Here is a 1,153,433-nt window from a genome sequence, read left to right as displayed (position 1 = left end):
GGTGAACAAACTATCATTCTTCCAAACACTCACGGAAAATTAAGCAGCTGAGTTGCAAACACCCATGGAACATATTGACAAAATTATTCTAACAAGTGTTTTTTCTCTTTTTTTCTTCCCCTTCCCCTCTCTGAGTGCACCCCAACACTGCTCCAATGGTTACAGATACACATTAGCAGGACGAAAATAGATGTAAAAGCTGCAGCAAGGCTGGATCTGCAGCGTGGCTCGGGGGTCTCATTGAGTCAGCAGTGAAAGCCGGTGCTCCAAGGCACATTTAAGCTGTGTCTAACTTAGTGTTTACTCTGGGGTGACTGGATTTGAGCGCTCTGTCCCTGCCCTAGAGAATTGTCTGCTGTGTGGAGACATCAGTCTTGTCTTTGAGCATGCTCGGCCGAATCAGTCGTGTGTGACGGCCTGATCTGTTTTGGTCTGGACATATTGTCAAATCCTTGTGTCCAAGTTTCACAGGAGCAGTGCCGAAAACGTCCTGGTTCCTGAGTGAAATGAGATTTATAAAGGACACAAGCCAAAAAAGTCGCTATGAACATCCAGTGACAAAAATCAAAGAATCGGAATAAAAACTGGTTTGCTCTGACTCTCAAGCTTAGTTCAGCTTCTTTAACCTGAAGCGAACAAAACCCACTAAGACCACCTTCTTTCTAACTTTTAGGCTGTTGATTCCAGGCAAAGCAGAGGTAAAACACTGGCTTTTACAATGGAAAGTCCTTTGTTTCTGTCAGCACAGAAATTTTCACAAAGAACATTTTTTATGTGATTGGAAGGAATATCTTCTAGCATGGGTCATGCCTGACAACCCCACAGCTAAATCTTATTAAAAACTGTTCAGAGACCAAAATTAGAGACTGTAATACAGAACCACTTGGATACCTGTCAGATTGATAATATCTAGATGGCCATCTAACTTGCCACCTGCTCTCCCTTCCCTTTGCAGTAATAACCTGAATAAGCTTGTGAATACTTTTTTTCCCAGTCCTGTTGGCTCATATTAGTCTCTTATATCACCGAGACCTGTATTCTCTTAAAAAAAATCAGTATTGCTTATTAGCGTTGTTCAGAGGATCAAATTACAGATGAAGCACAAGAAAGAATGAAGCAAAGTTTTCCCAGGTGCCATTATAAACATTTACATGAAAGAAACAGAGTAATCAAGATAATAACTGATCTACTTCAAGTAGCTTTTTAAGCAAATGGGTGATTTTGCAAAGGTCAATTAGCAGGACAACTCCTTCCTATTTGGTTTGACATCACAATATTCAGCTAGGAAAAGAATAAAAATATTTAAAAGCTTAACTTTTCTTCACTCTTCCTCGGAGATTTCTCAGTTTTATATTTAATCACAACCTCGCAGCAAACCAGGTAGGACAGCAGTGATTGCTAATGCTGCTTCCCAGCTTGGGGATTCTCCACTTACAATTTGCCTTCATTTGACAAAAAATTAATATCCCAGCATTTTTACCAAAACCTGCTGACACAGTAAAAGTACGACAATGTAAAGGTCAGGGTTTGGTTTGGAGTTTTTAAACACCAAAGTTAGTTCTTCCAATTTGTATCAGGCTTCAGGGTTCTTGATGAGATTCTTTGTCACACAAGTTAAAAAAGTAGAAGAAAAGAAAAGTGCAAACTATTTTTGTCTAGGCAAAATAAGAACTACAATTGCAAAATGCTATTTTCCATATTGTTTAAGTAGTATTTCGTTATTTGCCCTTCAGAGACATAGAAACATTTCAAATAATCCACTCCACAAGTTGGTCAGTGTATTGAAGAGAACACGGAGGAGAGGAAAATGCATATTTCTTATCCAACCACAGTGGATCTCCTGGTTTTACTCCTGTGGCACTACACTGGTAGCAAACCACACAGTGCTAGCACAGCAGATAAAGAAAAGAAAAAATGGAATTATCCAATTTGAAACTTCTGAAGTGTCTAGACAGACTGAAAATTGCCCCCGATTTGATTTTCCTAATTCTGTTCTGACAGAGAAGTCACCTACCTCACATAAAATAAAAAAATGTCCTCAACAAAACAAGAATCTCCCATCCAAAATGTGGACAATCTGTAAAGACAGCACTTCAGGTACACTTCCAAAAAAGTAATTTACCTTCTAAAATAAATGTAATAATAATTATATAAATAAATATGTAATAATTTATTTTAAAAACAACAAAAAAAACCCCCAGCCAGACAGCACCTCAAGAAAACATATGAGACAAATGTTATTAGAAGCTTTGGTGGCACACAAAAATAGAACTTTATATTTCAGTGCATATTTCATGCTGTACATACATTTATACCACATTGTCAGCAAAGTAACAAATACACATCATGTAATGTAGGGAAAAAGACTTTGATTTGTCACTTATGTGCTGGTTTTCTTCCTCTTTCATCCCCAGTTCAACAAAAACTTTCAAATAGCACCTGCCACTGGATGTCTTTGTGCCTCCACCCCTTGATATGGATGAGAAATCAAGATGGCACCATTTATGGAAATGTTTATATAAATATTTTATCCAAACTATGCTAGACTTAGCCTAGGACATTTCTCTTTGATATCTCCCTGGAAGGGATCCATTTCTTATTTGAAAGCATGAAAACACGATGAATTTACCAATTCTCTTGGTAGTTTCCTACTAGTCTTTGCAAAATGTGCTGTAACTCTCATTTTATTTTGGGGGGCTTCCAAGTTCCAGACATTTCATCTTGCATTGCCTTTTCCTGCTACATTAAAGAACTCTTTGGTGCCCAGTGTTGTCCCTTAAGGTAGATAAGAGGGAAATCATTTACCTTTCAATTTCTTTCAGGTGATTTAATCATGTTGAGGTCTGTATGTCCTTCACTGGCAAGATAATTTTCCTAAATTACCGTTTTTTTTCCTCCTCCTTGCCTAATATTCATTATTTCAGAATCACTGTTCTGGTTTTCTTCTCATCAGTGCCACTGACAGACATGAACATTTACCTTCTCCCTTCTTCACACCCACTCACAACGGTCAGCTCAAACTTGTTGACACCAAAGCACCCACCGAAGCTATATTTTGCAGTAAAATCTCAGAATACAGTTCCTAGTTCTGGGAACAGCATGGCCCGTTTCCCATATATACATATATTTGGATAAATTAAAATGCACTTCCAGCCACTAAGCCATCCAGATCACTTTCCACAAGTGCATTTACCCAGACCTATTTGCCATTCCATCAATTTTTGCCTTTTTTTTTCAAATGTAATCAGAACTGTTCTATTTACTTCCATATCATGGATAAAAAGAGTGATTAGTGTCAAGCTTAGTGCTAGTCCCTGGAGAACAACTCTAAAAATTCCCCCAGTTGATGATGATTCCCTAGGGACTACTTTCCAAAACGTGTAAATTAATCAGTTCTTAATCCATTTAATGTGTGCTTCACTGATACAGCACATAGCTAATATTTAATCAGAATGTCACGTACTATTAAGTCGAGTGACTTACAAACTTTCACTGCACTTCACAAATATGGCTGCATTCTCCAACGAGACTTACATCAAAAAAAATAATCCATTTGGTCGCAGTTTTTAAAATTTGTTGTTTGTTCAGTTATGATGTTGACATCAATGATATTGCTAACTTTTTTTCTGATGGAACCGTGCAACATTTTTTCCATTAATTGGCCTAATACATTTTTAGCTTGTTTTGACTGTAAAGTTTTCCAAGTTGTGCCATTTTCACTTTCTGACTATTGACACGATTGCCCTTTCTCAAAATTTTGTAATTTCACCTCAAAATGACAAAGCAATATTTATGATTGAAATCAACAGGTATGGGCCACCATGCTAGAACTCTATAAGGTTCTAGCATGACATTTATCTAGGTTTCCTAAAATTTTGCCAATTATTGCTAATTTCTTCTGAAATTAGCATCAGTACTAGAAGCCATTCAACACGTTTTTAATCATTAATAGGATGGAAAATTCACCAACAGTCTCTTGTAAGCAAATTACATGATTTAAAAAAAAAAACCAACAAACCACCAAGATAAAATGCCACAAATATTTATCAACTGTTCCTGATTTTCCTGCATCACTATTAACAGCTGCATCATCTTATCAGTGAGCCTGTAACAGCACAGCATTAAGATTTTAGAGATAAAACAAGGTTCTTGAAATTATTCCTGCGTAGAGAGTTCAAAACTTAAAGAATTTGGAAACCTCCAGGACACAGTGAAGCATCAGTTTGGTCCAGCACTGCAAGGCTTGCAGGATTCCCTTTGGTGATACAATATCTGAAGTTTATTATAGGGAAGGTTTTATACACTGTTTAACATCTGGCTGCTTTTCACTGTGTAAAGGACCTGTCTATGTTTGTAGTGGGTGCCATTACAAAAACCAGTCAATTAGTCAATATATCTCAGTTTGTCACTACACAGATTCAGTGACTATAGATTTATCAACTGCCAAATGCACAGCATGTCTTAGAGAAAGAGCAAAACTACCCGGACTCCACAATTTCCACGTGCTAAAATAACAAACTTGATTTTGCAGTGCACTGCATTTTATAGAATCACCCATTTATCTGTGAGGAAAGTGGCCAAGTCAAATCAAAAATGGGATATGTTTTCTCATTTATACAGGTGCACATACAGTCAGGAGGGCAGAGCTGGAGTACTGTGTCACACTGATTTTTTAAATACCTTGCAGGTTGAAGCGTGTGTGTGTGTTAAAGTGGAACACAAAGGAAGATAAATCTGCCTAAATTATAATTCCTTCAGTAATTTATTACACATTGCCATAGAAACTAATTTGCAAACTATTTTCAATGTGGCTCTAAAAGTATCGAAACTTAAAAGACACTCTCAATAAACATCCTAAAATGTTCTACTGTCTGTATACAAAGGGCCATTCACTTCCCTGCTCAAATATCTAAAATGCTCTAAATGGAGTCTGACCTAAATAAATCCTATTCCAGATTTGAAGATCATCATATCCATTACACAAACCCATCCAGGCACAGATAGAGTGGCGGTTGTAAATGATCAGAAAAATTAGCATAAAGGCACATGTATCTCTAATAGGTTAATAAGTACAACCAGTGGGAAGTGAAAATGGTTGTTTGTGTATAGACCACTGTGAGAATTCATCTATTTATGGGGCGAATGCACAGAGAACCGTGTGATAGTGATTTTTCCCCTCCTTAAACTTTATTATTTTAATAATTACCAAAAGATTAAGAGTTACTCTAACGGCGTAGAAGGAGTTTTCTTAAAATTGCTTGCATATGCTTTGTAAGTGATATTTTTCCAAGCCTAACACCCTCTGTTTTGTAGGTCATACGGATATCTACAGACTGTGTGGATACTGAAGGCGCTTGTCCTTCAGCCTTCTGCCTCACCACATGATTGAGCATCCATATACCTTACAACCATACACCCTGTCGAGTGTTATTCTCTTACATATCACAATTTACCTCGCTTTCTCCACTCAAACATGCAACCAAGCTGAGCAACAAGCTGCTTCAGCTGCCATGTCATTTCAGTTTTTACACATCTTCTCTTTTTATGTGTGCTCTACATCTCCGTGATGTCTCATCTCCCCGTTCCACTGCCATAGGCTACAAGTCGGGAACAAAGCTCAGGCTCAATGTCAAACAGAGTGAAAATGGGAAAATATCATAGAAGAGAAAATTAATGGGCACAAACACAGCTCTGAAACTTCCATCCTTGTGGGCTTTGCAACTTTCCATCATTTCTTGGCAAAATACGTGGGAGAAGGGAGGAATAGTATTTCTGTAGAAAATGCCTTACAGAGGTTTTTAGCTGAGGAAAATACAAGTCCAAAAATTCAAGGTGGAAGAGTTATGCTTGCATATTAAGAAATATAAATAATCCTGTGAACCGTGCAATCAGCCCCTTTAATCTGAAGAATTAATTTATTTCCACTCTCCACCATTTTCCTGCTCTCCTTCTTTTGTTGCTTGACCACCGTGGTTTGTAGAGGTTCACGTTTCCAAAATTGCCTCAGCAATAAATAGTTTCAGGTCAAACAGGGAGAGATGGACCCTGAGGCTCCTCTGCATGAGCTGAGGTCTTTCTCTCATTTCAAATGGGGGAATTTCAAGGTGAAACACACGAGAAATCCCTCTGGTCAACAGGTTTACTAGTTAAGTCTTTAGAACACAAATGTTACCTTTCATCTTTTCTTATTGATTTCTTTTTTCCTGGAACAAAAATATTGGAATTCTAAGGAAATTATGATGTTTTCAAGCCACATTAAAAAAAAAAAAAAAAAGTTTAACTCACAATCCCCCAAAACACAATACTTTAAAATGGATGATCCTACCCACACAGATATGGCTGGTAAATTCCATCATGTGGAATCGTTAGCCATTTGGTGACTATGAAACCTAATTTATGGTCTGATATTTTTAAAAAATAGGGATTGAATATTTCTGTAAAAAATTAGAAGTCTCAGGGCAGAATAATGTGAATTGAAAAGGGGACAGCTGGGTTTAAGTCTCACACAATGGAATTATTTTTTCTAGAAAATGTAATACTGGTCAGAAACCTGCCTCTCTCATCCCAAAATGAGTTTATTTTTTAAAAAGTAGCACTCCTCTTTTTGTTGATCCCCAAAATCAAAATCAAACACAAGCGTAAATACCAATATGACAAATATTAACACTGGTATTTTATTGGGAACCAGATACTTGACTTATCAGCTAAATTTTTTATTTAAGAGGTAACACTATATTCCATGTCACCCTATTGTATGTAAGCCCTACCTGAATATATTATGTGCAAGCTTAATAAGCCTTTTCACTTTTCAATTTCAGTCCTTCATCTTTTCACTGTGTGAAACATATAAATTATTTTTTTGTACTAACATGCTATAACTGAGCTTAATGCAAACTGTATACATATTTTTTTAACATATTTCAGATGAGAAAACCAGAGTTGAAAACTAAAATACCTTTTTTGGGGGGTGCATGCATTCATGATGTAGTTTCAGCCTGTTTATTAAGTAATCATATCTGGGTACAAGTGTCAACACAATTTACGTTTTGAATAATGTGAAGCAGATAACCTCAATTAACAAGTAATTAGAGTCATTTTCCTATTAAGCAGTTTCCCTAATTGTTTTTGAAACCTGGAACTAAAATTGTAATAAATAATAAGCAGCCAAAACATGTCCCTGCATTAGCTTAATCCAGGCTCTTCCAGTGGAGCCTGGGAAAAATGCAGCAGAAATAAGGCTTGAATCCCCATGTGACGTGGAGAAAAGAGGGAAATATTTTGTAGCTGTGGACCTCTGCAATGTCTACTCTTTTCTGTGGCTGTTTTGTGGGGGTTTTTTCATCAATATTATTCCATTTCCTTTCTCTCTCTCTTTTTACCCCCATGACTTCTTATATGAATTTTTAACATATGGAATATCTGACTTAATCATTACTGTGGATTGAGTAGAACTTATCAGGGAAAAGCCATCCCCCAGTGAACACATAGGGTTTGATCTCTGTTAAACTCCAGGTTATAGTAGTGCAAATTATTTTGATGCCTTATATTCTACCTTATCAGCATGCTATATCTCTGTTCACGTAAAAAAATAAATATAACATGTTTTCCCAAATAGGACAATTTGTGCATTTGCTGCTGGTCCTCAAAAAAAAAAAAATTATATCTTTCACTTGGATAACAGTGTTTAAATAGATACATGTTACATGTCAAGTACAATAATTGAGGTCAGAGAACATAAAAATTTCACGTGTATTTCTCTGCTCATACTAGATGGCCTCATGGAAAGCACCTAGGTTGCACTCTGTCTGCCACAGCCAAAAATGGGGGAAAAAAATTATCCAGCTAAAAACAAGAAAAAAAACCAGCAGCTGCTCCTCACCCTAAGCCAAAACAAACAAGTGAACTAAAAACTAACAGAAAAGCTACACAGAAATTCTAGGAGAAAAAAAAAAAAAAAGAGTAAATACAATAATATGTGGCTGCCCCACCCCTGGAAGTGATCAAGGCCAGATTGGATGGGTCTTGAAACAACCTGGGAGAGTGGAAGGTGTCTGTCCATGGCAGGGGGTGGAATGAGATAAGCTTTAAAGTCCCTTCCAGCCCCCAAACCATTCTATGGTTCTGTGGTTCTATTCTCGTCACCCAAAAACTCCAGCCTGAGCTAAAGCCTCCTGTCCTGCAGATGCATTCAGCAGAATTTCAGCTGGTAAGACATACCATTCTCACCTGAAGCCAAAGAAAGATTTCTCATAGTTCATGAAGGAACCAAGGTACCTGAGACTACTCCAAAAGGCTCTTATAGTTAGTTTATATCTAACTAGACTTCACCATCCACTCCACAAATAGACACTTGGTTGTTGTCTCTCTGTCTACAGGAAATTTTGCCAGCCTTGGAGGAGTACAGGACTTCTATGTTCTCCATTTTTTACAAAATTTCAATAAGGTAGTAAACCAAAATGAGGCCCCTAAAAAAAAATAAATCAAAAACTTTGGGAAGATACCCCTGAGAAACTCCAGGAAAAGCTGGCAACTAGGAAGGACATGAGCTGTTCAGAAGGAATACAAACATTTAAATAACATAACTTGCTGGAAATTAGGCTTTGTGAGAAATCCCATTGATTTCTTTTAAGTCATTTTATTAAAAGGCCTATTAATGCTTGGCTTGCACTTTGTGGCCATGAGAGATGTTGGAACGAAGAGCTATCAAAGGTGGCAATCAAAGTTTTTTTTTCCCCATTTAACTTTTTCTAACTATTAAGCTGCTCATTTTGTGGAGACAATCATTAGTGTCTTTAATGTGAAACAAAGCTTCTGGATAAGAGCTGCTAGCTGAAGATCAATATGAAAGATATCATTTCAGTTACAGCTTTAATAACTGTAACAATAGGGAGCCTGGCATCGCTGGCTTTATGCATTAATGTAATTTAGAATCTACCAGGTACAAATCTTATCAAGCATTAGCAGTGACTGCATTGGGATTTTCTAGGTAAGGAAACTGTGTGATAAATGGGAAGTATTTTAAAGGTAAACTTTCATGTAATCAGGCTCATCTGCCATAAATACATGAAAGAATTTATGTGAAGAAAAAGAAATAAATAAACCAAACGAGATTCTTGGAAAATGATGGTGGCTTTTAAGGAACTAGTGGTGCGTGTGCTCAGAGTGTGCTAGGATGTCTCTCTTGTTTATATCAACATAAAATATGACCCACAAAACTAGAGGATTAGGAATTTCAGCCAAATGCAGTGCAACTAAAGATTTTCTACAAAATACTGTATGTAGAAACCTTCACCTACCTGGACATGCAGTCAGTTAAACCCCCAAATAGACAAAGAGCTTCTGCCCCGGCTGCCAAGAAAGCACCAGCACTTCAGACCAGGAGCACAACCCTTCCTCCAACTCCACTCAGCTGCAGCAAATTCACTATTCCCACCCCCTTTCTTCCATCCCACCTGTGTCCAAATCCCTCTTCTCCCTACTTGCTCCATGCATTTCACACTTGAGCCTCAACCTTTCCCAGGCTTTGGAGATTTGCATGGCTGTGTCAACCTTGTGCTTCTGCAACACTTTATCTACAACCATGTTATTTCTTTTCACAGATCTTTAATTTTTTGATTAAAAAAATAAATAAATCATCACCTCCTTCTCTACCAAAAGGAAAAAAAAAAAAAAAAAAGAAAAAAAAAAGAAAAAAAAGAAAAAAGAAAATCAGGTCTGAAAATGATAAAACACTAATTTTGGATCTTTCCTGCAAAGTTATTCTTAAAACCTGATGCAACCAATTGGCAGTTCTTTAAACAATTTGTTTAACTTGTGTCCAAATGTCTTCAGGTTTTAGTGCTTACAGGTGGCCACTTTAGATTTACACTTTAATTTTGAGAAAGATCTAAACTGGGAACAGTGAATTTTCAGTTTATCATTTGCTGATAAAAAATGGAAAGCTCAAAGTTAAAGTAGCCAACTACTGAGAAGAGTTGGCACCTGGCATTTTAATTTTTAAACATTGGGCTTTTTTTGTGTAATGAGGTTATAAAGCAAGAGTCTGACTTCAGGACCACAGTCGAGAAGAACGAGCTCTTAAGGATGACAGAACCGCTGATGGGAAGCTCAGTTGGTCCAAAATCCAGGTTTGGTCCAAATAAACACAGAAAAGTTTGGATGCTCATCTGGGTTTTCTACCTGCCTTGGGGCTAGAGATGTCATGAGAACAGATTTGCTCATCACAGCTGCAGCACTTCCCGTTCTGGCCACGGATGAAATATCCAGGAGAACAATCTTTCTTGCAGAGCTCTGGGCCAGGGGAGGGAAGTGAGGAAAATGGGACCTGGTATTTCACAATCTTTCAAGTTTGATTCCAAAACTGGGGGAAGATTCAGAGATTAGAAAGGATAGCAAATTTTTTACTTTACTCAGGTTTTGGCTGTAGTCTTAAATGCAACTTTTTACTGCAACTGTCAGAATGTGTGGCAGCTCAGATAGTCAATAATCACAAAAAGAAAGACATAACTACTTCTAAAGTAGGCATATGCAGTGCTGCCCTAAAAAAACAAACATAAATTTAGTTGTATGGGTCTATGAAATATAAAGAATTTTTTTTCCCCCCACAGGCTTTATACTGAAAAAGGAAGCTCTTTTTTACTCTCAAGGTGTCAGGTCTTGAGGCCTTTGAAGGGGAAGGTTTCAACCCAGCTGTGTGCATGCATACCCTTAACTACAAAATCATGGATGTTAAAAACCTATTTCCATTCAGGCTATGAACCTCACCAAATGAGAAATCAAACGGAAAATAAAATATTACCATGTTAATACAACCAGATAGGATCCTGGAAAAAAAAAACTAAAAGGTTGACTTCAAATGGAATTTGATCTGATTTAGGGCAGGAGAGTGCTGCTGTCAACTATTTGTCTAAGAATAGGCACATTGCCTAACAAGGGCACTCTCTTGTCTGTTTTAAAACCCCTTCTCAGCACATTAAACAACATTTAGTAAGCATGTCTGTACATAGAACAGTAGCACATGTATTTAGGGCATGCACAAAATAATTTGATCCCCATTTCATCGCATTGGTAGTGTAATTATTTCACTGCATTAATAAAACAAACAAAAAACCCTGCTTCTTTACCTCTCCTGTCATGTTGCATCGGGTCACTCTGTGCCACATGATGTGATATCATGTAGCTCAATGCAAGGAGACACATGTCCCTTCTCATTGGAAATTTAAAGAAATGGAGCTTACTTTTCCCCTGTGGGAAACTATGCAGGTCAGGTGCCCAAGACTAGCTACGGGAAGTTTGATATAATCTCAGTTTCAGTACCTACATATTTCAAATCTGACGGCATTTTGAAAGGAAACGTGTTAGATGCCACAATTCAGCTGTAATACAGTACTTAATAAAGATAGTGTAGAAGGAATATAATTCCACAGCTTATGTTCCTTGTCACGGTGTGCACTGACACAGATTGCCAAAGAGGCTCCTTTAAACAACACTTTCAGACATACTTTTTGAAATATACGCTGTTTTATACCCTAACCCTCAGAGAAACCTAACACTGCTGAAAGCACATGGGTATAGAGTCAAGGGAACAGAACTGATTAATGATGAAGCCAAAATAAGATCTTTTTCTGATGAAAAATACTGAAACAGTTAAGCACAGAGAATATAGATAAGAAGAATGTACAGGACCTGGGGCCAAGTTCTCCTCTCAGTTACACTAGCATAATTGTGGAATAATTCTATTTCAATTAATAGAGTTAATATGATGAGAATAGAATCATGTATGTAAAGAGCATGATTGAAATGTAACAGTCAACCCAACTTTGAAGCACCATCTTTAATGTGTGCAAAGGAAATATGCATCATCCACTGTCCTGTTTTACAGGTAGAGAAACAGAAGAAAGAAGTAAAAATCCCTTGGCAGGGCAATGTCCAAGGTGAGACCAGGGAAACATGAGAAATTCCAGTCCAGCTCCTTCTCCATACGGTTGCAATAAATAAATACAACTGAAGGATATCTTGGAAATCAAGTGATATTATATATATATATATATATATAAAATCTATAATATACATATATATATATATGTATATATAATCTTTCTAACATCATGACATGTTGCTATCTCATTCCTGAATCAAAAAGGTGTAACTTTATAGTTCATTGTGTTGTTTAGCATCAGCATAGTAACTTCAGTGTCACCAACATTTCTGTATAGCTGAGTGCCACTGTTTACATGATAAAAGTGCAGAAAAATTAGAAGCCTGAGGAACACAATCAGAACAGATGCAGGAAATAAGTTTTCCCAGTAAAAATAAGTTTTTCCTACTAGTAAAAACAAGGATGTATGGTATGGGCTATGAAATGATAATACTAAAGCACAGGGATCATTACAATTTGAGCCAGATGTTAAATTAGAGAAAATAATATTATTTACGGGGTTCTGGTTAGGTAAACCCTCATGTCTAGGTTTTCTTAGTCTGCTCCAGTGCCTTACCAGAACAGCTCAAAGGCTACATTCTGCAGGGTTTTGGAAAAAGTAAGTTTTGAGCTACAAACACCTGATCCGACTCCGTGGTGGTCCTTTGGCTTTGAACAAGCTAAGGCAAAGGAAAGAAACATTTGAAGATCCTAAAATTCACCTAATTTCATCAATTTTTGCAAATTTTTGGTAAAAAGGATGATGAGGGGTGTCTTTTTCTTCCTTGTTGGTTCCACAGCCCCAGTCCCCAGTTGCTCTTGGGAAATGACAACCTCAGTGTACACCTGTACTCAGCTCTTAAACAAGGCATCACATCTTATGTGATGTGGCCCAAAACTGATATTAGCATAAATTTCCACTGCTATCCTACAGATGACAGTAAAATTAAGAATCATAAAATTAGAAACACCTATTTACCCCTTGCCTTTCCATGTGTTTTCTGAAGAATTACTAACAATAACTTAGAAGATATTTTCTCACTGTTTCTCTATCCCCTTTTCTCTCAGTGCCTTGGTGTCCCCAAATGGAGGTGGGAACTCTGGCCAGATATCTTAGAGGGTGAGTAGAGGGTTTCTTGTCCTGCCCTAAGCTCTCCCAAGGTCCTGCCCCAAGCAGTGATGCCCCAAAGCACCAGATCCTTGAGAAGAACCAGTGCTGGCATCTCATGTCTCCACAGCTCCTGCCAGCATCTCAGACAAAAAGGGTTGTGAAGAGATGAAAAGAAAATATGGAACAAAAGAAGTGGAGCATGGTTTTTAGATGGTAGATTATATAATATTTTCATAGCCAAGCTTGCTTTATTTTCCCCCCTCAAGACATACATTAAAACAGATAGAAGTGACACAACTGAAGAAAAAGAAAAAAAAACACACCTCTTTAATTTTTTTTACCTTTTTTTAATTTGTCCTAGCAGCTTAAAAATATTTTTAATATATTTTCACCACGTTTTCAATGAAACTCAAAGGGATTCACAGGCTCTGAGGAGCGCATTGGTCTTGTCATATCTCCCCCCAAACTGTAGAAAACTCTATAATGCTAAAGAAAATGTTACATTTTTTCACTGGATGCGAGGAAAACAACAGGGAGGGATGCAAAACTTCCTAGCAGTGCATTCAGTTAGGAAGGTATTTTAATATTGAACATCCCTTCAAATAATTCTATTTTCAAGCACCGGACGATGGGAAAATGGCTCTTCTAGCGAGCATCTGCCCAAATTTTAAATGAAAAAAAAAAAAAATAAAAAGGGAAAGGAAAAAGGGGGGGGGGCAAAAGAAAAAAAAAAAAAAAAAGGCATTTTTCACAGGGTTGTGGGTCTGTGGCATCCTCTGCTCCACCTGTAATCTCTGGTGCTGCTCTGCCCCCTGGTGCTGCCGCGGCCGCAGAGCAGCCGCCCGCGCCCTTGCGCGGGGACCGCCCGCCGAGCATCCCCCACTGTCACTTCTCGCTTCTCCCGCAAGTTCAAGGTCAGTGCCTAGCTATTTTCAGCTCATCTCTTCTTGATCCATGCAGAGAAATGACAAGGTAACGTGATTTGGGGTCAGCTGTATTACAGGAACCGTTACATAAACGGAGAAAGTGGAAATCAATCCCGGCTGACAGTGTCTTCGGGATAATCAGCGCTCACTCCATGCCGCTGTCAGCTCTCCTGCATCAAACACCATGTTACTTCTGTCACATCTCCTTAACAAAACCAGAGTCTCACTTTTGGCAAAGTAAATAAATATTTCACTTGGGCTTGCATTTAATTCATTGTTTAGAGAACTTTAACACTTTGGACTTGCAATGAGTGCCTATTTGGAGGAGAAAAGACGACTTATCCTGTCAGGTCCATTACTGCCTGCAAAGGACGCTGGCAAAGATACAGCCCACTCTTATGAAACACCCCATTCTTCATATTTTGTGCTTGATTTCTTTAAGCAGACGATTGTCCTCCAAATCTCTGTTAGCAAGCAGACCTCGCCTTCCCAAAGTGCTTTACCTAACCCACGGTCATCCTCATCCTCACCCCAACCCCATCACAGCTTCCCCGCTAACGTTTCAGGACACCTTCCTCAATTTGTCTGATTATTATTACTTTATCTGAACCATTTCCTCCCCTAACTAGACATCTTCCCTAACGCAGAATTATGAACATATCATTTCACAAGATGTGCCGCGTTAGCCGTGTCTCGGTGACAGCACATGGTATGTCAGTTTAGGGAGAGAGCAGCGATTCTATCCCACCCACCTTGTGCTCCCATGGAACTGCCAAGCCCGCAGTGCTCCGCGGAAGAACAATTTACCATAATATTAGTTGTCAGTAAATTCAAAGACGGAACTCCTAAAGCTATAAAATGGATTAGAAGCAATTTAAAAAAGAATTAACAAACTAGAGTAAGAGTATACTGTCAACAAACAAATGCTTCATCATAGCACTGTAATTTGGAATTTTAATTACCCCTCTGCTTCTGTAACAAAACAATGTCTGAACTGGCAGCCATTTGAATCTCTCACAGGTCATTGAGCATTCTAGTTAATTACTCTATGAATAGCCTGTTTTTCTCCCCTCTGGAAACACGTTTCTAATGGCAGTCAAGGTCTGACAAATGTGTCATCTACATAATTAGCTAGGAAGCAACACAAAACATTAAACATGCTTTGTGCCGACAACTATCAAAACATTTCATTTGTTGTCAATTATTCATTACTTTGTAGGTTCTGAAGGGGTTGTTATTATGAAAATAAGTCCAGATGCTAACAAGGTTAGAGTTTTTTATTCAAATTAGTAATCAGTGGACTAACTTTAAAAAATGTATCCTATGTACGTTTATGGCAGCGTTCAATCAGCACTAAATTATAAACGAATTTAGCTAAGTTCAAGTTAAAATAGCCATGGCAGAGCACATACACTAATTTGTAGAGTTGCAGCTCTCTTTGAAGTTTTAGGATCTAAGCTGAAGTAGCAAACTTTCAGAACCTTTGGCAAGACTAATTTGTGCTTGGTAAATAGAGTAAAGATTTTCACAGCGTGAGATAATGTAAGATTGCAAAAAAAAAAAAAAAAGGGGGGGGGAACCTGGAGGTTTTTGAACCTTTTTTCTACCCTTCTGTCACACTGAGTAAAAGTCAAAATCAGCAATTCCGACTCATATAATATCTCTTCTGAACTTCAGTTTGGCTTAACAAGGAAGCCGAACCAGTTACATTCACCACTCCCTTAATAGAGCTGAAATGAATTTATCCTTGCTTTTAAGAAGAAATAGGTGCTGGTTATTTCTTTTTTCTATGATCTCATTATGATGCTGCCTATCAAGCTGCGCAGCTGAAACGGTACAGTGAAACTGTGGGGGAAAGAAATAAACAGGGAGTTAAACAACAAAATTAACTTCTTCCTTTTTAGCCAAGATTATTTCAGTTGGAGTGCCATGAGGCAAGCGTACAATAAAGAATACCTTCTCACAGGGCTTATTTAAATAAATAAAAAGAAAAAAAAGAATATTATTCAGAAAAGCAAAAGGATTGTTCCTAGCCTGAAAATACGACTACACATAAAATGTTTGTCCTGTAAAAAGGTTGGGAGGCAACCTGCATTGCTCCATTGAGAAAAAATCACTTATTGAAGGTAAACTGAGCCCCAAAACAGTCTCATGCATTAATATTCTACTTTCAGGGTCTACGTCAAAGGACTTTATGGTATGTAGAACATACATGAGCACGTAGGGGCACATCTGTGCAGGCTGAGGGCCTGTGCCCTGGAGATGGAGCAGCTCCTCAGGTGGGGAACAAGGGACACACACACTGAGACGGATGAAAAACCGGATCAAGGACCGAAGGAGACGGTCTGTGATCACAACATGAATGGAGAGCAGATCCAGGTTTTCAAAGCACAAAACCAGTCCGAGTACAGGAAGGGGACATATGACACACATCGTTTCTCATTTTCCTGCACTGGAAAAGGGAATGACTAACGTTACTCAACAGATTTATTTTTTCTAGCAATATTCATGTTCAAGAAGTAAAATTGGACTGTGTTTATGGACTCACTGCTTTCATACCCTGAAATATTTGGAGCAAGCAAGGTGTAAGCTTGCATTTATTAACAATTCCCACACTTGTCACGGGAAGTTCATATATTTTTATATATGGAAACTCGTATATTTTTCTATATCTGTCCCAGTGCTATGATATGATTTGAAAGGAACACAGCTTTTTCCTTATAGAGATAAACATAGATGCATCTATAACAGACTGGTGTATGATGATAAAATTTGCAGAGAATAAAGCCTGGCCAGTCAAGTATTAGATCACAAAAAAGAGAATATTTTTCACAACTATGACAGGAGAAGTTCTTCTGCTTTTAGAAATATTTTGTCAAGATTTGTTTTTTCCTCCAGGAAAAAAAGTAAACTGGAGAAAGAAAAAAAGAGCCATCCTCAAAAACTTTCCCTAAATAAACTACACTATAAAAGAAGCTCTGATGATCTCTCAGAGATTGAAATAATCCCCTTTTCAGCTAAAACTACCCATAGCAATGAAACTGAAAATACTCGAAAAGAGGGCTGGAGACTGTCTTGTAATTAACATTAAACAGATAACATATTTACAAGGAAGTCAAAATATTTTGGAAGCCGATAATCCTGTAAGCCTTAACGTGGTATAAAAACAACAAATAAATGCAAAGTGTTACTGTTACACATGCCTGCCTGATCAATGGTTTTCACATATTGATCTATAAATGGAGTTGACAGTCTGTGTTGGCTGCACATTTTCCAAGCAGCTCTATTTTTGTACAAAACCAATACGGGCAATTACCTTTGTTTGAGATGCCAAGTCTTATCAATTCAATGTGATTTAGTGTCATTTTAATTAAATATCAGGATCTACTTCAGGACAATCTATACAAACAAAGCCTCAAACTTGACTATAAGCTTGATTTGAAGTAAACATGTACAAGCCCTGCAATTTCAAAATATGGCTCAAAAACTCTGCTAAACAGAAGGCTTATATTTTTAGCAAATTTATTTCTGTCTTTTTGGCTAGCCATAACTTTGGCAAGTGTTCTATGATTACAGGAGTAAGAAACAAAAGAAGATTGCTTCCTGTTTCTCTGATAATGTATTAGAGAGATAAATAAACCTACCAGTTTGTTTAACCTAATCAGAGAAAGCTCTAATACATTAACATTTTGGAATGTCTAAATAGGTTCTAATTCTTAATATAGACACCAATAAAAAAGACATTTCATTGTTTGAAGTTGTTCTGAATGAAGCAAAATTCACTTCCCCAGGGTTTAACAGATGAAAATAGCAAATATTCATTTACACTGCTAGTTCAGGTGCTATCATAAAGCACAGAAAGAGCCCTCTCTTGCCACAGTCTGTGTCCAGCTTCATGATTTGTGCTCTTTAAAGTCTACATTAATATCAGTTTCGACTTTTGCACAAAGCTTAAGCATTTCCATCAAAATAAATAACATAAACACCCAAGAATCTCTTGCATGGTTTAGGTCATGCATCCCACATTTGCATCCGCACCACTATAAAATGCACAAGTGCATATGGCCCTACTGATGTATGATGCACATCCTTCTTTGTCACACTACGTAAAATAATCTGTCCACCTTCAAAAGTATAGCCCCAGGTGTGCTGACAAGCACCACAGCAAATGCTTGAGAATACAGCAAATCCCTGAGAGAAAATTAGGTATTTTCTTCTCTATAAATCACCAGTCGTCTTTCTACTTTTGTGCCTGGTTTTTGCCCTTTATTGTCCAGAGTGGGCATTTATTTTTTTTTTCTGAATCTGTTTTAGAAACCTATATTTCTAGTGACTGTTCAATATGTGCCAAATGGTGATTGCCTTAATCCACTCAAGTAGGCAGGTTTTGCATAAGTGGAATAAAAAGGATTTGACCCATTTATTAGTAGAACAGAGTATACTGCACACACCAAATATTGGCAGTGAAAGAGTAATATGGAGTCCTTTATTCAGCTGTTTCTAGGTTTTCAAAAGAAAAATCTTTCCAATAATAGGACAAATGAAAAATAGAAAATAAGCATAATCAATGGACAATCAAGGGACATCTCATAGGCAGACGGTGAAAACAGAAAATTTCCAAATAGATGAGGATAAATTTATCTTTTAGCACAAAATTATTAGTTTTTATTGATATACTGGTAATATGTATCTTTTATCAGGGATCTGTGTACCTTTAAACAGAAAGGTGAAAACTGTGCATAGAAGTGCAATGAAGAAGAGTCCCATGAATTTTAAAGCAATATTATTAAATTTATATATACACACATACATATATCTATATGTCTGTGTGTATCACTTGGATCTTTCTTTTTCAAGACACTTGGATGGACAGAAAATACTCTCCTCCATTACTTTTTCCAAAATCATTCAGCAGTCACATGCACAGACATGTCAGCACAGGGCTGATACACACAACTGAAATTTCTCTGCTCTTTTAAATTGAATCTTGCTGCATTTAAAGCCTGTGTTTGAAAATGTTTGGATCTGTAGAAATTTTGCTTTTACTTTGGGCGTTAGCAAACAAACTTAAGAGGCTTATTTGAGTAAATACGCCCAAACACTTTCAGTCTGTCAATATCTAGTCAGAAAATTCTGCATGGCAAAAAGAGATGAAAAGAATCGAAATAGAAAGGAAATTAGTAGCATGGCAAGCTTTCAATCTATTATGCCAGAGCCAAGTTTGCTTGGTAAAATGACATATACTCAGTAAAATTCCACTTTTATATAATTAGCTACTAAACAAATGTAATACAAAGCAACTTTTCAGCTCCCAGCCAATGCACATATATTGTACCTGCTATGGTTATTGGAATGCAGCAGTGAATATTTATGTCTAATTTAACTTTTTAGAGCCCTTGCTCTGTAACAGTCCAGCATACTATCCCCCAAACTAAAGTTATGTAACAAGGTAATATCAACAATGAGAAACTGCATGATAAAATCCTGCCCAAAAGTGAAAAATGCTAATTTTGTCTCATTTAGCAGCTGGATACAGAAATGCTCATTAGTTTTAAGAGGGTTAATCCTTTTAACTTTTGCATATTGATATGCCAATTATGCCTAATTGTACAAGAGGCATCAGTCAAGGTAATAGTGCATAAACACATGAAAGTTATTAAGTACATCCCAACATGTAATAAAGTAGGTGTTAATTGGTAGCTGAGTTCTGCAGGCTATTGAGGTGGATAATTCATTGAGAGATGGATCACTTGTAATTTCTCTACATAATTCCTTTTGCAGTCTCATGCTGTGATGTTTTCATGCTTGTCAAAAACAACTGCAGCCTAGTGCCTTTTGTTAAACACAGCCAATAAAATGTTAGGCATCATTAAATATACTTAACTTTTAAACTTTTTCAAAGGTACAGTTCTTCCTCATAATACATTACAGTATTCCCAGTAAATTATTTTAAGTAGTGTTCCAGGTTTGTGGTGGAGGAACATTTCACATCAGATAAAAGGAGTAAACATGTGCAGCGTGTCTGAGGCAAAGAATGTAATTTAAATAGAGTATGTTATCAGCTGCTAAGATCTAAACAGATTTTTCTCTCTAGAAATATAAGCTGAAATGGGTTGTTATACCAGAGAAATTAATGAGTAGAATAACATATTTCTAAATAAGTCTGAATTTTGAGTAAAAAGGGAAGAAAATATGGAAGGTCTTGTAGTGTTCTTCCATTTAATAACTTTGTCAGAAAGCTGAATGTTTCATAGGAATCCATTACATCAACAAAACAAAAAATTAATGGTTGGCATGGTTGTGAGAAGTGACTGAGGCCTGGGACTCAGTCCCCAGCTAACAGAGTTTTCTCCCTCATTTGCATTCTCTGAGAATAAAATGGATCTGGAGTCCAAAAAGTGGCTAACATTGCATAAATAATTTTGTAACATCATATGGCCTCAGCTGCAAGTTGCCACCATTATGAAAGAAAATTAACCAGGGGAGACTCATACCAATCAGTTTGTTTAGTAGCTCAGAAGGAGTACAGGGGCAGGGACACAACTGGCAATAGAGTTCATCACTAACTATTTAATTTAAAAAAAAAAAAAGGTAATGGGTAAAAAATGACTCAACTCCTTCAACTCCGTCAACTATTGAAAAACAAGTCCAGTATCTGATTTTTGTACAATTCATTCAGCCTTAAAACAAGACTTATTTTTGTTATAGAAAAAGTTATTTATTTACAGAGCTGAAATTTGCATTTTCTTTTGTCTGTTTTTAAAGTCTGCCTTTTGAGAGACTGTGACATATATCTGACACTGTAAGTACTACTCTCTACAGCAGTCTTACCTAAGTACTATTTCAACTGAGAGTAGAAATGCTGAGTAGATGTTATGATCATGGCCACCCAAGCCAAATTCTGCCTTTCATCGAAGTAAAATTGTTATTCCAGTGCCTAGCCATACTCCTGAAAATATATTAGTGACTTTAAATACCTCCTTTCAAGGGATGATCACAAAACCAGTATCTTAACACACATGAGATAATTCTGTAGATTTTTAAAAGCTGGAAGACTCGGAAAATATTAGGGGTGTTTTACTTACAGGCTCAGCGACTTTCACATTGTCAGACAGAATCATAGATTTGCTTTGGCTCAGTCTATCGTGGTGACTGTTGGCATTTTTGATCCTCATTTGAACAGCCCCCGTACTGTGGTGGGAAGGATTAGGCTTTTCAGAGGCTGTATCGGAAGTTGAAGACCTTTCCATGGTTACTGGGTTGACCTGAACAACATAAAACAAGAGCATTAGTCTGGGGACTCTTCATACAAAAGTGTATCAATGCCAGTTCTGTGTCACCGTAGACAGGACAAGAAGCTGAGTTGCCTTGCTGGCAAGATCTTGATCATCTTGGAACACCAGGATAACTATCAGCTGTGTCAGCCTGTAGTTTTTATTATTGTACTTATCACTCACACATCCAAACTGCCTTGGAAGAGTTAGTTTGTGTAAAAGATTATCCTTATCTCAAAAGCCATTCTCCTCCATGGTGTAATCTCCCTGCAAGCCTCTGTCACGTCCAGCTGGCAGCCACTACATTTTGTCTTTGGCCCTGCTCACACGACACATTTTAAATCTTGCAAAGGAAAACGACACGCTGTGAAGCCAATTAACATATCTTACCTCCGCAGTTCCATACGTTCATGCTACAAGTGCATCACAGGGCCACACTGCAACCCTGCTAGAGTCAGATTCAAACCCAGAGCTAATAAAATTTCCCTTAACTTTTACAGTTCTCCAACTGCACAGATGGGATTTTTGTTTCTCTACGCATTTTTAAAATTTGAGATTGAGAAATGGAGGAACACATGAGCTCTCAAGCCCTTGGAGGGATTGGGGGGAACTTAGAATGATCACAGTCTCCAACAGTGCTGCTCTTTAACCTCCTGTTTTGGTGTTAGAATCACTCATCAAACTCCATTCTAGTGATTCAACATCCCCAAGTATTTTTCATAAGCAAAAGTTGCTTTATGCTTCCTGTACAAAACATCAAGACATCGATCTACAACACTTACTCTGTTTTTCTCCCTCCTTGTTCACCCTGGGACTACTACTATATGTAAATTATGAGTAAAGTAATATTCTAAGAGTCACAAGAAAACTGGCTCTTTATGGTTTTATGTAACCTCATGAGAAAATGTGTAAGGAAGAGATACTACATGAGCTGAAATAACTGGTTTCCCCACTATGGAGCCAGGGAAATGGAAATCCATTAAGTGCAGTTATAACATAAACTGTTGAAAAATCAGCATTTTCCAAATAGGTTGAAAACCACAACTATTTTAGCAGCATCCCCCCAACCTCTGAAGACTGTAGAAGATTAAATTCCCTGATTTTGAGAAAGCCCATTGCTGTAAAGGTGTGGGAGCAGAAGAGGATACAGTCCTGGTGTGAAACTGGGAGAGAGATGAGGAGCTGTACTGCGTGTCTCTGAGCGGGACCACGGACACTGTGCTGGTGAGGGACACAATTCTCATAGGTTCAACCTCTCCTGGCACTGATAAAACCATTCCTTACAGGAAACTGCCTCAAATGTAGAGGATGATGATGAGAAGTCATGTGGTCAGAATGACTGAGGTTGGAAGAGACCTCAGTAGGTCATTTGTTTCAACCCCTCTGGTCAAGCAGGATCACCTAGAGGTGGTTTCCCAGGACCATGTTCAGAAGGCTTTTCATAGAATCACAGACTAGTTTGGATTAGAAGGGACCTTAAAGATCGTATAGTTCCAACCCCCCTGACATAAGCAGGGACCTTCAGGGGATTTTAAACTCATTCAGCCAGATATATGGAAACATGAGGAATCACAGCACTCTTGAAGAGAGAAATGAGAAGAAGAAAGTGTTTTAATATTAGCCATTACTCACTCAGCATGACAGAAACATTGAATTTAGTAAGAGAAAAAGTAAAGCTTACGCCCATTGGCTGTTTCCTGCATTGAATCAGTTACTCAAGAATCACAGAAGTTGAACCCCTCATGAGAAAAATTAGATTAAAGCTGTTTCCTGTTACTTGGGAGCATGCATTATTGCTGCAGAGCTGGTGTATGACACTGGAGAAAATTCTTTGAATGGTCCTTTGGTGGACAGCACTGTGTGTTCTCCCTCCCCAAGACACTCCTCACCACCCTTCAGAGGAGTCAGCACCCAAATCCATGTCACAGGGACACTTTGCCATTTTGGCAGTAGAGACTGCAGCTGCTCTAAGCAGGAAATGATTTTTTTTTTCCTCCTCCTAAACTTGGAGAGTCAAACCATTTTGTATTTCATGTTGGTATAAAATCAAAATTGCTTCTCAACAGATTTTCAGTAGGCTCCAGGCTGGAGAGCTGATCAGACTCGAGAGACGAGAGCAACACTGGTTCTGTCACAGATCCAATGTTTGGCTGGAGCACATCACTCAGATTTTCTTCTGAAATCTCCCACCTATAAAACTCTGACGTATCCCTTCTTGGGAGCATCATGAGTTTTAATTAGGTACTCTCTGTCTGGTGTTGCCAGTACATGATGTGCTATAAAAAAGTTTAATAGTGTGACAAAGTCGTCCCCTGGATCTCAAGTAGAAACACAGCCAGTAAATGACAGGTCTGCAAAGACTTCTGAAACTTTTAATTGTAATCTCATTGAACCTTAATTAATTTTTCTGAAAATTGGAACTAATTTGGACACATCAGGGTATATAAGGTGACTTTTCTGAGTACCAAAATTACAGGAACCACCATAAAAGAAAAAAAAAAAAAACAAATCTGAACATTTCCACCACATTTGTCTTAGTGTAAAACATGATAAGATCCTGCAGGGTACGAAGAAGATCTTGCAGAATACAAGAGAAAGGTACAAGTCCCAAAAGTTGCTCCCTTAGGATTTTCAGGTAGGAATCCTTTGCTGTCCAGACTCCATTCAGATTCCAGAGAGCATTACCAGCCCTACATGCCAGTAGATGGCACCCTGAATATGAGCTCCACAAATGCAACAGCATCACATTTGCATTTGCAAGAAGAATTTGGTAATCCTCACACTCTGCCCTGCTTTTTTTTTTTTTTTTATTATTATTATTATTTTCATTTTTAAAAAATAACAGAGGGGAAGACCATCAGGAAACAGATAAAATATTGACAGAAAACATAAAAAAGGGTCCTATCTTCTGCTTTTATGTGTTGGTGCTTCCAAACTGTTAATAGCAGCATCAGGGCCAAGTTTGGGCAGGTTTCACTTTCTTTGGAAGGCAGAGCTGCCAAGCCCCGTGCAACTCCTTGTGAGGCATTCCATGTTCATCATATAATTAGCTAATTTGCCTTTTGGCAAATAGTTAGCATCTGGATATAAATTTTAGTTTTGAAACCTCCTATGGTTCATTTTTTGGAGAAAGGCATTAAACTAGGACAGACTTTCCCCCCCTCTCCTCCCTGTTTTTATGGGGTCCCTGGAGCAAAGGGGCAGCATTACTTTGAGGCATTGGCATAAGAGAAGAGGGGCAAGGGAACACACTGAAAATTCCTCTTGGAAGTACCTGTTTTGGGGCACTGTGTAACAAAAGGGACAGGTTGGAAAAGGGTGAGAAAGAGTGAGGGACAAGAAAAGTCCTTGACATGAGGTTGGATGGATGATGCAGGAAGGGAAAACTGATTCACAGAGTGGGGAAAAGAGGTTACATTCAGTATGAGAAAGGAGAACTTTAATTTCTGGGAAGTAGATAGATCAGCTTTCTTATGGGGCAAGAAACACCACCAAGCTGAAGGGATAAAATCATCTTTCTGGCTTTGGAAGCAAAAGAAATTCAGTCCTACAGAGCCAGATACTTTCAAAGGTACCTCAGGAGGTCAAAAGCCCTCTTTGAAGGAAGAAGCAATTCATCCTTTAAACAAAATTTGCAGCCTCAGTGGGTCAATCCTTTCAGTCACTTTTCCCAAAAATTTTTCCATGTGTTTGGGATGCTCTGAGAGGATCTCAGTCTGCTCCAGAAAGTAGCATAGCAACCTCATAGCGAAGCAGGTTGGGTTTAAGCCAGAGCTCAGGCACCAATTACAGGGGTGAACTGGCTAATAAATATTCAAGGTGACATTTGACAGACCCTAAAGACCCTAAACCCCCAATTTCTAAATATACAGTTGACTTGCAAACACAGGTATTACAGAGGTGAAAAATGGAAAGGTTATTGAGGATGCAAATCCACAGACACAGCAAAGCCATCCCACTTCTGAGAATCAGGCCCAGCTTGAGAGAGTAGCACAGCAAATTGTGAAGATCAGGTCTCAGTCTTACTCACAAAGTAATGGATCTTGCCAAATCTATTCTCAAGAAGGTTTTCTGTAATGTTCTTTTAAAAGCAGCGCTTTCAGAAAATTGTGATGTTTGATAACAGTGAAAATGTCAGTTATTTCTCTTTTTTTGTTTGATGAGGAAAAAGTCTTTTCTACTTTTTCAAACAGAGAAAGGAGATGACTAAGAAAACAAAGTAAAATTGTTAACTTCCCAATGAAAACCAAACCAAAGCAAAGCCTTCCTTTGCTACTTGTAGTTTCCATGAAAAAATGGAAAAATATACTTTTTAGCTTTTTGAAACAATGAAGATGGCTCATCTTGCTTCCATTCTTATGTCTTCGGTAACTTAACTGTGTTTTCTGTCTCACAGTAAGTACTGCCCTCCTACAGCAGCTCATGGACCTAGAATGGTTTTCATATTGCATTTATCAGCATTTTAATTCACTTTATACATGTTTCACTGTCCAGAAATTGATCTTATAATGAGTGGACTGACCAGTATTAGCCAAAAACTTTCTTTCATGAGTTTTGGTGCAGTACTGGTAAAGTCAGTATATAGGTTTTCTACAAAGCAAAGCATTAATTCTTCAAGAAACAAGAGGATAGCAGTAGTTCCAAATTTTGGCTTGAGCTGTGCCTACACTTCTTACAGGTACAGACAGTAAAAGACAGAATGCAAATGTTCACTCATCAGCATCTTGTACCAGAGAAGCTGTGGCTGCTCGACCCCTGGAAGTGTTCAAGGTCAGGTTGGACGGGGCTTGGAGCAACCTGGGATAGTGGAAGGTGTCCCTGACCATGGTAGCAAGTTGGAACTAGATGATCTTTAAGGTCTTTTCCAACCCACACCATTCTAGGTTTCTATGATGAAGTAGTTGTACTTTCCTCAAAAAAAAAGGAAAAAAAAATCTGTAATTAATATAATTTCTTGCATGTGTTCTTCAGAATGGAGATTAAAATCAGTGCATATATTTTTCAGTATTTATCAAAATAAGCTTTCATTTCTTCCACCTTTTCTCCTTGTGACTTATGCACCATTATCAAGTCAGAAGCATAATGAACATGAAAGTGCTCAACACAGTAGTGTGAAAACACTGCAAAACTCAAGTGCATCCTGTTGCACTGACTAATTTAATTCTTTTGCTGGAGAGCATGCTGTACTTTAAAAAAAACCTAATGCAACAATATCACAGAAGAATAAAAATCAGCACCAGGTTCACCACGGCACTCGAACTGTGGGCCTGCAAAACCATAAAAATGGAAGCGGAAGTTACAGTTAACAACTGAAAAAAAACCCCAAGCGAATGCCACACACGTGGTGAGTCAGAGCATTCCTGTTGAGGACAACATGTTACTGTGTCTGTGAAAGAAGCCTTTAAAACCAGCACACCTACGTAGATGTTCCTGCTGTTGGGTTTTGTTCTTGGCCTCTGCTGCACTCTCTGTTATCTCTGCTGAAGCACAGCTTGGGGCAGCAAGTGCTTAAACACACACTGATGGAAATAAAGGGGGACAGATGAAAAAACTATAGGTAAAGAGAGGGGATGGCGAGTAAACTGCCTCATAGCTTTTTTCAATTGTTCTTATCTGCACTCTGCTGTGTATTTATTTTTTTTGGCCAACCCCACTGAGCTGCTCTCACAGCAAACACGTCACTCCACTGTGCCCAGGGCATGGACACAAACAGCAGAGGCTGCTGAGGGATACGGTGTCCTGGGCTGGTGCCCAGAAGTGTCCTGCAGCCAGTTTATCTGAGTACTGGAAAAACAGAAAAATCCATTGTAATGAAAATATAAAGCAGATGTAACATTCTTATGGCTTTTCTTTTGCAAAAAAAATTGTCATGTACTTAGGAAGCAGCATTAACTTCAACCATTAGTCCTATTTTTAAATTAAGTATGTGATCAGGAATGACACAACATCACCACTGCCTGGGTCCTTACTCCAGTTTTGTCTTTTTATATCAGATAGACAATAAACCAGAATTTAGTGCTGAGTTCAGTCTGATGTAAAATGTTAAATGCCCTAAACTCAACAGCTCAGTTTCCCTTATGACCCAAAACTGCAAATTCATCACTGAGTTGATGCACCCTAAGTCCTACAAAAGCCATGCTCATCAGCATTAATTATGACAGTCCTTTTTACTTTTTTTACCTGATGCAGCCATATTAGGCTTTTGGTGATGTCTTTCAGAGCAAGGATCACAGAGGTCATCTTACCTCGTATCTAAAAGCTGGCTTTATAATCACTCTTTTCTAGCCCACTACTTGTGGACTTTCTGCAAATAAAAGCAGAAATGGCCCACTAGTTCTTCAGGCTACTCTAATTTACATGTACAGTTACCAATCTCTCTCCTGTGGTCAAAGAGAAATCATGTTTTCTGATTTGTTTGTAGCCATATCTCACTGTCCAGAATTTCTCTGTTACCATGTGTGGCATAAGCTGCTCAAACCATTATTCACAATTTTTTATGCTCTGAGGTATATAATTCAGTTTCTACTTAGGATGCACCTAAAGGCAAATTTCTTGACACAGCTTGACCCAAATCACAGAATCATAGAATAATTGAGCTTGGAAAATACCTCTAACATCATCTGCTGAAACCCAGCACTGCCAGGTCCATCACTAAACCATGTCCCCAGGCACCACATCTACATGTTTTTTGAACACTTCCAGGAGTGGTGATTCCACCACTTCCCTGGACAGCCTGTTCTAAAATGCCTGACCACCCTTTCAGTGAAAGAATTTTCCCTAATATCCAATGCAAACCTCCCCTGGCACAACTTGAGGCTGTTTCCCCTTGTCCTATCACTCAGCAGATCACCTAGGTAGTAGCTCAATACAACAGTAAAGTATTAAACAACTCTTCAGGCTGAAAAATCTTTTATCTTTAAGATTTTAACCCAATCCTTGATATGATGAGCATTTCAGCCTTTTTTGGTTTATTCTCTTATGTTAGAAGAGGGCTATATTTTACAACAACACAATTCTCACAACTGAAATCTCCTGTACCAGCTTAATATCCAGTACAAACAAAGTGTGTTATGATATTAAAGAATATCTTCCTAGTTTGTGCAATGCAGGACAGGCAGTTCCAGACAGGTCTTAAAGGCTGATCCTGACCTCAGGTTCCCAGCTGAAGCTGATGGAATTACAGCAAAGCAATTGTAACATCAAGCACAGCTGAGGAGGAAAACCAGAACACTCATTGCATTATGGAGCCAGGCATGGAAATGCACTTTATTACAAGAGGGAGGGACACAGACTTGCACCATTGTGCAGTGTAATGATGTTGTTTCATTTTGCATCTAGGAACATACTGAAAATTTGTTTTGATAGCTCTGTTCCTAAGAATTAAAGTGTTAAAATGCAGTGCTTCATTTCTCATTCCTAATAGTTACCACACATATTAGGAATATGTGATTCTCTACTTACAGCATGTCCCAAACCCACATGAGCACAGTCTACACCCCACAATACCTTACAGACTGTTACAGTTTGGTGATTTCCTGTCCACTGACAAATGCAATAAAAATATGAGTGGCTTTCTGCTATGAAGTTTGACTGCAGGTTTTTTTCTAATTCCTCAACAAGTAGTAGCACATCAAAAAGTCAAAAAGTTAAAAATATAAATTAAAATAATAGAAGTCTGATATTGAGTCCCACTGTCTAGCAAATGGCAGAAAAATATCCAGATATATTCAGTAGAAATACTATTAATCTTTACAAATTTTTGCTTGATTTGCCTCAAGGACTAGATAAAGAGAAACACTAAGAGAGAAAATTTACATACCTGTCCTGGACTGGCTATGGGTATCAGTGAGGATTTAAACTGGGACCTAAATTCCTCCTTTGTGTTCTGAAATTTTTTAGAAGATAATATATGAAAGCCCCCATAGTCTATTCCCTGCTATGCACAGCCCTTTGAAAATAGCAGGATAGATGACAAAGAAAAACAAGGACTGGGAAAAGTGATTTGTACCCTGTAAGGCAGAGACATGCCATGTCTGGAAATGCTTTCCTATCTGGATGGAAATGGCTTAAGAATTAGAAAGAAACAGGAATGGAAGACAGTAACTATTCCAAAGTTTCAGGGATACAGTGAAAAATTCTTCACATTCCCATTTAATGACTACAGATGCAACAATTCTAATCCTGTAATTCTCCATGACCTGCTGTCCACAGGGTGCCCTGCACAAAGAAAACTTGCTAGGAAGCCTCTCTGGGATATTATTGAAAACAACAAAAATACGTATAACAGGGTAAAAGAGCATCTTCAAGTCAGCAAGTGACTGCATATGGTCATGTCTCTTCTTGCATCCCTTAGTTTCTTAATTATGTTACATGTGAAGGTCTCAGGAAAGGTAACAGTTGTTTCAAAAGTTCCTCTGTCCCAATATATCATATGGGATAACATGATGGGGTCTGTTTTCACCACTCCCATGTCAATTTAATATCTCACTTTTGAGTGGAACTTGAAGCTAAAAGAATCCTTTGTTACAATTTGGCCTGAGTGTATTCTGGGAACATTTGTCCATAGTATAAATTCAGTTGAATATGTAAAAGAACATGCCTGGAAAAAAAAAATTGCTGCTTCTAGGTCTTCCTGCTGGCAGTGCATTTCCTTAATTTTTGGAGTGCATCTGATCCACGACACCTGCCTCTGTTTTCCACGCTGTGCAAGCTAGAGTGCAATCCTTCAGATGAAGAGTATTGGTTATACACACAGTATTAACTAAACAAACTGTGAATATCATCCAAAACTCAGCACTTCTAATGCATCCCACTACACTGAACAGCAGAAATAACAGGACTACAATGGTTTAGACATTAGACCAATGGCAACAACTAGTTTACAGCAGCAAACTTTATAACTTCTTATGATTCTAAGAATTTAATTAATTTAACACTAAATAAGACCTAATAAGGGCTAGAGGAGAATGTTTGGTTATTCCTGGCCTGACGTACACATGAGGAAAAGATAATTTCCTTCTACCTCCTTCCTTTCTTCTATAGGTTTATATACTACAGATAAGTAAAGAGTAGAGTCACAGCTTTCCAACCACCTCAAGTAAGACTGACCAGTCTAAACTCATTTTACACCTGCATAAGATGCTTGTTGCATGGTGACTTTTTAGTTTAAAGCTTTCTAATTCTGATTTAAAAAAAAAAAAATTCCAATGTTTTCCCTAGGAAGATCACATAAGAATCACAAATTTTCCCCGGTGCTTGAAAGAAATCTGTTCCTATAGCCTAAATGTTCAGAAAAGTGTTGTTACTTTTAATGTTGCCAGATCTGAAGTGATGAGATACTATGGGAAAGGTTATTCTTGCAGTATTTACAGATACAAGCAGAAGAAGAAGTGACAGAAATTTCAAAGTAAGGCTTCTTGAAATACTTCCAGCTCAATTTTTGCAGAACTTCTCCCCACAGAGATTCAGATATTCATCCAAGCTTTCCGTGCTTACCTGAACTAGACATGTGGTGATGGTAATTTTGGAACAGCCCAAACTCTCTGGAGAAGTAGAAGAGTTGGTACCACAAGGCAAACTGATGTACTAGAAAAATATTTTTTAAACATCTGAAGGCCTGCTGCAAATAGCCAAAGGAAGAAACTTCATATAGGTCCTAAATTTCAGAGCTTTACCATCAGAAATTTTGGGTTCAATTTGGTAGAGACTAAGAAGAAGTTACCACAAGGCCAGCTCAGGTAGGATGTTGCAACCCGTTTGTGCCCTGCACCACGTTCATGTACAGGCACATCCTGCACTGGTTGATTCAGGGGAGTGAAAGCACCTCACTTTCATCACTGCATAAAACTACACACAAGTTTTATCCCACTCTACCTTTCAATCACTTTGCACTACTGAACACTTGGAGCAGTTGTAAGTCAAGCCTCAGTTTGCCCTCTGGTCCTTAGCTCCTGCAGCAGCACCATCCCCTTCACTAGCAAAAATGCCTCCTTGAGTTCTGTAAAGCCTTTGGTGAGGTAGCAACAATAGCTTTAACCTCTTAGAGTATCTCAGAGTTCCTTAACTTGCAAGTTTAAATGCATATCTGTTATGTTTATTCCATTTTGCTGTCCCATATACCCATCATCCTACAGAAGACATGGCTGTCAAACTGAAATACTGAGTTTATTGAATAGTAAAAGCTTTAAATCTTCTCAGATTTTCAAAATGAATTAAAGAATAAAGTAAATTTATAATAAAACTATCACTTATTTATTTAAAACTCACAATAATTTTTTTTTTCTGACACTGCCTGCCTCAATAGTGTCTTCAACAAGAGGCTTGTCCTTTATCCAGACAGTGAAACCTCCTCCCTCCCACTCCCTGGGATGATGTTCCACTCCCCGTGCTGTGCACATGAAACAGTCCCTCCTACCCTCTCTCAATCTTCCGTCATATGTTTCTGCAGCAGTTTTTATGCTGTGATCCTGCAGCTGCTCCCTTTACTTCTTCTCACTGCTCCCACTTCCCATCTGAGGGAGGAAAAAAAAAGCCTCCAGACACTTTTAATCTGTTCCCACACTCCATCTCCACTCTCCTTTGCAGAGCTCCTGGTGCTGCTCTTCTAAGAGACGCTGCTGTGAAATGCAGCAGAGACGGCACCTACAGTTTTAGGAGAAAACTTTTAAGCTGTAGCAGGAACTAGAAGGGGAAATTCTTTGTGGTTTGCTTTGAGCAAGCCCCTCTTCTGCATTTTTTGGGGCCCCCAGTTTGCTTTGTTCACCAGGCACCGCTGCCATGGCCCAGAAAAGAGCACAAGGCAGCAGGAGTGTCTGCCGTACCACGCTGCTCCCCAGCACCACGTGGCAAAGCAGAGAGAAGACAAAAGCACTTGTTTTATGTGATAGTATCTGATATCACATTGTGCAGCTAAGATGTCTGCACTTCACAGCAGAGAAATACCAAGGGTGTTGTGGAGTCAAAACTGTAACAGAATCACAGAATGCTTTGGGTTGGAAGAGACCTTAATGATCAACTAGTTCCAAACCCCACCATGATTTCTCTGATTATGCAAGAAGTTTGAGCATAGGCTGTGTTAGTTATATTTTTTTTTTTTTTGCTATAAACGTAATTCTTTAGTGATGAGACCAGAAAACTTCATTTCACTAAGGTGGTTCAAGGTGACTCCAGGAAACCTTGTGCACACACTTTCTGCAGGCCAGGAGGCCACAACCACCTGTACCCCCAGTCCCACCACAGACGTGCTAAGCTTGGTAGGAGCAGTAAAAGTCAACAGCAGCAGGATCCACACTTGAACACCAACAGTCATAGTGAGAAGAGTCACAGCCATTCATCTGCCCCCAACCTTGTTAAAAACAAAAATACTCAATGAGTATTACATTTTCCATCGACTGTGGGTTTATCAGGTATCGTGGTAACATGCAGAGCTGGTGGACTCCTCAAACCCCTTGTTGGATGAAATAGCTGCACTCAGCTCAAATAAACCTTTGCAGTATCTGAGGTAAAATGTCCTTACAGTGCATCAACATTATTCCCTAAACATCTGAACAAGTCTGGTAAGAAATAGGTACATTTAACATCTTTAATTTATACAATTTTTGTACCACATCTTAATAGATTCCCTCTCTTCTGTTACTCACGTTCTGGTAAAGGTTTTGCAAAAGACCCAAACTTTAGGAGAAAATTAAACCTAGAAAAGAAGTTTTCAAATCCAAACTTTGTGTAGCAATTCTGAATGTCTCGTGTCTGTCTAACTGCATCCTGCTCAACCCAGAGCCAGTGCTGGAACTTTCAAAGGAAATTCAAGAATGGGTTGAGGACACCAGTTCCTCTAAGCTTCTGTCAAAATTTGGAGCACTCTGTGCCTTTTCCAGGATCCTTAATGAAAGAGGAGGAATTAACATGTTTTCACTAGGGCTGTTTCTGCTTTCTTTGCCACTCCAAGAAGAGTAGGTGGATTAATGCTAAATGGTTTAATCCTAAATCTAAAAATCATCATGAGAATTTGATTACTCATCACTACTAGTTACTATACTTTGCTGCTTTTTTTTTTTTTTTTTTTGCTTTTGCTAATAAGTTAACCAAGCATGGAAAGTACTGCTGATAATAGAAACATTAATCTCTCTAGATCAAACCTCAGCACTATTCAGCCTGACACACAAACGGCAGAATGTGCCAGAGCATCTTGGCCAGTTGGAAAGTCTGAGGCAACACCTTCCCAGTGGAAAACATCATTTATAGCAAAACTATTTGCTAGAAATGCCTTTTGTTTGAGAGAGCCCAGGGAGGCTTCTGTTGGTGTTTGCTGTGGGTGTCCAGGTTCTCCTGCAATGTATGTGTGTGTTTGGTTCTGGCCAACATGACCATGTGGGCTGAGGTCCCCCACCATGGACCCCCAACCATTCTCCCACCACAGACTGCTCAGTTCTTCCAACCCCACTGTCCCAAGCAGGCACCTGCTTGTCCCAGCAGCAGGTGCCTCCTGAGCCCCAGCTGCAGCAGAGACACCAGAAAGCTGAGAGCATCCTGACATCCAGCAGGCTGGTGACAGACCCACCAGTCACAGAGGTGACTCTCTTGGGGACAGAACTCCAGAACTGTCTTCACAAAATGTCTCTGTCATTTCCTTCCTCCCCTGCAAAGGAAGGGAGTTTAGTAACATCCTGAGCAGTAAACAAACAAGTACAGGTGCTCAGCCCTGTGCCCTGCCCAGAAGCAGCTTCGACACCAAACACAGTGGTGGCTTTGCTCAGGGTGGGGCAGGAAAAGAAATCCAAAACAAAGAGCAAGCATGTACTTGAAGCACATCTCTTCAGCTCTAAGTCACATTCACTTCTGCTTTTCCTTCCTCCTCAACTCCCCCTCCCCACTTATCAGGTTGCACTTGTACTGAAAACTGAGGGACATCTTGGAGAAGGAATTAGAAGTCCCTTTAAGTTCATCTGTTTGAGGACTGTGTCTTTTTAGTATAAATGTTACAGACTTTGGAAGAAATATTCATGAAAATCACAGTACAAACCCACAATAGCCAACTTAACTACAAGTGAATGATTTTATACCTGTCAATCTCAAATGGCAGGAAGAGTTATATTGGGTCTTAAACAACCTTAAACCACCAACCATAACAGTATCAAACTTGTTTAGTTAATTTATTGAAGAAATGCTTCAGTAAGTATCCATGCACTGTCTGAATTAATGCAACTTGCACATACACACAGTAGTTTAGAAGATAGTTTGGAGAATACCAATATCTGTTTAACCCTCTGATGTCTTTCCCACTTAATTCCTAACTCATCTCTTTCTCGTGCAAAGGGAGCTGAATTGAAAATACAGACAAATTAAGAGAAAAAGGTCAAAATTTTCAAGTACTTGTGAATTTTGGTTCTTAGTTTCCACAAATAGGACTCACTTTTAACGCATTTCAGGCCTCAACACTCCCAGATGACTTTAACATGAGCCAGTAATGCTCTGAAAATCTGCTCCAGCATGACCTGGCTGCATCCCCAGGCTGAGATCTAGCACGGACTATGTTTGTCCCATGGATTATGTTTGTCCCACGGTCAGTTTGCAACATCTAATTATCTGTGCCCAGAAAATTAATGCCTGATTTTCTCATTCAGACAGCTCTCTTAATAAAAATCCAGTTGCATTCCTTTTACTTCTGTTTCAGCCAGCCTGGAAGTTCTCAACCCGAGGAGCTTCAAGTTGTGATAAAGATGATGTGAGTGTACAGACCCTGTGACAAGAGGTCTTACTCTTAAAATAAAAACAGCTCAGATTTGAGGAAGTCTCAGTGTAAATGAGAAGCTAGCAGTGTTTGTTTTGTAGTGAGTATCCAAAACAATCTTTTTATAGTATTTCTCAAAGCAGAAAGACCAACAGAGGCACATTGAGTGCGTGAAGGCACAATCTTAGCATCCACACAGCAAAGAAACAACCTCCTCTGTCCTCCAGATGTCGATAAGAGAGCTGTTAGTGAAACTGAGATTCATTGAGGCTGCTGGCTGAAGCAGACCAATCTTAAGAGAAGGTTTCAGAAGCAGGTAACAGCAATGCCTCCTCATCTAGACCAAAGTCCCAGGTTCCCAAGTGCACACCCAAAAGGGAGCTGTGCTGTTGTGAGCAGTCTGAAGGAAGCAGGGCATTCAGCCTACTCTGAGCCTCAGAGGTCATTACATCAGTTTGGTGGTGACAAAAGCTATTGGAAGCCACCCAAGGATGGCAAATGGGACAGTTTTTTGCAGTTTGTGTAGCAAGGTAAAGAAATCCCTGGCAATGCTCTGAACGGCACTTGAATTATCATGGAAAATCTGGACCAAAATTTTGTCCCATCTGCTTTCTTGTTATCAATAATTAATCAGGAAAACCATCAAAGCGTCTTCATATACACACTATCCATCAGCACCAATTTCTGTCTTCATAGCACTGAGAAATAGGTTTGATGTATCCATGTGGAAGTTTTAGAAGATAAGTGGAATGTAAAGACTTCAGCTAGAGCTCAGGTGACACTTTGTTTTGTCTTTAAAAGAGATCAGTGCAAACAACACCAAAACAGGAATTAGGGTAACAACACAGAATTAGGGTAGTTCTGTACAATTGCCATATTTCAAGTTAAAAGAACACACCTAAGTACTAACAGAGGTCTTCAACATCAAGAGGAAATGTTTAGCCACATGCAGGCTTTAACAGCTCATTAAATGGTTAACAACTCACACTAATTGAGCTGACACAGCACAGAGGCATCTAACAAAAAAAAAAAAAAGTCAAGAAAAATAGGATTAGATAGTTTCAGAATTACACATTGTGAGTATCAAAAAATTCAGAAGATTCTGCCTGTATCCCACTAACCTTAATGTGACTCAGTAAAATAGGCCATAATACAGCAGTTCCCACTGCTCAAAGTCCATGGAATTGCTTAGCAGAGATCCAAGCTGAAGTCTTTGGACAGCACAGGCAAAGCCTAGAGATCACTGCAGCACTAGAGATCACAATGGGCACTACTTTTGAGAGCCTGGCCTGAAGCTCAGCACTGCAACAAAGTAAAACTTTCTGAACCAGAAACAGACACAGAAATCCAAACCAGAAGTGTGTACAGCTGCTGGGATTGATCCAGCACCACAACAGAGGTTGTGGTGTTGTGCCACCCAAACATCAGGAGAGGAATCCAAATGTGTCTCTGCCACCATTTTAGCTTCTTCACACCAGGCAGGGAGGAACATGCACAAGACCACGATACAGCCCTCTCCTCTGCTGTCCTGGTGACAGGGGATCACACACTCGAGCTTGGTTGGAAGAAGATGGAGCATCTTTTCCAAGCCACCATATCTTTGTGTCAAAGCAGAAGGAAGTTTCTACAAAAAATGCTTTCAAAAAAAGCAAAAGGTTTTTTGCAATTCAATAATAATGTACAGCAGGAGCTTTAAAATACAGAGTGCTTCAGCTGTTCACTCTATTTGGAAATGAAAATGAACAAATGTACATTACAGATGTAATTGGATTGAGAGGCAAAGTGAACAAGAGATGCTGCTTTTAAATGAATTTCCCTTGGACACAAAGAAGTATGTTTCAGAGAAAGGGAGAAAATAAAAAAATATATCTCTGAGAATTCAAACTACTTCACCAAATCTCACAGCTCTGTGGAAAATGCATTTCAAATGACTCTAAGACATTGCAGCAGAAACATAAAAACCACGACAAACACAGCCCAGGAAGAGAACATGTTCTCTTTATACAATTTCCCTGTCTGTGCTGATTTGTGTATGTAGGCAGGACAGCTTTTTCCTCCAAAAAGTACTGAAAAAATGAAATGCAATCTTACAACATTACACTAAAATCTGTCTCCAATTAGCATGCACTATTCCAAAATGAGCTTCGAGTCACGTGCGATATCTTTCAACTCTGACCCATACTTCCAAAAGAAAAACAAGTTTCTTGTTACAATAACATTATCAGTTACAAACATGGGCACATGTCATAAAGTTTGCAGCAAACTATACATTACTGGGAAAACAAATCTTCACTATAAAACAAATCTTGCTAATTCTGGGCCTCCTTTATGTGGCCCATAATCAAAGTGTTTTGTTGCGTTATTTGAACATCTTCCTAAATTACTATTTCCTTGCAAAGCTGTGCAGACCAGAAAGCTGTTCGCCCACTCACAGCCAAGCAAAGAGATCTTTTCTGATAGAAAACTTCGAGTGGAGTGAGGAGTCAGGATGTACAACCCTTTTCTGGCCAGCTCCAAGGCAGAGGAGGAATTAGACTGGATTTAAACAGCCTCACGCAGGAAACATGCAGCCATGGCATCTCCACTGAACAGCACCACAAGGAGCACAGTTGGCTGCTCACAGATAAACCAAGGATATTTTACGTACAATGCCCTTTATGCCACCCCATGTCCCGTCCCTATCAGTGCCACTGATGAGTAAGAGTGGTACAGAGTATTTGATACTGAGCAGGATAAGATATCCTTCTATCAATGTCTTCGGTCTCTAACAATACCAAGTGCCAACTAGATACCTACCCTTACCACTCAGTGACTTTTACAGTATCTGTGGCTACTAATCACCTTCCCTGTGGTCACCAGCAGGAAAGCCAGTTAGTCAAACAGTGCTAAACTACACTCAGAAAAGCAAACGCTGGTAACAGTGATCTAATCTCTTATCCCAGCCAGTGCTACCAGCCTTTCTACCCTTTGGGGACAACTAGTTTGTCCCAGCAGGAATATGACAAGTGGTTAGTGGTTTGGAGTACTAGAGAAGGTCAGATAAAGTCGCCTCTTGCACAGGATGCAACAGGTTTGCTAGATTCTGAGCACTAATTGAAAGTATCATTTCACATCTTTATCCTCTACACTTTTGCTCATTGCTTTCAAATTCGCAAAAGCCAATAGAAATAATTGTTCAATTAGAATAGTCCGATTTGAATGCATACAAAATACACCTAAGTTACGATAATTTAAAAAATCTTTAGGAACATATTTCCTAAATTGCATTAAGAAGGATTTAAGGTCCATTACCTGCAGCCTCAGGGATGTTGTCGTCTCATCTCAAACCGCCATCAACCAGCAACAGTTTTAACTATTTCAAAAGAACGGAAAACATGTAGGTCACATGTCTACAGACAGCATTTGGGTTAATCTCCCACAGCTCATAAAGACAGAAAGAAAGCAGGAAAAAAAAGTAAAAAGTAAAATAAAACCACTTCCTGCAAGAGCAGAAGTGAACCATCTCACCAGTAAGCGACTTGCACCCAGGGTTAGAGCAAAATTCTTCCTTATGGGAGAAAAAACCAATTTTCAAAGTATGAAAACAGCTTCTCCGTGAAAATTGCAGCAAACAGGGAAGGTTAGCTTTTGCAGAAGGTAAACATGAGATCTAAAAGGAAATACTGAAAGGAATTACAATTATAAGCTTCAAGACAACTTCCCTTTTCTTACCTTCAATGAAACCCTTTGATTACTGAAATAAATAGCTTTCAACAAATCTGCTTTGCTATTTTGAAATATAGATTTAGTAAACAGGACAATTACTGTACTGTTAGTTAGACTTAAAAAGTAACAAGTTCTGGACAATCAGAGAGTTTGCTGTTAAAAAGAAGAAAAATGACTCATACTATTGCCTGGCAGGGGTCACCCGGGCAAACACTTCTGTTTCTTCGATTTTCTGTTTTAACACTTCTCCACGAAGCAGCCCTTGGAGAAGCACAGGCACACACAGCTGCTGCCCTGCATCACTTCCTGCAGCATCTCACACCAAAATGGTCCCTCTCGGGCAGGAGGAACCCAGAGAACCTGTGGATTTAGGGGCAGCTCTGCGCCTGTGGGGCTCTGGAAAACCCCTTCCTTGCACATACCTTCACCAGCGACTGCCCCGTGGCCTTTTTTTCAACAAGGAACAATAATATCTTTCTAGGTTGACTTACAAGACAAGGGCTTGTCTTCCTGGAGCAGTGGGGGTTCCCATGCAGGGCAGGGTGGTGGTGCTGTGGGTATGAGGACAATCACGGTGCTGGTCAGGCTGAAGAACTCTCTGGTGATGCTTTGGTAGAACAAGGGCATCTTTTTTGCTTGTGTCCCATATGACCTGAGAAAATCATGGCCAACCTGATATTTAAGGGTTTGTCCCAGCAGTGAGGTAAAATGAACCCTCTTGACTAGGGATGCCAGTGGAGTTCCTCAAGAAGATGTGTTCCATCCATGAAGATGTCCAGCAAGAAAGTCATTGGGTGCCCTAAAGGATAATCCTGTAGAACAATCCATGGAGGAATGAAAAAAGAAATAGTGGAGATAGTGAAACTATCCTAATGGAGATAGGAAACAAGGGGAGGAGCTGTGGCTGGAGTGGAGCTCGGGAACACCTAGAACGGGATTTTGACAAATTTTACAGGGCTGCAAAGAAAGGACTGATTTTCTGGCAGATAACTTCCTATTGCAGCAAATAAAAAATGCAACAAAGTTCCTGTAGAAAGGAGCTTTAGCACATCATGCACTCACTGAAGCGCTGGGGAAGCAAGACCTTCAGGGACTCAAGAAATTCTTAAGTGCAGAGACAAAAAGGGGGAACATAGAGCTATTGAAGGAATGGCAGAGCTATTGGGCTACAGAGTGAACCTTACACCCTCATTGATTTTTTAGTGACTTCTACAACATCCATTTCAAGGCTAAAATCCAATTCTGCAAAAGGCCATTCAAAGCCAGAAACCTCACTGTCTTTGTTCCCAAACACTTACTACATGTGCCAAGAGGTAACACAGAGGTACAGGCAGGAGAGCTGAACAGCACAACAGCTGGTCTTCACTGTTCTACCCTAAAATATCATTTCTTTATAGGCACTGCATTTCAATGATGTATTTGAAAGAGGAACTTTTGGAATAAAAAAGTGGATGTTGTCTAAGAACAGTGATGAGTTGTTTCTCCCAGGCTTGAGGAGGTGAGAAAGCAAAATGGTGCTTTTCTGTAAACTAACCACTGCTAGTGCTTCAAGAATTTGCAGCAACACTAATTATTTGCTAGTTCTTTTAAGACCAGTGTATGTTCCAACTATTTTTGTCATATGAAAGAAATATTAATTGAAAAATCTATTGTAGCCATGTGGATCTTAAGATTTTTCTCAAATAAAATCATCAAAAGCATTTTTACAGTCAATAAAAAAAAATTTGGAACAGTGTGGACAACAGAACTTCATAACTAAATTGTGAAGAAACCATCATCAAACCTGTAAAATACTGCAGCAGAAGTTGCCTGTGTTACTCTGTCCAAACCCTGGATTACTGAGGACATGACATTTCTCATGAAAATGTCTTTCACTGCACACCTAAAATTTCACGTCAAGTTGGATCCTGCGTCTGATTCCCTTCACATCCACTTGACAGTATGTCAGCAGCGACAAAATTCTATAAAAGGATGGCAGCTTTGCATACAGCTCAAACTTATGCAGCACAAGCTTCCTGTGTGATCTCTGAAAGGCTGAAAATACTTTAGATGTAAAAAAAAAAAAAAAAAAGCCAGTTTAACAAAATTTAAGAGATTATTTAATTTAAGTAAAACCAAACAGGAAGGAAACAGAAACTGCATAGGCACTACCTGGAGCAGATTGCTGCTCAATAGGTTGAACCTTGTGTGTTTGCTGTGCAAGTTAAAGATGGAGCATCATTTCTGAAGCTCTGATTCTTGTCCCTATTTCAGTGACTCATGGCGTCATTGCTTATGAGACGTGTCATCAAGTTGGTGAACATCCAGATTTCCACATCTCATACCTCAGAGAAGAGAGAATCAAGGCTAGAAAAGCAGTTTTAAATAATCACTGTTGACTGAGGGTGCTGAATGCTGAGCAACTGCTACCAACTCTGTTATAATAAATTCAAGAAGTATCATAAGCCTCCTCAGGTGCTTGAACAGTGATTCTCAGACTTGTTCAGGATCAGCAGTCTTCTGAGGGGGAAAGAAACTTGACTTTTTTTTTTCCTTTTTGCCTAGTTCTCTGTTATGATGACTGACTGGCAGCCTGTAGTCTGACTTGTATAGCAGACACCCAGCAGCAAATCTAATTCAGTGGTTAAATCGAGCCAAAATAGACAATACAAACCTGACAGCATGAGCCTGGAAGAACAGTTGAGCATCCAATAGCTGGGTGCAGGAGAAAACAATTTTTTATTAATGAAAATAGCTGAAGTTTCAAAACTTTGCAATTCACTGGGAAAAACCCTAGGAAATTAGAAGACTGTGGGATAATCATGGAATCATAGAATGGTTTGGATTGGAAGTAACCTCAGAGATCATCTCATTCCAACTCCCTGCCACGAGCAGGGTCACCTTCCATTAGACCAGGTTGCTCCAAGCCCCGTCCAACCTGGCCTTGAAAAATGAAAAAAATAATGAATTATTTCCCACATTCTTCACCAGAGAAATGGTATTTTTCATATTTGTAGTAGGTTTTAGAATATTTAAATTAAAAAGGAGAATAAAGAATTTTCTCTGTATGGCCAGTAATTCATATTCTTGCCCAGAGCAATCATTTGCTCAGAGAACTGATGTCCATTCAGTAGCTGTTATTTTTATGCTGCAGGGGCTTTGAATATTTAATCCCAGCAAAAATGTTTCTCGAAGCACATTCTTATGTATTGAGAAGGCCATGCATGTGGGCATATAACAGCTCCAATAGCTTATAGTCCAACAGCAGCCTCTAATATTACCTGCTTGGGCTATAAATGCTCATGCCTGAATGTAAATGTCAATGTAAATATACAGTAATGGCTAAATTCCCACAGCCCTCTCAGCCATAACGTGCATTATAAACATTCTGGTATCATCTTCCAAAACCTTTTTTACTCTGAGCTGATTTTTCCCCTAAACAATCCATTTTACTTACTGCAGTCTTGAAAGTGCAAAAGACATTTTTAACAAAATGGTCACAGGTGGTGGAAAATAGATATTTTTAGAGATTCTCCAGCAGTTTAATGTTGGCTACATGGGAGGAACATATGCACTGTGACTTGGGGTCTAAAGCCCAGAACACTCACATTTCAGGAGAAAAAATGATCTTACATTAAATCACTTACCAGCTGAGCTGCTAAAGTTTTGATAATAGATATACTTTACAAAGCAGCAGAGAATTTTAGGACAGAAGTCTCTGAACATTTACTTCATTTAGTTCATTTTGCCTCAAAATGATTTTTGGATTTAGGAATATTCATATCTAAGAAAATAACATAAATATTTTTTTGTTTTACCCTCATTATTTTTCAGGCTTATTTAATACAATATTTCACTGTTTAAACAAAAAAAAAAGTAGGACACTGAAGGTACTACTAGGTAAGAAAATTCTACATGAATCCAAATTGGTCCATTTTCGTCTCTTTCTCAGCTGTTTTTAGGGATCTTGACACTTATTTTAAAGGCCAGCCTTTCCTAGGGCTATTTTTAATAACTTAGAAAAGCCACTCCAACCCATTGTGTGGCCATACTGTACTAAAAAAAAGAGACAAACCCCCAGCATATGTTGATGCATTATGTAAAGACTTTCCTTGACAGGATTTAGTTACATGCAAGCTTGAAATGCAGTGTAAATGTATTTTCTGGAGTGCTAAAAGTACTACAATACCAAACTGCCAAAAAGGTGGTTTTACATCACACAATAAGGGACCTTAAAAAGATAAGAGAGTTGTGCACATTGGGAGACAGTATCTTGATCTATGTCCCCATGATCAAGGCAGAGTTACAAAAACAGCCAATGTTTTCACAGCAAAGGAAGACTGAATTTGCTGCCCTTAGTATAAAAGTGATCATCCAGCCAGTGTTGTTTCTACCTCTGTTAAAAGAGTTTCAGCTCCGTGGTGAATAATTTTTAGTGGAGAAAGTCCCAAGCCCCGTAAAATCCCACGCTGAGGATGAATAAAGGTAAGATTAAAAGAAGAAAGGTAAGATGTTCTGGAATATTTTTTCTTTTTGCTTCAGCCTTTGAGGAAGAAGAGTTTCATTTCTACAGTACCACACTCCCCATTCCCCCCCCCCAAAAAAAAGGTAAATGCAAGCATGCAGCCACACAAGGAACTCACAAAAACAATGTGGCCCCATCAAATCTATTGGAAATAAAAATTGCTGAAGTAGTTTCTTGTCTCTCCTGATAGAAGTTTTATCTGTGTGACAGGCTCTGCTCTTGCCCTGCTCACTCCCACGCTGCCATCACAGAGAGTGTCAGAACTGTCTGGGCAGAGGTGCCAGACAAAAGAAGTCAATAAATGCAAGAGAAAGTCAGATGCAGGATGTAAAACTCCTCTGCAGATGGACGAGGGTCCTCTCTTGTGTCCAGAAGCTTTCAGGGGAAACTGTACTGCCTAAAATGGACTGGGAAACAACAAAATAAGTCAGTTTATCAAAGACTTGAAGCAGTTAGTTGAATTAATTAGTTCAGTATGTCAGTTCCAATCGCTTCCTACGATTTTTTGTGCTCATGTAATACAAAAATACTTCAGTTTATGTACATGAGTTTAGTCTGCTGCCCTTTTGCACAGCTCCCTCCTTCTGACAGGCAATTGCTATTTTATATTCTCATATGATGTGGGAGATGTCAGGAAATCTTACAGGTTATTGGTGAATGGGGATATCCAGATCTAAGGGAAAGAAAAAAAAAAAGGAAGAAGAAAGAAACGTACCTGCAGTGTAACTATAGCCACAAGGCTAAGTATTAGATGTGTTGGCTGTTTGCACTTCTTGGAGGACAAATTCACATCAGCCACCTACAGAAAATTCGGAAGTCTTTGCTAAGAGCACTTCAACATATCTGTACAAATACATTTAATTTCAGCTTACTCCAAGCAGAAAATAGAAAACTGATAACCCTCATTCTATAGCTTTTGAGCTTGTTCCAGTTTTTCAGTTCCTTTTAATCTCTGTAGTCTGTGGTCTCATAGACTTCCTTCTCCCTTTTTTCTCAACACCACTCCGTCCTCCTCTTTGCTCTGGATCATATTGGTAATCTTCCTTTTTTTTTGAGCCCTGTTTTATTTTATATCTGTCAAAATTAATAGAGACTCTCCTAAAGCAGGTGCACAGCCCTGTCCTACTCCAATGTTGCAGTTACCTACGGAGGTTACCATGGAAGGATCCCCTTTAGGCTACAATAGAGGTGCCTAGAGCTGTGCTTTACAGCATTTCCACTCTTGAATGATGGGGAGGGGGCCGTTTAGCAAAATTATTACAACATTAATTCCTTCTCAGCCAGAATTAGACCTTCTGAGCTGTGAGAAATGTTCTTTTAGGTCCTTTATTTCTGTAAGTCCTGAGAAGCTCTGCAGCAGGGTAAAGTGTATCCTCAGCAGTTAAAAAGGAAAACGGTATTTAGAGTCAGGGAATATATTTAGGAGTGTTTAATATTTAGGAAAGAGTAAGACAGGGAGTCTCTAGTGCAGCCTCTCTGTGTTTATAAAGGCTCAATTAATTATAAACCCTTTAGTCCATCTCCCCACCTGTGTTATCAATTCACCTTTATTTCAAGCTCCAGTCATCATGACCCTTCTAATTCTTCAGAGCAAAAAAAGCATTAAACATTAGGCCTGTTGGGAAAAATACTCTCCATGAGGTTTTTTAATCCTGGTTTATTCTTCCCTTGTAACAGGGTCTGCAAAACCAACTTGCACTCATTATTTCTTCACAGAGCCAAGAGTTCTTTTTGATAACCTTTAATGACAGTGCGATGGAGGCAACAGCCCTTCTCCCCTTGTGCACGAGCTTGCAAATCTAAAATAGGACCTCAATGAAAAAAAATTTAAATATTATAACTCCATAGTATATGTCATTATGATATTGAATGCAAAGCAGCTGTTCCTGACAGATTTGGCATATAACAGGGGTAAAGCAATTTTACAGAAATCATTATGTTCATTATATTGAATTAATAGATTAGAATTAGTCGACGATGTTTTGTAAGACCATCTTCTCCATAGAGCCCTTTATCTTTATATTCTAAGAGGGTTTTTTTTTTTTCTCCTCAATATTCTGTGCAAAGAGGACATAAATGCCCTGATCACTTGGAGCATAAGCCCCTAAATTCGTGGCTGTTGAGCCTCTTCCAATATAAGCATCTGAAGAAAAGGTACTTAAGGGAAATAGAAAATGACATCATTTTTCCCCTCATCTTTTGAAGAATGATTTTTTTTTTCTTCCCATCCTACAGGAACAGATTCTGGACTAATTTTTCCTACTAAAGGCTTTAAAGTCTAAAATTCATCAAACATCTTGTCCTCAGAGACAATGTCATCCAAGTTCAAAGGATCTGTAGCCCTGCAAAGCTGATGTCTTATTTCAGAGCTAACGCCTTTGTTTTCATTGAATGTTTGATTTCATCAAATTAAACCACTTCTTACACTTTCTATAAATGTGATAAGAAAAAAAAATTAAAGACAGAACCAAACCTCTTGATTCTCTGGAGAAGAGCACACATATACATACATATAGATGTACATCTATATCATATTCATTAAATTGGTATGTTTTTCTGTCTAATATTTTTTCAGGACAGAAATATATATTATGAGGGTTTTCACATGTTTTTGAAGAAACTTTGAATTGAACATAGTAGTCTTACAAGGCATTTGTTTTAATGAATATCATTATAATTAAGAGCATGCTTTTCATAATTAAATACAAAAAGAACTTTTTTCAAGTAAAGTCTGGGTCTGATTACTGATGGAGCAACTTCAAGATCTTTTTTAATGAAGCATTTCAATATTCATTCAGAAAAATGTCAGGATAACAGACTTTAGCATGGAATTTTGGTGATTCATACTTTTTTCTGGTATTTTATCACTTCAGTTTTAATACCCAATTAAGCAAGGAAGTTTGAATAAAATAAGAATACTAATGAAAATCAAGCAGTCATATGCTGCATCATACGTCCACAGAATTTAGGATATTCCAAAAATTGACACATGGCATTATCCTTCATCCATATCTGATACAGAGCAATATAGAATCTTTTTCATTTGTTAGTTAAATTTGAAAAGCTGAGAGGAATTTCATTTTCAAAATTTGTTGTAGTTATCACTGCTGCTTTAATGCAGAAGAAATTTACCTTCTCTAATTCAAGTTCTTTCAACAACAAACGAAACTTAAATATTATAACGAGGTTTATAAATTCTTTAAATTAGTCTGCCCCTGAACTATATTGAAACCAGAAGTCATAAACAACAATTAGGGAAATAGCTTAGTGGTGGACTTGGTAGCATGAGGTTTATGGCTGGACTCAATGACCTTAAAGGTCTTTTCCAACCTAAACGATTCTATGATTCTATAACAAATGGGATTTTCACATCACTTTAAGAGTAAAAATCCACTATTTTTCTGGAAACCTGGAAGAATACCACCACAGGTACCGTATTGTTCCTGAAAAATCAGTTGATAGAGGCCTTTCCATTATTAAGCCAAAGTTTTCCCCTCTCTTTCTTTACACATAACTTAAGAGCCTTGCACTCAGAGGTTATACCTTTCATAGCTGTCACATCAAAACTGTGTTTGCAGTCTCAGTGATACAGAAACACACCTGTGGCATCAGGAAAAAAAAGAAAAAGGCACTTTCAGGGGCAATTAAGAGAACCCAGAAGCAAATGAATATGGACTTTCAGTCACCATTTCTCCGATGAGACCCTGTTTTTCTCCAAGTAGCAGTAATATAAGAAAGTCTAGAAGCATCCTTAAAAAGGAAGGTCCACATATTCAGAAGTTACCAAGTTGCAAGGTGTTTTCTATTTAAGAAGGTAAGAATTGGCAGAATCTGTTGCTTCTTGACCACCATGGTTTAAATTAAATATCGCATACAAGAGCATCTGAGCATTTAACACACACTTTCAACTAAGACATTAAAACTCCTTCTATGTCCTCCCTGAAGGATGAATATTTCTGAATATTTCCTTTCACCTGCAAGGTAGAAAATAAAATAAAACAATCATTTGAAAGAAACCTGGTGTCAGTATGCCTGGCATACCTTATTTCTGAGATAGAAAACACAGGCAAGAAAATTAAGGGAATGTTTCTATTGAGATTCATTAATGACATTTGAAAGTTCCTAGTCCTTAATGCCTTGTGCCAATGCTAACTTTGCAGATGTCCACTCCCAACTACCCTTGCAACATCCACCTCACACCAGGCCTTGTCCTGGATGGTAAACTGAGGCACCAGGAAAATACTTGAAGTAGCAAAGTTGCAAGTTGAATTCATGAAGCTCAATTCAGCCTGTATTGCCAAAACTATATGGCAACCCCCATCATACACAACTTCATATTTGTGCTTTGTACAAGGAAGATACAACTGTCATTCACATTTATTTCAGATGAAGGGGTTTCAGTGCTCTTTGCCCCCATGCTCACTTCAGAAGCCTGTATAAAACTTCCCCCACATGGGAATCATTTTGAACGTATTAAATAATGATTTTTCTATGTCTCTCCCACTTTGATGTAGCCTCCTAGGAGAAAGAACTATCCTGGATATACCACTTGGTCATGTTTTAACAATTTGAGGTTTGCTTCAAAATTCTTCAATAAAATGTAAGTTAAAAAAAAAAAAAGCTCCAGCACTTAGCTCAGTTGATAAGAGGCCCTGTCCCCCCACAAATTATAATGTAGCAAGTTTTTGAACATATACTTTAAATTCACGATTCGTTTCCTATTTTTAAAGCTATTTTTTTATCATTTGATTAATTGCTTAAAACTGTACACAAAGATAAAGGGAACTTTGAAATTCATACCTTGGAGTATTAACATGTACTCAGGACTAGATGTAAATGTCAGAGAGAAAAAGATCTAATGAACTCTTTATTGGTGAAATACAGTATTGTAGCTGCCTAGAATTTTAAATGGCTTCTAGTCAGCTCCAAAGCAAAGTAACTACAGAAGTTTACTTACAGCATGGACTCTCATTCAGCATTTCCAATATCTTCTTCTAGGGTAGATGGAAGCCATTTGTTTTGCTAGAAGTTGCAGCTACTTCATTTTGTTGAAGTTTAGTGGATCCTTTTAACATTAAAAAATGTCCAGAAAAAAAAATAATAATGAAAAAAAAAATTGCAACCACAGAAAAATTTTCCTGTCTAGAAAATTACATGACCATAAGTTTTCCTTTCCCCTGATGCCTTCTCTGCCATAATAATGGCTTCAGAATTTAAATCCTTTGCTGCTATTGTGACTTCAAAGCCTTAAAACTGCAATTGAATGAAGTAGTTCATCTGTCATTATTCAAATATGAAGCAATTATGATGAAATAAAGATAGAATTCCATTGAGAAATACCCCAATCAATTCTCACTTATATTTAACTAGAAACATAAAACGATGCTTAGAAGAGTAAGTTTAGGTAATAAAAACTCAGCATATAAAAAGTATGAATTACTGATCTATAACTTACTCATTTCTGAATAAGCTGTCTAAATATATTTCACAAATATTGACAAAAGTTTAAGCTTACGAAGCAAAACTGTCTCTCAGCTGGTTGTGGAGAGTGAGTGGCTTTTCAGAAATGCATTTTCACTAGTTTGTGGACCCCAAGGTTCAGATGGGAACCTGCAGAGGTTTTGAGGGGTCTCTGAGCGGGTCAACTCCATTTGAAAGGTGTCAGATCACGACATGCTAATTGCATCTGAAAAGAGGGGGGTTTATAGGTGAGTACCTGAAATAACACACCTACCTCAGCCATGTCTTCATTATAGCACTGAACATGGCAGTGCCGGGTTGATGGTTGGACTCAATGATCATTTATAACCTCAACGATTCTATGACTCAGGGAAAGGCATTAAAATAAAATATTGCTGTCACTGCTTTGATATCTACACATCCTGCCGGGCCCTGATATGGATTTAGCCCTAAATGCTTGTTTTCACCTTTGTGAATCCAACTGAGGCCCCTTCTGTACCCCAGAATTCCACAGAGAATTCCCACCTGTACCCAGTTGTATTTGGGAATATATAACACAGATTAAAAAGTTATTTTTTTTTTTTTTATTATCTTTCAACCTTGCTTTCTCCTTTCATCTTTCTTGCTTGATCTACCCATGTTTACTAGTTTGCTGGTAAAAGGTGGATTCTGTAGCAGTCAAACCAAGGACTCCCAGAGTTTTGGGTCTTAAGCTCTTCAAATAGGTCTCATCCTTCCCATTTTCAATCATGTCACAAAAACAGATGAGAAGAGCACTGCATGTCATGCCTTTTTCTTCGCTCATATTGTTCTTTTGGAAAACAAACCCATCCTTCTCTGCTTATGAGAGAGGACTCTGCCTTCTCTTTTGCCTTCCTGTGGCAAAACAGGGTTAAAAATGCACAAATAGTATATTCCCCTCATTTTCCACAGTTGCTTAAGAGCTCTGTACAGTTTTAAATTCTGTCGTGCTGAAAAAAGATCACACAAAGATCACACATAAAACAAGGCATCTACATATTCACATTTATCTTCCTTCATTTTGTAGGCATTTTATCACTCTACCTGGGTATCAATCTTCTGTCATCTACAGACACTCATGTCTTGCAGTTCAGTTTGAAAAATGTAATTTCTTTAGACAATCCAGGAACGAAATGTTATCACAATTAAAAAGCAGTGATATTTAATATTGAATTTTAAATAAGTGATGTAACTGGTAAGAAGCATTTGGGGTATATACAATTAATTATTTCACAAATAATTATACATGATATTACTCTAAATGTGAAAACTTAAAGCATTTGAAAAAGCAGACTGTAATATTCTTCTTTTTTTTTTTCTGCAGAAGCTCTTTCACTTGATATTCTTTTGCTAAATAATATGTAAAATACTGACACCTAATGTTAACTTTCAGTATTATTCATTTTGCAAAACTTTTACTTCCAAGTAGGGAAAGCCCATGTGAAACTGGTGCTTATGCTGCAATTTTGTTTCAGTAATATGCAATGTAGCCTTTTCTCACTTTTTGGAAATAATACTCTGAATTTGTACATGTCCCTGTAAAAGCCAGGAGCTTTCAGGTTTGTCTTTACAGCTCACAGGTAAAAAAGAGAGAGTAACTCAGGAAAGTTGAAATAAGTGAGGTTTTGCACAATGAATTTAAGTAAATTCATCAAATGAAAGACAAATACTTTTTTTTAAAGTCAGCATTTTTACTTGTAGCCTGAAATTATACTAAAAGACAAAATACTATTAAACATTTATTAATAATCCCTTAGTCTTTGAAATCTAAAGTATATTCGGTACTTTATCTGCCCTATTTGGTTCACTTTCCTCAACCAGAGACACAAGACATTGTTTTCACAGTTTGTGGATTAAATGCAGATGCCAAACTTCACAAATTTCACCATTTATCTCCCTGTAACTGCCAAGACAGCAAGTCCAAAACCTGAGGTCTGGCTGCTGTTTAGAAAGAGATTTTGACATTCTTCCTCCTCTTGTGTTTGTCACACAATAAGGTTCAGCTGATAACAGAATAAGATATTTTACAGCATGACCTAGATCCATCCTATATCTGGATTTATATTAACCTTGCCTAACTTTATAGGGAAGACATAAGTGACTGCCAGCCAGAGCTGTACAGCAGCACAAGTGCTTCAAAGGCACTGACACTGAATTTAAAACCCTTTCCAACACTGTGGACCATCAGAGTTTTATGTTCAGTGCTTTTTTTCAGCAAGAGTTGCTTTATGGAGAACAGTCCTTTTCTAGGATCGTGTCACCTGACAGATAAAGCAGCTGAGCTGCAGGTATAAGTATAAAAATAAACCCGTGAAAACACAGATACCTGGACTGCAACACACGCATCCAGTCTCAGCTGAGCTAAAGAACAATGGAGTAGTCTTCACCACCCCCCAAATCCCTTCTCACCCTTGAAGTAGAATAAAAAGAAATATAATAGAATCCTAGAGAAGTTTGGCTTGGAAGGGTCTTTTAAAGGTCATCTATTCCAACCTCCCTGCCATGGACAGGAATATCTTCACCTAGATCAGGTTGCTCAGAGCCCCAACCAACCTGGCCTTAAATGTACCCAGGGATGTGGCATCCACCAGCTCTGGGCAACCTGTTCCAGTGTTTTAACACCCTCATTGTAAAATAATGCTTTCTTATGGTTTTAAACTCCCCTTCAGTTTAAAACCATCACCTCTTATCCCATCACATCAGGCCCTGATGAAAAGTTTGTTCCCAACTTTCTTGTAGGCCCTCTTCAGGTAGTGAAAGTACAATCAGAAGTAATTTTCTAAGTGTATCATACCAAAAATCAGACACATTGAATGTCATCAGAAAGTTCTACTTGATTCTTGAAAAAGGGTATGTGAATAGTACAGGGCTATAGGGGCTTAGTTGCCATTTATGCCCAGATGTTATTTATGTCTTGAAACCACTTGGATAATGTGTTGGTGAAATATAAGCAGTTTTTCTACATTGCTTTTAGCTGCCTGGTGCAAATCTCTGCAAAAAATTTGTGCCACACAGTAAGTTAACAATGAGACATTTTGCTGCTGCTGAAAGGGTTGAGAGTTCATTTTGCCTAATCCAAATTAAATCCTGTTAAAACTGCAGAGAGTGTTCATAGAGTCCTTCACTCTGCTTTACACGAATCTACAGCTGTTCTCAGCTTTCTCAAGCCCATTATCCCCAAGATGACTACCTAGAAAGATCAACTGCTTTGGTTTAGCCAACTGTATCACACCAAAAAATGTATCTGCGGTGTAAATTTATTTTACAATTAAAAAATTAATAAAACCAGAATTTCAAAATATTGGGCCCTTTGAAAGATCTGGTGTGCAGCAGTTAAAAGTTTTGAAACAACTAATTGTTCAACTTTTACTTTTCAAGTATACCCTGTGCTTTAAATAGAATTACTAAATTAAAAATGTAAATTGGACTGTATCTTTTAGCAGTTGGTGATTTGTCTATTTTCCACATTTTATTATGTATCATTTTTATAATAAAGAAGGGATTTTTTTTCATTCCTGTTCTACTTGATAGCAATTCTGCCATGCTTCTCAAAGCTAATGTAATAAAACTACATAAAATGTTCAAGAAAAGCCCCATTAAAATATACAAAGCATACTAATTCATGGAGTCAAAGTCAAAGCAGAGTGGAAATATGAGCTTTAATAAAACTATGTCTGTTGTAAATAACTATTCAAGCACAGTCATTTTTTTGCAAATTGCATGGGATATAGCTCAGTCTACTCGAAGCAAAGAATCGCTCAGCAGAATAAATGCATCTTGGTCAGAAAGAGATTAAAAGATACAGCTGAGCCATCAATAAGAAGCAGATAGTGCAGTATTATTTGCTGTTTGTTTTGAAGATGTAATTGCAGATCCCAGGATTTCAATAAATCTGTGCACATCACGGAAAGAATTGTAGAGAGGAACTGGGGCAACGCGGAGAGCATTTGGTTCTCGCATGTCACACTGCAAAACAGAGGGGGAACATTCAGTAAATTCAGGTCACTTCATGTTTATCTGTCAGACTATATTTTCAAATGCCGTGCTTGTCTTTAAGGAAGGATGACTGGACTGACAAGGAGACGCATGTAAATACCTTTGGATCCTCAAAGAACTATGGTGAGGAGCATCATTGCGAAAAACATAGTGAAAAGAGTAATGCATTGCCTAAAAATGGATGCCAAGCTCAAGATGGGTAGGACTTTAGAAGTGCTATTTAGGGCTCCAAACCAGCTGTGGATGCCCAAAATTCACTTTAGTGCCTCTAACAACCTACAGTTGACGAGGCACAAGGGTGACAAAAAAAAAACAACACAAAAACCCCACATTCCAATAGGATAGAGAGTGTTGTACTACAGGTACAACTAATATCACAAGGCTGGCAGTACTTTTTTTCCCTCTCTGTGTGAATTTGAACATTTTCCTGAATGTAATAATCCCTCATATTTGAAACATATTGCTGCATTGCAAAGACAAGCCAATAATGTGAGGCCTTGTGCCCTCTTAAAAGCAGCAGTTCCTGGAATTCCCTGGCAGTACCAAAACAGCAGCACACTTAGCCTAGAAGAGCTGCCCTTTGGGGAGACAAGTCACCAGCAGAAATAAAACTGATGTCTCATTTATATGGCATTACACTATCAGCCTCACCTTCCAGCACATCTAAGTCACCCAATGTATGGCCTTAAATTTAACTTATATTCTTTTGGAGAAGTGCTCCGTGGTAATCATTCCATTACATGGCAGTGCCATTCAGTGGTTTCTTTTTCTAAGTGCACAATTAAAGATTGAAGATGTAAGAAATTTTCATCAGTCCTAGTGTTTTTTTTTTCTCTTATATGAGACTATATTTAAATAAAATAAAATTATCACTTTTTTATGGTATAGGCTCACAAAGCAATGCATAAGAAGATGAAGTTTGATTTACTCACTGCTACTCCTCTCTTCTCCAACTCTTTAAACACAGATTTGATGGGAAGGGAAAACGATAGAGTGAGTTGACATCCTCTTTCCTCAATCCGAGATGGTGTGATAATTTTTACAAAGGGCTTCTCTGGGTTTGTTTTATCCTCGCTGTAGTAATGTTTTATCAGGTATTCCAAGTAGCCGGTGAGTAGAATGGATTTCCTTCTCAATGCCTTCATCGTAGTTTGACTAAAAACCTACAATGATTTGAAATGACTGGAATGAGAATGTGTTGCTACAGAAAAAGGAAAGGATATAAAGAAGACTAAAAGGGTGGCACATTTCTCCATACATTATCACTGGAATCCAGCAGTAATATCAGATAGATATTATACATAAACGTGGCAGAGTTGGGCTTTTGAAAACACAAGGTAATGTTATGCTTTAGATAATGAAAGACATTTGTGTCTACTGTTGAAAGTTCTCATACACATCTATCCCTGCATAACTGAACTTGCACACAAAGCCAGTTTGCTAAGAGAGCGTTCATCTGCATATCTGAAGAGGATCCATAAATTCCCTATAGATGCTACACTGCTGCACAAAACTCAAAATCACATGAAGGTTTCTCCATGTATGTACCTCTAGTACAAAGCTTCTCGCTCTCCACAACTGCCTGACAGGAGGGTGTAGACAGGTGTGGGTCAGTCTCTTCTCCCAGGTAACAAGTGATAGGAAAAGAGGAAATGGCCTCAAGGTGCACCAGGGGAGATTTAGTTTGGATATTATGAAAAATTTCTTAATTCAAAGTGTTCTTGAGCGTTGGAACAGGCTGTCCAGGGAAGTGGTGGAATTACTGTCCTTGGAATTGTTCAAAAGGCACATAGATGTGGCACTTGAGGATGTGGTTTACTGGTGGGCCTGGCAGTGCTGAGTCAAAGGCTGGACTCGATGATCTTAGAGGTCTTTTCCAAAGTAAATGATTCTGTGATTCTACTAACAAAATCCAGGGGCTGAGACTGAAACATCATGACTGGTCTACAAATTCTTTCCTTTAAAAGCTCAAAATTTCTACTAACATACTAGCTTTACTGCTTTAAGTCCTGTAGAGGCTCTCCCTCTAGTCCACATGAAGAAAAAATATTCACTAAATTCTTGTTTAATAACTGTGCTCTGACACAGCTGCAAGAACTGGTGAGTTTCGGAAACTCAAAATATCATGAGACCTGCAGAAATGACTGCCTGAAAATGGCAGTGCTATTTTGCCACACAAACAAGAACAATGTGACAGAGGAGTTTGGAAGCAAAAGACAAGACAGCTTCTGCTTTTGCTCCGGAAAGGCTCCGTTACAGGGAATAATGAAATAGGTGACTCCAGAAACAATCTACCCACGCCTTCCTCAAACCCTCTCTTTTCTTTTTCCCATGGAAGTAGCTTCAGGGAAGCATGACAAGACATAGATATGCAAGTACCCAACAGCCACTTCAGATCACATCCTGGCACATCAATGCAATATTGCTTCTCATGGACAGTTATCCCTCCACCAATTGCTGCTGGAAAATCAGAGGCAAGGCAGATATCCTGGATGAAAATCCATGATCTTCACTCTCAAGAAGTCACTGTTCCAGACTGGAGGAGTAACTATTTTAAGATTACTTATATCATAATCTGGAAGAGCACGTACAGAGGTACCTGAGAAATCCCACTCAAAATACAACAAACTCTGGTTTCCAACAGCCTCTGGAAATCATTCTTTTGTAGAATATCCCAAGTCTCACTCCCTGATGATTTCACAACCACTAGATGCTGCACAAAACCAAAAGCCCCTGCATGTGTTTTCTGTGAAATGGAATAAGGATGCTGTAAGACAGAATTTGCAAGGAAATGAACGTGACAGGGACCAGAGCCACCAGCACTCAGCACTTGCACAGGTCAACAAAAACCTAGAGGTGCTTCCCTCACCACCCAGGCAGACAGAAAGCACACAGCACTGTTCAGCACATAATGGAGGGAAAACAGAGACCTGCCTCCTATTCCTCCAGGATTTGCAGCAGTATGAAGGATGGATCTCCTCAGGCTGCATGCAAAAATCTGTTTCCACAGGCTTTGAGCAAGGAATATTTGGTCTCCTGGGTGAAATTTTTTGAAAAAGGTCTTTTAAATGTGGCTGTAGAGCACTCCCCCTTTTTCCATAACAGGGAGCAGCTACTGCCATAACAGTCACTTTAAGCATTATTGAGGAATAACATCCATTAACACTTGCAGTTTTCATTGTTTCCATTGGAAACACTGCCTTCTGTTTAATGTGTCCCAGTGAAGGTGGCATGCAATTTCACTAGCCATCTCTTGCCAGACATGAAAACTATTTTGTTTCCCACTGTATTAGAGCAATTAGCACTGGGAAATCCTGGCTGTGCCAAAAGGTAATGTGGGCATGGAAAGGGGAGGCGATGGAAACTGCTCAGCCCTCATTGTTCGAGGCTCCCTGCAGTGGGCTAAATGACACCAGCCCACACAAACCAGAACACTGACAATCTGGGTCATAGCAGAATAGCTTTCAGCTTATCTCAAAGGTCACATAAAGTTTAAAACAATATATTGGATGTTTAAGGACTAACAAAACAAATTGTCAGGCGGAACAAGAAGCATTGCTGTGCCCTTTGCAGTCCTTCAGCGTTGCATGTAAGATGAAGAGAGCATAACTGGCAATTTTCTGACTTTGTTTGCTTAAGATACTGGTTTTTTGGTAAATAAAGAAGAGAGACATACAGTGCATGGACACTGTTCTTTGTTCCAGCATCAGATTTGTTGTTCCACTAATATTAATGGAATGCTAAGCAGAAATATATTTCACCCGTTTCTGCTGGTGGCAAAAACTTGCTCACCAAAGGCTGGCTTGAAAAGCAGCTTAGGGATAATTTAATACAGCAGAATATTTAGCATATAGTTTGTTAATATGAGTTAAACCATCTTTTTCAGCCACAAAGACCCAGAGTCCTGATTTCAGGGGTGAACCATCTGTAAGGGAAATGCTGGTACATCTCGATATGAAACACATCATCATGTAAGGTGTTGGGAGTACAACTCCATGCCTTCAAAAAGGGATGAATTGCGCTCTCCAAAGTTGACCACAGGCTTTCAGCACGTGGATCACACATTTACAGAAAGGAAGGATTATCTTTGTGTGGCAGAACTGCCCTTCCCAATGCCATGGTCTCCGCAATTCATACAGAGATAGGACAGAGATGGGGCTCTGCTCCTTCGGCCACCAGAAAACAAATGAAGAGACGAAAGAAAAAACATTCTGGAGCTATGCCACACATAAACTCCCCTTTTAGGAAGCATTCATAGACAGCTTCTGTCTTTTCTGTTTGTAACCAAAGGGACAACAGCAGAGGACAGGTTCCCTAAGCCAATGGTTCAATGTAGACTCCAGAACATCCACTTCTTTCATAAAGGAATTACGTATACTTTGCTCAGGAATTATATGTAAAAGCAACCCTGGATGCAACTTTTCAGAGTTATGTGATTCCTTTTTAGGAAGGTCTTGGACAGCATCCTTTGTGTGAGTTCCACTGAAGCAAACCTGAATATCTCTATTGGACAGCTCTGCTGTTCGTACTGAGCCCCTAAATTTAAGTGGGAAAAGCCCAGTGTAGTCACTGGGTCCAACAGCAAAGTCTGTGAGAACAGTGAAGGGATGAGTATATTCATTACAGGCCTTGGTGTCTCAGGGTTGTGGGGTTATTTTGTTTGCTGAAGATTTCTTTGAGGCAGACAGCAATAATACATGTAACATTCATTAAACATTTTTATACTCTTAAATTGAAGCTCAAAGTAAAGCAATTACTTACCTCTAAACTGGCGTGCAGAGCACAGACCAGTAAAATTGGAGGATTTGATAACCGAAATCCATTAATTCCTTCACTTAGTTGTAATTCTGGAAAATGAATAACTTATATTAGTGTTTTTGATTTCTTCCTTTTAATGGATTGGACCTTATCTTGAAGTCTGTCCTCACGCAATAAAATATTTCCCTAATGTGGCCTGTAGGAATCGGTCATTAAAAGCAAATAGTAATCTATTCCCAGCTAATACTTTTAACTTCGAGAAAAGCCCAATTTTATCCAGCAGAAGACCTCATTAGCAGCTTCAGGGGAACCAGAGGACTGCAATTAATTTGTTTAAATGGTGTGTGTTAAAACCACCTTTACACTTGAATCTCTTTTAATGCTGGCACAAAGCAGAGAAATTCCAAGTCAGCAGCGGCGCCGCTCACGCGGAGCCGGGAATCACGTTCCTTAACTTTATTAAACTGACGAGACACATGGGAGGCTGCATATGCAGCTAAGTGTAGCTTCAGGCCACGTAGGGAAGTTGCCCAGACTTTGGGCTGTGAAATTTTCACGAAATCTCTTTAATAAATCTACAAAGCCTCGCTGTAAGTTCCGTGTCACCGTCTATATTTCATGCTCCAGCACCAGAGCAAGAGGATGCGGCGGAAGAGATGCTCTTCACGCACAGCAGACTGGCTAATTTTATAATGCCCAACTTTCCCCTACAAACTGCTCATGGAAATGAATAAACAACGTTTTCTTCCTTCTAACAGTGTTTCAAGGCAATTTGTGTCTCCTGCTGGCTTTCCATAGTGCCACTCTCTTGCATTTGGTCAGGAAACAAAGAGCAGACTGAGGCTATTAGGGAGGTGTTCTCCAGCCAAAGCCACATCAACAGGCGCTGCCACAGAAAATTAAAAATATATTAAAAACGAAACAACCAATCAAACCAAAAAGCTCCTTTCTCATCCTGAACCCCCAGGATATTCTCTCTGCCATACTTTAAACTGGAGCTGATCAGTCTAGCTGTCAGATTTGGAAAGGAGTCCTCATTTTGTATTGGGACAATAAATACTTGACTATTTCAGAGCAGGTTTTGCCTTATAATCCATCCTCCCCTAGTGCAAGAAATTTGGAGATGCTGAAACCTTAGTGGTATTTCGTGACTTATGTCAGGTTGCCTTACCTTTATTTATGTGATTTCTTGTTAATTCCAGTGGAACTAATCCTGAAGTAAGATATTACCCAAGTGAATGATAGCAGATCCTCGCTCCTCAGGGACTTATGAATTTAATTCACTGAGATACTTTGAAAGTTTCATCCATATTCTATATCTGCATTTTGAAGGTATTTCAGCAAAATGTCTAAAAGCAGACAGTCAGACCCATATGCCCACACATAAATTTATTCCAACATTTATTTTAACTCCATTGCATTACATGTTTTGGGTGAGTTTAGCTTAATGCCTTTAACACAAGTGAGGAAATGCAAAGCTCTGTCCTTTCTCCTCAAGCTACTACGAAAGTAGAGCTGGTTAGATATAAATACACTAAATAAGGTAAAATTGGAAGGGTAAAAGTACATACTGTTTTCCATGAGGAATCTTGTTTTGAAGTCGTGACCCCACCAGCCGATTAGCCTTAGATTTTACAAAGAAAGTAAGTTAATAGAAATCTTGGTATAATATCTTTTAATTTAGTTTGAGAGCTAAGAGCAGTATAAAATTAAGAAATATATACATTTCCAACAATACATTTTATTTCTAAAAATTACATTAAAATACAATAAATTCTATAAAGAAATGGTACTAAAAACTTACTATTTGGAAATGTCTCTTTTACTACTAATGATAAAACACACCACATCTTTCAATTAGCTATTGATTTTTAACAATATCCATTTTCCCTGAAATCATTTCACAAAACAAAAAATAGAACAGAAATATTTCCACTGTTTTCTCCCAAGGCATTAAATTCAACCCTCACCCTTAAATTTATTTTAATGAATATTGAAAGCTAAAAGGTATTATGAAATCTGACTTAGTTTCACCAAGAAAGGACTTTGTAATGAGCAGCAGGCAGACAACAGGACCTCAGAATGAGGATTGTGTGGGCATTGCCTTGTCTTTACTGTGAGACTTCAATGTGAATTCTGCACACACTTTTCTTCTCCTGAATTGACCTTATTAAAAAAAAGATTCTTTAAAATAAAAATCAATCCAATTTAATCCAATATTCCTTTTTTTAAGGTTATGCCCAGAAAAAAACCCCAAACAACTTTTTTGAAAATAATTTCCCTGAGCTTGTACATTAAGATGACACTACATTATTAACTCACATTTACTGAAAAATATACTCAAGGACATAGCTATTAACAGTTTTCCAAAGCAGCTGGATGCACTGGATCACCTACTGCCCAAGGCACAGCAGACCAAATCAATATTGCAAAATCAAGGAATCTCTCTCCATCTCCCTTGGGTTCTCTACTTCTTAACTCAGCCCACAGTAATACCAGTGACTAATATTGTCAGTTCTACTTGAGATTCCCCATGTATCAATGCTATTACAATATCAAGGAGTCACTATTGCAGACTCCTTCCTGAACTTCCAAGCTCTACAGGACTGGACATATTGGACACCATTTCTTCCAAGGTTTTGCTCAGTTTTCCCTATGCCAGCAGAGTTGTTAGGCATTAAGACTGGCAAGTGTTCAAAAGTTGTAATAGTAAAAAAAATCTACAAGTAAAACTCACAGTAGATCAGCATTCCTGGAAGTAAACAGGGAAAAGAAAGTCATGGCCCCTCAGTAAAGGAGGAACACTTTGCAGTTTGCCTAAAAGAGCTTAGCTCTGCAGAATTAAGACCATTTTCAAGTTAGAAACTTGTTATATGAACACTGCAGAGTGTAAAATAAAGTACTTCATATTTCTGTATAACAACACAGGTTTTATGTTTACTTCTATGAAAGGTTCTGAGCTGCATCCAAACAGAGTGTACACAGAAAAAGCACGTTTTTTTCTTTATTGCTGCATGATGTTTTTATTATTCTAAGACCCATGAAAATTAATAGTGCAATATACATTCTTTTCACGTGAGATATTATATTGCCAAAATGAATACACCCCAAATAAAGTGTAATGCAGCCTCTGCCCAAGTGACTCAGTCACTGATGCTTTGAATCATAAAAGATATTTCAGACATTTTATATGAACTCTATAATATATAGACAACATTGTAGAGAAAACCCTAAATATTCTATGTTACTGTAACATACTACTAAAGTCAATGGCACACACATTCCATGAATTCCAAAAGATTTAAAGAGAAAAAATCCACGGGAAAGATAACATTTGGACTATTACTCTGCAGCAAGGCAAAAACAGTTCTAAGTTTTTTGTGGACCACATCCTGAAGTGAAAGACAAAATAAATATCAATCAGACTGTGACCCAGGTCGAGCCTGATGAAAAGCACTCTGGTTGCATCGTGAATGCTCAAGACTCGCTAATTCTGAAATTGGCTTAAACCCAGGTCTCTGCTGCAGCACCACGTTTGCAACTTGGAAACTGAAATTTCAGAACTTTTCCAAACTGACAGAATGAAGGATTTTTTTAAAGACAGTTTTAGCTGTCTTGGCCTTTCCTACCAGAATTTGACAATTTGCTTTTTCTCTTCTTATTTTTTTTTTTCTTTTTGGCTGTTCTAGAACTTCAGAGGTGTCACTACAGGATGTGCACTTTGAGGCAGCTCTGGTCCTACACTCTCGTTGATCTAATGGTCCATATGGATGTCACGTTATTTGACATTTAAGCTGACAGGCTTCAAAGTGTGGAAATTAACAAAATCTTCACAAATTATAGCAATTTGCTGTTTACAATTTTCTGTGAAAATTTTGAAATGAAGGTTGCCACTGCTATGCCAAATTTCAACCTGTTATGATGGGAAAGAGCTAAGGTGTTAAACCCCAAACATAACGCTTTATAAATGCTCACTAAAAATAATAGGCAATAAAACTGCACATTAAGTTACTGCAGTAAAATTTCTTATTAAAGAGTTGTTATTCTGCATGCAAAGTGAACTGCAGTCACCATTTCAACTATCCCTGTTTCAAAAAAAAAAAAGCAACAAGATCTAAATTGATTTTGAATTCCAAAACTTTTTTTTTTTTTTTTTTGCAAAAATCATAGTGTGGAAAGCTCTGAAAAGCTTTATATGATGTGCTTGTGTTTAAAACCACCTTAAACATGTTAGTGATGAGTCTCTAGAGTCACATGCTTTTCACTGCAGACAAAACCCATTTCGGAAAGTCTGTTAAAAATCAGTGTCTAAGGAGAAAAGGGTTTAATTTTGCAAATGTTCCACTACAATTTTAAAAATGCAAATTTATCCAAACCAAGCCCTTGTTTTAACACAGCACTAATCAAAATTTCTATCCCAGTGATGAATGATTTGTGGTTGCAGCATCCTCCTGCCAGCCCCAGATACCTCCAGTAGCCTCCCAAAGCTGCTCAGCAGAGATGTCCTGGAACACCTTCACAGTGAACATCTCTCCATCCAAGAACAAAAACATACATGAAATACTTTGCAATCATGCCAAAAAAAGAGAGTAAATGAATGCTGAATTAGCTGTGGGTTTTTCTGCAAGGTGTGCATGCTCTTCTGTAAGAAAATAACTTTTAAATAGATAACTCCTTGTTTTAATTTATGCCTGAAATTAAACCCATGGTCATAGAATGGTTTGGGTTGGAAGGGTCCTTAAAAATCAGATCTTACCAACCCCCCTGCCATAGCCAGGGACAGCTTCCACATGATCAGGTTGCTCAGGGGCCCATCCAACCTTGCCTATGTCCTCATGATTTGATAACACTGAGACTTTCTTAGAGAATTCTGCAACTTTCCGGTCTTTGCACGGAACTAATTTTTACACTTGTCACATAAAATTTAAAGCAAACTGTTACCAGCTCAGTTTCATGAAAAAGGTAAGAATATAATGAAATATTGCTAAAAGGTTTTCAAATTCCCTATTTTTACATCAAAATGTTCTCTTATTTTACAAATCAGTGAACAAAGATTTGCCGGGTTGGAAAATGACTGCAAAAAGGAACAGTATCTTCTCATTCAGTCATGCCCTCTTTAAGGCCATTTACACCAGGGAACAATCCCTTCAATAAGTATTTTTATTTAGCCCATTTTCCTCCTTCGTATCCGTCTGCATTAGACTGAAGCACTGGTTGTTCATAGCTTGAGTCATCTAGTTTGTAGCCGCATTAATGATGCAGGAGTGCGGGATATAATGATCATGATGTATGTGCAGTGTAAACATCAAAGGAGATCCAGTTAAAGAACACAGGAAAAATACAAAAAAAATTCTTTTGACCTTTGCTTCGACGTTACAGATGATCATGCTACTCATTTATAATTTACAGCCTGAAGCAACATGGGTCTCATTTCCCTTCTCAGCAAGAAAAAAAATAAAGAAACTCTTGAGTAGTGATACAGAAAACAGGGAAATACCATTAATGTGGCCCAGCTTTTGCAATCCAGGGCAATGTGCTGGAAGTATACTGTCATTATATTGTGTGAGATAATAATTTCATGTCCACAAGAAGGCACATTGAAAAGCTACAGGAATGCAGTGTGAAATTAGTAATACTTGATATTGCATTTGCCAGCTTCACTGGGCATGGAACAGTTTGTCTCCTCTCCGTTATCAGGTCACAACGCGAGCTAGAAATTTCATAGTCATTATTTAGATTATATTAGTAGCATATACCAGCAAAGCATGTTATGGTTATGAAACCATGGATTAAGCAAAATCATAAACAGGCAGTTTTGGGGCAGAATGTGTCCACAAAGCAGCTGATGTAACTGCTGGGTGGCTGCTAAGCTCTTCGTTCACACATCTCTTTCCTTTTGCAAAAGCATCCATGTATTGGCAAAGATTTGTTTGTTTTTTCATGCTACTGTTCTATCTATGAGTAAGAATCAGCTTTGAGGAGTTAATGAGATTTGTCACTGCTCCCAAAGTTTATTTACACAGAACTAGAAAAGTTTATTACACAGAACTAAGCCGATATTATGCTATGTCTGTAAAAGCAGCCTCGTGCAGGAAAAGGAATGAAAGGGCCAAAAACAATCATTAAGTTCAGTTTCTTGCAGTTCTAAATGTCTATGGCACAACTGACTGGTTGAAGAGAACATCCTTTTCTCCTGACACCCTTAAGAGCTACAACAGACAACCAAGAGTCACTGTGCAGTGTGACACAAATCTAGAAGATAGAGGTTAATAGTGACTCAAATATCTCTCTATTAGCAGGAAATGTGTTAAATAAACACCCAGGAGGTCTTAGAAATTAAACTACAAAAGAACACAGAAAGATTGGAGGCTGGAGCCACCCTGGAGCTAGGAGCAAACTACATCTGACCTCAGTCATGGCAATTTGACCACATTTGATCATCCTGCTGCCTAGGAGAGCATGGTGGTACCACATCACTGGTGCCACATCCAAAGCCCAGCTTTCATGTTTCAAAATCCAGGATAAAAATAACAAAAAGAAAAAAAAAATACAAAAAATTGGTACAGTCAGCTCCTAAAGACCAAAAATACTCCTTAACATGCCTTACATCCACATGTGGATCTTCAGCTCAATTGACAGTTTAATTCCAGATCTTGAGGTATGTTCCTCCTTCACTGGGCTCCACACAGTGAAATATGGATAGAAAAAGTATCCGAGACTCAGGCCCTGAGCAGGAACATCTCCTAATGCTGCTGCACTCAGACAAAGGTCAGTCCCAGAAACCAAACTCATGAAAACAGTTTAACACCCTCTCAAAACCCCCTTACTCTCACCCAGATTAACAAACACCTCTCTGCAAACTCTGAGCAGAGACCTGATCCCCAGGCTCAACAGCTGGGGCACAGTCCTTGCATTCAGCTCTGCATTAATTTTATTGCAATTTTTTCTAATTGCATTTTTTATATGTTTCAATTTAATTTTTATTGCATTAATTTGATTGCAAGCACATGAGCATGACTGTGTTCCTTTGGATTCAATGCCAAAATTCAGAATAAATAGCAAGAAAGACACATACACACAACAACCAAGAAAACAGAAAAACCTGCTCATTGCTTCATGTGGCATATTTTTGGCTCACTGACTGGAGTTTGAGGAGAAGTTTTAATTTTCTTTGCTATCACAGACTTGTCTGATCATCGATGAAATATTTAGTCTTTCTATGCCTCAAGCCCTAATCTCTAGAAATTCAGGACTGCCCTAACTCTGCTGTGAGGGGTAAGAATAAATTTATTAAAATGTTTTCACATATTTAGTAATGAGGGCCATGTAAGAATGGAGAAAAAGATTTATTTGGAGCACCTTATACAGGATCTTTTGATATATGGATAAGGAAAGGGGATTTGGAGGTAAAGGCTGATGCCACTTGATTTTTTTCTCTCTTGTCAGCCTTTCACCAAATTATCCTCCAAGTGTCAAAAGTTGTTTCCAGTGTTAAGTTTCTGATTGGTTCAGAATTTAATATTTTTCTTGCTCTATGTCACTTAACTGGCATTTCCAATAAGGAAAAAAAAATTAAAAAATCTATTTTTTTTTTGCATAATTCCACATGGTATTTTACAGCTGTGTTGAAACAAAACTGAGGTCCAAGTGGATGGACAATGTTATTCTGTTCCAACTCCATCCTCCCCACAGGTGGAGCACTTAAGTAGGGTCCTGCTCTGACCCAGTGCTCCCCTTCTGACAGTTCACTGGAAGGGAGAAAAACCATCTCAAACTAGGTTTGGCGTTGTGATGAGGGGGTTTGGCAATCAAAAAAAAAAAAAAAAAAAGAAAGAATAGTTGGAAAGAAATTCTCAGTTTCATCACCAAAATCCCTAATTCAAAGATTCTAACCCCTGCTCTGTAGGGGAAATTTTTCAAATACTGTGGAGCTGTCAGTTATGGAGTATATATATAAATATATATATATGCCATAGTATATATCTATATGGGCTAGGATTTCCATGGAGGATTAAGGGAGTTAGCAGCTACCCCTGTTAGACTTTAGCAATATTTCAAACCTAACTCTCACTGTCTCCTTCAGAAAACCTTTCCAAGACTGCCAGAAGCTATATTTAAAGCCTTTCCCCCCCCCTTCCTTATATCTATTTAGATATCCTTTATCCCAAATGGTAAGCTTGGACTTGTTTCATTATTCTCTTCTGTGCAGTGTCTGTTGTTAATTTTAAGTAGGATCTGTTAGAATTTGAAAAGCTTTTGAAGCCCAGGTAATTATTAGCCTCAGACTTCTGTAGTTTTTGGACTTGCACACAGTCTGCTGCCTTCCTTACCCTTTTCAACTCATTACAAATGTTTCCTAATTATTAAGCATATGTGACTTGTGAGAGGCGCCATACATTATTAATGGGCCAGTCTCTTAGAACTCAGTGGAAAAAATCAAAACTCCTTATGAAAAGTTGCTACTGTGAAAGTAGTAACTTTTCATATTTAATATCAATGAGGTTTTACTTTGTCAAAGGACCAAAGTAATATGATTGTATTAGAGGCTAATAGCATGACATTTTTCTTCTGTTAAGAGGCTTGCATTTTCAGTGCCATCTAAAGGGAGAAAAATTTTTCTCCTCTATTTTGAGACTTGTCTTTGTTAAAAAATAGCTAAATTCACTTTCTGCCTAGCAGCAAGTTTTAGCAGCAAAGACCCAAATCCTGAAAAACAGTCTCATAATTTAAACAATGGCACTTAACTATGTGACTGCAATGGATGAAATTAAGAAATCTCTAGATTTGAGTAATCCTCCTTTTTCGAAGAGTAGCTGGGCAGCTTTGAGCTCCCGGAGTGTCACTCGTTGAGGTGGGGGATTTAACACAACTTTTGCCATAATTAGAGACTCTTGGGTGAAAAACCTGGGCATTTTGGTCAGTCTAGTGCAAGGTGATTTACAGCTGACAGGTACTTGAAGACAGAGGGTACACAAGCTCCTCTTGGATTGATTTTTACCTTGTTAGTCTTTTAGGCTCGACACAAGTGGGAATACACCACTTTCAACACGTCCCTCCATTTTACCCCTCCAGGTCAAAACAAAAGGAGATTGAGTTCACTTTTGTAGAGGGAAACAAGTTGCTGTGATCAGGGCATGGGGAAGAGGAATGGCTGCAATGCTGCCAATCCAATCAGGGCCCCTCGGAGCTGCACAGAGCTCTCCACCAAACCTCCAAGGCACTTGGGATGAGGGATGATAATTTCATCTGCCATGATCAGGCAAAAGAAAGGTATGATCAAGCAGCAGACAAAGTGGGAGCCTAAATTAAATCCCAGGAAAAGATCTCACAAAAAAACAAACCCCCTCAGGCTAATGAAGTTGAATTAAAAACTGTTAAATCAGCTTACGAACAACTATTATCACAAAGTGCTCATATAACACTTTCACTGGCCAAATATCAGATATATGAAAAGGGGGAATTCAGCCAACAGTATGTTCGCACATTTAGTAAGGGGAAATTGAATATTCTGCCTAACACCAGAAATTAAAAATCAAGCAGAGAGCCAATTTACTCATAGAGATATTAATAAAGTTCTCAGTGATTTTTATAAAGTACTGAATAGTTCTCGATTATATTATAGTGATAAAAAAAAGCTCATATTACACATTCTTTAAGAATTCAATAATTTTTTTTCTAGGCTGTTTCAAATAGATTAAATTAAATAAGCGAAAACAACAATCCCTCCTAGAGCTACTTTTAAATGTGAATTCTGACTTAAAGGAGACTTGGATAGTTTTGATTGCTATGATGCATTTACTGAACTATGCAGTCTACACAGTCCCTTGAATGAATCTTTCAGGGGGAGATATCTAGATATATTTCTAAATAATAAATGCATCTGACTGAAATATAATATAAAAATTTTAAGTTCTGGGAAGTTGAGCTTCCTCAGGTCTTTGTTGTTTTTGAATAGAGTAACCACAATATTAATGCAAGACCTTTATCATACTAGAATCCTTATTAGCTAAAATGTAAGTTATCACCTCTGCTCTTTGCCTGAAACAAGAAACAATCAGCATTAGACTAGATTTTAGGGGTTTTTTTATGTCAGTGGCTGGAACTAATTGAATTCAAAGTTTCAAGTGCCAGCAGATTTGCCACAGGATCCAGTAGTTGTGTTACAAAACATTTACTAGCACTAAGTGATACTTGAGGAGAAAACAACTCAAATGGAGCTTTTCCAGCTGAAGTCTAAGACATGAAATAATTAAGGGAGAACAGAAATAATCTTTCAGAGTTGTTTTGAAGAGTCTCTCCCCAAAAAGATAAAATTTCATCCATTGCCAAAAAGCTTAAGAAAAATGTTACATAGGAACCTTTCTTTACAGGGCCGTAGTTGCCCTAATTTTCAGTAGTACCTAAACTGTCATTATTTTTGGTCCCAAAATAGATTTGACACGAAGCCAAACGTTTGAGGTACAACGTATGTCACAATTGACATGAAGTTCAACAGTGTTTTCAGGAGCCCTCAACCTCCTCTCACTGCAGAAGCAGGTGAAAAATCATTAAATAAGGATATTTATATGGACTTATTCTCCTGTCACAAAATAACTATACCTGCAACATTGACCTTGAACACACACTGACTAAACCTCTCTGCATTTGCTCACAATGGGTTGCTAGAAAGTCATCTCAGAAAACAAAGGGATGCTGAAAAACTAGATTACAGTGGAGAATTATTGCCTTTTTGCTCAATAATCTGTACATAGATAAAGAGATTAATACAGAATTCCTCGCTTTGAGCTGCTGCTTTTCATACCATGGGAGAGAAAGAACCTAAAATTTTCCCAAAACAGTTGCACTGGTGGATTAGGTCACCGAATTGATGTCATGCTGACTGAGAAACTAGGAGAAGGAAAGGGAAGAGAAGGATACATGTTGCTCCCAGCATTTCACTGGAAACTGCCCTTCAATCACTTGATGAGCACTATATGGCTGTAGCTGCCCTGTAGTTTCCACACAGTGGAAGGCAGGAAGAAGCAACTTCCAGCAAGCACTAAAATGACTTCAGTGAAAAATAAGGAGTAGTCACTGTGACAGCAAAAATTTACCAGCAGCAACAAAGAGGTGTGAAAGCAAGCATTTCACAAATGAAAAGTGAGAGGAAGGATGGCTTAGAGAAAATGGGCAAGAATAAAAATATATGTCACGAAGGCCTCTGGGAAGCTCCTGATTCAAAGATGTGTGGAAATGGGTAAGCAGTAAAGGACAGCAGGCTGTGGATGTGCTTTGCTGGACTTTGCAAGAAGGGAGATGGCATGGGGGCAAAAAAAAATTCATCTGGCTTGCCCAAGCAATGGTGAAGATAAAATAGATTTGATTGAGGGAGACAAAGGAAAAAAAAGAATATCACAGAATATATTGAGTTGAAAGGGACCCATAAGGATCATCAAGTCCAACTCTTAAGTGAATGTGAAGATGTCTGCCTTGGTGAGACCTTATTCTGGCTGAGGACTGGAAAGATGAAGGTTCAGCCAGGAGAAAGAGGGGGTAGGAGGACCAGAAACTCCATGAACAAGTAGAAACAAATAAGCACAAGTTGTAAACCAAGCAAAAAAATGAGACACCACACACAAACACACATAACCCTACAGTGCACAAACCCAGGATATCAACTTTGCAAGAAATAATGAGAAAATTATTTCCTTAAACTGGCCAATGACCTTCCAATTACCTTTAAAAATGCTTATGGTTTGAATCAGGTGCTGGCTGGTGCTATGAATCACAATATGAGCTGGATATGTGATCCAGAGCTGCAACTAAAGCCAGAGAGGTATCCAGCTAGGACAGGGACACAAATAGCTCTGGGAGACATGCTGCACAGGAAACCCCATCTGAACCTGTACCTGACAATTACAGGAATATTCTCCAGGGTACAGGAATGGGGAGAAAAAAGGTAACTATTAATGGCACAAAAGCATAATGGCTATTGCTGGTGCTTTCAGCTCAGAGCAATTTCAAGGCACATAGTGATCTTGAAGCACAGTCTATAAGGAAAAATCAGAAACAATTCCCCACTCTGGTCTAATGAACTAATACAAAAGAGTGAGCGTCTCATTTTTAACGGACACGTGTAGACTACAGCTCTATCTGAGAATCCAAGGAGGAAAGCTTCGTAGAAAGTTCCAAAATTTTCTGAAGTAGAAAAAATGAAAAATGCTGAAAGTGAGTCAATATCTAGTAGGAAATCCCAGATGCAAAATTGCATTAGTTCCAGCACATTTCTGCACAGAGGTAAGCGAGCTCTTAGTGGAAACAGCAGAAGATTTACTTGAGGTACTTTGCTGAAAATAAACTTTTCCCTCCATAAAAAGGAGAGGTTCTGTGAGGTGGATGCAGAAACGTACAGATGAATAGATAAGAACAAGAGGAGAGATAATGCCTCTTTTTGTGATTTATTAAAAAAGCAGGCACAGAAGGGTTTTTTCCCATTTTCTTAAAGCTGTGTGACACCTGCATGAGTGTTGAATTTCTGGAACTTCCTTCAGTGGGAAGGAAATTAGCTCGCTGCTTTGTCTTATTGGGAAAAATCAAGACACAGCAAAGTGCTTTCAATACTACCTGTCTCAAAGCAGAGAACTGAGGCACAAAGGGCGGGCAGCTAACAACACACGGCCTTTGAAGTGGGGGGAAAAATCACAGCAGCCATCCAGACTCCAAGGAGAGCCCCAGGATCTCTTCCTTGCTAGTTAAGGGGATGTAAGAGTTGCCCCCAGGCTACATTCACCTTTCCATCAGGCTAAGCCTGTTGGTTGCTTTCATGTGTTTGAGCAATTGTGTCTTACACCATCTGATGAGAAAAGCTGGAGGCAGCAGATGGGAAAGCACATCCACAAGGAACACAGGCACCTCCCTGCCATTTCCAGGGCTGGGAGTGGGAAAGGGTCATGGCAGAGCACACAAAGGGCTGTATGTCCCATCAGTGTGGTCCAGGAGAGATGCATGGGAGCACACACTCAGGGAATGAAAACAGCACATTTCTTTCACCCCCACTCCAGCTATCCTATAGGTGATGCAGAGTTCACATACAGCACCTTTACGCAGTCCCAGGAGTTAACAAGGAGGCCTACAGCTCCTCTCTAAAACACCTTAAAGTCTAACCAGGGCAAAGATGACAAAACAAAGAGGAAGACCTTCAGGGAGGAAAGCATGAGAAGGTTATTTATAATGAGAAAAGAAGCAAGATTGCTTGAAGATACAGCTTAATTACAAGGGAGGATTTGAAGGGAGAGAGACAGAAAATGCTTGACAGAGAACAAGGAGACAATCATGGGAGCCACATAAAAGGATGTGCAGAGCTGAAGGAATAAGAATGGGAATAGATGATGTGAGTGCACATTAACCTCTCTCTTTCTTTTTCTCACAGACACTCACTCCAAAGCTAAAAAATGCTCTTGGATATTTGCCACGCAGTTGGTGAATCCGAGAACACACCCCTGCAGGCCCATCATGGGTCTAGATTGGCCCAATAAATCACTTGTCCCAAGACAATGCAATTAAGCCTAATTAGCCGATAGCTTTATTCCTAAACAGTCTCTTCCCAAGGGAGGTTTTAACTTTTGGTTTCTAAATTAGCTCAAGGAGCTAAATTGCTCTCATCTCCTTGGCAAAGCAACAGTTCTTTTCTCTACCTTAGCACAGGATACTTCCTGCGCTCGGGGGACACGTGTTGCACTGCACGGGTAGTTTATCCCCACATTAGCCCACAGTTTAAGTCCACTAGGACCAGTGACAAAACCTTCTGGAAACAGCAGCACGTACACTTCCATCTGTCACCACTGACTTCCCCACCTGGCTGCATTCAGGAGTCTCTACATTGCTTCTCCAGACCCTCTCCCTGACCAGGACGAGGTGCTCTGTTCTGCTAAAGCTTTCAGCAGTGCTGAGATATTCAGAGGTAACAGACTCCAGGGTCAGTGAGAAATGGACCACCTTAGTCTGTTATCTCATTAAAGTCTGAGTAGAAGACTCAGTCTGAGTAAAGAAATTCTTGGCTGTGAGGGTGGTGAGGCCCTGGCACAGGTTGCCCAGAAAGGCTGTGGCTGCCCCATCCCTGGAAGTGTCCAAGGCCAGGTTGGACGGGCTTGGAGCAACCTGGTCTAGTGGAAGGTGTCCCTGCCCGTGGCAGGGGGTTTGGAGTGAGATGAGCTTTAAGGTCCCTTTCAACCTAAACCATTCTCTATTTCCATGATTCCTGGAAGCATTTTAAACAGGGGCAGCTTTAGTTCTTTCCAGTACAGTAGATATAAAACAGCCTTCCAAATCTTTTTACAACTGTCATTTGCTCCCAACTCACATTCCACCAAAGATACATTATTTGCAGCAGTTTCACAGAAGCTTCAGCTATTTATTTTGGGGATTATGTGACTCTAATTCAAAAGAGAGTAATGTGGTATCTCCTCAAAATCAAGAAAATCATTAAAGAAAAACTCAGCTGGAACTGCCAGCCCTGGAAGGTGTGGAGTAACCTCTTGCAAAACAGAGTTACTGGGCAGACAAGATCTGCACTAGAGCAGGATGGGGATCCAGATCACTTGGGAAAAATGGGAAGGGGAAGGTCTGTGAAGTAGCATATTTTTGTTTCTCTCATTACAGGGTTAAAGTTCACATACCAAAAAGGCTGTGCAAGTCTCTATAAAGAAGTAGCAGGATGCTGTTTATGTTCTGGCATTTTCATTGGCATCAAGACAACAAACAGGGAAGTGATCTAAGAGAGAGGGTTGATATCTCACCTCTGTCTATGAAGAAATTGGCTGAAGGTGCCTTGTGTTTCTCAAAGCCAGGATGAAATAGCTTTTTGCTTCTTGCTCTTTGAAACTTTTTTTTTTTAAAGTAAAAGCCAATGCATTTTTTGAACATCAGCTGCTTCCTGCACATGCAGCATTTCTTCACATCACACAGACTTTTCATTTTTAAACTCTACCTGCTGCTAGAGTGGGCTAAAGCTAAGTTTGATAAATCCTTTCATTTTAAACACTAAACTGTGTACAGTTTTCATTTAATCCTCTGCCAAGGCTTATCTATTATTCTTCTGACTGCTTTACATACATTTATTTCCCTTTCATCTCTTTAAATTGTGCCTTACTTTTCTTTCCTTTACTGTCTCAGGGCTCTGTGAGTTTTCCCCTTCCCATCCCTTATGCCAGCTGACAGCAGAGCTGAACCCCCTGCACATCTACAGCTGCAAATACTCTGCTGTGACCACTTGACTTCTCTTGCACCTTCTTCCCCAGCTGCTCACAAATATTCACGTTTCATTATAGCTAAATTGCTCGGTAATTCTAATTATCCTTCCTTTTATAAATGGAGAAATAGAGAGAGAAAAAAAAAATAAAAAATTAAAAAGGAAACTTTTCTGGAGCCCAAACAGCTAGACAAGCAAAATTTCAATATTAGTAGGTCACTTCAGTGCTCTCTGTGTCTTGGAAACTTCCCCTCTGCAACACTCATATGGAAACTTGGTGGCACAGGCTCAGCCTGCACTGACCCAACAGTTCCAGTAGTATTTCATAGCTCTGCTCTCTCCAGGTCATTTTTTTTTTATTTGAAACCTTCCCATAAAGAAATCACTCTCACACAATTAGCCAGGAATATATTGCATTCTGATATATAGAGCAGGTATTAAAAAAGCTATTTGAGTATTAAAAGAGACTTCAAAAGAGGTGAGATCATGAGAGAATGGGGATATATCGAACCCATATATGTCAGATTGATTCAGTTTTACTGCTCTAAGGAGAAAGATGGGGGGACTAGCAAAGGACTACCCAACATACTTGGGTGATGTTAATTGGGATGGTTACAACATGTCACTTTTAGACCCATGGCCTTTGCAGTGAATTAGAGAACTATCCCCAGCTAAGCCAAGGTGTTTGCAGGACACAAGGATGGCGTCTGCAAAGATGCAAAACACAAAGGGGACACATAAGACTGTGTCGCCATCTGCCAGACATCAGATCTAAGGACAAAACCTTGCCCTTAGATATAAATTCTTTCCCAAGTTAGTGAATTACCAGCTTTATAACTCTTGTAGAAAGCTTGCACATCCACGAAGAAGAGTGGGACTGGTTTGCCTTTTGTCTGCTGAGACATGCCATGGTATTACTGATTTGTGCCAGGTTTGGGTTGTGGAGGTCTTGGCCACAACCTCAGCGGCAGCCCCAAGGCAGAAAGCAGTTCTGGGATGGCCTCAGGTACTGATGGCTATTAAATACTTTACTAACTCTTCCTTGAGTTGCATTTTAAAAGAAACAGCAAATAAGTGTTTTGTTGCCGGGGGACAAGGGTCTGGAGGGAGCAGCTGGAGGGGAACCCAGTTTCTTAAACTGGGCATAGGATAGAAGCATACTCACAAAATTAAGGGAATTTAAAGCAAAATACCTAAATTCCTTTGGTGATTGGCAGTAGCTGGGTTTGAGGGGTTTAAAATGAAAATTTTGGATCGAGCTGTTTAATTTTCAGTAAGTACCTAAGGCCTGTTTGCCCCAGTCTCAGTCAGTAACTGCCTCTCTGAATTATGGTCAGAACATACATTTTTCTATTAAGGCCCAATACATTATTTCCTTATAAAAATAACTACCTAGTCGATAGCTTGCAGAAAACATGAAGGATGAGACAAATTAAGGAAATCTATATAGGTGGGTAAAGGGACTTGCAGAATATTGGCTGTGAGTTAAAACAATATTTCAGACGTTTTAAATGACAAAAGGGTGTCAGCTGCATTGCAATTTAATTCCCTGCATTTGTGTGGGCTGAGATGCAAAGAAACAAGTGTTTGGTGCTTCTGTTTTTTGACTGAAGTTGTGTGGCCACTGGGTGTCATCCTTGATTCAGATGACAGCCAAAGACTTTGTAGCTCCAGCAGACAGGCTGCAACTTCCCAAGCAGTTAAATTCCACTCTATTTGATTGTACAACATACACAAAATTGCTCTGCATCTAAATCAGCTATAAAATTGAATACTTTGACATAGACAAATTCTCCTTTGTCTCAGTGCCTTATTTGGAGACCTGAAATGACTGGTTGATGCGGGAAAGAAAGAGAAGTAATGCAACCAGGGCATAGGAACTACAAACAAATTTGATGAGTGATTATCAAATCTCAGGAAATATGAAATAACTATGATTAAATAATGCAGAGGGACTACGCAGGAAGGTTGGAATTATATCCTTAATTGGGCCCCAGGCTGAAAAAGCCTATTTCATATAGGTAATTGTGTTTAAGATATTCAGTAGCCAGATTCGGTACACAAATTAATGACTATGTATGAAGGAGCCAGTTCAGGAAAAACTAATTTAAACTCTTACCTACAATACGAAGCCAGTGCCCTCACAGAAGTTTCAAAATTTCATCAAGGAGGAAAAAGACTGAAAGTCCTTAATATTTTATTCATTTGCCCTTTTGCTATTCTGCAATTTTTCACATTTTTTTCAACTATTCATCATCTTCCCAGTTCCCCAAAACCAGGATCCGTGGGAACCACAGAACCAGGTGGGGCCATGGGAACAATGCGTGCACCCAACTAACAGGGAAGCATAAAACTTTCCAGAAGAAATATCCAGATATCCGGAATATTTTGCCAGCGTTCACGTATAAGGATCGAATCAGCTCACAACAGGTCGTATGTCATCCTAATGAGTTTTCTGCTATGGGTGACTGAGAAAAACTTATCAGTGTTATTTTGTTATCTCCTGAGAGTCTAGACAGTCTGAAACGAGCACAGTGCAGCGAAGCTGCTTATTATAATATTATTTGTCTCTGAAACCTGATTTAGTTTGCCTTCTTCAAGCTAAAATAAAAGGAAGTGCAAGCAATTTCTCCAAGTATTACAGCCAGAAATGTTTACATTTGTCAGTGCATTGAAAGTATTAATCCTATTGTTCTTAATATAGATACATAGAATATAGTAATATACTGGTTTAAATAACAGGTATTTTTTTAATGCAGCTAACCTCAGTTGATAGCTCAGCTTTCCATGGATTATACAGTCTTTGAGAACACAGATCTCCGTGTAATACTTCCTAGCTTTGCCAGTGGATATAATTTTAATGAAAACGTGCCAGTACTAAACAGTTATTAGGCACAGAGTCGAAATTGTCTTTGATTTTGTTCACCACCTAGAGACTTTGAGGATTTTTTAAAAATCCATTTTTAAAGGAAGATGTTAAATATTCTCTTTACATTAAACAGCCTCATAGACATGATTTAGGTTACTTGTTTTTAATATTATCAACACTCTCTTTTATGATTCTACTTAGTTTAGAACTGATAGCAGACTTCAAGAAGGAAAGGCACTTAAGATGTGAGCATGTGCATTACCAATTTCAAAATTTACTAAAGTTAACATACAATAACCCATCTGAAGTAATAAAGTCATATAAACAATTTGACTAAATTCGTACTGCCCTTTTCACTGATGCAATAAATCAGTAAAAAATTTTAGCCCAATGATATTTTTTTTTTGCAACAGGAATTTTTTTCTGTTTCTATAAATATATACATAGATGTACATGCCCATATTCTAGGACTAGTTATCTACACAATTTCACTTTCGGATCTCGATTCAAAGGGAAGACATTTTCCCCTTTGAACTTCACAGGACTTTTATTTGGGTGTAGAAAAATACTCACGTTGGTTTAACACTCTTGGAATGCTTTTCATGAATGTAGGCACCAGCGAGGCCTCCTGCTCCAGAATTTAAATACTGCAAAGAATAAATCAACATGTACATGTCGTGCTCATTATCTGTAAAATATCACCTTTCTTCCCTCACCCAGCTCTACAAAACAGACCAATTTTAACATTTCTAGAGGTTTATAACTGGAGATCTTAGCGTTTGTCACAAAGTGCTGATGTAGATAAAAGCAGATATATTTTTTCAGGTTAGATTTTAAAATATCTTTCTTGGTTTAGGTACAATAATTGAAGTCTAACAGGTTAAAAAATTGAAGTACAGCTGAAACAATTCCATTTCATAATACATATAGCAAAGTCATCAAACAATCCCTCTGACTATATCTGTCGATTCTTAATCTCAACAGAAGTCAAAGGAATTAAAGATACCTTGTTCTGTGACCAAAATCATTTAAGTTTGGGCAAGAATAGTATCTTATCTAGGGACCACTTCATAAAACCCTGTAGCTGTGAGACCTTCTCAGTGTGGGAAATAAGAGAAGAGCCTCTGATCCTGTGACCACAGGGTAGAATGTGCTTCAGAGCAGATATTTAACCACCACCAGCATCCACCTCACATTCACAAGACCTTGTAGGTCATTGCCACTGTTAGTTTTTGGAACCTCTCATAACAAAGCCACCACTAAAATCAGTGTCCATCTCATCACTGTGGCTGGTTCAAAGGTTCAGCCAAGTCTTGATCAACAGTTCAGGTGCAGTTCTTAATCATCTGACCTGTTTGCTGACCTGATATAAGTGACATTATGGAAAATAGTCTCCAACAATGAATCTATTTTACCTTGTAGGAGCACCAGCAGGCAAAATCTACTCCCCAGTCATGCAAATGAAGCTCTACATTCCCAACACTGTGAGCCAGGTCAAATCCAACAAGGCATCCCTGCAGGAAAGAGATGATTATTATACTACTTGCTAAGATAATCATCACCATGAAGTTATTTTGAAAAAAACACCTGTAGAGCTTTACTTGTTCTCTCCATAGGCATGATATCTAGTGACTTTTTACAAAGTCAGGTAGGGTTAGGACAAGTAGAAATGGACTTAAACTAAAAAAGGAGAGACTCAGATTAGGCATTAGAAATTCTTGACTGTGAGGGTGGTGAGGCCCTGGCACAGGTTGCCCAGAGAAGCTGTGGCTGCCCCATCCCTGGAAGTGTCTAAGGACAGGTTGGACAGAGCTTGGAGCAATCTGGTCTAGTGGAAGGTGTCCCTGCCCATGCCAGAGAGGTTGGAAATAGATGATCTTCAAGGTCCCTTCAAACCCAAACCCTTCTATGATGAATCTATCAAGACCCATCTGCTTTGAGTTATTACTAGATATGGTTTAGATTCCTAAGATGTTGATCATGCAATAAAGTGGAATCATTTGAAATAAGTATTCAGAACAAATGCATAAATACAACCTGTTTTACGGCACAACATGCAGAAACAAAGTAGTAAAGTACATAATGATGCCAGTTACTCATGAACAATTACATTCCACCATATACTTTTACTGAAGGTCTCACTGATATTTAAACTAGAAGGATTTTGCTCTTTGGGAATCCAAATGGGTGAGATAGCATCTTATGCAACACACTGATCTTTAAAGACGTTTTTACTTGGCCCTCAGAAGAAGAATTCTGCCATTCCTCTGTGAAAAGTGGTGTATTTCCCATCGCCACAATTTGCACAGAGAAAGAAAGGGAAAAAAGGAATCTAAGGACCAGAGACGCCTAGACCAAAAAAGTAGGTTTTACACACGAAATAACCACTGGATGGCAGCATTTTTAAACTAAAAAGTTCTTCCAAGGTTTACTATTTGTTTAAGTGCAGAGAAATAAAACTGCTTTTTTTGTTCCTGGACTACGAATTAAATGCTATTTTGCATTTTGCTTTTAAAACACAAACAGCTTGCTTGCAAGCAGCGGGGTAGGAATAGGAGTGAGAGCACAGGCTTCAGAAAAATCAGCATCCAATAATAAAACAAAAGGGTTTTTTTTAAGAATCTCCTGCTGTTTCTTGCATGGAGAGAGCCTTAGCTAAATTATTTAAACAGTACTTTGGTATATTTAATCTTCTATATAAACTAGATAACAATTTGAATGAAGCAGCATTTTAAAAAGGTGTGACACGTTAATTCTAATGGAGGCTTTGGTGGAGTTATCAGCTTAAGAAGTTGCTGCAAAGCAATGGGAAGAAAACTCACTGCCATAGCACTTGCATGATTGAAACATAGGAATAAGAGTCCCAATAAATAACTTTGGTGGCTTGACTTCATAGGGACATGCAGAACTGAGTTAAAACAGATCAACTGAAACGGTGAAGCTAAGGTAGAGAGGCTGAAGCACATTGAATTCCCATAGGAATGCTCTCATTCAGGGATAAAATGGTGTCAGAGAAATAAGCTACAGCAAACTAAAGCCAATTGCCAGTGAAGAAGAAGGTTTTCACAGGGTTTTAAGGCATTCACTTCAGAACTTCAGCTGACTGGATTCAGACCTTTACAGGTGTCCCTTTGTACATACATCCCACACAAACATTTGGAAGCAATTCTATGACAGATTTCTTGGTGGAAATCAGGAATAACACAATAGGATGAGAGCCTTTCAGAATGTGTGTGCCTGGCAGTACAATAACAAAATCAAAACAGAAAAAACAGTGGAAGTTGCTCACAAAGAAAAAACCTATAAGAAATTTGATCCTATAAGTCATGTGCCAAAATCAGTTGTCTTTTCCCTGTCAGTAAGTCATAAACGGGAGGTAAGACAAGATGCTTTAGGACAGTGGCAGTTTGGATGGCCTTGCAGTCATGGTGGTATAAAGATGCTCCACAGTCATAGCTATACCTGTAACCTTGATATGTTCAAAATGTCTTGGGCACTGACACTGGCTGGAATAGATCAGCTTGAACCCACACCATGGGCTCGTAGCCCTCAAACAGGAGGCCCACAGACATACCACCCATGGGTCATCCTCCTGAACTCCTCTAACTGCTTCCCAGTGCTTTGAAATTAGCTGGCAAATCCTATTGGGCACTTTCTAACTCAGTATTGAGGCACAGCCTGAAAATCTGGGTTCGGAGCTGGCAGGTTTCCTGCATCGTCTCAGAAACACCCACTCGCACCAGTTTGTTCGAGTCGTCGTCTGCAAGATGGGTTGTGCTGGTTTGTTTTTCCCAGGGAGGTGTCTGGCACTTGAGTCACACAAACAGCAAATGTTTAGCCACACAGATCGAAGGGAAAAAGTAAAACAAACTGAAACAGCTCTCCCTGCACAAGCCACGCAGAACCAGGACTGCGTGGGAATAGCGCTTCCCCAGACTGGGGGAAAAACAGAGCTCTCCATCTGCTCCGGGCGAGGGAGAGGACGTGTGCTCTCCCCTGCCTCTTCCGCTCCGTTCCAACATCTAAAAGTCATTTCTGCAAAGTGTCTGGGTAGCTGCTGATAACCAGCAGGTAACAGCTCAGCATGGACAATGACATTTGGAGAGAGGGAGAGAAATGACAGCTTCACACCGGCAAAGCTGGGACATTTAGAAAGAGAGACAGGAAAAGAAATGAAGATGAAGGATCTTAAAGCTCTTCCTACTGGGAACTCAAGAGATTAAAATATTTTACATAACGGTAGAGAGTCAGTGGAAAGTACAATATAACTTATGAAATGAAAATTGTATTTGAAAGGTAGAGTCTCCTAAAAGTCAGCCATTTCTTAACTTGCAGAAGAAGAAAACGACTCAGCCCCCTCCATCCTCTAAAGCAAGCTCAAAAGTATGAAACAAGGAAAACTGTTACATCCTCCTCAGCCTACTGATGAGTCTCTTGCACAATATGTAGTAATTTTGATTTATCTGAGAGACCTTAGATGGAAAAATAGCCTGAGGTAATTTTTCAAGCTTAATTTAGTTCATTTAATATTTAATGACTTAATGAAGCTGTCTATGTGCAGAGCTTTCACTCTGGGAGGAATCTTAATGTACGTAGAGAACTTAGGAAATTGGCTTAAAAAATGTAAAAGGAAATCAGTAACTTAATTCATAAATGATTGACCTCAAGAATCCTAGGACATTTTCCAGACCTCCAGAGCTCGCAGCTCAAATCTCTCTCCAAGACCTGATAGGGCACAACACTGCGGGATTTTATTTCAGTTGTACATTAAAAGAATTATTAAGACCATCTGTGTAGGACTTTTCTCTCTAATATACTGTCTGACAAGTGATTTTTTTTCCTCTCTTTTTCTTGAATGACATTTTCACCTTGTATTTTCGCCTTCTGAGTCGTTTGCTTGTCAGCTCTCCCCAGCCTATTTTCTGTTCAGGAGCACAGGGTCATTCACCACCCTTCACCACTGGGAAGGAGAACCTTGCATTTTTGCTCTAAACATGGGTTTTCAGTCTTATCTTCTTTCAAAATATATTTTAAAAGGACTTCCAGTCTTTCTGTGCTAATATGTATAAGACAATACTGTTTTCATTGGATCCAGAAGCTCTTGAAGGACATTTAGTCTTTAAGTCCAATTAAACTTATAGATACATAGATGCTAATTACTCTGCTTTAGAAGTTGGTTTCGTTCTCCTCTAATCCAACAGCAGCTCTAAACATCAGCTCTGACCTGGGGAAAGGGGAGAGGAGACAATTGTTTTTGAAGATCCCCCATTTGGGGCTTTTTGATAACCAGAAGTTCTGAGATTAAGAGAAGCAGCAGGGTGCAGGAATAGCTCTTACCAATATTAAGAGAGAAACTCTTCATGAATTGCTGATTCTGTGGCTATTCAAGTAAATATTTACCATATGCAGACGTTTAAGTGTGGTATAAGAGTCTGTTACATAGTGGGTTTGTATAAACATATAAACAGTTACTTAACCCCAGGGCAGAATCCATAAGGACAATGAGCTGAGCGTATCTGACAGGAGGGAATTAAAAACAGGGCTGGCTCACGTTTTCCAAGCCTTAAGGGTACTCAAACAGTTCTTCAGGTTGAATGAGTTTTGCTTTTTCAATACACTAACGACATTTTAAGCCATGTATCTACCTGGATGTCCCAGTCCTACACACTCGAACCACAAAGAGACTGGTAATTAAATCTGTTAGGGTCGCCCCACTTTTGAAAAATCTTGGAGGAAGAGATTCAGGTCTACTTATAGCACCCCTAACAGGCATGCAGGTGGAAACAGGCCTTTCACATTTACCTGTGCCTGCTGGAATGATGAACAGCTGTCAGAAATTGTTCTCCTCTTCAGTAACATGATGCAGTCTCTGTATAAAGTGTGCAGTGGTTTTGTGTGTATCCATGTGGAAGCACATACCCCTGAGTTAATACTTTTATTTGCACTGCCTTATAGAAATTTTAATCTCTCTCCATGAATTCCTGGTTATCTCCTCAGATATCATAAAAATCAAATTCATTTTTACTCTATGTAACAAACTATCAGTGACCACTCTTCCCCAGGACACAGGTTCTCAACCACTTCAGGGTAGTTTATAGCTTTCAGTGAAACCACATCACTTCCACTCATCCAAGCCCGCATCCCACAGACCAGAGAGCATTTTTAGGGAGGTGGTGAAATGATAGGCTATTCCCAGGTCGTTCATGTTTATAGAAGAGAAGAAAGATTTCTCTCTGTCAGACACCTTTCAGACACATCACGGAGCAGATTTCAGGGAAGCAGCACTGAAGGCATGTAGGTGTTGGTGGCTGAATGAAAGCTTTTCTGCCACCAGGAGTGTGAGAGAATAGAGCAGTGGGTGGTATCATCCTGTTAATAACCTGTCTTCCCTTTCTGACATTTCAGCATAGTTTTATGATTATTTGTGGTCAGCAAAGTGCTGGAAGACCCTCCAAGAAAGCACCATAACGGTGTTGCTTTTAGAGCTAATACACACCACCATTTCCCCCTGCAGCTGACTCCCCCCATTCCTTTTTTCCCTTGGTTTTCTACATCCACTTCAGAAGTTGGTTTTGTTTTGTACTGTTTTTAGCACCAATTTTGTTGCCAGGTGCTGCTCTGTGAGAACATTCCCTTTTTATATCCCATGGGCCATGCACTAGCTCTCACACCTGCTCTGCTCTCCCAGGGGGGACCTTACCATCACTTTCCAGCAGCATAACTTATGCCCCGACCTCCAGAAAAATTTCCACTGCCAAACCTACAGCAGCAGAAGATGTATAGCCTGTTGTGAGCCAGGAACCTCTCCAGAGAGCTAAACCATGAAATATAAAGGGTTAGCTGGTTTGCCAAAAATCCGGGGAAACTGAACAAGTTTACCCTTGAGTGATTTAATCTTGTGTGAGATAAGGTGCATTCAGTAAAAGGCTGCCACTATGGAAAGTCTGGTCACCTCCTGTTGATAACATGACTTAATTAAAAACTATTTTTTCCTGGATTCCTAAGGCAATTGAGATGGTTAAAGAGTTTTACAGCTATGTCCACAGAGCCCGCAAGCTCCAAAGGCTGAATCCTCGCTAAAAAACAGTCATCTTGTGATGTTGATGTGCTCCACATTGTGCCTGTCTCCTGAAAACTCATCAGCCTAGTCTGAGCAGTACTGGCTCCGTGGGGAACTCACCTCCCTACCCCCTGGGGGCAGAAACTGCCATAACATGGCAGCGGGAAAGGAGGAAAATCATGAAAGTCTGCCAAATAAAGCAGAAATCTAACACAAACTAACTTTTATAGAGAGATTACAGCTGTGGTTACCTCCTCTTCCTCCTTCTGCACTGAAATTGTTGATACTCTATCCTTCAATAAAAGCCAGGTATAAGTTAATAGTCATGAATTATCTTTCCATATAGGTTAAGACTCACCTGCAAGATTGCTCTAACTGCTGTTTCTTCATGCAGCACACAGCCTCCAAAGGATAAAGGCACACAATGCTTTTACATTTTACCAGTCACACAAAATTCCATGTTTTGTTACCAAAAAATAGTAGAAATTAAAAATATATCACACAGAAAATTGATCTAAAAGTGGTGTTAAGAGGATGAATCTGGAGCAGTCCTACCTTTTTTTGGCCAGCCTTTGTTATTCTAGGGATGTCAAACAACTGTCCTGTGTAGTACTGAACCCCACTGAACATAATGACAGCAATAGAGTCCCCTTCCTTCTCAATTACAGCAAGGATATCTTCAGTCCTCAAGGTCTCCTCCCCCTAAAACAAAGTTAAAGCACACATTTTACATCAACTCTGGCAGTAATGAAACTGTCAGTCCTTATTTCATAATCTATATTTTACCATGAGCCACGCTGCTTGCATAAGGAGATCAAAAGCAAATCCTTAGCATGGTAATGATGTACAAAGGTAGTGCTATGAAGTAGCCTATGAGCAAGTAACCTCAAAAAAAATCATTAGCAAATGAGTCTTGAAGGTGCCAGTTATAAAAAGTCTATTCAATTCATGCTCTAACATGCTTTATACTTTCTAATATTTCTGACAGTTTTAATTTACAACAAAAAATTCCTGGTGCAAACAGAATATCTAATGATTTTTAAGTGGCATTTGAAATTTGTGACACCCACAAGACTTGAAAGTTGTCTATCACTTTCACTCTGTACTTTTTTAATAAACTTGGTATCCCACAGGAAGCTATTATAAACCTGCCATATTTATGTTTCAAAAACAATGTCTCACATCATCAAAAGCACAAAAACCCCCAAACCTATGGTCATTAAATATAGAAAAATTTCAACCAAAAGGAAAAAAAAAACCTCATTTTTGATTCTTTATAGGAAAATTACTGCCCCATCCTCCTCCTGTCTTCCTAGCAAGGGATCTTGTAAAACATACCACCACCTAGGGATCAATTAGGGAGTGAAAACCTAGAATTAAATTAGACTTGTTACTGAAAAGAGCTTGGGCAAGATGGTTGAATTGCAAGGGACTGTTATTATCTCAACAATCTCTGCAAATCTATCAAGCATTCAGGAGTGGGCTCTTTACTCACAAGATGACTCAGATCTCAGAAGCAAAAGGTCACCCTCGGTTTATAGTTAGGTGACAAAGTTCTTAATGCTGCAGAAGTGAAGCGAGGCAGCCTTTCAAATTAATCTGAATTGCATATTACTCAGAGCAGACCTTTCTCTCAGTCTGTGCTGATACAGACAGTGTTGCTCGTGTTATGGCAATCTCTTACCTTAGGACGTTCAGAGGACAGTGGGCTTTCTCAAAGAGTTACTATATTTTGCAGGGGACTCAGTGTGCTGTCAGTTTTTGCAAACAGGAAAAATAGGGAAAATAACCTTTTTCTTGTTGTTGTTCCAGGAAAATTAACTATTGAATCAGCAATTATAAAACGGGGTTCAATGTCAAAAAATATACCCTGAAACAGACCACACGATTCATAAACTTTACCTAAAGAGTTTTAATACAAATTATAACTTCTGCAGGCAGACACTACAATATTTGAGAATATATGCCCTACTTTCACATGAAATATGTTTCTGCCCTTAGTGACAGCAAGCAGAACTGACATATTCCTCACCAACCTGCCGTGGCTGCAGCAGGATCATGCTTTTCTCCACATCCAGCCCGTGCAGTCGAAGCTGGGACTCAACAGCATACTGGAAGAGAATTCCACACAGACAACATTAACACAAATACATGATATACAACTAAAAGGAAAAAAAAAAAGGACAAACACATCAGAACTTCAAACAGGAATTCAGATGCCTCGCCTTTCACTGAAAGTAATGCTTTGAAAGCATAATCCAACTTCACTGAAAAGTTTGTGGATTTCCTTTGGATTAAAAAAGACACAAATTTAATTCATATAAGACTGCAAGGACTTTTGAATGAGAAGTCAAAGCCTAAATCCTACAGGATAAGTTCATGGAGCAGAATGAGGGTGGAGATGGGGCTCTGAGCAGCCTGATCTAGTGGGTGTCATCCCTGCCCATGTTTGGAGGGTTGGAACGAGGTGATCTTTAAGGTCTCTTCCAACCTAAACCAACTGTGGTTCTATAATGTGATGGAGGATGTGCTTTACTTTTTTCTTTGCCAGAAAGCCAAGCTTTCATGGATAACAGCCAAGGAGAAGACTGAGCATCACTTCTGTAGAGCCCTGGGTACCCACTTTTCTTGGTCACACGCACTCAATCCCAGGCTGTCACAATGCCCTGCTGCCAACACAAATGAGGTTTGGCCAGCACATACATACGGTCCTGTGCTATTCTCACCTCTTCTATTTGCTGCACAGCTGGCAGGAAATAAGAGCTTTAAACTCTCATAATATTTTGAAAATCCTATCTGCCAATTTTATCGATAATGATTCTGGTGATCAGATAACAATCATCAAATAACGGTATGAAGTAGTTTAAAATTTCACAACAGGAGCTGAAGCAGTGGCAGTTGCAGAGATTATTACTGAACTGCTGTAGAAATTTAGGAAGATGGAGTCCGAGCACACAAGTGTGCCTGGAACAAATGTGGGATTAATATAAACATTACTTAGAATAGAAGCAATTTGAGGTTTATACATCTGTGCCACCATGTTTGCTACAAATAAACCCATTAGTAGCTCGAGCCATTTTTATCACACCTTAGAGATCAAATTCGTTATCAATTTCCACGAGTTGATGGCGTTGATGATAAAGTAGCAGTGGGCCACAAACCCAAAGATTAATTTGCTGCAAGCTCTCATGCACGGGCTATTGTCTCCTATTTTATAGCAGACAAATGATGTTTGAACTAGTAATCTAAAGTGCTAAGAACAAACATTTCCATCTCTGTCTGGGGATATATAAGTGTTAATGTTGTGAGTTTGTATTGATTTGGTTTCATAAAGTAAAACAGCAACAAGAATTAATAAAACATTTACAACTTTAGTTGATTTAGGCCAGTAGTTTGCTCAATGTCTTTAAAAAGACTAATAAATCAATGCACCCATTCAATCTTTTCCTCTTGTAGCACTTTTTATTTGAACAAAAAGAATAAAGCTACGATCTGTAAAATATGCTGAGCTCAAAGGCTTCTGACAGATTTTTTTATTGTAATGTTACTTGGACAAGATGAGCTAATAAATATTCAAATCATACTACTGATATTCTTTGGAAAAATATGATTAATAATACAAATATGGTGAATTATTAATTTCTTACATGGTCAGAGGGAAAAGCTCTTGCTTCTAGAAGAATTTTATAGCGTCTTGGAGTAGGTTTAAAGAAAGATAGCTGTTAAGGAAGAAAAAAATTATGTTGAAATGTATCTAAGCAGAGATAAGAGAGATGCTCTCAGCATATGACTTAATAAAGACTGCTTTACTTTCATGTAGACTACAGAGAATCCCCCAGAAATTACAAATATTTCGTTGTCCATATAACATTTATCAAAGTAGGAAAGTGTTATAATACTGTATTTCATGTATCCATAGCAAAGGCCACAAAAATCCAGCAGTGAAAACTTGCACTTAACAGGAATCAACAGTAAAGCTTTGACTACAGCCAGGGAAGCTGGGATTTTATCCAGCTCCATCCAGGAAGCAAAAGCAGCAGCCGAGAGCAAACAGTGAAAAAGAACTGGATTTTCATTCCTGCACTAAAATATTAATCACTGAATCATCCCTCACTCTGAAACAACTCTGACCAAAGGACTAAGCCTTCTGCAAAGACCTTTGCCTTCTGCAAAGCACCTTCAGGATGGTCTTTCCTTCTTAGTTCCTCCTGTGAGGGCATGCTGGGCTGGCCACCATGCCAAGAGGACTAGTAGGAGACTCACAAGCTCAAGTTTGGGTTACACAAAGCTCTGCATGGACTGTGTACTCAAGAAATTTCAGACAGGTCTGACTTCGCTGCACCTGATTCAGGGCAGAGCAGCCAAGTGAGTTGGTTTGTACTTACCCCCATCCTGCCATCTTAACAAAGGTCAGAGACATTTCACAGAGGAGCAGATTCAAAGGATAAACCTTTTTGTGTGACTCACTCAAAACAAAGCTTCACATCTACACTCAGTTGAGCCAAATCTTTGGAAATACTAGAGAACCAGAGACAGGCTTTATGTAGCCACAGAGGCACCTGAGCATAAATAAGACACACTTATGGCCACTATGTAATACAAATCAAAATACTCTACCAAAATTTAGGTATAAATAAAACAGCTTAACTCTACTATCTTTTGTTTAAAAGTTTGGCTGAAATTACAGTTTTGTCTTGCTCACAGTTGAGCCCTTTTTTCCTGAACTTCGAAATTTGGTGTGAAATTGAAATCTGAAAAATTACTTGTAAATGTTCCTTAAATGATAAGGTCTTATTTGGTGACTGACATACAACACACGTGAGAACAGCTCAAACTTCCCATCCAAAGTCCTTGAAAATATTTCTCTGTCCAGCTTTTCTGCTTAGTATTGAGTGAGGCCAGGTCTTGCACATACATTATTCAAGATACAACTCCCAAGGCTTAAAAGAAGTTAGTCTGTCACCCAGGTCTGTCTCTGTGAGGTCTTCAGAAAGCACTTTGCTTACATACACAAAGAAAGGAGAAAAATACTTGTCAACACAACATCAAATATACATCATAAAGACATACCATCAGGAGGTGCAAGTTAACAGTCAGTCCATTCATTAAGGCTACTTCGTGTCTTTGGGCCCCTGAAATAATAAGAAGATAAAACATAAAAAATACTGCTTGGAGGTTTTCTTGAAAATTTCAGAAAAATCTAGTACAGGTGGTGAGAAAGCAAAAGTATGTGTTCAGTCGAAGTCTCTCTAAAAGACTAGAAAGGAAATGAATGTTTGAGGTGTCATCAGAGTGAAGTAAAAAGATTTCTTGTCTGACTCACTACACTACACTGGCAGGAAAATATTTATTTTTTCAGGTCAGCCACAGAAAACAACAAACAATGAAGTATTTCCACTTCCCAGCAAAGCACTGGTGGATTTATTATCATGAATACCTCAGACAAATCAGGTCAGTAGTCTGTACGTAAAGCAAGACTTGAAGGCTTATTTTTGTCAGAAGTTCATACGTAACACAAGTGAGAAAACATATTGAGATAATCACCTATGGTAAGTGGTTACTGTAATGTCAAGCTAAATCTCATTCCCAATAAAAAAAAAAACAGGCAAAATTGACCCATTGAATATAACAGACCATTATTAATGCAACGGCTTCACGACAAGCCATATCTACATCACTCTCAGGAGACTAATAACAGCTAGAACTAACGGAATAACAACTAATTGTTATTACAAAGTATTTAGTAAAAAATTCTCCAGTGCTTATCAAGCCCTGGTGAAAAACTTCAGGCGAGTCAAGAGACTGTGTGTTGGTCAGGGAGCCATTGAGATACGGAGAAAATTAGTTCCTGTTTCTTTCTGGTTCACCTGATGTCTGTTGTTGAAAAGAAGTAATTCAACCTTGAGACAAATCCGTGTTTCGAGTTTTCTTCAGCTGGGACATAGGCTCGTGCACCTTGCCCTAAACATCACCCAGATGTGGAGTTCACCAGAGGTGGGGAGAGGTTGTGGACAGAGAGGGATGAAGACAAGTGTAAGGAGGCAGGGAGGACAGGAGCCACACTGGAGATCGATGAAGGGGACATAAAACACGATATTGAGGTAAAAAGGGTAAGGGGAGCTTCACAAAAAATGGAGAGGTGAGTCCTGGGTTTCTCCTGTCCATGCTGTTGAGGGTGCACAAGATCAAAAATAACACAGGGAAAAGGCAGCAGAAGCAGAGAGACACTCTAACCATATCCCACAGAGTTTAGGTTCACACTTTGCCAATGTAGCAAAAAGGCATAACCATGGGCTGACCTCGATACAAGCAAATACAAAGAACACGGAAATCTATAGTTAAGAAGTGTTAATAAATCCTTCCCAAGCAGGCCTCAGCTTCTGCCAGCACAGGAGCAGCCAAGACCCATCCTCATTGAGGTGTTCAAGGGCCTTTCTATGTGCTGCTGAAATCTCCAAGTTTTGGACAGAAAGCTTTGGCAATAGTTGTCAGGGACTCTGGAGGACCTGTCCAGGGATGAGCCATGAGGAAAAAGAGATGTTAAGAATAAGTTCCCTCCCTCAGACACCACAAAGAAATATATATTTCTTGTGTAAAAAAATATATAAAGGACACAGGCAAAAATAAGATCTTTTCCTCACTTAAACTCCTCTCATTTGCTTTCTTTTCTTCCCTCTGATAGCATTGCATCTGCAGGATCCATGCTGCTGGAAGAGGTCACCTTGTGGCTGTTCTCTTGCAGATATAGAAGACAGCTAGACAGAGTGATTGCAGCTCAAAACAGTATTATTTGCAGTCTTAATATTTCTATGGAACTCTTGAGGCTGAAAAAAGGGACAGCATCAGGAAATGGTATTGTTCTTATTTCTCCCTCTGCTCCTTCCATGAAATCTGTGGCTTTCCCAGCAAATTCTGCATGAGCAGTCCTCTGCCTGCTGTACTGCTTCCCTATAGAACAAATGGTTAATGTGTAGATCCCTTTTAGCTGCGTGCTACCATCCCAAATTAAATATGACACTACATTTGTCATGTAAGTCTTGGTCTTCCGTAAATTATATATTTATTAAAAGCTTTCCATTATTGAATTTCATGCCCACAAAACAAACCTCATCCGTGTCATTGGAAAACTGTTATCCTTTATAACCTGCACTGCGTTTCAGAAAACAACCTTCCTATGATCCAATTAACCTATTAGAATATTCAAAGACCCGGCACACGGGAGACAAAATTATGTTTGCTTTCCTTATTTCCTAACTTTATACCATATCTCCAAGACAGGCTAAAACCTGTATGTTCTGCGTGATAAATCTCCTCTTTAATAAAAGGAAGCAGCATTTGCAAAGTGCAGCTTCAGAGACAATTATGATTGTGTTAGGCAGACACTGCCATCCTTCTCCTCTCTGACTGCTGTGGAAGGCTGATCCTCAATGGAGTAAGTAGAAAGTATTTTGTAAAATGATTGGAAAAAGGCTAAGGGCCCCAATTTAGAAAACATTTTGGTTATTTCGAATAATTCTTATCACTCAAAGTCACTGCAAATCTGCTCAGCATTCAGTCTTCCCTCAACAGAGACCTGCCCGAGCACATCGTGCAGCAGCAGCCATACAGTTAATCTTGTTCCATCAGAAGGTGATCCTGCCAAGGTTGTAATGTTTTAATAAAGTCTGGTAGGAGAAGCAGAGATTGCCTTCACTGCGTTGTGCCACTCGGTGTGAGCACAGAAAAAGAGCTTTGGCCTCCATTGACCTTGACTCTTCATTTCACAATGTATTTACTACTGTAACTTTCATTGAACAAGAAAATGTGACTGCATTTAATAAGCAAGGTGTTCGAGCACTATAAACCATTAAACAGGCAAAGGTGTTTTACAGTCTTTGGTCCATTCCTGAATAAATCTCACCAAATGGTTTTACTTCTTACTGCTGCTTAGAGTGAGAAATGACAATTCTTCCCCCTCCTCCATAATATATTCAATACTGAGTAAAAAACACCATAAAATTCTGTTATTATTCTTAAATTAAATTCATTAAAAAAGGAAATTCAGAGTTCACTCAACTCATACATAATCAAGATTATACCTTGTAGGAAAACAGCACTTAAACATAAATTGGGGAATTGGAACTAGATGATTTTTAAGATCCCCTCCAACCCAAACTGTTCTGTGATTCTACAAAATACCACGTTGGAAAAGAGCATTTTACCTTAACATTTTTTCCTACATTTATTGTCTCAGCCACTTCACTATTACCTACAATTTTATATATCAGAATTTATTACAATGCATCCATTATTCGGGAATTATTAATTCATTTGCATTCCAAGAATCACTCACCTAAATCTGTAAAAAAGCTATGGGGATATTATCTAAATAAAACCCTGAACATAAATTTGAGGGCCAGATTTAAGCCCAAAACATATTTTATAGTTCAATTAAACAAAGTCCCAAAAATCCTGGAGAACAAAATCTAAGCTGATAATGTTAACATTCCATGTACTTCTGAGGAAAACAACAAAACAACGAAACACTTCCCAGGAAAGAAATTTAAAAACAAAACGTAGGTTAGTGGTAGTGTGACCTCAGTCAAAATTTTTATAGAATATTTTTAAATATTCGTTTACAATGAAGAAAATTGTAATAAGTTCAGTGTGGTTTGGCCACTGTGAAATAAAACATCAATGTCATGTGGAGCTTGGAAAAGAAAAGGAAAATAAGGAGATGGACAAACAATTAGATGAAATTTAAGTAAAGCTCTCATTTTCCTCTCCTTAGACCTAGAATGCATCTTTTAGTTAAACAAATATTAAAATAGAAACACAGCTGGCAGCCTCTGCAAGACAGACGGTTGAGGGAAAAAGGGTCTCAGCCTGACTCCCTGCTTTCTGCAGTGACTCTTAACCTACAGCTGAGGCCAAATGGACCCTGGCACCAGCAGTGGCAGGAGGTTGGGGCTCAACCTGCCCCAACACCCTGCAGGGACCACACAGGGGTCCAAGTTTTGCAAACAAAGCAGTGGAAAATGTTCACAGAAGGTGATGCAGAGAGAGACGATAACTCAGGTGTCTCCAGCTGCCCTTTGGGGGATCTTGCCTGACTCTCCCATGATTGTCTGAAGAGCATCAATGGTCTTACCTTGTTGCTTTACTAATTTAGGTGCATGGAAGTATGTAGTGTGACTACTCTCCCATTTTCACAGGACGTAAGAGAAATTCTCCACCTTCCAGCTTCAGAAATTCAAGGTTTCCAATTACAAATTCCAAGTCACATTTCCCCACCTGCCCACAATTTCCCAGTTACACTGTACCAGAACAAGAATATCCAGGGGCCAAGAGGAATGGGTCATACTAGAGAAATCCCTACATTTCAATGCACTCCACCCCTTTATATCCTCACATATTTCTGTTCTATGATATTTAATGAATGAAGGTGCAGAGCTTGTCCTTGAATGTAACGAAAGCAAGAAAAGTAATTTCTTAACCTCCTGAGCAATACCAGGTACAACAGTAGCAACCTACAAAATCAGAATCCCAATCTGCATTTTTGGTTTTTTTATTTCATTCTACAAAAGGGATTTTTCTGCATAGCCCAGTGATGCCCAGTGTAAACACACTCATATTTAGGTTATCTTAGTGCTTACATCATGGATAGACCAACTACAACAATAATTTATTGCATTTGTTCTGCTCCAGTAATAATACCCAGTATTTTAGCTATTTGGAAACTTCATAAAGAATTAAAGAAGTGATTTTATTTATTAATATATAAATAAACCTGTCATTAAACATTCTTTAATGTCTCTGTTTTCAATTGTTCTGACCCCATTTGCTTTTCTTGAAGGAGAAAAACCATAATTTTCTCATTGAACACTTGTCTACCAGGAGAAATCACGATACAATATCCAGCACAGAGTAGGTCAACTTAATTGTAATATTTTTTCTTAGTGATGGCACAAATGAATGCCCGACAATTCAGTTCTGACAGTCACTATTGACAGTTGCCTTCAACACCTAAACTGAAATATGGGCCAAATCTCTCCAAAATCTACTAACCTGGCCTTGACTACAGCTGTGAGAGTAGGGGAGAAAAAGACCCTGCCAAGATAATTTCTCTTTCCCCTTGTTACAGCAACAACTCTGAAGGAAATCCCAATGAAAAGTCATTTCAACTACACAGAGTTAGACACGATGGAGGAAATTTGCATTCAGACTCAGTCAACTGCTTTCATGGCTGGCAAATTCACCAGGAGAAGTCTCCAGAGCTCCTTCTCAACCTCTCAATAAGGGAAGCACTCACTGCCAAGGTCCTCCAGCACTGCAGGCCCATCCAGGGGTACAGCAGGGTAATGGAAACTCATCAATACAAGTCCTGCCTCAATTATCTGCTTCATTGACATAAGCAGCTCTCAAATATGAGGCTGGACTTAGTGGTAGGAAGAGGAGGAAAAGCAGAAAATGTCAGATTGAAATAATTTTTCAAAGGGGAAAGTTCATCGTTTTACTTTTAGGAGAGTGACTGAGAATCTGTAACACCAAGTGCCCTTTAAAAGGGCTTCACGTGTTAGTCCAAGTGGTTTATGATCCTCCAAGAAACCCTTTGCTGCAATTAGTTTCATGATATGCATATGCTCATATATTATCACATACATTCATCTATTAAATCACTCCAGTCTTAAAAAAGTGTTAGTCCATACTCAGAAAAACTACTTTAAAACAAAAGAATTAAAGGAACTCAATTCTGCTTACAGAGTTTCGGGATTTTCAGTCCCCAAAGAAACCATTTTTTTTTTTAATTATTATTTCTGGAGAAAGATTTTCCCCTGCAGTTCACACCTACCAACCAGCTGAGCCATCAGGTCCAGGATGCACTCGTCTGCCAAAGCCCACGGGCGCCGGCCATTGAAATGGCCATGAACACCTCTGAAAAGGAAGAGAGAAAGGATGAAAACAGGAGCTGTTCCCTTTGGATCAGTCCTAAGAAACACATCTGGTTTGGAGACCCCACATTTGGAGGAGGGAAGAGGAAGAGAAAGAGACTTGCCTAAGCTGATAACTTTTCTCATGCCATAAAAGCGTGTAGCAAATGCAATTCATTTGTTGGTTTCTGACAGGTTCTCAGTTGCTTGAAAACTATTTATTTTGACCCAAAAAGTTCCTTTAAAATTCCCCAGCATTAAAGATGGTAGCTTTTTCACAAGCCCTCTGGAAGTGGCTGCATGGGTACCAGAAGCCTCTGGAAGCAGGCATGCTGGGAAAGGGCATCTCAGTGTGGGATGGCACCTGCTAACCCAGGCTCACATCAACTGCACAGGGAGCAGAGATCACTCACAGAGTTACCCCACCTGCATTTCTAGCTGAACTTTGTATGGTGCAGAGGATGATAGACTTGAATACTGCCTTGCTCCCAGACAGAAATATTTCTTGTCAGAAACAATTTCCATCCTCCTGCGTCTCCTGCCTGAGCTCACCCTCCTGCATAAACCAGCAGGTACTTCGTGTTTGTGCAGGGCAGCACCTGCCCCAGCTGAGCTGCTTGCTAATTTTTACTGCTTCTCTTCTCCCTGACAAATTGTTCTAGATCTGAGAGGGCATAAAGCTTTTGGGGTTGACAAAGTGTATTTAAAAACATATATTGCAAAATGCTCTTGTCTACAGTGGATCACATGATTACCTTAAACCCAAGTGCCTCACTACTCTGGAGTGACAGATATGTACATTCAGTCCTGGATTATATGCTCTGAACTAATTTTTCCTTCAATTATGACAGAGAAGAAAACTTCTAAGGTAGTTACCATGCATATATAAATAAAAAGTTGCCAAGTTTCTTAAACATGCAGGGTGTAGAGTAGAGATTTAAATGCAAATGGAGGCAGATTGAGGAAAGTAATAATGGTGCTAATCCAGGGGAACATTGCTCTGGGCTCCCATCTCACACTGGATGATTTTCATATTTGCTGAGCACCACGGGGTACTTGTGGAGTCAGAAACACCAGGCTGCATAAGGCTGACTATAAAGCTGTTTCAAAATAGGGACAAAGCCAGTAGGAAGCTGGGTAGAGAGGAAATAAAGGCCCTAAAAGCTTTGATATGGGGAAAAAAAGAAAAAAAAATGAACCTTTTAAAGAAGAACAGGCCCACAACGTTCACATAAAATCATGAGAGGACAGCTGGAAGATTAAGACACGAGAAAGGAGGGTGCATGAGACACTACCCCACCCTCAAGGCTATTTAAAAGATTGCTTTTTGCTATCCACCTCATACTTTCCCTTCTCAGGGAGAATTTAATTCTGTCTCCCACACAAATTACCTGGGCGTTTTACAGTCAGACCCCTTCTGATTGACTTGGGTCTAATTCACACCTCCTAGGGATATTTCAAAAAACCCTACAATCCTAGAGAATAGAACTGCTGCAAAAGCACACTTGTATTAACCACTTCAAGCCTGTCATCCTTGCAAAATACCATCTACTTTCGGACTAGGTTAGGTCAACAGATGAAGAAGGGCACAGGTACAGCGGAACATCTCTTAGAGATAAAATAACATCCCTAGGTTTGACAAGACCAGTCCTCCACAGATGCCAAGGAGCACCCTGATCCCCAGTTTGGATAACGTCATGGTACACCAGCTCACTGCTTTTCTCCATTTTAGAATTGCTCTCTGATGAGACCTTGACAGCAGAGAGCGGGCAGTGTGAAACAGCTCTCATTTACAAGAACATTTCATAGATGAGGAATAAAGGCAGTGGGTGGGTAGGGGAGAAAATGCTGTAAGGGGCAGGACTAGTGCTAAAATTCCCTCCCTTCTATCAGACCATAATGCAGCTGCCTTCCCTGAAGACAGTGTTATGTGTTTCACAAACAGCAAGACATTTATTGGTAATTTCCCTTCTCATTCTTCGCCGTAATATAGTGATCAAGGGACTTTAGGATAATAGAGACTGTTAAAGTAAAACCCCCAAAGATTTTCAGTGGCTCCTAGCCCAAGGGGAATCTGTATTTTTGAAAGAGGATAGTGAACTTAATAAGATGGGAAAAATAAGTCCTAACTACCTATGGGATTCTCTTTCATTAGCTTTCTCTGATTTTATAGCCATTAGTGTCCTCCTAATGGGAATTTACTGATGAAAGTTCTCTCTATCAGCACACAGGACTAACAAAACTTCAGAATAAATTTCCAAGTTATCATGAGAACAGATATGAGATTTTGGGCATGAGAATACTTTATTTTGAGAGGAAAACATGGACACTTAACTATATTGAAAGAGGGGAGAGGCAGCATTTATTATTATTCATATTATTATTATTATTACTGCACAGCTTACAGCTTGCCTCCCTCTTGATGGCCAATATAAATGACAAGAGATAAAAATTATTGCCATTAAAATGGTAGTTAAAGGCATATTCTTGGACCCTTTTTTTATTTTAATCACATGAAACTCTGTAGACTTTGCTGATGGCACAATACATCCTATTACACTTAGGTTGTAAAATTCTATGCTCTGCCTCAGAGAATTGATATCTCTGTATATTATGCCACCCCTCTCTCAGCTCTGGTAGGCACTGGGGGTAATAATCTTTAAGAACACAAGTGCTGTGTTTCTGGCATTCCCCTCAGACATGGAGAGCCTTTATCCCTTTTCTTTTTCCCACTGCACCCTTGGTTGGAAGAGAGATTTAAATCAAGGTACCCAAATTAATGAATACAAAACATTGCCCATCAATTCGTAAAGCATCACACAAATAGTCAATTTCTTCAACTACTGTGAGAGTTTCTCGTAGTCCAAATTAATTTTTAGTTGGTTACCATTTTATTTTCAATTTGGCAGGAAATCACAATGCCACGTTTTATTCACTGAGGTCTGGTTGATTTAAAGCTCACTAGGGGAGTTGGAAACACATTTTCCGAGATGATCCCAGGGTTTCAAAGGTAGTGAGAAAAGGGATTTAAATTAATTGCCAGCTTCAGGAATCTTCTGTGCTCATCCAAATCTTGTTCAAGTGCAAATTTCTTTCTTGCTTCTTTGCCAAAAGTGATGCAAGGTATTTAATGAGCCAGTACAGACTCTGAAGTTGGACCATGGTTTCAAGCAAAGAAACAGCCAAAAAGAAAAAGAACTGTATTGATCAGTAAATAAAAGGCAAAGCTAAAAACCCAGGGCATTATAACAGGCAGGTCTAACAAACAACCTGCTGAAAGGCACAGGGCTGGGATGACTCCTGAGAATGGCAGGAGAGGTGGGTCTGTCACACAGGACATGGCCAAGCCCCTCCAAGCTGCACTGCTCTTTGCAGGGCTGCTGTCTCTTGCAGGATTAGTTCACCACATAGAACCAAAGATACCTTTTGACTCACTGAAAATAATCTTTGCTACTGCAGGTGTTATATTATAAAACCTTCCACAGACTAGGAGGTTGTTAATCTACTATATTCATGTCAGAAGCCTGTTGCCAGCCTGTTTCAGTGCTTAGAAGTGTGTGTATATAAACATGTTTTACTTCTAGCCTCAATTTATTAATTCCTAGCTTACATTTGCTGTGCCAGAATGCTATTTCACATAAGTGGCTCCATTTTCCCCCTACAGTTACCCATTGATACATCCACAGAGAACAATATTTTTTTCCTTTCAGTCTTAATTTTGCTCAATTTAACAACTCTAATCCTCGAGACTTCCATACAGCAGGTTCTACAGTCCCCAGTTGCCCTGCCAGCCCTTCACAAGAGCATAACAACTGGCTACAGCAAGCTCCCTTCTCTTTTAATAGTTCCACTTTAATGAGTTACTCGGACGTGAGAGATGTTTCCTGCTGCACTGAGTATGTTCACATACAATAATGATTCTATAGAATATTTTAGTTACTTAACCAGTTCTGGCAGGGCAAAGGGAAAATGCTGAAAAGCACCTCTTGGCCTTTCTCTAATCAAACAAGTCCCTTTAAGTTTGGACTTTTAGATTTCAAAATATTGGGTTACTGGCTACTCTAGGCTAAGCACAATAACTCCTCATCCCTTTTTGCCTCTTATTAAATAAGTCTTGGATTTAGCTGAAATCATAACAGAAAGATGAAGTCTAAAAGGCTCTTTTTAAATGCATACTAAGAATGCCAGTGGCTTGGATTTGTAGTGTTTACACATTAGCATTAAAAAAAAAAAAAAGAACTGAGGAACACGGAGAGGAAGAACACAAAACCAGAGAAGGTGTGTGGGAGGCAGTCTAAGGGAAAAAATCCATAACTCACCACTTAACTTGGAGGTACATGAAAGGGACTCAGCACTGAGAGGGAACACAACAAGAAAAGCATGAAAAAGCCTCTTTCTCCCCCAGCTTTGCTCTAAAGAGTTGCCATCACCACAAGGAGATAAAGCTCTGAGCTTCCCTGCCCTTGACCACCACTGCTGGGTAAATCTTCCCTTTCACTCTTGCCATTACCTATAAGCAGTGAAAACCATTTAAATAGACTCGTAGCTATTTGAGATGGGTCCCAAGGCACAACAAACAGAAAATGCGATAAACCAATTTATAAGAAAGCCAGAATCTATACCATTTCTGACTTGATGGATGTGCCTAATTTGCATGCCATTGCTTAGATTCTCTCTACTTATTTATCCAAGCCACTGCCAACACACCAGCCACAGAACAGGATCCAGATGGGAACAGCTTCCACCTTAGACTGGATTTTGCTACGCTGTCCTTGGTGGCTGGAATAAAACTACCCGTTTCTGTACCTCCAACCACCTGTTCCTTTGCAGCTCCCAGAACACCATCCTACCCAACAGCTTCTTTAAGCATACACTGCTCTCTTCAAAGTTATCTTGACCTCTACTCTGACTTTCTCAGCTGCTTTAGGTGCATCTGCAACGAGCAGGATTTTATTCTAGGGTTATTTGATTGATTTTAATTCGGGTTTGGTTTTTATTTTTGTTGGTTTTGTTGGATTCTTTAAGGGTTTATTTATTTGGTTTTAAACTTTCTGATTTATTCTGGGTAAGGTTTTTTGGGGCCAAGCTGTATTTTTGGCAAAAAGTCTTTCTAGTTTTGCTCCCTCACTTCCAAGGGCTCAAAATCATGTTCAGCCATATTTCCCCCTTGGATACAGTTACCGAAGACACTTTTGATCTTAACATGCTGCCTACCTTTTTCTTGTGTTTTTTTTATAGTTATTGAGGAAAAACTCATCCTTCACTGCAGCAAAGACAAACATAAGAATAGAAGTGAGCCAGTGAAAAGATACAGTGGAGGAGCTGAAATGTGTTTGCACTCTCAGTGCATCACTCTAACAGATAAGAGTGCTATCTGACTTCTACCTTTTGAAGGAGCTCAGCTGTTTTCCTGATAAAGTAGGATGAACAGTACAGAAATGGACAGGGTTGCAATTTTTCTAAACCACTGGAGAAACTGCATCACTGTGCTGACTGAATAACCAGCAGGAACAAACACTTCCCAAAGCTCACAGTCATTCCCATTCATTCTCAACTTCTTACTTATAAGAATACAAGTGATAAATAGGAAACAGTAAACCATATGTATGAACTAACAGCATTCATATATTAGCAAGTGAAAGAGCAGCTACAGATTTTTCCCATTTCCACTGTGAAGCCTCCATCTAGACCGTTCCTACTGAAACAGGGCTGTCCAGTTAGCAGCATTCATTTTTCCTCTTCTGCCTCTCCATATTTCCTCTGCTCTCTCACCATGAAATCACATCTGTTCCACTGATATCCTGCACCCTATAAAAGAGTTCATCTCTCTCCCACCTCACTTACTCGTCTGGATGTTATTTTCCTTTCCCACCTTCAGTTCCCTGGTTTTTACTTATCTTTTTCCTTACTTATCCCTGGTCCAGCTGCTCAGGTAGGTGCTGGATACCTCAAAGCACAGAGTCTCAATGAAAACAGAGCATAATATTAATAAAAGTAAAATAAATAATAATAAAAAAAACCTTTTTCTTTCCCCTATACATATTAAAATTTTCCCATTTTTATGATGATAATATTCCTTTCATGCAATGTGTCCTTCTTTTGTCCTCCTGCCTCTCTTACGTCAGGTTCATTCAGCAGAGCTTGTGGCAATCCACTCTCAGCTCCTTGCTGATATGCTATTGAGAAGACAGGAATGTTTCCTTCTAAATAAAATGAACTTGTCAAGCAGAGACCTGGTTTAAGAAGAGCCAAAAACCCGCCAGTGCTGGCAGCAGCATCACCTGTGCTCAGTGCTATTTCAAGGGGAACTGCCCATTGCAAGGCCTGCAGGGTGAATCACACACAGTTAAAAACACTAATTAGAAAAATCACAGGGCCTGGAACCCAACCACATTCACCAGCAAGGAACAAAACACAAATGAGTTTGTGTGCCTTGTGTATAAACACTGTTTATAAAAGCTTTTGGATGAGCCAAATCAGAGCCACAATGCACAGCATGGGTCATCACAGCTGGAAGGGTCTCTTGGCCTGTTTTTCTGCTCATACCTTTAAAAGAGATGTAAATAGTGCCAGGGAAACACTGAGCATGTTTTACTCCTGGACTGTAGTGCTCTTAACACACTATTCTGCAATTCAAGCATTTCCAGGGAAGATCCCAAAATAAATTGCTCACCTGGAGCACAGGTTAGCATCTCACATATCCCACAGTGTACTCACGTTCGAGCCCACTTGTCCAGTTCTTCGTCCAAGTAAGTTTTAACCTTTCTCGGCTGGAGCCCAAGAGAATTCCCAGCAAAGTACACACAGCTCTCTTCTCCATTCACCAGGCTCAGATCAGCTGTGGAGGGAAACCACAGAAACAACAGGTACGTGGGGGTGAGCACAGGAGGGTCAGCACATGGGTACAAACACCCCCAAGCACACATGTGCCACCACCCAGAGCTCTGTCCCTTCTTCATCTCCCTGGGACATCGTGGTCCCCACAATCAGATAGAGGTGCTACCTCCTGACCTCCCTCCCAGATCATAACTCAGCATCATTCGACCCTGCAAAGCCTCCAAGGAGGAGGACAGTGGGCAATTTGCAAGCAGTTATTCACCTTGCCTTCCTACAGTTCTTGGAGCTAATGTGAGTTCAAGCATCGCCAAATCCCCAGCTCTCTGAAGAGAGCTTCTCTAGAAGCAACCACTGGCACTAATTTTATCAAGTCTGAACCACAGGTGAGAAAAGAGGGAGCATTTTCCCAACCAGGCTATCCACTTTTCTTCCACCATCAGTATATGCCTTCTCTGAGTCGTGAAGCTGCTTGAATCATGCATTTAATAAGAGTTAAGACTAGGTAAATCTGTGTCTTTCATGTAAGTTCTCCCTGTACGATTAAATCTCTATTTAGAAAAATGTAGTCATTGCACAGAATATTTTAAGGCTGTCTCAAAAGTTCTTGTCTTGTCAGCATATACTGTGGGCTGCACTTCATGTCATCGTCTGAGGAGGAGGAGGAAATCTATGTTGACAAATCCTTTCAATGATTAGGAGAAAAGCAAGGCGGTAGAAATTTATAAATAATAGCTGTAGTGAGGTTCTGAACAATCTAATTACCCTGTGTCATCATCTATCAATTCAAACACAAGCCTTTTTCTATTATTTCTCATGGTAGAGATTCTTGGAGGGACAAGTGATGGTGACCTTCTAGAAGTAGTAATTTACATTTGTCTATACCTATACTTACAACTCCCCAAAAGCTAATATTACATGTAATTTTGGTAAATATAATCATTAGAATTATATTTACCAAAATAGATTATATTAGATCTCAAAATAAAGATATGAATTTATTAAGATACGTACTAAAAATGAGCATAAAATTGCAATTTAATCATGGAAAATTTTCAAAGGGCTGTGGAAAAATAGTCTGGAAAAGGTCTCTCACTACCTTTTGCACGAACAGTTCCCAACTTCATTGAACTTCACCAGAAACACATTTTTCAGGAGTATAGACAACTTAGGTAATTTCTTAATTAAAGCTTTAGAAGCTTTTAAACAGCATAAGTCAGAGAGCAGTTTCATCCTAATCTGTTTTACAGATACTTTGTCTGTTTTTCATCTCCATTCTAATATGAATGGAAACAGAGAGGCACAAACATTATCCATGCTCCCAAATTGATTCTATTAACAGTTCTTTTCCTATCAAGAAACACAATAACACTGTCCCATTGGGATTAGAGAGAAGGATTTTTGCTCAAGAATTTTGAGCTCAATCTCACTAATGCTCCTTATGCTCTGACCAAGCAGTAAAACAGGTAAGGAATTACAAGCAAACCAGCTTTCCTTGCACCACAGTCCTTACTAAATAAAAACACCTCTTGTTCACTGTTGGAGAGAGATGACATTATCTTTTTCATAAAGTGTATTTTCTCTACTTTTAGAAAAAAAAGTATTTTTCTACCTCTTACTTTGAATATACTTTTTTTGGCATTTTATCAACTCCTTATCTGGCAATACTTTTTTCCTTTTGACAAAAAGCTGTTTATTTCCCCCTCTTCTGACCAGCACACCAACACTTTCACAGTCACAGTAATATTCTTTACAATAATACATTTGTGTTCCTAAAATTAGCATTTGACTTTTCCTAAAATACTCTACCCTTACTTCTCAAAGTATTCATCCTTTTTATTTCTGGAGGAGCTGCAGTTGATATGCAATATAGATTGAAATATTCAAACAGCAAATAAACACAGTTGAGGAAATAAAGGCAAAGCAAACAAGAAATAATTATTAAAATGTGTTCTTAAAGAAGCCTGAATTAAAAAACACACGTTAAATTAATTAAATACATATTTGCACACCTACTCAGATTTGTGCAAAAATTATTTTGCATGGTAATTATACCCATTTGTCCATGTTAAAAATGCAATTCTATACCTTTTAAACCTAAAAGAAAAAGCAAGTTTATTGTCAGAATAATTCAGTCCAAGCAAAATTTCAATGTTTTTATCAAATAGAGAGGAAGGACTAAACCTGCTTATACATATCTGAGATCTGTCCCTTGTTGAAGGAGAAAAGATTACCCCCTTCACATCTGCCTGGACCCCCCTCACAAGCCCTCCAAAAAAAGAACCACATTTATATGATTAACCACTGCCTTTAACCATTTCTTCTGGGAAATACAGCTCAGCACTTTCACTCTTGGGCATCTTTTTATTCCCAAGGAACCCAAATGATGCTCTATTCCTTTACAAGATGACAAACCACAAGCCATAGCCTTAATCAGACGGGTGATTTGGTGCCCAACTGCCAACTGCAATCCAGGCATTCCTGCCTCCTCCCTGTGGTGCACGGAAAAGCGTCAAGGGGAGATCCAAACATTTCTCTAAATCTCCCGCTGTCATCTTTCCAGATTTGCTCACCTGAGCCTCGTCCCTCATGCTTGCACATAAAACCTCAGAGATTTGCAGGGAGTTAGGCTGCTGTTGGTTTCCACTTGATTGATATAACAAACAAACAGCTGTGACAGTTCATAACTCGATAACTAAATTAAACTATTCTAATGACTTCCTAAATATTTTTTCTGTACGTCATCTTACAGTTGTCTCCTATGGATGTTCTGATCTGCTTCTTGTAAGGTTTAATTTTAAAACCTCATTGTAATGTTTTATGTATATATATAAAGAATATTTGATGGCTAATATCTGTAATGACATTTATCTTTAGGAATATGTTATCTAGGATCCGCTCCTGGGCACAGATAAATGTCAAGGGAGATCTGTCTCTGTGGTATAGACACACAATATAAATATATATATATATTTACACCCCTGCTGTTTTTCAGCAGGGAAGCTGTTCCTGATGACAGCTGAAGTACAGAAAAGAGGGACAGGGGAAAAAGAGAAGGGAAAAAAATCCCTTAATTTGGGAACATGGGAATGATGAGTACTCCGTGCTGTACAACTAGTACTACTTTGTACATTGCTTATCTTCAATAAAACATATATATATCTCCACAGTCTCAGGACTAAATATTATCATAACTGCAGGGAAAAGCATCCACATCAGCAGTCTTTGGGTCTAAATATGATGGTGATCGAAAAATAAACAATAATGAAAGTTGGAAGGGAAGAAATCAAAATTGTCACAGGGGTATCAAAACCTCTACATATTTCTCAGAAGATTCTTTAACATGAAGCTGCTACAACACTACCCTGAAAACTGACCTTTGATATTCTGGAGGGACATTTTACACACTGCAGTTGAAGATCCAGCTGCTGTTCAGGTGTCCTACTGGAGCTGGATTTCAATAGCACAGCCCAGTGAAGGGCAGCAGGACCATGGCCATGGGAGCTGTCTGCCAGCACCTTTCCAGCTTTATAGGCACATTTTGCAGCACTGTTGTGGCAGCTGAAGGAGCTTTGAGCACAGAATAGTCATAGTTTAAGAAACTCTTTTAAGTAACCACGGTAAAAAAAAAAAAAAAAAGAAAAAAAGAAAAAGAAAAATTAATTCTTGGAAGACCAGCTGAGAACATCTCCTCCATGTGGAAGAAGCACCTAGTTTAGATATTTGTAAAGTGCCCAGTTCTGTTCTAAATAATAAAGAACTGGGATTTATCATCCCTGTGTCCTAAGGGAGGGAGCAGACAGCATTCTCAACACTCATCATTGTTTAGCAGGAAGATACTGAAGACAGAGATAGTCTGAATTCCTGGACATCTTTTGAAACTATGGATACAATTTTCTATCATGGTTCATTACTGTATACAATTTGGGGAATGCACTGGTAGTTTCTCATTTAACATCAGAACTGTTTTTTTCAGAAAAAGAAAATCTGCAGAAAATTACATCTGCATTTATTGGAAAATGAAAAAAAATTGCAAGAAAGTTCTGTCATATTTTTTCCTTTAATTTTCAATGGGTGTATTTTGCCACAGCAGGAAAGGAAGAGAGTGACTATGCCTATACTTGTTTACCATCTAAGGAAATAATATGCCATTTCTTCAGTTTCCAGTGTGCAATGAACAGAGGCTGCAGAAGCAGCACAGCTTTTGCTTCGCATGTATCTGAGTTGAAAATAAACCCAGACAGATCTTGGGAAGCAGGGGAGAAGCCCAGGACCCTGCTGCCTCCACAGGCAGGTGTTTCCACCAGTTTTTCTTGTGTGATTTGACTGAACACAGCAGAAATTGTGGGTACAAAACAATCCCATAGAGATTTTTTTTTTTGCTTTTTGGTGGGCTGGGAGTGATAACCTGAAGCAAAGGCTTTCAACTTGCCAGCCCTCCTGCACAACCCTCCTGCCTCCACACCAGGCCCTCTCCATCCCCAGGGCATGCCACAGGCTCCCCAAAACAACCTACAGACCAGAAAAGAAGCAGAAAAACTTCCAGAACCATTTTGCACATCTACATGTGCAGTTATCTATTTGCAGGCAATTCATAAGGAAAGCAGGAAATATCCTCTGATAAAAGGTTTCACTATGAATTATTTGCTCAGATCAATTATTTGTTCTAAGGCACAGTGCTTCATTTGGCCTCAGGAAGAAAATATCTCTGCTACCAGCAATAAGACATGAATGTTAATATAATACATGTGCTGTCTCTTTCATTAACTAAAATAATTGTAGCCAGATAGATAATACCAAAGTGTATTACACCAAGGAAGCAACTGCTCTGAACTATCACAAGCGACTTTGCCGTTTCGAGCCATTAGACAGAAATGCTTCTGCCTATAATTTTCAATCAGTCACTATATTGTTCAAAGCTGCTGACTGACAGCATAAGCACCATGTAAGTACTGCATCCTCACATTTTATTCAGGATGGGAACGAGAGCATAAAGCTTCTGCTGCTAGAATAAGCTGACGGATTGATTTAGCAACAGCAGGGACATTCTGTGCTCAGATATGACTACAATTGCTCAATTATCTCATAAGTGATGATGATGATTTCCAAAGATTTGTGATAAACACATGCACAAGATATGAAGCCCAGCCCTTTCCCCCCTCCCTGCTCCCTCAGAGCTATTATAATTCTCACTTGGAGGCAGATCCTTGACTTTTGGGATACAGAAACATTCACGAAGGTGTTTTAACTCATCTTGCTCATCTAAGTGAACAGCGAGTTTTTTGTCTGTGGGACTGCATCCGAGCCGCAAGGCAGTTTGTTCCAAAATGGTTGCTGGTACCACAGGAGAAGAAGGATCCATTTTCAGGTCATTCAATTTCACCTGAAAATCAAAAGTGCCAGTTTAGCTCCTGCAGTTTGCATATTCACGAGTGGCTGATAAGCAGCCACTAAAGCTGCATCATTCAAGACCCAAACTTACTTCATTTAAAGGTTTTAAAAAGTGAAGTGTCTGAATAGAATGGTAAAACCGATCAAATATTTCCAAGGCAACATATTTCTGTAACCCCCAAAGGCTTTTTTCTTTCACTTCTATAGATACAATGCTCTTCCCTTTTTAAGTTGTATCAGTCACTTCTAAGTTCTCCCACCAGACTGGCAGCAGTTCCAAATGCTGAAGTGTCATTCACAATTTTGAGATGTCAAAGCCAGAGGCAGCATTATTGTTTCTGCAGTCTGAGCTCCTAAGAATAGCAGGTGCACAGCTACACTGGAGTTGCTTCCAGGCTGTGCAACGTTCAGCCTCTTTCAGCTTTTCGGCCTCAAAAATTGGAGGGGGAGTTTGTGCACAGTCGTGCTCACGTTCAAGGGCAGAGCAGGCAGGATACAGGCAAAGGCATTGTTAGAAACGTCACTTTCAAGACCAGGACCTTGAATTATTATTTCCTTTCAGCTGCACCGAATATCCTGATGGGTTTAGCTCTGTTTGTCCTGGGAAAAGTGAGAAGCCCAAGTCAAACCGCAAACATGACAGACCATAGATTCTGAGAACATCCAAAGCTAACTGCAAAATTTACAAGCTCATTGATCTTGATAAGAAAAACAGTCCTGTAACTGCACTGCTCAGAGACACCATTGTGCTCAAGATAGCATTTGTGCACTTGGCTTTACAGATCTGCGGCAAAGAAAATTTATGACACACACCCTGCACTTTAGGGCAAGGCTTCAATAGTGCAGCCTGCTGCTTTCTGTGGCAGTAGGCAGTCAAGAAGCTCATTGAGGTGCTTGGTGGTTGCCCCAGTTTAGGAAACTGTATAGTTACACCACACAATATTTTCTGCCTTTTTAACATCCCTAAGAGTCTTGGTGCAAAGGAGCACTCAAGGGGATAGGCTGAAATAGGGCAGATTAGCACATAACATGCAGCACAGAGCCACTTTTTTCTCTCTGTTTGAGAAAGAAAGCCCTTTAAGCACTTATCTTCCATAAGAACCAGCTTTCATTTCTTAAAGCTAAAAGCATTCTGTGGATAGTTATCCAGAAACAAGCTGTGGATAGAACAACAGATGACTATTGAGAAGAGCTTTGTCAACACATATGGGAAGGACAACGGTTGGTATTTAAATATAAACCCCTAAACAGCACAGACTCACTAGTGCCAATTGATCCAAACCTGTTTAGCCAAATGGCCAGCATGATGCTGCTTACCTGCTTTAATCTGCTATCATTTGGTTTATGATGCAAACATATTCTTTTCCCCCTCTTCAGTCTTAATATTTTACACAGTAAAAATTTTTCCCCTCCCACCAGCATGCAGAGTTAAAAAAAAAAACAACCATCAGCAGAGTTCCTTAAGACAGCAGTTTAACTAATGAAACGAAAACTCCTGGGAGTTACTGGAGATATCCTATTTTTGTGCTGTCTCCATACAGGTTTTTCACACCTCCTCATTGTTGCCAAATTTATCATTCCCACTCGTTTTTCCTAATCATCCCCTAGGTGGTAAAAAGGAAAATAACAAAAGTGGTTGCATTAAAAAAAAAATAAAGGTATTTCAGCATCCTGGTTCTTGGAGTGCCTTTTAAGGTTTCTAGGAGGCACAGGGCTGCACCTAGACTAGTCGCTGGGCGTGATGCTCAAGAGGCCAAGCTGGTTTGGACCAATACACCCCACTAGCCACCTCCCAGAGAGCTGCCACCCTACTGAAAGCCTTGAAAGAAGTGTGACCAGGCTCCCTATTCAGCAGGGAACTGTTCCTCAGTTCCTCTGCAATTGAGCAGCGGATCCAAGACCGTGCTTCCCACAGCTTCTTTGCTGAGATCTCAGTAACGTGTGGTTTTCTGCAGGTCAGAAGAACACTGACCTTCTGGACCTCACTTGGCAGACATCAGGGAGGATACTTAGGGATCTTTATTTCCTCCAGGAGATGTGAAATGAGAAAAGCAAGCTTGATTCATGAACACTGTGGCCATCACTAATACAGGCACCTCATTATAACCTACAGGCACTGTAAGGTAACTTCATTTTCACTTCTCCAACTTATAAGTTTTAAGAACTCACAGTATTAATCAATAAATGAGGGCAAGCAATATTTGGATCACCACTTGGAAAGCAAGACTAGTTTTTGTTTCCAAAGGTTTATGTGTTTGATTTACAGCATGAGCATGAATGTCCTGATCCCATTATCAAGGCGTGTCCAGCACATACACAAATAAGCAAGATATAGCCCTCTATTTTTAATAATGAGTATTCAATGCAAATTATATAAAAAAAATACTTGTAGAACAGGCTTGAAACCATGCTTCCCTGACTGTCTCCTAGGTAAATAACCACACAGTAGCCTGTGTAGTATTTTCTATGCAATCTCAAGTTGACGCCTGGATTTTTTTGCTCCCCAGTGACGTAGCTCCTGAAGTAAGGGAAGAAGCCTTTTGAGCTTTCTAAACAGATCACTCACTTGAGTTAAGGAGATTTGCTCAGTGATGCTCAGCTCCCACAGTCCCACACAGGGGAGACCATGAAGTACTAACATTGCCATCACCTACATCCTCTCCTGAATACAGCCAACAAAGGAGGTTTGGGAGTCGCCAGCATTTATCTCCCGGGCCCACTGAGGCACTGCCAGCTAATTCCCCTGTAGTTTATGGCCAGGAGATGGATGATAAGGGTGCTCGAAGGACAGTTTGGTATTATCTGGCCTGTAGATGCTCTGCTTTACACCACATGAACACAGCCCAGCGTCCTACACTTTAAATTACTAGTCACCATTTCCATGTAAGGACACCCAGTTATTACAGTGGATTAATGACTATCATATTCCAGGCCATCCTCTGACCTGTCTGGCAAGCATAGATGGGTTTGGTTTCCATTTGAGGCCTGACCCAAAACTTACTGAAGTCAATATTACAGATGATTTCTGGATCAGGCTTTTTGTTCCCTGGCATTGCTGTAGTTTGTTGCATCTGATCAATGACTTACACTTATTTTTATTCTCATTGATATTTAATTTTGACAGCAAATATAATATAAATACCAAGGCCTAGAAGTTAAAAATTATTAAGTGCTCAGTGGCATCTGATTTAATACAAACATTATGAAATGAGGTAAAACTACTGAAATAAAATCAATCAAAATCCTATTGAGGAACGAAATTCCAGAGATCCAGTTCTAAAAACAGAATAAGAAAATACTTTTGTCCTTTGAATGAGAGTTAGGCTTCATAGAGCGGAATTGCAGAATTTATTTAGGATTTGGGGTTTTTTACCCTTTACTCTAACTGGCATAATTTCATTTTTTTAATCACAGAATAGAGGTCTGTGTAATTATTTTACAATAATTCATGAGTCATTTTTTGTTTTCTACATTTTTATAAGAACAGCACAGCTTTATTCCAATTATCTTCATTTAACTTTAAACAATATTCTGTAACCTCTTCAAATTAAAATTCAGACCCATTAGTGCAAAATGCATTTCCCACCTTGATAAACATGGTTCTTTACCAGGATTTTTTTTTTCCAGACAGTTTAGAGTAAAAATAATCAATATCTTAAAAGAAACCATTTGCCTCCACCACCCACTCTGAAAAAAAGCATTCAAGTGTTTTCATAGAATCCCAGAATGGTTTGGGTTGGAAGGGACCTTAAAGACCATCTCATTCCAACCCTCCTGCCATGGGCAGGGAGATCTTTCACTAGAAAAGGTTTACTTCTTTTCCTTGAAAATTTACAACACTTTTTGACTCAACAGATGACAAGAAGTCAGTATATTTTTATTTTTTTCCTAGTTCTTTGCTCTTTGGACTCTTCCATGGGACTTGCCTGTACTACATCCTGATTTAGAGCAAAGAACTCAGCAATGACTGTAGGCAAACTTTCATATTCAAAAAGAGCATAGGCAACTTAAATTAAGAAAACAGTCATTATTCCATACTTTATCAGCACAGACATTGCCCCACACTACTTCATCTCCCATTTTAAAACTATAAAAGACAATGGATGAGAATTAGTCAGACACAAGTGACGTGAATGTCTGGGTGATTATTTCTGTTTTGTCCTTTATGCATAATTTACTGCTAAATAGAAAAAAAAGTGTGAATATTAGCAAGTCATCTTATCAAATTTACTCAGGAAGGTCCATTAGGCTTAATTATAAAATGATAATTTGTTCTCTTTTTAGATCCTCGTATATTTTTATGGACCTGCCCTCTGTCTTGAGATATTTATTAAAAAAAAAAAAAAGTTCCCTTACCCCCCCTTAAACATTTTCTTTAAAAATTGCAAGATGTTACTCACAGTCTACCCTGTACAGTGCTGACAGATATACAATGAACCTCTACTTTAAGCTGTACCAATATCCTCAGAGGAAAAGTGTTTGTCATGGAAATAGCCTATCCTGCACTTTCTGCCCTCCAATAGCTGTTCACCAGGTTGCCAAACACAGCTCAGCCCACAGACCTTTGATATTTTGAGGCTGGTGTCCAAATGAATTCTTGGGAAGGAAAACTGGGGGTGTGCACATGTGTGAGTGTGAAAGTTTGCAGTACAGGTCCAGGCTGTCAAAACACACCCACTGAAAGCACCAATAGCACTGTAATTGAAGTTGTTTTACAAAACAAACAAAAGAGAAATTACAGAATTGCACAGTGTCTAAGAACTGTTTCTCTTCCTGTCTTTACACCAAAAAAAAAAAAAAAAATTGCTTTGGTGAATATGATTTCACAGAAGGAAGTTTCTAAAAAAGCACAGCCCAAAGCAGCACGCAATGTAGATTACTTCAGGTTAAATACACTTCAGTGAATTTGTTTAAATTACAGAACTGGAGAAAAATCTAAATATTCATAACTTCCCCGACAACAGACACACAGCGGCAGCCACCACTGTATAATTAAATAAGTTACATGCACAGTGTCACAGCTGCAGCAAGGGAATGTGACAGAGAGGAATTATAATAAACTCAGTTACTTAGAGTAATTTAGGCACTTATTGACCTTCATGTCAAGAAGCGTTATGGTGTTAGAAGTAATTTTACATAGAAAACTCATCTTTTCCCCTCCACAGTGAAACCACGTTACCCTGCGGTCGGCAGCCGCTCCTGAGGGAGGATGATGAAACTTGTGTGCAAACACTTGTCACTGCATGAAGAAACAACCACGGTCACATGCCTGGTTCTCCAGGCTCTGACCCCACAGCAACCAGACACGTGACCTCGGAGGGTTAACTAAAAACCAGGTGTGCATATATGTAATTATGTCCTTTATTATTGTTTTCTTTTCCTTTGTCACCATTTTAAAGCTCTAATTAAATTAAGAAGGCACTTTTTTTTTTTCCAACACAGGCAAAAGAATACACACACAGTTATTATGAAAATAGTTTTAAACCAAATTCTTTCCCTTTCATGATGGAGACAATTGATAGTATAATAGCAAGAAGGAAGCAGTGTTTGCAACCAGGTGGCAGAGGAGGTAGTGGGACATGGAATACAGATTTGCCAGGGTGGAAAACAGAGGAAGAATTAGAGGTGAAATTAGGGAAGAACAGAGTTGATATCTCTCCTTTCTCTCTCTAAACATTATCTCAAACCAGCACGTGCAAGCCCAATCCCCTCCATTCAAGCTTGAATGACACCCTTCCTACACATAGCTAGAACACAGTCATCTGGAAAAAGAAAAATACTTTCTCTCTATTCAGTCCCTGAAACCTCCGAGAAGGGAAAAAAAACCCCAAACACACAAACACACACAAAAAAACCCCCAAACCAACACACAACAACAAACTGAAACATTGTGGAGAGATATAGGGGCAAATGGGTCAGAGTTGTGGATTAACAATGTAATTCAGAGACACATCTCCATCCTGGTTCTGCCTGCCCAGACCCCTGCAGTAATGCTTGTTTATTATCTGGATTTCCATTTTCAGTAAGCACCAATAGATGTGACACTCTTGAACTGTAACATTTCATCTTCTTTGCTAGGAAAAAACGCAACAAAACAACCACACAGAGCATTTAATATTGACCCAAAGTAGAGCTGACCTCTATCCATCAGTTCCTGCAGTATCATTGCCCTGTTCTGTGCTGCCAAATGATTTTTTGGACTTCCCACTAACTTGCTCTTTACTCCACCAGCCACATAATGAGACTGCTCCTAGAGAAACTTTGTCCCACCAGGAATCTAGTCCAAGGAAGAACTACACTGAGGCACTTCGGCTACTGAAGTAAGAGGGATCCAATGTCAAACTCGACCCAAAAGGGTATTTGTTTCTTGTTTGGTTGACCATTTAGGTCAAACCAAGCTTAAATACACTGCAACTTTTCAATTTGCCCTTGGAAATAAAACTACACAAACAGTGGAGTGAAAATTTTTCCCACTACATTTCCTTTTGAATAAGCATCATGTGTTTTAACCTTGATTGTCAGTGGTGGCAGGAAAGCAGCTGTGCTGGCAAAGGCCATATGTTTGTAGAGTTTCATGAGAATATGAATATTGACCCCTTCTTCCCAGCTATTCTTCTCAACTCTTCTGATGGAATGAAAGAAAAATAGAGACAAAAACCTTTGCCCTTCAATTTCAGACTCAAAACCAAAAAAAAAAAAACCAAAACAAAACAAAACAAAAAAATCAGCAAACACGTAGCCTAGATACCTTTTTTTAGCTGCAGAACTAGTATAATAGTCTGTTGAGGTTTTTTTCCTGTGTCGCTGTGAAGTAGCCGGAGGACAGGAAGATAAGAAGGAGCTGCTGCAAGTTACAGCAAGACCAACGTACAAGGGAGTGAGGCCACACGAGATGGGCAAAGTCCCAGCAGGCACGAGGGACAGAGAGCAGGCAGCAAATGTAATGGAGGGCAACCCTGCTATCACCCTCTCAAAGGAGCTGTTAGGAGAGTGATGGGAGAGTAGTGACATTTGACAGACAGTTTAGAGAAGAAAAAAAAAAGAAACTCTGCATGTCTATAACTGAGGGCTTTGTGGGGTACACGGGGCAGAGAAGGGATTAAGGGGTGGGCAGAGAAACACATTTCTCACACCAACAGCTTTCCTGCCTTGTTTGGAGGAGCTTAACCACATTAAGTCACACGCTGCCAGCCACACCCACCAATGTGCTGACACTGTTTCATCTCATCCTTCATCCCAGTTATTTGCTGTACCCATCCGTCACCACCAGTCCCAGACTCACCAGAGCCTGTTCAAGCCCCTGAAAGAAACTATGTGAGTTTTTTCCACAGGAATGCCAATAAAAGTTGTAATTAATTAATTTGACAAAACACAAGAGCCTTCTTCTCAAGACATGTGACAACAACAAACAACCAAGGGCACCCTGAAGCAAACTCAACCCTTGCCAGATGGGATGCCAGGACACTGGGTCTATCAGGTCATGAAAGCTTGCCTTGGCAGTGCTAGCCCAGAGCCTTCCTGCTATCAAGAGGGTAAAATGATCCAGCAAAGATTCTCTTTAACAGGAATAGGCAGGTCTTACCCAGAATAAGGTGGCCTGGAAGACCCTCAGGCAGGAAAACCCTGTGGTTCTTACAGCCAGAAAAGGAGCAGCAAAGCAGTGATGTGTCCAAGCAGCACACAGTGCACCTGCAGCATAGAGCTCTGCTCAGCACACAGATGCTTAGAAAAACCAAGATTGTCTGTATTTACAAGGCAAGCCCCACAGCTATTTTTAAAGCTTGCCATCTGCACCTTATGATGGCAGGATGCAATTCACCTCGGGCCTCGCAGCAATCACTCAGTAAACAACAGCATAGAACCTTTGGTCTCCTTCCTGCTGAGCTTGCTACAACAACTTTCTTATCATTTTTGTTTTCTCTCTACCCCATCAACAGATTTGCTCTGCCTGAAAAGCTCCTCTGTTATCTCAGGTCACATTTAAACCCTCTGTGACGAGGCTACCCTACACCTGCCCTCACTTACTTTGTTGTCCTCCCTCTCTCCTGGATCCCTTACTTACTTCCTTCTAAAGTAACTTGAAGGGAATTGTGCATATTTGGCCTATTTGCAGCAGTGGATTGCTCTGGTTGTGTGATTCTACTGTTCTTCTGGTTAAGCCTGAAAAACCCTCACTCAGTCCATTTAGCTTTACCACATAGGGAGTTAACTCACTATAATAACAATCGAGAGTTTATTTTTTTTATTTACTTATAAAGCAGTTATTAGTAGCTGCTGTTAAATAATTGACCACCCTTTGGGTGGCCAAAGTGAGGTCATGAAATCTTATTGCTTGTCTGAATCAATTTTCCCTATTTTCTTTTCAGTCAGAGTGTTAGGCACACCTCCCTAAATACATATGGATTTTTCCTGTAATGTGACCTGCTCCTAATATTGTTTTTCTCCAGCCTCTGTATCAGTTATCATTTTCACTTGTTTCTGAGTCAATAAACATAGTATTTGTCCTTTAAATTTATTCCTAAAGTAGTGTCTCTATGAAAAAAAAATAATCACAGAAATAAGAAATTATTTACTTTTCTGCAGTAACATTTAGAGAGAAATATTGCACCGCTGCACTAATAATCGTAACACCCAGAGAGGGACAATGAGGGAATCAGAGTCAAGGGATTTCCATGTAAAGAAAACAAGAGCAGTAACTCCCCCTGGCTTTGATAACTCCGTGGTAGCTGCAACAGCAGGAGAACATATTTTGAATAGATGAAATTTCCTTGTATCCCTCTGAGTGAGCTGCTGCTAATAAAAGACAACTGTACCTCTGATGCCCTTACCCACACTTCCAGGCTGGATGCACACACACATATGTTTTTAAAGCCTCTTGCCTTATCACTGTTGTTTATTTTAATGTTTTGCAAAGAAAAAGAGATTTCCCTTGCCTCTGGTCAAATATTTGGCCTCAATGTTTGCTTTGGACAGCAAGGACATTTGAAGCAGTTCTTTCTCAATGTAGGGACATGAGAGGGGATGTATCTGTCTTTTCCTGATGGAGCAGTAGTGTGATGGCCAAGGGAGCATTTGAGAGACTGAAAGGAAAATGGGGGACATGGCACTCCTTTTTCTCATGGCAGCTGCTTATTATATTTTACAAAATCTTCTAAGAAATCAACATGAGTACTTTGGGGATGGATTTACAGCAAACCTCTTTCTCCCAGGTCCTCTCAAAGACAGGTAAAGTGTTTGTGTTTCAGATATAGTCTCTATCTAGCCACTGTTTCTTCACCCTCCAAATGACCAGCTGTGTGTCCAGACTCTGAAAGTACAACACAATTGCCAACCTCTTCATCTACTTGCAGCACATTTCCTGCCTGTGATCATAGAGCTTCTGGGAAAGGGGAAATCAGAAGCCAGTAACAGGCCAGATACAATGGGATAATAACAATATTATCCCTCATTGAGAGGCTCCCCACAACACCAGAGCTTTCTTTTTGTCTTAAATATTTCGGACCATGTCTTTTATGATGCCCTTCACACCATTGCAGGCTGACTAGTAGCTGAGGACATGAACTGAACTGAGGTAGACAAATGATCATGGTGCCTTTTCCCTCCTTCCCCTGCCCCTTGTTTGCAGGTCCATAAAAGTGAATGCACTTCACACTTTCCCTGTTATTTTTAAGCTCTTACAGCAGTTACCATATGGAGCAAGACTCAGGCAGGAAAGAAAAGACAGGTCAGAAAATAACAAACTGAGCTCATACTACATGTGTGCTGCATTAAAAAAAAAGAAGAAAATAAATAAAAACCCCCAAAACAAATGCTACACAAAGCACAGTACAGATTAACGAAGAATCACGTGGATCTGGACCCTCTAAAAGCTGACATTGCAAAGATGGGCTCTTTAAATCGTGTGCTACTGTTCTGGGTGGCCTTGAATCAGCAGAGGAAGCAATAGTATATAAGGATGGTGACAGGCAGAAAATGGCATGTGACACCTGAGGGAGGCCAGCAGTGGCTTAGGATGGGGATATAGTCATACAGGTCCCCTGATAAGAAACTCATTCTGCACCTTTCCATCCAAGGGGGTTTAACAGTGCACATACTCACAAACGGTGGTAGACTCTCAGCAAAGATGAAATTCCTGGGAAACACTTAAAACAAGAAAATCAGCAAGTGCATTGGGGCCACTAGGGCAAAGCATGGCTCTTGCAAGGGAACAGAGGTGAGGGGAAAACCTTGTCCTTTATTCACAAACCCAGCAGGTTACACGGGAATGACACATCAGTTCCAAACTCTGTCCAGAAGAACAAATACCAGTTTTGTGCCACTCAGAGGAGCCTTCTGCTATCCACACAGTCACTCCTTCCTTCCCCAGCCGCAGAGTTGAACCTCCCAGACCTTCCTAACCACAGATTTTATCTTTGTTTGATTTACTAATAAACTGATTATGCAGCAAATCAGACCACACAGCGGCCAAGGTCTAAATGAAGCTTTTGCCAATACTTAACTTCCTAATGATATTTATAATCCTCCAATAACCCTTTGTTTGCCCCCTCCCTGATTGCAGGAGGTGACTCAGCAGTTGCAGGGTTCTGCTTAGTATTCCCAGAGTGTTTCCTGAGCATCTTCCACTGACTGTCTCCCTTGTGCAGTGATCAGACCCATCAGGTTGTGGTGAATTGCTCTGAGGAAGGTTACGGGTCTCCATAGGGACTGCTCATGATCTTTGAAAAGTGCATTTCCCTCCAGCAAGCTATAAGTGCTCAGGAGAGCTGCTAAAGATCACTCAAAATAGATTATTGAATACTTTGATGCTGTACTCTCATTCTGTGTTATCACATATTTAAAGTATATTAAAAGATTCCCTAAATACCAAGAGCATTTGCGTGGAAGAGAATTGTGTTTTCCAAAGCGAGGAGAAAATAGCTTTGTATAATTCCAGGATATGTAATGCTTTTTCTGCAATTCTGCAGAATGGATTATAAGTTTGACAGCACCAGGGTTTTTAATTCTTCTTTTTTTTTTTTCCTTTCCCCAGCACCACTGACTGTTGTGATAGACTTTAGTTAACTTCTTTGGATTGTTTTTTTCCTTGCTAACGGTCCCACAGTCAAAATGAAAAACAAGAACCTTCTGGAACCTGTCTTGATAAGGTCAGACGGTAGAATTTTTCTTTCCAGCAATTTAGCCAGGCTCTCTCCTTCCAGAATACATTTGCTCTGTAATAAACATCTCCAGACAGCCGGGCTGTACAGACTGGAAACAATTAGGCCAAAATTGGGGAAAGCAGTACATGAATAATTATTTCACTTTTAATGAAATTAGACTGAAAAATTCAGGAGCAAAGGAAGCAAAAACATTTTCAAATTGTATTAATTAGACATATTTGTAAAAACCTGTGCTCATGCCTTATGCATATTTTAATATCAAACTATGAAGAAAATGTGCTGTGTAATCACAAGCCTTTGGTGCTGTCGTGCTGTGGTCAAGCACCAGGCACACACCAACATTTGGGGCACATAATTTAGCATCTAGTAAACAAACAAAGCAGTTTAGCCATTTTTCCTTGAGCTTACAAAAAGAAGCCTGCTGAGCAACAGGTTAAAAGTTTGTCTAACTAAAGTAGAATAAGATTAAAACAGCTTATTCCAGAATTGAACAACTTATGAAGAAGCCTCATCTCTCAGGTACAATGAAATAAGTATGTTTAGCTGTCCCTACTTAGAGATCCAAGTAAAATTCCTTTGTAACAACCCAGAGTTTTTCTACCATCACAAACATTTCAGCAGATCCTAAATTCCATTGTTGTCCAATTTTTGCATAAATGCACTTACCACTTAGACTTTACTTGGTTGCAAATCCATCACCTGTTTACATGCAGTAAGAGAATAAAAAGCATCTGTGCCATTATTTTTAATTAGGTTACCCTCCTACACCTCCTCTGTCCAACATCCTCAAACAGTTTAAATGTAAATTCTAAAATAATTTCAGTCTGAATAATTACACAGCACGTTTGTAACAACTCTTGGTATGGTTTTCTCAAGAGATTCCAAACTGGTACGAAACTGATCTTGGTTTCATAAAGCACTATTTCAATTTGGAAAGTTCACAGCATTTTCCAGAGGAATTAATGAACATTGCTAATAGCTGGATCTGAGCTACAAGGCATTAGGAGGACACAATCAGGAGGAAAGGCAATATACAACCTTTAGATGGGACAATTAAAGATCAATTATTAGAGCCAAAGAAGAGCATTCGAAAGCAGCTTCTTCATTAATCAAAGATTATCTCAAATTAAAATGTTTAATTATTTGCCACGGTTTGTATATTCATCAGCACTAAAAAAAAAAAAAAAAAAAAAAAGCCAGGGGCTTTCTGAAAGCTGCTTGGTTTTGAATGTTTCATTTTAACATGGTTTTAAAGCTAAAATACAAAATATTTTAAAGAATATGTAACAGTGTTAAAGCAGCATAACTCAGAAAATTACATTCAAGATGCACAACTGCTGATTTTTAGTATGCTAAATCTGGTAGGTATTGTTAACTACTTGAATGCCCAGATACATGGAAAAAATGTTTTAATGCCAAAAGTAAGAAAGGAAAAGATGTGAGTTTCCTATGCAATGTAATGACTTGGGGCAGGGTCCTGATATTAAACTTAGATCAAACCTATAGGCATCTGAGTTTTAGATTCCCAAACAACTGAGCATATCCAAAATTTAGAGAGAGAGGCATCATGAACAGGCACAGAAATGGTAATTAGACCAGCTGGTGGATAGAAAATTCTGGGCTCCATGTGGGAGGCAGTGCTCCAAATGGGAGCTGCAAAACATGCTGGAGGTTTGCTCAGCGTTGCCTTCTCTGGGCCAGGAGCCACCACTGACCAAATCACCACGTGGATTTGTGTATTCTGACAGTTCAGATGAGAGGTGGGAGGAGATACACCTGGAGTGCAAGAAAGGCCTTTTTCAAACAAGGAATTTGGACTCACACAGGGGAAAGAGAGCTTTGCTGAGACCAGGTTGCAGTTTAGGCAGGAGCAAAGTACGTGGCTCAGGAGGAACAGTAACTGCTCCTCATCGTTGTATGAGATGGAGCAGAGCAGTTGCCCTTTAAAACAGCCCTAAAAGCTCCTATCTCCAAGGAGCACATCCTCAGCCATCCCAGAGCTCAGTTCTCACCCCCTGTGGGAATGCCATCCGCTGGCTGTTCATGATGTAAAGTGTTCAGCCTGTGCTTGGCACCCTCACCATTTATCTCCTGGAGGGAGATAAATGCTCGGTGACAACAACATGCTGTCCATGGGGCTGTGACCACCTGATGCCTCCTCATGGATCTTCTTAGGAAGAGTGTCCCAGCAAAATGCCTGGGCAGTTATTCTTCAGTGACAGCCAGACACAGATACAGAGGTAGTTTGGGGAACCAAGCTGTCTACTTTATGAGATATTTTTCTTGTATGAATATGTTTTTCCTCCTGGCCAACCCGATACTCAAGCCACAATACAGCTATTTTATGTCTTCATTCCTCTGCAAGGTGTGTCCTGAGAGTGGATACAGACTTTCTTCTTCTCCTAGAATACTGTCTCTCCTTGCAAGGTCCCGTCTTTGTTTGGCTAGGTCAGGATCACAGTTATTTAAACTAGAGTTTCAGAATCACTGAATCATTTAGGTTGAAAAAGACCTTTAAGATCATTGAGTCCAATAGTTAACCCAGCACTGCCAAGTCCACCACTAAACCATGTCCTCAAGAGCCACATCTATATGTCTTTTAAATATCATAATCATAATCAGTTGCAAAACTAGGTTTAAGATAAACTTTTTGCAGCAGGGTGCTGCATCTTTTCATTATAAAAATTCAGAGCCTGCTGTTAAAGGATCCCAGTATCTCCCCATGACCACCTTGAGCTTTGCCAAAAAGTAAAAGATAAAGAGGTAATGATTGCATTAATACAGGTACTGGAGCTCTGTCAGCATTTCAAATTGCTCCAGTCTGGTAAATCTATTAACCTACCTTTGCAAATAAAATACCTGCCTGGTGCAATTCTCAATGAATTTCCCATTAAAAAAAACAAAAACAAAAACCACACAAAGACAAAAACAAAACCAAAACAAACAAAAGCCAATAAAAACAAACAAAACGAAACAACCACCAAAACAACAAAACAAATCAGTAAAACTACTTGAAAATTGGTTGCATACATGGCAATGTATTTCTACAGTATGCCAGGCTTAACCCGAAAATGTCCTCAGATATTCCTCTGCACTCCATTACAAAAGCCTGAAAACAGAGATTATTACAGTTTTACTAAAAGCAGCACCATAATTTTGATGTCTCAGAAGTGATCAGAAAAACACCTCACTGCAGGTTATCCCGAACTCTTATTAGCCAATACTTAATTTTGTTCTGTATCACACATAAGTATTACTATTTTCAAGCCTCTCAGAGCATAGATAAGATTCAGCATCCACCAGGTAAGGGCCAGGCCTCCCAGCCAAGCTCTCATCTTCACCACAGGCTTTTTCTGCAGTTCTTTTAGTGCAAAAGATCTATAAATACCACCAATAACACCTCTTACATGTCTTCCAAGTATAAGTCTTGGGGATTTCTCTGCTGGAGTAATACCCTGCCTCCTCAAGAAGGTTATTTTTATGGGCAAAAAAAATAAATAAATATCTATATATATATATTCAGCTGAAAAGCCTCAGTGCCACAGCAAGCACTGCTCATGAAATCAGTCAGACACTACTGAGAGCTGCAGTGACACCGTTCATGATTGTGCTGGGGGTGAAGTGGCTGCTCATCACAGAGCACAGCAGAGGTACAAAACCAGGTTTCCTGCTGCTGCAGGAGACATTGCCCTGCAGAGGAGCAGCTTCCCCTCAGGAATCAGCAGTGACACCATCCACAAACCACTTGCATCACGGGGTACGTAGGAAAATGAGTCCTGAATTAGAATCCTAGTAATAAGTAAGGAAATGAAAGAATTCCGGGAGAGTAGTCATGATGACAACAGTAACATATATGTGCAGAAAGATGGAAGTCTTTTTTTAAAAAAAATCGGTGTTTTAATACCATGTCAGTAATAAGCAAAGGGTTGTTTTTTTCTGGTATCAGATGCTGGAGTAATTAACAGTGTGCTGTCAAAATCACATTTTCTAATCCACTGTTTCTCTTGACTGTAGAAGGACAAATGTGATTAGCAGACAACACATACACCTGCATAAGAACATTTCCTAATTATTCATGTGGCTATAAATGATGTCTGGCAGCTTGTAACATGATGAAAACTGAAGATGAACTGTACATGCCATTGGGAAAAGGGAGCAGATCCTTCCCCATTTCCCTTGAAATTAAATTTTTGGCCTTGCTATGGAAAAGAAATAAAATTGAACACACGGTTTTACGAAGCTTTAAGATCCTCTCTTGTCTTGGCCACATACTTCCAGCACCTTTCTTGTGCCAGTACCAATAATCAAGTTTAGAAACTAAATTCTTCCTTTTTTTTTTCTTTAATCTACATTAATTTTCAGATTATTACCCAGTTCACTTTAAGGTCACTCAAAAGTAGGACTGATGGCTTATGTGGGAGGCATCTGGATGTTTGCACAGATAGAAAAAGGATGATGGAATGATATACTTGGACCTTTCAAACCAGTTGCAAACTTGCAGTCTGATTTATCCTCATCTGAGGAAACATAGATGTCCATATTACACAAAGCCCCATGCAATCTTTCATGGTGTGTTTGTACCTGTTAACTTCAGTGCAAAACCACACAATATAATAAAACAAATTGGTTCTGTCTGAAAATGGGAGAGACAAACTTGTTAGAGAAGATGAAATTCTCTGCATTTCACTCAGAAACAAGCTTTACAGCTTAGTCATAAATACCTAAAAATCTTGTTTTCTAATAGAACTGTGATACAAGCTAATATATTTCATTTCTAGGTGACACGTGGAGCAGTAGAAAATCCAGTGTGTCCCCCTGGCAAACCTACAACTGTAAGATGAAATGTTTGGGTTTTGATACAGTTTTACCTATGCAGGAATCAAACTCAATCCAGCCCCAGCTGAGAGTTAACTCACAGTGTTTATTACAGCAGCCCTCAAAATAAATTATATCATGCCAGCATTGTCATTAAATTACGGTTTATAGTTTTGAAGTGGCTATGTTAAATAAATATTTATTAATTTCTTAGTACAGTGATCTTGAATGGCGTTTTTTTCACAATTTGCTTTGTCCAATAATCAGATTAATTTGCAGACAGAAATATTAAATTTTTTCCTAGTATTTCTGTTTCATAGGAGAATATCCTTGTTGTCCTACTCCATTTCAAGTAATTATCCTATAGCGAGATAACTTTAACATTTCTGTAGCCATTTTTAAAAAATGCCCCAAATGTATGCAGTTATTAAAGTAACATTAAGTGCTTTAATCATTTTTGGTCAGGGCACACGTGTTATAAATAAATTCAAATGCTGTATTAACCTGAAATTAAAAACCAGAAAAATCACAGTCAGCAAGAAAATTAGATATCTTACCAAACTGCATTGCAACTTTTAAATTTCCTGAGAAGATTTTCCTGGAAGTGATGCTTAACCTTTATATGTCATGATCTTGGAATGGCAGGGCCTACACTTCTGTGGCCAGGCCAATTATCTGCAATTAAGCAATAAATGTGCAAGGCTTGTTCAGTGCCAGTATAGATTCCTCAGCTTTATAATATACCTTCAGAAATACAGCAAGAGTTAAAAAACAGAATCACCTTCCAGCAAGATTTTAATGAAACACACCTTTATGTAACTTCACCATTTAATACCTTTCATTTAGATTTTTTTTTTCTTTTTTTAGGTTTTACAGCAGCCTTAAAGAATAAAACTGCTTGGCTACCCTAATTTGAAATAGAAAGCACATTGCTCCAGTGCCTTGCAGGGGTGTCTTAACTATCCACTATGGATATTTCTTCTAGACAATGACCATATTAAAGATTAACATGTTGAGTGTGTTCATTGTAAAACACAAAATTTATTGAAGCAGTTCGGTTTTTTTTGAATTTACCATAAAAGATTACAATCACCTACCCTGCAGGAACAATGGGAATATATCTGCAACATAGTTTACTCACACGGTTCTTTTAGGTTTGTTATTGAAGAGGTAAATGAAATAGATTTAACAGAGACACATGCTGAGAGTTTTTTCAAGATGCATCAAAAATGTTATTTAATTTTTCTCAGAAGTGACATATTCTGCTGAAGTGATTTTATTGAACAAAAGACATTAGTTACAAAAGTATAAAATGAGGAGTATAGAGGCTACTCTGGCATTATCAGGATACAACAGAAAACATCCAACAAGTGGGAGAAAAGTGAGATACAGACCACAGTAAGTTTTTATATCACTTTTTATACATAAAAACTTCTTTTAAATTGCAGGACCAGGTCAGTTCTACTTTTTTAATACCACAGTCACTGGGGTTCACAGGGGTGATGCTTCCTAGCCCAAAGACTTCAAACTAAGTTATCAAAGGCTTTGAGGCAAGACAGGACACAACAGCACAGATAAAGACAAGGACTCTTAGAGAAGCCCAAAGTTCTTTGTTAGTGAGTATCAAATACCTCACACAAGGAGACTGAGGATTTCTGTCGTGATACAATGATAGAAAAAGAAATAAAAACACTGAGTAGGTCCAGCATCCAAGAAATTTCATCAGCTGCTGACAGGAGGCAGAGAAGAAATAGAATCATAGAATCGTTGAGGTTGGAAAATACCTTTAAGATCATCGAGTCCAACCATCAACCCAGCACCACCACCATGTTCACCACTAAACCACCAAACCATACCCTCAAAACCATGCAAAACCATGATGCAGAGGACAACCCACAGCTCCAGCTCACCTCTGGGATTCACTGAGCTCAGAGAAAACAACTCAGATTTCTAAATTCACAGGGCCAGTGAAATGGGTTTAGTCTCACCAAACATATTCTGAGACTCTTGGTCTGCCAAACTTGCAGGAGACAAGGTTCAAATATCCAAAATATTTAATGCTACTTCTGCATGTCAGTCCTCTGTTGTTTCTCAAAGCATTTTCTGTGTTTTATATTGCTCTCTGTGCGTGAAATTAGGTGAACGTTGACTGGCACCAAGAAATCTGGGTTTAATCACCCGAAACAGGCAGAAAGCATTCCAAAGCACCAGACAGCTGGGCAAGGGATAACACAGATTGTGGGATGGAGCCTCTAGCCACGTTTCCCTGCTCTCCATCTTACTGACACAAGGGAACTCACTGGACTTAACATTAACCAAAAAAATAGAAAACAATAGTACCAGCTGCCAGGCAGCCTCAGGGAAAATGCCTCATTATTTACTGCAGGGAGAAACAGTTTATTTTATCTTTAAATACTTTCAAATGTTTTAGGATTCATTTTTAAAAATTTGTTAAATAAGGTTGTGAGGTTGTAAACCTTTGCTGTTCTGTATTTAAAAACTCTTTGCTGACAGGACTATATTGTTATTTTCCAAAGCATTAAACATAATTTATATGTAGTATATTCATGGATGTATATTAAGACCATCCCATACAATCGAGCTTTAACATGACCTTAAAAGATCCTGTGTTTGTTAATTGGATTCTCCAAAGGCCAGAAGCTCTTCTTTTTTTGTCTTAGTCAGAAATTCATTGGCAAAGTAGTATTCAAAAGATGCTGCTGTCAGATCATTCTCAGCTGTGCCCCTGGTTTCTGAGAGAATTGCTGAAATTCATGCTCACTCAGGTCATTGTCATTCATAACCAAAGAGATGCACATATTCAGACACAACCTTCCCACAGACATTTCTAGGGTGGATAACTGAAAAAGGAAGGGCTCATACACGTGCCACAGCTTTACTACACTTACTGTAACTCTCCTCCCACCTCCACTTCTCCCCAGTTTGGATGGTGAGCCTGAGAGACTCACACTCTTCTCAGTGGAAACTTTTTGTAGGGTTTCAAAAGCAGCTACTGAACATGTCTAACAACGACACTCCTCTCAGAGTCTCTGGATCTTTCCAAAAAATTGCTTTGCCTGGCACTCAGTAGAGATAAAAAGGATTTTGACTAAAAATCTCACACCTCCTCTTCCCTGTTACCTTCTCTGGCTGTGGACTTAAAAAATGAAGTTGGTGCTGTAGCACAGGGGTGAGTCTGTGATGGAAACGTGGGCCTTTACTTCTGAACAGAGGAAACAGAGGTGCTTCCTTCAGCATAATTTGAGATCAATCACAAGAACTACAAAGGAATCCATTTCTCAGGTTTGGCCTTCTCTGGCTCTACCCAAAAGAATTTGACAGTATTTCCTCTTAAACTTTATAATGAGACTAAAGAAACACAATATCCATACATTTAAATTAGAGCCTTCTACGTAATCTGAGTGGTACACCGTAGGACACAGGGCAGAATCTGTACTGTTAATGTGGTCTTTATTTCATAGCTGGTATTTCCTGATGGTGAATTATTTTACAATGCAGTTCTTTTATTGCTGTTACACTCTTAATTACGGTAACATTTCTAATTAATTAAATAAAACGTCACAAACATATATTTTTGAAATCTTTGTTGAAAACCCCATCATAACATCAGAACTCCATTGGGGAGTGGTTGGATGCTCCCAATAGCACCTTTTTCTCTGAAAAATTATAATTTCTATACGGTACATGTTATGTTGAGCATGTTTTCCTTGTTCCTGGCCACCACATATAACATAGCCTACAGCTGAATCACATCTGCAAGTCACAGTGACAGCACTGCTCCATCAGAGTGTCACAAGGATTTAAAGTGCTGTGAGCTGACATCTCACACTCTTCTGCTCCCTTTCTTAAACCAGCAGTAACACTCCTCCCTTTCCAAGATGAGCTGATGTGAGGAATTATAAAACAACTTCAATCTAAATCTCATATGCTTCTAAACATATCCATCTAAACCCTAAGTTGCACCAGGGGAGCTTTAGATTGGATATTAGGAAAAATTTCTTCACCGAAAGGGTTTTCAAGCACTGGAAAAAGCTGCCCAGGACAGTGGTGGAGTCCCCTTCCTTGAAAGGATTTAATAGATGTGTGAATATGGCACTTGGGAACATGGTTTATGGTGACCTTGGCAGTGCTGGGTTAATGGTTGGACTTCACGATCTTAGAGGTCTTTTCCAACCTAAACAATTCTGTGATTCTGTGGTTCTAACACACCCAGTGAGAAGAGCAGCTGGCTCACAGCAGCTTTACTGGGTGTACAACTCTTCAAGAAACTGTGGTAAAAAAGATAAAACCCCTGGTAACTTTGTCTAGGTTAATGTTCTTCACAGAGCAGAACCTGAGCATCCACAGAAGAGCTGTAGATCTCAGCATCACATCACCACCTCCTTCCCAGGCTGAGCATATCCTGAACAGGAGGAACACAAACGCAGACAGCTGAAAAATCAGACCTAAGGGTCTAAAGAACTTCTAAAGAACTTCTTCTAAAGAACAATTATCACCAACACTTGAGACATTGGAATAAAGGAAAAGTTTCAATTTTGAAATTTAAACACTCTGACCACTGCTGCTGCCCCACAGCAACATCCAGGGGAGCTACTGTAGGACAGGTATGCAAAAAGACAAAAATAAAACTACAGACAATTACACAGTTAGCATTTCTTAATTCTGAAGTGTTTACCTTCACCATTAAAATACTGCTTTGCCAATGGAGTTATTTTGTATGTAACATATGCTTAAGGAGTATATATGGAGCTGAGGTACTAAAATCAATGAAAATATCTCAAAAACACTTTACTTTCTTTCTTTTTATTAAATGAAGCCAGTTGATCTGCTAATCTCTATGTGTATAGCTATTCATCTCATTTTAATGATCCCCTTTGGTTATTTTTTATTTCTTTGTCCTGCTTTGATCAGGCTCATGACTGATTCCAAATCATGAAGACCCTCCTTGCAAAGTGCCTGTGATGAGATGGACTGACTCTATGTGTTTGAGAATATTAACACTAATAAGGATTTGAAGTTTTTTGCATGTATCCAAGGCAATTAAATTGGGATTATTTTCAGCAACTCGAGAACTACTTTTATTTCTGTGATGAATATCGATTTCTTTTTCAAGATGAGATTTCTCATAGAATGCCTCCAAGTGTAACAATTTTTTTAATAGGAATTTGCCACTGATAATATTTATAAATTTCAAGGGCATTTCAGGCTTGTCAGCATGAGGCCGCCAGTATTATATCACTCAAGCTGAAGCCCTTTCTGACAACCCAGCATTTCCTCCCAGTATTACTGACAGATGTCTCAAGAGCGAGTCACCTGTTACGTTCAATGGTCGGTAGCTGACACTTTTCTGATTTTATATGCTAGAACATTACTCCACAATAATTTAAAATGATTTCTCTCTTCAGTGGCTTTGAAACAGATAAAGCCATTTGTAGCACAAGCCAGACAATTTTTACACCGTGGCAGCACATCACACATCCCACATTTTTCTCTTCTGCAAGGGTTTTACTCACAGCAGGAACAAGACACCTATTTAATATCAGCCAGGGTAAAACTCACAAATTTTTTTGTGTTCAATTCACCAAGAAATGAAATGAGGTCCTAAACATTTAAAGTAAATGCACCCCATGTGGCTCTGTGTCTTGCTGAACAGTTTGCCATATCAGGAAGAAGCAACATTAAACTAGCAGTGCTATGCATTGATTTTATGAAAGATTAAGTATTACAGAAATGCAAGAAGAAAAATTTAGGCTTCAGAAATTTACTTGACGTAAGGGAATGAGTGGTGGAGATTCATTAATCAAAGTCTACAAGGACTTTATTAATAACCTTGCCTGATAGTTATAAAGGAAAACAATGATATCTTAAAACATTTAGAGCATTTAGGGTACCTGCAGGAATTGCCTTTGTTAGAAGCTATGTTCAGACTAAAACTCCACTAATAAGATGAAAATTGCTGATATCAGATTGAGGAAAATATAAGAGTAATTTGGGCAAGGATATGCTTGCAAGAATGCATAGTTAGTGAAGGCTTGTGAGAGTACTTATTCGGAGCTTTCCTGGACTCTGTAGTGACTCAACAGCATTTCAATGTACCAGACCACATTAAAATGATATAGAAGTTTAAAAAAAAAATAGAAAAGGTGAAATTCGTGCTGTTTGCTGCCTTCAGTGGCTTGCCATAGACAACTCTGTAGTTTTAGTACATGGGTTTCAAACCAATTCTTCAGATTTTTTCATAGTAAACCTATTAATTTTTGTAATTAGTCGATGAAATTCACGCAGTTAGGCCTGTTTATCTCATCTGAACTAATCTTGACAGTGAACCCGATATTTTGGGGACCATGTCACGTTTTGTGGTTAAAGATTAAATCTAGTTTAATTCTTAAATGTACCAAAATGTTATTTAGAGAGTGTTTAAAAAAAAATGTAATTCCCAGCTATAAAAGGATTCAGGGAGAAAAAATTCTAGAGGAAAATACACAACACTGGTAATTAGGTTATTGAAGAATTGAATTAACCAAATTTTCTGCAGTGGAAATTTTATCCTGAACCTTGATGCATATTATATAAAATTGGTTTTGTGTTAAATAAATATATAAATGAACACAGACTGTTAGGACTGGTGAACCAAATAAAAAGTATGTATACTTTTCCAGTTTAAATAATGCTTATTTTTCAGCTGCATAGTCCAATTCCTTTAAAATTTTCCTTTAAATATTCCTCTTTCTCTGCAAGATTATTCTGCACAGCATCTGGTGAGGACATCCACAATGCATATTGTTTAAAAATAAATAAATGTCCTCCAGTTCAGTGCTTTTGTCCCGGTGAATTTGTGAAAGTACTTTTAAAAATATACCTTTTTTTTTTTTTTTTTTTGAAAGACTTTGGTGTAGAACTACTAAATTATCTTTACTGTATGCACCTCTACAACACTCTTCAGTAGGAGCAATCAGGCCATATTTTCCACTCATGCTTATGTAAATCACAAATAAATCATTTGCAGCCAGCAGGCGTGACCCAGCGAGAACAGGTTCCCAGCTGTTAAGCACAGGCTTAGTCAGGAAAGATTTGTTGGATTCTGTGGTTTACGCTAAATGCAAGTAAAGAGCAGATTTATCTTCACTCCTGGTTTGTAGAAAACGCCTGGAATTTGGGGGTTTGTAACAGGCTTTATCACTTTGTTCTTCCCTGAATGTACTAAGTGAGCTAATTACTGTAAGTAGGAGTTGTGATCCTATTGAAATTCAGACCTCGGTTCTCCCTGGTATCCTGCTGTTGCCTGAGCATCCTTTTCTTTACCCTTATCACACACAATAGTGGCAATTTACTGACAAACTGCAGAGCCAGGGAGAGAAATAATGTATCCTCATCTTACCATTCTTTTGGATTCATTTCCTCAGGGTTTAAGCTGAAATTCCCAACCCTGAGCAGCTTCAAATACCTGGTCCTTTTTTCCACTGCAGTTGTCCTACCATCTGTCTCAGAGCTGACTTGCAGGCTGTCTCAGGAATTGGCAGAGTTTGGAGAAGAGCCACAAGACATCGTGCCACAGGGTTGAAGGGCAGCATCAAAAAACACTTTACATTTCTTGATGTCTTGCTTATCTAATATATATATTTTTTGTGGCTATTCTAAAGATTTTATACTTCTGAGAAAAGGCAAACAAGACTGGGCTGGGTAAGCTTAGAGTTTATAGAGTCTCCCCACACAGTGACAGATGAATGTACACCCAACTTTGTACAGCCCCTGAGTGCATGCAAACATCAAAATCAAATTTAATTCCTTCTCTATCAAATAAGACAGAGCATGCTGTATTCTTCAAGTAATCAGTGTTATCTACTCAAGCACTGATATATTTGATCTCCTAAACTCTGTTAGCTTGGCCTTTGGAAGATCTTTCTCTATGACTAGATAGTGGGTATAATGTGGTCAAAGGAATGGTTGTATCAGTGCACGTACACAACTGCCTAGGCATTGATACTGGGAAAACAAGATCCCTCCAAGTCTGCAGCCCAAAATCTGGGGAGAAGGTAGTGGTCTGTTAAATAAAATAACATCAAGTTAGGGGGGACAGATTTTGCTTTCCCAGCTCTAAATTTACTGAAGTTTATCTAAAATTACTCAGTACAAAAAGATATACAATATCAAATCCCAGATGTGAAAGAAAAGATTCTCCCAGAAGCTACTGAATCGCTGATTAATAAAGTTATAGATTGAATTAAACTAAAACATGACTTTTTTTCCCTCAGTATGTAACTTTCTAGGGAATAAAACACAATAGTTTTTTTTCAAAAACATATCTTCCTAAGCTCGTATTTCCATTTAATAAAGCAGATGCATTAAGGGACCAAGGCCTTATTCAATCTGAGCATTTAAATTACTTAATGGAATGTAAAACAGAAGCAAAACTTTAAAGTGATGGCTATCGGCAGTCCTGAGCTGCCATGGGCTTAATCGACTCCTTTCTGGACAACATTCATCAGTCAAAGCCGCCTTGCAGGGCTCCACACCTGAATAGCTGATGGTAAAGTCAATGGCTGGTGCAGTGCCGAGCTCCAGGTCTAATGGTCCCACTCAGACTTCAGGGCTCAGTTCCTGTATGTTTTTATAATCTGCCCGGTGTAATTACATTTGATATAACTCAGGCTGTCTCCGTGCTCCCTGTGCTCACCCCTGGCCTCCACACACCACCCTAAAGCATGTGGGACCATTTTACCAGTCCTCGTGCAGAGTCAGGGCCTTGGTCCTGCTTCCACCTCCATCAGCCTTTCACTTTTACAGTCTGGCTTAGTATAAAACCCATTTAATTAAGGTTTAGCGTCTTCCTTTATTAACAGGTATTTTTATATGACTGTTTTTAATTAATAAAGAATTATATTTTCCAGAAAAACAATAATAACTTTTTTCATGTTTCTTCATAGGACTAATTCTATTTTTTAACAGACATAGCAGCAGCAAGAATAGTGAGAGTTCAGCACTTCTTAACTCCTGGAATCAGGAATCATTCAAGCAAGTAAACTGAAAACAGCTGTGGTAATCGGCTGAAATTGCCACTTTTAATGACACAAATTATACCAGAGTGATGTTTAATGAAAGCTACAATTCCCAGCTTCTAGATGCAAAATTTAAAACATTCTCCTAAATTGTGTTGACCTCTCTTGTTTAATACCCTGCTAATCTTTGAAAATTGGAAACAAATGCTTCAATTAAGAGACAATTAATTGACAATTAATTCAACAATAAGCAGATGGCCAGAAAGAGCATCCTGCTATTAAATGAATCAAATGTGAGAGGGAGCATTTGACCTTTCTTATGTAAAACTCTCCTCCTCGAAAAAAACACTTTTCTTGAAAAAAAAGAAAGTGTGTGGATTTTTTTGTGTCATACTGTGTGGAGCTATAACTTTGAAAAATGAAAATAAAAAGCTTATTTACATCAGTATTTTGGTCTAGGGGATAGGAATTGTGAATTAGGAGAGAAATAAGGAGCAATAGCATGCACAAGTGCAAGAGGATTTACAATAGCTCTTGCACCCCAAGGCCTAATAGAAGAAAATAAAGCCACCATTATCATCAAAACTGCAGATGATCTCATAAAGGACTTGTCTACATGGGGAGGTCAGCACAGAACAAGCTCTGTTATGAATTTAAAGTGCAGTTGAAACTTTGCCTGACTCCCCGTGCGGGGGCAAGGGCTGCTTTTCCATGGTTACATGGATGGATGAGGTGCATTAAGGGGCTCAGGGCAGGAGGGTCCCCTCTGATCCCTGTGCATTAACCAAAACTGAGGTAAGGCACAAAGCAAAAGTCAAGCAGGTACTTCTGGAAGGCATAGCCAGGGATGTGGCTGATTTGCATCATTTCACCCCTTCTCAGCTGCTCTGCAGGTGGGATGGGGCAGTTCAGCACCCTACAAGGGTGGCCTAAGAGTTTATTGTTCTAATTATATCTTAGTACATGTATCACAGAATCACAGAATGGTTTGGGTTAGAAGGGACCTTAAAGATCATCTTGTTCCAATCCCCTGCAGGGACACCTTCCACTAGCCCAGGTTGCTCCAAGCCCTGTTCAACCTGCCCTTGGGCACTTCCAGGGATGGGGCAGCCACAGCTTCTCTGGACAACCTGTGCCAGGGCCTCACCACCCTCACAGCCAAGAATGCCTTCCCAAAATTCCATCTAACCCTGCCCACTGGCAGTAGGAAGCCATTCCCCCTTGTCTTGTCACTCCAAGCCCTTGTCCAAAGTCTCTCTCCACCTCTTTTGGAGCTCCTTCAGGCACTGGAAGAGTCTCTAAGGTCTCCCTGGAGCCTTCTCTTCTGCAGGCTGAACACTCCTAGCTCTTTCATCCTTTTTCAGGGGTGTATGGGGAGACTCGAATTCCATAGTAAAACTCCCTTGGGCAAGTCAGAGCTTCACTCTAAATATCTCAAAAGATCAAAGCCAAGTTGCCAGTGGCACTGGGGACATTTTCAGACAACTTCAGAAAACGGTCCTTTTTCAGCTCTTTGCTTCTTTGAGAAAATGGGCAAAATTCTAATTTTTCTCAGAGAACCGTTGTAAAAAAAAAATTATGCTAATTTTTTAATGCAGTGTATAAAACAGAGAAGCCACTTGTCCTATGCAGAAAGACCTGTGTTTATGGGGCACTAAGAAATTAATTTTATTAGCCAAAAAAAAGTGTCTTGAATAATTAAAGATAAATTGGTGGAAAAAGATAGACTTGACCAAGGTGAGAGTTCCTTTAAAAGAGCTTACATACAGATAAACCAATGGTGCTGTTCTCCAAATTTTTATTTAACCTATAGTTAGAAAAAAAAAACTTGGTTAATAATTGAGACTTATAAATAGAACGTTTCTATCATCCTACATATTTTGCTTCAGGAGCTCTTACCGTGTTTCATTTGTTGGTGTACTTTATGCAGTCTGGCTATGAAGTCATTGGTAATTTATACTGGATAAACCTTGACACCCGGGTGGCAGAAGCAGTAAGCTCAGCTTTCTTGGGCTTTGGCATAGGTAAAGCAAGCAGGTTAATCATTGCTTACACCTGGAGCTGTCTGAGTTTTGTTAATATTCATCAGGTGCTCCTGCCCTTTATTTCAGTGTGTGCCTCTTAATCCCACCATGAGAACAACCTAATCCAAAAGCCGGAGCAGCAAGACCATTAAGCAAATTCATGAATACTTTCTTCATAATACTCATTTTTCCTATGTCAACATAATGATGATGTTTTTTCCTTTAATATTAATAATACGTTTGTACTTGAAAAAAGGTTTTTTAAAGTATTCCAGAAGTTAAACAGCCAAATAGAAGTAGCTGTATAAAATCAGCTGTATTCTGTGAGTTGTGCTTGGACACAATGGTGTCCCCTGGAAAGTATCTCCTGAACTAGTGAGACCCTGCATGAAATTTTGCATGATTTAGACTAGAAATGTGCAGACAGAAATAATCAAGCTGTGTTTCTCCAGGTAGTTCGTGGAAAGTGGAAGACATCAGTGTAACCGGAAATACATTTTGTTATTGTTTCAGGAAACAAAACAGAAAGAGGAGAGAGAAAACAATATTTTTTAATAATAATAAAGCTGGGGTCCTTAAATATCTTATTAACTGCCACAGTTCTAAGGAACCAGACAGAAAGTAACGTGACAATACAGAGAGATGGCTCTTGGGGGAGCCTAGAGGAGTGGCACAGCCTGTATGGTCCAGCTCCAGAACTGGGGAGTTGGAAACAGTCACAAAGTTTAGTTGCATGGAATCTTCTTTTAGTTAGGATAAACTTCCTAGTCAGACCACTCGAATCTTAAATATTAATGATTCTGTCTTTGATTCCTGTTCAGTTTCCTCCTGCTGCTGCTTAGGGAGTCACAAGAGACTGTGAAATAATAACGGACATGAGACTGTGAAATAACAAGTGTATAATGTTCAGAGCCATAAAGGAATATTTTTTCTCTTATAAAGACATTTTTACACTAGAATAGTGAAGTTTTGATTATCTGAGTCTCTATTTAAGTTGTTCTAATTTTCAAGAAGAGAGGTGTTGTTACTGACTACTGGGTTATTTTGCTTTTTGCAAGTGTTTAGTTAAACTTCCTGAATTAGTGAACTCTAAAAACTGCTTTAAAATTTTAGCACTGGTTCCACTTTCCTTCTTTAATTAAACTTTAAAGACTCCCCCAGCAGTTTTGTGCCTGTCTTCTCTTGGGATATCTCAACCAGTTCCCAGTTGTCCTGCCGCAGTGCTGGGCCTGCACACTCATTAGCAGATGCCATGGAAGTGGCAAAACAAACAAAAAACCCACAAACAAACAAAAAAACCCCTCAAAACAAAACAATCAAAAAGGAAGAAGATATAGAATATGACTTAGGATAATTCATACATAAATGTTCGTCGAGTTTTTCTTCACAGATCATTGAAATTTTAAAATATTTATATTGTTCTCTAACATCAAAAATGTAAACTTCTTTTGAAAGGAGCCTTTTTTTATTAGTAACATAACATTGGTTTTAAACTTGAAATAAGGAAAAATATATATTTTTTACTTTTTTAATTTTCAGCTTTCTCTTTCAAAACACCTTTTCAAACTTTATGTTGTAACAAAGGAGAGTAAAAAGTGAAAAACAAACAAGAAGAACAAAAGAAAACAAAAAACTCCAAAGAACTATATTGAAAACATGAAAGTAAGAAGTTTAGTTTAATATAAAGTAAGTGTTCTTGGGACATTCATTATTTTTAATTTGCATTCCTAACAAAAATATAAAAAAGTATAGTTCAGCAAGAAAGAACAACTTCCATTGATAGTCATGTTGTATAATGTGAATTTTAGTAAACATTGTTTTTCCAAAATAAATCATCCCATTTTCTGTAAAGTATTAAAAGAGCTTTTGTTGAGTGCTATAATTTTGTCTACTACTGTTAAGATTAAGATGTCTTTTGATTTTCTGACAATTATTTGTCAGCTATTTGATTCCTGTAGTAATCAAGATAATTAGGAAAAGGAGGGGGTTATTAATTCCACAGAGGAATTTCTAAATCTCTGGCAAAGCAGCTATCATAACCATTAATATGGCTTATATTGGTAAGTATTCATTATTATATTAGTATGATACAGTATTAGAATAATCCGGAGATATTCCAAATTATCAGAAGATACCTTAAAAAAAAGCATCTTGTCAATATTTAAACAGAGTGCACAAGAACATCTAGGTAATCATATTCCCTAGCCTTTGGTTACAGGCTCAATGTACTTCTCTAATGACACCTAAATTGAGGGTTTAACTAAAACAATCCACCATCACCCTGTAGCAGCTGATACCCTGAACAAATGGATGAGTGCTCCTCAACAGTGCACTGAGATCCAATAGTCAGATTTCCAAACAGGTAAATTCAAGTATGGTTGATTTCCTTTGCCAGTGGAATAATAAAATGCATTAATAAGAGTGTGTTTACCATTCCATCATTCAGAACATCTGAAGGTGACTTATTTCACTACAGTTATGTGAACTCCTAAAAAGCTGGTACAATCCAAGGGTCAGACACGGAACCAGAGACCTAAATGGACCCACCCTCAGAGGTGGGTTGTGTTCAGTTTTGCAAATTAAAAGAAGAAAGAAGCAAATTAACACTTTTTTTCAGTCTTTTGCCCTCATTTTCCTTTGTTGTTACTGGAACATAGGCTTACAGAGGTTTTTTTTGTAGCCCTTCAAGTCTTGGCAGCTTATCTCCAGCTCCGAGACAGGATATGGGTTAGCAGGGTATTAGCTCTGTGTCGTCTTCACTTGAGACCAAAAAAACATTCAGTCAGCTAATGAAAGATACAGTAGACCTGGCAGTTTATTATAAATCCTGTGCACTCATTAGTGGTCCCAGCGAGCAGGTACACTCCTGCAGCTCAATTCAGGGATGTGCAGGGAATAATGTTCCCTTTAGATCAAACCCTGTCCTTTGCTAATCTCCTGTCAGCCAAATTCTCTTTGCTCTTCTCCATTTTGCACCATGTTTCATTTTGGAAATCCTTAATTAGCCACTGAGGCAGGTTAAAAAAGTCACTGATGAGTCAGCATTTCAGCTAACAATTGCCAAAATTTTTATTATTTTTTTTTAAGCCCCAAACTCAGGAAATGTCTGGCTCCGCAGCTCACTTTCTGGGTCTTTGAAGTGCAAATCAGTAAGTCCAGTAGACTGAAATTCAATCTGAATTACTCAGAAGTGTCAGAACAACAAAGACTTTGCAAGTGCAATGCCCTATTTAACAAACCTTTTTAAAGAGATCATGATGGAAAGTGTGGAGTTTGTCACTTGAAAGTCTTTACAAAGTGGTCTTCCTAATCACAGCTACCAGACCTTTTTTCTGGGCAAGGTTTAGAACTTACAGGTGTAAAAGTGTTCTTGCATCCAGTTCACCAAAGACACTCTCACTGGTTTTGTACACGATGTGGTGTAAGAGTTGTGGTGCACAGGGGGCTGAGCTCAATAAGCCAAAGTTCAAATCCTCAAAACTAGCTTTATTCAGCCATGATTTCTGCATTTCCCATTATGCTTCAGTGAAGGGCATGAAAAGTGTCCTCAGTCCCAGTCAAGTTCCACCTCTACAAGGAGAGGTGAGCAAATGTATGAAAATCCCCTTGTCTGGATGCTTCCTGACAGACTGCTTCCTCCCATGCCATAAATAGCTGGAGTTAATTCACCTGAAGAGTTTGTTCCTGTAAGATTTTGTAGAATCATGGGCCTTCAAAACCCACACCAAGCAGAAACATCCTACGCAGTCATTAACTGTGTGATTCACCAGATTTAAATGCTAGACAAAAATATCCATGTGGACACTCATTCGCAGACATGTGACATCTGATTTCCTCCTTTTCCAGAGTGTTAATTAAATACATCCACGAAATACCCTTATTTACCATGTGGTTGCCTTGTTCCCTCACAGATATGGGGCTACCTCCCCTTTCCCCAGCTGCTTCTGCTCATTCTCCCTCTCCAATTCCTGTCCTCCTGCCCTAAGCCTTCATGCAAGTTGTCAGCTACAGCAATCTACAGATAAAACACATCATGGGAGAGACACCTTTCCTTAGGTGAAGAAAATAAAGAGGTAGAAAAGAAGCACTGGAAAATGCTTATAATTGACTCAGCATAATGCTTATAAATTTACAAGGCAAATAGCTCAGATTGTGCTAAGAAGGCTTTTCAGAACAGACATTAAGGTTCATCTCAAGGAGAATGCTTTGCAATTTGGCTGTAAAAGTCTGGTAGTTTTCTAACCCACTGAATACTTCTGGAGAGTCAGGGTGTACAAAGTGGTGGCTGCTTCCATCAGGGCTTGGAAGATGCTTGGCAGAGCTCTGGATGACAGACACCTATCCATCCTCCTGCTCCACCTGGGGAATGCTACCTGGGGAAAGAGTGGTTTGCCTTGCAAACAGAGCCTGTCTGTATTTCCATGTGGCTTCACTCCAGAGAATGGATGCAATCACAAGAGCTCCTTGCAGAGCTGAGTTGGTGTTCCCACCAGGCTCTCTTACTTTGCAATGCATACCACCTGGTTCTCCACCTAATTATGCCCATTTGGGATCTCTAAACAAAAGTTTTCCTACTACCACAGCCAGGAATGCATTTTCCGATGACAAGAGCATCTCCCTGCTTTATGCTGAGGTGAAACCTTAGGTCAGCATTTTGCTGCTGCAAAACATAGATGAGCTCAGCAAAGGTCTTTAAAAAAAACAGACCTTCTTGGACCTGATTTCATCCACCAGTGAACAGTTTGTGCCATCATTCTTTCTCACCAGTCAATGCATGTGAGCTCAGCCATTTCGCCTCACCCAGTAAGGTGCTTCAGATCAGCACTGTCAAGAATATAAATAACATCTTTATTTCAACCCGTTGCCATTCCTCCTCCTCCTCCAATGGATACAGAGCTTGAGCATCCTGCTGGAATAGCAGACAGAAATTCATCTCCTTGTTTGAGCCCAAACACCTGTGCACCATCTCACTTGCATGATGATCACTGAGCTCCCGGTGCAACCGCTGCATCTTCTGCATCATTTGGCAATTTATAAACATAGCTGGGAAACTAATGCCTGTCTGCTATAGGGCTGCCTGTTTACCCCCAGCTTCTGTTTGGCATCTCCCATCCATTTGAAGAAAAAAACACCCAAACAACAAACCAAAACAAATTATAGGGATAATGAAAGACTATACCGTGAGATACCTGCCCGGAACAGAGCGATTAATTCAAATTAGCATAGGGACTTTAGTGGGCCACAGGGACACGATGATTAATGGGAAAGATACTTCATGCTAGAATAACAAAGGAGACTTACTCAGTTCCATATATTACAGCAATTAGAGACAAAAAAAAAAAAAAAAGGAAAGACTGTATAATATTTTTGTGGAGGTTAAGCTAAAGATACATCTATATCAATCCTTAGTGTCCATGGTTTCATCCCAAAAGTCACCCTCAGCACTTCCTAGACCTTTCCAGTGGGGGCCCTGCCATGCCAAGCCCCCAGTGCCCTCCCTGCTCCACCCCTGCAGGCACAAGTGAGTCTCTTCTCTCTCCAGAAGGTTTCACTTGGCTCTGCCACACCTTCTCAAAGGAATGTAAAACAACTGTGAAGAAAGTGCAAACAAAGAGAATATGTCACATACTTGTTCTGGAAGAGCTTATTCCTGTATGGGAGGTGCTACAGTCACTGAGGGACTTTTATATCCATGCGAGGGTAACGCTGTGGGATCACACCAGCAGTGCCAAGGAAGGAGATTTTCACATCCCTGGTTAATCTGGCTATGACAACTTTGTGTAGGCCAAAATTAGATTTAGTTAACATTGTCCACTGCTCACAGAGTGTGCTGGTGGATAACACTGAAGTGGGATGGAGAGTGTCCTGCTTCCATTGCTTGACCTGATAAACCACTGAAATGGCAATTTGCATGTCTGCATGTCCAGTTGTACATGCTCAGAAGGAGACTCCATGTGTCACACAGGAGTACTGTGACCTAAGATCTAAGCCTGCTTAGACCTCCAACATGACCCATCCACAAAATGATCAAATATTCCATGAAAACTTTTGCCTGCCCTGTATCTGGAAAGACTCTTATTTAAAGTACCATGTGCAATCGGGTTGTTTTTTTTTTTTTAACCATTCATTTTTAATGAACGTGAAAATGTCCTGACTAAAACCTAGAAATTTATATTAATAAGGATCAATCAGTAAATAAAAGCATTCAAATGCAATGTTGTCCCCTATGGCCAAAGACAATACCTTGTATTTGCCTTAGCACAGTGGAGTCACTGAACTGATAAATAAATAATATTAACTAGCACTGAGACTACCGTTGATGTGATGTGCCAAAGAAAACAACACACTACATTGGCCAGGAACAAAGACAAAAACAATACCTTGCATAATAGGGTTTGCAAAGTAAAATTTAACCATCCTCTGAAGTAATTAACAAGTACATGAAACATGTAAACAGAGAAAAAGTGTCGTCTCCTGTTCTGTGTCTCAGACTGTCAGCCACGGATCAGGAGTGAGCACCTGTGTGACAGTGACAAGGCACAGCGGAAAGGCTGGCACAGCTCAGCTGGCAGGATTTCATCAAACCACAGCTCCTTCAGAAGGGCAAATTAGCTGTTCTTGTTCTTCTTTCTGCCCCTCCTAAAATATACTGTCTGTGTCCAAATAGAGACGCCGGGACACAAGACAGCTGGGCTGTCAGGGATGCTGCTAACCCAGATCTGTCAAGGTGAACATGTGAAAGACTTCAATTTTCCATAGACTGGCTGGAGGAGGAAAAGTCTGTGCTGTCCGTGCTAAGCTGCTGCCATCAGGGAGTCGTGAAGCTCTCAGCAACGCTCACCGGGGTCTGAATACATAACTTACTCAACTTTCTGTGCAGTGTGAGGATGCAGCCATCAGGTACCCACAGGGAGGGGCTGCTGGTAAGGCAAGACATGGGAAAAAATCATGGCTTGCTTCGTAGGGTTGGAGGAAGAGCCAGGATTTTTCATACCCTGAAGGTTTTCTTTAGCTGAGGCTCAGGTACCCACGTCGGACTACCTGAACCAAAAGATTCCAATCCCAGGAGCACTGCCTATTTTTAATCTTTCTGCAGCAGAAATTTCTTTAATGCTGTGTACTATAGGTGATGGCATCCTTTGAAATGAAGTGTTAAAAAAGGGAATCATGTCTTTTCCACCTGGGTATTTAAGAGCCGTTGGCACTTTGGTCACAAGCTGGAGTTCACCAGTCTACCTGGCTTCTTACAGAGATGTTACTTCAAATTCTGACACTGTTTTCTATGGGTTGTCATTGAAGTTCATGTTTTGCACGTTTTTCTAAGATTCATGCACAAATAGAAACACCACTGTAGAAAATAAAATAATTTTGCTAAAATAGGACTGAGAGAGCATCCCATGAAAAAAAGGCTGCACTTGTAAGTGGTGTTCTGACAGCACGTGTAGCAGATGTCTTTTCCAGCCAAACCTGGTCAATACTAGCATGAGTTAAGAGAATATTTAGAGAAAGCAATAGGTGTTTTCAAAATGGATGGGGCATTAACAGCAGATAATTGAATACTTGTGGTTAAGAAGTGCCATTGAATTCAAAAAGAGCTGCACATCCATCTAAAGCAAACACGATGAGGGAGCAGAACATTTCTGAGACACAGGGGAAAAAAACCTTTAGTTTATGATAAAAAATAAATAAATAAATAAAATCGAAAACAAATTGAGGCTAAAATATTTTTATCATGCACAAACTTTCCCCAAATTAATGGAAAGCTTATGTGGAAATTTATGTTTCACTCCCATTGGTGCTGTTTCATAATCAGACCAAGTCTCCCTTCCCTCAGGTCTGGTCTGGGGAAATACAAAGCACTGGGATGTTTCACTAGATGAAGGAGTTTTAGTCCTTTGCCTTCTACCACTTATGGTGAGGAAAAGATATGTATATATATGTTTATATATACTCACTCATAAAGAATTTGGATTCAAATTCAGTGTCCTTTGGGTCCTTAACTTCACTCATATACAAAGAGCAAGAAAACTGCTCCTATATCAAGATATTAATACTTTTTCAAGAGTTTTGACACCCCTCAGATCAATAAATGAGGTCTGTAAAGGGCTTTATGCCTCAGAGAAATGAGAGAATTCACATGATAACCTGGCTAAAGGGGTTGCTGGAATGCACACCTCAGGCACACACTGGCAGACACACAATGACCACCTTTCAGTTGTTTGCAAATCCAGCCAGTGTTGTAGGTCCATTTTTGCTGCCTTGACATCATCTTATGGCATGTGAGCAAATGCCAGATCAAGTCTTGATGGTCTCTGAAGGCCCTAATTATCCATCTATCTGTAATGAACTCAGCACAGTGGTGTGTCACAGGCACCATGGGGCTTATAGCAGCTCCTCATGGATTTAGAGGAAAACAGTCAGTCTGGCGGTGACATGTTTGTGCTTGTAACATCATAGCAGTAGACAGAGTCAAAAACAAGATTTCACAGAATTCCTTCATGCTGTGAGCTTTGACTTTCCTAATACAGAGGTCTCAGAGCTGATCTGAGCTCTTTGGCTACTTCTCTTTGACCTTACCCCACATCTGTTAGCTCTTTGCTATGTTGCTATATACACATTAGGATCTTATCCCAGTTCTTTTTCTTTGGCTTCAGCTGCCACGTGTTTGATTTTCTCCCTACTTAACTTAAAAAGGCACTCCAAATATTCATGTTGCCTCCGATTTCACTTTGGAATTAATTATGCCCAGTTTTCATCTTTAACTTGGATTATGGCTGTACATTTGCAAAAATACTTTCCTGAGAATGCATTGCAGCATCATTTGTCAGCATCTGCTCTCCAAACTTGCCTCCTGAAGAAGCCCCTATGCCAGAAAAAAAAATCTGTAAAGTTCAGAGAAGCTGCACAGAACTTATAAGACTTTCTCCTTATTGAAACGTTAATATTTGTATTAAGCATTTGAAATATGAGGTGAATTTATGTAGGCTCAGAATATTATTTTCCTGTATATTTTGTCAATATGCAAAAGTATTTCTTTGCTCTTTCCCAATATTTCTCCAGTATTTCTACATATCTGTTGATTATAGTTGTAAAATACAGATTGGCTCACAATTCTCTTGAAGACAGGGTTAGGACTAAATCTATAAAGCTCTTCTCAATACATTTGAAAAAGACAGAAGTGAGGAATTCAGAGACATAAAGCATACTAATGTCTGTGTTATGTGATACTTCACAGACGTTTTTCCCAAAATGAAATTATTAATTTAGTCAAACCTTGGATTTTGAATCAGTAATCCTTGGTTGTACTTGACCCATTTTGGTTTAAATAACTACTTTCAAGAGCTAAAGTAACAGTAAATTGAAGCTGATTTTCAGTATGTTCTTCAGAGGAATCAGACGCCTGACATTTTTTTGCCAAATCTATTTGTTATGCATGTGGGCCAGAAGAAAGGGAGTCTCCACTGCACAAACTATCCCAGTGATCTTAAAACTAAATTTATTGAGGCAATTCCAGAATGATGTATTGGTCTCCCAAAGGTGGTTTACAGTCACAGTTTCATTTACAGATTATTCCTCTATAATCTCTAGATATTGTTCTGATACTGTTCTCTAAAACTGATGATGTTATATTTTATCGCTTGAGAGATGTTGAATATAAAACTGCAGCCTGAATGATTAGGCTTTGTGAGAAGTCTACCAGCACCAAAAATTCCCTCTTTAGCCTGATAAATATCTGTGGAAGGCTCCATTTGTATCAGGCATTAAATAGAGAATGAGGAACATGACCACTTGAAAATAATTTGTGTCTCCCTCCCAGCTTCCACTTAGTCTTAGTCCTTTCCTAAGAAATATTCAGCTATTGTGAAAAATGCTCACAGAAGTTCTGCACATTAGAAGGAAAAGAAAAAAAAATCACGGATTTTTATCCTTGCAGCTGACAAGGAAGAAATTACTGTGAGCCATTACGTTTTGCAGAATTGGGAATACCTTGTGCAAGGGTAATGGTGCTGATCCTTTTGGGAACAATGACCTTTACGAAGAGCAGCAGCACACAGCACCCTTCTTCCCTACCCAAAAACACTAATGTGGAAAGACAGAGGAGGGATGCACAGAGTCCATTAAGCACCTGGAACTATTTGCTGAGAAAGTAGCCCATGAATATGAAAATCCAGCTCACAGAGTGCGGGGCAGCTCTCTGGCAGGCAATGTCACAAGAGCTATGCCCTTCCACCACAGAGCATATATATTTTTATATATATTTATATACTTTTTTTTTTTCCAGACCATCAGAATTTGTGCTTGTGCTCTGCGAATCCATCAGCCAGCTCTGATGGCATAACAATAGCTGGTCAAGGACAGAGCATACAATGTCTTTTCACAAGGGGCAAAGGCAATCAAGAGATTTCACACATATTTGTGCTGCCTGAGAAACATCCTTAATGTGCGGGGACACAGACAAGGGTAAGAGCAAGAAAGATAAATTATCTTGCTCCTAGCTACAGTCAGCCTGTGGATAGAAGCAGATTGACACAGTTGAGTACAAGCACCACGAGCCAGAGACTGTAAATACCTGTTAGAGTGCAAGCTGGGCTGAGCCAGGAAAAATGGCTCTCTCCTTCTTCCTAACGCTTCTACTCGTCTTTATCTGTCTCTCCTGGTAATTTTATCATCCTTCTCAGAGAGCAGAGAGGGGATGGAAAGGGTAAGTGGCATTTCTAACCCCAACGATGGATATTAAGGGTGAGGTATTTAAATCTGCAAGATAGATTTAAGAGTCATCAGCCTCCGGAGACGAGCTCTTAGATTAGCAGCTCTAAAAACTCTTCGGGAATTATAGCTAAAGAAACTCATACAAAACCTCCCAGTAATCCCATTTTTGCACATTTGCAAAAATGGATTGAGGAGGCTGAGAAATATTCAGTTCTCTGAAACCCCGTAGCTTAAGTGGCTACTGCTGCAGACTTTGGCTAATTACACTGCCAGGTGAGGATCCTACAGAAAGATTTAGACGTGAAAAAAAAATAATGAAAATTCCTTTGAAATATTCGTATTTGCCCTCCTTCTAAATCCTTCTGTGTTCTGCATGTGTTGTAAAACTGCTTCTGCTTTGTGGTGGCTGAGACTTGTACAGAAAATGCCACATACTGGGACAACATCTCACTTGCTGGATTCAGGTCTGGCACCACACCATCATTAGCATAGCAGGAATTGACCAGATATAGCCAAGATAAGGGCTAACCTCTGGGTTTCCTTGAATCCTTAGCACACCAATAAGCCTCTGTTTTGGATCTGACCTAGAACAAAGCTCACCACCCTGCTTTAGGAGGGTGGTCCCAGGAGATCACCCCTTAAGGGAGCACAGAGAACTTTAGGATTGCCTTGTGGGAAGCCAGATCTAACAGAAGGTCACTAACAAGCTGTTAGTGCTGCTGTGCCCAGGCATACCCAAGGATCTGGCTTTCCTCATCATTTAAACTAGAAAACGGGATACCCTTTTACTCCACTCCAAAATGTGTGTGTGCAGGTTTCCCTTCATGGAAATCAGGTCAGGAGAAGGAAAACTGCTGAAGTGTCTCAATCTTCTCCTGTCATTTGCAGGACACAAGTAGGGCATGGAAACCTGGAAATATTTCCAGTAATTTATATGTAACTAGAGGTAAGTTCAGCTATAGCTATACCTAACCTAATTAGGGACTGCACCTGGGAAACTCCCAGAGAATCACTCAAGAGAGCCCCAGCTCCACAAACAGATGTGGTCCACAGCTTACTATAAATGAGTGTAATGGACAGGAAAAGTGAGAGCCTTGCCGGTCACTTTGTCTTCTGACATTCCTGCACTGGAAAAGACATGGGAGAGGCTCTTTGTACTGAGAAACTGGTATCCTGAAACCCTGACTGTGCCCAAGAACAGCACAGTGATCATCTGGACACATGACCATATGGCAGGTCGTAAGTGCCAGGTGAAGCTCCCAGGAGAGGAGTTTCCACCTTCAGAATATTGCTGCTAATCACTGTCCTCCAGACTGCAACAGGCAAAATGCAGAGGGCCCCATCAGGCTTAGCCAGAGGTCTAGAAAAGAACTAACATGTTCTGCATGTAGGAAATTCAGTACAATATTGAAACATGAATAAAATAGAATACATTGGAATAATATCAATGGATCTTGAAATACAGCAGTAACACTGTTTGATGGTCCTCAATTGAATATTCTCATGTTGTTTCTCTTCAACTTCTGCATTTTGTTTTCTCTCTTTGATTTTGGACTTATTTCAAGTACAAAGAATTTACCACAGAACAGGAAAAAAAAAAGAGTTGCTCATCGGTCAAAAGCAAACACTTTGCATTTAGCACAGAAACACAGCTCCTCGGAACAGCACGAATCCCTCAACAAAAGATAAATTTCATTGTTTTTCAAAAATCAAATATATGAGTGATCACTGTAAATAGCAGCTGCATGAGTACTGGAGGAGCCCACTGAACTCAGGATCTAAGCAGCCATGCTAATAACCCTAAATTAGACTAGAGTTTACTGAATATTAAGATTGCTGAATATTAAACAAGAAACTTGCAAATTCCAACACAGCTGATCATTCCCTAGATGAATAAAATCATCCCTGAAGTGTTCAGATTCATGTACTGTTGAATCACATTTTTCATCTCTGATTGAAGAGCAGAATGACTCTGTGTTATCTTTGTTTTATTTCCACAGAGAGCTGAAAACAGTGACTGTCATCTTGTATGCCAGGTCTGTCACACTTGGGACATCTCGCATTGGGACCCTAAGAGTACTGAGTTTTTAAGTACAGTCTTCTCAAATGCAAGATGAAATCTGAAAAAATCTCACCAAGAGAGGAAATAAGAAATTAATTCCCCAAGTTACAAGTCAGATAAAAAGGCACACTTCTTTGCTGTCTCATTTTCAGAGAGAAGAAAAACAAGCAAAAAAATCATAATCAAATGCAACAGTTCATGATTAAAACCACAATTGAATCAAAACATCACAAATAATGTCTGCTTCCTGTAATTAAAACTTAAGGCACAGGACTGAGTGCCTTTGAGGCAGCTCTCATTGCCTGCTAGAACCCATATGTTTGCTTAGGTACTGTGTCGATAACTGTTCAAGAAATGCTGACAGGCATATTCAGTTGAAATATTGGTGGACTAACTGTAAAATAGCAACAAAAACCTTTACTTGAGAAAACAGATAAGTTGATGAAATTTTTTCTTATGTGTATATGTATATATGCACACAATTTTCATTATTACAATGAAGTGTGACCTGTAGTCAAGGCCCCTAAATAAGATAAAAGCTTTTTGCTGCTCTTTTGCTGCTCTCTGTGAGGAAAAGAGTTACAACATTTACCTTAAAGCTCTGAGTGAATAGTTGCATCAGCTTCAGTGTAACTGCCCAACAACAGGAGCCTTCAGGAATTCCCCCAGCTCCCTGGGATATGGCTCAGTCCAGCTGGAAAAAGACCTTTGGGTGGTTTTTGTTTGTGCACCCCCCAAAATACCTGTGAATTACCCAACCTGTTACTGGCAGCCCCACATAGAACAGGCTTGGTGGTACTGAGTGAGCCCATGAGCAAAAGGATTGGGGCACTGAAATCTTTATTTTTATGCTGGAGAGAGTACATCAAAAACAATGCCTTTGCTATTAAAAATTAATTGTCTTAGTATATGACATTAAAACTTAAATTTACAGCTCACTCTTTTAAGGTGCTGAACTGCATGGCTTTGATCCCCGGAGACATTAATGCAGGTACTTAAACTTTGTACGTGTGGAGTCTTATAGATGTAAGCACATCGTTAAAAGGGCCCAGATTACAAAGCCTCTTTGAGGATCTAGCCCTCAGCAGTGAAAAGAAGCAGTTTAGGCCAAAGACATCAGACTGGGCTAGAGCCCACATGTGTTATTTGCATTTGGAACGAGAACATTTTAATAATTTAATCACTTTTGAAAAGCATTGTGCAGAGACGATCCCCAGTCATTTTGAGGAACTAAGTCCTCTTAAATTCTAATTCTTACCCTTCTGCTTATTCACAAAATAGCTTTAACAAATATCTTGCCATGCCTCAGCTTTTCCACCTCTACAATACGTTCCTCAAAGGGCCATTGTGCCTGTCATTAAATAATGCTGGTAAAGCACTCTGAAGATCTTGCACTGGTACATATATTCCAAGAGAAATCATTATTGTAGCGTTAGTACCATATGAAGTTTGATACAAATCCATGAACTATACCATTGGTTACAATTCTTTAAACACAATCTCCAGCATAAAGATATTAAGTGTAAGAAATAGTTGACTACTTTAGAACATAGTTCTCTAAGACCTTTATTCTTACAGCTATATTATATTCAAATGTCAGAATATATCCAAACCCCTATTTTTATTTTAAGCTTGGCTGATTTATTGATGGCTGTGCTTAATTTTTAAAACATTTTCTCCTTTAGAAATTAGTCTTCTGTCAACCTTTCTAATGTACACAATCTGGAGTCACAGCATTCATCTTAAGCAGCTTAGCATTAATGTTTAATTCTGCAGTCTTTACCCTGGCTGTGCAGAACAGTTTGATAGTTCACGTCTTTTGCAATCAGTAGCTAAAAAATTTCCTGTGTTCTTGACTGTAGTGATAGTAAGCTGCCATTCTCTCCCACTCTATTTTCCCTGTGGTTTTTCCCCTGTAATTTCTACCTGGTTTGAGACACATGATTTTTCAATAACAGGTAATTTTGAAAGCCAACAATCAAAATTCTGAAAGGCACAGGCTCTTTGGCCCTCTTTGGATGCTGCAGTTCACAAGATGTTTTTCAATCAGATTGTCTGAGCACCCGTAGACTCATTTACTTCTGTGGGTCACAGTATCCTACAATAGTTTGGATTTGAAGGGAACTTTAAGATTATCCACTTCCAACATCTTGCCATGGGCAGGAACACGTTTCACTAGACCAGGTTGCTCCAAAGCCCATCCAACTTGGCCTTGGGTCATCCCTTTGCCACCCTGGGCTTTAGGCGCATGAGTCCTTAGTGCTGTGTAAATAGCTCCTATCCCATGGAACAAGATCTTCACTCCAGGATTATTCTTCCTTTAACAAGCAGAAACAATTCATTAACCCTCTCTCTCAACACTTTATAAAGGACAATATAACTCATGGGGTGCCTTATGCTCTGACACACACTCCCCAGGGGAATTTAGGCTGGCTTAAGTGAACTGCTTCTCTTAATTTTTCATATTTTCTGTCTCCATTTGTACATTTAAGCACCTACATTTCTTATACACCCCAGGTTTTGCTATCTGCTAGAATCCACACCAGAGCAACCCCCTTTGAAGGGGTTTTGAGCCTGTTTTAAGGCTGCTTCTCTGAAGTACGTGGAGATTGGGTAGGTAAGTATATGCTTAACATTACCATGCTTATCTTCCATTAAACCTAATAGGACTCGGCACTTGTTTAATGTTAATTATACCCTTATGTGGTTTATGGATTGGGGCCTGGATTACTTATTTGACTACAATTAGGCCTGTGATTGCATGTTCACTGAGCTGAGACCATTCAGCACTGAGCCTGAGCGCTGTCCTACTCCCCACCTCCCCTCATTTTGAGTAACAGAAGTTGCTACATTGGCAATGCTGAGGGGTTTCTATTTGCCGTCCAGTAACGATGGATTTGAAAATAAAAATACCATTAGCCCTTTTCTCAGCGCCTTGTGACCACTCACAGAGACAGAGCTCTCCCAATGAGAGGGTTAGCAAACCATCCCCGAAACACAAACCTTTTACATCTTTAGAACATGAATATACACATGCATTGCCTTCATCCAGGGAAGCTGTAAACAAGATGAACTCTTCTAACCTCAGTCAAAACTGTCAAACTAAAAATGAGTGAATAAATGCTCTAGGGAAAAAGAAGAGGTAAGAGCAACCTTTAACAGAGCAGTAAGATCTCACCCCTTCCACTGTAAAAGCAGAAACTCAAGGGAAGAAACTCCTGTCCTGTTAAACACTAACAGGCTTAGAGCTTAGTGTGACTGCAGCAATTTAACAGTGACCTTGCAGAGTCAAAAACCACCGTCAGCTGGAAACAATATTAATTATAATGGTACAAAATGATGCATTTAAAATTCATTTTACAGAGGGTAATGCTTACAAAGTTTTTTAAATAGTTCATTTCTTTATGCAAAGTGCCTTCTCTAGACAAACACATTAAGAAAAACTGATATCCTCATCAGAATGATCCTGTGGTTAAGGTAACAGATTGGGAGTCATTCCCGAGGTCTGTGTCCTTTTAGTGTCTTATCTTTGAGAGACAGATTGTGAACCAGTTATTCTCATTGATGAGTAGCACTTGCACTGGTTGTCCCATCCAAAATAATGATACAGCTCGTGCAGGCAGTCATCCATCACTGCAAAAAAGCCCTTCTCAATGTAACCTTTAGATTGAATGAGATGTTCAGGGAAGTTACTATCTCCTCCTGCATTTAGCACAAAGGTCTCCCTGCAGCTGGTGTGTCAAAGGATATGCAGTGTAAGTAAAGACAGTTGCAACTGTAGCCAAAAAAAAATCTTTTTAGAGTATTTAAGTAAAGGCTATTACAGGCAAAATATTAAATTCTTAATATTTCCCCCTATAAAATCATTGTAATCTACATTCCTACATGTCAATGATCTTAGATCTCTTTTCCAACCTAAACTGTCCTATTTGAGGCCTCAAGGACAAGTTTGAGGCTAAAGCATAAAAGAAAAGGAATAGTTAAATACTGATTCACATATAAAAGGCTAGTTTGTGGGTTTTTTTCCCCCATAAATGGCAATCATTCCAACTATCAATCATCTGGAGAGGAAGAATCAGCAGGCAATCTAATTCAAGGAATTAGATTGTAATGCCTGATGTAGATCTACCAGTTAATTTAAATAATGAGTCACCTGGTAGGCAATCAAATCTAGGTCAGGACATTTAGCAGGCTGAAAATAATGAGTCTAACAGCAACAGAGCTAACAAAACAATCCAGATAATAATGACAGCACAGAATGACAGTCCTAACATAATCAGACAGTGTGCACAAACTGTAAATAGACAGAGTAAAGAGAATGAACTTGTGTAGGGAGGCAAAACATATTCTCCAATGAAACTATTATAGAAGAATTATGTTTGGTTAAAAGGAAGCATAGTGACAATCACAGTGAGGACATGCAATATTTATGTGCTCTGACTGCATCTACAATATCTGTAAGAGCCTTATTTTTCAGCTTTTTTGTTTGTTTTGCTTTGTATGTAAAGCAAACAGAGTAAAAGTTGATTGTTGTTTGGTTTAGGAAGTGAGGCAGGAAAAATTCCTCTTCTTAGTTTCCTTTCCTGACTTTTGTTTGAATTAATTAATGATCTCGATTTTAGAAATTGCTTCTTGGTTCAAGAAAATAAGACTAGGAGGGTAAAAGAAAGTAAATGTTCAAAAGGAGCTCCCGCCACAGTCCCCTCTGTCTCCGTGTCCAAATGGATCAGGATATTGGAAACACAGGGAATAGGGACAGGCACCAGGGACAGGGAATTTCGTAACAGCATCCTCTGCAAGCCCTTCATGAAACTGATGTCATGGAGCCTCACACCTTGTGCTCCCCGAGCAGCCCAGGGGCCGTGACCACACACAGGCACTTCTGCCGCCGGAGAGCACAAGCAGGAGATTTGTTTGAGTGGGAAACACTAGATGTCAGCAGCTCTCCTCGCTCTGTGAAGGGCACTCCCTGCTCAAGAACAAGTTTTTTAGCTAATCCATCTGCTCCTGTCTGGAGGCACAGCTCCTATTTTGTGGGATTTGTATCTCCAGCTGCCACAGGGTGTTTTCTTCTTGTGTTTTATTTCAGTCTTGTTCATTCACACAAGCAGAGGGCAACCAGTTCAGTTGGTGTGTCTGGGAGCTGGGGTCTGAAAATGTTCTTACATATAATCCACTGGGTAAAACATATCACTGATGCTGTGGAGAGGCCAGTCCTTCTTTCCCCAGTGCTCTGCTCCAGCGATTTTGCAATTGAAGAATCATTAAGGTTGAAAAACCACTTTAAGATCACCGAGTCCAACTGTTAACCCAGCACTGCCAAGCCCATCACTAACCTGTGTCCCCAAATGCCACATCCAAGCATGGTGAATCATCACTGTCCTGGGCAGCCTATTCCAAAGCCTGACCAGTGCTTCATATTATTTAATTTTCTTTTAAAGAACAGCTCTATCTTAACGACAACATTACCAAGTTTCTCAGATAAAATGTGGAATGGCAACTATTGAGATGAATTTTATAATCCATTACCCATATGATGCTCCAGGCAACTGGAGCTCTGCTGGCTTGTTACTGATGCTGGTCTGTTGAGTTTATTCAGCTTAAACTAATAGGAAAGCAGACAGGAGATGACTATGAAATAAAAATTCTTCAACATCAACATCTCATTGTGCCTTCAAATTTGGCATCTCATTATGTCTTAAAATGAATGATGGAATTGCTTTCCATAACTCCAGGTAACCAGCTAATTTTGAGCCACCCATTTTTCCCCTTTGTGAGCAGTTTATTTAGTTTATAATTGCAATTTCAGTTTTAAAAGCATTGTTGAGTCACATCGATAGATTTTAAGAAGGATAGGGCTTTGTAGCTCAGCTTTATGTTTCCAAGCATGTCACAGACTCCTCCAAGAGAATCTGTGGGGGCTCTGATGGTTCCTTACATCATACTTTTTTTTCTTTGAAAAGTCAAAAAGGAGTGATCAGACTTTATTCTTACCTACATCAGTGCGAATTATCTTTGCCTCAGAACTGGACCTACTGTGGTGATAAAGCACTATCTGGTAGCTACTTGTAAAAGCTTCATCAGGTTTCAGTAATGTAAAACAGGTGAAGAGTCTAAAATGAGTTTTATAAAGGTGTAAAAATTTCATCTTCTAAGGGAGTCTTAACCATTGGCTTAAGAATTAGTCATAATATTTCATTTTTGTTTACCTTTTCTTTTCATTTTCACTCACATAAAAAGACAGTGAAAGCAAGTTCTGAAGCATTCAGTATCAAAAGAGCAATAGCTCTGCATTCCTGCAGCAGCACAAGTTGAGTCATCATAATATCCATGACCAAAAGGGCCTGACACAGTGTTCAGAGCAAGGGATGCTGAATCACGAGATTCCAGCTATTCCTCCAGTTCTGCTAATGATCTTCTGTCTTCTCTTGCTGAAATCATTGTGTATTTTTGTGGTAGTTCTGTCTCACCCTCTGTTTATACTGCAGATTTCTTTTAGGACTTCTGAGCTCTGCTGCAACTCAAGTGGGAAGAGGAAAAAAACTTTGCAGAGACATTACTCCATCTTCCATATTCTGTACTAAAGTATTGCAAAAGCAGATGTATTTGTTGTTACTTAATTCTATATATTATGTTAATCTGTTTTATGGATTCTCAAAGTTAACAAGAACTTTTTAATACATCAGAGAATCAGAGCTCATTGCACAAAGGAGGTTGTGGAGTGTTTTGGGGGCCACTTAAAAAAAAGGGAGTCTTGTAAATGAGAAATTATAACCAAAGAGTAGATGAAGATTTTAAAATACATAAGAAAGCACCAGCCTGCACAGGAAAGATGGAAATCACAACATTATATTAATTCCCATATTTAATTTGTATGATTCTTGTTTCACAGATATTGGAGCCTGTCACGACTGGAATCTTTTCCACAACTGGAGGGTAGCACTTTAAAGTTGTAAGTACTGAAAACACTTGGCTACCTGGCCTGCTAAAATGCTAATCCTTGAAATAGTAATTTTCCTCTTTTTACGCATATTTTACAGTTTTTAGATGCCTGAAATAGTAATGCCATATGTAATTCTCTTTCTAGGCAAGCCTACTTAAAATGCTCGCTCAGGAGTAATAAGAGCAATATTTTTTCTAATCAGGTCCCCTTGGAAAGAAATCATGGAAAAACTGTTCCTTGCCAGTTCGTGCTGATTACCTGTGTGTCTCATTATTCTAAACCCTATCTGACAGCAGCACAGTCATAACTGTCTTTCAACAAGAGCTACCACTGAGTCTTTTAAAAATAATTTTATTTCAATTTCTAGCTGGTTCTAGCTTAAACAGCACATTTAATTGCCTAATAAGCAGTTCATAAGAAGAACATAATTTCAAAGTAAAATGTTGGACCTACCCGATCTCTGACAGAGACAGAAATTAGAGATGCCTTTTAAGTTCTCCAGTGCAAGTTATTCTGCAACAGAGGAATCAGCAACCTGGAAGCTCGTTAGAATACTGATTAAGCTTTCAAAGCATGCACAGAATTAAACAACAAAAAAAAAAAGTAATAAAAATTATTGTAAATATTAAGCAATTACTGAAGGTAAAAAGGTAAAATATTTTAACTGTTTCAGAATTAGCAGTAGGCTCTAAATTAATAACATCCCAACAGGTTTGGTATGTGTAGAGGGAAAACTTTCCACTGGAAATTGCTGTTATTTTTTTTACCACATAAAATATCTGTTCAAATGTACAATGTACCATAGGCAGGGTCTAATTTTGTCTGACATCCTGTGTAACAAAGGCCACGGAACTTTTAATCCATATATTTTTCCTTTTAGCTCAGTTATATGTGCCTGATGAACTTCCAGGTTATCTTGAGGAGTCACAGAGATGGTGGACTGGAAGAAGTCATATTAAATCCACGAGTTTTACAGGGAAATTTCCTAAAGATTATAGAAGGCAGACTTCAGTCACCAGTGTCCGAATATCTCACCTCCATTGCTTTTTCCACATGTCTCCTTGAGTCTGTGCATGTGATGGATCCTCTTGGTCGCTTGCAAGCCTGACAGGGAATGTCTGGCAGGGAAAATAGTCAGGGAAGAGGACAGCAGGACCAAAGTCCTTTAGCACAGAGCTATGACTGTAAAATATTTTGGAGCTGATCATATCCAAACGAGGCATGGCCACAGATCTAAAGTCCTAATTCCCCAGGTAATGGGTGAACAAGTCCCTCATCTTCTGGATATTTGTCATGTCTTGATTCCCCAAATAATTAAAGTCCAAGCTGGGCATTTATTTAACATCCAAAGCATTCTCAGTAGGGGGAACACAATAAAGCCAGTTACTACAGCAGATATCCTATAAGAAGGCAGTAAAATCATTTGAGATTTTTGATGGAAATGCTTTCCATTGGAAAAAAATATTCAATTCTGAGAACTGATATGTTCTGTCAGAATGTCCTGACTCTGATGAAATGGTACAAATAAAATAGAAAGAAAATAATCAAACCCCAACGATTTTCATAAGGTCAAATGCACTGGCATATCTCTGTTCAGTATTTTAAATTACTTTTTCTGGTTTTCTGATAACATTACAAATTGGATGACCAAGAAGTAAAAAATTAAAAATGTTTTATATTCTGCTTTTATCTGAATCAGAGGAGAGACTCTTGGCCTCATTTTAAATGAAATATTGTGTTATTCAGATGATGCAAATGTTTTATCAGGTCACTTTTAGGAAAAAACCTCAAGAAACTGTAGCTTTATAGAACAAACACTGTACAAAGTGAAATAAAATTGCATAATCAAAATTTAGGAGATGTTAGTAATACAAGAAATACTTGTGAAGAAAAAAAATTTTCTTCTCCCATCAGTTCAAGATAGAATTGGTTTTACTGGTTTTACTCCCAGAAAATGAGAAAATAATTTTGTCTATGAGCATAACAAAACTGATTAAGTGTAAATTATAAAGTCATAAATCAAATATAAAACCAATTCAGGAATGATCAAATAACAGCCCATTTTCTGCTATGGATTTGTCATTGGAATACCCCCTTAAACTGCTTTTTCCCATGATTTTTTGAAAGTATGATATATTCAGCTCCTCAACAAAATTCTTACTAGTTAAAACATTAATCATTAGTTAATTGTAATTACTTAGCCTGTGGAAAATTTGGGAATGGAATTAGACTGTGACTACAAGTCAAATAAAGTTTGCCTTTCCTATTGATTTAAACATTTTTGAGGCAGATGTTCAATATGGTTTGCTTAGCATTTTTTTTTTAAATGCTTGGTCAATGTGCTGAATAATAATTGAACTCCCTCTTTATACAATTTTTGTATCACACAGAAGTTACCTTGTAATCATCAATTTTCCTAATAATAGAGGACAGCACATATATTGCTTTTCTGATACACTTGCACAAAACTAAAAACCAAGATATTTTTGAGCTTCGATACTTTTTGTTGTTCAATTGAATGTAACCGACAACATTAAAAGTTATTTAAAGCCTGCAGTAAACACTGTGACAACTTCTTTAAACACCTTTAAACTTTTTCAGTGTCACAGTCCAATGCCCTTTCCTTTAGTTATGCTCAGAAGGCCAGACCCTCAACAGGTTTTCAGTGTTGGGATGGGCACTGCCTGCATCTGACACTGGATTTTCTTCAGCCATTTAGGACTATGAAAGTTAAGATCAAGGGATTAATTTTTCCATCATTACAGTAACGGTTTTTTCTTCTTTCCCTTCTTTTTTTCATATCACTTTTATTGTTGATGATTTCAGCTCTGTTAAGAAAATACTCTTTTTTTTTTCGCTTAACTTTTTTGCAAACTGGATGAGGATACTTTCAGAGCCAGACAATTCTTTCCTCTCTGTCCATCCATCTGTACCACAGAGCCCCTCTGCAACACAGGCCTCTCAGAGCTTCTGATACCTCTGGGACATCTCTTGGAATGCAAGAAGTTCATGAACACCTGAAGAAATGGATTTGTGTCTTGCAAGGCATTGGATTTTTAATTTAATTACATCAGTGATTCACCACTTCCTGTACCTGGGTCTGCAAGTGCAGAGACATCAGGCTGCCTTAGTCCCAGGCACAAATCAGTACCAGGTGCTGGGGAATGCAGGTGGGAAGAAATGGGAAATGAATGGTCCATCCACTTGGAAAAACAAAGAAACAAATAAGAATTCCGGAATAACTGCTCCTGTAAAAGGTATCTGCCCAGTTTGAGAGCTTGAGGTTGGTGGTGAAGATGTTTATCTATTAAATGTACTGTGATTTGAGCTGGCAAAATGATACTCACTTTTCGGGGAAACTGGTATTCAAAAAAAAGTTGAATTACTTTTAAATTTAACAGAAAACTCAGATTACTACTTTTAGAAAGTTAGAAGTTTGAGATATTGGTTCTTCCATTTTCTGTTGACTTTTTTTTTTAATATATATATATAAAAAGAGGAGAGAAACCAAACTAAACCAAACTGAGGAAAGGAGAATTTAATCACTAATCAAAAGATTTCAGCCATTATGGTAAAACTTTGCCAATTTTTTTTTTTTTTTTTAACTCTAAATGACAACAAATAGAATGTTTCCTGTCACATTAGGTCATAATAATGTAACAATATAAAAATGTTTCTTTTTACACAAATAAATAATTCCTTAATATTTAAAGCTGCTATGTATTTTTTTTCCATGGGTTCCTGAACCAATCACTCATTATCACTTCTAGTGGTAGCTTATTTCACTTACTTAAAGTCTATTTTTCTAAACATAAATTCGAATAAAAGCAGTGTTATTTTCTCTTTTCCATTCAGATTTCAGCTATAAAGGTAATGACATCTTATTTTAATGTATTACTTATTCATGCAGTTCGAATCTCCTGTAAAACACTTACTTTTAAAAGAATGTCTGAAAATATTCCCAAATGTGGCAAAAAAAAAAAAAGGCATATTTATTTGGAACAATTCAAATTGTTTTATTTTAAACTTAATGCCAAATTGATGCTGCCTCTGCAGTTCCCACCATGACCTCCCATAACGTGACTCATCGAAGAGAACCATGTCTATTATTATGCAGCAAAAAGTAGGAGGTTTTGCTTTTCTCAAATACTTTTAGCTAACTTTCCCCCCATTTCCAGTGAAGGTAAAGGTAATAATTTACTGCTTAGCAGAAAATTACAAGACTTTCATAGTGACTCATCTTTGCTGGTTGGGTTGGACGTGAAAGCAAACACACAGCTCAATTTTTTGCCGCTTTCTTCTAATCTGATTTATTCTTAGGCTGAAGATTTGGATACTTTTTGAATAACAAGATGGATCACAATGTGACAAGATTTTGACATGTTAAAATTTTTAAGCTCTTCAGCTCTAAGTTTCTGTACCAAGAGCAGGCGGACGAACCCGACTGACTTATTGGCTTCACCCTCCCCTTCAGCTTCTCCAAAATTTTTTGCTGGCCATCAAGCTGAACCCATATTTGTATTCCTTTCACCAAAGAACCAATGTTTACAGCAACACCACAGACTGCATGTTCTCCTTCTCTTTCATCTCTCTGTTTAACTGAGGTGATACAATAAAACCTATTAACAAGGATACAAAGTCCTTGTGATACTCACAAAATTCCCCAGGTTACTCCAATCCACAGGAAGGGGCTCGGATGCGGGTCATAGGCCTAATTTCATCAACCCTTGCAGGTCGTTATATGGGAAGAAGGACTCCTGTCATGAACAATGAATTAATAAATAAAAATGTGTTGTCTTTCTGAGAACTCCTTCCTACAAAGAAGCATCGAAATGATGAACATGTTCTTCCTTACAGACATTTTTACATACGCAAACTAAAACAATAATTCAAAGTAAAAATTTCAAAAGAGGATGGATACAGAGCATTAGAAAGTCAAGACTTACAATGTAACTATAAAGGACAACATCAGCAAAACATTGCATTTGTCTTTCCATATTTGGTCATGACATAATTAATCCAGTCCAAATCCTTTTGTAAAAGAAATAACTAGCAAGATAATTTTAATGAGTTTCAAATTGCATCTTATACTTCATATTCTCTCGAAATTTGAATATTGGTAATAATTCCACCACCGAAATATTTTCTTCTATTATAATTTCAATAACTACAGCTTATGCAAGCTAAGATATGTCTTAGTGGAAGAAAAGAAACTTTGGATCATATATCATTAACCTTAGGCCGTATTTTAATCTTCATTTCGAAAGGTTTCCCTTTTTGTACAGTTTATTCATTAGGCATTGCCTGCTTACAACAAGCAAATTCAGCAAACATTATTTATCAGAGTTCCTTTGTAGGCAAACAACTGCCTGGGTTTCCTGTTGTGTTGTGGAGGACAAACCAAGGAGGCAGATTCAATGAAAATAAATGGTCGATGCCCAGGTTAGTGATGTATTTCTTTAGACATAGTGGAAATGTTCTTAAATGCTGCAAGGACACACAGTAAAGTGTCCCAAGAGGGGACTAACTCATGCTCTGACCTTTTATATCAGTTTGGTTATAGCGTGTATTCAGCTACCCAATTAAAAGAAAAAAGAGATAGAGGGATGAAGAAAACACATATAATCCACAGCAGTATCATCTTGATGCCTCTGATTCTTGAATTGAGTTATGCCTTACTAATAGGCTACAATGAGGGCCTCAAAAGCTAAAGTTTAAGGACCATAACATTTTTTGAGAAAATATTCGAAACTGATTTAAAGTTTTTTGATCAACAGCTCTTTTTATGAACCTGTCAAATTTTTCCTGTTATATAACACCTGGGTTTTCTGCCCACTTCTTACTTTCTTGTCTTCAGAAACCTGGAAATGAAAAAATACATCCTTATTTGAAAGGAGGAGGAGATTCCTTACATCAAAGAGTAAACAGTACATTTCTATCTCAGTAAATGAGGTCACTTTGTTATTTCTCCACTCCTTTCTTTCCCTGGATACTAAAGGCTGAAACTAAATTATCTCTACTTCATTTTCTGAGGAACTAAAAAGGTAAATTTTGTATACATCATAATTTTTAATAACCACAGAGGTTTAAATCTTGTAGCTTGTAGGTAAATGCAGCGTTTTCTTTTAGTTAAAAGAATAGATTATTCTTTCTCTAGCATTTCACTGTGTTATTTAATTGCATTGTGCATTCCATTTCTTATCTGTGTAAAAGTTGAAAAGCCCTATAAATCATTAAAAAAAATATGATTTTCTTTTCATATGATACCGAAGAGAATATTGTCATACTAGGAACAATATTTTCAGAAGTACGTACTTATTTTTTGTTTATTTGATCATTGCATGTTTACTATGGATGTTGGATCTATGGAAGACATTCACTGGTCTTATTTCAAATTGTAGGTATTCATCAGTTTTCAGAATCCAAATTCCTTTTTTCCCCAATGTCAACTTGAGTTCTACCGTCGAGTCAATGGAACCACGTTCAAGTCTATAAATTCAGGTGACATTGACAAGTTTAAGTTTCATCAATGTCATCAATCATGAACTGATGAATAACAAAGAGTTTTCAAGGATTTCTTATCCAACAAGAATTCATTGTAAAAGAAACAGAAAATCATCTTTATTACATCCACGACTGGTGCTAATCCACATCCAGTGAGATACTTTACTGGCGCAAGAATTGCTCATTCAACTGAAAAAAAGTTTGAAGGAGTGGCAGTAATAGTTGTTACAATGGTGCAATTACTTTCATAAGTGAGAAAACATTTATCAGTTTTATTTTAAAAAGAAATTATTGTCTTGTTTCCAAAATTTCATTGTTAATCTTTTTAAAGAATGACTGAAGCCTGAATAGAATTATGATACCCTTCTGTCAGGAAGAGAAAGATCAGAATTACAATACTCTTCTGTCAGGAAGAGAAAGATTAGATTACACTTCATATTTTATGTGAAGAAAATTGTGGCTATTTTGGCCATAAATATAGCCTGTAAGAAGAAAAAATACTGAATTTGGATTGCCAGTGCAATGCTATTATGCCAGAGTAATATAATATCCACACAGATATGATAGGTGCTTTCAAAAAAGTCCAGATATGTAACATGATGCAGTACACTGCAGATGAAACATTCTCTTAAAATATATATCCTGCATAACAATTTCAGTGCTGAAAAGTGGTGGGTGGATTTCTTAGTATTGATTTTACCATCTCAGGCAGTTGGAGGTCATCATACATTTACACAGGAAATCCTACAAATCCCAGTAGTTGTAAGTGCACTGCCTCAGCCTTTTTTTTTTGGTGTTTTTTTTTCCTTTTTTTTTTCATTTGGTTGGTACAGCAGTAAACATAGAGAATAATATCCTTACTGCTTAGCAATTTCTTTTATTGTCCTTTATATTATACACAATCTTTTGGTGGGAAAGCCCTTAAGAGAAACAAAATCAATAGGACACTATGAAATTGTAATAGGAGTCTACAAAAATCACTCTAAGAACCATCAAATATAATAGAAAGTGATAATATCTCCATAGGGCTTTTCTTTCTTGGACAAAGAGGCTAATAATTATAAAAAAGGTAAAAAGCTTGTTTGCTTTTATTTAGCAGGTTGTCTTATATTCCAACATGGGCTGAGGGAGGAAAGGTGTGACTGTAACTCTGAACATATCCCTGAAGTGTAAATGTAGAGGAAAAGCTCAGCCCTCAATGGAGGACTCGCTTCCCAAAGGACTCATGGAAGAAGATTCTTCCAGAACGTCCACTGCGTTTCAAAAGGGAAAATGGTATCAAAATGATGGGAAATACTGGAATGTTGAGGGGTTTATTTCTCCAGTCAGTTCGAGATCACTGGGTGATAAATTTCCAAAGCAATTCCTGAGATACTGGGCTGCATCAAGGCCATTCAGAGAACAAGAAGGTGAATCAGCTTCTCCATAGAGCCACCAGTGCTTCTCTACTTATCCCTTGGAACGAAATCCCAGAGGAAAATGCTTCGGGTTTTTGCATTAACCCTTTTTGTAAGTTTTTGTTAGCAGCCTGCACACTCTATCACAGTCTGAGAGCTTTAGCTGTGAAAGGTTCCTTCCTGTAATGGCCTATTCTTACGAGCTGATGACTCATAAAAGATCTAAGAGTAACACTGAGAGCACCACAAAGTTATTCTCATTTAATTTCTATGTTCAGTGATATTCTTAAAACCTTTCAAGAAGTTTGAGAGGCAAAGACAGTGTAGGTCCTGATCCAAACTTACCTACAGTCGGTAAGAACTTAGACTTTGATTTATTTAATCCTGATTTAGCTAGATAATAAAGCCAGTGCTGAATTTTAAGTGTACAAATAGTTCTATTAAATCTGATGAGTTTAACATTATGCATACAAATCCCTTTCCAGATTAGGGTATATGTTAATCTGTAAAACACAGATAGAACTTCTCCAATAAGCTTCCTTTTCACAACTAATAAATTCACAATGGGGAGACTCAGAATGACTATTTCAAAATTATATTCAAAGATAAGTAAAAGCTTCAATTATCTGCTGGGTTGGAACTGGAATATTCCCTGTCAATTTTAGTACTTCTGAAACCTGTAACCACGGGCTCTTCCTCACTCTGTTAACTTCTGGTGTCTCGTGGAGGTGTTTTGATCACTGTCTGCAGACACCTGTCTTCCCTATACAGTCTATTCAGCCTCCTAGCTTTGGATAGCTAAAATATCCAAGTTAAACGCCTGGAAAATATGAAATATGTGGTGAACCCATCCTCAGCCAACAACAAAAGATGTGTCGAACCCTCCTCTTCCATATCAGTACAAATTTATTGAACCAAATGGAATTAAGACACATTTGCACTAAGTATTTTATTCTGTATTAATCCTAAAATTATTTGTTTACCTGTACAGTAAGACCAATCCAGATCAGGAGCTGAACAGCAATGGCAATAGCAAGAACATTAGTGTTCCATTAGTGTTCTATTTTCCTCCATATTCCAGCCACAGGAGCACCACTCAGCCCATATATTCATCAGAGTGTTTTAGTGTACCTTTTAAATTGTCACCATTCTCTTTGCTCCATTAATAGAACTATTTGCATGAAAGAAAGAACAAATTGTCTTCTAACTGGTCTATTACAAGGTACATTAATGAATATAGTGGAACTTTATTAGTGCTTTAATATGAACCCGTTCACTTCAACGTTTTCTTTGCTGTTATTGTTATAATGGCATGCTTGACAGACATCAAAGTGCTGCCAGGTACAACAAACAATGTATTAGAAAGCAACTTTTATGCTTGTACTGTTCTTTTTTTCCTCGTAGAACAAGTATTTTCCAAGCAACATTTACCACCCTCATTTGATGGCCACTGATATATGGCCATCTTAAACGTATTTGCCAAGCCAGGCGCTTCAAGTTTCACACGACTTTGTCCCACTAAAGTGACTTTTTTTTTTTTTTTTAACAAAAAACAGTTGTAAAATAAATTCTGAGGAGCAGAGCATTAACTTAATGTTTTATCACATTAACTAAACTATATCCTGTAAAAAAACTGCTATAAAACACTGCATTAAAGTTAATGCAAGACTGAATATTATACACGGGCATATTCACTGCAACTTAGATCCTCACTAGGAGCAAGCTTCCATGAGAAATTGGCTTGACTAAACATGGGAAAATTAAAGCTTATATTAAGGAGGAAAATGACCTTCTAGCACATGGGTCACACATTTTTTTTTTTTTTTTTTTTTTTAAGGCTGGCCATGATCATTCAATATCAGAAATGAAAAGACAAATTAAAATGCCTTGTTCCTTGTTACAGTTGTTATCCACCGGTCAGCAAAGGCTAAGAGGCACCATGGGATGGGCTGGATGTAAATGTCATGCACAGAATATAAAAATGTAATAATTCCATAGTGATTTCTCACACTGTCCCAAAGCATCATCACAGTTTCTTGTGTTAGAATCATTTTCAGACATTTTCTGATAAGAACAGTAAACAGTTTGTGCATCAATAAATTATTACATAGAAGGCAAATATTATAAAACCACAATATTTTCTCTGCAAATATAAAGATAAATTTTTTGTTGCTCATGTGACTCTGTTCTGTAAATGTATTGCTATAAATGTATATCTAAATTAAACATAAAAATATGTGCCATGTGTTGGATAAGGTTGCAGTCCTTTCAGAAACAATCAAAAATAATGGGAATTAAAGTCAAAATCTTTAAATAAACTGATACTAAAAAGAGATACTTAACAAGACTTTTTATACATATATATCTAGATACATACACACACATATATAACAATCTCATGTGAAATTCCTATGATTAAATACAGCAATGACTTCTTCAATGATTTATGTTCTCTGTTTCATTGCCAAAGTAATTTGAATGTTTTGAGGGGGTTGGGTTTGGTTTTGCTTTTTGTTTGTTTGGATTTTTGCTTGTTTGTTTATTTGTTTTACATTTGTTGTGGTAGTGGTTTTCTTGTGCTGTTTTTTTTTTTTTTTTCATAAATCACCACATAAAACTAAATGCTTTGTCCTTCCTTTTTGGAAGAAATACAGAAAGACTTTACTGAAAAGTAAAGTAAAAAACCTTTTGCAAGATTATGTCTTACTCTTTCATCTGTTTTAAAACAAAGAATTACAAGTGGGGGCAGGAATATCTTGAGTCACCTTGTTCAGGGAGACCTACCAGTGACAGTGATGGGATTGTGATAAATATTTACAAGTGTGCATGGGACAGATATCTTTGACATGACCTAATTTCACTCCATATTCATAATCTGCTCGTTCATAATCGTTCATCAGCTCGTGTGGTTTTTTTGCAAAGTACTGTTTGTCAAAAAGGTTTGAAGAAAACTTAATCTGGTAAAAGGGTTTAAACATCTCGAAAGTACAATGAGGTCGAAGTTAGCTTTTATGTTTATATTCATGAAAATCATTATTGTCTGAGCATTTTTATGCTGCTTTTTCTTCCAAGTTGATAACACAGGCTGACGTACCACGATGCATTTTTTATTAAGTGTTTGATTATTCAGTTTGATTTCCTGAAGGCTTTGTGTCTAATTTACGGAGGAGGGAGGAGATCAGCCCAAACTTTGTGCATAAAAATGAAAATAACATATCTTATGGAGACCTGTCATGATGTGGCACAATTATATGAGGCCAGTCTTTATGAGAACATAGAAATAATCTCAGTTCATGGTAACTACCAATGTGACAGAGCATATAATGTTATTAGGAATATTTAAAAATGAATACGTACTATATAAAATCCTCAAAATTTAGGAAGTGAGAGGGAAGACACAATGCCATCAGATTTAACTCCCATTTTGGTGTTGACTTTGCAACATTTATATTGCAAAGTCTAAAACATCTCACAGCTGCAATTATGTCATCTTCATTCCAGAGTTCAGCATTACTGTAGTGACAGTTTCCAATCTAGACAGAGAACTATTAACCAGTCCAGTTGGCAAAGTGACCCCAACTAATCCTTCTCTGATGACAAATTTAAATTTAAAAAGAAAATGTTTCCTACCTTCTCAAGGTTTAAAAAGAGATAATTTAGTTTAAGTGATGGATCATATATTTTGCACTCCATCACAGTATATAGTATGGTAGGTTTAATATAATTTACATGTTGCTTAACATCATATGAAAATTTATATGCAAAAAATATTAGGATTGAATATTATTAAAAGATTCCTCCAGAAGTCAGGAGAACAGTGTGCGAAGAAACAGCAGTATCAAGCCTTTGGGTCCTTTGGAATAATCTTGTCTAATTATCAGGAATCATGATATTCACTATCAGAAATGCAGCAAAATCTTTCGCTCATTTTGTATCATTCATAGATTTGGTAAAATCCAGCTTATCCAATTTTGTGTTAGAGGTTGGTAACACATGCACTGGAGGAGATGCAGGAAACTGCAGTGTCATTCCTCCTTTACATTATATTTTTTTAATATCATATATACTTGTTTTATGGATATATTTCTGCTGCTGTTAGAGGGGGTTGGAGTATCAAAGGGAAATGTACATTTCAAGAAGGATAAAATTAAGAAAAAACTAATGTGATACAGAATATATATATATATACATATATATTTATTCTAGTAGAAAGTCTTATGGGATTTTGAGTTGGAGGAGCTCACGTGGAAAGTAGCCAGAAATAGAGGCAAATTACATCAGCATAAATTTATCTCTGTGTTTAGTTCAACGTTTTATAGTCCTGATACAAATACTCACACAGGTTTTTTGAAACCACAAAGCACAGCAAACATAATCAGTGAGATAGAAAGACTCAACCAATTTCTTTCAGTTATTAGGCCTCTGACATTCATAAATCACCAGGAAGGCTGACCAGATATTCTGAAGCCTGTCCAATTTATCATTGCATCGATAGGTTACACTTTCTAAACTTGCTTGTTCATTCTGATCATTATACTAATTTGAAATGGCAAGATAAATCATAGAATACCAGGTTGGAAGGGACCTCAAGGATCATCTGGTGCACCTTTCTTGGCAAAGACATGGTCTAGACATGGCCCAACATCCTGTCCAGACAAGTCTTAAAAGTGTCCAGCTTTGGGGAATCCACCAATTCCCTGGAGAGATTATTCCAATGCTTATATTGATTTCACTAAGACAGTATTTCTTGCCATTTGAAGCATTGTTTAATTTCTTTTCCCCTCAGGTTTAGGCACTGGCCCAGGAAAGCATCTGTGCACAGAGTTAAACATGTACTCACTTTACTCTCAGTTTAAGCATCTACTGAAAGCAGTAAAGCATTTAAATAATTCCTTTAAATGCCTTCTGCATAGAAACCTCAATATCAGCAATTTTTGGAGAAGGCTATTGATTGCAGCTGGCCCTGGTGTCACCTGCAGCTCCTGGTTCTCTGGCTCTGGCTCACCTGCTCCAGCCACAGTCTGCCCTCACTGTTCCCCCTCACATTGTGAAAACATGCATAACTCATCAAAAATACATTAACTTCAACAACTTTCTTGATATTACAGGCTGAGTGTAAGATGCACTTGTAAAACTGAAGCTGCATTTTGCAGAACAGAAAAATCATTGGGAAAACCTCAAATGTTATGTCAATTAAATAAACAATATTTGTTGTTTCAGTGAAATCTGCTTTAGTGAAATTTGTTGCATTTCACAAAAGGAACAAGGCCCCTTCCCCAGGTCTAAAGGGTGGCATGTTGCCTCCAGCTATTCATTGGAATAAATGGTGCTCCAAATGTTCTTTGTCCTAATTATACAGCGGTTGAGAGAATGTGTGGCATTTATAGAGATGAGCCTTGTCAAAAGGAGGACACACTCAGATGACATGCCAACCTACAGCACACACTCAACTAAACACTGCCATAAATAGCAGAGGGAAAGAGGAAAACTTTGCTATTTACCAAAGGGCAAAGTTCATTTAGATAATATTCTTGATTCTCACTGCTGCCCGTTCCCCTTTCTGAGCTCTACCATTATTCTTTTCATTTTTTCACTGTTTCTCTGGGATTCACAGAGCAAACTGCTCTTCACAAAATCCCTCAGAGAGTTTTCTCCTATAAAGTGCTAAGGAAAAGGTCTGTCCCATGAGTTCACCACTGAATTGGTGATGGCCCTCATTTTAATGCACATCTCTCTCTGCTTTCCCTGACTGAGTTCTTGAGTCAACAAAGTCACCACCAGATCTTTGCATTAAAACTTCTTCAGGTTTTTTTTTTCCACAGCTATCACTCCTGCCATTAAAATATTATGGATGAATGCTCAGCATCATCCAGTAGTGTTTCTAAGCCCCCTATTGCCTTACATTTTTAATGAACAGACTACAGGAAGACTGACTAATTCTTTGAAGGAGCAACTATGTCTAAAAGTTTAAAATTGTTATAACAATTATAAAAAATATAAATTATATATATTATATACAAATAATATAATATAAAACTTAAATATTATAAGCAATTATAAAATTATAAGTTTAACGTTTATACATTATGACAAGAATTATAAATTACAACATTTATAAAAATTATAAATAAATTCTATATTCTATAGAGAGTCCATCTATATATAAAGTATATGTTTAAATTTATAACACAGGAGCACCTAGGGCTATCAGCCAAGAACCTGATTTCCATTGTGCTCAGCATTATGCTGACACAAAATTAAAAGATAATTTTCCTATGCAGAACTTTTAAGATGGTCGAAATAAACGACTGGAATATCTTGAAGCAGTATTTAAAGATTAAGCGTTTTTCTGTGGGTTGATGGTTTGTTACTCATTCTGCTTTCTTAGGAAACTACCTAAGCAAAAGCTTAATTTTAATATGTTTGACTTGATTGGACTTAAGCTTACACTTAATTACTTGAACCAGGGCCTATTAAGTAGCTCTACAGATATTGATAAACTGTGTAATCTTTCTATGCATGAAGTGTGAGCATGGAAAACACCCATAAATGAGAGTCAACACGAGAGTGACACTAATCTGTTGGCTGTCCAGGTACCAGCTCCTCTCTAAACAGTGGTCCATCCAAATCAGTGAGTATCTGGAAGACAGTGTCACTTAAGGAGCAAAGAGACAGTCCTAACACGTTAATCTCAAAGGATTACAACCAGTGCAAATGGAAACAAACTTTCTAGCTCTTTTCCAAATTAAACAATTAACTCTAATATTCACATCCTCGGAGACATTTCAGTTGAGCTAGCATGTCTAATTTATAATCGATGATTAACAGAAGATGCAACTAATTTGTCTTTGTTATTTGATTTTGCCACAGTCAAATTTACTCAGTAAAATGGATTGAAACAATGTTCTAAAGACTGGTAGGCATTGAATTAGAAATCCGGTATGTGGCTTCTTTGTAGACCAGCATTAAATAGATGTATTACAGGGCAATATCTCTTGCATTAAGTAGTTTTAACAAATTAATTTTGACCCATGAGCCTAATAAAGTCTGTTAAGTAGGCCCAACCTCTCTGTTAAGTTAAATGGAGACTGAATATTTAATTATTTTAATTGTCTGATAAATTTGAAATTGAGAAAGTAACAGCCCTGCAAATCTTGAAATATATTTTCAGCCCTGTGTGTCATTAAGCATTACTCTAACAATTTTACTGCATTCAAGAGGTTACAAAGTCAAGCCCAGCCACCCCTGATTGAATGAGAATTGCACATTAGTTCAAGAAAAATAGTTTTCCAGAGGTTAAAGTGCCAGTTCAGGGAAGCCAAGACACATTTGCAGAAATATTTAGAATGGTGATTAGGCAGCAGAAGAGCTAACAAAGATGGGCAGCCTTAATAATGATAGAATACATCACGCTGAAGTCAGTTGGAGTCGTTCTTATAGCAAAGGACTTGAAAGTTTAGTAGTTTATATGTGAAGAACCATCAGTTTCACAGTCATCTTCTATTGTAAACACAGAGATGTAAACATTTAAATATGAGGCAGCTGTCCCAGAACCCACTGTTAGACACAGCATGGCTGTGTGTACCTCCCAGCTCTCCCAGTTCCCAGCGTGTTCCCCATTGTTTTTTGGGGGGTTTAAGAGTTTTTTGGCACAAACTTACCCTGATGCACTTCAGCTAATCACACTTTCACAGAAACCTCTCACGCCTGCAACACCACACCTTGCACTCAGTTTAAAATGGCACTGCCATTGAAAGGACTGTGTCCTGCATCTCCCAGCCTTTGGCATCGGATTTGCGACACCCATCCACAAGGAATTTACTGAACAGCAAAATACCTGTATTGTCCTAAAGCAACAGGGTGCAGGGAATTAAGAAATATCAAGGGCTAGAGGTGAAGATGCAAGTAAACCATCAGATAGCAGTATCTGATTATTCAACTCCGGCTCAAGTATAAAGATTCTGAGCAATCTAATTTCTGAGCAGCACCACTGAAGTCAACAGGAATTGAGACTGACATTTCCTAGAAAGAGCTTCCAAAGAAAATTTGAGAAAGAGAGATTTTTAACAAGGATCATGAATAAACAGAAAAGTGACTTTGCTATTGAGAGGGAGAAAAGCATTTTTCCTTCATGGGAAATGGCCTGGGCAAATATGTACTTGTAGAGGGGCAGATGGAAAAGACACCAAAGAGGAGAAATGTTGTGATTGTACATTTACATATTTACATGTGTCAGGAAGACAAGATTTAATTCACTCCACTGAAAAACCCAATTGAACAAAAAAAACCCCAACCAAACCTGTGACTCTTAATCACCAAGAATTATTTATTCAGGCCATTGGCCTCAGATACCAGTTCCACCTTCAGACGTGTTGGAACATTGCTTTTCTTGTGCAGCTTTCTTACTTTTGGGGAGGACCTGCTTCACAACCTGATATTTTCCTTCAAGATTTTTCCCCAAATTGTTTGAACTGAAATTATCTATAGTTTACGGTTATGCATTGCAACAGGCCTCTTAGATACATATATCCTGAATTTTCTATCTTTTAACTTTGCATAATAATCCAATAAGAACACGAAAAAACTCAACTGCAGTAATTAGGTCTAATCTCTTCAAGTAATTATTTTACTAAGACAAAAAATAAAAGTATTTCTGAAAGTGCTCTCTCCAGAGGATGGTTCTACACTGGACATCAGACAGAAACTCATCAGCCACAGTAAAACAAAGAGGAAAAAAGCAGTCACTATGCTGAGAAGTCATCCTTGTTAAAATCAATACTGTGATTAATGCTAAAACACAGGAGATCAGAATCCATCATGCAATATTTTTCCTGTCTGTACTGTTATTTTTATAGCTTTAACTTTGCTATGCTGAACTGCTTTGCTTCTGAATAATCGCTGGAAACCAGCTCAAACCCTTTCTGGAGAAACAAAGGGAGGCTTAGCAGGGAAGAAAGAGGATGAGAAGGGATGAAAACAAAGTGAAAGCAAATCTTCATTATTTATATGAACTTCAGAGAGTGAACTAAACCGTACAACCTGGCAGGTAATTCCTGCTGAAATTGCTGCAAAGTCTTTCAAGGTTTTCTGAGACAAAGTTACTCCCTCCCTGCTGCAGAAACCATTGAGTGACCCTGGACCTCCCTGGCGAAGGACTGGTGGTCACAGTATTTCTGTCCCTTCTCTTGTTCTGTTCTTTTCTGAATTCATTTTCCCCTGCAACAAGAATCATGTCCTCAATTTCTATCCCCTGAAAAGCAAACACTGCAAAGTAACCATGACGCATTGATATATAATTTTAAAAGACGGGATCAAATTCATATAATTAAAAAGTATCAGTTCAGAATATTTCAGTCTTTCAATTTCCCTTTTTATTTAAAGTCTTTGATTGCTGTAATAAAGAATGACCTTGATACATAATAAATATGTTGGTTTTCTGATAGTTTAACATAAAGTTGCAGTGTGGGGTAGACTGATTTACAGAAAGGGATAAAATTGGTTTTGCTTGGATTCTTGAAATTAAATAACTAATCTTTTAGTTAGCATTTTCTAGTGGACGATGCCCCTGCCCATGGCAGAGGATTAGAACTAGATGACTTTTAAGGTCTCTTCCAACCCAAACCATTTGAGGGTTCTACGATCTGCAAAATTTGGCTGGGGACATATCAATATTTGCTGTACAGAAACATGTGACTGAGTGTGTCATGCAAGAACACAAATAACTTTTTCTACCAGTAAAACTACAGTTTAGAAATTAGTCATTAATTCAAGCTAATCCCCATCCCCATCTACCTACAGTGCCTTGGCATAGCCTGTTGCACCTTCTCACCACTGCTGGGAACAGACTGGTGAGTGCCAGAAACTTCATAAAGAAGGAAAACCGTTATTGGAGCATCTTAGTTACGGAGTGTTAACTTCTGAGTCCCACACACATAAAGTTGTTACTCTAAACAGAATAACAAGGAGTAACCCTTAGCTATGAAAAAAAATACAACAGAGTTCTCTTCTACTTAAAAACTGCACAAAAAAAAGGAGAAAAACAACTAATTCCCATATTTTCTGCTTGGTTGGGCTCTCTATTTATAAACAGACCCTGGAGGCATGGCAGTCTAATGCATTGTGCCCTTAGTATTGTCCCTCTTCCACAACAATAACCCATAATTTCTAAACAATAGAAGTGATTTGCATTAACCTTAAAACTGACATGGGCTGAACGTGTTTTTAAATCCCTTCCTGACCTTTTGATCTCGCTACGCTAATATATAAAAACTGCAGAACTGTTGTCAGCGTGTATTTCACAATTTTGCTGAAGACCATTATTTAACCATTGCTAATTATAACAATAAATGATTTAGCATTAATTACAAAGTCATATAGTAGAGAAGAGGTACCTATATTTTATACACCTAGCAGATTTTATTAGACAGCTATATTGGGCTTTGCTTTTCATCATCTTGCACAAGTTTTTGCATCAAAGGTTTCAGTTTGACGCTTGCTTTCTTCCTTTCTGTTTTATAATATTATTGATGTATAATTTAACGATGGAATATTTTGAACATGCATGTTGGTAAACAGACAAGGAGCTTTGTTTTCCATAGGAGCAGTGCTTTTTATCTTTTCTTCCTCGAATTGTCAAGACTGCACACTTAATCACATCTGCACGTTGGGCCTCGTCTTTAACGCCGCAAAGTCAACAGAGTTTTGCCACTGATTTTTATTGGAATGGGACTGAGCACACTATTGGTAATGTGCAACTTATAAATGCCATTTGCACACATATCAATTTTATTAACTCCCTTAGTATGGAATTTTCAGAATGTAATAGTTTGGCAGGCATTACTTTAGATTTATAGTGCTCCAGGATGACACTATTAAGCCACATTCACACCTCTAAAAATTGCTATAGCAACAAGCTAGGACCGGTTCTTCCTCCACACTGGTGGGTGAGAAATTATCTCAACAACTAAAGCTCCTGCTGCTGTGTTTTGGGGATGCCACTTGACAAGAAGGTGTTTCTGTGAGATATATTCACCAATATACACACACACATATAAATATAGACACAAATAGCACGAGCAGATGGCCACAAACTAGTAGACAAGAGATAATATGGGAAGGCATGGAATGAGTGGGACTCTCTAACTGAACTGCAAGAGTGGACTTCCCTTTGGGAAGATGTCTTCTGAGTAGGCTGAATAGGAATAGGTTACCCAAGGAAGCAATGAAATCACCGTTCCTGGAAGTGTTCAAAAGGCATACAAAAGTAACACCTGGGACATGGTTTAGTGGTGAACTAGCTGCTGGCTTAATGGTTGGACTTAATGATCTCAGAGAGGTCTTTCTCAATCTTAATGATTCTGTGATTCTATTCTATGAATCTTTCACCTTCCACAGACCTGGAAACCTGAGACAAAACCTGGAAAGGTGGTTTGGGCACTCCTCAAAATATCAGTAATTCCAATAGAGAAGAGAGAAGTGACTGACTAGTCTGGCTCTCAGTGTTGCCTCCAAAACGTCACACAAACTGCAGCTGACCTTGCCAGAGCCCTAGTTCTGCCATTGCAGGGGAAATATCCAACCTGTGATGTTTCTGAGAGTAAAACATACAGAAGGGCTGAACAGACAAGGAACGATGAAGTCAAGTTTTATTGAGGATACTGCTGGAGAGAAACCTCATGCCTGAAACTTTCACTCTCCCTGAAAAACAGGGATAATCCAGAGAGATAGAGACCCAAGTCACTGGACTGATTTCTTTGGAAGAAAAAAAGGGGATTCTCCTTGTCTGAGAGAACAGCTAACCAAAGAAAATCAGGAGGAAGGGCAATCTCCTGCCCTTAGAGGTTATTTCCTGCACTTAGAGGTTTGTCTTTATCCTGGCTGTGAAAACTGTGTCTTAAAACATCAAATATTAGGGGACCACTATTTTTATAAGGATACTTTTAACTATATCTTTATACTTTTAACTAATCTTTAAATTTCTATTTACCTAGGGGGAAAAAATGCATTTCTGTCTGCAATGACCTGTTTGGTTATTGTACTTCTAAATGGTATTCCAGAACCCTATAATGCATGGAAGAGCCTGAGTCACTTTTTTTGGCAATGGTGACATTCCTGACTAATGCTGAATCATGCTGGCAATGCTATTTCATAATTTTCTAGCAGAAAAGCCACAAGCAACACTTTCATAAAACCATGACCTAAGATTAATTTTCTACAAAATAAAATTAAACTCATTATATACTTCTGAATTCGACATGTCCTCTAAAGAGTTACCTAATTCTGAATTATTACCTTCTAAAGCATTTCTGAACAATTACTTTTTGATAAGATTATAGAGATACGGGTAGTTAGCAGATAATCTTTTGAAATAAGGAGATTTAAAAGTCAGAGGAGTAATCTTCTCAGTGCCTGGAGATGGAGTGTAACCACCACAAAAATCTCCTTGCTTTTTGTTCTTTGAGAGATGATAAAAATAAGCAAACTCTGGACGAAACTGATGCAATGCAGAGATGCTGGGAGGGAGCAGAATAAGGGGGCTGTGGCTACTTCACAGCTCCAGGACTGGTGGGCAGCAAAGCAGCAGGAGCTTCCCTGTTCCACGAGACCTGGTTGCAGGGCACAGTCTGATAGCTTCAAACCAGATGCTTGAGCATGGGTGGCCTGCCTTCCCTCTGTGTTCTAACCACTGGGAAACAGATTCTCTCACTTTCTGCAGTAATTTTAATTAGACAGTAATCCAGCAGAAGACTCTTATCCTCCAAGGCATACTGAGACAAGAGCTGAGAGGGCCATAAATCCTATCATCTTAAATCAGCTGTGCTGTATCTGGCCCAAAGCTCTTATGATTCATTGTTCTTAAAGGTTTTTAACTAAAATGTCAAACCATTGCTGCCACTGCCATCAGCTATGTCACCATGCTGGCTCAGTGTATCCCCTACCCTGTCACTGCATGGCGAGCACAGGATGTCACCAGCAGACCCTTCTTGAAAAGGACTTGAGAGGAAGGAGCAGTAAAGTGAAAAATTATTTCACTATTAGCAAGAGAAATAGCGTTGTCCTTGCAAAACATCTACTGCATCACACCTGAGCTGCAGATGTTTCACATCTACTTCCCTGCATGTCTGCTTGTGCCCGCACGTAATTTGAGTTCTCCTCTGTGCACTCATTTGTTGATACGTGGCTGTGCTTCCAGTGGGTGAATTTTGGAAAGCTGATTTAGCTCACCAGGTGTGGAGCTTATTCTTTCCTTTTTTTTGTTAAACTGAGCACTTCCTTGAAGATAATGCAGTCAGTACACCACTTACATGTACTTAAATACTCTTGCAGAATACATTACCTATTGATAAGATGATATAATTTATTCTTATTCCACTAGTCAGGGAGAATTAAAAGGGCCCTCATTAGACAAAGCAGGAAAAAAACCAACTAATAGTGAAGTCTAAAGACAGGAAAGCTACTTTTGAGTCTTTAAAAGAACCGAGAGCAGTTCAATACCCAGAGAAATGGGCAAAAATCGGAGGCTATCAACAATCTTTCTGTGAAAATAATTTTAAAATTCTTGTCATTTGGGGCAATACTCTCCATCTCAGTCGCAAATAATACACATTCTTTCCAACACACTTCAGCTCCTGCTAGCTCAGTTCTGCCTACCTATTTTTACCTTGCTTTGTTCTCCCCATGGCTCAAAGTCTGGAGTATTATTCTAGTGGAAGGTGTCCCTGCCCATGGCAACAGGATTGGAACTAGATGCTCTTTAAGGTCCCTTCCAACCCAAACCATTCCATAATTATGTGCCAGCTGCATAAACTACCTATTATAATCTGAGAAAATTCTCTCAGTAGTTTTTCTCATTTACCATTTTCTTCTCAGATTGGTTGTTCAGATGTGCTTTCCCAAACTTCCCACTATTTTAGCTAGTCTCTTAAATCTCTATTTCCTGCAGAGTGATCTCTGACAAAGCTTTTGCCTCCAACAAAGCCATTCCAAGGATTACTAAACTGCAAATCACGATTGAAAGTATTTCACTCTTAAACCTCAAAGTGAGCTAAACATGATTTATCTTTAAAAAGCAAAACAACAACAGTCTTCAGACTGACACAGAAAACATTCAGCAAAAAAAAGTGTAAGCATTCATTTAGAGCAAAGGGAAATCTCAATGCAGGTTGGAAACACCAGATATTTGCTCTTGCATTTTCCCAGGCTGGATTGTTGGTATTATTAATTTCATGTCTAAACTCAAGTCCCAACTCTTTATTGTCTAGACAGAGTTGTAAAAATAGGCGTTGCTAAATGCTACAGTCTTTATAAAGACCTCTACAAAACCTCAAACAAATGAGTGCAACATAGACTTTTATTTTCTATTTTTCCTAAACATATATCAGCTGCTTTTCTCTCCTAAAAAACAGATTGCTTATTCAAAGGAAGGATGGATATATTCTATACTGTCTCACTGCAAAGTAAGAAGCAGAATTCTGCTTCGTTTTTCTCTATCTGTAAACTGTGAAGTCTGCCATCAAATAGCTCCATATTAGTTGTGGGTGTTATAACCTGTCAATCATGCAGGATTATTTAAATTAGCAGGTTTCTTAGACAGTGATTTTCTCCCAGATATCAAGTTATCTCCTTCTTAAAAAGGATACAATAACTTCAGACACCTGTATGAAAAAAACACATAAAGCTCATGAAACTTGTAGATTTGTTCCAATGTATAATTTGGCATTATTCTTAAATTCCACGTAAAGTCTCCTTTATATGAGTTATTTTCATCTTTGGTAATTAAAACTTCAGGACTACAGTTACAAATTTGCTAGTACAGAGGGAAAAACATAGTAAAACACTCTGTAATCAATTCTCTTTAACGTGTGGGGTATAAAGTTTTTTAATGGTAAAAAATATCTCTACAAAGTGAGACCCTTGATCCATCTAATCCAGCTAGGAAAGGCTGCATGACTTGCCATGGTTCACAGTCTTTGCCAACATCCACATTTCCTGGATTAGGGAATTAGTGCAGACATCTCTGCCTGTCCCCCTCCATCAGTATGTTCTTATGGACTTGCTATCCACGAATTTTTCTAATTGTTTTCAGAGCAGTCTGGTTCTCTCTGTCTCCACTTCCTCCCGAGACAGTCAGTTCCAGACCTCACTTGCACAACGCAAGAAAAAAAAGTACTTTCCTTCTGTATGTTTTGAACAGATTTTCTTCTAATTCTACTGAGCTTCAGAACCAAGAGGGGTCTGTATTAAAATGCTCCTTTGGTCCTTCCATAGCCCAGAACTCTTAGGGCACAGGATGAGGCACTTCCCTCTGTTCCTGTGGCTTTCCGGCACATGACTGTGCCTGCAAAATTCACCGTCCTGTTTGAGGGAGCACATGGGCCCTTCCAGGCTTTTCAGCACTACCAGATCACAGCTTACTGAATCCATACATCTTCCTTTTCTGTGAGTCACTCCACTTCATTTGCCTTCAGCTATAAAGCAAAAAGCCTCCTCAGTGCATAACCTGCCCTTATTCCCTTCGTGGACAGTGAGGAAACCTGATCGTGCAGCAGAGCTCCACAAAGCCAGGCAGGGTGTGGATCCTGGGGACCCCTTAGCAGGAAGCACTACAAAACCAAAGGAAAACAAAATTTTTGCTAAGCAACAGCTCCCAAGAAGCACCAATGCTATGACATGCTGTGTAAACAAACTTAATTTAACCATTAAAATTAATCTAAGAATGACCTTTGCAAATGTAGGTTGTAAAGATGTGTCTCTAAGGATGCTGATTTAGAATAAATACCCTTCTCATGTGGTTTCCCAAGTACACATAGCAAATCCCACTAACTATTACACATAAATATCTGTAAGGCTGAAAAGAATGAAATTAACTAAGAGGGGAGAAAAAAAAAGAAAAAAAGTGCAGGAATTGTTTAGCTTGCTTTTGTGAACTAATTCCTAAAGCCTCTTCAACTCAATTTTTGAAGCGGAATTTAGATAGATGCCACTTGGAGGCACTCTTATACTATTCTGACTTGAAGTTTCTTAGAAGCATTTCATGCAGGAAAACAGTAATTTTTTTTTATTTCCTTTTTTTCCTAATAATCATCTAGAAATGGGTAATTAACAATGGTTTGGGTAGTTAAACTTTGACATTACTTGTATTTATTACCTTGTAATTTTGTCAGATGTAAATAGTCCCCTATACTCTCAATAAAACAGAGTTAATTCCCTTATGCAATGGGTGATAAAGCTGTGTGTGTGATGTAATGCCTGTTCCAAGAAGTGGTTAGAAAGGATTACAAACTGCAAACTTACACAAATTACTCACTTTAAAACTGTGTGGGGTTTTATCACTTTGGATTTGAAATTAAACTTCCAGTTTATCATTATATTCCATATATATTAAATTATGAAAAATTATCTTTGAGAAGTAGGTTAAAGTATTTCTGTTTTACAGGTACATATAATCTCTCCATCTTGATTACATTTTAGATATGGAACTTTGGAATACATTTCATTGTATTTGGAGCACTGTAATTCTAACACAAATGCAAAATTATTGTCAGTCTAAGCAGAGATAACATTTTGCAAAGCAAGAGTACTTTTAAAATTTATATGTAATATGTTTATTAATATTCAATAGTTCACCAAACAAAAAATAAATCAGATCAAAAGAAGGCTTGGCCATCACTTGCAAGGCAACACCTTGCACACCTGTGAAAGTCTAAAAAGGGGCAAAAAAAAGCCCTAAGATCACAGTGTTTTCCTTAATAAAGGATACATAAAAAGGAAAGTGGTCTACTTACAGGGGAAAAACAAAATCATGCTTCAGAAAGTCACAGACTGAGTCCTCCTCACCCTAAACCAGGGCTGTGCCACCCACTCCCCTGTACCATCTCACACCTCTGCAGTGGGTCAATCAAACACAATCTGTAAGGGAATGATGAAGGATGCAGTTTCCTGTTCATCCTGCTGGGGATGTGTAGCACTGGACCTGTACTGAGGTGCTGCTGGTAAATTCCACCAGCACAGCCTTATGGCATCAAGCAAACAGCAATTTTACGAGTTCCTCTTATGTCAAATGACTATTTCAAACAGCACATTTGAAAAATGTGTAATTCAGAGACACATCTCATGCTCATGTTTCCAAAGAAATCCTTGCATATGCTCTAGATAAATACTAGGAATTCCTCAGGGTGAAGGAGATTAGCAAAAACTATACTTGAGCGCAGAATAATCCTAAATAGTGAGTGGTGAGGGGTAATACCTGCCTGGGGAGCCATAAGGACAGGCGTGTGCTTACAGAGAATGATGGGTTTCAGCAACATCATAAAGAAGCCAGTGAGTGGAAACCACCTTATGGGGATGAAGGGGAAGGGCTGACAGCCAGGGAAGTCGACTGCCACAAGAAGGGCAAAGGGAAATGGATATTAAACCTTTGGAAGTCTGGCTCTGCTTTCATTCTGCTTTTCAGGGTCTATGTTTCCTTTGCAACATGCGCTGACCACGCTTTTCTGCCAGCCTGGTTTTCTTTCCTGAAATAGGAGCAGCCACAGAACAGAAGTGCCAGATCCCACATCCCTACTCCAACAGCAGGGAAAAGCCAAAGTCCCTGCCCAGCCCACCCCGAAGACCCAGCCCCCACCAAATGTGCTTTCCAAGTAGTGAGTTACCCACAGGGGATTTGTTTTCAATGAAAGTGTCGAGCTTCTACCTGAACTTAAAGTCTCTTTACTATGCCTTTTTATTTTCTCCTCTGCTAAAGACATCTAAGCTGAACATGTACAGCATATGGAAGTAATACTGACTGTGAAAAAGCAATGGAGAGAGTACAAATTTTCCCAGCATTCTGTGGTAGGAGTTTCAGAGCTTACCCCCACACTTCATAGCTTGTTTGTTTTGAACCTGCCACCTCCTACTCACCCCTCTATCTTCCATCACTTGAAATACTTTTTGTTTTGCCCTTCTCCCCTTCTCTTGCTATTTACTTTTTCACTCTACCCTAATTTCCCTGTTCTTCTCCCCTGCATTTATTTTTCTCTCCAGTTTCCAGTGCTCCTTTTCTCATTTCAGGCATGTATTATTGGCATAAAAATGTCATCTGCAAAATTAAGGAGGAACTGGAAAGTCACATTGTCCAAGAGGCAGGATGTCTTACAGACCTTATTCTATTCAGAGAAATCTTCTGGCCCTATTCATAATGCAGAGTTGCACTGAGTAAATACCTAAATACTTTTTTCAGTGAACTGGAGGAGTTGGGTTGCCATATCTTCCCACCCCGCCTCCCCCCAGCTAAAGACTTTCTAAACAACAGAAAGACACAAATAGAATTTGACCTAAACCGAGTACAAATTACATGGAAGTCAAATTTCCTGAGAACAAAGTGATGGAGGCAGCACAAAAGATTGTTAGATTAAATGAACTATGCGTACTTGTCTATAAGATGTTACCCCACCACTGTCAATTCCTGTAAACTTGGTTTTCTGAACCTCTCTCTATTAAGGATGGTCTGGACTCAAAATCTCAGCAGTAGTTAAATCATGGGGGCATCAGACTGTGGCATTAAGGACTCACAAATACCCTTTCTTGGCCCTGCCACTATTTCAGGGTAAATCAGGAGGCACCTCCACAACTTCAGCGTAGGAGGACAAAGACCCCACACAGAGGAGATCAGCTCCAACTATTCAACCTCTCTACTCAATGTTATCAGAACACAGAAAAGGCTTTTCTTCAAGTTAAAAGTTTCCTTTTAGTTAATACTTCATCCACCCTCAGGTCACCAAATGATTTATGCTTGTGATTTTACAGCCAAACTGGTCTCTGATGCTAATTTGACAAGCCAACTGGTGAATCCTTAAAACACTTTTCTGTTAAAGTGACTAGACAGAGTTGAAACTGTGCATTAGGACGTCAATCACAGAAACCATCTGTTCTAACAGGGCTTTTTGTTCTTTCCAAACTCGAGCTTTCTGAATGAGATGCTGACTGTTTTATAAAATACTGACAAGAATCAGTATACAAGAAATTACCTATTCAGCATCTCTAAGAAATGATAATTGACAGTAGTCAGTTAACAAGCAAAGATGTTTTGAATGATTAACATTAGGGAGGATGAGTTATAGAATCTCTTTGTTAATTCTGTATTAAATTAACCTTCCTAGCATTTACAGTTTGAGAATTGCTTTGGAAAACGCTGCATATGAGCCTTAAGTACAAGACATCATTTCCCATGGCTATTCACAACAGCCATAAAATAAATCTGGAAACTGGATGAGCTTTGTTGTCTTTCTGCAAAACAATATTCCAAGGTAATTTTATTTTTAGCCATGAATGACTCACTATCACCATCATCTTTTCATTTACCACCCTAATCTTTCAAAACTAAGGAAGAGTGATTCAGAGCAGTTATTAAGAAAACCTTTTCCCCCGTGATAGCAGACAAGCAGGAAAGCAGCTTGCTCACCTCCAACCTCATAGGTTTGAAGGATCCAAGAGTATCAAGCCCAAGGCAAGTGGGTCAGACGTTCCTGGAACAGGAAGACCTCCTGGGGCCCCTTCCCACTTAAATTGCTTTGCAACCCTCAGATTCCAAAATAGTCAGCTTGCACCCTCTATACCACCATTACAATTCATAGACATGAGGCTGCTTCTGCCTTGCCTTAGATACACCAATGCTGATCCTCCACAAGGTAGAGTCATTGTATTGATTTATTTCACATCAAACTGTATTGATTGATTTCATTGTATTGGTTGATTTCATTGTATTGATTTATTTCACACCAGGTTTTTCCCAAGAGATAAAATTTTATTATCCTAGAATTTTTCCTTTCAGATGCTCTAAAGATATTTTGATTGATAACAGATTATCATGGGAAGAATATTTTGGACATGGTTATTTGGAAAATTTTTTGCTCTTGAGTAACTACATGTCATTGTCATCCCAAACTTCTTATAGCAAACTGTAACCAGTCTCTTTTTGGAATCTGAATTGTCTGTCTTGACAAGACACTTTCCTATTCTAATGACACAATTTGTATAGCTATAACCAGATAACACTGAGAATTCAAGAAGAAAGAGCATTTTAATATCAGGCTCTTGTTAATCTACAAAGAGATTGGTCTTCAGTTTATCCTGACAGTAGCATCTACCAACTTTCTTTACACTGTATTTCCTATAGATCTTTATCAAAAATGTTCATACATATATAGCCTCTCCAACATATTCCTTTTATTCTTTGTGATTCTGGAATGCTCTACAGTCACTTCTTGGTGTGCAGCTGCAGAAGGACCAATTCTTTCCCAACACACAGCACCAAAAATACATGAAGGCCAAAACAATTCTAAGAGAAAGCAATATCATAGAATCCTAAAAATGCTTTGGTTAGAAGGAACCTTAAAGATCATCTCATTCCAACCCCTACCACGGGCAGGGACACCTTCCATTAGACCAGGTTGCTCCAAGCCTCATCCAACCTGGCCTTAGACATTTCCAGGCATGGAGCAGCCACAGCTTCTCTGGGCAACCTGGGCCAGTGTCTCACCACCCTCACAGCAAGCAATTTCTTCCTAACATCTTATCTAGCCTTGCCCTCTGTCAGTTTGAAGCCATTTCCCCCTTGTCCTGTTACTCCAGCCCCTTGTCCAAAGGCCCTCTCCGGCTCTCTTGGAGCCCCTTTAAGTATTGGAAAGGGCTCTAAGGACTCCCCAGAGCCTTCTCTTCTCCAGGCTGAACACACCCATCTCTCTCTGCCTGACTCCAGGGCAGAGGGGCTCCAGCCCTTGGAGTATCTTCCTGGTTCTTTGGATCCACTTTAGCAGGTCCACATCTTGTGTTGGGGGCCCCAGAGCTGGATGCAGCACTCCAGGTGGGAGTGTCACTTTAGGGAAGAACCTGTCCATTAATGTCATTAATGTCTTCCTTTTATGTGTTGATATACAAAATAAGAAAATGGGTGAGTGAACATGGCACTACACTTTATTTTTCTATATTAAAAAAATATGAGATCATATATATATATATATCAGCATTCCTTTCTACCAGCAGGCTGTGAAGTTCAGGATGCTCTAGGTGTTCTCTGCAAGGCTGCTCAACAGACTGCAGGGATAGAACAGACCTTCACTCCGTGAAATCCTGCTGACAGCTCAGAGCTGAAAGCTGCAGTTTCTTGTCCCCTTAAGATAACACAATGGCTTGGATGCACAACATCTTATGCAGTTTATGAGGCAGTGATCAATCTCTGATTGACAATTCTAATTAGCAGCCCTCTTATGTGCAACATTATGGCATTTTATAGCAACTTTCTCCTGGATATTAAACCTCCACAGCCATCTTATATGAAATAAAATACTTTATAGATCATTTGATACCCAGTGTTATCAATTATGTTTGTTTATACTGAAAGGCTTTGTTGGTATTGTAATATGCTTGTTTTGATGTTTGTTTATACTGAGAAACTTTGTTGGCATTGTAATATGCTGGTTTTCATATAAAAATTCATATCTATAATACCTCATGATATCTTCTAAGACCTCAGCTTTTCTTCCCTGAAGAGCTCCTGGCATTTGAGGCTGACACAGGAGGAGAACTCCCATATCCTATATTATTACTGTTTCCAGAACACAATGTATTTCAGGTATAAGGTTTTGTACATTTAGAGGTGAATTTTTTTTTTTCCCCCTCTAACAGAGGTGATTCATAATGGAATACAGTAATCATAAGAAAAATGACATCTGTTTAAAAATATGGTTCTCTGTTACAGTCACGATGACATATCACATTTTGCTTGGTTGAAAACATGCTATAAAATGGTGTTCATTTGAGATGTGTTATGAAATGTCTAAACAGATTTTTCATGGAATAACAACTTTCTCCCCAAACCCACCACAAACTAGGCAGTAATTACACAGCGGGATCATACCTTAGCATCCCCATTAGAATTTGGAACTAGTAGACCAAGGTCCATCAGAAATACAGGAAACGAGCTTGTTTTTGAGTCATTGAGTTTCTCACCTGTATTGAATATGAGTTTGTTTCAGGGTGTTTTTTTTCCTCCATGATATTTCTTTTGGAAAACTAGGCTTTCCATCATAGAGAAAGTGATAAATTACTGAGAAAAACCACAGTATCTTTTCTTGTCATGTGTGTGGCTTGTACCAGAGTTCTGTTTTCCCTGGTGTTCTTGGAGGAAGAGACAGTATATAAAATAAAGTTTTCTCCCCCCTCCCCAGAAATCCCAGTACAGCAATTTGAGCTTAAGTGTTACCTTAAGCATACTTTAAATTAACCACTGAACACTTCCAAAACTAAATTTAAAGATGAAGGATCAGCAAAAATTTTGTAACAACATCAAAAAAAAAAAAATTGCGAAGTACAGATAAGGAGGTCGGTGATATATACACTTGAAATAGTAGATGGCAGCAGCCAGAATGCAAAGCACAGCAGGGCAGTTACAACTCAGTGCCATTCATCTTTTAAATGATAAGGCTTCTCTAATTTTATGAAGTATTTGTCATATCAAATGCTTCCTAGTTCCATGAAAAATTTCTTTGATTTCCATCCCTTAGGATTTTGACGTACAGTGCCCTGTTGCCTTCATATCAGGATTAATGCTGGAATTATAAATAAACCACTCAATATTTAGGACTATTGATGGTGGTAAGTGACACCCTGAAAGTTGAATTCCCTCTCTGCACAGTAACTTTACAGTATTACACAAGACCAGGAGCTGTACAGGGAGGATCTCCTCTATTTTATTCAGAAGGCAGAGGGCCTAAAGATGCATTGGTTTCAAACTTATTTTGCAAGTTCTCACTTAAATATTATAAATCCTCCCTGTAAATTGAGAAAATACTTTTTTTTCCCCTTTGGAAATTAGTAAGGAGGCAATATATATGCATATATCTAATGCATAATCACACAGACATATGAAAATGCTATTTGAGAGGAGAGATTGTATTGCATTAATGAAAGCAAAGATAAAAATTCAAATAGGAGCCTCAGCATAACCAGTCTCTCCAGGCACATGGACTGTGCAGGATTTAAGCCACCCAAGCTGCCCTCTGGCTTTCTCTGCCAGGTCACCCTCCTCCTGCACTCCGGGCACCTCCTGCTCTCTGGCTCAGGGATTTTTCCTGTGGCTGCCAGCCCCAATCACTGTGTGTGCTGCCAGGTGCTCTGCTCTTCCTCTGCTAACGAGGCATTTCTTCTGCTTGGTTAAAAAACTTTGTCTTTTGCTACTTTGGCAGGTTTCATTTCCCCCTACCTATTCCTTCTGACCCTCATCCCCCTCCTCTCCTGCCAAAACACACTTTTCTTGAACCACTTTTTCTCCATTTCATTCTCATAATGCTCACATAGAGCAATTCCTGTGTGAGCCATCCAAAAAAACCCTGGTCCCCATAACCCCTCTCTGCTACACCCTCAGGCATGTTATGTTTTAACTTTGAGTTTTTCCATGACACAAACCAGTCTGTGTTAAACATTTTCACTCAACCTATTAAAGAATGAGAGACCTTGTTCAAATTTAAGACCCTCCTACACATTTAAAAAAAAAAAACCAAAACCAAAAAAAAAAAAACCAAAAAAAAAAAAAAAAAAACACAAAAAAAAAAAAAAAAAAAAAAAAAAAAAAAAAAACAAAACAAAACAAAAAACCTGTCCAAATTTGCTTCATGTGTTAAATAGCAATAATCAGAAGTGGCAAAGAATGCTAATACTCCATACCATTTTTACTTGGAGAGAGGGAGGCATCAGCCTCACCCATCCTGAAATCATTGTTAAATTTGGCATCACTAACACTGCCTCAGACAAGGATAAATCTTCCTTCTCATCCGCATTCAAGTGCAGTTTAGAACTCCACTGCATGTTCCACACTTCTGCTGGTCTCTGCTGGGTTTTGGTAGAGAGATGTATAAAATATGCAACACAGACCGGTGGTGCAAACTGGAGGATGTGTGTTTACTCCTGCTTTGATGGAGGGAAAGTACGTTTCTCTCATCTAATCTCCTTGGACTGCAAAGGCAGGAAAAGGGAGTTCCATGGTACACCTTCGGAAAGGAGAGTGCTATTAGCCCAAACAAAAAAGTTCATTAATGAAAAAAAAAAAAGTGAAAGATTGGTTCTAATAGTTGATTACATTTGTGTGACATTCCCTATGTAGCAGAAATACCTCCACAATTTTTAAGGTGCTGAACTAGTGAAGTTAGTTTACATTTTAACTGTATAATACACCTCAGATCTCAATCAAACTTATTAAAGAGTTATTGTAAAGATTGAAGTGTATTTTAAAAAAAGCCATTGTTTTTTATGCAGTATCTTGGGTCTTATATCCAAAATGAAACTTAAACAATGTAGCATGCAAGCAACACTCATGCTGAGTAACTTTTACTTTCTTCTAACTCTCTATTTTTTCTGTACTTATATAGACACACACAGTAAATCAACTTATATGGTATATCTTAATATTTCTCAACTTCTGCTGTTCATTTTTTTTTCTATTTTGCTTGTGTGGCTGCCCAAAATTAAAGCATTTACATATAAAGAAGAGTAAAACATAAAACATTAATTTTGCATTTTAACTTTAATTTTTTTCTCAGATACTTTATGCCACTCTATAAAATTTAAAGCTATTAAATTTTAATTTAAAAGCTTCACTTATATTGAATTTTAGAGCTGGTCTTATTTAAAATAGACCTTCAGTATAATAGATGTAATTTAAGATGACCTATAAAACATATAGACGAAGCACCTTCCGATGTGTGTCTCCTGTACCAGGTCGATTTTACTGACATGCCCTCAAAAATCAGTTTACCCTTGGCAAGGAAATTACTTCAAAATGCTCTTTTATTTCTCTTTATCATTGTATAGATGGGAAATAGTTTAACAGGAAATTCAGCTGCCTGAGATTATCTAGATGGTTATCTAGGAACTCGGAGATAAAGAGATTGAATATGCATCTCCCAGCTCTTCCAACACCAGCACCTTCCCAACAGATCTTATCTCCTATATCACAGCAGTTAAAAAGAATTCCCAGGAGATAAATAGACATGTGAGACAGCAGCCCTGCCTCGTTAGAAACGCAAACAAGAACCAACCTGTACCACTTCTGATCTCAAACCAGTCACCAGAGTGTATCTCCTTCAGCAGCCAGGCCAAGGGAACGCGAGGCGATGACCGCGGGTAAAAGCTTTTCCGATAAAGCCTCAATCCATTAAATCAAATGACGACTTTAAATTGATGAAGATTACGATAAATTATTTCTTAATCCTGCTGTATCAATCTATCATAGGTGGTACTGCAACGCAACGAGCAGCAGCACTAAAAGCTTTATGAAAGTCGTCTTCGCTCAGAGCTCAGTGGTGGCTGGGGGTGGGAGAGGAGTTACAGCAGAGGACACAGGAGTGATGGGTCACAACTGTGCAAGGGGGAAGGACCCAGTGCTGGAATTCTGCAGAGAAAAGTGACACTCACAAAGGTTGACAGTGTCATAGGTAAGACCAGTCCATTCTGGTTACTTCAAGGAACACAAGGAACAGCATACCTCCTCAAATGTGGGGAATATTTACAGCTGTTAGCCATCCCTATGGTATTGTTATTAACAAGACTGAGAAGCACAGAAACCCATTAGTCTGCTGCTGACACGGGAGTTATTTTGAACTCTGCTCGCTTGTGATTATCATATTAATTTAGGAAATGGCAATAGTCAAGTCTTCTTGGAGAATGCTAACGGATATTTTTTAAATGATGAAAAAACAAAGTAATGACTTTTTTCAAAACTCTTGGAATTTGCAAAAAGAGGAAGTGGTAACTCTAAGGGACATTATTTATTTATTTTTAAACAAAGCTATTCTAATCCAAGAAATATACCACAAAAAACATTCAGATATCTTTTTTTGTCCAGCTTAAAACCTGCCATTTTATTATGATTATACATTTCTTACTGGTACTTCTGGATTCAGGTGCTTATCCCACCATCAGCTAGTAAAATGTGGTATTGGTTTTAATCTGCTAAGCTGGGTCTTTATTACTTTGGAATGTTTCTCTATTTCAGTAACACAAAGGAAAGATGAATAAAGCGTCCAAGGAAGTGCCTGAAGTGGGACAGTATGAGTGGCTACATGGATGGCCCTGTCCAGATGCCTCAGGCTGTGCAACCTTCCCCTCATGCCTCTGGGTGGAACTTCCAGCGTGTGCTCATCAGGATTGAGGTCACTTGGGCCTTTACACACCACTGACCTGCAGTAGCTCGTGGGGGCTTCCCAACGGTTTATATTTATCTAGCACAGTTTTGCATTAGGACAATGGCATCATTACAACCCTCCCTTCTCTTCGTGCTGAATGTTGAGAGCTTGAAAAGACCAAATGAGTTTTTCTACAGTTCTGCAAATCCTGGGGAGTTTAGTCCAACAAATACTCAGAAGATCTTTATTTTATAGTCTGTGCTTCACAGGTCGACCAAGTTCTTTATCTACCCATCATGTATGCCCTGAGCTGCAACATTTGAGAGATCTAAACCCAAAAATGAACTAAGAAGTGTTTGACTGAGTTGCATTTCACTGCAGACATTTTCTATGAACCACAGCACACTCACAAAAGGCAAATCTGATGGGAATACTGCATTAAAGGGTGTTGTCATCAGGTTTTGAGACCAGTATTGAAGACTCAAGACTTCAGACAAAACCCCAAAGTTTTGAAGTCCTCCTTGTAGTTAGTAATTTATATTTACCCAGCCACACAAGCAACTCATAAGTTTTTATATTTTTAATAGAAATAAATCTTGCAATATCCCTGTGAGATAGAAACTTAATACAGTTGTTTTACAGATGAGGAAACTTAAGCACAGAGAAAAGTAAATGACTAACAAATTGACATTTGCTTTCAATCTAAAATAGACTCTCAGGCATCTAAATGATGGCTTAAGCATTCACATTCATAAATGAGCATTTTTCTCCAATTCAAGTAGGAGTTGTCAAATATAAAAATACATAAACCACTAAAAATAACCTAGTTAATGTCTTAAGTTAATTAAAAGACTGATAACTTCTACCTGGTAGCTTTCCAAACAGGAACCCTGGGGGGAAAGCAGAGGTCTAAATATTAATAGCAGGGGTTTTGCCACTGGACCTACTATTAGTATAAAGACAAGCAATTATTTTTGGCTTAAAGAGTGTTTGGTTGGGAAGTTTATTTATCACCCTAGTTAATGAAAAAAAAATCAATTCATAAATAGAAGCACAGTAGGACAGTTAGCAACTGCTATTGCCAAAAGTTGGTCCATCTCAATAGACGAAAAATAGCAAAATGCAGTTTTTGTAATTTTTTCTAGCGGGACATTCTTCAATAATTTTTTAGATATGAGGCAGCTTTATGTTTTCTCTAAACTGTAAGCCCAGGGCATGCATTTAATTTTGATGTTTTTCATGCCTTCAAAGTTGGTCATACCACCTTCACCCACATGCCACTTCCCAAACCTCTTTCCTTCTTCTCCTGCACAGAGGAGGTGGCCCAGACAATCCAGAAATCATTCAAATCACATCTCCAGCACACACTCTCCCCCACACACTTTGGATCTGCTATGGCTTGCACTGCTTCTATCCCCTGCAATAAATTTTAATCAGATACTTTGTACCCTGTTGTACTCTTGTCTGAAACCATCCAGAGTGCTGTTGTTGCTAAGGTAACCACTTCCCGTTATCCTCACACTCCACTGCCTCCTTCCCTCCCTCTCTCCTTACTTTCCCTCTCCCATTTTTTCCTTGGCTCCAAGGGACAACTCTGGCACCATGTTATGAGCACTGAGCCATTTACCCCTTCTTCCCTTGGGGTGAAAACTCACTTGAAGCACATGAGAAGTCACTGCAACCAGAATTTGTGGTATCTAAAGTATGACCATCCCTGCACAGGCCCATTATATTTAATTAGTCCCTGTGGAGCAAGAGACAAGCTGATCCCAATGGGCTGAGACAGAGAGGAGGAGCTCTAACCCACTGTGGAAAAAAAAAGACAAAAACTCAGCTCTGGGCTCTTCTTGCAGGAGACAAAAGAAATATACGGAACAGAATACATGGACTGGATATGGAAGTGCTTGAGTTTTTTTCCCCCAAGGAATAAAGTTCCAGACCCATTTACTCTCCTCCACAGAGCCCTCTCACCATGCCAGCCCCACTACAGGAAGACTTGTTTACCTCTTTCAGAGAAATAAAGTCCCCTGAGACATTTGACTGCAGAATTGATTTCTGACCCTTTGCTTCCTTCCAGGCTCCTGATGTTTAAATCATGCAGACCACAGGAGCAGCTCGTGTTTAGGGTTATGTTCTCAGAGCTGTGAGTGGTGCATGCAGAGCATAGTTCCATCACCACAAATGCAAGGAAAAAATAAAGAGTGGAGAATTCAGCTTTTGCCACATCCCTGCTGTATGTCCAGAACCAGAAGGCAGAACTAGAAGCCAAGATGTTAACTGAAAAAGGCACAGTAAGGAAAGAAAGTGAACAAAATTAGAGTGCTTTCTTCTAGGGGAATTGATAAAATGGCATTTGAATGACATTTCAACTTTTATTTCGTAGATTTTTTTAGGGAAAAGGAAATTTGTTCACACAACTCTGTAATGGAAGGGCCCCTTTAACTATCCACTGTGATTGTCAGTAATGGGAATTTTGACACATTTCCCCTTTTTCTACACTCATTACTCTTCCTCCCACATGGTTTTTGCTGTTTATCACATTCACCTTTGGACAGTGGGATGTTGAAGAGACAAAAGGCAAAATTCAGAGCTAAAGAGCAAACTACTTCTAATATTGTAGAGCCTTCTCTGTGTTTTTGCTTTTCCAAATAAGTCTCATTGCCATTAGCATTGAGTGTAAGGATCCTGCTGGGTCTGTTGCAGTTGTCCTATTGACTTTCTCTGAATGAATAAGTTCCTGTCAAGAGCAGCACTAAATATCCACTTTAGAAAAGCACTTTTAGCCATAAAGAGCACATTTTCCCTTCCTTTCTAGAGTCAGAGCCAGAGCTGCAAAGCACAATGAAAATGCAGACTTTGAAGACAGATATAATTATAAGTAAATACTTCACAGGCATTAATTAGCAACATTTTTTCACCTGTGTTTTGTATAGGGAGTCAAACATCCCTCAGTAGAATTTGCTTCTGCTCCTATACTTGCTACTAACACTTCACAAGTAATAATTACACCAAACCCTTATACTGCACCAAGCTTCACATGCTTGAATAATATGAATCCAAAGTCTTTGGTTGGGAATTATTTTTTTTTTTTCTAGTCAAAAGCAGTTAAGATACTGATTCTGAATCAACTGCATGGAAGCTTCTTAATATTTCCTCGTGGTCAGGAACTGATTCAGAGATAGACCCATTGCAGAAAAATTTCACAAAATTCCAGAATGCTTATTTGGGATTTTAGCTAATTATCTGAAAATAACCATTGAGAGGAGCAAAGCAATGGTTCATCTGCATTCAGCATCAGTGCCATAAGATGAAGGTCAAAGAAAAAAAAAAAACTCCACAGAAACAAGACAGCAGAAGAGACAAAAATAAAGGCCAACGTATTGGTGTACAGTCTTGCAGAACAGCAGAGCAAATGCTCACTGAGGAACACAAGCCATGGGTCTGTGTTTGCCAGCAAAGAGAACAGCCAATTTCTCTGGGCTGTGTATGTCCAAAGGCTACAGAGCTTTTAATCAAGGGCTACTGCTCCCACCCACATAGACAGTACGTTGCTGATATTGTACAGTAAAGAGCCTTAAAGAATTCCTTAAATTATTTTTCTTACTATAAGTTTTAGAATTCTTGACTCACTTGGCAGAGTTCTGCCCTTTTCTTTAGGCAGAAAGCATGGAAGGTGTCTGTTCCCTTGCTTTGTTTGAATGATGTTCAGAGTTAGGGTTCCTATACTAAATACAGAATGGAAATCCCACAGAGCAGCTCATACATATATTGCTAAATAATGACAAGGGTTTTATTCTGGTGAATATTTTCATCAATAAACCTACATGTTATAGAAGATTCAGAGACAGGTGGAAGTGAAACATCAACATATTCATCTGAAAACTGAGATAAATGTTAGAAAGACCGGATTTGTTTTGCATAAGCCTTGGAAAATGTGGCACCAGTGTGGCCCTGGAGCAGCTATGGGAAGTGCTGGCTGTGAAGGCAGACTGGTGGAAAAACAACACAGCCACTTATGACTGTGACTCAGCATCATGATTGTCTCTTCTGACACACAGTCTGCTGCTATCATGTACTCAAAGGGGTCCTTCTCATCAAGTGGCAGAACTTGTATTTTCATTGCTAAAACACCTTCAGGTTTGCTTAACCTGGTGCTTGTGAATGCCTAGATCCCCTCGTCCCTCAGCTGGGCAGAGGGGAACATCCTCATAACTGCCTTCAGATTTCCATCTGCGGTGTGGAGTTGGCTGTTGGAACATATGAATATGCAGTCAGGAGTTAGAAGCTGTCAAAAAAAAATCATGCAGCTATTCACTGGAACAAACAAGAGAGGGGAAATGTCTTAATATCAGAGCTGGCTTGACATTTCCCAGCATAACTGGATTTGGCTGAGGTCTGCAAGAAATCAATCCACAGAGAAGCCACAAATATCAGCTAATGCCTTGATTCATAAACTTTTATCCGTGCTGCTATGAATGTCCTATTAAAGTAAATAGGGTGAGAGTCTCAGGCTCAAACTGAAGGACCAGAGCAGGTAAGAAGTCAAGCAGGTTGTTTGAAAGCTCCTTGGGGGAAAGGGCAGGGATGTTGCTTGGAAAACAGCCCTTTACTTTTTTGCTTCATACAGATTGTCCCTGTTTTACCTACCCTGGACAACCTGAACTAATGAGATTGCTTGATGCCTTAGTTTTGGTAAGGAACACATAAATATTGATCACTACTGGAAAGGTTCCAAAGACCTTTTAAATTGACACTTTTTGTTTGGGGCTAATTAATTTTTTTTCATATATTTTGGAAAGAAAAGTTCTTGATTTCACCTACTTGACAAATGATTTTATTGGGTATTGTGAATAAGAAGCTTTTGTAGGACGAGGTAAATTGTTGGAAGATTTTTGTTTTAAGGACTGCAGTTCACTCCTTTAGATCTGTTACTTTTGACAAGAGGGAAGAAAGGTCAGAGAAGCGTACAGCATAAATAATTTTCAACTAATGACCTAAGACTTCAGGGTCAACTCTTTCATGGGTTTATTATTAATCTCTTGACTCCAACTGACTTGTGGTTTCATTTTTGGGAATTGTTTTTAAAGAAAATAAGGAGGTTTTTTTCCTTTTAGAAAAACATTGTTAGTTTTAGCTATTTTCTCAGGTTTTCATTGATGAGTGCCTTGATTATGATTTTCCTGAATGCATGGCATGTTTCTGATGAAGAAGGAATTGAGAGCTATTTAGCTGGTGACAGGATGTTAACACTAATTGGCTCTACACCAAGGATTATTCTTACAGGTATTACTACAATAGAAAGAGAGATAGCCAAGAGGACTGACACTTACTTAGTGGACAGATACATTAAGAATAACAGTGCTTGCAATAATTAATATGTCAGAAATCCGTGAAAGTAAATTGGCAGTAAAGAGGCAGAATTGCAACTTGGATTTCCAGGTCTTTGCTTCAAAACAAGTCAGGGATGGGATTAATTTCTTCAATACAGATTATAGTCTCAGTGAATATTTAAATATTATATGATCACAATAAAATAGGAAGAGAAAAAGCATAAGCAGAAAATGGAAGAGGACTGTTTATCACCTGAATGAAAGAAAAAAAATCAAGACCTTTGGAATTTTCTCCAGGGTTATGGGATGAGGTACATAGTACTGAATTTCCAGGTACTAAGAGCTGAAATTGAGGATCCTGCAAGCCAGCAATGAAGCACACAATCATAAAGGTTACCCATGATACAAGTCATCACTCAAATAAAACAAACAATACCAAGTGACTTCTCAAAGTCCTGACCCAGGATGGGGGTGAACATCAAATCTGCAAGAGGTTCCCCCAGAAAAAGTCTTTTGGGGTACCTAATTCCTTCTCTAAAGCACTGCAAAAGGCAGTTCAACTTCATAGAATCCTGAGATCCAACCCCACTGCCATGGGCAGGGACTTAATCTCTAAGCCTCTTTTAATTCCCACGCAGTTCTTTATCAACAGTTGTACAAACATGGACTGCAGAACTTTACACCATGGTGTCAAATGTGCAATATCTAAGCACAAAGACAGTATTTCCATGTAGTAATCAAAAATACTACATTCTAAGAGATAAAGCCTATGAAAAATAGACTTTGCCAGGAAGAGGTCTGATTTTCTGTCAGATGCCCTTTGCTCATGAACATTTAAAAGTAATTCCCATTTAGATGAAAAGCATTAACAATGACTTCAAGTACACAGCTGAGGAACTTTTATCTGTTTTTAAATCTTCAGAGAAGTTGTGTCATCTATATTTGGAAATTGTTCCTACAAATTTTGAGAAACAGAGACTTGTGTGATGGCTGAAGTGACCATGTGGTTTGTTAAACTGACCTGGAGGTCTCCACATCACTTCTTTCTTTCCATGTGGAAGGAGGTGGCTGAACAAAACCCCTACACTCTGTAGGCAGAGTTTGGAGCTGATTAGTCAGCCATACACTTAAGTCTATTAATACACAGCACTATTGCCATGGTAGCAGGTTAAAGTTAGAAGTAACTGGATTTGAATAATTTAAATATGCTAAAAATACCAACTTCTGGGCTTAAGTGGTTCTATTTGTCACCTATAATGACAATTGCCACCTATGTTAGAAAGTCTCCTTAGAAAACTCAGTCACAGCACATGCACAGAGTTCTCCCATCTATGAGCTCATACTCTAAAATCTGTGTCATATAGTCCCACTTGCAAGCACCAAGACCAACAGTTTTGTTTCTCAAGTGTAGTGAATACCTGCAGCTTGATTTCAATCATAAACCAATAACAAGATAATTGGAAGAAGGTTGAATAGATTTATCTTGATTCAGTATGGCCCAGGCAAGTTGGCCTCCCAATGAAACTAAGTAAAACTTCAGAAGTTTCTCCTTTCCCACGTTCTTACAACCACACAGAGGTAACAGAAGAAAAATTTAATAAATTTTGATTTTAAAAATGGACCTTGCAATGTAAATATGATAAAAACCTACAAAAGATGCAAAGAATACTAAATCATATTGCCTTATCATTTAAAAGTATTGACCGTGACAGGGGGGAAAAAATAACAAAAAAAAACCCCAACCCAAAACAAACCCCAAAACCGCCCAAAAAACCACAACAAAACAAACCATAAAAATTAACACTGGGTTTCAGAAAGGTGGTAAGGAAGGCATCTCCCCTTTGGCAAACGTCAGTTTGCCAAAGCACAAACCAAAGGGAACCTAAAATTTGTTCTAAGAAGTTTCCTGTCTGGGTGCTCCAGATTCACTAAATTAATTCAGTGTCAATGCCAATCCATGTAACCCACTCACCTAAGTAAAATCATGCAGGTGCACTAGTGTTTCCAGGACTGCAATGTTTGACAGCAATGGGAAAGAGATGGAGATCACAGTTAACACAAAAGTTCAAAAATAATTTCTATCTGTATTTAGCACAGACACTGTTTTCGAATCTTAGCTTGTCATATTTATTTCTTAATTAAAAAAACCAGGGAGCATTAAACATATTGCTATTTCATCTTTCAATATGGAAATTATAGATGCAAGCCTACTGGTAGCAGCCCACTCAAAAATGTGGCTGTATGCCATGCAGGTGGAAGCAAAAAAGATAATTTTAACATCAAATGATTACAACTACAAATTTACCTATCAGTAAACCCAGTTGGGAAGCTGATCTAATGGACACTGGATTGAAGATTTTGAAAGAGAAGTAAAGAAAAATGCATAATACAGGACAATATCTGGTTAGCTCTATAGTTTACTATAATTTGGGAATGGACAAGATTTTTCACCTCCTAGAGGACTAAAAAGTGCCTTTTTTCTTATTTCTATACCAAGTCTATATAAATGAAACATTTTTATTTACGGTGTTCTCTCTTCCCATCCATCTGGTCCAGCTCTTTCCTGCTGGTGAGACCATAAAGCTATGGAGAGATACAAGTGCATTTATTTTGCCTGCAAGAACCAATCCAACTCATGCATGGTGATTTTCTGCCTGCACACCACTGGTATTGATTTTGTATTGCTTGGACCATACTGTCTCACCTACACACATGAAGGTGGCCTTGCAGAAAGCTTTTGTGAAAAAAATCACTTGGGGAAGTTTCATCTGCAGCACCTTCTCTTCTGTGAGACCTCAGAAATGGTTATAGCCCAAAATGATCAAAGGGAAATGTGTGACTCAGCCCAAGTTCTGGGTCCACAGCTGGGTCCTGACAGTGTTTTGCTGGCATTGTTTTTCTGGAGGGAGATAAAGGAATGAGGCAACACGGCTTTAGTGGAGCAGAGACACACTCAGCCAAGGCTCGGATGGATCCACAAGGGTCTGATCATCCACATCTGGATGCAGCTGTGCCTCCACGTCTCTCCCAGATCCTCAGGGGCAGAGCAATCCTGTTTTGGTGGGATAACAGGAAGGACTGACTGGCCGATGATGAAATGACTGCTTTGCTTGTGCCAGGCTGTCCACAGTGCAGACAGGGGTGGGAGGCAGCAGAACTGTGGTCCTGACAGGTATAGACCCTGCTTGGGCATGACAAGCAGGGCATCTCATTCACAGAGATGGAACAAAAAGTATTGACTTCTCCTAAAATGATGTCACCACACAAAACAGGAACACAAGTCTAATTGGGAAACAGGGCTGCAACAAGGAGCTTCCAGAAGGGATTTAAAAGATTAAGAAGAGACAGCTAAGCTTACAGAACAAGCCAATACTGATAGCTGTGAGAAAGGCAGGTACAAGAAGCCAGAAGTATTTTAAACCTGAGCTGTTGTTGTGGCTGTGCATTCCCAGCACTGCTTCCTTTGCTGACTCCACCAGAATGCCAGCCTAAGTTTCTGTTATGCTCTATTGGGCAATCCTTCTCCTGGGGTTGTTGGGCATATCTCAATTTAGTTTTCTAATAAAAATCTGAAAGTTGCAATTTAGTGGCACAGCTGCAGTTATTGAAATAGCTCTGGCTGTGCTGGCAGAGGGCTGTGAGGCTGGAGAAGGAATGGCAGAGGAACCAGCTGCAGCACAGAGGAGCTGGTTGGGGACAGACATAGAACAAGGCAGGGAGGGACAAGGAGGCATCAGGAGGAGCATCCAAGAGAAGTTAGGGTGATCAGTACAGATTTTATTTCATTGTGTTCCTATTTCATACTTTAATCAATTAAGAAATCTTATAGTTTTATATGACACTGAAAAGGTGTCATCCTTGCTGAAGTCCTAGGACAGCTTTTCATACTTTGTATTTGCTGACCCACACATCAGTTGTGTTTCTCATACAGACAGTTTAAATATCTAAAATTATGCTTCTTTGATTGTATTAATGATGCTTTTATCAACCTGTAGATGGACTTGTCCATCAAAACAGACCTTGAAGGACACCATTAGAACTCTCAGTTTACACAATTTGAATTGGCATCCCTATGCTCTTTTGGCTTTATTTTTTTTCACAGGAGCAGGAAAATGAAGAAATGAGAATAAGAATTGTTGGCTTCAAACCTGAAGGCAGATGTAAACATTCACAGAACAATTATGTTCATAATTCCAAAGGAACAGAAAAATGAAAATGTACATTAAAAGGAAACATCAGGAAATATGGAGAAATTGTCAAGGTAGTACCTGGGATACAAAGCAAAAAACCTCTGAAAGTTCAGGAAAGCTGGTGCTAAAGGACAGCTTATTAAGGGCACAATATCAAGTAATCTTGATACAGGGAAAATGGAAGAAATGGAGACCCAGAACCTCTTTCACAACCCAGGTAATAAAAAACAAATAGTATTTTAAGTGAAATTGTGCTGAAAGTGGAAATATAATTAAAGACAAGTATAAATTAATAGCACAAGAATGTAGACATAGAATTGAAAACAGAGAGGCACAAAACAAGTTATAACCAGCTATTAAAATAAATGAAATCAGGAAAGCGGTTCTAGAAATGCAGCATTCATAACAGAAGACAAAGAACCATCAAGATCCCTTGTTTTAATCAAACAAATAATGGCAAATGCAGGAAACCTCAAGTATCCAAACCCTGCCTCTCTTCAGTTTTCAGTAGTTACAGATATTTAAACAATTAATTTTAATTGGGAACTAAAAGCACAGGATAGGAATATGAAAAGGGCAGGTTGAAGAATATTTAAGTTAGATAAATATAAGTTTTAGGGACAAATGAAATGCACTTTAAAGTACTCAAGGAATTAACTTGAGCCATCTAAGAACCATTAGCTATTATCTTTGAGAATTCAGAAGGCAGAAAATCCTGGAGGACTGGGAAGGGCAAAGACAGCACCAACTCTTCAAAGAGAAGACAGAGGGAAGGTCCAAAGACTTAAAGATCATTCAACCTTGTTTTTATACTTGGGAGTGTATTAGAACTGTGCTTAAAGTGACAGGAAAAAAAATGTGAACATTTAGGATGTGACTGTCCTGAGAGTAAATTTATCCTGTCACCAAAAAGAGGTATTCCTGACACTGATGAGCACATGGAAAGCTGCAAACCCAATCCAGTAAGGCTTTTGGTATCAGGATTAACTCTCATTGGGTTCATAAATAAACACAGAAAAGGTCTAAAAAGTTACTAAGAAGTGTTTATACAGCTACCTTTGCCCATCCACTGAAATGGAAAGATGCTTCCAGGGGAAGCCTTTCCTGGACTTTGTCCTGCTTTGTATTTTTAACTGGGGGAGAGGGTGGTGTGGAATTGTCTGCACTTTCTCATAGGTCCAAGAGATAATGCATTCTTGTGCTGGTTTTGGCTGAGGTAGAGTTGATTTTCTTCACAGTAGCTGGTACAAGACTGCTAGGAAGAGTGTGGGTGACCCAGGGATGTTTCTGCTATTGCTGAGCAGTGATTACACCGAGTCATGGGCTTTTCTGCTCCTCACTCCACCAGCAAGGAGGCTGGAAGTGCACCAGAAGCTGGAGAGGGACACAACTGGTACAGCAAACCCTGACTGAATAAGGGTTATTCCATAGCATATGGTGATATGCTCAGCATATAAACTAAGAGGAAGAAGGAATTGGGGGACATTCTGAGTGATGGTGAGTGCCCTCCCAAGTTGCCACTCCATGTGATGGAGCCCTGCTTTCCTGGGAATGGCTGAACACCAGCCTGTCCATGAGATGTGATGAACGAATTCCTTGGTTTGCTTTGCTTGCGTGAACAGCTTTTGCTTTACCTGTTAAACTTTCTTTAACTCAACCCACAAATTTCTCACTTTTCCAATTCTCTGCCCATCCCACTGTGGGGAGAGTGAGCAAGGGGCTGTGCAGGGCTCAGCTGCCAGCTGGGGTTTAAACCACAACAGTTCTTTAGCAGGAGATGCATGTTTTGACAAATACAGCTGTTTGTGTGGTCCCAAAGTAGTAAACAAATAATAGAGTAGCATTTTGCTAGAGGATTGGGAACAGTTATTTTAAGTTGGAGACATTTCAGCAAAGGTTGTCTTCCATGAAATGTTGTATGGAGTTACTGTGCTCAGCAAGCCTAAGGTTACCTCCTGCTTCTGAAAGGAATCCTGCAGCAGAGCCCAGCACTTGTGACAGTGCTGAAGACAGATATAAGGAGATGAGGATTTACCAGCTGAGACAAGGGGCTTTGGCTTCCTCATTAGTTACAGTCACTGTGGTTGAGCAACTGCACAGCCTCCTCCTCCTCCACACCAGGGGGGACAAGGCTAACTACAAATTGCTGGGAATGCTGCATTTATCATCAGCTCCAATTCACTCCCAATGTGAGCAATTGCAATGCAGTTGTATTTATAATACATTTGAATGGGGGGAAAAATAGAATTAATAGCCATAACAGAGAAAGAGCCATTTTGAGGCAGTTTGATCAAGCCCTGTTTCAGACTTTGGGAATGCAAGAAGCTTATAGTCCCCACCATCATTGAAAAATCAGTGCAACACTATCATACAGGAGTATTTTTCTTGAAAATCAACCAATCATGAGGACAAGGTAGCCCAGGTGAGAAGCAGGCAATTTTATGTAGGGGGTGTGCTCATTTAATACAGCAGTATTGTTCTTGGTACTCAAAGCACATTTTGCTCAAGCCTGTGGAATCAGAAAATATTTTATCCTTTGTGTTAGATTTTCTTCACCACCCCCTGTAGAAACAGGTAAGGAACATGCTTTCCCTCACAAAATCAAAATACATCTTCAAGGTGCCTCTTCAAAATCTTAAACAAGTCTGAAAGTCACAAGAAGTCACAAAGGACCAACCAGTCATAGTAACAGAATAAAGCACAGCAGACAAGCTCTACAACTATCTTTTCTTGGGGAAAAAACCTCTATGAGATTGGCCCTTTTGTAAAAGGAAATAAAACTCACCAATGAACCCTAAAGGGCCCAATATTAGATATCGTAGAATCACAAAATGTTAAGGGGTTGGAATGGACCTTAAAAATCACCTCCTGCCTTGGTCAGGGACACCTTCCACTAGGTCAGGTTGTTCAAGGCCTTATCCAACCTGTCCTTGAACATTGCCAGGGTTGAGGCACCCACAACCTCCCTGGGCAACCTGTTCCTGTGTCCCAGCACCCCCCCAGGAAAGAATTTCTTCCGAATATCTAACCTAAATTTCCCCTCTTTCAATTTGTACCCATTGCTCCTTGTCCTATCAATATAGCTCCTGATATGATCTAAAGAAAGTTTTTCTTGTACCTCTAGTGTTAAAAACAAACTGTACAACTCTTCCCCCTTCCAAGGGGCTCACAGGTGGTTTTATATTTAATATGGCTTGATCCAAAAGAATATTAATTCAAGGAATATATGCCTTGACAGCAGAACTGAAGATAAACTAAGCACAATACAGTAAATTTAAATTGTTGATATGATAGTTGCATATTCATCAAAATAAAGAGTTGCTGAGGTCTTGCATATTGAGCTAAATTAGATTCATACAGAGGGAGGGACACAAAGAACAGTGTGAAAGGAGTTCTTCCTCACCAAAGCTCTTTCTCACACTTTGGCTCTAAGCCTGAGGACCAAGAGTGAAGCAGCGGCACAATCAACCAAAAAAAAAAAAAAGAAAAATGGATAAGATTTAGGCTATTGCTTTTCCCTCTGCAGACATCTCAGCAAGCCAATGTGGGTACAAGCACATGACATCTGGAAAGAAAACAGCAAGGGAGAAAAGAGGCTTGCTCTTCTTTTTCCTTCTCTGAAATGTTTTCTGCAAGTTCTTTTGATGTGGATTTAAGATCATTCTTCCCAAGTTTGCCTGAATGATAAGGATATTTAGCAGGAATGCTCTTGTCTTAAAAAGATTGGCAGGTTGAGAGGTTACACTTTAGCAAGATGTATTTTCTACAAACTCATTGAACCTCCGACACCACAGAAAAACCATTAAGTTATTACCTAAAATGTTCTGGTTTTGTCATCAGTGTTACTCCCTTCACCAACAATTCAGTCACGACAGGATAGTTCAACTTTAATGGAGATCAGACTTCTAATGTAAGACAGGAGCAGAGTTCTCCCCCACTTCTGCACAAATATTGCAACTCTAATACAAAGCATCAAGACAGGTCACCATTCCTTTTTGTCCAAGTAATAAAGTGTTTCAAAGCCATGTCCCCCAGGCATTGTACACACAGCCACATGCAGAGATCCCACTGTGCGCCGAGACTTCAAACTACAATACAGCATTAAAAGGTATATTTTTCCTTCAAAGTCCGTTTATAATTCCCACCAACACATGGGGAGCTGTGCGAACCCATTAAGAAAGAGATGAATATACTTCCCTCCTGAGCATAGCCTTGAATTACAAACTAAGAGCAGCTACAGAAGTCTAACACCTAAAAGAAAACCTTGAAAATCTATATTTCTAATGGAGATGCATCTGCTCCTCCTCTCACTCCAGCAGTGTTACAGTACCATGTGCTGTGCTCACCTTTGCTGCCATCATGATGCAGATATACTTCTTATGGTCAAAGTTAAGAACTGCTAATATTTAAAATCCACTTCCAAATCAGCCCTTTCTGCATCTCCCTCCCCGTCTGTTTATTTGGCTGAGAATCTGTCTCAGTACTCTGATATCTTTCTGTAGAAAAGCCATGTAGGCATTCATTTATTCAAGGACCAGAGATGTTCAGCAGGTTTCCAGGCTATTTTGGTATTTGTCATTTGTTTTCTTGCTTTCCATTATAAATAGTCATAATGAATCATACTTTGGAAAACGGCAAATTAGAAAATCAGATAACAGCTACTTATTCCTCCCCTCCACCTGCCCAGAAGGCAGATAGCTCTCACTAGTAGCTTTTCATAGACTCAGAGCTGTGCTTGAGAGCTTTTTGTGGTGGCCTTTCTCCCGTCCAAAGCTACAGATCTCTCACCAAGGCCAGGTTCTGATCCTACTCAAACAGACCTTTAAAGTCCAGTGATGTCAAACACCAGCTGAAGCTCAGGTGTGGGCACTCAATGGGATTGGCAATTTGTCCTTTACAGCTAAGATGAGAACACACACTGAAGTTATTTGTCACACATATCTATGATTACATTGCAGTTCACATACATGAGAAATTAACTTATAAAACATCAGATCCCCACTTGGCTTTAAGCATGTAATACACTAATTCCTACCACTGTCCTCTCTTGCATAATTCCACTGCACAGACTGTAACAAGCATAGATTGAAGCAGAGTAATAATTAATGGTAATTTGCCTTTCTTAAGGAAAGCTGGACTAGCCATACAGAAATCCCAGTTCTTTTCTACCTGTGCTACTTTACCACTGGCTGATCTGTTCATGTTGTTTTTTCTCTGTACCTTATTTTTTTAACTGCTAAAAGGAGAGTAATAATTTCCAATTTGAGTATTTTCAGATCAGTTTGCCTGTAAAGACAACTGTAGTACATAACTGCATAAGAATCTTCAAAATGCTGAAGAGAATCTGGTACCAGTGTCCTATTGCCCATCAGTGAAGCTTTCCACTGTACCACCCCTAATGTGGAGTGACAACTAACCTCTAAGAAATTCCTAACACACAAACTCCTTTGTTTTCAACACTTCACTGCCATTTACAGATAAACTTCTGCTATTAACCCATTGCACAAAGCATGTTTTCTTACAGGTAGATGATATAATACGTGGTGGTGGTGCTTGTGCAGGAACCAGAGAGTTTTCTGTCAGTCAACTGACCCCAGGGAGCTCTTTGCTCAGCTGCCATAAGGATGCCTGGTGGCTATTTCTGTCCTTTCAAAATATAGATTCTTTAGATTCACATGAGATGCCTGGACAGGGGTGCCCAGAAATCCTTTGCTTGTTCTCCAAAATACACAAATCAACCCCTCAGCACATGCTCATTGCCACTGGGGAGTGTCCAACCTGCTGCTTGCCCACTTTAAAATTGATTTTTACATCTTGGAAAATTTAAAAGCCCCAGCAGTACAGGATTTATTGCACTTTAACACCACAGATGAATTGGACCAAACTGCACATGATTCACCACGCATCTGAGCACATGCTTCTGATGAGCCTGTGTTGCTTTTGCCACCAATGGACGCAGCAGCTGCAGTGCTGATTCATGATGGCCTTTTATTTCATCCTCAATTAGCCCATTGCACTCACTTGCTACAGTAAAAAGTGTTATCACAGGTGACTAGACACAGCAAGCTGAATACAGACAGGTGTTCTTTTCCACTGGGAAAAAAAAAAATCTTCCAAAAAAAAAAAAAGCTGTTCTGGAGTTTCAAGCTTTCTCATCAGAATTCAACACAATGCCAACACCTCTAGGTAGAACAAATACCACACAGGAAAGTGAGCCTTGGTGAAGGAAGAAACAAAGCAAAGTGTTTTAAACACTGTATTAATTCGCCTTCCCTTTTTCCTCAGACATTCTTGCCTTTCCCCTCTGCCCCAACTCACCCCAAGTTGTCCCTGCCCTGTGGCTCTTCCAGGGGAGGTTAAGCCACACTTGCCCGCAGCTGTGAGTGTCAGAGCACACAAGGCTTATGTTGTGTTTGCTTCTTCACACAATCACAAATGGCTTTTCCAGGGGACAGCAGGAGAAGGTGAAGGCTGGAAGGGTGCAGGAATCTTTTGATTCCTCAGAGAATCAAAGGAGAAATGAAATTTACTGAAACAAATCCCAGTAGCAGCAGATTGAAAATTAGCCTTTTTGTGCTTCTGCTTGGACTGATGAACCCTAAAAGTCTGTGCATCAGGAGAGAGCAGGATGCAGCTTTCCAGCCAACTCTCAATTCAACTTTTGGAATATTCCTGGTGGTTTAAGGGTGAACTTTGTTCTAAACTATTAATCCATGGTAATGGGCTAGGCAGGTGATGCCTCTAATAGAAAATTGATTACACAGCAAAGTTTGGTGCAGAACTGAAATAGGATGGGTATTAAATGACTCTTTAGCAAGGAAAAATGATTAGTCATTGAAAGTTCTAACTAAGTTCTGATTTGAAATAAAAGGTCAATGTTTCATTAAAAATTAATTCCAGCTTCACTGAAATACTGTTTTGACATATTTCCTGGAAGGTTTGATGGTTTTGGGAGGTTTTTTAGAGGTTTCAGAAACAGGGGAAATTAGAAGTCAAAATCTCTTTCATTTTAATAAGAACTCTAAAACACAGATTTCGTACTTTTTGTTAAAGTTAGCCTCATATGAATTATGAAACAACTATATTCAAACATGCAGGCTGTCCAATCTGTACTTTGTCAAAGATCCCATGACAAAACCTCCTCACTATTTTTTTAATCACTATATGGGTTTTTACTGCAGTTGGAGGTTTTTTTGTTTGTTTGTTTGTTTTTTTGTGAGTTTTTCTGAGTTGAGTCCTGCTCCCCACAGCATTGAAGGCCAATGCTGAGGTCTCTTTGCCTGCACTAGGGTGGGCCACATTTCTGCTCTGACCCGTTAGCTCAGCTAATTCCCATTTTCCACGCTGACTCAGACACCTCTCCTCTCCATCACCTCTCCTGTAGTTACCTTAAAAAAACCTGCTATTGCTGCCTGTCAGACTCCCCTGACAGCACCCATTAGCACAATTCAATCAAACACTGACTATATGGAATTTCCCTCCGGATCAGAGATGTACAAAAATACTTAGTTTGGTGCCAGATGCAAAACCTGCTTAATGGCTGAACAAAAGTTCAGTTTTCATCCACCTTATACCCCACCCGGCCACTTTCACCAGTGAAACCCAAAAAAAACAAAAACCAAAACAAAATAAAACAACAACAAAAAAAACCCAAAACAACAAAACAAAACAAAAAAAAACAAAAAAAACCCAAAAAAACCCAAAAAAACCAAAAATAGACAAAAAAAACACAAAAAACCAAAAACAAGACCAAAAAAGCCCAAAAAAACCCACAAAAAAGCAAAACAAAATACAAAACAAAACAAAAAATACAGCAAAAAAAACCAAAACAAAAAAACCCAACAAAACAAAAAAAACAACAAAACAACAACAACCAAACAAAAAAAAAACACACAAAAAAAAAAAAAAACAAAAACAAACCAAACTAACAAAAAAAAAACCCCAAAACAAAACAAAACAAAAACTAAAAACAAAAAACCACCAAAACTCCTGTTGTCTAGAGGATCATGGATATCACGTCCACCACAACACAGCTTCCAGACGTGGTGCTTTGGAGAAGCAGAGACCTCACACTTTTTCACAGACAAATAGGTCTAGTGAGAATATTACTTGTTTCTGCAACTTCAGAGACACTCTGCCTACTGGCTGTCAGTGAAGGTGAAAATGCCTTCTGGGCATGAGAAATCACTTTGTTTAAGCCCTTTTCCTCCTCCTCCTGCCACCTCCATGCAAGACATGCAGCCTCCTGAATGCTGGCTTTGGGAGACACAACCTGGAGTGAGCACTTTCCACATTCACTTGTTTTTTTTACCTGAGCTCACTAAATTGTGACTAATGACTCCAACCCAACGCTGCAGATCTTAAGCCACGAACAAAATGAGAAAACCCTCACTTTACTTGCTTAGCCAATGTATTTCAGACTCATGTATAATCAGTGCTATACCTGGCCGTTGCCCAGGAGCCCTCTCAGAAAGGCTATACATTTCCCAAATCTCCTACACAACCACCAGTTAAAAAGAGAATTTTCGAACTGAGAAATAGTCGGTGTGGGGTTTATGATTTTTTTTTTTTTTAAAAAGCATATTTACCTCCTGCCATTAAACAGATAATATCTTGGTAAAAATAGACTCAAATTATGGGCAACACTGCTCTTAAGCTTTCAGGAGTCTTGCAAAAGTCAAGGGGAGAAACACTTAGCAAAAGGATAAGAGGTAAGAAGTCATTTTTACATTCTTCCTCGTATAAGAGGGGAAAAGTATTATATACCTCAATCATTGGAACATGTAACTATATACTCAGTTCTGTCTCTTACAGATCTCAAAGCCACACTGGAGCAGGGAGAGTCATTCAGATCATCTGAAAGACAATAGATTCTCCCACTTTTTTTTTCCTTGGAAGGAAAAAAAAATCCTTTCTGTTATATGGCTAGCACCATACAGTGAACATTATCAGTGTCTCCTTTATTGAGATAATACCTGCCAGATTTTGATATTGACTTTCCATTGAGGCCTCAACAGGCTGTCAAAGAACTGTTTGTTTTTTGTACCACTCAAGTTAAAGGCTCATCATCCACCCCACAGTACTGGGACAAAAGAGTGTTTAATGAAATGAAAGACATTAATTTTGCACTTTAACATTAATACAAGTTTTACCAAGAAATAAATAGGGATGTTATGGTTTGCTCTTGCCTAGGATTTCCTGAAAATAATCTGAGACAAATATACACTGCAAATCAATTACATACAGAACTTGGGCACCTCACATTAGAAGTTCTTCAGGGGTGTTTTTTCAGGTCTTTCTCTGTGATATAAAACATCAACAGAAACTCGCAGTGTGGAAAAACTTTTAGCCTTCCCCGTGTAGATTTCCATGTCCTGTCATAGCTCGTGTATTCCCTCAATCAGAGGTTATGAGGCACAAACATTCCCTGTGGCTAAGTGCTTGTAATTAAACACAGTGCTGAAGAAACTAATTAAAAAAAATGTTTTGATGGTGGCTGTGTAATACTTAATAACCTTCGTGGTGGAACAGCTGTGCGGAAAATGCTAAATTTGTCAGCATTTTTCAGAGTGTTACACAAATACCATGTTTACATGACTGCAGGCACTAAGGAGCAGTGGAGACAGGCATTAGCTTGGGTGGCTTTTGGGCTATTTGGAAGGGCTGGAAATCACCTTACCTGCCCCCAGGGGAACCTCGCTCTGCATCACTGCCTAATGTAAGCATGAGTACTATTTTAAATGCATACACATATAGAGTCTCTCTCCCTCTTGCTCTGTAGGGAATCTCCACAAATTAAGGATATTTGGATCCCATTCTGATGGCAGGAGCTCTGAGCAACATGGTCTAGTGAAAGGTTGTAAGGGGTTGGAACTAGATGGTCTTTAAGGTCCCTTCTAACACAGGCCACTCTGATTCCATGAACTAAGAGTCCAAGGATATAGCACTATATATAGGGACCATTTTTGAACTAGCTCCCATATCCCAGATTTAGACATTTTCTTTTACACTAAATCCTCACCACCAACAGTTCCTGGGACCCTGTACCTCACTGAAGTCATGAATGGTCTCATAATAATAATAATAATAATAGTAATAATAAAATCACTCTTTTTCCAAGCCTCAATCAGTTTTCACAAACCACAGAAGTCACAAACAGATCACTGTAAGGGACAGATTGCAAACAAATATTTCAACTTCGTATGCACACAGAAAAAAAGGGGACAAAGAAAAATCAATAGCAATATGTTACTAATATGTGCCTGAGCCACAGGCTGCAGCATGGGATGCAATATACATAAGTTAAACATCTTCAATGCAACACAGTTCAATAAAATGATAGATATTCTAAAAATAAAGTGTCCCAAAGAAATAGAAAACATAATATCTGCCTCAGAAAAAAAAAGAGAAAATCCATGTAGCCTCAGCAATGAGTATACAATAATATATGCCTTGAAGGCAAACTTTGGAACAAAAAAAGCCTTTTGAAAAAAAAGAGAAAAAAAGTAAAATTTCTCATATTGCAGTCCTGCAGAAAGCCCAGGCACCCCAGAGTTGCTCACAAGAGGGTGGTGATCAGCGGTTCTTACACGGAGATGGACTTCTGGAGAGGGGCTGCATCCAGGGCTGTGTGAGCCAGTGTTCCATAACCTCCCACAGCCATCCTGGGGAGGAGAGGAGAGATCTGAACAGAGCCCTACGGGCTCCTGCACTGTGACAAGGAGCTTTCAAAGTGGAACAGTGTCCTCCTCAGAGCACAGGATCTTCCAAGAGTAAACAATGCGAGTGTAAAGCCAAAATTAACACTTTAAAAAGTAGAATTTCCACTTCCAAGAACTTTCAAAGGGCCTTGTTCCTCCTGCACTTCTCACCTCTCTTCACTGTCACCTTGGGACTAATTTCATACAACATTGCCAAGGTTTTATCCAAGGAAAGGAAACACAATCAATCCTCACTGTCTGTTTGAGGATCATCTGATTTTTAAAGCAATGCCCCCAGTGCCTGTGATTTGTAGGGGAGGATCCAAATTTGGCAGCCCGTCTCTCAATATTACACATAAATTAAAAATGTATCGTGGACTTCCTAAACAAAATATTGAAACACTTACTCTGTTCTGATGCAACAAGTCCAGCCAACTCCTTATCAAGTGTTTTCCTACCCCAAACTGATCATCATTATTCCAGCCAATTGATAAGAGCTGGAAAATGGGAGGATGATGAATTAAGAAAGCACTGGGGTTTTTTTGCTGTTTAATTTTTGTTTATGAAACATTGAATTTTAGTTTAGTTAAATGCAGGTGCTAAGGCCTTGATCTAATTGCTTTTCCATCTTGCCAGGTTGTTTGCTTTAGTCCTGTCACCCCAGTGACTTCCACCACCTCATTGTACCTTGTAGAACCAAATTAAAAATTAAAAGAACACCGCCAAGGTTTCTTGAACACCATTTTAAGTCACAAAAATGAAAAATAATGTAGGAAAACAATAATTCAAGAAAAAATAAAGCCAACTCTTTGTATAACCATTTTGCAATTGTAAGTATTTTTTTGCCTGCAAGATTTTTACTGAAAATTAATGTCTTTTTGGATGGCAAAAGTTTCTTGAACCTTGAATGACTGAGCACCATTTTTCATTATGTTAATTTAAGTGGTAAAAGGGTTTCCTGACTGACACTAATTGATGGTCCCTCCTGGGGCTTAATTGACAAGAGCTTGTCTCTATAAACCTGCACTGTTAATCAGCTCCTTACCCACCCTGGAAAATGTTTGCAGCTGAAGAAGTGTCAGTGGGGGTTACAGACAGACAACATTGATTCTAAGTGAGGGTACTTTTGAGCACTCTAGTTGTGGTATTTCATGAAACTGATATTTCCCTAATTTCTCCCTGAAGCAGAAAGACAGTGTCTTGGATTCATTTACTGCTGGAATTATTATTGTTGTTGTTTTCTAAGCATTTTGTTTACATGTTAAGTGTTTCCTTTGATTTATTGCAGTAGGTTTAGAAAACTAAATGTTAAATACTGTTTGAAAACATCTAGAATTAGCTAAGATATCAAGCCATGCTATTGCACAAGGAAAGAGTCATCCTTTGATTGCTACACCCACATTATTTCTGTAGTGATACCATATTTAGAAAACACAAGGAAAAAATTGTGTTGTGTTATAGTGATTCTTCCCATATAGAACCAGCACTGAATATTTTCTGGAGTTTCTGTCAGCTATTAAACTAAACCAGTATTGAATTACCTCAACAACTCTCCCCTTGGTCTAAGATATTTGTATCTTGATCTTGTAAGTCCTTTTGAAAAACAGTGGGGTTTACCCAAATTGGCCTGTAGCCACAGTCCTTTCTCTTATCCCAGCTGCCAGTGCTATTTCCAGCTCCTCATTTTAAGCACATCTCTTGCAGCAGTTTTCTAATTTTTAAGAAATCCTGAGTACATGCAGTACAAGCCATTACGTATTAATAATGATATAGTTATTGTAAACATGTAAGATAGATGATAAATCTGAATATCTCAATTCCTATTTATCTTGCACATGAAGAGGTGACTTCATAGCATTCTCAACAGAAAGTAGAGAGCATATCAAAGGTACCACTTTGCATTTGATTTACTCTACTGACTGTAGTCTTTGCTCACTAACGGTATCAGATAAATGGTTAAAAACAGTTTTAAAATATAAAAAGGGTTATTTATGAAATGTTTTCCTGCCCACTGCAGGTGGCAGGGATGCCTGGCAGAAATGGGAACTGCTGAGCAACAGCACTGTAGGTGACTTACACCGAGGCAGAGGGACCACTCCACATGTTGGAAGGACTCTGAAAAGAGTTTAATTCTACAAAGATGTTCGGGATGAGAAAGCAAGACAGCTATAAGCAACCTCAAATTTAAGTTATGCAGAAATAACCCACGGGATATTTTGGGGATGTGACTCTTCCTCTTGCCTTAGGGCCACGCTCCCAGCTCTTGGGCCCCAGGTACAGCACCACCCTCCTGGAGCCCCCAAAACCTCACTGTTCCACTGATCTACAGCCACAGTGCTGATGTAAAGACATTTTACTAACCCATCATGCTCACTACACTGCTCCCCTTTATGTATTCCTTTCTAAAAGCATCAAACAAGTTGTTTATCTGTTTTCACAGCCCTTAGGAAAATAACATCAACTCCAGCATCCCCCCTTGCCCTATCAAGGGCTCAGACTTTCCCCATCCACCCCTCAACACTGGCTTCCACCACTTGTTCAAGCAAGCACTTTCATGCCCTCCATTTCTCTTGGGAGTAACACTTTAGAAACTCCTGTAAAAGTACTTCATTATTCCCCTTCAAAAATCATCAAAATTCATCTGCTGTGAAGCACTTTGGAACAGTAACTAGATTTTGGAGGGAGTTCACCCTGTATTTGTATAATGTGTGCTATAAGGTCACAGAAAATACAAACAAGTTGATAATAATGGAAATATTTGGTAGGTTCACAAAAATACTGAACTGCCTCCAATGTTATGACAGCAACCTGAGTGGGAAACACACAGCAGTAAACATGGCTAAATCTATTTTTATAGACATGTATATAAATTATTGGGATAAACTCATCAAAAGCACAGCAGGTTAACTGGTGCATCAAGGGAAAAAATCTGATGAAGTCCTAAAAACAGCAATACTAGCGTGGCCTTTAAATTGTTAAATTATTTGGACAGGGAAAATTATGTACATAAAGATAAGCTTAGGATGCATCCTGAATAATTTATTTCAGTTCAAGTTTTTGTTTCCTAAGAAGTCAAAACTTGTGGGTTGCTTTGAATTTACAAGTCATAATGGGCTGACCCAATTTATACCAGCACATTGCAAGGCTCCAGGATCATTTTTCACATCGTTCATTTAACATCTTTTTCTTTGATGGCTGGATTGTTTACCTGGTCATATGTCAAAAGGTACCATGTGCTGTCAGGATGTTTTCTTAAAGTTACACTAAGGGAGATAAAGACAGAAAAGATTTTAAGACAGGCTTGTGAAAACTTTAAATCACAAGCTATTCCACAATGCATAAATCGTATGATTGTTCAGATACCAGCCCTCAGTTTACATCTGTTAGGAGAGCAGCTATCAAAGCGATTTCATATTTCTTCAGTTCCATTTGCCTGCTTCATACCCTGTCCAGTGTTGTTCTCCTCTGCTCTTGAATGAAACGCAATATATAAAATACATAGATATTGTTTGCTGTTACACCAACTCAATTTTGAGTGTTGAGCAACAAAACAGTAAGAAATAAGCTAATTTCAGACTGAACAGTGAGAGTCACATGCTTCCTCCACAAGTTATAGTCATTTAGTGAAAGCTGCTATTGCAGGGTTTGAGCTCAAGTTATCTATGCTTTACTTACAATTCCCCAATATATTTTATTACTAATATAACAAGAGTTCTTCTCTCCCAAGCATTCTCTGTTCCTACTCTTATCTCTGAGATGCTGAAAACCAAGATAACAGTAGCCAACACACTGTGTTTTACAATAATCAAATATATTGATGGGTTCCAGCATAAGCACCTTGAGCAGCTCAGGAGATGACTAGTCCAGCCTTAGAGTTGCACCTTGGTTGTGTTACCTGAGCCAGAACAGACATAAAAATCATTTCACCTCAGTTTCTTTGCAGCAATAAGAAATGCCTGCAGCAACTGAGAATGCTATGGCTGAAAACAAAGCTCTACAGCCAGCCCAAATAAACTCCTCAAAACACTTTCTCTAAGTAGATTATGTAAATTATTTAGGGCTGTAGAAGAGTGGCTGTGGGGCAAGTTTGCCAGCAATTAGTTCAGGAATTGAAGGTTTTCTGAAGCCTCTTGGGAATCTCAGAGCTCAACCATCTTCCCTACCACCCTGATGCTGTTGGGTGTAGATGGTTACACACCACACACTGGAAAGAGCTTCTTCCACTTCCATGTTTGTGATACCAGCTCCTGAAACATCATCACACCAAGTAGTATCCCTCACAAGTCCCACAGCCTCAAACATTTTGTTCCTTAATATCAAAATACCTGAACACTCCAAAATTTATTTTTTTCTACCTTAATGAGGGCTTGGTTAAATGAAGACACACTTCAGAGTCCAAACAAAAGCAAAAGCTTAGAATGATGTAAATGGGAAATAAAAGCAGCCTCATTTAGTATACTTAGTCCAATGTAAGCATAAAAAAAAATATTCTTTTTTGATCTGAACCTAGCAGCCAAGACTTTTATTTAGTCTAAAGTAGGCAGAAGCCTAGTTTTAATCCACATTCTTATCCCCTGGATTGTTTTCAGAGGCAAGAATTTTGGGTTGAGGGGGTATCACCCTCAAGACACATATGCCATTTGCTTGGGGACTCACTCGTATCATCTATTCTACTCTTGGACTTGTTCAGAAAGGTATTTTTCCTTCAAAACTTCACTTATTTGAAAATATAAATTTCACTTCAGCAGCCCATTGTTTTTTACATTTAAGTGGCTGGAAAACTGGAAACCATTTGAGCCAGAAAATGCTCTTTCTCACCTGTTAAAGCCACGAACAAACCTAAGTGCTGAACGGTTCCAGTCAGTCAGGGACATAGAACATTTTTATATGCAAACAGACAATCATGCTTTGGAAATCTATAAACTTTAAACCCATTTGTATAGTTAATGATCCTTGATTAATCACTTTGGGAAAAATGGCTGATGCATAACCCTTGTCTTGGACGTAACCAAGGCAAAGAATTTAAATGCTGTAAGAAACCTAACACGTGCAATAAAGTTCATAGTGGCAAGACATTAAGAGTTTTGACAGAATGGAAATGTTTGCTAATTTACATGCCATGAGTTACACTAGCAAGCTCTGGGGATCTTTTTATTCTAATAGGACTTAGAGTAGACCGAAATGGAATTCCAGATAAACATATATATGTGGGTCATAATCTAGTAACTGTAGTAAACACATCAAGAATAAAATTACAGGGGAGAAGAACAGGAAATCCTTAAGCAAACTCTGAAGTGTTACTTGGCTGTTTTATACAAACCAAAACCCCATGTCTTTATGCATTTGGATATTAATGTCCTAGATGTATGTGCACTAACACAGCTTTCGGGCTGCATACAAGATATCATTCTTGATACAGAATGGATTTATGTAGGAAATTGAGCTCATTTCCAAAGACTCAAGTTATCAAAAGCAGAACAATAGGTGGCTCAGATTTTAAACAAGCCATTTCATCTCACAGCTCTAACATGAAACATGTTTTATTAATTCCAGGGAGGTGTGTGCATTTCCATTGGCTGATAGTTATTGTGAGCTATACAGATCCACACTGCTTTTACAGACACACAAGTTTCTACTGGAAAAGTTGGTTTATCAGCTGGCTGGTCTAATTAACTTGCTCTTTCTGCTCAGGTCCTGTAGTTGTCACAACTCAGTAATTGGGTGTGCAAACAGACTTTTTCCAAGTCAGCATTTTCTGAACCACGGAAAGTTGGTTTGTCTATCAAAACTTTCTCAAGACAAACACTTAATGCTCATATCCAAGCTACCAGTCAAACATCCAGGCTTGGTTCACTGAGCACTCTGGTGGCACATAATCCCAGCCTTGCAGGGGCCTTTCAAGCCTATCTTGACATAATCAATAAACTATTCTCCACAAAGAACAAGTAGAGTATTGGAAATAAACATCTGTGTCACCAAGTCAGGTCCATGCTTTCTTTTCCAGTTGCTGTGCTGCAAACATTTATAAAAGGGCTCATTGCCCCTGAAATTATGCCAAGAAGAGGCAAATAAACCCTTACCCATCAGCTTATGTTACCAGCATGCTCAGAGAGTTTTGCTCTTCTGAAAAGGTGGTGCTTTGATTAGTCAGAGGCTGATTACGAAGTCAAGGAATGGTTTTCCCTGTGGTTTCTTCTGCCAATTCATCCTTATTGTATTTTCTTAGAATCAAACTAGATAACATCATTCCTGATGTTCCTGTCTGACCCTTCAGAGGTACCACCTCTCTTGTGGATATTTCTAGGAAAACATTTTTTTGGAGAATCTATTGATGCTGAATAGGAACTCTCAAATGTTTTGTCATCCTTTCTCTCTCCATGGTTTTACCTGCATTTGCACACAAGGACTGTGCAATATTTCAACAGATATTTGAACCATAGTTTCTGGCTCAACATTCCTTACATTCCTTAAATGTAAAAAAACCATGAAGAAACTAGAACTACCTTTAAAGGTTCAGGACCAAGCTCTTCACTCACATTTACCATGAAGTGTTATGGGATAGGAGAATATCCCTGCCAAACACTGCTTTCAAACCATCTCACCACACTATTAAAATATAAGGAGTAATTCTTAACCCTTTTTAATATTTTTGTTTTTCTTACACTTTAAAAAATTAAAGCTGCAATCAATTCTCTTTTCTGATGACATTAGGAGTTGTCCATATAACATATCTCTGAAGCAGAATCCTACTTTATGGATTTTTTTCTTTTGCTTTTAAGAAAGGGTTCCTTCATTAAGTCTAAGAGAAGCAGGAAACTTGATAACTACTCCAAATACCCTAATAAAAGAAACAAAACAGATCAAGGAGTTGAATTCTATCTCAGATTTGAGTTTTTCAGCAAGAGTAGCTTATGAATCTTTGAAGTTTAGACCAATGTCAATAATTAGAGTAATTAAGTCCAAGAAACTCAGACACATAGAAAAAAATTAATTTCTGACCATTCCATTTCATGGCTGTGCATGCTCATCCAACCCTTTCCACTAGATACATTCTGTGCTTTCCTGATTCTGGGTTGCTACACAGCAAGACAGACAAGATAAATAAGCCAAAAACCAATCCCACAAAAGCCAAGTAATATTTCTTTGTATCAGTGACCCAAACTAGCCTAGAGCAGGTACAAGAGAAGGAAAAAGTGAAGAGGGGGGCCTGCAGAGAATTCTTGATCCCTTCAGGGGATTTAACCCTTAAATGTTAACCCCAGTTCCTCAAGGGGGCACATCCTGGTAAAAACTGGCAAAACTACTGTGCAAAGTGGAAATGAACAAAGATTTTGTTGTTGTTGTTGTCAGCCTACTGAAAACCAAGACAGGAAGAATCACCTCTTGCAACCTGCAAGTTCACATGATGATATTTTGAAACAAATGCTGAATAATACATGTTCTGACTCTTGGCAGAATTGACCTTATATCAGCAATTGTTCCTGTCATCACATTAGCAGGAACCTCACTCACAATACACCACTTCTGTGCATTCCTGAAAAAATAGATTAACATCTCGCTTAAAATTCCTTGGGTTTACAATTCCTCCATGTAAAAGAGTCTGCACTGCCTCTTAAAAGCAAACCTAAAGAAACAGAGAAACTATTTCACAAAACACACCAAGCTCACTCTGCCATGGGAGGAGACCTCAGATGTTCTGTTTAAGCCTGGAGTTGATTACTTCTCATACCAAAGATGTTCACACCGGGTAAAACTACTTACCTTTAATATCAAGTTGCTGTTGGACATCTCTAATACTATGCTGTGTTTACAGTGGCTCCAATAAATATAATAAAAACAAGTAATGCACTGACATGCTATGCTATGACCTCAGAAACACAGCAAGTGGGGGCACAAGTACAAGAACCTTGGAAATGGTGAAAGCAATTCAAGCAGATGGAGGGGGGGAAACTGTACTTTAAGCATGTTAAGGTAAAGAAATGAAATTACAGGGGGGAAAAAAAAAAATCAATGTGGATTTTAAAAAATGCAAGGAGTTACCGTTATGGAAATCTAGGCTGGATGAAGAAAGGTACAATTTCAGCAGCTGGTTTTATCCCCTTTATGGTGACCAGTGTCTGGCAAGGTATTGAAGAGCCAGAAGAGCTGGAATTAATTAATTTAATTCTAAAGCAGCCATTGCAATGATGCTACAAGAGAAAGACATATGACCTGACTCACTTAATCAGAGCTGGAGAAGTTCCTTCCCACACCGGAGGAAATTACAGGTACTCTTCCCAGGTCTAACCAGCCTGTTTTCCCACTTGTTTAGGTTATGCTGTATCTATCTGTGCATTTACAGGGGGAGATTTTCATGGTCCTAGGCCACAAATGTTGGAGGAAACAGCTTCTGCCTCTTCATAAACAGTTCACCAGGTGTCAAGGTTGCAGTTCGACTGTCAATAGCTGACACTGAATTGTGATAATAGAGGCAGAATTGCATAAAGGAAGTTCTCCTCACTCTTAAATTAGATTATTTCACCTTTGTCTTATTCAAGGTTTTCTCTTTTATAAAAACGAAAAGAAAGACTAAGTTCTGACACATCTGACAAGTGATGAGGAGAATATGAACATGTTGGACTGGGAAAAGGTGGTTTGTATTTCTGGCTCTGTCCCAAAAATCTGTATGATCTGGAGCAGCCTCTGTTCCCCCTTGTGCTTCTAGGGGAGCTGACTCCCCTCACACACGTCCCAGACCTAGCAACCATTCTGTGGCTATAAATAAAGGATACAACAAGACTCCAAATCTGCCAATAGCGTTTGGCAAAGCAAATTATCACTCATCATTATATTTAACACCAAAAAAAAAAAAATCAAGAATAACATCCCAAGGAGAGTACGAAAAACAGTGGCACCAATCCTAAAAAGACACCAAAGCATTTTGAATACCATTTTTAAATTCACAGCATAAAACTTCTGTACTTTTAACTGAATTTTTTTTTAAGTGATGAGGCATTGGTTCTGCCTGCATAAGCCACAGTAAAATACAACTTTCTGAAAAATAGGAAAAGCTTATAATATTTGTCTTTTTTTTTTTTTTTAAATAGTGTGTCCTTGGAAAACATAACTTAGTAATTGTGCCTGTTCTCTTGCATATTTCCTATGTTGCTCAGCCTCCTTTGTCCGAGCCAGGTGTCTACCGGAAGGGAACAGATCTTTAAAAGCAGTTAATACCTCACAGCTTCACTTGATGAAGGTATTAGCATCTCTAAAGATACGTGATTTAACCATTATTGCATCTAAAAAGAAACTAACGCAAATAATGTGAGCAGCCAGGCCACCAACACCTGCAGAAGACCTGCCAGTAAGACCAGGGAGCTCATACTGGTCCTAGAGACTTTCCATTTCTTCTTCCCCCTGCCCCAGCTGGAGGGTCACAGCTTACAAGAACCAGGCAGAGAACTCAGAAGAAATCCTGTGCCAAATGCTCTAAGATGCAGCAGGTCTTTCTAAGTGAGGGATCTGTGACTAAGTGGACCAGCAAAGAAGAGAACTAGAAATGTTCACGTTTCACTTGGCAAGTTCTTGGCTGCACATTAATAAATTTGAAACTATTTAAAGGACAAAAATGCCTTTTTTTTTAAGGATTGGCTGGGAATTTCAAAGGGCTATTAAAGGGTTTAAGAATTCTTCCAGCACCACAGGGAAACCAATAATTAGCTTTTCTCGGCCAACCTGTAGTTTTGAGCACTAGAGAATAATAAAGTTCCATAAACCTACCTCCACAAAACTTATCCTCATCACTGTGAGCCAAGCTCAGCTGGCCAGGCTGCAGGTGGCTGTAGATTTCTACTAATGTTAAGAAAAGTGTAGGCACTCATTTGGGGAGAATTAACTGAGATATACAGAGCAACTAAGTAATTTTTAACCTCGGAGCAATTATTACATGCCCTTATTAAATTAATCTAGCTAAACTGTGTTTTAAAACAAACAAGCAGCCATAACCACTTTCTCTCCTAAATAAAACCAAAATAGAACATATAGGTGTGCATTTTGAAAGCTTTTTTTTTTGGTTTTTTTTTTTTTTTTAAGCATCTTTAATGGTAGTGTCAAGATCAGTGGTAGGCAACACAGAGCACCAGCAAAGAAGTTATCTGCAGAGGTTTGCTTGGGTGAATTCATTATCACTTGGCAAACTGTGCACTTTCCTCAGGAAAATTTTTGTCCTTTGGAGTTTTTGATTTAAACATACTTAGTTGATGCAGTTTTTTCATAAGTCTCTTTCTTAAAAGCACCTCTGGCAAAAAGCAGAGGATGAAGGCACAGCAGAGCCAAGTAACTCAGGATGTACATGCAACTGATGCCTTTGTGCCCAAGGTGAACACAACCTTGGCTGTTGTGCCCTTGGGCAATCACATCAGGAGATCTGTCCTGCCAGTTTTCCTCAGTTAAAACAAAAATCACACAGCTCTTCCAGAGGAGCCAAACCACCCCCAACCCACACCAACCACATACCTGCCTCACTGCCAGCCCCAGGCTTGCTGTTATCCCTCTTCCCAGTAACCTTCCCCAGCTGTTCTCCTTTGCTTTTAAACGTGGTTTGTTGCCATCAGATATGTAATTCCTCTCACCTGTCCTACAGGGTAGCCTGTCCCACCCTTGTCTCCAGAGGCCCAAGGCATTAATATATGTTGTGTTGCAGCAGCATGGAATCTGTCTCAGGCTGCCACTGCCTGCCCACTGAGTATGGGCCAGAAAGGTGAGACAGACCAGATATATTCTGTCATGAGTATCAACTAATGAATAGAGCCTTGGAATTCTTCTAAGAATAAGATTCATGGGAAAAGAAACCAAATACTGGAAATTTCTTAACTGTGTTGCACAAGCTGTGTAAATCCATCCAGGTGAAGATGAGCTTTCTATCTCGGACATTTCTGGAGCCATGGTAGGTATAAAAACTCCAGCATCTCATTTATACATGAGACCTAGTTACCAGAGAGCAACTGGATTAACTGGATTTATCCCAGCAGTCACATTGTGATGTCCATCCAACACACTGAGTATTCAACCAAACAGCATAGTTCCCTGCTGCTTCCCAGTGTAATGCCTCAGTTTGTGTAGTTTTGAAAACAAGATCCACATAGTAAGGGAAATCTCAGTGCTGCAAGAAATTTGGGCTTCTAACAGTGAAGGTCCTCAGGGCATCACCTCCATGCTCATCCAGGACAATTTTAAAGTCAGTTGCAGGTCATCAATGCTATTTTACATTGTCAAAACCTGGCAGGAGTCCTGGGTGACTCTGGGACATCCAGTGTGCTCCTGGAGGTGAAACAGGACTTTGGGTTTTGCCAGTAGTCACCTATGAGAGCATCCTGTAGATCACAGGCATGGGAAGTCCCCACTTCTGGCCACTGTTTTCAGTGACAGGGAGCCCAAACCTCTGCAGAGGGACCAGGTACCCCATCACCCAATTTCCGGACACCTGGCTCTGCTGAGCAGAATGGCACAACTTAGGTTTGACAAAAAGCAGCAGCAAGAGCAGAAAGGGAAAGAGTTTATGTGGCTAAGCTGAGTGTGAACACCAGAGAGACTGTACCTAAATATCAATATAACCTATTTCCTTCCAAGAATGTATTTCTTGGCCACTGACTGATCAGTTAATCCTCTTTTTTATTCTCCTCCCTTCAATAAAACTCCCAAGTTATTGCAGGTGTTATCCAGGGACAAAATATTCACAGTTCCACTCGAGTATGTTTTACTGCTCCCAATAAAATTTGTACAAAGTTTAGAGACTGAACTTGAATTGTGTCCTTACTGGAAGCAGCTTGAACCCCTTGGTTCTGCATTTTTATCCCACAAGATGAGGATTATCCCCAGAACTCTCTCAACGAGAAATTAATTCCTTGCATCATCTCTCTTCCTCTTTTTTTTTTAATTTCTCTTTTATTTTCTCTGTGTCCTGGGATTTGCTTTTTATATACATTACAAAGTTCAGCATATACATATACCTCACTATGAGCCCATCTTGACTTGCTAATACCATATGCAATCCATGCCTTCCATCTCGCCAGAGCGAATGCAGTAAAAGAGCAGAATGCTTTTCTTCTGAGATGTCATGTAACATAAGATATGCAAATCATCTCTGATTGGAAAGAAGAGATTATTTTTCCTGTCAAATGCATATGCTGTATGTACACTGCTTGTTAGAACAATGTTCAACAAACATTCCAACTTTAAAGGCTAGAATGTGCTGAAAATGAGTTTTGCATGTGAAATCTCCATCTATAAGAGTAAAAATGGAAGTACTACACAGCCTCTTCTGTTATCAGGACTAAACATGGGTAACAAGAAGGGTCTGAGGGAAAGGGAGCAGTAGAGACTGCCAGGTTTTTTTTGTACAACGTTGGGTTTGTCCTTTTTTTTGTTGACCTGCGTGGCGGGCTTGGGAAATACACGGTAGTGGCAACAGCCCTGGTGCCAGTGCTAAGAGGAGGGAGGAACCATTGTCAGGATGTAGTGGCTATGTGCAGGCTCTGTGAGATCCATAGGATTTAGCCAATCTGTTCCTGCAGATGCCAGTTTTATGCATGATTTACCTGGCTTGATGCAGCTCTTGCTCCCGCGCTGCCAACTCCCAGGTTGGAAAGCCATGGTGCCCACAGCCACGGCACTGCCAGGGCTGCACAGAGCATCCATTCAGCCCTCTGCTGCCCCAGAAAAGGGAGGATAAGGCCTTCAGGATTTTTGTCTGCTTTGTTTTAATGTTTTTTTTTCCTGAGCTTTTCTGTATGGCTCTGAATATTTGAAGACTTTTTTTTTTTCTCCCCATCTCCCTTTTTTTCTCCAGATGGGTTTCTACTAAAGATTTCCAAGTAAACCAAGGAAAATACACTCTAAAAACCGCTCTTTGAGCCAGACAGTGGGACAGCACGTGCACTTGTCATCCCTCCATGAAGTATTGGCTATTAAAGATGTAATATTTCCACTATATCTCAGTTGCACTACAACAGCTGACTGAGCGAGCGCATGCAGCTGACCTTCCATAAGCATTTTCAATACAATTCAAAGTATCACATTATTTACCAGTTGTGGGAAAGTGTTCTTTAGTAAGTAGTACAAAGCAGTCACAGTGGCTTTGGAGATTTTAAAGATTTCTTAAGGAGCCACTGGTGTCTGTTAAGATGCCCTTGGGGCTTCTGTTTTGCACTGTGATTGTGGAGTGTTTTATTTCTGTCATAAAGTTCATACAAAGGGAAAAGGAAAGAAGTAATCTTCTACAGCTGGAAACAAAATTACAAGGCTCTCTTATAATAAGGAGAGATTTTCCCCAAAGTGACACAGTGGGACATTAAGACTTTGAATTTGATCCTACCTAAATGAGCAGGAAAAAATTCCATTGACTTTGGTGGTAGAGGATCAAACTCCAAAGGAGCTATTTAAAACATTATGTAGGTGATTTATGAGAGTGGTTTTATAGATGTTCATTAAGAGTCTTTTTATCCCCTCCTCTCCTCTGAAAATACTGTAGAAATATTATCAAATTCTGTGATTACAGCATGTGCTGATATGCCCCTGGTATCTCTAAGAACAGCATTTCTGTTGAGGTACTTACTCAGATGAGCTTTATATTAACATGAATTCACAAATAAGGTTTTGTTATCTTTGCTGTTGGCAATTGTCAGTACACACTAAAGCATTAATAACATTCATGCAATCAGCAAATAAAATACTCCACCTCGGTGCCGACCGTGTGTCGGTACATTCAGGATCCAAACCTTATCAGTAATTTGAGTTCCAAATTAGACAGTATCCTGTCTAATCTGCCTTTTAGCATTACTTCCAGAAAAGAAGAGATAAAAATAGTGGGACAGCAGAGTTTCTGAGAAGGACTCTCTGGCGTCTTCAATCCTTGAATTGTCTTTGGAAGAAAAAAAAGTGTGTATCTGTAAATTAAATGCTACCTGCACCCTACTGTATTGGTGTGACTCACATCTAGGAGATTCAGCTTCTGTGGGCAATTTTACAGAAGTCAGCACTTCTTATTTTGCCACTCCACAAATATCACATGGAAAACCCAGAACTGAGCTCAAGTGCAGAGGAAATAGGAATTTTACAGTTTAAGTATGAAAATGAGTATATTTTAACACAATGCAATGACAAAATGGTTGTAATCAACCTAAGTTTACCTTTTCTTTTTGCACTAAACTGTGAAGTTGCTTGCAAGTCACCTGTCTCTGGATTATACTTAGAGGTACATTTGAAGAAGGAATTACAACTTATGGGGTCAAATTTTTCAGTCACATTTCAGTCAACCTGATGTCCTGAAAGGACCTGGATTTGGCCTGATGCATCTTTAGCAATAGGATAGTCCTTGGATTAGTTTGGAAAGCCACAACTGTTTCATTGTAAGGCCTGATCCAGCAACTGCCTGTGTCCATCTTCCTATTCACTACAACAGACTTTAGAAAATGTTTAATAAGGGTCTGAAAGTGATATGAGAGAAATCATACGCTGGGTTGCTGTTAAAAGAAGAAATGAGCTAAAACTGAGCTGATGGCTTGCCTTTAGAGATTCTTATAGGATAAGATCATCCTTAAATACAATCTGTCAAGAATTTTGTACTGGTCTAATTTTGTACTAGTTGCTCAAGCTTTGCTTTTCCCACAGAAAGAACTTTTAGTTTACAAATAGGGGGTATCGAATTGCAATATGAGATAAACCAGGCAGCTTCAGGACAACTGATGAAGCTAAATAACCTTTGAAAGAAAAGGGAAAAAACCCAGGCCTTCTAAAAGGAGTCTCTTGAACATCCAAAGAGGATAATGATTTTGGTATTCACTTTCTGAACAAAATCCTTTCTAATACTCGCATTCCTGTAAGCTCTGAAGTGCTGCTTTCATACAGACAAGCAAGTCCAGCCTGCCCAAACCTGAGCTGATCCCTCCCAAACCATAAGCATTTCAGTGAATCCCAATCAGATCCCCAACAAAAGGAGCTCCAGTGGCTGTTTGACTCCTGGCAATTGCTTTATCACTCCCCTCTCCTTTCTGTTGCTGCCTTTAAGCAGTTGTGTGCCAGTCTGGTGCTGGGATCTAAGGTTTTTCTCTCTCCTACTTAGCAGAGTTTTAGCCCAATGCTTAGAATCTCTGTTTATGAGATCCTGAGTTACTTTAAAAAGTAGTTAAGGGCTGTGGCTGCATACAGGCTAGTGCACTGTGATGCTTTGCTGCTCCCAGGTGGGTTATCTGGTCTCTGCCTTTCCCACCTCTGTGATCCCTCATCCCTCCTGCCAGCTCTGCTCTCTGGAATTCTCTACGAGCTTCCTCTGTATCACCTTGCAGGAACAACTCTTTTTGCTGGGTGTATTTTCCACCAGTTTATGCAGTTGAATTAGAATCACATCAGTATCTCACGAAGGTGTCTGATGGGCAACAAAGCTGATGTAAAAAACACAGGGGGATGTAACAGGGAGTAGAGAATGGGAAGGTCAGGGTCTCCCCTTTCCAGCAGCAATAAGCTCTTCTGTCAGCTCACTGCCTCTTGGAAATGCACCCACAGGCATTTAATGGGTACTGTGATATCTTTCAGTCTACTCCTCTCTAAAGCAGTGTTTTGTTAGGATTGGAAACAACCTGCACAAGAGAGCAGCCTAAAATTGATGTGCTTAGTCTAAAGCTGCCAAGAGGGAGATGCAGCACATCCCAAGCGGAGCCGCTCGGAGCTGCATCCAGCCAGAGCTCCTCAGTCTGGTATCATTAATGTCACACACTCCTCTGCAGGTACCTCAGCTGGGTTCCCTGGGGAACACAGCAGAAGCTCACATTATTATTATTATTTTCATTAAAATCACAGACTGAGACTAGAATGACACATCTTCCTGCTGAGAGATGTGGCCACGGCTCTTCCCCAAAATTCAGAAAGCACATCCCAGTCCTGATGCTGTTCCATCACTTTAATCACCTGCACGGCAGCAGATAGCCTGGCCTCCCCTTGGCTGGTACAGCTCTGCATCCTGTTTTAGTCTTGAATGTGAATCTCTGCTTCAGGGGGATGATTATACAGTTTACATGAAAACTCAACTGCATAGATAGCTGGTCTTTGAGGCAAGGACTGCACTCCAAGGTCCATTGCTCCTTAGCATCGTGGCCATAAGCTTACAAAAGCTTCTTTCACATTTTTTAACCTTCTCCCAGTATATTTTGAGTATTTGATGCCAAGTGAGGAGAAAAGGAGAGGGTGCCTTCAGCCTGTTTTGTGCCAGGCAAAGTTGGGAATTCAGCATGTTGCTTTCTCTTCAGGCAAATGTTCTCCATAAGCTATGAATAAGAAGGGATATGATACCACCTGTTCTGAAAGAAAACAGAGAATGTAGTAATATTTTGTATGAAGCTGACTTTGCTGGGGGTCATTGCCAGCAACGTGAGGTCACAATGGGCATGGAATGGCATCACAGCTCAACTGAGATTAAAGAGTCATAGAATCATTCAGGTTGGAAAAGACCTCTAAGATCATCGAGTCCCACTTTCTGCAGCCAGTCCTGGTGCAAAAGGAGAAAGGGAAAAGGCTGTAAAGGCTGTACATTCCCACGTGGTGTTCAGGGGCAGATATCTTGCTGAAATGGCTGCAGCAGTTTCTGGAAAGCTGTTGTGTTAAAGCGATTGTGTTCAGATGCTTTATTAACAACCCCAGCTTTGGTTCCTTGATATGTTTTCTGCTCAGTAATTTGAAGCCATAAATCACTGTTTAAGCCTCTAAAAATGAAGTGATCGTTAAGGAATTAAGAGTATATTACTCTCAGTGATATCTGATCCTCTGAGATGTGGGAAGAGTATCTTTCTTACACCACATAACATCTCTTTAACTGTCTCTGTGGAGATTGCAGGGAAGGAGATGATTTTTTTTTAAGCATACATTAGACTCAGAATTCCAGAGGTGCAAACTGGGAATAGTGTGTTTACAAAAAGCCTGATAGCCTAAAATCCAACAGCTTTTACTTAGATACTTTTTTTTCTAAGCACACAAGCAGTATCAGTGGAAGTTAGCTGAATTGGATCACTGATTTTGCCCAGAAATGTTAAAAAAGGCTGGTTTTGTATACATATACAAGTAGGAGGAGTAATCCATCAGTCAATAAGACTGGCCTGGACTAAGCCATAGGTTAACCTCTCTGAAAAAGCATTATTTCAGTTTGAGAGTTGTTTTCTTATTAGAACAGGTCAAGTTCTGTTTCCAAGCAAACATTCAGATCTAAATTAGATACCATAACATCTAAGTAAAAAAGAAAAAAAAAAAAAGTGTAACCTGAGAAAAGAATTTAAAACTCAGAATCAAAACTAAGAGTTCAGGTACTAAATCCCCTCAGAGTAATCTAAAGTCTTTCACATTGTGGGGGCATTACTAGCAACGAGCTATTAGGAAATGCTAAACACATAACTGTGTTGGAACCCTCAGTCCTCTCTGGAGATTAAATGCCAGGCTGAATCAGGTTGGAAAAAAGGTATTCCCGTTCCCTCCAGGCTCCCCAGTCTGCAGTATATTCCCGAGGGTTTAAATCAAAAGTTTAAAAAGTTTAACTCTGCAAAACTCCCAACATCAGTGGCAAAGCCCAGCAAAACCACCATGACTCAACAACCTACTCTGGGTGAGATGATAAAACATGCATTTTTCCCGTTAGAAAACATCACAGATGGGCAGTGCTTGCACAGCTGTGGGGTCGCAGTATGGCACAGGATGCAGGAGTTCGGGGGTCAGACAGAATTAGTGAGGTGGGATATAAAACTCAAGCTGTAGCAGATAGTCTACCCATCAAGAAGCAGAAATCCTGGGTTCAACTCCATGCTTAGCAGTTTGTGCATCGCTCTTCATTATGATAATTGGATGCAGAAATAAAATAATGGTGGGGTTTGGAGCACAGGACTCATCATTTCCACTGAGCCTGTCAGCCTCTGAACGTCCTTTCAGGCCGTGCATCACATTCCAGCTGTGGGAAGCTGGACTTGGAGCCAGAGGATGCTTTAACCCAGATCAGCCTATAGATTCCTTTCCAGGTTGGACTTTCAGACATAAGACATGTTTGAGACGTGAATTTTGTCTTCTGGGATGTGTTACAGCTGAGGAAGGGGTTGTACCCAGGTGAGCTGCAGTCAGCAGGTCACAGTAACCCAGCTCAAAGGAGTCTTGAGTGGCTCACCTGGGATCACGGCCCTTTTCCTGATGAACAAAATGTATTCCTTGGCACAGGCAAACCTTTTATGTTGCATTTCATTCTACAAGGAAAAAAAATACAGGGATGTGTGAGGTATTTTGATCTATATATTATATAAAAGCATGAAGGTTTTTTGGTTTTTCTTCACTTTTTTTTTCCTTTTCCCTCTTTTTTTATTTAACTTTAGGATGTCTTATTTAACTATGTGGCACTTGCTATCTCTTTTCAAAGGGAAGATTTTCAGAACTCAGCTGTGGAGCTTTGAAGATTTGTCACAAAAACTGAAGGTTTGGCTGGAAGCTTGTTTTCATCTGTCCCTCGAAATTTTTACTGAGGTTCAATTTCATGTATTCATAACAATTTTATTTGTTTCCTCTTGAGTGACAGGCTGGGGATAAAAACATCTTTGAAGAACTGGGATTTTTATTGGATATGAATGTAAGTCGTTTTTTATCCTTGAATTCCTTAGGTATAGCCTAAAATTCAGACCATTTTAAGGTAAATTTCTGGTGGTAGCACGATAAAATTATGAGAGAACAACTATATAAAATTGTGAGAGAACAACTATTCTTCAGGTAATTTCTGTTATCCATGACACAGATTTTTCTGGCAGAAAATGTAGCTCTATTGTGTGTTGCAATTCTTGTGACAGCTCTTGGAGCTACACAAGTCCAAGGCACTGATTTCAGTGCAATGAACATGGATGGCACAGCACTAGACCCTCATTTGGAAAGAAAATTTTAAAACCAATTTTCTAATGCCGCAAAAAGTGAAAAAATAATGAAAATATAGTTGCATTTTCCGTATGTCCTATTGAATCAATCTCTGATCTTGTTAGGCAAGGGGATAAAAAAAGCACCTCTCTTTGATAGGGTGAATTACTTCTCCAGGAACAATTCTCTTGGCTTTTTGGAATTGACGTTGAATTTTTTTATGCAATGTGTTGCTTGATTTAATTTCTGGCATGATGATTTCCCTTCCCTTGGTAGGTTTTCAGCTACTCAAGGAGTAGAAAGATTATGGATTTAATCTATGTGAGAAAATCTTCCTCAATGAAGCAAACTGGTGATTTAATCTAATTCCAACTAGAATGAATGAACACCACAAAGATAACAATTTTAAAAAAAGTAATGATTCAATGGCATTTAAGTCTGGTGTTAACTTCCACTGGGAAATAAAATACTTTATGGAGAAAATATTAACATCACCAGACAGCCCCATGCCCAGAATAGGGAAGGAACATTTGGAAAACTTTCAATTAGGCTGAACCTTTAATGTTATCCCATGTGTATAAAGTTTTGTAACTGAAGAGATACTTACTTCTCATCTTTGCTATTGGCCCAGAAGCTCTTTGGATAAATGGATAAGCTAAAAAGTTGCTCAGTTATCTAGTAAAATATTGAATCAAGCTTTGGGCCTACATGACTGAAGAGGCTGAAATGTTTGTCTCTTTTCCCTGGGGACACTGAAAATTCTGTACAAAATTTACAAGCATTGTAAAACAAGCAGGCACTTAAATGCTGTGTTTGTTCACTAGGATGTACAATGTAGCACAACACATTTTTCTTTTGTGTCTCATTTTTTTCAGCAGGAAGATTGCTGCAGCTTTTTATGCTCATTATGTATTTAGCAAAATCAGCAAACAAGTTAAGGAACTGAATAACTAACAAGGATCACACACGTGTGAAACTGTACAGGAGGAGGCAGAAGTACAGAATTACAAGCTAGAAATCTCTGTCGGAATAAGTAGCTCTCTAAAGTTAGCCTGTGGTCATATAATCCTGTAATGGTTTGGGTTGGAAGGGACCCTAAAGACCATCTCATTCCATACCCCTGCCATGGGCAGGGACACCTTCCACCAGCCCAGGCTGCTCATCCAGTCTGGCCTTCCTGGGATGGGGCATCCTGATCCTTGATCGTGCAGGGAACTGCTCATCAGGAGGGCAATTATGGTAAGAGTTGCCCAGATCTTCAGCATGTCCTGCTAAGTAAATGTGTGTCTCAACAGCTGCACCTCTTGTGAGGCTGAGAGGGCTGGGAGGGTGGCACCCAGGAAGCCACAGGGCTTCCCTTCTGCTTCAGTAAACTTCTTGAAGATGATAAAAAATCTACTGAAAACAAGGAATGAGTGGATAAGAGAAGGACTTCTAAGAGGAGCCACCTCTTCTCCCTTCAGTGGGCATGATCTCAGATCTCTGTGCTGTCCTCCACCAGTGATTCAAGTGCTGCCCATCCACACATCTGCAAGTGTCTGTAGGGGTTTTTGTTTTCAGTTAAGCAGTCCTTTGTACCAAGAAAAATTTTTTCCCTTTTTCCATTTTCAGCTGTTTCATAGAGAATTTTACACATTAGTGTTTCACACGTTGTCCACGCAAAATACTTTCCAGAAAAATATCAACAAGGACAGGAAAGAAATAATAAAGAGCAGGAGGTTACATTTTTCTCTAAATGGATCTTTGTTCTATGCCGAATGAAACTTTAGCCAAAATCAAATGCCAAATTCATTTCTTTCTTCCTCAGCTCCATTATCTGTAGCACTGGAATATCAGTCTGCAGCTGATGGTTGCAGTGTCTTTTCTAGACTCTTAGGAAATCTTCCAATGTAAATATTAAAAATATTTGAATAGTACCAATCTATAAAATGTGATGGAAAATCTTCCTGGCTAAGATGACTCTGCTCCTTAATGGCACCCCCAAGTGCTATCCATCATCCAGCAGGACAGGCTGCAGTATCAAACACCCCCATACATCAGGGGCTGAGGGCATTTCTGAAGTGTCCTGTCTCTCTTTGCACTGCACTGAGACAGTGCATGATGCTGCAGGATGATGCAACAGATTGGGACAGGCTCTTTTAGACCCTTCTGCCTTTCTACTGCACAGGACCTCTCTGAACCACGAAGAGCTTGTGACCTACATATGCACCTCATCTTAAGTGTGTTAAAAAATCTGTGGCTGTTTAGTACAGGATACTTATTCACGTTAGGAAAAAACAGTGTTTTAATGTGCTTTAAAAATGAAAAGCAGTTTCTACTAAGAAGCCACAATTAATTTGTAGGGAATCTGATAAAATCAATTACTTCATTTCTGTCTGATTATTGCATTGAAAAAGTGCAGCTGTTCCCCTCCAATTTCTATGTAGTAAAAGCTCCTCAAGTTTTCAAAATATCATCAGGAGTTTCCCTTAGAGTGTCTTCATTTTCAGTGTATAGTGATCCTGCAATGTTATGTTGAGTGTAAGGTGGAAGACACTTTTTCTCTTCTCTGCAATAGTTTCTGAGTTCTCTAGGACTGCTGTATCTCATCTTGTATAACACAGCAGATGGGAGAGAGAACAGAGTGGGGCAGAATCCAGTAACATCCTTTGGATGGTTGGACTGGCAGATTGCAGGAAACTGTGTTGATGGTACCTGCCAAGTCACCAATCAGTCTGAATCAATTAATTGTCAAACTGGCACACAACTCCTAGCAGGAAGCTCCATGTCTCATTCTGGTTGGTCTTCTTTGTTTTTCTATTTTTATCAATCCAATGTCACATTTATTTTTTTAAAAAAATAGCTTTTTTCTTTGATATGAAGGTTCATCTTTTTGTTTACTGACATCTTTGAGTATCCATGCTTCTTGTAACTCTGTAGATAATGCATCAAAGTCAGCACCAGCCTGGTTTTGCTGGTGTTTAATGTTCTCTGGATAAAAAATTGTTTTCAGGAAGCGAAAATATTATTCAAAGGAAGATATGTTTAAGATATCAGAAGTTAAAGCATCAATGACAATACTGGAAAAGAAAATATGTTTTATTTCTTCATTAGCAACATCCTCTAGCCACTTAAAAGTTCTGCTTTCTGTTTTTGCATGTCTTTCTCCAGCAGGAATATTGCTGTTGGCTTCACATAAATGACCTTGTTTATGTCTTCATATTTATTCATAGCACCAAGTTATGACATAGTATACAAATGTAATGTACACATTACTAACAGCATTTAAATTAAATATGATCTGTAGCAGAGACAGATTTTTCCTTGGGATAGTGAGGTCCATTCCCACCATCCTTATTCCTGCTGGTAAATTCTTTCTGTTCCAGGGAGGAGGAAATGCCAGCCCCATGTTGGAATTGCCCCTCCAACCCTTGTGTGCATCCTCACCACCTAGGAAGAATTGCAGCTGTTCTTTTTCTATATATTGTTTTTTCTGGATTGTTTTTGGACCAGATCTAGCTCTACCTCACTTCCCTGTCTGCCCAAATGACTGTAAGGATACAAGTTTTCAGCTCCAGCTGGAGCAATGTTTCACAGCCCAGTGGAAGCATCTCATGTCCTCACACCCACTGGCACAAAATCTGGGGTAACACTGGTTAAAGCTGCTGTGCTGTGGACAGAAAGTACCTGCCTGTCTGCACCAGCAGTCCCAATCCACCATGTCTTTACTATTTTTGTATAAATGTTAGTGCTTTTCGTAAGTGTGTTGGGAGCTGCAATGTGAGCTCTATGCAAAGAACTGCTCTTAGATGGACTCGGCAAAAAAAGTTAATTTTTCATACTTTCAAACTTTCTTTAACATGGTTTCTGTCGCTGTGTGGAAGACACGATACACTTGTAGAAGTGGGGGCCTGGCCTGTAGGAAGCAGGTGCTCCCTTCCAGTCCCATCAACGGTCTCAAGACATATCACAGATGTCATTGTGCAGGGAAAGGTAGTCTGAGCAGAGTGAAGACGCAGATGCAACGAGCTAAGATTGTACTGCATGGAAAAGAGCTGCAAATGTTCCAGAAAAGAAATTAATGTTAAATACTGCAGCCTGTGCAGTGCCCAGGAGAATCCCATAACCTGAGACGATCCCAAAGGTTTGGCACTGGGTGGCAAGGGACACATACATCCCTTAAATGGTGAAGGACTCTGAGTCCTGCCAGGCACAGACCATCACTGTTAATGCCAGATCTTTGCCCCAGATTGGACATGGTTACTCCAAGTCACTGGGGCACACAACACAGATTTTGTATCTGTGTTATGACACTGAAGGAAGACAAATACAGGAAGTTTCATCATCCAGTTACTATGATGAGCACAATATCCTCTCATGTAGATTTAACCCCTCTAAAAACTCCTGAAAAGCTCTGAATCAGGTGCATGGGTTCAGATCAGGCTAGAGCTCTGTATCATGTGGCCACAGCAGCTCTAACTGGGTAGCAGAAGCCCCAGTAGATGATGGTGAGTGGGGATCTTGGGTAGCCTGTGATCTGCTGTATCCATGGCTCAACCTTTTCCTAGACTGCAAACATCAGCCCGTTCTTGCCCAAATGGAATGCACTGGGGCAATACTCACCCTGGATCACGCAAGCCCACAAGGGAGATCAAATGTCCAAAAGCCAAGAATAAGAGCTGACATGATTTTCAGAAGCACAAATCCTCTGAAGACCAAAGCATAAAGACACAAGGGTGTGTCTGTCATGGAGGTGAAACCACTGTCTGCAAACCCAACCAGAGAATTTGAGAGCACAACTTTTCCCAAAGCTCAAAAGTTACATGCCCAGATATAGAATTGCACATAAAATCTTAGTAACTTTTAATGTGTTTTAATCCAGCCCTTAGGGTTTCTTTGGATCCTTGTCACTGTGTTCCCACACCAGTGCATTATTGAATAATAAGTTAAATCTATTAAAAAGTTGCTTTGTGTGTCTGAGTTTGAATTGCTGTACAAAGGATTTTTCCACTGATGAACCTAGAAGATGGTGACTCTCTCTCTACAGTTGTCCAATTAATTTTGTTCCTAAATGTGGAAAAAAACCCCAACTTGTATCAGGATAGTTCCTGTTATACTTCAATGTGATTTTGATTACATTATGTTACAGAAGTAACACTGGCCTTGCTTCAAGTCTAGGTGAGAAGCTAATTGGTTTCAAACTGTTTTAAATATGCTGAAGTTATAGCTGTCAATTATTTTTCTGGAACAATAATAATTTCTCAGATTGAACTATGCTTTGTTAAAGGGCTTTAAAGGCTAAAATAATGAAGTGACTGCCATTATTTTTCTTGTTTTTCTCTGCTTTCACATTTAAAATCCCTTGGTTTCTGACCCCCAGAACCTTTTTAATTTTGATCAGCTTTCATTCTGAATTGTAATTGTGCTCTGTTCTCCTCTTTTAAATTAGTATTGTGATAATATGCTTTACAGTGCTTAAAAGTTACTTCAGGAGCTGGTGCTGAAGGAGATGTGGCAATATCTTTTAATAAGCTCACTATTCATGCTTATTTTTAATGTCTTTTTACTGATAGAATCAATAATTTTGAAGCAGCATTGCACCCTCTTTGTGAGCATCTATTGTCAAACCAATTAAAAATTCTTTTAAATAGATATCCAAGGGTAATGTGCCATTATAAAATTTAACTGTGGAAATGCAAGAGTGCTGAATACACACAGAATTGCCTCAAAATTTCAGTTGAGGCTTACACAAAATTATTATCTAGTTTCCAAAAAGAGAAAAACATTGCTTTAGATGTGTGTTTGTCACAGCACCACATTCAGAACACACGTCAGGTGACTTCCAGCTACAGCAGCCTTTTAGTGCTCTCCGGGTAATATATTGTCACAGAACATTTATCAATTTTGATACATAATTATCTGTAAAACAGGGATTAGGATTTTGTTGGATAAGGCCCAGCCATATGTGAAATCAGAACAAGGGTCATTACCTTTAATGCCTTTTTATTTCTTTGGATGCTGGGACAATTACTGCTTGGAAAGAAGGAGGAATCAGGAGTGAGAACAGGCACTCCAAGGTGTTCGAGACATCTGTTTGCCTGGATCAGTGTGCAAGAGACAAAGAAAAAAACCCCAAAATTATCAGGTAATCCTGCTCATAGGCACATAGCAAAACCCACTGCAGAAAACAGTGTGCTGGAAAGGGATGGGATGCTGGGGGAACAGAGTGACTGGATTTCCTGATAGGAGGACGAGAATTACCTCCGCTACATACGGCCAGAGACATTTTTTCCAGTTTTAGCACTCTGTTTTCAATAGTGATTTAAGGTGTAACCAATGGAAATAAACAGATTTCATACTGAAGCCCAGGACAGTTAACTTTATTTTTAAAGGGGTTTTTACATTGTTCATTTTAGGTATTAGGAACATAGGATTCACCTTGCCAGATCAGATTAATCCAGCCTAGGACTTGTGTGTCAATGGTGGTCAATACTGATGTCTAATACCGTCAAATACTTCTTCCATGTGTCTATAACAACTGCTCACCCTGACCCTGAGCAGGCAGATAACTTCTCTCCTGATGTTCAGGGATTTACAACTCTCATATGTTTCTATTCTCTCAGTGTAACTGCAGATATTTTATTGGGGTATTTTTCTTTTATTTTCAAAGGTATTTTCTAATAACCTTTGAACCTCATTGCACTTCCCTATCACAAGCTATAAGGCTGAGCTGGTGTCAGTGCAGCTCAATGTGTTTACCTAAAAGGGTGCATTAAGAAAAACGCTTGTAAAGCCAGACACCCCTCTCCGAAAATCTGGAGCACAGACATCTGGTCCCGGTCCCACTGACATCAGGGAGACTTCTGCCGGTGTTGTACGTGGGAAGAGGAGGACATCCTGCAGGTGTGGATTTTTACAGCTCTGTGCTGGGTGCAATGAAGTCGTGATCAAAGCCGTGTAGTCTGAGGTGCGAGCGAGATCTGAGCGTCTGCTGCAGCCTCCCCGAGACACGGAGCTGACGCACGGTGGGCACAGATGAGGAGAGGGTTTGCAGCAGCTCCAAATACCCTTTAAAGAACCAGTTGCTTCTCCTACCTGCTTGTGACATGCTCATCTTCCCACTGACCTGCTGGCTAAGGAGAACTGAGACACCCTGCTCAGTCCACAGAAGGAAGCCTCTGAAGCACACGGAGGGAAAAGGGAACTTCATTTTCTTGTTATCTGGTGATTTTATCTGTGTCATGAAGTCAGGGTAAATTTTATGAAAATGAACTAGACTATCACTGGAGGTCCATTCCAACTGAAAATATTATATTCTTTCTATTCTATTCCATTCCATTCCATTCCATTCACCCAACACCCTCAAAAGAGCAATCTGACAGAAGGTACCTGCTAACATACGGAGTGCTGCACTTGGGGGTTGAGAGGAAGATTGGTCTGGTATGGCTTTTTTCTGTTCAGTTGAAAATGTATTTAGTGCTTTCAGAGATCAGGCTGCAAGACCCAGAAAACAATTCTTTCTGCAGGTCGAGAATATGAACAGCAGCAGCAGGCTCTGCTTGTTCATTCTGCCAATGTGTCCCCATCCTGACGAGGACAGGCCACATACTGAGAAGTGAAAGTAATTCCCTTTCCACACCGATCCATTTTTTTGACTCCTTCACTGAGATTAATTCCCCTCCTTTGTATTTAATGGCATCTCCAACTAGCAAAAGAAAACCAGCTTTATGAATAGCAGCAAACAATCTCCGACCAGGCTGCCAGGTACTGTGGTGGGTTTGCAGGAGAGACATCTGTCCGACGGCAGCTTGACCAAGACCGACAGCAGAGGAGCATTCGCAGTCCCACGTGCTGACATCAAGCTGGGAACCTTCATGGACCAAAATGAGAAGTGGAGAATTTCTCAGTTTTGTTACCACTGTTCTGAAATTTCCCGTCTGTTTCTAAAAAATGCTCTTTATTTTGCACTTGGCATAAGAAATGCCCCAGAATGCAACACAAAGCTTTAAAAGCAAAATAGCCTGCGCTTCTTGCCATGGAGTCTATGCACAGGCTTCTCTCCAAGGCCTCATTCTCATTTTCCAAAAGATAGTGGGACAGATTTCAGCCCTCGTCAAAGTCACAGCCTGAGTAAAACTGAAATTAACATTTATCTGAATAAGATTAAATTCCAGCTAATTATTCCTGAAACCGGAACCCAGGGCTGTAGTGTAAATCCCTTGGATCAGAACACACACCCACCTTTGAGTCCAAACACACAATGGGTGTATTTCTCAGTTGCATTTACACAAAAAATGAGCTATTTCTGTAAGACTTTGGCTTTTGATGGCAGGATCTCAGATCCAATCTCTGCAATTTGAGGCTGAGCAGCTATGGAGCATATGTTGTGAAATGCAGAACAGAGTTTCTGACCCTCCACTCCAGCACTTCCCAGCCTCCTGCTCCCCGGCATCCTTTTCTGAGCCCTCAGGTCCCAATTTGTGCAGAGAGAGCCAGCTTTTCCCTCCTTTCTGTGCCAGCCCCAATCACATCTCTGTTCTAAATATGGGTTTGGCAGTGGTTTAAGCATTTGGTTGAAGCCTGTGTGTGTTTTAACCAGAATGCTTCTTCTCCGCGATTCCTTTACAGGAACATGCCAGACTTATTTGAGTGTCTGATACAGGAATGGCTTATTTGTCTTTTCATACAGGAGCTGTGCTCTTAAAAAGCACATTTACACTGTAATAACCGGATCTATGCCAACACAGGCAAAGTGGTGCAACCTGCTATTGCTTGTAGTGCTTTTCTTCACTTTGTAGCATCACTCCTTGCCATGACAGCTCAGCCTCTGCTTTTGTCACCTTTAGCATCTCCCATCCCCACTCTAGGGTGGACAGAGCCCATCCATCCTCTATTATAATCTGTATAAGTTTCTTTAAAAGAAATTAAATCTCTAGTCCAACCTTGAACCCTGAAGCTGACTGAGCATCTTGTTCCATCCTCAGTTTCTAATATGCCTGTGTTTGTCCTTGTTGTACAAGTTGTTCTTGGCTAGACATGACTGTCAACTTTGCTGGAGACACAGTGTAAATATTTTGCACTTGTACAGCAGTGCACTCACTATAGGAAATGGTGCTGCATACCAGCCTGTGCCGGGTTAACAGAAAAAAGCAAGTTTTCTCATCTCTTTGGAGCAGCTCAATCTGTAGTGTGGTGCATGATTTAGCAGCATTTGTGATGTTTCCCTGATTAATTCTTAAACAGGTTTCCTAGCAACAGACGAAAGGAGACCAAAAGTACTTTGCCATAGGAGAAACTTCTTTGTATTTTCGTGTGGTGTCAAGTAGTAGGATTTTTACTTTTCCATTTATAAATGTGCACAGAGGTCCCTGGCATACAGTCACTTCTCTGCATATACATTCCTGAGATAAATAACTGGGCTAGGGAAGCTTCTGTGGGCATGATGGAAATAAGGCAATAGTAATTTCTTAAAATTTTAGCAACTGGATTTGAAATTCACAGTAACTACTTGATTAAAATATTTTTTAAAGAATGACAGAAAGAATTTTAGTGATTTTTAGGAGATGTTCTGTGACCTTCTAGGCAAATCTGAGGAAAAGAGTGAGAAAAATAAGACTAGACCTTCTTTTTATATTTCTGCATGCAGAACAGTTGTATTTACAATTAATTTCTGTTACAGAAACTATATGTAAATATATATTTGAGCTCCAATCTGATATGACCAGAAAATTTGTCATTAGAATGTGGCCTTTATACATTTTTTATATGTAAAACTGAAATAAGATGAAATAGAATAAATGCGCCATTTCCATCATTTCTTCCTATCTTCCAGCTCATAAAAGCCTATTCTTTTAAATATTAGGCACAGTGCCTACCAAAAAAAAATGTCATTAGCAAAAAAGCTGCATGTTTCCACTGAAACACAAAGTATCAGTAGAACTCTTCTGTGATTGGAATTAAAATCGTACCAGAAGACTGCAGGACTTGTGCAACCTTCTGGAAAAATAAAGGTGGAGCCTCCATGCCAGGTTTGTCTTTGCACTCAAGAAAACCTCCCAGTGGGAGTGCTAGGAGGAAAAAGCTGGTATTTTTTTAAGGGTAGTAAAACAACTAGTTAACCCAGGGAAAATACAGCTGGATAATTGTAAGCTGTTAAATCCCTAATTAAAGGACAGTACAAAGGTATCTCAGCAGACACACATGCAAGGCATTTGTCCTCTCCTCAGTTTTAATAAAATTGGTGTTTAGATGGATTTATTAATTGACTTCAGGATTAGATGCTTTCCTTAGATGTGTCTTCATGATCTGGGAGTAAAATCAACACAGCAGCAAGAATGTAGATTCTGAAGTGAAAAAGGAGTTGAACACTAAAGAACTGAGAAATAAGGAAAGTGCTTAGTCCTCTTTAGGCATTGAAATCTAACAAAAGAGATTTGTTTTCCTAAGAATTATAACTAGGGAAGCAGGACTTTGTGTGAAATTAATCTCAACTTTAGAGTGAATATTCTCTGTGTGTGGATTATCGCTTGGGTAAAGATTTGCAAGACTGAGCTCTCAGCACACATTGCCGGGTCATTACCTTTAAACCGAGTCTTGAAAGTTAAGTACTGAGCTGCTGTCATTTCTGAAGACCCCACGGTGACTATTTGCACAAGTCAGAGGGAGAGATGGGCAGATGGGATGAGAGGAAGGTTTGGGTTCCCCTGTGCTGGGGAGAGGGGAGGAGATAGTGAAGGCTGTGATTCCTGCTGCTCCATCCTGCACCCAGAGCTCAGCAAGACATCCAGCTCAGCTCATCCTCCACTTTTCTGCCTCCCAGGGCAGACGCCCGCATAAGTAACAACCCTCAGCTCCCCTATTTCCACTTCTGAGCTCTCCACTCCTGGTGCTGCAAGCAGGCAGCTCTCTGTGCTGAGGAACAGCTTGACAATTTAAAGGAGTGCATAAGACTATCCATCATTAATATGAACACTTGAAAGTATATTTAATTTTGCTGTCTTCGGGAAACCAGCTGAGTAAGATTCCAGCTGCTCCAAATGTGTCAGCGGTGGCTGCAACTGCAGGGCTCTGAGAGTAAATGGTGGGAGCCACGTTGATTTATACAGCTGATGCTTCTGCAGGGCTGAGTTTTGTCTTCTCCATCCTTTATCATGGGTTCAGTACTGGAGCATCCCACCATACATCCCACCATACATGCTTGATTTTTATTCTCAGACTTTGCGTGGTTCCAACACACAGCCCTCCTTACAACAGTAACACCCCACTTATCTCATAGAGAGGTATTTCAGAAGAGTAGCATGGTTTCCATGTCCTTTCACCAGATGGCATCAATTAATCCATCTTCTAACTCAAAATGTTAATATTTTATGAGACTGAGAAAACATTCACTTATTTTATTCCCCTTCCCACAAGCATACACTTAAAAAATGTTTTCTAACTTATCTTAATTCATATCTCTTATTTCATAATTACCATTTTACTGTACTTTCTGCCCCTGTCATAGCTTACTTGCGGTTTGGGTTTTTTTCAAATTTAATCAAATAATAATTAAATTCTGAAGTAACACCTCTGGTTATCTCTTCATAATTAAACTTTACTTTTTTCTTCAGAAATATTTGAAATGAAGAAGCAATTGTTTGTAAGAATGCATGCACATCGTTTTTGTGTGAGTTTGATGACTGAAGTGACTTTGACAGGGAATTCAGAGGAAATACAACTTATGTATTCAGATACTTGAGTTTTGGAACTTTTCTTTTTTCATTTGGATTGTTTAACTAGTTTCAAGAAGTCTCAAATACATGCTAAACAAAACCCAAGAGGTTTGTAAGCCTTATGTCTTAAACATTGTTTTTGCTGAGCAATGTAGGTGTTGCAAATTGTTCTCCCTTTACCTTCTCTCACAGGCAGACTCATTTCTTTCCAAGATGTGTTCAAGGAGGATCTATCAGTATTTGCATAATGAGTTGCTTGGTTTTCTCTGAAATCCTAGGAAAAAATCCAAATCTTACTTTACTGAAGAGGAGTGAGATGGAGTTAAAACACCATTAATACAGTGAGAGCCATGCCCAAGCTACCATTCTGCTCAGACAACAATTTTTCTTTGCTAGAGTCCAGGGTTACTTGGCATCTGAGATTTATAAAGGGAAAAAATAACCCTGCACCATAACCCTTTCAATATTTCAGAGTTTACATTGACAAAATTGTTCTTAATATTTTATTGGGCTATCTCCTCGCTAGGCAGCTTGTGGATGTTTTCCTCAAAATAAATAATGGTCAAGAAGATCTAAAATAATGGCTTTCTGTTCTGCAGTTATTTACAGTCCCATGATTAAGTCATGAAACTGCAGACTACGTAAAGAGGTGATTATAACATTGTCAGTGCCCAGCAAAGTGTCTGACAGGACTTAGCTGGGCAAGTACATCCCCAGCTGTGACAGATGTGCCAGTGAGTAGGAAGAACATAGTTTGAGTCTATCAGCAGTGGAAAACAAGATTTTAAAGGTGCTGTCAGACACGAAGAGAGAAAATTATTACAGTGAAGGAGAATGTGATGAAAGTTTCCCCAAAGCTGAACTTAGAGGAGGGCAGAGAGAGGGAACAGTAAATAGTAATCAGTGCATATGTTACAGGCAGGATGAAGTGTTTGTTCTTGGCTACGTGGAATAATTCTGCAGGTAAAATGGGCTGTTAAGTATCTCACATCAATGTTTCTTACCTTATTAGATTACAAGGTTTTACAGCGCTCTCTCAGAACCTGATAACAGCTCCGACTCCCTCTCCTTACACAAACCTTGACAACTATACAACATTTTACATTTAATTACTTGAGCTGAAACTGTTCCTTGTACAAAGGTTGTTTTCAAATTAATTAATCTGCTTCCTCCATATGTCACAATTCTCTTTTGTATCCTTCGTGATCTTTCAGACATGAACAAAACTCATCCAAGATCCATATGTCTCTATATTTGCTGCTGTTCTACTCTTGTACCTGGTTTTGTTTTTTTTTTTATTTAGACTTTCATTGAAAAGCTACTTTTAAAACTAACAAAAAGCTTTTCAGAATGTCACTTTATGATAATATATTTGGGTTTTTTTGTTGTGTGAGAACTGTTATCACCAATATGAGCACTAATCTCATTCATATAACAACTATCTAAGGAAGCTACTGGCCATTTGGACTTTTAATGTAATCCAAGGGCTGGAATAATTTATGCCCATAGATAACCAGCAGGAACTCTGCAGATCACTGTCTAGTTGTCCACAACAGCAATATTCTAGAGAAGTTAACACCTAATCTAATTAGTTTCCTTGGGGGAAAAAGAAAATATAAAAAGGGAGAGCACTATCTCTCTGGGTTTATGATGTCTAGTTTTTAATCCTGTAATTAGCATTGCAGTGGTTTATCCTGGTAGCATGAGATAGTCAAACTTATCAGCTTTGCTACCCAAATTAGAACTCTTAGTCTCTCCTGATTCAAACTATCTCAAAATAATTATAATAATTTATTTTTTTTTTAAAAAGGACAGGAATTTCACAGCTGTCTTATGTCTTCCTGGAGTCTTATGGAAGTTTTTCATAGTTTGAACTTTGAAGAAGGAAAGAAAGAGGCTGGTAACATCAAAAGTTCACTGTGGTGATTATCATCATTGGTCTGCCAAAAGGAAGTCAAGAAATCTGAAGCATTCTGGTGATCTTCTGCCTTCTGTGCCATCACTTTCCTTTATTTTTAGGTCTACTGCTTTTTAGTGCAAATATGCATTTTGTTTCACCTAGATTTGTTGATGTAACTGTGAAAGCCTGAGAGTCAGCTGAAGTTTGAAAGACTCTTGTCTTCAAAAGACATTGGCAAGGTAGGCAGAAGGGAGCTCTTGTAATGACAACATTTTTTGGAATCAATACATGAGGTTTGAATTTTTCTGGATCCTGCTTAATCTTTTTCAGATCTTGGCAGAACAGTGGAGCTCTATCTTCAGGAGATACAATAGAGTATGGGAGGAGTAGAGGATATTTTAGCAGCAACATACCAGCTCTTAATTCAATTACAGTGTTAGGATTTCACTGAAAAAAATACTAATTTGGTAGATTATTACAACATAATAAGTGCTATATAAAAAAATTAAAAAAAATATAGCAAACTTCTACTTCAAGGTGGAGTTTTTCCTTTTTTTCTTCATATTAGGAAAAGATAATGAAAAGTCCATGGTTTTCACTTCAGATTTTACCATGTAATTCTGAGTACACCTTAAACCATGAAGGATGAGGCATGGAATACCAAGAATTCTCCATGCTGCAGCAAAAAGGAGTCGGTGCCAGCATAGTTTTGCTCACAGCTTTTCTTCACGAACAACAGCAAACACAGAGGAAGATGGAGAAATGAGAGGACGGTGGTTTATTACTGGCAAGAGCTCCAAATCTTAGGAGCCTGACACATGACTCAAAATATGACAATTTAAATATATGAAATTTCAGAGGATTAGGAACATCATTCTGAATGTCTTATTGAAACACACTACACAATCATCTGCCACAAAAGTGGAGTGATTTAATTTTAAGGCAATTTAAAAATCAAAGTGAGGACATCTCTCATTCCAAGTGAGTGAGACTTGGCAGGTCCTTTACAGACGAGAAGAGTTAAGCCCTGCTGCTGACTGTAAAGTTCTTGTTCATAGAGACAGGAGCTACAGAAGGGAAAAAAAAAATCCTTAACAACTTCTATGAGTGAAGAGAGAAGTGTGCCCCTAAAAACCAGAAGAGAAATCAGGAGAGTCATTGGTATGGGAGTTTTTATCTCCAGATCAAAAGGTTCAGAGCAACACAGGCTGTTTAAGTAAGAAAAAAATCTTTAGATCAGGGAGCAGAAAAAAGGATAACAAACACATGGGACTATTTGCTCTAAGAAGGCAGTGAAAAATAAGTACCCATTACTAGAGAAGAAACATTAGCACAATGTTCAGCAAACAGCCAATGAGCAACAGAGGAAAACAGAAAGCACAACAAATTTTGAGGGTGATCTCAAGGAAGGAGTCTAACAGTCTTAAACTCAGGCATGATTAAATGGGTTTGTAACTCGATTTGGAGCATTAATGGATTTGAGACAAATGATTTCATACACAGGAAAAAAACAAACCAGTCTAAATTCTTCAAAAGGACCTGGTGATCAAATCTATGAATCAAATCTATGAATTTATTCAAGTGACTAAACATGCACAAAAGGATCAAAGTGGATTTCTAAAAGCACCTGGATATTTCCACATACCCTTGGCCCCAACACAAATTTTTGAAGTGACCTAGGGTCAGATTTGTAGAGTTATTCAACAGCCCAAAATATATACATAAGTACTAATGGGACCTACATAATTCCTAACTAATTCAGTTACTTGACTTCTGTTAAAATTTTCAATTAATCTATTCCACTGAGCTTTGAAATTGAATAGTAAATGCAGAGAATTTATTCATGAAGAGCTCATCTTCATAATCTGGTGTGTAAGAAAAACAATGTTTAATGGCACGAGATGTATCTGTTGATCACCTAAATCCAAGCAGTCCGAAGTTATTCTTTGTACTCTAAATTATTCACTATTACTTTATCAAACATGCCAAAGCAATTTCACTATTATTTCTCCTAGCATAAAATTTAAGTTTTATCTTTAGATGTATCAATGTGATTTTGGGTCCATCTGCACTTGCCAAGTAAAATTAATTGGAATCACATTTACCACGATCAAACTAAAACTAAATGAGATTGTTAAACTGGAGACACTTTTCTTTTCTGGTTTAGGTAGAGTTAAAACAGAGACTTTTCCTGTTCTTTCCAGGTTGTAACAATTTTTTTATCCTAAACTCTTAAACCCAAAGAAATAGAAGGAGTTCAGCATAATACTGTGCTTTTTCTTTTCTCTATTACCTTTTAAAAACACTATCAATGCAGTCCTTTTCACTTTAAAACCCCAATAGGAAAATTATAGACTTTTCTCTTTTTTAAAAAGGGTACCATTTTGCAAAAATACAGGGAAAATTATTAATAAAAAAATGAAGCACTAGCACTGATTGAACGTTAGTGTATATGTTCAACCACTAAGCCAGTCTGTGTGAGATGTGCTTTATACTCAGAGCATTGTGTGCATTCAGAATGAGATAATCAGTTTAAAACTATCCAAGAACTTTTGAACTGCAGATTAAATTCCATCATCCTCTACAGAAAGGTAGAGCAATTGCCATCCACTTGCTGCCAATACAATCCAGGAAAGAAATTATTTGCCCTTTCTTCTTTATATACAGAGAAATGGCATTGAAAAGCAAATTGTTTCCTGTTGAAGAACCTGAAGCTGTTTTCATCAAATCATAGAATAGTTTGAGGTGGAAGGGACCATAAAAATCATCTTGTTCTAATCCCCTGCCATGGGCAGGGACACCTTCCACTATCCCAGGCTGCTCCAAACCCCATCCAACCTGGTCTGTAACACTTCTAGGGATGGGGCAGCCACGGTGTCTCTGGGCAACCTGTGCCAGGGCCTCAGGACTCTCATAGCCAATAATTTCTTGAAAATCTCTAAACTAACCCTGCTCACTTTCAATCTGAAGCCATTCTTCCTTGTCCTATCACTCCAGGTCCTTGTCCAAAGTTCCTCTACAGCTCTCTTAGAGTCCCTGGATGGTCTCCCAAGAGCCTTTTCCAGGCTGAACAATCCCCACTCTCTCAGACTGTTTCCATAGCAGAGGTGTTCCAGCAGCTTTGTGGCCTCCTCTGGACTCACTCAAGCAGGTCCATGTCCTTCTGTCCAGGGTCCTCAGAGCTGGACACGATTTTCCTATATTACCTGTAACTGTTTATTTTGTGCCCACTGACAAGACAGGAAGAGGAATACAAATTAAGAAAACCTTAAAATTATGTCAACATTTAATCTGCACATCGTTTCTGGCTGGAGTGCTGTTACCTAACCCTTGGTATCCTGTATTAAATTACACTTCTGCTGTCTCTCTCTAACCTTGAGTTAAAGGTCCATCTCCCTGCTTCATTCTTCCAAGCAAATTATTTAGGCTGAACTCTAAAGGCAGAAGATAACAGTACTGTTTTTCACTTTGATTTTCAGAAAGCATTCAATTTCTGAAATACTTTCAATTAGTAGAACATGGCATAGGGTGTGTAAGGCATCTTTCATTTCTGAAAAGAACACAAGCTTTCATCACTAACTTGTCAACGCAATTAGCCGTACTCTTGATCTGATGCATTTCTCCAAAGCACTACCTTTCTGTTTGTTGTCAGGGACCACACATCTATGACAAACATTTCAAAATGAGTGATGAGGTTAAAAACATCTCCTCTGAGTTTGTGTGCAAACATTCTGCACATTCTTAAGCCTCTCCCTTCCCCAGCTGAATGTCTGAAGTTGTGTTTTTCATTCTGACACCAGTGCTGTGGTTTCTATGCCTTCAGACATTGAGATACCACGAAAAAATCCTAAATCACAGGGTATCATGAGTGCTGACTTGGTAACTAACAGAACTACAGCTTTACTGCACCACACAAAAGATCCATGTTTCATCACATGTAACAAACTGCTGAAAGACCTGTAATTTTAGATAACAGGAACTGAGAAGTTCTGTGCTCTAAGTAGGGAAGAGATAAAGGACTACAAGCCAAAGGAAGAGAAATGATAAAGAGCTGCAAGACTCATTTTTGATACTATCAATCCCTTTTAGCCATCTTCTTTTAGCTAAAAGGTTTGTTTACACTGTCCTGGGTTTTTGTTCCAAATGTCAGAGAGAAAAGAATGATATGAAAAACACAGATTAGAAAGCAATTACTCAAGTGCAATGTCCTCTGAGGCAGAGAGGAGAGTTTCATAATGAAGCCTTGGACAGAGGGAACATGGTAGTCCTTTCATTCTCCAGATTGGAAACCAGCTGACTACAACAGCACTGCTAAAATACAGGATCTCTCTACCCTGCTTGTGTTAATCAGCAATTGCTGCCTGTACTACACCAACTGTGCTAGTTCCTGCAGTTGTTTCAATGGAGAAAAGGGAAAATTGCTTCTGTCTGTCTTGGCAGACCATATCAAGAAGAGACCCTTGACCTTCAGGTCGATGGAGGTGGATAACCTCACTCCTGTAGTTTGCAGACCTGTTGCTCCTTGGAGCCAACTGACAAGGTCTAAATGGTAGAACATTTGGTTTGCATTTCCATGGGTTGCATATGACTGCTGTGGGCAAGGAGGGATCATTGGAAGAAACCAGGATGCACACAGCATGGAGTAATGAGAGAGCAGGGCTCTGGAGTAAAATGGGAAACAAAACAGTGTAGACTTGGATGCTTTTGGGAGGAGGGCAAATAAGTATTTCCATAAGTCTTTCAGATTGCCAAATCCACCTTTACACTATGGGCCAGTGTTAAACAGGATCTGGTATATGGGATAATTACTTGTGCAAAGAAATGGGTGCTTGGCTCTTGAGCTGCAAAATTTTATACTACTTTGGAATGAAAAAAAAAAAAAGCTTCTACAAATTGGTGGGACTTTTTTGAGAAAACATTAAAAATTATACTTTGCATAGTTATATGATGTATTTTAAATACATATAAAACCATCAACTAGTTTTTCACTGTCTCAGAACTAGATTTTGCAGCAAACTTATCAGCTCGCTTGGGAACACCAAATGATATTGATTTCTTCCCTTTTAGAGGTGTTGCTTGCCAAATTTTGTTACAAATAGCCTTCACTGACCTTAAAAGGAAGTTATGTCATGTGTTACAGGAGGACTTGGCATCTTTGATGCTTGTTCACTGCAGGGAATGATTAAAATAACCATAAAGGTTGCATTCAGATGGCAAATTTAGCCAAGGCATGTCCATACAAACGTTGCTACCAGGGTTTATTGTGTTCTAGTCAAACCTGAGCTCACTGTGTGCATGTCTACACAGTTCAAAAAATAACTTAAGCTCCAGAAGAGATCCTGGGAGCAGAGAAGCATATGTGCAGGGTGGGCAATCAAGGGAATCCCAGGGCTTTGCAGTGGGTTAGAATCACAGAACCATTAAGGTTGAAAAACACCTCCAGATCATCGTATCCAAACATGATCCTAGAGCAAACCATTTCTGAGCGGTAACTTGGGTGAAAATGAGGACTTTGGACTGGGTTATCAGGAAGCAGGTAATGCAGCTGCACTGTATGTTCTTCCATAGAGACACTAAAGGCAGCTCTGAGAGTTGTCTCAGTTTGGGCTGTGCCTTGAACCCCTGGCACTGCTGGCTGTAAGGCAATGATTGACTATGCAAGTGATATGAGTCCAGCTCAGTGCAAAGGTGAGCAGAGCAGTTTAAACCACTCTTCAGCAGTCATTTAAACCAAACCTGAGTGAATTAGGTCATACCAGTTTACAGTCATGCCAGCTACAGATGAGAAAAGCTTTAAAAAGCTGTCCTTGACACCTCTTAGCTTTTATTTATTCTTATCTCCTTATTTCTTTATGACTCTGTCGTTCAATCCACCATCCAAGCAGCATCTTGCTCAGGAACAACTCAGGCCGATTCCCTTGGTTTTTTTCAAGGAAAAAAATATGATGCCTAAAGAATAGAGAATGTCTGAGGGTAGGACCAGGGGGCTTGGCAGCAAGGGAGGAGCAAGACCTTGAAAGAGTGGTGGTACAGCTGGATGTAACTGCTTTTCTTTCTCCTGGGACTCCACATGGGCAGGTGAGGTCTGAGCCTGGCAGGGTTGAAAAATGCCATCTGTTTGGTCAAAGGCAGACAGAGGAGCTCCTGGAGAGGGACAGCAGTTGTGAGTAGCATGGTGTTATGGTGAAAATTACTAGCAGCTCTTGGTAATGATTGTAAGAATTAGATTGACATCTGTCCATCTACCTTTTGGCTGTCCACTCATTTTTATACAAATTAAACATCACACAGTCATCTTTAAGAAAAAACTACAACATCATAGGTCTATCTGAAATAGAATTAATAATATTTTGCATATGTTCTGCCCCAAATTTAGATTCATATTTTTAGATTTGGAGTGTGCTCCTGTCAGTGGGTCAGGCTGGTGCTCACTGCTGTGCTGGTCACACCCCATACCTGTATACACTTCACCACCTCCATGACCTATCCATTAACTCTGAAATAATAACATGTAATTAAAAAAAAAAATCATAATTTTGTCCCCAAACAATATAATGAATGTATCAAGTTTGATCTGGTCTTATCTTGGGCTGTCCTGGATCAAAGAGGACATGTTTGGCACAGGTATAGCAGGGAAGAAGGGCCAGTGTGATGCCCATGGTCCTGCTATTCTTGCTTAAGCAACAGTACAGCTCCAACTAGAGCAAGACTTGATGCTCCCATTGCACCCTCACACTGAAATGTCCAAGAAACCAGAGTAGGATCAGTGAAGGCAACACTCAGATATCCTTTTTAGTCAGATGTTTCTCTCTACCTTTCAAATCTTTAATCGAGGAATATGCAGACGCAGCAGAAGAGACACAACCCAGTGTGTGATATAGCTAAAAAAAGAAGAAGCATAATTAAAATGATAACAGAGGCAAAAAGGTAACCAGTCTTCAAAGATGATTTGAGAGAGCACCAATTGAAATGGGATTTTTGCCATTAACTTAACTAAAGCTGGGACTTCCCTACTAATCTAACAGCTTCCTAGATGTCGTAATTTTTGGTTTTCTTAGCAGTTCTATGGGTAAAAATCAAGTAGATCATTGTCATTGTGTGATACTTTCAAAAACCTGCAATAAAGTTGTCCGCTAGAAAAATAATATTTCCATTTCAGAGCATAATATTTATTTGATAGCTCAGCACATTATTTCAGCCTTTCCTTTTACATGAAATAATACGTATGCATTGAGGTGATACAGAACAGTGTGATAAAAAACATTTCCCAAAGTTCAATTGCACATAATGGCTTATATTGCCTATGCACATGTGCATGCACAAGGTAAGGCTTATTTCAGGGGGGAAAAAAAAAAAAAAAAGAAGTGGAAATTTGCAGTATTTGTTACACTTATCAGACTTGAACACCTTTAAATGGTTTTTGTTGAAAGATGTTTCTATGTGACCAAAAGCTGTTAATAGTAGTTTCTTGCTAAAGACCTCCAGCTATCTTCCTATAAAAGACTGAGGCTGTAAAGCCCTTATATCTGGTTCTGTTATAGACTGTGAAAATGCAGTAGCAGCGCTGCAGAAGGAGGAGTTGTACTTGTAGTTTCCCTCAGAAGGGCTTTGCTATGCATCTTGTCTGTCTGTGTTTTCACAACAATCCACTATTGCTTAATAACAATCCATAATGTTCTAAAAATAATAAGCCTAGGTGGTCTGGAAAGCTAGAAAATAGAAATACTGTCACATTTTCTCCAGAGGGAATTGATACATTTTGTTCTGCTCCATTCCCCAAAGGGCACAGCAGATGTACAGGTGCTAGGCTAGAAATTGTTATAATTACAAAACCTGTATTCAGTTCCTCAGAGAGCTTTGAAATTTCAACATACAGTAGAAACTTGAGCTTTGAAGAGAAACAAAAAATCCATATGCCCAAAAGAACAATAGAGTACAGGATGATTTCCTGAATTATTTACTGCAGCGAGTCGATCATTAAGAAATACAACACAACAAACAAAACTCACAAAAAGCACTGTAAATCTAAACTACATCAAAACCAGAATTTCTGGTCCACAAAGGTTTTTTAATACACACATACAACTTTTGTTTTACACTTTCTCCACGGAGTGGTTATATAGGAATCTATACAGGCCAACATCACTCTTCTCCTCACCCTATCTTTGTTGCCTGTGAATTGCAGCTATTTGTTTTCTGTGAGGGGAAAAGCCTTTATTTCCACTAACACAGGATAATGAAGTGAATTCTTTATGTTCCTATGAAGCTGCAAAAGAGAAAAAAAGAAAAAGATGCTTATTCTATATTTGGAAACGGTCAATCATTGGTGATGGCAACAGAGGAGAAAAGGTTTTCGGGTCTTTGCTCACAGTCCATAGAATTGTAGAATGGTTTGGATTGGAAGTGACCCTAAAAATCATCTAGTCTAACCCCCTGCCATGGGCAAGGACACCTTCCACTAGCCCAGGTTGCTCCAAACCCTGCCCAACCTGGCCTTGGACACTTCCAGGGATGGGGCACCCACAGCTTCTCTGGGCAACCTGTGCGAGGGCCTTACCACCCTCATAGCCAAGAATTCCTTCCCAATATCCCACCTAACTCTGCCCTCCATCAGTGTGAAGCCATTCCCTCTTGTCCTGTCACTCCAAGTCCTTGTCCAAAGTCCTTCTCCAACTCTCTTGGAGCCCTCTTACAAGATCCCACAACTGGATTGCTCTGTTTGGTACTCTGCCAATCTCTTAAATCCACAAAGCCATGGGTAAATCCTGTGATTTCATGGGCACCTCCAAAACTTACTTACATCATTATGAGGCTCAGAGCCTTTCATCAGTACTGTTGGGACACTCACATGTTCCTTCTAAATCAAGACATAATCTGTGGATATCTTCTGGAGACGAGAACATTTTATGTAGATCTGTCCCAATTATTTGACAATCTGCATTGTTCAAATTTCATCCCTTCCTCGTATAATTTGAAATTCATATGAAAATTGAAATGCACTGCTAGATGGTTTCAAATTTCTCCTGGGAGTCTGGCAAGAACAGAGTTTCCTTGTGTTTAGCATTTTAACCCCCTGTTGTATTTACCTGAGGCCAATTTGCTACAGGGGAGTGCAGCAGCCATTTCACTGGCAAACAGGGAGAAGCTCAATGTGTCTGGTGCCTGCAGCATTTGGTGACTGGCACTGCACCAAATTATTAATACTGTGATAACAGCTTTAAATCAGGTCCTGTGATGTACATCCTTTTCCTTTTAATCACTGAGTGTTCTCTGCAAGGCACTGTCACAGCTCTCATTTACGTTTAGGAGATTGTGCTTAGGTAGGAAGAGTGAGGCAGGGGAAAGAAGGAGAGAGCAGTGTTGCAGGAGGAGGATGAGGACAGAAGGCTCAAGGTAACTGGTCAGAACAATTTCCAAGACCAGGCAGTCATCATGGTGCCCTGTGAGACAGCACAAACTCATACACTGGTACCTCCAAACAGAATGAAGCAGGAATTGTGATTTCCTATTTTCCATTATGATATCTAGTCTGTTTTGAGAGCACTCTTTACTTAGCACGGTTTACAAATAACAGCCTAATCCAAATAATTACTAAAATTATTTGATAAATCTGTTATACCAGCAAAGCTTCAGTCTCATTGAAAACATGAAAGTTACTATACAAAGGATTTTTGACAGGCTCACTGGAGCCCACTTTGATAAATCTATAGGGAATTAACTCTCTGCATTGCCGTGCTCATTATGAGGATTTTTGGACAATAATTTCACTATTACTGGACAGAAAAGCTTTACTTCTTGTCCTCTGGAGAAGAGCAACTTTGTTCTTTTCTGGTTTTCACAGAAACCAAACCCAACAGACAACAAGTAAAGGAATTATCATTTAGCTATTGCTGTCACTTCTGAGAGACCTTGCAGAAGAGGAACTTTCCATTCAGTCTCTGAAGGAAACAGTGTTTGTTCTTCCATCTACCCGGAAGACAACACCATGTTCAAATGGACTTTGCAAGCTCAGCTCCATTAGCAGACAGAAGGAATGCAGTGTCACTGCTATTTTTGTATGGGTTTTGAGTTGATATAGCTATTTCTGCTATGGAAGTTTACCTTTCAAGTCTTCGAGATTTGTATTCTCTGATAAAAGATAGCCTGAATTTAATAGCATCATCTGCTTTCTGAGACATCCCAACTTGAGGAACAAAGCAGGAACCTGTCTTTTACAATTTTACATACAAAATATATGAAATGGGAAACTGAAAATCTCTTAAGTAGCATCATTCTGTGAGCTTTAGAGCATTCTTAAGTATACAACAAATTGTGTTAGCATGGCTCTTAAAGAGAAGCATTTAAAAGAAGAACATAGCAGGGTTTAAAAAAAACAAAACACAAACAAGTAAACAACTGAAAAATAACCCTCAGAGAATATCCTGGCACTTACATTTCTCACAATTAAGCTCCAAGCAAGGGATTTTTCTCTACTTTCTAGGAAACTTCTGTAGTAACCTTTCAAAATTTTGCAGAAACAGGAAAGGATGTATTAGAATTGCAACGCATTGTGTTTCATCTGGCACAGTTCTTCAACGTCTTCAATAATTTCTGGCGCCACAAAATGTCTTCGTGTAACATAGCAACAGTTTCAGCAACTGTGCAGATTTAGAATCATCAAAAAGATTGTAGTTTGGTCTAAACTGCATGGCTCCCTTCCCTGTTCTATACATTGCATAATGTGTAGGTATGGCATTTGCTGATAGCTGTCTATACTCCCACAACAAAAAAAGAGAATAATAATAAAACGGTGTGAATGGATTCTGCTTGAATTCCCTACAAAGCATCTGGGATGTCTTGGAAGGGAAAACATCCTGATAATAAGGGCAAGATACCCTGTTTTTTTCTGAATACTCAATAGTAACTTGTTCATGGTCAAAATAACCAGATAGCAATAATTGGAGTGGAAATGATAAAATGAAGAAAGATCTATTGCCTTAGGAATGTGTGATTTCTTATGCAACAAACTGAGCTTCAAAAAAGCTTTCAAATATATACTCATTGTACAAGTTTGTGTTACCAACAGGGTGAAAACACTCTGATTGAGTTCAGGGAACACTGTGAGAAGTGCCAGAGCCTGGGATGTGATGGTTCATGTGCAGGAGCTTATATGCAAAGAAAAATTTCATCACATCAAATAAACACCATAACAGGATTTTAATTATACTTGTACGGTTACATATCTAAATAAGTAAATGTTTAGGTTTAACTTGGTAAGGGTTTGGTGTTTTCTCATTACCTGTAGTTTGGTAAAGCATGCTATAATGCTCTATCTTTAATCTGTGGAGCAGTGTAAGGTTGCTCAGTGTTAGCTGATGGTCAGTGCCAAGTGCTGTAGCTACACTTAAGTGTGTATAAACACTTATCTCTGTGTGTGTGTGTAAAACGTGTGGGTGAATATAGCTTGAATATGGAAACTATACTCTGAAAGGAAACTTCTTTCTCACCACCTCTCCCTATAATATGCAAGTAGGCTCCAAAATTATGACTGCAGGGAGTTTTCCTTCCTAGCAGAAACTCACAATCAGAGCAGGGGAAAGGAGCTGCTGCACAGTGGAATAGGCCCCTCAGTGGGATGATGCATTAAATGTCTCTTGATCACACTGAGATAAAATCATGCCTTCCAGAACATGAAATGAAGAGCATGCTGGTCTGAAAACACTGAAGAATGTTATTAAAAAACAAAAATCCCTCCTGCAGTTCACTTGAGTGACCTGAAATTTAGAATGAGCATCCTTACACTCAGGTGCACTCAGTACACAAATGGCCATGCATGTCCAAGTAGGTCACAGCTCCAAGATACCACCAGGCTCTGCTGCCACCCCCGAGAGAAGGGAACTGTCCTTGCCTTGGTGCTGAGCTGAAATGCACTTCATAACCCTCCACTTTGATTTGAGCTGAGGTACCCTTGCCAGTGGGGTGCAAAAGCAGAGGGAGCTGGTACATGGCACGGTCCACTCTCTGACAATGACCATGGAGCACCGTGGTGGTGTTCTTACCTCTCTCTCCTTCTGCAGCAGAGCTGCAGCTGACATTGAGGGTACAGGTTTCACACTTCATCAGCCATTGATATGTCCAGAACATGAGCTGCTGGTAACCAGCTGAGCAATTGGCTCATTCTGAACATGCAGTTTCTGGAAACATCTCATTTTCCCTCTCTGACAGTGCATCTTAACAAATAATGGTGAACTGGAACATGGATGTGAACATTAAAGAATTACATACTAAAAATTCACTGTTGGTGCCTGACTTCATTGTTAGCAAACAGCACATTGTAAGAGTAGAAGAAAGCCTAATCTAAATAACCTCATTTAAAAACAAATATATATTCTTTTCCTTAATTAAGTCCATTAGTTCTCGCAATTAATCTCATTTTAACTGGGATTTCATGCAAATAGTTGCTGGCAATATTAGGTTATAGTAACATTTGCCACAGCTGGAGGTCATGAGAACTTAAGGGCATTTTCCAGACTCTTCCCTGAGTACCACTTTGGCAAGGAATAATTATGCAGAGTGAAAGCTGATGGATTGTTCTGATATCAGTGAATCCTTCATGTCTTTTCACCAGATGTAAAGTGTAATCAGAATTTTTCAGAAGTACTTCTGAATGTCATTTTTACAGTTTTATTGGCAGCTTTTTAGAATCCATTTCCTGTCATACACGGAGGCACAAAGAGGCAGAATTGTGAAAACGCTGCACTTCTCTTCCTCCTTTTTCTTTAGCAGGGGAAAGATAGTGACGAGGAAGAGAAGATGGAATTGATATCAGATGTGTAACACTGTGGGAACTTCGGTTGCCCTGTAAGCTGGCTGTGGTTTTTTTCCACAGTCTGACAGTGCCAGGTTGCCTATTATCCCAACTTTTGTCTCGTAATTAAAATGTCTTTAGTCAGAAGTATCCGAGTATTGCTCTGCTCACTGACTGAAAATCTCAGCTCATCAGCCTCCCCTGCCAAACGCCTCGTGCACACTGCGCCGAGCACCTGGAACATGTGGCTTACAGCAGCTTCCTCTACTGCAAAGAGGAAATATTTGGATTGCAGTCGGGACTCACAATGGCAGAGCAGAGCTGAGGGTGGTGTGTGGTGCTGTGCTGCTGTGCCCATGGTAGCAGCAGAGCAGGCAGGGGAAGAGCTCAACAGAGGATTACCCAGTTGTTTTTACAGACAATCTACCTACCTGGCCAAACCTTGGAGAAGCCTGTGGCCAATCCCCACATCATTACCAGACCTTTAATTAAAGTCCATCACTTCTGACTGCTGGTATTGCACAGTTAATTTAGTGTTGGTAGATCAGCTGTATGGACTGTTGTCATGGACAACATTTGAGAGCCCGCAGTGCCAGATCATAAAAAGATTGGCAGCAATACTGGGAATCTTACACCTGTGAAGCTGTCAAACTGTAGATAATGTACATACTCATTGTCTTGCAAAGCAGAGAAAGAGAAAGGTTTATCAACAGAAAAGGATTTTGCCTGCCTGACTTCTCCAAATTGAAAGGAAAGATGTATATTGACAAGATCTTTATCAACTTCAGGCTGTTTTCTAAAATCAGCAAGGGCATTTTTTCTTCTCAGGCTTCCTCTGACCACTACACTGGGAGACTCAGCTCAGTCTTTGCTTTTCTGTTTTGCTTCTTAGTGAGCATTTATACATCCTTTCAGACTGTACACATGTGACAGCTGGGTCTTGTTTCAGATCTGAATGCACAGTGAGGGGACAAAACTCGAAAGCTCTTGCCATTCTCAGTGTTGTCCAATAAGATATATAGTACCCACAGTCCTGAAAGATCAAAGGAGTAAGCATTGCCCAGAGAACAAAAAGTGCCAGGTAAACAATGTGACACATCATGACCAGTAGCTAGTAAAGATACCTCTGGAAAACATCTGGGTGAAATAAGGCTGAAAAAATGTTCTACTTTTTCTTACATTACCTAAATAGAAAGGATGTGTTTGAAACCAAGGTTTTGATCTTGTGAGGAGTTAATGGGATGGTGACTGACTGGGGAAACTGTTCCCCCAGGAGGTCTTTCACACAGGAACAAAAAAATTGTCATATTATGCATCACCTGAATAAACCCAGGAACAGTGCACCTGAACATAGCAACACATTTGTTACGTAGGAACAGTCCAAGAGTTTGCCTTTGGTGTGGTTAATTAGCCCAGTAAGGGCTTGCAAAGTTAGAGACTAAATGATGCTCTGCAGTTTTTGCTCAATGATCTGCATGGTGTGGTTACATTGGGAAATTATGCTTGAGCTTGGAAACAAATGCAGACTAACCCAGCTGTCTGCCTGTGCATCCTGTACAGAATGCAAACTCCACAAGCTCTTTGTCATGACTATTCACTTCTGAGTCTGCTGAAATGCTCTTCCTCTTCCTTCTCTCACTGTTATGGGCCCATTTTAAGATGGATTTGCCATTCCCTGAACCTGCTTACTTACCTTGTTTGGCTTTTCTCTCACAAGCTTGGCAGCCTTCCACAGATAAGGTTGCTAATGAAGACACAGAATTTCAATGCCAATGTAGTCAGAAAGAAATGTACCTAATTATTATCCAAATATTAGTATCCATGCCAACAGCATTGCTCGTATGATATATTTGAATGGGCTTTCTAAATCTGCTTTCAGATTGTGTGCAGGGTGGTGAGATGTTTTGTAGCACACTCAGCCTTTGTTCCAGACTGCTGCCCTGGTGGTGTATGGCTGGTGGGTAAACAGAGAATGAGAGGATGAACTAGAAAGGTGAATAATTGGGCATAAATTACTGCAAGTTACATTGAAACTGGGAGATGATATAATCCCAGGGGCAAAAGGCACAAAACACAGGGATCTTGTAGGAGCTGACAATCAAGATGGGCAATGCTGTTACCAGCGCTGTGAAAAGGTTTATTTCTATTCCTCTAATTTCAAGTAGGTCTAAAGGAGAATGTAAGTGTCTCTAATGTTTGCTGTCTGCACAGCTGTGAATTTCATTTAGCTTCCATGTAGTTCTCATACATTTAAAGAAAAAGCTTGTAAACCAGCAAAGTAAGAGCTGGGCTCTATCCAGAAATACAGCAAAACCAACTTCTGTAGGCATCATGTGTCTCTGACTCTGCTTCTTGTGGCTTTGTGTAATACAGAGCACCGTGACCTTCTCCCACAAACCCCAAAGAAAGGAAGTTTTGCTTTAAAAGAACCTTTTAACTTTTCTTTGACATCCTCAAGGTGCCTAAATAACAGAGTCAAGTCATTCAGCCTCAAAGTCAACTTATCCAGCCTTGATATTTTCCAGACTCACACACCAATATGAAAAGAAATACTGGCTCACAGTCAATAGGTTTAGGTATGCATTCAGGAAGATTTAAGCCTGTGTCAAGCACAAGTACTTGCTTTCAGGTTTAGCTGAGTACAATCAAAACTCTTGTCAGATATAAGTCTTTAATTAGATTTATTTTTTTCCAAGCTATGTCTACAGTAACATTTATATAATCTGTGAGAGCTGGTAATGTCATTCTCCTTGCAGCATATTTACACTCCAACATGCTCCTGTGTCTGTAAATTCACCCAGACAGAGCACATCACTTGCCACCATCCAGCTGCCAAGAGCCAAAACAAAAGAAAAAGGGCAAAGCTGTATGTATTTTTTTTCCAACAAACTAAAGAAGAAGAGTCAATCATGAGAGCAAATGATTACCACTCCATGAGAGATAAGATTGCAGCTGCAGAATGCAAAAGAATTTCATTGACCTGTTGTTGGTTTGAAAAGATAAAGACTTTCTTTAGAATTGTTTTAAAAATACGTATACACACACACACACACCTGCAAGGCTAAGGGGAAGCTAAAAAAGTTCAGTTGCAAGAAATTATACCAGCAGAGCCGTGATGTCTTCACGTGACCAGGAATGTGTTGTACTTGTCTCACTGCTGGCTGAGGAGTTTCTGGATGTCTGAGAAAAGAAGAGTAATCCCTGTTAATTAAAGCTGAGAATGGAAGAAACAGATCAGTGAGAAATAAAGGGAGGGAGGTAATCAATGAGGAAGGAGGATCTTGCTGGTAGGACGCAATTAGATTTCAAGGAAAAGGACACAGAGGAATTCATCATATGATAATTCCCTGATTATCCAGAAATATTTTGCTCCACTCACTATGAGAGCACAAAAGTGGTAATTGTTTCAATCTTGCAGTCAAAGTTTTGAAACAAAGGGAAGTTGACACAGATAATTGTATTGAAGGGGAAAAAAAAGCAAAGATTGAAAACACCAACACATATCGACAATCACAGCATCTTTCTGTTCGATATTGGGAAAGAGAGAAAATTGGAATAACAAACAAATAAAGTTGAGTTGTCTGGTATGATCTTAAACAACAAAGCCTCGAAGAACTGTGAACAAAAGATTCTCCTTAGAAAGACTGGTAGTATCAGGAAGCATTTTTGATGACAAGTAAAAGAATAAGCAAATATGTAAAATAAAGAAAATCTGATAAGATGTAGAAAAGCACTAGATTTCTTTTTCTGCACAAACCATGAGGCAGCCTGCAGCTGATGTGGATGCCTCCCTCTGAGGCTGTTGTGGGTGGTGATTCTTTGAAATGGGATGGACCGCTGCGAAAACCTAGGTGGAAGGTTTTTGACCCAAATCTCATCCTATTATGGGATTTCACATTTTAATCTTGAAGTCTGTTCTGGCCCTGGCAGGGGGTCAGGACACCACCCTGGTGGCAAATTCTCATTACATGGGGTAGTCTCAAAAGCTCATAACTATCAGCTTAGTTGTTTATTAACAGCTAATCCAAACCCTATACTTTTTATAGAAACGGGATTACTTTAATTTTCAGCTTCCATCAGCCCAGTACACCTGCTGCATTGCTCTTCACATAGGCTCTGGATTTTTAATTGTTTTTTAGTTTGGTTTGTTTGGGTTTTTTTTTTCAAATCCTTCAACACCATATGACAAAATGCCCCCAAAAGACAAACCATGAGGGGCACAAGCTGGACTGGGGCAGGATATTACAGGACACAAATAGAAAGAAGAAGCTGTAAATTCCCAACATGCTGACTACCTTCCTTACCTTCACCACTGGGGCTCTCAGGATATATTGCTGCCATTGAGGAAGTCACCTCCGAACCCGAAATGGAGAAGTGGCAAGTGCTGTGTTCTTCTTGTAAGTTGTTTTCTCAGAGATATTTATTTGTTTTCCTTTCTAGAAGGGCAGCTAGATAAGCTCATTCTGCTTTTCTTCTTCTTCAAGTTAATGTTGTGAGCAAATGACAAAAAGTCACACCTAAAATAATTACCCATCTGTAAAAATGGGGATAATAATATTGTCTTCACAGAGGTGTTGTACATCTCAGTTAAGGGTTTGACACTCTCTGAAGCATCCTCTTTCTCTCCACATGGCTTCCTCAGCACTCAGGTCTTTCCCTGTGTGTTCACACAGGAGCTGATCCTCAGCAGCTCCTTTAGGTGCCTTGATTTCTTTTAAAGCTAGTGGCCTAAAGCTCCTGTTTATCCTCCAAATTTCTAGTCTCCAACCCTGTAGATCCTAAGTTTTACTCTGATACAGACTTCAGAAGAACCCAGCAAAATATCATATATGTTGGATGACCATTGAAGGACTTTTTGTAGTAATATGGTCTAAAATTCATAAAAATCATAATTCTGTGATTATGATCATTGTGCAGCCTTTGGATGCTGTTAGGTAATATCCCAGGGCTGTCCAAGGAGTGCAAACTGCATTCTTTCAGCTGAAGGACCCACACTCAGCCTATGCCCTACATATGGTGCTTTCTGCATACTGAATTCATAACATGGCCACCCTCTGTGCAACTTTACGGAAGTTATTTGAAACAGATTTTTTTTTCTTTTTCTTCTACTTCCTTCAAGCTGATGTGAATTTGGATTTTATGTTTTTTCTTTTCAGGATTTGTTCTTCCTTTCCTACACGAAATAGGACATCTGTTGACAGCGGGGTGAGAATTCTTTGACAGGAAGGGTTTTGTTTCAGGGGAGTGGAATCAAATTTGGTGACATGAAACATTTAACAAGTTTGCTTTGGTCTGTCTGAGAAGCTGGTGCTGAACAAATTTTATAAGAAGCAGTTAGATTTGTGTTGACTTTGCAACTTAAAAATAATATCATGACATCTTAGTGACCACCTCTATTGTGTAATGAAAGTGCATGTGGGTAAAAGATATTTAATAAAAAAATGTTTTAGAGACATTAAACCTAAATTTTAAAAAAACCCAAACTTTGTCTCTTTCATCACTCTTCTCCTCAAAGAAGAATGATTTCATAATCAAATTTTAATTTTGAAATATTCTCCACCATCAAGGACTAGAATGAACTGCAGTTCAGATTGAAGACAATTGTTTGTCTTTAAAAATTAGTGAGAGAAGGGACATCAGTGGATCTTTTCTTCCTATTTGACAAACATGTTGCAGCTTTTCCAGGGCCCCCACAGCACAGGACAGGAGTGGTCCTTTCCCTGTCTGTGTTTTTTGCTCACTGCTCAAAATGACACTCAGTGCCATTTTCTATTTTATAAATACCCTTCTTTTTGAGGGATACTCTCTCTGCCATCCTGCCCTGGTGCAAATCACAACTCCAGTAGGAAATACAAAGATGTTTTGGTGTGAAAGCAGCCTAAGGAAGGAAAGAATTCCTACCACTGTGGAGTTCCCAGTAATTTGCTTCTGCCTGTGGTTTAGTTTTGAGGTCACCTTTCTACAAAATGTACTTTCAACAACTCTCTGCTGTTTTCCAAATGTTTGGGATATATTTGCAGTGGTTCAGGGGATTCAGGACTATGAAAAAGCAAACAAGACACCCATATCATATTTGAACACCAAAGTTTAAATATCCTTTTTCCTACCCAATTGCTTATGTAGGTGCGCTTTAAATGAGATATATTTTCCGCTAAGCTTTGGTGTTTTTTCACAATTAGACATTAGGCCCAGTTTCACATTACAGTGTGAGCAGTAGGTAGGGGTGTAAGGACACTTCACACCAGCCCCCCTGCCCCTTCCAGAGGGTCCCAGTGCTGGGCTGACTCTCAGGTGCATCCTCTCTCCCACCCACCTCTGCTCCTGCCGTCATTGCCGAATTCCTGCCCCCAGCACCGCTTTGCTGTGGGGTTCCTCCTCCTAACAAATGTGAGCACCTTGGTGAATGTCAGACCAGCCCTGCCAGGATGAAAAACCTCAACAAAAAGATGATGATTACAGACTCATTAGGCCAACCTGTAGTGAAAGTGCTGTGACCAAATGTTCAGTACTTACGGTGCCATAAATTTTCCTAAATGGGAAAGTGGTGTTTTAAGCAGGCTCGCACTTATTCTGGGTCAGGGTCATTAGGGAAGGATTCTCTCCTGCTGTAACTCACATGGCAGAAACAGAGGTTGTATATTTTGGGGTTGCTTCATTTTTACTTTTAGTATATGGTCTCAAGCCAAATGCCTGGATGTGAACTCAAGCTTTGGATCCAGGTTTGTGCTATCAAAACATCCTTCTGACAGGCAAGGGCAGTGGAACATGGAAAATATTCCTTTTGGGTTTGAATTTCAAACTTCCAACTGAAAGATCTGGATTCTTGATTTCGATTTTTGGTCCACTAAAGATGTACAGTATCTGTACACAGGAGAATAATTTTGTTTTGCATGTCTTTTGGTATGTGGGGGAGCACAGCTGGTTTTATTCTTGTATTTTGTCTTGGATTTCAAGGCCAGGTTGGATGGGGCTCTGAGCAACCTGGTCTAGTGGAAGGTGTCCCTGTCCATAACAGGGGGCTTGGAATGAGATCATCTTTAAGGTCCCTTCCAATCCAGGCCATTCTATGATTCTATGATTTACAAAGAAAGAGAAGTCTAATATTTTCACAGCAGCAATTAATATTAAACATGCTGTATATATAATTGATAGTGAAGATGGCTGAGTAAATGAACTCTGGGGTTTATTTTTCTTGGAGGATCTTGTGTCTTTCATCCAAAATTGATTAGTTGCTTTGCCTTGGCTTTATAGCTCCTTACTAAACTCACTGGCACTGAACCCACTGCACCTGTGTCTTTGTGGGGATGAGTAATGCAACCTCCACCAGGTGTCACATGAAGGAAACAGCAATCTGGACAGAGCAACAGAGTTATTGATGTCTGTCCAGCAGTAAGATAAAATAATACTCACTACACCCTCCACTGAGTCCTCCAGAACTGCTGGACATCACTGAGTTATTTCCTTGGAGAAACATCCAAATGGAAACCTTGGCCTGCTACAAGAAACTATAGGTAATAAAAAAAGGATTAGTCTTTGGGTACCATTCTACTATGATTAATAGTAGAAATAGTGAAAATATTTTTTATAATAGTCCAGAGGGTTGCTAAGGTTGGTACAAGTGTACCTGAATGTTAACTTTGGTCAATGTTTTCCTGTGTGCTGCAGCTTTTTTGTCAGCTGTATCAGGAGTTAGTGCTCAGCTCTGGTCACCAGAGGGATAGGCAAAACAAGTTGAACAATAATAGAGACATTTGTGCAATTTCAACCACTCCTGCCTTTGCTGTTTTGAGTGACAAGTGGCAGGAGGCCACCTTTTAAGCCTGTGTTTGGAAAGAAGGGACGAGCTCATTGTAGTCCTGTTCAAAGAGTGATCATGGGTAACAGAGGGGAACAATTTACCTCTGCTGACAGGCTGAGAGGGGGCGTGATCTCATCCCCAAATACAGCACAGAGCTTAACACTGGGAAGGAAGAGCCGCTTCACTTAATCACGATATTGGCACCAGAGTAAAACAAAAAGTATAAATGTTCATTAATAAATGGCACTGGAAATTGGAAGGGTTTTAACTATAGCAGGAGTAAAGTTACGGAAACATCTTTAGGTTTAGGTCCACCTCTCAGCAGAATCTCATTCCTAGAGGTAGCCCCACAGTATTTATCTGAGTTCTTTCATTCCTTTCTTTAAAATGAAAAAATGGCTCACAGAAATGCTCTGTTGACATGGTGTCAGTCCCACAAGCCTGCTGTACTCTGCTGAGAAATAACTACAGCTCCACATTTTTCCACCTCGATTTTACTCTCAGATTTTCACACTTGCTCTGTCTTCTTTTTTTTTTGTTTCCTTTACTTAAATTTCTGCATGCAATACCTTTCAAAGATTAAACAAATTACTATTCAAAAGGCAACACTACAAATCTATTTATACTCCCAGGTTCTTCACCAAAACTCAATACTACAATGTAGTTTCTGAAAGTGAAAGAATTTGCTTTTTTTTTTGTACAATATGTTAATACAGAAAGGCTTTTGAAGGAGAAGAAACTTGAAAGACTCTGTAATGCTCTATTATTACCTAGTTCATAAAAAGAGTACCACAGCAGCACATACCTTGCTGACAGTGCATATGACTACCTTTTTTATTTTTTTTTTTTTTTACTTTAGGACATATAGGGAAAAATGAATTACACGATCAGTCATTTGACAAAATGGTTCTGGAGAAAGATTAAGCTTCACCTATGAATTTCCCTGAAGCACAGTCATTTGTGAATATACATGGAGCAAAATACACCTTTATAATCCTGGATCTTTATATAGAACTCTTTTCCACTAAATAAATACTCAGCAAATGGGCATTTTTACACCTTTGCTGTTCTGGGCTTTTTGGGTTTGGTTTCGTTTTTTGGGGTTTTGATTTTTTGTTTTTGTTTTTGGGTTTGTTTGGTTGGTTATTTTTTCCCTTGAGGTATTATCTTAATTACTCTTCTTCATACCCAGAGAATTATCACTTGACTGAAGGACCTGGGAGCTTGTGTAGGTTTTTCAGCTGGGAATATTAAAAAGGAGGCTGGTGTCTTGTCACTGCTTTCTGGAACTGTTTTTTCAGTGAGCACACAAGCCAAAAACAGGATCTACCACCTCACTGGGTGCTGTTGAATTCCTTAGGGCTGTCCCACTCTGAGCATCTCTGGGGGCCAGAGGAACTCAAGGGGATGGACCACAGAGATGGGCGGTAGTCTGAGCCCTCACGTATGTTGCCATGATATTCTTCTCTGCCTCTGACAACAAACCTAATATCTCTTACATGCTTTAATCACTGGAGACTTTTTCTTTAATGAACCATATTTTTTTAAAGAAATTGGACTCACACGCGTACACAGAGATATATACTGATATTAATCAGGCAAGATATTGCATATGCTCCGAGCCATGGAAACTTCTTAGTCTCCAAAGGCAGTTACAGAAGTTGTGATCATTATTAAAGAAGGAAAGAAAAAAGAAAACAAGGACCTCAAACTGTCAAACCTTCAGAAAGAGTTTTATGAAGATTTCTGGAGGTCTCTGGAAGAAAATGGGGAGCGTTGTTTCCGCAGCGTGTTCCTCAGAGGAAACCCACAGCACTCCACTGAGCAGGTTGCCCTGCACCACACTCATAAACCAGTATTCCATGGAATTTCAGCTACTTTTCTGCTTTAAAACAAAGGCTGTGAACATATGTTTAGGAATCTTTCCTGCAGTATTTTCTCAGAAGGTTTTAGCACAGCAAAGCTCCAGGTGGATCCTCTCGAGCTGTATTTAGTGTCCAAGAGCGAAAGAAGGCAGAGCTTTACAGGTGCCCATGGTGCTGCATTTTGGGGATCAGTGGGGGAACAGGGGAGGCAAAGAACACTCTTACCGTGCCTTTATTTTATTTTAAGAAAACTGCACACTGCCAGAAATCAAAGCATGAGAAACATCTGTGTTTTCTCAGTTTTGTAGAATAGTTATCCTTTGAGCGCCGTCTGATGCACATCCCACGCTTATTTTTTCATATTTTGCACCTTTTTAATTAAAAATATTTCTTCTATAATTTTCAAATGCTGTTTATTTTTTCTGCATTGAAAGGTTACTGAAATTTAGAGGAGGAAAAGCAGTAACAATGAGATTTTGAGGTGAGTGGATGAAGTTAAACCACAAAAAACCCCTGTAACAAGGGGATAAGCCTCAGACAGGTGCATCATCCCTGAGAAGTCAGTGAAAGCAGAGAAATGACAGACCAAATTAGGTTCTATAAATTAAAATGTAGAAAAACTCTGATTAAGCATGTTGAATGTCTCGTGAAATAAGAGGTCACTAAAAGATTGCTCTTGCTGGTGTCAATAGAATCCTTTCAAAACCAAACACCTGCCTTGTGCTGGTGTGATGATATATCTATTCTTCCATTTCTAACTTCCATATTTTTGCTTTGCATCTCTGCCAAACATTGAACACAGCATCTTCCCTCATTACCGTATAAATCTGTTGTAGTAACCTACAAGTCATGAAATTGTCAATGTGCATTTATGGAGTAGGTGTATTTTATCAGGGCTTTTTCTTCCAGGTCTTTTAGTGGCAGTAGACTGATACTTATTGAAATTCAGAAACATTTTCTATAAATATATGTTTATTGTGCTGTTATTTAAATAAATGAGACCGTACTAAATGTGTGGCTCCTGATACTTACACGCAAATTTCTTTTTAAAAGATGACTTAGCCAATTTAAACTGAATGTAAAGAAAACAGTCCTTCACCAGGACTTGCATGCCAAATTTCAGCCAGGGAGAATTTTAATACAAGAATTTAGACTCACAGACCCCTCAGAAATAGTATTTATAATGGAAATTTTGACAGCACCTTCAGTACAGCAGTGAAAACAACACCACCATAATGAAAAAGAAATGATGATAAACAGAATGTATTATAAAGTAGGGTCTAGCAGATTCATAGCCTTTAGTTTTTCAGCAAGCTGGCGACAGGCAGTGAAATACAAAACAAGCCTTAGCTTTCAAATAAGAACAACCTGAACAAAAAAAGGCTTCTGTAAAACAGATTAAGAAAATATAATACCATCCTTACTGCACAAAGTAGTATTTTCATTAGGAATCATAACTCACAAATTAACACTAAGAGTACTTAGAATGGAAGGGGTGAAAAATGTGGCTATCTGTCATTTTGGTAACATATTTTCTTCAGAAAGACATTCTTATTACATTTCCCAGGCAGGTTTGTTAATGCCTTTTGTTTAAATATTCATATGTGGGCTTCTGAGTCTGACTCCTACAAAGACAGACAGAGCCTGGGACCTCCTGCTGGAGCAACTCCGAGATGTGATCCACGGGGTGACAGGCACAGGTGGATGTGTTCTCTTCCTTCCCTTGGCATCCTGGTGCCTCCCCTCATCTGAACATACCCACCTGCACACACACACCTACACGCATATTTACCAACAGGCTACTTAGGAGGTTGGGCCATACTAAAATTTACAGACCAAATACTGGGAATGATCCCCTTCCCATATTCTGTAACCACATTTCTGCACTTCAGCTTCCAAAGATAGCAGCAGAGGACTGGTTGCAGCAGTGGCATGTTGTGGGGTCAGGGATAGAGATTTTCCCTTGCCCAGTGCAACACAAAAATAACATCTCCATGTGGAGGCAAGATGGAAACGCTCCCATAGAAACAAGTGTGGCTTTTCATCAATTTTTATTGGCATGAATACAACTATTAGCTTACATAATGAGCCTGCCTGTGTAATAATATGTTAAACACGGTATCAGACGTTCTGTCGGCAGAAAAGGCTATATTTAGTGAAGACACACATCTACAATAGAATTTGGGGGTTTGTAAAAATGTAGAAGGTAAAAGATACAATCTAGACACTACTTGGTTTCCATATTTGATCTGTCTAGTGTGATGCGGTATTTAAAAGTGAAAAACAAAAATTTCAGAACCAGGATGCCCTACCTCTCTACTTGGCATGGGGGATTGGAATTAGGTGACTTTTTAAGGTCCTTTCCAATCCAAGCCATTCTATGAAGCCACTCTACTTAAATCAGATACTTCTGAGTTTTCAATGTGTTCCCTTTTCCATTCAAGACAAATATCAAGGTTAGACCACTAGAAATATGTATTGCTTTGCCTCTCTCTCATAACCTCGCTGCAGAGCATTGCCATTTGTTAGCTAATACGAGCTGAATTCTTTAAAGCAAAGAAATAAGTGACATGCTATATAATCTTGAAGTGATCTCTGTGAGAAATGTGGTTCATTAGGTGGGCACACTCAAATACACAGAGGTGACTATTCATGCATATCTATTACAATATCCCTATTGATCATCCAAGGGGTAATTCATGTGCTCTGCACAGATCTCTTTTCAAAGGTTTGCATGTACAGAGTTGTCCCTGCCTCTTTTAGCTCAGCCTTTTAGCTCTGTGCGTGTCACTCTCTTCAGAGTCTGACCCAGCAGGGTCTTTTCATACCCAACCCATTCATGTAACACATGTGGAGCTACTTAGGGTGTCACCTCACCTCCTAATCAGTGCAGGAGGATGCCAATCACATAATAAAAGCTACACCAATGAAATTACTTTATCCTGTAGATTACATGACTTATCACAGTGTGAAAGGTTAAACTAGATGGCAGGTCACTGAACCACAGAATCATAGAATATCTCGTGCTGGAAGGAACCCACAAGGATAATCAAGTCCAACTCCTTGCCCTGCACAAGAAAACTCCCTGACTTCCACCATGTGCCTGAAAGCATTGTCCAGATGCTTTTTGAGCTCTGGCAGGCTGTGACCACTGCCCTGGGGAGCCCATAAGTGGCTTTCTTCTATATCTGTCAAAGCTGGGCCTTAAGTCCTGATCAAGGTCTTGGAACAATTTATATACATTAAAAAAAAAAAAAGTGAAAAATGCAAATGGCTAATTAAATCTTGGTTTTCTTCCAAGGAAGAATCCAATTTCATGTTCTTTACTTGGAAAATCCTTTGCACAGATAACCTGTGCACACTAGTTTATTTTAAAAATGGGATGCATAATGGAAAGTGAGAAATTTTATCACCCTTTATTTATTTTTTTCTTTAAAACTTTTCTTCACTCTTCACCTGAGGACAGTATGTCTTCCATGACAATCTCTATAATGCCTCTCTCTAGCATGTTGGAAAAATAAAGTAACCAGAGTTGCCATCTTTAAGCCTTCTATTAATTTGCTCCTCAGCAGTGTCCTCTTCACACTCACTACTCTGTCTATCAGACTATCTGAATTTCATGCGTGATCCATACTCTGTGGGATATCTACACACTTGTCCCTCAGCCTGTAAGTCCCTGCAACCTTGGCAAGTTGTTTCTAGGACTTGAAAGTGCTGCATCATCTGTCCTATCTGTGGACTTTAATAAAGCCATCTGCATTGCTTTTCTTGGCCAAGATCAGCACTGAGGATGAGGCATAAGGACAGTGATGCTGGGCCAAGGTCACATCCAGATTCCTGGGGACCACAGCCAGGCTGGGGACAGTGATGAGCCCCTGCTCCTCAGTTTCAGCCTCTCTGACTTCTTCCATAGAGTTGGTGCCTCCTCCTCTATCCTGTGCCAGTGGGACCAGCTTGGGAAAAGCATTAACCTCTGCATGATCTTACAACAAATCAGCTGATGAGCAGCAAAAACTGGGTTTCTAAGTACCACTTTACATGCTAACCCACTCAGCAACTGACAAATACAATGTCATTAAGTTGTACCTGGGGAAAAACAGGCTCTTCTCAGTTTGGCTGCTGGCAATTTCCTTTGGCATTAACCGCATTAGCCACACATTATGTTCCATCACTAATTCTCTATTAACTCATAACACCTTCTGGCCTCAGATGACCTAACCTGGATACACATTTCATTTCAGTTAAAAGCTTTCTTGTCCAGGAGCACTGCGGACAACACCATCATTTCATCAGTTTCTTGCACTTCTGATAAAATCTTGCAGATATTTTCATCCCAGCACATCCAGTATTCACAGGTTTTATAAATATCAAAACAGATAGAAGTTAACCTAGACCTTTTTCATCATGAATTTCACCTTCTTCAGTCCTATTCTTGGCATTATCAGTACATGCCTGCCTCAAGTAGAATGCTGTTCTTAATCCGCTATATTGCTCATATTACTCCTCCTGCTTTCTCTGCTATGTCAAACATAAACTTCTTGTGTCCTCCTCCAAAGCCATGCTGCATCCCCACCTCCAACAAGATCATACTGCTGAACTCCATTTTTAAAGGATTCATTTTTCAAGTTGGCACTTTGATGCTTTCTCCCATACTATCACTCCCTCTTTGCAGGAGTTTCCCATAAACATAAGAAAAAATAACTACTCCTCCTCCAGAATGTCCCTCAAACCTCTCTTTTGGTGAAGTGACTGTTTTTCATTGGCTATGGCCATGCTGAGATGTACTACACACCATGTTAATCAATATCATCTCATTGCTTCCTTATATTCCCCATTCTTTTTTATTTATTTCTACATTGTTGCCTGTCTTACTCTGAGATTAGAAAATCATCTTTACGTCCTGCATGTTCACCTTATTTAGACAGTTGCCCACCCCTGTGATGAGGTCTCATAGGCAATATAGTGACACTAAAAATAAAGAGTTATGGGCGTATAAAGACGTCTGTGAATTGGAAGCACTCTCCTAAAGGGAGCAGAGTGGAAATTTACTGGTGAACATTAAATCTCAACTATTCTTTGATTTTAAAAAGATGGTGTACCCAGACTCAGATGGAGATGTACTGGTGAGCAGCATGTGGTTTTTCATTAAGTACAGAGATGTACTTTGAGTTATGGCCATGACTTGACTCATGTTTTACAGGAGAAGAGTATAGATCCTCAACAGAATTCATCTCCAGGTAAATATTCCTGTCCCTGTGAGCCCGAAATTTTGCCCAACAGGGGGCCATACTTTAGAATTTATTTCTGGAGGTAGACAAGGAAGCAAATTACAAAAATGCTTTTCTTCTTCTTCAGGACAAATGTTTCCTGTTTGAATACTGCATATAATGCAGCATATGTACTTGAATACGGAAGAGTAAGTAATACAAGGCTCCCCACCTTTTACCAGTCACTGTCTGCAACCATTAGGATGAAAAGTTATAGATGTTTTCCCATCTTACACTGCTCTGCATAATAACTAAGACAGGATAGGTATGGCAGGAGGCACAGGATGCATCACTGTAATACATTTTAGAGACAAAACTCCACAGTATGTTATTGACTAAAATGCTCTTGTTAAATTTGTGATGATACCACCTCTTTTTTTTCCTCTTAAGGACAAAATGTGGTATGCTCCAATATTTTTTAATACTTCTTTACATGTAAAGATAATGGAACACCAGAGAAAATCATGCAAACGAAACCTTCATCAGTCAGCCCTGGAGGCCAGCCAGAGACTAGATGATTTGGACAAGGCCAGGATGGGCCAGATGAAGGAGTGGGAATGAGGTAGTGTAAAATGGCTGTATGCAGTCTGTCCCTTTTTAAAATGTGCTTAATTTTTTTTCCAGGGTGAAAACAAAGCCCAACATTTTTTGCTTGGCTCATTTGAAAACAAAGTCTTGAGGAGAAGAATGAGAGAAACCACGTTCTGCTGTAATGGTGCTGTGCTCTTCAGCCATACTATCACAGCACAAAAAATACACTGCTTAAGAACTTTGGTTTTAAGAGCTGCCAGGATTTTTAACCTCTTCTCAAAATACATGAAAGGCCTCTTAAATGTATTGCCTCAGCCCATTGCAAATCTATTCATTTAGCAGCTATATCAGACATATTTCTTTGTCAGCTACCCATTTAAGAAGGGATCATCTTAAAAGGCACTGACACAAATTGTTGCATGGAAGATCGATTAGTTTAAAAGGTTTTCCCTTTTAACAGATCACATAGCTATCATACCTCACCATTTTGTATATGGAATTTTCATTGAATAATTTCATTATTTAATCACTTCTTTAAACACATGTTCATTTTAAAAGATTTCACCCAGATTCCGTGATCACAGCTTACTTAAATGAGTTTTACACTTGCGTGTTGTATTAAATTGATGTGATCAAATGGCCAGGAAATTCTTTTGGAGAAACCAGTTTAATTAGCTAGGAGAGGTGTTTGGTGCAAAGGTAGGTGTTATTCAGCTGAAGCAAGTAAAAATAGCTCTTATAAGGTAGGTCACAAATTATCAAAATCTTGCGAAGTATTAGGGAGCACACGGGGGAGAGTAACACACCTCTAGCAGTCATGGCAGGGCAGTTTGCTGGATCCCATCCTCCCCATGTAAATCACTGAATTAATTCCTACAGGTGTGTAGAGGAGTGCACATGAACTGTTGCTATTTACCACCCTGAAAATCACACTTTTTGACAGACACGTAATTGTTATTGTTTCTCGAAATTAGTTCATAAGAAAGATGCTGAAAACAGCAATCTGGTAAATAACTTTAATTGAATTCTAAGGGCAAAATTCTGCCAATCATTATTCCCATCGGGTAACACTTTGTCTGCAATTAGTCTATTGATTTTGTTGAGATTACTGTTGAGGTTTGCATTGGGTACCGCCCAAGTAAACGACTGAGCAGAGTTTCATCTTAGCGCTGAAACATGGCCAGGATGTTTCCTTCTCAGGGTACTTCCATCTTGCTCAGGTTGATGGGCTCCATCCCTTATCCCAGGACACCGATGTTTAGTCTATAGAGATATCAGACAGGTTGGATGTGGGAGTGCTCTGCATCCATAATAGTCATTTTGTTTCCTTCCCAGCTGGAGATAGCCTGGAAGCTGAAGCAAGTTCTCACATCCAGTGGCCACAATCCATTTCTTCTCTGAGATATAAGCCTACAATTCCCTACAGCTCTAATATCAACTTGAGTATTATTAATAGTGTATAAGGGAAGCATAAAGTTTCACTGATAGACTTCAGTTATGTGCTTTCTTCTGCGTGAATCCCAACTATTTATTTTTTCTACTTGACCTGATTAAAAAAAAATACATTTGACAGCTCCACAAACTTCAGACTCTCCGAGAATTAAATAAACTAACTGTGGTAGAACTATGATCTCATCAGCCTCCTACACATTTACTTTTGTGTTGTACTCATTTATATTGCATGCCTAATTAGTCGAGGGACTTGACAATTACAAAATTAAACTACCAATAGATTTTCTTATGTTCTTAAAGCTTTGAGAAAAAGAAGCAGAATCAAAAAGAAAGGATTATGAATCAGAAACTTGTTGGAAATTATATAACCATGATTCTTCATATTTAGAAATCATTTTAAGCTCTCCCAGTGAATTTTTAGCCTAAGTCTCACAGCAAACTCAGATTTATACCACTGCAGAGGGATTTTTTTTATTATTTATAGTTTGTTTTCTTGTGAAAACCATATATAGAAATAATAAAATAAAAAAATCTTTATTCCTTTTTTTATCATGCTTCCATAATCTTAAAAAGAACAAGAAGATGTTACATTTAGATGAGTTTATACAGATCCATGGAGTTTAGAAAGCGAGAATATCTCCATATGAATGGCATTTCAAAACCAAACTCAAACATTATGCTGTAATTCCCTCTGAAAATTCTCTTTCACATGCTACACATTGAATAACAACCTGAAAGGACTCCATGTTTCTAAAACTAAACAGTTTTTTGTATTTTGACAACTATTTGCAGAGAAGCTGTGCACTCCACGTACAATGCACTGATGTTCTCATTCCCCTGAACCCCCTTTCTTTTCTAACCTGTGCTCTTGTTTAAGCTCCTTGTTGGCTAATACAAAATCCTTTTTAATGATTGCTGATTGTATTTGACACAAATGTCTGACGGGGACAAAAGCTCTGTAACTCAATCAAGATTCATTTTCTAAAGCCACTGACCTGCCAGGGGACAGAAGGGACACTTGTGCCTAAAATTATTGGTTTCCTCACTCTTGAAAATTCATTTCTGAATCTCTAACCCTTTTCAGGTTACATCATTATGTGCATACAATTGTGTTTGTACCAAATCCATCTGGAGAGTAGGAAGGAACAGGAATCTTTTCATGCTTTCCTGTGTATCTTCTTGGCTCTCGGTACAGCCCTTGAGAAGCCAGGAGATGTCCTGCATAGGAGACCTCTTTAGGAATCAAAGGAATTTGTTTTGTAATTTTCTTCTGCATAGGTCAAACAGTCTGTCCACCAAAACTAATAACAAATAGCTGGTTTTTGTTCGGTCTTTGTTCAGTGAGACTGGATGAATTCACAACCAGCCTACTCACAAATCTATCTGCTTTTCATACCTTCAGTAGACATATTTTCCCTTTCCTTGCAGATTTCCAGCTCCCCTTCTGTTGGATTTTAGTAGAATTGGTAGAAGTCTATATTTCAGTTGCATTTTGAGTTGCTCTTTTGAGTCACTGGGGAGGGAAGTTTGCTGTTTCCGAGTCTTGCTTGCTCTCCAGGAATCCCTGAGGTAGATGCATGTTTTCAGTGGAGGGTTGGTTGCTGCTCTCTCACACAGAGAACTGCAGGTGTAATCAATAAACCCGACTCCTTAGATTGCCCCATTGTCACATCCTTGAGTAGACTCTTCTCTTCTGCGCCTCCTTCAGTCCAGCACACATTCAGATAAGCAGTATATATTACACTTGTTGGATTTTCTCAGGTAGCCTCAATTTTCTTGCTGGTTTCAGAATATTTTTGCTATAACTCAGGACTGCTTGACCATATTTCTTCATGTTGCTTCTGGGATTATATTGTTTCTTGATGTCCAGCACAACTGGAATGATATGACTTGCGAAAAAATAGTTGCAAACAATGTCTCCAAATGTCTAGCCAACTTTTTTCCTGCATTTTGCTTATTACCTGTATCACTTATTAAATTGGTTTTGTCTGTCATTACATACTTTTTTGCTTCTCATATTACTTCATGGAATGTATATAATTAACATGGGGTCTGTCAGAGTGTTTGGATCTTCAACAGATATTCTAGGCATGAGCACAGAAAACAGCTTGTTATTTTCTAAACATACTCTTTCTGCATTTTTCCTGGAGTACCACTCAGGAAAAATCAGAAAGAAGTGAAAATCTATCAGGAGCAAATGCAGTTGAAGGAAAAAAATCTGTGTTTGGAGACATTTGTCTGTTGGGGCTTAAGTTATGTTCCCAGGCAGAGAACAAGCCCTAATAAAGCAGATAAAGCAGGAAGATTTTGAATTAGTTCCTTCAGGTAACAATTTTTATCGGCAAGTGCAATGAGTTATGCGGTATTTCTTATGTACTAATGATGAGCAGCACTTTCATGTACACAAACAAGGTGATTTTGCAAGCAGAGCCATGACACACATTGGGAATTTAGAATATAACATTGAAGTTTCATCTCCAACAACACTAAACCTACCTTGTAGGACACTTTTCCAAAACATGCATTAGTGGGATGTCCTATATCCTCTCTGTGTACAAGCCAAAAGCAGGTAATTTTTCCTAATCACATAGAAGGAAGAATCTCCTAAATAATCAAAGGAGATTTGTGCCTACTTAGTATTTTAGTTGTTTCTAACTCGGGGAAAGCACTAAGAGCCCCTCAGGAAAAGCTGGCATACTGTAATGCACAGGGAAGATAAAGATTAATACATGTTTTTAAATATATATAAGAACAACTGCAGGTAAAATAAGGATTCAAACACTTCATGTATTATGCTTGAAGGCATTCAAGCTCCTGGCCGATAGGTATAACGAGGAACTTCCCATTTTGTGTTATATTGTTGTTCTGTACAGGGTTTTCCAGCATCTGGTGTGGGTTATTGTCAAAACTCTACTTTGAGCATTGCTTTGGCTCAGCATAAGAATTTCTCTGCTCCTGAAACTGGGACATTCTAATTATCTTTCAACATTACACTACTGTGCTACCAAGCCCACTTTAATCCATAATAATAACAGAAAAAAACATAAGCCAAAAGACTGTTTACAAGTTGACACAAATGACCTAATCTTTGCAAAGAGCCATAGTGGAAGGAGTGTGAAAAATGTACTTCACAGAAGCATCCTTGGCAGAAGAAGTGAATTCAGCAAGAAGGTTTAAAACATTTTAATGAAAGCCTGAACTGGATGACAGAGCTGTAAGAAGTTTATCTTGCACCAAAAGAGGGAACGGAAAAGATGTCAGAAAAATATAGTACCTACCTGCTCTCTTACCAAACAGAGTTGAAAATAGCAAATAGAATAAACATACAAATGGCAAGAAAACACTCAAACACAATGACCTAACCTCTGCAAGATTCTTCACTGCTTTATTCCCTTGTATATGACCTGTGATTTGAATGTATATCAATATTTTTCTAGCAGTTGTGTGGGTCCATTAGCCAAATGTCACTCCTTGTAACAAAACCATTATAAATATATGGCCTCAAAGTGCTTTTGGCTTAAGTCCAGTGGATCCCATATTTCACCAAGCCATTCCAATATAGAGAAAAAAAGAAAGAAAGAAGGGGAATCTCTTTTCGAGCATGTCATAACTCCAAATCTCATAATGTATATTGGGACAGATCAGGCAGGTTCCTGTATTGCCCAAAAGTTATAAGTTAAACCTGGGAGAGACTGTTTAATGAAGTCTGAGTGTTACCTGGCTGCAGCACAACATGAAACCATGATGTTAACCCCAATGCTGCTGCCTTTAGTTTTCTCTGTGGAAAGGGAAGTGAGATTTGAAATTCTGTGCCCTGCAATATGGCAAACTAGAAGAAGAAAAATAGAAATAATTATTTTATAAAGTTTTGTCAATAATATTTTTCATTATTTTATTTAAGAGAAGTGAGAAAAATTATTGTCTTGTCACCTCGAAGTAAACTGTGTATACAGCACTGCTTAAAGCAAAGCCAAGACAGTTCACCAGGACTTTGTTTCTGAAAATCAACATTTCTTAGCAAAATAAAGGGGAGGGCTGGCTCAGGCAGCATCTGGTGTGGCTCAAGCATAACTTAAGTGCTGGAAAGAAATAACTTAATATGGGTAAAGCAAAAGGCCAAGGCCACATTTTCTTCACTCTCATTTCCCAGATTTATTGTTGTGCCATGGTGCACATTCCTTAGTTTTTACTTTGTCTCAACTTTCAGATCTATAAATTAGGCATAATTTGCTTTAGCTGCCTTATGTGTGTGTCCAGTCCGATTCATTTTCACTGAATACTCAGGGTACACAGAGATGAGTACTGTCAGCAGGTAGAATATTTCTCTGCAGAGCTGATATTCTTTTGTCCATTAATATTGAATTTTGTTCTCATTTCCATGGGAATCACATCCAGTCGAGCTGTTGAGCAAGTCTGCTCAGAAGCTGATCTGCAAGGCAGTGTGAGCTTCACACAGGAAGCAGCAGGTGACCACTTCTGGTGGGCAATGGCAGCAACACCATCAGGTGTGAAAACCCTCTGCTATTTTAAAAGACATCTGACAACCAGATCCCAGCTATGGAAGATGTTAATTTTCACATTTTAGCCAACAGATGTTACCATTGTAACATAAGCAGAATGTCATACAAATTGCAAACTTATTAAAGTAGGATGTGTTTATGTGGGCTTTGTTTGATTAGGGTTTTTTTATGTTGTTTTTTTTCCTTAGAACATAAGGTACAAAGTGAAATCAAGTAATTCCAGTCATGTTAATGGGATCATGAACAATTGGCTAATCAACTGTTGGGATTTTCCCTACCCTGGGGTGTCAGATGCAGTATGGATTAAGTCAGAAAAGTGCTAGCAAGACAACAGGTAACACAATGATAAACAGATGCAAAAACCCCACAATTAAATATGTGAGGAGATTAAAAATCATGCATCCCTACACTTACTGGCACAAAAATTAGACTTCTGAAAATATATAACTCCATGGAAAGGTCTTGCTTTTCAAATATCTGGAAAATTCCCTAAATCCTTTTCTCTTTCCCTAGCCCCTGTGCTTGTTGTCTCCACTCTTGGAAAAGCTGAAAAGAGACCTATGCACACACAAAAAACCCTCACAAACCAAATAGAACAAATGAAAAAAAAATAACTTCAGGGACTGAAATTTATCTTACATAGTTGGTACAAAGCACACATTCCATGATTCAGTTCAGCAACAAAAAGAAGGTATCAGGGAAGGCTTAGCTACCTCCATCCAAGGTAAAGACACTTCAACCAGAGGTCTCAGAGTGCTGAGGGATCCCACAAAAACAGTCACTGTAAGGGAACAAATATCTTAGACTGCAGTAAAAGAGACTTTGCATAAATGTGGGACAAGAAATCCAATGAATAAACAAATAACACATAAACACTGCAAAAGCCCTCAGATCTGCAGAAGTTCTGAAGCAACCTGTGGCTGCAAAAACATTGTCACCTTTCATGCTGCTACTGGGCTTTAATGAATCTATCAAATGATGCACCAGTGTAGCTTTACATGGGTGTCAGTCAGACCCTTGATGCATTGGATCATATCAGGTCTGAGATTAATGAGTTCTGAGTTTAATGTGATCTCGTGGAGTCCCTTCTCTGGCCCAAGCATTGTAGCATTGGGCTTTATGCAATGTAGACACATCCTTTTCAAAGCTGCCTTCCAGCAAACCTAATACAGTAGCAAATATTAAAATAAGGTGTGCTGGCAGAAGGCTCTGAACTGCTAAGCACCAAATCCTCATCATGTGCTGAGAGAAAGTGTCAAGAGTTTCAGGTAAAAGCCTATTTTGACTGTCTGAATCGTCAGGTTGGGGTTTTCACAGCAAGGAACTAATATATTGTGTAGCTAGGGAAAATGATAGGTATTCATTTCAGTTCATGATTTTTCAATTTTTAATTTGGTTTTAAAGATTTCTCATCGATAGTGTATTTCCTAATTTTTCCACTGTCTGAACCTGTCAGACAGCCCTGAACCAAAGCCAGGCCACATCTCCTGCCTCAAATTAATAGAAAAGGCAAAATGAGAAAGTTCTATCTCAAGTAAACTAAGCAAGAAAACTCCGTTGCAAGCAAACCAAATGTACAAACAGAACCAAAGCAAGCTGAAGGCATTCTTAATGTTTCTGAGAACCACCTATTTTAGAAAAGAGTACAGCTTTCAAAAAGCGTTTCAAACATAGTGAAAAAAAAAAAAATATAATGCTCTGGGGCCCTTGTCCCCTGCTCCATTGTGGCACTGGGTACATTGGAAATTGCATTCATGACTGCAGGTTCAGGTACAGTGACTCAGCCCTGCTGTACCACAGCAGTGAGCCTTCAGGCCAGCTGAAGAGAAGGCTCAGTTCAAGAGAGGTTTATGTATTCCTTTAGAAACTTGTGAGAACATGATCCTTGGATTGAGACACTGCTCTGGAGAAACAGCTCTGGCTTTTCAAATCTGCAAAAGTTATTTAGGTAGGGTGTACTTTCTGGCCCTTCATATTTAATGGCCTTAACACTTCCATTGTGTGGTTGTCATTACACATAACGCTGCTCTCCGACCTTTGGATCACCACTAGAAGCTGCCATGAACAATCTACATGCCAATCTTGATTCCCAGAAAAAAACCCATGGGCAAGCTTCTCCTCTTAAAATGTTCTTTGTGTGCTTTGTATTTAATGTGTTTCGTATCAAAACAAAGAAATACATTTGTGAAGCACTTACCACTAATTACAAACATCTGTAGCAAAATTAAGTCGGTGGAAGGTTCTTTTATATCCAGAAACTTTAAAGGATTTCCAAGAGTTGAAATCTGTCAGATATTTTAAGTAGGTTTATAAGAGAACAACGTATCTTTGACTTTAGCATCTCATATATATAAAGCTAAACTGACAGAATTAAAGCTATTCACACTGGAAAATCCCACAGTGTAGTTATCAGACTCCAGGAATAATATGCATAATGAAAGAAGTCTTATGATCAGAAGGGAATTAAAGAAAAAAGGTTGCGGAAAAACTCATTAAAGGACTGATCCTCAATATTGGTGTGTTATGAGCAAATGTGGGTCCTATGCACCTTTCCAGACCAGAGGCTGAAAGCATTAGATGCTACAAATGCTTTTTGTAATCAGAGAAGAGTATTTTGTATTTCACTATTGTGCATGAACCATTTGCTTTATGCACGATTTTGATAGTGGGAAGTGTTATGAATTATTTTAAATAATTAACTTTACCTTTTAAAGCTTTTAAAACTGCTTTTGTACCATTTGCAAAGGGGTTTTGTCTTTTTTTTCCCCACTGTTTCTCCTTCCATCCACCTAGCAAACCACTTTTAATCCGTTTATTCTAAAGAACAATGTAGTGTTATCCGTTTGTGTGAGCAAGCATGGCTCTCGTAAGCATCTTGAGTTTTTGTAGAAACTCCACATCTTATTGAATACCAGGAGAAGTGAGATGGACACTGATGCATGTACATTAGACATTGTGCTCTGCTTGCAGGATCCCTTTCAAATTAGGGGACCATGAGATGGTCCCCATGGGCCCACACTTTGAGACAGCAGTGCACATGAGCATGAGAATAAAGTAGTTAGAAGAGCCAAAATGTCACTGTGCTCTGCATATTTCATGTGCTTTAATTGTATTATATTGATTTGAGTCCATTATAGCCTGTTTTGTTACTCTAATAAATTACATTATTCTTTGAAACAATGATGGCTTAAGATTGAAATATTATATTAAAACTTGTATCTGACTGGCAGGCTTCAAATGTGGTATTTACCACTGGCTATGGAAAAAGTAATCCTGGAAAGGTTTTCACTCTTCAAATAAAACCTTTAAATAAGAATGTACAAGTTTTAAAATGGTCCTCAGACGTTGGTTACGAGTGGGAGGAGAAGAGCAGAAGAAACAGCCATTTTTCAGGCTGAGATTTATAAACAGGAACCAATGCAAGCAAAAGAAAAGAAATAACTTTTAACTAGGACCCGAGGAGCAGAAAAGTTTTAGCTTTTAAAATGCGAATAAAGCTTTATTATACAAACCCTTCTCTGATGTGAATGCCTTTCTGTAAATATCTTAAGTTGGGGCTTTGGAAGAGTTAATTAGTGAAAGAAAAATAACTTTCCAAAAATGTGTCTGTATAAAGCACCTAATTTATTATTGATTGTATGCTTTATGTGGCAATTCATGTGAAATCTGAAACAAGAAGAATTCAGCATATAAAGATGCATGATTTCTGTGACTGGACTTGATTTCTTTAAAAAAAGCACAACAAAAAGAGAACCATTTTCAAAGTAAATAGCAAGACAAGACCGAGAGAGTAATTTTGTTTTAAAAAAAGCCTGCTGGGCACCATACATTTGACATGTCTTATGTGCTTTTCTGGAAGTACAAAGTTTATTTGGAAGTAAAAGGAAATGTGGTATTGCTGGAATGCAAAACAGTGTAAACAGGAGCTCAGAGTAGATTAAAAAAAGAAATTTTGTGGCAACATATACACTTAAAAAGATGAAGGTGAGTCATCAACATGAGATAAACTCCTTATTTTTTAAACCCTATGGGACTCCTCTTTGATGAGCAGCAGCACAGTCACTGCAGGTAGGTGCATTTTGACAGGCAAAGTTCTGCATTGCACTAATTCACTCTGTCAGAAATTTCCACTTTAGAACTGATGTGATATTGTGGGATTTTGCTCCCGGGAAGCAGCAAGTCTGCTCGTGGGACCCTGCAGAAGCAGGTGTTCAGCAGCAGGAGAGGAAGCTGTCACTGAATAAGGAAAGTGTTTCTTTACAGCCCAGATAAGCTACTGAGCACTGCCCTCAGACATGCAGGATTTTAAACTTTATGTGAACTTCTTCATGAGAAATGAACCTAATTTAAAATACTCATAGACTTCTTTTAAGAATACAATGAAAAGATGTAAGTAACAGAAATGGAATTTTGGAAATTTGGAAATTTGGCCTGTTCATATTTTGGTGCTTAGAGTTTGTATATATATATATAAATACATATATTAACTACTTCACTGATTACTTATTTTGCCTTCTGATGAGTCTGACAAACACAAGGATCCCCTGACAGCAGGGGAGTGTAAGCCACTCCACACAGATTACTTGCTCCAGCTTTGGACTGGAGCAGGACTGGAGCTGAGGAACTCCAGCATCCTGTGCCGTGCAGACAGGAGGAGCTGATGCCCACAGTCCCTCCCAGTCCCCCCATCCAGGTTTGCAGACAACCCAGGGCTTGGTGGGCTGTGCCATTGCTGGAATTGCCACTGGGACTGACATTACAGAATTGGTCATTCATCATCTTTGACACTGGGGCTATTTCAGAAAGTACTGCTTTGGCACATTCAGGAATAATTATATCAAAGTTGGGGCTGAGCATTGCTTCAGAGGGAGGTCATGCAGGCAATAATAATGCATCACAGTTTTTTTTCTCTATTGTAATGCTACCTATGTCTTATATATGTCTCTTAGTATACCTCTGAAACCTTCTGGTGTTGGGTGCCAGGGCTGTTTGCCTTCAGAGGGAGCCTGCATGCAGATAGCAGGCAAACAGCAGAGAGAAATGGGGAGCAATGCAGATGAAAACAAGAAAAAAAATTAAAAGTATGTGGGAAAAAGTAGGATTCTTATACAAAATAATGTGTTAAATTTATTCAAAAGAATTCACAAGAAAAGTCAATGTTGACTTGCAAAAACCTAAAACTTATAGAGCAATATGCAAACTGCCACTACACACTCAAAACAACATATTATGTTTCATTTATAAAGGCACATGTCATAGTCACAGGGAGACACTACAAAACGATCTGATTTACACAAAGTAGAACATACACACACCAAATTATAAACATAAACCAGAATGTTTTCCATGCAATCTAAAGGCCTGTCTGTACACTTTTTGTACTAATAGCAAAATTATGCTTCCAGTAGGCATAAGATTGGCTCATAATGGCCTAATCCCACTGATGTTCCTTACCTTGGCATAGTCTGATGTCAGCCTCATGAATAATTCCATGGGTGTCAGGAAAGATGCAGCTGTTAAAATGCTAAGCCAGGCCTGATCATTACATTAGCTTGAAAACAGTGACTTAAAAATGTGAGTTCTCAGAACTGACGTCTGATGTTAAACCTTGAGAATCAATTTTCTCAAGCTCTTCTCCACCTAAACTTAAAATTTGGATTTTTTTTTCCCCCTTTTCCTTTCTCATTTTTTTTCCTTTTGATAAGCTCGGTTTTGATAGATCATAAGGGAGGTTTAAGGGGAATATCAAGTGAGACAAGACTTAAACAGACAACAATCGGCAATATGGTGTTTGCAAGAGGTATCTTCATTTACTGAGTACTGTCTTAAGGAGACACAACCTGTTCAGTACTGCATAAATAACAATATTATATCTTTTCATAATAGTACAAATTGAACTTAAACCTCAAGAAGTCACGTCCATATGGTTACATTATGTCCTGCTCACAAAGAAAATTTACTTGACAAGCAAACCAGCAGAATTGAGATGATTTCAGTCCTTGCATGTACACAGTACCTCAGTGTGCATCACAAACAGAACGCCTTAAATCACAGTTAATTACATCTACTGCTGCCTGCTTCAGAGGATATAAAAATATAAATATGTTTATTAGGAAAGGCATTAGGACTTTGACCTGCTGGCAGTTAACATTGAAAATAAAGGATCAAACAGCCCTCCAAACATTCAAAGAGCAGTTTTCCTCATGTCAGCTATCAGCAACATAAAAGCACTGGATATTATTTATGTTTTTACCTTCTCCATAATGATGATGAAAACAGGACTTGAAAATAGTTCCAGCAAAAAACTCTAAGAAATATCCTTTTGCATTCTAGTTTTACTGGAGGTTAGGTACTGAGCATTTCATCACTGTCCTTGATTTCCTAGAAGCAAAGCACTGCTATGAGTTAAACTGCCCACAGAAATCCAACGACTGTAACCTGCTCCCACTGCACTGGGAATGCTCTCAGATTTTGTCAGGGATTTTTTTTTTACCTTGCAGAGTTGTGACTGAACATTCCCCACCACAGCATAAAGTCATGGTTTAATATTTTAGACACAGCACAAAGCTTCCCTGGAAAACACAGAGTGGTAGCTAATAATGAGGATAATTCTATACTTTGTGCACTAGCAGCTCTGAAAGAGGAGTTGCAAAGGTGTGGGTGTCACTCACAGTGGCAGGAAAAATTGGAGAGGGAGGAAAGGCTGAGGATGAGGGAGGAGGAGGCGATGCAGGAGAGCAGACAAAAAACAACCCTCCTCCAATAACTATGCTCCTCCAGGACCATATGGACAAAAGGATAATAATTTAGGTTTAATACAAGAAAATTGCACCTAAAAATCCACATAGAAAAATTACGACAATCTGTTTGAGATCCCAGTGAAACTGAGCATGATTGAGTTTCCCAATTAAAAAAAAGTCAGAATCATGACTAAACTCGGAGAAAAACATGAAGTTTGAAACTATGGAGTTATAACCAACAATACAATGTCTCTACTACATCTCAGTCATTAACTGAATATCAATCTCATCCTTAAAAAGGCACTTTTTCCCTGCTTCTGGTGTCAGGAATCAGTCTGTCTCACTTGTCCCCCAACTTCACTGCTTCCAACTACAATAGCCAGAGTTGTGCCTGCACCCATCTGTTCCCCACACTTTTAAGACCCTTTGTTGCTTTGACAAAATGAAAGGGTTTTATTGTTTCTTCTTATTTTTTGGTCTTGTTATGTTGGGGTTTTTTTCCATTTTTACTATTTCAGTGCAAAATTTGAGGATATTTATCCTCACCTAAAGTAGAGGTGAAACTCAAATCTGTTCTTTTGTTTTCAGGCTTAAAATAAACTCCTAGGAGTCAACTGTGGGATCACAGTTAATGAGTGGCCACTCTAAAGTATTTTACACAATAGATGTTCAACATAGCAGTGATGATACTTGGCAGGGATCAGATTTCCACTTGAAGTTACACATTCCAGAGCTTGCTAGAACCATGTAAAACTAAATCTAACAAAACTGATTCAGGTATTAATGTTAATTAATACTTAAAAAGAAAAAGAGTCCCTTTTAGGTAAATTCACTTTCTTTCCAGTAGCTATTAAGAAAGGGTAAGGAAAGCTTTTAGAATGTAAAGGATACAAACCCTATCACTTACACTACAAGTTTCCTTGGAAGGAAAATAAAAGCTTTATGTTTGATGAGCATGAGCATCTTTGATTTCTATGTGGTGTAATTTGTTTTAACTCTCATGTCAAACAAACAAAAATGAGGAATTCTGACATAAAATCCTCCAATAATTCACTATAACACTTGTAACTTGTTCAAAAGGTTCCTGGTAGGGAACCAGTGGCTTTGCTGGAACTTGAAGAAATGAGTACATATATTGAATAGAAATATAGATAATATTTAATTTAGATTAAATGTTAATATTTTGGTCAAGCATCTTTGTAGACAAGATGGAATTTTAAAGATAGATTTCCTGGCTTGTATATTTGCCCAGAATTACCATAAAGCACCACCAAAATTCTACCTATGCCTGAAATTACCCTGTTTTACCCATGATATTGCACTCACAAAACTAGAATATAATTTAACATTTCTTGCCCTTACATTAATTGAACTAGCACATCTCTATTAAAATGAGTAAAATCTAATAACAGCATTTCAATGGAGAGGAAAGATATCTGCTTGTTTTTCTTAAAATACAAGGAGGGGAGAGGGAAAGATATTTTTGGGTTGGTTAAACATCTATTGCCAACCCATAATAAGGTTGTTATCAACCAGAAAAGCCTATTAAGTTAGAAAATGAATGCTGAAAGCTTTCTAATTAAACACTTTCCACTGACATGATACTGAAAGAATAGAGTGGTAGATGGTGGCGCTGATATTGTATTAGTCATTGTATCACTCATATCATGATGTTGTAATCAGCTTTCAGGACCCTGTACATGAATAGCCCAGTTCTCAAGCTGTGCTGTAATTCGTAATTGGAAACATCTTTGGATAATAGGTGTCTCATGAGTTGTTTTCTTTTCCTGTCATATTTTTTTAATGTGATGTGACTTATAATTGAGTTTTCTATTAACTGTCATGCAACTGTGTGTTTAAAACTTTAAGCCTGATCCTGCCAAGCTGCTCTGTGCAGATTTGTCCTGGGCTGGAGTGGAATATGTCCATGGAAATGGTACAGCACAGGTCCTGTCCCTCTGAACCAGCAGGCTGCAAGAATTACATCTATCATTCTGATATCTACCCACAAGAATCCCAGTATTTTTATTAAATTATCCTAATAGCAACAAAGCTAAACCAACAGCAGCATTTCCCTTCTTCAGACAGATATCTCCTATTATTTCTCACCAAAATTTTAAGTAGCAAATGATACTCAGCAAGTTAAAATGATTTCATTACGTTGAAAGAGTAATTCAATATTCCAAAATGTTACTAACAAGAAGCATAACTTTTACCACACCCTCCAATAAGTCCATAATTCTACGTATCTGGGTTTTTTAAAGTGTAGCAATGACTTTTGTTGTTTAGAGACTTCCAAGAAAGGGGGAGCATTTGGTAGCCAACTTAATCTGAAAGAATCTTGAGAAATACAGAAAGTAAATTTAGTCAGAAAGGAACGTTAAAAATCATATTATTTCAGCTACATTAAAACCACTGGTATGTTGCAGCCTACAAGCAGAAACCCATAATATTTCAATTCACACAATTTATTTCCTTCATGTTTTTAGTTAGGTATTTCCACAGATCTGCCTCATACTGTTCATGGGCTCTACCAAGACACAGCTCAAGTTTATATAACCTATAATCTTGATCAAAACACAGAAATCATTACTATCTTTAACGTTTTCACGTGCAAACTATTTCTAATATGTATTATTCTATGTAGTCTAGTCAAAAGACTATTGCATTTTTAAATTATGCAATAAGTAGAGTGCTACAGGTATAGTGATAACAGCATGGAAGTGAGAGCACTTTCACAGAGGTGAAGCAAATTAAAAAATTGGACATAAATATAAAGTTCATATAAACTGCTAAATATATGGAACACAGTTCATTTCAAAGAGCTAAATGCTTCATATGAGAGTATCCCATGAGCACATGGCAGCCTGTACACAGGGCACCAACCCTCCTGCAGCACAGTGGCCTCTAAGGAGAGCATCGTTTAGAGAAGGTTATTCCAAATCCCTTTCTGGGGATGATCATTCTTCTGTTTTAGGAAGGTGATTGAACTCAGTGGCTGTTTATTCTCTTGGCTTTCCCCCATGGCCAGTGGTAATTACCCAAGTACACACAACAAGGATGAACAGTAACTGGGGTTCTTTTTTTGGACACAAGATGTAGAATTGACTGTTGTAATTTTGGATTATGATGATTGCTGAAAATATTTTTGAAATTTTATACTGTGGTTTGTTTTGAACCCAGAAGGAACAGCATCCCTCTGGCAGTACTGCCCTGCAGAGAGGGCTGTTTGTGTTACCGGCCTTCCTTGGCTGATCAGCTGCAGAGTGACACGTGAAAACCCAGGCCAGGTTTTAATTGCAGTCTCCTTCGGAGGAGATGATTGCAGACTGTTTAATCCAAGCCTTATGGCTTCCTCACCCGGTTTTGCTGGCCTGGCTCCTTTGCTACACTCCCCTCTATGTTTGGTTACACACAGAGATACATCTAATATCTCCTTATGCTGTACAGTGGCAGAGGCTGCCCAAAAAATTATCCTCACTAGCCAAACAATTCTTGTTCTAAATTCCATCATGATCACACACAAGGTCACTCTCTCCATCCCTGTGAATCAACTGACAAGATGAGAACTAAAACATGTTGTTGTGGTGGCCCAAAATTTTAGATTTAAATTGCAAATGTGCAAGGAAAGAGCCAGCTCAGTTCTTTAATCATTGGTAAAATACAGAAACCTAAAATTCTTCCCTTAGATGCAAATTCTGCAGTGTTTGACAGTGCAGAAACCGCCTTCCCTGGGAGTTTGGGAACTTAGTTAACCATGCGACCACGTGGTCATTTATTCTAATTAATAGGAATACATTTGCATTTGCAGATCTAGCAGCTTTTGCAAGCCAAGAAAGAGCCCACAGTGGTTTTCCACGGTGCACACAGATGTGCTGGTGCAGCACAGGACACACTGGTCAATGCAGAACGTGGCAGGTACCCAGTGCTGGAGGCCCCAGACTGTTCTCAGTAGATGTTCCCCAATATTTCTGACCTATGAGAGACTGAACTCACTGTGTAACAGTAGTGGGAGCATTTTGTTCCATCAGAGACAGTTATAAGACACTTGACTAAATTATTTATATTAAAAAAAAAATAAAATCAAGCACATAGATGAGCCTCCTTGAACCCGCATAAATTAGAGCTGGCTCATTCCTTTGTGCTTTGTTCCCAATTGCTGTTACTTTCTCCTACAGACAAGATTTTATTTTGGAAGTCACAAGTTCTTAGTTAAAACAGGTTTAACTATTTAGCATCAGATTCACCCACCTACATAAAACCCTCCAACTGTTGAAGTTGTTAAAGGGACACTGTCAATTTTAAAACTGCACGTCTGTTTAAAAATCTCTTACCTTCTGCTGTCACGAGTGAGCCCTGGGGTTGGATACTTGAAAAGCATTAAGGAGAAAATAACTCCTTTGGGTATTTTGGGTATCATCCCTTTCACTGGTTTTCTTCCCAACTTGCCTGGGCCAATGACATGCTCTGATGTCCCCACGGGGGACTCAGGCTGAAGTGTAACTGCTCTTGCTTTAATTAGATTTTTTTTTTACCTAAGTGACTGCCTGGCCAGGTGATACTCTTAGTTCAAATACAGGATAAACTACAAAGCAAACTTCCAATAGCATCATCTTAAAAGATGAGCAAAAGATAAAGTTTTCACTTCAGTATTGAACCCCTTGTGGGACACCACATTCCCTCTGGGTCCCCGTGGCTTGAACCCTGCCCTTCATCAGCAACTCCACATCTTCTGACACTTACCAAGAATTAATTCTTCCAAGCACTGACCAGTACTGGGGGAGGAGATTTCAATTATTTCAGGGATGTGGAAGAAATAAAGAGAGAAAATCAGAAGTTTTGTGGCAAAGGCATGAAAAGCTGCTGTTAAAGACAGTATTATTTTATATGCAGAAGGAGGCTTAGTCTGAAGTGGCATGAAGTAGCAATGGTTTTTATGGAATTTTCATGCTTCTAAGTGTTTGATTTTGCTAACTTAACCTTCTTTTAATGTATTTTTTTAGTGCAATATAGAGATTTCGAATGTTTTATTTTTTGTGAACCTAATGTGTAATTCTGATGGACTCAGCTTTTAATTCGATTTCCTCTGCATAGTTCAGATTAGAGGGCTTCAATGAAGCCGCACAATGTAAGTGAACTTCCTATCCTTTAACTGCGAAGCCACGGGAGATTTTGGTGAAGTTAGCTTTCACAGGGCTTTATCTCTGGCAGAATAACTGGAAGGAAGAGGCAGGAAATGCTGAGGAGACACTGGCAGGCAGTCGAGGAGCACCCCCCAGCACCGATGCCTCAGGCTTCCCAGGCAGCACAGAGAGAAGCAGCCACAGGAGAAGCCGAAAAACTCCCAGGATAAACTCACTCAACGGCTCATCTCCATATTTTTGCATACTAAAGGGCACGCATACTTCTCAAGGCAGCATAAAGTGGCTGCCTTGAGAGGCAGAACTGTCTCCCAATGCATTTTAAATGTTGTGTACATTACCTACATAAAGCCCCGTTGTCCCCACTCGATCCTTTGCATGTTCTAAACAAGCAAAGTAATGTGTCTCAGCAGTTGCATTTTTGGAATGAAGTCTATCTATCATTGTACATATCACTGTGCTCCTTATCTGTAAGAGAAGGTAGGATGTGTATTTAGAAAAAGGGAGGAAAGGAGCATTTTGTTATTTTCTTGTCTTTCTATGATGTTCTTAGTGCCAGCAGGCAGAGGGAAGTGATTCTGCCCCTCTATTCTGCACCTGTGAGACCTCACCTGCAGTGCTGCCTCCAGCTCTGGGGCCCCCAACGTAGGAAGGACATGGGCCTATTCCATGGACTATGGACCAATTCCAGAGGAGGCCACAAAGGTGCTCCATGGGCTGAAGCACCTCTGCTACAGAGGCAGGCTGAAAGAGTTAGGGGTGTTCAGCCTGGAGAAGAGAAGGCTCTGGGGAGACCTTAGAGCCCCTTCCAGTGCCTAAAGGGACTCCAAGAGAGCCAGAGAGCGACTTTGGACAAGGGCATGGAGTGACAGGACTAGGGGGAATGGCTTCACACTGCCAGAAAACAGGCTTAGATTTCGGTATTAGAAAGAAATCCTTGCATGTTAGGGTGGTGAGACCCTGGCACAGGTTGCCCAGAGAAGCTGTGGCTGCCCCGTCCCTGGGAGTGTCCAAGGCCAGGTTAAGCGGGGCTTGGAGCAACCAGGTCTAGTGTAAGATGTCCCTGTCCATGGCAGGGGGAGTTTGAGTGAGATGGTCTTTAAGGTCCCTTCCAACCCAAAGCATTCTATCATTCTATGATTTTGTCTTTCTACAGGTTTATATTTTTAAGCATTGTAAGTTAAAATAATGAAGACTCATGTCCTCTTCCACATCCTAATTTAACTAAAGAAGATATGAATAAACTAATATTGACTCTCATAGACAGATGGATTAATGGCTGTTTAGAGAGAAAAGAGAGAGTAATAGATACAAACATGTAAATGTTTTAAGATCCCATTCACAATCACAGTTCACTATATGCCAGTAAAACTGCCTGAGTATATGCAAACATTCAGTGGGACTCCTCTTCTAAATAGAATTCCTTTCTCTGTAAATACCTGCAGAATAGAGTTATCAGCCACCTGATATTTCTCTTCAGGACCAGCACATGGGACACTCATTCAAATTTCACTATCCCAGTGCAAAAGACAGGAGACTTTTTATCAATATCATGATGCTTTTCTGAAAGATCTGATTTTAAAGGTGAATTATGCATACTGGAATTTCAGGGAAAAGGAAGACTGAATGTCTATGTGAAGGACTTTTGCTCATATTCCAGCATAAGCAAGAATATTAATGAATCTTCTGAATAAAGGAAAGAAGTTCTGTATTAGCTGACATTCATTTTTCCAAAAGATATAACTCCTGTACTTAATGCCTGATCTAAAGCCCTGTGAAATTTTACTCACTTCATTGTACTCCAATCTTCTCTATGGAAGACATACTTGGTCAAACAGTTAACAATTAATTAACTAAATTAAGTACTTTGGCCCCAACTTCTTTCCAGTAAGACTTGAGTAATAATAATTATATCAGTGTGTGACATATGTGCAGTGAAGTCAGCATTTGACATAATGCTTCTAAAGAAACTTCCAGTGAAGTATGTACCATTAATGATGATAAAGCTAAGAGAAAAGGCTAAAAAATGGCATTCTCTTACTTAGCAGATCTGATCCTGATGATTACTGGGAGTCTGTCAGATATATGTTTGACTCCAAAACATATGTGCCTCAGAGCTGCTGAAAGGCAATAATAAAAGAAAAAGCTTGATATCATTTTTTCATTATATATTTTCTTAGGGACTTCAGTGAAGATGAGACAAGCTCATGGGGATGGGGAAGTAAAAGAGTTGCTATCATTAAATATAGTATAGTTTTAGTGCAAAGGGAAAACAGAATCAAACAGAAAAAAATCTACAGAGGTCACCAAGCACAGCTGGAGTGGTAGACTTTTCAGATTAAAGAGAGAGAAAGAGATGGAGAAAAGTATTTCCTGTGCAAGAATATGAATGAAAAATATTATAAATTGTCCAGAGTTATTTCAGAAAGTATTGTTTGCTTTTGTTGCAGCTATTTGCACTCAAAAATTAAAATAGATTACGTTAATTTGAACATTTTCCCTTGCTGTGGCTTTATGATGTTCGCTGCTTTATTGATGAAAAAGCCTGAACCTGCTCTGGAGGTTTGCTTAAGAGCCATTAGTGCAGCAGTAATTTACAGCTACCCAGAACCATGCACTGAGCTACTAATTGATTGCTAATGTTGATGCGCTTGATTGGATGTCAAGTTATGTGTAAAATTTATTGAAAATAATTCTGTTTCTTTCCTGTCTCCAACACCACAGTCAGTAAATTGAAACAGATATGCAGGATAGTTACAACTATTTCCTCAGGCCTGATTTTTACAGAAACTAAGAACTTCTCAGGCTAAACAATCAGGATATCCCGATAAAAATAAGCAAAATATAATATTCCTGTGCTGCCTTTTCCCCCATTATTTTGCACAAAGGCATAAAAAAACGTCGCTAGCACCCAGAACCAGAGGAACTATTCCGATATTTCAAATGAGCAGGTTTAACCTCCCGAGCTTTGGTATCAGCAGGAACATTAACTGTGGTACTTCTCCCTCCTCTGTGGGCTGCTCAAAATCCCCATGGTCTCTTAAACTGGGAGTTACAGGTGCTGAATTGCCCACGTGGGATGAAAGAGCGATGGGTCTGAACTCTGTGATCCGCTCGGGAGGCAGAGCACGGCACCCCCGGGAAAAGAGCAACCTGGAGCAGCAGAGGCACTGCAGATGTCACCGTCTGCTGTTCACAACGGGATGTTGCAGGATTTTTTGTCCTGGGTTTTGTCTGTGCTCAGGGCTGTGCTACAAAGAATCAGCTGAGTGAAAAGTTTTTGAAATCCCAAAGGAAATTGTAGCTTTTTTTTAATATATATATATATATATATATATATAAACTCAGCAGTTGGAAAGCTAGCTTAGGATCAAAACAGCAAAATGTTTACTTATTGTCTGACTGGTGGGGGGGGCAAAGTTGTTTAAAACCATTTTAGAACAGTATTTGTTTCAATGTTTATGAGCAGTGAAATAGCAGTACTACCCCTATAATAAAAAGAAAAGTTTTAAAAAGGCTGGAATTTCTGCTCCCTGGCAAACATGTCCAACGAAGGGAAACAGAGCTGGAGAAGGGTCTGGAGCACCAGGAGCAGCTGAGGGAGCTGGAGAGGCTCAGCCTGGAGAAAAGGAGGCCCAGGGGGGACCTTCTCACTCTTTCCAACTCCCTGACAGGAGGGTGGAGCCAGGGGGGGTCGGGCTCTGCTCCCACGGAACAAGCGACAGGATGAGAGGAAACAGCCTCAAGTTGTGCTAGTGCAGGTTTAGGTTGGATGTTAGGGAAAATTTCTTCACCAAAAGGGTTGTCAAGCCCTGACAGATGCTGTCCAGGACAGTGGTGGGGTCCCCATCTCTGGAGGGATTTAAAAGACCTGTGGATGTGGCACTGGGGACATGATTAGTGGTGGCCTCGGCAGTGCTGGGTTAATGGCTGGGCTCAGTGAACTTAAAGATCGTTTCCAAACCAAGTGATTCCATGATTCTAGTCCATCAAAGATGGAGAAAATTGGAGAGGACACAGGAGGCACCCAATACTTTGTCAAATTGATACAGAAGCATCCACAGCATTCTTTGCATTCAAAATCTTAGAAACTCCTCCGTGTTTGTCTATTCGTGGAACACTTTTTAATCTAGAAAGAGACAGAGACACCAGAAAAATTTGACTGTTTATAAAATCTTTTTCCTTTCCTCTCTGAAGATGAACAGGACAGAAGAGAGCTACATATATGAAAAATAAGTTCTGAGGGACAAGATCAGATTTGACCAAAGTGCCTTAAAAAGTGTCTTATTTTGGAGGAGATATGAGGTGAGCTAACTGATACTTTTGTTCCAAAGATTGACTGAAAAAATTAGTTTTTAAAGGCATTAATATTACTAAGCAAACAGCAAAACATTTCTCAAAGTCTATGACATGAAGATGTTAATATTTATTTCATGAACCCCTTATTTTAGTGCCCCCCCGAGACAACATCGGGATTGGAGCACATATTCCCTGATTTCACAGTAATTTTACATTTTTGCCTGTTCCCTCCCATGCCACGTATGCTGTGCAGATCCCTCCACAGCAGCACAACGTGACAGAAACTCCATAGGGTAAATGAGCTTTTGCAACACCAACCTGCTTCCCAGGAGATCTCCCAATGGAAAAGCGAAGCTATCCTTCAGAGCCCAATTTTTTGGGCTTTCTCTGAGTTTAGGATTTGTTTTATTTAAAGTATAAGTAATATACAGTTGTATCATAAAAGAGATAAACTTTACTGAAGCAGGAGTCATGTCTGAAATTTATTCTTTTAAAATAAATTGCAATATTTAATAAGGATATTTTAATGAAACATTTTACCAGTTATTATTGCAGTATTTTGCTGTCTAAACACCCTATTCTGTACTTTCATCATGTTCATTTTTCAACTATCAGTGCCAAAGACATTCAGAGAGTAAAACAGCAGTATGTCTAAATTAGCTTATATAATCATGACTAGAGCAGAGTAAATAATTTAATAGGAACTGTGTATCTGTAATACCTACCTTTATGTTTTTCTAATCAAGAGTACATCTGAAAGAAGTTCAGAATTTACATGAATTAATTCACATTCTGGTTTTGTATGGAGACTTTTCAGCTTGCAGTCTCATTTAGAGTACCTCTTTAGTAGGTTTTAATAGTTCACGTCTGAGGGGAAGGATGTTACAGCGCTCGGTGCTGCTGCCTGGGAACTGGGTGAAGAGCATCACATCTGGCAGGGATTTGGCCTTAATTTCTCTGTGCCTCTAATATCCACCTGAGAGATGATGAGAATATCACAGTCTTTTTCTGAAACCCAAAGGAAGCTCCTTTCCTTTCAAAACTAGGGAAATCCTGGGAAAGTGACTGTTTATGCTTTGTATTCTTGGGTACCACCTAGTGGCACCAACTTAGTCAATGATGGACGTAACTAATTTACAGAGTTTGGTTACTGTGGATGTCAGTGGATATCAAATGTGATCAAAAATAACTGCAGGAATCTACTGAAAAGAAATAGGGTAGATATTCACAGACTTATGTAGCAATATCTATTCCAATGGCATCACAACAACCCACGTCCATCACTTTGTTATACTGGTCACAGTACTATTTTAAGCCTTTTTCTTTAAATTGCAACTGATTTAATAAAACCTGAATAACTTTATGAGAGTTTGTACCAGTCTGCTACCAGGGGAATGTTGTTATTCCCATGGAGAATATCTTCTAACTAAACAGGAGCAGCATGCCAGACTCTTCCTATGCATTTGATGGTACAGCCACCAGCAGTATAAACTATTTGCAGACAATGCAAAATGCCTTTATCTTATAGGTTCTTTCCTAGGCATCCTGAATGAAATGCATATCACCAACCTATTAAGTACAAATCGCTTAAAGATGTAAATTTTTTATGACTTGCTAAATGTTAATGTATGACTTGTAAAATGTTAAAGTAGTAAATAGCGACTTTGAGCTCATACACACTAAATTTCATTCTGTAGCCCTAAGCATTTAAGGTAACAGTCACAGGGTATTAGTCAGAGAGATTTCCATAATCCTCATTGACTTTAATTTATTATTGTTAAAAAGAAAAAAAAAAAGATAATTAAGAGTTAATGTCAGTAGAATAGAAAAATAGGCCATTGTCAATGGATAATGGTCTTTCACTAATAGGAGACTGTTGAGACATTCCCTAAGAATAAATGTTATGAAATATGAAACACATGATACAATACCACAATATGTAATTATAGCTATTTTATGTCAGCTGCTCTGAATGACTCCAGAAGACGTTATCAAAATCTGATTAATGTATCCACCTTTGATACTTCTTGATTTATGTATGTAATAACCAGCTGAGAAGGTCTCCTCACAAAACCAATTTATTTAAAGTTTGCCATAGAAGCTCCTATACACCCTGCTTTCCATCTGCTAGAATAATTCCTATATTTAGAATAATATACACATAAAAATGAAAGCCACCAAGTGGAATTTGTTCTGGCTGAAAATATCAGAGGCTGATATGGTTATTTGTTGAGAAGGGAGAAAGCCAGTTTCCAGAGAATATTGATGAATGGTCTCCAGATACACAACAAAGAGCTAAATTCAGAGGTGTGAAATTAATGTGACTGCACCTGTGAAAACTAGCCATGAATTTGATCCAAAATGATATATTATGAATATGTGGAGATAGCAAAGATATCCAAGGCCTTGGAACAAATGCTGTAGTAAATCATGAAGATCCTAGCATTAAAAAAAGAAAATACAGCTTCTCTTTATCCCTCCTAAGCTTAGCTATTTCCAAGTTATCTACGTATTTAGCACCAAATTTTGATTCTGTTATTCATGGAATATATTAATTTTCAGGGCTGTTTAGGAATTGGATCTTGCTATCAGTTATGGCTTCTCCCTTCAGGTCACAAGAGAGTAGATATGCTAAATATTTCCATCTCTTAGAATAAAGACTATTCTCTTTCAATTTTTAATAACATTTTGAGATCTATTCCAAGCGTGATTCACCTAAATAAAAATCAATAGGCTTAGCTGCTTCTTTTGAATCATTTAAGACAACATCTTTTCATTGGCTCTTCATCGGGGGCCAAATTCTGACCTGATTTATGCTCTAATTTACACCGCAACACGTTGCCTTGAGAGGATTTGCACACTGCGTAAATTAGCACAGATTTGACTCCAGGGATCTTCGGTAAGTGGCATAAATTAAGAACAGGGAAAATCCGCTCTCTTTTAAAACCTCATAAAGGTCAATACAAAATCGAGAACAAGGCACAGCCCCAAGACTCTTAGTTAAAATGTATTAAAAGGTTTCACGGAGCAGTTTTTTCCTCCCCACCGCAATCTGCCCTCATTCTCCCGCCCCACAGTGTCTCATTCACATCCACCTCGCTGGTACACTGAGAATGATATGAGTCAGATTTTGCCCCCCAGAGAAGCATATTTCACTTACAGTGTTGACTTCTAACTTGGCACCTGGCATGAGCTTAAGTAAAGGTGACTGTGGCTGGAACAATCTTTTTTATCGGCTGTGAGCCCACGGGTTGAAACTTCCGTCTGAGGGAAAGGATTTACACAATTGCTAATCTGGGCATTTCATTTACAAGCATTAATATTTGAGGACATGTGAGACTTGTTCTGAAAGACAACTGCATAAAAAATTTAGCAGTACCAAGGAGCATTATTTCTTCTGGTTTTTTGTTGTTTGGGTTTTGTTTTTTTTTGTTTTTTGTTTGTTTTTTTCTTTTTTTTTGAGAAGCTCCCTCCTGGCAAAAGCACCTTCTCTCTCCCGTGCCACTTGATGTACAGGGACACAGAAACTTGTGGCCAGTGGCAAATGTTGTGCTCTCTCTGAGTAATCAATCACTTCCCCTTGGTCACCAGGATAGTCAGGGCAGGTTGCCCGCTGCCATTTGTGCTGACAGGGGCCTTTTGGCAGAAGTGGGAAAGACACTGGAGAAAGTGAGATGTCCTTTAGCACAGCACATGAGCAGAATGGAAGTTGTGGAGAGCTCTACTGGAACTATTTAGGTTTTTCTTAACATCTGTGCCATTTCCCTGTAAGATATTGGGTCTCCTTTGCAAACATCCCCAATGGTCAAAGCAGTGCTGAGCTGTAGTATTTTTATGAGATTTTTATGAGAAAGATTTTATAAAAGAATCACTTTGCACCTGTGATGTGCAGTAATGTCACACAGCCTGACTCACCAGCTTGGGCTGTTTATACACCCTGTGAAAAGAGGTCCTACTAGAAAATTTCACATGTAGCCACAGATTGTACATTAGCTTCTTGTAACACAACAGATATTTTCATCTTTTCTTTCTGGAAGGAGTGACTGCAGTATATATCATGAGATCTCATCAATGGAATTAATGGGATGCAGAAAATATTTTGACCAGTATAATCTAGATTCGCTTAAAACAAGAATTAGGGGACCAGACACCAAAACTGAAATTAAAATTCAATTTACTCTCAGGTTGTAGATAACTCGATTTTCTGATGTGTGAACAAGCACAGCAAATAGTCCCAGTGGACTGGGCTCTGCAATGTGTTGTGGGCAGAGTTAATCACCATGGGGTGAGGATTTTTGTGCCTTTTATAAGTTCAGAGAGAATTATTTCTTTTAGGTTTGCTAGGGAGAACTTTTTTTATAACATTGAAAGAAGCACAGGGCTTATTACTCACATGGTAAATGATGCAAATTAATGCAAATATTTTGTGTGGGCCATAATAGAGAGAATTTTACCTTTAAAGAACAAGACAAATTCCCTGTTAATGCCAGACATGCAGATAAGTTCAAGCATTGAAGTATCAGTCTGTTGACAAGTTCACAAATGAAAGACCCCACAATGGTCCATGTAGTTCTCAAAGGCTATCACCGCTCCTCCAAGGTAGGAAGTTCAATTTTCAAACAGAATCGAGAGGCTCTGTCCCTTTCTGAGTCATGCTTAACTCTCCAGCCTGCCTGGCTTGGCAGGAATTAGCCTTCAGAAATTATTTCTGTGGGTGCAGGGATGCATTGCAGCTGTAGCTATGGTTTCTAGCATCTGATGCATTAAGAACCTGGTTCCACTGCAAACAGAAGTCAGCAGCAAGAATTGCACACGCCTTGCTGTAATACCTGAAAATTGCATATTACATCTACACGGATACCAAATGCATTCATAATGAGTGTTGTCGTGTCAGTGAACAGCAAAGCAATGAACTGTGATTAACCTCTTCTTGCAAAGGGCTGCCGTTAATTTTGGCATTTACTATGGAAATACTTCTGAAATTTTGCAGGAGATTTGAATAGTTCCATTGATATTTTCACGGCCTTTCTGATTACTGAGAAATGAATTATCTGAACATTTTAGAGTCATGAATATACAAGAGATGAGGAAATGTGACAATATCTTCTTCATTACAATCGGCTTTAAGGCACAGGACACAGGGAATTAAAAAGCCAATCTAGCTAAACTATTTATAACTACCTGATACTCTTTCAATCACTTTAGTTAACATTAGGTTATTTTGACAAAGACATGAAATAAAACCCTCAAAATACTTAAATTCACTGACTTCAAAAGCATCAAGTTTTCAATTATGCTCTGATATTTTCAAGGAATAAAAATTGAGTGAAGGATAAAATAATCAATTCAAGTTCAGCTATTCAATTACACAAATAATCATTTGGTTTCAGTTTCCCAAGTTTTCCATATGGGTTCATTTTCTGAGATTAAATCAATTTTCATTTTACTTGTCTCTGTCAGGATGGATTTTAGAGGTCTCTAACTTCAGTAAATTAGACACACCTAAAAATTGGCCAGTGGATGAGTGAAATAAGGGTTGGGGCTCACATGTTTACAAAATTCTGACAGTGTTTTTCACCTGCACTTACAGATAGAATTAGGGTAATAATTAAGTTGTTTGGTTTTGTGTCAATGTTAATTTCTGGTTTAATCCTCATTAATGTATTTCAGAAAAAAACCCAACCAATCAAACAGTAAAACCAATTTTATCTAGGGCATAATTCAAACAAGTTAGGAGACCCACATTTCAAAGTCGTATTTTTGACAACACATAGCATTTTATTCAATGAAGGAAAATGCAGATTTGTTACTAACACATAATCTGTTCATACACAGTCAAGGTACTTTTGGCCTCGTGAGTTCAAATGTATATCAGATGTTTCAGATGGGGGAATCAGCCCTCTTTCTTCCTGAGACAAAAAAAGCAAAAAAGACACTAAATATATCAAATGGGAAGTAAAAAATGAAAAGCAATGAACAGATCTCTACAAAACAAATACAAAAATAAAATTTAATACATTAAATAGTTAAGAAGAAGCAACTCCTGACTGTTCTAAAGCTCACTGTGTAATAGGATGTCTAGCTGTACTAATGTAATAACAACCTTTTTGAATTAATAATTAATCCTACATTTTATATAGTAGTTCTCAAATTAATATATAAGTAAAACTATAGAAAGTTGAGAAAATCTTTTAAAAAGTTGCTACAAGCTCAAGGTAAAAGGGAGAAAAATTTGCAGTAGGCTGAGAATGTTTTTAATTTTTTAAAAAAGCAAAACTTGTTTTTAACTTTAGGCAAACTCTCAGGAAAAACATCTTCAGAAAGGTCAAGAAAAAAATAATCACCAGGCTTAGTTAAAGAACACTACCTTAACAGGAGATAATTAGAAACAATAAGACATCCTTAAAAAAAAGTCAAATCCAAATAAAAGAAATAATAGAAAACAGTGTGAGCTCCGTCAATTTAAATGTGAAAGCATGGTCAAGCAGACCTGTGCAATATGAAAACCTTCTACAAGGAGCAGGGAAAGGATTTCACAGTGCTGAGTAACACAACAACAAAATAGCTAAAGAAATGACAGGTGTAGAAGTGGTATGGAAAGTCAACACTCCCTCAGAGTCAGGAAAGCCAACAAAATCCCAGGATGTGATAGGAAAGGCACAGAAAGTGAAAAAAAACCAGTCATGCAGAGTTATGTCACTGCACAAACCCACAAATGCTCACGTCCTGAACAAAGACAGGAAAGGCAACTCAGAATGGAAGAGTCTGAAGAAGGTGACCAGAGATTTCTCAATAAATAGGATGGCTTTTTCATGAAGATCAACAAAATGGAGTACTACCTGTAGTCTGCCCAAAAATTCCTTTTATTCTATTCTCCTACTCATGACAAAGGCTGACAACAAGTGGCCAGTCTCATTTGGAGTGCTGACATTTTGTGATGGCAAAACACTGGTAACATATAAATCAGGGGTGAAAAAAAAGGAATTTTGAATAGTTTGTGCCACAGCTGGAGAAGAATTTAAACAGCCAGTTTGTCCAAATCATGATTTAAAGAGCCTTTACATTATCAGGTGGCCTCTGTGGTTCGAATTTATGTGTTTTTTCCACACCTGCATCTCACTAGTAAAGAGGAAGATGCAGGTTTCCAGCTTTTCTGAGATTAGATTCCCACAAAGTGCTGCCCATGAAAATGGACCTTCAGTCTCCTTGGAAACTTGGTGGCAGTGCAGAAGGCACACGTGCTCCTAAGTGAAATGAGTCTTGTACAGGTTTTCCTAATGGCTTCTGACTTGGATTTGGGATGGAGTTTTGTCTTCTAATAATTCCTGAATGCCACATGATCTGCCTCTAGTAAGGGCTGTAGGTCCTCCTGAGCAGCATCTTCCAGAAGTTAGTAACCCCTTCAAATGCCATTTTATCTGCTCATACTCAAGTCAGAACTTTCTAATAATTTCCGTGTTTGTGAACATTTAACGTACCCAGATATTATTCCTCACAGGAAACAGAAAACATGGTCTGACAGTGATACCCTGGGTGAGTTTATATTTGCCAAAGTAAGCAATGTTGATACGAGAGAGATATTTCAGTGATGTTTCACTCCACACTTACTGCGCAAACCAGGATCGTCGTGCATAATGCAAACTGAATTTCAAGTTACCCTGAAAAGGAGGTAAACAGCTAATACAATTAACATTTCATTTAACATCACCTATTCTAGGAGTTTTTAAAACTAGCCTCTGACCTGTCCCTCTATTACACATCTCCAGGTTCCTGTCACACATTTATGAGAGCTACATTCGGACCGTATGTGACCCCTATGTCCAATACTGATGCACTCAGATTTCGTGTAATTTCAAACACACAAGATGAAAAGTTGAATTTTAATCTACCAGATATTGAATTTGAACAAGAAAAAAAAAAAATTAGTAACCCCATTGCTATCTGACTGATATTAGGTAATCAAACAAGAAACAGAAATTATATAATTTAGTCAGAGGGGGCAACACTTTGCAAGCCACAAGTTCTCTTGTATAATGGTTTTTATAAAGCTCCACTTTAATTTTGTTTCCAAAAAGCAATAAAGCAGAAGTTGTTTTCACAAAGCAGACAGAAAATTGATTCATTAAATGGTGATCATTGTCCAAGGGTAGTTCAGAATTTCTAAACTCCTGCATATTTAACAGGAATTTTGTTTTTATTTTAAATAAAAATCTCAAAAAAGAGATTAACAGTTAACCTGCTTATGATTTGCATATTGGTCTGTGCTATTATTTCTGGTACAATTATCCATTATGCTCTTCTGTTTGCTTATACTTAAAAGTCAGGCTTGGAACATTTTTGTCCTTTTTTGCATTGATTGCTCTTTTTGCTCACCTCAAGTAAACTACTGTATAGCTGAAAATGAGAATCTGAATATAATAGCATATTGCAAGCAATTTACTGCTTGTACTGCTCATTTCAACACTTTTTTTCTTCCTTTTTCAGCTTTTTTGACAGGAATGCAATTTGCATTTTCTTATTAATACTGATAAGAAGCTGGACATTACAGTTATTGGAAACACAAGTCAATTTGGTTTGCCCTTCAAACAAAACACTCCTTTGTTACAAGTTTTGGCAGCTCTGCTGTAAAAGATTGATAGGTCTGAATGCTGAATTCTTTGTAACTGAAAGGTTACCAGCAAAGACTATTTATACTAAAGCTGAGAATGAATCTGATGCTACCTGCAGGTAAAAAAAAATAAAATTAAAAAAAAAAGAATTTATCTGTGTATTTTAATTCTAAGTACTCCTGAAATAAATGTGAATATTAGGCAGTGCACTCAACATACAAGGGAGAGTCACCTCAAGGAGTTCTTGGAGCAATGCTGAAGCAGAAAGTACAAATGCAGAAGGTGCAAGAACAACACCCAAAACCAGTTTAAGGGAGGGGGATTTTTATATGCAGTCTAGCTTACAGGGGGTTTATAGCCAAGGTCACATAATTTTATAGATAATGAAACCAGTGCCAGGAAGATAATAGGCTTCTGTGCTCAGAATGTTTGTTTTTCATAAAAAATTCAAGTATGGTGGTTCCACCTCTCTTGCCAGGAAACTGGTTCTTTCATTTGAAAAATTTTGACAGAAAAAGGCACTTTTTTCTGTTTTCTTTTTTTTTTTCCATAGGAAGGCTTTCTTCCCAATCCATATCTAAGGATATAACTTGATTCAAAAACAATAGGGACTTAGGCTTCTTAGTGATTTTCTTTTTATTTTAATTGCACTTTAAAAAAAAAATATTTTTCTCTCTAAAAAGAAGGTCAAAAGGGAAGTGGGAAGAGTGAAAGAGAGCACAAGAGAGAATGAGAGAAAACCAGAGCTCACCATATTATTAATGCTCCCACATGAAACTTAGTCCCCTGAAATACTGGAAGAAATATTCACCTCAGAATAGATGTCTCTCCCTTTCAAAGGAACCTTCTGCTGCCCTGTTCTCACGGAGTGCTTTCCCTCTGGGTAAAAAAAAGTAATTAAAAAAAGTACCCATTTTTGGTTGCTTGTTAAGGTTTTTTTTGCATACAAGCAGGAATGATACAAGAAGTGGTAGAAGCCCATTTCCAGTGATAACACTGAGTTTTGCCTCTTAGGATTTGTACTTTGCAAGACTATGCACAAATTGCTTTCCTCTCAGTGTAAGAGGCAGGTGATACAACTGAACAACTCAGGCTTTGTACTCACTCCATAAGAGCAGGTCATTTATTAGAGTTTAGCCTGGGCTGTACCTCGCCTTTATTGATAAAGATATTCTTTTTATTTAGAGACATGCCCCTGGCAAGTGACAAAACAAAAGGAAGAAGTGCCACACAGTCCTTTGGTGCTTAAAATAGAGTTTGCTTCTAACTTTATAGAAACACATCAGGGCTTGGGGATCATATGACACCAATTTGATTTATATAAACTCCCTCCACTGTTTGCCTTTGTAGGTTGTACGCTACTTCAAGGACAGTTTTCATGTTGGAATGACAGAATGGCAGGATTCAAGTAAACAGAACAGTCAGGCTTTTCTTATTTTCTTCTCCTATTTAATATAATTGCTAGAGTTTTTTCTCTGAGTGACCCTGAAAGTCACCTCAGTAGTAATGAAATCGAGCTGCATAAAAAAAAGCTGTCTGATTTGAAAAAAAAATTAAGGTCCAAGTTTTTCATAGGTAAGGAGCCCTTCACAGACTGACAGTTTGTTTTAAATTGACCATCTCCAGCTGAATATATGCTTTTATCACAAAAAGCACTACTGTTTTCTTGATTAGTGGGTATAGAAGAGAGAAATATGTCTTGATCTACCATGTTTAGTTAACTTAATATCTGCTTTCTAACTTCACCACTCCCTCTCATCCTCCCAAGTCAGGGCTGCTCCTATTCCCCCTGTCCATGAGCCTTAAAGGAAGTGTTAGGAGGATTTCAATCTGCCAACAGCTGTAAGGAATATGAATTGATTTTTATATGCATAATCATAGAATCATAGAATGGTTTGGGTTTGAAGGGACCTTAAAGCTCATCTCATTCCAACCCCCTGCCATAGGTAGGAACATATTCCACTATCCCAGGTTGCTCCAAGCCCTGTCCAACCTGGCCTTGGACACTTCCAGGAATGGGGCAGCCACAGCTTCTCTGGGCAACCTGTGCCAGGGCCTCACCACCCTCTGAGTAAAGAATTTGGTCCCAACATCTAATCTAATTTCTCCTCTTTACTTTAAAACTCTTCCCCCTTGTCCAATCATTATCTGTCCAGGTAAAAAGTCACTCAGCATTTCTGGGCATAAGGTTTATGCAGAAGGATGGTCTTGGGAAGGTGTATTCTTGCCAGGGAAGTGTCACAGCTCCTTTTCAATTCTGCCTCTTATGCAATAATATTGAGGCATCATCTGTGTCATTCCCTGTGCAAGATCACAAGGCATAGGAGTGAGAAAATACTCAGCTCAAGCACTTAGTGAGTCTCCATGGGACAATCCTTTAGTAACAGGAGAGAGTTCAAAGTTCCCAAGCAAGGAATAGGGAGCTGGAATTGTGATTCCTGTTTCCCTGGAGGTGTGGGCACTCTCAGCCCTCTCTCCAGCAAGTTTGCAATACCTTTACTTTCTGAAGTTGCTTTACTCAGTGCATTCCTTGGCCCCCTTAGAGCATTAAAACATTTTCATATGGTTAAGTCTATCATCCCTGAGGAACTGCCCATGTTGTCAAGGATGGAGCATTCATATGATATCTCCTATTGGGGACCTACAGGATATTAATGGTATAGGTTACTCATTCCACCTAATTTTTCTAACTTTGGGAAGAAGGACTGTGCCTTCCCCCCACTGTTGTCTCTTTACAACACTTTTGAACTATTCCTTATCTATTCTGTCATTCTCATATCTGAAACGTTAACAAACAGAAAGTTTGGTGCTTTTCGTACTGAAGCCGAAGGATGCCTCACTGACACCATAAAAATCAGCTGTAAGGGGGCCAATTATATGTAGATTTTTTTTGCACTGACTCTCTCCCAGCATTAAGTTCTCATTAAGTTATTTTAATTGAAAGCAGCTGAGTTTAAGTAACACAGCCAATTTCCTTTTGGGTGACTTTTCCAATCTCTGACAGTAGTTACTACATATGCTGCCTCTTCAACACACCACCATGCCCACCAGTTACTTCTGTGTTAAGTTACATCCAGTAATGATTTTTTCCCAATATCAATCAGAACATAAAGCAGAATGGATAGCTACACGTAGGAGTCAAGATTTTGATTGACAGCGAATTGCAAACAATATTTCCAGCTCAATAAATGTCAGTGAGCTTTTGATAAGCAAGATAAACTATAATAATCTCCAGAGCAGAACATAGTACAAGAATAGTAAAAAAAAAAAAAACCACCCAAAAAACTTAAAAAATTAATTAAAGTGAAAGAAGCAAACCCAGGTATTTGAAATGTTGTGATCATTTCTGTGAAATGTGGTTCACAATTCCATATGAGCAGATTTTATGGAAAAAGGAAAGGTAAAGAACTTGTTTTTGTTAATACTGTAGATGTAATGAGATTACCTAAAAGAAACACAGCAACCTAAAGGAAAAAAGGTTAGTTTTGTATTCCTGAAATTAATGTTCACTTGTTATACCCAAAATATTAAAAGAGTGAATTCAATCACCATATACGATATGTCGAATATTATACCTGGTCTAAATACAAGTGCAAAGAAGTACATAATAGAAATCCTTATGAATTTTTGCCAAAAGACATACAGACAAAAACAAAATAAAAGAAACCATAGAAACCTGTGCATGAAAACCCTCTTTCTGTTTGTTTGGTGCAGTTAACCAAGTTTACAGGTGGATATATTTGGAATCTCTGGATATTTATTTCCATTGTTCATATATTATATGTCTCCAAAACCTGTTAGAGTTAAGTATTGTCATCTCCATAACTTTTCCTTCCTTTTGGAGCAGGTGAGATAGGAAACATAGAACATTGATTTCTTGTGCTTAGGAGTCATCATGTCATCTTCTCGTTAATCAGGGGTATGTCCAGTCCGAGATGATTAAAAATGTTGTAGTCCATCTCTATATTTTCAGTCTCCAGAGATCTTTCCAGGGAGCAAGGCAAACCAGCAGTCAATATTTGGATTTAGGGAGACCTAGATGAATAAGCAGGTTGTCTCTTTCTGAAACCTGTCATCCTGTGCCTTAATTTGCTCCAATAATCCAGCACAAAAAATTGAACCAGTTCAAAATTTTAAAGTGATTCTAAATCTTGAACTTCTCCCTGATTTCCTAAATTTACTTAGTAAACCTTTGATTTAAGTAGTGGATTCATGCCTTATCCTCAGCTGAACAACTGTTTATACTTTTTCCCCAACTTGCCATAACCAATTGCAGACAGGAAGGCTTTGGAGAAACTTCTGTGCCCATGAGGAGCTAAGAGGTGAGTTTAACTGAAAACTAGTTTTTGAGTTATAGTAACTTGTACAGATGTTTTAGGGGTAAGAATATATTATTTATTTCCCGACAGAATACTTTTGCACAGCGTAAAGGATACTGCGATTTGTCGGCCTGATCAAAGTCTAGTGGACATAAAAATCTACAAGGAAACAATGTCAATTAGTTTTCTAATGGCATATTATTATTTTGGTAGATTCAGGATTGTGATGGATCTGGATCAATGCTTTGAAAGATGTTTTGTGGGGGTTTTCTGTTTGTTTATGTTGTTCGCTTTTTTTTGTTGTCAAATATTTCTTTTGGTATAACGAAATGTCTGTACTTAGGAAGAAATATTTTCTGGGAGACACAGAATATAGCTATTTATGAAGCTGAAGGCCTTCAGAATCATAAATGTCCTCCTAAAATCTCAGTGGCTGTATGTGATTTTGACCCACACAAGAAGAAAATATGCTACAGGGTGATATCAGGGTGATATCTCTGCAGCCTCATGTGGTGTATTGCTTTGGTCTGGGCCTTACTGGTGTTTAATCCTTTCAATACCTGTGTGACATAAAAATGCATTAAAGCCTTTGTCAAAAAACAGACTACAGAAGAGAAGATCTTCAACACTGCTGAGTGCTCACTGATTTCTAGTGCCTCCATTTTGGGGACGGAGGGGTATTCGCTCATCAGAGGCATCCAAAACTTGTTCAGAGATGTCAAAATTACTATAATCAGCCTCTACTCAAAATCAGCTTCAGTGAGTAAGTATTCAGCTAATCTAAAAATTGGTCTCAAGAGTGTCTCCAGCGGCATATTCAAGCAGGACCCAAAATGAGTGAGCAGCTTTGGGACTCTGGGTGCACTGCCTGGCCAGGGCTGGACGTGGAGGCTCTGGCAGCAGGAAGAGTCAAACAACTCTGGTCCAGCCTCGTTGTGCATCAAACCCTCTCCCTCCACAGAGGTCAATTTACTCCACTACAGGGATCTGTTCCTGGCCATCACTGCAGGCTGGTGCAGATACAGCCACTGTGTGTGCATAAATCCAGGAGGGTTGCACTTACAGCTGGAATTCTGTGCCCAGCACCAGCTCTGCAGACTGTTCCTTTTCATCCACTGAGAGTAGGATGAAGTAGATGGTCTTTTCCTGCAGCCAGCTCATAAGAGATCGTGGTAGTCTGACAAATGCCTAATATATTTTTTTCCCTGCTTAAGGAAATGTTACAGTTCTAATGTACATTTTTAACTAATGAAATTACCATATTTTGTCTCTCATCTATTCACTGTCATCACATTGCCTCAAAATAAAATAAAGAAATCTAACCATTAGGATTCAGTGTCTGGGAACGATGTTGCCTTGACTGAGATCTCTGGAAATGGCATTGTCATTTTGCCACAAAGAATAGCAATAATTTGCTCAGTGACACTGAAAGGCCACCCACACTCTTCTACCCCTCACAACATTGATTTGATGGGATCCATTTCAAAGAGAGAGAGAAAGTAATTTTAGCTATGAAATTCTTGCCTTTTCCCTTTCTGCAAGGCTGGCCACCAGTGATTATATGGTGTAAACACCTCTCCATCACAACACAGGCTGTGAACATCAGGAGCATGGAAGATCATCTGTGATGGGGTAATAACAGCCTCCTCTCAGCAGCTGAGGTGACCAGATTGCAGCAAGACCTCAAGTGAATCGTCCCTATACAGAATTGAACATGGATATCCATCCTGGGCTGTTATTAATTTACATGAAGGCGAAAAAAAAAACAAGAAAAAAACCCCCACAAGTGTTGGAATAACCACTTTACCTTTCTCCTTGCCATTTAAGGTGAAATTACCTAAAGCCTTATTCTTAGCTGTAAATTTGGCAGATTTCTTACATTTTGGGTTATAGTCCATTGTAAATAAAAAGATGGGCACATCTGTTACAAGATTAAATCCTTCTTATCCTGTTACCTATCCTCTCAACTATTATCTGCCTGCCCAGTGCCTTCATGAATGTCTCATACTTGCACTTTTCCCCTTACACACTGAATGACAACCCTGTATTGATCTGGCAATAAAAAAAAAACTCCTAATTTAAACCCCCTTCAAGCTTTTCCTCTGTCATGACAACTTTGGGAAATCATCCAAAAAATGGAAATTATTTGGATGACGAGAGGCACGAAAAAGTGTATCTTTAGGGAGAAAAAGCGTATGTGAGCCCCACGTTCCTCCTCTTTTCCAACCTTATGCTGGGAATCCGGCAGCAGAACTGCCTCCTATTCAAAAGCCACTTAGCTCTCTGGCCCCATCCTTTGGGAAAAAAAAAAGAGAAGGGCTAAGTGGAGAATATCACTTGCACAGACTTTCTGCCCAGAGTCAGCTCTGCTGGACATCCCCACTCCCGGGCCAGATGTTGGAACATCTGCAGCTCACCGCTGAGTGACGAGCCACAGCAGGTATGGGCAGCTGAGTTCAGCTCATCGTCCATCCTTTTCCCAGTAGCCATTCCCCAACTCTCATCAGTCAAAAAGGGCAAGCCAAGAGGGACATCCAGCCAGAAATCTCTGAGCCAGGACAGCACCGCTGCTGACAGCACATCACTGCACCTCAGGAGCGGAACACGACACGGAGCATTGATTGGACACAATCAATCATTTCACAGATGCCTTTAATGTCATCATTCAATCAATTTGGAGTTTACTTACATTTTTAGTGACTTCCAAGTAATTGCCAAAGTTATCTGAGGGTGAAGGTTCAGGTAAATAACACCGTGCACATAGATTGCTGATGGGGGTGGAAAGCTTCACCTTTTCTGGAGTCTCTCACCATATGGAGCTCTGAAATTTAAAGATTTTTGTTGTGGCACTGTGCTGAAAAATTATTTGGGTTCCATTGAAAAAAAATCAAATAAACCAGGTGGGGTTTTCTCTTCTTCCTCTACCTCCTGCATTTGCCATCCCAGGAGATGTTGGAGGCAGAGTTTTCTTATGTTTCAGTTCCCTTGATCATAACATACTTCTCTTGCTTTGCATGTTGTTGTTCTTAACTAGGGCATTAAGTGCTATTATATTTTTCTTTTCCTTATTGCTTTTTACCTCAGTGACTAAAGGAAGAGTCAGATTCTAGAGTAATTAATTTAAATCTGACTTTAGAGGACCTTGGAAAGGATCCTGAATTTGAAATATAGCATTCTGCCATTATAGAAACACATTTTGGTACTCCTGTTTGAAGATACCATAAACGGCATATATGATCTTTTATTCATAATCTACTGTTGCAGCTGATGCAGTTTGATTTAACTCTGTTTTTTCTTCATAGATAAATGCATTCTTTAAATGGCTCTGAACCCTTTTAAAGTCTGAATGTACCATACGATTCATTATGACAACTGGTTAATTAGACCTGAATTCTTTTTTCTTCTTTTGCAAATTTTGCTTTCATGTGCCCACTATCCTAAAAATTACATTTCTTTTCCAGTGTTAATGATACCAAAACTGATAAAGCTATTCACAAAATCACCTACCAAAAGTTGCAGTTCCCTATTTACCTTGTGTTTCCTCAGATGTCTCCCGGTGTTAACTGGAAACCATGATAAGTCCTGAACTAAGTTGCTGACTATAATTGCAACCACAATCATGTATAATTATAGAGTCATAGAATCACACAATGGTTTGGGTTGGAATGGAACTAAAAGATCATCTTGTTCCAACCCCCCTGCCATGGGCAGGGACATCTTCCACTGGACCAGGTTGTTCTGAGCCCTGTCCAACCTGGCCTTGAACACTTCCAGGGATGGGGCAGCCACAATTTCTCTGGGCAACATGTAGACTGAGTCTAAGTTATGGTGACAACTGTTATCCTTAAAATTTATGAATCTTTTGGAAAATTAGGAATTGTAAAAGGAGATACATACACGAATAAGACAATTCATTTGATCAATCCCAATTTCAGTGCTATTGACTGTATATTTCTGTGGAACAAGGAAATCCATATATCAATAGTTGTCATCTCCAAACCCCGCTAAATTGAATTAGCGTTAATTCACATTTCATTATAAAATTATTTTTATCTATTATCTAGAGGGTGGATGTAACAAAGCCTACAGTGCACAACAGAGAAAGAATGCCAGGAAATTAAATCAGGAAAACTTACAAAATACATTATCTAGATTAAACCTATGATTCTGCAGATATTTAAATTCAGCATAAAATTGATCCACAATATTCCAGAAGGAAGAAGTTTGCATTTATATCATAAAAGTACCCAAACTACTCTCTTTTGTGTTATCATGCCAGCTCTTTTCTTCCTCTCCTTGTAGGTGGGAGGTTTGAAGGATGACAGTAGATGTGTATTTCCCATGTCTTTCTGAGTACCTTTCAAAAACAGACATGCACCACCCAAAATAATAAGGAATTTCATATATTCTCAATACTTACGCATTTTGCATAAGAACAATATATAATTAAATCCTGAAGATCTTTAGGGGTTTTCTCAGTTTATAGCCAGACAAACACCCATTCACAGAGCTGCCCACCAAGCCCAAGAACTAGCAGTTGCAATTTCCTGCCTTTGACACATGGACCTATAAGGGTCAATTTAAAAAAAAAAAAAAAAAAAAAAATCCATCTTTTTCTATATATAGTGATTTCTATGGCTAAAAGTTACCAATTGCACCTAAAATGAGGTCTCAGACATTTCTGAAATTTGGAAAAATACGACCTTTCCCACCTTAATTTTCTGAGACTATCAGCAATGAGTCACTTCACCCCTGACAAAAGTGGGGCAGACACAAACATTCTTATGTCTCCTGCTCTCTCCCCCTGTCTCCCTCCTCGTTCCTTTTTTCATGAAAAAACAGAGCTTGATGGGATTTCTGAGAGCAGGAATTAGTGAGGTGGGTGTTGAACTCAGGTGCACCAGCCTGAGCTCTTACCTGGGAGAGAGTTGGATCCTCCCCTCCACATCCTGCTTTTATTTGTGTGGCCACACTTACAAAATAATTGTGCAATTTTGAACTTGCATTTTTATGATGAAGTGTTGTTGCAAAACAAGATCTGTGAGTGCATTACTGGATTCTGGGGCCTTCATGCACCAAGCACCACTCTCGGAGGGGATTTCATGGGCTGCCCCAACCTTGCAGAGATGGGCTTGTGCCAACTGCAGCTGCCCCCAAAAACTGCTGCAGAAGAGGAAGTTGCAAGGGTAAATGTCTTCTATTTTCCCAACTATAACTAAGATTTTCTTCTCTTGCTCAAAATGTCTTGAAAATTATTCATTTACCGTGGTTTTGTTAGTACAATCCTGTTCTCTCAAACTTCTCCTCCTCACACACATTCACTGGAGGTTATTTTGCTGAGAACCACCCCCCCAGCTAAAAAGCATTAGAGCCACCACTGCTGGGCACATAATCAAACCAGACTGAGGTAGAGCAGTTTAACAGATTACACTTATTAGCCGAGTGACTGCAGCTGACTTTGTACATAGTTTGGGCCTTTTTTTACAATGACAAGCACAACACTTTAGCTTAAACCTCTGTGGAGGTGATTTAAGTAAGGTCTACTGCTTTATGATTTGGGCTTTGAAAGTGCCTCTCTGTGGTCTCGGTCAAATAATTTAATTTTACCCCATGATGTTTCAAACGCTTCCCTCTGAGACAAGGAGAACACTTGCTTGACATGAGGGACCGTAAAATAATTAAAGATGTTTTGTTAACTGCTGATTTGAAATGCTAAAAGGAGATCAATATGTTGATTTGTGTGAGCAGATATTGGTTTGCATGAGCAGATATTTGAGAATGTGCATAAAGTCCTAATGTTTTTTTCCTAACTAATTAATACCTGCAGAATGCAGAGAAAAAGGTCCTACAGTTCACTGAATATAGGAGTATACAAGACCTGAAGTTCCATTCAGTTAATTCAGGCAATTACTGCCAAACATTTTTTTTTTTAAAAGGTCTAAAAGCTTCATCATGATGGAGTCACAGCACTTACCAGCCAGGACAACCTGAAAACTATTCAATAATGGTATTCTGGGTCCAATTTGAAAAGTAGCCCAAGACAGGAAGCAATTTCCTCATCCCATAAAACATTTTCAGATTACGAAAGTCCTATTCGGAGGTGAGGGAGAACCAAGAGGTTTCAGAAATTTTCACCATAAAGCACAATTATGAAAACTCACTGTTGGAGGTGTTCACCTAAGCTGTGCCTGAGCCAAGCTCATCTCTCCCCATGTCTGCTTCAGGGACTTTAGGCTGGGGGTCCTCCTGTCAGCCTATTATATGTTCCTCTGCTGACCTTCTCCTGGCCAAGGCCACTTTCCACAGGTAAATAAATAGTTTTTGAACAGGTAGAGGTGTCAGAGTGAGGAAAAGAGGCTGATTAACTACTTGACTCAAAACAGTGGCATGATCCTATTCCCAGGTAGGGACCACGACAATTTGCTCAGAGAGTCTTTATCATTGTGGTTCCTCCTTGCCTAAAAGCTGTTTTGGAAAGGGAATCTTGGAGATCTTTTCCAACCTTAATGACTCCATGATTCTACACCTCAGTGGGGATACATGCACATATGATATTTGGGGAAGCCTGTGTTTAGCTAATTTGATCAGACTAAAACACTTTTTTCTAGGTGCAGATTTCTCTTTATATTACCAGAATCAGAATTTTCACTCTCAATTTGTAAAACATTTAAGGCAAAAGTTTTCTCAAAACTGGTACTTTCCCATGAAACCTTTGTTCAATTACAGTGAGTCAGAATTTTCCAATTAGCATTCTGTTTAAAAAATAAAAATGTCCCATCTGATTACACTGAATTTTTTTTCTTCCACCAGTAAAGTTGTTATGAATTTGATGCATGTTGGTGTCCCAAGGTAAGAAGACCATTGCCCATACGTAAAATAAGCCATTTAAACATAAAATCTGCTATACACTGAGGTCATGGTGGGCTGACTTGACTTATATTTGCTGCAGAGAAGCAACAAACTATTATTTTTCCCACCTTCTGCTCAGTCAGTCATCTCAGCTACTATTGATTTCACCAGAGATTCACTTGCTTTAAGATTTGATATGCAAGTTGTACATTTTGCATTTGACCTATTATCCATATTTTCCATTTCTATCCATGTCTTTTGATCCAAACAAATTTTTATAAAGGAATAGAGCACCTAATTATATAAAATTTAAAAAACAATCTTTCTTTTTCAAAGTCAAGTCAGAAAATATGCAACTTTTAAAACGTTCGTGAAGACCCATAATTTTGTTTATTATATTCATAGTTTCTGTATCATGATCAGAAACAGAATGAAAATAATTATCTTTGCTTTTCTAACCGAGAAGCATCTTTACAGAATGGGGTAGGCTTCTAATTTTTGTCTTCCTGACTTAGGAAATTATTCAGTGTGATTGTGGACAAGATCTAAAAAAATGATGCAGGTGCCTAAAGGGTGACTTAGATCAAACTGAAGCATCTAAGTCAAATATTTTTCTCAAAATGTCCTTCTGGCTGTGAGGTACCCCCCTGGACACGTCAGGTTTGTCCTCCTCTGCTGTCCACAGCTTCTCCTCTCTCAGCAAGGTGATGCCTCCTTCACCCATCAGGCTGATCAGGATTCAGAAATCAGCCTTTTTTTTTTCCCCCTAAATCTCTTGAGGAATTTGATCTAATAGCTGCTCAGAGATCACAGCCAACAAACATGTGAAGAATACAGATGAAGTCACTTTATTTTTAAAACTTGGCCCTTGAGAGCATGATTGGTAGTGGTGCTTATGTGTTATATACACTTGCTATTTCTTACTGTGTTTGCCCAAGAAATGGAGAATATATATTTAATTTCACCTTCTGCCAGGGAAAGTTCAAGGCCACATTTCCAACCCCTCAGTGTATTTCTTTAACCAGTGCACTGCAAGTTGCTGGTGGGTTTCTGATCCCAGGACAAGAGGTATTTTCCAAAGACAGTTTAATGTAGCAGCAGAGAGTTTAATTGCTTCCAACCGGGAAGGGAGCTGCACTCCAGGCTTCTGTGTCTGTGCAAATGAGCAAACAGTTGGCTGCTTCACAGGAGCTTGAACTGGCTGCTGGCCCTTCCTAAAACAAACCATGAACCCCTGTGGGTCTGTGAAGGGTGGTCAGAGGAACCTCTCTCGGGCTGAGGGTATCAGGTGAACAGTTCACCCATCTTAGCCATCACTTTTCCAGCAGACAGCTAAGCCTGGATATGGGCAGGATGGGAAAGCCCTCTCCATGCTAAGCACTGGTTACCATCACTCTCCACATTGCCCTTACCACCTCCTTTCCTGAACACACTAGTGGAGACTTCCCACCAGTGTTCACCATCCCAAGGATGTTTCATGCAGAACAAGTAGCCCTCGATAAACTGTGTTTGTTGAAACCCTTCTGAGGTTTTTTTTTTCCTTAGTTATTTAAATAGTACATTACTATAGCAACTAGTACCTCACTATCTTTAATGTATTAAACTTTATTACACCATCTCAGGCAGGAGAATATTATTATTTTACTTTACAAAGGTGGGAGCGAGATATTGATACTAAATGGGCATTTATGCAGAAAAGCTAAATTAGAATTTCAGGAAAGAAGAGGTGTCCAGGTTAACTCCAATTTAGCAGTCACTGGCAGGAGCAAAGACAATCAATCTAGTGTGGACTACCATCCAGGAGCCCAAATCTTCCAGCTCCCACTGAAATCCACCCTGTCATCTGCCCCTGCTCCCTTGCAAGGAGTTCACATGTCAAACTCATGTTCCTGTACGTTTTGCAGGACCAATGATGGGCAGGAGCTTCCTTTTCATGAACCACAATAGAGTATTTTCAATCCTTGCATTTCTGCAGTAGGAACTGAGTTCTGGAGGAAGCTGAAGCATCACTCAGCACAGAGTCACAGCTCCATCCCGCTCCTGGGTCAATGCTGTATTGAGCAGGCAAGGCACTACATCACACGGGGTTCTGTGTGTCTGTGTGTCGTGCATCACACAGAACTACACAATTTAGGACATGTCACTTCTCAAAGTCAACAGTATTTAACCGAGAAAGCACATGAATTGATAGCACTTTATTAGCATTGCTGGCACATCTCTCCTGTAAAGCACAGTGGCAAACGAGGTCACTCCCTCATGTGAAGAAATGTGTTGTATTATTCCAGTACTTGTTTTGATCTTTAATTTATTTGCTTCATGTGGAAAAAAAAAAAAATCAGTGACAGATATGTTGATTCAGGACGTCAGCTAACAGTAGTGCTCTGAGGATTATCAAGGGAAGGTGTGTTTGAAAAGGAAGCTATATTTTAAAAAAAGAAAAAAAATCAGAAGTCAAATAAAACACAAGGGTATTTTTTTTTTCTGGCTGAAAATTATCCTTGAGCTTTAACAGCAGCTGTTGCTTCAAATAGATTTATTTTTTAATTCTTCAATTAAGATGTTAAAGGAACTAAGTATAGACTTAGATTTGTCTTTACCAATGAGTCAATAACACTGCAGATGATCAGGGTATCTAGCATGAACATGAGTTTTGCCATTCATACAGATAGCTAATATATACAGGCCTGAGACACAGTCTGCAGAAGTCACCTGAAGTCTCCTTACTGACTTCAGCAAACAAAAATATTAAATAGAATAATGCACAGCCTGACTATGCCATGCACCAGAATTTGCATGGAAAACTGTTCCTCACTCTGAAATCATCTTCTGGAGTCTCAGGTTGTGGTTTTTAAATGCTCTGCCGCCAGTTGTGATGGCTACAAAGAAGAGCTTGAAAAATGTAGCTGAAGGTAAGACACTGCAATAACATATCCCTGAGTTTTCAAAGTCTGAAATAGTGTTTGTGAGAAGTAGGAATGCAACATTCATCTGAAAGGCTTGTTAAATCCCAGACCCTGGAGTAACAGCAGGTAGAGAATTCTGTGTGTGGGGAACTAAAGAAACAGTGAATTCCAAATCAATATAAGAATATATAACACAACTGTTCCTGTAACTGAATGCTGTTCTGTTTTTTCATTCAAACTCCACTTTCCCTTTGGCCATATTCCTGTTATTATGAGACTAAAAAGCAGAGATTTTATTAATTTCACTGCCCTAGTAACTAATCTGTAACCTGAACTGCTGCCACATACGAGATCAAAAGCAGTGTTGAAAAATAGGTGCTTATTACCAGGTTTAAAAAGAAAAAATATATTCTAATTTATTCAGGCAAATGCTGCATTGCAAAGGGAAAAAATGCCAACAAGTAACGAGGGACAGTCAGTGCTGATATTGGGAAAAGCCTGAGGATGTGCCTTGCATTGCAGCACATTGTCACACACCGGCAGGGATTGCCCTCTTTCTAAGGATGCCTGTGAGAGACTCAACCCAGAGAGACTCAACCTCCTTTCCCAGGCAGCAAGACCTCTGCTGACAGCAAGGATATGGGATGGAGGGGGTTGCTGTGGGGTGGAGGAAAGCAGGGGAGTGCTCCTGCAGCCCAGCTGGGAAGGGAAACAGATAAACCTCTTGTACAGCTTCTCCTGAGGGAAGAACTAAGCCCTCATGAGCGGTTTTGTGGAAAGAACTGAGTGATCTCCCGAATAGTCTTATGAGATGTCTGGGGGCACCAGAAAGAAGTCCTGCTCAGAGAACAGGCTCCCAGGACTGCAAAAATTGTTTCAGCTTTCTTTTTGTCAATTTAAAGGGTATAACCTGAGCGGGTCTTTTTGCTGCGTCCAGGGATTTTTTGAGTTTGTAGCAGGATTTTTTTTGAATTTGTAACAGGATTTTGTTTTAATTTTTCACAGGATTTTTTAAACATTTTTAACAGTTTTTATTTTTTTAACACACACAGAATCACAGAGTCATCAAGTTTGGAAGAGACCTTCAAGATAATCCAGTCCCACATGAGCCCAGCACAATCATAATTACCCCTAAACAATATCCTGAAGTGCCACATCCAGATGCCTCTCAACCACTTACAGAGACGGTGGCTCCACCACCTCCCTGGGCAACTTATTCCAAGGCCTGACCACTCTTGCATTGGAATTTTTATATATTGAACCTCCCCTGGCACATCTTAAGGCCATTTTCTCTCATCCTTTCACTTGAGACAGGGCAGAGGATCCCGACCCCCACCTCACTGCAACCTCCTTTTATGTGGTTGTAGAGAGCAACAAGGTCACCTCTGAAGAGGTTGCCTTGAAAATATAAATAGGATAAAACCCCTCAACAATCCGATTGCTAAGTTTGGCTGGGAATTGCTGTTTTCAGTGTGGCACAGCACAATCAGAAGCCAAGGAACCACCATCCTTCTCACTCCTTTATTCACCTTATGACCTGACCCTGAAAAGGCCAAGTGCTCGACACTCCTCTCACACTCCTCTTCCTCTCCCTCCACTCTGTCCCAGCCCTTTGAAATAGTCCATTTGCCTCTGTGCACTGCCTGGGTGCTCCTTGTCCACTAAATCCATCTTTTGTTGCTTCATATGGAGTGATGTGAACTCCGATAGTCACTGACTTAAAAGCCCCACATTGGGGAATGATGTGAAAAGCATTTCTGTTAAAATGGAAAAAGGGAATGAAATATTTTTTTGGTAACCATCAAGGCTTGGATAAGAGCAAGGAATACATAAAACCAGATAATTGGTGCTGAAGGTGTCTGCTTTGGATGGATTATTAAATCCATCTTCAAATATTTCAAGGCACATTTTATAACAGATATTTGACTATTGAAATAATAGTAAGAGTAAAAAATAATGGATTTTTTTTTAAATTTAAATCATATTCTCTCTTCACTCTATAACAATATTCCAGTTAATGACTTGATCTATTATATAGTTCTGTTCTATGCTAATAAACCTAATATACTCCCATTTCAAGAGTGCTTTCCAAGATTATTGTATCAATTACTCTTATTAAAGTCTTCTGATGATCCTGGGGGGTGGACTGTGCAAATTCAAGGAATGTTGTTACAATGCCTCCCCAACCCTTTAAAACATGGCCAGCGAAGATGCCATGTTTTGAGCATTATTAGACTGATGCTTTTGTGTATTAGCAAACCCTTTTGCAATAGCACTGTCAAAAGAAAGGAATGCCCTGGTTAGCTGCACGTTGAGCAAACTAATGGATCTGAAAGAAGTTGCAATGTGGTAAATAATCTTCCATCTACTATAATTAAGGACACAGTTGAGGAGAGGAAGATTACTTATCTGCTAGCACAAAAGGAAAAGACCGTGAATGAAAATAAATTATGTGCAGCCCTCTCCAGTGAAGAGGACTGCCCCATGGTGCTCACTCTGGGAGATTTATGCATTCCTGCAGACATTCCAGCATCTGCCCCCTCCCTGGTGCACAGCAGGCAGCTGCTCCATGAACTCCAGCAGCTGCTCCTGTTGGGCAGGAGCCACACAGGGCTGGCAGGAGGATGGAGGGGAAACCTGCAACCCAACTGCTGCCATTGTTCTTCTTCCCTCTACTGTTCTTCTTCCCTCTCCGTCAGGAAAAGGCAGTGCTGACATCACCATAACACCAGCCTCCTCATGATGCACCAGTGACCCAATAACTCATTACATGACATCAGCAAATTATTCTCCGTTCAGATGTTTCAAGTACTGACACGACATTTCTGAGGGTGACGTGACCTGGTGTGTGTCAGTGTCTAGATCACATCTCATTGAGCCACAGCAAATTACAGCTTTGGAAAACTGGGACATCTTTAAATGGTTCAACAGCAAGTTCTGTTTAATTACAAAACAAACTGTCCTCCTCCTCCCTGCACTGCCTCTCAGAAGCATTTGTAGGATGTTCATTCCCCAGACCCCTGCTCACAACACATATTAGGTTTGACAGCAAAGCCAGCAGGTAGATGGCCAATAATTTCACCTGGGAATGATTTCACATGGGATTACTTGCAGAGAATAGAGCAGGATGTATTTTGAAGAGTAGTGAGTGATCCAATCATCCACATGTAAGCCAAAGAGTTTGTATCAGTGCAGGGCCAAGACCTCACTCAAACAAAAACTGCATCTCATCACCTCTTTATTTATGGTTTTCCTCCCACCTCCAAAGATAACGTCCTGGCTACCTCCAGGGAGAAACAGTGCTAGAGGAAGAAGTTGGGAGGAAATATTTTTGGATCAGAAGACCTGAATTCCGTGATATACAAAACTATTCATATTCGCAGGGGTTCAGGGACCCTCTGCAATGTTGTTAATTCATTTGGATGCAAAAACAAAGAGTCAAAATCATTTTTGTTATGTTTCAGGAGATGTTGTAATATTATTATGCACCTTGGCAGAGTCAAAACCCAGGAATTTTTTTCTCTCTAGCATTTGCAAGAGAGACACAGGGACACCTTAGAAAGGACAACAAAGTTGCATAGAGTGTGTTTTACTCACTCCAGTATGTGCCTGGCTAATTCCATGAAGCATGAGCATCTTAGGAAGTCATCACTATACATTTGATGGTGGATGCTCTTACTATCCATACAAACCCTTACTCTTTAGAATCCCAACAGTGACTTAAACCTTGAGTTCTAGAGGTTAATGGTGTGAGAAGAAGGTGGGAGAGAAGATGTATAATTTTATGTTTTCTTACATGTTTGAAAGGAGAGAGCTTTCAGTTTTATGGAATGTTTTATCCCTCTTACATTAGGAAAGTTTATATGATCTCAGAGTTTACCTCCTGCTAAGTAATATACACCACTTAGTATTTTATTTACTGCTTTATTTTTTATCATTTCTGCACAAGTTAAACCACCTTATTATTGCCTGAAATATAAAACCAAAATTATCTCAAGGTTTCTCTTCTTTCTAAAGTTTTACATTTTTGCTCAGTACATCCCTTTATTAGCATTATACATTCTATGAAATAAACAAAATTAAAGACATAATTACAGGTGAGGCCATAACACTGAGATGATTTGCTGATACCATAACCTCTGCAGTAGTAAAAATTGCAGCAGAAAAGTATTCAAGTATTTTGTTTGCCTTTCATTCTACCATTATTGCAAGAGATAGTATTGTATATTCCACTTCAGAACTCAAAAAAATCTGTGAGAGTGAATTAAAATAGATATGTTTGCTTTTACCAGCAACTGTAATGCTTTTAAGAGGTGCTTTCTGGTTAAAAGGTGCAGATAGGGTGGTTCTTTTTGTTCTTTTGCAATCAGAGCATCACCTAAGCTGATAAGCATCCTGGCTCTCACAGAACCTAGGATTAGAAACACTGGCTTGTAATCATTCTGGGAGTGCCTGGAGCAATCCAGAGGCCAAACTATATTACCTTGCATTGGTACGATATTGCTTCACAGGAGAACCTGAAGGACTGTAGTAATTTGAATGGATGGGAGTTCTCATGCAGGCTTCCACTGAATCTATTTCATCCAGAAAATCCAGGAGTGCAAACTGTAAGTCGTGACTCCATGAGCCTGTCTGGGAAAGAAACATCCTCTTTAATTGCAAAGAATAAATTCCAGCTCAGTTTTCTTAACACTGCCTTTTCCTTCCCTCCTCACAGAATTCCAGCTGTCCTGATGTCCAGATGTTCCAGTGCCCCCTCATTTCTTTCTGGAAGAGCAGTGCAACACTAACAAAATCAAGATACAAATCCTATTTCTGCCTCCAAATTCTCACATTACTTTGGCCAAGTCGATCCAAATTTTGATCTTGTGTCTTATTTAAGGCTGTGCCAATATGTTTTCCTGCAAAGTACTGATTGCCTGAGGACCCATAAGCTGTACATAGGTGTGTATATTTATATCTATATATATATATATAGTGTCAGCTCCTCTGGTCATGAAGCAGCTACACAAATAGCCCAGAAAGTTTCTAAGGAAGGTGAGTTCTTAGTTTACTGAAAGTACCAAGCTAGAGGTATTTGCTGCTATTTTTCTACTCAGTCTAATTTCTAATTTTGTTTACTTTCTTGATATGACCACTGACATCTGAGGAGCAGAGACTGCTGACTGCAAATATATCTCTCTTTGGCAGAGTCATCCCTGTCATTTGTGCTGACTGTATGAATATCTAGGTGGTTAATACAGCAAGAGAAGGTTTTATTTTTTCAAAGTTGAAAAAAAAAAGCTCTCTCTGTGTGGTGCTGGGTGAAAATATGGGATCTCCTTGAACAATTCAGTTATGAAAGAATTTTGAGTTCAAGTGAAAAATGCCTATTTTCAGTTACTCCCATGTAGATTTGAAGTCACTTTATGGAAGTAAGCAATTTATTTTTGTGTTACCTTGGGCTAAATGCTCAGAATTCAGTCACATTACACCACTGTGCAGTTTTCCCTGCTAAAAAGGCAGAATATCACACTTTTTAGTGGGGAAGAAGGAGGCATATTTGAATGGAAGCTTTAGCTCCCATGTCACACAATTGCTAGGGAAATAGCACATATGAGCACAGGATTGTAGCCTGCCTACCTCGGGCAGTAATTGCTTTTCTGACTTGCAGTAGGTTCCTTTAGGTTCCTTGTGGTGTGTTTCATTTAAAAGAAGGTCTTTTCCACATAAATTTGGATATATATATTACATATACATACATAGATGCATGTGTATATATTCTGGCAATGAGAAAAAGCAGGTAGAAAATACACAAGTGGATACACACATAAGTGGGTCCTTCTAGTAAGGCCAAGAATGAGGCTGAAGACAAGTCTAAGCACACTGAAAAAAAAACTCCAATCCTCCAAATCATCGTCTTTCAGTGTGTGAATTAGTCAGCCTAAAGTCAACCCAATTACTGTCTCTGCAGTGTGGATTCTAATTCTTTCTGGATATTTTTATTCATTTCCTTGAGCTTCCCTCAGGCTGGTTTCTGAGTTTTGAAGTTAATTTTTAATTTTGGGAATGTTTGTTTTAGAAACTTCGGAATATTTGTAGTTTTCACGTAGCAGCTATCATGGCTTAATGGACTTAGCCCACAGCTCTCTATCTCATACTAAATGAAGGGAAAATAAAAATCTCTTAAGCACTGATTTTATAATAACTCTGAAATTATGTGAGTTACATTTTGGGGTAAAAATAGAAAGGCTTTTAAATTCAAAACTAAGGCAACCATCTCTGTATATTCATAATCGCTGTTAAATCAAATTATGGCTAGGGGTTTTATTACTGTTAAAATTTTGACATAAAAATATGTAAAATAACCCAGTATTCCATTTCAATTCTGGTGAGTTTTACAGGAGATCACTGGTTATCATGAATAAATTTGATGTAATTCTAAATGTCCATTGAAGTGTGGATTAAATTAGTTATTAATTACTAGCTAGATGTTAGCTTATCTAATAAGATTATTCAGATTTGAAGTTTCTTCTAAAATCACTACAAACAGAAGGAGAGGTAGAAGAAAATATCTTGAAATCTCTGCTCAACAGGCAGGATAAACAAGAGAGGAAATGGGAGAGAGAAAAGGATGGAGTCGATGGTAGATTAAAAACCCCTATTGTCCTAACAGTCAACTTTGAAAAGGTTCAAAGAAACATAAAGTCTTTCTAGTGAGAGCTTTGAAGAGAAAGGGAATAAAAATTATCATTTTAAGGCTGCAAACAGATTCACTTGTGACTCTATGACTCCAGCAAGACACCCACAGCTTCCCTCCACGCCAAAGGGAGTAGTGTACATGCATTAGCTGACTGACAAGACAAACTAACAACATTTTCTGTAGGGAGCTATATTTGATATCACTCAGTACAGACTTTGATAATTCTATAAATCTAAAGTTGTGGGGTTTTTTTCAAAATCACCAGTACCAAACCTATTTTCTCTATTTGCATATACTCATCCTGTTCAGAAAAGTACCAAAAATATGTGCAATGATTGTGGGTCCCTTTTTCCTACTTCTAAATTTAGCATTGTTCTGCCAATAGGATCCTATAGTTTTGGTCCTGCCCCTGAAATGAGTTACATGAATTTCATGTTACTATGAATGAATGACATCTATGAGGTCCATAGTAGCAAGACCTTATATAAATTTGAAATATGTCAATAGAATTGAATCCATACTAATGAAGCAATAATTTGCTAGCATTTTCAGGTTCTCTTAACAAGCAGAAGACAAAGATGAATCGAAGCTGAACCATGACGGCATATCACTATTGCAATACAATCTCATCTTATTCCTTTAAGCAAATTTGAACTACAGGAGTCAAGTTGAGATTGGATCAGAAATGGGATGGAAGGAGCAGCAGCAGCTATTTTTCTGCAGCATGATCTCTCACAATACATTCTTGCTGATAACTTTAGGGTGGGTTCTTTCTGTGCTGATGCACACAGTTTAATCTCTCACCTTGGAGTTAATTTTATACTGCAGTGGGCAGAGCAGCCATTATGTAGTGGCAGAGTGAAATTCAGAGAAAATGGTTTCACGTGCAAATACACAAGACCTGTAAGTGCTCAAGTGCTGCTACGATGCCAAGGCCTGTCTGCCTGAGATGGGGAGGGAAGGTGGTTCAGCAGTAGGACACTAAAATCTGCAGAAATACAAACACATGTCTCCAAACAGCCACAAGCCACGTCAGTCGAGAACTAAAAATGGTCAGAAATAGCAAGACCCAAAGCTGTAGGTATTAGGATCTTGAACTAAAAGTTGAGTGCCTCAGAAGTATGAACCAAAAAAACCAAATGCACTGAGGGGAATGTGCTCTGATGTGAAACCAGAAGTTCTAACGTCCTGGGCTCAGCTGCCTGAGTTGAGGGGACAGCACAGTACCTATATTACCAGCAAGAAAGCCCAGAAGCATCTTGCAAAAGTAGCAGCCCATCACTGCTCTTCCAGGTAGGGCTTTCTCCTTTTAAAACCCAGGTGGATGAACAGGTACTACTGACTAAAACACAACACCTTTTCTGAAGAAAAGATCTTTTTCTAGACTCACCCTAAGGAGATGTGAACTCCTGTCCTCCTGTACCAAGGGATGCCTGGTTGGAGGAACATCCTCTATGTGTCCTGTTTCAACTTCCCAGAGCATCAGAAGTGGGGAGGAACAGGATTTTCTGAGTTTAACATTTAGGGCTCTTGGTTAGCATAAAGGAGCTCTGGCTCCATGTGTTGCTCCCATACATCTTTATAAATAGTTATCAGATACATGGGGGTAACTCTGATTAACAGAGCATTATCAGACATAACAGGGAAGGACATAATCATGACAGAAAAAAGAAAAAAAAGAGCATTTTGAGATGTCTAAGAGGCTTGTTTTCTTCACAAAGAGATGGGTACCACAAGGTAAGTCTGTTACTTCTGCATGAATGGGATAACTGATACCTGAGCACATTCTGCAGCACAGAATAAACTGGATGGAAGTCTTAGGAATTCAGGTTTGAACTAACAGTGATTTTTTTTTTTCCCTCCTCATTCTCAATGACTTTTTTGTAGGAACAGGGTGTGTTTAGGGAAACAGTGGTGTAGGGCTATGGCGACTCTAGTTTTTCTCCTAGAATTCTTCAGGTGAGAGAAAGGAGCTGGGAATTAATGAGAACTCCTGCACCAAGGTTACTAGTTTTCTTCAAATAAAGCTGCTTTTATCAATATGCTCCTAATTCATTATGTTTATCTTGACCACAACCCAGATTTAGATCTAGTAATTCTTGGCTCATCAGGTCCAAAGAAACCTATCAATCCAGTTTGGACATATATCCAGATGCACCCCAGTACTGGAGTGTGGATTAAAGCCTTATTTGCAGGATCAGAGCTTTGGCTGTAGAAGCTGTGAATGGAATATTCTTGGCATTTCTGATGGAAAGAACAGAGACTAGTATTAATGTGTAGGTGCTTCCTGACTGTGTTCCCCACCCAGAGCCTTTACATAGCTTGTTGTTTTTACTGGTTTGGAAGTGGAGCAATGCTCTGCTGGGTTGCTGCCAAGCTGAGGACACTATTAAAACTGCATTTCAAGGTTTACACTTCGAGTGCTCTTTCATGCAACTCCAGATTTTGGCCGAAAAGTTGTAATGCTGGAGAAATGTCTAAAAATAACACTTTCCACCTACAACATATAAATCTTACCTAACACCGCCTTTCAGCTGAGACAGGTACATTTGCTATGGGAAACCAAAGCCTTTGGTGCTTCTGGCTACAGCAGAGATTCAAATGGAGGGGGGGGAAGAGAAAGTCTTATTCTTTCCTGTTGTTTGTTATTGCTGTTGGGATTCATATCTATTCCTACTGGCATCTCAAGACCTGAGCAAAACGGGAACCGTGGCATAAATATGAAGTACAAGAATTTACACAAGGTTCTGGCAGACAGGGTTGAGTGAGGTGGCAGCAAATCTGTAAGGGCTGCAAATATTTCCTCCTCTAGTCTTGAGTAAGGGTTGCTCTAAGCAGTAGGAAAGTATGAAAATAGGTGCTAAGGTGAAGAGACTGACAGAATCTGGCAGGATCCTTACACAGCAGGAGAAGATCGACAGAAATTTTGTTTGTCTGAGTTATAACTATTCAATGCAAAGCATTTAGCAAGTGTCAGGCTCAAGTTTGGGACTCAGGATTTCCTTTTCTCATCTTTCTGTTCATAACTTTCAGTAATTTCACTGAAATTTAACATTTGGTTGAAGGGAATCATAAATTAGCTAACAATCACTAGGCCCAAACTAAATTGATTTCATCTGTAAGGAGCACAAAAATAAACCAAGTTCATCTCTGAATATAAAAGAAATTTCAAACTAGAGTTATAATTTAAACAACTTTTGACTTAAAGCCAAAACACTTTTCCTATGTAATTTGGGTGAGGTTGGAGATCAATTTTTGTTCCTCCAGATCTACTTTTTTGCATCCTTAATGTATTAGTTTGGAAAATAAAAGGCATATAAGTTCCATAGGTCTGTCTATATCTTTGCAATTTAAGGATCAAAATATGTAAATTCTATATTGAAATTATTGAATATTTTAATCTTCTCATCTGAGGCCTTCAGGATATGATTGTACAGGTGTGCATTGGCTTCCTAACAAGATCCAAAATTCAAATCCCCCTCAGTAAGCCAATTTTTATTCAAAGAAATAAAACTAGTAATTAAACCACATTTTTTTTCCTCACCATCATTAGGTGGGAGAGGTAAGAATACTGGGCAAGAATAAGACACCTGCATGTTACATTGTAAGATATTCTCATATTCCCCTGTTGAGCATGTTGTGAATAACAGCTTTTGATATATTTCTCCAGCCATATTCAAGGAAAAATTGTTGTCTTCATCAACAGAGGCAAAAGAAATCTTTTTCTCTTTCTCCCTTTGCCCAGATCTCATATTTCTGTGGCTGCTATAGAAAGCTATTACTGGAACTCATATCTAATAAGTTTTCTTCTCCATCACAAAATAAGCCCCTAATACCCAGTATTCCAAAGTGTTTGTTTTAGATATTGTTCTCCATGATCTCTTTCTTCTTCTTTTTTTTTTTTTTTTTTTTTTATCCTGTAAAAGGGTCAAGGTTTTATTTTCTCTCCAGACACCTTCTAACTTCAAAGTTTCTGAATTTAATATAATTCCTCCACTGTCAAGCAACAGCCACCAAGATACACAACAATGCACTCTTGTTTCACTTTTGCTCTCTTGTGAAGCTGAACAGCTCCTGGTTCCTGCTGTAGCTGACAAGTACCAGTGTCAGGTACGTGCCTCAGACTGTGCATAACTTGATAATGCATCATTTATGTTATTGTCCTGTCAGGGTTATGGATTCCAAAATGTAAGAAGCCCTGTATGACACACATCTACTATTTTTCCCCACTCCCTTTAGAGAAATACGGGAAGAAAGATGTATTAAAAGCAGAAATGTTAGCTGAATTACACCCCATCACAAGAGTTTTATATATCAAACAAAAAAAGATTCATACTCTTAATTATGCAGAGTGAAATGCAATAGTAAACTCAAAGAATTTTTTTTTATCTTAATGCTTAAATGTTAAGCTAGATACAAAAAAGACATATAAATAAATGATAAGTTGTTGATTACTTTGAAAGCTAATTTGAAATTTGTGTGCTGTGCTGCTGACAGTGAGTGTCCTGAATTGGCCCAAGAGACACAACTTAATATAGAAAATACAATGAGAGCGGGTAGATTCACCTGATAGTGAGATGGGGAGGTTGGAGTGGGTTCAAAGCACCAAAGTGGTTTTGTCCACATGAAAATAAAGCCATTGCACAATCTGTTACAACATGTTTGTGAGATTTCTAACAATGGAACTGCAAGGGAGAAAATAACTCAAAATTCAGCCATTAAATCTGGCTTGGACTTGACAAATGCACACAAAATAATATGATCCTGATTTTCTCATGTTGAGTATTTCATTGTAGCATAAACCTGTGTTTAGCTGGTTCTCCACTCCCTGCCTCCGTTTCTACCAAACATTGCATTTGTACGGATGGATGCTCACACTTCACCACTGATTCCCCAGCGTCTTTTAAGGTACTTGAAACTGGTATAGCAAGTGGCAGAGCATGGCTTTTATGGTCTGGTTTTAGAATTATAACTATTCTTCATGCATTTTGTGGTTTCCCTGCTCCAAAACGGGAGCTCCTACGCTGATTCAGTCCTTTTCTTCCTGTGTCATCATGTCTCCTTCAGTCTGTCCTGGTGCTCTCGCTCAGGTGCTGGCATTTATGGGCTCCTGGCAGGCTCACAGATCCTTTCCATGCCACCCAGCACTATGAGCATTGTCTCCAACAGCTGAAGGCACGGCAGGCAGGGAACAGCACAGCCCTTCTTTCTGCAGCCTGTGGACAGATCAGGTGTTACTGAGGGTTAACACACCAAGGATTGGGATGTGAAGCTGGCGTCTGAATCCCTGTTGGCATTACAACTCTCTGCTGTTTGATTAAAAAATCAGGGTTAGTCATTTCACTTGGGAGAACTCACTCCCCTCCAAGGAAATTGCTGTGCTCTGGAAGTCTCCACGAGTATTGGCTTATGATGCCCTCCTGGGGATATAGATATTTGGCTTAAGTGGGAAAGGCTTTTGTGCATTGCATGGAAAAGGCAGAGGAACAAACTGTCACAGCCCTTTCCCTCCACAGCTATTTTACAAAGCCATGCAGGCACTGAAATCAGCTGCTCTTTGGAAAAAACTTGGACAAATGGGGAGAGTTTAAGCACAAAACCAGCATCCAGGAGAAGACCAGGACCTTGCCCCAAAGGTACTGCCATTTCCACATTCTCCCTTGAATGACCCTATCCCTGGCAGCCTGGCTCCATCTGTACTCCAGCCTTAGCAGGGTGGGTGTTTCCTACCAGAGCTCTGCGAAATTAGGAAGGCAATTTTACTTCTGCCTTGAATTGCCATAATTAAGATGCTCTTTGCATCTGATGCCTCTCTGTGTGCCGAACACAGATCACGTGTCCTGGATCATCCTCCTGCTCCTTCCCCTGCCACGCACCACCCACCTCTGCCCACGCTGGCTGCCTTATGCAGTGTGCAGGGAAGGGCAGCATATGCTTCATAATCAGCAGCATCTCCCCTCCAAAATTCAGGATGTTTGGGTGGCCAGCTGCAGTTCAGAAGACGACAGACAGAAATGCAGCTCATGTGTGGGACGTGAGGGTGGGGAGAACAACACATGCCAAAACCTCCTGGATTGGGGTGTGCTCCTAGCGGGTTTTGTTGCTGGGCCAGAACTGCCCCAAGAAGCTGCCCCAGCTTCTTGGCTGCTCCATGCACTCGTTCCCCCAGGGAATAATGTGATGACACTGCATCTTTAGGAAGCTTAGATGAGCCCTGAACCTGAGAGTTTCACCTTGTTTTGCCCAAGTCCTTGGAGAGGAGCACCCGCCTCTTCCTGAGGTGGTAATAAGGAACGCAGGTCCTGGGAAGTGGGATCGTGGTGCCAAATGCCAGGGCTGACATCCCACAACCCTGGGAAGGAGGCCAGTGTGTCTTTTGAATCTGAATTTCAGGCTCTAGGGTGCCAGGATTTTGTTAAATAGATCTCATTCTCTATGCACCAGACCAGATCGTGCACTTTGAACGTATCACTCAAGCTGCTGACAACAGGGTTCAGCGAGCTGAACCTGCAGGATCAAACTCTGCCTCGTATGTAAAGTCTGAGCTCAGGCAGCAGGCTGGGCTTTAAAGGGAGAAAATCTCATATTTATTCATGATTTAATTAAGAGAGACCAGACTTCTCAGCCTGTTTTGAATATACATGAAAACAAATACATAGATAAGGCTATCATTCCTTTTATCAACTCTGTGCTTCTGAACAAAACAGCAATTTCAGATATTCTAGATAGAGTGATTTAATCCGTCACTGGGGTCTGACCCTTCTTTTCCCATATAGGGATTTAGAGTGTGGTGTTACAAGTTTGAATCCTGAACACCAAACAAAAGATACATGAAAAGCAAAAAATCTCCCACTAAATTTTTTCAAGCCTTGTTTGAACACAAACCTCCCCATGCTCTGGATTTTATTCATTAAAATAAAGCACACAAAATAACTCTCACCTAACTATTATTAATCATAAGGATTTCCTCAGGAAAACAAATATACTTGGGCTTTCAGAACAAATCAATTCAGAGAAAGAGAATATTTTGGCTGCCATGGCAGCCCAGAAGAGTGTAAAAACAAACATCTTTGCTGCTGCTAGTTTGCAGCTGACTCCGCGATGGACTGTTGGTGATGTGTGATGCTAAGCAGCAATTGTTTAATCACTTCTGTTCCCCTGGGCTGAGACTAAAAATGATGCCTCCTGTCTACGAGCAGGTAGAAATAATTTGATCACATCCTTTATGGCTGCAGCGGAGATGGAGCCGTATGAAGTATCAGCAACATGTTTCACAAAGAACCTAAATATTGAGCAGAAGTGAGAGTGTGTTGATCATGACATCTAAGTGGCATAAGTGATCTGCTATGAAACATATCACCCTCTCCAACAGAAAAGGGAATAGCTTTGCTTAAAGCTGTATATTTTTTCTGGTTTCCTTTTTCTGCTGCAGAGTTAACTCTTGGTGCTCGTGTCCCCACTTTCTCTATGAAAGGCGCGGATTATCCTGAAGGACACAGGTAATTGTGTGAAAGCTTTTCAAGTGTGGGTATTTCTGGAATTGTTTATTAGACTTGATGCTGCTTTGCTATAGTTGAGAGCTCTATTGTGAACTTCTACCAGGGAAAGCAAAATTTAATACAGACAGACTTGCCAGGAAGAGAGCGTGACATTGTCTCACTCAACAAGATCTCAACCGTAGCCTCCTCGCAATGCTCCACAAACAAAGAGCGACCATTCCTCTACACCCGGACTTTTACAGCATACCTGCATCTTGTAATACAGTAACAATTCCTATTATTAATGTTCAAGTAGTAACTCCTGCAGAAAAAACATTAATTCCAGCAAACTCAAGATACTCCCTCGGTCAAACCGTGATGTAACTCTGTGTAAACCAGGAAATTATGCGAACGAGAAACTTGACCTAATAGCTAGAGCAAACACTTAAACCTCCAGCACAGAGAGTAATAGCCCAGCTCCACAGATGTCAACGGGAATTTTACTATTGACTTCCATAGGGCCAGCACCTCACCCATATCTGCATGGATGATTAATAGCTCCCCTGCCTTTCAATATCCTCTCTGGCTAACAATAAATTATCTCTGCCAGTGATTACTTTTAAGATGTATCTCATAAAAGTGCTTGTGAAAAGCAAATAGTTTTGCCTTTGGGACAGACTATATTAAAGTAAGTGTTGGATATTTTTGAAATCTTCCCCAGATGGATTGTCATAGGGTACTACAAGATCTTCCTGCCTTCATTTCAAATAACTCCAGCCTGCTTATTTGGGATATTATTATTTGGGACAATTGTCCTGCTATAGTGTCATCCTTGTAGAGTTTTCTTTTCAAAAGGAAGGAATTAAGCTTTCTATCAAAGTGTATTTAATATGAGTGTTTGTTAAAAGGCTTTTTCTCCTTCCTAGTTTATGGGTTTGCAGAGATATGTTTGTTTACTTCGAGAAATTACATAAATGCCATTCTTAGCTTTTGTCTTTTAATTTTTTTTAATTTATTTTTGCATACACTTGTACCCCTAAGAAATAGTGCTCAGTACAAGTTAATGGTGAGAGTCTGCTAGTTTATTTTCATAGTCTAAAAGTATTGGCCAAGTGCCAGCTTAAGGATGTACACTACTACCAAGACAAAGCCTGACTGATAAAGAAGTAAATAAGGTCTGATTTCAAAAGTTGCAGGAGCCCTTCATTCAATAATCCTCTGGTGGGCCAAGGGCTATTTAATGCCTCTTTCCATCAGATAAGTAATTTCCACTCCCACTCCTGCCTCTCCTTTCCTTTTTTTTGTTGATTTGAATAAGCTTTTAAGATCAGCTGGAGAAGGCTTCCTCCAGGACCAGTATTCCCAACCGATCCAGCCAGCAGTGATTTCCCCTTCTGTTCATTTCTTCGTTTTCCATTTCTGTCTTTCCTTGCTCTCTGTTTCATTTACTCTCTCTTCAATCCCCTGCATTCTCATTCAGAGGAAGGGCACCAGGTTACTGGTTTACATAAGGCTTCTGCATGTTTTAAGATAGACAAAGTGTAAACTGCAATGCAAGCGATGTCTTCTTGGCTCGCATGTGATACTGCAGAACTACTCCTTGGGGACTCCTGTAGTGACTTCCACTTTCTCTGCTGAGAAAATAATAATAATTTACTGCTACCCTTTGTTTCTAATCACTTAGTTATTTATCCATGAAAGAATTTCCTCCCTCATGCTGCTTCAATTTTCTTTTAAGACTTCTAAGACAGAATCCTTGAAAGCCATTTGGAAAAGAACAAGCAGATGTTGAACTGTGTCCCTCTTGCATGGAGAAGAGGAGCTGAGCCCCATTTTTCTACATGAGCAGAGAAAAATCTGTCATGTTGTCATCAAGGAAAAGGACTGGAAAACAACAGGTTCATATTCACATTCTCGTGATTAGAGCTGAAAGTGAAGTTCCAGTGCCTCAGTCCCTCACAGCCACAGACACATACGTGTGTTTTGACATCATCTGGTCTCCTTTGCCACTGTTCTGGTATTCAAAAAATTTTGAAACTCTTGAAGCTATTTTGCACAAGCAACTGGCATTGGATATTACCTAATATCAAGTGCCCTTTGATTTCTGTGTGAATGCACAGCTTGCTGCTGCTCTCTCTTTAGAGGAGCTGCTAAGGTTATTGAAGTGAGTACCCAGCTGAACCAGGAACACCAGAACAAGGGACTGGTTTAACATAAAGGCCTTTTGTCTCTCTACTCTTCTTTCTCCCCACCAGCACTATCTGTATTTTCATTCCAGGTAAAGAACATGGCAGAATCTGTACTGCTCAGACGAGGAGGATACCCATCCTTTAGAGCAGGGAGAAAGAGGGGAAGAGGATCAAATCAGTGTTTCAAATCAGAATCACATTTTTCAAGAAGAATAATCTAAAGGCCCAAGCAGTGATTCTAAAACTATTATCAGCGAAGACTTACGGAGCAACTTGCTCAAGGAAACTTCTCCTAGATCTACTCAGAGCTTGGGAAGAGAAATAGTCTTCTGAGTGTCCCACTAGGTCAGCCACCTCCAAGTGAGCAAAAGTCTTTCCTGTGAGCGAAGGCAAAGAGCAAATGAGCTGGACTTCAAACCAAGGAGAGTCGGAGTCATTCTGTGGGAATAGTCACTGTTCAGTTTTAGATCAGGGATTAAATTTAATGTACAAAGCCATGTTATTGTCATTGGTATAGTTGCACAGATAGGAGACCTGTCTCCTTCTGCTATAAGGAAGACATATAAAGATGAATGTGAGCTTTGTTTAGAAGTTGATTTTGGCTTTTCCCACAGCATCATTCACTGCACTTTCTCATTTCCAACTCTCCTTCTTCTCCATGTAGCAATTTCTGAGTTTCATTGTTATTCCATCTACTGACATGGAAGAGTAAATGCTGTGATTCCCTAACAGCATTAGCCAAATAACCCTGGTGGAATTAACCCCTCAGAGGGTTTCTGTTCCATATTGAAGCAGATCTAACATATTTCTCAATGACTGCGCCTCTTCAACTTTTTTTTTTACATCACAGTTGATATTTTTTCTGAGTACTTTGCTCTTTTTGTCACCTTCCTTCTTCATGCAACATAAGATGCTCCAAAGGTAGGTGGGTACATGACAAGGAGGTATTTGACCCCTCCTAAGGTCACATGTGGGAAGTTTCATTACCTACAAAGCACGATGTTTACTCTAACATCAACCAGCAGATAAAAGGACCATATTTTAGTGCCCTCACAAAGAGGAGTGGAAGGCAGTTATAAAAAGAGATATTATCAGAAGTTTAAAATTCCTACTTTTTAGGTGTGCCTCATAATTAACTTGCTGATTTTTTTATTTTTAATAGAATTTATAAATTTATATAAATTCTTTTATTTTGAGAATTATATAATTTCAAGTTACAACATGCCTTTTCAGTTTCTATTCTTATAAAAATTTGAATTCTTTGCTAATTCTGTTGGAAAGGTAAGTGTTCTGCTTTTTTAAGTATGCTTTATCTATGAGAGAAAAAAATTTGTCAGTTTAAGTAGCCACATTTAAATAAGTTACATTTAGAATTAACTGCAGCCTTAACCCTATTAAACACAGACAGTTTTCAAAAAATAAAATTTAATTTAAATACTGACTGGCATTACAGTTATGTCAACCCCTGTAATGTACCTTTGTGATATATATCTTGATTTGGAGGAGGGGAACATTGTTTGTTTTTTAAGGTTTTAGGCTCCTTTTCCCTAAGACTGAAAGATTTTTGGGTTTATGCCTAGTTTAAAACGATGATTTGAGCAGTAGCCTATGGGGGGCACTCAAGGACTGCAAAAAGATCCCTCTCCTCCCGAAGTTGTCAGATTGTGCTGCGCTGGGATGGGGCAGACCCTGGGGCACATTTTCACATTGCGTTTTATATAAAGAACAAAAGTGAGTAAAATAAACTAAATCTTCTTTTTTTTTTTTTTTTTTTTTTTTTTTGTCGCAGTCTCACTATTCCCCAACGAAAGACAAAGTGATATTAAAAGGTGCATTTAAATGACATTCAGAGGCTGATTATGCTAAAAGCGTAAAAAGCACCGCGCAGACTGTGGGGCTTGTCTGCATTTTTAAATTCTAAAGAAGGTACCTCGTCCACGATGTTTCAAAGGTAGAGACAGTTATTATTCGCCTATTGAGTTTTTGGGATTGTTTTAAACTTTAATGACATTCACGTGCTCCGTTCTTGGCTTTATGGAGTGAAGCAATTATTTATGCAATTTGTTAGGTTTTATTTTTTTTCTTTTTCCTGCCTCAAAGGAAAATTTTGCCTACTGTTGTAGTGGTGGCTGTTTGCCACAGCAGTCATTTGGACAGCTACCGTAAAGCCTTTATCTGATGGCAAAAATCTTGTACCAGATGTTCCTTTATTTGATCTGTTTTATGATTAATCAGATTTAGCTCAAAACCAGAATGAAAATCCCGCTATGGCACCTGGCTGCCACCGCGTAATAATTTGCTTTGAAGTGGAGGGGAAGGCTCATTTAGTCTTTGAAATGCTGTGGTGCAGACCCATAAGTTTTCATTCTGATATATTTTGGAGGAAGGGACTGTAAAAGTGAATATAATAGCTGTCGGCAGGATAATTTTCCAAACATCTCAAACTGGTAAATACTACTAATTTCTCCTAAAGGCACTGCTAAAGGAAGTTTGGATAGTAAACAGTTCTGCACACAAGCTCTCACACCTGGCCAGGAGGCACTGATGCCACTCCAATAGGGCTGGGATAGAGTCTGGGATGATGCACCACCATCCATAGGGCTAAACCCCATCCAAGTAATAAAATTCCATGTCTCTGTAGAATCAAAATGTGCCAGAAGGAAAGTGTTTGTACAGGCATGTGTCTAAACTTTATCAAGAGGGGGAAATTTCAGGCTTTTATAAGACTGATGAGTCAAGCAATGTGGAGGTATGGTTGGGATGGAAAGGAAACATTTCCCTTGGGAAAAGCAACTAAAATACAACTGTGAAGTGGCATCACTGCTTTGCTCCAAATCGAGATATTTTTGGCAGGTGGAGCTGATATACAAGAGAGGGTGGCAACAGCACTTTATTAATAATAAATGGATCTATTACAATTGATTTTATTGTTGTAAGGACAAATGATTTATGTATTTCCAGGGCATGTCAAATAACCATCAGCTTCCCAGGTTTGTCAGTTCAGGCACACCAATTTGCGTGGCATACCATCTTTTCTTCATGATCTGCTGCACAACTGTGAATACACCACTGATAAATATCATAACAGGATCCATTTGCAATACTTATTAAGTATCTCTGATTTCAGCACCACCAGGTGTAAGTCTTAAAAAACCTTTGTTTTTTAGATATTACCTCTGTGCTTCTGGCAAATGGCAAATATATGCTCCTCGAGAGCAGTAAAATATGGAAACCTAATAGGAGATTGTGGAAATGGATAATGACTTCTGTGGAATGACATTATGCATTATGCATTATTATTATTTTAATCATTTGCTATCACTGAGAAAGATCCCACTAGGTTATTCCTGATACCGTGTTTAGGAAATAAAAGAGGCAGCTAAAGCTGTACACTTTACTTCACAACACTTACAAGATGAAATTGAAAATTTCATAAATAGATTGCATTGAGATCTAATAAAAAAAGAGATGAGTTCTCTCCTTCGGCAATTTTCATGTAGGTTTCTGAATAGGTGCTGTATAAATGCTATAAACTATGGAATTAATCCAAAGTTACTAATGGTAGGAATGGTTCCCTCTGCCACCCCTTGGTAGTACTGTACAGGCACTTAGGTGTCCAAATCTCAATCATTTCAGTAACTGGGCCTTCAGGACTAATGATGTAGAATAAATTCATAATTACCTATAAGGATGTGCTCATGGGTATTTGTCAGATGAACTCAAGGTGTCCACTGTCTTGGAAAATCACATTTTATTAAGCAAAGGTAATTTTCTTATGGTTCTTGAAGTTATGGGGTATATTAATTTTGGAATAAACTGGAGAAAGAAGTACTTTGAACTGACTAATATGCACCATGGTCTGGACAAAAATTTTACCATGGCAGTTTGAAACAGATTGAATCCAATATTTTTCTCTCTTTTTTCTACTTTTCGTACTTTTTCTGAGCACTGGCCATAAACATTATTTTTTTGGACAAGGGGTTTCTACTCCACTCATTGGAAATGAATTTGATCTCTCCTTGCATGTGGGTGTAGCATGACCAAGTACAACAGGATGGCAGGTAAAGAAGTTGGCCTATATTATAAAGCACCTTAATTTATGAGGTAATAAAATAATTTGGAAGTTTCTTTTGAAAGCGATGCTTTTTTTTTTTTCCTCAAAATTGTCCTTTAAACAGACTTCAGAAGGTGATGAGTTCTTTTCTGTTCTAATAACTTTTATGAGCCTATTTTTTATGAGAAACAAACCTTGCAATCAGCATTAAGATTTCCCATTTATGCCTCCACTAAAGCATATTCAGTTAACTACAAAATGTCACTTGTCCTGAGCAGATGTTTGGGTATCACAAGCTGGTGTTGAGCTGCCCTTTAGCAGACTTGCATCAGTTCACTGCATTTCACCTGAACCAGAGCATGGTCCAGCACCACCTCTCAAGCATTTCGCAAGAAAAGTAATATAACAGAATTTCTTTAGGAAGACGGAGATCAGAACAGATCAAGGTTAAGGATTTCATGCTTTTGGATTTCGGGGTTTTCTTGTCCCATTTATTGTTGCAGTTGTGAGGTAGGTCTTCACACTTACCTGTTTTTATGTGGTTTTTAATACGTCCCAGTTTATGTATTAAAGCCTCGCCAAACCACCTCGAATGCCAGGCAGCAATTTCCATCCGTGACACTTGGTATGCAAATATACACATTACAAGGCACACACATGGAGAACTTTTCCTGCAGCTGTTGAAGATGCACATTCAGAAAGTCTTTAATAATGAAACCACTGTTGCACTGCAGTAATGAAAAATTCCTTTAGGGATGTTTTCCCCGGCAGGGACAGCGTGTAATGCAAACCCCTGAATTCAGAAAGGGTGGGTGTTTTTGTTCTTTTTTTAATCTTTGGTCTTTCTTCCTTTCTCGATTCTCTCAAACACTTTCTCCCTTCTTTCTGCTCCTGTGTCAGCTGCTGCCTGGCAACTTTTCTCTGTCTGGTGGGACAGGGCAGGGCACCCGACTGCCTTTGGACTGGCTGCCAACACCATTCCCTAGCAACCCAGTGGGGCACTCATGATGCTCCCCAAAGGGCCGCACACATCGCCAGCAACCGTCACACCTACTGCCCCTGTCACATCAGGCAGTGGGGGAATCATCAAGGTGACCATCCCTATCCACACACCTACTCAAAGGCCATGGCTGATACACAATATATAACAGCACAACCAAATTTTTAGTGATGCAATCAAGGTAGTTTCATAGTGACTAATGCCAGAATCACCTTTTGCTGATAATTAATATTCCTGTGTTGTGTTATACCAGCAAGTACAAATGATTGGTTCTACTTTGTTTAATTTATCTCAATAAGAGATTTCATAATATTCTATAGCTTGATGAATTAATTTATTTAACTTGTCAGAGTTAATAACTCTGATTGGAAGGAAGAAGTTATAAAGTACCATAGGTGCAAACAGATCTCTAGGAGCAGTTTTAATTTTGAATTTACTTCCGACAAGAACTTCACTCCAGTCTCCTATATAATTAAGTTTTTTTCTAGCTGTAACAAATAAAAGAGATTCCCTCAATGCCTTTCTGTCTCTCTCCTCTCTGTCTGCTCTCTGTTCAACTCCCCAGTGCTTCTGGTTTGGATCTGTCAAATGGGACTGACTGGAGACTTCAATAAACATTTGACAAACTAGTCTGATTCCTGCTCTGTGTATCTGCCACCCGTCCTGCATTTCTCAGTGTTCAGCCACCACACAGAAATCTGAACACAGTTGTGTGCCTGCAAACAACAGCAGGGAGGCTGGAAATGAAGAAACTGCTTCCAGCAAAAATCGCCATTCCTTTTTTTTTTCTCAAGTCTGAGGTTTAGGAAAAGCATGTCATACAGCAGGTGGTTGCTTAAGGCATCTGAATTATAATACGGGTATAGACGTTGCTTGGATTCCAGTCACTTCAGCAAATGTTTTTAGGTTTATTCATAAAAGATATACATTGAAACTTACATGGTGAAACTTACACCACTTACAAAGTGGTGCAGCCTTTTTTTGACGTGGAAAGGAGATATGAGAGTGCCAGTTACTTCTATGTATTTTCACTGTATTGTTGAGGTTGTCCCATCTCATCATATAGAGATGTCCCATCCTTCCATCACTTCATAGCGAGCAATGTTTAAAGGAAATGATGCTGAGGGGAATGATTTATCAAAGGTCAACTTTTATTTGTTCAGCAGCCTGTATTTGAAAACCAGGCTTCTATGAGAATTATCACCTCATGGCATTATCTTAAAGCCAGCTACATTTTTAGGCAGCAATTTGACAAATGATTACTTACAGGTAATTGGGTTTTTAGTCATAATTCTGGCTGCATACTCTCTATCGACACTTTATGTCCTGTAAACAAGGAGGCCATTGACTTTTATTATGAATATTATTTAAATATTTTAATGAGTTTATGTGCATATGTGATCAGCAGTATTGAAAGCAAGACCAATCAATTCTTCAAAGCCTCCCATAAATGTTCATGTTTAAAATGGGCACTAAATGGCACTGTATCATTAAAGGAAATTATTCAAGGAGAGTAGTGAGGACTGTTGTTAAATAAGGATGGAATAAGAATGAAAAGGAGCAAATTAGGTGGTTGAAAAGCAAGATTTTAGTTGAGGAGCTTTTGTGAGGAGGCACGAAAGGGCAGCACGCCAATTAACAGATAACGTTTGGGGGAAAAGCATGACCACCCGTAACCTTGCAGACTTTGAGACTTTTGCAGAAGATGGAAGAAGTCAAGATGAAAGAAGGTTGCTCTGTAAAGACAGTTCTGTATCCCGAGAATTCTGGGACAGCATGTTCGCTGTGAATATGTGCCTTTATACCATGTGACAGTCCTGGCGTGTGCGAAATGTCACTGATTTAAGCAGGAGTTCCTTAAAACTTGGAATTCCCTTGTTTTCCTTCACACATTTTCTCACTTGGCTCTACCATCTACATATTTTCCCACTTGAAATGCAAAAGGTTGCTCAAATAAAATCACAGTTAATGCCTAAGAGCCGTGTAGGTGGCTTGGAGGGGTTGTGGGAGGACACAGAGCAATCTCATCCACAAACAACAGTGGAACGATGTTCCAATGTGACATTCAGCATGACTTCATTTTGGTTATAAAAACAACTGATTTCCAAGACACTGCCAGATTTTTTAGCCTTAATTCAGATCTGTTTCTGTATTAACAAAGGTTTTCTACTCTGGGATCCATAATTCTGCTCAGTTATGACTGTATAAATACTGATTGACTGAAGGGGAATTACACAGGCTTTACAGGCAGTAGCTAAATGCAGAATTTGATCCAACTGGATTTTTTCCCTTCGGCTGTAAATTGTTTGTAGTAATAAAGTGACCTGCACCCTTCTATGAGTCCCACCAGTCCCTGACCTCAGAGGTGACCCTGAGACCCAGGCTGGGCTCTTCGGTTCTTGGGCAAACAGGGCCCTTCCCGCGGGTTAACAGAATTAATGAAATATTTGACATTTATCCTAGGTTGTGTATTGTTCTGTCCTTTAACATCACTTCATCTTTCTGGCCCTGGAAGCCTCTTGGCTGTACTGCTTCATATAAAAGATATTTAGGTTCTGTGCTGAGGGTATTAATGTGGGGGTGAAAGAGCTGAGGCTTTACCCTCGGAACGCGAAGGTCTCAGCCGTCAATTTTAGTGCCTGGCTGTCTTTGGAGAAAACTAATATCTGAGGATGATGCAAAAGCTTTAGCACCTTTCTCCTGTTAAAGGGCCCGGCTTAAAAAAAAAAAATGTGGGAAGATGTGATAAGCAAACTGTATTTATGTTATGAGATGATTTCAAGCTAATACTCTTATGTAAAGTCACAAAAGCCAAAGCAGTGAACAAGTATTGGCTGGGAGCTCAGACCTACCTCAAGACAACTAAGAGCACTTATAGTACATTGAGTAATCGTTGGTGTTTTGAGATGGCACTGTGTTATTAAAGTAGTATGAATACTGTGAATCAGTAAAAAAAAGCCCCATTCAAGGCCAGGTTGGATGGGGCTTGGAGCAGCCTGCTCCAGTGGAAAGTGTCCCTGCCCATGGCAGAGAAGTGGAACAAAATGGTCTTTAAGGTCCCTTCCAAATCAAACCTTTCCATGATTCTGTGAAGTATCACTAACCAAAGTCAAGTTTGGCAGAGCAGCTTTGGACATTAGCTTTTCATCCACAGCCCAAAGACATGCATCCCCTTCCCTCAGCACCACCATTCCTGCAGCTTTACATGGCACATGGGCTTCTTTTTAATATTTTTTTTCTTTTTGCTGACTCACCCACCCCAGCCTCCCGCGAGTTTGCCTTTGCGAACTTAAAAACAAAAGAATCACCTCAGATTTTTAAGAGAAAACCCACAGCCCCAAGCGAGGCAGGAGGGGACAGGGACAGGGGCTGATGGGCGCATCCCGTGAGGCGGCTTCGCGCCTGGCGCTCAGCGCGCTGGGCGGTGCGGGGTTGTGGGGCGGTCAGGGCAGTGCGGGACAGCGTGCGGGGCTGTGCGGGGCGGTGCAGGGAGATGCGCGGGGCGGTGCGAAGCGGTACGGGGCTGTGCAGGGTAGTGCGTGGCTGTGCGGGGCAGTGCAGGACAGTGTGCGGGGCGGTACATGGGGCGGTGTGCGCAACTGTGCGGGACAGTGCGGGGTGGTGCTGGGCGCTGCAGGGCGCTGCAGGGCGCTGAGCGGGGCGGTGCGTGGCTGTGCGGGGCAGTGCAGGGCGGTGCGTGGCTGCAGGGGGGCAGTGCAGGGCGGTACGCGGGGCAGTGCAGGGCGGTACGCAGGGCCGTGCGGGGCGGTGCGCGGGGCGGTGCGGGGCGGTGCGCGGGGCGGAGCGCGGCTCTGCCGGCCGCCGGCGCCCCGCGCTGCCCGCTCGCTGCGTGCGGCGAGCCCAGCCGCGCTCCGCGCTCCAAAGTGCCGGCGGTGCCCGCGGCTCCTCCCGCACAGGCTCCGCCGCTCCGCACCCGCGGCCGACAGGCTCGGCTCCTGCCTCTCCTGCCTTGCTCCCGCCGCGATGTCCGCGCTGCTCCTGGCGCTGGCGATGCTCTGGGGATTACCGCCCGTCGCGGAGGCGCTGACAGCGGCAGCCCGCGGAGGTAAGGGCGCGTCCGCGGAAGGGCGCGGGGCCGCGGGACTTCCCGCCGGTGCCGGCTTCTCCCGGGGAATAAGTTTTGCTCCTCGGCGCCTTGCGCGGGGCGGCCGCGGCCGCGGAGCGCTCCCCTCTTCCCATCCCCTCTTTCCGCGCTGCCCTCTCCGCGCTCCCCTTGCCGCGGTCCCTGTTCGCGCTCCCTCTCCGCGCTCCCCTGGCCGCGCTCCCGCACGACTGGGCTGCGGGGCGAGCCCTCGGCGGCGACGAGTGTATGGAGGCGAGAAGCGGGATGATGTCCCGCAGTGATCTGTGTTGCCTCACCACGCACTACCCGCGGGGTGCGTTCCTGGGGACCGCCGCCGCTGCTGCGGAGCGTCCCGGTCTCAGGGTCGGGGCTCCCCGAACCGGTCCCGTGGCCAGGCGGCGATGGTGCCGCAGGAGCGGCGAGCGCCCTGCGCTCCCCCGAGCCTTCCAAAAGTTCCCTCCTCAGTTTTCCCCGAGTTGCCGCTCGCTCGGTCCCTGAACTTGGATTTGGGCAGCGGGGCTCGGGGGTCCCGCAGCCTCGGGGTGGGCGATCGCAGAACTTCCAGCTCTGCTCTGCTCCTCAGAAGTCTCTGATCCAGGAGGGTGGCGGTCCTCCCGCCGGAGCGGGGCTCGGGGGCTCGTGTCGCTTATTATACAGTCACCACACCTCTCTTATTTTCCTGGGAGATGTTTGAATTGGGTATTTTCTAAGTACAGCCCAAGTCCCCCTTCTGTGCGGCTCAGGTGCGGGAACAGCAGCGTGCTGCTCTGACTCAGGTTTTCTTACCGCTGTAGAAAACACTGCCTGTCAGAAGACTGTCTGTCGGCTTATTGTAGCCCTTCAGCTTCAAAACTGCGTGTTCTCATGAATGAGATGCCCTGGGTGGTGTTGTACCCCGTCTGTGAGGGTTTAGCTGGATTTCAGTAGAAATGTAACTCTGTAAAGCCTTGAATTCTCACTGTTAGACATTCAGCTCCTCTACATCACGTACACACCATCTCCTAAATTGTTTACTAACTGCTTACAACTCGTTCGGGTGAGTGCGGGTGTGTCTGTATAGTCGGTCTGGGATATAGATTTCTGCTTCAGCCGAAATACCAAACCTCTCCGGTCCCTTTCTCATGTATCTGTCAGAATTACACAGGTGATTCATGCTGTAAAAATGAGAAATAACTACCTATCAAAGAGAAAAGTCTTGCTGCTGCATCACAAACTTGTCTGTTTAAAACGCTGCATCACAAGGTGCAAGGATACTGCAAGGAAATGAGGATAGTATTCCATGGAAAGGCTCTTAGGAAATCTTTTTCAGTTTTCTGAAGGGTACATACGCTTTTGCTTTGGTTCACACAGATTCGTGGTCGTGGTGGTGCTTGTTTGATGGAAAATATTTCAAGAACTTTCCATGGTAGTCGCAAAATGGTCAGATTAGATTTTAGCAGCTCTAGTGTGCATCTGATCTTATGAATAAAAATCAAACTTCCAAACATTTTGTGGAGTTGTTCTGGAAACTGATTTGTTGCTCTGTCTTCCTTGATAGAGATAAGTAAGTGCCAATTATTCATGAATGTTAATTTCTGGTATTTAAATTTTGCTTCATTTTCCCTTTGGTGCCTCCCCCCCCCCCCCAGTTACCTTGCTCTGATTTAGTGTTTCACAAGAAAAAAAAAAGAAAGTGCTGTCAGCCTATATTAAAATCAATCCTGTCTTAAAAGGCAGCATCCTTGTAAATCATACCAGCCCAAAAAGTGGGATAAATCAAATTTACTTAGAATCAACTAACTCATCATATCATAATGTCATGTCTTATCAAAACCGAGTGCTGCACAAATTAAGACTTAAAAGGCATTTTGTTTAAAAAAAATGTCAAGTGGTCTCAACCTAAAAGGGATTCAGGATGAGGCATCCAGAAAGGGAATTACATTTGCACATCAGATAAACTTTATGATACAGTGCAAAAATTATTGACCATACCAAGCTGATTTTCCTTTACAGGAGGAAAATCTGAGTCACTGGAGCATGCTCAGCTTAATATATGTGAAAGGCATTGAAATTTGGAATGCACTGAGGCTCGCCATTGGTAATAAGAGAATTGGGAAAATGTCATGGGTTGTGTTAATAGCAGTGTTGTGGTAGCCATGGTAATATAAAATACTAGTGAGGTGCTGTAGGGAGAGGTAACACCTTCTGTTAGACCAGTGGATAACATCAGGGGGAAAAAGAAGAGGTGGTGGGGGGGAACCCCACCGAACTTTGAATTATCTGAACCTTTTCTCTGCATTTGAAATACAATTAAATGCTTCCAAGTCTTATCAGTTCTGTCCTCAGCCAGGTTACAGCTCCTCTAATTTTATGTATACAAAACACTGTGAAGAGAAAATGACTTGGAGATGGGGAGCTGGAAATGAGATGGGAAAAGGAAGTGAGGAGTGTGATAGGATAAGGGATAAGTCCTGCAGCTGAGGTTGTGCCACTTTAAGCCATAAAGAGGTATGATTTCCTCTCCTTGTGCTTCAGTCCTCCTTTTCCTGAGACTGATGGACCCAGATTCCTTGCAACAGTTGCAACTCCGTCACAGGATAACTGCAAAAAAATGAATTTCAGAAGTCTGAGAGAAACCTTGCTAACAGCTCAGGAAGCTGAGAACACATTTGTTACCTGCTCTCCCTACAGACGTGAAGGGAAACTTCACAAGTCCCGTCGGTGCTCTGTGGTTGTGGTGGGCGTGTTTCCCTCCCACAGCTCTCCCCGGCCTTGGAGCTTCACCCTGGCTCCGTGCCTAGGCTCCTGCACCCCTTTTCTCTCATCCTTGTTTGGTTTTTGTGTCTCTGCTGCTGTGAACAGCGTTACATGGATCCACTGTACTAATTGGCGTGATTACCTAGAGGAGATCCGAATTACATAGATGTCCCAGCTAATGGGAGCTTGATTGGATAATCCCCACAAGCGGGTGGTGTTGTCAGTGAGATGTGTCTCCACACCAGTATTAATGGGTGGCATTGCTCGTTATGAATCGACTTGCTGTCTGTGGTGGGACTGCTGCCTTGTTTGTGTCTGGTTTTGGTGTCACATCATCCCTGTCAGCAGCACTGAGCTGCCCTCTCGCTGTGGAGTCTTTCACGTGAGGTTTTAGTGTTTTGGAGCTAAAAAACCCTGTAGGTGCTGGTGTGGTGAAACAGCTCGTCAGCAAAGTCTTGCAAGAGATGCTCCTGCAAAGGGAGACTTTACACAGGATGGGAAAATGTTACCATATAACTTAAAACTCAAGTTCCCTGGGTGATGACTTATAACTGGGTTTTGTTATAATTTAAAAGCTGTTTTAAAGAAGGAAAGACTAATCTTTGTGAATGCTACTCCTATTCAGAGTCGCATACGCTTCCAAAACTTCTGTCTTCATCCCACTTAGCAGGGAATTTACTGTTTTTGCAGTGTCCTTTGACCATATTTAAGTGAAAGCTGGAAGCAAATTACTTTGAAGTGGAATTTTCAGGCTTAAGGTTAGGCTGATGTGAGTTTGGCTTACTCACCCCTGTAGCAGAAACACAAAACAGGTAAAATAAATTTGTCTCCTTGGGATAACTGCCGATGGCCTTCACTCCCTAGTGAGGTGTCACAGCAGGTGACACTGACTACATCAGGAGGCTTTACAACTACCTCGTTATTAGTAGCTTTATTCTGGAACCCGGGTGTACCAGCACTGCTGTACTTCACCAGACTGAGATCTAGCTTGGCCATCTGTTGGAAAGTATTCTTAAAAACCCTAAAAAAGCTGTTTCTGTGCTGTACAACAGAGGTGTATGTTCCCATAGCTAAGTTGGTTATGTCCTGAATCTAGGATAATAAGTATTAGTGTCTTATATGCAAAAGAGATGCCTCCAGGGTCACAGTGACTTTACTGTTTATTTACCCTAAAGAACAATATTACATAAGAACTTGCCTGTCATTGGACAGGTAAAATTACAGAGGTGGGTGAAAATATATAGAGGAGTTTGGGACACTACATGGAAGGATGTGTGATAAGAGTTAATGAGAGACAGAAATTGTGGGAGATGTCCACAAGTGCAGTTTCAGTGGCTGGTTGGTTTTGGTTTTGTAGGCACTCAGTGGTGTGTGTATGTCCTCACACAAACCCGTGACACTTCTGGAGCCTGAGCAAGCTCTTTGTGTGGGTTTCTGTGAACAGACATGCATGTTTTCTCTTACCTGGGTTGTTCTCTCAAGTTCAGAGGTATTGAAGACCTGTAGTTTAATAAAAATGAAAGCAGTAGAGACACACAAAGTATTTAAAGGGTAAGATGCATTTCAAAGTTCAAAAGTAGGTGTTTGATGTGAAAAGACTATATGTAAACTTGTTCTGAAGCAAGCCTTTTACTAATTTATCATAGAGCTTCTGCTGATGCTCTGGCATGTTGAAGTAGCTGTCCTCCAAAGACTCGGAGAGCAGCTCTTACTTCACACAGTGCTGCTTTTGAAGTGTTCCGTGACTGCTGCTATGTAAATCTGAGCATATGCCATACCTTTGAGGTTCATATGGACCCCGATCTTTCTGCATTTGAAGTGGCAAAACTCACGTTGACTTCAGTCTGCAGATTGGAGACACGTGTGTTCCTCTAGCACCTTCTTACAGGTCTTTTTATTTGCAGTTGAAGAAAATAGGCTTCTCTTCACTGCATTGGCTCTAAGGACGTATGTCATTTTAACTCATAAATTTAGAATTATGGCTTTCTCTAGAAATGCTGGTAATTTAGATAATAGAACATTGTTTTTGTTACTGTAGCATATTTGGAATCCCAGCATGTTGTTGCTTCTTCCTAGTTTTTATGTATTAAATCTGTTGTTTAATAGTCTTGTTCTTCAAATGCAATTAAAAATTTTTGCTTAGAGAACTCATTTTAATTGCACCTACTCAAAACATTCTTAATGATGAACAGTGAAGATGAAAATAGCAGAACTTGGCTACTTTTATGCAAGTCATCCAGACTATTGAGTCTGTATTTAATGTCAGTTTGGGCTAAGTGTAGACGTTGCAGAACTAGGTCTTATATTTGTAAGTGCAATTAGGAACTAATTGGTGTTTTTTTAAAATATAATTACTCAAATAATGACTTTGCACCTTCTGTCCAACCCACTAGTTTGTTTTTTAATTAAACAAGTTGATTTTTTTCCCTTCTTAAATTATATCTATTGAAGAGTTGAAAATATTTGTAAATTTATTCTAGCTAACTAGTCAGTTCTTGACCATAATGGGAAAACTTCCCAAGATGTATCAAAACATAGTGCTGTAAAGTGGTAAAAAACTTCCTTTTTAGGCAGTTGATGAAGTGAAATAACCAGGACTTGTCCCTGTAAAATCAGCTGTCCAGCCCAGCCCTGGTCCTGCTGACAGGGCACCTTCCCCTCATGTGTGAGAGGATGCTCCAGAGCCTCTGCAGGCTGAGGAAGGGCTGTTTCCCGTGGGTGCCAGGCTATGTGAGAGCAGGATTGGACCTCACTAATGGAATTCCAATAAAATTCAGTCAGTGCCTTTTAATTAGATTTAATGGGAACTGGGAAGGATCATTAGAGACAAACACATGCTTTTGCCAGTAATATGTTCACTATATTATTAATCTGATTTAATTTGCAAGATCCTCATAGCAGGAATAAGATTTTTCTTTGTACCTGGAAAGTGTTATATGGGACTATTCTATTTTGTTATTATCTATGTCATTGCTTCCCAAGCAGTATGTAAATATAGAATTGAAATTGGGCTCTGTGTGTGGTGTTTATGAACCCTACCAATCCGAGGATGGAGCTGGATGCTGGGGAGAAGGCTGTATGTCTCTTTAGCAACCACATTTTTATTGACCATTTTGCAATAAATTGCAGTGGTGTATTAATAACAAAACACTGAAATATGTAGAGTGTGCTGCTAAGTAATAGGGCTTTTTAAAGATGATGTAATGCCAGTGTGGAAGTGAGGCATGCCTGGAGATTTTTATTTCCATTCAGTCAGAAATACAGTCTCATTCTCTGAGGCGGAAAAACAGATTAGAGTGTTACGAGTTCTGGGCATGGTACGTTGAATCCCGAAATGCGCTTTCCAAACCCGACGGATGTCCCTAAACACCTCTCCTGCTGCTTCCTGCTGAGTGATGGGGCCTTCCAGAGGAGCCAAACTGTTGGAACTCAGCTTCGCTTCAGGAACAAGAATGTATCTATTTCCTTTCCTTGGTAATATCGATGTGTTTTGGACTATCTATTGCCTGATTGTCGGTAGGACATCCCTTGCTGACTTTTGGGCATGGCACTATTGAACAAATGTGCTTCCAGTGCAGTAGGATAAGTGCTAGAAGATAAAAGTTAAGCTTTCAGAATAATATCTGTAATTCCTCAAAGTTTTCACTACCACAGAGCTCTGTTTTTAATAGCAGTTAATAAGATTCACTATTGTCTTCCCTCGGATGAGCAAAGAGAATGAAAAGGTGCAGTTGGGGTTTTTCTAGTGACATATTGGAGTGGGAATAGACCATGTACAAGACAAATGCTGATGCAATGCTCTGCAAATGCAGTATTTTTATGTGAGGTGTTCTGTCTAGGAGGCTGTTCTGTGAACACGTACACACACCCAACAGAAATGCCCATAGGGCTTTCATATAATGCTTTATGATTTTAATTTGCTTACCTGCAAACTAGTGAAAATATCTTGTCAGCCGTTTTTAAAATACAATTCTGATATTGTCAAATAGTTTGGGCTGCTTATGAGGTTCTCAGAGGCTGTGATATGGTGTAGAACAGTTGGGTTTCCACCTCCCTTAAAGTTCAGGAAGGTCTTTTTCCTCAAACACAGTTCTTCTGAATAATTCTAAGGCACTGGAAGTACCAAAAACCTACCATTTCTGATATGTCCATTTTCAGTGTTGTTTTTTGTTTTTTTTTTTTGTTTTTTTTTTTTTTTGTTTGTTTGTTTGTTTTTGAGAAATGCTGTAGTGTTGTTTAGTCATAAAAATACAAGTGTAAAAAAGTTCCAGTAATGCAAGAAGATAATGAAAAATAGCAGTAAAGCAGTAATTTTCTAGATGATAGTTAGGTTTCCACAAAACACCTGCCTCTTTTTGCTTGCAAATACTGTGAAGATAAAAGAGGAGAGAGCAAAGTAAGTTCATTGCCAGTTGTATGCTCTTTTGCATCTGCAAACACACACTGATTTACTCAAAGTATATTGATATTTGTGTAAAACTGTGTGCTTATGAAATGAAGGTGTGTCATTTGCCAATGAGACTCTTTCTTCTCTGGAGGAGAACAGTTTTTATTTATGTTTTGCTGCGATAAACAAATAGACTTCAGATCTGAAACTAGACCACTGAACTCAATGGATTATTTGTTTTGTCGTTGCTGGTTATAGAATCAGGTTGCATGTAAATGTAAGGGAACTTTAGACCATTTTATTAAAATTTCACCAGTAACTCTTAATTAGAGGACCGTTAATTAAATTATATTTTCCGTATTGTCCCATGACTTTTATGCAAGAAATATCTATTTCTAGCAATATTTTTATTTCAGTATTTCATTTGATTTTGCCTGGGTTTCTTAAACTGAACCCACTTTTATATTTCTCATGTCTAATTTCAAAACATGTGGATCAAATGCGGGATTACTTCTCCCTTTTGAGTTTGTAGTAATCCTCTAGAAGAGGATTTATTACATAAGTTATTTCTAATGAAGTTAAATTGATAATTTCTCATGTAAAATTTTGGTTTTTGCAAAGAGACCACCTTCCCATGAAGTCAGAGAACCAGAGGAAATTCCAGACAGCTCAATATGGCAAGATGTGTATGTTTTATTGCCTGGAAGTCATTAGGTTAGTTGAACCTGGTTCTGTGTAATACAGATGAAGTAATACACTGCAGGTCTTCTGGATAAAGCACTACACTTTTCATGATGAAAAATGTATCTTGGTTTTGGAGATGTGGAAGGAATATAAAGGTGGTACCTTTTCATGCAGCACGGTGGTTCTCTATGAATGTTTGCAGACTTACCCAGGGATGAGCAGGCTTGACTTTCTTTTGAAACCTATCTTAAAATAGCTGTTTTTCCAGCAGTATATAATAAAGTATAGCTAGGGGTAGGTCAAGCCTGTGTGTTCTCCATTGCTGGTACTCATGTACCTCCTGGAGGGAAACTGTCCTGATCTCCAAGATGATAAGGAACACTCAGTTTAAAACCAAGGCTTATTTTGTGTGACTGTATTGAAGTTGGCTATTTTGAGGGATGTTTGCAGGCAGTGGGAGTTAAGGACTGGAAGCAATGGAGGAAGGCTGCAAAATGGAATTTGTTCCTCTGGGGGCCACATTCTAAGCCAAGTGTTTTATTTTTACATTTAGATTACAGACAGAATGGTTCCTTCGTAGTAGTGTCTTATAGTAAGTAGTCTTAGGTGCAGAGCACTTGAGACTGCAGCATTAAATCATGTGCAAGGGAGATGAAGCAAGTCGAGACTGTGGAAGCATGAAAACCAAAGCACCGTCCCAGGCCTGCAGCTTGTTGGGTTGAATTGCTGTTATGCCTTTGGCAGAAGCAAAGCAAGGCTGTGTGGGACCAAGAAAGGTGTTTTGCAGGCAGTGTCTTGGAGCCTCACCAGAGCTGCAGCAGGTGATGCTCTAGGGCTGCTGTAAGCCACTTCTGTGGGAATATGTTGTGTGTATACATATCTATATAAAACCTTGGATATACAGGGAGAGCCATGAAAGGTATATTGCTAAGCACAGCAAAGCCACGAGTACCAGGGCTTTTTTGAGCAGACAAAATCTTATGCCCTGACCCAAGTGGCCCATTATCACACTTCTGCAAATTGGAGCAAGCTGTTCAGGTCAGTGTGTATGTGCAGACCCTTCTGAATGAATTCCTTGGCTTGCACTTGCTGTGTTACATTTCTTTCTCTGAGTTTCCCATGGCTGTGACTTGAACAGAGTTGACAGTATACAATATTACCTATTTACTCTGTAGATTATACTCCTCTGGAGAATTGGTGTCAGCTAATCTGCCACTTCTACGTTTTCAGAGACCTGTGAACTGCATCTCCAGTAATATCACAGGAGAGTGCCAGACCAAGGTTTCTATAATTTTCTTATTTATTTCCCTCAGATTTCCAGACATGCATGTCCAGGTCTCTAGCCTTTGCCACTTACTTTGTCCTGTGAATAGTTTCCTTTCTGTGCAGAAATTCTCCCTTTCAATATCCAATTTTGGCGACTCTTAGGGCGGTAAGAAGTTTGAAGCAGATGGTTGTCAACAGATGATGACAAAATTCTGAAATACTGCTCTGATACAAACTGTGAGGCTCAGTATTTAAAGCACATTCAAGTGTATAAAACCTGGTTGTATTTCTAATGCCATTACTACCTTAGCTATGGAATATTTTTGGAATAATTCATATGTTTCTTTTCTTTTTTTTTTTTTTTTGAAAACAGCAGAACTCCGTATACCAATTAGTGGTGTTCAGTAATGAGTGTATGAACCATGTTATGATTTTATGTCAGAATTGTTAAATGCTCCTCGATGAAACCACGCTGATTTACATTAATTGGTGGCCTGTCTTCTCCCAGTGGTGTCACACTGTGTCAAAAGTGCCTCACAGAAAGATGTAAAATAACTAAACTCCCAGTGATTGCCATTCTGCTGTTGACTGGTGCTCCAAGGACTATCAGTAAAAAGCTTCAAAATTCAGGAGAACTTAATAAGTGGCTGTGAGTCTTGGGAGCGTAACTAAAAGCATTTGCATAAAATGAGCGCTGAGGAGCTGGTAGGTGGGGCACAACTCAGATCCTGCTTCTGCTAATCCAGCAACCCAAAGTAATTTAAGTGCATTAAAGGCTGTTTATGTGTCTACGAAAAGCATGATGCAAATATGCAAATTTAAGAGAGTGTCTTCCACGAGTTTATATATCTTAATGAGAAATGTCAGAGCGCAATACATCAACAGTCTGCTTTGCCCCACGGTAGCCAGTTTTTTCTAAAGATAGCACAGCATGTCCTTGGTGTATGGTCCTAGAAGTAAAATAACATAGCAGAGTGCTTGCTCTTGGAGTCAGCTGATGACTCTGCTGCTGATTTTGGGGAGGAAATACCTGTTTGCTGAGGGTGACCATCTCCAAGTGGTTACCACTGCCTGGTTGTGAATGCGTACAACTAGTTTAAAAAAAAAAAAAATCTCTGTGTTTCATTCCATTTGCTATCCTGTTCTATGTTGAGTGGAAAAGTTGCCCCACCAGAGTGGAAATCTTTGAATGCATGTATGTCATGGGACATCTCAGAAGCGTAAGCTGGTCATGGGCTTTGTGTTCATGGGCAGGCAGAGTAGTAACTCTACTGGTTTGCATCTGATTTCTCATTGTGAATTCTTATTTTGCCTCAAGTAGGATGTCTCTCTCAATTTTTCCTTTTTTTTTTTTTTTTTTTTTTTTTTTTTTTTTTTTATTTATTTATTTATTTATTTATTTTTTTTTTTTTTTATTTTTATTTTTATTTTTTTTATTTCTGTATCAAATTTACAAAATCTCATGCCTGGGAAAATCCTTTACAGCTTCAGGTGACCGGGTGCTGCACAGCTCATCACAGAGTAGCAGCTTTTGATGATACAGGTGCCTGTTGAATGGAGGGAAATGCAGCTGCAGGGAAACAAACCAGGAGCGAATGGGGAAGGGTTATTTGTTAAATGACAGGATTATTTCATTTGATTGGGAGCAAGAAAGGCTGTGTCCAGTACCAAAAAACCCTGACAGCTTCCAAAGTGATGCTGAACCAAAAAGAGCTTATATTTCTGAACATATGAAGAGATAAGCAGCAACATTTGCTATGTGCAAGTATTGTCTTCTATAAGCCATGGGGAAATCAACAACTCTTCTTTCTTTCTTGAAAATACAGGAGCCTTCTTGAAGCACTTGCTTTTGGGAATCAGTGTATTAGGGAAGAGTTCATGGGTGATCCGGACCTAATTTTTATAGAAATGAATGGTAGCCCACAGTGGGACTTCAGGTCTGCATTGGGTGTATTTTATATTCACCTCCCTTATTCTAGACTTAAAGAATTCTTTTTTTTTTTCCTCCACTGATAAATAAGTGAAGGTTTAAAGTAACTCACCCCAACAGAAATCACTGCCACTGTAAGGAGGAAAAAAAGGAAGTCAGCAGTAGTGCAGTGATGTTTTAATAACACAAAGTAATCCCCCCATACTTCAATAATAAAGCTACGTGGGTTGCAGTCAGCTTTCCTGTTGGCACCTTCCTATTGACACCTTTCTGTCAAAAAAGATGAAGTGAAAAGTAAAATCTAACTCTGTTTCCTCTTAAGTTAAATGTATTCTGCAAAGCTTTGGTGGAATACAAAGCTTGTGGACTTTGCAGACAGTGTTTGCATTTGGGACTTGTGGGAAAATTTATGTGAACTTTGTGCAGTGGAAATCGTTGCCCTTTAAAGCAATTGGTTGTATTTAACATAAGTACATAGCTCAAAACTGTATTTGGTGGAGTGGTCTGATCTTTAGAGCTCCTTTGGTTTTAAAAGCAGGAGTGTATAATTATTGGTATAAACTGAGTTTTCGAAATTGGCCAGTTCAGATGTATAGATAGACTTACCATATTATTTCTGAGAAATCTGTTAGTGTTTAAAACCAACAGACGGAACCCAAACCCTGGCAAAGTAAGCCAGAGTGCTTTGCAGTTGTGGGCTGAAACTGTCTAATAACATAGTCCAAAAGCTCATTAATATTGATCTTCTTAATTCTCTCAATAACCTGAACATTTGTTCTGGTTACAAGAGGAATAAAAAGCAGACTAATAGGGTTTTAGATGTCAAAGACTATTGGACCACAAAACATCCAAGAGGATATCCTTCAGAAGGAGTGGGTAGGATGTATATGTATGAATTTCATTAGCCAGTAACAATATGCATGCCTGTACCTGGGGGAGAAACACCACTTTAAACACGTGCTTTTTGCCAGACCACTGGGGCTCATATACTTGGCAAGGTCAGACCTTCTACCTCTCCTTTACAGGCATTTCTGTGGAAGTGGCTGGGACAAGGTTTTGCATAACTGGTAAATTATGTTTAATTTTGGAAGGAAAATACCTGAAGAGTTGGGATTAGGTAAAGCACTTCAGGAAGGATTGAATTGTGCTCCTGCTTTTCCCATGCTGGTGGTGGAGCAGAGTTGCTCATGGTGTGTTTTTCAGGCATCAGGAATAGGGTTAATACTTGGAGCAAAGGTATGTATGCATCTAAACATGAGATATGTATTAAATTCATTCTCCTTTAAAAAAAAAAGGGAGCATTTGTATTTTTATGGGTAATCCTAAGGGTTATGGAGGGGGGAAGAAACTCTCCTTTTTCCTTACCTATTTGGCCTTAGTAACCCTTTGATTGCCAGAGAATCTAATCTGAGAGACAGAAATGCCTCCTGTGCACCGGTGCTGGTGGTGCTGTACCTGGAGTGAGGGGTCAGGGATGGAGCTCTGTGAGTTGCCTGCCTGGTCTGTGTTCTGGCTCTTCCTAAGTCTGGCCCACTCCTCTGACCTCTTTCCCTGTCAGGGCCTGGTGACCACATTCAGTTTGTGTTGTCTTTGAACCCAGCAAGGAAGAAAACAGGGAGGGGAAACCTGTGCTGAGCTTGGGCATGGCAATATAGCTCTTGAAGCTGAGGTTGCTGCGTTTCCCACATTCTCACAGGGTGGGTGATGCTAAACCTTGACATCCCTCTGAGGTTTTTGTGGCAGAGATTTGGAGAAGAATGGCTAGTAAATAGTCCAGGGAGGAGAAATGGTGTCCCAGGAAAGGCAAAGGTGTTGCTGAAGAAGGTAAATCTTTTCTTCCCTGAGTGCTGCGCTCTGTACAGAGGAAGAAAGGAAAGGCTCCATCAATCTTCTTCTTATTAAATTGGCACAGCTAATATATTCTGCTAAAATGTGTTCATCATGCTGTTTAAAACAGCCAGGTTAGAAATCTACTGACCATAAATGAAGATTTATTGGTTTTTGTGTCGTTGGGGCACCTAATACAGGTTTGGAATACTAACTGGAATTTGTGAAAGGGGAGAAGAAAATGTTTTGGTGCCATTTAATTAACTATCTGGCCAATATTTCTGCATTTTTATTGAAAAATCTGTAAGTTGCAACTGGCTTCAAGTGCACTCTTGTACAACTCTGCCAAAGTTAGCAGATAAACACATTAAAATACGGAAAGCCTTGTACAGCTCCACGTGTATTGGATAAAATCATACCTTGAGCTGCAGAGATGGTTTGTTATAACAAACAAGCAAACCAGAATATAATACTTGCATTTTGTATATCTCTGGGTAAGCGTGGCTGTGCAGGTTAACTGAGATTACTGTAAATATGAGCAGTGCTTTCTTTTTAACTGAAATCATACCAGTAGCCTGATGTAAATAACCTATTTACTTTTACTTACTTTTATTGCTTAGTCTCTGTATTATGTTGTTGTTCTAAGTGACACTGTAAGCCGTGATCAAAATACAAGTCTTAATATTTCTACAAAAGTTTGAATCAAGTTTGTGGATTAATGCCTTACAAGATTTAATGGAAAAAAAAGGGGGAAAAAAGGTATTTTTGGAGAACTGATTTATTTAAACTTTCATATCATTTCTCCAAGCAGTCTTGAGGGAGAGAGAGCACTATGGATTGTGAGTTTTGACTCTTTCTGAGATCCATAGAAGTTTAAACATGGGAGTGCTGCCATGAAGGGCTCCCGGGCTTCTGCAGCTCCCTGACCTTGTGGAGATTGTGCCTGCTGTTTGGAGAGCTGCTGGTATAAAGGGAAAATTGTGATTTTGTCACTCAAGGTCAAAGCACTGAGATCAAATGACTAGTTCGTGTTTTAGCTTAAAATGCTGCAGACAGCATATTATGGGCATGGAATATGTAAAGCTCACCTTTTCTGTAAGATCTACCAAAGGGGAAAAATATCTAAACCTGCCTGGTGACACATAAAATGCCATGGCAAGCAGCTGTTTTGGGGACATGGAGAACAAGCTTGGAAGCATTTAAAAGCCAACTTAAAGAAATCTAAAGCTGCTGAATTAACTTTATTCTCTCTCTTGGAGCTGTCAGAGCTCTTGCTCAGTCCCTCTGGTCAGGCTTCCAGCGGGAGCTCTTGGGTTGAAAGGTTAACGACTCATTTACTAAGCAGTGCAGTTTTCTTTCATTTTTCATTTACAATTATCTCTACTCCTTTAAAAAGCTGAAAGGCCCTTCCAAAACGCATTGTACTGATGTGCTGCTGCTGTCAATTAAAGTTATTAAATCGTAGATCTTTAAAAGTGAAATCCAAATAGGCCTGAATTCATCCGGTTGCTGCACAGCCGCTCCGTCAGAGAAGTGATGAGTGTCAAATCAAGGCAACTCTGGATATCAGCAGATGTTTCTTTTTAAGGGCCATAATGTTCATTTGATTCTCATTTTATGGGGATTCTGGGGGAAAGATGGACACTGAAGGAAAAGCATTAGAGATGGTGGAGTAGAGGAGTGGAGAAGAGCAGATCCTGCTGTAGGGTTTGCTGTGAGTTGTGAGGGGCTGGGGCAAGAGCTCAGTGTGAGAGCTGGAGACAATTAGGGTGAACAGTTGAGATGGTGATGCCTTCTATGTAGGGCTAATAAAAGATAAGAAAAGAGGAGCCACATCCTGAGCTGGGGTTAGATGGGTTATGGGGAGGAAAGAGGAATTGACAATAACTTGCAAATCATAGGCTTAAACACTGAAATACTGGCGGTGGTTTCAGGGAATGGAAGATGATGAGGGCAAAAGCCAAATTTTTTCGCAGCTGTTTGATATGGTTTTCGTGTTCTTTTATGGATTCCTTAAATTAGCAGTTTCACTTTTCTGGAAGCCTACTGTACTTTGACTCCTAACTGAATTAAGTCGCATTATAGATGACATCTTTCCAACAGTCAGGATACAGGTTAGTGCTCCTGAGAAGGGGACCTTAATGAGGTTGTTTCTATGACAGCTTGGCTTCAGGCAGCACACGTGCCACTTCCCCATACCCTCCCTCTCCTCAAACATTACAGCAACTTCTGTGGGTGCGTTTTAAAACTTCTCTTTCAGTGGAATTAATGGTCAGCACTTTGTATTTCGATTCTCCCAATAATGCAGCTGAGGTTTTGACAGTGTGTACTGTTTATTTCTGCTTTTATTCCAGCAGTGCTAATAGCAGTGCATGACTTGACAAGTTAAAGAAACGATGAGGTGTTGGTTCTTTGGCAATTTCAAAGGATGCTCTGAGGACTGAGTCAAAAGATTTACAGAAAGAACAGGTGCAAGCACTACGGTGTTTACAGTGGAAATGTATGGGGTTTATACTTCTTAATTCACATCCTTCTCAATGGATAGAAATTGTTTATTATATACTATGGGAGCTGGTAGGAATACAGCAGGCATTCCCCTTGAGAGGCAGCCTTGTAGGTGGGTGCAAGGATTTGCCTCTGCAGAGGAGCTGGCTGTGATCTATGTCCCTGCTTTGTGTAATGGCTCTCAGTACCTCAAAGGTGTTAAATCATGCAGTTATATTTTTCAGAAAGACTCTCAGTGTGAGCCTCAGAGGTTACTGGAGTGGCAAACGTGGATGTAGAACCCAGAATTCAGGGGCTGCTTCTGCTGCCCACGATGCCAAAGGTGTCAGCTGTTGGGGTGCCTGGACAGGCTCTGAGCTTCTATTTGCTTTACCACTGCTGCCTGCCTGAGTCAGGGGGCTCCCTGGGCAGGAGAGAAAGAAGCTTTTCCTCTCAGAAATTAATTACTCTCATCCCTACCTTTCTCCTCTGACTTTGCTCTTGTCCAATACCAACTTTTGCACCATTAACTAAGGTTAAGGTGGTTCCAAGCCCCAGGCTTTGAACATTAGTATGGTCTAGGCTGACATTGATACTAGTATCTTTTAAAAAAGGAGTAGCAAAAGTCCTAAGCACTTCTTAACAATGCTGTTCCATGAAAATGTTGGGACAGTCTTTAGGAAGGATGGTGTCAGAGTAAGCTCTCAGCATTGTGAATGTTGCTCTGTTGTTGCTCGCCTACGAAATAGCAAAATATCATGTTTGAACTCAAATGAGCAGCTCTAAAATGCATTTCTGCTGCCTCAGTGTTTTCTAGTTGCTTTGTAGACACTTCTACGAAGTGTAGACACTTCTACTAGGTGCTTTGTGACTTCATTGCTGAGTCTCCTCTTCCTTCCAGGCTTTAAATGTGAGTTTTTAAATGTATGACTTTGACATACAGAAAGGAATCATAGTCAAATCTGACATGACCTATATAAATATTGTCTTAAACATTGTCCTGGGGGAAAAGACTTATTTCCTTCCTGTAGGTGCTTTTCTTGTTTGCTTAACTGTGAATTGTTGAAGTTACTTCTCATCTGACCTGTGTCTGTATCCACCAGTGGGTGCTCTGCCACCTCACTACCTGTTGGAAACAAACTTCTTTATCGCTACTCATGTTGGTGAAATTAAACCCAAGTAGATGCTCAGCAACTCTGTATTCAACGCTAGAAAGCATTGCCTTTTTGAAGTTATTCGGTTTAAAAGATTTATTTTTTTTTTTTTGTTTGCTGCTGCTTTAGAAACAGTGCACTATAAAGATCTGGATTTATTTTTTAAGTGTTTTATTGAAAGCTAAACCACCTTGGTACTAAAGAGTAAAAAGGCTGGGTATATAAATCAATGCTTCATTGTATTTATTATGCTATTTACTACTCATCCAAGTATACTAAATTTTTATAAGTGCAAAATCATTCAGCTGTATCCAAGTTAGTTCAAAAGATGCTGATGAGAACATTTAAGTTTTTTGCAGGTTCTGATAATACTGTTTGCCATAAGTGTGCTTGTCCCATTTTCTTTCTATGACTGAAATGAAAGTGCAATTTCTCTGTAATTTTAATGACTGGTAAATGGGTTCAGATATTCCACACATTATATTATTTTTCCTATTCTCTGTTTGGCTTGCTTGGCCATTAGTGCCGCTTACTCTCTAATCACAGTTTTTTCCTCTTTGGCAAGAAGGTGAGATGGAGATTCACAGGTTTCACCCCCACAAACACAACAGAAAAAGCAATGCCAGCACCCAGGAAGCATCGACAAAAGGAGACCAGATGCAGAGTGAAAGGCACATGGTACTGGTTCTGGCTTACCCCTACAAAGATTGCTACAAGAACAGAAAACACACTGTGATTTATTCTCGTGGCAAAAAAACCCTGCAAATGGAACAAGAAGTACAGAAATCTCAATATGTTGTTGCTAATACAATTTACATTTAGAACAGCGTGTCCTCCTTCACCATTATGCTCTCTTTAAACATAGCTAAATGCAACTAGTCTATAGGCAGAGCTGCCTGAACTGCAGTCAGAAGTTTCACTAAATGAACATCTAACACTTAATGGTAATTATACAGCTTCTCAAAAAAAAGAGAAAAATTTCCCCATGTATTATATTTGTTCAGTAGTTATCTCCATGTATAATAATATCAAATTATTATGCTGTCGCTCAGAGTCGTAAATCGTATCATTTTTACACAGACCAGAAAATGACTTGCACTTAATGATATGTTTATCTGTGTATATATGGTGGATTTTAAATTGAACAGTTCCAGACATAATTTTCCTAATATTTGTTAATCCATCTTTAATTAAAATGTTAATTGCTAATCCAGATATTACACATAGAAAAATCAGCCTACAGTAAACTGTGCCTTATTTGCACAAGGACAAAACCCGTGCAATTACATGGCAATCTGCTCTTTGGAGTTGCAGTGTAGACATCTTTCATCTATGAAAACGAACTAAAAGCATATTGTTGAATTATTGTACTAATTGTTTACTCCCAAATATGATGTAGGGGGAGAGAGAGTGTGGAGTTACTTTAGTGCTTGTTAAAAATTCCCACTTGGGTCAAAGTAGGGCCTGAAATACTCTTTTAAGGGATTTTTTTTTTTTTTTTTTTTGCCCAGAATGGGTTCTGCCAGTGCTGCTGTGGCCAAAGTTGCCTCTGACAGTTCCTCGGATAGAAAGCGCTGCTGAAATCATGTCTCCTATGTAGCCCAGAACAAAACTCCCTCTGTGTCTGAGCAGTGTATTTTGTATTTCAGAAGTCAGGCCCGGGCAATCCTCTTTTCCAGCCAGGGGTTACAGAAGGTAAAGTTAGCTAGATGGAAGTTGTGCTGTTAGCTTGCTCTGGAGGGCTGTGGTGAGGAAGACTTCGCTCTTGCTTTTCCTTTCTGAGATCCAGCCTGTGTGCAGACGAGTTTACTGATTATTTTTATTTATAATACTCCATATGGAGAGTTAAAGCATTTCTCATGCGCCAAATAATAATCCTGTGATTCCCTGTGTGAAGCTGCACATGTGACTGCGACCAGTAAATCTTGGGGGGGGGGGGGGGGGTGTGAATCAAAAGATCTTGTTAAGAGAAGATAATAAAAATCTCAGGGGCTGAAAAAATTGTTATACATGTAAGAATTAGAAAACACAGTTCGTTTGGGTTTTTTGCCTTGTACATGAATTTTTCATTTGTCATTTATGGCATTGTTAGGGACAATCCAATTTACACGTTTCATGCAGCTTTTTCAGAGTCGTGTTCAAATCACAAGCTCTTTAAATCACACAAGAGTTTTCAGTCAAAGCCATATATTAAATGAGGAAAATAAAAACTTGCCTATAGAGTGCCATCTGTTGATTTTTATTTAATTAGAAAATAATTTTCATAAATCTGTCTCTCTTATACAACATGTATACTAATAACTAGGCTTTTAAAAATATTCTTGTTTTTTTCCCCCTGAAATCTGAGAGGAAAAACATTCCCTGAAATACATGTGAAATATTAACTATCGCTAAATAGTATTTAAGAAAAATCACGTCTATTGATTCCAGAAGCCCTAACAATCTGTTCCTATTTGGGATTTGTCTGAATACTATTGGAAAAGCTTGAGCTTTTGGGTTTAGGATGTGCTTTCTTCATATTTTTTAACCTGTTCATTTTTTCATCAAAGGAGGTCACCTCTTCACCTTGCTTTTAATCTTTCCTCCCTTTCATTCCCCTTATTCCAGTGTTCCTTCCAGCTTGTGAAAGTCACTTAATCTCTGTTTGAAACTGTACCTGATTTGCTCCAGCAGCACGGCCTCTCTTAGCAAGTTCATCCAGATGGATAAAGAGGAAGATGCCTTTGACATTTCTGCTGTACCGGGAGGATGCAGCCGCTCCTCGGCCAAGAGCTACAAAAGAGAGGTTATTTTAGGAATGGTATGGATTTGTATGTATCACTTTGGCTTGGTTTGCAGTCACTCTGTCTTTGAGATGCGTTTGAATATCTGCTATCGATGCATGAATAATCCTGCTATTTATAACTTGTTTTCAGGCAAGGAAACTGGCCCTGGCCACCAGGAGAAGCAGTCTGCCTGCATGGAAATTACGTTCCTTGCTAAAAAAGTCCAAGCTCCACCCCTTCTCAAGGTGAGGTGGTGTTTTTGAGCTGTTACTTGGCCAGGCAGAACTCTCTCCAAAATACCCTACGCCAGCTGACCCATCCAGGTGAGCCCAAAGCCAGGCTCCTGGGGGAGCTCTCATTCTTTCCTATGCCAAGTCCTTAAACCATGTTTAGTAACAAATGTGAGAACAAATATGGTGAATATGTGCCATCCTACCACCTGGTATCTTTATTCCTTCAACCTGCTTGGAAATGGATTTTCTTCCCCGTGGTCTTCTGGTGTCTGGTCTGCTGAGTGTGGGCGGGTATCTGGGGCTCCAAACCAAGCTCACTTGTGCCTTAATTGTATTATTTCCTTTTGTCCTTAGACAGAGCGGATTAAGAATCTCACATTGTAGGCTAGGACTAACAAAAGCTAAAGATAAATCTGGTCCTACAGCTCTTATCTGTGGGGGAGCAGAGTGAGTGATAAGGTTCAGGATCGGCGACTAATAGACACATAAAACTCATCTTCACAAGATACTCCCAAAGTCATTTTTCAGTGAATAATCTTAAAAAAATGAGGGGGTTACTTAACGGTTGCATTCTCAAGAATAATACGTTTTTCACTTAATTTGCCTTTGCAAGCTGATTTGTCTTGAACCTGCAAAATTGAATTCCTTCCTACGTAGAGGATCAGTTACCAAAAAATTATGAAACCCATATTGGATGTGTGTTGAGTCAGGGGTTATTTGGTGTAGGAAGAAAGGGTGCTTTTAGGAAGAAAGCATGCAGAGAAGTCAAAGTTTCTCCTCAGATGAGATCAGGACACCCACTCTGAACACGAGGAACTGCCAGACTTCAAATGCTGCCTCTTAACTGGTGATGAAGGGGGATAGGAAGGTGAATGGATTGGAAAACAGTTTGAGTAGGTGTTTTAAAAAAAAGAAAACAAAAAAGGCAGGCTTCTGTTAGCATGATAACAGGGAAGAGTGGGAGGTCTGACTCAGCTCTTAGTGGCTGAAGTGACCAGAAGAGTCCTTAAGTTTAGAATCTGAAAAGTATTAGGGTGAAACAGGTAGTTTTAGGGAAGAAAAGGACAAATGAAAGGTGGGAGGTGGCCTTAAGTTCTCGAGAATGTTTTCATTTTCCTTTCTTGTTCTACATAAGCAGCTTCACTCTGGCTCTGTAAAGCTCTCACATTCATCCTGGAATAACCATCCCTGGAGCTTCAACCTCTTTTACTAAACTACCTTTAAAAAAAACCTCGAAGTGAAAGTTTAACAACCCCTCTCCACCAGTAAAGATTGTTCAATAAAATCATAACTGTGTATGTCTTGGCCCGAATCCATGTATCTGATTCTGCATAGATGCAGGGCAAAACCTGCTGGAAGACTAGGAGGGCATCCACCAGATGAACTTTGTCTTTGTTTTCTTCTGTTATCTCTGCCTGCCCGTATTTCCCCCCTACTTTTTATGCTTTTGGTGCAGCAGAAGTTTCTGAGGCGGTATTGGCGTGTCTGTGTGAGCCTTATCCTCACATCTTCTTGACATATATTTTAAACTAGCTTTAAAAAGGATCCCTTTTTAATACGGCACCCATCATTTTATGATGGAAAGCTCTGTGTTAACAAAACCCCATTCCTTATTTACTGGTGTGCAGTTGTTCCTGGACCAGCCTGCCATCAGACTGGGTTGATGCACCTCTTCTATCCCATGTTGTCCTCTTTATGCTTAACTGTTTATTTCCCATTATAGTCTTTAGAATCCTAAGAGCTTTCTCATTAGTATGCTATGCTTGGCATCAACAACTGAGAATGTCCTTACCAAGTAAGCACAACCCTCTTTTGGTTCAGGCCTAAAGGCTTAAAACTGTGAGTGCAGTTGTAAAAAAAAAAATCATATAGGAAAAAATTCTTCCTTTAAAAATACATCTAATAACTGTGTTTGTATTTCTTCAGTGGTACAGCAATAACTTCTAAGTGCTTTACCACTGTGGTGATTTCTAGTTCACTTTCAAAAATGCAGCTTATTGGAAGTGTCACTATTAATGGCCTTCTGCTGGTACAATAAGGGATAATTCAATAGGATATCTCAGTTAAGCAGGGTACTGTGTTTACATTGGGTTTCTGCCCAGCAGCTGCTTGTGCTTAAGTTCTACCCATAATTTGGGAATTAATCAAGGTGTAACCATGGGGACAGTGCCAGCATAGTCACCATAATGTGACCTCTAAAGACAAATTATATAATTAATCTGCAGTTTGGTATGATCATAGGTAGTAAGCTACTGATTTCCTGACCACCTTGGTGATATGGTAATGCTGTTGTTGTTGATGCTTCCCAGAAGAGGTGGAGAAAATAAAAAAAAAATAAAAATATCTCTTGAACTAGAGCTTCGTTTTTATTAAAGGTCTATCCATAAAGTATGACATTAGATTCCAAATATATATATATTTATGTACATACTGCAGCATAACAATGTTTCTGTGTGCAAATTACATGATAACTTGCGCGTGTTTTCTGAGTCAGAGTTTCTGGGGGAAAACAACTGGTCAGTATTAGTGAGAATGAAGTCATTTAATTGGATTTTTCATTTTTATTTTTAGCTTGCAAGATAATTGCCTCATTATGGGTGGTAGATTCTGATTTTATTATATCAGTGTTAATCAGAACTGTATGCAGTTCCCAGAAAGATGTAACTGGTCACAAAAGCCCTTTGGATGCTCAGAAGTGGCTATTAAAAATTGAATAGTTCAAATATATAAAGACGAGATATCTAGCAAAACATCTATTTTGGGGAGGTGGGGGCAGGAATCATTATGTTTTGTTAAATTAATGGTACTATTTCAGTTAATTCAGGCCTCCATTTAGAGCTCATCAAGACACCCATGGGAATATATGAATTAGCTTGTTTTAATTGGATTATTTAATTTGATTGTCTAAATTGCCTTTCTGTTTTTATTTGCAGCCATTTTTTAGCTGAAAACATTTTCTGATTTGGATTTGCATGTATGCTTGTTGTGTATGCTCACTACTTTTGAGTCTCTTCCAAAGATCTTTTCTTTTCCCTCGGAAAAAAAAAGAAAAAAATAGTGAGAATTAATATGTTGGCAAAATCCAGCCATGACTTCAGAGAGAGTTGTGAATAATGAATGCAGGATCTTTCTCTTTCACTGCAATGGCAGTAAAACATTTTCCAGCATTTTATTAAAAATGCTGCATTTGTAATTATGCCTTGGAAAAGAACAGTTCAAGTTCAGAAAACTCTTAGGCCCTGACCCAGCAGCGTGTTCGGGGCGAGCGGACAGATGGGGCCTGATCTGATGTAAACAGAGTTTTGCACTGGTTCCACCAGCACGATGAACGTGGGGCTGGATCTGTGATTTTCATGCCAAGAAACAAAAAACAAAGTTAGCTTTGAACCGGGAATAGTGAAAAGATAAACACGCAGGGGGTGACACGGGGAGAGCTTTTTGAGCGCTTGCTGCTTCAGTCTTACAGCGTGAGGGTGTAATTCTTGATGTGATTCTGTGTCAGTCTCTAAAACAAATTTATCAATCGTGGCTAATAATTGTTTGAAAGTGATTCTGGTGAACCAGGCGAGAGTTTGGTTTGTGCAGCCCAAGGGAATCCTCCTAAACCATCCACTCAAAGTCAGTGGCAGCTTTGTCATCGACTTAAAGATTAAAGGGTTCAGTAAAGGTGAATTGACATAAATCAAAGTGATTTAGCTCCGATTTAAACCAACAAGCAGAAAACTTTGATTTAAATAATTGATTTTAATCTAATTGTGAATTTATAGTGTAAGTGGTTTTCTCAGAGGCAAATTGCTTGACTGGTGTATTAGGCTAAATGTACTGAATTGTGACCGAAGAGAAATTTAGATACATTTTTGGCCAAACAGTGAAACACTCTTCCCTGTTACATGTGCCTTTTCCAGACCAGCTCTCTATTCAACCTTAAGTCTTCATCAATTTTTAGCTCCTGTTTGAATTGTAAACGGATGAGATTTAATTCAGCATCTATTAATTCTCAAGCCATGAATCAGTTTTTGTCTGCCTTTATTTTAACACTGGATTTGACTTAGCTCTGATTCCATGCCTTTTAGTCACCATTTGGAGTGGATTTTTGTGGACACTAGAGGGAGTACATATTGCTTTAGGAACTTGGCAACTTTAGTCCGGTGAAATCAGGATGATCTAATCAGGCAGTGTGTGTGTATATATATATATATATGTATGTGTATGTCTGTGTGTATATATATATATATGTGTATATGTATGTGTGTGTATATATATATGATATTAGTAGTCAAGTTTGTATACCTCAAGTCAGTTATCAAGGGGAAAATATGAAAAATGACAGGGTTTTTTTTAAAAAACCCTCTAAAATAATGAACTAAGATATATTTCATATTTTCTAGGCTGCAAGAGTGGCACCTTGTGTTCTGCAGCATAGCTTAAAATACAAATCAGGCACAAAGTGGCCAGGCAGTGTAGGCAGACCTCAGACATATGCTGGTTTTAGTCAATATTGCTGTGAGGTTGGATAGGAGAGGTAGATCTGCCTGCTCTGCTGCTGAGGTGTTGTTTTCCACTGGGCTCAGTGTTTTCCTTGCCCCAGCACAGAAAACCACACACAAACCATAGCACCCAGGCAATAGAAATACAAATTGGAAGATTATTTTTCATGAAATTTCTAAAATCCACAGGCAAAGAAAAAGAGAAATTAAAAAAAGTAATAGTAGTGCAGTGCCCTCTGTGTGTCATCCCGCTTACTGTGTTTTTAAGGATGTGTATTGCCTGATTAAATGAAATTGCTACAATCTAAAATATCTTTTAGGGACATGGAGTTGTTGACACTACATTAAATTGTACAAGATGAATGATGTTAAGAGTGATTATGAAGAAAATAGAAATAATCCAGGTTTTCTGATACATATTAAGGATTGGAGCACTGATAGATTTTTATTGCCTGTTTTTTTTTTCCTCTTTAGTCTTTTAACCAATTTTAACTCAGTTTCAGTGACTCCAGGTTGGTTTCAGTAATGTTACATACATTCCAGGGGAAATGTATTGGTTATAATAAGAATATTTTGTCTCAGATGTAATTTTATTGGCTTGTGTTAAAACGCATTGATTTTTTTGGCTGAAATATTTGGGCTTTGGGGTAGATACATTTGTTCTGGTTAGGAGTGCACTGGAGTCAGTAGAGCTCTTGTGTTTCAGCAAATACATTTCTATTTAAAAGCAAATGTAACATTTGAAAAGATTAAATGGATATTAATTGGTCAGGCAGCATATTTTCAGACCTGCCATCCTTTCTAACTTGTGAAATGTTTTGACACTGTAAAGAATCCTCTCTAGTCTTATTCTGTTAATCATATTTTTAATGTATGTAATTGCAAATCTGCTGTGTGATGTGATGTTTGCCTTACTGAAATACGTGTTTATATTAGTGAATTCTGTCTTAACGCAGAGATAATAAGTTTGACTGACTAATGCCTGTTTAATGTCTCTTACCTCTGTGATGTGATTGAAGTGAGATGTGAATACAAGGTCTTTAACTTACCATCAAACAAGAACCTTCAAATTTCTGATCAGAAGCAGTGCTATCAACAGCATATGGGGTAGCAGGTATTTAGTTGCACCTATTGATTTGGCACAGGCTTCCATCACTCCTACCATGGGTGCTGTAATGCCCCTGAAGATCCCGCTACTCTAAAGTTATTATTTTCTCTTCTGTGCCTTCTTTTCTGCACAAAGTATTCCCATTTTGCCTTGGATGATGAAGAATAAACAATAATGTGTTAAAAGCATTCTGAAGTTCTAGAACCTTCTGGCACTTCTAGTCTGAAATGTTATTATTACATAGTGAATTTCACTGGTTCCATTACTTGCAGCCCATAACACTTACATAAGAAACAACCAGCTTTGAACCAGCATCAAGCTCCAGTAGTGAAGCTGAGACCAGTGATTTTTTTTTTTCCCAACAGATACTCCTCCTTGTGTACAGGTATTCAGACTCTTTGCTATGATCTTTAGCAAATATATCTGTATATTAAAAACATACATAGACTGATATTTTCCCTTCCTGTGTTGAAATCCATGGAAAAGGCTGTGACAGAGATCATCTGCAGTTGTTTTGTGGGGAGTGCCTCTCCCCTACTTATTTTTCTTCCTTTTAATTCTCCACTGGTCATCTCCCATCGGAAAAGTCGGTCTTACTCCCTTCCTTATGATTGCTCCCTACCTCAGAGTTTTGACAGAAATGAAAGATCTGTGGAAATTATGGATGTGATAATTCTGGATGGGCTCTGGCTGGGTTTGTTGTCTGTGTCAGCAGATGGAGCTCTGATGGACCCCGGTTCCATTGCCAGCACTGAAATTGCCTCCCTGGCGGGGCAGCGCGGCTGCTGCTCGATGCCCGGCAGTCTGGCCCTGGGCTCATAAATAAAATGCATTGTTTGTGTTTTTCGTGTTGTTCCTGTTCCACAGTGGATCTGACCAGCTCTAGCACAGATGGAGCAAGCAGGATATGGTGGACACAGCTTATAAAGCCAGTGCTTCTGCAACAGATGTACCTGTGAGGTGGCTGTAAACTGCTGTGGTCTCTGCTGCTTGGCCGTGTTGGGGAGGGCGGAGGAGCCCTCCTCTTGTTCCCTTCCTCCTGCCAAATACCCTTCCTCCTGATAAATCTGTGCCCGGAGCGTGAGGAGAATGACATGAGATTCGAAGATTGCTTAAAATGTGCATCGTTAAGCCAACCACAACATTTTTAGGAAGGAATGTGCCTAATATTAAGATGGAATACCTGGAGAAGATGTGCAACACATACCTGTTATGGAAATGTTGTATTGCGTATGTGTGTCTGTCTTGTGAATTTTAACTATTTTTTCCACATTTCACTGTTCAGCTACCCCTAAATCTCATGCAAGGAGTAGGTTAATATTCAAATCCTGTTTATTCTCCCTTTAATTCATATAAGTCTAAGAATATTTTTTAAGAATCTAGCTACATATGGAAGTCCTATCAACTCTGATGGTTGTTACTTGAAGTAAAGAAAGGCAAATAGACTTTTATGTGTTTAAATCCAACTAGGGTAGCTATCAGCAAATTAATGACTTACAAACCAAAAGCAGTTCTGCCACATTTAATATTCTGCAACTGCAAGTCAATTTATTATATACATTAATCAATTTGTCATAAATGAACCCCTATTTTGTATACAAGCAAATAAAACAGACAGGCCACAACATATTTTATTCATAAACCGATATGCAGCAAAGCAAATGGACATGGATTTAATGTCTTACTTCTTAAATAAAATATGTTTGCATCAATCTTCTTCTTATACAAATTTATGTAGCCTATATGAGTCAATATGTGATATACAGAATTTATTTTTAAATCTGATGTGTTTGGTACTTCATAATTACCTCAATTTAATGAAAAATTCCTAGTTTTAAGGCAGTCCTAGAAGCAACTCAGATCTTAATTAAAAGTTTTACCTTGGTTTTAAAAAGGTCATTTTAGCCAAGGGGAGATAACATCCTTTTATAGTAGCACATCTTACTTCTCTTGCTAATTGATGTTATTTGCTGTCTGCTGAAGGATAATTCATGCTGATGTTAAGGGGAGAATGAGAAAAAAAAGACAATTTCAGTAGTGTTGTTATAGTTTTTTTAGTATTATGTTTTTTTCAGTGTCAGAATGTTCATGCTTTGTCCTAGTAGGTAAAGAGTGTTTAAAAAAGAAATGTGTAGCAATGTCCTTAATTGGTGGAAAAATGTGATATTTTACTAATGAAGTAAAATTGACTGCCAGGATGTGTTTACTGATGAGATGGCAGCGTGTGCTGTGGCCCACTGAAAAATTATTTGTTAAAGCATGTAGCTGTCCTTTAGCTTTCAACCCAGTCCTGGCAATTTTTATCTCATTTCTTTTCATTTTGCTTGGGAATGTATACTGTGATGCTCACTGCAGAGTGTTTGCTCCAGCACGCTGAATGTATGATTACAGAAGAAGATTGCTGGGTACCTTTAAAAAACCTGCAGATTAAAATGAAAATAAGAAAAAAAAAAGAACAAAACGATGTAGCACTTCAAAGAGAATAGGTAAAGCATGAGCTGAGCATCATTCAAAAATCAAAACAGGCAGTCTTTAAATCCAACAAAATTTTTCTGAAAGGATGTTCCCTCTGGTGCAAAATACTTTCTTTGGAAGAGTGAAATCTAAGGAGATTCATGATGGGAGGTGAATCAAACCATGGGGAAGACAAACAATAGATTGACAAAAGCAATCAAAGGAACAGTAAGCAAAATAAGAAAAGTAAGGGGAGTATTTTGACATCTTGATCTTAGGGAAATCTCTTCCTAGTCATCCTGTTGTCTTGAACTTGAAGGCAAGAGCTGATCCTGCTGATACACTTGTCCACTTGCCGGATCATTGTTGTCAAGGGCAGAAAGGAGAACTTTTTGAGGTGTCATTTTTCCTTTGCCATGTCCACGGTAACATGATGCCCAGCCCAAAGGCAAAGGAGTATTTCAGTGTAATTCAAGAAAGCCATGCGTGTGGCTGAATTTATTTAGTTTATTGACTCCGTGATTGCTTCCTTAGGAATCACTTCCTTTGGCTGGCCATGACACAGTTGACCCTTTTGGCTACCAGGTCACACTGTGGACTTGCATTTCATTTGCCTCTGACCAGGTCCCCCGTGTCCTTCTCCTCAGTGCTTCTCCCCAGCCTCTTGTTCCCCATTTTTTACATCCAAGGTTGCCCTGTCCCAGGTGCAGAATCCAGCAGTTGTCACTGTTAAATATCATGCTATTGGTGATTTCCCAGTACAAGTTCAGGGTTGACTGGGAGTTTATCATTCTTACAGCCATTTCTTTTGCTATTAATGTATTTAAATAGTCTCATTTTATTGCTCCCCACAGTCCTGGCCAGCTTCAACTCTAGTTGAGCTTTGGCCACACGAATTTTCTCCCTACAGGGGCAAGCAGCATCTCTCTGTTCCTCCTGGGTCACCTGACCTTGCTTCCAGTGGCTATACACTTCCTTTTTTTGCATTATCTCCAGAAAAAGATCCCTGCTCAACCAAGTTGGCCTTCTGCCTTGTCTGATTGTCTTCTGAGATTTTGGAATTGCCTGTGCCCTTAGGGATATGTTGCTTAAAAAGTGGCCAGTACTCATGGACCCCATCAAAAGTGTTTTCCCAGGGGTCCTTACCAACTAATTCCCTGAGCAGCCTGAAGTCTGCTCTCCTCATGTCCAAGTGTTGCTGGCAGTTTTCCTCCTGTCACCAGATTTTAAACTCGATTACTTCATGGTCACAGTGGGCACAATGGCCACCACTCTACACTTCACTCGCGAGTCCCTCCCTTCTAGCAAGCGACAAATCAAGGAGGGCATCTTTCCTAGTTGGCTCCCTCAGTACCTGTACCATGAATTTATCATCCAGATTTTTTAGGAATCTCCTGGACCTATTAGTACCAGCTGTGTGATATTCCCAGTTAACATCAGGCAAGTTGAAGCCTCCCATAAGGACAAGGGCAGTTGGTTTGGAGGTGTCATAAATCATCGGTGTCATCATCCTGGACTAAGTGGTCTGTAGTGGACTTCCACAATGACATCCACATTATTTGTTTGTCCCTTAATCCTTACCCAGAGATTGTCAACTGTGCCATTGCCAGCTCTATACATTCCAGCCCCTCCATTGCATGCACCACCACTCCCCTGCCACCATACTTAAGGAAGAGATTGGGTGACTGCCTGGCTGCTATTTTAACAAAGCTGTAGTCACAAGGATTGAGAGTGACAGTGACAGATGTACACGTAACTTTGTTAAATTTTCAAAAGATAAATTTGCTAAAAAAGAGCTGAGACACCTTTTGTTAAGGCACTTATAATTTAAAAGACAGATTTACAAATACTTGCTGTTGGCTTGCTCTGAGAATCAAGGATCCTGCTGAGCACTAAGAATTATTGAAAATCAATGAATTTTTAGTGTGCAGAAGGTCAGATGTTTTTCTAAAATACAGAGATGTACAATTAAAGTATTACAGTACATATGTGCCTTGTTTAAAAGATCTCTTTACGACAGATTGTTATTCCCCTCCATCTATCAAGCAGTTAATTTTAAATCCTAAGAAAACACATATCCATATGTATGTTACTCTGGAAATTTGTTATGTTGCTTTGAGCGTATCAACACATATTTTTAATGTTGTTTGTGCTTCTGTTTTCATGTCAGGCAGCTTTCAGAGCCATTGTTGTCTTTTATGCTGTTTGCAAAGTCACCCCTTTGCTGTTCTGCAGCACGGCTCATGGAGTTTTACATTTCAACCAGTTCCTTTCTTCTTCTCTTTTTCCCCCCTAGGCATTACAGTGCTCTGTCTTTACACCCCAAACCAGTTGGCTTTTCCTGCCTTAACCTTGATCACTTGATTTACTACCAGATTCACTTGATCTGGACCCTGGATTTTTAGAAATCTACTCTAACACCTAGCATATAAATTCCTGCATAGGTACCACAATAAGTAGTTTGATCATCAGTATTGCAAAGTTCTCTGCAGTTCCCACAATGTCAGGCAAGAGCTGTGCATTATTTAGGGTTGGAAGGTAGGGTGGGTGGGTTGTGGTTTTCCAGGTTCTCACTTTTGGAGGCCAGTAGACTTAGGCAGTCTGCCTGTCTGTCTCAAAAGGTACCTTCAGTATCAGAAGATGTTGCAGTGTTTGGTGACAAATTTTCAATGTATCGTGGAACCAACTGCTGGCACTATGTCCTAAAAATCATGCAGAGTCTGTTCTTGCTCTATTTTAGCAGTATTAACAGTCATTCTACCACTGCCTGTCAACACTTCTGAAATTTTCTTGAAAGTTCTGAATCATCAGTGTAATAATTAGCAAATGCTCATTAAAAAATAAATTAATTGAACTCGCAGCAGAGCAGAGATGGTTCATCCCAAAGCTGGTATCACCATGGTGTGGTTGGTAACATGTGCCTGGTCTCATTAAAAAAATCAAATAAACAAATAAATACCCAGCAAAAGGCAATAGAACTGTGTTAATCCTCCCATATGGAATGTGCATGTTTAAATGAAAAATGAAGTTCAGTTGTTGAAATGCTGCCCCTGGGCAGTGAGGGGTTGGATAGAGAGGAGTAGTGTTTCTTGTGTTTCCTATGTTTGGGAGAAGACTTGGTCTGCTTTTGGTGACATGGAAATTTCAACTAGAAAAACAAAATTTCACCATGAGAGAATGTTCAGTGATTGTACTGGTGCCCAGAGGGGCTGTGATATCTCCATCCTTAGCAATATTCAGCAGTACCCTTGACGAGCTCTGGTGCAGACAGCTCTAACTCTGAATTTAATTCCACTTTGAGTAAGGGAATTGGACCAGGACCTTTGGTGGTCTGTCCAAACTTACAGTAGTGTATAATTTCCAAAACAGGAGGGTCCAAGCAGTATTATAGTCTTAGAAGATTTCAAACTGCCTTCCCTGTGAGGTACTTAAAAAATAAAAGCAAGAATGATTGTCAGCTACTGAGAAATGCAGGAGCTGTGAAAGAAGCCTTTAAAACTTGCCTAAAATTGCACCAAAATAGTGGGCTCCTTGTAGAGGCAGTCTCATAGCTAAGGCCAGATATACACATATATGCAGTTATCCTAACTCATGGTTTATTTGGGAAAGATTTGTGAAAGCTGTGGTTTCCAAGCAAGTCATTGTTGTTACATAGCACAAAATATCAAAAGTTCAAGAAAGAACCACTATGTAAATTTGCAAAGGAAATTTTCAGAATACAAAAAGCTTTTCTTTAGGAAAGCTGTTTTGTCTGTTAAAGTGTTTCTAACCAGTGCAGTAATTTCTACAAGACACGTGTAGGGTAGCTGATAATACAGTGATGACACTGTAATGTCAACCTCAGAGGTGGGTTTTTACTGAAACCTAACTTTTGGATTGCAAAACTGGTTAAGATGGATAAGTGGCTTGATAAGGTGGAGAAAGACAGGGTTTGCTTTGCACAGTGACACTGATCCTTCTGGGAAATTTTGCAAAAACATCTGAGCCTTGCCAACACAAAAACAGCTGGGAAAAAAAACGACTGGCAGGAAAAATTCAGCTTCAGAAAGGTGTTTTCAGCCTGGGTTAGTCCAAAGTGGTGTTGATCCTCAGGTATAGGTAGCCTTGACTTTCACTTGTCAAGACTCTGAATATGAAGCAGAGGACAAGGTGTGCTGGTATTAAAGACTATAGAAATGTTTATCCTGTTGCACTTTGGACAACAGAAATTTTCTAATTGGACCAGTGGTAGTAATTAACTTGAGATTTAATGGAGGGGGATTGGGGAGGGAGAAATAAAAAGAGAAATTGGAGAGTAGAAACAAACAGTTCTGAAACAGTGCTTGGCAGGGTCAGCAAATGGCTGTAAGATACTCAAAAGCTGATGGATGACAATTTTGTTCATTTGGAGGGGCTGCTTTAGGGACCACAATGTATAGAAGGAGGAAATGCTTCTCTGGGAACAGACAGAATGTGGGAAAATGTCTGTGAATGATAACAATCCTCTCAGGGCAAGAGAGCTAGTGAGAGGAGCAAATTTTAATAAATGTTTCTCTGAAAGCCAGTAGAGGCTAAGAAATAGTGGCTTTGAGTTCTTCTGGAATAGTCTGTATATAGTACATGTAGCCTGGAATAGCAGAGACCTTGTTTTGATTTCTTGTTTTCTTCCTATTTTAAGTGAAAAAGCTGGAAAATAATTTATCTCATAATTAATAAGTCTAATTACAGAATTCATCTGTTTGATAGTGTTTGTTCCCCTGTTTAGACATCCCTGTTATAATTTATTATTCTAATAGTCATGGGAAAATATTAAAATATTTTACGAATCCAAATATTGGAAATCAAAAACAGCTGTATAAAATGGTGCTGTTTAATGAGGATGGCCTTTTCCCACCCATGTGGAAACGACTGTTCCTCTGGTTTCCTCATTTTGGCCCTGTAATCTCCTGTGAAGAGGTTTTATTTTCTTTTGAGCAATATGGAAGTTCAGAAGAATGCCACTTGTCACTGAATTGGTTTGTTCATCTAGAAGATTAAAGAAGTTCAGGTTTTAAGTTTTTGACAGCACTTTGGGTCAGTTCCTGGATTTAGGTAAATTGAATCAGTCTTCCCAAGCTACACTAATACAAATTCCTGCACGTATGAAAAAAGCTTGTGAAGCATAAGATGTCCACAGACTTTTCTGTAACTGTAGCAAAGAAAATCAGGAGAGTAGGGTCCAGCAAGGGGAAAAATCCTAGCTAAGCTTGCAGTAAAAATACGAAAAGTAAAGGAAGGCTGTGTAAATTAATTGCTGTAGTTGCACAGTGTCCTTTTTGAAGGTGCAGAGGAGAAGTGTGAAGGACAAGAGTGATTCAGGTGAGACTTTATAAATCACAAACTTTGGGCATTCAGTTCCTTCTCAGATTCTGACACACACTAATCCCAACCATATCACTGTGTGTTCAATACTCATGAGTGAAAAGCCGTTTTTTTCTTAAGTCTGCTTCAAAAAAACGTGTTCCCAGTACTGAGATCACCCCTTGGAATTTGAAAGTTGTGGATGAACAGGTAAGTTTTGAGAGCTAGTAAAACTCTAGAAAAATGAGTAAATGTCAACCCCATCATAATCAAAGCAGTTTCCATAGGAACACAGATGTGTGGCTCCTGTGCATGACAGATTTAGCAGTTTGATTGCATGTTTGTTCTGACCTTACAATTGAAAAAGGCCATTTGAGAATTGTAGCATTTGAGGATCCTAACAGGGGTGTTATGCTAATGGCTCCAGAAATATCCCTAAATCCCTGTGTTAAAGTTCATAGCTGTAAATGGCTCACAAAGAATCTGAAGCAGAGATCGTTAGATGACTGAGTTCCATGTTACCATCAGCAAAGTGCTTTACTGATAGTTAGCACAAAGAAAAGGTGCGTGGACATGTTCTTTAATGTGTGTCATGGAGAATTTGGAAGCCAAAGCTGAAGGGACAGTAACCTTTATCCAGTAAGTGCTCTGTTTTCATATGTTGCCATGAGGGTCAGTGAGCCCTGACTCTGGTTTTGTGGTAGCCCACCTCTGTGTACTCTGCAACCTCTCCTAGAGCTGACACTCCTCTCCTTACAAACTAAAAACAGTGTCTCTCAAGGAAAAAGCTACATTTCATAGAACCATAGAATAGTTTGTATTGGAAGGGACCTTAAAGATCAACCTGTTCCAACCCCTACCATTGGCAGGGACTTCTTCCACTAGACCGGGTTGCTCCAAGCTCCATCCAGCCTGGCCTTGGACACTGCCAGGGATGGGGCAGCCACAGCTCTGCAGAGGTGTGTAATTAACTCCATGAAAACTTTTGGAATATAACTGATTACAGTTAACTTTTTGATTAATGTGAAACATTCCAGTGTCCGATAACTTGGCTGTTCAGGCTGAGCTTTGTAGCCTAATGAGTCCAGTCTGCATGAAACTTTCTAATCTGCATAAAGGTCGACCAGTCAATAACTTTAGCCTCTGCTGATTTAACACATTAAAATGCTCACGTTGATGAAAGAGCTTTCTGTGCTAGCTCAAGTGGCCTTGCTTTTTTTGATTTTTTTCTGCTCAGATTCAAAGTCACAACCTGAGCAGTGGCCCCTCTGTCGTGGTGCTTGTGCCTCAGCAGGTGCTGGTGGCACTTAATAGCCTCAGAGACACCGTGCCATGACTTATGTCTCTTATTTCTGCTGTAGTTACAAGGAGTATCTAAATTGGAACATAAATTGTCCCTAGTTAATTATTTCATTAAATGAGCAATGTGGACTGCTAAGCATTATTATTCCCATTTCACAATTGAAGAAATGCATTTAGTGATGTCTCAGTGATACGGATGTGAATATTTAGTTGCATATCTGCACTCTCATGAGTATCATAAATAAGACCAAAAGCTGGCATGTTTCAACTGTTCTAGTCATTGAAAAGAGACTGATAATGAAGATAAATTTGTGCATATGCTGTACTTGTTCTGAATGTACAATTGCTGCTCATTTCCGCAAGAATCAAAGGCAAGGTCTGAACTCTGGCTACTGAACTCTGGCTCCAGGATAATTAGCAAGCCCAAAAAATGAATCTCAAAATGGGATTTAGTAATACTGCCGGTCTCTTTGTTTGTAGCAAGCTCAGGTGCTCTAACAGAGATCTCCACATTTAGAAACCCTTTTTCATCTGGCACATGATTTTTCTGGAGATAAGGATACACATTACAATCTGCTGGTATTTTTCAAGGATTTGTCTTTTTTTTTTTTTTTTCTGAAAACAGTTTTGTTTTGTTGCAGATCACTTCTTTTCACAAGATGTATGTTGCCTTTCAAAACAGTGGGAGTACGGGACTGGGTGTTTGTAAGCATTTCCTTAGATTCACAGACATTTTCGTGTTAAGTTTGATGATATATGAGTTTTAGCACTTACTGCAGTTAATCAGGGATGTCTGAATAAAGCATCAAGGACACTTAGCTCTCAGTTTGGTCTGTGGCTGGTCTTGTAGTTCTTGAGTTGTGGAAGAAAGAAGTGATTCCACCAGCTTTAGCTTTCACAAGACGACTTATTAAAATACTTTATTTTGGCTCATTAAATCACCTTGCGGTGCAAAACCAGAATGTGAATTACTGGTGCAAAATGAAACGGGTGTCAGCAATTTTTTTTTTCTTCTGGTATGCAGTGTTGTTCCAGATCCAAATTTTCTTTTAGGCATGCCAAGCTCAGTTGGAGTGGCATTGCTGAAATACCTGGGGGGGGCTTATAATTTCCTCCTCTAGTATGTGTGGAGCAAAAGGACTATTTAAGCATAACATGATATTATTATTCATTGCACCAGATGATGATGCTATTAAAATATTCAAGGAATATAGAGCCTTTAGGCACACAAACACTTCAGTGCTGTAATTAGATAGTTGAAGGTTTCTTCTTTATGTGACCTACCACCAGCATTGGGGCACCTGGGGGACCTCGTAGGCACATGGAAACCTTCTCAGTTTGTGGAGAGCCGAGTTCCTTGGCCAGATGTATTTGTGAGATCCTGCAGGGAGCCAAGAAAATCTATGTTTCAAATACCCTGTACCCTGCAGAGAGAGCGTTCATGTAGGCACTTGCTGCAGATCTCGGAGAAAACACAACTTCTAAGTGCTCACCAGTGTGTGTCTCATCCAGCCCAAGGGAAATAATTGGGAAGTGTTTATAAAATACAGCCTTGCCATCAGCATTTGGAGGAGAATGGGAGAAAATGGGATCCCGTAGTGTGGCAACTGTACTCGGATTGTAATAACTAAAGAAAGAGGATTTGTGTGATGTGTCATAACTAGGAAGACCAGAAGCTACAACATCTGCAGGCTTGTTGTGGGATGAATGAGGAATATTTTTATTTCTTATTTCATTATCATTATGCCAGTCTTTTAAAAACATTCCTGAGGAAGGGTTACTCAGTATTAGGAAGCCTTACAGCTTTTCTGTAGTCCATTTTGTGTGAATATAGGATGTTTATTTCACATTATTGAAATGTTTGTTGTTTTACCATCAAAACAGACACAGTATGTGTACATCTGCCTATTAGCATATAACTTACAAAATGACATATAGAAATGTGATGATTCTGTTTAACAGTGAGGGTCATATTTGAATGCAAAATCCATCAATACTTTGTGACCAGCGTAAGAGGATTTGCTTTAGGGCAACTGTGTGGGGTTGATCTATATGAAAATTCTCCTTTAGCTGTTATTTCCAGGCCCTGAATAAAGATGTGAGCTCTAACTTAATCTGGAAAGCAGGGGGGCAGGGTTTGACCTGTGCTTTTTTGTGGGGTGGAGTGTTAGTGCTGGGGTAGCGTAAATCCCGAATGTTCTTGCACTTCAGGGCAGTTTCTGCAGATTGAATCCTGCTTCTTCCTTCAGTTCCCCGTGTGTAAATTAGGGGTAGCTCAAGGAAGCTACAGGATTTCACTGATGCAAACCAAGTGCTTCTTTCCCTGAAACCTTCAGAGTTCACAACTTTAGTAAAATTTTTCATGTCTGCACTCCTCTTCAGATTCCAGAAATAGAAATGATCACAGGCTGGTGCCCTCAGACCAGCTCTGCTCTGTGCTCAGAGTGGTTATGTTAATCACCATGGGAAGGATGCATTTCAGGAGAGAAGAGAAAAAACCCATCTTTTCTTACCATTTTTAGACAGCCTTTCAAGAGAGCTGAATTCTTTCAAGTGCCTGTACTGTGTAATCTTGGATATTGTTTGATATCAGATGGATCCAAGAAGGGGTGTTGGGTGATAGCAAGAGTAGCTGCACCCTCTGAACATCTGGGAGGCTTCTGTATCTGCAGTGTGCAGATCTCCACCCTGCCAGGCAGAGCCTGTGCTGGACAGGCATGATTTCCATGATTTCTCATGCAAAGTAAAGCAAACTCAGAAAAAAAAAAGTTGCACAGCTTTCTCCTTTTGTCCTTGCATCTTGCTTTTAGCCTAAATAAGACAAGTCTGATTTAGCATATGGAGGTGAATGGTGGGTTTTTATTCTTTGGGTATTTGCTTTACCTACAGCATCTATGGCCCAAGCAAAAAATGCTTGACAATAAAAACATCCCAACATACTAGTGCTGTTCTAAATGGAATTTAGAGGCCAGCACGGTTAAATCCCATTACCAAAACAACAGTGGCTTAAGGCAAAGCAAATTAGATGGGAAAAGGCAGTTTCTAAATAGTTTTTTTTAAACCCTTATGATTTTGGAGTTTGGCAAACTAATCAAAATTGTCTTTCCAATGAAGCTGAGTCTGCTCTCACCCATGGGGCAGTGGGCAGAGAAAGGGGTCATGGCTGGTTCAGATGACACGAAGCATCTTTGGATTTGCCAGGACTAAAGAGACCCTTTTACTTCTTCCTCAGAACTGTGTTTGCTTCACTGTCAAGCTCTGTGTGAATAATATTTGAAAGTATTGACATCTAAAGAGTAAAGGTGGTGATGTACGAAAGACAGCATCTTACAAACTCAAGAAGGTACATCTTAGTGTTTAATCATAAACTCAAAATCACAGACCCAAATGTGTTTATGTGTTTTTTTTAATTCCCTCTTTGCATACAATTATGATAAACCAGGGTTTCTTTACAAGGGTATTGTATGAAATTCTGCAAAAGGAGGCAAAGGGGATTGTTTTGTGGCTCCATCAAAGTGTTTAAAGAACATAAACTTGGCTTTCATGATATTATCAATCAAATGCTTATTTTGGAGTCGTTGCTATGATCCAAGTCCTCGTTTGAAGATGAAATCAGAAGGTCAAGATTTCGCAGACTGTTCTCTCCATGGACCCCTTCTGTGTGTATGGGTTTTTTGATTCAAAGAATGATGGCTGGAGTTTGAAAACAGTTTAGTGCCTTGCAACTGTGAATGATCTGAAGGGGAAGGTTTTTAAAGGCCCAAATGGGCAGAGAGCAGCTGTATCCTTTAGCAACTTTGGGAAGGTTCATTAGTGAATGGGAACAACTCTGCCCAGGTGACCTGCTGCCCTGGGCAGGTGCCTGGCTGTCACCTAAAGTGTTCTTCAGTGTCATGGCCAGAATAATGCCTTTGAAGTTAGTGACACTCTGCTTTGAGCATATTTGAAATTACAAGCATATGATCACTGTAAACATTTAATCTTGTGAGAGAAAGGAAAATCTGCCTTCTTCAAAGAGACAGTTAAAAAAAACCCAACCCTTCTTTCCTCTGACATCCCTTACAGGTGCAATGTCATGGTGCTGTTCTTCATTCAACTCCATGTCGAGTTAAAAGGAATCTATTTTAACCGTTTCCTTGTATTTTATTCTTAAATTTTTTTAGAATAGCTTTCGGACCATGTATACTTCTGTTACTTCTTCAATCTCTTGGTGAATGTAGTAGCAATATTTTTTATATTAATAGTGTGGCATTAAGTTGGCCTAGGATAAATCAATGCCAAATTATTTACTGCCCTCTTATGCAAAGTACTGCATGTTCCCAGAGGCTTGGGTTTTATGTGTCTAAAAAGATTGGATCTTCTGCTACACTATTAACTGATATTTGGCTTTAAAGTGTGCTCTTTTTGTCTCAAATGCAATACTGTTCATTTTGCAGTACAAAAGGACGATGATCTTTTTCCTACAGTCCCTTCCCATAACACTGGAATGTAAAACTCACTGCCAGCTAAGGTACAAAGCAGCTGGCACTGAACAGAAAGGACACAAAAGATTGACCAGAATTCAAACTACCACAAAATGAAATGAAAATAATCTCCTATCAGAAGCATCTCAGAAGTACAGTTTCTTTTGAACAATGAAAACTAGCATTTAAATTACATAATGGACCTGAACAGAATCATGGAACATAAGAGAAAAATAGGGAACACTTAGGTCAGCTGAGTTTCTGTGAGCTTTTCTTGGCTAAAGGAAAGGCAGTGGGAGATGAATGCACTCAGATTCTGTAAAAGTAATAATGCTTTCTAGTATTTAATGCCTTCCACTGGAAGATCTCCAAGTGTTTTTCTTTAAATAATAATTATGCATTAAAATTAATTTTAATATCCCATTAAGGGTGACTTGATTATGCCCTTTTATAAGTGTTTGCTTTTTTCTTTTCTTATTTATCCCACGTTAGAAATATGGCAAATGGTAAATCTAGGAATAAAGTCAAGGTGTCGCCAGTCACTCTGGTATGTGAAAACAGGAGAAATTAATTTTCTTTCCCTTCAAGTTCAAACACTACAAATGTCACAGGCTGTCTGATCTAAGATTTATCTTGTCATCTCCCAAAAGGGCTGTTTCCCTTCCCGGCAGGCGAGTGCTTGTAGTGGGCTGCTCTTCTGCCCTTTCCTGCCTGGGAGGGCTCTGAATTTCACAGAAGCCAAAATCTCCCAGAGAGAAGTTGTGCATAAATTCACCTGAGTATATATAAATCAATATATAAAGTTTGAAAAACGGCCATAATGCGGGTACCTGGTACCTTTTTAAATCATTAAACCATATAATAGGCAAAAGGAAATAAGAGCAAAATGAATTAGAAGTGAGGAAACTAGGTGGTTTTTTCACCTCTGATTTTTAAGGGGTGAATTTAATAGAAGATCAATAGTGCTGGCAAGGGTCAGCTTTACTTTAAGAAGGTAATATATGCAGTTCTCAGCATGGTCTTCTGCAGCATCTCAACCATGACCATCAATACTCTGTGATTCCTGTAGTGCATCAGTTTGAAGCAAAAAATGCCAATCTGCTGTCTTGTGCACTGATCTATGAGCAAATCAATAATAATGGAATTTAGTCATCAAAGGATGTTGCAAGGTAGTGTATGAACATTAATTAACCTTTAAAAATAAGTATGAAGAAAGTAATACTGTTCCTGTTTCAGAGCTTGTTGTAACTGGAATGTGGGAAGATGAGCTCGTCTGGATTTTTCAAAAACTGCAAGGGTCCCGTTGGAGATGAAGGAAGGGCAAGTCCTCCAATCCTTGAGGTGCACTTTTGTGTGTCAGACGTCCTAGACAACTAAGTAATCTCTAAAGGCATCCAGCTTCCCCACCCTCACCCAACATGGTGACTCCAGTGGTTTTACAGAAAGTTTTGCTGGTAATGAGAGAGGTTTTAGGTCATTTTGTATATATATTACCAGTATGGATTTGTGGCGGCGTCCAGTGGGAAACATGGTGATACAAATCCTGCGAGAGAAGCAATGTGTTTTTTGAAATTGTGGAAGTGGGTGTAACTCCATGTGCCTGTACAAGCATTTCCTCTGGAACTGTGTGAACTCTTCCCTTTTTTTCCTAGCGTATAAAATAACATGGCCTTGTGACATATTATAGGTTTTTTCATTAGATTTAATTTCTTCTGTTGTTTGTTTTATTGCCCTGACTTAAGAAATATACAATACCATGCTTGTCATTGCCTTTGGGTTTTTTTCCTCTATAAATATCATCTTTTTGATGATTCCGAGAATTCTGAGGAAAAAAAAATATTGATTTCTCTATGTCAGAAGGCTCTTCTGTATCTCATAAATATTCTTTTTGTCAAGATTTAATAATTCGTTGTCCAAACCAGTGCCTAAGTGGAATAGATTTATGTTAATACAAACTTTCTTTGGTATTAAGATGATCAATTTTTCAAGTGAGGAAAAAAGGGAAGGTGTCAGGAGCAACAAATGATCACATGTACTGTGGTTTACTTGTAACCTCAGGTTCAAACCAGATGATTTTGAGGAAGAGTTCATTGGGTAGATGTTAAAATGCATTGAGGGAAGGAGATATTCTTTTGCATAGCAACTGTAGGGGAGGTACTGATGCTCATCAGAGCCAGCAGGTGTTGAATCAAAATGTGTGCAGGATGGTTTTCCACGCTCATCTTGGAGAGCATCTGAGAATATTAAAACTGGAGCTGATTATCAGGTTTCAGTTAAACGTGAAAACCCCAGTCCAGTGTGCTTAAAAAGCACTTTTCCATGTTCGCTGGGCCCTTAGCCAGGCGCCAGCTACGTACCCATGGAGCAGGGAGAGGCTTTCCATGGACTTGAGCAGCAGTCCCCACACCAAGGCCGGAGCATCCCTTCTCCTTACTGGGGGTAAGAGGAATTAGGTTATATATATATATACTTCCTGTATCAGTGAAGCCACAGTGATTCCAGTTAGAGAAAACGGGACAAGATACTAATTTTTACTAAATTTTTATAAAAGCCAGTTGGGGACTGAGGTGATAAGGACGACTGGTACAGTCTTAATCTTTTGGGCTGTTTGTGCCTGTTAAACAAAAGCACTTGATAACAAGAATGCTGTGACTAAAGGCATGTCATAGCTCAGATAAACCCTACAAATTGTACAGGAAAAGTAAAAATCCTCAAAAGCTGGAGGTATTGCCTGCCTTCACTGACCCGCTTTTTCTTACTTTTTTTTGCTTTTTAAAAAATGGATGTTCTTATGGATGTTTTTTCTTATGGGTATTATCTCTAAATATGAGCTTTGTTGCTAATTTTCTAACCATGAGGAATGCAATTTAGAAATAAATCAGTTCCTAATTTAATTACCTGGGCTTTGTTTCTAATTACGTGCTTCTACTAATCGAACAGCAAATTATGTAAAATTGAGGATGGAAAAATAAATTTGCAGGATATTTTTATTTGCAGTTCTGTTGAGTCATTATGTTACCAAATCATACTTTAACCACAAACTGAGTTGGGAAAGCAAACTAGTATGTAGATATTTTGTTGTATGTGTATTGATGTTTTGTATTTTAATGTGACTCAAAGTTTGACTTGCTGCCTGACAAAAATCAGGGGGTTATATTTCTTTCTGCAGCAAAGTTTCAGACCAGTGAGTCTTCTGGCAGGATGACCAGGGTTGAGTTTCAGTGCTGGCTGTACAGATTGCCAGATTATATTGTGTATAATTATCATTTGTTGTTCAGAATTCTTCATGGTTATACCAGTGAGAAGCCAGAAGTACTCTCCTGAGATCAATGCATTTTCTCTGCTATTTACACTGCTGAAATCACAGTTTAGCTCGTTGTGTTGTTTTATAATATGTTGTACACTACTGTGAATGCATATTTGATTATAATAGAAATGTGATTAAATTTCAGCTTTGTTCACTTCACCTGCTTTTGCTTACTGTATCTCTTCTGAGATTTATTCCAGCGTTCAAAACTCCTCAACTGCTTCAGGTGGCTGCCAGAAAAATGAAAACAACAAACAAACAAATAACCTTCTGCCAAGACCTTGATTCCTTTTCCTCCTACAAATATGGGTTTCATCTCTGCCACTGTGGCAAATTTATACATTGGATATTTCCATTCTCTGTAGCAATAGAAATAGAGGCTCACAGCCAAACTATGAGAAATAGGGCTTTGAATACTAACTTTAAAATAGTGGTATTTTTATGTAAAAGATACAATTTCCTGTGTTTACGGCTTGTTTTCCAAGAGGAAAGTTTAATATTATCCTGGTAATTTGAACAGGATCGCAGTCTCTGGAAAGAGGTTTTCCATAGCATTTGTGGTGGAACTGGAGCACCTTATCAACGTGCACTGGGCAGCACAGCGTCCATCTCAGCTCTGTCATTTATGAGCAGCTCTGCAATCCCAGACACCGGGTAGCTCTGAAGTGATAAATAAAACTTTGCCAGCATTATTGTCCTGTACTCTGTACATGAGAGGCAAACCCTGGGGGTAAATCAGCCCTGCTGCTTTAATGCCTGTCAACATAACTCGAAGTTCTGTTGCTGCAATTTTTCCTTTAGTATTGCATCCAGTTCTAGGAAATAAGCCTGTGTTTATCATCATCTCCCCTCCCTGTTTGATGCAGAAAAATCCAAGATATCCTTACTGAAAAAGAAGGGCAGATTTGGCCGTGGAACTTGCTTCTTTGTATGAATTTGCATGACATAGTTTTCCTTTTTGTGGGAAACAATGTGCCAGCCACTGACTGGATCAATAAAAATTGATTTTTGAATAGAGAGTAGAAGCAAACAATTGCATAAAAGCGGAAATAATCTTATGCTGAGAGCAATTGGATAATACACATTTTACCAGTAACTGATGAGAGCGTAGAGATGAAAAATAAAGCAGGACATTTATGACCTGGGGGAAAAAAAAGAAGTTAAATGAGGTTTTAATTCCGATTTGTGATATTTTTATGACCGATGTAGAGCAGAGTATCTAATTTTATTCTAAGCAGGGTGGTTCAGGGATTGTTTTTTATTTATTTTTTTTTTCATCTTTGCTGGCTTATTTCTGTTCAGTTGTGAGAGAAGTGTGCTAAGTAGACCCAGAAGGGCTTTCAAAGGATAGATTGCTATTGCTTTCACTTGTACAAAAAGGTTAATTATGGAGGTTGGGAAAATGTTGCTGCTTTAATGATAAGGGACTGCTGTACAGAAATGACTAACTGAGCTAGTTTTCAGGGTCATCCTAATTTTAAAATAAATGACAAAACATCAGGCTCCTTGATCGTTCTGAGCATTAAAAATGAAAGGTCCGACATGCATGAGAAATACCTAATGATCAGAAAATCTGAGGTAGGTAACAGAGGAGGAGCTCAACCAAAAAATAATTCATTAGAATTTCTATGTAACACAATCGTTCCAGAAACTAATTTAAAAAAATGTACAAAACCAAAGTTCTGGAATTTTTGCCGGAGTTTATAGACTGTTAAATAGAACAGAATTTGTAATAAATTAAACTGTAATTTAAACCCCTATTTTTTATGTTTCTTTTCATGGATCTTATTCTTCCATTCCAGTCAATTAGGCACTGCAGAATTTCAAAGGAGTACAGAACTTGGATTTTATTGTTGACATACTAAAGTTGACATATTATCACCATTTTTGCTTTAGTGCTGGTTCTGTAATACAAGTTTTCAAATAGAAAATATGTATTTCTCCCCATTTTTGCACTAAGGACTGAAAAGGGGAAAGGTCTACTCAAGGTTTGTGCAACATTTCTTTGCCAGGGATGTGAAGACCTGTAAATTACAGTGTTTACTAGAAAATACAAGAAAGACCATACCTGTCAAATTAGAGTGATAGCTTAATAGCATCATCCTTGAAAAGTGTGGAGAGCAATGGTGGGTAAACCTCTGTAGGTACCAGAAATTCACATTCTGCTTAAATAATTGTTCTTAAATGAATGCATTGGGTCCAATGAAAATTGCTGCAGGGTAAAGAACCTCTAAGAAATCCTGCAATAACCAGCTGTCTTCTGAGATTGGATCAGACAAGTGCCCTTGAGGGTCACCTCTGTGAGCAGCAGTGAGTACAGGTTGTTGGGATTCCGGGCTGTTCCCAGCTGGGAATGGTTGGTGAGCTGCTGCCAAGCCAGTCCAGGAAGAACTTTACAGCAAAGGGAAGTCCTCTAGGGCTTCGATACAATTTATTTTTAATATCTTCTGTATCTATTACCTTATGGCTTTTGACTACTGCCATTATTTTTTGTCGTCTGTTAGATCCTGAGTTATGTTTGAGCATCAAGATAATGCAGCCCAAACTACAAGGAGTTGGAATTCTCATGCTTCACTCGGTCTTCGGAGCTGCAGGAATTTACGTTGAATTTTGAAGGCAGACACGTTGTAGTCTAATTCCACCTTGCACTTTACTGACTTGAATGGATTGAACAGCATTCTCCATCTGCCTGCTATGCAAACAGAATATCTGTAGGAAGTGCTCAAGAAACACTCTCATCGGCATTCCCAAGATGCTTCATTTGGTTTTAATTCTTCAAAATCCAATACCCCAGTATTTAAAAAATTTATAATCCTAACCTTTTGCAGTCAATGAAAAAAACATGTTCAAGTAATGCAGAACTGTTAATACAGTAGAAATTAGCAAAGGTAGATGTTTGGAAGCTATTGCATTAATTTGCAATTCATAAAATTAATGAGTTTTGTATAAAAGTTACTATCTCAAGATGCTTAGAGTGAAAACAGTTATTAGAAACATTATTAGTATTGAAATGAAGAAACATTTTGCTTTCCCTAGTCATTTTTTGTGCATGTCTTTTGCAATTTTGAAATATGTTGGTCTTACAAATTGTGACAACGCAGGAACAATAGTTGTGGAAGTTTAGTGGTGATGAATTATGGAATCTCAGCCAAGCGTTACTTATGTGAATTATTAGCATTCCAGTATTTTACTTCTGCTTGTTCCTTTATTGCTTCTGAAGTGGAAAAGGTAGGATTTTTCCAGTGTTTAAGGACAGGACTGCCCCTCATTTGGGCTGTGCTTGTGGTAGGTTTTAGTTCAGGTCTGTGGCATCCCACTATTTCCCAGTGGCAGCACAGACTGAGCTTGAAACTATAACATATCAGGAGGCTGTAGCTATTCCTTAAAATTACATGTGTATCAATTACATATATATGTTTGTGAGTTTCTGATTCCTTAAAATTACATGTGTATTAAATAGATATGTTTGTGAGCTTCTGTGCTTCTGTGGTTTGCCTCCTGTCTTGCTGGTAAGAGTTACAAGACTGAATCCCAAAATTAAGTAGAACATTGGCTACCAAAATCTACAATAAAGAGCAAAACTGTTGCTCGTTCCAAAGAGTCATTACTGAGATCTTGGCAGAGGCAAAATGCTGGGATGTTGTGGAGTTAAAGAAAATACTTAGGAGGAAGTCATGTGGGAAAGTTGGTCATGGATGCTGAGGCCCATAGTGATGAGAGCAGGAACTGTAGCTGCAGGAAGGGACTAGTTGGGGGATAGAAAGGGCCATTGCAACCTAAAATAGATGGTATTGCAAATGGAGATTGGCAACTGGAAGGAAGCCAAAGAATTGGAGGAGAACAGCATTTAGTGGGAGAACACTGTGCTGAGCAGTGTGATTGGTAGCTTGGAAGTTTGTGGTTTGTCCAAGAGAATCTTAGAGAATAGAAAATGAGAGTTATGGATACTGTGAGTCTAGAAAGTTACGGGGATGAAAAAGACTGGAAAGAGGGGTTAGGAGGAAGAGAATTTTATTGTGGCTGTGTTTGCAGTAAATTGATCAAGCCAGTACATTGGTGAAGACTCCCCTGTGCTTGAGGTTTGCCTGGGGGAGTAAATGCAGAATATCTCTGTACTCCAAAGATCTCATGGGCATCAGGGACACCTGGCTCAGGCTGCCACTGAGCTTCTTTCTGTTAGACAACATTTACGTTAATTTATACATTTTTTCACTTGTACTGTATGTGAAAGAAGAGTGTCTTTTATTGAAATGCCTCCCTCAATAAATCTAAAATATAAGCAGTTGGCTTTGTTTATTCTGAAACATAGTTTTGTTAGGACAAATAGCTCAGTTTGCTTTTGTTTTAAATAAATACAGGAAATAAGTATTTTTATTTACTGTGGTTATTCCTGACTAGCATATGTTAAGTTTGAAGCATAGGCAACATATATAGATTTAAGAGTTAACCAGGACTTAAGTGTAATTCCTTTTGAGCATTTAGCTATTAACTTCATGCAAGTAAAGCCATTGAGTTTCATATTTAATGACTTATTTGTTTATATGGAAAATCAATTAGCGCAGCTCCTGGGGTTTCCTAACCTTTTCTCTTCAAGGATTCTCCCCAGGAGCGGCACTGGCACAGTGTGCTTTTGGCATCCACCAAGTTCCACAGTTCACAGGGGGCTCTTGTGGTGCAGGGATGTGCCAAGTCAGTGCATCAGAGCAGAGTGGGAGCTGGGGAGTGAGACTTCAAAGCCTTTAAACTTGATCTTAAGGCCAGCATTTATAAATAACCAGCCTTGGGTATTGATGGGGAAGATCATGTTAATGGAAAGGAAAGCATCCTTGTTTCATTTGAATAATTAGTGGCTCCAAAAGGCTTAGTTCCAGCCTACTCTGTATGAGCACCTGCAAGTGGTTTTATAAGGCTTTTTTTTTTCTTCCACTTTTTCCTCCTTTTTTTAAGAAGTGGATGTTCTTTAGAACACAAAGTCGTGTGTGTCCCAGGGAGGAGCGTGCTGGAATAGCACCGTATACATGGGGGGATGGAGGCAAACTCTCATTTGCTGCCAGTTCACCTGGTTCTGGGCTGTGGTGGTTCCAGGTATGAAGCAGGAGAGTCCAGTGCCAGTGCCTCCAAGCTGTTTGCTGGACCATTCTGTCCCTGCCCTGAAGCAGCCACATATCCTCTCAGGAATCTCTGTTGAAGCCTCCATCATTTTTTGCACCAATGGCTGTGCCTGGATTGGCCCAGATTCACAAAGTGATCTGTATACACTTGTCACACTGAGATAAATCTTGTTTCTTTCATGGAAAGTCAATGGCATTCCCATTTATCTGGCTGCATATGCTTATTGACAGGAACCCTTCTAGTCGAGAGAAGCACTAAGTGATGATGGGCAGTGAAACCCACATCTTTCTTCTGGCATTCAGGTGTGGAATCAGCACCAGGAGGCACCAAGATCCTATTGGAGCTTGGGGCTGTTGGCAGTAACACATGCTTGTAGCTACTGAATCCCAAATTAAAAACAAATAGCAGTGACAGCACAAGTGAGACGTGCTATTAATAACATTATTTTGATACAGCACATAAAGGACTGACACTTAAGCTGGGGGAATAAAACCCGGCCTTCTTGGCCACGTCAGCCTTATTTTCAGTAGACATTCAAGAGTACTTGATTTTTAATTCCACATTTCCCTAAGCAATCACTGCAAATAAGAAGGGAAACTGTAAATAAAACAGCAATACTTGATCTTCTAAATTCTCTTTATTTTTAATCAGTGGTATCTTAGAACATCCTGAAGACCAAGAGGTATTATTTAGAGTCAATATCTTTAATTTTTTTTTTTATCTTAGAAATAGAGAATGCCTATTTTTAGGGCTGCAGCTATTAAAACAGTTTCCTTTAGATAGTTTCTAAGAAGTCTGATGACTTAGAAGGAAACTGAGAAATAAGCAATATTTCACTACTCCTTCAAGTGAATATTGATTTATTTACATAATTGTGCTCAATTTTGAAACTTAAATTTTTAAAAGGCAAAGAGATTTTTTTTTCATAGAAAGGATGTCATGAATCATTTCACAGTTTACTAACCTGTGCTGCTCAGCAGAGGAAAGGCTGAGAAAATAATAGTGAAGACAGTTTGATCATTGTGTTGGGTGTTGATGAACTGAAACAGTGGCGTTCAGCAAACAGGTTTTAAGGCTTTTGTGGCAGATATGAAATGGAGAGTAAATATTCCTAGTGGGCTGTATAAGCTTGTACCATCAGTGTCTTGGATTGCCTCCGTCAATCATAACCCCCCGAGACAGTGCCAGAACTGACCTTGTGTAGCTCAGGCTCATTGACTTCAATTGTGTGTTGTATTTCATCCTCTGCAGGAAGGAAACAGTGGGGCAAACACAGTCTTTGTGTGCAGCTCGTTCTTAGTTTCAAGAGATTGAGTTTGTTGGAGAGGAAATCAGGAGACCCACTTGCTCTTGGCTGAGGAGGAGATGAACAGGGACTTTTTACAAGAGCATGTAGTGACAGGAAAAGGGGGAATGGATTCAAAGTGACAGAGGGTGGGTTTAGATTAGATATTAGGAGGAGATTTTTGGCTGTGAGGGCAGTGAGGTCCTGGCACAGGTTGCCCAGAGAATCTGTGGCTGCCCTGTCCCTGGAAGTGTTCAAGGCCAGGCTGGATGGAGCTCTGAGCAATCTGGTCTGGTGGAAGGGGCCGATGGCAGGGGATGGAAGGAGATGATCTTTAATGCCCCTTCCAACCCAAACCATTCTACGATATTATGCTCTGACTATTTCAGGAGACATCATCAGCCTGAAATCCAATTAATTAATTGTATTTTTCCAATACTCCACACATACTTGCAGGTGTTATAACTGTGCCCTGGGTGTTAACAGTGTCATTTTTTCAGCTTTTCTCAATTTTCACTTCTGCAGCTACACGAGAGCCTGACACATACGAAAGACAGTCAGACTGAGACTAAATTTTGCAGTCTGCCCCTGTTGGGAATACGTACATAGTACCCATTAAATGAAGGGATTTCAGCATAGGAGCAGTGGTCTGTTTGGACACAGCTGGAAAAACTGGAGATTAAATATATTATTTCAGAACAGCAGCTGTGAAGCTGATGACTCACTGCAAAAAGTGCTGACAGTATCCTGCTCTGCATGTATTTTTAACATACACAGTAATACATATATACAATACAGTTAAAAATAAAGAGTATAGAATTACCATTGAAAAAAAAGAAAGTGCCATAATTACAGAGCACAAAATTTCTTTAGGAAAAATTCTAGTTCTTAGAAGTCTCAGAAGATAAATTAAATAGGTTACATTACTAATTTTTGTTCGAACTGTGGAGATTGTGGAGTTGAAATGTCTGCAAAAAGGTGAAAAGGTGAGAAATTTTGGAGGTGCTTTAAAGGGAGAGATTTTAATCAGCGCTCAGAATCAGAACAGATTGGTCATTTTGAGTACAAGATCAAGGGAAGTTGGGATAAGGGAAAATCATTTTATGGGAAGCCTTATTTCAAGTGTTCTGTTAGAAGATACATTCTTTGTGGAGTTTATGACAGAAAAGTTATGCTCATAAATCAGTACATTTTGCAATGAAAATACTCAATTCTGTGTTACCAGCCCCCATGCCAAAGAGGAGATAGACCTGTGAGGCCTGCTGGCAAAAGGATCACACATTTCCATTTAATGGAAATTAAATGGTATCACATGTAAAAACCTGGGTGCACTTGGCCAAGAAAAGTAGAAGTAAAAGATTATTTGTCATTAAAGCCCATAAATCGCTGTGGTTGGATCTTTTTAGAGGGGAATAGTGCCTCAGCTGGTTAGATGTCACCCCTGGTGAGCAGTAACTGAGTAATGGCATTCCTGTTAGGACAAATTGAACCCAAGGAGAATTTTGTAAATGTTCCCAGTTAATTAAGATATTACCAGTTCAGCAAAAATAATAAAAACATTTAAAAGATTGAATTAATATAGATACAATTAGCATGTGTTAATGGATTCATTCTTTGATCATTTGTCTCCTGGTCAGCATTTCTTTTAAATACACTAAAAATGGAAGCAATAGGGAGTGTAACTGGAATAAGGATGGCTGTGAACTTCTTCTAATGTTACTGCTCTTGATCCCCACTCACACCCACACACTGACACTTTAACTGAAAGCACTTGCAATTAAACCATGAATCCAGGTGCCTGCTGGTGTCAAGGAACAGAGAGAGAGATGTTATATTTTCAAAATATCTGTAAACTCTAACATGACACTTTTCGCAGCAGGCAGAAAGACTTGCTACTTGAGTTGTAGGAGGAAAATCTTCTTTATATTACTTCTCTTACCTCTCAGGTGCTTTTAGAAAGGCTGAAATGTATTGCTGAAAGGAAGAATGTTCTGCCTGAGGCTAGGAAAAAAAAGAAGTCAGACCTTTTTCATCTTTCTATAATTAAAATACAACTGTAAACCACTTAGTTCGAAAATTGTTTATGAACTCACAGGTCTGAGCTGAATAACCATCTGCAAATTTTAAAAATTAAAATCCCTTTATGAAGCAGTGACCTTGCAGAGCTTAAATCGCTTATAAAATTCTGAAGGCTGAATTAGTTAGGGAGAGTGATGAACTAGATGAAAAATAAATTAAAAAAAAAAAAAATAAGTGCAAGCTTTTCTTCCGCATCTGTCCAAAGGGCTGGAAGGAAAGCCTGACTCCTGACTGAACTGTCTGTGTTTGCTGTTTTGTTCCGGTTTAGTTCTTATCGTATTTGTGATCAGACCCCAGCAGCTTTAGCAAACGACTCTCACGGCAGCTCAGCTTGGAGTCGTGGAACGAGGATCTCCAGCAACGGCGATCGATGCTGCCGGCGGGACGGACCGCAGTGGGGAGGGATGGATGACAAATGGCTTGTACACAACAGAAGCATTCCTTGAAAACCATAGGTGGAAACTGAGTTACAGAATCCCTCCTGTTTTGATGCTTAAAAATCGGAGAAATAATTCTCTGGGCTATTTTTGAGTATCAAAACGCAAAAAGCGCTGCTTTATTACGCAGCGAGGGTGCACAGGGATATTTTGTGCACCTTGAAATGCATAGGGTTTTACAGCTGTCATCTAATTACAATATTCAGGTTCTAATTACAATATTTGGACATTACTTCATCTACATTGGACATTACTACATTACACTGACTTGTAAAACTGTACCTCCCATAATACCGTCCTCACCACACCCCTGACACACCTCCCGAATTTGAGTTGGAGGTCCCCAGAAGACCATCTCTTCCTCTGCTCTTCCTCTTCCTCATCTGCTTTGAGACATATTACGTCTTCTGGAATGTTTTCAAGGCTCCTGAGTAGCTTTGACTACTTATATCAAGAGTTATGTCTTCTTCTCCGTTATGTCTTCTATCTCCTTCTGTTGAAGCTCTTAATAAAGAATGATAATACTGCATTTTAGGAATTTTGTAACAAGCTAAAGGTACTACCAAGCTTTACTAAAACCTATATAAAAGAGGTTTTACGGCTACAGTTGAGCACTGGAGAGGTGCTGCCATTGAGGTGTTTTCTGTATAGAATTCAAATGTAGATAAAAGAGGGGATGCTGAATGCCACGTCCTGCACACTGGGCTCTCCCAGCAGAGCCGAGGTGATGTTAAACACCTGCTCTCCCACATATTGCAGACCCTACACGGTTAGCAGTAATGGGGTTGTTGTCTGGTCTCTGCTGGGGGTGGTCAGCTGTACTGAGAAAGGTCTTGCTCTAGTCTTTCTTCTCTACCTTTGTGTCAAAGGTGATGCTCCGGCGGAAATTTTTGGTGGCAGCAGCAAAGTTCCCGGTGGGCTCCGATTGTCAAACATTCCAGACACTTTGTTAGATGGTAAATAAGAGATGCTGTGGAAGGAAAGCCATAAAGAGAGAGATCTTGGACAAAATGCCACTGCAAAATGGGCTATAAAATAACATGTGAGTTAACTCAAACACCAGCAGAAGCAAAGACGCCTGTATTGGCCATTATGGGGCACTTAGGGGCTTTTACAGCAGGCTGAGCTTCCTGGCAGTTAATTTTTATGTTGTTTTGTAACTTGATCATATTCACTACTGTTGTGCAAATGCCATTAATTTCAAGAACTCTCAATCAGAGCTGATTATTGGTATGCAGGAGTTGTGATATGCAGAATTCAGTGAAGGCTGAAATGGTTTAGTCCATTGTGCTGTGTACAGGGTGGAGATCAAATATGACAGTGGCTGTTAACAAGCTGATGAAGAATTTCTCAAAGCTCTCAATGTCTTTTAAACAGAACTTTGTAGCTGGAGTTTTAAAAACCCATTAATGTTTAACCATAAAAAAAGTACTCTTTAAAGACTAGGTAGCACTAACATGATGTCATCAGCTTTTCATAGAATCACAGAATGGTTTGGGTTGGAAGGGACCTTAAAGCTCATTCCAACCCTAGGCCATGGGCAGGGACACCTTCCACTAGACCAGGTTGCTCCAAGCCCTGTCCAACCTGAACAGTTCTAGAGATGGGGACCCACAATTTTAAGAGTTTGTTCTTTCAGATACAAATCAGAAGTTGGAAAATTAAGAGTTTAAACCTGAAATGGACAGAATTGTTGTTCCAGTGGTGCAAAAATAACAATTAAATACCTGTAAGAACAAGCCTTACTGTAAATAGAGAATAATTTGCTCTGTAGAAAAGCCCAAGTATAAGATTATTTTACTAGTTGAAAACTTGTACTTGCTTTATCTGAGTTCTGAAAAATGGCTGAGGCCTGTTGGTTACAATTTAGGTCTGTTGACTTTCTGCTCTTCATTATAGTGTCAGATTTATACCTAAAACAGACCAAAAAATAGTAATAAAACTGCTATAACCAGCACAAAATCTCCATAGTGTACAAAATGTCATTTAGGAAACTCTTTGATGTTTGTGGAAACAGCACATTAGCTTTATTTGTCTGTTCTTTCCATTTGCATTTCTGTGCTCTTTGCTTCCTGAGGAAATCTTTTTCCATTTAATTAGACAGAAAAGCTAAGATACATACTTGTTAGCAGGCCTAATTTGCTGTGCTGTGCCAAAGGTTCTTTGCAAGGCTGTGTTTGGAGTGTGGGGAGGATGATTCCATATTGTTCCTAGCAAGCCCTTAACAGGAATGGTTACTGCTGCTTTTGTACCACTGTCTCCAGTATATCTGTTCTTGGCTTCAGCACTTTTTGCTCTTAATCAAGTTTCCAAAAAGCCCCCGTCTCACCTGCCTTGCCACCCACAAAGCTGTGTGGAACACCACCAGTTCTGGGTGTTAAACCTGCGACTTTAAAAATCTCAAAACGTCATTCTGGTACATACCAGACTCTTATACTATCTAATATTAGTAAAATTATTAAAATATTATTAATAATCTCATGAAAGTTGTGTTTTAAAGCATGCTATATAGTTGTAGTACTGTTTGCATGGTAAAGAACTTGCCCTTCACACTGAATGCACCAGAATATGTGAAATAAGGAAAACTAGTGAACATAAGAACTGTAAAAATATTCAACTCATTGTATCCCAAATAATTGGTATAATTATCTCTATTTAACTACAAGCCAGTGCTGAAAGCTACACCAAAGCAGGTTTTATAGATGCTAAGAGTAGAATCATTGAAGTTATTTCCAGAATGGCCATTGCATCATGCACTGAAGCAGCTGAGGGCTCACATTTTGGAGACCTGCGAGTTGCACTCAGTCCTGTCTCCTCTGCCTTAAGTTCCCCTCTAAACCTGAACACCTGCAAACTTTCACAATTTCACAAGCAAAGACTGGGAGTTCAGTTCCCCAGCTGCAGTTTTTTTCCTCAGTTGATTTTCAACAAGAGCCTGTTACCCGTTGGTGTGTTTGGCAGATGCCGTGCGAGGGGTTACGAGCTGGATTTGTGGATTCTCACAGAGCTCAGCTCAGTCCTCTTGGGTGGCCTCTCAAGGCTTTAGGAAGGATGCTTGTACATCCTTAACAGGCTGGTTGCCACAGAGAGGCTGTTTTGCAGCCCGGAGGAGTTGTCCTGTGTTCCACACAAAAAGCTAATGCATCCTTCTTTTAGAAATAACAGCTGGAGATCATGGGGCAGCAGCAGGTAGGACGAGCTGTACTTGAACTGGGTTTGTGATGCCCAAGGAAAAATAAACCAAACATCTCTGCTGAGACCTGGGGCTACAGCTCCAAAAAGGAGGATTGCAGGGCTCCAGGTCAGGGGGTTGTCAGACTGCACAGGGAAAACAGAAATGCCAAGGGCACCTCCACGTCCCAACCCACCAGGACTTTGTGATGCTGCCAAATAACCTTCACTGCCTCCAGTCCCCCCCTCAACTCTGCTTGCTCAGTTGGGCTGTGTGGATTTATCCCATGTTGGGACATTATTTCATAGGAAAGTTTTTCCAATGAGGCAGTGCTGAAACATCCCATTTGATAATTTTTTAAAAATCTGTTTCTCATTTTCAATTCAAAGTTTTTCGCGTTAAGTGGTTTATTTTGCACTTAAAAGAGGATATAACACAACAAGGAGAGGCTTGATTTATAATAACTTATTTGGAACCACTTAATGTTTTTATTTTATTTTTTTTTTTAGAATATTCATTTATGCACATCTTGAAGATTTAGGGTTGGTCCAAAATTGGGGAAAAAAAGAGAGTTCAAGTATCTGTGTTATATAGGGTATTAGTTCTGTGCTTCATATCTGATTTGAATAAGTTATACTATGCTGAGTCCAGATGACTCCCCTGCCAACCAAGCAAGTTAATAAAACACTCTGAGCTTTATATATTTATAACATTTTACTGAATGTGCTATATATGTAAATTGAAATTTTTGATCAAGAAGAAGAAAACTGATTGGTCATGTCTGACTTGCATCTAGACTCGTTGTAGCATTGAGACTTGAATTGCTACTTAATTAAAAAAGCAAAAATACAAGAGATTGCACCTCTAACAATATTTCAGAACTTTCCTATATTTAAAGAGAGAATCAGTTGTCTGCTTTATCAGGCAATGTAGGGTTTCAGTCCTACCATCCTACTACCACAAATTAATCATGATGAGTCATTAACAGTGTCAGTGTACCCAGGAATGGATAATATGTACATACAAAACACATAAACCAGAGTTTGTACATATGCATACAAATGCACTGTTATAATCCTATGTACATAAGGACATACTCCATCTGCAAAAGGATGACCTTCTACAGTACTAAATGAATTAAAAAAATCTTTCCAAACTACTTCAAGTGTATAGATCATGTTCTTAGAGCACCCATAAAAGTCACAGTCACTGCCAATTTGAGAAATTTTAGCTCGGTACTCCTGTTTCTCTTTCACTGTCAGGGGAGGAAAGAAATCCTTCTTATTAGAAGGACAAGATGTACTACTGGGTGGTACCCTGACAAATGACCTTTTCCAGGCTTTAATAGCTCCAGGAAGGGTATCCTTGGAAGTGAGTGGGTGTTTCCAGTTGCCATTTGAGTGGGGGAGCACTGTACCTTTCTTCTGGCCTCTTTGGGTAGTGTGAGTGAAAACTGCCTTTTAACATATGTATCCTGGACATTGCTGCTAAGGGACAGCCTGAAATTTGCTGCTTTTGTTTAACTAAACTCCTCAATTTCGTAAAAAATAGAGACTGAGTGTCTTGCAGAAACAGATCCAAGCAACAGATCTGTAATATTGCCTTGCTGCATTAGGTGGAAAAAAGGCATTATTGCAGCTTTTCACTGAGGAAGGACAAAATCCGTCCTTCCTTATTCATTAGGCCCTTTCAGGCAGTGACCGTTCTGTCACAGCTGAGGTGACAGGAGGCCATCCTTCACAGCAATGAACATGTCAGCCTCTTCTCTTCTCAGCTGTCACCCCATCATTATGCATATGGCAGAGAGGAAAAAAAAAAACCCAAAAAACCAAAAAAGATGAGATTTGATTGAAACCTGGATTTGTGCAGACATAAGGATCGTGACTCAACAGGTGTGATCCTTACGTTTGAAATAGGGATGAAAATAGGAGTCAGATGTTATTGAAGTTTGCCCAGCTGCCTTGTATGACTTGTGTTGGGGTGCAAGGGGTTCATTTTCTGCAGCTTTCCTGCATGGAACACATGCTGCTGATGCCATTCACTGTTTGGTCACACATAAAACAAACTTATTTATCTTTAAAAAGACCATAGCTACGTCTTACAGTGTTTGTAATAATCGATACATCTCCTACTCCTAACTTACACGAACAAAAGGAGAGAGAATACCTAGTAAGGAATTTACTGAGGAGCTTGTTGCCTGTCTGAACCTTTGGAAAGCAAATCTCTTAAGTTAGTGATGGTCAGAGGAACACTTGGTCTCAAAGGGGAAGGCTGTGCTGGAGCTGAATGCAGAGCTTGCAGCAGGACCTTGAGTAAATGGCTGAATCATAAGAATCTCTTAATAATAAGCACAGCTCAGATAATGCAAATTTTTTTGTGTATGTGTAAATGATACAAAACAGCTACACAAATACTTGATATTAAAATTCCTGATGTGGTTTAGAAAACTGTATTATTCTTTCAATTCACTATGCACTCCTTTGATTTATGTAGCTCTGTAACTGTACAGCTGTCTAGAGAGAGCAAAAACATCCCGTGCAGATTTCACAGCTGCCTGGTGTCAGCAGAAGTGACATTGAAAGCTATTTGAAGTCTGTTTTAGCAAGGGGGGTTGTTGCAGCAAAATCATACATGGAGTATACTGTCATTAAGTTATTTGAAAACATGGTGATAATGTGACAGAAAAAATAAATGTGAAAATGTTGGCCTGTACAGAAAATCAGCTGTTGAAGGAAAGTAAATCAGATGTTATTGTTCTGGTGACCACATGAAAGTGTTTACAATGTCATATATGAAGAGGAAAGGATAACTAGAGGAAGGGCAGAGAAAAGGAAGAATTGGAAGTATTTTAGAAAATACATATAATTCTGACTTCCCACTTTTTTATTAGACTGATTAGGGAAAAGAGCAAAACCAAATCCAAACTCCTGACTCCTGCAATGCTGATAATGCATTTAGTCCATTTGGGATTCACTAGTGATTAAAAAACTTGCTGGAGGAGTCAAGGACCACATGAGAAGTAAAAAAATGTGATTCAGTATCCTGGTCTAAACTGGATCTCATTTACTCTAGTTATTGCAATTTAGTGGTGACTAATTTAAGCCTTACTTACTGCAGAGGTGCTGCTCTGATCTACAGAGTCAGGAGGGAAACGTGAACTCCCATTATCAGCCAGTATTATTTTCAGAGCTTTTTGTTGTGGTCCTGAAAAACCCCCACACTCAGTCCTTTTTTAACTTACATAATGTGTCTCAGTCCCAATTGCTCTATCTATCTATTAACCTACATACGTCTATACTGGGGAAAAGAGTGCAAATCTAAGATGCCATTTGCTATTTCAGTCTGTCCTTGAAACTTCAAATAAATCAGACAGAATAAGACCACTCTGATTTCCACCAGCACCACACACAGCTGGGTTTCACAGGGTGTAAGTAGCAGGACTCTCACTGCAGTCACTCAGTGTAGCTGCAATGTATTAACAAAAAGGGTTTTTTTTATTATTTTCAGATTAAAATGTAGCATTGGTGATAATGCACTCCCTTGTAACCACACTCTAGGCAATAACACATCTTTTGATGATCAATGCTGCATGTGAAGTTCTTTTTTTTTTTTAGAAATAGAAATGCTGAATATTCTCTATGACATGCTTTTAAAATCCACCCTCCACCGTTACTAGGCTTTAATAAGACCAAACATCACACAATAAAATAAAAGGTCATTTATGACAAGAATGTAAATATATGGTAAATCCATAGCAAAGATATACCTTGGAGTTAGTTGGGGGAGTTCATTCCAGTCTAGCTATTGTAAGAGTAGAGTAGCTTCTGTGACTTGTTTGTCAACAAATGTTACTCTTCATAAATTTCATACTATGCTTCAGTCTTTCTGTTTGTTTGTATGCAGAGACACACGCTGTCTGTGGCTGCTTCAAGCTGATCCTGTGCAATCCTTAGCATAAGGGGAGGTGGCCCAGATGGATATTGGGTTTCTTGGGGGAAGTTGAGGTTTTTAATTTTTTTTTAACTTTTTTTCAGGAGCGCTTATTTCACTCAGTGAGCCAGTATGAGCTATATGTGGGGGGAAAAAAGTAGAACAGAAGAGCAAGGGTAACTTTAATTGATGTTTGGAGGTTGCACTGCCATAATTGCTGCTGACAAGAGTGGGCAGTGTAAAGCTGGTCCAGCATGGGAATGAGGGCACTCGAACTGCACAGCTTCCCTGGAAAGCCCCAAAACTCAGCCTAAAGGTACCTCCCTGCTGGTCTCAGGTGCTCAGGTGCCCCTGGGATTAATTACATGGACTAACAACTAATAGGATAAAACTAGACTGAGCTGTACTATTCCAGCTTTCAGAATTCCTGGCATTACCTTATAATGATGTATTTCACAGCATCACAGAATCACAGAACGGTTTGGGTTGGAAGGGATCTTAGAGCTCATCTCATTCCAACCCCCCTGCCATGACCAGGGACACCTTCCACTGGGTTGCTAAGAGCTCCATCCAACCTGGCCTCATCAAAGCCTCAGAAGGTGTTCTGAGTCTGAGCTAAACAAGAGATGGAACTAAGAAAAGTATAAACCAAACTAAGAAAATCCTTGGACGTTCAAAGATTTACTTTGTGCTGGATTTCTTCCATTTCCTATGTGCCCCAAGAGAGAAATTTGTTTTCTCTGTACCTGTTTATAACAACCTGCAGGGAGACTAATAATATGCAGGGAATGTTTGGGGGGAACAGGTAGTATTACTCTTTTAATTAATTTCTACAGCAATTATTGTTTTCCTGCATTTTTGGTTCTATTCCAAGACCTTTTTTTTTTTTTTCTAGAAGCACTTACATCCAGGTCTCATTTTTTTTTCTGCCATTCTCTTTAAGTAATAGAGGTGTTTATTTAAGGACAAGTGAGAGGTGCTGGGAGGGGCAGGCATCATGATTGAACTGTGGGCTCCAAATTGGAAGGACTTTTAAAGTTGGGTGTTATTAAGAGCACATTTAATCAGGGAAAGTGACAAACAATTTGTTGTAAAACACATAAATACTAGTGGGAAACTAATTTCAGTGGCATAAAAAACAATCAACACTTGCATATAAAGTAAATGGAAAACGTGTGCCCCTGCATGTTATTGCTCCTGCTGAGCACCACATCCATTTACAACAATTACTTTCTGCTCTTGACCAAACCAGCCTTTTTTATTATCCACAGAGTACTCCAAGGGCAGAAAATATACAGAATATGCAAAAACAGCCACGGGATTTTCCTTTTTTTTTTTTTCCCCTTCTTGGTTGGTCATATTTAATAATCATAAACTTCCTTGTTGCTTAAGAGCCTGACCTTCTCTGTTAGCAAAGCTTGCACCTAAAAATCCTGCAAAGTTTCAATTTCTAAATGTCACAAAATATCAAATGAGTGCAGAAGATAAGAAGTGAGTCAATAAATGTTTGTATTCTTCTTGTGATGCTCTTTTGTATTTAATTTTATATGGAAAAAATATTAACCCAAAGTTTAATCCTTCCTTCGAATAGAAGAAAGAAAGAGAGCAGAGCCTGTGGTAGCAGTCAGTTAAAATATTGATTACAGTGCATAGCAGTTTACTGGAAAATAAATAAATAAACCCTAGATGCCTGCAAACTATTTAGAAGTAAGCATAGTGCTTCCTATGGTGGGAAGAAGTATAATTAAAAAGCTATCAACAGTCTGGGATTGTCAAAAGTACTTTGTCACCTGAAGCACATTCCTTGTAATTATCTTTTGGGCTTTAAGCTGGATCACCATTAACCTCCAAAGAAGAAGGGTTACTATGCTTTCTGGTGTGAGAAATTGTATCATCATGTAAATTAAACCCTGTTAGGTAGTCAAATTGGATTTGGGAAACGATTGAGTATTAAACCTAGTCATGTATATTATCAAATGACACAAAGCATGAAATCCTAAGAGGGAAAGAAACAGAAAATTATTTTTTTTCCTTCCTTAAAAATGGCAACATTTTTATACGAAAATCTACTTTTTTTTTTGGTGAAGATGAAAATAAGAAACTGAGGTAATGTGTATGTATGCACATTTTGATTACTTTTTTTTTTCTTTTTAATTTCCAGGGTATAGAAAATGAGACAGCCCAGTGCTAGCTGATAATAATGTAGCAGTACTTGAGTCACACATATCTATTACTCAGGATCTCATACCCTGACACATAATTGCCAGGGTTGATAGGCAATGCCTCCTTCTACCCATATGAATCTAATTTCCCAAATTTCCTGCTGATGCATCTGCAGCAATAGTGGCTGCATGGAAGGCAGCTCTCTCCATCTCTGTAACTTCATCTGCCTGGTGTTATGGAACATGTGAAAAAGTTTTAACCAATTGCTGAAAAATTAATAATATCCTTTGTAGCTTAGAGGGTAGTATTTAGGAATAAAGGAAAGGGAAAAAAAAGACTGAGTTTTCTTTTACTGTATTTTATTGTATTTTATTTTCTTTTTACCGCATAGCCTGTAGTTAGTATATGCCTGAAGAATTTGTATTTTGCATCCGAGGAGAATAAATGCCTTTTAAGTGTATTTTTTTTCTCAGTAGCTTTTCTGGCAGTGTTTACAAGAATGCAGTGACCAGCATAAATTAAAGGATGATTTCACTCTGATAACAAGTTAATGCCTGGCAGTGACAGAGATGAACCTGCAAAGACACCAAGCCTGAGGATGGGTTTAAGATTCCATGTGTCTGCAGGTGTTTTAGACGGGCTGAGTTGAGATGTATCATCAAAATTTCACAATGGCATGTGGTGGCAAACTCGTTCCTTGTCCTGTTTCATACATCCCCCCTGTTTGCTGCCTGCTTGCTGGAATACCATTAGCTCTTCCAGGAATCTCAAGCTCATAGCAAATGTCTCTGTACCCCAAGCCCAGACGGGGCGATAGGAGCTCAACGTGTCTGTCAGCTCCTCGTGGTGCACCCAGCACAATGCTTGCACCCAACAGTGTGCTGAGAAGGCTTTTTAACATGTGAAAGAAAACCTTTTTCCATTTTGCAAAGAGCTGTTGTGCAGAAAGGAGAAGGCTGAACTTCCACTGATGGCGAGGGAAGAGCGGATATTTTTCCTCAGAAACAAGAGTGAAACTCAGACCTTGGCAAATTGCTAACACCTTGTTCCCTCATGAAGGAGCACACGCTTCTTTGTAGTTGCTAAATATAAAAATAATTTGCCAGCAGTCTCCAAAGCCTTCTGAGATTTTAAATTTTTTTTTATTTTTTTTTTATTTTGAAGAGAATTTTTTTTTAATGTTTCTGCCAAATTACCACATGTTGACAACAGGCTGTATTCAGCATTTAGAATCTTTTTGCTTTCAACTTGTGGAAAGTGGGTAATTGAAGTGGTGTGCACAATAAAGGAGAACATCCATTGGTTCCGTATAAACCTTTTAAAAGCCTCGGAATGAAAAGTAAGGCAGGCTAATATGAATTGCAAAAGGACACAATTAATTTGTACATGAAAGAAGATTTTTTAGTATGCCATTAGCCTCTGTAATAGCCAAAACTAAAAAGGCAGTCATGGATAACCTTGCCAAGAGTACAATGAACTGCTTGTCATGGAAAGGTTTTGTATTTTAAGGAAATGCATAATGTTTTTATAAAAAATTATTTTGTTAAGTCTTACTTGCTGCCAAAGAAATCACATTTAAAAAATGTTATTAAAGGTATGATCATTTCAGAGTAGTCAAGAAAAATCAGGAGCATCCACAGACGCAAGTGGAAGTGATGTTGCTGTTTAGAAGAATTTTGAATTTTCAGCGGACCAGTTCTGTCTCATTTCCTCCGTGTCCTTGTGCCTTTCCATATGCCTTATTAATGGAAGCATCAGTTAAAAAAAGCCACGAGGAAGTTATGAATCTCTGTTCTACGTCCCATATCTTTAAGAAGCTAATTTGTCCATTTTTTCAATAAAAAAAGAAAGTCTCTTCTCATTTATTCCCCTTTATTCTCCCTAAGTTACTTAATCTTTTTCAGCATATATTATCTGCATATTATAAAGCATATATTCTATTTTTAGAAAAAGTATGTAAATTCTAAGAATTTATTAAGTGGTTTTATTTCTAGCTATAGCTAGCCAAGGTCATAAACTGCTCTTGAAGATTCCTGCTAACAATGAAAGTTAAATTACGCTGCAGGTATTAAAAAGACAAGATTGTGTGACTGATAAATTATTTTCTGCATACCATGAAAAAAAAAAAAGAACTATGAGATTTCAGTAGCCTGATTTAATCAATAACTCTGTAATTCCTAATCAATCATAGTTCACTTTTATCCATCATTACAAGGGTGCAATAATTATTAGTCCTCTATGAAAGTATCTGACAGCATCAAATAATTTACAGAATATTATGACAGTCTTATGAAACAACAAGGAGATGGTGTCTTGTCAGTGATTGTGAGAAACCATCATTTATGTTAGTAACACTTAAAATATCACAGTAGCCGGAAGAGAGACCCCTGAATCTTACATCAACAATAGGGACTACAAATTGTATCTACTGGAAATAAGGTGGGAGATATTTGCTGGAAAAATGTAGTTCTCAAATATGGCGTGTTTTAAAACGTTTAGTATGTATTTATTTGGGAAAAAATCATTATGGCAATTTGTGGTGCAATAAACTGAGGTATGGGTGAATTTTATGAGCCTTTCTCATGTGCCCACTACAGAAGAGCCTTATCGATTATCAGTCTGATTTTTTCATCAGTGCTGCTCATTTGTAATTCCATTCAAAATCATTTGGTAGCAGGAGAAGGGACAGTTTCTCAGTGCCTGTGGCAATCGAGACCATTTATCTCCAGACAGAAATCTCCTCTCTGACTCGCAGTGTTCCGGTGGCAGCAGCTCAGTGACTTCTGTGCAAAGCCCTGGCACATCTCAACCCAGTTCCCTACTTGCTATGTACTCACCTTCTCACTCTTCCTGTCCAAAAGCTAGGATATCTGTTTGGTGGTACCTGTCCACACAAATGAGAACTTCAGAAGATCCAGTTGGATCTCTTTGAGTTGGGTAGATTTATGATTGCCTGTGCTGTCACTTAAGTCTGGCATATTCTGCTCTACACCTACATATATTTAGATTAATCATATTAATTATGTTCTGGGTTTTCCTCTTCCTCTGATCTTCTTTGATGTTGTAAATAGGTGGAAAACAGAACTGATGAGACACTTGCCATCAGCACATGCTGTGTGACAGAGAATCTGTCACCCACCATTACATCCAGGTTTTTCTTCTTCCTCTGTGATCCTTCTTTGCCATTTCTGACAAATTTCTCCACTCTGCCGTGCTTTATTTCTCTCATTTTTCCTTCCTCTTCTGGATAAATGCTGCCTTCTTCAGCCTCTCATATTTTCTCTGGTTGTGTAGTGCTCAAGGCTGTGCTCAACCCTGGGCAGTATTTCTTTTATCCTGCTCCTCACTGTGGTCTGTTCCCATTGCAGCCATGGCACAGGTCTGCGATAAATCCCATTTTCTGCCACTTTTCCAGCTGTGGAAGATACCCCTCTTGATGAGCCAGCTGTTGCAATTAATGACAATTACAGCCCTATTTAATATCCCTCCTGCACGTTGGCTCTCTGTAGTGCTGTCCCCAGGGTGGGGTGGAACGATGGGAACAAAGGTCTACAGCCTGATCTGACGTGAAGTCGGCCCTTGTAGGGGCAGGGGATTGGACCTCCTGAGGTCCTTACAACCCAAATTATTGTATGGTTCCAAATATAACCTTTTTTTTTTCCTGAAGTATTCTTTAAAGAGACATATAAGACTCCCTAAGGATGCGTGAAGCTCATCCTCTTCTTTCCCGTCTGGATTTCTGTGCTTCATTTTGTCTCCCAAAGAATCCACACTTGAAAGCACAGCTGGGGTATTAGGCTTCTTTCCAAAAGAGTTAAAGAAATATCAAGTTCCAATTACTCTGAAACTTCATTTTTTTCTGCTTTAGGTTCTGAGACAGAGAAAATGAATAATGACTGCTTCCATATAAAAAAACTGGGAATTAAATACAAAATAATTATAAGGACAAAAACAACAGTAATTTGGGTTTTACTTGAATGATTCTTTCTAGGCCTCTTAAATTTTCTTGGCTTATTTATTTAGAGAAAAAAGAAAAGATTAGGTAAAGGATTGTACCATTTGCACTATAACTTTTGAGAAGAAACGTGGAAAAGCAAAGAGTCTCACTCACCCTGAAATAATTTGATCAGATTTGGTGAAGTTACACCAGGGAGTAATTTGGCCCAAGAAGCTGGTAATCATGTACCCCAGATGTTACAGTATTTGAAGGCAATGGTCCATAATAGTAGAAGGAACAATATTATGCCCCAAAGGACCTATCAAGTGAATGAGATGTTCGAGAGACTTTCTACACAAACATTGATTCAGTACTGGTTGCAAGATCCAAGTGTGCCTAAGAAAATGAAAGACTTGACTGAACCTTAATATTATGGCTTAAACCTACTGGTGTCTCTTTTAGAGCAACCAGAGGGCATTTTAATATAATTCCCTAACTGCCTATATAGAAATGGCCAGTTTGCTATGCAAATGTCATTTCTATTTCTTTACCAATAGGCTTAAAACTTTTGAAAGAATGTCTTCATGTATAGCTCAGAGTCTTGCAATATTTTTGTCTTAATAGAAATGCTTAATGCAAGTTCTTAAAATATTTTAAGGTATTTATGGTAAGTAAGTGTATGCGAAAATCTACACACATTTATGTATTTTGAAAAACAGTTGCCTGGTTTATCATCTGGAGGACAGAGGTCAGAGACACATTAGAAATAGAACAATTATGGTTTGTACTCTCTGATTAAATATCAGAAGCAGTAACCAGCCACAGCATTAGTCATAATATTAGAATAAAAATGACAGTTGTTCTTGTAAAGGGCTAATGAGCTATGTGTATAATGCTCTTCTGTAATTTCAAATCAGATGAAGACCCGCACATACTGATTCATTTCTCCCACTCAGAAAAAGAGGAGACTTTCCAAATCTTTCGTGTGCCCCAAAGTAAGTACTGAGTCTTTCTTTGTAATCCAGACAAACTCTGAATCACTGATGGGTCCTTCCAAGCAAACCAACTTAAAGCAGGCAGCTCAGTGGCTCTGACCTTTTGGATTTCCAAGTTGTAAGGGACAAAGATGATGAACCTCAGAGGGAGTTTTGGTTTCCTTACTACTTCTTTCGCTAACAGTGGAAAGAACTTCCTGGGCAGCTTGAAGGATCTGGTAGAGATGATTTACTTCTCCTGGTGACTGAATAACAAGGTATTTACATCCTGAGAAAACGTCATATGCACTTTCTCCTTTCTTAGCAGTTTGGGTTTTTTTTTCCCCTGGTTGGTTTGTTTTCTTCAGCATTGCTCTTGAAAGGTCACATGAGTCTCAAATTCTGCTGGTCTTGGCAGCAGCTGCAGACTGCTCTGCTGTTACTGGTTTTCTGTGAACGTGTTTTACTTAGATTAAAAGGCAAAGTACATTCATTCAAGGCTTAGGCAGTTTAGCATAATTAATTGTACAATACAAATAATTTAATTAAGTTTAAACATTGCTGAATTAAAGTCCTCAGAAAGCATATTTACTGTTTTCATATGGCCAGACATATGCTCCCTGTCTTCTCTGGAGATTATTTTTTTCAGCACACTCAGTGCAAAGAAGCGCCAGGGAATAGAAACAGCCCAAAAAACCCTAAACCCTGGTGAAAGCCCTTTGCACTTTTAAGAAGGGAGTTGAGTGCTCTTCCTGTAGGACAAGTGATTCCCTTAGCTGTTGGATGGCCGTGGCTTTGAAAAGGCTAAAATTATTTGTGTCCTTTTCTGCCCCTTCAGTCTTCTCCTGGGCAGGTTGCCCTTGACCCAAATAACTGTGTATTGTGGTGTTGCCTTGTGTTTCACACATCTGTCCTACAGAAAATGGACTGAACGTGTCTGTCAGCCCCGTATGGTCTCCAGACAACTATGATTTCTTCATTACTCGATTGGATGTCATTTAGTGACTTAAAAATAAGGTCTTCATCAAGTTGGCAGTCCCTTGGGCTCACGAGTCTCCCAACACTTCAACCATTTAATCTAATTTATTATGCTTATAGAAATGAAGTGCTGCTGTCAGGTTGCACTGGGGAGAGGGGGCAAATGAACTCCTGTGTGCTGAGAGGTCTTGGAGACCAAACCTCTGTCCAGAGGGACCACAGCACATCCTAGGAGAAGTTTGTCCTTAAACCAGCTCATTCCTTTCCGCTCGGTGACTGTTTTCACCTGCATAATACACTCACTGCTAGTTGTGCCTAGCACTGCATATTTCTGCCTTTCTGCTACTCAATAAAAAGGTTAAGAATTAAAGTATCTGCCAACTAAGGTCTTTTCAAACGTTTTTGCAAGATAGAGTCCAGCCGACAGATTTTGTGTTGACAGCTGGTAGAATGCTCACAGGAATGACACCTGCCCATTAAAAATATCCCTCTTACTTTTCCTCATCCTCGGGGATTTCAGGACTGCAAATCATTTTCATGAGAGATGTAACCTTAGATCAAGTTATGTAAAAATACATCACTTCCATCAAGTGAAATAATTTCAGGATGATACAGGAATATTAAACAACTGCCTTCCCGCATGGCATGCATGGGAATTTTTTGAGCTTTCCTCTTAAGTGTCTTCAATTGTTATTTCGTATTGTGACACCTGTAATTGTATATAGCAATCTAGATTTTAAAATCCTGACAAGGCTGCTCTGGGTTCCACTGCATACATAAATCCATCACAGCATACGAGATAGATTTTAAATTGATGGTACCACACCAAGCACTGAAATAAAAGCACTAGCAGCACTTATCCTTGTAGACTAATAGCTGCAAATGATTTTATGAATCATTAGTTCGGATCCTATAGTCCTACCCATTTGAAACCATTTCTAGATTAATGCTTTTTTGTCTGTGATATGATATTAATAGTCAGCTGAAAAGCACGCAGTTTCTATCAGTGTGTCACAGAAACATTTTAGTGATGGAAGGGAGTTTGTAGTATTGAAATCGCTGATTAATTGCTGGGATTTGAATAGCCAGCATTTTTTCCAAGAGACTGTCTCCTGAGAGCTAGTGCCCTGTGAGAGGATCCAAATTCTGAGCATGAATTACCTGCAGCTGAGTAGTTTTGTTTGGATGATAACTCTATTCTGCTCTCATGGGACCCCACCTACAGTTCTGCCTCCAGCCTCGGGGCCATCAGTATAAGAAGGATGTGGAGCTGTTGGAGTGGGTCCAGAGGAGGCTTTGGAGATGCTCAAAGGGCTAGAGCTCCTCTGCTATGGAGACAGGCTCAGGGAGGTGAGGTTCTTCACCTTGGAGAAGAGAAGGATCTGAGGAAACCCTAGAGCCTCTGTCAGTGCCTAAAGGGGCTTCAGGAGAGCTGGAGAGGGACTTTGGACAAGATCTTGGAGTGACAGGACAAGGGGGAATGGCTTTAAACTGACAGAGGGCAGGGTTAGATTGGATATTAGGAAAAAATTCTCGCCTTTGAGGGTGGTGAGGCCCTGGCACAGGTTGCCAGAGAAGCTGTGGCTGCCCCATCTCTGCAAGTGTTCAAGGCCAGATTGGAGCCACGTGGTCTAGTGGAAGGTGTTCCTGCCCATGTCAAGGGGTCAGAATGAGATGATCTTTAAGGTCCCTTCCAACTCAAACCATTCTGTGATTCTGATCAAACCTCCCTCAGATTTTGTACCCCAAAAGGGCTTCTTTAAATAGCAGTCCAGTAGGAATCAGCACACAATGTTTCACTGTTCAGTTCAGTTATTGTACAGTCTGTTTTTCCCCTCCTTCTTGAATTTAAGGACAGGTCACAGCAAATCCAGCACAAGCACAATGGCATCTGGCCTGTACCTGATGGGTGGGTGATGGTGGGTTATGGGACATGGGGGGGGGGTGGCTGCAGAGGGTCCTGGTGTTTTGCTCCTGTACCCTCTCCAATATGGAGCCATTCTCTTCTGACCAGAGCCAGGACTTTCTGTACATGCCACAGCAAAGAAATGCTGAGATATGCTTTCTTCATCATTGAATAAATCAGATCATGAATTCTCAGTTTTGTGGAGGAGGCATCATTTAGAGACCTGCTCTTACATCTACAAAAAAAAGAACCCATTACACAAAGGTGGATATTTTTTCTGTACAGTAACTGTACATTTAACCAGTCATTTTCCTGTTCAATTCAATTAGGTTTTTTTCCAGTTATTCTCTGAACACCCTGTATTAAATGCCATCAGCGGTTTGCAGCCGTTAGCTGTGTAACTCTCATTAACATGAACTGTATCTTGTCGACGAATCCAGATCCTGCTTTAAGAATTCAGCTGCTGTTTTCTACCTGTTCCTCTCTCAAAATGCAGAGAAATGTGCTTGCTCTGAGTAGGTGTTTTCACAGCTAGTGACATAGACATGATCCCTGCATGATGTGTGGGGATGTGCTTTAAGGATAAAAGCACAATGAGGGCCTTGCATTCTGATGCCAGAGGTTCATTTCCCAGCTTTGGAAAATATGGCTGCGTTTCCTCCCAGGGTGTTACTTGTAAATAAAGGATGACAATTTAGAAAATCAGTGTTTGTACTTTACTTTTTTTCTGCACCTGTTTTCCGATTCTCCTTCCACTTCTATAGGAATGTCCTCTCCTCAGTGAGCAGCTGTGCCCTGGCAGTGACTGTCCTGGCCAGAACTGTGTGGGTTTGTCTGCCTCCCATTAGCAGGGAGATCTTGAACTTAAGGGCCGTGGAAAGGCCATGCATCCTACTGCATTTACAAGAACATGTAGTGACAGGACAAGGGGGAATGGTTTTAAACTGAAAGAGACGATTTAGATTAGTTATTAAGAAGAAATTCAGTGAGGCACTGGCACAGGTTGCCTAGAAAAGCTGTGGCTGCCCCATCCCTGGAAGTGTTCAAGTCCAGGTTGGATGGGGCTTGGAGCAACCCAGCCTAGTGGAAGGTGTCCCTGCCCATGATAGAGGGGTTGGAATGAGATAATGTTTAAGGTCCCTCCCAACTCAAACCAGTCTATGATTCTGTGGTTCTATACCTAGGGCTTTCTGTAAACTTGATAATCACAACAGAGTAATTAATAGCTATGTAGAATGAGAAAAACTATTTAAGTAGCTGCTTTAAAGTAAATGAGTCTCAGCTCCTACCTTTTGGCTTATAAGGTCTTTAATATTTATGAAACTAAAAAGATGCAGTAGAATTGGGTAAAAAAAATAAAACCTGCTGTGTCTGCTCCTATTTAGGGAGGCAAAAAAAACGCTTGTTTTTATGCCTTGTCATCCTCTCTAGAGAATTTGGGGTGACTGCCCTTTGGAGGTGCATCTCTGCTCTCCATTAAGCACACAGAGCCGTGGAGAGGAGGCTCCTCATCGTGCATATTTAGACAGTGATGATGTGATGTCATGCCTTTACCACGATGGCAGGAAAAAAATCTATGGATCTGTTGTTACTTAATTGGCTTTCTTTATTGTGCTGCTGAATCCGGGAGGATCAGAGGTTAGTAATAACAACGTGATATAAGGACCTGGAGTGCTGGAGGGCTGACTCTTGAAAGGGATGCACTTTCTGTAATGATAAGGTCTTGCAAAACGTTGCAGTTTTAATGGTGCTGCTGCTGCCTTTAGTTTGCTTCTCCTTCTACAGTGGGTAGTAAATGATGTTGAATTTATTTTCTTCTGTATCCCAAATGGGAGACCAACATCCGTTTATATCTCATTTGAAACAAAAGTTAGAACCATGCTCTTTTTTTTCCTTTTTTTCTACTCTATTCTAAATTTCTAGGCTACAGTGCTAAAAATAATAGAAATCTGTGTATTTACCAGTCTCCTGTAAATAAAACTTGCAGCCGTACCTACATTTCTAAGTCGTGTCATATAATCTTATCATATACTAATAGGTGCAGAAGTCAGATTCTGCTATCGAGGTGTGAACACTTTTTAGGTGGATAGATAATTTTATATTTAGATCCTGCCACCAGACACATTACTCAGTCTCTGTGCCGCAGTCCTTGAACACACACAGGCTGACATTGATATCTGCCGAACGTGCTGCTGAGGGTTCAGGAGAGTTATCTCCATCATTATGTGCCTCCGTGCTTTCTAAATAAGCTGAAGGAATGAAAGAAGGGAGAAATGGAAGAACAAGGTTTCTGGAGGGTGGCTGTGTAAACCTGGGAAGACGGATGGGTGTTACATCCAGCGCACACGCTCGCGTAGGAGGCTCCTTCAGGCCAATGTGACCCATGTTCTTGCTGGAGGAGAGAACAGCTCAAAGTCAATGTCACTCCCTCTCTTCCTAAGCTTTGTCTTGCCTTTCTTTTTCTCCATTCAGGGTTAATCATGGAGGGATCTGGTGTCATATAAATTAGACACCCATCAATTTCAGCATCGGTACCATAATTTCCACCAGCTGAGGATCAGTCCTTGAGCCCTTCCGGAGGCTGGCAGGGGGTATCACATACCTGAGTCAGGCTTGTCTAGTTGCCTTAATCAATTCCTGAACACTGTGCTCAAACATATCATGATATTCATCAATTCCCCTCTACAAATAAGCAAGAAAAATTCCAGGAAGGTCTTTCTGTCATTACTGATGTTGATAATGTAGTGAGATTGATGGATTGCACTAAAATCCTCACTGTGGCAATGGCCCATTTTGAGACACGTTGGAAAAGAAAACAGATTTAGTGCAGGGGTTTGCAAGAATATTTAAAGATGTTTTGGTGAAACATGCTGGGTTTAGAAGGGATAAGGGAACGTTAGGAAAAAGGATATGTTTGAACAAATGTGTAAATCATGACATCAAAATCCATACAGGACTTGCAAAAAAATTGCATTTTTGCAAATGTATCCCTTCTTAATGTAATTTTTATATTTTGAAATAAAAAACGTACTGTGTTGTGGACAGTCTTTGGAAGAACCTTAGTGGTTGCCTGACACACAAAAGCCTCTACACACAAGCCTTTAAAGGGCTTGTCAGTAAATTTAAAACATGGGGTTGCTTAGAAGTACTTATAGTGATCATCCTATGTGCACACGTTTTTGTAGAAGAAAAATTAGTTTTCATATATCGTTTGTATCTATAAATGAGAGAGGAACAAAGCACAGGATCAAAGTAAATGAGCTTTTAGGTCGTACAGTATGTTGGGGACAAATGTAGCATTCACCACTATTATTTGGCTCTATATATTAATTAACAAGTTTGTGGAAAATGTGCATGTAACCATAAAAAAAAATAAAAATCTGCTCTTGTTCCACAAAAGGCCACTACACAACTGTCCAGTTTGCTTTTATTTATCACTAAAATCAGGAAAATTTCTTACACAGTAGAGGAAAACATGTCTTTGCAAAGATAGAAGGTACAGTTACTAAATCCCAGCAAACAACACTTCCAAAACTAACCTGCCACTTTTGTCCCAGAAACAGCATTTCACCTTGAAAACTATTTTGCGATCTTGAGCATTTGATGCTCAGTCCAGCTGTCTTGTGTGGTCAAGAAGATCAAACTCTCAGGGACTTCCATGTAAAGGGTCACACAAAGCTTTCCAGTCTGCTCTAGTCAAGTTTGAACAATGACAACAAATCAAACTCCTGAATCCGCTATCAAAAACTCTTAATTTCTGCCTCCAAGATCATCTCTGCTATATTTTATTTTTTCCAGGGATGTATCAAGCTTCCTTTCAAATCAATTTGCCCATACTACTTTCTTTGGGCGGTCTGCAAATTGTCAGAAATCTCCTAAATTCCAGTCTAAATTTATTCATGAACAATTTATAGCCTCTCGGTCTTATACGAGTATCAGCCTTCAAAGTTAAATAATTCTTCTCCCTTCCTGCTGTTTACTTCCAAATGTACCTATAAAGAATAATTGTATCCCCTCACAGACTTCATTTTGCTAGGCTAAACAGACCAAGCTCTTTTTAATTTCCTCCTCCTTAATCATCCTACCAGGACTTGACTGTATTTTTGCAAACCAAAGTATGTAGAATGGTTCACAGTTTTCTGCATTGCATCCTGCTAATGCTTTGTGTGGAGGTCTTGTTTCTGCTTTAAGTTTACCTTCATGAGTTTTCTGTTGCCAAATTCTGCAAATAAAAGAATGTACTCGCAAGTTAATTTTAAAAACTTAATTCTTATCAGATTCAGGAATTATCCATTTTATTGCGATGCCTGTTACTGCCTAATTGCTTGGGTTGGACTCAAGTCTTTGCATTCAAATATTCAAAAGCTTCTGAGAACCCTGACTTCTCTAACTAGTTTTGTTGCTGGCTGTTCAAAAAAGTGGTGTCTTCACTGTAGAGATGCAATTTTTATGTCAAATTGTGTCTGCAGTAAAGCCACCCTAAACAGGCTTAGACTTGCTATAAACAGAATAACAACTCCTGTGCTGTCCTCCTTAATTTCATCACCTGTGGCATAGGACAAATTCTTCAGCATGTGCTAAGATCCATAAACTTCCAGTTTCACCTGTGTGTTGCTCGTTTTGCAGCTTATTCTCCCTTTGACACCTCGCCTCGTTCATCAAATTAATTTAAATCAAATTAGACAGCATTTGCTCTGGTCCTTCTTTTGTCCTCTGGGATTTTCACCCAGTGCAAGGAAACATCGTTTATATTGTTCCAGATTGCATAAATACTTGTGAATGAGTCTTAAAATCTCATATGTCGAGTACAGTACGTAATGTCAGAAAGGTAAAAAAAGGCACTCATGAATCTCCTTCTGTGACCTCATTTGGTGGTGATTAGGTGACCTGCCAGGCAGCTCCATGGCCGGTCAGTGATCTTATCATTTTCTGCCTGCTCCTTAAAGACCAAGTGGGTAAGGAGTGAGTCTGTCCAGCAGCAGTATGGGCTCTGTTCCCAGGTCTGCCTGCCATGACCTGCCTGACCTTCTGTCACCGCAGCTGCACATTTGGTAAATTACAGTTATCTCTGCCCTGGCAGGTGCTGGGGACCTTGGTTATTAAGAATTAGAAAGAGCAGAGAAATGATACAGGTGAAGTCAGTGGGAGAGCTGAGGTGATAACTTATGGTCTCTTCACCTGGACCTCTTTGTGCTGAAGTCAAGAGTGTTGTGGTGAGTGGCTCTTGCAGCAAATATGGGGCATTTTATCAGTTTTTGCAGCAGCACACTGCAGAGGTGCAAAATTCATGACACTCTCCCAAGACACGTGGCAGGTCTATGTATAAGTGTTTTCAGACTCCTAGCCCTGTGCTTTAACCTCTGGCTGTTCATCTTCTCAGGGCTCCCTTCTGGCTGAGGGGAGGGATTGGAGGAGTGACCTCTGGGATTAAGAGAGAGTGTTGGATCCTTCTCTGGGGCAGGGAGGTGTGATGGAATTTCTGCCCCTGGGCACTGGGCTGGGGGCATGTTGGACCATGGGATGGAAGGGAACCTGGCTATGGACAACCAGAAGGCCACCCACAGGCTGGTGGTGATAGTGGGTGGCTGAATACAGAAAGGTACAGATACAGGATGAGGAGGGGGTGCAGAAACATGGCATTTTCCTGCTGAATGAGGAATGAGCTGAATAAGATTCTTCTGCTTTTTCTCTGTTAGAGGTGGGCACTAAATGAAGCTCTCCTTTGTATTCTCACTCTGACAGAAAGGATGCATGAAATTATATCTATGTTTTCAAAAGCTAAATGCTGCTTTGCCAGAAATAAACTCCAAGCTCTTAACATTTCATATTGGACCAATTAGTATCAATACAGCACTGTACCAGTGAGAGGCCACAGGAGATTTTGCTCCTGGACTGTCAGCTGCTGAGAGCAGAGACATTTTCAACATCAAGACAGGGTTGCCTCTGCCTGGCTTGGACATCACCATTACTGATGATTTAGATGAGGGGATTGAGTCCACCATTAGCAGATTTGCAGATAACACCAAGCTTGGGGGGAGTGTCGATCTGCTGGAAGACAGGAGCGCTCTGCACAGGGACCTGGACAGACTGGAGAGATGGTTTGATTCAGTGGGATGAGGTTCAACAAGGCCAAGTGCCAGGTCCTGCACTTTGACCACAACAACCCCGTGCAGCGCTACAGGCTGGGGACAGAGTGCCTGGAGAGCAGCCAGACAGAAAGGGACCTGGAGTTTGGATTGACAGGAAGCTGAACAGGAGCCAGCAGTGTGCCCAGGTGGCCAAGAAGGCCAATGGATCCTGGCCTGGATCAGGAACTGTGTGGCAGCAGGTCCAGGGAAGTGATTCTTCCCCTGTACTCAGAGCTGGTGAGGCCCCCCCCTGGAGTGCTGTGTCCAGTTCTGGGCCCCTCAGCTCAGGAAGGACATGGAGGGGCTGGAGCAGGTCCAGAGAAGAGCAATGAGGCTGGTGAAGGGACTGGAGCACAAGTCCTATGAGGAGAGGCCGAGGGAGCTGAGGGTGTTTAGCCTGGAGAAGAGGAGGCTCAGGGGAGACCTCATCACTCTCTACAACTCCCTGACAGGAGGTTGTAGCCAGGTCAGGGTTGGTCTCTTCTCCCAGCAGCTGTCAGTAAGACAAGGAGGCGTGGTCTTAAGTTCTGCCAGGGGAGGTTGAGGTTGAATATTAGGAAGAATTCTTTGCAGAGAGGGTGATCAGGCATTGGAATGAGCTGCCCAGGGAAGTGGTGGCTTCTCTGTCCCTGGAGGTTTTTAAGATGAGACTGGATGTGGCATCAGTGCCATGGTCTGGCAACCACGGCAGTGTTGGATCAAGGGTTGGACTTGATGATCTCGGAGGTCCCTTCCAACCCAACTGATTCTATGATTCTATGATTCTATGATTCTATTCTATGATTCTATGATTACAGTAAGAGGCTACTTCTGTGCCTTCCCCTATCGTCTCTGCTGTGCCCAGAGTCAGTGGAAGGATGCTCACTAATTTCAGTAGGCTTCAGCTCTTGTCTTAAATGACCTGAATGCAGCCACTTGACTGTAATTCGTTTGTCGTAGGTGTTCTGAAGAAATTGAAACCACCCTTGATTATGAAATCCACCCCTTATTCACAATTCATTAGCTGAATAGAAGGTACAAGGGAAGGTGCTTTCTACAGCAGCGGATTTCTGTTTTGATAAAGTTAATCATGCAGTACAAGCCTTAAAAATCCCCAAACCAGACATTTCAGAAGTGTGAATTTGATATAGGATAGTCAAATTAACTTGGAAATGCACACCTTGGTGGAATCACACCTGAAAAGAACTGGTGGATTTTTAAGAAAGGAAATAGTGTTTGCTCTGCCATCACCCAGGTGTTGATGGAGCAGTTCTGCTCTGGGATGTGCCTTGTGCTCCTAATGACGTGCTGCTGGAGGGGCTGTGGATATCTGTGGATGCCAATATGGTTTTCTGACCTTTCATCACACCACATATTGCACTTCGCCAGGGTTTGTGAGAAGTTACCTGTACAGGGGCACCTGGTTTAGTGTAATATGCAGAAAAGTGGACCTTTGAAGACATCAGATGTCATCCCATTTGTTATAAATGCAGGGTAGAAGGGTGTTAGAGAAACATGCAGGGGATCAGGTGTTGGTTGAGCAAAGGCAGTTGCAAAGTCCCCTGTAAACACATATCTGAGGGTGGGATGTGAGACGTGGAAACCACCTTCTTCCAAACTAGCCCCAAAGGCTACCCAACATGATTCACTTGGTTCTGTTTTCTGCTTTATTTGTGACATTTTGATGTGTGCAGGATAAAAGAATGGCTACTGTAGGTAAAGATGATGTCATTTATTTAAAAAACAGTAAAATGTGGATTTCCCCCCCAGGTTATAACTGCAGTCCCTTGCAAAAGATAAGCTGGAATCAGCTCCCCACAGATCCATGTGGATGATCTTGTGCTTTGTACATCTGAAGGCTGCTTTGTGGAGCTACAATTGGAAAAATTCTGCAGAAAAGCATCTATGTGTTAAGTGCCAAAGCCTTCAGGCTGAAAGCAGCCCTTGGAAGCACTTTTTTGAAAGCCCATATTGACAGACTGAGTTCTAAGCACAGTTACACTGATTATATGGCACTATAGTCTCCTTTGGACTAAAATACACTGCTATTAGATGGATTTTTAGTCAGGTGTTATGTGAGTCTCAAAGAATGACAACCAATATACTAGAGCAGTTAGATTTTCTTTTCTATTATTAGTGATAACTTTGTCCTGAATATTGAAAGAAGGGTGCATTTTCCACTGAAAAACTCCTGGATAAAAGACATCAGATAGCAGGGGCTGGTGTGCCTGGAACAAGACACACTGACAGCAGAGGAAAATGGGGTCACAAAATACCAACTATTCATCTTTAAGGGGTTCTCCTACTACCCATGTGCTGTTATTGTCTCCCTTTTGCCACCTCCTACGTCTTTAGTTATATATCATTGGCCTCAAGGCTCAGTTTTTCTTAAAGCAATTCTCCACTTTTTTCTCAGCTGCTCTGTACGGCTCCTGCCACAATTAGAGATTCACACTCAGGTCCTTTCCTCCCACTTGTCTCTGGTGGGGTATTTACAGCATCCTGAATAACAGCCATGCATTTGCATGCTGTAGGTGCTGACTGTGGCACTGATCATCATCATTTCACTGTCGTGGTGTGCATCTTTAACCTTTTGTTTTACCCATCTGTTGTCTCTGCCTCACCTTATGCTTTGGTTATGAAATTGTTGTTGTGGGGATCATGTGTCTGAGATCGCTGTTAGTGCAGCACTTAGCCTACTCCAATCCTAATCCCAAACCAGAGCTTTTAATTGTTGCTGCAGTGCAAATACATTGACAAGGTCAGGCCAGCTGTTATAAAAATTACAGCCACCTTTTTTCTGTCTTTCTCTGTGCTGGTGCCCTTCATTTACAGGGAAGAATGCTGTTTATGTGCCCTCAGTTGGAAAAAGTCCTTCACTGTAAGGCTGGCGAGGCACCAGCACAGGTTTGCCAGAGAAGCTGGAGATGTCCCACCCTTTGAAGTGTTTAAGGCAAGGCCAGGTTGGACAGGGCTTGGAGCAACCTGGTCTAATGAAAGGTGTCACTGCCCATGGGAGGAAGGTGGAATGAAATGATCTTTATGGTCCCTTCCAATCCAAACCATTTTATGATTATTTTTATCTCCAGTGCTTCAGCTCTGTGAGCTTTTAAGCAACTTCTTTCCCAGTTAGATTATTTCTGTAGTTTATTTCTGGTACCCTACATTGTGCAATGATGTGCACAGCTGAGGTGTGGGGTGTTTCCCTCATGGCTCAGGAGGTCGTTTGGGTACCATTTGTGGTCCTTGTCCTGTCACTTTAAAACCTTTGCCAAGCCCCATGGAGATGCCATGGACAGGCAGAGCTGTGATGATGGATAATCTTCATGCCAGCAATCAGAGGTAAAGGATTCCTTCCCCTTCGTGCATCTGTAAGTGCCTAGCAACTGTTTTCCCCTGGGTTTTGAAGCATCCTTTGCAGGCTACCGTAATTGAAAAGGTTAGGTGAAATGGCTGGTGAATTTAAAACTGATAGCATTGTCTCCTATAATTTCTTTGTGCTTGTTAATAAGCCTTCATCTCCTTCCGTTCATATTAGGGAGGTAAAACAGTAGTGGAAGTTGAGATACACAGAAAGGCTTTGACAAAAGCCAGTCTTCCATGAAATAGAATCTCAACTTTAAGGAAAAGATGACCCACTAATAAATTACATTCCAAAATGTGTCTTCACAAAGTACATGTAGTCTGATTTACATAAAAACATGTCTGGGAGCACTTAGGCTCTCAATGTCCTGCAGCAAGCAAGGATCTCTTTCAGAGAGACAAACGAGAAGTGTCCCCATTTGCAATCTTAAAAAAACTGATCATTTTCCTATGTCCTCTGTTCTGATGAAATTGTTTTCCTAAGCTTAGTCTGTTGAGAGACCAATGCAGAGGATGCTTGGGAATACTGGAGCGTTGGAATACTGTATAGTTCCCTGCAGTACCATGGAAAGTCCTGTGCACCTTTTGACATGTGTGGTCACTGGCGGGGACCCCACATGCAGGTTTGAGCCTTTAGAGAAAAGGATGAGAAACTCTTTTCCCTGGGGGAATATCACAGGCAGCAGAAGTAAGTAATGATGCCAGCTAATGCCAATCATGATTAGGGTTTGTAGGAGAGCACCCGTTATGGGATTAATCACGCTTCTCCTCTGTGCCGAGAGAGGCTCTGCCTGCCTCACACTTGATGTGTTTTCACTCCGAGTGTGCCTGGGGTGGGAGCCCTGTAATAGGGCTGTGCAAACAGGTGAGCCTGGGGGAGATCATCAGGACAGTAGATTTTTAGAAGAGTGTTGGTTTTGGGGATCTGCAGCAGCTCTGCTGAAGAGCAGCCTGGTACATGCCAGCACAGATGCAGTGAAAGGTCATCGTGTCCCACTTTCAGAGGGGCTCTTGGGCTCTGCGTTGAGCAGGATTTCTCCCCATGGACTCTGTTATCTGTAAATGGCACCAATTCTCTCCAATCTCTGCTCCTGGCTAGGTTTCCATCAAGTCTGTATTTGTTGATTAGGCTCTTTCACTAGAAAAGAGCAGTTACAGAAATACTGTGAACCCATAAGGTATGTGAGTTATGGAAAGATAAAGAAAGCAACAAAAAGAAATTATTTCCCTTATTTTTCTTCGTGATTGTGCTTTCTGGAGGTAAAATGCTTTCAGAAAGAGCTGGGAAATTTAGATGAAACGTCAAATGAATTAGTATTCAGCCTTAGTATCCATGATTTCTTAATCCTTCCTTAGCCTAACATCTCCCCAAAACAGCCTTATGAGAAAAGCAGACCAGGAAAAAAGGAGCGTATAACAGCAACTTACAGGTTTTCTCAAAGGTTAATTAATTGCAATTAACTGTGAAGTACTGCAGCATTGAACAGTAGCTTTGAATTTGATAATGAAAACCTAAAAAGAAAAAAAAAAGGAAGACAGAAAGAAAGAAACAAGGAAAAACCTATATGGAACAATCCTGGGCTTGCAGATGTGGTTTTTTCCTCCCTTCTTGGTAGGTTCAGTTTGCAAACGTAACTCAGACAATTTACAAATATAATTACAGCCGAGAATTAATTTAGGGGCTGTGCGGTGTGGTGGAAAGAACAAAATGTTTTCATTAGGAGAGTTGAGACCAGCCATTCTGTAAAGGACACAGTGAGCAAGACTGTACCCATGCACTTCACAAAAAGAGGGTGACTGTAAATGAGATTGGCCCCTGATTTATGGTCTTTTCTCTTTAGACTGAAGTAGATATTGAATCAATAGTAAAAAGAATGGAAGGCTCTTTTTTTGCCTTCAGTTACCCTAGAAGAATCTTCTCAGAAATTGAGCTGTCTGGTTTAGGCGGTCCCCCAGAAGGGTGTGTGTCATGGAGTACAGAAACAGAGCTGGCATAGTCACTGGGAGGGACTGGGACCACTTCTTCCATCTTCTTCTCTTTTCCAGTTCAATGCTCTGAAGAGACTCTTGTTTATGAGCATTGAGGTAGTGCCAAGAAGCTCCAACTCGAACTGTTGTGGGCAAATGTTAGGAGTCAGTTTCTAGCCCAGACCAGTCACCACTGTATGAGGTACAGAATGGAGTAAGTGGAAGATTAAGAGATTTTTTTCAAGGCCAAAATCAGTGGCAGAGTTAAAAAAAAAAGCCCAGAACCCTCTGTACTGGTGTGCTGTTCCCTCCCTCTCATCTCTCTCTGCCTCTTGCCTGCCATGATCTCAGTGTCTAAGCTGGTGGTTCACCTGAAAGCACCTACCTGGTAGCTTGAAAATGCATGGCCAGGAGTACAGTGGTGCTGTGACACCTCCAGGGATGCTGCAGAGCCTGTGGTGAGCAGACTCTGGCACTGATGAGTTGGAGGCATTGGGGGCAGGGCCTCCCCCCTTACCTTGGCTTGAAACAAGAGTCTCACTGTGCAGAAGAATTCACTTCACTTGTTTTCTCATCTGCTGAAGTAATAGGGTCAGATCAGTGGGGAAAGCAAAAATTACTTTCAAGTTTCCTGACTCCCCAAGAAGGCTGCTCTCTGTATATGATGTGGTTACAGCTCCCAAACTGATGTGTTTATTTTACAGCTGCAGCTCTGAGTGCACAGAGCAGGGTTACACAACAACAACAACAAAAGTTTACAGGAAGATACTTACATAATAAACCTAAAGTTAAAATAACAGGGTGCAGGTACACAAAGATATGTGAGACATGGCTGGTCGTGTTTGTTCATAACAAAATCATTCTGTCATCACAAAGGATCCCCTGAGCCTTCTCGAAGTCTTATTTCAGAATTTATTACACTATTTTGCATATACAAAGTTAAGAAAATCAGCACCAGAGCCAGATGGCTGGGGAATTGTGCCATCCTGTTGCTGTCTTCCCTACTGCCAATAAATTTGGTGGCCAAGGCAGGGCACCAGATGCAAGATGCTGCTGACTGGGCCAGGTGTGGGAGTGAGAGCCTGGAGCTCCTCTGGGCTGCTGCTGGTCCCTGGGAACTGCCTTTCTGGTTTGACTGGTAATCTCAATAGTACACGAAGTTGCTGCTGTAAGAGGAGAGCACAGCAGGGATGGGATCAGAGGAATCAGCACTTTATCCACCTATTAGAGAGAAGAAATATTGCCAGTGCCATGAGGTTGTTACAAAATGAATTAGATAAAGAAGAAAAGTCATATTCAATTAAATCATGCCCTTTTTCTCTTCTAGACAATGTGACACTGAGGATATGCTTCACAGTTTATCGATTTGTATAGAAATTGGTGCTAATAGTTCAATTTTGTGTAATTGTCATGCTAGTAACGTTGAAAATGAAGAATCTGGGTAGAGGGAGGAGGAGACAATACTTCTATAAATACTTAATATCCAGAGGAGGCAGATGGGGTAAAATTATATTTAGAGATTAAAGATAAAGCAAAGAACCACTGCAATCTAATTCCAGCTCTGACCCAGAGTTTCTGTCCATCATGAGATGCCGCTAAACCTCACTGGGTCTGGGTTATTTTATTTTCTTTTTTTTAAATCTTTTACATGAAGATAATACCTTACTATCTCACTGGGGCTTTGTGGCAATTCATGCCTGTATAATACTTTGAAGCAGAGCTTGTAAAGTGCTAAGTATTATTAAGATGAGATGAGGAGAATCTCTTATCTCAAACATCAAGTTCTTCGGGGATGGGGAAGGAGGCAGTGATCTATTATCCATAATACTTCTCTTCAGACTAGGTTTGATCAGCCTTAGTGTGATTCAACAAAACCCTGTTCAACTGTGGACAAATGGACATCTCTATTATAAGTGATGAAATGCAAACCTGGATAAAGGCAGAAATCATCCAGCACTGTCTTTGATCATAATCTATCTGTGCCTCAAAGGAGAACATAATAACACAAATATATTTGCAGAGGTAATCCAAAAATAACTCCTACTGTTGTTCTGCCTGCATAAAGCCATCAGGAATGTGCTCAGGCAGTTGTTGTTGTTGCTGTCAGCCTTGTGTGGTGTTGCTGTGCCAGTTAAGAGGCTGCCAAGTTAAGCAGCTCACGGTGGGTGCCGTATTCCAGAGATGTGATCCCTGTTTGCAAAACTTCTAAAGCACTTAAGCACCTTTCAAAAAGGTAATGAAGAATTATGATAAGCTGTCACTTGGTAATGATAAACACTGCTGGACCATCTCTGGGTTAATTTAAAAAAAGTAAATAAAGCCAGGTTTACAGGGAAAAGCTTGTTGCAGAGAAAAACACGGGACGTAATTGGCTGTGGAGTCAGAAAGTAGCAGGGTGGATGTAGGGAAATTTCGAGGAGTAGCACAGATTCTCATCAAGTCTTTGAGGAAGAACAGGAGGGAGTAATTTTGCATGTAAAAATGCTCTTGTCTGTCAATAACTGTTTTCTGAAGCAGCACAGAGACTCACTGTAACATTCAGAGGCTGTGCTTTGCTCTTTCAGCAATTTGAGCTTTCTGGACATTATTTCAAGGTCACACATCACTGTCACCCTTGATGTCAGTCAAATAAGCAGCATCTCTCTCACTCCTCCTCACTCTTTCTGCCTGATACTCCATTCTGCATCTCTGTGCACAGAGTCAGCCTTTGCAGCCTTGGTGCCTTTTACTTGGTGGTTCAAAGAATAAGTAGGACTTCGAATTCTTCTGATTTGCAAATCTTTGAGTATTGTGCTTTCCTTTTGAGAGAGAACTTCCTTTAAGTTAAAGACTGGGGAATAAATGCAATTCCTAAACTAGCTGTTTTATGTTTGTTTTCCTTGTGGCTCTGCAGCACCTTGTGAGACATGAGACTTGATGAATAATGACTGACCACTGCTACAGTGCCACTTGTGTTATCTGTTGGAACCTATGCCTTCATTAGTTAATAAAAATAAACTAATGAAATCTACTATATCCATTTACAAGGTGACCTATAAATTGTACCATAAATTTTTATCATAAATAACCATGTACTTCAAAGAAAGAATGTGCTGATTGGAATGTAGTTTTTATAGTATATGAACTCCCCAAAGGACATATTTCAACCAATTTTCATTAATAATTAATCATGACATACTAGTTCTAGAAGGTTAACAAGAACATAGCAAGTATAATACTCCCATAGTTACAAGCTTTGGGTGAACATGTCATGAAATGTTGGCATCTTTTGCTGTTTTTATCTGTTGCTTGGGATGGGGATGAATAATGTTTGTTCTCTGTGCTTTCCTGCTTTTCCTTGCAAAGACATTTTTCTATGTCACTAACGATGGAATCATGTAAGTGAATTTCTACTCTCTCTCTAGGAATATATATATATAAAATATATATAGGAAATATTAGCCAATGCATCTTTATTTGAGTTTTTACCTTTAAAGGTTTCATCTGCTCTCTTCAGAACAATCCATCTCTCTGAGGGATGGCATTTTTGTGTGTCCTATCAGCATATATTGCAGGACTGTCCTAATTGCACGTGTCAGGTTTTGCCATGCAGTCTCTGAGCCCCTCCATGCTCACTCAGTAATCCTTTCAGGATCCTAGCATGCTCCTTGTTATTGATGTACTGTCTTTTCAATATGCACTTTGGAGATTTCAACATACTAGAAGGTAAAATTGCAGACCGTAGAAGTTCTTAAAAGTCAGATTTTGCCAACCACAGACTTGTCAGAGGCAAGTATAAAGGCTAATGAAGGAAGAGTAATGGTATCTCGAACCTCGCAGTGCTTTATATTAATTGCTTGCAAATGCTGACTGCTGGCAGCTCTTCCACAGTCAAAGCATAATGGACTTGAGAGGCCAAACTTGCTTTCCTGCAGTGTAGCAGTTTTGTATAATGCAGTCACAATAACTGCAGAGGACTTTGAAGCATCTCTGCCCACCTGCCGTAGTTTGGGAGGTCTGCAGGAGAGCAGCCTTCATCCCCAAGTGAGAGAGGAAGAGCAGGGGAGGAGCTGCAGGTGTCCTTGGGTGGTCTGGAAAACCAGCAACAGGCTACTGGAGAAAGGACTGGTTGTGCACGAGGTCAGAGGCTTCGTTTGCCTTTGGTCCTCACGTTGCAGTGGGTGTTTTTCAGACACAAAACCCCACCACACCAGGCACCTGGTCCCTGAGGTCATTCACATCTGCCCCTGCAGGTTTGGAAAGTGTGAATTCCCATGTCAGCTCAGGGGAGGGTGAAAGAGCATTAAATTCTTGGGGAAGGTTTTAGTGTTTGAAATCCCAAGCTGCCAAAGTTCAAATGCAGGAAAAAAAGGTGGGTTTTGCCAGACTGATGGACTAAGAAAGGGCAGATCCAGCTGTTAGGGTATTGACTTATTATTTTGAGACTTAAAAGTTAGCATTCATCCTTATTTTCATATGACAAAATAATTCTAGTGGGTAAAACAAATACAGTCCGTTTTTTACATTTTTGGGAGGTTTAGAGGGTTCATATTATGAACATTTTTATTCCATTAAAATTAAAACCTGTGTAACATTTATAAAAATACAAGATCACACAAATGATACATGATCAGATCTAAACCCAAAAAACCCAACAAATGCTTTTGATGTAATAATAATAAGATAATTGCAACTAAAATTGTATAAATTGTACATAACCTAGTATGTCACATACACTTAAAAATTAGCTCTTACCACATTTTCAGATGAACTCTGTAGAGATGTAAGTTACAGAAAAAGAAGGTCCAATATTCCATCCCTTCTGTTGGCTCTTAGAGTCATTTGTCTCAATTTAGCAGCGTAGTCATAGATGATACTCAGACAAAATACATTAGGTTAAAAACCAGAGCAGATGAATGGAGTTAAAATTCTAGACTTTACTTACTCAAAATATATTGTCTGTCTTTTTCAAGAGAAAAAATAGAGATATATTAAAGACAGGGGAGCACTGCTTATCTAGTCTCATAGATGTAAAACCATTGGGAGACAAGACAGGGAAGGGCATGCCAAGTACAGGGATTCTGTGAGCAACAGTTTGGCTTCACTTGCCTTCTTTTTGTGAGACAGTTTCCAAGTTTTCAACAGGCTTCATTAGGCTGAGGTGGTTTATCTTGCTTTGTACATCATGGCCTACTTCTAGCCTTTCTGGCACTTTCCTTTTAGCCTGATATTCATGTTCTCCTATAAACAAAGTGAATAGGCAGAAATGGAAAGGCTGGCACTTTATCTTGTAGCTCCTTTGCCTTCCTGACTTCCCAGCTCAAAATGTTTTAGCATTTTGTCTGTAGAGCCATGTTTGCAGGGCTTTTGCATATGAAGCCTTAGGAGTTTTTAAGAGCTGCTAATGGACAAGTTAAAACTAAAACAGCAACCATTAAGACTTTGGGGAGTGTTCTGTTTATAAAACATGTTTTCAGCATTTCCCTTTATTCGCTGGGAATCCTTAGGCCATTGCACAAGTATGTGTTCCAAGAAGTTGATATTTACTTGTAATCCTGTGCTGTGAGGATGATAATGAATGAGCAGTTGTAGCTTCTAATTAAAAGAATTGGGGGAAAGTACCAGGAACAGTGAGGTTTTAAGAAAAGGAACTCCATGTTCCTGAACCTGTTAGCAATGGATAATAAAGCAGGAATTCATCCTACACCACATGACATTAAAATCTTGCTTCTCTCTTAGGTCTCAGCCCCCCATAACTGGATGGGTTAGTCACTAAAATGGCTTGCTGTGGTTTTGGGTGCCAGCTATGGGACTTGAGGCATCACCACTGTGAGTTTTTGGGAGATTAATTGTGGTGTGCCCAGCACTGCTCAGAGAAAGTTTTCCAGTTTGAGAGGCAACTTGTTTGGCTGAAGCTGATCCCCCTTTGATAAATGTCCTCTGCTGCCGAATTGCTCTGGGGAATGAGACTGTTTAATAACACTGCACTGAGATTTTGGGAAGATGTACAGGCTTGCAGGGAGCTTGTGCAGGATTCCTGCTCATGGCAGGAACTCTCCATAAACATCACTCCATTGGCACTGAGAGGTGTCCGTGCTAATCGGCTCGTGCTCATCTTTGTGACCAATGCTTGACATAACAGCAGGCTCAGGATTCCAGGCAAGGCTTCTGTCAAAACATACACCACAGTCATTTTTGTGGCCAGTCTGCACCCTGTGCTGTGACAGAGGAGCTGTCTCTACTTGTGGCATGGAGCATTCATAAAAAACCTTAAAAATATCCTGCAGACCAAGGCAGAGTGAATTGTGGCTCCTGCAGAACTGGTCAAAAGATGGATCAAGAGAGTCTTGTTCTTTTCTGTTTACTCAGATCATTGCCCTTATACAAGCTGGGCTAATCCTAGGCTCATGTAAAATGTAAGTGTCCCCATGAAGAACAGAATCTGATTACAATTTTTTTTTTTTTTAACAGTGAAGGTTTGGTTTTATTTCCAAAAAACACTTAGGGTTTCCTAGAATTTGCTGGAAGATGTAGGAAAAGTTATTTTTATATACTATTCAGCACATAAGCTCATACACAAATTAACTTCGAAAGGATTTGAGCATATCTGGAATGTTTCATATGTACATGAAACCAAGAGTTTAGTTCCTTCCTTTTGTATTTAGACAGAACCCAGGTAGGTTTCCACTCTAGGCAACGAAAATCATAACTCTAGCAGAGTGATGGAGATAAGCTCAGTCAACCCAACTAAAATGTTTTCATTTTCAATAACTCTTCTTATTTTCAATGAAGAAAATTATGTTGAAGTCTCCAAAAATTAAGCGAAATTACAGTTGCATAATGAAGCTAAGCTCTCTGTGACTAGTAATAGAAGAGCAAGAATTTAGTTTTGTAAATTCATAGTGGCTCGGAAATGTTATGACAGAAAGAGGGCAATGCAGAGACAATAACAGAAGAACTTTCTATCCTATGACTTTATGCTGCCTATGAGCAGATTGCGAGTTCTGGCACAAGCTGTAGCAGAAAACATATCTATTTTTCATTTTGCAATTATCAGAGAGATCAGAGGCTCCTATTTTTGTAGATTTTGCTGAGGGAATTTGGCTAAGTTGCTCAGAAGCTTATCCCTGAGTGTTTTATGAATCATGTGCGTATACACACATCGAGCAGTGACAGCCCTTTGTTCAGTGAGCAGCCTCACCCAGATTCACCGTGACAGACCTTCCCACCAAGAAGGACCAGCAAAGTGTAGCTCAGAGAATTTATGTGGCTCACTCAAAGTTCCTTCACAAGTCCTGGACCCCTCTCTGTCTCTGCCACTGAATTCACCTGCCTCCTACACGTGCTGCAGCCTAATCCAGGCTGCAGACTGAAACACTGTGCAGCAGGACTTATGCAATCATTTCATCCCTTGTGGCTCAAAATTGAGCTGGAAGGCATAGATACAGAGAATAATGGTAATGGAGCTTTTCTAAACAAGAGGATATATGTAAGTTTGATCCTGGCAAAGGGTTGTGGGCTGTCAGGTGCAATTCACCACGTTCCTGTATTTGTTTCAATTTGCTTATGCATAATCTTGTCAAAGTGATTTTTTTTTTTCCCCTCTGTAAGGCTGTGTATGAATGGGAGCTTCAAAGTCAAGCATACAGAAAGTCAAACATGACTCGGTGAGTTCCATGTGGAAGCAGCAGCTCTTGCACACACAAAGGGGAAAATGGAAACAAATGAAAACATCCTTCAGAGGCAGCGTTTCTTCTGCAGCAGGATCACTGGCTGTGTGATGCAAGGGGTGATTTCTGAGATATCCACGCAGAACAGCAAGAGCTTTGATACCAAATGTACATGGGCTACGTGATTTTAACACTGTAAGTGCAAAGGAAGCCATGGACTTGCATTTTTCTGTGGGTTTTTTTTAATAAATTAGGGATTATTACTGAGTAAAATGGATGCAAAGGTGCCCTGTAATGAATGTAGAAGGCTCTGCTATACATAACTTAGCAGAGCATTTGAAATGCTCTTTGGCTTTCCCTTTGTGGATCGTCAGCTGCTTAATGTCAGGTATTTTTGTATTCACAAAAAAAACCAAGCTCTTTTGTAGTGCCTCTTACTTTGGTGTTTCAGAGACTTGCAGCTTAACAGAAGGTTTCTTATTTCTTGCTTTTGTCTTAGTCCCTTCCTAGAGCAGTTACAACAACTTGGAGACCTCTCTGATTTCCTTTGAGTACCACCAGTCCCCTCTGTGTCTGCTAAATGGACATCACAGCCACTCCATCCATGAACATCCTTTTTCCTACAAACTCTATGGAAAATCACACAGCAGCTCCCAGCAATCCCCCCCCCGAGCAGGGAGAACAGTGGTTTGCCATGAAGATCACAGATGGTTTAGTTCTTAACATCCTGAGAACTTTTACTTTATCATTTCATTTGGGCTAGTAACAGAAAAGACAACTTTTCGTCACGGAAAAGGTTTCCCTAAATAGCTGCACTGCAGATAAAGTTTAGGGCAAATACGAAGAGGAGTTCTTCACCTATTTCAGGCCAAAAAAATGTGCATGTTTTTGCTGAACACAATTTCAGTGTGTTTTTTCATGTGCTCAGGCCTCTAGGTGGACGTAGGCTGTGGGAAAGTGGTGGGGTTTTCCTTTTTCCAAGGCACAGAGCAAGCAGCCTCCAGTAGGAAGGCGATATCATCTTCAGCTCTGTATCACCCCCGCCCAGACTGAAACACTGAGCTGCAGAGTTGTTGATAAGTCATATCTCTTTTTCCTTCTTTCTTTGTTCTGGTTCAAACAGTATTTACTGTTTCTCTAAGCCAAGGTGCTTGTAGGAAATCTAAACCTCTGCTGTGTTTTCTTCAGAGCATAAAACAATATCTGCAACAAACTTCTTCAGTGTTACCTGCCTGAAAGCCTGGAAACAAGTCGGCCCCAGGGCTAACAAGGCAATCTCTCTGCGTTCCTCACGCCTGGAAGTTTCTCTGCATCTCTTCCCCTGAGTGATCCGTGGCAGACCTGCTCCCAAGGATTGTTTTTTCAGGCTATTTTTTGACTCATGTCAGCTGGCGGCTTCATAAGAAGAACGACAGACCTTGAGGGAGCAAAGACTTTAACCCCAAGCAGGCAGGTAACCAGAGTTAGAAAAACAGGAGACAGTGACAAAGCCTTCAGTCTCGCCTTGTCTGACAGTCCACCCTGTCCCAAGCTCTGCACTTTGTGTCCTGGCACATGGCACTCGCTCCTGCCCCTGATCCGGTTGGATGTGAAATTGGTCTCTCTGTTTCCCATGAAAGCTAAGTGATATTCAGGCACATGAGAGAGAGAGAAGTGGGAATACCGTTATCAACATGAATGCCGAGATATTTAAGAAATAGATTACTTGTGAGCAGAATGTGGTGCAGCCCTGCAGATGCAGGTAAGAGCTGGTATTAGCACCAAGCCCAGCTCAGAGCTTGTGACTTGTGAAAAACTTTTGTCTAATGGAGAAAAAAAGCTGAAGCAATCAGTGCTTCAAAGTGCTGACTGGAAGAATAAACATTAAAGAGATAAAGCAGACCAGAAGGCAAAAGCAATCAGATTTGTAAAAGAGAGCAGATTCTGATTTTATCTTATGGAAATAAATGCAATAAAAGCTTTCTAACTGGAGCTGTATAGAGTTGCAATATTTTATGCAATAGGAGAAAAATTGATGCCAGTGGTTCTGTTAATATTTTATGGAAATACTTCAGCAAATAAATCGAAGTGGTTTTTATTTGCAAACAGACGGTAAATGGGAGAACTGAAGCTTTTTTTCTAAATATACTTTTTCTATTAGACGACATCAGCCTACGGTTGAGTAGCTTTTGCAGATAGTTTTCAGATACCATTTAAACATCAGGAGCCAATCTCTGAATGTCCAGGACTGAAAGTGTTAGGGGCTAGAAATGCTCTCTGTTGTTTTACTGCAGAACTGGACTTTGCAGCCCCAAAACCCCATTTCCAGGGCTTCACAGGAAGAGAGCCTACAGGAAAGATGGAAAGGGACTTTTTACAAGAGCATGTAGTGACAGAACAAGGGGGAATGACTTCAAACTGAAAGAGTGCAGGTTTAGATTAGGTACTGGGAAAAAATTATTGACTGTAAGGGTGGTGTCACAGGTACCCTGACACAGGTTGCCCAGAGAAGTTTTGGCTGCCCCATCCCGGGAAGTGTTTAAGGCCAGGCTGGATGGGGCTTGGAGCAACTTGGTCTAATGGAAGGTGTTTCTGTCCATGGCAGGGATGTTGCAAAGAGATGATGTTTAAGTTCCCTTCCAACCCAGGCCATTCTATGAGTCTGTGAAGAAGGGTGGTGCTGGATGGGTCGGGTGTTTTGCGTGTTGGTGTTAAGTGTCCAGGGATCATGTTGGCACCCTGGAGATTTCAGAACTCCTGAGCAGGGACCGTCAGTCTGACCTGCTGGGCAGCATTCTGATCCTCTCTGATGTCACTAATGTAAAGCCTGTAGTAGAATAAAACTGACAGTGAAACTGCAGCACATACAAACATTTATGGCTTTTCCTTTGAAAAGTAAGGGAGCCAGCACAATGTATTAAAGCAGACATTTCCTTTAATCTGATAGGGGGGAAAAAAATTAACCCAACTAAAAATATTCAGGGCATTTTGCCCTATGATCTCTTTCCGTCCTATGGATCAATATGCCTTGAGCTTGCATCCCATACATAAACAGCTTTCATGGGTGAGATGACCTTGCTATGGAATAGATGGATCTTTAATCAACAGACCTGTGGTACAGTAGTGTGAGTAGGGTGGAGGGTAACACAGTTTATAAATAACTGAATTCAATTAAATTCAAACTGAGATAAATCAGAAAATATGTCTCCAAAACCTCAAGACTTAATGATCAAGGAGGCATCTTAGTGTCATGGGAAAACCATGTTGATAGTAGCAGCATTTTACAAAAGTTGGCAGTTCTTCTATTCAGTGACTATTCAGGAGTTGGACTTAATGATCCTTGTGGATCCCTTCCAAAGCAGGATATTCTATGGTTCTGTAACTATTAGGGGATGGTGTGGTTTTGTTTGTTTGGGTTTTTTTGCTAATGGTTTTTGGGAGGGTTTTTTTGTTTGTTTTGTTTTGGGGTTTTTTTGTGTTTTTGTTTTGTTTTTTTTTTTTTTGTTTCATTTTTGGGTTTTTTTTGTTTGGTTGAGTTTTTTGTTTTGTTTTTTTGGGGTTTTTTTGGGGTGGGAGGGGAGAGTGGGGGCATAAAAATGCACCTTCCTTCCCAAATTTACCACTGACAGGTGGAAGCTGGAGGGTCAGGAGGAGCATGCAGCGCACAGGGATCATGATGCAATAGGAAACTTAGGGCCAGCTGTGAAACGAGTCTTTGCACTAAATACCTTTGTTATTTTAATGTGCAAGGAAGATTTGTGCTCTTAAAATATTTATCCCGGAAATTAGTAATAACTGTTTCTTCTTGGAAAGTTGTGGTTCTTTCATCAAGAAAGTGCTGGGTATGATATCCACAGTAAGTTATCAGAAGAACATTGAGACTGACCTGCATGATTTTGTACTTTGGTCATTTGGTTGTCTGCTAGGAGAGTTGTATTTGTTCTTAAAATGAAGAATTATTTTATTTATTTTGAGATTTTATTACATGCAGGCTAGGCCCTAATTTAACAGAAAGAATAACCATTACTTTATTTTACTTGTCTTGTTTCCTTGTTATTTTTATTTCTTCATAATTAGGAAAAAAATATTCAGTAACGTAATTCAGGAAGTTCACAGGAGGTGTGTCAAGTTAAGAAATGGAGGACAGACAGGATCAGTATGTTTGTGCATGTCTGCAACATGTGGGATACATCCAGGTACCTGAGGTAAAAACCCTTCATGCATTTTTCCTTCCTCTCTGCAAGACTGCACTGAGTTAGTGCAGCAAGTAAAAAGCATTTGAGGTGGGCAAAATTCGAGTGTGTAAATACAAAAATTCTGCAGCAGGACATGCTCAGCTCTAAGTCACATCTGGAGTATTCCAGGGCTGTTTTGTGAGAAAACGCTGCTGGTTGAAAGAGGATGATGTACTTCACACACTGAGGCTGCACCAAGGTGTGCTGCAGAAACGATCTGAGAGTCCACAGTGGTGTTGATGCTCCAGCATTCAGCACCACACTGAGTTTTTGTGATTTCCATCACGAACTCTTTGTGATTCTCAGAGCATGATCCAGCCTGCCCGGGGAGAGGAGGACTGATCATTAACCCAGGCCATTAGGACGGCCAAGTTCAGTCCAGTGTGATGGGTGTTCTGTCACGCTTGCTTAATTTAATTTCTCCCTTAATATAAACTTTTACCAAAACTTCAATTTACAATTTTCATACCATCTTTAAGCAAAGTTCAAGGAAAAGATGCAAGGAATTAGAATTAGGTGCGATCTTTCGTGTCCTGGTTTGATTTTTGCCAACAGGAGAGTTGCAAAGGAGACAAAACATCCGTGGAAATACAAATTGCTCAGCACACAGAGAGTCCTGACACAAGCTGGGTGTTAATTTATTTAAAGCTCATGATATTGTAATGAATTCAGGGTTTGCTTGGCTCTGAGGGAGAAATTGTACATATATCAGGTAGCAATTGGATATGATGTTCAACTGCTTACTATGGCCTCTGCTATTGTGGATTATGCCTGTGCTGCTTCCTTCTTCTCTTTGAAAGCAACAGCACAGCTCCTTGAGAGTAGGATCAAATCCTTGTAAAACTGTGCCCTGGAAGAAAGGAAAGAAGGACAGAAGTCCATTATGTTGGTGAAACAGCATCTTTTCACTGTCGGGCAAACCACATCTTTTCGATCAGGTGAATCGCAGACTCAGAGAGGAGAGGCTGAGCCATTTAAATTTTATAGCCATATAAATTATAGATAGAAATCACTTCTGGAATAAAGTGAATTACAGTTGCCATGTTCAAACCGACCATTCAAATGGCAGCTGATGGTTAAGTTTTGCGAGATGGTGATCACTGGTAATAGTCGCTAGTAATAATTTTATTTAAATTTCAGCAGTGTCCAGAGACTTCAATTGAGCTCAGAGCCACTGTGGAAGTCTCTGCACAAACACCTGACAAGAGACCTTCGCAGCATTTTAGAGTAGGAGATAAGAATTGTTATTATTCTCATTTTAGAGATTTAGAGAGATGGAGCAATTTGGGAAATGGCTCCCGGGCAGTCGAAGGCAGAGCACTGCACTGCTGTTAGTAAGAAAAGAGGAAATGTTGTCGATGCTTTGTTGACTGCATTTGAACTATTCTGTCATGCCTTTTCTACCTTAGCTTTTTTGGAAGTATTTGGTGTTACAGTTCACTTAATGAAAAGCTGTTTAAGTCCTTTGACAAGTTTTTTCTCATGTTTGCAAAGTTCCATATATATTAACCCATAACCTCTGTTCAAAGACAACCTTCTCTTACTTAAAATGCCTGTATTATGGTTTTTATTCTACTTTTATCTTCAAGTTCAGTACATAAATATTGAAGTTTTCAACCCCAAGTCCACATAAGCAAAACAGAAGAATAATAAATGTAATATTAAATTATACATGGCACGATACTGTATTAACCACTTTCATGTTCACCAAGTAAAACAGAGATTTAGATTTGTGTCTAAACAAGGGGAGCATTTTTACATCGTGGAGGTCACTGGAACACATCACACTTATTAGAAACACAGCAACCTCAGTAAGAAGTTGGATCCTAGATAAGCAGAAGCAAATCTCTAATGGGTAGTCTGTGAATGTATCAGCTGATTTGTGAAATGTAAATGTTTTATGAGCAAGAGGGTTTTAAAGCTGATTTTGATTAATGAAATGCAATCTACTTATTTCTTCAGCAGTCAATCAGCCTACAAATATCTAACCAACTAATTAGTCTGTTTAGGTAAAGTATTAAATCTGCCTTTTTTTTAAAAATAGAAAAAGAAAAACAAACCCGCTCTACAAGGTAAGTGCAGTAAGGAAACAACTTCACTGGTGTGAATGACCTGATTAGAGAAGTACAGTAATTACATAAAACTTTGCAAGGCTTTGTAGTTCTAAACATACTATTTCAATCTCAAAAGTTAAATTATTAAGTGGAAAAAATGGGGGCAGACAAAAGCAACATCTTTATATTTTGCAGACTTTTGCAGACCAAGACGAAGATGGTTTTGTGAAATTGGGTGAGGTCCTGAAACTTGCAGTCATTTTAGTGATCACTGAGGTAGATAAGGTCGGAAAGTCTAATGAGTCTTTCTCGTTTATCATTTTAATTTGCGTCCATGCCCTCGGTGTGATCAGTTGTGAGCATTGCGCGCTGTGATGTTTGTGAGTTGGATTCCTGTGATTGTGTGCTGGAAAAGATGCTCCCAGTTAGAACTTGCTCAAAGATATTGGCACAGATGTTACCCGTGCAGGACCACTGTTTTTGATGTTTGTGATATTCTCGATGGGAAGCATTAAAACGGATTTGGCAGATTTCGTTTGCTCCGGTTTTACCATTCTGCCGAGTTCTGTCTTATCTTGGCTATCCCATTAAAACAAGCAGACTAGTGCAGCTTGTGCAGCTGCAACATGTGCAGCTCCAGCATAATCCTCTCACAGGGATGCAGTCTGAGAACTGCAGGTGATTAACACCAGTGCCTGAATAAACCATCTACCCTTGGGTTATATTGTTTCCATACCTTGATTAATAAGTAGACAGTCTGAACAAGAAAGGTAATACCGTACTTTCATCCTATAGCCATGTCCATCAAATGTGGCACCTGGAGAGTAAAGGTACTTTAAAAGGCAGTGAGATGATACCTTCATAGGGTTAAGAGAAGAGAGGGTGGTAAAGACAGGCAGGAGAAGACAAATCTCATCTCATTCCCAAGAATTCTTTAGTTCTTTGAAGTAATGCAGTGGTTGGGCTGTTCCACTGCAACCCATGGCATTGCTCTCTGAACCAGAGTTTATAATGAGGCCTGGGATTAGATGAGGTCAAACACAAGCATAAGATCATTCCTCAACAGTCAAACAATGTTGGAGCTGTTGGAAAGGTTGTATTTCATCTATATGTGTTTGGCCACTGATGATAAGTAATAGTTCTACTTCACTGAACTATAGGTAAGGTTTTTCTATCTGTGTGTCAGCTCCTCTGCTGCAGAAGGAAGATTCTGTCCTTCATCAGTGGTAGAGCCTTTGTCTGTTGAGAATTTTCTCTGATTCATTTTCACATGGTCTCAAAAATAATCTGATTTTTTTAACAGAATATCTACCTTATTTGTCAGTATGTTTTTCAGATGCATTTCAGATCCATCTCTTTTCCTCTGCTCTCCTATTTCCCATTAGTTCTGACAATAACACGCGTTGATTGTTCTGTTCTGGTAGTGCCAAGATCACCCTGGCAGTAGATCAACTGCTTCCCTTAGGAAATGCATTACTTCTTCCAGGAAGAGAAGAAAATAGGAAAAAAAAATATTATATTTCCATTATATTTCTAATACAATCTAAATTATCTGCTTCAGTACATGTGCAGACAATACAGCAGAACAGAGTCAAACCTGTTTTCTCTTGTTTTAGAGATTTTCCATTACTGTGCATCTTGATCATTTCTGTAAGTGAAGAAACTTCTGCAGAAAATGTCACCCAGAATCCCTCTATTTCTCCATTTTGTGTGATCAGAAAGATTTGGTACATAAACACCATTTCATCCTGAAACTGTGCTAATCCACATATTATTAATTTAAGTGTTTCCTCAATCCTGCTTAGGATGACTTTGGTAAAAGATCCTCTGGCTGTTATTCAACACGCTTATTCTGCTAATATTTTCGTGATTATCCCATTCTCTCTCTTTTGGATGAGAATTAGGATTTATTCTCCAACTGCTCTGGAACCTTCTCACCCTTTCAGATATCCCAGGGGGATCTTTCATAATTCAGTTACTGTTCCTCCACAGCTCTAGCTGTGAAAGCTCAGGCAAAGCTGCTTAGCAAATAAGTGAGCTCACTTCAGAAATAAAGAATTGCTGGATTCACCAGGCTTTTATGACATATCAGCACCACACGTCGTTTTGCTGGGGTCTCCAGTTCCTCCACTTCCTCGCGGCATCTGCGTCAGCAAAAATGGGTTGTCAACCAAAAAGTGACATAAGCCAAGGATCCTGCCCTTTGCTTTCCATCCATGTGTTTGTAAAGTCTTTTAGCGTGTTTCTGTTTTCTCTCCCGCGAGACGCTTTCAGCACTTACCCAGTTTAATACCCTCTGAGCATTCAAAAGACAGCAGCTTCACATCAGAAAAGGTTTATAGCTAAGTACAAGTAGTGAAATGTTGCCATCTTTCCACAGCGGAGTGGCAAATCCTTGGACCAGGACAATGCCTGGAAGTCATTAGTGGGGATGGAAGCGGGAAAACCGCTGGTTTTATTCCAAACTTTCTGGCACGATGGTATTATAAAGCCTCTGGCCACTGCCCCAATAACCTGCAGTGTTTTGGCACTGGTATGTTCAAACAGAGTAATTGATGCTGCCCACAGAAGCAGAGTAAGAGTCTTGCTCTGCAGATACAGAAGTAAAGGAATCCCAAGAACATACATGGAAACACAGGACCATTAAGGTCCATATGAAAATTGAATCCCAGCCAGCACACCTTGGTTGGTGGAGATCCCATCTGAAAATTAGGGATGAAAAAGCACTATGAGGCCACAGTTAGTTCATGTTGCTGGTCCATCACTAAAATTACTAAACACATTCATCATCTGGACACATTTATTTTAAAAAATGGACAAATGCTTTTTGCTTCAACACCGTTAGCCCATTTTCAAGAGTCAGAATGGTTGTACATTCTGTTAATGTGTTACTGGAATAAAATCATGCTGCACATTTAGGGCTGGATTATGTGGAGAGCAGCCAATACTTGTAGCATTGATTACGAGGTCTATGCCTAAGTAGTTCTCTTCCTGATTTATGAGCCAGGCATTATCATTCATTGAGTGACAGAGTAAGCTACTAGATTTGTTAATTGGACAATAAACCACACTTCCATTCTCCTGTTCCAGCATTTTTCATTAAAAAGAGACATATCTAACATTTAATGAAATGCTTAAATAAATGGGTACAGAAGTGTTGAATATAGACCCTTTGCTTGTTTCAGCGGAAAGGAGAAGTGTACAGTGTATTTATTAATTAGTCTGGCAAAATGTAATTAAAGGGCTGTAAACTCTATGAGAAAGTTAACCAGCCTTGTAATAAATACCAATTTATAGGTATAGTAGGTCAGATGGTATTAAGTGAAGAGGTAATCTGCATGGAGACTCATTTTTTTTAGCAACAAGACAATATAAATAAGTTATCATCATGAAAAATACAGCTGACCTTGCAGATTCAAAGGCAGCAGATTGCAATGTTTTCACAAGATCACATAGTTTTTTATCTCCTAGAAACTGTATGCCATTTACATATTTTACCACATTGAACATCTTAAAGAGTTTTTCTGATGACTGGTGTCAGAAAAGAGTCATTGTAGTGTAGTTCCTGGAATACTGTTGTTTTTTATAACTGTACTTAATGTCTTTATGGGAAGCTCTGAAGTGACATAAAAGGTTTTGGTGTAAGGAATATGATATTACAAGCACTTTCAGATTTTTTGTGGTGTTTACAAAAAACACTGGGGTCTGAGTTCAAGAACTGGCACATCTACTGCTGAATCAATCTGAGAGGCACCAGTATAAAGTATACAAATATATACATGTGAACTCTGTATGTGTGTATATATATATGTACATATGCACTTTCTATGTTAAAAAAATGTAAGATTTTCTTCATTGGGATTTTTCTTCATTAGGATTTTTCTTCATTAGTTCTGCTCATTAATTGTCTTATGGCTTCTGCAGTAGCAGGGCTTCAATTAACACAAGGGGCTCCCAGCAATGTCAAGGGAAGGAGTCTGGGGCTGTGCTCTGGCACATGTAGTTTTGTCTCTTCCTGAAACACCAGACATGAATTCAGCTGTACATTATTATTTATGTAGGAAATTTTTCATTTTTGTACCACTAATGGTAATAAGTGGTGAAATTTCAGAAACCATGAAAAGAGCCAGGAAAATACTGGATCTAGATGTAGACTTCATCCAAAATACATGAGGAAGACTGAAAGTTTGTTGTTATATCCTCTGTCCAGTCTTTTCTTTGCTATAGCTGGGAAGTGGAATGACTCCTTACAGGATTTGAGCTGCTGTGGTAAAGCGAGGCCAAGATAGAACCTTTCACTGTAGCATATGGAAAATCATTTGAGCTCATTTGAGCCTCATCACCTGAGCCCATGAAATCACAACACTCTGCTCACTCAGAGATAAATCTGACACGAGCAGAGCTCAAAGGCTGAAAATCTCTTCGCTCTTAAAGAGAAATGTTAGGGAATGTAAAAGCAGATCTTGTGTTTGCAGAAGTTTTTCTGGTGACTGAGGGCTGCAACCCTGGACAAGCAGAACAGGAGAGTAAAGACACCAGTAGCTAAGCTGGAATCAGGCCAGCATCACCTGTGGAGAGCTAGGGAGACAACCTGGGATTCAGCTTCATGGAAGGAAACAAGAGTGTTTAAGTGCTGAACTCTGGTTTCCCGTGTGATCCGCGCTGGAAAGCTGTGCCGTCCCGCTGGAAATTACCCCAGGCTGGTCCACTGGCACAGCCTATCCCAGGTCACTTCTTAGGTGCTCTGCAATTTAACAGTGAGCCCAAAACATGAGCATTGCACCTGTCCCTGCCATTAGGAGTTCACCTGTGCTTCCTATAAATCACTCCTCGGCCCCACCAACTTTCTATCAATGTAATTGATTGTGTGCCCGCTTCCCTCTCCCGGCAATTCCATGTAATCAATTATAGCACCCCAGTCAGAGCACTTGCTTTGGGAAATTAGTGCGATGACACAGACCTCATGCAAGCTGTACAAAATTACCAATTATGGAACTACACAATCTTTTCTAGGATGCCATAAAGTGTCGTTATTTACCCTAGAAAGAGAATGTCTAAACAGATCGGTTTCTCATCAAATGCCATTGCTCAGGGATCTGAAAAATATGGAAATGCCTGAGTTTAAATCATCCGTATGCCTGAAACAGCATAAGAAATTAGTTTCTTGAGCTATTTTTATGGTTTTTTTCTAGCTTACAGCAAAATCATGTATTATGGTGAATCATTAACTACTGGCTTTTATAGCTAATCCTTATATAGCCCATTTTTAGCTCTGAAGATATTTTTGAAATGCAAGATTTTATAGACCACAGCTATGCATCAGACAATGCAATTACCTGTTTTCAACGTCTCCAAGTTTAGTCTTTCTCTGGAGGAAATACAGCGAGAGGCTGACCTTTATTTATGGTGTGCTTTGTGCTGTTCTTTGATTCCTTCCACAGCCTCACCTTCATGGGGAGTGATTTTCCCATCATTTGGGAGAGATGCACAATTCAATTCCTGCTGTACACAAAATCCCCGCCGATTTGCCGGGCGGACTGAAATAGCCTACATCTGCAATGCCAAATGCTCTGCATTCCCCCCTGTCACCAGGGAGGGGACAAATCAGCTCAAACTGATTCCTGTCAGGATAAGATTGGAGGGACAAACCTGTTTGCTTGCTCCATTTCAATTGAGAACAAAGTCAGAGCTTTAAACTGCAGTGCAACTTCTCCTGTAATTTCTTTGTATGGAAATGCAGATAATCAAATCTTTTTCTTGCCAGAGACAATGTAATTTTATGCTTTGATTTATTCTGAAGCATTCGATTTATAATTTCCCCCAGCCCCGAAGAGTCCTGTTGGAATTGAATAAAGCGGCGGATAACATCCCAATTAGAGTTTTCTGCAGGGAACTAAAATAAATAAAGGAAACTCTGCCAAAAAAAGAGATGCTTAATGAAACCTGGGGATCGTAGGTGTTGTAGCACATGTAACTCTTGGTGACAGTGGCAAAATACAGATAAAACTGAGGATGTAAATAGAAAAGTATGTGGGTTTGACTCTTTTTGTGTGTGAACTCAAACTGTGGAGAGGTGCCTCTGTTGGGTTCACATGAAGACTGTGGGATCTTTGCTGCCAGCAGAAAATGCCTGGCATGGCCAAGGGCTGAAGACAGGGTCTCCTGGTGAGATGACTAGTAAAATAAAATAGGAAAGGAATGTGGTAGAGCAGGAGTGAGATGGATGGTGCAGGTAGCACCTTCGTATCTGGAAGTGGGGAACAAGAGCAGCTGGGGCACAGCCTGGGCTGGTGCTCTCAGGCCTTAAATTGCTCTGGGACCTGTCTGAGCTATAGGAGACACTTCATATAATAAGAAAAATAATAATAATATGTTTTTGAGAAGGAGGTTCGTGCTAAAAATGGACAATGTCCTGGCCCTGCAGCAGGGCAGGGAAGCGATGAGGCAAAGGCTGGCAGGCTCCTTTGATACTTTTTGAGATAGAGACATCAGGGGGTCCAAGGGGATTTTAAAGACTTAATTTTGTCTTGTCACGTGTCAGACAGGTATCCAAATACCACTTAAATTTCTCTCTTGAGTCTTATCGTCCACATAGAAGAGTAAAAGGACTTGTGTGCTAAAAGATAATAGCCGTGTTTTTGACTGCTCCCTTCTCAAGAACCTCTCAGCATTACTTATGACTCAGTTCATCCTCTTCATTATATTCAGAAATGCTTCGCAATATTTTGTTTTTAAAGGAGAGTAAAAAGACCTCGTTGTGGTTCAGACAGGTGTACATTAGTATTGAATGATTTGATGTAGAGTGACAATTTGAGATGCTTCAGTTAAACATCAGCTGTCTCAAACAAAATTATTTGTTTACATGTTTTAAGGAAACAATGGCAAAAATCAAACTCTATGGAAGCTTTCTTTACCTGGAAACTTTACAAATAGCTGTGCTTTCATGAGTTTTAGGGGTTCATATCTACATTTTGGTCAGGTTTAATCTAAGTCTGTATGTAGAAGATATCTTTGTACCTCATTTTCTGTGCCAACACCACCATGGGCTTCTGTGCAATAGTCAGGGAACCAGGAGAATTAATATATTTATCTATCCAAATCCAATCTATCAAAAAAAAATAAAGAAAAATAATTAAAAAATATTTCAGCTTGGAGAGCTGCTGGATCTGGCTGGTTGCAGAGGATGGGAGTCTGGAGCTGAAAGCAGGGGCAGGGCAGGATGGCTGCAGGGATCTGGATTGGTGTGGGGTCAGATTTAAACTGTGTCCTCAGCTGGGAATGGGATGGAGGACAGAGTGTGGTGAGAGGTTCTAGGTTCACATCACCTGTGACATGTGACAGTACAGAGATGCCATCTCACCTTTGTGTTGGTGCCCAGGTCTTGCTGGGCCAGCTCTCAGAAAGACAATATCTGGGCCTAGAAAAGGAAAGAATAAAAATTGACTCATGTTAAAGCTGAAGTTTTAATCTTTTTGAGTTGCTGGATGTAAAACTAATAAAAAATATGAGTTTTTAGCTTAATTTAAAGACAAACCTCATCATAAGCACTTGTCCTGCCTTGTAAAGGTAAAGCAGGTGATTCATTCTCATACGCAGATGCACCAGCAAGCCTGGGAGTATTATGCAGTAGATGGTGGGTAATGATGCTTTAAGGGAGCAAATATAACATTCTTGAATTTTTCACAGCTCTCCTTTTTGTTCTTTGTGGATAGGAAAACAATTAGACCTGCAAAGCTCTGCAACGAGGCTCTGGGATAAAGTGACATATCAAATGCCTTTTCTCACGGGGAGGTTAAAGCCTGGTGGGTAAACTTTTAAATAAACAGAAGATTTATTCAGAGGAGTTGGGTGCCTTTCTTCCAAACTGAAGGCATCCTTTTAATAAAAATTATCCAGTTCCCCCTTTCCCCGTGGGCTCTGAGGGTGTGTGTCCGCAGGGCCGAGTGCGGGGAGCGTGTTCCCGCTGGCTTTGGATGCCTCACAAGTCTTTCTGTGTGTGCCTTAATAGCCTTCCAAGGGAACTGAAGTCTCATTTTGTGCAACTCTCAATTTAAATCCAGGTCACAGAGATGTTAAATAGCAAATGACACATTTACTGTGCCACCCAGCTGCCTTCTGTAATGCAGCAGGAATGCTCTCTGAGCAGGGACAGTATGCCAATATTAACTTACATACAGGTTGTTCTGTTGTGGATGCTAATGCTAAAAAATAAGGAAAAAAAAAAAGAAAGGGATGCTGCTCACATTTAAATAGCTACTCATTCCCTCTGCACCTTATCTCCTGAAGTGCTAATGCACTTTCCTGACTGTAGAATTCCTAAAACATTAATTCTTTTTGGTTCAGGCTTTTACACTTATATTTATTATACCAAAAAACCCATTCTGGTTTCCAGGTCACCAGAAATCAAGATGATACTGTCAATATGCTATTCTAACTCCTGTGCTTAGTTAGAAACCCAAATTACCTCTTCGGTTTATGATCCTGCCTGTAATATTCTCCTTTTGTAAAGGCACATACTTTATTTCTCTGGGAGGAAAGCAGTTTGACAGAGGCTGCTGCATTATTGCAGCCTTACAAGCAAATAATGAAGTTGGACACCTGCATTCTGTACAAAAAGGCTTTTATCAGGCAGATGGAGAATATACTCCAGGGCATCAAAAAGGCTCATCACGAGATAGAAAAGATGGGGGTATTGGGGTATTCGCTACACAGATGTCCTTTCTGCAGTAGTATTGCAAAATACATACCCAAACAGCAGCTAAATTGACTTCTGACCAATAGATGGAGACAAAAAGTGGTTTTCTTCATTAACCTGGTTTGTTCCTACTGAGAAGGTCAGTTTGCCTGCAGTACCTTCTATGGTAGTGAGTTTATTCAACACAGGTGGGTGTATTTATTTTTTTGCAGTTGTGGTGGGTTTTTTTGTTTTTGTTTGGTTTTTTTGTTTGTTTTGTTTTGGGTTTTTTGTGGGTTTTTTTGTTTGCTTGTTTGTTCCATTTTTTGGTGTTGTTTTTTTTTTTTTCCCCACGGTGAATATTATCAGATGAGGGATTTAGCTCTGCTGATGCTTTCTCAGGCACCATTGTTTGTTTTCCCTGAGCTCATGATGCTTTGAAACAACTTTTGGAGTTCAGGACTTCAGGTTTACTTCAATTCTTTTTAACCTCATACAGACGCTTTCTGAACTTCAAGTATGGCAGTTGCAATTTCTTTTTCCAATCACCAGATGCATGGGTTACCCTCTTCTTTCTTAGGTGTTCTAATCGCCACATTTAAAACGTACACATTTATTCTTAAATCCTTATTCAGCACTTAAACTGTTGTCTTATAATGCAGATAATTGTGTGCTAAGAAAAAAAAAAAGAACCACATTAAAAAAAATCCTAAACCCCAGTACGGTTCTGCCATCTGTTGATTATGTTTTTCTGAGCTGTAGTGAATCAGTACCTATTTTTGATCCTTGAATCTAAACATAATTTCAGTTTAGCTCTGATTTCCTCAAACCACAAACTACTGTGTTTAATTTATAAATTGCTTCTTATGTATTCTGCTCATGGCTGGTGAACATAATTAACATTTTCTTGCAAAAAACCTGTACCTATAAATATCAAGGCCGTGACACACATTATTAATTAAAAAAATGATGGGGGTTGTTGGTTTTGCAAATATATAAATAGCTTTTCAAAAACGTGTCATAAATGTTCACCTCCCCTTTCTAATAAGTACAAATATATTTATTTTATGTTTATTAGGAAGGGGATGTGAGAATACTGCAGTAGTATTCACGTATTGCAGCAGGATCAAATTAATGAGACCTGGAATCACTGCTCAGTGCTAAACAAGCCTTCCCCATGCACACAGTTGAATTCAGTCCTGTGTGTAAGAAGATACATTAAAATATAATTTCTAACCTAGGATCAAGGCAATCTGGCATCTCTATCTTTTCACTATTAATTACTTCACCACACAAGCCAGTCTGTATTTCACACAACCTCCAGTCTGTTCACAGGTTGGAAAATAAACCAACCCAGTGCAATAAATTCGAGAAAGTAAAGGCAAAAATAATCTGTGCAAAAGAGGTTATAATCTGACCCCTTGGATTGACTTTGTGAAACCCCCCCTGTGCCTATGGTGCAGGTTAGCTGTTAGTCCTGCTCCTCTTCTCTAGCTACTCCTGGGTTTTTGGAGGTTTTTTTGGGATTGCCTTCTTGCCCTTTTTTTCCAAGGCTTGATCCCAGTATCTATAGGAATTCCCTGGGCAGCTGATAGGGGAAGTTTGCCTCCTACAGCTCATCTTTTCATAATTAGATAAACACAGGAGATTTAAACACAGAGGCACAATTTTGAACTTACCAAACAAGCAACAAAAGTCCCTTAAACACAACTAGGTTTTTAATTACCCACTTACTATTGATCTTCTCAGGCTTCAGTAATGGTGCAGCAGAGCAGCAGCACATTATTCTGCTGGGTAGGATGTAAATTTGGGAGGATGAAGCATTTTTAAATCTCTGATTCTTTTTCCTGGAGCTGCATTTTCCTCGTTTCTCCCTAGCAAGGATTTGTGATGGATTTTCTTATTTTCTAGGCTGGATGGCAGATCCTTGAAACCTTTCTTTTCTGGCATGCACAAACAAGGCTTTTCTTCAATATGAAATATTCATAGAATAAAACACTTACAAAAGTTTTAAAGGACATAGAGCATTTAGTCCTGGTCCCAACCCGTCCAGTTTCATTTAACCCCGTAAGGGTGGAATTCTGCTGGAATTCTGCCATAGAGTTGTGAGTCAGAAATAAGGTAATTAGTTTCAAAAGTGTTGTTCATAGTTTAGCCCCCAGGGCTAAACCCCTAAATAAGGAGTTTACATAAAAATAACTGCTTGGCTTGAGCAATGCACGAGTTTAGCTTGTTTTCTAATGTACCCAGCACCCAATTTTCCATGTATTATCTTGCCAAACTAAATTTGGCCATGAACAGGCCCAGATCAACTGGGGATTTGATTAGGACAAGAAAATTAATTGTTACTGGGATTTAGAGTTGATTTGAACCCACTAAGGAGAGGGTAGCCCTATATTTCACCTTGATTAAAGAAAAAAAAGTCAGGTATTATACAATTACAGCAAAAGTGACATTATGATTTATTGTGTCAAACCTTTTCTTTCTTCTTGCAGCACCACAAAGGTCACTGGCAAAACAAGTCTGCTGCATAAGATCGAGAAAGAAACTTGTAGTGTGAATAAAAGCCAGGAATGTCATTTTTAATTTTGAATGTCCCTGCTTTTGTGGCAGGTAGCCAGACCTTAACATTTCACTTGCTTTTAGAAAAATTATGTTCAATGTTTTTTTCAGAGGAGTCCAGTTGAACTCCCTGGAGAGTTGGAGTGAGGCTGGAGGTGTAGTCTGGGGGATGTTAGAAAAAATGTATGCAAAAATTATTATTTTTTTTAATGGCATAACCTGCTCTGATGGGATTTCTAGTGATTATTTTTTTCAAAGCTGTTTTATGTCAAAAAGGAGAAAGAAGTTGTTCAGAAAAACTTGCAGTGGCACATGTTGGCACTGCCCTGCACTGTCATAGAAATTGTTTCTAATTCTTCCAACTCATCGTGCAGTTGGAAAGCAGGAAGAAAACCAGACACCTGGACTAAAATATTTTGTAAATCAATATTATTTATAAATTAAGAATATAAATTGCAGAGGAAATGAATGGCAAACATCCAGCAGTCATATTTGTGCACGTGGAGTTTCTTCTGAACTGAATTGCTCAGTTCTTAAGACTATTAGTAGTATGATTTTAATACATTCTTAGTGACATGGAATTACAGAAGACTTTTGATTCTTAAATAAGCAACTCCCTTTGATTACTTTTGTACATTTCTAATGGTAAATACGATTATCTTACATGTGACGACGCTCTCCTTGGGATGGAGAGAAACTCAATTTTCATGCCTCTTTTTTCCAGGCTTCCAAAGTGTTTTATAAAGCAGCATCTTTCCATGTCAGACACTACAGCATGGTAAGCACATACACCAAAGATCACAGAGGTTAATAGTGATTTTTCAGCTGACTACAGTGATCTTTGATGTGCTTGGCAATATTTAACTAAGTCTTCACGCGCTGCTGTTCCTGCAGGTTGGGTTCAGAAGGTGCAATGCAGAAACACTGAAACAAGTCAAATAAACCGATTGTTCTATAAAAACAAGCAATCAGTAAAGTGCTAGAAAATCCCATTCTGGCAAGAAAACAGTCTAGCTTTGTTCTTTGGTGTTATGATGTTATGAAGAGCCCTCAGCAGAGCTTTACATTAGTGTTACAGGAATGTTTATCTCCAGACCTCTGTGCATGTAGTGTATAATTTGAAACACTATCCATGCTCATTTCTTGCACATTCTTTGCTTTGCCTCTCAGGGTCTTTGTTTTTTGTTTTTGTTTTTTTGTTTTTAACAGGTGGTCTCCATTTCATACAGGCTTGGGTGATTCAGATAAATTAAAACAAGCATCTCTACAGACAGAGTTATTTCAGTTTATATGGCATATTCTGCTTTACACAGATTGCCTGTAGTGCACAAATCTGTTACTCGTGGTAGCAAAGTTCCTGTGTCCACATCTTTAATCTGTTTTTTAAAAAATGGACTTAAACCACGGTAAAAATTATTTATGACTTTACAGAGTCGTTCCACTAGTTTAGCTAGATTAATTTAAAATCATGCTAAGTCAAATAACAACTTGGTGTAGATAAGGCGTTATTCTTTCCCTATCTTTCTCTTTCACATGTCCCTTGTTTTTATAATCTCTTATGACTCTGTATATTGCAGGACGTATTTTAGTATAATTTAACAACAAGAACTTCTGAGCTCTTTCCCCTGCAGCTGCAGGAGGTGGCCAGGTTTTTGAAAGAAGATAGTTACAGCTCACTGTTGTAAAAATAGTACTTATTATAGTACCTAAAGCTCATGGAAACTAACCACATGCCCCGTCAGCTAAATGGCTAGGAAATGTCTCAGTCTTTGAAATCCAAAACACAGTGATTTAATTTTTGTTCATATTTTGGTACCTGGCAGAAACCTGACTGACTTCAGTAATACAGCATTTGGGAAGGAAAATAGGTTGGCTCTATAATAATATTTCTCCAAGACTCCCATGATCTGTGGATGGAAACTTGATATACAAAGTTCACACTTCTGGGGATATTTGCACGTATAGTTTATCTAACTGGTGCATGTGTGATGGGAAGAATGTGGCTGTGGGGCAGAAAATTATTGAATTCCTCCTATAGTGAAAATAAACTGAGGGATATGAAATCATTGTCTATTGAACTTGGCCAATTTCTAGTGAAGTAGATTAAAAAGAGGTAATTTTGGAAGAAGTACTTACATGTAGTGATATCAGTGCTGAAGAGAGCTGAGTGCACCAGCTTCCATCCCATTCTGTGTAAGTCCTGCTTCTTTGGCCTGGCTTGGCTTTTAATCATGCTGCTTTCCCACCTCTGGAGGACAGGGTGGAGCAGAAGGCCAAAAGTGGCCTCACAGGATAGATAAAGGGCATCTTTAAATTCAAAAGTGCTGAGAAAAGAGGCTTTCATTTCATTCAACCAGAAGTGCCAAGGATGGGCTCTGCCTCCAGCTGGGTTCTCATTACAGGAGATACCTGAGAGATGCTTCATGGGTTTGAGATGAGAGGTACTGTACAGTATGTGGGTATGGGTGAAAGTAGGCAATAGCATGGATTATGTAGGGAAAGTGGGAGAAACTTGTCATGGAAGTCTGTATAGGTAAGATTGGGAATCCTGCCTTACATTAATTGTGTGGTATCAGTGATTAGCATCCCTGGATTAGCAGCCCTGTATTCCTTTTAAGCTTCTAAAACCAGACTGTGATTCCCCTGGCAAAAATGATTACAGTAGTAGTACCTGACTTTCCTCTTGGATTCAAACACTATTCAAATAAATACTGAGGAAAAAGAATTTCAGAAAAAGATAATGAAAAATGTGACTCTTTTCCAGGAAAAAAAAAAGAAAAAAAAAAAAACACAACCCCCAAACTTTTCAAAACTTCTTAAGTAGTGCTTCAAGTCCAGGCTGTTTCAGTAGGACTCAGTATAAGACTAACCTAAATGTCAGTATCTACATGCAGCCCATGTGTCTCGTCTGCTGTGCTGGTGGAGATGTGACTGATGAAGCCAAGGAGCTCTGGGGAGTGGCTGGGTCTTGCTCCCATCGTGTTACTCTGCAAATTCCTCTGCCTCCACACACTGGATCTCCAGTGGAGATGGATTTTAGGCATCTGGCTCATCTACAGGCATATGCATACTGACATGGAAATGGAATGTTCTTGTACTGTAGCTCTCTTGCCATGACCTCAGCTAGCCAAGCTATTCTGGAGCTTATAAACTTTTAACTCCATCTTAATGAAGTTGAGCTGGTAGAAGGTCCCGTATAAATAATTTAATAATATGTCTGAATGAAATGGCTGCTATCTAACTAGTAGAAATAACAGAAGTGATTAAATTAAATTCAATATACACATTAGCCACTGAACTACACAGCCATAAAAAAAAAAAAAAGACTGTGGTCTAAAGAGTTGTCTCTTTTCCTCCCACAGCTTTATAATTATATCTTCAGGGAAATGCCACAGCTCAGCATTTAACGATCTGCCATCAGAGACATTTACGAGGAGATTTTCAGGGAAGGAGAGAGTTGATGGTGTCTTTTGTACCAAAAAATGCAGTCATTGAATAGTCTGGCAATCATCTGCTGAGAGGAGCATTGATCCATATATTTACATATCATGCGAAGGTAATAATTCTAAGTTTTTCCTCCAAGGAAATCCTAACAAGGTCATGATTTCCCAGGAAATATTTGGAAAATAGAGCATAAATCTTGGACAATGTCAATCTGTCATTGCCCTACAACAGATTTGTATGGTTTGAAAGAACACAGCTGGTCAGTTTGGTGACACTGATTGTTTTCTATGAGGGGTGGCTCCGGCAAAACCCAGCCCTTTTTGAACCCTGAAGCACTGGATATACTGGAAAAGGGGAGACATTTGCAATGTGGGAAGCAGTGGAATGAAGTATTCATGCAGAATTAACAGATGGCACAGAGTAAACAAATGGAAAAATTAGCAAAATACTTTTCCTAGTGCCAGACTGTAAATCAAATTGAAATATCCTGTGTAGCTGTAGCTGGAGCAGATATGGAGATATTACTGTTACTTTCGAGGCAGAAAGTAAGAGACTGGATGAAGACTAATCTATTAAGGGCTAAGCATGAGGAACTTCCAACTTAAACACATATAATTTCCCAAATGGACAAGGAAAAGTCCAGGTTGTGGCTGTCAGGTGTTTCTTAGACATTTCAAAGCTTGTCCAAATGGATTCTGAGATTCAGGAAAAGATCAAGTACCCTTATGAAGAAAAAGGCAAACTTAAACAGACCTGTGAGTGCATATATTTGACTCATTGAGATGTTCAAAGAGAGTTGAAGAAGTCTCTTTCGTTAAGTTGCATGCACTCCTAATCTAGTGAGACAGGGATTTCCAAGATGATATTGCCAGATTCCAGGTGAGGTAGTAGCAACATCCACTTCTTTGTCATTTATAGTGGCTGTTTATCACTCACATTTTTCCCAGCGTAGGCGGTCCCACACATAACTCACAATCATTTCTACTTACAGCAAAACTCACAGTACTGTGTACTATCACATTTTATCCATTTTTAAGGTGGTAGCTCCTATCGACCTCATTCACAGACTTGAACCTCACAAAATAGCTCAGCTGTTTGTGTGAGAGTGACCATAATATGCACTTTCTTTTGGGCATCCTCTGCTGCAGCCCATGAACACGAGAGTCCCTCATCACTGCTAGGATTTTGCAGAGCAGGAAGTACCAAAAAAAAGCTGATTTAATTTCAAGCTCCATTAGACACAGTGTTTGCCAAATGGAAGAAGACCAAATTGGTTGGAAATCTTGTCCTGAGACCTCTATGTTGGTATTAAAAATCAGAAAGAGTAGGTAGTAATAAACAGAAATCACATAATATATCATCTGAATCACTTCCTTTAAATCACTCTGAGTCTTTTAATTTTTATTTTTTTTCTTGTAGAAATGTAAAGTACTTACTCTGGGACTATTGATTACAGAACTGTAGTATCACCCTGGGTTTTCCAGTACTAAATTGTTGAGAATAGTGTTTGAATGATGTAAAGATAATTAGACCATGCATAAATATATATGTGTGTGTGTGTGTGTCTGTGTACACATACATAAATTTTCCTTCATTTTTCTTTATTCTTCTTTTAAAATGCTGAAAATGCATGCATGGCACTATATGATGTGAACACTGCAATTAGGGGAGGGAAATAGTATAATTAGTGAACAGTAAAGCTGATTTTAATCCAATCTATTATTTTTACCATGAGTTTTAAGTGGGAAGATTTATTTGTCCCTCTGCATAGTGAACTGCTTGTCTTCATGCAGAGCTTTTCCCCCAGGAAGCTCTGTGTTCAAGTCTCATCAGATGCACTGTCGGTGCGATGTTGATGTGTTATTCATCCTGCAAATGTGTTCTCACAGATGCTGGGGGTGATGGGCACCTGCCCAGGAATTGAAAGCTGGGGCCTGTTGAGTAGGTTGAATGGTGTTTTACAATTTTAAATGTATATTTAAATGACAAAGTCATACTCAAGTTTTCAAGGTCCACCGAAAGTCATCTGCTTGTTTTACGTCCAGCTCAAGTGCTTGTAGGGTAAGTTGTGGTTGACAGCAGGTGGACATGAGCCTGAGTGTGTGCCCAGAGCCAAGAGGGCCGATGGTATCCTGGCCTGTATCAGCAGTAGTGTGGCCAGCAGGACCAGGGAAGGGATTGTCCTTCTGTACTGGGCACTGGTGAGGTCACAGCTGGAATCCTTTGTTCAGTTCTGGGCCCCTCACTACACAAAAGACATTGAGAAGCTGGAGCATGTCCAGAGAAGAGCAACAGAGCAGGGGAAGGGTCTGGAGCACAAGTCTGATGAGGAGCAGCTGAGGGAAGCTGGGGGGGCTCAGCCTGGAGCAGAGGAGGCTCAGGAGGGACTTTCTGTTTACAACTCCCTGAAAGGAGGTTGGAGCCAGCTGGGGTTGGTCTCTTCTACCAGGTAACAAGTGATAGGATGAGGAAATGTCCACAAGTTGTGCCAGGGGAGGTTCAAGTTGGATATTAGGGAAAATTTCTTCACCGAAAGGCTTTCAATGCTGGAATGGGCTTCCCAGGGAAGTGGTGGAATCACCATCTCTGGAGGTATGTAAAAGACATGTAGATGTGGCACATGGGGACATGGTTTAGTGGTGGGCTTGGCAGTGCTGGGGGAGTGGTTGGACTTGATGGTCTTAGATGGCTTTTCCAACCTGAAAGATTCTGTGGTTCTCTGTTCAGTAATTAATGTAAGAAATATCTCTAATAAGAAGTGAGTTGGGCCTCTGCTCTGATGTATTGGTTCAATTGATCCAGCAGCTGGAGTGATTGACATAGAGGTGTTTGAACCCCTCCCTGCAGATTGGGCTGTCACTGCTGGCTGTGGCATGTGCTCCAGTGCCATTTGTAGGTCTGCCAGGGCCCGGGAGTAGCTGTTGAGTGTCTGAACTGCACATCTCTATTCTCCATTTTTAAAATCTTCCCCTTGAGAGCTATTACCAGAATTGCCAGCAAAAGGTAGTGTGAAATATTAAAGCTATCCTTAGTTTGGAAAATAGGGACCCTGGGGAGGCAATAGAGATGCAGGATGTCAAGTCACATCCCTGTGGAGAGGCAGGGAGAGGGGGGGAGCTCAGGCTGGAGGTGTTGCCACAGGTGAGGCGGACAAGACGAGCAGGAGAGTTAAACTGATTCAATGGAACCGATTTAGGTTGAATCCTGTTTAAAATGGATATATATTTTTGTGCTTGTTTGTTAGGAGAGATGGAATCAGTTCCCAAAGCCCCCCGTGGGGGCTGCGCCGGCCGCCCACGTGTGGTGTTGATATGCAGTGCCAGCAGCAGGCTCCTGCATCCCAGAGTGCTGGGGAGTGAATGTCAGCTCGTTTAATCTTTGTCAGCGTGGTCCTCCCTCACTTCATCCTCTGAAAAGAAAGTTTAAAAGGATGCATTTAGAGAAATGTTTTCAAGATTCACTGGAGGAACTGTGCTTCTGGGTATCTCCTGGCTTTAGTTTAACCCGTGACTCTCCAGGCAGGCGATTTCACAGTCACCTCCAGTGCCAGAGCTGGAGCATTTAGTTCTTATTGCAGCTGGTAATACAGTGATTGCTCTGTAACTCAGGAGGGAAATAGCTGTGTGTGTGTGCTGGGAACTGTTTAAAAAGTCGGTGTTTACCAGGAGGTAGGATATCCTACAGGGATTGCTGCAGCTGGAGCCGTATCCATCCTTGTCTGTCACTCAAATGTTGTATATATATATTTGTGTTCATGTGTGTGTATATATGTTAACTGGTATATCTGTCCATCTGTCTATCCATCTTTCTATCTATCTATCTACTTCTTCATGTATATCAAGGTTAGTAAGGAAAGAAATTGATATGGTCTCATATAGAGAACTTTAAAATAAGTGTTTTCCCATCTGAGTTTGCCACAAAACAAGCAATTCTCACCACTTTAGTGCCTGAATTTTTTTACTGGTTGTTTTGAGAACGTGCTGAGTATATTGGCATGTTTGCATTCGTCAAATCCTTTGGATGCTGCAGGATGACAAGAGACTTTTACAGCCAGGAAAGAGCAGCTCATATAGCCTTTCCTACAGAAGCCTCCTCTCCCATACCAGTGATTCCTACTTCCCAGGGAGCGGAAGACAGCACACACTGCTCGGCTTTATTGCAAGGCACTGCACCAGCTGAAGAATTGGATCCACTCATTCAGGACAAGTAAGCAAATTCAGCTGGCCGATGAAAAGGAGCCTAGACAACGGTGTTCAAACACTCGCTCCCATTTCCTCCCCCCTCCCCAGATGTCTGGTTTCAGTTTTAAAACATAATAACATTTCATTAAGGAGTCATAGCAACCCCTCACTAATTTGTGAAGAGTACATCGTGAGCTACATTCTGTACTTATCAACATTTGAGCACTTTAGATCTTGTTTCATCTCATTAGTGGATGTTTATGGGACCTGAGGGTTTCAGCACTCTCTGACTCATTAGTCAGCCTGTGGTGGTGCAGGTTATATACTACAGGAAACGATTTCCCGGCCTTTAAAAATGCTCACACAACTTTCAACACAAGTTCAGTCAGAAATGCTTTCTCACATTGAACAGTCAGAAAGGAATGTGCAAAGGTGTGTTGCTTTTCTTTAAAAGACACCACTTAGAAGAACACTGCGTATCTCAAAGTCACACTGTGCTCGGTCGCAGACAGCTGCACCACCACAGCGATGAAATTTCAAAGAGCTGGATATTTAAATTGCTGGTTCTGGAAAATTTAGCCACGGGATGGCATTTACAGGAAACAGCAAACCAGAAGAATGTGTTGTGTTGGAAATTGCTTGGTGTTAACATCAGAAAGAGTAGGAATTCTCTTTTCCCACTCATTTACTGGACCGAAGTCTTTTTTTCCCCAAATACTGCAGTTAACTTAGGTTTGTGCAGGATTTAATTTGTATGAAAAGAAATGTTCTATTTCCTCCACTAAATTTATTAAGCAGTGCACCATTTAGTAAACTGTCAGTAGCATCTGTTGGAGAAATGCAGATAAAATACTGATGCAGAAGGAGGTAGTTTGTCCACATTACTGATATGTACTTTCACATACATGAAATAATTCCCTGGGTACATAATTTATTAGGAAATAATGCACCAATCTGCTTTTTGTGACTTTGTTTCTAATAATGTTTTTCTTCCCCATCACAATGTACAATTTTCTCCAAAATGCACTAACAAACAGGAAAAGCAAATACAAGTGTGAATTAACAGTGTGATGTAAATGACAGAGCAGGAAATGGCATCTTAAATTTGTTTACAATATGCTGCAAGTCAAAAGATAGGAAACTGCTTTATTAATGAGCAGTTGATATCACGTTAATTAGGAAATCACAGAAAAAATGTGCCTCTTGCGTGATAATTGCCTTATTAACACTGCATAGACTGTATCCATTTTTCAAGGATTATTGTGGAAATCAGATTGACTTGTGCTTTTGCAAAGATGGTAGGGATTTTCTCTGTTATAGGTGGAGCCCTGGTGCTGTCACTGGGGGAGGATAACTGGTGGGGTCCTTAAAAATCTCTGCCGGAATGGAAATGTGATGAAGATCAGTATCAGATCTTATCTGAATAAATATTTCTGAATTTTACAGTTACTACCTGGCAAGCTGTGCTTATGGAATAATAACTTCACAGATTGGAAATCTCTAGCCTCATACACAAACACTGCATGAGTTTGCTACCAAACTTTTATGCATGAATCACTGGGCATATTGTGGTTTTGATGGGAAATGTAAAGCTGAGGGCTCGTTAAGGGGACTTGGATTTGAAAGAAAAAAGGCAATATTTGATTTCAAAAGCTGAAGTACAGATAGAAGCAACAGCAGTGCTTTTCTTCCACGCCAACAACGAAACCAAACAGTCTGTGGAACAGCAAATTGTTAAGCAACAACACATCATCCTCCAAGAGCCTCCTGCTGCCGGAGTTGTCAGAGGACACAGCAGCACAGCCCGAAACCCTCTCATGTGAGGCCGAGGCTGTCAGGGATGTGGCAGAGGATGTGCTGCAACTCTGGCATCGGGGCAGCACCAGCACGTGCTGCACCTGCAGCTCTGCCCTCACTCGCACAGATGCAAAGTGATTTGCGAGCCCCGAATGTTTACAGGAGGATAGGACCACTGCACTTAGTCCACGTTACAGCATTTTTAGCAATTAGTTCAAGATGATACTGGTAATTGTGGTGTGAGGATGCTGCTAATTGAAGCCAACCCAGCTCAGTACCTGTGCACCCGCTGGAGTGGCCGTGCTTGAGAATGAGGAGGCACTCGAGAACATCTTCAGCCTCCTGTGATTGTTTCATTTTATCCATGTTTCTTGATTCATTTCTTCAGCTGTACTAACATTAGGGTAAAAGCTGTGTTCGTGGAGCTGTCTGGCAGCACAGCTTTCCAAGCTTGGTTTGTTTTTTTTTTAATGTTACTTCAAGCAAAGTGCTTTCTTTCCTGCCGTGCAGAACTGGTGCCTCTGTAGCAGAGTGGCAGCATCCACACACACCTGGGCTCGTGCCATTGCTGTATCATCCTTGTAGAGGTATCCAGGCAGTGGGTGTCAGAACAGTTTGAGAGATCCATGAGGAACCTTCTCAAGTGGAAGCTGAAGGCTGGAGTTCTCTGGCAGGATTCAGGATAAATGTAATTTTTTTTCCCTGATCAAGCTGTAAGCTCGATAGGAACAGTTGTAGCTCTACCTGGAAGCAAAGTGTCCTCTTTTGGTGGGCTTTCAGCTTGAGGGAGGGTCATAAGGCAAATGAATCAAGGAAATGAGGGAAAGGACTAGCATTTTAGGGAAGATTTTGTGTACCTCTTTAGACCTTTGCCCTGGTCAGCAGATTGTCCTGGCAGCACTTCATCGGCCAGGAGAATTCTGTCAGTCTGACTTCATGGCCTGACTTAAATATTGTTTAGGTGATCAGCCCCGAAGAACCAAGGGAAAGTGCCTTTCTCTGATGTTTTTAAGGGCAAGAGGATTTGCTGCAAGATCATGGGGGACTTAAAGGGACAAAATATTAAATTCTCTCTTAAGCTTATATATCTCTTGTTGTCAGATATTTTCAGTAGTCCGGGCAAGTTAGAGTTACTTCAGATCTTTTCTCTCTCTAACTTCTGGAGAACAAGAGGTCATCAAGGTCCTGAAACTGTTGCTTTTAAAGGCTGTTTTGAGGACTTTCTTTGGCCAGTACCCTGTGTGGGTGGAGTGTTTAGTCCTGGGCAGCAGCCACTGACTTTTGCTCTTCATGTTGGCATGTTGTGCCACCTGATGACTCAACAGGGATTTTCTCTCTTCAGCTGTGCTGGCTTCCTTCTGTTCCCAAAATCATACTGCTCCTTCCCACTGTCCTTTCCCTGTGTTTCTCCTCTCGCTCTGTCCCTGGTGTGTACCCTCTGGAGTTCAGGATGAGTCTGCAGGGTTCTCCAGGGGCTGAGGAGATGTTGCCAACAAATGCCTGGAGGATCATAGCAGGAATGTGCAGGATGTGCTCCAGATCTGCCATGCTGGTGGCTGTTGGGAGGACAGGTGAGGTGTCCATATGGGAGAAGCCAATGGGCCATGCTGGTAGTCAGCACTATCTCCCCTCCACAGAGAATCCCACTGCTAGGACTTCTGCTAGGAAAGATCCATAACTCTTTCAAAAGTACTAGCAAAAAAAATTTTTGTGGGTAAATTTGCCACAGATTTCCACACTAAAAGCATGACTTCTTATCTAAAATCACATCTAAATGTGCTTTTGCAAAGTCTGCCTTCTAATGAAGCATTTGTCCTTGGCCGTGGTCCATCCAGTGGAGCATCCTGGCTGCGGCCTCAGATTTGATTAAGTAGGTTGCTTACATCTTCTTTACTATACAGTGATACATCTGGACACCAGCTCAGCAGACACTGAAGTGTTTTGTAAGAGTCAGAGACACGTAAAAATGTATTGCTGAACTGCTGTAGACAAAGCTCTTTGGAGAGCTGCAAAATGAAGAAGAAGCAGGAGTTGCCTCAGGGGTCTGATTCACTGTTCCACTGTGAATCAGCTGAAATGACTGGGGCCACAGAGATGTCACACTGGGGTGACACGGTGCTGAAACAGATCCTTGTGCTTAAAAACACAGGCACTGCATTTTCCAGTTGCTTTATGATTTTACCACGTCGATGCTGAGCAAGGGGAACGGGCTCAGATCTCATTTCCTGTTGTTATCAATAACGGTGACAGTTCATAACTCCCCAGTGGGTTAGATAATGTTTTTGTTCATTTTTTACTTTTATATAAATGAACAAAAAGAACTGGCAATAAGCACATGGCAGGCAAGAGCATCCCGATGCTCATCACGTGCGAAATTTATACAGTGATTGCAGTAGTAAAAACAGGGGAATATTCCAGTTTAAATCCACTCTTTACTTTGATCCGGCTCACCTACATGGCAAACAATATTTCTTCTAGCTATGAGATAGATGTCACCTTTTATAAAGATATGAGGAAAACCAGTAATTGTTCCAGTCAACGATGACATTTGTCATATCCCATTTAGTGAACTCAATCTCTTTACTTGTTCAAAGTGTTGCTTGTGAAATCCTTGATGTCTGACACATTGATTTGTCTGTGCAAAAAGCAGAAATACCTAACAGTTGCCACAGAACAAAGTTTCCCAGCGGGTGCCCAAGCCACAGATCCTTCTGGGCCACGTGGTGAGAGTTTCTTTAGCTGCAACCCAGAGGATGCATGGAGGGTGATAGGGGAAGCCTCACCCTGCCACATCCATCTCAGGAACTGGGAACTGCTACCAAGTACCCACATCTAAACAAAGCCTTAGAGATTATACCTGCTTCCTTCTGTATCAGCTCCCATAAGCTTCCATAGTCCCTTATTTATGGAGAACATTGTTTATATAAAGCACTGTCTCTCAGGTTAAAAAAAAAAAATAAAAGCTAATATATAAATGATGTGATTTTGATTTAATAATATAACTGACTGAATTGCTGTTTAATATCTCATTTCATGCCGAACAAAGTCCCCAAAGTGATATTGGGCTGTTTATCTAAATAGCAAAATACATTTTTTTCAGGTTTAAAGGTCTAGAAAGCAGATATCAGCTGATCTTAAAATACGTGTACTTTATGCTCTGGTGTAAGGAAATCATAATCTTCCCAGTTCTATTTGATTGCTCTGTTCTACAGAGCAATGTTTCTTCTGCACAGATAATTCTTTTCCCTGTGAATGTTTAATCAGAGGATGTGATTTGACTCCTTTCACCATTTAGGGCACTAGTACAAGTCACGCTGTGCAATGTACATTTTACATGGTATTCTGCTTTCACAAAAAGCTAATGAACATGAGCATTTGGGATTCATTGGAAATGGTCTACTTAATGTGGTGCTTCTGTAGCAGATATAGTCCTTTTCCAGAAGTTACTGCTTCTCCACTCCTTACAGCTATTCCTGTCAGATACACTGGGGACCACTGGCAAGGACATGGAGTACACTGGCTTTTTTTAGTGCCAGAATGACTCTAATCGATCTTATTTATTCTTTTCACTAACATTCAACAGGAAGAAAAGCTCCAAATTCAGACTTGTAGCGGCAACTTTATTAAGACATGAATGAGGAATACAGAGAACTTCAGTGCCTGGGACACTTCTTAACAGACTTTTCAGAGTATTTCCATGTCAACAGGAGTCCAACCCTGATCTTTTTCTGAAGCCCACAATGACTTTTCTATTAAATGCACTGGCTCAGCATTGGCTGGTAATAAAGGAAGAGGGTGATTGTCCTTCATACTAAACCTTTCAGCCCAGATAATTGTAAAAGTGGTGTTAGTGTGATTAAGAAGATCCAGGCCAAGACTATTTAACTGCTTAATCTTAGAAATGAGATAGCACAGATTGCACTGTGAATGCCTGGGCTGCAAGATCAGCACAAGAGGTGCTTTTAAAAAATATATATGTGAAATTGTCTTGCCAGCCCATGAAAAACACTGGATGAATGTATTTGTTCCACTTCTGCTGTGAAGGCAGCAAGGATCCCCCATCCCTGGAAGTTCAGCAATTATATGGTCTGCTCCAAGGGAGCAGACCACAGCTGTTCCTCTGCCCCCTTGAACCAATCATTTGTGAAAACAGCTCAGTTTTAGGTTGGAGACTTTGCTCACCCAGTCCCAATTTCCATACACTTTAGATACCAAAGCTGTGTGCTGCCAGCTCCCTAATGAATCCCGTGTTCTTTAATGTATCAATCTTGATAATTCCTCTGTGAAGTTAGGAAAAGCACAGAAATTTTAATTGTGGCATTAAAAGCCACCTAGATCCTTGTACTGAAATCCAAAGGTACCTGTGAGATTTCTAAAAAATCTCATATCAGGAAATCTGACAGGGAACTGAATCTGCATCCTTTTCATTACAGACTGCTGCTGTAATGATTCAAGCATCTTTTCCTCATCAGGGACAGCATATTTACTGTGCTATCCATCAGGGAGACGATCGCTCCTGGAAGATATGCCAAAATACCACTTTTTTTGATGTGCGAATGTTCACAGTCACCTGTATAAATAGCAGGAGGCTGCTAGAGAAAACTGTATTGATGCTTTTTGCCTTTGCTTCTGGGATTTAGTTTATTTGCCTTTCATGATCAGTGAGAATTTTGTAGAGCTGCTTCCCTAGAACAATGCCTGTGAGGAGCAGGGGGGCAGTGGGCGAGCGCTGCGGTCCTGCGGGGCCGAGCTGTCAGTCGGAGCTGAGATCTGTCTGCAACTCTGAGCTTAATTTAAGAAATATTTGGTGTCTGCATCAGGTTTTATTTCTAAAGCCATACTTTTGAGACAGGGGAGGGGCAGGGATGTGAGAAGAGTTATCAGTTATTGTTGCCCTGTACGCTGCTGCACCAGAGCAGCAATAGATGCCAATAGATTTCCGGTGGATAATTCAATGGTAACTTTCTTCTGAGCGCTGCAGCGTGGGAGCCTTTGAAAGAAAGAGGTTAAGAGACAAGTAAGTAGGACTGGAGTGCTATTATTACAGCTATTTTTCTTTACTTCTAATACATGTCATCCTCTTTTATTAGGAGCTGACTGTTGAACCAGGAAAACTGATGCTACAGTGTACAAATGATACCTAGGCAAGGACGGATCATTGATAAGTGATCTGTAGGACACTGACCTTTCAGAAATATTGAATAAAAATATACATGCCTTGGGACTTTCAGAACTAAAAGATCACCTGCATCCTCTCATTGTGCACAGAGAGCACAAGTACCTTTAGCAGTGACATGGAAAGCAAAGCCACCAGAAGCATCACTGTAACCTCCCAGCCAGGGAACGAGTCCATCAGGCATTGTGCATCACTAAAATCACAGCTCTCGCCACACCAGGGAGCTGCAAAGAGAACTGAGAATACCAGAGATGTCAAATTTGAGTGAATGCTCCCCATATCCCATTTGTACAACTGTTACGCTCTCCGCGCGCTATTCAAATATCAATTAATTAATGTTTGCTGTTGTGTGTGATTCAACCATATATTAGGGTTTCTTTGTTCATTTAGCAGCAATAACATGTCACTGCAAGATCTACTGAGAGACTGAGGAGGAAAGTCAATTTTTTAAGTGCAGCCTTGTGAGCTTCCAGTGATTCCCTATAAATTGGTACTGAACCTCTTCCAAATTCACTTCCTCATCTTTTCCTGGTTCTCCAGACCCATAGGCACCCAAGCTTCCTGTTTCACTCACAAAGTCACAGTATTTGTCTTAAACATTAATTTTTCATAAGTTAGGTTTTGTAAATACCTTGTTTTGTCTACAAAATGGTTTTTTGGATGTGAAACCCACCTACTTTCCTCTTCATCTCCATAAACAAGGCTTGTGCCCCCTGCTCTGCAGAGGCTGTTACTCTCAGCCTTCCAGGCCTCTCAACAAGGAGATTTTGACTGACATGTCTTTTTTGAGCTTTCACTTGGCTTACAACAAAGAGGTCTGGGGAAAAGACATCAGCCATCCAGTCTCAGCTTGCTACATCCTGGGTTTCTGGTAAGAATTCTCTTTAGACTGGAATTTACAGCTATGGAGGTCCCCTAGAAAAACTGAATATAGCTTGGATAGAGGAGGTTTTTGGTCATACTCATCCTATTCTCTGATGGAGACTTGGAGGATCCTGTGACTGCCTGAACGCAGGGCTGGAGCTGCCTGAGGCATGGGAAGTGGCTGCTGGTGGAGAAAATAATTTTCACAGGAAACAGCATTCCTCAAGAGAGAGACAGAAATAAAAAAGTAATAATTGAAGCACTCTGAATCATCCAAACATGGATTTTCTTCTTCTAATGCTGAGTATCATCAGGGAATGTAGTGCACTGCCAGGTAACTTAGAGTTGCCTAATTTCCTCTTGATGTTTTTTCAATTCTTTTTTACACATATTATCCCTGTTTGGATATTGAGAAACTGGGAATGAGGAGAGAAACAGGCCCAGTGTCACTTGTGAATTTGGCTACTCTCTGAGCTTTGTGTTATGTTGATAAAACAATCAACCGACTGAAGTGTTAAAAGATGAATTTTCTTTTAAAAGAATTAGATTATATTTAGTTTGATGTTCCACATCACAGAACTACCAATCTTCCTTTTGTGAACCTGGAAGCTGTCAATCATATGGAAGTGAAGGCCTTATATATAAGGGTGGTGGAAATTTTTCTTTTTGTCCTTCAGCAGTTGTCCTTTGAGTAACACAGAAAGAAATTGCTGAGGTCTTGGGAGTGACCAAGGTCTCTGCTGGGATCTCTAAAATGGGGAGTAGAACCCTGTTTTGGGTACCTGTGTTTCTCTTAGCAGGGGCAAAAAGCCAGCAAGGAAACTGGGAGGTTAAGGGGAGCAGGTAAGAGGTAGAGAAGAAAAGGAGAGCCAAGAGGATTGTTGTCAGATGAAGGTTGACTCAGCTGTGCTGTGATTTTTGGCTGAAGATGTGAAGATGGCATTGGAAATCTGACTTGATGCTTTGGCCTGCTGTGTACAGGTCATTCTGTGATTTTCTTGGGGAAAAAAATTCCTTCACTTCCACATTGCTAGTGGAAAAAAACCCCAAGTTTTCTTCTACACAAACCCTACCTATCAAGATGTTGGGTTGGTGAAAATTGCCTGGCAGCGAAGGTCTGGGGTAATGACATTTTGTAAGGCATTGGCTCTTTAATAAAGTGGAATTAGGAGCCGATTAAGGGAATCATCACCTTAGGAAGCAGCAGCAGAAGGTATTGACACCTACACGTGTGATCCCTCCCCAGGCTCCTGCTGGTACAGAGGAGGTCTGAGAGCACCTGAGCATTTGCCTGGCTCCAGGTATGAATACAAGTGTTTCAACTGCGTGGTGAAAAGGAGAGAGAGAGAGAGAAATGGGAAAACCCAGTTGTATTTCTGGACACAGCTGGTATGCTTGGAAACACAAAGGTTAATCAAATATACAAAATCTGCTGGTACAGGGGAGATGTGGCAGCAGTGACTGTTACCCCAGGGCAGTGGCAGGGACTGACCCTCTAGGTTCTCACTTTCCCTCATGAGCAAGCCACACAAAAATGGAGCCTGTTAATTTGCTTCAGAGACTGTGGTGTAAAACGAAGAGAGAAATCCAAGCCTTTAGGGCAAGTTTTTTAATCTTCAGGTTCAATTTAGATTGTTGCTTAAAGTATGCACTGAAATAGTGTTACATGAGTAATTAGCAAATTAATAGCTCACCACATTGTGCAGAAATGTCAGCCCCTACAAATGTCATTGCTACTTCTTTACAAGCTTAACTTTTCATTTTTAAACCAATAATTTTGTCTCCACTGAGAAAGTGCTGTTTTGCTGCTGAATAACAGAACAATATTTATAAGAAGGCTGAAATTCCAGCATTTGGAAGGCAGCTTAGTGACATTAATTGACACTTGAACAGTCCATGTGCATAAATACATTTTTTTTTTTGCAAAGGTGATGTTCTTCAGCTGGAGGCAGGGGAGAGTTTTGTGTCCTATCCTTTACTGCCACAGATGAAACAGAACATCCTGGAGGCTTTGATGCTTCAGTCCTCCTTGGGATCTGGCACCTTGTGGAGAGACCTTGTGGCCACCAGCCATGTCTGGGGCTGCATCAAGAGCAGCAGCGTTGCAGGCTTTGTTCAGGGCTCTCAAACACAGTGTGTTCCCTGAGGTGACAAGGGCCCACCCATTTGTTACACACTGGCAATATGATTTTCCCTTCAGCTGTCCTCTGACAGCCCCTTAACCATTAACAGTGGGGCTGCAGGAGCACAGATGTTGTGGCCCCCGTGAGTGATGTGGCGCTCGGCGCTGTCAGTGCCCCGCGCTGCCCGTCCAGCGGCACTCACGGGGCCCGTGGGTGTGTGTGATGAATGTGCCACTGTTCTGCTGCTCCGTGGGAGCAATTAGATCACCCAAAGGGCACATCCATGGGTGTGCTGGCTGCACCACTTGAGGAATTAGCAACACACTTTGTTCCCCTTTAAGCCATAGTGATGCGTGTTACAGTTTGCGCATCTCTGCTCCGGACTGTGCTCTAGGATGAAAAATTCACAGGTTGCTGTAGGAACCCAGTTTCAGAGCTGGGACAGACTGGTGAGCAGTGAGAGTGTGAATTGTGCCTTCAGGTCCTGTACTAATGTGCTTTAATTCCATTGCCAAAGAAATCCTAGGATCTGGTAACTCAGCATGGAATTCGGCTGTTACGGAGTGCACTACATTACAAAAAAAACCCCAACAAATGAATAATAAAAATACTGCATTGCATTGCATTCTGCCTACCAGAAAAAACACAAAATGAGGCATGATTTTCCATTCTGGTACCTGCCATTTAAAATTAGTTACCCCCCGGTTAGCACTCGTTTTTTGTTTGACTGGATAATTAGATGGTGATTTCATCTTGTTAGAGTAAGTACAACAAATTGATCACAGTATTTTCAAAATGCTTTGCTTTCTTAAAAGTAATTGAAAAGCTGGGGCCAGAAAACCACCATCAATACCCATATTTATCTAATTTAAAGTTTTACAGAAACTTTTTTAGGTGGGGAAATATATATTAAGATGATGTTTTGATGTTGATAAAAGTAAAGCTGGAGTGGGTTTTTGTGTGTGTTTTTGTGTGTTTTTTTTTTAAGCTAAACCTCCTTATTATAGACTATCCTGTAAGAAGTATTTGAAGGTTACTGTGAGATAAACACAACTGGTTGGTAACTCCTTTTTCAGTTGTTTTATCCTAATTAAAATCCAGAATGTTGTTTACTGCACAATATTTATTTAATTGAGGTTTGCAAACCCCAAGTAACAATTTACTTTTATTGTTTCAGCAGTTCAGCTTAGTTTGATTTTGATCACAGAAGAGCTACATAGTAAACAGTTCATCTGCATACCGGAGATTATTTTATTTTTCCTGGTGGGAATTTTTCCTTGTGGATTAACTCTTTCGGCAGCGACTTTGACATTATTGTAATTACACCTAATATATAACCTATCACATCAGTAGGAGGAAAAAATTAAGAGAAACAGCCATTAATTTTGTTCATTCAAATTGTGTTTGCTCACGAGAAGACAGGCTATTATTTCTTCTTACAAAAGCCATAATGAGAAATTTTCTGAGCTGATTGTTCGGATCAAGCAAAGGGCAACGTGCATTTGATTAAAGTCCGTCCGAAGTCTCCAGCCCAGGAGTACTGAATGGGAAAAAAGACCTGGTTTCTAAATCCCAAAATGGTTAGGTAGACCCTGGGCAAGTGTCAGCTGGGACTTTTTTGTTAGGAAAAAAAAAAATAATTTTGGGCTCGATTGGCTGGAAAGGTTAAAGCTAAGTGAGGGGGAAAAAAAAGAACCCAAACCACAGTAGATCTATTGTGAGGACTTCATACCTTGAAAAGTTGATAAGACCCAGATAAAATCTTTTCTTGCCTACAGTAAATGCCACTTTGTTTTCTAAGTCCATTTGATATTCCCTTTTTAGAGATTATTTCCCTCCTGCATTGTTAGTACCTCTGTTTCCCCACACGCAACACCAGGAAAATAACAAGCAATATAAAATTTGTAAAAATATCAGTCAGGCTGATGCCCCTTACTTGATTATATCCATAATCTCCCTGGGTAGACGTGCCATTTCTCAGGATCTGATCAATAAGGCGGCAGCAGCAGTCTGTGAGCTCCAGCAGAGTGTTAATAAATCCCACTTTTCCAGTGAGCTGTATATGAACTCCTGTTGAAGTCACTTGGAGTTTGGTGAGCTGATCAATGGGCAGGGTTGGACTCAAAAGCCTAATGAAGAGGGAGAAAAATTATTCCTCTGCTACAAGTAACACTGCCACGAGGAATATGAGAAACTTTATGCTTGTGTGGTATGACTTCCTGCACAAAGTGTTTAAGTGTCATCCTCCAAGCTTTGCTAGTGCTGAAGACTGTGTGAAAGCTACAGAGAAAAAGTTAAGGTGGCATTTGTCAATCACAAATATTTACTGCCATGTACACAGGAAAAGAAAAGGAGGAAAATATCTCACGTCACAGTGCTTTCAAAGGAACTGCTCATCCCTGGCTTTCTCCATCAGCAGTGCCTCCAGCCCCTTAAGAAATTTTAGCTGCACAATCAGTTAAAAAGAGCAAGGAGCAATTTTACATGTTTTCAAGTGGATTTTTCTGCAGGTATGCGCTGATGTTGAGGGGAGGGGTAAATAAAAAAAAGGACAGCTCTTCAACCCCAGTGCTGTCTCACTGTTCCCCTCACTGATCATCAAATAGGGCTGTTGGATGAGACCTGGGACAAAATCTCAAGACATAAATTGGTACAACTCTACCAGTGGGATCATGAGCACCATTAGCCATCCCAGTACTGTTCTGTCTCATTTGCTATCTTTGCTTTGTCTTATCTACCCCCACAAGGTATACAAAGATTAACCAATGTCTTGGCAAAACCCGCGTTGGAACTCACAGTAACTGTGCTGTATGTGTTTTCTGAAGGCAAAAAACCACAAAAAACTTTGCAAGCAAGCTAAAGGAACAGATGGAGAACTGCTAAGATTGCTCTTTCTTGAGTTAGAAACTTTCTTACCCAGTTTATACTTTTTGGTTTAAAAGAACTTGACATCACCATTCAGCACAGGAAAAAAAAAAAGAGGTTCAGTAGAAAAAGCAGCTACTGTAGCATTTACTTTACCAGAGAGTAATTCTTTTGCAGTTGTTGCAAAAGTTCAGGATTCAGCTACTGCATTTGAAAAGGAGTGATAGAAATGCTTCCTCTGGTTGGAGAAGGGCTCAGCTGAGGGGACCTGCTTGGTGGTGATAGTTACACACTGGGATGCATCTTTTTTTTCTGGCTAGTCTGTACTTGGTGGAAAAGTATATTCTTTTCAACTTGACCTGCCTGTGACCGTGATATTTTGCTTGTGGTTAAACAAAGGGTATTTTTTAACTGATACTCTTATGTGGTGAAAACCACACTTTTATATTTGTGAAGCCAGATGGATTCTTCTGGTGCTTCCAGCTGTTTCAGCATAATTTTGTGTCCGTGAAAGGAAGTTCTGGAAATAAAAATTAAAAAATGGAAAATGCTGGCTTTCCTGAAAATGTCTCTGGCCTGATAACCCAAAAAGAGAAAGAATAAAAAGTGCTGTGTCTAGTTGTGGTTTTAACAGAAAATATGAGAATATATATCTGTAGCTGCATCGTCTCTAATTTATGTCCTGTGCATTTCCTCATTAGTATTCATTGCTCTAATGTCTTTTCCCAGGAATTTTTTTTTGCAGAGGAGTTTCATAGATTGATATTTGAAACACAAACAGCTTTCCTCAGATGCATTGGATCATGGGGGATGTTTTATCTCTGGTTAGGTGTCTGCTTCCATGCCCAGCGAAGTCAGAGAAAGAACTTCCATTGATCTGACAGTTTATTATTAGGATGAGATTATTATCAGGAGGTAGATGAGTGAAAGAATTAATAATTATTTATGCATAAACATGGTTATAAATTAAAATTAATTTCCTAATGATATTCTGTTCATATTCTGGGACATTAATTTTAAGTTCATTGCTTTGGTGATTAATCTTGCCTTAAACAAATCTGCCAGAATATGAAACTGGGGGAACACAAAGGGACAAGAATGAAGTCGAAAGAAATTCTTTTAATGATCTGGGTATTTATAAAACAGTTGCTCTTCTGGCAGTTACCTAATATTAGGCGTTCTTCTTTCTCAGTTTTTGTTTTGTCTTGTTTATACACTTGCTGGTTGATTCCTAAGTGAAGGCAATGGGAGTTTTTCCATTAACTCCACTGAACTATGAAACAGGCACCGCATGTCACTGCATACACCAACGCATCACTTTAGTCTTAGTGTCTTATTTTTTTGAATGAAACAAAATAATAACTCTGCAGGGCAGCTGATCACCTTATTATTTTCCATAAATCTACATTACTGTCACACACGAGAACTGCCTCTCTGCCAGAGAAGAGATTCAATTAAAAGGCTGTCAGAACAAATGTACCTGCCCTGCCTCCCGGACATGTTTGGTTCCAGTAAAATTCAAGAGCAGCATTCTCAGATTAAATCCCTCTGCTTGAAATGTCTCAAGACCATTTTTACAGAGTTTCCTTGAGGAATCAACAGCTGGAATGTCTTTTTACTGCCCTGGTGAATCATATCTCTCTTATTCTTTACCTAGACAGAGAACATGTCATCATAGAATAGAGTTTTTCACTACAGGTGATGATGGAGCTTTCATTTTGACAGATTTTTACAAAAAGTATCTAAATGTGTTACCTCTTGTTTAGTGTAGAAGCTTTGTAGTCCTTCATTACAAGGTAATCTCAATGCCAGGTGGGATCATGGTAGAAAGTTGCAATAATTAAAAAATATAAGAAGTAATTACTTTTTTCAGGAGCCACCCCTAAATAGGGAGGATTTGTTCAGGTGCCCTGTGCTTCCAACAAGGGTCCATTTCTTACATGTTCCCGTGGTCTTACTTGGAAATATTAAACAAACAGAACATCTAAATCATAAGCATTGCCCATATTAGTGATGGGGATTTGTGTTTAGAGAGTCTTGTATTTGTAATTAGTTACTGGCAGTATAATAAAACTGTATTGAAGTCATGTCTTTAAAACCCTGTATTTTAAAAAAGTTTCACCCTTCTGTTTAATTATATATATGAAAGTTAAGTTTTTTTACTCTAAGTCAAAGCTTAGAAGACTGATCCAGGACTTGATTTCTTTTTAAAGTATTACTTATTACTTCCACTTGTTTCTAAGTTGGCATTTCCAGGGTTACAGACATCAGTCACCTCTTTCAGTAGACTTTTCTTTCTTATGTGCAATATATAAAGGCAGCATAAATGCTCAATGGAATCTTACATTTAGTTATTTACTGTGATGTCTTTAGTAGGCTGTTCAATACTTAACTCTTTTTTGTTGTTTTACAGCAACAGAAAAGTCGTGTTATCTACTTTTTCTACACTGAGTGATCTCATATGTCTTGATTCTGTAGTTCCTTAGCTATCATACAATGGTTTGAGTTGGAAGGGACCTTGAAGATCATCTCATTCCACCTCCCTCCCATGGGCAGGGACACCTTCCACTAGATCAGGTTGCTCCAAGCCCTGTCCAACCTGCTCTTGGACACTTCCAGGAATGGGGCAGCCAGTAGTTTAATTTCCTTCTGACACAATTCCTTGTACTTCTCTTTCCTGGCTCTCAGTGAGTTTTCTGGGAGGAGAGCAATCACCCTTTCCCTGTGTGCTAGAAGGTGTGGTTGTAGGAAATTAGTTGCGTGCTGCTGTAACCTCCAGGTCCTGAAATAAGCTGCTGTTCAGTATGAAAATATGCTTTTGTGGGTTTATAGCAGTTTTGGACCAGTGCAGAGCTCATTCTGCACTTATTATTGGTGCAAGTGTCCCAGTGCAAAAATGACAGAGGTTGGGAGTGGTTGTATGATTGAAAAGAGAGACTGTAGATGGATTTTAAAAAAAAATAATAATAATGCTTGCATGAGGCATCTAGAACCAGGATATTTAAAGGGAAAGTATAATATTCTGCCTTAAGGAAAACTTGAGGAAGTCTTTTTGCAGTGTTGTGCATCAGCACACAACAGAGTTTAGGGTTGAGAGATGCCAGTAATTGCACCATTACCAGCATGGAGTGACAGGCAATTAAAGGCTAAGCCCACAGAGATGGCCTTTGAATGTGAGCTTCCCTGCCTTGGTACCTCGGGGAGTGATGGAGATGTGAAAAATATCCCAGCCTCTTCCCTGAAGGACTCTCCCCCTTGGCAGCAATCAGGCACAGGGAGGTGTAGGGGGGTGTAATGACCTTTCTGTTTCCCCCATGCCCCTCAATGCATTAGCAGCTGCCTGTGCTGAGCATGTGCACAGCACAGGAGTGATTCTGCACTAATCCAAATGTGGCCCCTAAGGAAGCCTTTGTGAGCTGGGATTCTGCCACTGGAGTTGGCTCCCAGCCTTCCAGAAAGCCTTGGGCACCACAGGTATTTTCTGGTGTTTCCCAACTATCTCAGTTCCAAAGCTACAGTAGAACTGGAGACATAGTGTGGGGAAAATCAGTTTAGTCCCAACAAGGCAATTTAAAATAATTTTAAGAGTAAAAAGCAGTGAAGAGCCTGGGTTGATCCTGTTGTAAAACACGTGTATGTCGTACCTACCATCAGCTCCTCCCAGTTTTCATTTCTCTGAACTTTTGGAAGTAATCGTTATTACAGGCACAGTGAAAGAACAGAAAAGCTCCCCTCAAGCAATATGTAGATATTTTTGTCCCAGCAAATGAGTAATGATATGAGGATTTCTTTGATGCCATGAGAGATTTATTTAATATTGCTTTACCCTTTGGTTGCCAATCTAAAGAAACAATACTGGTAACTGTATATTGCATTTGAAGCTGGGGCTTTTTTGCCTCCTAAAGTGACAATACTGGCATCTGTGTGTTGAATTTGACGTTGGGGATTTTTGCCTCCTACAGTGCCATTGCAGAGTGTGTGAATGAAGCCATAGTGCTGTAATGTGATGTATGTGCTGGGCCTCAGCTACATTAAAAGCAGAAGAGATGATGGCAACCAGGGTGTAGTCCAGGAGTAAGTACTCCAAGTTCTCAACTATTCTTTACACCCTCCTAAAATGATACAGAAAACAGGGCAATATAATTTAAGAGTAGCAGGACACGGCAGACATGCAAGAGGGAGTGCCCTAGGGTTGCTTTGGAGGATGATTTCCTTTACCCCTCTCTCTACAAGGAGGTTGTGGAAAACAGGAATTCTGCATGAGCTTTGCCTCTGTCTAAAATCTCATCCCCTGCTCTGGGGTTCCTGTGCCAGCGAGCTGTGACTCTGCCAACTGCTACGGAAACAAAAGCTCTTTCCAGCTCACTTCCCCCAGAAATAGCCTGCTGTCTAAGGACCCTCCCAGCCCAGCTCTCTGCTCTCTATTTTAATGTCCCACCCCAATTCTGTGGGGAGGATCCTAAACCTGCCAGGTATTTTTTCCTGCAGGCCTGGCCTGGAGCACCCTACGGGCTGGGCTGAAGGATGCTGTGCCACAGCCTCTTTTCAAGGCACAGGGCACAGTGGCTGCTGCAGAGAGAGGTCAGAGCACTCTGTGGCAGAAGATCCAGGGGAAATGCAGCTTCGTACACTCTCAATGACAAAGTCTTGCAAAGGCTTTCAAGGAAACAGATATGTAATATCTCAATTCTATTTTAAAGCTGTCAGACAATAAAATAACACTGAATCCCTGACCTGATAATCACGTTGCAACCAGAAGGCAACAGAGGAAAAATACTTTTACTTCCCAGGGAAAAAAAAAAAAAAAAAAGTCTGACTATGCTGGTTATATGCTGACATCCAGAAATCCTCAAGGAGCAGCCAACAGACACTAGAGGGCAAAATGTTGGATAGCCCATTTAGTTTACAGATAGCTGGATTTAAAACAAATAGTGATATGAAATTATATGCACAGTGCAGTGTACTGACAGGCTTCCCAAAGTATATTCTGCAGCAAATACTTTGTGTGTATTATCTCTTAATACAGAGAACAGGACAGGGTGTGAGATCATGGATGCAGATCCACTCCTGGAGCTGGCTCAGCAAAACAGATGCAAGAATTTGTTTGATCAGACCCATCCAAATTAATGGTGTAATCACTGTTCTCTGCTTAAATGAGAGTTGCCATAGCAGCTAACATAACATTATTAATTGATAGGAGAAATAGGTGAAACGCCGAAAATTACTTGAAAATTTGTAATATTATTTGTGTCATCTGAGCAGAAACAGAGCTTGTAGGGGATTTGTTAATGCATTTTCAAATACACTTTTAAGTCTTTCCCATCAAGTTTTAGCAACCGAATACATTAGTTCCACCAGAACAGAATATACCTACCAGATATGCTGAACCCTTGAGCTCCCCTCCCTTGTACATCGCTGGGAAACTTTGTGCTGGGAACTTGGAGATCACGGATGACACTATTCCAACTACCTACATCAAAATTTCTTGATTGCTTTACAGACTTGGCTTACTTTGCAAATCCTGCAAATACATTTCAATCAAGCTTGAATTTGACTGAAAAATAAAAATATTTCATCCAAGAAATTGGATTTTTTCAATTTATTATAACTTTAAAAAAGATTCAAGCTAGTGTGGATGACCCAATATAGTATGACTATGATGTTTTAAAAATCATCAAAGCAATTCTTTCTTATCATGTGAATTTGCTTGCAAGTTTGACCTTACTTGCTACACTTGCTACATTTTCTACACATACTGCAGTGCTTTAACCACATAATTTCCAGTAATCTTTCATGGCTGTAACTCTGCTTAGAAAGGCAGATGGGTAATAGCACTTCACTCATGTCCCTTTTCTTTATATCAAACTAATCTAAAAATTGAATGCATTGAAATCACAGGAAAAGGGAGGGTGAAGCAAGAGCTCTTTTTTCTTATAGGAATTATTTTAGATTTTTATATACATCTCACAAATTAAAAGACAGAATGGTGTTCCTCTCTTCATCTGTGAAATTCGGGAAATGGTAGCTCTTATTTGTGTAATCTTGATGTTGCTGTAAGGAAGTGATTGGTGTATGTGCTGTAGAAGTTACCACTCCGGCATTTCCTACATTGATAAATCAAAATAAGGCTCTTCTTCACATTGGAGACTCAGAAGAACAGATGACAGAACTTATTAAGGCTATGAATCAAGTCAGAAGGGGCTGTGATTCCACCAACATACGGGGAAGTGTTTTCTGACGTTTCTGGCAAAGATTGGTACTTATTGATCAAAGCAAGGGTTGGGACTCTTAAACCCAAAATTATTCTTCTTGTCATTGTGTTGGCCCCCAACACTGGTGGTGAAGATCCTTCGCTCATCAAAGATCCCAGAATCATACCATGGTTTGGGAGGGACCTTAAAGCTCATCTTGTTCCACCCCCTGCCATGGGCAGGGACATCTTCCACTAGACCACGTTGCTCCGAGCCTCATCCAGTCTAGCCTTGAACACTTTCAGGGATGGGGCAGCCACAGCTTCTCTGGGCAACCTGTGCCAGGGCCTCACCACCCTCACAGACAAGAATTCCTTCCCAATATCCCATCTAACCCCACCCTCTGTACCTTTGAAGCCATTCCCCCTTGTCCTGTCACTCCAGGCCCTTGTCCAAAATCCTTGTCCAGTTCTTGGAACCCTTTTAAGTACTGGAAGGGGCTTTAAATCTCCCTGGATGCTTCTCTTCTCAAAGACATGGCAGAATAGTTTTGTGACATCAAAAATTCAGATTAGCACAGCCTTGGCCATCTCCACAGACACCCTTCTGTCTTTTCCTGTATATTTTTGGCACCAAGATACAGAATAGCACAGTTTTTTTAATAAAAGTCACATGCAAAGTGATAAGGCTGGATGTTATAAATTGGGAAGCTTAAAACCATAAGCTCTTACAAACAATACTCTCCATACAGTATTTTATGCTTGCCAATACTTGACATTTTTACATAATGTGTGGGTTTAGCCTTCAGAATAGTTTTAAGTGTTAGAATTACAACTCTGCTGAGTGTATTGAGCTTAAGGCCACAGCCCTTGAGCCATGGTACCTATGAACCTGATGTCTGCACAGGGTTTGACCCCATTAGCTGGGCAGACCTGAGTGCATTTGAGTCACAGCTGTGCTTTGGGGAAATCTTCATCTCATTCCATTATAATTAAGGAAATCCAGGCCACGGTGGTTTAACGTAGAGTGTTTTATGCTCACTCAAGTAGCATTACAGGGGACTGTTGAAGAGGTATATTAAATTCTCAAGGATTGTAATCTGGGACTTTGATTGCCAAGCAAAACACTGAGACAGTTGTTTGATGTCTTGAGTGTCACATTGTTCCTCTTGTAAAGACTGTTGTCAAACAGGATAATTCACTCTTGTGCAAAAACAAGTTCTGTAAAAGAAGTTTGTAAATAATAACTATTTAATATATCAAATCTCCCTATACTGCCCTGTCTTGGCAGCACAGCTGGTGCTTCAGGGCCAGGCCAGCTGTGACTCTGTGATGGGAACGGGCAGGCTGTGCACCATGACCAGGAGCACCCACTGTGTGCTGGTCACACAGGCTGGGGGTGACAGTCCCCATCCCAAACTGGGGTTTTACTCTTTGGATCTTTGTGCATCCAGACAAGAGTGAAATTTTGCATCATTTGCGTGTCTCAGAGGACAGAATGGAAATTCTCACTAGAACAAGGTCAGGATGATAAAAGCGACATGAAAGAGGGTCTTTTGAGAAGGATGGCTTTGAGAATCTTGGGCTTTAGAAGGAAAAAATGTCTCATGGAGTTGGTAATGGGATATAGATTATATTTCCTATAGGTCACTGTCTCTGTTCTTGCACAGATCAGTAGTGGTGGCTGAACATCACAAGGAGCCAGTGGCTGGGTTAGGGTAGTGATGTGAATGTAGTGACTGTTTCAGTCTGTTTTCTTGTGTGATTATTCACATCTCAGCAATGCCATCTTGACTCTGAGTAACTGCTGTCCCCATTAGCACTGTAAACAAGGAGGTCAAGGACCCAGCTGGAACAAAGGCTGAGCTATTGCCTCCTTTCAGGCTACACTGAGCCTGGGAGCTCACAGGGAGGATACAGTCCATCTACAAGAGGCTCTTCTTAAAGGGCTCAAATGTTTAACTATACATAAGAATCATTAGAAATTAAAAGAATGTGATTAATAGTTTGAAAATTAATAGTTCAGGCTCTTAAAGAGAGAATAAGCAATGCAAATTTATACCTAAAACAAAAAAAAATTGTAGCATTATTTTGAGGATGGTTCTCTGCCTCAGCCTTGTAAGTAGCCTTTAAAAATTGTAACAGTATTTACATTTCTAATTTTATACATTTTGAATCCCATCTATTTCTAATTCCATGCATTTCTGTGGACATTATGCACTGAAACACATTTAATCCCATTCTCTCCTCCTCAAACAGAATCTCTCCTTTAGGGCCCAGCGATTCCCTGATGGAGAACTGGACTATACTTTTTAAAGTGAGAACCACCATGAACCTTCCAGTCTCTACAGCTATGTTTTAATGGAACACAAACCTAATAATGTAGAAAAAGGTAAACCCTGGTTGGCTGGATAAGTTTTGTTTTAAAATTTTGAGGGAAAAAAAAAATGTAGGGAGCACCATCCTTTTAATTTCCATCCTAATGATGTTATCAGCCCTCCAGGTTGTTCCAAGGGCACGAAGTGAGTAAAGAGTAAGTATGAAGTAATGAGCATTTCTTTTTCCAGTTGTACTCTGTTACTGGAACACAGAACAAGTGCTTCTTACCCACTCAACTCTGAGCAAGCAAATTAAATGCTTTTACCTCCAAACCTCGATGGTAATGTTATTTATCTCACAGGGATGCCGATAAAGACATTGAACGCTGCAAAGGATTAACTATTAGATCTTTGGGAAGGACCTGAGTGCTGCTCAGCTCGGCATGGGAGTAGCAAAGCACCCCATCATCCTTTAGTATCCACAGACCCAGGGAAATGCTCACTTTCCTGATTGACTGCCTGAGGGGAGTTAAGTGCTGGAATGGAGTGGCAGCACTCCTGCCCTGGCAGGGGCCACAGTGCTCTCCTGGCCCAGGAGTAAATTGGAGGCAAAGGTGACAGCAGGACCTGCCACTTTGCAGGTGTTATATACAGACAAACCCTTCACAGGGATCCCCACCTTGCTCAGTAACGAGCTCCGTGACCACAATTAGCATTTTGTCTTCTTTATAGCAGATAGCACCGCTTCTCTCAGCTGTTCTGTAGGACCCAGCTGTGCTATGAGAAGGCATGTCAGGTGTGCCTGTGGACACAAAAATAAGTGGTTTTTAATGCATATAGCATTATATATATATATATAGCTGTTTCTGATTGTTGCTGTGCCTGCACTGTTGTAGATATTTTGGGCAGTTTCATAGGAGAACTAAAAGGTTTTTATGATTTTATCGGACCTGTTTGTGGATCTTGTTCACAGCTGGTGTGGTAGTGGATGAAGGCAAGAGAGATGTGGATCTTCCTTGGTAGTGACATGACCACATAATCTCTTTTATTAATTAATCAAACTCCATTTTAAGCTGATTGGGTTTATGGAGTACTTTTATCTCTGTGTCCTTCCTGGGACACTGTCCAAGAAGAGGGTGTCTTATAAGGAGCTGTCAGCTTAAGCTTTGCTATTCCTAGACAAAATATATGGTAACTTACACCTTGGCAATGTCATCCTTGAACCTGAATACTTCTTGCTTCCTGATATCTGCTCCTTTTTCTCCCTGTCCCATCCAGCCTTACCTCAGTAATTAAAGATATATGACATAAACCTGATTTTTTTGGTTTCGAGGTAATTTAGTAATATATTGGACCTATATGTTTTTTAAAGGAGACCTCAGATAAAAGTTGTAATATTAACACAAAGCCTAATTTTTATGTCAGTGTTATTTTGGAGTGATTCAGTATGTGTGTCTGCAATGTGACTAGAAGGTTGATAAAGTAATTACCGTTTTTATGAATCTTGGAGTTATTATTCCCTCAGTACGAGCCCTTGTAACTTGTCAGCTTCAGGGAGAACATTCATCACAATTTTTTTTTAATGGCGACATGATATGAAAATGGCTTATGCAAGAAAATTCAGCTTACATGTTCTAATAACTGCTTTCAATTTGTTCTTCCCATCAGCACATTAATATGCAAATACCATGCAAAATTATGATGTCAAATTATAGACCTAAATAGTATATTGTACTTTGTGAGTTATATTTGCTGTTATTCTAGAAAAATGCAAAATATATTAAAAAAGTAATAATAATGATCCTAATAGTCATTTACCAAAACAATGACAAAAAACAAGGAGAAATGGAAAAATGAATATTGGGAAAAAAAATTAGTCTTTTGGGTCAGCTACTGGCAGATGTCCTCTTTAGACAACCAAAATGTATCAGTGATGTCCCTGGAAAGCAACAGTTTATTATATATTAGTTTTCTATTAGTTGAATCAGAAGATCGTATTGACCCTCAGATTTGTGATTTTGTCTCATTTGGTTTGAGACATTTTTCCTCATTTGCTGGACTATTTTACAATATATTTAAATAAAATTGTTTTTAAAATAATACTCCTGTTTGGCTGTTTATGTGCTACCCCAGTAGCACATAAACAGACTGATATGTTGTTTGTATTTATTTTTAACCTTTAACTTCTTGATATGCATGAAACCTTTAAAGTATTGAGATAAATTCTCATTTAGTATCCATCTTTAATCATTGAAAAGAAATTTCAAGCCAACTGTAGAGAGTGTGCACAGAATGAGTGCAGATGGCACAGAATTAACGTGTGTAAAAAAACCTCAGAAAAACACAAAAAGAAGAAAACAGTGTTTCCAACTGCTAATTTGAGTTGTCCATCCCTGGTCTCTGTGAATCCACAGTCTGTGGTGTAAAAGTAATTTGTTGGAAATATCAATAGGCAGTTATAAAAAGTGATGTCAAAAAATATAGTGCAAAACCAGCCATTAAACAGGGTTCTGTCAACCTGCTGCTTTTCAAATGTTCATACCCACAATACCCCTTCCTGATGATGTGTGATGTTACTTGAGAGGGCTTTTCTTGGGGTAAGAAAAACAAAGCAAGGAAGGCAGTGCATTAGGTAATACTGCTGGAAAATTGGGTGAACTTAGAATGAATTTTTTTCTATCACTATATATTATTATAATTTCCAGTCCTGTTTGTTTTGTTCTTTAATAGCCCCACTGGCAGGTGAGCCTGAACATATCTGTCATTTCCTTCCAAGCTTCATCTGATGGCAGTGATTATAACTTTATAAATTCCATCACTGGGTCCTCCCTGCGAGACCCAGACACTAATGTGAGATTTATGAAGTACTTGAGTACTTGCTCTACAACTGAGATCCAACAACCACCCTTCAGCCGCTGAGTTTTTGGCTAAAGGTTACCCAGACATCTAAATTCTAAACCCCTTGTTATTCTTGAAGGAGGTACTTGGCTCAAAGGGAATATAAGCCTTCCCAGCATTATAGAGCATGCAGGTACTGGGACTACACCATTATAAAACACATGGGTACTGGGACCATGCCAGCAACTGGTTTATTGTCCTGCCAGAAAGCCCCAAAACCTGGCAGTGGTGCTGGAGTGAGGGGACACTGCCTGTTCTGAGCAGAACACTACAAAAAGTAGTGATTTCCTCTAACAGCCCCATAATCTTGAAACACACATCACTGCAATAGAACAAGCTCGTTACGTATTTTTTTATTTCATGTGTATTTATGTTCTATCATACAGTTTTTACAAGACCTTAAATAAAGCTACAGAACATCCTGCAGGATTTCAGATTACTTTAAGATGGTAAAAGTTCAGGTCAGGTGTGAGTAAAGAGAAGAATTGGGGTCAGCTGTGGTTAATCGTTTGCCTCCTCATTAGACTTGGTGGAAAGCACCTGGACCCAGTAAGGATTCAGGAGGCAGGGATGGACAAAGGAAAGCAGAAGCTTTGTGGTTCTGTGAGAGAAAGCAGATTCTGTAATTTAATGTGGGAAGAGTGAATAATCAGGAATATGGAGCTCTGCCGAGTGAACAAGGTGAGTGATAATGATATTTATAAAAAATATACAGTTTGGGGGTGAAAGGAGAGAGTCATCTTAACTAAGTTGGGTTTCAGGTTTGGAAAAATTGGGGGTTTTTATTAGTGTGGGCGAGGCTGGTGAGGGGCTAGGAAGTGAAATGGGAAAGGACACTTCTTTACAGAAACCTTGAGGCAGTGATTACACTGCAAGAATAGCAAACTGTGTGAGGATAAGAAAGGTGAGGTAGGGGATGTTGTCTCTGGGGTGGGTCTCCAGCATTCCTGCCCTAAGACCGTGTGGGCTTCAGAGATCTCAGGTGTGTGAGAGGTGTTCTGCTGAGAATTTAATGCACTGATACTGCCTGTATTATAAATTATTCTTGAAACTAGGTCTCAGGTTGCACTTGGGGGAAGAGCAAAGATTGTTTTCAGTGTTCAGGAACAGTAATTTGTTGTTCAGGTCTGTTGGTAGGAGAAATTTGCTGTTTGCTCAGTCAAGGTCTGTGGGAGAGAGAATGTGTGTGAGGGTGGGGGTAAAAGGAGATGGTTTATTTTTATGGAAGACCTGTGCAAGTAAGTTCTAATACAAGGCAGAGAAACATGCAAGTGGTCCATTTTTAGCCACAGTTGATGTGGGACTGCTAATTGCTGCACGGACATGGGGGCACTGTGGTGCTGTAACAGCTAAAACACACGGGTGTGCAAAAGGAAAAAGAAAAAAAAACCTACACAGGTACCACTGGGGAAACCTGGACTGGAGTTGGTGTTGACCCTGGCAGAGCTGAGGTTTGTAACCTCAGAAATGCTTTTTCATAGTTTCTCTGAAGTTGCCTGTGAAAGCGTGGTGGGTTTTGTACAGCATGAGCCGGCTCGGAAGTTTACTTGTGTATTGATAAATCTCCTTATGGAAAACAATACTTTGTGTATATCATTTGGAATAAACCATTTCAAACATGCATATCTCTTAGAGCAATCTCTTGGATTGAAAAATATCCTCATACATTGTTCTGCTGTGTCAGAGTGCTTTTCCCAAGCCAGACTGTATCCCTGGTGAAAGCAGAGGAGAATCATTTAGCTTCTTGGATATAAATGGATAGAGAAATGGGTTTGACTGTCTATTTGAAAGTGATTTGTGTGTCTGGGTTTTATCAGTTCTCTGTTTCCTGAAGCTTGATGCAGCCACTTTGGAAACCAAAGAGAGTGTATTTCTTTGCTTCAGTCACAGGAGGCTGTATCCACAGGCCTGGATAAAAACTGTGCAAATGTTCCAGCTCAGGATATTCTGCAATTCTGTGCAATGTTCAGCAAAGATCTCCCTCATATTTCATTTTATTTTAGAGAAGAGGCAAAGAGGATGCTGAAATGGCATCATTTAGTCAATCTGGAACATACAATGGAACCTGATCCTGAATTTAGTTAGATAAGCTAAATCATATTGAATCATATTGATTTGCCACTGAACTGATTTAGTTTTTCTGTACTTCTCTATGTATCATACACTCTGTATTCTATCTGTTGTATAATATCTTATTTTCAAGGTCAAAATTAAATTTGCCTCAGCTACCTACTCCATTGTATTAAAATAAATGTTTGTGGCAGTGTCAGCAAAATGTATCTGTCTAATCAGCATCACACAGTGGATCCCTTCTTAATATGAATTGAGAAGCACTATCTGGTGCTGGAGGCTGACTGGCAGCAGCAGTGCTGCTGTGCAATTTAAAATGCCAGGGTTACATCTTAGGATGTTGTAGTGTTCCCTCAAGTCTCAGAACAATCTAAATTGCTCTTCTCTCTTTCTACCTGTGCCATTCAGAGCTGAGCTTTGTAGGCTGGGGCTAATGGAAAATGTGTTTGCCCAAGGGAGATGGTGAGTTTTCTATCAAGCACTTCCTTCCTTTTAAAGAGGTTCAACTGATAGATTCTGTTTAAATTTTTTAGATATATACCAACGAAGGAATTCCTTCACCAAAATATCTGAAATTTGTGAGAAGTTCGTTTTGTGCACTGTTCACAAAGGAAAATGCTTCAAATGTGGTTGTGTCTGTGTTTATGTAAAAAATGGAAGTTTATCAAATTTTCAAAACCCATTTTTCAGTAAATGAAAACATAAATATTATTTAATTTTTAATGAAAAAAACACCCAGAGTTTTCAACAGATTTTAATTTGAAGTAACTTGATTTTTTTTTGGGTGGGGGGCCATTTCTGACCTTACTTACCTGTTGGAACTAATGCCAGTGGTATGCTTACAAATGCCAAGGTGGAACATTATATGTGAAGAAGGATCTCTCCAATTTGTGCAAAACAGTTGTAAAAGATGTGATAACCACCACTGAGAGATCTAGAGATTATTGGGAGTCTCCAAGATAAGGCCTGTGTCTCTAATTAGCTGTTAATTAAAATCCTGATATCTGGCCTGTATGCAGTGGCAGTTCCAAACAAGATGATAACATGGTCCCTTAGAGTAGTTCAGTTATTCTAGAACACTTCAGCTGGATTTCCTGCTTGTCACACAGCTAAACTGCTAAAACAATTTAATTTTTTCTCTTTTCTGGGAGATAGGTATGAAAAGGGCAGGGGAGATGTGTTTTAAAAAAAAATTACTGAATGGATGAAATGGCTTCAGGTCCATGTGGCAATGTAGCAGTTTTTCCTTGGTCTCTGCTTCTCTTGGAGCTGTTTTTTCCTTGCGCACAACTCACATTTGAGTTGGGTAAGAACCAGTTGGCAAGTGAGTAATATCAAGGTTTTAAATGCTGAGTCTTCAGCTGAGGGTTAATGTAACAAGAGACTGGCCATGGAGAATAGTCCAGACCTCCTGTGTTTTAAGATTCTCTTCCCCACCTCAAACCTTTGTCCCTTGGTTGCAGAGCTAATGTGAGAACTGCTTTAGTGCAGCTGATATAATTCACTGAGCTTTACTCCTTTCAGCAGCTGCCAGCATTTCTCATCATCTAGTCCTTTGGGAACACAGAGTAGTGTGAGGGACTGTGTTTCTGTTTGCTGATTGCAGCAGTCCTGATGTTCCTGCATCATCTGGATGTTGTTCTTAAGTGCCACGTGTTGTTCTTGGTTCTCCATCATCATGAGCTGTAGAAGACAGGACAGCTGTGTGCTGCTATAATGTGTGAGAGATCACTTGCTTAAAAACTTTGTTTTCTGGGGGCTTAGTTATGAAAGAAAGTGAATTTTAGTAAGGCACAGAGTAACTTCATAGAGTCATGGACTTGGTGACGTCTTAGCACCAGCTATTTTTAAGCCTAGGTAGCTTGTTGGTATTATAAATTCAAGAAGAAAACTTATAAAGAAAACCTAAGTTTATGATAGGAGTGAAAGATTTAATGACAAAACAAAGAAACAAAAAAATGCAGCCAAAAACCCCCAACCACGAGTGTGCTGTATTTGTTGACTTTTACTTCGTTGCCATCAGCTATTGCTAGCTTATTACTAATTTTAATTTCTGAAAGGATTAATCAGGTATCTTTTTTTTTTTTTTTTCAAACAGTCCATAAATGCCATGCCCAAGTGGTTTGTTCCCTTCCATCTTGAACAGAAGATGATTTTTGTTGGCAATTAATTCTGGTTGATTTCTCAAGATAGATTTCACAGGTTTATTAAACTTTTCCATTAACTTTTTTCAGGGAGGTTTGAGCATCCTCCTGGAGAGATGATAAAGAGGTGTAATTGGAAAACAAGTTAGACTTGTCAAGGTGACTGTTGAGTTGGTTTTATTGCTGTTCAGTAATTGTTCAATGCAAAATTGTCTGAGGCCTCCCAGAAGCATAGACTGGAGCCAGTCCTGGCACACGGTCTCATGGGCTCCTTGATGCAAATGCAGCCTCATGTTTGGGGAGGCAGATGTTAGTGGCTATGTGGTGATGTGGTTTTGGGGGGGGAGGTGGAGTCCATAGGCAAAAGCCAGTTTGTTGGTGGAAGGTTTAGGTGAAATGTCTGCCATAGCTGAGGAGTTTGAGCAGTGGGTCAACTGCTTTGACATACATGCTCTTGACCATTAGGCTACTAACAAAATGGCCCTTCAGCATGGTTTGAAAGGGAAACAGTGAGACATTTCTTGTTATTTATCTAATGGATGGTGATACCGGCCTTGAGGAGAAGGCTCCAGTCTGTGACTGTTTTGTGGATGGAGATACAGACCAATGTATTAAATCAGAGGGACCTCCAGAAGGAGCAAGGCTTCAAACCCACATGGGCATCATTTTTCTCAAATTTTAATCCAAGGACAGTCTTCCTACAGTGCATCCCCTTTGGAGCACCAGTGTTGGGGTTGTTCAGGTGTCCCTGAACAGAGACTTGCTCCCTTAGCTGGGGATTTCAGTCTCCACTGCCTGGACCCTTCTTGTGACACCCTGATATCACTAGCACTGAGCATGATGCAGCATCTTCTGGTTCCAGGCACAGTGTTTTTACCAGTTCAGCATGGTTTTGTTTCTCTTCAAGAGCGTGAATCAGAAGCTGCTACACTTGACTGAACATGAATGTGTGTGTCCTACTCACATCCTTGGTTTCATAAAGCTGGCCAGATCTCTTTTCTTCCTCTAGAAACAGGGCACTGTTTCTCTTGAACTGAAAGCTGGCAAATTTTCATGTCATTTTGAGCAAAGCCCTTTGCTTATTTAATGCTAATCTTGTGAAAGTTTTATAAAAGTAACAACTTTGTGGTTCTTGTGTGTGTAATTTTGCTAAAGGGAAGATCCCAACCCTTTTGAAGTTGGTGGCAAAATGCCATTGACTGTTTCAGCCTTTAAATCTTCGGTGTATCAACCTGACAGTGGAAGTAAATAAACTTTTTCTGTGACTTTGACAAAACCTCAGTACACATACACAAGTTTTGCAGAACATTAAAACCAGGGAAAATGCAGCACATATACTATTTATACATTGAAGAATTCCAATTTTCTTCAAAGCCAGATCTTCTGCAGTATCATACAATTACTTTCACCTGTGTATATGCTTTTACTTCCAGGACTTGCCTTAAATGTGTTTAAAAGATAGGAAGGAATTTCTACCAGGAGATAGCATGAAAGATCAAATATTTCCCTGTCTTCATTTTCTTTATCTCTTTAGAAGGCTTAGGGACAGCAGCAGGTAATTTGAGGCCCAAATTTTTGAAGAGCTTCAGCCCCTAGCTGTTCCCATTACCAAACCAAGCCTTCAGAAAAACGTGGTCACTTCATAACATGTCTGTCAAGAGCTGGCTTCTTTTGAAGGGGGGGGAAAAAAAAAGACAGCTGTTCATCTTCAGTTTCTATTTAAATAAAAATTGAAATAACTAAAAAGAGGATAAGCAAAATATAAATGAAAAAAAGAAGTAGTCCCTCTGGTAGGATTATAAAAGAGAAAGGAAAATATGTTTTTGCCTGGCTTTGTACTTGTCTGCACGAGCAATTAAAAAGAGGTGGCAGGCTCAGGTTTGGAAACAGGAGGAATGTGTGCTAGCAGCACTGGGGGAAGGGGCAACTTAATCCTATTTTGAGAGTTCATGAAAGTCCTTTCCTGAGTCTAGTTTGAGGAAAATATTACATGATCCTATTGGTCATGGCAAATAGATGCAATCACAAACAGGTCATCAATTGTTTAAAAACAGGATGTGAGGTTTGTGTGGGGCAAAAATAGTGGGTGTCTGCAGGATTGTGAAAGTTGAATTTGGAGGAAAGTGAGGTTTTTCACTCCACATGTGTTCTCACACTGAATTTATCACATGCCACCTTCCTCCTCTTCATCTTCCCCTCATCTTTTCTCTCAATGATATTAAATAAACAGCATCAACATTTCAGCAAACGAAAGTGTTTGCTGCCACTCCAGCATTTTACTTAAACAAGAAAAAGGTTTATTTTTCTTAGCTGGAGGACTTGTTTCCTTGCATGTGGCTCCTGAAATTTTCCTCCATTACCAAAAAACTAATAAAAATTAAGTAGACCTAAATAAAAAGGCAGTATGGCTTCTCCTGGCTCTTTCCCCCAAATTCATCTTCTTAGCTGGTCCCAGCTTTGCATTGATGGCATCCATCCCTGCTGAACCCTGGCTACCCTCCAGCCAGGGAACTGGTCAAATGATTCTGCTAGTCCCAAGCTGTGTAAATTCAGAAAAGAGGGATCATAAACAGATTGAATTATGTTTGTTTGAGTTTCATTTGTGTCCTTGTTATTTTCCCACGTTGCCTTGCACAGTATCTGCCCTGTAAAGCATAGTCCAATAAAGCCATTAAATTCACTTATAATTTCACTGTGGATATTAAACATGTAAGTTTTGAAGCTGGTGAGAGGAAAAGCAAGTGAGGTTGATCTTTTCTCCTCTCCTTTCTGAAACAGCATCTGCTCAGAATTTTCAGAAGGCTTAGGGAAGAAGGTAATATTTTAATTGCCTTGTATTTCTCCAGCTGAAATTAATAGTGCTGTCAGTGCAGGAGATGGCATGAAGCTGAAATACCACAGGAAAATGCATGACAAGAAATACAAACCTCACTGATCACTCTGAGGGGCTGAATCCTGCTCCTCCAAGTCCATCCCTGGCTGTGCACTGTGGGGATTTAAGGCCAAGTGGTCATGGCTGTGTTTGCTGCAGATGGACTAGATGAACACTGTAGGTCCCTTCCAGCTGAACTCTTCTGTGTCACCTGCCCTCAGCTGCAATATAAATATGTGTATGCACATAAATATAAGGACTTGCTCAGTAATTCCTAGTGGAAAATCCATAACTTTATAAAATGCATAAATTTATAACTGGGTCTCTGTGCCCAAGTCATCTGCCAGGGCACAGGGGAAGGGGGGGACTGCTGTTGGAGCTGAGTAGCAGGTACTTTACTGAGGGGGTGCCAGGGGGTTTGAAGCTCTCTCCTGGATTTACGTGTAGCCCTGCTTCTAAATCTGGTGCCTCAGTTTTGTATGCTGAATGGTTCCCCCCTCTAATCATTGCTCTGCTAGCATGACTATGCATCACTGCTTTTGTTATAAACCTGAAGGACATCACAACCAAGTTGGAAGATGTGTTGCTCTTAGATTTTGGATTTTTTTTTTTGCCCTCCAATATTCTTCATGTTGACTTGCTTATGCTGAGTATTTAAAAAACAAACAAACAAAAACCTTATGTAAGGGGAGAAATATTAATGACAGAGAAAGAAAGCATCAAAAATTGCTATTTGGTGTTAGGTCCTTGGAGTCTTTTTCAGTTCAGGTTGTCAGCTGGTGGGGGGTGCTCAGCCCAAACAGATGTTCCTGTTCTCAACTGGAATCCAACAGCAGAGGGGAAAAACTGGATTTTTCACTGCTCATATTTCTCACGAGAGAGCGAGTGATGTGAAACGTAGTTTCTACATTACCAGAGAGAAAACAGCTGTTTCTGTGAGCTCCAGCTCCAGACTTCCAGTAGTGTTTCTGCTTAGCACTGCGTTGAAATGTCTTGCTGCCAGCAAACACAAGCAGTTTGTGCAGAGGGTGGGGAGAGCTGGTTTTTGAGGGGACCTTATACCCTCAGTGCAGGGTACTGGATGTATCTGTGTAACTAATGGGTTTTATGAATTGAAGTTACACTGGATGTAATGGTGATTTCAAAGTTTCCAGTAAATATATGTTGGGGGGGAGGAGGTTAATAAAGTATGCAGCTAATTTCCTTCTCTTATTCAGAGGACTAAGCACATGGTGCAAACATTTCCTATACGTGGAAGTTGTCAAAGGTTTCTTAGATATAAGGAAGAAAAGATAGGCTACTTAAATATAATAAAATATAGCTAAGTTTGTATCTTGTCATTTTAAGAGATGAAGAGATGACTGCAGTATAATCTACGTTATTGTGAGGAAGTCCTAGTTACAGTCTCCTATTTTTCCACAGCAGGAGAGATGGATGTGAGCTCAGTCTCCTGGTTTTATTCACGCTGGTGAATTGCAGTCGTGATTCATTCTCACTAATGAGATCAAAGCACAGAGTTCCCCTTCCACTAACGTGCTACCTCAAAGACATTAATTGCTTCTCCAAAAAATATATATGTTGGCAAAGCCACAGAGCTTCGTTTTGTTATTGCAGGTGTTTAACCAACCTTTGAGCTTGAAAAAATAGATGATTTATTCTATTGCACTTTATGCCAAATGAATCGATGAGGGGATTACTCTGCAGCTCAGCTGATGTGACAGCAAACCCTGGCAGGTAGAAGCTCTTTGTGAGCGTTGCCAAAGGTCAGTCATGGGCTGGGTGTTGGGTCTGATGTAGGACATGCTGATGGAGATAAGGGTGATGAACTTTTATTTTCTAGCTTGAGAAATTGATAGGGCAGCAGAACTGATAGAAATGTAGTGTAATGCCTTTCTAAATGGGCTTAAATGGGATTGGCACTGAAAAGGTGTTGGCAACCTATGGCATGTTCACTTCTACCTTTGTGAAATGTTCATTGCAGTTGGTTCTTGTTGTTACCATGAATCAGAAAGGGCAATTATTTTCTTTATCCTAAACAGTCCAGGTTATGGAAAATGTTGTGCTTAAAATATATTAAAAAAATTAACATGAATAAAGGGGTCCAGTTGTTTGAAGATGCAAGTTAAATTCCAGCAGATGTGTATTGCACTTGTAGGTGATCAGTGCTTTATGACAATCCTGTTTCTAATTTTCCTCTAATTTCCTTGATTGCTTATGAGTTAGTTGTGTGTGTAGTGATAGAAAGACTTCAGAATGCTGCTTCATCAGATAATTAAATCAACACATTCTAAAGGGTGGTAAAATAGATTTAGACTTTTATTCATATTTTCTTGAGTTGTACCTGCTTTTTGAAATTTTTTTCTTCTTCTGAAATCTGTGCTCTGCAAACCTGTAGTGTAATTGCAATTGGCTACTGAATTAAAAGTTAAACAACTGTTCACATGCTAATCAAGAGCTACTTTTGTATTTCTAAATCTCTCAAACGCCTTTGCACTGCTTTTATAAGGAATGCTGAGATTGAAGGATGATTTGGTTTTAGTTGGCTAAGGAGTTTACATGAGTATAAATATAATTGCACCTCTTTTTGCCAATTGATTTTATTACAGTGCTTAATGGTTTGTTGAATAGTTTATAGGATAATGAATGTCATTTCCTTGTATTATACTATAAATAACTTGGCAAATTTTTAATTAGGATAATCACGGTAGCTTTCTCTACTGCTGTAATCAAGCTTTGCTTTTTGAATCCAAGAACTAATGTACGTCTATATCAAGTTAGACCAATTATGTTTTGCTAGAGAGTACAAGATTTTGTTGATTGTATATTTGGGTTTTTTAATACCTCTTCCCTTCTTGAATCTTGGCCTTACTTCTGTTGAAATGGTAATTAGCTCCATTGGATGAATTTTATTTACTTTAATATTCTGATTAGAAGAATGCAGAGGACAAAAGTTTTGTTCCAGGTCAGATTTTGGGAGTTTGGCTTTCTGTAGCATTGGAAGAAAATCAGGCATTTCCTAGCATAGTGTTTAAAAATATTTTATAACCACATAAAGTTAAACTTTGGTTTAGCTTAAAGTCTATTAACAATTTCAGAAATTAAAAATACAGAAAGAAGAGAAGCAATTCAAGCAAAAGTTTGCGAGTGCTTTGAGCACTGCATGGAATGATCTCCTGTATGGGGCAACTCGGTGTGCACAACACTGTGTCCAGCACAGCTCGGAGATGCTCAAGGGCTCCCAACTCCAAAGGGCTGGCAGGATGGCAACGTGCAGCCTCAATTCCAGTTACTTTTTTCTGCTTTCGTAGCTTGGAGAACAAGCTGAAGAGAGCAACAGTGCTCAGGGCTTCTTCAGTGACTTTAAAATACTCCATTTACCCCCTCACCTGAGACTGTCAAAACTGGAAAGCCTTAAAAAGCTGTGTGTGATTCGTGAGTGAAACACCGTCTTGTGTCTGATGACGTGGTATCTTATGGAGCCTTTCTGAAGGGGTGACCCCGTATGTTGCGCATAGTCATAGAATCATAGAGTGGTTTGGGTTGGAAGGGACCTTAAAGCTCATTTCATTCCACCCCCTGCCATGGGTAGGGACACCTTCCACTAGCCCAGGTTGCTCCAAGCCCCGTCCAACCTGGCCTTGGATACTTCCAGGGATGGGGCAGGCACAGCTTCTCTGGGCAACCTGTGCCAGGGCCTCACCACCCTCACAGGCAAGACTGAGAGAACACGAGAGATACTTGCAGCTGTTGTTAATTACCCCCTGCCCATCTCATGCTGCTGTCCCTGGAGGGTGTTCTCTTTTGGGAGTTTCAGAAGTTGCTGGTTGAAAATCTTTTCATTAAGCAGATGAATCAGAAAAAAGCCTGTCAAGAAGTGAATCATGTTGCCCCTATGTGGAAAGCAAATCCCTTCCAGTGAAACTCTTAATGAAGAAGAAGGTCCTTGGGTTCATGAAGGAATTCTTGATGAGAAAAAGCGTAACTCTAATTTTGCTCTTTTGAGCAAGAAGCTGTTTTCTACCACCTACGACTTCATAAAACATTCATTAGGACTCTGTCTTACCGTATTGCTGTCTTGTAAACGATGATGGCTCTACAGAAAGGCCAACTCCTCTTCTGAACAGAAACCAAAACCTTAGATTCAACTTTACTGTTTTCTCTGCTGCTTTTGTAAAAGTAACCTGGTTTACTTTACGGGCTGCCTGTTTTCCTGCTTCTGCTATAACTGACAACATAAATATCCATTTCATTGCTGAGGTTTGGAAGTTGTTAATGTGTCTTTCACCGCATTGCAGAAGTTTCTTGAGCTCTGCGGCCACAACACAAGCTCCCATGCAGGGCTCGAGCTGCTCTCTCACTGCAGTTCTGCAATTATGTCATCAAATACAAATCTAAACATATGGTCATTTCTATAAAATGCAGAGCCTGAGAAAACTGGAGAGAGCAATGATGAGCTTGAAAAAAATCCGGTGGAAATACAGAGTTAAATGTCAATGCCTGCATTGTGCCTAGTTAATATTTCACAGGAATGCCGTCAACTTGTTATAGAGCCCAGAGGATTTATGCATTTTTCTGACAGATGATCATGATTCCCATCAGTACACTTAATGCCAACATCTGTAGGGTTCCACCTAATTTGGGAAACAAATATATTCAGTCCTCGTCAAAAAAGAATACTTTGTATGTTCCAGGAAATGCTCATTACTTTGGGGTCATTGCAATTAAGTGGAGGACAGAGATTTTTCGAGGGGTGCAGCATGGTACCATTACACTTTTCATTTTGGCTGCTGGTTTTAAGTTCAAGTTGGCAGATGCCAGCTTCTGGTCTTGGCATTGCAGTGGAAAAAGTGCTTTGGTAATAGCTTTGAGTAAACACGTGAAAATAAAATACAAATGTGATCGTTAGGAAAGTTTTTTGGTCATACTGTCTGTGGTTCAAGAATGTTTGGAATGTATTAAACACAATAGCTTTATATCCCAATCATCATTTTCTTTAACCTCAGCTGTATTTTTTTTTTTAATTATTATAATTGTATGTCTTTTCTGGTCACTAGGGAAAATCTTTCAATATTTAGGTTTTCTAACCTTCTTTACATTAAGTCAGGGCCAATCTAGATGCTAATGCACAAGGACACCTGTATAAACGTTCATTTTTCCCGTGTCTCTTCCAACATCTTCAGAGGTAGTGAAGATATCCCCGTCAGCCTTTGTTTCATTTTGTTAAATAAATAAATTTCACTTGATCTCTTCTCTTGGTGATCTCTATTCCCCAGATACTGTTTCAGCAAGCTGGAATTGTAAATTATTTATGTGGGTGTACTAATACTCAAGGAAAAAGTTATACTTCGTGTTGCTGCATGAATTAGTTTTGTGTGTACAAATATAGTTGTGTGATACCAATGTGGCGTTGCTGCAAGTAAAAATAGAGGTGAGTGCTCTTGTACCCTTCTGTGGGAAGCACACCAGAAAATTCAAGGAAGTTGTCCCTGCCTGGATTAATGATATATTTGTATGTCTAGAGGAGGAAAAGCCCAACCAGAAATTTACAAAAAGTGACAACAGAATTTCTCGTGAGATATTGGAAAAATGACCGAAAAGGGAGACAGTGCGAAATGTTGGCTTGGGTTTGGTAAGGGGAAAAAAATGGAGCTCTTCAGAGAGGTTGTTATTTCTAAGTGGCTCATAAAATGATTTTTTTGTAATTTGTGTGGTTCTGCAGATTTTTTATTCATCACTTGTAAGTTATGTAAGGTAACTATCTAGGTTAAATTTGCTGAATTGTAATTTATGCACTGCTTAAAGCTGTTACCTTGAGGGCTGGGGAGAAAATCCTAATTTTTTGTGAATTGGTCTCTTTTATGTTGACCTTACCATGACTAGAAAAACTTAGAACAATTTTTACGTGCCACAGGAAGCTGGTTGGGATATTTTTTAAAATGAAATGTTTGCTTTTGAATGATAAATGTAGTATCATGTCCTGAAATGTCAGCCTTGAGATTGTCATGGTCCTGTGTGCTTCTGACATGACGAGGAAGCACAACAGTGTCTATCAGGGAATCTGATCAGAATAAAAATGAACTTGTAAGCCTGTAAAGTGAGTCTACCCCACTTTATTAGAAGCAGCATTGGGTTAAACAGGAGAGATACTGCATTTGGTTTTGAATGATGAATAGGGTTTAAGTTTCAAAGGTTGTTTTCTATGTCTACTTGATGTAAACTCAGTGTAGCACTGATAAAAGGTTCCTTCTGACTTACCTGGTTCCTCTATGGATTTGGATGTGCAGAGGTCCATTTTCTAAGTGTATAAAAGCTAGAAGCTCCCCAGGCTGCTTTTTGTTTTGCCTTCATCCTGATAATTTTTAATATTTGTAGTTGTCTCTATTTTCATCTCTTGTCTGTATTAACATAATTTCATCTCATTTTTGCTTCCTTAACAGCAGCACCTGGTACTGTTGGCCTTTTCCCTTTTCAAATGAGAGAGATCTCTTTTTTCCCCATCAGTTTTTCTGGGGCATCATTAAAGCACAGAATAGCTTGGGGAAGGGATCTTTAAAGGCCATCTAGTCCAACCCTGCTGCCATGGGCAGGGACATCTTCAACTACATCAGGTTGCTCAGAGCCTTTTCCAACCTGGCCTTGAAAGTTTCCAGGGATGGGGCATTCACAGCTTCTCTGGACAACCTGTGTCCGTGCCTCACTACCCTTACAGTTAAGAATTTCTTCCTAATATCTTATCTAACCTTGCCTTCTGTCACTGTGAAGCCATTCTACCTTGTTCTGTCACTCCATGCCTCTGTCAAAAGTCCTTCTCCAGCTCTCCTGTAGCCTATTTAGGTATCCTCAGAGCCTTCTCTTCTCCAGGCTGAACAGCTCCGAGTCTCTCAAGTCTTTCTGCCTAGTAGACATGCTCCAGTCTTTGATCATATTTTTTGGCCTCCTCTGGACCACTTATGGACCACAAATAATGTCACTTGGTAGAAATGAAAAATGAGATGGTGTCCAGTGACATTTGGGTCAACTTAGAAATCCATGAGGACCAAAAACCATCCTTGCTGAGGTCAGGTACTGTAGGGGTGAAACCATCAAAAGTGGTTTTCATGCAGGTGTCCAGTGAAAGCCTTAAAGACCTCATTTTTCAGAGTTAAAGTCAATGGAGTTTGTAAGAGCTCTGGAAACATGGGTTTGTAACTCATTCATATTTGTAAAGTGTCAGAGTTTGTACTGTTCCTCCTTAGTGCTCAAAAATCCACAAATCTTTCTTCTGCGGAAGGTAAAGTTTATTTGGCACAGCAGATTAATCTCTGTGGGAAGTTAAACGAGTCACATGTGCAGCAAAAGAGCGAAATTATGGACCCAGCTCTACCTCCTGGCCCTTCAGACTGCTTTCTGTCATGCCCCTTTTAAGCTAAAATCATTCCCAGTGTGATATTTCTGATTGAACAAAAGCAAGGGAAAGTGCTGCTCCAGGTCTGGGCTGGGGTAAAACGCTTTTCCCACGTGGATCTCCATCAACACGGCAGGAGATGGAAAGAGAAAAAGTGATCTGACTGCCAAATGTAAACCAGCGGCCAAGAGAGTTCAAAAATTATTTATTTTTGTGAGGCACAGAATGGGAAGTTTGTTTGTTTGTGCCTCAGTCCATGGGGATGGTGGTAATGGTGTGCAGAGATCTCGACAGAGCCCTGGATCCTGCTGGGGCCATGAGACAGAGCTCACCTGGAGTGTCCTCAGGAGACCTCACTCTGCCCCTCCACTGGCTGCTTAAAACACATCAGTGTTCCCAGCTGGAGATTCTGGGAAAGTCATGGTCACCTATATTTGACTTACCACCATCTCTGTCAAATTCTAATAATTATGATTAAAACTGTCCTCGGCCCATTTAGCAAAGCAATTAATAAAATACTGTTTGACTAGAGCATCTTATCCTATTTTTATTCCAATTTTCATTGATTGAAACTTTCACATTTCTGAAGCCTGTTTACAATATTACAGTATCATCTTTCTGTTCTCACATTTCCAGAATGCTTTCAAATATCCAGCCATTTTAATGCATGTCTCAAGGGATCATAGAAATATCTTTAAACAGGTGGTGTGAGTTAAAAAGAGTCTTCCCTTGTGTATCCAGCTGCATTCATCACCTTAGGTCATCTTCAATATTCATGTCTTCTACCTGGAATACTGTTTTTGTCCTCTGTGATAACATGTGATTTTCTTCAAAATGAAGCATATGGTTTATTCTTCTCATCAAATTGCCCTTAAAATCTCTTGGGATTTTCTTTTTCTGGTCATTGTATCTGCCAGGATTTGAAGACTTATTTTTGCTTAAACTTTCTAAATATTTACGATAGTGAACGTTACTAGGTAGCAAATAACAGGAAAAAAAATATTTTATTTGTGCAGATACACAAAGCAGCTTTCAAACATCCTTGGTATGTTGCTGGATGTTACCTAAAATTTCCTCCTCACCTATCATAAATTTAGTCTCACAGTAGGATCTTTGGAAATATCTTCAAAACCGTAACTGTGTTTTTTGTGTTTGTTTTTAAGGTTTTTTTCCTTCCTTTAATGCCACTTCAGAAAATGAATCTAAGAAAAAGTTGTTTAAAAATGTGTCCTTGAAGTGTTGAGTAGGATTAGGGGGGGGGAGGGAAACATCCTGTATTGTTATCAGTCAAGGAGGAGGTAAATGATAAAAGTTGTTAATTTATTAATTCCTAAACATGAGTTTAGTTAGACTTGGTTCAATCAACGTTAATCTTCTGGTATATGAACTTGTTTGCTTATAGTTTAAAGAAACTTGTTGGAATGTGATAATTGCTCTTTATACTAATCAGCCCACAATGGCTTAATGAGAAATAGATTTGAATAACTTAAAATAGTCATCAGAGCAAAAGTCAAAAGCTGTGAGGGAGTGAATGGACTTGTCTTAAGGTGAGAAGATAAATTTCACTGCTGATCTCAGAGTTTAGGTGGATACAAGGCAAGGCTGAGGTGGGCAGGGAGGAGTTTCCTCCAGCTGTGGTTGTCTCTAAGTGCTCTCAGCAGTGAAGTCACACAAGGTGTTTAATGCCAGTGTGGTTTAGTTATGTGGTGTAATAGTATCTCCCATTCAATTCAGGAATGAAATTTTTACCGCACTTCTTAATTGGAAGTAAATACACAGGTCTTTGGAGCTACCGTAGGAATTCATGTGCCTCAGTTACTGCTGCTCAAACACATTTCAGTGAGTCATATCTACTTTTTTTTTTTTTAAAGATAAAAGAGAATAGTGTCACCATTCTGCTACAGGTGTGCTTTCTGTGAAATGGCACTTTAAATCTACTTGAGTGTCATTATTGAAGAGACTCAAACGGTTTAGATCTTAATTGATATTAATAGGAATAACCCTCAATGACGTGAACTTGGCAAGCCAGAAATTGCAGCTGTTCTCAGCAGTAGTGGCAGTAACAAAGATAATTAATTGTTTTTCCCTGGGAGATATATTTAGATTGTACAAACTAAATATTCCATTCCCTGAGCCCTAATTCAGGCTTGTATTTGTTCTGCAAATACAGCAAGTGAAACTAAAGTTAATATTTTCTGACTGTCACACCATGATTTGAGCTATTGCAATTATTTTTGAGAAATAAAGTACTTTAAATATTTATTACACAATTCTTCCACTGATGACTTAAACAATTAATGCTGCATATGATTTTCTGAGATTAAAGAAGTAATAATTTGATTTTTTTTAATTTCTTTTTTAAAAATTGGTTTATAGGAGCTGGCACTTGACCTGTCTCCAGCAGTAATGGGCAAGTGGTATCATATTAAATATAACAGAGCATGTGTTCCTGCCAGAGTTCTAGACAAAAAGTATTCAAGTGAGCACAACTTCATTTGTTAATAATCCAGGGGGATTATAATGCTAAATTCTTAAAGAATATGTCTAGATTCAGTCTTAAAGTGCTCAAGGGAGTATTAATGTAACTGTAAAGTGTTAAGACCCGTCGTGTAAGAAGCCTTTGCTTGGTTTATTGATTGCCAGGCTTTAAATTCTTTTCATTTTCCTTAAAACATTGCTTGGAGTGGGAAGGAATGTTCATGGGTACTTCCCCTTTCGAAGTTGTGAGTGGGCTGAGCACCTGGGGAGTATTTACTTCTGGTCCTGGTTCTTGAAGCTGTAATAGATCCACCCACAAGAACATATATTCATATGCTTTAAGTGTGTGGTTTTTATTAACACTTATTTTAACAGCGCTTGTAAAACTCTTGCATTTAAATGTGGTTCTATAAAGCGATGGTGTTCTGAGCAAGGGTTTCTCTCACCAGTTATTTACTGCTACAATACAAAATAGGTGTCATTTTATCTGTGCTGGTAACATCCTCCTTGAAAATCCAACATGCATGGGATGCTCTGTTGCTTGCTACAACAGTAATTTCCTATTGCAGGTTTTAAATCAGTGATGTCCTGAAAGCAGGGAGCTGCCTCAGGTTGGGCTGGGTGCAGAGGCTGGGGCTGAGCAAAGCATGTGCCCTCCAGCAGCTCCACAAACCTCCTTCATAGTCAAGAGATGAGCCTTGATTTCCCCTAAAGTAATATGGCACTAAACCACCAAACTAAACATTTACCTTTGTTATGTAAATATTTCCTAACCTGAACTTCTGTCAAATCCTGCAGTTATTTGTGCTTCTCTGTGAGAGACACGGATTTTGCAGCAGGAAAATATGTCGTTTATGAATGGGATGAAGCTTTTTTTTTCCCACTTGCATCTTAAATGAAATCTAAATCACCCATCATACCCTGCACACAGCAAAAGCAGGTATAACGAAAGACTGATTATGTTTAATTAGCAGTGGCAATGATTTGAATGTTTTATCCTGTATCTTTCCTCAACCTACTGCCCAGAAAAAAAACTACTTCTTTAGTGTATTGAAAGTAGTTACTTGAGTTGATCAACTGAGTTAGTTCAGAACCCCATTTCTCTGGATCTCCATTTGTTATTTAGACCATTATATGACTGGAATATCAGTTACTTAGGATTTGTATTAAAAATATTAAATATTAAAAGTATTACATAGTCTAGGCTGGCATTCAGGTCTGCAGCTTTTCAACAGCAGTGGATTGGAGAGGTAAAACTGCTTTTACCTGTGTCTTAAAGTACAGTGGACTGTTCTTAATGAATCCTCAGCTGGGGGAAACTTAGAACTATGATACCATTTTAAAAAAAAAAAAACAAAAAACACTTTAGAAGTATTGTTATTACTGTGGTCATAGATCTGGCCAAACCACCTCTTTCTCATGTACGTATCCAAATGTTTCCCAGGAATTGTTAAGGATTGCGTCTGCTTCAGTGATTTAGCTCAGTTGCTGAGACTGTGCAGAGCAGCTGCAAGGAATAACTAGTGCAGCACCAACAAAACAGCCTTCTTGGTAATTCTCTGACTGAAAACCCCTCACAACTAAAATCACTCTGCTGCAGAGCTCCGAAGCCGTGTCTGTCTTCTGGGGAGAATTGCCTGGTCGTACAGTTCTGCATCTCTTTCTTTCCTACTGCTAGAATATAATTAAAGTTGCTAAAAATACATGCTTTCTAATATTGTTTTTTTCTGTGTAGGCGTCTGCTGTTCCTGAGTTCTCATGGGAGGAGATGGTATAAAGATGAATGTCACTTAACTCTGTTAAGTGGTCCATACTGCATAGGGATATGAAAGCTGCTTATTTATGGCCTGATCCAAAGTCCCATGAAACCTTAAAATTATATATATCTAATTATGTATATAAATTATATATATATATATATAAATATATATAATATTTAGAGGACCCTGCTGACTTTCTTAGTTTTCCAGAGGTATTTTTACCCATCAGAAGAGAGACTTCTGAACTGTGAACTACCAGTTTCATGCTACCCTGTGTGAATTTACATTTTTAGTGCTAAGGAAATTAGTAGAGCAAACGGGCCATAATTACTATGCTTTTACAATACTGACATCGTACCTAATTATGGTTTAATCTAGAGAACATACTGTTTGTTTAATAATCCCAGCAGAGATAGTTTGAGCATATGTTTTTGCTTCACCTGGATGTAGCTGGGAATGACTGGCAACTCTGTCAGGGAAGTGACAGTTGACAAGGTTTTAAATATTTTACAGTATAAAACATGGCTCACCTTTGATACACATGAAATCGCTTAAAGGTGAACAGTAATAAGCATTTAGAGGCAAAGTAGCTCAATGCAAAGAGAGTCTTTGTTCCCTTAATGTGCAGTAAAACCGAGGCATAATTTTGTTTGCACAATCTCAGCAGCTAGCAAAGCTGGTAGTAAAATCCTCAGCACCCCTCCTGAAGAAGTGAGGTCTGCTATTGCTGACAAAGGTTAAATATTCATCATCCTTTTGGCCTGCTAAAAAGATTATATCTGCAGGTTTGATCCTGAGCTTACTACCTCATGGTGTCTTTTGGGTTTTATTTACAGATTGCCAATTTTTCCTGGATATGAATCTCTTGATTTCCTCTCCTGCCTCCTCAGCCATCATTTGAATTCTAATTATCTTTTCCCCACATGAAAAGTCTCAAAAATAACTTAAAGATTTTTGGACAGAGGAGAGAGGGGACAAAGAGGAGCCTGAGTTTATATTTGTGATGGATTTCCTCCAGCCTCTTCTGTGGTGAGACCTTCCCCTGTGAAACCTGGGGTGTCATATTTATACAGGTGTCCACTCCTTGTTCAGCACATCAGGCTTATGAGCCTGATTTCCATGACTGCAGTGGAACTTCTTAGAAGTTAGGATTGTATTGGCCACCCTTCAGTCATCAGACACCAGGACAGTTTGGAGAAAGCAATTATGTTAAAAATTAAATTATTTCTTCCTTCCTTTTGTACGACTAAAACGTTCAGTGTGTGTGGACTCCTGCATACCATCCTATCGATTCTTTTCCTGATGCTGTCTTTAGTTTCCTAATTGCCTGTTTCTCTTGACCATCCTGTGTGACACAAATAGCCTCAGGGACAGCAGGGATTTGAAAAAGCAATAGCTGAGGCAAGCTTCCCACAGGAATGCTGCCTTTGAATTAAATGTTTCCTCCATAAGGATGTGGGGCTATTCTGGTTTGTCAAGTGTCCAAATGTCTTAGTGATAAACTTTTAGACGTATTTCTACAGAGTTGCTTGATAATATTGTATCCAAAATTGTCTTTATTTTTCCTTATATCTGTTCTGATATCTGGTCTTTCACAGTATTTTTTAAAAATACCAATTAACATTTATGAACGATATTAAAATATCACCTTAATAAGCTAAAGGAATAACTATCTAAGCTGGTAGTTCCTTGAGTTTGGTTTGCGTTTGAATAATTCAGTACTTAATGTATATATACGTATATATGATTGTTTTTAAAAAATATATGTTAATGTTTCAAAACATCAGTAATTTTTTTTATAATAGAATTAAATAATTCAGAGTGATAACACTTGGTTTTCCTTGCATGATGAACCAATGGTGATCCTAGAATGCAACCTAAGACAAGAACTCATTCCTGCAAGAAAAATCTTATCAGGAAAGGGTGACTCTTACCTTCCTTTAAAAATAAAGGGTTCTGTTATCAGTCTGAACTTGAAGCCTGTGATGATGATCTCATCCTTTTATCAATCCAACTCTTCTCCTTAGTGTCAAAGCTTTGACCATTTCCTTCTTGTTTCCAAGGAGCACATGGGCTCATTAATCCTGCCTGTCGTTACTCAAGGCTCACATAGCTCACCCAGTGCCATTCCCACTGTCCTGGGGGGATAATAAATCCAAGCAGGGGTAGTTCCAAAACTTGTTTGTAGGTAGCTAGGTGACACTGTGCTGATATCAAATCCATCCATTACTTTGATGGGATCCTTATTTCTAACATACCCTTTTTAGGCAGAATGCAACCTGCCCTCCTTAAATACCATTTAAAATTTTTCAGCAGCAACTTTTTGGCTAAATATTACATCTTGCTACGTGTGAGTAATATGTTTGCCTACTCAGAAAATCACATTGAAGACATAGTGACAGCAGCAGCTAAAATCACAATACATTGCTCTCTAGTGGTGTTAAAATTATTATTCGCTGAATAAATTTCTAAATTACACCTTAAATTATCAGTCTTGGATCATGGCATCAGAAAAGTCAGACCTGAAACTGCTAGATCACAATTTTAACTACTTTCCCAACTGTTAAATTGCAATTAAACCTGTACTGGGCAACCCTTTGGTGTGTGATTGACTTAATTCTTACAATTTAACTTAGAACTGTTGACTGAAGTTATTTAAAATACTGGATACTTCAGGACTCAGCATAAATATGGAGCCGTTTGTAGGATTACAGTCAGTTTTATATAAAAAATAGATTGATTTTTTTTGTTGTTGTTGTTACAAATTTCTAATGTTACTACCACATTTTTAGTATTTGTGCTGGCGTTTTTTTGTTATTAAAGTTATGTGGTATCTGATTTGAATCAAATAGTCAACTCTGGTAATAAGATTCTCCTTTTAGCTGTTTATATAGAGAGTATTAAGAAAAGAATTTTAGCTTGGTTTTCTCTTAATTCTCTCATCCTCCTGATAGCTGAATTTAAGGATATCTTAGCATTTAACCCCATTTCCCTGTAGATTAATTATCCCGATGTAAAACAAACGTGTATTAAACATATGTAGTTGCTTACAGAAGCAGATTTGGCTGTTTCATTTAATATAAATCTCTTGTTGCACAAAACAAAACCGTTGCATTTAAGATTTCTCTGGTCATTAAAACTGAATTATGAAATAGGCCTCCATCTGCTATTGAAACCTGTTCATCATTATTTCGTGTCATTTTAAGTGGGATCATTCTGAGATATGCTTAGTGACAGCAGGCTTGGCTCTCCCAGCTCTGGGGGTATGGTAGGACGGGGCTTCTTTCCGAGCTGCAAAAATATGTTTGTTGTCTTCTGATGAGCTTTTCTCCAAGAGTTCGATTCTCACTTCCTCCACTTCTCCTGCCTTGCCATCTCCTGCAGAATTGTGTATTTTGATAGTGCACTTAAACTGCGTGCAAGTCGCAAATTCCTCCCTGCGCTTCCCTCCCCCCCAGCCCGTCCCGATAATCGCCGTGGGATAAATCCAGCCTTGCTATCCATCAAGCCTGGCCACTATCTGGGTGATGCTGATGGTGGTTAGCAGAGCAGTTAGTGTTAAATGATTGGCAACGGAGCGACAGAGGAGTGGGCAGGGAAGATGGATGGCCCCGAGTTGCCGTGTGTGAAGTGTGAGCCGTGAGCGGCCGCTCGGAGCTGGGTAAACAGGAGCTGATTGCTGACAGCTCTGTGCCCACTGGGGCCAATGTGGGCTCTGCTGGAATAGGTGAGCCAAGGAAGGCAGGAATTTCGCTGCTGGGCTTAAGAACCGCATTGGCAACCTTTGAAGGAGCTGGATTGGGAAACCTCATGAGGTCACTGCTGGCCCTGCGTGTTTTGAGGTTCTTTGAAGTTGTTGATGGCTCCCAGTTGCTCCTGAAGGTGGGAGGGAAGGGAGAAACTCCCACTGAACCCAAAAGAAGTAATAGAGTGTATAAGCTCTTGGGATTTTTCTTGAACAAACCATTCAGCTGCTGGAAGACTCTGTGATTTCAGGATTAAACTGATTGGTATCATATTCCATTGACAAAAGGAATAAAATTTGTCCATGAGTCCTAAAGTGAAGCAAAGAAGCCAACCAAGTACCAGTGATAACACAGCCTTAACATCCCCCTCCAGGGAAGTAAAAGAGAAAGCAAAGAAGATGGTTCAGTTCAGTCCAGATACTTCGTAGTTCCTTCCATACTGCTTTGGGTTTTTTCATCCATTATGACAACTTCTTGCTTATACTTATTTTTTCTAGTTTTTTTTTAATCTGAAAAGGTTTTTATTTCAGGAGAAAAAATGCTGCTTTTAAAAGATATTAAGGACATTTTTATCTGGAACCGGCACAAAGATTGTTAATGATCAAATTACACAGCAAGCAAAGTGTGTGGAAGGAGAGCCTAATCTACCATGTCAAGAACCTTCATCTTTAAATTTGCTCTCTGTGGGCAAGCCACTGTCTCAGCCTAAGAAACAGGATTGGCTTTGAAACAATTTAAGTGATGAAGGGTTGCTTCTCTGTCCATGTGCATTAAATTTTGGTCCTTGAAGTTGTTGTCTCTGGCCTTTCAGCCATGATTGCTTTGTCCAGGCCAGAGGAATAGGCTGTTGTGAATTATTCCCATTATACAATTGTCTGAGTTACCCATATCTTACCTAACTGTATCTTTCCTTCATAAAGTTACCTGCTCTCTGAAAGAAAACTTAAAATTTTACTTTTATTCAAAGTGATGATAAACAGCATATTTTTTCTTGTCATTCCCACAATGTTCCCAGTATCTTAAAATACTGGAAGAGTTTAGTATGTGCTTTTCCTTCCTTGTGTGGACAGATGTCATCCTATTAGAGCTTGAAATATTCAAATGAAATGGTTTTATGTTTTACATGGTTATAAAACTACCAAATTAAAACAATGACATCATTGATTACCCTTTGATAGATGAAATTTATCTAAATTAATTATCTTTCATTATTTGCTAAAAATGTTCATATGTGAAAATTCACAATGATAGAACATCTGCTCAGCAGAGACCTTATCAAAGGTATTGTAATAAGCTATGTAATGAATGTTTTGGCTTTCAAAAGAGAAAATATTGTGTGTGGCATTTATTTAAATAATTTGTCTCAGCTCAGGATTTCCACCCTGCTTTAAGAAAGAGAAGCAATTTTGCCGTGAAAACATTACAGTTAAATTTGGAAGCTTTACAACCAGCGAAGTTAGAAGAATAACTTGGAAATATCTAAGTTACAGCAGCTAACACAGATAGGAGATGAAAAAGATTCATTTGAAGTCCTGCTTGGAGGCACAGTGAGTGGCGCTCTGCGTCGGGCCGGGTTTGAAATCGGCTCCGGGTGACTTGTTCTCAGTCCCCATCCGTCTGCTCATTTCTTCTGCTCTTCAGGAGTTTGTCTGTCAGACCTTTTGGAGATTTGATCCTGGGAGTAGCTGAAAGCCTGAGTCTGTTCTCCATTGAGTTTCCTTATGAAGCGGCAAGTGTGTCTGTGTACAAGAAATGTATTATTCAACTCATCTCTCCTACAGTTTCTTTTGCATGTAAAAAGTTTCTGTCGCTTATCCAGTTGGACTAGGAAGTGCATAGCATCCTTATATATGAGCTCTTGGTTGTCCTGTGAAGGTTCTTGACAAGATGCTCACAGTTCCTTATAAAGACTTTTTTTTCCTCTAAATTTATTAATTTTTTTAAGTCTGTTACAACCATCTCCTCCTGTCAAGGAGGAAATGAAATGATAATATTATGAACTCAGTATGATAATACAGACTAAGGTAGAGGAGCTCAGATGTTTTCACATTCCATATGAGTGTTTTTTATTAAGGCATTTTGTCCTGTGCCACATGAAAGATTTGTTTCAGTGGAAGCCTTTGAGGACTTTGCAGAAGTGAGAGTGTTTTCCCTCACGTTCACCCAGCACCGGCTGTCAGCACCTGAAAGGGCACGTTGTTGACTCTGTTATGGGGCTTGTCATTCTTTATACATGGGGGGATAAGTGATGGTCACTTTGACCCTCCAACCTGACATTAACATTCAGTCTAATTCTGGCTGTTTGGAAAGAAGGACAGCTTCACCCTGGGGAATGTGTTTGTGTGTTTCCTCCAGGTTTCAGGGAGGTCAAAGATAATTGTGAAGAGCTGGTTCATAGGGAGCTTGTTGGGCCTTTAGCCACCTTTCTACATTGGGCTCCTTGGGGCAGGGATTGGCAAATGACAGGATTACAGGTAATATTTTTCTATTAGTGTCTCTCTATTGTATTAAAGAAGGCACCTGGCTATTCTGTAGTATTTTTGTGCCATTACAGAACATCACTGTCATGTAATTTTGTAGTTTGCTGAGATATGTATTATTGTGTGACCCTTTGCTGATTAGGTAAAAATTGGCTCAGGTATATTTGGTTGTTTGTCATTATCTGAGTATTTCTTAGATTTCTCTGTCCATAAAGTGTGCCAAATTAAGTCTGAATAATAACCTTCTCTGATTCAAATCCACAGGAGGGGACTCAGGGTCAGCCTCCTTAATGGAAATAGGTTTCTGGCAAAGGCAGAACAAAAATGAACAAGGAACAAGGTTGCCCCTAGACTTATCACCTGCCTACTTCCAAAAATACTTCGAGATTTGCATGAAATAGTGGATATCTCTAGTCTCCTTGTTAATACTGATCTCTATCAATATTTGCTTAGTCTGATCCATAAGTTGTACTAGCACAGAGCAAATCTGAAAAATATGAGGAATTCTTGTAGCTGTGTGAGATGTAAATAAGGAATTTGAGCATGAACATCACAGACTATGTTATGGGCTCAGAATTAGGATGTCTGATGTCAGTCAAAAGACTGACCAGACTCCAGACAAGATGCCTGTGACCTTGTTGGGAGGAAGATGTGCAGACTGAGGGAATCTGACACGTGAAATTTAAACATATTGTGCTTAAACTGAACATATGGTGCTTTTACTGACTGGTACCTGTGCGTGTGCTTTGCCTATGGATAAAGCAATTAGTTGATTAGTAAATGCTGAGTAAGTGATAACTAATATGTCAGGAACTGAATAAATACACATAAAGCATCCATATTCCTGTTTAGAAGTTTTATATATATATATATATATATATGAACATAACCAGAGCTCTTTAAGCCTGTTTGCACTGTGGAAGCAAAAATCAGGGTCTGGTAGATCTTGAGGGAGATTTTTGGGTTCTGTGAATAAAACTTTGACTTTGAACACAACATTGTACTGAACTTGGGTAGGACAGAAATAGATGATCTCATATTTTTAGATCCTGAATATAAAGCTATTTACTGCTTTGCAAGACACATTCCAAGGATTTTGTCTATAGTTTAGTGCAGCCAAAATTTAAAAGTTTTACTGTGTGCTGGACTCTAAAAATGTAGATTTAACTCAAAAGGTATAAAAGATTTGAAAAGTATTATATAAAGTCTGAAAGTCATATGTAGGAAGTGCTGTGCACACTCTTTCTTCCCATCTCCCTTTCTGTTACAGTAATTTAGGTTTTAGTATATGATGAATTCTGTCATAAATTGCTACTGGAATATACTTTTCAGCTTTGGAGTAAATTTTGCTGGAATTAATCTGCGAACTCTCCCATGTTTCAGTGAGAGATCAAAGAAAATCCCAAATGGAAAACATGCTTTTGAGAGGGGGGAAAAAAAGAGTTCTGAGTTCTTAAGCTCTTGTAATGAAGATAACTTAATTAAAATCAAAGCAAAACTAATTAAGAACTTAAAAGTGCAAGTTTTTAGTTGCATAATAGCTGAAAACATGGCAGAATGGGTTTACTATCACTGGGAGAAGTTCCTAGTCGTGCAGACAGGTGATGCAGTCACCAGTGGATCCAAATGAAAATATACAGATTGTACTTCTCTGACTACTCCTGTTGATCTTTCTGCTCTTTCTTAGTCATCTTGAACTTTTGCTTCTGAAGAAAAAAATATTGCTGTTTTGGCAGCCAATTCCTCTTCTCTCCTGGAATTTTTGTCTGAGTCCACAGCTGGGGATAAACCAGCTGATAACTTGTATGTGTTTATCTTTTTATTCATGGATTTCATGGCTCTTTCCTTGATCTTGCCATTCTCAAATGGAAAAGGAGAGCACATTTACAGACACAACCCCTTAGTTTCCGTGGGCCTTTCTTGCCCTTTTCCTTTCTTGTAAAAGGAGAGGGAATTGAAAATTTCAAAGTTTTTTGTTTCACTTGAAACGTGGTGAAAATATTGTTCTTTAAGCGCAAAATTTAACAAAATTGCATTCACAAAACATTCTTGCCTTGTGTTTACCTTAAGCTACTGTTATAAAAGCTTTAAAAAATTATGTTATGATGAACTTTCATCCCTAAACACTCATTCACATCGTGCTATATCATATCACTCCAAAGCTTCTGTTTGTGCTTAGTTTGCACATGCGGTTTTTCCGAACGTTTAGAGGAAACCTAATGAGCAGACTCCCTGTTGTAACGGATCAAGACTTTAGCAGGCTGAGTTTTGTTCACTTTGAAGAATGCTGCCATATGGGAGGGTTGTTTTTTCAGGCTCTCAGGTGCTCTCAGCAGACGAGGATGGAAGTGCTCTGAAGACAGCACGCCAAGAACTGCCATCGGAGGGTGGTGGTGGGGTCACCTAGACCAGAGCAGAAGCCTGGCAGATCCACAGAGCACCCAAGCAAGGGGCTGCAGAAAGAAAGCGGGAAGGGACAGTGCTGACCCCTGCAGGGAAGCACAGTTCTGGAAATGGACAGTTTCTCTGTGTGCCTGGTTCCTTGACAAAGGCAATTATTAATTAGATTCACGGCGAATCATTGAGACTCTCATGGTAGACTGAGGAAGCACTCAATTATATAGATGTTATCTCCGGTATAGTTCCTTTCAAGAGCCCTGTTGACCTGCTTTTCATTATTGCATTCCTTCAAATAAGAAGGATCCAGATCCCTTTGACCTCTGCCAGTCCATGTGATCACAGACAGTGATCTTTATCCCTTGGTATTTAGGAGCTGAATGTATGTTTGCAGAGGCAACTGCCTTGTTAAGCCAGGAGCATTCCTGGTGTAGGCAGACATTGGTCACTGCCTTGTGTGCCTTTTTTTTCCCCTTTTCTCTTATCAGCATAATGGAATTTGGTTTTCCAATATTGGTGTAATTGCATGAATTATATTTGTAATTGCTTTTCTAATGGAGATTTTGAGCTTTGTCCTCTTAAAAATATGCTCATCTTTTAAAAAAAAAAAAAACCACCACAAACACAATTTTGGCTCTGGAAATGTTGACTTGAAAACAAAGGCACCAGCCTTTCTTTTTTTTCTTTTTTTTTTTTTTTTTTTCAAACTTTCCTTCTAAGAGGCACTGCCAGGTGTTTGCAGCACAGGATAGGAGTATAGGATTACTATCCTTAGGGAGGCAAAGCTTTCATTTACCCATAGAGGAATGATTTCTAACCATCTGCTCCGTATCTCAAAGAACTGGGATGTTAAAAATGTGATTTTCTCATCCACTGGGAACCTGCCTGTGCAGTTCACATAATACGGAAGGAAAAAGTGTGAGGAGAGGTGTCACTGAAAAGAACTGTTTTCCTTACTTCTAAGGCCATCCTAGATGACTTTTTTGGGAATAGTGTCTCCTTTTTTTAAAACCCTACTATAATTGGTGCATGTTTGTGATTAACTGGTCCAATTCATTCTTTAAAGACAGCAGCTGAAAACAAAGATAATCCTATCATTATGCAAAAGAAAGTAGTTCAAAACAGCACTTTCAGAGACATGTAATACACTGTAGTACAAGGTTTCCATAAAGAAACAGAAATTTATTGTGGATTTCAAGAATACTATAAAAACAAATATTAAAGAGTTATTCATGCATGTGTTGCCCATACTACTGTGTATCTTTGAAATGCTAAAATTTGCCAAGACATGCTATCAAAGCAGGACCTTTAATCATCTTCCTGAAAGCTTTAAGCAAAACCACTTCCATGTTCATGTAAACGTACACTCTTAATTATACAGTCGCTCATTTTTCTCAGAGAAAATAAACAACTTAAATGCCTGAGCACTGTTTGCTGTTTAAGTAAAGGGAAGAAATTAAGATATAACAAAAATGCCTTAATTCTTACAGGGTTCTAGAAGCTGTGATGTAGTTGCTCTAAACAATATTATATATGTTTACATAGTAGTTGCAAATTTAGGTTGTTTGAAACTGATTGCCATCAACAGTTCAGAGCCTGACCTGGGAAATGAGGTCTGCACATATGAAATGATCAAATGGTAACTTTAACAAAAAGTTCCTCTTGTTGTTTCTCATAGCAATAGTACACCCATTGGCTTTTGGAGTGAGCTAAACCAATGGATTAAACAAGTGTATTTGGTATTGTCTCCTTCTTTAGACCTGGCTTTATATCTTTGTGACAGTATTGACTCCAGTGAAGTTATTTCTCTGTTGTGTCAGTGTAAGAATAATCAAGAAACCTTTCCCCAGCAATCTGCAATGTAACGTTGTGGAAGGCCCTACTATAATTTATATATTGATAAAATAAATATAATACATTGCACAGAGGTTTTGTGAGCTCTAATTAATGTTAGAATAGTTTTACATTAAATAATGATGGAATAGTCTTGAGTTAATTAACTCTAGATCTCAGGGATATCAGACTTTGGTGGTTGAATGCAGCAGATAGTGTGGGTGTGCCAGACTTCCAGAACTGCCTTCTTTTAAAAACCATTGTTTTCAAGGTGTCACAGTGTTGACTTTAAATAACTAAATCCTCTGTTTGGGAATTTGTTGCAGGAAATATAAAGTAGTCTTTGTATAAAACTGAGGTAGGATTTGGTCATTAAATACATACTTAAAAATAGTTTATATATATATATGTTTATTTAAGCCGACCTTTAGTCACAAAAATGTATCCTTGAAAATTCGATAACTTGAAACAATTAAAAAATATATTCTGTGACAGCAGAGGCAAATGAGGTACCTCCCTGCTGGTAATATGACAGCTTAAAAGCTTGTTGATATACTTCATGGTGAAATATTTAGAAAAAAAAAACCCAGAATTTCTTATAATTGTACTTCATAAAAGTATTTTATGCTAGTGCTGTTGATATCTGATCAGAAGGGTTATGAGCAGCTCCCAGTGAACTCCTGCAGCTGAATGTCAGGGCTATACAGCCTAAGCAAGGGCATTACATACCATTAAATTATTACTTCCTATTATTTCTGTTGCTTCCTTTGATCTTTGGTTGCAGAATCATTTTATTTCCATTTTTTCACTTTCATTTTGCCATTTTTTCTTCCTTCATCTTTAACCATTTCATCCTAACCCATTCTCGTTTTCAGAAGAGCATCACTTGTGTGACGTAGGAGAGTTCCTGTGTCACGATCGCGTGACTTGTGTCTCCCAGCACTGGCTGTGTGATGGAGAGCCTGACTGTCCTGATGATTCAGATGAGTCTTTAGACACATGTAAGTAAAGAAGGAACCACTCTTATTTTATTTTCCTTTTAACTGTAACACTTATAGTCGAGCTATTCAATTGTGTCTTATAAATCCTGTGCGAGTCTTCTGATCAAGGTGAGCAGGTTACATTCACTTTGTAGGTGAGAGACAAAAGAAATGGAAGAGATGGAAGGTGTTTTGTTCTTGTGCCACTTTGTAATGAACTCTGTCACTAGAGAGTGTGTTCTCTATGCTCTCACTGAGCTGTAGATGAGCTGAGAGGGCAGAGTCAAAGTCAGACTCAGTGAAAATGTGTTCCTCTCAATACATTTAAAGGGGAGGTGGGGTGGAAATGAGTAGTGCAAAATATTTTCAATACAAGTATGAAAAGCATACAAACATCAAAGGGAAGAATGAATGAACATGTAAGAGCTATGAACGGGAAAGAAGCAGAGAAAGAAAATGAGGGAAAGCTTTAATAAAACATGTTTAATTATAGTGAAGACCTTTTTTTTTTTATTTTATTTTAATGTGGCTAAGAGCTTCTGAGCACCAGAGTAGCAACCTTTCTTCTTATCAGCTTTGTAGACGACTGATGGGGTGTTATTAAATCTTAATGTTCCCTTGTTTCCTGTGTTCTGAGGAAAATGAGGGAATTTCCTGATTTTATCCCCAGGATAATCACTTAATATAAGAGAAGAACCATGTATTTTGTATCAAAGCAACACTGACAATCAGGAAGGCTAGAAACGTGGTTTGCTGTTGAAAGACAAGAAAATATCCAACATCAGACGGTATTTAGGAGTGTAATCTTTAAAGTGAGGGACAGAAACTCAAGATGTCTGGGAGCCATTTCTGTCTGGGCAAACCTTGCCCTGCTGATTGCAGCCTTCCTGCTCCACTGCTTGTTCTCTGGAACAGATCAGAAAATTGCCTCTGGGGCTGTGGTGAGGGTGCTCTGATTAACCACCTTTGGAGCACTTTGGGATTCTCAAAAATAACATCCAGTAGTGGGAAGCAGAAGGTGCAGTTAAGATTTTATCAGTGCACTGTTGATTGATTACCATCTTCCCTGATATATTTTCAAGCATAGGATTGATATTATTTTCTGCCCACTAATGAATATTGTGATACTAGCACAAAAAATGGTCACATACACAGTTTTTAATTTGCCTCCTGATATTCCTGTAGTTCCAAATCCAGCAGCTTGCTGGATCCCCAGATAGTTTCTTCTCAAGAGCTTTGCATGGTTATTGTACTGGTCCATAAGATCTGTGTTCAGCAAGGCCATTTAAAGTCATGGCATATTAAAAACGCAGTGTTAGAAGTTTATTGATGTCTTGAAGAAAGGGAGACAGGTAGAAAAGCAAGTCTACGCTTCTCCTGACATCAGCCAGCCTGGTCCTCTTGGAGACACCTTCCCCTTTGCAAATGTGAACAATTTCTGTAGGTTGTATTACTTGGGCTGTCCTAAGTCAAAGGTGCAGTCAGCCCAGGACTCTGCGTGAGAGCCAAGTGGCACTGGGACTCTGGGTGAAACATAAGAAGAATATGTAAAGATATGTAAGAACATAATTGCTCACAATTATGTTTTGGTCTTGAAGATTCTGTATTTTTTTTAGTCAGCATAATTTGCTGTCAAAGTATTGAAATATATGTGCATACTCTGGCTGCATCGGGGAACTTGTTTCTCGTTAAAGATGAATATAACAGTCCTGAATCTTCCTGCTGATGCTTTGCATCAGGGTACCTGTAGGGATTTAAAAATTGCATTAAAATATTCTTATTTTATATTTCAGGACTCTGTGCTGCTAATGCCAGGGACACAGCACCTTCCAGATTTCGTGCACCAAGTCATGTATCTGTTTATAGATGAACTCGGTCTCTATTTGTCAGCTCTTTTCTGACTTATGTACGATGAGTTATGTGGTGTGGCCTGACAGATATTGCTAGTTGTTCCTATAGCCATAAACAAATGGAGTTTGATTGATTTTGAGTGGATTTGTGCCTAGTAATAGGGTTTTCTGGGTTCTTATAATGTGCGAGCATTGATCAAAGCTTTTCCTGCAAGTGGAAGTTCTTAACTTCTCTCCTGTGGGGATTTCAAAGTGTAGGGAAGGAGAGAAATTCTCAAGCTGTAGCTTTTCCCATGGTAAGCATATGAAAAGTTTTATTAGCCTCATCACTCAACCATCTATTTGCAGAAAACTTCTAGGAACTAAATACCTTTGTGGCCTCTCTTCTGGCAGCATTTCAAACAAATTTTGCAATAGAACTCGAAAGTTATTAGGCTATACAAACATATATGATACGACTCTATCAACTAATTTCCTAAGGAATCCACGTGAAATCCTCAAATCTTGTCCCTTTATTAGTGTTGTCAAGAGATCTAGGATAGGACAGAAAGGACAAAAAAGGTGTCATAGTTATTTATTATTGAATTTGGCCCCTGTGTTGGCAAAGGCTGGGGCAGGGCTTTATGCAGGCACAGCTTCCTTGAGTTTCTACAATTGTGATGGGGGGTTTCCTGGCACTCCTTGTGTTCTTTTGAGTCAATAGGCAGCTTTCAGCACCAGTCTGTTCCCCTTCTATTGCCCATCTTCCACTTAATGGTCTTTCAAATAGCTTTGTAGCACCAGAAGTGAATTTCTACAGCACCTACACTTGTGTTTTCCACTGTTTCTTGGCAGCTGTAATTCTTTCTGCCCTCCATGGAGCTGCTGCTTTTTATAGTATAGGAACCCAGTTCAGTAAGTCATAATGAATAATTTAATGAACAAATTTTGTTGCTTTTCTGTTCCTGAGTTGTTGGTGGGAAAAAAAATGATTTTTAGAAATAAAATGTATTAAGAAAACTCTTGACCGAGTAACTTTTACCCTTTCCTGGGTGGTCTCTAGGTTGTTCACAAGATTTTTGCAAATAGTCAGGATTCAAAAATCAATTTACTTAACCTAATCAGATGATGCTGGGTTCTTCAGTAGGCTAAATCAGCAAGCTCCCTTGAAATCAATATAACTCGATCAGACAACCCAGAATCTGGCCAGACAGTTTGACTTTTAAAGATAGCTGCTGGTCTGGAGGTTCATGCAAATGTTAGAGGACTTCGTTATTGTAAAAAGAATAAAAAAAAATTTCTGCCTGCAGACTCACCTGACAGACATTTTTGGTGGGACAATTACAAAGCTCAAATATATCACCTACTATCTACTATCTGTTCACTGCTGCCTGTTGTAGGCGCTCATTAGTTTGAAACATCAGTGTCATACTGGTTTTCTTGTGGGTGGTTTTAGTGTTTTGTTTTGTTCGATTGGTTGTTTTTTTGGTGGTTGGTTGGTTGGTTTTTGGTGTTAGATTTGGACTTTTTTTTTTTCTTATTTTACCATTTTTGCCACTAGTGCTGATCTTAAGCTGTAAGCATTTGCCTATCTCAGCAATTTTTATAGTGACATAAGTAGAGAAGTTCACTAATTGGTTACATCTTAAAAAAAAACCAATTTACAACATTGCTATTTTGGGGCATCCAGGTTTGTAGCAGTCCACACTTGTACCTATGAATAACACATCTGTAAGGAAGCCATGCCCAAGGAATATCAATGGTTTCTGAAATCTAGTCAAATATTTGATTTGATGTACTATTACCTCTTTTTTCCTCAGCTTCCTATTAACAGAGTTGAGATCTAAAAGGTACATTGGCAAACTACTCTTTCTATTTAGTGCTGAGGGATTCTCCTGTGTGTTTGCAGCTTCAGAATTGGTCTGGCTTGCATGCTGTTTTCAAATCTCAGTTCACCAGCTCCTCTGTGTCAAAATGCATTGTACCAGGGCAAGGTGAAACAGAGCAGCAGGAAGAGAAATTGCTTGTTTTCTGTAGCTTCTTTCTGGAACTGTACACATTGATTGTGTTTGGATTTCGTAATGCTGGGTGCAGCAGCAGTTCCAACAAAGGCTGGTCTGTTGTCTCTTAGCCATGAGGCAGAGGAAGGTGCTATAACACTGCCTGATAACTTGCTCTATGAAGAGAGACTCGAGATCTGGCACAAGGTTACCCTGAGCTCGTCTCATTTCCTTCTGTGACACCTTGCAGGCAGCAGAGCTTTGCAACAGCACAACTACCCATTTGAACCAAGTATTGCTTGAGTATCATGAATAACTTAAGAGAGGAGAAAAAACCCCAAACCTACAATATGAGATCTCCTACTGCCAAGACATGAAGGTCCTTGACACTTAGTTATTTTAGCAGCAAGAAAATCCTGAAAGCAATTCACTCTGGACCACCAGACTGCAACTCTTGTCTCTTGTATTGTCCTCAATTGCCCTTTGTTTGTGATCCTGGTGCTGTTGTTCTAGTATTTGAGCTTTCTTAAATGTTATGCAAGTGACTGTTTGCATAGCTCCTACATACACAATTTATTTGTGGCTGGCTGCTCCTGAGTCGAAACAAGCCTAGTTCCATTAATACATCATCAAATTTGAATGGCCCTCGCCTCTAGAAGTTTGAGTAGATGCAGCTTAATCATAAGATGTTGAAATTATTTCTGATAATAATCTCTCTCTGGGATTTTGAGGGAATATCATCTTCTATAATCATGATTAAACTGAAATCAGAGAAGCAAAAGAAAGGCAGCAACCAGAAGTACCTTGTTTAAAAGCTTGGGTCTCACTTTGTTTGCTAAAATAGCGTCTTTCATTCTCTGGATGCTAATTATGTGAGACTAGTTTCACAAGCTTAAAAATTGTTAATTGGGTACCTCTGTTGTAGTTCTTTTACCAGCAAAGGATAAGATAATTGGATGCAATGTTGCTCTTGTGGTATGCAATAAAAAAAGATAAAATTTCCAAAAGCTCCTAATTCTTTTATGAGTAGATTCATTGAAATTCAATAGAAGCTGGGATCCCAAACCACTCTTTAGTAGCTTTGGAAAATCCCAGATCAATAAATAATGTGCATATATTGAAGACAAACTGCCATGAAGCTGTTGAAGGTAAATGAAAAAAATGCTGGACATGATGGAAAAAATGTAGTCTGTGTTTTCACTCTTTGTGATTATTCTGTATGTAGTTATATTGAACAAAGAACCTGCTACATAAAATAGCTGCTTATACCTGTTCTTCAGCAAGATACTTGACCTCGTTACTGGCCAGATATTAATTTAATCTGCTTTGAGATGATGAATGTATACTCACTTTTTCCCTCTGAGTCAGGATCATATCAGTAGTGTAAAACTTGTAGGAAATGAAAAACAAAATGACAAATGTCAACAAATTTTATGAAACTGCTGCTAGTTTACATAAAATTAAGTTAAATGCTTAATGCAGCAATAAAATATTGCCATGCTTTTATGTTAACTGGTAAGAAGAAGTGCTTCTGACAGAAAAAGATGAATGTTTTGAAGGAGAATTAACTTTCCTGATACTATTTTTGCAGACCTGGAAGAAATTGCACTTCCCAGTGAAGTTCCCCTTGCAGTTTTGCACTGGCAAAGCTACTGTGATTTAGTAACCATTGGTAAAGAAAAGACATAGAATATCATGGCTGGTGCTTTTGCCATCCTGCTTTCTGTTATGTAGCCTATCAGTGCTTGATCCCATTCAGGTAGTTTGCTGTTGTCTGCCCACTTTTCCTGTGGAATATATATGGGTGATTGCGACCTGGGCTTCAGCTTCTGACCTGTCTTTTCTCCTTACTCCATTTTTTGGGAAGTGCTCAGCCCCTCCAGAAAAGGTCGTTTTTCTGGTGTAATGGGATTACTGATGCTCTGATAGTTAACAGAATATTAGAGCAAACAGTCTGGGAAGGATGAATGTCAATGATGCTTGTATTCTAAGCCTTTTGGAAGGGTTACAGAGAAGCCCCATTGAGACAAATCCTGCACTGCCATCAGTGTGGAGGAGCTCAGCTTGTTCCACTGTGGTGTTTGGGGCTGCTGTTGATTTGATGATGCTCAGTTGTCTTCCTCAGGGGAGTTGTACTTCAAGGATGTTCCTGCATTTTGTTCCACGAATTTTGCTCCTTTTCCCTCTGGGCTGCCCAATCTGTTGGTTCTGGGGAGCACTTGTCTATGACCAGGGAATAAATTTGATGCTCCTGCATTTACACTCTGTCCCAGCCAGCATATAGGCAGTGTTATTGAGGCCCAGAGAACTTCTAGAGGCAATTCCTTTTTATGATTTCCCTACAGATGGTACCGCTACTTCTGAGGCATAAGCACATTGTCACATTACGGGGACACACACGCTTTCCTTCTCTGCATAAAACTAGTGTGTTCATTCTGTGCGCAGGGGAGCGACTTTGAGTACTTCGCGGGATTAAACAGACAGCTGCTGCCCTAGTTTGGGAATAATAATAAAAAAAAAACCAACATTATTCTCATCCTCATCATCATTATTTGTACTTGTGCTGGGAGTGCATGTCTGGGTGGTGGCAGACGGGGCCGTGAGGGCTCTGTGAGGGGAGGCCAGGGCTGACCCGTGATGGACACAGGCAGTTCCCAGCGGTTCCACAGCAACACCTCAGGGAAAATGGGCACAGCCAGTCCACCACAGGACTCTCTGTGTGATCCCAGTATTGTATGGGCTGTACAGACACAGCCCATACAGCCCTTGTGCAGATCTAAACTCGCAGCAGGTGAAAGCCAGGCAGATGTGCTGGTGTGACACTGAGTCCTGGTGCAGCGCTGAACACGGGCTGGTGAGTCCCACCAGGAGGAGATTGTGTGGCTTTTGGCTGGAGCTGCATTCTGCCAGCTGAAGGATGGAATGGCTAAGCTTGGGCCTGCTTTTAATTTTTCTTTAATATATGTATTGTTTTTTAAATAATAAACTGCAGCTCTATGTGTCCATGATAACCATGGGAATAGATTGGGAAGATCAGATACACAACAGGGAATGTTTGAAAGGATAGATAAAAAAGCACTCGAAGAAAGCCATGGTACACTGAACACTTGTATGTATAAGATACCCTGTCAACCAGGTAACACTATGGGAACTAAAATTTACACTGCACTGAACACAAGGATCTTGCAAGAGCAAGTGTAAGTCTGTCGGACTGGTATCAGAAGTGCAGTGAGTCTTGTTCCTGGTGACCTCAGGAATTGCTGCCTGAGCTGTAAAGGGTTGGCAACAGGAGCTTGGCCTCCAGCAGGTTCATTTAGTAGGGGGCTGCAGTTTCAGCTTTGTGAATAAGAAGTATCTTTTCTTAAATAATGGTTTTGAAAGTGCCATGCTACACTCAGGTAAATGTCAGAATTTGGCAGAGAATAGAATTACTTGCTTCTGCTAATTTTCTTTAAAGTGTTTTCAAGACTAAAAACATTCAGTTATCTTTATTTATTTACTTATTTATTTCTGCTTTATTTTGTATTCTGTGTATTGATTTCGACTGTGGTTTTCAGTCTGAATGTTCTTGAACATTGTCCATTATATAGTCCATGCACCCAGGCCTGTTCCAGCCAAACATATTTACCTTAAAAGGTAGTTGAAGACTTTGCAATAGGTTTTTATTATCATTTTGAAGTTAGTGTTTACTGTAACATATGCAGATGTTTAAACATTTATTTACAACTTACCAGTATAAACAGTTACATTCACTTTTATTTTAGGCAAGCAGGTTTTTGGTGTATTAGTAATGATTCACGCCCTGCAAATGTGCACAAAATGTTTAAGAGAGAAGAATTCCTTCATTTTTTAAATGCTTTGAGCTCATAATATAAGAATATCTTTAAACAAGAGTTTGCCTTGTACTCAGTAAAGTGCTAGAGTTTATATCACCATCTCAGTACATAAAGTGCGACATAATGCATAAAACTGGATTTCAGTTTGCCTTTACACATGGGGAAAATTTTTCAAAATTTTTATTTGTGAACTTGGAGATTGTGGTGGTGGTTTCAAAACCACAGACTTTCTGGTGTATGGGAAAGATGAGAACTACATGGGAAATCATGGTATTGTTATTGCACAGAAACTCAGCATCCCTGGCAGAAGGTCCAGGATAAAATAGGTATAATTTCAATGACTCTCTGGCTGCATATTTTCCATTGGAATAAAGTATGCAACAAGAAGTTCAGTGTTGAAGAACATAAAGGTCATCGTATCTCTCAGTGACACGGTCATTAGAAATACTACCTTTTTTTTTGTCTGTGCCTGATTATCCTGAGCACGATTTTCAAAAAGTGATTCACAGGGAATTCAATTAAATGATTGCCGACAAAATGAGCCTCTTTTAAGGTCTGTGGAAACATGGAGATGTAATACGAGGCCAGGACAGAGCCTTTGAAGGATGATGCCCAATACCTAAAACTCTGAAACAGCTCATTTATGGATTAATTGCTTGCTAAAATTGCAATTCCTACACAGGAGCAGATCTAATGGGATATATACTCATAAGACAAGAAAATGAAAAGATCAATCTTCTGAAAAACCTATACAAGTAATTCATACTTTGCCAAAGACTTTGTTTTTAAGTTTGTAACCTAAAACAATTTCCTAGCTAAGCTATAAATCACACCTCCCAAAAAAGGAGTGCACATGTGGCAAGAAGAGATGGGAAGTCTTGGCACAGTTTCTCTTTCATGAGGTTGGGTTGGCTGTTAAGCCAAGCCTAATGGCTTTTTCTTTTTCAGCATTGACCTTCTTGACAGTATTTGGCCACAAATAAGACACGTGTTTCAGTGTTAATCACAGTTTGAGCGTGGGCTGTCTTTCAGGTGCAGATGAAGTGTTCCTTGGTTTCACAGGCGGGATGTGTCTCCTGCACTGGCAAGGCAGGAGATCTCAGTGAGGAATTAAACAGTAGCCCAGTGGATGAAGGAAACTGCACCAGCGAGTCTCTGAGATACACTGGGGCAGAAAATGCCTGTCTGCCCAAAAAAGGGACAGGAATGGTCACTGGACAAGTGAGGGAGGGGAGAGATGTGTGTTTGCAGCATGGGGGTTTTGTTTGGGGTTTTATTAGAAGCTCTTTATGATGTTTTTGTCCCTATTTCCATACACGTTTATCTATTTAATTTGTATTCTCTTTTGCAACAGCTTTATTACTTCTTTTCTTTTCTCCTCTTTCCTCTCATACTTATGTCCTCGCAACTCTCTCAGGGTCTCTGTGCATCAGATGAGCCCTTTCACTCCAGCACTGCATTTTCACATACTATTTTGTTTCTCCCTAATCCTTGCTGTTGCTTTATTCATTATTTGCACACTTTTCTTGCCTTTTTCTTAATTCTGCTGACAAACTACTAAAACTGCTATGAAAACTATATTTCATCTTCCATGTTCCTGTTTTGTTTTTTTTTTTCCTCTCATCATCCTAAACAAATTCCCTTGCCCCTCTCATAGGTCTCATCCTTTTCACTGATACCCTGACTCTTTACTCCCCCATTTTCTCTCTCAGCAGCCCATTAGCAGCCCTTTGTGTCTTGCTGTCTTGTGCTGTTCAATAGTCAGCATCAGGAAAAGAGAGGAGAAATGAGGAATGCACCTGTTGAAGGAAAATTCAAAGCTGATTGTGAGGGTGTTGATTTTTAGGCTGTCATTGGTTTCTCTGCCAGGAATAGCTTTGGTATAAGAGAGGTAGAGAAATTACTGTATCACAGCATTGTCTATTGATTAGGCACTGATAAAAACTGGAAACATATTTAGGAAAAAAACATGACTGTATAGCATCATCAAAAGCCTTCTTGGCTCTGCTGGTATCAAAAGATAATATTTGATAATGCAGGGATTTATAAATTATGGCAATCTTAGGTATGAAATTGCTTGTTGGAAGATTTTTATCTGAGGTGAGGCTACTTCACTGTGGGCCCCAATTGCACTGAGGCTCATTACAAATGTTTATAATTATAATGATACATCTGGCCTGTAGATCCTGTACCAGGAGAAATGTCCTGTATTTAAACAGAGGGCTGGATGGAATTCTTTATTTGTCACTTAAAATTGCCAAAGTGTAATAACCATTTTTCTTCTCAAAATTACGGGTGAAAACAACTCTTATTAGCAAGCAGATGAACTTCTGGAAGAAAGGTAAAATTGCTCTTTTTGGAAATAGGGCTGTGATTTAAAATAAGAATTTAGATGTGTTATTAGCTATAAAATGCACAGTAGTTTTAGTCAGCAAAGAGGGCATTTTGCTGTGGATGAAGAAATAATGCAAGACAAAATCCTCTGCTCACAAAGAGAAATGCATAACTATGACAAAGGAATGGAACTCAATAAAGCAGAAAAGGAAAAACGGGAAAAAATCATTTCAAATGAATTGAAATTTAATAAGAATTTAATTCCTTATGTTAACTTACAGATGTACAGATCTAATCCAGAAAGTCCATGTTTTAGCAGCTCCTACTCATGCCCCGGTACTTCTGAATGAAACTTTTTAAAGTCTGCAGTGCTAAACACCTTCATCTTCCATTACTTAAAGATGCATTAACATCCATGTACAGCCACTTAGGAGAACTGTGAGCTGTGCCCTCACAAACAGGTCTTAAATTGTGTGTAAAACTTGGGATATGAAGTAATTTCAAGTTAGTTCTACTCATGAGAGCAGGCATTTATAGGATTGGACCCAAGTTTGTGTGTATATTTCCTCACAGAGAAAGCTAAATTAATTTTTACCATCTGCCATTTGTAAACTCATTAAATGCACAGGTATAGCTGTTAATGGTGGATTTGCAATAACACAAGTCGCTGTAGAGTAAAGACGTGGCAAACTTATTTTTCACTATTTAAATGCCGCAACAAAATCTAAGTGGGGAAAGAAACCTATTTTTTCATAGTATAATGGGATTATACTGAAGTGTTTCTTCTCTTTGCTTCACTTGTTAAACATTCATAAATATGCCAAGGCTACAAAGAATGTCTCTTGCTGCCTTTTTGCTCAGGCTGTGGAGAATATTGAGATGGTATTTTCTACCTCATTTTGAAGTTTTTTCTCCTCTGCTTCTGTACCAGGCTGTTGATCTTTGAGGTAAATTTTTAAACTATTTAATCTAAAGTTACCTGGAGTAGATCTCTAATGTGGCAAACTTCTCTGAGCAAGAAGTAACTTTGTTTACAAGTGTCCTGCTGCCTAACCTAAAGCCAATGAGTTCCAGTGTAAAAAACCAGATACAAATAATGAATAGTATAAATCGTGGATATCTGATCTACCATTAAGAGAGCAGTTATATAATGAAATACCTGTTTGCTTCAATAACAAGGTAAAGGTACATTATTCTTACCAAAATCTGTCTTCTCTGACTGTATATTCAGTATAAAAAAATACCTGTTGTTGTCTTGTTTTTCAATCAATGTGTCTCCAGCCTCCTCACCCCTTTGAATGCTGAGTGTTGCTGGTGTCCATGGCTCTGCTTTCAGTCACTGGGAGAACATGCAGTGAGCTGGGACTGCAGGGGAAGCATGTGCTGTGTCCAGCATGTAAAATTAATAAGGGAACTTACTCAGACATCGGGTTTCCCATAATAACAAATTCTTTGTTTCATTGATTTGTAATTCCCAGTTCAAAATGAGACAATTTAGTAGCAGACTGACTTTTCACAGCTGGGGTTTTATACAGTAACCAGTAGTAAGTTCTCTATCCAAGACAGAGAACAGTCTTCTCTCTCTTCCTCTCCTTTTTACCCAAAGCTGGGTTTTTAAATTTTTATTTGTTTTTGTGACCTGCGTGCAGATGTTAGTGTACTGAAGACTGACTTCTACTCATTAGGCCCCTATAAAGCCAAATCTCATTTCACTTTGGCTACACTGGAGATGTCTCTGAGGTCAGCCAGGTCAAAGCTGCTGTCGCTGTAAGTAACTATATAATTTCTTTCCTGCTAACAGTTCTAGGGATTTGAATGTGCCTGATGAAAAAGGTCAGTTGAAATGAACTATTTTTGTATTGACAGAATTATTTAATTCTGTCTTGTTCTCATCTTCCTTCACGGTGACTTTGGCCTGGCCTTCCACCCTCGTCACTTCTTGATCTGTAGTGGATTCACACGTATCATGACTATGTGACTTCATAGCAGGAGGAGGAAATTACAAGAAGATCATTAAAGTGTGAAATTAAATTCTTAAAGATGACACATCTAAAATAACTCAAACATTACCTCCAAAACAAACAGTGCCATTGATCCTACTTAATTACATGCTTAATAATTTTATACCAATGTAAAGCACATTGAAGATGTACTAATCCATTTCATATTCACTGCCACCACAGATTTTCTACTTCTTATTTGCTTTGAATCTCATCATTATCATGCACATAAAACTAGTATTCTTAGAATTTTTATAGTAGTATTTCCATATAAAATGAGGAAAAGTCTAATATATGAATACTAAACAGCTCATTAACATGGTTTGTAATATATCTGTTCATGATAAAAGCAACTGAGAAATGCTGATATAAAATAGTACTTCAGTCCCAGAGTATGTCTAAGATTAGAAGAATCATGCCTTGGATAATAAATACTTCAGGGAAAACAGGAAATCTTAAATACAAATAACATCAAATGAAGAGCTTTGTATGCTTAATTAAACACATTAACAGATGCATTTATTTCAGTTAAATAATTAATATATTACTAATACTGGCAGCAAGAAAATTTTGTGTGTGTTTAAAAAAATAACCTTAAAAGATTTTTATTTCAGGACAAAAAAAAGTGCTGCCTTTAAAAGACATTAAGGGCATTTTTGTCTGGAACTGGCACAAAGATTGTTAATGATCAAATTACACAGCAAGCAAAATGCGTGGAAGGAGAGCCTAATCTACCATGTCAAGAACTCTGATCTTTAAATTTGCTCTCTATGGGTAAGCCACTGTCTCCAGCCTAAGAAACAGGATTGGCTTTGAAACAATTTAGGTGATGAAGGGTGGCTGCTCTGTCCATGTGCATTCAATTTTGGTCCTTGCAGTTGTTTTCTCTGGCCTTTCATCCGCGCTTGCTTTGTCCAGGCCAGAGGAACAGGTTGTGAATTACCTGTCCAAAACTGGCCCAAGGTTGTATGACAGAGAAAAATTCTGCATTCACTGGAAGCATTTGTTAGAGACTGGAGCTGAAATTTAGGAAGATAGTCTGCAGGATTAATTGATGTATTTAGGGTTTGAGTTATCAGAAATCGATAATTTGGTATAAATTTAGCTATGTGCTTTTTTTCCTTTCTGCAATTGTTTTATACTGGCCTAAACCAGAGTCTTTTGCTACTGTTTAGTTGTAGTTGTGCCATATTATTTTATCTTAAGTTTCATATTTCACCTTAGGATTCTGACTTATGAGGAAACACTGCTGACATCTCTATAAAGGAGTCAGATACAGTCCTTAATCTTTGCTCAGATAGCGTATTGCACAAATGATGATTAAGATCAAGATGTAACAATGTTTGTTCATCTGAAATGTCAATAAATAAATATCCAGCAAATTATTTCCATTAGAAACACATCTGGTATTGTTGACAGGAAGGATTATGCAGTGCACTTTCTACACTGCTGAACACTGAGCCCTAAATCGGAAAGCTGCCAGCGATGCTTTCTTTTTTTTTTTTTTTTTTTTAAATGAATGAGAATTTGTCCTCCAGTTTTCAGCTTGGATTATCAGGGTCAAGTCACCAAAGCAGGAAAAATGGGATCTAGCTCAGAGGGAGAAGGAATATATACATATGCAAGGTTGAGTGCTTACTTGTGTGAAAGATGAGTAGAAGGGCCATTGGTAACATCCATTTGGCTTGTGAAGGAAAGAGCACAATTCTGGTGCTGGGCTTCTTGGACTGCCTTCCAAGTGCCTCTTCTGTTGTTTATGAGTGTTGTACACAGTAATGCTACAGATGATCAAGAACATTAAAATAAGCCACTTTATAAGCACTGTTCTTTAGTCTGCCACAGCAAAGGATACTGCAAGAAGGATTTGTCTAATTTACTGTTTTTATGAAGTATGGTGATACTTGGTTCAAGTATGTATATGGATTAAAATGTTTTATTTAACATTCTTTTGTATTCCCTACAAGAACTGGAAGTGTGAAATAGATAAATGTTTCTTAATAAGCTAGAAGGTCAACCTTGACTAAGCTGAGCTTAAAGAAAAAGAGGCTTGGTGGTTGGCTATTTTTTTTTTTCTTTATTTGAGCTGATGATAAGTTGAAATGATGCATATAATATCCCTTGACCTTTAAGACCTGGTCTCTCTGTTTTTGGCATGCTGCTGTCGGAAGGAGTACCCAGAAAGATGAGAGCAGGCAGTAGTTCCACAGCCAGCATCCATAATGCAGCCACGGGCTGGCAGTGAAGGAAGGACAGCTGATGCTGCAGCTGCCAGTGGGAAAACCCTTGCTTGGAAAGCTGCGTGGGACAAATGGCTGAGGAAGAGCCCTTGGCCTCATGGAGGAAAAGCTGTAGATGAAGGAGCAATAGGATCTAATCAGTCCCCAGCTCTTCTCATGGCTTTCACAGGTCAATGCAAACTGTGCAACCTCTGCACTTCAGCCCAGATTACAAACAACTGCTGCCAAAAAGTGACACATCCACCCTGGCCCCCGTGAGTCACTGCCCCTACCTGAGCTGCCAGACACTCACTGAGTGTTGCTGAGCTCTTTACAGCTCCTTTTCTTACAGTCAAACAGCTTTATCTTGTGGTCCTGTCTGCAGTGTATGTTGGGTTTTTTTTAAAAAAAAAGGAATTAGTTTTCAAAGCAATTGAAATACTTTGCTCTAATTGGGAGCAGTCCAAGTCTAGAAAGGAAGAGAAAATTGCAGTCATCCAGACAGCTCAGTGGCTTTTCTGTGGTAAATCATAAAACCATAAATCATGGCATGTTTATTCTGTTTTTCTGTGACTCAGCTGTATTCGTGGCCGTATTTTAGCTGCCAACAGGCTTACAATTTTGAATGTACAAAAAAAATACTGTGAGATTCTTTAAGAAGGTTTTACCTTTTTTTCAGTTTGATTTTTGTGTGACTGTAAATAGCTGACAAACTTTGTGCACAGTGAAGGTAAATGTTCCTTTTCCATTGTGGAAAGCTAAGACCTGAAATGCAACTGAGGAGTCCATTGTGAGGAAAAAGCAGTGATGCAGGGCTCATAATTACCTTAAAATTTTCATTTATTTTAAATAAAGAGTCCTAGAATGGTTTGTGCTGGAAGGGACCTTAAAGATCATCTCGTTCCAACCCCTTGCCATGGGCAGGGACACCTTCCACTAGACCAGGTTGCTGAAAGCCCCTTCCAGCCTGGCCTTGAACACCAGCAGATTTGGACTCCTTGCATATATGACCCTCACTGGAAGGGGTTGGTAACCTAAAAAACTCTTAATGCTTGGAAAATCAATGTGAAAAGTTACTCAGAGCAGAAGGAGGTGTTGGATTTAAGATGAATTTAATAAGGAGGCCTTCTGGGGAGCTCTGTTTCAATTTTGAACCGTCTTTATATTTTTGTGGCTGTTCAGGGGAGACTTCCATCAGAGGTACTTTTATTTATGTTTGAATGTAAAGATTTCTTTCTGCTCTTAGAGCAATGCAAGAGAACTTTCTCATGTTTCTGTAACAATCCTACTTTTACCTGTATGGCACATGGTGAGCTCCACTCTTGTAACTACAGAGGTAAGTGCACAGGTTTAGTTTAAGCCTGAAAGCAGATCTTGCAATGCTCTGGTGCGATTGTGGACTGAGACTGGACCCCATCTCTTGGGAAGAGCATCTTTCTATCTTGATAAAAGCTATTTGTAGCCCCGCAGGTCAGGAGAGCAGTGCTGACCTGGTATTACTCTCGGATGGTACTCTGTGTTCTTTGAAAGGCTGAGATCAGAGGGTTTGCCCAGGGTACTGCTGTTGCAGTGCAAGGGGGTAAGCAGGACTCCTTCTCAGGCATAGCCTTATTAGTAGTACGATTTAATGAACCTGGGATGCTGGAGGGATTTTGTCAAATTTATGCATCAAGTTGACAGTAAGATCTCTTTTTAGCAACTGCAATTTTCAGAATAAAAAGTATATGCAACCCCCCCCCTCCATTATGAGCATAGACAGCAAGTACAAAAGATTATTCCTACCACCACACGATGCCCTTGGTAAACCTATTACCCCGTGTGCCCACTTTATTGTTACTTATTTGTAATGACAGATTTGTTTTAGCAGGGTGTTTTTAGCTTGTTAAAGCTGCATTAGTTAGTCTGCAGCCAGCAGTAGCATTTGGACAGTGATCCATGCCCGCCCCAGCAAACTGCTCACGAGGCACTCGCTGATCTTTGGTGGAGCCTCTGCACATGGTGGTGCTGAGCTCATTAAGATGTCTCAGCCTCGAAGAAGGTATCAGCTATATTAAGTACGGAGTTCTGGCAATAAAAACAAATGCAGCATGGCATGGAAGTGCATTAACATCCCCTGGTCCACTGTAGCATTGTGTTTTCAGGGAAACAAACAAAGGCGATATAATAAACTGAGCTGGCACCAGACCAGTTACTCTGAGTGAACAGTAATGGCTTTCACAGGGTTCAGGGTTGGGTCTTCTGCATCATTAATATTCCTCTAAAGGCGTGCAGGATCTTTGCTGTTGAAATAAGAAGTGAATAAAATAAAAATTAGAAATCTCTGAAAGCTGTACAGGACCTTATGCTGATGTATTGCTGAGAGACGTTCAAAAAAAAGCTTGGGAGTGGTTTGGATGGTCCTGGTAGCTTTTAGGGCCTCCTCCATCCATCCACAGCACAGTCTGTCACTGATGCCATTGCAGTACTAGCTGTGTTGCTGCTAATTGTTATTGTTGCTACTCAGACATTAGTTAAAACCAGTCTTGTTTGCATTCCTGCTTTGCTCAGTGCCTAAGCTCCGAGTGCTTGGTGTAGCTCACTCACAAACTGTACAGCAGCAGTGGCACGTGGCCAAAATATCTCCAAATAATAGTCCTCTGTCTCATATTTTGCCAGAGAAACATGAGGGTGTACAGATAAATCAGAGGAATGTGGCTTGTGCAGACTAACTACGTGGCACCTCCAGTGCCCCCTGGATAGCAGAATTCATCCTCTGCAGCAGCTCTGGCAATAATGGGCTTTTACCTGGTCTTGGAAAAGATTTGATGTAAATGCAGAGCCTGCTCTTAGTTTGGACTTCATGAATCCTATGTCTACAGAGCTCAAGTGCTCAGTTCAGTCTTTTTAAAGTTTGGTTTGTAAATCCTCTGCTGGTAACTGAGGGGTTTTTTTTCTTACTTTTTGCCTTCTCTCCTCCTCCAGAGGGACTTTTGGAAGGTTGTTTTAGCATGGATGCCATGAGGCTGATTGTGAAGTGCAGCTAATTCTGGCATCTTGTAAATATCAAAACAACACATTTTGTTTTTACTCTAATGCACTAAGGTCAAAATTGCCTTTCTATTTGAATAGATAAGCATTTCATCTTTGTTAATATCTACAACTTAAAAGCTGTAGGAGGATAACAGGAATTTTTAATGGTGATATGTTGATGTTGCAGCTTGCTCTCTGAGGAAAACTTCTAAAGACAAAAATATAACATGATGGTATAGCATTATGGTGTGTGCCAGCTCATTTTGAGTGCTCTGTATGGAGGTTTATGTGCTGCTTTCTACCCATGGTAGTGTAAAATATCAAGTCCATGCTTTTCCTGGAGGTGTTCTTAGCTATGTGCTTACTCTTGTTTCAGGATTGTTCCCTCTTTTAATAAAATCTCTTCAGTTTTCAAAGTGTCTTTTCAGATTGGAGTCTGATATCCATTGGACATTTCAGAACAGTAGCTTTTTCATATTGCTGACTCAGTTGGCACTATTCCCCCAGTATCATTGTGTCTTATTTACTTTATGTGTGCATCTATTTACATCTCATGCTCCCCCAGGGCACACAAGATCACTAATCTGAGTCCTCAGTTTTAGCTCACAACTTCCTTATTCTTGTGGTTTGATGTACAGTATAAATATCATTGTTGCTTGAGCACTAATGCACAATTTAAAAACAATAAATACCCCATTTGCTGAAGGCTAATAGTCAATTCATTTCATGCTGTAATATCACCAGTTACTTCTGTGAAGTATTTGTTTTCTCAGGAGGTGGTTCTGGGAGCTTTGCTATGCCGTGTAAACTCTTGCAAAGTGATGTTGGTTCTTTCATTGCTTTTTTGGCAAATTCCAGGCACAGCCTCTGTTGTCTGTCTTTCTGTGGGTTTGGCCTGTTGGCCCCAGAGTGCCTTTGCATGCCAGGGCAACCACTTGCCCCTGGGCTGTGCTTTGAGTGGTGGAAACGTGGTAAAACCTGACTCTGGCTCTGGCCGTGGAGGAGTTGGTGCTGGTTCTTCCTGGACCCTGCTCAAATGGATGTTGTCTTGAGGTGCAGGGTGGCTGTATCCTTAGGGTGTATCTGGGGGTCCACAGCCTTTGTCTTACACTCAGCATAGCTTCATTTAAGGTTACATTACCTCTAATATGTTGATCAGCTTTGTCTATCCATGTGAACTGTGGTCCTCAAGTTTGATGCTTTTTTGTTCATGTTTATTTTTTTATTAGCTTTCATGGCTAATTAATTCATGAGTAATGCACTTTCTCATTTCATTCTTGCATTACCTTGGATCTCTTCTATGTTTCTATTTTCTTTTTGTATAACCTGTAACACAGGAGAAATATAAGTCACTGTTTATTTCTATTTTAAGTGGATTGCAGTGGGAAGGTTTAGGTTGGACATTAGGAAGAATTTCTTCACAGAAAGGGAGAATAGATGTTGAAATGGGCTACTCAGGAAGGTGGTGGAGTTGCTGTCCCTGGAGATGTTCAAGGAAAGACTGGATGTGGCACTCAGTACCACGGTCTGGTTGACAAGGTGGTGTTTGGTCATAGGTTGGACTCGATAATCTCAGAGGTCTTTTTCAACCTGATTGGTTCTGTGGTCCTGGGGTTTTGTAGTTTTTTTTCTAATGTGAGTCAACTGAAAAATCTTTGCTGTTTTAATAGAATTTTCACCCCATATTTTGAGAGACAGCATGGCCTCTAATGGGCTCAATTTCAGCCATGTCATTAAAAAAAAGCGATACAGTTACAAATGTTATTCTTTAATCACTCAGCCAGGAAGGGTCTGAAGAAAGGTTGGTTAGGTGTGACCGTACAAATGTGGCCAGAATATTGCAATATTAGCTTTGGCATAATATAACCAGTACTTTCACACTCTTCCCAGAGACTTTTTACCCAGATTCTCACAAACTAAGGCTGCTCTGAGAAGTTTCAGGAATTGTGGCAGGATAAAAAATGTTTTAGCCCCACATTTAATAAGGATTTTCAGCTTCAGTCTGTGAAGTACGTGGTAACATGAGTAGAAAATAAAAACTATGAATTAGAAAATAAGAAACATGAGTAAAATACAAGAAATGTAACATGAGTAGAAAATAAGAAATGTGAAGTTTGCTTTATTTTAAAATGCAAAGTGGCGCATAAAGCATACAGATAGATCTATCTAGAAGGGAAATTTATAAAAGAAAATATTGTATTTTATTATTTCTAGGACTGTCTCTGTTCAGTAGTGAGGAAAAAAGATGAGGGTTTTTTTTGTTTGTTTTTTTTTTTTTAGCAGCAAGGTGAAATAAAGAATATAGTCAGCTTTTGTGGTGAGTAGTATATCAATTTGTAGTGAGTAGTATAATCAATTTAATCAGCCTCTCAGCATTTGATAAATATCTGCTGGAGAAGATCTTACATATATGAAAAGAATCTTGTATTAAATAATTGTATTATTTAATTGTATTAAACTCTGTGGAGTTCTGTCAGTAGATGTCACAGATACCACCTGGCAGATGTAGCTGAAAGGTGAAGCATTTTAACTTCTTTTCAAGATGATAATTCAGGTAAAATCGACATGTACACGCACAAGAGTCGCACGTACCTGCAAAAATTATCTCTTGTAAAGGTTATACTGAAGAAGGTTTAAAATGGTGCCTCAAGTGAAGTGTGTGAACGCTGTGGGGAGAAGGGGATGCTTTGACTGGTGTGTTGGTGTAATTCCAGTGGAACATCAACAAGAAAGCACAGCATGAAACTGGTGACGTGGCTGCACGAGGGAGTTAGAGAAGCTGAGCTACCACTGAGGTTAGAGCAGTTTCTGAGCTTGAATCAGCAGACTAATAGCTTTGAGAATGGCTGTATCTCTCAGTGACCAGTTATTTTGTAAGTAAGTCACAATCACTTAATTGTTTGAATAAAATCACTATTTGGGGATTTTGAAAGGATAATATTTGATTGCCCGTACCCATAACCTGAGTCAGCAGCAGAACTATCAAGAGAGCACTGAAGTCTATGAACCAAGACAGGGAAAAGCAGCAATGAAAATTTGTACTGGTGAGACAAACAGGGTGTTTTGCTGTTTCCATCCCCTGCACAAGGCTCTTGTACAAACAGATCTTTCTCCTATACTGTTGCTGTAAGCAGTACTACTCCTTAAGGCATTTCTCTGTTTGTTTTCCTCAAAAATGAATGAACTGAATCAGGAAAACAGCCAGTAAGAATTTTAATTTCATACTTTGTATTGTAAGACTACAGTGATACTTACCTTGTAAAGCAAAACAGTATTCAAAGTGATCTAAACATATACAGAAGAAGACCAAGGCAATGAATATCAGAAATAGTGGGCAGAAGTTGAACTTCATATTTGGCAGGTATCTGTCCCATCTCTGTTTCCTTATGGCTTTACATAAACCTATTAAGGTTTTTTCCCCACTGGATTTCAAATCTGGGTTAATTCTGGAACAGCAGGTTGTTAGATGATGGTTTTGTAACAACTGCCAGGTTTCTGTCATGTTGATGACAGAATAATATGATAATTAAACTATTGATCGTTCTCCCTGTCTTGCAATCATTATGTCCTTCAAGACTCATCATTTTGGGATGCAGGGTTGATAAAACTGGCAGGTAAGAACCACTGCTCTAGATGATGGGAAAACAGTTGCAGTTTGTAACAGGAGAGGAGTAAATTAATCTGCAAAACTTGGACAAATCCATACTCTTTGTGTCAGGGAAAAGGTTCTTCACAGCATGATGTGAACAATGTGATATATTGTGCAAAATATACTGAAATAGTTAAAAAACTTTCTTGTTGTGATGCACCATCAGTTAACATGCTGTAGAGGATGAGGGTAAAGACCATTTAATGGTAATGATTTATGTTAATGATTTAATGGTAGTGGTTATCACTGGTGCACATAAATTGCTAGCAAACCAGCAGGCACACTTGTAAGCTTTCCTGAGCTTTTTAGAAAGTCATTAATTTACAAGGTAGCAAATATAGATGCGTGGATTTTTTTCAATGATCACAGCAGCGTGAAATTATGAAAAGAGGCTGTTGCAGTGTTTGTGGTGGCCTGCAGGCAAACCGGTTCAAAAAGATGCAAGACTCATGCCACAGTGATCTACAAAAAGAGAAAAATGTGAAAAGGGAGCTCTCACTTTGAAACCTGCACAAGAAAAGTACATGGTGGAGTTGAACTTGGGAACGGAAAGGGAAGAGGAGAGCTCGGCTTTGATGGTGTCCCTTTAATCTGTCTGTGGGAGTCTTTGTGTCTGAGCTTTAGGATTGTTACAGCAGGGTTGTGCAGAGCATATTGAATTGGATTATTGGTACACTTGTGTATTTATCTTAGTTTCCTTTTACATGTGATAGCAAAGGATATCATCCCTCAGTGTCCCAGACTGAGACAGTAGTGCACAGGGGCTTCTCAGGTAGACAGAATCTATAAAAATGTATTTCAGAAAGCAAGCAAGAAGATCATGGTTATTTATGGTGTTGCTCCGTGGTCTCAACAACACTGAGCTTTCTTTAAAGACTTCTCTAAAACCTAAGGTATTTTCAATGTAAAATACAGTTTTGCTGTTTGTTTACTTTTTTAACTGTATTTTTCAGGCGAAACCTCTTAAGTGCCCTTTTCATCTTTCTTCTGTAAAGTGTCACAAATAAAGTTTAAGACTTAATCTACAAATCCCTTTGTCATGTCCTATAATAACATATGAGCAGAAGGTAGTTAAAGCTATTTATCACAGCATACTTGGCAAGTCTGGGACTTTTTAAGTTAGATAAATTGGCAACTGCTCCATTTTTCATCTCGTACGACAGGACTAAACCAAAATGAAGCATAGAGCCTTCTTGCTTTAGGAAGATGCTGCAGGGTACTGTATTTTTTATTTATTTACCTCAGAAACTCTTAAAGAGAATTTAGGACACTATACTTTTGCTTCTATTTAAAATTATCTTCAGTATAGTACCTTTTTAATGTTTCTAATTTCCCTTTCAAAGTGATTTTTTTTTTTTCCCTAAATATGTCTGTCAGGAAATTATTGCATATACCTGGTCATTTCAACCACTTACAGTGCATGCTAGACAAACGCAGTAAGCATTTCATTCAGCATTAATGGGATAATTATTGCATGTGAAATACTGATTTATGATAAAAGACACATTTACTAGGCTCTGACATTTGCTCAATTCATTACTCTTGTAAGATAGCAATTAAACTTTACAAGGTTATTTTAAATTGATCGGTACAGAATTTTTGTAACAATAGTCTCTATAATACATCACCTACAGCTACAGTGCCATGTTAACCAAACAATGATTTAAACTCATGTCTAGACATTCTGCTGCTTATTATAGGTTCTCACTGTTTACACTGTGTTGTAACATAGGAGGCAGAGCATTGTTAGTTGGTACAATGGGTGTTTTATCCAAGGATGGTTTTAAACCAAATTCTGTAAAAACCAATGGCGTGGTGCTTTTGGATCTCTTAATTATGCAGCGAATTGCATCCTAAAGCTATGTAATAGAAGGGAAAAATGCATCAGGAATTTTGTTCCTCTGAACAACTGTGCAGACAGACATAAATCCTGCTGGTTTTCCTGAAAGGCACTTTTAGCACCTCCAGCTTTAGTCTCCTGTTTCCTTAATCTCCTATACTTTTTGGAAGAGCCTTGGGGAGTTACTGCTTCATTCTGATAAATAATGTATAAAGTCCCTGTCCATCCCGAGGAAAGTGAACACCAAGTTTCATTGTAAGAACAAGGGAGTGTTAGAGAGGCAGCTGACCCTGGTGTTGATCACTGCCTTTGAGCAGTGGCAGTTCTCAGCATTCCCGTGGAGAGGAGTGATGCTGCACTAGGAGAGGGATATTGAGCTCAGACAAGGGAGCCAAATGAGCAATTGTGTCTCTTGTATGGGACCCCCGAGCTGCCTCTGCAGCTTCTGCCAAGATTTCATGTCAACGAGCTCCCTGTGGCTGCTGAGCATCCCGAAGGGAATGGGCAGCTCCTGCTCCCTGCCTCCCCTGACCGTCCCGGGAAATTCTTGCTCTTCCAACTGAAGGTGACAACAGCTGGTTCTGAGCAGCTGGGGAGCCAAATACTAAACCTCTTTCACTTTTGGCTTGTTGCTTCCTTGCTATTTCTTTACTTTCATGTACTTGGTGGCTGTTGAAATTCCACTGCAGCTTAGCTACTTTCTTTTCTTTCTTTTATTTTTTCTCAAAAAAATAAAAGGAAGATGTAAAAGGAACAGGATGCTGGAATGAGAGGATACTCCTGAGACTAGAAAAGAGAAAAAAGGAACCTGGCTATGGGAAGGAGTTGAAAGAAAAAAATCTTCAGTCCAGCATTAAGTCAGGGCTGTGAATTCAGAAAACTGATATTTCCAAGCCTTTTAAGTCTCTTTCCTGCCAAAAATGCCTTTCTTCTACCAAGATAATTGCTCTTTATTAGAGAGAAAAAGCACAAGCAGGATTTGCAGTATTTTGTCGAGGGACTAAAAATATATTTTTGCAGGAAATGCTGTGCGTAACCTTTGGTTATCCACATGGAATAACCAAATAACCATCCACATGGACAGAAGGTCTGGTATCTAAAGGAAATAATTTTTAATATAGTTTTTAAGTTGGTATTATGACTCAATAGCAATGATATGAAGCTAAAATTTGCTGAAGACTTTTGGATAATAATCAGGAAAATAATACCAGGTACTGAACTGTAAGTAGCAGGAGTTTTTTTAATATTGTGTTTTGATTTAAAAAGGGGTAAAACTTTTTTTTTTGACAATAAATTGGAGGAAGGTGCTCAGACATCAGCCATAAGTATATAGAGACCAGCATTGTGCAGCATGTTTGTGAGAACAGTCTGATAGAGCATCTTCATGTAAAGCACCAAAATTAATCCAGTATGTGAAAAGGGAGGGTTGGGAAGGAGAGAGGTTGTCATCAGAAAATTTGGATTTTGAGGTCTATTCCTTTGATCACAGTGCACTTTCAGTAATTCTATTAGAAGAAGTTAACAAAATACACGGGAATATATTCCATATATAGTATGAACTCTTTCTTTGTGGTTGCTGTGGCTGGTTGGGAACATTTACCACTTGGTTGTAATTTTGTTGTGATCATAATGATATCTAATAGATTAAGATACATAAATAAACCACAAAAATGTAAATGTACATTTAACTCTATGCACTGGAATTGCAGTGGTACTTACAGTCCCAATATTTACAAATTCTAAGCTTTGGAAGGTTGGGTTTTTGATCATTTTCTTCATGCTATGAACAACCATATGCCCATGGTTTAGTGTGCCCTGTTATACTGAATTTCTTACAATATTAAAAGTTATTTGTCTTCTAAAATATCCTAGGATTAAAAAAAAAAAAATCTTTTGTCAAAGTCAGATGGTTTCTCAGAACTTTATATATTAGAAAACTCCATCTTTTCAAGCCCTTGGAAATTGGAAAAAAAATCTTGTAGAGAAGAACTTTAATCTCTCGCTATGATTTATGTAACATATAAAATGTATCCATTCTTTTTAAACTTCCAATTAAATAAGAGATTCTCACTCATTGTTACACTGTTCCAAGGAGGAAAAAATTGAAATCATGTGGAAAAAGAAGAAAGCCTTTTTTAAAAGAGAGACTTCTTACTGCTCTTAGAATTGACAAGATGGATTTTATGTAACAGCCAATGACTGAAACATCAGTTCAGAAATTAAAACTCCTCTGTAGTTTTGAAATGTGTCATAAACTTCCCCATCACTTGTGGTTTAATGCTCTTATGTTTCCAGAAAGAAATTAAAAGAAAAAATATCACAAAAAGGGCACTGTAAATCATTTTATTTTTATTTATCTCTCTGATGCAAATGGATGACCTAAATCACTTGTGTTGATTAAAAAAAACCCCAAACATTGTCAGACTTTTATTTTTGTTCCTTTTTTTTTAATGTTTAATGCAGGAAAATGCTTAATGTTACTTAAAATTAGAAAGGCACAACACTTGGGACAGAGCAAGACGAAACATCTCAGGTTTTTAGAATTTTGGGTGTACTTGAACTTGTGCATTAGATTCTGTCTGCTGTTAACTAACCCAAGGCTGTGATTTTTCTTTATCCTTTTTTCCAAGTACAATTTTTTTTTTGGGCAAACTTCTCTCAATTTCTTTTTTGTTATTTCTATTGGAGCAATATACTCTTCAAAAGACTAAGTTTTTGCAGGGTTTGTGCTGCTGCAGATCAAAAATAGGTTCCTGCCCTGTGCCACAAAAATTAAAAATGAGTTTGTGTGTTCCATATCCTGAACCCATGTACTCTTACAGGAGTGGTTATTCTTAACATAAAGCCAAAACTTACTATAAGCAGGTTCAATAAGCTAAAATGAAAAAATGGAACAGAGAAACTAGAGTAAAAAAAATGGAGCAGGAATGTGCTTTTGGGGCTTTTTTTCTGGTTTGGGTACATTTAATAACTCTACACATAAAGGATGTTTCAGTGGAATTAAAACCTCCCTTATTTTTCATATTTTTAGCTTTCAAATTTTAGCTCATGAATTTTTGTGGCTCTAACATATGTGATTACATAGGTGCTACTGGAATAAGTAGTCTCTTTAAGCAATTAAAAAAACGAAGTATTCATTAAATTAAAAAAAAAAAGACCATAATTCTGATTTTCTATTAGTCAATTCATTTATTTAACTAAGCAGAGGGAAATAAAATGCCCTGAAGTACGTCTTTTACAGAGGATTACTCCCACAGCGTTATTTAATTTTGTCTGTATGTATCCTACTGAAATTGCCTGAATTCCTTCTTTCTTTATTCCTGTTTGTACATAAAGAATCTTATTAGCACATCAGTAATTTGCAATCCAAATTCCCTTGGGGGACTGTGTTTTTCCTACCCTTTCCATGCAGATCTCCCAGGTGTCCTTGTTCAAAGCACAATGCAGGAACCTCAGGTTCTCAAAAGGAATCCTCCTGTATCAGCAAGGTGCTCATTGTTTTTATGCTGAAGAAATGCGAAGGCTAATCTAATTGAAAAGAAAGTTAGTGCAAAAACTGCTTTTTTTCACAAACTGGTGGCTCCAGAAGTAACAGCAGATAGCACTGGGAAAACTGAAGTTTAACTTGCAGCACCAGGCCCTAACGGGTCACAGGATCCGAGGGGTTTTACAGGTTTGCATTCTGGAACTTTACCTTCCTGTTTTGAGCACATCTCTTACTCTGTATTAGTAAATCCCTTATCCCTCTAGTGACAAAAGGGGAGCAGTGGGGAGAGCACTACCTCCAAAGAATACTTGTTTGCTTTTTCTCCCTACGGAATTACAACTGGAGCCTTTCCTCTGCTTCAAGTGGGGGCACTTGCCCAGGATTCACTTTCCGTCTTGTGTCCAGGTCGTCCATTCAAACTGGCAGTGAAATTCCCTGGCTTATTTCATCCTTGGCATGCTGTGCTTCCCCACACCATCCTGAGCACAGACTCCTCATGTACAGCTCCATGTTCGGGGGGAACGTGCCGTGGTGGAGCAGGACATTTACATGGACATTTTCTTGTCCGCTGGAGCTGCCAGACACCGGAACAATTAAAGGCGACATCCACAGAGCTAAGACAGATGCCTGTCACTTCAGAAGTGTAAGTCCAGGCTTTAGATCTTCAACAGGCAGCTCAGCTGCCACTCAAACTGGCAGCTTCCACCAGCCTCTTACACTTTCCCAGGAATCGTGCTCTGCTATGCAGAGTGTGTGTGATGGATTGGGCTATGTAGGAAATACTGGTGGCAGCTGTAGATTAAGTATTTGGCATTAACTGGAGCTGGACTCCAAGTGAGGCTGTTGTCATCAGCTGACTGCCCTGACTGGCTGGTTCTTGAATGTGAGTTTTGACTCAAAATGCCCTTTTGATGCTGACCCAGTGAATATTGTCAACGTAACATGGAGCAGTTCCAGCAAGCAGGACGAGACTGCCTGATGCACCTTGCTCAGAGATGCTGTGTGGGGCAGCCTGTGGAGTAGGAGGAACAGGAGAGGCACTCTTAGACCCTTCTGATGTGGTCTGGGACAGTTTTTGAAAGACAAGTTTATTGCAGAGGTGTGGTGTTGGGGCACTGAATTGTGAAGGAAAGCAGTAGCACGCTTTCATGTTAATCCCACAAAGGAAGGGGATTTCATGCCTGCTTTTTTGTATTTTAATTAAAGTTATGGAAAGATGAAAAATAAAAGATCTTATTAATCATAAATGGCCTTTCACCTGCTTCAACATTCCAGTTCACTTTCTACTATTCTTCTTTTAGGCTATGACAGATTTAACCTCTTTTAATTTAAACTATGGTATCTCTTCATCCTGCCTTCCCCTTCATCCTGCCCTGCCAGGGTGAGAGGATGGGAGCGGGCCAAAGGGAGGTTTGGAATTCAGTTTCTGCAGAATACCTTGGGCAGCCAAGCCTCTCCTTGTGCCAGTGGGGCTGTTGTGCTCCTGCAGACCCAGAGAGCATCTCTGCTGGGACCGGTACTGATGGGCGCCACTTCCCAGGGGCTGCTGTGCCTGCAGCCTCTGAGACTGAAAGCCCAATTCCCACTCCTCTAATGACTGTGGGTGATTCAATCTGCCTGTGGAGTGTGTGGGCAGAAAAAGAAGGATCCTTGTTGATTCAGTAAAAAACAGTTTTTATCGATGTAATGTGGGAACAAGAAAAGTTTGCTTGTAAACTGCAAGGTTAACTGTAGTATTTTCATCCTCTGGATTTTCCCTTCATATATCCCTTTAGTGTATTTGTTTCCTGTAATATGGGATGTGTCGCAGAGATTAAATCTTTGAAAAGGAATTGAAATTAATAAATGAAAAAAATATTAGGAATTGTACTACACTTCTTAATACCATAGGATCTCTGTAGAGACCCTTTAATCTTTGTTCAAGTTAATAATTACATTCTAATTTTTTGTAACTATATGGAGCTTAATGGAGCAGGAATGGGGTTTATGGAGGAATTCCTTTTATAGAATTGCTTTCAAAAATTTTTCAAGTGGAATAGTACTCGACTGCGTATTTTTCAGTTCAGGAAATCTGTTTCAGTGGGAATTGTATTAGATTCAGAGAAAACGTATTATTCCAATGCAACTAATGTCTTTCATGTTTAAAGTCAAAGTAGTTTGAATGTTTTATCTGTGGGATAACTGTACTCCTAGTGGATTTGCCATACTCGTGTCACAGCTGTTATTTAGTAAAAGGGAAAGGACATTGATTTTAAAAAAAGAAATTCCTGGGTGGGACTAGATCCTATAGTTTGTCCCAAAGGAGTAAAGTCTAGTGACTTTATCCAAGACAGTAGTTTTTCTGAAACAAACTGGTTCTACTTATGTATTACTATTTCTTGAAGGCTGTGGAGAAAAAACAGAAGTAAAGTTACCCACTACACTAGAAAGGACACACAGTGATTTCTTTTCACCTATGGGACTTGAACATAGACACTGTTGTGTAAAATAAATTATGAACTCCTGCAGAAACAAGTCTCAGCAGTCCATCTGGTGTGTGGAATCATAAAAGCTTAGCCTCCAAAGGTGAATAGGATGGAGATAAAGTAGAGCAGGTTGCACTCCCTGATCCTTCTTAGCTGCTGTCCACAGAGGCCTGGGAAAGCTTTAATGCTACTTGAAAATCCTGGCTGCTAAAAGGCAGAGTAAACCAGGGGAAGCTGTGGAATAGCAGGAGGAAGGCTGGGGCTGCTTTCAAGCACAGAGATTTGGTAAACTGCATGTTAGGAACAGCCTTCCTCATGTTGTAAAATATTTAGAATTTGTGATTCACTGGGGAGGACGACCTTGGAGACGGTGGAAATATGAAGCTGGGGGTGAAATTTTAAGTGATTTTGTTGTTTCCAGAAAAACTTGGAATGTTTGTCCCATTTCACTGGGGTTTGAGGAAGGGAAAATGGAGTGTGCTGCAATTGTTAGCAACAGGACAATTTGCTTAGGAGCCTCCCCAGCCTGGTACCAGTTGGCAAACTGGGCTGGTGTTCAAGCATCAGTCAAGAGATTCTGGAGTGAAACTGTTTTGCAAACAGTGCCTCTTCATGTGATTTTAATGATAAGTTTACAACATCTGGCTGTGGTTTTGGACTCAGAGCTCATGCATTTGCATGCCCTGGTCCCCCCAGAAATGATTACACTCTTGGAGGGTGAACAGTGGCCTCTGTATAAACACTACATCCATGGTTCATAATAGCACATTTTTCAATTGCTTTTCAACAGCCCAGAAAAAAAGATATTTTGAAATCCTTTAGGAGCGTGTTAATTTTAAGTTTGCTGAAAATTTTTCTATTTAATTGTCCCTGACTTTGGTTATTTTGATTTTGCTGTTTTCCAATCCCTTCATAAATTTCTTATTGTTTTTTCAAACGGTTCTGTTCCCTCAGAACATGGGGTACTGGGACTCTTTCCATGCAAACCCAAGATGCCAAGGACTGTGCTATATGAAGCTGTCCTGAAACATGGAAGTTTTCATCTTCTATATGCTGATCTCCAAAGCTGCTAATTCTGATGGAATTGAGATGTTTCCGTCAAAAAGACTTAGAATTTACATTCTCATTTTCATGTTGAATAGTAGTAAAATATGAATACATTTTGGAGGTGATTTCATTATGTCAGTGTCACCATTAAGGATAGTACCTGGAAGATGAGAGTAGAAATAATTGTAATTGTGCAACAGAGACAGAAAAAAGAAGTAAATACAGAAATAATCTCATTCTTTGGAGCTTAAACAACGTTATTGAATGCACTGAATGGAATCACTGAAATTTATATCTAGCACATGTGCATGTAGTATTTTATTTCAAAATATTTAACAATATTTTTAAAAATGTTATTTTTTAATTTGATGAAGTGGTTAAATAAGTAAGACATGCAGGATCTGTATTCAGCAGTTGGTTTGGGATATGTTTACACTTGCCAAAAAGATGCTTTTTTATGGACTCCCTTTAACTTCCAGCTGTGGTTCTGAGATGTGGATTCAATGTTTCCATGGAAAAACTGAATCTTATTGCTGATACCTAATGAAATGCAGGGAAATACTCCTCTTTGTGCCAAAGTTTTGTTTGGTTTGTGTAGGAATGTAGGATGAGATACCAGAGGCTGTGACTGTGTACCTCCCCTGCTGTCCCATCCTGCCCCTCCCTCTCTTGCCAGGACATGGCTGTGCACCCACCAGTTATTTTGAGCTCATCCCTGTTCCCAAAAACTGCACAATGAGAAAATTTAACTTGCTGAAACAGGAATATTATTTTTTAAAAATATTTATTTCCCTATGAGATCTGCAAGTTAACTGATTCAGTGGAAGGCCTGGCAAGTGCCATTGCCTGGCAGGCAGGGAGGACGTAGAACCCTGAGGCCAGAACAGCAGAGGGAGGAGGTGAGTGGTGTGAGGCTGCCACAAACTGACCACAAACTGGTTTAATCTCCTTTATCATGGTAGGGAAAGGGATGGGAGTGTGACTGGGGAAAGGTGTGTGATTTCTGCAGGGGAGTCAGCTCCCAGCAGTGTGCACAGTCTGCCATGGGGGCACAGCACTGTGGACACAGCTCTTCTGGTATGTGCATGGTTTGAGTTGACAGGTCTCTGCATGGTGGTCCGCTTGGTCTGGCTTTACCAGAAGAATTTTGGGTAGCTTAGAGTTCCTTGCAGAGGATTGCACTTTTGGAAAGAGGCTGAAGACACTGTAAGGGTGAGAATGGTTGTCCTTGGGCTGTTTTGCAGGGCTGGGGCTTTATTGTTCAGTTTTCCTTGTGATATTACACTTTTCCCTGTCCTGAGTTTGCATCTGAAATAGCCTTTATTGCAGCTTCTTTTCACAGTGACAGAAAATCAGAAACAGATAAAACACAATCAGAGAATCACAGAATATGCTGAGTTGGAAGGGACCCACCAGGGTCATTGAGTCCAGCTCTTAGCCCTGCACAAATGATGCAGCAAAAATAATCCCCGTCCATAGATGGAGCATTAATGGATATGGAATATTCCTTTAATTACCAAAATGCTCCCTGTGTCACTGTGTGCAACATGAAATACAGTTCTCATCCAGTGAAGTGCTAACTTTACTGTCAGTCGACAGTTCCTAAAGTCTGTGCTCCCTTGGGAGTCTGGAAGCTGGAAGTGTTCTTTAGAAGTGTAGTACCTGACAGTCCTGCAGTGATGGCTCAGTACACCTCCAGCTGCACCACAAATGATCACCAGTAAGAGAATAAAGTGGCCTCACTGAGAGAAGCAACAAAAGCAACAAACTCATCCCTACAATGGGACTTCATTTCAGTGGCAACTGTGTGGTCAGAAAATACCTGACTTTAAGTCACAGTTAAATCAACTAATAACTGGAGAAGCAGGAGATGGATAATATGGTAATTATACTCCGGAAAAGGGTGTAACAGTTCTGGTAATAAGAGTAGAAGTGACTAATTTTTTTTATGAGCAGTCCAATTTATGGAATATCCAGAACAAAAATATACCATTTAAAAGATACTTCTTGTAAGAGCCCATCTTTCATCAAAGGCAACTTGTGAATCATCAAGTGCATAAGACCAATGAATTATTCCTTATTTACTGTATCACTTCATTTTCTTTTTGTTTACTGTAGCACATAAAAATATTTTCCTTTTATATTCTGTAGATTCCTTAGTTAAAACTCCAACATGAATGCCATATCCCAGGTTTTAAGGGAAGTTTGCAGCTCACAATTTTATGATCTTTGACTAAGTCAAGCTACCAAGCACAAAGGACCACCTGGTGTGATACCTGATGAGTGAGTTATTTAGTGTTGGCTTTGTACCATCACTCAATGCCTGAGCTTCAGGAGCACCCACTGCTGGCTGGCGAGGTTGGGTGTGTGCCCTGAGAGCTGAGGCTGCCGTGGATTTGTTTGGCAGTTTGCTGTCACTGAAGCTGATGGTAAAGGGTTCGTTGATTCCAGTGGAATGGGATCAATTAGTCTTCAATTAGAACATGACCTTCATACTCTTTCTCTAATCAGCATTTCCCTGTTACGTGAGTGCTGCTTGCTCTGTCCTAGCTCCAGTCTGAGAGATATTTGTTTCTGTGAGCTGCTTTACTTCTTTTAGATGGAAGTAAAGTCAATTGAAGTAAATTTCTTCCTTTGCTTTATGCCTGTACCAATGCACATCTTTTACATAATGCAACCCATTAGTCTTATTTCTCTCTCGTCTAGTATCCATTATTTTATTACTTTTAATTTAGAGGCTCTAGATTTGCTTCAATAGTCTTTCAGTTTATGTATAGATCCTTTAATAATTCTCTTTTTTTTGAATGAAAGATGTAATATAAAATGTACACAGGCAAATACATCAGTTGTTAATCACATGAAATTTATTTATTACCTCTTGAGAAACAGAACTGCACATTTCCATGGACACCTTAAATATGCTAGTTAATTGGGATGTGATCTTTCCTAAATGTGCTGGATCACTTCAGCCTGAGTGCCAGTCAGTGTTGTAAATTTTGTTTTCTGACTTTTAGTCATTAGTGGTTATTCCCCTGATGAGCTTATTAGCCTGGAGTACAAATACTTCCTCTCTCCCACTGATGAATTAAAATTCTGTGGAACTCCTTAAATTTGCATGGATATCCAAAGATACTTCAGTCTTTTTTTTTTTTTTTTCCCCACAGGAAGTAAAAGGAAGTGACACTGTCACTGTATAACATCATCTTCACTACTTCTACTGTGATAAGGCTGCAGACTCTCATATTTTGTAGGGATGGGCAATGCCTATGGTTTGATTGATATAGGTGGAAAATACAAGTAAGGCTTGTACAAATATCTGAAAAAACTCTACATCTTATTCTGTTTACTAATATGTTCACTAATCCAGTAAAAATACCCCCTCATTTCTGTACAACTTTCATCTCTTTGAATTCTTTAGACTGTAATGTGTACTGTACTTTGTTCAGCGTGTTTTTAGCAAGAGATGAGTGTAACCCAAGGGCACTTTATTGATCTATGATGTCATATAACAATACATAACTACATAAGATATAAAAACGATAAATTACAATGTACAGGGATTATTTTGTTGGTCATACTTGAGACTGTCACTTGAAAATCAAGGTGAATAGCTGAAGCTTTGATAGCACCTTTCTATATTTTTCTTTTTGTTCTCACACATTCATCACTTGGTTCTGTCTTGTGTAATCTGTGTGTGACAATGACTTCATCCTCTTCAGTGATGTTTCCTTGCAGGTTTTTAATCCTGGTATCCTAGACTGTGCTTGCAGGCAGACTAGTGAATCACTAGTATCATGATGGTAATTACAAACATTTCATTTCCTTTGAGTTTGAGAGGAAAGTTGAAATTTCTTTGGCCTTTTTTTTTTTTTTTCTTTTCTGGAATTAGGATTTCATTTTCAGGTGTTTATAAACTCAAGAACACCTGCTGACCCTGACTGCTTGTGCCAGCCTGTACAGACTGAATGCTTTTTTGGCTTTGGTTTCGTGCTGCTGATGATAGAGATTTGTGAGACCCCCACCTTCAGTGCTGCATCCAGCTCTGGGGCCCCCAATGTAAGGAAGACATGGACCTGTTGGAGCAAGTCCAGAGGAGGCCATGAAGATGCTCAGAGGGCTGGAGCACCTCTGGGGACAGGCTGGGAAAGCTGGGTTGTTGAGCCTGGAGAACAGAAGGGGTCAGGGAGAACTTAGAGCAACTTGCAGTGCCTGAAGGGGCCCCAAGAGAGCTGGAGAGGGATTTTGCACAAGTATATGCAGCGATAGGATGAGGGAGAATGACTTAAAATGAAAAGAGCAGAGATTTAAGTTAGAGATTAGAAGGAAAGTCTTCCTTGTGAGGGTGATGAGGCCCTGGCACAGGTTGCCCAGAAAAGCTGTGTATTCCTCAATCCTAGAAGTGTTCAAGGCCAGGCTGGACAGGGTTTGGAGCAACCTGGTCTAGTGGAAGGTGTCCCTGCACATGGCAGGGGGAGTTTGGATGAGATGATCTTTAAGGTCCTTTCCAACCCAAACCATTCCATGATACTATGTTAGTGGTTTTTTGGTTTGGTTTTGGTTTGTGGGTTTTGAGGTGTTTTTGTTTGATAGGTTTGGTTTTTCTTCTGGGTTCCCCCAGCCCAATTAGAGACCCTAGTGTTCTAGTTCACAAGTAAAGGTAAGGTTGACTTCAACATAACTAAGTACAGTGACAGGTATTCCAGTCATAGGCAAGGTTATTCCAAGTTTTCATCAGCAGGGTAAGCGTTGCTTTCGGGTTTTTATTGCTCTGTAACAGAGCAGAAAAATCACTAAACCTGTGACCAGTTTGCTTCTAATGGAATGTGGGACAGAACAGAGGAGCTGGGACCTGTGACAAGAAAATAGCAGTAGGGATTTTATGAAAAGGTTTGAGTGTGAGGTCATATCAGTGCTGTTTCTTGACCTGTTCATTTTACCTGTCAACCAGTTGCTTTTTCTTTAGTTTTCTGAGAATTTCTGGGTGCTGAAATCTACAAGCAGACTTCTAAGTTTTATAAGCAGTTATTATCCTTGCTTTTCCAAGTGATACACTGAGGCACAAAGGGGTAATGTAGTTTCTCCAGCGAAAATGAGAATAATGGAACTTCAGAAACCTGGGTTTTAGCACTAAATATATGTATAGTGTGTGTATGCATCTATATATATATATAGTGCTTATATATATATGTGTAGCACTAAAAGTATGTGTTATCTATGTTATTTTTCCCCAACTGTCCTGTTTTGCTGGCCATAGGTTTAAGTTGATTTGTTTTCTTTTTTTTTTTTAACCTACTTAAAACTTAGACTTTCCTCAAATATTGCCAAATGCCGTGAAACATTTGTAGCTGTCCTAATTCTGGCTCATAAACCATGCTAAAAATTCCTCCTTCAATTGACAGCTTTCTTTGCCAGATTACAATATTCCCAGCTGATTAGTTATCTTAACCGCAGGGTTTTTTCTGAAAAGTACAATTAGCAGAATTTGTTTCAAGCTCCTGCTAGCAGTTTGCTGTAGAATGTAATTTCTTTAATGTTTTCTGAGCAGTGAATGTTATTTATGTATTTTTGAAAAATCTGCTGCTAAGAGTGTATTTTCATCCCCTTCCTTTCTTTCCTCTTTCCCCAATGCCAAAAAAAAATAATAAAAAATTAAAGTCATGACTTAATCCGGAACTAAGAACAGCCCTGACATTTAACTGTGTGGGATTCTGGATGTTCAGTAGTGGATATTGTTAAAATACAACTATTTCTGAAAATAACACCACATAGAGAGGTAACTGTGAGGAGAGGGGGAGTAGGAGGATTAGGAGTTTTCAGGAGTGAGGATTTCTGTAGCTCAGAGCAGGGTGTGCACCCCTGGGCTGAGTTTAAAGAGGTTTCAGCTCAGAGTTGAAAACAAGGGGAGCCAGGAATGAAGGTCTTGCCCTTTGCCAGAGCAGCCATTTCATTTTCATTCATTAAGGAACTCGAACTGTAAACTCTACAGCAGAAAGCAGTTGCTTTTTACCTCTTCATTTATCAGCACTGATCCAAAAGGCAGGCAGCAATCTTGCATGTAGCTTTTATAGGACTTTATAAAGATAAAACCCCCATAATATATCCTTCACTTGTAGTATGGCAGCTGACACTTGCTGAATGTCTGCTGAAGTGGGATTAAATTCTTGGGAAAAGAAAGACAAGTTCCTTCAAGGAGCTGCTAAAAAGCATTAGAAATAAATGCTGGAGACTGGATGTGTCTGGTTTATGTTGTGGGAAGGAGAGTGAGGTGGGAGATGGTGCAGCAGATCTGAGAGGAAGAGGGAGGATGGAAGAAGAAAACAAAGCTAGTCTCAAATATCCCACTGTCATGGTCTGGTTGTTTTGGAAGGGTTTTTTGGAAGTTGGACAAAAATTTGAAGAAGTGGTGTGAAAACCTCTCTGTTTTCAGTGTGCATGAAATACATCCCACATATTTATGAACTGGAACTGTGGACTGCTGTGGTAAAAAAGACCTGGACAGGCTTTTTGTTGCTCAAAATTAGGAAGTCATAAACTCTGTCTGCTACTCTGTTTTTATACCTAGTTGTTCTGATTTCATTAAACCATGAGAAGGCTGAAATGCTACACAGGCACTTCTAAAAATGCCATAAATTGCTCTCTTAGCAGCATAGAAAATCTAGTTGCCTTTTTTTAAATAACTGTCAATAAAATTAAAGAATCTGAATCTACTGTTATTGTAAACTTTCCGTTTTACAAATCTCTTCCACAGATTCATGTAATTTAGAGATATTGTAGTAGACATTAAATGAGAAGCTGGGCTGAGGGTTTATAAGACATAGGTAGAATTTTCATAGAAAAGGGAAATTTCAGTTGTGCACATTAGACCATTAGTGATAATTTTCACATTTATCAACTAGTGGAAGGCAATATGGCTGTTTAAACTCAGGATAATACTTATTTTAGGTTGAATGGTTATTTTCAAACAAGTCATGGGAGATTTCAGCCTGCTTCTCTCTTTGTTTCTTTCTTTTCTTTCTTATTGTTTGCTTTTAAAAAGAAATAAAAGACTAAAGAGATTTACGTTGGCCAGAGTTTAATTTGTATTGACATTTATATCTTACCTCTGAGGTTTAGAAAAAAATGGAATCAAATTAGGTCAGACACATACAAATGAGAAGATATTGCTTAGAGCTGCATGTGCACTGAAACACCTAAATCCAGCTTAAACAAAAGTGAGCTGAAAACTCAACCCAGCCTTTGAGACATGGACTTGGGGGCTGCAAAATCTGTGTATGTTTTGTTGAGCATTTATTGAAATCACAAAGCTCTGGGCTGGAGAGGAAGAATTCAGAATGCCAAATTTATTTTGATAATAATCTCTCTGACAATATTTGTACAGGAGAAAAATATCAGTTGATCTGCCATCCTCTAGATGATAAAAAACATGCAAACTGAACTGATTTGTATTAGTAGTGCTTCAGGTTTTGGTTATCCCAGACAATTCAGAGCATTGTGTGATCACAGGCATTTTATATTATGAAATTAACTTGGCTTTAAGGGTTTATAACTTATATATAGGACTAACACACTGTATAAGGAACTCCTAAGACCATACACTGAACTGTTTTCCTACTCTTAATTTACTTTCTTTTTTCTCTTTGTAAAGTAGATGCATTAATGTCCCAAGATTTCCTACTATCTACCAATTTGTGGTTTATATTCAGTGTTCTCAAAAGCTTTTCCTGAGAACTTGCTCTGTGATCGTGTATCGATTACAGAAACATTTTTTCCACAGTGCATGTTTAATGTGGAGCAAAGGGAATAGCTCTTGAGTTCTCAGTCACGGGGAGAAATTTCAGACCTCTGCTTTCTGTTAACTATAAATTTCTACCCTGAGTCTTTTATTCCCAAGATTGTGTTTGTATGAAGCAGGATAAATGCTCTGCTATTTGCATGTTAATATTTATGTGATACTTGGTGTTAAATCAGAAAAGCTGCATCTTACAAATTCTGTCACAATGGTGTGGCTGATCATGTAATTATTACTGTTATTTTTGATTAGCCAGCTATTGCAGTGAGGCTGTGTGGAACAGGGAAGTCATCTCTACCCAAAGAAGCCTTGGACCTTAGTCAAAGGAGATGTTAAAATCACCTTGTACATCCTGTCGTTGAAATGGATTCTCTTAACATTGTCTGCTGAGCCTGATGACTGAGGATATTTTAAAATCACTGACAAAAGTCTAGTTGTGATGATAGGAGTTCTTGGCTGATGGGGATTTACCTGAACCTTTTAGGGGAGGCACTGCCTCTGTGTACCAGCTCTCTGTAGAATGGTGACGTTGTGTCTGTTGTTGTAGAGATTTTTGTGAGATGAAAGTGATGCTTAAAGAAAACTATTTAAATAACTCGAGTTCCTTTAATAGGAAGTAGCTTGGATCAAATTCCTTACATTTCAGTATTAATGACCCTAAAAGTAAAATTACTTCTTTTTTTTATGAGCATTTATATCAATATAATTGAGAGCATATCCAGAAGTGCACAGCTCTGCAGTTCCCTGCAGAACCAGGGAAGAAACCTCAGTGAAAAGCATCATAATTTGTGAGCATTTCCTTGTCTCCCTTCTCTCGCTGATGTTTGAGAATAATAAAAAGTGGCAGTATGACAGATACCTTTTGGGAGCACTTAGTGCTTTAAATGGACTCTCTGTATTACAATACTAAATTGTAGAGTCACTAGCATAAAACACACCAAATAGATTTACATTTAAATTGTAACAGAACGTGGAAGATAATGTCACAACGAGGCAACAAAATGAGAAAGCAAATCCCAGTATATGTCAGCTCCTTATTTCAGTCTCCAGTTCCTTGAGAAGGTAGGAACTTTTGAATTTTGAGTCACATCTTGACAAGAAATAAATACCTTAAATTGTTCCTCTGAAGCTCTTCAGCCTCAGGGAGAAACCCTCTTCAGTGATAGCAGAGACCAGGGTGAGGGGTTAGGACAGATCCTGGTGGCTCACTGCAGCAGCAGCCCATCTCCCGAAGCTCTTCTCTTGTCTCTCTCTCCACATGGTTCAGATTTTTCAATTTTTGAAGTTTCCTATTATTAAATTGAAAATTGTTAATTTTTATTTTTAGTCTGTGGATGTATAGTTTTTCCTCTCTCCCTTTACTTAATTTTTTTTCATCTACGTCCTTTGCACAATTTCTCTTTGTTGTTCTCTCTCCCAGAATATTATTTTTTCAGATTTTATGAATAATCTAATTGCAGCCTGGCTCCTTGAGATTGTGGGTGCATTATTGCATGTGTCATGTAAACAACTGGTTCTTGAGAATAAGGAGCAGAATATTTCTGTCTTTTCTTCTGGTCCATAGACCCACAGTGGATTAACTCAACTAAGAGTGAATGGAGTGACAGTGATTTTCTCCAGCCTATCTGTGTGACATGGAGTAAGTATTCAGAAGTATCAGTGGAGGTTTTTTTTGAGTTAACTTTTGCTTAGGCAGTTCCTCGATGAGCAGGGATTTGACTCAGAAGTGCTTCGTGAGGATGAGTCTTCTCTTGATTCTTTAAACAACTCTTGTGTTAGTCAAACTTGTACAGTCAAATTCTGCTTTAACATAAAAGCATGGCCTTTGTCCACTTGAAAAATCAGCTTTTCCACTGCCAAAATCTGTGGAGTTTTGCAAGGTCTAGTTGTTTCACTTAGAAAACTTTCTAGGGAGCTTGTGATTTATGAATGGACTGAATTGTGCTTTTAATTTCAGGGATTTTTTTTTATTAGAAAGAAAATAAAATAGATGTTGAAAAGGGAACTAGCCTGCAACAGTATTTTGTGTGACTTAACATAAAATGTATTTCTCTTTATAATGACATTGATTTTTATAGCTCTTTATAACTACAAAAATAATTAAGAGCATTTCACCGAACTAAAGAGCGATGTTTCCTATTGACTTGAGAGGCAGTTTAAATTACAAATGAAATACAGAAAAAATGCCCTAAAAACTGATGTGTACATTTTGGTACCACCACGGTGAACAGATAGCAATTAGTGATAAGTGATTTGCCTCAAAGTTGCTCTGAATAGCAGATGACGCAAAGCTCAATACATGGCAAATCAGCTCAGGCTCAGTGGAGAGAAGACAGAGAAGTTAATCTTCCCTCCAGGGCAATAATGTTCCAGGTGATATACTTACAATGGATTTTGTCACATTGTGTTTTAATGCTTCCAAACAATGGGTTTTCACCTTTTTTTTTTCCTCAGGATATTCTTTCACGAATGGCCTATTTAGCAAGGTTTAGACTTTCCTCGTGTCCTTTCTTCCCGAATGAATCAATAGCATCAATTAGGATTGATTAGCAAGGTCAAACTTGGTGTTGCAACAGAAAGATGTGTAATCAGAGGTGGTCACGGCATGAGAGGATGGTATTGACTCCTTACTCTGTTGTACTGGAGCATGGATTGTGTCAGGAATAGTGTGTCCAGCAGGAACAGGGCTGTCCCTCTTTATTTGGCACTGGTGAGGCCACACCTCAAATCCTGGGTTCAGTTTTGGGAGCCTCACGAGAACAGAGAAATTAAGGGGCTGGAGCATCTCCAGAGAAGGGAAGGGAGCTGGGGATGGGTTTGGAGCACAAACCTGATGAGAAGCAGCTGAGGAAGCTCAGTCTGGAGAAAAGGAGGCTATGGGGGGACCTTTTCATTCCCTGCAAATCCCTGACAGGAGTTTGGAGCCTGAGGGCTTCAAGGTATACCACAGGAGGTTTATATTGCATATTAGGGAAACAGAATCTTCACCAAAAAGCTTGTCAAGCCCTGGCACAGGCTGCCCAGGGCAGCAGTGAAGTCACCATCCCTGGAGGGATTTAAAATATGTGTAGATTCTTGGAAGCATAAGTCAGTGGTGGCCTTGGCAGTGCAGAGTTAACAGTTGGACTCAATGATCTTAAAGGTTATGATCTTAAAGGTCTTTTCCAACCTTTTTGATTCTGTGAGAATTAAAAATAATCACTGCATCTGGAGACAACTAAAATACACGTCACACAGAAAATGCTTGGAAAAGCCAGTAAGTGACCTGGAATTCAGTGCATCTGAATTGGAAACTTCTAAGGAAATGTCATCTCTTGACAACTGTTTATTGATGAAATAAATAATTTTCTAATTGATAGTTGAGGAGCATTGAAATGAAGTCTCAACTATTTTATTTCTAACAATATGTACAAATAATTAAATCATTTACTGTTTATAGATGGAAGTTTTTTGTATAATTCTGTCAAATTTACCATCCTTAGGGATGACAACTTTGAAATCTTTTAGGGATTCATAGATGCCAAAACTTGCACTGTATGTTACTGAGCAGCCTGTCTCAATTATATTTTGTGGCAGAGAATCATTTCATATATAATTTTTTTTCCATTGCTTGGATTTGAATCTCTTCCAGTTCATACTCCTCAGCTTTTTTGATTTTTGGTTTTGGTCTTAATTATTTAGCTTTCTTCCTGAAAACTTTATAGTACAATTTGACATTACTGCATAGAAATACATTCGAAGGCAGATTTTTTTATTATTTTTTCTGCATTCTAGTTTAGCAGAACTGGGCAAATAGGACTGCTGTATGTATGTATTTCCTGGATGTGTTTACCCTCCTGATGAATGGCTTTTCTGGCTGAATTGGAAAACTTCAGACCAGACATCCTGTAGTGTTGCCATAGCCAGTGCTTTGGTTAGACTGGAAAAATCCAGGTCTGCTCTTGAGCCCCAGCAGGTCAACAGATCAGCACTTGTGCTCCACAGTAAGCCCAAACAAGTCAGAGACACTGACTGAGGTGGGTATGTGTTTCTGTTTAGGTAATCCAGGACAGGAATATGTGAGTCTCGATGACACAGTAAAAATAAAAATAGCTGTGGGCCTTAAAGGATTGTTTTTCTGCCAAGTCTCCGTAGAAGCAACTTTTATTCACCACATGATTTATATGAGCGATTTCTGTGATGTATTTCTTTCACAGAGAGGAATTGAGGGTGGTGGAGACTCTTGGCAAGCCAATTAAAATGTTGTTGGAAATAGGGGGGACTCTTTGTGTACCCTGAAGTTGTTGGCTGTTTCCCAGGGGGGCAGATGCTTCCCTGACCTCTGCTCAGCCTTCAGCCCTGTTTCTGATCAGAATCCTGCTTTATTGATCCACCTGGAATCAACAGGGAAGTGCTGTGCAAAAAATTAATGGCGAGGTTCGGTCTTCACGCTGAGCGGTGAGTGTGAAAAAGAACTTTATAAAGGTAGAAAAGCAGAGTATGGCTTTATTGCAGAGGACATTTTGCTGCAGAAGGTCTTACAGGAGGCTGAGTAGTCACTGACATCAGTGCCAGCTCAGGTGCAAGTCAGCAGGGCAGGTTGGAACAATTTATAAGCCCCTCCACCCCCTCCTGAGCCTACCCAGGGTATTTGCTAAAGGCCAGGTGCAGACTGCCTCTCTGGAACAGAAATTGTCTGGGTTGATTTTGATGATGTTGGGCTTCACTTCAAAAACTTGAGTTGTTCTGGTGTGGAAGTTGAATAACAGGACTTCAGAATTAAGATGTAAAATCCCTGTATAACTCCAGGACTAAACTGCTAATTAGAAAAGTACTGGCACTTTTCCATGTTCTGTAGTCTTATTGGAATAAGTGCAAATCATCTTTGGGCTGCAAGTTGCACATGTGAAAGCTTTTAATTTTGTTAAAATGAATTACCTACAATTATCTTGTTGTTAATATGTAGAAGTAGACTACTGAAAGACATTGAATATTCACAGTAATTTACCATTAATCAAGGAAAAGAAAACCTCAAAAGGCAGGTTAAAATCACATTACTGCGAAAACAGTTTACATCTTACAGGAGTAATTTGCTGTGTAAAATTCAAAACAGAAATAACAGCAGTGTGTGGCTGTTTATTGATGAGGTTCCTGTGCAGATGTCTCTTACAGCAATGAGAGGTCAGATAGACACTTTGCAAGAAATAGATGTCCCAAAATTGCCCATAATCCAAAAGGCATGCGTGAAAAATGGTTTGGTAGGAGTTGTTCCCAAGGGATATGTGGTCTGTCTGTCCAGCAGGTTGATACGAAGACCAGGGTGAGTGGGGGGTTTGAGCAAACTGGTCTAGTGGAAGGGTGTTGGAACGAGATGACCTTGAAGGTCCCTTTCAGCCCAAAACATTATGTGATTTTATGAAGTATTTAGAGGTGCTATGGTGAAATGAGGGAGCAATCCTCATTTACTTGTCTTCAAAAGCAAAGAAGAGTGAACACAAACCAGTGTTGCACATGTTAGAATGAGCACAGACTGTACCTTTCTGCACAGTCACACAAAAGCAAAGCAGTGGTAGGTCTTTAGGATTAAGTCCCATATCGTGGCCACCCCAATCTTTCACTGTATGTTTAGTTCACTCCTTGTTTTTATTTACATTTCTTCCTTTCTTTAACAGGGGATGGTCTAGACCTTTTCTATACTCTGCATGGAGCTGCTCACTGGGAGCAATGTCTTGCTGATCCTTAGAATGTTGTGTTTGTTGTACTGTGTATAATCAGGTTAACCTTAGGGTGTGAGTCATAATTATCACACAGAAGGGTGAAATTTTGCAAGGCACAGTGACTTTATTCTAATGAGCACACTTCTGTAAATATTCTCATTCTGTTTATTCTCATTCTTGTGCTTTATTTACAAACAAGACCAACTGCAACCTTACTAACTCCAACAGCTAAAATTACAACAAATATACTACGTTTCCTTCAAAAGCCAAAAGTCCTAATTTTCTGTTTCCAAAATGCAGAAAGCTTTCCTATGGATAGTGTGAGGATACCTAGTTTTTACCAGCCCCTTTACATCTCTGTTGCTACAAATGATAGTTGATACTTACCATAAGAGTGAATCCCTTGGAGGTTATTTAGTGAATGCAGATGTGCTTAAAGTTTGTCATGTGCCAAAACAGGTTTTGAATCAGGCTGTAAGTGAGAAAGATGTGCGAATTATTTAAAGTCTGGTAAGCAAATTTAAACCACATGATGATGATAGCACTGCTGCAAGACTGTGAGTGCACCATTAAGGGGAAGATGTTCCCAGAGCACCTCAGCACTGAAGACTTAACCACTTGCATCATTAAAGAGCCAAGGTGCAGGCACCTAAATCATTCTGGTGCTCCTGTGGGCATTGCTGTATAAGCTGCTGTAACTTCAGATAGCCCCTTATCATTTCCCTCAAATCTGTGTGTTGCTGTGCAGCTTTGATCGCTGCACAAGCTGACAAGTGATGAGAAGGTTTCTGGAGTTGTGATCTATTACTGTGTGGTTTATCTTGTCAAGGGAGCAGCGAAAGAACAAATACTCTGCTCAGTCAGATGGATTTTGCAGGGAGGATTTGGTTACTGTAGCAAATTCTGCTCTGTGATTTCACCTTTGCAGTTTCTCAAATCCTTCCATGTTTCCCATTGTAGTGTTTTCAAAACAAAAGCAGAAACACGTTTTTGAATCTGATGATGTGGAGGAATGTTTCATGAATTATATATGAATGTCAGTGATATATGAATGTGCATGCTAAACTGATGGAAGATCCTGAAATATGCAGCATGTTTGCATATAACATTACTCAGTTCTCATTTTTTTGAGTTTCGGATTAGGTAATAACTTGCATCAATACTTCAAAACCAATTTAAAAATATTGTTATTAAGATAAGTTATGTTTTTATTCACTGTCAGTATATGGGAGCTGTCATGTACCATACCCTAATAGAGCATCCTCATATGGGATTTCAAAGTCTGACCTACTGCTCTTTCATCTGAACTTGTTAATAAATGTTCTTGTTGAGCTCAGGCCAATAGTGAGAGTTGATAAAAAATCCTTAGATTTTACTATGTAACTAAAAGTAGACCTTGAAAAATTAATTGATGGCAGCTCTTTGGAAAGTGTTTTATTTCTATTATGTGCCACTGAGTTAGGGAGAGGCAAGATATTCCCATACAGGCAAACACAGAGGTTACATCCTGAGCACATTTATCAAAAAAGAGAGGTAATGGAAAGCTTTTTGCCAGCTCAATAACATGTTCACATCTTTTCTCTTGCATGGCTTTATGTGTTATCTTTTCTGTCGATCAAAGTGAAACATTCTGAGGCTTTAGGATTTTATTAATCAAGTAAGCTCATCCAAATTAGTTTAATTTACTTGAAAAGCTCTGTCAAGACGCATGAATCCACGTGATCTCACTGTTTTGAACCAGGAACAGGGAGTCTAGATGAAAATAAAAACTACAGCTCCTAAGTCTGGTTAATCCTTCTCTTAAAGATCAGAACAGAAACTTACATTTCTCCCTGTGGTCACTGAAGCCAAACAGGTAACATCCTTCACAGTCAAAGGAACAGAAGCTTTTTGGTTATTTATAATTATTTTCCTTTCACCCTTCTATTGTAATTTTATTCCCCCATCTTGGCATATTTTGCCTTATAAAAATAAACTTAGTTAGAACTTATAGTTTCCTTCTACCACAGCATGGCCTAGGAAAGTTCAAAGGGATATAATTAATCCGAATGCTTGGAAACAGCATGTTCCCCAACGACAGTAAAAACTCAAGATAATCAATTTACCCTAATTTGTTTCAACTGTTTTGAAAGATAAAGTTGATTGTGAGAGCAGCTGGACCTTGAACTTTTATCCTTTAGACATTTTTGAGGATTTATTGTGGAAAACAAAGGAATGAAAGTATAAATCAGTTATGCAGTTTAGTCCCAGGGAAATATATACATCAAGGTTGAAGGCATTCACTGGTATTGTACTTTATATTCTGACTGTTTTATTGGCAGGCACTGACTTGTGTTTCTTGTGCAGCTGACCATTCTATATTAACACACAGATCAAAATTACTTTAAACCACTTTATAATTATTTTATTATTTATAGTGTCACATGGATGTTTCATTTAAAATTTATGTTTCAATTAGGCTTTATATTTAGATGAAGAAGGGGCCACACTGGCACGGTGAAATTTCATTGTAGATTTTAAAATGGATTAGTGTGGTGTTGTCCATTTTATGCATTAATTGTTCAAGAACAACAGGGTTGTGTGTCAATTTGACTGGTTTTGAAACATTTTCATTTTCTGTTCGCAAATGCAATTAATGTTAGACTACTTATTACCTTCTGCTGGACTCTGAGAAATATGTTTATATGATTTAGTGAATCAGTGTTTCCATTTTTTATACTGTTATTAGATGTTAAAAAAATAAATAAAAATGTATTACATGTCTTTAAGAGCAGTCTTCCAGGAAAGAAGTCCAGTCAAATTGTCCGTTTGCAGAATGCCTGGAATAATTTCTCAAATAACAGCCCAAACATCATAGTTTTATCAAATGCTGTTTTTGCTGCCTTTTATTGTCCCATCTTTACTGCCACAATTATCTGATTTAAGGTATGGCCATATATGTGTTTTTATTTCTTTTCACCAATCTCTTTGGTTTTGTTGTTTATTGTCAATAAAATTGTATTTTTTTGTCCAAGCTGGAATAGTTCCTCCCTTCAAAGCACTGCACCTGCGGGTTCATTTTATTGAAAGGCATTTTTAGATGTAGATAGTAAAATTTAACAATTCTTTTGTTAGATATTGATATAGAAAACCATAACAAAGAAAAGGAAAGGAACAGCAGACAGTGAGAAAAGAAGCAGAGAGTTTTTTTCATCAGCTCTGTCCTGTTCTAAAAGACTGACCTGTATTAAAAGTAGAAAGACATTTTAGATCTTGTACTCTGCTTACCACAACTATTTGATAGCTTGCAACAAATAGAAAGAAAATATGTTTAAAAGTGAGAGTATTTTAAGTATCAGGAGGGCATTTCCTGATCACATAGGGAACTTTGAATAGCCTGGTCTAGTGGAAGGTGTCCCTGCCCATGGCAGGGGGTTTGGAACTAGATCTTTAAGGTCCCTTCTACCCCAAATCATTCAATGATTCTATGAATGTTTTCAGTATGTGAATGTTTTTATGTGGTATAAATCCAATTCCTACACCAAACCTAAAAGGAATATCATTGGATTTAATGTGGGATTATGGTGACTTACACCAGTATTTTGGTTACATGTACACTGACTAGGTAAAGTGCTGCAGGTAAGCTTATGCCACTTCTTTTCAGTCTGGATTTGCTTATTTGGTTGGCTGGTTTTCAGTTGTAAGCAGTATCAGAAATTTTAGGTGATGCAGTGTCCATGAACTACTTGTTCCTGCCTTGCTAGTGGTGACTCAGTGTATTTTTCAAGTTGAGTTCTTAAAGCTGACCTTTAAATCAGGAACCAGCTTGCATAAGAAAACGTGGCCCTGGGGGTGACCTGCTTCCGAGACTGTGGAACTTCAGCAGTCATAACTGTATTTATAGTTATTGGTAACTTAATATAGGAAATGATTCACCTATTACATCTATTAAGTCATTTTTTTTGTGGGCTACTGGCTAGCAAGGTTGTTGGCAGTAAAAAGTGTCTATTCCCATGCTTTAGTAATGTAAGTAAAAAGGAGTTTGCCAAAAAACATTTTCTTTCTCCATCCTTTGACAATCATTTTCTCTGGAGCCTTTTTGCCTTCCCAAAGTAAATCTTTCTGTAGAGTACTGAAAGTGGGAGACTGGAATTCTGCCTTCCTCTCTGACCCTTAGAGCCATAGGCAGTTTAGGATTTACATGTGGTACAGCAAAATGCACCAAAGAATGTTCAGGAGTTTTGAAGATTTGTAGACCCTTTTTTCACATGACCATTTTCTTGACTTTGGCCATGACTCAGCCAAATGGCTTCAAAAATGGTGTTTATTGTGTCTGCAAGTTTCTTACCTCAGTTCACGACAAGTCCTGCCTTTATAGCCTGGGAGAGAGCCATGCTATTAATGAGTACCCACCTGCTGACTTTTCAGAGCCAAACAGAGCCTTTACTCTGCAGCTCCATGAGCTTCCACATAAATCCACCAGACTGAAGCTTTAATTCCAAGCTGGACCCCACTCTGATACTAAAATCCCTTCTCAAAGCAATTATTGGCCTTCCCAGGACCATTTCCACCTTCTGGGCCATTCCCAATGGCTGAGTTTGTTCCTAGTTTTTCAGTAAAGCTCTGGGATGTAATGACTCAAAGTAAGTGCAGAGGTTGATTACACCCCTTCATGGAACAATAGGTCTCATCTCTGTTCAGTAAAGCATTTGCTGAAAAGAAGGATCACAAAATAAAATACTCATGCCTGGAACTCTTTGCCAGTGTTCTTCCTGAGACAGGCAAAGATCAGCAAAGGAGAGCCTGCAAGGGAAAAGAAAATGCTGGATATCTCAATCATTTTTACCTGTACTTTGTCTGCTGGCCATAGGCAGGAGGAGACTGGTTTGTTGGGTGTTTTATGGCCTCTTGTGAGGGAATGTCCTCCCCTTCTATTATCCCCATCAGAGGCTTCCCTTGCCCATGTGACTAGCCCCACTGCTGTGTGATTCTGGTTTGATGTGTTAGGTAGAGTTATCCCACTTTCCTTGATTAAATGGTTGCTGAGGACCAGCCTCCAATTGCTGATTTGTGGGTGCTGCTGAAATCTGCTAAGGTGGAAATGAATGTATGGATAGTCACTAACTAAAGGGCCACATGGCCATGGTCCCTTCATCACCTGATCTGTGTTTGGGATATGCCACCAAATAAAAATACTGCCGTGGTACCTGCATAACACTTTTCAAGTGGCACAGTGATGACTAAATTGCGAGGCTTTCTGTACAGAGAAGATGTTTTTGGTAGGATATGTTTTGACCTGTAACTGAGATTTTCAGTTATGGACACAGTTGTTTGCTAGAGCACAAGTGTGGCAGAAATGAGTGAACCTCCCACTTCAATGTCCTTATTCCCAGTTGAAACGAGGAGAGAGAGATTATAAACACCAGTCTGAGTCCAGGGTTGGGAAAATGTCTAGTTTTCTGTTTCTCCCTGTGAAGCACGTTCCTTGTAACCATGAACTCGGGGATTGTTGGTGGATTAAGAAGTCTTAGTTGGAGTGTGTATGATGTGTCTCTCTGGCAATGACTGACAAACAGAAGAGAGCTGTGGGGTGAAGGAGGTATCTGATTTTAATTCATCCCAGGGTGCTTGATTGTTTTGTTAAGCTAAAATTTCAGGCCATACCCTTTGCAAGGCTGACTGCTCTCACTGGGCTCTGGCTTTTCGTGACACAGCCCTTTCACAGAGCATGGCCTGTGCAGAAGGGGGTCTGATTTGCTACTTTATCCATGAAAATCTCCTGGTGAAGGGGTTGGGGGAGCTCAGAGATGTCAGGTAGCTACTGCTTGCTTGCTACTACTTTCCCCATTTTCCTCTTGATGAGTGGGTGTAGAAGGCTCCATAAAACAGTTACTATATGCAAAAGAACAAACAAGTGAATTATCAAGAACTATCAGTTGGGGAGGAAAAAATGTCAAGTGTCTTAATTTTCCTGCAGACATATGCTACCACCAGATAAGCAGTTCATCTTCCCAGGTATGTTCCATTAAGTATATTATCCAATCAACTAGGATATATAAGACATATTGCAACTCTAATCTCCTCAGGCAAGTAGTATTCAATTATACTTACCATTTTCAAAAGAAATATCCTGAGCATTTAGAGTGCTTGTATTTTTGGCACTCAGTCTTGTTATGTGAAGGCTAATAAAGAACATTCCAACTAAGAAGGCACAAGACAAGGCAGATGAAATATTTAAGAAAATAGTATTATATAAGTCCTGAGGTGGAAATGTTCACCATCCCTCAAAATGGTTTCCTGATATCTAATGTTTCAAAATAGGCTAAGGATGGAGAACGACAGAGAATTGCCATCCATTTCCATGCCTATGATATTTTCTTTTTGTTTATAACTGAAATAGAAATGCTGCTGAATACTTTGTTTGCAAGTGCCCTTTCTGTTTTAAAAGTGCATTCAATGATTTACGTTGTTGTTATGTAAATTGCTTTTTGGATTGAATACTGTGCAGACAGACCAATTTTCCTGTTACTCTTCTAAGCAAAAGATGTCAGAAGTCACAGCTCCTGGAGAGATGTCTCCTCTACCACATAAGATGTAGCAAGTGGCAGATAAGTTCAGTCACAGGCAGCTTCATAATTTGGTAGGAGATTACTACTTGTATTGATTTGAGTTGAAAAGATTCTAACATAATATCTTTGGAGAGTTGTGGGAAAAACTCTGCCTCATATCTGTTACTGGAAGGACTCAGCAGCAGTTACTGTTGAGATTGTTTACTACCTTCCCAGACCAAATCATGCTTTCAGTTGTTTCTCTTTCTGCTAAGATTTAAATATATTGCAGAAATTTTCGTGTCAGTTATGTGAGCTAAACCAAATACTAGGATATTTCAGTCTATGAAGTATGTCCAATATTTAGGAGAAAGAGAGATTAGGAAAAATATATTTTTAGCCTCATTATTTCATATAAATGATACAACCTTTCATGGGATGTGCTCTAAAGGCTCAGTGAATCCAAGAAGCATTTCCCAAATTCCTTTATGCCTCCATCCCTTTAAGAAGTGACCCATGACCTTCTTAATTCAAATATTAAAAAAAGTTTTTGAGAGTACACATATTCTATTCTTGCTACATCCCATGATACACAGCAATATGTTTATTCTTCCTGTCCATATTTGGCCAAGGTAGAGACATCCAAAAATTCACACATATTTACTAGATATTTTGCTACACTTTAGAGCTTACTTTCTTTAAAGGTTCTTTGGTTTTTCCACATAGCATTTTCCATACACCCATGCAATTATGCAGTGTTATTTTCCCCCCTCTTTGCTTTTTGTTCCCCATTCTTCCATCACCACCACACAGGTGTCGTCTCTGGACTGGAAAGACTGGAAAAACTGAGCCAGCACTTCTTTCTTGTCTTGCAAGTGCAGCACAAAGGTTGAGGTTGATAGAGGCCAAACAGATTCTCCCATATCTACCCTCCTCTAAAGCCTTCCTTTATATAAAGAACAGTCTGAGGTGTCATGCCAGGGAAGGTCCACTGGTACAATGGGATCCTTCATCAAAGTTGATGTGCATTAATCTGCTTATTAGACAGACAGATTCTGCCTATAGATATTTAGTCTTCACATACTTTCAGTGTAACTAATCAGAGCTGAAACTTGGTGAAAGCAACAAATCTTTAATCAACCCTTTAGGATCTGTAAGTGAACAGTGCACTAATACATAAAAATTAATTGCACAAGAATTTCCATGTTTGCAAGCACAGAGAGGATGTCTTTGGCCAAATTTAGTCTTATATACTCTTGAAATACCTGGTATAACATCCATTCTGAATTTGTTCATTTAAGTAGACAAATTAGTAGAGATATGTACTTATTCATGAGAAGAAATATATGGACTTGAGCTGAAACTGGAAGCTGATATCCAAGGAGTGATATTGCCCTCCCTGCATCTCTCTGTACCCCATAGTTGTTTCCTACTCCATTATATTGTTCTCAGAGCAGTTCTAACCTAATCAAGTGGAACACATCTATTTCCCCCCCACCCCTGCTAGAGCATAAGGCTATTTGTAAATTAAGGTTTTTGGAGACTGGTTTTTTCCTGCACTTACAGTTTTTCAGCACAAAACCAAAATGATGGAAAATCTCCTAATGTAGTAAATAGGACTTATTGCTTAGTGACATTGCTTTCTATTTCCAGCCTCAGGTTCCCAGTGGGTCCCTACATTTGCCTCTCTGGCTAACTTTGCAATGAGGTGTTCATCTCTTTCTGAGAGAAATGGCTTTTCAGAGGATAAGCAGTTAAGACAGAATTAATAAAAACCTCAGTTGCAGCACTTACCTTCTGGTGGCCACTTGGGAAATGCTGCCTTCTTTTACATTACTTCTTTCCTGTATTATGCAGGAGAGAAAAGTATTTGTCTGGCTGTCCCCATAGCTCTTGCAGTTTAAATCAGGCCAGTCACAGGTACTTAGGTCATGCTACATGTTTCTTCCTGAATTCCAATTTTTAGAGGAGTTCAAGACTCCCAGCAGATCACATTAATTGGAGAGAGAACTCTGAACCAGTTTCATGACCTACCTAATCCTTTAGTCTTTGTTTCTCTTGTCCTTACTGAATAGTTTGCAGCAATCTAAGTGTCAGGATTTTCAAATAGCCAGTTTATAAATAAACACCCTGTGCTACTGAAAAATACTACACAAAAATTGCTTCACTTTTTGTAAGAGTATGTGAGTCCAAGCAGTGTGTCATTTGTGTTAAAACCTTTAATCTCTGAGTAAGTTTTAGTGGTAGAATCTGTTACATCATTTACGTGGCTGCTGTTTTTCAAATACAAGGACTACTGAAGGAGCAGTAAGATTATTTGAAGCAAACAGATCTGAACTGGTTCTGTCACAAAGCCAAAAACTTCAATTAAGCTTTCAAAACTAGATTTCATTCTTTGTTCACAGAATAATAGCTGTAATGATGGATCTGTAAGGTGGAAACTCTATGGAAAAATAAAGGAATTTTTAATTGTTTTTTCCCCTACATTTCTATTACATCTTCACTATAAGTGTAGTAGAATAAATACTGTATTGCATTTCTGCCCTATGGCTTTACTGACCAGAAGAAAATTCAGATAACTTTTATACAATGTCTCCTGCCTGAGAGACAATTCATACACTTGGTGAGCAATTCCTGAACTAAAAGTCCAGCTATTAATAAGATGTTTGAATTAGACTGAGTTCACACTTCCCATATATTCAACAGTTTGGTACTTTGTAGTTTATAAGGAATACTACAGTCAGGAAGAGTTTAGCCAGAAATAGTTAATAGCAGGAGTCCAATATAAGCTGGCAGCTGAAGGAATCCAAACCCTCTGCTGTGAGACTTGGTTGCTCCATCAAGAATATCTGCCTGTCACTACCTCAGTTAATTACTGTGGTTGCAACTGTAGAAAAGGATATATTTTCAAATAATAATATCCCTTGATCACCTGCAGTACAAGTCTGGAGTTATCTTTTACTGCCTGTGTAAAACCTCACTATAATTGGTTGTGACTAAATCTCCCATGACAAAATTTTGAAATGATTTTTCATCTTGGCATCTCAGATGCAGACCATGCGTGCCAGGTTCTCGAGCCTCAGTTCTGAAATTGTCTGAGGATGGCATATAGGGTCACTAATGTACCTGAATGGCATTATTAGAAATGCCATTAAAGATAAAAATTATCTGGCCCTAATGAATATTTAACCAGAAGCATATTGATACTTTTTATCATTCATCAAAGTTTATTGTTGATCATCAAAGTAGTTTGTAAGACTAAATTTTATATAGAATGTAGAATGCTAAACTATAGAGCCTTTTTTTTGGTCAATCATAGAATTTAGGAAATGTTCACATGTTCCTCTGTAGGAGATTTGCTGTGCTTTGTAATTATTTACAGTCACTTTTGACCTAAATTTCTAGGTTTTGAGTGCAAGGGAAAGGGTTTATCATCTCATACACTACTTTTCTTCATTTCCATACTGCCTTAGCTAAACATCATTGGTGTGTGCCCTCAGCCTGCCACTCAGGATTTTAAGGTCATGGAGGAAAGTAAAGCAAGGCATGGTTTTGATTTCACAAGAAGCTGCTTCCTTCAGTGTGAAGGTGTGGCTGTTGGTTGGTGATCCTGCACCTGTGTGCAAGCAAAATGCCCTGTGGCACCTTCTTATGTATGAAAGTGGTGATCAGTTCAGAGCAGTGTTTCCCTACGAGTTCCTGCCACTATCCAGAATGCAGGTATTTGCCTCATTAAAGGTAATGGTAATGAGAAAATGTTGCTGTTCCATATTTTTAAAAATAAAGTGATAGTTCCGTGGTGGTCACTGATAACATAATTTCCATCATCTTAATGAAATCACCTTTTCAAGGACTGTTGTTCATTTTCATAATATTTTGCAGACTCCTGAGATGAAGGAGGCAATGTTGTAGTTTTTTGCTCTATATACCTTCATACCAACAGCTCTGTCTGTCAGTTTTTATTGCATAAAAATCAGGTTAATCTAATCCAGAATAAATACTTTTAGCAAAAAGACAGAAAAAGGCAGAGAAGTCCAAAGTGGAACATATGCAAAGGCATTTACTCTGTGTGAATTTTGCACAGGTGCTCAGCAAGGGGAGGCTCTCTAACTTTCTGATTAGATTTCTCAGGTTCATGAAATGTATGCTGTTTTAAGAAATAATGAAGAATATTGAAGAATAAAATTTGTTCTTTTCTCCTTTTCTCTTTGAACAGCAGTTTTAATAGTATATAAAATCAGCAAGCCTTCAGAAAATCTCTTTTGCTTTTCTGAGAAATAGAAAATCTTAACCTAAAGAATTCTGTGGAAAATATTGCCTGGGGATATGAAATTTATTCTGCATTTTAATGAAATCACAAATGAGTCAATTTAAAACTAGTATACCATAAACTATGCTTCCTTCCTACATCTGTTCATAAACATAGAGGGATGTATACCTAGGGGAAACTTTGGTTCCTCTTGCACGCAAGGAGGAAAAATTCTAGCCAGGAATACAAATTTTTTCTCGTTCCCTATGGGTAAACATCACAGAAGGAAAGCTAGTTAAGGTTCATTTCTAAGACACAGAGCTCCTTGTCGATTGCAGTTGTTAATAAGGTTTGGTGGAGACAGAAGTGTGTCACTCTGTATCTGCCGAGTGTTGCAATTTGCATCGAGTCAGTCGAGCGTAACTCTTGCCTAACAAACCATACAAGCCATAATAACAACAACAAAAAAAAATAAGACTAGAACAAGTCTTACTTACTAACAGCTTTTTTTGCAGAAAGTTTCCTGGATTCCATAGTTTGTTCCGTCTTTAGAGAAACCTTAAAAGGACCAAATCAAAACAAACTTTGAGGGCATGTTTAGTAATTAAATATAATCGAAATAGATATTTATAACCTCTGGGTTTTCTAAATGGACATTTTTGGAAATTAGAACTGGCACGTGCAGAGAGATTATAAATGAACCCTCGTGTCATCATTGTCTGCTTTTGTCAAAACTGGATCCCCAAACTGCTGAATTGCATTGTGTGTATAAGTATTTCTAAAAGAGTATTTGTGTTAATTGACATAATCAGGCATCAGAGGTTAGAACTGACATCTTGGCTGTCACCCAGGCAGTCACACAATGATTTATTGCTTGGAGTGACTGTTCATTTTGTTTAGAGTGGGTGGGATGTGATTAGGGTAATCCTCACTTGCCAAAACTTGGATCCTAAATCCATGCCTCTTCTGATGGCAATGACTGATCGTATTTGGTGAACAGGAGGGATGTTTTGACCACTGTTAACTGTTTTTTTTTGTGACTGAGTACCCTTATTCACACATTTCTCCTAAACCAACCATCCATAGGACTTCAGAGAAACAGAACTTGGAACTTACAGCAAGAAGTGCAAGATTCCCATTCAGGTTATGCAGTCATACTCTCAGTGTAAATGGAAGTGTAGGTGTACTGAATAGACAGTCATGGTACTACCTGTGCTAGAAATAGAAATATTCTCTGAAAAATGTTACATTTATTCTCACTGATTCAAAACTGTTGCTTCGCTGTATTATTAGAGGGTTTCCTGGCTTTTTTTGTGCAGTGCAGGTCAGTGCAGAATGGACTTCATGTGCTCAAGTTACCTGAAGACTGTCCTGCATGAACACAGCCACAAATAAAATACACAGTGAGGTTTCCATTGCAGAAGCACTCGTGTCCTTTTTCAATTGGGTTATCAGTTTTGAGCAGTCCTGAATAACTCTTGAATTCATTTTTATTCCTGAAATGTTAGGAGGAGTATAATTTTTCTAAGTGTAAAAGGAACATTCAGAATTAAGAGTATGAAGGTGGACTTCAGTCCTTGCTGCATTAACTGTGGAAGTTTCTTTTCCTCAAATGAGTATATGGAATTAATTGGTCCATGAAGATGCTGCTACACTTTTTTTGTTGCCATAAGTAGCAGTAGAGAAATTAAGAGATTTGCCATCGAAGTGCTGACCCACCTTCATCACAGTATGATCTCCAGAAGGTGTTTTACCAACATTACCACGTAGTGGGAATGTTACGGTGATACATTCTCTCCTAATTTCCTGTAAATTAATATTTTCTTAGCATCTCCTAATTTCTGTACTGAATCAGTTAGAAATGGATACAGTGTTTTAACAGCTTTTTTTCTTGTAAAATGACACTTCTGCTTGAGGTGAAAGTTGTGCTGTCCTCCATCTCTAATTAATTGTGCCAGCAGCCATAACATTTTATTATGTGATTCATACAGCTTTTATTTGGCATGAAATAGAGTGAGTTGGCTTTGAGGTATGAGCTGTTCCAAGAACAGAATCTCGTATTTAATTCTGTTTAAAATCACCTCAGAAGATATTTAAAGATTCCTTTTAGTCTTGCTCAGGTATTTTTAGGGACTTTGGTTGTTGTTCTCTTCGGAAGTTGTTAGGTGACAGCTCCAAGATCAGCCATCCTGGTGACATCCCTTTTCTCCTGCACACACTGTGCCTCTCCAGCCCTGATCTGTGTTTTGGCCAGTGGTGTCTGATCTCTGCTCACCACTACATGGTGACAGGGCCTGCCAAAAGGCTCAGGGTAAAATTAAGTTTAATCCATACACCAGCCCACTGTCATTCACCTTTTTTCTTTTCTCAGCTCTAGGTATGTTGAGTGTTGCAGTGACATTGGTTGTGGTCAAAATGCTTGTTGAGGAGAATAAACAGTACAAAGAGACTATGAGAACAGGTTCTATAGATCAGCTCTTCTCCTTAGTCTTTGTACAGGGTTTTGACTCAAACCACAGTGTCATAATGGCTACACCTCTTCCAGGGCATCAAAGGAGAGGATATATTCTAATTACAGAGAGATAAAGAATTTTAGGTTACAGTGTGCTTTCTCTCTAGTGGTAGCAGAGCCATGATTAGCAAGTCACTATTGAACAACACCTTAAATATTGGGTTTAATTAGAATTCAGATCATTGTACTTTGTGATAATCTTATTGCAAAGATATCTCTATCCAGGATTAGAATAAACAAATATAATATTTTCCATAGTATCAGCCTTTAACTCATCAAGTTTATATGAGATAAACAGGGTGAAGACAGTTTTGTTCTAGTGGTTGATCAGCAAAGTCTGGTTTATTTGGTGTAAACATAACATGAAACAGTGAAGGGGAGGAAAAAACCTATTTCATGATTGAATTATTTGACTTAGAAGGCAGAGATTTAAGAAGCTACCTAACATCATGTTAATTCAATACTCAAAAAAAATCCAATAAAGGGTTCCAAAAGTAGATGGTGTTAGATCACTGTAGTTGCTGAAGCAGACAGAAGTGGAATAGCAATGCAACATTTTAACACCCAGTAGCACTGAGACCTTAACTCTGGTTCATGGCAGCACAACAGAAACCATCAACCTGAACTGTCTGTTTTGGGAGCTTTAAGAACTCATCTCTCCTGTCCATGTGCTTCTGTAGCAACCAAAGGGAGGGATTAATCTTTGACTCCTGTCACATTGACACCTATATACAAAAAGTAATTTCATTGGAGAATAGTTACTATTCACCCCTGTGGCTATACATGAATATTTAACATAAGATCAAAATGCTATAACCATGTTCTTGCTTCTGATTCAAAACACACTATCAGGAGAGATTTGCTGTTAATATCAGAGAACCTCTGGGTGACAACTGCCTTTCAGAAAGTGGCATTCAAATGCTGTCTGATCTGCAAATGTGGAATTCTCCAGGGCTTTCTATACAATAACCTCAGATACTAAATACAGTTTTGTATTCCCAGTCGTGTCTGTGGGAAATTCTGTGGTTGCAGTCAGTTTTATTTGTTTTATTTAACTTACTGACGTAATTTTTCAAAGCAAATTCCTTAGACCGTTTTAATTTTTAGGATCCATTGGTTTACCAAGAAACAACTTCAGAAAAAAAATTCAGACATGGTCCCAAGTATTAAAAACTAGGTAGGGATGGAAGAAAACATCTTTGGAAGTAAATGTACTTTGAATTAACAGTAATACTTGCAAACTAAGGATCTTTGAGCCAAGCATAATCTAATTTATGTGTGTACAATTAATGTTTGAATATTTCTTTCTATAAAACTGTCATTCTGATATTTTTGTGCTGTCATTCAAAACTATGAGCTGGAATGCTTTGGGTTGGAAGGGACCTTAAAGATTATCTCATTCCAGCCACCCTGCCATGGACAGGGACACCTTCCAGTAGACCAAGTTGCTCAGACCCTCATCCAACCTGGTCATGTTGTGCCTGTTTTCCTCCCCTCTGTGTATTTTCTCTTAAAGCTTGGTACTTATTGGGAGGATTAAGACTAATAGGATAACACCAAATCAATGTCAGTGACTTTGGTGGAGGGCAGCATGTCTTTTTTCCTAGTCCAAACTAACTATCTCTCTAAGAGACACACACACAAAGTTGAGTGAATCCTACCCATGGCCTATCTGTTTCTCTTCAGGTTTTGCAGAGCCAAGAGAGTGAGTGACAAATGCATTGAACTGCTAAATGTTTAACCATATTCCAGTGAGGATTGCATTGTGGAATGGACTGTAGAAATTGAGGAAAATTGCAACATTTGCTATCAGTACAGAATAACTCATACTTTACTTTCTTCTGTGCACTTCCCTATCTTTAGAGCTCTGAATAAATATAGCAAAACTATTAACTCCTGAGAGAAGAGTTGAACAGCCAGAGGAGTCTTTTACGAGCATGGCAGTGATTTAAGTATTTTGTAGGCAATTTACTTGCTTTTAAGCAAAACTGGTGGTAATATGTGATGCAGTTCCTCAAATGTGTGTGTGCTTTCAGGTTTATGCAGAGATATCTGAGTGCTTTGCTGGATGAGGGTCAGTGGCTGGTGCTGAGTAGAAAAGGACTTGGGCACATCCTTAAATGTAAGCACACAGATATGTGCTTTGCTGATTTGCCCTAAATTCACTACATTGATAAATATTACTTATTCCTAAGGAAAGATTGCCAGGATAACAAACCATAAATGATGCCTCTCCCAAGGGTATAATGCCCTTTATAAGATCTTCTAGTGCATCTCTTTAGAGGTACATAGCTTTCTGCTTATTACAGGACATTTACCTTTGCCTCTGACTTAGATGGAACTTGTGCCTAAAGATGCAGTGCAGGTACACAGAGGTAAAAAAAACAGAGAAAGTCTTCCCAAGAAACAGTGTAGATTGTTAAATGAACAAAAAAATGACTGCTCAAGTTTGTGGACTCTTTATAAAGTAATATATAAAGTAAGAAAAAAAAAGTTATTTCATATAACAAAATGTGATTTCTTATCCCACGTGAAAAATCTCACAGTAACCATCAGATTATGAGCTTTAAACAGAAAAGTAACCATTTCTTATTATTTCCTCAAAAGCAGAAAATTCACGTGGTTCGATATTCCTATGAGAAGGAGGGTTATCCTTCCTTGGAAGCATCACTGGAGTATTTGCTGAGGGTTTTCCCCATGCCTGACAGTGTTTGAGGCATTCAGACAATGTCCTAATAGGCTTGAATTTTTGGTCACCCCTCAATTTGTCAGGCAGTTGGACTTGATGATCGTTGTAGACTCCTTTCAGCTGAACTATTTGACTAAATTTGACTATTCTATTCTTTCTATTTTCACACTTAAAACTCAGCCCAAAAAGAAAAAAGAAGATCAAAGATGTGTAAATAGTTCTAATGAAATGTTGGAGAACATTTACAAAACCTTCAGTTCAGTTTGGGAATTAGATTTGGTCACACTGAATTCTCTTTTCATACTACTATCTTCTTATTTCTAAGAAGAGTGTTTCTAAGCACCGTAAGAGTAGGTTCGTGCACTGCCTTAAATAGAAACAAAGGCAAAACCCCTACTAATTCTAAGTAATAATTAAATTATCTGTAATTATTGTTTTAGTGAGAACACATATTTCTCACTGACAACTGGAAATAAGGCTATTTTTTAATTGTACCTAGTAAAATAATTTTTCTGTAATATCCTTTAGTTTTCAAACCAGAATTTGATTACTTCTTCTGGAGTAAACAAAAAGAGGAAGGAGCATAATCTTTCTTGATTTATTTTGATTATTTGCATTTATATTCGTGTACATCTGAGTCCACCTTAACCAAAGTAGCTGACAATAGTCCTCTCTGCATATGTCAGGGTATTTTTAAATACTGTATTTGTTTTCACATGTGCTTAAAATTTAGCATTGGGCTGCATACATGAAAGTCTCTAGGTAGTAGATCATTAAGTCAATTTTTGAAGGTTGACTGAAAGATTCCTCTGGTCATTTGAAGTATGATCAGCCCTAATAACTTTCTCAGCAGTCCTTGGATTGTAAGTGAAGCCAGCACGGTGCTAGCACTGGTGTGGTGGCACACGTAGGGGGTGTGCAAGTCAAAATTATTTGTTGATACATACATCTTACTAATGAAACAATACAGAGCCAGAATTTCAGTGAAATATGAACTTAAGATGCAAATAGTAAATATACACTTCAATGTAGAAAGTGTTATTTATGTACTGGAAATAGAAAAAAAAAAAAATCTAACGGAAAATAACCCCTTTTTTTACCCAGATTTGAAAGGACAAGTGAGAGGACACTGGCTTGCAGTAGGGCACATTCAGAGACAGACCCTGTCACCTCTGTGTTATGCCTACAATTGCACTTACTTTTTGGAGCTGCTTCTCTTATTTCTCAGCAGTTTCTGACTCAACAGCAATTACCTTCAGTGCAGGGCAGTGAGAGGTGCCCAGGGAAAGCAAGAGCATTTCGTACTCCTTGTGTATTCCTATGGATTTGTGCTTTTATTTCACCTGACAGGAAGAAGCACAGAAGATAAAACAGGCAGCATTAGGCTTTGATTTGAGTTTTTTTTCATTTTAAATGTCCTGAGACACTAACATTGTTCAGGCTGTGATATTCAGATTTCCAACACTTTTATTTTGAGTGTCATGGCTTATCATTATGATAAAAAGACATTGCCACTGAGAGAAAGAAGATAGTCAGCTCTGCATATTGTCAGCCCCTCTTTCCAGTGGATATTTTCAAACACAAGGTCCTGTTGAATTTGGAGTGCAAGGAGGTTGATTGATGCTGTAATTGATTTAAAGCTGATTTCTGTTAGAGCTGTCATTGGAAGAGTGGAGGTGATAACACAGCTTTCATGATTAGCACTGCATATGGTTTGCTGATAAGGAAGTTGGAGAGGAAATACTGTATTTAAAAACCTTCAGGATGGAAGGAAGAGAAGAGGGAAGGAAGGTAAAAGATCTGACACTATTAGTGTTTCTGCTGGATCCAAACCAGCACAGAATCCTGCTTCAGGCCCAAAAGAATGCATGGAAGACAAAGAGCTGGAACTCACAACAACAAAAAAAAGAAGTTTTCAAAATAGCAGCATTTTTAAAAGAAAAAATTAATATTAAATAACCCCAACATAATGGTAACCTATTATAAGACTTGAATATTCCTCCAAATATTGTGATAAAATCTTCTGCTATTGTTTTCCAGTTTACCTCCTGCAGTCAGTTTAGCCCAGCTGAATTGCACTGAAATTCTGACCTACAGATTTTTACCTATATCCGTAATATCTGTATCTGTGGAGCTCTGAGCAGTCTGGTCCAGTGGAAGATGTCTCTGTCCATGGCAGTGAGGTTGGAATGAGATGGTCTTCGAGGTCCCTTCCAACCTAAATCATTCTATGATTCTATGGGAAGCGTGTATATACATGTATATATACATATATATATTTGTATGTGATTTTTCATTTGAAAAGACAGATTATTTTATGCTTTCTAGTTTTGGTGGCTTTGCTTTTTAGTTTTGGTAGCTCTGCAGGTGCCTGAAAATTGCACCTGGCTCTATTTTTTTAATTCTCATGGTTTTGTAAATTGCTCAAGTTCATTCACACCTTGAGAACAGCTTGAAAAATAGCTACCAGTCTGTTCCTGAAATGTTTCTGGTACCTGAAATGGGAAAACACAGTAAAGCTAGTCTGTACTTTTACAAATCTTAGGCTGATGCATCATATTATGCATTAAGTGCAAAAGTCATAATATTAAGCAATTACTGCACTGTATTTTTTTTCAGTTATATGATCAATATGGGGAAGATAAACAACCCTCACAATATTTGTGCCTTGATTCACATATCTGTCTGAAAAATTGGGATTTTGATTGTGGAATATGTCTCCTAAGTGCAGCTGGGCATATGTAGTACCAGCAGGGGCTATTCTGCCTCTAAGGTTTTGATTCTTTATATGCCTGCCAACACTTTGGAACCCATATATAGAAACACATGAGGTAAGCAAATGTTATTTATAGCTTTTAATATGTGTGAGGTTTTTTATTACTTTTTTGGTGGTTATAGCTCTTAGAATCATCTTCTGCTATAAAACCAAAGAACAGAGATGATTACCTCTTTTTTATGCAAATGTAGGTAATGATCCATTAACCCATGGTGTCAGAGGTGTTTGCAAATTCATCATTCAGTGACCTTCTGATATGGGCAAAATAAATACTATTCTGGTCTATTTATCCAACTAGTCCATTTTCTAACAGTTTAATAATTAGCTTGTGGTAGAATAATCAAATTTTAAATGATGGGTGAGGAATGAGGAGCTTAGTGTTGGACACACAACACCCCCAATTAAAAATCAAACCAACCAACCAACCAAAACAAAACCCAACAAACAAACAAAAATTCCAAACAAACAAACAAAACCCAAAAAAACAACCCAAAAAAACCCCAGAAGCAAATCCCACAACTTTAGAAGTGAAGTGGTTTACTTTTGGTTTTGGCACTTGCATGTCACAGTGTCAAGAGCAACAGTGAATCACAATTAACTGTAAGAGTGTTAAGAGAAAAGCTGTTGTAAGCATAGTATGTAGTATTAAGAGACAATGAAATCAGGGTCTCATTTTGTTTCTGGGGTTTTTTTACCATTTTTTACCCATATGTTTATCTTTAGAATACTTGTGACTGGAAAAGGTACCTGCATCTTCTGTTTTATCCATATGGTCCCATAGTAACAGATGCCTGAAATGGCTTAGGAAAGGTGTGACTCATGCTATCTGCTGGATTTTTCCTGGCATTTTTTCCCTTGATTTGTCAAAATATTGCACAAAAGAATGTTCATTTTTAGGATTACAGACCAAAACCTACATTTAGAAATGCTGTCATAAATGCCTGCATGCAGTCTGGCTTACTTTCCTGCCAAGGACTGTTAATGCTTAAATTAGCCACCTGATGGTCTGGTGCCTTGTTGTTCACAAATGTCAACTGCTCGTGAAAGAAATAACAGGTTTTTTTCCCATCAATTCACAGAATAACATTCTGAGTGAGCTCATAAACCCCGCTAATTGCTGGCAAAAATTTGCATGTACTTTCTTTTGGATTGTTTGGTGCTCCATTGTAGGTGAAATGGCAGCACGTGGAGCTGCCACTAAGTCTGCAAGTGGGACTCTCCAAATTTTTCGCTGAAGGAAAAAGTGACTGAGACAAGGAAGCAGAAAACTTGATCTCAGTCATGTTTCTGGTTATAATTGTTCTTAATTAGTAGGCAAGGAGTTTAAAATTACAGCCTTTTCCTCTATACAGAGCTTATTCAGAAAAAAAGTCATATTAATTTTCTGTGGTTTTCTTTTACTGAAGTATACTTAGTGTTTAATATTATTTGGGTGGGTTTTTTTTGGTCCTCTCTATCTACTCTTTGCCCTCTCCCCTCCAGCTTGGAATGCTGCAAAATCCAGAACCTGTATCAAAGTTCACAAGTTTGATAGATAGATAGATAGATAGATAGATAGATGATTGATAGATAGATAGATAGATAGATAGATAGATAGATAGATAGATAGATAGATAGATAGACAGACAGACAGACAGACAGATAGATGGATGGATATAAGCCCCCCCCACTTTCTGATTTGCAAAGCAGTATTTAAAAAATTTAATCTTCTAAAAACTTTTTTTTGTAGTTATCAAAAACACACAAAACCAAGCTGTGAAATGTTTCCTATAATGCAATCTGATTTCTAAAATCATGTTACCAAAAGAGCTATTTAATTTGGACTTTTCAACAATTTTCAACTAGTTCTCTACTCTAATTTCAGGAACTGTTCCTCGGAACATAGTTTACTTCAGACAGCTCAGATGTCCTCAGTGTGATGAAAACGTGATTTTTAGAGCTCTCCACCAAACTGTTCTGAGAACTAATGAATCGGTTTGGGCAGCTACAACTATCTGGAATTCCCGTAGCTCAGCAGCAATTTATTTGACAGGAAGCAAATAGAAATATTTTTAAATAAGTAGAGGCTTTAATGGACAGACTGAGAAAACAGAATGCCCAGTTGAGATATTGTCACCACTGATGTGTTTCTGTCAAGCACAAAGATAAGGTTTGCCTCTGCAGATCTCCAGTGGGAGACCCTGCAGAGATGTTCTTTAAATCTCTGCCTCCTCTCAACCTGTTCAAGGAAGGCTAGTCAGCATAGTCAAAATTATCACATTCTTTTATTGAACAGTTTCACAAAACCAAACCTTCAAATAATCAGAATATGATGAGAACATACACTTACAAAGGCAACCGGTTGACACGGGAAGTGCTCGAGGGGACAGGGTCACTTTGGAGGTAAGAAATTACAGCAATCCTTGGAGACTTGCCTTGTTTGCAGTGGGAATATATTTCCCAGAGCACCTTCTCACACAGGAGGTAAAAGAAAAACTTTTCTTAAATTCTACACTCTTAATATTTTTTTGTTTCCAAAATTCGCAGCAACTAAGAAAAGTTAATCTATCAGATTAACCATCCCTGGTTTTGGTTTTGCCCTGCTCTGTTTACAGTCACAGAATCCCAGAATATGCTGACTTGGAAGGGACCCACAAGGATCATCGAGTCCAGCCCTTAGCCCTGCACAGGACCACCCCAAGAGTCACACCATGAGCCTGAGAGGATCATCCAAATGCTCCTGGAGCTCTGTCACCCTTGGTGCTGTGCCCACTGCCCTGGGGAGCCTGTTCAGTGCCCAACCAGCCTCTGGGGGAAGGACCTTTTTCTTATAAAAGACCTAACCCTGCCCTGAGACAACTTCAGCCCATTCCCTTGGGTTCTGTCCCTCGTCCCCGATCTCTCCCAGAGCAGAGATCAGTGCCTGCCCCTCCTCTTCCCCTCATGAGGAAGTTGTAGACAATGACAATAGGTCACCAGAAAAGAGAAAAGGACCCAAGTGTGGCTCTTCCCAAGGTGTAGAACCTACCTGGGACAGGCCATGAGGATTGTTGCAATACAAAGAAGATATTTATTTTTGCCAGCTGACAGGGAAGAAGCATTTAAAGAGGTTATTTTACTTACCCAAGAGGAATTTGACCAAGGCAGACCGCACTTTTTAAAAAGGTTAAGGGGTTGGTCAGGCAGAGACAGCAATTCCTGCACATTATCTGCTGTGGGATAGGGAAGTATCTTGCTTTCAGAATGTGAGGGTATGAGCCAGCATTTAAAAATGAAGATGAGGACTCAAAGAGATCTGGTGTTCACAGCAGGAACTTCAAACCTCGTGTCTGGCACTACTTGCCTTTTAATAGCCTGTGCTCTGAAAATCTGTTAAAAAATCGTTAGATTGGTTAAAACCAGGCAATAATGAATCCACAAACAACTGTTTGCTTTGAGCCATAACAGAACACAGCAATTTCCTGACCAGGCTCCACCTGATGAAAATGTTCTAACATGGATATTACAAACGCAGTAGGGTACTGAGGGTTGGCAGGGGGAACTACCCATCTGATATGAACAGGGTACAAAACGGTTGTATCAGAACACGACCAGTCTGAGGGGTTTGCAGCGTATCTAATCTGTGTTTGAGCTGTTTTCCTTAAGCCATATCGATTCCTTAAGCTTGTTAAAGTTGTAACTGGTAATTAGCAGCATGCTTTTAAGCTGTTGTTGTAGTAATGGAGTAGTTTCCTTTTAGAAGCTACAGGACTTTTGTATTTAAATGATATATATGAGAAGTAGGCTTGACTAACTTTATCTACACCAGTGTTTTGGAAGAAATGTTTTTACCTCTTTTGGTTTTATGTGGTTATGATAAGAGATTCCCAAGGATTTCTGGAATAAGTAGTTTTCTTCTTTTTTTTCTTCCCTTTTCCTAGTCTGGATTTCTTTGTGGCTGAAGACAACTTGACTAGATGACTTCTTTTGTTTCATTTTTTGTTGTTGGGGTTTTCTTCTGTGTTCCACAGCCCTACTTTCTAATATTCTAATTCTCTACTTTTTTAAAAAAATTAAATTAGAGTGATGTGGTCTAGACAGGGCTTCAACTGGTATTTTGGTTTGAAGGAAGGATGGAGTTTCTTGAATATTTAGTAACTATTGTCTGTGGCTTGGTAGAAGTCAAAAATAGCCAGTCATCCTTAAGTTGATTTGTGAACATTGTTCTATTTCTTCACAGTGAGAGTGGGGAGGCCCTGGCACAGGTTGCCCAGAGAAGCTGTGGCTGCCCCTGGATCCCTGGAAATGTCCAAGGCCAGGTTGGACAGGGCTTGGAGCAACCTGGTCTAGTGGAAGTTGTTCCTGCCCATGGCAGGGGCTTTGAAAGGGATGAGCTTTAAGGTCCCTTCCAACCTAAACCATTCTATGATTCCATACTGCACATGACTTTAAGTTTATTTAGGTGAGCTGCTGTGCTCCAGCAAAGTACTGGAGCCATTTCATTATGCATTAAGAATTAATAGAAAAAGCTATTAAACATTGGGTTTCCGTGGAGAATCTTGATATTGTGATCTTTTGCTCTGCATTATTTACATATATTTGTTATGGTGGTGAGTGAAATGGAGAAGCATTTAGCTTTTTAACACTGCACTGAGCACACTAAGGCAGGAGAGATTTCGCACGTGTTGAAATTACTCCTGTGCCACATATTCACTTAAACGCAAACAACTCGTTGTCTTTGTTGTATTGTGTGGATTAAAAGGTTTGGAAACAATACGAATATTTCCCTTTTGATAGACTACAGGGCATTTCTTAGGAAATGAACAGAGTTCTCTCACTTTGGGACACGTCAGAGAGACTGCCACCACATCTGATGTTTCTTTGAGATTTTTCTGAGGCAGAGTTGGAAAACAAGTACAAGTTTCAAAGATGCTGCATTCTTTGTGTCAGGGCAGAACATTATTTGATGTGGTTGAGAGTTATTATACAACTTTGCTGCTGTTTTCAGTGAATAAAAGAAATAATAAAAAATTTAGGCACAGATTAGCAGTGCCTAAGAAAATGGTTACTTTCAGTGGTGAAAGGCAGCGAAGAGAAACTGCTCCTCTGGGTATTGTGTACTTTGGTTTCCTAGTATTGCTGCTTCAAAAGCTTTGTAAAACAAAAAAGGAAATCTGCTGGGCACTATAAAGTTGGATGTCTTAAGCAAAATATTCCATATTTTGAAAAATTGACTAATAACTATTATAGTTATGTCTCTGATATGAACATTTTAGGGAAAACCAGGTAAATAATTTACACTGATTCAAAATACTCTTTACTTTCTGGAAGATAGTTTACTTCTCAGAAATTAGTATTTTGGGATTAAAAAAATTAGAAGATATATTAATACAGTTACACCAATTTTCTATCCATTTTTGACCAGAATATGAACTTTTACAAGGTCTAAACTTTTTGTTAGCTCCCAGCTGTATCACTGTTGTCTTCACTTACAGTCAGTTTACATAAGCTCCTCATTTTTTTTTCTGATAGTGTCAAAACTTTTCATCTTGACATCCACAACATTTCATTTTTGCTTCATAATTTTGATTCTTTTATCTAGAAGTATAAACTAAGCTAAATCTATACTGTCACACCTATTTTTTAAGATGATAAATGAGTGCCTTTTCTACATAACGCAGTGCAGTATAACATCTAGAAGAAACAGAAGGAAAGTGAAGTGACATTTCATTTGTTTCAGATCTTCCAATGCACCTCCTGTTCTATAGGGATGTCAATTTTTAATTCACTGTGATCTTTATTTTTAAATATAAAAATATATGTGTGTTTGTGTATGAATATACAAATACATGAATATATATATTATCTATATATTATATATAATATATATTATATATATAGTAATGTATATATAATATATATATGAATGTAGCTATGAAAACATAGTTGAAGAAATTTAAGAAGAATTTCATTCTGGATGTTTTAAATCAATAAACTTCTATATACTGTGTTTAATCAATAGTTTCTACCTATGTAATCCATAGAAAATGTGATAGCAAAAATGGGTGGAGTTGCACAATACCCAATAACAGAACAGCTGGGAACCCTCCAAGGAAGTGTGAAATAGGGATTAAATAGCTGGAGGAGGATATGGACTGGGCCTGGGATGTCCCATGGGGAATGTTTTGTCAGCAGGGTAGGCAGTAGAGGGCAGGGGGACACCTTTTTTCCTCTTTTTCCTGAAATAATCAGAGCTCATCTACATGAAGAGCCTGACAAGTGAAAGAGCTGAATGTCATCTTGCACTGGTGGGTCTTGGCCATAAACTTGAACATTTTTGGACCTCATTTTTGTGCCTGCTCTGTAAGAAGAGCTCTGGGTACCCATAATGTTTGGATATTGGATGTATCCATTTTTATGGATTTTGGTGCCTGAGGCTTCTTGAAAACATATTCTAGAGTTTTATACCAAAAATGTCAAATGAAAGTTACTCCAGCAATGGTATTTCTGTTGTTTGTATAGGACTCTTCTTTGTAATAACTAAAATAATTCATCTGGGGAAGGTACAGATGCCAGACAGAGGGATAACATTTAATATGATGATATTTAAAAAGAGTAAATGCTGGTCCTGGTGATTGCAGGCCTGTTAGCCTGGTATCGATCCAGAGCAAAATAATGCAGTGGTTGATGCAAGGCTTGGTTAATAAAAATTTAAGGAATGTAATGTAATTAATGCCTAACAGCATTGGCTGAGGGAAAATAGATCCTATCAAGCTACCTTGATATTGTTTTTTATGAGATTACGAGTTTGATTGATAAAACAAAGATGCTGACATTAGTCATATGCCTTGGAAAAAGTATCTGTAGCACGTGATGCCTCAAGAACAGTAGCAAAACAACACAGTGCAGTAGATTTACAAAAAAACAACTGGTAATATTTTAAAACAATTCTGTAAAACAGTTTTGGCACCACAGAGTAATTATGTTTTGAGGTTCTTTTTTCTGTGCTATTTAATAACACTTTTTATCACACATAATAAATATAAAGTAAGTATTCATAAAATTTTCAGATGTCACAGGGTTTGAGGATGTGGTTAATGAGGATAATGATGGATCAGATTCAGAGCAGCTAGAATTTCTTGTGTGGAAGGAAACAGCGTGGAAAAAAAACCCTGCCTTGAATAAAGTCACACTTTCAGAAAGAAAGATCCTACCTAGGAATTTATAAATCTTTCAGGCTGTTATTTTGATGGAAATGAATTAAATATGAGTTCTTAGTGCTATCCCCTTGTATGTGTACACAAGATGTGTCAGGTAGGAATGGAAAAATAATACCTCTGAATTTTGTTCATGTATAAATACTGTCAAAAAGTCTCCCAACTCTGTCCACAGGCCAGGGCATGTCTTGACAATTGAAACAATATTCATAAAATACTTCTTTCCATGAAAGATGAAAAGTCTACATGACTTCTCTTTAATGGAAAACTGGAACAAACCGAAAGATCATCATTTGTCCAAATTGTAGAAGTGAAAGTCAAAGCTTGACTTTGCTTTTTTTCATGGGGAGCAGTTATTTGATAGAAAACAGCTAAAGGCTAAAACCATAGATGTATGTTTGGCTGAATTTCTAATTAGTGGAAAATTCAAAATGTTTTTTAGCTTGAACTTCTAGATATTTGCTGGGTTAGGAAATCAAAGCTTATTCCAGCAAAAGTTTCCACGGGGTGCCCTTTGAGTAAATATGCAACTCTCTCTCATCACATTTCTGTCTTAATGGTAATGAAGTGGGAATTTCTGATAGCTAAAGATGTCTTATAAAATTCCATGCACAAACAGAAGGGTGGATAAATTTTGGCTGTGCTAGTATTGTCTGTAAGATCAGGGAAAATCTCTATCAAGCTGAGGAATCAGCAACTGTCAAGAAAAGCAATATATACCTTACTGGTATATGTATTATTTGTGAGGCTTCAAGACAGAAATGACAGTAAGTGGATTTTTAGAAGGTGAGAAAGAAAGGGAGATAGACAGAACAAGCCCCATAGCCGAGTTAAGCAAGACAAATTCCCAATTTTATTTTTAGCAAGATAGAGCAGTCGTAGAGAACAGAGCAATATGCTATAAATGAAGAGTGCTGACAAAGCATATGTTGTTAAAAACTGAGGATAATGAAATAGGACAGAGGAGGCTGAAATTGTGTCAGCATTCCATAATGCAAATGAAAAAAGACATTACAGTTGATCTTTTTTGAGGAAGTGGTCTACATATATTCATTTCTTAAATCAAAAAAAAAAGAGATTTAATGCTTCAGTAAAATGTTTGAGTTTTCTACATCAGTTTTTGTAAGTATCCTGATATAACTACATTTAGAGTTCTACAACTAGAAGAGATGAACTGGAGATTGATTCTCGATTTGGTTTTTAATTGCTATTATCTTGTGTTACGTTCTGGTGTAGAGTTAAAAGAAGTGCTTTTTGGGAAAGGGGAAAGCAGCAGATGATCCTGTCGGGAAGAGTGGAGAAACTGGCGTTAGGAAAGTAAGTGCTAGTTTTGAATATAGAGTTGACTTAGAATTCCTATGCCAAATTCATTTTTGTTTTAAGGGCTAAATTTACTAAGATATGCCTCTGAAACAGGATCCTAGACAATAATCTCAGTCTAGATTTTCAGCACACCTAAAATTGCTTTTCTTTTCTGCTGCTTTGTGAGCACATAAAAATGAATAGAGTTCACTCAGTGTTCATGTGGTTAAATAATAAGTGTTATAAATCAGTGCTCAGGTGTGTGTCCCTGTGTGTAGAGCTCATCCTCAAGGTAGTCGTGCTGTTATATATTTTTTTAATTATCTTATTGTTTAGTGTACATTATCAAGCTAGATAAATTCTGGTTGTCTTGAGGTAGTCAGGATAATAAAACAAGAACATTAGTAAACCCTAGACTACAATTTCAGGTAAACTTGAAGCAAATATGGTTCAATGTTCCTAAATACCTGTGTGCTTGACATAGTGATAATATATTTTGTTTTTACAGAATTATGTACTTTTGGTTCATGATCTTGGATTTGAGGTAAGGGGGGAAATGGTTGAAAATAATCTAAGGCTTGTTCTATGCTTAGAAGTATGAGGAAGGCTTTAAATCTTTCCTTGGAAGCAGCCTTCAGAGTTTCCAAATTTTTTCCTCTTAATAGGAGATTCTTCTGAATGCCTGAAGCACCAAGGACCTTCTCATAAATGAGCCTCAGGCTCAATTAACTGCATCTCTTACTGGTATTGAACAAATATTTAATTGAAAGCAACAGTATTTTTCAATTTTTTGACACTCTTACTTAAAGTGAATTAAAAATCTGGTGTAATTCTTCATCAGTATGACTTAAACATGAACACATATTCATCCTGCCTGGGCCTGGGATCCCAGCAGTCCCCTGCCCCAGGCTGACTAGCCGAACAAAAGGAAGCCTTAATTAAATGATTACATAAATTCCCTTTGGAGAGGCTGAATAAAATTCACTACATGTAGGATTTCCAGCTCTGAGCAGATGTGAAAGGAAATCTGGAAGCCTGGTGAACTGGCAGAGAAGTCCCAAATCTAAGCTATTGAAATGTGATGGCCTCAGAGATGATTATTTTTGAAAGAATTGTGTCCGCTTTTGAGGCATTCTTGTTTTTTTTCAACCTAGCTTGTGTCAGGGAGGTTTGTTTGGATTTGATTAAATACATTGTTCTTATGGCTGACAGTCTAGTTGGTGTGAAAGAGGGGAGCATGTAGGTTTGCTGCCTCGGTGCTGCACAGTGTACAAACTTGTCAGAAGAGAAGCAGGGAAACATCTGTTTCTCTGACATGACAAGGTGCTGGTGAACAGCAAATATTATGTGTAGGGATTGTTGGCTTTGTAAAGCCAAAATATTTTGCAGGGTTCTGTCAGTTTGATATTTCGGGGGAAGAGGGGAAGAGGAAAAAGGACTTTCCAAAATACTGTGTAAGAACTGCGCTGAAATAATCTAAAACAGCTGTGTTTGAGTGTCCTGAATCAGGTGCTGGGAGAGATGGAGAGCAGAACCTTGGACGTGGGCTCTGATGTGCTTTATATTCCTCCCAAATACCATCTTAAACACATGACAGTTGCTGAAACCAAGGAGTGCAAGAATAACTTTGAAACAAGACAGTTCAACCTGCCAGCTCAGGACACTTAGTGTTTCTCAGTTTAGAACAATCATAGGTTTTGAAATACTAAAATTCTGTGATAAAGTATTGCTACAGCCTTGCAGGGTTTAATTGCTTGCCTGTGTTTGTGGTTTCTGTCTAACAGAAACTATTAACAAATGGATTTAGGATGTTATTGTTACCTGTGGTATCCCACGGCTTGTCATGAGTTTTGGTGGAGGAGTCGTTTATCCCACGTCAGGATGGAGCTCTAGAGCCCAAACTCAAATTGCTGAGTCAGCATCCCACCCCCCACAAAACCATTCCACACATGCTATGCATGGTGACCACCAGTGTTACATCATATTTAGTTGCCAAACAATGGGGATGTGCCTTTACAGGATCTAGTGTGGTAATAAAAGAGTACAAAACCTGACAACAGCGTGTTCTTTTGGTTCTCCTGCACCCTCTTAATGCCATCACAAGTGGCAGAGACAACTGCTCACTGACTAATTCAGTTATTTTTATGCAGTTGGACATGTTGCTAATGCTAATCCATTAGGATCTCCTTGTACTGCTGGCAGGTCTTTATTTATCCATGGGACTGAAAGCATTTTAAATCTTTTCAGAAAAAAAAATATCATTCTAGACAGACATGAATAGTCCTGTGAAAAGATGAGGAAAACTCCCACTTTTTCCTCTTTACTAAGGACTTCTTAGTGGCAATAAGATGATATGGAAGTATAGGCTCTTGTTTTATCCTAAATAATGATGATGATGATGATAAGAATAGAGTGAATCAGACTATTTGCATATGTTTCCTCCAGCAGCAGTTGCTGTTGTTTCCTTCATTGCTGTCGCTTAAAATCTCTCTGTGTGCACAGTGAGCTGTGCTGGGAGCTGATCCGTCTGCAGACTGTGTTTTTCCATCAGTAGAGTTGGTTTTGGCACGTTCAAGCTTTCTGTGCAGTCTGGGATTGTGCAAGTGCCAGTGTTGGCACCCGGGAGGAGCACAGCCAAGCCTGGCTTGCAGAGGAAGATCAGGAGCAGATATTTTAAACTGCAATCCCAGTGCATCGTCTGAGTGCAGTGTGTCTTGAATGGGAGTGATTTAGCCATTTGCTTGGTAAGTTGTTGTTTTAGAGGAAAATACTGGATAATACTGTCCAGTGACTCAGAAACTCTGCCTGTTGATTTCAGTCCTTGACCTTTGCCATGAAGTTGTCTCTCACTTTCTGCAGTACAGCAAATTTCCAACCAATTTGCAGCTCTGGGTTAGGTAATTGTGCTGCCTGAGGAGGTTCACACTGAATTAAATGTTATCTCACTGCTGACCTGTGGGCAGGGTGCTCTCAACACCCTCTTTGCACAGATACAAGGAATATGTTGCTTCTGTCTGTCACATCATGGAAAAGGGAGTTTAAATAACTTTTTTTTGGAAAGCTATGAGAATGCAAAATAAAAAAAAATAAATGGAAAAATGAGAAAGGGGGGAAAATGATATTAGGAAATAGCTTTGTAATGAACTCTTGCCTTCTAACTATTTCGACTAGATAACTTATCCAATAATAAATAAAATAAAATAGTAGCTAAATCAATGATCAGTTGGATCACGCATTAGTAATAAATAGGATTTGGAAGCATAGACCAGAAGCATAAAAACCTCTGTGATGGCGATACCAAGAGTCCAACCAATTTAATAAATTCTTTTGGAAAGTGGCCAGTAGAGGAACATGAAAGATCCAGGATACATGGGGACTTACCTAGCCTTGGGATACTTCAGGAGTTACAATTGATAACCTAAGGACAAAATAAAAAGCACTACTTAGCTGGAATTAGTATTTGCACCATCATAACTGGTAGGCAATGACAAACTTTGTCTTTGACCTGTTTTTAAACCTTTTGACTTTCATCTAATCCTACAACAGTGTTGCAAAACTATGATTTTAAATGCTAGTTTTACAATATTCTTTTTAAATTTATCCTCCTTTGTTTGCATGAAATAATTATTTGTTTGCGTGAAATAATTATTTTTTTCCAATGTCATCATACATTTCATTGTTTTATGTAGTCTGCTTTTATTCCTGTTTTTTTATTGGTCTGAAAAATTTTGCTCTACTTGAGGTTTGTGGGTTTTTTTTATTTTTTTATTATATATATTTTTTTCCTATTTAAAAACTGTGCAGTGTATATTTTTTTTTTTATTTTTCCATAGTTCTGCTTTAAGTCTTTCTTGAGGTTAAGATGCCTGGGATTGCGTGGAAAATTCCAGACGTGCATCATGAATTTATACAATGGCGTAATGATGGATTCGAGATATTCTTAATAGTTTTCTATTTGCCTTTTTCAGAGCTACTGAGCATTAGGATGACACTTTTAAAGAACTGTCTGACATGACACCAGATTTCTTGTGTGCACAGCAATGTATTATCTGGGGCTTATTATTGCAGTAGGTAGGGTTATTTTTGCTTGTGTGCTGCCATTGAGCTGTATCTACCATTTTATCACCAGACAGTCTGTGTTGTCTGTGCCTTTTCAATCAAACTTAGGTACAAACTTTCAGACTTGCCACATGATTTACTTAAATGTTGAATATCAGGGCTCTGAGTGCTGATCCTTGAAATAACCGACATCTATTACGGAAAAAACCAAAAGTAATTCTGCCACATCCTTTTAGTCTTTTAGGGACTATTTAATTCACAAAATGACCCTCTCTCTTATCTTACAATGATACAGTTATTTTAAGACGTTTAGGTAAGGGACACTAGTAAAAAAGGTTATAATATAGACACAACTTACAATAATTATTCTATTCCAAAAGCTTCTCGCCTTCCTAATAGGCTTTTATAAACTTGAGAGACACTTAAACAGTATTTTAACTATTTCTCAATGTATCCTATTAATTATCTAATATGTCTGTTAGTTCTTTTTTTTAATACAATTTCCATCTGTTTTCTAAGATTAGAAGTCTCATTTTGTCTCCATACCAACTTCTGTTTTATGTAAGTAAGATACTAGTAAGATACTAGTAAGATACTAATTGCTGTGATACTCTACCTACCAGAAATACTTCAAGGGATGTGAGTATGATCTGTCACATGTAGGTTGTTCATCAGTCCTCAAAACCCAAAGAAATGGAGAGAAATACTTTACTGTAGTGCACTGCATTGATTTTACTTTGGGGGATGTTTGGAATATTTGATGATTGTGATTATTTATTTGCATGGAGAGGAAAAAAGGTTCCCTTAGCAACTTTTTTTAAATCTGGATTTTTATTGAGCTCACATTATGAAAATGACTTGCCTCTGAAGAATTGTTCTATACAAATTTGGCCTTCATGATTGAATTTAGCAACATAGTGAAACAGAATTTTAACTCATTTAGAAAATCTCAATCCATCTCTTAATGAAGTTTCCATAATCAACTTATATAGAGGAAAAGAAAATTAAGAAAATTCAATATTTAACGGTTCAAATGTGACACTGTGCAGACCCCAAGACACTAAGAAGAACAAAGTCCTGCTAGGCTTCCCTTTAAAGACCATTTCCCATTTCTTTCTAGAAGCCAATTTTCCAAGTTCATTTTCGCCAGTGGAGTAGCACTGTTTTTGAATGGCAAAATTTGATGGGTTTTTTTATTACTGCTACAAAACTTGCTCAGTTTAAGCTAAAAAAAAGATGTTTTGATACATTGTCTTTCTGAAATAAATTCCCAGCAGTGAGAAATTACAGATTAGTGTCAAATGATGATTCTCTGTCACTGAAATATGTTCTAAACCAGCAGCTCTCCCAACACAAAGCTATTTGCAGTGGTATTATGTACTGCCTCAAAGACTGTTTTCTTGAGTTGTTCCTGGGCATGTGTAAGAATTAATAACCTACACTGCTCTTCAAAAAGGTCTAATTTTTCTCTTTTTTCTTTTCCCTTCCTTATTTTTTTTCCATTGTAAGTTCCATGATAAAGTAAAAAATATATATATATATTTGATATTAATAGTATTTCTAACCTTCTGAATTATCAAAATTTAGATGATGACTTAGTACAAGATTATTTGGTTCTTCTGATTATAGGACTTAATAGCAATAATGAACTCAAGGTTAAATAACACTTATATTGCACTTTTCAGTGGGGGAGTTCAAATGTTATATACTCATAACTAATTGTGATGTAGAAGATAACTATTACAAACATGTAAATAATATTAAGGAAAAGCAAATGTTCTCAAACCCAGTATATTTTTGCACTGTGAGCTGGGAAGATGGAGATGGGGCAGAACCAACCAGTCTAAGTTTCAGGCCCTGTCTGAATCACTGAGCACAAATACTGTATTTAAACCAAACCATACCACATTAAAATGAAAAATTGGTAACTCTGCACTCAAATTTCTCTTCTGTTAACTTCAGTTAACTAAATGGGGGGGTTGGAGAAGTGAGTAAATATGGGTAAAACTTTTCTATCATATGGGAAAAACATTTCTATCATAATGTCCCTTCAGTAGCACTGTATCGAGGTGTGGGTGATGGACACAAGGAGAGTAAGCAGCAAAACACATTTAAGTGCCAGCAGAAGGGGAAGGTACCACTCAAATATAATTATTTTATTTTATTCTGATTTCTTAAGAGCTTTGGCTGTGGAACACCAAGGGATGTGGCACTCACACACACACAGAGCCACATCAGGGTGTAATTCTGATGGGATTCTGGCCCTCACCTCCCTTGTGTCTCCAGGGGGAGGGAAGGTTTCCTACACTCCTTAGTTAGCTGAGAAGCAGAACACAGTGAGCTCTGGCAATTCCAAATGAGTGCAAATTAAGGTAAATTAGAAAATCATGAACTATTTAATACTTCTATTTCGACATTATTTATTCAGAAGAAATTTCTATTAACGGTGCATGGGACTCACAAGGCAATTAACTCCCTCCCTTTCACAGATCCCTCTGCAGATACACTGACATGCTCTGCAAAACAAAGGATTTGATCTTTGGGGAAAAGATGCTGCTGTGTTTTGTTTAGGTTTTTTTTATTATTATTATTTTGGGGGGTTTTGTGTTTGTTTTGGTTTTGGGGGGGGTGGGTTTTTTTGTTTGCTTATCACTGTGTTAACACATGAGGGAAAATGATTATTTACATTGCTGCAGTTTGTGGAGACATAGGTCAGGAGGATGTTTCTAGATCCACATCCACTGCAGAATTGTTTTCCATCACTACTGTTCAGAGCATCTAACATGATTGTCTCTTCTTCCAGTCTGCTCTGCCCTTGTCTTCCTGAGAAATAATTACTGAGTACACAGCTTGTGAGTTCTACATTTAGTTTAGTGCCTGATGAGATACAAAACACAGATGATGGCTCCTCTCACAGAGGACGAGTGTAGCCAGCTCAAATCTCAAGTATTCATTGACAAAAAAGTGTGTTCTTTCTCAATTCCATGGGGTTCAGGAGTCACTTCTGGGACGGTGGATGCCTCTGTGCAAGGTTGTTTTGTTTTCTACATAGCTCTAATAAATGCTGAAGTAAATGCACACTTTATTCTAAAACATAATTTATGCATTAGTTTCCATAGTAACTTGTCATTGCTGTGACATGGTTGGAGCTAGTGACATTTGTGAGTCAATTAAGCAATGATTTGCAATGTAGTGTTTGTTTTCTCAAGTAAATATTGGGGGTTTTTTGTTATGGCCAGCTGCATTTATATTGAAATTATTATTTATTCCATAGGTATGTAGTAGTTGGAAAATTAGTCTATGAGGTCACTGTATTTTAAGCATTAAGGAAGTGTAATTGAAACCTGTTTCTGCAGAAGGCTGTATTTTCAAAAATACACTACTTGGACACATGGGAATATTGTTTCTTCAGGGCTTGCTCCAGTATTAAATAAAGATTTAAGTGTTTGGCTCTGAAGAAATCATCATTTTCAACTAGGGACAATTCACTGTGCCAATAAAAAGGTTGTGCACAATTTAGAAAGGACCAGAAAACAATGTTCTTGGCTCTAATTAGTTTTCTTGATATATAAGGTAATATATTTCTCAGAAGGATATAAATGATACTAACACTTTTATTTTGACATAATAAGCCTTCTAAAGAATTACTGAGTTTAAATGAAAAATACATACAGTACCAGCAACTTCTGCTTTCCACTGTTACACTTGCATCTACTGCATATATCTGTACTCAGAGGAAACTCATGGATTAAACTATGAGCTATTGTTCTTGCAAAATTACTTTTTTATTAGGTGTCTTTAATAGATTATCGGAATCTGCAAGAGTAGAACATCTTGGAGAAGTGCTAGTTCATCCCAGAGTGGGTTAGTTGGTGTGGAAGAGAAGTGACACATAAATCTTTTCTTGATTATCCAGTTTCCAGATTAGATAACAAGAAGAAATTCATCCCTGTGAGAGTGGTGAGACCCTGGCACAGGTTGCCCAGAGAAGCTGTGGCTGCCCCATCCCTGAAAGTGTCCAAGGCCAGGTTGGACAGGGCTTGGAGCAACCTGGGATGGTGGAAGGTGTCCCTGATCATGGCAGGGGTTTGGAATGAGATGAGATTTAAGTTCCCTTCCAAACCAAAGCATTCTAAGATGATCATTCTCTGCTGATGGTTGCAGAATCTGACAGCTGCAAACCCACAGTTACACAGGAATGGTCTTGAGAACACCACAGTCCATGTGAGTGAGGTTAGAATGCCAAATACCCATTATTTGATGTAGAAAAGGTTTTTCTTATAGATTCACTAGATTATCTTCTAGTGCATGGCATAAAATCTTGGCTATATTGCAACAGTAGCTTCATATTTGACTTTTTTGTTATAATGTCAGTTTTTGGAATGTAGGTGAGTAGTTATTCAGTTAGAGGAAAAAGGATACAAAAAAGAGTAAGCACAAGTGAGACTTAAAAGGATTTAAGGTGAGAAAATACAAACTAAAGGGGCTGGTGGAGGATTTCTACTCTGTGTGTATCCTGGCGAAGAGGCCTCCATGGAGCCAAAATGGGAAGCTTCTCACGGGAAGCAGCTGCTGCTGGGGTGAGAATTCCCTGCTCTTTCCCCCCTTTAATGACCATTCCCTACTCCTTATTTTCTGCTTTTTGATTTTAATTAGTGGGAAACAAAAGTTTGTACAGAGAGCAGCCATGAGTAATAAATGTGCACAAAGGTGCAGTCCCTTATCCCAACCCCACCACAGCACCTCATCAAACACTCTCCACTTGGCAGTAGCAGCACCAGGAGTGGTACCTACTGTTGGGGAGCTTGAGCCAGATCCAGTGAAAAGGGTATCACATCTATTGTTTTCATTCCCATTTGATGAGGGAGGAATAAGAAATAGGTCTGTTCCATGAGGTCAGTTGTAATGCTAATGGAGAAGTAAATCGAGGTTGTGTTTTGGAGGAAATATGATAAGGCATTTGAATGTGTCTTGATTTTTTCATTCTTTCCCTCCACTTCCCTAGTTGCCAGAAATAATAACTGGCCATTGGAAATTGTGGAGAAACTGCTGGACTTGCACCACCTACAAATTCATCTGTATTTTTATATTTACCCATTCTGAGTGTTTCCAGCTACTCATGAAGATAGTGAAAGGTTGTGCATATCATTATAGAAATCTCCTCTGAGTAAGAACTGGGGTTGGGAGAGGTAAAATATATGAATAAAATTGGAAAACACTAAAAGTCACATCAGTGAAGCTTCACTAGTACATGACATGCTTTATTTTAGTCAAATTTCTTAATAATTTTATTTCCTACAAAGGATCCACACATACATATATTGCAATTATTGCAGTACTAAAAAGATCATAAAAATAGCTTGAGAAAGGCAGAGTATGGAAGACTATTGAGGACTGGCTGTAACTTGGAGACAGTGTGAAAACAGCAAAAGCAGATTTGAAATAAAGAATCAGAAATTTATCTGTCACCATTTTATTGTACCATCTCACTTATTTTATCTGTAAAATGAGGACAGTAGGATGTCTCTTGGGTGGCACGGTCACAATATGGCCACGTACACAAATTGCAATAGTTCAGGAATTTACTTCTTGTCAAACAAGCAGCAAAAACTGTATGAATATTCCATCATGTTGGAAAGTAAAATGCGAGAGCTTAACCCGTGTGTGTTATCCTTGGGAAATGAGGGGTATTTCACATCCACACAGACATCCACACACACAGAGTTAATGACTGTGACTTGACAGATAAACTATAATTTAACTGTCACCACGTGAACGTGACCGGTGATTTGGATGCAGAACCAGCTTTGTAATTCATGTTTTCTAAATATCCAGACACATACCATATGTGGATATTCTTATGCCAGAGGAGAACATTTAGGCTCCAGTGCACATACACTGTTGGTAGTTAGCAGGTTTCATGCACGTGCTTTTTTATGCAGTGTTAGTAATGCTGTTGTTAAAATTGCAGCTATTTTATCTAAATGACTGAAATGTTTTCCTTGTGGCCAGTTGCTTGAGATGTTTTGTTTCTTCACTTTGCTTTTGTTAACCGTGATTCTAAAGGAATCCAAATATTTTGGTAGCGTTTTTTCAATACTACAGAAATATTTTGGTTAACTGGTGCGATGTGCTTTTCCATACTTTTGGATAGTAAATTCATATCCGTGGGCCAGAAGTTTGAGTAGCATGCATTTGAAGCACTAGGAGGAAAGTTGCCTTTCTCCAAACTAAAGCAAAGTTCTTTATTCCATCAGTAGCTTAACTCTGGGTGGATGACTTCAGGTTCTTCAAACTTTTGGAGAACTCTTTTTGATGGGCAGGTGTGCCAAGCTTTGCTTTTCTGTGCATCCAAACCCCACCTTAGCTAGAGAAATTAGGGATAAACACTTATCTAAGCTTGGCAGATCTAGTCCACAAGTTAGACACAGTGATAGTCAAAACTTCAGGGATGCTTTTATTAGCTTGGTGCTGAGGTATAAGGACTTGTAGTGTTCCTGCCATCCCACTCAGCTATGATGGCTTAGCACTCAGTTCCTTTTCTTTTTGAAGGATTCATGTCCATATCTACCCCAAAGGACTAGGGGACTCAGTTTTGTTTCAGTCTTAGACATCTTTAAACTGGAAACTAATATGTAGCCAATGTTTCTCTGTGCCCCTTTGTTCCATGTGCTCAGAAGGTCCTTTGGGAGTGTCACATTTTGCATGACGAAGAAACTACAGGGTTTAATTCTTGATTGTGGATTCTACACTGCTGTTAGATCTAAGATTTCCTAGAAGAAAAAGGAAGCTAAAGGGGGGAAAAAAACTAAATGGTTGAGCACAGCTTTAATAAGAGAGAAACAGCTAATGTGAGATGAGTTCTCAGGGTGTTTGTTGTCTCCTCATGAAGGGGGGGAAGGACAATGAGAATTTCCTCTCTAGTTTCTCATAATTTCTCATCTACAGTTGCAGTAATCTTACTCAGTTCATGGTTGGATTCTGAATTAAAATCTGGATTATGTTTTCATTTCAGTGAGCTGCATTAACATCTGTTTCCATTACTGTACAATTCTGCTACATAACTTGTCCCCATTTCTGTATAAACAAAGTTTTCTTCAATTCATATCTGAAGGGATTATCAAAAGCATCCATTTGGTGTCTGAAAGACTTAGATGTCTTAGACCTATTTTTAGAAATTAATGAAATACAGCATATGAAAATCTGCACTATATAAGACTCAAGAATCACTGTATACCATACAAAAGTTCGTAAAATATCTCTCAGTTAATTATAGCATTGGGAGTCTACATAGTTATCTGAAAAAAGATTTGAAACAATGGAAGGATTTTACTTTAGCAAATTATTTATTGCACTGTGATCATTAAGATGAAAAGAATTTTAATGCATGTTTAGATTTCCATTGCCAAACTGTGCAGCTTTGAACAGCATGCACAGCCAGGTCGTCATTATTTTCTGTATCTATACACATTAAAAACATATGTAGTAGTGAAAACCTATCAGTTTTCACAACCTATATCTTTATACTGCCATGCTTTGGTGATTGCTGCATCATTTTTTCACTAGGAAAAGTGGTATATGTAATTATAGGGGAAGGCACAATTACAAATTGCATGCAATTACAGCCAAACAAGTAAACAAAATAAAACTACATTCAGCAAGCTAAGGAGTAGCTGAAAGCCTTTTAATGGAGATGCCAAAGATGAGCTTTTGCAGCTCTACAATTTGCCAGTCAAATTGTTGTTATTTAGGAGAACTTCCCCACAGAAGCTCAGAGTAGAGCAAGTGATTGGCAAATTGTCTTTTGAAATTGGTATATACTGTTCTGATTGGTTTTCCCCCATTATTCCTTGACAAGATCTTAATATTTTCAGAGTTGAGAGGCTTGAGTATCTTTCTTTCAAACTGAACTTTTCTATTCTGTGTATCTCATGAAATGAGGCACATTCACTGTGAGGGGCACATCTCAGGAAATCAGTCATATTTGGACGGTGTGCTTGTAATAAAAAAGCTTTATGAGTTTTTTAAAAAGATGGCACAAAAGAGGATAAATGCTGCATCTACATTGTTCAGGAGTTTATCACTGAAATAAATTCTATCTTCTGGATCTAAATCAATGAGTGAAGTAAACAAAGCTGCAGAGATAAGGTTGTGTTCTCAGCTATAGAGAAATACTGTTCTAAAGAAATTAAATTCTGCTTATGACCGACTGCTGAGAATTTCTTTGTTGCCTTGTGTACAGTGACCAGAGCTGTGCTGTAATTACTGTGGTTGGTGCTGCAGGACACAGGGATCAAACAGATCTTTTCTTTTACCTTTCCTACCATGATGGGCAACTGCCTCTCACCCAGAGCTACAAGTGCCCTAATGGAATTTCTGATGCTTTTTTGCAAAAAGGGACAGATTCCCACATAGGGAACTTTTTGGCTTATCATTTTTTTTTAAGATTAAAAGTTATGGAGGAGTTTGGATAAAAGGAACAGCTGGCATAGGGATTCTTCCATGTCTTTTTAACAAAAAAATGTAATTAAAAAAATGTTCCTCATCCTATCCAGACACAGTCAGATTATTTTCTGATAACATGGAATGTGTTCTGCAGCTGCATCCTCTTGACAAATAACCCTCCCTCTCCCCCAGCAGCATACTTCAAGATAATTGGCTGAAATGTTCTTAGCAAATAATTATTTGACCAATTAACGCTGTTAGTCTGCAGAGTAATGAACTGTGAATAGAGTTTTAATTCCTGTGAAATCCCACATTTTTACGAATGGAGGGAAGATAAAAAGCATCTTAAAGTTGTTGAACAAATAACTTCTTTTGAAAACACTGAAAAGATGCAAAAGTTTTTCTTTCTGCAAACACTTATGGAAACCTAATGCTATTCAGATTGATGCTTGAGGGAAAAAAGCTATAAAATGTGAGATGAATACTGACATATCAAATTTTTAGAGTTTGTTCAGACAAGGTTTTTGAATCCTTTTTGAATTTATTCACACGGAATCATATAGTGAAAGATTAACTGTAGAAGTCAAGACATTTAAGGGCCTACCTGCTCTGTGAAGAATTGTCCATTTAATTCTTACTATGTTTTAGCTAAATTAAATATTATTCAATAATCAAATACTATATATAGCACACTTCTTCTGTGCCTGCATAACAAATAATCAAAGAGTTTATGTCAATATTAGATTAACAGTCTGTGTTCAAGCTATGGATCATGTCACCAACTCACTCCTTTGCCAGCTCAGAAGAAAGCAGAAATGGAGGATCTTTGAGATGGAACATCTTCAAAAAGGGCCTTGTAATTGGGCAGTAATAGTCTCATACTTGAAATATATTCCTTCCTGACATTTGAGCTGAGTTGTCAAGCTACACCAATGACTTGGATTAAAAATTCTATTGTGGAAACTAAGAGAAAGAAATTAAGAATCAAAGAGATATATGGGGAGAAAACCTGTGTGCTTATATATTAAAGAAAAAAGCAGATAGATAATAATGTGGGTGAGAAAAACCCCCCATCAAATCTAAGAGTAGATAACCAAACCAGGAGTATCTGAAAAATAAATAAGATAGTGGGTGAAGGAGTATTAGCAAAAGCAGCAGGAAGTAAAGACTAAAGCCAAAGTATTTTAAGTGAAGGAGTGGAAAAAGTAGCTGAAAGAAAAGCATTTATCAGACTGAAACAATGCCACAATCACACCATCGTGTTCTGAAGTAATTTGCCCGTAGGACAGAAAAATATCTTGTTTTGAAATCACATGGAAATTAAAATGCAGCACTGTCTTGCAGGTTCTTTTTTTAGGTAAGTTTTTTTGACAGCTACCAATGCCAGAAAAAGCTTCCTACATCAGAGTCTGTAATTTGGATTAACAAAAATAAGTGAGTTGTAAGACTTTGATGAACCTTGTGTCAGTGTGTACATGGATATAGATTGGAGTTATCTATTATTTGTGAATAATCTGCAGAGCAGTTACTTAGATTTCAGTGGTATGAATTTTATTTAAACTAAAGGTGGTTAAAAAAATTAAATATGTGAGTACAGATTTAAAATCGACATGCATCTGAAAATATCATTAAGAAATCTCACCTCGCTACTTTTACTTAGTGTCACATTAAACAACAGAGTTTAAAATTTTACTAAATGAAAATAAAATGGTTTATGTTTGGTTTCTGCATAATTCATTGGTACCTCAATTTGAAAGCGTTCACCAAATTGCCCCCCAAAACCATCCAACTGAATCCCAGAGTTTCTTCTCCCAAGCTTTCAATTTGCACAGTCCTAAAATATTCTGCAGGGGTTGCTCTGGCTGCAAACTGTTCTGCCATTGAAATTGTGAGGAACAGTGGGACGTGTCACATGAATAAGTTCAGTTAAGATTTTAGCTTATCCAATATGGTACCAAAGGGATTCCCCTCCAGTGCCCCACTGTCTCCATCCTTGTGCTCTCACTTGCCCTCTCTGGGAGCTCACACAGAGACAGCAATGATTCTGCCTCACTGCCAGGCTGTGTCTACATTAATTTAGTTCAACTCAGGTATTCTAGGGGAGGTTTAGGTTAGATATTAGGAAAAAAATAATTGTGGAAAGGGTTGTAAGGCGTTGGGACAGTCTGGCCAGCAAAGTGGTGTGGTCACCATCCCTGGAAGTGTCCAAAAAACATGTGGGTATAGCACCTGAGGACATGGTTTAATGGTGAGCGTGGTGGTGGTGCTGGATTTGAGAGTTGGACTTGATGATTTAAAGATTTTTCCAACCTTAACAATTCTGTGATTCTATGTGCACTTCTAAAGTACATAAAGGAGACCTTGCAGTGTTCTGGAAGATCAATGATTAAATACTAGCATTTTTTTTTCAAAGTTACTTCTGTCTATTCTATCTTATAACGTGCATCTGTTTAAATAGAGATTGTGTGGAAGTGGTGCAAATTTTCTTAGGTCCTTGTTACTGTTATTTTGTGATTATCATATGTAATACATTTTACAACATTTGGGATGAAGGAATGGAAGCAGAGGTTCAAGAAAGATAGAGAATTTTGTTTCTCTCCTCTCCTCTTGTTAATCTGAATAACAACGTACAGAATGTCTCAAACATGAGGTTGATGTTGGGCTGCTTAATCCTGTTGTGGAACTACAGAATAAATAGCAAAGAGCAATATGAAAGTTTAAAAGGCAGTTCCTACAGCAGTACAATCCTTCTTTCACCCAGTCAGTTCTCAGAGGCTGCAGCTTTAATTAGAACTGCAAGTAACCTTGATTTGCTCTTTAGTTAAAAGTTAAAAAGTCATTATATATCAGCAATTAGAGCAAAGCAAATATTGCAAAAAGTTATTTTCCAGCCCAAGTTGCAAGAAAATCAAGGAATTATTTTGTTGGTTTTTTTTAATTCATAGGGCCTTTTATTTTCTCCTTGCCAGCATAATAAAAACTTACTTTTATTCACAGAATTGTGCAAAGGAAATGTTATGTATACGTTTATTACCTGATGTTCACAGCTGGTTTGATTGAGGAGAGATCAAAGCAGGGAAGGAATGTCACTGGAATTCAGGAACTAATTGTGTAGTACCATGGGATACATAAATAGTCAAATGGTTTGTAAGAAACTTATGCTGGCAAGTGCATTGCATTAATGATTAGTCTGATTTTGAATAATGACTAAATATAATCATTCCTGTCAGGGAAAAAGTTCTATATTTCTTGGATACTTTGCTCCTGGGAAATACTCCCCCCATCATCAATCATTTTTTCCTACTTGAAAGGCAGCCATAATGAGCCTTTATTCTAATGGTGTAGGTCATCTTTACCTGAATCTACTTTATAGCCCTGTAATTGCCTTGATTTCTGTGAACTTACTCTTGATTTATGTTGCTATAAATAAATAAAGAACAAATATTAACTAACAGAGCCACACAATCTCCATGTAATTATATAGATGTTAGCTGAATTAGCCTCTCAGCATCAGGCTTGGGAGTTTGGAATAAAGAACATCAAGAGCTTTACAGAAAGGTTAGAGAATATTAATAGCTCCAAATAGAAGAAAAATTTCAATTATCGGTCTAATAAACAAATTACTCAAAAATGTGTTGTGCATACCCTTAGTATGTAGTCAATTATGCATGTTCTAGCAGGCATTTTTTGGTTTTCCCGTACATTCAATTACTTGAATTTAATAATTTACATACTCTCCATCAACATACCCTTGAGAACCCTCATCTGATGTTTTCCAGTATAAAGCCTCATTGGTTATGTTAAATGCAGCTAAATATGTATTTCAGAGAAATGAGAAGGACATACCAATATTGACATCCCCTCCTGGAATTCAGGGACTGGAATCAGAATCACGTTGAAATCTTGATCTGCACCTCGTTGGAAGATTTTATTTCTAAATCAAACTTTTATGTTTTCTCTATTACTATTTCTTAATGATTTGTATAAGTATATGCATTTCTGGGGGGAATTACAGGGTGCCATAGTACAGTAAACTCTTTATTGAAGCAGATGGTGACCATGAAGATCATAAATGTATTGTTCTTATTTCATGTGTGAGGTTAATGTAGAGGGGATCTGTTGCATAAAGATTACAACACAGTACCTTACATACTATGTATTTAGTAGCAACATTTAATTTAAAGGCAGTGGAGCTGTGGTTCTGCAGGTGTTCAGGTCTAGTCTGTGTGTTCCACATGTAAGTGAACTATTTGGTAATTGTGTATGTTGTTTCAAACAGGGAATTTGTCCTTCTAAACTTCTTTTAAATGCTTCTGAATGGATAGAATACAGGCCACCACAGAGGTGGTGTGTGCAGGATTCCCAGCCTGGACATTTCTTTCTGATGGCCATCCAGGCTGTCTCCCTTTATTACACCTGAGCTCGGATGGGAAAGCTGGAGTGTACAATCAGTGTCATACCTAATACATGCTGTGTGCTCTTCTTAACATAATATTATTGCTGAAAACTGCATGTGAGGTTTCGTGCTTTTAAATTTTAGGGAATAATTATCTGTTTCAGAAATGGTGTTTTTGCCAAGCACATCATCACCCAGTTTGTAAAACCCTTGGTGCTGCCATCAGACCTGCATCAGGGTCAATGCAGGTGTTTTTTCTCTATTTTCTTGCAGTGTCTTCTACTTGCTACTTCACTCTGGCTTTTTTTGGACATCTGATTTTATTTTAGTCGTTATTCCAAGCTTGTGACCTTTGATTACATTGTCTTCTTGCTCAGATTAAGAGTTTTGCCTAGGACCAAGACCAGGTGTCCATGTAGAAGGATGACAAGATTTCACTTATAAATACACGAGGTGCAGCTTCTGCTGAGTGACTTAGTAACAGTTTTCAGAAAAGATTTCTCTGGCCAAAAGTTGTTGGCCTTTCATTAAAGGGTCAGCAACATAAAAGCAGCTGTTGCTCTTGAATATGTGCCCACTGAAAGACTTAACAAACCCAGTGCCCTCAAAGCTTTTTTTCTGTTCTAAATGTAATTACTGTTCTTCATCCTTCCTCTTCTTTCTGTTCATCATCTTCTTTAAATGATTTCACATACATTATTTTGTACATTTTTGCTGACATTTGCCTTTTTTCTTTTTGAAGTCTCTGTCAGTGTAAAATGGTGTTTTCACATACTGTCTTCATGCCTCATCTAATACAGAAAGAGAATAATCAATGATGGAAATGCTTCTCTACCCACTCTGTGCTCTCCCTTCCTTTCATAATGTCATTTCTTTTGACATAAACTCAGCTAATGGAATAAATAAATAAAATATCCCACCTGTCTACCTACCTGCCCACCAATCTGCCCACCTATTTGCCTTCCTACATCCCAGGATGGACAAGATTCATTCCATCTCCTGAAGACTACTGTGATATCCTGGCTTTCACTTAAACCTTGTAGTTTTTGAGGACTAACATATGGCTTGCTCATTTTGTATGAGATGCAGAGGGGTTTTGAAAAAATTAAGTTAATGAACTCAATAAGAATCAAATCTCAGAGTTCTGTGATAATTTGGGATAATTTTTACTTACTACATACTTTGATCAAGTGCATTTTATATAGAGGGTTTATTTGTTTGTTTGTTTGTTTTTTAAATTTACTTTTATCTATATTTTGTTTGTTTATTGGTGAAGGCGTAGGTTTTAGATCAGAGAAGGATAAGGTGTCTTGACTTTTTTTTTTTCCAAGGTTCTTTTTGTAGCAAGCCCCAAAATAGGGTCAAAGCCCAATTGTTATGCTGGCCTAAAGAATTAATATGAGCTCATGTGCACTGAGGGACTTGCTCTCCTGAGTCTGTGTTCAGCAGCTCACTGAAGCTCTACAATAGACCGATTATGGTCAGATCTGACAATCACTTGGATCTCTGTGCATGTCAACACCTGTCCTCAGATCAAGGGTGACAGGGAGATCTCTGCCTGTACAGAAACAGATGTCAAGTCACTCAAGCAGTCTTCCCAGTTGTTGAACACAGATAAGTTATAAATCACTTCAGGTCAAGGGGGAAAGAAAAAAACCACTTGTGAGAACGCACGAGGAGAGATAGGTGAAAAAGTGACATAACAGCTGGAAAAGCAGCTTGTAAAGGATTCAGTTCCTTCACAGCATCAATAAGTATAATGGAATTTGGATTTTCTACTGTAATTAATGCAGCTGCTTGTGACAATGCAGCCTTCAAACAAGTAGTCTGGCTTTAGAAGTTTTCATCTAAGGGATGGAAGTAGAGGTTACAGAATTGCCACCAAAAATGCTATGGGTTTGAAGGATGCTTGCCTGAATAGGGGACACTTGCATGAATCAAAAGTGATAATTTCCATGACATGTGGGGCACTGCTGTGTTCCAGGATGAACGTGATCAAACTTTGCCATGCAACTCAGACACTGAGGGATGTCTGAGCTTGCACTGACTTCCCAGCATCACCACACCACTGGATTTCAGTCCTATCCTGCAAAAAACAGAAGGCATGGTACCTGCAAAATTGGATATGCCAGGGAAAAGGGTGTTAATTACTTATAGCTTTTACTGGGAAGCTCTCAGAAGACATAACAAGCATTAAGGTATTTGACTGCCAGCTCTGTGAGTGCATGTGACTGTGCTTTGATTTTCAAACAGGCTTTGATTGGGAGAACTATCCTTCCATAAAAACTAGAGACAGAGAGAGAGCAGAAAAATTTCTTTTTCTTTTAAGTCATTTTCAAAACTTGGAAGAAAAAACAATACTCTTTTCTTTACAAGGCAGTTTTGCCAAGTTCACTGCAGGCATAAAATCAATTTCTCCCCATTGAAAACTGCTTTTCATTTCACTGAGTTGTAACGTGTCCATGAGGGGCCGGGAGGTGGAGTTGTCTGTCAAGGCTGAAATAACTCTTGTTGGATCACTAGTTCTTGCTCTAAAAGTTGCCTGCCTGATGACACTACCCACTGTTCATATCAGAAATTATGAGAGGGAGCAGAAGGTTCCAAGACTTTATGGTAATTGCTTATTTGTTTTCTTAAGTTCACTAGATGCTGTATTAAACAAAATAAATAAATAAATAAAAAGTGGAATAGTTAAAAGAGGATGATTTCCTGCAAGTGACAGAAAATATGGTTATAAACCAGGAAAGACTCGCAGTGTAAATAAACCAGAGCTAAAGGATGAATTGGGTGATAACCACCAAGACTTTTTCTGAGAGTATTTATCTGTCCGTGGCACTTGTCCAGCACAAACCAGATGGTATCTGAAATGATAAACAATTCAAGCTAGAGGAGGAAGAAGTCTCAGCTTGCTCATTAAAAACAAAGCAAAACAAAATTATTTTACTTACTGATCTTACCAGTGCTGTCCCAAGAGCTGCAGTAATGGGCAGTGCAGATACTTTGGGTATAGTCTCACAAAGATGAACTGGTACAAGACAGAGTTAAGTTGCTATGTTAGGAGTTATATGTTGGAATATACTGACTTTGGTGAACAGGAGATGCTGGATGTTAAAATAGACACAGTGCATGGACAGTATTAGTTTTAATTAAATGCTATTGAGAAAATTATGATATCAGAAATCACAGAATAATCCAGTGGCTAGTCATCAAAGATGTAGAAAATTCAAGTTCACATGTTTCTTCTGCTCAGTTAAGAAATCTCAACTCATTTACAGAAGCATTCTGGGGACCATTTTCAAAAAAAAACAAAACCAATTTTCTTCTTTCTGTTGCATTTCTATTTGGAAATAAAAAAATAAGCTGTAGCAAAATGGCTAATGAATATTAGCAATAGAAAACCTAGGGAAATTCTCAGTTAAAAAAGGACAAATTAAAAAAGCCATAAAGCTCTATAAATTAGAAAAAGGAGTCACTGAAAAGTCTACTTGCATTTTGTTACAGAAATCTTTACTTTTTCTTGAGATCGGCTGGGAAATCTACTTTTCTAGAAGGTGAGGGAAAGATGTTAAGATGCACAGTCTCCCTGGAATTGCTGTGGCACAGGGACTAACTGCAGCTGATGAAAACAAAGATGCAAAAATGTTCAGGAACATGAAATCTTGGTGGTAAACAGAGTTTTAGAAGTGAGATAAAATAGTAGGTCTGAAGGAAGAAAAAGGACTATTAATAGTGCGTGGTTGGTGGACTAAGAAGACTGAGGCACCATTGTGAACACACATCAAGAGGAAAATTGTATTTTAGTTAACATTTAGATTTCTTTCTTCAGATATAAAAGGACACTAATTGTATAATTCACAGTTCGTGTTCAGAAAGGGAAGAGATTTGCTGTGAACTAAAAGTCGTGCTATGAAGCAGCCGGGCAGGAGCGAAACCGGCAGTTCAGCACAATAGGCCAAGCATGAATTCCATTACCCCATGGCATGGCCTCTCAGAAAACAAAGCTCTCTGTACACTGCCCAAAACTGGGGAAAAGTCAAGCTGTGGAACAGGGAAGAGGATGTTCAGAACAGCAATTAGTCACCAAATAATGGGATGCCCCTGAATGATGAATAAAACGCTCTACCTGTCTTGAAATCCACTTGTTAAACCAGTTAAAATCCAGGCAGTGGACGTGCAGAATTTCAATAGTCTGATAAACTGAATTCAAACATGTAAAACTTGAACTCTGAATAATTTGTTGAGAACAGAGGATTTTTGGAAACTCGGAGTGTCTCAGACTTCAAGTAGCTAAAAAATAGGCTTCTGCTTTGAGGCACTTAAGTCTAGGACTTCTTTTCTCAGAAGCCATGGCAGGTTCTCTAAAAGCTCAACTGGGAGCTAAAGAAGTTAAATTAGACCTCAGATTGAAAATCTTTCAGGTAATAGCTGTTTGTGTCTGCACACCAGTAAATACACCAGCAAAACAATGAGAGCACTGACAAGGTTTTGGAACTTTTATGGAGCTCTACAAATCTTCCTCTTGTTTATCTTTCAACATATAAAGGTGCCTTCATGGAATTGAATAAAGGATCCATTTATCTATTTGTAGACATACAAATACGTTCATTGAATATATAGATATGTCAGGCCTTATTTTTTTTCAACTCATTTAAATTAAGAAAGAAGCTGTTTTCTTACTCATCAATCAAAGCCTCTCAGCAAGGTTTGTACGTCTTAAAGAAAAGAAGTGCACAAAAATGTTATAGCAGATGTAGATCTTTAGGGGGTTGGCTTTTTTTTTTTTTTCTCTTTGTTTTCCTTCCTCCATTTACTGCATTTGTCTGTTGCCTCATTTCTCTCCTGCTGGCATCCCTACCCAGGGCAGGAGGGTTGGAACTTCCAGACCATTCTATGTTTTGTCTCTCATTCTGGGTTATGCTTCCAGTAATATTTTGACTATGCAGATATGTTTGTACTAATAATTTCTTTTTTGTTGTTATTATTAATTTATTTTTTTTTAATCCCTGATATCTATACTCACTGGTGGATTCTGTAGCTGCACTGCAGACAGTGTGAGGGGGAGAAACTTTTTAATCTGATATTCATTCACATGAGCCACTTCCTGGAGCAAGGAGCCTCACAACTGTTGTTTTATGAAAGTAAATGGGAAAAACACTTCCTTTTAACAAAAAATTAAAGTCCTTGAAATGTATTTGGGTACTGGTTCGTAGACTGGGAGGTTTACTGGTTACTGTTCTGCTCTAAGAGAATTACCTTTGATCAAACCTGCTACAAGCAAAATTGAGGAATAAGATTCCAAGGAACATATCTGAAAATCAGGAGATGTGTTTGCAAGGAAAAATGGGGCCAATACTTTTATGTTGTGATCTCAGCTTCAGTACCTTTCTTTTAATGTGTAAAATAAATGCACCAGGGTAAAACTAGTGATGGTAAGAGAAAGGCATGTGAATGGCAGAAAATGAGTCAGGAGTAAAGAAGCACTGAAAAGTGGTATTTTTTTGAATAAAAACTCAAAAAACATAGACCACCAGGAGGCAGAGGTAACAGAAGATGGGAGGAAGGTCCTCCAAACAGCATTTTTTTTTCCCATTAAAGCATCCATAGGATAATAACAGAGAGAAAAGGAAACCACCTTTGAAATACTTGTTGTAGTTAAGAGGTCCAGAGGTGGAGGCCGTTCTTCGTGGTGTGGACTTCTCCTTTTTAATCATTTTTAGCATGTGAAAAAGGAAGAAGCTTCTGTGAGAAAGAGCATGAATAAAAGTGACATTTAAAATACTTCCCTTCAACTCCATTGTTTACTTATACTCTTTAAAATTGAGATGTACAGGTCAAAGATCAGGAAAAAAAGAAATTTCTTACATCCTTCTAAAATGGAAACAAATTTCAATAGCCCAGGAATGAAACATCATTTTTGAACCAGCAAAACGGGGATAAAAAAAATCATCTCAGCTACTGATCTTCTTAACTGATCTTCTTGGACTTGGAAGGGCATAAAAAAAATTCTCACACAAAACAGGCGAATCGACTGCCACAAATGAGCAGTAAAACCAACACAATTGATTTTGGTCTCTGTTTTTAGTCAGAGGACAAATGCAAGTTTCTCCATGGAGAGGTTCTGACAATTTTTTTTCCTTTTTTTAAGCAAGACTAACAAAGTAAAAATGGGTAGTTGGGCACAACATTGGATCCCTACAGGCTTTGTTCTTAAATATTATGCATTTTCAAAGAGCAAACCACTGTGGAGTATTTTTGCAGCACATGAACAGCTCTCAAAAAGAAAGCTGTGATAATGTACCTACCTCCGTCTTCTTCCAGTAAAACACAAAAATACAATACAAGTTCTTCAGTCTATTCCAAACTTCTTAACCTGCAATTCACTTTATTGGCCAGGAAATAAGAAGCAATATTCAGTTTCCTCTTTGCCTTAGAGCAGTAAGAGCCAGCATTTGTGTAGTTACAGCCCTCAAAGCCAAGGTTGATCCCAGCTGGAGTTAATTGTCAAGAGAAATGAATTTAAATTATTTTAAAGTTTGTTTGTGGCAGCTGATGGTTTGTGGCAGTTACCATAATGATTCCTCATGCTATTCAATCACCTCTCTTTTGAGCTAACTCAGGTGTTTCTACATACCAGTGCTTGGAAATGAAAATGAATGTCTCTCACTGAGTTTAGAAGACCTTTTAAGTCCCAGTATTGAATTTTGTTTGTCCAAATTTCATCTAATTTCACTCCACATGCCTTACATGTTCTGGATCTAGACCCAGGACTTTTTGAAGGTGTGGGAGGTAGTAAACAGAAACAAAATTAAGTATTTGCAAAATGTTTTTAAAGCAAAATATCTGCAACACCATTGGTTACTTTACACAGGAAGGAAATAAGAGATGTTTAGCTCTAAGAAGCTGAATGTTAAAAATATGTGAACCTAGTGATAACTAAAATCACATCCTGCTCTTGTGCATTTGCTAAAGGTTAATAGGAGTTGAGCTAAGCCCTGCTAAGAAAGAGAACACAATTATGTTACCTTTTACGCTCTAACCCAGAAATATATGGCACAAAGGCAAACTATGGAGATTAATAAGATAACATTGTCAATGCAGCAGTCTCTAAATGGAATCCTTTAATATATATGTTCTAAAAGTCCTTAGGAATATATTCAGGTAAAATATGAATATTACAATCTTTTCTTTCTGAGTTGCTTTCATCAGAATAAAGTGACTTTTGTGCTTCACTAAATGCCAGAGCACAGCAGATAGATTCACTAACCACAAAAGGAATTTCTTGAAATTATATTTAAATAGATGAACTACTCTTCCTATAAGCTGACTGTAAAGGGTGTAAATAATTCTGACAGCATTCAAACTCACCCATGCATCTTCCTGAGATATCAGATATATACTTTGTGTCATTATTTAGTCGACCATTGTAGACTTTCTTTAGAAAAATCACCAGTGTCTGTCACTTTCCTGGAAAATTTCTGCTTTCTGTTTGAAGTGAACCATAAATGTCCCTATTCTAAAGATCCTTAAATTTCAGCACTTACTCTGAGCTTCAGTAAGCCTACCCCTTCTTTAGGTACTGCTCATTCTCAGCAAGAATTCCTGAACACTGTAAGTGTTCAGCAGTATTTAGGAATGACATCTTAAAAAATTTTGTAGGTTTTTTTTTTTTTTTTTTTTTAATATAAACATAATAGAAAAATAATCAGTTTGATTGAATTTGTACCATCCCTGTTCTGGAAGGGTAGGATTCCGTGCCCGTACATGCAAAGGTCATTATAGAATTGGAGATGAAGATACCAAGCTCATACCAGAAAATTCTTCCATATCAACATGTCCTAGGTCTCCATTTCTACATGTAAATCAGTGGGGAGGACACTGTTTCTCCATCACATGATAAAGGTTTATATTTTTTTAATCATCCAGAAATTGCAAGGACAACTGTATGTTTTTCCTGCCTAAATTTGAAACTATTTTTGTTACAGATCTGTATAAGAGCTTTAGATTGTTTTTATAAATCCAGGTCCAGGGTTAAAATGTGTTTTTTCCATGTTGAAGTTTCCTATAACTGTTGAGTCACAATGTTAGCACAAGACAGTAGAAAAAGTTCCAGACAGAAACTCCACTTTTATTTTGACAGAGTACCATGTTCTAAAGTTTAGAATATTATATATAAAACCAGCATACAATACATCTTCTTTATAAACCATTTTGACACTTTCTTGGGTTTGATGTTTGAAAACATTACAACTATTCACCTGAATACAGTTTTAAATCTTGATTCTTGACAGTTAAAGCCCAATATTGGAGCAAATAGTCTTAACAGCAATCATCAGTCCAGCTCAGCACACTCTGTTGTGATTATCTGGAAGTCTCTTCACCACCTATTGTGAAAGAGATGAAATACTTTCAATAAACTGGTTTTTTATGACTGTTAGAAATACAAGCATATCTCCATTTCTATCATCAACATGCTAATTTTGCCTAATTAGTTTATCACCATAAAATTCTAGTACAGATGCATAAAATGTTTCTAGAAATGGTGTGTACATATGTCAAGACAAGTTGTGTTCTATGTCCATTTTAATTTGTAATGTTTTATATTTTCATATAGACTTATGTGGAAGAGGTTTAATTTTAGTTCATATTTTGTAACAATAAGTTATTTGTTGGGGTTTTTTTGTCATTCTGATTAGGTTACATACCTAGGATTTTAATAATGGCTTGGATCCCTTTAAATATATAAAACAAAAGGGTTTGGTTTTTTTCTCATTTTGGACTATGGTTTTTAAAGACTGTTCTATGACATAACAAACCTCTTTGCCAGACCCTGATGAGCACCAATAAAGGCTGGATTACTTAGTAAGCACTATCTCAAGCTCCCCATGATGGAAGTCATTTCCCTGGTCAGAAATTATGAATCTCGTGGCTTAACAGGACAACTATATTGAAGAGAGGAGACAAGGCAGATTGAGATCACAGAATAGTTTGTGTTTGAAGGGACCTTTAAATCTCACCTAAGTTCAACCCCCTGCAGCGAGCAGGGACATTTTCAACTAGATCAGGTTGGTCAGAGCTCTGTCCCTCCTGAATTTGAATGTTTCCAAGAATGGCACATCTACCATTATGAAGCATGACATGAAATAAAAAAACAATTGCTTCTCTTTTCTCATTTAAGCTCTTTCTCGAGGATAGGTGGCTTTTTTTCTCTCCAGTACCTCCTCACAAAATAGGATAGGTGGCTTTTTTTCTCTCCAGTACCTCCTCACAAAGTACCTTGAGTCACACCTGAGACTTGCACGAGTTGCTCTGACATCGTAGTAATGAATCACACGTGAGCATAGCAGATGTTGGTCAGAGTTTTTACATCTCAACTTTATCTTTTCCTCAGGTTTATAGCACTATTACTTTTAGAAGAAATGCTGCCAGATATGGTAAAAGATGAAAAGTTGAATGTATTTTGGGATCTTGTCTTCAGCCTCCAGTAGATACCAGCACTCAGGTGTTAGCATTCATTTCCCTGTGTCTCAGCCAAAGTCCCTGTGCTTCTGGACTCCCTTTTCTCTTGAGTCCTCTGAAGTGTTCAGCTGCTCTAGGGCATGATGAAAGGCTTAAAATACACTATAAGCACTGAAAGTCTAAATACTAAGCTCTGAGAAGCTGTGCTGATGTGAGAGAAAACATCTCCATAGTTCTCCTGAGTGAGCAGAATTCAGCAGGCAAATAATACTTCTAACCCCACTGTATTTCCTCTGTAGTTCACATGAAATTGTTCTTGCTTCTTCAGACTGGCCAGACTTTAATGCCTCCATCCCCTTCACTTGGCGAGGATTCTGTTACAAGGCAGGCACAGTTTCCTGGAAATTCCACTCTGCTGCACTATTATATTAGTGGTGAAACACCAGTTTTTGCTTCAAACAACATTATCACACAGAATTACACTGAAAATGACATTTTAAAGCATTGCTTCAGATACACCATGAACACTTCAGCTCTTTGCAGGCTGCCCCTGCAGAAACCTCCAGGAGCTGCTGAGGGGGTGGATAAGGATCACGTCTCCAGGTGTTTGTATCGAATCACAGCAGAGGCGGCCTGGCCTTGGGTTCAGCAAAATCTTCTTTCAAAGGGAGCGGAGCTGAATGAGCTGGAAGTCTCCCATTAATTTCATTAGTACATGTCCAATAATGGGGGATGATCCTGCTTGAAAGGGCTAAGATTTACTGGGGGTGTGTCTGACATGGGCTCTTTGTCAGCTTCCACCCCGCTGTGAGCAGGAGGCATTTTGGGTTTTGTGTTGGGAAACAGATACAAGCAAGGCTGAATCATGTTAAATAATGCCCCTTCAGAATTATTCTAAGAGTACCAAAATGGGAAGGGAAGGCTATTTTATTTTGTAGCTGGTAAACATGTGAAACTAATTTTCTCTCCCAATTGTAGTACTTATAACACTGCAAAGAACTTTAGAAGTCTCTAAGAACTACAAATTTAACACTTCCTGAAAGTAATACAGGATTTTTTACCAGTTGTTCTAATTTTTTGCCCATCTGAGGTTTTGTTCACCTCTTTTCATTACATGGATACCTTGTGAGTATCCTGTGCTGTGATATACACTACAAGATATGTTATTTTTTGTTCGAAATTAAAGACATTCCAGGTAATTTTACAGTTATAGGCTAATACCCAATCAAATAGGACCCCCAGTGTCTACACAACATGAAGCCCTGTAATTTTTATCTTTTTGACACAGTCTAAACTCCAACAAACCCGATTCAATCTTTTATAGTGTTATATTTTGTACTTAGAGCAATTAAAATTGGTTCTCATCATTTCAGTGCATGACTGCATAAAAAGAAACAAGTTACACAATTTATTTTAATTAGATGTAATTTATACGTCTGTGTACAAAATAAAAATGAATAAATTTGTGATTGCAAACTGCCTAGCTCAATTTAAAAATGCATGAGATCTATTCCTAAGTTTCTGCATTCAAGCTGAATTAAACATATAAGATAATCTTTAAAATGAATAAGTAATACAGATTTAATAACTTTTTTCTTAAAAAAACACACCCTCGAATACCTGGAAAATATTGGCCCTCTAAGCTAAATTTTCATATGGTTGTAGAAAACAGTTATGCATTTTAATGGTAAATTTCTATCCCAAAATCATAAATAAAACATGCATGTTGATACTAACATCATCTGCTGAAAAGTCTTAATGTATTGCAAACGAGATGAAAACTTCATGTTTTGCTGCTTAAAGTAAGAAGTTAAGGTATCAGTGTATGTTCTAGTACTTTCTTGTTTTTAAAACAGTATCTTATGTTATAAATCTCATCAAACCCTGTGAAATTTCATATTATTTGGGACTTGAGAACTATTTCTGGGTTTGAATTCCATCTCTGCTGATGCAAACATGAGGTTGGTAAATTCTTTCTCAATCCATAGACGTTTCTGCGGTTGTGTGGGGGTGCATAAATGTTCATAAGATGTGGGCCATGGATTTCCATCAGAATTTCCAGAGCTTGTTACAGATATGATCCAGGAAAAGTCTCCTTCTATCCCTCTATTTTAATAGAATTTCTGCATTCTAATGAAGAGTCAAGCTGGAACATGATGGAATGGAATGTAAAGAGAGATGAATGATGTAAATATAGTCAAATAGATTTTTATGTCTAAAAGAGCTGCTGTGCTGCAGAGGTTCAGGTCCCATGTTGTTGCTGTTGTATCCAGCCCTTCCACTGCACAATTATCTTGTTTTATAAAGAACATCTACATGCATTTTTCCACGGACATTTATACACTTGGGCTATGTAAATATCTATAACATAAGTGTTGAAGTGCTACAGTATTGCTAGTATGAGGTACATTAATTGTTTAAGTAATTAACACTTCTTTTGTTCACCTCATATAATTTTTCTCAAACTGAGACTCCATTAGCCTGTTCTGTATTGTGTGCAGACATCAAGTCATTGCAACAGTTGACACAAGAAAGCCTTGAGATGTGTGACACTAATTAAATCAAAATCTCCAAATTAAAAATAGGTTCCTTATAACTAATGAGGAGTGACCATCTACATGAGACAATATTCATTTTTTACTTCATTGATCATAAATTATTTTTAGTGGGTTGTAGTAAATCACCTAAAAAATCCATTAGCAAAGCTTTTCTGTCCCTGCAAGTACAAAGAATATTAATTATTTTTTCTGCCTGAAAACACACTTTTTTTTCTTCCTCTTCCTTCAGTCTTCATTGACAAATGTTTGCAAAGCAATTCTCCAGAAATAACCAAGGATTATAAATTTGCAATGGCTTTGCTTATATAGGTACATACAAGGACCTTCCTTTGTATTCTGATACATCCTATGCGCAAGAGCTTAATAAAAGTGTGGTTTGGGTTTTTAATTTTTAGGGACTGTAGCAAAGAGCATAAATTCACCTATATGGTAAGTTTTACTGCTCAACTTGAAGCTGTGGTCATTGAGAGAGTATATAAAAATACTAAAACTCATTGATCTGTGACTGTATTATGTCGGGCAGTTGTGATGTAAGATTATCATAGTGAGAATTGTTTTTTGTTTTTAATCAAAAATCACTGCCATGCTGAGCCTTGGCAGGCAAGATGGAGGCTTGGTTTTTAAGAAAAATTCATACTAGGTATGTCCTCTTGTGGGTTCTTCATTCTTCTTGCTTCCAAACAACAACCTGATATTTTTATTTGTATTTTCTGACTGCAAAGAGCTTGGTGTTTTTTGATAGCTTGTGTGAGATAATGCTTTATCTTCCATACTATATAACTTTGCATGGTTATATTATTCCACTTATGACAATTTTGAATGAAAATTTTAAGGTGAAGGGTGAAATTTAGGAACATTTAAGAAATACCAGAGGTTTAAAAACTGTGTGAGACCCATTTCTAATATTTAAATTCACAATTCCAGGGTATTGTAAGATGGGGAATGGAGAAGGTGATGTATGGTATTACCATGCTAGTAGGTCATATGTTTTGATTTAAGCAAAATGGCAAAAATTAAGATATTTACCTTAACTTTAGTAAAGGCCAGGTATTTAAATCATAAAAATATGAAACTTTTGGACTTTTGGTCCTTGTCTGTTCCTCTGTAAAGTTAGGTGTTTGCATTACCCTTTCCCCTAAACCTAATTTTCATTCTGGTATGTTGTGGCAGTCTTAAAGCACTATATATTTATTAATTGATTTATTATATTAATCTTCTGACACAGAGGGAAAGAATATTGGAACTCCCCAGGCTACTTCAGTCTCATTTCCTCTCCACTTCTCTTTGCCACCATTTGTTCTCTGGTTTTTCTGTATCTAGAGACGCTGCAGAACAGTCAGTGAGAAGTAAGGTTTGGTGTTGCCTTTGTGGCCATGGATTTCACTGATCAGCCTTAAACTTGTTTTAAAAAAATAATAATACAAACAAACAATCAAAAAACAAACAGACAAACAATCACACTTCCATGGTATTCAATCTTTAGCACTGTTAAGGATTAAACTTAGCCCTCTTCAGTGGAAAATTACTCCAGTCTTGTAGAATTGTTATATTAGATGGTTTTTGGCTGAGGAGGTGTTTTTTCCCTCCATTTTCCAGATGAATTTTCTATCTGAGATAATTTTGGGATGCAAAATGTCCAACTTAATTTAGGAATACAGGTGGACTTGCTTCTATGAGCTGATTTTACTGTTATCAGTCTGAATATCTCCATAGCTTCTATAACTTCATTAGGAACATTAATGTTAGGTGAAAACCACTTTTAATTCAGGTCCTGATTCTGGTGGCTGCTCTTGGCCTGACCACCCAGAGAGCATTATTCTGGCTCCAGCTCCATCCCAGCCTGTGTGCCCTGAGGGATTTTGGGATAATGATCCAAACCTGAGTTGTTTCAGAAGGATTTCCTCTACCTCTTTTTTCCTCTTCATCAGCCTTTGTGCAACCTTCAGCATAGCTTTTCTCCTCTCTCTGGTGACTATCAGCTCCATTACAGTAGAAAGGATGAGTCCTGTGGCTCTGTTAATTATTTACATCTGTGTAGTGAAGATGAGCAAGTGTCTGACACACAGAAAGCAGCGCTCAGAAAAAAGATGGCCAGAGGGAAAGTGTTTGCTGAGGGCCAACTTAAACAGAGCTCCTGACAGAGCTGTTATCTTGGCAGTATGCAAACAATGTTCATGGTTTGAAACCAAAAGAAGAATTTAAACAATTAAAGTTGCATAATCTTAGATCTTGACTGTCTGCTGTTTGATTTTGTGTAATCACACAGAAAAAGAGGTAAAGACAAGCAAGTGTAGAGCATCATAAACCCAATATCCATATGCTGTGTGTTGCACCTGTGAGTACATTTGCACATAATACCACTGCTGGTGCTAAAAGCCTGTCACAGGAGTATAGAAATTGGAGTTTTGTGTGCCATATGAGGCTTGTTAAGCTTTATAATTAGATAACCTTTTGAACTGTTTTGTCTACCGTAACACACAAAATTGGAACCCATCCTTTGGAACGGGATTCTAATGTGGTTTTCTTTTTCTTTTTTTTTTTTTTTCTTTGATTACGAGTCTTTGACGGACCAAATTTTATATCACAGAATTACAGAATCATTTAGGTTGGAAAAGTCCTCTAAGATCATCAAGTGTAACTGTTAACCCATTACCACTGAGTTCACTGCTAAACCATGTCCCCAAGTACCACATCCACACGCCCTTTAAATATCTCCAGGGACGATGACTCCACCACTTCCTTGGGCAACCTGTTCCAAAGCCTGATCAGCCTTTTGGGAAAGAAAGTTTTCCCAGTATAAATCTAAATTTCTCCTGGTGCAACTTAGGCCATTTCCTATTGCCCTGTCCCTTGTTACTCGGGAGAAGAGACTGACCCCCATCTCACTACAACCTCTTGTCAAGAGAGTTGTAGAGAGAGATAAGGTCCCCCCTTGAGCCTCTTTTTCTCCAGGCTGAGCCCCCCCAGCTCCCTCAGCTGTTTCTGGTACCCCAGACCCTTCCCCAGCTCTGTTGCCCTTCTCTGGACCTGCTCCAGCCCCTCAAAGTCTTTCTTGTAATGAAAAGCCCAAAACTGAGCACAGGATTCAAGATGTGGCCTCACCAGGCACGACCAATGCAAATCTTTGGTTGGATTTGGGAAACTTTGCCTTGGATAGCTGTATAAAGCACAATGAGTCAAGGCCTATTGACACTCTTGCTTTTATAAAGAGAGGGCAGAGATGAGACACTTGTCGCTGGACGCATCAAGGCTGTGAGTCAGCACAGATGACTGTTTTTCAAACTGTGGTGACTCAAAGCCTTCTTTTGATTTCCGAAGTTCTTAATTTTCTCTTTTGTTTCTGTTTGTTTTCGTAGTGCTTTCTACAGCCTTATCTCCCCTCTTACCTTTGGCCATAAGTTGTGAGGGTTTGCTATAGATATATTAATTCATAAGTCATTGGTTTTATTCTTTCCTGTGAAGTATTATTTTGGAGTCAGTATGCTCTGTCTGCGAGGTCAGAGGCTGCAAACAACACAATACTTCTGCTACTTTCCTCTTCAATTGTCCACATCTTACTATGTTTAATATTCTCCTTCTTTCATGGACTGCTGAATACCTGAATTAATTAATTGAAGGTGACTTCAAATTTACATTAATTATCAGTCTACATGGTTGAATAAAGCTCATGGATAAAACTAGCAATGAATAAGGGGTTACTTATGACAGCTAAATCCTTGTTAAATATGAAATCCTTTCTTTGCATATATATGATACCAGAGTAAAGACTTTAAGTAATTTCCATACATTTATCCCAATGTTTCAAAGATATTGAAAGTGTAAATCTTGTCTGTGTGAAAAATTACTTTTTTAAAGCAGTTATGAGACCATGTGTGTATCTGTAGAAATTAATATGTAGTATTCAACCTTTTGGAAGATTTCAAAAGAGAAGTAGGAAGATTTCAAACATTTCACTAAAAAAAAAAATTATCATGGAAGTATAGTCTCTTTTTCCCATTAATCTGTAATTTTCCCACAAAAGCAACTTCTAATGGCCATAACTTAGATAACAGAGAGAAAAATCCTCACAGTCTTACATGTGTGTTTGACAAGCCACATACTGTATTGTACCATAGTGCTTTTATTTAAGCCCATATTTACCCAGAGAGATCGCAAAATTTGTGTGGATTATTCTTCTTCAGAATATAATTGAATTCAAGAGCTGTGGAATAAGGTTTTGTTCAGGATAACTGCTCACTGTGGAGAAGATTCACTCCATAAAGACACTTAGGAGAGCAGGAAGGATCTGTAAGTCACTGATGTACAGCAGAAATGGGAATTTTGAAGACATCCCAGAGTTTGGTATAATTAGTTCTTATGGCTGAAGACAGCTCAGGATTAGAGCTGCTCAAAAGATGCCGGTCTTGAAGTAAATTGGATGCAGTGATGTAAAAGGGATGTACCACATTTGGCTGCCTTGTCTTTTAGTTAAAATTCTAACTAGTGGCCTAAGATGTTGAAGGAAAAAGCACTTTGTAAAAACTCAGCTGAGAAAGGCAAAAGTGAAAAAATAAACAGAGAAGTAGCAGATTTTATGGTTTTTTTTGGTCACAGTTGTCAAATAGTAACATCTCTAAATGAGTTGGCAAGAAGGGGGGAATGTGTTTTACTGTAATATCATTTTGTGGACTTTGAATTTGTGCTGGGCTCCCTAGTATGTCTCCTTTTGCAAATATCTTTTTTTTTCATATTTTGTAACCCCTTAGAAAACTAAGCATAAAAAGTTGTACCTTTACTTGCATTAAATTAGAGTGTTTCTAGAAGAAGGAAACATACATCATGAAATAGTGTTCCTCCATAATTTTTGCTAATAAACACTTGTATATTGTTTATGATAAAAAAAGTTAGTGGAAGTAATCAACTTGTAGATTCTTGGTTGTATTATCTAGTTTGAGATTTAGCATAACACTGCCTGAAGTGAGGGAATTTCGGTTTTCATTAAGCTTAAGACAGATACCATGTCAGAAGTGAATGATAAAATGATATTTCTGGTAGGGACTTTTAAAACTTTCTCATGATGGTTCTTTAGTGTGAAACCAGAGCTCGTGTTTGGTTGATCCCATTGTCTCCTGCTGGAGGATTCACGAGGCCTCTCTTTCCATCCTTCCTGACGTAAGAGCACTTTCTCTGAAGGGACTTCAACCTGTGAACTGCACAGGTATTGCCAAAATATGATGCAATTTTCCTCTGTGCTTTCTCACATGCTGTGAACAAGCAGTGAGCGTGACACGGTGTGACCAGATCAGAAATGGTGTCCTGGCTGATTTAACAGCCAAAGAAACCCAGATCCAGAATGAATCTCTTTCCTTTGTTTAGCCTGTCTACCCCTGGGCACAGGCTGCTTTCTGGAGGATTTGGGGAAAGGAGTGGTGATCTGTCCACATGGCCATTCCAGGGCTGTGCCTAACCTTGGTACCCTCACTGGGTGCAATCCTGACCCCCACCCATGGGTGAACACAGTGCCTCATCCCTGGGGTGGTGCCCAGTTCTCCAGTCACCCTCCACTTGGGCTGGGCCTGCAGCCCAGGGGTAAAAAACTCTGTGGCCCTGGCTCAGGTCCTGCCACTTTGCTCTTTTCCCATTTCTCAACCATCTGTTAAGAGACAATGACTCAAGGAGACAGCTGGATTTTCTGCTGCCTGACCCAGTCTCTGAGCTGTGCAGCACCGCGTGAGCAATGCTGCTTCCATCCTCTTTGTCCTCCAAGCAGCATCCCAGTAGGAGTGTTTGAAGCATCGAGATGGTGTATTACCATAATTGCAGCCAGTAGTTTTGACTATTTTTCCACCAACTGGCAAGGCTAGGAATTATTATGTCTCTTGAAGGGAAGAAAAGACACCATCCGTCTTTTATATTCTTTGTATTCTTGCACTGATGTAAAATACACTGAGATTATTTTGAAGAAGAACACTTTTAAATTCCTTTTCCTGAAGTTCACTTGATAACACTGCCAGAAGTGGATGTCTGTTAAAGGGAGAGGGAAGAGGAATAAACAAGATAAAAAGCTACTCATCTTTATTTGCATTAGACATTTCAAAAAGTGCAGCAGCTGGGAAGGATTCAGTGGGAAAAGCAAGTGCTGCTTCAAAGTATCACAACATGCAGCTTGCTTTGGCTTATTTTTTTTTTTTTTTATTCAGTGAGGGTGGTAGGAATTGTGGGCAGAGTGTGCTTTTGGAACCTTCTATCTTCTTCCACTGACATTGATGATTGAGACCTGTTAACTTTTAGAATCATTTTGAGAAGAAAATAAGTCACAAAACTTCTATAAAACTGGGCTTTTTGGGACTGAAGTTTATCTACATTTTTAAGTCAAGTTGACTTCCAAAGCATCATGCTTGTAAACAAACACAAAGTACATATGAATTTATCTTAATCATATGAATAAGTTAATGGCTTCTAATCGTCTGCTTTCACAAGTGGTGCACAAAATTTCTCGGAAAAAAAATATTATGAGTAATACTTCCTGCAGCATATTTCAGTTTCCCCTCCTATGTTTCCAATCAAAGAAATCTAATTAGGAAACTCCCCTACTAGTACTTTGAGTTAGAGAATATGTTTAAAATTGCAGGATGTTTGTGTCCTGAAGGAATATTGTATTTTAAAAGCAAGAAGCATCAAATTAAAATTAAATCCCAAAATCTTGATAGACAGGAGCATATCAGACTAGGCTATTAAGATTTTAAATGCTAATTAAGAGATTCATTCTTTTCACTCGTAAAATTTAGAAGATATATATATTTATTTATATAGTTTTGGTCACAGATCTCAAGCTTTCTGTTTGATAAGGTATGAAAGCCCTTCTGCAGTCTTGGGTTTATATGTAAGTAATGCAAGTACCATGGTTGACATGTTCACAGATCTAATTTTTTTTTTTAAAGAATGTTCTCAATTTTAGAAGAAAAAAGATTGTTTTCACTCCTGACCCCCTATCACAGTTACTCTAACACAATAAATAAGCAAGTTATTACTGACAAATCAGAAAATTAGTGTGGTTTTGTTTGTGTGTGGGGGTGTTTGTTTGGGTTTTTGTTTGTTTGTTTTGTTTGGGTTTTTTTTTAAAATCAATCAGAACCCTTTCTAAGAGATAAAGGAAGGAGATCCCTGAACTCCCTCAAAAATCCCTATACTTAACACTTCAGAGATAAGGGGACAGAGATAAGTGATTGCAGCAGGGGAGGTATCCCGAAGGGAACAATCATAGCATCCTTATACTCTCCCTGCCATCCTGAGCTGTGCAGTTCCAGAGGCAGACTCCTGGGATGGAGCAACAGTTTCTCTGATCTAATGCAGCCATAAATATGTGACATTTATATGTAATTTCATAAATATCTACAATTATCTGCATAGTGCAACAGTGAAAGTAAATACTGGTACCTGTTACTCTTGATATGATTCTTGATAGGCTATTCACAGGACAGTTGAAAATCTTAAGATACGTTTTAGTGTCTGCAAAGCTTATTTCAGCAAATGTAAAACACCTGTATTTCGGGAAATAATCCTCTGACCCATTGATTTCCTTTTAATTACAGGAGTCATTTCTTGATGACTTTAATTCTCCTAAATACACTCATGACAATGCAGTAAAATCTGCAAAATTAACTAATGCATGGAGTGATGCCCTTAGCTTTAAAAAGGGAATCAGGTGTAGAATTTTCTTTGTCTTGTTGTGGATGTAAAAACACGTATAAGAAATTTTCTATCTGTTTTTTTTTTTTAGGTCCTGAGGAAGCAGATTTCAAGTGCACCCCGAATTTTGTCAGCTGCATTGGTACCAACAAATGCATTCACTTGTCCCAGCTCTGCAACGGTGTCTATGACTGCTCTGATGGGTATGACGAGGGAGTTCATTGCAGGGGTGAGTAAATGTGCTCAGGAAAAATTACTTTAAGCTGGAATCTTCTATTGTATTTTAATTTTGAATTCAAAGAGAACCAGAACTTACTTCTTTGGAATACATATACATGTATGTATGTATATATATATATATATATATATATATGTGTATGTGTGTGTATGCATGTAACAACCAAAAGCAAAACTCACAGAGACATATTTTAATATTATTATTTTAATGTTGTTATTTTAATGTTATAAATATTTTGCATGAAGAAAATGCAAGTAAAAGCACAAGTTTTCAGACTTCATGAGTTACTAAGCTTGTGTGATGGAGATAGTTATATCAAAAGAAGGATGAGGAAGCTGTTTTGCAGTGAGCAACGTTTGAGCAGCACACTGTTTGCCAGGATATTTTTTTTCCTTATAGCTTTTTTTTTTAAAAAACAAAAAAGCAAAAGAAAACCACTGAAAAATACATTAAATTTGCTAAGAGCATTATTTTGGGTTGAAGACCTGCTTTTGGGAAGATTTTACTCTAATAATCTACTGTTTAAGAGTGTAGTTACCAAATTCTGACAGTGAGAAATCTTGAGCAGAAGTTGGTGGAGGTCAACTCTTTTAATAGCTCTGCTACTCAGGTGACTTACTGAGGTCTGCCTTGGGGATAGTTATAAGTCCAAATCTTCGATACCATGAGTCAGTTCTTTTCTATCAGTAGATTTCTAGATGAATGATTGTTGCTGATCCTCAACAGATCTCTTGTTCAAAACCAGAAACTCAGAGACAGGTCCTGGGACTTTTGCCACAATCCGACATGACAATTTACAGTAAAAGATACAATTAATGGTATAGTTCAGAAAGTTAAATTAGAATTTAAAATTTCATGTGGGCGTATTTTTGGAGCTGTCAGAGTAAAGTCTAAGTCGGCACCAAAAATAAGCCACATGGAAAAAACAAATTAAAATAAGAAAAAAACCAAACGCCATCTGGAATTAATCAGTGTAATACTGCTGACTTCACAAAACTACAAATGGTTATTTTTACATAACCAGGTAAGGATACAGGCTGTCATAAGATATATGACAGTTCTTATTCACAGTGATAGGAATCATTTCTCTCCTTGAAGGCTCAACTTTTGATTAGTCCTTGTTCGATGAGCATTGTGTAAAATTAAAATTTCTGTCAGCATATTGGTTTTAGCACTGGTCCCAGAATCCAAAAAACCCCCAGAAATTAAACTGGCCAAAGCAGTGTTTGGCCCATACTGAAGCCTTCTGATGATGCAGGTGAGTGTTTTTCAGAGGACAGTATTAATCCATTAAGCACTTTTTAAATGTATAGTCTTCAAAAATTCATGTATTTGTATAAATTACTCTGGGTTAAATGGCAGAGGATTAAAAGCTTCCAGTGCTGAAAAATTATTGCATTATAACTGTCTTGTATTTTTATTGTGTTTTAACTCTTTAAATCAGGACATTGAAGTAATTAGGTATAAATAGGCTAAAAATAAAATCCCGTGTTAGTGGAAATTAAATACGTTTGCCTTTCATTGTAACATTTTGTACATGTAGCCTGTACTTTGGAATGGGATAGCACATAAAATACCCAATCTTTATTCATGTCCTTTTAATTTAAGCTCTGATGCACCTTGTAAGGTTGATGTTGATTCCCACTCCTTTCTTTATTATCATACATGAATATGAAAACTGCCCAATGGAAAAATTAATGTCTGCTCTAATAAATCACCATAGAGTTTAGTTAAACACACTAAACAAACATTTAGTCTCTGCCACTCAGAGCACGTAGGTAATGAAGTCTCGCAGTACCTCATCTAGGAAATGGTTAACAACTCATTAATACTGATTTTTGTGGAAATTACATATTTTGACTTGCTTATTAGAGGCAGTACTGGAAATTATCAGTGGACACATTTCTGTCAACACAGAAAATAAATACAGAGAACAGTAATTTTACATTGTGATCACATGGTTTGATACAAACAACTGCTACTGATGTGTCATTACATTCCTATGTATTTTAAATATTTGGTATGAATACTTTATAGTTGTAATTGTTCTCTCTACATATATCAGAACAATGCTTGGGTAACCATTGAATCATTCTGCTGCACCTTCTGAGTCTCGAACACACAAATCGTATATTTAGCTCATATATGTGGCCAAAAGCTGCAAAGTGACTGCAGATATCCAGCCAAATAGCTTTTTCCTTCCTTATATTAATCACAAAAGTGGCATCCTCAATATGTTCCACTTTAATTAACATCATTCATGTGAAATTTGTGATTGAAGAAGATAGCAATTTTCAATATTCAGTTGCAAACAACTCAGTTGGTCACAGAGCTGACGATTTTAAAATAATCTATTGCTGGTGGCACTGATAGTGCTCTGTAAAGTCACACTCCAAGCACTAGGAAAATAAGTTATGGTGAAATATGGGGGCTGTGACCAGGGTAAAGACCATTTCAGTGCACAGGTCACTCTAAAGGGGTGAAAGCTTCTAGTAATGCTTAAGAACTAATGGAGATTAAGCATTCAGTAACTGGAACTATTCTAATTTCTTTCTCTAAATTTAACATTCTTATGTTAATTCGTTACATTGCAAATTTTAGGGATATACTCAGGCATGCACCTTTCCCTGGCAAGTGAAAATATGGTCATATCTGCAGTGTGAAATGGCAATGTATGGGAAATTTCAAGGAAATAGTAGTAAATACAATGACATTCCTGTCTCATCATCTTTTATTTCAGACACATATACGTTTTTGCTGGTGAATGTAATGCATAAATTCAGGAGGGGTTGTGGCAATGTGAAATAAAAAATGTTTTATTATGTATGGTTGTTTCAGATTATGTGATTCAGTGTCCTTCTGAGGAGAAGGGGGAGAGTAGTTCACTGAATTTGAAACTCAGAGCATATCATAGTGATAAGACATCTGTATTTGGATTCCTTGTTATTTTTTGACTCATTAAAAATCCTTTCAAGAGTCTGAATAAACAAGGGATCAAAGTATCTACTAACCCTTTCTATAAAGCTTAGACTGGGATGGGACTGTTAAGCTTTCTGTGATTTATCAGATCCAGTCCTGCTCAGTGGGGGAGTTCCTGCCCATCAGATCCAGAGTTACTCTTGACAATTAAGCTTCTTTCTTCGGCACAATTCTCCAGGTTTGGCTTTGTTTTTTGGTTTTTGTTTTTTTTTTGAGAGCCAGGCCTTTGTTTCAGTTGCATTTGCAGCCACTTTTAAAGCTCAGCCATGCAATGAGCTGAGAACTCTTCTCCCACGGGGGAGCTGCCAAATTACTGCAAACTTAACTGTTTAGCTCTGAGTCTTTCCTTCCCGTGGTTCATCCCAGTCCCATGTCTTTAAACCCTGGATGAGCTCACCAGGGACATCACTGCAAGGGGCTGGGGCTGGCTGGGGTCAGTTAAAGCTGGTGTCATGTGGCTGCAGCTTGTGCCAGTCTCTCATTTTGAGGTCTTTTTGAAGGTTAAAAAACCTCTTATTCTTCCTTTTTTTCTTTTTTCTTTTTTTTTTTTAAAGTTTTAGGAAGAGCTAAGGCAAATATCCGTCACGGATTAGTTGTGGTAACTTGGCCTTGAGTAGGTAAAGGGTTAGATACATCCTTAAGATAATTTTTAGAGAACTACAATCACATTCCCATGAATCTTAGGAAAGGTGTTTTACAGGGCTGCAGAGGTGATCTGTGCAGTTTTATAAATCAGTGCTTTTGATATGTATGTATATGGCAAAATATTTGAAAGTGGTATGCCAAAATTGGGGTTTGATCTGTCTCAGACTTAGAGCTATAGGAAACTTAAACTTTTACAGAACTTGGAGATGTCCTTTTTTAATTAACTAAATTAAGGAAAAAGTTGTTATTATTATTAATAGCTACTGGAATAGCTGTGCTAAAATTTTAGATATTCCAGCCAGAAAATGCTAAAAGAATACTGAAAAAAAATACCAGCACAAATAGAATCCTTCCAACTCCTCAGATTATTTGGATCTTTATTTGTGATCTGAACCATAATCTCTAAAATCTATAATCAATAAAACATTAAAAAACAAACTCTGGATCATTTAATGTTAAAAACCTGTGGAACACATGGAGAAGATTTGGCTGAAAATTGTTCTGTTTGTAGCAGCCTATAATCAGAGTATTACTTGCCTGTTTAGGCTTTTTGAATGAATTGTTATCATAAGATGAAGATAAGTGCTGCTGTTATTGAATCATGTTTTTGTTCTGGTCTTCTACAGCTGGAACACTGGGAAATTTTAAGTAGGGTTTACCAGAGGGGAAAATACAAATTTCAGAATTTCATGGAAACTTCAGGCCTTTCAAGAATAAGGAAAAATTATAGAACTGAAAGTTATGGACCTTTATTTAGATCATAGTCTTACTTTTTTTAAAAAAAAAAAAAAGGCTTTTTTTTTTGTTTGGTTGGTTTTTTTTTTTTTTTTTTGGTTTCTCATGAAATTGTGTAACAAGGAAACGAAAAAAACCTAAAATAGTCAAGACTTGTGAATGTTGCTCCATTTTCTCACCTGACTGTTTCTGGAAGGAATGCGCACCGGCAAAAGAATTCCCTGTAAACTCATTTGGTTTACTCTGACAAGCTTTAAATCACTCATCCTTTAAGAATGTGATGTACAAAGTGTCACATGAGGTTACTGAATCCTTGGGGCCCCAGGAAATCTCCCAGTGCTCCTGATGTACCTGTGGGGCTGCTAAAACCATCAGGTAACATTGGGAATGATTCTCACTGCAACTGCTCTGTTTTCAGCATCAAGGTTTTTACTTGTGGCTGAGACAGAAAAGAGAAGAAAGTGTAGGCACTAAAATAAAACAATCACAGGTGTTTTTGCTTTGCAACAGGGCTGCTACTAAGGAGCTACGTTTATTTTGTGTTCTTTGGTATCTCCTCATTTCACCATCCAAATATCCAGTTTCTTGTGCATTACTGTCTTTCCCATCCTTTTACCTTAATAGAGCATGATGTGGCTCGTTGAAATTAGCCAAGGTCATTTAGTCTATTCTGCTGTCAAGACAAAGAAGTGATGGGCTTGGTGATTTAATAACTTTCCATCACAAAATCCTATTGCAGAAAAGCAAATTAAAGGAGGCTGGTGGGGGGATAGAGCAGTGGAAGACATTTGAGTGATGTGATTTCATCCTACCTTTATGGGCTGTTGCTAAACAGGTTTTTAGGCTAGAATTCACAAATGAACACTCCTGTTAAGGTACCAGCATTGACTGTGTGGCAAATTAAGTGTAGGATTTAAATGTTTGGCCATATATGATAATAATATACAATAACATTATGTAGTGCATGGTTTGTAGAGAGTGTTGTAGTCCTGTCCATTCAGGGCGAAATGTGTATCTTGTCTGCTCCCAACCAGTATTTCCATTTCAGTTGCAGTATCCATTTTCCTGTGACAAAATGTTGAATACTGTTCCTTACTGGCAAAATCAAGTGTTGGTCAGGCATGGCCTCCCTGAATACAAACACTGGTTAGTTTTCCTATTTTGAACACATATTTAAATACATAAAATTTCTTCAGGTCACAGAAACCACACTTACAATAGGAAATGCAGTGTTGGATGGTCTCACCATGGAGTTCTTTGTTATGAGAGAGAGGAGTAAAGATTTTAACTCAAATATTTCAGTTTTTCTATGATCCTGTTGCCTAATAAAATGCACAGATGTAGCAGACGTTTATCTGTCATGTTTGATACAAGATGATGGTAGTTAAAAGGTCCAGTTAGTCATGGTGGTAGTCAGGCTCATCTTCAGGGCTGCACAAATGTGATGAAAACAGCTACAGAGTGACATAGAGGATGTGATGGAATGATCAGAGAAAGCTTTGTTCTACTTTCCAGGGATTTAGGTTGAATGGTTTTTATTGTTGCCTGCTGTTACTGTTTTGAGGCCGCCCTCTGTTGAGTAAACAAACATTGAAACTCTTACTATAAGCATCCCCTTTTCAGTTTTATTCAACGCTTTTTATTATCTTTCTGTCGATTACCTGTGTAGAGTTACCTGATTAGTTTTCCCTGTTAATAAACCAATTAGCTAATAAAACTCTTTAAGGAATTATCTTATGTAAGAATTGTGAGATGCTTTTTGTAAGAATAAATCTCAAAATACTTCTATGAAGATAAATACTCTGGGCATAGTCTCTGTATCAGGAGTTCCAGATTTATTCACATGGCAAAACCCCCGATGCTCACAAACTCAGCCTGTGAGCAGGAATTGTAACTGCTGCCTGGCTCCCATTAGTTCTCATCACAGGGTAAATCTTAACTGCACTTTCAATATTTAGGCATCAGAGTCAGCTTTTCACCGAGGAGAGACTTGAGGCCAGGCACCAAATGCTTGCAAGACACTGGTAACGTTGAGGCATAGGGAGAACGAAGCACTAGGTCTGTCTTCACTATCACCTCCAATATTCAGGAAGCAGGGATAGCTTAGACAAACTGAATTCTTATTTAGAAGGAGTAATGCTTTTTTCAGTTTCCTTCTGGGCATTTTTTTCTTTTTTAAGATGTACAGAAACTATTAAATTTAGACCTATAGCAAAATAATTTAATTAATATTTCTTACATTAACTAATAGTAAAATTATATCTGCTGGATAAAACCACATCTGACGTGTCTGTCCATCAATAAAACATGTCATTAAATTTCCATGGCCTCTTTTTCCAGTGACATTATTTGCCTATTCATTGCTTCAAACAACAGTTTTAAAATAATTGGGCAACCTGGTGTTTGAAGTGAGGAATAAAAAATTGACAGGCACATGTGCTGAAAAACGTGATTTGGGTCCTCCTAGAGCAATTTATAATGTCAACTTAAATTTGCAGAATGGTATCAAATTGAAGACAGAAAAGAAGCAAGAAAAGAGCAAATTCTGGGGCTAACATCACATAATTTGTCAGAAGTGCAGTTGTCAGTTTTCTGCCTCGGGAGCCCTCAGCCAAGCTATGTTAGGAGACTTGGTTTCAAGTTCTTACACTCCTTGCCTGAGGGGATTTGACTTCCCAGCTCCTTATCTTCTCAAGGTGAATAAACAAATGAGCAAACTACAAGCTGTTCTGCATGGGGGGTACGTTTGCTCCTGGGGCACTTTTCCCCGTGCAATAAACAGTTAAACATTTATTGTAGCAAACACTTGAAGCTCCAGGAGACTTTTCGTTTTCATTCTCGTGGCAAAGAGTCAATTCCAGTCTCTTGCTTGTTCCCACCTCAGCAATTAGTTGTGTGTTGGTAACCAAAGTGGTGAATCCTGGGAGTTGGAGTAGGTGTATTCCCACCTGGAATATATAATACCTGTACACAACATCCACGTGCCTGATCACCTGTATAGGGAATATAGCATATTCTGACTTTTCACAAAATGGAATTTATAGCTGAAAAGAAGAAAATCATATTTTTTTTTCTTCTAGACAAGGACTTCAATTTCTTACCACTTCCCACTTCTTGCATTTTTCAGTTTTAAGCTCATGAAGCTGTATAATCAAAAAGTCTAAGTCATTTTCAAATTGCGTAATACAGTTTAAAAATTAAAAGTTGCCATCATTTCTGAGACTATGATAAACAAGTCAAGATGTCACCAGCAATTTTAAGTGAGATTGATACTATTCAGTGGTGTGAAGAAGTTTGCTTTGACACATTGAGAAATAACTCTTGCTCTTCCTCTCAGAAGCAAGAACATGCACAGAGCGTACAAAAACTGGTTTTCAGAATTCATTATATCCTCTCAGATTTCAGTCATTTCAGTTCTCCCCAAAAATCTGTGTCGAGAAAGCGTGACTTAATCTTTAACTCACAGGAGCAATGCCTATAATTTACCTGTCAAATGTACAGATTAAAATACTGTGAGATGAAATGGAAAGAGTTAAAAATTGTGGGAGAAAGGAAAAAAAAAAAAAAAGAAGTGGTACCATGGGAGAGCACAGACAGTAAATGGCAAGTAAAAAGAATCACTGGAAGCAATCAAGTAAGAACAGAAACTGGGAAAACACAGAGACCAGTCAGTAACAAGGTTCAGAATAAGCCTTTATATGAGGGATAGTAAAGCAGACCTGTTTTAAGTCAGTATTCTCTGGGAGTAAGTGCATCAAAGAGTAGGAATGTGTTCCCACTGCACTGACTCATATAAGGAAAGAGTTTGCCAGTAGATCCCATAACCTGAGAATATTTTGTCTTTTGTAAAAATGGATGTATTGAAAGCATCATTGCTGTGCACGGGCAACAGCCTGTAAGCAGTGTGCAAGTAGAGAAAAAAATAAATTGGTTACAATGAGACCTGAATCCTACTGGAATGTTAGGCAACATTTTCTTGATTTTAGGTTTCTGGACTGGGCCTATCTGAATCAAAAAATATACCTTTTTTTTTTTTTTTAATCACTAATATTCAAGTGCTGTTTAATCATTCACATATGCAAAGGTGATTGATTCATTGATTTGGGAACTTTTTTCTGAGATAATACTCCATCTGGAGAAGAATGAGCCATATTTAAAGTTCAGGTTGTGACCTGACTCACTGTGCAAATCAGTAATGTTTCCTGTTGAATAAGGATGCTGTAGTTGTATTGGCTGCTCTCTGTCTCTTTTCCAAGGGTGGGATATCATGGTAGAACATATCCTGTGAAACCAAAATTTCTGAGACTATATTTAGCATCTTTCTAAAATATTTTTTGGCTACGTAGTCTTTTTTAAAATCAGTTTACATGTAGCAAACTATTAAAAATGCTGTTTGGAAGATAACATGTACATGGAATGGATTATTGGAGCAATGGACCATTGTCAGCCTTCCCATTTTCTCAAAGAAAGTGATGACCACTAAGGGGAGGAATTAGCAGCAGAACATATAATGATTCCAAAAATAGGTTTAGCCAATGCACAGTGACACTTTTCTGACTTTTCAGCTTGGTTTCCGCACTCTTGTGAGGTTCCTTAAGAACTGATGTCACATTCCAAGATCAATAAGAAAGAAAATGTCTGTGTTTTAAAATAAAAGAATAATTCATAATAGTTTAAGCCCCAAACACGTCTCTTTGCCCCACTGCACGGAAGGTCAAAATCCTCACTCATTAAGAACTAAATATGGTCTTTTAAACAAATGTCCTGTTTAATTACCAGCAGGCAATCCAGTACAATTTGTTGCTGTCTAAGGTACTTTATATTTTCTAATGGTCTTGCATATTTGATAGCCTCTTTCAAAATCATGCATCAGACTGAAGACATGCCGCTTGGTTAATTGACTTTTTCCCTCTCATAATGATGTGCATCTCCTAGAATTTTAGCAGAGGTGAGTCCAGCTATAGCTCTTTGCATCAGTTCTGTGCACTTCTCACACAACTACAAAGGCAGCGGGGCCCCAGCCAAAGCCTGCTGACCTCCAGGGGATCTTTTTGGAGTAGGGACACAGGAGCTGTGACCTATTGACTTTGAGAAAAGTGGACGTGTAAGAGATGAACTGCCTTTTGCTGAAGGATGGGAGCTGTTAGTTGCTCTGCCCCATTTTTCTGGGAATCTGGAACACACACTGCCTATTCAGAAATGTTCCTTGCATATTTTTTTCCTCCTGCTTTTAGTGGTATTTTACACAGGCAGATAGTGATAGGACAAAGGGGTATGGTTTCAAACTAAAAGCAGCTATCCCAAAATAATACCTTGTGCCCTGAACTGGTTGTGTCATCATTTTTATGGTAATTCATTTAGTTACAGTCTTCGTTATTGGCTTATAATTTATTTCTTAAAAATAAACATCTCCATTTAATGAGCATTTAGATCTTGTTTACTTGCTAAAGTAAATTCTTGAACAAAACCGATATGAAGTCACATTTTTTGTTCCACTTTACAGTATTTATGGTAGAAAAGTTCCACCTGGATTCAAGGTATTGTAGAAAGCGACACGGGCTTACAGATTAAAAAAAAAAAAGAGAGAATAGTTCACAATTCTGAAGTAGCAGAACATTTAGTTGTCTTTTAGCAAATTGAGCTTTTTTAATCCATTGAAGACAATGAAGCAGAATTTCATGAAACATTTATGTGCAGGTAATTTTTAGGTTTCTACAAGAAAGACATGAATATAGTTTTAAATTCTCAAACTAATGGCATGCACTGACACCAAGAGGATAAGAAGGGATGGGAGTAAGTTCTGTTCTGCAAATTGTTACATAAAATGAGCACAGTAACATTAAAACAAAACTGTTCAGACATGCTGAGGACTCGCATTTAAGGTGTGTGGTAACTAAAAATACTTCTGTGAAGCACAACTCTTCTGCTTTCTGCCATGAGCTGACACTTATAATTTATGTTAAAAATTAATCAGTGGATTGCTCATAAATTTAAGTGGACACAGTTTGGGGCCCATACTTCTGCTTTTTGGTAAACTTGGATGTCCTATGATGGGGAAAAAAAAAAAGTAAAATGCTATAGACCTTCAGGAAAACCTGGGTTGACTTCCTGCCCTTCACGGGGGAGCTGGGTGTTTTGATTTTTTGTGAAGAGAAAAAACTCCAAACCCTAAATCTGATGTTGGTCACAATGTCTGTTAAAACACTGTGCTCTTCAAACTGTAATTTCCTCCTCTTGAGCTTAATGAAAAAAAAAAAAAAAAAGCTTTAAATAGCAACATGGCTTTTAGTGACATGATGTGGGTTACTGTTCAGATGAGGTAAAGAGGATAATGGATGCTTCCTCTCACACCTGGCTCATACACATGTGTCTTGTCTGGGTTTACAAAGGAGAACTAGATGGAAGACAAAAAAAATGCCCTTACATGATCCCCACAAAGAATCAGCCTTTTTACTGTTTGAAAACTTTTTGAAGTCCACCAATATCTGCCAGATATCTTGATGTTGTCTTAAAACTATAGCAAAGACGTGAATCATTCCAGTGCTAAAACTATTAGATTTGTGGGATACAGATTTCATATCAAATGCAGAAATTTACAGTCTCGTGATTTACATCCCTTAAAAAGTCCATACATTACTTTTAATAAAAAAATTGTTCTGCCACTCTGGGAAATTTTTCCTTTCTTATGCCAAAATGGTTGACAGCTGGGAGGAACCATTTGGAAAATGCCTCAGGTTTTCCAAGACTCATCACAAAGTCAGAAAGAACCCTTGCTGTGCATCAAAGGATACACATTGTACATATGATACCTCCCTAAGGGTGGACATAAAATCATATGCAAGTTCCCAGAAAGCAGCCAGAGAGAGAAGCTGGGTCTGAAGTAAAGTCACACAGAGCTGCCCAGCAGATGGGTGGTTTTGAACACCAGCTCTGTAGACATCTGTGTCCATCCTGGCATAAAAGAAGCCATAAATGCTTTCAAAGTATTTGTCTCTCCAGTACTTGCATGTGGAAAGTCAGCCTGTTCATCTTATAGAGCCACTGTCGGTGTTCACCAAAGCACCCAGGAAGCTCTTTTCAATATATGGGCTGGAAATTAAAGTAAAAATTACTGTTGGCTCACATTAGCACGAGTTACAATCATCTCCCAACCAAAAGTAATGTGAGTGAAATACAATTCTTGTTAACTGGTGCATCTGCAGGCCTTTGCTTCTGACTTCAGCTGTGAAAGTGCTGCTCACATAGTTCTTTTTCCCTAATGAAGGCACAGCTGTGCATTTAGGGGCTTGACAAAGAGTGTGATTAGGAATTCTAGACTTCCAAAATAATTTATCTGCCTTCAAAAAGAGTTGTTGTTAGCAACTAATTCTTGGTGAGATTCGTTATTGTCTCTTGTAGAGGGCATTTTTGGAGGTAGAAGCACAGAAAAGATTAGTAGCAGTTTAGTAAATCGTTGCATTATCCAGAATTCATTTGATGTTTCGTGTGATTTTGAGGTCTGGATGAGCAAGTCACAGACTCCATAATATCTAAAACCATTTAATTCAAATAGAAATTCGGGGGGGGGGGGGTTTCTTCGGGTTTGGTTGGAGTTGTTTTGTCATTTCTTGTCCCGTCGCTGGTGGTGGTGCTGCCTCAAGGAGAGGTGGACCCAGCTCAGCCATCCCATGCTGACTGTGCAAGAACCCGCTGTGCACTGATCTCCTTCAGCTGTAATACATGTTCTGTCCTGAATTTCTGCTCAAGAGCTTGTCTCCCTGCATAAAAGGGTTATTAATGGAGACAATAATCTATTTGGACTATGTAAAACATGTCAGAGGTTTCCAAGGAGCTGACAGTGCTGATGTTCAGCTCTGTGAGTTCTGCTGGCAAGTAGCTTGGAAATGTTGATTATAGTGCTAAACATACATCAAAGATGCGTTTTGTGCCTTAGGTGTAACAGGGACTGTTTGTTGTGCTAAGCTGACCTGTGCTAGAGAAAATGTAGTTTTAATTTTAAAAAGCCACTACTCATTGCCTCTCTTTGGGCAGTCCCATCATACCTGGAAGTGTGACCATAACTGAGGCTTGCATATTTGTAGTTCTAGCATGGGGGAAAACTATAATCAGAACAAAGTTTAGCATTAGTAACAAGCTGATAATTCAGATTTTATAGATTCTACTGCAGTTATACATATGAATTTCTAAAGACCTTAGTGCAAGTAGATGCTGGGGTTCAGCTGTCAGTCTGCAGCACACCCTGAGTACTTACTCAGTTTGTACTTAGGTTTTTCTCAGGTGAGCTACCAGTGAGCAAGACTCTTACACAGGTATTTTTGGCACAATTAGTGGTTTTCTTGAGCAAAGCCAATAGAGATATTTTTTTATTAGTGGAATTTTCTAGTTAAATTTGGTAAGGAAGGTACTTGCATCTGGATGTTAAAAATTACATTCCTGGGGGAAAAAAGTGTGTGAGAAAACTATAACATGATGATGGATTTTGTTCTTTCTTAATAGGCATCAGCCAAAAACTTGGGGAGTTTTTAATAAAAAGTAATCTTAATGGTTTTAAATTTTGCTGTATACAGAAGACTAGAATATTTGTAAATTAAAAAGTTGAAATTTTAAAACCAATTTGATATTAGCCCTTTAGCAAGACATCACAGAGACTCTGCCCTTTTAAATATGAACGTAGGCTTTGCTGGTTTTCCAATGCTCATGTATTTTAAGAAGAGAGTTGCAGAAACCTCTACTAAATCCATGCTGTATGGAGAGAAAGGTCAGACAATGTTATAGAATTAGAGCATAGGATTTTGAAAACATTGATTTTATTGTGATATAGATTTAAAATAATCACAAGAAATTAAGAGCAAACAAAACATGATTAAAAAAAAATATAAAATAAAATTTGAAGAGCCCCTGCATTTGGATGAGAGGTGTCTCTGTGATATTCTCATGGTAACTCTCCTGTGCTACCTGCAAAGCACAGATGGTTGATGAACCTGGGAAAAAACAACAGTTGATCAAGTACCTTCTGACTATGGAGGGGGGGAAGGTGGTGCTGAGATGCAGGAGACCTGTGGATCCAGGCAGGAAAATGCCCAAGGGAGAAGGAGATCACTGTGCTTCTTGAAATCATGGACTTCAAACGGGGAATCTTCTTCAGAGATCCTCGTTATTCTTCCTGGGGTGTTCTCCCATCCTTTGCTCTGGACAGAGTGTCCAGTGGGCAGGAAAAAAACCCCTGGTGCTGATACATGAGTATGACTGGTCACAACCTTTGAAAGCACATCTAATGTTACCTGCAATAAATAGCCATGGCATGGTAAAGAAACTTACTAATTCTTTTTACCTCTTAAGCTTTTATTTAAAAGAGATGTGTGCCAGCAGCTGCAGTATAATTTACTGTTAGAATATCATGCTAAGACTTCTCTTGTCTCCTCAGAGAGTCATCTAAAGACAGATGTTTTCATGGAAAAAAAGATACTCATTCCAAAACACTGCAGGATAAAGCTTTTATTACTGTTTTGAAGTTAACTAGAATTCATAGTATTCATTCATATTTCTTGTAAAAAAAAAGTTTTGAAAATAACTTTATGTTAAAAATTGTGGGTGCTTGATACTTTTAAGAAAATCAGGAGATTTACTGATGTTCTGAAAGGCATGAAAAGGTCTAGTTAGTCTGTGTGAAATGGAGTCCTTGGCACATGAGGCAATTGCATCTCATAGTGGCCATGGTATTGGCTGAAACTTCATTATATTCCTTTCTATTTCCCTGCATAGTTGGTTGCTCAAGGATTGGAAGTTTTCTGTGACAGAGATAGCTGTGACTTGATAGAGGGGATCTGGTCCGTGGCTTGAATTCCTGGGTACCAAGGTAATAATGATTACCTTGTAATAATTGTAGCTACTCACTCCAGAGACAATTATCACAGGCTTAAGTATGTATATAAGGTAAAACCTGTTGGTTATTACAAGGAGTAGGATCAATGAGCCTGTAGGGTACTGTGGTATGGAATACAAACAATGTACCTGCTGTATTCAGAACACTCAACAGGCCCTTCAGTGACAAAATATGCCAACAAAGAGTACAGAAAATGCTGCTTGCTGTGCTCAATGAAAAACAAAATAGTTTCTATGAAGTTTGATTGATCTGCAAAATAAAAGAAAGTTCAAGGGGGAAAACATAGCACAGACTCCATAAAATTTTTAACAGTGCTCGGAATTTCAGTAAGAAGGATCACAAGTTAAGGAAGAGGTTTTTAAAGGAATAGTTTAAGTGTCTGCTTTTTCTCCTTCCCTTAGCAGTTTGTGTAATAACAATCAATGGCTATTTGCCTTTTAAGTTCCCGTAATCTCTTCATGGAATGAAAATTTGAGAATGTGTTTCCCTGACACAGTGAAATGCTTTGTGGATTTATATTGATGAAGATCTGCAGCCTGCCTGCAGCAGTGATATGTGCTTTTAATCCATCCATCTTTCAAAAGTGACAAAAAGTTGCTGTTCTCTTTTTAATCATAAAGTTAACTTCAAAAAGGAGATGTCAGTAAGTAAAAGAAAGTGATTTTCATCTTTTAATATCACTAAAACCCCATTCTTTATTGATAGGTGCCAAAAAAGGTTGCAGTCGTTTTGCATGGCTTTAAAGCAGCGAGAGCTTCGCTTTGAGCACATTAAATCTGTTTTGGTGACTTAAAGAAGGCAGCAATTACCACATGGCTCTTGTTCCTCACAGCAAGGAAATGATCAAGTTCATACGTACAGGATTAGTTATTTTAATCATTGACAGGAATGCTTAAATATATTAATCATTTTGTTGTTATTTGACTAATGTTCTATTGTTGGGCTTGATTTGCCAATGCATTCATTTGTTGCTAGTTATTTTGTCACTGAATTATAATTTCATTATGCTCTGACCTTCTTCGTCCTTAGCTCATGCAGTTGCCATGTAAGGGTGGTTGATGCCATTCAGATAAAATAAAGAACAATCCAAACTTTTGTTTTCCAATGTAACTGTATGGAGCATAAATCTTAGTTAGGTTGAGCAGATTTTCTGCTGTGGTTGCAGCCATGACTGCTGGCAAGGGACCAAACACAGTGAGACAGTCCAGGCCTGGAGGGTACCTGGGTAGGCAAGAAGCATGGTGAGCCAGACATCTCCTTTGTCATAAATTTGCTTAAACTGCAGTTTGGGGGCTGTTGAAATAGTAGTTTGAATTGTTTTAAAACTAATGAGCCAGATATGTTGTATATATGCATATTTTTATATTTCTATTACTGCTTCAGAAGTTATTCACAGCAAAATGAATTGGCTTTTGTTTGACTGCAAAACATCTGCAACACCTTTCCTCTTCTAATTTGGTGCTGTAGATTGAAAGTTCAAGCTTACTTTAATTTTAGAATATTCCATACACTTTAAAACTAATAGAATAGAGTAGTTATTCATGGGGGTAGAGGGCACTTTTTATGCCCTAGTTTCCAGTACGCAGGGAAAAGCTGATGTAACGTTTTGAAAACAAGAATTTAGTGAACTTCAAAGTGTTTGAATTCCAATCTTCTCCATAGTTCAAGGTTACTCTGGTGCATGGATATAATTTTCACCCACTATTTATATTTTATGGTAGCATGGAGCCAGATGTACTGAAAAGTCTGCCTTGGAGGACTTCAACTTCAGCTGCAAATTAAATATCCTGAGCATTCCTATATCAGCGTGTGTATCTAAACCCAGACCAAGCTGATTAATCTTTCTACCTGTAAGTAATATGACAATAATGATAATTAGTAAGATAAGGGATCTAACACTTGTGCGATAAACTTTTCTTTGGGATAACGGGACTGTGTAGAAAAAAAAAAAAAGAAAGAAATAAAGAACAAAACCTTTCACCTCCGAGGGATTTTGTATCATTTAAATTGGAATCATATGGGAGATGAGGAGATGAGAAACTCTGTCCCTCCGTGCTCTGATAGCCTCCAAGGTGACACATTTTTATGATTACAGAACTCACCTGTTCACCAAGGTTAATAGTGGTTTGAAACAGTGGCTTCTCTTTGGTGTGTATCCTGTACTGCAGCAGGCCTGTTAATAAGTGTTTCTGTCTGATGGCTCTATCTGGGCTTAAAGGCTTAAACAGAGAGTCCATCCCCAGCTCAAACAGCGAGTTTGTGCCTCCCTTACACTGTGTGCCTGTGTTCTCACTAATGGCCAGGGCACCCACTGCATACCTTAAATCTGCAGCTCCTCACTAGTGGTGGTTTATATCTGGATTTGGCTCTAACCCTGCCATGGAGGATGATTATTATTGTGGTTAGTTAACTGCCTTCTCCATCTGTGCATCAACTGCTGGGATATCCTCCCAAACAAAAACAAATCTGGTGGCTGCCTGGGAATTTCAAGCAGCTGTGTCCTATATAGGTAGGGCTTTATGTGTGCTACTGCTGAGTGATCTGTGGAATACACCACCACTGAGACCAGTGCCTGGCTCAGGGTGCATTGGGAATGTGATCTGTTAAAGAGAAAATTAACAGCAATGAATATTTGCTTTTAACAGTTCTTCTTTTATCTTCCTTTCAGAGCTTATTTGTGCTTTGTCTCCTTCATGTTATGGCAGAAGTATGAATGTTGATGAGCCAGTGCAGATCCTGAAGTATGTAGTCTAGAAACCCTTTACTTATTCATACAGTGGAAGCTCGAGTCTGAATCGGTTCATTTTACACCATTTATTTCCTAAAAGCTGTCTACAGGGTGTTCTGTGTAGCACACAGAACAGTTTGGTTTGAGCAGGATCACGATTTTTCCAGTTTTAGCCTATGGGTTGCTTTTATCAATGTCCTTGGTTGTTGAAAGGGCACCAAAATGTGCCTGTTCCTAAATGGCAATGGGCTAAAGGGAAGCATGTGAGATGCCAGGTGGGTGAGTGAAGGTGGAGAGGAATGGTCATGCCAAAGGCCTCAGGAGTAACCAAGTGACTGGCCTCTACTTCATGAGGACTCTGGATGTGTCATAACAGAACTAGACACGTAAAACCTGCAGTGTTTTATTCCAAAATCCAGGCGTGCTGCATTTGTTATCTTGACTATAGTTGTTCTGTGAGGTCCATTAAGATTTAACTTTCATTAGATGCTCTATATTATTTTATCCTGAGTTACCACTATTAGAAGCACTAGGGGCTGCTGTAACAAATTCCCTGCCCTCCATTCGGGACATGGATGCATTTCATTTGGAGGATGACTCTTGCATAGCTCACAATTACTTTATGATGCTTTTGTGTGGAAGGCTATTACTGTTCAGCACTGACATGAATATTTTTCTTGTGTGTTGGTACCTCTGCTTTGCACTTTGAAGCAAAATTGAGGAGTAAAAGCATAACCTACCACACCAAAGAGCTGTAGTATGAAGAGGTTATAAGAAACAGTTGTGAAATCATAATGTCCTGCTCGTAGCTTTTGATTTTTGGGAGACATATACATTGCTTCTGTGCCCAGCCATAGGAGGGAGGAAGGCTCAGCACACAGGACTCTCAGGTTACTGCACCTTTCCTTTGATGGTTTCTCAACAATCCTCTCACTTTTTCCCAAAACATATTTAAATCTTCTGCATAGAAATCAAGTAGAAAATAAATTACTTTCATTATGCTGGTTTTGTTTGTTTTCTGACTTAGTCTAATGCACAGGATTATTCTAGCCAAAGTAAATTACACATTAGAAGCAGCACAGCAAAGGTATGTACAGTTTCAATGGAAAGAAGCTGATATCAGCAAAAGTTTATAAATTTGAGAGAAGCCCAGCTGTGCATATTAAGAAGACAATAAATGAAAGTAGGCCATTTTTACACAGTTTTTGAACAAAATTGCTATTTATTACTGCACTGTCTGTGCTTTTGTCTCTTCTTCTGCATTCTCCACCTCCTCCTTGGTATTGATTTGGGGAATAATAATAATAATATTCTACAGAAGAGGGGTTTGTAGTTTGTGATTACAGTTCACTTTGCCCTTTTAGAGTCATGTCACTCTGGCCTAGAAGTAGAAGCAGATTTTCTTGGTCTTGCCCCCTGTTAAGCTGCATAATAAAGGTAGTGGAGAGCAGCCAAGGCATCAAAAGCAGCCACCATCCGCTGTGCTGTCAAATTCCTGACTTTTTTATTTCTTTTTTTATGGCAATACTCAGAAATAATCAATTGTATTGTTGTAAATATCAGCGTATTATTGCCATGGATAAGTTGTACTGAAAAATCTATATTTCATGGCGTTTAAATTGTGCTGAATATCCAGAGATATTCACTAGCTACTTCTACTGTTCCTACTGGGTTTTTTTATGTACTTCAGGGAAGTCATTTAGGATGCTTGAGTCACCAAAATTTAAGGCAACATGACAACCCGTAAAAGCATTTCAGTCTCCCAGAGACACATAAGAAAAGCAGTTAAACAACTGAGAATTTCGATGCTGATTTTGTCAGTCTTTTGTCTGCTTCCAAGAAGGGCTTCACAACTGAATATTTCACACCGATATATTTCCCCTCTTTACCCCTGAGTGACCAACATAATTGTGCCCTTTGCTCCAGCTCAGTGAAACCAGCAGGGAGCCACCGTCTGTCCTGCTCAGGAGTGTTAACCTTGGGGGTGACCCCTCCAGCACGAGGGAGAGAACAAATGGGGCCTGTGCTGCTCTAATATTCCATACAGCACAAAATTAGAATCTATTTTAACGATGTTCCATTTTTCTCATGTCCACCCCAACGCTTACTCATATCAGATGTACTTTCTTCAAGACTGAGCTGCAGGGTCTTTTTTCTGTTACAAATTCTAACAGTTTTGTGTGGTGGTTTTTTTTTTTCTACAAAGCTGGGACTCTAGAAGGAAAATCAAAACTGTTTCACTACTGATTTTCCTCCTACATGGGAAAATTTGCAATCTGCTACTCATGCTAAGAGAAACTCATGGGAGCAAGGGCACAGGATGAAGTACACTATCAAAAGGACTCATTGGAAGATCCTGTCATCTTGAAGATAGAACTGTTCCGTTACTAGAGTATATATGCTGGGTTCATTTTCCATAAAGAGGAGATTTTTCCAGTCCATGACCTCTAGTCTTGAGCTGGACACGCTCCAGGTATTGCTTTCACACTTCCAGGCAGTGCCTACTGGGTACCAACTGTCCAGTCACTCTGACTTGAAGTTTCTTGGCCATCCTGCCAAACCACGGTGAATAAAATGTTTCTTCACGAGGAAAAATACCTCATAATACATTATAGTTTTTAGATTTTCCAGTTGCTTGCAAAGCAGATTTGTCTGCTTTAAATCACGAGCAAATGCCAGTCTGTCTCCTGACCATCCATTTGATCTGTGTGTCTTGTCATGTTCAGAAGTGACTTGTTTTAGCTAGGTAGTATACATGCCTGGTCAGAAGTATATATGGCAATCCATGCATGGAACTACTTTTTTATCTTATTACTACATTTCCTTTGATATCTGCTTTACCTCCTGGGAGAGTTCCAGTTTCTAAGTTTTTCTTTCATTTTCTCCCCCCTCCCCCCTCTTTTTTTATTTTCACCCCCCTGCAGTGTCCTAACACCCTGAGTGTTTCTTTGACCTTTTCCAAAAACATATATAGATGAGTCAGTTCATTAATCCAGCGCATCACCTACACAATTACAGCTTCTTTACTCAGTCCCATCACAACTACTTCACCTCTCCCCATTGTTTGTAGTGGAATTCTTTGCTATATATTTTAAAAATAAAGTGTGTCCTAGCAGTTTGCTCAAACTAGCACTGGAATTGCATGAGTTGTCATGTTTTCTAGAGAAGTGCCCAACTTAAATATATTCAAGCCTGTTTTGTGTACGTTCTCCTCTTTTAAGTGGCTCATTCTCTTCTCTACCACATTTGGAGTTGCCTTTTCTGTTTCCTGGTGAATTCTAATGTTTCATGGCTCAGAAGCTTCCACATTGTAGTCCACCGAAGGCTCATTTATATGCATCTCTCTCCATTTAATCACCTTCTCAGTATCACCACTTCTTAGATCATTCCCAGTAGTCTCTCATTAACTACCACTGATAACAGCAAAATTCTTCTTATAAACTGCCCTTTCACTTCAAGGCAGTTTCTAAGCCTTTTGCCTTTGTCTGCTCTGCTCCATTGTCTGAAGTTGCCAATAATGATGAACAGATTTCCAGCCATACTCAGGACTTGCTGTGTGATGGTGTAAAGACAGCAGTAGGAATCTTCTCCTGTTTTATCTTCCCTGCAGTCTGTCCCAGTCAGTGGGATAGATCTGCTGGCTTATGTGACCACCACCAGTTTCTGTAGCTTCTCATGCACTAAATCCAAACAACTTCCAGTCTTTCTGTTGGGTGGATCCAATGGACCTGAATAAAAAGTCTCTGGGGCCATGGTGTGTCACAGCAAAATAGTCTGAAAAAGCTGCTGAGCTATTGCTAAACTGTGCTGCCTTCAGTTGGGGGGCAGGGGGCAGACATGGGTCTTAATTTTCCACGTGGGTTAAGTTACAATTTCAAATTTGGCACAAAATTTTAAAAGCAGAAGTTATTTTTGCTGGTGGTTTTATGTGTATGTGTATAAATGTCAGTGTAATGATGCCTTGGTTCGTAACTGCCACTTAGGAGACTTTTTCTACTGTTACTCCAAACCAAATTCATTCTGGGAGAATGCCTTTTAAGAATTTTGCTTGCAGGTTTGCCTTTCCCCTTCCATTCCAATGCCATTTTGTTCTCTTTTCCCTTATACATTTACAATTTTGGTTTTACCAACTTTCCTTCATGTTCCAGATTTTTTCCTTGTCCATGCCAATCACTTTCTGACAACGGAAGCTGATAAGACCCAGCAATAGCAGTAAATTCCTTTAAGGGAACCAGCACAAACAGATTTAATGTTAAAAATCAGATTGAGTTTGTACACTTTGGTTGTGGAACAAAGCTGAGACACCTTCAAAAATCTCCACTTAAATTCTATTTTCATTCCTGTTAGTGTGGAAGAAATAAATACCACACAGGACAAAAGAGTAACAACAACCACAAAAAATATCCTGAATAAAAATTTTCTAGTTTAGCCCCTCAGTTTTTGGATTAGGGAGTGTGTAATTTTTGGGTTTTTTATTGGTGGAGTTTTTTGAGTTTTATTCTTCCCTAAATGCTATTTACAGGTATATAAACTAAATTTAGTTCGTTTTCCCAGCTTTAACAGATGTTACACTTTTGATAAGTAACCCCAGCCAAAATGCTGTGCATTGTAGTTATTTTAATGTCATTTATCTTATTAAGGATGCAAGGAAAAATAATATAAACATCTCCTTTGAATTAATAGATTAAAATAGCATTCTGTCTTCCTTCTTTACTTAGGTTTTATATTTTAGATATGTATTGATTAAAAAACATTATACACAGGAAGACTCCATGGGATAAAATTAAATCTGTAATTATCTCAATTATTCCCAAATTTTATCAGAACTTAAATTAAAATTTTTGGAAATCAGTGTAATTTAATAGATTTCAGTGAGATTATTAGAGTTGCAGTTTCATTACATGGTCTCTATTTATTACTGTAATATTCAGTTGATTGTATTTGCCATTTTTCTTTAGATTCTTGATAGAATTCCAAATGTAGGTAGAGTAATTGTTGAAGTAGAATTAAGTTTATGATTAAGGAAACACACTTTTTTTTCCCTAAAGCACGTCTGTATTTAATATAAAAGGAGACAGAGGTTCCACAATACAGAAGGTATTAAGATAATGTTATTTATTTACTAATTGTATAGTCTGGAGACATCGACAGTGCAAAAGGTCATGTTAAAGTTCTGATGATGCTTTTGGAGATTTCAGAAGGGTTTCTGCTTTGTGTTAGAGTGGTTTCAAGACTCTCAGTTTTTCCTCTCAACAAAACAACAAAAAGTAGTGGTACCTTAAAATACCCAAATGCTGAATTAATCATTCTCACTGGTGTCATCCTTGGGTAGAATGAGATGACAGTCACACCATAGTTTCAAAAGACATCTGACAAGGTGTCAGACAATATTGTTATTTCCACCTTACAGAGAAGGAGGAAAACCAAAAACGTTTACATGATTTATCGTGAAGTCTACTGCCTCACCAGGAAATAAACTGAAATTTCAAAGCACCTAAAGCATGTAGTTATAGGTCCTCTCTGTATTATTATAGCACTGTAAAAGCAGTGTATTTGCTGACTTTCTTTTCAATTGGTGCCAATGGAATTAATCACTGGGTTAATTCTAAATACAGTTTTGCTGACTCGCCCAAACCATGCTGTCATATATTATAACAACAATTTATACATGCTGACAGTTTTATACTCCTGAGGTTGAAGTTTTAAAAATGAGGTATTATTTATACTAACGTGTTAAGTGACAAGAAAATTCACTAAATATAAAAGCGTGGTCTAAAATTCCTCAGAGCTTTCCCAGCCTAAGTGACGAGCTTGTGAGATTGTATGTGTTGTTTCAGGTCCAGTTAGACAATCTGTCTTCATAAATCTCTTCAGCATTCAGCCAGGTGATAAAATTCATGTCAAACACGACTGTGCTGTTTATCATTTCATGAGCAAGTTTGTACACATTCCCACTCCTTCCCACTATTATTAGATCTAAGTAGACAAGTATGATCGATGTATCCTGTGAAAGAGTTCTGATCAATATATCTTCCCAGGCTTGAAAATAAAGATTTCAGGTTAACAAATTGATGGAACTCCATCGAACTTTGGAAAGAAATCTTCCTTGTTGGGTAGATTGTGAATTTCCCAAGAGAATAGAGTAATATTCAGAGATTATCAGTATGTTTGTTTGTTTTTTTTTTTTTCCCTGGAGGATAAAGTATCAATCAGTATAAAGCATTGCCAAGAAGTTTCTGTCAAAGTGTGTTCTCCTCTTATTACGAAAGATTCCATGAACAGTCCAGAAAAATTATGTGGACTTATCAGTATGGACATAAATAGAAGGAAATCTTCAGTAAGGAAAATAGGAGAACTTTCCAAGGTAAATAATAATCTTGACAAGTCCTACCAAATATCAAAACTTTGTGGCTTGTTTACAAATAAAAAAAAAAAAAAAGTGCTACATAACCAGAGCTTTATACTCTTTGTGTAATTAGTATATTTTACACTACATATCTTGATCTTGGAAACAAAGAAGCCAGAAGCATGGCAGATGGGCAGTCACTTCTCACTGGAGAAGTTAAAGCAGGAGGTCTCAGGAGATCACTCCTCTGCTATTGATTCCAGTTAGAGACATCAGGACGGGCAGAAAACTTCCTAATTAATTGTCAGAGATCTGCCTCGAAGGTTCTCTACACAAGAAGCAACACAATAGCTTTTTGTTTTAAGACTAAAACCTTGCTCATCTAAAAAAAAAAAAAAAAAAAGTAAATTTTTATCAGTGAAATCTTGGAATGTTTAACAGTGCCATCTGGTGACCTTTGCCATAACGGCAGCTGTGTCGTTCAGAGCATCTTGATTTTGAGGATCCGAGAGGACTGCACAAACAACTGTGCATTCCCAAACTCTGCTTAGGGAAAACATGGGACATCAGTGTTTCTACTTGTCTTCCTTTACTCTGCAGCTTCCAAAACTGAGCTTAGCTGATTCATCCACTCATATTTTCTTCTTAATAGTAACGTGATTGAATAATAACTATGTGATATTTTATGGTTAGAAATCGACCTGTAGAAAGGCACATGTGATTATTTCTGGGTAACCAGACATTGACACAATTAATAATCCCTTACTGAAAGATTCCAATGAACTTGCAGTCAGAATCTAAAGACAAATCCCTTAAATCACTGATGAGGAGCCCATATCCAGTGATGGACCTTAACTGTGACAGTTTCCCTTCTTTTCTCATCCAAATTCATGTTTGGTATTATTGTTTGTTGTAAAACTCCTAAAATTTTAATGCCATTTCCCTTCAGTGACAAGACAGACACAATGTATGTCCTTAATCCTTCCCTTTTTTGTACATTGATATTTGAAACATTGCAGAGCAGGGATTCTCTGAGTATGAGTTGTGGAAATCTTGCTATTGATCTCTGAAGATTACAGATTAGCAGTAAGACAAGCTGTTAAAACTATACATAATTTTTTAAATAAATTTGCATTTGATTTTGAATTTTGAAAAAGTTTCAGGGAGAGCAGTAGTTTAAAATGTTACTGAGTGTTATTTTTCCTTCATGGCGACAAAATTAGCGTAAGAATACTCAACCCTGCATAAGAGGGAAGAAGAAAATTAAATACTTTATGCAGTTCAGGGGTTTGTCCTCAAGCATCTTGTACCTGGGATGTGAGGAAGCTGTTCCTCGACTACAGGGATGGTGGGAATACCTTTCTCAGACAAATATGGAACACCTGCTGAGCTCTGAGATGCTCAGCACTCATTTGCACACAGCATGCTTTGGCATGTGGAATAGACACAGGTAAATGAACAGAAATAGGACACCTACAAACAGCTTAAAACTCAGGCACGTGTCTTCTGCCTCACAAAGATGCATTTGTTGGTCTGCTTTCAACCTACCTAGGGGAAAAGTGAAAAACCGACAACCAGCCCCGTGCAAGGGGAATGTTTGTCTCCATGCAAACCCATTTTATCACATCTCTTCTGGTGACAGTATTTCTTCATTTTCTTATCGCAGTCGACTCGTCACTAAGTAATGATTGCAAGTCCTGCTCACTCAGTTCTTTGTCCCACATTATTCCAAACTCGACTTTGACAAGTCAGTCCTTTTCTGAATTTCAGATGTAATGTGAAATGTTCGGGTCTAGAAGATTGTGGGAGCGGATTTGTTTGTTTACTGCACTTGGCTTCTGCCTTGCAAAGTGCATGGTGTGAAAACAGTATGTTCCTGCATGTTGGGAAAAATGCTAAGTCAAGTCCTAAAGTTGCAGGGAATACACCTACTGGGTTGATTTGAATTTTTAAAAATAGTACATTTTTTTTCTGGAAAACAGAGGTTGATAACCAAGTAGGACTCAATGCCTTTGGTGTTTTTTAATTGAAATTTCAGGTTTTACTGAACAGTATGAAAGTGATGGTGAATTTTATTCACATTTTCAGAACTTGTTATCCCGAGATGCACAGAATTTTAGGAGAAGGGCCCTTGATTTAACTAAAATGTCAGTGTTTAAATAATTTCATCAGGAAGCACGAGACACTGTTTCAAACTCTGTCTGCTTGGGTCAATGTGAACTTCTCCCTGCCTCACTTAACACAGTTTACTAGATGGGAGTATTTTGGGTGGGCACCTCTCAACCTCCACTGACACTGATTTCTCATTACACTACTGAAATATCCTTTAGTGAAAAACTGGAGCCTGGGTTTGTATCTCTGGAGAATGAGTATCGAGTGTTAGAGTAATTACCTTTTTATATTTTTGGTAAAACATATATTTCACTGTTAAATTAGAAAATCCTAACCAGGACCTCTCCTGGTGAGACTTAATTTCAAGTCAGGCCAGTGGGATCTCTGTTTTCATCTCCCACAAAGCAAGTATCAATGACACTAGTTGGGGAATGAAAGATGGCTTCTCCCTGTCTGTTTTGATAATAAGTGTCTAAATTTGTCCTTGAAATAACTAAATAACCTCATTAAAAATGCCTGTGGTGCAAATAAAATACTTGGTAAAACTGGGGAGAAATTAGGGAAGTACAGCAAGTTTTATTGAACAAGGATGATGAAGTTACATGTTTGTAGGAATAGTGGAGCAAATGATTGTCCGTGTGGGAATATTTTAGAAGTCTATAAAAGCATGAGTGATAGGGATAGGGATTGTTGTCCTGTATCTCTTCTGTAACAAAAATTACAGGGCCTCAGACAAGACTGATAGGTGACAGGTTCCAGAACAATTAGTGGAAGTATTTATGTAACACATTGGATAGGAATCCTGGGAAATTTCTCACCAAAGAGTGTTGTAAATGCAGGAGTTTAAACAGCAAGGGTAAACTGGATAAGTGTATGGGAAAAGGATCCTTTGGGGCTTATGAGATATATAGAAAATATAGCTCTCTTAGAAAAATCACTGACATGAACATATTTAGAGTCTGAGAGACTACTAAGGTGGAAATGTCATGTGCATTCTCTGTCCTTGATCTCCTGTGGACATCAGACAGTCATTGTCAGCAGCCAAGCTGGACCACCACTTGACAAATGCCTTATTAATTCAGAATTAGAAAAGAACTGGAAAAAATGTGGTACTGACAAATATAAATAAATCAATACTTGAGAATACACATTTTTGGCTGAGCCAGACATTTTTATAATTTTTTCTTTTTTTTCTCCCCCAGTTTGCTTAAGGTATTTGGTGAGGGAAATAGAATTAATGTGATGTAGACACAGTTGCTTCATTTAAATGTATGCACAAGCTTATTGGTTTCACATGCAGATGTGTATTCATGAATAAATAAGGCATATTGATCACAAGAAAGATACCTAATTTGAGATTTATTTCCTTTTACGAGTGGTCAGATTTAGGCCTCATCCCAGCTACTGTAATTCTGTTTGCTGTTGTTTTTTGTTTTTTCATTTTTAGTATCATCCTTATTTTATCCTTGGATTAGCAATAAATCACATTTCTAGTAAGAAAATAGACTCGACTGTGCCATATATCATTCCTAAACCTCACAGCAAAGAGATCTCTCATGTTTGCAGCCCATAAACTGATGCAGCAGAGGCAGAGTTTGATACAGACCAGTAGGAGCAATTATGTGTGTCCCAGAGGATCCTTCAGTCTGTGCTCACACTGATGCCTTGTTTTGTACACAGGTCATGAATGCACTAATGACCACAATTCATGTTGCCATTTAGAGACCAGGAGAGCATGCTGTGCCCCCCCCTTGCTCTTACAAGACTTGCTGACACAAACAATCAGGTCAAAATCACAGGATATATGAAGTTGCTTTTATCATATCAGCACAACTAACAAGACAACAATTAAATGTGTGTAAACATTTCCATTACAAATACAAGCCTTGGCATTTAAAATCTGAGCTGTTAAAAACTCCAGTAGATAAAACACTAGTATTTACTAGCTTATTAAAAAAGAAAAAATTAAAAAAAAAATAAAAATCTATTACAATAAAATACTTCATGTTGGTCAAGCTTTCCTTTAAATGGGATAATGACAAATTTTGAATGTGCTGGACCACATTTATCATTGTGCTGGGCATCATTTATTAATGATAAATGGTGACACTGCTTTATACTGTGTAGTAAGTGGCATTCAAACATAAACCTGAGAATTGAATCAGGTCAACTTAAGCCAGGGAGGAGTAGCAGTGGAAACTGCACATTATTTACCTACAGAGTTGCTCTGCAAGGGTGGGAAGGAGAGGGTAAAGAGCAGGATCCTCCACGTGTACCTTTCAAGGGTCACTCTGCTCCCATGGTGAGGATGGATTTATTTGCACATAGACATGTGATCTCCTCAACATGCTCGGGAGATGTGGTTTAGAACCAGCCGTGGTGGGGTCGTGTCTCCATGGATTTGCCCAGTCCCACCTGTGCAGCTGCTCAGCTCTCACTGCTTGTGCCATAATTCTGATCTCCATTAGGGAAGCTCTTAGACCTGTATCAAGACATGATGCACAGTAGTAGTTTTGTACATCAATTTATGCCTTACTGTCTTTTTCTGTATTTTTTGCAATTGCAGTGGTATTTGCAAAATTAGTGCTGAACTTGAAAGTTGTTTCAAATTTTCTTGTTATAATATTGTTATCCCAACCTAGAGCCCTGGGACTGTGATTTTAAGAATTATATATTCTACTTTCTTATTTAGTAAAGGAGGAGCCCATCTCTGCTGAGTGTGTAGTGGGTTACATAGGTCTCCTTGTTAATAAATTAGAAAACAGAACAAATGAAAAATGTTGATGAGCTGGTCATCATGAAGTGTCTTTCCCAGGCAGTAACGTTTATGTAAATGCTAAAAAAGCTTTGGAAACCTTTGATAAAATATAATGCAAAACACTAATTGGTGAATGTATCAAGGGTAGAACCAGGAGGGACTTCAGTGGATAAAGTCATTGATGACAGATGGGTCTTCTGAAGTGGGACACTGACTGAAGGGGTGTCTTCAGACAATGCAGATTTCTTTTCTGCATTTTATTTCTAAAGAGAACAATGCAGTGAGATGCTGAAGTTTGCTAATGATGTTAGGCTGTTGGGACAGGCCAGTTCAAAGGAAATTACAATGCTCCAAATTACACAGCAAGATTAAGGGAATACACAGAGCTGTAATCAAGATACGGGATAACTTAATTCTGAAAATAAAACAAGGGTCAAGCTATAGTGAGGGTGTAAAGTCATCCTGTAAATATCTGCATTCTATAGCATCAGATTGGTGAGCATGAGTGATCATTTGTCTTCTTTCTTCTTCCCCATGCTCCTTCTGAAACTGAAAAATCCTAGATATTTAAAATACTGAGAGGGACCAAAGACTGGCACCTTGCCACTGCTTCTGCTTCTCTGAGAGGTTTGCTCTAAAAGTGTTCCTTTGATCCAAGAGTGTTGCCTTCATTCTTTTAAGCTACTGCTGCAGTGTTTCAGCCTCAGCTTGAATATCAACCCAGGTTGAGTATCAACCCCAGGTATCAACTGGAAATGATGATATAGGAGCTGAGTCATCAGTGCTAAGGAAACTAAATAAAAGTAAAAACTCCGTGTTAAAGCACAAGCTAGGGAGGGATGGAGATCACAGACCATTTTTTTGTATAAGCTATTTATTTATCCCTATGGATGACTGTGAGAATTCTAGAATAAGATTTTTAAAGCATTAAAAAAAGTGGCAAGGAATGCACAGTCTATAGTCCACAGAGAATTGATGAGAGATCTGCTAAGGTAGTTTTGTTCCCTTTTATTTACTTTCCTTTTGATAGTTCATAATTCTTAAATTAAGTCAAATATATTTCTTTTTTTATTTTATAGGAATTCAGTTATCACCTTAAAACAAATACCCCTACAGTAATGTGCCTGTGGATTTGTCTAAATTGCAGTGAAAAAATAATAACTATTTTTGCAACGTAGATTTGTATATATGAGGTTACCTCTATTAAGTTATGCAAGCATAGAGTTTTAGACCACCTTATTAAACACAGAACTCCATCTCATTTATGTGTGCACACTGTATACATTGTGTAGGCTGACAGAGAACATACACACCATTAAGAAAGAGGTGCAAGGACTAAGGAGAAATGTCTGATAGCTTTGACTGCAGCAGGATACCCACTCTTGAGCTGTTCTTCCACGTAGGTATAACTCTCCCACAGATCCTGTGTCAGGTGGTATGTTGTTATTACAGTAATAATTTACTGTAAGGACCTGAAGTGCTTTATCTCTGTAGCCAGTCTCTGTGAGATACTGATGTGTATGACGTGAGATATTGATGTACTGATGAATATTTGTGATATTACATGAGTTACCCAGGATTAAACATCCCCATTTAAATATATACTTGCTATTTCTTTTCCTAAGAGGGAATGATCCTGAAAAAATTGAATACCAGGTGCTGGCACAAGCTATTTGAATGACTTGAACATACGTGCCTTGGCTGGCTTCTGATTTTGGCAGATAAAGAATGAAGAGTAAATATTTTGCTCTGTGGTATTCCTTAAAAAATTTAACAAAAATACTAGTCTGTTGTGGCCACACTTATTACATTTTATTGTTCCATCATTTCTTTTTGTCACAATACATGACTCACACGCATCATAGATCATCCAGTTGATATCTGGTCCCATCTATCTGCTGTGCCACATAAATCACTTCAGATAGTGATATAATATTTTAAAGAATTGACAGAACCAGTTCATCCAGAATTGTTTCTTTTTCTTTTCTGTTGCTGAGGTGACTCAGTGAAAATGAGAGTGGAAAGATTGTTGGTAGGTCAAAATTTTATGTTTCTTAAGAGAAGAAAAAGGTGCAAGTCATTAATGCAGGTTATTGACCTTGACATTAAAATCATTGCATGAGATAATCTGCCAGTAGAAGCAATACAAAAAGGCCTGTTCGTAGTGCTGGAACAGAGGAACTGTGCTGAACCTGAAACTTCTCAGGGCAAACAAAATGAGAATGAAATGTGTTGTATTCTAGAGATGAAGTTGGACAGTACATATTGGCAGTCTGAAGATATCTGAGGTATCCTGTGAAGTACCCACCCAAACCTTTGAACAGTGAATAAGAAACTCTCAGACAGCTCTTCTCTCTAACTCTGAATGCAGGAATTTTCCAGGCTAATGATTTGACCTTTCTGTTGTGTAAGAGAAGCCCATAATTTTTCATGAGTGCACAATACAAATGAAATGTGACCTTCTTTACGAAATAGTATTTAGTCACCAGAACTCTCTTGAGAGCTTTGCTATATTAAATACATATTATAGGGCAAATACAGTTAAACTCTGGGAGTGGATGTGTGTATGTGGTTAAGAATTTTGTTTCCTTTATTCCAATGGAACTTACACATCTGATTTGAAGGCTTTCAACAGTTAGCACTTTACCTGCTGAATTATATATGCATTGCAAGTGCTCACTGATTTCTAATTCTAACAGGGTCCACTGTGTCCTCCAGGAGAAAAAAATTACTGTGTTTACCAGTAAAAAAATTCCATCAGCATTATTTTTTATCAATTTTTCTTGTCTCTTTTATTTGCATTTCAAATATATAACACCTTTGCCTACTTATTTTTAAGATCCCAGCCTTTCTTAATTGACCTTTTCACCATGTTTGGATTTGGCAGGCTTTTACCACTCATCCTTCTAGCAGTACTGGGAGTTTCAGGGCATTCAACCATTGCTGTATAGTTCTTAAAATTATCAGATATGGTCTTTTTGGAAGAAAAAGTTGGGAATTTATAATTTTACTGAGTAACTCATGAAAATAATTGTTATAAATGTTGTGTTTTACTTAAGCACGTGTGAAATTTGTAAGGCTGTGTTTTCCTAGAAATTGGAATCTATACAGCTCCTCCAGCTTCTCTACTGATGTTGTCAGCTGTTCCCACATGAAGTGTTTTGATGTGACCCAGGGTCTCAGCAGAGTTTCCTGACCTGTACAGGAGCCACCACACCAGAGGGAAGTGGCTCCTGACCAGGTCAGAGAGCAGCAGAGCTTCCCAATGCAAGTCTGCCATATATATTCAAGTCTGTGAGATTTAGATGACAACCAGGCCTCAGCTAACAAAGTGAATTCAGGCGACTTCCATGTTTCACTTAAGCACATCTAGAGACTCTGTCTTAACATGTGCAGTTTTAAAAAGTTGCATTTACTGTTGTGCTTTGCATACTTCAAAATACAGATATTTTCAATTTATATAATATATATTTTATCTTAACTAAGAAAGCTATAAATTAGCAGCTTTTATTGTTGTTGTTGTTAAGAGTGGAGTCAACACTCTACAGCTGATCTCTGGCCACAGTTCTACGCTGTCTGCATTTTCATTTATTTAGAGGAAATTCTCACCCACAGCTTGGGTTCACAGTGTAGGTTAGGGTTTTGCCAAATTACTCACTTATCTTTCAGACATTTCCAAGGTTTTAGCATGCAAAAGGAAATAATCTATTGGCTAATATAACAAACAAACTGATGAGGCAGGTCACGCACTGTCACCACCATTAGCCTGTTAAGTGTAGCCAAGTTCAAAAGGCATGACTTTAAATTACAACAGGCCTTGGCTTGCTCTGCAAGCAATCCCTCCCTCTCCTTCACATCCATTTCCAGTTGCCAATACTATCCTTTAATGTGGTGTGGAATAAACGATTGAACTTGCTATCGCGTCCAGGATGTTGGCGAATAAGAATCCTTTAAAAGGCTGCTGACCCTATTGAGATTTTTAACTTTGCAGAAATTCAAGCAGAGCAATTTAGATGCTTGAGAAACGCAGTTAATTAGAAGTTTTTCCTGCCTGACCTAAGTGGATCGAACTGCGGGAATGCTGATATAAACAAGGTACTGTATAAGCCAGAAAGGTTATTTAAATTGTTGATCAGGAAATAAAACAAGTGTAAGAAATTATGCAAGTTGGTAATGCGAGAGGCATTGATAGTGAGCAGCCTATATAGAGATGAACCACCCATATACCAAATAAAAATCAGACACCATAATATATCAGCAAGGATAGGCAAGAAGTGTTGGATACATAAAATTACTGAGATCAACATGCAATTCCTGCTCCTTTGGAGTGAATCCTGAGTGAAGTTTGGGGTTTTTTTGGAGCTGGGGAAAACTTACAAAGCCCAAGGCTTAGTTGAACCTTTGCTAGATTAGGATACAGCCTGGAAAATTTCTTCCTTCTTTGAAAAACTCTGTAGATCCTCATAGAAGTATTTTTTTTGGTTTTTTGGGTTTTTTTTTCAATTTCAGTTTCTGGCTGGACCAGAAAGTTTCTCTTTACTGTATACTGTAAGTACTGTCCCAAACTGGAAAGTGTCTTAAAAATAGGCTTGCTGATTTATAGGGAAGTGAGAAATTCTCATGATTTCTTCTATCTTAAAACTTATAAGGTTTCTGCTTCAGATTTGCAGCATTGTTTCCTTCTGTACCATTTTCTGACAGTTAAAAGGTTCAGCAGGCACTGATAGGTAGGTACAACATTTCTCCCCCAGATCCACAGGAACTTCAGCAGCTAATACTCCCCTGGGCTGTCTCAGCGTGTCGGATCTGATAACTATTATGTTTCAGCAAATATCTACCATTCCTGTACATAATTGCATTACTAACATTATTATTACTTTGCAGTAAGCAAAGAAAACAGAGGTGCGGAGGTAAACAGCACTTACAGGCTGGTGCCTGCCTCCAAGTTGTGTTGCCTCTTTTCCTCACAACAGGAAAGTGACTTTCAGCTAATGTTTGTTTTATGTTTGGTTCTCGATCTGCAGTGTAGCTATTCTTAATAGCTCTGGTGCATTGGGTTTTGTGGCCATTCTCTTAATACTTTTTTATTCAGGATGTAGTTAAATTATCCCTACAATTCACAAAAAAAAAAAAATACAAGTAAGTTCAGGAGAGGGATTAGGTCATGTTCCTGGTAGTGCTATTGATCAGTAGCTATTACACCCGATCCAACCATCAGTTTGAGATGTTCACTGGCCCCTGGCTGTCAGTTCCTGGGAAGATAAACCAGAGGAAAGATGACTCTGCACATGTCTTGCTGGTAGTATATTTTCCTAAGCATTTGCTCCTGGCAATTTTCAGGAAAAGGACACTGCACTGATGGATTTTGTGCCTGTGCCAATATGGTATTACATACATCTCCCTGAGGTACTTTCCTCCGTTTTTTCACTACTTTTTGTTTTTCTTATTTCACAAACTGTTGATATTTGTTCAGGAATGTCACGGAGCAGATGAGAACACCCTGTCCCATGGACACCTTGGACATCAGGATGTATGAGGAACTATTGCAAACAGCTTTCTCTCCCTGCCCTCGTAGATGCCTTCCTCTCCTGGTTATCACTACAAATTCCATGACAAATTTCATAAGATGTATAAAACAGGTCATTTCTGGTTTATCATAGAAGTAATTAATCTGTTATGCCAACTCTCCCAAGATCCTCCATCAGCCTGCATAGAGTTTCTTCTTTATATGTTTTTTCAGCTTTCAACAGTGCCTTACCTGTCCCTGGCAAATGACTGGAATGAAACCTTGTAAAAAGATCAGGCAGTAAACTGGGATAACTGAGTCACATTACTGATAGAAGTTCTAAGTTCTTTAGCAGTTTTTGTTGGTTGCTGGAATTGGCATTGGGCTTTTTCTTTCTGTCAGTATTTCAAATATCACCAAATAATCACTCTGCAGCCTTTCCAACCCCTTCTCAGGCGCTGAACTCTTTGCTGCAGTTCTTTTCTATTAAGAAAATGTGAGTATCCTTTAACTTCTCTACCTTTTTTACAATGAAAAATATTTTTGTCAGTAGTAATTGCATTACTAGTCACTTTGTTCTGATTTGTCTTATCACTGAGAGACAAATGGACTTCATAATCTGTCTAGACAGTCTGGTTGTTACTTTAACAGATGTTTGATCTCCAAAGGCAAGACATCCCTCAGCTGTTTTCTAGAAACCTTTCAGACACAGCTTTAATTCATTTTTATGTGTCCAGCATTTGTTTTAAATCATATTTTTCATTTTTCTGAGACATCTGTGAGCTATGAAAGTACCTACACTGTTTGTTCCATCATGGATCATCATCAGGACCAATTCCTAGCTACTTCCCTAGGAAACTGAATTCCAAATGTAACATTTACATGTTACACTTTTTTCTTTGAAGCTTTTTACTGGATTCAAGCTCTTGATGTTTGTTTGAGGTAGGAAGACAAATATGATGCTGTAAGTAATTTTTTTTTTGTTTTCACACAATCCTGCTTAGTCACAGAGAACATCCAAAGCTCTTTTCCCTCAGCCAGGAATTGTAACAGAGATGATGTGTCTCTCTCTCCAGCATTCAGCCCAACAGCTTTCCTGCTTAGCTTTGTTTTTGCTTTTTAAGAACAGGGCTTCCAGAACCTCCTTGGCTGTGCCCCAGGCTTATTTGAAGCTTTTTTTCTCTGCTTCAACGCTCTTTCTACTTCTTTCTCTTCTAAAGAAAAATGGTCACAAAATAATACTCAGTGAAACTCCTGTTCCCAAATGTCCTGTGCGTATCCTAACAGGCTGAATAGTGATGGTTGCCAGAGTTTTAAGGAAGTCTCAAGTTGTTTCAGCTACCTGGTTCCACAAAGGAGCTTCTTACCAGTAACTGTAATGAATTCACAGACAGCTAATTCTAAGAACTATCATGCACTCAAGGAGCAGAACATGGCAAGTTTTTAACCAAAGCAGCTCACTTTTGGATTGTTGGGCATTTAACTCCATTATAAATAGGCTACAGACAAAGAATTCTTCAAAGGCATTAGAGAAAAAAATTTAAAAAAAGGGATTGTTATTTTGGAATGTTGGAATGAGTTTCGTTCTTGATGTATATTTACAACAGATTTTTTTTCTCTTCTAATTTTAGCTCTAGGGAAAAAAAAAATTGTCTTAAAAAAAAAAAAAACTATTTTGCTGAGGTTTCCTTTCTTAACACTGTTTATTCTCCATAAAGATTCCACTTTTTTTTGATGTGTTAGTATATCTTTTTATTTCTTGGTATTTTTCTCCTATAAAAAAAAAAATAAAGTATGCTTTCACATTTCTTTAACAGGAGCTATGTATGTGAATATTTTCCTAATTCTTTTGAGGAGTGAATATTTTTGCACAATTTCAGTTATTAGCAACATTCACTCCATGTTCTGTTAGTAGATAAATATAGTTTTTTTCAGTAGTATTAGCATGAGTTCAGTGTTGTGGAATTCATAATTATACAGTTTGGAAAGAAGGATGGTCTACAGGCAGCTGTTTTTTATAATGTTATAGTTGTAGTGATTTAATAATTAAATATAGAGTAAATTAAATATGGGTTAAATCCATTCATTGGTGGTTCACACTTTACAAGTTGAAAGCTCTCTGAATTTTTATATGTACATTTTTTTCCAAAGCTATATATGCTTGAATACCCATATCTTTATTTCTTGCTTGTTTTCCTCGGTTTCTGAATAGACTAAAGACTTCTGGAAAATATGAGAAACAGGAAGAATAATGTCTGAAAAAGAGAGGGGAATGTTTTATTCATAGAGAGAGCTGTTTAGGTCCTGGAACCAAACCATTAAATTTCTATACATTGTTATCAGAGGATGTTTGCTTTCATTCCTTGTCTGTTCCATATCTTTTTCTGTTCTTAACATAGTTCCTTGTTCCTCCCTACCGATCCCAGCTCTGGTTACCTGCCTGTTGAGATTTTTCCCTTTTTTCTTTCGTTCAGACTCCGGATCTGAGCCTGGTCTTTGACTCTCTTTGCCCCTGAGGCTGGAATAGTACCAGAATAGAAGAAACCCTCAGCAAATGCAATGATGTATCTGTTTCATATCTTGTTCTCCAATGACATTGCAGAAAGATTGCAAACCACTGTCACACACGTAATTTTAGTCGTTCAAGTTGAACGTGGGTTTTGGTCAAACCATCTGGTGTTTTTAGTGACAAAAAGGCTTATGGAAACATAGAAAATTTTGCTTTAGATGCACCAATTTATTATTCACATCAGGAAATAATTATAGTTACTTCAGCCATCCAAGTACATGACAGAAACATAATATGGGATCTGTGGCTTCAGACAATTATCTCAGCCTGTAAGTGCTGAGTAACAAATCCTCCAGAGAATCTCTAACACAACTAGAAACTACAGACCAAGAATTATTTACAGAAATAATTCACGGGGTGTTTCCAAAGGCAATAATAAAAATATTTGGGGAAAAAAAAAATCTTGCTATGAGTAAAAATTGGACCTTAAATCATCTAGTAAATTGTTAATTATTTATCTGTCTCTGCTTGGGAGTTCAAGTGAGTATAATTGGTTGGTCCCTAATGAGATGTGGTGAAGACTCACATTTTTCCTGTTGAGTTGATAAAAATCAAATTAGGAGAACATCTTAGTATGTCTGTCAGTGGTGTGTGTGCAGACAGACTAATTCCAGCAGTGCTGGGGAAAGGTCTGTAAGGGAGAGGAAAAGAAAGATGGGAGCAGGAGGAGGTGCTAAATTGGTGTCAGTGTTCTTGTCTTTTCCTCTTGATAGAAATGCAAATTGGCCACTTACCATGTGAATTAATGTCTCCTCTCCAAACAGACAAAGTGCCAGTGACTTGTGCTATCCAGTTTTCTGAAGGATCACTAAGAAAGGAAACTCAAATAAAACTAGATTAAAGAATCTGTGGAATAGTGAATACAGAAAAAAAGCCACTATACGAATTCAGGGTTATATTGAGGCATTCTTGGGTCACTGTGCTTTGAGCCAGTGCCAGTTCTCTGCATGCTGTACTATAGGAAAAAAAACCACAACAAAACAGCCAACAATTAGGATTTGAAGTGTCTCAGATAAACTTACTTTTCTACCGCATTACTATGATTTTCATTGTAAAAAAAATAGTGCTGTTTTAATGTATTTTAAAAGCCTAAACTTTAGGGACCTCATGTCCTTAAGATTTTACTCTGTATGCCTCACAAGTGATAGTTGATAGGGGAGTGTTACCCATGTGATTTCTTTACCCTCTTTCATTGCTCTCCTTGTCTTTAGCTTTTACAGCTCATGATTCAGTGGTCATTACAGCCACAGTGAATACATAGTCTTTAGCAATATTTTCCAATTTCAAGTTTGACAATAAACACATCTTCATTTCAAAACAGGGATTAAAATCAGATATATAATTCCAAAAAGGCACTGCTGAAATGTACATATTTGGCTTGTGCTGTGTCAGTTTAATCCCACAGACAGAAGTGAGGAGGAAGGGCTGCCCATGCCCTCAAAACATCTTAGAGACAGACTCACAAAACCCAACAGGTGTGATTAATGGCTTGTGGGGAACCAAGAGAGGAGAAGTCTTTCTGCTGTTCGATCCCTTTGCTGATTACTCTGTGCTGCCTCCATGCCCTGGCTGTCTGCTGATAGCCTGGGGTTACCTTCCCACTGACCTGCCCATCTGCTGCCTGCCTGCTCCCAGCCATCCTTTGCACCTGCTGGGAATGCACCTCCAAGGTGGATCAGACACAACCACCTTTTTAAAAGTCCTGGTTTTGGAGCAGGGAGTAGTGACTTCCTTCCCCTTGAGCTGCCTTGAAAGTACAGCCTCAGTGGGACCAGCACATCTCTTCTTTCCCCCTTTATAGCTGTCATCAGCAAACCTTGAAAATACTGATGGCAATAATAATAAAATCTCTCTATTTTTAACGTGATCATTTAGATTTTAGTGCAAACAGGCTGTCCTAGTTCAAGTTCTTGAGTCCAAAAATCCAGACCAAGTGTTTCAAGGGTGCCTTGAAATGTCACTTTAGGGATTTAGATGTTGTTTGTGTTGGGAATTGCCAGATGTAAGAAATTAAAAGACCTCTTATGCCACAGTCAAGAGTCAGACTGTTCACTGTGGAAGGCATCTGCCCCAAATGCTATATCTCAACAGAGCTGGTGGACATGTGATGAGGAGAGCTCTGGCAGAGGGCTGGGACAAGCCAGGTTGTTATGAGCACATTCAGCTAAAAATCTGAGTGTTACATACAGTTGCATAAGGTATTTTTGTTACACATCTATAAGCTGTGCTTAACTTAATTGCATTCTCAAAAGGCATTTTGAAGCATTGAGAACAAACAATGAGGACCTTGATTTCTTTGTTGTGCCATGGAAATGTTTTGGTCAGGGGTTTTTTTAAGTGTATGTGGAAATGCTTAGTATTTATGAAAAATACAAATGACACATAGAAGACTTTGACATGTACAATGGAGTCTAAATTAACTTTATTCCGGAAGCACAACATCAAAATATAAAGCAGAAAAACAATGTTTTCTTTTCTATATTATGGTATAAATCAAAAGAAATAATCTTGATTTATAACAATCTAAATTAATAGAATCTGACCTCAAGTCACTGTCTTATTACAGTTTTTGTTATTTTATCCTTGATAAATGTATCAGAAGATGTTTCTCACTATGAAAGCTCTACTTTAATTACTGTCAAATCGAAATAAATAAAATATTAAAGTTGACTGATAATAATGAGATTTATTTAGTTTTCTGTGGCCTTAAATTAAAGCTGTGTTAGGTACATGGCCTTGTAGAAACACAGCAATCAGAACTGCTGCATCTGAGAAAGATCAGTTCACCTCACACATTTCTTTTAACACATACGTAAAAAACAGACCTCAGAGAATAATATAATTGGATATGTATGTGTGGAGCACTTGTCATTAAATTTTATTCTTTAATACAAACAGTTGTGTACTCAAGGTAAGAATAGAGAGAGCAAATAATCATGTTCCCCACTGTAGCTTCTCCTAGAACAAGGCCTTTTTCTTACCTGTTTGTTGAACATGAAAATTAAACAGTTCCTTCAGTTTTGTGCAGTTTGGATGACTATGCTTTTGGCTGGAAAATCAGTTGTGCCTCGGAGTTTGTTAACACTTTCAATTAAAATCTGGATACTTGTGGATTGAAATCCCAGTGCAACTTCCTGTTTCATAGCATCCTTTCCTGATGTTACCTGTTATTGCATTATTTATTGTAGCATCCAAAGTGATGCAAATTTAGGCTTCAAAACCTCAGAGGAATGTATGGTGACTTCCCCAAGTACTGCATGTCAGAGTGAGTCAAATCCTGCACAACAGGAGTTGTAATTTCCACTGAAAGTAACTGGAAGGGCAAAGGGGACTTTGGTGAATTTTGTGGATGTGCTGCTGCCAAGGCCTTTCAGAGGAGCTCTGATAGACTAAAGCTGCCTTGGTGAGGTGATCTTTAAAAGGAAAGGGAAATAGTTACAACCTAGCTCTTTCTCTTGTGGGAAAGCCAGTGAAAGGTACGCTTTTTTCCCCCTATGTTCAAGAGAAATCCCTTCATTCTACTAACAAGTGCAGAAAAAATATCACTCCAGTCTTTCCATCTTTAACTCCTGACAATCTAGTAAAAAATCAGATGGAAGATCCCTGTTAGTCAGAACTTCCTTTTATTTCTGTAAAACTTCACCTCACTGTGATAATGGCTTATTTTCCCCCAGATGACTGTACAGTTTTAATAATCAGCATGAAAGACATCAGTTTTTAAAGTAGTAGTAAAAATATTCAGCTATGTCTGATTTTACCCCGTGACTGCAGATATCCACTGGATATCTTTATTCCCTCCTTTACTTTGGCAGCAAGGCATTTTCATCAGGTACTTTAATGGTAGAGTCAAACTCATTTTCATCAAATTATAGGATTTTGGAAATACTGCTCAGCAGTGCATCCAATAATAGTACATCCATATGAAAAATGAAGCTTGACCCTGCTCCATATCAGGTACTGGATACTTAATGCTTGCCTTCTGTAACTGGGAACTACAGATGGGAACATTATCTCCTCACTCCTATAACCCCCATTAGAAGTTCAGATACAACTCTTTCAGCTTCAAGAGATACCAGGCTGCTGTCCATCTGTCAAGGCAGAGGCTTATTTAACTAAAAATGTGTGAGATCTGAGCAACCAAATCATAATTACCCAAATTCCTTCCCCATCAATTAGCCACTCTTTTGATCAGCTGGCCACTGCAGACATGGGGCACCTCTCCCTGCAGCAGCTTTTCCACTGCAATGCAGGGAAACCCACAGACTCTACCTTGATCTTGTTCAGGTTCAAACCTCTGTGCCTCCTTGGATGCATGGGAGGATCTCTTTCAGCTGCTTGATTGCTGACTTTGTTTGCTAATTTTGCTAAATATATGCTCCTATGTAAGCTGCAGCAGTCTGATTGCTAAATTCAAACAAACCAAAAAGCTTTTTATCCCATTCCTTGATTAACATACTAATGGGAGTAAGCAGCACCTTGACTGTTTCCCTATTTCTCTCTTTCCTACAGGCTTTTTCAGACAGTTTCCATGACTAGGATTTAAGCCTGTGCATCAGACAGACACAGATTCAGGCCTACACTCGGCATCTATGTAACAACTGTCCTGGGGATAAAACTTTCTTGTTTCAGTTCAGCGGGTTTCTGCTGATCTGCATTCTCATGCGATGAGGCTGAAATCTGTAATCGTCCCGTGTGCATCAGAGAGAGATTTATGTTGGTTTGTAGTTGTTTATGAAATATCAGAGATGCGTGTAATTGGGGAAGGGAAATTTGGTTGGGCAGTATATCTGTAATACATGTTAGAGTTTGTTACTCTGTTACATCATCTTGCTAGATGGTGTTTAAATCATCATGGAAATACAATGCAGAAAGACAGTTTGGCCAAAATGCTATATTGTTCAGTTTTAGCTGCCATAAGAGCTAGGAATTTCCTACAGTTAAGGCTGTGTGAGTTAATGAAAGATTAATTATCAAGTCAGAAACCACTGCAGAGCCACAACACTAAAACTATGTGTTCTTCATTGCTTAAGCCCCTGGAATACTATCAACTGTAAAAGCAGAAGTGTTTAAACAAGAATGGGACTAACAGTAAGCACACTTTTAGTGGTGGGGCAAGAGGATGATTCTGTTTGGCAATGAAAGTATGAGGTGTCTTTCCTTATGTGGTTTTGGATGCTCAGGATTGATCAGAAACTGTCAGGTCTGAGGGAAGGTGCTGCATTTTGCAAAGCTCCTCGGAGATGAAAGATACAGGTTCTTACAGATGGCAGTGCTGAATCTGGATGGTCAGAGAGGCAGGTTTGATACATTATCACAGCCAAGTTTAGGAGGTGATGATACCTTTTGTTAATAAATCAGCATTCTAACAAGATCTCACCACACGAAACAACAATGTTCACAGCACACTATAAATCATTCTTAGCAGTACAATAAGTTTTCATGGGGCGTCCTGATGGGTGTCAGATCTCGGCAGAATGTTTCATACATCTGAGAGAGAAAGACTTGACTACCAGATTTCTTCTTGTCTGTTTATGTAAAGTGATAAACAAAATGTAATATCTTTTTGACCAGCTTATGTTGCACAGAATTAATGTTCTGAGTTTCAGCTTAAAGGACTAGAATTTGCATCTTAATTGTAAGGAATATTTGGGCTTTGTAGTAATTTCTAAGTCTTTTTTTCCTTGAAAATATTGATAATAATATGTCAACACTTTTTTTTTTTTTTGCTTCTTTTAATTGGGGTTTGGATTTTTGCAATACAACATAAGAGAGAGATAAGAATTAACAGTTTTAAATAGGGAAAACCAGAATCGTTTACTAAGAAGATTTTGTTAAAAGGAAGCTGGTAGCTGGATAATAGGCTATCACAAACAAGACATGATTATAACTCTTTTTCAAAAGAGAATATATATGGGAGAAATTATCAGTAGCTGAAAACCAGGATTTTGCCATTATTCCCACTGATTTTTATGATAGAGAGGTTGATTCTTAGCATTTCATTTTCAGACACTTTACAAGTATCAGCTGAGCTTCACAACATCCTGCTGGAGTATCTGCAAGTTAATAGCTTGCGTGTTAAATCTCTGACGTTCCTGATCTCATCTTGGACTTGGAAATCAGACTTTCCCCTTCACAGCTTGTCTCTTCCTGAGAAGCACAGAGCCATTACCCTTCTACAAAGTTTGCCTCACCTGTGCAGTTCCTTCAGTTTGATTTGCACTTAATCTTTCCGCTCTGCTTCTCATGCTCATCGTACCAGAGGCAATCGAGTAAGGCCTGTACAATTCTGGAACCTGACAGTTGTAATGCAAACACAACAGTCACTCCTTAATAGCACCAGGTCTATTACTACTATTGCAGCAGAGCCTGTTCATAAAGCAAGCTGATATTCTTTATATACTCATAGTTAATACTGAGATATATATGTGCTGTCAGTTGAAACATGGCTAATATTTTTAGTGCTTCTCAGGTTTTTATCATACCACAACAGTCTACAAGCAGAGACATATAGATCCCTGAACAAAGACAGCTGTCAGAGACATCAAATACCCATTTGCCTTTTAGTATAGCAAAGAAATATCTGATTCCAAGCCATTCAGGCTGAAGGGAATTGTATTCACTTTAACACCTCAAGACGTTTGTAAAATCAGTTGAAAAACTGCTGCAGGCTATTCAAGAAGTTTGATGACAGGCAAAGTCCTAGAGGTGGCTCTAAACTGCAGTTAGACAAAGAGAACGGGGCACTGTTGGTCCCATCTCTCCTTTCATGCTGCAGAGCAGAAGGACAGAAATAGGAACAAGACAGAGTGGAAGAGGCAGAAAAACTGTATGCCTGGTCTTTGCAGAAGGTAGGAAAACACCTTGGATAGGAATTGGAGGAAGGTGTGGGGCTAGGACTTTAGGAAACCAAGAGGGGAGTGCAAGATGTGAATCAAAGCACTGTAGGAGGATTGAAGGGATTAAAGGCAGGAGTCAGCAAGAACTGCTGCTGTTGAATTCTCAGTATAAGGCAAGAATGCAGAAGCCTCCTGGAAAGGGGAAAATTAGAGATTCAGCTACTGCAAAGACCAGGGAAGTAGTGAGTCAGAAAGTGAAAAGATCCTTATTCACCAAAGACCAAGAGAAAAAAAGACTTGTTTCATAAGCATAAATTATATTAAATAATGTAATAGTATATTTTGTCTTCTTTCATCCCCCTCAAGCAAACAGGTTACTGTAATCTTCCCTGAAACCCATGAGTCTCCCTTTCCCTTTCCTGTGCTAATCCAGGCTTTCCTTCCAGACCTGATTCTGCCACCATCCTTCCCTCCACAGTCTTCCTTTTCCCATCCTTGCTCTCCAGCTCCCTGCCTGCCTCCCTGCAGTGCTCCCCAAACCCCTCCTTGTCCCTCTGCTGCTCACCCCTGTGTGGGGCACCCTAACAGTGCTGCCCCGAGCTTCAGTGGCAGGGAGAAAAGTTTCTCACAGTTTCCCTGTAATGAGGCAGGAAATGTTTCTCACATACCAAGCTCTTGATTTGCACAAATCTTGTCTGGATTTAATATCTTTAAAACTTCCAGCCTTCAGTTAGATTGAAATAGTCCAACAACTTCAAGGATTGTAAACTGTCTGTTCAAGTGGAAAAACACACTTGAAAAATGTAGCTATGTTTTTAAGAGGAATGCTCTTCTTTTTTTTTTTAAAAACATTATTCCTAAATTCTTCATTATTGTGAGTGCCTAACTGCACAGACAATGTGTTTCTTTCAGGTTGAGTTCCCACTCTGAATTATACATGACCAAAAATGAATGTCCAATGGCTTTGCCATGAAGAGATTATCATGTCAAGTCCCAGCATTTCCCTTGCATATTTTTCTCCGTGCCTTCTGATTTTGGAGCTCATGAGACACACCACATTTGCTGTGTTATTAGAGAGGACAAGAGCATCTCTGCAGGACTCAGACAGGAGGTTGACCTGAACACGTGGCTGCAGACAAAGCTGACTTTACATCCAACAGAGGTTGATGCAAGATATATGGCATAACCTTATACATACACCTATGGGTATTTTTATGTATGTATGAATATGTATTAGCTCAATCCCACATAAAAGCCTGCCCAGCAGAACAGCACAACCAGAGCAGATAAGCAAATTGAAGTCTGCATAGACATTCTGCCTATTGACAGATTATTTTTAACCCACCTCCTGTATTCCCAGAGTGCTGTTTAGTTTCATGGATACTCGCTGCACCTGCTAAGGGGCACAGAGGAGCTGGATGCCAGTTGTTTTGCTGCTCCTCCTCTTAAGCTCCACATAATTATCCGTGTGGCACCAGCATCCTTTATCAGTGCTGCTGCTCCTGCTTTCTCCTACGTGTCAGTGCCACCTGGTCCCATGGCAGGGTGATAGACAGTAACAGCCTGCCTAGGAGGAAAGGCAGAAGAGAGAAGGTGAATATGAAAAAAATATGGGAAAAAAATCACAGGAAAGGATAGCCACACATATATTTACAGCCTTATGGAGCTTATTTGCATTGTGGCTCAAAAAGATAATGTATCCACTTCCTCTCCTCCAGTGCTGCTTTCTTCTCATGCAGTTTCTTCCATGTCTTTCAAACCTGCTAAGAAGGACAGGAACAAGGTCACTTTTCCCTTGGCCAGGAGAAAAGCTGATGCACAGAGCCCCTTGGCTGGCTCCCTCTTGCCTGCAGACAGAGCACTCAAAATCTGCAGTGCCTGCACTTTCCCTAGGGATGGGGAAACTTAACAACTGCTCTGCATTTGCAATCCATAATACAAGGCTTTAGTGAGATCCACAGAATGTGACAATTCCAGAGCCCTGAATTGTAGAAAGGAGTCTCGAGTCTACATTCAGATCTACGTGTAAATGGAATTACATCTTGAATTATTGCTGCCTACCTGTTTCCTAACAGAATCACAATGAAAAAAAAAATAATGCTGGAGTACTGCTGCTTTATCTCAGAAAACATTTTAAAACCTATTACTTTAAGTAGTCATTCTCATTCAGCTTTTACAGAAAATGGATGGGCCTGGGGTTCCCTCATGAAGGTATTATTCCCTTGGGTGTAGCTGTTGATACTGTACTTGTTTGTATGAAAATAAAATAACCTCCAGCACCCAGATCAATTCTAAATTGTAAATATGCAGAAGGAAAATACTGAATTCTGAATAACTGTTGTATAAAAACATGCAAAGTCTGTGCTAAGGATATCCTTGGGAGCCATCTGATCAAAAAGGTTCAGGGTGGTAATGGCTTCAGCCTAAGTTTAGGTTGTTTCTTTACTTTTGAAGAGCATTATCATTAGTGCTCACATAGGACCAAAGCTCACATAGGACAAAGAGCAGGAAACTGGAGACTTAGAGTGACATTGCTATTCTGTGAAGTTTTTAGGATCTTTGTTTTTCAAGTGTCCTGGATGTTCTTCTGTTACATTACCAAAAAGTACCACCCAACTACTGAAAGTCATATTGGTGTTAAATGTAGGGAAATGGATTTTAACTGAAGACAGCACAGGTAGCATTTGCTGCAGTTGAGCATCTTGGAATAAGTAACAGAAGAGGCTTTTTTCTCAAGCCTTTTGTCCTGCTGTTCTGTTTTCTTCTACTTTCTTCTATTGCTATACAACATACTTTGTTTATTAAAAATCAAGTGACATAGCTGTTATGTTTCTACTAATTTCAACCCACAGCTATTTATGTTTATGTCCCTTTTGGCTCTTATTCAGTCTTTCTAAGAACAAGCTTAATTATTCCTATAAGGAGATAAACATAAAAACCCGTTTACAGATACAAGCCCCATACCTATGGTAATCATTGTCATTCAGTTTTAATCCTTAGTACCATGAATTTCCCCCAGCACAGTCTGTAATGATACTGCTGTGAATTAAGTCTGTATTACTCACCAAATTGTCAGCAAAAATAGTGTTTGATTAGGCCCATTGAGCTCTACATAGTATGAATGTATGGTAGAATTCAAGAAACCAAAGTTAGGATAATTTTGGCTGGTTGATAATTATTTTAAGGAGTGGCAGCAACACAGTTCAGGATATCATGATTGTTAGAATACAAATTGCAGCTTGCTGATGACTTTTGCAAATCATCAATAAAATACTGCACTTTCCCTCTGCTTCTCTGTCACAGAAATATGTTATCTTGGTCTTTATAAGACACCTAGGAGAATTGTTTTTAGATGAAAGAATTAAGATAACCTCATATGTTAGCATTTATAAGCCACAGGGCTCTTGTCAGAAAACATACTGCCATGCAATGGTGGTTGTACAGCCCTGTGCAAAAAGAGCTGTGTTTCCAAATCAGGCTGTAAACTTGCTCAGAGAACAGGAGTGGCAACCATTTGTCATCTGTGTGTCATTCTGTTGTCTCCCCCATCGTTTGAATTCAGCCTAAATTCTTCTTGTGCATATATTGTAGGGGCACATTAGGGAATTTCATACCCTAACTTGGCCTGCTAGTGTAAATTATCTGGTGCAGAATAACCATTTTCACATATAAATTGTGACAACTGTAGCTTATTTAATGAATAGAAGAACTATAATAGAAAAAAAAAGAGAAAGACACATTCATCAATAAAACTAGGGAAGCCTTCCATGTTTGTGATTCTCTGAAAAATCCTGCACAAATGATTCAGTGATTTTAGGACTTCTTTTTTTTCAAATAGTACAATTTCCTTATGAGTAAAGAATTTTTTAAGTTAACTAAATTAAGAAAATTTCAGAAGAGTTTTAATAGCATGTTCACATATTGCAAGTATCCATTTTTTGCTGAATGAAGGATTACTCTTTTTTTTTTTTTTTAAGCTGGTATGGTTGGCTTCTTTTCATCTAGCTACATCTGTTACTTTTTATAAATAAGCCTTTTCTCCCCCTAAGGATCAAGCAGAACTTCTTCCAAGCCTTCTATTCTCAAGTGTAACTTCAGAAGTGCAGAAATAATAGCTTTAATACTTGTCCTTTATTGGCTAATTCAATAGCTTTATGTACTGTAACCAAGAAAGGTAAATGTAAGGGGGATTATAAGGCAACTGGAGAAACTTTTTCTTCTCATTCTGACCCCAAAGGTCCATCTGGCCAAGGATTCTGTCTCTGCCAGGAGCCAGGCACCAGTGCTTGGGAAAAAGATTAGAAAAAGGGCTGGTGGGGGGATTAGGAGTGTGTGCCCTTTGTTTTGGGGAGATTAGCATCTCTCACAGTGTTGCACCTGGATCTCCCTTTTCTGCCTAATTTTTATGAACTTGATTCATCCATTTTGAAACATTTTATGCTTTTTCCTCCATAACAGTATGGGCATGGTCTTGTCTGTTAGCTCCTACTAATAAAATCTGTGATTACAACCAGAACGGGCACAGAAGGGATCCACACTAAAAGTCTTATTTCACAGCTGGGGCATCTAAAACTTCCACCAGACTTTGTGTTTCATGACATGAGACTATTCAACCTGACAGAAGGAGTTTGATGAGTGAGATCAAGCCTCATGCTCTGCACTGGTGTCATCCCTGAGGTCAGGGAGGATTTATGGAAGGTCCCAGAGGAGATGGCAGTAGCTCACTCTGAGCCAGAGGGAAAATCCTCCTCCTCCATTTGCATTGTCCTTACTTGGTGTCCCCTGTGAAGGAGGGAATTTTAGCAGCCCTTAGAAGGGTTCCAAAGCTTATTATTGCTGCCTAATTCAGGGGCTGACACAGGGTGTGTTTGACTCTTTTCAATAAGGGAAACAAACTGTTTTGACAAACAGTTTGCCATATTCTTTGAGATTTCTAGCAGTAAGTCTACAATTAGCTATAGTTTATCATATAGAAAAATATAGTTTATTTATTTTAATTTTCCACTTACTAATTACTCCTGAAGGCTGTAAATTTGAGCTTATTTAGTGTCACACCTCTAGAGCATATAACAGAAAGCAGCACAATTCCCTGGGGTTACACTGTAAAAAACCCTTTGGGAATGACTGGTGGTTATTATCAGTGACCTGAATTCTATTAGGATTTCAAACATAAAAGTGAAATCTAACAAAGCAATGATGTGCCATTACATGCCAATGTATCCACATTTGTTCCTTTCCTCAGCAAGCACATTTGCTGATTGCTGTTTACGACATCTCTGTAATGAAAAGGTTTATGGTGAGGTCAGCGAAAATCATCCATCAAATTCAAGTCTTATTAACACAACGTTCTAAAAGATACAAGTTTTATTATTGGTTGTCAAAGCCACTTTTCTCTGACTTCAGATAAAGTAGTTTATTGAATTAAATGGTCTAAGTCAATCTTGAAAACATCTCTTTGCTTTGCAGTGCTGTAGTACTTATATTTTCTTTCTTTATATTTCAAAATGCACAGAAAATATCTTTTCAAATAGGACGATAAATCAAAGAACAATATATTCTAAGGAAAATTCAGTCTAAAATTCAGTCTCCCACTCCCCATGCAGCTTTGGTTTGCCTGTTTTTTTTTTCCCCTCAACTGCTGTCAGATATGTCACACACTGGTATGAGTAATATAATCCCAGATTTGCAATATGCTGATGGGTGGCCTTGTGCACAGCACCAGTGGGAGAGAGTCCTGCTACTGCTCTGAGCCCGAGAGTTCGTTTTCTCTTCTGTTTTCTGTTATTTCACTTTCCTTCAAAATGGTGTGAGATGATGCTGATATCGAATGAACATGAGCTATTGAAAGAATAAATGTTTTATTTTTATCCAATAGAAATCTGTGCAATCAAAGCTGTGAAAGTGGCTGCAAAATGAGAGTGATTGTGGCAATTATAGCAATACAGATGTGGCCCTCTTCACTGAATTCTTCTGTGCATAAGGAGCCTCATATCAATAAGGAAAAATTTAATTCTACCACCTGTGAATGCATTCTAAGGACAAATTCACAGACTGGGAAATTTTTCCACATTGCATCATATGCAAAGTTAGATAAAAAATCACATGGGGACAAACTTTGGAGGGCTAATTTACAAAATGGTTTGGGTTTTGATAGGTCAGTCCAAAGAGCATCCATCTTTCACTGCTAGTGAAAATTGGGCTTTATATTCTCTTGTGAATTGTGTGGTGGAAGGAAACTGTAAGCTGATGTTGTACATTAAAAATTATGGCTTTTTATTTATGATAATATGTATCTTGATCTAAAAAAATTCAAATAACTACCTTTCCTAAGTAAACCACAACTTTGATCGTTTTAGGTTCAGAAAAGTCTGGCTTTTTGAGGTTGTCTTTCATATTCCCAGTGAGTTCAAAAAGTGTCTTTATTAGAAGTTGTAGGCCTCGTGCTTTGAAACTCCAGATGTGTACTGAGCAACAGAACTGGCTATATATTCATGTTTGCATCCTTTGTTAGTAGGAGCTTGATGGAATTTCAGAGTGCCAAAATAAAAATGGAGAATTAATATGCATAGAAGCTGTAAATTTAATTAGCTGGTGTTATCAATTAGGCACACTCAGTAGAACTCCAGTAGGAATTTTGATTTAATATATCTGCCAAAGAGTTGGACAAAATGCGAAGTGAATATTCAATTAAAAACTGAAATTGATCAAATATTCTTTTTTTTTTCATCCAGTAATCTACTGGAACAGAGGTAAATATTTATTCGCTCAAAATGATAGTGACCATTTTTGAACACAGAGGGTAGGATCCTGTAGTTCCCCACTAATTACTATTAAACATAAAGCTTAATTTCTGGGTCTTGATCTAAAGGTAGAGAATTTTTTACTAGGATATTATGGTCACAGTGGTGCTGAACCTCCTATTTCTCATTTTTAAAGCACACTTTTAACAATTACTATGATCAACTCATGGACACATCAATTAATCTAAGAAATTAGAGATGAAATATTTATGTTATATCTTCTGGTCATCCCTGTTTTAGTTCAGGATTGCTCCCGGGAGTATAATTTTGATGAGCCTTTCACAGTTTCCATTTGAAAATGAAATAACCATTAATGGTATGTTAAAAAATTCCTTTGGATTGTAAAGATACGGGCAGAAATTTTAGCAGACGGAAAAGGGAACTTGCTGAAGTGGTTTCTCTTTCCACTGCTTCTTATGGACCAAATAAAAACCAAAATGATATATGAATCTCTACAATATTTAGCAAAGTTTGGGGACTTTCTCAAGTATAATACAAGACCTTTCTAAAGAGTGTCCTCAGACAGTCCTCTTCTAGTACAATGAAATGAAACTGAAATGCTTTACATTTGCTCATTTGTCCCAAATTTAGACAGTCTCATTCCTCAGAAGTAACAAGGACCCTTTATTGTAATGATTCCTTTTATGTAACAATGGGATTTTGTGAATGGGAGGAAAGAAGAGGGAAAATGTGCACCTTGTGTCCTTTCCTGGTAAAATTTCTTCTGGTTTTGCTTCTTCCTACTTGTTCATCTTTAGTCCCAACCATTTTGAGCTTTGGCCAAGCTTCTTAGTTTCCAGGGTGCAAACATCAAACTAGAAAGGAACTTCTAATTTAAGTCACATTAAAAAAAAAAAAAAAAGGTAAGAAAAGGATAAGAAATGGTGTTTTCTCGCTGGATATAAGGTACGAATAAAGCTGCTCTTAGAAATTCAGACAAGCAGAAGGGCAATTTTAAAGTATAGCAAAAATTTATGTAATATTGTCAAGCATGATCAAAAAACTAGCTGAAAGTAATTTCTTTATCATTAAGCTGCTAGAATATTTATATTTCATTAACATCACCTCTGTTAATTAACACTTTGTACTTCGATTTTTGGTACATCCAATATGCATCGTCAGAGAGTACCAACTTAAACAGAGAGTTTCTTCTAAAATTGAAGTCTGTAAAAGAGGATTCAGTTTATATGTTAAATCTGCCCCCTACCTACATTCAATACAGTCAAGAAAAAAATACCTGCTGCTTTTTTAATAGAGGTGCATCTCTACTATTTTTTAGGCATGAGTCAGTAAGAGAAATGGAGTTATTCATGCATCACCAAGAAAATGGATAAATTACAGTTGTAGGGAATTCTGCCTGAGTTACTGGCAAAAAAAAAAAGTGATTTGTATAATAAGCTTATATCTATATTGAGTAGCCACAGGGTAACACACATTACATACTTTAAAATATTTACTCTATGGAATTAATTTTTTTTTTCAAAGTGTTCATTGCTGAACTAGAAGCTAAAATTTAGAGAAGTGTAGATAATGAGATATAATATTCTTATACAGGAAAATGTATTTTGTGCTGGTGAGGTTCCTGCACTAACCACCACAGTACCTCAGTCCTTAATGCAGGGTCCTTAAACTATATGACCTGCATATTCACAGTTCATTAATTATTGAATCTCAAGCCAAAATACTGTCTCATAACAAAGGACAGTCATCTTATTAGAAGATAATTATTCTAGTGACACCAGCAGGGAAAATATTTTACCAGAAGGAAAAATATAAGCAGAATATTATATTGTAAAAAGAATTCTAACATGATGTAGTGTGGAATCACGAAATAACTAAGGTTGGAAAAGAACTCCAAGACTATCGAGTCCAAGAATATTTCTGTGTCGTTTTTAAGCTTAAATGTCAGTTAAACACAGAGCTTTATAATAAATAAACCAAAAGCAGATTTTAAATAAAAAGTAAAATTATTATTAATGGCATTTATTGATTTAGGGTTCTGGGTTTGGAATCCACTGACAGAGAGCCACCTGTAGAGGCAGCAGTTTTTCCTGAGCTTTTCCATCTCAGCTTGCCTGCACTTGAGCTGGTTGTGCCCCTTTTTGCACAGTGAGTGAGCAAATAATGCTTGACCTGGTTTAACCTTGGCTTTTCTGTGTTAATTACTTAATTTGAACTAATGGGCTTTTATTCTATAAACAAGAATTGAACTAACAACAAATTCTTTTTTCCATGCATATGGTGTGGTCCTTTTTGCTCAGAACATGACTTTGAGCATGACCTTGCAAACTCTCATGGTCTCATTCCTGTGGACAAGTCAGCAGCACATCCCAATCCACTCCCTCCAGGATTGCTGATAGAACTAATATTGGCCCAACTTTGCTGCACACAACATTTTGATTTAATGCTCTTAAATACTACAGCCTAATTTCTCGATCCTTCAAATTGTAGAAACAAAATTAAATAACCAGGGAATATATTTCCTAGCTTTTTTTGTCTTTAATTTTCTATAGTGTTTCAAAATTAGACTTGTAAGAACTGTTTTCCTGCTTTCCTGAATCAAAATATAGGTTTTGAACATCCTAAATTACAGATAACGGGGCTATCTGCTGCTTCTTTACAGGGCAGGTGTGTTTATTTGTTCCAGGATTTCACATGTCAAGTGTGAAATGTGAATGTTCCTATTTAAAGGAATCTTACCCTGCATAGAAGAAATCAGAACTAAGGAACTTGTTAGAAAACAGGGCCTGGGTCCAGGCTGGAGCCAAATGCAACAGGAGCCAAATGAAGACACAATGAAATGTGCAGAAAGATGTAACATTAGGATGCAATCCCTAGAACAGCAGCAAGGCAGGGAAAGACTTGGCATTCAGAATGCCCGAAACACACAGGGAAAAAACAATAACAGCTTGGAATGAGGAGCATAATAATTCTCATCAAGACGAGTGACAATCATCACAGAGATACAGAAAAGATCCACTCTGCAGGAAGGTGGTTTTGGGTGTAATTTGCCTTATGGAGCCTGTGTGGCTTTGCAGGTGGGCCCAGCAACCTCCTGTCCCTGCCAAGGGTTTGCCTTTTTGCACAGCTCCCAGAGGATCAAAGCTCTCATACACAACATTGCTACTGTCCCAAACCTGAAAATACTAAGAATGAAGAGCCCTATGAGGAGTCTTGATGATGTTTTTGTGTTATCCAGAGGCACTGGAGCAAGTATCAGCACAGTGTAGGGTACATAGATATTTCATGTTTATATATAAACTGAGTCCTTTGCCAGATGCATTTTGTCTGACTATTCAAGCTGTCCATTCTGTCCTCTAAATCTCTTTCCCTCCTAGTCCTAATCCACCTCTATCTCAACCTCTTACATCCACGCATTTTCCAAAGGTTTGTCCAGCTTCTTATTTTTTAGGATTTTAACAATATTACAGCTGACACCATTTTCCCAGCCTTTCCCATTCCAGCCACGAAGGACAAGGTGTCTGTTAGAGATCAAACCCCACATTCCAATCTTAATCTTAATCTCATAATGTAATATTGAAATCACATGCCTTGACTCATGGCAATGAGTGCAATGCAGAGCTTTCAAAGTCTCTGTTACAGGAAAAGCTCAGGAGCCAACACACTTCCTAACAGAGGGAAGCTGCTGTCTGTGAAATTGTACCTTTTATTCCTCTGATTTAGAAACTCAGTTGTACAGAGGTGTAAAAAAGCAGATTTACACCAACAATAAACACTGCTTTAACAATAAGTTTGCATGGGAAGGGGCTGAAGAGTCACCAGAACAGTAGTGTTCCCATTAGAACTCAAATTATGTGTTAGATCTTCCCAGAGAGCAGTCTCTTTCTTTCCTTATTTCTATTCCTCTTCCAGGGCCACTACTGTATCTTCAACAATAATTACTATTCTGTGGTATTTGATAGCCCTTCTAATGTGGTCTTGGAGTTCAATAAATGATGTTTAAGCAAGTGAAGGACAATCTGAAGGTGCATGTGGAAGACTGAAGGGTGTGAAGGGTGGTGAGCTCATGAAGCAGGATACACACAGGGGTTGTTATATGTGGGGAGTGATTTTAATTTTGACAGCAAGCAGTTTTCGAATACACAGTCACAGGAGGGTACACAGAGGTGAAACAGCTCTGGTGGGGTAAGATGCTGTCACTCTCTGCCAGCAGATGAGGATTTGATTGACCCCACAGAGATCAGTAACAAATAAATGAAGTAATAATAGCCATCTAGAATTTTCTCTGCTACTTATTGGCTGGGTTAATGTGCCTCCACACTCCAAAGGGTTGAGAGTTCTCCTTCTGCAGAGCCTTACATGTTAGCTGAAGGGCACTTGGCCATTATTAGTCCTAGTCTGACTTTGATAACTGAGCTTGACAAATATATTCAATTTGCTTAGAAGTTTTCTCTGATTTATAAGCTTTTTTACCAGATGCAGATATATTCTCCATCTATAAAGTATAGAACCTTTGAAACCCAGATCAGAACTTACATTATTTCTGCAACTACTTTTGTTCTTCACTTTGGTTTTCTGTGTAATATTTTCCTGATTTTCTTTGCTGCTCACAGAAAATTGTATGTGTTGTTTGCAGTGTGATTCAGATGTAAGAGAGCAAAAATCATGAAAAGCAGAAAGATATGGTTATATGAAGAGAACTACTTAAAGTTATTCAGCAGTCTTACAGATTTTTACCAGAGATAATAACTAATTTCTAAAAAGAAATTTTTATCCTGAAACCTTACATTATATGGGGGTTTTGGTTTGGTTTGTTGGTTTTTTTGGGTTTTTGTTTTCTTTTGGGGGGAGAGTATTTTTTCCCCCTGTACTTAAGGAATAAGTTGTTAAAAACAGTTTAGAGTTGACAAATAAATCTTGTATCATAGCATGGAAAGGGTGAGGGATTTGGGGTTTTTTCCTATAAGGATAAAATATGGATCATAGTAGTTCTGCTTCCAAAGTGTTAGAAGTGAGTAACAGGTGTCTACACCTTATCTGTCCCCAGGTACTATAATTGTCTTCATTTGCTTTTCTTTTTCTAGATATGCAGTAGTGTTTTCCACTCAGTCACTCCTTCTGTTTTAATAGCTCATTTTCTTTTCTCGTTCTTTTTTATGTGGATTTTGCTCATGCAACACTTTTGTGGAATTCTTTATAACATTAATTGTTCTTTAGTTTAGTTCAAGTCCCAAGTAAAAGTAGATTAATTCTGTAATTATTACGGTTCTTATTTGCTTGACATGTTGACTTTTATCACTGTGCTTTGGGATGCAGAGAACACTGACCTGTAGATTTTTCAAATGCAACATATTCACTTTAAAAAAGTTTTATAAAAATGCATAATAGATTTTTTTTTTCAAAACTCAGAAGATATGGTAATAAAAGACTCATAGAAAGTCAAAATAATGAGAGGACCTAGAAATTATGTAGTAACTACGAAGCACTGAAGCTTAAAAAGTGATCAAAAAAATAAAACTAAGAAGAAAAATAAAACTAAGAAAAAATTACTGAATTGCAAAGTTGGGGAGAGAGGAGAGAGAAATTGGTCATAGATATTTTTATTTTTTTTTATTAAGTTGGCGGTGGGAAAATAAAAACCTCCAAGATGTTTGACTAATTGGAATTAGAAAGTCTTCTGGATGAAATTTGTCTCTTTTTTTTATTATTATTTTTTTTAATTTTTTTGTTGTTTTTGGTTTTTGTTTGTTTGTTTTGGTGGGTTTTGGTTTTTTTTTGTTTTGGTTTGTTTGTTTGTTTGTTTGGTGTTTGGTTTTTTTTTTTTTTTTTTTTTTTTTTTTTTTTTAATGGAGCAGCCTAAGAACTAAATAATTCTGCTGATCCCCCTCGTGTTCAAAGAATGGGATGGAGAGGATAGAACAGGGCAGATGAAGAAGGGCAGTTGAAGAAGAGCAGGATGTCAAAAGACAAGGCAGGGGATGCTCAGAGCTAGAAAATGTTGTCCCTGAGAGAAGTGAATGGGGGATGTTCTGGCAGGAGATCCAGACTCTGAGACTCAAGACAGAACTTTCCTTGGTGACATTGAGAACACTCTGGGAGGCATTTGGAAGTAATTCACTGTATTGATTCTGTGCTCAGTGTGGAAATGATTATTGTGTTTGTGCAGCAGCTACTAAACATGCTAAGCTGTTTTATCAGCATCTTTTAATGTTCTGAATGATAGCCCTTGGCCACCGCAGTCCCACACAGAAAAAGGAATCTTAATCCCCCCCTTGCACCTGAGTTGATTTTATTAACGCATTTCCTTTCTGACTGACAGGCTCCAGTCATTAAATTACAAAACCCAAATTAACCCCAGGCTCTGTGTTCTGTGCCATTCCTTGTCAGAGTCAAGGGAAATTAGTCCAAATTATTCACTTTTTTTTTCTTTTCCTTGCAGATTATAGTATTTGGAATAGGCATTGAACTATATATCTCATCTATTCTGAAATACTTTGATGGCTCAGTAGAAACAACTTTAAACAGATAAAAATACAGGTTTATTAATACTGTAGAATTAGGAGAACTGGCCAGTTTGAGAAGAGCCCATGGATAACCACACGTATTTGTTTCCTGCAGAAAAGATACTGAGTTCTTCTTCTTCTGCACAGTAAACCCAATATGACTATGAAGAGCTTCCTGCAGCATTAGTCAGCCTATTTTGCAGCCCTTCCTATTCACAAGGGGAAATAAAAAAGCATCCAACTTCTAAATTCTCTAAATGAGGTCTACCTCCCTTTCTGTGAAGGAAAATGGAAAGCTTGTTGCCTGGTAGAGCTCAGCTGGGACCTGTTACCCGAGAGTGATTAGGAGAATATGCTTTGTGCCCACTCTTTTCTCAGTCAGGGAGCACTTCTTTCCTTTGGAAAAAAAAAAGGAGATGGGACAAAGCTATTGTTGCTGACCAGCATTTTTCAATCAGGTCATCTCATCCCTTTTTAAAAATCTAAAGAATATTGCAGCTGGTACCAAGTTGTTCTTCTTGAAGGGCTTTTGAATGTCATTTCATTAAAGAAATCAAAAAGGGATTGTATCTGCGGATATAGTCATTCTTACAAGAGATGGGAGATCATGAAAATACATTAGCTTTTGATTTTTCAGCTGTAATTGTCATCTTATCATGTCTCTTAACTTGGGATTTTTCCTGTTCTGCTAGTTGTTTTTTTCCCAGTTTTCAGTTGTTTTTCCACAGATTTTTGTCAATTCCCACTTCTTATATTTGCTATCTCCATCTTTGAAGAATGAAATTAAATAATTTAATCTGAACTTAAATCAGTTAAATATGGAATTAAATGGTAAATGTAGCTAATAAGTACTTGCTTATCAGTGTACACAGTATGTGTCCATTAATTGTGGAAAATACAAACAATGGGGAAGTGATTGCTGGAAGTCTGAGAGAAATCAGTATCTTTAATATGGAACTAGGCATTTCTGGATCATTTTTTTTCCAGCTTGAATTATGTTTTGGGTATAAATAGCCATATTTTTATAATCTGTATGGTTCAATAATCCAATGTATTATATTATATTAATTGACCTACCTGACACAGCAGTACTTGGACTGTTGTTCCTCCTCAGGGAAAACAGGAATACTGAGTTCAGGGCAGCCCTTCCCTTATGATTATGCCTCTGTTGCTTAATTTACTTTGGTCATGCTGTATATGAGTTAAGTCAGTGATTTGCTGTTTCTGAGAGCCCCGCTTTCCCACATCAAGCACTAATGTGTTAGTGTCACTAGGAAGAAATTTTTTATGTGAGCTGTTTTATGCTGAAAGTCGATAGCGAGTCCCTTGAATTTTTCAGAAACGTTTTCAAGAGCGACTATAAATTTTTCATCTGTAGAAGATAAAATACACAGCAGACACCCATCCTGTAAGAGACGGTGCCATCTGAAAATGGGAAGTTATGATTGTCGTATTTTAAACTGCACGATTTTATTCTGAGTTGGGAGCTGCACAGATTGGGTGGATGTGGATGGGTGTGTGTGCCGTACCTCAGGTTGTCCATGGAAAGTGGTGACACTTTGCTCTGAAAGCTCCTTTACATCATCCTCCTGCTACATTGCAGTGGCTGAGGGAGGTTGGAATATGCTGCAGCTACCTGGTGGAGCACAGGAGCATTCTGGGATTTAATAGCAGAGCTTTCCTATGTTAGACACTTATTTTGCTAACGATAAAGACAGGGCATTTGCATACTCGCTATTTTCTAAACACTCTTTCTTCTTCTGAATTTACTGGTGTACCTAATGCTACACAGACTCATGACCTTCCAGCACTGCCTTCTTGATGTTTGACAATGCAGATCTGAGTTCATCAGGCTGCCTCAATTGTGGAGCAGCAGTCGCCAAAGAGCAACTCGACGCAGCGGTATCAGCCTCATTAGCAGCAATAATGGGCTCTTAGTGCACTCTTGATTCTCCTATGATTTTAATGGCACAGCTTTCCCTGTCATTTTTTTTGTATGGAGAAAGCATGAAGTCAGAGAACTTTTGTCGCCAATGAAATATGGAGGGTTGCAGATGCACATTTCTTATTCTCAAGGTGTCGTTCCCTTTGTTCTGAAGAGCGGACCATTGTCAATAAAAAAAGTGTTTGATGGGAGATTTTCATTAGGAAGCTGAATTTGAAATATTCAGGTCAGGGAGAGCACACTGTGATAGTCAGCATTTGGTTTGAACTTCAGAACGGCTGAAGGGTTTTTGGAGGTGCTGCTTGAAAGAATGTAAATCTCTGATCTTGGATGGTCTCTCAATTTATTAAAACCCTGAATGAACCAACAAAGACACTTCAGAGGACATTATACATTGCAAAAAGTTAGTAAAAATAATACTGGTGCCTTAGAAGTTCTCCATACGAATTTTTGGAAATAGTTTTGGATGTAGTTGTATTTTTTGATAGTTAACCCTGGTAGGCAGCCTGGGTCTGCAGAACAATTGGACTTCTTACTGGTTGACACATTGCTGGATTTTGCTGGCATAATTTTAATTGGGAGTCTTGTTACTAGTCCTTACATCCAAGTATAATCGCAGTTTTGTTCTCATTTGTATTGAAACAGAGATCTGATTTCGCTTTTAAAATATAAAGTCAGAATTTTGGCACATCGCTGCTTGATACCGTACCTTATTCTCACAAGGAAATTAACTTTACTTTCCATTTTATCCTTACTCCAAGGAGCCAATATTATTATAATTATTAAAAATTTGTTTAAATGTATCATGATGAATCCTGGAGGCCAACCAAGGTCTCCTTCCTTACAACTGAGCGGATCAGAATAGTGCAGGCACAGATGGTAGTAGCAATGTAATGTAGATGCATTATTAGTATTAGATGCAGTAGTAAAGTAGATGCAATTCTTTACAATCCTTTTCCATGCCTGTGTAGCTATCATGAAACTTGCTATGCTTATCAGAGACAAGAATTGCTCTACCAAGAGATAAGAACCTTTATTATGTAGGAATATGTGCTTTTTCACTAGAAAAATGGTGAGACCCCAAACCTTACATATTTGGGCTCCCACCTAACCTCCTTATCTTTCAGTTAACTGATGAAAGGGAAGTGGTGATCTTCTGCTGTGTATATTTTAGGACAGAGAGTAACTGGCAATATCATATTCGCAGGTCTATAAAGCACATAAGGTGTTGCAATCTGACCTCAGAGTGAACACACGTAATTTTAATACCATATTGTATCAGCAGAACATAAAGGTGTATTCATTTGCACAATCAGTGGGATGTTTTCCCTTCATCACTGTGGTGTTTGGATCCCCTCAGAACAATCTGTACATTTTGGTTTTATACCAGCCATGTCAGAATCAAAGAACTTGGTCATCTGTAATTGTAATCAACACCAGAATCAGGAGGATATGTGTGAATCCTACTTCAGTTGTAGATTGTGAAGATTTTTTTTTTCCCCCCAAAGAAAGCCATTACTACCTGCCCTAATCTTGAATCAGTGAGAAACAAAAAAACTGGTAGGTTTGACATTTTATTAAGCATTCCCAGTATCTCAAAAGAACACTGTAACTTTGTATTGGGGGAGACTTGTAGTAGGACCATGGTTTTGTTTTGTTAATACAGAAGACTGTTTTTGAAGGAAAGCCAGAGCTTCTGTTTCCTGAGTATTTTTTCAAGCCGCTTTTTAAAATGTAAATTTTCCTTAGTTGCACTAAAAGCTATTAAAAAATGCTATTTCTCTCCCTGCAAAAATGGTAGGAGGTGGGATATGCTGATACTACTTAATTTACACAACTCCTTTCTTATTAATTTAACAATGCAGAGGGGGGTTTTTCCCTCATGTTTTATCATAATGGTCGTGTATGTGAAAGGAATCTGAAGCATTGTAGTAAAAGCATGGAAATATTTCTTATACCAATAGCTAACACCCTGCAGCTCATCTGCATCCTGTAGCTGAATCAACTACTGCAGTGACACATAGAGCAAGTGGAAGTCAAATAAAATGTAAAATGAAAGAAGCTTTTCACTGCAGTTGGCAGTATGACCTAAAATTAGCATCACTTCTAGGTCCCACAACAACTTTTATGTCACCTGCATAATAATAATAATATTATTAATAATTTTCATGTAAATATTCCATAGGATTTTACTTTTTTACTGATAGCCAGGTATTCCTCAAAATCTGAGTGAGGTCTGGAGCCTCAGCTGTGGGAAGTACAAATGTATGAAGCACATACAAATGTGTGAAGCACTGTATGATCACTGTCCTGAAAAGCCGTTTTTCAGGAGATGCTGCAATAAAATCTGATGATGGTGTTGAGAGTTTGAAAATGTGCCTAAGGTGGCTTCAGGTTAGCTCGCTAACATGCTGATATCTCTGTGCCTGTGCTGGGAGAAGGTCTCAGAAGATGGGACCTGACACTCCTGAGTATTTTGGGCAGGTTTTGGTGCTGTGAGGAGCTGCCGCATTCTGGATGAGCAGGTGAGAGATGAATATTACCTGTTTAGAAATAACCAGCCCAGGCTGGGCACAGCCTGCCTCTAGGGAATTTTACACAGGATTTCTCTGAGTCTGCTTTCATTGTCTCTCCTCTTTCAGTCGATGTAGGAATGGTTTTGGGAGAGGCAAAGCACTTTCTCACTCTGGTGAGAAAGCACTTCTACACTGACCACCCAAAGACATATGGGCATAAGGTTGTATGTAAATAGCTTTAGATATTGTTGACCTCTAAAAATGAACACACAGATGAAAGCTCTTTCATGAGTAGTTGTGCTAACATGTGTTCATTACCTGCTTCATGTGAAGCTGTGTGGGAAATGGTGACATTTTTGCTTCTTTTATTAAACGATATTTTTGGTTGGAATATTTGCTTTCTTGGATTGGGACACTTTTTTTCTTATGGGATAACATCATGGTGTACAATACTGGTCTCCCTCTCTTTGATTTCCAGATTCCTTTTTAGGACCAAACTGACTGTTTTGTAGATATCTTTCACAGTCATGTAATAATGAGGTTTTTCAAGCAAGCTCCATATGTTAAAAATATTCTCCAAATACAAAAACTTCCTGTAAAATAGGAAAAGGAGTACCAAGTAGGAAAAGGAATACATGAAATGAATTTGCAGTAGCACTGCAAAGATGGCTTATATACTCCTGCAGCTCTTGCTGCAACTTGTGACATCTTTTATGGAAGTGTCACCTTTAGGAGGCTATTTTTGGCAGTGATGTTTCAGCATGGGATTTTAAGGGTAACAGTGAGTATTGGATATATTCTCAAGAGATCACCTTCACAGTCCCTCAAATATTTCCAGGTGTATTAAAAAGTGAGCAGTATAAGTTGCTGAATGGCTCTGCACACTTGTTTTATTCTTCCTCATAAAACCAGATTCAGTAAAAGCTTGGCCAGAATCATGGTATAATTTCCGTCAGGATTCAAAGCCATTACTTTCTTTGGATAAACAGCAGTTAGTACAAATCTTAAATATACAAGTAGGGAAGTATTCAGGCTCTGTAACATTTGTCACTTGCAGAACAGCTAAAGCAGCAGAGAGGCATAGCCTGTGCTAGGAAAAGCCTTTACACCCAGAGAGTCAGGAATTAGCCAACTGTCACTTTCTTTAAGCAGGAATAGGTGGGATGGAGACATTTATAAAACTTAAGTGACTCTTAGTTTCATTTCTTCTTTCAAAGAGAATGAAGCTGTTACATGTTTTAGGAACCTGCAGGTTCCTGAGGGCTGGCTGCGCACGAGCTGTTTAAGGGAGCTCTGCAAACTCTGCTGGCAGAGGCTTTGACGTTTCCCAGGATTGTGGAGAAGTCAGTCATTACAGACAGGCTGCTAAATTATGGAGGCAATTTTTATCTGCCAGTTCTTTGCTTCTATTGCTTTCCTGTAAGCTTTGAGAATATTTGAGGAAAAAATATTGGTGCACTTGGTTGGCTGAGTGGCTCCCTGAGTTACTTACAGCCCTTCATTCCTAGGCTGTTAAGGATTTCTTATGTTGGCCTGGACCCTTTTGGCCACTCCAGCAGGTAGGCTGATCTCCAGCTTGTTTTACAGCCAGTTCTAGGAGGCTGCAGAGAAAAGAAGTCTTCTTTTGCCATTCCTTATGCCAAATCCATTCTGAAGATTCCTTAGAGAGCGCTGCTTCAGTCTTTGCAGTGCTCTCTCTGCACAGACTACAATCATGGAGCAGATGAAAAAGGATGGAGAGATAGAAAGAATTTTTAAATAGGGGAGGCAAATACCGTGACTTTCTGATTTGCTGCTTTCTTGGTAAATTCCTTGTCAGAAATTGACTCAGTAAATGACTTTGTAAATCTATATTTAGAAGGGGAAGTATTTTAGGAAGGAATAAGACTCAGCACAACCAAATCTATTTAAATGCAGCATAATTGACATGTCAACATAGTCATGAAGTGCCTCAAGGTGTTTCTTTGGTGAAGGCTGGATATGACACAGAATAGATGCCTGAATCCTTTGGTACAGAGAATCCGTTGTGCACTCAAATCTAATCTCACACTCACCTTATGGAATGTTTGCAAGTGCTTGGCTGGTCCCTGCTTCCCTTCTCTCAGGGAATCTGACAGTTCAGAGAAGGTTTTGGGCTGAGAGGAGGGAGAAGTTCAACAGCTCTTGGTGCTGTCAAGCACGGAGTGTTTCCTGCAGGATCACCCACCATTAGCCTGGAGCTCCTGCCCCACTTGGCACTACAAGTCTTGTATCTCCTCAGCGAGTTCTATGGGCAAGCTTTGCTCAGGAAATGTATTGGGAATCTTGTTTTTCTCAGAGTGAGGGTTGATTCTTCATTCAGCTGCTGGTGGAGTGACTTGAAAGAAGACAGCACAATTGTACAGCAGCTCCTCTCCTTCCCTCCCTCCTCCACAAAGAATGGAGAATAGAAAGTACCATTAAAGCATCTTCTCAGCTCTCGGATTTTGGAAAATTAAACAGTTACTATGTATTACTCTTTTCTTAAGCAAGTCTCTACTTGGTGCCCCATAACATGCCTCTTGAAGCACAATACCTGCCTTCCTGTTGAAATAAAACCTCCATGATAAAGGGCAAAAGTGCCCTTCCCAGTCCCCCCCAGCCTCCAGCTGGTGCTGCTGTAGGAGGCTGGGCCATGGGCACAGGGCCAATTGCAGTTATACCAAGTTTCATTTATATGTGTATCCTAGTCAGCACTCTGGCTCTAGATTTCAGTCTGTCTGTGTGACACATCTTTTTTTAGCAGTTGATAGGCAGAGAAGACTAATCCAGCCGACTCTTGCTTTATAAAGCAACACAGGGGTTTTTTTTAAGAGGTTAAGTTCAGCTTGATCTTTATCAGCAAACTGTGATTTCAGAAGGAAAATGAACTTGACAACTGTTTCAACAACCTGAATGTTTATGTATGTCTTCGGTTAATGCCTAAAGTCAATATTTGTTAAGTCTGATTGATAAAAATATGTGCCTTTCATCAAGGTCAAATTAATTTGAGGAAATTTGCTTTTGCTTACCATGGTGCTTTTGCACAGAATCACTTGTCAGACTTTGCTAAAACTATGCAGACATTTTCTCATTTAAATTATTATTATCTTCACTATGAACTTCCCTGTTCACACACTGCCTCATTTGAATGTGTCTTTTATAAAAGGGTGCTGCAGATTGGATTCCAATTCAGACAGGTGCTAAATTACCTGACTTGACCTAATTCATTAATTTTAATGGTATTTGAAGTCTTTATTTTATTCAGGTTTCTCCGATAGACTTGTCTTATAGACATCTTTTTAATAATGTCCATTCATCAGCTACTTAAAGGACATCACTTGAAACTGGATGTGACTGCGAGGATGCACACTATTTGCTGTGTTTTGTTCTGGCTTAGGATTCCTTGGATGTTGCAGGTTCCATCAGGCAAATGTAAGGCTGACTTTGCATGAGATAGTAAAGCTTGGGAAGGAGTTCTGAAGCTGTGTGTTAAATATGTATGGATGAATTTATGTATATTCAAATGTTCATCTAATTAAACTGTGTTGAAACTGCTGCTTTCACACAGTACAACCACACCATATGTTGTACCATAGGTCTGAAGTTACACTGTGTAGTGTAGGACTAAGCAAATGGCATTCCTTTGTAATTGAGGTCATTAGAGTATAGCTTTGTGGTATACAGAAATGAGGATTTCCTCCAGTTATTTTATGCCACAAGTTATTTCAAACAAACAAACAAAAAAACAAAAACCCAAACCCCCAAAAGCAAAACCCAACCAACGCTGTTTCTGTCTTCCTAATGTGGATTAATCCTGCGATCTACTGTATTCACTTAAAATTTGGGTGATTCCTATCACATATTCCTGAATATGGTGCATGCCTGGATTATAGGATACTCCGTATATATCTATATTTAGATAGATAGATAGATAGATAGATAGATAGATAGATAGATAGATAGATAGATAGACAGACAGACGGATGGACTATATAATTAATTGTGGGGGAAAAAAAACCAAACACAAAACAACAGGATGGAGGGATCAGTTCAGGAAAGTGAAACATGACAGAGATGAAAAAGCAAGTTAGCACCTGAATCGGAGTAGGAAACCAGCAATTTTTTCTTGCCATCCACAGAACAAATTTTCCCATGTTAAAAGAAAGGCACATAGAACAAGTAGTAATGCTACACCAAAGAAACAACCAAAGCTGCTTGTGAACTGAAGTTTAACCCCTGCAGGCTGCTGGATTTGCCTTCTCCTCCTGAGTTTGGTGGGAGCTGGGGAGAGATGCGTGGAAGGACTGTGAAAGAACTGCTACAGAAGATGGTAGTTAATGCCTCCTCATTGCTCTGAAATGTCACTGTCACTTACATTTTGAGAAAACCCTGGCATTTGCAAAGCCTCAGATGAGGGCAGGATGGAACTATTTGGTGGTTCCATTTGTCTTGAAGGGATGAGGCCCCACAGTTGCTAGAGGGAGGCCAGCAGCAGGTATGGTTGGAGTTCAATCATAGTAGTCAATAAAGCATGGAACAAAAAAATACATTATAGACTTAATGTATATTGAATTGCTTCAATTAACTGTACAGGTGTAGTCAGGTAACAGTGAGGAGTTTTCAATAATGAATTTTCTATTTTGACTTGCCCTGCAACGTCATCAACAAAAATGAGAAAGGAAAAATGCTGCAAAATAATATTTTTCTGCCTTCTGAAACTTCTCTTCTTTTAAATGTGATAGTGGAATTGTTTTTCACAGTTATACAAGTAAGGGTATTATTTTTTTTAGTTGAAGAAACCATATCTGTTAGAGGCAGTTGAAAGAAAAGCCCTTTCTTTCTAATATCCTTTATTCTATATGTTGGGCTGAGAGCAGTGAAAAAGTTTAGAAGAAGTAGAATATGGTGCTTTTTGAAGAATAATTGAGCATGTCCAGAATGGAGAGAAAATGAGGAGCATCCAGCAAAATTAAAAACTTGGAGATATTAAGAAGAGGGAAAAACTTTCTTACTGCAAGGACAAGACCCAGGAAGTTAAAAGGAAAAGTAAAAACCTCCCCTAGACAGGGATATTAGAATTTCTTCAACCCAAACACAACTGAAGGTTGATGGGGCTGCAAAAGATCCCTGAATAAACATGAACTTCGCTTGTTTCAGCAGGCCATAATTTTTTGTTTGTGAATGTAGTACCTAAATTAATCACTTAAATTCAGATTTAGATGCAAAAATGAAATGTTTTCCTGAGCTATGGTGAACAGCTATAACTCCCCTTGAGTCAATTCCTTCCAGCAGCTGGACCTGAAAAATAGTCAGTGCTCCTGAAATTCAACTACTTAATTTAGGAACTAGGTCACATGAAATATTTCATTAGAAACAAACTATTTCCTTAAAGAAAACTCAAACCCCTCAGGTCTGTTGGTGTTGTTTTATATCTGGTTTGGCAACTAACAGATTGTTGCTGAAAACAAGTAGAAGCTGACTCTGTATCAGAAGTTGAATTTATAGGTTTTTAGACTCCAATCCTGGGCTGAAATCAAGGCCTGTCTATTGACACACATGTAGAAAAGAGAGGTGCAGGTAATGTCCTTGAGGACCGATATAGAAATATAATGTATAATGTGCAACATGTAACATATTACATATAGTGTTACATTATTTATAATATTATAATATAATATCAGAATATTAGAATATTATTTATAATATTATAATGATCTTATAATATTGCATTACTGTGTTCTATAATGAAAATATATACATTATATAAGTATGTGTGTGTGTGTGTATATATATATAATTAGGGAGTTTGAAAAATGCTTTCAGACACATGGTATGATTCTCAGGGTTGTCCTGTGCAGGGCCAGGAGTTGGGCTCTGATGCTCCTTGTGGGTCCCTTCCAACTCAGAATGTTCTGTGACTTTATATAAATATAACCAACCCAAAATTATTCAGTTACTGGTCTGGCTTCAGCAGCTGCCATGGGAAGCTGAAGAAGAATATGACCCTCAACCAAAAGAAACTGTGAGCAAAAGAAAGCAGGAGATACAAAGGTGCAGCAGCAGCAATTAGTTCAAGGGGCAGAGTTGAAACTCAAACTGCTTAAGAGTCAATCTTGTGCTCAGAAGCAGTATCAGAGAGTTAAGTTGCCTAGAAATAATAAACATCACTTAATCCCTCCAAAATGGTGTGTTTTGGGCTTCTTTGCTGTTGACATGGACAGTCTCCTTCATTTACCTGGCAGCTGTGATGGACTGATCAATTCTGGCACCTTCTGTGTAGTCTCAAGGCAGTCCAGTACTTCGGAGCAGGGAGAGAAAATTAGTCTGTGCTGATAGACTTTGCAAAATAAAGCCAAGTTTTTTCTAAATTTAAGTAGAATTAGGAAGTGAAGTATACATATTTAAATTGAGCTGTTGCTGCAAATGCTTTCCCAATTTAATTTTCAACTTCTCTTTTCTTCCTGGAGAATTCAATTATACTGCAACTATTCTAAATCATTCCCTCTTTAATTGCCTTTTTATTTTCAAAGTAGTCATCTGTTCAGATTTTTTTCTTTACAGATCATTTTGATATTCATGTACTTAATGGCCTTTATTAAAAGTCACTAAATAAATGAAAAAGAAAAAAAAAGACTTTTTCCTTTCCTTTTTATTTTTTTTTTCTTGGCTACTCCAATCTCATCTTTAACTTTGGGTATACGTAAGCTTTTACTAGGCTTAGTAACAGGGAGTAGCAAGAAGCTAATTAAGACCTAAGTTTGTTTCAGTGATATATTATAAACACATTCGAATGTGTCTCTTCCCATGAGTCCATAAGTAGGAGCTATCACCACTGTGTAAACAGTATCATTTTCCAGGCACAAGTCCAGTAGTAATAAAGCAAATATACTGTAGGAAAGATGCTTGTACCCTCTTTTTATTTTTATATTAATTTTCAAGGAAAAAAAAGCTAATTCTATAACAGTGTATTTCTTGTAATTGCTCTTCAAACTCCTGATTGAATTTTCTAGAAATGATGGGAGTACTTATCTCTGTGGAGAAAGAGTCTCTTTGAAGTCTGAGCATCCTTTAAGAAGTTCTGCTACTAAGTCAAGCAAAAAGAACATCTAATCCCAACTAAAGGTGTTCCACAGTTCTAAAAGGCTTCCTGCCTTCAGAGCTCTTCCACTGAAAGATTTCTGTTACTCAGTGATAAAAGCTGCTATAGATTTCTTTGACTGCATAACCAGTAACCTACCAACAAACAAATGTGATTCAGGAGGAAGGTTTGCTTCTTGTTCTTTGATCTGGTCAAGACTACACAAGAGAAAATAATAGTGAGACATTTTGTCCAATTTTGAAACCATGTTTTATGAGGGAAAAACACAACTCTTTATGAAAGTCTTCAAATGACACACAAAACTTACAGCATGCTGAAAGCAGTCTCTTGTAAGAAGCCTTTACAGAGAAGTAAATGAACCTGTTCTTCATTTTTCCTAATGAATGTTTTATCTTCTGATGAGTAACTTCTGATATTCTGATGAGAAACCTGTAACTTAGATCTTCCGAAAATACTTTATTTTCTACAGTATTTATTCTGTATTTCATACATAGAATATGATTAAGATATATACATAATTAAAGGTATTTTAACAATATTTTTGAATGAAAAAATGTTAAAAATAGTTATTTAGAGCTGTTAACTATAAATATAAATTTTACTTATATAAGACACAGAGATAACAGTACTGCAATAATGTTAATGCTACACTGTTATACTGAATAATTTTATTTCCAAGTAATCTTAATCTCGCAAAAATCCATTCTGAGATGTAAAAAATATCTACAAATATAAAGTAAGGTGATGCATTTTTTATTACCTGCATAAGTCGAATGTAGGTGGCTCTGCTTCCTGAGTCTTACAAAGGTGGAGCATAATAGTTCCTTAAGAAGAAAACAATGAGGTTCTCTGCCAAACTTGGAATGAGCCAAGAACAACTAGGGTTACATCCATCTCCTGAGTTTCTACTTGAAGAAGTTGTGAAAAGCTACACTGAGAGATACTAGAAATTTGCCATACTTTGTGGAGAGAATATATCAAAGCAGAGTTTGAGAGAAGCAGTGATCCTTACCAAATCTGTGCAGTGTTCATTGTCTTAAGCCAAGCCCTCAGCACAGCTGGACTGTTCTCTGAAATACTCAGAAGCTTTAGAAAAGGATACTGGAGAAAAAGGAAACAGATGCTTTTTTTTTTTTTAATCCCTCTCCTTCTCCTTTTTTCTCCCTTGAGAAATGAGGGAAGAGCCAGGTTAACTTTTAGAGTGCCAGAATGTAGTAGCCAAATGTTGAAGCAATACATGAAGCCTTTGTGTAAATACCATGATAATTCCTTATTTATTCACAGGAGCTAGAAATAGGGCTGATCTTTTGGTACAGTTTAACCTCTGAAGCACATCACCTGAGTCACTCATTTTGATGTTACCCTTGCAGCTGTGCCTCTGACAATCTCAGGCTCTTGAATGCTGGAATTGGCATTGAGAATTTTTACATCATGTTTTATTAATTTATTTATCAGGCTTTTCTTCTTGTGCCCTGCACAATGAAGGTAAAGGGGCAGGATGTGACAATGACATTTATTTATGTTATCTCCTCCAGTAAAATGTGTCAATGACATCTCCTGTGAAAAAAATGCATTTCTCTTTTCCCGTACATGCAAAGGTACCCACAGCTACATAAAAATATAAGTAACTGTTACCTGACCATATAAACTCCAAGATTCATCACTGGAGTTTTTTGCTCACCAGTTGTTCAATTTACAGGATGGGCTAAAGGGAAGGGTTTTATTTTGGGCTCTAGAGGCTTCAAGGGCTTTGCAAAAAAGTCCTGAAACAACAGTTGTGGAATTTACAATTAAAAAAATAACTAATTACATCATCCTATGTAAAATATTCAGTAAAATTCAGCTTTCCTAATTATATTTTGTGTGCTTATGACACTAGCAATAAGGGTGCACAGCTTTGAGCTGCTGCACTGTGTAGATCACTGACTTCGAGCTAAATGAAGCAATGAATGAAAAGCAATTCTTGGGCTTCTGTTGTTTTCAAACTCAGCCACACTGAATCAATTATACATTGCCAAAGGCTAAAGGCTCGTTACTTGGATAAAAGATAAGAAAAGCGAAGAGGAAAGATGAGTCATGGCAAAATGGCAGCAAATGTTCCCATAGTTTGCAGTGTTCTTGCTGTCCGTGTTTTCAGCTGGTGCTCCAAGTGTATTTGGTTCTTCCAGAAAAGCTGCTGCTGAGCAATCCTGGCTGGATGCAAGGTGAGATGGCATCAAATCCCCAAACATAAAACAATGTGTGTCATCCCAGACATCGGAGGAGTAGGTCTGAATCGCAGTTTAGGATTCGAGGGTTCTTATTTCGTGGCTTCTCTGTAATGCTGATGGATGAGCTGTTGAGGAAACCACTTCAACACTACTTTGAGGGTTGGCAATTGTGAGTCTTTCCAAACACCAGCAGCAAAATACAACTCCAACTGGAATTTGTCAAGAATTGTGCACTTCCAATGGGGCAAACACACTCCAGAAACCAATTTGCAATCCAACCCTGCTTGCTGCAGAGAAAAAATTAAATGCTCAGCCTCTTTAGCTGACTGAACATTTGTTTGTGAGGAAGCGTATCACTTATTCTAGCCCCTGCCACGGTTCAGAAGTATGTATGTTTGTCTCTCAGGAAAAAAGAATCGAGAATTGAATAAGAATTTTATTTTTCCAGTATAATTTTTCCTTGCTACCAGTTTTTATTTCATTTCTAGCCTAAAGTCTTCTCTCTTATCCTTCACTGAGTTTAGTTTGCACACGAACAAAGTTCAGTTACTGAATTGCAAGTTAGGTTCTCTGGGATCTGTTGTTATTCAATCCCTTTATGTAATTGATTCCAAGTCCTTGGCTGAGTTTCCAGGAGGCACTGCCTCATGAGCTGGAGGTTTCTGCTTGGCAGTTTTTTGAGGATTTTATCTGTCAAGTGAAGTTGTAATCATGAAGAGAAGCAATTTCTGAGGTACTACTTCCATGAAGAAGCATGAAATTGGGCGTTGGGAAAAACTATTATAGGTGTCTTTTGTGATTTCAGAATGATTTAATTATGTTTTTCCACATAACCGAGAAGTGAGCAAAGTAAATAAAGATACCAGCTTTTTTATTTTTTTCCTTTAATTTTCCTTTTTTTTTTTTTTTTCTTTTTTTTTTTCCTTTTTTTTTTTTTTTTTCCCTGGCATCAGGAAAAGAAAATTAATAATCTTTTGGCCTCTCTGGAATGTTTTAAAACTTCCACACCCTTCCTGGCTCTATTGCACCATTATGTCTACAGCACTAGTTGAGGCAACAGAATGAAGAGAGAGTCTACACTTGTCATTTATGTCTGCAAACTGTCATTCCAGAAGAGGACTAAGACATCTTGGTGTTCCACATACAGGGAACATGGCATTTCCACTGCCAGGCTATATCCAATTAAGGCACGATTACTAGGCCATTGGACTGAACACTTGCCATAAATCCATGTGTGAAAACACACAAATTCCTTGCTTTGCATTGTCTGATTGTCCAGGGGCTTCTACACGTGTCAGCTCTGAAACTCCACAGGGCACTTGTGGCCATGCTGGGAAAAACAGTGACAAGGGATGAGGAAAAGGGTGAGGTACTTAATTCTTTCTTTGCCTCTGTCTTTAATAAGAAGACCAGTTGTCCTTGGGGTACCCTCAGTTGACAGACAGGGATGGGTTGCAGAATGAACCCCTCATAATCCACAGGGAAATCCAGTTGGACGTACACAAGTCTAGGGGGCTGGATGGGATTTTTCCTAGTTCATGGGTTGCGTGATGCTATACAATAAATTCATATGAACTTTGTATTGCCTAATGTAGACAGACTTTGAAACAGTTTTGAATGAGATGATCTTCACGAGGAAATTACGTGTCTCAGTCCTTGACAAGAGACTGTTTTAAGAGAGACTTTGAACAGTGAATGCCATACTGTGAGCTGGCTTCCCATAAGTAGAACTGGAAAACGTGTATAATACTACAGTAAGTACGAATTTTTCACTTAGAAGTCCTTGTTATCCAGTGGCCAGATGAGCTGAGTAGAATTGTGTGTATAAGAGCGCGTCACTGGTGAACTTACACTACTTATGGAGTGGGTAACTATTACAACAGAACACTACAGCACTTCAATTATTAATTAATGTTTCCAGAGCACTCTGAGACTCCCTCAGTAGTTTTTAGTTAGAGGTTGTTGTATTTAAAAAAATGCTTAAAATTATTACTTCTACGATGACTACTTAAAATGCCTTCAGTAAATGTTTAAAGATTGCCAATTAGGTATGTGTGCACATACATGTACGTTTTTACAAATAGAGCATAAAGCATTATTAAAAAATTAATGTTGCAAAGATTCAACAGCAGTGTGTTTGAGAATATTAAAAAATACCATAAGCAGAATGTGAAATAAGGCTGAGTATATAAATAAGAGAGTCAACAAGATCATTGAACTACTTGATGGTCAAAGTGATATTTAAGAGTTGAAGTGGAAGATGTTGTTTCATCAGAGAGAAAGTTTATGTATTTTCTCTTCTAAAATTACTCTTTTGGACAGAAGTCTCTGTTACTTAATTTGCTTGACCTCACACCAAAGCTCATGAGGAGCACTCGTACAGCCCATTACAATGTTCAGACCTTCCCGTTGCTTTCAGTTTTAAGCAATAACCAGTGCAAGAACTAGATGAGTGTGGCATATCAGTCCTGTCTGTGTGATACTTCTCCTCCTCTTGCTGCTTTTCACATCCAGAAGTTAACTGTACAGTCTGACAACAGCATGTGTGGGATAGCACAGAACATCACCATATGGGAGTTTACATTTGCGTGCCTGTTGATTATGAAATTTCAATCCCTTTTTTTCCTTCATTTGGTGAATATAGTATTCATTTCCCATCCCTGGTGTGTGACTTTGCTTTTTGTTGAATTGAGATACAAGAGCTGGCTCTATTTATGGCCTAGGTATATAGCTGACTAGTGCAATAGTTTCGAAGGTGACATGCTGAATGCTTTGCCTGAAGAAGTGGAGATTTACTGTACAAGGGTAAACAGCATCCTGTGTCCTGCCTGCTGTGTGACTGCTGAAGGGAAGTTAGAGGGGTTAGAAGGGAACTGGGAGAGGGAGGCAATGGCAGCTTTTACTGGGGGCAGTCACCCAAATCTGCCTTCCCCACCACCAGGGGAAAGGAGAGGAAGGGACAGCTCTTCCCCAGCTCTCCATTTGACCTTACTCTCCTTCCATTGCCACCTGCCCTCTGGAGATGATATTTAGTTCTGCCCCTTCCCTGCTGTACCTTTAGAATGGAGAGATGGGTAGCAGATCTTGGCAAGAAAGGGACAGCCTGTAGGGTCCAAAAAATCCCTGAGGTTGGCAGGGACCTCTGGAGACCATCTAAGTGATGAACACTCTGCTGAAATGAGGGTCACCTTAACAAGTTTCCCAGAGCCATGTCCAGTCATGTTTTGAGTATCTCCAAGGATAGACAACCTGTCTGGGCAACCTATTCTGGTGTTCAGGCACCTCCTCAGTGAACAAGTGTTTTCTTAAGCTCAGATGGGATTTTTTGATGTGAGGGAGTTAGGGTTTATACCTCTAATAAAGTGCAAGTCTTAGTGTGGGACAACATAGGAGAGGGGACCTGCCTCATCAGGGACAGGCTCCTCAAACATTTAGATTTTCAGAGCTCCCCTTGAGAGGCTTCCTAACATCCTTTACCTGCACAAAACATTACTGAACCTTTTTGACACCGGACCTTGCTCTGCTCCTGCCACCAAATTACTGCTTTGGTCTCCAGGCATTCCTCAGGCACATTTACTTGTAAGGCTTAGAAATCGTGAGCTAATTCTGGAAATATATTTTATACAACAAGGTCCAGACTACTAAGAAGCCCAGGTGATCTGCTCTTGTTGACTTCTGCACTTTTCTGTAGTTTATCCATTCTGCCAGTCGTTATCACCATTCACACACTTTATTTGCCCCTACTTTCATTTCTGGGTTATTAATAGACATGTGCAATTATTATCAAGTTTTGTATCTCATTAGACACACTTAATTTAGTGATTATTCTCTGTACCTCAGTAAGCCTATGTTCAATACCGTGAAAATGCCTAAAACTATTAACTGCTTTATTTAAAATAAATGTGTATTCTTCTCATATGAAGGATAACTATTCTTTTAAATATGTATCTTGTGTCCAGGTTAAACCCCAGATAAATTACTCTCTTCAGTCATAAAATCACTTATCCAGTTTGTATTTTCCCATGTGAGCTTTTCTTTAGCTTATGCTTCTGTGTGGCAGCCAAGGTGTAACTAAAACAGCAAAAGGTCAGAATAATGAGCCATTTCCACAGGTGAAGCTAATATTTCACTACATGACTCCTACCTGCTGATCTCATCTTTTAAAGTGTTTTGTGATGCTATGGTTGAAGAACACCACATAACACAAATTGTTTTGAAGCTCAGCCAAATATTGTAGGTCAAGATTTAGGCAGGAAGAAATTTCAGTAGTACATCCTTGAAAAATAAATTTATCCATGAACTGGGTAGGGAGATACTGTTAGGTAATATTTTGAAGATGGATATGCTCACATCTGAAAAGAAAAGCTGAATGGGGTATGGTTTTGGAAGATTCTATTTACTTATTTACACTTTGGTTTTTTTTTCCTGCAACATTCCTTCTTCTCTCTTACTTCATAAGGTTAGAAAAGACAGAAAAAAAAAAAATCTCTTTTCAAAATAATATCTTGTTACTCACAAGCAGCCTGAACTTTACTGAGCAAGGTGTGCCCATTTTCCCTGAACAGTAATCACAGTAAGACACTTCTGGTTTTGAGCAGACTGACAGGCAGATTAAACAAGATATGTAATTTTCTTGTAATCATAAAATGGACAAATACATTGTAATGTCTATTTAAAATAATAAATTAAGTTATTCAGCAGCTAATTGCCAACACATAGACAGTGATGAGTAGAAAGATACAGTAAAGGGTTGGGATACATCAGGTAGAATTTGTGAAGTACAATCCACATGCCAGCATGCTCAGAAGTGTTCCCCTTGTGCTGTATTCCAAATAAAACTTTATCCATGGCTTGGAGCTGTGGACCAAGGTTTCCCACTGTGGAAACACCTACTGATGGGGATGAGCTCTGACACTGTATGGTTAAGGCCACTTTTTCTTATAATATGACAAAAAGCTGGTGCTCAGCTTTTATCTGACAGTGTTGTTCTCACAGCAATTCCTTAGGTGTGCTTTCAGCCTAGGGAGTGTTCTTGGCCCATCAACCATAGAATTCACCGGTCACTCCATCAGGAGTTCTCCTGTTGAATCAATACTCTTGGGGAAAAGGGAGTTTTGTGGGCTCAGAGAGTGCACATTAGAGTATGGCTCAGCTGCCTGATGATTATAGTAATGAAAAGGTGTGGAAATACAGCAATCTATTAATACATTTTATCCAGTAACTATCTTATGGAAAATTCAGGATCAGCCTGGTATCCAGGACAAAACACCATTCACAAGCATCTTTTCTCTGCTTCTGTCCTAGAAATATTACTGTAACACTCCAGCCTCAGGAGTTTAAGGAAATGGAGTTACCCAACAGCAGTCACAGCTTAGACATCTAAGCTCTGTGAAGGAAAAACCTTGTGGTTATACCCAGGTCTTAAAATGTGCTTTGGCTTGCTGTAGGAGTCCAGGATGAAGAGTTTTAAGTTGTCATTCTGGGTTCTGGTTAGCCAGTCTCTGAATTATACAGGAATCCTGTGCTGGGTGTCAGACCCTGGGGCTGGGCAGTTGGGGTGCAGACTCTATCTGTAAATGTCTGAGTCTTTAACATATCTCAGTTTTAGCTTATTTTTCTGAGTGGATGGTTTATTTTAGGAGCTAGTAAAAAACATTTGGCATGTGTTTTCTAAGGACTCTTGGCCATAAGTTGGGAAGCAGCAGTGACTTGGATGATGTGAGGAGGCAGAGGCGGCAGCTTGACCTGGGCCAGCCATGGCAAACACAAAATAGGTGGAGGACATTCATCTAAGCACTTGTCTAAGGGCAAAAAGCAATCTATTTTTCTTGCCTTGGTATTGTTTCCCTCCTTTCTCACTGATTTAAGCAAAGTGGTGAACATCTGCCATATATTGCATAGGTTTTTTTTAAAATTTGACTCCTACTGCTTCTCTGCTGAATTGGACTGAGGTGACCCATAGCAGAACTATAATGTCATGAACTCTCTGATTTCCATTTCTCTTTTCCAGGAGTGTATCTACCATGACAAAGTTGTGAGCTGAGGTGTCTGACAAAGTTCATTTCAGTTTTGTCTTCCTTTTCTTATGGTATGATAGTCAAAACTAATAAAATGACCATCAAATGTAAGATAATGCCGCATTATTCCAACACAGCAATTGAATTCTATCATTCAAGCCACCCTTTTCTGCCAGAGTAGCAAACCATAGAGCTTTATATTGTGTCTCTAACATCAACAATAACAACAAACAAAAAAACTAAGTGTAGATTACATTAAAGAGTCTAATCTGTAAAAGGATTGTACTTCAAAAACTCAAAACATGAGCCAGAAAAGAAAAAGAAGGCTTACAGCATATGTGTGATAAGAATAGTCTAGACATCAGCATATGAATATTGAATCACAAAAACTGAATAACACAGTGATAAGATCAAGCAAATTTATGAAACACAAAGCTACCAGAAAGAATACGAATATTTAAGAGGAAAAAAAAAGAGTATGCATGGAGTAAAATTAGAAGATTAGTTCAGTAACAAGCTCCCCTAAGTTATCTTTTGGGAGTGTTTCAGAGACAAGGAAAAAAAAGATTAATTTTAGTTCCATAATCAAAAATCGTGTTTTAGCACAAGGTAGTATGTTGCTTGAGAAATACAGTAGAAAGAACCTCCTGGGTCATGAAAATGATTTCTGGTATTCGAGAGGCCTTTCCATATGCTATGTTTTTGGAGAACTATCATGATCCGTGTCAAAAGCATGCACTTATTTTCTGTCCCTGTTGTTCCCATTCAAAGAGGAGTTCCAGAACCTGATTACGGTAATAGCAAAGAACCTTCTCATTTTCAGCCAGAATTTATTAATGGGCAATTTATACTCATTTGTACTTCTGCCAATAGCCCTTTAGCTTAAATTGTCTTTTTCCCCGCTGTTGATCCTCTGATATATTCATAGACAACACTCATAATTCCTCTTCATTTTCATCTCCTGGCACTAATCAACACGAAAACTTGCAGTCTCCTCTCAGATTGCAGCTCTCCACTCCCCTGCTAATCCCTGAGGCTGTTCTCTGAGTCTGCTCAAATCTGAGTTTATCCCCCAGATATCCATCAGGGTGTGCAGAGCTCCAAGCAGCTGCCTCCTGGAAGGGAAGCACTCACCAGCATCCTGTGCCTTGACATCCACGCTTTCTCTATGGGAAATACTTACCCCAGTGCTCTCAGTGATGCGTTTCCCTTTTTCCCAGACAGCACTGCACTGGTAGCTCACAGTCACTCTCTGATGAACTATTTGACAAGGATCCTTTGTTGTTTCAAATTGTAAAGCCCTGAAGTGACAACAGAAGCTCTGATGTTATTCCCGTGGTATATTATCTTGCACTTCCAACTAGTAAACTTCAACCAATTTCTTTTATTTACGACAGCTCTGTGTTATTTCGGGTTATCAGCATTACCTAATCAGTAAATTTTAATTCAGAGTAAATATTGTTGGTAGTCTCCAGTATATGTTGTCATTACAAAAAGAGTAGGACAGGACTTATACATTACGGATGTACTTAGGAAACATAATTGGGAACCCGCTACAGGCAAAAGTTTTTATTATGCAAATTGCTCAGAAATAATGACATTTTGCTGCATGTGCTTTCATATAATCACACAGAATCATAGAGTCTCAGAAGGGTTTGGGTTGGAAGAAACCTTAAAGATCACATCATTCCAACCCATCCCACCCCTCCATGGGCAGGGACACCTTCCACTAGATGAGTTTGCTCAGGAACCCTGAGCAGGAGGGCCCCCAGACAACCTGGCCGTGGTTGTCTTTCCTGAGAGGAAAGACAAAAAAACCCAGATATATTGGTAAATCTGTTCTATTGTTCGACAGTGCCCAAGAGCCAAAAAAAAAAGTTTTCAGTATTATGAAACTGCCAGCTGAACTGCTTTTCCTCTTAATAGAAACAGCCAAAACATCTGAGCGTGAGAACCTGGTGTGAACCTATTGTGAACCTCATGTCAGCTCAGGAGGAACTGACAAAAAGGATAGTGAGATCAATTGCTTGAAACCTTTCATTAAAAAACCATTCAAGAGAAGGTAGTTCCTTACATCATTCATCTTGAATGAACTATGATAAGCAGTGTATTTCATTGCACACAGAAGGAATAACGAAACCAGGATTTTATTACTGTGAATTCCTGTGGGAGCAGTTTGTCCAGGAAGCTTACAGCTCCTCTGAGTCATTGTCAAAGGTGCATCACTTTAGGGGGATGAGATCAGCAGCACCTTTGCCTGACTGACTACTCTCCCATGGGACTGGATGCCTGGGAGTTAGAGGAATATGAAAGTCAGGAAGCATAAGATTGACATGGGTGCCTTTGAGAAAGCCGGGTGGCTTTTGTGGTAGATGTGGAGCACAACTTTAGAGAGGCTCATTCATGGGGAAGTAAAAAATGCTGCCCTTCATGTCTCCTGTAGAAGAAAGAAAACACAGAACAAACTGACCTAAATCATAGCTGGATGAATTGTCACTACTCCCTGGGCTTGGAGAAAATAGATCATCCTAAAGGCACTCACAGCTGCTTCTGCTACCCTGTATTTCTGCAAACCTCAGGGCTTGCTCTGCAGCTCCTTGTCTTGAACTGTGGGTCTGCTTGAGAGCTATAAAGCTCTCTCCTGTTGTTTCCTTCAGTGCAGCTTCTTCCTTTAAATCTTGCAGCAGAAATACCTTGCTTTGACAAATTCAGAGGTTTCTGTGGCTGTGATAAAAGCTCAGTGATGCTCATTCCTCACTGCCTGTGTACTTTGTAAACCATTTGTCGCCGAGAAAGGGAGACCAAAGTGGGTGTGGAATTTTAGAAAGGACAAGAAATGACAGTCCCTGGCTTTTATCTCTTTAAATGTCCTATCTGGAGCTTTAAAAATATCAGTGTTCTGCTTCATGATTTTTCTTTGCCTCCTTACTTCCCAAGAAACCTGTTACAAATCTAACCAATCCACAAACGTACACACTGTTCTTCCACAGCATGTCCTTCAATATTTCAAACATTGCCAGAGGCAAGCAAACTCCTGTTTTCTTCCAAAGGTTTTCAGGATCTGTATTACAGCTAGTAAAATAGAAAATAGATTTACTATTTTACTATTTAATTTTCTATTTATTAAAGGCACTTGGCAGCTGCTTAATAACATGCCCTAAATTTTGGTCAGCCCTGAAGTGGTCAGGCAGTTGGACTAGATGATCATTGTAGATCCCTTCCAAATGAAATAGTCCTATTCTATTCTATTCTATTCTATTCTATTCTATTCTATTCTATTCTATTCTATTCTACTCTATTCTATTCTATTTTTTTACCCTCTACATTGTATTTTTTGATTTTCCACTTGAGGATTCCCCTGCAGATTAGTAAAAGATCAAACATATTCTGGGGCCCGAAGGTGACTGTCACACAGGCAATAAAAAAGCAAAATACAGTTGAAATAATCTGATGAAAAATGCGAGGCAGGGTGGGTAGTTGTTATTTTGAAGTCAGAAGCATATGGCAGCCAACAGGGCTTCTTAAATGGTTTTGTGGGGATGTCTGGTGGATTTGAAGAATTCCTGGCTGGCTGCTGTTAACCTCCAGTTAGAATCAATGTTACAGGCAAGCGATAGCTTGATTCTTTTCTCAGATGGCTAAAATGAGAGAAGATATTTTGGTTTTCTCTCTGTTCTTGACAGTGGGCCATGGAACATGTCTTTTGAGATAACAAATTTGTAATGATTTCATTAATTAATCAACAGGATCAGACAGTATTCACAAAAAAAATGAATTTAAGGACTTGTGTAGAAAAAGAAAGTATGAGTAGACCTCCTCAGACAAGCCCTGTTCTATCCACAGCACTTCAGCTGTCATAGAATCCTAGAATGTTTTGGGTTGGAAATGACCTTAAAGATCATCTCATTCCACTCTCTGCCATGGGCAGGGACACCTTCCACCATCCCAAGTTGCTCCAAGCCCCATCCAACTTGGCCTTGAACACTTGCAGGGACGGGGCAGCCACAGCTTCTCTGGGCAACCTGTGCCAGGGCCTCACCACCCTCACAGTGAAGAATTTCTTCCCAACATCTAATCTAAACCTATCCTCTTTCAGTTGAAAGCCATTCCTCTTGCCCCATCACTAAATGCCCTTGTCGAGGTATTTTTTAATACTTACTGTAAGGAAAATGCAACCATTTTGTTGTTAAAAGCCACTCACATGATACTGTGATAATTTTAAATCAATGAAATGCAACAGTTTTTGTGAAAAATATGAACTGTTATTTATTAATTTTCCCTCAATGGATCTCACTTGCCAATTTATTGTTGCTGTTCTCCAGCTTTACTGGCTGTGTGCAGGTCCTGCTATCCTGGTTTAAGCTGTGGGCTGTCTGCATCCATTATGGAAAGAGTACAAACAAGCCAAGTCCTGTTTGTGAGTCAAATAGTTCTCATGCAGTAAGAGCTCCTGGCTGTACAGCATCAGACAAATATTTGAGGAAGAAAATTATAGGTTGTAAAGGATTGTTGATCCACATTTGCTTATAAAATGAAACATATATGTTGATTTTGTTCAGATAGACATTAAATAAACAGATAAAATAAAATAAAATAAACCTCATCTGGCTCCAGCTCCACATCTCAGCATGCAGCCCCATTTCAGGGTGCCTTTAGGGAAGTTCCTTGGTTTACTTACTTTCTGTGTGGGACTTGCTCTTGGAAAGGCAAAGCAGATTTAAGGACTGGACTAGGGGCAGGAAACTAACAAAGGCAGCTACGACCAGAAAATACATTATCTTCCTGTGCACAGGGGCAAAAAAAGGCTCAGAAATATACCACAAACCACTGGGAAAATGGGCATGTTTAGACAGTGTGTGGTTTATTAATCTCTAGGCAGTCTGTAGGTTGTGTGGTGCACGGAATCCTAAGGAATGCCCTGAGATAATTGTATGAAACCACATACTTTTTAGAATATTTGCATTATAGTAAGTAGTAACTTTGGGTGCCAGCCACATCCACTTTTCTCCCGAAATTTCAGCTTTATTTTGACAGCAGTTGTTCCAGAATGGAAGCTCCAGGGCTCAGATGCTTCGAAAAACTCTTCTTCATATTCATGTTCATTCCACTCCCAAGTAGAACTTGATGAATAATGATCAGACAGATTAAAACTGCCCAAATGTTAAAATACAGATTCCTCTTTTTCCTTAGGTCATACCCAGTTACTTAAAGCCAACCCTGTAGCAGAAACTTTCTCTGTCCATTTGCAGGTTATTTTCTGATCCATCTGCATACAGGTTTGAAAAATATCCTCAGAGCAACTCCTTGAGCTGTTTTTCTCAATCCTTTTCTCATTTTCTTGGAGGGAAAAGTAATTTTCATTAAAATACTGGCTTTTTTATTGGCAAAATTATTGAAATGGGTGAAAAAGCTTGGGGCTGAGAAGTGCTGGAGGGGGTTTTGTTTAGTTTTGTGCTCTTTCATGCTGGAAAACATTACAGTCCATAGTTGTACAGTATTTCTTCAGTTTGTTAGCATCATGCCATGTGCTGATGATGTGTGTTTAAGCAATAGGTTCTATGAGGGACGTCAGCAGTAATGACATATATAATGTCCACAGTTTATCCAGCATTACATGTCCAACGTTATGTTATTGAGGCAGAATGTATTCCCATTGATCGCTGTGAAGGTTATCAGTAAATCAAAACAAGCTTTAAAAAGTTAGAAAATCAATTGATATGAGGAATAGGAAATACAGAGATGTTGAAACCTTTCTCATAACCTTGGCTGTTTTTTTATAATTAAAATCTGACCATTTCAGCATTGGTGTGTTTTTTTTTTTTTTTATTCCAAATCATTGCTTTGACTGAAAATGACTGATGTGCAAATATGGATGTTTAAACAGAGCAACACTACACCTCAATAATAAGCTTGTGAGCAACTTTCGATAGAAATAAAACACTGATTTTCATTTATTAACTTGCTGAAATGCAATTTTCATGACAAGCATTTTACAGTGTGTGTGTGTTATGTTTCCAGCTAATGTAAATAGTGGTGGTACACTTAAATATATAAATATAAAAGTTTCTAAAATTTGCAATGTGGGAATAATCAAAATATTTAGTAACATTTTGCTCTGTTATTGTTTGCAGAACTGCTCCCCAAATGCCAGCAGATGAACTGCCAATACAAATGTGCCATTACCAGGAATGGCACCAGGTGTTACTGTGGGGAGGGATATGAAACAAGCAGTGATGGAAGAAGCTGCACAGGTAAACAAGAAATTCCCTATAACATTAACATCCAGGTATCCTGATGGCTGTCAGGGGCAGGGAGCTGGTGGTGGGCTGCCAGCTTGTTACAGGAGGGAGTGGATGGCTTAGACAAAATTTATTAGAAAAGTCCTGCTCCTGAGTCACAAGGTGCAGAAAGGACTCCTTTACTTTCTAAACTCCTTCTCAGAGAGGAATCCGGGTGTGGCTGAATCCAGTTTTAGCCTTGGATTATGTCAACAATTTAAATTTAAGGAATTACAGAGGTGTGATTGAACCACTTTTGTCCCGCAGGTTTTAATGATTGAAAAAATGAGAATATTTATATAAAATGAATCATTTATTATTACAAATGATCAGACAAAAGATCTTAATCAAAATTATTTACACAATATGAAAGCTAAAGCTACTAGTAGTGTAGTATAAGATAGGACACTGCACTATATTGAAGCAATTATTGAAGCAATTATATTAAAGCTAGCAAAAAAGAATAATTATTAAGTAGAGATTTGATGTAAGTCACTCATGCCAATGCTTGTGGGGATCTCTCTTTCTCTCAGCCTCGGGGAGTGTCCCTGGAGGGCATCCCCACCCAAGGCAGGAGCAAGGCAGGAGTCTCCACACATAAAGCCCTACAGGGTTATGTCAGAAGAACCTGCCTGTATGAATGGGGACTGGACTTCTGTAGTAAAAAGTGATTGACTGCTAGTCACAGATTTACAGGCCAGCTACCAATTTATCTGTCACATCCATCTTCAAAAAGCAGGATGTGTGTTTTAAGTTTGATGAACCAGGCTGTTTTTAGCATAATTCAACACCAAAACCAGCACCATGGCACCAGTGCTAACTCAGCATGGAGAACCTGTGTGATGGCTTGCACTGGTTGCATTCCCTGATCGAATTTTAGGTCTTTTTGGGGTAGGCCCTCCTGCCACACAGCTCTGCCCAAGGGCAGCACAGCTGCTTCCTCACCCTTCTTCAAAGGTGTTGGTCACGAATGAGTGTGGGCTTGTGGGGCAGGGATGGGGAAAGAGTGCCCCCAAAACAAGAGTCAGGGCCTCCCTCCTGGCTCTTTGATGCTCCTGTGCCCCAGTTCTTCTGAAGTTACTGTAAGGAAACATCCCCAGGAGGTGGGGAGCGTTCCCCTGGCTGACAAGCTACAGCTCCTCTGTGTGAGCCGCTCTCTCTCCAGACCTCACTACCAGGAGAGTCTGTAAAACTTGTAAAACATGTTTCACCTCACGCCCATAAAGTCACACCTAGATTAGAATTTGATAAATGAACACTCCCAAGGTCACACAGCTTAGCTGGGAACGTTACTTTGGTGTAATTAATTGTAGACTTAAACTGGTGTTCTTTTCGATTTTTGAAATATATTGCTTGTTAATTCTCCATCCAGATATTTGTTTCCTGTTTTATTTTTTTCTCTTTTAATAATCATATTATTAAAAGTTCTATTGCCTTATGTATGTGCTCACTACCAATCACACCTCTCTCCAACTAACAGTACCAAGCCAGATTCTTCATAAATGTAATTTATTGTAAGTTCTTACACCCTATGGTTGTCATGTTTTGTGATTAAAAATATATCTCGGGAAATAATTTCAGCTGCAGTTTTTTAGAATGTCAATTTATTACTTAAATTCTCAACCACTGTTAAATAGCATATCTTGATTTTATGGTATTATGCCTGTATACCCTAGTTGAGAAAATTGTTCTTTATATTTATGAGAGGAATATATAGTTTTTGATGTAGTGGTTGATAACATAATGTAGAAGTGATGACAGTTCATTTAAGGAACTATAAGACATTGCCAGCAAAAACAGGTTGAGAATGATAATCAATTATTTCCTCTCTTGAAATGTTGCTTCATTCATCAACCCTGATAAGTAGTGGTCTCTAGTACTAACAAGGACCCAAATGTCTCCCTAACGTGATGGAGACTTTGGATACTACTTGAAATAATGAACGTTTTATCTTTCAAAATTAAGAGCTATTAAACTGGAAAACTCCTACCCTTTTGTTTGGTTACTGGAGTAATTTCAACAGCCAACATCCCTGATAAAATCATATTTTGAGAAGGGGAAAACATGGAGCATCACACCATAATTACTTGATGGCTTAAATGTCTCTCTTAGAATTCTGAATTTTATTGAATTTCTTTTTTTTCCTAATCCCTAAACAAGATGTTGTTAATGTCCTTTTAGATATGAATGAATGTAACACGTATGGGAGCTGTAGCCAGACGTGTGTAAATACAGAAGGATCATACACTTGCAGCTGTGTGGAGGGTTATGTACTTCAGCCTGATAGCAAGTCCTGCAAGGCCAAAAATAGTAAGTTTTAACATCTTTTTACCTTACTGAAGATATTTTGTGGTTTGATCCTATCTGGAGGATTCATGTGAAAAGACAAAATGAACACAGGTGAGATGGACTCTCCTTCACTCTGATACAAAAGAGCCACACAACAACCTTGGAAAAACTTTTCGCCTATTAAGACAATACTCCAAGGGCAATATTAGAAGTTATTATTGTTTATTATTAATTAAAGTGAAATACTCAATTCAGCCAAGATTAGAAGAGTTCCCAGTTTCCCTGTTCATAAATAAATCAAAGATTTTCCTCACACAAACAATAAAGGCTGTTTACTCTGGGAAGACAATGGAGACAGGGGAAATGATCATGAGGTAATTGTACCCTTAGGATAAAAAAAAAGACATGAGATTGCTTTGTCCTTGCATTATCCCAAGAGGTGAATTTCATGATATACATATTCACACAAGGCTTTTTGTTGCTTAGTGCATGTTTTCATTAGTTATAGCGAATTGGGAATCTGAGGAAATTAGTCAATTGTGCTTAATGAGGCAATATTTTACACAGTGTTTTCTTATTCAGCATATTGAATTAACAATGCTTTTATATTAAAAACCCCAAAAAGTTCCTTAAGGAATTATTCAACATCCACAATGCTTCAGGCCCCAAGTTTAAGCCATGTTTTTTATACATTTTTGAGTCTTCATTTTTGTAGCTATTTTGCCACCAGAAAACAGGAAGGACTACTGGGCTTTTGTAAGGCTTGCTCACCTAAAAAGCATTACTAAATATGTTTTGACTGAGCACCACTGAGAGTTACAGGGTATTTTACTGTTTGTACTGTTTTGATCCACACAATATAGCTGAGCATTTTTTAAAAAAAGTCCACAGTGAAGTGGATAAGCGAGATAAGAAAGTCCTCTTACAAAGTACTTTTACAATGTAAAAATACTTTAATATTCGTCTTTCTCCACTACATGAATATTCATAATGTAATTTTAGATCAGGAAAACCTCATGATGCTTGAGATGAGCCATGGAGTTTCCCTTCTTAGACCCATAAAGCTGGGTAACAACTGAGCATTGTAGTGAACTGTTGGTGTCTTGATGAAAGGAATTAGATTAACAGAGAACCCCTCTGTACTTTTTACTACGTCATCATGTTTATTTTACCCTAGTTTTTTCACCTTTTCTGTTATTTTCAGAAAGGAATCACCACTCATGAGAAATCCAAGAAATACAAGCCAAGATCATGGTGTTGTACAGACATGAGTGTTGCTCATTATGTTATTTTTGTGTGTGTGTGTGTAAACACAACTTTTCCTTGAATTAATGCTGGATTAAATTATGAATATGATTTATATTTTGGTCAAATATTTCATAGGACACAGAAGTTATAAAGAAACCTGGATGAGTAATGAAGGTGCTTTTATTGCACAGTTACGCAAGATCTTGTAGTAGTTTGTGTTGCTTCACTGGGCCCAACTTACAGGGTGGAAATTGGTGAATTTTCCATGTGCCAGATGCACATCACTTTCCTGTACCTTCCCTGCTACAGTCATAATTTCCCTGGTCATACAAACCAATTTTCACAAGTTTCTCTCGTATAGGATGAGGTTTGAGCAGGGACAAAAATGCAGCGTGGCCCTGCACAAATAGATTGGGGAAAAGTATGTGAAATCCAAACATCACAGGTCAAAAATTAATCCTTAGCACCTCGTTGCACAGAGGGAAGATGTGTATAAGTAGGGTTAGGGTTAGGTCAGGATTATTGCTTGATCTGGGATATGACACCGAGTGAGGGGCATCAGACAGGGCAACTTTGGATCAATAGAACAGAATCAGGAAAAAAAAGGTGTCTAAGAAAAAAAAAACCAAGAACCCAGCACTTAGAAAAATTATCAACTTTTTTCCTTAAACAACCTAAAGAAAATAAGGGTGGAAAGAGCAAGTTCCCTGCTTTGTCTACTTTTGGCAAAAGTAGTTGTCAAACAAATGAAGAAAATGAGCCAAGAAATATTCTACTCTGTGTAAAAGCTGTGAAAGACAAGAAGCAGCACTAGAGGTGTAGGTGTGGAAAATTTTCGCTGTTAATGACAGCAGATCTGCTAAGAATGAAAATTACCATCCTCATGGAGATCCTACACACGACAGAATCCCAAACACCAACCCATCAACCCTTTGCCTCTGCAGATGGAGAATATTTATGAGCAGTGAGGTGTAGGAGGTGCTGGAGGCCCCAGTTAGAGAAGGTGCTGAGCAGGTGACACTTGTTTGGGTCTGGAGGAGCCCTGTTCTGGGTCAGGGGATAGTGTGGTGACCCTGTAGGTCTCCATCAGCCCTTGCATGGCCTCAGAGCCCATCCCCACCCAACCAGCTCTCCCCATGTGCTGTGGTACAATTAGCAAAGTTCTCGAGAACTGCTTTTTCCTGCCCTTCAGGCAGACACACGCTCGCCTCTGAAGGTGGTGAGGTTTCTCCCTCATTAAATTCTGCATTTTTTTCCACAGCACAATTAAATACCTTTGGAGCCAGAAGCTTTTAGCTGCAGAGTCCCTTTGGGGAAGGATGTAAAATAGGTATCAAAACAGCTGGGAGTTTTTTACAGACTTTTAAACCGTGTTTTCTTTTATGAATAAAGAAGCAGTTAATGACTTCTTCTAAGGTGCAAATGAAACAAAATGCAGCTTTGCTGAACAGAGTTTTAGAACTTCCGTGTTTACCAAGTTTTTATGCCTATATTGCAAGGTCTGCATGTGATGAGAAGAGTATTTAAGGAAAGCAAATGACAGAATTGGGAAGCTTTAGCTGAGGAAATAAAATTCATCTGTTTTCCAAAAGTTCGTGGTATGCTTTATGTCTCCAAAACCTATGTAGAGAAAAATGCCATGTGGTGAGAAATGTTTGTCATGGAGATACAGCAGGATGAACTGAAAATGACTAAATGAAACTTTTTTCAGGGTATTTAGAAAACATTCAGTGCTTTTAAACTGATTTGACAACACAGTTTTCTTGTATGATCTCACAGAACTAATTCTTGAGGCTTTAGAAATAAAACAGCCCATTTGTGGGGGACATTATGGCTAAACATCAAAAATAATTGGTCAAAACAAAATTGGCCTGCATTTAATTCGGCACTACTCAATATTATTTCAGATTTTAATACCATACATGTGTTGGTGGGAGCAAAGTACTTATGATTTACAGTGCACACCCCAGCAGAAGGGCGTTTAAGCTGCTTGTCAACACTGAATTCTGGATTTTATCCTTTTCCTATCATTGTGGTGTGAAAAAAACCCAACTTGCTGGCATTTCTAAGGCTTTTCGTCCAGAGAAGTAGGTCTGTTGGCAGTGCAAAACACCTTCATTTCTGATTTGTTGTGGCATCACTTATTGATCTGTATTTTAGACAAGATCAGGGAGGAGGGAAATGCAAGTCTTTCATCTTTTCCACTACTCTATCTTAAACTTAATTCAAAGGAAAATGCTTTCATTTTAATCAAGAAGGATGAATCATAAAACTTCCCTGGATTAAAGAGCCACTCACTTCTTATCTTTCCCATAAAATGAAAAAAAAAAAAAAAAAAGAAAGAAAAGAAAAAAAACTTGTGAAAAAAATAACACACATGAAGTCCAGTTATTTGAAAAGCTGCTGCCAGCTCACTGTAAGTCATCCTTTTTTGTTTTTCATCAGCACTATGCTATGCAGTAAGTTAATTTAAAAATTTCTGCAGGAACATTTAATATTTTTGTGTATATATATATATATATATATATATATATATATATATATATAAAAATAACTATGAAATCAGCCCTTATCTGAGCAACACTGAAAGAAGCAGGTTACCTACTCTACTGTGAAAAACCATGATTATCTGATACAATCCATTGAATTATTTCATGTAATTCTGCTTTAAAATTATGATTTCAAACTCAGTAATCTAGTTTCTGGATTTTTGATGTGTAATAGTGCCTGCTGAGCAGAACCTCTTGGCAGTGCCACGAGTCCTTACCATGCCTTTGTTTGCAGCCAGGTTTGATTACAATAGTTGCTCGAGAGGTTTGAAGCTAATTCTTGTTAAGAATTCTCTTATGTCTTAGACATTAATATTAAAATACAACCTTTCTCTGGAGTTTAGTGAGGTATTAAATCCTTGTTAACAGTTTTCAACAGGTCGGTTCAAAACAGTGCAAGAAAAGATATGGTTCTCTCTTGCAGCCTCAAACCACTGTGGTGGCTTTGGAACTGCAAACATCCCCTGAGCTGCCTTTTCTTTGAGGCTTTATAGATTGCAGAGGGTGGAAATATCCAACTTAGCACAAAGTATAAGAGCGAAAATAATAATAAAGTTTTTTTCACACTGTTGGTGGTTGGGAAAAGAGTGATTCAATCCAGAATTAAGCAGTGGTATTATTTTGTGAGAAGAGAGAAGCTGAGCACAGAGCTGTCAGATGAAAATAAAGCCCCCAACTCAGCAGGATGCAGATGGAAACACGCCTTTTGTACCAGTCTGAAAAGTTGGGGTGTGTGGGTGACAGGAACAGAAGCTCTTAAGTCTGGCTCTCTTCTGATGGGTAGCAAAAGTTGATAAGAACAAGGGAGAAGAGAGATTTAGGCTGACTGCAAATGGACCTACCTGGCAGATTTCAAAGAAAATTGCTTAACAAGAACCACACTGCCTTCTCTTTTGAAAAAAAAAAAAAAAAAAACCAAACAGAAAAAACAAGACTAGAGGGCTTCACTCCTGGCTTACACTGCAAGGGATTGTTTCACAAAGCAATTCAATCTCTGATGTTGTTAGACATCTTCTGAAATTAAAAAAAAAAAATAAAAAAAAAATCTCGTGTGGATCTGACACATGGGTTGTTGAAAGTGAATGTGAGGATGATGAGGACAGCTAGAAAGTCCCAAAAGGAATGACACAGAAGTGTGGTTTTGCAGGTGTCAGTGTGGGATTTACTGGAGAGGGACTAAATGTGTTACAAGTTAGAATATGCATTATGAAATGGGAAGGGATAAGAAAAGACCAAATGTAATTAACTTTTGAAAGAATACATGTTGATCCCTTATAGAAAGGAAGTTCTTTATGTGAAAAAATAAAAAAAAAATTATGATCAGGTAAGATTTTTAAATAAAAACTGATAGTACCAAAGAACAGAATTTAACACCTACTGCTGTGGGTTTGAGCGAGACCACTAAGGACTGCATTCACTGAAGCATTTTTTCTCTTTAATCAGACCTCCTGATGAAGTATTATTTGTTGAAACCTTTTATTTATGCATTTTTTTTTCACCATTTAGACAGCTGGAATTGCATACTGAAATTTTGATTTAGGCAGAATGTTGATTGAAAGTGCCCCATGTCAATGCAGCGTTCAAACATCCCTCTGAATACAAGCAGATTACACTGGGGTGAGAGCTCTTGACTTGGCAACACCAATATTTTTCAAATGTGCTTGAAACTGCAGAGTATCTCTTTTAAGGTAATTGTTTTTAAATCCAACATCCAAAAGTTTGCCCACTTGACAACATTATTTACTTCGGCAGTAGAACGGGGTTAATAGACACATTGTAGTGGTGTTGCACATGTTGCAAAGGACAATTAAGTGATTCTCATGAACGTAAATCATTGCAAAATTAGATATCACTGTTATTCCAAGTAAACCTGAGATGATTTTTAGGATCGTTGTATCTTCCTCTCTCAGAGAATATTCTCATGATGTCCTGCATCAGCTCAATCTCACTTGGAGAAGGACTCTGGACACTTAGCAACATCTCATAGGAAGGGGATTTTTTAGAAAGCAGTTTCCCTATCCTCTATCTTAAATATATACATCTCTTGGATGGAGTTTTTTCCAGCCAATTCACATGGTCAACAGCTGTTCTTCATTATAAATTAAAGCAAAGCAATGTTATCCCACTGTTGTAAACAAAGGGATTCTTCCCAGGGGAAAAAAAAAAAAGAGGGAAACTGGTGGGAGAGGTTTTTGACATAAATGCCCCCCTGACAGTTCTGGATTAACTGGGACATTGTTTTGGTTTAAAGTACTAGTTCAGGTCTAGAACAAGATGTTATTCCATATCAGCAGTGGCACCACGTGTAGCAGACTCCCCATCGTTCAGAGACTTATATTTATTTGCAGTTGACTAAATCAGATGAAAATTTTGAAACCAGCCCTGAATAATCAATGGAATAAAGCAAGAACAGTTGGTTTTGTGCCCAGTAGCACTCAGGATAATGCTAAATATACTGTATCTCAATGAGAGTTATTTGTTCCTCTCTGTGGATAACATAACTTTTTAAAGTTTTAACTTGAACTGGAACATCGTGTATTTTAAGATTTATAATCTTCACTATTAGGGTATTATTATTTCCTTCATTTTTCACACATTGCTCAAGTATTTTGATAAATTACTGGCATGGTTTCTAGGCAAAGCGATTCAGATGATTGTGACAGTACTTTCACTTGCATGTAATATCCTAATTTGAATCACTACTTCATATTTTGTTTTTGTTTATCACAACAGTAATGGTAACCCAGTGGAAATGAGACACTCTCTTTTCCCTGTCAGGAATCTCCCCTGCATAATTCTTTCTCCTTTATAAAGGATGGTTGTAGGTCCATCATCTCTATGCTGTAGCCAGGTTTCACTGCATTAGTATTTTTTTTTGTTGTTGTTGGTTTTAAGATCTTTTAGCAGCATCCACTCCTCAGTTTACGTCTTATTTTACAGACTCTAATATGAAAAGCACCTTACCATTTCCTGTGTACTCATGAGTTCTGCAGGTTTTCCTGGTCTTCATTCTTTTAAAAATTTCAGTAATCTGGATAGAAATAATTTGCATAAATTGTATTTCATTTTATGATTTAGGCATGAAAAATGTTGCAATAATGATACTTGGAATTAAACAGAAGCTGTGGGGCTAGGGTAATTAATTTTATTTAATGATGTGAACCATTAGAACAGCAGGATAAAATGGACTAGTAATTTGGAATATATGATAGTTATGAAAATAAAAACAAAACCAATTTATTGCATGTCTTACACCAAGCAGGTAAGAACATTAAAAACTACATTAAAACTCAAAAGATGAATATGGTGCAGACAGCCTGTTAATCCTTTCAACTCTCTTCACTTTGTTTTTAGAGCCCGCTGATAGACCTCCTCTTCTTCTGGTTGCAAGCTCTGAAACAATTGAGGTTTTATATCTTAATGGAAGCAAATTGTCTGCACAAACCCCTGTAAAAGGATCTGCAGTATTGACACTGGACTACAGCTACAGAGAGGACACAGTTTGTTGGATTGAATCAAGGGATCTCTCAAGTCAGCTGAAGTGTTCCAAGATAACCAAAGCTGGGAAGTTAACAGAGGAGTGGATAATAAACATTGCTCAGTACCTTCACAGTAAGTATTTGACAATGTTTTAGCAAAACAGTGGTGTCTGTTGTGGCAAACTGCTGCAGGAACCTTCAGAAGAATTTTGGGGTTTGCTGTTGAAAACAATCTTAACACATTAAATATTGCGACTCACAACGAAGCAGTTTTATGTTCCTCACTCATATATTCAGTGTGGGTTGCAGCATTTATACCTATGCAAAAGGTTTTTAAGATGTTCGTTTTCATAGACTGACTAAAATGTGTGGAAGTTACAAAACCAGCAGTGCAGTGGAAGAAGAAATGCTTCCCTTTGTCTGGCAAAATAGTGCTGCACAACACTTGAGAGTGATTCTTTGCCACTGGGACAATATTAAAAATGAAATAGGCACATCTTTAGCACAACTACCATGGGTATGTTAGTTCCTGAAAATACCAAAATATTTCCTGACTTAGTGGAAACAAATTGCTGCCCTTTTGTTTCTTGGTTTTTATTTTCAGTTAAGAAAATACATTTAAAAATGCATTAACCCATCACACTGAATTAGACTTTGCATTACAACGTTATTCCTCAGTCAACTTTTCAATTTGTGGAATGTTGTTATCTTCTGAAGGAGGTGTTCATCCATAGACACATTAGTGTGAACAGACTGCTAAACAGTGTGCAGTCAAAAAAATTGCAATTTTCTTCATCTTTCACAGAAGAGATGTCCCCAGATCAGCTTAGAAACCACAGCACTGAGGAGTTTAATGGTGGTGCTAGTAACAGACTCCTAAAAACTCGAGACCAGAGCCTAAGATTGGACCTAAGCTTTTGAAAAATCCTTTTAAGGAGAGATGTGCATCAAAGAATAGCTCTCAACGGATCTCAAACTCACTGACCACCCAGTTCAGGAATATTCAAATCCCAGATTTGATTACAACTCTTAGAAGTGCATTTCAAAGCAATAAGTTCTTCATAGAGGTTGTGCTTTGGACTATCAGGATAGCTTTTTTAAAATATGGTAATTTCTGTAGAGTAAAGGTTTTTTATAGTTTCCTATTTTTATATTTACTAGAACAAGAAATTAAATTTTAAAAGCTCTCCAAAAATAGTTTTTGGTTTTTTTTTTTCATTCACCACTCATTGTGACTGTTCTGCTTTTAGAGAACACTCTCATCTGAGGCATAAAGTGTGTTTGTTTGAGGTTTGGGGTTTTTTTTCATTCTTCCTATGTTATTGAGGTTTCTTTTTTAATGTTGTCTTTTAGAGGGCTTTTCATACTTTAGATATCTAAGTACCCTAAAGATCATGGTAGTAGTATTTGATTACGCTTTTTCAATTCGCTCTGCTATTGATATTTTGTTTTCCTTTTAGTCAGAACAATCAAATTAAGTGCAGTCCTTGGCAAAATGTGTTTTGTATTGAACTGAATGTGTGTTTGTTCTGTCACTTGTCTTTATCATCAGAGTGGACCTGAGCACTATGTTTTGCAGTCCTTCACCAGTTGTGTCTTGTGTTCCTGTCTTTCTGTTCTCTGTGTGTGAAGAGAATTGATAATCTCTGTGCTGTTCAGATCTGCATTAGTGCACCTGTTTGTAAAATCGGGGCTGTATGATGGGTTTGAAATTAATACAGTGCCTGGAATTAATGAGCTGCTCATTTTTCATAGTGCTAGCACACACCAGCCTGTGGTCTCTAATATTTTTTTTCTGAAACTTCATGGTAATAGTTCAATCTTATTTAGATAAAGAATAGTAATTCCCACGGACGTGAACCAACTGCAGAGATTTGGTCTGATTTCCTCTTTGATTTTGATTTGGGAAATAGTGCTTGGAGACTTAAAAAACTCTGCTTGGAGACAGGTTTTGAGCTCTGACTGACAAAATCCAGCAGATTTAGCTGTGGGGGTGTATTTCCCAAACACACACATCCCCAGACACTTTTCTTGTGTTGCTGCAGCAGAGTAACATCAATTCCCATGGTCTGGGCATGTCTGCTCAGAGGGAAAGGCAGCATGAAACCTGCCTTTGGCCTGCTCTGACCCACAGCTCTGCACTGCATGGTCTCTGCAGGTTTGGTGGGGCACTGGAGGCAGGGACAACAGGCTGCTCCTTGTGGGAATAATACCTTCTGAAAGTTCAATCAGAACTCATCTGATGCAGAGCTGTTGTTTGTTTCCATCCCCAGTACTCACTGCAGAAATTATCCTCCTGATGAATGCCTTCTCTTACAGACCTACACCTGGAGTTATGCCTGCCAGGACATGGCAGGAGCCTTGTGTTGCTGAATCTGTTATATTTGCCTGCACATGTTTTATAGGTCCTTTTGTGGCTACTGCACAACTGAGTTTTAATTTTAAATTCTTCCTTTTCTTCCCTCCACCTTCTATTACCCATCAGGTCATTTCTGCCATTTCTCTTCAACATTCACTTTAACTCTTAGTCAAGGATTTCAGCCTGAGTGTTTTCAAGTGTAATTGCACTCCCCCACAGCTCAAGCCAAATAAATGGTCGTGCCGTGGGGTTATTCACATAAAATTGCGCATTCTGTTCTCAATAGGAAGCTTTTTTGTGTTTGTGTTTGTGTGACCAGAAAAAGGATATTCTTAAAACTATTAGGGGGGAAATAATAGAAATGGTTTTCTTAGCAGGGTTTGTGGAATTTTCACTATTGTTTTAACCTACTTTTCTAATCTGCTCTAATCTGTTAGTGTGAAAAAATCCCCATCTTATCTACATATGACAGAAAAAATGGTAGAAAAGTCAGTTATACAAAGTGATTGGAACTGCTTGAAGTGGGTTTATTCGAAGTGTTTTCTTCAGTGAAGGCAAGTAAGACTTGTAGTTAGGAACAAAGAATATAGATCATCTTTTAAGATGAAAGACTACATTTAGGAAAATGGGGACTATGAAAATGACTTCATTTTTATGCCAGGTCATACAGCACTAGCTCCAGGTAGTGAGTGTAAGCTTTGGATCTACAGAAGAAAGAGAGTTACAGTCCTTTAGTTTATAACATTCTCCCTCAAAAGACAGTCCAATCTGACTTCATTTTGGTGGTGGGGGGGGGTGTCCCAGATGGGTAGAATCAGCTTCCTTTGAAGCACAATGTAACTTGCTCTGTGTCTGGATATAATTTTGCAGAGGCTATGGAGAGGCTGATCTTGCACTCGTGTGGTGCTTCCTGTGGGAAAAATGGGGGGGTGCAACTCTGGTGATGGCATTCCTTGTGTTCTTTTATTAAGCTAGTTTCAGGCTTATAAGATTTATTCTCTCATGCATAGGATTTGTTTGATAGGTTTACCCTTTTAAATAAGGATAAGTTTCTGTAGGCACAGTAATATCAGCACAGGCATTTGTGTCTTAGCCAAGACCAGGCATTGGCATGTTGTTTCATCGTTGTCTTTTTAAGACCTAGAAGTTTTTGGAAGAGAAGCTGGAAAACTTCCTCTTGGAAAGATTTATGCAGATAATGTCAAAGCCAAATAGGCTTTCAGGGAAGTTTCTCCTATGAGGAGGCTGGTGCAACCACTGCCCATAGTAAGGGACATGCTCCTTGACACTTCACAGCTAGCTCAAAGTCCATTTCCAGTTAGTACAGAGAGACTTTCAGGAACAATCATTTATTTAAAGGGATATCTCTTCATCCAGACTAGCAAAAAAATCTTTTTAGTGGCATGAATGTGGAAAATCTCTCACAATTTTCTGCCCTGCCAAAGCCATGATATGAAATTTTATATTAACACTTCTGTGTGTTGGAGCCGAGGACTGGCAAGAGCAGCATCTTCTGGAAGACAGAATCTTCTTTTCCCTCATTTTAAAAGGCATTTTGTGTCTTCATCATTACAAGTACCAAGCACCTCACATGCTCTCTCCAAACAAGCACTGGGCAGCACAGCCTGGGTTTTAGCTGCTATTCTTCTACAGAATATAACAAAATCTCTTCTGGGATGATGCTTCAGAGCACGATATTTTCTGCTTGGCTGGTATTAGTTTCAGGTTCCCTTGGCACTCAGTTATCTCAGTACACCAGTACCAATCCTGCAGGGCTTGTATTTAGCTTTGCCACCTGTGTTTTCTACCCACAAACAGTCATACCTCACCTGGGAAGGCACACAGGCCTTTCTCTTGGCAGGTGTGTTTGGGCAGGACTGATCTGGATGAAAAGAAACATTTTGCTTCTTCTGTACTAATTCAGTTTTAACCTGCCAAGACTGGGAACAGGTGATGGACATGGGGAGGTGGCAGATGCCAATGTGAAAGGTATTTGCCTCTCTGCTTGTGGAACCCAACACCTTCTACTTGACCTCCTGGTCACAGTCCAAAGCTGGCTTTTTGGCTCTCCCACTTTTTGGATATGATTGCTGTGAAGACCATCAGACAGGGAGCCCAGAGGATTTGACCAGTATCCAACAGTGTCTGTTTGCTTACATTATTGGTTTTTTTCTCTGGTTTTGGTCCCACTGATTGCTCCTTCACCCCCTGACCTAAACCACTTCTTAGTAATGATTATCCACAACTACTAGTGCTGTGTTCAGAATAGCTGCACCCATTTCCCTTGGCATTGATGAGGCTCAGTCATTGAAGGAAACACTATTCCCTGGACCTGGTGCTCCTTTCAGCATTCCTGTGAATTGCCATGAATATTCATGGCAATCAAAGCAAAGTTTGGCTTATTCAGGAGGAGAAAAACTGTGAAGATCTGGGGGAAAGTGTTTATTCCTACATACAGTCTGCCCCAGCTTGTCTCCAGACAGGCACTAAAAGCTGTCATACAGTTGTAGGATGTGATTTTGCTTTTTTCTTCAGTGATAGGCCGCCCATGAGCCTGGAGGATGCACAGGAATGAGAAGGCTTTGTGTCAAAGGTCATTTACACCTAACAGGGCACTTTAGTAGTGTTCAGAGCATCTCATACAGTAATGGGGGCAAACAGGAGGTGGGAAGAGTATCATAAGGAAATATCACATCATACTTGTCCTGTATGTGGCATCCACTTGACTAATTAGCCATGGATGATCTCACATTGATGTTCTTGAACTTCTGGGAAGACTGCACAAGTGCTGTTTTTGGAATAGTGACCTTTCTTTCTTTGTCAAATGGTGGGCTTTTTGTTTTTTTGGGGGGCTTTTTTCTGGGTTTTGTTTGCTTGTCTGTTTTTTGCTCTTTGATGGGTTTTTTGAGTATCAATATCTCACTCTTAAGTGTTTAAACAGGGGCATCATTAAATACACAAAACTAGGATACTTTTCTCATGAATTTATTCAGCTTGAATTTCCTGTCCTCTTTTACCGTCCAGTCACTCAAGTCTTCTGAGGTCCTGAGGTTCTTCAAAAGTGACCCTCCTCATTGCTATTCTTTATTTTATTATTTGACCTTGTCACCTTGTTATTCCTGTCATCTTCCAGATGACTTGTGAATGTGATCTCACACAGATCCCAGCACAGACCACTGTTGTAGAACTTGGTGATGCTTAACAAGGAACCAGGTTTGACCCACATCTGAGGTAGTTCCATGGGTCCATCCCTGTCATATATGCCAGGCTACATCCTTCCTGAGTCCTCCCTAGTGTCTTCCTCACTGCCTACTGGGATTTGCACATGTACCCCTGTTTATATTTTGTTTTAATTTTCATATACTTTTAGGTATTTTAGCCACAAGTCCAAATCTTCAGTTGGATGTTCATACTCCATGATATGGGAAATGCTTTCTTTACATCAGTCCATTCTTTTATTCTTCATTCTGGTGTACCTGAATTTACAGAACTTTTGATCTAGTATTTGACACAGCCTCAATGAGGTGCTTTCCTAGTGCAGTATGGACTTTTATTTAGTGCAGGAGATAGCACTGTCTGATAATTGTGTCTTTAGGTACAGTTTTTCTGCCCCCTGTAATGACAAAACTCCTTTGGAGTCCCAGGCTGCACAGAAGCTTCCTTTTATCAGGTGCTTCTCTCTTTAGCTCCTGGCTAGTTTATTCTGATTATTGGCTATACACAACCTTTTTGATGATTATCAGGTTTACTAGAAGAGCGAGGGTAGCTCACATCTCTTCATTCAACCTTCCTGTTTCAACAAGCACGATCAGTTGGATCTCATCCTTTGACCATGGTACATATTGCAAACCTATTATCTTTTTTATTGAATAAAATTCATATAATCAGGTCTGTATCTCAATGCTTGATGGTGTTTGCACGAAAGTTAAGATATAATCTATATATCAGAAATCCTAAGAGGAACTTCCATCTACTGGTTCGTTCTAAATATTAGTTGGGAAGTATCTGTCTGCTCTTGGTGCATCTTTTGGGTACAGACTATTCCATTTGACTTGGGGATTGTGCTACTGGCTTAATAGTGTTGCTGTAACATTTCATTATGTCACCGTGAGGCACAAGCTGCCACGACAGATCCTCTGAATTTGTGGCATTTCCCTCCAAAGTTAGGTTACCTGCATTTAATCCCTTTTGACACAAGAGCTATTTATTAACTGCTTGCTAATTGCCACAAATGGATTTTTTCAGTCGTTCAAAGATGTAATACCACTATTTTTCAAGCTTTGTTACTCATCCAGCTTCCACAATTGATCTTGCATTGACATTGGTCAAAGCCCTGCCTCTGTCTTCTGTTCTTAGCAAAGCTGTCTGTTTTCTTTATATCTGCTTTTCAGTGGTTGTGCCCTGGATAGCTAATTCTCAGACTGAGTACAGAAAATAAAAAGCCTTATCTCAATGGTATTTCTCAGAGCAAATTGTTTGTTGTTTTTAGTTGGTTGGTTGGTTGATTTGGTTCGGTTTTGTTTGTTTGTTTGGGGGTTTTTTTGTTTTGTTTTTTTTTTTTGGGGGGGGAGGTGTTTTTTCGCCTTCTCTGAGCTCCTAGGCTCTGCCTGGGACAGTCTCCTGAACGTTGTATCTGCAAACAGACAAAAATTCTCAGTGCTGAATTGTCATATTCCCTTTTCCCTGATTTGTTGACTTCCTAACTGACCATTTTTGGACTTCTTAATTAGCTCTGTTATTGCCCTAAAGTGGGACATGACTGTATCTTTTTGTGTCTTCCTTACATCCCAACCCCTCCTTGGTATAAAAGCTCGTGCACCAGGGAGGAAATCCAAGAGCAAGGAAGAAAACTCCCACAGAAGCAGAAAGGTTTTGCAAATAAGAGCAGGACTTTCTGTCATGGTGTCAGTAGCCATGTAAATTTATCTTTATCAGGCAGAATGCTGAGGGACACTTCCTCTCTGTCAAATTGAATTATTATGCTGCTTGTAAAGCAGTAACATTTGTATTTTATTAACAAGGTTTTGAAGATGGAATGAAATAATTGTGGGGGCTATAAAGATGTGATATACAGATAACTAGGTTGCTGCAAATATAAACTACACAGTTTTGTAGTGAATATTTTACAAAAGTATTTTTATCCCTGGATACAATAATGAAATAGCAGTAAAAATGAAGCCAAACCAAACAAAACAAAAAAACTGCAAAAGTAATTTTTTTTATGAAGTGTGGAATTAAGTATTGCATGTTTTATGTGTTTAGACACACATTTTCCCATAAACCTTTGACATCCATGTGCACTGTGTTGGCTTCATTTTGGTTTTTGCTTGGTAGTCACTGCAACTATTCTTTGTAATAGGATTTTCACAAAAACTGAACTTGTTCTGCTTCTGTAAATCCACTGTGGACTTCAGTAAGAGGCAAATGTCCAGGGAGACACAGACATTTGCATAGCACAGCCTTCTCGGAGATCAGGAGAGATGCTCCCTCAATCCTCTGATTCCAGCACTGGTTGAGTAGTTTTTTTGTTGGCTGCTAAAACCAGAAAGTTCTTTTCTTTGTAGCATGCTGCAAGTGAAACAACGACAGAATCGTGTTGCCTTTTACAACCAAAACTTCTGCCCCTTTCTGATTCCGTGCAGAATCTAACCAACTGTCGAGCTACAGCAATTATTAACAGTCCTCTAATGGGTTTGCTGAAGTTTTGGGGCTCCTGAGAGGTAAAAACAGGAGCTTGTTTTTTGCCTTTCTTCCAAGAAAGAGGTATATAAGAGGTATATAGAAGAATTGTAACCTACCCATCAGTAAAGTTGTTTATAAACTTGAGGCTTCAGGTGAACGCTCTTAGAAACTGTCTTCAATGGCAATAAATTATTGTCTTTATAAATTTCCCACTTTTTATGATTTAGGTAGTGGTTATCTTCTTAAGTGGAGATATATCTCTGTAAATGCATGGCACATAGGATGTTAACCAAGTTTGCTTCATGTAGACTAATTGACAGAAAATCTGCCACATACTTCCAATTATTAATTTATTAATGCAAATATTTCATTCAGACTTCATAAAAAACCTTCCACTAAAACACTATGAAGAAAAAAACTTTTTTTTTTTTCATAATGTACTTTGGATTGTGTCTTCTGCCTCCTAAAGACTTTCCCTGAGACACAGGTCAACATTGCAGAAAACTTCAAAAAGTCTGTGTCTTCTTTGAAATTACTTTTGGAACGAAGGGGACATAAAAACTATAAAATCCAAAATACGGTTTGTTTACATCCAGCATCATAACTGGTGCCATGTTCAGATATAAAAAATGAAGCACTTGAGCAATTACAGACCAAAGTCCATCCCAGACAGAGATTTGTCAGTGGCTAAAGCCATAAGGGAACAGTGTGTTTTCAGCAATGAGCCTGAACTGTCTTAGGGATACACTGAGCTGTCTCTGCTCCAGGTCTGAGTCTCCAGAGCATCAGTGAAGTGACCCATCGGGAATCTGCAGTATTTGCAGGGACTGAATCACACATTCTGGCTGCTGTATCTTATGCAACGAAAAGAGTAATAGAGTATAAACACAGATATTGCCAGTTGTGATCAGACTTGTGGTCTCTACTAATTGCTGTGTTTTGCAACTCATATTTTGATCTAATGCTTTGTACTACTGCAGGGAAAAGGGTAAATAAATATCATGCTTTTCAGAAATGAGTAAGTTAATTGCTCTTATCAAAGTGAATCTGAAATCAGACGCTGTGTATCTGATCAAGTGAAAACCTGAAGCTCTTGGCTGGTCTGCTTCCTGCACTCACCATAGCCTGGGTATTTCTGTGCTGGACTGGAGTCTGTGACAGAGACACACCAAAAACTTTGTGTGTGTCAGAATAAAACAAAGGGCTTGTTCTTAACTTAGTACTTTATCAGGAGCCCCTACAAAAAGATGAATTGCGTGTTTTACAAAAGTTGATAAAACTGTGATTATTATTTACACTGTGGTGAACATGACAAATTAAAACCACCATCTGATTTGGGGGGTTTAATATAGGATCAGTTTCTTCAGTTTTTAACTTCTTTGATTGACAGAAGCAATGACTGGCTCAACAAGAATTATCTCCAGTTCATGGCAATATTATTGTGTTCTCAATCTACATAATTGTGGATTTCTACTTAGAATGCAGCAAATTTGATTTAGAATGTTTTAATTGAAGCTTTGGAGTAGAACTTGAAATGCTGGAAACCTTATGGATCATGTCAGAATTATGAAATAAATAAAATCCTTTTCACTATTTGTCAGTTGAGTTGAAAAAAATAAAACCTTAGGTTTGCTTTCAAATTTTTAAGTTTGGTTTGAGTGAAGCACTTATTCAAAAACTGAAAAATTGCAGGTAACCAATGTTTTAACCTGAGAAAATAACTTTTGTTAAAGCCAGACTTAAGCTATATAAATTTCTTCATTCTGGAAAAAAAATGTTTGAATCATTGTAAGTAATTAAATGAGAAGGACAAGATATGCAGAAGGGTTTATCTGCTGTGCAAAGCTGACACCCTGTGTTTTACCAGCACGTGACCAAACAGCTCCCATTTGATGTGCTGGGTTTGACATTCACCATGACAATTCTGAGCTGATGGTAAAGTTTGGATGGTCTTTGCATATGTAATCACATAACATTTCTGTCACAGTGTGTAAGCAAAAATAATGAGCTGACTGAGGAGTGTGTGGGGATACGTGCCACAGTTTGCAGTTCCAGGGACTTTTGCTCTTTTTGGCACTTTTGGATTTGTTTGCACGTTGTTGCTGTTTTGCTTAAGTACATGATTCCATTTTTTTATTTATATTATTTTTGTATTTATATATAGGGAGATAAGTATAATGTGTTTTAAGATATTAGTGCCATTTCTCTTCTAGTTATGAGTATACTGAAAATACTTATTTTCCTTTTAAGACTCTTGGAGAATATATTGTTAGTCATTGAGTCTGTACAACTGGTTACACAATTCAGGTTTGTTTTAAACAGTCATAACCACTGCATTAGCTTCAGAAACAAACCCATTGGGAAAAGGATACTCAAAAGATGAAGCAATGAGAAAACATTTTATGAGAAAACAGTCTGTGAAAGCACTGTAATCCATCTTCGGTGTCCTAAAAAAATGTGCAGAGTTTGAGTTTTTGGTTGTGGGGTTTTTTTTTCCTTTTGGAAACATATACTTGGAGAGACAATTAGTTTTTCATAAGGACGAAACACATTATAGGCAGAAATTATTGCTGTAAGGAAGACAAGAGCAGGCCTTGCAGAGGGGACCTGGAGGAGGGTGCAATGCATATTCATGTATTTCCTCTGAACTTCTTTGAAAGTGTTGGGACAAATTCTTTTTACCATTTACATGAAAGGAGCAGTGATTTGGGAATAAAGGCAATATGGTCGTAGTCAGGTTTCCCTGAGATTTACCGGATGTCATTTAGGAAGTAATCTTATCTTTTCCCTTCTAAACGTAGAACAAGAATAACAGTATTTCCACATGGCATAGGGATGCTGTGAAGTTTAAAACCTGAAATGCTAAAATGGTGGGGGGTACACAATGTAGGAGTGCCCAGCACAAGGTACCCAGGTATCCTGTGGTTGAGAAGAGGTGGGATTATGGCCTCCTATCTTCCTGAAGTGGCCAGTTTTGGAAAGGGCTGGAAGGTTTTCTGAAAGCAAAGGTCAGGTTCTGCAAATATAAGCTCATTGAGTGTGAGCCATATTTCTGGAAGCAAGAGCTATTTGAGTGGTTTATGAGGCTTGTAATGGAATCTATGATGCTATTCTGTTTTAAGGTAGTGCTTGGGTAGACCAATGGCAGCAGCATAGTGGTGATGATAGAAATAAATAAACAACAACAACAAAAAAGCAGTGTTCTGATGTCTGGTTGAAAATGGATAGAAAAATAATTTATGCATAAATCTAAAGCCATGTTTTATTTTTATTTCTTTCATTACTGGAAAAAAGGCAAGAAATTTTTTTTTTTTTTTTAAGTGCATCAACAGTGCCAAGATTTTAAGTCTGGGCAGTTGTCTGCTTTGTTGGTTGGGTCACATAAAAAAAATAACAGCCTTCTTCTCAAAGTTTACTATTTTGATTTTGAAAAGATGTAATAAATGGATGAAAAAAAGAAAGAAAAGGACAGAGAGGATGAAAGGTGGATGAGGCAGTGATTACATGGTGTGTACTTGTTGTAGTCACTTGGCAATGTTTGTAGATGGGGAGGAGTTTATTTGTTTGTTTTGCTCAAACTATAATATGAACCAAATGACTTTTGTAGGTACTGTCAGTGCCTTGCAGAAGTTGCAGCATGCTGATGGCATCAGGTGGTGGCAATGATTCCTCTGTTAGAGGGAAGGGAAAAAAATCAAGAAAAGAGCTTAATGTCCCTAATATAAGAAGCAATTTCTTTTTCTCTCCTTAGCAACCCTAAAAAAGAGGCTATCTCATCTAGTAAGGTACATGATGTGGTTTTGTTTCTGAGATATTATGTGGAATAATGAGGTATATGTTTGCTAGCTGTGCGGGTTGTGTTTTTTATTATTGAAGATATTTTTAACTTTTCTAGTATTCTCTAAATTGTCATTCTCAAGCTGTATTTAAATTGGATTTGTATGCAGATTTTAATTACATTATAAGCAAGTTCAATTTATTTAGCAATGTGGGTTGTTTTTTGGGAGGGTTGTTTGTTCATTTGTTTTTGAAAATTTAATGTCTTCTCCTTTTCCCCTAATATATTTGAGATGAAGACAAGCACTTTTGTGCCCAATATGAATATGTCTCTATAATAGAATGAAATACTCTGTGGCCAGTATTATCTTCTGATTAAAACTGAATGTAATAATGCCCTCTGGGGAAAAGAAACAGATTAATTTATAGCACTAGGTCCTGTCATGTCCTGCATATTCCTATTGTCTGGACCATATATTCCTAATAGCAACTACAGTGGGCTCCAAATGAAATTATCCTACAAAATTATGACCTGCATTTTACCTGCAAGAAGCTACAGCATACTCTGGATCCCATGAATGACAAATGTTACCTTCTACAAAACATGTGCAGTATGAGTTTCCTTTGTTCCCCAACCCATTCTTTGTTGTCAAAGATAATTCACTTCTACATTATCCCCCCAAAAGCACCATTAAAGCACCATTGCTTAGCTCTGCCATTACACTGTTCAAACTTTCTCTGGAAGTCATTTTCCTTAAGTACTTTATATTGTGAAGGTAACTCTATTTATTGACATATCTTTAAAACTGTAATAATCTACTGCTTAGCATCTTGACAGGAAAGCATTTAAGTGACCTTACTTTTGTGAGATGATGGTTTGTGGAGTTCATAATCCATGCAGGGGGCAGTCCTAGGGAGGTGGGAGGTTGCACACTTTTGGGTTTGCTGGAAGGTGGTTAAATGAGGCAAGTGTCACAGCCTAATGCTGCCATGTGCAGCTCTCTTAGGCCACGTGCTTGATGGGATGCCTATTGTACCTGAATTATGCTTTAATTTTAACAGTGGGTGACTTAACTGCTTTGAAGTAAATAACTGGGTTTGATTTACAGTCTCTGCAGATTTATAAGAAGCTTTTGAATGTGCAGCTAAAAAAAAAAAATAGTACTGTTATAGCTATGTACCTCTATAAATCTGTCTTTATTGTTCAGCATGTGCGTGGCTACTGGGACCCCATTACGAGTTTACAATCACTGGGCAATGTGCTTGAAGCTCAGTAATGCAGAAATTAGGAATGTTATGGTTTTCAACTCTTCTGACTAGTTTTTGACAAGAGAGTGATGTAAGAAAATTCACTCTATAAAACTCCTAACAGTCAGGATTGAAAGATAAGGCCATTCATAAGGACCTTATTTCATTATGTCAGACTTTTTCCTTGCTCATTTAAGCTGCTGGCATCACAACTAGCTCTGTGACACAAGACCCGGTAACAGAAAACTTCATTCATCTTACTCGTTCCAGAAACTTGATGCATTTTGTGATAGAATCATTCTATAACACAAGTAAAACAAGAAATATGAAAAAGGATCTAAGAGCAGAATTTGCCACCCTGCTGTAAAATTTCAGGGAAAGACACAAGCAGACCTAAGGTCCACCATTGTCACATTTCCTCTGAGTGCTCAGTAAACAGAGGGGTTTGTTAGAAGAGGAAAATGTGAGGGGTTTTTTGTCGTTTTTGTTGTTCTATAAATCCCAGGATTCCCAGTGGGAGGAGGAAGTTTATCGTTAAATCCACGTTTTTCTCTCATTATCTGCTCAATATGCAGACTCATATTGAGCATTAGCCAATGCAGACTCATAGAATCACAGAATGGTTTGGGTAGAAAGAGACCTTAAAGTCCATCTCATTCCAACCTCCTGCCATGCAGAGGGAGAACTTCCACTAGACCAAGTTGCTCAGAGCTTCATCCAACCCAGCCTTGAACACTTCCAGGGATGGGGCATCCACAGCTTCTCTGGGCCAGTGTTTTGCCACCCTCATTTTAAAAAACTTCTTACTTATATCTATATTTTGAGCTGAGCAGTAAATTTCCATAGTGATCTGCTGCGCTGCTAAAGAGGCCCCAGAACTGGTGTCTGTGGCCTTACCTTGTGATTAGTGCTCAGATAATAGTTCACAGCTCTGAGGACTGACAGGGAGTTTGTAGGACAGACAGTGTCATGGTCTGCATGGTGTCCTTTCAAAGATGCAGAACTGCTAATTTTAAAAACTCCTCAGTTGTGGGAAGCTTCAGGCCTTGGATCTTCTCAATGAGTGGGGCTGCACCCAGTAGAAGGATAAAAGTCTGATTTTAAAGAGTGAGAAGTGTTCATATAGAATAAATCACAGACTCATAGAATCACAGAATGATTTGGGTTGGAAGGGACCTTAAAGCTCATCTCATTCCAGCCCCCACCATGGTCAGGGACACCTTCCACTATCCCAGATTGCTCCAAGCCCCGTCCAACCTGGCCTTGGACACTTCCAAGGATCCAGGGGCAGCCACAGTTTCTCTGGGGAACCTGTGCCAGGGCCTCACCAAAACCCAAAGGTGTTCTCTTCTGTACCTGGTTGGAAGTCAAAGTCCTGGATCTCTGAGTGATGGAATAGACTCTGGATCTCTGAGAGACTCGTTGTCTTTTAGAGCTATCAGGATGCTTTTGTTGAGTGTTCATTATGTTTAGATTAGGTTCATATTTTTGAAAATTCTTCAGCTTGGGGAGACTACTGTTGTCTCAGTGTTCACATTCATAGTTTTTTAGCATGCTATCTCCTAATGTGCTGTAGGGTTGGAAGAAAGCCAATGATATTTTTGTCAGTAACCCAGTTTGTTGAAATTTAAATTATGTTACTCAGCAAAAAAGAGGAAAAGCTTTCTTTTCTTTTGAGGAACATGAAGTCTGGATGCTTTAAATTGCTTATTTAAGTTTAGTATGTTTTAGGTTCTGCACTATACTTTTAAGAAACCATATCTGAGAAGGATGATTTAATTCAGAGGAATCAGATATTCGAGGATGAGTCACTTGAAAAAAGATGGATGGATATTTTTCATTTGATTTTTCATTTTTCAACACATGCAATAATCACTCTGGACGTGGCTGTTAAAAGTTTAGACACCAGTGTATCTAACTTATTGAATGGTGACATCTTTAATAAAAATCATAGTTTGTAAATGGCGTTGCAGACATAATTATGGCAAATTGCTGTCAGCAGAAGGGACACAGAGAAATCTATGCCAGCTTAAGTTTCCCAAGCCACAGTGTCAGTATAAGGTTGTCTGGGCTGCTAATTAGGAGCATTACTCTCAGAAGAGGCGCAGCAAAGGCAGTGCTGCAAGAAGATTTCACAGCCTGTCATTTTTGTGTGTTTTAACTACTATTTACCTGGTCTCACTGGATACTGGAGAAAAAAAAAAGGCTTGCTGCTCCTGGTCTTGTTCATAACTTGACTTTTGCTCATGTGGAGGCAAAAAGTCTGTCTCCTATTACTGTTGTTCTTTGTAATAAAATTTGATTATTCCTTTATAAATACATAGTTTTATCTCCTTTTTTTTTTCCTAAATAAATAGTAAATTAAACTAACTAAGTCTGGTTATGCCTGGCACTAATATTGCTTATCTACCCTATACAGTTCACAAAGACTCATCTGCCAAAATCCCAGCTTTCAGTCAAAAAATTAAAGCAGCTTCCTAGTCATGGAGAGGTAAAATGGATATATGTGGAAAAAAAAGAGAAACCCTGAAGATTGAGAAAATACAGGGAAAGGCAAGATGTCTCGAATATCTTGGCCTATTTTTTTTGTTATCTCATTTTTTATCATTTTGGCTTCCAGATATATATCTCTACATATCTACATATATATATACATACATATATATATATTAACCTTTTTTTGAGTCTCACCTCTTTTGACTCATCAGGAAGCACTTGAGCAGCATCCCTCTGTATTGCACCACCACTGGAGCCTGTGCTGACACCTTCCATGTGTGAGGATGCTCATTGCAGAAATGTTAAGCTCCTGAAAGTTTTATTACAACTTGTCCAGAGCATTTATTCCCCAAGCATATGGTCAGCATTCCAAACAACTGTTTCACCCTCCTCAAAACTACCCACTTTCTAGAAAATAAATTAAACAAGTGGCTCTTTGTAGAACTATCTGTGGCAGCACTGAGCTGCTCTTTGCAAAGTGGAAAGATACACCTGCCACTTTTTAAAGCACTGCCCCTTCTCTCACCTCCCTTAAGCAAGCCCAGAATGAAATTCGTCTGTGGAAATTTGGAATGTTACATTGATTCAGAAGAGATATGTAAGGGTTACTGGAGAAAAAGCAGTCAATCAAAATAATAAAAATAATTCTTCCTTTAAGATAAATTTTTTCAAAAGAAAAAAAAAGCAAGCATTTTTTGTGAAAAAATAAATATTATTTGTAAGCATTTTCTAATATATGTTACAAATATACAGTAATTTGGGGAAAATGCAAGCAAAAAAAAAGTATAAATAAAAGATATGTATTGGTAGGACAAGGGCGAATGGCCTTAGATTAGGTTTAGATTAGGTATTAGGAAGAAATTATACCCTGTGAGGGTGGTGAGGCCCTGGCACAGGTTGCCCAGAAAGGTTGTGGACTCCCCATCCCTGGAAGTGTCCAAGGCCAGGTTGGACGGGGCTTGGAGCAACCTGGGCTAGTGGAAGGTGTCCCTGCCCATGGCAGGAGAATGGAACAAGATGACTTTTAACGTCCCTTCCAACCGAAACCATTCTGTGATAATAAATATTATAATATAATATAATACAGATATAATATAATCAATATAATATAAAGAAAGGTCCAAAACTATGCTGAAAGAGAAAGGATGATACATGGTTCTGATCTTCCATACTAACCTGTGAAGAAATGGTCACACACACTTTGAGTCTTGAGTAAATTTCCATTTCAGTCATGTTCAGAACAAGGACAGTTTTAATGTATAAGGCATTAGAAGTTAAATTCTTTCCTTTAAAATTGTGAGATTTTGTGTATCTCTTTCATTATTAACAGGAAGCATATGGAGAGTGCAATGAGCATTTTTAATTGTAATTGTATTTCATCCAAAATCGTTTCCCAGTTCACTCAGAAGTTTCTCAAAAAGACTTCAACAACTCCTATGAACTCCACTGAGTAGTTTGCTTAGATCAGTTAAAAAACAAGGAATGTTTATACTGAAGTGTATAACTGGAAAAAACCTATTAATTTTTGTTTCTAGTCCTTCTTCAACATTTGGGAAAAATGAAATCTGTTAACATAATACTGATTTTAATAGATGGTGCATGTGCAGAATCCTCAGTTGCAACAGTAATATAATACAAGAACATGTCACTGCTTTTCCCTCTCCTCTGTTCTCTGAAGTCTTGTGCAAGTCTTGATTTGAAATGGAAATAAATGTAGCAATTCCTACAGTACAAGATGTATGTTGGAAAATCAAAGTGAAAGAAGACAGTCATTCTCCATGGCTCTGGTTTGTATAAAATATGATTTGGCCATAAGACATGTATTTCCAGTACCCTTTGAAGATTTAGCCACCCTCATATGAAATTGCTCTTTTCTCTAAAGGTCTAGTAATATTTGTGTGTATAAAAGAAATAGGAAAAGTTTACTTCCAGCCATAATTTTGCTACTGCCCACGGTCTACATAATGTCATTAACTGGAGTAGAATTTAAACTATATGATGTCTTAACTATTCTTTATGAAGTCCTTTAGAGGAAATCCTAGTTTTTAGAAAGTAATAAAGGAAGGATGATCACATTTGACAGAAATGCTCCAAGGAAACTGTTATTAATATAGGAAAGAACCCTCAAAAATTTATAGAAGATTGCTCAGAATAAATATATGTGGGGAAACATTTCTTTTTAGGAACTTCTGAAACTGCGTGAATGAAAGGAAGAAAGATTAATTACTTTAAAGATATGAGTAGACTAGACATCTGCACATAGTGGGATTTATATATGAATTCAGAAATAGGCATGAAATTAATTCAGTAACTTCTTGAGTGCAAGAAGTTTTATATATATATATATATATATATATATATATATATATATATATATATATAAAGTCCCCAGTGGAACCAAGCCCTTATCTCCATGGTATACAGCACATGCAACTTGTGTGATAACTGGGGAGCCATTCACAGCAGCTTAAAGCACAGCTGCCAGCAAAACCATGGAGATTAGAATGTGATTCACAGCACTTGTTATCTGCTGAGTGGATTTTTCATGCAGAATATAATTTGATGGGGGAGTGGACTTGGACAATTCTTTATGAACTTCCCCTGTGATAAAGTGGATGTGCCCAATGCACTGCAGAGGGCATGGTACGAAGAAGACAAAACCCAAACCAGATCAATGGTATCTACAATACACAAATGGTACTGTGTGTTCAGTGTCCAGGTTAATTACTAGATGACAGTGATGTACTGCCCCAGAAGGTCTATTTTTCAGAGAAGTGTTCTTTGCATGGTAGGACATCTCTCTGAATAGGTCTATTCTTCCTCTGAAGAAAAGTAATGTGAATTAATGTATTGTTTTTTTCTGGAAGCTCTGTGCTTAAGTCTTGAAACATGGCATGCTTTGGAATGAGCAGCTTTACAAGGAATGGAGTTGTAATAACCTTAAGTGTCTTAAATAACCTGTGGTGCTGGGACCTCCGTGCCCTTCCCAAAGACATCCTTCTGGGGAAGGGAAATTGGGTAAATAAGTGTTAAGAGCTACCAATGCTTTTTGACACACAGGTTACGGTATGGTATTGCTTTAGGATGTCTCACTTTTCCTGGACTGCTGAGCAAGCTCAGTTTTAACTATTGGATGCAAATTCCTAATATGATCTTGAATTAATCATTCTTGTTTTCCATTAAAAAAACACCTAATTATTCTTGTTTTCCATTAAAAAAACCCTGTTTAGTGCAATTTCTTGCGATATGTTAAGGAATAACTAAGGAAAGAATAGAGCAAACATTTTATAACTGTGAATATTGTTAACAGATACAACAATCTGTGTGTGATATGCCTTTCATGTCTCTATCACATTTATCTAAAAATAGGTACTTTTCCCGCGCAGAAAGAAGAAAACAGCATCCTCCTCCAGCAGGCTGCTACTTAACCTTGCTCCTTTTTTTCATCCACTTCCCAATGTACAGCAATCTTCTAGAGCTCTCTTTGCAGAAATTTAATTACTAGTTTTATTTCTACAAATGTTTAAAATTGAATCCCTTTTGCACCTTTCATTCTTTATAAATGATGTTTTCCAAAACGCTTCTATTACACATGGAAGCTTATCTGCAATTTTCAAAAGCCTCACTGAATCAGTGAGCCATAAACTTTTCATTCCACGAATCCAACTTCAGAAAATGGTAAGCAGATGCATTGAAAATGCTTAAACTGTTATTGATTTCCAGAGACACGGAGTTTTGGGTTTTTTTCCCCGATATTTTTAAAAGCACATCCTATATTTTGTTTGGACAAGGAAAAAAATCCAGGTTTTCCTCACTATTGTCCAAAATATATCAGTGCTCACACATGTCTCCCAGTGCACCTGACATTGGCCTCCTTCTTGAGGTTGGATACTGGAATAAATGGAGCATTTCTTTATTCTGGCTCAGCAGATCTTTGTAATAAGAGCTAACAGAAGGGAAAAGGCACAATATTCACTTTGAATTAAAAGGGAAATAAATAGTAGAAGGGCAGGAATCGAAGAGAGAAGGGGCAGCAGTGACCTGTGTAAGGAGGTGGCTGTGGTGGAATACACCTGGTATTCCTGGTATTTCATTGAGTAAATCTTATTTATCTGCACTTTGAAGGACAGGACAAGTCTCCATGTCTGCTTAAAGTATTGAGCAGGTGCATGACTCATAAGCCCTTAGTTATTGTCAAAAACTTTAATGCCTACAGTTATTGCTCAGTCAAATTTACTTTATATTCTCCAGTACAGCATTGACATGATGGGAGCAACAGTTTTGTGTTGGATTGTGGAAAACAAACCTAAAAATTCCACATCTGAGGGCTGATAGAAATACAGAAACTGAAAGCAAAAAAAAAAAAAACCCTACTGTGTGAAGTGATAGTTTATCACATCTGGCTTCTCTCATCATGATAGAATCTTGAAACAAGAATCCTGTCAACAAGAACAGGAAGAAAGGGAACGTTAGTTAAATGAAATTGGTAAAGTTATGTTCTTTGCACTTCTTTATACTTTTGCTTACTGTAACAGTACAGCTGTGTATGGACAGGTCAGTTGACTTGTAAGAAATACATGGGATTTTTAAGGCATTTACAAAAAGTGTCTCCAGGATCCCACAAGGAAAAGAACTAACTGTTTGAAACAGTTGTTTTGGTGGCTGAGAAGCTGCCACAGCATCCAGGGAAGGAAAATCTGCATAGCTGTTAATAAATATCTCTATATAAGTATCCCACAGACATGTACCTCAATGCTACTTATTGTGGTGGTTAAATCAGTAATCTGGCAGCATCCAGATACCTCAGAACCACAAAAAATAGTGATTTAAATGAAAATGAGTGAATACACATGTATCTGCTACAGTGTTTTTAGGCATGCATATCTACCCACAGGGTTTTTTTTTTTATTTCGGTGAGGTATTTATGATCTGCTTTTAGTCCCCTTAAAATATAACCAATAAACTCTTACAAGCTTTACCAATGTAGCATCCCCACGGTGTAACAAACATCCTAGGACACCAACTTCAGAACTTCTGTGGCTTCAGAGCTGCCTCCCCCCTGCAATCTTCTACCATCACCATTTCAGACTCCTGTTTCACGGGTGCACCATCATTCAGTGATGTTGCTTCTAAATATGCCCTAAAAAAAAAAAAATCCCAATGGCAAACTTTAAAATATTTAAGAGGACTCCAAACAAATGTGCCACTGAAGTTGCAATCAGACTTCCGTGCTTAAAAAGGAAAAATTCTCTCCAACCACTATTTGTGTATTGAGGATTGGATTCCTTATCATATACCACCTAATGCATGTAAAACAGCTGGAGCTCTTTAAGTGAGTAGAGCATCTGCTCAGTGAAGCAGCTGGCAGCCAGTTATTTGTATTGCAATTGCACTCCTGAGCTTCTTTTTTCTTTCTTTCCTTTTTTTTTTTTTTTGGCAGATGTGCAGCAAATAGCAATCGACTGGATCACGGGGAATTTTTACTTTGTGGATCACGTCAGTGACAGGATCTTTGTCTGCAGCCAGAACGGGTCAGTGTGTGTCACCCTCATCGAGCTGGATCTGAATAACCCCAAGGCCATAGCTGTTGATCCAACAGCAGGGTAAGGTTACTTACCTGCATTAGCATTTATTTTACATGCTGCATGCTTACCTGTGACTGAATATACTTTCTGTTTCCTTCAGGTGTTTAAAAACCTATTTTTTCTCTGCCGTATTGAGTTACTTGCATAGTTGCTGTAGTAAAACAGTAATGTGTAGTGAACTTGGAGCAAATAGTTAACTACTATAATTGCAATATTAATTGCAATATGTGCCTTGTAACTTCTCAAAATGGAATTGAAACTGAAAAAAAACAATTTTCTCCCTACTTATCATAAGATTTGCTTTTGCCTTTGCTTTTCAGTAAAGTGTATTTCTAACTAGAGTATGTGGAAAAGGAACTTTTAAAGGATTTTTATGCTGTATCCCCTCAGTTGCATGAATATTGAAAATGGGTTTAACAAGTTTATTTGCAAAAAAAAGTGGAAGAATTTTTACTATGCTTTAGAGGTCAGCTATAATGGTAAAATTACTTTGTATTTGCTGTTTCTTTTCCATAGAAACATTCCACATCACTTAGGAATAAAACTTTGCTTAAAATGCAGGGTACTAAAAGTTCTCCATTCTGTAACATCCACCAGCTGGAAAAGGTTTTCAAGTAAAAGCATAACTAAATAGGAATAGGAACAAGAATAGGATCAAGCTAATTTAAAAACTAAATTTTGGTGAGGATTTTCAAACTGGGATTTTTATCTTGATTTTATTAGTCAGTAAGTACTTTAGACTGAAATGCCTGGTGGAATATGTCCTAAGCTGCCATAAGCCCCTTCTCAATAAATACAAAAATATTTACTGTAGAACAGCTTGTCATCCATATGTGGACTTTTGTCACTCTTTATTTAAAGCCTGACCGAATATTAAGATGTATTATCACAATGACTTAAATTCTGACAGGAACAGCTTGCCTGTAAAGTTTTCAAAGAAGTTTGGTATTCCTGAGTAGAGCTGTATTTCTCTCTGCAGCAGATGGTAAGTTTGACTCGATGTGACTGCAGAGTTGTTTTAAAATAAAAATGAAAATTCACATAGAAATTGATTTTCTGGAAGTTCTGGTCTGAAAGAACTTGAAGCTTTCAAATTTGCCAGCAGCAGCCTTTTTTCCATGCGTTTGCTTGTACATTCTTAGCTAGATTTACTACGTGAATCCAAAGCTTGTCATTATCTAATCTCATCTGTCAGGGATGGACGAATTATATCCAAGCCTTTGGTGAGGAGGGATGGAACAGAAAACGAGAGACTGTTTTCCTTCAATTGTTACCTGCTGGCTACAAACCATTCTTACTCACAGAGTTGCCTTTTTCAGTGCCATATGTGAGAGGAATAGTGGCTATTTAAGGTCGATGTAAGTGCTGGCCTATAGGAAAGGCCAGGAGTGATTATGTTATTTTACAGTGGGATTATTCATAAGGAATATCCATTTATTTCATGGTGGAAACACTCGGTTGAAAATTTTCTCAGAATACATGGTTTGCATGTGTTGCAGCAGTTATTTCATTACTGGTTTTATTGGCAGTTTTATTAATTATCTGATGTGTTGTTCTGTTAATCGAATATCTAACACACTGATAAGCTCCAACTTATATATTAGTTCTGCTGGTTTTTGTCTGGGTTTTGATACAGAATGCAAACAGAAAATCAAAAAACGTTCTGGCTATTTAAAAATGTTTTGATCCCTTTTTTTTGTTCTTTTTCTTCTTGCTTTTTTTTCCCTACTTTGTTTTTTTTTTCTTCTTTTGGTCTTTGGTCTTTTTATTATTTCACATTGATAGTAGTTAAGACTAATGTTGGTGTCTTAACTAAAAGTGTGGCATAATAAAGTATTAGTGTGGCATTGCTGTTTGGGTAACTTGCTGGTTTTATTTCATTTAAAAAATCACAAAAGCATCCATACTAAAAAAATATTGCAAGCTGAGTACTGAATGAGTTGCATCAAAGTGTGTGTGCAGCAGCTTCTTAAGGAAGTTGTGTTTATACTCTGTAAGCATACGATTATATACTCATTTTTTTGTAAGGTTGTGTTTAAATATGAAGCCCAGGTTGTTCTGGGAGGTTTTATCTCCTGCAAGAATTAAATATTAAGGTATTAAGTGTAAGGTATTTGCTCCTGTCACATGTAATGCTGTCCTGGTATGTTCAGTGTCCCTGATGTTCTTCTACAAGCTGAAGGTGTGCTCTCACAGAGAAGACCATTTCCTATATTAAGAAATTCGGAGTGTCATCACAAGCCTTTATGTCTATGATAAACTTCCTGTAGTAGCACAGGGTCAAGCTCTGCTATTCTTGCATGCTCATGTCTGTGCTGTGTTTAGTTGTTTGATGAACCAGAAATTCTGATTTTATTCCTAAAACAACTAAAGCAGTGGTGGAAAATGTCTTCATTCCACATAGTTCCCCTTGCAGCACTCAGGAATATATATTTTTTGAATGTGGTTAATTTTACATCTCTGTGCCTTCAAGTTTTGATAGATGTTTGGTGCTGATGGTTTTATATATTCTTCTATGAGCTTACAATGGAACTCAAGCTACTAAGCTTCTTTCATATCATACAGTGAATGAAAGAACTTTTGCTATTCTTCCAAAACTGAACTTGATATTGAGAAAAGAAAGATTCTGCTATTCACACAGCTCTTGCAGAAGCAAGGTTGTTATGTGTCTAATCTAAGTATGTTACTTTGGTAGGATTTCAGCACTTTTATCAGTCTGTGTTTGATATTTTGATTGTTCCAGACTATGTCTAATAGATACCCACCAGAAAAATCCCCCCCTCTACTAATGAACTTACCCAGTTGGAGGTTTTGCAGTACTGATTATCTGTTACATCACCTAATTTTAAGTTCAGAGTAGCACAGTGTAAGTATCAGACCTGTGTTAAGGAGACCATAACCAGGGACAAAGTAAGTGTTTCCACTGATCACTGTGAGTTCTTCAGAGCCCAGACTTGGCAGTGAAACATGGATTGAAGAAAAAGCTAGGACAAGGTTAGTAGGAAATAAAGTGGCAACCAGAAACAGAGAGGGAGAATAAATAGTTTTGCAATAATATTTTATCTATCAAATGCCTTTGAAGTAAGATGTTTGGCTCCATATGTCTGCAGTTGATAGTTTTGATAAGTTTTAATATGGGACTTCTTTTCTTCAGTGGTCAAGAAACAGAAGTGATTACTTTTGCTGGTCCTTGGAATCGGTGTAAAATTGATGATGGTGCTTATGACTGTCACATGAAACAAATATAAGCTGAGTTAGAATGAGTTTATCTCTAGCTGAGGTCTTCAGTAGGTCTGCTGTACTCGTGGGGAAAGGCTTTTTAAAGGATTCCACCTAGTTTGGCAACCGGTGTGCATATTCATGAGACTTTGATCACCGAACATCGGTGATAGGGAAGGTAACACATTTAAAACTCACAAGAGGATAGATCAGATTTAGGTTCTCTCCCAGCTCTGCCACAACCAGCTAAATGTCTATACACAAAGCATTTTATTTTTTTTATGACTCTGCATCTCCTTGTATTTAATAGGAAGCATAAAATAGCTCAAGCTATCTGATATTTGAATGCATTCAGGAACATTAGGAATTAATATTGTAGAATGCAGTTCTAACTGTATACATCTACATATTTATGTTGTAAATATGTCTACTTAATTACCTTCACTGTTCCAGGTAAATTGTTGCCTTCCACTGCACTGCAATGGCAATGGAGAATGTATAGCAACATTTTACAAGGGAAAAATGCCTTGGAGTAGGGGAATACTGCAGTCTCCTCCCAACAGGAGCACTTGAAATGTTGAGTCCTGATTGTACTCCTTAGACATTCAGCATACATGTAGTAATATAAATACCAGAGTATTTCTCCTCATATCCATTTTCTGTTTTCTTTAGGAATGACAGAAAATGGGAAAAGGCAGGAATAGAGGATAGGGCTGCAACCTCAGGGCTACTGCTGGTTCCAGAAACCAGCAACTTGTACTGATGGCTCTGATGCTATTTGGGATGCTGATCATAATTTTTACTATATTTCACAGGCTTATGGAAAGAGATGAACTTTAAAGATAATGTTTGAAATGCAGAAGGTATTGATCTATTGCCCACTCACAAAACTTTCCAAACATAACGAGATGTGTGGATAAAGGGCACATAGGGTGAGATGATGAGGATGTGCAGATCAAAGCTAGCATGTGGAAAGATATGTGGAGCAGTGTGGAGCACTATTGGGAGTGAGGAAATGGGTTAGACACCTCCTACATGAACCTCTATAGAATCACCAGAGAATCCCAGAATGGTTTGGGTTGGAAGAGACTTTAAAGATCATCTCATTCCACCCCCCTGCCCATGGGCAGGGACACCTTCCACTATCCCAGGTTGCTCCAAGCCCCGTCCAACCTGGCCTTGAATACTTTCAGGGATGGGGCAGTCACAGCTTCTCTGCCAGGGCCTCTCCACCCTCACAGGGAGGAATTTGTTTCTTATATCCAGCAGCTCCGTCTGTCTTGTGCTGAGGACCCCAGAGCTGGACACAGCACTGCAGGCGGGGTCTCACCAGAGCAGAGCAGTGGGGCAGAATCACCTCCCTTGACCTTCTGGCCATGCTCCTTTTAACGCAGCCCAGGACACATTTTTCTTTCTGGGCTGTCAGCACACGTTGCCAGGTCAGTATAAAAACAAGGTGTAACTAGGGGGGGAAGAGGATGAGGAAGAGAAGAATTGGAGGGGATGTCCAATTAGAGCCTAAAGTCATTGAAACTTGTAACTACCATTTAAAAGTTACATTAGTAACAAAAGGGAGAAAAGATTTGCTGCTTTACAAAGGAGATGTGTAAAAGGAGCAAGCTCACATTTTAATACTGCAACAGTGTGTGTCATGTAAATATTTGAATAAATCTTTTAATCGGCTTTTCCTTCTGCTGTGGTGTAGAAATAAAAAAAAACCAAAAAAACCACAAGCTCCGCTTATTTCTTTCACAAAACATTTGTAAATGCACACAGGAAGAGATTGTGATATGATGATGTTTGAAGAACAGCAGCTATTAATGTGTCATGGTGTTATGTAGCATTTCTTGGTAATGTTAATAAGTCAGAAAAAAAAACAACTGCACAACAGTGAAAAAATTTATTCTGTTGCATTTTAAGTCTATAATAGCAATCAGTTGATACCTTTGTGATTCACAAAGAGGAACAAGGGAAATGGGAGGAGAATTAACAGCTTAAGTTTCCCACTTCATCATCTCAAGAATTTGTTCTGAGGAAAAAATATGAAAGTATTATGCCATTAACTCCTCCTGGATTCTAAGGATTCTAAGCATAGATTTTTCTGTGGCTCGAATGAAAGCCACAGTATGAAAATAATAATGATAATTAAAAATACATAACTATATTTTTGAAACACAGTGGGGAAATTTGCCTCAGTCTAAAATTTCAGAATATAGGAGGAAGGAAGGGGTAAGACAACGTTTTGAAGTGCAACCTTTCCTATAACAACAGAGCAGCAGCTTTAAAATATCATACAGCAGAGATCTAGAAAAAAAAATAATATAAAAAGCAGTTGTTTCTGGCCTTTAAAGATTTTCTTTTTAGCTTTAAATTAATTCTGCTTCTGAAACAATTCTGGTAGAGGTAAAAGGAAGAAGTTGGGGGTTGGTTGTGTCATCCAGAGCAATTAGCTGCTATTGCAAATGTTCACACTCAAGCTGTGTGTGATTGCCCTCATGGGATGTTTGCATTTATTGGACAGATCAAAATGCAATGTAAGGTCCACTGAGCAGTTTGCACTAAAAAACCAAGGGAATGGGAAAAGTTTTACACTCTGTTGAATGAAAAGTTCTCCTTACCAGAGAGCCATGCCTGGGATATGGAAAAGCCCTCCCAGAGGATGGAAAACAGCCCTTAACAGGTCAAAGAGATGGAAGGTATAAATGGGAGTTTCGGGCTGACAATTCAAGCTGTTTGGTATCGTGGGAAGACATGTGAGCCAGTAAGAGCTATCCTACTTGGTGGGCTTTTAGACAAATGCATGGGTGAAGTCTCTGATGGAATGTTTGATGGGGCAGAACCCACGGCAAACCTGAAAACCTGTATTACAAATCCCACAATAGCCAGGAAAGGGCAAGTCAGCTGGTGAGAGAGTGGAGAGAGACCTTTCCAAATCAGCGTTGTTGAAAATAATTGCATTTTTCTTGTTTTCTGTACCTGTGTCTTTCAAAAAATCAAATCATAAATGCGCTATATTTTAGACACCATGAGTAGAGTTTGCATTCACCTTATTTGCCTTGAGTTAACCATGCAATAAGTTGAATGGGGGGGTAAGAAAACACACTTGCAGAGTAAAGCAGGGTCTCCCAGTGTCTGATTTAGCCTGATTAGTGAAGGGGTCCCCATGTCTGGGCTTTGGAAGGACGTGGCCTTTTGCTTCATTCCTTTTCTGAGACAGGAACTGGAGAGGGTTCATGATGCCCCAGGGTTTGCTCTGGTAGGCAGAGAGAAAGAAAAAAGTCTTCAGCCTGACCTGGCAGAATGACCTGACAGTGTGATAACTGGCAATTGGATTTTGAGTGATTTCTTGAACAAGAAAAAGGGAGAAAAAGTCAAAGAACTTGATATCAATGAGGAGATGAAGTTCCTTACAGGGGAGGAAGAGTAGAAATTCAAAAAGCAGGTGAGGTCAAACCAGTATATATTTTTCTTTATTTGCTTCATTGTTATTTGGACAGGGGAGTCTTTCAGGATAAAAATAAAACATCTGCACTTATTGTCTGCTGCCTGTTTTATTCTCTTTTTACTCTCTTGTCTCTGAGCTTTTATAGCAGCCAACAGGCTTGGGAGAGATCTCTGAGTCTTAAAACTTCTTTTTTTTTTTTTTTTTCCTTCTTAGATTAGTCACCATTTTCTGCTGATCAAAGAGGAGAGTTATAATCATTAAAGCTCACTTTTAAACAGCAAAATCATTAGTATTTTAATAACATGCCATTATTAAAAGAACTCAGCTCCTTTTCTTGTCACAAAGATTTTCAAAGAGCTGTAAGATACATATAAGACCCACTCGCTTCTAGAAAGTTTTAAAAATGACCTGAAAAAGAATCTTCTTCATTAAAAAAAAAAAAAAACACACAAAGAAAAAACCACCAAAAAAGCCCCAAAAACTTTGTAGTAACTAATCATAATATGAAAGTTTTCATTAAGAATTCAGATTTACTTCCTCATCCTTCCCCTCTACAACCTCTTTCAGGCTGTGAACAGTTGGAGATGGTATAACAGTGGAGCCAAAATGAGATGAGAGAAGAAAAGATACTTAATCAGACCCCAAAAAAAGAAAAAATTAAAATTACATTTCCCTTTGTTGTTATCCCTTTTAGCTCAAATGCTTGTGAAACATTTATGGAAAAAGATGTTTTGACTGATCTCAAGTTTTAGAAAGCTGCTTCCAGTTCTGTGCTGTTCCAGCTTTTATTTTAATTGTTGTAACTAAGCTGAGGCATAAAACTCTGTCACCTTTACATTTCCCCCTGGATCTTATCTCCTTTGGAACTTCTATTCTAGTGCAGCAGCACAGGTTTGCTCGCTAGGAAACCTTGTGGCTGCTGCTCATGATAAGAAAAAGGAACAAGGGGTAATGTCATCTGCTCTCTCCCAAAATAAGATGATATGACTTTGCATTTATGTGCAAACAGAAAATAGAAGAAATAATGGTCCTTTTCTTCAATGAACTGAAAAATAAATAAATAAATTTTGATTTATGAACATGGAAAGATAGGAGCTTGTATGAAAAAGTCAGTTAATTCATCTGAAAAGTATTCAAACTGAAAGAATCAAAATATCAAGCACGTGACATAACTGCATTAAAAGGGAACTCATTAACTAGGTCAGGTTATTGGTTTGGATCAAAGTGACAATTATAATCAAAACAATAAAAACAGAATAAACTTGAACAGGTTTGGTACGTGCATGTTCCCAAGTAATTATGTGAGTGCATTTGCTATTGTGCATGCCTTTTTATTAATCAAATATCACTGGAATTAATAATTGGTGACTAAAATTAACATCCAATCTTCTGTATATGTTTGAAGGTAGGCTGTATTTGGTGCCCAAAACAAGCTGCATCCAACTAATAGCAACGACAAACTGTGAATGAGAAAGGATGTGTCTTTCCAGTGATCATAACCCTTTTGGAAAGGGTTGGCAAAGTGAACACTGGCAGTGTCATTAAAACACTTTGCTGATGTTCTGAGTGATGGTATTACCTCATAATCAGTGCTTATGTGTGGAGAAAAAAGAACTAAAGCAATGAAGCATGAACTTAAGTAAGCTGTTTTTCTTATGTAGCACGTGCTCAGTAATGGATTTCATGTGCTGCTACTTGTAGGAACAACATTTGAGTGGTGTCAATAAATATGGGAAAAAAAATCAGTGGGAATACAAAAACATTGATGAAATCACAAAATAGCTGTAGCTTGTAAAAAAAAAAAAAAAAAAAATTAAAACAGCTTGTAAGCCAGTAAAACTTTTTTTTTTACTTATTGAAAGTTTGATCTGGAGGACCAGTGTTGTGCCTCTCTCATGGGCTTGGGTTCTGAACACACCAGAACTCAGCTGTCATCTAACAGCATCTTCATTACCCAAACCAGCTTTTAATGGGGTGTCCCTGGTGCTTTTGGTCCCTGATCATCTGAACTGTCTCAACAAACCAGGCTGAACACATGAGCAGCAAGGACACTAATAAAGCTGCATGAGCTGGATTGCCTGGGGCAATTCACAGCTGATGCAACGTGTCCTCCCACTTGAGTTTTACTCTCTCTCTGTGTAATTGGTGTAGTTACTCTTCTGCCTGTCCTCAGATCCCTCTCCTTAAGTCCTTAGCTAATTAAACTTCTGATCAAAATGCTCATCTTTTACAGAAATTACTGTTAATCTATGAATTAGAAATTCTTATTTGTGAAGGAGATGGGCATGTTATTCTGCCTGGTATGGAAGTCTTGAAGTACTTCTCTTTATTTGCTTTTTTTTTTAAATAACTGAGATGTCCAGGCAAAAGCTACATGATTTAAATCACCCTATCAGTGATTTTCTTCAAGTTGAAAGCAATTAAGCTAGAGAGAATTGAGGCCGCTTTGGTTCTGAATGAGATTATAAATGGGAGTTTAAGGCTCCATAATGCAGGGACATTATGTTCATGTCCATTTGAAGTCTCCTTTTTTTTTTTTTTCTTTTATTACCTGATGGTCTTATTATCTAACAAGCTTCTGTAAGGTCATTCGTGTTCAAGACAGATTCTGATATGATTCAGAGCACTGTATGAGTGGAAGACTAGAGCTGAAATTATAGCTGTTTAGCAGCCATCTTTTTTTAAGATGTACTTGTGTTATTCTGCACTAAAAGTGTGTGTATGTGTATATAGATATTGAGAGAAACTTTTAATTTTCTCTAAAATGAACAAAATGCAAATAGTAACTAAAAGTTTATGTTTAACACAGATAGTGTATTTTGATGTTATAAAGTTTCCCAAATCTTTTTTTTTTTTGGTGATGCCCACATATTTCTCGTGTCTTTGTACTGTAGCAGTACAAAATTGTTTAAACCACAGATTTTCTAATAAGCTGTTTTCATGCCATTCTTTTCTTTATAATTTTCTTCTTCTCTGAAGATAAATCATCACCCGTGTATATGCCACGTTTGAAGTATAAAAACATTGAATCATAAAATCATGGAATATCCTGAGCTGGAAGGGACCCACAAGGATCACTGAGTCCACTACTCTTGTTCTGGATTAACCAGAACCATCCAGACTAACAAAAATGATGAGAACCATTCAGTTACCTCGTCAGGATGATGATATCATCCTGATGGAAACTGCTGTTCTCTCCAGGCTGGTTACATGGATAGTTCGTTTTTAACATTGATTTTCCAGAATAATTTTGTTTTTCTGAGCTTTCTTGCACATCAGTGCCCTTGTTCCTATGCTCAGTAATGTAAACATGCCTTGCTGGAGTTCAGCTGCAATGTGAACCCTTTTGGTGGAAGACAGATAAAATTTGAAGGAAATCTGGAGTTAAGATTAAATGAAAGATCTGAAAATGAAAGATGTAAAAAACCCCCCCATGGCCTGTGTAGATCACAGGAACCATGTGATCTAATCCAGAAGAGAGAAGGCTGAGAAAACTCATACTGTTTTCTCTAAAAGACTGATAAAAATAGAAAGGTGGTTCATTATTCTTATTATTTAAAGAAAGAACAGGAAAAAATAATTTACATTAGCGGAGACTGATAAGTACAGGAAAAATGTACAAGGCTGAGGAGATATTAGAACATAAATAATTTAAAAGTTGGCTTCTCTGTCATTAGGGACACTTAGGACAATGTCTGTCTGGCAGAGATGTTCTAGCCTTGTGTTACACATCCTCAGTAAGGGAAGCTGGGTATGTGTACAGACCTATAAGTTAATAATGTCAAAGAATGGGATTCTAGAAGAATAAATATGAATAAATCTATTTAGTAAAATTTCAGCATTGCTCTTTAAAAAGTATGGCTGAAACATCACCAAAGTAACAATTTCGGGTTTGCACTTGAAGGAAGTTGAAGGATTTTAAGGAAAATGGGTCAAAAAATAAATTTTAGGGGTTTATTTTCTTTCTTTTAGAGATGATAGAATTTGCTGCAAATGAAACTGAAAACCAAGTTTTAAAGGGATTTTGATTAAAAAAAAAAAAAAAAAATACAGTGGAACATCTTCAAAAGTTCCAGGGGCTGCATTCTTGCCTTTGAGGAATTGCCTCCATTTTAACAGAGATTGTGATTGAATTGTAAGTTTACAAGTCGTATTTAGTTTTGCACCCATAAAGCAGCAGGAGCAGCTTTCTCATGTGGTGGCTGAGAAGGCAAATTACTGCCTTGGGTAGAAGGTTGTGGACACTGGGGGTGATGAGCAGCCTTTCTTTAAAGACGAGTGACAACATTTCTTTCTTCTGTTTGCTCAGTCATGTAGCTGTTTAATAAGCTGTCTGAAGTTATCTACTGAAATACATAACTATATCAACCCACAGTGGAAGGAGAATCAATTTCTGCTTTACCACATTGAAAACTATAGCAAAAGTGCTCAAAATGGGGGAGCACTGACTTTCTTTAGTTTTTGAAATAATATGTTCTATGCCAGAAACTTTTAAACTTTAAGTTTGCTCGTTACCAATTAACTCGAACTGGTTGATTAATTTTCAGAGATAACGCACACAAACACATGCACATACACACACAAAAAAAAACTTGGTCCAAGATTGCAGTTGGCCTCAGTCTTAGTGTTTCTAAGGAACAGAATTTAGGAGTTTGGACAGTGTCCAGACTGGCACTTGAAAACATGTTTACCTTCAATTAATGGGCAATTAGCTCACTGAAGATGCAAACTTTTAGCATAGAGAAGTCTAAAAAAAGGCCATCAAGGAAAAAAATGGCCTCGTTGACTCTGCTTCAGCTTGGTTTAGATAATTTTTATTCATTAGGATTTGACAGCAAATCTACAAACCCCAAACCAAAATACTCAGGGATTTGTATATAACAGATTTCAAATGAGAACACTGTATTAATAGTAGGATATTTGAAACTCACTGCCTTTTCTACCCTCTGAGAAATAACCACTTACAGTCTTTCAGCTTTGTAAGTTTTACAAACATACAGTTTTTCTCAGAGACTTCTCCAGGCACAGGAATTGCACAGCACCACCTCTTGGCTGATCTCATCCAGCAGAATGGAAACACTCGGTACTTTCTGCTGGCACAGCTCCTCTGGCTGAGCATAAGGAGAGGAGAATAAGCAAACTACATTCCCAACAGGGATTACGCTGACTTCAACAGAAAATCAGACCTCTAACCAAAATATTTAAATTGGAACAAAAATTGCTTGACTACACTAAGCCAAGCTCTTGTTTGGATTTCTGAGTGTTTGACATGGTTTACTGATGTGAAAGTCTTACATCTTCTGAAAGTTCAAGGATTAGTTTGTTTGTTAGTTTTTTATATATAAATCTCCCTGTTAAATTACTGGGTTTTTGTCATGTAGAATTTTCTGAATGTAGTATTTTAGTAGGTCATAATACTTCAGCCTACGAAGCTCTCATTTCAAAAATTGATATATATATATTCTAACATTTTCAAAAACGAAATCTTACTGTTGGGATTTAAGTGCATGGCAGATTTATTTCAAAAGTTTTGAGTGCCCACAGGTCATATTCAATTCAGGTAACAGCTGAGATTGGTCAGTTGTTTAAGTGAGGCTACTTATATAGTCCATGTGTGTGTCTGTGTGTGATGTGCACATTGAATACACATGCAGAAACATTCACTTCTCTTACCACAGCTGGCTGGCACGTTGTAGACCACAGTGACTCTCAAGTTTAATGACTCTTTCCTAATTTTTCTTACCTCCCTTTGTTAGGAAGGACATGAATGAGGATTTTTTTGCTGGGAAAGAAAACTGAATTCTACTTATTATTTTGTCCAAGATTTTTGGAGAGGATTCCTGTTCATTGCTGGCTAATTGTTTTAGCCAAATGTTCTACAAGACACTGCTGCTAATGTGTTTTATAATATTTGAATAACCAGCATGAGCCACCTGTGGCCTCACACAGAAGTTTTGTCTGTGTTCAACTATCTGTGATTTGGAATGAGGCTTTTAAAAAGTAATATCTCTGTCAAAGGCAGAATGAGGCTGTGCAGTATTGGGCTTAAGTTGAGCAATCATAATTACTGGGTAGGCTTGAAATTCTGGGTTTAAATTCTGTGGGAGATCCCTTCATTTAAGCTTGGGAGGATTTTGTGAGGAAGAATTCATTAATATCTGGGAAGTGGTGGGAGACAGAGGTGTGAACACTGGTAAGTGCCTGTTCAGAAATGAGCAGCTTTGCATTCAGAGCAGGATTTGAACAAAATACATCTCTGTCAAAGGGCATCACATTATGTAGAAAAGCAATGATCACTCTTCAGGGCACAGGGCAGGGCGTTTGGAAATAATAATAAGCATGGATGTAATCAAATAATTTTGATTACTCATATCCTGGGATAATTTAGGACAACACAGGAATTATAATATTTGCCAACATCTGAATGCTTGAATTTGTGCATGTAACGTTTTTGATGCACATTTTATTTTGTTCTTACTTAGAGCATAAAGATGTTACCTAAATCCACACCTGCTCTACATTTTCCTCGTTATGTTGAAGAAGAATAGAGATTAGAGTTAGAGGTTGAGGGGTCACCTATTTTATCACATTATCTGAAGGCAGAACAAACTGCCTTGAGCCTTCCTCACGGAGGTTTTGTCTAACAATTTAATTCATAATATTCAGAGAGGAGATTACATGGACCTGTACATTCCTCACCTCTTACAAAATAAGATTATTGCCTTTAATCATGCTGTGAGCTGATACAAAAATGAGTTTATTTCGTTCTTGTAGTGACTTTTTAGCTACTTCGGGACAACTAAGAGACTTCCTTTAATCTAGACAAGGAAAACTCACTCATTGCAACTTTTTTTCATATATTCCCCACCACCAACACCTCTTTCATCCAAACTTCTGATGGCTGTGCTTTTTATAGTCTCAATTTGGTCTCCATTTTCCTGGGAAGTTAAGGGAAGTAGGAAAGTTTGTATGTCTGTTTCCTGTTTTAAAAACTTCAATATAATATTTACTATTTTTCTGCAGCTTTTCCTTAGTGCTGTGAAATAACTGATTTGGGTCTAGATTGTGGGTTAGGTGTTACCTTGGTAAAAGTGATTTAGGAATTTTGATTTTCTCCTCCCTGTTACATTTTTCTGCACCTGCTCTTTCTGAGCCCTTCCAGCTTCACTCCCTCAACAGAGGGAAGTCAACAGAGAGCAGTCTGTGTTGCCACTCACTAAACTAGACCTGTACAAGAATCCAAAGCAAACAGAAAGCAGTTTTAAAACAGTGCTTGAACATGGTCATGGCAGGAAGTGACTGAGCACCTTCCAGAGAAGATGCCACAGACTGTGTCATAGTAAGACCAAATCAAGGTACTTGTGCCGCTGTCAGGACTAACAGGACTGGAATCTTTGTATTTGCTTTGGGATAACCTCTTACCTTTTATATCCTTTTCTGAAGTCCTCTTGCTCATCCAGGTGCCCCCTAACTTGTACCTGTGTAGGTGATACACTAATCCTTGAGAGTCAGGGCGGAGCCATTGGGTTGGTTCAGCTTGTGTTAAAATTAATTATACCAACAGCTTTTTCCTATACATCCTTACTCAGCTGCATCTTATTTCATCTGGAACAGGGGGATGTCTAATTCTCTTCTCCATAATTGTCATCCCTTACTTTTTGGTGCTGTTTTTCAAGCAAAATGTCTTCTATGTTGTTCATTATTCTTAATAATGGTTTTCTGAAGTCCGGCAGAACTTCAGAAAATTGTTTCTACAGTCTTTCCACTTCCATTTTTCAAAGTGGGACTGGGAAGTTCAGGGAGGCACAGCTGCCAGAGTGTTGGGAGTGCCTGTCATCACCTTATTGTTACACAGATTTCAGGAGAGTGAAGTTGGCAGCAGTTGCCTATCAGCACGATAATGTGTGAGCTGGCCTTTGACCCTTCTGCAAAAATGGAAAAAAAAAAAAGCCCAAACAAAACATATACAGGATGAGACTGTTTTAGTAGGAGTACAGATGCTGAGAGATAGAATGCAAAAGCTTTCTGACAAGAGATTTATTACTGTGAATATCCACACACAGACCAGAGGACTGGATAAGGATATTCATCTCTTTCATCTCATGTACTCATTGGAGATATGGTTGTATGATCTGTTTCTCTGTTGCCAGTTAGGAACAGGAAATATTACTTGACTAAATTCTGTTAATAGTTTTCAGAAACATTAGCTTCAGAAATACTTCCATTTAGTCTCCAGCTTGTTAATCAAGTCTGTGTTCATCTGTCCATACAAGTCATAAAGTTCTGCGGTGAACATTTAGTTGTAATTAACATCATTGACCAGTTACAAGGCATAAGCAGTAACACATCCACCAGTGAGTGCTCTGTGCTTGCTGACAGTGCAGCTTACACCAGATGGGGCCCTCGGTGCCTCCTGAGCCCCACAGTGCTTTCTGTGCTCTGTCAGATGGTGCTGTTGCTTTCTGTGAGATTGTTATTACTAAGTGTTCTGGGGTTTTGTATTTCCCAAAGACCAAAGAGCTGTATCACCTTGGAGGCATCAGAAGGTGATACTGCATATGTGATGTTAATATTGTACTGTAAAGTTTTTATTGAATTCTAGGATAGCAAGAATACAGTTATAAATGGCAGCAGCAAAGTACCAGTGTCCTTACTGCAGGCACTCACAGGCAAGCTCCAGTCATCTCTCACAATGTACTGCTCTTAAATGGGGTCTTTTCTTTATTTAACTGTAAAACTATGCACAGTTCTTAACACCACTTTAAATATGGACAGGATACATGCTGCGATGTTCGCTTTCAGACATTGTTTGGCCCAAACTCATTAGTTAATAGGGTTGCAGGAGGACGTAAGAAGTCAGGACCTAAAGTGCCACAGCTGTATTCAAGTCACTGATGTCAGGGCAGTGGTCTTGGGGGGCAAACATTGTCATGGAGACCACAGACATGTCCTGTGGACAAACAGTGTTGTGGTTTGGCTGCCTGAATTTGTACATGTGACACACCTCAGTGAGCAGTCTGCTTCATTTCTGCAGCAGCAGGTCTGACCTTTAGGCTCCTGCAAAGTAGAGCTCTGAACTCCTGAAATCTAGGTACCCTTAGCACAAGCAAGGACAAACTGAGATTTCAGCTAGCTGACAGGTTCCCTTCTTTCTCACTAGAGAAATACAATACTGATGTGTATAGTGACACTTCTTTTCTGTTTGCCTCAGTTGGCTTTAACCTCTGCTGGTTAAAAAAAATTGCACACAAACAGGTTTGGGCATTTGCATTCAAGTAAACATATGGATAAAGGGGGTGTAGGAGACTGACTATAACGCATAATAAGCTACAGAAAGCAAAACAGGGAAACAGCTACAGTCAAAAATATCCATACAATTCTGCTATCAGCCCCTGCAACTGATTGAGGACATTGCAGAAAAAATGTTCCTGGATTTAATGTTCTGTGTAGCACAACTAAACAAATACAACATGGATTATCCTCTACTATATTAAATGGCAAATGCTGTATTGCAGAAAGATAAGGATTGAAATCCCAGGCAGAAATACAAACCCACTTCCTTACACATACAAAAGATAGTGCACCTCTGCAGCTGTTCAACATCTGTCCCCCCTAGGTATGAGATAAACACATGACAAATAACGTGTAAATATCTGGCAATTAATTTACCCAGAATTGTGGGGAGGGACACACAAAACTGAAATCAAGTTACTGCAGCTGGACCACAGATATGTGACAGTATACACTCAAAAAATTACTCCAAAACTCTAAATGTGGAAAAGTCACAAGAGTTTTTCCTGAGTCAGTGCCTGATTTGTGAGTTTCTTGTTTTTTGCAGTGGCTTTTGATCAGCCATCTGCAGAAATTCTTTGATTGCATCTGAGGATTAATAAAAGGTGAATGAGAAAATCAAGCCCATACATAGACTATCATACCACACACAGATGAGACTTCATAAGACAATTGCCTTAGAGGTCCAGTTTTCCCCTGGGAGGAAAAAAAAAATTGCACCTACAAATAAACCCCTAGAGGTATTAGTTAGCATCCTTCATAAAAAACAACTCCCCAATTCTCTTTGTATTTTCATTTGAATAATTCCTAGGCCTAGAATGGCATTTAGTTTGATTGCAGTTTGTATAACTCTTTTGTATTTATCATTCTCACATTTAAATGCACCCTAAATGCTCAGCTGAATAAATACAATGAAGATTACCATTTGATATATTAAATGCCAAATACTATCTTGCCAAAAGCCAAATAAGCTATCTGTTTCTGTTCTGGCCTGCCTCCATATTCACACATACAGGGGTATGTGTGATTTATTCTACCATGATATTTCTTTGCATAGGTGTTTCAGGGGAAAAGACAAGTAGATAGACTCACAATTACAGTCTTCTCTATGATCAAGTTTAAATGGATGGGGTTTAGTGTCTTGAGGCCATTGCTTCTTTCTTCAATTTTGAAACATCACATTGGGAAGCTGCAGAAAAGAAAATGCGATTTAGTGCTTAAAGTGAGTATGGACAGATATGGAAAAGACAATATGAAATGCCAGGTTGTAGTCAGGGCAGTAAAATTAAGCTCAGATCAGACAAGCAGATTCAAGTGGAAATGCAAAAGGAGCAAATTGGGTGAGATGGGACAGAAGTATATGAAGAGTGAACAAACTTCTTTGGGGAAAAAATGAGAACAGGAAAAAGAAAGAAGGCAGAAAGTAAAGAAAACTTCAGGATGAAGACCCATACTGGGTTGTTACAGACACGGGGAGGTGTCTGTTAGGAAAAAGGAAAGATGTGATCCTGCACATTCATAAAAAATCATGCAATTTGTTCCCAGGTTTAGTTTTGATTTACAGGTGTTAAGGTAAGTTGGCCACAGTTCAAACCCAGGCTGTCTGCTGGGGAGAATCCTCACTAGGGATGGCCAGCCAGCCACCTCCTGGAGTGCACAGTTTCATTTCCTTGTGCTTTTTTACTTGGATTTTACTTGTTACACCACTGTAAAATCAGATAATGAAGTTTTACAGGCCTCTTAGAATAAAAAATATGACAGCTAGTAATAACAAGGGACACCTGGGCTGTATTTTTAACTCAGCATGTGGTGGGTTTGAGAGCTTGTATTAGGTTTGCCATGGATGAGAAAGGTAATTTAGCTATTTTCTATCTACTCAAAGAGCAATAGTGTAGATAGAAGAGCTATGACAGTAGCTTTCTTATGTTTATGAAGTCGTAGGTTCTGTCTTACTGTCATGTAAGTAATTATGTGCAGTTATAAGATGTGTGTGTATTGTATAATCCTAGGTAATATTTTCAGTATTCCAAGCAGCTAGAAAGCAACTCTAATCCTATGTAAATGACATTTTTACTCAATATCTTCCTAGGTGCAGTCACACAGACAGTTTAAATGTTCCTAAATGCCTGTCTATCTGAAAATGAAAGGAATATGTTTCTGTGGTGGGAAAATAACTTCTCTAGCGCTGTGACACAAATCTCCAGTTGTTAATTGTCTATGATTGAACTACATTTCAATTTAAGTAACCTACTTCTGTTTAGGTAAAGAGAAAATAGGAGCAATGAATGGGCCACTTCATGTAAAACAGAGTTAAAAAAAAGCTTCAATTTTCCCTTACTCTTGGATGTTACCCAAATTTTTCGTGGCAAGCCAAATCCTACCTTTTCACATCTGGTGTCCTGCTGGTATTTTATTTTACTGTTGTGATACTGCAGAGAAATAGAGCTCCTAATTTGCAATTTGAAATCCACAGGTGTTGAGAGGAAGCTTTTTCCACTGCAGTGTAGTATGGATTTCTACAAATTGTAAGAAAAACCTGAGATGACGATTGCAGAGGCCTCCTTTTCTAAGTAGAGATCTTACAGGTTTTACAGATGATACTGTTTTTTTGAGTATTAAGAGTAATGACTGTCACTGTCAGTGCCAGATCTCTGGGGAAAGATGTTTCGATTTAGTCTGGTAAAGACTGGGGAGAAAAGAAAGTGTACTTAGCACTTCTCAGTCACTACTTGTTTGCAACCAAAATGAATAAAATGAGAGGTGCTTCAGCCCTTTTTACATCAATGAAACACTTTACCTGACTCCTGAAACTGGTACCATCACGGAACAGATATTTTTCTGGGAAGCTGCATGCAGGATAACGCCAGCCACTGTGAGTTATGGAAGAGAAGGGAAGGGAAATTGGCTCTTACAGCATTCAGCAGCCCCTTTAGCCTGGGTAGTACTGGCACTTAGTCGAGCTCTAATGGTGTTATGTGTGCATCACTGAACTCAGCCTGAGAGCTTCCATATTTTGTTCACCTCTCTGTGGAAGCAAATAGTATCATTTCAAACCCAGTACCGTCAAGTCCGATCTGTTGAAGTGCTGACCAGGCTCACATGTGGGTGTCAGAGCTAACCCTGGTGCTTTGAGGGATATCGATGGCCCGTATTTTCTGCCTCCTCCATTTCCCTAATCTAATTGACAGGCAAACTTCAAATTTCAGGTTCTCTGTAGAACTAGGTGTTCTTGGAGGCTACTTTGATGGGAATTGTGCTATAAAAGCAGGGAAGAAAAGGAAAGGTGCTGAAGTTCTCTCTGGGAGGTGGATCTTACGAACCATTCTGATTACCTGCAGACACATATATTGTCTTGTCGGTGGCTATGAATTATTTTCCAGATTAGAAGGTCTCATGAAAATTTAGGCATCTGTAACTTACTTCATTAGACATGGCTAAGAATGTTGATCCAGTTCTGGTTTCTGTGACTCCCATTTTCTGTTTCTAACACCATTCTCCCAAACAGTGTACAAAGTAAATGTCAGACTGCAGCTCTGTTGGCACCAGGACAGTTTTGCAGGGCTCTGGCTGACCATGCCCTGGCCTCTGTAGGTGAAGCTGTAGCATATTTGCATATGTGGTATGGTTTAAATTAAAAAAAAACTCATACATGGAATTTGTTATAAGATTTAAGTCTTCTCTAATTGTATTTTAAATCATAAGATTGGTGACATTTACCTTTCATTGTGTCATTTTATTTCTCATTTTGTGCTTCAAGCTCAGTGCGGCTTCAAAATGCTTAATCAAATGAAAATGCTTATTTCTACTGCTGGATTTATAGCTCAGTCATGATAGATGAAAGAAAAAAAAATTAAACTGCTTTGTGACAGCAATGAAGAAATATTTCAAATCATTATATGCATTTTAAAATTCATTTTGTGTTTAAAATACAGTGAATTTATCTATGTGCAACAAGAGCTCTTTTAAAGAATAGGCAATTACTCTATATTGAATGCCAAACTCAAGATCTCAAAAACAAGCTGAATCAATTAAGCCTTTTATATCTGAAATGGAGACAGCTGAGACTGCTCAACCTTCGTGGCTTCCACTCAAAGGGCAGAGCTTAAAAACAGTGAGGTGAGGATAAACATCTAGTTAAGGAACTTAGAGTGAAAACTGGATGGATAGACAGACTTGGAAAAAGGCAGGAATTTAGACCAAACTAAAATAGAATGGTTCTTGTTTTACCCTGGTCGTAGATATAAAGAAAGAATATAAAGAAATTTCAATATTCCAAAAAGAAACCTTGTGTAGGTAGAACAATCTCAGTCTTTGATTTAATCCTATAAGTATTCAGTGTTCATGGGAGACCTGAGTATTTGAGCTGGAATATTGTAGCCAGTGATGTGAAAGTGATTTGGTGGGAGAACCTAGAGAGAGTATATGCATCTTTTTCTTTCAGCAAGTACATCTTTCTCTTTTTTCATCCTTGAAAACTGAACTATGCGTCCTGCATGCAAAAAGCAACGGGATCTCAGCAAAAATGAACATAAGGACCTATGAGTATAAGGCTGTTTAGCTGCAAAATCTAAGTCCCTTGAAGATAACTCTTTGTACAGAAATAGGTCTGGGAAATTTGTCATAGAAACAGAGGAAATCAAAGAACACACATCACTGTGTTGATAAAATGAAGCATCTTGCCTTAATTACAGCAGCTCCCATTGTGGCTCTGCTGTACTGCCTGTGGCAGAGGCCTAATACCTTTACCAGAAAGATAGAGAAAATCTCAGTGAAATGTTACCAAAACTGATTTGTAGTTGTGTGTTCAGAAGGCAGAACTGAGTACTTATTTTGTGTTTGTAAATTTTTGGTGTGTGTCACGGCTTAGCAGAGTCCTCCTCTTCTTCTGTAACATGTCAGATTAATTTTACGTGAGCCAAATCATGCCATTTTGAGGTTTTATACTCAATAGAGTTATAAATTATTTGATGTCAATGCAGAGCTTGGGAAATGAAAGCAAATATTTGCTGTACCTAGCACATAAGGTAATGCCAATACATCTCTGTCACTTGATGATGTGTTTAATCTCTAGGCAGGCTGCCTACTTGGTGTTTACTACAGACCCAACTATAAACAGATGGATAAAGCACAGATGTAAGACCTAAAAGAAAAACCTGACTTTTTTTCCTGTTTTTATGCTTGTCAGTTTTCTGAGCTCATTGCTCTACACTTCAACCTCCCCACCTCTAAAAATACCCTGCTGCTGCTGAGTGCTTTGAGAAGGATGACAATTAATGAGTATTTGTTACGAATGACTGATTGGTGATGGGATTTTTATTAGGAAAACTTGAAAAAAGGCTTAATAAATATCATCCTTTTCATTCCTTTTACCCTGTGATTTTCTTAGCTTTCTTGGATCACTGACCTTGTTATGTGACATTAGAGAAGACATGTGAAAAACAACTGCTAATAAAACACACGTGGATTCAGCTCTTATTGCTTCCATTTCTGTACTTCAAACAGAATGTGTTCCCATTCAAATTGAAACAAAGATTAATGAACATCTTACTGATGTCCAGTGATCTGTTATGAGCAACAAACAGCTTTATGTCTAATTATTTATTTCTATAAATAGCTAGTGTTTTCATAAATGTGTGATGGCAGTGTGCAGTTTAAAAATTACTGAGCATTGATTTGAAACATCTTCTCTTTCCATGAATATGAGAATAGCTGGATATCCCTAACAAATTAGGGAAAGACGCAAGTAAAACAGCACACCTAGTGCCCTTCCAAGCTGCTTCCTTGAGTCTGGGCCATACCTAAGTGTGACTCAAGGGGGGAGAACTTTTTCTGTCCTTCAAAAGATTTTCTGTTCTATTTTGAGGTGGACCTGGGAACTTGCACAGTTCCCATGGAAGAGGAAACATCTTGGGGAAGCCATGGCCCCAGGAGATCCTCATACATTGCCTGATATTTCCAAGTTCAAGTGTTACCACTCCTCTGACACACCAGACAAGTGTTTAGCCATCAAATATTACCTTATTGAAGCTTTTTATCAATGTATAAATAAATAATTTTCATCAAGCAGAAATGTGAGATTTTTTGTATCTCTCATAACGGCTTTTATTTCTTTTGTTCTCTCTTCTGTTTAATTAGTAATAGAAAGCTAAAAAGCTTCCAAAGGAAATGCTTGGGCAGGTTCTCTGATGTTGAGATAGATACGTGCAGATTTGAAGAACTCATCTAGTCTGCAACAAATTTAACCCAGCCTTTGAGTTAAACCCATCTGTTCCACTCTGCTACCCTCTTACCATAAAATTTCATGTGTTGCCAAAATCACTGCTTGATAGAACGTTGAACCAAAATTCCTAATTCAGAGTAAATAACTAATAAAGAAAATAAATGCCCTGCTCTCCTCAGTCCACACTTCCTTTTGATTGAAGTTTTCCTCACCTTGGGAGCTGTCCTTAGATTTTTACTTGTTGTGTAGATACTGCAATGAGTGCTGCCTTTTCCAAGATATGTTTGATAGCATGATGCTCAGATGGTAATTTGTTTCATGTTTGTAGCTGTCTGATACTTGCAGATTAGATGTTCCAGCCTGGACTTTGAGTGGCAGAGTTTTTTGAGCATGTTTTGAACATACCCTGACTTATTTAATTGAGTTCAGCACATAGGACAGCCTCAATTACTAGTTTAATTAAAAAGAAAAAAAATCAACCAAATACTATCAGAAAGGATGGAGTTTTGCATTATAATTGAGTAGTGCTGCTGTGAGTCCTAGTTCACAGTGCTTCATTCCCTCTGGCTGCTGTGCAGGGGCTTGGTGGGACACAACTTGTGTGGCGAGATCTTGTTTGAATCTGACTTTCCAGGGATGAGGACTAGATCTCAGAGATGTTGAGACTTGGGAAGCAAGCGATCAGGATTTTCAAAAGCATCTGCACAACTTAATTCCCTGGGGTTTATCCTTTATATTGCCGTGGGTTTCACTGAGATTTGGGCACCATCTGATCTGCTGTGCTGATTGTCACCACTGCTGTCTCCATTGTGCTTTGACAAGTAAGCACATCCCTTGCCAGGTAGCATCAAGAAGCAGGTTATATCAAGCAATTATTGGTTGCTGAACAGAGGAACAGCTTTAAAGAATAAAAAGTAATGTCTTTACCGCTCTTCAATTTTCCCTCTTTTGGAATAAAAAGTGAAAAGCCCAGGAACAGATCTTTTAGTGAGGTAAGAAAGGAAATAACTGTTCTGCAGCAGGTGGTGTTTTGTGCACCTCAACCCTGGTTGTCTTCTACCTCATCACAGGGAGCAGCGAGGAATGGGAGTGATTAAAATAGTGCTGGAGATTGTAAGGTTATTCACTGGGGTTATGTCAGAGGAGGACAATTATGCTGGAACAAAATGAGGGGAAGAAAGCCACAAGTTAATCTATTCTCCCTTCACCTCAGGCTGATTAGAGTAAATTAACTGCTATCGCAAGTAATATGCAAAGTAGATATTAATTATTTTTCTGACGTCAAATAAAATAATGTATAAAAAAAATAGTCCTGAAATATGTTTTGCTAATTATGCCTGTGGACTACTGCTTTCATTCTGTAAAGCAAGCCAGCAAGCTAACAGTCAGACCCCTCCAAATCCCACAAGGCTGTTTGCTGATCCACTCTCTGCTCATGTCAGTATATATCAATTTTGTTTTAAAATAAAGAAGTTAAACCTTCCTGACAGGTAGATACACCATGATATCAGCTGCTTTAATAAAACCTATCTCCATCGATATGTCTCGGGCTGGTATGTACAGCTCCATATCCTGCTTAGGTTTACCTCCTGTTCTGCTACCACTCAGCACATCAGATATAAAGCATTAATAGTGGGGTTTTTACTGTTGATAAACCAGGAATGGGATCCTTTCAGACTGCAAAGGAGTGAGGTGTTACCGGGTGTCTCCATCTCTCAGCAACATGCACAGCCGAGTGCAGGCCCATGAGTGGGGCAGGAGGAGAAGGGAAGTACTGAAGTTGCTTTTTATTTTCTGTTTTACTAAGTCATTAATGGTTTGTGACTTTCTGTAGTTCTTTCCATGCTGAACGTGCTGTCAACACCATACTTTTATCCCCAGAGAACAAACAGGAGTGGAGCAGGAGTCACAGTCTCATAGCTCTGAAAGTGTCTGACAGATTAGATAGATTAAATAGATAGATAGATAGATAGATAGATAGATAGACAGATAGATAGATAGAATCTTGCCCACTATCCCCCCGAAATATTACTTATTTTGTTTTGCATAACTTGGTGAAATTTTCCCATGACTGGTTGTTTTATGGGTTGTTTGGGGGAGACAGGAAGGTCCAGTTTTTATTTTATTTTTTTGATTTTTTTTTTCAGCTAATCCTTTCATTATTTCTGTAAACAAAGACATTGCATAATTTTGTGCTAGTGCATTTTACAACTACTTTAAAAAAAATTATGTAAATGGTGTGTTTGAAGCAGAAGTGGATGCTGTGTCTCTGGATCAGCTGGCAGCCTCTTTAATCCCACAATTCCCAGATTGCTTCCTGCAGTCTCTTATTTAATTCATTACTTATGTTCACAGTTCTGTAACAGAGAGTGTATTATGGCTTTTCTATAAAGTACTTTGTCATGCCAGGTTTTCAGTGTTCTTGAAATGACACAAACTTCATGTGGAAAGCAGCAGCAGATAACTCAGTAAATAAGGATTATTAGAATGATCCACTCAAATGAAATGGGAAATTTCAAACCAATAACTGACATAAATAAATAGATGCATATTTATCACTCTGAGCATCAAAATACAAACCCCCCATTAATTTACTGTTATACTCCTGTCAGTGTCTGCTTATTATTATATACTGCTATGTATATGGAAACTTTGTTGTCTTTGTATTCTTCATAGCATTCAGTAAAACTTTGAGGAAAAGTTTATGAAAATAGTTGCTAACTAGAGCAGAAAGCAGGAATTTTTTTTTGACAATTATTTGTATAACTTCTCTGCCACAGTACAAATATATTAAGTCATGTGGCAGGTCATTGATGGGCTCTCAGCTGTGGAACCTTCGGAAGTCAAATTGAAATCCTTCTATTTTTTATGTGATTGTGCTTCAAATCATCATTCATTGAGTTTAAATCCTGCATATATACAATTTTCTAGCAGCTCCTTATTGGTTCTAGTGATTATGTACTAATTAGTAGTGGTATTATGAATTATTCTGCCTTCCCACTAGGACTAGCTGCTGCAAATTAAAGGTTAAGAGATCAAGAATGGAGTAACGACAGCAAAAACACAAGAGCTTTCTCTGTGGTGGAATGCAACCAATTTTGTTGTCACTTAACTGAAATTGAGTTCTTTTTTGTAAGGCCTTAAGAAAAAATATCATGCAGATTTAAAGAGTCTTTGATCTCAGAAGAGGTAAACTAATGCAAATACAATACTTCCAACCCAATTTCAAATATTACAGTTCTGTATAAATCATGCTTTGCTTTCTCTTTCTATTAACTTGGTAATTTGTTTTCTATGATCTTTGTTTCAGACAAGACTTTTGGTTTGGTTTTGGTTTTTTATTTTATTTAATTTGTAAGTATGATTTTGGGGAGAAAATTACTTGTTAATTTGGCAGAATGGGAAAGCAGAACTGCCTATTTTTGCTCACTTACTGTCAAATGCCAAGGTGAGTCATGGCATCACAAAATTCACTTGTTGCTGACATGAAATAATGCTCCATTTAGGAATTTGTAGCAGGGAGATTAGAGGCTCTCAGTCCTGCATAAAGATGGGCCATTACTGAGCCTGGCATGGACCGGCAGCATCCAAACCAATCTCTCCAGCAGAAAATGTTTAATCAGAAACTCAAGATGTAGGACAAGTTCTAATATTCACTTCAGAATTTATTACCTTACCAAAAAAAAAAAAAAAAAAACCAAACCAAAAAGCAAAACCAAAAACATTAAAGAATGAAGGTTTCTAACCAGGACCGTGGCAGTGCTGGATGCGAATATTGTGTTTATTTCATTTTGTGTGGTTGTTATAGTTTGGGTAGATACATTTTTCTTGGTGAGCCCTGAATACCTTCTTGTTGCTGTTCACAACTGGAATCATCAATTAGATTGGAATAATTCCTTAACCTGCAAAGTTTACTGCTTCATCCCCAAAAGAAGCTGAGATACAGATCAGCTCTATCTGTTGCTGTCAAGTACAGGCTGTCTATTTTCTGTTCTGCACTGTGATAAATAACCATTTGCACCATTTAAATCAGTTAAAGATTTATTGAGTTAGAAGTGTTTGCTGGTGTAGATAAAATATTAAATAGTTTTGGTCCCTTTTGGGATAAGGTGAGATTATTAGCATGTATAGATTTGCTTTAAAGTATATTTTTATATAAATTAGAATAAATATATATTTAAATATAAAATTCAGGTGTAATATTTTGTCAAACATCAAACATCATCTTCATCTTTGATGTCATTGATTATAATTAATGACTTAAATCTAATCCAAGAGCTTTGAGAGCAGGGACATTGAGGAACATACCAGCACAGTCCCTTCTCACAGAATCCTCAATGTGACTTTTCTTAACTGCAGCAAAAACAAATGCTCAGATGAGAAAGCAAGAATAAACCAGCATACAGTAGTGGTTCCCACAGCAAACCTGTCAGCTTCCAGCAGTGTCCAGTATTGTGATTTCCAGAGTTTGAACCATCACTGCATTTAATAACCACTGATATATTCTTCTGTGAATTTGCTGGAAAGAAAAAATCTGCATCCTTGGTGTTGACTGCGAACTCATCATGACTTTAAATCTTCAGTTTTCAGGGTTTGAAGCCTTTGAGGTCTAAAGTCTAAATGTAATCCTAGCCTTTCTGCAGGCCTGCCTGTGAAGGAGCCCTGAGATTCCTAAAATATTCAAACTGTGGATTTTTGCTTAATTTAATGTAATCCTATATAATGATGATTATTGTAGCATTTTCTGTATAAGATGGATGAGACAGGTTCTCAAATGCCAGCTCTTACTGACATTTAATCTGATATAGGTCATCAAATACCAAGGTGCAAGAACTGTTTTTAATTTATTTTTCACATTAATAATAAATTTAAAATAAATGAATGTTGCAAAAACGCTGTCTTTTTTCATTCCCCATCACTAATAGAAAAAGTTGGTTGACAGAAATCACATAGTTGAAGACAAAGCGTTCTGTGTTGTGATCGATGCCGGCGGTGTAGAAAACGTGATTTTAAATCTGTGATAAACTGAGTGGGTACATTTTTCGCATCTCGTGGTGCCAAACGGTCCATATAACAGTCATTTCTCAAACTGGGTTGAAAGGGCCATGTCTCAAACTCTGGGAAAGAAAAGCCTCTGGAGAAGCGGGGATTGTGTTTGGGAAATAATGGCCTCCTGTGTCTAGACAGTCATTTTTAAACGACGAGTTATCACTACTGCTGTCCTGATTTGCTCCATGGCTGAACTTAGCTCTAGGACTAAAGTTAAACCTACTAAAGCTCCAGACTGCTTTCCTGTTAGCCTGAGCTTCCTCAGGCTGCGAGTCACACACCTACAATAACTGAACAATTAATGAAAACTTCCCTCTTCCTCCCCTGAAAAAAAAGTCCTATTTTAAAAAGTAATTTTTAATATTGTTGCTTTCCAGCTACAGGAAAAGGTAATTTATTAAGTGGAAGACGCAGTAGAGTCTGACTGCATATTATGTCTTGTGAAAATTAAATAGCTTCAGGAAAAGTGATACATTTATTTTTTTCTGTGAAAGGGCTTTGGTACAATACTAAGGAAGTCTTTGAAAATAAGTCTAAGAGTATGTGTATTCTGCTATGTACTTGGGTTCATATAAAAATTATAAGAGGTCAAGTGGAACCATTTTGCTGCTCCAGAAATCATTCGAAGCAGAATAATCAAAAAAAAATGACATTAGAAACACATATCTCTAGTTGAGTTTGGAGGATAATGTATATATCAGACCCTGAGTTGCCAATGAAGAAACAGAATTTTAGTTTTCTGGAGCAAAATTATTTTAGTGCATTTTGTATAACTGATTAAATATATAGCAGTTGAAATTAACCATCAAATTATCAGAAATAAATATTCAAGATAATCCAAGAACTATATTCATCGTCATGACTGATGACTCCAGACTCAGAATTACAGATTTAAGTATAGCCAACATGGTTTGGATGTAAACACACATTTTATAACTATCTAAAAGTCTCTTAAATAATTTTGCATTCGTATCTACTATCTTTGAAATATTTTAGAGACTTCTGGGTACTATTTGGATGTCACATTAAAAGTCTGCCTAAATGGTGATATAAAACCATGTTACATGGCACTTTGTTTTTAAAAATGAGTTTTCTCATTGGATCTCAGTGGATCAACACATCAATTTGGCACAGCTGGTTTGTGATAAAATGGGAATAATCAATGTTTCTTCATTCTTATTCTAACTGATGAGCTTGCAGTAACAAATAGGGAAATACAGTTGCAGTCTGAAAGGAATCTACTTCCAGATTTCTGCATCTGATTCAAATCTGAATCCTTACATTTTCAGATGAATAGCAATAATCTGACAAATGAAATACTAATGCTCAGGGCCCTTAATGAATCCAGGAATACATCTGCAATGTGTCTCATTTCAAACTGACAGTTATTAAAACTTTGCCTATAGTTATGGAAACCAAAATAAAAAGTGACTGAAAAGTTAATATTTGATTTACCTACTAGAATTTTATATTGGGAATAAATGTGCAAAATTCAGGCAACATCTTTTTGTTGAGAAAATTACTTTGTGCACAAAATTACTCAAGATAATTGCATGATTTTAAAGAAAAGAAATTGAATTGTATTTAGACAGAAAGCAGGTTAAGCAAGTATAAATTGGATACGTGCTAAGGTAGGAAGTTTTACAAGTTACTTTAGTCTTGCTGTTGGTGAGAGAAAAACACAGGCAACTATTGTGATGAGAACAAGTGTAAGACAATTTTTTTTTTTACATTTCTGTCCTCCAGCGAAACTTATGAATTGAATTTTTGTTTCTCTGTGTGTTTGATTTATTGCTGTTATATTCCAGGTGTGCATTTTTTCAGCATGTCCAGACAGTCACACCTATTTATAAGTGGAGCAAGAAAGAGAATGTGGTAGGGTTGATTTGGGTTTACTGAATGTTTACTCATGAAGAAAATTATGTAAGAAAATTGCCAATATCTTACCATCCTACATTATTTATGCAGCATCCAGAGGTGGTAGATGGGTGCATTGGAGAGGCATCTGCAGTTCTGTCCCTGCAGAGAAAGCATTTGTGGGTGGAAAAGGGAGGAGACAAAATCTTTTAAGATTACTATGAAATTTAAAACTTTATGTATGTTTGATTGACATCTCTAAGACAAAAGAAAGTGAAGGCTTTTATACCCTCAATAGTGGAAAGGATCAAACTTGAAAAATAATAGGCAGGGTTGTTTTTTGTTGTTTTTTTTTTTTGAAAGTAGAAAACAACAGGGTGTAGTCATAACACTGTAATAAATCACAGTCCTGAATTATCAAATTGCAGTCACTTTATAACATCTCTGAAAATTCATATTACTGTGTCTGTAAGGAAATTGTATTGTGGGGGTCCTATTGATGGGCATACTTCTATAGATGGAGAGTGTTTGGAGGAAAAACAACCTAATGACAATTTGTAGCTACTTTAGCAGTGAACCAGATTGACTCTTTTTACAATCCATCCCCAAATTCACAGCTACTTTCCCCGTTTTCTGCTCATGCTGCCATCCCCTTTGCTGCAAATAAAAAAACCTTTGTTTGAACTGGTGATTTCCCTGTAAGGAGAAGGGTATTTTGTTACAATGTCCCCCCTGAGGCACTGGGGTTGAGCTTTTGCTGATTGTACCTGTTGTGCCACAAGCAGTGAGTGGAGCTTGGCTCTGTGTGGTGAGAATGACTTGTCTGACTGGGTTTTACTTCTGTCTGCAGCTCAACCCTCTGCTGCTTCCTGTGTGGCACTACATCTGCAACTCTCTATGAGAAGAAACCATTATTATTTTACTCACTGTTAGATTTCCAAAATACCAGGAACATTTGAAACATATGTCCTGCCTTACTCTGCCGATATCACAGCAGAGCTTTAATAGAAGTTCACTCCTATGGAGCACAAAAACATCCACCCAATGTTTGCTTCCAATTTCAGTTACAAAAAAATTAATGCATGTTGCTGGAGAGACTTCTAGTTTCTAACCCCCCTAATATAGTGTGGGTTTGCCAGGGGAAATTACCCTCACGGTGATGGATGCTTCGTTTTGTTGGAAAAAGGCTGGGGGAAGGAGTAACCCAAATGCCCAAATCCAATGGTATTTGTGTTCCTGCCCTGAGGAAAAAATATCCTTTGCTTCAAATCTGAGAATTGCTTTCAATGTGTGTGTGTTAGCAAGTAATGCTCTTCGAGTACCTAAGATCTGTCTGGGACACTAAGGAACAGGGCTCATTTACTACCAAAAATGGACTGAGCCTGAGAGCAGCTGATTTCTTCTGCTTTAGATGTGGATGAAAAAGAAAATTACTGAACCCAAAAGTCAACCTAAATATCAACAGAGGGTAAAATGTTCCTGGACCCTGCTATAGAGCATATTATTAATTGAATTTAATGTAAATCAAATCAAATGACATTTATTTTGATTAAATGCGGTAGAAATCAGATACAGGCAGTTCCCTTCTGAGAATCCAGTTAAGTAGATCACCTGATACCACAAGTTGGAATTTACAAGCAGAGAGCCCCATAGATGTTTTCACACAGTCCTTTTAATTAGATGTTTTGATCACCTCCTCTGAAGAAGGCTCCTTGTTCACCACAGTACCCCTAAGTTTAGTTATCCTGCTTGTCCTGCAGTATATCTGTCTGGTGCCACTCGATGTCAATGATGTTTTAAACAGATTAAATTGCACACCATTTCTCTTAATTCCAATTCAGAGTTTTTTCCCACAACATAATCCCTCTCCTAAATTAGAAAAAAGCCTCTTACTTTTTGTCACTTGCTCATTTACAAGATGAGTTAATAAATTTAGATTCCTAACTGCTGGAACAACAATGAAACCATTCTGGAATAGTCAAAACAGCTAAATGCTTTTATGAATTTAAAAAGTTTGAAAAAGGAGTAGCATAAGATGCCTGCAAAGATCAACGAATTACCTCTAGCAGCCTTCTGTCTTGAAAATGATCCTTTCAGTGTAATTTTTGAAAATTAAATATTGTCCTTTTCTACTCTTAGCTCCTGTTTTGGTATGGTAGCAATTATTTTACTTTGTTCTAGATAGATCTGGTCCACAGCAGTAACTTTGCCTAATAAAGATCCTTTTTTCTATAGGTACTTTACTAATTTACCTCCTATAATATTGCACTACTGTTCACTCTGCTCTGCGAACTGCCAAGCTCTCTGTCATTCTTTCCTTCAAAATCTACCCCAGCAATTCCCAGCCTGTGTGTCTCTTCCCTCTTATAAAGAGTTATGAGAGAACGAGGAGGGAAATAAGCATAAAAAATAATAATAATGGCACACAAATACACTCAACTGTGAAGCACAGTTGTGTGTCAGGAAAAAATCAAAAACTACCTTATGATACCTTATTGTTCCAGACAAGGGTGATGAATTATTTTTGGCAAAGAGCTGCAGAATTGGGTTTTTTTTTTCCCCCTAAGCTCTGATTGTGCTATGCAGTGTTTGGCATCTGAAGTGCATCAGAAATTAAGAGTTTTCATTCATGCAAGTGCCCAAATGTAGCTTTACAGGGAAAACATTTTTTTTTCTCAGCTAATTAAATAGGTGGGTTATGAATGTGGTGACTGAAAGTTTGGAAAACAAAAGGAAGTGACAAGAGAGACATTTCTGAACAAAGCCAGTGGTGGTAAGGGAGTTGGCAGCTGAACTAAGGCAGTAACTATTGGGTCTGAAAGGAATTTTCTATTATGGACAGATTTCTCTGTCAGGAAAGTACAGCAGGCCTTTTGAGGGTCTCCTTACATGTTTTTGGGGCTTGATAATGAAGAAAAGCTGAATCTGTGACCAGTGGTATGAGAGCAGGGATGGGAAGTTCAGAGTCACTTTTGTCTCATGAAAACATTCTTCTCCTCTGGAATTAGTTTTATTTGGCAACATGATTTTATTGCTATTTTTAGTCAGTGGATTTGTCAGTGAAGATGTTTTAAAAGAGAGTTGTCATTGCTCAGACGTGGAGGGAACAGTCTCTGCATATTCCTAGTTGAAACCAAACTTTTTGGAAAACCTCCATCCATGACTTTTTAAGACGAGTTGTTAAGTTATGAAATAGGTTGTATTTCATAGACTGGAGAAAGTCAACTGGACCCTGGGAAATCAGCAGAAGGAGGAGGCTGTGTGTAATAGCTGGTGAGAGGATGAGTGTAAATCAGCAGTGTAATAGAGCTGTGAAAATAGCAAATCTCATCCAGTGATGGCTGAATCTCCAGCTGAGGGAAGGAAGTTGCTGTTCCATTGTGCAGACACGGGTGAAGTCAGATCTGGAACAGTGCACCCACTGCTGACCACTCTTGTTCAATAACTGACCTAAAATTGGGATAACTGCACAGAAGGGCAACGTAGAGAGAACATCTTATGAGAGGAGAAAGCCTCCCTTTCCTTGCTTGTCTCCAGCTGCAAGGTAGAGAGTGAAGGAATTCGATTGCCAGCTAGAAATATCTCTGGAGGGGAAGACAGGTGAAAATAACTGTTTAAGCCAAATAAGTGTGCTGTAGAAACCAGTAGGTGTAATTTAGCCTAGAAGGTATCATCATTAGTTAATAAATTTAGATTCCTAACTGCTGGAACAACAATGAAACCATTCTGGAATAGTCAAAACAGCTATGCTTTTATGAATTTAAAAAGTTTGAAAAAGGAGTAGCATAAGATGCCTGCAAAGCACCAGGACTTGATGAAAAAGATGTTGATTAACTACAGGCAGAATATGGGGTCTGTGCAGTGTCAAAGAGCTTGGAGAATATTCAGAATTTCCACGCATGATGGAGCCTATAGCTTTCAAAAGATAACATACCTTAATAAAATTCAATTTATTGCCAAAACTTTTACTGTTATAGCAGCCTCAATTAGGATCCTCTCTGGCAGTATCAGGAAATTAAGGGTGTAATGAACACAGCTCTCCCTGACCCTGTCAAAGCCCATCCCTCAAGGTCAATATTAGTGCATGGTGCTTGGGCTGTACAGGGACATGCACATGGTCAGTTCCTGCTGAAACTCCTCTGTGAATGGATAAAAGGTTTCATTGCCCTCTGCTGAAAATGGAGAGGCAAATCCAGTATCATTTGTGAGCAGAAAAACCAGCCTTGAGCTGACATAAATACTGGTACAGTGCATCCTTGAGAGCTCCCGAGGCAAAGGAAATACAGTGTAATTGTGGGTCCACTTCATGTGTTAGAAATGCAATTCCAGTTTAAACCTCATTCTAAAAATCTGCATTAGTCTTTAAACACAGAATTACTTTTCAAGATTACACAGTAAAGCTTTTAATTTTCTTAATTTAATTTTCAGAACTCTTTGATCGTACAGCAGCGGAGAGGCAACTACTTTCTTGTTCTATCTTTTACCTCTTCGTTTAATTAAAAAGTTTTATTGTTGTCACTCTCCAGGAGAAGAATAACGATTTTTAGAATAAAAGGAATGTCATTCACACATGAAGTCATGCTGCTTCCTAAGTACAGATGATGCTAATATAACACAGATATTTAGAAAACAAAGACATGGTCCCCATCCCAGAAAGGTGGAGGAGTCTCTTAAATTAGATATTCTTAACTGGATGTTTTTGTTATTGACATACAAACATTTTATTTCTTGCCTGATCTGAAAAGATAATCTTGTTGTAAAAGGCAAATGATTATTAATTCTAATGTGTATTTTAGTCTGTAGAAATGTTAAGTCTTTAATAAGAAACTCTGACCACTAAGCAATAAGGAGTCAGTCTCAAGTCAAACCTCAGGCCTTTGTAACTGCTGTGTTTATGGATGTGTATTTGTATATCCATGTATGTGTGTGTTTATATATCCGTGTGTGTGTGTGTCTGTGTGTGTCTGTTCCTGATCAAAGCAAACCCATTTGGTTCTATGACTGCAAAATAAGCTTTGTTTGAATTATTGAACCTTGAGATACAAAGTTACATGAAATAACCTAAATTAAATCCCCAGAAGTACAGATTGTAGACTAGAGTACATCCAATATTTTAGCAACTTATTTTCAATGTATTTGGTGTTGGCCTTGTCCCTGCTGATGAAATGCATATATACATAAATAAGTGTGTATACTTCTGTATACACACAGGGTTTTTGGCTATTTTCATTCCAAATTAAACATTTACTTTGCAGGAATGATTTTTACTTTGCACATATTCTGTACTATGCACATTTTGATGTATACAGACCTGAATGTTAAGTGTGTGTTTTTAAAAGTATTCTTTAAGTACAGCTGGGATGCAGAATGACAATGAAGGACGAGACAGGAATTTGGGATTATTTTGATAAATAGAAACCCCTGTCAGGAATGGAGTTATCCCTCAGGCATCTTATAGGTAAAATTTATTCTGCCTTATGGCCTGGTGATGGACTGCATGACCTTTCAGATTCTCCTCCGGCCCTATTTTATGATTCTGAGATCAATTCATTTTGGCATTTGACAGCTGCTGTACATAGACTGTAGATGATTCCCTGCCTTTAATACTTTTAATACTTTTTTTTAATTCACAGATTTTGCACTTGAAACATTTTAGTTGCATATAAAATGTATTCTTACTTAAGATGGCACAAATAAAGGATATGGGTTTCATTTGGCTGTTTAGCAAAGGTATTCTTTCCAGCCTAAAATGTGTTACAATGCTGAATTTTTATGAGAGGTTACAAGGCTATAAATTAATGCTCTTTAGCATAAAGATATCTCCAGGTTTATATGCAGTTGATCCAATGTTATTCCCATTAGTGTTAATAACTGGGAGATAATTCACTTCATTCAGAAAATGAAATCCTGATTCTTGAAGTAGTTTTAGTGACATTCAGCCTGGAATCAGATTATTCTTTACAGCATGTTAAAGTCATGGCAAGGTGGTCCTCAGCTTGCAAGTGTAATTTGTTCTCACAAATAGGTAATCTTGTTAAAATATTGTCAGGTTAATCAAAATTGATTTGCGTGTGCTAAACCCAGTGAATGCTAATAAAGTATCGGGTTAGGAAGCTTTAGTAGCAATTTTAAGTCTTTGATAGTTTCCCATTTTTCTTGGATGGAATGACTCACTGGATTTGTGGAAACATTTTAAAGCCTGAACACCATTCCAAGGCTGGATACAAATGCACCACAGACTAAAGCATCTCCTTTAGAAATACGTTTTCAAAAACCTGAGTGTGTGGATCACTGTATTTGTTATACCTCATATTCAATGAATTGTTTTCCAAATCATGTGAGTGCTTTGTGGTTTTGCCACTCTTTTATTTGTAACTTCCTTGCCATTTTTTACAAATGATGGTTAAAACTATATTTCAGATTGTAATTGAAAGTATTACATGGTGTATCTGTGGTGTAAGAAAATGCATTTAGAACTTCTGTACATTCCATTTGAAAGGTAATTCTGTGTAATTATGAATTTGTTGGAAGACACGGTGAATTTTTTTAGTAATTTTATGATTATCAATATGGAGTATATGGGACATTGAAATGACAAAGAAAAAAAACTTTCCAGAGCCACCAGGAGCTTTGCACTCTGCTCACACCCTTTAAAACTTACAACATCTTATTTTCTTTCAACAGAAAGCTTTTCTTTACAGACTACGGGAATGCTGCCAAGGTGGAGAGATGTGACATGGATGGAATGAACAGGACGTGGATAGTAGACTCTAAAATTGAACAGCCTACTGCTCTTGCACTAGACCTCATCAATAAATATGTGTACTGGGTTGACATATATCTGGATAGCGTGGAAGTTGTTGACTATCAAGGGAGAAGGAGGCACACGATAATTAAAGGCAGACAAGTAGGTATTTATTTGCAAATTAGTAAAAGTAACAGTATCAATAAATAAATATACGTAATGCTAACAGCTGCAGGAATTTCAGATTTTTTTTCCCTTTAGTTCAGATGTGTTGGGTGTCAAAAGATCCATCTGCATATTTTGTTTTATTTGCACTGTAGCCCATTTTGCAACCTGTGGACTTGCTTCCACGCAGTGTCTCATTAACAATGCACAATGTAAGTCACACTTCCCATTTTAAAAGACTTCAGGAGGGAAAATATGGGGTGATGGGAAGGTGCTGGGAAATAAATCATTAATGACAAGATGTCCTTACCTCTTCAGGAAGGAGAGATTAACAGGCGCAATAACATAAAAGGAATAGAATAGCAAAAACCACTCGCCCATTCAGACTAATCTGAATGCCCTTAAATCTTATTTTGTTGATGGCAATGGTGGTTTTTTCCAGCTGATCCGGATGTTCAGAGTCATATACACAATTGCTGAGACTGTATGAGTTTTTGAGCAGGAGTATTTAAGTTTGGAGAGTGGGATAGCAAGCAAGGTCACAAAGAAAGGAAGAATTCCCTGGCAGTTGTGAGATTTATGTAAATCCAGGGAAAATTAACAAAGACCAAACTGTTCTAGTTCCTGCTTGGACTCCCAGAGCTGGAGTGGGCATCATGTTTACGTCTGCTTCTTCTTGAGGTTAATCAGGGTATGTAAAAACATGCAAACAGAATAAACACTTTGCCTTTTCTGCTGTCATTCTTTGCTTCCAAGTAATCACTGTTTGCCAAGAGACAACTGATTAGAATAGCTGTCCTCTAAAAACAGGCAGAAAATGTGACAAAAAGCAGTCTAGGTCACCTGACTAAACACCAAACATTTTCTCACTTTTTACCAGCTTACTCCCAGTCCTTAGCCAGTTCTGGAATAAGAGGTGGGTTTTTTTCAGGTAGCATTTTGGAATAGGTACTTTAAAAAGGAAAGTAATTTTCAGAAACAACTAACAAATACTTCTACAGGCTTGTAAAAGAGTTGTACTGGTGTCATAGCAAAGATGCTTGTTTTTTCTCTTCTTGCTGAAATTTCGATCAAATAAAGACGCTTTATCAAGTTCAGAGGGATTGTTTCTCCTCTAAGCTAGCTAAGAAAGGAGAATGACATCTGTGTCTTTTAATAAGGCTGGTGTTAAAAAGCTTGGCCTCTCAGTTGGTCACTGCTGTCACAAAAGGTACGAGTTGACTTTCCACTCCAATGAAAGATTGGTGATTTCATGAGATTTTGTGCTGCTTATACATGATTTAGAATGACTCTTTCTCCAAGTTACTCCTTAGTCCAAGGAAACAGCAGATGAGAAAGCTACTTGCAAGAAATTTTAGGGAATAAAGTTTATTGCACAAGTACAAGCAATTGTACACCAAAAGATGTGCTTTCCAAATGATACTGGCTTCTATGATTGATAACCTGGGTGGCTTTCAAAGGATGATTCTTTGTAGCAAGCAATATTTCTACTCATGCAGGAGATATCTGGAAAGCTTCCTGAGATGTGAAAAACAACAAATGCATAAATCAAATTCAAATAATTAGGTCATTATAAAATGCATTGGAAAAAGAGTCACATAGTTTTAATAGAGTTAATATATAGAAGCTCCCATGGGAGTTAAATTAGAAAGACTTAAACTGAGTACAAATGGAAATAGGGAAGAAAAGATTATAATTCAGAGGAGAATTCTACAATTTGGTACAGATGTGTTGCTATTTTCAAGGCTGTTTTCCATCTAACTATAATTAGGTTGAATTTCTGTTGGATCTTAATCAAACACTTTCATTAATCTCAATTATTATTTCTTTTTCTGGGTAAAGACAGAAAACAATGGCGAGATTTGACCAACTGGGGTGGTAATTTCCAGAATGCACTGAAATACTTGGTGCACGATGGGGAGGGGTGGTTGGGGTTGTTTTTTGGTGATGTATCTCTGAATTTGTGAGTGAATGAGCTAAGTAAATACTTTATGGTGAGCAGTTTATTAATTAATAATATATTCAACCTATGAATATCTGAACATCTGCCAACAAATTCTCTTTAATTTGTTTGGCTTTCAAAATTGCCAATGAGACATTTTACTTTTTCTAAATCTATAAATCAAGCACAACCTCTAGGTTATTGAACAACTCATGTCTGAGCTGTGATTGTCTAACTAACTAATATTAGGTAATTTTTAATCAATGTGCCCAGACATATAACAGATAAATGCAATTTTAGAATTCACTTTTTGAGAAACAAGCTTATTCAAAGACACCAACACAAGAGGAACAAAAAAAATAGCTGAGGGAATTTGTTAATTTCTTATGTATTCACTTAAGAAAATATTCAGCAGGTATATCTTGCATTATTTGCCTTGATTTGATTATAATTTCAAAAATGGATCAATTACGCCTATAAACTGTTTTAAAAATATCTAACTTTATTTTATTTATTAGTTAATGCTAGTTAATAGTAGTTAATTTACCTTAGTTAGTTAATGAACATTAGTCAATACTAAAAGCAGCTGTTGAACTTAAAATATGCAGGAGTTTTTAATTTAGAAGACAAAAACTGGGGAATTTTAAGAGTAAATTATTTGAGACTTCTAAATAATTTGAATTTTCTGCCTTTCTTGTGCAAAGCTTTTCTAATTATAAACTTCAATCTACATGAATGTGAACTGTACTTGTAGTGTAGTTTGTGTTTATAATCTACAAATATTTCCTGGCATAATCAGAAAACCTTTTGTACACTTTATCCTGTGCAATCCACAGTAATGTTTGATGTTCACAAATCTTAGATATGCCTAAAATACTGAGCTAAAATAATGAAACTGTTTTTTTTTTTTTTTCTTTTCCAGATTAGGCATTTGTGTGGTTTGGCAGTATTTGAAAACTATTTATATACAGTTAATTCAGATAACCTCAGCATTTTACGAATAAACAGATACAATGGCAGTGATGTTCAGGCTCTTGCTAGACTTGACAATGCTAAAGAGATCCGTGTGTACCAGAAAAGAGCTCAAACTGCAGGTAAGCTCAAAATTACTCTTTCTGGAACAACATAAGACCAGATATTAAGGGGTTGTGTGGTTGAAGTTCTCCCAGAAAAATGTTTCAGAAGATGGAGTGAAAATTTGTCATTGTGGCAAAACTCTCTGTTACTTTTTCATCTGCCCAGTTTTTTATGTGCTTGCTGCCAGTTTGCCTTGTGTCTCTAAGCTCCTAAGTGCTCTTTCCTAAGGATTCAACACCAAGAACTGCCAGAGAGCCATGGTTTGCATGTTGTGTGGCTCCACACTCACAACACCTCAAGAATTGAGCACCTTCAGAACTGTTGGATATCCAATGCTGTCCACAGACTTGGGTCTCAGGTCTCGGAGATTGGTAAATCTGGGCCTCCTTTTCAGACAGACTACAAACCTCCAGTGAGCTCCTGTCTTTGGGGTTGACAAAAAAGCATGGAGATGTGCTCAATTAGACTGCCTGACATCCAGCCCAGGAAAATGCTGTCAAGGTTTCCTTGGTTTGGATAAATATCAGTTTTTCCATCTGTGAAAGAAATCTTCAGTTTCATCTAGAATGAAAACCTTTTTATAATCTCAGAATTTTTGGTAAAGGAGCAATTTCTGAGGGCCATAGTCCTGTATGACTGTAATCATGGCTCTGTTCTGCAAGCAAAACAGCAGTGTGATTTGGGGGAACTTTGTGCAGAGATAGCAAGATCCAGGCTGTTTACAGCGATGCTTTATGAGAATTTTTTGATGTGACTGATAGCAATAAATCGTTGCCATGGCTGCTTAGACAGAAAAGCCAACACATCAATTCTGGTGCTCAACGTCGATGTTACTAAACAGAATGACTGCTTTTAGAGAAGTTTTTGAAGTGGGAACAAACTCCAAATTGCTTTAGAGTGGGTGAACTAATTTTCACCCTATTGCTGAGGGCATTGATTTGCAGATGTCAGTGTCTGAAGGAGGCTGCAAAGACTCTTTCCTTGCTGTAGGCCCATCTCTTGTGCTCCTGAGGGAGTCAGAGAGGTTGAGTAGAGGAGAGATGTGAGCACAGTGTAATCTTTTATTACATCCTGTGATTACTCGGCTCCTCTTGCCCTTTGTTCACTCTGCTACTTCTTTTGTTTTGAATGGACATGTTTGTTGCTTGTCAAGATTCGCTGTAAAGGCTGTCTCAGCTTGGTGGAGCTTCTGTCTACCTTTAACCATATCGACCTTAAATCACTCGATTGCTTCTTTTAAAAAAACAATTCAAAAGCTTGAGGGAAAGGAGAAAGAACAGAAAAAAAAAAAAACTGAGATAAAATAGTCTTGGCCTGTTTTAGGCCAGCTTAGTAGGATAGCAAGGTAGATTTTGTTTTCTTGTCAGATTTGCCTTAAAGAGTTTTAAAAAATTAATTTTGATATATTAGTCTGCTAATTTAGAACCATGCATTTGAAAATATTAAATCAAGAGAAAGCAATTATTTGGCTTCTTCAGCTGGGTTTGTGTCTCAAGTGTGCACATCTGGACCTCATCCCTGGAAGTGTTCAAGGCCAGGTTGGATGGGGCTCTGAGCAACCTGACCTGGTGAAACACGTCCCTGCCCTTGACAGGAGTTTGGAATGAGATGGTGTTTAAGGTCCCTTCCAACCCAAGCAATTCTATGATTCTGTATATATGGGGAAACACTACAAGGCTTGTTCTGTTCTTTAGTTTTGGCCAGGTAATTGCCCCAGAAAAGTGCTGTTTAATGGAGCTGAATGAGTAGCAAACTGTGTTGGCATGGGGTGCATTCTGTCCTCAAAAAACCCTAACCAACCAAATGAAGCAAAGCAACACAAAGAAAAGAAGTATCAGCTCCCCCAGGGAAGCCCTACCCAGAAAATGCTGTGCAGTAGCTTATTCAGGGAGGGGTGATCACACACAACACTGGGTCTGGTTAGATAGCCACAAGATGGCCCTGGGGAATACTTGTCTGACTTGGGTACCATCTTAAAAAAACCACCTTCCTTTGTAGTTATATTCTGGGGAAAGATGTATTGTGACACAAATTCCCTTTTTCTTTCTTTCTAAACTTTCTACATGCCGATGCATATAATTATCTTGCTTTAAATGGATGTGAATAATGCTGTTTTTCCTTCGCCACAGTCAAAAGCCACGCATGTGAAGTGGACCCATATGGAATGCCGGGGGGATGTTCACACATCTGTCTGCTCAGCAGCAGCTACAAAGCACGGACTTGTCGCTGCAGGACTGGCTTCATCCTGGGGAGTGATGGCAGGTCATGCAAAAGTATGTTATTTAAATCAAAGAGTCTGCCAGCCGTGAATATTCCAGGGTGTAGTTCTGGGTGCTTATCAATAACAATGGAAATCACATGAGCTGCTTTGGGGTAAAATTTATTTTTAACATGTACCTGACACTTTGTTCACATACTCCTTTCATTCCCTTAAAATGATTTGATTTGGCTTAGTTCACCGAAGTGACAGATTAAACCCAGGATGCCACTCAAAGAACACTAAAAATTATCACAAGTTTTAAATTAATCCTAGTCTTTATTTATATGTCATCCATTTTCACAGCTCACAGGTACTGGAATGCTGTTAAATAGTTTGTCACATCCAATTTCCAAATGTGCAATCAACTGGTAAGGCAGAAGCAAACTGTTCATGTCAATAAGTCAAGCAAGGTTTTTCTCATAATCCTTTGAAAAGCAAATCTGGTTTGTGCAACTGTGATTATACCTAACATTACATATACACAACCTGTTGGTCACCTACAGCCAACAGGAGGGCACTGAAAATTTTGGGGAACGCCTGTTTTTTATCTCATTTCTCAATCAAATGGTATTGATTTAGCTCAGGTGAAAAACATGCAGTTAGATACTCTGATGGATGCTGGTAGATGGATATACTTGCCCTCAGTCACACCTGATACAGTTTTCATTAGCAATTTCATAAAAAAACCCCAAACAAACAGAAAAACAAACCTGAGAGGAAGTAGAGAATTTTAAAAGGTATATTGGTAGCATTAAGCCTCTAAGGATATTTATAAGTATATTTAAAGAAAGAAAGTAACTTTACTAATCTTCAGTTTTTGTAATTAACTTAATTCATTAAATTGTAAGCAATCACCTGAGAAATAGGAAATATTGGTATCCATGTTTTGTATCTCAGTATGGAAGAACAATCTGTGTTGGTTTATTGTATTCCTTTCAATTTGAAAGAAATTTACTGTAATCTTTTGTGTTGTTTGGTTTTTTGTGTTATTTAGTGGTGGTGGTGTTTAAAAACTTCAGGTGAATAAAATGGTGTTTTGTATTTGCTGGAGTTGAATTGTTGGATTTAATGATTTCTTTAGTCATGGTCTACATTACCCTGATAAATCCTAATTAATTGTAAAATTAAATGTCTACAGAGCTATATATGTCCACTTCACAGCAGATGCGGAGTTATTCTGTGATCTAGCACTGCTTTTCAGTGTGCACTTTTACACAAAAAAAAAAAAAATTAGATGTAAGCAGCTTACTGAAGTAATTTGTGTTTTAAATAAGGTAATATAATTATCTGGATTTTTTGAGTTTAGATACCTCCAGAATATATGAAAGTTTAATTTTTAGTATCAAATAATGCTCCTGCTCCCCACTAATTGTGTCAGTTAATTAAACAGGGACTTTATGCACTGTAAAGAAGATTAGGCAGCATCAGTTGTTTATGTTTGTAATCTTTCTTTTGCAGGACCAAAGAATGAATTGTTTCTTTTTTATGGGAAGGGACGCCCAGGAATAATCCGGGGAATGGACCTGAATACCAAAGTATCTGATGAGTACATGATTCCTATAGAGAACTTGGTCAATCCTCGTGCTCTGGACTTCCATGCCGAAACCAATTACATTTACTTTGCTGATACCACCAGTTTCCTAATTGGACGACAGAAAATTGATGGCACGGAGCGAGAAACGATCCTCAAAGATGGTAGGCAATGCTAAGTGATAGTGACACTCAGAGATTCCCACTAAGGAGAAGCTGAACTGACGTTTACAGATAATTTAAAGTTTTATTTAAATCTCCCATGGAAAACAGACCCAAAGTAGGCCTTGAGCAGAGTTGGAGATACTCTTTTTACAGCTTCCTGTTTATTGTTCCTGAGGGCAGAAATGTGAAGTTTGATAAAGTCACTCTGCCGTGAGTTCTTACTTTGTCCAGTTAAGCTTGTACCTACCAGTGAGTAATTCCTGTGTCATAGATAGATATTTATTGAGCCATCCCACATCCTTGTGGACTTTATAAGACTTCTTCACTCCAACCTGTATCACAGTGTTGATTCTGGATCTTATTCAAGTAATTTGGCAGAGTGAGACAGTCTGTAGTTCTTGAAAAGTCACGAGGGAAAAAAAAAACATTGACTTTCCTGATGCATTTTCTATTGTATATGTGGAAGCAACAGGAACACCTAAATGTCTTATAGAACCTTAATTAAGATATTTATTCCATTTATTATAGCAATGAGAGAAAACACTGGCAGTTCTCTGGTTTCCACCTCTCCCACTACATTGGTCTAGAATCATATCTTGTCGTACTAAGTGCTGTTGCAGTGGTAAAACCTCCAGTTTGTCAATCCATATTTCTCCTTCCTTTATGGACCTTTTTCTGAAGGACTGCTTCAGCAGGAGGTAGCAACTGCCTCAGCTGAAATCCATTCTAAAGTAATTATTTTCTAGTCCTCAAGAAAATAAACAATATGAATATTCATCTTAGCCTTCAGAGAGCTTAATATCTTTACTTGTATATTGAAGCTCAAGACAGGGAAAGTAACTAAAAGACCATTGTTTTAGCATAGGGATTTTTCATTCCCTGTCATTCTTAACCTGTGTGTTAATCCATCAGTCTCCCAGAAGTTATCTGCACTGTGCAGTGATATGATGCTCTTTTGGTGTAAGGTCTCTCCTCAGAGTCTTCACAAAGATCCCTTCAGCAGCAGTTGCAAGGAACAGTGACAGGCTCTTTACCCTGCATACGTGATAAAAGGCAGCTGTCTGGGTAAATAAGGAATACTCAGCTGTCAGTTTGGTAATTCTTCATTTCACTGCGAGTATGGGAATGGATAATGTACATCACAGAACTTCCACTGCTCACTTTCTCCTACTGAACACACATTTCACTTTACAACAAACTAATTCAAATGTGGAGTAGAGGAAGGAGCAGGCAATATGTAGATTTAAACATTATAATAGCAGCAAGGAACATACACACAACATAGCAAAACCACTAATGCAATACCAAAAGAGTTATGGATTTTCTGATGATATATTATTGGTGGTGCTATTTGCAAAGGCTGAAAAACTGTCACTGTCATTCCCTCCTCCCACCCCCTCCTGCCCCAGGAGCTTACATTGTTAGTTTGAACTTGATGTAGTTTCATAACTTTAAAGTATGTTTAAAGAACATTTGTTATTGTATTTTTCATAATTTAAAAAATTAATATGGCCTCCAGCTGTAACACCTCAGCTTATTCTTGTTAAGTCTCAAGAACTCAGCAGGGACAGATTAAATCATTCCTTGGTGGAAGGTTACTACAGAAAATCAGGTGTGTCAGGAGGTGGTTTAATATTTGCTCTGAACAGCATGTTGCTAAGGACTTCTACCTGTGGTAGGTGCCACTTCTCAGAGTAGAAGTTCTCATTTTTTGTGACTATCAGGTTTTTCAAGAACAGATACGCTCACTCAAACAACACTGTAACTCAGATAATTACAGTTTGCCTACACAAGAGCCTGATCCTACCACCTGTTGACTGGGAATTGCGATCACTGAGCACCTAACACTGCTGGAATTTGATTTCCCATATAGTTTCAGCTGTGATTTCATATTCTTCACTTTGGAAAACAAACTGCTGGGTAGTACTGATAACTATTTGACAGCCCAAAGCACAGCCTAGGCCAGAGTTGGCAGCACAACTACCAGAGCTGTGTACTTCCACCAGCAACAGAAATTGTTATAATTAAGCTTTCAAACTTGCATATAAAATCAGTTTTTCACATTAAAAAAGGGAACAAACTAGACATTTTTAAAGGGATCTAAATATTGTTTAGTTGATGTAACATAAATACAAGCTCTTGGATTTTCTACTTGTCTTTGTCCCCCTTAGGTTTTTTTGGGGTTGGTGCGAGCCTTAACATGTTATTTACTGTAAATGCTAATAAAGATGATCAAGGGATGCCTTTTGCTTAAACAAGGCCAAAGTAAGTCTGTAAAGATCTTTGGATGCTGTTTAGCTGGTTGGTATAGAGCAGAATTATTTTTTCCTCAGTTTTTATGTTTATCTAGTATTTTAGGCACTATTAAGGTACATGATCTAACTGACATTGATGAGCTAAGCTATTCTATACCAAATTACATGCTGTGCTTGTAATGTGTTTCACATTTAAAAGCAGTGTGGCAAATTGTTGCTGCTAGAACTACAAGCTTTTAAAATTCTTGTATCTATATTCAGTGTATTTGTAGCCCACATACTACTGTTGATAGTAAAATTCTGGTAGCATTTCCAGAATTACAAATGTTAACTTTTCAATTAGCAAGTGAAGAATGATCACAATGGTATTTTGCTCTCTCATTCTTTTTATGTTGAATGGGCTTTACTGGTTTACTGTAGTCAAATCAATTTTGTTTAACCACAATGGCCATTATTTTGTTCCTGTTTACTACTTGTTGTGAAACCCATCTAAAAAGTAAGGAATGCATTTAAAGCTTTTAGATAGTGAAATAAAAGTGAACTTTAAACAATAGCTTCACAAAAATAATGAAATTTGCCTCTATAAGATTGTGCTGTAAAAATCTTTATTTTTAAAACTTTCTGATATATTTGGAATCTAGTTAACGTGAGTTTTTTTTTTTACTTGGATTGTATTTAGTTTAGAAACACATATGCTCCATAAATCCCACAGAAGGCGTGGTAGCTCAAATGCAGTAGCTACTATGTGAAGCTGAATAGGTTTGGAGCAATAGGCTTGTAAATTTTAGAAGGTATCTAACATTCTAATCTAAACTTAGTTTTGCTGTTGATACCAGTGGAGTCCATATTTGCACTGTTTTGTCTCCCAAAGAAGGAAAGAAAGCAAAACACTTTCATTAAAAAGCTGATCTTATTCGTATAAGAACTGTGTTTAGCCCAAAATGACAGGGTGAGACGGAATAAAAATAAAACACGTTTTGAACACCTTGTCCTCAAGTTTGATTTTAGTCATGTTGGTGTTTTCTTGAGTTGGAAAAAACCTGCTGAGACCCCTCAGAGCTTTAAAGGACATTTCTTTCACAGCTGAGGGTTGTCTCTGCTGCCTGGTCTGCTCAGCAGATTTTCTCCATGAGCCTTGGGCTCCAGGTCCTTGGTGAAACATTCTGTTCTTTTCCCTTCCATATTTTGCACTTTTCTCAACATACTTTTTCACTCCAAGACCGAAGGCCACTCTCCACTCTAAGAAAGTTCCAGCTGGCTCTGACATTTTCTTTTCAAAAGAATGTAGCAAAGGCACTGAGAGACTGAAAATAAAACCGGCAGTGTCCATCAGCCTGGGAGACCTGGCTGAGGTGCTGGCACTGATCTCAGACACCGACTGACCCTTGGCTGTTCTGAACTTGGGGTGATTCTTGTCAGACTGGGTGGTTGCTGGGTTAGGTGTCATCATACTATTGTTTCATATCCTGCAGGGTGCATTTTGACACCATTGCTTCCCTCAAGCTCCTTAGATCACAAGTTAAAACAGTTCCTCGAAAGTACAGGGATGTTTAGGTGTATCAGAAATATGGATAATAATGTTAAAACATGTTTTGAAAACTTCTTCCTTTTTTTCCCCATAACTTTCTTACATTGTGTCTCACAGGATGTACTGTCATCTGATTTCTTAAGTGAACAAGGTTTAGTTGATAACTTCACTGGGTACCAAATATCTGTAATATCTTTTGGACTTTCACAACGATTTCAAGTTAATTTGATGTAAAGAAAGGGAGGTCCAATTACAATTAAAATCCTGCAGGTGGTAGATTGTACTTTGCAGTAAAGTAAAGAAAGCAGCAAACAAAACCTAGCAATTGTAAAATACATCACAGTTTTATAAACATACATATGTACATACATCTCCATGATGTTTAATTTAACATAAGCAATATGCCTGGAGTAGGATGATTGCACACTTGGAGTTACAGACATCATTAAAGCTCGAAAGAATCCTGAGCTATTCTAGACCTTGCTGACTTTTCAGTACAACTAAACTGATTTTTCAATTATTTTCTATGTTGTCGTCAAGAATTTCCTTCATTTAATCTACAAAACATATATATAATCTTCATATTTGTCTTTATTCATCTCTGCTCTTTGTTCACTGCCATGTGCCCAAACAGAGTATACCACCAAGGGGAAAAGGCAATTTTAAAAATATGACATGGCTATCACACTATGAATTTCAGTAGCCCTCAGCTTCTTTAGTTTTCTGTTTTAAAAAATTGAAAGCATGCTGTCTGAATTATCTCTCTTCATAATGGTTATTTTTATCTCTCTCAATAAGGGTTATGCTTGTTATTTTTAAATGTTAGTATGCAATGCAAGTTATATCATAATTTTAATATACTTCAACATTATGTTGAAATGCGTTTTGCTTCTTTTTTAAGGGAAATTGTTATAAAAATAAAAAATGAAAAGTTTTGCAATGACAAGGTATTTGAAAACATTACAGCTCTGCTAACTTAAGAGGGGCTATAATATGATGGTATTACAATAACTAAAAAACATTGTTCAACAAAAACACCAAAGTAATTTATCATGTTGCAGTGCTATTGAGATTGAAACAGCACCTTTTATAGATGCTGTTAATGCATCCAAGTGCATAAAAAGCACAATATTTCATTGTATGAGTAAAACTGTCATATTTTATCTTAGTGTGTTGCTGACATACCATAGGTTATCTATGGGCTGTGGTGTTTTGTACGGTCAAGAGACAATGGAACAAATGCTATTTGAATGCCCATTTTGGTTTTTTTTTTTTTTTTAAATAAGAACAAAACTTGTGATTTAGGTAAAAGCAAGGTAATTTATAGTACTAGAGCTGATCCTGGAACCTGTGCTTGATTTGAGTGTTAATTCTATTTAAGGTTAAAATTAAGTAGGATTTTATTAAATAGTGATTTTCCCCGGGCCACCTGTGGTTAACATATGAAGACTTAACAGTTTAATACACAAGTTGTATGACTAGTCTTTTTTGTGGAGTACCTTTAGCAGAGACTAATATTGACAGACACATCAGATGTGATTCAGATTCAAAGAAATAATCTGATTTACCTGTGTGGACTGTATCATGTCCGTTGTTTATATTAATGGATAATGTTAGAACATAAATAATATTAATCTCTTACTGCTGTCTTCTCTGTCTCAACAGATCTAGATAATGTAGAAGGCATAGCAGTGGACTGGATTGGAAATAATCTTTATTGGACAAATGATGGCCACAGGAAAACAATTGCTGTCGCCAGACTAGAAAAAGCTGCTCAGAGCAGAAAAACTTTGTTGGAGGGAGACATGTCCCACCCTAGAGGAATTGTTGTTGATCCTGTCAATGGGTATGAAGCAAACTGATTTTTGTTTAATGATTGTCTTTATAGTATAAATACAGAAGTGAATTTGCTTAGGATGAGGTTTATAGAGTCATGTCATAATCTGGAATTCTCCAGGAGTCTATAATATCTGTAATTCCTGTCCAGTATTCTTGCCTGAAGCCATCAGAAGAACGTATCTGCTCAGCCACCACAAAATGTCTGTCCTGTTAAGCTCAATGTGATTCACCTTTTTCTCAAACAAATTGAGTGTGTAAGACCTGTATGAATTTTTAATATTAAGTGAACTTTATGAGGCTCTTCTTTATTTCTCTCCTTGTAAGTCTCAGCTTCTGAAGATAATTATGCCCATATCCTTGTACACGTTGTTTTACAAAACTAAATGAGACAGGTACTTTTCATTACTTATTAGCATAATTAGTTTTGATAGGCTGCATAATAAAAAGAACATTAAATTAATGTGGTATAGTTGTGGTTTACTTAGGAATTCACAGTTAGATTTATTCAGGGAATTGTCACTAGAGAACAATGTAGGTGGGTAGTTTTTGCATGGCTGGATTGATTGCTGCTTTCCTATTACTAGAAAATATTTACACTACCAGGTTTTCTGTTTTGAGTGGAAGTGACTGTGGAAAGGCTACAATTCATTAAGGTCAGATAGTGAGGGTATAAAATCAGACCACGAACTGTAACCACACCTACAATTACTTTGTTAAATTTTCCAGCTCAGTAGATACATGGCACATGTAATAGTGTATGAAGATGTATTGTCTGAAAAGGGCTATTATATAAAACGCTTTCCTAATAAAATAGCATGTCCTTCATGGAAGCTCTTCCTCAGGGATAGCATTTATTATGGCATTTTAATTACGTTTCAACTATTTTAGTCTTGATTTAACCAGTGTAGAAGCATTAACTGCATTTTGAGATACAATTAAAGCACATTGATGTAAATGTCTGTTACTGTAAGCGTGTCTTAGCTTATGACATGATAACTAGAATAAGTACAGACAAAAAGTTAATGGCAAAAAGCTCAGTAATTGCTGTTGAGCACTCACATAAATATTTGTAAAACATATTTTGTCTTCCAGTAGAATAAGTACCATGTTGACCTGCATCTGCCTGAGCTTCAAGACATATGCGGGTTTTATAATTCTGTGATTAAACCTAGTTATTTCAGTCAAATATGCAACAAAGTTTATGAGGCTCATGGATCAAAAATTGACTGATGTTCTTAGCATATATTTACCAAAACATTAAAGGAACCCAAAATAACCTTCTAGTGGATGACTTGAAAAAGATGAGGGGGGAAAAGAAAAAAACAACCAACCAAAAACTACATTTGTATATCTGCAAACCTGTGTAACAATGGTGCGATTTTTCTTTATTTTTCCCTGTTCCTTATATAAAATAAAAATCAAATTATGATTGTACAGAAGTGTATTTGATTAAAATTTTTTACCAGTTGATATCGTATACACAGGTGTGATAACAAAATAATTTTTCACTTCAGTGATTCATTCCTTTGTAAATTCAGAATTTAAATTCCATTCTTCAAAGTGCAGACCCATTAAGTGTGTTAGTATCACAGAAGTTATTTCAGAAATGTAAACCTGGGCAAATAAAAGGTAAGGCACATCAATCCCAATTAAATCATTCAACTTGAACAAATAGGATCCATTTAGGATTGGTGTGATGTCTTTCCTCTGTTTAATACTTAATAACTGAAATCCTGTACAATCCTTTTACAGGTTCAAGTTGTGTATTTTAAATTGTTGAAATCACAGTTTTCACCAGCAAATTCTGTAATAAAATATAATAATCAGATTAATTCAATAATGAAAAAAAATATTTAGGATGTATTCTGTAGTGTCCAGTAGAGAATAGCTCATAGAACTCATCTGAGCCAATATTGTAGATTCCTTAACAGAATCTTGCTTAACTTTTCCAAAGTAGGAAAGGTGCCTATTTGTCAGAGGGTTTTTTTTAATCTACATTGCTGCACTATAAACCATGAAACTGTGTTAAAATTGCCTACTAGCTATTTTCCAACTACTTTTTACAGCAAATATTTCTAAACATTTTTGTGATGGACGAAGTGCTCATAATAGTTTTCTGAGCAATTTGGCTGCTTTCATGTGGGATCTGAAGTTCACAGAATGTCAAGGTTATCCCTTGCCAGGTAGCTCCTAAGCTAGAGTGCAATTAATTAATGTATTGCAACTTTTTTCAATAGTACTAAGCATAATAAAAATTAGATTTGCATCATAAAGGCAAGTTAGACTAGGCCAAAAAAAAACCTCACTGCAAAAGTTTGAACTTTGTGGTAAAGTCAATACAAGTGTTTGTTTAAGGAAAAAAAAAAATCATAATTCTGGTGGGATTAAATAAGGTCTTAAGGAATTCTTTCACTTTCTTGGCTATTGGCCCATTTGATATTTGTGTAATTCATCACAATATAAGCAGAACTTCACAAGTGTCACTTCAGCAACATCTACTACACAGGGAGAGTAAACACAGTTGTAGAAACAGCAAAGTCAAAATTGCCAAAGTCAAAATTGCTCTGGCTTGGAGATGAACTGTTGCTAAAAGTCTACAATATAATTCACATGATTAAAATGGTATCTGAGTGTTCGTGTTTTTATAACTTAATAGATGGATGTATTGGACAGACTGGGAAGAAGATGAAATAGATGCCAGTGTGGGAAGGATTGAGAAGGCCTGGATGGACGGCTACAGTCGGCAGATTTTTGTAACATCAAAGATGTTGTGGCCAAATGGTTTAACTCTGGACTACCGTGCCAGTGTGTTGTACTGGTGTGATGCCTATTATGATCACATTGAAAGGATATTTTTGAATGGAACTGACAGGAAGGTAAAAGAAAAATACTGCTGTTTTTGCCACAGGCAGGCTCTTTCCCCGGATTTTATTGTGCTATGTTAAAAATACCTCTCAAGGTTTTTAAAGTCTCCATAACCCTGAGGCATGTCCAGCATCATCTCTGCTGAAGCAGGTGATGTTGGCATTCTCCTGTGAGAGACTGTAATGCAGCTTAAAATTTTCATCTCCAGTAAGTGATGCTAAACTTGATAATTATTTTTTTAAAAATCTATTTTTCTTGTGTGACAATGATTTATGTTTTGATTAGGCCATAAAGAACTCAAATCAAGCTACAAAGAGCTTTTTAGTAGGAAAAAAAACATTTCTTTGGCTCTGCCAGAGAGAGCCTTTTATTTAACTTGATAAGCTGGTTTTGATGAATCTCAATACCCTGCTTGAGCATTTGTGGTAATATGCAGAATGGCAGCAGTCAACAAGTGGAGGTAAGAGGGAGAGAGATTGCTTTAGTTTTTGCCTATTTTTTTGCCTATTCTAGCTAGATACAAGTCTGTGTAGTGGTTCTGTGTTGCTCTGTGGAAGTAACAAGCACAGAACAAAACATCTCAAAAATGGTTAAAGCTTAGACTGAAGTCTGATAGTTTAAGAAAGGTTTATGGTCTGCTTCATAAAACTGATGACTGGTGAATAATAAGAAGCACCTGTCTTTACAGGTTTTATTTTTAAGTGTGTCACAGAATGATTCTGGTTTCTTCTGAGAAGTGTTTTTCTGTAGTCCTGGGATATAAATAAAATGCATAACTACTTGAATAAAATCTATGTAGCTAAAAAACCCTGGAAGATACTTGCTTTTGATGCTGAATCATTAGTTGTTAAATTTTAACCGAAATATCCTACAGTTAACTGGATCAATCACATCTTTTATTCTGTGTCAGTATAGTGAAGATTTGGGGAGATGGGGAGGTCCTTAAATCCACCAGTAGCTGGTGGATTTTTGACTGATTGATGCATTTTGATCAAAAGCATTTCACTGAGATGGGGAGTTCTGACCAAAAGGATTCCAAGCCCAAAAAGAAAATTTGAAGGACTAAAGAGAACTATGTTTGTCACCTCAAAGTAGTTCTATTTTTAGTTGGCTTTATCTCCCTGTTCCCTTGGGTTTGTTTCTATAAATAGAGACAAGGTAGGGCATCTGATGAACTGCTTCCTTCTCTCTAGAGGCAAGATAGAAATAGACTTTTGGGAATTAGTTCAAGCAAGGATCCCAGCGAGAAGGAAACTCATCATTCCAAACTGCAGCTGCCAAGTTCACCACATCTATATGTCTTTTAAATCCCTTCAGGGACTCCACCGCTTCCCTGGGCAGCCTCTTCCTGTGTTATCTGACACTGGCCACTTACAGTGAATTTATACAAAATTTTTTGAAGTTAGATGTTGATGCTGGTGAACAGAAGAGCTTTGCACTCTTTACTTGATTTTATTGCATTAAGTTGTGTTTGGGCACAGTACTTACCTCAGCTTTCCTATTTCCCAGTTTAAGTTGTCTGAAAAATTAATAATTAATGATGCTCACCTACCACTAATTACTTGCAGGTAGTCTACAGTGGGAAAGATTTGAATCATCCTTTTGGGCTATCATACCATGGAGATTATATTTACTGGACAGATTATATGAATGGGTCAATTTTCCAGTTGGATCTGCTTACAAGGAATGTGACACTGTTGAGAAGTGAAAGACCACCTTTGTTTGGGCTCCAGATTTATGATCCACGTAAACAGCAAGGTACTTACACAATTTCTCTGAAGGTCTGTTATAAAAGGATCTTCTTCCTTACAATCTCTTAGTATTTTGAGGTGACTAGGTGAACAAGAATAGAAAACCAAATATGACTTGTGGCATGACAAAGATACTTTCCAATGTTTCAGTTCACTGATGTTGGAGCTGATCATCTCATAATTACTGGAAAGTGAATCATAACTTTATAGCTGAGTTTCTTCTGGGTATTTACATTGCCTTTATTGTCATTTTTCTTGTATGTCCAAGAGATACTGTGAAAGTATCAAATAAAATGGGTAGCATATGTGCATTGGCTCATAGGCATAAAATATTGGTTAGATTTACCTTTTCTTAGACAGGATCTATGATCTCATCTCTCTTTTCCTTTTTAAATTTTCTCCCACATCCTGTTTACAGCAACACTGTATGTTGCACAGAAGAAGAGTAAGTAGTTCTTCGAGAGTAGGGGAAAAATCCATAGTTGTAGCTACTTGTATCAGTGGAGAAATGAAATAAAGGCCATAGGTTTGCGTGGATGGAGCTTAGAAAATGAAATTACTACTATACATGTGAACTTACTAACATATTTTATAGAAGAAGACTTTGAAATCAATTTACTGCATACAGAGTTCAGAAGAGCTGCTGAATATTTGCTGTCTTTAGGTAAAGCATATTTCTAGTTAATATTTCTAGTCTGCTACCAAGCATAAAAATGAACATCATGAGTCAGTACAAATAAAATACTGTTTAAAAGATCATTATTTATTTACTGCTTAAAAGTTTCTCCTTTTTAATACCATAATATCTAAATTTTGGATACCTAAACCAAACTAGTATGTGTAGTCCTGTTGTGCTATGTCAAGGTCATTATAACAACATTCCCCTTATCACAAATGCTTTTCAGGGACTCTCTCTTACTTTCAAAGCCATGTAGAAGTATAGTTTATTTAGGGATGTTGTTGGATTTGTTGTGGTTTTTTTTTTTTTTTTTCTTTTTTGGTTTGGTTTGGTTTTTTGGTATCTGTTTGTTTGTTTGTTTTTGGGTTTGGGGGTTTGGGTTTTTTGTGCAAATCTGCCCCGAAATCTACCCTCAAGTTGACCAAATTTCAGAATGCCTTGAATTGTATCTGCTAATAGAAGATGCACTATTTGCTTTAACTACTTGGTATTTCTACTGCTTTAGCCAATACTCAGGAAGTTCCCTTTCTTTTTAGAAAAAAGGGGCATTTAAAAATTAATGCAATTGCTATTAGCTTCCAAATAAGCTGGCACCAGGGAGAGAAAGTACTACCTCTTAGACATTTTTGCTGAATCAGCTTAAGTCTTAAGGGAGAGAATTTGGCCCATTAATACATTCTTTGTTTGAAATTGCAATTGGAATTTTGTTAGCTAACAGCAGCCTTTAAGATCTTCCCTTTTTGTCATGCTCAGTGAGGCTGATGTTGAATTGTTCCCAAAGGAGCATAAACATTTATTTTAAAGAAAGTCAAGATTTCCCCCCCCCCCCTTTTTTTTTTTTTTTTTTTTTTTTTTTTTTTTTTTTTGTTGTTGTTGTTGTTGTTTGTGTGTTTCTTCTGAAAGAGCAAGATCAAGGCTGGATCACATGGTACAGAGAAAACCATAGTAGTTAATTTTATGCTATGAATTATATTTTATAGCTTACATGCACATACCTTATAAATATTTAGCTCTCCTGTTTTGAGGTTACTGTTTTGATGTTGCTGGTATTGTCACTGTCTACACAAGGAAAAACCATGTCAATTAATTTTGGCATAGTTGAATTGAGACTGGCATTTTTATTAGGGGGTCTTTTACAGGGTACTTGACTGTGCTAATCCTGTTTTGCTTAGCACTTTGTATGGTGAGATAAAGCTTTTGGTACATCCTTGAGGAGAGTTGTTTTTCACTGTCTCTGTATCTCTTGAGACATGATCCTCTTGTGGAGGAATGTTTGGGTTTTTTTCTTGCTTTTGGAGATTAGAATTCATCTTGCTTTCTTAGGCTTAGTCTTTGGGTCTCTATGAGAGACCCAAAGGGTCATAGGAGTTAGATTTACAGTCAGCATATGAGTCTGCCAAGCCTGTGGATATTTCCACTGCAGTGAAAGGGGAGATTGCTACTTATATGTAAATAATTCTTGTGTAAGTGCATTTACAGCAGTTAAAATAGCCTCTTTTGAAATCAGTTCATATTTTAACTCCTCAGATTGCAAAGAGCTGCTTGAGCCCCAGTCTGCTGCTCTTCATGTTTCTGGTATCATCCTAAGTGTGCTTACACAACTTCAACGGCACTTGAGCTTATTTTTATAGGCAGGTACAAATGCAATAAATACTTCAGTGTATCTTTTAAATGAGAAGATTAAACAAATGTGTACGGTTGCCATACTTTTTTTTTTTTTTTTTCCTGAGAATGATGACTGAGATACAATTACATTGTTTTTTTTTAGCTCTGGCCTAATTTTTAGCTAATTAAAATGAAATCAGCCTAATTTTAGTCACATGTAAATGTCAGGGCAGCAGCTGTTTTAAAGGCTGGCAAAATATGAAAAACATGATAATAGCTTTGAAAGTATTTTAAAATTTTTGGGACTATTTTAAGAACACCCATATAAAGTAGCTGTTACGAACAGTAGTTGAGGAAATTTAATTTCCTAAGCACTTGGTAGCTTTAAAAGTTCCACAGCTTGTTCAATAAAGAGGCTTAACCTATTTGAACTGCATTTTGGGAGACATTTTAGCCTAGGAGTCTCTTCAGCAAGACTGATTGGACTGAAGATCTCATTGCACCTTCAGGTTGAAGACTTCACTTTATAAACCTTTTTATCTAGGATCTCTTTGCTTTAACTCCTGGTAGTTCCATATTCCTTGTCATCATCCTCTCTTTTATCACTTACTTTGCAAGTAACCTACTGAGCTGTAGTTTGTCATCCCAATTATGAGGTTAAGTAGGAACTTTTATCTTCAAGAAGGAGCAGTTGACTTTGATCAGGTATTTTAATTTTGATGTTATTTATTTTAAGCTTTCATTGGGCTTCAGAATCATCATGACTATTCAATGCATTTTCTGTATTTGTCTGATTTAGTCTTTTATTCTTTAGGCTTATTCTTCTTGAGTGAAATGACAAACACATGTGCATTCTTTAATTAAATCACTTCAAATTTCCTTGATTTGTGCTGTATAATTTTGGATTCACTTTTGAAGATTATATTTTGGGTTGTTTCTTTTGGCAGCTTCTGAAAACTTTTTAAATCTTTGTGTTACTCACATCCTTTGATTTGTGCAGTGGGTGGCTCTGTAAAGATGTAGAGAGTTTCAAGGCTACTTTTTCTGAGACTGTGTTTTACCTGAGCTTTTCCAAAATTCAGAAGCAAATACATCTCTTCCTCTTTTGATGTTTTATTCAATTATTTGGGCTTTGGTGAGCACAGATGTAATGAAGGAGTTGATTTTTGTAGTGATTTAGGCCATAGTCTAAGACATGAAGTCAAGATCCAATAATGTATATAAAATGCCCTAGTCTAATTTGGAACTGCTCTATCTAAAACTGTGATCCAGCCCTCACACTTCATAGAGAATTCCCGTTTTCCCTGTTTATACAGCTCTGTTCTTGCCATCTCCCTCTCTCCCAATGGCCACAGTGGCTTTTCACAGTGTTCTCTATTAATCATTTTGCACAGATTTATTTGGAAGTTCAGTGGGTTTTTAACAGACTGTAGACACATTTTCATCTAAGAAAGGATGTATGAGGGGTCAGAAAAAAGTGTAAGAAAAGGTTAGTAAGTATTACTGTACGGTAAGACATGCCAGGGTTCGTCTTAAAATTTGAAAATTTTCAAATTCTTAAATTATTTGCTGGTTATCTGATGTTCATTTGGTAATTTGAAAAGATTTCCTTGCACATACAGCTATGGCTCTGACAGGACAGTTTAATATTCATGTTCACAGCTACATCTATGTGAACGTAATATTATATTTTCCATGAAAAGTGAAGTGATGGCACTCTGAGGAGAGGGAGTTGTGTGGAGTCTGTTTTAGCTCAGGAAGCTGATGAGTGTTTTGTGCACCATAAGAGGAGGAGTAGGGAGAGGAGCACCTGCTTTTTACCAGAACAGGAAGATGAAAAAAAAGTTGTTTTAATTTAAAGGTTCAGCAGACATGAAATTTTATAACTTGCTTGATCACAGTCACTTATAACCAACAGAGCTTTGATCGTGACAAGTTGGATGTCCTCAGCAGTGCATATCTCTAAGCAATTAGGTCATGACCAAAGTGACACAAACAGAAATTGTAACATTTGCTTCAGTGGGCTTTCAGTGGTTTCGAGTCTGCTTGCCTAAGGAGTGAGGTGGTGGGAATGCAGCAGCCCCTGGTAGATGATTAAAACACCTGACAGCTGTCAGCATCTTCGTGTGAACAGTGCACAGCTCTTGGGAAGAAACATTAACAGGGAAAAAGAAAGCAAAGAAATAGCAGGTGTGCTCAGAAAAGAGTAGTGGCTTTTTTGCCTGTGTTCTATCTGCTCTAGATCTCATTTTAAGCTTTTAATTTGCTTCCTTTCTTTTTTCCATTTTTCACTTAGTCTGTTTTTGCAGTCACATTGTTTTAACATGTGCACATGCCAGTTAACTTCAGAAAATTTCTTTATATGCTCTTTGATTTCTTGAAAGCACTATGTGCATGTAGCTGTATCAAATATTTTGCAGTATTTTTTCTCCTCCTAAAAAACGGTGATAGAATGTTATGGGCTGATGGTACAGGGCTTTTTTTATGTGGTTTTTATTATTACGGAGTATTACAACCTGTAACAAAATATTGTTTAAGTATTATAACCTGCAGTAACCAAACTATGAGAATAATATGTCCTGAAAATGAGAGGAAAATAATTGTAAAAAATTCTTCCTGTGCTTTTGTTCTTAAAAAAAAAATAAATAAAAAATCATCTAGTTCTAGCATGGCTGTTGGTTTTAAAGTTGCCTTTTTTTTTTTCTTCTCCCAGGTGACAATGCATGTCGTGTTAATAATGGAGGCTGCAGCACTCTGTGTTTGGCCATTCCTGGAGGCAGAGTTTGTGCCTGTGCTGATAATCAGCTTTTGGAGGAAAACAGAACAACCTGCATGAGTAAGATTCCTAAAGAACATCTGAGTTGATGCTGATGTCAAGGGATCAAGTCAGACCTAAAAAACAAAACTAGGGAGTGTGACCTCCTAGAGGTTCTATAAGATAAAGAAATATTCCTTGGATAAAGATTCTAGTTGAAGACAGTTTATTAAATATAAGAAAGATTTTTCAAAGAAGACAGAATATTAAGTACACAATATGTGAGGATAAAATACACTGGAAAATATTTCAGAATGTCTAATATGATAAGGCACTTAAATATTTAACTGAACTGGTTTTAAAAATTTCCAAAATTAATCCATATAATTATTATATTAAATCTATATAAAGTTTTCAGATTATTCTATGAACTAAGTTTCTTAAACAGAAGTCCGGCATTACAATGTTCATGCTGAAACTGTTCATAAAACATGTAAAGCAGATGTATTTATGTATAATAGATTCTGACACAGAGTGTGCAAATATTGGTGTCTTTTTTAATCTCTTCCTTGGATATATTCATTGAAACAAACATAAAAAAGTGTTATAATAAAAGGTTGGATTTTTTAAGTAAAAAAAATAACTTGTCAGGTACTACAGGTGGTTTTTCTTAATGTTTAGTCCTGATACTCTCTTTTTTTTTCCCTAAATCTCATTGATCTATTTCTTGAAGTGTAGTGTATAAAGTCTTACATAAGTCTCCAGCAAGAAGCCCAGTAGAGATGAATAAAGCATAAGGATTATTTCATACCATGATGAGCATTATTGAGCTGGCAGTGACCTTGAATTTGACCCAAATTCATGGCTGGCAGAGCCATCACTGTTGCTAAAGAAAACTACTTTTCTTTTTAACAGAAAATACTGGAAGTTGGACTTCTCACTGGTAAGATGGAATGTAAACATTAGGAGGAGAAACTTTGAGATGAGAATGAGTCAGATTTCCTGTTTTTTCCCCAATACACTTCACTGCCTGGTTCTTTCCAAGGACTTTGGTCTTTCTCACAGGGTCATAGACTGATGTGTGGTATTTACACATTAAGCATTCTGAACCTGATGTTGAGAAATATAACTGCCTGGATTTATCAATAAGCCTGTAGCTTGCTACTTAATTCTACCCCAGCAGAATTTTATCCTTTTTTCTTTTCTGAGCCTGTACCAGTGCATAATGCAGGTGTTTGAGTTGTTGCTTGGATACAAGATTCAGCTTTTCAGTAATCATTTTCTAGCCCCAAATATGCACTGGAATTTGGTCAATGTCTGTAAGAATATATTCTTTCTGCTGTTGATGAGGTATTGTAATATTTTAAACTGGTATTTTTACACTATCTTCTAAGCACCAATTTAAAAAACAGTTTGAGTGCCATTCTATTCAGAGTTCTTTCCATTTATTAAAAATATATTACTTCAACCATGCACTCAGATATGTGAGCTGCTACAAACTTCAGGTGGAATTACCTCAAATATGCCAAATTTACTTAGAAATGTTCTGAAGACCAAGAACAAGAATTATATAGAGGTAGTATTGCACTGTGTATGTATCAAGCAGATAAAGTAGATGTCCTTCTTTGATATTTTTCCTAGTTAAAGATGAAGAAGTGCCACCCCAGTTGTGCAAAGCTGAGCAGTTCCAGTGCAGCAATAAACGGTGTATCCAGGATCGCTGGCGCTGTGACGGGGACGATGACTGCCTGGATGGCAGTGATGAACACTCTGAAATCTGCTGTATGTATGCATTTACATTTTAACCCACAATCCATAGTTTCTTTTAAAAATTGTACACAAAATAGTGTAAGTCTGAAGGGAATCAAAAGAGCTAATCCTTAAGCCACTCATGTAAATCTTTCATATTCTTCTTTTCATGCATAGCGGTCCTTTCAAATGACACTCATGTACTCATTTCATAGTACAGAAGACCAATCATCTTTTGGTTTCGACATCATCATATCTGATTTTTTAAATGTTGGTATTTTTTGCTTTGTTTCCCACTGTTGCCCTTTTTTTATATGAGTCACAATATAATACCCAATGGCAGGGACACAGGAGGCCAGGCTTTTCTCATTAGTGCCCACTAGCAGGACAAGAGGTAATGGACACAAACTGAAAAGCATGAATTTTATCTGAGCACAGATCTGAACATCTGAAAGAAAACACTTCTGTGAGTGTAGTCAAACACTGGAAAAGATTGTCTGGAAAGGTTGTGGAGTTTCTGTCTGTGGAGATACTCAACATTTATATGCACGTGGTCCTGGGAAACCTGCTCTACTTGGCTCTGCTTGAGCAGGAGATTAGATTAAGTGATCTCAGCAGTTCCCTTTCAAGCATGAACGTTTCTGTGATAATGTAATGCATTTCTTAACAAAACAAAACAAACAAAAAAAAACCAACAAAAACAGCAAAACAAAACCAAAACAAAACCAAACAAACAAAGAAAAACAAACAAAAAGACCCCAAAAGAATACCCAAACCAACCACCAAAAAAAACCCCCACAGAAACCCCACCAAGAAAAAACAATAACAAAACCAAAACCCAACTCCCTACACCACTTCCAGTTTTAAATTAGATGTAGTTTGTCTTTAAAATTAGTTTTACTGGAGCTGTATTTTTTTGCAGTAGTAGAGTTCCACTGTTGAAAAGCAAAGTAATAGAGAACATATCAATTATGTATTTCTGTCATTCCTGGAAGGTACTTAGGTAGCCTGCTATAAAATTAGTGTTGCAGCAATGACAAGTCTTTCCCTTACTCAGTTTGTTGCAATGCTTTCTTTTTCTGTCATTAGATCATTTCTCTAAACCAAGTCTCCTTTACTGAAATGAAAATATGTTGTTTTTTTCCCAGTCAGCTGTAGACATGAACACTCTTCTGCTGTGCAGCATTGTTCTATGTGTCTGAAAACTCTTATCATAGTCTCTCATTCTTATCTCTTTGAGACCAAACAATCTGGTAGTTTGTTTCTGTTTTTTCTTTTTCCAGTAGATGATGAGTTTTTTGTCAAGTTTCATTGATTTTTCTGACTCGATTCTAAGGGTTGAATGTCCAAAAATGGATGTATGTTCTTCTGCTGAGGCTTCTGTGAAGCCGATTAGGCTGAGAGAATGTGTTGTGTGAGTTTGCTCAAACATCCTTGGGTAAATCTTGCCTGCTTCACACTGGCCTGATGTTACTGATACATACTGAGCTGTAATGCCTAGATCTTTTTATATATGTCTGTTAAATAGCCAGTTTTGGGGTTTTCTCAAAGCACTTATGTATTTTGATAGTTCTGCCTAGAAGTCATTACTGATTCCATCGTAGTTATTTTCAAAATATTTTTCGGGTTTTGAATTGTAGTGCTTGCTAGCATTTTTAATACTGGGTTTCTTGCACTTAAATTAGGGAGCTCAACTAATAAAGACAGAGAGAAGGAAAATCTTTTGGTAGATTGGACTTGATTCTGTATTAAATCAGTCTAATGAGACCAATTCATTGATCAAAGCTTGTAATTCTCTGAGGATTTATGCAGATACAAATGAAATCATAATATGATCTTAAATCCATACATGATCTATAGCTCATGTGGCCAGTATGATAACATTGATCTCTCTTCAGCAGTTGCTATAGTAACTTTAATAGTTCTTTATGAGTTAGAAATATTTACAATTATGAATAGAATACACACATATATTACTAAATATCTGTGTGCAAAAGCTTAACTGCCACTTAGAACAGTATCTGTGTCTAGTAATAAAGTCAAATTAAAAAAAAAAAAGTCTTCAATTTGTAATTTTATTACGTGGATGCTAAGAGTTTTGTTCTCCAGTCACATTGCAAACTAGATTTCTTCAGGAGTATTAGATTTGGAACACCTTTCTGCTCGTGTTATTAATTATTCTCTACTTGCAGTGTTTCTGTACCCTGCACCCAAAACACTCATGAAGGGTCATGTGCTTTTGATATCACCCTCGCTCTGTGTCATCTTCAATAGGAAGAACAGGTAGAAAGGTCAAAGATAAAAGCTACTGAAATGTCAAGGATAAGCCTGCAAGACATCCTTTCATTTTAAATACCGTTTGTTTCCAGATGTATGTTAAACTTTAGAAAAGACTGTGGTTGGCTGAGTAGGTGAAAAATAGCTCGAGATTATTTTTAACCCAGCATTTGAAACTGTGTGTAGTTTACTGCTCTTGTCTAGATGAAGATTAACAAGATGTGGTAATAACAGATGTTATTAGCATAAAAGAAACACAAGGTATACACTTGCTACAGGTGCAACAGCAGGCCAATAGTTTTGACATAATTTCTGTGTGTTCAGTCTTCATCCTTACCATGATACTTGGTAGAGCCAGCAAAATAATGTTTGAGAGATACCTTGTTCAATCTTGAATACCAAGGGGTTTTTTGTTAGTTTTACACTGTGTTGCATATTTCACTTTTTGACACCTACAATTTCATGGTAAGTAAACAGCAGATCTATATGTGGCCATTGACAGTAATGTGCATCATTTTAGAAGCATTTTATGGCCTGCCCAAATCCCTCCTCACTGTGGTATAGTATTTTGGATATGCACTTAGCAGTTTGCATCTGTTCCCTTTGGTGTTTTCCTTTGTTTATATGCACTTCAGTTAGCAAACCTCATCACGCTGCTAAAATGTGACCAAGGACATGTTTCTTTAAGGAGAGAGCAACAGTATAAAATGCTGCTACCTTTTATCACTTAATAGAAGAGGATCTCCATATTGACAGTAGTATGACAGAAGAATCTTTACTATGTATTGCTTAATTTATGATTGGAGCACTGCAATATTTTTTTAATTGACTGGTTTGTCAAACAATTTTTATGTTATGGTGGTTATATATACAGGATAACTCCACTAACTGAATTACCAGGAAATACCACTTAATGTGCTCTTTTCAGCTGCTTTTTTCAGATTATTTTCTTAGGAAAAACCTCTCTTTTTTTTTTTTTTTTTTTTTCCTCCACAGTCAATCATAGTTGTCCTGATGATCAGTTTAAGTGCCAAAATAATCGCTGCATTCCCAAGAGGTGGCTTTGTGATGGAGCCAATGATTGTGGTAATAATGAAGATGAATCAAATAAAACTTGTGCAGGTAAAAATTACACTTGATTATGCATACAAGTTGTCTAACATCAGTTCCATCAATAGTTCAGGACTAATATGAGCTGAACTGAACCAGTCTGCTACTAGTATAATCTGATTATTGACATTTAAAATTAATTCAGATTTTGATGCCATTAAGGGTGGAATAAAAATTATCTTTTACTTAATCCATATGCTCAGCTGTGCTTTCCAAAGTACTTCAGCACTTAATCTGTCCATGTGGGTTGACTGTCAATGCAATGCTTAGGTACAAACTTCAGGTACAAATTCTTTTTGGCAGTTAGAATTTTGTTTGTCAACATACCATGATAAGAGCCATGTCACTAGTAAATTTTATGTTGATTTACTTTATGCATAATTAGTTATTCAGTTTCCACTCAGTGCCTTTAAATTGTTTTCATTTGTAAGTTATTAACTCTACAGTGAATTTTTAAAGGAAATACCCAGATGAAGATTGTTTACTGATTCCACTGCAGTAAATCATGGAGTTCCCAATCTGCCTTTTGCTTTTGTGGAAATGATGTTTAGTGCTTGTTTTCAGAGTACAGTAAACAAGCATTAAATATCAGAATACAAAATATCAGGCATCAATAAGCTGATGATTATTTTAAGCTGAAATGCAGTGAAAGACAGCACACACTGTGTGTTAAAATATTCCCTGAACTCATTTTACTTGATCTAAATTTTCTTATGTATAATAACCAGTTTTGATTGTTACTTTTGTGGTTTGGCTAAAAGCACTGTAGCACAAATGCAAACCTACAGTGTCCATATCACCTCTACTGCGTTATTGTGGATTGTAATACATCTTGATATCCTTTGATATTCAGCTGTTTGCTTGTAGGATGAGAGTCTTATTTGAAGACCATGTTTTTTATGCCTGTGTCAGTTGGATATGGATTGAATTTTCTATTCTTGTTTTTCCATTTATTCCTGCAGTGACAAACACTATTAATGTTTAAAAAATTACTTCTTTGAAATACTTTAAACTTATATTCTTCTCTTGTATTTTGGGCTATTTCTATGAAGAAAAAGGAAAATAGTAGTTGAGAATACCAAATGAAGAAATATTATTTTGATTATTGAGGGGTTTGAAATATCAGCCATTTTTTTAAAGTGTAGAACGACATACACAACTCTATTAAAAAAAACCCTTAAATTTGGAATCAAAATCTGTGTCACTATCACTGGCATTGTTATAGGTTCACATTTGAATAAACAAAATTCTAAGTAATGACAGGTTTACATGTTAGATTTTCTTAGTGATGTCTTACTATTCATCAGCTTTTGAAGTAATTTATGTAGTTACATAGCGTGGTTTCTTTTAGTGATCTTTATTTCTTCAGGAAGAAGACATGCATTGATTCCTTTAATGGATGATTACAATTATGTATTTGCAAAGGCTATGATTCTAAGAACAGTGAGGCCAGGCACAATGCACACATGCTGTGCATTTTTCTCTGTAAATATGAATTTCACAAGATCATTATTTATGTTATGGAGTGCAATTTGTTAATATTCTGATCAGTAGACATTTTCATGCCCTGATTTTTGCTTGCTTCACCTCTGGCATTAGCTTTATTTCATCTGACACTAATGCTCTTCTACCACCTAGTTTGTATCATTACATATAAAACCTCATGGTCTTATATGGTGAAGAAACCACTAAGAATTCCACATAACAGAGGTAGAACAGGTGGCCTCAGTTTTCTCTGACGCCAGAGGAGGTGAATGATGTTTAGTTGGATCAGGTGAAATGTTCAGCAGGCCAAGGAGGTGCCCTCCAGACTTGCCACTTCTACACACAGACATGCACCGGGAGACCTGATGGATTTAGTCCATTTCCTCGCATTTTTGGAGTGTTTTGTCTTGACAGCAAGAACGTGTCAGGTTGACCAATTTTCCTGTGGGAATGGACGCTGCATTCCGACATCGTGGCTGTGTGACAGGGAGGATGACTGTGGGGATGGGACAGATGAAATGACATCCTGTGGTAAGTAAATTCTCTTTTAGGGTAAAAAAAAAAAAAAAGTGAAATTATTCTGTAAAAAAGTAAAACTTATAGGGATTTCTGTTCATGTGAACCTGATGGGTATGAGGGACCATCTTGTTTTTATATGAACTGACGATGGTATTTCTGAAATGGCAGATAGAATTTGATTAATAAATAAACGCAAAACAGAGGCAGAATTTTCTATTAAGGAGCTCCTAACTACAATACCAAATATGCAGATCAATCAACTTAACACTTTTTCTAATTTACAGCCCATTATCAAATACTCTCACCCTCAAAAATTATTCTTTATCTCTGCCACATACCTCTTCAGATGGGCTCCCTCAGCATATTATAGATGTCAATATAATCAGCCTGTTTTAAGTCTGAACAGAAGGATACTTTGATGTTGTATTTTGCAGAAAAAAAATAGCATTTCTTGATTATATTATGAGAATTTCAGCAGCTGTGCTGATTGCTGCTTTGCAGAGATATTGCAGGGAGGTGTGCTCTCTCTAATCAGCTGCTCCCAAACAATTAAGGTTTTTAATAGTCATCTGTTTGGCAGGGCACAGGTGACTGCTGTGAGTCTGAGAGCACAAGGGTCAATGAGCTGTCTGCAAATATAGAATCATGGAATGGTTTGAGTTGGAAAGGACCTTAAAGACCATTTTGTTCCAACTTCCCTGCCATGGGCAGGGACACCTTCTGGTAGATCAGGTTGCTCAGAGCCCCATCTAGCCTGGCCTTGAACACTTTCAGGATGGGGCATAAAATAAAGTCATTATATGAGTAAAAACTATATTATTAAGGTAGACTTCTAATGCCGTGCTTCAAATTAAATAAATTCGGTTGTGTACAGAGGTAGAATAAGTCATCCCGTTGCATTTTGCAATCTCTAAAATTATAACACTCTGGGTAATGGTAAAGCATTGGCACTCACTGCTAGAACAGTTTATCTGACTGGCTGTGCCTTGTTCTCAGACACATTAGGAACACGCAGAGTTTAATGGCATCTTTGTAATTCCTTCCCATAGATTTTGTTTAGTGTCCTCTCAGCTGATCTGGAATATTTCTTCAGATCATTTAATCAGGATTTATTTTACCAGCTGTTTCTCTCTTTAGCCAAACTTTACATATGTTTCATGGTTTAGAATCTTGTTTCTTTATCCTCGAGCACTGTGGTTGTGCAAATATGTCAAATATTTTTCGTTCTGCCTTATATTTTGATCACTAATAGCATTTATTTAGCTATTCTGTTTAGTGCCATATCTTTTCTTCTTTGAAACATTTTAAAATTCTTGCATGCACAAGGATAGCAGAGAGAAATGAGATCTGTGTCTCCACTGTGGAGAGACTTCACTGTGAGCTCAAGAAGCACCATTCTTGCTTTCTCTCTCTTCAGGACAGCCAGGACAGGGCTGGATATGAATCAGCTACAGGATGTGCATCTCTGCTGGGAAATAGGAAAGAAAGATGGTAGAGAGACCATAGGGACAATGAGGGGAAGTGTTGTGTCCTCCAGGATGTGAGGAGGAGCTGTGGATGATGGTGGAGGCTGGGTCCATGAGAAGCAAACACTGGAAGGGCTGTAAAACATCCTTGGAAAGGCTGTGGGGGGCTGGAAATCATGAGAGGGATGATGGTGTTGGTGAGGATAAGCATAATTTTAGTTAGCTTCTGTCCCTTTTTACAGGTCTTGGGTAGACAGATGAACGTGCAAATGAAGTCATGGAGGCATTAATGTGTGGGAAAGGGAAAAAATACATTTAAAATATTAGTTAAACTTCTGGAAAAATTATTGAACAGCTAAAAATCAAAATTAAAAATTGCTTTCAGCTTTGCTTGAAGCACATAAGGCATGTATTGTAGCTAAGTACTATTGCAGTTGAACACTTCCATAATTTCCATTATTTGTCTCAGAGGAGATTTTTGTTGTCACTGTAATGTGTTCCCCAAGAAAAAAGGTGGGGTTTTTTTACATAACAAAAAACCAAACAACCCCCAAACAAAACAACCAATGAAGCAAAACAAAACGAACAAAAATCACAAAAAACCCCAAGGCAAACTCCAAAACTTCCTAGTTTTCTAGGAGTGTTGTCATCAATATTAGCTTTTTTCCCACCCTTTTCTGTTTTGAAGCAGGGTAATCACGTCCAGTGAAGTTCTTGGGGATCTCTAAATTTGCTGTTTGATGCATCTGCTTTGGCTTAGTGCTCTCTTGTGTGACTCTTTTTAAGCCAAGTCTTTTTAAGACAAGCAATTTCATTTCTTGTCCTCAGGAACTTTTACATTTAATGACATTTTTTAAAGATTTAGAAAATCTCATCAGTACTTTGGGGTTTTTTTGAGAATGAGGCCACATAAGTAGCCGTGAGGACTCAACTGAGACTTTCAGATTGTTTTCTTTGAATTGCCAGGTTTTGTAAACTAGGTCTTGTATTTTCCAAACTGTTGAACAGGTTGATGGTATGAATGCACATATCTGGCTATGTCATGGGTTTTAGAAGAAAAAGAACTCTGGAAAAAATTCAGACTATATTTGAGTAATTCTATGCAGAGGCATATTAGACAATTATAAAAACAAATATATGTGTAATATAGATTATTCTTTATTAATTACATTGTTTCAGATTTCTGCTATTTTACTGGAATGATTGGAGGAACTGCTTGTAAATAATGATGCTTTAATTTTGGATTTTATTATGCCAATGTAGGGTAACTTTATTTCTTTTCTTTTGCTTAACCTTCTCATTTTAGTCTTCCATTTCCTGTCTTTTACTGGCAGTGCTATTGCAATTGGAGAACTCTTTTATATAAATAAACACATAGAATGTGGTTCATATCAATTGTTCATATCAACCTATAATCATTCATAAATAATAGCATGCTTAATGCAAAAACCAGCCCTGGTCTGATGGGTATGTAGGACCATGTTATATGGCACAAAAAAATGCATTTTAGTGGCCTATGTGGAGGAAGGATGGGGTTTGGACTAGTATTTACAGTTTTAAAGCTTTTTTTACCCTCCCTTTTTGGTGTCTCACCTTTTTTTCTTCTCCAGATTAAGTAGCTGGCAGGTGCAGGTGTTTGATACAGCACACTTTTGTGACTTATGCGCATAGGAGGGTGGAAGAACATTACTGAAGAGGATATACATTAAATAGTTTTTATTTCTTTTTGAACACTTTCACAGAATTCCCAACATGTGAGCCACTAACTCAGTTTATATGCAGAAATGGAAGATGCATTAGCAGCAAATGGCTCTGTGATTCAGGCAAGTATCAAGTGCTCCATATGTGAAATGAATATGATGGATATTACATAAATATTGCTTTGATGCACACGCTTCTTTTCTGAGTCTGATATTGCCAGTTTGACTTGTAAGTGGTCAGAGAATAAATAAACCATTTTTAAATTACTGACCTGACCTAGAAAGCAGCAGTATTGAAGCTTCATGTAAGGAATGAGGCATTGGATGTGGTAATAGTTGCAAACAGTATATTATGTAGAATCAAGTATGTTACTTCATTATTAAAAAAAAACATTTCAAGCTATTGCTTATGAAAGTATCCTCTGCTTTTAGAAAACAAAATAGTTCCAGTGACCAATATATCTGGGTTTTTTTATTGTTTGTGGACAAGTTCAATTAAAGAAATAGCATCTCACGAGAATGAAGGACAGGAAGACTTTACAATGTATTTGGATTTTTTTGTCTAAAAGAAATACATATTTGAATGGCAGCTGTTCAAATGAATCTTAGAACTGTTGGTGTGGCAGTGATGTCATGCCAGTCCTAATAACATTGGGTTGGTTCTTCATCCATCAAAGCATTTAATGTTACTTTAATTTTATGAGTCCAGCAGGAATTCATAGCTGTAAATGGACAAATTCCCCAAATTATCACTCTGTGCTGACTGAAATTCTGTACAAGGAGACCCTTTAGAGTTTATCTAACACATTTATCTTTTTGCTCCCTTCATGACCACAATCAAATTACAGAAATTGCCTTTAGGTTGTTGTAATGACTACAACATTAGAGTAAAAAGAAACTTCATTCCACGCTTGTTATTATTTCATGCAACCTTGCACTGTTGCAAATACATGGAAACAACAGGTTTAATACTATTAAAAAGAAATTCTGCCATCAGGGTTTCATTTTGGTTTATATAAAGCTCTTTTTGTCTGTGATTAACTGTCTTAAGAGAGTAGAGTAAACCCAGTGTGTCTGCAAGTCTGTGTAGTTATACACAACTAAAGAACTTAAGAAAAACTACAGCCTTCTTATGCTTGCTGGTGCCTGTGACTGAACAGCTGTAAAGGGTTAGATGATCCAAAGTGACAGAGTTGAGTGCTGTTGGTAAATAAGATTTAAGGTGTTATTTGTATTAGAAATAATTTCACCATGTGCCTATGGGCAGTAAGCATATTACTGTATTTACTGTGTTTATACTACACTTTTTTCTTCCTCCTTTTTGGAAATATTTTTCCCTCCTCACATCTTTTATTTAGATTTTCTTGTATTTTAAAATATTAATATTTGCAGATGATGACTGTGGTGATGGGAGTGATGAGCTGGGCTGCATTCACTCCTGTTCTGCTGACCAGTTCAGGTGTCATAATGGTCGATGTATCCCGAGTCACTGGGCTTGTGATGGTGACAATGACTGTGGAGATTTCAGTGATGAAACCAAAACAAACTGCAGCAAGGAAGGTCAGATTTATTTTTTTTTTTCTTCCCGCATTTTAATACTTATAAACACAGAGAATACTTTGTTAGAAATACCGAAGACATGTCTTCAGTCAATGGAAAAAGAGATGGTGCTTTTAACCTCAGTAGAGGTTGGGATGGGAAACATGTCAAGTGCAATATGATAACACAGAAGTGTATCATAGAAGAAGAATGCATTTGAAAGCAAAATGGATATTACACTGAGATAAATTTACTGAATTATGCTATTTGTGAGGTTTGTCTTATTACAGAGATGCATGCTGTCTAGGTGAAGAGACAGTAAGAAGCATTCCTTAAGTAGTTATTGATATTTTCTGTGTATTTTTTCATGCAGTGGAACAGTAGTGCTCTCATTTTTGTGTGATCCAAGTTTTTGAGTTTGTAAGGATTTTTTTTTTTTTAATCAAAGCATTTTAACAAACTACAGCCTATTTAAATGCTATAAATTGTATTTATTTGGGTGGGCAGAGAAGGGAAGGACATTTGTAACAAAGAATAAATAATAATCAGACCAGAAAGAAAGAATATCTTTCATATATTTTTCATAATGATTTTTCTACAACAAAGTAATTGTATACAGTGTTATTGGTCCCTTTTTATGAGTTTATATTCTAAATCTAGTTGCAAACCTCATACAAATAGATGAATTAGCAGAATGCATCATGACTGAGGTCCTTAATTTTTATACACTTACAAAAATTATTTTTATTTTAATTAATCTGGAACTGAGCAACCCACTTATACCCTTGTTCATGTCCATCTTGAAGCTTAAAGCTTTTACAATAGAATGCAAGAATGTAAATGAGTTAAAAAAAAATCCAAGGCAACCTTAAATACTATAAAATGTATATTTGCAAACAGTGCTGCAAGAATTTATTCAAATAGTGCTTATTGGTACAAACAGGAATGTATAAGTATGTCATTACTGAAAAGTGCATGTTATTGTTAGTATGTTATTTAATAATAGAAATACAGTGGTAATAGTTTGGGGAAAAGGAAAGCAAGGATAAGATTGAAAAAGGCCATAATCTAGAAAATACTTAAAGAATTATGTATGTGGTGAATAATTAAACTCACATGGTAATTATGCTTTGAAGCAACAAACAGTGATTCCATAGCTGTGTTGAACTCAAGTTCCTTGCTGTGGAATTTGGAGTGGCTGCAGCTGTTTTGCCAGTGCTGTAATAACACAAACCAGGCAGGTGTTGGGGCCTTGTTAGAGCACAGGTGTGACCTTTCATGTTTTGTGAACTAGGATTTGGGCTTTGTTGGATAAAAGAGACTGAGGGAGGAGGAGGGAATGTAGCTTGAGAATGAAAGGCAGAGCGTGTGAAGCACCAGGAAAGCTCACTTGGCCTTGGTCATCTTTGCATCTCCAAACTCATTCCTGTCTGACCTCTGTGAAAAAAAGAACTAAAAATTGGTATTTTCCTTAAGCCTATAGTAGAGGAGAGGAGTGAAGGGCGTGAGCGGGATAAGAAAGAGCTTTTCTGAAGCTTGTGTTGGAGTGATGAGTTAGGATGGAATAGTGAGTTTTGAGTGTTATACCTGGGGACTGTGATTTTGGCTTTCGTTAGGAAGCTGGATTCTAAGTCAATGTAGACTTGGAATGGAAAAAAATAAAAATCACGTGAGCAAAGTTCTTCAATGTAATTCTTATTTTTCTAAGAAACTCCCTCTCCTGGAAGGTGCAATGGGAGGGAATTTCAGTGCAGTCCTGATGGGAACTGTGTCCCTGAGTTGTGGCGCTGTGATGGAGAAAAGGACTGTGAAGATGGGAGTGATGAAAAGGGCTGTAATGGAACTATCCGACTGTGTGATGAAAAAACAAAGTTCTCCTGCCAGAGTACAGGTATGTGCTTGCAGATATGTTTTGCTCTCATTTGCTCAGTGTGTGTATGTGTGTGTGTTGTTTGATCACATACCTACTGTTTGACTAGTGCTTTTAATGATTAATACTCCTGAGGTGAGGTTGCTTATTGTGCTCATACCAGGAAAATACATCCCCCTAACCTGTTTTCTGATTTACAATGCGAAATGGATGAGTTCTGAGCTTACTTAAAGCTGAAATTATTCTTTATGATAGTACATCAAACCAAATATTTAAATGTAGCATTTAATAGTACTCCAAAGTCCAGGTATTTTCTTCTATTTTCTGTCTTTGGCCTTAGAAGTAAGTTGAATAAAGTGGTATAAAGTAATTAGCTAGAAGACTTCAAAGAATTAGAACTGCAGCACTGGAAGAAAAATATATTCTTTGAGAACATTTAAAATAATTTTTCCCTAAGTATACTTCATTAAAAGATGTGAAAAGAGCGTGACAATCATTACGTGAGGCTATTTGGCCAAAAAATGTTTAGATGGAATTTTTTTTTTAAGGAAAAGTCCATTTAAAGAAGAAATTAATATACGTCAATGTTGTATTAATGTTTTTGTCATTTCTTTCAAAGCTTAATGGGATATTAAGGCTAATATAACTTTCAAAACCAAATTTAATTCATATTATAATAAGTACTAATATTATTTTTATTAGGCAACTGTAATTATTACAGGAAAGGAGAACCCATTCTAATGCTAAGCATGATAAAAGTGGCAGACTAGTTAAGTGAGCTGTGTAAAAGCAGTTTGCTACTGTTTGAATTTTAAGGTTATAGAAGTCATAATGTCCTGATAAAAAAACATGGAATACTGAATTTTGTCTAAATAAAACATTTCCTTTTCTGTTCTTACCAGTTCCATGAAGATCTGTAGATTAAGCAGTTGTTAAATTAAATAGTTTCCATAAGTAAAAATGGATTATTGCCTTCTAATAGAATGGCCTGTTTCCTGAAATAGACTGATGGAAACCCTGACCCAGGAAATCCACTTCTTGCTGATGCTTTTTCCTAGTGCTTAGATGGGGAAAAGGTAATACCAACCCAAGTGACTAAAGCTGAATTATGAGAGAGAAGAAAGATGAAATCTCAATACATGAGGCTTATTTTCAGCAGTTGCATTTGGAAAACTAATGAGATGTTACTACTTTAGTTAATAGAAAGCAAAGAAGAAGGTTAGAGGCAGGGTGGAATACGAGATGAAGTGTAGATTTTAGTTATTAGTCTTGACTTGGAAAAACTTACTTCCTAGGCTGAACTTTGGTTTCTTGCTTAACCTGAATGATTTTAGATACAGAGAGTGAAAAACCCATTCTGGTGGTAAGCTGAAATTTTCCCAAGTACAGCTACAGTAATAAAAGGAAATAACAAATATTTAATTTCAGCATAACCCTTTGAATGAGTTATCTTTGCAGCAAAGAACTAGAACAACTTTTTAAAGTCCACAGTTTCACTTCCAAACTACATTACCTCATTATACACTCCTCTAAGTTTGCAGTCATGTGTAAGGAGAGCAATGTGTTTTTTCACAGGATGAAGGATGACATCTCTGGCTGCCACATAGAAATACAGCAAAAAAAAAAAAAATATTTTCATCAAACATTTGGGTTAAATTCAAGGGTTTATGGCTTTGATTTAGAAGAAAATGGAGTTATGCTTGTTAGTTTTGTGGAAATACACCACTTTAGGTATCAGCTGTGACAGTTTCATCCATAATTTTTTTCTTTCACAATTTTCCTTCCATCAGTCCTGGAAGGAGCAAAACTGCTGCTCTGGAGGAGGCTTGTTGGCAGTGCACTGTAAAGGAAAACAGCAAAGGCAGTTTTTTGTTTAGCTACTTTTCAGTTTAATTCCTTGTGGTAGGACAAAGGAGCAATAATGGGTTTATGAGAAATAGTCACGTTTCAGGAGAAATGCAATTTTCTCTGTGGGTTCTTCTAAAGAAATAATGCTGCCTGGCTTCCACATTTATGAGAATTGTACAGATGAGGTGGTATTGGCTAATTTTCCCCTTACAGATTGCTAGGTGGTGGCAATCAGGATTCCTAACACAGCACGTGATGGGTCTGGGTAGGAACGTGTGTGTGTGCATGTGGAGCTGAAACACCCAGTACTTCTGAAGAGAAATGACAGTTGGTGAGAGCAATAACAGTGAGATGTTACTGCCCACTTTTGGTTATTTCTTTTTCATTTTATTCTTTTCCATACCTGGAGGCGCAGGGTCTTTCCTTACTGTAGTTTTTGTTGGCTCTGTCACAGTGCCACAGGTGTGAGTGCCATGTTACAAATACAGCATTTGTCAGCACTGAGCAAAAAATGTGCTTTTTCTGCTTAGAGTGGTGGTGGTCTCAACTTTTTTTCCTAATAAATTATCTGACTGTTTGAATATCAAAAGACCTCTGTTGTATTTCTCTTTAACCACATTATTTGCTGAATAAACAGACACTTTTCTCTTTCCCCTTACCTGTCATCTATTTTTGTTTTATATTTTTAAACCTTTGGTATTTTTGTTAGTCCTGCTGGAACTTTCAACCTGGACAGTTCTTGAGCTGTGGTATCCAAAGTCAGCCAAAATTGCTTCAGGGTACTTGAGTTTCCAGATTTCAGAATTGATTTGCTTTTCTAATTTTTTCAAGAGCATCACATGGTTGTTTGTGGTGATGTGTGATGAAAACTATACTAGAGGTTGTGTAGCAGTAGGATATGAAATGCAATAACTACCTGATTAGGATTGACTACTGTTGGGCTGCTTCTAGCCACATTATTTTCTGGTTTTAAATTAGATTAGACTTCTTTTAAATTAGACCAGATTAATTTAAATTAGAATAAGACTCAACTTTCTATTTTAAATTCTAGTTCTGAAAATTATTGCAGGCATGTACTTCAACTGAGTTTTATGTACTACATAAATCTGTCCTTTTTATTCCATCTTCCTACTTTTCAGTTAGTAGTACTGGAGCAAGAGCTGAATCTCTGCAATCTTACTTAAAAAGTCATCTAATTACTCTGATGATCATAATAAAGTACTTCTTTGAAGGCAAATGCAAAAGAGTCGTGAATACTTCAGTTTAGTAAGCAGTAGATCTGAGCTTTAGTGTATATTTGTCATACAGTTCTTTACAATTTTTCAAGCAGCAGTTAATTTTGTACCTTACCATTTTAATGCTATTATTTTATACTTTTTTTCCTCACATTTTAATAATATATCAGAGGGTGAAATAAAGATGAGGGAAGAAGTAGGATTCCTTTGGAATGGAAATTAAGGAATGTGCATAGAGGAAATAAAGTCAATAGGTGACCATCATGGGGATACTGGAAGAAGAGAGCACTGGTACCCTCTGGATGGGGCAGTGTGAGAATCCAGGTGTGGGTATGTGACAAGTAGAGGAGAGTGGAGAGAAGCTGGTACTGAGGAAGGCTGGGAAGGAAAGGTGGTCCAGAAATATGATGAAGAAATTGGTAGGGCTGCCCTACAGATTCTGTGAGGGTTTATGAGGAGGAAAGAGCTACTGTGGAGTTACAGAATGGGAGGAATTTTGAAAGAGGTGAAGATTTAATAAGAATGTAACAATGGGCCACATGGAGGAACTCAAAGGGTGGGTGGAAAAGGTATCAGTCATAAGGTGGGTTTGCCAGTGTTCCTTCCAATTGTTTCCTACCTTCCCTGTCTCCTCTCATACTTTCAGATCTTTAGAGCTTTGCCTCTTGTACAACTACTTTGATAACCTTTTTGATATAATGATCTTTCAGAATGATGAAACTTCTGACTGAAGGGGTGGATTCAGTTGACATTATAAATGTGAATAAAAAGAAACAACTACAGCAAGTAAACTAGGAAATTATGTATGTTGTTCCAATCCTGTATTTTTATCCCCAGTTCATTGTTTTCTGTGGTAACAAATATCTTCTTTAGGTCCTTTTTTTTTTTTTGTTCTGTCTCGTACAGGAGGCATTTGTAAAGATCTAATTTCTACTAAAAGCTTTAAACACAAGAAATGTCCATGTTCTTGAAATAATGTGGTTCAGTCTAAGTCTCAGAGATGTTCTATGAGCAAGGTCTTTGACCATCACAACATTTTATTTAATATGTCACATTGGAACATTCTTTCATTTTGATGGGAACAAGATTGAGTCCATTCTACAGGTTAGAAAGGCATCACAACTTTAGGCAGCAAGAATTACCTATAAGAGGAAACTGAATGCAATTAATGCTCCATCAAAGTAGTTTTCCTAAGGTTGAAAATGTAATCAATCCAAAAACCTCATGGGCTCGGTATCCCAACAAACACTGGTATAAAAACAGTCAATTCTGTTGTATTTGCTAATATTTGTAGGAAATAAAAAAAGTTGGAGAAGCATTTGGATCAGGCTTTCCCACATACTTGTTGCTTCAGGCCTTCTGTTTCACTGTGTTACACGTATTTCTTCAGTGTTACAGAAAAGAGCAATGGAAAAAAACAGATATGTCCATTGAGGCAATTAATTTATGATGGAATTTAACTAAAAAGGTTCCTGGAAACCAGAAATATGAGTTTCCCTAAGGGGCAATAAAGCAAAAATACTTCAGTGAATTTTAAGTAATGATTTCAAGACAGTCATAATATTTCATTAAGTCCATCTCTTTAGGATTTTAGCAAAGATTAATTCTTTGAAAGTATATTCTACTTAAGAACCTGTCATATATATCATGATGAAAGATGAATCTTTCATTATAAAACATATCTTCACTAAGGTATGAGAGAGGCAGGAAAACTGTTTTGCCCTGTAAACATTTGAATGTATAAAAGATTAAAATAACAGATTAGGAGCTCTACTGGAAGCAACTTTGATTTATTTTGGGTTCTGGTTAGTTTAGTTGATGTTGGTATTTTCCATTAGCTTTCATTCTACTGCTATTTTTTATAATATTATATAAAAATCAATGATCATTCAAGATAAAAAATAGGGATAATTTTTTGAAACATTTGTGATTGCAGGTAATGATAAACTGCATACATAACATGCATGCAATTTTGATTCCTTGTGTTTGTGCAATTCTGTCTGTTCAGTATAGTATATTTGGGACTTTGGCCACTATAGAAATAATGGAAGCTTTTCATTCTAATTGACACCCCTCCCTGTTTACATTTTACAGGTGATTTTGCACTGGTAAAACAACGTTCTGTTGTTTGAAATTACACTGTGTAGTATGGTCCTGAAGTTTTTCTTGCTTTTCTTCACCAAAAGTGCAAAGAATCTCACATTTGCCTTCTGAGTGCTGCAGAAACTTATTTTTTCATTCTTCTTTCCCTGTCTTTTATCCCATTGACGTTGTGAGAACATCAGCACCCTACACAATCAAGGGAAAAGCATTGCACTAATCTTAAGCAAATGTTTCCTTCCAAAGAAATTGAAATCTGATTCTGTATCCCAGTAGACAGTGGAGCTGGGGACAGTTGCTACATTGTGTGGAGAGAGCACAAAATCTCTTTTGAGGTGGTTTGGTATTGAACTGTCACAGTAGTTACAGTGCAAAAGACAGCCCATAGCAGATTTATCACTGAGGTGTATTAAAGGAGCAACCATGTTAGTTTTACCCTAGCTGATTATTTTACACTCTCACTCACTTGCTTCCCCCCTCCAAGTCATAATCAGTCTCAGTTTCCTACTGGGAAGAATGCTGCTGAACTGGGAAGGCTGGGCAGAAAGTCATGTGGGTTCACGCTGTGCAGGTTTGAAGTTATCAGTCTCAGGCATTGCCAGTGAGCCCCTGGGCATCCACCAGCATTGCTCTCAGTGGATCCAAACATTTCTAGGACCTTCTTTCCTGTTACAACTTGAGTTTGTCTAAGTGAATAGCTTATAGGCCAAAAAAAAAAAAATTTAAAAAATTGATTCAAGATCAGTTTCATAACTGATGATTCTATCTGTTCTCTCTTTATTAAGGGGAAAATAAAGTATGTGACACTTTTGTTCAGTGTAGGTGTAATCAAAATTTACAATTAGTCCCTCCTGGTTGTATTTAGCAAGTAGCAAGTTTATGCCTCAGAGCTGAAAAACAGCTTGGGACAGGAGCACACACACACCTGTAAGTGGCAGCATTCCCAATCTTGGCTCTTTTTCACCTATTAAAATCCCTGGCTTTGTTGATTCTAATTTAATACCTGTATTAATTTTTTTAAAGATTAAAACCCCTTTTTTAATCAAGAAACTATTTCATCTCTAAACATTGATGGTCAGCACAAAGGTAGAAATCTTTTTCCCCTTTTGAGAAATGAAGACACTGATCTGAGCACTGGTTTGACAAAACTGAAATCATGTAAGAAATTTCCTCCTCTGTAGTTATTTTCTCTAATAGCTGATAATTTATCTGACATAATCTGGGACTGTGTTGTGTATACTTCCTAGAAGGATTTTTGCTTCTCAAACCCTTGCTAGTGGAAACTCTTACACTGAAACATTGCTCACATGGAGGGCTGTTGGAAAAAACATGAAGAAAAGCAGAAATTAAAAAAAAAAAATTAAACATATCAGTATAATTTGATATATTTAACAGAATATGAGTATGTGTCCTGCCTGTATGCAGTTCTGTTCAGCATAGAAATAACTAAGATTGGTGGTGTCTGGAAAATTAGTCTGTCAACAGTGTTGCGGATGATGCTTCAGAATATAAGTTTGTTTCTTTCTGTTCATTAGAGGAAAGTGCTATTAATAGAAAAGCAGAATTAAAAAAAAAAATCTATATGTTGTTACTGAAGCTGTTTTCACCAAAGTTTGCCTCCAGTCTGATTTCCTGTGTTTATTGTCTCTTTTCTCCAAGGGAGATGCATTAGCAAAGCGTGGCTTTGTGATGGCGATATTGATTGTGAGGATCAGTCTGATGAGGATAATTGCGAGGGCTATATGTGTGGACCACCAAAATACCCTTGTGCTAATGATACCTCCATCTGCCTACAGCCTGAGAAGCTCTGCAATGGGAGAAGAGATTGTCCTGATGGATCTGATGAAGGCGATCTTTGTGGTACTTCTTTTAGACACATTTTTCTGATTACTCTTGATATTGTCTGTCTCAATGCTTCCTGTTGGAAAAAATGTTCCCATGTTAATCTTACTGAAATTTTATCACCATAGCCTATGTGAGGATTTTTGTTTCATTAAAATCATACTGAGTTTATGCTTGACGTATCAGTTTTCTTCAAATAAGAGAAAACCTAGTTCCTTAGTTAAGTCTTTCATTTTCAACCCCCTTAAAATACTCTTGGAGGTAAGCAATTTAAAAGGCATTGGTATGTAGGAAAGGACTTAAGCTCATGTACAGTTCTCTCCAAGTACAAGATCTTGATTTCATATCATAGAATGGTTTGGGTTAGAAGGCACTTTAAAAATTATCCAGTTCCAACTCCCTTGACATGGGCAGGGACACCTTCCACCAGACTGGGTTGCCCAAAGCCACATCCAGCTTGGGCTTGAACACTTCCACGGATGGGGCAGCCACAGCTTTGCTGGCAACCTGTGCCAGGGCCTCACTGCCCTCACAGTCAAAAATTTATTCTTAATATCTAATCTAACCCTGCCCTCTGTCCCTTTGAAGCTGTTCCCCCTTGTCCTGTCACTCCAGGCCCTTGGCCAAAGTCCATCTTTAGCTCTCTTGGAGCCCCTTTAGATACTGAAAGGTCCTCTGAGGTCTCCCTGGAGCCTTCTTTTCTCCAGGCTGAACAATCCCAACTCTCAGCCTGTTTCCATAGCAGAGGTTCTCCAACTCTCTGGGCGTCTTCATGGCTTCCTCTGGACTTGTTCAAACAGGTCCATGTTCTCCTTATGTTGGGGGCCCCAGAGCTGTTTGTAGTGCTTCAGGTGGGGTCTCACAAGAATTCAAGGAAAAAAATCTCCTTCCCTTGAAATCACCCTTTATTTGATGCAGCCCAGGGCACAGTTGGCTTTCTGGGCTGCAAGAGAACATTTCCAGGTTCTGTCAAGCTTCTCATCTACCAACAGCCCCATGTGCCTCTCAGGGCTGCTCTCAACCCATTCTCCACCCAGCCTGTGTTTGTGCTTGGGGCTGCCCTGACCCAGGTTGTTGCACTTGGCCCTGTTGAACTTCATGTTTTTCACAGACCAACCTCTCAAGCCTGTCAGGGTCCTTCTGGATGGCATCTTTTCTGTGATGAATATTTACACACTAGATAATGTTAAAAATAAATATAGAAATCTGGTTTAGAAATGTAAAATTTGGTTTGCTTAGAGGCCTTTTGTGTGTTTTAGTTGCCCTGGTGACTTTAAGAATATACAATATAACTGAGAGCCCTTGTAGCCCTTAATTTTAATTTTTTTTTCTCCATGTTATTTCAGATGAATGTTCACTTAACAATGGTGGATGTAGCCATCAATGTTCTGTGGTTCCTGGAGGAAGAATTGTGTGCTCCTGCCCTGCAGGATTCAGTCTTGGTATAGACAACAAAACTTGTGGGGTTATGGATTACTGTACCAAGCACCTGAAGTGCAGCCAAGTATGTGAACAGCATAAAAACACTGTCAAGTGCTCATGTTACGAAGGCTGGAAGCTCAGTAAGGATGGAGAAAATTGTGTTAGTACTGGTAAGTTGAAATTCAGTGTATTTTCAATATTCAGGATGTTAATAGATGATGTGGAAATTTACTGAGAGGTTATTTCACTTTCCTGTATGAAAATATAGGCTTGGATTATCCAAATGTGGGGCTGATGGCAATCTAAGGACTCCTTAAAGCTGTCCCTATTCTTGATGGACAAAGGGGTATTGAAATACTAGGTTGTTGCTTGTAAGGTTTTCTGAGAATGTTAATAACAAATAATTCCTAAATTGTTGGAAGTTTTATACCTTTTTCATGTATATTTAGTATGCATGAGAGATAAATGTGTGTGTGTGTGTGTGTGTGTGTGTGTGTGTGTGTATATATATATATGAAATATGGGGAATTTACTATATATTTTTAAGAAACAGATCCATCTGTGACATCACAATATTGATCAGTATTAGCTGTGGGTTCCGAAGGTTAATTTGGAATGTGCAGTTATGTGCTGCCTGTTAGCATTCATGATTTCAGCAATTTTTCTCCCCTAAGGTATTCTAGTACTTGTTTTTTGACATCAGTTAGACACTTTTCAGCTCAGTAATCGAGATGAAAACCAACATGAGCCAAAAGAGAGAAGGGGGGTGGTGCATTCCCCTGGTTGTTCGCTACTGATGGGTACTGAAGCAGGATTTAGAAACTCTGTTAGGGGTGTCTTTTTCAAGTGCAGTGCTGTGTGTAAAATACAAACACATACATGGAATATAAACTGTCATCACAGCTTTACCTGCCCCATAGGGAGTTAAAACAGTATTGATTTTGCTGTCTAGATTTTCAGAATTTCAGTTGGGGATTTTTTTGATATTTTTATTCTGTATTATTTTCTTTTTTGATAGTGTCTTATCAGTTCTGAATAGAAATATCTCCCAGACTGTCTGTTGCTTATTTGGATATTTCAGAATTCAGTTGATATCATGATTAAGAAATTCTTATTCCACATACCTTTCATTTCTTCAGGTGATTCACATGAAAAAATTCAGAGTCAGCAAGTTAGAAATAAAAGCCTAATTTCTTTATTGCAGATCATCTGAAATTATTTAGTAATTAGCAACCAATGTAATGGTTTGTATTTTAGAAAAGGCAAATTCTGATCTTTCCACTTTGACAATGTTTTAGATAATTTACACAACATTTTAGAACTGTTACAGTAGTAACAAAGCAAACAACTTACTTAGGGCCAAAATATTTATTGGGTGTAATAAAAATAGTGTTTCTCTTTTCAAAACAATGAATAATTAAAATTTAGTTTTATATCATCGATATTCTTTTGAGGAGCTTTTAGCAAACGCTCATGAATTGCACGTCTTACCTTTGAGCTTTGTTTTTAATTTGTTAAGAATGTGGTTTACATTCATCAGGCTGGAATAGCTGTTATAATTTCTAGAATGATCTCCAAGTTCAGTGTTTGTGACTCTGTAATTGTTACAGTAATGTGTAAATAGTTGCTACCGTGGTATGGGATGAGGGTTGCATGTTCAGACTTTACTGAGCTGATAGTAGACCCTCAAATCAGGCTTCCCTGGTATATTAGTGTGGTTCTGTGTATCTGAAATTTGTTTTATTCATGTCAAAGTTGTTGTTTTATGACAGTATCTTAGTCTTATTCTCACTGATTTTTTTGATCAGGCTGATTTGTTTTTTTTATGGATATTTCCAGTAATTCAAAAAAATCCATTCTTACTGGATTCCAGACATGAAAGGGCTAAAAGCATTTCAGGCAGAGTTAGTAACTCACTTGAGGAAAACTTCAAACAAACTTTAAATTAAAGCAGGTAGAAATGACCAGTATTTGGAAACTAAGGTGAAGAAAAACCCCAAGGTGAAATGAGCTCATTTGTGCTAAAGTAAGGCTACAAGTTTCTCAGTTTTCCTTAAGCCCATGAGATGCTTCTGCTTAAAGTATTGGTGAGTTATAACTGAAGTTACAGATAGATTTTCCAGATTTTCTCAAAGAGTTTAATACTAAATATATGATCTGAGACCTGAGATGTCAGCTGATATAAAGAAAAATGATACTTTTCTTTACAAACTGGAAAGACTTGTGGTAATGGCATCAAAGCTGCAACAAAATTATTCCATATTGAATATAGCATATGCTTTTATAGTCACTAATAAAATAAATTTCAGTTTATTTAATTCAAAAGGCACAAGAAGTACTCTGAAGGAAGGATCCTCTGACACTTCAATTTTTTACTGTGTGAATGGCATTTTAGTAAAGTGAGAACAATTTTGGTCCCATTTGTGAATCTGTGAGCCTCACAATGTCCAGACCATTTATGTCTCTAGGCAAGAAATCTTGAATGAACTTAAAATAGCAAAAAATCTTTTATATAATACTGTTATAAGTAAAGTTCATCATGATCTTGCAAAGATAAGCGGTCCCCCAAATGCCAAACTACTATTTCAATAATTCCAGTTGGTATGAAGTAATTCTTAGAGTAGCCATAGTGATTTAAAATGCCTTGAACCAGGAGTAGGTGTATTATATTAGAGCACGTTTTCCAGGAGAAAAAAATTACTCACAGGAAAATGATTACATTGCCCTTGGCTACTTTCTTTTTTTTCTCTCTAAAATAACCCTTTCCTATATACAGGCAAACATTATAGTAGTCCACAGCAATAACATGTAAAGCCAGCATGCAGCACATTTTCAGAATATTGTAAAAACATTTTCTGTGAGTCTGTCACAAATTTAATGGGAATATGAATGCTGAAAATGCAGTAATGTATGTGATTTGAACTTTTTTTTTCCTGATTGCATACCAGAATCAAATACTGTATTTGTAAGAGGAATCTAATGAATTGCCAGAGAAATATAATGAGTTATAGGATAATAAGTATATAGAACTAAAATGCTTAAAATTGAACAGTTCTTTTCTTTTTAGTTTCTCTTTCAAACTCTTTCTTAGTTTCCCATTTTCTCTTGTTTCTGCTTATGTTGTCTTTGTTTCTTGAGGGGTTTTAATGTTGTTTTCTTCTCCTTCAAGGTTTCTTTACTTTTCATCTCTTGTTTTTGTCTAATTTGCTGTTCTGGCATTGTTACATTACTGACTTCCCAAAGACTAACTGTTTTACTTATATTTAAATTTGTATTGATATAAGAGTATGTTGCAGAGCTCCATTATTCAGATAGAAAGTCAGTACAAACTACATGTGTTCATACTCTTGTCCCTAGTTCCTCTTGGAATACGTTTCAAAATAAGTTGTGCTGTTATATTGTACTTGCTCTTTTAGTTGATATAAGCATACAGAAAAAAACCACTGTTCTTGAAAAATACTTAAATTTTGTGTTTACTTTCAACCTTTTAGGATTGGGTTTTCTAAGCTTTGGGGGAACTCTGTTATATCACTGTATATACAGATACATTTGTATGATGTATCTGTATGTTTTGTCTGTTTTAGCAGGTTTGAAATTCAAATTTGTTGTAGTTTCCAGATTGCTTTCAATACTAAAATTGAGGAAGGGTGAGAGAGAGGGTAGTCCAATCCTCTCTGAGCAATATCCAACTTTTAATGAAGTGGTTTTTGCAGAATCCTTATTAAATGATTGTTTTCCTTTGAGGTGATTGTCATAAAATCATAGTGTAGATTGCTTGCTGTGCTGCCACTGTTACAATAAGCTTCAGTGAAACAGTTACCTTCAGTTAGAATTTTTCTCAAGACAGAATTTTAAATTTAAACCGTTGGAAAAAGTGAAACACAATTCTTTATATACAGTCTCTTTTGATTGGATTGTATAGGCAGTTTTCTTCTATCAGAATTTTTTCTTACAGCAGTTAATGTAGTTTTATGCTTTATGTTTTTCATATATTTTATACACTTATATGTATGGTAAAAAAAGCTTTGGTGCAGTTATGAAATAAGAAGATACAGAAATGTATGATTTTTCTCTAATAAATTGTTAACAGTGGATTTTCCTTAAAGTTTTAAAGAATGTAATCAATAACCATTACATTGATTTGAGATTGTACAAAAAAGCTCTTAGTCAACTTGTAGAATAAAAAGTATTCACTTTCAATTTCTAGAAGAGGAATCAAATGGGAAAATAACATCAGATTTTGGGTTTAGAGGGTGATGGCAGTATAACTTCAAATAACATTGATTTGATTGAGCCTGAAAATTCCAATTCACTAAAATACAGCTCGTTTTATAGAACCATTGAATGATAAGGTTGGAAGGAAGATCAAAGGCTAATTTTAATACTGCTTTTGCTTATCTGCTTTCCAAGACCTTCAAGACACCCTCACTGGTAAACTCCAAGTTTCCCTGGAGTGAATTGTTTCAGTTCCTCACTCTCCTAAGATTTTTGTTTTTCTAGTCTTTCTGTGTCTTCCTGGTCCAGTTTAAGCCTTTAATCCTTGGCCTACTTGTTATTTATACAGAAAACAGGATTTTTCCCATTTTCAATTCATAGGTTTTTTATGTCTTTGGAGAATTTTATGTGCTTCCTGTCATCATGTTATTCTATTTTTTTTTTTTTTTTTTTTTTTTTTTAGACTAAGAAGTTCCAGATTGTTCATTTTTTTTCCTTGCAGGCCATGCTTTCTAGATCTCTTACGACACTTGCTCTTTTCTCCTTGCACTTATGCAGTTGATTGACATTCTTTTTTAAGAGATGTGTTCAGGAGAGGGTACAGTATCTCTTGGCTGTTGTCAACAAAGCTTAGGTGAAGGGAGTGGAAGGATTATGTCATATTTATTTCAAGTGTCAAGATCCCATTGAACTTTAATCCTTTTCATCAGTGTTCTTGATAATTTTCACTGTAAGTTATTTATCTTAAGCTATACTTCCTCTGCTTTGAATGAAAAAAACATCCAACATAGCACATGTTTATTAGGTTTCTTTTTTTTTTTTTTGTGGTGTCAATTAATGAGAAATATAAAAGAAACCACTGTTCATGATCATGATGTGTGATCTTATGCATGGGAATTGCAAAAAAACCTGCATAATAGCTGTGAATTGATCAGAAATTGGAAAGTGCCACTAAAGTATTTCTCAAGTTCAGATAACTGGTACTTGTGAAATAGCTGCTAATGTCAGTGATCCTGCTCTTTATTAAATTATCTAACTACTGCAGAGCTTTGAAAATGACTTTGCAGGAAGTCATTCATTGCTTTCACAAACAGGAGGATCATTTGGAAAGTTCAAGCCAGATTTGAACAAGTAATGCAAGAGCAGAAACAGCTCTGCTGAGGTACCTGATTAGCTTAAAACATCATCATTTATTCTGTGTGTGCAGTGGGTATCAAGAGAAGAACATAATGAAGTTAATGTTTTCAAAAAGTAGTATTAACACATCTCTCTACTTGAGAGTAGAGAGTAAAATTTGTGCAACTTTTTCTTTGAATATTTTAGAAGAACAATGCAATACTGCCTATTGCCATAAACAGCCAATAGTATTTTATATAAATGGGGGATTAATTGTATGGGAAACAAGACCTGCAGTATAATTTGTATTTTACCCCAGGAGAAAGAACTGGGGGGAAAGAAACCCAATTACTTCCCCACAGGAAAGGGTTGCTGTGAAATCTGTAGTAAAGTGGATATGCCAAGTTGATTCAACAATTTACAGAATCCAATTTTTGTCTTTCTTTTTTGTTTTATTAACACAGCTACTTGTTTGCGAAACCTTTCCTAATTTAAAATATGTAAGAACTATAATAAAAAAAATAATCGATTTCATAGTATGGTTTGACCTATGCAGAGTGTGTTTACAGATATTTATATGCAATTTGACGCAATTTGATTTAAACTCACTGGCACAAATCATGTAACACTAATTGAATAGAAAAGAAGGAGAACTGTAATGGTAGCTGGATTTGTGATGAAGTGTATCAATAAGCATGTACAAATGTTAATTTTCTTGCTTGTTAGTTTGAGGTGAGGGTTTTTTTAAGCACTTCAATTGAAAACCAAGGTACATATTATATTGAAAAGGTACATTATCTATATTTTAGTAAATTGTTTCAACTAACTGGTATTTGAAACAATGTATAATTTAATAGATTAATATTTTCTCAAACTTTGGAGAAATCAGCTTTTGATTTTGATACTGTGACTTTTTAAAGCTCAAATTATGGGCTACAAAACACAGTTCAATAGCTGAGTTTGATATTTCCGAATTTAATGTTTAATATCTATCATTGGGATCAAAGGTAATGTTCAAAGGGAGAAGTGAAAAGTTTGTGGGACTGAAAAAGTATTTGAAAGACTCCTTATCAGAAGATGAATTGTTTTAATCATCTGTTCCTTCTGATTAAGTGTTCTGTCGTTCACCCTCTACTTGTCATTTATATCAATATGTAACAATATCTTCTTTATTATCCTTTTGAAATGTATAATCTTCTGCTTCCAGATCCATTTGAAGCTTTCATAATCTTTTCTATTCGACATGAGATCAGAAAAATTGATCTTCACAAGCGTGACTACAGCCTCTTAGTTCCTGGGCTAAGAAATACAATAGCCCTTGACTTCCATTTCAGTCAGAGTTTACTGTACTGGACAGATGTGGTAGAGGACAAAATTTACAGAGGCAAGCTCTCTGACACTGGAGGTATGGATTTAATCTTTATTTTCTTAACAGTAAGAACAACTGCAGTTACAGGGTGTTGGAGCTGTTCAGTCATAACTGAGCTGCCATTCACAGAAACAGAATTTATGATGCTATTCTGCCTTTGAAAAGGTATATCTCTAGATTGTACTTGATGTCGAGCTAGACAAGACTTCTATTATCAAAGCTTCTTTTTGCAAGAGGCTATAGGGGGAGGAAAATGGCAAATGCAAAGGGCTGATATTTCCTTCTGATCCAATGAGTGCAATATTGATTTCTTTCATTTTTTTGTAATTTACCTTCATCTTATTAACAAAGTATAAGAATTTATCAGCTGTCTGATAAATTACATCCTCTCACTAGGTGACAGATCCTACTTCAAAATTTTATAGCATCCAGAAAGGCACGTTCTTTGCCCTGGTGACTTAATGATGGCCTTTAACTCAATATAATCTCATAACATATACAAAAGGGTTTCTACAAAATGTTCTTTGTTGCAGTGTATGTTCCAGTGCTTCCATTCCTGCAAGAGCGAAGAGGCATAAGAATATCTGACTTGCTTCTGTCAAAGTTCACTTATGCATTCACAAATATGTTCTCTGAAATGCTTGATTTTAGTTTCCTGGGGTTTTTTTCTACTCATTAGTAGACTGTATTTGTGAGTATTTTGTATCCAGAGATCCAGATGAGGAAAGAAATATCCTACACTGTTAAGTACGTAAAAACAGCAAAAGAATTGCTACTTTCCAGGTTTTGGTGTTTGTATGACACCAATAAAAGCCTGTTGTTGTCACAGTGTGTTTTAATCCCACTGTACCAGAAACCAAGTGACTTCTGTGGCGTAGCAATTAAAAAAAAAAAATTAATTTAATCCTTTAGTCTTGCAGCTGTCAAGAACTGACTTGCACCTGCAAGAGCACTGTGCCTTCCTGGAAGTCCTGAGGACTAACAGAGTGATTCTGTAGTTGCAATTTGTGTGAAACATTTTGTGATTCTCTGGAAGACATATTTGGTAGAGAAGAGCTGTTAGTTGACAGCAACAGTGTGAATTGTGCATGTGAATTCAAAGGAATAAAGTAAGGCTATTTATTGTGGAGCTTCTCAAAATATGTATTCCAAACAGAGTTCTCCCTGCCATTTCTGACTTCGTCACAATCTTCTGGTTTTCTCTTTTTCTGATTGAGAAACAAGGGAAATAGAGCTGCATGAGTTCTGTACCTCTCCTGTGTTACTCTGCATGTAGCCTCTGACCTTTATGGAAAGTTTCAGGGCTTTACTGACTAAAGCATCAGAGACCTAAACTTTTTTATTACTGTGGAATGAATTTCATTTGTGTAACTTCCAAAACTGAACTTATTTTCAGCATCCTGTTGCATCTGTAAAGAAAAAATGTCATGTTGAAGAAAGTGTTATCATCCATCAGATACAGATTAATCAAGAATTCACTCCAAGAACATATGATAGACTTGTATGTCCATGTTCACTATATTATATATTCAGACTCTGTATTAGTTCTTTAAGACTCTTTTGTTTTCTCTTTTTTTTCTTCCTCTTTTTTTTTTTTTTTAAGGTGTTAGTGCCATTGAGGTTGTGGTACAACATGGCCTGGCCACACCTGAAGGTCTTACTGTAGATTGGATTGCAGGAAACATATACTGGATAGACAGCAATTTGGACCAGATTGAAGTAGCAAAACTAGATGGCACTCTGAGAACAACATTAATAGCTGGAGCTATGGAACATCCAAGGGCTATTGCTTTGGATCCCAGATATGGGTAATGATAAAAACGTTGCTTTTTCTTGTTGCAAAGTATTTCAAAGTTAGAGGTTTAAATGTGAGATTGATTGATTTTCTTTTTTTGCTGTGAGTTATAGTTTCTAACTTATCCTTAGTAGTTCCTGAAAGTATATTTTGACTGATAAACAATCCATTATTGGTGGGTCTTGTCCCATTGAAGAGGGTTAAAAAAAGTACATCAGGAGATACAGATATCTGTTTTTTGGCAAATTACTTCCCTTGACATGTGGTTGTTTCATTTATTTTTTTTTTAATGTGAATGATAGTAACTGGAGCCTTTGGTCTAACCTTCCTGTGTGGTTAATGGACAGAATTAAGTGTTGTCCAGGTGATTCATCTCACTTAGAGTCTGATTTTTTTTTGGTGTGGCTATAAAAATGTAGTTTAGATGTTACTGGAAGACTAACAGTTGAGTGAGGTAAATCCCACCTTTTGTATTTGGTTCTCCATCTTTAAAGTAGAGATAATGTTTGACAGCTTCTGTCAGTATTTTTTCTACCTGTTCATTAGGGATATCCTATAAAATAGAATATTAGGTGATAGTCAATAGCTACATCCTCTTCTCATAATTATTCTTTCAGAGGAGAAAAAGAAATAAACAACTGAACACCAAAACAGCAAACCACCAAGCACAATTTAAATGTGGCAAAAAATAATACAAATTGTGAGTTTGCAGTCATGATATTTAACTTTGGGAATATTTAATTTTAGGATTTGCTGGGGTCTGTCATGTCTTCACTGAATATTTCTTTCAGAAACAAAGCTGTGAACATAAAAATAGATAAAGGTCCCATATTCTGGTACCTGAGGTCTCTCTGGGACCTAAATTGTGAATTAGAATGTACGTGCTTTAAATGAGTAAGGATATTGCCCTCCCAACTGAGATAGTAGAAAGCTTATTTACAGAGTGCATTGCTTATCTATAGAGATCTTTAAAAAGAGCCATCTTGTTGGCAGAAAAATTGGCAGAGAAGTTGTTCAAATTAAGTGGTTGGAAGGCAAAAAAAAAAATCAAATCACCCCTCTTGCTGAAACTGAAGGCTTAATCTGCCTTTTGAAAAACTGGAAGCAATTGATGCTACATTATGTTAAAAGTAAGGAAAGAATAAAATCTTTGAACACAGATAGGAATAGCTCCTCAGTCTTTTCACAAATAAATGTGAATAAACAAACACTGGTGATTTAAAGCAAAGGGTTTTGTTAGGACTGCACAAATCCTGTATCCCGATAGAGGTGTGACTCCATAGCTCCATTCCAACCTGCAGTGAGGCCAAGCATGTATTCTCAGTCTACATATGCACAGATGTATTTAAAATAAACTTTTATACATAAACATGTATGTCCACATGGGTCTACACAGGCAGAAACTCAGCACTAAGACAAACAGAATCATGTAGTCTTATCCTGTTTAACATCTCTGTTAATGTTGAAGGTCTTTTAGTGGGAAATATGAAAACTTGTCACAAGTTTGGTTACTGTCTGACTCTCTGCCATTAGCTCTTTACAGCTAATCAGAAATTTTCCTATCAAAGGTATTATTTTCTTTTGACAAGTAAAAAAGTTTGTGTGGTGTTGAAAACTCAATAAACTAAGAACAGTTAGAGTGTATTTTTGGCCTTTTGATGACACTGCTTCTCACCTTTAGCAAGATACTACTTTGGTAATACAGGTGAAAGCTCTCCTTATTGGAAAAACACTGGAGGTAGTACATAACTGAGGGAGCCAACCATACAACACAGTTTTTCTGTTTTCTTTCGACTGATCTGTATAAAATTTGTTGATCACATGCCAAAATCTAGGGGATCTTCATTGGAACACTCTTAATAATGGATTAAAAAATCTCTGGTTTAGCCTGTTCCTTGATCCCTGCTACCTCAAATCACCTTTCTTCCCATTCTGCTCTCCCCATCTTTCTCATTTGTGAATTACTTTCAGAAGCTTTCATTATAATTTCATTTAATGGGCTGGGTTTCTAATTATAGAGGGAAGAAAGACAAGCTGTTACTTGTATAAATGGACATGAAAAAGAGAATTAAACTCCTAGCTTTTAAAAAACTTTTATAATTTCATGATTGCTCTAACACTAATGATGAAATATTACCCTTTTACTTCAAGGAATTTATATAGTTGCCCAAATTGATCTAGGTTTTTTTCCTTTAATTTAAACCGTGTAAACATTTGAACATTTTTTCCAGCTATTGTCTTATTAAACCATTTAAGATTATTCTTGGTGCTTTAATATTTTCTTCTATCCCTTTTCTTTTCCTCTTTGTCTTACAAGGATTCTGTTTTGGACGGACTGGGATGCAAATTTTCCTCGCATTGAATCTGCTTCTATGAGTGGAGCAGAAAGAAAAATCATATATAAAGATATGGATACTGGAGCCTGGCCTAATGGCCTTACTGTAGATCACTTTGAAAAAAGAATAGTGTGGACAGATGCCAGGTAAAGTGATAACAGCTTTCTTATTATTTGGTTATAAACCCTTATTCTTGCATGAAGAAATGTGAAATGCATTGTAAGTGGAATGTAGTTATTTACATCATGGACATAAATCAGGGGCGGGGGAGAAGCCTCTGCCCTGACAGCTCTGGTATCATCCATGGCTCCTGGCTCCCTGTTCTCAGAGAACAGTTCCCACATGTCCTCCCTGACACTTATCCATGGAAGGCCCAAGGTAGTTAACTATTTTTTTTCCTGTAAGTTCATCTGAAACTGATTTTCCTGTTGTATTTTTCACAGCAGAGAGGTAAATTTAAACATTATACAGGCAAGCCAGTATTTCGTATCTCTAGTTAAATTATTAATATGAACGAAATAATCTCTGAAATTAATGGTTGCACTGTGAACATCCTTTGGTCTTACCAGTATGTAAGAGTTAAGTTTTTACATATTTTGCCTAATTTCATAATGGTGGTGTGATGTTTATTTTTATGTTCTCTTAAATTTGGGGGTATCTTGTAGGTCGGATGCCATTTATTCTGCACTGTATGATGGAACCGGCATGATAGAGATCATACGGGGTCACGAATATCTTTCTCACCCTTTTGCTGTTTCTTTGTATGGGAGTGAAGTTTATTGGACAGATTGGAGAACCAATACACTGGCAAAAGCCAATAAGTGGACTGGCCAGAATGTCAGTGTAATACAGAAAACAAGTGCTCAGCCATTTGATCTTCAGATCTACCATCCAAGTCGTCAACCACAAGGTGACTCTTTATGGAATAATTAATTATTGCTCCTATGAGAGGAGGAGTAAATATTCTTTTTATATATAAATATCTGTATTATTTGTAGAATAATTTATTATTGTTCCTATGAGGGGGGGAAATAGATTTTTTTTTTATATATATAATTATCTGTATGTGAATTCGCCTTGTATTCAGCACTAGATGAAGGCATGCAACCCATGTGGCAGAAGGTTGTATGGAGTTCATAAATATATATATATAGCTTATATATATATATATATATATATAAGCTATATGTACCCTGAAAAATATCAATGCTGAAAAAAGAATTGAATATGTATTTTTATTGTGAGATATAACAAAAATTATTTTGTCCATAAATGTAGGAAATAAAAAAGACCACTGGAGGATGACCACCAATCAGTTATAGAATTTCCCAGGTTCACTGGATAAATTTCAATTCTTCAGTCAAAAATTTGATGTTAATAGAAACTACTTTAAAATTCATCTCATATACACCTTTTTTTTTTTTTAATATTGAGAAACGATATTTTGTTTTTCTTCTCACCCAGGGTTTGTAGCACTCAGTAAGCCATTTAGACTTTTATATTAGTAGGTTCTGAGCAATCCTGATTTGAAAACATTAAATCCTGACAATTTTGTATGGCTTTGTAAATGTCTTGAAATCTAGTTCTGCCTCAGTTATGCATAGAAAACTATGGATAAAGCTCTAATATAAATGAGTACCAGCAAGTAAAATTCTCCCTGCAAGCTAGTAGTCAAAAGATTTGAAGGATGTTCCCTGATAGCACATGTGGAAAAAAGGAGAGCAATGATACAACTCATTTGCTAGTTCGTGAAGCTTTGTGACAACTGTGATAAAGACTCACAGTGACCTCCTCATCTACCTCACAGCAGGTGACATAGAATGTCAGGATACATTTTTCTGATGGGTTTATTTTAAAATAATAATGAATGTTTATTAAAGAAGAACGTTACTTACTGCTTTACAGTGGATGCCAAATTCCTTGGACTTTATTACTTTTTTAAATAAGCCTCTTATTTCTCTAATTTTTAAGAGTTTACTTTTTAGGGCAGTATACTGCTCTAACAAAACTGTCTGACTTCGAGACAGAAGAATATGTTTGCCCAGAACGTGAAAATAACGGAGGGCGTAAATATGCACCTCTGCACACTCCTTTCAAATAATGTGTATTTTGGGCTTGTTTTTGGGGGTTTGAGGGTTTTTTGTGGGTTTGTTTGGTTTGGTTTGGTTTTTTTGGGGTTTTAGTTGATTGGTTGGGTTTTGTGGGGTTTTTTTGTTTTGTTTTGTTTTTTTTTTAGCAGGGAGGGGATTTAGGTTTCTTTATTTGTAATTAGTCACTTCCTGAGTTTTGGGATTTGAGGAGCTTTGTTCCATATTTTCATAGTAGCAATGGAGTTCCCATTAGCCTTTTCTTGCTGTCAGAAAAAGAACAACTATTTTCTGTTTAGACTGGGGCCAGGCAGCGTCTTTGGAGAGAGTCTATAGCCTAGGGAGACATCAGTCGGTATTCCACAGTCACAGATATCTTGGCCTCAAGGCAAGTAAAAGCTGTAGAAGAGTTTTCAGCTGTTATTTTCCCAAATAAAGAAGTTTCAAATATCAAGTTGTGTAATTGCAACTTTTTTTTTTTATGATGTAGAAAACACTGGATTCTGATTTTATGATTGGCCTTTTGGGTTTGCTCTAAATTGTTCTCTTTCAATGGAAGAAATTTGTTTTTTTTCCTGAATCTCCAGTACCTCGCTTTATTGGAGCTAGAGAAAAACAGTGATACTATGCTGTAACTTCTTATTTTTCTTTTGAATTTGTAGCTATTTTTTCAATAAATGAACAAGATATCGTGCAGGTTAGAATCTCAAAATAAAATTAACGGTAGATTTACATTCCAAACTGTCAGTATAAATATGGTACTGAAGGATGAACATTTTTTAGTTTAATCTCCACAGATCTACATCTGGGTCACCTATGTAGGTGAAAGTTTATTAGCTTTCAATATATATCATGCAAGTTATTTTGATTGAAATAAAGTAGAGCAGAGCTAAATAAATTCCTGTAGCCTCAAGCAACAGTCAATCTAGGACAGATGCTAATTTAGGGTAGTGAAGTTGCAGTGAGATATTTGTATGGTTGATAAGTTCATCTGTCAGGAAACCACAGGGGATTATGGAAGCCTTCTTACCTAATGCAGAATATTCTCAGGAATATGAACTTGAGACCCACTCATCTTCACAGAACCGAAGCTGTGTCAGGAATGCTGTTAACGAAGCAAACACAGGGTTTCTAAGAAGAACATTTTCTTTCAACTTGCTCCATTATATTAGAAATCCACTTGCTACCAAGAACAAGGTCTTCTATTTTAGTCACAAGAAGTTGTACCAGGAGATGTACTAAGGATAGTGATAAGAGTGGTAAATATAGTGCATTGGAAGGATCAGAGCTTGAAAACAAAAAGCTGTGAACTTCTCACACATTTCCCCCCCCCCCTTTTTTTTTTTTCTTTTCTCAAGGGTATCACTTTGGAATAAAGGGAAAAACAAAAAACCGAACATGGATGTGGAATTAGTTTCCTTTCTGCAAAAGAAATTTTTATTTAAAAATCATAACAAACAGTATAACAACTGTTGAATATAAAGTATATTGGTACCACTGGGCTCTTCTGTAATTAAAAAATGAAAAACATTAAACTCCATAGCGCTCCTTTGTTACAATATTCTGTTGAGACCCAGATTGCCAGCTGTTTGAAATAAATAACTTTTTACAGAAATGTAGCTTAAGATGGGTAGCTTTAAAAAAAAAAAAATTAGTTTAAGATTTTTATCTCAACCTTGTGTACATCCTTTTTTACTTCAAAACCTGAATATGTATTATAAATCATGCAAAATACATATAGTTTTTCTGAGCTTTAAACTGGGTTCCTTAGTGCCTTGTGAAAGTTCCATTTTTGTTTTAGGAGTTATAAGTGCAATCTCTCCTCCCATTGTCTTAACTCAGCATCCTGTCTTTGACAGTGGCTGATCAGGGCCTAAAGGAAGGTGTGGACCTGGGGGAAGACATCAGCCATTCTCCTCCCATACAGGTTTCCAGTAGCCTGTAACTCAGTGATTTTTTCAGCCTAAAATGGTCTTTTTGTTCTTTAAAGGCTTTGACCTATTCTTCTTGTATGAATTCTTCTGGTTGACATATTATCTGCAACTTTTGGGGCAGGTGGTTCAGGTGTGTAACTGTTCAAGATGTGATGGAGGAGCTCATCTTGCTTGTTTTGACCCCAACAGTTGATAATAAGAGCTTCAGAATTACCATAAAGTTATCATCCTCAGTACAATGGCATATCATGAAGAATTGTGCTAACTTTGCCCTAATAATGTTCTTGTTTATTTAGCTTCATGGTGATATGTAGATTTTTGTTAGGTAGTGTGTTAACTAATTCTTGAAGTGAATGATTACAAACTGGAATAGAAATAGTGATTAGAGGAAATAATTATTTATTTTAGAACACACCTTATCACACAACCTGTGAATTCCCAAGATCAGTGCTAAAGTAATCAGATGTAATCAGGTGGTATAAAGATTTTAACTTGGCTGACTGCAGCAGGAGGATGTTTGGCCTTATGACAAGCGATGCTAAAATTGTTGAAAGTGAGCAGAGGATTGGATCTATAGCTGGTTTTAAATATGAGTGGGAATTGATTGTCAGCAATTTAAAAGGACCCTTTTGATGTAACTGTAGTGCGTATATTTGAAGGTGTGGGCAGAATTTAATCATGTTGTGCACCATTAAAGATTAAGATCAAACTATGTCTCGCTAATCTGATGCCATGAAGGGACAGGTTCAATATGAAGTTAATGGGGAGGGTAAGTTGGTCCACAGTGAATGAGCATATTGAGAGGTTGTCAGAGTAACTGTTCATTTGTCAGCTGGTGATGGGATGTCTGAGGGGTTTTTTAAGGGTTACTGGTCAAGAAAAAGAAATGTTTTGCTTAAATAAAATTGGAGAGCAGTCAAGAAGTAACATGATGACAGAGTGATGTGTACGTGTCTGTGCTCAGCACCGTAAAAGAAATAGATTGACAAGCAATCAGCAGTGGAAATCAATTAAATAATGCAAAAGACTGGCATATTGGTGAAAATGCCAGTTCTGTGGGTTACTATGATCAAAGGGAATATATTGCTGAAGATGACTAGGAAAGGAATAAAGAAGTATAGACAGCGAACTGTGGTGCTGTATAAATCCATATTATTCCCACATCTTGAATACTGTATACAGATCATACAAAAGCTATTGAGAAAGCTTGACAGGCTGATCAAGAGTATGGGAAAGGTTTTGGTCTGAGGACAGGTAGGCTGATACTGCTTGAAGTACAACTTATAGACAGCCTTCTGTATGATGGCAGTCTGTGAAATCATAAATGGCATGGAAAAGGTGAATAAGGAATGGTTATGTGGTTATTCACAATAGAAATAGAAGAAAATATTAGAATCAGCACAAGGAAATAAAAGCCAAATTTTTGAGAGTCAAAGCAATAACTTATCTATGTGCCTTCGGGAGAATTAGTTTTTATTAGAAAATAGAGAATGGGCTTAGCTGTTATTCAGTGAAAGCAGTATGAATATGAAAGGAATATGTAAATATGTGCTGTTAGAAGTAATTTTTAGATTATGATAGTTTGCTCCCAGAGTTGCTCACTCATGTGGAAACAAACACATCTGCTTTAGAACACTTCTTTTTCCATCGGTTTTATATTCCATGCTGTATGAGGGAATTGTGATGGGAACTGTGATGTGAACAGACAGTGCATGAATTGTACTGACTCCTCTTTGTGGATACTTGGAGCAGACTGGAACCACAACTTCAGTGGAGAAGAACAAAATGCACTACTTGCACTGAAAGACAAGTTGTATTTATTATTTTTAGGCCCTAAATAAATCATTGTCACAGATGGTTATATGCATTTAGAGAAGTTGAGGTTCCACAGGAAACACTGTTTTGTGGTGTTGGCAAATAAATTAAAGGAAATTCTGTTTTACAAAACATACGATTAAATTTTAAATCTTGCAGTAGCAATGTTAAAAATGTCAAAAAATTGCAGGAGGTTGAATCACTAGATGGTTTTCTTAGGTCCCTTACAACCTAAATGATTCTATGATCTCCTTCACAATATTGTCAGAAGTCTGAGTTATGTTTCCTTTCTGATGTATAGTTCATAGAGATAGATGACTTATATTTACTAATAGTGCATTAATAATTATTATCTGTGAAGGCTCTTTGAACCTTCTTCAATGTTATTTCCTTAACTTCATGTTTTTTGTCTTCCACACAAACTTGTGAACTTATTAAAGAGATCACCCCCAAAATTGGTACTATAGATACAAGAAAAGTGATATTAAATAAACATCTCTGTATTGTAGTTTTTGGGAAAGGTAGAATAAAGTACAGTCATCCCATGAGGATGATGAGGTATTTACGGTCTATTAGCTGTCAAAGAAGATATTAAATCATTAAGCAGCAATAAATAGTTTTAAGCTCATTGGCCCAGACGACGTTTTGTCAGAGGTTTAGGAGACCTGACAGAGAGGATATGGGATGCTGCTTTCAATAAACTTTTGGAATAGCAGGGCAAACTAAAGGCTGGGAGAGTGCTGAGTGGCCTCCTGTGCTTCCAGTGCTTAAAAGCGGCAAATGGGATGACTTTACAGAAAACAGTGAAGCCCTATGATTTTTTGATAGAATCATGATGGAAAGAATTTCATTAACCTGTTTAACCAGGGTTTTGAAAGCTTCATCCTTCCTGTAGTACTGGTTAGACAGGTAAGTAGTTAAAGGCTCCAGGAGTTGGTGGATAAATTTAAGGAAGTACTGAGGGGGAAAAAATGGTTCCATGAAGCAAACTTTGATTTTTGTCTTCAAATTTTAGTGCTTGAACTAAATTCATACGTCAGATTTCTCTAGTTGTCTAATTACTGGTATTGCAGGCCAGCACAGTGCTGGAGGACTATATTCTAAACTAATTGGTTTTGATAATTGTAAATTTGTCTTTATGAGTCAGTCATTCCCACTTTCCATCAATGTTAATTTTCAAAGCTTTTTTTTAGTAAAAGGAAAAATCAACATTGCTTTCTGTTTATGCCTGAAATGTCTCTTCAGCAGTGCTCTGGAACTGTGTGTTTATAGTAATTAATAAAGATAATAAGAATGGTTTCCAGGTTTTGTAAGACTAACAGGTCTTCTCCAGTCAGCTTGCTTTCTCCTCTTTAAAGCAATTTTAGCACACTTCATTCAGTCAGTGAACTATAGTAATCTACTTGTGGAAAGCTACACTTAGGAAAGGTTTTTCTTTAAGAAAAGTAGAAATACTTTGCTATGTATTTTTTGCAAGTTATCTTTGCATGTTAGATTTCAATGTAATATTCTGGCAGAGAGATCAAATTGAGAGGAAACACTGAATTTGCCAAAGTTCATATCATAATCTAAGCTTTGACTAAGCTTTCACAAAATTAAATCATTTTTCAGGTCCCTATCATGTTAACATTTTTTTAATCCCACGTGTCCTTGTTAGGATTGTAAAATTCTATACATTTAAATCTTATGAATAGGCTGCAAAATTAATATCTCCCTGGGAAAATTTTTCCAGTGTCTTCATGAGGTTACAATGATGAATTTTGTGGCTGTATTAACAACAACAGCAACAAAAGAAATTAAAATATATGTTCGTGGACAAGAGTTGAGTATTAGCCTAGAAAAATTGATTAGAGCACAAGCCCAGTTTATCACTGAGGTTGGGTTTGTCTTTCAATAGAATATTTACCACTTTCTCACCAGTGTAGCTTATGCCAGTGTGACAAACCTTAATTTGAAAAGGTGGTTTTACTTTTTGTGTTTCATTATTCAATTTTAGCTTCCAATCCATGTGCTGCTAACGAGGGCAGAGGTCCATGTTCTCACATGTGTCTGATCAATCACAACAGAAGTGCTGCCTGTGCCTGTCCACACCTGATGAAACTGTCTTTGGACAAGAAAACATGTTATGGTAAGTTTCCCCCCCAAAGCCTGACAATTGTATTGATTTTAGAATTTTGGACTGGACAAATTAATCTTAAGCACAATCTCTGCAGTGCTTTTTAATGGTACGTTTCAAAGGGGGCATCTACTTTTTGAGAATCAATAACTTACTCTCATAATTGAGGGCTGTGGTGCTTTGATATTTGTTACCGCAGCCATTTCTTTGTGCTGCTTATGTGTGTGATATGTTGGTAAAACTTATCTCTGCAAACCAGAAAGCTTTGTACTCTCATGTGCGTCATCTGAAAATTATGAGTCGGGTAAGCTGAATAACAAAAAGATGCTTAATAGCTTAAATCTCTACCTGTTCTAGAGTTGCCTTGGTTTCATTTTCAAGGATTAAAAAACAAAGAGTAAATGTTAGATGTGCAGCCTTGCAGGGGAGTTAAAACGAAACAATTACAATAAACACTTTTAAGCTATAAAAGCCCTCAAAATGTCAAATAATTGTGTGTATTATCTGTAAAACCTTGTACTAAATTACTCTTTTCAGTGTTGATTAATAACGTTTAGGAAATAAAAAAATAATATGTTGTTGTTTCAAGGATATTGCAGGGGAAAAAAAGTTACTTTTACTGTTCCTTCACAGGCATTTGCTCCAATAATTTAGACTTTTGATATTAAAAAGAGAGCTTTGTTTTGCCTTTAACGTTTCATCCTTTTTCTTTAGTGAGGGTGCAAATTAGAAGAATCAATTTACCCTTTTTGTTCCATGTGTTTGCCTTCCACTGCTTCCACACACATTTGTCGTTTGCAAAACTTCCCTGTTGCACTGAATCCCTGTTCCCCTGAGATACCAGATTTTAGTGTCTGATCTGATGTGCAAGTAAAACTATTTTTTTTGAGTGGACTAGGCAGGGCAAACTTTTTATAAAAAATATTTCAGCATTTTATTCTTACACATTCATAAGATTCATTTAGCAGAGTGGTAACACCATGTCCAGCTTCCAGAATTGTATTTTTCCTGTGATTTTTATGCTCTTTACACATTATTTCTCAAGTATCACTAGGCTGCAGGTTTTCTGGAGATGTTTAATCACTCATATAAACACTATTTACACATTTGTAAAGCGATCTCAAACTAATGACTCGGATTCCTGTTAGAGATGTAAAGAGGATGAGGAATAATGTTTTCCTTTTTTTCCAACAGAAAGAAAGAAATTTCTCCTCTATGCAAGGCGTTCAGAAATAAGAGGGGTGGACATAGAAAATCCATATTTCAACTTCATCACAGCCTTCACTGTTCCTGACATTGATGATGTGACAGTCATAGACTTCGATGCTGTTGAGGAACGCTTATACTGGACTGATGTGAAAACACAAACCATCAAACGTGCCTTCATCAATGGGACTGGCTTAGAAACCATTATTTCAAGAGGTAAATGGCATAGCATTGAAGTAAAAATAATTAATTCCAGGTAAATGTGAGTTGTAAGCATGCTAAAATACGGGCATGCAAGTTCTCAATTGGTGTACCTTGCACTGGTATTGGATAATTGATCTAAACAATAAGCAAGCAGAATTATTTTCTTTAGGATTCTAGTTCATTTTATTGATTCATAATTCAGTTTTATGTAAACAAATTGGGATGTAATTTTAGCATTGATTTTATACAAGATTGAAATGTGTAGTAAAAAAGGGAAATAATATTTTCGGGAGAAGGTAGAATAAAGATAAAAAGCAGGAGAACCATAATATCCTGTCACAGCTTTTCATTGAAGCATTTCCTATGTCCTGTGGATTTTCTGTGTCCTTTGGCTACCTGTGCTGACCTAGCAAAGAAATTATCTCTGTCAGAGCTGTTTTCTTCTTTCCAGTCCATGTAGATCTTTCAGCTTTGGCACTACTGGTGAAACACATGATATGGTAGCATTGTAATTTTGGTGATACTGATGATACAGATTTTTTTTCTGTACAGAATACATTCAGAAGTACAGAAATTTAATGAAATATAAAGTCTACACCTTGATTGCTTCAACCCTATGTCAGTAGCTCTGGTATTAAATTGATACAATTCATTGTCCTTGGTAGTGTTTGTTTGATTATTCATTCTATCTGAAGGGAAATTTTACTCACTCTGGTTCCCCAGTTGTTAAATGTATGTTTGAAGGGGAAGAGGAGAAAAGAAATAACTCAATTGTGCAAGATCAGACCTTTTCTGATTTTGTGAACAAATAAATCAAATGGGTTATTATCTGGGGGACTTCAGAAAGTTAATTAAAGCTCTGTCCCTTGTGTCACTTTAGAAGAAATTAGTTCTGTATTAGCACATTTTGGGAAATGATTGGACCAATATGGCAATATCCCCATTTGGCTATGCAGATTGATGAATTCATTTATTTTGTGTGGCTAACTTTTTTTTTTTTCCCCACTGTCTCAGAGACAACTTTATTAACAATTAGACATATTTTCAGTCCCAATAATGAAAACAAGGTTTTACAGTGCCTTCTAGAGCTCTTTACATCAGGTATTCCAGCACCCAACAGAGAGACTTGTTACTTGCTTCTTTAAATTGTAGTAAAATAAAAACATTGTTTATTATAGAAAATATATAGTAAAAAGTCACAAAACTTGTCAAGGAACTTAATGAAACATACTATGTGTGAGTGTTTGTTTATCAGCATTCTTTCATATTCCTTTTATTATGGTAGCTTCTGTGGTGGAGTTTTTGTGGGTTTTTTTGTTCCAGATGTAACTTATTATATAAAAGTTTGCAAAATTACAATTTTCTGGCACAACAAAATATTGTAAATACTATTTATTATGTGTAAACTGTCTCATTTGCTTACAGTTATATTTTTATACTTTTTATAAGAACATAAGAAGCTTTGTAAGCACATACAAGTGGAATTCTCACTGGATGAAGTCTTACACCAATGTCACAAAGATGCCAAAGTCATACTTTAATCTTTTTAAGAGTATGAAATGCTCATTTTCTAGTTTCTCCAACCAAAAAACCCAGAAGGGCAGGGTATCAGTTTTAAGTGGGTCAAGGACTATGTATTTGGTGTTCTCTGGAGTTGGCAAACTTCCTAATGCCCAATCACAGCTCAACCTTATGTCCATTCAACCAGTCCACAGCCACATCCATGTTAGTTTGTCAACTATAATAATTCTGTCAGTGGAAATTACCACGTTAAGTTGACAAAAGATGTGTATAAACAATGAACTATAATGAAATCTTTAAATCACCCTTGGCCTGCTCCTTGCCTACAAAGACGAGAATCAATATGAACCAGCTCTGTCTCAAGGCGAAGAGACATTGATATCTAGAGCTTGAGCAGAGACTTCATACTCAGTATTTAAGGCAGATATTAACATATATTAACATTTCTTTTAATACCTGGCTAAAGAAGACCATCACATACAAAGACACAGTGAAGCAACCAAATTGATCATCTTATGTTTTGCTGCCTCAGCTGCTCAGTCAAAGCCCAAAGTGGGATGGGGAAGAGAATCTGAAGGGTAAAAGTGAGAAAACTCATGGATTGAGATAAAAGCAATTTAATAAAAATAAAAGCTACGAGCACAAGCAAAGCAAAATAAAGAATTCACTTGTCTTCCCATTGGCTGACAGATGTTTAGCCATAGTCAAGAAAGCAGAGGAGTAACTTGGAATCTTCAGAGCCTTCAGGAATAAACTCAGAAAACTGCTTCAGTGATGTAGCTACTTCTGTGCCGTGGAACTGCTCTCTAGGCCAGTGGTTTTAGTTCAGATCCTCTGTACTGAGCCTTCCTGGGGCTGATGAAGGAATTAGATTTTTAAACTTCAACATAATATTGTTTTAGAAAGCCACCAAGTAATAAATGCTTTTTTAAATAGAAAAATACGATCCAAAAGTTCAGCATCTGTCTGATTATTATATTTGGACAATAGATTTTATGCTATGAATATTCAGTGTGATTTTCATGTTCATGTTTTTATTTCAAGCATATCAGGCCCAAGAAGAAAAATAAAGTTTGTTAATTTTTGGCAACTAGTCAATAAATACATCTGAAGAGAATATTGCACAGTATTGTTAACAAACTCTAGAAGAAAATATTCTTTCTTTTTCCCCTGAAAAATAAGACTGAAAATAATCCAAAAAGAAAATCAAAATAACAACCGCTTTCCCTTTTTGCAGATATTCAGAGTATCAGAGGTCTTGCAGTGGATTGGATATCACGTAATTTATATTGGATTAGCTCGGAATTTGATGAAACACAAATTAACGTGGCACATTTAGATGGTTCCTTGAAAACCTCAATCATCCATGGAATCGATAAACCTCAGTGTCTTGCAGTTCACCCAGTAAAAGGGTAAGGTATCTGCGGTTTTAATAAATAAACTATAGTAAAGCTAGTCAGAAGATTCTTCTTCATTCATATTTTGAGTTTGCCCATTCTGTTTTCTTTCAAACTTAAAATAAAAGCATGCATTTGAAAGATTTTTGCTGAAAATTTCTTACCTGAATGCTGATTCCTTACCAAAGCTGTTGATTAAATCTTGTAATCACTGGTTGTACATTTTGCCGCCTCCTAAACTGATGAATGTTTTCTCTAATGATGCATTAAAAATGCTGTGTACACGAAGCAACATTTTAAATATGTTAATTTTCTTCTTCAGTAAACTCTACTGGACCGACGGTAACACAATTAACATGGCAAACATGGACGGCAGCAACAGCAAAATACTCTTCCAGAATCAAAAAGATCCTGTTGGTAAATACCTATTTTCCTGTTTCTTTTTTGTTTGAGTGATTTACTATGGGCATTATCTTGAACTGCTATTTAAGTGTACCATGATGTTTTTCATTTAATGTATAACAGTGACAAGAACAGGCATAAAGCCATGAAGAACACTCATGTGATTTTGTGTTTCACAGTTTCAGATATTTTTGGCCCATTCTAACTGAAATCTACTGTACTAGTAGTGGATTATTATTAACTCCCAGGACTACAGTGGACTGAAGGAGAACCCATCTGTATTTCTCAATCTTTATATCGTGGTCAAAAAAAAAGCAGAGATCAAGTTTTTAATAAGTTATGGATATATGTGAGAGGGTGCTTTGACTGCAAATGTAGATCCTTCCTCACCAGAATCTCAGTTGCATGATCAAAAGATAAATTGGCTCTTAACTTTTCACATAGAGAAAAAAGCAGCAGTTAAAGCAGACATTTCCTATAACAACTTAGCCACAGTTTTAGTATTTGATAATTCATACAGTTGATGATAAATGATGGCATTGTTTGGAAAAAAAACAAGCTCTCTCTGTGTGCACTTTTTTTTGTTCAGATCTTTTACTTTAGATAATTTCATTTTTTAGAGAGCTGAAGTGGTTATGTCAATTGTTGATGACTTATTAATGGCCCATCAATAAAGTGATTATATTTTAAAGCATTTATTTTTTCATAACTGAATACATAAAGCAAGCAGAAGAGAAAATGTTTTAAAGAATTCAATAAATTTGACATAAGAGCAACACAACATGCTTTTAAGACCCTAAATTCTATGAATTTTGTAGAAATTACTTGATGACTGTTTTACTGTTATTTTGATTTGCTGTCTATCCATTTGAAGAGACATTTACCTTTTTATCTGGAGAAAAAAGAGTGGTAAACCCAGAAATTTTAGGGTGAAGCATAAGCACATTAAATAATATTGGGACAATATTAAGAAGTATGGGGAATATGCAGCATTTTGCACTGAATATTCTGTGATCATAGGTCACAAGGTCCTAAATTGCAATCCTTATGGTTTCTCTCACTGGGTTTGTTGAATGGCAGTGAAGCGACTGAACCAAATACAAAGAGTGCTTGTTCAAATCCATATTTGGACAAGGGAAAAAACTTGTTTTCTTTCTGTAGCATTGGATTAATTTTTAACAGTTTTGAGATCTGATGATAAATATTTTAAATAGATCATATTCTAAGTTGAAGGTTCTTATTGCATTAACATGAGATATGATACATATGTGAAGTGTAGAATATGTAGTTTGTAAAGAGTATATGTGTGTAAAGGGAAAACAAAGCTTGTACCTGTCTCTTGCTGGAAAACTTTTTAATTGGTACCATCTTGGCTCAGGTTTTTTGTCAGTTAGGAGGGACATGAAAATAAATGCAGTTGAATGTCTGATGAGAAACGATCAGTTATACTATAGTTCAAATAAGTATTAAGTGTCCAATATCAAACTCTATATTTGAATATATGTAAAATACCTGTTTCAGTGGTTTAAATTATCCTTACCATTAGTATAAGACATTCCCATGCTAAGAACAAGAAAACACTGCTGAAGAGCCAGAGAGCAGCAGTGTTAAAACCTTAATTTAATATTTAATTTTTAAATGACAAACTGTCTTTCTCCATAAGTGAAATTATGGTTCATGCAGTGCTGATTCTGAGTGTTTCGGGAGCTCACAAGGTAGATGAAAAAGACAAATATCTGTCTTATTAGAGTTGGATGTCCTGTTAATTGATTGGGATTTTGTTGTCTTGATACATAATTTGGAATTTGGAGAATGAAGAAGAGTTTTCCTGTCTGTGACCTGAAGTAAGCTGATTAATTTTTTCTGTTTGAGTTCTATGAAAAGAGGAGATGATTTTTCAATTACAGTATTTTGTGTTATCACCAAGAGTGTGTGTAGTTTGGAAAATTTTGGAACTGATACTCTTGGGATGACAGATGGTGTCTTTTATTTTTATGTTAACTAGTACATACTAGATATGACTTGCTGGTCCATTCTGCTAAAAGGTTCAAATGCTACCAACACACATGTATTGGTTGACAAAGCAACTGGAGTTCCATTAAACTGTATTCTTAGGAATTCAGAATTAATGCTAATTTCATACATTCTTAGGCAGGTCATTTGGTCACTGGAATTCCCTGAGACCAATATTGCACAGTCCTTATGTTCAGGTGGACTTTAGCAGCTGGGTCATAAGGTTTAAGCCAGTCACCCACAGTAGAATTCATCCTGAGTATCTGTGATGCTAAAAAGTCACCTGTTTTCAGTAGCAAAACCAGGACAATTCCTGAAAAAAAATCTAAACATGTTTTGCCTACATTAGAAATAACAAGGGTTGGTAATAGATGGAAAGCGTTTTGGGAAGAATAATGTGGTAGACTTGATAAGAAGGAGTTAGGAATGTTCTTGTTTTGTCATTTGCTTCTGTGTAATTGCAATACCCATGTGGAGAAACACCAGTTTAATATCTGAAGTAAAACTTGACAAGATAGGATGGTAATTCCTAGAGTGCAACAGGATGGGCAGAAAATAGACACTGAACATTCCACCTAATAATGAGGAAGGACTTTACTATGTGGGTGACTGAGCATTGGAACAGGCTGCCCAGAGAGGTGATGGAGTCTCCTTTCCTGGAGATACTCTGCACATAATCCTGAGTAAGCAACAAGCCTGACAGAGTTCCAGAAGAAGGAACTAATTGTCCTGAGAGGACAATGCTCTCAGGCACGTGATGTGATTCTTGGGGATGGTCCTTTGCAGGGATAAGAGTTGGACTCGATGATCCTTGTGGGTCCCTTCCAACTCAGCATAATCTGTGATTCTGTGTAGTTTATATTGACAGCAACTCCATAAAGAGATGTCATCTAGGTGACATCAGTGAGCAACTGACTGGGTGTCGGGAGTTGCAGCAAATAACAAATGCTGTCCATCTGGGAGTAAGGAAAACTTCATCCTTGTGTATTCCCTTTTAACCCATAGGGAATTTGATCAATATTGCCAGGAAAATTCCCTGTGCTAGGCCTGTGTACTGCAAGTACTGCTTGTCTCCAGGATCCATGGCACTGTATTTCTGCTTTGAGCGATGCTTGTTGTACAAGCATGAAAACGTGTGCGCAGAGACGCTGCAAGATCAGTCTTTCCTGAAGACACAACTCCGAATCCTTATCCTCTCTTGAGTGTGTTTTGTTTTCTTCTGCGTGATAAAATTGTGGGGGGGGGGGGGGGGTGTCAGTAACTGTAAAGGAACTGGAAAGCTGTTTTTCAGAGGCTCAGAAGGCTGAAACCTTTTGGCCTGTCATGTCAAATCTGTGTAAAGACGTAGTGACATGATGGCAGCTGTAAGTGCTGCAGCACAGGGCACTGCTTCCCTCCTGTCAGGGTTTTCAAAATAGCTTTCCACTTTACAGGATTCAAGAAGACTACAGTACAATATCTAAAGGTTGACCTATGCAGTGAATTACAGTATTTTTTGGCAACTCGCTGCTGGGTACATAACATGAATTCTGGGAAAGGTCTGGTACCAAAGCAAATTATTATGGCATATATTGTCACCATGCCAAGAATATTTCACTACAGAAAATCTCCTGCTGCCAGTTCTTGAACATTTTAAAAACATTTTAAAATCATAATAGAAGTCTGAAATACATCGTCTTAGTTCTTTGCTCTTACTTCCAGAAAACTATATTTGTTCATTTAGCAGGTTATTTTGCAAGTATTTTTATTTCTACAGTTCTCTTGCTTCTAAGTCAAAAGAACTGATTATGCTTCTCTATGAAGCAAAATGAAAATTAGTACTGTACATTTATTAAAAATTTGGGTTAGAATTTGGTATTTCAGCATTCTAAGCAGAGGGCTGTGCATGCAGGGAGAGAAAAGATTTTTTTTTTTTTTTTTTTTTAGTTCAGTATCACAAAAAGTAGATTGTTTTCTAAGTCTTTATGTATTCATAATTTTAAAATATAAATGATGGTTCCTGTTTTACATTTACTAGTTTTTAATGACCTTGCTTAGGACCTCAGCTTATTCAAGCAATTCTTCATTGCCAGATAATTCTCTTTCATCAGTCAGTTCCTGATTTATGTAGATGCTGGGAGAAATACAAGACACAAATCTTTCTAGAAGTGTGAGTTTTTTCTCTATAAATGACCAAGTTTTGTTTTCTCAATTTTTTTTAAAGTATGAGTAGAAAATATAACTGTATGTTGTGCGTATATTTTGTAAATACACTTTTATTATGAAAACAGCTCAATGCTAAATGTGTGCTATCTATTCAAACCATAGTTAAAGTTGTATGCATTAATTACAGGTCTGTCAATAGATTATGGGGAGAACAAGCTTTACTGGATCAGCTCAGGAAATGGAACCATAAATAGATGCAATTTGGATGGTGGTAATCTTGAAATAATAGAATCAATGAAAGAAGACTTAACAAAAGCCACAGCTTTAACCATTATGGGTAAGTCCAGTGATAATCACTTTTTTTTTAATTATTCAAAGCTATTTAATAATGAAATATAAAAAGCTTAGGGAAGATTGTTTTGGTTTCATGTAAATAATACATGCAGTACATTCACTAGCGAGACCGTATTGTCTGTGAAAAAGTTCTTTATATTTGATTGAACAGACAGTTTGCAATCTGTATTGCAAGTATGTGTTTCTAAATATAGTCTATATATGTATGCACACACAGTATGAAGGTAACAGATTGATGGCTTGTATTTGCCATAGTCACTTATGAAGTATGTTGGAAGGAGAGGGAGCTCTTTTGTGCTCTTTGTTACTCAGAATTATCCATGACTTGTTTCCTCTGCTGCTCAGATCTTCCTGCCTAGTTCAGGACAGCCCTAGTTTGTTGAATTAGCTGGCACTTTGTGAAGATTTCTTTGGGTTCTGAATTAATGATTGATGATTTGGATTTTCAGATATCTGCTAATATTCCATGCATTAAATATGTTGAATAAAATATTCCGTTTGTTATTAATCCTCCATTTGCACATTAGAAGGGTTTAGAATGTTCAAAAACACCTATCAAAAAAAAAAATCAAAAGAACAGTAGCATAAGGAAAAATTCCTAAAAAGTTAACTAGTTACAGGTTGCCGAATATTACAAAAATATTGCTTCAAGTTGACTAGTTCTCATACGTGTCTTCAGCTCTTGGCCCTTGCTGTAGCTGTGACAAAGTGTGGTAGGAAATTCCAGTCTGACTCAGAATTAATATTTCTGTTATTCTGGAGATAACTTTAGAGCTTCCTATATTTCCCCAAAATGCTTTGTTGACCCCTATTTTCTGGTTCAAAAATTATTTATATTTATCTTGGATGTTCCAAAAAAAAAGTTCAGTTGATAAGCAACCCTGTAATTTGGGATAGGTGTCTCATCAACTGCCAGAATCTTTTTATGAAGTGTTTTATTTGATTGATTAATTAGATAATAACTGTGTACTTATAGATGGTGTGTTAGTGAAATTTATGCTAAATAAAATCTGAAGACTTTTATGCACATGGTGTAAATTACATCATAGTGTAAAATGGTAATTGCTAAATTAGATTTATTATACGCACATTTGACCAGTATTGAACTTCAACTGCTGTCAATGTCTCTTGGAGAGGGGATACTTTTATACCTGCATTCATAAACACAAGCAAGGTTGGTGTCAGAAGGAGTCACAAATGTTAATATCTACAAATTGTCTTTCATTGATTGGATTGTGGCTGGAAATGGATTGAATAAATGACCTTTACTCTGGGGAGCTATTGGAAGTCTTTAATAGGAGATGTAAAGAGTGTCCTGTCACTGAGATGTCTGTGGTTATCAAGTCTTCATCTCTGATTCACAGAACCTACAACAGTGATGATCCATTTGGGGTATGGAACAAAGAGATTATAGCAATCATGTAAAGAAGAGTGTTTCGTGATTGTTTGCATAGAAGTAGTTGAATTTTTGGAGGTGTGGAGATGGAAAATTTTCTGCTGTGTAGTTTTTACATATCTGTACCTCTACTATTCGTAGTTTGGGATGCTTTGTTTTTGTGGGTAATGACAATTCCTCCTATTCAAAAATGGTAAAAAAAACTTTTGCTTTTGGGTTTTGTCTTTGTTTTGGAGACATAGGTGTGCCAAACTGCAGCATGACATTGCAATATGATTCCATACATAAATCTGCTGGAAAAAAGGGCAGACAAATACAGTTTTATCAACAGTACTGTATGTGCTGATTGAAAAACATGAAAAGTTTCTGTATTCATCTGTCCCACATGTTTTCATATTGTAGAAAACACTGTGGCAACGTAAATGCCATTTATTTTCCTGAAGTGCTGGTGGCTTTACATATATTTCTCATAGGCAGCTTCTGTGCATGTAAAATGGATCAGAACAGAAAATTCATTGCTATATGAAGCAAGTTAACAGATCTGTAATGGATAAATGGTCATAACTAGTAATGTATAAATAAAGAAGAATGACTAATTTGTTCTAATGTAAGATTTAATACGATAGTGTGTGAAAATTTAGTACCCCTGCTGATCTCTTTGCCTACAAGTTTAATAGGAGGTTGCAGCAGGTAAATCACAGTAATTGCAATGTTTATTGCATCATTTTTGCTCCATTTCCTAAATTTTCTTGACTGCTTTTATCTACAAATACAGTAAACACAACTAAACAACATGAATGGAATGAATATTTCTTCTCTGTGAATATACTAAGCTAACTTTTTTTTACTATTTGAACTCATCAGTGACTGAAAAGAAAACAGATACCTGCGCCCAAATTTTGTAGAATTTAGGTCCCACTCATTGCCAGAGAGTCATGTAGTATTCTGCTGTCTTTTCCATTTTTCTGTCTTTTGCATTTATTGTCTCCCCAGCTAAAAGCAATATTTTGTACAGCTTATATTTTTTGTTTCTTTATTTTGGTGTATGATCTTGTCATATTGTTGAGTTGTGGTTCCATGGGGGCAGAAAGAGAAGGTAGAGTTCAGTATTTTAAGACTCCCTTTTTAAAGTTTGTCAGCAGGTCAGTTGTTGATCATCAGAATCTTTGTTGGACTAAAGAGTTAAATCGAGGAAATGGTGGAGCAAACCTCGGTGGTTTTAGGGGATGGGTAGTGTGATCTGAAATTTGTCAGAAGAATTTTTGGAAAAATTGTCGAATTTCTGATAAATTTACCATACCAGTGATCTCTTCAAGCACCTCAGTTATTGCTTCTGCAAACTTTTTAAGTGTCTGTGAAGCATCTTCCCCAGCCATCAGTGTCCTTGTCAGAAAGCACAAGCTCCCAGAGACACCCAAGGAGAATCCTACAGTCTGTGTCAAAAGCTAGTGCCTTCTGTTCATTGTCTGGACAGACTTTTGCACAAAAAACTAACAGATCTTCTGCCAGTCTCCAGTGGGTTTTGCTGTATCTTATAATTTACGTTCCAGAAGATTTTTCAGAACTATGCCTTGGTAATTTCTGTGCTGTTCTGATATCTTGAGTTTCTTGATCTTAGATTCTGTTAATTTCAAAATGGGACAGGAAGGGAGAAGCAGGCACTCTGTGGTTGTGTTCTGTGGCATGAACTCAATAGATACTGCAGCTGAGTCTGTACAGTTTTGGTTTGCTTTTTAATATAACTTATGGAGCAGTTCAGAGCTTCACCAGGCAACGATGATTCTCCTTTAGTTCTACCCCTCAATCTCCTCATCGTTTTTATTGTTTTCAATTCCTCTGGTTTAGTGTTGTAGTTTAGCTGTTGTAAACCATTTGGAAGTTACCACTACTCTTTCAGATGTTTGCTGTTGTTTAGTCCTCTCCAGGCTCTGTTTAACATTTTCCTACTATTATATTCTTTAGTGGGAGCTTATAGAAGTAATGGTAAGACATGAAAAAATAATGTTAGCAAACAAGCTGGTGCCAAAGTAACTGTCAGGTTTATCCTTAAGGGAAATGGAAACAAGGTATATAATTCACATCCTTATGCATTTTGGTTCTTTCTTTTATTGGTTTTCTACTCAGTAGTGTCAGTCATCTTTCTTTTTCCATATGCTGAGCAAAATTCCTAGTCTTTTGGTGTCTGCTTTTGCTACATGGTTTTGAGCATGATATAGATGGGATGAAAATTACATTCTACTTGAAAGTAAAGCATTTGAGTATATACAAAATTACCATTCTTCCATGCACTTAATCATACAAAAAATGCTTTTGCTGTTCCCATTCTGTATTACAAAGCAGTTGCTGTAAATCCATGAAGCCATATTTGCTTTCCTGGTCTTCCCACTTTTTCTTCAAATACGCATTCACTGTGTGAAGTGTCAATGTATGCAACATCAGGCATTTTTAGTCAATCTATCATTAAAAAACACATGTGAACACTTTGTCTGGTACCTCCCACTTTTTAATGTCTTGCATTTGGTCAGTGGTAATTTTCTTCTGCTACTATGTTAGCTTTCCATTTTATTTTCTTCAAAAAACTCTGAAGTTTATTCTGGTCTTTTAGAAGCTTGTCTGATTCACAGCACCCTGTGCCCTGTATCGTTTTCAACACCTGCTGCTGACACCATTTACAAGTTGATATTAAATATATCTACTGCTTTGAAATTCAAGATGTTCCATGTGAGAGAATCTCTGATTTTCTTATACAGTAGAGCAAAGCTCTTTTCAACAATACGAAAATGCTTCCTAAACTTGTCTTAAGGTTTGAGTTCAATATATCATTCAGGAAATGGTTTTAGCAATTTTTCTGGTATCAAACGTCTTGAGCGTGATCAAATTATAAAGATGTATTTGGCATTCTGCATGGAGTCTCTTCTCCTGCCCTCCAAGTTACTCAATGAAAATGGTTCCTGGACTGTAACTGAAACTGGTTGGAAATTTACCTTTGTGATGAGAACTGTGTTTCTGGATTGGTGAGCAGAGTCATTATATTACAGGATTTGAATTGCAAAGGAACTCGCAGCAATATCTGATGTGTTTCCAAACTCGTGTGTTCTTTCTTGAATGGTATATGGCTCTGAATCATAAACTGAGCATTGCTAGAAAAATATTGATTAGGTACTGTAAGTTTTTAGCTGAGAAGAAACGGATGTTGAAGACTTCTGTCAGCAGTTTTGGTGAAGGCATTTGATTGGATTTTGTATCAGGTCCTCACAGAAGTTCAATTTACATAAACCCACAAAATTCAACTCATATCTCAACAAAATAGGAATATGATGTAGATTGTGTAGACTGTATAATGAGGATATAATTTGTTGTGAATTGGTTGAGGTTTTTAGTACGAAATAGAATAACTTCACTTAGTGAATGATTTTATGTGTAAGTGCTATTTCTGTTAAAATTCATGTATAAACAATTCCATCAGCAATACAACAAAATCAGATGTACATAATAGCTTTTCAATGGGTGTTCAGGTATTAGAACAATGCCTTTTGAACACAAACTGTATATAATATAACCATCAAGGTGTATTATCAAGCAATCAAAACAGAAAGTAACAATTACAGTATTTCATTTTAGACAGAAAATGTGGGTTCATATTACCAAAATATATTCATGCTGACATTTACTTTTGTCATGTAGTTAGCTGATACACTGGTTGTTTGACTTCTGTTTTATCTTAAATAATGTTTCAAAAATAATACCAGAAAGCTTTTGCAGTAACTCAGAGGGTGGGAGCTGTGACTTTGCTGGATGTAATTGCAAAGTGAAAGGGGCTGCTTAGATCAGGAAACTTCAAATACACACACCTTAATTTTCCAAGTCATCAGTCATCTAATTGCCATAACACCATTCATTACATTAGCATTAATATGTGAAATATATCTAGGCAATTTGCCCAGTTTTAAGTGCAGTACATAGTTGTCTTCCATAAATACTCAAACCACCATTAATGAAAACTAATGGCCCATCAAAATTTGCATTCAGAGTACTGCTTGAAATCTCCAAAGGACTGTCCACAGTGCTGGTGTAGCAATTTTTGGCATTTGAAATTGCTGTTTCCCAATATGTTGCTGTACTTAATGCTAATTAACCAACAGAATGGATAAAAACAATGATTTTAATATATATTATAACTCAGTTTCAGCAACAGGATTGTAATTAGTGATCAAACAACACTCTTATTAGCATAATCAAGCAAATAAATGTTTGATATTTAAAGGTTCATAATAGTGTTGTTTCTTCCCTAGTTTGTAAAGCAAGTTGTTTTTATGCTAAAGTCAAAATTTTTTTTTTATTATCAACAATATTTTAAAATTAATGTAGAAATGTAGAAATTCATACCATAAATCATAGATAAGTTATCTACTGACAGAATATATCAATAATGGAGAGAGAAACCCAAATTATGCTTAGAATTATTGTCAAAAATCTCTGTGTAACATGTTAGGGTCTTTTTGGTATGAGACTGTTGTGTATGTTGGCCACCCAGCAGTTTCTGAAAAACTAGAAGATGTATTTTTTAGGTCTTAGGCATAACTGGCCAGTCTTTTGGCAGAGAGTCATAAGAGATTTGACCTCAAGGTGTCTGTACTTCAGAATTTATGGGTTGTTTTTTTGTGGTTTTAGCATTTTTTTGGTTGATTTGGTTCTTTTAGTTTAGTATTTTCTTTGGTTTTGTGATAGTTTGTACTTTTTTGGGTTTGTTTTTGTGGGTTTTTTTGTTTGTTTTTTTGGGGGGGGTTGTGGTCCTTTTTTTTTTTTTTTTTTAGTGTACCTAACATGTCAGGATTTGCATGAGCTTTCTCATTTAACTCCCCTCCTCTATCCTTGTCTCCTAAAACTCATAGTGCACCATATACCACCGCTGTGCAAAAGAAGAATAAACAATTAGTTCAGTAAGATTTTGTAAGCCACATTTTTATTTAAATCTTTATCCAGATGTGGTGTTGCCAAGGATGAAAGAGGAGGATGAAAGAATAATTTTGAGGAGTATTCACTTATGCATTGTTGTGATTTGTCCTTTTTAAGGGTGTAGGTGATGTAGGAGACTACTCCACCTCTGTAGGCACAGTCAAGTACCTTGAGGATTAGTAAAGAGTTTATTCAGTGCTGTTTCTTCTGTCATGAAAGGAGTACAACTCTATGATGTGAAATGTCTGACAACATTGATGGAAATTGTTTAGATTCTATTAACTGTACATGAAAGCAGATGTGTTCTCATTGAGTAGCTCAGTAAACAACAGAGGAACCTGGTGGAACATTCAGCTGCTCATGTAGAAATGGTTTTGGCTCTGTACTAACACCAAAAGGAAGAAATTTGTGGTGTACATAAGTATTGGTTATTGAACTTCTTGATTAACCACATGCCATGCTTTCATCTCTTGGTAAAATAATACACCAAGTTGGTTATTTGGGGGTTTTGTTTCTTTCCTTTCCCAAAGGAGACAGGCAAGTCAGCCAATGTCAGGTTTTGGGAGGCTGTTTAAACCATGGCCAAAGTTGGGGGTTTGCACAAAATATTAAAGAAGTGCCCAAAGGAGTTTAATCACTTCTTTCAAGTGCCCGAAAGAGTTTAATCCCTTCTTCGAAATAAATGATGAAAGCACCAAAATTCTGTGATTTGCTTCCTTTCTGTACTAAACTCTTGCAAAAGAATATGTATGGATATGTAAAATAATAGGCTCCAGTTACTGTGCACAAGACTGCAGCCATTACCAAAATTATTTAATGGGCTGTTCAGATTCATGGTCAAATACAGGTTGTGAAGAATGAAAACTGTAAATTAGTTATTGAAATATTAAAACTGCAGCATAGGCAAATAATTCATTTAACTGAAAATAAAATGAACTAAAAGTGAAATTAATGAACAATATTTGTTGGGAACGCAGTGTTCCTGGAGGTTAAAAGTTTTCAGTCTAGACTTTTACTTTTGGTTCATCTTCTGTAATAACTTTTTCTGTCTGAAATGAAAACGCTGATGATGTTTAACTTGCAATTATACAGACTTGCCACATTTAATTATTTAATTTAGATGTTTAAAAGATATGTAGTTATTTTAAGGAAAAAAGTAATATTCATACCTTTTGTGCAGGACATAGCTCTGAGATTGTATCTCACAGTAGTTAATGTTTATAATGTAGTCATGAGTGAAATGTTAATTTACTGCAGAGCAGTATTTTGTTAGTAACCCAAGCAAGTGTCCTGTTCATGTATTGCCATCACATCGTTCCAGTTTAAAAATACATGTAACAAACCCAAGATAGAATTGAAATCAAATTGCTGCTATAATTTCTTTTCCTTTTTCTGTTTTCCTAAATGTAGTTAAATTGAATATACACACAAGAATTATGTCGTGTTGCCCTTGAGACTATTGATCAAAATGGTCCGAGGTAATATGGTGTAAAATGTTACCTAGTTCAGTTTATTTAAAACAGTTACTTTTCCAAAAGGCTGAGAGCAGAGGGGAGCTGCTTGCACTCAGTTTTATACCACTATATTAACTCAGAGAATATAATAGAGATGGGCCAATGAAACCTTGTTTCTTCACTGTGATTTCCTAGAAGGGTAGTGCTAGAGTGACGTTTTATTTGACTGATTATATTTTATTAGAAAAATAGCTTAATTTTCTTTAGTATGAGAATATGGAAAAATACAGGTAGTGGATCCTCAGAAGTATTATTTTAAATTCATGACATAAAAATTGATTACTTCTTTTATGAATTGGGAAGCTGTAGAGTGTTATCCAGTCACTGAGGAGACTTGACTAAGCCAAGAGAAGCTGATAACCCACAATGAGTTGGAAGGAGGTCATTGTAGTGTCTAAATCTTGTGAAGAGAGTAAGGACTCGGGTGGCGTTTTCTGGCATTCAAAGAAAATGAGAAACAGACACTGTGAAACTTGTTATTGGATGTGAAATAGAATCATTAATGTTGGAAAAGACTTCTAAGGTCATCGAGTCAGACCATTAACCCAGCACTGCCATGTCCACCACTAAACCCTGGCCCCAAGCACCACATCTCCTTCTCAAGCTGGAGGGCCAAGATCATCTCATCATACACCTGTGTGGACTCTAGAAGTGAGGACTCACGTGACAAGGACAATCAGAGTTTCGCTGAAGTTTGAGTTTGATATCAAAGCTCTGAAAATTTTAATTCTGAATCATTGGGAGGCAGAGACTGATATGATTTTTTTTGTGATTTCTTAGTTACTGATTGTAATTTGTTTTTAATGAAAAATGTGTTTTAGCATTACAAGCAATTTCGTTTGCTTGTGAAAATGAATTTCTTCCTTAGAGTAAAGTTTTCTAGAATTTCCATATATATATATATGGAAAATGAGGCATTTTAATTTAGGATTTTCTATATCAGTAGACTTAAATCAGCAGTTGTCACAGCAAAAGTGGAACTGGTGAGGGCTTTTTTATGTTTGCAGATTCTTAATAACACACAACCTTCAGATTCTCTCTATAATCTCTTTAAGCAATTTTCCTTAAAATTGATCTGATAATTAACCTGAAAAGCTTTTTCCCACCTTAGATTTCAACCACATGTAATTTGATAGTGACCCTTTTGATTTCTAAAACTTGAAAATTTTACAGATAAAAAGCTTTGGTGGGCAGACCAGAACTTAGCTCAGATCGGAACCTGCAATAAAAAGGATGGAAGAAACCCAACTGTCCTGAGAAACAAAACTTCAGGTGTTGTACATATGAAAGTGTATGATAAAGCAGCACAACAAGGTAGGTTACATTTAAAATATGTTTAACCAACCTTTAGAGTGCACAGTATCTTTTCTCATGTTATACTCCAAATGTATCTAGAAGAAAATAATACTTATTCCATTATAATTCAGTGATAAAATATAGTGTATTGGTAAAAATACTTTGTATTAGAATAAATTATTGAATATAATAAGGATAATTGAATTAAAATATCTGCCTGATGTATTTTAACTTATCAGATATTCACACTATAATGAAGTTTGAAGTTCTTTTCGAGAGTTTTATATTTTTAGTCAGAAAAAAGGCTTAGCATGTGTACCTCATCTCAAATTATTGAAATTTTTAGAGAAGTGCTATGAGAGAATTAATTTATATTCTTCATTATCTGTTTTGAAACGTGGTTTAATTCATCTAAGTTGACAGAAATGGCAGTAATATAAATCAGAAGTGAGACAGCATAAAAAGGGGGGGATATTGCTGAAACTTAGTTGGCAAAATGGAAGCTAAGATAATATAAAACAGTGTAATTTGTGGTTATGCACACAGTTTTATGAACTTGGAGATTGGTGATGAAAACATTTGGAAGTTACTTTAGAAGGAGCTTATTTCTGATTCCAGTTACTAAAAGTGATGAAGGTGGAATCTGTGAAACAAATTATTTCATTTTATTGTGGACTCCCCATCCATGGAGGTGTTCAAGGACAGGTTGGACAGGGCTCTGAGCAACCTGGTCGAGTGGAAGGTGTCCAGATCCATGTCAGGAGAGCTGGGAGGAGATGAGCTTTAAGGTCCATTCAGACCCAAACCATTCTGGGATTCTGTGATTTTGTGAAGAAGCTTCCAGAAGAACACAGAATGGTTTCTGCAATAAGTAGTCAATAAATGGATCACATTCTGTTCCATATTGAGCACTTCTGGGAACATTTGCCCTTTTAACTAATCTGGGAAACACCAAAAGTGCTTTGCCAGCCTGACCCTTAGTTTTAAGTGTGGTGGAACAATAAGTAATACAAATTTAGGCATTCAGTAATGTTTCTGTCATTTAAAAATGCTTTAAATCCCAACTGTGGAGACAGACAGCTCACGAGTGCCCAAACATTATCACTGCTGGATGTCTGCTGCATAGAAGAAAACTTCTATGGTTTTAGGTGAAGAAATGCTTTCTACTTCAAAATTAGGAATGCAAAAATAAATGTAACAAGTAGCTCTCTGATTCTTGTGGGCTTGGTAACTTGTAATCAACTAATTACTTGAATTTCTTAGTGGATTTCAATGTTTTTTCATGACTCTTCAAATTTCTGAGATGTGTTTAGTGTGTTGTGCATTATGTTTGTTATATATCTTATTTAAATCTTATTTAAAAATGGTCATCTATTACTTAAAAGTAAATATTGTATTAAGTAGTAGGAGCATGGATTTGTGAGATCACTTCGTAATATATCTTAAATATACTAAAAAAATGCTGGTTCATGAAGATAACAAGGTTAATATAACAGTTGATGAATGAATAAGGTATGATCAGTGATTTGCTCATGGTCTAAAATAAGATACACTTTCTAGACTAATGTCAGTGAGATTTCATCATTGCCAGTCCAAACTTAATGTAGTATTTTCAGGTTTTTCACAGGCTTTTACTTTAAAATAGGCTGTTTTTTCTAGAAAACTGAGTTATTTATAATCTGAAGGAAAATGTGTGGATAAAATGCTGCAGAAGGAAGCGTGGAAGGGTATATGAATATAAGAAATATTTTATGCATATCTCAATTTTTTGAAGACGTTAGCTGAATAAAATTTGGGTTTGGTAATATTAATATATCAATGACAACATTCATTTTTGGTTAGGACTGCACTGTTCAAGTTTTACTTCCTCTTATGTCTTCTCCCGTCACATTACAGGCAGCAATTCCTGTCAGTTAAACAATGGTGGATGTTCCCAGCTTTGCCTACCAACATCAGAAACCACTAGGACTTGTGTGTGTACAGTGGGCTACAACCTTCAGAAAAACCGCATGGCTTGCAAAGGTGAAATGCCTTCAGTATTTCTTTTAACTGACTTAACTTTTATGGGAAAATTGTAATGAGTAAATATACTTAATTCATTCATTTCAAGTTAAATAACTATACTTAATATGCCTGATTGAAGCAGTAACAGATGAATGTCTCTTGTGGTGAGGACAGAATTAAATTTAGCTTTTAGTTTCATTATTCGGTACTCCATAGATTTTTGTGGATACTCAGTTCATTTGAGCCTTTATTAATGGCAGTAAATATCTGTTCAAGGTCATATACCTTATCTTTAAACTAAATTACAGGCTACAGTATCTGAATTGTTGGATGTCTCATTGTATTGCTCTTAATATAAAGTAAAGCCTGATTTTTTTAAGTATTTTTTTTAATTAAACTTTGGTCCACTTGAGCTGGCAAAAAATCAGAACATAGCTTACAGACAAAGCCTTACTTTGTTCCTGAATAATACAAAACAACCTCATGGTCAAGATGCCTTATAGTTTTATAAACAGAATATTATTCGCTCCTATTTATTAGGACTAAATAACTTCTGAGAACTGCTGCATAACAAGACCTCTACACAGCAGCATTTATTCCTGCCTAATAGAAATAGGTGCATATGGAGTGTGATTAATCTAACATGAAAGTAGACATTTAACAGACATCAAGTGCACTGGTCACTAAAATGATGTCTTTCTCTCTTGTCTGTAAAGGAAGTGGGCATGACTGAAGGAGGGGAGCTGAATTGCATGCCTTAAAAATAATTTACAGTCCTGCTTTCCACAAGTTTTTTAAATTGTCTCTTGCTGAATATGTACAGAAAGTATAGATATACACTGAAAATATTCTTAAATGTCATTATAATTAGAAAACATTTTTAAGTTTTAATTTTCATTACTGCTGATTACCTGATTATAAGGTGGTATTCGAAATGCACAGTGATTCCTTTCTCTTTATAAGACAGCATTTATCATTTAATTAGAAATACACCATAATAACTCATGGATGTTTCTTTCAAAGAGATGGAGTTACCTATTTGGAAAACAATGGAGCAGTATTGGAAAACTATGTCTAGTGCATGTTAGCTCCTCAAATCTTGCTAATTGGGAAAGTCTTTACTTTACTCTCATTGGCTGCTTTATCTTTCCCATAGGTATCGAATCATTTCTCATGTATTCTGTTCATGAAGGAATAAGAGGAATTCCTCTTGATCCAAGCGATAAAATGGATGCTTTAATGCCTATATCTGGGACTTCATTTGCTGTGGGCATAGACTTCCATGCAGGTAAATATTATGTGCAATTTGTTGTATGGACGGTAAAAATTGTATATTGTTCTCATGAATGAAATAACCCTTTGTTTTCAAACCTTCCAAGTAATTGCAACTGCATTTAAAGGAATTGGAAGTTGATTATGTTACAGTGTTAACCAAAGAGATTTTACATTTTGCACTAAATACAAAATCATGTATTATGCATATGTAGCTTGTTTTGGCAGCACTAGCTGCTGTTTTTCAGTGGAGTCATCACCGAGAACTTGAATAGGAGACTGGTGGGTTTGCAGAAAGTGATCATCAGTCTGTAGGAATGCAGGTTTCGTTAGTTCTTTTTTCACAGAGAAAGGCTTGTTCCTGTTATGACACTTTTTCCATGGAATTTTCTTTATCCTATGTGTTGTACCCAGCAGGTGACTTTGACAGCTGAGTTGAAATAGTTTGCTTCCTGTCCAGCACAGCTCAACCACTTCCCTGCAGGGTGCAAGCCAACTCTGTATCTGTTCCTTCATTCTAGAAGCAGGTGCTCTGACAGCCTGAGGAACAGGCATTTCTGCCATTCCACCCACATGAGGATTTTATTGGGGATTTTACATCTTGTACTTTTTTGGGTTGGAATTTTCTTTTAGCATAGTCTACTTATATGATATGCTATCCTACTTTAAAGAGTTTTGTTTGGGCTTCACTAATCAATATCAAACTAATATTTTGGAAGAATAGGGGGTTTGGCTTTTGGGAAAGACGAGATTTGAGGAAGGATGAAGTTGAGTGAGGTTCTCCAACCTGCCTGATGATCAGTTACAGCACAGGGAACATGAACACACTTGACAGTGACAAATGCATTGGGAAACATGGATGTAAATAGTGTGCAGCAGTGAAATCACAAGAGGATAAAAAGTTACAATACAGCTTTCAGCTGCATTTCAGCTTAAAACCCAATTGTTCTTCTCATTTTGATATATTTTGATATATTAACTTGAATTTTGTAAATTCATTCCTAAAACCTCAAATATGATCCAGAAGGCAAGTGGAGGTACTTTCAGATTTCATCCTGAGGTTGGGGTTTTTTTTTCCACTTAGTGAATGTTTCTTCATTTCTTTCTTACTCAGGAAGCATTCCCAAATTTTGATCTACTCTCAGTAATGTTTAGATATGCAAAGTGGCTAAAATAGATTAACATATGCAAGTAGTATAACATATCATAACTAAAAGGCTTATGGCAACGTTTTTTGCAGACATGAATGAGCTAGAAGATACATGCACCTTTTTTCTCCCTGTGTTTTGATACTTCTAAATTCTAATTAAAGAACTAAGAGTCATTTTGACCTTTGGACTTTTTTAGAGGCTATTGAGGAGTAAGGTTGCCAGTGTTTTTTAAGACACAGGTTTATAAAACTGAGTGTGATCCTAGTAGCCCTTCACTTCTGTGTTGTTAAAGATCATAGCACTGATTCTTCCCTGCTGCTGAAGACTTTTTCACAGTATGTCAGGCAAATGCTCATTGTTTCTTCCTGTTGATGTTGTTCCAGGAAGCTCAACATAGAAACGTAAAAATACTTCACTAATAGATGTGCATTTGTTGAAATAATTATTTCACATACTGGGAGGGTACTCTGTACTTCAAAACTTGGTCTGGTTGGAGGAGAAATATTGCTGAAATATTGCTGGATATTGCTGAATATTCAGCAATATTCAAACAATAGTTTGTATGTTGAATTTTGGGTTACACAATTTTATTGGCAAAATACCAATGATTAAATGAAATTTATTTTCAGTGTTTGCTGAAAAGCATTAATTAAGAGAACAACACTACAATGTTGTGCTATATTCGTTAAGATTTAGTCATGGAAGTGAAAACACAGATCTCTGTGTTCTTGTAACAGTTTCAAAGCTGTTATGTGGATCCTTGCTCGCATGACTGACTTAAATAGTCGTGGTCTGAATACAAAGGGGTTTATTTTTATGGAGATGAATTAAAATGGAATAAGAAATACATAAAATTCAATTGTAGGGTGTCTTATCTAGTTGATAAACATAATAGTTTTGGTGGTTTTTTTATTAACTATGTGTTTTCAGATAAGACGTTGTTGTAATTCTATATCTTGTATTGCACTGCAGGGAACTTTGCATGCAACCATAGATCTGTATCTTATTGTTGAATATATATGCAGCTAGTATTAAGATGTATGTAATTTTCATACTCCCTTGAAATAAGCAGCAAAATACATGACTCCCATATTTGTTTGGGCTGCTTGAAGTCAGAATTTGTCATTTGTTTTATTGGTAGTGTGGCTAAAATTCTTGAGGATACCAATCTGGTTTGGTGTCAAATAAATCTAGTTATTTGAGTAAGTTTTGTTTTTCTCTTCTCTAACTCTGTCTCTATCTATCTATCTATTTCTGTATATATACATATTTACACATACATTCACATATGTACATGAGTGTATATATAGGATTAGTAGATATAAAATATTTTATAATTATTTGATAGTAGACATAAAATAGTTATATGTATAGATATAAGTAATACTTCTATAAATATACTCAAACTCTGTTAGGGAATTAAAAACAGATATACAAAGTATGAAAAAATAAAGAAAATACAGCATATTTATTGTGATTTTTAGCAGAGGTAGTAGCTTCCATCTGTTTTCATGGCCCTAATTGTGCTATAAGAGTAGTACTAAACAAACAGTAGAAAACCTGGAATTTTGGCAGAATTTTTAAAATAAAATTTAAGAAAAGGAATGAGAAATTAAAGCTGATAGTTTTGATACCATTATTCTGCTTACTCTGAATCATATTAATAAAGTTATAATTAGCAATTTTCACAGTAACTGATGTCAATATTTGGTCTGAAGTACCTGAATTAATCTAAGAATCATTGCCACGTATTTTATAGGAAATGATACAATCTATTGGACAGACATGGGTTTCAACAAAATTAGCAGATCTAAGCGAGACCAAACATGGAAAGAAGACATTGTTACAAATGGTTTGGGAAGAGTTGAAGGCATTGCAGTGGACTGGATAGCAGGTAGGTCTGAACCTGCTTCAGGACATGTCATTATTTCCAACAATGCGCCCTTGCATCTTCAGCTCAAGACTAATTAAATTGGTTTTGCTTTTAGTTCTAATTTCTAGTATTGCACATGTCTGGACAATATTTATGTATCTTGGATGCCGCTTCTTAGGTGGACAGTTTCAATGGTGACAACAACAAATACAGGTTTATACTCTACAATGGAAGGCTGAATAAGACTGTAAATTACAAGTATAAGATACGTGTAAATGAAAATACAGGAGTTAGTTTCTGGTCCTCATTTACATGCTTAAGATTTAAACACTTTTCATGTAGTCTTTTCTTCCTGCAGTAACTTCCTTGTGCTCTTCCCAGGTAACATATATTGGACGGATCATGGCTTCAACTTAATTGAAGTTGCCAGGCTCAACGGCTCCTTCCGATATGTGATTATATCCCAGGGCTTGGACCAGCCGAGATCTATCGCAGTGCACCCAGAAAAAGGGTAACATGACCATGGCTACCTGTATTTCCTTTAAAGTTTGCATGCCAGCATTGAACCTTTTAGATAAGCAAAGGGATTCCTTTGATCTAATAGATAAATATTTATTAAAACCCACGGGATTATATTGGAAACTGTTGTATTGTAAATAAGCACAGGTGGAAGGAAGTGTTACTCTTGAGACACGAAGACTTTTTTCATTGCTCTCTGTATTCATGACATACTGCAATGTCTTTGCAAAATAGTTTTGATTTTCCAAGGAAATCATTTCACTTGAAGTTTGGATGTTGCTTGGAAGCATGCTTAAATCTGTTCTGAAGTTTTCAGCAAATCCAAGGAAGCCACATGAGCTTATGAAGGACCTCAATGTCATGATGAAATAGCGGAACAGTGTAAGCCTTGGTAGCTATAAACTCCAGTATCATGTAACATCCCATTACAGCAACAGAGAGATTGCCCAGGATAGCTGAAAGTCATGTAAGATGAAGCATGTGGGTAGGAGAGTAAGAACTGGCAAAACTGAACTGCTTGGCAAAAATTCATCCAGCTGATTGTTGAGGGCAGAGACTGCACTGCAGCATTGATAGAAATAGGGAATGTACTGTTCCCTTCCAGCTCCAAAACTGCCAAAACTCCCTGTCCCTGGAGTTGTTAAAGGCCAGGCTGGATGGGGGGCTGAATAACCTGGTCTAGTGGAAGGTGTCCCTGCCCATGGCAGGGGGGTTGTTTATAATACTTAAGAAGGAGAAAAGGACCACAGATTAGTAACTGTTTTAGAAGTCTGGTGTATCTTCTGTGAAAGAGGGTAAGCTTCATCTATTTTATAATACTGTGCCACAAAATGATAACTAGGGATATCTCCAGTCAAAGTTTCTTCAGGAGATGGATAGCAGTGTTTTCTAGGGAAGTACAGGAATGCCTTTCTTTGGGAAGATTAAGGCCTTTTTACTCTTTGCATTATTGTCATGTCTCTTTCCCTTTATGAGGCAAAACTTTCAAAGGTATTCTTCCCTCCCCTTGCCCTGACTTCACATTCTGCATTTCTCTTGAAGCTAGAGTTGACAGCTAAAAGAATAGAGAGGAAAATAGCAGTTATTAAATCTCGTTGAATCTGCCAGTTATACCAAGATATGAAGCAGGCAGCGTTCAGCTGGTTGGTGACATTATTTATTGTCACTGATGAAGAAGTGAAGAAGGTGTAGCCCTACAAAAGGGTGTTTTTGTCCTTCATCAGGTTTATTTATTCATATAACATGCACATGCCTGACTTTTTCCTAATTTAATAATAGCTTTCTGATCAAGCTCAGAATTGAGATTGAAATAGGGAATTAAGCTCATAGTGAAACTTCTAAGATGCCTCCTTTAACAAACATTTAGGGAATTTCATTTGTGTTTAGGGGTTGGGGTTGGGGGTGGGAGGAGCTTAAACTGACTGAATTTTTTCCAAAGAAGATTTTTTTGAAGATTCTATTCCAGCATCAAATTTCCACCCCTTGCATCTCCATGTCAGCTGTGTAATTTATATGAGGGACAGTTCTGAAATAAATTGAGTCATAGTTATTCTATAATCACAGTATATACATCAATTATATCCATAGCATATTGCTGCCTACAGAGGTCTATGAAACAAGTATTTTAGTTGGTACTTCCAAGAACTTTTGAGAAGATGTGGGAAGTTTTTCAATACTAGTTAATGGTTTGTGTAAGTTGATGTATTAATATATTTATAATCATTAATGCTCTAAGGGAGTAATTAATAACTTGCCTTATATTTTTGGCAGCTATTCAGGATTTTCTTCGCAGGATTTTAAATTTAACCCACTAATTATGGGGTATAATTTTTTTTTTCTCCTTAGAGTAACTAATTTAAGGAAAGAGTATGGAAAGTTTAATTCAAGTATGTTGAATGTCTGCCTTTCTGTATTCAAGATTTAGTTTATGTCCATGTATTTAGAAAGTACCTCTAGTTAGATGCCTGAAAGCAAGTTGAGTTCTGTTTAGAGGTGCTGTTACTAATCTAGTTAAAGTTGTATTAAACTTAAGCAGTGATTGTTGATATCTAGCTGGTTAGTACTGTCTATTTTACCATTTCTCAAACGTATTTTTAATTTAGCTAAAGTTGCAGTTCAATTTCCTAAGGTAGTATAAGTTTTGTAGTTAGTATAAATATTATTGTTTGTTCTGTCAAGAAGTATGAGAACAGATTCATTTTTTTTAGAGCCAGAAAGCCCTACACTGAGAGCAAAAGTAAGATGAACAATGTTTCAGAAGCTAAATTTGATAAGAAAATTATAAGATCCATATTTTTTCTCCCTTATCACATTTTTATTCCTGATTATTTCACATATTTACAGTCATCCAGTCAAATACAGCTACTTAACAAGAGATTGGCATAATGATGACACCAGACACAGGGAGAGAACTGTTTAGTAGTGTCCAGAAGATTTTTGTAATCTTTAAAAACCAAGTAATGCATACACAGAGGAAAGCAATGGAGAATGGTTTTGTATGTTCTGTTAACTTTGTTTACAGCATATTACTAAACAAAGTTTTAGTGGATTCTGTGAATATCTGCTATGAAAATCCTTCTCTTTATGCAATTAATATTATGCAAGGCCTCAATTATATTATCTTTGAAAGAGATTTCTTCCTCAGAAAACTGTTGTTTTTGTGTGTTTATAATATATTTTAACACAGATATACATACATGTGTATTTGTAGACACATAGATATTCCAGTAAAGCTATTCTATAGATTACTGTTCAGTAAAGAAAGTGTTCTGTGTAGATTAACTGGCCTCATTTTGTTATACCTGAATGAGAAGTAGGGGGTCAAAGCAGAAGTTTGAGCCAGCACCCTATCCCAAATTAGTGATGTTAGTGTGCCAGTAAGTGTATGGAAACACAAAATTAGGTAAGCAAAATGAAAATTCTTCCCATGAGCATTTGACAGAATTTGAAAAATTTTCTTCTCAAATAAAGTCCCTTTGCTCTGCCATTTCCCACAGTGCTGCTCACTGCTTCATATTTAAAACATTTTAAAGTTAAACATACATCTCTTGTATTATCACATTTGTTAGTGATAATTAAATGCAAGAGCTTCTGTTCCAGTATTTTATTTTTTTTTTTAATTTGCCTTTATTTTTCCAAACACACAGCTAAATTCTTTAAGGAATAGAATTTCATATTGATTGATCAAGCAGTTTTAAGAATTTCTTCATATACATCATTTGCAAAAACCCTCAAGTGTTCTATTAAACAAGTATTATGATGCATTTAATTTCTTAATATTATTTAGAGACGTGAACCTTATCATGTTTTTTAAGTACTTACCATATTTGTAAGTACCCATTTAATGGTAATAGTGTATTTAGCTTGCAACTGAAGTACGGCATTACATATTTACAGTTCCTGTTTTGATGCTAAATTTTAACTGGTGATTTCTGCAACGTTTTAGGTATTTATTTTGGACAGAGTGGGGACAGACTCCTTGCATAGGCAGGGCACGCTTAGATGGGTCTGAGAAGGTTGTCCTTGTGAGCCTGGGGATTGCGTGGCCTAACGGGATTTCCATCGATTACGAGGTCAGTTCCTCTCTCTTCCAGCGCGTGTTAAAATGTACAGTATTTGTTACATTTCATTAAAGCCAGCTGGTGTTCCACTTTGATGTAATCTAAATAACTCTTAATTAAGTACTTGGACAAGACTGTTGATGTTTCCTTTAAAATTAATCTTCAGGAAAATAAATTATATTGGTGTGATGCTCGTACCGACAAGATAGAAAGAATTGACCTTGAGAGTGGAGGGAATCGGGAGATTGTGCTGTCAGGGAGCAATGTGGATATGTTTTCAGTTGCGGTGTTTGGAGCTTACATCTACTGGTCTGACAGGTAATTTATTTTTCATAAGTATTTTAAGTCTCAAAATGTTATTTTGGTGCCAGGTGCTTCACCTTTGTAGGATTAGCCATTCCTTAGCAAGGTCACAGAACAGATCCCAGAAACCTGTGAAATTTCCAAAGAAAGGGCTGTTGTGATGCTGAAAGCTCAAGCTCATGAGCATCAGAGATGAAAACAGGTTTCTACACCTCCTGTTAGGTGAACTCTCCACTGCTCTTCAGTCATTTGTTCGGTGTGAATTAGTTGAGGATTGTTGATGAGACATCTTCAACTTTTTTGGCAGAGCACATGCAAATGGCTCTATTAGAAGAGGCCACAAGAATGAGGCCACGGATGCTGTGACCATGAGGACTGGCCTTGGAATAAACCTGAAGGAAGTGAAAGTCTTTAATAGAGCACGAGAGAAAGGTTGGCTGTTCTTAAGGATGCTATTAATTGTTTTAATATCACCTGCTACTTTTTATGTATATTGAAGCATACAAAAAAAAAGAAGTAATCAATGATTTTATCTCCACTTTTTCCCCTTGAAGTGTTTTTTTAACTAAAATTATTGTACTAAAGAAAACATAGAGTACAAATTCTACTAAAATTCTTCCAAGTGTTTTAAAGAGAAAGTCTAAAACCAAAACACTTCCTACCATTCCAGGTTTGATGATTTTCATTTTGTTTTTTTAAATAGCAAAAGACAGTCTTAGAAATGAGGGACCTTGAACTGTGCTTTACAGAGCAGTAATCTCAGGCAGTTTCAGATTTCTGTTGGAAAGCAAAGCAAAATTTTTTCTTACTAGAAATTCCCAGCCTCTCTGTCTCCAGTGTTTATTTGCTAAAATTTCTTGGGCTTAAGTCTTTTTGTTTGTTTGTTTCTGTAGGAAGAGACCTTGTAAATAATCAGATTTCCTTTATATTCAATTAGTTTAGCGAACTCAAGTGACAAAAGTTATTATATATTTTCTATGATTTATGATACCTATGGTTAAATTTTATTTTCCACTACCTCACTAAGAATCATCTTGCTTTAAATGTCTTTTTACTTCTAAAATTCTGGTTTTGATGAGACCTTGAAAAACTTGTCTCATTGAGAAAAGGTGGTTTGATGATTATTTACTCAGAACAAACTGCTACCAGGCCATCCAGACAAAATTTTCTATAAATATATTTAAAAAAAGAGAGAAAAAGGGTTACTGCAATACAAAATAATTTTTTAAATACAAATATATCTCTGGTGTTGGTAGTGTTCAAAATTTGCTTTAATCACAGCATTATATACTCAAAGATTCTGTTTCTTTTACGTAAGTCTTTCCTAAATAATGGCATTAAATATGACATGTAAAATAAATGTACATTTTGAAAGAAAACAGATTAAACAATAAGAAAAACTTTACTTTTTTTAATTTCTTTTTGAGAAAAATTAATTTGCAAGCATATGCATATTAATTTTACTAAAAATTTCTGTATGTACTGGGCATCATATTTTATGGATAAAAATAAAATACACACAAAAAGTCCCCATTTATTTTAACTAGGCTAGAAATAGTTAATGTCTGCTTGCTTGGAAGGGCTTTATATTATAGAATATATTCTCTATATATTCTATATATAGAATTAGGAAAATAGAACATTGAGATAATGTTGAATGATTTTTATTGATAGCTTTATAGACATGATCACTTGAATGGGAAAAACAGTTATTGAGGCTAAAAATCTACTGCTGTTAGTTTGAAAAACATAACTGAATGATTTTTAATACATTTTTCAAATTTTACTAGGGTACAAATGGTTAATGTCATTGGGAGGGAATGTCAGTGAGCCAGAAGGACAAAAGGGAAAAAAACAGGTGAAAAATATTTTTGGAATGTTTCTCTGTATCACACTATTACATATAGTTTTTAAGTTTATTGAACTAGTAGTTAAGACTGTTTAAAAAAGTGGGATAAGTGAGCTTCCTGACCTTCTGTTATTAAAACAAAGACACAAACAAACAGAAAAGGAGCCCAAACAGAAAAGGAGCCCAAACAAAAACCCAACCACCTGTGCTGATTGTGATTAATGCTTTTTTTTCAAACACCTGTTTTACCCTTTCTGATGAGCCAGTCCTAAAGTGCTACTTGAAAACTGATTCCCATCCCTCAGTCCTATTTGGCATGTGTGCAAGGACATGCCTCAATTACACTGATTCCAGAACTGACCATTTTTAAAGATATTCACAGCTGGTGAACAGTGGAAGCATTGATGTTTTCAAAGAGACTTCAGAAGCTTGAGGATCTTGTCGATATATTTTCCTTTCTCTTCTCAACATTTCATCCTTCCAAACAGATATTAACCTTTCTAGCCTAATAAAACTTTTAAAGAATCTTTAAAGCAAACTGAATGAGAAAATGTATAGAGCTAAATCTCCATATGTTTTTACATGACTCCAGAGGACTATGTCTCATGGAATTTTGCATAGGAACACAAAATTCAATCTTTGTAGTTTTAAGAGCAAAGTAGCTCTCATTCCCCATTATTCTTTCTTAAAAGTATTTTCAGGTTGAAACGTAGCAGGTAAAAAATACAATCAACAGTACTTTCAGACACTACATATTCCCCAACAATTATTATGGTTTTGTACCTGAAAAGAGTCTGTTTAAAATGTTTTATTCTCCTTCATTATGTGGAAAACTTTCAGAAATGGGAAAATGACTCTACCAAAAAAGCTGAGTTGTTACATGGAAAGTGCTGTCAGAAACAGAAACTAAATTATCTGAACTAACTATAAGAGTAATTCATATCTAGTAAAGAAAAAAAACAGAAAGGAAAAGACAAAGAAAAATAGCTCCTAATTATTGACTATTACTGTAATTTTAAATATTGCTTGCAACAAGTGTAGTTACTAATTTGACAATGATTCCTTAATGGTGTGCAATTGTCAGGGAGTAAGTTTTTAAAGTCAGGTTTTAAAGGAAATTAGAACAAAATGTTAGGAAATTTCTTCATCAGAAACAGAGAACTGGATTGACACAGTTTTGTACCTGTCAATACATATTATTCATTTTGATAGAAATTGTCTAAAAGCAGTACTGTATTCTGATGGTACCTAAATTTGACTTTTTACCAGTAACAGGTGTTTTAAAAAAAATTTTGAAAATCTTTCAAAGCACTTGAAACAGTTTCTGAGTCTTCAGCTGGAAGAAGACTTAGGATTAGTATGGAGGAATAACCCATTTTATCTTTTTTCTCTTAATAAAATATATACTGTTGTGATTTGAAAAAGACATTAATTATATTTGCTCATTAATTGTATTCTCTAAAATTATTTTCAGGTTGTGGTTAAAGTCACATTCTTTACTGTGTTAGGCTTTGGTTTACTTGTGAATATTGCACAAACTATTTGTAAGAGAGGAATTTTTAAGAGTGCATAAAATTTCATTTTTATTTAAGTTAGCTAATTATATTTATATTTATAAAAGGTAGATTTTTTTTTTTTTTCTTTTACAGGCACCAATGTGTGTGCCAAGAATAATGGTGGGTGTCATCAGCTTTGCCTTTACCGTGGAAACGCACGGAGAACGTGTGCTTGTGCACACGGATATCTTGCAGAAGATGGAATTAGTTGCCTGAGACATGAAGGCTACCTGTTGTACTCAGGAAGGACCATATTAAAAAGCATTCACCTTTCTGATGAAACCAACTTGAATTCACCAATAAGACCATATGAAAATCCAGAGTACTTCAAAAACGTCATAGCTCTGGCTTTTGACTACAGCCTGAAGGGAAGGGGCACAAACCGCATATTTTTCAGTGATGCACACTATGGAAATATTCAAGTTATTAAAGACAACTGGGCTGGCAGAAAAGTGCTAATTGAAAGTAAGTAAAAAACAAAAAAAAAATAAATAAAAATTCCCAAAATGTGTATTTTATTTCAGTAAACTTTATTAAGTGAAACACTGATGATCACTTGACTTTACAGAGTAAAAATATCAATGAAGTTTTATCACATTTAATTATTGTATTTTATCCCTATAAGATGCATTTAAGCATGAATAACTTCAAAATAATTTATTTTATAACAGGTTTATGATGTGTGAAGCGTATTACTCGAAAACAGAAGTGATAACGGCAATGCTTAATTTATATGCTTGATTTTAAGGGGCTTTACTGTTGAAACAAAACCTCATGAATTTCTACTGTTTTATTTTATGTTGCCTATGGCATTTCTACATTTATCTATTTGTTTGGGTGGGTTTAATAACAAGACCAAAGAAAGTGTAAGGAAAAATGAAAGTGCATTTGGTATATCATCTTTTGCTGTTGCATGTTAATGGGGATACTTCTAGTAAAGAAAAAAAACTTAAACAGCTGCAAACTGGCATAAGTATTATTTTACAACTTATATTGAATAATTGTTGCATTATTACCTCTGCACAGTGGTTCTGGGAAGCCATTTGTGCTTATGAAAACCGTTGGCACTAATGAATGGAAAAGCATTTTTAAAATATTTTTAAACTGAAAGAGTGTAGATTTAGATGAGATCTGAGGAAGAAATTCTTCCCTATGAGGCTGGTGAGGCCATGGCACAGATTGCCCAGAAAAACTGTGGCTGCCCCATCCCTGGAAGTGTTCAAGGTCAAACTGGATGGGGCTTGGAGAAACCTAGTCTAATGGAAGGTGTCCCTACCCGTGGCAGGGGGTGGAATGAGATGATCTTTAAGGTTTCTTCCGACCCAAATCATTCTGTGATTCTGTGTGATACAAGGCCTTTCTTTTTTTTTTCCTTTGAGTTTTTATGTGTGCATATTTTAGAGCAATCAATGGCATCTGTATTAAAATATGGTAAAGATAAACTAAGCAATATTGTCAGGATGTTCTCATTACTCCCAGGAAAGCATTAAACCTTGGCATTTGGAGTTGACGTTAGCTGTATGAGAGACACAGACAGCTCACAGAAATGTGCAGTGGTGACACACAAGCACTGTTTTAACTCTGATGTTATAGGAAGACATTAAAAGTATTGCATGAAAAGTCACTGGAATTTTCAGCATTTAAAACAAAGAGGAAAAATAAATACTTGTGAAGCACCAATGCAGATAGAAATTGGGTTTTAAAAGAACAATAAAGCGTTCCTCATTACTTTATAATAGGCTGTTCTACAAGAGCAAAAGACATTCCGTAAAGCATAGTTGAGAATTATAGTTTTAAGAAGTTGTTAGGAAGTGTTTCTACTTGTAACTTAATATGCCCGATTTCATTTTTCATTAGCAGAGTCAGCACTCTGAATAATTTAATGTCAGATGAAATTTTGTATCCTTGCAAAGAAATTTACTGTACATGCTTGGGATGTATATGTAAACTATGGCATTTTGTAGAAAGGCTTCTGTACTATTCTGTAGAAATACTTTGTAAATGAGAAGGGTTATAACATCCCAGTATATGTCAGTTTATTGCTCTTCTTCAAGAGCCCCTTAGTTTATGTTGAGTCATTCATTTTCAGCTGGTATTTTTGTATTGTATGGCTCTCCATTCCACAGTCTGCATGTGATTTTTCTCCCACTGTAAACAGGAGACAGTTCATGGGGCTGCTTGATGTAGTGGAAGTATTTAATCAACCACACCTATAAAAGAAAAAACAGCGGTAGGATTGGTTGACACCAGTAAGACACCAGTCTTCACTGGAAGACAGAAAATTCTAAAATTTTTCTGATTTCTACATTAAGAATCTGTGATCATGTAGAATTTATTAGATGGAATCCAGCTGAGAGATGTTAGTAATAATGTTTCATTTCAGGATTGAAAAAATAACACCTGTTATATTAATTTTGCTGTCTTTTTCATCCAGAATTATTAGTACGTATCTATAGCAAGTTTTACTTTATTAGGGAGAGATATAAAACCACAATGGAAATATCTAGTGTGGTTCTATCAGTTCTACAACATTGTTCTACCCCATTAAGTTGAAGTCTAAAAATCACACAAACCTTTATTCAGTATTTGACTTCAGTAGAGAAATTAGGATGTGTTACATACGACATACTGTTGTCCCAGATTTTTAGTTCACTGAATGTAAATCTGCTCGTAAGGAATCTCTCACCTGATGGATTTCTACCTCCCTGAAATCAGACATGCTGCTCAAATCTAATAGATTAGTGAACTTTCCTGCACGCTAAAACACTTAAGACATATAGAGCTCTTTGTTAAACAGGTTTCCAGTTCACTAAAAACAGATTTACAACTCACGAGCAACCCATTATCTAACATGTTTTTAGCTCACTGAGAACAGATTTACTACCCAGAAACAACCCATTATCTAACATGTTTCCAGTTCACTGAAAACAGATTTACAACCCATACACGAGCCATTATCTAACATAGTTCCAACTCACTGAATATTGATTTAGAATTCATAAACAACCCATTATCTGACAAATTTTCACCTCACTGAACAGATTTGCAACTCATAAACAGCCATTAGCTAACACATTTTCGGCTCATGGAAAGTAGATTTACGGCGTATAAACAACTTTATCTAACTTGTTCCAGTTCACTAGAAATAGATTCAAAACTCACCAAGAACCCTGGACCTGATAGGGTTCTGTCTTCAGCAGCAAGAAACAATAACAACAACAAAAAACCAACCCAGCATGTGCATAGTATGGCACGCCATGCCACCTTTGGGTTTTGTACAGCAGGAGGTTTTTGGAGGGGATTTTTTTCTTAGCTCTGAACTCTGCTGATGAAAGGAGCAATATTTCATTTGGTCACTCAGCAGGGATTTGTTCTTTCTTGTTTTCTTAAGTAACTTTATCAGGTTAATCTTTCTTATTGCCAATTTTTAAAATTTTACCTTGTTCTTGCCTGTGATTTTGCACAAATATTCTTTTGACTGACCTAAGTTGCTTCAGAGCATATGTTTATACAAAGAAGCCTTTTTTAAAAAAGCTAAGTTTCAGTTTCTAAGCTAATAGTTCTTTTTTTTTTTTTAATTATTATTTATCATAGGTAGAAGCTTGAAGCAATACATGAATTAACCAAAACCTGCTTCAGTTTATCTGTAGAAAAACACTGTGATATTCAAATAGCTTTAATACAGTGGTGCAACAGTAGACAGAAGACAAATGAAGTTAAAACTAAAGAAAAAAGGTGGAGGCAAGGCAAAAAAAAAGGCAAATGAGAAACAGGAAAAAGTAATGAGATACACTCAATGGTTTTTCTCCTAACTGTGTAAACAAAGGCACTGAGATATTTTGCCAGTGAAATGTCTCTCACAGCACAAAATGAAGTGTTATGTGAGAAAACGCTCCTGTTTTGAACCTGAGGCACTGGTGTCTGTAGAGCACAAAAATCTTTTCACTGCTAACATAAAGTGTCAGATCCTGTGATGTATTGTAAGGCTTTTTACAGTCTGAATCTTTTAAAGGTGTTCCAATGTGTGCTACTATTCTTCCTAACTAAATGGGTCCAATTTAACTGTCAAAAAGGCATTTATGTTCCCATTTCTCTTACAGAGCGTTACTTTTGGTACATTGTGAGATCCCTTTAGTTTTGGAGTTTTCTTCTCCAGGAAAGGAATTTTTAATCTGTTAAAAATAAATATTGAATATTGTTGCTTTTTATTTCATAAATGGAGTCATTATAGCTGTATATGGTATATGTATATGTTATATGTATTTGTATATTCATTATAACTGCATATAGGTCCAGTGATTTTCACTTTTTAAAGGAGGGAAAGTGAGAGGCTGTTGTTAAGTCTAGGAGATTTAAATAGTAAACCATAATATTTATTATTCCAACTTGAAAAACAAGTTGTCTAGTTTAACACTATCTTTTGTTTCTGTATGTGGCTGCATATTAGAGAACCACAGAATATTTTGGGTTAGAAGGGACCTTAAAAATCACCTCATTCTAAGCCCCTGCCACGGGCAGGGACACCTTCCACTAGACAATGATTAGTGGGTAAAATCTATGAGTTGTTGCTATAGGTGAATAAAGTAATCTAATTTTATATTAAGCATTTATTATTCTAGATTGATGTAGTCCTGCACATTTCATGTGTTGTTTAGGTGTCCCTGGTGTGAAACTCTAAATGTGTTTATGACAGGAGCTGACTTACACTGATCTTTTAGCATGGTATGTTGTGAGCATTCCCAACCCCAGTATTGAGGAAAGGTGTTTTTGCCTATTGAACTTGAGATTATTCATGAGGAATTAATACTATTTGTGGCCGATTCAACTGTAAAAAATTGCCCTTAGATTTTTTTATTGATGCAAATATTTACTAAATTTTTACCTTGGCAACTCTGATTTAGTTGCCTTAAATGTAAAACTGTTTGGTGAATTTTCAGGAAAAAGCTACACAGAAGGAACATCTCTTGAATTTCATTGTTTTATTCTAAAGAGTAATGTGATCCAGCAAATATTATTAGGTTATTAGGCTATTCTGCCATTAACACCTCAAATATCTCTCTAGTGTTTGATTTTACTTCAACATTAAGAATAAAAATGTGTGTTCATATATATTTATTAGAAGGCTTGCTAGTCTAATAGTATTGATTTAAAGGTGCTAAGGGTGAAGAGTAGGTTGGTTCTTTTTAGAGTCCACTTGTAATGCATGAAAAGATAATATGGGCTCTTGTAATTAGCAAAACATTTCTTCCATGACAATGGTTGAGATTTTAAATAATCTAATAAAACACTTCCATCTCCATAGGTTAGGTTGCCATTCTGGAAGTCTTTCTGCTTTTAAAGACTCTTTTACATGGATACTTTAACTATATTGATGTTATGATATTATAACACTTGTTAACTTGTATTGCCTCAGTAAGTTTGAAGGAATAAGATTACATCCATGGAGATGTTTGTAGTACCTTGAACTCAGGGTAGTTGTTGCTTTGAAGAACCCAAAACCTTTGTTGATACTGTCCTATTACATTTAATAATCTTTAATGTGGAATAGATTATAGCATGGGTTTATATTTTGAAGATGCAGAAAAATGATAGAGGTAAAGAATTATTTAACGTTCTAATTGTGCAGTCAGTGAGGAATGTGAACCTAAACCCTTCTCTTCAGGTGCTTTAGTGCTCGTGAGACATTTCTTTCACCCCGGATCAAACGGTGACCACCTGTAACCCATCCCCACAATCTTACACAAACAGAGTGACAGAAAGCAGGGTTCCCTCCTGTGACCAGTCTGGTGTAACAATCGCCAGGCTGAATCCTGAAAGGTAAATTGCCAAAGCCAAGTCACTGAATGAATAAAGATCAAGCAGGTGTTTCAGTACTGAACATGAAAGCCTTCTCCAAAGTTCTGATATCTAAGAGCTGTTCATGATCAATTTCATTACTTTGATGGCTTTTGAGTATTAAAAAAAAATATGATGTTGAGAGTTTTTCACTGCTTTAGAGCATTGCTAAAGAAAAGGAGTTGGTAAAGATATGAAATTAAAAGGAAAAGGTAATTGAAGTGGTACAACTGGAAAAGTTTTTACTGTAAACTTCCTAGATAATTTTAGAAGTATAAGATAAGAGATAAAAATCTAGGAAATTGAGAACTAATATATATATTACCAAAAGCCCGTGGCAACAACTATTGGATAATTTAAACTTCGTGTCCTTTAGTATTTTTATTTCCTGGTCGCAATAATAAGGGATCTTATTCTGAGTTCTTCAGTTATTGATTTGTTGCTTGTCTGTTCCCTGAGAAAGTCAGATGAAGATCAGCATGACAATATTTATAGGCTGCATCTCATCTGTGGGATGCAATCTATCTTCGTTAAGTTCAGTAAAAGTGATAGATAGCGTTTGGCAACGTAATGATGTGATCACTCTACCATTGCCTTTGTAAATCATAAGCTGTTGCATTCTCTTGTGTAGATATTTAATCAGTTACACACCCCATTACTGATTTAATTCAGAATGTCAGTGGCAGGTGAATAATGTGAGTATTTGTATATTAATATCATATTGTATTAATGTTCCTTTCATTTAAGTATGCAATTCATGTGAAAATCATAAACTGTTGCTTCATGGCTAGAATAAATCTAATCAGTGCTGTAGGCATCTAATACCATCAGTGTTTTAATTCAATATGTCAGTAAAACAAATGTGTTTCTTTTCATTTCCAGTTCCTTTATGCTTTACCAATTCAGAATATTATATGATGCTGCAAAAATATGAAGCTGAGAGTAAACAAATTGCTAATTTTCATCCTTTTATAGGTTTTGGGACTAAATCCTTCAATTGTAGCACCAGAGAGGATGAGGCCATACTTCTAATATAGATATATTAAAATATATATGTTTTTTATATATATATATAATTTATATAAAAATATATTTTAAAAAGTGCTCTAAAATATGCTTTAAGGAAGTACTTATATAAGTAAATATAAAATAATATCACTGCTGGTTTGCATAGATATAATACTGAAATGCATGTGCTTTGGCATCTTCTCTACTGTTCTGTCTTTAACAATATGAAGTTACTAAAAGGTTTTAATTTTGGAGGAAAAACATCCGAGTTTCTAGAGGACCATTTGTAGGATCCCTTCTGTCCTCAGTTGGTCCTTAGTTTATCATTGTTAAAAAGATTTACAGGAATTTGGAGATTCATCAATAACCTCTAAAAAAATTATTTTAACCTAGAAACATATAAACTAACAAAAAAATTGTATTATCAATGATAACTTACTATACTGAAGGTTTGCCTGACCAGTGTACTGATGGCACTTCATCCAGCTCACACTACATGTTAGTGGGAACAAAGTTGTATTATCCATTGTAAGGATTTATTTAAATCTTGTATTGTTTTAGCACCTACTCTGCAAGTCTTATGTCATTGACTTGAAAGCTACCTTATTTATAGATTTCTGAAAGTATTAAGTGCGTCTCTTCTGTATTGGTGGAGTTTTCACTTCCATAAGTACACAGAACATGATAATACTAAAAGTTTACTGGCAAATAAAGGCGTGCTTGGTGTAAATCCTTCAGAATTAATCTTTTGGTGGAGCTAAGCAAATGCACTTAGTATGTGTTTGCAGCATAGTTTTCAATTTAATTTTAATATGTTTTTCTTGTCTTACATCAAAGCAATTTAATTCCCCTGATTATTTTTTATGAGGAAAGCTTTTTTTTTAGTCTCAATTTTTCTGTTTGAGGTATTTATGAAACCCTTATCATCCACGGGTTTGTCTCCTGAACCTTTTGATGGTTTCAGACTTAATTTGCTTGAAGATGTGATCATCTAGTAAAGCACCTTCTCTTCTTTAAAAAGCATATGTACATCAAGAAGTTTCTGAATTTTTATTACATAGAAACACAGACTGGTTTGGGTTGGAAGGGAACTTCAAAGATCATCCAGTTCCACCCCCCTGCCATGGGCAGGGACCCCTTCCACTATCCCAGGTTGCTCCAAGCCCTGTCCAACCTGGCCTTGAACACTTCCAGGAATGGGGCAGCCACAGCTTCTCTGGGCCAGTGCTTCACCACACTCTGATTAAAGGCTTTTTTAATCCTTAATTGGATATTGGATATTTTATTAGAGACAATTTTCAGAGCCTGATTCTGTTGTCAGGCTATTTTAAAGTGTTGAGTTGTTTTTTTTTCTTTTCAGTCAAAGTATTAATCATTGGCATTCCCATAAAGATGTAGATTTCTTGAGTCTTTGAATATTAGCTTCTTTATTTTCTTTTAAAGTTGTTCTCTTTGAAAGAAAGTGTTTTATTGATTTTGTTTTAGTTCTACTTCACTGAGAACATACGAATGTATGGCAAAGTTTTTTTGTAAAACTGCATATTTTAATTATTTTCTTAAAACATTTTTCATCTGTATGCTAAATGTTTGCTCGTCTCTAAATATGCCATAATTTTCCATGTATCTGTTTTCTAAAAATTTAATTACCATTTTGTAAATAGTAACATGGAATTAAACATTCTCCTGTCACGATTTACAGACCTTAACATGGAATTGCAGAATGATGTGTTCGTCCAGTGTCAGAATGTGAAGCTGTACTTTCTAATACCTGTGGAAAAATTGAGTTCTTCTCTTTAGTATAGAAATTAAAGTAAACCAACACATCTGGTATTGAAGAGCACTTTCATCATTCTAGTTGTGTTTTAATTCATCACATCTAGCTGTGGCAGGAACAACATCATTATCTTTTGTCAGCCTAAAACTCTACTGAAGCAATGTTATGTAACCAGTTTGCTCTCAAATTTCTTGACAGATTCAGACAAGAAACAAAGCTGAAGTTGTTAGAAATTCAAGAGGTTACATGAGGGAATTTTCTTTTTTTTTTTTCTGATAGACATCTTACAAATGAAGAACATTAAATGCTCTCATGTTTTGTTCATTACAAATAAAGTAAAGAACTGGTCAGAAAATGTCAATACCTTTGTCATTTTTTAATAGAATTGCAGAAAATCCAAGTTGGAAGGGACCCATGAGGACCACTGAAACCAACTTGTGATTCCACACAGGGAAACGTAATAGTTAGATAGTGAGTTGATATCTAAGAGCATTGGGTTTAGAGAATTTTATGTAGTTGCAAATTGGGGTTCAGCATATAATTTTAATGTAAATTAGTAGATTAAGTTAAAATTGTATTCCTGGCCCTTTATTTTAACAGTTATCAGACTTACTAAGCTTCTTTTAATTTCGGAGTTAGTGGAAGATTTGCAGGAAGTGACTAGGAAGTTTATCAGAACCCATATCTAGGTGGTACAGACCTCTGCCCCTGGGAGTGATCCCTGTTCCCAGATCAGGGAGCAGAGTGGTTCATATGTGCAGTGCTTGGCCTTGTGTCTCTGGGATAATTTGGGCAGTCCAAAATTGAATCCTGTGTTGTGTTCCTCTGGCTCTGAGAAATTGTCATTACTTTCAGGATTTCTTCTGACTCGTGTGTCTGTGTTGGTTGTTGGTCCTAAGGCTGATATTTTGATGCTATGATGTCAAAGGCATTTTCTGTATGTTACAAAACTTGGTTTGAGCAAGTTAATCTGTGTTTGAGGTGTGGAGATTTCAGGGATTGGGAGGTCTCTGTAGGCAAAAGGAACAAAACCTGATGTGATCTTGTTTACACTCCCCAAAGAGACTTGGTTTTGGGGTTTGGCTTTTGTTTTTTTGTTTTGTTTTTCAGAAAAAGTAACAAAATTTTGCTGGAAGAGTGCATGGATTACATCTCAGAAGGAATTAGTTGTTTCATTCAGGAAGGTTGCCCTGGGAAAAATAAATGCCCGTGGTGTGGGTGTTAAGAGGTGGAAGACCCAAGAATCAAGCAATTGGGTTTCAGTTCATATTAGGGACAAAACCCCTCCAGAACCTGCCTAAACCACAGTTAATTATAACCCTGCATTCAGACATGTTCCAGTTGGCTTTGGAATACTTCAGTAGGTATTTGCCCATCTCTGTCATGATATTTGAAAGAACTGAATGTTTTTTCAGTTCTTGATTTCTAAAACCTTCACTATATTTCAATATGTTTTTGATGCTTAAAATTAAACATAAATTTATAAGGCAGATAAAGAATGTGTGTAACCCACTCATCTTTTTGAAAATCAGAATTAATATCAAAAGGGTAATTTTTGTAAACCTCTTCTAAAGAGGTTTTTGTAATTTTCAAGTTGTTTTCAATGCCAGGTAAACTCTGTCTAATTTTGAATTACTTGTAAGTGAGCTGAAGATATCTTTTGTTTTTCCTGAATTCTATTTCATAAGTAGATAAACTATTTTTACACGTATTCACTTCCCTCTAAGGAATGTCTTCTTTTAAGACAGGTCACTGAGACTTCTCCCCAGATATGTCACAAAATGTAGTCAGATCATCTTCAAGTGCTTTAGAAAGAGAAATACAGAAACCTGATACATAATTATTTGCCTCATGGTTTTGAGTTATTTGCCTCAAAGTTTTGATTTAGTGTTTGCTGTTTCAGTGTGATAAAACTTACTTTGGGACTTTCTGTTCTGTCTGTATGAATTACACAGTAAATATTACATCTTTCAGCAAGCTGAATGGAAATTGTAATAACCAGCATAATGTAATCCTAATTATATTTCTAGATTTTTGCCTTCTGTAGCTCATTAATAAGCTGCGTGAACCTTCTGGTCTAAAAATATTTGTTTCTAACAAGATAATAAGTGAAGTTATCAGCATACATTTCTGTAGTAATTATAAGATAATGGTAGGAAATAATTGCTCCTATTCCTCATAGTCTGTCATTTTTGTATATTGGGACTAGATAGAGTTTATCTTTTCTGGATATTATGGTCTAGTTTCTTATTAATATTTTCTTTTCTTTCTAGCTCACAGTTTTTTATGTTGAATGAAAGAGTGTGGTATTGTGGCTTATTAAAATAATATATTGATGTTAAGACCTTCGGAGTTGGTATTTCTTTAGTACTTTTCAGGTGTTTAAAAAAAGCTCACACAGTTAATAACAACAGGACACTTTGATCCCTATTAATGTAATGTGTATCAGTGTCAGAAAATACATTGAAAGATCGTGCTAAATAATAAAAGTAACTAGTGAAAACATCCCAAGACTTGGTTTAAATGATATTTGAAGATGTGACTTAATTATTGCTGTCTTGAATAAATGCATGTTATTTCTAATATATCATCTGGGGACACTGTACTAAAATTTAATTTAATGATTGTTAGAATGAGCCAGTATATTACGGGGTTGTTAACAGGTGGTCTTGCTCTCTAGCTTTCTTTTTTTATTTAAATTTATGAAGAAAAAATTAAGATTTTGATTCCAATAAAAAAAAATAACAGCAGAAATGATAAAAGAATTGACAGACTCGGGCTGAAATAGCTGAACTCTGCGAGTCTGCAGGATCAGCTCTGAGAAGAAAAATAAAAACAAACGTCTTCTTGGCAGGTGTTTGATTTGCTCTGTCTGTAACCGTCTTCTTCCAGATGTTGGGTCAGTGGAGGGGCTTGCTTATCACAGAGCTTGGGACACCCTGTATTGGACCAGTTCCACCACATCCTCCATCACGAGACACACCGTTGACCAGAGGCGTCGAGGGGCTTTCAATCGGGAAGCCGTAATAACCATGTCAGAGGATGATCATCCACACGTGCTGGCTCTGGATGAATGCCAAAAGTATGTATTACATCTTCCTTACCAGATTTTAATTTCTGGCACTTCTTTATTTCACAGTCAGCTAATGCTGTGAAATACTGATACCTACGAAGGTTAAGTAGATTTCTTCGTTTAGGAGAAAATCGTTAATATATTTTATAAAGCAGTTGCAGAATTAAGGTGCAACGTTTTGTGTGTTTTCATGTTTCAAATAATAATTACGTTTTCATGGAATGTTAAAAAGTTCAAGCTGCTTTTCTTAAAAGTGAGCTAAATGCAAATTAATGAGTGGTTGAGTGATTTCATCAGACGCGTTACTCTTATTGCTTAAATTAAAAAAAAATATTTTAAGTATTTACAGAAAGGAATCTGAGTTTCTTGTGTGCAAATTATGGACCCACATGTTTATCTCATAAACCAGTGTAGTATAAAAGTATATAACAAGAGATGAACATTTACAGTACTTAAGGACAACATCCTGCAAAGAAGTCTTAGTTCCCTTTTGTCCACTCTAAAGAAGGCTGTATTTCTTAGTAAAATAGTAGGAAAGTTTATATTTCTACTCCTGTTAATAAATTCTTAAAAATTTGAGGTACTTTAATCTTCTCTGTTAATTCTGGAAAAAAGGCAACCTGCCTTTTCTACTTCTTGTAACTGTCTCTCCTTTGGCAAGGCTGGGCTCCATTAATTCATTATTAAATCCCATTTTTAAATTGGTAGCTGAATGTACAATGTTGCATGAGTAGTCAAGGTTATTTCCACGTGTGTCTTCATGTCCTGTTTATGCAAATTGAAAGTTTATGCTGTATTGTAAAATATGTTTATCCAGATATCAGAAATAAACCACCTAAATACTGATGGAGATTGTAATAAGAGAATGAGCAGGTTCTGATCAGTCTGTGAATTACATCCACAGCTCATTCCATAACATTTGTCCACCATTGTTAACCACAACAAGGGGCTGAATGAGCCTCCTGTAGAGCACATTAATGTGACTTTCTTCCCACAATCAACCTTCTGCATCCCAGTCCTTTGGTCTGTATCACATTTCTAAAATGGGAAAAGCTACAGGTTAATTTCACTGTTAGAAATTACAAATATACACATTAGCAGAATTAAGTTTATATCATTCCATAGCTTCTCTCTCTCTGTAATGGTTTATTAGTATACAGACATGATCAGAATTGAACAGATCTGTAAGAAGAAAAAATAATCTGTACTTGTATACAAATTAATGAACTAGGAAACTGCTATAATTTATAGGATATTGGATATTAAATTTTCTTATTCACCACTGATTATCACAATTACTCCTAGATGACATTCAAAATTGTCTGTGAAAGCATATGTGATTTTTTTCTGTTGCTCATTTCATAGAGAACTAAATTATAAAATGTATCTTATGGTTTTATTTGTTATTTTGATTTTAATACAGCTTAATGTTTTGGACTAACTGGAACGAGCAGCTCCCAAGCATCATGAGATCTACCCTCTCAGGCAAAAATGCACAGGTTATCATTAGTACAGATATTCTGACACCAAATGGACTGACCATTGATCACAGGGCAGAGAAACTTTACTTTTCAGATGGCAGCTTGGGAAAAATTGAGAGGTGTGAATATGATGGATCACAAAGATATGTAAGTAAAACAAAAATCCTGAATATACTCATTGTAAATCTGTTTGTTTGCATTTTTTAGCATCTTTGAAGTGAAAATGTTACAGAAACATTATTAATTGCCTAAGTTTCTCCCAGTATTAGTTGTATATTCGATTTAAAAGTTAAAACTTTATTGAGCTACAAATAATGCTCTATTTGCTCAGAATTTCTTTTCTGTATACTTGAGTGTTACTGGACAATTTTTTTTTTCTAACTGTACATCTTCCTTTACTCTTTCATCATAATTCTTTTTCTCATTGAGTGCCCTATTAGTTTCAGCTCAAGTAGAGCTTTTACCAGGAAGATGCTGAAGGCAGTTGGTCTGTGCTTGAGATTCTGTTGCATGTTTAGTGTTACACTTCTCATATTTCAAGAAATCTTCCTTTCAGGGATTTTGTACCTCACAAAGTTCAGGATAAAATGAATGAAGGACGTGTTCTGGCTTGTCTTCCATTCCTAGACATAAAAGTTAGTGTACATCAACTCACTTTGATATCTATTAACTTTAAAAAAGTCCTTCATATGCAGTATAAAAGCTTAAGAAATATTTTTGCATCCTAAATGAAAATTCCGTGTTTTTCTGGAATCTTATCCAGAAGTTCCACACACTTTGTTTAGACAAAATTTTCTTATCAGAACAAAATAAGAGAGCCGAGCTTGTAACAGCATCTAGTTTTGCATAATTTCCTTTTTCCTTTTGCTCTCATTTGTATAAATTAACCACAGCTCACTAATGTTTTCAGAAGCAGTAAATACATCAGAAACTGGACAAACCAAAGCTAGAAGGATTCTAAATTTTAAAGTCTTTGATTATATATTTATTGTGAAAATTGATTAACTTTCTTGGTTAACAGACAGAAGGCAGACTGGGGGTTTTCTTCGGAATTTTGTTCTGCTTTGTCATTTGGGAGATAAAAACAGGATGTTTTTCTTAAATTCTGCTTCCATTCAACAGTTCTGCTCAAATATATCCAGTCTTCTCTGTTCTTATTCCTGACCATTCTGAATAATTATGTATTTGGAAAGTCCCTCAGTTTTCTCTCTACCACATAAAAGTAATTTTCAAATGGTGTCTTGAGGGACTTGTCACCATCTTAAAATACAGATATAAGGAGTACATATAGGGATGAATATAGGAAGAGGAAATTACCCATTTATTTCTGATACTTGTCAGCTTTGTCAGCTATTTCCTTTGTAGGACTTGGATCACAATTTGAAAGTTGTAATATATTACATTATCCTTCCCTTGACTTCCTGTCCTTTATTTCTATTTTGTTATCAGTTTTGAAGACTGACAGTAAATTAGAGGATTTTTTGGATGTTACTCCATCACATGTATTAATCCACATTATTATAATTGTAAATGACAAACTGTCTTGAAGTAAGGTTCACTGGTCAATTAAAAACGTGTATTTAGAAGACACAAGCCACTTTTATCTCTTTGACAAGTAGGAAGTTGTGCTAATACTTCTTTGTGTGTGTGCCTGCAAGCTTATTTCTAATTCAGATACTTATTAAGTTCCTGGAGCTTAAGGATGTACAGCAGTAGTTATATACATTTTGTTCTGGGGATTTGCTTTGCTTAAATACATTGTCATCTCTATGTATGAAGTTATTTGTCTACATCACTACTATTTTTGTCACTTTTAAGACGGAAAAGAGAAAAATATCTCATTTAGATCACAAATAGTAAGTAATTTTTAAAGTAATTTCATCTTCTATGCTTTCTTCAGTAATTTTCTCTGAAAATAACCCTTCCTAGATTGGTTATTCTCTTCTTCCTCTTCCAGTTTGAGAAAAATTCCTAAACTATTTTCTTATGCTTTTTTTTCAGTTAGAATTATTTTTTCCCATTTATTTTGGCTGTATTTCTGCTTTTTGATGTATACCTCTGTCTTGTACTGCTGGTTCTTTTTTTTCATTTTGCAATTGTTTTTAGTTTTACTTTACTGATCCTGTTTTACTTAAGGTTTTTATCAGTTAAGTACAAGGTAATTAGTAGATATTTAAATAGTTTACTTCATCTTTGCACAGGGTATAACAAAATAGGAGATGGGACATGATGCAACTTAGCTGCAGGAACCATTACTAAAATCCACTTTTTAATGAGGCCTCTGGCTTTCAATTTGCATCAGCAAGACAAACTGTTTTCTCAGCCACTGGACATTAAAATGCTCAATTTTCCTACTATATGGCCTTTGGGGTTGGCTTTCTATCATTTTAACTCTTCTTCCCAGTTAAATAAATGGGAAAGCTCCTGACAGCAAAAAGCTGAGTCCATCATGATCTTCTGGAGGCTTCTTGGGAGGTCTGTTGTGTTACCTGTACAAGGATGTGCTACTGTTAATTGTCCTACACTGATACTTGTTTTGGGAGAATCAGCCAATTCTATTGCCAGAAACACTGATCTGAGTACTCACTTTTCCTGCATTAGTTAAATGAGGGTTGTCATACCAAAAAAAACACCCAGCAGGCTGTTTTAGTGCTTGCCTCACCAGCAGCACTTCAGCAGAGTTGCTGATCACCCTTTAGATGAATTCCTACTGATACAAGTAATACCAGAACCCAAGCTGGTAATTGCATTATTGATTTCATGAAATAATATTTCCAGGGCAGTTGTTTTACTTCTTTCACATGCTATCCAGCCTGACATGATCTCTGGTGTCTGTGACATTAGGAGAATACAAGTAATGATCATTTCACTGTTCTGGTGATCTGAGCTTCTTTAGGGTGTTTCAGTGTGGTTCTGCCATCAACCACCTGTCAAAAATAGTTTAAACAGACTACCCTTGTCCTCACTATCTCTGCTTCATTGCTCTCCAGCTTCAGTTAGGTTAACAAAGGTAGAAATTGGATAGTAGAACATGAAAGGCTAATGGTGATGTAATGAATTTTCTTCCAGACAGCAGCTTCTCTCTTCATTCCGCTCACCACAATAATCTAGTACAATGAATGAGTAGAAAATCATTTAGCAGTATTGAATTGACTCTTTTAAGTGGAGTGTAAGAGTTTATTGATTTTGTGTTGAGCTGATATGTTAATACTAGTATTAAAAAACTAGTAGTGGTTGCTGGAATACTCTTTCAATTTTGGAAATTTCTTTGTTACTTTTTTTTCCTTTTTATTACTTAAAATAAATAAAAGTTCTTGTGGGATTTTTGAAACATTTCTCATTCTGCTCTGTCAGATCTTCCTGATTGAAAAGCAAAAGTGGCAATTATTTTTTTTCACAATCACTCCCCCATTTTCTTCCATTTTTGCTCCTGCTCTCAGTTGGATTTAATATTGTGGCCACAGCTGTTTTTAGCTGCTTAGTGCTTTAATTATATCATTTTGTTCATGAACACAGAGACTGAGCCAACAGCAAATAAAGCTGATTTCATGTTTTAGACTTATTTTTCCAATAAATTGTGAGCTACTTTGATTTTTTTTGTTTTCTTCACTGTTCTCTAACATTTTACATGTGGAAAAACTAGAAAGATAGTTAAACTCCTGTGACAACCTGCCTGGTTGTTTTCTAACATTCAAGTTGGAATGTTTTGATCTCAGTTATAGTTTTGTAGGCCTACAAGTGTGATTGTTAGAATCAGTAAGGGCTTAGAGGTGTTTCTGGTAATTATAACCTTCATGTAATTGCAACCTGCCAGGAACTGTAACTTTCTGTTTCTAGAATATATGTTTTTATTCGGTTGTATTTCTGTATTAAAGCAATTAAACAATTTCCATCCTTGGTGTTCAATTTCTGTTGTATTCAGAAGCATTTTATCAGATCTGCTCTTCAAAATACCAAATGCAGAAATGGAAGCTGTAAGTTTGGCTGTGCATTTCTGAAATACTTGAGTTTATAATTGACAGCTAAAATTAATTTTCAAGCATTATATTTCTTTGTGGTAGAAATATTATTGGGGAATTTTGAGTAATTTTGGTCAATTCTGGAAAAGTCTTCATGATGACATCAATGTTACCTTGAGAAGTGGCCGAATAACTCACTAAGGCAGGATAAAAGTGACATCAACCAAGGTAGCGAGAACAAAGAGAAATCATGCAAAATGCTAGCAATTTTAAATGCAAAATGTCCAACTCCATTAAAATCAGAATATGCTAAAAAGTCTTAAAAAAGATTTTCACCAAGGTCTGAACATGAGCAGTTACAAAAAGATCCAGGTCCTGAATGTGATTCCGGGTTGAAGAATCACATTGCTGTATTCTCTGTGTGCTAATAAACAATCAGATGTGAAAACTAACCTGAAGGAAAATCATGTCAACTAGAAGGCAGATATTTTAATAAGCTTGGATGGTTGCCTGGAAAAAAAAATAAAATTGAGCCTGCTTTCCTTGTGGAAATCACTCAGTTTCTTCTGCTTCCCTGTGATTTTTTTACATGGCATTAGAAACAGTAATAGCAGAGAAACAAGAAATGCCAATAAAAATTGATGTTGTTAGCACATGCACAATTTACAACCTAGACATTTAAGTTCACTGTGGCTTGCCTTTACTATTTCCACCTATTATAATAGTTAGGGGAGCAAGAGTTATGTTCTGGGCTTTTTAATCAATTCCTCTTTCTGGACTAGTATAGATATTCTTGGCAGTTAATGGTACTAGAAGTGAAGTGGATTATTTTAATGTTCTCTATCCAGTAATATAAATACAGTAGTTCTAGTGGGAATGTTCTGTTCTTGATCCCTTTCTCTTGCAAATATGAATAAAAATAGTATTTGTTTCTCGGCTTTTTAAATGTTCACATTTCCCTTTAACATTCATCTGAAGAAACCCCAAACCAATACAGTGAGTGAAATACCCACCCCTGTTTAGTGAGTTGTTTTTCTAGGGAGTTCACTCCATTGACATTGATGCGTTGCTTTCTTTTCAGTAGTTCTGTAAAGTATTGCTAAGCTCAAACCTAATGAAAGTTATTCCCTAGCCAAAGGCAATAAAATCCTCTAATCCCTGAGAGGTAGAGAGCTGGTTGACACAGATCCAGCACTTTTAGTTTGGGACTGTTTGCTGAAATACCTTGAATGTCCAGTGTTGATAGCCTGGTAGAAATTAACTTAAAGAAGGAATTAGTGAAAAGATAAAACTAATCTCTAAAGCTATGGAGAATAAGATTATTTATAATACCTCAGGCTCCCAAAAAATTCTAGGAGATTGAACTAAATGCAATATTAGATGAAGTTTGTAATTTATGAGGTTGAAAATAAGTATTGTGACAATAATATGTGTGTAGTTTCAAAGAACATGGTTAATACTGTGTAATTTCCAGAGCTGTGTACTTGCCATTCCAAAGGAACAGAAAAGTACAGGCCTGTTACAGTTGCTTAATCTGTCATTCAGCTGAACTGCAAATTAAGGAGCAGCTGGAACACTGCAAATTTAGCACTGCAGTTTGGTCTTCAGTGCCTTAGATGTTCATTGCCAGCATGGAGGAACAGAAATGAACTGCTGAAGAGGAAGCACTTCTGATTTTGTTTCATTTTTCTTGGGTAATTCTACAGAAAGGGGATCTTGTTGTTCTTGGTAAATGTGGTATTCTAGTATGTCTTTTGTATCCTTTGCTGTGTGACTATTATTCAGGTTATTTAGAAGGCATTTTTGAAAGATAAAATAATTGAAACCAAAATCCATGCGTTAAAGATATAGCAATGATGCAAACAGAGTCTTCATTCAGACCAATCAACAAAAGCATGATTATTTTTAATAGTTTGTGACAGTGATTGGCACTGTTCTTCCACAAAACCCAACATAAACCTACACTAAAAAATTCTTCTAATTTCTTTTGCGGTAACAGGAATCTTCAGCACCAAATTTCTTTCTCTTGTCTTTAACATCCACTTCCACTTCTGGTTAACATTTTTGTCCAATAACGTCACAGTGTTGAAAGGGCAGAATTTGGACACTCCAGATCAAGGCTTATAGATTTGTTTATCCAGCAAGATATAGCATTTTGCTTTTTACTGAAGCAATCACATCAATAGCAAGCAAAACAAGGAGTCTGATCTAAATGTATATCTTTTTTTTGTGTGTCTTAAACAAATACATAAAAATTATGAATTATTTTATGTTTTACCCTGGCTGTGCAACTGATTTCCTTGTATTACAGTCTCATATTTTTTTTTCATAGATTCTTTTTCTATAATCTTTTAAGAACAGAATTCATAGCTTAATAATAAATATGCGGTACTGTTTTATGGCTTTAATTTTAAACAAAATACATTAGATAATTTTGACTAATGTAGTGTTCTGTATAAGTCAGTTCTGTCAAGTAGAGCTTTCTGATATTCATCTAAAATGTTATTTATTTTTAAATTAATGGTATTGCTTTATTCTTGTAAAATGATTTTATAATGTAATTGACTTCAAATTGTCATAATATTTTAACATTTTTAAGTGCAGTTTTCTGTACTGGAATTGTTATTTTGTTATAGACCTCTACAGAGGTTTGGGTATCTTTTGAAAAGTGAAGAGCCCTTAAGAAACATTTAGAAGCTTTATTAGATAGTACTGCCCATTTATTAAGCATTTGGAAAGAGAAGTATTATCAATAAGCCATTCACTGGAGTTAAAATACTTAAAAGCAACTCATATTTTAAGCTGACGTATTAACTTTATGCACTTCTCTTTAAAAAATCCAACAGTATTTGTCTAAAAGTTGAGTGTAGTCATGAGAAGAATCATTATGAGTCTAGTTCTCACTGACAATCTAATAAGAGTTTTATATAAATCATCCCAATTACAATATTCTGGCAGAAATTCTTGTCTACCTGACATGTCTACCTGGCTGGCTCCTCCCCTTTTTCAGTTTTTCTAGAGAAACTGCCACACGTATCTCAAATTAGAGCAGCTATATGTAAAAACAAAAGCTCTCTGGAGAACTTAAAAAATAAAGAATTACAGTTAAAATTAAATTGTCCTCCAACTTCTGAATCCCCTCATCCATCTCACCCCTCTTGTCTCCTCATCTCTTTAGAGGAACCAGAGAAAACTACATCTGTTACTCAGAACTTGAAGTATCTGCTGTAACTGAATGTTGGTATCATTTAGAATTAAAACATGTGATGTACTATTGGACATGTCTGATTCAGGTGGAAGGGAGGTCTTGTTCAGGTTTTCTTAATTTTTTAAGATTGTACTTAGACTTAAAAAATAAAAATTGTTACAATTTTCAGTGTTATTCTGTAAATTAGAATGTTTAGGATTTTAAAAGGACTGTAAAGTTTTGGCCAAAACCTTGTAGAAATATGAACTCTTTATTTTGGATGCTGGAATAAAACCAGTGTCCTTGGATAGGGATGTGACATAATGGAGGAGAGGAAATGCTATGAGCACTAGTGAACAAATATTTTGGATGTTTGTTTTTGTGACACTTTATTTGGATGTCAGCTCTCCCAAGGTTGAACAGCAGTGATCAGTCTGTAATGAATTTACATTGTGTTGTTATTACGATCTGAGAAAAATTATGAGAGTGCTACTGAGCACAGAAAGCTGAACAGGGTAGTGCCTTCTTTAGCACTGATTGTGACAACAAAATCCTTCCAAGTGGGAAAGTTTCACATTTTCATGGAGAAAAAATATGGGGTTGCAAACTCTTCCTGGCCGGGTTTCATACAGATCTTTCAGAAACACATGATTTTTATTTTTTTTCATGGAATGTCTGAATATGAATAGTGTAGGATTTTAAGAGTGTATTATGAAAAGTGTCTTACAGTAAATGTGCACAATTAGAGAAGAAATCTTTTGCCATTAATACATTCCCATCTATCTTTTAATGCTTTTAATTTTGGAAAAAGGTGGGTTAGAGAAAAGTTATCGTCTTGGGATATTTATCAGTAAGAAAAATCTTTACTGGAAAAAAGGGTTTTCTAGTCAAATGTTCTTTAAAATATGCAGAAATATATGATGTGCACAGTAATGTAGAATTTGTTATAATTATCTGATTAATATAAGTAATTTTGATATTCTGTCTGTATAAGTGAGTTCAAGCATGACCAGGAATGCTCCTATGCACTGGACTAGAAATTTGGCAGGTTGTTGTAATGCTCTGGGCAGTGAACTTGGCATAGGTGTGAACAAAATGCCCCTGGAGCATTCCTTGGTATTGAATCCTGCAGAGTTAGGGCACCTTCTTAATCTCTAAGGAATAAAAATGGAGGCTTTTCTTTCACAGAATTAAATTTGGATATCCTGTTTATTAGGTGTATTTTTTTATCTGAAGAGAAAGACTTCCTCCCCCTGCAATTACTTATTTAATTATTGAGTATGGGATTGACCACTGCTACTTCTGTCTCATTACAGCACTTTTAAAATAGCACCCACTTTCAAGTAGGCTGAGCAGTGAGCAGAGCACCAGCCCCTGGGCAGGTGTGCAGTCAGCAGGAACAGCTCAGATTCATCACATGTACTGGGTTCATGGAGATTTCCATGAAATCTCATTGTTTTTATAAAGGCCCTTTGGGAAAGAGGATAAAGGACACAAAGCAGATGGAAAACCGTGGTGATCTAAGTAGAGATATGGGTTGAGAATTGATGCTTAAAAAAGAGTGATTTCTATTGTGTTGTTAAAAGATGTTATTTTTCTGGTTTTATCCCAATTTCACTATGTACATAGACATGGGATTTTTTTTTTTTTTGTTTTTGCTAGCCTGGGTCAGAACTGATGCTACTTTACGAATATACATGAGTTACTATTTTTTCCAGAGAAACCTGGAAGAATACAATTCTATACAAATATTAAGAGTATTATTTATCTCCAATAGCTAATGGAGAAGTATTAACCTCCCTTCCAAATAACTCTTTTCAGCCAAAATTAAATTTTCATTTAGAAAACTGATTAAAAATGTGTCATATTCTTCAGAACAGAAACTGTACATGTGAAATTTTTAATTCTGATACATGAAAAGAAAGAACATATATGAAAATATTTTATAGAAGCTGTGATTTAGACTGGGATCAAATTCATTGCATTTCTACAGTTTTCTTTCAAACCTTACTATATAGTGAAGTACAATTCATGTTTTCTGTCAAGGTTTTAAGCTGATTAATTCTATGGTGAGATTTTTATGTTTTTTTTAATTGGAAAACACAAAACATTTATTGTCTTGGGTTCAAGTTTCTGACGGATCATATAGTGACTGCTCTTCAGATCTGAAACGTGCTTCTCACTTTGATTCATAAAAACTCTAAATTTTAAGACACTCAGCCATGTTGAAAGAACCTCTTGTTCTCTTTTCTGTTCAAGCTATTAAGCAGGCAGTGTGTTGAGTAGGTATCTTTACAGGCACCTTTAGATAAACTGTGATTTTTTTAATTAAGGAACAGATGCCTGGTTTTCTGCTTGCAGCATCCTTCTAACACCCTTTAAGTGCTGTTATCCCATTTTTCCAGGTTCTGTAAGTATAGAAGTATTAAGTGTTTTGTCTAAAACTATAAAGTGATGTGAGTCCCAGTCTGCACTTTAAAAACTTCTTATTCAGTGACAACAATTCTTCTCGTGTTTCTCTTCTGTACTTCTGTGTTTTAGGTAATTGTGAAGTCTGGACCAGGCACGTTTCTCAGCCTGGCTGTGTATGATGAATACATCTTCTGGTCAGATGGGGTGAGGAGAGCTATCCTGCGTTCCAGTAAATACACAGGAGGAGACACAAAAGTTCTTCGTTCTGATATCCCTCATCAGCCAATGGGCATTATTGCTGTTGCCAATGACACCAACAGTTGTAAGTTACAAAGCAAGATGCACTGTTTTCTGAATTCCAGAATCATTCATTTCAGATATTTTATTTATTTTTAACTGAGTTAAAACATTTCATGGTGTTTCAGAAATACTTATTGTAGTAGCTGTTAACTTAGGATGGGGTATAACCTCTTTCCAGGCAAATAAATATTATTGAATGACCATTTTCTGCTGTGGAAGTTATGCTCAATGGGTGCAGTTAAATATTTTCCTGTCAGATTTTGGCAGGTTTGAATGTTGTAGGTTTTTTAAATTATTATTTTCAAGGTAGCTGTGTTTGTTTATCTTCAGCGTGCCAGCATCTGAGGCACGCTGACATTTTCATCTGACTGATAAAACCTGAATCAATTGCCCGTGAATCTGAGATATGGTGATCTCTGCTCTCTCAAAGACATTGGCCGTTGAAGCAAATTTAATAAAACAGAATTCCTCTTTTATCATTTGTTTTTTCAGGTGAGTTATCTCCTTGTGCACAAATGAATGGAGGTTGTCATGATTTGTGCCTTCTGACGCCTGACGGGCGAGTGAACTGCTCGTGTAGAGGGGACAGAATTCTGATAGATGATAACAGATGTGTGAGTAAGTAATACTGGCTGACACGATGCTTTTCTATGCTGTGATGCAGTTGCCTATTATAAGACAGTTGGCTCAAGCCATTAATTTTATATCTTTTATAAACTGTAAAAATTGGTCTGGCAATTCAGCACGTATCTGGCTTTTTAAACTATTTTGTCTGATAAGGCTTTTTGAGGGTTAAAAAGCATTAAAACTCCCCTGAAATCCTTATTATGGTAGTGAGATACTGGTGAGATACTGCTTACTTATTCGTAGTTAGGATTTTTACATCTCTATCATGATTACTGCTGAGATAGAAATGTCTATGTGCATCCGTTGGATCTCTCTAGGACTATATCAGATGAATTATTGAAGCTGAACCTTAATTGAGACCCTTTTTCTCACCTATTTGAGGTCAAGGCTGTGGTCAGGAGTGGAAGTGAAAGAGGTTCAGCAGATAAATTCATACATTGGATGATGTGTTATAAAATTATTATATTGCATTTATATTTTCCAGAAGCATTGCAACTCTAAAAATTGCTCTTTGGTGAAGCCATGTTTAAATCTTCATCTAGACCATGATGCAAGATTCTGTCTTCTAAATTAGTTTTTTGGAATGTTTGCAGGAAATGTTCATCTGAGCTATTAGTAAAAAAAAAAAAAAAAAAAAAAGGAAGACTTAGACATTAAATGTTGAGGTTGAGTAGCCCAGGAAGGATGGAAATAAGACAGACTATAGTTTATCTGTGAGATCAAAAGTTGCTTTCTTTGTAACACAGTTGAAACGGATACTCAATAAAATTGGAAGTTAGCAATTCCAGCTGAGATAAGGAATTACCTCTCCTTCCACAGTGCAATTTATCTATATAGCTTACTGCTAGTCAAGATTCTCGAGACAAAGCTTCAGTAAAATTCAAAGAGGGATTGGATGCTTATATGGGTAATGACTACCCTGACTACTCACTTCTCATCAAAGAAACACTTTGAAAGACATTAAAATGCTTTGTTTCTGCAAGATGGACTTTGAATCTCTGCAAGGGTGTCCAGTTAGACTTTAACTGATGGCAGATGATGCCATACATACTTTTTTTTTTTTATATATTTTCCTAAAGACTGCAGTTTAAGGTGCTGAACTAGATGAACTATAATTTCTTAGATCTAAAGTTCTTACAATTCTAAAACATGGGAGGAAAAGAGAGAAAAGTAGTTGCTGTGATAAATTTGATTAAGATGTAAAGGACTGTATAAATTATATTTAAGATCAGATCTCACCTTGTCCGAAATCTGTATTTTCAACACTTCTTTTATATTTTTCTTCATGTTTGAATCAAATCAAGAAATTATTTTAATTTATATTGGCTTGGCTTTTTAATATATCAGACATTGGTTCTTCCTGAGTTTGTGCTGAAGTAATTATAGTGGCTACAAGAAGGAAACATAATTATTCTTTTTGGGCTATTCTGGATACTTCTCGTTTCTCTCAACTTGGATATTTTGTTTAGAACCATGCACATGAAGCAGATGTATGACCTATCATGAAGTTCATGAACGAATTGTTCTCTGTCAACTTTGTGATAGCTTTTAGTTTCTTAGCTGAGCCAATAGAAAATCTATGTGCAAGAGAAAGCAGAAGCAAAAATTTTAAATGTGCATCTTGTTCTCTTCTAAAATAACAGATAAAACATCCACTAGATGAGAAGCTGAGAACACAAAAAATTAGGTGTATATCACTGGGGATTTTTTGTGAATAAAAGGGAATAAGTAAAGGAGATAGAGGAGGTTTTCTTAATTGGCTGTATCTTCACCATTTGATGTAGTGCACTGATGCTGGTAGCTGTGTATTACAGTGCCACAAAACAGAGTTGAGAGTCCAAATTAACTGCTTGGCAATGGTAAATGTTCAATTCTTGCTTTTGGATGGGCTGTGTTGAAGGGATGTTTTTAAAACATCTGTTAAGAAATGGTTGCACACAAACTGGGGGTTGTGGAGAGGTGTGTGAGAGTAGAGGGTCTCTGAGCACAGTAGTTCCAAAGTCGTTCTTGTCAGAATCTGTGCCTTGAAGTTATTTCACTGCCTGTTCCTTCATGGATATTTGGCTCTGTATTTTTCTTTTTGGATTCTTTCTGTAGAAGCTTTTAAGTTCTGATGCCACAGTGGGTTTGTTTATTTGTTTATTTATTTATTTATTTTGCGCTGAGGATTTCAAAAACCGCGTAGCAGATACTTCAAACGCAGCCAACATTTTTCTCATTTTCACTAATTGTGAAAGCTTTTAAAAAATTACGTGTTAATGTGTTTTATTTTCAGCTAAAAATTCTACTTGCAACATTTATTCAGAGTTTGAATGTGGAAATGGTGAATGCATTGATTATCAGCTGACTTGTGATGGCATTGCTCAGTGTAAGGACAAGTCCGATGAGAAACTTTTCTACTGTGGTGAGTATTTCTAGGTCTTTCACCTTCACATTGTTCTTTTGGTTGTGTGTGCTTAGATTCTTTCTTCTATGACTTTTTTCTCCTTACTCATACCGACTGCTCGCCGAGAAAATGCCAACTCACACATTAAGAAAGCCCTGACATTATATGGATAGAATTACTTAATATCTGAAAATATTTTTCCTTGCCAACTTCATGTATTAACTGACTTGTCTTTAATAAAAAGCATCTGAGATGTTCTGATATTTCTGTCTGTAAAAGAAAACTAAGGAAAAGCACAGCTGGCTGCTTTTTTAAAAATGAAAAATTGAGTACTTTCAGATTTAATTTAGTGATTTTGATTTAGTTTTTAATAGTTAATAAGATTTTTTCTGATTGTGAATAGAAAACACCTAAATAGAAATGTTATAAAATACAGAAATGGCTGTGTAATAGATATCTTTCCACACAGTTTTCTATTTAAGTTTATAATGTTGTTATTCTTCACAACAGTCCATCTACATCCTGCAACAATTGAGATGCATGGATGTCAACTTCCATAATTTCCCCAAGGGCTTCTATCCTTACATGTATTTTTTTCCCCTAATAACCACTAACTGAATAATTTCCAGGTTTCTTTGTGGCCAACTGAGTTTGCCTGCTGCAGTGTCTAAAACACTACTGTTCAAATAATTTTCCTTTAGCACTGAATCATGTTAGTGAATTCATGTGTCCTGCACATGAAATTAAACCTTCTTGTTACTTGTGTGCCTGTAATTCTTGGCCTTTATTCCGTTCTGTGGGTCCATATCACAGACTTGGAATCTCTTCTGTTTCCCATATGAACAATTTCATGTCATTTCAAACCCACTGTTTATGTTTACACCAGTCACCTCTGTAGTTTTATGAAAATGTCTCATTTAATTCCTGCAGTTCACCTCAGCCATTTTAATAATAAACAGAACAGTTTCCTTTTTTCCTTTTTTTTTCCGCTTGAACAAATTAACTGATTTTTTTCTTCTTCTTTCATCTTCAATTTGTGTCTCTTTAGCATTCAGACTCCTGTGTAACTGCTTTGATCATGTCATGTAAAACCAACAGTGATGTTTCATCAGATCATCTACATGTAGATAACTTAGAAGGTTTAGTTATTTGAATCTAAAAAAAGATAAGACATCAGATGAGGAAATAAGAATAGGGAATATGCAAAACAGTGTTAGTTACCAGGGGAAAAGGCCCTTGAATTACAAGTGACAGCTTCAAAGTATTGTATGTGTTGATATATTTGTATTTATGTAAGCATTATTTGTATTTATGTAAGCATAATGCTTAGAGATAAGAATTAATTTAAAACAAATGACAAACAAAGGTAAACCACAAAACCTGACACCACCTCCAAAAAACCCCAGGTAGGTCTATTTTTAAATAGATTAATCCTCTTCGTCTCTAGTATTATTTTTAGTCATTTATTTTGTTCACAGTTTATGGAAAAAATATTAAGTTTTCATATAGTTTCTTTTTCTTTGTTAGGAGAGGAGAGTAGGTTGAAGGACTAGAGAAACAGTCATTTGGGAACAAATAAGAAAGTTGTAGTTGGTGAGGAATCTTCAAAACAGTCTTTCTTGTCATTCCAGAGAAGCTGTCTTATATGTCAGTAGTCTTTTTAAGATTTTCTGAGCTGCAAAAACTGTTCTATACTTTATTTTACAATACTTAAAAATATATAAATTCAAAATTAGAATTTTAGAAATAGATTTATAAATGCAATCTTTTTTTGCCCAGAGAATTTATGGATGCCCCATCCCCGGAAATGTCCAACGCCAGGTTGGTCAGGGCTTGGAGGAACCTGGTGTAGTGGAAGGTGTCCCTGCCCAAGGCAGGGGAGTGAAACAAGATGACTTTTAAGGTCCCTTCCAACCCAGCACATTCCATGATTCTAGCATCCAACAATTTGTCTTTCCATAGATTTACCACATAATTTTATGAAGGACATTATGTTAGTTTGTGGTGTGACAGTGTACCTTTTGACTCATTTTGCTACACCTTGGAAAAAGAGCAGGAAGAACTGGGGTTCTGTCATGTCATTGCTTTCTGAATCTGATAAAGTACAGGATGTTGGAATCATTATTGTTGATTAACTAATGAAGTGAACATTATTTATTACTGTGACATGACTTCTGCGATGATTAAGGCTTTAGTAAATCAACCCTGAATTTTCAAACATATCAGTATGTGTAAAATCTGTACATTCTTTAGTAGGGTTCTTGAGCAGAACGCTGGAAGTATTTGGGTTCAGAAATCCAGAAACTTCTCTGCTAATATTTGTTGTTATTTTACTCTCCATTTATTCCTGATTTGGTTCAGGGCAAATTTGGTGTGTAACTCATTCTACATGATGGAATTATTGATGCCACATGCAAACATTATCACAAAAAAAATGTGTCAAAACAAATGCATTTAAGGCACATGGTCTTTTTATACCACAAGATAGTGAAAATGGGGAAATTAGGTTTTCCTTTTAAATTTTTTTTGAGTCAGTCTTTCTTTCTCATCGTGCTTTCATCCATTATTCTTTATTTGTTTATCAGTCCAAGTTTTTCTGCTGGACAATAAACGAACAGTTTCTGAAGTTTTTCCTGTAGCTTCAAATGCTTTATCAGTTAATTTTTTTTTCTGGAATTTTTGTTTGGTTTTCATGTAAGCCTGTTTGTGTTAGACATAAAGTGTCTAAATGAAAATATGTGCTTAACTTTCCAGAAAATAGAGGCTGTCGGAAGGGTTTCAAGCCGTGTTCTAATCGTCGCTGCGTTTCAAGTAATAAAGTGTGTGATGGTGTAAATGACTGCGGTGACAACTCTGATGAATTTGACTGTAAAGGTAAATGGCAGTTATTTCCAAGGTGATTTTGGAATATTGCTTTATAAATACTCAGTATGTAAATAGAAGTAGCTAGAAAATACGTGTAATTTAATCATATTTTGGGATTGATATGAAGACTGATTTTGGTTTACACCTACAGTCCTCTAGGACTATGGCTATAAAATAAAATATAAATATGCATATATATTACATAAAACATTTTTTATTATAGATATATAAAATATAGAATACAGGTGCTGCTTCTTCTGTAAAGTAATAAATGAGAGTATCTTTACTACAGACAGAAGGTTTGAAAGATGGGTGTTTTCTTCTCTGAGTCTGCTTTTTCTTTGAAGTAACAAGTGTTCTGTTTCTTTGTTTGTCAGATGCATGGCAATGTCTGTGTCCTTTGCAAAGCTTACTAGAATTGTTCTCCCTTTTATATCAGAATTTTTTTTTTTTGTTTAGTGTCTTAAAACATGAATATTTATGTTTGTGTACCAGCCAGTGAATAAAGACTAGCTAACAGACAACGCAAACCCTTAGTTACAATTCAGGAAGACTGGAGGGAATATTATCCCACACTATATAGCTAAAAAGTTATATAGCTGTAGTAACTAGCATTTTTTTGAAAAATGGAATGGTTTTTAATCATTTAGTTAAATATGGGTAGGGAGAAAAGCATACAGGGGAAAAAATGAACTTGGTGTTAGAAAAAAGAAACCTGAGAGATTCATAGGTGGTCCTGAAAATGCTTCTTCCTTCCTTACACGGTGATTATCTCAAATTGAGTTGAATTATACAGAGATACTTTTAGGCTAAAACATAAATTGAAAAATTAGAAACTTACGAGGTCCTATAAACTCAAAAGCGTATGTCTGCTGAATTTTTAGCTATGGAAGGTACAGCGTGTTCTGACTACCTCATTCTAAAAGGTAGAAAATGTTTAAACATAATACATATGATGTGCATCTTAAGAGTCTGTTTAGTACACAAATTTACATCTTTTATGACCGTGTGTTATAGATTCAACATGTGCTTCGACAGAATTCCGTTGTGCAGATGGGACTTGCATTGGAAAATCAGCGCAGTGCAACCAGATCATTGATTGTGCAGATGCTTCAGATGAAAAGAACTGCAGTAAGTTTGTGTTTGTGCTTCGCTGGAGCATCTGCTCCATGATTATTCCTTGTTATGTGGCAGTTAATTCATAGTCATTACTGGTTGGGAGACCAACACCTGCATGGTCTGTGCAAGCTCAAGATAAACACGAAAATTAAACTGTAAGTCTCTCAGTCTGTGTTAGGTGTGATGCACTAATTTGATGTCTCTTTCCAGATAATACAAACTGTGCTTACTTCTATAAACTTGGAATAAAATCTTCAGGATTTATTAGCTGCAATTCAACTTCCCTTTGTATACTGCCAGAGTGGATATGTGATGGATCTAATGACTGTGGAGATTATACAGATGAACTAAAATGCCCAGGTAACTGTAAAAAAATAAATAGAACGTTAATTTTATTTTTTTAATCTTATTGGGGGGGGGCAGTGTTTCTAATTGTGTTGAAAAATGTTTATTCAGTCAATACTGATTTATTTAATATGGAGAATAATATAATACTGAATGCAGTTTATTCACCTTTATATTGTGTTTCATCAAATTATGCAAATTATTACAAATTAATACTGCAGTTTTCTGACGAAAACTGCAATGTCTAGTTTTCTGTTTCCTCCAGGTCAGGTCTGTCATTTGTCATTTTTTATTTAAGTAAAACATGAGTCATTAAAATGTCATGCTCATCAAGCATCAGCATAATTATTCAGGAACTTTTATTAGCTACTGCTTTAGTGAGTGTCATTTCTTTCCTTCCTGGCTATTTTTTACTTTCCCTTTTATTTGGTAGAGGTCCCTGGGATAGGCTGCCAGGGTAGAATCCATGGTTATTGCTTTTGTGATTGTTCTGGTCCTCAGCCATTAAAGAGGGATCATGACACACTGGAGTCCCAGACACAGGACTGGGGTTATTGCTGTTTATTTAATGTTATCCAATGAATTATTCACAATATTAAATTCTTACCTAGTGAAGGATGGCATTTATGTGTTTGCTCTGTTTTTATCCAGAACCCCCCATTTGAGTTTGAAAATATTAAGTCCAAAGTCTAAACATATCTATAAATAAAGAAGTGATAAACTATATTTAGAATGAGAATACTTTAATCAATAGAAGTTTATTGTATCCTGTTTGTAGGATTAGGCTCATCCTAGGAAATTCTCATCAAGTTGAATAGAGTGCATTAAGAAAGAAACTTTGGGAGCATCAAGCCTGTATCTCCTCTCTTGCACCTCAAGCTTATATATGTGTGTGTATATATATATATATATCTAAAAACCAAAAAATTGATAGTGCTTTTTGCTTATAGTATTCCTGTTACTTTTGTCTTCCAGAACCACATTCAGTCTTTTAATCTCTAATCTACCTGTATTCCACTTTACACCTGATATTGTAGTCCTTCAGTAATATCCTTAGTCTTTACTTGCCATGGCAAATAAGCCAGGATATTTTAAGATTCCTGCTTTCAACATGAGAATATTTTGGTCATCTCAACCTGCATCTCTCTTGAATATACTAGACCAGCATCCTGTATAGCAAATGGAATTTTACTTTTGCCTTGTATCAGTGCAAATACAATGTATTTTTTTATTTCTATTGGTTTTCATAATTGGCTTATGCTAGAGTATAATTGTCCTCCTGTGACCTGTAACTCTCTTTCTTCTAAGAATTAGTATTTAATAATAATATTTACTAAATAATAAATTTTATTAATTTGTAGAAATACAACTTTTAATTTTATGTTGGTAAATACTCTGCAGTTTTTGCCTAGTAATGAACATAATCTGATTATTTCCATTTAATACTCTGGTTTTCTGTGTGATAATCACACTGTGTCACCAGAAGTTTCTATTAGAATTCTCATATGTTGTGCCAAATTTAGTGATGAAAATATTACCAGGATCCAGAGAAATCTAGAACTTCAGCACTACTGTCAGTCAACCTGACGTTAAAAACATTCCTCCTTTCTATAAAAGAGATTCATATTAAAATTATAGTTTCCATTCTAATCTTCATATTCTCTGCATTCTCTTAGTTCTGTAGAATTAATATATATAACACTTCAATGAGCTCAGAATAGCTTATATTTACTGTATTTCCACAAAAAGAAAGCTTTTTTCCATACCAAAGAGGATTTTGAGGGCAGTGTGCTGCAGCTCCAGTAAACTAATGTTGCATAAGTACACTAATGTGCATTTTATTCCATCGTCCATTTATTTGTATCACTTTTTTTCTGTCTTTCAAACGTGTGCCAAAATGTTCCATCATTTTAATGTGCGACTAATTGCCTGCATCATTCCTCCCTTTACTTGGGAACAACACCATTCACATTCAACCTACATGTGATTTCCTTTGCCATTTCATTCAAAACTGACCGACTTTGGCACGTTAAATTTTTGAGTGTTATTTCTGTTATGAATAATATAACTCCCATTAGCAGTTTTGTTCAGTGTCATTTTTCTTACAGAAAATTACAGCAAAAATACTCATTTAGGAGTAGCTATACTTAGACAATCTTTAAGATCTACCAAATCATCAGAGACGTCCCACTTCTTCCTTTGTTCTTTTTTTGCTACTCATACAGCTGTAGAAGCCATAAATATGATAACTTTATCTTTATTTTTAAAAGAAAGGAGGCTGCAAACCCAACCCAGTGTTGATTGCCTCAGTACATTGAGGGAATAATATAAACCATGGCAGAGTTTCAGTGATCTCGAGTGCTTGGAACTCTACCTCCTGGGTTTTCCCAGGACTTTGCCTAAGATTTTGAAAATAACCTGTTGTTAGACTAATATTTGTGCTTAAATAATGGAAATAAATATATAGCGTGCTTTCTTTCCTCACATCTGTTTTCTAAGCATTCATAAAAATAAAATTTTAAATTACTTTCACACTCTACAAACAACTTTTGAATTTCTGACAAAGTCTAAATCTCTGGCTCCAACGTCACTGGTGTAGCTCCTGTTAGTCAGCACGTGAATCAGAGTTGTAGCTTATCCAGTGATAAAAATACTACCCCCATTAGGTTATCTTGTAAATTATGGTAGCTAGATCAGAAAGGTAATTCTGTCAGCTGGTGTAAAACATGAAACAGTGTTGACCTGTCTGACCTCCAAACCTGTAAACTGAGCTACTTGCCTCTATAGGCCTTTTGATTTAGTTTGAAGCTCTGATTCTTCTCTAGAAAAAAAAAATGAAGTATTTCAGCTCCCTAAACTACTTAGCTGTCACTATTTTTTTTTAATTTGTATGAACACAAATTATGTAAACAGTATTTTTTTCATTTTTAGACATAAACACTTTGTCCATTAGTATTCAGAAATTTAGCAGAAATGTATTAGGCTCCTAATCATACAAGTAGAGACCATTTTACATTACATTCTTTATTTTATCACAGTTCAAAACAAACCCACATGTGAAGAAAATTATTTTGGTTGTCCTAGTGGAAGATGTATTCTGACCACCTGGCTTTGTGATGGGCAGAAAGACTGTGAGGACGGAGTAGATGAATTGCACTGTGGTGAGCATTTTATCTTTCTTGTATTTCTGTAATCACTAATGCACTTTGAAAACAAACAAGTGTGCATTTTTATCTCAGAGATTGATTATAGACCTGTATAAGAATATCTTTTTATATATTTTTAGATTCAACTCTAATACTTCATGTTGCCAATACCTTAAATTCCATCTCATGCCATAATGAAAGCCTTTTAATTTCTTTTTCTTAAGGATATGTTTATATACAGATTTTTCTATTATTTTAATATTTAACAATTCCACTAATTCTTCAAAACTCCTAATTTTGAAGGAGTTTTACCTCAAAAAATTTCCTTCTTATCTATTTTGGACAAGTTCTCCTTCTGGAACAGCTTTAGATATAATCAATATGAATCAGTATCTAGACTCCAACAGGAAATAGCCAAACATAAAAGTGGACGTTCCTTTGCATCAGGGGCCATACAGGTATAATTGTTTAAAGTAACCAGAAAAGTAATGTGAATAAAATAAAGCATGAACTGTGAACTGGGTTAAGGGTCTGTTGTGTCTCAGATTTTTCAGATTCTTAAATTCTGCCTAATTGAGGAGCAATGCAGGTTGGTTTCACTGATAGTAAGAGCTGATCTTTTATCTTCAATTTGTATGGATTAACTGAACAGAGTATTTCTGTAATGAGTTGTAGCAGAACAGCAAAAAGCAGTATGAAATTTTCCTATTCCCTATTTAAATAAAACCTGAATTTTTTTTTTTTTATTTTTTGCTTTACTTCTTGACATGACCAAACATTATAATTTACTCTCCTCATGACCCAGTTCCCATTAACATGCTTCCATATTTGGGTTGCAGTTTACATTGTATATATACATTTTATAACTTCAAAATTAGGATCTGCTGTGCACTGTGACAATCAGAAAGTTTTGTGTTGATCACATTTATCGAGTGTAACTCGCTGTTTACATTTCCAGGTTTTATTACACATACATATTTCTATACAATATTTTAAAATGTATTAGCTGATTTTTTGTGGGTGAGAGGGAAGGGGATTAAGTCAATTCTGCTTTCTCTGCTGATCACTCTTACCCATTTTGAGGTACTTGTTACAATAGTCTACTTGTAAATTCAGATTGCATTACTTATTTTTTTTATTGTAAATTCTGATTGCATTACCTAAAATCCTTTTTGTTGTTAGCATTAAAATTTTTTGTCATCAGTTAAAAAAAAAAATTCTTAAAGAAGTCTGGGAAATGTGCAAGATCCAAATTTTTCAGAAAATGTTACAAAACCAGCATTGATTTATAGGAGTTGTGCAGTCTAATTATAAAGGCAGAAAAATATTGTTATTTTAAATGTATAGTGAAGTGTAAATGGGACAACAGAATTCAAACACACAGCAGTTTTCTCATGAGAGAAAATAACATGAAATCTCTTGAAGATGGAGATAAATACTGAAATAGCAGGACGAAGTCTGTGTTGAAAAATTTGGACAGTGCCCTCTCTGCCCTACTACCCAAATAAAGCAGTTCACTGTAGTCCTAGTATTTATGTTAAATACACAAACTAGACTTAGCTTTTAAAGTGTTTACCATCATCCCACTAGCAAAATGTTTGAAAATATTGGAACGTGTTTGGAATGTTTCACTGTTTATTTATTTTTATAAATGTTTTGGTGATGCAAACTCTGAGACAAATTGGTAACATGCTGAATAGCAAGATTAGGATTGTACTGTGTTTTTAATACCTGGGAAACTGGGGGGACAGAGCAGTATGAAAATTCCTAAACTGTGCTAGAAAATGCAGGGAATGCAGTGATGTTGTGTCATTCCTAGATTCGTCCTGCTCATGGAATCAATTTGCTTGCTCTGCAAACAAATGCATCTCTAAGCAGTGGATTTGTGATGGTGAGGATGACTGTGGAGATGGTTTAGATGAGAGTGATGCTATTTGTGGTAAGTAGGATAATTTTAGTTCTGCTTTGTGTCAGGTCATGCATAATGAAAGAGATGATGTGTTTCAAGAAGATGGTGGAAAGAGGACAAGAACAAAAGCATCTCCAAAGAGTGTTCACTTTAAGGATAGAGTATGAGAGGATCTCCACCCTCAGCCCCCTCCAATTAGCTGAGAGAGTCCTTTTTATGGAGACTGTATGATCTGTGTGTGCTCTGTCAGTAGAGATACAAATAGCACACCAGTGTGGGCAAAAGGACAACAAAACTTTTCTCCATTTCCCACCCTTGAGGTAAAACCCCTGTTTGAGTTTCACATTTCAGTGGTAGGTGCTTGAAGACTAAAGATGTGTGTATTTTTTCCTCCAGCTCTTTCTCCTATTCCCTTTAAATTTTTGTATATGCAGTCATAAGCATTATTGCATAATATTCCTCTCAAATTCCCAAAACCTTCATGGTCCATAAGGACTTGAAAATTTTGTTTTCATTCTGGGGCTCAATGGACTGGAAAAGTGTTAGTGAATTCTTCTCAAAAGGAAATCACATTTTGTCAAGTCATACTGTCACAATTTAATGATATTTATACATTGGTTCCATTGTTAGCTATGCTGTATTTTAAGATTTAACTTTTAAATATTTATTCCTTTTCAGAAATTCTCTTATTTGAATTTCATTCAACAAAGGGTATTTTATTCCATATTTCATGTGTGGTACCACGGTGCTGAAAGTGTTAAGTAGACAGAGAAGAAATCACTTCAGCTTATGTTCAGATTTGTGGTGGCCTAATCAAACAGATGTATAAATGTCATCAAATGAAAAGAATGGAGGTGGAACTTATACTGATTTTATATGGCAAAATGTGAATTAATTAGTACACTAACTTCAAGCTGACATCCATTTACAATACAGTTTTCAAGGGATTTAGGTCCTACTGAGAAGAAAAGCACCTCATCTGAGAATAATATAGAACAGTGTGAAACTCTAAGAGACATGAGGACCTGAAGCTTAGTAGGAATAGAAAAATGGTGATGAAAACAAAGGCCAGCAAATTGCAAAGTGTCACTACAAGATGACTTATTTTTTTTCTTTTAAGATTGTTCAGAATTAACTACTTTTGATATCTTGACTTGCAACACATTATAGATCTCTTGTTAGAAGAAAACTCACCCGTAAAATTGTAGACCATCTCTCAAAGAGGGAAGATCTGCACCAGTTATGAAGAGGGGAGAGTTAAGGCTGTATTTCTCCTTAGGAACAGGAGATGGACTTGAACTGCAAGAGGATAAGAGAGATCATGACTTGAGATTTTTTAAAAAATCAGTATTTATTTAACATGAAGTTTAATTCCAGAAGTATCAAAAAATGGCCAATGCATATAAGTAACCAAAAGTTGTCACTTTTGAATAAATCGGACAGGAAAAGTATTTTCTAATATTTTAATATTTTATTAATTTCTAATTAAAATTAGTAGAAAATGCACTGATTTTTTTAATGAGACATATTTAGCTTATCTGAGAGAATACATTAAGTGATTGTGCAAAAATTTACTTCCAAACACAGTAAAATTAATCCTAGGATATAATATTATCAGGAGAACAGCCCATTTAAAAAAAAAAAAAAAGTCAAGCAAAAAATATGTAAAGTTATTTGAATTAAAACTGTCAGATATTTTTTACTCCCACTACTTTTATGCTTGGTCCACATTGTTCTCTTCTATGTGGGACTGACTCATGAAAAATATGAATGCATTTAGCCTCCTGGAATAGTCTGGTGATTCAAGGATTATGTGGTTTACAAGGTTAGTTCCTTTGTTCAGTCAGTCCAAACATGCAGTCAAACACACAGACCAAAACTGGTTTGAAAAGTTACTCTGCTGGAGAGTTTTCATAAAGTGTGGGAAATTAAATTTCCTTGCAGATTATTAAGAGACTGAATAAATGTAAAGAATGGAAGAAATAGGAGGTTGTCAAATGTCATAATGTGCAGAACAAAATCATCTCTGAATTTTACTTTAAAGTAAACCCCTGTATTTAGTCATTACCCGTTACCATAAAAACCTCGGTTAGGACATTCCAGCTCAGGATATTCCATGAGTCTGTGTTTAAGACTCCCACACCATGTTTTTCCAGGCTCAGTGACCTGTGCAGCAGACACCTTCAGCTGCTTGGGCTCCCACGCCTGTGTTCCCCGGCACTGGCTTTGTGATGGTGAGAGAGACTGTCCCAATGGAAGTGATGAGCTGTCCACAGCAGGCTGTGGTATGTTTGCACGTTAAAAGATGTATTTATTTCCTTGGTCCTTTTGCCTATATAATATCCAGATGCTGTTTGTTTCTGTAGTATTGTACCCTTTTACTGCCAAGATTGCTGCTAAAGATTGATGGCCCACATGTGAGCACACATACCAGAATCCTTTAATGTTTTAATCAGCCTGACATCTTCAGGCTCTCTTAATATATACTGAGGCACACCAGCTGAAGATCAGTATGTGTGTCACGTCGTAGACATTATGCAGCATGTTTCCTAATGAAAATTAGCACATTATTGACTATGCAGTTTTATTGCTCTTCCTGAAGAAAGTGCTGCTGCTCCTGTCAGGGAGGTTGTGCATCAGGAAGGGAGATGCAGTACTGTCTTCAATTTATTCTGGCTAATTGTTCAGGTCTTGACAACTCCTGCCCTACAAACTATTACTTCCAGTCTTCTGAGATACATTTCTATTAAAAGTGTCAGGAGTTCAGTAATAGTTTCATTGAGCTTTTTTTTTTTTTTTTAATTAACTTATAAAAATGGTATAGAAATATGCTTTATATATTTTGAGTGTTAACAGACTTTAAAGAGCATTTGTTCAGGAGCAGAGTAACATAGGAAGGACATCTCTACTTCCCAAATATTCTTTTCCTCAGAAGCAGACCTTAGGCTAGTTGTAGACAAGCATCAACTTCTGAAGCCTTTCTGTTTTGGATTACAGGAGATTTTAGCCATCCTTACTCCAGCTCTCTGTGGTAATGAGTAGCTTTTTCTGCTATTGAATTGTGTTGTGCTTTTGTATGACTAAACAGCTACAGTTATTTCCATTGAATCCACTCAAACTAACTACTTCTCATTTCATCTCTGTGTAAGAAAATTGGCTGCATATCTTATTGTTCTCAATTTCATTTATTTTTGTGTACTGTATTTTCCTTAGCTCCTAATAACACTTGTGACGAGAATGCTTTCATGTGCCATAACAAAGTCTGCATTCCCAAACAGTTTGTTTGTGACCATGATGATGACTGTGGAGATGGATCAGATGAATCTCTGGAATGTGGCAAGTATAACAAAAATAGAGTAAATACAAAAATTTCAGACTTTTAACTGTAAGGCATTTTTCAGGGTCTGTTGTTTTAAGTCACTATTGAAAAAGAAAGCTCTTCTTTTTTTAATTGTTTTAATTTTAAATTTTAAGTTATGCATCAATTAATAGAGCTTAATATTTACTTGGATCTGGAGCTACAGTGACAAATTATTTCCTATAGTGTCTTACAGTTGATTGTTAATAACATTTAACAGAATTTAAAAATATACTTTCTAGAATTTCTTGCTTAGTATGTATATCTTTTTATATATATTTTTAAATTCATCTCTATGTGTGTTTTTTCTATTAAATAATAAAACATCTCTGTCATGATTATCACTGCAGTTAAATGATATCAACTAAAGCCATAGATGAATGTTTAATTTTCACTATTGACATGAATTTAGGGGTTCTTATACTATGTGAATATCTATGCAGTATATCTGCACCATACTCAGAAATATGAATCTGTAGAAATAATATTTATGGAAAATATAGAGCAAATGTTCCCTCAAAAAAGGTACATTATTGATTTTTTTATCATGAGTGATTTTGTGCCATAAAATCTGTGTTGGTTATTTGCTCTTAGATGTGCTCCAGAAATGAGAACCACAGCAGAAAATAGCTGGGTACATGTTTTAGATGTTTCTGTTGTACACACCATTTGTAGAGTGTATGTGCATGAATGATGAGAGCAGACAACCAAAAATTGTAAGAAAAAGCATTCTTAATGTTTGCATTTAGTGAAATTTGTCATGAGTTGAACATATAATGGAACATTTTGGGAACAAAATATAGTGTAGCAAATACTGTTTTATTTGTTGGTCATATAAAAATCACAGAATCCCAGAATATGCTGTTTTGAAAGGGACCCACAGGGATCATTGAGTCCAACTCCTGGCCCTGCACAGGACAACCCCAAGAGTGTCTGAGAGTACAGTCCGAACACTCCTTGAACTCTGTCAGCCTTGGTGCTGTGCCCACTGCCCTGGGGAGCCTGTTCAGTGCCCAACCACCCTCTGGGGGAAGAATCTCTTTCTAATATCCAACCTACATTTTGGGTTTTTTTAATAATCACTTGCTGGTGTATTTAATTTTTTTACTATAGCGTCACATACATGCACGAAAAGTATACAAACCACTTAACGTACTGACAAATAAATAGTGTTATTTTGTCTCTTTGGAAAGAGACAGAAGGAGAAAACAGCAACAGAAGCAGAAGATGTAGAAATTCCTGATCTAATTGTAGTATGGACCTGCCTTCAGGCACTGACTCTATTTAATTTCTGCTGGGCAAACTGAAATCTCCAGCAATGTTTGTTACGTGCTGCACTGCTTCAATGCAATTTTCTGTTAGCTGGTAATCAAATACACACTTTAGTGTGGGACTAGTGTGGTAAACTCATTATACTCTAATTTTAGGAAAGGGTTCCATTCTTTTATGAGAAAGGGAACTACTTGTATAGAGTAAGAGGCAAATTCCAAAACACGCTTATCAACCTGTTATCAGATATAAAAATGAGCCACCTAATTAATCGAGATTTTAAACTTGTGATTTCTCATTTGACTGCAAACTGGGTAGCCTGATCACAGCTCTGTTAGATTGTAGAGCTAGACCTTTTCCATCGTGATAGCTAAACAACCCAGGTACTCTGCAGAAACCAGTCTACTTAGTCAGCATGAAATTTGGTTTGAAAGGTATTCCTAAAAGCTGAATTAATGGCATATATTTAAAAATCTAAGTTTTGTTATTGTTTGGTTGGTTTTTTTCTCATTTGTATCATTGAAAGGCATATTTCTTGTTTTTCTTTTCTAGAGTATTATTCTGAAACAATATAAAAATGGGACTGGTGATTGAAGCAGTCAGTTCTTTTATTTATTTTAAAGTTACAATCATTCTAATCCTTGAAAATTTCTTTTGACTCCATTGTATAAACCTGTCTTTTTAATGAAACCCTAATAACTAACAAAAAATAGCAATAACTCAATCTTACTATTCATATGTTTCTGTGTGTATTGTATCATGGCTATACAGTGCGTGAGAGACATTCGATTTCTCTCTTTGTTGGTAGGCACTTCTGAATAAGCATGTAGTGTTTTATATGTCTTTATGGAGCAAAAGATAAGAGATGTTGAGATACATTGCCTCAACATATGCAAAACTTTATGTTGACACTATGAAAGGAAATATGAAGTCAGTGGTTGGTGTATTTCCAGGATATCGTCACTGTCGTCCTGGAGAGTTCACCTGTGCTGATGGCAGATGCCTGTTAAATTCCCAGTGGCAATGTGACGGGGATTTTGACTGCCCAGACCATTCTGATGAAGCACCTCTCAACATCAAATGCAAAAGTTCAGGTTTGTATTTAATTTTTTGAATGACACCTGTGACCTTTCTTTTTGGAGAGTCAGTGGTTTAGCAAATGTAAAACCTAGTAGCTTAAATCTCCGGTGCTTTCATGGTGATATTCCTTATATCTTGCAAGGAGAACGTGTTCTGAGCATCCAAAACCTCAGTCCACAAAATTCAAGCCACAATTTCCTATGGCATAAGATGACAGATAGTTCCTTAACATATAAATCCTGCTAATACTAAAATAAGATTATGCTAATGTAATAATTGCCAAATTTTCTCTCTTGCTCTGAAAATGTTTACTGTGTTTAAGATATTTATCACACAGAAGCAGGTCATATAAGAGGGGATGTAAAGTTTTTCTCACTGTAAATAATAAACACTGGTTCAATTTTATCAGCAAATTATTGACCAAATGCAATTGGTTTTATAGATATTTTCTACTCACATTAATAAGTTGGTTAAGGATTGACTGGGTTTTGAGAGGGAAATTAGTCCTGGTCTGCAAATGTTATTCTGTTTGGTGTCTTTTTCAAAGACCAGTTCTTCTTTCTATGCCTTAGAATTTTATTGCACTTTAGCCAGGTCCTTTACATCAATTTTGACGGAAAACACTAATTTGGTTTGAGGTGAGGCAACATACCTGCCTTATATGCAAGTGTTCTTATTGTGATTTGAGGGGTCTGAATGTAGCTGAAATGATGAATTCAAGTTTTGCCGAAGAGGGAAAAACCTATATACATATCATTAGACAAGAGATGAATCAGAATTCAGTCAGTCATGTTACTAAACACCTCAGCATCCACAGGGGAGAGAAGCCATGCCTTTTAACTTTTGTAAACTGTAGAACTGTATTTTGTGCCAAGATAATGTAGAAGATTCTCCATTATATGAAAATAAATATGTAGGAGAGAGTAGTAAGTTGAAGTCTTCACACATTTTCCAGAAGAGGAATAACCTTTAAAGACAATGAAAAATGAAAAGATATTATAATGCTATCAATATGGAATAAATATTCAAATTTTACACAATTATTTCATCTCACATGCACACATAGCAACGGATCCATGAGAAAATTAATTCCAAATACTAATAGATGACACCAAGTTGTTGCTCTCTTTTTTTTTTGTTTGTTTTCCAGAGCAGTCATGTAACAGCTCTTTTTTTATGTGCAAAAATGGCAAGTGCATTCCTCAAAGTGATGTTTGTGATAACAAAGAGGATTGTAGTGATGGGTCGGATGAGAAAAGCTGCCACACTAATGAATGCCTCAGTAAGAAAGTTAGTGGCTGTTCGCAGGATTGTCAGGATCTTCCTGTTGGATACAAGGTGAATAATTACAAAATGTGGTGTAATATAATGCAGATTTTTAGTTCTTAAATGTTTAACTACTGTGTGATTATAATAAAGCTCCACTGTGTGGTAATTCCTTGTAATAAAGTAGCTTACCTATCATAATAAGAACATTCAAATTTTTATTTCCTGTAAGGAAACAATTGTCAATGATATTTAAGAAATGGTAGGATATATAATTTAAACCTGTGGAAAAGATCATACAATGCTTCAAATACAACAGATCATACTGATATATATATACAGAGCACTGAAAATCAGTTGTAAAAAAGGAAAATACATAGCAGTGAATAGCAGGAATAGTGGTTTTGTCCACTTTTTTACAGGTCGTTATTAATTATAGAAATATTTAAACAAAGTAAAATCACCTTAGAAACAGAATAAAACTGTTAGTTGTCTGCATGTGAGGGTGTTTTCTGGGATCTTTGCCCACTGAAAACTAAATAAAATTTGTCCAACATGGCTTAAGTCTAAAAATACTTAAACCTCTGAAACCATGTCCTAGGCAGGAGGCCATAGACTAGAGAGCTGGAGATACAGAGATTACAGGAGGGAACATGTAAATTCCCTGTAAACCATGTAAACAACAATGTAATTAAGATGTTACTTGAAAAAAATGAGATCCATAAAAAGTTTATGATGCTAACATGTTCAGTAGAAAGTACACAAGATGACAAACAGAATCAATGAGAAATTAAACATGAATGTGTTTGGTTTTCTTTCCCAGTGCAAATGCTGGCCTGGATTCCTCCTGAAGGATGATGGCAAAACATGTGTAGATATTGATGAATGTTCGTCTGGATTTCCCTGTAGCCAACAATGCATCAATACATATGGAACCTACAAATGCTTGTGTGCAGAGGGGTATGAAATACAGCCTGATAACATCAATGGCTGCAAATCCCTTTCAGGTATTACTATTTAGTTTTTTTTATAATCCACAGCTGTATCCAAAATAATTTGTGAAAAACCTTAGCCCCAAGGTCTTTGTTACCTTTCTATGCAAGATAAACAAAGCTACTTTGACTCTCCTACCTCTTCAATATAAAATAGGAACGTGATTCAATATCTGAATGTAATAAGTTATATTTTTAATATGTATTGTTCTCAGATCATTCGTAGTAGATGCAGTGGATCATGAAAGTTTGAATTAATAACTTTATTAGAGAAAGTATTAAGTAAGTTAAAATGCATCACTTAGTTCTACTTCTGAGTCACATGAAAACAGTATGATTATGATAAGTGTTTAAAAGATTTCTGGTTTCTTAAGAATATTAGAATGTACATCAAACTTCATGTGAAAAGAAGGAGCAGTTATTACTTAGAAAATTACTAGAAAATGCAAACTCGATTATTCTTATAGCATATGAAATCCTTCAGTCTTATATGTGTTACACAGTGAAACTCAAGATATGTAAGAGCACTGGTTATTTCCTCACCCCTCTGATGTTATTTTTATGTACCTCAGTGAGTGGGATTGTCTGGAAAAGCAAAATATCAACAGGAACGGAACAGAAACCCATTGCTGGGTTCTGGTGGGTTTCCTTCACAGTCTAGGCAGTCTTCCAGTTTTCTTTCTAAATGACAAGAAGGCTGGAACCTCTGTCTGCCTCATAATCTAGTTTCAGGTGCTTCCCTGAGTAAGCAGAGAAAATACAGGAGAGGGCAGAAATTCCACAGCTGTTTTTTTTTGTTCTATTCCTGTCTCCCACCTTGCAAGCCACCTGTACGTTTAGAAGCTATAGATCACTCAGATGAGAAGGGAAGCTAAGGCACATCATAGAAGTGGTTTTTTGGAGTGGTTAATACGTCAAACTTGAGAAGTGGCCATGACAAAGCTGTGAGTGCTGTGCAGGGATGGCTCTGCTGCAAGGAGATGCCAACGTGGGCACGTTTGGCCTAATGCTGATTTTTTGGCATAAATTGCCTTAAAGCCTTTACACCAGAGCAGAGCATTGCAGCCATTCTCCACATACCACCAGCAGTCAGGGCTGAGGATGATGCATCAGGTCATTTATGTCTTAAAAGTTGAGCATAAAATGCAAATATGTTCAGTACAAGAGCAGAGCAGGCTGGGCAACACATTATATTCTAGAATGTATGAGCAGTAGATACAAGACCTTTAATACATTTTAAATTATCATTGGTAATATTTTTTTTTTATTTTAGTTGAAGTCTCTCTTAATAGAGCTAAAATAAAGACAGCTTTGAAAAAATATTATTTTTACTATTATGTATGTCAGTGTGAGAGATATGTCAAAGTAAGTGATGGCATGAATGAATATCTGAAGATAATTTTTTTTATAAATTAGAAATCCGGGGTTAAAAAAGTCAAATCTAGCTTCAGTTCAGAATTAGAGAATCACGGTTTTTACAAAGAGCTGCTTCTTTATCATCAGACTGTTCAGAGTATTGAAATCTCAAAAAACAATGGTCAAAACATGCTCAGTTTGCAGCTATAACAATTAATAGTCTCAACGATAATTTAAAAGTAAATGTTGAAATTAAAACACATGGAATGAAATATGTTTCAAATTTAATCTCTGACATTAAATTAGGATAAAATACAGTATGGTTCCCACATTGCAAAGGCAAAAGAATTAAATTACATTGAAAGATATACTAATTGATTGCTTTGTTCATTTTTATACTGCATCATTGATCTTTCTTGGAACATTTGAATGTTTTAAATATTTCTTTCATCCATAACATTGATCAGAGCATGTAACATTTATTTTTCAAACCATCTGTATTTCAGCATTGTATTCCTGATTTTCCATAAATTAACGTAAAGCTAGTCTAATATATTCTTTCTCCCGGGGTTTAGATGAGGAACCTTTCTTAATTCTGGCTGATCATCATGAAATAAGAAAAATTAGCACTGATGGATCCAACTACACTTTGTTGAAACAGGTATAATCATAGTACCATGCTCTAAGTTTAACTCAATACTTTTATTCTTTTCTAAAGTGTGCAACTGACAGAAACATCATCCTACAATTGGCGTTGTGAGCACCACAGAACAACTGCAGCATCTTCAGAGTTGTTGTAATACTTTAAATTGACTATTTTGTCTGAATTTGACAAGATTAAAGCTCAGGCAGTTGTTTCGTCAGTCATTCTGATGTACTAAAAAATTATGTTATTTGTGATCCTCTTCCATCCCAATATGTTTTGCTCAATTTGTAAATTCCAGTAAAAAACCCAAGCAAAACAACAAAAAACCATTTGGCCATGTATTATTTGGGCTGCTTACTGTCACAATCTAAATCTATTTTTTAGACAGACAATCCCAAGATTTATGTTATAGCAATACATGAACTTATATCTTTAGCTAAATCTACTTTTTTAAAGTAATTGCTCTAAATTATTATAACAGGCAAAAAATGTGAAAAAAAAGCAAAAAATAGAATGTCACCCAGTAAATGCAGAGCTGACATTTTTAGCAGTTTCTGCTCTTCTTCTGTGCTTCACCTAAGTGTAGTTACTTACCACAGATTAGATTTCCAAAATCTTTTTAATAAAAATATCTATTTCCTTGAATAATATTCAGTCAATTGTAGTAAGACTAGGAAATTATTTAGTACCTGTTAATATAATTAGACTCTTTGTGACTTCTTGTGTCAGTAAGCTGTGCACCCTAATGTCACAAGAGACGTGCTTAGGTCTTCACAACAGTGATTACAAAATTACCATCTTGCATTAAACATTGGCTTTATTTAAGCATAGAAAATGTTATGTTAAAGTCTGTCTGTTCTTCTGAAATCCTTCTGACTCCCTCTCATTTCCATCTCACTGCCTCTCCCCTCTTTTGCTGGTGTATCTGTTAATGGAAGCCTGTGGAAAGAGGGGAACAAACAGTAAATTTTCTTGATGGTCGGTGCTGACAGATTGTCTCAGGGCATCATCAGTCTTCAATTTAATGGACTCCTCTTCAGTGCATTAGAGACCACATAGCTCCAGCCACTGAAGAAAATCTATGTTTTCCATATCACATTAATTCACTGGTCTGATAAATACCTCTGCTATTGAACCTACTGGCCTTTGCTCCTACAAATACAGCATTTGATTTGAAAGCCGAAGAGGAGCTATACCAACAGAACCACACGTGAGGTTATCTCCCTCAGCAGGACATCTTTGTGTCCTTATGATGTTAGGATAAATTGGCTCTTTCCTGGACATCTACCAGATGATGGCAAATACCAGAGTGGCTCTGGCAGAGGAGCAAACCCACCCTTCTTTTTGTGTATTTGGTCTGTGCTTTGCCATTCTAACAGTTGTTCATATAAACTCAGAGTAAAGAAGCTGAAAGCAGGAGCTCATTCAGTCTTCTCTGAGTTATGTGCCAGCTTTTTCCCTCTATTTTCTTTTTTGTTTTTTTTTTTCAAATATACATAAACAGTACAACTGTTTGAATTGTGTCTCATGTATGTTCTTTGCTTTCCATTTCCTTCACATCCTAGTCATCAAAATCATTAGAGTTTCCATAAGCAGAGTAGATAATCTTCCTCATTATTTGGGATTTTTATCTGTTTTTTTAATTGGGGCACCAAGGGAACACAAATCACAGCCTGTGCTGTGTGTAACAGAAACAAAAACACAGGTTTAAGATGAGAGACTAAGGCAGCTGATGCCATTTGAAATCTCTATTCCTTCTAAAAAGCAGATTGCGCATGACGCAACAAAGAATTATGTTAGAAGGACTTAAGTGACATCTCAGAAAGAGGAGATGATGTCTGGACAGAGAACTCTGTTACAAATGTACAGAAATATTTTACCTGCAATTGATGTTCTGATAAATATTGAAACTAACTGACCCAAAATAAAACACTTGAAACCAAAGACATGCCAGCAGTCAATTCTTTTTATTAGTCTGGATCCTTAGGAAAATTTTACAGTGTCATAGAATATATAGATATAAGGCCAGTTTTTCAAAAATTGCTGACTTCAATTTCTAGAATGTATTCAATAATATTTTGTATTCAATAGTATTTTGTATTCATTCACCTGTTGTCTCCTTGTTTAAGAATTTGGGGTTGGGATTTCTCTGTAGATACAATTATACTAATAGTAAAAGAGACAGGACAAGTATTTTGCAGCACAGTTATGACTGGCAGAGCTGCAGCTGGTTTTGATAAAACACTGCTTACATAGGTATGGGATTTTTGAAAATGAGTGGTCCTCCAACCCTGTATTGTTTCAGGCTTACTCTAATGATGATTTGTGCAGCCTAATTGCTCTTTTTCTCTACATTTTGATCAAGAGATAGATTTACAGTAATTACACAGTGGTAGATGGCAGATAAGCCATGTATCAAGTTTCTGTGCAATTAAATATTGTTGTGCTTAGTTGTTTATTTTAGAGCTGGCTGGTCCAGCACATCCCCTTTACAGGGATGAATTACATCCACGAGGGAGGTTGCTGATCCACCTGAGAGTAGAATGTCACGGGGCTGATAAGGGAATTGATTAACTGATATTGTGGTTTTAAAAGGAGTACAAACAGCTTCCGTTCTTTTTACCGCTGCTGCTCCGTATTTCATTGATAACAACATCTTGGTATATTAAGAATAATTGTAATTTCACTACATATCAGGACGTTAAGCAGGTTATGGGGCAGATAAGGAAATAAGAGCCCTCGTCTGAATGCAACCCCCTTCCTTCTTATCTGCCATTTGGGATGAAAAGCCATTATTATATGATTGCTCTTTCCAACCTACTGAAGTAAGGAGTAGCTCAGATATGATCACCACTCTTTCCTAAAATCTGTTGGTGTTGTAATTGGAGCCATAGGAGACTCCCAGATGCCTGCTGGATCTGTGGTTTTCACACTTCATGTATATATTACCTCTGTGTCTCTGTGTATATATACACAGTACCTATAACATAGCATGTAAATAGTCAAAACCTCTTTATTCAGGAATTAAAATCAAAACTTTTTGAACACCACTATTTTGAATTCCTGATTAATTTACATTTCTAAGGATTTTTTTCGTTACTTAAATATCACAGGTGTTATACTATTTCTGTTTCTCTCATCTAATTTGCCAAAGAAATGCCAAAGGTAGTAATGAACAGAGAGATTGAGCAAAAGTCAAAGTGTTTAGTGCTAAAGTTCATTTTAATAATAGTAAAGAAAAAACCAGAAACTTCCCTTAGCCTCATACATCATCTGCATTTTTGAAGTGAGACAGTTCTTTGTCACCATTTATTTCTGTTACTTTATTTTATGCTGATTTTTCACAAGTAATAGATAGAAAAATGAGGTAATTGCTTCACAAATATGCAGTCAGTAAAATAAAGCTTTCTGAGTATTAAATGCAACGTATATTTTATTCTGAATGTTATCCAGCAGTTTATATTCAAACATTTGAATAAATAGGCTTTTTTTTTTTCCCTATTTTTAGGGGCTGAACAATGTGATTGCAGTAGACTTTGACTATAGAGAAGAGTTCATCTATTGGATTGATTCCAGCAGACCAAATGGCAGTCGCATAAACAGAATGTCTTTAAATGGAAGTGACATCAAGGTAATTGGGGATTAATAATGTCACTACTAGAATTAGATTTTTTTGAGTATTTTGGGAAATGCTCCTGCATGTCCTGAGGCTTTGGTATATGAATACAAACACAGCAGGAGTTAGCAAGTCCTAGTAAAATTTAATTGCATTTATATCTTATTTGAAGTAGTGATAGGGACTAAGAGAAGTGTATTTAGGAACTAAATTCCTTATAACTTATTTGACAGTTGACTGAATTGGCAGTTCCATGCGGTTTACTGGATGCCAAATTAAAAAGAGCTATAAATAGGTGTTAAGCTGTGGAAATACATTGGTGTATTACTTCTTATAAATTTTTTCGTGATCTTTAGGGGTTTTTTGTCTCACCTCCACTACACTGACAGTGAAAACAACTCCATGTCTTTGCTGTGAATAATCCAGGGTAAAACTACACCCCCCCTTTCTACTCATCCTGTCTGTTCTGCCTCTGTAGTGGATTAAGTTCACAAATCCACTATTAAGCACATTTGTTGACTTATGTGAACGTTTTTTCCAGCATTGGTGATAAGCAGTAAGGAATCTTTTGTTTATTCTATTATGTCTGACCTTCTGAAACATGGAGTAGATGAGCAGTAACATACCTTGTAAATTTTGCTCCCTCACTGTGCACCAATAAATATGCAGAGAGAAAAAGATTTCTTCTGTTTTTCATTTGGAGCTTAGTGCATGGACTGAAACATCCTCAGAGCACATTTTTTGAAGGTTAGGTTTGAAGCTCACAGGTACCAGTGAACCTTAAGAACATAATTTATGGTACTCTGATGCCCTGGGGGTAAAACTAAAATCCAGCGTCTACTCAGAAGTTCTAGTGAGTCCCTGCAAAGAGGTTTCCTGAAGAAAATAGGGTCAGGCAAGTGTAGGGTTCAAAATCCATTAAATTCTTGAATCATATTTAATGCCTTTAAACAATTTACAAAGCATCTCTCCATTCTGGATGAAACTGTGTTATGCTGTTTTAGGACTGGGGATGACCTCAGATTTTTTTATTTCTAATCTTAACTATTCCAAAAAGAATTTTTCCCAGTCAAGAAGTTGTAATAACCAAGAGGAAGAAAAAAAAACCAAACAACCGACCAAACCTCCTATTGCTATGATATAGTAACTGTTTTATTTTTTAAGGAAAGATTTCAGAAATTTGAACAGTATAAGAAACAATTAGGATGGGAACATATAGGATATTTCTTTTTTCCTTCATTATAATTTTGCAGTTTACAGGACAAGTGTCATATTGATGGAGATTTTGCTCAAATATGCTAATGTAAAAGCAAAAATTACGAAAATAAACACATTTAATTTTCATACAAAAATTTGGGTTTTTTCTCTGTAAAACCTGTCCCAGATTTGGCCTCCAAAAGCTAAAAATACATGCAAGAAATTATGAAGAATTATATGTTGTAGCTGTCTAATATTCTATAAGTCATCTTTTATCCAAAATGATAATTTTATATCTCTCTGACTTTCTAATAGCTCACCAAAGGATATATTTAGTAATTGATGTTATTAAAATTAAATTATTTCAAATTAAATTATTATAATTATTTGCTTAATTATTTAAAGATTTATGGGTTTTTTTTATCCAGAAAACCTGTTTACATATTTTATTTTTTTTTTGTCATGAGAGTTTTTATGGTTGATAGACTTTTTGCCTTGAAGTATGAATTTCTTATTTTACTACCTTCATACTTCTTGTGTTACTCTTTACTATAAATAGATCTACTATCAGTGTAAATGATCCTGTTTGATATATTATCTAGGATTTCCCTTTTAGGAGATGGCATCTTTTCAGCACACCAACTCTGGCTTTCTTGCCCTGGGCAACCTGATGGCACCTCATTTTTCTTCTTCATCTGATCGTGGAGGAGATATTTATAGAATTGAAATGACAGTGTTTTCACATAGATGTGTTCAGACATTAAAACAGTATTTTATGTATAGTGTTGTAGATGCAAATGTTATTGGAAATTGCTGCAGGAAGCTGGATTGTGCACGTTAAATGTCACACTGGTGATCTCAGCGACTGGAATAAGCTTGAAGTGACTCTCCAAAGGAAAAGTCATCAGAAAACAGACTAATTACTTTGGTTGATGCTGTTGTGCAGTGTTTAAGTGTTGTAGATAAACCCCTAAATTTGCAGTTATCCATTTCTACAGGAAATGTCCCATGTTACAGTGCAGCAGTTGCTGCAATTACACATTTATAAACCAGTGAAGCTGGTACTGGGAAGGTATTAGAAAACAAAATATTTTATTCATATAAAAAAAAAATCTGTGCATGCCTGAATTTAATTTTTAAAACAGATTTGATAACATGATAAATAATGTAACAACCTGAAAAGGTAGGTTTGAATATTCATAACTATAAAATGGATTTAAAGTATCTCACCATATTCATTCTTATCTTGAAGACTTTTCAGTATCTTCAAACGGTAAATAAAATTAAAGCTAACACATTCAATTGTACATAATCAGGTTTATGGCTGATAGACTAAAAGCACATGCTTTTAGTGCTGAAGATGACAATAAATAATGTACAGCACAGTAGTAAACCCATTATTAGTACTTAAGAAATCTCAAATATTTTCAATAACTTCTTTCTGTTTTGTGGTTTTCTGAAGTTCTAGTTGCACAGACCTAATCAAACCCTAACCAGGAACAGAATAAGTCAGAATAGACCTTCTCAGGAATAGAATTTTCAAGCCTAGAATAAACTGGCCTCAAATGTTCTTGAATTTCCAAATATTACTCAACACTTGACATGAAATACTCCCAGCCAAGCAAGACGGAGTCATACAATCATGATGAGATTCATGATCACATATATCCAGAGGAATTTGTTCAAATCTCAGAATTATTCAAGTCTCCCAAAACCTTGAGAGTAACATATCCCTGCTGACAGAGCGTGGGCTTTCCAGTAGGTGACCGAATCGCTCCTGTCTCTTACTCCTGAATCATGTGTTCCTTTTGAAATTTAACTAATTCTTGGAAAGCTCCTCTTTCTTCTGCCACATGAATGTTGGAAATAAGAGCACACTGTTTACTTTCCAACTAGTAACCTCTTCCTGGAACTCAGCTGAGTGCTCTTATGGTCTGTCTGTCACAATGACATATGGTACCACTGTGATATTAAAATGAAAGACATGCTGATGTAGACCAGTGAGAGAAGTGGGGAGCTGAGAAGGAGATGTGTTTGAGGGCACACTGTGGGGAGAGAAGCCTCATCTCCATTCTGCTCTCTGGAAAGAAAAAGTAAACTAGTAATGGGGAAAAAAGTTGTTTGCTTGCTTGTTTGTTTGTTTGTTTTTACATGAAGAGAAAACTAGAAGCTCAAGATGAAAAACGAAAGGTCCAAAATTTGTAGGTTAGTGCATAATGCAGAGAAGCCGAGAATTTGCTATTTACTTCATCGAGGTATTCTCCCTTACTATAAGGAAAGTGTCACACTATCTTAGTTCTTTAAGAAGTGTCATTACTTGGGAAGTGTTAATATTTAACAGTGAGTAGTACCCATTTTTCACAGGTTGTATCCAGCCTCTCAATATTCTGGTATCAGTAACTTTTGAGTTGTTGTTCCTTTCCCCACTATTTAGATGAATAATTTATGTAATTTTTGCTTTTCTAGGTAATCCACAATACAGCTGTTCCCAATGCACTGGCTGTCGACTGGATTGGGAAGAATCTCTATTGGTCTGACACTGAAAAGAGAATTATTGAGGTGTCTAAACTCAATGGTTTATACCCAACTGTCCTTGTGAGCAAGAGGGTGAAGTTTCCCAGAGATCTCTCCTTAGATCCTCAAGCTGGGTATGAAGAAGCCAATTTGCAGTAATTTGAATTTAATCCTAACTTGATGTTAAAATATTTTTTTGTAAAGAGTAGACAGAAAATACTAATTAATATTTATTACCTAACTTTCAGCTACATTGGATATCAGTAGTCTGAATGTGTATTACCAATGCTTACTATATCATCACTACTTATAAAATTGGTATAATAATAATTGGTATAAACTATCTACTTTACTATTTTTAAGAAAAAAGGCATTTTCTACTGGTTCTTAGAACTAGAATTTAATTTTCTTGTAACTGTACCCTTTTTTCCCCTGTCAAATTTGGCAGGGAGCCTACAGATCTTTGTTAAATATACTCAAGATACCAATACATGGGTTCTCCCTTTGGTTGCCTGGGCAGCCAGGATATGTTCCCTGTGTATGCAGAAATCAACCTACAAAGTTTGTATGGAGAGTCCCAGTTTTTCAGGAAAATTTATATGTATATATATATGTATATATATAGGCATAATAAACTTTTTTGGCTCCTTCTCAGTGTGTACAGAGTTAGATTTCTGAGGCCAGGCTATTTTAATAATCTTTCCTAAAATAAATATATTTATGTATTTGTTTATTTTAATATGGCAAGCTGCTGAAAAATATATCTGTGTTTTTATTTCAAATTCAGAGTTATTATTTGAAACAATATTAATTTTATCTTATTTTTTTTCTAACAAAGGAGAAATGCTTAATCAATTACATTGCTGATGCTGTGCAAGAGTAATGATATATTTCCAAACAAAATGTGTCCTGTTGGAGTCAGTGGAGAAAGATCCCTTTCTCTGCTGTTTATGTGGAGTATGGTGCCAACATATTGCACCTGTAGCTGCTCTTAGGACCACTATTTCCTCCTGCACACAAATACAATTCCAGGTGGTTATTAAGAGTATGAGCTGCATCTGGGTTTTGGGAAGCCTGTCCAAAACCTATAGAGTAGAATCGTATCAGCTTCCCAGCTGGAAAGATCTGTCCTGAGGTTCTGAGTAATGGCACACAACAGTAGCAACATGCAACCATGTACTAAATAATAGGACTTTTTTCTTTCTTTATGACAATTGTGCTCTGCATTGTGGTTAAATGGCATATTGAGGAAAAAATTGCTCCTCAGCATTCCAACAGCCTCTCTCCGTGTTTCACCCATTTTTAAGCCCTCTGTGTGAGAAACTGTTCTAATGTTCTGGCACTAGTACTTCTTAAAGCAATATAATTTCATTATATGACAAAGAAAAGTAAGTGTAACACCATATTTCTGATAAATTTAGTAGTGATGCCATTTATGCAAGATTTGAGATTCACCAAGTCCAATTTGGGTAGTATTTAAAATTCTAAGGTATCAAGACTGAGCAATTTAAATGCACTCTTTTTTAGTCCATTATTAGTGTAATAAAATCACACCTAACATGAAGACTCTCCTATTCAAACCCTTTACATTTAGCACACTTATTTACAGGCAGATCTAGAAAAATAAAAAAAAACCCTGGAAAGTCAAAATATTATAGAATAATTACCGATTTATTCCTGAGATTGAATAAATATATTAATCATGGAATCATAGAATGGTTTGGATTGGAAGGGACCTTAGAGATCATCTGGTTCCAAGCCCAGGGATACCATTCACTAGATCAAGTTGCTCAGGCCCCCGTCCAACCCACTGAACACTTTCAGGGGTGGGGCATCCACAGCCTCTCTGGTCAAATATTTATTGTTATTATTCAGCTGTTGTGCTTTGTTTTGCAGATACTTATACTGGATTGATTGCTGTGAGTACCCTCACATTGGCCGTGTTGGGATGGATGGATCCAGACAAACTGTTATCATAGAGGCACAGATATCCAGACCTATGGCTCTTACAATAGATTATGTCAACCACAGGCTGTATTGGGCTGATGAAAATCACATTGAGTTTTCTAACATGGATGGATCTCACAGACATAAAGGTTGGCCACAGTTTGTTGGATTTTTCTTTTTTATTTTTGATAATTTTCAAATCAAAGGTCCTTTCTGTGTTGTCCGTAATTACATAAAAGCTGTCCTTTAAAATATTTTTGCAACATCTTTTGGGGCATTATGTTCCTTTTATCAATATTTTAAAAGTCTCTGTTCATTTTTCCTCTCTGTTATAAATATGAATAGTTTTTAAACATGCAGTAATACATGCCTGTGGAAAAAATGTCGAATGGAAACTCAGCAATCTGAGGCAGCCCTGTCAATTTTATACCCTGGTATAAATATTCACATGTTCTCTATCAAGATATAGAGTGAAACTTGGCTGTTAAGACTGGAAGGGATATGTCCTGTGTGCCATATGTCAGAATATGGCTAAAATCAGCCTTTTCTCCAGCCTCAGAAGGGCTGGACATGCCCATTATTCTGTTCAGCATGAGACCAGTATTGCAAATCTAATTTGGGGCTTTCCTGGTAGATGGGTGAAATAATAACTTTTGAAATACTTATGTAATTAAGTAATCTCTATCCTTATGTTTTGCTTCTCACCTGACAGATAATTAAAAAGCTCTTGTCATTTATCTATGAAGTATTCTAAAAAAAAAAAATAAAAAGTTTTACACTGTGATGAATAGTTCTCATATTCCAAATTGTATAATTAAAGATCTTTCATTTTAATTCAAATATATGAAATAATATCAGTCTACTGAGTTTTTCTTGGGGTTTCTTTTTGAGAAGAAACTGTTACCTGAGCTGCTATGCTGGTAACCTCAGAACTGCTGCTATGCTGGTAAAATTTCATGGATTTGTGCTTTTTTAGGCTTTTATCTCCTACTGGGTGCCTCCAGGTTTTCTCCAAACCAGAATATATGAAATAACTACTTGATTTTCAGATTGATGCTTAGATGTGAAATGAAAAAAGCAAAACAACCAGTATTTTAGCCCTAATACTTGTGAATAGTAAGTGATAAATACATCATGAATAATTCAATGAGAGTTATTTGAGATGGTAGATTGAAGAGACTACAGCAGTAGCTATGAGAGCTGTAAACATTCCCATTAATCTCACCATTAACTTCTGTGGTTTTTTTGTGGCAAACACTGGTCAGTCATAACCTGCTCACCTGAGCAGCACTGGCTCAGACATATCCCCAGATACCAGCTGGATTCCTGCTGTCTGTCTCTTTTTCTGACCAATGAAGCAAAGCTCCACACTCTTCTTGATGTTATTCCCTGTGCTGCTATCCTGCTATTTTTTTCCTCATACAGTTATCCTTAGTCTTACTCCTGGATCTTTCAAAGGAAAGAAGTAAATAATAGCCACTGTGTCTCTCAGCCCTAAACTGACTGCAGTGGTCAATCTTTTCTCAATCTTCCTTTTCAACTTGAGATTTTCAGAATTTTCCTTTCTCTGAAAATGCCATCCTGTCACTAAATTCAGGAGATTATCTGCAAAATTCTAGTCATGCTGTCTTTGGTGTCCATTGCCTCGCTCTCCAGCCTGTAGGTTTCTCTTGCCCAGGTGGTAAAAATCAGTTTCAACTGCTTTATATTCCCAGAGTTAATGTCTTACCCTGAGGATATGTGACCCTAGAGAAGAAGGAAATTTGTCACAATGCCACAGCAAATTTATCCAAGTTTGGTACCAGTGAAATATGTGAGGCAAACTCCAAAAGTGATAGTGACTTTGTGGAAACCTGGTATCACACGACTTTTGAGGACATGTCTGTTTTAAGTCCAGATGGTATATAAATATTCAAGCAATAAGAAACACACTTTGGGAAAAACATCCTGAGGTATTTAAATGATGTAGGAGCAAGATTTTCTCCTTAGCTAATCAGTATGAGGCTGGAAGGGACCATTTGGATCATTTGATCCAACTTCTTTTTGGCAAAAACACAGTCCAGATAAGATGGCCCAGTACCCTGTCCAGCTGCATCTTAAAAGTGTCCAGTGTTGGGTAATCCATCATTTCCCTGGAGAGACTATTCCAATGCCTGATAGTTCTCACTGTGAAACATTTTCCCTTTGTGTCTCAGGAGTAACTTACTCCTATCACCCTTTGCCTTTTCCATGTGACTCCTTATAAAAAGGAAGTTTCCTCTTTTTGTAGCCACTTTTTAAATGCAGGAACATGGTGATGAGGTCTCCTCTCAGCCTTCTGTTCTCAAGGATGAACAAACCTAGTTCTCTCAGCCTTTCATCACATGGCAGCTTCCCAGGCCTTGGATCATTTCTGTGGCCTTTCTCTGGATCCTTTCCATCCTGCCCACATCTAATGCCATTTTTTAATTTCTGTTGTCAGGAGTTTCACTCAAAATGTGATTAACAAACTAAAATCAAGTTGTAGAAAAGTTTCTGTTGATTTAACAAATAAGTGATAGAATTCTTGGTGTCTGTAACAGATGCAGCATTCCTGTGGGTTGTCCAAATGGAGCTTTGGGAAATTTGCAAAGCTCCTATGTAATGATCAATTTGTCTTTAATCAAATTCTTGTCCCTCCTTCCCTTCTTCTCCTGAACCAATTACCAAATAGATGTTTAGTGTCTTCATGTTTCAGCACAAGACTAGAAATATTTTGGAAGATGAAATTTAACCATTATAAATTAATCATCTTAATAAGGGAAACTCAGGGAAGTTCAGTGGTGGGTGTATAGAGGAAGTAAAACTGTGATCCCCTCTAGCTTTCTGATATCTGTAATCCATGTTGATAAGCACTTAAATGAGGGAGATTAGGTTTATATCTTATGATAACTGTGTTTCTTGGAGATATATTGTTAACATGGATTTCATGGTCTATTTTTCTTTGTCATTTTGAGACTCTTTGCATTGTCAAAGTTAATAAAGGATGGCTGAGTTTATTCTAACCTTTGTGTTTTCAAGTAGAAAAGTGTAAAGGCACAGATATTGGGACCATAAAAAACATGCTCATGGATCAGAGAAAAAAGTCTGAATGGGACTCCTGTGAATGATGCAATCTGAACTGCTAGTTATGGCAAACTAAGTATTTTTTCCCCCTTTTTCTGTGACCTTTGAGGATAAGGCTAGCTTGCTCTAAGGTGTTTTGTTTTTTTCTGAGAATATGATTTCTGCATCTTAAATTACCTGCTGCAAAATGTATCAGAAACTACCACAGAGATTTCATGAGACCCAGCAAATAAGTACCTTGAAGGATGGTTGGATTTTGTATTATTAAGAAATGTTATGGTATGAGATAGAGTTCAGTGTTCTGTGCTCCACATTAGATACTTGAGGACAGACCCAACTGTTTTAGGCTAATTAGTGACATGCTGTATGTTAAACCAAGGAATGTTTATTCCATACGGTGGGAGTTTATATGTATTTAGATCTTAGTGTTAACACTTTTTTTCCACTAGTTTTTTAATTTATTTTTTTTCTTACAAACCTTAAAGCTTTTTCAGGAGAAAAGAACATCTGCTGCTTTTCTCCTGTAAAGTTCCTCTGCATTTCAATAGAGAAATGGGCTTTTATAATTACCAGGAGAGTCCTGGTAAGAACTTTGAAAACATGCTAACTAGGCCAGAAATCTTACAGTACTTGGGAGCTCTTCTTGGTGCTGGGGGCAGCAATGACCTTGCTTAGCTATTTGAAGTTTAATGCTTGGTTATGTAAACTGTCTTTAGAGCTTAGCCAATTCAGCACTGCAGCATTCACAAATGTTATGCACTGTAAATGATTAAGCAGGTATTGAAGCACTGATCTGGTTAAGCACTAAGCTGGTTTACTTATGTGGGCTTTTTTTCTTTAAAAAAAACTACGTTTAAGAATTTGTCAGACTTAGCTGCTTTTGGTTCTCACTGCCCAGAGGAGATGCAGGCTTCACAATTCCCCAGGTATCTGGATGGTTCGTGCAGGTTTTCCTATCCTTCAGAGCTCTTAAACCCCAGAGCTGCCTACCATTTCCACATTTCACTTTGAAGATGAGAATTTCAGTATAATGAAGCTGTAAAAGGGAAATCTGATAGTCCGGTTTAAGAAGTACAGAAGCTTCTCTGAGCTGAGATTAGTCCTTGAACTGTGTCAAGTTCTTTACTGCTTTATACTGTAAAAACAAAAGTTGATCACTTCATTGCTTCATCTGACAGGGGCATGAAAATGAAGCAATGAAAAAGTGTTGAGCTTTAAATAAATCAAATATTCATGAATTACTTCTTTAGCTGTAATGTAGTTAAGAGAGCAACTTTCCTACAGTATCTCAATTTGAAAAAAAACCCCAAACATTGTCTTCAAAATTACATTCTACCTGAGTATTTGCAAACTTTAGAATTAGTGGGTATATATGCAAGTTTTGAAGAATCAAGTTACAAGGGTTTTGGAGATTAAAACCTCTTTCAGTTTTAGCACCTGTAATTTGAAAAAATGCTAATTGTAAGGACTTTGTAGGTAAAAAGTGTTTCATTCTGAACTCTGCCACCACAGTTTTATAAAAGAATAAATCCAGTTATTTATAAATTGTCCTAATGGTGAAGTAATCTAAAAGATTACAGAAACCAATTCCTTCCACATTTATACTGGAAGAAGTCCAGTTTGAAAAGAGGGTTTCTCATAGCAGATAAGAACTAGTTCTGATATGACAACAATTTTTTCCCAACCTTTGAGGAATCTATGGAAATTAGTCATTGTAGCCACATGTGACAGCACAAACTGATAATTGCTACACCTCCACTATTGCTTCCTAGATTCAGTTTTCATAATTGTTCCAATAAAATTCTCCAATCCATACGTATTCCTACATCTGATTATTTTATTTTATTTTGTTCCTTCTCTTTTAAAGGATAATATTCAGGAAAAAATACTCAGATTCACCCATATTAAGGGCAGTTCACATAGTTACATTACTCTAAGGTTCCACAGTCTCCAGTTTCTGCAGCCCAGTTTATGAAGATTGCAACCAGCTTGGTTTCTGTATGTTCCACTGTTCTTGTGCCAATATGCCCAAATTGGATTAGATGATAAACTTCTGAAAACAGGTTTTCTACATGCTCATTAGAAACCTAGCAGAGGTTACTTTAAATTTCCATATGATTTTCCCCATGTGCCATCACAAATTTTAAAGGATGGGCATTAGTTTCCGTGCAGTTGTTCCTGTCAGAGGGGAACAGAGAACATAAACCACAGATTTCCTGTTTTCTCTCTGTTCATAACAACACAATCAAAAATGAAGGAGGTTGCAGTGTTGAACAGCTCCTATGGTTACAGATAAATGAGATAAACCAAAGGGGCTTAGCAGTTTACATATCATAGTTGGATGATGGCAGGAGAGGGAAAGATAAAGGAAGGAAGAGCTTGGATGTGAGTGAGGATGAATATTGAAACCAGCAGCAAGACACAAGTCTAAAGTGAGGGGCTGGGAGGCACGTAAATGTTCTCTATAAATCTGAAAAATAATTAAAGAACCTTTGAATCTCATTAGCACACTGAGTTGTTTTACTCGTATTGTGACTTGTATATGTTTGAGAATAATTTAATCACTGCTCTGTACTGCCATTGAGTTACTGGAATATAAAGAACTGCTCACAGTGAATGTAAAAAGGTAATAAAATGTGTTAAAGTGGGACAATAAAATATTTCAGTCCTAGCTTTGATCAACTGGTTTTATATGCAGATTTTGGAAAATTTATGCATCTCTTCTCATGGTGTCACTATGTGTAGTAGTCAAGTTTAATACCTCAGATATATTAGTGCCTTAAGATGTTTAGATTTAAGCCTAAATTTCCTGTTTCTTTTGTGATGGTTTTGGGACTTATAAGAATTTTTGTGTGAGTTTATTATACTGAAATATTCTGTTTTCACTGCTCCAGTTACATTTTTGACTGGCAAAATGTCCTACCATTTAATCCTAGGACTTGTATCTAACATAGTTTACTCAATATGGATGTGTGATACATAAATATTAAATTAGCAGAAATAAATGTAAATTGAAATTTAAAGAAATAAATGCACATCTTGTTATTAAAGATTGAGTAATACCATCCTAAAAGTGTATTTTTAATTTATTTTTTAATGTGAAACATAGCTTTAATTACTGGACTTCATCTATATATTCTATGAATATTTTTATCCTGCTCATTGAGTTTGACAGGTTTGTGCTTTTTTTTTTAAAAAGCATCAATTTCATAAAAGTAATAGTGATTATAAAATGCTTCATCTTCAAAAATTAGTGTTTTAATGTAACATACTTAAATTTAATTACATTCGTCAAAATTATGTACTTTGTCACAAGCTTAATAGAGATAATCTTATTGTCATTATTCATTATTAATTTTATGGACTAAGCACTTCAAATTCTTTATCAAAAGGAACAAGCATCAGGAGAAAGTACTAAAAGGAAATAAGAAAGTATTGACTGTGTCTCAGAGAGGTTACAAGTTGAATATAAAATGAGACAAAAAGTTAACAGGGGAGTACACAGGCAAAGAGGACTGCAAGGATCAGTAATTGCAGCAGAGAAGTTCCAAGTTCATTTGGTTTTGTAGATTTAATTGCTATTTTCTGATTAAGTGTTGTTCTTCCTTCATGCATTTCATCTTAATGCTTCCTAAGACTTTACCACTGGTTCCATTTAGATCAAGATGTCAGTAGGCTTTTTAATCTCTATTTTGTTGGCATTCAGAAAATCAAGTTTCAGAGAGTGGAATTCAAAACAATATAACCTGGTTTTTCAGGTTTAATCAGTTTGAATTTTCTGCCTTTGGGTGCCAGAATTCTTAAAGAGAAACTTCTCTAATGCCATGGGAAGGTAGAAGCTCACTTAAAATGTTACTTAACAACAATTAATTGCCTTTAGCAATTGCTTACCAGCCCTGGAACTCTAGCTGGATGAATGCAATTTTGGGAGGATCAAACCAGGAATCTTTCACCCTTTCTATTCTTGTGGATTTGGCAAGAGGGCACAGCAAGGTTGCAGTCCCTTGTTTTGTTGGAAGGGAAAGGGGCACATCTCTTTCTAGTTTGGAAATGATCAGCCATCTTCAGCTTGGGCAGGAGCTGACCACCAAAGAAAATCTAACCTTGATGGACTTGACAGAGCACAGATATCTTTTTTAGTTTTTCTTTTTTTTTTTTTTTTTTTTTGTTTAGAAGAAGTCAACCTTTGTCCTTTCTAAGGACATTTTTCTTGGTACATTGATTTTACCACCTGACAACGAGACCCTTTTTCTCTTATTATCCGTTCTCTTATTATTGCTTTTACTTTTGGAAATACTTGTGTTTCAGAAAGAGCTGAGGAAAGCTGGGCTTCACTTCTGTATGGCTTTCTTCAGTAAGCATATTTTGTTGCTAAGAAATCACAGATGGAATGATTTTCACTCCTGAAGTCAAAGTAACATTTTTTTATGTTAAGTGAAGATTATGCTTATGCTCAGAAAATATAAGGGAAACAGAGTTCACACAAGAGAAAAGTAAACATTTGTATCACAAATATGACTTACAGCCTATGAATTTATATTCTTGGATCAAAATTCATACAAAATGCAGGAGAGAGAGACAAACATATATTTTAAGTCTGTCATGTTTCTCATGTGTCTACACAATCACGTTGCCTCTTGGGGCTGCTTTTCTCTTAAGTTCATGCAGCACTTTATCTTCCTTTATTATGTTATCTATTGTCATTTTTATTTCTCTTCAAGTATCTAATAATTTTTATTTCCCACTGCTTCTGATCTGTTCAAGCCTTGTCTTTTTTTTCTCTTTTATTTCCTGCCTGCATTCCTCCCTCTTATTTTCTACAGCTTTCTGAAAGGCCTGTGCATTCTTTCTCCTTTCTGCCTCCTCTTTCTTATCCCATTTTTCACCTTCTTATTTGGTCAAGCACTGTTTGGGATTAGCATTCAGTGTAAGAGAATCCATGATTTATGGATAAAATGAAACACCATTAGAGAATTAGAAGGCCTGTTAGAAAAGAAGGGATTGCAAGGGACTTGCTCATGTCTGGTAGGAGGAGGCTGTGGTGGGGAAGGGAATCACAAAAGTAAACTTCAGGTGCAATTTTTTTGTCATAAATTACATAGGATGCTGATCTTGCATTCCATGTTTTTTGTCCCTCATAATTGTTGACTAAGTTGCTGAATATTGTGATTGTTTGTGTTTTTTTTAAAAAACAAATAAGTAATACAGGGTCTTGAAAATCTAAGTATCAGTTTCAGTTAATAAGATTACATTGGTGGCACAAAATATAGCATTTTTTTTCTGCACACAGGATACAGAATGTGTGTTGCAGTGTATGAAAACTGGTATCTGTGTTCTGAGATGCACTATTTTGTATCACTTTCATAGAGGCCCATAGAGTGACATTGTCATGAGAACACTAAAAGAAAAAAATAAACTATTGAATCCTTAGGTAATTCTAGAAATTAATTAATACTAAGTGAGTGCCATTCTCATGGTTTTGGTTATAATATTTCAATTCTTCATGAATTTGCTGGTGTGGAGATCTGACCCTTATGTTGGTGTAATGTAATTTTTGTCTTTAACAGAATATATTGCTTTCTTACTAGTGGATTTTCAAGCAGACACCTTGATTAAATGTTTTCAAATAGGTGATGCAGGGGAAGCAGAGGTACTTAGCAGTTATGGCTAACCTGTCTTTACTTTAAATTTGCACAAAGCAGTCTGTTTTCACAGTGCTTGCCAAAGAAAGAGGAGGAATTAGTCTTGCTTTCCTGTTTAAAACTGTGATTCACACCATAAAGTGTGCTGTAGGGTTAGCAATTGGTACTGCAACATATAACCAATGTATGTCATTTATGAAGAGGTAGATCACTAATGCAGTTGAGGCTCTCTTGAAGTTAAAGGAACGACTGAAGGAAGAAATTGGGTGTTTTTCCTGCTACATACATTTATGAAAAATCAGTAGCTGTCGCTGCCTGAAATTTTGGAAAGCTTGAGACACTCACATTCTCAAAGGCAAAGAATAAACAGCATGAGAGACTATTTTACTGTTCCATCAGAAAATAAGATATAAAATTACCTCTGTTTTGTGTTCTTTTTTTTTTGGTCATTCAGAGTTGACGGGAACTTTGATTCTGTAACCTATTACATGTCGATGGTTCTTATGTTCCCTCAGTTATAATGTATGAAAAGTAAAAGAAAAATCATATTCAACTATGACAGAACTATTCCTTAAACAGTGAAGTAAATCAGAATTGGCTGCCATTGAATGGCTGTTTTCAGAAATTCCTCTCAATCTTTACAGGTGTATCTACTGGAAGAAAATTCATCGAGTTTTATGGTCAGCTTAGAGGAAATTTTTTAAGTTTTCATAATATGTAGTTATTATTAATTCTTATTTTATAAAAATTTATTTTTATGATCATCTTTGATTTTTTATAAGAAATATTTATGTCCAGTTATACTGGATTATTTTCTGTGTGTTTTACTTCAAGTAGATTTTATTTGCATTTATTTATTTGTACTATGTTTTTAACCTAGTCTATTCATTGCTTTCTTAATTGATTTTTTTTTAAATAACTTTCTCTAAGTTTCATAGTCACAAGAGGATATAAAGAGCTTTTACAGCTTTAAATGGTGCAAGCTTCTGAAAGAATTTTGATCAAGTTTGTGCTGATCATGACCTAATGAAAAGTTAATGCAGAAGCCCATTAAACTTTCAAAGTTACTCAGAACTAAGAAATAATGGCAGGACAAACTCCAACGTGAATCTGTGTTTAAACCATTGACAGTTTCAGCTTTTTGCCTCTATCTGGTAATAATGGGAAATGCAGTTTTTAGAAACAAATATACTCTGTTATACTTCTTTCAAAATACTTGAAAAGCATAGAGTATAATATTTCTTCCATTGTTTCTGATATGGTAGTTTTGTTTTTAAGATAACTAAAAGATTTGAGCTTTTAAACCTGGTTTTTACAGAATTGAATTTTCTAAAAAATGAAAGAAAAACGTAATTGATTCGATGAACAATCGTTTGAAATGCAGTACTCTAACTGCAGTGTTTAATATTTTATGCCACACACTTAGCTTCTCTATTAGCAAGGTGTGATGAGGCAATTCAGGCAGTACATGTTACTCTCCTGAATCTTCTCTAGTTCATGAATATAAAGTTTCATCTGGATTCTGATGAATGCATATCCATTGAAGCCAGGATAAACTGCATAGCAACCCACAAACATACAGAACATACAGAAACAAAAGTAAGCATTTACTTATATCATCTATGCTCAGGACATGGTGGTTACTTGTGAGTCCTGGATGGCCAAAGCAAAGATGTATTTTTCATTGACAGGGAATAATAAAGACGATGAAATCCAAATAATCTTTCTAGGTAAATCCTGTTTGTGTGCATTAAGGCTTTTACATGCACTTTTATTCTGATTTTAATCTTAACTTTGATCAGAATAAGAGAAAACAGGCAAAGAAAAAAAGCACATTTGTTACACTTAGAGAAACTGTAGCGGTGCCTTCGACATCTTTAATTTGATGTCAAAAGTAGAAGCAAGGCTCATAATTTATCAAAACAAATGTTTTTCCAGAACTCAAGCAAAAAATAAAATAATTAGTTCAAGGTTTCACTCAGAGTAGCAGTTTCTCTTTCTGCTGTTCTTTCCTGCCTCCCTATCAATCTGATTTGTATTTCTCATTGAAAACTTTCACAATGGAATTCTACAAATTATAAGAGCTTTTTTGGAGGGTACTGTAATGTGTAAGGAACTATGGCAAAGTTAGCTATGTATTGAGTGCCAAAAATAATTTCATTGCTCTTTGATTTCTCAGAAATGTTATGAAGCTCTTTCAAAGAATATCATATTGTAATTTCAGTATGATAACTGTGGTACATGGAGACAATCAAGAAGGGAAGATAATTTCAGGTCTAAGAGGCAAGGTCTGCTTGACCAGAAGGCAACATGCCCTGCACTGGAGTTCACTACTGGGAGAACTATTGGATATAAAATTGAATTTGCTTAGTTGTCATTCCATATCTTCAGTATCAGTCATTAGATCTCAGTGAGCTATTAATTTGAGATTGGCCAACTCTATTTAATCACTTTCCAGGTAAAAAGATGAATAAAACAAGGTAAAGGTGTAAAGAATATGCTGCTTAAAATGACAGTCAGCTGCTCTTTGCCTTTTCATTTCTATCAATAATTAGAGTGACTGAGCAACAAGAGATTACAGTTTAAAAATTAATTATTGTGGTCAGGTATTCTTCTGTGACATTTATGATTACAGCCATGTATGTTAAAAGAAAAAAAAAAAGTGGAGCTCAGTTACTGTTTACCAAGAATAAGTAGTTCAAGTTTAAAGAGTTTACAGTAGGATAAAGGATGCTCCAAAGCTTTTTCTACCTTTTGTCCTTCCATAATTTTTAAGCCCTCTTACTACTATGTTTATTTTAGTGGAAAACTTATTTTTCCTGTCAATCTTGTCAGTATATTTTGATGAAATAAAACACTATTAATTGTCTTAAGGAGTGTTAGACACAGAGCATCAGGAAAAGTATATGTTACGTTTTGGATGTTTCCTAATAACTTTTACTCCACTAAAAGTGCAAATTGATATTGGTTTATGCAAAGATTATGTTGTGTATTACTTTAAAGTTTAACATGTCTTTAGTTTAAGATCTGGAGGTGATTTTTGTTACCTGAAATTCTTTCATTTCCTTAACGCTGCTTGGGCCCAGGAATTCTAAGCAAGCAGAGTTTGTGCTCCATCCATCTTTATTGTAACTGGCAATAAAGAACCCTCTGGGCTTGGTGTATTGTCATGACAATTATTCTCAAGACATTATACAGCAGTTGTACCTGTCAGCCCGTGCAGTATGGAATGTTTTAACTGGCAGCCTTCCAAGAGTGAGCATTAATTTTAGCATCTCTTCTTCCAGTCCCTAATCAAGACATTCCAGGGGTGATTGCACTAACACTGTTTGAAGACTACATCTACTGGACAGACGGGAAAACCAAATCGCTCAGCCGTGCCCACAAAACCTCTGGATCAGATAGACTGTCACTGATTAACTCATGGCACACCATAACAGACATCCAGGTGTATCATTCTTACAGGCAACCTGATGGTAATTATTCTGTCTTTACTTTCCTAACAGCGCACTGATGTATTTAACTCAGGAGCCAGGTGCTGAGTAGTGGAAGCTTGTTTACATGCAGTGATTGTTTTATTTCTCTTTTGTTTCAATTTGTGGAAGTTCTCAGATTAGCATTTTTAAAATTAAATCTGTGATTAATGTTGTAAGCATATCTAATATTAAGTACAAGTGATGTATCTTGTTCAGTGGTGAGATAGCAATTTGGGTGCTTAAAAGTTGACCCAGATACTGACTGGAAGTACAGAACTGTTTAGTTGCATTATAGTACAAGTTACCAGATTTCAAGAGGAGAACAGTGTGTGATAAGAACTTTTAACCTTATTCTTTGAAAAGCAAGATTCTTCGTGTTAATAATGCTGAAGAATACTGATATTTAGAAACTTGTTGGACTGAGGGAATGTCAGACAATGTGGGTGGTATGTCTGATCTCCTGATGTCCCTGTATTTGAATTGTAGCTGAATACAATTTGACACTTTCCCAAGATAAGCTAATTTTTTCTCTCATTATTAAAAAAAAAGAATGACGTTCTGTTCTTCCTCTCATTCTTTCAGTACTGAACCTACACCCATAGTAATAATTTTTGCATACAACAGAGAATAGCTTAAAGGCAAAAGGAAAAGTTTCCCTCTATAGCTTTTTGATTTGACACATTCCATTGTAAAGATAGCACATGTAATACATCTTTCTTCCTCTGTAAAGCAGATACCCTGGGGTGCACTGGAATAATGGGCTCTGATATTATTTTCCTATTCTGTCCACAGTGTCTAAACACGTGTGTACACTAAACAATGGTGGTTGCAGTCACTTGTGCCTTCTGGCCCCTGACAAGATGTACACTTGTGCCTGTCCCACCAACTTCTACCTGGCTGCTGATAACAAGACGTGTCTGTCAAACTGCACAGCCAGTCAGGTGCGTGGGGGGCAGGGAGGGCAGGGATTGCTTTTAAATAATCAGTGCTGGTGCCCTTTAAATGTGGAAATATCACTCAAAGCAGCTGAAGGCTGGGTGCACTTAAAGAGTTCTGTCTTCAAGGCTGTTAGTGGAAAACAGATTTGCAAATGCCTTTTTTTTCCAGAGAACGCAGAACTTATTCGCTTTCAAACATCAATGTTTCTGCCAGTCACTAGAACAAATACAGCTGCTAAACCCATAAAAATTGCCTTGAAAAAACATTTGTATGAAATATAAAAATACAAAGTGTGTATAGCAATGATTTGGGAGGATTCATGCATGAGTGAACTTTACATTAATAAAAGATAACAAGCTCAGTCCAGTTAAATGGGTAACATAGCTACGTAGGTGAATTATAGATTTGCATTTAAAACAATCCAGTAGTTAAAATGGAAATGGTGCAATATGTAATTAATTAACAATTGCATCAACTGCATGCAGTGTATTCTCTAGTACTTGAAATAAATATTTATGCCTTTTTTCTTAAAATATAAAGTAGATAAGTAAAACATACTGATTTCTTATAAGAGAATCACTTTGATAAAAGTCTTTGGACTGTTCTACCCAGGCAATTAATTGGTTGACTGTTATAGTACATATGGCCTTTAAAGTATTTTTAGTAATCTGCTTTTCTAGCAGTTCACTTTTGTTAGATGTAAGCTAATGACCTCTTACACCGTTCTATATCATGATGTATGATAATGATTTCCATCATTAAGGAAAAGGTTTTACTTGTATTTTTTAGGAAACAGTGTTCATCTTAATAAATGATGCAAAGTTTAATTCAAGTAATATTGTTATATAAGAAACCTTCCTGCTGTCTTCCTCTGTTGCTTTAAGGTGGTGTGATTTTATGATGTTCATTGTATCTTTTGTGTTTTTATTGGCTTGTTGTTACTTCCTGTTAAGAAATGAGGAGGGAAAAAAAGGTGCAAAACATTTGTAAAATGAGGAATTTCTTACCTATTTTTCCCTTGTATTTAGCTTCTCAAATTTTTTTGGTTAAAAGAAAAGTCACTCTTTTCCTTTTTTATTCTTTATATATTTTCTTTAAATGACACTGGAAGCTTATTCCACAGTGAATTTATACGCTAACATTTGATTTAATGTCTCTATTCCTGTCTAAATAATTCATTGATCATCTGAATTGAAGGATTGCATCACATCTTGGATCCTTCAGGAGCAATATTTTATCACTTGTGGATTCCACAGGATGGAGAGCAGAGTTAGAGAGAAGAAGCAGCTGCAGACAGACAGTTTATATTGTACATTATTTGTCATTTTCTTCCACTTCTGAAATCTTTTTACTGTTTGATAATTCATCAGTCTGATGGCATAAGGTGCAGAGATCAGTGGCAAAAATACACTTTTCTCTCTAAGATTTTCAGATGATGATGTCAAATCAGAGCTGGTCTGATGATGTACCAGCTCTTGACAATATACCCACTGTTAGCTGTTTCTGATGAAAAGGAGTTGGATGGTCACTACACTGGTCTTGCACATGTCCAGACCATCCTGTGATGACTAATCTAACATGAGAAATTGTTTAATACAAACCACATCAGACTCTAGAGCACCAAAATTCCAGTCATTTGAGACCCATATAACTCTGCTCCCTGATTTTTACAGAGTGTCTGGCTCCTCAGTTTGAAAGGGAATGCAAGTATTTTCATATAACAGCATCTAAGAGTTAGTACCTCATAATGTCATTTGAACAGCCTGAAGTCCATTGTGGTGAGCAGAGCAAGGCTGGCACCTTAAAGCAATTAAGCATCAGAAGGACTGTGCTAGAAAGCAAAAAATACTAAGAATGAGAATTGCCTGAGTTTCTGTTTGTCCCCTATGTTTGCTGGCCTTCTACTGAAGCTCCTCTGAGCTGTGTAACCTGTGTTGGGCTGTTTTAAACTATAAACAGCTGCCTTTCAACCCACCCTCTTACAGGGCATGTCCCTCAAGGTGGTTCAGGAATGATGTAGCTCCAGCTATAGGTCCTACTACATAAATGCCCTTGAAACCCTAATTTTTCTTGGCAGAAAAGATTAAACTGACCCAATGCGCTGAATATAATATACCTTTTAAATACAGCTCTACTGAATAATCAATTATTTTTAAAATGTGAAGAAATTAAAAAATAGTGCTGAGGCACAGAAACTGAGATGTCTTGCACTTTTAAATCTGTTGGTTTCCTTCCTTTCGGACATCAGGTAGGAAAACCAATATATCTTAGAATTTTCTGATAATCTGTTTGGGTTTTTCTCCCAAGCATTAGCCACATTTACTCAGAATTTAGGTTTAGCCCTAGAAGTTTCATCAAGTAATTTCTACTCTTAGTTTTGTTTGCATTCCTATTTCAGTCAGAACAAAGGTACAGTGGCACCTCAGTAGAGAGTAAAGGCACTGCCAGAGTCTTACAAAGGATTTTTCTTTTTTTTTTTTTTTCTACAGATATTCTATCCTTTTGAAAGGCTGGAAGGCCTGATATCTGGTTTGCTCATTTAATTCAAACAATATAAGCAATACCATGCACTACACTACACGTTAAGGCCTTTTTTTGTAACTGTGGGTGTTTGGGTTTATCAGGAAAAATGATACTGTCTGCTTCAGCAGTCTACAACAACTGAGAATTGAAGTGCTTGTTTTGAATTAGATCTTAAAAGGCGAAAGCATAAAATGCAGTGAGTGGTTTGTATTAGGGCATTGTAAGACAGTGTGGAAACATCACTGAAACTACAGTTCCTTTTATCAGTGAAAACCTCAGCGCAAAACATCTCCAAAAAAAGGAGTATTTAAAATACAAGTTTTGTAAAGTCAACAACCAGAATTCATTGATGGAACAGTGACTTAAGCAGTGAATCTAATTTTCCTAAGCTACTATTTCTATTTATAAGTGAATAAAGAAGTATTCATATGAAAGCCTTTTCTCCTTCTCTCCTTCCTCTTACAGTTCCGTTGCAAAACTGACAAGTGTATCCCCTTCTGGTGGAAGTGTGACACTGTGGATGACTGTGGGGATGGCTCTGATGAGCCTCCAGAATGCCGTAAGTGTATCCTGAATTTGGAGCCCAGTTGTATCAGTAGGGTCCAAATCAAGTATAATGCATTACAGATGTTAGAAAGAGGATTGCTTTTGAACACTTCTCTTTGCCAGCAGTGTTTTCTGTTCCTTGGTTTCTGTCAAATTTAAAAAGGGGTGCAGGCTCTTCTTTGTCAACCTGTAAAAGGTTATCATTAATTCATATCTATTCAAAGTCTTTCAAGTTCTTTGGAAAATCATGTGTTGTTTTTCATCTTTTAAACCTTTACTTCATCCCAGTTAAAAGCAAGTGACAGAATATTCTGGATAGGAAGGGACTCACAAGAAGCATCAAGTCCAGCTTGAAAGTTAATTGCCCATACAGGGATCAAACCCACAACCTTGGCGATATGTTCTAACCAACTGAGCTACTCTCAGTTATGGTTTTGCTAAAGATTTTTATTTCCTAGCTCTGTTCTGAGGTTGCAGAATTTTTTATATAAGTACAAAATTCTGCCAGGTTTATTTTTGCATGTAATAAAAATGTGGAATTCTAACCTCATTTGCTTGTGTTTCATTGCAATTGTAGAAGTTTAGATGCACATTATTATTATTATTTACTGCAGTTTTCTGAGCAACAACATTTTCCCTTGTTCCCTTAAGCTTATATATAAACGTGCTCTACTATGTATTCTACGATCTTCCAGTTAATTAACAGTTAATTTTGGTTTTTTGTACTGAAATCCCTCACCCCTGTTTTTACAGTTTTATAATTAGTTCTCTTTTCCTGCTACAGAGGCCTCTGAAGCAAACTTCAACATATTAAGGTTCTACATAAGATTCCATTTTAAGCTACACTTTGTGCATATAAAATATTGCTACAGAGGTACATAATTGCTCATTGACTCAAATGACAGTGGCCAGGAGAAGGAACAGTGTTAAGCCTTTCTTGGGAAATAGAATTACAGTTGGGATAGCGAGTTTCTTACACACAGACTTGAAGTCAAGTGTTTAGATCCTAAATTGCAAGTCTCTGTGGAACCTGCAGTAAGCACCGACCTGCAGGGGGTCTCACTCTGTACCATTAATACTGTAACTACAGTTAGGCAAATTTAAAATGTCAGGCTTTGAAATTAGTTTTGCAATAATATGTATACGTTTGAGTTACTAATATATACTCAGATTGAGATTGTATGGGTAAATTTGAAAGTTTATAGGTTCTTTTGATTAGTTCATAGAGGGAGAACAGCACTATTGATACTTTACCCATCCCTCTGATAGTATTCATAAGCAATTTTTTTTTTTCTCAGCTGAATTCAGATGTCAGCCAGGACGTTTTCAGTGTGGAACTGGACTTTGTGCTCTTCCAGCCTTTATCTGTGATGGAGAGAATGACTGTGGGGACAATTCTGATGAACTGAACTGTGGTAGGTAATTATATGCATTGTAGGCTTCAGAAACATGCTAAACTGATTTAAATGCCATGCTTTCCACTCTGTCAAGAAACTGTATTTTTTTTTCATTTACCTTTTAAGTTTTGAACCTTTTAATCTTTAACTTTTAATCTTTTTAACTTGTTATTCTTTTAATTTACAGACACACATGTGTGTCTGTCTGGTCAGTTCAAGTGCACAAAAACTCAGAAGTGCATTCCAATAAACCTGAGATGCAATGGACAGGATGACTGTGGTGATGAAGAAGATGAAAGAGACTGTCGTAAGTAGCTGGTTTTAAACAAGGAACTGGAGCAAAAGATATAAAATACTGTAAATATGCTCTATAGAAAATCATTTTAGACCATTCAAACAAACCTCAGTTTTTTAAAGTCATTGCAAAGAAGAGGGAGGTATAAACAATTTCAGGCATTTAATTGGGGTTTTGACTTAGGCTGAAACATCTGTTTTACTCTTAACCACCTCACAAATGACTCATCCTTTTGAGCCTTTCATCTGCTGTGCCTTGCAGCAATGCATTTCCGTGGAAGAAGATAATTTTCGGCATCTTTTGTTGGAAAAGCTCTATATCCAAAACTCCTTCTACATCCTTTTTCTTTGATTAAGTATTTTTACCTTTTCTATTCCCTATCCCCTGGGAACCTCTTCATTAATTTGCCTACGTAACTGGATTTGCACTTGCTCAGCTTTTAATGCAACTTACTTTTCATAAGTTCATTTTCACTCCATATTTTTTGCATATAGGTAGAGAAAATGCTTTCAGATTTAAAATGGAATCTATTGAATAGCTTGTCTTTGATCATTTGGTAATTAAGATGATGGGGCTGTCTTGAAATATGGCTCCTTCTTTCACTCAGTTCATTACTCAGATCTACTGCTGATCTAAGCTGCTTATTCTGAATTAGCTTTCTCAAGGTTTACATGGGCTGCATTTCTGCAAAGAACATCCCCTTATCCAAGGGACAGGTTGCTAAGGATACAAAGGCTTTGTTGATGGTCACGTTTAATGTCTGTCTTCCAAACAGCTCAGGAGAGGTGTAGCCTCTGACAGATAATATTATATGTTGGTTTGCATTTTAGGTTTCTTCAAAAAAACTGATTAAGTGGTGTCAGGTAAACTCCTGTGAAACGTTGGAGAGATTGCTTTTTATCTTGGAAAGAACTGCACGTGGTATATGGAAGGTTCCCAGAACCTTGAGGTGTAGCTGGCAGAAGTTAAATCAGAGCAGCAGAGTCTGCAGCACAGCAGTGCTCAGGAACTGTGGGATAGTCAGGGCCAGGATCAGCAGTGATGGAGTTGGCAGCATCCTGGGGATTAATAAGAACAGAACAGTCTGCTGTGACACTTTTGAGTGTCTGAAACTCAGCCATCAACCCACCCACCAAGACCCAGGGGGGAGCAGGAGAGGTTAATCATATACATTTTTCTATTTTCGTTGTGTCTTACCTCGACTTTATTATCTTCTCTTTTAAGAAAGTTAAGTGTACTCATTTTCTTTTAATAAAACCCTGCTTGTGGCTTCTGAAAATTCTCCAACTGACTTTGGGGAGATTACAAAAAGGGAGATTTTAAGCGGGTTTATCACAGGGTTCATATTACTTGGGCTCCTATCAGAAAACAAGTAACAGATGAGATTATCTTGTTTGTTCTGATTTCACCAGACTAGGATCCATAAAATGCACACCTTTTTTCAGCTCTGCCACTGTTTTGTTTTATTTATCAGTTGACTTTGAAGGAGTCACATTTGATACTGAAGGCTTCCCATGTATAAACCAGAGGTAATTATGCTGGTCTTCCTTGTAAAGCAATTTGAAATGCCCTGCTGAGGTGTGCTCGATGAGAATTAGAATTATTTGTTCAAAGTATAGTTAGGAACTTATCCAGGTTTGTGGAAATGTTACACTGGAGGAAATAATACACCAACTTTTAGCATACCTAAAATTTTTCATCTTGCCAAACCCAGGAAAAAAGAATATCATCTGGGAGGAAATTGCTTTTCAACAGGAATAGTAAAGTTTGTTAAAGAACTTACAGAGTTCCTTAGGTTAAAATGGGACAAACATTCATGCGGGAAAACATTATCAAGATTTAGATCCTACTGCTTTCTACCTGCATTCAGTTCAGTTTAAAATGATTTAGGGATTCGTGTACATATGCTTGTTTCTAAAGAAATCCTTATGCATCTGGTCACAAATAACTTACTCACAGTCCAGTCTGGGTAGAGGTCCTTTATTCATCTTGCCTCTCTCCTCTCAGTTATAAAAGTTTGAGAAATAGTAAGATCTGATGTATGTGCCTGTGAAAGAGTCCATCTACAGTCACTGACTGCACCCAGGATCTTTTCTGCTGTCAAATGTCTGTTCTAAGGTTAATGCAGCTTTAACTTGGAGCATCCTTAAAAATCAGTTGAAAAGTCAGCTGCATCTTTGCATCTTTATCTTGCTATAGGATTCATTCAAAAAATCGTTCTACTAAACTGATAAAGTGAAATATTTGTCACACTTTTCTCACCATTTACCCAGTTTAACAGAGAGCACATAATTTCACCAAAATTGTACATAATTTTGATTCCTTTTTCGATCAAGGCTTTGAGAGCTGCCTAAACCTTTCAAATTGACTTTCAGAATTGATAACTGGTCTTTTATGAAGTTGAAAAAAAAATCTTATCCGATTTTTGCTAAAGTGGTTTGATTGTATCAATGTTAAGTATATTCGTTGTTTAAAGAATATCACAAGAGATCCTTTATTATATTTTCCTTACTTTACTCTTATGATAAAATAATATATAAAAAATGACAAAATGATAAACAGTATGAACCTGAATGCTGTTTTCTTATAGATGTTGAATAAATTATGCCAGAGGTATCTAATTTCTGAATTTTAAATCCTTAATATTTTTTCTTTAAAACAAATATTTTGAATATTAGTGGATATTTCTAGTTTTGATTTGGAATTCTTTCATTTAAAGCTGAAAACAGTTGTTCTCCAGACCATTTCCAGTGTAAAACAACAAAGCACTGCATTTCCAAACTGTGGGTATGTGATGAAGACCCAGATTGTGCTGATGGATCAGATGAAGCCAACTGTGGTGAGTATGCCAGTGGTTTTGAATATGTTACTGTAGCTTGAAATTTTTTAAAAAGGTAGCAAAAGGCAATAATTATTCCACTGTTTTTGTCCTCTTTCAGTGTATGATTATACCTGTTTGATATTGTAGGTGTACCTGGCTCATCCAGTTCTTGCTGAATGGTAGTCTTTTATGAGTAGTTTATAAAATTCATATTGTGCTACTGTTTTATTGGCAGGAGCTGCAAATGAGTATCTCATCTGGAATTTTGAAGCATAATGGCATAGAATATTGTGACTTTCATAGGATATAATGACATTCTTTTTATTTCTCACAGTGTTGTCCAGTTTCTGTCAGTTCAGTCTGCATACTTTGTTGATGCTGAATATCATAGATAGTGAAAATAGAATTTGAATATCATTTGAAAATCCTATTAGTTAAGGCTGGCTGTAGAGAAGGGTCCAGAGCAGATTCCAACTTGACATGACCAACTTTTGCTTTACTGTGTGAGCTCCAGGGCGTTAGATGCCCTAACAAACCACTCCACAAACTTGACATTCCCATAGGACTTCTCCAAGAATCTGTGATACTTATGGAACTTCTGTACTTAAATGTGATAGTTTGAGGAAGCAGATCCTCTACAGAGAAGGTCGAGGATAGGATTGCACCATAACCAAACCAAACCCCAATTTATGTCAGATTTTACACAGCATCCAGATCCACAGTGTTCTAACCCACTGAGGTGGGTTATTTTAGACCCAGTAACAATTAACTATCACTTGGGAAAAAAAGAGATCACACTTTATATTCAAAGTAGTATAGTTGTTCTCACTCATTGCTTGCATTGTTTGAAAGTACTGAGTCAGCTCTTTTTGTTGTAAATGAGAGAAAATAATAAATTTAAATACTCTACCTGGGAAATGGATTACACATAATCAGAGGCAGAATGAGTGGATCAGTATTGTCAGAAAATCACTGAATGTGGATGTCCATGCAAAACACACACTTAATCATGAGCAGAAAAACTTGTGAAATTTTCAAGACAGTCCTACAAAGGAAAATATAGAAAAATTTTCTGAGATGGAACAGAACAAGACAAATAGTGTGGATCGTACAAATCTCTCCTCATTATTCATCCATGCATCAGTAAATGGTTTGATGAAACTCATGAATCTGGACAGGTTTATGCTATCTCTGGAAAAACAGAGTAACAAAACTACAGGCCATAGTCAAGGACAAAGCACTGAGGAACATCCAATTTTCCATGGATATCTTTCAAGCAATTGACACCAGCACACGTATGAAAATGTTGGAGGCGACCAAAATGCCTGGGAAATGGAACTCTTCCTCAACACTGAAAATCCAAGACCATAATTTGAATTGTCAAGATTGGGGAAACTAAATCCTATCAAATGGGGAGAAGTTACAATCCAAGAAATCAATTTGGCTTGAAGAAACAGTGAATGCAAAGGAGATGAACCTTTGCCACAGAGACGCTTTATATCCTCTTCTGGGATATCACAGAACCAACCCTGCACTGTTCAGTTTCTGAGCCACTTCACAGCTGCTTTTTCCTGCACTGTTCCACATCGCCTTGATCTCCAACAAGCTGGTTTTTTTCCACTATTGGCAACTTTCCAAGCTTCCAAACTGTGGATTCCTATTCTGACTTACCCATCCAAGACCAACTCATACAGCACAGTTTCAAGATAATTCATATAATAATATCCTTAAGACACGAAACTTAAAGGAAGGAGAAAAAAATAAAACTAATAGTGAACAGGAAAATTTGTATTTATAATAGGCATTTCACAGTAAGTCATCATTTTACAATCAAATGAACAATGTCCAAATTTCTGAATTACTGAAACAATTAAGTAATATAGAGGAGCATTGTGTGCAATCCCAAGTTCAATAGGTTTTTCCAGTGATATTATATATAACTGGATATGTTGGTTCAAATCTAAGACTCATCTTGCCTGTTATCCTATCTCTATGAGTGACTGAAAATGATTATCTAGGGAACAATGTGTGAGCAAAGCAGGCCAGTAGTGAAACTTCCCTGGGATACTCTTCCGGGCTCTAATAATTTGAGAATCAGAGATATTGTGAGTCAAATATGTCTCTGTGTGCAATAACCCTTCGTGGATTTAATTATCTTTTTACCTTTGTAAAGCTTTCACAACATACTGTAGCAAAGTGTTCCACAGCTTAATCCCACAATTCCCTGAAAAAAACACCTACATTTTTATTTTTAATCTCCCAGCTGCATATACTGCTCTTAGTTTTTGTGTTGAAAGAGACAGAAGAATTTATTTATATTCACAATTTTTGTGCCACACACAGTTGTGTAGACATAGAACAGCTAAGCGTTAAGAAGAATAGGGTGGTTTAATCACATTTTTAATTTTACATATTTTTAGTATTTGAAATATGTTTAAATGACCTTATTATGACAGTAGTTTCAACAGTTTGGTCTTCTGCATTTTTTTTTCGATTAAAGATTGTTATTTCTGTGAACAAAATCTGATAGAATTAAATTCTAAAGCTGCAAGCTGAGTAATAAAAAAAGATCTCCATATGTTGATGTAATACTCACTTGTTATTGTTTTGAGTTCACTTTTAAAATGCTTACAGTGCACAACTTGTATAAAGGGTAGGTTTTTTTGCTCAAGTGCTGCATAGCCCTGTGTATTTTGCTTAGTCAACATCTGCTGCTGTGTGTTATTGGAGATATTATGCTGAGTAAATTTGCTAAAAGTGGTGTAAATGTATTTAGTCTTCTGTGGTTACTTTCTGACTGAGACAGTTGAAATAGAATTAGGAAATATATGTTTATTATTGAGTGTATGGTGTTTTTTGGTAAAGAGTAGGTAGAGTTAATTTGTGCTTACTCTCCAGGCAATTAGAGAAAGCCATTTGACTTTGCTAATCCTTGCTCTCAACTTTAATATTTTGCATCAAATATGGGCCATTTGAGGTAGAATCTGAAAAAAGCTGTGTGTGGTCTTGAAAAGTGATTATGATTTGCTTTAAAGGTTGTGTGTATTTCAGGTCTTTATTAGCATGATGTGTCAACATTAATATGACTGCTTTCTACTTCCTCACTTTTTTAATATTAATTTTATATTAATTTTATTTTTAGCCTTAGGAGTCAAAGTAAGCTTTTTTGCTGCTGATGAAAAATGTGTTCCTTGAGAAATTTGAAGGATGCATTATATAAACTTAAACTTCCTTTGACAGGCTTATAAATCCCTGTATCCAGCACTGGTGACAGCCCACCATGCTCTAGAACAGCAAACTGAGCCTCAATCCAAAGTGAATTTTCATTTTGGATTTTATCCCTCTCAGGCACACACACACACAAATGCAAAAACATGAAAATATGTGGAATTAAAATCCCCAAATGGCAATGTAGTGCAATTAGTGGCAAAAGAGTGTTTTCATTTGTAGGGATTGATATTTAAATCAAAATGCTTTTAAGGTTTTCTTTCAGACTTATTTTGTTTTTCCTATTTAAGCCTTCATCCTGTTTTCTTCATACTCATTTAGAAGTATTTCTAAAGTAAAATCCTAGTTCAGTATGCACAAAAGATGAACCCCAACCAACCAGCAGCTACATCAGGTGATCACACAAATTTCTGAAAAAGGGCCTTTGCCTGTTACAGTACATCAGTGAATCTCTTAATAATAATTTGAAGAGAGAAATATGAAAATTGAGTAATCAGTACTTAATTCTTTGCCTTTGTACCATTCCTGTCTGAACTTTCACATTTTAAGGTCACATTTTATGAAAAACGAGAAAGCAATTTAGAGCTGAAGACAGCAGTGACAAAATGTATGTGGGCCCACGTGTGCTTTGAATTGTTCCACAATTCAGAAAAAAATAAGGTCTTGCACTGTTTACTCTGAGTTGAATAAATCCATCATTCTCAAAGATCAGGTAATTGTTACACAACTTTCCCAAATCTTTCTCTTTCTTTTTACTATATCCTATCTCTGCTCTCCCAGTATTTTCCTCAGTTTTCATTAACGTGGAGGAAATCTGATTTGTAATACATTGTCAATTGTTGACAGCTATGAGAGATCAGAGGAAGAATAAAGCTTTCAGATTTGCGAAGGAGAGAGCCTTACAAACATGAAAAATATTTTGTATTAAAAATATAATTAAATATTCCCTTGTATTTGGTAGAAATAGAATAAGAAGAGAAAGATCAACATTCAAATACTAATCATAGGGTTAAGGTACAGTTGGATAAATTTAAAAAAAAAAATCCAGCCATTCTTCACATGTGTAAAGAGGCAATGCTAGAAACTGGGTTTAGCATCCCTGAGAACTAGATGATTCTTTTTGAAGAGTAAGAAAATATATATTGCATGTTCTCTTCATTCTAGCAGGTAACTGAAATGAAGGGATGTCATCTCTGTATTCTGTGTATTACTGATTAGATCTTGGTATTTCTATTGAATGTGGAAGGATAAATAGAATATTTACATGTCACTGTGATGATACCTGTCATTAGTATTTAGAACACATTTTGTGGGCAAATATGTTATTGGGAGATTGTAGGCTTTACTAGAATTACTTTAATAAATACTGGATGGATTGTGGGTTTGAAACTGGATGGATTGTGGGTCTGTGCTTTTGCAAAGCTACAGAGACAAAATACAAGTCTATTGTATGTTTGGGGGCAATATTTTTGTTTTGTAATGTTAAATGTTTTTAATTGCTTGTCAACACAAGTGTTTTTGAAATCCTATGATCAAAATATCATAGGCTGTAATCTTGAGAAACATCGTAGGAAAAAGTATTTTGGGAGAAAAAGTCTTACAATCGTCATATTGGCAGAGAATAAGGAGCAAACACAAAAGGCAGTATTGTAATTACCAGATTTTTGACTGTACTCAACTCTGCAGCACCATTTACCTCCACCTTCTTGATATTCAAATGAAGTTTTGATTTATCACTGTAATTCCAGAATCACACCTAGAAGAACAGAATAAAAACAGCAGTTTGGACCATGGCATCAAGTCTAATCCTTCTAGTTTGTCACCCTTTCCATTTCACGAGCAGAAAAAGCAGGTTGATTTAAGCTGCTGTTTCAGTCCTCTTCAATTCTGTCAGTTTTTGGAACTCACTGAGTTGCCATGAGAGCAGTATGGAGCTGAACTGACGTGCTGTGACACAACCTAACGGAAATTTAAAAAATTCCTATTGAAATATTACAGTGACATGTAATTTTAAATATGTCACTGAGGCTTTTACAAAGCAAACTGTGGGGGTTTTGTCCAACAAAAATGTCACTGATAACTTTTTAATTTACTTCATTTCATCTCAGTCCTTAGAAGCTGAAAGAATTATTCAAGAATTACTCACAGAAAGCACAGAGGCAGCTCCTTCCTGCTGGAGGAGTTCAGGATGTTCCTGTATCTTCAAGAGGTTTTGCTTCCAATGCTTCTCTGTAAATAGAAAAGCTCATTGAAAATTTACATCATGAAGAAAATTATGCTCAGTTTAGCACTATAGGCTTTGTAATGTTTTACCTTGTACAAGTAGACTTTCAATCCAATACATCAGCAGGTGAATGTATAAACCAAAGTGGAAAGTTTTCTATCAGGCATGATTAGTCTTAAATTATTGTATGCAAGAATAACTTTTGAGAAATACATGTTTTGTACATTTTTCAAATCAATATTCTTGTGGTTTACTGTGATCTGATCTTTTGTAAAGCAATCTTACAGAGAAATTCAAGGAAAAGTTAATGGAATTTTTGAGATTCAATGCAATAATAACCTCTCTTCAAACTAATTTGTCATCCCTTCTGAAGTTTATATTTTTAACTTTAAGTAACAGTTTATACAGTGCATATTTTAATTTTATCAAATTTAAGAGTATATGTATTTTGGTATAAATAAATAGAAGCTTAAAGAATGTGTCATGAGAAATAAATTATTCCTGAAAGTAACTTTTCAAATGTTATGGTCTCTCCTTCTTAAATGTATCCAGCAGTATCGTCATGCCTTTAAATAGAAGTCTTTCCCATTTTGACTCTTTGCTTGCAATGCTGTAAATGTTATTCACCGTAATTACAGATAAAAAAACTTGTGGACCTCATGAGTTCCAGTGCAAAAACAACAACTGCATTCCAGACCACTGGAGATGTGACAGCCAGAATGATTGTGGAGATAATTCTGATGAAGAAAACTGTAGTAAGTAACTTTTACCTTAGTCCGTGTTATGAGAAATAGAGTTAGTTTAGCAATGTGTAAGAGGAAACTTTTGAATTTTGATAAAATGCACGTGTATGTTTTTACTCAACACTTTCTGAGCTGTTGAAAATCTGTTGACCACAATTGAAAATGTCCCTTGATGAAATTCTCCAATTGTATTCATGCTTATAAAGAGCTGTAATTCTGTGCCACCTATGCAAAAATGCCTGATCTATGGCTTCTTAATAAGCTCATTAATTCAAAATAAATATTGCAATTGCTTTACCTTTGGCATTTGGTTGCATATCACATTTCTTAGCTGTAGATAAGAATCATAAAAGCTGCTCAGTGATCACATGATAAACTTTGTTAACGATGAAGTTGGATCAAACACTACCTGTGCATCATATTCCTGAGATGATTCCTTTGTTTTCTATCATGAGAAGTCTGTTTCTGTCTATTTAATCACATGAAGAAGTAGATGTGGTTATTCAAAGTAGCTCAGTTAGCCCAGTTCTCCCCTACCTACGAGGAACCTGAAGGCCTAATAAATCTCTCACTCTCAGTGAATTAATTTAGATTTAGTTCTCAGGAAGAAATGTCAAATCCTTACTGGTTCTAGATCATAATCATTGCCTTTATAAAATATTTCAGGAGAGAAATTCCAAAAATAGTTATGAAATGCCTTCAATTGACAATTTCTGCTTTTTTTCTTCATTTACTTAGAAACTCAAGAAATTAATATCTTGGTTTGTAGATAATCTTGAACTCACATTCCTGATGACCTATCATGAATGTATATTTAGTACCTTCAAGGTAATGCTTTAGAAAGCTTAGTAAATTAGGCATTGTAATGCTGAGTACCTGCTGTCTGCCCCTTTCTCCAGTGTGAGACATGATGTCAATGGAGTGTCTCATTCTGTTCAAGATATTACAGTGGATTTGTCTTCCTTGTAATTACTCCCTGCATTTGAAAATGTTGTGAGTTACTGCAAGCAGTAGTGCTGTAGTTTCCCTATACAAGTGTTTCATATAAAAATGAAAGTGTCATGTAGCTCAGTAATCACTCAGAGCCTTTTGTTGTTATACCCTGGGAGGGGTTGATGCACAAAAGCTTTCTTAGCTTTGTGGGAGATTTTACTTAGGAATTGCATATTAGTGTCAGTTTCCTATATTATAAATAGCAAGAAATAACTTTATCTTCTTTTCTTCTCATGTAAAAATCAAATAAAGGGTCATAGTTTTGCTATCATGGTGTTAATCTGCATGACTGAACAATCTTTTGAAAATTAAAGAAGAAAAAATAAAAGCAGAAACTTCTATGAAATATTATTGCTGTTTACAAAATAAGTGTTGAGGATCTTATTTGGAATTTGCCATGTGTGTCACCCAGTAGTAACACTCTTCTTCCTTGAAGATCAGATCATCATAGTACAAAGTGATTAGTAGAAGTTCAAGTAATGAGGGAGCAGTCATCTATTTGGATTTTTTTTAATATTTATTAGGTTTTCCAACTTTGTCTTCATATCAATAACCAAGTTATATGTTCAGTTCTTGGCTGCTTGCTGATAAAGAAATCTGCAATTAGTTGTAATGCATGGAATTAGTGAGTTGAGAGTACCCAGACACAGGCAGGGCATCAAAATAAATGGTGGGTTTTTTTATTTACTTTTGATTGTCAAATGCATACTTAAATTCTAACTATTGAATCCCATATTCTACTGTTTAAATTAAGAACAGTAGGCTGACACAGTTTTAAAATTCAAAATCTTGGAAGCATTGGGAAAGTACATAATACTGTTCAGTTGTTTCAAATAGATGTATGAAATTTTTATAGACTATCAAGTCACTTATAGAATAAAGTGTAATGAAACAAATATATATGAAATTAAAACTTCAAAAGCATTTGACAGAATATATTACATTGCACATTGCAATAAATTGTTCATAGCATACATGAATATACAAAGGGCTGTCAGGCAATTATATCAGAAAATGAGTTGTTTCTCAAGAATGCAGAAAGAATTCACTGAATTATAGAAGCTCAGCTCAAGTATTTACATTTTTCTATGTGGTTTGTTCACATGCAAGAAATTCACTATCCTAGTGAAGTTATCAGAGGTGTAACAGAATGCATATTAAAAAATGCCATATATGGGTTTGAAAACTTATTAGTGATATCATGCAAATCATTGTGCCCACTATGACTTTGTTATATAGCTTCACTTCTCTTACAGTCTATTGTTCTTTAACTATATTTGAACCTTCTGAAATAAATAAGAGTTATTAGGAAGGATATAGGTCCATAATGAGTTTGCAATAAGAAAAGTAGCATACACTGTTAATTCTTCTGAGGTAATATCTTTTTGGGGAGGGTTCTTTTAGAGTTTTTAAAAATCAAAATAAATTAGAGCAAAAACAGTGTTTTGTTTTTCAGGAAGCTTCAAAAGGAAGATTCCACAGTAATGACTATCATTCCTGCTAAGGCAGCACCAGTAATTTTTTATTTAATGTAATTAAAGAAAATATAATATACTGTAAACATTGAAGCAAAGCAAAGATAATAATGCTGTAGAAAGATATTAATTCAATCAGTGTAAAAATATTACTGTTGCTAGAAAATCTTCCTAATGCTGTTTTGTTGCTTCTACAAGTTGTCAGGAAAACAAATTAGTTAATTTTGTCCTGGGATGAGTTCGTATCCGAAATGCAATGAGAAGTAGCAATTATTTAATCTTTACTGAAAATGTTTTAAATGAGCATATTGAAGTAAAATAAGCTGGAGCATCTCATCATATTGAGTACATTTTGAATGGATGGTGCTGTAAATTCACGTTCTTCACATTGCTTCGGGCTCAGCTGACTTGGTACAAGAGATGATGGCTTGTGTGAGTTCTCTAAAAGCAGCTGGGTGTCAATGCCAGCCACAGGCACATGTGCTAGTTTGGTATGATAAAGTGATGTGTACCAAAGGTTTTTTTCTTTTGCAGACACCTACCAGTCTCAGGTTTAGATTAACGAAGAATAAGTCTTGTCTTTGTTTTAGATAATGCTAAGTTATTAAAAGGTTAAGTAAAGGAAATCTGCATTTAGTGCCACGATACATATATGAGAAAACTCCCCCTAATACCACTTCAATTATCTTGTGTTTAGGAGCATTCATTCTGCAGGATGCTGCAGAATGAATGCAGGATGTTAGTGCTTTAGCAGTTTTTTAATGATGTTTAGTTTTTTCTCAGTATCACAATAATTCTCCAAAGAATCTTGGTAGATCTGAAAGTATTTGCATTACTCTCTTACTATATGTAAATGAAATTTAGTCTAAAAATGTTATGGAGGAAAATCCCACAGGAAAAAAAAATTTCTTAAATTTTGCAAGTTAGTGGGTTTACCTTTGTTATAGTCGTTCATTGATTGTTGGGGGTTTTATGTATATTTTATGGAAATGCTAATAAACATAGGGTTGTTTCTTTTCTTTATTCAGAGCCTCAAACATGCACTTTGAAAGACTTTCTGTGTGCAAATGGAGACTGTGTTTCAGCGAGATTCTGGTGTGATGGAGACTATGACTGTGCAGATGGCTCAGATGAGGTAGGCATCTTCCAGGAAATGTATTTTCTTGGAAAATTAGTAGTTTTATATTGTTGGAGAATGGATTCCTGCATGCAAATATTTTAAAAAGCAGCAACGGGAAGTCCACACATGAATCCATATATGCAAATATCATTACTAAATTAAAACTAAACCTTTTGAAGTAGTTATTTTAAAGAGTGAACATACAAGTAAAATCAAGTTTAACAGTAGTCTACAACTTTTTGTCCCAGCAACGATCTGGACCTCTTCCCATCCTGGAAATACTGTGTGTCTTGGTTGGGAAACCATACTTCCTACACTCAGGAGTGGTTTGGTTTGTGGGGGTTTTTTTTGTGACAACAAAGTTGATTGTTTGTAGCAGAAGCTCACTGGATAATACTTTGCTGGTTTTCTGTTCTTTCTTTTCTCTTCTTTCCCTTCTTTCTTGCTGGTACTGGACCTCAGTTGCTTCCCAGCTACTCAGAGGGTGCAAGTCACCTTTCATGAATCATATCCACAAATATACAAATATATTGAATTTCACAAGATGTTATTGCATTTCATAGTGTGTAGGAATATAGGCTGTAACTTCTGTGACCAGCTATGTATTCCTCAATGTTTATATTAAACTCTTGATCTTGTATATTGGTTGTTTCTTTTGTACCAGAGGTATTGTGACACAGGCTGTTCAAGGGATCAGTTCCAGTGTTCCAATGGTCAGTGCATATCAGCAAAGTGGAAATGTGATGGTCACGAAGACTGCAAACTTGGGGATGACGAGAAAAACTGTGTACCAGGTATTGATTTAAGTAATGCTGAGAAACAAAATGAAGGAGGGAATAAGTCAAGAGTAAAAGAAAAAAATAAATCAGCAAATAAATATTTCTTGGGCACTAGAAGTAAAGAGAAGTGCAAAGAAATCTGAAATACTTTACCATTTGAGTGTGTATCATTGCGTCTTCCTACTTGTGTTTTGAAAACCCCACTTGTGTACAGCTATGCAATATGCATCTTTTGGAGGGAATGGTATTTAACTATGTTCAAAAGTAATTTGATAATATATACTCAGCATATAAAATTCTGCTCTGAAAACACTAGTAAGTCTTGGCATGTTACTGAAGTGTCTGTGGGATGTTTTTCACTTTGTGGTGTTCATTCAAAGATTACTAGTCCTTATGAAAAATTATTTTCTCTACAAAATTATTATTTTTGTTGTTATTATTTTATTTCCTTTTTATTCTCTTGGAAAATACAGCTGTTTATTTTTGCAGGATTTTTCCTAAATTTTTTGTAATCTGCATCTAGATGGTACAACAAAATAGAAGTCTCTGACAAAACTCCCCTGGTTTCAAATGTGACAAGAATATCCACCTATATTCTAACTAAAATTGATTCATATTTTTAATTTTAACTGGAATAATGTATACTTGCTAAACCCATGTTTTATTGTAAATTTTGGCTTATTTAATTATAAGCACTCATATAATTTTAGCTAAAGCCTTTTTTAAAAAACTATAGTCATTCTATGAATATGTCTGTGTGTGTAGTTACTTTTATTACCAAGTGTAAGGAAAACATAAAAAGAAATTTCTCAGTGATAAAACACAAATATCCTTTCACTATCGTTATACAGTTCAGTTTTGTCAAATCTTTCACTGTAGTTTAAAAAAAAAGTTTGGAAAAGCTCTGCTCAGCTACAGACACAGGTTTGCTCACTGTATTAGCCAGAGGAAAACTTTAAATTATAAACCAAATTATTTATAAATTGTCTTTTTCTTAATGCTAAAATATGTGTTTGTAACCAGCATCTCCAACCTGCTCTTCAAGTGAGTACGTGTGTGCAAGTGGAGGCTGCATTTCGGCATCTTTGAAGTGCAATGGAGAGTATGACTGTGCTGATGGATCTGACGAGGTACCTGAACAAATTTCTGTTGATTTTTTTTAACAGTTTTAAGTCTCAAGTTAATTGAAAGGGCAAATATGGTTTTATTGCATCCATTAAACACTGTCAGATAACTTAACCTCATGACTTTACGCTGCATTATGTTTGTTTGCTCTGTGGCCACCTCTTGGAGTAGACAAATTTGTTCTTCCTCAGTCAAAACTTGAGCGTGGTTCTGCAAGAGTTTGCGTCAGGGACTACTCTGTACTGGCAACATGGACAAATCTGTGGCAAATTTGGCTCCCTCTGTCTTCTAGATTCTTCTAATGCAACCCTAACAGGCATCTCAACCTCCAGGTGCCTTTAGGCCTTGCTCTTCCTACGTCATGCACTGTTGTTATCTATTTAAGAAATCATCACCTTCATAAACAACTTCAAGCTAAAAAAAAAACAAAACAACCAGAAATAGTTGTTATTTCTCATAACCATAAAGGTACCAGTTATGTATAACTTAATATGAATATAATAATATAATATGAAGGATGCTTGAGACAAGTGCTGCACAGTGCAGGTGAAGACAATCCACTCTGGAGGTTCCTAGTCCTGGTCAATGGGGCTATGAGCCAGTTCACACTAATTGGCCTCGTACTCAGGGTTGTTTCTTGTAGGGCAGTTGACTTCAGAGATGTAAATTGTTTCCATTGCTCATACAAGCAACATAAGAAATATCACAACATGTGAAATGTGGATACCATTTCTCTTGGCCTTCAGTAACTATTTAAATTGCACATTGCATTGTCAGGGACAACTTCCTTGTACTAAATATGTAGGGCAATGAAAGTTGGGAAATTTTGTTGGGTTTGCCTTAAGTGTGTTCTCATTCATTAATACGTAGTTCACACCTGTTTTCACACAGATGGATTGTGTAACAGAATGTAAAGAAGATCAGTTTCGATGTAAAAATAAGGCCTACTGTATCCCTGTCAGATGGCTTTGTGATGGGATCCATGACTGTGTGGATGGCAGCGATGAAGAAAACTGTGACCAAGGCAAGAGGCACTTCTCTTTAAAAGGCTTAGTTTATTGGACTTTTTATTAACACATATTGCAAGTTAGTGGTACCCTGGCCGTTCTGAGTGATCAAAGGGAAGCTCTGTGACCTCTTTCAACAAGGACAGTACAGCAGCTTCACAAGTGATTTGCAGGAAGAAGCAAAACTTAGCTTGTTTATGACTCACATCATGTTCCTCCTTTGTGTTTCCTTCCCCAATGATCAAAAGGTTGGGTTGTTACTGGAAACATATTCATTTTCATCAGGGAAATTAGTAATAAATCAAGTTAAGTTACAGTTTTATAGGCAACAATAAATTACAAAACCATGCACAATAAATTACAAAGCCATGCAATATAATGAACAGTTGCTAAATAAGTAATCTAAAGACCCTGGGTTTCTATTTATTTCATAGAATCATAGAATGCTTTGAATTGGAAGAGACCTTAAAGTTCATCTTGCTCCAACCCCCTGCCGTGGGCAGGGACACCTTCCACTAGACCAGGTTGCTCCAAGCTCCATCCAGCCTGTCCTTGGACACTTCCAGGGATGGGGCAGCCACAGCTTCTTTGGGTAACCTGTGCCAGTGCTTCACCTTCCTTTTTGTTTGTCCAGGAGCTTCTTTTTCATGCACTCAGTCCTCCTGGCATTTTTGGCTGACAACTTCTTTTTTGGGATGCATCACTCCTGAGTTTGGAGAAGACGATCCTTGAATATCAACCAGCTTTCTTGGGCCCCTCTTTCCTCCGGGGCTTTATCCCATGGCATTCTACCAAGCGGATTCCTGAAGTGGGCAAAGTCTTCTCTCCTGAAGTCGAGCAGTGAGCTAGACTCACTATTTTTACTCAGTTTTACTCAGCATTTTTCTTTCCTATTGTTTTTTTTTCCAGATTTTCCTTCTTTCCTTTTCTTGCAATTGAGTAGTTCTGTGTGTTAGTCACATGTTATATGTGTAAATTCAAAAGCATAATGGAGTGATAATAATCATGTAGGAAGCAAACAGAGTAAGATATCCTTTCCTTATTTTGTTCTAAGTCTATTGAGCAATACTTTCCACGGGGGGGGAGGGAGATGTCTTATGGGTGTGATTGAGTTTGAAAGAGAGACCAGAAAATTCAGAAAATGGGAAGAATATTCCAGAGATGTTTAGGTGCAAGAAAACAGATAACGAAGTTTAAAAACCCCTTCTAGTCCATTTTAAAGCTGCTTTTAAAATGTCTGGACTGTATCTCTTTAAAAACCAATGAAGTGTAGGTAAATAGTAACATTCTTATTTTCTCTGAAGCCACATTATTCTTTGGATGGCATAATAGAGCTTCTGTGAACTGCAAATTGCTTATAATGCAATAAGAACCCTCTTGCCTGGTTGGTTATTGCTATAATACTTTGTATTTATGTCACAATTATGATTCTGTTGCAGAAATCTATTTTATAGAGGAATTATGACAGCCCGAGCAATCACATGAAACAAATGCCAGTTTATCTTACTGATAACTAATTTTTTCATCTTTGGAAATACAGCAAACACAAATGGAGTTTTATTCCACAACATCCTAAAATAATATCCGTAATATTTATCTGTAGCCCACTGTGCATATTTATAAAAATAACTCTCTTCAGTCTTATTATACAACTAGAATGATGGTTATACTGCAATTACACACAGAATTATTTATATTTATCTCTTTCATCCTGAAAAGTACTTTAATTTTATATATTTTCCTTGGATAATAATACAGGATATTTCTGTTAATGTTCATAAGTTATATTTGCAATGGGAGTGGTTGGTAACATAGTGTGAGAGTTCCCAACATCCTCTTACACTACAGGTGTTTCACGGAAATTAATTTTCTGGGAAAAAAAAATTAAACCATTCTGAACCTTTATAGCAAAAGAAAGCCTTCTGTTGGTGTTAATGGGGTGTGAACAGGGCACTGAATGAATAAGTAAAAAGACACTGGAGCCTGATCTAGCTCTTAGAGTGGGTGTAATGTGTTGAGCAAAGCCACAGCGAGAGTTTTGGCATTATCATATAAAATTTCATTGTTTCCTCTTCTGCAGGTACACAGCTTTATTTCTTTTACACTCTCAGGAAACTGAGAAACAGTTACCATAAAAATGTGTTATATGGGAAATTAATTGCAAGAACTTTTCATAACTTTGTTGATTGGTGGTGATAAAATTTAGTCATAATTGTGAAACAAATTCCTTCTTACTGCTCCACATATTAAAACTGAATCCAGCTTGAAAGTTTAAGCACTCCACCTTAAAAAGACTTTCCCTCACCCTGTGTTCCTTTTTGTTAGATGATTCATAGTTCACTCAATACTGGTTACATGGAAGAATTTGTTCTTACTGCTTTCTGTGTTCAGTAAATATCCTAATGAGAAATTTCAGAGTTACAAAAAGGAAGATACCGTTAGAGGTCACCTAGTCCTGTCTGCTCGGTGCCTCCATGGCTAGATCTTTCCTAATTACAGCATTTTTAGGTGATGGGGATATTACAAGCCTGGCCAAGCCTTTTGCTCCTCAGAAAAAAAAGGTGCTGCCTCACTGCTAATGGACTGCAATCACTTTGTTCTCTGTGTGTGGCTCAGAGTGTGGGAGTAGAAATAGATGGAGGATCCGACATTCACATGAAACAAACCTGGACTTAAGTGGCCTTTCACACATTTGACCGAATTTCTGTCTTCTCTTTTATACCATTCTCTGATGGCACAAATTACTGATGTGCCCTTGCTGAGAGGCAGCATCACCAAGGGGAGTTAGAGACAGGTAGTTTAGACATCTGGCTGAATGCAAGGGGAACATGTCTAGCTGGTGAGTTGTTGGTGTCTTTGATAACTGCCCTTTCTAGTCAGGCCAAACAGGTAATTCCTAGCTAACAGTCCTGAGAAGGAATGGTCAAGGAAGAGATTTTTTAATGCGTGTTTCTCTCTGCCTCTCCAACTCATTCATTTGGAATCTGTAAATTTACTATGCTACGTGTCATTCTCTGCAAATGGTATGTGATAAGTGGTTGTACTGGTTTTATCAAAAGCTGACATTTTCTTTTGTCTTTCTGTTTTCCTGAAATTTTTTTTCTGTCTTCTTTTCATCTTCCCAGGGGGAAATATATGTAGAGCTGATGAGTTTTTGTGCAATAATTCCCTCTGCAAACTACATTTTTGGGTTTGTGATGGTGAGGATGACTGTGGAGATAACTCTGATGAAGTTGCTGAAATGTGTGGTATGACATTACATTTTTCAGTACTTTCCATGTAATAAAGCAAGAATAACATATACATAAATATATAGGGACACTTGTCTAAGTTTTGTTTATTTTGCTTTTAGAAGATTAGCTTGAAATGTAGGATATAGTTTTCTGTTATTGCTTTCCATGTAATTTTAGATATGATATTTGTGAAAAATTAATCTTTTTTTGTAGGAAGTCCACAGAATGGTAAAAGTTACATCTACAGTGAGATATTTGATCACCATTACACTTGTTTAAATTCTTCTGTATTTACTGATCCTCAAAAAAAGTATAAATTACCCTTATCACAAAAAATAATTTCATTCCCTAAATGAGGAACTTACACTGTCAACACTGTTGAAGTGCTCTCCTGTGAGGTACCAGAAGTTAAAATCAAGCACAATTCGTATGTCAAGTACAACTGTGTTCCTGTGCCTGCTTATTGCTTTTGATAAGGAGACATTAAAGAAGGTTTGTGAATAATACCAGCTGGGTAATAGCTGATTCTTTTCTTTAATATGCAGTAAAGTTTCCATGCCCTCCAACAAGGCCGTTCAGATGTAGAAACAACAGGGTTTGTCTGCGACCTGAGCAGATTTGCAATGAGGTCGATGACTGTGGTGATAACTCGGATGAAGATCACTGTGGTAGGTGATATTACCTTTCAAGGCATTCAGATCAGAGAAAACAACTTGAAGGCAAACTTTGTTACAGAGATCTGCTTGTCCTTCAGTAAAGCTTAACTGGAGGTTAGTAGATCAGAATTTGAAACTGAAAGAAATTAAGCTTGAAGTAATTTCCAGTTGCTTAATGCTTCGTGGTCGTTCCCATTTGTGTGTGTCTAAAATAATCTAAGACTCTTAAATACTGATTTATTTTTCTCTTATTAATTTGTAATTATATAGATAAAATCACATACAAACCAAGACCATGTAAAAAAGATGAGTTTGCTTGTAATGATAAGAAATGTATTCCGATGGAGCTGCAGTGCGACTGGTTTGATGACTGTGGAGATGGTTCAGATGAGCAAGACTGCAAAATAAGTGAGTTTGGCTGACAAGATCTGTTTTTGTGATTGTAGCAGAAAAGAGACAATTAACTGAGATATTCATCTGTGCAAAACCTACTCAACAATGCAGAAGTTGGTTTAATGTAAAGTTATTTCTTTTAGTTAAAAAAAGGAGGTAGTTCTGTGCCACAAGAGAAAGGCAAGTTTTATAGCAATTCAAGCTGTAGTAGTTTTTAGAGTAGTTAAAAGTTCTTGATGAAATTTGAGTATAAGTTGATTGTATTTTGCTTCATATTTGCAACAAGAAAAAATTTAATATTAAATTCTTGATGTGAAATGTAGTATCTCAATTACATATTGTCAATTTGTATGCATATTTAGATAAAAACTGTAATGACATTTATTTGTTAAAAATTTACCTGATACTCTTAACAGAAAGTCAAATTTTTATTTGTTGTTGTTACTTTAGGTTTCATTTTTAAGAGCTAAAACAAATCTGTCAGGGATTATTTAGACACTTTGTTTATGTTTAGGTGTTGCTGAATATACATGTGAAGATAATGTGAATCCTTGTGGAGATGATGCATACTGTAATCAGACAAAAACATCCCTTTTGTGTCAGTGTAAACCTGGCTTTCAGAGAAACAGGAGGAATAGACAATGTGAAGGTACAGATATTTTCCATCATCCCTTGCTTTAAGATATTAAAAGTCAACTGTATAGTCAATTTTCTATGCCAGAGAAGGAGATACATATCATATACTTTTTTCCACAGAGTAAAAGTTGTTCCATAGCTATGGGATTAAGAAATCAAAAAAAAAAATAAATTATAGGATGTAGATTCACACTCTTTACCTGGAGAGGTTATCAAAGATTAACATTCATTATGAATGTCAAAAGGTTCAAGTCAGACAATTAAATAATTTAAGGGGTAAATGCGTGATTTGAGGTCTAGTAGATTATTTAACTGAGCATTTGGGATTAGTGTTTAAATTGACATAGGAAAATAATTTAAGGTGCTTAAAATAATGAAGATGCTTAAAAAAAAATGAAATTAAAATAAACAGATAGAAAGTAAAATCCCCTAGAAAATGTTGTCTTGATATATATGATGCCATACTGGTCAGCAAGAAGACATAGTTGTTATAATGGCAGGGTTGATTGGAAAGATAAGATAAATCTGCCTTCCCAGAGAATAGATTGTGATTCATTTTCTTACTGGTGAGCAGTACTTTACAGAATTTCAGATCACTCCAATGGAACTATCAAAGAGAATATATAATACATTGTTTGACTCTTAAGAAAACAGTATTAAGAGGAGCTTTTCCAGTAGAGGAGGATCATGTAGTTTTCACTGTACCAGAGGTAGGTATGCTGGACATAATTGTAGCAGGTGTTTTTATTGTCAAAGTTGATTTCAAGTTCTAATAATGAAAAGATTGATATATGAAGGATGGAGAAATAATATTAAAAAAATAAATCTTTCTGAGATACGTTGATTGCAGTGGAAATAACATTAGTGATAATTGCAAAGGTTTTCCTTTTACTGTTGCAAGATATACTAGTGCTTACAAGTTCCAGTTGTTCACCTGCTTTGTTCTATGCTCTTAAGAACATGTTGAATAATAGTGTTTTAAACTATAGGTATATAAATGACAATTCTTTTCTCCATAGATATCAATGAGTGTATGGTATTTGGTGCCTGCTCCCAACACTGCAATAATATTAAGGGGTCATACAGATGTGCATGTGAGAAAAATTATAAGGAGAGGAATAACAGTTGCATAGCAAAAGGTAAGGCTATAAAAATCAAACTAAAACAGTACTAAATTATTGGTTATGTACCTTGTTGGTAACACTAATGTGTTGCAGATACTATTTATTTTTAGATAAATATTTCTTGAGTAGTTCACAGAAATAACTCTCAAAACCACCCAGCCTTACTTTTCATTTCAGTAAACAATAAATTCTTATAACTTCTATGTAAATGAACTTACTTAATTTGAAAGCCCATTTCTAACTCCAGCTTTCTCCATTTACAAAAATATTCACACAAATAAGAAAAACAGAGGTTATACATCAGCAAGCACGTAAGCACATGAAGCTTTAGAAACTTGAGAGAAGAATCAACTCCATCATAGAAATGTATTTTAGAATTTTAGGAGTAGTGTTTGGAGTTAATATTTTTTGCTTTGTGTTGAGAAATTCTACAGATGTTGTTTAAGTGGAGTTTTTCTAAGTATAATGAGTTAATTATGTACTCATTATATAAATCAGCAGCCTAGATTGTGGTCCAGTGAAGGAAAAGAAATAAGCACACAGAGATGTTATTTCTGTTGTTTGTAAGGCAGAGGTATTGCACAAAATGGAGGTAATTGTGAAGTCTGGCTGTTATTTAACTTATAAGTCATGAAACAAGCAATAATACAGCTCACATAATCTTTATGGGTCTGTATCTGGATAATTCAAAGTGTGATCACAGCATCTCACCTGCAATTTAGTGAGATTTTGGTGTGACTTGGAGTCTTTAGTGCAGAATGAGTGTTGAAGTTACAAGGTGTGGCTCCTTCTACACCCTTGTACACAAACCCAAGCAGCACTTGATCTGAACTTTATGGCCAGGGAGCACATCTTGTGGCCATACATCCTAGAACCATGACAGGTTGTATCGTGGTAATTCCAGTTCTTCCTTCTTTGCAGCACACCAGTCAGTAACATAAGTACACCCACAGTTAGATGGTGATAGTCAACTTTCTTACATGCATTATCCACATTTTTTGATGCAAATTTACCACGGGAAGATCATATTACTGAATCATTAGTAATTCCTATGCAACATGGACTCTATCAGGGTTTATCATCATTGCGTATTGCTGAAGAAGTCAGATTATGACATGGGAACAAACAAGGTTACTGACTGAGGATAATGGTTTGTTATTATAAGAACACAGATGTAATTCTGTGATATAATTCATAAATTCATAATTTTAAAATCTGGGAATCGTTATCCTAAATCTGAATTTTTCTCAGGCTTCATTTCCATTGTAATAAAGTTAATTTTTCTCTCTTTCCCTCATTGATACTTGCTTTAATAAAACTCCTCTTTGTTGTTGCATTTATCAAGAGGAAGGGAACAAATGATGTTTGATATTTCATACTCACAAGGAGGAAGCGTGTTGGACAGACATTATTATAATTTGATTCTCTATGGGTAAATGTGATATGAACTGGGAAATAGAATAATACAAATGCATTCTAATGTATCCAGCAGATTTTAAACTTTCTCAAAACTTAATAAATGGATACTAAACAGCATTTCTTTATGAATAATAAACTTTACAAGATCTGAATCAAGATGGTAACTGGGTATCCATTAATATCACCCTTTCAGAGTTATCTGTGTTTACTTTCTGAAATGAGGAGGGGTAAGACAAAACTGCACAGGTTCTGTTGCAGTTGATTTCAAAACTTCACTGCCTTCTCTAAAGATAAAAATCATTCCATTTCTAATTTCCAATTAAGCAATTTGAAATAATGTTTATTGACAACTCTGTGTTCCTTTAGTATATACATTTAGGACCCTCTAAAGAGAGCATGCATATAAAAATATGGGTTTCATATGGGCTTAATGCATAATATCCTGCATTTTTGTATACTGCTTAAAAGTGTTCAAATTCTTATATCACATACTCCTTAAAATATAGTCTTAGGTGTCACGCTGTGAATTTGGAGAGCTCTGAAGTGATGTATATTGATATCAGAGTATCAAGAGTTGCATTTATTGCCCAGACTGTGAGTGTTTTTGCAGTCTTCAACAACCAAAAAATAATTTTAACAGAAGAAATTATATCAGATAAACACCAGAAAGCTACTTGAGTGAAAACCACTGATTTTTGCATTAGTTGACATTTACCTTATTTTTGTTTCATTATAATAATCCCTAGGCTCTGAAGATCAAGTTCTCTATGTTGCTAATGACACTGACATCCTGGGTTTTGCATATCCATTCAACTACAGTGATGCTCATCAGCAAATATCACATATTGAACATAATTCAAGGATAACTGGAATGGATGCATATTTTCGAGGGGATATGATTGTTTGGAGTACTCAATTTAATCCAGGAGGGATTTTCTACAGAAAACTTCACGACAGAGAGAGAAGGCAAAGTAACAGTGGCTTGATAGTAAGTGATCAAAATCAAAGATTAAATGACACAAATTTATTTTGATTTATTTTTCCATTTTAATAATATGTGCTAATTTAGTAAATTAAAATGTCTGCCTGAGAATGATTTTATTTCAGCTGTATTTATGGGTGCTAATGCCTTTCCATGCAAGACTCTGACAGACTTGGTAGAGTCTCTAAGAGAACACAACTAGAGTATTTGAAAAGCTTTTCTACAGAGAAATAACCAGTATATTAGAAGCTTAAAAATCCTTTATTTTAACAGAGAAAAGAGAAAATGTAATAGAGTTATTTAAGAAGAAAGGCATGAATTTCAAGTTCTTGGAAGACAGAAAATGTAGATAGGCTAAAGACAACCTTGATTTCTGTAGTGACCATGCAAACAATAATAGGCAAAGCTGTGACATACATTTAAAAATGGGAACAGTGAGTATTTAGTCCTTTATATGTTGAACTGCATAGCATCTTCTTTTGAATAACCGTAAATGTAAGTTTGCATTTTACAGCAGAAATGTGACTTTTTCTAAGCTAAGGTGATTTCAAATGATCTTTACTTGAAAGTAAAATAAGTGCAGATTGATACTCATTTTGCCAAATATATTTCTACAATATATGATAGCATTGAACTGAAAATAACAATGCTATCTTTGCTTTGATGTTTCTATATTGCTGTAAATTCAGATTTTGGTTTTTTTACTCTTAAATTGATAGAGTACAATAGAGTTTTTAGTTTTTTCTTGGCCAGTAATAAATCCAGTTATAAGTAACACCTGTCTGGCATGTTTCCTCAAGCTTAGGAGAGGTGGCAACGATGACCTTCCATCACATGAATACTTTTATATACCCAGCAGAATAAGCAGTAGTAGCAAGAGTAGGCTAATCTTTCATCTATAATTCATACACGTCTGTAACCACTTCTAAGTACATTCCATCCAAGGGTATTTCCTTTCCAAATGAATGACATTCCTGACCTTTGATACCAGCAGAGCAAAAAGCCTGAGGATGTAAACACCAACAGACACTGAAGGTAGTTTGTGTCTATGATAACACCTATATGAGAAGAGTGGTTTAAAACCAACATTTTCACCTGCCCAGCAGAGGAGTCTATATTTTGTTGATGGAGAGTGTATGTAAAGTAGATCTGAAGTGGAAAATAATTCCTAGCATTTTCAGTAGGTCAGCTGTGTCATTGGAGTTTTGCAGAAGGATACTTGTACTGAAGATGTGGATTAATTCTACTGTGGTGTTTTTCTTATTTAAATGTGGCAGAAATCCTGACAGACAGATCTCTGTATTAAGTTCATGATTAGAAAGTAATGAACTTGTAAAGTCTTGTGAAATTAGTGTTGAGGGGGTGTTGTTGTTATTTATTTATTTTATTTTTCTTTTTTTTTTTTTTTTTTTGGTAATATGCATATGCATTCTGCAATTATAAGAGTAGTCTGCTGACCCACCACCTCTCTAATGGACTTGCATTTTCTTAAGGGTCTATATAGTTTAACATAAGCTTCCTTGACACTTCTTTGTAGTCAAGGGTTTGAAATTTTCACAGCTGATTTGTCACCGTCTCCCTGTTTAAACTAATAAAAATAAAGTGTTCTTAGAATTACTGTTTTTCTAATGTACTGAAATACATTATATATTGTATCTCTGTTTCACCATTATATGAGAATACTTTTTAGTCAGTCGCTTCCTTTTCAATTCAAAATCATTGAAAAAATGGTATCTTTCTTTATACACCACCTTCTCCTGTCTCCTCAGTGCGAGTAGGTCCTCATGATGATGTTGATCCAAGCCATACAAAGCCGTTTACAAATGCTGTTTGTGGAAAATGCACAGACTGTATTTGAATATATCTTGGAAACTTGTCATTTATATTTGTGAAACATTCACTTCTCATTGTACTAAACTTTTCAGTTATTTTCCCAGCATTATCTCATAAATACTCAAATATTTTTGCCTTATATACAACTGATCAGTAGGTTAATTGGTTTTATAGTGTTGCTTTAAAATTGTCGCTGAAATTCGGTTTTAAAAAGCTTGAGCATTTCTTAATTTTAACCCAAGTCTTTTAATGGATAAGTTTTCAAAGGTTACATTATAACTTTTATATCTAGACTTTGATATGTAAATCAGGGCAGTAAACTTGAACAAAGTCACCTGCATTTTCAGGTAATTACATTAATGCAAAAATCCATCTCAACCCAAATTGCTCCATGGAATTAGCATATCAAGAGCCTTCCTCAGAGAATAGCTTTAAGTAGCTCTCCTGTTTTCCTGTGAAAAGGGGTTTAAGCTTGGTACAAATTGAAGCATTAAAGGAAATAGTAAATATCAACTCTTCAGAGTTTATTGACAGATGGAGAAGAGGATTTAATTCCAATGGAGTTCAGACAGTCTCAGTGAATTGGTGATAACTGGTGCAGCTGTTTACTGGCATAATCCTTGGAGAGAGATGTACAAGTTATCTGAGGTGAATACTCAACATGGAGTGACCTCACACCTAAACTCAAGTGCTGTTTTTTGTGGAAGAGGACAAAAAGCTGAACATTAGAATAATTGCACCATGTAACAGGGAGGGAAACAAGTTTTATAGTGTGTTCAGTCAGTATATAGCAGCTTGCTCCAGTCCCAGAGCTCTGGGAATTTAACAAGGACTCTTAAACACTCTTGAGATTAATCCACATATATTCTCTCTCCCAAGGGCTGCCCCTGGGCCCAGTGGAATGCAGGGCATCCCTGGGAATGCAAACTATTCCTAGATCGTTTTCTCTAAACAGCACTAATTTATGGTTTTACTTAGAGCTATGGCTCTGTGTGGATGATGGTTGAGTACTTAGGAGACCTCTTCTATCTGGAATCAGCTGGTTGGGATTTTTAAATAGTCCTACTTACATAATACAGATGGTGATTTGGTGAACCACTGCACCTACTGGGGTGCTCATCTGGCAAAGAAAATTTTACGTTTTGGCGAGAAAAACTCTAAAAGTTTTCTAGTATTATTGTTTTTCTTTTTTATTATTTTTTTTTACTGTTCAACTATTTTTTGAAGTTATTTTAAGCAAAAATAGAACACTCATATACGTTGTTCCATAGCAATTCCATACCAAGAAGATCTGTAAAGCAAATAAGATAAAATATTGCTTCGCATATGTTTTATGTTGGAAATTAGATTTATCAGTTTATCTTCCTGTTAAGCATTGCAAAGTGATGGATTCCTGCTGCATGTGTAACATATTTTCTCCAGTCAAACTCAACTTTAGGGACTGAAAATTTTTTTTTGGTTTTTTTTGTTGTTGTTGTTGGTTTTGGGATGATTTTTTTGTTATTAATTCTTTGCCTTGAAAGCAGATTTTACAACAGACAGCAGTTCTGAGCAAAAGTCATCAAGCTGACATAATCTGTAGTTCTTCAGACAACATGTGCAAACTATAAAAGGTGATTAGGCTTCAAACTCCAGTTTCTCTAATAAGTTGGAGTACATTATATTTAGCATCAAAGTGGGCTAAAATCACTGTGGAAAATATTAATGTGATTTTCTTCCTGTATTTTCCTCCTTGTTCTGTATGCAAAATCATTCTTCAAAAATTAGCATAATCCAAATAAGCTATTAGGTAAGAGCTCATATACAGTAAGTAATTTTCCTAGACAGTATGAGAAGATGCACAAGACCTCAGGCATGTGATGTGGTGAGGCTGAAACTTAATGAGCACAACTGAGAATTACACAGTAGTTTTTGTTATCTTTTTTAAATCCCTCACATCAGATGCCCCCTTTCCATTTCTTCTGGTTATCTCTTTGTTTGTTTGATGCACCCCAGCATTCCTGGGATTTCACTTCTCCTGTGTAGCTGAGGAGAAAGGGTCAGTGTTACTAAGCAACCCCATCCTTGTTCCAGGATCTTTATAGGATGTCCCCTTGTCTCCTCTGCTTCTACTACAAGCAATTTGGGAACAGTTTCTTACTGCTAACTCTCGTCATCTGCTTTACCAGGTTCCAAAAAGAGCCAGTCTCACTGTAAACTGTGGGTCTTGAACAGTCTAGAAAAAGGCAAGGAACCGTGCTGGCCATGATAGCTGTTCTTCTTTTTAAAAGGATTTTTGGTTCCAGCCTTGTAAACCAGTGCTATTAACCCTTGCAGTAGCCAAATTAGTAACTGGAGAGGTCCAGGTATGAGAGGCTTCTTGACACAGGTGCCTGAATATTACCCAGAATTAAAAGGAGTTTGGATTGGAAATACAATTACCCTTACCTGAAAATACCCACATTTCTGGCTATCTTGTCCTTTATATGAATGTTGCCTGGATAGTAACAAAGGGGAAAAAAAAAGGTTGTTGCATGCAAATACTTCATTTCTTGAAAAAAATTTTTTGTAGTATTTCTGGAAGCATCTCCTGCCAGTATCATGGTTTATTACCAAAGAATTATGATACAGTATTTTTTTTAACTTGAAAAACCAACAGTGACCCTGGTTTTAAAGAGATACTGTTTTGTACATGCAGTGATTGATTTTACTGATTTAATATTCATCTAAATAGAAAATCAAGGTTCTATATATCTACGGAACATGCATTCTATTACATCTTTGCAGAATTAAAGGTTTATGAACAATGAACTATCTAAGTTCACCCTTGCAGTCCTATTTCACCTAGAGAATTAAATGACCTTTATTTTATGATGAAAATAGCCTACAAATGTCTCGTGGTATTAGGAACTCTGACACCTGAGGAAAACAACTTATTTTAGGATTTTCTTTCCTGGTTTTCAGTTATGTATCTTAATAGCCTTCCATTGCTTCATTTGTCAAGGAATAGATGTTTTTTGTTCATAATTTAACTTGATGTTAAATAGGTAAATGGGCAAGCAATTTTATATGTATTTAGCTCATGCTGGTCTTGAATTTTTTATGATATGCTGCATTCATGTTAGAAATAATTGGGTAATTCTGTTTTACAGGTTTTACTCCTTTCTGCAGGAATTACAGTAACTTGTTCATATATATCTCCTATTTGCAATATGAACTTCTATCCTAAGGACCTTTTTTTAGATCTAGGTCTTAGTGATAACTGTGAAATTGTGACAGAGATACTATAGTTTATAAATTTAATGTTAGAATCAGTCAAGCCTCTTTTACATGTGAAGCTGAATACAGAGGGAATTCTAAATGCATTGATATTCTTTACCCTTGGCATACTGCTGAGCAGCCACACCTTGGGATGGGCTTCCACAGTGTTTTTCACTGAGGGCTTTGGGATGAGAATCATACCATAGCTCTGCATGGAGTATAATAGCTGTATAATCTTAGTACTTCCTTTTCCTTTCATTTTGGATTGCAGTCGGTAATATTTCTTTGCTTCAGTATCAATAGTTCAACTAGTTGCTGCCAGAGTGCCTTTTCCTTTGTGTAAGTAGCCTTGAAAAAACAATTTTGAACCATTGACTTGTTCTTCTGCATTGACTACAACTGTCAGCAGATCCTTTAGAGCTGATCTCCTGCAGGTGGTGTTTAGGTCTTTCCATTTCTGTGTTTTTAAATATTTCATTATATTAAAGGTAAAAGTTACTTAACTGTAAAAAGTTACATGGATCTTTGACTGTGCAGCTGCTGAGAAAGATCATTTCCATAATTATGACAGTAACATCTGTTCCTTTTAGTGTCCAGAATTCAAAAGGCCCAGGGGCATTGCTGTTGACTGGGTGACTGGCAATATTTACTGGACTGATCACTCTCGGATGCATTGGTTCAGCTACTACACCACTCACTGGACCAGCCTGAGATACTCCATCAATGTGGGTCAACTGAACGGGCCCAACTGCACCAGGCTCCTCACGAGCATGGCAGGAGAACCATATGCAATTGCTGTAAATCCTAAAAGGGGGTACGTGTGTTGCAACATTGCTCTGCTTTGGTGATTCAGACAAAAATTGCAAAGTAGAGTAAGAGGAAGTTATGATGCTTCAAATGTCTAATCTTTTCCAAGTCATTTACTTCATTTTCCTGCTCAGTTTACCTGTATGTAAGCCAGGCTCAGTTACCTCCCATCTGTCAGGAAGGTTGAAAGGCTCATAATAATTTAGTATGGCTCATAATAGTTTATAATTTAGTGAAGTGTTTTGCGGTTCTGTGTTGGCATCCAGCTTAATTTTTGCTTCATACTTTTAGGATGATGTACTGGACAGTTATTGGGGATCGCTCTCACATAGAGGAATCATCTATGGATGGTACTCTGAGAAGGATATTGGTTCAAAAGAACTTACAAAGACCTACAGGTATATGGCTTATCATTTTTCCTAAATACACTTGGTAACTCACAGATTTCAGTTTCTCAGTTTAAAATAACAACAAACAAACAAAAACAAAAAACCAAACCAAAAACAACAAACAAACACCACCCGTCCCCCTAAAATAAAACAAAAAGCCAAACCAAAAAAACCAAAACTTTTTAAAATATGTGTTCTGGTTATTCATACACAGTTCCTGTTCAGACTCTTAGTTCTGTTTTCAGATGATGCATCTTAAAAAGACTAACTTTTGTAACAAAGCTTAACATGGTTTAACAAATCAGTACAAAGTACTGTATATAACCAGTTAAAATGTTAGTTCTTCAATAACACTGAACAAGCAAAAGCAATTAAGGGAACACCAGTTAGTGGTGAAACACGTTTTTTTTAAGAATGCATTTGCAATCTCACAGCCTATTCCAGTTACTTTCCTGAATACACTTCAAAATAGTACAAAACAAGGTCTAGGTGCTCAAAGAAGCAACAAGTTAATTATTTCAGTATTTTATAGAACTGTTGTGAAGTTTGACAGTACTTGTTGAGATCTTGTGAATTGCATTAAAGACTCCATTGGCAGCATAAAAGTAATTTTTACAACAAAGGAAAGCATAAATCCAGAATGAAATATGTCTCTTAAATAGCAGAATCCTGTCTTGAAACTGCAGGAGATTTTTTTCATAACCCATTTTCTCATGCAATATTTGTTGTTTCTCCAGGCTTACAATGATAATTTGTTGTTATTGCATTGCAAATTAAGGGTTGTCCAACCTTGGTAAGCATTTCTATTGAAACATGCTTCTTTCAAGGGGAGCCATCTGAATATCTAAGCACTTCAGGAGCTGCCACTATCACAGCAACAAATAATAATATTTTAACCTCTTGTTAAATCATATGCTAGGGTGGGTTTATGGTGTTGTTTATGCAAATTACACTCAACCCTGAAAGGAAACACTCTGTTGACATGATTAGATTATAATATAGCCACTTAAAAAATTACATATGTGATAAGGAAAGCTTTGTGGAGAAGGAAGCACAATGATAATGGTAATACCATACATAGTAAAAAATAAATTCAGTAAGAAGCTCCTGATTATTCAAACTGAAGTACAACAGAATTTTATATTTATCAAAGTTTTTACATATTCTTTACTGAACTTTTATAAGACATTGTGAGCATATCAGATACACAGTTCATTAGATTTAGACCTAATTGCTGTAATTGTGCTTTTTTTATCTCTTGTTATCATGGTTAATCACCAAGGCAATGTCCTACAGAACAAGTCACCACTTCCTTGGTCAAAAGGGCATTTAACCCCTTTTTTTGGCCATCTCTTTTGGATTAGTGAATTTACTAAATTTTGTAGGTAGTAACAATATCAAACTTATCTGAAAATGCAAGCAATGACTTATTCCCTGACCAGAAGCAGAACTACAAGAACTTCTCTTCTTAAATTTCCCATATTCTATATATTTCCATATTTCTATATATTCTATATAGAAAAGATTCCTGCAAACATTTAACCAGACCTCTGTCTCCTTACAAAGGTGAATAAAATGAAAATTAAGAAAATCAACAGAATTACAAAAATATGAGCAGTCTTTGCAAAGAGGGAATTTCACAAATGGCTTACCAGAGTATTGCATTTTCCTGTATTTACTGCTTGAAAACATTTCTGTGACATCCTTCTGCGCTTTTTTTCTTCCTTTACTTCGTGGTGGAAAGTAGATTTTTATGGAGTCTTTTAATTTTTTGTCAGATATTTCACACAGATCCATGTCTTTGTAGAGGGAATGCAAAGAAAGAATCCAAACCTTTAATGTTTTCTCCGAAATAAGACTTTACTGCTCATAAATTTATTACTGTATATGCCTTTCCTATTTCATGTAAAAGGAAGGGAGAGTTTGAGCATTTGGGCTCGACTTCATAAGATTGTCATCGAAATTACTTACACAGGAGTTCTTTATGTATAAAACAAAAATAAACACTTTTTTTGCAGTATCTTGTCTCTGATACTGTGAAAGATACATTGAGAATATTATTTATTTATTATTATAGTATTTGAATACTCTTATTAAAATGCAAAGAATAATTTAAAGCTGGAGAGTGGGGACTGCTCCTAAAACATTCTCTCTTACAGGTACCATGTATCACAAAGAACTGACACATTGTGATTGTCTTTTACCAGAAATTATTCTCTTTAGCTGTATCCCTGAAGACCAGTGTTTCTTTTACAGGAGCTTTTTTTTTTTTTAAATGGAATTTCAAATGTAAACATATTTCACTAGTTTATGAGTCACTTTCTCCACTTCCTCTCATCTATCTCTCGCTGATTAATTTATGACCTTAAAAGGAGTATTTTTGCTGTTATGTATAATTTCTTTTGATGTATTTTTTCTGACTTACCTACATATATAAATAGGAAGAAAAATACTTTTTCTCCTATTCTTATTAAAAATACACTACAACTTCAAAAGCTCAGAGTGAAATTATTTTATGGTTCAAATATGTTTTCCGGCTGAAGGTTTTGACGTGACCTAAAATGGCATATTAATCATTTAATCATCCCCTATGAAACACGGGCTACTTGATTTAACTATTTACATATTGCCTAAAGGCTGGGTAGTCACAATGTTATCTGCCTTTTATTCTCATTTGTGCTCTCAGTCACTCACTCTTGTGCTTTCTTTTCATATATAACTTGTGCTTTCTTTTCGTATATACACGTTTGTCAATATTGCTGTGTAAGTCCTGCAGCACTAATGTAGTTAAAATAATCTGCTTTTTAATTCTATAATAATTACTGCATGTGAAGTACTGGTGATAAGAACAAGAACACAGTTATATACCTGTGGAAAGTGGGTAAGTTAGGAAAATTCTGTGAATTTTTATTGCCTTGTTTTTGACATTCAGTGACACCGGTGCTGCCGCTTAGAAATCTGTTGGAATAATGGATTTCTGTTGGTGAAGCAAGTTAGAGGATTAGATTCCATGTTTAATTCCCACCTGGTATATATCCCTACGTGCTGAGGATAGTGGGTTAGGAAAGGTACTGACCTTGACACAGTAAGCTAAAGAAAGTAAAAAACCACAGTTGCCCCAAGAGGAAGGTTTCAGTAGAAGGTGTTACATTTTATTGTCCTTGGTTTCCAGTCGAGTTTTTTCCATTGTCACCATATTTTGTGTCCATAAAGATATGCATGATATAAAAAATGTACCATTACATAAAAATAACATTTTCTTTTTAGGTTTTATATACCTATTTGAACTTTATCTTCTTTGTAGGCCTTGTAGTTGATCAGTTCAGTCAGCGCCTGTTCTGGGCTGATTTTGAATTATCTGTTATTGGGAGTGTCCTTTTTGATGGTTCTGACTCAGTTGTGTCTGTGAGTACTAAACAAGGTATGGAAAGCTTTTCTATAACCTGATTCCTATTTTCTTTTGTTTGGCTGAAGTTTCACTATTCGGAGAAAGTGTGTAAACAAAAAGCAGTTATTATTAAGTAATATTTATTGGTTTTATTAGACAATACTTCAGGTATTATCTGAAAGAAAATAGGTGTTTAAAGTAAGATAATTTTAGCTTTAAGATAATCTAATAAAATTACTTTCAGAGAACAATGATTCAATGATATATGCCAAACTCCAAGTTTTTAATCTAATCATTAGCTTAGGTATTATGGAATAACATTGTGGTTGATATTTAGGCTTGGTCTCACTTGGACTTATGTAGCAACAGGAGAACCTTGACTAAGAAATTAGAGCTGTCTGCATTGAACAGGAGTTGTGGAGTTTGTAGAACAGTTGATCTGAATCAGTTCTGGGATAAATAATGGACTTGGCTTTCAGGTCAGCAAGTAATCACAGAATTCTCCTAACTGAATGTGAATGAGGAAAGTTCTCTTGGTAAGAAAAGAGATTCTGGTTAAGCAAACTTTGTTTTTATAGAACTGCATGTTGGTTTTTTAACAATTTGTTAAGCGACAATGTATGAGTAGAAAAGAGAGAGAACACATTTTGAAAAAGAATATTTGATAGCAGGCTTTTGGGGAGAATTTCTTAGTGGGCAGCTGGTGCTGGGGTTTCATCAGGGTGATGTTATATCTAGTGCTCTTGAATTTTTTCACTAATTGTCCAGATTTCACCAGGGTGTTCTGGAATATACTGGGAGAATACTCCCACAATCCAGATTGGGCAGGACCAGATTTAAATTCATCCTATTTTTGTTTCAAAGCATATTCTTCCATAACTTGAAGGTAGTCATCTGAATAAAGATTCTTTGAGTGTAGGAATCTGACAACAACCTCCTCTAACATCGAACCAAAGGAAATTTGAAGCAGTTTAGAAATTGCTTTGCCATGAGACTAAAAACTTCAACCAATTTAATTAAATAAACATAAAATAATGAATTGGAATTTAGAGATATTTTTATTGAAATAAAATACTGAGTACAAACTACTGATAGCATGAAAGAACAGTAGGAAGAAATAAAGGCTGATAGTTGAAATTAAATAAATACAATTGAAATACAAACCCAGTTTTAGTGTAAAAAGAGATAATAGCAGGGACAAAGTATCACAAGGAATGATAGATTCTGTTTCTTTATGGCTCCAAGAAGAGATGGATCTCTGGCAAAGAAGTTTTAATCAGAAGCCATTGCCTTGTTACCTGGGTAAATGTGTGAAATTCCACAGCCAGCTGTGCATAGGAAATAAAGCCATGTGGTCTAATAGGCCCTCATAGCTCTTAAAAATGAGGAATTAGTAGAGTTAACTATTTATTTTGCATTAATTTGCTATAATTATGAATTAAAATACGTGTAGTAGAAAAACTAGCATTTCAAATATGTGAAGAAGGAGCTGAAGTAGTTTCTTTGATTTAAAGCAAAATTATCTGTTTCTTCCTTGTCACATACTTCTAGTTAAAGTGTTGTACCTGAGTATGTTCTAATTAACAAGCTGCTACTATAGAGTTTCCCCACTTTTCAATAATCAGCCAGTTTCTGAGGATGAATTGTGTGGAAAACTAATAGAAAGCTTGAGATTTTAGTTGCTTGCAGTGTGGAAGAGTTCTTTTTAAGCAGATTGGCTTTTTCTAGACAGCCTTTGTGGGTGCAAAACCAGCTGTCTGAATAACAGTAATGTCTTTAGGTGGTAATCGTAGAAATGCAATTGAAGTTATTTTGAAGACAAAGTTATTGATCATTTGAATATGAATTTTTATTTATTATCCATTTTTATTCAAGGTTTGCTGCATCCACATAGAATCGACATTTTTGAGGATTACATATATGGAGCAGGTCCTAAAAATGGTGCATTTAGAGTGCACAAATTTGGCAGGAGCCTGGTGGAATATCTAAGTGTGGATGTTGATAAAGCAAAAAGTGCCTTGATTTTTCACCGCTACAAACAGATGGACTGTGAGTAAGCATAATTACTGTAAACTCAATATTGAGCACATTCACCTTGGGGGGGGGGAAGAGGGTGGGGGAAGTAACCAAGTTGTATAAATATAAACCAGAAGCCGATTGCACAAACTGAAAATAGATTTAGTTATATATATTTTTATATAAGTTTGATTTAGATAGTTTGATGCATTTTCGCTCATTTGAAAGGACATCGGGCAAATGTGTACACAAATGCCTTTTGTACCTGCAATGTAAATGGGATATAAAAGAATTAGAAGAGGGCTGAATACAAATAGCTCTAGCTAAAAGCAGATGAAGTTTTTTTCTCCATATTACCAATACATTTTTTGTTACTGGAGTAAATTCTGTCCTTCTGTGAGTCTTGCACTGCTGTTTGAGTGAGGGTGTTAATCAACTTTAAGCTGTTGACATCCTGGAAACTGGAAGTGTATCAGAATTTTTATATCTGATTATTTATCTTATTCCAACTTTAGAACAAAGTTGTAAATTCTAAAAATAAATAAATAAATAAAATCAATATCTTTTTTATTTTGTCTTTTTAAACAGTGCCTAATCCGTGCTTGGACCTGACTTGTGAATTCATTTGTTTACTCAACCCTTCTGGTGCAACATGTGCTTGTCCAGAAGGAAAATCATTGATGAATGGAACATGCATTGATCAAAGCCTCTTAGGTAGGTATTGAAAACTGCATGAGAACTAGAAAATAAACAGCTGGTCACTTTTTGTCACTGCAAAAGGCTGAGTTGTCTGAGAGTCCAGCTTTGTAACATTGTTCAATATACGTATTACTGAGCTGAAATGGAAAGAAAATATGGAGTAGCAAAATCCCAGATTCAAAAAAACCACCCCTGCTAATATTCATCAAAATAAAAATTGAGCTTTCAGCTGAAGATGATATTTAAAAGTGAGTGTATATACATATTGACCAAAAGAAGCTTGAAAGGCTCTGAAGTGTTTTGGATCCCAAATTTAACGTTAGCCATTTAGGAGCAGAAAAATAACCTTAAAGACCATCAAGAAACACCTCTGCTTACACTGCAGCAACAGTCAAAGGGCAGTGAGAGCAACATAGCACATAAATGGCTGTGAAGTAACAGACAAAGAAAGAAAAAACCATCTGAAATATTTTTATCTAAAGTTATATCTTTTGGTAACATCTATAATGACTAATATCAAGTCACAGTAAACCAGACTTCATGGGAAAAGGGCTTCTAAATTCTTGCTGGGGGGAAAATATTCTTTTTTATAGAAGAGTATTAAGTACTTTAAAACTGTTTTCACCCTAATTTAGGCTGAACCTAAGGTGGTCAGACTGCTGGAATGAATTCTTAGCCAGCTTGAACTTTAAAATGTTCTAGAAGTCACAGGATAGTATTTCTTATGTGTGTCATACATATTAGGATGTTTTTCTGATGTCTAATTTCAGGCTCAGAAGTGTAAGTGGTAGATATTTGGGCGAGATCCTCAGTACTTAAAGTGCTTAATTTAGCAATTAAATTAATTTACCTGAAATGTCATAATGGTGTGGAGAAAATCTCACCAATCTATACTGCCTACTCTTCAAATATTGAATTAACAGAACTGTGTTTTAGTAGTTTATGATGTGGTGTTAGTAAAGCTCCCAACTCTAAACACTCTCCCTGTCTCTCCAAGTGTCTCGTCAAGATTTTATGCTGATACAGCACCACCAAAAAAATTATTTCAAATTGCCCATAGTTACTATTCAAGTGTTGAAGAATGGGCAAATAAAAGAATATTGGTTTTCACTGCTAAATTGCAGTAATTTGAGCCCATAATTTCAGCAATGCTACAGTTTTACTAATGAGTCAAAGGATTAAGCCATGGTAATGCTTTCAGGAAGGTGTGTTTTTATTTGAGAATGAAGTGAAGAGACTTTTAAATTACTTCACTGCTGTTTATACATTTCTATGGATAGGCAGAAAATGCCTAGAGAAGCATTTTTAATATATTGATAATTTTCAGTACCTTCCCACAGCTGCAATATCTGTTATGACTTTTTAAAGGGCTGCTGAATAAGTGTTTCTTAGGTTTTTTTGTTTACAATTATATTTCAGGTAATGTCTACCATTGGCTTTTTTGTACATTTTTTTCCAGCATGTTATTTTTGTAATATAGATTGCAGGTTTTGTAGCCTCACAGATTATAAATTATGAATTGGAAAAACCTCTGTATCATAGCAATCAAACAAGTGTATGTTTTTGCACTATGTAAATTTTTTTTTGAAGGTATTCAGTGGATGTTAAACAGCTGTATCATGCTGACACTCCACTTAGGCTTCCAAGGGTCAGCAGAGATTCCTGGAAAGATCGGAGTTGACCTCAAGATCAGCATCTTGAATTAATGCAGATTTTATAATTAAAAGCTGATTTACAGTCCACTTGCCATTAATAGGTCACTAATAGCCTGCAAACAAAAGACAAGTCAATTTATAAACCAGGTTTTTTTACTTTAGGTACTTATACAGTATGGAATAAAAAATTATGAGCTGTAGTATTTTGTTCATTTTCTGATGGAGATCTAGAAAACATATATGAAATATTCCACAAACATTTGCCTTATTTAAATCTACCATTATATTGTCTTTGTTGTCTCAGAGCATTTTTGGCACAGTTATGGATGTCAGTAACTCAAACCAGAAATTCCTGCTTTACTTGGCTGTATATTGCAGAAGAGTGACCTAGTTTGTTGGTCTGCATTAAAATCCTGATTGCAATTCAGTCCAAATATTTCTGTTGATTTTGGTGGTCTTCTGGTTTGTCCCTAAGAGAACAAAATCCCAAAGGATTTTAATTTGAGATGTATCTGTAAAACACTTTTTCGCTGATGTATTCTTTTGGTTTTGCTACTAGTTTGATCACATTGCAATAGATGTGTAGTAGATAGGTTACAGTGATTTATATACATTATATCTTATGTGTTCAGCAATAAACTACCACTCATTTACAGATCTGAAAACTCGGTTTTTTGATTTCCTGTAGTGGATGTCATTCATACAGCAATAGAAGGGAAAGGTTCTGATTGTTTTGTACTTGCACAGTGGCTATTTCATGTTATGTAAGAAGTTTCTTACTTTCAAAAATTAGTACTAGTTGTGGATGTCAAGAACTAATGTGACTAAATTGTACTTTCTGAATAATACGTAATTGACAGCATCAAAATGTCACAGCCCTCTCTGCTTCCCATCCATCTTAGATAGTGTCCCCAGGAGAGCTTGTGGCTGAAGATTCTGTTTTGACAATACATATTTCACTATCCTTGTGGAAAATGCATTCCAGCAAATAATGATCATTGTCAACATTTTTATGTCATTCTTCTTTTTGGTAGGTTTTAGCATTATTATTGTACACATGCATTTGTACAATTTCTTCTCAGTCTGCCTACTGTAAAGGTTGGTGACTGCAAGATAATCTCAGTCTTGATCTGTTTCCTATGGCTATATCCCAAAAACCGGGTTGTTGTTTGTTTGTTTGTTTGTTTGTTTTTTAATAGAAGAAAATTAGCTGTCCTAAAATTCTGCATGAAATTACTACTAGCTTGACCCATTGAGCTCATTTTACTTCATAAGGCCTATGTGAGGAATACTAAATATTGAATACTCAGTGGCTTTCTTTAAGACTGAATCCAGATTGCCTCAGACAGCTGTTTCACCAGCATCTCACGCAACCCATGAGAAACAGCTTTTGGGTTTGATTTGGGGTTTTCAAGTTGGAGTTGCATCATTCAGAATATTTTAGTAAACAAAATCAAAACAAGTTCCTGTGTGTTCTTAGATAAGCTTCTATCTCGTTTCTCCCTAGATGATAATGACTGACAGAGTACAGTGTTTTTTGAGGGTTATTGACTATAGCAGGCCTGACTTTCAGTTTAGAACTGAAAACTACCCTTTAGTTTTCCAGTGGGCAGAATACAACTTCATTTTCCTAAAAGAGGCCTCTGGATTAGCATCCATTAGTTTTTTTGTATCTAATTGTCTGTAGCACAATGAAGCTAAAAATGTACCAAGAGGATGAGAACGGAGAGACTTGCACTGGAGGAAGACAGTGTGTAGTACAGCTGAGTGAGCAAGAGTAATGAACACTTCCAAGAGTTCCCTGATCTGGAGCTTCACGTTTATCACTTTCCTGTTAAGAGGGAATATTTCTGCTCTCTTTGCTGAATGAAAAGCCTGAGGAAAAATTACAGAAACTCGTATCTGGTGTTGCTTCTGAACAGGGATGAAACATTTAATTCATCACGTTATTTCCTTCTGCATGCTTCTGTGGGGACTTGCCCACTGCACATGTGGATTTCAGGCAGAGCAAGTGCTTTGGCTGGCGATGGAGAGATTAATCCCTATGGACCTTCTTTTTCACCCAATGTCTGCCTCAGGGAGCAAAAGCTATGGCAGTTCAATCCATGCTATCTTTTTGGGGTTTGTCCTGCTTTCAGCCTTCCTAGGTATCAAATAGAACCAGGGTCACACAGAAATCTGCTCCCGATTTGTAAAAAAAAACCTCTTCCTTCCTTCTCTTCCTTTTAAAATTGTAAAGCAAATATTTTTAAAAGGAAAAAAAATGTGAAGGGAAAACAGAGTAGCATCTCTCTTACAGCATTCAGACAAAGTTTGGGGATAACAGTGTTCTGGTGCATTTAAATATATGGAAAACTGGCAGGTAGTACGACTTTCTGTAAGGACATGAATATTTATAAAACCGTACCATAATATTAGAACTCTGCACTCTGTCTTTAGTAGGTACATTCATCTCTATAAAGGATGAGCTACACCTTTGTCCAAAGGGTAGGCAAGACCAAATTTTCTGCCCCATGAGATGAGTATTTTCCTTTGTAGGGAGGGAAACTGTTCTTGTCCCAAAGCATGTAGGTCGTGAACATTGTGCTCTGTAGCATCATCTCTCCATTGAACTTGTCTAATCCAGAAATTGGTGGATATTTCAAAAGGGAGAAAATAGCAAAAAGTAAGATGCATTTTTCTCAGAAAAGAGAGGGTTGTTATAGAAATGTCAAAAAAAATGTGTGTGTCTATATATTTGGGAGAGAAGGATGGAATATCAAAAAATTGAATGAGTGAAAATACCAGTAGAGTTCACGAGGCTTTGATTTGCTATTGTATCAGTATTTCTTCTGTGTAAGATTTTCCTTTTACTTTCAGGAAAAGAAAAGAGTCAGAGATGGAGCAGATAAGCCAAAGTCCATTAAAAAACATAAGAAAACTTGCAAATTAAAATTATTTGATTCTTTATTAGCAGTATATTAAGATTGAAATGGGCAAATCAAGGCGACAGGAGACTAAATAACTGGATTAGGAGAGAATATATAAAATTAGATGACCCGTAATCCTTTCCTTTCTTTCATGTTAGAGGTGCAGTAACCAAACTAGGGGTTGTGTAACAAGTGAAATGATTTACTTCTGACAGTTCAGAAGTGAAAAGAGCAGCTGGGAGGTCTTTGAGTCCAAGTTCCAGCACAGAGCAGCACAGAATTGACTCCAGACAGAAACTTTTCTGATTTAAACTTTTTTTTTTTCCTTAAATCTTGTTCCAAGAGAGTGTACATGCTAGAGCTGTCCTTAGCTCATCTTTCAGAGGTCTTTATTCAGTAATTCAAAATAACTGTATTCAGCTTTATAGACCAATTCTTCTGTTTCTCTCCTGTGTTCTTTTTCTTTCCGTCTTCTCCTATGGGACCATTCTGCTCTTGTCTCCCACAAAAAAGCATCTGATCTCCTTTTGTATTCAGTTGATGTGAATCTGCAAGCGTAATTTGTTTCTTGTATTTACTTTCAGACAACAAAGCAGCAGCATTAAAACCCCTATATTGTTAAAGTCTAATGTAGTATTTTACAACTGGCTTATCCATTGCATCTTTCAATCCTATTTCTTGGTTTATTTAAAGTCCAAAATTGTTGAAGTAACTTTTCTCTATTTCATATTAGATATGTATTGGAACTCTTGAATTTAAAATGTTTCATAGAGAACAAAATCAGTAGTAATTGTAATTTTTTTTTTCAGATTTTATGTCTCAATTCTGTGAAATTGCTCTAGAAGAGCATGTTTGTAATGCACTACCAGAAAGGTTCATAAAAATGAGCAGTTGTCTGTACTTCACTGTTATTTATTCTGTTTTTACCAAGTTCTGCTCCATAAATTCATGACTAATGATAAGTAAAACAGATAAGATAAGCAAAACAAAAATAGACCTTCTCTCCGATAAGATATGCTACATTATCCATTCAAACAACTTGTATAATGAGTAACTGAAGAATGGTTCATGGAACATCAAAGGATTTAATGAACCACCCAAATAAATAAAACACTGAAGCATCCTCAAACTCCCAAATACAAAGTAGCTTTGTTACAGCAGGTGTACCCAGGGTGGATACCAAAAAATTAAGTGCAAACAGAATTTCATATTTTTATTGTAAACGCATACCACGAAGTAATGATATGGTAGTCCACCACAGTAACTTTTAGATTTGCTATCTAGTTTCAGCTTAGTTTGAGAAAGGTACAATTACCTGAAAGATGAGAGTTTCCAGAAGTTCTGTTTAAATAGATTTGATCCCAGGATACATGTCTGCACCATCTCAGCACTGGTTGTGGAAGGAGGCAGCAGACCCTGCAGAGGAGGGGTGTACACAGGCAGGAAAGAGAGAGTTGGGTGCATTCAAAGAAAAGGCTCTGCATAAGCACATGTATATTACTGGGCTCTGCAGAATCTGTGCTGGAGAGAACTGTTCAGGTAGAGGATGTGTGACATTCCTAAATTCTGCACTTTTGCAACACAATGTGTCTGAACATCAAAGGAGTTGCTGTGCCTGTGTCACCTCAGTCAGTGTTAAACCTCAACAGGTATGGAACAAATGGGAACCTTGACTCATCAGTTGTTTGACTAAACCAGATGAACTCAGCAAAAACCAGCAGCTGGTGGATCTGTTACTGGAGAGTTTTCAGTGCTTGTGATATCCCTCTTGTTTAAAAAGCCATGTAGGCTAAAATACTGGATTAGTTAGGAAGTAGTCTGGCTGCTATTTGAGAAATGACAGGTTTCATTGCTGCAAACATGTTTTGGGTTGGAAAGGTGCTTGTCTCTTTCTTTAGAATTACAGGTATTTGGATGTTTGAGCATTATATGGTAGTCTATAATTAATTTCTTGTTGGTATCATTGAATAATTTTATATCCTGTTCACTGAAGTGAATAGAGGTTTACTTTTCAACATGTTTCCAAGAGAGGCACAACTCTAATTACAAAAGAGCTTTATAGGAAGATTGAATCTGGCCTAATCAGAATTTGTGTCACCTCTAAGATGTGCCATCAGCAGTCAGTGAATGCAGAGCAGCAGGCAGTACCACTTCTCAGGGATTTTACAGTCTGAGCAGACGAGAAAAAGAATTTATCAGGAAATATGATTTAGGAGCAACAAGTTCATATGCAAACATCAATTTTTGAGGATGATTTAAAAGCTGAGTAATTTCCTTTTTAAATATTTTGGATAAAGCTTAGTTAAGAAGGCTGTTAGTTAATAGAGACAGTGGAAGAGAGATCCTAAAACAACTAATAGAAAAAGGCTGAGGTCACCAGAAAATGACTGGGAAGTTTCCTGAGGTCTCCCAGATGAAACCATCATTCAATTTTCTAGTTCTTAAAGTAACTAGGAATTATAGTTTCAAAAAAGAATTCCTACTGTCATTAGTAACTTAGATCCTAGAGTGGTCGACTTCCCTGTGACATCATTTGGGTGTGCCATGCACAGGCCCCCAACTCAGTAAGGGTGCAAGCTCCCACCAACTCTTCAGCTCCTGACAGCCTTTCTGGAACTTAAGACCTCCTAAGTGTGTTGTTTTTTTTTTTTTCCAGCACTGTGGAAACAGAACCAATAGTTTACTTTCTCAATTTTGTAAAGTGATATTTCCCCCTCCCCCCCCACTGACAGAGATCTCTAGCTCTGTTTGAGAGACAGGGCTCTGTTTTGCCAGTTCCGTGAAATGGGGTTGTGGAACCACTCTGTGTGTGCTCTTGCTGCAGATGGCACCTGTAAATTAACCTGTGAGAATGGAGGAAAGTGCATTATAAACGAGAAGGGGGATCCCCGATGTCACTGCTGGCCAAGTTACTCTGGTGAAAGGTGTGAAACAAACCATTGCTACAACTACTGCCAGAATGGAGGAACCTGTGGAGCCTCTCTCCTTGGTAAATATTTCTGAACAGCTCTATATTACTATTATACCTGCCTTAAATGTTTGGATTTATTCCCTTCTTGTGATAGTTTTCTCTTTGTAACTTATTTGCTTTGTTTGTACTTAAATGGTGTGCAAAACATCAGAACATGTCATACATATTTATACTTTATAATCAATAGTGCTTTTCAGTGAATTAAACTGAATCCCAGAAAAGGGAGTGTATAAATATAAATTGTGTTCAATGTAAAGACTCAGGTGTTGAGGTGGACAAATGGAATTGTAAAGCATAAAGTCCAGTCAAAGTACACCTGGAACAAGCCCATACAACTTGTTCTCTCTTTGTCTCAGTTCTCCCTCTGAATTTTTATGTGCATACACAGAATTTGCTTAAATTTGGTGACCTCAGTGTTTTGCCTTTGTCTTCCTGGAGATCACCAAACAGGAATTTTAGTCATCTAATTCTCAGGAAGACTTGGTTGATGAGAACTCAGATCCTTCATTTTCCTGAAGGAATTTGAAATTATCTCTCTTATCTTCAGGGATATAATCCTGTTAAAAAGTGGTGATTTGACAGTTGATCTCTGTCCCTAACACATAAGCTTTTGTAACTTGCAATTAGTGTTTGGGCTAGAGAGGGAAAGTGTGATAAAAAGTACTCCTAGCAATTCTGTGAGAAGGGAGAAGTCGAATTCTATTTTCTGCTTCAAGGAATAATTAAATATTTGATTCAAAGTATAACAGCTGGAGAAGAGTTTGCTGTCTAGTCCCTTCTTCTCCTCAGAAGCTATTAGCTGCTGAAGATGTGAATCATTTTCTCCTGTGATGAAGAGACCAACACCCTGATCTCTGAAAGAAAAGTCAGGCACCTGATCCTGAGAAGTTTGTGACTGTTCAGCACAGAGAGGGCTCTCTGAAATGCAAAATTATGTATCTGAGTCTCTGTGGCAGAGACTTAGATCATAATGTTTTCCTCAGCACTTCTTACTAATTAACTCTAGCATATGTAGTTTAGTAATTTAGCCTCACTTCGTGGCTTCTGTGGAGCCTCCTCTTATTGACTGAGGTGTGGTGGCAAAATTCCACCACATTCACCAATAGGTGAATGCAAATCTAGTAATCTTTTCTTTCAGTTCTGAGTAGTTGAGGGTTAATAATGTCGTTCATAGTTATATCCATAATAATGACTAAATATTAGAAAATGAGAATTACTTGTGCTGGAAGTTGATTAATTATACTTTAAACTGCTTCTAACAGCTGATGGAACTGACACAAATGATAAGTGGTGATTTTTATCAATGTAGTGAGATCAATACTTGCTAAGTGAGGACACGCAGGTGAATGGAAGTAAGTTGTGGGTGATTTAAATGACATGCAGAACTTCCTCCTCATCTGAAGAGAGGATGTTTATTCCCACATCTTTACATATCTGCCATTTAATTGATTCTTTTGTGGGGTTAAAAGGCTTAATAAAATTAATAACTTGGCTCCTAGAACTCAGCTCCATTTTGAGTCCTGCAGAGCTCCCAGGGCTTTATTTAATCCTTTTCTTTTGGCAGTAACTATAGGGCTTGCTCACCTCCAGCAGTTTGTTTTCCCTTTCCCAGGCAGCAACATTTGCTGTGCTCACACAGCTATGCTATTGCATGGGTATTTTTAATTTATATTTTCCTGCTAAATCCAGCTTCTGAAATCTCCCAGGCTTGCTGAAATAATTATTGCAGTAGGTTTTGTCACCAGTGGGTAAAGGTGGGATATGAGCAGGTTCCACAATACACTTCTGCTAAATTTTTCACCATGGCCCAGCTGCTGCAGCAGGCCTGGGGATGCAGTATCAGCCTGGTGCTTTGTGGAATGCTGTGCCTGCAATAAAATGCATCAGGAGAGCCAGCATGGACATCACCACAGTCCACATTTCATTGTTCAGTTGCCTGATTTGGGGGAATCTGAACCTCTAACAGCAGCTAATGTTTATTGAACCACACATGACCAAAGAGTGCCTTTATGAGCTGAGACCAACACAGAGCTGGTTCTAATGACTCTGGGCATACCTGCTGATAGGAGTGTTCTTCTGCAGTGCTCTGTCCTCTTAACAGTTTCATCAAATTTTTAAGAATCATATTTCAAGTTAACCAGATGTCTTATCTGCTATTTCCAATTCATGAGGGTAGCCATGCCTTGAAGCCCACACCATAACTTTCCTATGCTGGAAATGTGGAAAAGACCATATATCTTTCCAAATGACACTGCCACCATCTAGTATTCCTGATAATTTCCAAGAAATTTTCAAGTTGCTCTGCATCTCATCTTCCTTGCATGCCTAGCCCCTGGACGCTGTAAATATTCTATTAAGAAGAAATCTCTATTTCTTATCAGACTGTATTTCTTATCTATATCAGGCCATAAATCATGTGTTACGGAAACAAACTAGCATGCCAGGGAGATGTCCCTTTATCCTAGCTTAATCTAATCCATGATATACTAAGGCCATTCTGTATCTTACAGAGGGAAGCTAAACTGGACTCCCCAAAAGCATTAGAAACTGTAATTAAGTCAACAAAGCTTAATTCCTCAAGTGTTTTTGCAAGAACCATTTCCTCTTTCCAGTTGAATACACTCTTCAGTCCTTCAGTCCTTGTGTTCAGTGAGCACACGTGTAGCTGCACAAGACATTTGCAGTTGGACTGAGTGTGAAATCCAGACCAGAACAATGTTTCTTCTCCTTGTCTCAGCCTTCAAGGCATAGTTGATCTGCTGTGTCAAGTTCATATGAGAGTAATTAGCCTATTTGTTGCTTTATTCTTGCACGTTCCTACATGTAGAAATAAAAACATTCTTTATTATCAGGAATTGCTCAATTTTTCCTTAATGGAAAAATTTTCCTTAATTAAGCTTCAGCATTTTATTGTATCTAGATTTGAAATATTTTGTCGTACCAGGCTGACCTGTCATCTAGCAAAGGAATAATAGAATCATTAAGTTTGCAAAAGACCTCTAAGATCATGTGCAACCCTTAACCCAACAGTGCCAGGTCCACAACAAAACCATCTCCCCAGGCAACACATCTACACGTCTTTTAAATCCCCATGTTCCAAGAGCTACATTGCAAACTGGTTTTGTTAAAGAATTCCCTCACATTTCTGTGAAGTATAAAATTACTATTTTAAAATAAAGTCAGCTCAATATCATTTTACCTTGTTCTGCTGTGCTATTGCTGCCTGTGCATTCTTCCTCCTGTACAATGGTGCTCACAAACAGTTCCTCAAAAAGTAGCACTTATACTTCTGATCCATTGTACAACTGACTCATCAAACTGACCTGCTAAAATCAAGTTTCATATATTTTCCTAATTTTATATTTTTTATCCCTTTTTTCTTGTTCAAAACTGTAAAGGTGTGTGAGTGCCAATCCAAACTCATCTGCAAAATATAAATGACTAGTGATTATTTCTTTCTTAGAGGCTTTGATTGCCCTTGTCAATTTTTGCATATTATACAACTCAAACAGCTTTGAATCGATCTCACAAGTGTCATTTTACACACATTCCCTTTGGAAAGCTTAGGATCTGCCAGTCATTTCAGCTTCATGAAGAGGTGCTTCTGCAGGCTCCCCACAGCTGGAGGCTTCCTTGGGAGTCAGGGAATTTCCTTTGGATTCTGGCTCAAAAACTGAGGAAGGAAGAAAGAACCTGAGAACAAACTTTGCATCATATTCTGATGCAAATAAATTAGTGCAGCATACTCTTTTGGTGAATGTGTGTGTTCTAGTGAATGTGTAAATCCTCTTCTCTTTCACCACCTAATACAGAATAGTAATGTGATAACTAATTAAGTAAATTGCAGAGTATTACTAATTTTTTAAAACATGGTTGTGCTAAATCTTTGCTGGATGTGTTAAATTGTAGAACCTCATTATCTGCACACAAATGTTAATTTGTTAAACAAATCCCACTGGCAATTCAGGGATTATTCACTGTTGGCTTACTTACTGCTAAGCCTTTTGGCAAATTCCTATGTGAACGTTATATAGCTGGAGATTGGAGCAGCTTTAATTAAAATTTATAAGTTTACAACAGTTGTATTGAACTACAATAATTGAACAAAGAAAATGTCATCAGTTAATTAAAAGTACACATCTGAGACATGTAATTAAAAGTTTGGGCATAATAATGAACACTTTCCAGTAAGCCAAATTAATGTGAATTTGGAACAAAAATGGAAATCTTACCATAAAAATGCACTTTCTTTCTCCTTATAGTTTAAAGTAAAAATATTGACAGAACAGTTTACTGAATGACTCAAACACATTAACTAGGTTAGCTAGTTCACAAAACCAGATAAATCCATTTGTATTATACTTACATTGCAAAGAGTGTCTAATCATATAAGATCATTATTTTTGTATAAAAATGACTGAAAAAATGTGTTTCCTCTAAACAGAAATATTCTCAAAAAATCATAATATATAAAGTAGATAGTATTATTTTGTATTATATTTTATAAGCAAAGCAAGGTGATTTGGTGCACACTGAAAACAGTCCGTGAAGAACCTGTTTACTTTGCTAATGTAACATCAGTGCCAGTCTCCAAGGGTGTTCCTACATGATGTTGTCAGCAGGACAGGGACTGTGGGGAGGGATGAGATGGTATTTCACTGGATGTTGAGGCTCTGCTCTGACACAGGGTCTCAACAGAACCACCACCACCAGCCTTGGTAAAAACAGCCTTTGAGAGTACTCTTAATATATTTAGAAATTGTTTTTTTCTCCCTTTTTTTTCCCCACAACACAGAGAGACTGTGTATCTGTTGGGATAGATCCCAATCAGCTCACCTACTAATTACATTTAATAATACAGCTTCTCTCCGCTACTATTGTCTCAGTAAAGTTTATTATGGTTCATCAGCCACACAGAAATGAATTATTCTGATTCCCACAGACTTCTGATAAGGACTCCAAAAGACAAGATATTGCTTACAGAAAGCTCATGTAGTGCCACCTTGTTTTCTGTAACAGTGACAGCAAGTTAAATATTGAAACTAAATGTGTATATTCACCTAAAACACACATTGCATGTAGTGAATTTACCATTGAATGGAAGAAATAAATAATGTAAATTTCGATACAGACATTAATCTGAATTATCTAATTTTTCAAAACTTGTAGAAAGCTACAAAAATAGTGCTATTGACCTAGTTTTTAAATTATTTTTTAATTGCAAAGCACCTTTATGTGATTATACAAAATACATAATCTTTATATGTTGTTTAGGCAATAGCATGAATGAAAGTTGATCTCCCTAGAATTATAATCCTTGCAAAATAAATGTAAATATGGCTTTAAGATATCTGAGTGGATTCCCAAAAGAAATCACCCAGATACTACAGAAACAGTGAACCAAGGTATTTATTGGCAATTTTTGAAGATTATTTAAGAAGTTATTATGTAGGCAATTGTTATTATATAGCAAACTAAACTGACAAACCAGGAGTAACTACAGTATCTGTAATCAAAGCCTAATTGAACATTGTGTGATTTAGATCCCTAATATTTTTTTTAAAGTACTTTTATTTTTGTAAGAAAGGAGGAAACTAGGTTTCATTTTCGTGTCAAAAATTTCGCATATCATTTCATGCCCTACTGCCAAAAATAAATTCATGTCTTAGGGTCACCATAACATATTCTCCTTTAATTTGCTAAATTCTCTTCTGAATTTAAAGCAGTTTAGCATTCCATAAAACACTTCCCATATTATTATTTTTCTATATTCTAATGAGTCGTATTCTATCCTCTGTGGTGGTGAGGATAAGAATTGAGAGGGAATTTTAACTCTGTGTCTGTAGAGCTCCAATCCTGAGAGTTCATGACGAGTGAAGATGCTGAAGCTCTCTGTGCATGAGCTCATCTTGGAATTCTGTTGCCGGGGGGGATATGTGACATCTTGGTTAACATGAGTGTTTCTTTGCAAACATAAATGCTTCTGTGATACAAAACCTGATGGCATTGTTTGTCATTGTTCAATAGTGCAGTTTTGTTCAACTCTTCCAGGAACCATTTTGTATCAGAAATAATTTATGAGAATAAGGCAGATGAAAATGTCAGTATTAGTATTATTTTTGATGTCAACAGTCTGTGTATAAATAGGCAATGAACTATTAACATTACTGAAAGTCATGTTAAATTGAGTGACAAAAAGGGGTTTAGGCTATACTGTATTAAATTTTCATATAACTGTCAGTAGTTTGGCATATTTATAAGCCTACATTAGCAAAGAATAGAATAATCTTTTCCACAACCTAGAAAAATAGCATTGTCCCATCATTTTAACAAATAGAGGAGTATTAATAATAAAACCTGATTTCAGACCTGCAGATTTATGTTCTATTACTATTTTATCTTTTTTATTGAAACAATGATTGAGAAGAAGGATTGTGTGAAATGCCCTGGCTTGGGGGCAGAAATTTAAATACAAGTGTGTACAGGGGGAAAAACAAGAAGAATCTGTGCTAACATCTGAGTTCAACATCTTTGATTTAATGTTTAGATCACAGGGGACAGATATGAATAACCAGACTGATGCATATTAAACTAGTTGGAGCTATTTTTAGGTCCATGGTTTTGTTCCTGCTGTACTCATTAGAGGAAGAGAGTAACTGATCTCATGGCCTTTAAGATGATTTGCAAAACACTTTAAATTAGCATAACTTAAAATAGAAAATGTAGAAAAGAATTACATGAAGTGTCACATAAGAAGGGTAAGAAGTAAGTGAAGGAAAAGGAATAAATAAATTATTCTGCATGAATCAGAGAGAGTAGACAAAATGAGGGTGCTTCGCTTACGTTGAAAAATTCTCTAATGAATATGATATTAAATGATTACATAGTATTAAAAAAAAGGCAGACCAGAAGAAAGTTTGAATTGTGGGGTTTGTGGAATATTCAGTTTAATCTTAATTACTTCAACAACCCAGACAACTAAATGGAGAAGAAAGAACAACAAGCTGATTGTTGCAGGGTTGCACATTTCAGAGTTTTGGACGCAGCTGTGGTGAATGGCATCAGGAGGCAAATGGGAAAGTATTTGTGGATACCTACAGCAGACATCATGTTAAACTGAGGAAATGATTAATGAGACAAAAAAGAAGTGACATATTCATAATGAAGCATTTTTTTAAATCAGGTAGCAGTAAGGAATTACTATTAGATCAGCAAGAAAATCAGAAAGAATTCTTATGGAAAAGTAATCCTTAATGTTATTTCATTTGACTACTTTGGATTTTGGCTCTTCTATGCTTTTTAAACCAAGTCAGGCCCAAGCCAAGCAGAGCTTCTCTCTCTCGTGTCCTCACCAACCCCTCCATGAAGTAAGATTGTGTATATAAGAAGCTCATTCCTGCCTTATGGCTTGGCATGAAGTTTTTCAAATGTAAATCCAAGGATAGCTGGGGTCTCTCATATATAGCACATTCCCTGACTTTCTCTGATCTCTTTCAGATTCTACAGCCACATCACTATTCTTATTGGGCTGTCAATAATAAAATTGGATAGGTTATTTTTCCTGTTTATGCCTGCAGTACATTAATCCAAAGGGATTCTGCCTCGCATATGCAGTACATTATATAGTTACCTTGATAATCATAGGATCATAAAATGGTTTGGGTTGGAAGGGACCATAAAGATCATCTCATTCCAACCTCCTGCTGTGTGCAGGGACACCTTCCCCAAGACCAGGTTGTCAGAGCTCCATCCAACCTGGTCTTGATTACTGCCAGGGGTGGGGAATCCACAGATCTGCAATCTGTGCCAGTGCCTCCTCATCCTCATAGTGAAGAATGTTTTTCAAATATCTGATATAAACCTACTCCGTTTGAATCCGTTCCCCCTTGTCCTACAACATGTTGTTGTAGATAATCTGATTGACTTTAGCTCTTATGTCATCCTATTCTGTCACTGGCAAAGACTAGATATCAAAGAATTGTGTATTAGTTCTACAGCAGCCACCTTCACTTTCCGAATTTGCTATAGCCAATGATACGATATTGCTGTTCCCATTCAAGACTCACGTTTGGTTCTCCATCTTAATTCGTAGACTTTTGCCACTTCTGTAAAGCACAGGTGTGACTGGTTTGGTTTTCCATAGCCTTGTTACTCTCCATTCCTTGTGTTCTGCCTGATATTAATTACTATTTGACTATCACTGGCCTACACATGATCCTTTACTCAGACATACAGTGTATCCACACCTTCACTCAAAGGGATGAGTCTTTGCCTGTCAGATATCCTTTCCTCTCAGTCACCCTGTTAAGCACTTGGTTGTGCTTGCCAGCAGGTTGGGTTCTTCATAATTCAAATGAAGACCATCCTGTCTGCCATTTCATTTCAGAAGTGTCCTCAGGTCACCATTAATCTTCATCTCTTTTCTTCCTGGGAAGCCAGGAAAAATAAAAGTGTTACACTTGATCTGTTCTCCCTAAATTTAAGAAAACCCTTAAGGCTGAATGAAAGCAAAGAGAAGGAGGGTGGGGGAAAACTAATGTCTTGTAAGAGATAACCAAGAATGAGAATAGATTATTAGGATTTGAGAAGGGTTAGTTGGACACATCAGGTCATTTACTTGACGAGGAGATTACAAATCAGATATGAAAGCAAAGTCAGGAGATGGAAGAACATTAGTGGCATCTAGAAGTTTGTTTTAAAGAAGACAAGCTTTAAGAAAATAAGTCAGGGAAAAGTGGAAGGATTTAATAAAACAGTGGAATTGTAACAAAGCTATAAATCCTTTAGACATGAGATTTAGATAAGGAAAAAAAATGGGAAAATTACAATAGGGAGTAATCATAGGAGGCAAATGCATTGGGTTTTAAACATTATTTTAAAACCCTTTGAAAAGAAGCTGTAGACTTGGAGTTCATTGTGTGCAAACGTTCATCCCAAAGTGTTCACTGCTTTTCAGACACTGAATATTGATGTTACAGGCATCTTTGGTCTGATGCCAGACAGCACTTTTATGTAACAGTATTCATTATCTGAGAGGGGTGGGATAACAAAACAGGCACAGATACTTGTGTTCTAGTAAAAATTGTAGTTATTAGTGCATTAGTAAATATTTGTATATTCATGTGATTATATATAAAGGTTTGTAGATTTGAGAATAATGGAGTGCATTCTAAAGAGACACCAATGTTGCTTTATGCAATCATTTATCCTTGCAGCTGGAGGAACCCAGCGTGGCAGGATGGTTTGGAGAGTTTATTCATATCTTAAATTTGTACTTAATACCGTCATTTAAAATAATTTCAATTATTTTAAAATAGCTTATTTCTTCTCATAAAACAATCAATGATGATACATGCATAAGTGTAAAAATGCAGCTTTTGAGGTGTCCATATCTCACTTTATTTTTTTAAAAGTTCCGCATTTGAGCGATGTTTGTAAAGCCACGTTCCGTTAGCGTCTAGAGAAACATAGTTGGGCTTGAACCTTAAAACTTGCTACTTTATGATAAATCTGCCTTTAAAGTGCCGACTACTGTTTTGATTTTTATATACTTTTATCATAAAATAGTTTTCTTTGTCTTGAATAGGTCGGCCGACCTGCAACTGCGCGTTGGGTTTTACGGGGCCAAACTGCAACCAGACGGTCTGTGAGCGCTTCTGCCAGAATGGGGGAACCTGCAGTGTCACCACTGGGAATCAGCCCTTCTGCACCTGCTTGCCTGAGTATACAGGAGACAGGTGCCAGTACTGTAAGTAATTTCCACAAAATTTCAATCCGGGTGTATAATAAAAGTTTGACAGAATGGAAGTTTAAAACCCGCTTGGGTGACTTTTTTTTTTAACTCGTTGGTAAACTCACCCTCAGTACTGCCGAGGGAATGCAATCTGATGTATTCAGGTGATCTTGGAACATATTTCTGAAATATCCTTCTACACATCGAGGTGAAGAAAGGAATGATTATTTAGGACAAGAGGCCACAGTCTTAAGCTGCACCAGGGGAGGTTTAGGTCAGAGATTAGGAAGTTCTTTACAGAGGGAGTGATCAGACATTGCAATGGACTGCTCAGGGAGGTGGTGGAGTCACTGGAGGTGACTCCTCTATCTCATCCCTGGAGGTATTTAAGAAGAGACTGGATGTAGCACTTAGTGCCATAGTCTAGTAGACAAGGTGGTGTTAGGTTGAAGGTTGGACTTGATGATCTCAGAGGCCTTTTTCAACCTTGTTGATTTTGTGATTTATTTATTATTTTCATGAGTGAATCCGTAGAGTGGAGCTGTACAAGACAGATGACTTGGCCAGTAGACATGAGACAATCGTGTTAAAATTTTACATTCCGACTTCTCATATTTGTTATTTTATGCTGATGTAATACCTAAACATAATGTTGACATAGTTGGTTAAAGAACTTTCTCGTGTCCCTTATCTTTGCAGACCAATACAATTCTCAAACTGTTCCTTTACCTTTGGTTTCATTTCTAACCCCAGAAAGTAGTGTATTGACAATGGCTTTAAGCTTCACACTGCAATATTCCGTCATCTTGCTCAGTCTAAGATCACCTTGAGTGTGGTTTCTGCACCATCCTGGTATTGAAATTCTAAAGGATTTCTAAATATTACTCTTGTTTAATTCTCAGGTCTTAGATTCCACTCTTTGCATCAGAAGTTCTCCCCAGTTTTTCATTCCACTGACCATCAGGCTCTTCTCATTGAGTACTGTTTTCCAAAGTTTTCCATGCCTTTAGAAAGGCTCTTCTCACTTTCTACATATTTCTCTAATTTTTCACTTCTTTTATAGGGAAGAGGGGAGAGAAGATTATCAATCAATAGGGATTCTGCTCTTACTCCATATGTATTTCTTTTCTCTCTGTGCTTTCTCTTTCTTTCACTGTTATTTCTTTTCAGTAGCTCAAGACATTTGAGCATAATATTGAATTTCTTCTTTTGGTCACTCATTTAAAAATTACAGTTTGTCTTTCTCATGTCTCTTCAACATGATGATTCACAAGTAACCCTAAGGTGCTAAAACCAGATTATTTTTCTGAGATCAGAATGATGTCTTTTTAGTCATCTGCTTTTTTTTCTACTCCTGCTTTGCTTTGACTGTAGCATTCTAAAGAGAGGACTGTCATAGTCTTATTAGACTGTCATAGTGCTTGTCACAGAACATTAAATGTGAAAGCCATCACCTCTTTTGTACATTCAGTGAATTTGCTAAAGAAGGCTAGATTTAAACAAAAGGAAAAGGAAATTAGCTTTTATAAAGGTCTGGTTCAGAATTATCTACAATATGCAAAAAGTATTTAGTTTTAGACAAAGGTCTGTCAAAAAAGAAAAGTGTTAGTTTGTATCTTAAATAGGATTTGTACTGAAGTAAACTGAATGTATTTCCAGGTGGGGGACTATGAAATAAATTGAAGCCTTTGAATGGAAAACCATCAAGTAATTGTGATTCTCTCCCCCTTGGTATTAAACAAACTGCATGGATCCATAAATAACTATCTGCAAACAAAATTGGGTATTTGAAAATAGTATAGTACATAAATCATGCACAGACAGACACACAGATTAAGAAAAAATATTTACTTGAGGCTTACCCAAAACCAAACAAATTGTTTCTAGTTGAATGCTTCTGCAAACACTTTTTTTTTTTTTTTAAGAATTGATTTAAATGTAAATTTATGGGTACTTTTTAAGCAGTGCTTATTATCAGATTTGGATTGTCTGCTGACACTTTCGGAAACTGACACAATACAAAGACTCAAACACTTCATAAAATAGAAAATAAAATCAAGCTTTTGTTTATTTAAAACTTAATACTTTTAGGGAAAAGAAGTCTTTTAGAGTATTTTTTGGTGACCAATAACAGTTTTGTGAAATTTTACAGGTTTACAGTTAATAAGGTGTATATAAAGTCATGTCTTATTTTTTTGCTTTATTCATGCATATGGATGATTTTTTGCTTTATTAATCACATTCACTTTGTGTGCACGTTGGAATACATTAATGTAGCATTATTGCAAAAATTGGTTGCCTCCAAGATATCTTTCCCAGTCTTTCTTTGCTGTGATTGAAACTAGTTCATATGCAAAAGATGATACATGAATGTGCATAGGTATTTTATTCCTGCTCCCAAGCTGAAAATATTATTAGTGTTTTTTATAGCAGGGAGAAGACATTTGCTTACAGTATTACCAGCTTGCAAAGACCTTATTTTCCTCATACTTATAGTCTCCAATTACCCAGTGCAGAGTTTTGCCTGTGATTAGTTCACATAAGGGCTAATAACCAAAATGTGTGCTCCGTGTCAAGACACTGGCACTGCTGAAATAAATTTAAGTGAATGAATTTACATAGAATTCTACTAACACTGTGCATGTTATTAAATACACATGAATTTGATGTATTTGAATATAACTCCCTATTTCAAATTCCAGAAATAAGACATACAGAGTAGTTAAAGTTCATTTCTTGTATCATTTAAGGCCCAAACAACCTAAAAAATAGAAAACGTTTTCATGCAGTTACAATCATTCAAAGTGGATATAGGGATCTTGCAAGCTGTGACTTGCCCTGAAATTGAAATTCTTTTCTTTACAGGAAAAAAAAAATTTGTGTCATTTCAGCCCAAATACAGCATAAACATTTTAGAAACAGCAGAAGATTAAAGGTGTTTGTGATTGCAATCAATACTAAACCTAATAATTGTTTTAGAGTATGACCTTCCTATTTCTAGGTTTTGGGTTGGGTTGGGTTTGGTTTTTTTTGTCCTAATGTACATGCAAACATTTCCCCCTTCCACTGCTCTTTCATAAATTGACTCTCAATATTAGCTCTCGAACTACAGTAGTTTTTGTTCCAAAAACAGCCCCCTTGCTGCAAATTGCCATTCTATACCTTGAATCGGGGAATGACAAACAATGAACAACTTCATTTAGTGTCTTTTAAGCCTCTCTGGTTGCTGAGTAGTGATTCCTTAACCAGATGGACCTACAGCCTCTGCAGATCAGTGGAGTTATACATTGAATAATCGAAGAGATGTAATTCCTCCAACAGTCACGGTCAGTCCTTTAGCAGAACTCTTCCAGCAGTACATACTCCTTGGAGAGGGGGAAAAACTGAGCACAGAGTAGCATAAGCAAAATGTATTTTAATAAGATACTGTCACAAATGATGCTCAGAGAAGCCGTGGCTGCCCCATCCCTGGGAAGTGTTCAGGGCCAGATTCAGTGGGGATTTGAGCAGCCTGGTTTAGTGTGAAAGGTGTCCCTACCCATGGCAGGAGGGTTGGAGCTGGATAATCTCTAAGGTCCCTTCCAACCTAAACCATTCTGTGATTCTATGATCATCCATCCTGAATATATGCAGTAAAATGTATAAATTTTAGTAGTCCCTAATTTAGGGCTTAAAACATGCCCCTGGTCAAACGGCAGCTGGAGAGTTTAGACTTCCATACTCAAGGCTGAGGTTACTGTTCCATAGAATCAAAATCATGCAATGGCCTGGGTGGGAAGGGACAGGTTGCTTCAAGCTCCATACAACCTGGGCTTGAACACTTCCAGGGATGGGGCAGTCACAGCTTCTCTGGGCAACCTGTGCCAGTGCCAAGGTTTCATTCTCTACTTGTAGCAGATACCAACTCACTCTTAGACAGGTACTGAGCTCAAAGGGCTTGAATTTTTTGGTTTTGTCAGAAAGATCATATTTTATTAATATGGACCAGCTTAACTCTAAGGTAATACAGATGCTTAGTAATTGATATCTTAAATATCAATTACTTGTTTGTCCGTCATTAACACCACTGAAAGCTCAACACATGTTAAATACATGGCACTGAAGAAAGTATTGGAAACAGAGAAATAAAGACTTTGAGTGATTTGGGCCCCAGTAAGGAGCTTAAATAATGACTTAAAAAAACCCAAAAAACAACAACAAAAAAACCCCCAACAAAATCAAAGCACACACACACAAAGAAAAACAAATAAACAAAACAACAACCCCCCCCTAAAATAATAATAATAATAAAAAAATTCACTACCACACAAATAAAAATGAATCAAAATGTAAAGATACCAGTATTTTGTAGCTCTGGAAGTTTCTTCAGTTAGGCAGTTTGGGTTTTGTAGAGGTGTGGAAAATGAGACTGTTACTGGTGCTTCTGAAAAGTTAAAGAATTTACTACTTGAAATCTCAGTTCTGCTGGCATTTAAGCAGTTAAATAATATAACGGGGTCTTGCACAGTCTGTAAAGATAAGCAAGTATGTGGCATTTTGTGGAACTTATGGATTATGTCTTTATATATAATTATTAGAACTTCATGAAATTTTAATATGTAGATAAATGAAAATAAAACTTAATTATTTCAAAATATTGTTTCAATTTCAGTTTAGCATAATGCTGTTAATGGTTATGTGAATGTATCAGAAGATTTTTATTCAGTCAATGTCCCATTAAATACATTAACATGACTCCTTTTCTCATCAGTAGTCTTTATATTCTGTGGGATGATGCCATAAATGTTAGACAACTAGAAGGGGAAAAAAAAAAATCTCATACTGAAAAAATTTGTCTTACTATTTCACTTCTCAAGATTACATCGTTAATATATTATATATCCGTTTATGGGATATTCTTGATTCCTGCAGTTGCCAGTGAGTCACCAGCTTCAGTTGTCATCTTGTTTCTATTATAGTAACGTTTAAAACATAAAAGTAATGCGTTATTTTTTTCTATAATAGTCCCTAATGTCTTCCAGTAACTAGCTTTCCTGTTACTTCCAGATGTTTGCCACCATTACTGTGTGAATTCTGAGTCCTGTACTATTTCTGATGATGGAAGTGTAGAATGTGTCTGTCCAGTACGGTTTGAAGGTCCAAAATGTGAAGTGGACAAGTGCATCAGGTGCCACGGGGGACACTGCATAATAAACAAGGACAGCAGTGACATAGTATGCAAGTAAGTGTGTAGGGGGGCGTGATTGTGTTCAAAATCATATATTTAATTGCAACTATGACAAATTATCCTTTGAATCTCTTACACAGTCCCTGATCTGGTCACATCAGATCAACTCCTTTGTGTGGTTCCTGCTCATACAAAACCCACTGGCTCCTGCTTTTTTAAACCATCTTTTGGATCACTCTTCACTGGGGGAAGCATAAGGCCAGGAGACTAATTGGGTTTTCACTTGAAAAAAAAATTATTCAAGTTAACAATTGAGTTTTACCATACTGTTGAAAGCTGTTCATTCTGCATTATCTGTGACATACTGAGGCATATGTAGTCACATGTGCTGGTTTATTCCTGAGGAATTATTTTGTGTAATAATAGCTTATTTTCATAAAAGGAAAGGTGAAAGATATTTTGTGCAATAAACTCTCTGCCTGTGCTAGCTTTTCAAAGTGGGAACCAAGAATTCTTGCAATCAGTAGATCTCATACATATCACATAATCAGTACTTTAATAGGTAGACAATTGTAAGGAAATTCTCACATATTTATAAAAACTGATTGCTTTTTTGTATTTTTTTTTTTAACCATGCCAGTTGCACTAATGGAAAGATTGCCTCTACCTGCCAGCTGTGTGATGGCTACTGTTACAACGGTGGTACATGTCAGCTGGACCCAGAGACAAACATTCCTGTCTGTCTGTGAGTATCTTGCATTGTGTGGATAAATAATAATACCCGAGTTCCAACAAATAATAAAATTATTGTGCATGTGTCTCTATTTTTGGTCCCTCTAGGATGTATAATGTGCTGGTTGCAGCTGTAACTTACAGTACAGTTTTCTAGCTTTTTCTGTAACCTGAGACTTTGTCTACCTTTCTGCAAAATGTGTATTGAAAGACATAACTAAGGAATATACTGTGAATGCATATAAGGTACAAAGATATGTCTTTTGAGACTTCTAATAGTTTCAGGTCAGATCTAAAGCCCATTTAGGTATTTGTTCTGGAATGGAGTCTGGAAGCATAGGATGGTTGCCTGCCCTATTTCTCAAAGGTGGATTAAAGTCTTTTCTCCTCTAAAGATGGTCAGATCCGGGGGCAAAACGCTCCTCCTGATGGCTGGAGAGTATAAGAAATAATGCCAGTGTTAATTTCCCTTATGGGTCTGAGGAAATGCTCGTGTGTCTCTGATTTGTGCCCTAACCTTCACCCTGCCCACAGTAGTGTGGCTGTTCTGAGGTGAGGTTTTGCTCTCCCTCCTGCACCGTGGTTGAGAGAATAATTCAGGATGCTTTCTTAAGCCCAGACATAAAATACCAAAGAAAATGGGATTCTGTAGTCCGGTGAAGTACTGTTGTAACAGGTAGAAAAGCCTACATTCTAGTCCTTTCTTGAGAGCTATGGTGTATCTTCTTTTTCAGCTGCTCAATATAAAAATGCTGAAGTAGTCACTGTGGCAAGAAATTAATTTCTTTCCTGCTCTCAGTTACACTGAGCTATATAGTCATACTCCTTGGGGTTTTTTTTTTGCTTTTGACTACTAAATGATCCAATCTCTCTTGCACTGCTGAAAAGCTTCAGTGTGGAATGGTCTTCCACTTCTTCAAACAACCTGAAGGTCAGAGCATCCTCCAGGTTGGAAGAGAGAGTTGTTGGAAGGGAAAATCAAACTTGAGTGTCTCATTTCCTGGGTGACATAAGTAAGTTGTTGCCCAAAGGGATCTGGCATTACAACTTTGTAAATACAGCTACAGCCAATTCTTCATTTTGTTGATGTGTGTGTGGTAGGTGACCTTAAAAGAGATTACCTGTTTTGTTCAGACTCTCAAGGAAGTTTCATAGAGAAATGGCTAGATTTTGTAACCTGATAAGGGTAAGAGATGGGTCAGTGGTTCCTCCCTGGAGAGCTGAAGCACTCACATGTGCAAAGGGACACAGCTGTAGTTTCAGTACCACTGAAAAGTTATCAATAGATGTTTGTAGGTTTGGGGCTAAAGACAATGTAATTTAGTTCTGCATGGTAGCCTTTATTCAGTTGAAAATGCTTTAAGTGCCTATTTGTCTTTTTATTATTATTTTCATTGAGATCATTTTACCTGTTATTTGTACCTCCTTAAATGTCTTCAGTTGAAGACTAGAGACTGATAAATCATAGCAAAATGAGAATATCACAGCTGTAATATGTAAGACTCAAATATGATGACTAAGTCTGGTGATTCATTTGCTTAAACACCTAGAATGGCTATTTTGGAAGCTTGTGATTTTTCCTTTCTTTTCCTTTATAAGACTGACCTAGTATGATTCTAATTCATGTGGAACACCATAGCACCTCAAGGGAAAAAGGTTTCATACCTTAATTTGTGTATGAGTTTACAATACATAAGTGCTGTAGCATATACCAACACCATAAACAATATTAAAAAATGGTAATGAAAATGTTTAAGGCCCTTGTAATCTGGATCAATCAATAGAAATGTATAGTACATCTGACAATAATGCTTTGAGAACCCATCAGTTAGTATAGGCCCACTGTTTTAAAACTGTTTGATCAGCACTGATGAGCAAACTTTTTAGTATTGTCAGATGGACCTTCCATGAAAAGAGGAGTATTAATTTTGTTTTTTGTGAATCTGTGTGTGTGTGTATATGTGCGTGTCTTGCCATCACTATATATAATGCGTTTAAAGTATGTTCAGCAAAGGCAGAATATTTATATAGGTCTATTTTACTGAAATTCTGCAGATGCTCTGTGGGGTTTAAAAGTCAGCGCTGTGACCAGAAAGTGAACCCTTGTGATTACTACTGTCAGAATGAGGGAATTTGCACTTTAACCACGTTTAATGAACCGAGATGCAAGTAGGTTTAACCTTCCACTTAATGCTGCACATTCTGTGACATCATTCCAGGCCACAGTTCATTGGTTCAAGTCATGCACATTCACATACATTTCACAATATATACTTAATCTGGGGGCCCATTTCTATAATACACACTTACCCTTTGATAGTTGCACTGATGAGTATATTTAAACATACATCTGGAGTGTCTGTATCATTAGAGGAAGAAATAAAAAGCTTTATTTTTACTAAGTGAATTGAAAACACTGAAAATGCCGCTTGGCTTTTATTACTCATATTTTGAGATATTTTACCAAGTTAATCCTACATAGCATAAAGTTTAGCAGTGACATTGCACGTGTTCTATAGTCCAAACCTGATTTCCTATTTCTTATCCATACAGGGAAAGGAGCAGAAGAGCTATTTAGGTACCACTTCAGGAGTTAAGCTTGTATTCATAAGTCTTGTTGTTAAATTTATAGAAATAATGCTGTAAAATAGAAACTGTTGAACAAAAATATGTGTGCTGCATCATAACTTTGAGTTCTCTGATTTAAAAAAAAGTTCTTACATTTGTATTCTCTATTTCTCCAAGAGATTTTAGGTCTATTTCTTAAAGAGAAAATTTCAGTCTTCATCAGGGAAAGAAACAACCTTAGTCTTTGAAAATCCTGTAAGGCATTTGTATAGAGAGATATGAAATACCTGTCTTTGCTTTGCTCAACAGTTGTGAGGCAAAAGTCAGAAGTGAAATCATGAACCAAAGACCTAGACTTGTATTAGAATATGAAACTCAAACAGCTTTAAACTTCTCATCTAAATGCATGGCTTATGAAAACATAAAATGCTGCGGGGATGTGATGTGGGTGTCTGGTGGGTAGCAATGACAGTGACTAGGTAGGGTGAATGATCTATTTTTTTTAAAAAAAAATATGGTCACAATTCCTTTGTCAATGTTCTCATGCAATGAAACTCTCTGATTTGAGGTATCATAAATCCACTGGCAATGAGATAATGTCCTGATTACCACTTTTGACACTTGGAAGATATGGAGTGGGTCTGTTGATCAGCATTGTATGGGACACGGGTGCTTGGAATTGTTTGTATCTGTGCATCATACTTGGGTTTTCGGAATCATGCAGCCCTAAGAAGAACATGTTGCTGACTATAAAGTTTTATATTGCACATATAATATAAAATTGTGGGAAAATGGAAAAAAATGCTTAAAGAAGACAAAACAAACAAACAAAAAAAAGGCAACCTGGACTTGTACAAAAGTGGTGTTAGTCTTGGTTTTCTTCCTTTCAAAAAGTGTAATGTTGGTACCCAAAGGACTGTTTTATTGATGAAAGCTGTCATTTCTCCCTTTGAGAATGTACTCTTCCACAGAAAATATCAGGAAGGAATTGCAACATTTTGAACATAGTGATTAACTTATTTTGTTTACTTATTATATATTCTGACTGTGATAATATTTCTAAGGCTGTTTTTATTAGATACTTGTGCTACAGGCTGAATAATCTAAGCTCAAGTAAAAAGAAAAGCAGTAAAGCACATCAGTAATATGATGAAAGGACTGAGCAATCCTTTCACTTTCATCTTCTCAGGGTTATTTGACATAGTTTTGAATTTTTTTGTTTTTAATTAAAGTTATTGTTAAGATGGGAAAGAAGAAACATGGAATAAAAAAAAGTGGAAAAGGTTGATTCAAGTTTCTCTTCAGTGTGAGGAATGGTTTCACGTGAATTGGTAATTAGAAGTTTAAGTTTAATTGAAACTGTAATAGATAATTCACATTCCGAATGCAAGCTTAGATAGAGATCATGTTCCTGTTGTCTCTGTAGACTTATTGTTGGGTTAGTACGACCACCACTTCTAAATTGTTGCTTTCTTTACAAAGCTAAGGTGGCTTAGAGAAGAAAGTGAAGCAAATAGTTGTTTGATGGAGTTGAAGAGAGTTAACCATGATAGAGAGAGAAATGTACCTCCAAGTGCCTCAGTTCTCCTTGCCAAAATCAGTTCAAACTCCCATTGTTCCTAGCACCTTTGCTTTTTTTCTGGTCCGAAATTGCTTCTTACCTGGAACTCTTTTATAATTTTATCAGCCTGACACTGGCAAGTAGAAGGCATATGGAAGGAGGGAAGGAATCCCATGCTTCCCAAGAATCACTGTGTCAGGGAACAGGAGCCTCAAAGATTTTTCCCGTTAAATTCTGCTCCATTAAAAGGAAAATTATTTATCCCTCCAACCTTCACCTGTGGCCATGTGGGTGTGTATGATGTATGGCATCTGTCTCTGGTCTGAGAGACACTTATCTAATGGTTAACATTTTCCTTAACCAGTGTCTAATTCATGGGTGGGTGATTTTTAGAAGAAATAGGACATGCCTGGGTTTATTGTCATTCCGCAGGAACAGCCAGCATCAGTTGAGATTGCAACCTTTATACATAATCAAACCCTTATTATCATTCAGTAAAGACAATAGAGAATAAGATTTATCTGTTCTAAAGGGCAGTCCTAAAGCCATAATTATTCAGAGTAACCATAAGCCTGTAAGAACAGACTCTCCTTTCACCAACCTGTACTGTTAGCGTACATTTTTATTTTATCTTCCTCTCTCAATATCAGTTGCACATTGGAAGTAGAAGTTGTGTTTTTCACCTAAGCAGTTTAGGAATGAATTAAGGCCTTACTCTGGCTGCACATAGGCAAGAAAAAAAAGAAGGGTTTGTGAAGGAAGTCACCAGTTTCAATGAATGCTTTTTCAGGTTTTAAAATATTCAGAATGTACTGTGATTTCTCCTTAGACATAAGGTCCTATGCTATCTAGATTATTAATTCTTAGCATTATTTTTAGGAGAATAAAGATTATTTGTCTCCCTCTCCCCTGCATTATTGTTGGTTTTGCTCAATTACAAAGGTTGGGAGAGAATTTCAGAATGTTAAAATTCGAGGTACTGACTTCTTCTGAAAAACGTACCATTTGGGGTAGCATGATCTTATATATAGTTACTGTCATTTTAGTATTCACATACCGCATTTTTTAAGGATCTCTTTAGGGCTACTCACTAATGGGTTGGGGGAGTGTGATGTAAATAACACTAGAAGCATAGAGATATGTCTGATTTGGTCCAGTAAGTTCACAAATGAATTGACAAAAAGAATGAACAGGAGATGAGATTCAGGTGGGAAATAAGCAAGAAATGTTTTTTCTATGTATTTCACAAAGTGTCAGTTCCATCTGTTCTATCAGACAGTCTGTCTTTTAATAATTATCTTTATTTATCTCTCTGTTTCCTTCTCACTAATTATCTAGCTGTATATACATTCCTGCAAGAGAAGTGAGGTTTAGAGAGAGATTATACCCATTGTGATACCAATGAAAAAGCTGGGGAAAAAAAAAAACCACTTTAAAGTACACACAGTCATCACTGGTTGTTACATAGGAAGTGCTGTATAAATTTCTTTACTACAAAATATTACCCTCTCTCACCTTTGTTTCTTTTATACCTTTGCTATAACTATAGGTTGCTCTAATCTCATCTTTTTATTTGTATTACTAATATTCTTTGAATCTTCACATGGATGTGGTCTATTATTATTATCTGCACATAAATGGGATTAAATCATAACTCCTAACACTAGACATTATAGAAATATAACAAAGGGTATTTTCTAAGCTTACAATCAAAACTCCTAGACTATATAAATAACACTGATCCTTATCTAAACCCAACTAAATTTAAAAAAGAGATTTTAAACACTTTAATGAGCTTTTGAGCAATGCTGCATGACTGTGGCTGAGGACTTTCAGATGAAACAAGTAAGATTATACTGTGCTGGCTAATTAATAGGATAGTAACTTATTCCTACTTAGGTTACTCTCTGTGTAGAAGAGTGTTCTGTTCTGTGTGTCTAGAATGTGGAGTCTCTTTCCTAGGTGTCATCAGAAACAGAGAAAATCAAGGACAAAGAACAGCATTACTTTAGTTGCTTGTGGATAGATGTGTTGGCTGTTCAGGGGGCTTCAGGTTGTGTGTGTTGTATTTCAGTATTAGGATAAATATCAGTTCTTCCGTAATGAAGAGTAAGTCATCCTGGATAGGTAAGGAGAAGGTACATACCATACAGGACATTGAAAGAAAACTGAGGAAATTGAAAAGTGTAAAGTAGAGATAGAATAAACTACTTCATTTCTAAATAAAGAATTTTGGTGGAGTAATAGGTTAAAGAGAATAGTGACCAAATGGGGAGAGAACAAGTTGTGAGATTGCTTAAAAGTGATAAGGCTTGAATTTGGAAGTGTATATGGATAAATTAGAAAAAATAACTCCTGCTGGAGTGAAATAAGCAAGAGAGATGTTCTTATAGAATCATGGAGTGGTTTGGGTTGGAGGAGATCTTAAATCTCGTCTCGTTCCACCCCGTGCCATGAGCAGGGACACCTTCCACTAGACCAGGTTGCTCAGAGCCCCGTCGAGCCTGTCCTTGAACACTTCCAGGGATGGGGCATTCACAGCTTTTCTGGGCAACCTGGTCCAGTGTTTCAGCTTGTTCTGGCCAGCTTAACATCCAGTGGGTTGGAGAGGGACACTGTGTTTGGGGGTAATGTGGGGGTAGGGGGGCAGTGTGCACGTGCATGTGCATGTGTTTAGGTGACAGAAGTCAGAAGGAAAAGAGTGCATTCCTCTTGACAGAGGAACTCCTCTCCATCTCATGTGCCTGTGATGCTGTACCTTCCTCCTGACGTTCCTTTCATGTTGAAAAATCTTCAAATATGAACAGTTTCTGTGTAAGTACATGTGCAACTTTTACGAGTGCTGCAATTACACCCAAGTTTATAACTAAAGGTAACTCATCATCATGGCAAACCTCTGTTCAAAAAGAGGTTCAGGTACATACATAATCCAGTTGTGGACAAGAAAGGGCCCATACTATGCAGTCTCCTGACTGGTACTTTCTGAAGGCTGAGTAGAAAAAACCACTGTGGTGTAGAACAATGTCAGGATTGAGCAGCCTGCCTAAGAGGGGAAGGCAGTGGTAACCCTGAGGGGCAGTACAACTCAGAACAGAAAATTTTATGGAGTCTCTTGCAATAAGTGTTTTCCATGTGATTTCCTGGGGTATATTTAATGAGCTCCCCAATTACAATTGCAACAGGAATTTCACAGCATTATTCTTTGAGAGCTTTCTTTTTCAGCTGAAAGTATCTTTGTTAAAAATGTCTTGGATTTGAACATAATCAGCAGGTTATAACTTTGTATTGTAGAAGATCTTTCATTCACTTTGTATAACAAACTAGTATTAGTTCAAGTATTAAATGCAAAAAGATGTTTGAAGAGTGGTTGTCAAAGGAAGAAATGAGATGATCTTGGAAAAGAGGAGTTTGTATATTTTTGATTGAACATTTACTAACTAGGCTGTAATGCAGATATCCTTTGCCCATGATTCAGATAAAACTTATATAGTATTTGCTGCCTTACATTACTGCTTCCTTTGCCTCTGTGAGGAGAGAAAAACATGGTTTGTCTTATATTGATCCAGTCATTTCTCATTCCTTTCTTATTTTGCCATTTCAGCCTCTTCTTTTCCAGTTCTTTGTTGCTCATTGTAATTTCAGCTTCAGTACTAGTCATCTAGACATGCATACTTTTTATATATTTATTTCATTATTACTACTTTTATAGCATCTGTACTGTACACATTGCTAATAGCATGGTGTTTAATGGCCCTCAGTTACTTCTTTTTCTTACTTTGGGATGAAGGAGGCTGAGTTGTACTTGAATGCTTGTTCCTTTGCAGTGATCACCATGCAACAACTGTGAATGATGATTTGTACATACTAATGCCATACACAAATTAAAAGTCATGTTTAAGGTCCCATTTGATTTTTTTCATGTATATTGTGACTAAATTTAAGATGTTTTTGAGTTCCTCAAAAGTAATTTTTTATTGTTTTGCTTGCTTTTGGATAATGCAATTTTCCTATTCTCAGTTTATTGGGTTGTGAGGTAATCTGTATTTATTACAGGTAATGTTTAAAGTATCTACCCCTTAGCTTCTACATTGTTTTCCTTATAAAGATGCTAAGTGATGCTCATTAGACAAAACTAATTAGACCACTAATATGTGGTCTCTTCATGTATAAAATAATTATGGAAAAGTTATTTTTTGAAAATAATGATACTTTACAATATACCAGAAGGTACAGAATGTGCTGTTATTGATCAGTCTTGGGTTGTTTGGTCTTTCATTGTTATGAAAGTTCTTTGTACCTTAGAGGGTTTATCTGTGGGTTTAACTCTATAATATCAGCTCCCTCTATGAGCACAGCATACCTACAAAATGTTGCTAAATTCATTATAATAGTTTAGTGGTTTGGTTTTGTTCAAGGCTTTTCTCATCCTATGTCATGCTATAGCTTGGATGAAAAAGGGGATTATTTTGATTTCTGTCTTTCAATGTAGTTTAATACAGATAATAATAACTGTAAACCAGATGTTCTCTTACCTTACAAATACTTTTGATATTAATGATAAGACATATTCCAATGAAATTTTAATGGAAGTGTTCTTAAAATAATGAGGCTGGATACTTTTATTAGGATGTTTTGCTATATATTACTGTCTTTGTCTAAAAAGAAAAGTTAGGAAATTATTTTGTATAATGAAGAAATATCATTTATAAATAAGAAATATTTTCAATTCCCTTTCCACCTCTATTTTGTAAGGAATGTCTCACAGATTCTGTTATACTTCTAGAATAATTTTTCAGTACTGCTTTCTGTCATTTTTTGGATACACACTGGTATATTGAGTTGGAAAGCACTTGTCTACAAAAGCACTTTTAACTGCATATTATGCCTGCTGTATTATATTTTTATGACAATGCCCACAGCACAAAAAAAGGGAGGAAAAAAGAGAAACAAAATTAAAAACACCCCACACACTGCCACCAAATTACCTTTTTACTATTTTTTTTCTATGTATTCAGACATTTCATAGTCAAATGGTTTCTTTTGGTCAAGTGCCCGTATAATTGAGTTTAGAGTGTTTGAGCACACTGACCTATAATGGTTATACAGAAACAGAGGAGAGAGGCATTTTCTCTCATGAATAGATTCCGTAACAACAGCGCGATCAATCTCTGAAATGTAAATATCTTCATTCTAAATATTCCTCACTAAAAGTGGGACACCTTTATCATCTCAATTTAAAGTTTTTAAAACATCTCTCTTTGTAATATTATTTCCTCAACATAAATAATTCCAGTTGCATGGGCATCCTGTATCTCAGAAGGCATTTCCCAAGCAGGCATCTCTTTCTAAAAACAGAACTCAATTGTAACAGAGAGAGCTGTAGCATAGTTTTATTGATGACCTTGGCAGCAGCCCGTGTACAGCCTTTATTTATCCCATTTCACATTCAGTTTTCACACTCTCATTCTCTGTGATATTGCTGCTCTTTGATCCTTCACTGATTCTGTTGGGAACTGGGGATTTGCACCTTAAGATGTTCACTGTAGCACCTTGTAGCACTCAGCTGACTCCAACCTGTCCTTCACTGTCAAGTTCCCCATCTGTTTCCACCTGTATTTGTTTGGGTAGCTCAGATTAGGCATTTTCAGTGTTATTTATTCCCAGTTTGTGATAATATAAATGTGAAACCAGTGGCTTTATGTAGTTTAGCTTTGTTAATGCCTTTGGCCATACTGCAAATGCCCTGTCTGACCATACAGCTATTGGCAGTGGTACAGAACAAAAGCTCCTGGTACTAAATTGTTTGTAAAGGTACAAACTACTGTGCATCAAATTGAACCAGGAGTCAGTTCCCATGCCAATACTGAGCAGTCTGAATTTCAGTGTCCTAATACTAGAAAATGCTTATTAATAACATTTTATGTTATTAATATTATGTTATATAATAATGTATTATGTTATTAAGAACAATTTCTGTCTGAAGACAATTGAAACTGGTTAAGACCTGCTCATTTCCCATGTTCCCACATGAACAGTTGTCCATGTCCCAGCCCCATCATTATTCATGTGCCTGCTCATGGCCAATTTTGTGTGTCAAACTTCCATGCAGAAAACACAACTTTCCCCTGGGCTTTTATTTCTTTTCCTATTCTTTCTGCCCAAGACAAGTCTGTAGTAGTTTGCTGGGCAATCGTTTTACCTCAAAGTTTAGAAGGAAATGACAGCCATCCTGCCAGCTTCAGCCTCTTTGAAGTTTATAGGAGACAGCAAGCATTTGGAAAATATCAAAATGAAGTGGCAACTAATGATGTTTTTATGAGACTTCAATCAAATGCTTCAAATGTATTTCGGTATTGCTGATTTTTACGATTAAAATGCCAAGATAGGTACAGAACTGCAATATTTTTGCCTTAGTTTATTCCCTCTGGTTATTGCATATAAACCTGTAGGATTTGTTTCTTTACCAGCTCTTGTGATGTCATACCTGCTATAAGATTTTGGAGAACATAATTGCACATTATACACAATTTTCTCATGAACTTATGGTGATTCTTTTTCTAGTCTCACTATCTTATATTCTTTAAACTGTTTTAAGACAGATTTATCACAATTATTGTTATATACAGTGGAAGCATTTGAAATCTTGAATATAAGGATTTAAGTACAGAGTTCAGATTTGTCCAACTCTCAAGTAAATCTTTCCCTTTCAAAAATGTAGCATTAAATGCATATTGCCTCTCATAACAAGTTTTAATCACATGGGCTGAATCGCAAGCAACAATGATGCAAAATTTCAGTAAGAAATATAAAGATTTTATTTCATGGTTGTCATATGCCATCAGCTTGGAGTCCAGTAGAATATTCTAAATGTAAAGATATGTAGTGTTTCTCTACAAGAATGGATATACTCATTTTGCAGCTGTAGGTTGAAAACTGATATTTTTAAAAAACAAATTCCCTAAGTAGTATCTTAGTAAGGTAGACTGTCAGTGCAAGTATTTTTATCTTATGTAATTGCTAAAAAGAGATCTGAAAAAAAAAGTAACAGATGTATCTTTTGAAAGATTAAAGTCATGTGTTCCCTGTGACTTAGAATGTGCTCAAGTGGTGGTAAGCAGGTGGAAAAGTCAGTTGAGTTCAGCTATAAAGTATGTTGTTGTGAACCATAATGTGTGTAATTAATTGGTAATTGGGGGTTCCTTTGCAGTGAGGAAACTTAACTGTGTATTTACCATATTTATTTAAGTAAACAGACTTATTTCAATAAACATCCAAAATTCTAAATTATAATGCAATTTAGCTATTGTGTGACAGTTTTTGAATTAACTAGCAATAATAATCAATATATACAAATAAATCATAATGTTTTTAAAGACTGTCTGTGCCTTCCCTTCTGTAGAGTTTAAGCACCTTCATAACCCATTGTACCAAAAATGAAATTGGTGTCCAGTAAAAAATTCAAGCTTAATATGAAACCCAGTAAAGAGATTTATCTGAGTGTTGGGTTGTGCTGGAATAGACCTAGGAGCAAAGAGAGAAAAAAAAACCATTCTTTTGCAGTGATCTGCAAAGGTAAAAGAGTCAAAAGCATCCCCAGCAAAGCTGGCTGGGTGTCTCGTTTAAGAATAGCACTGGTTTTATCTGGAATATTTTGTATCTTTCCAAACCTTCTTTTAGTGTAGAACAATGTCAGTCACTAAGCACCTAAACTCTAAACTTGCTCTCTAAACTTTGCAATTTGTTAAATCCTTAGAAAGGCATCAGGTAGCAGGAGTTCTTAGAACTGTGTGAGGGTAACACTCTATTGTACCTCCCTAAAGATAGCTTACGTTGAAATTCATAAATAATTCAAAAATACTTAGAAAAAACATGATTCATTGCACAATATGCAACAGAGGCAGATGAAAAGTGACTACTTGCTGCCATTTCCACACAGAGAATTTGAGGTTCTGTAGTAAACTTAATCATATTTACAGCAGGATGAATAAGCAATTGAATTTCATTCAGGTATTTGCTTCTGGTTTTGATGGATTTGCTGAGTCTGCATCCATGGACTCCTTGTGTTTGCTTGTATGCACAGAGAGTGTTCTGAATCCTAATGGAAGAAATATTTGCCTATTGATATTCACACAAGGAAATTATAGCAGAATAAGCTGTGTGCTTATCCAGGCACCTGTCTCCTGGAGCACATATTCTGAATATAAACAGTATTTAGGGCTCCTGTCCCTTTAGGACAACTCTTGATGCTTTCACTCCCATGCCTGCTCACACACACACACAGACACACATGTATTTATATTTCTACAAATACATATCTAGTTATAAAGTTCAAAAATTAAAATTATAGGATGTTATATACTTTTGATTAAACCTTTTGTTTTATTATTCACGCATTTTAGAAAAGGACTCTGGAATGAAGATTGCAGTGGTAAAAACAGGAACTGAAGACACAAAGCTCTAGTTTTAAACTAAAAATGCACTCAGACTGTTTTAAGAGCCATTGCAGAGTTGTGCTGACTCCTTCCATGAGGCTTCTTGTTGATTTTGTAGAATCACTGTTGTCATTCATGTAGCTCTTGAGAAGATGCTGGTGGTCACTTTAAAAGGTTACTGTGTTAATAGCTGACATCTACTAACTTTGTACCATCTTAATTGGATCCTTTTAGATGTTCAGCCAACTGGTCAGGCACACAGTGTGAGAGGCCAGCTCCCAAAAGCAGCAAGTCTGACAATATCAGTACAAGTAAGTCCTTCAGTTAACTGCTATTACTTGTCAAATTTGCCTCTGTTTAGAAATCTAAAGCTGGTAATATTATAGAATGTGATTTCGTGTTGTGAAATGTGCTGGTTACCTGCAGCTTTTTCTTTAAAAAAAAAAAAACAAATGCAGGTATTTCTTGACTTTTTATCATCACTGAGTGTTACATGAGGTGGTTTGGATGCAGGCCATGCTGTACACTCACTGCTCCAAGGGCCAACTGCACTTTTCTTGAAGAAAGTGTATCAAGTGACAAGCATTTGGCGATATCAACACAGTGCAGAGAACTAGTGTGAGACCTCTGACCATTTAAGTCCTACTGAAAGCATAAAAAATAGAGTTGCAAGTGGTGCATAACTTTTGTACAGGCTGTCTGCAGAGGTTTGAATTTTACCTACTGTGAAAATCATCCTGGAAGTTAGAATAGCTCCTGTCGTATTTTTTTAAACACATCTGTGATCATAAAAGGAAGGTATTGCTACACTATTGGCAGTTTAAACTGGACAAAGCTGCCTGCAGAGTGTTGAGTATGCTGATAGTACCCTGCTGTATGTGCCTCTATCACTTTTAGCCCAAGTGGAGCAGTAAAATGAGTTACCCAGTATTCAGGTCAGCTTGATGCTCAGATGAAATCTTCCCAGCGATCCAGACAAGTGCAAGAACACTTAAAACTGGAAATAGGCAAAAAAGCAGCCAGAACCCAGATCAGTATTTCGTGCTGAGGGAATACCTGCTCTAATTTGAGAAATGACTTCTCTTAGCCCCCAGCCTGCACCGTGGTTACCAAACAGCAATTCATGCCTGGTGGGCTGTTTTTAAGGTTTTTTTTTCTTGGAAGTTTACATGCCAAGACAAAATTAACCTATTTTTCTTTTGTTTTGGTTTGATTCTTTATTTTGGGGTGTTCCTAAGTAGAACTTAATCCAGCTATTTATCAAATGTTTTCTTAAAATGCCCTTGTTGTAATGTCCTTTACATGCTGAATCTTCGTAAGCTGAAGTGAACTCAGGATGCTTCAAGTTTTTTATTCAGTAGTACTTCATTTCTTGTCTCTGACAACCTGACTTGGCTTTCAGTAAGCCTTCAGGCAGAATTCAAGGCATTTTTCAATTCTTTATTTAGACTGTGTTTAATGTAGAGCAGAGAGTGCCAAGAGCTTATTTTTTTAATAAACCAGTAAATGGAGCCAATGAAACAACCAGCAATATTTTTGTTTTCCACCAGTTAAGGGTTGTGATATTAAACATGCCATTCCACACTGGCTTTATGCTGGAGTGCTGTAGTTTATAAGGGCCAGATTATTTATAACATAAAATTATTTGCTGCATGTATTTCTTTACTACCATGTACTTACAGTAAGGCTGAGAAATTCTTTAAAGGGCACAATTGCTGACTCTAATTTTGCAGGTAGTCTCATTTCAGTGAAATTATCTGCCAAAATAATGTTAAGCCCATTTACTTCTTCCCTGTTCCCACCTCGCCTTTAACATCCCTGTCTGATCTGGGCACTGTTTTTCTGCTGCATTAAGCATTATTGTTATAAGCACATAGTTTTTGTCATTGCTTGTATCAACATAACAAAATTGTTGGCTCTCAAGTGCAATGCAGTAAAATGCAGGAATGCAGCAACCATTTAGAAATTAATATTGTTCACTGCTTTTTGTTTTTTCCACAAATGAAAGTAGTAAATACATATAAATGCTAATGAATTCTTCAATCAAAGCCACGTCTACTGAATATTTTAAATTAATAGGTCTATGACATAAACTGCTGAAGATGATGGTGGCAGTCAGAGGCCACTCCAGTCTAAACTGTTCACCAATTCCACATATTTTCACAGGGTATTGCTGCAAACGAGGGCAGGGAATTAGTTCAAAGTATATTGGTATCCAGAAAGAGGAAATTCCTGATTTGCTTAAAAAAGTACTTGTGTGTACACTATTATCTGTAATGACGTTGCTTTTTTTAATTGATCAGCATTAAAATCTCAAACCAATGAAGCTTATCACATGAAATTGCATTTGTTGGTGTGGGAAATTATTCTTTTTTGATTAATTTAACTGTTTTACAGCTATGAAGCCATGAGTATTCAATGATATTTCCCTTCTATTTTAGGAAGCATAGCAATCATTGTTCCTCTTGTTTTACTGGTGACTTTGATCACTACTCTGGTAATTGGACTATTTCTTTGCAAAAGAAAACGAAGGTGAGTAATTTTATATTGATATATGAGGTAAAAAATAAATCTTTAAAGTATGTGCATCTTTTTGATATACAAAAAATCACTTTATGTATGTTGAGTAGTGTCATGGTTTGAGATAGTCCCCAAAATCCAATTCCCTAGCTCCATTCCCCCCTCCCACATCTCAACCTAATGTGAGATGGGTTTTTCCAGACAAAACACACACCAGACTCAAAGTGGGGGAAAGGTAATATATTACAATGACTGTACAAATAAATATAACATCACATTATACACATGATCACAGCTATCTCTACCATGACATATAGTATTTACAATGGACCAGATCTCTTCTCCCCTCCAAATAAAAGTCCAGGAGGGAAAGAAGGACAGATCCCTTCCAGTCTCTGAGCAGTAGCATCTTCTGAGGCAGCAGTCTGTCTGTCTTCTCCACATGCAGCAGCTGATAGCTGGCTTTCTGCCAGCACTCAACGAGGGAGGTATCAAATTCCCTCGGCCCCGTCGCCTCAACCAAGGGGTCTTCCGTGGGCTTCGTAACCCCAGACAAGGTCATATCACCACGTCATATCACAAAGACACAGGGGGGTCTTCGTGAAGGTCTGGTATCTCCAGGAGACTCAGCTCCTTCTTGCAGGGCTTTTGTGCCACTGCCTCTCAGGCTGCCACCGCGGCAGCAGTGCAAGGGGGGGGAGCCAAGGTCAACTCCCCCCGCATTCCATCTGGCCGTCCCGGTCCAGCTCCGGGACGTCTCTTGAGCTTCTCAGCTCCTCTCTCTCTCCGGTGCTGCTGTACTCTAAGGCTCCTCTAAAATAGGAGTCCATGTCCCTCTTCTCCAAGAGGGTCTCCAAGGGAGTTTTGGGGAATCTGGTATCAGTCTTACCCCAAACTCTGTCTCTCAGCTGCTGGCTCTCTTTCTCCTGGCTCTGTCTTCCAGGAGTCCTTCTCTCTGGTGCTGCATGTTTCTGTTGCTCCTTCAGTTCAGGTCCTTATCAGTCCTGGCTCTCTGCCACCGTTTCTCTGGTCAGTGCCTGCTGCTGTCTGTGCCCATGGAGAAAACATTCTCCTGGCATAACTACAGGCACCTAGCCCAGCTTTATGCTGTTCCAGGTCCCTGCAGCCCCCCAGCCGGGGCTGGGAGGGGGCCAGAGGCCCCAAGGGGCACAGAGCCCCTACCTCGTGGCTCACAACATGGCCACCTCTCCTACCACAACCAAAACTACAACTCTTCTCTTCCGGTCTGGTTGTGATATGTTTACATTTCTGCAGGAGCGCCCATTGGGCAGAACTTCAAAACTTCTAGGGGTTTCCACCCCTTGGGGTCTACCACTTCTCTCAGCCTCTGGGGGAAAACAAGGTCCAAACCACGACAAGTAGATATTAAAAATACAAAACTAAACCAAACAAACAAACAAAAAACCACAAAAAAAGCCACACAACAAATGATCCAAAACCTGTTTTTCGATGCAGTGAATTGAGTTAATTATATTTTGGTTCTTGCTGGAACAACCACGTCTATTATTTATACTTATATTCCTCATCACTAGAAAAAAAAAATTGCAGTTCTTATCCACCTTGCTCCATCCTGCCAAGACTGTTAATAACAAGTGTTAATAACTTTATCCAGAGACTTAGAGAACTTAATAAATAGAATTAATGTATTTCATTGAAACCACATAATTAATATTGTTCAAGTTATAGTGAAGATGTAAACAATGATGAAAGTGTTTACTGCAGAGTCCCAAGCCTTGTTGTCATTACTGTGTTCCTTTAGTATCTTGCATAGGAAGCCAAATTCCAGGATTGATTTTGTTCCCTTAAATTTAGATGCCTTAGAGCTGATGATGAACTTGGGCAGGTGAATTAGACTTTTTGACTTTGACCATTTCTTCAAAGGCCATGTTGGGTGGCCAGGGAGGCAGGGAGTGTTTCTGCTGCATGCACACACCTGAGAGAGCTGCTAATTTTCTCGTGTTCAGAGAAACAAGAATCTGATGTTGATGGTGATGCAGATTTAACAAGGAAAGATTCCTAGTAATGAGAACATGGCCCGCTAGGGAAGTCCTGAGCGGGAATCAGACAGCAAACCATTTATTTCAGGCCTGTAGCTGTCCTGCTCATTGGCCTTGAGCAGCTGTCTTCCTTTCTCCAGGGGCTTGTTACCCCGCCTTTGAAACCAAGATAATTTCTTGTTGTTAAGTCCTTTAGAAATATGTGATGAATCTGCTGTTTCTGCAAATGTGACCACTTACGTGGCTGTTTCAGTCCTCCAGGCTAAAAGAATCTTTTAAGTTGCTATGATCTGGCATCTTCCCTGCAGACTCTGGTGTAAACTAGTAAGCATTAATTTTTAAAACCTTTTTTATAAAGCCAACAAGATAAATACGTTCCCTGTCCATACTGGTATTAATGCTGACCCTGCCAGGCTCTATGGATGTCATTATGTCCTGCTGTACCTAAACCACAAACTTTAGTGATAGCTAAATCCTGAAAACCAGTTGCTGGCCTGTAAATTATTTAAGTTATTGAGAATCACTTGTTAAATAATAGATTTTCAGTAGAGAAATAGAACTAGCCTCAGTAAAGAATTTTCTTCTTAAAATTATCTTTGAAAGTATATTTTAGGGTTATTTTATCTCCTCAAAGAAGACTGTTAAGTGCTAAAGTAGGTGTAGTTGTTCAACACTTGTAAGCTACAGTAAAGTGCTTATTTTAGAAAATATTTTGTTCTATGCTATTTCTTAAAAATACAGACCATTTAGTATATTGGATTTCATACACTGACTGCAGCTTTTTCAACCAACAAGAGGACTCTACTGTTGTCATCCTGACTGTGACCTCCCTATTATTCCCTTGTAATTCTAGAGAACATATTGCATTTGGAAAAAATTACCCTCTTGAGTTTATTTCTATTGCTCTGACTGAAATCACCTCCTTAGCTGAAAGAAATGAATTCAGCAACTGAAACAATTCAACTCAATCACTGATCTTTACTGATACCTAGTTCAAGGTTAAAAATAAGACTGTCTTTTACCAAAGCTTGAAAAAAAAAAAAGAAGTTGAACTTCAGCTTTCCAATAACCACTGGCAGGGAATACAAACTGGAGCTATGAGAAGTTCATACATTTTTAATGCATTGTAATGAAACCATTTCCTTGTCCTCAGTTTACAACTGACTTTGGGCAACCGATTTGAGATAGAAGTGAAGTGATGAGGGAGGGAACATGACTCAGGTTCACTCCATTCCTGCAGGGAATCTGCAGTGAGTTCTAAAGGCTTTCCTTGGGAAGTGAAGGAAATCTGGAGATAATCAGAGGAAGTCAGTGTTATTAGACAACGAGTTAGCACTTTGTATGAATTCACACCACTACAATCAAACTGAGAGAAACAGTAACGTTCTACCTCTGGCTTCTGGGAGATCTCTACACAGACTCAGATTGTTACTTTGCTTGGAAAATGGAAGGATTTGCTGATTGTCTCTGCAGGAAACACTTTTTCATCCCCTTGCTTTTAGATATTGAACATAATATCCAAAAAAATTACTGGAAAACTCCCTAGCTTCTCTTTTTCTGTGTTTATGCATTGTAGGACAAAAACTATCAGAAGACAACCCATGATAAATGGAGGAATCAACGTAGAAATCGGCAATCCATCCTATAACATGTATGAGGTGGGCCATGACCACAGTGAAGGTGGTCTTTTAGCCTCAGATTTTACTGTAAATGCAGAAAAGGTAATTTTTTCTTTTTCTAGTGGCAAAACCACTACTTATTTTGTGTCTTACAAAGGCTTTGACTTTAAATGTAATGAACAGAAGCATAGAACAATGACATTTAGATTTAGTTAATGAATATTAAAGCAAGTTGGATTTCATTAGAGTAAATGTCATGTATATATTAACAGCTGGTTTGTAGTCTGATTCTTGCTGATGATCATTTTTCCTAGTACCTGTATTTTACCCAAAAAGTGTTAGAACTGAACTACAAAGTGAGTTTTTTGTCATAGACACATCTGCCTTAAGTTGCCAAACCACAATCTATCTTTTTAGCCTAGTGGCAAATTATTGTACAGCCTATGTTTGAAGCATCAAAGAGTGCATGCATACATATGAGACTAACTTATTTCACACCTGAAAACTTCCAAAGGCATAAAGAATTGGGATTCCTGGCAGGATAGATAGATTAAATGTTTACACAAAGCTAGTAAGTATTATCATTTCCTTGTATAAGATGCTGTCACTTCTGCAGCACCACTCTGCAGTGATTGAGCTCCCTGAGTGATGTGACATGGGATGAATGGGGTAATGCTGCCATATCTTTCCTAGAGCTCCATAATCAGACATACACCAAAGGGCAGCCATCCCTCTGTGGCATTTCTGACAAAGCAATAACAGGATTACTGGTAGCTCTAGGAATGTCATTGCTGAATCACATAGTCAGGGTGCTGAATACAAGAGGTAAGCTGAAAATGGAGTTACTCACTGGAGGCAGAATGAGCCAGTGCTTATTGTGAAGTCTGGCTCTAATCCTTAGTGGAAAATAACTGCAAAATGCTGAATTTTATTTTTCGTGCTGAGGGATACCTGCAAGATTTTCTTAAACGTAGATCAGTCTAAAATATTGTCTTTAATTGCTGCACTGTTTACTTAACAGTGTTGATAATTACACATGGAAAATGCTCTGCTAGCACAGAAACTAAAATTTTCTGTTTATACAGGCCAGATACATAGGGGGAGGGCCCACTGCATTCAAGCTTCCCCACACAGCTCCATCAATCTACCTAAACTCTGACTTGAAAGGACCACTATCAACAGGGGTGAGAAATGATGATTCAAATCCATTTCATTCCACATCAGCCCCTTTCTAAAGAAAGTTTGTCTGTCATTTTTGATTAGAGGCATTTTATGTTTGTTTTTAATTTTGTTTTTTTTTTTTTTAATGGAAAGAAGAACAACAGTAAATAATACATTTTTCTGTTTGAAATAAAGGGTCCCTCCCTGCATACAAAATTTCATCTGTACCCATCATTGTAACATGATCTAAAACTGCAAGTCTGTCTTTGCAAAGGAATGAAAAACCAGTAAACACTGTCATGCTTTTCCATAACATTATACAAGTTTAGCATGGCATTCACAGCCATGTATCTTGATGTATTTGCAGTTCTTATGTAATTACAGGCATTTATCAAGTTTATCAAACCGAAATATGATCCCAAAGAATGGAAACAAGTGCATTTATTTAAGAGGACTTTGACGCACACCAAAATTAACAATTTCCTTTATTATTTGCAGTGGGTTTTTTGATTGTTCAGTTTTCAATGGATTTGTATCATAAACCAGTTCCTTCTGAAACATCAGATTTTTTTACTACATTTTAGCATTATGTTTGCAAACACTGAAATTCAAACTACAAAAGAGACGTCGACATTCATTTTCATGTGCCTCAAAATATATTCATCTTTTGTGCCATTTACGTTCTTGCATGATTGTAATATGTTGTATTTGGTAGCTTAACAATTTTTATAGGGTGTGATTTTTCTGATGGAGCACAGAACCATGGATGATGAAAGCTGGAATATTTGCCCATTTGTAACATTAACTCTTTCTTGTAAATTCTAGTCACTCCAGTTTCTTTCTGTACCTCACTGTACTGCATTATGCTATCAGTAGCCACTCAGAGGTATCATGAGGCAGAGATTACTATTATATATAATTTTAATAACTCCATAAGGCACTATATAGATGCCAGATGTCTGTTCTGTTGTGCTTTTCATCCTTTATAATGGTGCTCAATGAGATAAAAAGTCCTGATGATTGAAATAGAACTAAATTTTCGTTCTCCTAAATTTCTGACTGTAATCCTGGGCTCAGAAATAGTGTTTATCAACAGGGAAAAGAAGAACTAAGACTCTAGGCATCTTTCATTCCTTGTTTCCCAGGGTGTACTCAGGCTATTTGCAAGTCAAGAAAACCTACCCATTTTTGCTTTGGGTAATTTAAAGTTTAGCCATTTGTTATGTACATCAAACAAATTAATTTCCCTATTTTAGAGCTTGCTGGAGTACGACTGAGTATTTGTGAAAGCACAGCTGTGCTGTCCCACTAGTTATAAGGAAGAGGAAGATTTTGACCACAAGACACCCTTTCCAGTTATTATAGGAAAAAGCTGAACATCGACTTTGATAGCAAAGGTTTTCTAGGGACAATAAAGGCACAAAGTGTGAAGGAAGTAGTAGAGACATGACAGACCTTGGATAATGTTCTCTCCTTAGCATGAGTGACAGGAGAGAAAGTTTTCCTCCATGTTATACATCCTTCTGTACTGTCAGGCTCAGGAGATTTCTCACACACTGAAGTGTTTTGCAGCATTAAAAATGGACTTGTCCTATACTGAAGTACCATTCATTTCAATAGATGTTTTTCATTACAGTCCAAACTACCAACATTTTTGAGAAAAGATTTCTCAATCTGTAACTACTATGATATATTAACACTTATGCTGGTTTATTATTAAAGTTTAATTTACATTACGCAAGTACTGAATTTTTTGGTCAAATCATGTTGTGTATTTGGGCCACAGAATTCGAAAACATGGTCAGCTATTGATGGGATGCTGATGTCTTAGAACAGGTAATATATGGAAACTGTTGGCTGCAGTTTTCTACTGTTAAACTTGTCACATGGTCTCACAGTGCACCTTCTCTATAAACTCCTTCATATCTATTCTGAAATCTTCCAGTGTAATAAGGTGGACAAGTCAACCTCAGAGACATTTTTTTTCAAGGTTTTTGTTTAATTTTTGTCATTGTTTTTATGGTTTTAATATCATAATGTGCTGCATGTCACGTCATTTGTTATTTTAATAGCATGTCTCATCATGAATTTAATTTTTAACTAAATAATTAACTCATTATCAGGTTTTCAGATGTCCAGGTATCTATTAAATATGTCCTGTTGTATTTTATGTGTACTTGTTGTTGCTTTAACAAAACCATTTCCATTTCCATAAATGTTAATTTTGGTTTAATCTGGCTGATCTAATGTTTTATTAATTTCTCTGCAGCCAACAAATTACGCCAATCCAGTATATGCAAAGTTATACGTGGATGGACAAAACTGTCGAAACTCCTTAGCAAGTGTTGATGAAAGAAGAGAACTTCTTCCAAAGAAAATAGATATTGGGATAAGGGAGACTGTGGCATAATCTGCTGTTACCTTTTATACTCTGTATAAATGTATAAAATATAAGGATTACTTTTCTATGTACCAACAGTATTATAATTGTTTTGGCATCAGCATTACCTCTGTTTTTTGTTTGGTTGATTGTTTTCTGGGTTTTTCTTTTGCTGATGACTTTTGACTGACCATTTGTAAGGTATTTTTATGAAAAAGAAACTGCACTACGGTACAATTTACAACAATGCTGCTGAAATAACACACCTTTAAATTTGTTAAAATGGCAAACAACGTATTCGTTTGTAGCGTGAAAATGAGCAATCTATTTTCTATGAACTTTTTTGGTTCTACTTAATCAATGAAGATGGTATCTGCACTTTTTCATTATGTAGTCTGGAAGCTGTAGTACAGTGTGTAACTTTGTTTATTTTAAATGGTGAAAGAATGATTGAATGGTCTACTCTCTTCTTTGTGCCCATTAGAATTTCTCTTCAGATTCTGATGAAGCTAGATAACTTTTCACAAACATACATAACTTGCTTTTAAATTAGCTTTAGGTTGCCAAGAAGTAAACAAGACTATAGAAATGAGACATCTAATGATCTGCATGAACACAATGATTATGTTTCAGAAATTCAGTGACTGTACATGATATACTAAACATATATACCATGTAAACAAGCTTTGTATTTATTAAAACCTTATAGAACATAGTAAAGATATATCTTGGAAGCTGAAACCTTACTTGCTGTGGGACAAAGCATCTGAACTCCAACAGTCCTGTAGGACAGTAGCCACCCTAGAGCACAAGAGGGCATTGCCTACACATGTGTTATGTTTTTTCACTTAATCACACGCATTACTTACGGATTAATAATTCCCCAACACGTACCGAGCAGTAGGGAAAAAACCAAACCCCAAACCTTAAGCACACTCAGATGATCACAGCATTCGGTTTTGACAATCACAAAAAAAAACAAACCCCTCATGCCTGTTTAGAGATATTAAAGAATTCAAAACACAGCAGTTTCTTTAAATTAAGATAAACTCTGGTATTGTGGAGGTAAAACGAACCAAACTGCGTATTAGTGAAACCTTACCAAAGCCCAAGTTTCAGTAGCCTGGGTTAAATGTCAAAATCCAATTATCAAAAGTGAAAAGCATCAGTATCAGTTTCCAGCACTTCTCTGACCTGATCTGCTTTTTGTTGTTGCTAAGAGGCAAAATCTGACTCACCTTTTTTAATTTTGATGGAAATAAAGAATACAATTGCTTTCAGGTTTGAACTGAATCAAAATATTTTATACATAACTTTAAAGGCACAAAAGACGTATTCACACATATACTGTGGAGGATTCTTCCTTCCTCTGCTAGACATGACTGACTTTTAGCTATCATAATATATTAACCTAACAGATTAAATATGTTTGTGGTTGCTCTTTATTCCCTTTGTACAAGCATTACAAAAATAACTGCTGTTTTATAAAAGATTTTTGTTGTACTATTGTGCATGCATACTACCTATTTCTAAACTTTGCCATATTGGGGCCTTTATAAAACTCTTGATTTATGTAATACTAGTGCAATTTTGCTTGAACAATGTTATGCATATCATAAACTTTTTCAGGTTCTTGTTTAAGTACATTTTTTTAAATTGAACAGTATTTTTCATTTTGGTTATAATAGTCATTTTGCCTATGTTTCTACAATGAAGTGTTAAATACTTTATAAAAAAATTGTTGACTGATTTATTTAAATGAAAATCTACATACTTAATTCAGTGTGTTGACTAATTTTTAAATTTAACTTATAAAATGAAAGCTAAAGAAAGAGCAAATTGAAGCGAAAGAACATTACTTTGTACAAATGGCTAAATCCCTTTTCTTAATGACAGTTTTTGCTTTTTATACAAATTCTGTTTGAATGTTTTTGCAGCTCTGCACGTGTTTGGATAACTTAGGTGTATAGCTGTACATTATGTCAATAGAATTTTAAAACTATTATTTTTTCTATAAAAATACTGTATTAAATAGTTTCATACCACACAGCTATGATTCCACAGGTTCTGCCTTTATTCTGCTGACATCATCAGAGATGGATTAGGCCCTCATTTTTTTCTATAATTAAAGTTGTTATTTGGTGTAAGTAGTTGGACACTTCAGAAACATTATTACTGTTTATTTTCTGGCAGAGAATCTCTTATCTTCAGTACTCAGGTAGAACTAAATTTTAACTAGTGGGTGTACAAGTAACATGAGGTTGAAATCATGAACTCATACGGGCCTGATGAAATTTACTTTCTGTGATGTCTCATGTTTCCTTTCAGTGAGACATTTTTATTTACTTTACCCTTGCTTGGGACTAAATTATTTTAAAAAAATTAATTTCCTTAGAAATACACAGTTGATGTCAGTGGAGCTATTAGATATTAGTTATTAGATCAGAATACAGTTGTAAGTATGTAGCAGAATTTTGATGGAGATATTGAGCTCTACCACTGCCATGCTTGAAGATCTTTACACATCAGTATAACAATACCCAATGGATTTTTTTGTTTGTTTTTTTTTTTTTTTTTACTTTAACAAGGTTCTCCATGGGAATTGTTTCCACAATTCTTTAACAGTCCCAGAATCCACAGGCTCTGGTGCTGTGCAGAACACACAAGGAGCTGAAGGGTGAAAGACTGAGAACCTGATCAATAACCTACATGTGCATCCTCCTAAGTTCAGTAAAATATTTTTGGGCATGAAATTCTATAAATTGTTACAAGTAAGAAGAACAATGTTTTTAACTTTCTACATTTCCACAGCCTTCTTGCTATTATTAATGCCACATTATTTGTGTTTTAAGTTGACACAAAATTAGAAGGAAAAAAACCTGGCTAAATATGCCTGCATCACTGATTAAGGCATCCATCTCTTCAGGGTGTAGTTGCAAGACTTTTCCTGGTTGCTTTTCTGTGAAAGCATTGAACACTAGCAGTCATGTGAAATGCTAGTACTGTTCTATTTCACAGAATTCATCAGGGTAAAATTTTTCTTCCACAGTACTGATGATTTTTCATAGCAGTGTGAAGCAGTTTGTGGGTTCAGGGAAATGAAAACTTCTGATAAATCTAACCCTGAAATACACTGTTCATTGACCTTTTACTCTTAGGCTAAGCAATAGCCACATTTTCTTTGAACAGAAAACAAAAATACATGTAACCTTGAAGGGAGACATGATGTGTTCCATCACAAACCAGGTTCTAAAGTTCTTTGCTGACTGGAGAATCTCTATGCAAAACCTATAAAAAACCCCCAAAAACTTTTGTGCTAAACTTTTATTAATTATGTCTAATGGATCTTTTTCTTTTCCCACAGAGGTTATAATAGTTATTTACATACCAGTGCTCTGGAGTCTCTGCCTTGTGATAGGCCTCTTGGTCTATGCAAGTGTTTGCATAAATGCTAAATTATGACAACCAAAGTTCAAAATGACAAATTGAGATGGATGATGCTCCTGGTACTCTGATTATTCATTCTGCACAACTGAGATTACTATCATGAATGCAGTCCTGGGAAGCTGATATGAGAATATTTATTTTGCTGTGCATTTTTTAATTGTTTTTTTTTTCATTTCCAAGACAGTCATGGTGTTTGATGTTTGCAGAAGGAAAGCTCTGTAGTAGAATGCCTTTAAAACTTCTACCTAAGTGTACTTTCTAGCAGTTAGATTGTGCAGAAGGTCCTAATATAACAGCAATTATTTTATTTTTATCAACTCTTAGTGACCAGAATCAGTGTAGTCACATGCATTAATGGAATTTTGTGTAAACACATTTCAGAACATTTGTTTCACATGAAAGTGCATAATATATCAGAATAGAACCAAGTATCTTCTCATGCATCCCCCCTTTTTGGAGGATGAAAAGATGATATAGGAAAGCAATGTCAGTGATGATAAAAGGTCCTCAAGGTAGTTGGCCTTAAGAATAAAGATACTTTTCATGTGGAACAAGCAGACCAACAGTGAATCTTGTCTGTCTAGTCCTGGGCATCTCTGCAAAAGTGTTGAGGCATTTGGAATTTTTCAAGTCTTAGATGGGCAGAAGGATGACTGATGGAGAAAATGATAATTTATCATCCTGGTTCAATAATTTATTGTGCTTACCATCTCCTCATATGAAATACAGATCTCATGAAAGTAATGGTTTCTAATTTAATGCCCATATTGTAAGGTGACAAAAACGAGGAAAAAAGCATAAAACACCTTTTGGCTTCCCTATGCCAGCTGCACATCATTTAGTACATGTTGTGCCTCTCATGACCTCTGACAGTGGCCTTCAAAGAAGTGCTTGTATAGAGGGAACTGTCTGCTGGCCTCAAAAGGATGTTAAATGAGTTTTTCCTGGAAAGAAGATGATACTACTATCCTCCCCACCTGCTGCAAAACCTAATAATGATCCATTTTCAGGAAAGAAAAAACCCAAACAAAAAAAAACCCACCAAACAAATGAAACAACCCCCCCTTCCAAAAAAAGTATTTTTTGAAAATATCAAGATATGTATCTATACACAATGTGTATAGTATCAGAACTGATGTGTAAGTAAGTTTTTACTCTAAGTAAAAAGTCATTTTCACAGGTGAGTAGAAAAGAAGGTCTGAAACTAACATGGAAACTCAAGGAAAATATTAATTTAGGATTACTGTTAAGCTTTTTTAAAGTGTGTGTTCAACCTGGAGGGGGGAAAAAAGAGTTATGCAAGCTGGTCACTGAATTTTTCTTAAAATATTTCTTAAATAAACAATTTTGAGTGTTACAAGAGCTGGCACCAGTGAAGATTTTAGAAAACAAGCTGTGTAGTCCAACAGTTTCTCATCCAACACTTTCTCACTCGTGTTTCATGTTGGTAATGCACAAACAGCAATCTCTTGTCACATAAGTAGGTGTTTGATGATTCATTAGTGATAAACAGAATAAGATAAGCGTGTGTAGATTCACAAAAGCAATAACTGAAGAGATGATCTGCTCAATAGATGAGTGTTAGGGCACCTCAATAGCTCAGGAGGTTGGATTGCACTTGAGCCTTTGGGGAGGGCTTTCCATCTCATTGACACACCAGAGTGTGCTGATGTTTAAATCTGGTGACCTGTGTGTGCTGCACAGCGAGCTCTGTAACCAGTGCCTAAATCAGGACAGGAGCCTCAGTGGTCTTGCTCTGTCCAAAGAGCAGCAGACAGTGACAACACGCAGTTTTAATTCCATTGATGACTAAGGTTTGGACACCCCCTGCATGGCTAATAAGGTATCCTAGGTGGTGGAGTCCTGGTCTATTAAAAAAGCAGGAATGAAGGTTTTCTTTCATGGGTGCAGGAAGCATGACCAGGTGCCCATTCCTCTGACTGGAGGTTAAGGAGTTCACCATCACCTCAGAGACAGTTTCCCTGGATAATTGGCTGTGTCTGGGCTTGTGTGTCAGACCTGAGCAAACCACATCAGCTCCCATGGGGTGGTTAGAGCAGCTGTTTGGAGCTCCATTCAAACCACTAAAAGGTCTTACTCCCACCAGGAGGCTGCTTGTCCCGGTCATTCAGGTGAGCAGCCTGCACCTGCCCCTGAGAAATGGATACAGATTGGATAAACTCCCTGTTTTTCCTCTGGGGTGTGCTGCCTGTATGCAACTCCCAGCCACATCTTTCTGTGTTTCCCTGCCAAGAAATAGGGCATGGAAAACACTGTGACTTCATTTGAGAGCAAAAAAGAAGGTTTACTCCCCTTTTCCTTTCATGAAATCTCAGAAGATACAGTGAAAACTCAGACGTGTCCTTATGGATGCTGTGCCTGCAGTGTTTGCCTGTAGACATGCTTCCAGTGTGAGGACACAAACAGGCCAAACCTAAAGAGAAGCAGTGCCAGGTAAGTGACCTTTCTTTCCAGAGGGGAATGATGCAATGAGTGTGTCCTGCACTGGGTTTTGCAAGTCTCTAAACTGGTTTTCTGCCTGTGTGTCTGAGGGGACCTTGATAATTTAAGGGAGAGAGTTTTTCCTGAGACACCGCAGTGCTCACTGTTGTGCAGTGTCTGACAGCAGCATGCCGATATCTCAGTCTGGGTGTCCTCTGAGGTTGGCAAATGGCATTGAACAGGTTGTAGGTGGCCCTTTTCACTGGGGTTTGTCCTTTTTCGTGAGTCACGTGACTCTCAAATTTCAAGCAGTGCCTCCCAGTGTTGGCATGTATGAAGCACAGCAAATAGCCCTTTGGAATTATACACTCCTGGATAGTGATACACTGTCACTGTGAGCCTACCAAAAAAAAAAAAACCCAAAACAAAATGCAAACAAACAAAACCCCAAAAAACTAAAACAAAAAACTCAATCAAACCCCCAAAACAAACAAAAAAATGAAAAACCACCAAAAAATCCAAAAACAAAACAAAACAAAGGCACTGCATCTTTTATCTGTTGATTCTAAAGCCCAGATCTAACACCAGCTTTGGTGTTATTTCCACAGCTGACGTCCTTGTCCAGAACTTGCTGTCTCGTAATTAGCAAACCCTCTCCTGTGGGAGCTGGCTCCCATAGCCTACAGAAATTTGATGCTTTGGAAGCCTTGAAAAAGTTTGGAGGGAGATGCTCAATATCAGTTTGGGAAATGCCCAACAGAAATTCTGCACAGAAACATGATATAAATATTTTATAAATCAGGGACCTCAAACTTACAGAAGTGTCAGTATAGCAGGTAGAGTCATGTTGTTATTTTGAGGTGATAGATATCCATAACCAATTTTCTTTTTAAATGGAAAAGGAAGCCATGTTCAGTTGATGTTCCCACATACTGGGAGAGGGGTCTGCCACATTTTGTACATCAGAAGAGATGTCCTTCAGGAAGAATAAAACGAGATGTGATGAGTGGTCTGTCTTATGTGTTAGGTTAAGGTTGCCCTTCTCCAGACATGTCTGTAGATCTGAATATCTCTCTTCTATCCCATCCAAAAATATGATGTGCATATCCTGCAGGTGTGTACACTCATAAATGCTCAACTTTAAAAGTCTGATCTTATCTGCTGCTTTTCATAGTAAGAGGATTGTAGGATCCAGGTAGTTTTAAGGTACCCACTGCATCCTCCAGAGGATCAGAGGCCATTTGTTGAACTACTCTAAGCCATGAAATTATGCAATGCTGCACGTCTGTCCTTACTGCAGGAGTCATACTACTCTGATTACAGATCCTTGGTAGTCATTTGAACTTCTTTTAGGCAGTAAGACTCTACCAGGTCTCTTTGTACAAGAGAATCAGTCACTGGGCAGTAAAGGCCGTGCTGCGTGTGAGCTCCCCAAGGCTGATGTGCAGCCCCTGCTTCCCCAGGCTGGAGATCCCACGGACCTTTGGTGCCCTTTCCACTGGCTGTGGTGAGCTAAGGAGGTACAAAAAAAACCCCCATCTATCCTGTAGGGCTTTGTAGTTCAATAGACAGCCTGAAAATAGGTCTGTCATAAAGAGAGAGTGACCTTCTTGGGATTTGTCTGCATATGCCTGATTGGGTTCAGACATTGTTCTGCTCTGATGTGTCTTATCTGACACTTTTCAGAAGATGTTAAGCCTTTGTGAAATATGTGTGATGATTTTCTGCATATATTTAGCTATTTTAATCATCTTGAAATTCCTGAAGTCCAGGTAGTTCATTGCCCTGAACTGTATTTTAAAGTAAATTATTCTACAATTGTAGCTTTAGTTCAGTTTTTTTTAGTTTGTTTTCTACATTGCAGAGTCAGATATATTTTTCTCCTGTTCTTAATGAATGTGAATATAATAAAACATAATGTCTAATTTGAGATTGATATATATATACTACCACAGTTGTGTCTGACAGGATTAAGTTGTCCTTTTTTCTCCTTAAAATTAAAACATTAATGTAGTTTTCAATGATAGGTGCTAAAACATCTTTATAAATATTTGAAAAGACGCTGTTCAATGAACTGTGCAAGACAGGAGGCTGACCTCACACAGCTAATTAATTACCACAATCAGAGGAACTCCAGACAAAGTATCCTCTCCAGCAGTTTGAGAGGTAATTAACATTCATGTCTCGTAAAAGTCACTTGACTTCCAATTATGATTAAATATGCAAGGTCACGGGGACACAGCAAGTGGAAGAACTGAAAGTAATCCCCTAGTACTGTGGTAGCAGCTGGAAAGTAATGTCAGGCACTGAAGGACTTTGAGAAATATGGATTACAAGTCGTCGTGTCCCACTGTGCTGGGTGAAGGACTGATGGAGAAAATCTCCACCAATGTTTTGACCCCACTTCTTTTGATTGTCAGAATTCTTTGGATCAGCAAAATTCTTAAGTTGTTGTTTCCAAAATGGAATCACACTGGACAGTTACAGTTGTGCATAGGCCTCAGCAAAATATTGCCTACCCAGTTTAAGAGTATCTGTCAAACTGTGTGACTGCTCTCATGCATTTTACTATCAAATGGAAAAGTCTTACAGGACTGTAGTCCTGTAAGACTTAATCTTGTCCTGTAAGTCTTACTCTTGTCACTGAAAAGTCCTAATTAGGCACACCTGACTGGACATCAGTGCCCTTCCTTAAGGAATATCAAAATTGAAAGAAACGATATTACATTACTTTTAAGGGACTATGATCAGCAGGGCAACCCCCTTTTTTTCATACTAAGTCCATACATCCGTTACCATTTGTGTCTACTGCTATAAATATTTTAAACTGAAAATAACATTTTAATATTTGAAAATTATAGTATTTTGTTCTCTCATATATTTTAAAAGTAGACCTTAAAAATATACATTTTTTTTTTGAAAATTAATGTTTTAATGAAGTAATAAAATAATTTAGGTTAAAAAGTACGTTAACTCTAAACAAAAGAGCAAATCATTTGCCATAATGGCAATGTAATCAAAAAACAGCAATCGTATTGTCTGTTTAAATAGCCATATCCCATAAATACGGTTTGACAGCCTAAATTCTGTCACATATTACTAGGTCACATCCTATTTTTGTGGACATCATTATTATCAGAACAATTGTTACAGTCCACCAAAGAGAAAAACGCTGAGGTCAGTCACCCGATGCTCGTTGTCACTCTGGGGTGTTAATTGCTACCATGTCAGCCAGGAACAAGCAATAACCTGTGAACATTGGCACTCCATTTCAATGCTGTCTCAAGTGTGTTTATTTGTACAGCATGATGTAAAATATTAAAGGACATTTCACCCTGAGAGGAGCTTGGTGACTCTCCAAAGGGGAGGAGGTAGGAAATGTTACCCTTCACTGGGACAAGGAGCAGTTAATTAGTCCATGAGGAAAAGAGATGCCTCTCGACCTAATAAAGCAACAGTTGCGTCTCAGAGGAAGTGAAACGAGGAGCTTCTTAATTAAGAAAAACCACCTACACAGTCTTATAACAGCAAGTTTCAGAGAGCAAGATTAAATCTCAGCTGAGCCTTTGGGGAACTCGAAAAATTTGCTTGGCTCCATGAACAAGTGTTATGCACCAAGAAGGGACTGTCTCCAAAGGTGCCACTTCAGAGGTGTGCAGCAAAAGGATGGAGGCTCCAGAAGGTGCATGGAAAACCATGTGCAACTTACCTAAAATTCAAAAAAAAGAGGAGAAAAAATGAGACATGATTTGGGGGTTTATTCATTTGCAACTATTTTGAATGTTCATATTATGAAGAAATACTTGTGCTTAGATTTTCCCTTAGCTGGCTGAAGCTTTGAGGGAGGTCAAAGTACAAGATAACAACCAGGCACTTCAGACATGAAGGTGTAGTAAAATTCTAAATCACATGATTAGTACCTCTTAACAGTTTCCTTGGCTTCTCAGAGCATCCTTGAGAGGCTCCACAGGGCATCTGAAAAAACCTCCACTGATGATGCACAAGCCCTGTTGAGGGATTCCACACACACACATCAGGACAGGATGAAGTCTTCTCCCCTCTGTTGGAGATCCAGAAGGTTCCACCAGCAGGCTGAATGATACTGGGGACCTCACATGAACCCTAAATATCTCCAGGGACTCTTGTTACAATGATTTTGTGATGTGTCGCTTTCTGTGCATGAGTCAAAATCAGAAATAATAGTGGCATGGTATGCAAGCAGGGCTGAGTCCAGGATTCAGTGTCCCAGATTCTGCTGCTTGCAGATGAAAAATACTGACAGTATTCCAGTCCAAAGTGGAAACACTTATAACCCAGTACTTCCCAATTAATTAACCAGTTTTGGCCATCTGGGTATTCTGTTTCAAGTTGCTTGGAGTATTTAAACATGAAAAGGAGTCTAGCCAGTAAATCACATTATATATGAGATGAGGTTCTTTTAATTCCCATTTTCAGCAATTTTCGAGAGTATCTATGAGCATCCAAAGTCTGTAGGACTCAGCTACGGCAGCATCTTATTTCTTAAATTATTTTTAACACTTCCTTATTCATATTCCAAATACTCAAATGCATTTCTATTTCTTAAATGTTTTCATAAGGTTTTTTTACTTCCTATTATCTATGAAGCGGTTCCCTGGCAGACTGAAAAAAGTCAGGGAAATTAACTGGATTTCCATGGACACAGATATTATGAAATAGAGTTCTTTGTATGGAGCTGTTGGTGTTATTTCTATTTACTGTAATTTTAGAGTTAGAATTACAGTTTAAAATCTTGTGATGTTTTGGAAGACTTGAATGACAGAAAAATGGAGTCATATTCATTACAGATGACAGAAACCCTGTAGACAGCACTGAGGGAGGGAACTGTTTAATTAACAATAACAAATACAGAATCACAGGGCTTGACAGTACCTCAGGCAGTCTTATTGCCCTCTCTGTGTTTCCCAAACAGCATCAGCTATATCTCAGCCAGCCCCTATAGGCATTTCTCCAGAATTTTTGAAGAGTGACAGCAATGTCCTTAAACAGCCAATTTCAGCACTTGCTGTCCTTTTTTTTTTGTTTTTTTTTTGATCATGCCTATGTCTCAGTTGCCACTGCTGAAGTTTAAAGCTGCTTGTCTTATCCATCATGGACAAACCATACTTCTTTCTATGGCCTTTGAGAAAGTGAAGAGTTAAAACAAAGCAGAGATGACCCCATTGGAGTGTGCACATCTTGGTCCTATTCCTATTCCAGGTCTCACGAGCACAGAGGAGCCTGCTGGAATGTCATCTCCAACCAGACTGTGGGTTGAAGACCACAGATGTCATGTTGTCCTCTTTCACTGCAGCTCTGGTCTGTGTGTGTTGTCTGTAGATGACACGGGACTCATGGAAGCACTTTCCTTTCTGTCTCCTTCGTGCTGCAGTCCAAGGGAGCACGGAGCTCTAAATTGCCACTTCATTGCTCTAATTTGCACTTCATTGCTTGTAAACCTTGCTCTGTAAGTGAAGACATGCATGGATCCCTCACTGATTCTGGGCACAGTCTGTAAGAAAGTAAGCCTCAAATTGAATTGGCACTGCGAGCAGGTATCTTCATATTTCAGCAGAAAAAAAACCCTGAAACAAACAAGGCTATATCCATACCTCTGCAAAGCCCTGCACATCAGAGAGTCACCGAGACAATAATGTATCTAATAAGTTAGACTCTGGTGAGTTACTTCAAACTCAGGATATTCTATGATTCTATGACAACATAGACAGTGTATCTAATTTCATTATATCTATGCCTATAAGGAAAAGACCTGGTCCTACAAAGCCTTCTGAATAATCTCTGCTGGAGAAACCTCTGAGCTTTACCAGGTTAAAGAAGGTCTGTGCTGCCTCCCCTGCCCGTGCTCATTTCGCAGCTGCTGCTGGATCTATTGGAGCATAAGGTCAGTAACACAGATCAGGAGTGCTGATAGCACAACAAATCTCATAAGTATAATCAATTGAAATACTAACTCTATGGAATTTAGGACCATCTTGAACAGGGTTGCTGACAGAAGGCCATAGCTAATCCGCAGGACTGGAATGGGTCATTGATAAAATGACACCCATTGCTTTGTAAACTTCTTACCACAAGGGACAGCTTAAGGGGTCATTTGATCAGACTCTGCAGAGCCCTCCTCGAGACAGGATAGAGAACAGATCATTCTGGAATCTACGGGATTATTTAGAACCAGGTGAGTGAAATTTGATGATGTTCAGGATAGAAACGTGGTTTTGTTTAGTTGTGAGGTTTTGTTTTTTATCAGTGAGGATATTTACCCCACAATCAAATTACCGAGGTTTACTATTGCAATCTCCATCACTGGAAATCTTTAAATTAAAACTAAATGTTTTGGTAAATGTAATTCAGCCAAGATTTAATTCAAGTAGTTCTTATATTATACAACAGGTCAATCCAGAAGTTCACAATGTTCAGGTCAAGGGGACTATGATTCTATTGCAAAAGCAGTTCAGAAGTGGTCAAAAACCTCCTGAGAGGGGCAACATTCACCACAAAACCCACTCACCAAACACCAGTAATGTTCTTTTTCATGTTTTATTTCAGAACAGTGCCATTTCATCTTCTAGGATAAAAATTATGGTGATGAGCTGCAAGTCACTTATTTTACTCACATAACAAGCTTCGCCTAATGGGCACAACTGTATTCTAAATGCAGAGCCACAGGTACGTGTGTGATTAACTTGCCTGATGACACTCACAGCATCAGCAAGAGAGCATTGATGTGCTCCATTTGTAGTTCCCAAGATGAGTGAGTCTGGTAACAGTTTAGCACTAACAACTGACTGTAAGAAGTACAAGTCCTCTTCCTCAGAAGGCTGAGGAAGAACAAGCCATGGTATTTACTGAGTAGCTGGTGCTGGAATTCAGGAATTAGTCAAATAATGTTAACCTTCAGAAAGAAAGGCAAGAAAGGGAAAAAAGAAAGAAAGAAAGAAAAAGAAAGAGAAAAAAAGAAAGAAAAGGCTTTCTCTGAGATGATAGTTCAAATAGCTGGTGTCTTGTGTTCCCACATCTTCTAGTGAGGTGGGGTTTTTTGTTGTTTGGGTTTCCCTTCAGCAGCAATGCACCCTTACTACCTGTTAAAAAGAGGATTTCAGAAAACAGAAAAGGCAGCCAAAGAAGTGAATACAGAGCAAGCCCAGGAAGGCCTTGATCCTACCTTTCTTTCATGAAGAGAAGAAAAATGCTTCTGAGCAAATGCTGTAGCTGCATAAGGCCATTAGGTCTGCCCTGTGTAACTGCAGTGGTCACACCCATTTTCTCTCCAGCTGGTTTCTGCAGCCCTTTACTTTCACTCTTCAAACTTGCCACCACCCTCGCTGTTCCCTGGCCTCCAGGAATTGAAATTGCATCTCTCTTCCTGATGGTTCTTGCATTCACTCTCACCTCCTCTTTGTGCTGACCTCCTCTGGGTATCACTCACTGGCTGGTCTGGTTTGCTTCCCTCAGGGATCATGGAAATCTTACAAAGTATTAAAGTTCCTGAAAAGTTATATTTATAAAGGATACATAGGGAAATGGACATTTATGATAATAAGGGCATCTTGTAATTCAGTTTTCATTGCTGTCACTGCATAGAAATGGTTTGTTTTCATTGAAAACTCTTCCTGACCTAACCTAGAGCAGCCTTACAAAGCAAAGCACTCCATTATCTTACTTTTTCCCCCTGTAATTTCAGTTTTGAAAGCTTTTAAGAGTTCTTAGTACCTGTTCTGCTTTCTAAACTGGGGGAAACTTGGCAGAGATGAAACTGCTTTACTCGATAATGCTCGTGGTGCTGCTTAGCTTTGTATTTGAATATCAAAATCACTTTTGTAAGTATTTCTTGTGTCAGAAGAGATGTGGTGACACTTGGTTTTAGGAATTTCAGAATATTGGGGATTATCCTGCTCCAGAAACAAGTGGATGTCTTCTAAAGTACAGGTACATGGGCAGGAAAAAAAAAATCTGATTTTCATAGCCTGGTCCCACATAATTAAGTTTCTAATAGGAAATGGATGTTTACATAACCTGCTCCTTAGGAGTGCTCTGAATTCCAAGTTTACCAGGAACTGAGCATTATTTTGATATAAGTAAAATGTATTCAGTGCCCATTACACAGCTGTTTGTGGGGCTTTCCTTAGACTATGGCAAAGAAAAATGCCACCCATAAGGACTAAACAGCTTTACTCATAAAGCATTGCAAGTGTGGAATTTTAATCTAATCTACTTAACTATATTATCAACATGCCTTAAGATGATTAAATCAGCTTCTTTATGCTCTAGGATTTAAAATCCTGTCTCTGGATGTTTCATGCGTGAGCTTGCAGTTCATCCAGTGTGTGTGGGAATGTACAGCAGAAATTAAAGACTGCTCAAAATTCTGTGTAGCAAACCTGCTTCTCAATGACAGAAATTTTTTTTAGGTTCACTGTGCAGTCAAGGCACATGAGTTTGGGTTATTTTTTTTTCTGAACCAAGTTTACTGCTGAAGGTAGCAATGTAGTTCCCACTAAAGCATAAATCAGCAGGCTGAAACCCTTGTAAGAACACACAGCGTTGCTATTGAGAGTACTCAAGTGAAAAATTTGAAAAATTATATATTTTAAAGTGTTTGTAAAACCCTGTTGCCCTTTGGTTTGCTGATACATACAGGCTCCCTGTTTACTTTTATTTTTCAACAACAACACTGCAATGAATGTTGTTTGGACACTGCTGATGGGCACCTGGATGTGAAATGATAGTCACAGGTCAAAGGTCAAAAAAGAAATTAGGTCTTCACTCTGTCAGAGCAGCATCCTCTTCTCCACAAAGCCTGGAGAAAAACTTGTTTTTCCAGTGTACGACTCAGGACATTCCATGATTGAATTCTCTAAGCAACAGTTTGGCCATTTGCTGATCCCATGAGCTCTTTTGTGCATTGCTGGAGCTTTTTCCTGTCCCATATGAAGTACTGCTCAAAGGGAAGAGACTGGAAATACCCTACCCCCGGGAGCAGAGGCTGGTCTTGGTGAGGAGTACTCCTATAAACACACTAAAATTTCACAGAAAAGAGTTTGAAACAGTTTCACAGGGCCTCTACTTTCCCATCTTCATTCTCAATAGTTTTTGCTTCTGAGACTATTTTAAAATTTAAAGTGTATTCGGAATATTTCACTATGAAAACATGCTGATCTAAAGTGAATGCTTAGATTTTAACCAAGACTACAATATATAGAGTATATCTGCTGGAAGAAGGAAAAATCTAGTTCTTGTGAGACAGAGAGAATTTAATTAACTTGAGTTACCTCACTTACTGCTGTATTATGGACCCAATTTCAATTCTCTTTGACATAGCTTTTAAAAAACCCATTGTTGTGAAAACTAAAGTGCAGCTTCACTAAGGAAAGTCATTTTGAGTTGCTGCTTTTCTCTGCCACGTTAAAGTTCAGTACAGATTGAACAGGGAGCCCTGCTTGGTTCCTGAGCCCAGAGGGCTTGGGCTGAAAGCACCACAAGGTCATTTAATCTGTGTCCCCTCCTTTGCACCCATCCTGTCCCTTCACTCCTCCTGGCATAACCAGATGGTTTTATCTTCCTTCAGCATTCATGTTCCTATACAATAATATTTTATATATGTTATCCATTCACGGGGGATCATTAGCATTGTCAATTAGCCCCTGTACTCAGGGTCTTCTCTTGTCTTTGCTGTCAACCCTCTGACACCTGTACACCAGTATGCACCTTGCATTGCATTGCACTATATTATTATATTATATTAATTATATTATTTACAATTAACTGATATTTTTAGTAGAATTCCTATAATTTAATTTCCTACACTGTTTATTTCCTACACAGCTGGCAAACATGGTGTTGTCACTTAACAGAGACAGAAATTGCATAACAAATATTTTGCCTCACCACCTTACCTTTTTTTCATCTGGGCTGCCTATGTCCTATTCATGCAAATATTCTGTAAGCCTGGGACTCTCAATGACTAATATGAACCATGCTCATAAATTCTGGGCTATGCTGGTTGTGGCACAGCAGAGGATAGAGCAGTGGGAAGGCACAGCTGGTGGCACTCTCACACAGAGGGTTAATTGTGCTTAATGAACCAATGAAGTAGAAAGCAAAAATTCACCCACTGCCAGCTTTAGCCTCTCCATGGCCCCAGTAAACTGTTCAGTGAAACTGTTTACTGAGGGATAAAGGCTGCAGGAGGCTGCTGGTAATGGCAGGGCTTTGTGAAACTCGTATAATGCTCCCCTGGCTTTGCTATTGTTCTTTCTTTGTCTACAAAAATAAGTTGGGGTGAGGCACTTTGCTACTGTGTGTGTGTATCCTGGCCGGCTGCTGCTGATGGGGGGTGGCTGAAAGCTCCAAGATATGGAGTGCTTATAAGGTGCTCTAAGAGTGAAAGTCATTTTCAGCTCTTGCACTGCTTTTGTCCGTCTAAAAACCGACAGGGGCATTTCTTGAAAGATAAAGTGTAACAAAACGAGTGCCTGGTTTCAAACATTTTACCCACTTTTGGAGGCTCAGCTCATTTCTGCTCCACACACCGGACTCTTCCCAGCGTTGCTCGTGACCACGGCCACCCTCGCCTGTGTCCATGCACTCGCCGCTCCTGGGCTGGGGAAGGTAAACTGAACAAAACTTTCTTTTTTTTTTTGAGTAATAATACCTGTGACTCTGAGGTGTGCTTACAGCAAATATCTCCTGTGCCAGTTTAAAACCCCCAGTCTTCGCTGTTTAATCAACTGCAAAAAGCTGTTTATTGCTTTCTATACATGAGTGTCTCAACGATGAGCTTTAATTAACTGCGTCAGCCTTGGCTGTCATTCGACACAGCTTTTATTGGAATAGATGTTAAATCCCATCTTTCATAACTGTGTCTTAAACGCATCTGTACTGAACTCCTTTAAATAGTAATTAGTTTCCATCAGCTGTCTTTTGTTCGTTTCGCATTTGCCCATGGGCACCTCATTAAAGTCCAGCACAACTTTCTTACACAGGGACACCTCCCACCTCCTCGGCCAGGGTGGGGAAGCTCTGGCTCAAACTTGTTTGTTCCTCTCCTGGAGAGCACTTTTGGGGGGGCTGATTTGCACTAATCCAACTCTGTTTTGGGGTTGCTGCAGCTCCCTAAAAGTTGCCTCATGCTGGGTGGCCCCTGCAGTGATTCCCGCAGTAGTAATGCAGTGTCAGCCCTGGGTGAGCCTGAGAGGCTGAAAATTGCTCCGTCTGTCTTGGTCTTGCAAAGCCACTCTTTCCTCCTTTCCCTGCCTGGAGGTCCATAGCCATGTCCTTTACTCCTTTCTTTCCTCTGTGCTTGCCCAAGGTATGGATGCATTGCCCAAGCATGCAGGCTGCTGCAGCATCCCAGGCAAGCAGCCTGTCTTCCCTCCCAGCTACTTCAGAGCTCCACACTCCTCTCTCCCACTGGTGTGTCCTCCTGGCTGCACTTCATCACATGGGATGTCATTTTCCTGGCTTTCCAGCCTGATTCAACCAACTGCTTACCCACCAGTGCAATATTTAATATTCTTTTTTTATATTCCTCTTTATAAATGTTAGGTTAGAGCTTTCTAATTCTGCTGTTGTGGATCCTTGGAGAGTTTTTGCAAGGGAAAGGGATATATTTCTCTATTGCTTTAACCAGAAGCAGCTAGAAATCTGGAGGTGACATATCGGAACTGCTCTACTCCACCCCAGCCTTGTCCAGAGGACAGGCAGTGGTTGTTCTCTGAGGAGCCCCCTAAACGTCCCACCCACAGTGAGATCCCTGCAGGGTTCCAGTCCCACCTCCCACACGGAACAAAGCTGCTGATTTATCCACTAACAGAGGTGCTTTTATGCCTCCATTACCTTCTTGTTTTTAATTTTTTTTCCCTACTTGTTGGCGTTTTAGACACTCACTGTTGTTTGCCAGCTAACGCTGCCCTGGCTTAAGCAAGGTGGCCAATTTCCTTTTCATGACTCTTTGTTAAATATTTAAGAGCACTTGGTTACCAGCCCAGTACATGCACTAGGTCACTCCCAAATACATGTTCTCTTGTGTAGCACACAGAACCAAACCTCTCCCTTCCTGACTCCTGAGCATCACACCCTACCACTGCCAGCTCTCAGGTAGGAGGGCACCCAGCTAACAGGTTACGAGGAAACCAAAATCAAAAACAGCCAAAAAAGTACATTATATTAACCCAAAACTGCTGCAGATTCTGGGCTTTTGTGTTTAGTTGTGAGACTGAGTCAAGGTACGCACCTATGAATGTCCTCCAGGGCTTTTGTCTCAGTGTGAATTCGTGCTTCAAGCTGCCTTGACATTACAGAGCTCTAAATAGAGGATTGGAAATTGTTGGAATAAATTTGCCCCCACAGGAGAGACCTAGATGGAAGGCTGTAAGGAGAATATTTAGTGTGTAGAATGCACATTTCTATGCACCCTGATACTATTGCTGTTGTGATTGTGCCTGGAGTTTTCCCATAATTTTTAGTTTCTTTTAGGAGATGCTGTGAGATCCATCTTTCTGCATAATGTTATTTATTGATGATGCTGGCTTGAACTACCATGGAAGGGTCATGCATTTATATTTAACATTTAATTATTGCTTATTTTTTCAGGCCTTTGGGGAATGATCTATTTTAATATTCCTATGATGCCTACTGTGAACTTGGTTACTATTGCTTGTAATAGGAAAAACAACAACAAAAAATCAGTCTTTCCTTTTTATCTTTGTTATTCTAGAAGTGACCAAACCTACACAGCTGGCAGCTGCTTTTGCTCAGGAGCCTTAATACCAAACTGCCCCTAAGAGCTCTCTGAGAAAGATAGTCGAGAATCTGTCAAAATGGCTCATTTAGTGAGGAGACGAACTACTTGTGGGAAAACCTTGCCACTAAATGGTTTCCTGTAAAATCCTAACAGCAGATGTGTGGATGTTTGGCCTTACTCCAAGGGACACACATCCTAAGGTCGAGATCGGGTATATTTTGAGACAACACATTAATGCCAGTGGGAGGGCAGGGATGATACATTTTATATCCTTTCTGGAAAAAAAATTCTCTAGCCTAGGTGCAGGCTACTCATAAGAAAGGAGACATTATTTTTCTTCTTCTTTATATTTATGTAGGGAGTCTGTCCTGTGTTCCAGTGAAAGAGGAGCAAAATTTGCAGCTACCAGCTGTAACACCCTCATGGAGGTGCAGCTGGCACTGCTACTGCCACTACACAGTCTGTGCTAGACAGGTGTGTACTGAGGAAAAGAAATAGCTCTGAACGCTGTTCTCTCTCACAGCTAAAATACATTGTTTTTGTAGGCTCATCCTCCCTTGCCAGCATACATCATGTTTTCTTCCCCCCCGCTTACACTTCACTAATGCTATCAATAATGTCCTCCTTCTTCCATATATTTCTATTTTTCATTTATTCTGCTTCATTCCTGGTATTTTATCAATGCTTGCTCCTTATTCACCTCCCTCTACCTGCAGCTTCCTTCTCCAGCCTAAACACAGTGCAAAAACCCCCCACCACAAACCTGTATAGCCATACTCCCAAATGCACCTGAGATGTTAGGGGGCTAGGAGGTGTTGTCCTGGAGGGTGGCTCTTCCCTCAGTGCTGTCTTCCTTCACCCTGCTGTCCCCCAGACAGGCACCCTTTCACTTGTACATGCTGCTCTTTATCCAAAAGTAGGGAGCCCTTAAAGGTCGAAGTAGAAATATCTCCATGGAAAAAAGGGCAGAGTTTGGTTGTTACTGGAAGAAGCTCAACTCTTCATTGTTTGGAAAGTGCACAGAGACACAGGGACCCTTGTAGTTAAAAGTGAGGAAAAATCATTCAAGCTTTTCCATCAAATTATACTGGTACCCCAGTTGCATGAGAAGGGGTTTATCACACAAATGTAGCCCAAGCCAAGCCTCATTGCCTGAATTGGGCAAACCAAGCCGTGGAGTGGGTTATTAATTTGGCAAAGCAGGAGCTGGTGAACAGAGCCCAGAGCTCTCAGGAAACCATTTGCTGCTGTCTGGGGTAGAGCTCGTTTCTCCTCCTCCACAAACTGTGCCTGGGCTCATCCCCTTCCTGCTGCTGCTTCACCGCTGTTTTGGGGGTGCATGTGGTTATTTATTTGATTCCTTTTTCTGCAGCAGCACAGCTGAAGACATAAGATAATATCCAAAATAATTAAGCCCTGCTCACAACAGAGCTCCTGCTCCAAGACATCATCAAGGGGAGGTGTGGGAATGGGAGACCAGAGTGTCAGAGAGCTGACAGCCGAGGCGGACACGAGAAGAATTATAGGCATTCAACAAACATTAAAAGGACAATAACACACTGGCTTATGGCTATTTATTTTTTACGAGCGACTTTGGCAGTATTTTGTTTGAAGTTTTGATGGCCATATGTTTTCCAGGGAGGCACAGTGCTTTCCTCTGTTTGTAAACTGGGTTATAATTGAAATTGAATTTTTATGAAATCTATGTGAAATATGATAACACATTAAAACACTCTCCTTCGGAGAGTTTCCTCATTGATTTTTGTTGCATTAAATCTGTTTACACATCAAAGGAAAATATTGCATTCTGTCTGTCTTCATTTCAGTCACACCCTTCCTTTTGTTTCCCAGAGACTACACATGGCAAAGTGAAATCCCCTCTGTTCAGCACTCACACTTCTCTTAGTGAAATGATGCTTTACACTGTAATTGGCCTTCTTTCTCCCATCTGCTTACCAAACCAGGAACTTTACAATGTCTTTTTCTTCCTTCATCTTTTCAGCAATTCAAGTATATTTATACACTGGGACCAATCCTGCCCTACTGAAAATACGGGGGATTTGATGGCTGACTTTGTGTCCATCAGGATCAGTCTGCTATGGACAAAATCTGTAGCTCGTAATGGCTCAGTTCACTTCAGAGAAGCTGTGCAGATTTATCTGAGAACCTGTCCCTGGAAAATATTTTCTTTGTTATTGCAGAAATAATGTTAAATTCAACCAGTGTGTCTGATCTCAGGCTTTTCAGATATAACTGTAAAGAACTGAGCTTTCTATGATTTTTAAATTTTTTGTGTGAGTGAAAATGCTATTTTGTATGTCAATATGTGTGTGTGTCAGACTATTTTGTATGGTATTGAAAAGTGTATGTGAAGACTAGAAATTATGTGGGCAAAGGGAAAGCTTATTTTTAGCCTGGTATACTAAGGCAAGAGTGAATCCATCTTAATGACCAAACTGAAATGGAAAGTATTCTTAGGACTGATAACTAGATCTATGAGGATAAACCTTCCCTTGCTTTACTCACAGGGCTCGTGTCAGAGGACTGGTGTTGTGATAAGGCTGGTGGTGCTATCCAGCCCAGGCTGTGTGTTTGTGGAGTGAGGACAAAGACCCATTTCACATCCAAAGGAAATGCTCTATTTTGATGTTTTTTTCTGTCACTGTAGAGATAATAGCTAAATGCTATCACCAGTGCCTGTTGGGCCTGCCTCTGAGTTTAAGCTGAGCTCTAGCCAAATATTATTTTCATTTCTCTTCTGCGAGTTGCAAAATTGTCCTGATTTTAACTCTTCTCCTTGCACTTGACTGACTTCTATTTTCCTCTCTTTTCAGAGCATAAGATGTGTTATCCTTATTTAGGTTCTGGGCCCACCAAAGATGACTCTGCACCTAACCCAGAGAGCCTCCCACCCCTTTCAGGCATCCTCCCTGACAAAGGTCCATGGGGTGCTTGGACATATCCATAGCTCTTTGAACTGCCTGGAGCACGGGATTGCGTTGCCTTTATTATCTTTGTTGCCATGGTGTGGCTATGAGTGCTTCTATTGATGACAAAAATTATCTAACTTCTGATAAAACACAGCAGAAGTACAGACTAGCGTGGCTTTCTAGGTGGATACCAAGCTGTCAGTAGGTTACTTGTCAGTACCAAGCTTTCAGCAGGTTACTTGGTACATTTTCTCTTTGCTTTTCTTTGCTGTTTCCTTGTTTTGGTTAATTTTTTTTTACGTCTAAAAAAATTTAAATTAAGACAAAGAGTATCTGGAGAAGAGGAGGCTGAGGTGTATCTGTGGGATTACCTTCTCTTGCTGAGGTGGAGGGGCACCAGCTTGTGATGCAGTGATGGCTTGGAAGGATAGAATGTGAATTAAATAAAACTACAACTATGTGTATTAGTATTTAGAAGCAGCACTCGAATGCTGAGGTCACCTCTAAAATGACTGTCCAGGCACTGAGAGAGAACAGTTCACATTTTAAGGATAAGGTCTATTTGCATTGAGAATAGCTTTCCAAAATGATAGAGATCTTGTCTGCTGGGAAAATTCCTTTAAGGAACAGCAAAGCTAACACACACACATATTTAATTGATTTATTTATATCATGAACTAGTTTCCTAGAAAAAGCTTGTAAGGTGGCAATATAAATTGATATTTATTTTCAAATCAATATAAATCAGTATAAATTTTAACCTAGTGCTTTCTATGAATTCCACAACACACTGGCCCCAGTGATTTCTTCTCCCTCTCTCCTCCTGCCCATGTGCATGGCAATGTGTTTGAGGTGAGAAAGTCCAAGGTTTGGGGGTGCCAAATATTGTGATATTTATTGCAAAGCTTGATGGAGACTTTGGTAACAGCAAATTTTTCTACCCACAGGCTGCTTGTCCAAAGGGGGCAACCTTCCTATATGCCAGCAGGGAGAGATGCAGGGAAATTGTCCTGCAAGTTGTAAAGAAAAGGTGAGGCGTATTGTGCCCAGTTTGCTGCTTGAAAGAGTGTAAATAGGAGTGTAAAGTGTATTTTATAGCTAAGCAGTGGCTTTCATTTGGTGTGATGCAGTGACCCAGCAGAATGTTTAAGGGATTTATATCCCTAACCCTTAAGGGGGCACTAAAAAAAAAAAAAAAACAAAGCAAAAAACCCAAAACAAAACAAACAAAAAACCCAACCAACCAACCAAAACCAAACCAAACCAAAAAACCAGACAAACGTAAAATTATTTTCCAATCTGACAAAATTGAATCTCTTCCACTGCTCGGTACACTAACCAGGGAGCCAGCTCTGCCCATACCTCTCTCTGTCTCTTAGGACAGATGTGATGGGACCCAAACCAGCCCAGTCAGAGATGTTCTGCACTTGCCTTTTCCTGGTTGTGAGATTTCAAGAAGAATTGGATGTTTTAAATAAAAATAATAAAAATAAAAAAAAGACACAAACAAAAAAAAACCCCATAGAATATGGTTTTTTAACCTAAAATTCAAATCTGCCTAGTATTTGCCATCTAAAACAAACAAACAAAAGTCCTAAAAGAAATGAGCTGAACTGAGACAGAACAACAGCAAAAAAGGTTTTCTGAGCACCTCCTCCCCCCTCCCCTGCCACGCTTGCAGGTCTGTGCTGCTTGTGGGATTTGCTGTTTCAGTTCTGATCTGCAGCAAACTGTGCAGTCCTCTCTCATCTCTGGGCAGGTTTATTTGCTCGTCTCCTCTGAGGCCAAGCTCTTGGCTCCTCATGCTTTACTGCAGCCTCTCTCCTCGAGCTACATGCTCTCCCTCTGTAATTTTTCTCCTTCATGCCCCTCCATCATGCAGGATGTGAGGCAGCAGGCTCCCCCGTGCCAGCCCTTGTGCTGCCTCTCTGCTTCTGTGCACGTGGGGCCACTTGCTCCTCTCTCTCCTTTATGGGCCTCCAAATAAAACGGAAGAGAGACAAATCAAAACTGCAGCCTGTCAGAGTAGGTGGATGGAAATAGTGTATTAAAGCTTTAGGCAAAAGGAAAAAGAGATAAAAATGAGAGAATTAAAAAACAAACAAACAAACAAAATGTAGGAGAAAGTGGTGGAAAATGGCAGAGAAAACCCGTAAAACAGAACGGAATGATATCATAGAATCACGGAATGGTTTGGGTTGGAAGGGACCCTAAAGATCATCTAGTTCTAACCCCTTGCCATGGGCAGAGTTGCCACCCACTAAGGACAAGTTCAGAAGCAGTTGTGGTGCCCCAGCTGCTGTGACACCAGGTAGACAGGAAACCACAATTTGTGTGGCACATCTTTTAAAGAGCTCACAGTGAAACAGCATGTGGGGTTTGTATTAAAAATTAATCATAGCACCTCCTCCTGTGACAAATTATTAAATAAAACATTAAGAGTTGCAGGGGCTGTATATGCAGAGTACCACTTCTCACTTCCATATGTCAAACCCCATCAGAGCAGGGACCAGGCTCCAAACCCCATCCCTGAGATCACAGAGTGCCCTCAATATGGAGATGCCTGTGGAAAGCAGAGATGGTCCTGGCAGGGACACCCTCTGTGCCAAGCAGCAGTGCAGAGTCCTTGCCTCTTTCTTCCACAAATTGTGATCATGTCCTGCAGAAATAAAAATAATCTGTATTTCTGACATTGGTGGGAATGGGGGAGCAGAGGTTGGGGGCTATTCTTCTGTACAGATTGTTTGTGTGTGCATGCACATATAGATAGGTGTGTGTCCATATGAAAAATACGTTATACATATTAAAAAAGTGTATAGGTTTGAGTCAGTACATGGATTAACTGCATTAAATAGTCTCCTTGCCCATGGCAGGGGGTTGGAACTGGGTAATCTTTAAGATCCCTTCCAACCCAAACCATTCTGTGATTCTGTGATTCTATGAAATGTAAAAACAAACGTTCCATTTACAAAAAGTTATGCCTATATTTTCAGGGCCACCTCCACAGCACTTATTCCCATTTAGGAGGAGGCTGCAATCCCAGGAAGAACTTATCCTGCATGTTTTTATGGGCTCCCCAGTGGTTTCCAGCACTCTGCACTGGCTGCTCTACCTGCCCTACCTGCCCTATGCTCACCTGGAAGCCAGGTACACACTTGGAGTCCCTTTCTGGGTATCGAACATTGGCCTTACCAGATGCATAAAGCATTTTGTTCATGCTTAGGGCAAAAAACCTCACTGGATGCTGTTGTGGCACCTAATTCTTATGAATCTTGGTGAAATCAGTGGGTCTGAGGCACAGATGTGTTGTAGAGTGCTTCAGGTACTACAGGGGAGACTGCCCTGGCATTAGAAATGTGCATTTTAAGGAATAACAACTTGCTTATCCAATTCTAGCTGTCCTAGGGGTATCCTGCTGCTTTTGGTAATATGCTTAAATCAGTTTGAAGTCCCAGCACACACAGGCAGGAGTGTGGGCAACTGGGCCGAGTGTTTGGGTGGGAGTGGGAGCCCAGCCCGTGGGTCAGTATGGATGTAGCCTACACTGAAGAAGGCTCAGCGCTGAGGATGAGGATGAATGGAATCTACTTCCTGCAGGAACCTTGACATCCATTAATTATGAAGCAGTGTTAGACCAAAGAGCCGTATAACAAAAATAGCAACAGCACACAGTTTGGGAAATAGTATTTCACAAGTCGATTAATTAGCGAGTCACGTTGTGGATGATAGTAAATATATGCCTGGTTAGTTTTCGCATAACAAAAAGTAAATGTAGACACTAATAAATAGTTATGCATTTCTGCCAAAACTTTGATGTTAATTGTAGATTATGTGATACTTGTTAAAATGAGACCTATAATACACGAGCCATTTTTTTCTATTAATTAAACATAGCGCACAAATTATTTCTTATGCTATGTCTCTGTTTATAAAGAGAATAAAATGCAATAGCTGACCAAAATGTTCCCTTTTCTTTAATTAAAGGCAGAAACACTGGTCTACAAAAATAATACATTGTCAAAATTAGTTTTTTTAATACTTCTTAATGTTTTGTTTGTTGGTATCTTTCAAGCTTTCAAATCTTTCTAGAACTATGTTCAAAAGAATATTTAGCATAGAGAAAAACACTAAATATTTCATGGCATAATTAAATCTTATTAATGTAATTGTCTGCATGGTTCATATTAAAAATTTACAAGAACCATTTTCCTTTTTGTTAGAAGTTACATTTTCTTATGAATTTCCATAAATGTTTAGAACCTAATCAAGCTTAACTGTGGGAAGCATCAGAAGTTTTCTCATTATTTGATGTTAAATCTAAGTTGCTTTATTTGTATTTTTCTTTCAACCCAGCCAGAGACACTTTGTTATGGAATTAGTACTCATGTAATTAAGGTACAAAAGATTTAGTATTTGCTTTAGCATTTGTAGGTCTAGATGCTGATTTAAAATGTTTTCTAACTTTTAGCATTCTCTTTTTTGTTTTCTGTGAAAAGACTCTTTTAAGGATACTAAATTTCTTATCTTTCTGCACTGTGATGCATGCAAGGCATGTGCAAACTATGTACGATTTTAGTTTTAAAAAACCCCTTTCTGTACAACCAAAATATTTTATAACCTGAACAATTCCACACAAATCCATTCTACTCCTTGCTTGTAACACCAAAAAAACCTGTCTGGTACCCTGTGAATACAGAGGAACAGTGTGTAGTTACTATTCATCACAACTCATTGCTTTCCCTCTGGTATTTTGGAAAACTTCCTTCTCTACCTCAAGCCCCCTGCCCCAAACATCCCTTCTGCTGCTTCTGCTGCAGTCAGAATCCAATTTTTAGGCCTTTCCTGAAGACTGACATGTCTATAGCTATAGGGACTCTCTACTTAGTATTCCTTGTCTTAAAATATTTGATATTGTCAGATTGAAAAAAACCCACCACGATTCCCTTTAAGCAGCAGGAAGAGAATGTGTTTCTGTCACTCTGATTTCCAAGACCTTTTTAATAAAATTGAAATCCTTATGAAGTTCTCCTGAATCCATCAAATATTCATCCAAATGGTTCTGTTTATTGGCATTCCCACATTAGCATATTGTTCTGCTGAAATTCATGCAGCCATTCATCTGCCTGGTGGCTCCACATCTAAGCAGACTTCTGCTCAGCTGCTGCTACCATTAAAATCAGCTGTTTCACTTGAACTTGCTTTCATTTAAGCCACTGTCAATGCAGAAAGGAGCTCATTTAGTTATGCTTTTTCACCTTTGTGTTAACTCTGAATGCATCATTAGCAGGAAGATGTTGACTAATTTGGAGGGAGTTTAGAGAAAAGCTATAAAAATGGTTAGCAGGTCGGCAAAGTGAGGACTGTGTGGAAAGGCAAAATGAGCTATCAATGTCTAGGCTGGCTGAAAAATCATGATTGTAATCTCTTAAAGGATATAAACATGGAGAGTGGAAGAATCCAGTGTGTTAAAACTATAATGAAGGACTGGCACAGGTTATGTGGGGACAAAGTAGAAAATCCCTCTTTAGAGATTTATGGTGGCCAGCTGGGGTTGGTAGGGACACCACAGTGCTGGGAGACAGACCAAAGGATCTCAGGAGCTCTTGCCTAGTGCACAAGGAATAGTTATACAGGGAAAAATGCCACCAAAAAGCTAGGAAAAAAGAATAGATAAAAGAAGGAGAGAATCACCACTTGTTTATGGCAACATTTTTTCTGGCAGGACATATATTGAGCTGTGGGGGTCTCCCTTCCGAACTGCTGGGGAGTTTAGCGCATAGGGCTTTCGAAATCACAAAATAGTAATATGAAATGGGGAACAATCTGGCATTTCCAGAGGCTTTTGACCCAAATTCCCACAGTGGGGCAGCTCCAATAGTAACTGCCACCACCTGACAGCACTGCTCCAGCATTACTCCATCACAGAGACTCTGGGTGGTCTGAGATAGTATTCACTTGCAATTTGTTGCCTATTTTATTTTGATTTGACTCACAGCTGTGCAAGTAAGAGACTCTGAATTTGCAATTTCAGTATCACTGCAGAGTGATACATGTCACACAGGCTTTGGGTTGTACCCATTTTGCTTCATCTGTCCTATATCCTCACAGAGAGCTGGTTATAAACGAGGGCCAAAATTGTGTGTCAGAATCCCACGCAGGAGCTACTTTACCCAGTCACAAAACACTGTTTAATTTGTGGATAGACTGCATGAACAGTGGATGATGGAGCTTATAAAAGAAATGAAGTCAGAAAGAATTCAAATGAAATATCTTCTTCAGAGAGTAAATTCATTTGTATTCCAAAATGCAATTACAGAGTGGCCTTGGGAAACTCAGAGCTCTTTCTGGTCAGCAGCACTGGCAACGTCTTTGCACAGGATCATGGATAGCTTTAATTTCCCAAAAAGGAGCTCACTGAGAGGAACACGAAAACCACTGTAAAGGTAAACATTTCATAAGCCAGTTGACAGCCACACTAGAAATATTAAACAAGCTTAGAAAGTGTTACTGAGTTCGCCTACAAATTGTAAAGTGCTTGGAGAGAAAAATGCTAGCTGACTGCATCCCAGGATCCAGTGATTAGGAACTGAATGAGACCTAAAGACCATAACTTTCAGTAATCTGTCTCTGTCAGTGGTGAGATGCCTGAAAAAAAATAATGAAGCTCTTTCCCTAAAGAAAGATACAAAATGCAATCCAGCCCACTAATATCTGAAATATGAATGTTTGAATTTCCTTCCAGCTTCTTTGGAAGCTACTAATTATGTCTCTGGATACCTTGGGTGTCCACAGGATTATCAAGGCCAGGTTGGACAGGGCTTGGACCAACCTGATCTAGTGGAAGGTGTCCCTGTCCATGGCAGAGGGTTGGAACAGGATGGTGAAGTAGCTTTGTCAATTCCAGTGGTTTTCTATGTGTCTGTCTGTGTTATGTTGTTCTGGTTTGGTTTTTTTTTTATAACCACTGCCCACTGTGTTCCTAAGGAATATTTCCATAATACAATGTATTTTGCAGCAAATCCACAATATGCACCACAGTTCCAACGGGTACTGCGAGTGACATTTGATCCAAAGGCCAAAGCTCCCCTTATTGAACAGCAGAAAGGAGCATATACTTCCAAGGCAGTGATGTGTGCAGGGTAGAGAGCAGAATGTAATATCCTCTCCTGCAAGCTGGTTTGACTCTACTATGAGATGGCAACCTCGAGACTGTTTGTTGTGTTTAAAAAACTGGTGAAGCATGAGTTTAGCTTGAGGGAAATGCTGATGCAAAGGATACTCCAGGAGAAAAATGATGGGTAGAAAAAGTAATTTATCTTGATCTCCCATCCTAATAGTTGGAATGGGGAAAAAAAACAAAACCAACACCGCCCTCCAACCACCTGAAAATCCTCCAAAAGACCAACCATCAGAACAAAACAGAAGTAAAAACATAGGAGGAAAAGGAAAGACCTACTAAATGGCAGTAAGTTTCTCCTTGTGTTTGAAATGTTAATAGCAAAAATAGAAAAATTTCAGGTTCAGTTTTTTTATTTTGTTTAAGGAAGTGTTGCTGATATTTTGTAGCAACATTCTCATGAAAAATCTTGATGAAAATCAGACTTTCCTTTTTTTTTTTTTTTTTCCCTATTTTCTTTCTTTAATTAATTTGGAAAAAATGAACTTTGGAGTCAAGTCAGTCCTTAACATGGTGTGTCTATAAGACTTCGGTAGTTTCTGTAAGACGTGTGGTTAAGTGAAAGTTACCAAAAATTACTGAAAATTAGGCTGCCTCCCTTCTCTGCACCAAAATTCAGTGGAATCTAATGAATGAAAAAGCTTTGCCAAAGGTTAAAACTGCTATTTCACTACTAAAAGCCTGAATTATTATCAATTGCAAAGGCGAGAAGATAAGACATGTTTATTCTTTGCAGTGCTTATAGCTCTCTGCATTCAGCAACACGCATTACCATAATTTGTTTTATATAAAGTGCAATATAAGCGTGCGCCTGCAAGCAAATTTAAACACATGTATTAAAATCTGCTTGAAGTTTCTCAGCCGGGAACAGAAATCTGTTACAAACATTTGATATACACATGTAAAAGATCCATCTGGAATCAAGTGAATCTCAAACCAGCATCCTCCATTTCCTGATCCGCTCCTCTCCTTGCCCCCATCCCTTGTTTGCCGTTCAGATAACACCAGCAATGAGCAATTTCACAGCCCCAATTAGCAAATTTACTGGCAGCTCGAGGTAAGAGGGGGAATACAACACTCTTTTCTTTCTCTTAGCAGTTTTTTTAAGCTTGTCAGTGCTGGTATCTAAACATGTTCCTTCCCGGAACGCCTCAGAAACGAGACATTCCATGCAAAGCTTTGTTTCATCTTTACATCCAAAGTGCTGTGTAGGGTATCATGGCATCCCCTATTGGCATGGATCTGGGTATGCAACAGTGATGACACAGATCACAGGGAAGGAAAGAGGAAAAACAACTTTATTTTTCTGAAATGAGGGATTTAGATTGTGTCTACTTGCTGGGAGCTGCCTGTGTTAGCTCCGAGTGGCAAATCTTTATTTCAGAGCTCTTCTTGGATTAGATGATGTGTCTGTGAAATGGGGGAAGTTGAGAGGAGCTGGGTGCTGCAGTGCCATGACCCACTGTCTGACATAGCTCACATTATTATGATACTATAACATTAAAGACTATGATGTTATAAGCACGTCTCTTTTCCTTTCAGGGAAGATGGTTATATTTATTTATTTATTTATGTATTTATGTATTTATTTGTCTGTTTGTTTATTATTTAATGTAAGGCTGATGTGGCACTGGAACAGTTTTCCCAGAAAAGATGTGGCTGCCTCATCCCTGGAAGTGTTCAAGGCCAGATTGGACGGGGCTTGGAGCAACCTGGCCTAGAAGGTGTCCCTGCCTATGGCAGAGGGTTGGAATGTGATGATCTTTAAGGTCCCTTCCAACCCAAACCATTCTGTAATTATATGATTTACTGACAGTCTTACAGTACTGTCAATGTATATAAAGATCTAAATTACATGGGATTGGCATCTGGTTTTCAGAGTTAACCAGCATATGATTTAGGACCAGAAGGATTAAGATTTAAGACAAAAAATTCAGTTAAAAGCCAAACATGAAAAATCCCTTCTTCATGTATCAGGCCTTACCCTGAAGTGGTGGCGACTTGAGGGAAAAGCATCTGACCTCCAGGACCATATGTCCCAGAAATCTTCCATCCTGAGGGCTGCTGTTCCCAAAGTCACTTCTCTAAAGAAACTTGTCTCAAGAACTTAGTGCATCATTACGTAGACAACACTTGGAGCTGTTAATTTTATTAATAAGGATATTGTGACTTTTGGCAGCCTAAACCAAACTATCAATGAACCCAACTGATGTTTGAAACTAAATATAGTTCACATTAAATTTTAAAGCTTTGAATTACATGAAGAGCTTCACAAGTTCTAGTTCAATCGACAGTAATTTCAATTTGCCTTCAGCTACTGCGTCTCTGTGTTATTTTTCCTTGTTGGTGTGGGAGATAAATGCGTGAATGACATTTCAGTCTGGTAATTGGGCCATTTATAGTTCCTTGTTAGTTCCTGCTGGATGAGGGCTATGGTGCTGATTTTACATAAGGATCAAGCACCTCACCAAGAGCCCAGCACTGAAAGCATGCCTGCGATACCTGACTGCAAGACAAGTGTTGCCATGTAATACATGAAAAATAAGTGACTTTGTGCTTGCCATTTTCATTAAAAGATGGCACTTTTGACAACTAAAACAATCCCTTAGTCTTTTTCTATATTGACCTCTCTATTAGGGAAGGCTTTTTTGGTTCGAGTGGTGTTACCTCCTCCTTTTTCTAACTGTTTTTGCAGAGGCTGAGCTGACTGGCTTCATGCCAGGCTTGCTGGTGCAAGGGGCCAGGAAATGTTGATGGCTCCTCTGTGCAAAGGCCTGACTGCATTCAGCTCAGCTGGGTCTGCACATTGACACAGAAATTGCACAGGGCATTGTCTTTCTGGGGGGATTTTACCCCTCTCATATGCTGATCATATACTAACCACACCATGCAGGCACATGGTGTGATTCTTGGGGTTGTCCTGTGCAGGGCCAGGAGTTGGACTCAGTGATGCTTGTGAGTCCCTTCTAACACACAATATTCTATGATTCTGTGTTTTTCCTCTTCATGTGTCACCCACCTCCAGAGATAGGTAAGCCAGGACAGAGAACTGCAGTCCCGTTTTCCTGCCCGTGCATTTTGGACAGTTTTCACCCCAAAGGCTGTGGAGAAGCTCTGAATGTCTCTTTAGAGTAGTATTTGTGCTGTCTGTCTGTGGCAGTGTCAGAGACCATGAGGGTTGGAGGATTCCCCAGCACAGGTGGTGTGAATGAATTATAAGTGGTTGTAGGAAGAACGATTGCTCTCAGTAGAGGAGAAAAAACACCAACTCCCAACAGATATTTTCAGACACAGAACTTTTACTATCATTCTTCCAGCTATGTTAAATAGTTTAATAGAAGGTATTACCCTCTATCCTGAAAAACTCTTACATTGTAAGGCCATCCCAGGTGTTCCAATACTACTATCATAACATGAGCAGGAAAGTGTTAGTGGCATCTATTAATCTGCAAACCATTCCCTGATGCCATGAGGGACTATGATTTTTTTACTTGGATATATAAAAACAAGATGCTCACGTTATGAATGCTGGTTTTGTAGAAAAAGTAATTTCCCCACCACTTTCCACCAAGGGTTTGTAACACCCTTTTTATGTTTGGTTTTGGCTCCACTGTTTCGCTGCAGAGCCTGCTGGAAATTTTCAGTGGCAAAATGGGAGAAATTCATTGAAAATGTGAGAGAAAAAGCCTGTCTAGACTTGTCGAGATTGTCACTTAGGAAAAAAAAAAAAAAAGTGAGAAATACAGGCTGCATTTAGCACTACTCTAGCAGTGACTTGGAACCTTTTTATTATTAAATTCATGGTGTTCACAGTGCTCAAAAGTGAGTGCAAAATGTACCTGACTTCTCTAATGGGTTTTGGAATCAGAAAAATATGTAAATGCCTTAAGATCTTTCCAGTGATGTTGTCATCATCCATCTGCATTACATTTTTGCTCTAAACTGGAAGATTCCTTGATGATGAATAGGATGCTTAAAGGGAAGGCTTCTATTGCCACTTTTATTGATTATTAATGAAATCACAGTGCTCTCAGTCTGTTAAAGCTGCAGCCCTAAAATAAGGCTTGGCAGTGATAATTGCTTCTCTTAAATCATGAATATATTAAGAAAGGGAGCTTTTCTAGAGTATTTTATGATTTGTGAAATCTGTATAATAATTGTTGCCTGATTTGCTGGAAATCTGGAGACGTATTTGAAGCTTCTTGGGAGAATCCAGCATATTTCATAGGTTTTGAATTTCCAGGCACTGGGTTAGGAGGAGTAGCTGGAAAAACTCAACATAAAAAATGATAAAAAATGTGACGTCACTGAAGACTCCTAATAAAATAACAGTATAGGAGGCCATTGTTTGGCACAGTAGCTAAGAAAGCAGAGAGCAAGTGTTTGTAAAGAAATCACACAAGTGTTTTTACTGGTTTTCAAAGGCTGGTGAGGTGCCAGATAGCAACTAAATTTGCCACCTGGAACATGAAGGCATTAAGAAGAAATCCATGCCTAGGTTGTGAAAGCTCAGCAGGCCACAGCGTGGGAAGTTCCCAGTGGTTTCTATATGAATTATGAAAGTATACCCACGGTCTTTTCATTACCTTGGTCAACTCATGGGAGGGGTCACACCACTGCATTGGAGCAAGGTACAAGTGGTGTGGTAGATCCCATCCTGATGCTCACTTCATCATAAATTCAGGAATGTCCCTCAGTCACTCAAGTTCCTTTGCATAAACCATTCATTCATGTCAGTGTTTTCTTTCAATGGGAAATATTAAAGAAGCAGAGCAGACATTACATCAATTGCCACCTCTTTTGTAAGAATCTCAGTGCACAGCTTTTGACAAAGATTGCAAATTTCCTCCTGGATTTGCACTGGACCAGCAGTGTGTCCTTAGAGACATAAGGCCAAAATGTCCTATGTTCCAGAGTGTCTCATCCTGATGTTACAGAGAAAACCGAACTTTGTTTTAAAGTTATAAAATAATTTCATGCAAAGATACAGGAACTATATAGTATAGCGTGATATAGTAAACCATTTTAAGTAAAGAGTTTTAGAATTGGTCTAAGCTGAATTTTAAATTAAATTTTGCCAGATCAATGAAAATATTGAAAATGATTCAAGAGTTCTTGGAGGAAGCATTCTGGAACTGCCAAAAAGGTTAAAATTCAAAATTTTAAATTATAAATGACACAACATTTATCAAGCTTAATTGTCACCTCCTTTCCGACTGTGTAATCCTAGTTCAAGTGGACAGGAGAAGTGTATGGTGGAGAAGCTGATGATATTTCATCTGGTATTACCTCTAATTATTCCATAGAAGCATTACAAGACACATTTGAATCTAACTCTTTGGCAGAACTTTGGTCCACTCAACCTTTTTCAAAACCAGTGGAAGAAAACAGCTGGAACAGCAGGAAGGTTTGGGGAAGGACAGGGAGGGGACCGACCGTGCTCCTCCCTTGTCCGCAGGGGTTTGTGCTCACCTGGCACCTCCACGTATCACACACCACAAGACAGCACCTCTGCCAGGCACTGGCTGATAAAAATCCTCATTCCTTTAATTTTTGTCATTTGCACAGTGTTTCCATGGAATTGCCATGCCAGCAGGATCAGGTCATCCCTAGCTAATATGCTGCAACACGTGCAGAGTTGGGTTATATATTTTCCAGAGCTTGATGGCTGCACCTTCTTTGTCTGGGCAGAAATTACTGAGCATTGTTAGAGATTCCATTTTATTCTTTCATGCAGGACATTTCTTGAGCTACACCTTTAAGTTTCTGAGGGTTTGAAAAGGAGATGAAATGCTGTTTCAGGTCAGTTCATTCTTATTTGAACAAAGACAGACTTCCAGCTCTAAGCATGTCTTCTTAAATTCAGTTCTCACAAAGGCTTTGCATGGAGTGATCACCAAAGCAGGTATTGTCTCTTTTAAAGTATCTTTGTAGGGATATTTCTTTCTAGCTTTGGCAAGGAAATTGCTTAAGAACAGCCAGATAATGACTGCCTAAAGAATATTAATGTTTTTTAGCTTTTTGGCTCTGCAGTCAGTTAAAGGAAGATCAGAAAGGCACAAATATACAATTTTCAGAGCTATCATTTAAAAAATTTCTGTAATTTTGATGGCAGCAAAACACAAAACACCTGAAAATAAATACATCAGAAGAACATATCATCTGAGGTCTGTTAAGAAATGTATGGAAGTTTTCACCTTTAAGCAGGCAGATGGATTTGCAGTAAGAAACTTTCTACAAAACGTTTCTCAGCAGTAAATGTTCTTAGCATTTGAGGAATTAAAAGTTTAGAATGCTTATAAAAAGAATTAATTTTATTTAAATTGTTCAAGCCCCCACAAAGGCTTCTAGAAATGAGATATTTTGCTGCAAATGTGGATGAGGAAAGCTGTGGATGTGCTGCTCTCCTGCTGTTGGAGCAAAAAGGGCACCTGGTGGCCATGCTGTGGGGGTGAGAAGACACTGAGATAAGACCGGGGTAGATGAGGAGCTGCAAAAGAACATCTGCTTTGTATGGCATGGATAAGACTCCCAGAGTCTGATTTTTCATGAAGCACAGTGAAATAATGAAGGATGTGAATCAGAGACTGCCCCCACTATGCAACTTTACATCTGCTCTTCTCTGAGACAGCAACATCATCATTAACATACTCGGCCAGGGGTAGGAGCTCAGCATATCTCACACAGCGCTATTTAGATTTTATACTCATGAGAATATTAAGCAGGTTTTGCTTTGGATTTGTATTTTTTTGTTTGTTTGTTGTGTTTTGGGGTTTTTTTTCTTGCAAACCATCTTCTCAAAGTTTCTCACACAGGAGACCGAGTCTGTCAAGTGAAGAATGATTTTATAGATCCATTTTACATCCAAACCCAATGGAAATGCCATGTTTCCTCTTCATCTAGCAAGTAGAAATAAAAGCGAAACAAAAACCAGTCCCCAAAGCCATAACTAGTTATTTTTCTGTCTTTGACTTTCAGATGAAGAGCTCTACCTGTGTGTCTCCTGCCAGCTCTCACAGACATCTTCATCTTCTCCCACCTCCTCCCCCTCAAAACCACCTCCCAGGATTTCTGACAATGCCCATGCTGTGTTAGAGCTCTCAGGCTGACAGAGGGTAACTACCCAGGTCAGGATTTGTTCTCTTCCTTTTTTTATTGCTCTCTCATTTCCCTCATTCCAACAGTAATGCTGGGTGGGTCTAATCACCCTCTGATGTCCTCCAATCTCTTTCGGTCACAGTTGTCCCAGGTCAGGACAATTCTAGTGGCCCTCCAGGGTAAAGAGGGAGAAATAAGAAGGAAATGTAGGTGCTTGAAGCCCAACTCACAGTACAATGGCACAGAGCCTCCCCTCTCATTCTCATCTTTAAAGGCCACCTGGAGCTTTGGCTTAATAATTGTGAGCCTTTCCAGAAAGTCAGGTAGAATTTTGCATATAAAATGTTAAAGAGTTATGTCTTTGCTGTGTTTGCACAGTCTTTTATAACTTGTAGTTTATTTAGTTACTATCACATGTAGAATTCCAATATTTGTTTCGCATATGTAATGCATATAATGCTTCCTTTAATGGAATTTTTACAAAGATATGTAGGAGTTAAATATGCTTATAGATAATCACAATCTCCTGGTGTGTTCGTTAAAGATTGCTATCATTTAATTTAAGTGCATAGGGTTCTTTTTCTGAAGCAAAACAAGATTTTCTAATTGATAAAAAGAATATTTACATTATCTTTCAGCAATAGTCTTCAAACTCAAGTAGTTATCACAATCAAATATAGAAAAAGTACCATAGATGTTGTCTGAGTCATGCAGGCTGTTATTTAATGAGTATTAAGTTATTCAGGTTTCCAGCTCTACTAAACTATAGTTCTCTGAGAACCAAATTTTTCAGGTTCCCTTGAAAATTTCTGGCCTTAAAACTTTGAATGGTTTTTTCTCAGAGTGAAGTTAATGCTTCATCTTTTCTAGGTTATTAAGTTTTTGTCTTACACTACCCGTAAGAGCAGCGATAGGTACATAGAGAGGGCAATTGACTGTCTCAAAAGGTTAACCGCCTTCTGGCTGAAAATGAGTACAATTACTCACCAAAAAGCAAATGACTAAAACCCTCATCTGAGGGGTTTTCAAATGCAACCGGAATGGACACGTTCAGCTGAGGAAGGATGGAATATATAGAAAGAAATAAAAAATATCTTCAAGAAAGGAAAGATTAAAGTGATTCATGGTTGTGTTCCAAAACAAATGTGGATTATTTGGGGGTTTGGAAGAGAACACACCATTTACTGTTATTTCTGAACTTGGTTGCCTTGAAGTTGTATTAATTTGTTTAGCTGCACGGTGCAAGGCAGGGGAATGAGAGAAGGACACAGGTCCCAGTGTGGGTCAGTTCACCCCTGTTTGCAGTATCATGAGGAAAGATTATTCACCACATTGAACAGAGCATTAGATATTGTTCATTGTGGGCCAAGGCCAGATCTGTTAAAACCTTTGAAAGGTTTGCTGTGTATTTCCATGAAATCAGTATCAGGACACAACTGTGCAGGACCATGCAGGAGTAAGAGAAGGAAAGTCTAACAACATAGTATGGTAACAAGATGGAAACACAACATACTTTGAACAATAAAAACTGTTTAATTGAACTTAATGTGGTAAGCCTTGTAGCAGTTTCAAGTTATGATATTTTTACCCTTTGGTCATTGGTTTTGATTAGAAAAAAAAAATGGGATTTTGTACAAAACAAAACTTGTTCAAAAACCAAAGCAAAGCAAAGCAAAGCAAAAAAAACCCCTAGCTAATTAAATTTGAGTAAGAAACACAGAGGACTTTTCTGCCCTAACCTCTGTGACTGTGTCTCAAAATCTCCAAAATCCACATGTACAAAAACCTACTTTTGTTCCTTTTCTTCTCTTTACACCCATGCTTTCTTTAGAGGCATTCCATATTTGTAACTGTGGGGACACTGCATAACCCTGATGTTTTTCCTACACTGTTTGATCTTTATTGCTTTAAAGCAAAGAAAGTGGAGAAAATAATTCAGGCAGCTCTTCTGTCTTTTTGCCAGATGAAAGCAGAAGATGACCCATAAATATTTGTAAGTCAAAGTAGTTGATGGCCCTCTGGGTTTGCAGCTCAACACCCTCACGTGTGATGTGCAGGAATGCCAAGCGCTTGCAGATGCACTGACGGCAGTAGGAGGGGTGCACTGCACATACCTCATGTCACATAATGCTGAGCACTCTCAAAAATTCACCGTCCCAGAGGTCCTAGCCTGGACATCCAAAATCAGCAAAGTATTTTGACCTTCCTCTGTTTGTACTGCGGTTTCCCACAATACAATTACCACGTTACCAACCTGTCCTTGTGGTGTCGATGTGAAGATCAAATGGTTGCTCTGCACAAAACTGGGGAAATAATGAATGTGATTTGAAACTCAGTGAGGAGTTTAGTAGGTCAGTCCTCAGCATGAGGTTTAAACAGTGCTGGTGAATGTGATACAGCCACACAATTAACAGTGGGGCTGATATAAAATATTGACTGGCTGTACTCATTAAAGAAGCCCAGGTTGATCCATTCACCAAACGAGTCAAGGGTGCTACAGAAATAATAGCAAGTCTCAGTGTAATTAGAGATTGCATCAATACAGTGCAAGAAAGAACAAAAAAGAAGGTTGCCCAGACAACCTGGCTTACAAATGCTTGACTTTGCAATATTAATGACAAATGTTAATAAATTATTAACATTTATATATTGTGTGTGGTGGGTATGAAATGTAACAGAAAGCTTATCTAACCTTTCTGTCAGATGTGGTTTAGCAAGACACAAACCAAGTTCAATAGCTAAGACACAGGTAAGTAGAATTGACCCAGGCTTTCCTAGGACCCTAAACTAGCTCACCTCAGCTCCTACTAGGCCCTTAGTTTTCAAAAAAGTCTCAATTTTCAGCGCTGTTTTCTTAAGCAACAATTTACTGTGGGTGCAATAACCATAGATTTTTGCTGAATTTGATTGAATTCACTTGTCTAGGCATAAACCACAGCACGTAGCTCTGGTATAGACCTGCCAGCTTCAGCTCCCTTTCCCTGAGACATACACAGCCTATTCTGCCCACCAGAGCCAGCTGGGGTATCATCCACCTCAACAAAATTTGCAGCTCATTTGGAGCAAAGCCTTCTGGCTTTTAATAATAATAAAAACATTATGACTCTTTCCTATCTTCTTCCCTTCTACTTTCGACTGATCTGAACTGACCCACAGTATTTCATACGAAATGCAAGCTTTTTCCTAAGCAAGCTTTTCTGAGCATATGTCTTGTTGTTGCGTAAACTTGTTAACAGCTCCATCTGTTTCACAGTCTTCATTTCCCAGCATCATAAGGTATTCAGGAATAATAAAAGGTCATTTAGGCCTTGCAGCTTTGTTCTCTTTATCTCTGAAAGTTTCGTACCCAGCCATTTCACATTCTGTCTGGTCTCTTGGGCAATATATTTTAATAAGCCTCTAATGCAGAACTTAATTATCTGAATCTGAAAATCCATGCTGCTAAGCATGCTTTTCCTCCTCTTCTTCAGACAGCTTGAAAAATACAGAGAAGTGCATAATTTTCTTAATTGCAAGTTGTTTTCTTTTGGCCATTAGGTGAACTTTAATAACGTGTTTAAAATCAAATAATTTTATATTTACATGACTGGTATTAATTATTTTGCTGCCTGCCCAGCACTGTAGCCTGGAGTTTTCGCTGTGAGATGTGACTGCCCTCTCCTGCCAAGGGTTCTGGAGTGTCCAGGGTCAAAACTACCTGCTGAGAGGCCTCTGTGTCCAGGGAAAACTCAGAATATAAACCAGAAAACTGGCTGTGGTGGACTAGGCTGTGGAGTCATCCAGTTCAGGGTTTCCTCTCTGGCAGTGGCTGTCAGCAAATGCCTGAGGAATGAGAGCACACCTGCAGCCTGGCACTTCTGCTCTCACCTGCACAACATCCACATCTATGTAGATTGGCCCCAGAAGTGTGTTTCTTCCCTGTATTAGCTTAATTGCTTTTGAACCTTTTTATGATTTTAGCACCTTATAATAATCATTTCCACAGTTTAATTGTGAATGCATGAAAAAATACTGCCCTTTGCCTCTTCTTAAATTGCATTAATTAATTTATTGCACCCAAACTCTTCTGTGGTAAGAAACAGCAAATAATTGCTCCCCATTAAATTTTTCTATGTTGTTCATGACTTTCTTCTGTGGCATCCCACCTCAGCCATCTCTTTCCCAAACATATTACTCACCAGGCCATTTAATCTCTCCCCACTCGAGGCTGCTCCCTATAACCAGCAGTCTTTACCTCTCCTGTACACCTCTCCTGGCACTTATATGTATCTCACATTAAATAACTACCTACTTGGTTTCTAGCGTGAGTCGCATCAGTTGAATTGTGTAAAGTCAACTCTGTGTAATACATGTAAGAAAAACTGTTCTAAAATCATGCTTTGATGTCACTTCAGAGATAACTTTAGACTAGAGATCAAACCAAAGCACTAAATAGGGCCCCAGTGTGAATACATACATTTCCATGGAGCAGTACTTAGGTCTCTTTTACAAAAGAGAGTTCCACAATTCCTGTTTCAGATAAATCCAAGACACACAAGGTGCGACTGAAATGAGAGCAGGACCCTTGAATTCTGTATCTGTTCCCTTTATATGAGAAAATACAGGCTTTTCCCTCATTCACTGCTCGTTATCATGGATTAGGCACAGACAAGATCAGGAAACTCTGGATCTGTGTAACCAGGAGCAACTTACAGGAATATCCACGGAGCAGGAATAGGGAATGAAGCCTAAATTGCTTTTACAGAAAGTAATTTTTGAGGTAGGCTTCTGAGGATTTGCACTACTTATATTTGAAACATTTACTTACACCTAAAAATAGTTCAGAATCTGGACGTGTAAACCAATTATCCCTTGGAACCCAGATTTTAATTAGATGAGGGTTTGTACCTCCTGTGCTGCCCACTGAGAAGCTCTCAGGCTGTTCCTCTGGTACATTTGTGGAGCAACGTTGTGAGAAATGCTGCCCACAGGTGCAAGTGCTGTCTTTTCAGGCCAAACCCAGAAAATGGGTGGGTTTTGTTTGTGTGTGTGGTTAAAGGCTCGGCCCCACACACACAGGTGGAGCTCAGGGCTCCACGGTGCAAGGTGTATCCTAGGATGCTGAGGGATGGAACAAAAGTCAAGGAAAATCCTAACTCAGGGCCAGCTCTGGAGACCAGGGGATCTGTGGGATGGCTGCTGAAGGGACAGGGGTTCACAATGGCTACAGGGTACCATCTGTGTGATTCTTTCCATGCCAGCCTGTGTGGATGTGTTGTACATGTGTGTTTGTGGTGTGGCTGTGGGACATGCTCAACCCCACTGCTGGTGGTGTCTCAGTGCATGGAGTTGCAGCAGCCTCACCTCCACCAGACTACTGGATTGGGAAAATTGTAAGAATTTTAAAGGTGAATTAAGAAAAAGATCTTTTAGACAGAAAACTGCTAATTGACCCAGTGAATATTCCTTTTTTCTGTGTGTGCATTCTGCTTTTAGCTGTTGGAATTTGCTTGGCATCAAAGCATCAAGCTAATGCAGGTTCTTCAATAGAGTAGTGATGGCTCACACTTCAGTTTTCTGGTACATTTACTCAAGAATAAAGAAAATTCAGTCATTTACTGAAGATGCATTAGAAGTTAGGTCAGGTCTACTGAATTTGTATAGCTTTTATGGAATTGTCTATGATGTATTAGTTGGCTCAGACTCAAAATATATTTAAAATGCAAGGACAGAGTTTTTGTTTGGCTTTGTTTCTTTTACTCTACAGCTGCACACTTAAATGTACAAACTAACATCTCCCCTAGCCTTTCTCAGTATGTTCCCGGATAACTTGACTTAGGGCAATGATCAGGCTTGATATGATGATGTCAAAGTTATGATAAGTAAATTACAAGCTACATGTTACTTTTTTCTTTTTTTTTAATCAAATGAGAAACCTAAAACTGAGTGGTAATTACCACACTAACTCTACATTTTTGCTAAATTAAGGGTGGTTAAATAATATATTATATTTTCTCGTGAATAATAAGAACATACTATACAATATTATTCCTTCACCTAAAGATTTGTCTCACGGGAATCACTGGTGAAAGTTGTACTTTATGGTGAAAATCTGGCTTGGTAGGACATCAGTCACCAGTGCAAATAGTTCTCTGCTGAGAAAATTACTCCAAAAATATAGATGCGAGAGAAGATGCATTTCAGATAACCTTATAAAATGAAGTAGGGATAAACAAGCCAGCTGGGACTCGGTGGCATTTTCTGATTTGTGTAGGTCCTGTTCCCCTCTTGTTACCAGCATGTGTGCAAACAGTGGCCATGCATTTTGTACTGATTAGCCTGACGGTTTGAAAGATTAGCTTGGTTTGACGTGTAACGGTGAATGCAATTAGGAAAATAGGACCATATGTTATAAGGACCTTAGCTGGATAATGAGAATGGAGAGAGATGAAAAGTGTGTTCCAAAGTCTCAGTGAAGTGATTCGTTTAACAAACAGAGGCTGTCAAATCTCGACTGACTAGACAGAAGGGCTGTTGCATGTAGCTATTACTGCAGAGGATTTACAGAACATGATGAGCAAATGGCAGATAATTTCACAAAGCAAAGACAAATAAGTTCACAAAGACAAAGTCATCAAGAGTGTGCTTGAACTGAAAACAGCACTATCACGGGCACTATTTCTCTTTAGCTACAGTGCTTAAAGCTACAAATACATTTAAGGAATGAGAAAACCTGTAAGATGATAGTAATTTATAAGTTGTTTGGAAAACGAAGATCAAACCGATCTGAACTTTGCACAACAATTTTTCTTCAGTGGGTTAAGTTTTTCTTATTCAAAATGTGTGATTCTGCTTATCAGACACATTGAGAAGGCTTCTTCGCTCTCCTTTGACAACATTTCCTGAGAATTGCAAAAGCTGCCAAGAAACCCAAGAGCAACCTAGTCAGGTACAGTTAGAAAAGCTTGTCCTCAGAATCAGTCTGATCTCAAAGATTTTTGCCCTGTCTTTATCTATGAAATGTCTGTATTACCTTGTTGTATAGTACCATGCCTCTTCTTTCCCCAAAATCAGAGGTGGTAGCTGTATGTATGTGCCTGTGTGAGATGCACATTCTGTAAACCTCTGGTCATATTTTTTTCTCCCCAACCACTTTTGGTTGAGCTCCACAACTTTTTCTGATTTACAGCACCGATAACTAGGCACTTTTCATCATCCTGTATTTGAGCAGCTGATTGTTCCTGTTCAACCATGACATTTGTTCCTGCTGAATAGCACCTTTATTTTTCTTTTCAGATCAACTCCACAGTTCAAGATCATTTTTATTTTTTAAAAAACCTATTTTCATATTCCAGTATGCTTGCAGTTCCCTTTTGCTTCGTGCTAGGTGCAGATTTTATAATTCTGTGCTCTGACCTTCACCGGTCACTAATAAAACAGGGAATTGCAGGAATCCAAGGATGCAGCAGCTCTCTCAGGAGCTGCTTGCCAGGTCCTCACCTTCCAACTGACCCCTACTACCTTCCTTCTCAGCATGGGTTTGCTGCCAGTTTTTCACTGTCCACCTTAGCAAGCTCATCTGTCATGTTGGTGTAAGAAAACTGCATGGAACAGCACCAGTCTCTTTTATTGTGATGCAGAAAAATAGTTGACACAACTCACAGTGAAGAGACTTGTCACCATAGTGTCACAGTTCTTGATAAACTTGTTCTGGTTGTTACTCATTTCCCTAATATCTTGCAATGAGGTAATTCAATATTTGTTAGAATATTTTTCTGGTAAGAGAGGTTAAATTGACTGTTTTTTAAACTCTGGCTCTTCTTTTGTGTTTTGTTTTGGTTTTTTTATTCCCCAAGGGTTTTTGGGTTTGTGTGTTTTAAAGATCTTTGACATTTACCAGTGTTCCTTTTCCTCACCCATTTGCAATGTATTTTAGCTGACAGACTTGAAGTCAGACAGATAGACCCGTTGTAAAAGATTGTGTTGTAAAACCTTTTCCAAACATGCACATATATTTACAAATGTTTCTCAGAATCTACATGCTTTGTTTTTCAAAACATCAACAAAACCCACTCTGGGAGCAGAGAAACACAAGCACCTGAGAGAACAGATAAAACCCACAGAAAATACTGGTGTGTTGCAGTATTAACCTAGTTATCTTACCAAAGGTTATCAAACGTTTTTAAGAGGCTTTTTCCCTACTCTGAGTGATTTTATTTTTTTCTCCTGTGATGCTTTCATTCCTCTTACACACAGAGAAGGCAGATTTTTTCCTAATTGTTCCCTAATTAAAAACAAAACAAAATAAAAAGATTTCTAATAAAATAATGACTACTACTTGGGGCCATCAGCTCTCCCAGCTAGTCATTAATCTCAAGGAAATGAGCCAGGCTTGATTTTTTTTACTAAAATATATTGTTAATGTAATTTAGAGCTTCCTAGAAACAGATTTCTTGAATGTATTCTCACCCTTCTGGTCCACCTAAGAAACTTTGCATTAATTTATCCATCTACAAATTAAAAGATTCTCATAATAAAGAAATTTAGGGCGTTACTCAGAAAAGTAAGGGAGGTAAAATTTAAACCAGCAATGGAAATAGCAAATTCAATTTTAACGTGTGGTTGGGGCCATGACAAAGGGGTTGCTCCAAACAGAACAGGTGTTCAGAGGAGGGACTCAAGTCATGAAAACATCACAATGAAGCCTTCTGTCTGTGCTTCCAACCATATCTTATTCATGTATCTGAAAGCTTATGGGCAGGTCCTCTCATTTTTTAATATTTCAAATATTTATATTTTTATTCATTATTAGTATCTTATTGCTAAATCACATTAATGTAGAGAGTTAAAAATTGCAGTTATATAATGGTATTGAGGATAGTTCTTTATATAATTAGTTTGAAACATTTATCCATTATTACTGAGATGCAGAAAGAATTTCACCAATATCAATGAGACTCTTTATATGTGAATGGCTATTGAACCTGGAGAGTTTGTCTATGATGAAATAAGAAACAATTAAGAAAAAAAATGCATGTCAGCCACTTCAGAAATTTTTTCAATACTTTAGAGGTAGTGCAAGTATTCTAAATATTTAACCAGTTGCAGAGTATAGTATGAATAGTATTCTGGAAAGATGAGGACACCAAAACTGCCTTTTTGTAATAATACGAGCACAGATTCAACACTGAAGTATTTGAGACCTGATAAGTTCTTTACTTTAAAAGTCTGTAAGAGAAAAACAGCCAACATTGTCTCCAGTTTCAGTTTAAACAGTTTAATACTGTGTTAATGAGTAGTGAGACTGTAATATGCTGTACAAATGAGAAAAAAGATACAGCAAACCGTGACATGGAAATGCTTTATTTCAGTCTTCTGAGTGATTAGAATATTCTTCTGTCTTCTTAGAGCTTTATTTTGTCAAGCTGGAAATAAGTCTAAAGAAATCAGGATTTAACAGATGGGTTGTGAAATTGATATAACATGAACTGTACCTCTGGTAGACTCTGTGCCCTTCCTTTCATGATTGTCACCTCTTAAATATATGTGACAGCAGTAGTCCTGAATTTGGCCTGTGTTTTGCAGCTGGAAGTGCTGTGTTATGAACAAGCTTCACAGCTTGGTGGAGACCCTGACCTCACTGTCATCCATAGTTATGTGTTCAGTGACTTCACCAGCTCTCACTCTTAGAAAGATTAAAAAAAAACCAAAACCACCAAACAAAACAAGGCAAATGACTGAGAACCCCCCAAAACTCTTTTAGGTCTGTGGGCAGTAATTTCCAATGTGTTATTGGATTTAAGGCCAGGCTGGATGGGAGCAATCTGGTCTAGTGGAAGGTGTCCCTGCGTGGTAGGGGGTTGGACTAGATGACCTTTACAAGGTCACTTCCAACCCAAACCATTCCATAATTCTATGGTTTATGTACTTCAGGTGTAGCTATAGTGCCCCAATGTCCTTCTTGTACTGGCACCCCAGTACAGTCCTGAGGTTTCAGTGGGACACACAGGTGACCACTTTGAGTCAGCAGTACAGCATGACTGTCCCACAGGGCTCCCCAGGCCCCTGTACTGTCCCAGTTAACCAGGGTAAAGGTATATCCTCCATCTGTTTAGCTCCTAAAGTTGCACTTTTATATCAGCAGTATGTTTACAGCAGCATAATTGCCTCCATAAACAACAGTGCTGTGTCGACAAGGTCCAAGGATTCTCACAAAAATTGGTTTTGCTGTATCCTTGGTGCATTTCATATGCTGTAGTTCTTTTATTATGTTTCTTCTCTCCAAAATGATAGCTTTTGGGTTTTTATGATACATATTTGATGATGTTAGCTGATTAGTTTGAACTTCTGTGGCTGACGTTGCCATGAACATGCAGTGGAGCTGATGCCTCCCCTGCACTCTTCCTCAGCAAACAGCAAGGATATTTGACTACCAAGTTACCAAATGATGAATGTAAAGTGTCAGCCAGGAAAAACTTAATATTACAACAGGAAGACTGTGAATATAAGATCACATCAGAGTTACTTCAGCTTACTGGTGATTAGCAGTAAGGAAATAAGGAAATAAGGAAAATACCAGGTTTTGTGCTAAAATCCACCTGCCTCTAAGTCATTATCTAAAGCAAAACACAAGCTATCCTTGCTAAGCTGTCTTAAATCAGTATTTCTTGTTTATTTTAGAGAAGTAACTTTAAAAATTGTTGCTGTATCTGTGCTCTCACTGCACAGTAAGACATGCTGAGAATTCCACTTCTAAATTCAGGTCAACTCAGGGTCCTGTCACACAATGTAACACAGAATAAATAACTGCAGGAGGTTTTTCAATACTATTGTTGCACACAGTGTCATGTTTTCCACATTTGCAAACAATCAATTATTGTTTTCAGCTCTTTGGGGAAACGTGCTTGGTATTATCAGAAAAAGAAAAATTACAGACACTACTAACGTGGAAAAGCAGCCTCTGAGGCCAACATGAGTGACACAAACAAAACCACAGAGAGATCTGAAATACTCTCTAGGTACACAGGAGGTACACAGCAGGAGGAGCAGCTGTACCCCCTTTGTGTGAACCCCCCTGCAGTACAATTCCCATTTCACTCCTGGTTTTTTTTTGTGAGCCCCACTGCAAACTTCTGACCCAAACTACACTGAAGTTAAAGGAAATTTTTCTGTGGGCTTCACTTTGTTGCTGACCATCACAGAAAAGTTTGGCGCTGAGGAAGAGTGTGTTTCAGTTGGTGCATTAAAGCATGCATCATTATATTTGGGTTATTTATTTTGTTGCTTTGAATATCAAGTAAGAAACTGGTAAGTCAAGCTGTCTGCAGGGCCCCAATGAAAAGAGAACACTTCAGAGAAATGTTGTTTTGATGGACAGAGAAATTGCTGGATGCCTCAGGCTACTGATGTACCCAGCACCCAGATCACATGTGAGACAGGGGATCTTTGCACAGCGCAGTCCCATTTGTAATTAGTCAGTGAAGGGGTATTGTTTTCTGCCTTCCTCGTATGTACACAGTGATTTCTGCCTCGCTGATGACTGTAAACATCATTCTAAGCATTATTTTATGATCCCTGTAGGAATAACAATGTAAACAGCGTAATTATGTTCACCTTTGAGGCATATCTAGAAACTTTGTTCTTCCAGAAGAGTGATAACAGAAATGAATACTGTTGACAAGGTAAACAGAGAGCCACCACAACCTGCTTGTTAGAGACAGCTAATGCTTGAGGGAACTACACACTCAACACCATGAAAAAGAGTTTCATACAGTTATCTTGAGATTTATCCATAAATGCATTACTACATGGGAAAAAATATTGAAAGCAATACATTTTGAGCTCTTTCTTCTGAACAAGGAAAGTACGAATACGTGCTATGAGTAAACCATATTTCTCTAGATAATTGTTATGAGTACCATAGATCACATGCGTATTCGTGTCTGTTTTCACCCACACTTTTACAGCACTGGCAGGGTTCCTCCAGGGTCGATCTGCACTTGAAAGACACACACTATCTTCAAACTTCAGCATTTGTTTGTCTAAACAGTGTATAGCAAAGCATCCTGCTTTAGACTCTCAAGTTGTTAGCTCTTCACAGTGAGGACTCCTCAGAAATTTTTCCTATCCCTTGGACTCTTCAGTGTAACACAATCAGATCCTTTTTCACAACTGCAGGCATTTTCAAGGGGTTTTGATACTGAAGATAAACAAGTAGATATGATTAGGGGCTGCAGAGCGTAATTTAACCAATTGCTTTAGATTTAACTACTGTAAAGCAGAAAAATCGTGGAGTGGGGAAGAAAAATGTCTACAATTCTGAGAAAATTCTCTACAGATTTCTCAGTTTCTGTACCAAGTCTGAACAATGTTTTGAGTTCTGTCTGGAGAGACTGAAAGGCTCTTGAGTCCTTGAACATGCCTTTTATTCAATTGCTCACAGTTTCCCTCTTCCACAGCTCAGAGCTCATCTGAACAGCAGACACTGTACTGCAAAAGCCAGTTCCTTCCTCCAGCTCCTGGAGTCTCCTGCAAGTTGGTGGTTTTTTTAAGATGTCCTTTTCTTCTCTGGCTTTTGGGAAAAGAGCTAACATCTGTCGTCTTTTTTACATGTGAGTCTGTTCCTCTGCAAACCCGAGTGCTTTGAAAAATCAATATTGGATAGACTGTTTTCTCGATGTTATGCAGCAAGGTATCATCCTGGTTTGAATAGAAATCCTAATATCTACATGACCCTCCATTTTTATATTAATTTGAGTTAATTGCATGGGTGGCATGTTCCTGTTGACAGACCTGGGAATGAATACTGGATGCCAAAAAACACAGAGGCATTCATGATGCACTAGTTTCACAGCACTGAAGACAGTTTCATAACTTAAGACAAATTCTACAAATAGATGCACCTGCTTATCTGCAGATGGAGAATATAAAGTGTGTTATTACTGTGAAACTTCTGAATGCAATTTATGTATTTGACTTACTCATAAATTATATTCACAGGTTTAGAAGAAGTATCTCCAACTTTCTGCTGCAGAGAGAATTATTCTCTTTTAAATACTGCTTTTCAGCAGATTAGTCCTGCCTGTAAGACATCATAAGGTAATAAAAGGTACGTTTTCCACCTAACTGCATTTGGGGATGGAAAATACCTAATGATAACAATAACAACAATTCTTGGCATCATTATAGCAACATTCATCCAAAGATCTCCAAATGCTTTCCAATAAGTAATTAATTAGGCCTCACAGCACCCTGGAGAGTTAATTACAAATTATCAAGCATAATCTCAAACTACTTCCATTGAAACTATTCTTGTACTCTGTTCAGAGGAAAACAAAATATGCTGGCTCTAATGCTATGACCTTTCTCTCCTCTGCTTCATTTTGAAAATGTAATTAGATGAGAATTTGAATGTACCCAGTTTTGGGGAAAGATAATATAATCACAGCTGACCAAAAAACTCATTACAATATTCAGTTTCTTCAGTGAGATGATACGTTTTAATACTTCTCTATTTAATAAAACAGCAGCAGCAACAACAACGCAATACAAACTGCTAAGTATTCCAGTGGAATTCCAGAGAGATTCTAAATTTTGGTTGTCCATCTGTTCTTCTTTCGCAAGGATGATGGTTTTGATCCAGACTTTAGTTCTGACACAGCAAGAAGAGGAGGACAGGTCTGTGCTGCCTCCAGACTGAGTGTTCCTCCTGGGATGCAGCAAACTCTGCTAATCCAAATAGTATAATTTGGGTTTGAGAAGGTATTTTTCAGAGCATGTTGAGTCCCAGGGAATATCAGAAGAGAATGATAGTATTTCATCTCATGTTTTCAAAGTGGCCCAGAGTATATGAACTCAAACACATACGTAGAGTGAGTGCTTTAAGCTGGCCTTTGGAATAAATTAAATTCCAGCTCTCAGTAAAATAGAAATAAAAATGGGAGGAGGCAAAGGAAGGAAAAGACTGAAATCTAAAACAATGACCCAAAACTGCATAACTAGAAATTTTCTTGGATTTCCATAAACAAGAAGATAAGATATACCTTCTGCCCATCAGAGACCTGAAGGTGTGGTTTTACCTTCATCTCATATAATCATAGAACTAATTAAGCCCCCTTTTATTTATGCTAGATTATATCTTTTGTTATACCATAGTTACTGGCTTGTTTTTGATATGAAGCCAGGTAACACCTGAAAAGCGAATTTAAGCAATATAAAGAGTTAAGCACAAAATGTAGAAGCAAGCTTTAGCAAGGCACATAGAATTCAGCATTAAGAAAGCGGAGGCAATAAATTCACTGAGGTACGGGTCGCTCTGACACAAGAGAACATAAACATGAACAGAAAATGCTAGTACACACAAAAAGAGACATATGGGGAGGAAACCAAAGAGATAAAGAGAGGGACATGCCAAGAAATTAGGTATTGGTGCCAAATACCGAAACTCTCTGCCAAATTCATAAGGAAGCTACCCAAATTAGGGAAGGTTCAAAAGTTTAGGAGGATGATGATGAAAAGGACACGAGGTTCATGATGAAGGAAGACCGGAACTCCCACCGAAGTTCTCCCCAAATTAAGGACCACGCCTCTAACTCCGCCTCAACTCCACCTGTTATGAATATTAAAAGTAGATGTTGCAATGTAATGAATATTCATAATATATGATGTAATTGCTTAGCAAGAAGTGTATAAAAGTTGGATTGTGTGTTTCTCGAGTTGGAGCAGTTTGTCCAGGGCGACCTGGCTGCTCCCCGGCCGTGAAATAAATACCTCCTGCTTATAGACTGAAATTCTGTCTCTGAGCAGTTTCTCCGCGCCTTGTTTTGGGGCATAAAATTGGCATCAATTTGGCGAGCCAGGCAGGAGCGGGGGTCTTCCTGAGCCAGGACCCAAGGGGCCGGGACGCTCTCAGGGCCCCCCCGACTGAATTTTTGTCGGCAGAGTCTCCCAGACCCCTTGGATCTGCGCAACGGCGGACAAGAACCTCCTGCTTCAAATTAAGAGGTATTTATGTTTTGAACTGCAGTTTATAAAGGAAAGTAATTAAGTTGGTGGGGATAGGACGCTATCGCCCAAAAGGGAGCTGAGGGACGCCTCAGCATTAGCCCTAAAGCTGGGTTAGAGTCCCAGGTATTGAAAGTTGCAGGTTAGAGTCCTGCACAGAGAGCAGGTTAGAGTCCTGCCAAGAAAGGGTTAGAGTCCCTAAACGGGTTAGAGTCCCGGCACTGCAGTGTAAAATTGTCTTTTCTTTGTAATGCTGTGTTCACCCTTTATGTTTCTGTGTCCTGTTTGCAAATGTTCTTGCTCTAATTTACCCTGATCGTTCTTTGTTTGTTTGTTTGTTTTGTGTAAGATATTGTCTGGTAATGCATTGGAAACTGTGCTCGATTCAGAAAATTAACCATTTTTAATTCTTCCGAGGCTGTTTGAGAGTTTCTAGGAGCTTTAGGACCCAGAAAGCTCCTTGTACTAGCAAAGAATTCTTGGAATGCGGTTTCTCTTGCTAAATGTTCTGGTTTTTGTCAACGAGTAAAACGAAACTAAAATAAGCTGTTTAGATACTGAGAGAGAGTCTCATTTACGATTTCATTGCTTGCAGCAGTTTGTTTGTCTGTTGTAAAAAATTGGATGTTGTGTTTTTCATATATGGTATAGTTCTTAAGACGTCTTTTTAACTCTATATGGGAAATGATTGCAATCTCAGTTCTATAAAAGTGAATAAGCTCTTGCCGGCACGTATAAATCCTAGGATTAAAATCTGTCCTTTCTGTTATTGTTCACTGTATGTTAGAGCTTTGTGTAACAATTGTGGTAAATATATTCTGGGTCCAAGAGGAACACAAGAAATAGCGCTCAATCGTACCCTTACCTTCTACTGTATACGCTGTTGGTCAAATCAAGATTTGGCAGAAACTAAGTGGGTGAGATTTTATTGTTGCCACACTCATAGACAGGTATTTGTAACATCTTGGTTGCATTTTCTGTAAGAAGTGTGTTTTATAGTTTGCAGCAACATCCTGTGAGTTTGTGGTAACATAAATCGGACAGCCGACAGCAAAGCCATATCTCTCGGTCTGCGGCGCCATCTCGCGACCTTGCTCGGTAACGCAGATTGCTCAGATAGAAACCAGAAGGTAGGAAAGTTCTCCTATATCAAGTGTGCAAGTGTGAATGTGAGTGTGATTGAGACGCGGCTCTGCTGCGGGGCGAGTGGGAGTCCCGCTCTGCGGTTCCTGTTCTCCGCGAGGAGCCAGGCCAGAAACGGACGAAGCGATTGGAGATTGCGTACATGAAGTATTGGGGCAGAATCAGAAATACTCTAAGACGGTGGAATAGGATAAGGAAAGTATTGCGATTTAAAGTAGAATTTACTGACATACCGAAAGCTACACAGTGTGAACACATTAGTGGAAGCCTAGCCCGATTGGACATAGAAGCACGAATTCAGAGACAAGAATTGCTTGACATAATAGAATATCACGTAAAAGAATTCATAAGAAAAATAGAAAAGGAGAGTGGGAGGTTGGGATACGATCCACTAGTATTAGAAGAGTTTCTTGATTGGACACCCGTTTGGGAACACGATCCCCAGATTAGTTGGTATATTACTGACGCACAGATAGTAGAAAAATCTGGAAGAGCGCCCTATAGGTTTGTCTGGTGAGCCCCTACCTCTCACAAAACCTTATCCATTACTACATCACCAGGCCCTACGATAATAATGGGAAGCCAGCAAAGTAAGGACATAAATATGAAAACCCCCCTGGGGTGTATCCTAAAGCATTGGAGAGATCTAGGGGGAGCCCCAGGAGGAAACATAAGCAAGAAAACACTCTTAAAGTACTGCACGCAATGGTGGCCTCTGTATAAACTAGATGATGATGAGAAATGGCCACCTGAAGGGACAACAAATTACAACACTATTTTACAGCTTATGTTGTTCCTCCGTCGACTGGGCAAGTGGGATGAAGTGATGTATTGCGACATGTTTTTCACGCTCAGGAATAAGCCTGAGTGGCAGAGAGAATGCGGAGTAAATGTTGCACCGCAGGACCCCTTGGTTTTAGCTTTGGAAAAGGATAAGAAAAATTTGAAACCAAAAGGACGTTGTTGTGATGCTTGTAGTATCGGACAACAGTGTCTTAAATTAAAAAGAAGGGACAGTGAAGAAGAAAGTAGAATAAGTTTATGGGAGTACCAACCATATGCTCCAGGATACGGGATACCACGACCAAAGCGGAGAGAAGGTGAAGGAGACACTAGCCTATTAGGAGATATTTCGCTAGAGCTAGGAAGATCCAGGACCGGAGCTAGTCCTCAAAAATCAAAAGACAGTTGGGAAGAAAGTAGCCCATCAAAATCGGAGAGCCCCCAAGGAGAAAGCAGCTCGCAGGGACTGAGTAGTCCACAGGGGTCAGAAAGTTACAGAGAAGAAAGTTACAGAGAAGAAAGTTACAGAGAGGAAGAGGTCGATAAGGAAAAAAGTAGCCTGATGAGACCGGAGGGTCACGGGGAGGAGAATAGTCCGCCTAAACCAAAAGACGACAGGAATAGAGATACCAGTACACCGAGAAAAGAAGACAGTGTCTACAGAGTGGAAACTAGTACACCAAGAGATGCTAGTCATGAGAATGAAAGTAGCCCACTAAGGCTAAGAAGTAACGAAAAAGGGGGCGATTCCCCCAAGGTAGGATGTAGTGGTATTATTATTCAAGGGGAAAAGGAAGACAACACCCAAAGGTTAAACATAGTGATTCAAATAGATGATAAGAGAGATACCAGAGGGACAGAAGAAGGGGAAGAGAGCAGCCCCGGGCAGGCTGAGCGCCGACAGCGTCTCCTCCAAACCCAGAGAGAGAAGCGACTGGACTGTGTGAATCATGCTAGAGGGTTGGCAGAAGATGACTGGGCAGGAACGGGAAGTGAGGACGAAGAACCGAAACGAGGGAAAAGAAAAGAAAAGAGAAAGAATAGAACAGACACTAGAACCCAAGAAGAAGACGACCCTGGAGAAGGAACTAGCCACCCACACTACACCAGGTCTATAGCTCGAAAGGAAGCAAAAGAAAGAATCGAGAGAAGTTATACAGTAGCTCCCCTTCGACAGATAATGCCCATTGCAGGAGACCGGGGGCGGGTAAAGGTACCATTCACAGCAAGTGATTTGAATAGTTGGAGAGAAGAAGCCCGGAATTTTAGGAAGAACCCAGAGGGGGTGGCTAAGAGGTTCGAGCTGATTGCAAAGAACCTAGATATCGACTGGAGTGATATAGAAGTAATGCTGTCAGAATTAACAGAAACGGAAAAAGAGCTGGTATTGAAAACAGGAAGAGATAGTGCCGCCGTATTGCCCGAAGAATTGGAAGTTGTATTCCCAAGTAAAAATCCAGAGTGGGATCCAAATAACCCCAATCATTATGAGCTGCTGGTGCAATATAGGAAGCTAATAGCATTAGGTCTGCGGAAAGCAATACCTAAAGCCATTAACTGGGCAGCTTTGTATGATGTTAGACAGGGAAAGGATGAAAGTCCCTCAGAATTTCTAGATAGACTTAGGACTGCCATGAGACAATACACACCCTTAGACCCAGCATCGGAAGAGGGGAGACAACAACTGCTAGGGCTAGTAATGGGGCAGTGCACTTCAGATATTAGAAAGAAACTACAAAAACTTAAACATCCAGCAAATAAAGATTTAGAGACATTGATGAATGAGGCCTGGGAAGTATACAACAACAGAGAAAAAGAAGAGAAAAAGAGGGAAGATAAAAGAGTTGCTCGGATCGTAGCAGTAGCAGTGGCAGCCCAAAATACAAAATTCCAAGACACAAGTGCCAGGGGTAGAAGTCGTGGTTACCCTATGAGAGGGAGGGGAGGATTCAGACCCCAACCCATCAGGGTAGGACCAGATCAATGTTCCAATTGCTTTCAGTTAGGCCATTGGAGGCGAGACTGTCCCCAGCTAAGAGAAAGGCTTGCAAACACTGCCATTGCACATCAGAGCAGTGACTGAGGGGGACCGGTGAGTCGTTCCCTAGCAGACCCACTGGTTAAAATGGAGCTAGGGGAAGGTGAAAAAGAATTAGATTTTTTGATTGATACAGGAGCAACATTTTCAGTTTTAAATCAAGAATTAGTACCAAAGAGTGATGAGTTTGTACAAGTTGTGGGAGCAACAGGCCAACCAGAAAAAGCTTACTTCCTAAAACCTATTAAATATAAAATTGGAAAGCAAATGGGGATCCATCAATTTCTATATTTACCAAATTCTCCAAAGCCTTTACTAGGAAGGGATTTACTGGAAAATTTGGGAGCTGTAATAAAATTCAACAAAGACAAACTCGAATTCCAGGTAAATGAAGAACAACTGATTGCAGCTTTAAGTCTGACAATCAGTTGCATAGAACCAAAACCTGAGAGTCGTAATATCGAGCGAATTATGAGCGAGGCATACCCATTGGTATGGGCCACTGATGTACCTGGGAAATCCAAACAAGCAACACCTATTGCTATTGAACTTATACCTGGAGCAAGACCAGTAGTAAGGAAGCAGTATCCCCTGAGATTAGAAGACAGGAAAGGGGTCGAACCCATAATTGAGAAATTTTTGGAATTAGGACTATTAGTGGAATGTGAATCAGATTATAACACACCGATCCTGCCAGTGAAGAAACCAAACGGAACTTATAGACTGGTTCAAGATTTAAGAGCTGTAAATGCAATAACTAAAACTCTACACCCAGTGGTGGCAAACCCTTATACCCTCTTGACTAAGCTAAAGGACAATTTAATTTGGTTCACAGTGTTAGATCTAAAAGATGCATTCTTTTGCCTTCCCTTAGCCCCAGAAAGCCAAAAGATTTTTGCCTTTGAATGGGAATCTGTGAGTAAAGGGAGAAAGACCCAATTAACCTGGACAGTGTTACCTCAAGGCTACAAAAACAGTCCAACAATCTTTGGGAATCAATTAGCCAAAGAATTGGAACAATGGGAAAGGCCACAGGGGGATGGTACTCTTCTGCAATACGTGGATGATCTGCTGATTGCAACTGAGTCAGAAGAAGAGTGTGTTAAATGGACTATTTCTTTGTTGAATTTCTTGGGACTAAGTGGATATCGAGTCTCTCAACAGAAAGCGCAACTGGTGCAAGAAAAGGTAGTATACCTGGGATATGAGATCTCCAGAGGACAACGATCCCTAGGAACAGCGAGGAAAGAAGCCATTTGCCAGATGCCCAGACCAGAAACGGTGAGAGATCTACGAGCCTTTCTGGGAATGACAGGTTGGTGTCGCTTATGGATCTACCAATATGGGGTACTCGCCAAGCCATTGTATGATTTATTAAAGGAAGCTAAGAGTATCCTAGTTTGGACTCCCGAAGCAGAGGGAGCTTTTAAGAGACTAAAACAAGAACTCATGAGAGCCCCGGCTTTGGGCCTCCCTGATGTAACAAAACCATTCTGGCTGTTCTCTCATGAACGGCAAGGGATGGCTTTAGGAGTCTTGGCGCAACAGTTGGGACCACACAAAAGAGCTGTGGCCTATTTCTCCAAACAGCTGGATGAAGTAAGCAAAGGATGGCCCAGCTGTTTGAAAGCGGTGGCCGCAGTGATCATAAATATAGAAGAGGCCAGAAAACTCACGATGGGCCAGAAAATGACTGTGTTAGTGTCCCACACTGTGTCTGCTGTACTAGAACAGAAAGGTGGCCATTGGTTGTCACCTTCCAGATTCCTAAAGTACCAAGCAATCCTAGCTGAATCAGATGACGTAACCATTCAAGTAACTAACATTGTGAATCCAGCCTCATTTCTAGAAGGAAGAATGTCAGCAGAACCAATAGAGCATGACTGCCTAGAAACCATCGAAGCAGTCTACTCCAGTCGCCCGGATCTCAAAGAAGAACCATTTGAAGATGCAGACAACTGGTTCTCGGACGGCAGCAGCTTCGTGAAGCAAGGAGTAAGAATGGCAGGCTATGCAGTAACCACAACGGAAGAGGTAATCGAATCAAATCCTTTACCTGCAGGGACCTCAGCCCAAAAGGCAGAATTAATAGCTCTTACCCGAGCCCTGGAATTGGCAGAAGGCATACGAATTAATATTTGGACAGACTCTAAGTATGCCTTCTCCGTCGTACATGCTCATGGAGCAATTTGGAAAGAAAGGGGACTGCTAACCGCCCAAGGGAAAACAGTCAAACACGCAGAAGAAATTCTACGATTGTTAGAAGCAGTCCAACTCCCAGCACAAGTGGCCATAATGCATTGCAAAGGACACCTAAAAGGTAACACTGTTCCAGAGATAGGAAATAGGAAAGCTGATGCAGAAGCTAAATTAGCTGCTGCAAGAACCAAGGAAGTGGTTATAACAGCTCTAATACCAGAAGAGCTAAATACCGACTTCCAACCAGATTATCAGGACTCAGATCATAGATGGATTCAAAAGAACAAGGGCAAATTATTAGACAATGGATGGGGTCAATTAGAAACAGGACAATTAATAATACCAGAGAAGTTAATGTGGCAATTTGTGAAAACAGAACATGAGAAAACACATTGGAGTTTAGACCCGCTTTACCAGTATTTGCAAACTAGAATAGCAGGGCCAAAATTATTCACTACTGTAAAACAAGTTACAACCCAATGCGAACGATGCCTGAAGAATAACCCAAATACAGGGACCAAGATACATCAGGGAGCAATAAATCGAGGTAAATTCCCAGGTGAAGTATGGCAGATTGATTTCTCTGAACTCCCAAGAAAAGGGGGGTATAGGTACCTATTGGTACTAACTGATACATTTTCTGGGTGGCCTGAGGCATTTCCCTGCAGAACAAACAAAGAGAGGGAGGTAACTAAAGTTTTGCTAAACGAAATTATACCACGATTTGGAATACCAAGGAGTATATCCTCAGACAGAGGTACACATTTCTGTGCAAAAGTTGTGAGAGCAATAAGCAAAGCATTGCAGATTAAATGGCAATTACATACGCCCTACAGACCACAAGCTAGTGGGCAAGTAGAAAAGATGAATCATCTCATCAAACAACAAATTGCTAAAATATGTCAAGAAACTAATTTACAATGGTACCAAGCTCTGCCTATTGCTCTGATTAGATTGAGGGTCAAACCTCGATCAAAAGAAAAGTTGAGCCCGTTTGAAATTCTGTACGGTAGACCTTATGCTATGCAAATTGTAAATAGTGATGCTGTAGACCAAATAGGCAATCAATATATATATGATTATGTAATTGCTGTAGGAAAACATTTTGATAAAAATGCTTCAGTAGTAATAGAACACCAGCCCAAGCAACCTGACTGTAAGTTGCATCCATTTAACCCCGGTGATTGGGTGTATGTTAAGAATCTTCTAGGAAAACCCCTACAAGAAAAGTGGGAGGGACCTTTCCAAGTGCTGCTGACCACCTTCACCGCGGTTAGGATCAAGGAACGACCTACATGGATTCACTACTCTCGAGTCAAGAAAGCTCCAGAAGATAAGCAGGAAGACCTGGCATCATGAATCCGGCTCTTTCAACATTGATCATTGGACTTCTGATAAGTATAGTTTTATCTCAAAATTCTACCTCTGAAGGACCGTGGTCTAATGCTTACGCGGAAGTACATTTCGGTGATTCCGAAGGTGATTTCCCAGAAATGGAGGTTTATATTTTACATAACAAGCAACCTTACACGCCAGACCAAGGCTATCTCATAGCACAAAAGGGAGACCAATTTCAAATAGGGTGTCGAGAAGTTGAGGGACTAATAGGAAAAACAGATAAATTAACACTGATAATTAAATTCTGGCCAGATGAATCTAAACAGGATTTAATCACTTATAGCCAAGTAAAAAGAGGTCAGCCCATTGTTTGGATTCAACGGACGGGACCAATCTCATGTCAGTGGGATAGTTTTGAAGGGGGCAGAGCACAATGTGAAATTCTATTCGAGTTAGATCACTCAGTGACATTCACCTGTAATAGGGAGGGAAGCTCTCCAGGTGGTTACACCGTTATAAAAAGAATTTCACTAGCCAAAGACCCAATTGTGAACCCATCTCGTGAAATCACTCCACAAGCAGAATGTAGAAGAATACATAATTTCACTTTGATAGGACCTCAAGTAATAAGACAGTCAAACGAGTTGAAGTTACTACTAGATCCTACATATTCTCTAAAGAAGGTACAAATGAACATTCAGACAGACATTACACACTTACAAGAAGGTTGCCAGCCGTTCGTAAAGCAAAGTCTCAAAGGCTGGAATGCCTAGTTAGCGACTAGGTCACTTCACAAACGAACACAAAGAGATATAAGTGGATGGGTTGGCACAGGGTTTGGTATAATGAACACCATAGACCAAGAGGTAATACTAAATAAGTTGAGTACCGTCACTTCCAATCTAGGTAAGCTTAAAGTACCTTTAAGCTCATCTATGCTAACTTTAGCAGAAACACAATCCTTAGTAGTTAAATTGATGGCTCTAGTAGCTGACCACACCGCTGAAGATTTTGTCAAAATTGCTGATTACACTGGAGATATTAGCAAAGAAGTTGCACTTGCTATCCAGTGCGTTCAAACACAACAATGGATACAGTCAGTAGCGGCAGGAATATTGAGAGAAGGGATGTCAGGTATACTACCTCAAGAAGTAAGAGAAACAATATTAAGAGATAGCTCCACTACACGATTTGAAATAGACCACCAGGCTTGGTGGCAATTAGTTAATTTTACTTATGATCCACAACAAGAACATGTTGAGGCCTATGTCCTCACCATCAGCGCTGCAGAAGAGAGAGCTATCTTCCCCATTCTAACATTAGGAACTATACATCAAGATGTCATTGTCAGACCTGTAGATCATAATGTCTGGGCAAACTATGACAACACTAAGAATAAGTGGCAATCAATTAGCACAGAAGCATGTATTCCTAAAGGACAATTAGGTTATATTTGCGAAAATGCCATAGTAGAAGCTGAAGATTTATGCTTAGATGCTGAAGACAGTATATGCACTTTTGAAATGCTTCCGCACAATAGAACCCGATCACAAGTATTCTATATAGGAAATGGATGCGCTTGTATTAGAACCCCTTGTGTTGATGTAGTTATAGATAATTGTCTTGAAGTGACTAATGATACTAACTTTTGTATATGTAACTTTACCAAAATTGTAGGTTGTGACTTTAGCTATACTGCACCCATAACCACACAGCAGTTAATCGAAGCTGAGTACACTTTGTATCATGAAGTACCCAAACTACAGATAGGCATGGATACTAAGCTTCTCAAAGAAATGCTTATGCATCCTGAAGTAAGAAAGTTAGCTCGAAAGGTGAATCAAACGACCCAACGCATGGTGTGGCAAGTAGAGCATAACTCAGAAGGTATAAAGAATATCTTGACGAAAGTTGCACAAGTAGGTCAACATCACTGGTGGGACATTTTCACAGGGTACTCTCCAACAGCAACTCAAGTCTTTCACTACCTAGTACACCCCATATTGATTATAGCTATAGGCATGTTCTTGTTAACCCTCATGAACATATGCCTGTGGTGTAAGTTAAGGTCCATGGTCAAGAGAACCCAAATGATCTGGGCAATGATAAAAGCATATCAGCGCCCTTTAGGATTAGAACTTGACGAAGGAATTCGTAAGTTCTAAGAAAAGGGGGGAAATGAAGCCAGGTAACACCTGAAAAGCGAATTTAAGCAATATAAAGAGTTAAGCACAAAATGTAGAAGCAAGCTTTAGCAAGGCACATAGAATTCAGCATTAAGAAAGCGGAGGCAATAAATTCACTGAGGTACGGGTCGCTCTGACACAAGAGAACATAAACATGAACAGAAAATGCTAGTACACACAAAAAGAGACATATGGGGAGGAAACCAAAGAGATAAAGAGAGGGACATGCCAAGAAATTAGGTATTGGTGCCAAATACCGAAACTCTCTGCCAAATTCATAAGGAAGCTACCCAAATTAGGGAAGGTTCAAAAGTTTAGGAGGATGATGATGAAAAGGACACGAGGTTCATGATGAAGGAAGACCGGAACTCCCACCGAAGTTCTCCCCAAATTAAGGACCACGCCTCTAACTCCGCCTCAACTCCACCTGTTATGAATATTAAAAGTAGATGTTGCAATGTAATGAATATTCATAATATATGATGTAATTGCTTAGCAAGAAGTGTATAAAAGTTGGATTGTGTGTTTCTCGAGTTGGAGCAGTTTGTCCAGGGCGACCTGGCTGCTCCCCGGCCGTGAAATAAATACCTCCTGCTTATAGACTGAAATTCTGTCTCTGAGCAGTTTCTCCGCGCCTTGTTTTGGGGCATAAAATTGGCATCAGATATAAGGTGAAACTAGTTTACTTGGATAATTATCTGAGGGCAGAGATTTCTCTTTTTTCACATACTAATTTTTGAAAAGAAATGAAAGAAGAGAATAATGATGCTCTTGTTTGCAAGGATATAAACCCTGTGGAAAATTTGCCATCCAAAAAGGTTCCAATATTTTAGCAGTGAAAATATAGTTCATGTTCATAGGATCAAGGATCACACAGGAGTTTCAAAAGCTACTGTGATTAATATGTGAAATCAACAGTGAAGCCCATTTTTTGTCCCTCTAGCATAGGTCTAAAAGCAGTGATAAGAGAAAACCTGAGGCTGTGGAAGCCAATTGAAAGTTTCTCTTCCCTACTTGGTGTTGTGGTGGGATATTTATGTGTAAGGAGTAAATATTTAAACATGCATATGACACACCAGAGTAGTACAAAGTGCATGAGGTACTTTCCATTTTTTTTCTTTTTTTAAATTCTAGAGGGAAGTCATTAATAAAAAAATAAAAGGTTTATGAAATTTCATAAGGTCTACCAGAGGGAATTACCCTCCTAGTAAATTTACAAGCAAATAAAACTAACCTTTGGGAAAATAATTGAGGCCTCTGTATTGTAGATATATGTTTATGGTTCATTTTGTGCCACTGCTTTATCCCATCAAAGAGGACAGCTGATTTTCTGAAAGCATTAATTTATTAAGCATCTGTTGGTCTCATTGTATTTTATTTCCATATCTGCACATACAAGCTGATTTTCTGAAAGCATTAATTTATTAAGCATCTATTGGTCTCATTGTATTTTATTTCCATATCTGCACATACAATCCCAAAGTCAACAGCTTCATCCAGATGTGAAAGATAATTTGATTCCAGAAGTGATTCCAAAGCATAATAGAAATGAATGTTATTTGTCTGTACACTTTTTTAAGTGTAAAGAAACTAACGAGAAAGGATGTGGAGTTTGAATTCAGTTTGATTAAAGCTCCAAACATTGATTGGGTCCAGAAGATAATTTAGAGGCATACATAGAGAAGCTTAGGGCTGGCAAAGGCATAATGAGGAGAAGAAAGCCCCAAGAAAAAGCAGAACTGATATAATTATATAAGGGAATAAGGTTGATGGTGTGTGTTGTAAAATGCCCAGATGCAAATAAGCACAGTAGCTGTTCAAGCATTCTCTTCTTCAAACAAAAGAAGATGTATGGTGAGAAACAAGGATTTGTAATTGCACTGTGGGACAGAATTGAATTGAAGAGTCTTCTTACAAAGACAAGAAACCGTGGCTGTTAAGCAACCCATTCTAGCACAGATTCATCCATCTCCTGGAAATTAATGCTTGATTGGCAGCCTTTCCTATCGAAATATTGAGTGAGGAAAATCTATCTGCTCAGCTGTGTGTACAACTCAGCAGAAGCTGCACAGGGAGAACAAGGATGATTTTATCTGCTGCTCTGGGACACAGCAGTTCTATGTTTATTTTCAGTGGATTGAGCCAATTAGAGCATCTTGGACAAAGCTTTCTCTGGTTTATGTTTACCACAACTTTTCATAAGAGCAGTGTTCTTTTGTGTTGGAGATGGGCTAATGCTCAATATTTAGGGGAAGCTTAGGTGATGAATTCTCCTGTAATATTAGTCTTGCAAAGAACGCTGAAGTGAGTCGATATAGTGTTAAGCTTCTGCCAGCAGATTTCTTAATTTCCTTATAGAATTTAAGCCACTCTTCATTTTCCTACAATTTGTCGGATAAAAAGTGGTAATTATTAATAATGTATAATACTATGCAGATTCAATACAAAGCAAAATATCTACTATGGGAACTCAAAAAGGAGGCTAAAATCTTATATATGCACTTTCTTGCAATGTAATGAAACTAAAAAATTACACGTGCTGTCAAGATGAAATAAAAATAATGTTCACCGACTAACACTTCTATTTTGTTTTAAAAATATACATCATCTACATAATTTACATAAAGCTATTTAGGCTCTACCCATCATTAAAGGGCTGAACTGTGTCTGTATCTCAAGCACATAATTTCAAATGGGGCCCACCTCACTTTTAGCTGCCCCAGATATAAGTGTCCACGTGTTGTGCAGAGCACACAGGCAGCTGGCTAAGGGGAATGCACAGGGGTCTGGGCAAGTCCCCAAGGCGGGAATGCCAAAATGACAGAGGGGACTGTGGGTTGGCTGGAAGATGAGCACCCGTTTCCAAAGAAGGGTCCCAAAACATCTTTCTTGGGACTACAGACATAGAGTGCATCAATACCCGGGTAAGGTAAAAAAATCTGAGCTCCAATGACCCAGAGTGACGATGAGGAAAAGTCAGTGACTTGTTGCAACTTGGGTCATGTTAATTTTGGACTTTTTTTAATAATTTAACAATGAAAATACAGATCTGTAAACATGTTTCTGCAGCCAAATCAATCTAAATGTAAGCTTATTCTGCACTCTTATTTTTTTTGTGTTTTCTGTAACTCTTAGGGTACCCTGTTAACATTAAGCCTTTATTTGCTTCATGAGTGATTCTGCCATGGAAAGAGGATGGTCTAGTGGCATTTCCAGGGTATGACTCTTCCTGGGAAAGGCAGTGATCTGCAAACTTATTGAAATCAGCATAAAGGATAAACAGGTCAGTCAAGGTGTGTTTCTGTGTTCATATCATTACTATATTTTTTTCCCTGGGCCCTCATGTGAATCCCAAACCACATTAAACCTGCTTTCAGTGAAGTTCTGTTTAAAAATGAGAGCATGAGCTTATTAAAAAGTTCACCCAGAGAACATAGACTATTGATTGTTTTTAAATGGAGGAAAGTTGAATTCTAGTAGCTGTAGCAGAAAAAGATGCTTCATGTATGTAAAAACCATGGCAGAGTCTTTCCTTGGGCATGACCCTGTCCAGGCAGAGGCAGAAGAGTCCAACTCAGAGCAGAATTTATCTGCACTGGACTTGAGGGACAGCAGAAGGCATTTCTTTCTTTTACTTCTGCTTTGCTTCTTCCCATGGAGATGGGGTTACTGGGTGTTTCTGAGCATACAGTGTTTGACAGTGACAATGGAAACACGGATAATGTGGAATAGTATCCTTTTTTTTGACAATGAGTCTTTCTCAAAATATTTTGTGTGTTCAAAGATATATGGAGAAAGCAAGTTGACCTTTTTGTTAATGTGATTATATGAGAAGAGAGGTAATCAGCTGTTTCCATGCACTCTGATAACGAACTACAAGCTGTGAGAAATCTGCTTGCATAATAATAAGAAAGATGCACAATAAGCACCAAGTGTGATTAATTATCTGAGTACATTTGTATCCAATTTAGCATCAAAGAGTGACACGATCAGAATATTTGGTCTGTCTGGAGCCTGGAACAGAAGTATGAATGAAAGAAACTCAAGTGTATTCTGGCAAATGCTGCAGTTAATGTATTTGGTTTAGAATATAAAGCCTTGGAGGCAATTAGTAAATGAAGTTGTGATAGCAGTATGTGCATGACTGCCATTATTGTTAATGGTGAACATGTGCTTAACACTCTGAGCTCTCTACCAAAACTTTATTGAAGCAGTTGCAAAAAGATGTCCAAAATGCTGCAGAACTGAAGTAAAACAGACTGCTAATGTCAACTAACGTGTGCAATAAAATCCGTGGCAAGGGAACACACTGGTTAGGTGATGTTTTGATGTTTTACAGAATCTCATCATTAGAGAATAATTACTAATCTTGCAAACTCAGTCAGCAGACATTGCTCTAGACAGAGCACAACCTGCTTTGTGACGTAACTAAATAAATCTAAAGTACCTTCATACAAGTCAGACTTTTACAACCATAAAACTGGTGAGAAAATAGGCTTCAGTCATTTCTCAGAACAGCAGCATGTTGATGCATCCTTATGTCTCTAATTTGCATGCAATCAAAGTCTAAAATTCATTGTCCTCTAATTTCTGCTTACTGCTATGGACAGATCTTTTTAAAATCCAAGCATATTGTTGAAGAAGGGCAAAACTAAGAAATGGCAGAGCTCAGACTGAAAATTTTGAAATTTGAGGGGAAGGTCAAGAGGGTTTTGCAATAACAAATAACTGCAGGATGAAATGTATTACAAATCTGTGTTAATTTGCCTGTCTTTAAGAGGGTGGGGTTTTTTTTAAGGCTTATGGTGTTATATCTTGCTGAAAAATAAATTATGATTGTCACTGCTTAGACAGTGGCAATTACTCTGTAATTTATTCTGCTACTTTAGGAGACCCCAAGCTGCTTCCCTGTCCTGCTCAGGGCTCATTCCTTCAGCCCAAATCCTTGAGGTCCAAAGCTTGGTCAACAGGCAGCTCTGCAACTCGATGTGGTAACCATGGTGAACAGGCACCTGAGGCAAGTTACTACCATTATTCTGTATCCTTGAAAACAAAACCCTAGAGAAACTATTTATTAGGTTTTACTGAAAATAGCAAGCAGCAGAAAGAAGTTAGGATAAGGGAAGAATTATAACCAGAATGGCTTTCCTAATGGAGTGTTCAATACTTGGAAGCATGGCTAAAAAAACCCAAACCTTGTTGCTGTTCCTATTTATTTGCCCAGAACCTACTATTTCAGAGTTATTCCTTGTGATCAATACCAGCTTCAAGACCCACAGAGTAAATCCAGGTGACTGGTGCTCAAAGTCTTTTTAAATGGTTGGGAGGGTTTTTTTTTCTGGCTGTTCCTCAGTGTGTGAGCCCAAGCTCTGCAGAAGCTGTGATAGGAAGAGGAGTGATAAATGCAGGGAATGGCCTGGGCTCTGCACACTGCTGAGTGGGGGAAGGAAAACAGAAAACAGAGAGGAAATTTGTTGTGCATGGCTGTAACAAATGCGTGACACAAAGATGTAATTAAAAGAAGACCAATTTAGCAAAGGAATAAAGGTATAGAATGTATCTTCACAAAATAAACAAGCAAGACATTTGCATAAAGATCGCATCCCCTTGGACATCTACTCGCTACTTCTGTGCAAAAACATGCACTAGAGTGAAACAACAAATAGTAGAATGTGGTTTGTGAATGCTCTCAAGTCTCATCTCTCTGTTTTTGAAAATAGGTGCTCTCGTGGAACAGCCTACATATCCAGCTCATGTGGGATACCTAACAGTTGCCAGAAGTACATAATGCGACTGCATAAAGATATTTCCAGATTATAAAGCTGAACTTTTCTCTAAATGCTGAAACACAGTTAGTTAAGGAAACAGCAGTTTATGTACAAGAGGAAAGAAGTAGTTTGGAGCAAAGGCAAAGCTCTACAAGATGTTTAACAATTGTTCATTGTTGTTGCAGGTGACATGCATATACAAATGTAAATACTGCCAGAAAACACTCACCTGAAGTACTTCCACACACACAATTCACACAGACTGGGCTCACAAAGAAAAATATTTACTGAAAGCACAAAGAGACTTTATAACTCATCTGAGTTCAGCATATTAGCATTCAAAAAAAAAAAAGGTGTTTCTTTAAGTTGGAGGAATGAGTATTTTAATAATGATGATTTACCCAATACTTATTCAACATTTCTATGCATGTACCTTATTATTCATGGTTTATTAAACTGGTTAAAGTGGTCAACAGGCACTGCAAATGCATTTACTTTAATGTTGCATGTTACATTAGAAATGGCTGGATAAACATATCTAAGACATTTAGCAGTGTGAAGTACAAACCTAAAATTCAAGTAAATGGGTTTTTAATAGTGGTTGATGTGTTATGACTATGCTGTGCCATAAATGTTTTGCATACATTTTTGAGGTATTTACACATTGCTACATTCCATCTTTAGTACTCTTGCATTTATTAAATTATATAAACAAACATTAAAATAAATGTAACAGTCAAGTGTAAAGTTCCCTCTCAGATCTGCACAGCAGATACCAGTTAGGATATTCCAATGCTGTTATGTTTTCAGGGCTCTCACTGAAATCAGTAAGATCAAAACTACAGTTCAAAGGAGCAGCTGAGGTGTTGGCATGTTTGTCTGAGTTCTGTTGATACAAAAATCCAGAATGGCATATTTGCCTCATTACCATACATTCTCAGTGAAGTAAGATCAAGTAGAACTTAAATGTATTAAAGGCCAGTTCTTGAAGGTTGCCAAACAGCTTATGCTGAGGTATTTCATTAGATCTAGACTTGTTTATAGGCAATATGGGAACCATATCTATAGTGAGAATTGCATGTTTAAGTCAAGGTTGTCTGACAGTTCCCGTAATCAACCTTTAATGTTCGGTTGCTTATAACTCTCCACACTTATGTTTGCTTTTGGCTACATAATTTAAGCCACATTATTTGGGATTTATTCTCCTGCTATGTCTATGAGAACATGTTATTTGACAGCAGACCCTCTTGTACCAGGGGTGCTTTTTGCTGACTTGGTAATAAAAACTTCCCTAGTGGGAAACTCTTTGCAAACCTCGGTGTGTGCCCCCAGTTTGGCACAGTTGCAGAGCTTTGCATTTGGTGTGCACAGTCCTTACTCCCACTGCTCCCACTGAGAGGTGACTCAGCCTGCTCATGTTTCCGGTGGAAGGTGTCCCTGCCCCTGGCAGGGATGTTGGAGTGAGATGATCTTTAAGGTCCCTTTCATCCCAAACCATTCTGTGATTCTATGTTGGGTTTCCAGCTGCTGGAGAAATCATGTCTCCTTGCACTGTGGGGTTTCTGCCACAACAAGGTCCAAGCTGATAACAAAATTCTGTCTCATCCTTGCTTTTGGCCGTGCTGTTGCCAGAGGCAGGGAGGGGATAAGAAAACATATTGGACTCAAATGATAAAGGGTAAGGACTGAGAAGGGTGAAAAGAAGGGAAATGAAGGAGTGGGACCAAATGAGATGATAGGAAATGGATGAGATATGAGCTGAAAGTAAAAGTAAGAGAGATAATGAGAATATTAGGAGCCATAAGAATAAGGGACAGGAGTGATGATGATGATGCTAAAGAGGGGACTTGAATCAGTGCAGGGGCACTAGTCAGAGAAGCAGTGGGGCAGGACATAAGGAAAATAGCAGCAAGCAGAAGGAGTAAGGGGAAAGGGAATTGAAATTGAGAAGTGAGTTAGATCCTCATAAACCAGCTGACCACCAACGCACCTGGTTCAGCTGTGTTTGTTGAATGGATCATTTACTATCCAGTGCACTGCTGGTGAGAGCCCTTCTGGTGGTCCTGTGCCTATATATTGTGTACAGCTATGCAGTGGGTTGTAAAGCAAGTGCACAAAGAGGACACCGCTGTTCATAACTCCTTTAGTGTTTGGCAGTCACTGTAAATGTGCTCTTGAGACATGAAAGCACACTTCTGGAGAAGGTCGGTCACAGGATGTCCCTCTCAGATGTGTCCCAGTGGCTCTATGCCTTTGCTGTTATGTGTCTGCGGTGAAGAAGATGAATCTGAGTAGTTCAGTTCTGGAATGGATGTGCTGGGAAAAGGTCTCTCTCTGTGCTATGCAGTGGAGCCTGCAGTGAGCCTTGGCTCAGGAAGCAGGCTGGGATGAAGGAAAAGACTCATCAGGTATCACCCAGAGGGTAACAAGACCTGTTTCCCTTCTGGTTGTCAGCGGGGGGAAGAGGAGTGTTGGTTAAATGGGTAGTTTTTGGAAGCTCCCTCGTTTTTAATTCCCATCTGGGGAGTGATTGGGAAATACTGAAATCACCAAAATCACCAGTTTTTAAACAAAATGTATCAGGTGGCTGAGATAGGGAGGTCTTATGCCTGGCATTGGGAGTGTCCAAGTTTCTGTTGCATAAATGAGAAAACAGGTCTCCTTAACTGGACAGAAGGCAATAATTTTCATGATTTTACATACCATAAAATCTCTTATGGCATTAACTACAGTCTGACTTTCCTTAAATGAAAATTCCTTCTCAACACCTTGTAATATTTCCAACCTGGGAGGAGACCTTTTGAAAAATTAATATTAGAGCATTTCAACACTGTTCACATCTCTGTTTAGCTCCAAATTATATGATTCTTGAATTAGCTACTGTCTGTTTTCAGTAGTTTTCCATTACAAGGGGTCAGGCACCAGAGGAAATAGTTTTCTAAACCAGAAAGGAATATTAAATGACACAGCTGATAAGTATGAACAGTGGTGCAGAAGATTTATTGAGTAATGTGTTAGGTTGATAAATGATAACATTTATTTGCAATTTGAGGATGTGACCCAAATGACACTCATTAGCTCAGCTTGTGTAGAACCGATTAGTTTTGTAAATGTATTATTTGTCTGGTGCTATTGGAAGGAGAGTCTGCTTTAATTGATTGGAAATCTGTTTTATTTCAGTGAATATTATGTATTCTGTTTTTAATTGTATTCTGTTTTTTTCATCCTGAATGTCAGGGATATTACAGTCTATTACTTGAGCCGTGGAGTGCTTGGCATCTTGCTAGAAGGCTGCAGTGAGTGCATTAATCCAGACATAGAGGGACTGTAATGAAGCAAGATTTCTATTACCCTCTGGGCTTCTTAGGAGGGCACTGGGAGGGAAATGAGGAGGCAGCTGGCTCACAGACAAGTTGCCCTCCTTCTACTGGTGGGGCTTGAACAACATATGTTTAGCTTTGCAAAAAGTACATGGATTTAAGAGCATGATTCCAATTCCATGGAACTTTTTGCCGTGCCCATCACCAGTGCCAGGTGAGGACACTGAGGAAATGTCTCGTGCTCTCTTCTGGACTCCCAGCTGTAAAGCGGAGGGGTTTGGAAAACCTGAGAAAAAAATTTTATGTTCCAGGCTTTGCTGCAAAAGTCTAGTGGATGTTAAACAACTCCAAATTTCCATAGGTCTTTCTGTTCCAGGAAATGGAATTGAAAATGGTACCTTTACCTTAGGAAAGTTCAGAAAAACCTAGAGAAAGTCATAAGGTTTCTGTGAGTTGTGTCTGCACAATAGTGTGAATTAGACAACAGCCTTGAAATGTATCTTAAAGAGAAACACTCAGCCTGTTTAAATGAGGAAAAAGTTTGTTTCCATGAAGATATTGATGTGAAACTCTTCAGAGAGGAAGGCTTGCATGTTGTTGAAGTATTTCATTGCAGCCTTTTCTAAACCCATTTATGTGTTTTCTGAAGGCTGGAAATGAGTTTTGTTTTTGTACTGTGTTATCCCTTAGTGCAGTGTAAACATAAGAAAATCAAAACTGAAATGAAACCAGAGAAAAATGAAAATTTTGATGGATCTATGAGAACTCTCTCAGTCTCACAGCCCTCTTGTAATATGGGGTGAGATCTCAGCCCTCACCCACACCTGGCAGCCACAAATGTGCCAGACTGAAAAAACTGTGGTGAGACCAGAAAACTATTTCCTACCTGGTTGTCATAAAGGTCAAGGTGATCATGGATGATTGTTTCATTTATTCTCAGCTGATTTCTGCTTCATACAAATAGGCTGTAATTTATTGGAGAGAAGAGACAAAAATGAAAGCTGCCCATTTGTTTCAATAGGTGCTTTGTTTGTTATATCATTAAGGAAGATGGTAATATTTCCTAAATCTCAAAACAAAAACCAAATTGGCATTTTTTTTTCTTGGTGTCCAGGTTTTCTAGAATACCCCAGACTAACTTTAGTGAGGAAAGTCTGCAAACAACATAACACAAGAAATAAGTAATTAGATTCAATGGCTCCTGAGAAGTTCTTCTGAAAGCTGGAAATACAATGTTGAATGGCTTTTGTTCTAGGAGAATCAGCACTTCCTTCCTAAAAAAGAAATGTTTCTCTCATGAGAAGAATTTACTAGAATATCTCTTCCTAGGAAATACTGAGAATTATATAACTCTCCTAGGCAGAGCTGATACCTTTTGTTTGGAAGCATAGGATCCACATTCATGTCCTGGTACTGCCATTCCTCCATCTTCCAGGAGCATCCCACACCGTGGGATTATTGCCCATTGTGCAAAAAAGAGACTTTGAGATTCTATTCTTTGCATCTTACAGTGTACTCCTGGGAAAAGGGACCTTTCCTCATGCATCCCTTTTTCCTGTCCAGGCTATCAGTCTGCTGGTTACTTCAGGGAAGGCATTTCTCATCCTGATCAGAAACTGCAGCAAAAAAAGTATTTCCTGCCAAAAGGGCTTACTCAGCCAGCATTTTCTACCAAAAGTGGTTCAGCTGGGATGAATGATTCTTCACTGACAGCAATTCAGTTTGTCAAAAACATTCCCAGATGTGGCAGGTCCTGGCAGAGCCCCTTGTTTGTTTGTGCAATCAGTGCTCAGGGTGGGGTGATGGCAGTGGCTCTGCTCAAGGCAGGACAGCACAGCTCTGGCTGTGTGATTCCTGAGTCTGTGCATGCACCAGTCACCTACAGCCTTCTAGCGTGAGACAAACACACGAGCAGCCTGCTTTTTTCACAAAAATAGCTTTATAAAGCTGCACTGTAACTTTCTATGCTTACCTTTTTTTCTTTGATATGGATTTCAGAGCCATCTTAAGGTGAGATACAAACATTTTCCTGTCTCTCCATATTCTCACGTTATTCTAAGCACCTTTTAGACATTCTTTTCCTGGGTGTGATTTTTATTTCCTTCAAAAAACCACACCTTTCTTCATGCAGTTGTGAGACACTAAAACCACGGAGCTCATAGATGGGACAGTTCTATTGCAGGTGCTGCAAAAGGCATGTGTGTGGAGCTCTGCAGGCTTTCCATACTTCGCGATATAAATCCTGGCATCGGGGTTTGTGCCAAAGTTTTGCTCAAGTAAAGCATGAAAAGACAAAACACACATAATCTCGGGAAATCTGGCCAGTGCTGCCATCTCCAGGGTGGGTTGCTTAAACTACATCTCGTTTTCACTCCTGAAGCAAAGACAGGCTTTAAGTCCATTTCTGCCTTGGTTATTTTCTTGGATGTGTGGAATCTGTATGAAAAGCACAGCAGCAGACGATACTTAAATGATGTTTTATAAATTAGCATAGAAATGTGTTTAATCTGGATTTAAATTTCCTGGAACAAATATTTGTTTGTCTGCTACTTTAACCAAACACATCATGCAGACAGATCTTTGGAGCAGAAAATGCTTTGAATGAGAACATAAACCCGCTCACAAGTACAGAGCTGCTACTTGTGCCTCCATAATGACATTATCCCTTTTGTTGTTCACACATTATCATTTGCAGTGCAAAATAAATATGCATGGTAGAACTGTTAATGAATATCACTTGGATGCAGTTTCAGGAATAGATCTTAGACATGCTTCGGAGGATGTGAGAAACTGTAGCTCTGTTCTCATAGGATCAGCCAGACTTGAGCAAATCAAGCCAATGATGGCATTTTTTTTCCTGATAACTATCATTTTTTGCTAGTTCCAGTCTGCCAATGTAAAAAAAAAAAAAAAATTCCTTGTGGTGTTTTATATGTTGCACGATCCTTTTCTGCAGAGAAAAATTTCCCATCTTTATAGAAACACCCAAATAGGACATACAGCAGCCAAGCAAAGCAGCTGCAGCTCATACATACGTGGAATTACAGCTGGAAACAAACCCTTTTAAGTGATACACAGTGCATGTTCTAGGTGCTGACCTTGCAGCAAATGATGGCAATACAGGCATTAGCCCACTATCTTTCTTGCACTTGTGTGACCTTGTCCCTGCTGTGGCTGCTCCTGATCATGATACTGAGCACCAGCTCTAGCACTCTGTGTCTGACAATTCCTGTCACATCTACCTTCAAAAATAAACATCAAAATCTTCTTATTTATACAACTATGGTAAATAACATGCCCCACCCCAATTACTTTTTTCTTCCCTTGCAAGTAGAACAAATTATTGTCTTTTCTTGATGCAGAGTATGCCAGCTCCATGAGACTGTAGACAGTACTAAAAATAAATGCAGCATTTCCCTGGGATTCTCTGCTCATGTTTGCCACATAACTCAGGGACATAGGAATTAACATTGCTAAACACTGACAGGAAGGACATAGCCACTTCATTACTAGCCCACAGACAGAACTGGAAGAACTGGCTATAATTATTTAATGCTGCAGCACAATCCAGGGGTTCAGTGTTTCACAATTTCTTCTCAATAATCAGTCTAAACCAAAAAAATGCCTTCATAAGAGAGCATTATGCATTTTCCAGAGCAGACCTTGAGTTGTTTTGCTGAAAGGATTTACTCAACCCTGTGTGACCTATGTGGTTTATAATACAGGAGCAAGGAAATTTTGAGCCTTTATCCTTCTTTCTAAGGCATGGGCTGGATGCTCAAAGGAATAACCATCAAGTCCCAGATGGAAGAGCCAACACGTAGGAATTAGCAGGCACCTTTTGGAGGGGTTGGTTGGTTGGTTTGTTTGTTCTCTTTTGTTATTTTTGGTGGTGCTGGTGTGGAGCTTTTTCTTAGGTTTTTTTTGACCAGTGCTCCCAAATGACAGCTTCTGTAACACTCAGCAATGTCATGGAGGCAGATCTTTCTGCTTGAAAAAAAAAGGGTAAGGACTGCAGCAAAGCTGGACCCACCAAATTTTAAAATCACGTATTAACTCAAAAGACTGAAAAGCCACCTACAGCTTTGACACTTCAGTCAGTTTGCAGAGTAATATGGTAAAGGTAAGGAGTTAAATTTATGCCATAGATAAGGAAAGGACTCAAGAAGTGTAGCATATATAGCCTGAAAGAAAAAGCAGACCTAGATGGTGATCTCATTATAGTGTCTAAATATATAAAAAGATTATAGAAGAATCTGGTCATGACCTGCCTGGCTGGACTCTGTGAAAATTAAGGGAAGATATATTGACCATGACGGACAATGAAATCTGCACAGAAATGAAATGGGTAAAGTTTTATAATAAAGCTTTTTGAGCTGGTCTGAAGCACAAAGGCTTGGAATAGAAAATGCATCTGAGAGAGTTTTGCAGGTAACCCAAGCTGAGGTGTGAAGAATAGAGCTGTACATGTGAACACTGTATTCTTATTACTGTTTCTTAAGGTTTAATAATTTTCTAAGCATTGCAAAAATTATCAAGACAGCCAAGAAGAATATTTTTGTAGAAGCTGAGTTCATGTTTGACATAGTAGAGGATGATGGTTTAAAATATGCAATGCACAGAATAGGAGAGAAGAACAATATGTTTGGAAAAAACTTGCCAAAGCAAGCAACTAGACTCAGAGCTGTGTTTATCTGGCTCGTGCTCAGTCCTGGTAAAGAGTCCCTACTACAGGTATAGCACATATATATATAGTCTTAAAACTTTTTTTTTTCTCCAAACTTAGAGCTGTCATAAAATGTGGAAAAGGCTGCCCACATGTTTTAGTAAATGAACTTCCATTCAAAAAAACAAAACAACAACAAAAAAAACCCCACACAAAAACCCCACAAACAAACAAACAACAACCAAAAAAACCCTCCCCAAACAAAAACAAAGTAACAAGCTTTTTGCCTAGTGAAAAAATATATATACATCCATAAATACAATGCTCATATTGGTGAGGAAGTGAATAACCAGGACAGACAGCCACAAACCCTCAAAATTGGGGAATTAAGACCAATGAGAGAATTCATTCAGACAGAGCTTTTTACTCAGGATAGAAAATACAAAGAGTAAGTTATCAAGAAAGGTCATAAAAGGCAATGACATAAATGAATTTAAGAGGCGGATAGACATTTTTATGGAGAGAAAGGATTGAAGAATTCAGAACCAGTGACAAATCAGGGAGATGGGGTTGAGATAAAATTAACGAGGACAGGCTTGCTTGTGGCCAGAGGCGTTTTACTGTCCAGCAATACCTTATGTCCTCTGTCATCACATCCTAATCTAACACTGACATCTGAAGATAGCAAGAAATCTTTTACGCCTCTTAGTATATTAAAAAGGAAAAAGGGCTTTCAGTGGTTTTTTCCCCCACAGGGAAAAACATAAAGTTGCCTTTTCACTTTCACATGTACATTGTTGCAGCGGATGCTGAAGGGACTCAATCTCTGACAGTGCATCGGGGCCTGATTATAAACTCAGGGTATGGTGCCTTGGTTGCTTTAAAACTCTCCATAGAGGAGCTTCAATCATATCTCCTTACATTTGTAAGCAAAATGTTGGGGTTTTTTCTGAAGTTACTTTTTTAAATCATGGAAAAGCAACCTGAGATTCCCACAGAGGTGTCCTGCTTCTTCAGCGCCGATTAACTCACCCTGCAGTGGCATCACCTCTGCTTGCTGTGTTCTGACAGGGCTGTGGCAGACTCTGACAAGGTCCCTGGACCTCCAGCATCCAGGCCTTGCATCCAGAGGTGTCTGATGACTTTTTTAGTCCCCAGGCTTCAAGAGCTTGGTGCAAAAATACAACCTTGAATAAAAAGAAGAGCAGCTCACACTGTCAGTTTATCTGGAATTGGAAGAGAGAGCTCTGAGCCAGTCAGGAAACTGTATGTATCCCACACTGTTTAGGAGTTAATGCTCATGAAAGGAAGATTGAAGGAAATGGGCCTTGACGTTTTGAGGATTGTAGATTTACATTAGTTCAGGCTCAAAAGTATAGAGGACAAGTAGAAGGCATGGACAAGGACATCTGGGATAACAGGACATCTTCACAGACTGACATGAATGTCAGAGCTATTGCCAGCAGGACGCAGCGTAGAAGGACTTTTCCAGGCAGTAGAGAAACCACAGGTAACTCAGAAACCCTTCTGAGTGAGTGCTGGGCCCCTCTGGGCCACCAGGTCTGCCTGGCAGCCCACACCATTCCCTGGGTCCAGGAGAGCTTTCCAAGACCAGAAAGGTCAAGCAGCAAATAATGTGTATGCCACCCTCAAAATTCATGCAGACCTCATGTCGCTGTGCTTTGAGGGAAATATTTGTCTGTGTTCACAGTTCTTTACTGTGAGGGTGGTGAGGCTGTGGCACAGGTTGCCCAGAGAAGCTGTGGCTGCCCCATCTCTGGAAGTGTTCAAGGCCAGGATGGACGGGGCTTGGAGCAACCTGCTCTAGTGGAATGTGCCCCTGCCCATGGCAGGGGGTTGGAATGAGGTGGTCTTTAAGGTTCCTTCCAACCCAAACTATTCTATGATATGTGTCCCTGAATGTGACAGACACTGACCCCAGAACTGAGGGCAACATCAGGGGTAGTGAGCTTTACAATATGCATATTCTGAAGAAAATACTCAGTTACAGAACATTTCCATCATGCTGACAAATGCAGCGATACTCCTTTATTGGCAGAATTTTTTTCTTCCCATAAATAACTTCATCTTATTCATATAAACTAAATTCGCACAAAACCATGTGTGTTTTTTCCTTTCAAATCCCTTTCATGGATCTCTATAAATATACAGCCCTTAGGCCTCTTTACAGAGAAGCTTAAGCACATCCCAATTTCTATAGGGTTCACTGTAACCAACTGCTTAATCTAAACTGCGCTAATGAAGGCTAAATACAAATGATGCTAATTTGAAAAAAGGAAAAGCCTGATGTGATTAAACTTTCATTGAACACAACAGCAAGACTAGAACATATTTTCCTTCCTCTTTAGCTCCTTCTACCGTAATCTGAATATCAAGATCTTAAATACATCAGGATCCCAGCAGGCAGCCCACTTTTATGAAGAAGTTTACCCTTAAAAATAGAACGAAAACAGGTATTATGACCCACCAGGGGATGGGCAGCCCTGCAGACTCAGTATGTTTAGCTAATATGGAACAGGAGGAGGTGGAAGTTCTTGGATTTGTTTTTGTTTTAAACAACCCCTCTGCTTCACAAGGAGCTGTATTGATGGACTCTGAAAGAAAGCTGAGGTCAACTCTCTGTCTTGATGAGTTAGTGGAGAAATATTTAGCTGAGACCTTATGAAAACTACTTAGCTGTAATAATAACATCAAATTGCTGCTGAATGTGTTTCAGGAACTGTCATTAACCACACAGCTATACAACCTAATTCTATTTGTTTAAATAAAGATCTCCCGAGGTCACATTATTCTAGTACAAATTTGAAAAGCTCGGCTGCTGAAAAGAGAAAACTGGAGACAGAAAGCAGGGTTTGGATGATATCCAAGCTTTATCATATCCATTCTTTAGTGTGGGCATGTGGGGACAGAGATCTTGCTAGGGCTTTATGAGCTCCCTAAGCAGTAACATCATATGATTCTTTTTTGCCATTCTGTGATGCAGCTGCAATATGAAATCACCAGCTCTGTCTTACCAGGGGGGTCTTGGCAGGAAAAATTTATGATGGCTTAGGGGAAACTGTCCATTTCTTTCTTCTTTCCTGCTGATCAGAACATCACTCAGCAGTGAAGACAGGAAGCACAAAAAAAAGCTTTTGCTCAAAGACAAGATGGGGAGCTACTAGTGCAAATATTGCTTAAGAGTGAGCCTATTAAAAGAGAGAGAATATTTTCTCTTAGAAGAGACCTACAATAATCATGTAGTCCAACTGAAAGAAAAAAACCCCAAACTAATTTTAAAAACATAGTCTTCAGTTATTTGTGTTCTAATCTTTCTCCTGAGTATCTACAGTCTGAGATCCCGAAACTGCACAATGATGAGACATTCTCAACCATTAGGGTCTTCAACTATGCAATTTAGGACACATCCACGTAAAAGAAGTAGATGTAAGATTTAAAAGAGGAAAGTCCCTCATGTGCAGCTCAGGTTTGTCATTTGGTACTTCGAAGACATGCCATCACTCACGAGTATCTCACTTGAAAGTACTGAAAGAAGAGAGGTATCGACATGCTTTCTTTAGGAGAACTGATGAAGGCTCACTTAAGAACAGCATCCCTGGATGAATATGGAGTAGAATTCTTAAAGGAGAGATAGTTTGGTGCCTTTTGTTAGTAGATTGAGGTTAGTCTAGTAGTCTTGGGATGGGGCTGAAAGACCTCCTCAGCCAGGAGTGAGATCAATTTTATGTCTCTTACTCAGCAGTTTTAGGTGAGGATGCAGTCAGTAACCCTCCCTTTGACTGTGTCCCACATTTCCTAAGTGATATAAGCTTCATTATTCCAGGAAAATTAGGCACGCAGCCCAAAAAACACGACCAGGTACAAAGAAATTACCTTAAAGAAGATGCAGCACAGAGACTTTGTAAAGAAACATAATTAAGACTGGTATGGGTGGACTAATTGTAGAGTGAGTACACAAAAGTGTAGTTGATAACAGGGTAAAAAACAGGTCAGAATTGTCTTAATCACCCACTACCAGCCAACTGAGAGGGGCTGGAGTGCCCCTCAGTGCACTCAGGAGCTCTGCAAGAAACACTTTAGACCAGTACATGCAAAAAGCACTTTCATGGAACTACTGAGAGGAGGAGATAAAAATGGTAAATGACGTAACTATTATCTGGAATAATGCACTTGAAGTGGAGAGATGAAAACCCAAAGGATCATGAAAGAACTGTCAGGATCCAAATGAAATGCTTAGCTATATTGCTTTGTAGTCTGGAATTTATAGTATCCAGTTGTGCCTCCTCTTTTGTAGGTTAAACTGAAAATGGGCATTCTTAGGACCAGTTAAAAATGTTTTATTTTTACTTTAAGTAAAATTCTTTAGCTGACCAATATTACATTTCTTTATTTAGTTTCCAAATTCCTTCACTTTTCACTCAGAATGAGAGCATATTGCAAATGACTGATGGTTTCTGAGACTCCATTCAGAGCAACATTGACCCATATGAACAGTTCTTTGAGCAAGGAAGGAGACATTGCCCGAAAAATGGCACAGTTGAATGTAATGAAGATCTGATGGTAGTCAGACCAGTCCTGAAATCAAGGATATTACTGTGGCTTTATCTGAAAGAACAATTTGGTCTAAAATCTTCATTACATGAGGATTCCACGAGGATATTGCATAGTTAAGGTCTCTGAACACATTTGAAATAATCCTCTTTTCCTTTATGTAATGAATAGAAGAGATGGAATTGCTTCCCCAGACTTTCTGAGGAAATTGAAGTGATGTGCTTAAGATTTAACCACTTTTATTTCTCTTTTCAGATCTTAACCCAGTATGAAATATTAAAGTACTAATATATTTAAGGAAACCAGAATTTGTTGTTATAATTAATTTTCTTTCCAAGAAAAAGTATTGCCAACTTCTTTGGGAAAGAATGTGACTGCTCCTTTAAAGAAAGCCAGAGCAAATGTATGAAAGTAATTTTTTTCTTTTCCCTAAATCTCAACCATTAAGCCTTATATTAATCACCTGGAAGAGCAGGCAATGGCTTCATGAAGCAGTTCTAGTGATAGTCCATGTGTATGTCTTCACTAGCATGGCAGACGTGCCATCCTGTTTTTTTCCTAGCTGGAGACAAAGCAAAAAGGAGTATTTAAATTGCTATCTAGATTTTTTTTTTTTGGTTCTTTATTCAATATTATAAACAGTTATTTGTTTATCTTCTAAGTTTATTTATGGATTATTTATTTAATTTGTGGATTATTCTATAAAAGACTAATAATGCATTTTTAAAAATTTCTGTAGCTGCTGATGATAGAAAGAGCTGTACAGTCACCCCAGAAACTCTCATGTAAAACCTGTGAATAAGGAAGGAAGAGGAAAAGGACAATTTCAGAGATGAGCAATAGAAATATTTTTAAGTATTTTTCCATACTAATCACCAGAAGGGTTGCCACTTGACAACAGGGTTCACCTCCTTTCAGACACCCCTGGAGAAATGGACACTGTGTTGAACATATGATATGCCTGGATGAAGATCATGGCTTGGGGTGGTCTGATGGCCTCAGTTATGCACCCACGCAACCTCTCTTTCTTCAGCACACACAGGCACTCAGCAGGATGGAGAGGGAACGTGGTTTCACTGTTTTGAATAAGTGTTCTTCAGTTCAGGGGACCCACACTTGTCATCAGCTACAAGGATGTTTTACTTCAGGGAGTTGTTTTGCTTTGGTGGGTTGGGGTGTTGCTTGCTTTTTATTTTTTGCAGTATAACATTTTGGACTAAAAAATAAATCCCAAAGAACAGGACCCTCCTTTATGTGTGCAACATATGAAGGGATTTAAAATTATTATAATTTTCTAGTTTGCTTGTTTATTCAAAAAAGTCAATGGAGACATCTGGTGCTTTTGCAACTAGATGAGCATGCCAAAAATACAGTAATAATAAAAACCCATGAACAAAAACTTCCTCAGGGCCACAGCTGGAAGCAAAATGATGTCTGACATAAAAGTGACTTACCACGTCACCTGTTTTCATTTGCCCTTTGCTATGCTGCAAAATAAGCATGTGAAAAGGTAAACCCATCCAGTAAAAAACAATGCATTTGGAATATATTGGTTAACTTATTATTTTTCCTCTCTCTTGTTCAACTTCATCAAAGATTCATTTAAAATACTAATGTTCCTCACCCTATTATTTGAAGTTAAAAGAAGCATATGGTGCTCTGCGACAAAAGATAATTAGATTTCTTGTCTGCTTTCAGTATTATAGTTCGTTAATGCACTTTAATGGAGTTTACAAACAGAATTGGCAGAATAAATGATAGAACAGATTAAGAGGTTTAAACTGATGAGTGTTGATTTTCTGAGTTTGTTCCTTGGAATATCACAACTGTCCTATGGCCCATCATTTACTCTTCAGGCATTACTTGATGTTTCGTAGGAAAATACAATAATCCTGATAGTGATGGAGGGACTCAGTCATAACAGTGTTTTCCTCCTCAGCACTGCAGTTTGCTGTTACAGCCTGAAGCAAAGGGCTCATAGCCCTTCATTATGTCCTTATTTGATGTTCAGTCAACATTCAGTCCATCCATACCAATGGCTAATCATTCATTTGAATCCTTCTGAACTCCTTGCCTGTGTAATATCTGAGAACAATGAGTTCAACAAATTGGAAATGCATGGTCTAAACCCCAGTCCTTTCATTAGCCTAATTTTAGTTTGTGTTTTTCATGCTCAAAGTAATGCCAACCATGTAACTAAATCATAACTTAAAGTCTTCAGAATCTTAAATAATCTATTGACACACGACTTCACACAAGCACTGTCTAGGTATTTTGATGTAGCCTTTATAACTCTAAAAGGAGGCAGTAAAAAAAGAAGGTTTGAGGCAAGATGTGAAACCCCTGCTCTACATCTGTGAGGCTCACCTCCACCTGCACTGGGAATGAAGAAAATGTGTATGAGGAAATAGAGTAAAACACTACATATATTTACTATATCTAACTCATTATGATTTTTTAGACATGTTTCTGGGAAAAAAAGAAAATTAAAAATAAATTAATATCTTGGGGTTTGGCTTTCAGCAGCACATCTGACATGTTACAAGGTGGAAAATTGTTAGTTCAGGTAGAGAAGTGGGTGATGAAATCATCAGTTTGACACATGAAAAAATATAACATACAATATTCAGCTGCATGCTGCATACAAACTGCTCTGTAGGGCTGCAATTGCAGACTCCTTCCAGTGAAGATAATGAAATATTCAGGTGTCCTAATGAATAAGACTCTGAAGTGTGCTGCTGCATGCCTTGCCTGTTGTCCATCTTCAGATAAGGTGAATCCAGACCAAAATAGGTACTGAGAAGGGATAATGGGTCAATAGATGAGGAGGGCTTGTTTACAAAATCAGACTTGTTTCTGCTAAAATATTGAGTGGGGGAGATATGATTGCCCCTGATAATTTACTTTGCTGAACTCACTACTGGCATAGCCTGTTCAAATAATCCAAACTCAATGCCTGGGTCACAGTGACAAGGTTTGCATTCAAGAGGAACAGCTTTCATTTCCCACTAAAATGGCAGTGAAAGATAACATTCCTCTGTGTCATCTGTATTGCTGAGGTGTAGGAGTCAAAGAAACTGCAGTCCTCTTTGAAAGGTAAGGGAAAATATAGTCCTGCTTATATAATGTCTTCCCTTAATGCAGCATGACCCCAGCCTAAATTGATTTAATCATTCAAATGGTCCGTTTCCCTTATTTCTTGTCTAATTTCATTTTATGCTAAGAGGTTTGCATGTAATAATTATTTTTGCATTGACATACTTCTCAAAGACAGGTTTTTTTATTTCCTAAAAGAAATTTGTAAGATAAAACATTAGACCTCTGCCCTCTTTGGCTAACAGGACATAGGCAAAGTAGTTTTTTATACTTATCTGTTAATTTAGAATATTAAAAAGACATTGACTATAAAGTTTTATGTGTATTCTTTTTTTTTTTTATGCAGACCAACAGGTGATTCATTTACATTGCAACATATTTTGGGTTTTTTCATATTGTTATTCTCCTATACCATAACATGAAAGATATATATGACTTTTTACTCACTAAAATGTGCATAAATGCTTGCTACAGGGTCTTTGATTTCTAGTCATTAATGAATCTCAAGGTCTAGTTTGAGGCAGTAAAAGTAAACAGCAACTCATAAATGATAAAATGCAGGATTTCATCCCTTCCTTGGAGAACACAGCATAATTTCAAGGCTGTCTGTGATCCATCTTGTCCATCTGGTTTTCCTCACTTAGGATGAAAAATAACAAGATTGGCCTAAAAACCTTCAGAAATGGGTAAAGTGAGAAACAAACTGAGAAGCAACTAATAATAACATAGCACTTAAGCTTCAAACTAGTACAAGCATCAGCAGAAGTTGCTGCATTTGGTGAATCCTGAACAATCAATTTAAAATGAGCTCTCCAGAGCAGGTGTGGGGATACATCTATTCAATATTATTATTCTCCCAGACAATAGTGCTAACATTAAAAAGGATTTTAATGTCCTAATATTTACACAAATACTTGCATTTCGTACTTTCACTGCTAGTCACTGATGACTCCCTAAGTCTTAAGTCCTTCCCAGATATTGACCCTCCAGACATGAGAACACCGAAGTGACTTTCTGACTCTGGCAGAGTAAGCCCTCAAATTCCCTCTCAGAAAACAAAGAAGAAACCAGAAGTTGGCTTAAAATGGCTGTTTTTGAAACCTGGCAACAAGGACCTTGTAAAACTTGATTAAAAAAAAAAAAAAAGGGAGAAAAGGGATGTAACCATCTCCTGCCAGCTCAGCAGCATGGAGGCCAGATTTGTTTAAGCTGAGGAATGGGCATGTTTGCCTTCAACTCTTTTGAAACAGGTGACAGATATTGTGCCAGAAATAATTTACTGACACAGTTATTGTTTCTTTGAGTCAATGTTTGACCTAGACCTAGGGCCAAGTGTGTTTACTCTCCTAACATAATCTCAAGCCATTTTTCCCCCCAAAGCTGAAGAAGTTTACAGTGAGGAAAAGAATTAATGTGCACAGGCACACAGAAAGTTTACAAGTTGGTTACAATCCAAAGCTAAAAATATTTGAAACACTGTGCAAGCACATGCACATACCTACTTGAGAGTCAGAGCCTGTTTGTACAGCCAAAAACTTGTGTCCTAGTAGTCTAGTTCAGAAAAATCCTTCCTTCTGCTTCAGTTCCTTTCCAGCTGAGAGGCTGCATAGAAATGTACCCTGACTGTCAAAACAGATCATGGGCTTTGACAACAATTAACATTAAGAAAATAGATACTGGGGTCACATTTTTTTGTAATATCTTTTGAAATTGTGGAAGGAAGAAGTGAAGATGTGTAGATCTATAAGAAAACACAGGTTGATTTCAGGATTTGACCAAATTGCAAATATATCTTTGCTCTGAAGAAGCCTTTAATGGAAGGTCTTTAACTTCTTTACAAACAATTCCTCTATTTGCAGGAGAAGCTACCAAATATCCCAGTCTCCCTCTTTTTACTAGTTTAGCATCTCTTCCTCACTGTCTGCTCCTTTTGTTTGCTATCTGTTCCTTCTTTTCCTATATCCTTATTAAACCTCTGATCTTCTTCCATCCACATCTAGAGAAGGTGTTAGAAAAGTGTACAGGAGTCTTTAAATTTGAGTAATTATGAATTATGCATACTCTCAAGAGGAAGTGACAGTATATTCTTATGTGAGTAATGCTAAATCTTCTCACCATATATCGTGATTTACTTTGTATCAATAATCCCGAATATAATTTCCAGCTTGGTTTGTGTTAGTTTACTTCATATTAAAATATTTGAACTAAATGCCCTAGTTCTTCTTTATATTCATACCATTGTTCTCTCCTTCATTTTTTTCCCCTCTTCTTTGTTGTTTTTTTCCCCTCTCCTGTGCATCCAAGGTGATGCACTTAAGTATCCTCTAGGAAGACAGGGCTCTGAGCAACCTGGGGTAGTTGAATATGTCCCTGCTCATTACAGGGCCTTTAAGGGTTCCTTCCAACCCAAACTATTCTATAATTCTGTGACAGTCTTTATGCTGAAAATAATCATTAGATACCTTTCTGATGCCAAAGGTGAATTATAAAATATTTTACTGTAGTTGTTTTAGGCTTCTGTAAAGAATCTTTCTTCTTAAAATAGGAGTAGTAGCTTCAGTTCAGTTAGATCAACATTTACTCCAACAATTTCCCCATGTCTGCTTGTTTCCTTCCAACACTCTCAAGATAATTGCAGGAGTCTGATGAATAACTAGAGTGGATGCAGATTAGATGTACTCTGGATACTCTGAAGTGTGCTAGAATAGTCAGACCTTTGGTCAGAAACACATTTACATTAGGACTCAGCCTTCTGACGATTGCTTCATTAGTAGATATTTAAAAAGAAAGAATAGAGATTCCCTTCTGACCCACTCATTTATATTCCTCTGAACAAGTGAGGCGAGAATGTGCAGTGCTTTTGCACTCAGAAAATATTTGGTTTATACACAGTCAGATTATTAAACTCTCAGTCATGCAAGGGCTCTTCTACAATCCAAATGTGTCCATCTTCCCTGAAACTGTGTCAAAATGAAATGTAAACAAAAACAACTTAAAAATTGGAGGCTTTTTTTCAAGGCAGTCAGGAAAACATGAGCCCATAATATCTAAAAGAGTAATTAAAACTTATTGAGGAGACCTAAGCAGATTTTCTGATGAGATGCAATGAAAGATGTAATGACTCTTTGAGCAACCTGGTCTTGTGGAATGTGACCCTGCCCATGGCGGGGGGTTGGAAATAAATGATCTTTAAGGTCCTTTCCAACCCAAACTATTCTGTGATTCTATGATTATACTGTAGCTTTTTATCTCATTTAGGTTCAACATAAATTTCTTGGGAGAAAGAAACAAGAATAAACTCCAGAAGGAGCCAAGGACAATAATTAACTAAAATATTTGAGAATAAAAGAAGAAATATAAAGGTGTTTAGAAGTCTATATAACCCTTTATAAGACCTTCCAGCAAGAGGTAGATGGCACCAAGGATCCAAAATCACAAAACACTTCTTGTACTATTTGAAGTGGTCAGTTGTAGTGGTGGATTTGTTTGTTATGGGAATTGTTTTCTGAGAACACCCCTTACAGGGCACCATGACTGCTTTGTGTGCAGTGCTGGACTCTGCTGTGTCACAGGTGGAGCAAGAGCCTGGGCAATATTTAATGACTATATGAAGGAAATCCAGAGAGTTTTTGAAAATATGGCAGTCCAGGGCACCCAGATGATTTTGCAAAGTGCAGCTTGTCTCAGAAGAGCAATTTAAGAGAAGCTCAGCAACAAATCCTGACTGTAGTCACTGACAGTGAACCCAGATTTAAAGCCTGACTTATGGGTTGTCAGGGTAAATAATCTTAGGGCCTGAGTTCAAGGCAGCAACCTCAACTGGACCATCTTGATGTGATGGAGCACTGAACATATTTAATACTTGTATATATTTGGTGTTTTCCACCAGGTAAGGACAAAGACTGTTTTATGGCTGCAAACTGCAGGTTTGTGAACACAGGAGATGTGGGACAGGGAAACTTTCAGGAATCACAGGAAAATTGTAGATGGAATCTTACACTTGGGAGATCTGCCAGTTTCAGAAATAGAGCAAAAAGATGCAGAGAAGAGGTTTTTGAGCCCTGGATGGAACAGGGACTTTTATTCTTCTCCTAAAGTGTCTGATGTTAAACAGAAAACAAAGGAGAGGATTCAGATTACAATGAGGCATATTGTGCCTGCGCCAAAGTAGGATCAAAGGAAGCAGTATATTATCTTGGAAAGCTTTAGGTCTGGCAGTTGAATAAAGTGGATATTCTTCAAATCTTTTCTTGGGAGAAAAATTAAAAATGCAGAATTTGAGCTTTATCTCATATGTGACCCAAGAATGTAGGTCTTTTACTTCTTATTCTAGATTAAATCCTGTTATATGGTTGCCTTTTGAAGGATATAATTGCTCCAAGGAATGATGCTTATACAGCATTCTTCACCTCCTAAAATCAGCCCAAGTCTTGGTTTAGCAGTGAAACCCTTTGATGGGAATATTTCATGGCTTGTGTAAAGTGGGTTAGGACTTTTCTCATTCCCTTGTCAACACGTGTGAATCCTGGCCAAAATAAATGTCCTCTCTTATTGGCAGGGACCCTCAAAAAGATCTTAGTCTTATGGAGGGGATTGTGAATGTAGGACTTTTCCAGTTCCAGCAATGTTTTTATTCCAAAGATTGCAATATTTTAGAGCAAAATGTGGAGATCGTGACAAGGGTTGTTGGCTGCTGATGTCTATATTATGTTGGGGTTTTTTTTTTTTAGGGGGAAATAATAGCTCTAAAGCTCTGTTTTGCAAATAAGAAGGTAAGAGTTGTCTTCTTCATTGGTGGATGGTTAAGAGAACAGAGACAGAAATGTGTTTATAATTTCCGTGAAAAATAAGCTGAAGGTTTCTGAGGGCTCGCAGAGGTAAAAATATGGAGGACAATATCACAGGAGATAATAAAAAGCAGGACAAAAGAAAAAGTGTGTTCTGTTTTCAAGGTCTTCATTTTCAGAGTACCACATTCTTCACAACGTGCTCGAATTTACCCAGTGAGGGATTTTTATTTTTTACTATGGACTTCAGTGGAGCTAAGATCACACTGCAAAAGTTGATAGTGTAGTGGGAAACAGAAAAGTAGAAATTGATTTGGGTTTATCTCACTATTATTAAATACTTTTTATTTATTATGAAAAATAAATATTTTTGCTTGGGCTTACTATAAATATTTTTGAAAAATTTATTACTTTTCTACTTTGGTTAACAAGTGATTCTAATTGCAGATCAGCCTGAAACGCATGAAACAAATGTGAACATTCAATTTTCTAAATTAACATTTTGAAAACATTCCACATCTCCTCTCAATAAAGTTTTAATCCATTATTTACTTTATTTTGTAAGACAAAGGTACTTTGTTTTTTACTGTGAATTTATTTTTTGTTGAGTAAATTCAGATAGTTCCATCTCAAACTGTCATTTAAATAAAGATTCAGTCATTACAATATCCATATTCTGTGTATAATCGTCCATGAAGCAAATGAAGAACAAGCAAAATTGGAGAGATATAGTGAATCCTTTCTCTGGAAATTGAACTCTGCCAAAAAGATCCTTTTTTTTTTTTTTTCCCATGGAAAAAAAGATGTATTTGTGATTCCATGGAAGTAATGGCATGACTAATACAAATACACTTACTTTGATCTCATCATTTTTATATTGTCAGGGTGCAATGACAGAGCTTTTATAATATTTATGAGTCAGTGACTGTATAGACCAAGCACTTCCTGCTGATTAATTGTATCAGACAATGCTGTGAGCAGAGGTGAAAAAGTTGCTGCCAAAAAACCCCACAAGATGGCTATGAGAAATACAAAAATAAAAATTACCTAAGTACGCACTAATGCACCTAAAATCATGTAAATGACAATATATTTAATATCAATGATGCCAATTTCTATGAGAAAGCATCAAAGAAGGCAGCATGACTTTATGTATAACAATTTGGGTAGGTGAGAATATCAATATACCGTATTCATTTACAGGGACTGAAATCAAAATTGCTCCCTGTAAAAATAATGTGAAGATCATAAAGTAAAATTTTTGGTGAGATTTAAACTTCCAAAGGGTATGGCCTTCAAATCTAAAATAAAATACACAATAATAATTTTTTTTGTGACTTGCAACTGACTTAGTTTGGTCCAAACCCTCTCAAAGTCAAGTTAATTGCAGAGCAGGGCCTGAAATTTTGAGTGTGGCCAGTGGGCTGCTGCAAACAGAGAAATGAAGTATTACACTGTTGTGCATTGTCAATATGTTTGAAGGTTTTTGAACATCTTGGGCCAACCTCTTCACACAAATATGTACTGAACCCAATTTTTAATTTGAGGAGTTATTTTAGTGGTACTAAAGATATGATGTCATCTGCTACTTTATTTGTTTGTTTTACTTACATAAGCAATTATACCTACCCACATATATTCACAGATGACTTGACAGGGATGGTGCCAGAAATCTATTTATGCAGAATGTATTATTTCTGGATAGAGGTCTAAAATTGTTCCTTAATTTCATGCTTTGATATATCTGAGTCCTGTGAAGTTTGCCATGAGCATAATTTTGTCTAGAAATGATAGGAAGTTGTTGAAGTTTGGTGGCCATTCAGGCCCATGGACCACCATCAGATTTGAGACACAGACACTGTTCTGGGACAAAATCACAGTGGAACATGTAACTCCCCTGCTGAGAGTGACCTGGGAGTTAGTTTTGAATGGTTTTTAGTGGGAAGATCTCTATGTGAGGCCTTTCAAAAAACCCCAAAACTTCAGATAGGAGAGAAAAAAAAAAAAATCTTATTTTAATCTACTTTAATAATAGATGGCTCTCGTTTGACAATGAGACCAGCAAAAGAAGGAAAATCATAGGTGAGGTGAGAAAGTGGATCCCTGCTTGGCAGAAGAGGAACAGGATGCAAGAAGGACTGTTAAGGTCAACGTCTATGTGTAAAGGTAACGGGGGAAATTAGGAAAAGAAATACCTACAGGATTTTACTATCAAATCCAGATTGATGTCTTTGTTGCTCCAGCCAAAGCAAAGAATGACAAATGATCATCTGAAGACAGATGTCTGCTTCTTTTGAAGTGCTGTATGTCCAGCCATTCATTTTCCAAGAGTTGCTTTACTTTCAAAAAAACTGGTTTAAGCAATCATCTTGAAGAAAGATATCAATGTAAAGAGTGTTCCCAGGTTTGGATCTTAGGAAAGGTGCTTTGAAGGCAAGCCCTGCAGCAGCCCATGCTGCATTCTGGTTTCCAAGGATGGGGATCAAGAACAAGAGATACAGAGAAGCTTGAAAACATTCACATTTGATGGGGTGAGACCCAAATGCTGCAACTTAGTGACTGTCTATTTGTCCAAGTGCTATATGTGCAGAGATCCAAAATTGCCAGGATTTCTTCTTTACAGGATAAGAGGGGGAATGACCTCATAAGCTTCCTGCTAGTGCTTTGTCTATTAATGTTATTATCACTGTTGTTGCTATTATTAAACAGAGCTTTAAACCACATAGAATCTTATAACAATAAATGACACTTTTGGTATATTACCTGTTTAATATTACAGCAATTGCTTGTAATTAGATATAACTAATAAAAAGACCTCTTGCCAACATGATCTTTTTAATTAAGTATTTCATAGCTTCCAGTAAAAGTAAAATATGTTCTAAGTTGGTGCTATATTAGGTTTGGACACCAGCCCTGATGATCTATTTTTTCCTACTTTTCTGAAAAGTTACCATTTTACTGCTTGTGAGACCTAAAGACTACTGATGTCACTTTCTTAAGTAGTTGTGTTGACTCCCTTGTACTTTAGATGTAATCATTCAGATTTTGATGGTTTGCCTGTTCCACTTCTTGAACCAATTAAGGATGTTCCCAAAGTAGCTCCAAGTAGCTCCCACTGATTTCACGAGCAATCATGTCAGACTTGCTTTCCATCCAAATTCTTCAGGAAATGAGCTTGAAAGCTTGAAGAATTTTGAAAAATCTGATATTTCTTCACTTCTGAATTACATTCTACAATTGCTAACATATATATATATGTTAGCTATAGTTCAGGGGTGCCCAGTGACAGGACGAGGAGCAATGGCCATAAATTACAACACAAGAAATTTAACCTCAACATGAAGGAAGAACTTCTTTCCATTGAGGGAGGGTGGTGGAGTCTCCCTCTCTGAAGACATTCCAAATCCAGCTGGGTGTGCTCCTGTGTCACCTGCTCCAGGTGACGCTGCCTTGGCAGGAGGGTTAGACTGGATGATCTCCAGAGGTCCCTTCCAATCCTAAAAATTCTGTGACTCTGTGATGTTTGATCTTAAGGGGACTAACAGACACCAGGGCTCTGACTGGATTATTGACTTGCTTAGAGGTTAAGGACATAGGCAAAAAGTCCAGCATTTCTGCCCAGCCTCTGTAGTTCTCTGATACATGTGAGCTCTCACAGGAATGTTCATAGTTTGCTTATTGAAACCTTATTTTAATTTCTTATTTACATACCTTTCAGCTCAAATCAGATCTTGAGGTTCAGATCTTTATCAAATATTAGTACCCATGTGAGTAAGACTTTATTTAATGACCTTCCTAAAATTTATGAGGAGAATTTTCAAGCAGTGGTCCCCATTTTTGCTTCATCTCAGAATTGTCAATTTTTATTTGCTCACTCTACCTGTGTTTTTTAGGGCCTAAACAAATAAAAGATTTCAGCCACTGCCTGTTTGCAGCCTCCTGTCTCCTAGCATAGCCCACCCTAATGCAGAGGTGTGATCCTGCCCACAGCAAAACCAGCTATATGCAACATAACTCAACCTGCACCTCCAAGACCCTAAATATTAATTCCTTGAATGTATTAGTATGTTCCAGAGCTGTGATAGGGAATTATGGAATTATGATTTTTTTTTTAAGGAAAAGGGTTGAGGGTGGCAGCCCACCAAGAACAAACCATAGAAGTCAACAGCAGGAGATGCTGCCCAGCTACCTCATTAGAGTACCTGGGCTAATCAGTCACTGGAATTCATCCTTAGCTTGGGTGCTTGATCAAAATTTATAGATGTTCAATGATTGCAAAGGAACAGGTTGAGTTTCAGCCCATTTCTTATATTTATTTTGATTGTGCTGATTTTTCCAAGCTAGGATGAGAGAAACGAGCAAATCTTTCCCCATCTGTAGCAGGAAGAAAACATTTCAAGTACACACATATCTTCTGAAAACTGCTTTTTTCACAGTTCTTAGGCCACAGCTTTCAGTTCCTCAAATGATTCATTTCAAAGTTATGTTGACTCAGAAACCTGAGCTGATATTGTTTGCAGAAGGGGAAAAACCAATCTTAATAGAAAGGCTTGATTTTTCCAGGGTCATTCTGTACACATCTACAGTAGGGTTTCAGCCTCATCCCTCTTCAGGGAGATGTTTAGGATATTTGTAGATTATATGAGAGAAAAGAGGCAAAATACGTAATAGAATTACTCTTGCAATTAGACCATTTATTATTTTTAGCTGCAGAATGGTAGTAAATATGGCTTTTCTGTGCTTGCTGCTGGCAAACAAACTATAGAAATGCAAAGTTGTGGAATTTCCATTTCATTTCTTGCCTCATTAATTTCATTAACTTACAAATAGATGAATACATAAAATTAAAAAGTAATTTCCTTTTAATATTTTTAAATTACTCTCTCCAAGTATTCAAACCTTTTAATCTGTTCTTTTAAGGTCTCCATTTAATTGCTTCTACAGAGTCATAACTGAGCTTTTGTGAATCAGATATCAGTGTGATTGATTATAAGGAAGCTAATCAGAGGGTGCCATTCACAAGATAAATGCAATAGGTTCTAAAATATTTGTTTGCAATCTGTGGCATTTCACTAACTTGGCAAATGTATGAAATGATGTGTGGGTGGGATGTGTGAAGGTGTGGATTTATGTGGGGAAATCAAATCTAACCATGGAGGAAAGGCTATTTCTTCTTTTTTTTTTTTTTTCATTTTTTTTCTATTCCTTGTACAAGGACAAATTGCATGGGAATTATAGTGTTTCCCATTTAATAGAAGTAGCCTTCATTCTGATGTTTTTCACAACAGTGACAAATGGCAGCTAAAGAGAAAGGGAGAGAATGTAATCAATCTTTATACCTTTAAAAATAGTTGAAAACTAAGATGAAACCTAAACCATTTCAAGAGAAAAATAAATAGTTTGAAACAAACAATTATCTGGAAGAGAAGGAAAGTGCAGAAGATGATTTGGGATTAAGTGCTGAGTCTTGGAGGAGGCAAAAACTCCTGTTCTGTTTTTCTTGCCTCTTTGGGACTCCAGTTTCCATGGCCACAGTACTGTAACACGTATGTCCAGAAAGGAGAATATTCCCCCCAAAGGCCACAGAGTGAGTTTGAAAGCAGAAAATGTGAGAGTGAGAAATTAGGAAGAAAAATTGAATTCTCTTTCAAGAATTCCCCAGTATAAATGACTGTTAAACAGCAATAGTCCTGAAGGCTTCAGGTGTAGTGCAGACTAGAACTCATTTAGATATTTAATATATATTTAATGTAAATAATTTAATTAAGCATTAACACAATGTTAATATTTATTATTATTATTGGAAAAGGCATAAAAATAAAATTTTAAAATAAGGTAAAAACACACAATGTAAAATCTTCTCTTATACCCCCTCAAACCCATTCTAAAAGCTCATATAGTAGACAAAAGATTAAAATAGGGAATCTTGAACATTTTGCTGAACTCAAAGATAATTAACTCCTGGGAGGATTAGATCTGCTAGTTATGCTCTTGATGATGGAAGATTTAGAAGGGAAAACTCGGCACTTCTCAAACTACATGACTTGAGAAATGAGCCGGTCAGTCACAAAATGGTCACCTATTTATTCTGTTATTCAAATGACCCTCATACAGTTGTGGCCCTCAGTTGGATTTACAGACTTTATGTAAGGCATTCTTTATCAGGCTTGTTTTTGTGCCTATAAAAAATGCCAACCGTTTTCTCAGGGACACAGCTGAGGGTAGAAATTCTATTATTGCAATGCATGTTATTGGAAAAAAAGACATGTACAGATGCTGACAGCTCTAGACTTTCACAAAACTTACCATTCTTCCTTTTTAAAACAATTATTGATTTGGCCTGGGTTCAATGTGTGCTTTAAACTAATGCACCATAATGAAAAGTCACGGCAAGATTACTTAGGGATACGTTTTTTAGATTTAGATGAACTGCACTGTTTTCATAATTTTAATGAAGACACTTAGGAGGATATTTTTCATGCAATGCCTGGCAGTGGTCCAGTGTGACTCCCATTAAAATCACCTGGTCAGACATTTAAGCTCCTGGTGCTTGAGAACTTTAATCTTCAAGTAACAAATTATTTTTAATTAAGTGAAATTTTAAAAAAACCCCAACCGTATCATTTATATATTTTTCATTTATTATATCAGAATTGAATGCCATTCTGCAAACAGCTGGTAGAAGAGGATAAAACAAGTTTATTTTTAATTTTTATCATGGGTACAAAGGACAAGTTGCAACTGAAATTTTTGGATAACTCCACACAAAGATATGACAACCAAAATAGACATTGATCTTAAAGGACTAGTCTTCATAATACAGTAAATAGCCTTTTCCTTTGGATTTTTCTCTGCTGAAGCTCTCTTCACATCCAGACATTTACTGATTACATATAACTCCCTTTTCAAAATAACCTCCTAATAAAATTTTTAGCATCTTCTTAAGGTCCTTTTTGATAGTATTTTGATATACCTGGATAATCTAGGTTTTAACTTCTCCACGTGGAGTTTATAAGGCTTTTTCTTACACTCTTTTACCAGACTGGGGGTGAAGGTCGAATTTTTGCACTGTGTCCGTGCTATCTCCTTTGTTTCTGGCTTTGCCTCTGGACTTGCCTACCCAAGACTTCAAAAAAGCATCAGTAGCACTTTCAGGAGAGCTCTGCCAGTAACAGAGACTTATATTAGTACCTTCATCATTGTTTATTTGCAGATGGCTGGAACACGACATGGTTTGGCAGCAGATTTTCTTTCTGCTGCACTCAAATGCACTATGGAAGGTAAATTCTCTTTATTTTCCCTTTGGAGAGTATGTATCAGCTGCTCTTGTTTCAGCTCCCAATTCCCATTTTTGGCTGAGACTTTGAAAACCCACTGATGTCTTAACACCCCCACTAACCTCTAAATATAGACCCACCTCTGGCCACTCTTCTGTGTGCGTGTCCTTCCCTTGAGAATTTCTTTCACACATTTCCAGCATTACACTTGTTTAGCACAGACTTCCCAAGCTCATTGTGCTCCATTGCTTCTGACATCTTAATTTACCGCTTCACCTCTTTCATCTATTTTTCACTCTTTGCTTTTTCTTTGCTCTTATACAGACTATTCAAAAGGAGAAAAAATCTAGAGTTCTTGATGTTGGTGTTTCTTCTCCTGGTTTACCCCAGCAGCTCCTTCATAGGTTGATTCCCTCAAAGCACTATTTTTTTACCTGCCAGTCCCTTCAGAGAGGTTAAAGTGGTCAGTAATGGTGGTTCAAATTTCAAGGGGCCATCCCTTTGTAACAGAATGGAAATACCTTCAAAAATCTGGCTTGCTCCTGGAGAAGTCAGAGCTTTGGGTGGTTCATGGGAGAATACAACCAGAGAACAAATGACCAAATTTAAAGAATGGGTCTTTCCTTCTCTGCAACCTGATCCTTTCAGGTAAGAAAGGCAGTGAGCAACACACGCTTGGAGTGCACAAGGTGACACTGGCAGCCAGAAAACATCTGCAAGAGAGATGAAAATTTAGTGTGCTGGGAACATCTTTATCAATGTTGAGATTCCCAAAATAAAGCTAGAGTTCAGTGAGGGTCAGGGAGAAAAAATAGTAAAATGCCAGCAAAACTAAGGAATGCTATCAGAGCATCTGACAACCTCAGCAAAATACCAGAATTGCCTTCCCAGTGAAGTTTAATTAAAAAGTCTATTGTTTCCATTATTGCTTAATGATTCCTCCAAAAGTAGAGCAAAAGTTTATTTTAGAGGTTAATTATTCCTGGAATTTTAAAGAGATATGAGAGTATTTTCCTCTCTCTCATTTGGTAACTGAACCATTAAGGAAAGTGAAGCAAATGGGAGTGTAAGACTTGGTGAAAACAATTTAGGTCACAGAAGAAAGCTCACCATGTCATGGTGCTGTTGCACAAAAAACAATCTACTAGCAAATTAAGTTAACTTTCTGTGCTGGAAAGAACTTGTCAATGGCTTCTCCTCATTTGCTCCTGAATTCTGACTGAGACTCAGCATGAGGAAATGGTGCAGTTGTTTTTGCAAGCAAACAAGAAAATGGATCAGTTGGGGCGTAACAATCACTGTGCTGCCAAGAAAGCTTGATTCTGCTCCCTCACACTTGTCTATGCTAATTGCCATGCTGGGTTTTGTCAGCTATCCAATAAGCCATGCATCAAAACTCAAGATTCAACATGTAAACCTCATGATAATGGAAAAAAAGAGGTACTAATTAATAATTTTTCAACATGGAATCAATTGTTGCATGTTGAGAGCACATATTGTTTAACTTTAGGAATAGAAAAGAGCTTAAGAAGTATTTTATGCACAGGTCTCTATATCAGTTTAATTTTCTGTCAACTGTATGTCTTCCAGAAGTACATGAATCAATTTATTAATGCCTGGTATGTGAGGATTATTATTTCTCATTCCTCTCCCAAACAATTAGGTGGAAACAATTATAAATGCCATAAAAGGCAGAATTTCCAAAAGCAGCAAAACAAAAGTCAATATGATCCTTGTTTCCCAGTCATGTAGGCTCAGATATTTAACTATATTCTGGCATCTTATTTCCTTCTTAAGATATGTGCCATGACCTGCACCGCCCACAATAATGCAGTTTACAGGCATTACCCAGGCTGTGAGAATCACAGAATCACAAAATATTCTGAACTGGAAGGAGCCCACAAGTCAAGGACACACTGAAAATTTCTCTGAGATAATAAACGTGCTTCAGTAATAATTTCACTAAAAGTCAGTCATAGCAGTAGATAAAATGAAACAATCCCAGTCTTCTGAAAAGTCAGTATTATAAGCTGCTCCACAACTAAAGCTATTTTGAAAGTTGCAGATAGTGTAAACTTTGAATGGGTAGAAGAGAAAGAACCTGAAACCCCCCCATATTTTCATTCCCTAGGATTTCCTATAAAGAAAGTATTTTAAATGGGTACCTGTGCAGGGTTTTTTCATCTGTATGCTCAGTGGCATATCTGAAAGATTTTAATATTTCTTAGGCTAGCATTTTTGATAGACAATCTCTGGTAGCCACCTCTGCTCCAGTTTAAGTGCCAGTGGGGTTTGAAGATTTTGGAGAGTCCGTGCCCAAGTGTGAGGTGCAATTGATGTGCTGGCTGGGTGACCTTGCCATATACACTATGTTTATACCACTAATGTTTATTTGATGTACATCTACTGCTCCTTCACTTCTCAGATCAACTTCTGAAACATGCATCAATATCACATATTATTTTTATTTATCATTATCACCACTTTCTACATTTTATTGTTATTACAAGCAATGTTCATATTCCCGCCCAACTTTTATGTCCCTTAATTTCTGTGACAATGTGGCTGTATTTACCATTAGAAGTAGTTACTTGAGCATACAAGAAATGTATTAGCTCTATTTTGCTGTAGTTTTAAAAGGACATTCCCATTTCATTGAAATTTTTACCAGGTACTCTTAGGTATCGCTACGTATTTATTTTTCCTTTCAAGAACACAGAGAGGACAAGGGAACTCTTCTAAAGCCTTGGGCTCTCAGTAGCTTCAGTACTTTAACCTTTCTTATCCTCACAGTTTTTGAATGTGTTTGAACCAATGACCTGGTGGTGAAAGATCGTTTTCCATCAGGAACATTTGTCTTTCTGATGCATCTTTACGGCTTTGCTCTACATGGCATTTTCTTTTGCTCAGGCCCATCTGTGTGCGTGTGAAGGTTAACTGTGGGAATCACTCACTGGCTTCTTTCCTCTTGTTAGTGCGAACTACGAGTATCCAACAACGATTTTTGACACAGCAGTGTCTCCATTCGTTCATTTACCAGCGCTGAGGAAATTGATCTCCTCAGGAGAAGACGACGGCATCTGACCTGCTGGAAAACAGAGATTTAATGTTCTGGGACAGGAATCAGAGCAGAGAGCCTGAGAGCTGCACACAACTCAGTGCACCCTTAGCTACGGCCTGTCAAAAACAATCATGTCTTTCCTAAATAAGTAAAATTGTCAGTATTGATAACCGAGTGAAAATGATGCCTGGGTGAAAAGGAGAGGCAACTCCTAATGAAATTGTAGTCCACAGAAGCTGGAAGAAAATGGCTTCTATTTTTTTCTTATCTTCTAAGTGATTCTCTTTTGGGGACTTTGGATATCATAAAAGAAACAGAAAAGAGGAGGCCTCCCAAGGAAACAGTAAAGCAATAAAATTTTAGTTTTTTCTTAAGTCTTTTCCCAGTGGAGTAAGATACAGTTATGTTTTTCAAGTTAAAATATATTGTACCAAGCATCTTGCTGAAAAACAAACATTTAAGCTCGATTTTATGTTAATTCTTCAATAAGTTTGTTTTCAAGGAAAGGATTTATTTTCCTTCCAGTTAAATCTTGAATTATTAGAAGTGCTAGAACTAGTAATAGAAGAAACAGTCTTGTAGGTGAGCCTGAAAATCTCCATAATTTAGTCTATTTAGACACTCACGTTTGGTTTACTATTTGCAATCCAACAATCTTCATGCTCAATCTATACTCTTTAATTTTTTCTCTAATATATATCTCCATGAAAATGAACAGCTTGGAAGACTTCGAAGCTGCAGTCCATGATAGAGGACAATTAATCATCAGCAATGCCTTTTAAAAGCTCTCTGTATCAGCCTCTTAAAATATCTTTAAGTTTTCGCTTAAGTGGAAATTTTGTCAATGGGCATTAATAATTTTGGAGGTGTCATATTGCCTCACAGATATTTATTAAGTTAACAAGATCAGCAATGTTGTTAGGAACTAGTGTGTGTGTATGTCAAAAACTCCTCTGCCCTGATAATGGCAGAAACAGAAACTGCTTCATGGAGAAATGCTGCAGCATTTTAGGTTGTCTTCTATAGAAAATGTTATGGGTGTGATGACATTCAGATATGTCTGGCAAGATGTGTTTTTTCACAAAGCATGGTATCAGGTGGAAAAGCAAGAAAGGCGAGATGTGCATGTGTTTCTTTACACTGTAAATTATTCAACAGCAGTTTTAGTTCTTCCATCCACAGTTTTCTTGTGTTTTGCTTAACCAAACTGGGCAGTGATAGATATTTTAAAGTTCTTTTCCATTTTATAGTTTTGGTAAGTTCGCGGATAAAATAAACCAACAATTTCTGCTTTACTTGCTTTATTTTTTTTCTTTTTCTAGATTGGGCAATTTCATTCCCAACTGCCATAAATTATCTAAAAAAAAAAAAATATACTTATAATGAGAGAGAGAGAGAGCAACAAATTAAAACACTCTAAAGAAAAATGATTTAAAGTTACCCAGATTTTTGCTGTGGGGCCTTATGCTCTGTGTGTGATGTTGAAATGATTATCGTGATCATTGCTGGCAAGGGGTTGAGTGTGGCTTGTTTATATTATTGCACATCTCCTGTGTAATGCCAGTGGTGTTGACAGTGACACCAGCATAAACTCTGTTTCAGAGTCTGCAGTGTCAGCAAATGGAGCTCAGCTACAAAAAACTGATTTTCACCTGCATAATTTCCTATTTTATCTTGTTGCCAGAATTCTGATGCTAAAGACCTTTGATAACTAATTCCCCTGTGACACATTCTTGAGTCTAAAAAAAATATAGTTCAACAGGTAAGAAGCTATATTGTTCCATTGGGCTCATGTTACCTAATTGGACCTTAAATATAATTATTCACAGTTATAACTCAAACACACTTTTAGAAATTGGTTAAATTACAGAAATCAACAAGAGTTCTTTTTGCATATGTTTTCAGGATGTCATCATTCACTTCAAATATTTGTTAAACTTTTCTAAAAATAATGAAAATTAAAAAAAAAGAAGCACTGAAAAAAGTTATGAAAAAGGGATAGAGTGCACATGTGAGGGAGAAGAAAGACAGGAAGAGACAAAAAGAAAGAATGAAGTAATAGAGAAAAAAACAAAGGAAAGAAAAAGGAAGAAAGAAAAACAAAGAAATGAAGTTACACAGTATGTTTGATAACTTTAATTGCTGTGCTCTTTATAAAGAATCCTAAAATGAAGTCTTTATAAAAGGAATAAGAAACAGGCACTGTATCTTAAAGGATAGGTACTACTGAAAACACTATTTAAAATTCATTATTTTCTTCCTTTTTCTTTGAATTCTTCATTATGTAAAACATGTACTCCAGTGCTCTTGGAATATTTTGTTCTTTTCATTTCGTTGCTCCATTTTTATTTTAATGCCATTGTAGTCTGGATATTCTCTAAAAATGCCTGCCTATCTACTAAGAGCAAACATTCTCACAGTGCCTGTTTCCTATTGCCTTTCTAAAGTTCCTTTTCTAAGTGAAAACACAGTTTTGTTTGTCTGCTTGATTCTTTTAAATACCTGTTTGTTTTGTTTTTTGAACAGCTTTCTTACACCAGTGCAGCGCCCATGAGTCAGGTCCACACTAATGTTTCTTGCCCAAATTTGTCCAAAAGCATTGATAACCTGTGATTACCAGATACTACAGATGAAAACATAAATATTCATTATTTTTATTTTATAAATATTAATTTTTATACCCTTGCCTAAAGATCTAAAAATGAGCACTTACAAATATGTTAGTAAACTGCACTCCTGTTAATAACTTTGAAATGCCAGATTGCTTAATCTGGTAAGCAGAGAATCACAGAATGTTTTGGGTTGGAAGGAACCTTAATGTTCATCTCCCTCCAACCCTCCTGCCATGGGCAGGGACACCTTCCACTCCAAGCCCCATCCAACCTGGACTTGAACACTTCCAGGGATGGGGCAGCCAGCACTTCTCTGGGAAACCTGTGCCAGGGCCTCACCACCCTCACAGGAAATAATTTCTTTCTAATACCTATTCTAAATCTCTCTTCTAGTTTAAAATTGTTGCCTATTGTCCTATCGCTATCTGCCCAAGTCCTTCTCCTTTTTTATAAGCCCCCTGTAAGTACTAAAAAGCCACAATAAGGTCTTCCCACAGCATTCTCTTCTCCAGGATGAGAAAATAATAATAATACTAAAACATAGGTACCAGTTCCTGTGTCAATTTATCCAATGTCACTCACCTTTGAGCTTGTGTTTTATAAGATGGCAGAGGCAATAAAGCCAGATGAGCAGTTTAGAACACTGCAACTTGTGCCTTTCTTTTCCCTTCTGCTCCCTAAAATGCATTGAGCAAATGGCTATTTAGTTAGGCAAGTTCTTTTGATACAGGCTTATAGGTCTCCACTTAAGGAAATATTTTTACTGAGGGAGAAAAGCCTCATGATAGTACTTGTTTTTAGTGTGGGTTTCAGCATTTGAAGAGTTATGGACATCACCTAACCAATGCTAACGTGCAGAGGCACTATCAGGCTGATATACTGAGCACCGTTACTTACTTTTTAAGAAGTCAGGAATTGAAAGCTGAAATCTCAAGATGGTCCTCTCAGCAGTTCCAGGACTTGGGCTTAGAGTTATCCATAAATTTTGTTTATGTTTATCCAATAAGAACTTAGTCGGTGAATGCTGAGAAGAATCATTTACTTAAACATAAACAGGGAATAATTAGTGTATCAAATGAAAGCAAAGGAAATTCTGAGACAAGGATGCACTCATAGTCACAGTAACACATCATCTCTATGCCTGATGGGCCTAAAACTTCTTTAAAGGGTGTCGGCCAAATAACCTTGTTTCTTTTGTTTATTGGCCAATTTATACAAATATCTCACATGAAATGGGAAAACTTCTTTTTGTTCCCTACGACAGCCATTTTAGAGGCTGATTTCTTACTGGAAAAAATTCCTCTGAGAAACACATTTTGCTGTCTATTGATTAATTATTATTTTTACTTAAGCTGCATGTAAAGGTTCAGTATCAGACACGTTTCTAACCTCCCAGCCCCCTATTCAGCATATCAACTGGTGCACTCCTCAGTTTGCCAGTCCTGCACTAAAAGAAATTAATTGACTATCCTACTTCATTTCATGACATCTGGTTGATGGAGTGCAGAAACTGCTATAAACACCAGGGTTCAGTGGGATTGCTGGCATGAGTGAGGTGTACAATATTTGGCCTGCATTTTGCATCATCATCAACCAGTCAGAGTTAAAATGATCACAGCAGCCTGTCTTGAGTGAAGCAGAAAGAGTAGTGCAGCCTGTGCAACCTCCTGACTATTAAATTGACACACTGTCTCTTTTATTTGTTCCTTAACTTAATTTTGTGCTATACTGAAATAAATGAGACCACTTACCATGTAAGAGGAAGGACTGCTTAATCTGGCCAATATAGCATATTAAAATCATAAGTATTCCACAGTTTATAATCAAATATGATGCTCTTCCTGAAATAAGCACTTGTGGTGATAATCACTAATGGGTCAACTGGGTACCAGAGCACTGTAAATTCAAATGATGACTATGTGGGGATGCTGTAGATTTTTTCCTTCCTTTTGTGTTATTTTAATAAATAGGAGTCAGAAAAATAAGGGAAAACTTCCTCTAAGGTATACCAATAAAATCTCATTTAATTATATCTTATAAATCTCATGTTAGTTAATGTTTTCTTAAAGTGTCAACACTTAGAATAATGTTCTTCAAAACTGTATTTCCCTGAATGGGAAAAATGACATTTTCCATAGATAGGAAGAAAATCTTGAAAATGACACTTGAAGCTGAAAAAGCAGATGGAAAAAACAAATAGGAGCAAAATCTTTCACTGCTGAAGCCTGGCTCATGGACTCAGAACATGAAGGTTAGCATGGTTGGTATATAGTTCCTATACCTTGGTGAGGCTCAGGATCCTCATAGACACGAGGAAGAGGAGGACAGGGTGGAAACAGGTATTCTCTGGATGACAAATATATTTTTAGAGATATTGGGTGCTCACAGGGGACTTAGCTGCAAGCCTAAGGATAGACATAAACACTTGTCTTTGCCCTTTCAGATGAAGCAAATGCAGCAGATCAGAGAATCTTGCACTGAAGAAAGAGTGTGATTCAGCATTATGACTTATTTATAGTCTCCACCTCGTAGGAAGGAAAAACAGAGGGACAGGGGTGAAATCACAGGCTAAGTGAGGTCAGCAGAATAACGTTCTTAGAGCTTCATGCCAAAATTTAGCAGCAGACAGATTTCCAAGACTTCCTCAGTTCTTGATCATCAACAGCTTTCATTAATTCTGTGGAAATTGCAGGTGAGCACTCGATATTTTGAAACTCCCCTGGTACAATCAGTACTCTCAAACTCCCTTGGCATGTTTTCCTTCCTGCGCTATTTCTGTCTGGGTTTTATTCCTCTATTGATTTTAATGGACTTCAATTAAATTCTCTTGTCTCTGAATCTTTAGAGCTTTATCTATACAGAGCATAGGCTACTAGATCACTAGTGTAATTTCCCCCCCCTCCAGACTCCTTAAAGCACTACTTTTTACACTGTTCTATTATTTAATTGGGCTAAATTTAGAAACTTTTAGATAACTTTCAAATCATCTGAAATTTCACTGCTGTTTAATGACTTTTTCTTTATGGATATATTGCTATAATTGACAATTAAATACTACTGTCAACATTCTGATGTTTTGAAAGCTCAGAATTGGTTAAATCTATATTTTAGTCACAAAATAAATTCACAAACCATTCCATCATTAGCTGCAGCAAATGCTAAGAGAGTTTTAGAGCGGGAGAACATTATTCCCTATTCATAAATTTAAATCACTTCCTCATCCTCATATTTCATGTTTATGGGAATATAGCTTCAATTTTAAGTTTAACAGCTCTGACTACAGAAGTGGGAACTGCTGCCTTCTCCCCTAATCTTTCCAACCAGTGTAAATCTTCTGTACCTTTGCCAATGAGACACAATATCAATTATGTACAAATAAACCTGTGCAAACCTGCTGCACAATTTCCTTCTTGGAGTGTGATAAAGCAAGAGCATTTTCAACCATTGCCTGTACAAAAAAAAAATCTTCAGAATAGGACATTTTATTTCGGATATATGGTCTTACTAATTGGCCAGACTTTCAATGTCATTCTAATAAGTTATGTACATTTAAGTGCTTGGAATTGCCCTTAGAGGCTCTGAGAGTAGCTCTCAGGGAGGAGAAATCAGTGAAGCAGAGTCTGGCTATAGTCTGAGTTTAACTTATTTTGTACATATCCACACCAATCTCGTAAGAGGAAAAGGTCATATGCAGGCAAGCCATAACCCAGTCTTCTGAAAACTTTAGCCCATGTGCCACGGTTCACTTCCCAGAAAGCTACTCTGTCCTGGGAACTGCCTTGAGAGATGGAGAATAAAATGAAAGAACAAGTTCTCAACTATCTGACAACTTTTCTCAAAGGATCACTCTTTAGGAGAACAAAGAACAATACTGTGTTTTTTCCAGACAAAACCTCTACTTTGCCTTCTCTCAGAAAAAAATGACTTCAAGGCTGTCGTTAACAAAACTGCCTGGTGACTCCTGCTGCAACAGGATTAATCAGTAATGCTTTTCACAGAAATGACAATGAGAACCCTGATTTCTGTAACCAAATTCCTGCTAAATAGTTAAAATCTACTCCCTGATGTGCATATCCAGTTAAAGCTGGATAACCTGTTCTTCATTATAGCCCAAATGACTGAAACAGTTTGACATAAACAGAAGATTTCTCTCTTCTGATGGAAGTGAATTTCCTTTTGGTAAATTTACTGTGTAGGGAAATGTCCCAAATAAATTTTAACCATGTGTTCTTCACTTTGCAAACCTATCCAGCAAAAACCATGTTGAAGTGCAATGTCAGCCTGTGATTAAACTTCAGCTTCCTTAATCTGTCCCTAACAAATGGCTGGGAAAATTTTTAACCTGAGACAGGTATGCTATAAATGACCCTAAAGAAAAGATATTTCTAGTCTAAGGCAATATGGGCTATTTCTTGACCTGTGCCATCCCATGCTGCCAATTCAGGAGGGAGGGTAAGGAGTGACACTGCCTTTGGCCCTGAACTTATATCCTTAATTATGTCCGTTCATCCTGTACTCTCCAGGGAGTGAAGCATGCCTTGCTGAAGAGAACTCCGCGCTGGCAAAGCCCAGGACATCCTTGGACCTGATCCATCACCAGCACCAGTTTGTGCACCTTTCAGAGAGGTTGTTTGCTTTTTGGAAGTTCCCTGTAGCAGCTCACTTTGGCAAATATGAAGCTCTTCCAGGCATCCTGCCTTGACACCATGTCCTCCCTTCCATCAAGGCAAAAGTAGCTTCAAACAACACAGCCTTTTAGCAGCATAATGCATTTCCAGGAGCAATACCCCCCATCTTTATTCATGATGTGAATGATGGTATGAGTAGTAATAATGAAACAGGGTTATAAAGGTTTCCCATTGTGAACTAGTATTAATCTAATTTCCTACAGGATGTTTATCTAAGTCAGAAATAGCCAAGCAGTTCAAAACACTTTGGCAAGTCTCTGATGAAAAGAACCTGGGAAGTGTGAAGGGTTGCTGGAGAATACTAAATTGCATTCACTCAGCTGTGCTGAGAAGCCTAAGCTGATTCTTGCAGGGTTTTGCTAGGACCTATCCAGTGCAAATTGTCTTCTTAGTTTTATGAATGTTAAGAATCATCAATCCAACAATTAGCATTCCAGACCTTTATCCTTAATAATGATAATTTTACCGCACTGAAAATGTTTCATAAATACCAAAAATCCTAAGTGGCCTTTTTTTAATGAAATAATAAAATGTAGTGCTAGTGCAGGTACTTTACAGCTTTGATGTCCAAGGAAGTTCTGTGCTTATTTTTAAGCACAAACCCCTCCCAACATAGAAAAAGGCATGAGCTACCCACTCTCCCATTAACACACTTTTAGGCTGTCAGCAGAGCAGTTTTTTCTGCAACTCCATTTCTGTTTTGAGTGCACTTTCCCTGCCTTGCCACATAACAGACAAGCACTGCTGTGCACAGGCTGCCTTTAAAGATGTGGGAGCCCAACGTCTAATTGATGCCACTTCCATCAAGGTGGACTTGAGTCTTTCCAAGAGAAAGACAGGTCTGTACATCTCTCATTTTATTCCTAGTTTTTTTTTTTTTTTTTTTTTTTGTTATCTCTCCCACTTTGATTGCTTACCTTCTTAGGATGAGATCCAACGTTAATAAAGTTAGTTTCAGCTTTTGGTGCAGCCAAAGCTGGTGCTGGGGCTGGCAGCTCTGTGGGGCTGTGCTGGAAAGGCTGGGTGGTACAGCCACACCAGGGCTGGCATACCTGGGCCTGTACCTGGGCACAGGACTCCTCCACAAATTCCTTTTTTCCATCATTAGAAGCTAAAATATGTGACCCCATCCCAGTGAGCAGTGCCAGTCTGCTGTACCAGCACAGAGGTGGCTGGGGAGTCTCTGGGAACCAGAGCTTCCATTTGAGAAGCAATTTCCTAAATCACAGCATGGGAATGTCTTACACGATGTGTAAAATGGCTTGGGTGAATTAGCATATCTGACAGGCAAGGAATGTAACTAGCATTCAACCTTGTACTTAATGAATAGTCCATATGTCCAGAGAAGCAGGTAATTTATAGTCTAACATTTTCTTTTGATCTGTCGTTTGCTCTTTCTCCTTAGAATTAAATCACTTCTCAATGCACAGGGGAAGAAGTCAAAGGGAAGAAGTCTTTTTATTTTTAATTAGAATGTGCTAAATGGTAATAAAGTAATGTGAATACAGTGGAGACCTTTTAAATCCATAACAGTAAATCTATTGCTGCAACAGGTCCATCCTTTATATGGTGTTCATTTAAGAAGGTTTCTCCTGGAGTGCCACACTGACATGAACCGATGCTAATAGAGTAATATATTTAAATAATTCAATAAAACATCTGTTGTAGATTGTGATATACCTTGTAATTTTATTGACAGAGGTTTGTTTTGTCCTGAGACATATAAAATGCTCGGTTAAATGGCTTGATTATACAGTACTTTTAAAAAATATTCATCTGACTGATTTCTTGTACTGTGCAACTTGTCAGTGATTAGTCAAGATGATTTTTAAAATGCAAATAGTTGGATTGGCTCTTAAAAATTAGGATTTCACTCACTTGGGAAGGAATTCTAATGTGTGTGGCAGAAGCAGCAATTTGAAAATGACATTCCTTTGTATGCAAGTGTTAAGGTATTAGGTGAAACAACAAAAAAGGATGGTTTAAAGCCATATATGTAGAACAGGAAAGAGATAACTTCTGAAATATAAATGCAACCAAAATGTTATGATTTTTTTAATTTATTAGTTAGGCAAAATAGGCAAGAGTTTAGACACATTTCCATGAAGCCTTTTTGTTTGTTTATTTGTTTATTCGAGTTTTTACCTATATATGTAGACAGCTTGCTGCTGCTTGAGTAAAAGTGGATTTTGGCTATGACTGTAAGCTTCTTTCATTTGAAAGCAATTATCCCCACTTTGTGTACGCAATAGTCTGTTCACTCAATCTTCTCTGATCCGAGAAGCTGAAAAGGGCGACAAGAGGAGTTATCTGTCCCATTTACTCCCTCGGCTCAGGGGACACGTGTGGTGTTCGGACACTGCACAGATTAATATGGGAAGATTACTTTATTTCCAGGTTAGCAGGAGGCTTGTTTCTGGAAGCACTACTAATTTGTGTTAGATGGGATGCTGCTTGGTTTGAAATGTGACTATTTTCCTAAAACAGCTATCTTCCCTGCTTCCTTTCCAGCCACTTGATCCCAAGCCAAGGACTCCGGCAGCTCTTCCCTGCCCAGGCTCAACAGGGCACAATGCTGTGGGTTTTGTTAACCATTCCTCTTCCCTATTTCTCTCACTTTTAGAACAGGTATGTTTTCCTCCTGTCAGAAGGAGAATTTATGACTTCATGTTTCAGCATGCTTTGTGGAAAGGGAAGCAAATGATTTCTTGGAGGGATTATTGGTCCTTGAGGACAGGGCTTTGAGGTGCTTATGGGATGCGTGCGTGGGCAGATTGTGGAGCTCTTCTACTCAGCATCTTGATTTATTTACTGTTGGTGCACTTTGTTCTTTTATTTTTAACTGAAATATTTTAGGAGACATTGCTACTTTTGCTTTGGTAGAGACAAGCACGGTTGCACAGATCGTAAGGCTTTGTACCACCGGCTCTTTGCTTTAATCTGAAATGACAGCTACATCTGTTGAAGTTTGTTCCTATCTTCTTGCTTTTTTTTTTTTTTTTTTTTTTTTAACTTGACAGGCCGAAGGAGCTTTTTTAATGACAGTTTTGGTAGTTGCAGACAGTTTTTGAGTTGCTCTTCCCATCCTGTGACCTGCTCCTCGCTGGTTTCGCTCTTCAGTAGAAGTTCCAGGTGATTCCAGCACCTTTGTACCAGCAGCCCCTGGGGGGAAAGGCAGGAGCAGGCACTTATCTAACTTAGCTTAGCTAACTTAACTTAGTATTCTGCAGGCTGGGCTTGTATTTTGTCACACTGAGGTTTAGCTCAGTGGACATGCATGTGGGTTTAGGTGGTGGATTATGGCCAAAGCCTGTCACAAGTTATAGCAGCAGTTTCAGTCAGCATCATTCCATTTTCCTTCTCCTGGAGCCAGGTTTTGCTTCACTGCTGTAATTTGATGTCGGATTTTCCTTGATTCTTCACTGACATACACAGGATCATGAGCCATGGTCCCACAGATGTTGAAGATATTGTAGTTAAAGTCACTGATGAGTTTAATTTTGTACATATTTTTTGAAAGGATGTGGCGTTGTTATAAACATTAGAAAGCATAAAAATGTGCTTGAATTTTTTTGCTTTGAACATTACAGTGATGGGCAAAAGTCCCAAAGAAAATAGAAAAAAAACCTGTCAGAAACTCTATTTTCCTTGAAAAAAAAGAGGCTGAAGGTGCTGGATGCCAGCTGAATCTTCTGTGAGAAGGAAGTACATGGGACACAAATCCACCTCAGGAATGGAGCTCCCCAGGAGCCCTGCTCAGAGCTAAAACTACAGCTGTTACTGATCAGCTAAGATCCCCTGGCCTGTGTCAGAAGCAATGCTTACTGAACCTCCTTCAGTTCCCATAATTAACAAAAACCCCAAACTAGTAATCACTTAGTATTTTATGTGTTTTCTGCACTGTATGTCTCAGTATTTTCAACACTGCATTCTCATTTAGTATTAGTTTAGTCAACTGGAGGCTGCAGTTGAAGCTACTTGTCCAATTATTTTGAATTTTTCTAGGTTTACTCATTTTGACACGTTCATTTTTAGTACGACACTCTTGATAAAATAACTGAGATGTTGCCCAGTGTTTACATTAAGCAGCAGAGAAATCCAACACTAGAAAATATGTGTGTGCAAACACCCTAAATAAAGAAAACAGAGAGTGCTTTTGCTAGGAAAAAAAAAACAAACCATAAAATTATGCTTTAGATGGAGATTTCTTATTTTGAGCTCACTTAACATGTAAAAAAAAAAAAAAAAAGAAAAAAATTATTTATACCTTCTTTTCTCTGACCTGTGGTGTGGCTAGACTGGTGTTCTGCAAAGACTGCCCAGAATCATTACAGACTTGCCCTCAGTAATCTCAGTCCAAAGTATTTCCCTCCCAGTTTTGATATTTGAACTAACAAGTGTTGAAGACATTTCTTCCCTCTTAGAGCTGCTCTCCAGGTCCCAAACACCCTCTCAGGAACTCCAGGTTCTCACCCTGAGTACAAGAGGGTGGCCACAAGAAGGATCTCAGGGTTTGCCCCAAATGCCACAGCTCAGGTGAGAAACCTCTCCTGGAATTGTACAAGCAAAAGGACTGTATTTCTGCCTCTTTTACTTCTATAGAATTTTTTCTAATTGTAAAATGTTTTCAGATGATGCAATGAAAATCAAAATGTTATTGCACCAACTGCATTATAATGAATGTAGAAATAAGCCACAGTCATGGACTACTGTCAAATAACATTAGATCTGTGTGCTGATCCCCAAGTTAATACAGTTTTTATTTTCCAGTGGAAAGAAACTTAAATATATTTGCATACACCTACCTCCTTCCCAGAGCACATAGTTACATAGACCATGGGAAGAGTTATAACATTTCTTTGTCTGGATTGTTGAAAAGAGGTGAATTTGTGGCTGAAAACATGAGAGGCCACTGATTTTGCTTATGTTCCTTGACCTGTCCCACAACTCCAGTTTTCATGTCACTCCAGCTCCTGATACCTAATCTGTGCCATGAAAAATGTATTCCTAATCCATCTGAGGGCAGCTAAAACAACATTGGCTGTGCTGCTTCTCCCAGCTCATCCACCAGCTTTCCTGCTGCCTCTGTGGAATTCAATGTGCAGATGTATTGGAAATGCAATCCACTTTCACAGTTGAATTATGTTGATTTTCTACATAAAACCTTATAAAACAAAAAAAGGTTCTTCTAGTTTTGTGTGGCCATTAGATTATGCAACATCCAAGTCAAAAAAATGTACCAGCATTTCCTGCTGAGTTTGATTTTGGCAAGTTTTCCCAGATGTGTGTGGCAGCTCCAGTGCAGGTGGGATCAGGAAGTGTAACACCGAGAGACGTACAGTAAACAAGGCACAAGACTGTAAGGAGCAGATTTGATCACAGCAGTTTGGGAGTCTATTTTTGAGTTTATCTCTATCTATAGAGCTTAACTCAGGCTTTTTTTTTAAGCATAAGCAGGTGCTGAACACAGGAGATAGTCAGGGTCAGTAAAGCATTCTCTGTTGGGATCCTCTACACGCAGATGTGCCCAAGCATTGCCTCCACTGTGGTGTGTGTTCTCATCTGCATTGGGAAGGAGGTGAGAACAAAGCAAAGCTGGCCTTGCAGCATCAGTGTGCAGTTTTGGAGCCTGCACTTCCCCTGCACTGCTGGGGAAGCGGGGAAAAAGTGACATGTTCTGATTTGCCAAGTCATTGCATGGGTTCTGACTGACCAGACCATCCAGAGAAGATGAAACTCCAGAGCAGAAGGGATGGGGGATTTTACTTATCCTTGGCAAAGTGAGAGCTCTGCTGGATATGGTCAGAGAGAAGACATGGGGAAAATAGCAAGATTGCTTTTTTAAATGAACAAAACATTGTATTATAATTAGTTTTTCAAAGACAATTGACACAGAGTTGCTTATGTTTAACTGAGTACATTTTAAAAAAGAAACTTTCATTTTACTATCTTCTTAACAGCACTCTGCCATTTAATCAAATCACTATGGCGAGAACATGATGATGCCCTTCAATGAAAGTGTCAATGTGAAATCCTTGAACATAAGAGGAGCAACAATAGTCTGACTGTTTTCACAAGATGGTTTGGACAAGCAGATGACCAGATGGAGGAGAGGAGAGGCAAACACTCCACTGCTGGCAAGCACCCAGAGCTTCTTGAACCTCATGTACTCTTCCCTAATAAATATGTCACTTCAATACCAGCCATGGTAATGCAGTGATAACAGCAGGAGAATAACTCTCTTTATAATTGTGCGAGACATCCAGATATATTCCCCTGTCTCCCTGACTAATGTTTCCAACATGACTTGTTAGCTTCTGCAATGATCAAGCAGCTATTAAAGATAAAACTGTGTTAACCTTTTCAAAAATTAGAAGAGCATGACTGTAACTGGAACTACAATGGCTTCCCGGAGACTGGAGCAAAAGGGTGGAAGATCATCCTGCTGAGACATTAGTAACGGGTGTATTATTTATTTAGGATGTCTGGAACACATATGGAGGATGTGGCCCCATGGAAATGCCTCGTCCCAGCTGTGTAACTGCTCTAACCTATGCAGGCAGGTAAGCAGAGAGGTCCTGGATCAGCTTTTATAAGGAAGGTAAATTATATCTCTATTTAGTTTTCCTCCTTGGCACAGGGTTTAGCAGACTGATCATAGTAAAAGAACTCTTGAAATTCTGAAATCAACCACATTTTTTTTTCATTTTGATTTTAAATTGGATCCCAAACCATCTGAATCCTAAGGAACTTATTGAGAACTGACTAACCCATCACAGTTTGTTCACTTTTGTACCTTCAGTCACAGATCCATGAATGAGACACGAACATTATACTTAGTATAGCAAAACCCTCAAAAATGTTAACAGGGGTGTCATGTCATCCCCTGAGCTGACAAACTAGAGGTGCTGGATATTCAAAAATTAGCTTGTCTGATATTGCAGGCAGGTAAAATTCATCCTCGGCATGCATAAACTGTAATAAATAAAGCAGGTCTTTGTTTACTGATAAGTATAATCTGTAGACTACAAGTGACAAACAGGTAATAAATCCCAACTAGAAATTAGAACGACTGACAGTCCAAAAGTACACTAACTTAGTCTACAATGAAAACCTTTTTGGATTTGTTTTCCTAAATAAACTTTCTACTGAAGTCATCAGAGCTGGTGGTAGAATAAAGCTCATAATAAAAATAGATAATAGCAGAATGGAAATTGCAGAAATGTAATATACGATCCCAGGCACATGGAATATTTATAAGGTCTGACTTGTATTAAACTAGCATCTCAGTCACATTTTTGAGATTTTAATATCTGCAAGTCTTCCCACAAGGGCTGGTAAAAAGATCATCTGAATGAGTGTGTCCAAATTAACTGTTTTCCTCTCTCAAGTCAGGTTACCAAACACTGTGAACTGTTCCATTTGGAGACTGGGTCTGCTGACTGCTTTTGTAGAACAAAATGGAAAGAAGCAAAATCCATAAGGAAATACACAAAGGGCTAAGCTGCCCTGTGTGTGAAAATGTTTCATGATGTAGGAGTTGTTGTTGTCTCAACGGAGCTAAAATACAGCCCATAAAAATTCAGACAACAAAGAGTGGGTTAGGCAGTAATGAAAAGTGCCTGATTTACAGATAAAAGAGAGAGTTCTCCCTGAACTTGGCTGTTGGTGGTAATTTCCACCATGAGAAATTCACTCTAAATGGGCAGTGAATCTCATGGGGGTTCCCCCAGTGGCACAAAGCAAGCAACAAGCAGTGCAAGAAATTTTTCACTATTTCTCAGTTTATTCTCTTAATTTTGTTAAGAAACAGAACAAGCCTAAACTACTAAATAGAAGAATTTTGAGATCCAGTCAAGAGTTCATTTCCTTGTCTGATCTTCTTGCTTCAGCTGGTCTTCCTACATCTAGCCATGAGACAAATAAATGTACATCTACCATGTTACACACATTTCTCATCTTGAGTGTGAGTTAAGACTTCAAAACTGCAGGTTAAATTAGGCCGCTCTCATACCAGTGTGAACAAGGCAGCCAGGGATATTATATTTTGCATATGTTCTCTGATACTGGAGTATAAGGGTCCCATCTGCTCAATAACATACTTGCCTATGAAAGGAAATAGAAAAATAATCTCCAATTCCTCTTCATGAAGGATAAGCATTAAAGTGGTACCAGCAGGTTAATGTTTATTCTGAATAAATAATACAGGAGATGTTTGCCCAAAAGAGTTCAAGGTCATCCTCTTCCTTCACTCAATTCCTGTGGCTGACAGGGATGATCATGGAGGGATGCACGAACCCTGAGCCAGCACCCAACCCATATTCCAGAGATTTAGTAACAGGAAAAGATGGAAAGGTAAAGTTTGCTGGAAAAAGCAACTTGAATATAATACTAAAGAAAAAAACCACCTACTTGGTAGCTGAAAGTCTCAGAACATCTTTTCTTATTAGGACATCTGGTTCCACCTCTAACCTGAGCAGAGCTATGAGAAGTTGTTAGGGAACCTGGGAAACTCCAACCTCATTCCCAGCACTATGTTTCAGCTGAGAGCTGAAATATTGCAGACATAAAATTTCTATTGAACTGGGACAAAAATGGAGTACAGTAATACCTGTATGTAAATTAATAGTGAATAAGAGGGCAATACTAAAGCTATCAACTAGGAAATCACCTTAATACTGTAGAATATTCTTTTGTTCAAACATAAACTTTGTGAAGTCAGAGATATTAAGAAAAAAAATCTATAGATCCCTCTGGTAATAAACAATGAAATTAAAATCCAGGCAAAATTAAATTTGAAAAGATTAATGTTCCTTTTCATATTTTGATGACAACTATAAACATAATGCAATTTTGTGAATTTACAGCTTTAAAATGTGAACTGATATCCCACAGTGGTGCAATTTCAGTCACAAAGCAGACAAATACTTTTTCTTCCAATGTCCCCACAGATAAATTGCTCAGTAGTAATGAAATGGCTTTGAATTTCTTAACTACCACTTAAAATGATGCAGAAACCAGTAAGTAATCTCTAATTGAAGGCCTGTTGTATTTAAAATATATGTAGCAACACACTGATGATTGTTTCATATCATGAAAATATATGTCCCAGATACCTGAATACAAATTTTGGAGGATTCTTCTCCAAAACCATTTTGTAAAGTTCTGTGGCTTAAACTGCATATTCTTTTTTCTCAGTCCTCTGATATATAAACACTTTAGTGGCAATAACCATGTTTAGCCTTTTGAAAAATCATTAAATAGCCTAGGAGGACTCTTGAGTTCACTGGAAGGTAGAAGAATATGGAAATCCTGGTGGACCAGTTGGAATATGATGTCCTGGGGCAAACTGTAAGGAATTGGAGGGCTCTTTCACAGAAACAAGGAATATCTTGCATTATTGGTTTGTACACTGCATGCACCCCACCACCACCCAAACCTGATGCACACATGCAGTTGATAAAGAAGGAAAATCACAGAAGGAGCAGGACAACTGTGAGAGAAGGTATAATATGAAGGAGGTGCTCAGACACTTTATGAAACTTGAACTGAAAGTCAAGTGGCAAGGGACAACTCATGCTCTTTTCCTCAGTGTCATGCCTGTAGTCACAGTACCAGACCCTTTCACAGTAAGATTAAATTTTCCCTAGCTAAGTGAAAACATGAGCTCATAGTAAATAATGAAAACTATGTCTCCACCTGTTTTCACATGTAGAAGTTGTTCTAAGTTTGCCCTACCTGTTATTTTCTCTTTGGATTTTCTCTGCAGAATATTTAAGGAAAATGTACACTTCACCTCCACTCTCTCTGTAATTCTTTTTAATTCTAATTATGCTTAAGGAACCTTGATGATCAGATGTCCACATTTCTGAAGTCAGAATTCTTCTGCTATTATTAGATAAAATGCAAATAAAACAGATCTCCTAATTTTTTTCCACCTGTATTCGGCATAACTGCAGAATGTAATGCTTAAAGGACATTTTAAATCTATTTTCCTTAGCGGTATTTTTTTTTTTCAGAAATCAGTTCCCACATGGCACAAATATGCATAATAATCCACTTGTACAAATAAGCAGTCAAAACAATTAGGAGTGAACAATGTCATGTGGTTGCCATAGAAGTGACACAGTCACGCTGCAGACTAACAGGTTTCAGAAAACTCTTCAGGGCATTTCACGCTTTAAGGCCCTCTTTCCACTGAAATTATAGCAAAACCTGCATTAACTTTGCAGAAACAGGTCTGGCCCTCTGCCAGATGCTGAGTGGGTAGGACAAGGAGAGGGGAGGAAACATCACGGCAGGAGCTACCAAGGGCAGGGAGTAGATAGAGCCTTTGGTTCCTGCCACTTGATTTCAATTAAATCCATTGATTTTTGTTAGCAAATGAGGGATTTTGCTGCATCTTGCACAGAGAGATAATGGATTGGAAGAGGAGAGTCTTTGAGTAGAGGATTCAACATCCCCAGCTTCACAGGGCTTGCCTTGAAGGCCAGGATCAGATGTAGGACAGTGTGGACTTTGACTTGACCCAAGAGTGTTGGGTCTCAGCACTGCTGGAGTTTCCCCTTGAACCATAGAATCACTGAATGGTTTAAGTTGGAAGGGACTTTAAAGATCATCCAGTTCCAGCCTCCTGCCATGGGCAGGAACACCTTCCACTAGACCAGCTTTTTCCAACGCCCATCCAGTCAGGCCTTGAGCACTTCCAGGGATGAGGCAGCTGCAGCTTCTCTGGGCTACCTGTGCCAGAGCCTCACCACGTCTATAGTAAAGAAATTCTTCCTAATATCTAATCTAAACCTACCCCTCTTCAGTTTAAGGCCATTCCCCCTGTCACCCCTTGTCCAAAGTCCCTCTCCAGCTCTCTTGTAGCTCTTTAGGTACTGGAAGTGTCTCTAAATTCTGCCCAGAGCCTTCTCTTCTCCAGACTTTGGCAATTCCCTCATAGCCAGCCTTGCTTAGCCTCTGCCTGGAGCTCACTAACCATTATTCTGGTTTCCAAACCAATGAACACATTGCTAGTCCTATCCAGACAAAACATACGCAGTACTCACCACCGACATCCCTATCAAAATATTTTTAGATGTGGAATTATAACAGCCATTAAATATTTAATATTAAGTAACCTGTGGGAATTTTAATGTATTCTACGTGAATAGAATACGTAAAGAAATGATAAAAAGGTGAAAAGAAATGCAAAAGCTGGTTCATCTGAAAGCATGTAGCAATTTTCTGTTGTATTTTATATATGAACCCATAAAATTTATAAGGAAGAAATTAAATGTATAAAATGATTTATAGGTGGATTAAAAAGGCTTGCAATTTTTTTAGTTTCATACATCTTCATGGAAACGGTTATAAATCTCTGTAACTTAAATTGCTTATCCAAGTTCTACAGAAACAGCATAAACAGAGCAAGCAATTATCTGTAATAAACTTTTTCTTTAATATTGTGGCATTCATGGTTTTTTTAAACTACATTTCGTAATTTATTTTGTGCTGTATTAAATTTTACTTACTAGGCTCACATATTTTTTGCAATTTTGCAGAAACTGTCATCTTCCTTGTAGTGTGACCCAGCCATTATGTGTTAATAAAATAATAATGCAACATAATCTGCCCTTCTGGAAATTAATTTATATACATATAATGTTGTTTTCTCCCTTATACACCACAAAATTATCAAAACTCTAGAAAAATCCCTTTGTAAGTGTACTTCTCGGAGCGGCTGAAAATTCAGTTTTCATTATTGCCAGTACTGACATTTTAAATGATAATTTGAGCAGTGTTTCCTGAGGTTCAGGTATCAACTGTTACACTCAACAGAAGAGTCTGATATTTTTTGTGTCAGCCATCTAAAAATGTTCGATTTGAAGTGGTGTCAGCTTTGTCAAAGTAAAGCTCCACAAGAGTGGAAGACATGGGATTTTCAGGAAAGCAATCTTTTCCCTTAATCTATATCTTTAAAATAAAGTGTTATCATTTGCTTGGAGCAATGCCTAGGAATGGGACTCATGGCTCTGTGAAGCACGGAGCAAAGCTCAGAGTAGAGGTGATCCAGGAGCAGGGTGAGATCAATGCTTAACTGGTTTGGAGAGCAAAACCACTTGGACTGATTGCAATAGATGCAATACATTGCTTGTACCTTGTGGTGTAAAAAAGACCCCAAAGTTTGCTTTGAATACAGAAAAAGACAAGCTATAGAGATTTATTGCAGTATAGAAAGGGTGGTACTTAGGCTGTGTGAGGGTTTTGCAAGTGGGATGGAGATGTGCCAGCACTGTGGTTCAAGCCATGAGGTGTGCAACCCTGATTCTCACCTAAGGAAATTACAGCCAGAAATGCAATTTCCACTCAGCGTAATGCTCCTCTGGTGTGTTAACCTATGCAGTGTCATCTCCACTCGGTGCTTGCTCGTTGTTGTATTCCACGGCCTGAACTCTGTGTGTTAAACTTCATGCAAATTGCTCCAGTTTTGAGGTCGAGGTGGATGGTTTTGCCTTGAGAGACCAAAGCTTTGAGTCAGCTGCTTCAGGGATATACACCAAGTCACTGCTGGCATGGATGGTGTTCGAGACAGACCCTGGAGCCTGCAGACTCCAAAAGGTGAATGAGGATGTCTGATTTTGTTATTGGTAGCTGTAGACAGCTTTTAATCTCTGTAGGCCTCCTGTAGCTTGGACATGATTATCCTGACTGCAGCCCACACAATGCTGACCCTTAGCAGGAAATCAGTGTTGGTCCTTGCCACGATGATGTTGGCATAACTGATGGCATAAACCTGTATTTCTAACACCCAACTCTCTGGATAAATCAGAACAAACCAGGGTTTCCTAAAAGCAGAAAGATCAGCTGGCCACTCAACCCAATTCGCTTTTATAATTCTAATTAAAAAAAAGTACATCACTTTTATTGCAAACATCTTCCATGCTTACTTGCCTTTATATTTCGTCTTTCAAATCTCACTGTTAACAGTGTTAACAGCAAGAGCCAGATTAAAAAAACAAGGTGGTCTCTGGCTTGTGCAGCCTATGTGAATTCCTGGGATTAATAATGTTTTGCTAAACTCTATTTTCAGACAGTGAACATTGCACTAAACATGGGATGGCTAGATAGGTAAGACAGTCAGGTAAAGTTTCTTACCTTGGTGCTCTCTGTTTCACTAACTGTAAAGACTGAACCAACCTATCTTAAAAGTATATCTGAAACTTCAGGAATAGCTTAGCCTGGATAACCCTGGGTGGTTTCCATCCCCAGCTGGGGCTTCCCTGACTCATTGCCCCTTTGTAGGATGCTGTACATGATGTGACAGCTGTCAATGTTTTCTGTCAAATGTGTTATGTTAATACAATATCAGCCTCCCCTTAAGGCAAGTAACATGAATTTTTTCCGGAGGAGTGATTTTTCCTTAACAGATTGGGTGATGGCTATCTCATACAAGACAGCTAAATTTCAGTGATGTAAATCCCACTCTGAGTCTGTTTACAAAACAAGGGAAACTTTTAGGGGTAAAAGAGAGTGAAAAGTATTGTTAGGAAGACAGAGATGCCGTATGGATCACAATTCCTATTTTTCCTGTGGAAGAGCATTTCCAACAAGCAGGTTCTCCTTCTTTAATTTCTCACAGTTGATCCTCACAGGAAAACATCTTCAAAAGACAAGAAAGGAATTAAAAGCTTAGAAGGCAACTGGTTAATACAAACCTGTAAAATCTCTGGGTTTACAGTACATCACAATCTTCCTGTCACCCACTCTACAGTGCTGAAGACCTTCATATTTTACCCAAAGTAAGGTGATGGTCCCTTGTCCCCTGTTAACAGCCCTCCCTACACCGATGTGCCATCTCCCTTCTCTGCCACAAAGTGATTAACACAATTAAGTTGAATTATGAGCTCTTGGATCTGACCTACATTAGGCTGAATTTTGTTCTTCTTGTCAGACTGACAAAGAGGCTCTGGCTTGAAAGTCTATCTGTTTTCTAATTATATTAGTTGGTTTCATAAGGGATATTACCTTTCCTTATAAAAGATATTTTTCTTAATGTTAAGCAATTTATTCACTCAGAGAGACATTGTTGGTATTTCATTAACTCGATTTCCTCAGACTAAGTGAAGGGCACATGGGAAAATGTCATTTGGATATCACCTCCCCTCACTTCTTCTTCCCTGGCTAAGCTATGTCCCTGCTTTGATGCCAGGGAATACTATATTTGTCAGAGTTTGGTGCAACCAGCTTGACCTGTTTTCTGGTCCATTTGCCAAGTCTGGCCCTCTCCTGAGGTGCCCTAATCCAGCTCTAATGAAGTGAGTCCCATTCAGAGGTTGAGCTGGTGAGAACTTGCAGGCGTTGGTTCCTCTCCACTCTCCCCTCCTGCAGAAAGGCTTTACACTGCCCCTCAGTGAGATGCAGGCTTTCACCATTCCCATCAAAGCATCCTCCCAGCAACACAGAGGGGCCAAGGGCAGAGAAAAATCTTGATATGAGATAGTACAATTCCATTTTACTCTGCTCCTCAGTCTATTCTGACTTCTTTCAGGCAGGACGAGTCCTGCCACTTCACTGCAAATGCTCTGTACAGAAAGTACATGTACATTAAACCATTTCTGTGAGCATGTTTTACTTCTACTCTGCAAACAAATGGGAGCAGATAGCTCCTTTCCCTCAGGAGCTGCTGTCTGCTGAAAACTGAGAGTCGCTGGGATATGCAGATGAAACATCTCTTTCTCCCCACCAAGATATGAAAGCAGAGATCTCCTTACCCTTCCGAGTTCCAGGCCAAGGGGCTTCGACACACACAGAGCAAATGGGAAGATGTGTGATTAGGTAACTTCCAAACTTCAGAAACATTTTCATTTCAAATTCTGACTTCCTGCCATGCCACATATTCTTCTGTAAGCAGACTCCGAGGCAATTTATTAACAGCTCTGGAGGAGTGATATCTGCAGAATCTGTTTTTCAGCTTTTGACAGCTGAGCCAGGCTAATGTTACTGTTTCAGAGTGTCATCTCTGGTGTAAGGTATATTCTGTATATTCAATGAAGTGTCCTTTAAAGGTGCAAATTAAACAGCTTATCTGAGGCAAAGAGCTAAAAAACCTCATGCTAATATTTTAGATAATTTATCAGCACATAGGGAAAAATGTGAGTAAATAAAAGCTAGACTATATTTTCCAAAGAAGATTTTTTAACAATAATCTACTGTAAGCTTTAAGCTCTGTCTATTTCTGACTCTATTTAAGTAAATATTTTAATAAAATGTGTTGCATTTCAAGAACTACAACATCAAAAATCTATACTTGAAGTATTTTTCATTTTTTAAAATAAAAAAAATTAAACAGTGAAGACACTTCTACATTCTTGAAAGCTAAAAATCACCTAATTTCAGACCTGAGCTCTGAAATGAGGGGTTTTAAAAGAAATACCCTAAGTATTATATAATGAAAAGTTACAAAGGTTTTCAGAGAAGGAATAAAGAGAATTTGATCACATTGGGGATTTAAAATGAATCATGGAAGTCTTAACATTGTTCTTGAACTTTCCCAGAACAGAGGTCTTCCTTGGATGAATGTTACAAGGAGAGTGGAAGAAACAGCTAGACTAAAGTAGGATTGACACACATGATGAATTACAGTTCATTAATCCAATTAATGAGTAATTCCAGCAGCTTTAATCCCAGATAAAGCTCTTTATCAAAGCTCTGTTGGCTAGTGCTGCATTAAGAGCCTGTCAGCAAGTCCATTGTAAACCTCTATTATATGAAGCCTGCCATGCGCTGCCATAGCTTTTTGGAAATATTTTGTCAAAAAAAATAATGAGAAATACAGAGAAAGGAGCAGTCTCTACCCTTGTTTGACTGGATTCACATTACAAAAGAACTAAAGGTACATTTAAAATGACACAGGCCAGCTGAACATAATGTCAAATATTGAGAAGTGCTCTTGGGTTAGAAGGCAAATGTATGTTCCTGTTTCTGATGTCATCTGTGTGCATGATTTCTTTGTGCATGTCCTATTGACTAATGGGAGCCAATAAAGTATAATGAGGTGTTTCGAAAACACTCTCTGTTCCATTTTTACTCTCTTTAATTTTTTGGTAGCACTATCTAAAAGTGTTATGATTTCTTCACGCTTCAGAAATACAATTCCTCCTCTGCAAATCTCACAGGCAAAGAGGGACAAAGAAAGGGAATAAAGAGAGGGAATGAGTTTACACACCAGTCGCCTTCATTCTCTGCAGACAGCACAGCAGAATAGAGCACATAAGAGGGAGTTAAATGTGAGATAAGCACCTGAACTTCTAGTGTGTGCTTAAGAAGGTCAAACTAGGGATTAAAATCTGCATAGCAGAAGGAACACTGTATCAGGACTTCTCAGAAAACCAGGAAGGCTTCCAGCTCAAGAAGCCAGTTCAAATTCCTACCTAATATTCCTGTTGCAGCAGCCCCTCTTCCTCCCAGCAGTTGGTCAGCTCAAATATTTGTCCACACGCTGTGATGGAACTGAAAACAGCTGGCCCTTCACTGAGACCCTTCTGAAAAAACTCAGGTTGACAGCTCTGGATAATGCTGTGCAGCAATTTTGATTGGGGGAGTACTTGGCTACTCAATACTATGACCATAAATTAGTTTATTTTAATGATGGAGAAGACTTGCAGTACCATGAGAGTCTGTGCAACATGCCCAAAGGTTGCTCCTTGCTGCTTTGAGCAGCTCTGTCAGATCATCCTCTGCGTTCTCACTTAGCAAAAGGTGCATTACCAAGACACGAGATCCTGCTGTGATGGCTATTTAAGTAGAAGGGCATCCTTTCTGATGTTGCCAAAGTGCCAGTTGTGGGATGATGACAATTCACACCCAATTACACACAGTGATGGATTCATATTTCTTGATCAATGACACTGAAGCCTTCTGGAACAACATTGCACAATGACCCTTCATTTCAAAGATCAAATAAGATGATTAGTGACATGCGGAAACAAGAGTCAGAAATTCATGCATGTCAAAACTAGTTTTAACCATTCTCTGCCTGTAACAATGCTCCTGAACTGGAAGAAACTGCAATCACTCCATCACAGAGAAAGGGTTTGATAGAAACAAGCAAGAGGAGAGATTATTGGAGCAGGAACACAATCATCTCAAAAGTACCTCCATTCAGCAAAAGCAACATCACAATTTGAAATCAAAGGCTAAATACTTGTGCCACCTGTTGATAGAACTTCAGATTTCGGGACCTTGAAAATATGGTGTAAAACAGGAGCTTTGATGAAGTCTCAATGTACTTCAGTGTGACAAAGCACTGATCACAGTGATAGTGGATCAAAGGTTGGACTTGATGATCTCGGAGGTCCCTTCCAACCCAGTTGATTCTATGATTCTATGATCCTATGATATTATTACAGCTGACCAGTCTTTACTTAAGTGTTTGAATCAGGGTCAAAAAGGAGTGTGGTATTTAAAATGGTCTTTTACCCTATTAAAGCCATAATGGCCTTTTGTTTAAATCCCTGAAGGTTTGTCCTAGATTATCCAAAGGGAATGTTACATCCTTCAGAAAACACAACAGCCTGTAGAAAGGAAATGGACTTGATTCACATCTTGTTTTTTTTGTGTAAACATAATCATGACTATGTGAGCCTATCCAGGAGAAATAACATGTGGATCAGTATTTGACTAATGAGAACAATGCCTGTACTTGTTTTAGTGACAACCATGCCTGTGAGCGTTCAGGAGCACCAGCCAGGTCGTGCTGAAAATTGCTCAGCAGATTAGAAAACAAATTGCAACAAAAGTCGTGGTGAACGTCAGGGCCCCTCCGGGCAGTGCTGGCTGCACCCTGCTGCTAATGGGGTTCACACCAGATCTTCAGTGCATTTACACCCTCCAAAGGCCAGATCTGCCAGGTCACTTGGTTTTCTGTTTGGAAAGCGAGGAAACCCACCTCTGCAAATCCATGAGAAAGAGCAGATGTTCCCTGGGAACATTTCTGCAGAGTAGGAGTCACTGTTGGTGCCGGCAGATTTGCTGTGTCCCACCTTTCGCCCTCTTTGTGGGAGTGCCTGGGAAACTTCTGCTGCCATCAGAACCTTTCGCACCCAGAGGCCTCCCAGTGCAGCAGCAGCATTTCAGGGACAGAAGAGGAATTCTAAAACACTTGGCAAATCACAGGACTTGCAAGACTTTGACCTTGATGGATACACGAGCCGTTGTGCTGGACATCCACAGTGCACTTCATATCCTGAGAGGGAGTGGGGAACTGAGAGAAGGTAAGTGAGTGCACTTAGAGGGGAAGAAATCAAAAACAAGGTTAAAAAACTAAAACCGATAAAAGCACAAGATTAAGACAAAAATGAAAAGAAGAAAAATCACCAAAGACAACAAGGCTCTTCAATGTGGGGACAAGACAATCATGCAATAGTCTTCCAAGTGCTTTTAAAGCTGAACGGGCATTTATATTTGTTTTCTTGCATTTTTGAAACTTCAACAGTAAAAGCTGTAAACAGTCACTCTGAAAGAAGCCAAACAAATCCACCCTGTTCAGACATTCTGATATGCTACCGCTTGTAAACTTTCCTTTAAAAATGTCTTTTGCAAGCAAGAAACTCGCCACGTGTTTGTAAATGGGAAATTAAAGATAAGAAATCCTGAATAAAGCGGGTCTATTGATATTTGCATTCAAAGCACTTTGCAACTATCAGTCAATTACCTCAACGTGTTTTCTTGCCGTCCCCAATCTGGCTGAAAAATGCAAGCTCACAACTTCTCTGTGAGATAGGTGTTATTAAACCATCTTTCAGAGCTGGAAACAGAGGAGAAGGAGAGGTGGGTGGCTCATCCTGTGCCATGGTGGTGCTAGTGGCAGAGCTGGAAATAGACCTTTAGTCTAAATTATAAGGCAAGACATGGGACAGTTTTTTTCAACAGATGTTTCCACCTCAGGATTTTATAAGCCTCCATCACACAGGTGAATTGAAATTTCATTATCTCCAGATACAACATGCCTCCTGCCACTCACATAGCTTATTTTCCTTCTTATGATAATTACAGTAAAAATAATTCTTCTTTGTGAAATCTTACTTTTAGCTCAGGTTTCCCTCAATCACTGACTCTCCACTGCTTCAGCACAGTAATTGCTGTGTTCTTATAACTAGACTGTTTTTTCTTAGGCAGTACTAGGATGAGCAGTGGGAGGACAGAGGTATGGTCTGGTGGTGTTTATCAGCTTCAGTTGTCAGCTTACAAGGCATTATGTGATGTACGTGCCCAGCTCTCACTGTTTGCACTGCTGGCAGTTTGTATGATTCCTCTTTATTGCCTTTTGGCTTTTTCCCTTAAAAACAAACAAGTAATCTGTTTGTTCCCCGAGGAAGGACAGGTAGTGTTTTTTACATCCAATAAGGAATCCATTCTGGGACACTCATTTTTACTCTGATTTTTATCATAACAACAGCACTTCTATGAGCAGCCATTCACTCTGTTCTTGCTACATAAACCATATTTTATTAATGATATTTTTTTACAGTGACAGTTCACTTTGTGCCCAGGCAAAGGTATTTTGGAGTAAGAGGAAGATTAGCTGTTTTGCATTAATTATCAGAGGGAACTACACAGTTTTTTCTCCACATCTATGCAGGGAGCAGCATCCAAGGAATATTTGGATCCCCTTGTTCCAATGTCAGGCAAATCTCTTCTAATGAAAAGTTTAAAATAGTTAAATAAGATGGATCAGGATTTTTCAGTCATTAGAGTAGTTCTTAATACATGACACATCATTTTTTCCCCAGAATACTATAGTGATGTGAGTATCCTGGTAAAGACTAAGGGTGAAATAATTAAAAATGGCTGAGTGACCTTGAAAGTCATGTCTTTCTGAGCATCAGTAGGGGCTGTGCACATTAATTAGTGTTTTTCAAACACTACTCTTAACATTTACCAAAGCAGCAAAACTTTCCCTCAGTCAGTCAAGGGCAGGACTGGCTAGCCTGTGACTGTTGGCATATTTGTCTTTATCATGATTTTCTTAATATATGGTTTAATTTGCAAAAATACATTTAATATTTTGTTAAGGAAAGCTCCTTTGAAAATATTTGTTTATTACAGCTCCATTTGAAAACGTGCCTACGAATAACAGATTCAATTGCTAGTACTACAGAGTAGCTACTTCTTATCAATGACAGAAATGTGAGAAAAAGGACACAAAAAATATGATTTATTAGACAGGACATTAGTTCAAAGGTTGTAAATGCAACTAGTTAAATTTTATCAATCTTGATCATAACCAAATGTTAATTGTAATATGACATTGAAAAAAATCTTTGTTTTCACTGTATTTAATAAAAAAGTCCTGCAAAGAAGAAATTGGTTAAGGTTTACAGTTAAGCACATCTTATTAATAAAAGAAGAGTGAAATGTCTGACAAATGTCAATATATAGCAAATAGAAAATTTTTACAGCAGTATCTATTTTATTGCTAAGTTATTTCAGAAGTCTCATAGTCAGGAACACTGGAGACTAGACTAGATAAGACACTGAGGTAACAAAAGGCAAAACAATCTTGTGGTAATAAAAAAAGGGAAAAGGATTAATGTTTTCCATTGTCTTTAGTGGTTTTATGCTTGGCCTGTAAGTTATTGCAGTCAAAAGATGGAAAAAATGCCTTGTTGATATTTGGTTGGGTCTTTCAATATTATTTTATTAAATTATGGTGTGATTACATTTCTGTGAGTGTTAAAGTAAATAATTTTAGATAAGGAGCTTTAATATATTTGTTCTTTACCTACTCAAAGGTTGATCATACTGTATTTGTTGACTCTGAAGACAAATAACCTTGTCAAGGGATGCCTAATTGCCGACCAATACCATATGTGCTTGCAGAGATTGAAATATGCACTTGTGTTCATAAAGGTAACTCAAGCCAGAGTCAACTCTCCACACAGAGCCAAATTTTGATTCTCTGGTAGAATTTGCCTGCCTCTAGGGGCTTAGATTACTGCTTGGATAAAGTGCACTGATTCAGTTCCACCAGATGAAATAGAAATTCCAGCTGTGAAGGACTCCTGCAATTCAACAGTTTCCCAACGCAGCTGACTCTGAGCACGAGCTTAGACACTTTCCCCATACAGGGCTCAAGCTTTTAGCAGCCACTGATTCTGCTTCAAGTAGAGGTAAAGAAAAGAATGATGGTTTTTTGCTTCTATCATACAGAAGGTGTTGGGAAGATGGTCTATAACCAGAGGATTGTGTTGCAATGCTTAGCATGAGTTAAGGCATCCAGGACAGATATAACTTGCTTACAGATTTACTTTAGGTTTGGACATTACTTTATGCTGCTTCTTTTGATCATCCCTGGATTTCAACATGTTTTCACTAGAAACCCAAGTTGGAGAGGAATAGGTAACATTGTGTGAGTAAAAGCGTTTTCAGTAAATATTTTCGAAGCATAGTAAGATAATTTTTAATTACGCATTCCTCTACATTGCAAGAGTTCCAGCACAAAGCTGGTCCAAAGACCAGCTAGATGCAAATGACATTTTCTCATTTCATTATCTAAGCTAGCTAATAATTTCCTGAAGATTTTAAATGGGCAACAGTCGAGTCATGACCTTTCTTAAGCTCATGGAGGTAAGGAGCAGTTACATTGGGACTGCGTGAAAACAAGCAGGTAAGTTCAAGCACATGCATTTACTTACCCTTTCATGGACATCAATTTACTTTAATCTAGACAGTTCTTAAAAGGATTAAGTTAAGGATCACCAGCTTGTACAGGGACAGGCTCTCAAAATGCCATCAGGGAATGGAGATCCTCATCCTTGCTGTAGATTGCAGTATAACATAAGGGCCCTGCTTTCCCACTACAGTGGGTACATACATGTGGTGTTATTTATTGATATTTTCATACACTGTCTTAGTTATTCCCACTCTGACATATTTATTTGGTGTATTTGACTTTTTAAAATATATATTTATATAGTTATGAGGTAGTTACATATAGACTTTAAATCAAATCTTTTTCATCTGATAAAGGTAGATCTCAGTGCCAATATTATCCTACTACTGCCTTTGTGACAACTGGAAGATTTTCAGCAGAAATGAAGAAAAAAACTGCTTTCAAACTTCTACTCTTGCATTGTCAGTAGCTCAGGAACAGTCATCTGAGACAGAAAATTTTATTAAGAAGTCAACTATCATCTTAAATTGAAAATATATTTTATAGTATCCACTGTTTATTTTTTTGGTATAAGTATGTTTCACCATCTCCCACTTACATCAGTTGCAGGTTTTGGATCAAAGGCAGGGAGGTGGTGAGTGAAACGTAAATCCAGACTTGCACCCCCAAAAGAGTTCCCAGGCAAACATGAACTGAAGTGAACTGCAGGTCCCCAAGACAACCTCTTAAATAGTTTAATAAGGCACCTGAGGACCAGCTGTTGCCTATTCTCAGGGATGATACCATCACACCTAAGCTGATTTTGTACCCCTGAGCAGGCAGGACCAGAAGAGTCTAGAAATGTCAATTGAAGGAACATCTGAAGATCATCTACTCCAGCTTGCTTGAAACAGGATGATGACCAAAAGCAGAAATGACAAAAATGACCAGGATGATCACCAAGACCAGTAATGACCAAGAACAGGGATGATTCTATCCCCTCCTGGCAAGACTGTGCAGTCAAAACTGGATTACCAAGAGCAAGCATGCAGACAAGAGAAAAAAATAAGTTTCCCAGCCTCCTCCCCTGTTATGTTACAGCTGAGAGCTTAAGCCTCTTGCAATGAGCTAAGTGCAGACTTCATATAAATCATGTCTTTCACCCACCAACCAGCTGCATTAAAATTAATAAAAATGTAAAGAGAAGATCTTAGATTAATTAGCAATTGAATATGGACTACACTTTTATGATCTGTAGATATTAGGCAGTTGCAAGAAGATCTCTTTAGTGCATAGCACACAGCCAAAAACCAAAGGCATGCATCTATAAATTTCATAAATTTATATTGCACTCTGTGTATATATAGAACTGCTGCTTGCATGTACCACAAACATTACAGCGCTGGACAAAACTGCTGTTACAAAATTATGGTTTGCAATTTACCTCTCCAGAAAATACTGCTATAAGCAATGTCCAGTTTTCATTCTTGGCTCTGTGCTGCCTCTAATTTTCCAGCTCGCTTGAATGAAGCAGAAGAAGGTCAAGTGACTGGTCCAAAGTTCCACAGCTACTCCAATGTTCATTTGGCTACTAGGGCTTGCTTAATCCCTTACACCACACAGCATCCTACAGGGAAATTATAGAAGAGGACAATGAGATTGCCAGTTATTTTTCTCTATTAAAGATAGTGAGATTGCCAGTTATTTTGCTCTATCAAAACCTTATATGTAGTGTTTCTTATATTCTAGTTTTAATTCAGAAACCTTCTAGACTGAGGCTGCTAGACAGACTTAAGAGAGCAAATATCACAGAAGTACTTGAAGTAGTAGACAGCACCTTATACTTTATCATTATTTTGTTGTCACAGCTATATTTGTTTTGCAGTCTTCCTGATCTGAATTTGTGAAATTGAGTTCTTGACTTGGATGAAGCGCTGCAGAAGGGACTTTGAAAGCACACTGACAAAGAGGTGGAGAGCTGCAGTCTGTTCCCACAAAATCAGCAATAAAACTGACTTCAATAAGCGCAGGGTGAGGTGGGGAATGACTCTATGCAGCGGCATCCCACTGGTTGCAGTGACCTGTTTCAGTGGGCTTGAAAGCCAATTTTCGAGGAAGACAGACTCCATCCTGCTTTGCCATCAAACTGAGGTCACACAGAGCCTGTGCAGGCTACAGGATCAGACACTGAGAACATCTAAATTTTTTTGTAGGCTGATCACATTTTTCAAGTGAAAACATTGAGGCACTTTGAAAATGAATTGCATATAAGCAATTTAAATAAATTAGGATCTGTAGCTTACTGGTATCGCAGTATTTTTTAATGTAATTAATAGCATATCAAATGGATTGCTCTTCTAAGATAGGTGAATTATCACAGAGATGGCTGTTATCTACTACAAATACTTTTTTGTTATGTGCTAGGTTTATGAAGGTCAGCCATGCTGTGATGTGAGTGACTGTTGAAAATATTAGAGATTTCTAACCTGTACTGTTCCTGTTATTATTGTAAGAATTGTATAAATTGTAATAAATGGTAATACATACTCAACCTTTCACTTAGTTTTGATGGTGTGTCCCCTACACTGATACAGCAACTGGAACACGTGGCAAACCAGAAAAGTGAATTTTTTCTGTTCACTGAAGATACAGGGTGAAATGACTGAGAGGTTAAATCCCAGTTTGAGTTGCAAGTCAAGTGAAACAACGAAAAATTTCACTTTGATGAGTCAGATCTAAGAATGTTGCTGTAATGAAGGATAATTATGATGACAGAAATTAAGGATAGAATTACGATAATTGAAAACTGTTGCGGCAGATATTAAAAGACCCTGGAGTTCTGGGGCTGTTAAACATTACCATTAAAATCCTGGTAATTAAAAATACTTGACAAAGGATGGGTGAATATTTAGCAAAACAAAAGCTTAACTATTAGTTTCTGATAATCCTGTTAAATTACACACTGTATTTATTACATGTTTGAGTCTTCTGTGACTGAGACTGCTTGATGTCATAGGTGGTTTCCAGCATCTAAACCTTCCATCTTAAATCTTTGGAAATAGGTTTAACTACAAAAAAAAAAAAAAAAAAAACCAGAGAGAAGAAAATACCAGGAAAGCTCTTGTGCTTCAGCCCATTGCTCTAATCAAGCACAGACACGATAAGATATATGAAGGTCTAATTCCCATGAAAGTTTGTTTGTGACCCTGTTCTTTGCATTGTATGACTGAAATGTCTCAGTTCCTGCACAGCTGCCTAAAGTTCATTTCAGGCTGAGTTTGTGGCTGTATGGTGTGCATTATTCCACTCTCTTTTGTGCATTTTTGGGGTACTTTTTCTCTAAGGGAACTGCTTATATTTTCTATTTTGAGAGATCTTCTTAGTTTAGCTATCCTTGGGTTACAGAAAAAGCTGCTTCTGATCGTCTGTGTAGAGATCAAGGGCAGGAAAAGGGCATCCAAAAGACCAAGGACGTGTAAGATTCAAATGTAATTTTCATACTGGTGTGTATGGTAAGGCTTGATTAGTTTATGAATTATTTTCAACCATTTGAAAATGAAGTGATTTGGGTCCTGGAACACAAAGAAGAAAGAAATTACTGGACTATTCTTATTACAGCCAACTTGGCAGAATTTGCAACTTGACCAGCAAGAAGCTCCCATTATTTTAGGGACAGTATGGGGTCCAACTCTGTAAACCCACAGTCCTGACAGCCCAGTGAAGAAGTCATGGTGTCCATAGCAACACACTGCAGCGTGAAGTATTCCTACACCTCCTCAGCTCCCATCCTGGCACTGCTGGGATATGGACAAACTGTGTGTGACTGATCCTGTTTGTGTCACCACTGTTTTACCTCCACATTACAAACCTTGTTTCCCCCGCAAAGAGCATCTGCTTTCTGCATGACATGTTTTTAATGTGCTGATTTATCATTGCCAGATACAGGATTTTTATTGCTGAATTTTGAATATTGTATTTAAGGTGCTCTTTTTTTCGATTACAGATGTTTTACATATAAATTGCCTTATATTACAAAAAATATACTCTGTACTTCTCGAACAGTCTCATCCTCATGTCTCTTACATTTTGATACCTTACTATGCATGGCTAAGTGGATGTGAGTGTTGTCTGCTTGGGAGAACTGCAACCCAGGCTACAGCTCTGCAGTAGTCATTCCCCCTTGCTCAGGCATGGGCTGTAGTGTTTGAGGAAACACACAGGTAACAGAATTTTGGGTCCTGACCACAAATTTCAGCTGTATCTGCACAGTGGGTGGCCCAAAATTCTGAGATTTCGGAGAGCTCACACTAAGGCCAGAACTGCCAGAGGCTGCAATGCACTGCCAGCTTTGAGCAACCTGGCTGGAAGTGGAGTCATGGAGCTCAGGAACAACACTGCTGACATGGAGCCATCTCTGTCCTCTCTGGGAAAAGGCAGGGAATAGGAATAACAGCTTGTGGGACCTCTGTGAGTCAGTGCAACTGGAGGAGCTGGAAACTGTCAGACCCTAAAGGGTGATGAGAGGATGCTGGCTCCTGTCTCTGGAGCAGATCAGTGGTGAGCAGGTTTGCAGCCATATGGCAGCAGCCATGCTCTCTGGGAGAGATCAGCTGCTGTTTGGAGCCTGTGACACCAGGGAACTGCCTGTCTGGTGTGCCTCGTGTCTCTGCAGTGCCAGGAGAAAAAGGATGCAACAGCAGAGACTGACTACCTGGAAGGTGGTCAGCCTGGCCCTGCCTTCCACCCTCACCAAATCTGGCTGGGATGAGGCCACTACGGACATGAAAAGGGCAGCAGCTCAGTTCATGATGGAACAGTGGAAGAAATAGTCTTCTCAAAAGTATTTTGGCATAGATACATGCCTGTGTTGGACTCTGTTTCACTCTAGGTCATTAAGGGCACCCATGTCAGAAGTTGCTTGGACTCCAAGATCTTGCTAAAGGTGTTCCAGTATCCAAGAAACAGGTTTGGTCCTAAACTTTTGTAGATAATACAAAATATTCATAGTAAGTTATTGCTTTCTTAGCACTGTAATGTGGAAGCACTGAGACCTAAGCAAGTATGACAAATTTCTGCTCCTGCTGGCATCAGAAAAATTACTTGCATCATGTTTTGGACTTTGAGTTCATATAAAGTATTCATGAAGATACATGCCAGCTAACTCAGTACATGGGAGCAGCTCAGAAATTCTACACTGAAACATGTCTTTCCTCAAATGTCTGGAAAGTTTCCAGGTATTGTGTCAGGCCACAATTAATTGAATATTATTAACCGAGCAGCCAAATTTCCCAAACTGCCTTTGGATGATCATTTCCAGCTGGTGACTGACTGTGTCATATTGCAATGGCTATAACAGTTTTTAAAGTAAGCAAAAAGATCAAGTACAACTTGATGTCTAGAGAGACTCCTAAAAATGCTCTTTCTGTTCTCTTTCCCCTCTCTAGCTCCCATCCAAAGGCAGAAACACCACCAAATTTTTGATGTGGTTTACTACTCTTTTGTGGGATCCTACTCCATGACAGCCAAACAGCCAGGAGATGAGGTGCTGTTTGCAGATGCGGCCAGAAGAAAGAAAAGGACACAATAGAGGCTGCAGAAAAGAGATGGAAGAGATTCAACAAATATAACGAAATATCTGCTCAGAAGGGGCAGAAACAAAGAAAAATTAAATGTTACAAGAGCTGAAAAAGAAAGGGACAGCTTTTTGCTGGTAAAGAGCATGAGTAATTAGGTTATCCTACATAATCTGTGGAGAAGACTGGAAATCCCAGAAGGAGATAATGACACTACCAGATCATGGCTGGAATGCAGCTTGTAGGAGATTGAAATTTCTGGAAACTCTTTCAAAGAAATATTTCTTCCTGCTTATGAGAAGAGGATCTTCCTCCTGTCACAAGAATTTTCATCAAGACAATTGTAAGAATGTTTAATTTAATATACCATAGAATTATTTGGGTTGGAAAGGACCCTAAAGCTCATCTCATTCCAATGCCCCTGCCATGGGCAGGGACACCTTCCACTGCACAAGGTTGCTCAAAACCACATCTGACCTGGCCTTGAACACTTCCAGGGATGGGGCAGCCACAGCTTCTCTGGGCAATCTGTGCCAGTTCCTTCACCACCCTTCACAGTAAAGAGTTTTTTCCTAATATCTGATCTAACTCTGCCCTCTGTCATTTTTAAGCCAGTCCCCCTTGTCCTATCACTACACACCCTTGAAAAAAATCCCTCTCCAGCCTCCTTGTAAGTCCCCTTTAGGTACTGGAAGGCTGATATCTATCAGTAACATTTATTTCTACACGAAGGAATATCAGGATGCTGCAGAAAATAACCTGTAAGTGCAGTTCTGTGAGCTGTGAAATCCTGAAACAACTTTCCCATAGTTGTTCCATGCAGCCTGGCTGCTTCCCAGGGAGTGCAGAGCAAAGTAGTTGAAATAACACCACCATCTGCTGGGCACCTGGTGAATTCAGGGAATGGAGAGCTCGTTCAGAGATGGAAATGTGTGTGACTCCCAGCCACTGCTTCTCTGGTACATGCTAGAATATGCTTGGTAAGCCCTCATCATGTAATTCTTCATTATTTCTATTATTATTTCTGACTGATGCTTTTCCAGGCTGCTTTCTATGTAAGACATAGCTAAACAGATACATAATAAAGAATAAAAAATATCTGCCTTGCATGGCATAAGGAAGGAAATGGGGAACATTTTTCATAGTATTTCTGTGTGGGGAGCAGCACCAGTAGAGCAGTTGTGCCCTGTAAAAGATATATTAATTTAATTCCCATTAGGACTGATATTATTTGCTCTTACAGATCTGTTGCTAGGTCTCATGCAGCTGCACCCATCAAGCCTGAAAAGAAGAAACCTAGAAATAGCAACATCCATGGACAAGCTGAGGTGCATACCACAGCCAGATGTGGAGATCAGTATGTCATAAAGACCCAGAAACGATTCTTGCAGCAAGTATAAGTGCTGCAGGATTTCTTGCTGTTGGATGTGTTAGACTTACTGTAGCCTCCATCCGAGCTTATTTCTGGTACAAATGTTTTCCAGTGATGATTAGAGGTATCTGTGACACACAGGTGGTATTCTGCAAAAAAAAGAGCTGGAAAGCCACAAGCCTACGAGCTCAGCTGACATGGGTAAGGCACATCATCTTCTATAGCCTGAGGCACAAACAAGGATGATGTGGCTGGTATTGCATGAAGCATTTCCCCTGCCCTGCCAAATGACCAAAGACCTGCTAACAGTTGGATCAGTAGAGAAATGGCTTTCACGGGAGCCAAAAAAAAAAGGCTAAAATGTGTCTGTTAATGTAGTGAGACAATCTGCTGGGGTCCCTGAAACGAAGATGAGTGACAGTCCTCGTGTGAAAAGACAGTTGAGATTTTCTCCTCCTGCAGAGGAAAAATTGCTGGAGTTATGTGAGACCTGCCCCCACTCCAACAGCACTTCGAGTTTTTACAAACTTATAAAAGCTGTTAACACCCCCTGCTATTTCAGACCCCCATAGGGGTAAAGAAAAATAGGATGAAGTCGTTCAACCTCCTCACTCTCCTGCTCGGTGTTCCTGAAATTTAAAGCGCTTTCCTTTTCAGGGAGAGATGCCCAGAGGAGACACAATTGCTACCTGAGCTGCAAAGGTTTGCCTGGAGGCAGGACAGTGTAACACTGCAGGGTGAGGATCCTGAGGCTGGATGAAGAACTTGGTCATTCTATTACAGGATATGTGGAGATGGGGGAATATTCCTTACTGCAAAGCTGAGGATAAGCAGAAGCTTAGAACAAGGCCTATAGTGGTATGGGCATGGGTGTGGCACAGCATCCCTGCTGTGAGCCCTGCCAGGGCTCCCTCCTGTAAAAATCCCTGCAACAAAATGCTCACTGGGGATATTTAAGTTTGGGGTTTGTTGTTTTGTTTTTTGGTTTGTTGTTTGTTGTTTTTTTTTCCCTGTGTGGCTTTTAGATTAGATTCTGTTTTGTGCTAATGTATATTTTTACAGCTGAATGGTGGTAAATCCCTAGCCTCAAAAATCTATCTTCCCCCTTAGAAAAAAAAAAAAAAAAAATCCTTCCTTCTAATATATTTATTCACTTATATTTACTTATAAATGGAAATTAATAGCATCAGATAGCCAAGGTGCAACTTTTCCATCAGAAGCAGAAGCATCAGTAGGTCCTGTGCATTTATAATGATTAAATATCAGTGGTGTCTGTCACACATGAATGAAGCTGTACCAGGAGCTGACTGTCTTATACAGAAAGAACTTGGCTGACAATTTTTTCTGTGCTTTTTTAATAAACCTGTTACCTATCCCCAAGCTATCCTCTGGTTTATGCCAAGGTATCACTATTGTCCATGAGATGTACTTGCTTCAGTTTCTAATATGATGCGGAGAACATAACCAGTAAGCTTGTGTGAAATTTATACCTTCATCAGAACTATCAAGGAATTATTTTCAATAGGACAACTGAGAGCAATCACACTACTTAATATCATAATGTCAAATGAGAGATTATTGTAATATTGCCAAAATATTTATCAAATAAAGTAGGGAGAGGATGTTTTCAGTTCATCTGTGGAATGACCACATCTGAACAACTGGGATCCTGTGAGTATTTTTAACCTGAATGACCTTCAAGCTGTGATGACTCTGCATATGATACGTGCATGTAAAGGAAGGGTGTTGCTTCTCCTGCTGCTGCTTCAAAGAATATCACGTGGAGGAAGGAGACATATTTAAATGCAGAATTACAATTGGGACATCTGAAATAGTTCTCTGTGCTTTGCAGTTGCTTTCTTGAAAATATCAAGTGCCAGACTCCTTTTGCAAATTTTTCTTCAACAGTTTTTTTGATTTAAATATCCTGTTTATTTTGAAGTGTCGATTTAGCTGTGTCATCCTATGTATTATCATCAAGGCAAGCTGCTTTAGTTAACCCAGGAAATTATTGTTTTCTGGGAATACAAACACTAATAAAGCTATTGGTGCAATAAATTATTTTCTTTTGTATGGAGATCAAGTAATTCAGTGCTTACTTCAGGAAAGACAATACAACATATATTGTGAGTCCATTAACAGCAACAACAAATCTTTTCTGGCTCTAGAGGAAGAATTAATTATTTATAAGTTTCTCATTAACTTTTTACCTACTGTTAACAGTAGGTTTTTAAAAGAATTCCTTTCTGTCTGTGATCAAAGTTTTCAACAAGCCCATTTACAAGCAGCATATTTAGCCAATTTTAGTTATTTGCAGTCTGTAACAAAATGACATTAGCAATTTTTAAGCACTGCTGAAATGGTGCAGGTTTTCCAGAAATTCCTGACAAGTCTTTTTGAGAGGCCAATGGTTTCATTCGCTGCCCTTGGATCTTGTCTTCACCTTACAAAATGATAGCAAATCTCCTGAGAGACTTGAAGATGACTATACACTCAGCCATGGATCTGGTGGCCATGAACTTCTCTGGAGTTGTATCTCTGCCTTAACACACCCTGGCAGCACTGCTAGTGGGATCTAGCAACAGAACAACAGAAAATGGGTGCCTACTGCTATTTTAGGGGGGAAAAAATCACAATATTTTTTCCAGCTAAACCTGGACTCAGTTTTGGTGGGACAGTTTCAGAAAACTTGAGATAAAATGGTCATCATATTTCGTCTGAAAATCTTATAGGATCAGTAAAATTCTCAATAATTTCAACAAAAAAATGTTGAAAACTGGATTGTTTTCTGGTAACATTTTGACTCTGTTAGATCTTAAAACACAGAGAAAGTCAGAACTTATCCAAAGATATTTCTATTTATTTTTTGATTGAATGAACTACTTAGACTTTATGTCTCTGTGAGCTTGTGAAACCGAATTTTTACTAATTGATTCACCTTCCAAGCAATTTAAATAAATTTTTAAAAACAAACAAACAAACAAACAAACAACCCCCCAAAAAACAATAGAGAAGGTTAATATAATGGGAATTAGATTCTCAGATTTCTTGATTCACACTACAAAACGGACCATGCCTTCCCAAACTGGCTGTTGAGATTCCTTTGCATCACTGACGTGCCTTATTCCCCATTTGCTCATCCCCAGCACCTGGTGCCTGGCTCTCTAGGGCCAGGATCCTCAGTCAGGGGCAGTAATGTGGGGTTTAATCCAAAGGCTGAAAATGTGGCTCATGCAGCAGTTCCTGCACCATGAAACAGTTGATTTCTGCTCTGTGACCCACTCTGAACTTGAGAGACGGATCTGTGATGTGACAAGCCAGGCTGTTCATTTCATCAGGCATTGCCCAGCACCAGCTGCTTCTGAGGAAAGTTCAGCAAACTTGATAATGAGCACTGGGGGAATAACAGAAGTTTCATCTTCAGCTGAACAGTAGCTGGCTCACATCTTAAATATTTCATGTCCATTATACATTCAAAAATACTGTAAGAGGTTTGTGCAAGCCCTTGGTTTTCAGATTGGTATTTAGCCTACATTAAACACACATAGCAAATTCAACGCTGTGTAATGTTATTGAATATCACAGATTTAAGATTTATTACCAAAGGAAATTACACTGAAAGAATTTATTGGAAACAAAACAAAACCCGTGACTTGGTGATGGATGACTTTGTTCTCCAGTCTTAGACCAATTATTTAGCAAAGCATTTGGTACATTTGACTTTAGGCCAAACAACGATGTAAGTTGACATTTTCTTGAATATTTTAAAAAATGGACAATTTGCAATACATAAGTGAGCCCACGAAAGAGCAAAACACATTTAGATAGAGTTATAAAATCAGATACCTTGATAACTTAGCCAGTGGTATTTAGTCATAATTTAGCCATTGGTATTGAGTCAGTTCTACTAAGTGTATAACAAAATACTGTAACAAAATGAATCATAAATTCCATGTCCCTTAATGCTACTTATTGAGTTAACTCTTCAGCGAGATGCCATTACCTGCAGTGATTACACGCTCACAGCATGGAAATCAGAAGCAAATCTGGCAGGTGCAAACATCTGCTTCTTTATTTATAGCTGCAGACAAAAAGTGTCCAGTAACGCAGCGTGTTTCAACTTGGACCAGAATTTTATAAAGCTCTGGGCATGCGTGGGAAAAAAAGCTTCCCCTCTTCCTGTGTAATTTTCTGAGAACTTGTTTAACTTCATCCAGATTTTCTACCTGGCTACGTAAAGGGTTTGGCCAAGTTTTTGAAAGCATTGTGAATGCTGAAAAGAGATTTGCAGACCATCGTTTTAGGCTATTAAATAATATTAGTCTAATAGTATGTGCTAATGGGAAACGCTGGTCTGAGTGTTTTGTTGTGGGTAACATACACAGAGCAGGTCTGTCTTATTGGCATTGTGAGATAATTCTGAAAATGTGCTTTGTGCTGTTCTGGCACCAAACTTGAACTGAAAGGGTCTGGGCAGCCCCATCAGACCACTCAGACAAAGATGAGGGGAAGAGTTAGTAGGGATAAAACAACAAATATCACCTTTTCCACATGGCTATTAGAGAAATAGCTGCTTTAATGGGCTTTCAACCATTAAAAGGTAGAATTAGAAGCTGAATTAGACTATTCAATTAACAGGCAGTCAGCTGTGTAAAACCTATCATGTGACACTGATGCTCTGAAATCCAAACAGGTAAATGTTATTAAAGTCCCTAATAGAGTAAAAATGTTTTTTTCTTGGGTTTATATAAATAAATAACATAACACTTTTTTGTAAGATTTGCTGTGATAGACCACTAATTTCATGCACCTGCACTGTAGTGGTTTGAGCCACAATAAAAATTAAACTATAACCAGAAATGCTAACTCTGCAGCATTTGTATTGTTTTCGTGAACTTTCAGAAGCAGCAACTGCAGAATTTTTTGGTGGTTAATAGCAAATCTCATGTTGCCAGTAAAACTGAAAGGGTAAAAAAGCAACTGGAGAAGAGAACAGTGGGAATAACTGTCTGTAGGCAAGATCTGAATTTTATGAATATTAGAAGCTCAGGGCCATTGTACTGAAGGTGAAATGACCCTTAAAAAGGTGGCTAAGAACAGCTAATCCAGAATGAGGTCATAAAAATGTCAAAATGGACAACAGCAGAAAAGTTGGGCAAAAATAAAGGAATAATTCAAAATATTGCTTGAGGGAGGTCTGTGTATAGTGTGAGACAGCAACACAATTATTTAAGAGCAGCCCATTATCTACTGCCCAGAAAGTCACAGGGGTTTGTAACATAGAGTTATGATTCCAATTTATGTGACATTTGGAATGAATACTTACCTTGGTGAAAAAAAAACCTCATGAAATAAAACCTATTCTAGAACCTTCATTCACTCTAAATTGTTACTGGTCTGTAACAATAAATATTATTCCATTAATTTTATATTACTATGGTTTCCAAGACAGTGGAATTAGATGAGATCTCTTCACAGGAGATGAATTTAAGAGACAACTGTTATTTATAAGAGCTGAAATAATGTGTTTGGAGTGCTTCTGTTTTTATTTAACACCTGCTTTTCCCTCCACACAATTTTCTTCAGAAAAATTCAGTAATGAATTGATTTTTACCCATTTCAAAAGATGAAAACCTGGAATTTGCAGGATGTGTGGTTGAGAATACTGAACAGAGGAAACTTGGTGGAAAATAAATTATTGGGCTGGCTATAAATTGACCCTTAGCTCCCATGAAGCCTTTCTGAGCTCTGTTGGAAACTTGCTTTTCCCATGGGGAGATGTGTATAAATCAGATTAACTTCACTGAGAGCAATGGAGTAAACATATCTGAGGGAACACAGTACTGTACTTCCAACATTTCTCTAGTTTCTGGTATTTTCAAGATGGCCACTTAGAGGTTTATGACAGTATTAGCAGTAAAAAAGCAGAGAATTTGAAAACAGTATCTGTAAGAGGTGGAGGAGAGTCTCCCATCCATGGCTGGATTATGCTGCTTATGACCTGTATTTCAGCAGCTCCTGTTCTACCTTCCAAGGCAACACTAACCACCAACTCATATATTCCCCACACATCTTTTCTAATATGAAGAGTTTATAATTGTTGGTGAATATAAAAAGTGAAAGCTTATGAGACATACCACGGCCCTTTCCTTCTTAAAATTAATATGTTCTGTAAAATCCCTAAAGGAGCTTTAGAAAAAAGCAAAAGAGAAAAGCAGGGAGCAGCATGTCCCTGTGGATGATACTTGAGGTGCCTTGGCTGATTTATAGGCCTGGAAAATATTTGCAATGCCCATATTATACTAGTTCTGGGGATAAAGAGAGGATTTAATTCACTAGTGCTATCAATCTGTTACCTTTCAAGGCAGTAAATTCACTAAATTCAGTAAAAAAAGCAATTCAGCTTCATGTAGTTGTTGTTATAATATATCATTTATCATTTACTGTATGTAAGTACCAATAGCACAAACATTTAAAATCATCAAAAGAACTATAAAGAGATGAAAGAAAAATGTTTCAGAATAAATCTCTGTCTTTCCCAAAGCAATCTGCTCCGTGATAAGGTTATAGACTGAAATGTATGTCACTGTGAGCTTGACATAAAATTCTTATTTGTAATTGCAAATGTTTTAACAAAATTGTTAAACCCCATTTCCTATTTGTGTATGACACAAGCAGGAAGAAAAGGGGAATCTTAAAACTACATTTATATGCCCTGGTCTCCACTACAGTGATGCAGTAAGGTTTCTCCAGGAGATTTCTCAGAGATCCTAAAGTTATATATTATGGTGAGCATCCTGTGGAGGAATCTAACTGTCCTAAACGTGCTTGGATGTCTGTCTCTTAAAGCGAGCTCTTCAGAGCTAATCTGATAGTGATGAATATTCCCATTTATACTTAGATTAACCTATCATCTCTGAAAAGAAATAATATTTGCAATATTTTTCTTTCCTGAATGAATGTAGAAAGGCAATTGAATCAAATTAAGGGAATGATCTACATTGTAATATTCACATTTTGCTGCCACTTATTTTCATACACACACTAGTTAGCCGTATATCTTTAATATTTTTATACCATTTATATCATATTTTCAGTACAGCTGTGATACTTTTATTTACCCCTAGCATCCCTTGCCTGTTCAGCAGTCTAAAAGCCTTGAAGAGGCAACATCTGTGTTGAAGAAGTAGAGGCAAACACCAGGTCTGCTTGAGAGGAGCCCTGCCAAGGCCACTTGCAGAAATCAAGCTCTCTTTGAACACAACATCTGCTTTCACAGACTCCCTTACAAGATCAAGTTGTAACGGCCAAGATGGAAAAGGAGGATGAAAGAAGAGATGACAGATATGTGCATAGTCATTTTTAATGCTGGTTGTAGGCTGGTTTTAATCCAAGCCAAATTCCCACCTTCTGTTACTGAACTTCGTGGTTCTGCTCTGATTCTCATTATTACTCCTGGCTGGGACATATAGGAGGGGATTGACACTTCTGGATTCCCTTTATGGTTTTGATTTCTTCAAAAATGAAGCCTTCTGGAAAAGGCTGAGTGAAATGGTTCAAGGTAGGAGCAACACCTTTCCACTTCATGCCTTTCCACTGCTAATACTGATGAAAAACTCCTGTAGAATGCCTTTCTGCTGCCATTTCAAAGGAAACTCTTTCCTAAATGGAAAGTTCACTCAATGAGAAAATTCAGTCTGCAAATTTCCTAATAGCGATTTTTTGTATTGCTATTATCTGTCCATTATCAAGTAGCCATTTCTCTTACTCTATATTTTTAGTATTGAGGCAAGATAAGTCAAGACTTAGGGAGAAGAGACAAAGAAGTGTTTAAAAAATACTTCCATAGTTATTAATATTAATTTTGCAGAAGAACAATCAAAATGTAGTTTGTTTGTTTGTTTAATTGTGTATCCATTTCACTTAAGTTGCACAATAAATGATGTTTGAAGAGGATGAAGCAATTCTTTGTAGAAGGAATTCAGGCAACTAGAGCAGCTCACAAAAGTGAAATAAATACTGAGCTGATCTAGGAACACACATAAAAATACCGAAATAATAATAAAAGATTTCTAAAATATGTATCTCTTACTGATTTTGTGGAAACTGTACACTTTTCTGCACGTGGATTCTGAGAACTCCCCAGCCAGTTCCAATATTCACAGTTTATACATGGATGTCCTCTTTTTATGTATATTTGGTAATTGCAAATCTCTTCACATAGAATAATCATTTTTGGTTTTGAGCTGTTGAGCAACAACCATTCACTTAGATTTGTCTTGGAGCACTCTGGAGCAGAGGTGAATTGCAATGTGATTTACTTCGGCATCTCCGCAATAATTTGGTGCTTTCCAGCAAATTAGGAACTCATATGAAGAATTCACACATCTCACATGACTGTGCCCTAGCACACACGAGTTCACAGGGTGCTTGACTCACGTATAACTCGCTTGCCCTGGCAGAAGTGTCCATCCAAGAAGGGCACTGATGGTGCACGATGCACATTTAATAAGGGAATCTCGTGCCCAGTTAAAGGTCAGGTGGTCAGACCAACATTCACGGCAAAACAGTGAAGAAACAAAACAGAGGTTCACGGCCCTGCACACCCAGAGCTGTGGGTGCACCATGTCAGGTCAGGGGTCACATCCAGCCTTGATCCATGCCAAGGGGCAGTGTGGTTACAGAGAGCTGATTTAATGCCTTTAATAGGTTCACTTATGCTGTGTTAGAGTCCAAGCACTCGTGCTCTTGCTAACCTTAAAAAACTTGGTGATGATCGTTAGGTTTCTTCATTTTATCTCTGGTTTAGAGTTTGAAATCCCATAGTTTGGCTCACTGGGTAATGAGGAATGACACTCTGACACATCAGAGTTCTCCCTTCCACAAGGGAGTTAGAAGCTAAAAGATAAACACACCAAATGAACTAACGTAGAAATCATTCAGAGCTCTGAAAAGGGGATATATTTATGAATAATGAATTATTACTCTAAAAACCATAACTAGTCCTCTCTTAAATGAAGAGCTTCGTCCAGTAAATTATATGTACAACTTGTCTTATTTTCTGAAGAGCCAGAAAGGCTGTGTTCTGTACATGAGAACACGAAAGAGAGGAAACACAGTTTCCAATCGCTGCATGACCATTGATTATTTCCCTGAAGTGGGCATAAGCTGAGATGAAGTTCTTTCTGTCCAATGTAACTCACCTGGGCGGTCTTGAAATAAGAAATAAAGATCAATTTTTTGGACTAACAAGGTGTGTGAATACCATACTTTCGTTATGCCAAATGTGTTTGGCATCTCTCTAAAATATATTGACAGAGATGACAAAAAGAAATAAAAGCCAAGAGTAGAGAGAGAGGACCCCAGACCTGAACCCCTTCTCATTCTTTTTAGGAAAACACTTTGGTAATGAGGAGTTCTTACTGGATGTTGCTGGGTCTCAGTTAAATCCATTATGCCAAACTTTTCACTTGCTTGGAAGTTGCAGAAAGGATTGGAAGAGTCAGTGAACACAGCTAGTCCATACCAACAGAGAAGGGACTGCCCTGGGAGCACAGTGAGTTCATTTCTTGTCACTGGGCTTGGCAGGTATTTTCAGTCAGATAAAAAAAGGCAAACAAAAATAGATAGAGGAGGGATTTAGCATGTGAAAATATGTGAATTCAGACTTGTGAAAAAAAAAAATAAATTATACTATTCAGTGAAGATATCTTTTCCCTCTGAAGGACTCTGTCCTACCAGAAAAGTGTATGTACAGGCAGGGTCATGCTCTCCCTGTCACCCATGAATAACAAATCTCTTCTCTGCCTAGAAAGCCACCCCAGGGGACAGCCTCATAGTAAGGGTATTCCTC

The 1,153,433-nt window shown here is 38.1% G+C and overlaps 4 protein-coding genes and 3 long non-coding RNA genes across 23 annotated transcripts in view; 4 read left to right on the top strand and 3 right to left on the bottom strand.

Annotated features, from left to right (window-relative positions):
• The window catches only part of ARHGAP15 (Rho GTPase activating protein 15), a 331,924-nt gene extending 293,392 nt beyond the window's left edge, over positions 1 to 38,532 (bottom strand). The window contains exons 1-2 of one of the 2 annotated variants that reach the window (XM_064661638.1): positions 38,246 to 38,532; positions 21,040 to 21,219 (exon numbers count right to left, since the gene is read on the bottom strand). In XM_064661638.1, coding sequence (XP_064517708.1) covers positions 21,040 to 21,204 — 165 coding nt within the window. In that variant the 5' untranslated portion in view covers positions 21,205 to 21,219; positions 38,246 to 38,532. The remainder of the gene's footprint in view (positions 1 to 21,039; positions 21,220 to 38,245) is intronic. The other variant, XM_064661637.1, reaches the window with a different exon arrangement.
• Positions 38,533 to 43,289: 4,757 nt separating this feature from the next.
• Positions 43,290 to 44,951, bottom strand: LOC135417630 (uncharacterized). Its single transcript, XR_010432154.1, has 2 exons — positions 43,879 to 44,951; positions 43,290 to 43,570 (listed from the first exon to the last, which is right to left on the bottom strand). It is a non-coding gene; the product is annotated as an uncharacterized LOC135417630 (long non-coding RNA).
• Positions 44,952 to 52,284: 7,333 nt separating this feature from the next.
• KYNU (kynureninase) lies at positions 52,285 to 112,556 on the bottom strand. Of its 7 annotated transcripts, none has more exons than XM_064661633.1 (15): positions 112,437 to 112,556; positions 105,491 to 105,680; positions 102,113 to 102,148; positions 100,181 to 100,301; positions 93,385 to 93,467; positions 87,624 to 87,685; positions 86,201 to 86,272; positions 84,590 to 84,664; positions 83,109 to 83,255; positions 76,909 to 77,007; positions 76,067 to 76,140; positions 58,970 to 59,022; positions 57,402 to 57,487; positions 53,573 to 53,803; positions 52,285 to 52,610 (listed from the first exon to the last, which is right to left on the bottom strand). In XM_064661633.1, the coding sequence occupies exons 2-15, from the start codon at positions 105,657 to 105,659 to the stop codon at positions 52,458 to 52,460; spliced, it is 1,461 nt and encodes a 486-aa protein (XP_064517703.1). In that variant the 5' UTR covers positions 105,660 to 105,680; positions 112,437 to 112,556; the 3' UTR covers positions 52,285 to 52,457. The 7 variants fall into 7 exon arrangements, with proteins under 7 accessions (XP_064517703.1, XP_064517704.1, XP_064517700.1 ...); XM_064661634.1 differs by lacking the exon at positions 112,437 to 112,556 and adding an exon at positions 110,868 to 110,978; XM_064661630.1 differs by lacking the exon at positions 112,437 to 112,556 and adding an exon at positions 110,784 to 110,910.
• A 224,907-nt stretch (positions 112,557 to 337,463) lies between these two features.
• On the top strand, positions 337,464 to 1,012,757 carry LRP1B (LDL receptor related protein 1B). Of its 8 annotated transcripts, XM_064661623.1 has the most exons (93): positions 337,464 to 337,731; positions 504,115 to 504,240; positions 611,320 to 611,457; positions 693,746 to 693,865; positions 696,074 to 696,202; positions 703,333 to 703,590; positions 724,460 to 724,622; positions 760,370 to 760,592; positions 763,460 to 763,631; positions 765,744 to 765,887; positions 767,333 to 767,569; positions 773,018 to 773,198; positions 775,848 to 776,067; positions 777,625 to 777,814; positions 782,805 to 782,927; positions 784,488 to 784,628; positions 787,869 to 787,994; positions 789,882 to 789,998; positions 793,195 to 793,275; positions 794,545 to 794,712; positions 796,400 to 796,582; positions 803,404 to 803,604; positions 804,933 to 805,178; positions 811,547 to 811,744; positions 813,312 to 813,516; positions 815,821 to 815,985; positions 816,505 to 816,749; positions 823,672 to 823,803; positions 824,986 to 825,213; positions 827,960 to 828,134; positions 828,442 to 828,536; positions 832,867 to 833,016; positions 842,073 to 842,213; positions 844,092 to 844,217; positions 845,356 to 845,487; positions 848,382 to 848,516; positions 848,877 to 849,006; positions 852,460 to 852,586; positions 852,741 to 852,892; positions 853,185 to 853,309; positions 856,376 to 856,747; positions 867,792 to 867,981; positions 869,396 to 869,600; positions 879,141 to 879,333; positions 879,804 to 879,929; positions 882,214 to 882,342; positions 885,079 to 885,198; positions 886,207 to 886,320; positions 886,519 to 886,668; positions 889,692 to 889,814; positions 891,619 to 891,738; positions 893,865 to 893,993; positions 894,922 to 895,044; positions 897,289 to 897,429; positions 898,566 to 898,753; positions 899,505 to 899,688; positions 901,605 to 901,690; positions 905,184 to 905,306; positions 908,955 to 909,136; positions 910,899 to 911,098; positions 922,963 to 923,151; positions 923,944 to 924,092; positions 927,079 to 927,172; positions 928,458 to 928,574; positions 928,744 to 928,863; positions 931,571 to 931,690; positions 937,763 to 937,879; positions 941,364 to 941,470; positions 942,120 to 942,249; positions 943,258 to 943,364; positions 944,251 to 944,383; positions 947,492 to 947,614; positions 948,145 to 948,267; positions 948,526 to 948,663; positions 949,163 to 949,297; positions 950,304 to 950,423; positions 952,574 to 952,815; positions 958,473 to 958,696; positions 958,981 to 959,087; positions 962,383 to 962,499; positions 964,342 to 964,515; positions 965,071 to 965,196; positions 972,570 to 972,734; positions 982,303 to 982,464; positions 987,496 to 987,670; positions 988,257 to 988,361; positions 990,404 to 990,517; positions 1,001,144 to 1,001,220; positions 1,003,351 to 1,003,441; positions 1,007,024 to 1,007,168; positions 1,008,152 to 1,008,250; positions 1,010,014 to 1,010,063; positions 1,010,497 to 1,010,699. In XM_064661623.1, exons 1-92 carry the CDS (start codon positions 337,650 to 337,652, stop codon positions 1,010,056 to 1,010,058), a joined length of 13,818 nt encoding a protein of 4,605 aa, XP_064517693.1. In that variant the 5' UTR covers positions 337,464 to 337,649; the 3' UTR covers positions 1,010,059 to 1,010,063; positions 1,010,497 to 1,010,699. The 8 variants fall into 8 exon arrangements, 7 of the variants coding, with proteins under 7 accessions (XP_064517693.1, XP_064517692.1, XP_064517691.1 ...); XR_010432039.1 differs by having other exon boundaries at positions 1,008,152 to 1,010,063; positions 1,010,497 to 1,010,567; XM_064661622.1 differs by lacking the exon at positions 1,010,014 to 1,010,063 and having other exon boundaries at positions 1,007,024 to 1,007,105; positions 1,010,497 to 1,012,757.
• A 52,755-nt stretch (positions 1,012,758 to 1,065,512) lies between these two features.
• Positions 1,065,513 to 1,068,983, top strand: LOC135417648 (protein NYNRIN-like). The gene has a single exon (XM_064662061.1). The coding sequence runs from the start codon at positions 1,065,513 to 1,065,515 to the stop codon at positions 1,068,981 to 1,068,983; it is 3,471 nt and encodes a 1,156-aa protein (XP_064518131.1).
• Positions 1,068,984 to 1,112,536: 43,553 nt separating this feature from the next.
• LOC135417447 (uncharacterized) lies at positions 1,112,537 to 1,115,412 on the top strand. The gene is made up of 2 exons (XR_010432038.1): positions 1,112,537 to 1,112,999; positions 1,114,831 to 1,115,412. It is a non-coding gene; the product is annotated as an uncharacterized LOC135417447 (long non-coding RNA).
• A 19,063-nt stretch (positions 1,115,413 to 1,134,475) lies between these two features.
• LOC135417446 (uncharacterized) lies at positions 1,134,476 to 1,144,676 on the top strand. Of its 3 annotated transcripts, none has more exons than XR_010432036.1 (4): positions 1,134,476 to 1,136,650; positions 1,138,504 to 1,140,123; positions 1,142,080 to 1,143,188; positions 1,143,452 to 1,144,674. It is a non-coding gene; the product is annotated as an uncharacterized LOC135417446 (long non-coding RNA). The 3 variants fall into 3 exon arrangements; XR_010432037.1 differs by having other exon boundaries at positions 1,142,080 to 1,142,551; positions 1,143,452 to 1,144,670; XR_010432035.1 differs by having other exon boundaries at positions 1,142,080 to 1,144,676.
• The last annotated feature ends 8,757 nt before the right edge of the window (positions 1,144,677 to 1,153,433 follow it).

The sequence above is a fragment of the Pseudopipra pipra genome, chromosome 7 (genome assembly GCF_036250125.1).
Source record: "Pseudopipra pipra isolate bDixPip1 chromosome 7, bDixPip1.hap1, whole genome shotgun sequence".
Classification (NCBI taxonomy): Eukaryota; Metazoa; Chordata; class Aves; order Passeriformes; family Pipridae; genus Pseudopipra; species Pseudopipra pipra.
The sequence above is the reverse complement of the archived record's forward strand: the minus strand, read 5'-3'. Positions and strand labels throughout refer to the sequence as shown.

Coding starts and splice junctions, on each gene's coding strand:
- LOC135417648 (XM_064662061.1), top strand. CDS start 1,065,513: ATGGAGCTAGGGGAAGGTGAAAAAGAATTAGATTTTTTGATTGATACA.
- KYNU (XM_064661630.1), bottom strand. CDS start 110,837: ATGAGTTTTCTATGTAAAATTACTTCTAACACCATAACGCTTCTTGAC. Junction 105,681..110,783: donor TAACGCTTCTTGACATGAAG/GTCAATAAGTGC, acceptor TTTGATTTTCAG/GTGAAATTGAATGACCTGAA. Junction 83,256..84,589: donor TCCTGCTGCAGCCACGGCAG/GTTGGTGAGGAA, acceptor ACTTTGTTTTAG/GGGGAGGAGACCTTGAGGAC.
- LRP1B (XM_064661621.1), top strand. CDS start 337,650: ATGTCCGCGCTGCTCCTGGCGCTGGCGATGCTCTGGGGATTACCGCCC. Junction 852,587..852,740: donor GGATTTCCATCGATTACGAG/GTCAGTTCCTCT, acceptor ATTAATCTTCAG/GAAAATAAATTATATTGGTG. Junction 852,893..853,184: donor TACATCTACTGGTCTGACAG/GTAATTTATTTT, acceptor CTTTTTTGGCAG/AGCACATGCAAATGGCTCTA.